The following is a 1,153,433-nucleotide window of genomic DNA, read 5'->3' as shown; positions in this document are numbered from 1 at the left end:
CATGACCTTGAATTTTTTTGTTTTTTGTCCCTGTTCGTTTCACTTGCTCCTTCTTGACTATCAAGAGTTGAACAGTTATCCTCTACCATGCCCTTCTGCTAGGATGTTCTGCCATGCCTCAGGCCCAAAGCAATGGAGGTGATAGACCATGAACTATACCTCTAAAACCATGAGCTAAAATAACCTTTTCTCCTTGAAGTTGTTTATGTCAGGTATTTTAGTCACATGAAAGAAAAGTTCACACGTACACACACATTAGTAATGGAATTGGTAAACATGAACATGATTATGGCAAATGAGAATTTCAACTATAGCCTGCTTGCAAGCTGGAGTCAGTCACAGGCATGTTGGCAACACAGCTCAATCCAATTTCAAATGCTTCAGAAAAAAATAAGCTAATGGTATAATCGAAGTCTGAATCTGAAGGCCTGAGAATCCTGGAAGCTACTGGTATAAATCTTGGAGTCCCCAAACCAGGAAACCTGAGTTTTTTTATTCAAGGAGAGGAGAGGAAAAGTGTATCTCAGCTCCTGGAAACAGCTGAATACATTGGCCTTTTCTTTTCTTTTTTTTTTTTTTTCTGGGTGCCTAGCCAATTGCAAGATCCTGCCCACACTGAGGGTCAAGCTTCCCCACTGAAGCCACTGAGACTCGCATGCTAGTCTCCTCTAGAGATACCCTCACAGACATGCTCAAAAACAATGCTTTACCAGGTCCTTAGTTATTCCTTCTCACAGTCAAGTTGACACCTGTCATTTACCATCACTCTTCTCTCTGGTACTCCATATAGTTTTCAAATCATCCTAGACAGGTTTGTTTTCAATTGCTAAGAGAGGAACTTTGGGGAATATTTTTTTTTAATTTGTCACAGATGTATCTACCTCTAGCCACCCTTAAGATATTTAGTATATTTATTGGTCTGCACTTTCCTTTTGCATTAACAAGAATTTTTCCATGACAAGGTTTTGCTCTATTGGTTAATTCTGATGCTCATTAAAATACAGTGAGATTTTGCTGAATCCATTGAATACTACTTATGTTTTAATGAGCATTAATGAGCTTTGTGATTGTCCTGTGGAGCAAAACTCATATCTCATTAGGTGGATTCCCAAAATGCCTAAAGGTGAGCAGACACAGCTTTAGATATATAAGGTAATTTCATACTTAATTAGTTCCTTACTTGCCACACTACAGATACACATCCAGAACTGTGGCTTGAAATGGCAAGCTTGATGTTTGCTGTAACAAGTCAGTGAAGTGGTAGAATTCAGAGAGAGCCTTTGTGCGTGGTTTGAGGCCATTCTCTATTATATTAATAAATTGGCATGTTATGAATCGATTCACAGAAAATAGAGTATAAGGAAGGAGAGTTAAATGATTTCTAACTTAAATTGACATTACTTTGTACTTTGTGTAGGCTATCGCATTGCATAATACCTATGCACATAGATTCAAGATGCACATGTCAATGATATTGGTTGCTTTCCTTAATTATCTGCTTCTCATGTGACAGGGAATTTACATATCATATATTTTCTTTATAATGAAACCCTTAGATTGGGAACTCTTATTTTACTTTATGAATAACAAAGATGATATATGTAGTATTTAAGTTACTTGCTGGATGAATTTGCTGGGACTTCTGTAAACAAATATCTCTGATTGAAATATATGTTCTATTATGTAAACATAAATCATGTATACACACACACACAAACAAACATATAGCATATATATCATAGTTCTACAGTCGGGAAGTCCATGATCAAGTTATCAAGTTGTCAGTGGGTTTGGCTGTTCTTGAGTCCTCTCTATTTGACTTTCAGATGGGCACTATTTTTCTGTGTCCTTCCATGACTTTCTCTTTGTGTGCATATCCCTGGTGTCTCTTCTTCTTCCTAAAAGAAACCAGTCATACTGGATGAGAACTCTCCCTTAAGGCATTATTTAAATTAATTATCCCTTTTAAAGACCTATCTCCAAATATAGTTACATTGTATGGTACTATGGGGGTGCTGTGGTTTGAATATGGTTTGTACATCCTCCAAGGATTCATGTGTTGAAATTGAATTCTCATTGTATGTTACTGATTGGAAACTTAATCTGACTATGATGTTGAGAGTTTTGGTGTTAAGATTAAGACTAGATGAAATAATCCAGGGGGCTCCTACATTGTTGAATACTGGTGGCTTTAGAAAAAGAGGTAAAGACACCACCCATGCTCCCTGTTTCTTGCCATGTGACATCCTGTACTGACATGAGATTGTGTCAACACGATTATAACCAACTGTGACCCTTGTACCTTGGACCTCCAGAACCATAAGTCAAATTAATTCTGTTCCCCTTATAAAGTAGCCTGCTTCAGATATTTTTTAAAATTAATAATGCAAAACAGATAACTGTAGAAAATGGGTACCAGGCATGGGTTGTTACTTATAAGGAACATTTACAATGTGAATATGGTCTTGGAATTGAGCTACTGACAGAGATTGAAAGAGTTTGGAATGGAAGGCTGAAAGAACCTAAAATACTACAAATGGAACATTACAGTGATACTGGTGAGGGCTCAGAAGATGAGGATACTAGGGTAGTAGTTTCCAATGGTAATGAGGATTACAATGAAATTGGAGAAAGGTACATCCTTGATATGAAGTAGCAAAGAACATGACTGCACTGTGCATGCTGTAATACATAATGGGAAGCTGAAATTTAAAAGGCTACATTAGTTTATTTGATGGAAAAAATTTCAAAACAACAAATCTTTCAGCTGTGGCATGGTTATTATCAGCTTCTGTTAGTCATATTTACAGTGAAACTTGGAAACAAAAGGAAGCAGAACAAAAATATTTGGAAAATTTGTAGCCTCACTAGGGAAGAAGCAAAGAAAAAACATCTGATGATGGGCCTGAGAAACCGCTTACTGAAGATATTGACACAGGTAAAGTGGTCTAGTTGTTTTGCATCAGTCAAATGGAATAACGTTGCTAGGACATCTTAGAAATCTTTTAGGCTTCTACCTCTATCAAAGGCCCAGAGAACTTCCAGGGAGAAATGATTTCTGGGTTTCCCAGGTAATCTCTGTTCACTCATTGCTAAAAACCACATTGTTATTTGTTTCCTTGTTTTCAATCTTAGAAGCAGTCTATGGGTATCACTGTGATTCAAGCAAACCTGGTGTTGGGGCAAGACCTTAGAATTCCCACTGTGCTCAGTTTGCAGGTACGCAGAATGCAAGAGTTAGGGTATCATGGCATCTTCCACTGAGACATCAAAGTAAAAGTTGAGAGCCCAAGTCAAACTCTGCCTCTAGAAAGGTCCTGACAGAGAGTCCTCAATGTGTAGATACGTAATGAAACTATGTGAGTGAAACTGAGGCAGGGACCCTAGAAATGTATAGCTACATGTAACTTGCAACACTTACCTGGAAAAATCTGCAGGAAGCATATACAATCAACCTGAGAAAATAATCATGTGGCCTTTGACCAGCAAAGCCATAGAGTAGGGTCTTTTCAAGGTTTGGTGGCCCATTCTATGCCATCATGTGCACAGGTACAAATATCTGCCCTGCTGTGTTTGTGTCTTTCTTTTTACCTTTCTACTTGCCTATTCTTTCCTTTTGGAATATAAGTGTATATCCTGTACCTGTTTCACCATATATTGGAGGCAAATAACTTGTTTACATTTTGTAGACTTACAATAGCGAGAAGTTTGCTTGGCATCTCAGAGGAGAGTTTAGGGTTGAACTTTGGAATTAATGCTAGAATAAGTTATGACTCTGAAATTTTGGAGAATGGGTGTATTTTATTTTGCATTATGAGAAAGGCATACATCTTGGGGACCAGCATAAAAATGCTTTGGTTTGGATATAACTTTAGTGTGTCCCCTAAGCTTCATGTGCTGAAATTTTATCCCCATTGTAAGACATTAAGAGGGTAGAAACTTCATATAACTATGGGGCCTTTGAGAATGAGTAGTGTCAAATAAGATTATCAGAGTTCAACCCCTATTATTGAATACTTCTGGCTTTATAAGGATAGGAAGAAAGACTACAATGTGTGCACTTCCTGTTCTTCCTTTGTGACATCCTACACCATCTTGGGACTCTATTAGCAAGTACTACATTACCAGGTCCAGTTCCTTGATCTTAGAACTCCAGAACTGTAAGCCAAAATAAACTTCTTTATAAACTACCCTGCCTCATATATTTTGTAATTATAATGAGAAATAGATTAACATAGGTGAGGAACTCAGCTTATTAATTATGAAATTTGGAAACAAATCATTCCATAACAATTGTCAAATGTCATCACACTGCTGGTAAGTGGCAGATCTCTGATTTGAATTCAGCTTTCTCTAACTTCAAAGTACAGATCCTCTTCTTTATATTCTATAATGTAAATTTGAATGGATTCAGAGTGAAGGGTATTAAGCTTCAGAAGATCAATTCATTTGAAGGATCAAAAGCAGTTCGTTTTTTCATTATAACAAATGAAAGACAATTTCAATTTGTCTCGTGATTTTTCCACTCTAATTTATTTCCAAAAAATATTTTCTTTTATGTAATGTAGAAAATCAATCTAAGTAATGATACCTATTTTTTTCTAAAATTCATTAATCTTTATAGTAAATTATTGAAAATCATTGTTTTCAGGTGATTTGTGGAATATTATTCCCAGCACATTTTATTAAAGATGGGACTCTAGTTGCTATTACCTCTTGCTATACAACTAGGTAGAAAGATTGGAGTAAAATTTCTTTTATTATTAATGGTTAATGAAGCAAGGCTGGTAAATCAGAAAACGGCGATTTTCTCAGAATTGTGCTACTGTCTTGGGGCAGCTAACAGGTGTCTGCTCTTATTTAAGTAGAAGTAGAGGCACTTGAGCCTCTGATTTGTGGCTCTGATTATATCTGTTCTACATACATACCATGTATCACACACACGTGCTTTCACGCACATGCAAAAATAATACTGGACATGGCACACATCTTGAAAAGATCCAGGGGACTGTGTGTTGAATACCAATTCTCTAATCATTATGAGACTATACCTATGGAGTTCCCGAACAAAAACTCTTTGTGTGTTTTCCTATAGCATGTTGTTTACAATGGAGGTATAGATTCAGGCAACAGTGAACTTGAATACCTCATGATGCTTACCACATGGCTTCCAGAAAAGCCACCTTGTCTTTCTAGGCCCTGGTCAATTTACATGGATAAGGCTTGAGGATTAGGGATACAGTATTTATTTTCAAAGCATATTGAAGGCCTGTGTCAGTCATTGATAAACTGACATGGACTTCTTTTTAAAGACAATTTATCTTTTTTTAATTTAATTATGTGGTGATTTACTTAAAAGTCTACCTTCCCCATTGACATAGATTGTATGGAATTATACACTGTGTTATTTAAAAAAAAAATATTTGCATAGCTAATTCTTGATACAGTGTTTGACATATAGGAGTCCCAATAGGTATCTATTGAAAAAATGAGTAAATAAATTCAGCTTTATGATTTTCATGCTAAGAAGAGAAATGATTCAATATTTTCCCTCTTTGTTGAGTTGCAGTTCAAGGACAGGAAAATTTCAGCTGAAGGATTCTTATTCTTTTTCATGAATTCTGGTATGTGTAATTTTTCTTATATACTTTTGTCTTCAGTATTTAGTTGAAGAACATTCAGGTTAACTTGGTCTGCTGTTTTGCTGAAAGTACATCTTAGAAAAAACTATGATCTTATTCCAAGATAGATTTTAGTTTTTTTCAACAATTATGTGCCAAGTATTCTTGTAGGCCCTTGAGAAATATCCATCAACAATACAAGAAATATTCTTCCTTGTGGGATGGCAAAATTAGATTGAAAATATAAGTAAGTGGAATACTGCATTTATTTGTTGGTATCCATTATTATGGAAAAAGAAAATGAGTAGAAAAGGTGAAAAAGATGTAGATTTGATAAATGCCAAGTAGAAAGCATAGCTCTCTTTGAGAAACTGCAATTTGAATAAAGATTTATGGGAGCTACTGGACTATGTCCCAGAATATCTGGGAAAAAAAAAAAAAAAGACCAGACCATTACAGGCAGAAATAACTGCTCCAAAGAGGTCTTAAGGTGAGACAAATAAGAGGAGAGTGGGGCTAGAGAAGAGGAAGGGAGAAGGTAAAAGCAGAAGGAGGTGAGGTCAGCCAGACAAGAGGTTGCATTTTATGGAGCATTATCTTTGGTTTTTTTAAATTGCTGAATACTGTAATCATATTCTATAAGCTAAAACATTTTTAATACCAGTTATGCCATCAACTCTTTGGAGCAATCACTATTTCTTGCTGTAATTCCCAACTGCATCTGCCTTACAGAACATGACTGGCAAATCTTTGTTGAAGAAGAAATCATTTGGAATTGATTATGTGATTTTTTTTAAAAGTCAGATATCAAAAACTGATAAGCTAAAATATCTACTATTTTGTGCGATTGATAAGCTCCTTTTTATGCTTTATTTATTTATTTAAATAAATAAGCAAATAAATAACAGCGGAATGCATTACAATTCTTATTACACATATATACCACAATTTTTCATATCTCTGTGTATAAAATATTTTGTCTTCATACATGTACTTTGGATAATGATGTCGATCACATTCCACCATTCTTGCCAATTCCCTGCCCTGTCCCTTTTCCTCCCACACCTCTGCCCAATCTAGAATTCATCTAATCCTCCGATGCTCCCCCTCCCTATACCACCTTGAGTCAGCCTCCTTATATCAGATAAAACATTTGGCTTTTTTTTTTGTTGTTGGGTTTGGCTAACCTCACTTAGCATTATCTACTCCAATGCCATCCATTTGCCTAAAAATGCCATGGTTTTATTCTCTTTTATTGCTCAGTAAAATTCCATTGTGTATATATATATCACATTTTTTATCCATTCATCCACGGAAGGGCATCTAGGTTGGCTCCACAGTTTAGCTATTGTGAATTGTGCTGCCATAAACATTGATGTGGCTGGATCCCTGAGGTATGCTGTTTTTAAATCCTTTGGGTATAGTTCAAGGAGAGGGATAGCTGGGTCAAATGGTGGTTGCATTCTAAGACTTCCAAGGAATTTCCATACTGCTTTCCATATTGGCTGCACCAATTTGCAGTCCCACCAGCAATGTATGAGCGTACCTTTTTCCTCACATCCTCGCCAACACTTATTGTTGTTTGTCCTCACATCCTTGCCAACACTTATTGTTGTTTGTCTTCATAATAGCTGTCATTCTGACTGGAGTGAGATAATATCTTAGAGAGGTTTTGATTTGCATTTCTCTAATTGCTATTTTTTGATTGATTGTATATCCTCTTCTGAGAAGTGTCTGTTCAGATCCTTGGCCCATTTGTTGATTGGGTTATTTGTTTTTTTGGTGCTTAGCTTTTTGAGTTCTTTATATATCCTAGAAATTAGTGCTCTATCGGATATATGAGGGGTAAAAATTTGCTCCCAGGATGTAGGCTCTCTGTTCACCTCACAGATTGTTTCTTTTGCTGAGAAAAAACTTTTTAGTTTGATTCCATCTCATTTATTGATTCTTGGTTTTAATTATTGCGCTATAGGAGTCATATTAAGGAAGTTGGGGTGTAATCCCACATGATGAAAATTAGGGCCTACTGTTTCTTCTGTTAGACGCGGATTCTCTGGTTTAATTCCTAGGTCCTTGATCCACTTTGAGTTATGTTTTATGCATATTGAGAGACAGGGATTTAATTTTATTTTGTTACATATGGATTTCCAGTTTTCCCAGCACCATTTGTTGAAGATGCTATCTTTTTTCCAGTGCGTGTTTTTGACACTTTGTCTAATATATGATAATTGTAATTTTGTGGGTTAGTCTCTGTGTCCTCTATTCTATACCATTGATCTACCAGTCTGTTTTGGTGCCAATACCATGCTATTTTTGTTACTATTGCTCTGTAGTATAGTATAAGTTCTGGTATAGCGATGCCACCTGCTTCACTCTTCCTGCTAAGGATTGCTTTAACTATTCTGGGTCTCTTATTTTTCCAGATGAATTTTATGATTGCTTTTCCTATTCTATGAGAAATGCCATTGGGATTTTTATCAGAATTGCATTAAATCTGTATAGTGCTTTTGGTAGTATGGTCATTCTGATAATATTAATTCTGCCTATCCAAGATCAAGGTAGATCTTACCAACTTCTAAGGTCTTCTTTGATTTCTCTCTTTAGGGTTCTGTAGTTTTCATTGTACAGATCTTTCACCTCTTTTGCTACATTGATTCCCAAGCATCATATTATTTATTTATTTTTTTAAGGTTATTGTGAACGGAGTAGTTTTCCTCATTTCCTCCTCAGAGGCTTTGTCATTGATATACAGAAATGCCTTTGATTTATGGGTATTGATTTTATATCCTGCTACTTTGCTGAATTCATTTACTAGTTCTAGAAGTTTTCTGGTGGAGTTCTTTGGGTCTTCTAGGTATAGAATCATATTGTCAGTAAATAGTGCTAATTTAAGTTCTTCTTTTCCTATACATATCCCTTTAATTTCTTTCATCTAATTGCTCTGGCCAGTGTTTCAAGAACTATGTTGATTAGAAGTGGTGAAAGAGTGCATCCCTGTCTTGTTCCAAGTTTTAGAGGGAATGCCTTCAATTTTTCTCCATTTAGAATGATGTTGGCCTGAGACTTAGCATAGCTAGCCTTTACGATGTTGAGATATGTTCCTGTTATCCCTAGTTTTTCTAGTGTTTTGAATATAAAGCAGTACTGTATTTTGTCAAATGGCTTTTTCTGCATCTATTGAGATAATCATATGATTTTTATCTCTAAGTCTATTGAAGTGATGAATTACATTTATTGATATCCGCATGTTGAACCAACCTTGCATCCCTGGGATGAATCCCACAAAGAGAAGGAGAGAGAAAACAAAAATTACCAGCTCACTTCATGAAAAAGGTAATATCACAACACACACTATAGAAATACAGAGGATAATTAGAAATTATTTTGAAATCTTATACTCCAATAAAATAGAAGACATTGAAGCCATCGACAAATTTCTTAAGTCATAGGATTTGCCCAGATTGAATCAGGAATATATACACAATTTAAACAGACCAATGTCAAGTGATGAAATAGGAGACATCATCAGAAGCTTACCAACCAAGAAAAGCCCAGGACCGGATGGATACACAGCCAAGTTCTACAAGACCTTTAAAGAAGAACTAATACCAACACTCTTCAATTCATTTCAGGAAATAGAAAAAGGGGCAGCACTTCCAAACTCATTCTATGAGGCCAATACCATCCTGATCCCCCAATCAGGCAAAGACACATCAAAGAAAGAATACCTCAGACCAATATCTCTAATGAACATAGATGCAAAAATTCTCAATAAAATTCTGGTAAATCGAATACAAAAACATACCAAAAAGATTGTGCACCATGTCTTATTTTATAGAAAATATTTCAAAGATAATTCAGATAGAGCAATAGTGAAAATATTTCCACACATAGGAGTGTGTGTGAGAGAGATTTTGACAGTTTATAACATTATATATTTGGTATTTATTTAACTGATTTTAAAATCCTTGAAATTTAGAAACTCCTAAGCTAAAATCTGGTTTGCCTTTTCCATTGGATTTATGAATATGATATAATCATAGACCTACCCAATTTGGATGGTCCAATTATCACCCACACTTTTGAAAGAAGTAAACAACTTTTTCCATTACTAGAAATAAATTCAATGTTCACCATGATGAGAAAGAAACAAAGCTGATTATCAATATTGGGTAAATTTAAACAGAATAATTTGATATGTGAAAAAATTTTCATTTTAAAAAATATAAAGTATTTCCATACAGGCAAAATTTTCAATGAAATTGTAGTCATTTCCTTATACATAGATGCTAATAGAAATCACATTTATAAAAATAATAAATTATTCAGGAAGTTAATCTTTATAATATTACATGCTAAATTATAGAATAACTGAAAAAGCTTCTTCTATGAAATTAGTTAGTGCTAAGATGACTTAGAAATCTTATAATCATTTCAGAGTTTCTTTGTACTTGATAGACAGTTTCAGATGTTGAAGTAATAAATCTTTGGCATAAATTACTGTTTCCCTTGAAAAAATATACATGTATCTAATTATTATGAACTGTATACATTTAAGTTTTGAAAAGTGTCAAATAATATACATTCAGGTCTACATAAAAAAATTGTGATTAAAAATCTATAAATTACTTAAGACTATAATGTTTTTACCTTTGCACCATGAGTACTATAAGTCTGAGATATTACCACACTAATTATTCTTGTTCTTAAATAGTAATTATTGAAGAGGTATTCTATTCATAATGAAAATTGGATCCACCCTCCAGCACACTTAAATTAGCAGTCTTTTTTTTTCCATTTTTACAAAATGTTCTACTTTTATCCTTTACAAATGCATATTGTACTATTAGAAATAGCAACTTCATTAACAGGAGATTCCATGCTAAGTAAGAATGTCATCAATGTGGTTATTCTGCCTGTGCTCAAAATCTAAAGGTCTCCATGTAGGAATTGTACTTCTATTAGAAAATGACTTTTCTGACTTCATCCATCTAATCACGTACAAAGTGAATCAAGCTATCAATAGTTTGATGAAAAATTTCAGGAAAAAACAAAAATTTTCATATACTGTAGGACTATTTACCCATTCCCAGGCTGAAATGAATACTCCCTACTTAGGATACATTTCTGTGCTGAATGCACTTCTACAAAATATCTTTTAACATTACATTTCAACTCATTTTTCATGTTTCTATTGTTTTTGACAGTGGAAATTCCAGAGCATTTATTTGGTACTCTCAGTTCCCAGAAAATTCTGGCACATTAATTAAATGTACTCAATTTAGATTTGTTTCATGAATTAATCTGAGTTTTAAAAATACGTTACTTGTTTTTGTCCCATGGGTTTAGCACATGATTATATGAGATTTTATTTGGGCAATATTATTAATATTGTCACTCAGGAAGACAAACATATATAAAATGAATGTGCAAAAATTGCAATCTCATGGAGTTCAGCATCATTTCCCAACTCCTCTGGGGACAAAACCTTTGGCCCTAAATCTCCTCTTGTAGAGAAGAGAGAGGTAGAAGAGGCACAGTGACTCCTGACTGCATTGGATTCCTTCAGTTCCCTTTCTTTTGGCAGCACTTATCATGGAACTCCAACCTGACTGCAAGGAACACTGGGAAGTGTAACACATGAGATTGATATTTCTGTCTACTCACTTTGTCTGGGCACTGTTTTTTTTTTTTTTTTTTTTTTTTTTTTCTTTTATGGTCTAAGAAATATTTTCCCAAAGAGATTGCAAGCATCAAAGAAAATCTAACAATGTATTTTTTGTATTTCCTGGAGTAACAGAATAGTAAAAGATTTGTGGTTAGTAGTCAAATTGGTTGATATTTTTTTTTGGTGTGGGGGCTGTAGTGGGACTAGTTAAATATCCATTTGTGTTTATGTTTCCTGGAAAAACAAAGAAGATACAGAAAACAAAGAAGATTGGGAGAATGGAGAGATTAGGATTTGGTTGAGATTTATCCCTTATTATCATTTCAAATAAATTTCCATATGTACATACTAGGGCTCTACCCTTAGAAAGTAGCTTGAGTTGGATGTGGCCCAAGATAGTCTTTCTGAAAAAATATTCTTCTACCTATTGCTCATACACACATTGTCTCAGAATAATGAGTAAGTCTACCAAATTTTACAGAATCTACTTCATAGTTTAGAAATTGTTTGACAGCCCTACAAAGCTTTAGAACAAAGAAAATATTTCATAGAAATGCAATTTGTATCATCTTATTTATATTACAGGCTAATATTTTTTATCTTTGAATTTTCAGTTAAGCATGATTTTGCTATCTCTATTTGGATATTCAAGAATATAACATATGTTTTAGCATGTTCTTGGGGAATTACATTTATTTGTTGTCCATGTAATATTTAGGATTATGTGCCTGACAATGCAAGTGACTTCTTCTGGACATAGAGGTTGAACAGATGCTCCAGCATCTCTTGTGGTTATTATGAACATATGAGTTCCAATGAGTGCACTGAGAAGATGATACATGCCACCTTAAGGTCTGGCTCTCAAACCAACCAACCAATGAACATACATATTCTCCATTTTCCCCTGGCTGCTTTGAATAGGGCAAGTCTTAAAGATGCACTGAATGGTGTCATTAGTTGGAATAAGCCTGGATCCTGGATCCTGGATCCCAGAATCAGGGTTTAGAGCGATTCTGAGAATACTTGCATTATTCTTATGGGGAAGAAAAAAAAAAAACATAAATAAAAGAAAGAAAGAAAAAATTATAAGGCTAAATCCTTGAGATTTTGGATTTTTTTCTATAGCCATCGATAGCTATTTGAGCTAAAGTAACATATTCAATTAATTTTACTCAAATAGCTACTAGTAAACTAATAAATGGCATTTTCTTTTCTTTCTTTATAAGGAATTGTATACAAATGTGCTCCCCATCAATAAGCTACATCCAAGATGGATCTATTTCTTTATTTCTTTCTCCTTCCTTCCTTCCTTCTTTCTCTTCTTCTTTGTCTCCCCCACTTTCCTCCCCCTCCCCCTCCCCCTCTTCTCCTTCTCCTTCTCCTTCTTCTTCTTCTTCTATTTCTAGCCATTAAACCCAGTGCTCAACATTTTACCAGAGAGGGTCTCATTAATTTGCCAAAATTGCAAACTTCCTGCCTTAGCCTCCCAATATAAATGGTATTTCCTAGTCTCAAACCTTACTATTTTTAAAAAACTCAGTATATTCCTTTAAATATCTTTCTCAGAGGCTCTCTGGCATTAAATTCATTAGGCTTATATTTCTAAACCTTCCTTGTATAAGTGTACTTCGTATAAGTATCTTAGTTTCCTATTCAAAGCACACATATATACATACACAGATACACTTACACATAACTGATTCTGTTGTTGACCATACAATCAATTGTAAAATGAGTTGAAGGTACTACATTAATGGTACCTGAGCCAATATGGAAGCATTTTTATAAAAGATATTAGCATCCTTTTTAATTGCAACATGCATACTAGGTAAATTTTTTTTTTTATTTTTTATTGTTGGTTGTTCAAAACATTACAAATTTCTTGATATATCATATTTCACACTTTGATTCAAGTGGGTTATGAACTCCCATTTTTACCCCATATACAGATTGCAGAATTACATCAGTTACACATCCATTGATTTACATATTGCCATACTAGTGTCTGTTGTGTTCTGCTGCCTTTCCTATCCTCTACTATCCCCCCTCCCCACCCCTCCCCTCCCCTCCCCACCCCTCCCCTCCCCTCCCCTCTTCTCTCTCTACCCCCTCTACTGTCATTCATTTCTCCCCCTTGTATTATTTTTCCCTTTCCCCTCACTTCCTCTTGTATGTACTTTTGTATAACCCTGAGGGTCTCCTTCCATTTCCATGCAATTTCCTTTCTCTCTCCCTTTCCCTCCCACCTCTCATCCCTGTTTAATGTTAATCTTCTTCTCATGCTCTTCATCCCTACTCTGTTCTTAGTTACTCTCCTTATATCAAAGAAGACATTTGGCATTGGTTTTTTAGGGATTGGCTAGCTTCACTTAGCATAATCTGCTCTAAAGCCATCCATTTCCCTGCAAATTCTATGATTTTGTCATTTTTTAATGCAGAGTAATACTCCATTGTGTATAAATGCCACATTTTTTTTATCCATTCGTCTATTGAAGGGCATCTAGGTTGGTTCCACAGTCTTGCTATTGTGAATTGTGCTGCTATGAACATCGATGTAGCAGTGTCCCTGTAGCATGCTCTTTTTAGGTCTTTAGGGAATATGCCGAGAAGGGGAAGAACTGGGTCAAATGGTGGCTCCATTCCCAGTTTTCCAAGAAATCTCATACTGCTTTCCAAATTGGCTGCACCAATTTGCAGTCCCACCAGCAATGTACAAGTGTGCCCTTTTCCCCACATCCTCACCAGCACTTGTTGTTGTTTGACTTCATAATGGCTGCCAATCTTACTGGAGTGAGATGGTATCTTAGGGTGGTTTTGATTTGCATTTCTCTGACAGCTAGAGATGGTGAGCATTTTTTCATGTACTTGTTGATTGACTGTATGTCCTCCTCTGAGAAGTGTCTGTTCAGGTCCTTGGCCCATTTGTTGATTGGGTTGTTTGTTCTCTTATTGTCTAATTTTTTGAGTTCTTTGTATACTCTGGATATTAAGGCTCTATCTGAAGTGTGAGGAGTAAAGATTTGTTCCCAGGGTGTAGGCTCCCTATTTACCTCTCTTATTGTTTCTTTTGCTGAGAAAAAAACTTTTTAGTTTGAGTAAGTCCCATTTGTTGATTCTAGTTATTAACTTTTGTGCTATGGGTGTCCTATTGAGGAATTTGGAGCCCGACCCCACCGAATGTAGATCGTAGCCAACTTTTTCTTCTATCAGATGGAGTGTCTCTGATTTGATATCAAGCTCCTTGATCCATTTTGAATTAACTTTTGTGCATGGCGAGAGAAAGGGATTCAGTTTCATTTTGTTGCATATGGATTTCCAGTTTTCCCAGCACCATTTGTTGAAGATGCTATCCTTCCTCCATTGCATGCTTTTAGCCCCTTTATCAAATATAAGATAGTTGTAGTTTTGTGGATTAGTTTCTGTGTCCTCTATTCTGTACCATTGGTCCACCCGCCTGTTTTGGTACCAGTACCATGCTGTTTTTGTTACTATTGCTCTGTAGTATAGTTTGAAGTCTGGTATCGCTATACCGCCTGATTCACACTTCCTGCTTAGCATTGTTTTTGCTATTCTGGGTCTTTTATTTTTCCATATGAATTTCATGATTGCTTTCTCTATTTCTACAAGAAATGCCGTTGGGATTTTGATTGGCATTGCATTAAACCTATAGAGAACTTTTGGTAATATCGCCATTTTGATGATGTTAGTTCTGCCTATCCATGAACAGGGTATATTTTTCCATCTTCTAAGATCTTCTTCTATTTCTCTCTTTAGGGTTCTGTAGTTTTCATTGTATAAGTCTTTCACCTCTTTTGTTAGGTTGATTCCCAAGTATTTTATTTTTTTTGAAGATAATGTGAATGGAGTGGTTGTCCTCATTTCCATTTCAGAGGATTTGTCGCTGATATACAGGAATGCCTTTGATTTATGCGTGTTGATTTTATATCCTGCCACTTTGCTGAATTCATTTATTAGCTCTAATAGTTTCTTTGTAGACCCTTTTGGGTCTGCTAGGTATAGAATCATGTCACCTGCAAATAGTGATAATTTATGTTCTTCTTTTCCTATTTTTATGCCTTTAATTTCTTTCGTCTGTCTAATTGCTCTGGCCAGTGCTTCGAGAACTATGTTGAACAGAAGTGGAGAGAGAGGGCATCCCTGTCTTGTTCCAGATTTTAGAGGGAATGCCTTCAATTTTTCTCCATTCAGAATGATGCTATCCTGAGGCTTAGCATAGATTGCTTTTACAATATTGAGGTATGTTCCTGTTATCCCTAGTTTTTCTAGAGTTTTGAACATAAAGGGATGCTGTACTTTGTCGAATGCTTTTTCCGCATCTATCGAGATGATCATATGGTTCTTATTTTTAAGTCTATTGATGTGGTGAATAACATTGTTTGATTTCCGTATATTGAACCAGCCTTGCATCCCAGGGATGAATCCTCCTTGATCATGGTGCACAAGTTTTTTGATATGTTTTTGTATCCGAGTGGCCAGAATTTTATTGAGGATTTTTGCATCTAGGTTCATTAGAGATATTGGTCTGTAGTTTTCTTTCTTTGAAGTGTCTTTGTCTGGTTTAGGTATCAGGGTGATGTTGGCCTCATAGAATGAATTTGGAAGTTCTCCCTCTTTTTCTATTTCCTGAAGTAGCTTGAAAAGTATTGGTATTAGTTCCTCTTTAAAGGTTTTGTAAAACTCTGCTGTATACCCATCCGGTCCTGGGCTTTTCTTAGTTGGTAGTCTTTTGATGGTTTCTTCTATTTCCTCAATTGATATTGGTCTGTTTAGGTTGTCTATATCCTCCTGACTCGATCTGGGCAGATCATATGACTTAAGAAATTTATCTATGCCTTCACTATATTCTAATTTATTGGAGTATAAGGATTCAAAATAATTTTTGATTATCTTCTGTATTTCTGAAGTGTCTGTTGTGATATTGCCTTTTTCATCCCGTATGTTAGTAATTTGAGTTCTCTCTCTTCTTCTCTTCGCTAGCATGGCTAAGGGTCTGTCGATTTTGCTGGCCTCCTCTGTGGTCTGACTGGTGTGGAGAACCGAGATGGACCGCTTCCTTCCCCCGTCTCGAACCCAGAATTCAGCACTGAGTACGGTGCTTGCATGGCTGGCAGAAACTGCAGCGCTGTATCCCTGCACCACTATCTCCTCCTCGTTTCCCAGCGTGCGCTGCAGACTCTAGCCGCGGGGCGATTTGCTGAATAAGCAGTGTTACCCTCCGTGCGACAAATCTCTCGCCTTTGAGTCCCCATAGCCGATCCTCGTGCTATGGAAATCCTTCCTCCAGGTTCCGGAGCACCCCACTATTGCTGGAAATTCCTAACAAGATAGCCTTTAGCCGTCCTGACTCGTCATACTCCCCCACAGTGACGTGGCACACGGGGGCAATGCACTCCCCTCGCCGCCATCTTCCACTCATCTCTATTTTATTTTACCTTGTATTTCTCATCCCTTATTTTCAAGATGGATTTGAAATGTAAATAAAATGATAGATGAGATAATTTTTGAATACAATGTAAAACAATTGTGTAAATATTAGTTCAACAAAATTTCTTTACTACATAATGATGTAATCAATACCTTGGTTCTTCATTACGTGAATAAATACACTTACCAGTTGTTAAAATATAACTATATGTCTATGAATATTTTCTTAAGTGGCAAAATAGGTAAAGAAAAGAATGGTAATAAAAGCCCCATATATATAGTTCTGAGTTGTACAAATTATTTTCCAAATTCCTAACTCCACTTAGTTTTGAGCTGCATATTGGACGGAGATAGAAGAAGGGCAGTGTGGTGTAGAAGAATAATGGTTTTAAAGCCGCATGTTTTGGTCAAAGGGCTTGCTTTACCTGTTCAGCCATGTGATTTCTCTGAACCTCTATCTCCTCATCTAAAAATGTATTCTAGTTAAACTACTTCACAGATTTATTATGATGCTTAATATATCTAAGCTATAAAAAATTTGATCACTTACAATGTAATAGGTGATTAATAGTATTTGCAGTACCTTGCTCAGGTTAGGGATTAAGAATACAGAACTGGATCTCAACTGTACAGGAAATAATAAAGATAATGATAGTTTGCTTTTAGTATGCATTATCTGTATGCTGTATGAGAAAAGCTTTATAAATGCTATTTCATTTACTGAAAAAAATGATTGTGATGAACATTATTAGCTTGATTTTACAGGTTAAAAACTTGAGTGTCACAGACAGAAGTAAAGTTAAGGGTCAATCAGGAAATAATCAAGTGAGGGGGGTGGTGTAAAATTGCAATCTGATGTGTCTAATGCTATAAAGTCTGTGCTCATAACCCTAAAATATGATTTTTATAAGACCAAAAACCTAATATATATGGAAGACTGAGCAAGCTAAAGAGGAAGGATGAATGATTTCCCTGCCCTGTTATTACTAAAACTCCTGAAATAAAGAGAGTAATAATGGGAGTGCTTATACATTGCCCTCCTGATGCACAGAAATAACAGGAGCTTGTCCTCCCAAGGAAAGCAGAATTATCCTTCTGTCCCCTAACCCACAGATATTCAGTCAATCTTTAAGAAAATGACATGTAATCTTATTTCATGTCTATACCCAAGTACTTCAAAGTACTTCTACTCTTCTCATCCATTGTGAAGAAGTCAAATAGGGTAACCCGCCAGAGCATTAAATATATGCTTACTCACAGTAGGTGTAAGCATTTATTCAGGAATTGAAAGTTGTAAGTCAATTAAAAGTGAGAAAAAAACAGTAAAAAGTGTAAGATGCTAGTCTTCATGAGGCCTGAACTAGATATTTTGCACAGTATCACTTCCACCATATTCTTTATGACAGAGCAGAGAGCCAACCAAGATTCAAGAAGAAATTCTCCAGAAATGCAAATCCAGAAGAACTGTCTAAAATTCTGTGAACATCACAAAGTAAAAAAGATAAATGTTTAAACAGATATAAACGTTACTTACCCTGATATGATCATTTTGCATCATATACATTTGTTGAATTATCACACTATACTCCATAATACTGCACAAATCACTGCACAATGATTGTAATAATAAAATAAAAAATTCTAACTACCTTTAATTTGCTAAAGGATTGAATATTATTTCATGGATCTTTTCCTTCTTTTGCATATACATGAACATATACTCTGTTAAGTTATAAGATAGATTACTTTGGTCAGCAAAAGACAAATATTTTATGAGAGTCACTCTAATTGGATTTATGTACTAATTATTCTAAGTGTTTTTGCTCAATTTTGCTTTATACTCAAAATATACAATTTAATTTTAGTCACTGTATCCTATTTTTATGTAGCATACATTTAGATATATTTATATTTTTCTTATATATGAAATGATGAATTAATTGCCATTCTGAGAAAATTCAACTTATAATATTTCCAAATTCCAAATTTTCTTCAAACAGAACATGCAATCAAAAGTTAGAGAGGAACAAAATATTACAGGTTGCATTATAATTTTCTTACACATTTGGAATGTGAAAGACTAATGGTTAGAATATGAAACATTAAGTGTTAATATAAAAAAGTAAATAGATTCAATTTGTAGAGCAATTACCCTAATAAGAAATTTACTTTCAGACCTCTTTTAATCAGATATTAATTATACCTGTTTTTCAAGGAAACAGTGCTTAAGAACTGAAATATCTAACCCAATCACGCAATCTTGATTGGTAGAATTGATATTTAATGCAAGTATTTATTACACCAATGGCATTCATAAACACTGTGCTATGTTGATTCTTAAATGCTTCCTGAATTTCAGGCCAGCAAAATATTTCTCTGTAGAGTTTTTTCATTAGACCACAGAGATAAAGAACATAAAATACTATAAATATTACTAAGCACTTAAGCCCTTAGTTCTATTTACTGTATTCTTAACATGTGTTAATAAAACATTAGCATCTTGTTTGCTATGTTCTTATAGTACTAAAATGAAAACTCCTAAAGCTAATGCAGCATCAGAGTATTCACTTAAGCCACTTTCTTCAGATTTACTAAAATAAATAAATAAATAAATCAGAAAGAAAGAAATCCTAACAATTTTTTTCTTAAATACCCAGAAAAAAATTCATGAATTCACTATAATATAAGCTAATTGTATGATGAATGCATTCCTTGCATCCAATTCAATGTACTGTATTTCCATAGTTGGTATTTCAACTCTAAACTTGGGGAGAGAGAATACTACATCAATTTCTAAGTAGTACACTTTAAAATATAACATTAATATACCATTGTTAATGGGAAATGCCTTTGACCAAGAGGTGTTTGGAGCTAATTAAAGTGCACTAATTGTTGAAACTAAAAGCAAAATTGAACAAATTAACATATAAACAAACATGCATTAACAAATATTTTTTATAAAGTAGCTATTTTTTTTTCTTTAAAGCATTTAATACAAACTGGAAACATACATGAGCAAAAAATGGTTCCAGTAAACTGGTAAAATTCATAGGTGGGATATACACAAATTAAATGAGAAGTAACATAGTTAAATTACCCATGAAAGCTTGAAATATATTATTTTTCCCATCTTTAATGGGGACAAATTGATTTGATTTCTACTGTTGTAAAATAATCCCTACAAACCTCAAGTGTTTAAACAATATCTATTTATTGTTTCACAGTTTTTATGGATAAGGAGTCTAGTACAGGTTACCTGGGTCCTATGCTAGTTCTCAACAGACTGAAATCAAGATGTCAATGAGGACTTTGATTCTCATTGCAGGCTATGGTCTTCTTCCAAGTTCATTAAATTTATCTTGATCTGATCCACCTCTGTGCAGCTGCATTACCCCTTGCAGTTTGCCAATGATCGTTCTCAGTTCTTTGTGGCCATCCACATTTTCTTGCTGCATGGCTCCCACAGGCAGTTTGCAGCATAGTTATTTAACTCTTTCACATCAGCTAGAGTGACTGTCTTTCTATTCCTTTCTGTCTGACTCAATGAAGTCATGTATGTGTAATATGGCAATGGGAATATCTAGCCCATCATATTCACAGGTTCTACCCATACTTAGAGGCCACAGATTATACAAGACACGTATAGGAGGGAGTTGGAAGCTCGGATACTTCATAATTCTTCACAAATCCCTTTATTATACAAATTAAGAAGAAACATTTACTATTTTTCTAATGTTAAAAACATTTATTCTTTAGTTTATAGTATGAATGTGCTATATAAAAGTCAAGTAAGATACGGCTCCTGCTTTCCTAAAGCACACACTCTTGTGGTCAAGAAGTATAACTGAATAAACAATCTGATAAATGATAGGGCTAAGTAATAAAGTTGCACTGATATCATAATAGCGGGTTACATAATTCAAACAGTAGGGTCGGGAGATCATTGTGAATTCAGACTTGGATTAAGTTTTAAAAGCTAGGTAGTAACTTGCTGAACCAGAAGCATTCTTGGGTAAGGAAGATTACCTAAGAAGACATGAATTAGTATAAAAATGTTCAAGGAGTATAAGTAGCTTTGTATACTTTGAAGTATTGGTGCCTATAATATGAAAGTAGCCTCATCTGTAATTCCAACACTGGTAAAATCTATAGTGATTTAATTAGAACTAGGATGAAATATATTGAACTAATTAGAGCTAGATCACTGCTGTCAGAGTGAGTTATGTTTTAACTAATTTTGGTGGCTGAAATCAACACTTTGTGATATGCAGTAGATAACTTTTAGTTCCCTGTAAAATATTTCTGAAATTTATTTAAAGCTAATTTATATAGCATAAGAGTTTACTATAAACATTGGTTATATTGTAACCTATAGCAAAGAACATAAGTTTTAATCATTATTATAATATGTAAGAGAACTGACAAGTTATTAGTTGTGTAAATGTGATGCTATAGACACTAATATTAATCATAAGGAACTCTAACATTCACACTTTAGTGTATTAGCCACATCCCTGAAGAAGCAAATGAATGAATGAATACATACATACATTTTTAAAATTAGATCATCCTCTCCTATGTTCAGACTAAGAAACTGCCATCACCTCTAAAACAGTAATGATTTTGACTATCTCATATTATCACAATGAAGTTCCTTTGTTGCTTTCGTTTTCCCAATTAATCCAAACCTATCTTGCATTCAGTGATTTTTAATCCTTTAAAATGACAGAGTTGACATGTAGATATCATAATATTCTAAAAAACAGAAAAGCACTGGAGACATGTATATTATGAAGACGACATAGGAAGAAACTTCTTTGCTCCACGCTTGCTGGGTGAGGTGGTGTACCAACAGGAGAGCTGGAGGCTGGCTGCTTGAGCTTGGATTCCTCCTGATGTTTGTGCACCACATAACCTAGAGATACTCTCTGTGAAATGGAGATCATGAGAATCCTATCTAACTCAGAAGGTGGTTAAAGTATTAAAAGAATAATAATGTGAAATTCTTAAAAGAGTGCAAGGCTCAGAAAATTTTCGCTGTTTGTTATCAAAGGAATATGTGTTTGTGTTGTGATGTGCAGAGAGAATGGAGCTGGAGCTGTTATGGTATTGGGTGGAACTCCTGTATCACGCTCTGTTAAGGTTTTCCTTAGAGTCAGACATAGTTCAGAACATGGCAGATTCCCCTAAAACAGAAGCCTCACCAACACTGTAGTCAAGAGCTAAATATTCTGACATTGTTATTACTATCACTGAAAGGATGGATTTTAGAACTATTAATTGCATGAAGATTGGGAAAGGGTACAGGTTTTTAAAATACCATTTATTAAAATAGCTTCTTATAGTTATTCCACCTGGTTTATAATTAAGTTTGATTTAGCATTGAAGAGAAAAATTCTAAGAGTTAAAGGAAAAATCCATAGATATTATATCTTTCACATCAAGTTAAAATTTGTAATCTTAATCCCCTCTTTGATCAGTAACAGTGGCAAGCCTCTTCTTCATAGCTTTTAACCCTACTTTCCTTGGTGCCCCAAGCCTGCTAACAGTGAACAATTGCTTCACACACACACAGAGTTGCCCTGCATGGCACTTTTCAGCCTGTCCCTCTAATTGAAATATGTAGTAACTTAAAAAGGAAAGAGTACAGAGGAAATGCTCTTCATGGCAGTGAAATGTGGCCCTGACCATCACACATTGACCTGCCTCCCCAAAGCTGCCCTTTGTTTTACAAGCTTATAGTAGGAGACTATCAAATGCTTTCTGAGTGACAGACAATATTTCACAAGACTCTGACAACTTTTCTGGCCTCTGCTTGCATCTCCCAAAGCAATTAAAATTTTTGAAATTGTAGCTTTCTTCAAAAAAAGCGAATAAATAGTTTTAAAAACCAATGAAGAAGATTAGTGTGAGCCATATCCTCTTTTTTTTCATATTTACATTCAGAATTTTAATGGCACTTGACTCTGAAATCATTCCAGTAAAGCGGAAAATTAATATTTTAATATGTCTACCACTCCAGCAAGTAGAAATAAGTAAAGTGGAATAAGTATAGAGAAGAAAATGTTTTCGTATTAACCATATTTATGAATATTTATCACTGCTACCAATCAGGTAGCTGTCTTTTGGTGTGTCCATTCACTCTGTAAACAGTAAATCACTGCAGAACATACACTAGCAATTGTTTTATATTTTAGAGAAAAGGAGAGTGACAATCTCTTTTTAATATTCTTTTGATTACATTTTGTCATTTTTTTACTAAGTGCATCAAAAAGAGTGAGGAATAATTAATTTAAAAACATTATCCAATAGGTTTTTCTTGTAATGACATCATTTTCAGTTTTTCTTTATCTAGATCAGAGATAGCAGGAAAACAAGAGGAAATTTTAAAAGGCACAGAACAGCTTTGCTGTCTATGATACTGTGGAAATCTGTTTTACTTTAGGATCCAAAGGTATAAGAATTTAATCTATACGGCTCTTATATTCTCTATATGTAACCATATGTTTATTTTTGGAAAGAGTAGGATGAGGATGGTCAAGTTATTCATAATAATAAATAAAAAATAAAACAGGCAAAAATGCCATAATACTCTTAAATGAATCCTTACAATAAAGAAATGGAATTAGATTTTTATAAGATGTATATAATCAGCTATATCATTATATTTATTTTATCTAGTCTACTATGGACTATTTCATTGATGTGCTGAATACTGTTCAAAAATTTATTCAAAGCAATTTCCACTGCTTTTCCCCATTTATAAATAAATATATGTATATGTGTATGTATAAGCGCACATATATATATGCACACAGACACATATTTGTAGTGAAAGCAAAACTGTCTGTAGAATTCATGTTTAAAACAAAAGTTACATGAATTCTTATGTTTAGTTTAATGCTAGAATTTTATAGTAGCATTTATTGTGAATACTTCATTCACAATGAATGCAAGAAAATAAGGTCAAAGACTGCTATATGTGGGAAAATGTTTTTAAAACACTCAAATATGAACAGAACTTTTACTAAAATTATTCTGTATAGAAAGCAGTTACCTTTTTATATCATTAAAACACTCACATATCAAGACACTCTCTCAATTGTTGTATTCAGAACAGTGATGTTTTGTTTCAGTAAGACACAACAGCCTAAAAAGACTTCAATTAATTCTAGTTTTGAATTTCATAGAAGTAATAGAATTTTAAAAAGAAAAGAGACTTAACAGATTTAATAGCTATTCATAGAAGAATTAATTCACATTTAAATGTTCGAAGTTTCCTTATAAAGAAACCTTTTATAGGTCAGTTTAGAAATGTAGAAGAAGCAGAGATTCTGGTTGAAAAAGCACATACACACATATACAGTGTGTGTAATTTACATACAATATTCATGAACATATATATATATATATATATAGTTTTTTTTCAAGACAACAAGATATAAATGTTCCTCATGCTTTGCAAATACTATCATGTGACTTAGCATAAAATTCCCACTGACTAAAAAACATTGTATCCTAAATGTTTTAGACGGAAATAAGTTGAACTTAAAAGTCAGAAGATGCAATATTTGCTTCTAATGGTAATAGACAGTGATGATGAAGATACATGTGATATAAAAGTACTTCATTAAATGTGATATTAAAAAAGTAACTTTTCTTACATATTTAACTTTAAATGTGTATGTAAGTTAAATAAGACAAATATTTAACATTGATAAGTTTATTGATTATACATAAATTTATATATTCTTGCTAGATTAAATGCTAGTCTGGTTAGTTACCAGACAATTAGAATTAGATAATTAGAAAATGAGGTTATTTTGATATGAATACCTAACGCACTTTCAAGCATACATCAGTAAATTTGGCAAGAATGAAAACATGTGATAGTAGTTTCCTGAAATTCTCCTGTTGTTTTCACCATAGGCAGATATATGTTTTCCAAAATGATGGTCCCACCATAATATTATCAGTGTTTGGACTGATAAGCTTGTCATAGTTTGTAAAATAGAAATGGAATATGAATCTCATTTAGTTTGACATCTCCTACATATAAACTGATTGTATAGGACTCTTCAAATACAAAGGGAAAATTCTATGGACAGAAAATAGGGGTGAGAAATGTCCTAAATGTGAATCATTTTTTCCTTTGTTACCATCCACACTAAATTATATAAAAGGTATTCTTTAATCTCTGGGGCATCCACATCAGTGACAGATCACAAGAATACTTCATAAAAGCATTTTCTGACCATAATGGTTCCATACACTTATGAAATACAACAGAGATTTACTAGACATGAAAGTTTTCAGATTTGAACATTCTTCGAACTTTGGTAGCCATAAAACTGTAATCTCAAAATGAACTACTAGAATATGACCAATTTGTCTCCGATCTAGGCTGTTGGAGAATGACACAGTGGAAAGAGCATGGGTTTGTAAAGACAAGGTGACCTGAATTGGACTCTAATTTCTATCAATTGCCACTGCAATGGGACACTGGGCAAATTACTAACCTCATTTTGTGAAATAATCCAATAACACCAACCACACATAGTGGGAATGGGAACTTCAGTTGATCAAAAAGTATTTATTACACATCTTTGTTAGCTCCTGTATCTCGGTGCAAGGGGAAAACAGCTCTTGGAGGGAAAAAGAAGAGGCGAACAAAGAAGCAGATGCAGTGCCTAGTCACAGGTTATTGTGTATTATGGAGGACAAAATATTAACCATTGATAACATTAAATATAATAATGTGAAAATCCTTATATTAGACAATGTCCCAAAATTTCCAAAAGCATTCTTTAGAGAATAATCTTAGATTTTCTTCCCTGTTTATAGTTTATATGGGACATGATCCTAGGAGGTCCATATGAAACAGTAGGAAAGTGAGACAAGCCAAAGATTAAAGGAAAGGCGTTTATTAACAATGGAAATACTGCTATGGGTGACTGCAGCTTAGTATCACTGAGGACACTCAGAGAAAACATGTGGATCCTGAATTAAAATCATTGTACCTGACAGCTGGACAGACAGGAAGCCAAAGAATTTACCTGCTGACTACTTCCTCACTGGGTAAGAGTTATCCCTGAGGATATGAAAAACCCTCCACCTTTAGGTTAGATCTGCTTTGTGGCTGAGCAACTTCCTTGATATTTTCTGGCAGAACAGAGGAAAAGGTGCCTGAGATGAAAATTTTTCAGAATGCAGCAAGGCTGTCTTTTACAGCCTTGGGGAATTCAGGTGGGCAAAAGGATACAGAGAGCGAATTCAACATCACCTACTTCAAGGCACTGTTGAGATATTTTATCCATCAGAATTGAGTGTTTCATACTTTTTCTCTGACAGCTGTAGTCATCAAACATACATTGATTTCTTTCTTTTTTTTTTTATAGTTCACTTTGATTGTACACCCAACTAAAGAAAATTTCTAAGGGGTACCTTAGTTGCCACATTCAGTTCAGTGGAACACATATTAGTATCTAGGGACAACAAGAGTCAAATTTCTCATTCAGGTAGCTTGTGTCCAGCCCTAACTATCTCTATGGAAGGCAATACTCACCCAGCTTTATTTACTTCTAGTTGCCATTGTCTTTTGACTCCCAGGAGTTCTGCTGTTACCTGCCCCCCTAGCAAATAATTACATAGAGGGACAGATTTACAATCTTCCCTTATTGTCTCCAATGCAGGAAAGGAGGTCTTTTGTGGTTTTAAGATATTATTAATCATTTGATACAACAGGCAAAGGAATAGCAAAAATACCCACCTAATAAGCAATGTTTATAGGATCCTTCAACTTGACAACTTGAAGAGAGTGGAAGAGTTCAAGCCCCATATACCAGATTTTAAATTTTTGCTTCATTTCTAGAAGTAATTGATTTTAGGGTATTGAGTGACCCTTTGAATGCTGGTAAAATTGTGACATTGTTTCTTATCTCTTAATAATATAATGAGAAATAGTGAAATAACTTGTGTAAAATGCCTACTACAATGACAAATACATAGGATATATTCAATGCAGAAGGCTATTATTAGTATTAATAGCAACAATTTTTTAGTGAGTAATTATGCTTATATGTCACCACCAATAAAAATTATATTGATGAATATTATTGAAAAAAATATATAAGGGAGATGATAAAAGTATTATAATGCCCATAAAAGAAAATTATAACCACTTTCAAATTTCTTTGCTGCTGTACACTACATTTCTTGGGAGTGTTAACTTCATAGGGTTTGGGGAAATAATTCAATGCACTACCTCATAGAAGAGTTAAATAACAGCTGATGTGGCCTTGCATGCCTGTAATCCTAGTGTCTCAGGAGTTTGAGGCAGGAGGATGGTGGGTTCATAGCCAGCCTCAGCAATTTTGTGAAGCCCTAGCAATTTAGGGAGACTCTGCCTCAAAATAAAACTATATATATATGAGACTGGGAATGTGGTTCAGTGGTGGAGTGCCCTGGGTTCAATCCCCAGTAACAAAATAAATAAATAAATGACCAATTTGTCTCTGATCTGAAAAAGAAGTTTCATATTAAATTACAATCATGGTGATTATGCTAAAGGGTATGTCAGCAAATGTAAATCCTTAATCTATCCACAAAAAATACAGTTTATCATACAAATACTACTATTAATTATTAAGGCTTTATATTAATATACTACTACCTATATTTTACATAATTACCTTGAGTTTTTGAATATATATTTTATATTACCACTTTGTACTTTGATTCTTTAAAGAATATATCTGAAAGTGTTCATGAGTCCAGAAAATTAAAAAAAGCTAATATCTATTTCCATTCCTTTTCAAATGTGTATGCACTCCTATATGCATTCCTCCCTTTGAAATAAAGCAGCAGGTTTTTTTTTTTGTTTGTTTTCTTTTTGTTATCTATCATAAATCATAGTGATGCTGGTCATTAATGTGTCCTACTTAGGTAAAGAGTAGTTCAAAAAATACTAGATCAAATCTAATTGAGAAACATTGAAAATGGCACATTGTTTCCTAAAAATCAATTCTGTTTCTTTATATTGACTCATGGACAAAAAAGTATTGGAAACCATTGCCTTCTTATTTATTTTTCAAGATGCTCAGTTGACTCATAACAACTTGGTTGGGATGTTTTTGGGGTTTTCTAATCGTCCACCATTTTATAAAGGTCACCATTCACCAGTGCAATAGTTAGAGAAAATTGTTTCTTTACTTATGATGGGCAGTTTCCTTGTACAGAATCTGCCAGCTTACAGTCCGGAACTGTATAACCAGAAAGAAAGAAAATGATTGATGATTAATGAAAACATTACCAACAGAACACCACCACCAGAAAGTAAGGTGTTGTTACACTAAATTGCAGTGAAAAATGCCTTACCACCAAGAAAGGATAGCAAGTAGCTGACCTCAACTAGCAAAAAGAAAAAGAGCTCTAAGTTATGTGGAAATGAAAGTGTATATACCTGCTATCTTTATTTATATATAAGCAATTTTTACCTAAAAGATATTCTATTATATGTTGTCGGGAATATAATGATGAATAAGAAAAGAGCCCGGCTTCAATGAATTTGTTTTATATAAGAATATCCAAATATATACATATTGTACCATAGGTGTTTTCTGTAAAAAGCAGAAAGTTCCACATCATTTTTAATCATATATCAACCAGAGCTGTTGTTCATTCATTCATGGAATCTGAAAATATTGTGAACATTGATAATTCCTCATAAAATTGTATTATTCCTTACCAGATAATCAGCGAATACACACACACACACACACACACACACACACACGAAGAAAATGTCTTTTGCCATGTTATTTGGTTCATTCAAAGTCTCACATTTCCAATAGTCAAATAGTTCTACATAATTTATTATATGTTCACCTTCCATATATTTTATGATACCTACTAGAACAAGGAATATGTCAAGGTGAAGGAAATTTGAGCAATTGAATGGAGACTGTGTATTTTTTATATGGAGTTAATAGTCAGGGAGGCATTTCTAATGAGATAACATTTGAATAGAAAACAGAATGAAATAAAATAATGAGTCATATAGCTCTTCAGGGAGAAAGTGTTTCAAGCCAAATGTCTAACTGGTTCAGAGGACTTGAGTTAAACTTAAACTTATCATGCTGAAGGAACAGTCAGGAGAGGGTTAAAGCAATGTGTACAAGAAAGTTCACAGGGAATCAGGTAATATGGAGCTTTCTATAGTATGGAAAATATTTGAGTTTATTTTCACAAAAGTAGTGGGAAGCTTTTAGAGATTTGGGGGCAGAATAATGATCTGATCCCTTTTATGATTGAAAAGTTCATTGTCCATGTTAGCAGGGGAGAAAATACATATAGGGAAACAGCGAAGGAGGCTAATTGTAATACTACACCCAAGGTGATGGAAGCTTAGCCCTTGATGGGTTTTATTTTATTTCTAAAGGAAGTTCTCAGAGTACAAGACTGATGACATTTATTTGTTTTTCAAGTGTTTAGATGAGGACCTGTCATACAGTAAACACTAAAAAATGCTTCATCAGTGAATAAATTTGTGATGACTTGACTAGAATTTTATTTTTTAAAAAATTATAATTTTCATGAAATATATTTTATTATAACTTTCACAGTCTTTTAATATCTCGGTACAATAAGTAAACTCTAATGTAGTATGAATATGAGGTTACTTTTCTTAATAAATTCACAGCATACAGATCTTGAAATTTTAACTAGAGATGTTCCCTCTGATATCACTTGGTATAAAAAGTAAAAGTCAAAGTTGAAAATATCATTCTGTTACATTGTAAATCACTTCCCTTTCATGAGGACTTTATACCAAGATATGTTATAAGGAGACTTAGAGACAGAAGATGAGTTCTAAGGCCATCTCCATCTGGGTGACATTTTACAAAAATCTTAGGTATTTTTAGCTATAGATTGGGAGCAGTGTTTTGTTTCTGCTATTTCAGGGAGTTACTGTGAGAAACCAATATAAGATATATCTAAAAGTGATTTGATAACTTTGCTGGACAAAAGATTTATAAACTATTATTAAGTCAATAGATAAAGTTTGTCTGCATGGCATATATGATGGTAGCTTTATTTGCTTGATTCATCCTGTTGTTGCTTTATTTCTTTACATATTGAGCCATAGATTTTGTTTTTATTTCTATTTACTAGTATAGATATGGACTCCCAAACTTGATCAAACATTATTTGAAGAGCTCATTAAAACTAGATTTCTGGATCCCACTTCCACAGATTCTAGATCAGTAATTTGGGCAAAGATATAATTTTCATTTCTAAGAAATTCTTGGATAATGCTAGTGCTACTATTTGGAAGTCACCACTTTTATAACTACTGCTCATAGGATAACAAATTTCAAATAGGGCTAAGAAAAAAAATGTTTAAATTTTGGAGTTGAGGTAAATTGTCTCAATCAATCTACACAGAATCTCTTTGGAACACTGTATGACAACTTATCACTTACCAAGAAAATAAACATTCCAAATTAAAAAAAAGCAAAGGAATCACATACAAATTTGAACATTTTGATAACTGGCACACTGCTGTATTGGAAGTCCCTCATAAGAGCTAATAGACATGAATCTAAATTCTAAGTGGCAGAGACAAACCCATCTCTTACTAGAGTTGAAAGTTGAAATTACATATCTATTATTCATTATATTAAAATCACTGGAGTATAAAATTATAGGTGCAATGTCAAGCACTAGGTATTATTTCTTTATTCTGAAAAGTCAAAATCTTTTGAGTATAACTGCATTTTTGATAATAACTTTCTTTCCTGTGTTAGTTATGACCAAAGGAAAAAAATCAATCAATGTTTTTTTAAGGCTGTTGAAGAATCTGTCGGTAATATAGGAAATATTAGGGAAGTTTTGCAGATACTGTAAAGGCAAAAGAATCTAGGTACACACATGTGAATCATGAGTATGGACCATCCTCTCTTCTTTAGAAAAATCAAAGTAGAATACAAATTAAAGTTCAAGAACCATGTCTTTTTTTAAAAAAATTAAAATAAATTGTTTATGCCTCTGTCTCTATCTTTCATGATATAGTAAATTGCTATAAATTAGTATTGATGGTTGCCTTCTCCCTAATATAGAAACATGTTATGATCATTCCCTTGCTTCCAGTGGATTTTGACATAATTTACATATAGAGGAAACAAAACTATCCTCACACTTCTCCCTGAGTCAGACACATCTTTGAAGGAAAATGAAAGCTACATATCCAAGAGTGATAGAAAGAAAGACTGAGGAAGGGAAAAATTTCATTTTATTTGGCACACGGATGTGTGCATAGCTATTGTCTCTACGAAATATGAGTTTGGCAAAGAAACCTTGAATCTTCTTCATTCCAAAAATATATATTAGTCTCTCCATTTTTTATTTAATTTTCAATCATACTACAATTGATCTGACAATCTACTATATCCAGGGCTTTAACAAATAAACTGGGAAAATACAAAGGAGGAGGGCAAGACACAATAAACCCCATTTTATTCCTAGAAAATGGTAATTTCCAAGAGAAGAATTTAGCTAAGTACTGGTGATGATTATGTGGGTTTGGAAATTTACCTTGAATCTTAGTCAAAAGACACTAATAAATCTGAAAATTTTAGATGGATTAGTGTCACAGATTTTTAATAAATGCAAATATTTCTCTTTTGTGTGCATTAACATACCTGGATGCTAGTGTTTCTCAGAGCATATAAAATCATGGAATTTTAGAATTCTCAAGAATAGCCTTGAGCTAGGTTGTTAGAAGGAATGCTGATAAAAAATATCAGGTTATGAAGAAACTCTAAATGTTATTCTCTTATTCTAGACATTCTGCATAATAATAAAAAACAGCTTGCATATGTTAGAGCTTCTGCTTCAGTGGTTATCAGATTCAGTGTAGTTGTCATATTAACTTGGTCCTCCTCAGGGAGTCCTGCCCCTCAGCTGCCAGCATGAGTGTTTCCAATCTGGGTATGTCAATCCTATTGGTTCAGATTCAGTCTGTGGCCACAGGTGAGATGTTCAACACTCAGGTGCCAAAAGATGGGGAAGGTTCCAGTAAGGCTTGAACATCCGCAATGCAATTCAAAGGGGGCCAGAATGACTAATCTCAGTGCTACTTAATCAGAATTATTTTTCACAGGTGACAAACTAAGTCCCAGTAGACTTCAGAGTATTGGGCGGCTGCTTCCAAATGCTTTACAGAATTTTCCTTTTGAATTCATCTATAAAGATGTGCTTACCTCAATAAAAGCAAAAACAAGTTTTACCATCTAAAACTAAGATATAATTCTCTTAATAAATCTCTGATCTTTCACCCCCTATTGTTTTAAGAACAACCATTCAAGTACAGAGCATTGATTAAAGCAAACTCTTTCTAAAGTACTTTGAAAATGTGTATGAAAAGAAAGGCTTAAGAATATGCCATAAGAAAGGCTTCTTCTACAGGATAAATAGATCAAATTGCTAATTAATATAGAAAATATCAATAGCAGGTATAATTCTAAATGTTTGTCCTTGCAGCCAAAAATCTACACATATTTCCATTAGAAAATAGAGAATTTAATTGAGCTAGGTCCCTTCCTAAATTTTTAGCTCGTGGATTAAGGCTCTTGGCCAATAGATATGGGTCTGTCCTTCTTTCATTAGAGAAAGATCATCCTTATAATTTGTCAGAGTGTCCTTCCTTCATTGTAATCACAAGATATTGACTGTATTATTTCATACAGATAGCTTTCACATGATAGGAAACTGTTGAATGTGAAATAACACTGTATGGGGAAACTCTCCCATTTCTCTGTCCTGAACTCTGCACTATCTAGTTTATAATGATTTGATTAGAGACTAGATATGAGTTTCTCAGAACCAAAAAGAGCCAAAACTGTCATGATTTAATGCCTTTTCTGGCTCAATTGTCTGAATTTTAAGCAAAGATAAAAATACTTAATCTTTATAAAGAATTAACCAGGCTCTGCCCGTGGATATTAATAATAGAAACTTTTTCATTATTTTCTTCACAACAAGCAGAAGCAGGGTGGTGTGTGTGTGTGTGTGTGTGTGTGTATTGGGTGATAGCAGTCCCCTCTTCTGAACTAAACAAAAAAAAAAAAATCTGAGTGTAGCAGAGAAAACAAAGAGAATGATGCTTAATTATTGCCTGACCGAATTTTATAAAATCTTTGTAAATTTTGAAAACTGGAAAATTTTTTGATAAATATCTCTTTAAGCTTTCATTCTTGCACTCATTACTTTACATAAAATTAATTAATTAATGTAGAATCTAGAAAGGGACAGATATCCATTGCCACTGTCTCATGCTGTATTAACAAATCTTCGCAAGAGCAGCTTAAATATTAATACTCATTTATCTTGTTCAAGGCTGGGGATGACTGACTCAACAGTTCTTAATCAGGTTCTCTCATGAGGTCATGTTAAAGCTTCTTAACTTGCATGTTTGCCAACTGGTCCACTGAGATTCCAAAAACAAGGCACTGGAAAAACTGGATCCCCTTTTGCATCTTTCTGTGTGCTCTTTACACCAGTGGACTCGTGGAAACTGAACTTCTTTCACAGAGACTGAAGGCTCCCAGAGACAGTGTTTTAGACAGCTATTTTGCTGCTATGACCAAAAGGTTCAACGTGAACAATTTTAAAAAAGAAAAAATTTATTTGGGGCTCATGGTTTCAGAGGTTGAAATCCATAGATGGCTGACTCCATTGCTCTGTGCCCAAGTATGGCAGAACACAATGACAGAAAAGTGTGGTTCAGGAAAGCAGCTCAAGACGTGGCCAACAGAAAGCAGAGAGAGAGAGACACTGCAGACCAGCAACAAAATATAAAACCCAAAGGCATGCCTTCAACCACCAACCTCCTCCACCCAGACCCTACTGGCTTATAATTACCACCCAGTTGATCCCCTGTCAGGGATTTAATGGACTGATTACCTTAAGACTCTCATAATTCACTCATTTCCCCTCTAAACTTTCTTGTATTATGTCATGCATGAGCTTTTGGGGAACATCTCCAAACCATAACAAACAATGTTCAAACAACTCTCAGGAAGCTTGAAATGTCCTTTCTGAATACTCAAGGCTGTAGCATATTACTTCTAGCACACTAGCTCAACAGTCTAAAAGCCTGGATCATTTTCAAGTAGAGGGGACATTGACTTCCACTTTTGATGGAGGAAGTTTGTAAGAATTTACAGGTATGTTTTAAAATCACCACACAGTTCTAATTAATGCCTAGAATTACCTAAAACATTTATCTAAATATATTTGTAACTTGATAACCTAAATATTCTGATAAAAACATGCATGTTCCTTAGCTTATAATCTTTTTTTTTTACTTATAATACTAAAAGTAAGGAAACAATTCACGTGTCTACATTTTAATTGCTAGTAATTATATCATGCCATACATTAATTTTCAGTAGAGTGTTATCTATATAAACCATATGGAATAATTAGTCAATATGTTTTAAAAACCTAAAAGTGCTTAATGTACAGAACTGGTGATTCCATTTTTTTTATTATTATGGTTATAGCTAATACTTAAATTTGCTAGACTCTATTCCAAGCACTTTAAAATAAGTTATTTTATTTTTCCAAACCCTGTGGCATAGTTATTTCTATTATGCTCATGTTACAAATCAGGAACTCAAGGCTCAGGAAGGGTAAGTGTTGACCCAAGGTCAGACAGTCAGTAATGGAGGAGCTAAGGTTCAAATGCAAGTGGCTGATTCTACAGTCCACATTTGTTGTCTCATAGTATGTTTAGTCCTTTATAGACTGAATGAAAATTAACCATATTCCATAGAGCAACATGAAAGATTAAATACAGTTTTATGAGAAGGAGGAAGGGGTTTGAAGTGAACTCTAAGGATCATAGAGATTTGTTCACTTTGCTCGATATTATTTATTTACTGGTAAGCCTTTCTGCTGATCACTGTACATTTGTATCTATGTATTAGCTATCCACCTATCTTTCTATCTACCTATGTAAAGGTCAGACTCATTGAGAAGCAGACTCTAACATTAAGAAGAGTGTACAAGAAGTTCATTAAGAAGTGATCTCAAGATTTATCTTTACATGATAAGTGAAAAAATAGAATTGAGAAGCAGAATAAAGTAGACTAAGCGACAATCCTACCAAAAGTGCCAAATAACTCCAAGGCAAGCTGTGTCATGGCTTGGATACGAGGTGTCCCCCAAAAGCTCACATTAGGCAATGCTGTAATTTTCAGAGGCTGTAACTTCCTTAGTTGATTAATGCATATGATAGTTTATTAATTTGAATGGATCATCTGGGTGAGACTAGCAGGGGATGACTGGAGGAAGTGGGTCACTGGGGCATGTCCTTGGGGATTACATCTTGTCCCTGGCTTCAAGCTTGCACTTTCTATGCTTCATGCTGGCCAGGGCCTGAGCAACTTTCCCCTACCACACCCTTCTGCCATGATGTTCTGCCTCACTTCGGGTGCAGAACAATTGATTCAACACACCATGGACCTAACCTCTAAAACCACCAGCTGAAATATGTATTTCCTACTCTAAGTTGTTCTTGTCAGGTATTTTGGTCATAGTGACAAAAAACTGACAAATGCAAGATCTGAAGCTGGGATGGCACATCAGAGATGATGTGAGGTGAAGCACAACGGAGATGGACCATTATAAACTCTGTGTCCATGTGCTTTCAGATGCAAGCTACCCTAAAAAATGAGGCATGGTCTTGGGAAATGAAACTGTCTTCAGCTACATGCCACATCAGGAGAAGTCTCAAAGCCTTCAGCTGTCTTTTGGTCACACTCTAAGAAGCTGGTAAAATATGTCCTTCATTGCTTAAGGAGACACTCATACACATGCATATACACAAATTATGTGTACATTGATTTTACAATAGCATACATTCTTCTTTGATTTGTATAATAAATATTTCTAAAGTTAATTTTTGCTTGCTTTTAAAATAAGAAATAAAGATATTGAAAGATATGCTTTTTCTGTTTTAAATTATTTTATTGTGCACTCCCCACTGGAATTTGTTGTCCAGATAATGATAATTATTTTCACACAATTTATTTTCTGCTTGCTTGTGCTTCTTTTTGTTATAAAGAGGTTTGCGGTTTTTTACAGAGGAGCTTCAAGAACATCAGAATTTACTAAAATATAAATGAAGGAAATCAAAACAAAAGAAGAATTAAAATTAAAAGGGAAAGATGAACACAGTAGTAAAGGTAATAGATTCCTATGAAAAGAAGGTATAAAATGCCTTCAAGATACTATGATCTTCTGAGTAACAGTAATATCAGAAAATAGAATCTATTACAAGGACCAAAGTTTATGAAATTAAAAAGTTACCTATTATTCATGTAAATTCTCCTAGTATTGATACCTCAGAAATATTTCATGTTTGTCTCTTCGTATAGTTTATTTTTAACAACAATTAATAATAATATGGAAAGCCCTAAGTTAGAGAAACTTGAATACTTCCAATTTGCTTAATTCAACTGAAAAGACTACCTACTCTACTGAGGAGAGCAGCAATCAGAGCTATCTGAAATAAAAGAGAGAGAGAGAAAAAATAATTCATATAAGAAATTGTGTTTCAACTAAGCTCTGAAATAGGATTAACAGAGGTGACAGGCTGTTATACTTCAGAAAATAGTCCAACCAGACAAGCTGACATGTATAAATGTATGGAAATGGAAAAGAAAAGGCAAAGCATATTTGTAAAATTAATCAGATGAGCTTTGTTGTAATCTCAGACATAGCTACTTAAGGTTAGTAAGAACTTAAAATAGGTGTCAAAATATTGACAAAAAGGATCAGCTGAAAGTATCTTTTAGGCATCCTGGACTTGGTATGACTAAAAAATATTTAAATTTATTTCCAAGCTAAAATGGAATTTTTTTTATTCGTTCTAATCAGTTATACATGACAGCAGAATGCTCTTCAATTAATTTTACATAAATGGAGAAGTTTTTACTACTCTTATTGCATCCAAAGTAGGGTCACACCATTTGTGCAGTCATACATGTACCTAGGGTAATGATGACCATCACATTCCACCATCTTACCTACCCCCATGCTCCCCACTCTCCTCTCCTTTGCCCCAATCAAATTTCCTCCACTCATCCCATGCCCCAACCACTATGGATTAGCATCCACTTATCAGAGAAAACATTTGGGTGAAGTGGAAATTTTTTAATGTAGCTTTAGAAAAATATTTATTTTCAGTATTATAAGGAGTGTTCTATGCTAAAATGCTTACCACAATTTGAGTGGAAGATTAATAGTTACATAGTCACATCATCCTGGCCATTTGTTTTTACAGTTACAGAAGAATGAACCACGCTTCTCTGAAATTAAGAAATTTTGATGTGTAAAAATGATCTTTGTATTTATGATTCAAATTTAAAAATTATTTTGTAGATCCTTTGTTAACTTTCAGTGTAATTTGTCTTAATTTTCTGCCATAACCTCCTATTGATTATTTCAATTTTATTTAAATTCATTTTTAAATCTATCAAAAATAGTATGCTTATTTAAAATATATTTACTATATAACCAAAATATATGTTAGGAATGAAATGAAACTACTAGTATTTGTGTTCAAGCTTCTAATCGTAATGCAAAGTAATTTTACAGAAATATTTATAACTATATGAAACACAAAGTACCTACAGAAAAATAAACTAAGTTATGAAAATCTTCAAAACTTGAGTTACTGACACTTTACTAGACAACTAGATAATTTAAAAAATCATAGAATATATTTTCAAAATGTGTTTTTAGCAATAAATTAAAATAATAATTTAAATTTATTGATTTAATTTAATAATTTATTGATTTAATTAAAATCAATAAATTTGAAATGAGATATAATAAATAATCAAAATTAGTATATATAAAGATTAAATGTAGAATCCAATATTTGATGTCCTGGAGTACAATGTACTCTCTGCAAGTATCCAGTAAACCTTCCTAAAAATTCTCTTTAGATATCACTCAGAAAAAGAGAAGCTGCTAAAAATCTTCATTTTCTTTTTTCTGTGCAGTCTCCCATTATACTTTTCTCTCTTTTGTTCACTGTGCCTCTCAGCATTGCTTGTTCAAGCACCTTTTTCCTGGGCACTTATACAAAAACCCAGGTTCAGCACAAGGACCCTCTGTGCTAACACAACCCATTGAAATCACACTGCTTGTCTCCTGTCATGATCCGCTGATAGGAGAAGTACACACCTGGAATTCTGCAAAGTACAATTCCCCTTGTTACAATTTAAGGTAACTTTGGATCAATGTTCTTATTTCTAATTCTAGAGAATTATGAAGTGTTAATTATATTGGATGAATGAAGTAAGGTGTCCAATGAATTATCATCAAGTGAATAGCCAGCATTCACATATCTGTGAAGTTAAATACTTCCCTATAGGAAATATTTCATTTGTATACAATGTATTTTAATTTACCCATATTAACTAACTGAATGAATTCTACTCTATAAATGTGTACTCTTCAAAAAATTAGAATATAGCAATATATACTAGATCCATGATGCTCATATTGTAAAAACATATGCCCTCTTTGAAAAAACAAATTCCACATTGTAGGCTACTTTTGTTGTAACATAAATTCATTGTATCATTTGCATACCACTTCCTAAGGTTTATCCTGTAGTCTAAGGAATCCCTCTAAACAAGCATGAACTCCAAAAGGGAATCTAAATTGTGTGCATCTTTCTCCTGTATTCCTTCTTATAATATCCAAACATATTTTTCATACATTATTTTATTTGTTCTCAAACAATAAACCGTGATAATAAGGAATAAAGTGCATTTACCTAAGGTGACAAAAAATAAATAGTGGAGTCAAAATTTCGATTCCTAAAATTGTGCATTTTCCATCATAACTTTTTTAAGGTTTGCAAAGGTATTCTGACTCTTTTGGTGTAGTATATGAATCATGAGTTGTAGACAAGTAAACAAATAACTCTGGTTCGTTGTATTTTTTTAGTTTAACTTTGAAGAATGCAGGATTTTTAATAAATTTAATGAACATTTCTACACTCATGCATCATTCTGGTACTTTGTTAATATATAAAATAAGAATAGCAGAGTTGACTTTTTTTAGGCTTTCTCATCTAGTAAAATAACATAATTTATAGACCACTTTCTGTTTCTATTTACTTGTTAATTTTGTTAAATCATCATATTCTCAAATTTATATCATGCATCTTATTAGCAACCGTCATTTAATTTAATATAAACATTTACCTTTTCAGATATTAAACTATACACAATTGTATCAACATCCAATTTGAATATCACCTCTGTTTGCCTTTAAAACATGACATCATTTAACTCATATGCCACTGAAAAGTTCATAGAATCCAATCACCAGGTAATTTTCCTTTTGACAATTGCTATTTCTTTACTATTCTACTTTGCTATAGGACCTTTTATCCAAGTACCTACCCAGATATGTCAACAATTAAAATATTCTAAAGTAGATACTTTCAATGTAATATAATAGAGAGACAAGCTGAAGTATTACTGCAAATATAATCTTCAATATTTATGGCTACAGATGTTTCTATTGACATTATTTCTCTTTGTACTTTTCTCCAGCAGAAAATAAGTATATAGAAAGAAACAACTTTTGAGAACAATACTTCATTTTCACAACCCTCATAACATTAACAGGTAAGATATTGATACTTGCTGCAGGCTATTTTCACTACTGTCAAATTCTGCCATTAATACATCTTATTTTATGTTATTTGGTATACAAGAAAAATGGATTCAAATGAACTTCTTTTTTCTTAGTGAAGACATACACAATTCTCTTCTACTTAAAAAAAACACAGTAGAAATAATTTTAATTCATTTCTACCAGTATACCTATTTCACTGAATTTTTTTATAACTTACTACTTTCATATCCTCATCTAATTTCTTACAGGAAATAATTTTGTAGTTATCCAATTAGCAACATGCTTTAATATGTATTAGGTTTAAAAGTAAGAGCAAGGTTACTTGAGCTCCTGATATGTAATTCTTGTAAACAAAATTATGCATTGGTTAAAGATACTAAGAAATACAACATTTAATAGATTTTGTACCCTTGAAAGACTTGTAAACTAAGGAGTATATTTGGAAAAGTAGGTTGCTCAAATGTCTGCTGATAAAATCCTCAGAGAAGTTTGTACTTCTAGAGCTTATACATGCATGGTCTCTACTTACCCTGGTGGTCTACACCAGTAAATTTGCCATACTCTTATTTCCAGGCTTCCCACCAATCCCCACTCCTCAGTAAAGGAAGAAATAACACAAGCTGAATTTTCCCCAAAGACACATAGAAGCCAATAATCCTGCCAACATTTGTTCCTGTATAAAAGGCCAAGCCTGGGCTCAGGTTGGGTGGTTCCCCACCTCTCCAATGTTGCTTTTTCACAATGAAGAGAAAGGATGCTGCTACCACTCAGAGGTTTCCAGGCAGCTCTTGTGAGAAGTGTGGTATCCAAATGGAGAACCGACCATGAATGCTTCAACATGATGAGGTGTTCCAGGAAAATCAAATTACTCTCTATAAAACTGCAAGAAAAATGTCATTATTAATAGGTGGGATGGAAGTTTTCCTTTTACTCAAGTAACAGAAACTGGGTTCAAAGAGATGTAAGTTCCCAGTCTCTAAAAAAGCTTCAAACTTTGTGTGGCAGGGGAATATAACCCTTTTAGGGTTTATCAAGATGGGGCAGAACCAGCCAAGTCATCACTAGACTGAAAGTTTGTTCCCCCACAAAAAAAAAATTCTAGCTCCAATGTGCCTCTATTATTATGGTAATTAAAATATTATTAACAAACTAACTGAAAGGTTAAAAGGGGACTATTCGGGAGATAGTGACCAAAGAAACCAGCATTACCAATAGGGCCATAGAAACAAAAGAAGAGACTAGATTTACTAAAACTTAGAAACTTAGAGAGGGACCTCAAGAGTAGAAAGTTAGACTACTGACAAGGAGTCATATTGCTATCACTGAGTTTGGAGGAGCAGTCCTAGGTCTGGGACCCAGACCTCTGGAGAGGTGCACTGGCAGACAGTGATATTTCTGAGAGGTGGCTTATGAGTCTGGGATTGCAAATATTGGGAAAATTTCCAACTGAACTTGGTTGCTGATATGGGAAAGCTCTGCTACTGCTGGGAAGCACTGCTGTGGTGATGCTCACAGAGAAAGAGCAGTCTAGAAGCTCACAGAGAACCAACAGGGTCAAGCAAGTCTTCCTCTTCCTCTCTCCAGCCCTGCTGTCTCCTTCTAGTGTTCCCATAGGTAGAGCTGAACAGGAAGCCCACTGACAAAACAAAATTGCAGTAATTCAATCCCAGAATCTCAGAGCAGAGTAGGATGGGAATTGAAGGATAGAGTGTGGAATTGCCAAAAGACAAAATATATATAACTAGCATGGAGCTGTGGCTCTTCCTTTTGCATCTTAAGGCAAGGTGAATCTGAAGATGTCAAGAAGCACCTGTCTCAGCAAGTCTCCATTAGCTATCTCAGGAAAGAAGGAGAGAGGCAGGCTGTTTCCATCACTCAGATCAAAAGGCTCCTCTTGACCAGGAAGGTCCCATTTACAATAAACTCAACCAGATTTTTCCTGATTTCTTTTTTTATACATAATTATTAGAAAGTTGTATCTTCCTTCCTGGAGTCTACCTTATTTAGAACAAGCACATTTCTTTGTGGGATAATGAGAGCTCAGTGTATTGTGTATTTTCCATTTATATATTTTTCCAATAAACCATATTTTTTAATTGATACCATAAGACATTAACAAAGTGTACATCAGTGTCATCTCTCTAAGGTAGTTAAAAGTTATAAAGGCATTGTGGCTCAAGACATTGGCAGTCATTCTCTGTCGTAGTAAAGAAGCTTACCCACAGTAGGATTTTCAGAGAAGAGGGCAAGGGGAGACATTATGAACTGAATGTCTTGTCCTTCCACAGCCACACACCAAATTTATATGCTGAAACTGTATTTCCCAATGTAATTACATGGAGGTGGAGCCTTCAGGGAGTAATTAGATTTAGCTAAGGCCATGATAGGACTAGTGTTTTTAGAAGAGGAATGGATGCCATATAAGGATACAGCCAGAAAGTAGCCATTTGCAAACTAGGGAGACGGCCCAACCAGATATGAAACATGTCAGCACCCTGACCTTGGACTTCTTAGCATCCTGAACCATGAGAAATAAATTTCTGTGGTTTAAGCAACCCAGTCTGTGATATGTTGTTATAACAGCCCAAATCAAGCCAAAATTGACTAAGAGACAAGTATAAGGAAGAAATAAGGTGAAGAATACCCCAAAACATCCCTTTGACCATGTCTTAGCCATGAATAAAACTCAATTTGTTACTGAACTGTCCAGATGATATAAGCCTACATAGAAATACTTTTCTTAGGTAAATTAGTTAGAGTGAATTTGTGCAAATAGTCTTTACTAATACATAGGCTATAAAGCTGAGTTGATTTAATTTTTGTTTTAGGAAGAAGTAGTTCCAAATAAAATAATGATGTCATTTGTGAAATGATTCCCTGAACAAACTATTATGAACCACAAATACTTTTTCTCCTAACCATATGGCTTTTGGGGCAATAAATGAAGATTAAGGACACCACAAATCTGTATTTTAAATAACTGTGTTCCATGTTACTAAAAGAGTCCTAAGTGTCAGTAAACTTAATTATTGAATTGGAAGACAGACCATGAGTGACAAACTGCTTCAACTACTTTCAACACTGTGAACAGCCATCTTCATAGATATATTGACATAGAATTGGATAAACTTCAACTTAATGAACCAAAGTTTATGTTTAATGTTCAAACAGTCAAAATTTAAAGTCCATCCAATTCCTGAATTTTCTATATGTCAATCCTATTTAGGGAACTGGAACATGATTTTTTTTGAAAAGAGCCCCAAATTTTGTTTAAACAGAGCCAGGTAGCAAGCTTCAGAACTCTACATTTGCTTTCCAGATTTTCAGGGAACAGCCTAGCAGGAAATGTCATACCTAGTTGAAAGTGAAAACTCCTCTTGAAGAAATAAAAGTCCTGCAATGTTTTTAATAGCATACAGTTCATACAAGTGAGCTGGGAGGCTCATACTATTCCTCAATGGTAAATGAAGTTCTAAAGGACTAAGATATGAACTAGGGCTCCTCTTTTCTCTCAGAAAACAGTCACTTTTGAGTTTAGTGATATTTACATAAAAATAAACCAACCTAACAATCCACTTTGTAATGTAGATCTGCTTTAATCTTTAAGTATCTAAGATTTGCTGCAGAAATATCATTACAATTTAAGTTGTTTAAGTTGTTAACCAATACCCTCAACCTCAAGTAAACTCTAAAAACTACATAGAAATTTGGAAAGCACGCAAACACATATTGGTTTGGGGGGCCAAAACTACGTCTCTTATATTGGAAACTAGTTTGTTGGACCATTCTTTTTAGAGAACATAATCAGTTAAAAACTACTAGAATGGAATTAGAAGGATACAAATCAATGAATCAAAAACATTATTCCATGTGCCATTTTTTTTTTCTTCCCATGCAATGGTTTGACAAAACCTAAAAGTTACTTTGAAAAACTAGAAGCTGGGGTTGTAGCTCAGTGGTAGAGGGCTTACCTACATGTGCAGGGCCCTGGGTTCGATCCTCAGCACCATATAAAAATAAATAAAATAAAGGTATTGTGTCCCCTGCAACTGAAAAATAAATATATAAAAAAGAAAAACTAGATTAAATTAAAGCTTCAGTTTATTAAAAGATACTTTTTAAGAGATTCAAAAGGCAAGGCTCCACAAATGAGGTATTTGCCTCATGTACATCCATAATAGCACACCTATTCATAACATCCTACAAATTAATAAGTAAGCAACAAGCTTCCTTACATGAACATGTGAAAAACTTGAGAAGGCTTTTCACAAATGAAGAAAGTCAAATACCCAATAAGAACATGACACAGTACTCAATGTAATAAAACATCAGAAAAAAATGTGAATTAAAAATATAAGGAACTACTGCTTCATAGCCACCAGAATATAAGCAACAATAACAATAACAATTGTGGAGATTAAAGGATCGATAATATTCCCATAAACTTTTGTTGGTCATTTAAACTGAGCCATCTAAACAGTTGCCAGTACTTTTCACAATTAAACATAAACCTAAATTCCTATGAAAAAGCAATTTGATATTTACTGCATTCCTAACAGAAATTAATAAATGAGTACAGCATAGACATGTACAAGGAAGTTCATTAAATTCAGTTCATAATGTCAAAAGAAAAACTGCAAATAACCCCCCAATAAATAGAATAGGGAATAAATGTATCACATAATATTTACATAATGAACAGGTAAGGAAACAGAAAACCCTACTTTTTTCAGCATTAATACAAATCAGTGTTATAGACTTTAGTTGAGCAAAAGAATCATAAACACAAAATACAGCATACTTCATGCTTTCAGGGTAAAAATCAGAGTCAATTGAGATCAACCTAAGTGATACAACAAGAATAGTCATCATGTTTAGGGTTGTAAAATGCCCTTGAAGCAGACAGGTGAGAGATGTCTGGGGTATCGTTTATTGCTACATTATCATCTGGGTGCTGGTTACCTGGTATAATCATTCACAACAAAAGTTACAAAATCATTCACTATAAGATTTATAGTAGCATTACGTATATTTCATAACTCAATTACCAAAAAGTAAATAAAATAATACAAAAATATCTTGCGCAAGTATCTCTAGCAACTTCTCTAAAACAAATAAAACCATTTAATAGATGGTTTCTGCATATTTAACTTACCAACTAGTGTGTAAATATCTAATAGTAACTAAAATTGTTATGATATTTATAATTCATATATCAGCTATTAGTAAAGTTTTACCATCATAAGTTCGACTTTTTGTCTACAATATTTCAAAAAATTTACTGCAACTTAGTCAATTCCCTTTCAATTTTTCACAAAGAAAGCAGATTTTTAATGGAAGTTAAATGAGTATAATTTTGGCTCATTTATTTTATGAGTTGATTTGGATTTTTAATAGAGAGTAAAATTCTATTAACTACTAATTCATTCATTTTCACTTACTTATATGAGTATATATTTTAAATTGGCATGCCTCTCTCTACCTAGTAATAATAATAATAATGAATGTAATGAAAGTACTTTTTTAACAGTCATTTTTACTATACGTTGTGCACCATGGGGTAAAAATTTTATTTGATTAGCTCATTTGAAAATCACAACATTCTATGAGGCAATGTTATTAATCTTGCATGGTTTATTAAAAGGAAACTGAGTCATAAATAATTAGGAATCTTGCCTAAGATAAAATGTCTGCCAGATGCTAGCAAGCCAAGCTGTTCCTGTAGACACTCACATGCCTAACCATTTAGCTCTGTACCCAGGAACTAGTCCTTAGAGGTGTCAGTCCTGCTTAATTCCAGAGATGGTAGCAGTTAAAGATCAATTGTAGCATCTTGATGCTGTCTTTACATAGCTTTCTCCTTATTTACTTAAGTGGTCTCAATTTGTTTCTCATGCATTTAAGTGTTCAATTATGTTAATGGTGTTTCTCAGGGATTTGATCTTTTCTCTCTCTCTCTCTCTCTCTCTCTCTCTCTCTCTCTCTCTCTCTCTCTCTCTCTCTTATCTGTTTTTTGTTTGTTTGTTTGTTGCTTGTGAGCCTGGAGTCTTTCCTTATTGTAGGTTAGGATAAACATTTTATTCCTGATGCATTTATCACAGAGAATTTTTGGGCTATATTCTCTGATATTGTTTTCCTTATAGTAAAGAAATACCTGTGTGGGAAGACTTGTAGAAGAAGCATACAAAGGACAGACACAAACACACAGGGAAGGTGCAGACAGACAGAAGGATGGGAGACAAAAGGGGTGCTTACCCCTCTCTGCTGTCATCTTTAATAACCCAAAAAGCTACATATTACCCACCACCAGATGAGTACACTTTAGCCAATATTCCTTCTAATCCTGAGTGCTAGCTAACTGAGATAAGGTCCATCCTTTGAAGGAGAGAGGCAAACACAGAGCCTCTCTCATTCAAAGGATGTTACTATGTAAATCAGGTAGTGCATCCACATAGTTATCTTCATAGATAACTATGAAGTTATATAACTATTCCCTCAGAGGGGAATTGCTGGGCATTCAGGGTGCCAGTTACCCCTGGGAGTTTGCTCACTGTGGAAACGCTTCCCTGTCTATTTCCACAGTCAGAATACCTATATAGGAGAGACTCAGATACGGGTTGTTTTCTACAGAATGCTTATTCATTGATGCACCTTTCTGTACAGAGGTATTCCCAGTGTTGTTGACACATACTGATAGTTTCACTGTGCTTCTGCAGGCTTAACCCAGTTATAATTTTAACCAACATATATTATCAGTATTTAGGAAAATGCATTACCATTCTAGAAGAATTTACCTCCTAAAATCTCAGAATGGAAGATTCATTCTTTGTTTCCTGTAGTTTAGGCTGATAACGTCTGACTGGTTTGCAAAACAGATTTCAAATACTGAAGGTATTACACATGGAAACACAGTGTTAGCCTGGGGTGTTTTAACTGATTGCCACATACTCAGGAATGGTACCATTCTCCCTTTATTTTTCATGAGTGTCATGCTGAGACTCACAATAGAGTGCCCAAACAGAGTGAAGAAGCATCTTTCTCTTCCTTCTGCAACTAAAGCAGTGGATGTGAAATACCATCAGTAACAAAAAGTAACTTGATTATATTGCAAACTTTTTATCCCACCACTACCGCCATCCTACTTCAATTACCAAATATGTTGTCTTTGTTAAAGTGGAGGCAATTAGATTCTTACTGTTAAAACTATTCTTTAAGCCTTCTTTAAAACGAAAATTCCTTCTTGCCACTATACCTATCATATAACATCTTCAAAAATTGGAACAATGTAGCTTTGTATCTCAACATAATTTCTGATTTAGTCTAACTTTAAATCCAATCATCCAGTGGATAACATTATTAATACTATTCCTTAATAAGCATAGCAGGTGCATAATACTGAATAAGAATAGATAGTCAATGGTCAAGCAGTCAGAGTAATGGACCCCATTTAAGGTCTTCTTCCTATGTAAAGACTACACCAGAAGAATAACCAGTAGAAATATTAATTGGCCCCTTCCATGCCTTTTTTATGCGTGAAGACCACTCCTGAAGCTAACCTGTGGAAGACATTCTAGGCAACTCCTTTGTCCCAGAGCAGTGGGAAAAGAGAAGGTGGGGGTGAACCCAGATGGGAGTTACAGGAAGGATTAAAACTCAAAGGCTAGGGCTGGGGTTGTGGCTCAGAGGTAGAGCACTTGCCTACTGTGTGTGAGGCCCTGGGTTCAATCCTCAGCACTATATAAAGATAAAGATAAAAATATTGTGTTAAAAAAAAAAAAAAAAAACTCAAAGGCTAAAGGACATAGCCAAGAGACTTGATATTTTTTCAACACCTTTTAACTTAGATTCTGACCAAAACCATATAGGCCCCTGCACTAGCACATCAAAATAGTCCCTTCCCACTTTGTGGGACTTCTATCTTTTCTCACCTACATAAAATCCTATTCTGTTCCCTCTTTCCTTCTGTTGTTGTCTGTGTATCTTATTCTCAAAATTTGTAAGACCAGAAACCAGAAAGAAACTGGTAAAGCAGAAAATCTAGTTTCTTCTCAATATAGCCTTGAATGTTGCCTCCTATAATGAACACAGGAAGAGCTTTATGTATGTGTAAGCACTTGGATTTCTCATTTGCCTGATTATCAGTGAATATAACATACTTTAAGAATTGACCTATCAGAGAACTCTAGTCTGCAGTGAGAGGGTCCAAACAGCTAAATGAATCACAATTATGGAGACTGTCATGAAATTCACAATAGATGACAGGGCAGTAAAGCAAGTAGTTTGCACTATATTTTTATCTTGACAGGTAAATGGATCTTAGCCTTTGGCTAAAGTTAAGAATAGGAAAGGTGGGTGAGAGTTGGGAAAAAAGCAAGTAAGAAGAGCAAAACAGTATTATTTCAATCATTAAAAAGTAACCACAACACCACCAAAAACTGTGAAAGCAGGTAGATCACACAATGTATAAGCAAAGGATTCCCGGCTATAACAGGGTAAACCTAAAAGGCAGAGAATTGGGAGGCTGGGGAAACATCAGTGCTCCAGTTATCAGAATGAGGTACAAATTGAGACTCAAACCACAATGAAGCTAACCTGATACTTTCTCCTCAATATTGGTTATATCTCCTTAAACATCTCCCAAATAGAAGCAAGACTGATGTCAAAATGATGCAGGGCTGAGCCTCAATAGTAAGGCCAGGTGATTTCAGCCTTGGAGAAATCAAATGAGAACCTGGAAATAATGGACATTACTGAATAATGGAGGAAAAAAAATCTTTAATTTAATTTGTAGAAGAAAATTTGTAGGTTTAGAGGGAAAAAACATCTTTAATCTTAAGATTAGAATGAATTCATTTCTGGCCCATATGAAAAAATATCTAATTTTTTCCCAATGGCATTTTATTTTCCAAAATTTTATAAATTCCAGGAAAAAAATGTAGGCTTAGAGGAAAATAAAATTTAGAAAATTTCCATGGATTTATTTTCTCTTTTGATAACAACCTCAATGCAGGCTGGGGAAACTGGGGAAAATTCTTTCTATTTATTTATTTATTTATTTATTTATTTATTTATTTATTTATTTATTATTTCTATTTATTTTCACTTTATTGTTTCTTGCCTACTACAGTTTGAATTTTACATGTTACCCAGAGGCTTTAAAATCTTGGTTCACAGACTGTGGAGCAATTGGGAGACCATAGACTCTGTAACAGATGGGGTCAGATGGGAGCAGTTAGTCCCCATTAAAGGGGACTTCGGAACCACAATGTGCTCTTTTCTTTTTGTTTACTGTCCATGAGGTGAACTGGCTTGCTCCAGCATAGGTTCCTGCCATGATGTCCTGTCTAGACACAGTCCCAAAAGCAAAGAGGCCCATTGAGCATGGATTGAAACCTCTAAATTGTGAGTCACACAAAACCTTTTTTCTTTTAAAGAATATTGTCTCATCTCAGAAATTTTATTACAGGAACAGAAATTTGATAAATATGTTGTCCATTGACTTTTATCTGGGACTGATTTTAAGATTAGAATGAATTCATTTATGACCCATATCTTTAACATCTGCTCATTATTTTTACCTTTCATCCTGAAATCCTAGTGGTACATCTTATTCATGCATCTATCATCACACAGTAATTTAATTAAAGAGCAATGACAATTCCAAAGTTAAAAAATATATATATGGCATTTGAATTTTGTCATTTTGGCCTCTGGAATCTTAGGATTTTTCATGAAGCTATATTATGGAATAGTCCTTGTGATTTGACTTTTTCTACTTTCATTTTTTAACAAAAAGCTAAGCATACTTATTTAATCTAACACTAGGATATTTGAGATGTTAATTTCATAAAATTTTTCAAAGTTCCTATGTGGAAGACTAGTGCCATTGATTAATTACTTTGATTAATTTATAGCATTTAATTATATCAATACATATAACCTCATTCTCACTTTTTATTATTTCTATTCATTATGTAATGGCTGACAATAATTTAATAGGTATAATGTTTCTTATTTATATTACAAGTTTAATTAAGTGACAGATCTGTACCTCCCAACTTTACTAAATTAAGCAAACAAGAATGTAGCCTTCTGCAAGAGTGTTAAAATTGTAGGTGTTGAAGAGCAACATAATTAAGCTAATTGCCACATTCAATTAATTTCTAAATTACATTAAATTGTTTGAAAAATAATAGAAATTTAATCATGGTTATCCTTATTTACTAAAATATATTCTCATGTATACTTACTGCATACTTATTCTTTTGACATGGTCTATGTTGGCAATTTATATTTGAGTTCATCAGCAGCCATAAATAAGAATCTTACAAAAATTGTGAATATTAAACAATTTTTAAAATAAATTCTGTAGTTCTAAATCAGGATATGCATGAAACTTAAATAATTCTGTGATTTAGAATAAATATCAAATGTGTAGCCAACAAAAAGAGCACCATTTACTAAAGGGCTTCAAGTACTTGGAACTTCTCCAGGAGTGTTTTAATAACCTCTAGTACCTAGTATTGCCAAGTTGAAACCATGTATTTGAAGTAAGCAGGAATAAACTTTAAATATCCATGGTCTTGTTGCCCAGCACTGTGTAGTCAAATAAATGTAAACAAAATGTGCATATCTTCCTGCAATAAAACTTCTTTAAATATTTCTCTCATATAAGAGGCTTTAACAAGAATACTTAAGAAGAGGTGAGTTGCATTTCTTATGCAACTTATTTTTGCCTTTTGTATACCTTATTCAAATGATCTCGTCTTATAGACATGATCAGAGATATTTTGGTCATTGGTACATTCTTATTGCATTCTACTGATCAAATGAACAATTCACTTTTGCAATTGATGTGAGTTGTTGATTAAGAGCCATGTTGACTGCTAATCCCAGTTTTCTAAGCTACTTTCCATTGGTGTTTACAGATAAACTACTCCATCCCTTGACCATAGATAATCAAGACATTGAAAAAATCTGATTGACTGAATTCACTTATTTGATTTGTCTGAATGTGATGCAGGGATGTACATAATTCCAATAAAGCAATGGCACAATGGGTTGATACTTTATGTAGACCAAACAGGTAATTTTTGAGTTGCTACTTGATAACAAATTCTGCATACAAAATGCCATTACACCATATAGTTCTATTTTTAAAAAGCTACCAATTTTCATAGTATAATTTGGTTTCCACAAGCCACATTTTTGATAATGAAGTGAAGCAAGAAAGTTATTCAGGATTGTTAGAAGCTGCATTGAATGAATTACGTCATGATCATAAATAGGATGCCTTAGGCAGTCATCTGGCTCACTGTAATCCTAAGAGTCACTTCAACCTCTAGGGAACCATCAAGATAGAAGTTTCCAGAAGCATTCTGAAAGAAAATCTTAAAAAAGGAAGCAATCATTGCTTGATCCTGTGGTTCTCAGACTTCAGTGAGCAAGAGAATCAGGTGGTAGGTTTTAAATAGACATTTCTTAATCCTATTCCCAAGAGTTTCTTTTTCAGTAGGTCCGATATGGAACACAATAATTTGTATTTCTAACAAATTTAAAGGCATTTCTAATAAGTTATTTCACTATGTGGGAACCACACTTTGAGAATCACTGGCTAAAGAAATAAAGCTTTTTTGTATTTATAAAGAGGGAATAAAATCGGTAATGTATAATCTCTTAACAAATAAAAGATATATGAGCTGACTTTGGGACTGGACATACCTAGAAAAATATGATAATGGACTTATTAATTTTCATTAATATCGACTACTTTACTGGGTTGACTTACTTATTTTCAAATGGTAATGAACAGTAATGTACATCACTGCAAATTGAGTAGGAATTTCCCTTATACAATTTACTCCCTATGTTGAAATGATGTTTTAAAAGGCAAATTTCAATCACATTGCTTATATAGATTTAATTTTTTAAAAAAAGATCAATTTTGACTTTCTTAAGTGAGATAATTTTAAGCCAAAATAGTTAAAATATTTGAAACACGACCATATGCGCCTGATCTTTCTCAAAATACCTATTTAGAATCAGCAGGTTTTTAACCTGACTTTAATTATTTCATTGATTTGACAGAGTTTCCTACAGCTACACTCCCTGGTTCCCGTGCTGACTTCTCAACAATCACAGTGAGCTACTCAACACCTGTCAAGGAATAAAAAGTGAAACAAATTGTTGGAAATAAAACGAATTTGTTGGAAATAAAAATGCCTTACGATCTAATCCCATTGTTAAATTCCATTTGAACATTTCTTCTCTTTCATGTTTCTCCCTCTCTGTTCATGTCTCTCTTAATATACTAACACTTCATTCCCCCAAATAGGAACAATTATCAGATGCCACAATCCCAAAATTCCACGAGATAGTTGCATTAGGTATTTCTTCAGTTTGCTGCCTTTCCCATCTCCCTGATTTGTATCCTGTTCTCATCTTTTCCTTTCCTAGTGATCATCAGCTGGCACTGGTAGGTATAGTGGTTTGTCATACTTTCATGATTAAGGGAATAAATCAACACAAACAATTAGTGCCACCCCCTACCAGCGTGGGCAGCTAAACTAAGGGTTGCTTGAGTGAATTTCCTAATGTATCAAATAAAACACAGACACATAATTTACCTTTAATTTAAGCCCCTGGACAGTTCCTCTGCCCTCAGCCTCAAGCTCCCCAAATGGGAGAGCAAGGAATGTCACAGAGGCTGGCGAGAGAAAGAGCAAGAGTGAGAGTCAGGAGTGGTCTTTTAACCAGAGACTCTCCTTCTTTAGAAATTTCCATCCAATAAAGATCAAGAGGGGTGGGGTTACAAGGACAGGTAAGGTAACTCAACACCTGGGGCTATAGGAAGGCACGCCCACGCATGAAGACACATTTGGTGAAATGTTTATGACTATTTATTTACTTATTTATTTTTAATTTGTTTTAATTAGTTACACATGACAGTACAGTGATCTTGACATATCATTCATTTGAATCAGATGGGGTATAATTTCTCATTTTTTTGAGTGTACAGGTTGCAGAGTCACTTTGGTCATGCAGTCACATACATACACACAGAAATAATAATGTTTATTTTATTCTGTTGTCCTTCCTTTCCCCACTTCCCCTCCCCTCCCCTCCCATCACTTCTCTCTACCCAATCTAATGTGACATACTTCTTTTTTTTTCTTTTTCCTCACTTTGTCATACATGTATTCTGTATAACGATGAGGATCTCCTTCCATCTTTCGTACAATTCTCTTTCTCCCTCCCTTTCCCTCCCACCTCTCTTCCCACCTTCTTCTTCTCATGCTTTTCCTCTCTTCCCCATTTTGAGTCCCCCCCCCACTTATATCAGAAAAGACATTCGGCATTGGTTTTTTAGGGATTGGCTAACTTCACTTAGCATAATCTGCTCTAATGCCATCCATTTCCCTGAAAATGCCATGATCTTGTTATTTTTTAGTGCTGAGTAATATTCCATTGTGTATATATGCCACATTTTTTTAATCCATTCATCCATTGAAGGGCATCTAGGTTGGTTCCACAATCTAGCTAATGTGAATTGTGCTTCTATAAACATCGATGTGGCTGTGACCCTGTAGTATGCTGTTTTTAGGTCTTTGGGGTATAGTCCAAGAAGAGTAATAGCTGGGTCAAAAGGTGGTTCCATTCCCAGCTTTCTCGAGTATCTCCATACTGCTATCCAAATTGGCTGCACCAATCATGTTTATGACTTTCAAGATCAGGGCCCCCATCTATGGCCACTTTGATGTGGCCAGATCACGAGAAGTGACCCACAGAGCCTCACTAATCAGGAAAGGAAAATGCTGGTGACATAATGTGGCAGCCTCCCACAAATTAGAATTCTACTTTGAAATGTATGTACATAAGCCTAACATTAATGCATTTCCCAAGGGGCAATGCAATCACAAGGTGATTGGAGGGGCTGAAAAAATATATATGTATACATATCATTTGGGGACATATGTGTATGAGTATGTATATGTCAGTGTGTGCATTCAATTAACATCTTCGTTTTTGCATTGTCAGTTGTCCCTAATTTTATGCTGTTCTTCCAAAGAATTAAGATATTTTAATTAAAAATGTATTATAGATAAGTGAATGATTTATCAATTATTTACATGTATTCTTATTTTATTCTTTATACTAGAAGAATGATCCTTGGATTTGAAAAACAATAATACATTCTTTTTCCCTAGATCTTTCTAATCCTTTCAACCCTCCCAGTATTCCCTTTTACTACACTGGTTATTATTTTTATTTTATCTTTATTTATTCTTTCTTTTCTTCCTTTCTTTCCTTACTTTTTATATGTTTTCAATTAAAACACATTAAACAACTAATGTGCTTTTTAATTGGATTTTGAATTTAATTTTGTTTTTCATTTGTTCTAATTAGTTATACATGATAGTTGAATGCACTTTGATACATCATATATAGATAAAATATAATTTCTCATTTTTCTGGTTGTACATGATGTAGAATCCCACTGGTCATATATTAATATATGTACCTAGGGTAATAATGTCTAATTCATTCTACTATCCTTCCCACCCTTATAACACCTCCCCTCCCTTTGCTTCCCTCTACCTAAAGTAACTATTTTTCTCTAGCTATTCTCTGTTGTGAATTATCAGAGGAAACATTTGGTCTTTGTTTTTTGGGGATTGGTTTATTTCACATAGCATGATATTCTCCACCTCCATCCATTCACCAGCAAATACCATAATTTTTTTTTTGTTTTGCTTTGCATCTTTTTTCAAAATTAATTGATTTTATTTTTTAAAATACATGACATCAGTATGCATTACAATTCTTATTACACATATAGAGCATAATTTTTCATCTTTTTATATAAAGTATGTTCACGCCAGTTCATGTCTTTATACGTTTACTTTTTTTGCATTACAATTCTTATTACATATATATACCACAATTTTTCATATCTCTGTTTGTATATAAAGTAGGTTGACACCCAATTCGTGTCTTCATACATGTACTTTGGATAATAATGTCTATCACATTCCACCATCCTTGCTAATCCCCTGCCTCATCCCTTTCCCTCCCACCCTTCTTCCCTATATAGAATTCATCTAATCCTCCCATGCTTACCCTCCCTACCCCACTATGAGTCAGCCTCCTTTTATCAGAGAACATATTTGGCATTTGTTTTTTGGGGATTGGCTAACTTCACTTAACATTATGTTCTCCAACGCCATCCATTTACCTGCAAATGCCATGATTTTATTCTCTTTTATTGCTGAGTAATATTCCATTGTGTATATATGCCACGTTTTTATCCATTCATCTATTGAAGGACATCTAGGTTGGTTCTACAGTTTAGCTATTGTGCTGCTATAAACATTGATGTGTCTGTGTCCCTGTAGTATGCTATTTTTAAGTCCTTTGGGTATAGACTGAAGAGAGGGATTGCTGGGTCAAATGGTGGTTCCATTCCCAATTTTCCAAGAAATCTCCAAACTGCTTTCCATATTGGCTGCATTAATTTGCAATCCCACCAGCGTTTTTTCTGGTATAAGAAGGCTGATTCATAGTGGTATAGGGAGAGGGAGCATGGGAGGAATAGACAAACTCTAGATAAGGCAGAGGAGTTGGAGGGGAAAGGAGGGGGCATGGGGTTATAAATGATGGTGGAATATGATGATCATTATTATCCAAAGTATAGGTATTAAGACATGAATTGGTGTGAATATACTTTGTATACAACCAGAGATATCAAAAATTGTGCTCTATATGTGTAATAAGAATTGTAATGCATTCCACTATCATATATATTTTTTTTTAAAGTTGCTTCATGGCATAGGATATATTCTATTTTAGAGAAGGATCCATATGCTGCTGAGAAGAAAGTATATTTGCTCATTGATGAAATAGTTTATATATGTCTGTTAAGTCTAAATTTTTTATGGTATTATTTAGTTCTATATTTTCTTTATTTAGTTTTTGTTTGGAAGCTCTGTCCAGTAGTGAGAGAGTGTGTTAAAATCACTCATTATTATTATGGTGTGGTTTGTTCAATTCTTGAATTTGAAAAAAAGGGTTTGTTTGATGTACATAAATGTTCCATTGTTGGGGGCATAAATATTTACAATTCTTGTGTCTTGCTGATATATAATTCCCTTGAGCAGTAGGCCATTAACACTCAAGGTTATTGTTGAGATATGATTTCTGTTCCTGGGTCATTTTTTGTTGTTGTTTTATTTTTATGTGGTGCTGACGATCGAACCCAGGGCCTCGTACATGCTAGGTGAGCACTCTACCACTGAGCCACAACCCCAGTCCTGTTTCTGGGTTTTTATTTGACTTAGTTTCTCCAGTCACTGACTATTCCTTTAGTGTCATCATTCCCTTTGGGGGTTTTCAATTTTTCTTTTCTCTTTGTCCTCATAAAATATTTTGTTGAGAATGTTCTTTAGTGCAGGCTTTCTAGTTGTCAATTCTTTTAACTTTTTTTTTATCATGGAAGGTTTTTACTTCCTCTTCAAATCTGAAACTTAATTTTGTGTAAAATTCTTGGTTGGCATTCATTTTCTTCCAGAATTTGAAGTATATTTTTCCAAGACCTTCTACCTTTGAGGATCTGGGTTGAGAAATCAATGAGAGCAGAATTGTTTCCCCCTATATGTAATTTGATTTTTTTCTCACAGCTTTTATTATTCTATCCTTATTCTATATGTTAAGCATTTTCATTATAATGTGTCTTAGTGTTTGTTGTAATTTTGTGTATTTGGGTCCTATAAGTCTCTTGTATTTAATTTTCCATTTTGTTCTTTAGGTTTGGGAAATTATGGAATTGAAAAGATTGTGCATTCCTTTGGTTTGTATCTCTATTCCTTCATCTATTCTGATAATTCTTAAAGTTGGTCTTTTCATGTTATCCCATAATTCTTGGAATTTCTGTTCATGCTTTCTTACCATTGTCTCTGCATGGTCAACTTTATTTGCAAGATTATATATTTTATCTTCATTGCCAGAGGTTCTGTCTTCCAAGTGGTCTAGTCTGTTGGTGATACTTTACATTGAATTTATAATTTGGTTTATTGATTCCTTCATTTCAAGGATTTCTGTTTGTTTGTTTTTCTCAGAATCTCTCTTTATTGACATGATCTTTCACTTCCTGTATTTTCTCTTTGATTTCACCCTTTATAATATCCTGCACTTCTTCACTTCGTAGATCAGTTTAAATACATACATTCTAAACTCCTTCTATGATGTTTTTTCTACTGTGTTGTCAGTGGATTCTGTTATTAGAGCATCTTGGTTTGTTTGGGACAGTTTGTTCCCTCATTTTTTCTTGTTGTTTGTGTGTTTTCCCAAATAGAAGTATGGGTCTGAGGCAGCACAGATTCTACCCTGCAGACTTATAGGGTCCCTGGAGGTTGCCAGTACCTCACCTTTAAAGGGAGACAATATCAACAGCACCCAATGTAAACAATATACAGCCCCAAGCCTATGAGCTCTTATTAAGATGTTCACAGTTTTCTCACAATAAAGAGAAATGATGAGTTCAATTATTGTCTACAATATATTAAGTAAATTTGCTAAAAGGGTTTATAATTTCAACAGGTGGATAAAGAGAGAATAGAAATTGTGTATGACATGATGTCCATGAGGAAGAAAGATAGAAGTCAGAACTAAAAATCTGTAGGAAGAGTGAAAAAGGAATTGAAATAGATTGATTTTCAGCAGGAGAAAAGATAGAGAATCCGAGAAAACAAGAGGAAATATATATACAAAGAAAAAAATTAAATATAAGAATATACAAAAACTGTAAAAAATACCATTCATATATCACAGTCTTCAATAAACTGATGCATGAAAAATACCTGGTTTCAAATATGGTAGAAATGATAGAGAAGAGAAAAAAAAGGAAGAAATAATAAATCTTGACGGAAAATTGAACAACTGTCTCCATCGATGTTTAAAAATTTCCCAGCCCTATCTCTAATTTTTCACAAGATTTCCAGGTCCAGACAGGCCCATGCAGACCCAGTCACTATCCTATGGATCTGGGTTTCAGATACCCCAGGCTCAGCCATGTTGCAGTCCCAAGATTTCAATGCAGTTCCAGTTTGCAGAGAGACCACCACAGATACACTCACACAGAGGAGCAGCCCTGAAAAGAACCATCAAGAAGGCAGTCACCAGCCCTCTCAATAGGAAGGCACTAGGTGCAGCCAAACCCTCAGGCATCCTAACATGGACCTCCAGGTCCTGGCCAGTGACCCCAGACAGAGGCTTGGGCTGCACCACCAGATGGTGGTGATGGCAAACCTGCAGGCACCCTGGCCCCCTATCCCCTGACTAGCCTCCCAAGATGGAGGCAACAGCACCCACGTGTAATCAAACCTTCAGGCACCTTGGCATTGGACCTCTGGGTCCTGGAGGCATCAGCAGTAGTAGTGGGTAAACAGCAGCAACAGTGGTTACAGTTTGGCGTCAGCAGCAGCAGCAGCAGCACCAGGAGAAATGGCTGGTGTAAAGATAAAATTTAACAAAAGAAATTAACTGCATACTGTTTACCTCCAATATTTTCTGGAATTTTCCACCTCACTCCAGAAATAGTGATTTACAGAACAGCAATGTCAGTTCATGTATGGAATGTAGGTCTGAGGAGCTGTCTTTCCAAAAGTCATAATGCCTGTCCACAGTTTTCCTGTGGTACTTTTGAGTGTATGTGAGTATATAACACATGTGTGAGACTCAAAGTTTTCCTGATGTGCTTCAACGTTAACCTATGTGAAACTCCTAGAAAGATTATCTCTGCAATGTGGTCAGAGAGAAAATAATAACTTAACTCTGTATCTTAATTTTAGGAAATGTATATAGGTGTAAACATAATCATGGATTCTGATTGGGTGGCTGAATGTGTCTAATTCAGCTAACGAGGAAAGTTTATTCTTATATCCCATGGTAACATTTATTTTATTACGGGGATTTTACCAAGTGAAACACACCTTTGCATGTAAAACTATTTTCAAACTACAAAAGAGGATACTAGTTTATTATAAACATTCAAACAGTTTGTCTTCAGGTGATGCAGTTATATAGGATAATTCAGCATTATCTCTGGACTGGCTTGAATTTACTCTCATTATTTTAATAGATGGGTTTCTTGAAAGCTTTCAGTTCTGAATATGTTATTTAAATTTTTCTTCATTTTTTTCTTAATTGCAAAACCTGTATACTTTTTCTTATTTCTTTATTTTAACAATAATGGGTATATAATGAGGCAATTTACTTTAATATGCATTTTATATTGTGAGGCTCAAAAAGCCCTTAATTGTAAAAAGGTATTATAAGTCCTACTTCACAACTGAGTAAACAAACAGTAAGTGAGTTTTCCTGGGACTCAAACACTATTTATTACTATAACCCCAAACCATGATATGTTGTCTTAGTAATAACTGTTCAATGAACAGGTGCTAATTGAATAAATACTACAGCAGTTTCTTAAACTAATGATTTGCTAATTCTAAGGGGTGCACCCTTATCCCATTCATTCATTAGTTTTATTTCATATTTATTAATTAGGACTCTGAAGATGAGTCAAGACATAAGTCATGTATGTCAATCCCAGAATCAACTGCAGAGGGGTAGCAGTTAAATCCACATAATCATTTAAGATGGTTCTGTTAAAAAAGCAGGTAGATAAAGTTAGGTCACTAAAGATAAATAAGTAGAGAAAATAGAGAAAAACAACAGTGAGTCATAAAAATGGAGAGAATTATGGAAAAAAGAGTAATAAAATAGTTTTGCATAGCAGAATGCTTGAGTAGGATGCAAATGGATAAAAGATCCATGATTATTTTACCTACTTGATCACAGGTGGTCAGTCACAGAAACAGGCACTGGACTGAAGAAGTGGAGACTGAATTTCAGAGAAGTTTGAGAATTAATAGATGAATAAAGAGATTAACAATTTAATGGATAGACTTCAGCAAAATGTATTGTTATTTTTTGAGAGAACATATTTATTTGTAAGTCAAGAAACTTTGGAGGGATGGGGTTGTGACTCAGTGGTGGAGTGTTTGCCTAGCACGTGCAAGGTGCTGGGTTCCATGCTCAGTACCACATTAAAATAAATAAATAAAATAAAGGTAGTGTGTCCAACAACAACTAAATAAATAAATATTAAGAAAAAAGAAAATATGGATTACTTATAGTACACATTTTAAAAGAATGTCATTTCTTCATGAAAATTGGCAGCCTGTGAGTACACTTGAAATCTTCAGTAGTTTGTTGGTACTTATTCATGGTAAATATGTAAAACAAACCTTAACATATGATTACAGCAGAGGATTAGATGTATTATGAAATCACTGGAGATTTATCTATTACAGATACATAAATATGATTTAACATTAAAGTCACAGTCAAGTAGGAAAAAAGTAAAAGAAATGAGGACAGAATGTCTTCAATATAAATGTTATCAATATAAAGAGCAATAAACATGAAAAGACATTTGAAATATAGGTAAGAAACAAAAAAAAATTTAAAATGACATTGTTCAAAATATAAAGCTATTTAACCTCACAACCAAACATATATAAAACAGAATAATAAGTTAAGTCAAAATATTAATAATGATTTTGAAGTGAGAACCAGTTGCAGTTACTTTGTAGAAAACTATTTACTTGTCCTTTCTTTTTGTATGATGCAAAATTAGAAATATTTTCAGCATAATCAAATTTATATGATTCATAATCATCATTAATGTGGGAAATAAAAATTCATGCAGTTTTTTTGAAGAAAAATGCAGTGATAATGATCCAGAAATACAAAATATCTCTTTCTTTTCTTGAAATAATTTCTCCCATCCACCCTCTAATAACAATTTTGAAAAATATAGCATGTTCACATTTTAGTATATGTCCATAATATTTGACATATTTATTTCCATTTTTGGAATGTCTAATACAGGAAAAAGTCATTAGTATTTAAAGTACATTTATGTACATGTTTATGGATATAAAAATGTGGCTATGCTATATATGATTGTGAAAAGTAGTTAAAGCAATATATACATTATTATTTCATTTCACCAAAAAGCTATATTTGTTAGAAAATACATTTGGAAAGACCCAGAATTATCAACAATGATTTTTTAAATCGTGATATTATTCTATGCTACATTTATATTTATATTCATCTAATTAGTGTGAATCTTAATTAACAAGAAGCTTTTTTAAAAATTTTTCTTTTTTTGTTTCAAATAGCTAGAAATAAGGAACCATTGCGGGAAGAGGAGGGAGGAATTAACTTTTCCAGTCATTTCTGTAATATAGTCACTGGCTTTTTATTTTTATTTTTTTCCTATAATTAAAACAAAGAACTCATGATTATACATTCAATTCACCCCAATCAACATTGATTTAAAAGAGTTGGTTGGGAGTTTGTGTTTAGAACAGTGGTCATGTTGCAATGTCCTCCATCATCTTTGTTAAGAGCCACTTCCATCTACTGGTTGAGATCTCTTATTGTCTGGCAGATGGAAATAACTATTATTGTAAATAATTTTCTTATCTACTTTAATAGATAAGAAAATGACCAAGCACTTAGTTCCTAATTGCTTATGATCTTTACATCTGCCTCAGATTATTTTCATCAAGTTTATAGAACAGTGAATTTTAAAATAAATCTTAATATGGCTACAATAAACTATCACATTTTGTTCCAAATTATATAAAATATTATTTTATCTTAACATTTCACAATCAATGACCTCTCAACCATATTATAAACTACTTTGAAGGAAAGCTGTCATGATAAAGTATTATTGGCAAATTATCTAAAAATAGCAATATTTAGAAGATTTATTCTAAGCATTTCCCATACATTATATGACTTTCAAAGTGATGAGCTGCTTTGTTACCAGCTAATAATAAGTGTTATGAAATACTTCTTTCTAGAAGCACTTTCATTGAGGAGATTTCCACACACCTCTCTCCAAAAGGGAATGAAGTATATGTATATAATTGCTCCATCTGATTCCCCTTGAATCCTTCTCAATAAAGGAGAAGTTGCCAACCTGAATTTGCTATCCACTGTGTCACAGATCTAATGGGTTAAATCAGGGTCTATCTTGCTTTCTTATTGTTGTTACATCCTATACCAATATATGCCCATGACTCATTAAGATTAAACCAAATACCTGGCTTCTAAACCTTATTATTCAGTTGCTTAGTTCTAGTTGCTTAGACTCCAATCTCCAGTTGCAGAGCTGGAGATTTAGAATTAAGATGAGGAAAGATAAGGAAACCTGAAGCTTTTGCCTAAAAATTCTGTTTTAGGGTATTAATAAGGGGTCCCTCATCTGTTTTTTCTGATGCTATTAATCTATGTGTCTCCCCATCTCTTTCCTTCCTTGCTGTGCCATGAATATGTTAAAACTATTTCCTCTATCTGGAAAGTCATTACAAAGGCATTCATATTCCTACATTCTCAGTTCAAATGACAATAAAGAGGCCTTTATGGACCACTGTATAGAAAAGTCATTTCCTTGATCCTACATGCTCTATTCTCCTTAAACTGATTTATTAATTTTTATACAGTTTACCACAATCCAACTCTAAAAAAATGTTTTACTAATCATACCTGAATTATTTGATAAATTAACGTGAGTTGATGACTACTTTTGCTAAGCTTTAGTTTGGGTCCATATTTGTTCTCTGCTTATTTATACGCCCTCAATTCAAAGGCTCCTGGAACCTCAAGCCATAATCCACTAGTACTAGATGATTTCAAAGTGTTTCTACTTTCAGAAAAACAGAAGTCTTTATGATGTTTGTGGGTTTCAGGTATCATAATCATGAAGGAGTTTTAGATTTTTGAATAGATAGAAATAAAAGTCTTTAAAGGGATAGATCATCTTATTGCAATTATGCAGAAAGACACTTGATAGATTTTTTCCAAAAACTAATGCAAAAGTAAGATCTTAAAATGCATAATCCACAGATTATTGTGTCTAAAAACAGATTTTGTTCAAAACTCAGTGAGGAGAGAACAAGTTCAAATAACAAATTTTTTTAGAAAACAAAATGAAATGAAATGAGATATGTTTTTTGAACTAGGATAAGAGAAAGTCATACTTACAAAAAGTTTTAATAAGTGAAAAGAAAATTAATTATATCTATACATAAAGGAAAAATAATTACATCTATGCATAACTTATTTTGATGGTTGAGCTAGGAAAAAAATGGATTGACTCTCTCATGTAAAGGATCCAAAAAAGATAATGTGAGGCACAATCTCAAGAGTCATCCTTGAATCAATCTTCCAAAGGGATTCAGTTATAGGAAAATAGTGAGAGGTGCCTCTTAATAATGGCATAAAGCCACTGTAAATCATCATTTTCATGACTGGAATGAGTATTCCTAGGAACCATAGAAAATTTGTTTGAATTTGAGAATGCACATCATACAATCTTGCAATTATTTCTAGGTAAGTTCCAAGGCTGGAGAGGTGTTATTTGTATAAAACATACATTTTAAATGCTCTGAGGTTACACCATTGGGAAGGATTTTAAAATCTAGACTCAAAGGACCATACAACGAAATGTTCTCTACACCAGCTAGTGAAGCAAAAAATACATAGAGGCCTAGGTTAGGTGTTAACTTTCCCATAAAGGATTCATTCTATAGAGAACTATCTTGCCTGAGGGAAGGGACTGAAATGATTCACATAATCAGATGTCATATACATCTCTTACCACACAGGGCTCCATGCACATGACTCAAAGGAGGATGCTAAGACATATATGTCTGCTCCAAGTGGAAAAGTAATTGAGCAAGCAGTGTTGACTCACTAATTCCTGGAGAACACAAGAAAGGCCACCCTGAAAAGCAAGAAGACTATCATAATAGCAGAGTTTCATCTAGTTTCATCAGAGTTTCATAATAGCAGAGTTTTCATCAAGTAGATGAAAAGAGAGTGGGAATGGCAAAAGGTAAAGGAACACAAGAGGCCCATTTCTGTATGTCTAAGGAGTCAGGAATATGTCAAATGTCACATACTGGGACAGGAAAACATTTGCATTGAATGGTGCTTCTTAGAAATTGGGTGGGGAACATTATAAAAATGAAAATTATGATTGTGTACTTTCCCCAAGTGTGCATAAATTCAAAGAAATGCTTCAGAAACCTTATAGAAGCTGAGGAGTATCTGGTGAAGCTAAAATTTTCCCTTCCTATATTCTTTCTTTCTTCTTCATATAACTCTACCTACCTTTTTCTGAAATACAAAAGCAATATTCATCTACCTTGAAAATTTAACTTTCATGGGGATGTAATTGGGTTTGAATTAATAGATGCTGGAGTTGAAAACATTTTGTGTCTTATACATGTTATATAGATGAATAATTTGCTGTAACATTCTTAGTTGTATACGTCTGCCTTTTCTAAAACTTAGAAAAAAACAGAGAAATTTAAGCCAAAGTTATTCAAATAATGTAATTCCCAAGAAAACTCCCTTCATTCCATTGGGAGAAGAATAACCCTTGTCTTATGGGAAGAAAAACTCATACTGTATTACTGGAAGGATAAACATGGGGCTACAATAGGCAAACATTCAAATAAGAATATGTTCAAGGCTAATTAGGAAGAATAAGTTTGCAAAGCACACAATTAAGATTTATATCTATGCTCTGTAGTTCTCAGACAAAGCTAGATCTTCATTGTGAGAAAATATCCCTTTCCTAGTCCGCCAAAGAAGTAAGGATAAACAGATGAGAACACCACAAAAACATAATAAAGGAAATGCAAATTTGACACATCAATATGCAATGATATCTATAAAAAAATTCTTACAGGTCTAGATGATGCATCAGCTAAGAGAGATGTATTATTTCTCAATGGCTGCTTAAACAAATTAACACAAATTTAGTAGATTATAACAAAACAAATTTATTACCTTGCAGTTTGGTTGTTCAGAAATCTAAAATGAATTTCACTGGGATTAAAACAAAATGTTCAAAGAACTGCATTATTTTCTGGATGTTCTAGAGGAGAATTAATTCTCTTGCCTTTCCATCTCTAGAGGCTGCCCACTTCCTTTGCCTCATGTTCCCTTTCACCAACTTTAAAACTGAAAATGGTCTGTCCAGTCTTGCTCACGTCTCTCTAACATTTCATGGTCATATTTTTCTCTCACTCTCTTCTACCCTTGTGATTAAATTGGACCTATCTGGATAATACAGGATTTTCTCTCTATAGGCATCTGACCAACCTCCTTAATTCCACCCACAGCCTTAGCTTTGCTTTGCCATGCCAGGGCAACATGGGATAATCACAAGTTCTGGGGATAAAGAAGTGCACATCGTGCACATCATTCTTTGGGATGAGGGGCATTACTTGGTTATTTTGCCTTTCACAAAGGGAATTTGGATGCCTGAAGACAAGGTCAAGTTGGAGTGTTTACATCCTGCTCAGGGAAATCCATGTTATATTATTACAATGTGCATAATATGGGTCGGATTGGGGGAAAAAAAAGCCTTTAAGATTATATAATCAGCATTGAGTTTTGCTGTTATAAACTTATTGTGTATACACACTTTTAATATGGCAAGTTGGATGGGCATAAAGACTTACACTGGTCTCTACATTTTTGGGTTATACTTTATGTCAGTATCCCATGTTATAATTTGGTAAAATAGTCCAGACTGGTAAATAGATAATACTATAAAGTAAACTATGTCTAAAAAAGGCAAAGATGATAAAAAGTCCTGGAGCATTTAGATGGGCAGATTGTATTTGGTGGGATCAGTATTGCTAAAAAGAGTTTTAAAGGGGTACTTCTAATTAATTTGTGTTTAAGTATCATTTCTGATTAGTTCAATCAATTAAGAATTAAGAATCGGTCAATTTTTAGTGGAAAAAGCAAAGACTTTAGAGTTTTGAGGAACTTTGAAAATTGAAAATTCAGCTGCTTTAGTTTTCTCTGATTTCTAGCAAGGCTTAAACTCTTCAGCCTAAATTTACCCTACAAAAGATGGAAATAATATATCTAAATTCCAGAAGTGGTTGTGAGATTAGATTAGATATAGAGCACTTCAAGCATCTAACAAATTTCTTGATAACAAAATGAATCTTGCTGAGCAGTAACTATTATTTTAAGCTATAATTTGAACCCCATTTATGAGTTTTCATTTATTAATCACATACTTTGAAAATACTTATATCTTCCAAAGACACTATTATTTTCTCCTTTAATTTTCTTTTCTTTTTTTATGACATATACCTGCCATTTTTATTGAAAATAAATTTTCAATCAGAGTAAGGTTATTGGCATAGAATCTCACAAATACCCAATTCATTTCAGGACAATATTAAGTAAAGTTTATGGTGCATTTATAAGCAAAATATATAAATATTCATAGTAAAAGTAGAACTACTACAGCATATCTGACTTTCATATATTTTTAATCAGCATAATATTTAAAGGTATTAGGTAATTTTATGTTTAGGAAATTATTTTAGAGGATAAGTATACACCAGGTATGGTGGTACATGCCTGTAATTCCAACTACTAAAGAAGCTAAGGCAGGAGGATCAAAAATTTGAGGCTTGTCTCGGCAATTTAGCAAGATCATGTCTTAAGACGAAAAATAAAAAAGGACTGGGGACATAGCTCAGAAATACAGTGCTCCAGGATAAAATTCACAGTAAAACACACACACACACACACACACATTATTTAACATAGAAGACAGTGGAAATGAATTGTAACATGTTGGGAATGGCAACTGAATTTTGGGTTTTGAAACTGTCCTGTGAGAGATGATAGTCCCCTGGGAAGCTCTTGGTACAAAGATGCCAATTGAGATAGCCCAGTTGCTATGATGACATCCTATTTGATAGGAGTTCTGTGCTTGCCACAGAGCCATTCAGTTCTTAATCTTGAGTCCAGACACCAGTTCTCAGGGACAGAGGATTCTAAACATAGTGAGATAACTACAATGTTTCACCAGTGCTATAATCTTTAAGTCCTCCTGCTTAATAGAAACTTTGTCCAGTGGGCTTCCTGAGTGCCACAGGAAACTCCTAACAATGAAATAGCTATAAGAATTTTTCTAGCCCTGTAACTTTCTAGTGCACAAAGAAAAATGCCTCCATTGTCTTTAACTTCCTAATTATAAGACTGAATATCATAAACTTGCTGGGCCAGCTCTGTATCATTACTTCTCCACCCAAGATGAGTGTCCCACCTGATCCCGCTTTTCCCTCTAGATGTTTGTGTGTCGTTCTTAATCCCCGATAGCCTGTCCCAGTTTTCTGAAATAATGGCCATCCAGGTCCCAGTAATGACATAGAACTAGAATTGACCTGGTAGGATTATGCCAATTTTATAGTAGTTTTTCTTGAATTGTCACTTCTTCTTTTAAAGCCTAGAACATTCTAATGTCTAAAACTAAGTTTGTCCAATTGAAATCTGTTTTTCCATCGTGTTAAATATCTTTTCTTATTTTGTAATTGACATTGATTGCTGATGTATAAATATATGTTAGAATTGTTACTAACCTGAGTCAAATTTGAGGCTTATCTTTAACTTCTAATAGTCTGTATGTTTTTACTCTTGTTAACAGATCACCCAATTCTGTTTCATTATTAGTATTTGACCACTGGTTTTAGTATATGCTTTTTATTTTTATACCTAAAATCCCATGTTCAATGAGACTAATCACACACACACACAAAAAAAAAAACCTGAGGTCAGTATTCATTAATATAAACTTTGGTTGCTGTATGATCCTTATTAAATGAAAACATTGCAAAATAATAATATTTTATATTTTTGTACATCTCAAATGTTCATATAAAGGGACATAATTTCCCTATGCACTAGTATTCTGTTTGTCAATGAGGCAAAGAACCAGGAAATATGTTTAGAAGCTTAGTCAGCATCACTAACAGTAGCCTATATTATTACCTCTGTGATTCTCGTTGTCTTTTTTGACACATCTATGGGAAAAGTTTATCTAGATTTCTCTCGCTTCTTATGAGCAAATAATCCCTTTATGCAACAAAGATTATGGACATTTTCTAATTTTTTAGAGATATTTTCTCTTACTAGATGCTAAATAGAAAGTTTTGCAATAACTTTCTCTTTCTCATATACTTTGTTATCATCCATATATCTCCCTATTCACCCTTAAAGCAGGTAACAAGTGGCCTATTTGAGTCATGGCCATTTAATCAAACCAATTAAGAAAGGGACAGATCAAGCACCTCTGAGCAAGGAGACTTGGAATAGGGAAAACCTATCCAGACAAGAATTTATCTATAAAACAATCATTAAACAGTTGTCTAAAATGTACCTGACACAAAGAGATTTTTTTTTATTATTTGAAATACATAAGATAAAATGAATATAAACATGTATTACAAAGATAAAGCATGTTGCAAATTAATTAAGTCTTTGTGTTATTATTCATTCATTTAATCAATCATTGATCAGATATCAGTTAGTGCCTCCTATATGCCAATCATTCTTCTTAACACCTGGGGATATTGTAAGAAATTATTGTAAACAGAAGTACTGTACTTGCATCAACAAAGTGGTTAGACCATTAGAAGAAGCAAAACAACAAAAGTATCAGCAACGTTAAACATTATGAAGAAACATAAAACAAATAGAAGAACAGAATTTGTGAGTACCACTATAGATAGAATAGTCAGGGAAGTTCACTATCATGTGTAACAAGGTAGTTCTAAATCTAGACATTTGTACTTTCCAATGCATAATGATACAACATTGTTAAAGGATCTAAAGATTTCTTGAAAGTTGGTTGTGCCACTGCTCTTATTCTGTATTAGCTTATTGGAGACAACTGGCTCTCCTCATCAGGTTATATAGAACAACTGGTAAAGAGAATTCTATTTTCTTAGTGGCAATATAGTTTGCAGTTTAGTAGATCCTTTATACTGAACATGTCAGGCACAGTGTTCTAGAATAGACAGGAGGTGGAGGGAGGAGACAAAACAAAAGCACAGGACCAGTTTGCAAGTATTTTTAAATCAATGAGAGACTTGGTCCTTTGGAGCCCCATTATCCTTTCTGTATTTGTGTGGGCTCCCTGCCACTGCCTTGCAGAAGTCCTGTCATAAGGCATCAGAAACCCCATCAGCAAAACAGATCTCTAGTCCTCTTGGCCCCCAGTATTCCCAAGCTGAGGAACTGAGAAGAAAGAGCAATTGGGGCAGAAACGTCAAGCCAAGATGTGATCATATAATATCAAGTTATAATTTAACCTATATTTTAATAGACATTTTCTTATACAAGTCATTAGGGATTGGAGCAATATATTTTCCTTTCCTTTTACTTATTTTCATAATTTTATACAGCCATACATAAATATGTCTATAATTCATGCTTGTTGTATTTTCTTTGAGTCCCCTAAGAGCTAAAATCTTGTGAAGATTAACTTGGCAAGCAACCTAAAACCAAAATATGATTTCTTTAAATGGAGAAAAGAGTTTCAGATAATAAGCAAATGCACTCAGATGATCCAACTTGTTTGTTAAGTAGGAAACTTCTTTCTATGGAGCTACTGAATAGAGCTTTATTAAGATGTATATAAAGAAATTGGGAAGCGCAACTCCCAACAAAGATCACACAAATTCAGCATCTTCCTGTAGAGAAGGAAGAAATGAGAAAATTACTAATTCCCTCTAAACAAGTGAAAATTTGATAGACTAACTCATAGTTGTTCCTTTACATTTTTCCTTTTCAAAATTTGTTGAAAACTGTAGTAACTGTAGTATCAGGGATAAAATATCTTATAAAAATTTAATATCATGAGATATTTTGTAGAAAAGAAATTAATTCACATATATTACCAAATGGAAGGCCCGAATGGTAAAGCTCTTTCTGGAAAAGGTTATTTGTAATGACCAAATTCGTCACTGTTTGGAATCTCATAAAGGTCACAATAGAAGGTTTTCACTTGTTTTAAATAAAATTCTATATTTTAAAAATAAATACGACTTTCTTCCATTTCATAGAAATATCAACACTGTTTGCACTATAATTTACATTTTGAGCCTCTGACATTTACCCAGCTGACTGTCTTTGGAGAACAATCTCTTGACTGAGAAGCACTCTAGGTGAGAAAACTGTCAATTACAAATTACGGTTTAATGCATTGGAAAGTGCAGAAGTCTTCAGATTTAAAAATGACCTTGTTAAATACTTTTGTGTCTACTACCACTAACTTAAATTTAAAATGTTGCCTTTGTGTAAATGTAGAATAATTTGATTAATAAAGATATAATTGAGGAATAGGAATGCCTTAATTAAAACAACAATAATTATACTATAAACCTAAAGTTGAGATTTGAAATATTTTCAGAGTCAGTATTATAGACTTATCTTGTCATCTTGAAGAATCTATTCATTCACAAAATGACAACTCAAAATGTTGAATTGGTATAGCATGATTGTACACTATAGTCACAGTACATAAATTGAATTTGGTGTGAAATTTACATTCTTTTAATGTAACAAGAATTAATATTGACATATTATGAACCATATTTTATATTTATTTTGAACATATTTTAACACTTATACTATAGCAACAAGATGTCTTCTCCAAAAGTAAAGTAAATATTTTATATTTTCTAAAAGTAATTCAAGCAACATATAAAAGGGAAAAAAGATAACAGGACATAAGCTGAATGACGAAGATGAATGTTTTTTTCAATAATTGGCAGTGTCATGAATTATATCTAGTGTTTTAAATGTATGTCAAAACATAAATCTAATCTGTGTATTTAGTATCATGAACATTTATTAAACCTTTAGCATAGAATAAATTTGTACTATGAATATACTTTTTTGAAAATGTACATTTCACAATTGAATTTATAAGCTTTGGTTCAAAAAGACTTTTCATCATTCAGGGATATTCAATATTATCTCTAACATGAATGATATGTAAATACCTTTACATTCTCTCATTCTCCACAAAGAAAACAAACAAGAATTAATTATGTTTAAAGGTGAGTTTAAAGGGCTGCTTGGACTTAATCAAATGAAATTTATGTCTTAAACATAAAACTTTGAAGACTTCTATGTATATTATTTTGTATATGTATTTTATTTAAAATAAAATATTGTTTAATTATATAATTACATTTTTATTTTATAGAGTTGATACACATACACATATACACATAAACGTTCATCTACCCGCAGCAAGTGCTCAAATAATTATTCCTTTATTTTTCACTTTTCTTTATCAGTGACTGCTTTATGATCAGTTTTGTTAATGATGAAAGTAGTGTTCAACCTCAACTATTTTGTTTCACACTGAAAATATGAATATTTCACATTATATTATAATAATGATTTTAAAAATAAAGGCTAGATTTCATGATGAATATATTCATTCATTTATACCTACATTAACACATTCACTCAAAAATATTAATTCCAGTGAAAAACTGAGTTACAATTCTGAATAAGCCATCAGTTCTATCTTCCAGGAAGATATAATCTCATTGAAATAAACCAAAATCAAGAGGCTATACAAATACAATGTGAGAAATTATATAATGTAGATAAAATTATGAGGCATTATCAGAGAGGCATATGAGGAGAGCGAGGTTCAGTGGCAATCCCAGTGGCTCTGGAGGTTGAGAAAGGAGGATTGTGCGTTCAAAGCCAGCCTCAGCAGTGAGGCCCTACGCAACTCAATGAGACCCTGTCTCTAAATAAAATACAAAACAGGGCTGGGGATGTGGCTCAGTGGTCAAGTGCCCCCTTAGTTCAATCCCTGGTGCCCACCCCATCCCGAAAAAGAATAGATGACCTCAGAGTTGTGGAAGTACAGCAACAGAGTGCTTGCCTAGAATGCATGAGATCCTGATCTCAAGTTCCAACACTGAAAAAGAAAGGAAGAAAGAAAGGAAGGAAGGAAGGGAGGGAGGGAGGGTGTATGACCCAAACTATAATGTAAAGGACTAGCAGGAACCAGCTAAGCAAAAAATATGTGGTATTGAAGTAGGCAAGGTGGTTTCTACAAGCAATATTAGTAGTCTTGCAACAAAAAGGTAAATCAAAATCAAACAAATGTGTAATTTGCACATTTTAATTTCCTTTATTTTGTAAATATTCCAATACTGAACTAACTAACAAGTCTAAGATTTTTATCTAAACATTTGATTGACTTAAGACAACAATTTCCTTGTTTAGACTGAAATGACTTCTACAAACTTATATACTGGTCTGTTGATTTTTCTTTGAGCACATGAATATTTTAATAGCTCATTTTTTTGTTTTGTTTCCTAATTCCAGTTACAAGTTTATCAACTACCAAAAATATAATAATAAACCATTCAGATTATCAATTAGTTGACTTGAATTCTCAGAATCAAGGTTGTGGTTTTAAGAATAATTACGTTGTGGTGCCACTGCCAATTGCAATTTGAAAAATCAGACTTGTTCTTTTCTATGGGCCTAATTCTATGTGTTGCATATGGTTTTGGAATATGCAATTATTTAAGTCACATACCTGCCATGTGCTTCTATGTTATGATCAAAAGTATGTTTTCTTTCATCAGTTTGTTCTTCCTTGTTATTTCCCTGCACTTTGCTAGCATAAAGAGATCCTTATTAGAATGTTCATCAAAAGGAGGTTTCAGCACTGCTCGTGTTAATAAAATCATCAAGTATTCCTTTATAGGCACGGCAGGAAGACTGCTCATATCTATCATGAGTGTTTCATTAGGTGGCACAGAGCCAAGAAATCTAGGAACAATGCCAGATTTCTTAAAAAATAGAGTTTCAGTATAATAGAATTTCCATCATAAGAAGCTCTGTCCAACTTATGGAGTTACTCACCTGTATATCCACATAGCATCTCTAGTCACAGAATTCAGACACCTCGATTAGCATTCTTTTGTATCTCTAAATGGAAGACAAAACTCATAAAAATATTCTATTCAGTCCCTGCCCTTGTCACCAAAAAATGGACAAAGAGAAAAATAGTCTTCCAACTTCCAACTAAAACTCCCTCTATAAGGGACTTTACACAAGAAATAATTGATCTTCTAATGTCATTGGTACGCTAACATTCATACATATTTTTGTAAAAACTTATCAACAAAAGGATGTTATTGCTGACCAGTTTCACCAAAAGCTATATTTTGTGCTATATTAAGAAACCCATTCAAATATTCAGAAGCACACCTAGATGAACCACCTAATGTTACAGCTGCCCAAATTGAGTTACCGAATAAGAATATTATTTTGAAATAGATATAGCAAATTAGCATGTATCTATGCTCTCCAGAGCAATGTAATCACATCAATAACCTTTTAGAGAATGCTTTTGGGCTGAAATGAATCAAATGATTCTCTCTCCAGTCAATGATGGGAAATTGATCATGGTGAAACCAGAGCTGATGCCCTCAGTAATTTCCCCATCAGGTTTACACTGAGTAGCAAGACCCTCCTCCCGGTCCCTGCACTTTGTGCACTGTTTTGGATCTTTCCTGGAAGAAGCTCCCCTATTGTCCTAGAAATAGATCTTCAATATGTGGGTATCCTGAAAGCTGGTGAATGAACGGTAATCCTTCCATAGAACAGCAGCTGCCAGCACATTCTGGGATAAAAGCTTTGTCCTTGAAACTATTAGAAAATGTCACAAATATCCTACCACTGGTAGCCTTGGAAAGTTGCCAGGATCAAGTGTTTTACTGGCCTCTGGAATCAAGTCATAATTCTGGGAAACAAAACAGTATTTTGTCTTGACCTAACACCAACTTCAGTTTTCATTCTGAATCCTAAAATATTTTATTTTATTTTATTGTTTTTTGGATAGAAATCAGAATAATGCTTTAGTCTCAGTATTTAGCCTTTACATTGTCAGGTAAGGAAAAAGCTGCAGACATATGTCATATACCAATGGTTCAGTTAATGAAGGGCCACATACAAAACAGTGATTCTATTAGAGTCTAAGTGTGTGGTGGGTTACACCATATAGGTTTGTATAAGTACACTCTATAATGTTCACAAAAAAATGAAATCACCAAGTAATGCCTTTCTCAGATCATGTCCCTGTTAAGTGATATATGACTATATTAACATGGTGACTTTGAAATTAAAGCTCCTAATTAATAAAATTTTTAAAATGTCATGCTTCATTGGAATCAATATTAGGCAAAAGTCAGGAATTGAGTTTCAATTTTGGACCATAAAATTATCTTAATAATAAAACACACTTAAAATATAGATTACGTACATTTAAAATAATATATAATACAAGAGTTCCCCCTTATCAACAGGAGATATGTTCCAAGACCAACAGTGGGTGCCTGAAACCACATATAGTACTGAAGCTGGTATAAATACATATATATTTCCCCATGTACACCTTAAGAGAAAATTTAATTTATAAATTAGGCACAATAAGAAATTAACAACTAATACAACTATTAAAATAGAATACTTATAAAAATATACTCTAATGTGTGAATTCTCTCTTCAACAAATAACTTGTAAAATTCTTACCTTTTTTGATGATAAAAGATGATACAATGCCTATATGATGAGATGAAGTTAGGTGGATGACATTGTCATTATGACATAGCATTATGATATTACGTAGGGTTATTTGAATGGAAGAATTGCAATACTTCTACAGTGTATCTGATAACTAAGACATCTACTAACTAACTAATGAGAGAGTAGTATATAGTGTGTAAATACATCGGAAGAATAGATGATTCACATCCCAGTGGGATGGAACTGGATAGCCTGAAATTTCATCAAGCTACTCATATTGGTTCAGTTTAAATCCTGTGGATTGTTGGTTTCTCAGATTTTTCCATATAATATTTTTGATGGCAGTTGACTGCAGGTAGCTGAAACCATAGAAATTGAAACCGTGGATAAAGGGGGACTACTATAGTTTATCATTCTTATTGTTATGTGACTAATCATTATGTGATCATGGTTGTTAGCTTTCTTTTTTATCAAACTGAGATTTCTTTGTTTACTGTCACAGTTAGGAAGTGTTTTTAATATGTACTCTTTGTCTGTATATGACCGATTCACTGTTCAAGGATGGGGGCTAGGTGTCTTGAACCTTTGTGTCTACAACTGCAAGCTATGGGATTGACACCTAATACTAGATAGGTGACAAATGAGTGCCAAAAACAGTGATAATTAAAGAAAATGTAGTCCTCAAAGTGTATACAATTTGCTCTGATATACACATGAACAAATGCTTACAGATACAACTTGTGAATTGGGTTTTGTTTTCAGGTGTTCTGAGATTCTGAAAGAAACTAGAGCATAAGAAATCAGCATCCCGGCAGAGGCAAAATTTGAACTGAATAAAATTCAATTCAATCTGCCAAATGTTTTGAAAAATCAACAGAAATTAGTTCAAGAAAGGGAGAAAATTCTCTGTGGATCACAGCTATGTGAAAAAGAAAACATCATCTGAAAATGGTATGTCTTGTGTATAGGTGGACACAGAGGTTGGGTGTGTTTATGTCAGTGTGTTTATCTCTGATCATGAAGGGCCAACATTTTTAAGTGAAGAAATTGTATATTGAATGCTAGAGAGAAATCAAATAACTTTAACAAAATGAAAGACAGAAGGTGATTGGCTCTTAGAAAGACCACACTGTCTATAGGAAGTTGAGCATTCTTATAGTCATGGCAAGAGGCTGCAATATCAGTCAAGAGGCTAAGTGTCACTTTAAAATTATATAAGGAGTAATGTGCTTTTTGCTCATGATTCACTTTTAATTGTTTAATATAATTTCATCGATGTTTGTATTAAAATATTTATTTCAAAATCAATGTGGCAATTTTTAAGGGCTTTCTGTAACCCCATCCTGTGATAATAAGTTTCTTTTAATTAATGGGGATTGACACTCATTTTTGTTTAATAAAAAGGCAATGTTATATTTTCAAATTTTAATTAGAAATGGTGATTAATATGGAGTGCACAATTTGGGTGTTAGCTGGCTTGGACTGCATAAAATTTGTAACCTTAACCAGAGCCCTGCCATACTTTTGAATTTTCTTCCAAAGCAAAGTAAACAGTGTTTCTTTCAAATTTCTCCCATCAGTGACTTTAATTAGTGATTAGTGGTTATTGCTTGTGGTTTCTGCATCTCCTCTATTAATGAAAGGTCACAAACTAATGATTACTTTAAACTGTGCTAAAATGAATCATCCTTAAAAAACAACTTTTTTGTTACTGCTCTATGCGTGCTGCTCTCAAAAACAAAATGTGGGGTAAGCTGGGGAAAATGAATAATGTTTAATTGAGTTATTATAACCACTTTTCTTTCTGGGGAGTAGGAAAAATTCATTCATCAAAACCACATCCCAGTGTGACAGCACTGGTTTTTCCATTCCAAGAACTCAGGGTTTAACACAATGTAATATGTAAATGATTAGTCAATTCAGGTCAGTCTAAAAGGGACAACAAAGTGACATTTCAATTTAACCAGCAACTAGTATATCCAACCTTAATCAGATGCTCTAATAAATGAGTTGAAGGACAATACCACATATTTCTTAATCCAAAAGAAAACAAATTGCCATGACTCTTGTTCAAATGCCACACAAAACAATATGAAAATAATCATGAGCAGAGTTGAACTGAATATAAATGTGTTATTCTAAATTGCAGATACTACTCTATTTTTGTTTTCTTTCAAATATCATTCAATCATTGAAAATGTATTTTACTTAATACAATTTAACAAGTATTTATATAACTTTTGCAATGGGAAACATTGTGGTGTTTTGCTGAACAACAGACTGAAAGAAAAATTTATAATGTATTAATTTTTTTCTTCCCCAAACATTTATTGAACTACTATTCTGCATTAGGTTCTATACTATTTATTGGGGGTTTACTTTCAGAAAAAGAAAGAGTTGGTAACTGATCTTAGAAAGGAACTAAAATATTAATCAAATAATCTCACTAAGAAAAGACAAATTGGCAACCACTAAATGGCATAAAGAGGAAACACACCATTATGTCAGGGAATATTCTAGCCAGAAATATCAGGGTGTTCTTCCTTCAGGAAGTTATTCTTCAGCTGGGATCTGAAGGATGAGTTGGACTTAAGCTAAAACAGAATGGAAAAATAACTAACAGAAAAGAACAACATGTTCTTTGGTTCATTGGTTAGGATTCATTCATAGGGAGAATCAGGATGAGAACCATGAATCAAAAAGAGGTCTAGATGACAAGAACACAGAGAATTAGGGTAAGAAGATATGAAAGGGAAGTGATAAAGATTTTAAATAGGAGTAGGAGAATTTGGAAGAGAGGGCCTTGAAAGACGATCTGAAACTTTAGTTTTGGAAATTTCCTCTCTGGTCACCTTTTGGAAAACGAATTGGGTCGGACTCAGAGTAGGAGGTCTAGCTCAGAGGAGAAATTTGAGATAGAAATGAACAGAGGTATTCACTGATCCCTGGGTGTGACTGAGATTACCTAGGAAGAGAATATTAAGTGAGAAAAGAGAGGGTTTTGGATTGAGCCTTTAGGAACCCTAAATTGCCCCAAGGAAGTGAAGTCTATAGTAAGGATGAGCTAGGAAATATTCCAGGGAAGGAATAGCCAGAGGTTTAGAAGAAAGGCATATCACAAACATGGAAGGCAAAAGTGTGTTTAGGAAGACAGGGAGTAACTTTATTAACTGCTACAAGACTTGAAATAAAGTAAGTATTTCTAAAATATCCTACACTTTATCAACATGAAGCCACTGGTAGCACTGGTAACATTATTTCATGAAACTATGATGATGCAAGGTATGTTCAATGGATTAAATGGTAAGCAGAAGCTAAGGAAACCTAGGCTGTGCATATAGATGCTGTATAACCCTCTGCATTTAAAGGGGGAAAGAGAGATGAACTTGTAGCTGGAGAAAAATGAAAATGGGAATAAAGTTTGGGTATGAGTTTTTGTTTTTGATTTTTTGTTTAATTAATTTTGACTATATTTAGAATCCCTGGGAAAATGAGATGTGGAATATATGAGAGAAAGAAAAATGGATAGACTTTTCCCAGAATGAAAAAAGAGCCTGTGACTATAGGAATAGATGGGAATCAGACAGGTAGGGAGATCCTTGGGACAGCAGTAGGCCGGCTAATATCCAAACGCTCCTGGGAAGTGGGATATTTGGGATATATGGATATGCAGAAACAATCAGGGCTACCCTAGCTTATTGCTTCTGCTTTTTTTCTGTTCCTAAAGTAGAAGGTGAAGCAAAGGGAAGATGGATTGCTGATTCATTTAAGATTGGGTTTAAAATAAGACAAGGACTATAAGAGACAGAATAACATTAAGTGTGCCAAGAACTTCAAACTAGTTGTGAGAAAAATACAGTGGAAACTATTTAGAGAACAGAGAGGGAACAGTAAAAAGAAAGGAGGCAGTGACTGGATTGCCAAGGAGGTGTAGTGGGAGTACTTGAAAAAGTACTCTGAGAGGAAAATAGGAACATAGACCCAACAGTGTATAAACCAATGGAAAATTGTGTCCTAAGTGATAAGGCAAAAAAATAAATAAAAATCCCAAGTTCAAAGAATGAAATCCGCAAAACAAGTCAGTGAAGCATTTATGGAGTTAACAGATCGGACATCAGGTCCTTTCATCAGTGGCAAAGGGCTTGTGGTAGGGTTGAGAATGAGCTGTTGGATGTGAGAAGAATCGCAGTCAAGGGAAGCCCAGGAAGGAAGAAATAGCAACAGACATGTGTACAGAATGATTAGCAGTTCCATTTATCTGGAGCAGATGGCAACAGGAAGCAAGCAGTAAAATCAAGTTTGGTAAGGTATTTCAGAAGCAGATTGGGTAGCGCCTTCAAGAAACCTAGAAAGTAAAGATAAATAATGGATTTTAAAAACTTTCATAGTGAAAAGGAAAATCATCAGAGATTTTCAAAGAATATGTGAGCAGCAAGTAGACCAAAAAATAGAATGTGTTTGGCCAGATATTTTCTGGATCAAAAAGGCCAACTGTGGGTCTGCCAACAAAAGAATGTCAAAGTGCCACAATAAAAATATCAACACAGCCACATTTGTTTCATTAAACACTGATTACCATTGACAAGTGAACCAAAATATTGGTCTCTCTCAAGTGGAATGCTGCATAAATCTGTAGCAAAAATAAGAAATTTCATCTTTAATGCAAAATCAGACATATAAAGGTTTCTACTAATTTTAATAAATCTTGTTACAAAGCTTTAGATAAGGGGCTAGTTTTCAAATAGAAAACTGAGATTTTCAAAGTAAATTTACTATAGACATTATCAAAGCCTTTGACGAGATCAGTGATTCCATTTCTCTTTTTCACATCAGGAAGACATTGGACATATGAAATGGTGAACAGGTTGACAGTAATTCCAAGGTCTTCCAGTTTTGTCTTTAATCTGGAAGTAAAGAGAGAAAGAAAGAGATTCAAATTGCAAGTCAGATCAGGAAACTTTGCTACTTTTACTTTCTCTGACAAAATGCTTCTGGGAAAAGAAATTGAAATCAAGATTAAAATGAGTCCTTGGTAATCCTGAATTGACCATTTCTGACAGGTTACAGAAGATGAATTGGCAGAGTAAATGCAAGCCATTCCTCCCCTCCCTTACATATCCAGAGAATACCTTTTTATCTCAGGCAGGTTTGGGAAGACATTGAAGGTCATTCCTCTGCTCATATTATGTGGTAATGGAAGATGAATCGATCTACATTCCATTCTCTTTCATCTGAAGTAGTTTCCTTTTAAATAGGCATTTAAATTTGACTATGATGTATTATCTTTACAATGAAATCTATTTCCTTTTCATGATCAATGTATTATTTATAAAAATATCACAATATAAAGTATACAAATTCAACTTTTATAAAATTTTTTAAAAACACGACAAAATTTATCTTTAAATTGTTTTTATATAAAATATCTGCCTGCTAATTTAAAATGCATAAGAAACTATTTAGGCTGTCAAATCTACTTAAGAAATTTCTTGCTCCCCATTTGGAATTATTATTTACTTGTACAAGAAAATGTATTCTGTTCAAAGGATCCTTATGCTACATGGAGAGGTGGCATCAAAATACCTTAAATTAGCAATTCTTTACTAACGATTGGCTTGTGTTGAAGTAGATACTTGAGAAGAAATGAACTGTTGAAAAATCTATTTTTAAAATTTAATTTAAATTTCTTTCAAAATGTTCTAGAGTTTACATATTTCCTTTTGGCTTTACTTTCAAATTGAATTATTCGATTCAGTTTCACTAGATCCTACCGTATGAAGACAACTTTTATGTACTAAAAGTGATTTTGAAATTCTGCTATTCTCTTGAAACTGCATGTAAAATTACAGTTTTGAAATTATCATTCCAGATGAAGTAACAGTGACAATCTTAATTTAATAATTATACAAAGTCAATTAAAGAAATGCTTGAAATCATTTTATTGCTTTGAACAACACAAAAACTTAATATACTGAAAATCAGAGTTGGAGTTTAATGAAAGAAGTCATTTAGATGTAAACACTAGCTTGATTCTGATGCCTCCAGATCTGAACAGTTCATCATGCAAAGCCAGGGAAGCTCTGAAACCACCCGGCTGACAGTGGCCTGGAGTAACTGAAAAGGCACAGCAACTTGAAAAAGAACCCTGCTGCCATGAGTTACCAGCAGAAAATGAAAAAAATGGAAAGTTGCCTTATCTTACAGCTCTACCAGATTTCTTGGATGTATCCTCATGTTAAACAGGTATCTCTGACAGTATGAGAAGAAAAACCATAAAATCTCATTAACAATTCAACAAATATATAAATATTCAGAAAATGATTAACAACCTGAACTTCTCTACCCACTGGGCATGTTTACATTTGAGTAGTCCAATCAAAGAATTATGTTCACAGCCTAAACATATGGAAGTTCCTGTCAGAATAAAGCAATTACTACACTACACTGTTCAAAAGCCTGCTTTGGGCTACAAAAATAGCATTAGTTGATGGAGAAAGAGGCATTAAAAAACAAACATACTGAGATTTCTTTGAAAATTTATTTAATTTAAAACAGAATGTTGAAAGAAATTATCTACTTTGCATTTTCAATATTCTGAAAAAAAAATCAGTCATTGAAAATGTCATGAACATAAGAAGTTTCTTACTTTAAAATATTTGTCAATTATTTTCAACTTTTTATTCCTTTCTTGGCTTCTGGATTTGAATTGCTTAGAAAATCCTGTACTAATTTGAATGCTGCAGAAGCCTTTTTTTTTTTTTTTTTTTTCTGATCAGCAAGAGAGAGCTGAAGTAGGGGAAAAGCTTAATTCAGAAAACTCTGGAAGAAACATTTCCATAAATAATACTGAAAAGCTAAAAGGTCATAAGAACACAGACACAAATTATATCATCCATTGTGTACATCACTAGCTTTAAATTATTATATATAATGTATACATTGCATGTATATTACTGAAATATCATAGCAGAAAGGTATATATGTACAGGCTTACAAAGATATTTATTGTGTAATGTGGGATGTGAGTAATATTTTTGAGGAATATACACCTTTAAACTTCACTATGATTAGGATATTTTATTTTCAACACAGAGTTTCTTTTAATTATCCAGAGAACTAATGCTAGAGAAAATATCTGATGTAGAGTGAGTTATGATATTAGAGAGCTACTCAACCCCTTTCTCCATAGGTTCTACATCTGTGAATCCAACTAACCATAAATCAATATTTAAAAAACTGTCTCTATACTTAACACACACATAGTTTTTCTTGTTATTGTTCCCTAAACAACACACTATAATAACTATTTACATAGCACTTACACTGTATCAGGTATCATAAGTAAACTAGCTATGACTTAAAATATACAGCAAGATGTGCATAGGTGGTATGAAAACATTGTTATTTTAAATAAGAGAAGTGAACATCTACCTAATTTGATACCTGAGAGGGTGCTGATACCAGTGCCCCACAGAAACTGACAGACTACTGTATGGAAAAAGCATATATTTGTGAGGATTAGAGGAGAGAATTGTTGCATTGTTTATTTTAGTATGTAGTGTTAATCTTCTTAGAATGGTGCTGTGATATTAATATGGAGATGACTAAAATCCTTGAAAATTGAAACATGGAGACTATTAATGATTGTGAGGCAATATACTGGGTGGTGGAATGGTGTGGGGATTCAAGTGGAGAGACAGAATGGGCTAAGGAAGTATTTATTTTGAATTAGGAAACATTTGCATATGCTTTGATGTTAAGTTTCGAATGATCTAATGGAGATGAAGCTATTGAGGACATTAGACATACAGGTTATAACTAAAGAAGGAAAAACTGAAAAAAAGTATCAGAGTAGTAGGTTAGATGAAAAATATGATAGGCTTGGGGCTGGGGATGTGGCTCAAGTGGTAATGTGCTTGCCTGGCATGCGTGGGGCGCTGGGTTCGATCCTCAGCACCACATAAAAAAAATAAACATGTTGTGTCCACTGAAAACTGAAAAATAAATATTAAAAAATTCTCTCTCTCTCAAAAAAAAGAAAAAGAAAAATATGATAGGCTCTATGGTGCAAAGTTGAGGCATATACTTTACACTTGATGGTTTTTATTTTGTAAATGTTGCATGAAGTATATGAAGTATTAGTTTATTATGAAAGAAGAAGGTTACAGGTTTCTTCTATCTGTACTCCACCATTCAAGTCTCACAAACTATGTTTCCCTGTCAAGGAGGCCTTATAGGGCTTCTATAAGTTCCCCCCAGGACCTTCTACACCATTATTCTATTCTATTATTTTTTAATATTTTTCCAGACAGATAGTAAGGGCTCCCAGTGAATAAGCAACACTAGTACTATTGGATATTCCCCAAATGCTTATTTCTTTGCTTTGTTTTTATCTACAATTCTCATGAGACCTCAATAAAATATAAGCCATATAAAAGCAAGATCTATTTTGAATTTTTCACTCATAACTGTCACCTAAAAGAGCTTTTAGTGCAAACAGGTTTACCAATATGTAGTTGTTAGGTAAATGATTGAGTTGTGAAAGAATACCAGCACATTTCACAATGGTTCTGTTCAAAGTAACACCAGTAGTCTCAAAATGATTATGTGGTTTTCTCCAAGAACAGGTGGTTATCAAATGCGTGAATTATACAGGGTGGAGAAATTGATGAATTAGTGAGACAAAAGGAAAGTGGCAAGCTCTTGGTGTTTACAATAGAGTGATTAAAACAAACTGGAAAACAGAAGTTTGAGAGGGGGGCATGTAGATAGTGGAAGAGAAATATGAGTCACATGGCCAGTTCAATATAGTTATAGCAGTGTTTTTGTTTTGTTTTGTTTTGTTTCTGTTATTGAAGATTGTACCCAAGAAGCCTCTACCACTGAACTATATTGCCAGCGCTTTTTATTTTTTTTTTTAATTTCAAATCAGGGTCTCATTAAATTCTGGGGCTGGCTTTGAACTTGCAATCCTCCTGCCTCAGCCTCCTAAATAGTTAGGATTACAGGCACACACTACCACACCTGGCTAGAATATTTTTGTTCAAAGTCATGAAACAAATGATATCTAAAAGAGCAGAGAAATATGTCTGGAGAAGGCAATTTGGGGAATAAAGAATTAAAAAGTAGAGCAGTTTCTAGTGAAGACTACATCTGAAGATAGCTTGTCTCTGTGGAAAGTGAAAAGCTAAGAAAAAGTAAAAAAGAAATGTTCACAAGAGGCAAAGAAACAAAGGAATCAAGAGGACAGGAACTTAAATGTTTCACTTGCACAAATATTAAAATCATGATGATGGGAATAGGAGTCAGGAAGCAGAGAGGCTATATTTAATAAGTCAAATTATTTAGTGACAAGAATGCTTAAGAGACCCAAATATGTGTACAAAGAGGAATAGTGGTGAGTGAGTGATTTGAGTAGATTTGGCTTTGATAGAATCTGCCATTGTTATTTTGACTTTTACATCTGTATACTTTTTAAGGAGCAGTTGAAATAATTTGTACATTCCAACTATGAGCAAGGAGGAAAACATGCTTGTCTCTTTGACTTTCAATACCAAAACATGGGAAATGAGAACAACAACAACAACAACAACACACACACACAAACACACACACACACAAAGAAGCCTCCATGAAAGGACAGTAGTAACACAAAGGCAAGGAGGAGCCAGGGGAGGGAAGCATAAAAAGAGATGGTGGAAGGAAGGTCACCAGGGAACATTATAGCACTAGCCTGTGGCTTGAATGTGGACTGTCACCTAAGCAGAGGTAAACTAATTTGTTTTACTGATGAAAGCACTGAACTCAAAACAGAGGCTCAGTGGCCTTCAGTGTTCATAATGCAAATATTGGAATTATCAATCACCAATGAGGGAATAATTGCCATTGTTGAGTCAAAAGCTACCTGCCTCCCACCCCCCCTTTTTAAAACCTATTTCATATTCAATGTAGAGAATATTAATGTCAGGTGCAGAGTCAGGCCTAAGTAAACCTTTGTTCAGTGAATAAATGTGACTGATTATTATCTTTGTTCCTGATTACTTATTCCATTGCTTGTTAATGCAACTAGGGGTGGGGGAATATACATTTCCCAACTAATCTCAAAATATCATTTTACAGCTATTTTCATATGCCAATAACTCCTTATCATGTAACAGATGCTGTTTTTGCTTGCATTATCTGTGCCTAATGTTACTAAAGTTGCTATCCATCATCAATTCTAAGAGCCCCATGGCATCTTGTGACATTTGGAGATCAATTGCTACTAGAATCAATTATGTAAAGCTTTGTTTTAATGAACCTATAATTGATACTGGTATTTTATATTTTTTATGATTTACTCAGAATATCCAGATCATTGTTTTAAATCACAATATATAGAAAAGTCTAGATCCAAAACACTGTTGTAATATCTCTTTTGTCAAAGAACATATTTGGTTAAGGATTTGAAAATGGAGAACTATTTATTTTTCTGAGTACAAACAGGAAATATTCTACTAAGTTTCTTTTTAAAATGTTCTTTCTCTTATAAAAAAAAGTCTTCTTTCTCAATTCAATTAAGCTCTAAAAATTACAGTCTATACTATTGTTCAGCATTTTTTTTTGTATTTCTGAGAAAACTGGTCTAGTAGAGCTTTGGGTTCACAGAATGATTCTCTTAATTATGTTTATTGTAGTCTAGTAAATTATATTCAAAGTAAAATTATTCATAGGTCTTGTTATAGTATGAAATCCTTGTTTCTGTTAAGGATTAAATAGTATTTTTTATATTTAACGAGTATTCACATTTACTAGATGCAATTTTCTATTGCTATGATTTACAAGTAATAAGTGTGGTGGAAAAATGGAAATAGTGAGGTTTGAATATTGAGTACATTATTTCATCCTTTTATCATATATTTTTTGGCTTCCAAAAAATAACACTATTTGTGTAACTAACTGTTAGTGACACAATGTAGAAAAATGGAGATGGGTTCCCTGAGTTTGAGGAATATAGGAATTCACAGCTTATGAAGCTATAGAAACAATTAGCAAAACAAATAAATAAATAAATAAACAAAAATTAAAAATTTAACTGTTCTGATGAATGGGTAAGTGTAAGGGTTTCCTGACATGACCCTGGATTCACAGGTAAATTCCAATTTCAAATAAACAAAAATTAGTTTTAATATAAGCTCATACCAAATATTTTATGGGAAATATAATAAATGTGCTAAATCAGGCAACGCTACTATGTGCAGAAATGGATTCAAGCTGAACTTCCTATCTAAGCACATGACATGTAGTTGAATAAGCTTCTCAAGTGATAAATGGCAAGTTTAGGTAAAGGGTATATAGCACATGCAAAACCATGCTAACATCTGAATGTTTGTGTAAAAGTTCATATATTGAGGCTGGAAGCAGTGGCACATTACAGAATCACAACGACTCAGGAATCTGAGGCAGGAGTATTGCAGGTTCAAAGCCAGTGTCAGCAACTTAGCTAGGCTTTAAGCAATTTAGCAGGTCCTGGTCTCAAAATAAAAAATAAAAATGGTCTGAGGATGTGGCTCAGTGGTTAAACTCCCTTGTGTTCAATCCCTGGTACCTACTCTCCGCAAAAAAAAAAAAAAAAAATCCATCTCAATATTCTGATCTTGAAAATTATCATAACTGGAGGTGAGGTCTTTGGGAGGTGAAAGTCTTGAGGTACATTCCTCATAAATAAGATTAGTGCTGTTAGAGGTGAAAGAAAAACCTCTCAGACCTTCTACCATGTGAAGACACAGTGAAAAGATGACATCTATGAACAGAAAGCCAGGCCTTCGCTAGATACCATGTCATCATCTTGAACTTCACAATCTTCAAAATTATAAGAAACTTCTAAGGATTATGACCACTCAGTTTATACTATTTCGTTATAGCATCCCTATAACTCGGACAGACAAGAAGGTTAAAAAAAAAAATGTAAATTTGATTGACTGCATTTTGTTTCACTGGAGTACAGGGAGAGGAGCAAGACAGAGATTGAAGAGTAATAGTGGAGAGTTCAGTCATACATGGATTTATGACTACAGAAAGGATTTTTTAATGTATCCACATATTTTTCTGTGATTGGTTTTCTAGTAATTTCGCTTAGTTTACAGTGTGAAGTATAGATTTAATTTGAGGTAATCAGAAAAAGTTTTAGAATCAATATAGAAAAATTATTGTATGATTAGGAATCAGTAGTGATATTAGAGTCTAAGGAGAATCAAGAGCAATTTCAGAATCTTTTTAAGGGTTGATATCAACAGTATTTTCTAACTAATCAGATAAAAAGATAAAATAAAAGGAAGAGTCAAGGATAACACCCAGATTTCTAATCTATTATATTAGGGAGTTAAGATAACATTCTCAAAACCAGAGCATATATGAATAATAACTGGGATCACTGCATTATGATAGGGTGTGGTTTTCAATTGTGACAACCAAGAGGAAATGTCTAACAGGTAGTTAGTTGTATGTCAGGGAAGCCCAGAAAAAAAGATCTGGGCTTCAGCAATAGATAGGGGATATTGACAGTTCATAGACAAATGTTCTTCAAAGTATGATTCCAGGTGACCCACATCAAATCACCAGGAGTTCCTGTTAAAATTTCTGGACTCTAACCACATCTACTAAATCTACCTTTATCACAAGTGCCTAGCTGATTATTATGCACATTAAAGTTAGATAATTCTTCTTATAGTTTGGGTATGAGGTGTTCACCAATAACTCCTGTATTAATACAGGGGGTAAGATGATTAGGTTAGGAGAGCTATGTCCTAATCAGTGAATTAACCTATTGAATGGATTAATAATTTAAATCTATTACTATGTGGTAATTGTAGGGAGGTGGAGCAAGGCTGGAGGAAGTGAGTGCCCTGGGGATTACGTGTTTGTCCCTGGCTCTTCTAGCTCTCTGTGCTTCCTGGCTATCATGAGTAAGCAGCTTTCTCTTCCATGCTCTTCCACCATGATGTTCTGCCTTATATTGGGTCCAGAGCAATGGAATTGGCCATCTATGGACTGATTCTCTGAAGCCATAAACCCACAATAAAATTTTCCTCCTCCAATTTTTCTTTTCAGGTAGTTTGGCCACAGTGACAAGAAGCTGACTAACACAATCCCTGAGAGAAATGATGAATGAAGGGTGTACCTGGATAGCATCAGTCAGGGACAGTGCAGTATGACAAGCATACATAGTTTACACGACATGTAATACTACTAAAAAAAAAAACAAAGTCTCTAGGGAAACCTGGAAGGAGATATCAGAGAAATAACAACAAACAGATGAAGGTGGTATTAGGGAAACATAGGTTAGAATGTTTCAGATTTACATGTTTCAAATTAAAGATTATAAAATACCCTATAGTGAATATTTGCTCCTTTACGTAGTTTGTAGGCTACGTGATTCAGAGACTATAGATTTCCAGTAACTAAACATAGAAGACAACCTACTCTCAAGTTTTTTTATTAATGAATGAATGCAAATGTTTAAATCTTGGTAATAATAAACTCTGCAACTTTCTATAAATAATATTCTTCCAGATGAAATTCTTCTGAGAGAAAAAATACAGTTAAAGAATAACTTCATAAAATTTTCTATTAAATAACTGAGGTGAATGTTGTTGTCTTACTTTACATTTTGCTCACATGTATTAGCCAAGCAAAGATAGTTATTTTATACATATATAATTGGACTTCAATTCTCATAGCTTTGGAATTGGCCCAAAATCATCTCACTAAAATTTGACTATCTTTTTTTGCTATTATTCAATACAATAAGAAATCATTTAATAAGATGCTAATACTACTCTTTTACAATGATTTATCTTCACTTTTTGATTTCCTCTGTGTTATAAATCTCCACATTGGGGATAAGTGTAGCAGCTTCTCAGGTATACATTAGATGAGTTGGCATACATCACCCAAGGCTCTATATTTTAAAACACTCTTTGCAGGATTCAATTTTTAAAGCATAAAAAAAGAGAGATGAAAGGAAAAGGCATAAAATGGTTCTACATATTATATCTCTGTCAGTATATTAATGCACCTAGCTTTTAAGCATCCTCCATTTCAATTTTGATTTGGTCACTCGGTGCTATTTAATTCACCACTTCTATTTTAAAATTCCCTCACACTTTTCCATTGCCCACTGAAAGTTTAATTTGTATTTATCTCCATTACTCAGCACATAAAATTATAGCACACAAAGATGAAGTAAGTAGAGATGCCTACAAAATTATTGTAATGAATATTCTAGATATCACAAGAAAAGGCCTCCTATCCTAGGAAAGAATATTCATGTAAATGAAACTTCCTTATATATTAGTATTTCAGTCAAAAGAAATGATGTTTCCACCTCAGGTGGAGAGCCTGCATCTGCATTTAAATAGAAAGATGAAACTTAATTCAGATTTCAGCTACTGGAATCAACAAAAAAGAAATCAGGTGTTGGCTACAAAGTTGTCTTTAAAGTTATATTAAACCACACATACCTGAAGATTTAGATTTAATCAAATTAATATGGATAAATTCCCTCAGTGAAATTCTTAGTACATCTTTAATTTAGTCTTAGGTCCCCCGAAGTAAAGTAGTTTAAAATATTCATTTTAATTTCATTTTATATATTTGTTTTTTACTGAAGGATATGAAAAATATATTGTTTTCCAAAATAACTGTTTATTAATCTTGTATTAATTTTCATAAAACTGATTATTGAAATCCCTTCTAAAAACCTGTAAAATAATAATCTTATGTGAAGAGTCTCATACAATAAGGTATCACTTCTGTCTGTACTATCATTATGGGTTACCTCAAACTTAAACCAGCTGTCCATCAATTTAGAAATTATTTCCAGGCTGGGGATATAGCTCAGTTGGTAGAGTGCTTGTCTCGCATGCATAAGGCCCTGGGTTCAATCCCCAACACCACAATAACAAAAAAAAGAAATTATTCTCAACTCATAAAGTTACAGGTATATCAGCTCTTTGAGATTTGGGCTACTTCTAGCTTTTCACCACCTCATCTCTTGCTCTAATGACAGTATTCAGTATTGTTCAAACACTGTCTGATAGGATAAAAGATCAATTTGCTCAGAATTTTCCCAATCTAGTTCAGAATCATCCTAGAATTCAAAGTGTAAAAATTAATTATTCACTGTAATAACTTGATTGATTATGTGTCTGCCTCCCACAGAATTGGAAGTTTCTTTATAGCAGAGGCTACATGCTTTTTGCTAAACTGAATTCTCTCCACTTAAATGATAAAATGCTGAGCATTTGGTCCTCAATATTTTCTGACTGAATCACATTTGACATTAGTGACTGCCTCTCCTGAGCTCTTACTTTTATAACAATATACATGATCATCCTTTCACAATCTGGAGAGCCCACTGCTATGTTCCTAATTGGTTCATGCCACTTCCACCTCAACATTGCACGCTTTGGCAAAGACAATCTTTTAATACAACAATAGTCTCCTGTTTCATAGTGTAGACCTGCCAATTGGAAGAACCATAGACCTAGCTTCTGCCATCCCTGCTCCCAATTACATCCATGTGAGGCACTGTTGTTTGCCTATAACAAAGGAATAGGAACAGAATAATATGTCACTTTCTAACAAAATGATTTAAAGTGGGTGTCTTCCTACATCTGTAGTCTGGATTCAGAGGATCTGAGCTCTTAGAAGGTTGTTGAATCCTAAGAAGAAAGGAGGCTAGATTTCATTTGATGTGATTTACCCACCAATTATGAAATAAATATTTATTATGAGAAGTCAATAAATATTTTGTTGTTGTTGTTATAGCAATTAGTGTTACCTTAACTGATACACACACCAACTTAGGGACATTTTAGTCCCTCCTATCAAAGAAGAATTAACTACCTGAAATAAGTAGATCACTGACCAGAGTGATAATCTACAAGGACATTGTGCATTCAAATGAGGTCCCTTAACAATTTATTTATCACCAAATCTTAATTGCACCTCACACTAATATCTAATATATTATGCATCACTGATAACTTTATCAACTAGAAGAAAATTTCCTTTCAGGAAGAGTAGTATATGTGAGCAGAAAATAAAAATTTTTGGAAGCTTTGTAAGAGCGGCAGAGGGAAGCAGTGTGCATAATTAGTAAAAGTTTCTAAAAGTATACTATAATAATGGTTAGTATAATTAATTGAAATTCTTTCTGCTTTGTTGGGAAACTCAAATTTGAGGTCAGAACGAAATTGTTCACTACAATACAGAGAACAAATCCTTTCCCAAGCAGTATTTTCCAAGTTGACTCTGTGTTGCACTCAGTTTCAATACAGATTACAAACTGAATAAATATATTACTATTATTTTTGAAGGTATGGAAAATTTTAATCTTCCAAAGATGTGTCTTGAATTGGACTCTATTTCTGATATGGCTTATGCTATATCTATCATACTATTGTATATATACATAAGTACCCTTTTTGTGTAAAAAACAAGTTTATAACCAGCATATAGCATATTTTCTTCAATATAGTGTTTTGAAACAATTAATTATTGATTAAGCAAAAGATGAAGGTCATCAGTACCATCATAGCCAATATTTTGTTAGCTATCTCAATGGGCATCATTTATGTATCTCAAAAGGCTTTATAAAAGCATAAAAATTATTTTCTTACTCATTTGAATACATTTCTTCTACAAACTGGAGAGTGATTATAATTCCTTTTAATGTATCATGAGAAGAACAGTGGTAGACCTTCTTCTATGAGCTGGAAATTTACTGATTACACTATGCATATATCTTCATAAAAAAGAGCACATAAAATATCTTACCACTATTTATAACATATACACGCTTAAGGTAGTGTGTCCAGGCATGCTAGTTCAACTGTATACTCTAATGTTGACATAATGGTACATGTAGTCACATCATTAAGTAGCCTACTAATTGCTAAGCACTGTGCCAGGGGCAGTAACACATTACCTGAAACCAAATTTCAGAGAAGCAGCACAGCAAAGGTCACAAAGGGGTCAAGTCAAATTTTGAACATCTGTCCCTTTGACTTCTAAAATTATTGCTTTCTCCCAACCCAGTACTCCCTCTCCTGGAACCCAATGTGTGACTTCAGGCCAAGTCCACTCTAACCAATAAAGATATGACTTTCTTCTGCTGACATCCAAAACTATTGAAGCCCTTTGTTTATAATTAAGAGATAGATCTAATTTAATCTATGTAGGCAAAAAAAAAGTAAAATAATAACCCATATGGGGACAGTGACAGACTACACCAACACTGGCAATGCTTGAAAAATTGTCCATTTAAGATTAAACAAAGGACAATTTAACCCAGAGTTTTATTTATCACCAAATCTTAATTGCACCTCACACTAATATCTTATTTGAACTTTTCATGTCCACAGTCTAGTTTTTATAATTCTATTTTACAATTTAAAACCAATGGCCTATGTAGGGTTAACTAGCATTCAGTCAATCTTACACATGAGCACGAACACCCACCCTGGGAAATGAGGGTGAGAAAGATTCTAATATAGTTAGTAGCCAAGGCTTGGCCTAGAGTCACTCGATTGTACTCTTTTTATGAACATTTTCATCTCATGGTCATTTTTATTTGATGTCAGGTAATAGAAGACTTACTGGGACAGATAACAACATTAACAATAATGAACTCTGAGGGATTCTTCCAATATTTTTATTCTTTTCTTTGATAATATGTATTAATTAATTAAGAAAAACGCAATCAACTTGCTTACAACTATACAAAGAAAGAAAAATGGAGTTAGGGTAAGTAGAGCCTGCTGTTTACCTAAAGGAGTAGATTATGGGGTGAAGCAATATCATGTAAGGCTTAGGAACATGGGCTTCAGAGCAATAAACACATCTTTTGTGATGTCCTGTCTCTAACTCCTGTTTTTTGTGACCTTTAGGAAATTGTATATTCTCTAAGTTTCTTCATTTTTAAATAAGAACAATAGTACTTGCTTCATAGTGCTTAATAAGATTCAAATGAGGTCCCTTAAGTGCTTGGTATCCTGCATGCTTTGTTATAAACTATCAATGCACATTAACCATGATTAGTCTGTTTCCTGAGGATAACTTATGGACTTCAAATCAAACTCTATGTTAAAAAGATTTATGTATATGAAATATGTATTTAAAGCACTTAGTTTTTTTTCCCCTATAGATGGTAGATGTTCCTAGATAGATACATAAGCATTAAAATGATATCAGTTTACAAAATGGATTTTTCTTGACTATCACAATATGTAAATTCAACTACATAAACTTGAATGATATCTTCAAATTTCTCTTTTGGGGAAATGAGAAATTAAAGAAGCACATCTATTACAGTGACCTATGGTAAAATAGATGGGCTACAGACTAGATTGTTAGCTCCACTTTTACCACCAAGTTGCTAACCATATTTGGGCAAGTTTAACCTTCCTGTACCAGTTTGCTCCTCTAAAAATGGCAATCAAAGAAATAAATTTCCTCAACATTTGGCTTAAAGCAAACACTAGTATGAATGATTTTTAAAGTGATTTCTGAATATAAAATGTCGCAAAATGCTCAGCCATCAAGAGCAGCCCAGCTTTCAAGGGTATGTGTTTCCATTTTTTAATTGCTATCTTCTACAGTGATTATCAGAAAAGCAAGTTGATAGATTAATTGATTGATTGATCACTTTGTTACATTAATCTAGAAGTGGGAAAATATGATCTTGTGTCTCACCTAAAAGAGATCTGCATCAAATCCTCCTCCACTTTACAGTGTAAAAGTGTGCTTATGTTAAAGTGCCTCATTTACAGGAAAAAATAGCTCCCTGCCAAAAAAGAGCAATGTAACATAATTACTCTTGGCTTGGAAGCCTACTATTAGTTTATTCAATGACATTCCCAAATGGTTCTGGGAGAATTTGACATGAAACATTTTTGTTAGAAAAAGCATCTTTCAGCTTATTTATAATATAGACACAAAATAAAAATATGAATGGTGGAAATAAGCCTACATTTAACAGTGACAAACTCCTTGCCACAGAAATTCCTTAGACTTGAAAACTTAGGTTGTATATTTGAGTTGTAAGTGAGGGATACATCAAATCAGAAACTGGCAGACAGGGTTCTTTCCTGCTAAATCATATAACCATTGTCCATTTGGGTAGCCCCATTTAAAAGGGAAATGTTACAAATTCTATTATGAACAAGTCATTTATTTCCTATAATACTTAAAATTGTATCACACATTGTTTAAAGAAGAAAACGTGAAGATAGTTATCAAAGAATGATGACCAAGAATATACCCTATACTTTCTTACTTCAGGGAGGAAATCTTATTACTAACAGTTAAATTATAAAGCTCAGAATTAACCTATATCAGATTTTTTTTTCTTTTTCCTTTTTCTTTTCTTTTTTTTTTTTCTTTTCTTTTTTATACCAGGAATTGAATCCAGCATCACTTAACCACTGAGCTACATCCCCATCTCTTTTTTCTATTTTTATTTTGAGACAGTGGTCTCTCTAAGTTGCTGACACTGGCCTTGAACTTGCTATCCTCCTGCCTTAGCATCCTAAGCAGCTGGAATTACAGGCATATGCCACCACACCTGGCTCAGATTCTTTTAAATAAAGACTTTCACAAAATAACAAATAATTTAAAACTTGTTAATTGTAAGTATACTTTATTTTCTATTATTTAAATTGAAAATATAAAATCACTTGGCAAATTATAGACAGACTTTAAGCAATATGGGAAGGCTGATACAGAGAAGATTCAAGGGGATCTGACTTTACAACTTTTTCTTATTTTTAACCATCAGTTCTTAATTCAACTAATCAAACTTATTTATCCATATAAAATTCATATGAATTAATTAATGTATTGTTTCTATTAGCAAATTTAAGTGAAAAATGAGTTACATATAGCATGTATTGTTTTGCTTACACAGAAAGCAATACTTTGAACATCTCTATTTAAAGTTCCTTACAGCAGCTCAGAGAGGAACACTGGACTCTTTTGATCATGCCCTTAGTCACAACCACTGTCTCAATTTGCTTTCAGGAAATCACAATCTCTAGATTATTTTCCACCTCACTATATGCTCCACTGTTTGCCCTTTGTTGAAAACTTTTCCTTGTCTGGACTGCTATCTTTCAGAGTGCCCCATAACTTAGTTCTCTTTTTGTATCTATTTACATTTGTGCCCTATATGAGCTCCTCTGTTCATGGCTTTAATTCCCATCCACCCTCTATGCCTCCCACATATCTCTGGTCCTCCTCCTATCTCAAGCCTGCTTGACTCTATATGTAGCTACATATAGATGTCCAAGAAGCATTTTGGACTTAGCACTTCCAAAATAAATCTCTTGATTTTCCCTATTCTTTTCTAGTTTAACCCCATCATGAAATGGCTCCATGATTCACTCAGCTTCTTTGGCCTAAAACACAAGGATTATCCCAGACTCTTCTGTACAACTGCTACATCTGCTACACCAAATCCACCTGCAACAGCCAGGGACTCTAGCCTCAAGTCTTACCTAGATGGCAAGTATGTCTGATGAGTCACTGTCATCTCTCACATTCTTCACCGCAGCTGCTTCTTTTCCTTGGTTTCACTTAGAAAATCTTGCCAATTTTACACACAGTGAACAGAATCATCTATTGAAAAATAAATCAGATTATGTCAAGATACTTCTCAAAAACTCTCATGACCTTCCATAATCCCTCATGACAATGAAGAAAAGCCAAACTCTGTATCATGCTTTACAAGTCCCTGTGTGATCTAGTGCCTGCTTATCTTCCTGACTCCATCTCCTAACACTCCTATCTTATTCTGTCTGTCTCCATCCTGACCTTTATCCTGGTCTTTTCTGCTGGCAATACTATCTATTCCATTAGATCTTCAAAGACGAACTCTCCTCCTTTGCTCAGATTATTGCTCAAAATCACCAACTCAGAGAAATACCATCCCTGCTGTTCCTTTGAAATAGCAAGCCACTACCAAAACCCAGTCTGAAGACTTTATCACATTACCCTTCTTTTTTGCCTCATAAGGCTTGCTATTATCCATAATATGCTTTGTTATTGATGGCTTGCTTCCTTTTTCACTGGAATGCCTGCACAGAAACTTCATTAGAAGAGTTATTATGTTGTTGTTTATTATGTTTTCTAAGGTTACACAGTATTTGGCACATGGTAAGAGTAAATAAAGGAATTAATAAGTAATGAGAAATTCAGTGTTAGACAATTTTTTAAAAATATTTATTTATTTAGTTGTAGTTGGACACAATACCCTTATTTTGTTTATTTGTTTTTAGGTGATGCTGAGGATTGAAAGCAGGGCCCCGCACATGCTAGGCAAGCATTCTACCACTGAGCCACAACCCCAGCCCCAGTGTTAGACAATTTCATACTGCATTTTACATAAAGGGTTTATGTTAACAGAAAATCAGTATAAATGAAAATTTTATCTATACCCATGCAGAAGGATGACAATACAATGTGATTTTTAAGAAATATATACCTTACTGATAAACAATGAAAATGAAGGCTACTCTTTCTGACACAAGCCAAGGAAACTTTGTAACATATTTTACACAAAAATATGTAAATTGTTCCTCCTTTCATTAAAATAAATAATTTCTTATTTTTTCCATGAAAAGTCTACTTTCTTTTCAATCTTCCCAATCCTCTGAATATAAATTTTGAACTTTTTTAAAAAGTCTTAATTTTATATTTATTGTAATTTTTAAAATTTTATTATTATTATTATTTTTCTTGGCAGTAGTGGCAATTGAATCCAGGGATGCTGTACCACTGTGTTATGTTTCCAGTTTTTTAAAAAAATATTTTATTTTGAGATAGGGTCCTGTAGTCCTCCTGTCTGGGCCTTCTGAGTATCTGGGATTACAGGTGTGTGCCACTGAACCCAGTTGGATTTTATTTTTTAGAAGAGCTTCTTCATGCACAACTACAAGAAGGTGATTTTATACTCCATGTACATATAATATGTCAAAATACATTCTATTGTTATGTATAACTAAAAAGGACAAAAATAAATTTAAAAGAAAGTGAAGAGGTTCTTCCTTTTTTTATGGTTCACAGCAAAATTGAGCAGAAGGAACAGATTTCTTATGTAGCCTTCTCCCTATTTATTTATTTATTTATCTATTTATTTATGTTGAACTCAGGGGTGCTTAACTACTAAGCCACATCTTTTTTTGTCAGAAACCCCACCAGAGTAAGACAGTTAATACACTTGATGAAGTATATAAGACATATCATAATCACATAGTTTACATTAGAGTTTACTTTTTGTTGTGTTATATTCTTAGATGGGAAAAATGTATAATGACATGCATGCATTCACAGTGTAGTATCCTTCAGAGTATTTTCACTACCCTAAAATTCTTTGTATTCTGCCTATTTCCCTCTCACCCTTAAACACTAAATCTACTAATATTTTCATTGTTTCCATAGATTTGTCTTTTCCAGAATGTCATATAGTTAGAATTCTACAACATATAGCCTCTTCAGATTGGCATTCATTTAGTAATATGCATTCAGGTTTGCTTTCTGTCTTTACATGGCTTGATAACTCATTTCTTTTCTGCACTGAGTAACATTATATTGTTCAGATTTGCTACAGTTTATTTTTTTTATCTTCTGAGGGCAATATTGGTTGTTTTGTATATATATTTTAAAATACCCAAACATTGTATTATCCTCACTTGAAACCATTCACTTGAAAATCTGGCTTTTGCTTCCCCAAACTACTGCATCTTCCAGCACAAGCTCAAATCTAAAAAGAACTTTCCTTCACCACACTAAGTGATTCCTAACATTCCTCATGGGTGCCTCCTCTCTTGATGCAGCAGATTTTGACTACAGGTGTGTTCCTGGTCATGTGTGGCTGGTAGGCTTCAACACAAGAAGAAGAAATTCACCGAAATTCATCTGATTCACTTTTTACTGCAGACCAATACATTCAACCGAGTAATAATATGACCAACTAACACTATCTCAGAATCCATCTATTCAAAGCCAAATTTTCTGAGACACAAGAAAAGTCTATTGTGAATCTGGACTCCTAAGTATTTCATTCAGTCCTGTACTGTTATTTTAAAAGTATAAATTAGATTTATTTTAACCAATACATAAAAACAGCATATATTTGTGTGGCAACATAATATTTTGATACATGTGCACATTGCATAATATTTTAAACAAGTTAAAAATATCTATTGCCTCAATAATGTATGTTTTTAGCACAATTGTTAAAAATCACTTGGCTGTCAATATGTTTTCTTCTGGTCTTTCTAGCCTGTTCTATTTGTCTTACACCTTTTTTATCTCAATACAGGGCTGTTCTGATTACCACAGATATATAGCAAATTTCAAAGTAGGGTAGTGAAATCAATATGGCTTTAGGTATTTACAGTTCTTTTTGCTTTCTTATACATTTTAGGATGTTTTTACCTAATTCTGTGAAAAAGGTTCATTGATATTTTGAAGATGATTGCACTCAAATTTTAGATTTATTTAGGAAGCATTGACATTGAAAGTATTAATCCTTCCAATCTATTAACTTATATTTCCATTATTTTGTTTTTTTCAATTTATCTCATCAACATTTGTAATTTACATTTAGAAAATTTCACCCTTTGGTTAAATTGATTCCAAAGTATTTGATTTTTTATAGCTATTGTAAATGGGACTGTACTCTTGATTTCTATTTCAGATTATTTAAAATTGGATACAATGATACTATTGCTTTTCACATGATTTTTTAATCCTATAGTATTTCTTAATTCTGTTTTGTTTTGTTATTGTTTGTTTTTATTTATACATGACAGTAGAATCCATTTTGATGTAAGTATACAAGCATGCAATATATCTTATTCTAGTTAGAGCCCCAATCTTATGAATGTATATGGTGGTAGGATTTACTGTGATGTTTTCATATATTTACAAGGGAAAAAACTATGTCAGATTCATTCCACTGTCTTTCTTTGATGTATCCCCCCTCCATTCCTTTAATTCCCCATTGTATAATATATTGCACTTCTATTCTTCCCGTTGCCACCTGCCCCTTATTGTGGGTTAGCTTCCACCTATAATATAAAGCACTCCTCCTTTGGGTTTTTGAGGACTGGCTTACTTCACTTAGCATGACAGTCTCCAGATCCATCCATTTGCTGGAAAATGTCAGACATCTTTCTGGAAGAGTAATACTCCATTGTGTATATATACCACAACTTATTTATTCATTCATCTGTTGAAGGGCAGCCAGGTTGATTTCATAGCTTAGCTATTGTGAAGTGAGCTGCTATAAACATAGGTGTAGCTGTGTCAAGTTAGTATGCTGATTTTAACTTCTTTGGAAATATCCTGAGGAGTGGGTCAAATGGTGGTTCCATTACAAGTTTTCTGAGGCATCTCCATACTGTTTTCCAGAGAGATTGCACCCATTTTCAGTCCTATCAAGAATATATGAGTGGGCTGGGGATGTGGCTCAAGCGGTAGCGCACTTGCCTGGCATTCATGTGGCCTGGGTTGGACCCTCAGCACCACATACAATACAAACAAAGATGTCGTGTCCGCTAAACACTAAAAAATAAATATTAAAAAATTCTTTAAAAGAAAAAGACTATATGAGTGAAACTTTTTTCTCACATCTTCAACAACAGTAACTTTTACTTGTATTCTTGATAATTACCATCTGACTGGAGTGAGTTGGAATCTCAGTGTAGTTTTAATTTGCATTTCTTTAATTGCTAAAGCTGTGGAACTTTTTCTTTCATGTATTTGTTGGCCTTTTGTATTTTTTCTTCTGTAAAATATCTGCTCATTTCATTTGCTCATTTATCAATTGAGATATTTGGGAGGATATTTTGGTGTTCCATTTTTTGAATTCTTTATATATTCTGAATATTAATACTCTAGCTGAGGTGCAGATGGCAAAGATTTTCTCCCATTCTGGAGGCTCACTCTTCAGGCTCTTGATTGTTTCCTTAGGTTTGAAGAAGCTTTTTAGTTTGATGCCATCCCATTTATTGATTATTGATTTTACTTCTTGTGCTCATGAAATTCATCTGGAAAAACAAGAGTCCAGAATAGCCAAAGCAATACTTAATGAGAAAAGCAAAGGAACAGGTATCACAATACCAGACTTCAAATTATACTATAGAGCTATAGTACCAAAAACAGCATGGTATATGCACCAAAATAGGCAATAAGACCAATGGAACAGAATAGAAGATACAAGACAAACCCACAAAAACAAAGTTTCCTCATAATAGACAAAGGCACCAATAACATACAGTGTAGAAAAGCTAGCCTTTTCACAAGTAGTGCTGGGGAAACTGAAAATCCATATATAGTAGAATGAACTTAAACCCTTATCTCTCACCCTGCACAAAATTCAAGTTAAAGTGTATCAAGCCCCTGGTATTATACCAGAAACCCTACACATACCAGAAAAAAGGGTAGGCCCAACATTACAAAATATCAGCACAGGAACTGATTTCCAATACTTTTCAAGCTACTTCAGGAAATAGAAAAGGAGGGAGAACTTCCAAATTCATTCTATGAGGCCAACATCACCCTGATACCTAAACCAGACAAAGACATTTCAAAGAAAGAAAACTACAGACCAATATCTCTAATGAACCTAGATGCAAAAATCCTCAATAAAATTCTGGCGAATCGGATACAAAAACATATCAAAAAAATTGTACACCATGATCAAGTAGGATTCATCCCTGGGATGCAAGGCTGGTTCAATATATGGAAATCAATAAATGTTATTCACCACATCAATAGACTTAAAAATAAGAACCATATGATCATCTCGATAGATGCGGAAAAAGCATTTGACAAAGTACAGCATCCCTTTATGTTCAAAACTCTAGAAAAACTAGGGATAACAGGAACATACCTCAATATTGTAAAAGCAATCTATGCTAAGCCTCAGGCTAGCATCATTCTGAATGGAGAAAAACTGAAGGCATTCCCTCTAAAATCTGGAACTAGACAGGGATGCCCTCTCTCTCCACTTCTGTTCAACATAGTTCTCGAAACACTGGCCAGAGCAATTAGACAGACGAAAGAAATTAAAGGCATAAAAATAGGAAAAGAAGAACTTAAATTATCACTATTTGCAGATGATATGATTCTATACCTAGCAGACCCAAAAGGCTCTACAAAGAAACTATTAGAGCTAATAAATGAATTCAGCAAAGTGGCAGGATATAAAATCAACACGCATAAATCAAAGGCATTCCTGTATATCAGCGACAAATCCTCTGAAATGGAAATGAGGACAACCACTCCCTTCACAATATCTTCAAAAAAATAAAATACTTGGGAATCAACCTAACAAAAGAGGTGAAAGACTTATACAATGAAAACTACAGAACCCTAAAGAGAGAAATAGAAGAAGATCTTAGAAGATGGAAAAATATACCCTGTTCATGGATAGGCAGAACTAACATCATCAAAATGGTGATATTACCAAAAGTTCTCTATAGGTTTAATGCAATGCCAATCAAAATCCCAACAGCATTTCTTGTAGAAATAGAGAAAGCAATCATGAAATTCATATGGAAAAATAAAAGACCCCGAATAGCAAAAACAATGCTAAGCAGGAAGTGTGAATCAGGCAGTATAGCGATACCAGACTTCAAACTATACTACAGAGCAATAGTAACAAAAACAGCATGGTACTGGTACTAAAACAGGCGGGTGGACCAATGGTACAGAATAGAGGACACAGAAACCAATCCACAAAACTACAACTATCTTATATTTGATAAAGGGTCTAAAAGCATGCAATGGAGGAAGGATAGCATCTTCAACAAATGGTGCTGGGAAAACTGGAAATCCATATGCAACAAAATGAAACTGAATCCCTTTCTCTCGCCATGCACAAAAGTGAATTCAAAATGGATCAAGGAGCTTGATATCAAATCAGAGACGCGCAGTCTGATAGAAGAAAAAGTTGGCTACGATCTACAGTCGGTGGGGTTGGGCTCCAAATTCCTCAATAGGACACCCATAGCACAAAAGTTAATAACTAGAATCAACAAATGGGACTTACTCAAACTAAAAAGTTTTTTCTCAGCAAAAGAAACAATAAGAGAGGTAAATAGGGAGCCTACACCCTGGGAACAAATCTTTACTCCTCACACTTCAGATAGAGCCCTAATATCCAGAGTATAAAAAATATATGAAAAAAGAAAAGAAAATTATAGGCATATCCTTGATGAACATAGATGGAAACATCTTCCACACAATAATAGCAAGCCCAATTCATCAGCAAACTAAAACAGTTACTCACCATGGTCAAGTTGGATTCATCTCAGGGATACAAGGATGGTTCAGCACAGACAAATTAATAAATGTGTTACATCACATGAACAGAATGAAAGACAAAAACCTTATTATCATCTTACTAGCTACAGAAAAGACATTTGATGAAATTCAGAATTTCTTCATGATAAAAACCCTAAACAAACTAAGTACAGAAGGAACACAACTCAACATAATATAGGTCATTTGCAATGAGCCAATGTCTATCATTACAGAGAAAGGAGAAGAATTGAGATCTTTTATCTAAGATCTGAAACAAGACAAGAATGCTCACTTTCACCAATTTTATTTAACGTAGTGCTGAAAGTCTTAACTAGAGCAATCAGTCAAGAAAAAGATGGGGCAGTCAAATTGAAAAATGAGAAGTCAAAATGTCACTGTTTGCAGATGATATGATTTTATATATAAAATACTCCAAAGGATCCACTAAAAGGAAGAACTATAAGAACTAATAAGTGAATTCAGCAAAGTCTTCGTCCTGTAACAAAATGTTTTTACCTTTAGGCTTTCAACTCTTCATTAGATTATAATTTTTTACCTAGTAAAAGTTAATTTTAACATCTATCTCATAGTGTATCTGACCAAAGAGTCTTTTAAGCCATTTTTTTTCTATAAAAGGAAGTCAGTGAGATGATATATATTTAGCCCAGTTCATTATGGAGCCAGTTCCTTGTTCAGAAGATATCATTGTACTACTGTACTTGAAACAAACTTAGCCCCTGTGTCAACTTATCAAAACCCTTTAAGAACTATTGTCTTTCTTGCCTTTGTGTTCATTAGGACAACTGTGACTTCTATTTTTATAATTCTAGCATAACTCTCACTAGTCAGGATAATATCACTTTGGTGAAAGGCAATTTCACATTACAGTGGACACTTTGGAACTTTTAAACAAGAACGAAAATACTCATTTGGAAGGAGTCTTATAACATATAGGAATGAAATTCTGACTATTCAGTTGTATGCATCCCTTAATTGGTATGAGAAGGCTTTCAAATACTCTCTGTACTGCAATATGGATTTCCTAATGACTGCCTAGAGAGTGAAGAGAAAAGGGGAAAATTCGCTTCTACTTTTCTTATTTGTATCCCACCTTTGCCTTACAAGCTCTTCCTCTAAGCATTTATTTTTTACTCATTCTTTCTGCTGAAACATGCATTAAAAATTTAAGCAGCTAGTGCAAACAATGCCTGGCTCATGGACTTAAACCCCAATCATGTGTATGTCTCTATGAAACTGTTAACGATTTCCCAGATCCCAGGATAGAAAGGAAAAAAAAAAAGTTTTATTGACATATTTAGACACTAAGCCTCCCTAACTCCTATCAATTAGTGCATCTTGGGTAACACCAGAAAATGAAACAGTTTCCTTGGAAAAGGCTAGTAGAAGAACTATAAGAAGGACTTAAAGAGTCATGCAATAAACTAAATTGAAATGGAAATGTAAGTTGCAAAAATCTACTTTGAAAAATATATTTCAGATATTGACAAGTAAACTGGACCTTGGTGCACACTTGCAAAGAGTAAATAGTGAAACCATGAGAGAATTCAGAGATAGATTAGTGTCATTAGACAACATTCACCATTAGGCCTGACTGCTGACATTTCCACTACCCTCTCCAATGTTTTTGTAGATGACCTAAAACCAGAAATTACAGATTTTGTATGTTAAGGAAAGACTAGATGGCAGATCACTCGATTACACAACTTTGACCTTTGGTTGAATACTTTTAATACTATTTAAACAGGAAAAAAGGAACACAGAGGGAAAAGAAGGAAGAAGAGGAGGAAGAGAAAAAGGAAAAGTTTGACAACTGCAAACTAAACTTTTGGATTTAAAAATAAAACAGATAAATAAGATCTATCACAGGTAAAAGAAACAATAAAAAGTGCCCATTTTACAAGATATTACTGGGTTTTTTTTAGGCAAAAGAGCAACAGGAAAATTAATTTTCCCATCTTAACAACAATAAACAAAGTCTCTCATGGTATTAAAGGGGTTCCAAGCAAGATTTTATCAATTTCTTAGGATTCTGTTGAACCATAGAAGAGAATAATCTTTCATAACAAAGAGCAGAAGCAAAGCTTTCTAAATAGCTAGTCTGTCAACTCTGAGTACTACCTCTATTTTTCTCTCTCTCTTACAAATTTTCTGATTACTGGAACGTTTGAACTTTCAAGTAACTCTCAAACTCTCCCCTTCACTAATGTGCAACTACTTTCATCCTCTCATAAGCCAACTTTTACGCCACCATTGTGATAACATCCAAACAAGCTTATTATTGACAGATTCCTTTTAAATTTTACTATAAAACAAGTTTTCTTCAGATGGACTGTACTAAACTACCAAGAATCTCTCTTATGTGACACCTGCCTCAAGCACTGATAGTTCAAGTGGATCTTTTGGTTTTCATTTTGTATACTCAATCAAACGTCAGTGTGACTTGAAGTCCCTTGTATTCTGTGAACCAACTAACCTACTGATATCATCAAAATATTAGGGACTAATCCCATGTAAGTAGTAAAAGATTCATTAAAATCTTTGCCCAATCTTGTCTAAAATGCCTTGAAGGTCAAAGCAAGATAATGCCTGATTCTATTGGAAAATGTCTATCAAAAAGTAATCCTTTTTGATCTAGGGATGGAGCTCAGTAGTATAGTGTGTGCTTATCATGTGCAAGGCCCTGGGTTCAATCCCCAAGGCACACCTACACAAAAGTAACTATTTTATTCCTTGTACTGTCCCAATAATACCCATGTAATTCTTGTAGAAAAAACAAATGAATGTCCATAGATATAGATTTGTATAACATTTTAGTGTTGTAAGCAAATTTGTGATTCACTATTTCCCAGGGATCTCCAACTCAAATATCAGTTTGTTCTCAGGGATACCAAAAGCCATCTACTTCACTGTTGTGTACTTACCCTATTCCTTCTACTGTCCCTATAGATAGAAATAGTCAATATTTAGTTGGCTTGTCTGGGAAAATCAACAGCATGCAAGGTCTATCTTACATCAGTGATTTACAGAGGCTTTTCTACTTCTCTCAATCAAGAACTAGAGTATACAATTTCTTCATGACTTCCTTCTTCTACAGTGTACAAATGATCTATTTGGATCCTCAAGAGATCAAGCTGCAAGATTATTGCCATCTGTTTATTAGAAGCATTAATCCAGAAGAGATTTAAACCTCCAAAGAGAAATTGCAATTTAACCAACAAAATTGATCGTGAATCACATGGTGATTCCAAGAACCTAAATCGCTAATCTCTGACAGTTTATATTAGACTTTTCCTTGGTCCATTCCAAAAGAAAATTCTGGAAATTTCTATGACTAGCTTAGTATTGAAAGTATGACACGTCAATTTTTTTTGAGATTGCATCTCATTCATTTGATAAATCTCCAGGTTTTGAATATTCTCTCAGAGAATAAAATAAGAAAATGTCTTTGATAAGTTAAATTATGTCGATGGTCAACAACTTAAGCCTTGCCTAATTATCACATATTCTTTTCTTCTTTGACCACTTGTGTGGTCACACTAAATGTGCTTTGATAGAATATTCAATGAGGTATATTCTATTAAATAGCTATAGTAGCAGCTAAATATCTTATGGGATCTACAGAAGATTTCGTTCTAGGATTCTCATATAATTTGTTGGCTCTTCCTGCTGTGCTGATTGCCATTAACAGAAAACTTCAAAAATGTTCAGTTACTTGGCTTATGTCCTATGAAATGTTGTTGTCTTCCTGTTTTATATATCCCTGTCCATTATTTTATCATTTAACTCAGCAATTCTCATTTTTTAAAATCTACTTTTAGGTAACTACGACATTTCCAAAGCTTTTGAAAATTCTTGAGGACAACCCTGTTTTGATTTTATTTGTTAATGGTATTTACTTGAAAAGAGATTTTGAATATTGCTGTGGTAGCTTGTCTCTAGAATTCGGCTCAGATGGCTAAGCTGATCACTCTCACATAGGATTGCACACCATTTGTTAAAATATTTATAAGTGCCTTACCATTATCCTAACTTGGAAAAAAATCTGATATTTAAAGACAATTTTTAAATAAGAAACCTGAAGTCTGGCTCATCATCTCCACACCTTACCCATTCACTGACAGACATTCTTATGTAGTCAACAAAAATTTCTTGACCATCTACAACATACCATTTTTGAAAGCTTCAGAATTTCTGTGAAGGAGGATGTAGGTCTGGAGGGCTATCATGGAGATACAGCTTCTTGGTAAGGATGCCAGCTTTACCTAGGATTCTGTTTATTTGGAGTGACTCAAAGTATCTAATAGCAATCACAGAGGAGGGGATTATTGAGATATCAAATATAACCTTCTTTCCATTTACCTTTGCTAACTCTATGTACAATTTGGAACTAGGTTTAAAAAGGTAAACCCAAGAGAAATGTCCCAGGACCTATGAAATTTACTGTAGTGTTATCAGGTCTTCAGGTTGGTTAACACTTATAGAGACTGTAAGATTTCTTTAAACTGACACTACTATTATCATCAAAGGGCCAATAAATGCAAAATCTCCAGCCAGTCTCTGGCCTTACTGCATATACTATAACCTACCATGAGAGTCTGAATACAGCTGCATTTTTTTTCTTCAAAGTGCTCAGGATAAATTCTAGGATAAATGCCAGAATTTGCTTGTCACATGTTGCTATTTCTAGAAATAGGCGTTCAATAATCCTGTTGCTTTATACTGCACCTCTCCTATGCAGAGAACCCACAGATTCTTAAGAAAATTTCTCAAGGATATTTTTACAAATGAAAATATTCCATTACTGAAAGCAATTGATGCTGATTTCTAAACTGAATTTTTAGCTAAAAAAAAAAAAAAAGGATTCATTGTATCATAGAAGTCAACAACTTGAGGAAAACAATTATGAATTCATTTTGACTTTAAAAGTTGGTATATTATTTCACAAATTCATGTTATAGTAATTCTAAATAAAATGTCTTAGAAAAGTTTAATAATTGAGTTTTAGTTCAGAAATCTCTGTGTTTCCTAAACTAATAGTTTACAAGTTTTTAATGTTAAAGGAATTTCAAAATCAAAACAAAGCCTTCATTTGAAACTGAGAGATGCAATCCTAGGTCTAAAACATTTATTTATAAAATACAGCTTTAAAATCCTCTTGAGGAAAGAAGCTGAAGCACATAGTTACATACATCTAAGCTATAGGTAGATATATAGCATCCCAGGAACATAGTGGAAATTTATGACATATATCTTAGTCATTTAGTCAGTATAGTTTTAAAAGATCCCTATTAATTCTGCCATAGTCAGTAATACAAAAATTTGTATATATAAGCTATAGGAAATAATTGTGGCTAACATTTTTATAAGTTAGGCAGAACATCTCTATAAGGATTCTACACATTAGGGATATTCTATCTTGCACTTACTGAGTGAAAAATTGCCACGTGATTCATGTATAATCTCTACTCACTACCCAAGGTGATACTAAAATTGTTATTGTAAACATAATTGTAGGTACTTTATACTATTAAGGGAAATAGAGGGATTTCAATTATCCTAGGATACAAGATAGTAGAGACTGTGAGCTATTTGTTTCATCACCTGAAATAGTGAGGAAAAATGGGAAGGGGATGACAATATAGAGAAATTTTTGTTTCCTTGTGTAGGTAATTGATGTGCAAATCTATTTGCCAACATGAATAATACATTTAAATATACATAGGGCTTGACAGAAGTAAAATGCCTTATTTTCCTACATTTGTTAAGAAATTATTGAGTTGGATTTTGACAACTGTTCAATATAGAATATAATTACTGTAATCCAATTATCCCATTTTTAAAAAGAACAAAAATAAGATAAATTAGAAAACACCTGTTTTCTGCCCCAGAGTATAATTCTCAATACTTACATTTGATTATATTTATCTCCTTTCATTTCATAGCTAGATGATCGATACATCAGTGTTTAGACATGCATTTCTATTGGATAAATGTTTTAACAAGAATAAATAGTTTAAAATACTTCTCATTTATAAGGACATTTTAACCTACAGATATATTTACAACATCTACTTATATCAATATATACTTGCAAATGCCTAAATTTCACAGATGCTTTCGGTTTCTGCTTTCTCAGTTATGTACATATGTATATACAGTAATAGAGCCATAAGAACCAATTTATAATTTTTCCAGTTGATGCCACATAAAATTTTTAAAAATGTAAGCTGGGCTCTTCTTCCTTTCATTTGACAGAAATAATTCCTTTTACTTTAAGCAAATGAGCTTCTTTATTAGTTTTCTGTTTATGTAGATTTAACTAGAAGGGACTATGCATAAGCACTACTTAACTGTTTCTTCCTAAAGATAACTGTCATATTGTAATTACAAAGATAATTTTTCCTCCCTGATGGATTAGTCCAGATGTGTCCCAAACCTGTCACGAATTACAAAAAGGTTAAAGATCATGTAATTTCTGTGTCGGACCCTCTGTCAAGTCATGTTTACTGTCAGCAAAAGGTTAGGCTAGAGAAGAACAGAATAATGTTGATGAACGGTACAGGATGTGTGTCAGCAAAATGAAAGTAATGGTGTACCCCTGTTTTCAGCACTGATTCGCTGTCTAGACTTTGCCTTGTCACTTTTAGTTTTCCAGAAGCACATTGATTTTAGGTCTGGATTTTGTACAGGTCTTAAGGCACTGGAACCTTAGAAACAATTAATTTGATAATACATTTCCTGCCAGTTCTTTGAAGATATAGTCTTTTTTCTTTGTTGACATCTGTCTAACTTCCCTGGATATCACCATCTCCAAACTTTTTTGGGTGAGCAGCTAGAATTATACTAGGTTCTTTTGTAAGATATTGATAATAGTGGGAACAAATGAAAACCCAAAACAGGGAAATTTATTTATTTATATTTTTATGTAAATTTTCTTTAATAAAATGGCTTCAAACACAAAGCAAAGTCTATCTTTTCATATGTTAGTTAAGGAGTTTTGCAAAAAATGTTTAAAATTAAAATACCTGCTATATACAATCATATAATTTTTTGCAGTGTCATAAGTACACAGTGAAATGGTGACTTTAAAACTATGAGATCTCTAAGCTGAAACTGTTTCGTTTTGATGGAAGATAAAGAGATTATGATGTCTATAATCTAAATAATCTTAAGTAATTCTTAAACTGTCTCAGAATACTTGCAGGTTATTTCAGCTATAAAACAAGTTATTTTTTCAAAAGTTTTATAGGTGATTTTAAATCTCTGTGAGTGATTAACAATTGCAGTAATTAGTAGTACAGGGCAAGGAGGAATGCAGTATCTTTCCTTCTAGTTTCTAACATGATGTAATTTCCTTCTAAGTGTCCGTGCTTAATGGCATTATCCTATTTTTATTGAAAGTTTTCTTGGTTTTTCAAAAATTCTCTGTACATCAAATATCATCATATAGATAACAGTCACATTCATTTACTTAAACTTTTCTCTTGAATTTACCAGACTCTATATTTTTCAAGACATGTGACATTCACCAAAGCACAGTACCTTGCATAGCTCCATGTGGAATGTAGCTCCTGAGCGGGGCACAGATTTTGAGTTACGATCATGTTGAGAATTAAATCTAAATAAAAAGAGAAGCATGAATGAGGTAAAGATCCTGGACTGGAAGATTGTTAGAAGAGAGCAGGGATTTGTGCTGATCAGCTAGTATAAGTAGAACTTCTACTTAAATATCAACAATGAGTAAAAAGTCATACGAGGAATAAGGTCCTCTCCAGCTACTGCTGTTACTCTCATGTATCCCACACAACTGGATCTTAGGGCCAGAGAAAGCATAGCTAATTCACTGGGATTCAGAGAAAAGTGAATCTAATGCTGAATAATCATCTTCTTTACCTGAAGGAGAAAAGTGGTACTCGAAGGGAATTTCATCACTTGCAAAATTTAAAAATGCTATCAAGTTCTACAGTGAGTGTTTTTTTGTACTAATGATGTTTATTCTAGATATTTTTAAATTTATGGAATAACACAATATATGACAGGTTGTATCTAGATTCCTTAAGTTAGCATAATGTTTCAATGATTTGTCCATATTGCAATACACATCATTACTTCATTTATTTTATTGCTGAATAATATTCAATATATGTACATACCACAATGTATTTATTCATTTACCTATTGGTGGACATTGGGCTATTTATATCTTTTGGTAATTGTGATTCATACTACTATAATATGAACAAGTATGTACTACTATATATAATTCGTACTAATATACTATGAACAAATATATATTTTTTAAATATTTATTTTTTAGTTATAGTTGGACACAATATCTTCATTTTTTTTTTCATGTGGTACTGAGGATTGAACCCAGCACCCCACGCATGCGAGGTGAGCGCCCTCCTTCTGAGCCACAATCCCAGCCCGTGTTATATACATTTTTGAGTATTTGTTTTCAGCTATTTTGGATATATATCTAGGAGTGGAATTGCTAGAATGTATGCTTAATTACTTGATTAAATGTCATAATGCTTTTTAAAATGTATTTATTTATTCTAATTAGGTATATATGACAACAGAATGCATTTTATTCATTGCACACAATTGCAGCACAACTTTTCATTTCTCTGTACACCATGTAGTGTCACACCATATGTGCAGTCATACATGTATCTAGGCTAATAATGTCCATCTCATTCCACCATCTTTCCTGTCCCCATTCTCCCACCCTTCTCTTCCTCCCCTTTGTCCAATCACAGTTCCTCCATTTTTCCCATCCCTCTCACCCCATTATGGATCAACATCCACTTATCAGAGAGAATATTTGGATTTAGTTTTTTGGGGATTGGCTTACTTAACTTAGCATGATATTCTCCAACTCCTTCCATTTACCTGAAAATGCCATGATTTTATTGTCTTTGAATGCTGAGTAATATTCCATTGTGTATATATACCACAGTTTCTTTATCCATTCATCTATTGAAGGGCATGTAGGTTGGTTCCACACTTTAGCTTTTGTGAATTGAGTTGCTATAACCATTGATGTGGCTGTGTCATTGTAGTATGCTGATTTTAAGTACTTTGGGTATAGACTGAGTAGTGGAATAGCTGGGTCAAATGGTGGTTCCATTCTAAGTTTTCTGAGGAATCTCCATACCACTTTCCATATTGGTTGCAGCAATTTGCAGTACCATCAGCAATGTATGAGTATCCCTTTCTCCCATATCCTCATCAACACTTATTGTTTTTTGTATTCTTAATAGCTGCCATTCTGACTGGTGTGAGATGAAATCTTAAGAGTAGTTTTGATTTTCATTTCTCTAATTACTAGAGATGTTGAACATTTTTTTCATTTATTTGTTGATCAATTGTATATCTTCTTCCACAAAGTGTCTGTTCAACTCTTTAGCTCATTTATTGAATGAATTATTTGGTTTTGGGCTTTCTTTTTTTTTTTTTGGTGTTAAGTTTTTTTTAGTTCTTTATATATATCCTGAAGATTATTGCTGTATCTGATGTGTGTGTGTGTGTGGCAAAAATTTGCTCCAATTCCATAGAGAGGTTTTAATACTAGAATCTTTGACTCCAATATCAATTTAATTTCTTGGTATATGTAAGTGGTCTTCAATCTGCAGTCTCCAGACCAGTAGTATCAGCATCACTTAAAAAAATTGTAAGAAAACAAAATTGCTTAGCTTCACCACACCTGATCAGAAAATTGAGTGGGCAGCACAGGAATGCCTTTCAAACAAGCTGTCTTGCTGATTCTGATGCCACCTGTTGTGCTATGTAAAGCTGCACTGAGTACTCATTGACAGCCTCAAGATATTTTTTACAATGATAAGCAAAACTGTGGCCATGCCACAGAGTGTAATAGGGTTTCAAAGGAAAAAATATAAAATACTTTTAATAAACTCTTTTATTAATTGATTATTATGAACCAATCTTGCCACTTCCTGTGCAACATTTATTCAGTTTCCCAAAGGGGGCAATGAGAGGATTGGAAAAAAAAACGACAAATAGATACAAATATAGAGAAAGCTGGACTCAGTGGACCAACCAAACTCCTGATGGGAGACAGACTGGCCAGGAGCAGGCTCTGTACATTTATTATATAGGTTTCCACATCAAAGGGATTCACTGTAAGAAAGTTACTTTAAAACAGAACTGAGGTCAAAAGTTTAAACAGCCCAATTACAGTAAACAGCTTGTACCCACAATTCTCCAACCCTGGACAGCTGGCTTTTGAACCTTATGCCACGAACTGATAAACTCCATGGCAAGTATGGAATTTCCCTTTGAACAGGGCAACACTATACAAGTGGGTGGTTTTCTTGGTGCTTTTGAAAGGAGAAATTCCCAAGAGAGGTTTCACCTCTGTCTCTGGGAAGTTCATGGACTGTAATTCATTCACCTCTTCTGACATAATCTCATTTGGGAAGTAATATCATTGTTCCATTTGGTAGATCAGGAAAATGCAGTGCAGTGATGAAATATGATATATCCAATTTTCATAACTGGATAATGATAGAAATATTGTTTAATCTTTGTTCTTTGTTTCATATTGAAATGGGCCAAGATAGAATCTCTTATTGGATTGGGGCAAAACTTCAAGCATGTTTACTATATGTGATAGTTTAAGATTATGCAACAAAGAAGAAATCATATATTTCACTGTGTTTTCCACTCTTGGCTATTCCCCACCCTTTTGTGTGTGCTTGTCTGAGGCAATCCTTACATGAGGACCCACATATGTTTAGCACATGCTGTTTCCTTTTATACATCATTAAATATACTCAAACTACTACAATAGTTCATAGTGTAAGTATTTAATTAACTTATGGTCAATGCCATGTGAACTACTAAAAAATAATACATTATTTAGCTTAGGCATCATATAGCCATTTCCTAATATTGTAGGATCATAGTTATAGAGAGATTTTAGAGATGTCAGTCAAATTTCCACATTTGCAAGCATGTGCTTATATATTTCTACTTTTATAAGTCTTCTCTCAAATGCTTCTTCATTTATTTTTCATGTATAAATATATAGTTGTTAAAATAAAGAATGGAATGTTTTTTGGAATGAATGTGTTCAAAGGGAAACTACACTATATCATTTAGATGAATTTGTTAGTTCCAGAAAAAGACTGGCTCTTGAGGATGAGGCCAGCAGAGAATCACTATGATTCCATAGCAGCTCCTGAAGTTTCAGATATCACAAGTCCAAAGAGAATTGTCATTCTCAAAATCAATGTATTTCAGCTCTTCAGAGTTTATAGTATTGTCATTAAAACTATCCAAATGGGAATATTAGCAAGTGACTTCTCCTTTCCATTAAAACTACTTGTACAATCAGCTCCATAAAATATAATGAGTTTAACAACAACAATGACAAAACTATGTGCATTAAAGAAATGCATACTGGGACCAAATGTTGATTCTACATTTTGCTAGCTGGTTAAAGTTTAACTAGTTACATAGCTTCATTCAGTTTCATTTTCCCCACTTGTCAAATTGAAAATTTGCAAGGTGTGAGGATTCATTGAGACAACTAATATATAATTCTTTTCTATAGACCTCCAATTCTTCATACTTCCCCCTACATGCATGGTTTCACAAGATGAAACAAGACCTCTGGAGAATGATTTAGTAAGGACATATATAAAATCCAAAGGTCTCCATCCCAATCCTGGGTTTAAGACCAGCTGACCATAATAGCTTTGTGATTCTCTGTCCACCCTTGGGGACTCTATGAAAGTTAGATATCATGAAGAATTAATGTGCTCACTACAACACTAACATCTTTCTTTCATTCCTTCATCCCATCCATCCTTCTCTCCATCTTCCTTCTACTCTTTGACATATCCTTTTACCAAGTTGTTTTGTGTGGATCCTGAAGTAGAATGCCCAGGGTTTTAATCCTGACACCAACAAAATTAATTTTCTGACCAGAAAAAGTTCCTTAATCTCTCCAAGCCTGAACTCTTCCTATGGTAACCTTAAATAGTAGTGGCATTTACTGCCAAGGCATGTTTTAACCACTAAATAAGAGAATGCAAATGCCATTACATAGTTCCTAGGATAAAGAATTCTGAAAATGTTAGCTATTAGAATTGTTATGTTTATCATTAAACAACGTTATTATTCTTCTCCTAAAATTGTATTTATTTATTTATTATTTGTTCTTTTTAGTTATACATGACAGCAGAATCTATTTTTATATATTATACAAACATGAATATATCTTATTCTAATTAGGATCCCAGTCTTGTGGATGTACACAATATTGAGATTCACTGGGATTTCTATTCCTTCCTTCCCCTTTGACTAATCCACTGAACTTTTATTCTTCCCCTCTATAGTTTTATAATCTGTCTTTCTTATGTCATTACTACCTCAACTGCTGCCAGACTTTTACCAAATATTGGATCTGCATTGGCATAAAAACCCAAGCAGACCAAAATTGTTCTCCCTGTGCTTAAGGAATATACATTCTGTGGGTACATATATAACATACAAATAGACAAAAATTGAAAACATTGTAATTATCTGAAAGAAAAACCACTTTGGGGGGAATATTGAGAAAATTGGAAGTAACCAATTTTAGGATGATTGAGAGTATCCTCTGTTCCTTTTGCGGAAGAGACTTTTAAGTGAAGACCTGACAAAAAGTCACATGTGAAAAATAGACGAGGCTACAAAAGTTAGGAAGAGAAAGGAAGTTTGGGGAGGAAATTTGAGAAAATGTCATATTAGATCTCAGGCCATGCGGGCTTCCTAGATAGGGACGCAAGATTGCTTTCATTTGAAGCATATTTGTGAAGCATTTTGCCATATTCTTATGAGGATTGTGTGTCTGTTGTTGACATTATAGATTTTACTCTTCTTCGAAGCATTTAAACCTACTGAAGTATTTATAGGGCATTCTGCTGTATTGCACATGTACAAGAGACAATACCTGCCATACGAAAAGAAAGATAAATACAACAAACATCAAGTAAACAATGCTAAAATCTTTAAACTGTGCATCAGTTAAGGTTTTAATTTACTAAAGCTGTTTTCTTAATTCTGTAGGCTTTGTTCACAGATGGCAATATTTAAATCATGGAGTTAACATAAAGTGATAAAAGGAAAAAATCTTTGTGGTGTGATGTATCCAGTAAACCAGAACTCTGCTAACTTGCCAATTAAATTTGACAACTCCTTAAAACATTTAATCCCACAGATGCGATATGACAATCCCAAAGTGGGAACAGTACATGAAATATTGCATTCTGCTCATTCACTTAGCTGTTCTTTCTTAAGGCAGCACAATCAGAATTGCATTTAACAGATAGTGGAAGATTCAGTTAGTATACAGACACCAGATGCAAACCCTTGTCTCTGTCACTTAGAAGAATCAAACGAAGATCTTTGAATGTTAAACATTTTCAATTGTACTCTTTTTTTTATTTCTTGCCATTTTCTTACCCGAATTAAAAATGTGAGAGCATAGCATCAATCTTCTTCAAAATAATTGAACAAATTTTTAGTTTTATTTCTGGAATTATTTTTCTAAAAACTAACAAAAATATGATTTTGTTTTGCTATTATGGGATGGTAATATCTGTGTTTTAAAAGGTCAATAATTCAGCCCTAAGGTTTGAATTAAACTTTCTACTAGAGGTGGTTTTACATTCTCTTCAGGTGGACATGTTGTTCATTGCTGTGATTAATTGGGTAAGCCTGATTCTTTATATTTAGAAACCACTTGTAAGTGGAAGTGAGAAATGAATTGTGCCAAGAGCCTTCAGTTCTATTTTTTATTAATAGGGTAGATTACATAGATCATAAAAACAATCTTCTAATTTATAAGAGTTAATCTAATATCTTGTTAAACAAGAGTTATTATTATTGAACTTAAACTATTGAAGTGTGTTATACCAAAGGGCCACTTCCCACACTGAAGAATACTGTCGTGAACACTAGCATGTTAAGCACATGCTAATAGGCTCTCCGCAGCCTGATAAGTTATTGATTATCTCAGCTGGCATAATTCATATCAGGAAGAGACAGTGCAGTTAACTGGAATGTAAGTCCTTCCTTTTTGCCACTTAAAACAGCCTCACATGCTCATCTGTCACTTCGGTTAGGGCCATGGTAACAGACAGAAGCTTTGTCCACAGGTGGATGGGTTCTTTCAGAAAGGAGCAGTGCTGAGCACCATTAAACTCTGGCCCAGAAAATTTCAACTCCTATTGTACCTATTAATCTAAACAGTAACTGAAATGCCAGATGGAAGAGCAGTTCAAAGCCACTTGCCATTGTTCTCTCACTAATGCAAATGGTAAAAATTATACTGAATTTTCTATTTTGTTCATTTTTACCAAGATAGAACTGAAATGAAAAAAGGATAAAGAGTATATGTGATTATAAAAGGCTATGCTAAAAAAAATTCACATGGTAACAGCCAGCATATTATTTTAAAGCATTTCTATAGAAATGATTTCTCCATTGTGAATAATATTTAAACACGTGCAAAAATAAATAATTTTACAGAGCATTTTCCCCACACAAAGTTGTGATCAGTATGGTTTGTTATGTGCACTGGAAATTGGAACCCTTACAATCTGTGCTTCAGCTGACACCTCTCTCCTCACATTACTGCTTTTTATAATGGGAAGAGAAATGCATGTTGAAAATTGTAAAGAAGCAATAAAATAGCTTTTAAATAAAGAAATATATTATTGTGGAGTTATGTAGGCATTGTAAACTGGCAAGATTTCATGACACACTGCTATGTCTATTCATTTGTGAAAATGTTTAAAATTGCTCAAAAGGGTTTAGTTTCATGTTTTGGAGGAATGGTAAGTTTAGTGTGACTGTTTGCTTTAAAAGAGGAATAGGAGAAAGAAAAAAAATATGTCCCTTAGTAACTAACTTTTTAATAGGATTTTTCCAGACCTATTTAATATAATATTTTGCCTAACAGAGAAGCAGCCATTTATGATAGCTATTTATGATAGTCAGATATAGACATTTATGATAGCTAGAGAATAAACTCTCACCTGGCATTATTCATTGATATCAGCCTAGAGGAATTGCTCAATTGTTTTGATGAGAATGCTTTCTCCTTTTATCTATAATATAACAGCCACAAAATTCTCATGGAATATGTAAAGTGTTAAAGTGGCAACATGCATGAAACAATGAACCACATAAAGCAATAGGTATGGTGCTAAAATTTGAGGCTTGCCAGCACAGTGGTGCTGTCTGTAATTCCAGCTGCTCCTGAGCCTAAGACAGAGGATCACGAGTTCAAAGCCAGTCTTGGTAATTTAGCAAGGCCCTAAGAAACTCAGCAAGACTCTGTCTCTAAATAAAAATATAAAAAAGGTCTGGGGATATAGCTCAGTGATTAAGTACCCTGGGTTGAATCCCCCATACCAAAAAAAAAAAAAAAATGGATTTAGGAATTGCTAGTCAGAAATACCTAAATACCTGGGCCTTAATGCTAGCAGTGTGACCTGAAGTAAGACAATTCCACTTCATATCTCTCAGTATGTTCAGTGATATAATGGAAGTAATTAAGGTACCTACTCCTTCACAAATTAAAGTAAATATCACCTATAAAGTACTTATAAGACATTTGATATGGATAAAAACATGATTACATTAACATATAGTTCAATTTTCTGGAGTTAATAGTACTCAAGACAATGTGTTCACACTGAATCACAATCAGTTATATAAATAAGCCCATACAATTAATAGAACTGTTAATACTATAAACAAGTCTCTTTAAAGCAAGCTGCATTTTATACTGCACTACCCACCAAATGAGAGATCAGGGTTTTCTCATGTTCAGAAGTATCCTGTAGAATTTTATTACACCAATTTCTTTTTGTCTATATTGTGCATATATCTGTGCCTGGCTAAGACAGCACACTCTGTCATTAGCTTTTCAATAACATTGCAATCGGTACTCCCCAACCTCACTTTCTCCTGAACACAGGCTTTACTCTTAGCCTTTCATTACTTACAAAAGAATATGCAATGTCTCAGTTCCCCAGCTCTATCTCTATGTTCCTGGGGTCGTTCATTCTCTTCACCATTAAGTGGTAATGTCATGTTCACAGGCTAGCTTCTCATTTTTTTGCTGATCAAGCTATTATTTCCTTTTATAAAGCTTTGTTCCAAAGACTCAGCTTACACCTGTTAGAATTTTATGTCATTAGTGACTTAGCCAAATAAAACTGATAGAAATATAAACTATTAAGATTTTTTAAATCAAGTTAGTTAGAAAATGATTAAATCAGTGGCTTACACTGAGATTGTCATTATAATAGCATTTGGACATCATAACTGGTAGTCATTCTTCTTGCCAAATTATGAAAGATTTGGACTAAAATAATTGTTCTAAGTACCCAATATTATAATAGGGCAGAGATTCAAACTCAAAATAGTTTGGTGACTCAAATCCAGCACTGCCAGGATCCTGTTATCTATAGTGGGATGCTGAGTTGTGGACTCCAACACAATCCCTTCACTTTCACCAAGAGCAGAATGCTGTGCCCATAGAACCCAAGCTAGATTGAGTACTATTGATAGTGATATGTTTAGCAGAAAATTTATTTTGATACTGTTCTGCATTATTTTTTGATGTCTACTTCTATATTCATTTTATTAATTGACATAGATATATTAATCCAATGTCAAAAGTTTTAAATAACCCTTTCTCTGAAATCTGATCTCACAAATATTTCTGTGCTTATCTATCAGATTCATAAAATATGTTCTATTGTCATGCTTCTTCATCTTCCTAAATACCAGATAATAGAGCTTTATTTTGTACAAATGTAAAGGGTAAGAAATACTTACTAGTGGACTGCTTTCCTTTCTTAGTTAAATTGTTAATTTTGCTGGTATTTTGTATTGAGATCCAAAAGAAAGAACAATAGGAGAAAAACTAAATTTGGGGATCATCACAAAAGTTTTTTCAGATCAACAGTTCTCTGAAGTAGAGAAAATTTAGGTAAATTAGACAAATTCAATAAAATCTTCATATGCCAATCATTAAGAACTTGAAATCTTTTAGTCAGTAATTAAGCCTAAATATTAGGTGGAAGAATATGAACAGATTGTTTTAACCTGCAAACTTTCTAGTTTAGAGCAAGGGAAAACAAAAGTACATATTCCGTTGTATTCTGACTCTCACTTCCTCTTCTTTCTTTTCTGTGGCATTGCTGAGACCTGAGACTTTTAGTTTTGCAGCTTTGGAAAAAATAATGTACTTTTTTTGGTGGGAGTGGTCACAGTGGTCACAAAAAGTTGTGGCTATAATTAATTCAAACAGTCTAAATAATGTAGTGCCAGAGAACTATGGTTCTCATGCCAAATCCTGCTACATATTTTGTAAATTGGATTATATTGTAACATGGTACGCAGCCCATAGAAAGTACTATGATAAGATCATTTTATATATATATATATATATAATACTTTATATATATATATATATATATAATACTTTAAACATTTTATATATATATATATATATAATACTTTATATATATATATATATATATATATATATATATATATATATATATATATATATATAATACTTTAAACATTTGAGTGCTACAATGGTAGAGTTGAGTAGTTGGGACAGAGATGGTGTGTCCCCAAAAGCCTAAAATACTTACTATCTGACTTCACAGAAAGTTTGTCAAACACTGTCCTAATGCCTGTTTTTCCCTTCCTTCCTTTTTTATTTCTTTTTTCCTCCTTTCTACTTATCTCCCTTTCTGCATCCTTTTACTCCCTTCATGTTTCCTCCCTACCCAGTCTCTCCTCTCCTCTCTCTTCTCTTGTTTTCCTCCCCTCCTCTCCCTTCCCCTTCCTCCCTCCCTTCCTCCCTTCCTTCCTTCCTTCCTTCCTTCTTTCCTTTCTACCTCCCTCCCTTCCTTCCTTTCTTCCTTCATTTCTTCCTCTGGATAAAGGTCTCTATATGCTAGTCAGTTCTCCATTGCTGTAACCAAAATACCTGACAAGAACAACTTAGATAAGGAAAAGATTAGAGGTTCATGGTCAGGCAATTCCATTGTTCTAGGCCTGAGGTGAGACAGCACATCTTAGTAGAAGAACATAGCAGTGGAAAGCTGCTCAACTCATAGCAGCCAGGAAGCAGAGACAGTGCAACAGGAACCAGGGACAAAACATAATCCCCAAGGGCATGCTCCCACTGACCCATATTTTCCAGCCAAACCCCACCAGGCTACAGTTAACACCATTCAAATTTGTAATGCTTCAAATGGATTAATGTATGATGAGGTTACAGCTATAATAATATAATCATTTCACCTCTGAACATTCCTTCATTGCCTAAAACATGATCTAAGGGGACACTTCATATGCAAATCATAGCATGTGAGTCAAGGTCTCAGCTAAACTCTAAGAATACATCAATAAAACCCAATTTCTACAGTGATTAGTAGGTACAGAGAGGTAAAACTTGCATAGCAATACTATGATAAGATCATTATATATATATATATATATATATATATATATATATATATATATATATATATAATCTTTTAAACAGGTCTTGGGGAGTCACAGAAGGTTTTCTGAAGTAAAAGATCTTTATGGTGACATCTGTAAAAGGAGTGAAAGTTTGGTAGAAAAGTATGAAAGAGGGACAATATTTGCAAAATTATTGTAATTCCAGAATTTTGCACTTTTAAGAATTTAAAACAGTTCAGCGTTGTGGGAATGTTATGGGTATGAGTACTAATAGGTAAGTTGAGACAGCTGAGCAGGGGCTGGCCAATGCATGGCCTTAAAAAACATAGACTGAATTTATTATTGCAAAGTAATGGAAATGTCCACAGAGGGAGGAAGCTTGTTGCAATGGATTAAAAGCCAAATTAGACTTAAAAAAAAAAGTATCTAGTTATCATTCTAGACAGTGAATTTGGGCATAATTATAAGTAATATGATTTGAAATACTCTGAAAAAGTAAACAAATAAAAAGAAATTGGTTAACACTAGTAATAAACCTAGGTGTGATTTCTTTGAAGAATTTGATGGTATTACACAAAGGGCACAGAGATTATCAAATCCTACATTACTAAGACATGTTGATCAAAGATACAATGTCAAAATAGGGAAAAATACTGTATGATAATAATAAAAATTGTTGACAAAGCAATCATAAACATGGGTTATAATATTATTTAGCCTCATGTATATTTACTTAGTATATATTTATGGAATGTTTTCTAGTTTTCAGGAAACATTCTAAGTATTGGGGACATAGTAGTGAATAATACATTGTGCCTTCTCCATTCATGAAGAGCAAGTTGTAATGAAAGTTATAGCAAAAAATAAGAAAATGAATATAGAGTTGTGAGTTGTGAAATATGCTATGAGGGAAGAAATAACAGGTTTGAGATAAAAGAGACAATATAATGGTAGTTCATCTGTCTTAGAAAGGGAAATGGGGGAAATTGTTGTGATAAAGTGACATTTTAATTGATGCCTAAAGATGAGTAGATGATGATCATGGAAAGGGACATCATTTTCAGCAGAGTACAGCGCATGTGAGAGAAGATTCAAAGGATTCAAGTCTATTTTAAATTGCTTATAATTTGATTAGTGTGTATGTTTATTTAAATCCAGTATTATACTCTTTGACTTTTAATTAAATAATTTTGTGCATTTATACTTAATATAACTAAGTTATATTTATACTTAATTTATTATAGTTCATGATTTATATTTGTCTCATATTTTCATGTTTTATTTTCTTCTTTTATTGACTTTAAAATTATATCAGTCATCATGAGTGAATTTGTTCTCTATAAAATATTTTGTTATAAAGTTCTATTTTTCTCATTTATAGTTTTCATTTTAACTTCTTGCTTTAGTGATTTTCAGCTTTTTCAAACAATTTTTATTTTTCACTTTTCTTAATACCTTCACTCATAGGTCACAAAATTACTGTATGATTCTCAGACATGCTTATAATGGTGGATCATATGACTGAATTTTCTCCCACTGACTCAGCTGAAATCATGGTAGCTTTTTCTATGTTGAATCTATTAAGTACAAGGTGCAACTCTATGTCTTTTTCTCCTCATGCAACTGCAGAAGATAACTTCACAGAGGATGGAAAATTTTCAAGGTAGGAAAAAACTTCAGAGTCCCTGAAGTAGTAGAAGAAATCCCCATCAATTAGAAACATCTTCCTTGAAGTTTAGATTATTGAAAGACTATCAACACAAATTTAAAAAAAATAATCATTTGAAATCAGTATAAAAAGAGCAGGAATAACTTAGTTGATTTAACATATATTAAAGAACAATATTCTATAGCATGTGATGAATTGGACTTGGGGGAGTAGAAACAGAGCTGAGATACACATGAGCAACTCCATGATTGGTAGTGTCATTTCCTAAAAAGGAAAGACAGGGAGATAAACAAAACAGAGCAGGGAAAATTGAGTTTAGTTTCCATTACATGTGTCCCAAATTCCTTTTAATCTAAACCAAATTTAGTCTTTGTGTTCCTCCTTCTATCTGTCTGAATAGTAAAGGAACACAAAGGAGGGAATATCATATTGTCACAAATGAAGATAAATAAATCATTCCTGACCATGTACAGGGACCATGTGCCTATTAATGAACAGGAGTCTATCACTTGCCTGGACTCTGCCCCATCTGCATGTTAATACCTCTCATTTTGGAAGGTATTGGAAATAATAGAATGATCATACTTGAGTGAGCAAAGAAACAGGCAGAAATGTCTTCTGCTATAAAATTTGGAGGATTTGGGGTGGACTGGTGCTGGGAGCCATTAGCCAAGTAGGTATGACAATTTCCTTGCCAGCGTACCCCATGTTGCTGACATGTTGCAGCGACATTGAATGTAGGTGACCTTGCTCAAGGACCAAGGCAGATTAGGGTGTTCCCGGTTTTAAGATAATCGTGTTTAGGGCATTCCCAGTTTAGGTTCCAGGTTTAAGGTTTAAGATTATTCCTGCTGGGAATAGGGCATATCCTGCTGCCTGAGTTTCCCTTGAGTTCTCACGGGATTCAGACAGTATATTTTGGAGAAAGAAGCCCAGTGGAGGTGGAGTTGGGCAGAGAACGTGGATTTCCCCAGAACGTGATTGTAGACGGCTGGTGTGAGTTCGGGAATAAAGAGTTGCTGTTTGAATCTACAAGCTGTGTGGTGGCTCGTGATTGTGTGCCCAGCCAGACTGTGGCATTTGTGCCCAGCCTGACTGCGGCATTTGGTGGCCCGTACGGGGATTTGGGCAGAGAACGTGGATTTCCCCAGAACGTGATTGTAGACGGCTGGTGTGAGTTCGGGAATAAAGAGTTGCTGTTTGAATCTACAAGCTGTGTGGTGGCTCCTGATTGTGTGCCCAGCCAGACTTCGACATTTGGCGGCTCGTATGGGGAACTTCTGAAGCTTAGAGGTAAGTGAAATTTCTCACCCTTGAGGAAGAGAAAAAAAATGGGTGAACATTTCAAAAAACAATGTGTTATTGTTTTGATTTATTTTGTTTTTATTTCAAGTTGCCTGTTCCTAGAACTTTCTCAGGCAAACTGGGGAAAATGGTTGACTCAAGGTTTGAAGTTGTTCGCCTCTGAGCAAGAAAAATTGTTAGAGGAAAGAGGCACCCCAGTAAGACCAAGAACAGTTAGGACATATGTTGATACAATACAAAAATGTAGCCCATGGCTTTTTAAAGACGAGTTATTAAGTATATCAATGGGACCATCGTGGTATCCTGTAGAAGGAGTTTTCTTCAAGAAAGAGATGGCTAGTTCTGTTTACTACACTTGTCTAAGATCTTGGTTTTTACAGATATCTGATTAATTTACAATGCTAAAGTGTTAAAATATCAACCACTAAATATGAAATCAAGTACTCTTTACTTATTAAGTTCCATAAGGTAATATATTTAAACATTATATGTGTTTTCATAAATTGGTAAATGGAAAAATGTTTAATATTGCTTTGTGTCTGTGTCTTTGCTAAAACAAGGTTACTAAGAGTTAAGATTCTATTATGTGTAATTTATATACAAAGAGTAGAAAAATTTTCAGTTGGGTTTCAATTATAGTATTATAGTATCATAAAAAACATGAAAGTCTTTCATCTTATTAAAGTGGAGTAATTTGTCTAAATCAGAAATTTTATAAGAGTTGTTTCAAAATGTGAATTTATAAAAAGGGTTAACGGTTAAAAAAGAGAAAAAGATTCAAGATGTGGAAATATATTTTAATATAAAAGGTTAAAGGAAAAAGAAATGTTTCTAGATGAGATAATCTGTGTGTGGTAAAGTAAAAAGGTGTAAAATGCCATTTAAAAAGATTTTGAGGAAACTAGACTTACTTTAAAAGCTTGAGAAAGGAAGAAAGAAGAAAAAGATATTTGTACATGGCAGATTGAGACAAAGCTTCTCAATGGAGTTAAAAAAAAAAAGGCCTTTGGTTGAAGGGCAGCCATGTAAACTAACATTGAAGCGATTTAAACAAAATCTAAGCCTCGTTTAAAAGAGTGAAGTTGTAGGTGGTGAAAAAGTACATTTAAAAGTACAGTATAGATGTACTTTAAAAGGCTTTAAAAGGTTAAATTGAAGGTGGTTGAGATACCTTCATGGCAGAAAAAAGATTGCTTTATTGCATTATTCGAAGCCTAGTTAATCGTAAAGGCATTACTTAAAAAATGGGAAGATAATAGGATAAAAGATACTTAGATAAAGATTAAAAATTTAAAGTGAAAAACTTTAAAGACAGAAGTATAGAAAGTTAAAAAGAAAAAAGATAAAGAAGATGTAAAACGATAGAAAAGATGTAGGAAGACAAGAATTTTAAACCCACAAAATAGGAAAAAAAAAAAAAAACTAGGAGGAAAATAAGCAACTAAGGGTAAAAATACAAACCTTAGGAAAAAAAAAACTAGAAGATAGAAATAAGATAGAAAATGGTTGAAAATGTCAAGTAAGGTATTACACAGATAGAAAATGCAAAAAGCTAAGACAACTATTAGATACAGACATACTTATTAAAGCAAAAAGAGGGAATTGGAAAGGGGTATATATCCCCCATAGATAAACTTAAAATAACACTTTTTACTCTAAACTTTTAAAATTTGGATTCATCAGGACTTAGTGCTGCGGAAAGACATGTGTATCCAAAAAATGTACATAAGCCTAAGGTACTTTGGAAAGATATTCTAACAGGACAATGGAAAGGTCCTGACCCAGTGATTGTCTGGATTCAGGGTTCTGTTTGTGTTTTTCCACAGGGAGAACAGCAACCGATTTGGATTCCAGAGAGACTAACCAAAGCAATTTCTACAGATCAAAAAGAAGATGATTTGACTCAAATCCATAACAGCTGATATCCAGAGCTCCAGCTTGGCCATTCTTACATCTGCAACAGTGATTAACCAGTGATATAATTTTTATTTCCTTGCCAGCGCACCCCATGTTAATTGTGGTAGTGCTGGCATATCTTTGCTGATGGTGTCACCAGTGATGCAATTTTTTCCCAAGGAGCCGTCAATTGGCTTGGTGTCGTGGCATTTCTGTATCCTCCTCCCTTCTGCTAGTGATGGTCTAAAATTTGGGGGCCAATGGCTTATGCTGGACCGGTAGTCAGTGACGGGTATGATCCAATTGCAGTGGTATCAACCTAAGACAGGAGGCTGACGCCTAAAGGTCAGTTTTCCGATGACGGGTAAGAACCATATGTTGAATTGGACAACCTACCAGGCACGGTCCTTAAGCCACATTGCTTGTTGTTTAATTAATCAGAAGGGGGGAGATGCTGGGAGCCATTAGCCAAGTAGGTATGACAATTTCCTTGCCAGCGTACCCCATGTTGCTGACATGTTGCAGCGACATTGAATGTAGGTGACCTTGCTCAAGGACCAAGGCAGATTAGGGTGTTCCCGGTTTTAAGATAATCGTGTTTAGGGCGTTCCCAGTTTAGGTTCCAGGTTTAAGGTTTAAGATTATTCCTGCTGGGAATAGGGCGTATCCTGCTGCCTGAGTTTCCCTTGAGTTCTCACGGGATTCAGACAGTATATTTTGGAGAAAGAAGCCCAGTGGAGGTGGATTTGGGCAGAGAACGTGGATTTGGGCAGAGAACGTGGATTTCCCCAGAACGTGATTGTAGACGGCTGGTGTGAGTTCGGGAATAAAGAGTTGCTGTTTGAATCTACAAGCTGTGTGGTGGCTCGTGATTGTGTGCCCAGCCAGACTGCGGCATTTGTGCCCAGCCAGACTGCGGCAGACTGGATTGCATAGACAAGAAAGAAATAAAAGAAGGTGAAGAGCCAAGTTTGACTCTGGGTTAGAACTGAAGAACAGAGGAGACAGACAGTGTAGTGGCACAATAAAGATGAAGGATTTATTTTTAAAAGGTCCCAAGGGATAACATGGGACACTGTCAAAAGGTTTAAATGACAGTAACTCTGATCTAGTCTCTAGATTGAAATACATTTATTTAGGATATAAATAACTATTGGGATGTAGTGGTGGGCCAATGAGAAAGTACATACAAAAGAAGGGGAAAAAATTAAAGGCAAGTAGTTAGAGAGGAAGGGTAAGAGGAGAATGTAATGTCATGAAAAGAGAAGATTCTAGAGCATCATAGGAGAGATAAATATTTAAACATAAACAACATAAACAATAGAAATTAAATATTATATCCATTTACATTCTGAATATGGTAAGCACTATGCAGTGTTCCATGCTTTTCATAACTAGTAGAACCGCAGCAATATTAATAAAAGAAGATTTACTGGGGAAAGGGAGTTGAAGACAGTTTAATGGCCTAGCAAATTTTTTGTGGTTTGAAGAATAATATACAGGTGAATAGATATTTTGATAATTGTAGTTCTTTTATTTTTTTCTTCCCTTAAGCAATACTATTCTCTGAATTTGGAGAAGGACCAACTTCATTCTTTTTTGCCCTAGAGCCTCCCTGTAACCCCCACACTTGCTGGGAAGACCAAAAGACTGAAAGGGAAATCACACCTGGCTAAGTTTTTCTTTAAACTTGAGGGAGTCTTAAGAAAATGATAATTTAAGAATCTCATAACAGATTGAAAGTTATTTAAAGTATTATACTTTAATCACAAAACCCTATTCCTTCCCTTGAAATCATTTTATAAAAATATTTTATTCCTGACTTTGCAAATGGCATGAGTGAGTTTTACATATCTGTTTATTGCTTTCCCACACAAACACAAAAATAACCCAGCTATGATTACATATTACTGACTGTTTATAAATTGCAAATCTGCTCCCAAAAATTCATGGCATTTTCGTGTGAACTTAAAACTATTCTAAAAAATAAAGTCTATTAAAAATTTTGCAGGCACAACTCCAGGAAGTCATGTTATACAGTCTGAATTTTTTTTATAGAATATATTTTGTATCCTACATATCCATCCTATAGGAGAGTTAGTGGAGGACATAAAAGTCAAAGTCCACACATAGCCATCTGTCTGAGGGCTTCACAGAGGAGAAGAGCTCAAATCACCTTATGACAATCAATTAACAATTTTCTTTGGGATAAAGTTTTTACATCATCATGCTTTCTTATAGGCACTTACTAATATCAATCTGACAAATGATATCTCTCCCATTTTGCTTCATCTAACTACATATAATTTAATTTTAAGATGTGGCTTTTATCATAGAAGTTTTTCAGGAAATAATTTATAAGGTTGAACTAGCTGAAATCAGCACTTCTTATCAATTTACTGGCATTTTTAATGTTTTTATGATTTTATGTTTTCCTGAAGTACCTAAGTAGATTTAACCAGACATTAATGTGTCCTTTTCTTTTTAAGTCTGAATAACAATGATCCTGTCTCAATGAGCTCCTTTCCTGAGAGGTGGATCATTCATTTTTCTCATCCTTTAACTTTAACCATATACAGCTCACATCACAACTGTCCTTATTGGCGGAGCATTCCAGCTATGGAAAAGAAAAATGGAGAAACTCCTTCAGGGTAAATGAACCTGTAGTACAGAGTATAGAAGACATAAAATAAATCAGGTAGTTTTTGCATCCAAAACTACCTGATTTATTTTATTCCCAGCTATCTAACTACAGAACAAATTTGAATGTGATACCTATACGGTAACCCCAAATATTTTATGTTTTTGTTTCCATTCACTTATTTTTCTTTTACTATGCACATTTTGTTACAATTCACTGAGATCTTAGAACCATTAGCCACATTAATTTATGACTCTTGGCATTCATTACTTCTTTATGTGCCCACAAAAACTCTTGGACTAGTATTTTCACCAAGTGTTTTTGATAATTTTTAAGATTTTTCCTATGAGATACTGGTTTATCTTAAGACATTAGTAATCAAGTGTCCTCTTACATATTCTTACCATTCTAGCCATCTCCCAAACTAGACATATCACATATCTCATTGGAAATTTCTTCTTGACATATTACTTACTGTCTTCACCTGTTCTGTGTTCTAGTTCTGACCACTCTTTGGCTTTCTTCTGTTTGGTTTTCTCAAACCATTTCTAAATAGAGGCATGGCAGAAGATACTTTATCTACTCCTCTTCTAATAGACTTTTACATTCTGTCTATGCATAAGTGCATCCATATCAAGGATGTGACTGGCAATGACTCTCTATCATCCCTCTAGTCTCTACTCACTATTTTTAATCTACACTCTCACTAAAGTATGGGGCCTATTTGTCTTAATACCATATCTTCATACACCTGTCAATTCTTCTGTTTTCCCAACCTAGACATTTTATAATATTTTAGCAATATACTGGAGAGATATAAGGCCATGGTGAACCTCAGTTTTACTTGAAAAACTATAATTCTAATATGATTTTCTAGTAAGAGCTCAGTAGTTGGTCTCGTTTCTTATTTTCATAAAAAAATACAACCATTTTACAAAGATCATCTTCCACTAACCAATTTTCCAAAGCCTATCTATATTCTGCCATGTTTACAAGTTTGCTGTGCAATTTTTTCTATTTAACATTGATCCTTTACTTCTGCTTTGGATCCCATTAGCTATGGCCAAGTCAGAAAGCTGTTTGCGCTATTTATTTCATGGTCTGTCTCCTCCCACAGAGACACTTACAGTTTAAATGGAAAGAAACAAATCCTTTGGTACCATGTTACTCTATAGCTCCCTTCCACTCCTTGCTTCCTTTTGGAACAGAATTCCATAGTTACCTCCACATTCTGTCCTGAATGTCTCGCCTCCCATTCTCACCTTCCACCACCATACTGCAGCCATACTCCCCATATGCCACTTAACTCATATTTACAACATGACAGTGAGTGTACCCTACTGAACCATTCCCTTGGACAAGTCTCTGTCTTCATTTTACTCACACTCTCAGCAAACTTTCAATGATAAGTCCTACCTTCTAGAAACATTTTATTCATGTTGTCAGACAACTCACATTCCTGATTTTTCTCCTACTTCACTAAAGGCTCCTTATTCATCTTTATCACCTATTTTATCTTTGCACAGCCTCTCAGTATCAGAGATTTCCAGGATTTGGGGTGTTCTCATTTAATTTCAGAGTTTTACTCACGGCTCATTTATAATAATAGCAACCAAACTAATAAAGGTTAAAACAACTACACAACAGATACTGTTAATTAACTCTAATGATTAATTGTCAGAAAAAAAAGTTTTATTTTGTAAATGATCAAACTGAGTGCCAGAAAAATCCAGTGTCTTGATCAAATTTACAATGTTAACACAGCATGCCACGGATTCACATTCTGGCTATTTGGCTCGTGAGCTCATAACTTCAGCCTGTATGATATACACCAACTGCATATACCCAACTCTGACCTCTCATTGGGCACTGGAATCTTATAACTTCTTATCCAACATTTATCCACATTTTAGAGACCTAGCCACCTCTAAAAGTAAATACATACAAAACTGAGCTCTTGGTTTCTTCTCAATACTACTTTTCTTGTCTTCCCTCTGTGTCAGAGACATTTCCCTATGAAAGAGTTCCTATTTCTCTGTGTTCATCTCACTGTTTTCAGGGACATTGGGTTTCTGATGGCATTTCAACTTATTTTCTAGTAATGGTCTTTGTATCTTTCCTTTTATGCACCAGGAATGTCCTCTACCAAGAGCTCCTATGACTCGCTCACTCACTTTATTCAAATCTGTGCCCAAATATCACTTTCTCCTAAAAAACATTTCCATGAGTTAAATATTTTCACACTGCTTGTTTTCACTAAGTTTTTCTCTGTCTGGCTTATTTTACTTTTCTTCATGAAGTTTAAGTTCATCTGAAATTAAATATTTTTTACTTGCTTCTCATTTGTCTATTAAAACAAAGACTTCATTAGGAGAGACATTATTAACCATGAAGTCATTCCCCTGTTTATGACTTCTTCATTTTCTTTTGGCCTCCTTTTCCCATTATTATCAGTTTCTATCAGTATCACATTTATCAATAGAAATGATGTAATATTTTTTTTCTATGAAGTTGTCCATGATTCCTCCAGATAAAATATTAAACTCATATTTTTTACACAAATCCTAATTTTGAATTGCTACCATAGATTTATCACATCCTACCTAGTGGTAAAATGTAACTGCTGCTGTTTGTCTCCCTTGTGCAATTATGTTTAATTATGTTTTCTATTTCAGTCACCAAACATTTGCTGACACTCTCATGTTGCCTTTATGTGGCAAACTTGTGTCATCAATTCTGTTTGTCCCAAAGGCCAGACATAGTTACTTGCATATAGCAGCCACTCAATAAATATTTGTGAAACTGGTGAATCTTCCTGTTTGTGAAAAAAATGTATTAATTCTTCAACTTGAATAATATGATTTAATTATTATGATATTTAATTACTTGGGAAAAAACATCTGTGAATACTCTGGTAAAGATACATAGGGTGCTATCATCTATTTATTTTATATATTCTACCTTTTGTGTATTGGGTTTTCCTAGAGGGAAAACATTTCCTAGAAATGCTTATGGTTCTTAATGATGTACCACAATCTACTTCTTACTATTTTGCCTATAGTAAATTGGAAACCAGATGACCTGCACCTCCTCTCTGAGGTTATGTTTGTTTGTTGAGTGACCCACATTGACTGCTCCAAATTCACAATCACTATTAAAACCCAACAAAGCCCAGGAAGCAGCCCTTCCTATGCCTTTAGCAGATGCTTTCCAAATCTCCTTTCCTTAACAATGACAGGCAGGCTGCTGGGAGGCCTCCTAAGTCCCTTGGACTTGAACTTCTTATACTGACACTGGCTGCACAGATTAGTTTGGCATAAATAACAGCTGCTTTAGCCTCTTGTGATATAATTTTTGACAAACTATCTGATGTCTTATCTAAGAAGAAGAACTAGAAATAACATCAGAGGGAGATTTCATTTTATTTGTTGAACTAGTGGAATCCAGGATTTGTGTGTAATCCAAAAAATATTTGTCAGAAATGTCAAATGTTTGTTTGCCCACGGAAACCAATAATTTCTCTTTCTAGATGCATTACATTTTCCAAATTCTCAAAAAAAAAGAAACACTGCAATTACTATAGTTTATTAAATTTATATGTATACCTTCTGTTGTGTATTTAGCACAATAAAAACGGTCTATAAATTCAAAATAACACAAATGTGGCTTATGTATTTTTCATCCAACAATCCCTATCATTGTTGAGTTTGTTCAGAATGAGGACGGAAGATATTAGAAAATGCCCCTGTCTCTTGCCAATTGAAAAATAAAACTCTTTCAGTTTGTTGATTCCCTGAAATTCTTTGCTTTCTTAGGAAAGTTCCTTATACTCTGTAAAGGGAGCCTTGGAATGAAATATTATTTTGGCAGTTGTGTCATAATGTTGGCTCCTACTAATGTTGTGAGCCAATAAATTCCATTTGTGTGTGTGCACATATGTATGGGTTGTTTTCTTTCTTTAAAGCATCAACTGATGTGTAGCAAAGTTTCCATAAATTATGCTTATGCAACTGATTTATTTTAACCTAAATTCAAGACTCTAGGTTCCTCATTTAGGCAACCAAAATTACACTGTAATTTAATTTTATTACCTAATAAAAAGGTCAACCTCCTTTAGTATGTGTCATCTGAAAGCCTAATAAAGATAGCCTCAACTTATGACTTTTACAAAGTTGCTGAAGGGGCAGGACAGGACACGGAGCCTTGAGAAACTACTCTGAACTGTTACCAATATATTTGCTGAATTCCTGCCATGAGAGGCTCCAGACTGGCTTCTATCCTTGTCCTTGGCAGCTAATTGTGGCCCCATATCATAGTGACAGAGCTAAAGAAGAAGTTGAGCCTGTCTTTCCTGTTCAAGATCTTCTTCTCATTCCTGATAAGCTGTCAAAACCTTATCCTCCTCAGCTTTTATATTTAAAGAAGTCATGATTTGTTTGTCACTACCTGCAACTGATCCCCCACACTAACCCCAGTGCGCTATTTTTATTTGTTTATTTAATTTTCTAGGATTGTAATAAATATCCTATATGTGTGTTTATAAAATCAAAAAGCAATTGAAAACATATGAAATAAAAGACTTTTAATCTAGTAAAATCAAAGCTTATAATTTCTTCCAGATTTTATGTAAAATACATGTATCAGATTATATATAAAGCTGTTACAATAATACCACTTGTAGTTGGTTGAATTACATCTCCCCCAAATCAAGTCCACCTACAAAATACAATGTGATCTTATTTTGAAATAGAATCTTTGCAGATCTAATCAGTTAAAAACCTGGAAATAAAATTATTCTGGATTTATGATGGGCCCTATACGAAATGATTGGCGTTCTTACAAGGAATAGATATAGAACAAGAAACAAAGAAAGCCATGACAAAAGAGGTGGGGGAAGTAGGAGTTATGCTTCCAAAGGCCAAGGAGGGGTAGTGCCACCAAAAGCTAAAAGAGGCCAGGAGTGATTCTTCCCTCAAACCATCAGAGGAACTCAGCCTGGAGGACACCTTGATTTTTAACTTCTGGCATGCTGAACAGTGACAGAATACAATTATGCTGCATTAGGTTTATTGTATTTTTATGCTACAACCCTAGAACCCTAAAATACAAATGTAAATACTCTCGACATATTTTTTCACCTGTGACACATAATTCCCATTTCCAATGTCCCTGTCCAAATACACTGTAGACCGTTTCCCAGATGAAAGCCATGCTAAGAGCATGGGGAAAAGATAGGTTGATCTAGATGGTATGGGTTTTTAAAATTTAGTTGGTATAGGAATATGAAATAAAACATGAATTACGAGAACTATTTAATACCAAAATTGATGTCTTTTGGCTGTTCCTGCAGCCTACCTTTCAAATTAATCATTTTTTTTTAAGTTTAAAAAAGAAAAGATTAAGTCTGGAAAATTGAATGCAAAAGAAGCATCGTCATTTTAGGGTTAGCTTGATCGAATTGAACTATATGAGTCACCTCCAGGGAAAAAGAAATTCTACTATATAAATACCTAAGTTAAGTGAGTTATTGTGAGATACAAGCTTTGTGAAAAATACATTTTATGTTTAAATAACTGAAGGAAGCCCATTGTATCTTGAAGGCCCCTATATCCTGGAGTAAATAAGTCTGTATGAGTTTGTGTAAGGCATCAACCACTCCTTTTTCTTTTGTGTAAGGCATTAAAACTCCTTTTCTTCACACAGGAAACCTACTCATGTCTTTCATAGAAAGTGTTCTGAGAAACTGATTTTTACAAAATGCAGGGTTGTCTATACCAAACCATCTGAATGAATTTAAAATTCAAGACAACCCATTTTACATTAAAATCAATGCAAAAAAATATATTTTTATATCATTTATTCATTTGGATTCTAGCTGGGGTTACCTATAATCCACAGGGAGAGTGTTCAATAACCCTCAAGTGCGAAAAAATTCCTACACATATATTTTCAGAGCCTTTCTTTGTATAGTCAGCAGTGACTTCTACAAAGGGAATAATAAAGGGCATAACCCCTCAAATTGGTAAGTTTCAATTAGTGGCTGATGCAAAATTGACAAAAGTAAGATTTTAGCATCAGAATCTTTTTTTGGAAGGCAAATTTTGTATACAAACTATAAAAGGAAAGAATACCTGGGACTCTGGACAACTGTACTTATATACAGGAAAGTGACATAAAGCAGTAGCAATAGCAGAGGTCTAAAGTTTGAGAAGCTGGGTTCACAGTACACCACTGCTGTACATTTCCTGAACAAACCTGGACTTCTCTCTAATGATGTATAATATTTCGAATCAAGCTAAAGATGGCATTTGAGAACAATCCCTTAAAAGTAAAGTATCATACAAAATGAGCTGTTTATTGTACATTTCTTCAGTTAACTGAAATAAATATTATGGTAAATTATAAAAGATGGCAATTTTTACACCTGGAAAAGATCTTCTGGTTCTCAATAACTGAATGTATCATTTACTTGTATTTGTTAGGTAAAAATCATATTATCTCAATCAAAACTAAAGTATGTTCCAATCTTTTGCTTCTTAACAAATGCATAATCATCATAAAAAAACTGTTCATGTCTCCTGTTCATATATTTTATATATTGAAAACAACACGAGAGAGAGAGAGAGAGTGAGAGAGAGAGAGAGAGAGAGAGAGAGAGAGAGAGAAAGACCATTCAAAACCATTCGTGTATAAAAGATGCTTCTCCTAAGCTGCCAACATCTGAATGTAGCCTCATCAAAATGACAAATACAGGTAAAGTAATAGTGCAGAAAGTCTTAAATGATGTGAGGATAATTGTCCTATGACATAAATATTATTTTCAATCAACAAGGGGGTTATCACTCATAGTTCAGCTGTAAATACATTATGGCTACGAAATGGGTTTTTCTAGAGGGAAAGGAATTTATTTCTAGAAAGCAAAGCGGGAATGTACAAACACTTGAAGACTGGAAATAGGAACGGCATTCAATCTAATTAGAACATAACCATTGATTTGGTCATTCTACTTTGTATTCAAACCCATAACATCAATTTGTGTCCCATAAATATGTACAGTAGTTTATTCTGTTTTCCATTCCATGCTTTCACTTAGTAGCAGCCTAAAGAAAGAAAGAAAAAAAAAATGGCAAATTCCAGAAATAAATAATTTGTGTTTTAAATGGCATGCCATTTGTAAAGTGGTAATGAAAGTTTGAGATAGCCCAATCCATCCTGCTCAGAACATGAACAATTCCCTTCTTCAGCATGGCTGCACTTAGTGGCTTAATAGCTGTCTCCATCATCACACTGACTGTTGTGTTATCACAGAACTTGTGTTCAAGTGACTTCTTTGTGTGAGTGTGTGTGAGTGATGCTGGGGATCAGAGCCAGGGCCTCCTGCATTTCAGAAAACTGCTGTACCACTAAGCTACATTTTCAGCTTTTTCAAGTAACCTTTATTTTACTTTGTAATGGTCCCAAAGCACAAGAGTAGTGATGCTAGCTGGCAATTAGGATATGCCAAGGAGAAGCTGTCTGGTGCTTCCTTTAAGTGAAAAGTTGAATGATTTCAACTTAATAAGGAAAGGAAAAACAATCTTATGCTGAGGTTGCTAAGATCCATGGTAAGAATAAATCTATCCATGAAATTGGGAAAAGAAAAAAAATAATCTGTGCTAGTTGTGCTCACAAACCTCAAAGAGCAAAAGTTACAATCACAGTGTGTGGTATGTGCTTAGTTAAGATGGAAAAGTAATTAAATTATGTGTTTCAGTACTATCCATGGCTTCAGGCATTCATTGGTGTGTTGGAAGTTATCCCATGCAGAAAAAGGAACTAATTTACAGCTATCATTTGTCAATATATAATGAAGAATAGCTAAAACTGCACATTTTGGGAGGTCTTCATTTTGTTTGGGAATTTCTGTGAGCTAAAGTCACATTAAATACTTTCATGTTATGTCTCTGAGTTTTTGCTTTACAAAGAATGAACTTTAGATTCTTTCCTGCCTTCAATGAATTTATAATCTAGGTAAAAGTAAAAAAAAAAAGTTCAAAAAAGAAATAGTGCCATACCTATTGAATTGGGATGGCAAAGCATTGAAAAAAAATTAATAGAATTGGAAAGAGAAAAAGAGAGAATTCTAGACCAACTTAGTTATAGAAATCAAATTTTATCTTGGATTTTTTTAGGATCATGTATGATTCCAAATATTTTACCTTACTGTTTATAAAATGCACTTAGTCCAGAAGTGAGGTTCTGGAAATGCGTTCATCAAAGACAAAAATTAAAGGGCCTAACTGTATTGTTAACTTGCTATTTGAACTTACATTGTATATTTATTTTTACTATCTTTACAATGACAAATTTTGTTCTGGATTTCTACTCTAATTCCTCGTTGGAGAATACTGAGATCACTGTGTCAAGGAATCCAAGACTTTCCAGAGTATAAATGCAAAACTGTGCTGTTTATATAAGCTCCCTCTAGGAAGGTAGTGAGCAGGGCTAAAGCACAAATATGACACATTTGCTAAATTAATTCCATGACTCTGTAATGAACACTGTAGCTTGCTAAAGGTAATCTGAAACCACTATTATGGAGATGCTCAAGGAAATTTTCTTATAGATAACGGAAATCAAGTTGAAATGGAAAATGAATGCAGTTCAGAAAGACAGAGCTAAGAAAATAATATCAAGTAGATGTCAATGCCACAGTGGTTGTAAGAAATCCTGGGGAGTACTCAAATAATAAGTTGTAACAATTAGGATGTACAGCAGATAGTACTAGAGCCTATAGACTTTGGAAAAAAGAGTGTCCAGTTTGAAATACTAGCTCTACTGGTTCTATGGACATGAATTTGTCCATGCGTAAGTTTATTAATTAAGAAAAAAAAGTATGAGTGTACCTTTTCCCCCACATACTCCCCAACACTTATTGTTGCTTGTATGCATAATAGCTGCCATTCTGACTGGAGTGAGATGAAATTTTAGAGTGGTTTTGATTTGCATTTCTCTAATTGCTAGTGATGATGCACATTTTTTTCGTACATTTGTTGATTGATTGTACATCATCTTCTGAGAAGTGTGTCTTCAGGTCCTTGGGTCATTTATTGGTGGGTTACTTGTATTTTTGGTGTTTAGCTTTTTGAGTTCTTTATATACCCTAGAGATCAGTGCTCTATCTGATATGTGAGGGATAAAGATTTGCTCCCAAGATGTAGGCTCTCTATTCACCTCACAGATTGTTTCTTTTGCTGAGAAGAAACTTTTTAGTTTGAGTCCATCCCATTTATTGATTCTTGATTCTACTTCTTGTGCCACAGGAGTTGTACACTGCTGGGGGGACTGAAAGTTGGTGCAGCCAATATGCAAAGCAGTATGGATATTTCTTGGAAAATTGGGAATGGAACCACCATTTGATCTAGCTATCCCTCTCCTCAGTCTATACCCAAAGGACTTAAAAACAGCATACTACAAGGACACAGCCACATTGATGTTTATAGCAGGACAATTCACAATAGCTAAATTGTGGAAACAATCTAGATGCCCTTCAATAGATGAATGGATAAAAAATGTGGCATATAAACACAATGGAATATTACTCAGCAATAAAAGAGAATAAACTCATGGTATTTACAAGTAAATGGATGGAGTTAGAGAAGATAATGCTAAGTGAAGTTAGCCAATCCCGAAAAAACAAATGCTAAATGTTTTCTTTAATATAAGGAGGATGATTCATAGTGGGATAGGAAGTGGGAGCATGGGAGGAAAAGATGAAATCTAGATAGGGCAGAGGGGTTGGAGGGGAAGGGAAGGGGCATGGGGTTATTAATGATGGTGGAATGTGATGATCACTATTATCCAAAGTACATGTTCTAAAGTCACAAATTGGTGTTAATATATTATGTATACAACCAGAGATATGAAAAATTGTGCTCTATATGTGTAATGAGAATTATAATACACTCCGCTGTCATATATAAATAAAAATAAATAAATAAAACTTTAAAAAAGAGTAAATATTATTAGTTATCACAGTATATTAAATAGGAGAAGAAAAATGAGAGAAACCCTTTTATTAATGCTAGCAATCATTTCTTCAAGGTGAAATTAAGTTTCTATAGGGAATCACAAGGAGTTGAGTAGATACAACCAGGTTGTAGTCAGGCTGAGAATTGCTTTTAATGTCTGGCCAAAGAATTTATATTTTATTTTATCAGCATTTGTCACATTATGTTTTTCTGAACAGTGAATATTAATAGCTTTTCCTATGAACATATGCATACTACGACATTTCTTTTAGTGGCAAAGTTGCAGATCATTAAATCTTTTTTTCATTTACATAGATATAGCTTATTTCAAGGGAAAATATTATGGAGGATACTTAATAGCAATGGACAAAAGTAATTTAAAAAACCATGTTCAAAACTTAATCCCCCATGCCCTACAACATTTAGCAATTAGACCTCTATTTATAAGAGTACAGTGTGTCATTAACAGTATTGGTACCAGAATAAGATATAAGGCAGGATCTAATCCCAGTCATATTATCCTTGTCAGCAGCTCTAAGCTACTCAACTACTTAAATTTCAACTTCTAACTTTTTTATCTATGACCACACCCTGATATGTATATATTACATAATACATATATACATATATATATCTCCTGTTATCATATAATATTATGTTATCACATATTATTATATTATACATACACTATTATATCTTATCAAATATGCATAGATATCTATTATCTTATGATTCATTAATTTCCTTAATTTTGCTTATTTGCCAGCTTTCTTCTTTGACCCTTTACAACACCAACATGTGAACTTTTTATTTTTTGATCCTTCTATTATATCCATCTGGTCAAATATTACAATAGTCTAATACAACTAACCATATTTTTTTCTTTGAAACCCAAACTACAGGAAAACATACACACACAAAAAAGAAAAGAAAAGAAAACCCTATATTTCCTAGTATTTGAATAATGTCCTGATGGCAACTTCAACTGGATCTTTGACATGGACACTCTCCATTATTAGTCCTTAATCTTCAAATTTCCTGCATTCTTCTTAACTGCCTAAATCATAACTTCACTTTTTCCCTTTTAGTATTTGATTAAATGCTTCACTTTACAAATAAAAATAGAAGGCATGAGATAGAATTTCTATCCATGGAATATTCCTATCGGTGTCTTGCTCTTGTTATTACCATGTATTTTTCCAATGAACCACCTTTATCTAGAATACATGATTAACATGAAATGCTGCTTTTCCTTCAATACTAAAGTCAGATAACAAGACCTTCTTGGAATTTACTAAGTTTGAAATAATAGTCTCAAATTTAACTTCTGTAATATCCTGTTCTGATGTGTAATCCTACAAAGAATTGCCATTCTGTTTCAATTTTCTCCACCCCTCTCTACTACTCTGTATTCAATATGAGGCCAGGAATCATGGTTTTATTTGTCTTTTCCCTCTGGTTCTTAGTACAATACTTGCAACATGCTAGACATTCAAGCAATGTTTATTGAATGAAGTAGTGAATAAAGTTTGCTTTGTAAAGAGTTTCAAGGCTACTGTATGCCGCACAAGCTAAATCTATGACTCTACCTCATGAACAACAGTCTGTGTCTTCTCTTCCTTCAAGCTATTTCCTAAATCTTTGCTATTTGAAGCGTGGTTCTCTTAACAGCATTCTTTCCTTGGAGCTCACTATGACTGGGGAGCACCAGCCTCCAGCCCAGAATTATCAAATATGAATCTACATTTTAATAGAAGTAATTCACATGCAAATTAAATACTGAAAACCACTGCTCCAAAATATATTTGAACATTGAATACCCATCAGAAAGGAAGCTTATGAGAAAAGTGAGAGATAAAAACCAAAACACTGGCAAGAGATCATTACTCAATAGGAAGCATTATTAAACAATATCAGGTTTCATTCGTTAAGCTAAATTTTCCCAATACTAATGACGTGATGGAAACAGTCATAGGCTCTGTGTTACAAACTGGAAATCAGTGACAAATGAGAATATAGCCTAGGAACTCACAGTATCCTAGGTTATTCCTTTGTCTATTGGGAATCTCTCCAGCTATTTGGGACTATTTAGTGGAGTCATCCTTAAATAAATTGGCTAAAGAGGGGTCTCTTCAACTTGAATGTTAATGTTTAATGTGTCAGAGAGAGAGAAAGGTGGATGAAAGAAAAGAGGTCTTTTGTAATGCCAGATATGATGGTTAGTTTTATTTATCAACTAGACTGGGATGCTTAGACATCAACTTAAACATTATCTGGGTATATCCGTGAGGGTGCTTCTAGATGAGATTGGCATCTGAATTATTAGACTGAGTAAATCAGATTGCCCTCTCTAAGGGGATCATGTCTCATATAATCCCTTGAAGGCCTGAACAGGACCAAAAAAAAAGCTGCATAAGGCAATTCCTGTCCTTGTCCCACGATTTTCAAATTGGTACATTGGTCTTTCCTATCTAAGTATGCAGACTGAGACTGGAACTTACATCATCAGCTCTCCTGGTTCTCAGACTTTCAGACTTGAAGGAAAACTCAGACATCAACTTCCCTGAATCTCCAGCTTGCCAAACACAAATCCTGAGACTTCTGTGTAATATGTGAGCCAATACCTTTTAATAATTCTCTTCATATTTATGTACTTATTATACTTTTTGTTATTACTCCAGATTATATCCGGTCTACTTAAGAAAAGAAGTATGCTGTGAAGAAACAGTGCATGTGTTATGCAGGCAGCAGCCTCATGCATCTATTTTTATTGTCTTTTCATTGCATCAAGAAGCCATGTCAAGTGGTTGACCTATACTACTTAGGTTTATGTGAGTACTCTCTATGATGCTGCACAATGATGAAACTATCTTAACAATTGATTTATCATTGTTAAATGATCTATGGCTATGTACCCTATCCTAGTAGCCCTATTTCTATGGTGGACACAGACTAACACACCAAGTAAATATTGTTAAGTTGTTTACATGCAGAATTTATGATGCAAGTTAATAAAAAATGATCAGTTAAGTCTTTGAAGCACTCGAATAAAAATATACTAGGGTTATTGCTCTTATGTTCTTTTACTTGCACGCATTATCACAACAAAGCAATTAATGATGAGCTAGATAATATTCAATACTGTTCTCATATTGTAGTCACTAGCCACATGTAGTCTTTTAGACTTTTATTTAAACTAATTACAATTACTAACATTAAAAATTCACTTCCTTCACCGCTCTAGACAACTTCAGGTATTCTATGACCAAGGGAATTGTATGTAATTGGTAGCTGTCACATCAAACAGTGCCGATGAAGAGTGTCCTCCATTGAAGAATATTCTGCTGGACAGCACTATTCTAATTCATCAGTGAGAACTTTGGGCATCAACAACTTTTATAAAAATATGGTTACTTTTAAAATCCAAATAATATTGAACAATTTCCCTAAATTATTCTTGGTATGTCTTTTCAGGAAAAGTGCAAGTTCTCCAAGTGTTTTTGGTATGAAATGTGAACAATGAAAGCAAAATATTTTAAATTGAACTGTTTTTGTGGCACCTCAGTTATTCCTTAACAATTTCCAACATATTTGACATTGCTTTTTTAATAATTTTTCATTAAATACCCTTTACAAATTTTTCCAACTGATATTTTAAAACAAGTTTTGATATTTTATTCAGAAACACTAGATGATGCTGAGCCATAAAATGCTTTCTAATTTAAGTCTCGTTTTTTTATTTGTAGGCACAATGAAAATTAATCACAGGAAATTTAAAAAGCATGCAGTCAAATTAAGTAGGAGGCCATTTCTTCTTTCCTTGTGAATAAGAATAGTTAGATATCAACAATCTTGACTTCCTTATATTTCTGATGTGAAATGAACTATACTTGGTAAAATTTCTTTGCAGTTTCCATACTCAAATGGTATTTTTCCATTGCAACTTATGAAAATTCTTCTTTGTCAGTTTCAGAATGCAAGATTTACACTTATCTATTATGCAAAGCATAGTTGTAATTCTTGAATCCATTCATTATAGATTTATAACTACTGGCCTCTGTTTGTCTAGACACTTAAATACCAAGCCTTTTTGCTGCATTTTTTCAGCAACTCATTACATTTCTTTTATTTGTTTGGCGAATTGATCTCAGTTCTGTTCCTCACTTCCAGGTTCTTCTCTTTTATTATCCAATCTAGCTAGAACAGAAGGAAGACTGACAACTTTCATTTAACTGTCAGGTCTTTCTGGAGTCCAGTAGCTGCAGTAAAATGACTCTACATTGCATTTAACGAACCATGAAGATGGTGAGACCAATAAAAGAAGTTTTCATGCCCTTAGAGCAAGAGGCTGGTCTCATCTTCTATTAACGCTGTTTAACAGCCCACAACAACTGCCAGACATGGGAAAAAGGTGAAATGGTGATGTAACTGAGCTACTCACCTCCCATAATGAAGCATCTGTTCAAAAAATAGAGTGTTCTCTTCGTCTAAGGAACTCACAAGGCAAAGGTGCATCAATCAGTAAGGACAATTAGACAATATGTGTTCTAACTGCAGGAAAAATAGGTTAAACCAAAAAACAGGTTTTTAAAAAAACAAGAAAATGATGGCAGCTATTCCAGCAATTTAAATACTATTCATTTGTTAGAGTAAAAAGAAGTACACAGCCTACCTACTGTTATGGCAATTAGGTTCCACCCAATTTGGCAAGAATAATATTAAGCAGTAGATGAATGTTCTGTTTGGTTTGTAAACATAAAAAAATACCAGTATTGTTTCTATAAAATGCTGGAAGTTTACCTCCCACTATAGAATTATTTCTCCTCTTTGTATTTGGATATCTTGGCTATTAAAGGAAATACAAGAATAAGTGTGGAAGCAGCTCCCATGGTTGTACCTTATGATCACACATACATCCTTTTCCCCAGGACGACTTGAACATTTCAGATTTTCTTTCACTTTCTTCATTTTGTTCACTTCATTTTAACACTAAAACAAAAAAAATTCAGTTACTTTATTACACAATGAATGGAAAGAGGAAATAATATATGTTCAATATACACCCATAGTTTATTAGATGAACAAGTGATGATAACTTGTAACCCTACAGTATCCACAGCTCTGCAAAAACTGCAACTCCAGTTTGCCACAGTAGTTGCATTTTAATACTCATAGATTTGGATTATGAAAGTGAAATTTGGGTTTTGAAAGTGAATTTTCAGAAGTCACCTGGTAGAATATTACTGCTTTCAGGAGATATGATGCATTAAGTTAAGCTATTATTAAACAAAGAAACGTTATAGAAATTAAATTTCAGAAAAGTATGGGAGATGATGCCTAGAAAAAAGAAGTAGGCTACTGACAGAGGATACAAGCAGCGCCACCAATAGCTTACCAATGAAGCTAAATGCAGTTCTGCCTTTAGGTAGATGCCTTGTTCAGGGCACAGACTACACAACTGAGAACCATTGGTAGACCCCATAGGTTTAGACCCCAGATTTAGACCCTAAAATGCTTCAGGACAGGTTAAATATGGGTGGAAGTATTGAACAGGGTATTACTGGAATGTCAGGCCTTATTAGCAACAGTGAATCGATCATTGAAACTGCCTATCATCTGTGAGTGTTAGGACAATAAATTAGAGAACAATATGGTAATTGGAAGACAGTAAAGGTTGATTTTTATTTATTTATTTATCATTTCTTTTTAGTGGATGCTGTTTTTCAGAGGGAGCTTACTCTGTAGATGTTCTCTTCCTGGGGAGTTTTTCACTAGAGAGATTTATTTAAGAAAGTATTAAATAAAGTACCTTAGTATTCTTCTAAATGATTGGAATCCTATCATGAAAAGAATGTGCAATTTATATATGCTAACAATAATTTATTATTAGTTTTACTTAATGCATTTTAATCAAACCTATCAGTTTTTATTTTACTTATGTATACAGAAATTATTTGTCAAGTGTCTGCCTTTAGCTTTCAGAAACAAATGAATAACATATCTGTTATTTTGCTTATATGGATATATAAATGCTTGGTTTGCATATATGTATCCGAATTATGTTTACATTAAGGAACCTTTCCTTGGAAGAAGAGAATTAGCTAACACTTTAAAAATTGAACGTAGGTATCCTGGAGCTTTGTATAGTAAAAACCTGACCTTTTAAGTATGTACCCAGAGATTTTTGTGGTTTATGTCATTTATGACACAAGTCTATCATGCCTCAAAAATTTGATGCCTTAGTCAAAGATCACTTGACCCCAAATTCACATGTTTATCTAGAAATTCAGTGCACTTAAAATATCACCTTAGCTCTAGGTTTAAATAATATAAAATGTGTGTTTGGCCTCTAGCTATATAAATATAGTCACTGTTATTTGCCCTTTAAAATTCTTAACAAGAAAACCATTCATCTAATTTATAGTGAAGTGTTCTACAATGGGCTTAGTATATAATCATCTGCTAGCACCACAATAAATAGCTACTATGTATTCATCAGAAGTTATTATTAATCATCAGCTTCTTATAATGGCTATGCTTATGCCTCTCTAACAGCTTCACTCTGTCAATGAAGTTATTGTGGATTGAGCTAAGAATTTCATTAAGTGCCTATTTTTTAGAAGCAACACTTTTGTGAAGAACATGTGGACATATGCACATAAGCAATCTATAATTTCCTTATTATTTCATTGCCATAATTCTATTTTAGAGCTCACTTTAGATATCCATCTTTAAAATGAACCACATTAGAGAAAGCTTGAGATTTACTTCATTCTAAAGTGCATCAAAATATCATATAAAATAGAAGAAGCTTTGTAGGACCAACAGTTCTGCCTTAATTTGAGTTTCAGTTTTTATCCATTTTAGGTATCTAAACAGTCAATTTAAGTTGTAAAATCCATCCAATGTATATTTATCCAGTGAATTAATAGGGATAATATTTTAAATTTTAAAACAAAAGCCCTGTGTATATTGATGGGATAAAATTGGACAAGAACAGTTTCAGTCTATTGATTTAACTCCTAACCTTTGGTAAATCTATAAACTTTACTCCCAAAACTGAGCATGTATGTACATATACTGAGGAGATCAAATCTATATCCAAAATCCTAATAGGTTATGTATGAAAGAAGAGGGAGATATGATTTAGCTTGTTTTTCAGAAAAGCATGAATACTTTCCATGACCACAAATTGATTTTTTGATTGTTGGGTTAAAACACACACACACACACACACACACACACACACACATCTTTATGAAACTTTTAAATTTAGAAAGTAAATCCAATGTCATAAGAGTTTGAAGAGAGAAAAGATCAACATGGCTGAAATAAGTAGGGATATTGCAAGAGGTAAGATGACAATTTTTTTTTGCTAGGCATGGTAGTGCATGCCTATAATCCCAGCAACTCAGGAGGTTGAAGCAGGAAGATCATGAATTCAAAGGCAACCTCAGCAAAAGTGAGATACTAAGCAAATCAGTGAGGCTCTGTTTCTAAATATAATACAAAATAGGGCTGGGGATATGGCTCGGTGGTCGAATGCCCCCGGGTTCTATTCTGGTAACCCATCACTATCACCACCACCCAAAAAAAACATGATGGCAATTTTTAAAAAATCATTTGGATGCATGGAATGAAAAGGCTTGTCCAGTGCCAGAGATTCAGAAGCAGAAGTCCTGATGTGAGAAAGTGTCATGAGGAACAATAAAGAGATTGGAAAAGTCTACATGCTATTACAGGATTACTCTGGGAAGATATCATAGGGTTAAAGTTTAAACTTTTAATTTATTCACTGCCAAATTTTGAAAAAAAAACATTAAAATTTTAAAAATAGAATGAGAGACATTATTAATATATTAATTTTTTTTCTAACATATACTTTGGCTTTGTTTTCTATCTCTCCAATGGTTTCCTTCTCACGTTTTTGTGTTTCTTCTCTTCTAATCTGTAGGGCTTTGTGTTTTGTTTAGTTTTATTTCATTTTGTTTTATTTTCAGATCTTGAGTTTTGATGTTCTTTCTTTTTAAATTTACATTTTCTTCCTAAGACCTTCTCATCACTCTAGTGTTCATCTGTGCTCTTCTTGTCTCATTTCTTGAATGACTATCTAATTTTGCATCTTCCCTCAAGCTCTAGTCTAAATGACTATTCATCAACTCTTTCCATTTGGCTAGATTATTTCTACATTAGAGAGTATATTATTGCCTCCAATTCATCAAGTACAAAAATGAAACTTCGTATTTTGACTCTGAGTTCAATAGCCTAACTTCTACATAGTAAAGGTATATTTTAAATTGTACTTTTATTTTGCATACATATTATTTGAATCATACCTCCCTTCAAAATTATCACTGAATCACATCCTCCTCTAGGCCTGCCCAACACTAATCCTATACACACAACCATGCAGAACATAACATTATATAGAATAGTGAAAATGTTCTTTATTAAAATGTCCTCAATTTCTTATCAATAAAGAATGACTGAAAATAAAATAACTACATATTTTAAAGCAGTAATATCAATGAATAGTTTGATTATAAGTACAATAAAGTGAATAATTTTAAAAAATTGAGAATCCATAATTCTTTCAAATAGATTTGCAGTTAAAAATGCACTAAATTTTCAATAAAGGTCTGCACACTCTACAAAAATATCTTGATATATTAAGGTATCAGAAAATTTGACATAATTGTGTTACCTAAATGATCAAACTTAGCCAGACACTGAAACATAAAAATGTTACAAAATGATCATAACCTCAATAGTTATTATGCTCAAAAAATTGTTTTCTAATTTTTAGTACACTTTGATAACAATGTGCTATCAAAGAATCTGAAGTATAACAGTTCCTCAAATTTTGTCTCTGTCATATTCTTTCCTTCTTGCTTACTATAGCATTAGCAAAAAGCAATTTTTTTCACTAATATTATGTCAAACTTAATGTTTTCAATACAATGAAGGCTGTACATTACAGAAAATTATTATGTATTAATAAATTGTGTAGAAGCAGAAGTTAAAAAGAAAAGAAGACCAAAATTTGATAATTTTTCTTCTCCCTTATGTAATTTTATGTTGATAATATTATCTAAATGGCAACTTTATTGAAAACATTTTACTGTGAGATTTAAAATCTACAGAATCACTTTGGAGATTACTAAGAATTACCAATCTATTATGAAAGTAGAAGAAAATGTATCTTGAATTTTCTGTAATCAAGTACTACAGGAACCAAATGTGGTGAAAGTCACTTAAAATTTTCAAATCAAAGACAAAATTGTAGCATAATGTCCATTTTTCTCAGAGTCAAATGTATTTTTTAAAAAGTTTTTTTTTTGTTTTTCCAAAGAAAAAAATTAAAATGTGTGAAAAGAAACTAATGTCTAAAAGTTGTTAGTAGTACAAAAGTCTGCTCCCAAGATCAAAGAAAAAGATTTGGTAATTAATGATTAAACTAAAACCATCACCAGTTTTTCAAAGTGATATGAATCATCCTTATTTTTGTACATATGAAAAAAAATTATGTAAACAACCTGAATATCCACTTTCCATTAACTAGTGTGTGTGTGTATATATATATATATATATATATATATATATACACACACACACACACATACACTCAGGAAAACATAATTGTGCTTGTATCACAAATTCATGTACATTGTTTAACATCTAAAACTTTCTGTACTTCAGCAAGTAAATACAACTTTATAGTGAAAGACAGTCCATGAGCTAATGAGTTCCTATTGTTACATACACCAAAAAAGCAGTGATGAGTAAGCTTCAGCCCCAAGAAAGCCACAAACCGCTTAGCCAGATGTGCACAGTGAATAAATCATATTATGGTTTCATCAAAGGATTAGAAAATCCTAAGCAGAGAACAGAACCTTGGCACTTTATACTGATCATTAGGAAACAATGGCCAATGCCCCAGCTGAAAGAGTATCCAGGTGATCAATAGGACTCCATACAATGTGGGAACAGTGTCTTCCAAACAAAGCCACCCATGCATGTACTTTCAGTTAGAGGCACAGCTCCCAAACCTAATGAAACAAGGCACCAAGCATTAAACTCAGACTTAGGAAATATTTTTATCACAAAATAATAAAAAATTGAAATTGAACAGATTATAAGAATCCAAGAATAAAAGAAAATTATTAGAGAATGCAATTTTTTGTTAATTCATTTTTATTCCAAAATTTTGCAAATTTAAGAATATTCAGGGCTTTTTGAAATTATTCAGGTCATGAAACAAGAGGCCATCAGAGTGTTCTTTATTTATTTTTAGATGAAAAAGACTAGATTAGCAGTCTATGTGGGAATGAAGTTAGATTAATTTTGAGACAGTTTTTTGTTATATCCTATAACCTTTCTCTTCCAACATTTCCCTGGTGAACATGTTTTTCTCATACATGATTAACTTCCTTCAAATAAAAGGATAAACATTCAAAAACAGAAAAAAAAATTGTCCTAACAAGTGTTATGATGCAAGCCAGCAATTTGGGAGGTTGAGATAGGGATTGAAAGTTCTGGGTCAATCTCAGAAATTTAGCAAGATCCTCAACAACTTAGTGATAATTTGTCTCAAAATAAAATAATAAAGAACTGGGGAGATAGATCAGTGGTAAGGTGCCCCGAAGTTCAATCACTAGTTCCCCACCAAATAAAGACAGTAATCTTTATACTCTATCCCATGTTTATCCTTGTACAAACATTACTATAACCAATATCATACTCTATTTTATATTCTACTTTTTAGTTTTCCAATGATAGGCTTCTTCTTGTACTAAGTTCTCCAATGAATTTACCATTTTAAACATAATATACATAAAAATATACCAATAATTGTTAATAGACAAGGAAATAATCTTTATACCATTTTTCCTTATTCCATGACACATGAATATATCACTATTTTTTTTCTGTTTTATTTCCTTCATACCACTCTCACATGTGTCTTGCCCTATTCTTCCCAACCCCATTCCTACTCATGTAGGCTTACCATCATCTCTAATCTAGACTATTATATAAATTATCTTTTTTGTCATCAGATATAGTCAGCCTCTCAATTATAAGGGGTGCCTATCTGATAACATATAAAATGCCATAGGTTATAAATCACACCACTAATCATGAAGCATCAAGTACATGAAAGACATGCTGTCAATCAAAATACAATTTAAAATATTCTAATACTCTAATTTTTTTATACTTACTGAGATATTTTTAGTTAAAAAAATATCTATTTTTAACACAGACTATTTTCTTGTCAGTTCACTCCAGGGAATAAAGATACATGCAAAACAAAATGGCTACAGAATTCATAAATCATCATCACATTTACTCCCAACTCCTCTGAGTCATTGTTCAGGTAACAGTTTTTTAATTGGTGGTTTTTTTTTTCCCATTCAATAACATCTCATGTGCCACCAAAAGCATTGGCAGTGTGATATTTAAATGTTAAAATCTTAAGTGTTTATGCATCAATTTTAAAATGTAGGCAGATATACAGGTTTTTAAAAATAACAGAGCAAGGGCTGGGGATGTGGCTCAAGCGGTAACACGCTCGCCTGGCATGCGCGGGGCGCTAGGTTCGATCCTCAGCACCACATAAAATAAAATAAAGATGTTGTGTCCACCGAAAACTAAAAAATAAATATTAAAAAACTCTCTCTCTCTCTTAAAAAAGATAACAGGGCAAATATCAGAAAGAAAAAAGAAAGAAAGAAAAGAAAAAGGAAGGTAGAAAAGAAAAGAAACATTGCTCTAAATAGAGGAAGTGAACCTGGGCATTGCATTATTGAAGTGAGATATTTCTCATTCTCATTTCCTGGACTAGATTTCATTACAAGTTCCAAGGCAAATGTTGGGATTCAGATAACATATGATTATAAATCTTTGGTTTCTGTAGGCTAGTTGGGAAATATGGAAATATACTTTTTTATGTAAAGAATGATGTTTTAAGAACCAGTATACAATTAATTTTTTATAAGTTTGTTCATACATAAAATATGAGACTAATTATTTTACACAAAGCATGCCTAAAAAATATCCATCAAAAGAAACACATTTTTGTTTAAATAAAATTTTCCAACTTTGAGAAAGAAAACACTATGTGCCTTATCAATTATTAACAGAAATTTTATTATGCCAACATGTAAGCTATTTTGATTATAGGAAAACATTCCCCATATTCTAAAAGTTAAAAATAGTATCACATTCACTCAAATATTAAATATAATCTTATTACAAATGATAGTCATGTTTTTTCTTCTTAGTCTTCGGTAATTCCATTGGTAAATTAAAATAGTTTAGAGTAACTATTTAGTCTCTATCTTTTGATGTTAAACATATGCTATATAAATAATATAAAAATTAAGAGTTTTCTGAAGTCTTAATGAATTATTAGTTTGCTATAACTTCCATAGTTAAACAAAACAGAGTTCACACCAATAATGATGAAACCAGCCCAAAGAACTTATGTTGTTCTGTTTTTAACAAGAATATTTGTTTTTTAAAGTCTTGAATTCAATACATAATACCATATGTTTAATTACCTTTTAAAACAAAGTTCTTCTTAACTGATATGATTTAAAATAATTTTAAAACATTGTGTTTATTAAAACTCTTTATTGACAAAATGTTAAAATTGTTTTTCATTACAAATGCCTTGAAAGCCCTTTTTCTGGTATAACCCAGGAAAGAAATGAAATTATTTAAGTATTTTTAAATAGATGCTTGGCATTTTTAAGCCTGTAGAACATTAACCTGATATAAATATACAAAAGTTATAGAGAAAAAAATCTGTAACTCACAAAGAAAAAAATAGGTATATTCATGATACGATTATTGTGATTAGTGTTAGTAATAATAAGCTAAAAACTAGAGTCAAGGAAATTACATATTAAATATGCAAATTACATATAATTATATATAATATTATAAAATATATATAAACATTTGGAAGTGAAAATATTAATATAAATTCAAATGACTATATTTGAGAATATGTAAAATTAAAAGATTAATGTTTGACTTTAGCTGATGTAAGTTTTAGAGAGTTCTGTTTAGGAAAAATATTACAGAAGTTTCCCTATGTATTTAGTATTTTATTTCTTAATGATTTAATATCCATGATTTCAATTTACAGTATTTTAAAGACTTTTTTAGTTGTAGATGTACACAATATCTTTATTTTTATGTAGTGCTGAGGATCAAACCCAGTGCCTTCCACATGTGAGGCAACCATTCTACCACTGAACTACAACCCCAGCCCCTAATTTATACTTTTTATGCAGTTAGCCACTCAAAATTAATCAAATATCCATGTAGAAATTTTTAATAGGTAAGACAATAGTTCTAGAAATATAGACTTGAAGGCATGTGTTGTCAAAATAGAAAGAAAGTTAGAATTAATGAAAAATTTTAAACAAGCCAAGAAGAAAGCTTCAAATTCTGAAATGTAGAAGATAAACAGTAAGAATTGAAATAGAATAAAGATTATTGCTCTTTGTCAATTTTTTTCACAAAAATAGTATAACCACACTGGGCCCAAAGAAAAAAATGTAATAGCAATAATACAGAAGTGGTTTTGAGACTCATACTAGGTATTACACTGAAACGTTTAAAATCATGTTTAGAATATAAATTTTTAGGAATCATTAAGTTACTTTTTCAGAAGTTAATTCCAGAAAATTGGTTAGAAAAAAATTTATGTCAGACTTCATTCAAATGGTAAAGAAAATTCAAATCAGACTGGATACATTTTGATTTTTAAAAGGTTATTAAATTGCTCAAGTATTTTTTTTCTTTTTATTAGTGACACTGTCAAAGATTCAGATGTTTTACTAAAAATTTACACAGATTTAAAAGGCTTCTATAGAGTGTCATAAGACCATGGAGTAGACTGTTTTAATATAGAGGATAAAAACACACAGCAATGCAAAATTCATCTTGCAGTATTTCTATTAAGATAGAATTATGGGTAAGATATTGTCTCTGAGGATAAATTAACTGGCTTTAAATTTTTGGGCTGGTTACTTAATATCTGTGCTTGCTTTTTGTTGTTGTTCTATGAAATCCAGATTGTTGAGAGCCACAGCCGAGTCGGAATGGCCCCTGGCATTTTGCCAGATGTAATGGTTGAGAGGGGAGCCATTAAGATGATGCTGGATTGAAACAGGTTGTGTATTCAATTGTATATAGACCCCTGCTGTCTGCCTTGGGTGCCGGCTACTTTGGAGTTCTTGCGGAGATTCCTGGGGAGTTTGTGTTGGTTGGTGAAGTTCCTGTGGAGGGAGTTCTGGTTGGTGTGTGGTGTTCCTGAGAGAGCCGCGTGGGTGGCCTTCTGGGGAGCTTGGAAATAAAGTTTGTTCCTGCTTGAGTGGCTCGTGATTTCTGCCCAGCCAGACTGCGGCACCAGATAATAACAATTGTGAAATTATGAGTAACGTATCAATTCATTCATATAAAGCACATAGAAAAGTATATGGAGTATCATATAGTAAAGGCTCCCTCTGCAAAATGAAAGCGTTACACTACTACCTGTTATGGACTATACTATTTTGTAACATATTTTAAATTTGCACTTTTTATTTTCATTTGTAATAATCATCAAACTAACTATAAGTAATAAATGTTCACACATAGTCCTTCCAATTTAGAGCTTATACAAAACATTAGTTTATGATTCCTCCTCCACAATTCCACCCACAACACTTTAATAGCCTAAATATGCTCATTATTTGTTCCACCATTAGGATATAGTCCCTCCCTAGATTATGGAAATCCTGTCTTGTCTCCCACGTCTTTTCTATTAAATTCTATTTTCAGAATACTTAAAAAAAATCTAGCTGAGGCATCCTAATAACTTAGACTGTCCTATTAAATTACTACTTGAAAATTGTTTCTTCATTTCTGAAAAAAAACTCAATTATTCCCCTTATTGTTTCGAAGAAGAAGGAGAAGGAGAAGAAGAAGAAGAAGAAAAGGAAACAGATCATATATTTAAACCGGATTAAATTCTAATTTATTTGACAGATGTCAACAGGTTAAATTTTAAGGAGGGTACATTAGCCTTCTTCACTGTCGTGTTTTGCCATTTATAACTGATAGGCATGGCATTTCCAATAAGTGTGCCCTTTCTTAACACAAAAGATAGACTTTATCTAGTATAGTCAAAAATTGTTCTTACAGCCGGGTATAATATCTGTATTTTCACATTGTTTTTCTAGCTCATTTACTATAATCTATCATGCATTATAGTATTATAGTTTTGCTGCCTTTTTATCTCTTAATACCAAATAATAAAATAATTGTTAATTCTTCTCCTATTGGTTTACCTCTGGAACATAACACAAAGTCTTCAGCATATAAATGTTAGGTAACTATAGTATTGAGAGAAGGAAGGATATGCTCACCCTGGGCAGACTGATATTTTACATGTGACACTGTGTGTTCCTTGAAAGTAGGAACTGCATATTTTATTTCTGTTTCCCTGGCTATCCTAAACTGTATTAAAAATAGCAGTTGTACAATTAATATTTTAGTAAATTAAAAAATTTGAAGAAAAAAAAACAGGGTTTTCTGAAAGTAGCCAAGAAAAATAAAGTTCAATAGATTAGTTAAGACTTAAAGATTGTTTTAAATTATGCATCATAACAAAGGATTACAAACATAATTTTAGATACTAATTAATATTCTATTATGGCATTCAATGAGGATAACAGGATAAAAATCTCTAGGAAATTAAACTTTTCTCCATTAAAGTGAGAACCTCCTTTTTTTCTACTTGCTTAATGTATGTAATGCAAAGTGTGTCTTCTAGTCAGATGCAATGGGTGTGAGGAAAAATAGTAACACACAAGGGATTCTATAAAATTTTGAATGTTGCTGTTAATTGATCTGCTTTTGGCTCTTAAAAGTAAAGCGTGCTACTCCAACTGTGATGAAAAAGGTCAAAATAATCAACCTTGTCCAGCTGGCTGTCTAGACTCTTAGAAATAATACAGTATTGAGGACTCATTAGCTTCTGCTTTGGGCAGATTAGGCACCCAGGTTAGATTTGTCAAGCAGTTTCTACTGTCAAGAGTGTGCATGGTCTCCACCATGGTTACGTTATTCATGGGTTCACCAGAGAAACCATATGTTTTGGGGGAATGCATATGATTATCTGTAGGATGGCCCATTTTATATACCAGATTATTGATTCCCTATATTTTCTATTTGCAATTTAGATAGGTCAAAGATATCATCAAACTGTTCTGTTCTAAAAGGCTTATATGTATTCCTGTACTCCAGAAATCTTTGGAAAATACTCCTATTTTGGTTTTTATTTTTCCCCAAGTCTAACAAGAATTTAAATAGAACCAAGTTCTTTTGTTATTCTTCATAAATTATCACAGATTCATAATTCACACCATCACTCCTATGGAAAATGAACAATTAGAAGAATTTCTCTTTACCACTGTTTTCAAGGTCTCACACATTACAGACTTAAGTAGGGGTGTCTGCTTTCAATCAGTATCACTTATCTTAGAGATCTAACAGTAAACCAGAATCACACTTCTCTTACTCCATTAACCAGTCATGGGAAACTCCTCTTAAGGTCACATCTGTAGTTGACAGGGAGTCAGTGAAGCAGCAAGAGCAGGTACCATGGGAGTCTAAGCCATCTGGTCTTATGGTTTATTTGTGCCTTCCTGGACCTATGTGGCCAAGTCTAATATATACCCTTTTCATTTTACAATGGAATGCTGCAATGCATATCCAATTTTATGGTTCAGTGGATCAGATCACACACAATTAATGATGTACAATACAAGTTGCATAGTTGTGGTATCCCATGAACAGGTGTTCACTCTACAAACTTCCAGTAACAATGCAAGGCTACATTTCCAATGGAGAATACTTATCAGTTGAAGAAGATGTGACTTTATTCAAGAGTTTTAGAGTTCTGTGTTGCTATCCATTTGTGGTGGTTTTGCAGAATTTTTATATAACTCTCATGTCTATCATAATACTTCTAATACAGTTGGATATATTAGGTCATAACACTCAAGTGACTGGCAAGATGAACCATAGCCCCAAACTGAAGCTGAGTCTTTCCTCACTTCAGTGTTGAGCTTTTCAAGTACCCCAGTAAATGAATGAAACTAATTCTCCTCTGCCTGGCTCCAGAGATACAGTGTTGCATCATAGAAGGTAGTGAGGGTGACAGGAGCTATTTTAGAGACTCTTACTTGGCCTTTCATAACATAAATGTCTCACGCTGAAACTTGAGATTTTTTTCCAATTATTACTATTCCATATGCTGGTACTGGAAATAGAACCACAGGATTGGTCTGTGATCCATTGATCCCACATTAAGAATGATTTGAATCACATTTTTTCACTGATGACTTCATTCTACTGCCTTCAAGCTGAGCAGTGGAACACTTGTGACTTTCAGCTCAGACATTAACATAAATTTAGGAGTTATTATTTTATGAATTTTGGGAAATCTGAGTACAACTCTTCCCCAGTGTGGAGTCAATCTGGTAAATGACCACTGGTCTCCCTAAGAGAAGATTCATGGGATTTAATCTGAAACTGAAACTTTTCTTTCCAGGAAGATTTTGAATTAGAATTTCAATGTCTTTATATATATCCAGATATTCATGATATATTCATTGAGTAGCCAGTGGTGATTTGTTGTGAAATTTATTCATAATTTTCTGTTGACTAATTTTTTGGTATAAAGTTTTCCATAATATCTCCTCAATTTCCAGTTAATATCTATAAAATATGTAGCCATATAACCATTCTCATTTCTTCTTTCTTTTTTTGCCAGTAAGATATTTCTTATTTATTTCTAATTTTTAAATTAAATTTGTTTTTCAACTGGTACATAAAACAAAAATTGTTATTGAGATTGCACATTTTTTGATTCATGTCATTTTGTGTAATGTTTAAACTGCTTAAATACATTATCTTCTTACACATCATTTCTTTATGGATAAAACTTTCAAAATCTTATCTACTCAGCTTTTCAAATGTACAATGAATTATTGTTATCTATAGTCACCCTACTGTGCAAGCGCACAATGGTATTTCTTGCTTCTTAGTGTAACTTAGTAGACATTGATCAATCATTTCCCATTTTTATATTGGTAATTTATTTCACCTCCCCCTTTATTTTTTCTTGTCATTCTTATCTGGAAACTTATGAACATAATTGACTTTGCAATATACTGTGTTTTTATCTTATGGAATTTTTTTCCATTTATACTTAATGTATTTAAATCTTACATTCATTGCTTCTTCCTTCTAGTTATTTTAGATTTGCTTTATATTTTCTAGTGATTTTGGTTTGGGTTTTGGTTTAGATGACTCCCATGCCATTGATTTGAGATTTTATTTTCTTGATTTCATTTAATGATAAAAAATTTTCCTTCTTATTATTTCATTGTACACCTAAATTTTGATATGTTACCATTAAAGCAGTCAAATCATTTCTAGTTTTATTTTTATTTATTTCTTTGACCCTTGATTGTTTAGAAATGTAGCAAGTTCACAAATATTTGGAGAAATTTCAGAAATATTTCCATTATCGATTTCTAATGCCCAACTTTGAAAGATTAACTTGGGTCTTCAAAGTTCTCTTTCTATACATCTGTCCCTTTTGTTGTGTTTTCTTTTCATATTCCAGCTGACTTGATCCCTGAAGACTCTCAGCTCCATCTCCTCAACTCAAGGAATTTCCCAAACAGTCTGCCTGTTTTTTTTTCTCCATTTCATATGTTGGAAAGTGTTTTACAGCACTAAGGTGTTCTAAATCATTGCATTCATATTATTAGTTTCTCATCTCTCAGTAATCTCTATCATTCATTTCCTAATGTCCGGTTTCTTAAAAACCATGGTTTCATATGTTTTGTCTATTTCAGGTATAAAGATAAATACTATCTCATCTTGCCTGGAAGCTAAAAAATGTCAATATTTTAATTGAAAATTTACCAAATAATGAATTTTATTAAAAGGATTTTAGTAGTGAATTCCTTGGCTAAATTTATCTGCTTTATTAAATTTCATATGAAGCACCAAATAATTTCCTCTTCTTTTTTTATTTTGCAAAAGTATATTTTATCATGATCCATTATTCTCTATGAAAATCATAATTAAGATTTTATTTTATCCATCACTTTCTCACTATTCAAAATAAGTTACAATAACTTCTGCCATTGTGAGTTTTATCTTGTGGCTATTATTTACATCTAGTCACAATTTTGCACGTCTAAATGATTTTAGGAAGATTTAATTCCCTAGTCTCTTTTTGCACATTAATGTATTTGGTTAGTTTAATTGTAACCATTGAGAGATTTGCATTTGCCATTTCAGTAACATATATCCTGATCTAGATTAATAAGTAATCTCATGTACCTATTTTTAAGTGTATTCATTAAAATATTATCAATAAATCTGTGAGAAAGAAAAGTGGTAAAGAAGGATCAAGAGATGTAACAAGGAAATAAGGAATGGAGGAAGAAAGGGAAAAAGAGAGAGAGAAGAAAAGAAATAGTGAAAGAAAAATTTGTTAGTGAATACTGAAGGCTAAGCACCAAATTGTAGAAGGGATCATATACCCTTAACCTTAGAGTACCTGAAGAAACACATGTAGTCTGGGATTGAAATTATATAGCACTCTCCATTGACATAAGATGATGTCTAAACCTTCTACATGCCTTAAAAAAAAAAAAAAAAAAAACCTCAATTACATGGTCTGTTTTTCTCTTCAGACTATTTTTTGATTCTGCCCTCTTCACTAGAAAAAACATTTGGGCTTCCCTAATGAAATATAATTTCTATTATACGTTAATATATGTACATGCATATATATGTATTTATATGTACATGTACATATAAATACATACATGTACATGTATATATATTTCTTTTCATGTACATATATTTTTTCTTTATATGTGCATATGTACCTATTTCTTTAATGTACATATATATTATTTTTTCTTATTAGTTATACATGATACTAGAATATATTTTGACATATTTTACATATATGGAATATAACTTCTTCTGGTTGTATGTGATGTAGAATTACACTGTTCATTTAATTATATATGCACATAGAATTGTAATGTCTTATTCATTCTACTATCTTTCCTATTCCCATTATTCCTCCCTTCCTTTCATTCCCCTTTGTCTAATCCAAAATACTCATTTATTGTGAGTTAGCCTCTGCATATCAGAGAAAACATTGGGCCTTTGGTTTTTTTGGATTGATTCATTTCACTTAACATGATATTCTCCAGTTCTATCCATTTACTGGCAAATATCATAATTTCACTCTTCTTTATGGCTGATTAAATATTCCATTGTGTATATAAAACCACATTTTCTTTATCCATTTATCTGTTGAAAGGTCACCTAGATTGGTTCCATAGTTATACTATTGTAAATTGACCTTGATGTGGCTGCATCACTATAGTATGCTGATATTAAGTCCTTTGGGTATAAGCCAAGGAGTGGGATAACTGGGTCAAATGGTGGTTCCATTCCAAGTTTTATGAGGAATCTCCATACTGCTTTCCAAAGTTGTTGCACCAATTTGGAGTCCCACCAGCAATGTATGAGTGTACCTATTTCCCCACATCCTCACTATCATTTATTGTTACTGACAATAAATGAAAATTGCCATTTTGACTGGAGTGAGATGAAATATTAGTGTAGTTCTAATTTGCATTTTTTAACTGCTACAGGTGTCAAACATATTTGTTGACCAATCCTAATTCTTCTGTGAAGTGCCTGTTCAAATTCTTTGCCTATTTATTAATTGTATCATTTGGTGTTTTGGTGTTAATTTTATTGGTTTCTTTATATGTCCTGGAGATTCATGCTCTATCTGAAGTGCAGGTGAACATTCTACCCTTTCTCTTTACTAATGCTTCTTATTTATCCCAATCTCCTATTTCAAAGAGATTTCCTTTGTAAAAATGTCTCATCACTCTCTAAGCACAAGACTAATTTAATTGTTCCCATTATATATCACCACAGTTCCTTGAGTTTTTCCTTATAATACTAAGCACCACATTTTATTGTGCTTTCTTATTTATTCTTTGTTTTCTACATTGTGTGATCAAAAAGTCTAGAATATTTTTATCTTAATTATTGAAGAGTTAGCACTTAATGAAACAATGGGCCCAGAATAGGTCTTTAAAAATATGTGTATTTACTAAAAGTGCTTATCATTCTCATATTTTATGACATCATTTTTCGAAGAATCAACTAGTATCTCAATAGTTGCATTCCTTTGAACATATTGCACTCACTCAATTTGTATCCTAATTAAATTAAGTAAAATAAACTGAAGTTCTACCCACAAAAAAATCTACTTTTAAAAATAGACTTAACTTGTTAAAGGAAAGAAACAATTCTTGTTATTTTAATTAGTATGTCTTCTTCAGATAGCAAGGTGATCTATTAGGATACAAAGTATGGATTTTAATGAAACAACCATTTCCCAAAAAAATCCTGTCCTTTGGCACTTATTTATTGGGTTAATCAATGTTCCACAAAATTTCATCTATCTAAGGCCAACACTACTCCCCCCACCCTGGCCACAGAGATTTGTAACACTAATGAGTACCCATGACATGGATGTATGATTCTCAAAAAAGCTGGTAATTTAAGCTCTAAATCTAAAGAGAAGAAACCAATGTGATTAGAAGAAAATTAACTTCTCAATGTCTCTATAGTCTTAACTCTGTTCCTGCTTGTTTCTGAATAAGCCTCATTCTTACACATCCTTAATTCTCAATGTTATTCAGGAAGTAATGAAGATGTAAAGGCAATCTTATGGGTGGAGAGTTAGAGATCCAGAAAATGCTGTTTGTCTTCAAGTAACCATAATACATTCATTCAGAATGAATCATGTGGCCAATATATATTTAACCAAAGTTTCCAGTACTTCAAAGACATCATGGTTTCTCATGTAATGTTATTATAAATTCCCCATAAGACAGGATCTGTAATTCATATTTTTAAGGCTGACCAACTGATAATGTGTATATTTTAAGAAATATGTGGCTATGGTTTTACTCACCTTAAAATTTCAAAGAAAGCGTTAATAAACTAAAAGCAAAATTCTGATGAAGAAGTCCAGATGCCAGCCAACATATAAGCATTTATTTTTCAGGGCATGAAAGGTGAGTGGGGGGAACTGTGACCACCCACAGAACAGGCCCAGCGGCCTGCTGAGGGGCAGAGCCGCCCCCCACCGCCCACGCCTGCCAGGTAGGCGGAACTGTGACCACCGACAGAAAAGGCCCAGTGGCCCGTGGAGGGGCAGAGCTGCCAACCACTCCTGCAAGGTAGGCGGTCCTGCGACCCACCGGCAGAACAGGAGCAGCGGCCTGCTGAGAGGCAGAGCCTCCCCCTCCCCCCCGCGACTGCAAGGTAGATGGAACTGTGACCACCCACAGAACAAGCCAGACCTGCAACCGACAGACAGAACAGGCCCAGCGGCCTGCGGAAGGGTAGAGCCGCCCTCCCCCCCACGCCTCCAAGGTAGGCGGTCCTGCGACCCACCGGCAGAACAGCCCCAGAGTCCTGCAGAGGGGCAGTGCCGCTGCCTGAGCCTGAAAAGTAGGCAGAACTGCGACCACCGACAGAACAAGCCTAGCGGCCCGCAGAGGGACAGAGCCGCCACCCGCACCTGCAAGGTAGGCGGACCTGCTACCGACCTGCAGAACAGGCCCAGCGGCCTGCAGGCGTGGTAGGCACATTGCCCCATTTGGAGGAGGGGCAGAGCCGCCGCCCACGCCTGCGAGGGAGACTTTGCAACTATACAAGACCAATATAAATATATAGGGGGAAAATTCAATAGCACAACAGTTTCACCAAGCAGAAAGAAACGCGAACAGTATGAAGAGACAAGGAAAGAAAGGACCACAAGTAATGCAGGTCAACTCAACGTTAGAAGAGGTAATATCTGCAGCAGATGGAATGTCAGATAAAGAATTCAGGATATACATGCTTCAGATGATCTGGAGTCTCAAGGAAGACATCAGACAGCAAAATCAGACAATGAAAGATCACTTCAACAATGAATTACATAAACAAATCCAAGAAGCAAAAGATCAACTATACAGTGAGATAGAGGTTATAAAAAACAAACAAACAGAAATCCTTGAAATGCAGGAAGCAATAAACCAACTTAAAAACTCAATTGAGAATACTACCAGCAGAGTAGAACACTTAGAAGATAGAACATCAGACAATGAAGACAAAGTATTTCAACTTGAAAAGAACATAGACAGCTCAGCAAGACTGTTAAGAAACCATGAGCAGAACATCCAAGAAATATGGGATAACATCAAGAGACCAAATTTAAGAGTCTTTGGGATACAGGAAGGGACAGAGTTTCAAACCAAAGGAATGAGCAATCTATTCAATGAAATAATACGAGAAAACTTCCCAGACTTGAAGAATGAGACAGAATCCCAAATCCTAGAGGCCTAAGGGATGCCGAATGTGCAAAATCATAAGAGATCCACACCTAGACACATTATAATGAAGATGCCCAACATACAGCATAAGGAGAGAATTTTAAAAGCTACAAGAGAAAGGAAGCAGATTACATTTAGGGGTAAGCCAATCAGGATAACAGCTGATCTTTCAACACAGACTCTGAAAGCTAGAAGATCCTGGAATAACATATTTCAAACACTGAAAGAAAATGGGTTCCAACCAAGAATTGTGTATCCAGCGAAATTAAGCTTCAGGATGGAAGATGAAATTAAAACCTTCCACGATAAACAAAAGTTTAAAGAATTTGCAGCTAGAAAAACATCTCTTCAAAACATCCTCGGCAAAACATTACAGGAAGAGGAAATGGAAAATAGCAATGAAAACCAACAGTGGGAGGTAGGACAGTAAAGGGGGGAAAATAATCAAAGAGGAAAACAAACCATGTTTAGTAACATAAATAAACAAATATGGCTGGAAGAACAACCCATATCTCAATAATAACCCTAAATGTTAATGGCTTAAACTGACCAATTAAGAGACACAGGCTAGTAAAATGGATCACAAAACAAGACCGAACAATATGCTGCCTACAGGAGACACATTTGATAGGAAAAGACATACATAGGCTGAAGGTGAAAGGTTGGGAAAAATCATATCACTCATATGGACATCGGAAACAAGCAGGTGTGTCCATACTCATATCAAATAAAATAGATTTCAAGCCCAAGTTAATCAGAAGGGATAAAGAGGGACACTACATACTGCTCAAGGGAACCATACACCAACAAGACATAACAATCATAAATATATATGCCCCTAACAATGGTGCAGCTATGTTCATCAAACAAACTCTTCTCAAGTTCAAGAGTCTAATAGTCCACCATACAATAATCATGGGAGACTTCAACACACCTCTCTCACCAATGGACAGATCTTCCAAACAAAAGTTGAATAAGGAAACTATAGCACTCAATAACACAATTAATAACCTAGACTTAATTGACATATATAGAATATACTACCCAACATCAAGCAGTTACACTTTTTTCTCAGCAGCACATGGATCCTTCTCAAAAATAGATCATATATTATGTCACAGGGCAACTCTTAGACAATATAAAGGAGTAGAGATAATACCATGCATCTTATCTGATCATAATGGAATGAAACTGAAAATCAACGATAAAAGAAGGAAGGAAAAAGCATACATCACTTGGAGAATGAACAATAGGTTACTGAATGATCAATGGGTTATAGAAGACATCAAGGAGGAAATTAAAAAATTCTTAGAGATAAATGAAAACACAGACACAACATATCGGAATCTATGGGACACATTGAAAGAAGTTCTAAGAGGAAAATTCATTGTGTGGAGTTCATTCCTTAAAAAAAGAAAAAACCAACAAATAAATGATCTCATACTTCATCTCAAAATCCTAGAAAAAGAAGAGCAAAACAACAGCAAAAGAAGTAGAAGGCACGAAATAATTAAAATCAGAGCTGAAATTAATGAAATCGAAACAAAAGAAACAATTGAAAAAATTGACAAAACTAAAAGTTGGTTATTTGAAAAAATAAACAAAATCGACAGACTCTTAGCCATGCTAGCAAAGAGAAGAAGAGAGGGAACTCAAATTACTAGCATATGGGATGAAAAAGGCAATATCACAACAGACACTTCAGAAATACAGAAGATAATCAAAAATTATTTTGAATCCTTATACTCCAATAAATTAGAAGATAGTGAAGGCATAGATAAATTTCTTAAGTCATATGATCTGCCCAGATTGAGTCAGGAGGATATAGACAACCTAAACAGACCAATATCAATTGAGGAAATAGAAGAAACCATCAAAAGACTACCAACTAAGAAAAGCCCAGGACCGGATGGGTATACAGCAGAATTTTACAAAACCTTTAAAGAGGAACTAACACCAATACTTTTCAAGCTAATTCAGGAAATAGAAAAAGAGGGAGAACTTCCAAATTCATTCTACGAGGCCAACATCACAATGATACCTAAACCAGACAAAGACACTTCAAAGAAAGAAAACTTCAGACCAATATCTCTAATGAACCTAGATGCAAAAATCCTCAATAAAATTCTGGTGAATCGGATACAAAAACATATCAAAAAAATTGTGCACCATGATCAAGTAGGATTCATCCCTGGGATGCAAGGCTGGTTCAATATATGGAAATCAATAAATGTTATTCACCACATCAATAGACTTAAAAATAAGAACCATATGATCATCTCGATAGATGTGGAAAAAGCATTCGACAAAGTACAGCATCCCTTTATGTTCAAAACTCTAGAAAAACTAGGGATAACAGGAACATACCTCAATATTGTAAAAGCTATATATGCTAAACCTCAGGCTAGCATCATTCTGAATGGAGAAAAACTGAAGGCATTCCCTCTAAAATCTGGAACAAGACAGGGATGCCCTCTCTCACCACTTCTGTTCAACATAGTTCTCGAAACACTGGCCAGAGCAATTAGACAGACAAAAGAAATTAAAGGCATAAAAATAGGAAAAGAAGAACTTAAATTATCACTATTTGCAGGTGACATGATTCTATACCTAGCAGACTCAAAAGGGTCTACAAAGAAACTATTAGATCTAATAAATGAATTCAGCAAAGTGGCAGGATATAAAATCAACACGCATAAATCAAAGGCATTCCTGTATATCAGCGACAAATCCTCTGAAATGGAAATGAGGACAACCACTCCATTCACAATATCTTCAAAAAAAATAAAATACTTAGGAATCAACCTAACAAAAGAGGTGAAAGACTTATACAATGAAAACTACAGAACCCTAAAGAGAGAAATAGAAGAAGATCTTAGAAGATGGAAAAATATACCCTGTTCATGGATAGGCAGAACTAACATCATCAAAATGGCGATATTACCAAAAGTTCTCTATAGGTTTAATGCAATGCCAATCAAAATCCCAATGGCATTTCTTGTAGAAATAGAGAAAGCAATCATGAAATTCATATGGAAAAATAAAAGACCCAGAATAGCCAAAACAATGCTAAGCAGGAAGTTTGAATCAGGCGGTATAGCGATACCAGACTTCAAACTATACTACAGAGCAATAGTAACAAAAACAGCATGGTACTGGTACCAAAACAGGCGGGTGGACCAATGGTACAGAATAGAGGACACAGAAACCAATCCACAAAACTACAACTATCTTATATTTGATAAAGGGGCTAAAAGCATGCAATGGAGGAAGGATAGTATCTTCAACAAATGGTGCTGGGAAAACTGGAAATCCATATGCAACAAAATGAAACTGAATCCCTTTCTCTCGCCATGCACAAAAGTTAATTCAAAATGGATCAAGGAGCTTGATATCAAATCAGAGACACGCCATCTGATAGAAGAAAAAGTTGGCTATGATCTACATACTGTGGGGTCGGGCTCCAAATTCCTCAATAGGACACCCATAGCATAAAAGTTAATAACTAGAATCCACAAATGGGACTTACTCAAACTAAAAAGTTTTTTCTCAGCAAAAGAAATAATAAGAGAGGTAAATAGGGAGCCTACATCCTGGGAACAAATCTTTACTCCTCACACTTCAGATAGAGCCCTAATATCCAGAGTATACAAAGAACTCAAAAAATTAGACAATAAGAGAACAAACAACCCAATCAACAAATGGGCCAAGGACCTGAACAGACACTTCTCAGAGGAGGACATACAATCAATCAACAAGTACATGAAAAAATGCTCACCATCTCTAGCTGTCAGAGAAATACAAATCAAAACCACCCTAAGATACCATCTCACTCCAGTAAGATTGGCAGCCATTATGAAGTCAAACAACAACAAGTGCTGGCGAGGATGTGGGGAAAAGGGTACACTTGTACATTGCTTGTGGGACTGCAAATTGGAGCAGCCAATTTGGAAAGCAGTATGGAGATTTCTTGGAAAACTGGGAATGGAGCCACCATTTGACACAGTTATTCCCCTTCTCGGCATATTCCCTAAAGACCTAAAATGAGCATGCTACAGGGACACTGCTACATCGATGTTCATAGCAGCACAATTCACAATAGGAAGACTGTGGAACCAACTAGATGCCCTTCAATAGACGAATGGATAAAAAAAAAAGTGGCATTTATACACAATGGAGTATTACTCTGCATTAAAAAATGACAAAATCATAGAATTTGCAGGGAAATGGATGGCATTAGAGCAGATTATGCTAAGTGAAGCTAGCCAATCCCTAAAAAACAAATGCCAAATGTCTTCTTTGATATAAGGAGAGTAACTAAGAACAGAGTAGGGTCAAAGATCATGAGAAGAAGATTAACATTAAACAGGGATGAGAGGTGGGAGGGAAAGGGAGAGAGAAGGGAAATTGCATGGAAATGGAAGGAGACCCTCAGGGTTATACAAAAGTACATACAAGAGGAAGTGAGGGGAAAGGGAAAAATAATACAACGGGGACAAATGAATGACAGTAGAGGTGGCAGAGAGAGAAGAGGGGAGGGGAGGGGAGGGGAGGGGAGGGGAGGGGAGGGGAGGGGAGGGGGGATAGTAGAGGATAGGAAAGGCAGCAGAACACAACAGACACTAGTATGGCAATATGTAAATCAATGGATGTGTAACTGATGTGATTCTGCAATCTGTATATGGGGTAAAAATGGGAGTTCATAACCCGCTTGAATCAAAGTGTGAAATATGATATATCAAGAACTATGTAATGTTTTGAACAACCAACAATAAAAAATTTAAAAAAAAAGAAAGGTGAGTGGGTATTGAGCTTCTTGGACCCCTGAAATCACTCCTTAGAGTCAGCTGTGTTTCTCTGACACACATAAAACTGTTTTTCTGAAATAAGCACCATGAATGGTGACTTCTAAATATTGAACTTCAGGTTTATTATCTGTTTCAGTTAAAATGGCTGAGTTCTGACATCTGGAAAATAAAAGTGGATTTTTTGTGTTTTTTTTTGCTGGATCCTGGATACTTACAAACTATTTTTATTATGATATTTCTGGCAACTCACCCTGCATGCATATTCATGGATTTGGAAATGCTTCCTATTTCTATAGATTCTTTCCTCATTTGCAGGTGTGATTATGGATTCATGAATGCAGCTAATCACTTCTAATATGTACAGCAATCCAGCCACTGCATTGAAATTTTCCTTGATTTGTAATGAAGCTATGGCCCTGAAGTAAGCTCACAAAATTATGTAATCCAGGATAGCCTTCAGCAATAGTGAGAGCTGTACATAAAGACTGGTTCCTTTGGAGTTTACTCTCAATTATATTTGAGGAGTCAGCAGAATTTCCCTTCCTCTCTCACTTGCCCACTCCACTCTACATACAACACGCTACATGTAAGCAGTGAATGCTCACACACCGACACTCTCACATCTTTTCTACATATATTTAATAAAGACTATGTGTACATGTGTTCACAGTCAAAAAAATGAAATCTCGTTTATTTTAAAAAGAACAGGATATTTTATCTTCCCCATGTTAAATAAGATTCTGATCCTATTTCCATAAATTATAATCAAAACCTTTGCAGGAAATATGCAAAATAATGACCCCAATTTATGTTTCAGCAGTTTGTTTCTTAATTTTATCAAGAAAAAAAACTAGAAATCTTTCTTTCTTCTGATCATTGAGGGTATTAAATTTCTTTTGGTGATAGTTTATGTCACAACAAAGAAGCAGCACACAGAGAAATTATTTTTTCTTCTTTATCCATGATGCACAACAGATTCTTAAAAACATTTGAAGCTCTTTAAATGAAATGTACCCCGACAGCATAGAAAGTATTCCTCTGATGTGAAAAAAAAAAGTGAGAGACCTTTCTGTGATTTTGTGACTTTCTGACACTAGAACAGATGCAGAATTTAGAGACCTTGCTCCTGTTAGGTGCTGGGCAGCACCTGAACCACGATGCTGCCAAAGGAGTAAGACACCACAGATTCCAGGCTCATTAAAAGTGGCTTGAGGCAAGAGATGTCAACCTGCATCATCAAATGGCAGTGGTGATTGCTACCCCAGCTGCAGTTTCCAGGCATCTCACCTGCTTTCTGATATAACTCTACTTGGCTTCTATTTTGGCTCCTCTTTCTTTCTTTCTTTCTTTTTTTTTTTTTTTTTTTTTGACAAGTGGCTTTATCAAACCACATTTCCCCATGGCTTTCCCCCATAACTATGTTGCTTGGATTCCAGCATTCATTTAGTTCATTGTAGCCCTGTGTGATTTTGGTCTTACCAGATCCCATATTATGTCACACAAGGCACCTCTAATACAATATTCTGAACAAAGACAACATAAAATATTATGCATGAATTTGTAGGCCTTTTTTTTCATATAATCTTATGGATTTTGACACAATTCTTGATTTTTCTCACTTTTTTTCCCTTAAGTTTCTGGCACATAGAAAAGCCCTGCTTTTTGTTGTTATTATTTATGCTTCTATTCTTGTTTAGAGTAAACTAAAACCAAAAAGATAATAATTTTTTCAGTGTCACAGAGATAGCAAATAATGCAGCTAAGACTTGAGTCCAGAGACTGAATATTATGTCCCTTTATGCTTAATGAGTATTGTTGGACTTAATTCAACTGAGCTACTCAGAGGATTTCAATGACGAATAGCGTGGTTGCTATTCCCTCAGTAAGCAAGAAGTCAGCACAGCCCAACTCTGTCAGCAAGTAGTCTGTTCAGGTCCCAATCACCTGGCAGGCCTTGCATATCAGAACCACTCTTCCTTGTTTTGGGTACTGGGAATATTGAAACTGAGTCCTGGAACCTGGGAATTCATATGTTAAGTAAAACTCAAGTACAAAGGAATAAAGCAGATGTTAAATTTCCTAAATAGGGATGAGATAAGTTCCTCTAGTTGGAAGGAATGTTTTGTGGTGAGTTCCACAAATTCAGGGTAGATTTGAGCCCTTTTCCCTCAGATCAGCATTTTCCCTTTGGAACTGATAGGAATGAAACTCTGATTGTAAGAAATGGAGGGCTGAAAGCACTACTAGCAAAATCATTTCATGTTCTATACAGAGATTTTTCCACAAGTCAGACCAGCACTACTTGTATGTGGACTCCTCTGAGGATCTTTCCTTAGAAATGACTCTTCCACATGTATTGGTTTCTAATATGACTTTGAGAAAGTTGTTTCAATTTTGTGTCCCTGGTTTCTACAATTGTAAACTGGTGGTACTAAAACGATGCATCTCATGTGGTTCCTTTGAAGATTAAATGAGTAGATATTGTGTAGATCTGCACATAGAAAGGTCTGTAAGTGCTACCTATTAGTACAATACTCACAAAATAAGTGTCAGTGTGCTTCCTCCAATATTTGTATTCAAAGATAAGATATACAAAAACTCTATGAAAACGGAAAATGAAAATAGAAAGAATTGTGTATTCTCCATAGATAAAGTACCTTGTACATCTCATAAACAGTCATAAATTTTATTGCTTATACTATGAACTGAACACGAAAGAAGGACATTGAATTGCAAAAACTCAATGCCTTGAGGATGTTAATGACACTCACCTTTCTCTACTATATAAAAAATGAAGCAACCACTCTATTAAATAGCTTTCTTTAGTTTATTACTGTCAACATTTGCAAAAAACTTCTGCTAAGATGATATTGAGGACAAAAGTATCTTTCACAAAATTTTCATTGTAAGAAAAATGACTAATAGTTAGCCATATTTTTCAAAAGAAAAAAAGATCATCATCTCAGGTTAATATCAGAAGGAAATATTTGTAAAAACTACATATATTTCCCATTTCTCAATCAAGTTTTCCAAAGACTGTGAAAAAGAAAGAAACATACTACTAATTTACAAAATGTTTATAGATAATCTTTCAAATTCATAACAAGTTTTGACTAAGTTTGTTGCTCTTTCCCCAAAAAGAAACAAATATTAAGCTCTATAGAAACTCTATAAGTATAGACTTATAGGGCTGGAGATATGATTCAGTGGTAGAGTACTTGTCCGGCACATGCAAATCACTGGGTTCAATTCTCAGCACCATATAAAAATAAATAAAGTATACAATTAAAAAACTTATAAATGAGTGCATACAAATTTTATTTTTTAAAGCAAGAAAAATGAGACAAGAAGACATCAAATTTTCAAAAATTGCCAGATTCTCGGTGCACGCCTGTAATCTCAATAGCTCAGGAGAGTAAGATGGAAGGATGGTGAGTTCAAAGCCAGTATCATCAAATTAAGGAGACCCTAAGCAACTCAGCAAGACCTGTCTCTAAATAAAATATAAAATTCAGTTCCTGGTACCAAAAAGAAAAAAAATTCAAAAATCATATTGCAAGCCACTTTATAAAATAGAAATATGAATATATGGATGAAATTTAAAACTGTTGATTCATTTTTTTAAGAATTGAATATCTTTTCTATGTGCATACCTCTTCTGATCAGTCAGAATAACAGATCCCAAAGATGCAAGCATCATTACCCTTAGAACATGTGAATATGTGGAGTTTACATTACACATGAATTTATATAACAGGGAATTTGCACATCTGATTGATTTAAAACTCAAGAGATCACCCCCGATAATCTGTGTGGGCCCAATATAATCACAGGAGCTCTTCTAAAGAGAAGTTAGGGAGTCAGAGTAGAGGAGATGCCACAGTAGTGGAGGCTAAGGCCTGAGTGATGTAACTCCTGGAACAGGCCCAGGAAAAAATGCAGGCATCCTCAGGAAGTTTTCCCCTTATAGCCTTCAGAAGGAAATACATAGACTATACCTTGATTTTACCCCCTGAGACTTTGGTCTCCAGAATGATACATAAATGTGTGCTTCTTAAGTCACCAAGTTTGTTGTAATCTGTCACATGTAGTCATGCTCATTGGGGCAACATACTGTGAAGGGAAAAGATGTGCATTTGTGGAATTGTGAAGTAAACTGAATATTTCATTTTTTATTTCAAATTTCAGGGTGCAAGCAAAACATGCTGTTATGGTGTTACTGTTATAACATCAACAGAAAGGCAGCTTGATCCTGGATAGAATGAACAAGAAAATTTGAGATAAATAAAAATGAAATATGAATATATAAACTCTGCTAAACTGGAGATTTCTACAGAATCTATTGTTATCAATACAAAATTAGTTCCAAAGTTTAGTAAAAACATGAATTTTTGATGTTAAAGATTAGTTATCAATTGTAATTTTGAAATTTTTACACAAAAAATGTTCCTAACATATGAGGATTTCCCTTTTATGCTGAAAAGAGTGTAAGATAGTGAAATATCATTGCCTGTTTGTGTTATTTTTGCCACATGCTAAAATAAATTATTTTGAAAATACTTTTGATTATAATATTATTTCTCCAAATCTTCAATCCAAATGATAACTGAATACTTGGTCTTTATTTTAAATAACATCTTTATACAAATGTCTAAAGCCTATATTTATTACCATTATCTAAGGAAGAATAACTTCAAGTCCACTAGGAGGGTTTATTTAACACCAGATATCTTTGAAAATATCAATTTTTAAATTGCAGTGTGACTGAAACGCACACAAATATATTTGGCAGCATGCTGATTCATAGTCAGGTGAGATCAATGAGGATGCTTTGAAATTAAACTGGATCATCAATTTGAGTCATTGCTTAATTTCTTACTTGATAGATCTGCTCAGGTCACGGATTGTTGACTTGCAGATAGTATGCCATTTGATGCCACTGATAAAAATGATGATTTGGGCAATGAAGACACATATGATGAATGAAAAAACAAGGAAATAATAATTTTGCCTATAGAAAAGAGGGAAGTACAGAGAAATCAGAGTGATATGTTTAAGACTGATGAGATGTTGGCTATAATTTGAGGTTTAAGTTCTGCTCTAAAAGCCATTTGGACTGATACCTATCACGTGTTCTAGTATTAGTAGTCACTATTGAATCAGGTGACAGAGAATGTGATTCTACTGCCATTATTCTCATTCCAGAGCATTCAAACTAAGATGTAAAATGCTTTGACTAGTTCTTTTGCTATCTTGTTTCTTTATAGTAGAATTGTAATTTGGGATATATTTTCTATCTTCAGGCCACTGTAAAAGTGTCAGAAGCTTAGAGAAGTTTCAAAGTATCCTATTCATTTCCTCTGTCTTGGGATGAGGATAAAAATCCTTAGTATCATACTCCCTGAAAACACCTTTGACAGTATTTAACTATGACACAGATGTGCATCATGTACACACATGATCACAGGCTCTAGAAGCATAGAATTGTTGTTGTTGTTGTTGTTTTTAATTTACTCTTTAATAGAAAAACCCTTTAAACTCATTACTCAGACTTAAAATTTTTCAGTGTTAGCCACTGCCCATCTGCTGTCTATATCGTAAAAGACAGATATTTCTGAAATCCTAACCAATCAATATATTTCTACAGAAATGATGCCCTATAAACCTCAATGGCACTTGTTGACATTAAAACTCATGCCTACAGACTGGGGTTGGGGCTCAGTGACAAAGCGCTTGCCTTGCACATGTGAGGCACTGGGTTTGATCCTCAGAACCACATAAAAATAAATAAACAAAATAAAGAAATTGTGTCTGTGAATAACTACAAAAAAAAAAAAAAAAAAAAAAACCTCATGCATACAGTATACACAAAACACCAAAGATGTCATATGACTTTTCTAATTCTAAAACTTCTTTTCATACATATACTGTTTTCACTAATAAACTGTGTTGAGTCATCCCTAAATATTTTGACAAAAGAGGGCTGCAGCTGGGCATGTGTGAGGCACTGGATTCGATTCTCAGCACCACATATAAATAAATAAAGGTCTATCAACAACTAAAAAACAATATTTAAATTTTTTGACAAAAGTATTAAATTTGTAAATATAGCTGCTTCGTAGTTTAGGCAGCATTATTGTGGATCAGAAATTCAGGCACTGTAATGTAAAATATCTGGAAATTTTATATGAGCTGATCTGCACCTTCAAATTTGTATATCCCAAATCTTTATATGGTTTATATAGTTAATCAGTAATATATAATTGATTTTTTTTAAAAAAATGACTCCTATATACATTTGAGGATTTTAAATTTCAAAAACTACATAAATCTCTAACATGCACTGGGAAAGTTCTTTACACAAAACTGCAGTGTTTTTTAGTCAGTTTTTTCACTTCTGTGACCAAAAGACCTGAAAAAAAACAATTTAAGGAGAAAAATTTTATTTGAAGGCTCACAATTTTGGAGTTCTCAGTCCATTAATGGCAGCCTCCATTTTGGGGGCTCAAGGTGAAGCAGGACATCACAGTGGACAAATGTGACAAAGGAAAACAGTTGGAAACATGGCAACAGGAAACAGAGAGGTCTGCTCAACAAGGATAAAATATAAACCCCAAAGACATGACTCCCAGGGACCCACCTCCTTCAACTATACCTTTCCTGCCTACAGTTACCATCCAGTTAATCGCTATCAGGGAATTAACACTTGATTAGGTTAAGATTCTCATAACCCAATCATTTTACCTCTAAACCTTCTTGCATTGTCTCACACATGAGCTTTTGGGGGACACCTAATATCTAAACTATAACAGCATGGATATTTTAATATTCTGTAGTCTAAGTAGAAACTAAATACAGATACAATAAAATTAGTAACTTATCTGCATGATATTTATCATGTTTTTATTTATTCCAATATACTCATGCAAAAATGTGGTAGGAAAATATGTGCTTTTTCTGTAGATATATAAAGGATATAATTTTACACATAAGCACCAGAGACCAAAATAAGGATTCAAGTTCAAGATTCTCTGAATTCATTAGATTGTTGAGGTAAACACGTTGATGTAGCTCATTAAAAGGAAAGTAGAGTGGATCATTAAAATCCTTCCAAAATTTATCCATTTATAGACAAATCCATCTGTACTGACAGTCATTCAGCTACATGTTTTTCCATCAACATGTGTAAATGTAGCAAGATTTAAATTGTTTCTCTACAATGAAAACACAATTTTGTTCTAGTTTCCTGATTGTATATTATACTCTGAAAATTTCTGTTTGGTCTTTTGAGTGGTAATTGGCATTCATCTCTCATATGCTGTTTTATCATGTGCCTTTCTCCCTGCACATTGAATTTGGCTATGAAAAATACAATATTCTTACAATTCAATATTCATACTTGTAGACAATAAACTTGGAGGCATATCAATTTGTTTTTAGTATGTATGTCTTGTATCTTGACCTAATCAATTAGTTTTTATTACCTGAAGATTTAGTCCAGAAGTTTTCCTGAAATTTTGCTGAAGAAAGTGAAAAAAACATGGTTAATATGGACATGTAAAGAAAAATACAGTAACAAAAAAGAGGGCGGGTGGCATACAAAGCTAGGAAAAGAAATAGAATAGAATCTTCATCTTTAGTAGCTGTTAGGATTCGCCAACAAGGCCATTTTCTCCTTGCCAGATGGCATAGCTCAGCATTGTAAATCTTCCAGCTTTTGTAAGTAGATGAAGATCAGCAAACTGAAAAAAATTGTATTTGGCTGCATTGAAAATAGGAAATATAGAACCCAATAACAACCTAGTATTAATAAAAATCTAATTGTCAAATAAGACATAAATGAGGGGCTGGGGTTATGGCTCAGCGGTAGAGCATTTGCCTAGCATGTGTAAGGCCCTGGGTTCGAACCTCAGCACCACATAAACAATAAGTAAATAAATAAAACAAAGGTATAAAGAAAAATACATAAATTATAATACATACATTTTGAGAGGGAAATGTTTTTTTTTTCAATGCTCTTATGTTTTTTTTTAATGCTCTTATGTTTGTAAAAGTTGAACAGACAGTAGACAGCATTAAGTGGTTAGATAATACAGGCACACTGATAGCAAAAATACATATAATGATGGGAAATTGAGAAGCAGATAATCATAGACTACCAATTAACCTATAAAATCATTATTAAGTAACACTTGAGTAGAACTTAAACTGTAGAAAATGTACTGGGTAATCAAAATTAAACACTATCTTTTTCAGGAGTAAAAAACATTATATTTCTGCAATTGAATTATGTTATACAGTAGTTCTCCTAATTAACCATGGTTCCTGGAAGCAAATTCTAAGTTCAATTACATTTTATCTTATTTTTGGTACCCAAACTATTGCCATCAAGAACAAGTGACATAAGATCATGATTCTTAATTGAATGAATAAATGAATGAATGAAGTCAAGTAGCAAGCAGTATTTTCAGCCACTTATAATTCTATAAATCATGAGATTATCATAAAATTTATATGACACTCTACTCTCTAGTTAACATTACCTTGTAAATATATTTTGAAAATATACATGATGGTACCTGAATGACCAAAAAAAAAACTTGTTTTCTCCAATCAGCAGTATAACAATGGTAAGAGTGTGAGCATGCCTACCAGAATTCACTATTATAAGGTTGTGAAAATTAGATGTTTATTCTCTTATTTTGCATTCTTGTGTTAGTAAAATAGAAATAAATGTAATAAAAAAACTTCGTAGGCCAATATAAAAATTAAATGAGAGTCATTAAGTCAAATACTTAGCCCAGTGCCTAGCACATACTAGCAACATAATAAAGGGTGGTGGATTACTTGATTTCTTATCTTGCTTTTGAGGAGGTTTAAAAATTATTCTAGAAAAGCAAATAATGACCTGGAAATTTGCTGGACATTTTCAAAAATAATATCATGAGATAACAATAAGCTAGTCAATTTAGTCAACATAATAAACATTCACAGACTATCATGTAATAAAGACAATGGGAATTATCAATAAGAACATAAGCAAATCTTTAGATATAATTGTTCCAAAATATTTATAGTTTTATATTTCTACTTTTTGCACTTCTTTATAAATGCAAACAGAAAAGAGCTAGAAGTAAATAATACTTTGTTTTCTTGGAATTAGATAATGGCTCATAAAGCCTAGGAAAGATCTGGAAACATAATGCAAGTAGGATCAAGTAAACCAAGGAAAATTCCTATGGTGGCTAAGAACACTCAATGAAATACCATCTACATGATTTGGGAGAATATTATAATCACAGATGGAAACTTCTCATTTTTAAATTTTAAAATTTAACAATATCTGAGTTTGTAAAATGATAAATATTGCATTAATGTACATAATGAAAGTTCACAGATATGCAACATATTTACAAACCATGCTGAATTTAATATGCCTCCCCAAGAATCTGAGAGGATCATTAGAGAAAATAAAATAAATGACATTATAGGGGAGTTGGACACAATTCATTATCCATTGAGTATTGTCTAGGATTTGTTAAATGCTGGCAATCTGAATAATTTACAAAAGTATTGTAGACTTAGAGTTAATTCTTTTATTACAATGGGCAATATGGGTAATTAAGAACAAAAATACAGAACAATCAGATCATCAGGATTTACAAGTGTTGGTGAGGATGTGTGAAAAAGGGAACAGTTGCACACTGTTTGTAGGAATGTCAATTAGTCAGTACAACCATTAGTGAAAACAGGTTCCTGAAAAATTTAAACTAGAAATACCATGTAATCTAGCAATCCAAATACTGGCTTTATATCCAAATGAAATGAAATTAGTTTGTTAAGTGGACATCTGCACTCCCATGTTTATTGCAGTACTATTCAAAATGAAATTCAAATAATCTATGTGTCCACCAAGTGATGAATGGATGAAGAAAATGTAGTAGATATACACAATAAAATACAATTAAGCCATAAAAAGAATGAAATCTTGTCATCTGTGATTACATGGATGAGACTAGAAATCATTATGTTAACTGAAACAAGCCAAGCACAGAAATACAAGAATCACATGATATCACTGCTATGTGGAATTTTAAAAGTTGATATCAGAAGTTGGAGAATGATGGTTGCCATATGCTAGGAGAGAAGTTTGGGGAAAGATTTGTCAAAGCATGATGTTATGGTTTAGATATGAGGTGTCCCTTAAAAGTTAATGTGTGAGACAATGCAATAATTTTCAGAGGTGGAATGATTAAATTATGATAGGTGCAACCAAATCCATGGATTAGTCCACTGATCTGGATTAACTGGGCAGTAACTGTAGATAAGAAGGGTGTGGCTGGGGATAGTAGGTCACTGGGGGTCTATCTTGGGGGTTTATGTTTTGTTCTCTGTGAGTGGAGCTCTCTCTGTGTTTCCTCCCAATCATGTCCTGGGCTGCTTCCCTCTGCCATGTCTTTTCCCCATGATGTTCAGTTTCACCTTGGATCCAAAGCTGTAGTATCAGCCAGCTGTGAACTGAACCTCTGAAACTAAGTCAAGATAAATTTTTCCTCCTCCACATTATTCTAGTAGTATTTTTTTGATCACACCAGCAAAAAGATAACTATAACAGGGACAAAGTTCCTGTTAGAAAGGAGCAAGAAATTCTGGTGTGCTATTGCACAGTCAGTTGACTATAGATAATAATGTACTGTCAATTGCAAAATGTTAAAAAATAGTATTGTAAAATGGTTGTACTAATTTACATTCCCACAAACAGTGTGCAACTGTTCCCTTTTTCACACATCCTCACCAACACTTGTAAATTCTGATGATCTGATTGTTCTGTATTTTTGTTCTTAATTACCCATATTGCCTATTGTAATAAACAATAAGATAGCTATGTTTATCCAAATCTGTGTGTTAAACTTTATACAAGATATATATGTAATGAAACATCACATGACCCCATTGTTATTTTCAAGTTTTTTGTTTGTATGTATCAATTAAAAATACATTTAATTTAAATTTTAAGAATCACCAATTATTGAAATAATTCTTTGGCCCAAGATATATAACAATGAAATTATGGATTATTTTTAAAAGCATAAAAATGAGGATGTTTAACATTAACTTTACAAAATAAAAATAAAATTCTATAAACATCAAAACAGTATATGACATTTTTATAAATAATAAAAATGTATAAATATTTAGGAAAATAATCCAGAAAAATGACAGCAACTCATAACTATATAAGATTGAATTAAGGGAACAAATCAAGGGTGGATATATGAAACTGCAGAAAGGAGTGATGAGCATTGCAAAGGTAAATGTGAAAAGACTATTGAGCTGGGGCTGGGGATGTGGCTCAAGCAGTAGCGCGCTCGCCTGGCATGCATGCGGCCCGGATTCGATCCTCAAAAACTGAAAAATAAATATTGAAATTCTCTCTCTCTCTCTCTCTCTCTCTCTCTCTCTCTCTCTCTCTCTCTCTCTCTCTCTAAAAAAAAAGACTATTGGGCCCTTAAAGCTCATATAATAGATGTTCATTTTAGAGTTTGTAACATATTTCTATGCATAAATAAAATGGACTATAAAAAGACCAAGCACAGAAGAGGTAACAGAATTTAACTTTTGCTTCTTAAGTAGCAGTAAGAATACTGATTTTATGAAAGAAGATAATAAACCCAATAAGCATATTAAACTTTGTAGGTTATGAAAAAAGGTATTGTATTGATATGACCAAAAATAGAGTGAAAAAAATAAAATGCCCCGAATGTTTGATTAATACAAAAAATGAAGAAATAAAATATTGGTAGTTATATTAAAATTAATATACTCTAAGTAAAATACATTACATAATCTAAATAAAATACTGAGATTTTCAGACTAACAGCACCCAAAACAAGAAAAACATGCTGTTTACAGAGACATAGGATAAATGCAGACATAGAAGGTTAAGTTCAAATGAATAAGGAAAAATACATCATCACTCACATATAAAAAAAGCTGGTGTGGCAAAGTAGGAAGTAAGACAAAATATTTTGAAAGAGCAGAATTTAATATTGAAAGAAGGGTCAATTCATCTGATTACACAATGCCCTTTAATACAATTGCATAAAATATAATACAGAAATTGTTAAGATTATCAAGGTGCTGTTACACATGATTTGGGAAGCTGAGGCAGGAGGATCAAGAGTTCAAAGCCAGCCTCAGCAATTTAATGAAGCTCTAAGCAACATAGTGAAAACTTGTCTCAAAATAAATAGTTAAAAGGGCTGGGGATATGGCTCTGAATCCATGGATTCCATCCCTGATACCAAAAAAAAAAAGAAATTGATAAAGACAAATCTCCAATCATCACTACAGATGTCAACCCATATTTCTTTCTAAAGGATAAAAAACTAGGTAAAACTAATTATAATTGAATAATATAATATTAATTTATATAATATAATATTATATAATATTAATATAAAATATTAATGTTGGATATTTGAATTACAAATGAATTGATATATATAGAATAGTGACAAAAGTATAAAATGATTAATTTACATATTTAAAGAATGTTTACTAAGATCTTTCCTATGATTAATAATGAAATCATATCTCAAAAACTTTTTATTGGTTCATTATAGTTATACATACTAATTATAATTCATTGTGACATATTCATTCATGCACATAACTTGATCAATTTCATTCCCTTGTATCTCTCCTTTCCCTCACCTCTTCACTTTCCCTGAGCCCATTTATTTCTTGTGTCTTTTCTGTTTTCATGACCTCCTTTTTTTGTTTTTCCTTTTTTCTGTCTAGCATCCAGATTTGAAAGAAAACATGTGACCCTTGACTCTCTTGAGTCTAGCTTATTTTACTTAACATGATGTTATGTTCCATCCATTTTTGTGCAAAACCTATAATTTTATTCTTCTTTATCACTGAATAAAACTCCATAGTGTATGTGTATCACATTTTTAAACCCATTTTTCACCTGTGGACAGACATCTAAGCTGTTGCAATAACTTAGCTATTGCAAACTGCACTTCTATAACATAGGTATGCATGTATTGCTGTAGTATCCTAACTTCAGATCTTTTGTATATAAATCAACAAGGGGTATATGTACCTGGGTTCCACTCTTATTCTTTTGAGGAACCTCCATATGTATTTCCATAGTAGTTGTATCAGTTTCCAGTCCCACCAAAAGTGCATAAATATTCCTTTCTCTCCCATCCTCACCAACATTTATTAATATTTATATTCTTGATGATAGCTATTCTAAATGGAGCCAGATGAAGTCTCAGTTTTGATTAGCATTTCCTTGACTCCTAAAAATGTTGAACTTATTTTTCATATATTTATGCTCATTTGAATTTCTTTTGACAAATGTTTAATTCATTTGCTTATTTATTGATTTAAATATTATTATATTTGGATATTAATATTTTTAATTCTTTATGTATATTACATGTTAATCCTCTTGTCAGAATAGTAGCAGCAAGGTTTTCCTCTCAATTTTGTAGGCTTTTTCTTTATGCTTTTAATTGTTTTTTTTGTTTTGTTTTGTTTTTTTGCTGAGCAGAAGTTTTTTAATTTGATGCCATCCCATGGAATTAAATCATTATTTCCTGAACCTTAAAATCCCATGATTGTAGTTGTTGCCTTTGCCTCTATGTTGTACTGTTGTCCCTATGTTGTCTCCTCGTAGTTGCAAACTTTTATGGTCTACTTCCTAGCTCTTTCACCCATTTTATTTGACTTTCATGCAGTGTGAAAGTTATGGATCTAGTTTCATTCTTCTACATATGGATATCACCTTTTCTCAGTATCATTTGATAAAGACACTAAATGTGACCTGACATTTTACTCTTGAGATTTTTAGAATTCTATTCTTGTTTTACATATCTGGGATTTTAATTATAATATGTTCTGGAGAGGTGCATTTTTTTTTGGTGTTGTCTATTTTGGTTTCTAAATGCCTACTGCCTTTGGATGACCATCTCATTCCCAAGGTTGGAAATATTTCTGTTACTATTTTACCCAATAGGTGATGCCATTAGTCTATATCTCTGCTCCTTCTCTGATGCCAATGATTTTGAAGTTGTTTTTTTTTTTTTTTTCCTAATGTTGTTACAGAGTTCTTGTATATTCTGATAATCTTGTTGTGGTGGTTTGCTTGCTTGTTTTCATGTTATTTTGCTGTCTTAGTGTTCAAGTTCTTGTACCTTGTCTTCAGGGCTTGAAATTACGTGTTCTTTGTCTAATCTGTTATTGAGACTTTGAATTGAGATTTTTATTTGATTAATGAATTTTTCACATCCAGGACTTCTATTGGTTATTTTTTTTTTCAGAATCTCTGCCAGTTAAATGATATGCTTTGTTAAATACTGCATTTTCTCTCTTGCAGAGATCTTATAGGGCTGGGGATAGGTGTCATTGGTTAGAATCCTTGGCTAGCATGCATGAGACTCTGAATTGGATCTCCAGCACCACAAACAAATGAACAAAATCTTCTTTTAGTTCACTGATTATTTCAACAGTAAAGTTTTGAATTTTTTATCTGGCATTCCTTCCACATCAGTAGTAACAGCTATTGGAGTATTCACTTTGGGTGAAGTCTTATTGTCTCATTTTCTTAAATTATCTATATTGCTATGTTGATTTTAGAGCATCAGGTGGGGTGATTACATTTTATGTTACACAAAGGACATTTTAGTGAAGTGATTTTTCATTACTATGTGCCCTCTGCTGGGTGCATATATGTCAACATTTCCAATCAACATGATCATGCTACCATGTTCAGTTGTTATCATCATTTTGAGAGAAGAAAATAATCACAAGTACCTGGGGCCACTTCAGAACAAAGCCATATACTAGTAAATTTTAAAACTCTTATTGAAAATATTCTCTACAAAAATATTCTCGACTCCAAAGGGAAAATAGGAATAATGCTCTAGAAGAGATTGAGAAATTAGTTATTAAGGAAAGTAGACTTGTTATTGAAGTATATATGATATAAAAGGGAAAATATAAAAAATAGAAAAACTTTAAGAAAAATAGTGGAGGAATAGAGACTGGAACAGATAATGCAAGAAGAAAAAGAGAGACAAAGAGGAGAAAGTATAAACATGAAGGGACAAGAAAACATAATTCCAATTTATGTTTTTAAACCATAATGGAAATACATAAAATTGGATTAAGGAATGCAATATCAAATAACAAGGGGAAACCTATCAAATCAATACAGCTGTTGATATCTGTGAAATCAAAAACTGACATTTGAGAGATTTAAGCTATTCCTTGACAAGCACTTTTATGTGGGCCTTCCAGATTTTTATTTCATCTGATTTTAGGAAACTTAGTAAATGTCCATACCTCTTTGACTTTACCCCTAAGTTTCTGAGCGAGTGGAGGTAGCAACATCACCAACCCACCTCTGACAGAAATATAGGAGGCTCCTTCCATTCTTTTGTGTGTCCAATACATGTTTATGGCCTAGCATCTAGTTCTTTCCCTGTTTGGAAATGACATGTATGTGCTCACTTATAGAAATCTTTCCTGGGCCTGGAGTTATCAAAATAAGTGTGAGCTTCCCTGTGTAGATTTTGGGGTGCATGAGCAGTGGGAACCTATGGCAGAGACACAGCAGGCCAGTGATTTTTGCATTTTCCTATGGAAGATGTGGGCTTCTGCCCTCAGCTAGCATGTGTTAGTGGGTCTGCAGTCCTGTAAACTCAATGGCAGCCAATGTCTGTGGAGCATGCATCTGGTAATAAACATGAATATACTCAGACACTCATTAAGCTATCTCCTTAAAAAAGTTAAAAAGCACCTAGATTTGCTAATTATAATAAATATATTATTATATAATAAATGTATAAGCAATAAGGAATTTCTAAGGCTTATAAAGTGTTCCTTAAAATTAATAAAATTTCTAAATCCTAGCAAGATTAAAACCTAGGCAGAACTCTTTTTCTTTTTGGCAATCTCTACTCTTTCCTTTTTGAGTATGACCCATCTGAAAAGGAACACTAGTAAAATTCTGAGAGGCAACTAAACAGATTCATTGTAACCTCAGGGAGAGAAAGGTAAGGACACATATGCTGTCTTTATTTAACTGGGGTTGTGTCTGAGGGGTCTTGAAGCAGAGAAGAGGTTTATGTAGCCTTGAGCATGAACCAAACTTTGGTACCTATTTATAAATTAGGGAATAGTTACCTGCACTTCTTCCTTTTGGGGCACATAATTTAGCCACATGAGCATAATACATCTGTTTGTCAGCCCTTACTCATTCCCTAGATTGTCATTCTTTTGCAACATCACATACATAGATCTTTCTGACCATGGATGAAAGATTTCAGGAGACACCAGAAAGTTGACAGTCATCTTGGGGGAGGGTCTCCCTGGCATGCTCACTTAGGATGCTAGAAAGATCTGTCTGCTGACCTCTGAACACCTTGAGAGGGACTACTGGTGGTGCTTCTCTGATTACCCCTGGTTTATCACCAGTCCACAAGTATAGAAACTATGTGCTTAAAACCAGTCACTAAGGGGTTTCCCAAGACTATACAAAACCCTTAGCAAGCAAAGAGAAATTACAACTGAAGAAAGACACTAAGGAACCAAAGAAAAGAACAAGATGAACACCTACAAAAGTAAATGAAACTGATGAACTCAGGTGAGGTTTTCAACTAAAATGCAGAAAAAGGGATCAAAATTTTAAAGTAAAAAATATATTAATAATTATCTTATAATATTACTTTTAAATTGCTTAATACTTTAAAGTCTAATCAAGAAGAAGGAAGGAACATGACTAATATAAAGAATTGAAGACTGAATGTCAAGTGCAATGCCAGAGCATGTGGCAAATTTTTTTTTTTAAAAAATGGAATTAATAAAGGGAAAAATGAAAAACAGAGAGAATAGTTTCAGAAAATGTAGCATCCAAATGTTGATATTCCCGAATAAACAAAGAAAACAGAATAAGAACAATTATGCAAGTAATTAAAACTAACTTCTCTTTATAATAAAAAGACTAGATTCTTCAGCTGGAAAGGGCTCATTGAGATTCATGCAAGATTCATTTTTAAATATAGACACAAATATATTGTTTTGAAATTCCTGAACAATAAATATGAGTAGAGAGCTTCCCAAACAGCCCACCCCACAAAAGAACCAGCTTCTTATCAAGGAATAATGATGAGATTTTTTTATATCTGTACAGAGATAGAATGATCAAATATTGTCCAGTACTTGATCAGAGGAATTGACCTATTAATAGGTCACAGTCTGCTGAGAAAAAGGGTTTGACTCTCAAGAATCCTGCATCCAAACATAGTAGCATTCCCCCCCGCCCCCAGGAGCTCTATGCAATTTTTAGACTGTCTGAGCATACTTGATATATTCTTTCCCTGAGTAAAAATTAAATTAAAACAATGGTATGGTTTAGATATTAGGTATCCCCATAAATCTCATGTCTGATACAATGAAAGAAGGTTTAAAGGTAAAATGATTTGACATTTGAAATTATGACATCCTTAAACTAATTAATGAATTAATCCCCTTACATGAAAAACTGAGTGGTAACTGAAGTTAAATAGGATGTGGTTGGAGGAGGTGGGTCACTGGGGTGTGCCTTTGGGGTTTGTATTTTGTTGTGGGAAGGAGAGCCATCCCCACTCCAGCTGGCTCTCTCTCTCTCTCTCTCTCTCTCTCTCTCTCTCTTTCTCTCTCTCTCTCTTTCATATATATATATATATATATATATATATATATATAAATCCTAGCAAGAGTATAACCTAGGTAGAACAACCCTGTATATATATATATAATTGTGGTGAGATGCCTGAGCTACTTCACTCTACCACACTCCACCCTGATATTCAGCTTCACCTCAAGCCTCCAGGAATGGAGTCAGCTTTCTATGGATTGAGACCTCTAAAACCATGAACCCCCAAATGAACTTTTTCTCCTCTAAAATTGCTCCTGTCAGGTCTTTTAGTCACAGGAGAGAAAAAGCTGACTAAACCAAACACTGAACTCAAAAATGGGGAGGATAACAATGAGCACAAACATCTATTCTTGTGTACATACCTACCTGAGACTGTGAGACTATTTAAAAACAGTTTTTTGACTGTCTTCTAAATGTCCATTTACCTTTGGATGGGATCACCTTGGTGGCAATAAAGGGCAAAGAAAGAATTCAAAGTAGGACACAGGCAGGTACAACAAAAATCCGAAACCCTACCACTCTCAGTCCTGAATTTTCTTTTGCGTTATGGTCTGCCAGAAGTTATTCATGACCACTGATATCAATCTTCCTATGTGAGATATACAACAATCCTGCAATAAAGAAAAATAATCAAGCTCCCAGGCTTCTAAAAAAAATACCTTATTTATAACCTCAAAGCACTGCCTGAACTTCATCATTTTTTATTTTTTTTTTTCAAACCCCAAAGAATTTTTAATTGAATTAGTGGAGATGATCACACAGGGCTCTTTCTGCAAACCCCATACATACTGGATGCTAAGTCAAGATGGCTCCAGATGGATTCTAACTTTGCAGGCTGAAGCAAGTTGTCCTATTCACCTTCAGCTGGTCAGAGCACTGAGTAGGCCAACCTTCTGAGGGTCAACATTTCAACAAAGGTTTCTCATACCCTAGAGGAATTTTCTTAATGCAGAGGTAGTTAGACCACCAATTCACACACCTACAGTCTGCTTGGGCTTCTCCTATGTAACTTTCCTTAAAAAGCCATCAAACTGCAACCAAGGATTCTGGAAGTGGAAACTGAGCTTGGATTTCCTGTTTTATCTCGTTGAACTCTACATTCTCAAGCCACCACTTTATGTAGGAAAATTAAATCAATTTTGGCATCCTTCCCAATAAAAGTTTACCTGAATTCCCCTATTTCAAATTTAAAATTTTAACTTCCTCCTCTTAAGAAAAATACAATTTCCCTCTGTTCTGATTCTTAGTTCCTTAAAAAATGTAATTATTTATAAACAAAAAAGATGTATGGAGACCAATTCTGGTCTGAAAAAAGAAGTGGTGAGGTATTCTAAAAAAAAAAAAAAAAACAAACAGAATTTATAAGAGTAGAATGGTAAGTCAAGATACCATATGTTTGCATTATTTCCTGTATGCAAAAATAATATATTTCAGACTTTCTTGAAATCAAGTAAAGTCACTAATGCAGAAAACTAAAATATGAGTGGAAGTAAAACATAAAAACACAATTTTGGGATTTTCAGTTCTCTTCTTCTGATTTAGTGACTGAGGGGTCCATGGACTGAGGTGGTAGGACACCCTAGGTAATGGAGGCCAATCGTCACTGCAAAAGTTCCCATGATGTCTCATAAGTGAAAAACAAACTTTAAAAGGCTAAAGAATTGAGATTCCAGCATTTTTCCCCTCACAGTATAGCCTAGTTTATCCTGAATAATATAGAAGGTAAAAGAAAGGAGAAGTGGAGAAGTTAATGTTTTCTAAAGCTTTTATCTCGGATTGTGGTCAGAGATAATGTCATTTGCTTTCATTACTATAACAAAGAAAAACAATGTATTAAATTATGATTATTCAGAATGAAAAGATGAATACTACCATATTGAAAAGCATTGAATGTAATTAGCAAGGCAAAAAAGGGAAATAACACACTTACATTAAAGCCAGCAAAATAATAAAAAGGAAAAGAAAACAACAGCAAAGTAAAATAAATAGACAACATAAAATAAAATGCTAGTAATAAAAACAATTATATCATTTATTACACAAAATGTGAGCTGGCTGAATTTCCTGATTGGAGATGGATAATTGTTAGAATGGGTAAAAGCAAAATCCACACATATGTTGTTTACAAAAAAATAAAATAAAAATAAAGTGATAAAAACAAGTTTGAAATAAGAAATGGGCAAAAGATTCTTAAGCAACTATAAACAGCAGAAAATGGTCCAGGAAATATATTCATAACAGTGGAATCAATGAAAAAAGCATTCAACAAGGAAAAATGGCACAATAAAAAACAATTCAAAAATCTTACATTTTCAGGGAAATGTAATAGACTTAAACCTTCACATATTGAACAAGATAGCAAATATCTGTATAAAGCATCTTTCTAAATTGAATTTCTGAAAAACAGTTATAATTGGGAGAGTTAAAACATCTCTGTCTGAATTTTGACAAATCATATTTAACAAAATATAATAGCTATAGTGGATTTAAATGTTCCAAACATTATTAACAGACTTAAATATTCTCTCAAAAGGAATAATTACTTACATCCATAAAATAATTTATTTTATCCATGGAAAAAATATTTTTAAAATCACAACAAAATTAACAATTTTGTTTTAGATAGAGAATTCATATGCTACATACTGTGATACTAATATATAAAATTAAGTTGAATTGATAAAATGTAGCATAACTAGTACAACTTCCAACAGATATTCTCCCGTATATTCCTCATTGACATGCGAAAAGCAAAATTAGAAATTAAGTTAAAAGTTATAAGAAAAGGTACCCCTTGAAGCAAAAACTATGACATTTAGGCATATCTCATATCTCTTAAAAGTTTTTATTCAAATAAAAACCATAGTAATAATAATAGTTAACATTGTACATATTTATTTTAACAGGAATTGCTCCAAGAACTCAGAAGTATTATTAAACCTTATTGCAAACCTAATAGATAAACATTATTATTTTCCCCCATTTTACTAATGAGAAAATTGAGCCACAAAAGTGTTAAAAAAAATCCATGCACAAACCAGCATTCCAGTATAGGTAGTCAAGATCCATAGATCATATTCTCTAATATTAAACTGTAGTGAATATTAATCTTCAGAATTGGGTTAGAGGAGTTATAGGGAACTAAAAGGAGAACAAGAGAAAATAGGAGACTGCAAATGATAAATTTAAAATTGAAATTCATAAATCAGAAAAAAATATAATTGACAAGACCAGTAGAAGAAAGCTGAAACTTTTGGCAAGAGTAAAAAAAAGTGATAAACAATTATAAATCCAATACACAAACAATATTTATAACAGCACACCTTTTGATCAACTAATTCTATTTCTGGTCATGGATTCTAACTGAAAACTGGACAATCATGGAAAGAATGTACATCTTTCAAGGCCTTTCATAATTAAAATTTTTGAAAAATATGTAAATAAATGACCACTGTTTGGCCACTCAGTGATTTCATACCCGTGGAACACTTAACATAGAACAATGATAATATAGATCTACAGTTATTGCCACAGAAAAGCATTAACAATTTTTTATTTTTTTAGGGTTTCAAACATCATGTAAAATAACATTATTTAATAATGTGTATGTAGTTAAGGAAAAGTATCTTAAAGGATTAGAATACAAACATTTAGTTTTTGTACTTGTGACCTCACCCAGCTCTCTGGATAAAAATTTTAGTGATTTATTTTTAGCTCTCTTCTTAATTAAATTATTTCAGGATTCAAATTGCTTTAGAATTAAAATTACTTTTATGGTAAGAATAAAAACATTTTTCACATTAAAAACAAAAAAAACCAATGAATTCTGGATATTTTTAAAAAATGAGTCACAAATTTTAAAGTTATATACTATCACTCAGACTTAGAAAATATAATGAAAAAAGAGGCTAACTTTGGATTCACAATCATTAGAGAGACATTAGGCATAACTTTTTCTTCACAGTAAGTGTAGTTCATTATCTGCTTATAACAAATGCAAAGGAAGGCAAAGACTGGGCCCTAATAGAATAACAATTAGGAGCTTCCTAATAATTGGCTTGGTCTAGAGGCAGAGTTTTGGAAGTAATCTAACTTTTGATGCATTCAGAACTTTATCCAATTTTTCCATATTTATCTCTTTATTTCTGTGAGATAAGTTTTAGCATATTTTTTCTATTTCATATTAACATATAGGAGCATACTTTGTAAAAATAGAATTCATGTTAAACCATATTTTAAACCAATTTTTGCTTTTAAAAAGACACATTAAAATACAATGAGATTGTCAAGATAATCTGATGAGTTTAAATTTATAGAAACTGTTGGCTGATAGACAAGGCTGACTAGAATTTACTTATCTCCTTCATATAAGAAGTGGATTTTTTAAGTCATTGTGAGGGTTAGGAGGCATAGATTCTGATTTCCTAATACAAAGATAGCCCTGATTCTATTTTTAAAAGTATTCTTAAAACATTTTATATCTCCCAATTAATCTTTAATTTAAACTATTTTGACCTATTCATCATAATGTGACAATAAAAAAGACCTCCCTAGAAAAATATAGTAAAACCTAAGAAGTAAAAATCTGGTGATTATTGGGATGCTAATCTATCTAATCTCACTATATTGAAGACCTACAACATACCTACCCTTTTTCTAAGTGCTGAGACTACAAAAAGAAATAAAACACAATACCTTGCACTCAAATATTCTAATGGAAACCCAAGGAGAACAATAATGGGAAGTTCACTATTATAAGCAGAAGCCATAATAATTTTGTACAAATGTATTTCTGATATAAAACTCAGGTAAAAAGAATGCATTAAGTAAATACATTTAAAGACATGCTATGACTTATGTCAAATTGTTTAGGGACTTAGTATTATTTAAGTAAAGACAGACAAAGTATGCAATAAACCTTCTATCAAAAGAAAATCACTAGCTCTCTGGCTTCCAATACATTTGGTGTCACGTTTTTTTTTTTTTTTTTTTTTTTTTTAGTTGTTATTTACCCCTTCTGAGTGTGTGTGTGTGCGCCACATCAGTGATCATGAAATAATTAGATGAAATAACTTATTTTATTAATCAATAAAATAGTATATGTTTTAAAACATTTTAATAGTAAATAAATGGTTAAAAAAAAACAAAGAATGAAAATTCCACCTTTTTAGTTTTATGTCTTCTATCAACTTTATAATATGTAAAATTTTGTGGGTGTATATAGAGAATAAGCATACTGTAGTTTTCACTGTGATTGGGAGAATACCTGTTTCTGGAGTTGTTGACACTTTGTGAATACATCAGGATAGAGGGCAAAGAGGGATTAAGCTGACCTTAAAATACAGGAATTATTCGTGATTATTCAAGTGGCCAATCTTATCACAGAGCCACTTAAAAGTGCAAGGAGGGAGGCAGAAGGATATAAGAAGAAAAACGTGAGGACTGAAAGAAAAGAAGGAAGAAATGGAGGCCCAGTAGAAGTGACAGAAGGAGGGATGGGTGTCTATGGATTTGAAATCTTTTACTCTCAAATCCCTGATGTTTCACCACCTGTTTATTAATTTCTAATTTAAGAACAGCACCTAAGGTATGGACACCGTGATTATATATTTAGGAAGGTGTCCAGTCCATAGATCCCCTTGGATGAATAATGGACACAGTAACCTAAAGTCAAAAGGGATATGGAGGAATATAGGAGATTTTAAATGTAGAAGGAAATAAAAAGAAAATGTTAATTTTAAAGTCATTTTACAAAATAGGAGTGTCTCTTTTTCACTTGAATTAGGCTATTGGCTGAGATTTGAATTTTCTTTTTAATCAGTTTTGTCCTTGTGCTATTCATAACAACATACTCTAAGCCACATAAGGAAAAATATTTGTGTGGGAGATTTCTTTCTATTTTTCATAATTTCCATTATTTAAGTTTATATTTCGTATTTTCACTTTTATCATTTTCTTCTTTTCTTAGCTCTATTTTTGGACCTCTGCTCACTCTTGCTCTTTGTACCATTTATATCACATACTTAGATATTGATATTTACAGCCTTTAACAATCCATCTCATGAATTCCAGACACAAGAAAGTTAGATGAAAAAAATCGGACTGTTGAATTTGTTGGCATACATCTTACAAAATTTGAATGTTCTCTGAGAGCAAAGTTTACTGAACTTTAAGCCAATTGATATTTACATATGTCTAACATTATCTCAATGGTTTTGTGATTTTATTTGCAAAGCATTTTAAGTTCACTTTTTTTAAAAGCTATCTCAATCATAAAAGTACTTTTTGAGTTTACATAAAAAATAAGGATTATTAAGAAGGAAAACTTTGCAAAATATCCCTCCTGCTAGCACCTTAAAATAACAAAAATTACAAAACAATACACAGTTTAATATACTAAAATAATTTACATGATGCCATGAGTATATATGTATGTAAATGATAGTACATTCCAACAAATTAAACAAGAAGTAGGGAATGATGATTTTTAAAATGATAATCATGTGAACATTTCTAAGGATCTGCTATATATATAGCAACCTTATTTGATTGTTTCATATGTTGAGCAAATACAACTGAATTTACAATGATTTGTTCTATGAAACAGTTCAGAATCTTTTTATAATAATTGAATGGCATTGAATTAAAAGTGAGATTTGCTGCTTCACTTTTAACTGAGTTATCTGTATAACCACACATTGTTTCCATCCATGATATTATTGCATTGTAGGAGTAGACTTGGGTTAAGTTTTAATAAGATCTTTATATCTGTTCACTAAACACCAAGTAGCTGATGAACAAGCATTAGCTAAAGAGGCTTATGAATCAAATTAGGGTACAGTTTTTGAGCTTCTATTTTCTTAAATTGTATCAACTTCTACTGCTAGTCATTTATTTCAATAGTAGTTCAGCCTAAACATATTTTAAATTAAAAGTCCTTTTGAAGACTTGAAAATCTTTCATTTCATGATCTTTTCTTCATTAAATTTCCTGTCATAAAGCCAAAGCCCTCTAAATATTCATTAGTTTGCTCTTCCAATTAGATAAATGTTTTAGTCTTCCTCTGTTCACAATACCATCTATGCCTAGAAATAAGTAGTTCATAGACCCACTTTAGACAGGTCGCTAGTGACTCTTCTATCATTTTGTATATTCAATAGACATATAGTTAAATAGCAATTAAAAATCTGCTCTACTATTTAGATGAGAGATAAAGTATACTCAGATCTTGCTTCTAAACATTACTTTCTGTGAACAATATTTATCTTTGTCTGGATTTTGTCCAGATAGAGTATAGAACTCCTCAAAGTTAGATTGGATTTTTTGTTTGCTATATAGAACCAAAATAATCAGTATATACACTAATTCCACATCTTATCACAGATGGCAGAGAGGCACAATCCAGAGAAAACCCACAAGTGACAGTGGAGAGAAATGAGAGGCATAAAACAAACAACAGCTTTCACAAGGCCTAGAGCACAACAGTATTCATCTGCCCACCAAAAGCTTTCTCCGGCATGGAGTTAAAGGGAAAATGAGGAAGAAATAAGGGATTATGCTCAAGATCAACACCATGTCTTGTAAGCAATCTGGGATCAGAGAACACTATAGACACAAACCAGGAATAGCAGCCCACTCATGCTGAGCCACTTAAAATCACAGAATATGATTAATACAAAGCAACATGTCCTCTTCTCTATGTAAACAGCACACGTGGGGGACCTGGTACACAATATTACTTTATTTTAGAGCCCATTATGTTACATATTTGATTTTTCCTTTCCATATTAAATATAGCCTGCCGGGCGCAGTGGCTCATGCCTATAATCTCATCAGCTAGGGAGGTGGAGACAGGAGGATCCCAAGTTCAAAGCCATCCTCAGCAATATAGGGAGGCACTAAGCAACTCCTGATACCCTGTCTCTAATAAAATACAAAATAGGGGTAGGGATGTGGCTCAGTGATTGAGTGCCCCTGAGTTCAATCCCTGGTACCCAAAAACAAAAATTAAAAAACAAAACAAAAACAAAAACAAATAAATATAGCCTTATTCACTTTTAAAACCCAGGTTGAAATAAAGAAACCCCTACGCTTACTTATAAATTGGCTTTATGTGAAAACAATGATAAATAGGGACAGATATTAATTTTTATTAATAAAACCATCCAATACTTAAACATGAAATTATGATTTTTAATAATTTGCTTTTATTCCTTAGTGTGAATGTGTGTGTGTTTAGAGTTAAATATAAGTCTATGTCAGTATGTTCTCATTTACAAAATTTGGCCTAGAAGCAAAAATAATAGTGTATTTCATTTCACTTAAATCAAGTAAGCATATCAGAAAAATTTTATGCCCCAGTCTGGCTACAGCTGGGCAGGCAGAATAACCGGGGGGTGATGAGCAACTTGTGTACATTGATACAGCAGGAGTGGGAGCCATTTATTGTAGGACAGGAGGGGTATATATACATTCCACATAGCTTATCTTAATTAAAATAAACTAGATACAGCAGTCAACCAATAAGGAATCTCCACACTTAATGGCTCGCTGGCGTTACTTCACAAACCACTCCCTCTGGCCAAATGCCAGGCGCCATCTTGACTTGTTTACAGACCCTAACAATTCTAGACAATAAAGTTTGAAAGACATTTTACCAACAGATATCAGTATACAAATATTATTTAAAATATACATATACTAAATAACTCAGATATAATATAATGAAAAGTAAAAAAAAAAATATATATATATATATGTATATATATATACATATATATATATATATACATATATATATATTCTTATTCTATTGCTTTGTCAATAATCAAATCTACAATTTACCAAAACACACTTGCCAAATATCATATGTATAAATAACAAGTGCAGTAACAAAACTCTAAATTCATATGTACTTTTAACATTAATTTATTGATTCTTTCAATTATAAGAACTTTTGAGAAGAATTTTAAGATTTATAAAAACACAGTTCTCTGAAAATCCTCTGACCATTTTTTTAAATTCATTTTAATGATGCATGTAAGTACTTTCTCCATGCCTTTATCCTAATTCATTCATTGGCAGAGTCATTCACCCATTTCGTTAAAATCTACCTATTCTGGGAATAAGTAGAAGTCAATTGAAATCAGATTGGGTAGGGCAACAACATAGGAAGCCCACACTCTATTGACGAAAACTGCTATCAAATGATAAGTGCTACGAAGGGCAACACACATGGACACACAGGAATGAGGCTGGTCTGAGGATGAATATGGATTAACATATTATGAGATGAAAGAATATTTCAAGCTAAGGAAAGCACTTGTTCAAAAGTCTCAAATATCGCAGAATATCAGTTGAATCAATTTTAAAAAGAGGTAATATTGGAATAGAGATCATACAGAAAGGAATTCTTCAGACAAATACGTTTTTAAATTTTTTGTTGATGAACCTTTATTTTATTCATTTATTTATATGGGTGCTGAGAATCAAACCCAGTGCCTCATATATGCTAGACAAGTGCTCCACCACTGAGCTACATCTCCAGCCCCTTCAGACAATATTTATTGAGGGCCTATTAGACTGTTCCTGGTGATATGGATACAGTAGTGAGCAAAACAGTCCAAGAACCTGCAGAACTTACATACTTTTCATGGGAAAGAGTAACATGCAATAAAAATTAAGTGAGTGAAATATTAGGCAGTAAGAGCTGTGGAGAAGAGTTAAATGTGGTGAAGTGGAAAAGGAATGTCAGGGGAGGGAAGAGGGTTGCTGTTAAATTGGGAAATATTTGCAGAGTAGTTAAGAGTGATGACTTGAGTCCAAATAACCTCGAGGTTATAACGGAAATGTTGCTTAACTTTAGACATTAGGAAACATGAAGCATTGCGAAAGATTCTGAAGTAGAGCGTGAACATAGATATGTGAGAATATTTTTAAGTTCCCATCCTCCTCCTCCTCCTCATCTCATAATCATGTTCATTATTGCCATCATAGGAAAGTAATGGAAGAAGTCATTGGAAAGAAACTATGGAAGAAGCCAAATGAAGAGCAAAATCAGTGAGAAGAACGTGACAGGCAGAGGGAGTAGAGGTACAAAGACCTCAATGCAGGATCCATTTTGGTGAGGTCACAAAACCATCAAGAGTAGTACCTGACCGGGGGATCGATAAAAAGGTATCTGAAGGAGGTCATGGCAATTTCAATAGATCCTTAAGAGTCCTTGCAAAAGATTTGTATGCATTAGGTGGGAAGGGATATATTAGAGTGATTTAAGCAGAAGAGTGAGATGATGTGATTTTGTGAGGATATACTTGATTTTTATAGAGAACTGTGGAGGCAGAGTCAGGAACAGAACGATGGAAAACAATTAGAATGTCTATAAATGAGGAAAAACAAAAGTGTAGTCAAGAAAGACCTAGGCCTGTCAACTGGAAGAACAAAATCGATACTCACTGAAATTGCTAATCATGTACAAGGAAGAAGTTTGGTTGTGGTGGTACTGGGTGGGAAGGGGTAAGGAATTCAGTTCATACATGATATTTCAAATGCACATTCAAATGGAGTTGTGGAGAATGGTTGAACAGGAATCTAAAATTAGAAAACATTAAAAGATGTAAGTTGGTTGTATTCTTCTAGACTCTCCTTGCCATTTATAGATAGATAGATCGGCAGACAGTGTGTGTACACCCAGTCATGCTCCACTTACCAATAATAATGCTGATACACTCTGAGAAATGCATCATTCCTCAATTTCTTTATTTTGTGAACATTGTAGAAAGCACTCACACATACCTAGATGGTTTAAGTCAATCACTCAATCTGGCCTCTTGATATAGTCAAGAGGGGAGGAAAACAGGACATGTATGAGGAAAGAAGAGAAGAGATGTGAGAAAAGAGCCTTGATGCATTCTGAGATTATAAAAGTAAAGGAGAAGAGAAAGGAGTCGTGGAGATTACCTGGGGTTGCTCTTTACTTGGAAGGAAAATATTTCCCTGTGGGTGGATTATACTTAATTCTTTCTTCTCAACTCTCTCATTTATACTCTGAAGGTCAGTTTTGTTCCATAACTCACACTGATATATTTACAAAAAATTTAAATGGTGTTAAAATTTAAGACAAAGATTCTCTTTATAGATGAATAACAAGGTTTAATTTTCACTACTAAGACCAGGTAAGACACTTTCTGGTAAGTATGAGGGAGGAAGATAGCCTTCTCTCACAGGGAAAAAAAATTAAAAATCCAAAGACATAATCAGAAGTTATTGAAGACTTCCCTATTTCAATACTCACTATTCTTCAATAGTACTAAAAAGCTCTAAGACCTACAGAAAACTTGACAATATAATAGATGTCTTGTGTGAGGATAAGAAAAGAGGGCGGCATGAAGAGACATTTTGTACAGGTGTAGTGCACTTACCAGTTGGATCTAAACAGAACTAGTGCTCTCTGAGGGAGAAGTACTGGTAGTTCTCTTATGAGAGGATTCTAAAAGAAATTGCATTAAGTCACAAAAGGCTTATTAAGTTATTTAAGGTAAGAAGATATCTATTCTGGTGGTTGTTAAATAACCAATCGTTGAGTCTTAGGGCTTAAATAAAAATTATGTTAATAGCCCTCATGGTTCCCTGGGTTGACTGGTCTCAGCTGGGAAATTCTTGCTTAGAGTCTTCTGTGAAAGCTGTAGTCAGATGTCAGCTGGAGATGTTTATTTGGAGGCTCAACTGGGCTTGAGAATTAAGATGGTTCATTACATGATTATGGGCTCAAGATTAAACTGATGCTATCAAGCAGAATGCCTACACTTGGCCTTTCTATATGGTCTGGACTTCTTGCAACATGGCAACTGGCTTCCAAAATGGAACATCTCAAGAAGGAAAGCTCAAAGAACAAGGGTTCCAAGAGGTTCAGGTAGAAGCTCCAAGAATATTGCGACTTTGATATAAAATCATACATTATCATTTTCAAAACCTTTTAATGGTCAAAGCAAATCACAGGATACTCTCCATTCAAATATATACAATACTGCACATGAATACAGACAAGGATGTAAACACTAGGAAGTGTGGCACATTGAAAGGATATTTTTGGAGACTGGTTATCACACTATCTACTAGAGTAGATTTTTTTAAAATGTGATATAGCTAAAAATACAAACTGAATGTATTTTAAGTGTATTCTTTTGGTTCATAACCATTGCTTCTCTAACATAAAAGTATCTAGGCATTCTAGTTGATCCCCATCCAAATGTACCTACATCTGCCTTTATAACTCTCTATATAACATGCAAGAAATATCCTTACAGAAGCATTCTTACAGAATTCAAACTCTTTATAAATTATTTTTATCAGAAAAACAATAGACAATTTAAAGTGTTAATTTTAAAATGAATTGTGAATCTTCCTCCAAAAACTGCTATAATAATTTCTACTAGCATTAACAGTCCTTGGAGTTTTCCATTTCCTCACAGAAACCATCAAAAAACCCTTCTGATGTGGAAAAAAAATTTTGGGGGTCCATTTTTAAATTGCCTTTTTGTACTTGCCATTGGATCACTAGTAAAATTGAACATACTTTAATCCACTTATTTTTATCCTAATATTTTATCACAACAATATATTGTGATTTTTCTGTTCAAGGTCTTTACTATATTTTTGATTAAAATTTGTATTTGTAAAAAGGTATTTTTGGTACCACATTAAATATTTTAATAAGTCATCAGAACATTGGTGAAATAAAACAAATACACCAAATACCATGGTCTGGATGACATCTGTGATTGACTTCATGAATCAGTACATGATAATATTCAGAAACAGAAGCAGAAGATTACTATTATCTGTTCATTTATGGATAATCCTTTAATTCATCATCTATCATATATTTATTTTATGTTGTAATAATTACCATCAAAATTTTGTTCCACAAAACAAGTATATATATTTATATATTTATATATGTGTATATATATGTATATATATTTATATGTGTATATATATATATGTATATGTTTATATATATAGGGTAGGGAGATATATCAGGTCCTTTATTCCACATATTTCTTCTAAACTTTGGATAGGAAAGATTACACACCCCCTCTATATTTGAGGAACTAAAATAATGTTCAGAAGTATGCACTGATAAAATGGGTAAAGAAAAGAAGTTTTTTCCTAACTAATATTGATAAATAATAAATGCCTAACCACAATTTGTATCTTTACCAAACTGTAAAACTGTCTGTTTTCTAACAGGTGCCAAGCACCATTTAATCACTAAATTAAGGGAGAGTGATTACATAAAGTTTCTTTAAAATTATTTTATTTCTTGCTTGTAACCAATGTTTATTACTAATAAGAAACATTAAAATTATCATTATCAAAAACTAATCTAACGAAATACCATTTTATCCAGTTAAATACATTTCTGCATTTCATTAATTCAAAATACAATCAAAAGCACAAGGATAGAATACAGTTACTATCTGCCCAAAAAAGTCATTGTGTGATACTATTTGTTTAAAATCATGAAAACAAATGGATCTTGTTTTTACTGCATAGTTTTATTTGTTTTAATGTCTAATGAAATACTCTGTTTTTTCTAATATTTTACATGTTGAAATCCACTTTCATGCTGCTGCATAAAACATGAGAATTGACTTTTGCTATCAAAACTGCAAAATTCATTTGTAAGCAATTCACTGGACATTGTCTAAAAAGAAAATCCAACTATAAAATTATGTATGATGTCATAATTTATACTTTTGAGTAACGAGAGTGGTAAAGAGCTCAAAGTGAGCAACATATTATTGAAAAAGGCATATTTGTCAGAATTAGTGAGATAGTCTCACTAATTCCTGCCTGCTCAGGCTCTTGGGTTTGCAATCCTTCTGGAATTTGGCAGATAAAGACACAGAAACAATTCCTTGTTTTCCCCAGATAGCATGCTCAAAGATATAATATATAGCCTCTCTGGCTCACAAATTTATTATGTCAATTACTCAAACCTGTGGACACCTTGAAAACACTCTCATTTATCTATTTTCCATCTTTGCCTATCATGTTCTTTTTCTTTTCTTTTTTCTTAGTTTTTTATATATGCAACTGCGCTTGAAAAAATGTTCTTTACACATTGGCTGTCATCAAACTAATAAGTTTTCTAGGGACTTCAGACTAGGCCAGGTTCTCAGTTACTAGATCTTATGAATAAACAAAACCATGGGAGGGATCCACACAGCTAAAGAGATTGAATAGGCACCTAAAGCCAAAGTTAGACAAGATAAGGACTAACACCTATGAAAGTGAGAAAGGATTCACAAAAAAAGAATTACAGTCTTTGGAATAACAAAAAACAATTTTGTTGTTGTTGTTGTTGTTGTTAGTAGGATTGAACTTAGGTTCACTTTACCACTGAGTTACTTCCCCAGACCTTCCTATTTTCACTTTGATACAGGATCTGGCTGTTTCCCAGGCTGGTCTTAAACTCCTTGTGCTCTTGCCTCAGACTCCCAGGTTGCTATAATTACAGTTGTGCAACCATGGCTAACAACAAAATTTTTAAAACCTTTGGAATCACATCAAAATGACTACATGCAAAACTATATTTTTGCATTCTTTAATACTGCTCCATTTTAGCTTTGTTCCTACTCATTCTATCATTAGAACAGTTTTTATAGCTCTAACAGGTTTCTACCTGAATTTATAATAGTTTAATGCTTGCTGTTGAAAATGTGGTCTGTGAACAGCATCACAGATACACCTGGGATCTTGTTAAAAATGTAGACTCTTAGGCCTCTCTTTAGACCTGCTGAATTCACTCTGCATTTTATCAAGATTCCTGAGCTATTCCATACACAAGAAAGTTTGAAAAACACCAACTTATCCAATGGAAGTTAGCTTTGAAAACTGCAGAAAGACAAACTTAATTTGTAATACAGTACCATGATAAGTGAGGTCTGGCTCTTGTCTCCAAGGATGAAATTGCTTGGTTGAATAAATAAAACTTTTGCCAGTTTTCTTTTAGTTTTCACTGACTCACAAGAGAGCCCAACTATTTTTTGGACAAAGGGACAAATAGCGGAAAAAAAAAAAAAAACCTAACAAATACTCAGTATCTATACTAGGTCAGGTACTTTACTTAAGGGATTCACCAAAGTTATCGTATTTCATATTATCAAGAAACCACTTGAGTAGTGGTAAGATGGACTTCATTTCACTGATGAATAAGCTGAGATTAAATAACTTTCAGTATCACAAGCCCAATAACTCTTGGGCAAATATTTCTTTCTGCAAGAAAACACACTTTCTACTATTAAGTTCAGTGCACATGAGTTAGAAGTAGTTTGTGAGAAAATTTAGTGTAATTAAATGCATGTAGCACATTTTAAATTACAAAAATGATCAGAAGACAGTATTATCACTGTGGACTGGTAAACTTACTAAAAAAGACTCATGGAGGGTTGGAGTAGAAAGAAGGAGAAGATGTAGATGATGGAAAAGATAATTAATTATTTTTATTTATTTACATCATCTTTGTGTATAGCACTGTGATAAGAATTTTCCATTCATTTTCTATTTCTTATGCTAACGCAATTAATTACAAAATATTTCCAACTTAAAGATAAAAACTAGAGTCTGAAAAGTGTAATAAATAAGATAAAATTTACAAGGTAAATAGCAGACAGAATTGTGGAGTCAGAGTTTTAAAGCCATGATATTCCCACCAAACCACTGGGTATAAACGCAAATATTGGTATAAGGTTCGAGGCAGGGAAAGGGGCTCAATTTGTAGCTTTATTTTTGACTGCAATAATTTCCACAAATAATCAGAAGCCATATGTATTACTCTTATTGATATTATGCCAAAGTATTTGCTTTAAAAAGTCTATTTTTTTATAAATATCAGTGGCCTAACTATTCATGCCTCCATTAAATTATAACTGATATATCTAAGTATTTTCTTCAAATAATCTTCTGGTTCCTTCTGGGATAGAATAAAGAAATAGAAATACTTGCAGATCAAAAATACAACCTTCCAAAATCATATGTAACTTATCCCCTAAGTACAAAACTATAACATCACAAGCTTAATAATAAAGAAAATACCTAAGTACCTAAAGCCTCCTCAGGGGTATATCAACATTACTGGAATGTTGCAATTTTTTTGCCATTATATCAAAGGGTATCACAATGGTCTCAGTGGAGAATCATTTTCTAGCTGTTTAATAATACCAAGCAACTAGTAATCCAAAGAAAAACAAATCAGCAGGGCTATTTGATGTCACATGTAACTCCAAGAGAGACTAATTCAATGAGTCTACAACCTACATTTCTAAGTAATAAGAATGTTTCATTGTATTATTCAGTACCTTGCAGAGACACATTAAATGTTTACTGAAAAGAATTTAATTGGAAGTAAAGCCAAAAGCTTGTTGATGGATGTGAATTTGTAGATACTGCATGAATTTCTACATAATTGATATTTGCATTTTCCTCTCTCCTTCATTTCTCCAGCAACACAAATGAAATTACTGATATTTGCTAACTGTAAGAAGTAATGCAAAAGATGCCTAAAAAAGATGTTAAAGGGGTGTTGATAGCAATAAATATACTCTTTTCATTAAACTTTAATATGTAGTTTTTATATTGATAGACATATAAATTTCTTATATTCACTGGCACAGAATATATGTCATATATTCCCTAGCCCAACTTTCCATTAACATATTTTTTCATTAATTAATTTGTATATTTTTATTCAGGCATTTCATTAAAACACCTCATGCTTATGTTCTTTGATAAAAATAAATAAAAATGGCACTTGCCTCACAGTGTTGTTGCAAATATTCAATCAGATAATCAAAGTTAAGCATCTAATACACTTTCCGATAACTAGTACATATAACTGTTACTATTACTAAATTAAATATGCCTGATAAATAGCACATTCCACTCTTATTATTACTCCTACTATATTAACTATATATACTGAGAATCTAGTTTGAACAAGACTCTATGATGAAAAAAAATGAATAAAACAAGTACCTGGCTCTCATATTATGGACATCCTGGTAAGGAATTTAAGTAACATATTCATATAATATACACCAGTAAGGTGATGATAGTTTCCAAAAAAAGCTCTACAGGAAGGCAGAGACAATAGTATTACCTTCTACAGTGTACACTGACAGGTACTTTAAATTTTCTTTTTGCAGGTTTTTTTTTTTTCACTGACTCACAAAGCAGCCCATTCTATTTTTGGATATGCTTAATTATTAGAAATTGTATTTTATTATTCCATGTGAAAACTGACTTCAGTGCTTTTCAAAATATTTTCCATTATATTTCTAAACTCTATCAGGTATATTTCAAGCAAATGCAAATCAAATGGGGAAAAAAGTGAAAGAATTTTCTTCAGTGTTTTTTATTTTTTTAATACAGAAACTAGTAACTTATAAGTGAATTATTCCTTGTACCATGTTGTTGTTTTATTTCTGCTGACTTCTAAGTAAAATATAATTTTTAAAAAGGATAAGTAAAGGGCTGCCCTGGCCACTTGTTCCCAGTATATTTTCAAACAAAGAGCAAAACATTTCCTTGGGGAAAAAATTACCCTGCTATGTCCTTAACATTTTTTATATCAATGGATGTCTGAATTTCAGTTTAGCCACAGAAGAGAGCTGAAGGAACAAAAGTTGACAAAGTCGAGTGCAACTAATGAGAGGTAAGGGAGCTTAGAGTTTTGCCATGAACTCTGGTTTTCATTATAGCATTTTAGGAAGCAAGACATATCAAGGAGAGGGATTAAATGGCATGGGGAAAGGGTGAACATGATTAGATTTCACTTTTGAAAAGATATATTAGAAAGCATGCTGTCAAAATGTGACAGTTACCTTCAGTTTTTTTTTTTTCAGTTATAGGCAATATTGTTTCTCCAAATATGACTTATTTGAAAGTATTTTTTTCACTTTGTATTTTTCAATTTGAACAAAATAATTGAGCTTGTTGTTGACATTATTTGTTAATAGAAATGATAGATATAAATGCAATATTGCCTAAGAATGCTCATTCTTTCTCATATTCTGCAATTGTGATGTCACATTTTACCTGTCTACATTTGGTGTTGCTTATTACTGCAGGCAGCAAGAAATATGCACATGTCAAACTGCCTCTAGCTATCAAATACATTTCTGGGAGACATAATGTTTTAAACAGGAAACACAGGCAAGTATCTACAAGGCAATCTGTTGACAACTAATAAAGTATTCATATTTTACCTCTAGCACTGTAAGTTCAAAGGGAAGCCCTTACTAGTAGAATCCTGTGCATGTATTAAAATTTATTATTATTAATATAACAGTTTCACTAATACAACAGCAAGTTTAACAAAGTCTTGTACTAAAGGCAAATGATTTGTCAAAATTATTAAATGTGAATTTTTATCTCCTTTTCTGGTCAAACTAGTTTTTAATACCTACATGACATACTTAATAATGAATGTTTCATGATCCCAGGAACTTTTATTTCCTAATCCCCTTAATCATGGGGTATGCCTTTGAAATTCCAACCTAAAAAAGAAAACTATCAAAGAAAATTTTCATAATGGTATACCATTTAATATCAATAATAACTATATTTAGATTGCTGGGGATACAGAACTCTATTAAAACTTTTAATAAATGAATTTTAAATGACATTTGATGCAGTGCTCTTTTATAAAAAAATATTTTAAAGTGTGAATGAGACTTGTTTACTAAAATGTTTGCACATATACATATGTGTATGTATTTATAAATTTGATTTTTCTACATATATCTACATAAAAGTTAAAGAACCCTTAATGTCCATACTTGGAATCTCATATTTTCTGAATAAATGATAATTTTAAGTCTTACATTATAGACTTCCACCTCTGACCAAGATGGAATAATAATAGAATGACTCTAAAACAAACCAGAATGACGTAAAACAAACCCATACTAGATAAAATATATGCAACAATTACTTTTCAAGCTACTGGAGATCTGGAAATGCAAAATAAGAATATCAGAGAGAGGGTAAAGAAATGTGGTGAGTTCTAGGCTAGTCCATAACGCCAGTAGGGAAGACTTTACAATGCATGAGACACTGTATGGAGACCAGAAGTTCAGCTCAATCATGGCCAATACATGACCTGAAACTGAGCATGGCATTGGACTTTCAAAACAAATCTTAAAAAAAAGTTTGAAAAAAATATTGTCAAGAACATAACTGAGTACCCAAATCAAGCTCAAAACAATTCTAAGAATATAAAAATATCCAGAGCTGGGGATATAGCTCAGTTGGTAGAGTGCTTGCCTTGCATGCACAAAGCCCTGGGTTCAGACCCCAGCACCACAAAAAAAAAAAAAAAAAAAAAAAGAACATAAAAATATCCAGTACCCCAAAGGGAAAATGCATAATTACAAAGAACGCAAGGATTCAGGGGGAAAAAATACCCCAAACTAACGCAGAGGCTAGAGTTATAAAAATAAAATCTCACTATAGATTCCTCAGATATTAAAATTAAAATAAGAAATTATGAAAAAATACATGATAATATACATTTAAAAACAAATAAAATGAAAAATTCATCTTCAAAAATGCAAGTTTATTTGAAAAGAAATAGCCTGAATGATTCTATAGCTATTCTAAAAATTAATTTAAATTAAAAATCTTCCAGCTGAGAAAATGTCAAGCCAAGATGGGTTTTCCAGTGAATTCTACCAAAAATTTAAGAAAGAAATAATACCAATTTAACACAAATGCTTAAGAAAATTTGAGTAAGAGAGAATAATTTCCAACTATTCTTATTAAGTTGACATGTCCCTGATAACTAAAGTGATACAGATATACAAAAACCACATCAAATAAGAACAAAATGATGTAAAATGTCTTCAACTTGCTAAAAGTATCTAAGAAAAAATAGACCTAACATTTTACATTTTAAAAATTTTAGTGTAGTGAGAACAATTAAATGAGATCTATCCTCCTCTTAACAAATCTTTTAAATGTATGGACATTATTACTCCTTATAGGTTTCACGCTATACAACTGGTCTTCAGAGCTTCATCCTGCTAACCTGAAACTTCATCACTACTCATTAGGAACTCCTACTTACCCTATCCTCTTCAACTTCCCTGATAACTACCAGTCCATACTTTGATCTGTGAATTTACTATTTTATATGCCTCAAATAAATAAAATCATTAAGTATTTTTCTGAGATTGGCTTATTTCAATTGGTCTATGACCTTGCCTTATCCTCAGCCCAGTTGTGTCAGGGTAGTGGGGTAGATTGCAGACAAGCTATTGATAGTGTCCAGGGACATCACTGGAGACAGATGGTTTATTAGAAAAAGTTTACAAAAGATGAGACTGTTACAAGAAGAGTTTTGAGGCAAGAGGCTAATGGACACACCTCTGTCCCTCACAGTGATTTGTCAACCAATGCCTCTTCTCCCACAGGTGTTGTGTCCAGGGGTGGCTGGCTGAATAAGTGACATATATGCTTTCCTCACTTCTGCACCTATATCCATTCAAAGAGAAATTTTATGTTAGGCTGCAGAAGCCATGGAATCATCAGCATTATCTGGCTTAGTTTGCTGCATGACCAGCATCCCAAAGACTAACTGTCTTGGTGTACGTGAAAGAAAATTGCTTTCTAGAGATAATAGTAACTTGCATTAATTTCCAGTGCATATGAGAGAGTCAAGATCCTTTAAAATAATATGTATCTGGGGGCTAGGATTCCATCTCAGTGGTACAGCGCTTGCCTAATACTTGTGAGGCACTGGGTTCGATCCTCAGCATCACATAAAAATTAAATAAGTAAAATAAAGTTATTGTGTCCATATACAACTAAAACATTAAATAATAATAATAATAATAATAATAATAATAATAATAATAATAATAAGTATCTGAACTTTCCAGTATAGGCTTGATCTCATTGTTTCCTTAACTTGGCTAGGTTTTGGGAACAGAAAGGGAATATTTAGGGACAAGGTATTTTTCCATATCCTTATGCTTTAGAGTTAAAAACAAAGTCAAGTCCCATCTAATTTGTCATATTTTGCAGAATTACATTCTTTTTAGAGGTCAAACAGTATTTCCTTGTATGTGTTTATCATGTTTTATTTATCCAATCGTTTGTGGTATATTTGGGTTTCTTCTATATTTCCACTGCTGTGAATCATGCTACAATGAACATCAGAATGCCAATGTATATTTGAGCTCATAATTTCAACTCTTTGGATCAATATATAGAGGTGGTATTGATGGATCAAATAGTAGTTCTGTTTTCAATTTTCTGAGGAACCTCCATAATATTTACCTAGTAACAGGACAATCTTGCATAGTTACTAAAAGTGTGCAAATTTCTCCACCTATTCACCATCACCACTTCATTCATATATTCATATATGAATGGTACAAAATAAATAAATAAATATTTATTTATTTATTTATTTATTTGTTATATATATATATATATGTATTTATTTATTTTGTACTAGGGCTTCATCTTTGAACATTGCTACACTGGGAACCAAGCCTTCAACACATGAGCTTTTGGGGGATTTCAGATCTAAACAATGTCTTAGAGCTATAATATTTTACTTAAGCTAACAGCAACTTAAATTCAATTGCATGCAAACACAATAATTTATCTCATACATAATTATATATACTTGTAACAATTTACATAGATGCATATTGTATATTTTAAAATGTATTTTTAGTTTTAGTTATTTTGATACTTTTACTCTTTAACTTTTATGCCAGAATTAAAAATTAATTAACCAATTCCATGACAATAATACAGTGTTATGATTTGGATATCAGGTGTCCCCAGAAAAGTTTATGTGTCAATGCAGCAGATGTAATGAATAGAGTATGGGAGTTATTTAGCCATTGAAAGAATTAGTAATTTGAGTGGATTATATCTAGGTATGCAGGGCATGGTGGAGTAAGTGGGTCACTGTGAATGTTATGCTCGAATTCGGGACCCCCAAAAGACCATCAGAGACCAAGATCTATGTAAGCAGCAAAGAGGTGTTTATTGCGAGCTAGCTGATTCCTCCACGTGCACACACAGCAACTGGTGACACTGAGAGGCCCTGAGCCCAGGGTTTGCAGCAGTTTTATACACTCTTTGGGGAAGGCAGGGACTTCACATACATCATAGCATCTCTTAGCAAATCATCACACACCGCAGGAAAATCATAAAACATGATTAGCATATTCACTGGCAGGAAAAAGTTGGGTAGGGGTGATTGGTTACTACAAGAAGGGGATTCATTTGAACTGATTGGTTAAGCCAAGAAGGGTGTTCGTGCTGAACTACATGGTTTCCCAACACATTATCAACCACCATAAACTACTGGGAGGGTCATCTGGCATCCCAGGTATTTCCCTGTCTCATGCTGATTGGGCTGCTAGGGGATTGCTATGGGTCCCCACCTAGTCTGACTGAGTCAGGGACACCTGGAGCAGCAGATCTCTCCTATTATTTGCAGACAAACAACTCAACAGGGTGGGTATGTGCCTAGAAAGGCTCTGTGGGTTTTTACAAGGACAAGGGTCACACCCATTCCTTGGACAGGCTTTGCTCTGAGATAGAGGCTGGTTTCTCACAAATGGAGTCACATCAGTTTCTCACTTTTACCATGATGTTCTACCTCACCTCAGGCCCAGAGCACTGGAATTAGCCATTGATAGACTGAAGCCATGAGCCAAAATGAACTTTTCCTTCTCTAAGTTTTTCTGGTCAGGTATTTTGGTCACAGTGATGAAAAGCCAAATAATATATAAAGTCTTCTGTACTGGTCTATGATTTACCTATATCAACATGCTATATATTTCCTTGTGCCACTGTGTGGCTCTTTAGGGCTCTTTCATTTCAACTTTGAGTACAATCTTTAAGGCTTTTGTAATGTAGGTCTAATAAACATGTCACTACTTTAGAGGGAAAGTAGTTCTCCTTAATTTTTGAAGGAGAGATTTCCAGGTATTGTATTCTTGGTGGGTAGGTTTGCATTTTTATCCCAGAACTTTATTATTATTATTATTATTATTATTATTATTATTAATTGTTTTTAGAAAAAGGAAATAGAAGGTTTATTGCTTTGTTAGCAAATGAGAAATAAAGGGGATTCCTGTCTCAGAGGCTGTGATTCTGCTCATAAGCAAGAACAGCAAGCTTTTAAAGTTTTAAAGAAGTGATTCAAAGATTTCATTATATTTGTTCTCTGTTGGAGTTATAATTCTTTTGTTAATTTGGGAGATAATCATTTCTGAGATCTCTTAGTACCTTCCTAAAAGTCTAGATTACTTCTTCCAAAGGTGGGTTTGTACTCAAGGACAGATAAATCTGCCCAAAATGGGGGGAAAAAAGGTAATCCTGTTTCCCAGGAGATTCAGGAGAGGAAAAAATTAGGGAGGAGCAGAGAGAGAGGAAGAGAAAGAAACTTATTTCCATTTTGAAAATAAGTTGCAGTGGCAGAGCAGCAAGGGCTGTATTTAAAGCATAAAATAGACCACTGTTATGTCTCCCCACTGTTAATTTCTACATTCCATTTCTATGGAAAAATGGGGAATGGTATCTCCAAGCTGCTTCCTACTAAAAGAAGGCAAAGTTAGGGCAAGTCCTTGCTCTCTATCAGACAGGGCATGGACAGTTAAGGATATTCAGCATCAGAGCAGTTCAGAGGTCCCCAGTGGTTGATGGCAGGTGACTGAACAAGGCATACATAAGGCAGGGATCCTGCTAAGAAGACAATAAACAAGACAACAGGTATTACATTTTTTAATAAAAAATTAGCACAAAAGCAATTACTATTTCAGCCAGTCTCTGAAAACCATGAGAACACTAACTCATAATCATATCAGTGTAAAACAGATCCAGTTTATCAATGTAGGAAGTTAGAAAGATTTGTAAGTCTATCAGATCAGGCTCAAATTAACTCAGGACAAACTTGCAACTCTAGAGACCTATGCTCCTCATTATTAGGCACTCCCACACAAAAACCCTTCCTTTTCAGCCTCCAGATTTACTTACTTTACTTTTGGTAGGGCTAACAAATTTGTACACCTTAAGTTGCATTAAAAAAAAAAAAAAAACATCATTTTTTCTTTTAAGTGTCATGTAGGACTGTGCTTTGACTATTCTTTCCTTCCAGGTGTTTAGGACCAAGTTGGTCAAAACCGACTTGGTTTCTATCTATTCTTAAGAATCAGCTAAGATTCCTCAGAATCACTCTTGGGGATGTGTGTGAAGCCTCTTGGCTCCTTTAGATTTCCTCTACCAGTGGTGCCATCTGCCAGAATGGGTCAGGATTTGAGCGACCATTTGTGGCTTCTCAGGAAACATCAAGGACATTTCCCTCTCCAAGGACCTTCCCCTTTGAAGAATGTATACTGGTTGGGTTCCTGTTCTTTAGAGTCCTCTCAATCTCCCTGTTCAGCAGATGGGGTAACTCACTGGAGTTTCAGGACCCAAGAGGAGTCCAGTCATTCTCTGGATCCTGTCTGACCATAGATGGCAAGGACCAAAATGTTAGCTGCTTTTTCCTTGATGCTTTCAGTTCCTTGACTTATGGTCTCCAAGTTTGTGGTTTTAAACACCCAGCAGGACAGTTTCATTCTTAAAGGGGGTGTAATAGGTTATAACTTTAATATCTATAATTTTACAGATATCCCTTTCATTTAATTGATGTCAATATTAGTACTGGAAATCAGCATCTTATCTGTTTTATAGGTGATGGCTTATTATCTCAAGTTATTTCATTAGAATCAGTTATCTCTGTAAAATACTAACAAGCAATGGTTATAAAGCTCATAAGGACAAAATGAAAATAACAGAGCAAAAATATATTCAATTTGTATAATAGCTATGAACCAAGTAAAATGATCTTTATAATATTAAACCTTAGTTCTGTATAATATGCCCTGTTTATTTTGAGATCACAGTAATCTTTACAACAAAATTCAATCTTTTGAACACAATTCTAAATGAACTCAAGTCTAGTGTATTTGGAACCATTCTAACATGGAATAAGGTGGGAGGAAGAGTCTTATCTCAGGTAAGGTGGGGCTCTTGACAAATAACAATACAACATTACATCTAAAACATGAATCAAACAAAGGCTAAGAGAGCTTTTAACCTTCTTTTTATGGAAAAAGTGGCAAAATGCTTCTATGTTTTATAATGTCACCTTAAAACAGATCAGAATGTCTTTATCTTCCAAAACTACATTTAAATTCTAATTCCGGTGTGAAGCATAACACAAAATTGTATATATGACTTATTTACAACAGGTTACTTTATCCACCTATATGGGATATCAAATATCAAAGGATAGCCTTAATCTCTTCTAATTTAGGAAACAGTGTTGATGATCATAAATTGACATAGTCAAAGCAAATTGATAAAAGACAGACAGGTCTTCAAATGACAGTTTTGTCCATCTATGTCAGATACAATGTATAAAAGAGAGCACTTATTGGTTACCTTGCCAGTAAACTTACATTAACTTTTGTTTAATATTTATTGTTTAGTTATAGTTGGACATAATACCTTTATTTTATTGATTTATATGTGGTGCTGAGGATTGAACCCAGGGCCCCACATATGGTAGGCAAGTGCTCTACCACTGAGCCAAAGCCCCAGCCCCACATTAACTTTCATTTTATAAAATTTACATAACATTTAGATAAGGCTTATACAGATATGGTTCTCAGATGCATACATATACTTAGTCACATGTACTTAGGATGTCAACTATATTGTTATAACCTAAATAACAGTTGTTTATCTAACCAATTACAAAATGACCATTTAAGACTTTAAAACAGGTACAAATCTGTATTTGGGGTAAAAATGGGAGTTCATAACCCACTTGAATCAAATGTATGAAAGATGATATGTCAAGAGCTTTGTAATGTTTTGAACAACCAATAAAAAAAAATTCTGAAAAAAAAAACACCAATTCCTTCAACAATTTGTTGCCTCAAGTAACAAAACCTAACAAATGAAAAAAAAAAAAAAAAACTTATCTTGATAGATAAGAGCAGATCAACATTTCAGACTTTGCTTCATTTCAGCACATTAAAGTTCAAATAAATTTGGGCTAATTATAGACAATTTAATGACAAATACAAACTTTTTGAGATTTACCTTCCACAAACCTTCTGTGACTTATTTAAACATTCACAACTTGTTTACCTCCTTAGTTTTGTCCTCTCTCATCTTAGATGTTAGCCCAAGAATATTACTTTATGAGGTGAAATATTTTCTTATCCAGAAACATTTCTTTTACCTTCTAAGTTTCCACTCTAAAATATTTCCACATCTATAACTTTCATTTTATTATTTTAGTTTCAGACTCTTTCTTAAATTCACATTCTGAAACAATCCTTATGAGTGTTATGTGTGCATGTAATCTACACAACAATTTCATCTCAGGAGAGGGATCAGATAATCTGGCAAATACAAAAACTGTGTCTTAATCTTTTCTCTTCCAGGTAGCATTCAAAGAGTTGGAGTAGAGGGTAGTTTTAAGCCTGACCTGTCTGCCTTATTATTATCATGATGCCATCAACTTCAAGTGAGATCCCCCACTGTTGATTTTACCCAGAGGCTCCTTTTGGGCCTTTTTCTTATGCTAGACATATTGACATGCATTGGAGGAAGCCCTTTCCATCTTTTTCCTTAGGTCTCCTTGAAGATCCCTTTGCAGAGGCTGCCTACAAAATAAGGGTTGGTAGTTTCTGTCTTTTTCTTTTCTGGGTGTATTTATTTATTCTCCCTAGGCATTTAGTTTTATGGGTTAACAAGAACTGCCTGTCCCCAGTGATATATATCCCCTAACCAAGTGGGGGGATCTTAAAAAGGAGAGACTATTCCAGTCCCTGAGTCATAAACTAACAGTACTGAACTGAAACCCATTGACACATCTTTTGTGACCAGCAGTCTTCACACTCCGTGAGCAAAAGAGGCTGAAAGGCAGTGTAAAGGCCAGGTTTTCTTTAGCCTTTATTCTACAGCCCAGGCAGCTTTGCTTGGATTTTTTATTTTTTTTTTTCCAGTTTAGGGCCAGTGTCCCTAACCATGATGAGATGATCTGCAGCCTCAGGGGGCCAAGATGAGGAAGACTGCAGGAGCTTCTGCAGCTACTAAGATAGTCCCTCAGTCCCTCCCTTTACTCATAGGAATAGCTTCTCCCATTCAACTTGAAGCAAACTCACCTGTCTCCTAACTCTCCTTCAGTTGGATCTCAACAAGTTCATCATCACCTTGAATACTCAGCATGGAAGTGGGATTCCTTACAAAGCCAGACCTGCTTAAGAAAGCCGGAGTGGGGCCTTATCTCAAGGTCTCATCTGGGATGTCAAATTTGTTGCTGAAACTGGGTTCTTATTTGGATGCCAATCTGATGACAAGGACACCATTTTGAGAAAAAGTAAAAACAAGTTTTATTGTTTTGCTAGCAAAGGAGAAACACAAGAGACCTCTGTCCCAGAGGCTCTTTTTTAGCACTTTGGAAGTGTCATTTGACTGGCTTCTGGCCTGCAAAGTTATGCTGAAAATTGTGCTGATAGTGTTCATGGAGATTTGCTTGTATAAAACAAGTTTTACTTGCTATTCTTGAATTTTTTTTTGTCTGACTTTTGACAATTGGATTATAAGGTGTCTCAATGTGGGTTACTTTTAGTTCATCATATTTAGTTTTCTTTGTGCTTCTTGAATATGTTTGTCCACTCCCTTCAAAAAATTTTGGTGGTTTATTATTTTTTTAATAAACTTTTTGGTCTCTTCTTTTTCTATTTTCCCGATGGCCTCATAATTCATATATTGGTTTTATAGTATTCTGTATTTTCTTTAGTTTTGTTTACCCTTAATTTTTTCCTTATAATTCTTCTGAATAAATTATCTTCCATAACCAAAAATGTGAAAAAAAAAAACTAAACTTTTATGGTTTTCATACACTAGAAACTATAAATGTTGCTTATGCAATTTAAATATGATGCTGTACTTTGAAACTGTCTTCTTCAAAATTCATGTTGAAATATTGTGATGGTATTAACAGATAAGACTTCTGGGAAGTGATTCAGTCTATTTAAGTTCTGCCCTCAAGAATAGATTTGTGCCTATAAAAGGACTTATGAGAACTAGCTTAGACCTTTAGCTCTTCACCTGCTGCCATGTGGGGACATAACATCTATCCTGTCTGGAAAATACACAAGAAGGTACGATCTTGGAAGCAGAGAATGGGGTCCCTCAGCAAATTGTGCTTCTGCCAGTACCTTGATCTTGGACTTCCCATTCTGCAGAACTATAAGAAATAAATTTCCATTCTTTAAAAATTATCCAGTTTGTGGAATTTATTTTAACAGTACAAATTAATTAAGAAACATGATGTTATAAATAGAAAAATAAACATGGATCACAGGTCATAAGATTTAATGGTGTTAAGATATTCAATGTCTTCATTTTTTCTACAAATTTAATGCAACATCAATTTAAAATCTTGCAGATTTTCTTTGGCAGTGAAAACATAACTTGAAAATCATATGAAAATTCCAAGTATAATTTTGGAAAAAGTAAAATACAAACAATTTATTTCACAGCTTTTCATAATAATAGAAAAATAATCCAAAACATGTGATATGGAATTAAGATATATAATTACACCAACAGAAGAGACTGACACATTAAGAAATGGACCTAAACATGTAGATGGTTGATTTTTTCATAAAGGTGCACAGCAAGTCCAAGGAGTTATAATAGTCTTTTGAAAATTGATATTGATATGAAAAATAACAAAAACTTGTTATAATACTATATAATGCAAAAATACATAAAATTGATTATAAATGTTAATATATTTCAAAATATTTTATAAGAATTGAGTGAATATAGGAAAAAAGTTGTTAGGTTGAATGAGACTCAAAATTTTTTAAATATTACACTAAATCAAAATTTGTAAAGAAAAAAAAATTGACTTGATCAAATTAAAAACTTCTACTCTTCAAAAGGTAATTTTGTGAGAAAGAAAAGTCATAGAGTGTAAGAAATTATTTATCAACAAAATACCAAAAAGTGATCTTAGTAGATTTAAACAACATTCAAACTCAATAATCAGGAAATAACCCTATTATTAAAAATAAATTAAATATATGAATATAAACATCAACAATAAAAATAGGTACACAAACACAGGAAAAGTTGTGCAACATCTCAATATTTATTTAGTCAGTGAAAAATGTAACAAAAGTGAATTAGCACTACAAATATTAAAATTGCTAATATAAAAAAATGACTGAACATACCACATGTTATAGAGGAAATAGAAACTCCTACATTGATGTTGAAAACATATGATATTAAAATTAACTTGAAGTAAAGCTTAGCATTTTCATAAACAAATATATGTGAAAATTGTGTAACTACCACATGATCCAACCATTCCTTTTTAGTTTTTATCCAAGATAAATAAGGACTTGTGTTCTTATGAAAGACATTTACAAGACTGTTTATAGCAGCTTACTGTTAATAGCAAAAGAAAGAGACAAAGAAAGAAAGAGAGAGAGAGAGAGAAAGAAAGAAAGAAAGAAAGAAAGAAATGACAATTACTTATATGCCAACAAGTAAATGACAAGCAAGCCCTACAATGTAACAGTGCTCAGCATAATAAGAAATAATAAAGGTAATGAACCATTGACACAAGCTACCTCATGGATGAATCTCAGTATAAGTAGGTCAGGTACAGGAAGCCAGACAGAAAAGATAATTTTATTTATATGAAATCCTAGAAAAATCTAAGTATAGTATCAGAAAGCAGGTCAGTGTTTTCCTGGGGCTGGGAGAGAGAGACAGAGATGGCACAAGGGCAAAAAGAAATTTGGGAGTGACATATTCACTTTTTTGTGATTTCATGCTTATATGCCTATATAAAAAATATTATCAGAATGTATACTTGTCTCTAAATTTGTGTCACTTTTATCTCTAAGTAAAATTCACAAAATATATTGTTGCAAATTATTTTCACTAAAATCATTACAATTTATTTAAGCATTATTTCTAAATGGTTACTATGAACAATTATAATCTATTCTAGATTCAAGTGTACTCTCTACATACATATTAATGTAACACAAGAAGCTTGTCATTTTGACATGTATATATTCTTAAAAACTCTAGGGCTTTGGAACTACATATTTTAAGGAAATTTGGAAATAGTTGAAGTGGGCAGAGTGAACTCAGTTATTCTTCTGGGATGTCCCTTCTGTAGATGATAGCCTAAATTACAAATCACTTCTAGTTTAAGAAACAATAGAGAAGTGACTGCTAGGTGTGTGTGTTTGCAAGTATTTACACTTAATGAAATTAATGACAAAAGGTACTTGCTTATGTGTGGGAGTGATACTATGGTCTGACAAACATCTGTTTTCATTACAGATGAACTGAAGGAGTTATATTTACACTCTTAAGAATATGACATGAATTTTGCACTAGGAAACTTTGTCTAAGCTCCAATGATAAAATGGTATTGAAACAGTTGAGTTCCTGATAATAGATACAGAGATGAACATTTGAGGCAATTAAGAAAATATCAGTAGAGACGAAAGCAAAAGAAAGGTATTAATTAGCAAAATATCATTTTCAGCAACTATAACTTAGTTCCACCAGAAGAATCTATATAACATATTCAAAGTGAAGTGGGGATAGGGGACAAAGAAGTCAGTACATCTTCTTAACAACTCTCATTCATCATTGGCTGAGAGTGTTCCTGGTGTGTTATGTCTCTCATCCTACATGTGAGGAACTTAGCACACTCCTACTGTGAGAGAAAGCTTTCAGACAGATCAGAATCCATTTAAGGACTGTGGCAAGGGGATATGGGTGAAGTACCAACAGTGCTTCCAAAAACTAAATTAACGTTACATATTCAAGAGTTTTTTCTTTAAAAAAGGGGGCAGGGGGAGATTTTGAAATAAGAATAGAAGCAATATTTACCAGAAACCATGTTAATATACTTGTACATTAGGTTACTAATAATGAAGTAAAGCAAGCAGTCTCTATACAAAGCACAAGGACTTTGGGATTTACAGAAACTATTAAAATAAAATAAAATGAAAAATCACTTGAGATGTAGATGAAATGAGTAGAGGCAACTATAGTTATCCAAATAGATGCTCATGAATTCTCAGGTGAAGTCCCTTGCATTGGCAGGAATAATGCTATAAAACTGTGTGCAATGGTAAATATAGCACATGTAGGAATTTTATTAATTTAGATTTTACAGAATATAATGGAATACAGATAAAATGCTTACCTCATGTAAAAGAGATTTAATGTAAAGCTCCATGGAAAAGTGGGAACCCAAGAAACTGTTCCAGCAGGGAAACTTGAGCAGTCCACTTTGCCATGCAGGAAGAAGCAACAATTATGGAGTGGCAGTATAGCCTGTCTTCCCCTGCTCTGATGCACTCCTCTAGGGACTCCAACGCAGCAAGTCACTTCTCCTCCCTTGCTGGCTTGAATGTTTCCCCCAAAGGTTATGTGTTGGAAACTTAATTCTCAAATTAATATGTTGATAGTATGTAGATGTGGGGACCTTAAAGAAATAATTAGGATTAGATGAGGTCATGATGGTAAAATCCCAATGATAGGATAATTGGCTATATAAGAAGAGGGAGAGAGACCCAATAGACCCCACTATTTTTCTCTATCCTGCATCTTGCCATGTTATAATGCAGCTAGAGGGCCCTCCCCAGATGTGGACTCTCAATCTTAGATTTCGATCTTAGAAATAAATCTCTGTCCCTTATAAACTATATAACCTAAAGTATTATGTTATAGCAACAGCCAATATTCTAAGACACTCCTTTCTACTTTTTGTCCTCTATGACCATTGTTTTTCATCTAATGCCTCCTGCTGATTCCCCCTCTTTCTGTTTCATAGTCCAGCTACCAAAGGGATATGACCTAATTGTATCACTAGGTTATTCTCCAATTGAAACAACATCATTAGACAATGGTCTTGTTCTAGAACTTCTTAAGAGTGGCTGTCTTTGCAAGAGAGCAGATTCCCAGCACAACATGTTGGATCATGGCAGCTGTCTTATTGGTTGACATAAAGCCTGCCCAGTCATGGAAAGGACCCTATTCTGGTCACTTTATTCATAAGAGGAATTGAGTTTGCTAAGAATATGGTGGTTCCTAAAGTATATTTTATTGTCCTCAGGAAAATGAAATCAGAGAGTTAAGTTTTTCCTATAAACTTTCCTGAAAGAGTAAACATGGTTCCTGGAATGTGGTAATAAATTTGTGTGTGAAAATATTAGATGATGTTAATGTTTATTATACTAAGCTAAAATGGAAGGACTCTGAGCAATTATAACATCTGACTGGGTAACTTTGATAATGATATGATGAAATAAATAAGAGTAAGACCTATGAACCCAAAATAGTACCAAGCAAGAGAATTATCATTGAGTGTTCCTGAGAACACATGCATATGTTTTCATAATGGCAAACAGTGCCTTTTAGCTTTCCTGACATGTTTACTTTCTTTATGAGCAAATGCTAATGGACAAAATTTAAATTGTCTTTATTTATTTAACATCCAGGATATGGCTTTCATTTATTAAAAATTAAAATAATGAAGCAATATTACTGAAAAATACCTCCTCATGCAAATTAATGATACTGGTTTTTAAGTAAGCATTTTGTAAAGTACTTAAAGATCTTCTTGTGGCTTATACATAACAAACAAAAGTTTTGTTAAGGTTATCAGTAGTTTACCTGAATTTATTTAATTGAAAATGACCATGAATTAAGCCACCACAATCAATACATTTCAAACACTTTGAGTTGATATAGCACCTATGACTAAGATGCATAATAAAGCTTCAAGTAGACACTATATTAAAACTTTTTTTAAGATGTGACTTCAGTTGCAAGGTAACTATAATTTAAGGGAATCTTTAATTATTAATATTTCTGGGAAATGTATAAACTCCTTTCCCTTTTGCCCTCAATAACAACAACTCCTATAGGCAATGTATTTTCAAATATTCTTATTATTTTATCTCTTAGCAGTTTGTTTTAAAAAAATCCAACAATGCCAAAGCCAATAATGAAGTCAGCTGGTGAATCATAATGCTGTACATCATATTGACACATCTTAATAATTAACTTCAGATGAGTGCAAAAGAGTGAAGTGATTTCACTAAAAATAGTTCTTTCATATCATGTCTGAAAGACGAAGGGAAATACAAATATTTCAAATAAAAAAAAATATTCCTGAGCTCTCCCTTTTCCTGGTTTTGTGCCAGGGCTGTGGGTAACACAAAGAAATTAAACCACAGTTCCTGATTACTAAGAACTTCTGATAGTAGTTCAATATAATAAAAAATTTGGCATATTGCCCCATAATTAGTATAAACCATATAGACCTAGCTGCATGAAGGGCCCTATACAAAATGATTTTACGTTAAGGAATGTTAAATTTAGAATCACATTGAATACATTTTAAGTTTAGGAGAAGTTGAGGTATAGAATGTATGTGAAGGTTTGGGGATTTATTATACATTTAATTGGGGATAATTTTATACTTCTCTCAGACAAATGAAAATATTTGCATTTCAAAGTATTACTGTGCTCTAATTAATAATAATTAAGCAAATCGGTGAATAATTATTAAGATCCCAAGAATTAAGATCCTCATGGCGGAGCATGAGCTGTGACCACCAGATCTAGTTGCAATGATTAAAAACATAAATAAAACTTTAAAAATATCAATAAATGCAATGGTATCAAACTAAAGAGCAAAGGAAACAATCAAGAACATGACGAGAGAGCTTACAGAATGGGAGAAAATCTTAGCTGCCTGCACCTCAGGTACAGAATTAATCTCCAAGATATACAAAGAAATTAAAAAAAGAAACAAACAAAAAAAAAAAAACTTAACACTCCAAAACAAATAGCCTAATCAACAAATGGGCAAAGGAACTAAATAGAAACTTCTCAAAAGAATAAAAATCAATGGTCAACAAATATATTTTTAAAATGTTCAACATCTCTAGCAATTACAAAATTGTAAATCAAAAGTACACTAAGATTTCATCTCACTAGAGCCAGACTGGCAATTATTGTGAATACAAGTAAAAATGAATGTTGGCAAGGATATGGGGAAAAGAGTACACCTGTACATTGCTGGTGGGAGTGCAAATTGGGGCAACCACTCCGGAAAAGGTATATGGAGCTTTATCAAAAAACTAGGAATGAAACAACCATTTGATCCAGTTTTCCCACTCCTCAGTATATATCCAAAGGAGTTAAAATCAGCATTCTACAGTCATGCATCCATATCGATGTTTATAGCAACTCAATTCACAATAGCTAAACCATGGAGCCAATCTAGGTGCCCCTCAAGAGGTGGTGAATGGATAAAGAAAATGTGGTACATATACACAATGGAGTATTACTCAACCTTAAGGAAGAATGACTTTATGACATTTGTCCATAAATGGATGGATCTGGAGACTATCTGCTGAGTGACTTAAGCCAATCCTAAAAAAAAAAAAAAAAAAAAAAAACAAAGGTCAAATGTTTTCTCCGATATGCAGAAGCTAACTCAAAATAAGCAGGGGAGGAGAAGAATAGAAGTTCAATGGATTAGACACAGGGTAATGATGAAAGGGAGGAAGCATAGGAAAAGGAAAGACAGTGGAATGAATCTAACATAACTTTCCATTGGAAATATATGAATAGATCACAGTGAATCTCACCATTGTGTATGTCCACAAGATTGGGGTTCTAATTAGAATAAGATACATTCCATGCTTGTAGGTATAATTATATCAAATAGATTCTATTGTCATGTATAATTGAAAAGAACAAAAGGAAGGAAGGGAGGAAAGAAGGAAGGAAGGAAGGAAGGAAGGAAGGAAGGAAGGAAGGAAGGAAGGAAGGAAGGAAGGAGTGTGATACAAAGGGACATAAAGAAGATTCTGCTATAACTGCATTCTTGGCAGGAAGTACAAATGTAGTTGTGTTTAATGTATGCATTTTGATAATGTTCCTCTAGTTCATATAACTGTGATATTCAGTTATATGAACTAGAGGAAAATTGGAGTCTACAGCCATCAAGTCATGGTCTGAATGTGGCCATCCCATTCCAGCCATACCCATCATGAGGGAGTGCTTTTCCAGGTGGCATATCTTGCTTCTTTTCATTGTTGACTAGGGCATCTAATAAGCTTTTCCTTCCTTTTAAAGAGCTTTCTATTAAGGGACCAAGTTGATCTGTTTTGAAAGAGGAAGCAAAGGATAAATGAAATATTGGGAGGAATATTTATCTATTATTATCTGTTGATAGAGATTGATAGGGAAACATATTCATATAAACTTATCTAATGTGACATGTAAGTCACTCAGAACATTTCAATAAAAAATAAATTTTTGCGACATCAGTGAAATTATTTTATAACTACTTTGTGGATGACAGTGAGATGTGGATGACAGTGAGAGGGAGAGGGAAGGGGCATCTGTGTTTTCCTGTATTATCCAGTTGAGGCATCTCTAGCACGGTGCTAAGAATACAGTTCAGGAATCCTAACACCTGGATTTAAACTCCATCTCTGTTTCTTACTTGTGGAATGAACTTAAGCAATTTATTCAATAATTTGCAACTTTATTTCTCATACTTAAATTACAATATGAGTCTGATCCTATAAATGTTAAATATCACAATATTTAACACTATCAGTAAAAATTATTTTACAAGCAGTTATTTTCAAATAAAAAAATAATAACTTACTGTGGCCATTTTACTTGAGCTAATTTTCCCATCCATGTTGCTCTTCGTGCAACTCAAATCAATGAAGAAACCCCCATAGAGGAAAACTCATTAAATGCACAGTATTATTAATAAAATAGTGCACAAAGAAAGGAGTATTTAATAGCATTCTGTAGCCTTCTTATAGTCCACCTTAGAGAATTACTTTTTAATTTTGCCTTGGTCACCATGGAAATCACAAAATCCTTAAGATGCTCTGCCTGGGGATTTAGTCCCAGGGACATTGCCCTGGTAATGGTGATGTATTGTGTTCTGTAGGTGTTAGATCAGTGTCTTCTTTGATGACCAGGAAGCCAGAAAACACATAGCAATTAAAAAGATGTACAGTCTAATATATTCCAATTAGAGATGATTACCCACATCCACCAATGGGTATTCACAAATTACCTATTAACCCTTTCAAAAACAGGACTGACTTTATAATGTTGCCATTGATTTTGAAAGATGTACAAAAGAAAATGAAGATTATATTAGGCACAGAGTGATTTTTTAAAAATTTGCTTTGTTTTTCTTTTCCTTTTCTGGATAATAAGTTGGTTTACTTTCCTCTTTAACATATAATATCCTTTAAAATAAGAACCTGAAACACTAACATCTTATTTGGAAAAAAAATTACTTCACAGAAGGTAGGATCAATGGAGGGAAAATTTACCAGTAATTTAATTCTGACCATTAGAATAGAATTATCGATAAGGAAAAATAAAATAAAATGAAGTATACAATTTCAGGGAAAATGACCTTGCAATATTTGTCTTTAAAAAAATAGAAAATGGTTTATGAAGGAATTTTACTGACTAGTCATACTTTTTCAACTAAGGAGTTAGAATGGAGCAGAAAGAGAAAACAGCAATAAGAAGCAGGCATGAATCTGTCCTATAGCTACTATCATGTTGTGTTGATGATATTTTTAACTTGATGTGACTAACTCAAAACCTTTGTTCTCTTTACTATCAACCATTCTTATCTCTCAAACTTCATAAATCACCACCTTCTTACTCAAGCTAGAAACCTTAGAAGTATTATGGATGTTTTTTTCCTTTTCCTCACTTCTGACATTCACTCCAGAAAATACTATCATTTCTATCTCAAAAAGTGTATCTTATGCCTGCTCCCTTCTCCCTGTTTCAATACCAATCATCCTAACAGAAAAGGAGAGCAAGCCCTGGCTTTTTGCCTCCTTGCTGCATAGATTAAAGTGGGGAATGCTCTACCCCTTGGTAACATGAAGAGGACTCCAGAGATTCACTCACACAAATCAGAAGTGCTTCTGAGAAAAAGAAGCCTTCACCTTGTTACCATTAGTGCATTCAGAGTACAGACATTGAGAACATTTCTGGGAAAGCTGGCATGTGTCCTCTGGAGTTTTTCAGAACGGGTGATCAAAGAAGATAGTACCTTGCTTCACATCGGGAGAAGTCAGCATGCAAAATATTCTTTCTTGCAAGCTATAAAAACACCATTTGGCAGGAGAAGAATAGTTTGTTTCTCATGATAACGGGAATGCATCGAATGCATCGGTACCTGGGTAATTTGAAAACACCTCATCTTTCCTCTCAATCCTTCTACTCTCCTCTATCCCTAAACTGGTACCTAGAGAAGCCAGAAGCAATTTACTTAGAGAAGGAGAAAGGCCAAGGTCATCGTAGAGTGCATGGAATACACCATGTTCCCCATTTTCTAGTGCTGCACAACAAATTCCCATAAATTCAACAGTGACATCTATTTATTAGCTTATAGTACCATGAGTCAAAAAAATCTGACACGGAATGGCTTAGTTCTCTAGTTCGGATATCATAAGCTTGAAATCAGGGATTTGAGCAGAATGAATTATCAGCATAAGGCTTTGGAAATTAAACAAAACAAAACAAAAACCCCAAAACATTCTATGCTCAATTAATTCTTGCTATTGGCAGAATTCATTCCGTTGTGGATATAGGACAAAGGCCTCTGTTTTCTGGCTGGTTGCTCAAGTGCATTTCTACACCTTTCTCTGTCTTTACACCACCACATTAAGTCTCCCTCATGTCACAATACTCTGACTTTCTCTTCTATGACCAGACCCCCCCAAAAAAATCCATTCTTAAGAGCTCAAGTGATTGGGTCAGGCTAATCATAAATTATACTGAGGGGAGACTTTAATCAAATCTGCAAATGCCCTTCACAGCAGCACCTATATTGATATTTTAATGAATAACCAACTGGGGGCTAAGAATCTGGAGGGGTCATCTTAGAATTCTGCCACCACACTTTTCTTTTTAACCTCAATATCTCAAATAGCCTCAAACAGCTTAAATGATGCTGGGAATGAGGACAAAAGAGGTATCAACTAGATGTAAAAATAAAGTTGTTGTTGTTGGTTTTAATCTTATGTGTTTAAATGACTGAAAATAAAGCTAAAATTTAATTCAAGAGAACCGAGTTATTATCAGTCTGCAAAAAAAGAGTTCCAAAGAGCAGGCTGTGGTGTTTACACATCAAGGGCCTCCTCTGACCACTCCAAAAAGGTGGCCCAGTACAGCCTTCTACTCAGTTCTCAAAAAGGCCAACTTCTTTCACTTCTCACAGACTTCCTGTACGTGGTTGTTTATGAATAGAACATTATTTCCATTTCAATTCCCCAGTAGTCACATAGTCCACAAATTTTCACACATTTCTCTAAGAAATTTTCTAGCCCACACCACCTAATTAGATACTGTTGTATTGTAACCTATTGCTTCATCATCTTCATTCCTTTCATAATATTTATGGAAGTTTGTAATCATTTATTTATTTGCTTGTTTATTTATTTTTGTCTCTCACAGCTAGGTCTCAATTTTATAAGTACAGGAAACATGTAGAGTTGTGACCTTTCTCACGCTCAATCTCCTGAATAGACCTAATACTTAGCAGGTACCAATAACTGTTTTGAATAATTAATAATATATAGTACTAGAAAATCAAATCAATCAAATCATTGAGAAGGGAATGAGGTATGTACAGGTTATACAGGTGATAAAGTCACAAGCCTAATGTGATCAACAGAGTTATTTTGTTTGGAGAATGCATGTATTTTTTTTTTGTTGTTGTTGTTTGTTTGTTTGTTTGGTTGGTTTAAACCAGAATGTGATCTGTTAGGGACTAAATTTCAATGACCTTTCTACCTTCTAATACACCCATCACTCTAGCATTTTTATGCTGTCTTATCTCACATTTATATGTCCTACCTCACAAATTCAAACTTTAAAATATGTATTACTACTTATACAGTGACAAGAACAGGAAGCCAGTTGAAAATTCAGAAGAGTGGCTATATTTTAAGGCTAGGCAAAATAAGGCAAGGCTTGTTGTTTTGGTTTCTGTTCTAAAAATATTCATGCCAGGACCTCAACCCTAACCTGAATTCTAATATAATTCCAATTCCTGCTCTCTAGAAACTGTAGCTCTAAACTTGCCATTCTATCATTTTATGTCTTTTAAAAGGTAATGTCTTATTCTGTAATAATTGAACAGGACTCTTCTTTTTCCTTCAGTACTACTATTTTTTTTTTTATACAGGGATTAAAACTTTTACAAATTTTTATGGTTCCTTATAAATAGTTGATATTCAACAAGTGTCTCCCATGTAAAATGTATAAATGAGTGTTTATACTCATGAAGCCCTAACTATAAAAAATGTAAGGCTCAGACAGCTTTTTTGTAAAGATTATCCACTCAGATTTAGAAATATAAGACCTTTACAGCTCAAATATAGTTTGCTGAGATCTATGAAGACACATTTTTATGCCATGCAAAGATTTCTCCCATTATTATTTTTGTATGCCTACCAGATGAATTTTGTCATAAAAATGTTGTCCTGGAAAGTTTCCCATTGTAATTATGGGACACTTTCTTCCCTAACACATCTATAAATTGATGCTGCAATTTTATTTTATACTCTCCCCTCCTCCATCCTATTTCCAGTTAGACAGGTGAAATGAAACTTGTAAAGACTGGAAAAGTCCTTGCCTAGATGATCAGAGATTACCAGTTTATAAGAAAAATAAATAAATCTCACAAGGCAGAGCAAATTGCAAAGTACTGGACTCACAGCTCTTCCTTCATGATTCCCTGCAGTTTTAATGTAGTTATCTGGCACCTAAAGGACACACTCAGAATTTATTATGCCTGCTTAGTGACAGTGATCCTGAAGAAAACTGTGCTGGAATTCTCAGCCTCAGTTTCTCCAATATTAAAGGTCACATATAGACTTCATTGTGTCCTAATCTCCATCACATCACCCTTATCACTGAATCTCTAGGACACTTCCTCTTTTTTTAAACTCTTTTTTTAAAAATATATTTTAGTTGTTGATAAACTTATTTTATTTATCTGTACATGGTGCTGAGAACGGAACCAAGTGCCTCACGCATGCTAGGCAAGTGCCCTACCACTGAGCCACAACCCCACCCCACACTTCCTCCTTTTTAAAGAGAAAAGGCAGTTGTGGGAAGGGATGGGACATGACGCTCTTCATGCCTCTCACTAAGCTCTGCTATGTACTTTGTTTCCTGTTTAAACTTTCCCTCTCTATCATGATCATTCACAGCTATGGCTATTTTGCTTTTATCAAATGGCCACCCTTCAGCGTGTAAAAATTGACTTCCATCTGTCTTGAATCCTTTTATTTTTTCCAACAGCAAATGCAATACAGAAATTCAATAATTTTCAGCATCATTATTAAAGTGTCCAGGAAAACATATTCATTTTTAGAGAAATATTTACAGTATGTCCCATCTTGTCTCTTTCTAGATAATTATTAATTTTAAACCTATTATGTAATATTGCATTAATTCCTTTCAAGTAGAAAGATGAACATGTACCTTGTCTGTCTTCCTTCATGAATAAGTAACTCCAAAAATTAAACAATAAATGAATATATTTATTCACTTATATGAATGAATGAATTCATATAAATTCATCTTTAGCAAAACTTCTTACTGTTGTCATTTTGGGTACAGGTAACATAAATAGTATAAGCTAATTACTTAACCTAATGTGCAGTAATGTTTTATCTCAGAGCTCCAAAGTGAATATAGTTAAGCCTGTAAAAATTATCCCATAAATCTGAACAGTCAAAAAGCATCACGTCAAATTTTATCCATGTACATGTGCGTTTCATATGCTGAGTTCACTCCTGTGTGATAGAAGACAGCTCAAGGACATGACCAAGATTAACTATAAATTTTCCTTCAAGGATCATCTTTATCTTTACACCAAGGAGGAAAGTCATAATCCTTTTCAGGTAAGTACATAATGCAAATACAGATCTATGGTAAAATGGTTTGTTCAAAATATTTTGGCTCTGGTAGCTAATAAAATATATACTTGTTATACAAAGAAAATAATAGAAACACAAACCCCAATTTCAGAATAATACCAGAAAAAGGACATTATATTGTGTTTTGTTTTCCAAAACTTCATCTATTTTGATATTTACATTTGCTGGTTTAGGGTGGAACAGTTCTTGCTAAATAAGGAACTGACAGCTTAATTATGTGTGATTGATATGCTTTCTTTCAAGAAGTCATTGCTGGCATATAAACACCTACCTTTACTGTTATTTGTTTTTATCATACTCAAAATAAAATAAATATAGAATGGAGAAATTTAAGTTTTGCTGAATTTAGTAATGCTCTTTGAAAAAAAAACCTAACACAGGCAATATTCTATTTAGCAAGTATTAAATTATCCTGTTCTGCATTGTAAGGTTATTCCCCATATGGTATATTGTTCATCTAAAATTGCTATGCAGATGTAAATATGACAAGTACTGTTTTAATGAGAAATCCTTTACAACATATTCATTGCCATGTCTCTATTTAATACTCAGTGTAAACAGCAGGAAGAAACTGTCCATTTCTCCATCTTAGCTAAATTGCACAAAATTGTCTGTAAAGACAGGCAGTGTTTTAAAGAACTGCACTTTTAAATATCTGTACAGTGTTAAATGTTCTTCATAAAATGCCACCATTTCCAGACTATTATGCCTTTCCCATAAGTAGCAGAGTCTAATGGGAATAACATTGCCTTTGGAATCAAACTGACCTGGTTTGCATCTTTGCTTTGTTACTTACTAGCTGAGCAAACTGGCCAATACTGTTTAACTATGAGTTTCAAATTCTTCCTCTGTAAAATGTTATTACAAAAATTATCACAAAACTTGCAGAGCTAACCATGATGCTTAAAGTAATGATGAGTATAAATTGTGTAAAAGCATGTATGCACATTGTATACACTATCAATAAAATTGTTGTTGTAGTTGTTAGGTCCGATGAAGGTTTACACTGAAAACTCCTTGATTATAAAGGTAACAACCCTTTTCCATATATGACTTTTAATGTGTTTCTCTTAGTCTGTGGCTTTTATTTTCAATAATTCTTTCCATCTCTGGGCAGAATCACCTTGGTGTGACCAACCACAGCTGCCTATGTCACGCTTGTTTCAGCCAACATAGCCATGCTGTGTCACATCCTAAGTTCATAGACCATCAAGACAAGCAAGCTCTGCTGATGTAGGACTGAAGAGGCTGAACCCCCGATGAATTTTCAGGAAGCAAGTTTATTGACTCCAGGGTCCAGAGAGGCTATTGCCTAAAAATTTGTCTAGAAATTCTTTGAACTTTATACCCAATGAGAGGAGGATTTAGGGGTTTAAAGATTTACATGACAAGTGCTTTTTGTCCTTTTTTTTTTTTTTTGGACTAGACAGAGGTTTTGTAAGAATTTTTTTTTCCTCAAACCTGGCATTTACAAAAAAGAGGAACCTACACACCACAATGCCCTTTGCAGAAGTTTTTGCTGATATCCTATGTAAAAAGCTTTCCAACAAGAAGAGGAAGTTACATGTTTAAAATATGGTGAGAGTTTCTGCTTGATTATGGTAAGGGTCTTCTGGGGAGGGGTCTCTGTTCTGCTTCACTGGGATAGGACCACTGCCTATATTCCTATGGGCTGCCTACTGAGGTAGAATCCTGGCCTAAGACTTCTAGCCAGAGGTGATGCTTGGCAGAAAAAAAGTTTAAAGGACTAGTGCCACCTGTTTCTACCTGGTACTGAGGCTATACTACAGGCTCTGACCGTGGGTACTGAACCAGGGAAAGGGGCCATTAGGATATATGACCAGCGTTAGATTTTACCGGCCTAGCACTGAGTATCAAGTTAAAGTCCTATACTTACTACCCTGTCCTAATCCCCTGTAAATGGAGTCTTGCTCCAAGTTAAGCTACCCAAAGTTGGAATAATATTGGTGAAGGCAGTGTCTTGGGCACCAATACTGATGCTAAGCTGGGTCCCACCCGAATAGCATAGCTACAGGGACCTGCACAGCCAGGTGCAGTGGTGCATGCCTGTAGTCCCAGTGGCTCAGGAGGCTGAGGCAGGAAGATTGAGAGTTCAAAGACAGACTCAGCAACAGTGAGGTACTAAGCTACACAGGGAGACCCTGTCTCTAAATAAAATACAAAATAGGGCTGGGGATGTGGCTCAGCGGTTGAGTGCCCCTGAGTTCAATCCCCAGTATGAAATATGTGTGTGTGTGTGTGTATGTGTGTGTGTATCTGCACAGTCTCAGGGGAGAACCTCAGTCCATGATGCAGCTGGTGGGGATATTTAGGTTGAAACATGAACAGTTTCCCACTAGTACACACTTCTCTGTGTAATGCCTAGGAAGGTTCAGAGATGGGGTATAAGGGCTTTTGTTTTCTCTCTGGTGCCCAGTCCCATCACAGCAGGCTTAACACCAAGCTCCAAATCAAACTGCTATGTTTACTTCACTGCCCATCAGTGGGCAGTGTCTTATTTCTTCTGCTCTGCTGCCTCAGATTGGAGGGGAAAGGTGGTCAAGGCAGTAACCTAGTTATCTGGCTTATGCAGTTCTGGTATCTCAGGCCACAGGTCCTGGAGTGGGATCAGGTATTGTGAGGTTCTGTCTGGCACAGGGTTTCATCATGGAGGCCTGGTTCTGGGTTTCAATTTCTGGGTTTCTTCCTCCTTCCCTCAGATGGATGGTGTCTCTCTCCTTACTGCTTGGAGATGGGGTAGAAGTAATGAAGAGAACTCTTCCCTGATTTCTTTAATAATTTGTATACTGAAACTAGTCTCTATGGTCTCTCACATGGATTCTATAGCTCTTTTGAAGATAATTTGGTGCCTGAATAGCTGTTCAACTTGGTGCATGAATCAGGAGATGATTGCTGGAGAATCTTAGCTGCTGTTGTGCTCTGCCTTTCATCTTTGACTGTTGAACCACCTTTACATACCTGAGACAAATCCTATCTGACTTTGGTCTATAATTATTTATATACATTGTTTTACCCGATTTTCTTATGTTTTGTTGAGGGTTTTTGTTTCTATGTTCATGAAAATTACAGGTCTGCAGTTTTCTTGCAACTTCTTCAAATGGCCTTGATACTAGGATTGGTGTTGAGGTTTAATGTTGATCTCATATAATGAATAAAAAAGTATTATCTCTACTATTTTCCAAAAGGAAGTAAATAAAATTGAAACATTTTCTTCCTTAAATGTTTGGTAGGACTCACCAGTGAACTTATCTGGGCCTGATACTTTCTTTTTTGAAATGTATTAATTATTCAGCCAATTTTCTGAATCAAACATTGTCAAATTTTGCTTGTGAGTGTTTTGGCACATTGTGCTTTAGAAAATTGGTCTATTTCATCAATATCGGTCTATTTCATCCTTTGTAGGCAAAAGTTGTTAGTAATATACCTTTACTATCCTTTTACTATGTACAGTATCTGTGGTGATGTCTCCTTTTTCATTTCTGATTATTAATAATTTGTGTCCTATGTCCTGTAGTTGGCATGGTTTAACAATTTTAGTGGTTTTTTCAAAGAACCAGCATTTGGCTTTGTTCATTTTTCTATTAATTTCCGGTTTTTAATTTTACATATTTCTTCTTTAGTTTAAATTTGGTCTATTAAATTTACTTTGCTCTTCATTTATTAGTTTCATATGGTGGAAATTTAGATGTAATTCATATCAATCTTCTTTTGTTATATAAGCATTCAATGCTATCAACTTTGCCTGAATTCTACTTTCCACACAAATTCCCACAAATTTTGCTAAGTTGTCTTCTTCATTTTCATTTAGTTCCAAATGAAATAGTAATATTATTATATTGTTTTCTTCTTTGACCCATGTGTTATTTAAAAGTTGCTGTTTATTCCCCATTTATTTTGATATTTTCCAGATATCTTCCTGGTTTTGATTTCTAGTTTACATTCTTTCATTATTACACTCCAGTCTCTACTTGCATGCCAATTTCATGAGAAGTCAGATATGATGTTTTTGTTGCTGCTCTATCCTGGATCTGTGGTTTGTTCTCTGACATTAATTTGGGGAAATTCTTTGTAAATGTTTCAATTATTTCTTCTGTCCCTTTCTTTTCCTTCTGGTACTTTTGTATTTACTGCATAATAACTTAAATGTCCTCTTTGTGGTGTTGTTTTTAGTCTTTGCCTTTGTTCTTCTTGCTATTCCTATTTGTAGTTTTCTAATGATTCTTTTGGAGATTCTTTCCTAAGTGACATCCAGTCTAATCATAAGCCTATTTGAAGGCATGTTTCTCTTTTGCTGAAATATTTTTATATACAGCATTCTTACTTGTTCTTTCTTAGAATTTAAACCACTACTTATGTAGCTGATTTGTTCTTATATGTGATGTGGTCTATTTTATGCAAGAGAGGCCTCAGTTTATTAATCATAATGGTTTAAAATTCCCATTTTGACAAATCCAGAATCTCTGATATTTGCTCTTTCTCTTCAAATTGTGGTGTTTATCTTTTAATATGTCAGTGTTGTGGTTAGGATATGAGGTGTCCCCCACATGTGAGACAATGCAAGAAGGTTCTAAGAAGAAATGATTGAGTTGTAAAAGTCTTAACTCAATCAGTGGTTTAATCCTCTGCTAGGGATTAACTGAGTGAGTGGTAACTAACCTGGTAGGGTGTGGCTGGAGGATGTGGGAATTGGGGTATGGCTTTGGGTATCTATTTGTATCTATTAAATGGAGTCTCTCTCTCTCTGCTTCTTTATCACTGTGATGTAATCTGATTTTGTCTGCCACCCTCTTCTGCCATGATCTTCAGCCTCACCTCCAGCCTTGAAGAATGGAACTGGCCTTCTATGGACTAAGACCTTTGAAAACTGTGAGCCCTCAAATGAACTCTGCCTCCTCTATAGTTGTGCTGGTCAGGTCCTTTAATCACAGCAGTGAAAAAGCCAGGCATAGTGGCACATGTCTGCAATCTCAGCAACCTGGGAGACTAAGGCAGGAGGCCAGCCTAAGAAACTTTGAGAGGTCCTAAGAAACTTAGTAGGATCCTGTCTCAAAATAAAAACTAAAAAGTGCTGGAGATGTGGCTCACTGGTTCTATCCCCAAGGACCAAAATAAAATAAAACTAATGGTGATGTTGATCTCCCCTCAAATTTTGACTTAAAAGCCCATCTAGAAAGCCCACAAACTAAATATCGGAAATGAAATATAAGTTTATAACAATTTTCTTGTTAAAAGTAAATGACCCCTAAAGCTGCTATCCTTTTCCTTAAAATTTTAAGATAGTTTTGGGTAGAGGAAATCTTGGAGTATCATTGACCTAAAAGAGTAGGAAACCTGTCACCAGGGAGAGCTTTGGGGTTGATTGTATAATGCTGAGCTATATTTGGGAGAAAAAAAAGAAAATAAAGAGAAAGAAAAAAGAAAAACTCTATTTTTTTTTTTTTATCATACTGTCATTCTAATCAAAGTAACACTGGCCCAGATATTTGGGTTAAAAAGCACACTAAAGAAAGAAGATAACCACATATAAAAGGAAAACAGATATATTTTCTTAATCATGTTTTTGTTTGTTTGTTTGTTTGGTTAGTATTGTGGTCAGAGAAATACAAAGTTTACCCTACTTGAAGGGTTCTGAAACCCTGTGCTATCTCAGACTGCAGGCTTAGAAGCTTTGACTTGTCCTACTGGAACAAATTTGCCTGCGTGATAGACCAATAACTGGGCCAGCCTCGGTGCTTAGAGGAGTGCTATCCTTCTAGCTGGAACCTTGTAAGTGAAAAATATCAATCCGGACAGTGGAAGGAAGAGCTGGATATCTCACCTTTGTCATGTAAACTGTACAGTTTCATGATTTGGACTATGTCATAGGCATAAGGGTACAAAGCACCAGCCACTCCAACTAAGGGTCTTGCATTTGGGAATTACTTGTGAGACTCTCCGTGAAGATAGGGTGCCCTGACCAAATCAAAAGGGTCTGCAGGCTGAGGTCGAAGGGGGCTGTAGAATCCACAGGAGAAAAAGAATAAGGATTGATGGAAGTTCTGGAAGAGATGGGAACATTCTTGTTGCCTGGAAGGATCTGGTTTGGTGGCTTTCATGTTTGCCATTGCTATTGCTGCTTCCTCAGTTTGAACATCCTGTTCCTGAACCAAACCTTTCCTGTTTTCTCTCAGAGGTTGAGTTTTAAAGCTAGCTCCTCTGGAAGTTGTTTTCTGGGAACCTGGTCCGGCTAAATAGACCTCCCAACCCTTCATTCTTGATGCTTCTTTAATACTATGGAATTGGCTTGATCCTGTGGTAGCAAGTGCATACTGAAATCGCCTGTGTTGATTAAAATGTGTGACTGAGAAGACTGAAGAGGAATTTTGTTCATCAGAGATACTATCATAAATCCCTCTGGATTGCCCATTTTCAGTCCTGCTTGATGTGTCTCTCTAAGGAAATGCATTTTCCTTAGTGTGTCATTTTCTCTTGATAACTATGCAATGATGGACTTGGCACTAGCTCACATGGAGATTTCTGTTCAGGAGTTGCAGCTTCAGTAAGTTGTGATTCTCTGTGCACTCCTGTCTGTCTCTCCAATATTGGGGGTAATGTTTTGCTATCAAACATTTCTTCTCTTATGAATTTAAGAAGCATGTTAATTTTTTTACTTTAGTGAACTTTTTTGCTAAGAGCCATAGCCAAGTAGTAATGATGCATGGCATTTTGGGTTGAAAGGTGACGCCAGCAAGCCATTGAGATGATATGATCATGTTAAGATCTGCATTCAAATGGATATTAGACCCCTGCTATCCACCTCAGCCTACTATGGGACTCCTGGAGAGTTGCCATTGGTTGGGGAAGTGCGGTAGGAGGGAATTCCTGTTGGTGTGTGTGTCCGCGAGAACACCACTTGTGTGTGTCCGCGAGAACGCCACATGTGTGGGTCGGCATATTTCCCTGGAGCATACAGGGCATTGGCGGGAGTTTCAAAACTAAAGTTTTGTTCCTGTTTGAGTGGCTCGTGATTTTGTGCCCAGCCAGACTGCGGCACTTTTTTACATGTTGTTAGTTGTGGAAACTTCCAATCTCATTACTGAAGGAACTGGAAGTCCCTATCTTTTAAATCCACATTTTCTTCTTCTTATATTTCTCATCTCACCTCCACTTTCTCTCTATATTCCCCTATACTTCATTGATATAATTTGTTTCCATTCTTCTTTTTTTCTTGTCCCACTGTTCCTTCTTCATTAGTTTGGAAATTACAGCTTTTATTATACAGTAGTTATGCTTGAAATTTAATAATGTATATTACCTTAATAATATCTGAAATGAAATAATATCTTCCTCCACATTCTTAATAATCGAAAGCCATTGGAATAATTTACCTGTTATTATACTTTCCAGACATCCAATTATTTCTTATATATTAACCCTATGAATTATATATATATATATCTTCAAATTTACATATATGCTTCCATTTATTTGGCTCACTGACTGTGAATACTGTACATGTAATTTACTTATATGGGGCACACCCTGAATTGTTGGGGTTTTTTTGTCTAATTTTTTTCAATTGCTTTTAAGACTTTGATTTTATTCTGTATTTCTGGGAATAAATATAGACAAATCTATCATTCCTATTGCTTTAATATATTCTGCTTCTCTTTCTCTGTTGCATTACAGAAAATTTCTTCATAAAAATCCTTTATTTCTATATTCATCCTATTTTATCTTTTTGTTCTATTAATATTTTAAGAGTTTATTTTAAATAAGTGATTTTTCTTTCTAGAAGTTTATTTTGGCTTTTTTCTCTATTAGTTATTTCTAATATTCAAGAAATAAAAATATTATTTTTATGAGTCCATTTTTTCTATCCTTTGTTTTCTTTTATTCCTGCTGCAGTCCGGCTGCAGTAAAATAACCAGGGGGATACCTCTGTTGTCCTACAATAAACGGCTCCCACTCCTGCTGTATCAACGTACACAAGTTGTTCGTCACCCCCCGGTTATTTTGCTGCAGCTGGACTGCGGCATTTTCCACTTTAATGAACTCTGCCATACAAAAAGCTGTACATATTTAATGTATAAAACATGATGAGTTTGGAGATCCATATATATTATGACAAGGGTATCCTGTGCTACATGCCTCATGCTTATAATTCTAATTACTCAGGAAGCTGAATCAGGAGAATCATAAGTTCAAGGCCTTTCTTGGAAACTTAGTGTGATTCTGTCTCAGACATATGTATACACACACTCATACACTTGCACACAATTACCATTAAACCATTACCATAATCTATGCCATAAATGTATCATGGATCTTTCACCTCTAAAAGTTTTTTTCTTCTCTCTCTCTCTCTCTCTCTCTCTCTCTCTCTCTCTCTCTCTCTCTCTCTGGTTGTGAGAACACTTAACATAAGATTTACCCTTTTTATAAGACCTGTCAGAATACAATATAATACTATTAACTTTAGCCACTGTCTATTTTTTATTCTTAGATATTACATTGCCAATTATAAAAACTGAGGAATTAGACATTCTATGGACTTTTTGTGGACTTCAGCACATGTTGACTTTCTCTTTCAGTACTTAGTGATACTTGATTGCAATGTTGTAAAATTCCTATTATATTGTCATAATTCTCAACATACTCTAGGACTAAACAGGAGAAGATTTCCTCTAGAAACGTTTCCCCCTTCTTATGCTTAACTCTAATCCCCTCAAAATTTTTTACCTTAAATAGGATTCCTGATTTTAAGGACTTCTACTTATTGGTGATCCAAGATTTATTATTCTTATACCCAAAGTAATAATACTGCTTTGAACTTCCATTCTTGGTAATCCTATTCCTCTTATTTCCATACATTTTTGTCCCTAGAAAGGAATTGGCATTTGTAGTGTTCTCTACTTGTTATGTATGTTGGGAATAGCGATTAAAATTTTCCTTTTTTTTTTTTTTGTAAGCTGTAGATCACATTAATGTACCCTTGTTATGGAGGATTTCCCAGAGTAGTTTGTTCACCGTGATGCTAAAATCAAAATCAAGAATTTGGGGATCAAGGTTTGTAAGATTTCATCAAATACATAAATATTAGTAAAAATTTCCAAAGAATCAGAACCAATAGGATGGACAGATGTAGATGGTTGTATAGATCGGAGATTAATCATGGAATTGGCTCACTTGATTATGGAAGCTGAGAAGTTCCATGATATGTTGTTGTCTAATAAAGAGAGTGAGTCCAGAAATCCAGTGGTGTAATTCAGGTGGCAGAAGGCCTGAGTGCCAGGGAAGCCAATGTTATAACTCCTATTCTGAGGCTAAAGGCTTCAGAACCTGCCAAGCCAGTGAGCACTGGAATTACCTGTACATGTTTCTACATCAGAACGTCCAATACCAGGAGCTTTGCTGCTCAGAGCAAAAGATTGGTGTCCACAAGAAAAGATACAACAAATCCTCCCTTCCTCTGCATTTTTCTTGTGTGAAATACATCCATGGATTTGCTGATGCCCACCCACATTGGTAAACCTGGATCATATTTACAAAGTCTACTGATTCAAATGCTAATCTCTTCTGGAAAAACCCTCAAAAATGAACCTAAAATTAAGGTTTTACCAGTCATCTGGGTGTTCCTTAGCCCAATCACATTGACAAACAAAAGTGAACACCACAACATTTTATTTGTGCGATTATAAGAGCTGTTGATCCTGAATTTTTGTATCAATTTATTGTTGCTTTAGTGGAATAGTTACTTGCTTAAATGCACAGAGGCAATGTTGCAGTTATTTCTACTTCATGTTGTTACCCTTGTCCTTATCAACAAAAAAAATCAGTTGATTTTTATCCTTTGTCTGAAATATGCCCTTCTCTCTTTATTTTCTTCTTCAACTCCATATAAAACAAATCATTGTAGGTAATTATTAATTATCTTCTAGATATAAAAGTCAATCTTAAAATGACTTTACTTTGTGTAAGTAAAAATGTCAAGTGTGTTGTTTTATTTTTTCAAAAATCTCTAGCCTTATACATAAAAGCAAATTTATTTCCTATTATCAACATTCTAAGTTAATTTCATTAAGCATCTTCAGAATAAATGAACTGTTTTAACTGTTTTAAGATAACTTTTTGTTTATTCAAACTATATGCATTCCTATGATAAATGTTCTTATTTCAGATTCTAGTCACATTCATTGCATTAGTAAAATAATTAATTTTGAGGTGGCAGGTGGTGATGAGTTGTACTTAGAAATGAATATATTTAGGAGGAAGGAGGCAGAAAGGAAAAGCAGAAATACTGGGGAATGATACTGACCAATTTATGTTGTTATATTGTGTGCATGTATGGATATGTAACAAACCCACCATTAAGTATGACTATATTGCACCAATAAAAATGTGGGAAAAAATAAAGGAATATATATCACTCTTTCTAAAATATATAATCCCTTTCTTGTTGAGTTTATTAATATTCACCAATTATTAGATATGAGGTGTCCATCACAAATTCATGTGTGAGACAATGCAAGAATTTTCAGAGGTGAAATGATTAGATTATGAGAGTTGTAAACTAGTCAATGGATTAACCCACTGTTATGGATTAACTGGGTAGTAACCATAGGCAGGTAGGTTGTGGCTAGAGGAGATAGGTCACTGGGCATGTCTTTGGGGTTTATATTTTGTCCTGGTTGGTAGAGCTCTCTGTTCTGGTTGCTGTGTTCTGAGCTGCTTTCCTGTGCTATGTCTTTCACCATGATGTTCTACCTCATCTTGATCCCAGAGCAAGTGAATTGGCCATACTTTGGTTGCACTATGCATAACTTCACATTATCATTATAATTATTTAATTAATATCACATATGCATTCCTTATTTTTGTCAGTGATATCCTAAACACTTCAGATTCTCATAAAACTCTATATGCAATCTTAGAATTGGAAAAAATGATGCAAAGAATATCGATGTGATTTGTTGTATTTTTCACAAAGCATGATTTGTTACATTTTAAAATAAAAATTTACTTTTTAATAATAGTATTATACTTAAGACTCATCAAATCATTATGCAGGAAAAATACAAGATTATTGACTCAAAAACTCTAGTATTTCCAGGAATTTATTTTTCCCAAAAAATACATTTTAAAAGTATTTTCTCTCTGACAATAATATTTGCATCCATATACAAGCACTTTAAAGGAAATGACTGAATCAGAAATCAACAGATTGCATCAAACCAAGGTCAGCAAATCTCACAAATGATTATCATAAATGCCTGTCAGCAAGCCTATATAAAAATGGATAGATGTCATTGTTTGGTTCTTAATAGACAGGCACTAACTCCAGTCTCCCTTTCATTACAGTTGGCACCTCTGACTTAACATTGATAAAGCAAACATGTGCTGACCACAGCAAAGGCAAAGGCAGGATGAAACCAGCATGGAATATCAGAGGGTGCAAATATTATTAAAGCATTATCATTTGCTGAGCCCCCATCTGCCAGGAAAGCTCAAGTGATTACACACAGTACATCCTTTTGGACATATACTTTTCCTTTTCTCTCTCTAGTCCAAAGTTTTCTTACTTCAGTAAATTGGCCCTATATTTACATACAAAAAAAATGATCCAGCTGCTTTTAAAACAATACATCCCACTTTTGCAAAATGATGCAAAACAATTTCCATACCTGTAGCATGATGCACATGTGTGCTTATACACAGAAACACACAGCACTAAAACAAATTGACTAGATCTGAGAGCAGATATTTATATCTAGAATAGGTTTTTCAATGGTTTCTAAATCTAAATCTAAGTTCATGACAGGTTAGGGAGTTATTTATAATTCTATGCAAAATATGTGATATGTGCTTGTGTTGTAAAGAAATATCTTCTTTTCATACAAGAAGTCTTCTCTCCTTCTGGGGGAACATTCCTCTACCCCAAAGAACCAGCTCCGCATGTGTGTTACACATTGTCATGGCCTTGTGTACACAAATAATTGCACTGTGACTAATTTTTTGCCTAAACTGAACTATTCTGACTCCCTTTCCTAATAATTTGGAATTGTATTCAGACTTTGAGTGAGTAGCTAGAGATTTATGTGCTCCAAAATGTAACATGCCCATTTATGTACTTACAGACAGTCATATTTCACTAGGGAAATAAAGTTATCTTACAAAATCAAAATCAGAACAGAAATAGGAGAGTTATTCCTGACAATACTCCATATTCTAAATGAGTGTATTTGGTTGAGGCCTGGCTTTATTCCTAGCTTAAATTCTGTGAGCTACCCCAATATATAATTAACAAAGTCATTGTCCTTAAGTTGCTTCAGATTGTTTCAATTACATAAAGATCCATAAAAGATTGTATTATTTTTAAGAGAGTTGGTATGAGGGGTCACTGTTTTGAGTCTATAAACCATTTTACAATCATGCAGATATTGCTCTGGTTTTAGGGATTGCTTTACTCCTAGTTCACCGTTAGTCAAAGCCTTGAAGAACCTCTTTAGCCTTGCAGAATATAATAAATTTCTTGTATTTTCTACAGAGGAAATAAGATAAGACTTGGTCATTAAAGTAAACATGTATTCTCAAAATAAGATATTAAACAAATACGGGAGTTAAAAAAGGAAAAGTGCTTTTGGAATCAGACTACATTTAAATTTCACCATATGTATTTTCCTCTTTTTTATTTTTATAGCAATCAGTTCCACTTGATTTTTTATCCTTGAAATGGATGTTTCGGAATTAGAACAAAACCCTCTTAATATGTCACAGTGAAAAGAGAATGCACTTTTGAAATAGTTATTCTAGTTTCAAATCCCAAATCATCCATTACTATGTGCATGATCTTGGGCAAGTTACTTTATCACTCTGAGTTACATTTTCTTCATCTAAATAATGGTAAATGGATCAGTATGAGAAATAAATTAAATGAGATAGTACTTGTCATGTAGCTTGAGTGGTGCCTGATATATAGTAAGTGCATAGAGCATATTAATTCCTTTCTCTTGCACTCACACTGGAAAACCTTTAGGCTTAACTCAGGAGTTTATGCTAATTCAAAATCAAGTTAATAAGGCTGGGTAGTGGTGACAGAGGTCCCCAAATGTTAATGTCCCCTAATCTACTGTTCCCACAGGCCCCAGAGGTCTTTCAGTGTTAATAACACCAATGATGAAGAACCTTTTTTTTTCATTCTAGAATCAATTTTCATTATGTATTTGTCTAGAACATTCCCTATAACAATAATAAATGCTAGTTATTGATCACTAACTAGGTAGTAATCAGCTAAGCATTGTAGGATTTATTACATTTAATATTCAGAGCAACACCCTGAGTTAACTACTGCTATCTTTATTTTAATACTGTGAAATCTGAGGCTTAGAAAGTTTAAATAAGCCTATCATCCAAGGTTACCAGCCAGAAAGTCAGAGTCATGATTCAAAACCAACTTTGTCTTATCTCCAAAGTCAATATTATATTCAACCTCTTTTATATCTAGCCCATTAAAGTAATGGTAGCCTGACTTCAGCATTTCACAGGAACCCAGGAAGAAACACATCAAAAAAAAAAAAAAAAAAAAGAGTGATTCTACACACCAGTGCTTTAAAAATAAGCAGTTTATATACTTAAACTTTTTTTCAACTTATACTTCAGAATGACATTTTATGATATATTTTTCAATTTAAAAATTGTACCAAATTCAATTTAATTTGAATTATACCAAATTGAAATGAATTTTGATCATTCAATTTCTCTCTTTAAAAAAAAAAAAAAAAAACCTGTGTGGCTTTGTTGCCGAGTGATTCTTGTTTTCTTCTGCACTATATTTCCTTGTTTTTGAAAATATAAGCTTTAACTGGTTATCTGTTCATCATCTTCCTTCTCCACTAACATTCAAGCCCAATAATTGCACAAACTTTATTTTATTCACCATTGTACATGCCAGCACCAAGGACCCTGCCTGGAACCATTAGCAACTAAATGAATTTTATTACTAAAATATATAAAAAATGTATAAATCTTTTTAATATATGGTTAGAAATCTTGCAGTCATTCTATGAATAAATGAGGTGCAAATAATTAAACATTTAATTTATATATAAATGTAGACCAAATTACAACAAAAATACTGCCAAACTACTGTATATTTCTATTAATAACTCCTATAGTTTTCTTAGTGGGAATTAACAAACAGTGAATACATAATTGTTCTCCATCTGTTTTCTTTTTTTTTCCATTGTTATACTTGATTCATTGAAGTTTCTCTTTTTATTTGCCAATCCAAGTGCTCATTATTTTCACATTATTTCCTATATTCCATTTTATAATCGGCTAATAAGTTTGACACACATGACACACTGACTTAAAAGAGATTATTTTCTTTCTTGTTGAACAAACCATGTTACTCAAACATGTGAAAGAAGTGACTCTTCCATAATGTAAGTAAATTTCTCTATCCATCTATCTTATGTATCTATTTATTATTTTGAGAATGAATTTATCCAGAGCTTTTTCCAACACTATTTACAATGCAAGATAATAAAAGGATTAAAAGTATGTCTATGGAGCAATATTTCCAAATGCTACCTGATAATTATTTATTCTTCCTGTGCCTCATTTTTATCTTAACTAAAATGAGCATTAGAGTTCCCACTTTACACAGTTGTCCTAAGTATAAAATCAGTTAATGGAAATAAAATATTTATTATCAATATAACCATGTTGTGAAATGTTACTGTCTTCCAGACAATTCTCCAAAGACTTTTCATATGTTTATACATCATACAAGCTGAAGCATTGAAAATTTTCTTCCAAGCTATCTTGTATGAATATTTTTGGAGTGAAAGTCTTGGAAGTCACACATAATATTATCTCTTTCCTGAGAAAAAGGCAGATTTATTTACAATTCACAAAATAATGATAATATATCCTATTATAATCCTTATAAAGGATTAGCAGATTTGCTGGAAGATCATTATAAAGTTTGTATTCTTTTTAGTTTAGGGTTCCTCAGTTGTAATGTAAACATACTGTTTGTGCAGACAGAGGCCCTCTTCTTTTTATTCTAAGAATTGTGGCTTAGAAAATAAGTATAAGAAAACATTGGTATTCTGGCTGCTACTAATTCTGTGAGTACTAAACTTTCTTTTGTCTCTGAACCACAGGCCTCATGTTCTCTCCTAGCATTCATGAAAATATACTGTGTATGCTACCAAGTAAGACAGAATGTCAAACTATTCACAGATCTTGATAGGCAGCAAAATTAATATAATGCTGTGTTGCTTATTTTTGGTTTGTATGTAACTTTCTAACTGTGGGCAACATAAGTGTTTCTGAAGTAATCACAAGCTGGATAGCCCCCCTGCCCATTAACTGTAAACATTTCTCTTTTATGTTTTACATCCCCTCAACTACTACATACCATCAAATAAAGCCCTGATTGGAGAACCTGTAATTAAAAAACTATTCCTGGGAACAAACCACTACATGCTAGTTTCTCTTATTTCATCATTTCCTATAAGTCGCATATAAATTAACACACTTGCAATAAATTTTCTAACTGTGTATGTCAAAGCACTTTCAATTTATCAAGAATGTTCAGACTTCTGGGAGATAGACTTCTTTCTTTCCTGATTTTTGCCTTACTCCACTATAATCTCTGTTGCTTTACTTCTTGCTGTTCAATCTCTCCTGTTTATCCCACATAGTTCTTAATCCCAACTACTTTACCTTCAGGTGTTTTAAATATTCAGAGAAGTAAAATAGAGCCAAGGGCTGCAGGTTTCTGTTCACTGCCTGAGTGATGGTGCATGAATAAAGTCAGCAATATTTACTTTCCAAGAGATCTTATAATGAAACATTATCTTCATTTCTTTTTAGACTCAGTTCCTGATTCCTAGTGAAATAAAAATACTCAAAATATCATGCAAGCTGGTTTAAATTTATATCATTAAGTAATCTTCTTATCAATATTTTATGTTTCACATCAACATTTAAAAGGCTATCTCCTATGGTGTGTCTGGTGCAATAAATCATGATAAAGATTACTGTATCCTATGGCTTCAGCAGCAGTTATTAAGCTGTTTAGTAAACATAACTCAGCATGTTTAAGGTTTGAGAAATACAACTAAAACCAGTGTTGTAAAATCACTACTTATATTTGAGTTATTGTGATTATGTTAACAACACTAGCAATTAATATAAAATTATAATAATCATTATTAGATTTTTAATTTTTTCTGTTTGAGTTTAAAAAACAAATTAAGGAACTGAATCACATCATTTGTAAAAACAAAGTTGCCCCCAAATACCTAGAGACAATCTAAAATAAGACTTTACAAATCAGTGTATTTGCCCATCAACACCAATTCTCCCCATATTTTACACTAACAGAAGCAAAATACACAGGCACACACAACAAACACACCATAATGCCACCATAATTACATGGTAGTAACAAAAGAAGAGAGATGAAAGATGGCTCAGGAACAAAACATTTTTTTTTATTTAAAGTACACCATTTTAATATTCATAAAAACCTTGTGAATTTGTCATACAAGAAAGTTGAGTCTCTCTGGTCTGCTATAACTTGACCAGGGATTCTGAGGCAGAATCCCAGAATTCAATACTATGTCAGTCTGACTTTGGAAGGCATACTACCTGAATGGTTAGAATTTGGAAATACCATTGATATATTTCATGCAATGTTTCCTAAGGAGAATTCCAATCTTTATTCTTTCTTTCTAAGCTAACAAAAGAAAAAGTGAAGTCATGCTCCTCTATTTTGAGAACGGAAAATGTAGAGAAGTTTCAATTCAAAGACTGTGGATATCTTGCACTGAAAATAATTTTTTTTTATATATATCTGTCAGTGTTTCTGGTTGTCTTACAATTCATAGTTGGGTAAATTTATTCAGATAGCCTGAACAGTTGTCATTATTCCTCATATACTGGCTGTGTGGCCTGAGACTAGTAACTTTAAAACCCTCTAATTTCTGTTGCTCCATATTTGAAAAATGGGAGTAAGAAACGCTCTGTCTTCACAGAGTTGTGCTGAGAATTAATAAATGATGCATGAGAACTGTTGGCACCATGTTTCTTCCTTAGTAGTAAGTTCTGAATAAGTGTTAGCTATTGGTAATTTTCTGTACATTAAAACTATTATTATTTTATTACTTCATCAAGATTATTACCAGTGCAAGAGAAATAGTATTTTAGATTCTTTTGAGCTTTCCGTGGCAGGTTTATAATTGTACTTTAATTAGAGTCCCTGGTAAAATCCTCCATCTAATCTAGTCATTTCTGAAGGGCTAGTTTATGATTCATATGTCTGTACTTAATTCTCTCTTGAATTTTTTGAATTCTGCTTTATGTTTCTGATGTGAAGATTTGGGTGTAATTCCTTGAATCATTATCTATAAATTGCCAATTCCATATTATCAGCAGATTTGTATGAGTGTTTTATAGTGTATGGGATAGAAAAATCTCAACATATTCTTTTTTATTTTGTTTACTTTCTTAGCTTATTGAATCTTTCCTATTCTACTTATAATATATGCTAATTATAGAAAGATTACAAAATTGCATGTAGAAATGAAAGGTAAAAGAAACAACAAGTGTTCTCAAGCTATTTAGAGATGAAGATAATAAACATTGGATTTTAATTTCTTTTAGGGTTACTGCTTTATATTGTATACAATTCTGTATTCTGATAAGTGGAAACATCTATATGGCTTTCTGTTTAAAATTTATTTAGCACTTATTATATGTTGGGTCAATATGTTTAAATATAAATTACCCACAATGAGTATTTGATCTATTATTTAACAATTTTTATTATGGGAATGTTAGAAAAGTGCACAAAACACATATGCTTGGTTTAAACAAAAGTTAAAAATTCAACATTTATTTAACCTTTATTGACCTGGTGAGGAAATAGAATGTACTAAACATCCCCAAAATGCCACTAAATAGGTCTCTCATCAATTCCTTCTTGTTTGTATCTTTCCAGGGATAAAACCATCTTGACTTATTTTGCTAGCCACTTCCTCACTTTTTTCTTTCTTTCTTTTTTTTTTTTTTTTAATTTCTTGGCCCATAAACAATAAGGTCTGTGAAAAGAACTGTGAATGATCTGAGATGTTATCTTACATGTAATCTGATATGTTAGCACCCCCATAATTACGTGGTAATACACAAGACTTCTATATAGTAGACAAAAGACAGTTTATTAATCACAGGAATGGAAGAGCCAGATAATTAGCACTGCTACAAGTTTCCTGAGTATCTTTTCCCACCATGATACTTGGAAAAGGTCAGAGGACCCACACACAGTGAGATGGATTACACTAGAAGGATCCTGAGCAGTGCAGACAGTATCTTTGTCTTCATGTCTGTTTACTATAACTTAAAAAAATAGTGTAAAGCAAAGAAAGTTATTGCCTTTGCTCAAAAGGCATAAAGAATCACATGGAAGACCTATTGACAATAATTAAGTTATTAGCACCAATTGTGGCAAAGTCAGTCCTTTCCTTAATTATCTAAAATTATTTATTTCTGGAGCAGGATGTGCATCTTAGTATGTCTGCACATCTTTCTTCCTTGCTTTTGTTCTGTTGTTTTGTCTACTCCAGAGAATTACCACCTTAACTTTTTGTGACTTCTAAATTTTACATCAAAGATTACATTATATTAACCATAGTTTAATTATCTACATATATTCTGACAGATACACATTTCTTGGTATTATTTTAGAATTTGTTGGCGACTATGAATGTGGAATTTGCAAAGTTTTCCCAAGCAACATCTTGAATATTGATTAAATAATTATTCACAAGTAAATCATAGTGTGATGCTACAGTAAATTGTATCTTTTAATTTTTTCTTCATGTCCATTTGACAAGAATAAAATTTACTTTATATACATACAAATATATATACATATGCAATGTGTAATTTTTGTTTTTAGTAACCATATTAATCAGATTAATTTTAATTTTATCCTTAGTATTTTTATATTGTATTAATCACTTTAAAATAGTGTTATCCAGTTATAATAATTTTAATTTTGTTCTTTTTCTTGTCTCACTTCTCTAGCTAGAAGCCTGAGTAATATTAAATGAAATTTATAATAGACAATATTCTTACTTTATTCTTGACTTCTGCAGAAATGATGTCAACCTTTGATAATTAAATGTGAAGTTCCCTATAGGTTTTCTGTAACAGTTAACAAGTTATTAAACTATATTCTATTTGCTAGCATATAAATCTTTTTTTTTAAATTGTGAATTGATTTTAGTTTTTATACAATGCCTTTGCTATCTCTATAGAAATGATTTTAAATGAGTATTTGATTTTACAAAATTAGTATGGTGAGTTACTTGAATGATTGTCTACTGTTTAAAGAATCTTTAATTCCTGACATAGAAAACATGTGGTCATGCAGTAAGATGTTTATATATTCAGGGTTACAATTTCTGATGTTTTCTTTAGTATTTTTTGCTCTACTTATGAGCTTGATTGGTTTGTATTCTTTTCCAAAAAATTCTTTTGGATTTTGTATCAAAATGATAGTTGTCTAATAATATGAAGTGAATAGTGTTCTTTCTTTCCAATTGTCTTGGAAATACTTTCTCAAAATTTGAAATATCTCTTCTTGCTTTAATTATTGGTGGAATTATGAAAGAAAAAATCTCACTCTAAAATTTTTTCTAGAAAGATTATTTCATTTCTTTTTATTAGGTTAAGTGAAGTTTTCTGTTTCCTTTTGTGTAGGTTAGTAATTTTTTACTTATTTGCTTAGTTTCTTGTGAGTATAGTGATGGTTTAAAAGACAATTTCTGAGTCCACATTTTTTCATTTAAATCCCAGTTCTGACATTCATTAGTTGTATGATGTTGGTAAACTTATTCAACTGGTTTATGATTAATACCTAAAATGTGCTCTCTCCTACATTGCCAGTAGAAATGTACATTTTATAAACACTTCAGAAAACTCAAATATGTATAGATAGATGTAATAATGAAAAAAATGCTGATGAACATCCAAAGCAGCTTTATTTATAAAAGACAAATACTGTACACATTCCTAATGACCTTGTTATGAAAGTGAGAAAGCAAACAAAAAAACCCTGCATAATGCTCCTAAAAAAAACACTACAAAGCAATGAAGAATGACACTAATGCACATAGAATGTCTGCATCTCAATCACAGTGAGGAAGTGAAGTTAGGTACAAAAAGTAGAAAACATTATTTTCTATTACTTCAAAACAAGTCAAATTATAACAGATGTCAGAACATGGATTATCCTTCAATGTAAATACTGACAAGAAAATGGCATATGGAAACATTCTGGAATGATGAAAATTTTGATGGGTTATGGTTATGTGGGTACTGACATAAGTAAAAATTTATTTAGCTGAACACATTAGTACTATGGGATTGCCATGTGTAAAATGCACTCCTAAAATTAGAGAATTAATGGAGGCAGGTGATTAAATAAAGTCTATATAGATGATATTTTTAAAATAAAATAATGAGATTACAAAACCTCTAATTAATTTTCCATTAATCCCTGTCCAATATACAGACTCTAGTCTATTTAAATTTAATTTAGTTAAAATTATAGAAAAATAAAAAACTTAGATCCTCATTTATTCTAGCCATATTTTAAGTGCTCAATACCACTTGTTAGGAAGATGGCATTTTGAGAAGACAAATTTTAGAATATGTCTGTCAATGCAGAAAGTCTATATGGACAACATTTACACTCATTCCTTGAAATCCTTGGTATTCTGGAGATAACAAAATAAATATCTGAATATCTACTGAAATATGTACTGATGAAAAATAATGATTTTTTGTATGTCTTTCATTTTATTTATGTCTTTATTTTCATATTTTATTTGTTCCAATATATCTTATTTCTTAGTTAAACATGACAGTATAACATAGACATGGAGTATAATTTATTCTTCTGGTTGTACACAATGTAGAATTACACCAGTCATGTAATCATATATGCACATAGGGTTATGATGCCAGATAGATTCTATTATCCATCCTACCTATCATATCCCCTCATCTCCATTCACAGTCCTCTGTCTAATCTGAAGTATCTCTATTCTTTCCTAGCCTGGCCCTTTATTGTGAATAAGCATCCACATATCAGAAAAAAACTTTCCACCTTTTGTTCTTTGGGATTGGCTTATTTTGTTTAGCATGATATTCTCCAGCTCTATCCATTTACCAGCAAATGCTATCATTTCATTCTTCTTTAGGGCTTGTAGGGCGTGATGTAACACGTGGGGCATGTTGCATCAAAAAGGAAGAAACCTACTTGCTACCTGCTTCTGGTCTTGGGGCTGCACATGGCTAGATAGCGCCTGGCGATCAGCCAGGAGGCAGTGCTGAGGGTGGTGACAGAAAAAAACAGACCACCTCCAGGATAGGTCCAGGACTTTTCTGCCCTTGTGGACAGCTCTTGCCTTCCTTTACAGACCATGGGATGGGTGTACACGTGAACTCGCTCCACCCCTCTGACCTTTATCCCGATTGGCTCCTGTGCATTATATTAGTTGTGTGTACTTCCTCAATAAAGGAGATCCTGCTTTGACTGGTCTCCCTGGCATGTCTGATTGTCCTCCAGAAAGGGAGGGCTGGGTGTGGGCGGCCAGTAGACCTTTGCCTTTCTTGGGTCCTCCTGGTTGGGGTGTGCTTTCCCCATCTCCTGCAGGTCAGGAGGAAACGGGGAGGGGGGGGCGAGGGGGGGAGGCTAAAAACCTGACAAGGGCTGAGTAATATTCCATTGTGTATATATACCACATTTTCATTTTTGGTATTGAGGATTGAACCCAGGAGTGCTTAACCATTGAACAACATCCCTAGCCCTTTTTTATATTTTATTTAGAGACAGGGTCTCACTGAGTTGCTAAGTGCGTTTCTAAGTTGCTGAGGCTGGCTTTGAACTCACGATTCTCTTGCCTCAACCTCCTGAGCCGCTAGGATTACAGGCATGCACCACAGTGCCCAGCTATATACCACATTTTCTTTGTCCATTCATCTATTGAAGGGTACCTAGGTTGGTTCCATAGTTAAGCTACTGTGAATTGAGCTGCTATAAACATTGATGTGTCTCCATCACTCTAGTATGCTGATTTTATGGTTAACATAGGTATTCTATTCTCACAAAAATATTTAGATATTACATTTATAACTATGTCATTTTATTCTATGTTCTGGACTAGTATTTTTAATTTTTCTTCAAGTTACTTATATTATGTTTTGTCAGTTTTAACCTATAATACCTTCAGTGTACATTTAAATTTTACTATTGGCTCTTGATCTTTTTGCAACCTTCAGGATAATTTCTTTCCATCTCCCTTTTCATATTTATCCTGTTTGTTTTGTCCTTCTCAGCATAGTTCTTCCTTAGGACTTCTGATTCTGTTTCATGTAAGCATTTATTTCTTTCATTTTTGAAACATTAGAATATTCACAATCTTGATCTGTTTCTAGCAGCAGGGTATAGTTGTTGTTTTTGTGTTTTTGTTTAAATGCATGTTCTTTGTTCTTTCCAAATTTTGGATAGTTTTAGCACTACTATCAAGACTCTTTAGACTTACAGATCAAAGATTGACTTGTAAGAATGACTGCCAATCTAGTTCCATTTTTCTATCTGATGCTCACCTGATGCCATATGAATGTATTTCTGTGCTTAGTTTTCTGAGACCACAGAATTCTTAAAAATTACAGTTCCCCAAAAGTACTTGAATAATGGTCTCTCTGTAAACTCAAAGTATCAAAGCTCTAATTTGTAAGATTATAATCAGAATGTATCCCTACTAATTCATATCATTCTGATCTGTTTCTTCCCATCCTTCTTTCCCAGAAAATACACTTAGATAGTATATAGAAATTGGGATAGGGAGAGTGAGGCATGAGTTCTTCAGATTAGGACAGTATTTTTCTCACTTTCATTAAATGAGACACATATTTTAACATTCTAATTAGATTTCACAAAATTAGCTAAGAATGTTTTGGATATAAAAGTTAACTTTGTAGTCTGGCTAAACATCAAGAAGTATAACAAAGCCCAATCTACTAAAATTATTTAACATTAGCACAATGTTAAAAATGGAAAAACATAATTTCTCATATAAAAATCAGTGCCAGAAATATAACAAAGTACAGATCAGAAAATGAAGAAAAACAAAAAGTCTATTCCTGTATTATATACCAAACAAATTTTTCATGGATTCTAATATTCACAAAGCCAAAATAAAATTATAAAAGGATATGTTGTAATATAAATTATTATGAAAACATTATTCAATGAACTAAAGAAGGCATTATTCTTATGTCCAGTATTCATGCTTGGGAAGAAGAATCATAGTCAAAATGAAAGTTCTCTCAAAATTATTCTATGGATTCGACAAAATCCCAAACTATTTTAAAAATTCCACCTATTTTATAGACATTGGCAAATCAATTCTTAAATTTATATGGAAAATAAATATATATTCAAGTTAACACAATATTGAAATAAAGGAAGAAAATTAGAGGCCTCACAATATCTGACTTCATTATTTACTCTGAAATTCCGGCTAATAAAACCCTGTCTTATTGGTGAAACAAAGACATATAGATTAGTAAACTAGCACAGAGATCCCAGAAATTGACCTACACAGATATAGTCAACTGATCTTTATCAAAGCGGTAAAAGAAATAAAATAATGAAATAATATTTTCCACTAATGGTGTTGGACCAAGCAGACATCCAAAAAAAAAAGAAAGAAACAGGAAGAATGTGAGACAGCAAGGAAGGAAGGAAGGAAGGAAGAAAGGAAAGAAGGAAACCTTATATGTGTCTCAAAAATACATCCAAAAGCAAATGGATCATAGACCTAAGTATAAAGTGGAAAACTGCTGAGGGGTGAGGGGCAAAAGAACAGTCAGTGTAGGTAATGAATGATTGGGTCAGGAAGATGGGGGTTGATTCTAGAGGAAACAAAATCCTAATACCTCCAGAGCACTTGTCCTCCTCCAACCTATTGCCAAGGTTACCTGCCTCCAGGAAATTTTTCCTCCCTGCAAGGAGTTGTTAATAGCACCTGGGTGTAAGTTGTTAGTAAGTAGCACCTGCCTGTACCCCTAGGCTGCTTGGTTCCTGCCCTTGGATCACTCCAAATTTTGGGTCACATAGGCAGGATGAGAAGAGGAGGGGACACAAGAACAAAGGAACTCTAAAATCTATAAATGGGACAGGATGTAAGAACAAAGGAAGCAACTTGGATTCCCCTCCTCTGCCAAGGAGTCTTTGCCCCCCTCTCTCTGTTTACCCTTTAAATAAAATGTTCACTCTTGCCTCAGCATTTCTCAGGTGTTCAGTCTTCAACACTAGAATAATGAGATTCCAACCTGATTCTCAACATCAATATCAAAATTATGAAAGCTCAATAAGACAACAGGAGAAGATCTAGGTGACGTTGGGTTTGGTGATGATTTGTTAGGTACAACAAAAAAGGCATCCATGAGGAAAAAAAAAGTTATACTTCTTTAAATAAAAAAACTTCTGTTTGCAAAGAAAATGAAATATTGTAAAGACAACAACAACAAAAAAAAGGAATCGTAGACTGAGAGAAAATATTTGCAAACACACATACATTGTAAAGGTTTTACATGTAAGTAACAAAAAAGTCACTTAACACTCAAAAATAAGAGACCAACTCAATTTAAAATGCAGAAAATGTTCTGGACTGGAAACCCCACCAAAGAAGATAAACAAATGACAAATGAGCATATGAAAATGTGCTGACTACTGTTTTCCTTAAGGAATTGGAAATTAACATAACAATGAAGTTTCAATTTACACCTATTAGAATGGCTAAAATCCAAAGAATTACTTATGAAGTGCTGGCTAGAACACATACACTCAGGAATTCTCCTTCACTGTTAATGGGAATGCAAAAACCTACACCAACTTTGGAAGAAAGTTTGGCAGTTTCTAACAAAGCTAAACACAGTCTTAAAATACAAAATCACAATTAAACTCTTAGATATTTACCCCAAATGAAGTGAAACCTTATGTCCACACCAAACCCAAACACAAATGTTTATAACAGCTTTATTCAAAATAACTTGGAAGTAAACAAGATGTTCTTCAATAAGTGAGCATATAAACAAACTGTGGTGCGTTAATATAGTGTAATATTACTCAACTATAACAATAAATCTTATTAAGTCACAATAAGACATTTGTAAACCTTAAAAACACACTGATACATGAAAGAAGCAGTCTGAAAAGGCTAACACAGTATGATACCAATTATAAAACATTCTCAAAAAAGCAAAACTATAGAAACATTAAACAAATTACTGGTTGCAAGGGGCTTGTAAGAGACTGAATAGGTTAAAAAAAAAACAAGGAAAATTTTAGGTTAGTAAAAATTGCTCATGTGTGACACTTTAAAGATAGATGCATGAAATTGTACATTGCTCAATACATAGAACATTGCAGTACAAAAACTGAACATTAACGTGCAATTTTAAGTCTCATTTAAGGGAACTATGAATCTTAGCAATGAGAGTAAATGTTGATGGAAGAATTTATTATTTCAAGTGTAAAGAAGAAACAAACAAAAAACACCTCACCAAAGTGGTAGAAGAAAAAAATGCTGACATTTAAAATAAGAATTTACTATTAAGCAAGGTGAGAAGCTAGGGTGATTCATGTGTTAATAAAGTTAATAAAGAGTTGGGGATATTAGTATGAATTCATGTTTAGCTTACCATACATACAGATGGTTACATATAGAAATATTTATGTATACCAATACATACTTGCAAAAGTAAGGGAGCTTTCAAAAAACACAATAGGAAAAAACCTTGACTGATGAAGGTGATGTAGGACAGAAGAGGCTAGACACTTGTGGAATTTTCAGGAAGCAGGTTTATTGGCTATAGGATCTAGAGGGATTATCACATAAAATTCTTTGGACCTAGAGTCTGGAAATTCTTGGAACTTTATATCCAAGGGGTGGGTGCTTGAAGGTTTTATATATATATATATATATATATATATATATATATATATATATATATATATATATATATATATATATATATTAGTTATAGATGGACACAGTATTTGTTTGTTTTTTTTTTATGTGGTGCTGAGGAACAAACCCAGGGCCTCACATCTGCAAGGCAAACACTCTACCACTGAGCTACAGCCCCAGCCCTAGGTTTGCATTTTTGTAGGAGTCTACATAAAAGTATTTTTTTTCTTAAGTTCACAGAAAATGCTTTTCGTTCCATTTATTTTTAGATAAGTCAGAGGTTTTACAACAAAAGCCCAGTACTGATATCATCAAGTCTGTGGCCAAACTTGCTTTTTGCAAGACAGAGTAACTTAGCCCTCACAAGAAATAGGAAGTCCTATCCAACATTGGGTTTTTGTAGAAGTTTTTTGTGGATATTCTGTGAACTGGTGCATATCCTCTGCTTTGTATGATAGAAATGGCACTCTATTCTGAGATCTTTTTCCCCAAAGACCCATAACCCTAGTCTAACCATTATAAAGATATCAGATAATACTCCAAAATACCGGATGAACAATACTTCTCAAAACTGGCCAGCTCAGGGAAAATATGAAAAACTGTCATAGTTAAGAGGAGACTAAAGAGAAGTTGTAACTAATGATAATAGGATCTTGGAACAAGAAGAGAACATTAGATAAAATCTAAGAAAATATTAATAACCTGTGAGCTTTAGTGAACAACAACATGTCAATGATGGTTCATTAATTGTAACAAATGTACCATGCTATGTAAAGTGTTAACATGAAAGAAACTGTATGATATTCTCCAGTGTTCTATGAATCTAGTGTTTTCCATAAAAGTAAAGTCCATTACAATGACAAAGACTAATTGTTTTCACAAGCAATGTGCTCTGAGAATTTAAGAAAACAGTGAGATAGAAAAAGAAATGAAATACATATGTATACATAGAACACTGACACATAAATCCTGTGGTTTGGATAAAGTTTGAGTGTGTCTTCAAAGCACTGAAGGTCAAAATGTGGTTTCTAGTGTGGTGATATTGAGAGGTGGTGGATTCTTGGAGGCAGGGCCTAGGAGAAAGACTAGTAATGAATTCAGGTTGCAAGGAGGATCACCTTGGGAAGGGATTAATGTAGTTCTTAGAAGATGCCACTTACTTCCAGTCAGTGGGTTGATATACAAAGGGCAAGCTTATCTCTTAATATCTCTGGCTTCCTACTGTATGATGTGATGTCTTCTGCAGATAGCCGTTTGACCAAGGAGACCTTGATAATACCATGGCACTCTGCTCTTAGAACCTCCAAAACTATGAGCTAAATAAACCCCATTTCTTTACAAAGTATACAGCTTCAGGTATTTTGTTTTAATATCATGAAAGAGACTAATACGATCTATACACAGTCCAAAAGATGAATTAATAATAAATTTTATATATATGTACATATATATATATATAAGCAGAATGAATATCAAAGATTCATAAGAGATTATTATGAAAATGTATAGGCCAACAAAATAGTTAACCTAGAAAGAATGAATAAATTACTAGAAACATATAAGCCTGAATCATGAAGAAACAATCTGAAGAACGTAAAAATGATTAAGGAAACTGAAGCAGTGTAATCGAACACCTCCTAACACAGAAAAGTGCAGGTTCCACAAGGCTTCATGGTAACATCCTACCAATCATTTGAAGAATACCCAATTTTCTCACATTCTTCCAAAAATCTGAAAAGGTAAGAATTCTTTCAAAGTTATTTTACCAGGCCAGAATTACCATCATACCCAAACCAGAAAACAACACTATAAGAAAAGAGAATCACAGGAGAATATCCCTGATGAAAAGCATTGCAAAAATCCTTAACAGAATATTGTCAAAATTCAACACAATATTAAAAAGATCATACACCATATCCACATGGAATGTATCCCTGGGATGAGAGGATAATTCAGCATATGTAAATCAGTAAGTGTGATATACCACATTAACAGAATGAAAGATGAAAATCATATTTTTATCTCAACAGATACAGAAAACATTTGAATAAATTTGAAATCCTTTCATGATAAAAACTCTCAACAAACTAAGTATAGAATGAATAATGTACCATACATGATAAAAGCCATAAATGACAATCCCACAGCTAATATCAAACTCAATGGTTAAAAAGCTGAAAGCTTTTCCTCTAAGATCAGAACCAAGACAAAGATACTACTTTTTTTTTTTTTTTTTTTTTTTTTTTTTTTAATACCACTTCTGCTCAACCCAGTCCTGGAAGTCCTATCTAGAGAAATTAGGTAACAAAAAGAAAATGGGGCATCCATTTTAGAAAGGAAAATGTTACATTTTCTGTTGGGAGATGATATAATCTTATATATTCAAAATATATATTTAAAATATATATCTTACAAGACTTAATCTTATATATTTAAAATATATGATATATTTAAAATTCCTAAAAATTGTTACAAATAACAATGGATTAAGTAAAGATACAAGATATAAAATCAACACACACAATTTGCATTTCTATATGCCATTAAAGGCTATCCAGAAAAGAAACAATAAACAAGTAGGACTATATCAAACTAAATGCTTCTGCCCAGCAAGCTATCTCATTTATAATTGCATCCAAGAAAAAAATACTTAGGAATAAATTTAACTATGGAGGTAAAATATTTGTACACTGCAAACTATAAAATTTTGATGATAGCAATGGATAAAGAAAAAAATAAAGGAAAGCTATTCCATGTTCATGGATTAGAAGAATTGATATTGTTAAAATGTGTGTGCTATCTAAAACTATCTGTTGATTCAGTACAATTCCTATAAAATTTCACTAACATTTTATAGTAATATATAAAGATGATGCTAAAATTCATGCAGAACCATATAGAGTATCCATATCAGTTTTGATAAATAAAAAGTTATAAACATATTTTCTGATCAAAAATAGAACACAAAAATACAATAATACAAACATGATGATACTATTATAGTAACAGACACACAGACCAAAGGAATAGAATCTAAAGTCCATAAATGTGTCCATGTATATATATGGTCAACTAATCTTTGACACAGTTTCCAAGAATATTCAATGGAAAATATTCAATTCAAAAATAGTCTCTTCAATAATGATATCAGCAAAACTGAATATCATGTGCAAAGGAATGAATTTATTTCTTTATGTTACAAGATACAAAAAAAATTAACTAGAAATAGATTAAAAATTAATAGACTAAATTTAAATCCTGAATCCATAAAATTCCTAGAAGAAAACATAGGGGAAAATTACCTTGACATTGGTCATGTTGATGAGATTCTTGGAACTGAAACACAAAGTGCAGGAAGCAAAGCTGCAAAAACCAAGCAGGATTTTATCAAACTAAAAGCTTCTGCACAGAAAAGGTAACCATCATCAAATTAAAACTATGCAATGGAAGAAACATTTGTAACCCAACACTTGATAAGGGTTTAATATAAAAAACATATATGGAATTCATACAAATCAACAGTAAATTTAGATGGACAAAGGACCCAAACACCTATTTTTCCAAAGTCATACAAATGATCAAAATATATCCAAAATGTGCTCAATATTTCCAATCATCAGGAAAATGCAAATAAAAAATCACAATGAGGTATCGCCTCACTTTTATTAGGATGATTATTAGCAAAAGGATAAGAGATAACAAGTGACAACAATGGTTTGCAGAAAGCAAAATCGTTGGTCATTTGCTGAGAGCCACCACCGAGTCTGTATGGCCCCTGGCATTTTGCCAGAGAAATGTTAGAGTCTGTAAACAAGTCTGGATGTCTCCTTGGCTCTCAGCATTGCAAAATGCCAGGGGCCATACAGACTAGGCCGTGGCTCTCAGCAGTCATTGTTGGGAAAATAAATTGATATATCCATTAGGATCTGACAGTTTCTCAAAAAACTCAAAATAGAACCAACATATGATCCAGCAATCCCACTCCTGGAAATATATATATATATATATATATATATATATATATATATATATATATATATATAGGAAATATAGTCAGTATTGTGAAAGAGTTTTCTGCTCCTCCATGTTCATTGCAGGATTATGCAATTGCTGACACAGGGGAAGAGTCTAAGTAATCAAATTGATTTTAAAAAATGTGCTTCATTACACAATGGAATCCTACTCAGTCTTTATGAAGAATAAAATCTTGTCATTTGTGACAACATGATTGAATCTGGATGACATTATACTAAGTGAAAAAATTCAAATTCAAAAGCAAAAGGCAAATATTCTACAACTTCATGCACATCTGGAATTTTAGAAAGTTAAATTCATAGAAACCCAAAGTGAAATGGTGACTGTCAGGGTCCAGAGTGTGGAGCAAATGGGGAAACATTGTTAAAGAATATAAAAGTTCACTTACAAGATAAATAAGTTCTTGAGATCTCATGTATAGCATTGTGACTATAGTTTATATTGTATTATACAATTAAAACTTGTTAAGACAATAGATCTTACATGTTCTTACCCTTAAAAAATTTAAACATGGCAAATATGTGGGTTAATGAACAAATAATTGACATGATTGTGAATCATCATATACATTTTAAATATATATCATTTTGTTAGTTATACTCAAATAACATGTTGTACATTTTAAGTATATATAATTTTATTTGTTAGTTACACTTCAATAAAGCTGATAAAAATTAGTAATCAAACAAACATTAACTGAAACATAAATAGGATACTGTACATGGATTCTCAAATTGGAAAAGAATAATAACCCAAATTCTCTAATGGGAAAGTAAATATTGGCTGGGGAAATAGCTCATTTGGTAGAGTGTTTACCTCACATGCACAAAGTCCTGGTTTCAATCCCCAGCAACACAAAACAAACAAACAAACAAACAAAAGAACAAACCCATAAATTGAATTGAAATAACTTTTGGAAAATAATTTGCAATATTTCAAAAATTTCCCCTTCAAGCTTATAATATCAGACCCATATATTCCAATTGTAATAATTCATTCTGCATATCTATATACATATACACACACATTCATATTGATTATATATTATGTAAAGTTTTAGCACTATAATTGTATATTGTTTTAAATATCAAAAGTTAGAACTTTGAATACTTTATTTAAATATATTTTTAGTTGTCAATGGAGTATTTATTTATTTATTATATTTGTTGCTCGGATCAAACCCAGGGCCTCACATATGACAGGCAAGTGCTCTACCACTGAGCCACAACCCCAACGTCTTAAATACTTTTACCATAAGGAAATGATGAATGTTTGGGGAGACAGATGTTTATAATGATTTAAATATTGCTCAATATTCACTTGTAGTAAACATGACATGGTACTCTATGAATATGCATCATTTTGTATGTTTTTATATGTTAATTTTAAAAATAAGTTGAAGTTTTAAAAACAGCAAAAAATAGAAGAACCTAATTATTCCACTAATAGAAGATGAGTTAAAGAAATTATACCTATATGATTACACACAGCAATATAACAACATATTACTTTGGAAATAAGATTTGGAGGTATATTAATAGCTTGAAACGTTGGCCAAATTAAAATCTTTGGCATATTACAAATTTTAGTGCGGTATAATTCTGTTTTTATAAATTCAAATAAAGCTACAGAGTATCCAGCCTCCAAGATAGTCCTCAGAATGATCTTGACTCCCAGTATTCACAAAACTGTATAATGCCCTTTTGCATTGAATCATAGATATACTGTAGAACAATCTGTCTATGACAGAATTATGGCATATGACTTCCAAGGATAGATCATAAAAATCCCATCTCTTGGAGTTTGGATTGCTTGCTGAGAGGGAAGGCACTCACAATAGCACTTCAAATACTCAACAACCCAAGTGGAGATCCTTTCTGAAAAGGAACTGAGACCTCCCAGCGAAAGCCAGAACCCCCTTTTCAATCCATGTGATTGAACTACCTCGGCAATGACTGGCTCTAATTTGAGAAAACCTTGAGATAACTACAATCCCAGCCAATCTCTGACTGGTTCCTCAGTATAGATTTTAGGCAATATAATCCATTCTCAAATCTTTGACACATAGAACCCACTAATAAGTGGCTGGTTTTGATTTACACAGCATTAGATCTCATATGCACATGGATAAAGTACTAGAAATGTATATACTAAAATGTCATCTCATGAAATGTAAATTATGGGAAATTTTTTGGATTATATATATTTCAAGATTTTCTGATAAAGATTTTATGAACTATTTTTTAGAAGAGTTTAAAATGGAAACTTATAAAGCAGTAAAATCACCCTTTTTTGTTCATATATATATATATATATATATATATATATATATATATTCCTAAGATTCAAGGTTCTCACAGGGTAATAAATTATTATTGTTTTTTTTCAAAAGTCTTATGTCATGAGAAAAATTGTGGGATTTTTTTGCTTATTTTAAATGTAGTGTTAAACATCTTACAGTTTTAGAGATATTTCCCAGAAGTTAGAATCAGGATATTTATTATTTTAGGCTTCAGAATTTATACTTATAACTTTTTCAGAATATTCATCAATATTTCTTTGAAATGGTATCTTGGTACCATTTTAAATTGTAATTACTTTCATTTTTATTTTTAAAAATTTGAAGCATCTAAATATTAAAGAAATTCTTATTCATTGTCGAACATTTGGCAAACACAAAAGAGCACAACTTAAAAATGAACAAAAATAATTAATCTATCACTAAGAAATAAGAGTTGATGATTTTTATATATGAAGGAAGGATTTGTATGTACACAGAGACAAAGATCATTGTGTAGAAGTTGGAGAAGAAAAATAAAGACATAGGCAGATGATAGATTAAAATATTTATAATTTCCTTTTATTTTTAGGAAAGGTAGAACTGTATATCCAAAGTTCCTTAGATTTCTGAACAAGGTCATACTGTACATATATGTATTTTGAGATTGCACTTTGTTCCATAGAGGAAAAAAAAATTGAGAGGCAGAAGTACAGACAGAATAAATCACAAGTGAGAGCACGGAACTAAAAATGCTGGAGGAGGAACAGCTAAAAGACATAATCCAGAGCCAATATTCTTTGCTTTTCTTATAAATCCTATATGAGTTTTTTTCTATAGCTTGAACCTGAACTTAATCAACATAGTTGTTATAGAGAGAGAATAGTGGAGAGGAAGAAAATGCAGAATTGGAAGCCAAATTTCTTCATTTCAGATTCCAGTTTAACACTTGAGGTCTCTGGGACCTTAATCATCCATTGAGCTGCTGTGTACCCCACTTTCCTCTTCTGTGGCATGGGACTAATGATGGTGCCTAACTAATAGGGTTGTTTATGGGATGATGAAATTACTTAAATATTAGAAGTGGAAAGAGTGGCCATCATTAATTAGTGTTATTTTAATTTTTCATATAATTATTTTATTGGGTTTTCATTTGTCCTTAAAATTTGTGCAGTATTTTATAAAGCACAAAGTAAAATGTGCCTTGAATTTTTTTCATTCTTTTCTCTTTTGACATCTACACAGTCTTAAAAGTCCTTTGCATCCTAGGATCAGATAAAGATTTCATACCCCATTTGACCCTCAATGATTTTTGTTTTTCTTTCAGGGAATGGCATAAGATGATGGTTTTTACTATTTTCTAAATAGTTGACTCCTTTTATCATTACTGTTTTTTGACTAATTTTTCCTCCTGTAATCTACTGGTTATGTGAACTTTATCACATACATATACTAGGTATCAAGCATTTTCAAAAATATTTTTTAGTTGTAGATGAACACAATACCTGTATTTTATTTATTTATTTTTATGTGGTGTTTAGGAACGAACCCATTGCCTCACACATGCTAGGCAAGTGCTTTACCACTGAGCCAAAAGCCTAGCTTGGTATTATGCATTTTTATTTTCTGTAAGCACTATGAGTTCTTTGGATTTTTCCTCTATATCACTGGTCAGTTTGCTGCAGTGTCAATACTGCCAGCCAGCATGCCTCCATGATTTTAATATCGTGGATATGAACTTAAATTGCAAAATTGCATTTTTTTCTCAGATAAGTTTTTATTTTTGCTGTGTATTCTTCTTGGGTTTGAAAGATTCATTTCTTTGTTTTTACAGCATTCACATGAATGGATGCCCATGTAAGCTTTTGTTTTGTTTATATCGTTTTCTTTCTCAGGCACTTATCCAAAGAGAAAAAACTCTTGACTGAGTTTTTTCTTGGCTGGAACTATAAATAAATTTTAACAGAATCAGTGGATAGTAATGCCACATCATATACTGGTAGTTTATAAATATGCAAGTCAATATATAGTTTAAATGAGAACATTTATAGATATATACTATTACCTACACAGGTAGGTAATGTAGAACTTATTTTTAAAAAATCATTTGGTTTAAAAACATGAATCCTATCATTTTCTTTTCCATTACTCCTTTTATTTCTAATTTTTCTTATTGTGATTAAATTCTATTCCTAAAGCACAAAAATGGTCATGTTGTTCTCCAACCTAAAATAAAATGGAACTTAATTCCATTCAGAAGACATATTCCACAATTCTCCCAATAGTGTTTTTACAGCATTAACATGTACTATTTCTTACTGTACCACTCATTTTATGGTCAAGCATACTCTTCATAATGATATTCTGTATCCTAGATATGCTTTAACGCAGAGCTAAAATGTTATCTCCAAACAAAATACTGATTGCAATTCCTCTGTGTCGTAACACTTCATTTCTGTCACTATTGTGGTAAACTTTTCTATAAAGAGACATGAAGTTGTGAGATTATTAGACACTGAGGTCAGCCTTGGTCAAGACTGGAACAGTTACCAAAAGTAAGGTGAACTTGAAATGAAATAGGAACTTGCTTCATCCAGAGTCATGTCCATGGGCAGGGATTATGTCTAGATCTTCTTAGTACGTCTGGGATTCTTCCTCTGTAAGTGATCCTATGTCTACCTTTTTTGGGGGGTGGGGGTGGTACCAAGGATTGAACTCAGGGCACTCGCCCACTGAGTCACATTCCCAGCTCTAATTTGTATTTTATTTAGAGACAGGGTCACAGTGAGTTGCTTCAAGCCTCACTTTTGCTGAGGCTGGCTTTGAACTCCCGATCCTACAGCCTCTGCCTCCCGAGCTGCTGGGAACATATGTCTATCTTAAAGGTAGAAAAACACAAGTCAAGGAATTAACAGTTACAACAGTTTACATGTTTTTTTTTTTTTTTTTTTTTTAAGAGGTGAGTGTAAGGCCGGGCATGGTGACGCACGTCTATAATTCCAGTGGTGTAGGAGGCTGAGGCAGGAGAATCGCGAGTTGGAAGCCAGTCTCAGCAAAAGCGAAGTGCTAAACAACTCAATGAGACTCTGTCTCTTAAAAAAGAAAAAAAAAAAAGAAAACTAGGAATGGGGATGTGGCTCAGTAGTCGAGGGGTCGAGGGCCCCTGAGTTCAATCCCTAGTACTAAATATAAAAAAGAGGTGTGTGTGTGTGTGTGTGTGTGTGTGTGTGTATCATGGGGCCAGGGGTGGGGGAGAAAAAAAGAGAGAGAGAGAGAGAGGGGAGAGAGGATGAGAGAGAAGGGGGGGAGAGAGGGGGGGGGAGAGAGAGAGAGAGAGGGGAGAGAGAGAGAAAGTGAGAGAGCGAGTGAGAGAGAGAGAGAGAGATCATCTATGAAAACAAGGCCTTTATCTTATGTACCTCAATTTCTAAAGCTTTATAGAGTGTTTAAGCATGTATCTTCCATGTCCAATATTTAAGTGAACTTATTCTTTAATTCTTTCAACAAATATTTGTTGAGTCTCTGCCATAAGCTGGTATTATACTAAACTCTGGCAATAAATTAGGAAGCAAGACAAATCTCAAGGAACATAGACTACTGTGGAAAGAAATTTGGGCACCCAAATTCCCATGTTGAATCACTAATCTTCAATGTGACTCCATTTGGATGTAGAGGTGTTAAAGAGGTAAGGTTAATGAGATCATAAAGTTAAGGTCCTACTCCAGTAACACTGGGGTACTTACAGTTTGTGGAAGCAATACAAGGAATGTCTATGAAGAGGAAAATCATGAGTAGACAATAAGAAGGTAGCCATCTACAATCCGATGAAAGAGGCCCAGGGAAACTAATCCCTCAAAGACCTTGATCTTAAATTTCTTGCTCCAAGTGGGAAACCTGTTTCTATCTTTAGTCACCTATCTGTAGTATTTTGTTACCATAGTAGTATTTGTAGTATTTTTGTTGCTTTGGAAAACTAATACATAGCCCATAATGGAGTAAGTGGGAGAGAAGCAGGATCCTGCAGTCTGCTGAATGTATTGAGGATTTGAGTTATTATTCTTCACAATATAATATAAAGCCACAGGAAAAATTAAGAGGGATGACAATAATCTTTGCTTTGAAAAACTACTCTGAAATATTAGTTTATAGGAGAGCAAGAAGGAATTTTAGAGATTAACAGTTGGTTAGTTATTAAGATACAGAATTGTTAATTACTTTTTTGCCACTAAATGGCAAAAAACAGACAAGTCTTTATATCTTAAATAAAGTATTTCTTTAAAATATATTAGGGCTTAATATAGCCTCAATAAAATAATTTCAAACAACATTCACATATAAAATAATAATTTAGAGATATGGTATGTATATTTATTAAGAAAAATCAAAGAATAACAAATTTAGTAACTAAACAACGAGAAAAGGAATAAGACCCTAACACAATGTTCTGTTGACTAAATTGCTTTATATAATACCATTACAATTGTGATTAATAAATATATTTAAATAAATGTAACTTATCTCTGTTTATCATATCATTTTTAAAAATTATATATATATATATATATATATATATATATATATATATATATGTAATATATATGTCAAACCCCATTATATGAAATGAGTTAATGAAATAAACTTACAGAGTTTGGCATATAGTAAATTCTTGGTGAAAGTGGTGCCTTTTATGTCTTTTTAGATTTCTTATCAGTTTGTGTTGAATCTTCTGGAGTTTGCACATTATTTATTCCTTTTAATTGCTTCTAAGACTTTACAGTGATAATGGTATCCCAGGTTGCCAGATAATTTAGAGAAATCACTAATCATCTACAACAAAACTGTTTTTGAAATAAATTCACTAGTAAGGTAGGATCATAATAAATATAAATAGAAATCGTTTGAGAAATCTTTATTATAAATATTAATCCATCACTACTTCCATGCTTTAGCACCTTCATTCTGCAGTGAAGATTATATGGAACATTAGAAAATCAGTCATAATTAAAACAGTAGCTTTAGGTCTTTAAAAGCCATGTGACCCCACATTGAAAATAACAGAATTATCATATATGAATAACCCAAGTAAATGAGTCATTTGGGAATGCCAAAATTGGTTTCTGAATGATGATATAGGAAGAAAAAAAGCATTTGAAAAAATTAGCTAATTACAATAGAAGAAATCATGCAATTTTCTGGCCACAACCCTTCTCTCCTTTCTCAGAAGAGACAGGACTAAATATCCTTAAGAGTTCCTGATAGCATCTGGATTTGAGTAATGGAAAATTAGATCACCCATAAATGATCACAGATAAAACCTTCCTCATAAATCCAATTAAAATTGACAGATCAGGGTAAGTGTACCTTCTAGATTATTATTACAGAAATAGAGCAAAATTTTATTTGTTTTACAGCATGATCATTTACATGTCTCATGTCAAGGATGTGGGGTCTGGGCAAATATACTTTGGACTGTAGACTTGTCTCAATTTTAAAACAGCTCTCAAATGTTCTTTAAATCCAATGCTAGTCCTTAAAGATCTTTCATTATAAATAATGTGTGTTTGTGTGAGTGCACCCATATACACGCATGCAGGCATTTGCATGCACAAGCCAGGAAAGAATATGCACCAGGATAAACATATTTTGTTTTCCACCAAAATTGTATGTCTAGGTAAGTTGCTTGAAATAGCCTGCAACTTCAGCTTTGACACTTTGTCATTGTTTATAACTTATCCATGTGTACAAATCCCCATCTCATGGCCCTGATATTTTTTCCTTTAATCTCCAAGAAAAAAATATAACTGAGTTTAGTTGTCACTTTACATTGACTGAACTGTTGTTTTTTTAGGAATAAAAATGAGAACATTTGCCACCATAGTTCATGTCCAATCATATCCAGAATAAATGAGAGATAGAAAGTAAGTATTAAGTGTACAAGAATAAATCTCTTTAGGCAAGGACTATGGTAACCTATGATCTTATAGAAGTAAGCTGATCATTCAGTTATTAAAATATCTAGTCCCTCCAATTATTCTACAAGTAGCCTTAGAGATTACACATTATTCTTTTCTTTTGCATTGCAAGAGCTGAAATGGAATCTAAGGGAACAGATTTACCTTTGGTCCTTCACAACTTAGTAGCTAAAACCAGATGAATTGAGGTCTCCTGTCCTCAATTTCAGTTTTCACTCTTGTTGAAAAGATCATTTAACCTAGAGGTATCAATTTAAAATTTATGGACATCCATAAGAAAATTTCCTTTTCTTCATTTCTAACCTTTGGCTCTTTTCACTAAATGCACCCATCATTGTAATTGATTTATATTGCCACAAAGTTTTTCTGATGAACACACATCAACAATAGATAACAACAACAACAAAAAAATAGATTGATAGAACCATAGCCATTTCCATGATATCACATGAACACAGCCTGCCTGTTTTGAAATACATACTAGGTCTGAGAAGTTCTACAATTAAATTCATCGTAAAGTTTTTTTTTTTTTTTTCCTAAATTTGTTTTGCTTACAGACATCACTGACATTATGTTCTACAGTGGGGAATGAACAAGTTGGTTAAAGTAACATTCTGTGATAAAAGAGATGAAATCCAGAAAAATTATCTCTATGATGATTTGTGATCTTATGTACTTTTTATGTACTTGTTGCTCATTTTTATGTCTTCTTTGAAGTGATGTCTATTCAAGCCCCTTGTCTATTTTTAATTGTATTTTTCTACTATTGCATTATAAGAGTGCTTCATAAATTTGGATCATTAGATATGAAGATTGTATACATTTTCCCATTATGGATGTTACCTTAAATTTTCTTGATTTTTTTTTTTCTGTGAAAAGCTTTTCTAGAGATATTTGGTTTTATTTATTTATTTTTGTTTTTGTAGCTTGAACTTGTGGTATTAAAACTAAAAAAAAAAAATCACTATCAAGGTTAATGTCAAGATCTTCCTCTGTATTCTGTTCTAGAAGTTTTATGGTTTCAGATCCTACATTTATGTTTTATCCCTTTAGAATTAAATTTTGTAAATACCATTAGGGTCCAATTTGAACTCCTTTGCAAATGGAAAACCACTTTTCCCTGCATCATTTATTGAAGAGCCTATCCTTTTCTGATTGTATCCTTTTCCCTTGGTACCCTTGTTGAAAATTAGCTGACCACATATGTTTGGATTTATTTCTTGATCTGCTTTCTCATCCATGGTTTTATGTTTCCATTTTCAACCTTTAACATATTGTTTTGATATCTATACCCTGGGGTATAATTCAAAATGTGGAAGTGGGATGCACCCACCTTTGTATTTTTATTCTTCTCAATATTGCTTAAGCTGTTAGAGGTTTTGTGGGCCTACACAATTTTAGGATTTTTTTTTCTATTATACGAAGAATACTATTGATAAATTTTGCATTACATATGTATATTATTTTCTGTAGTATGAAAAAGGGGGATCATCAAACACACAAAGAGAAGACTGAATTCTGCCACCAGACTCCCTCACATTCCAGGATGAGGAATAAATGGGGAGATAGAAGTCAAAGGATAAATAAGTCCTCAAATTGGAAAAAAAATCTTTTTGAAAAATACTTGATAATTTTATTCAGCTCATAGAATTTGACAAAATCAAACAGAACTGGGTTTGATTAACTATCATTGTAAGTAGGAATGCTTCAGTATTCTAATCTGTTTTGTTTGGCACTCATTATAGTTTTAATGTAGTTTCAAATAGCAAAAAATTTTTGAAGTCTGTATTTAAAATAAACTCAAATAATACGCTAAAAAAACAATGTTTTCTTCTTAAGTGCTTGCTTCAATGTTATTTAAGGGAAAGAAAGCCTTGAAAAGAATCAAATATTATATATCTAAGTGACAAAAGAACTCATAATTCAATGCTGACCAAAAATTCTGTTGATTACAAAGTACTGAAGTAATAAATATAGTAAAGAAATAGCCAATGGTTGATATTATTAAAAACTCTCTTACTTTAAGCTAAGATGAGGAAGGGCTACTACCCTTTAGCATGAGTAAACTGGAGGTATACGAGTGTGATGGGTAATATTATGTGTCAGCTTCACTTGGCCCTGGTACTCAAATCTTTTGTCAAACACCAGACAGAATATTGCTGTGAAGGTTGTTATTTTAGATGTGATTAATTTTAAAATATATAGATTTTACAAAAAGCAGGATATCCTCCACATTTAGAAGGGGGATCATTTAATCAGTTGAAGACCTTAACAAAAACTCGATTGAGGTCCCATGAGGAAGACTGAATTCTGCCACCAGACTCCCCTCACATTCCAGCTATAATACAACACAACCCTAGGTCTCCAGCCTGCTATCCTACTTTGCAGATTTTGGATTTGCCACCTTCCACAACTGCATGAGACAATTTCTTAAAAATCTGTGTGTATGTATGTGTGTTGCTCCCATCTGTATTGTATAAGGATGTTTTAGTCAGTGATAGACCACATATATGATGATGATCCAGAACATTATAACAGAGCGGACAAATTCCTATGGCCTAGTGATATCATAGCTATTATAATATTTTACTGCAATGCATTGCTCATGTTTGTGGTGAAACTGGTGTAAACACTCACTCTGCTGCTGGTTGCAAATATTTAGCACTTACAATTATGTATAGTATATAACAGCTGATAATGATAATAAACAACCTGTTACTGGTTTGTGTATTTTTATATTATATTTTTTATTACTTTAGAGTGCACTCTACCTATAAAAAATGTTTATGGTAAAATAGTATGAAATGTTATGCCAGCAGCAGCCTCATATATCTCATGTTTAAAGTGTCTCTTGATTCCATCATTTTCTCTTGTGCTTGATCTAATCTTGCATTGTATTGTGGTTTGGATGTGAGGTGTTCCCCCAAAATTCACATATGAGACAATGCAAGAAAGTTCAGAGAAGAAATGACTGGGTTGTTAACTCACCCACTCAGTGAATTAATCCCCTGATAGAGATAACTGAGTAGTAACTGAAGGCTGGTAAGTTGTGGCTGGAGGAGAAAGTCTAATGTGATGAAAATTATAGAATACTAAATAAATAAATTGAAGAAGACTTTAGAAGAAAGATGGAAAGATCTCCCACACTCTTGAATAGCAGAACTGACATTGTCAAAATGGCCATACTACCAAAAGCACTATACAGATTTAATTTAATTTCCATTAAAATCCCATTGACATTCTTCATAGAAACAGAAAAAAGCAGTCATGAAATTAATTTGGAAAAATAAGAGACCCAGAATAGCCAAAGCAATCCTTAGTGAGAAAATGAGGCAGGAGGCATCACAATACCAGACCTGAAGTTATACACAGAGCTATAGTAACAAAAACAGCATGGTATTTGCACTAAGACAGATATGAATACCAATGCTAGAGAATGGAAGACATCGAGACAAACCCATATAAATACAGTCATTTCATATTATACAAAAGTGCCAAAACCCTACCTTGGAGAAAAAATAGCCTCTTCAACAAATGGTTCTGGGAAAACTGAAAATCCATATGTAGCAAAATGAAATTAAACCCCTATTTCTCACCCTGCACAAAACTCAACTCAAAGTGGATCAAGAACTTAGGCATTAGAACAGAGATACTGAGTCTAATAGAAGAAAAAGTAGGCTCAAGCATACATCACATTGGCTTATGAACTGACTTCCTTGACAAAACTCTTAAAGCACAAGGAGTGAAATCAATAATTAATGAATAGGATGGAATCAAACTAAAAAGCTTCTTCACAACAAAGGAAACAATCAAAAATGTGAAGAAAGAGCCTTCATAATGAGAGAAAATCTTTGTCACCTATACTTCAGATTGAATGCTAATCTCCAGGATACAAAAAGAATTCAAAAATTTTAACACCAAAAAACCAAATAACCCAATCAATAACGGACTAAGGAACTGAACAGACACTTCATAGAAGAAGAAATAATAGTATCAGTCAACAAACGTATGACAAAATGTTCAACATCTCTAGCAAATAGAGATCACTGAAAATCAGCATACTACAGTGATGCTTATATCAGCCACATCAATGCTTATAGCAGCTCATTTCACAACAACTAAACTATGGAACCAACCGAGGTGCCCCTGAAGAGATAAATGGAAAAAGAAAATGCGGTTTACATACACAGTGGAATATTACTCAGCCATAAAGAAAAATGAAATGATGACATTTGTAGATAAATGGATGGAATTAGATAACATCATGCTAAGTGAAATAAACCAATCCACCCACCCCCCCCCCAAAAAAAAAGGCCCAGTGTTTTCTCTGATATGCACATGCTAATTCATAATGAGGGAAGGTTAGGGAAGTACAGAAAAACATTGAATTAGACAAAGAGGAATGAAGGGATGGGAGGGAGAATTGGAATAGGAAAAATAAAAGAATGAAGTGGACATTACTATGTGTACATATATGATCGCATGACCAATGTAATTCTATATCATGTACAACCAGAAGAATGAGAAGTTATACTCCATATATGTCAAAATACATTCTACTATCATGTAGAACTAATGAGAACAAATGAAAAATTATAAAAATATGAGATACAGGATTGGGCCTGACCAACACATTGAATTCACTGCTAGCTCTGAGTAGTTTAAATGATTCAAAAAGTTTTATTCATTACATAAAATGAAAGGAGTGATGAGCGCAAGTGATGATGTGTAGGAGGGATCTGAAGAATTTTAGGAAACTGAAGATAAGCTGATCCTTGAGGATAGTTACTTGCCACAATAAATCTTCAAATGGATGAAACTTTCCATTTTGTATATGGATCCCCGAAAGTATTTTCATCTACAAGGAGATCAAATCACTGCCAGATTTCAAGGATGTGAAAACCAGGATAACATTCTTGCTTGGGGACAAAGTTTCAGGCTACAGATTGAAAACACTGTGATCTGGCACAGTGGGAATGCATGGTCCACAAGGATCTTCCTTACTGCCCATGTACTACAGGAGTAACATGAACTCCTTAATGACTCAGCTTCTCTTCCAGGATGCCTTCCTGAATTGATGAGTCAGCAAAATGGACAAGCAGTATTTGGAGAATAACACAATTTTCAAAATTTTGTTTGTTATTAATAAAGCTCCCAACATCCTCTTTTAAGTGGTTATCAACCTTCCCACATTCAAAATGGTATTTCTTTCTCAAAACACCACCTCTGGGATCCAACCCAAGGTCAAGGTGTTATAGAAGCCTGTAAGGTCTATTATTTGAGGAGGACCTTGGCCCAGACTATTGCTACAACTAAGGAAGACAATGAGAAGACAATGATGCAATTGCGGAAGTACTGTGACATCTGTGACAGCATCAATAAAGACACAGGTGAAGTTTGTCCATGACTTCAAAGTATTTGACAAAGATGAGGAAGTTGAAAAAAATCAACCTGGCTGTTGCTGAGATTGCAAACACCTTTAACTCCATTGTGGATGAGGATGGACATTTGGGCTCTCCTAGAGCTGGTTCCTGAGGAATTGCCTAATGAGGAGGGGATGGAAGTGGAGCAGGAATACAGAGATGAAGAAAAGACAAAAGGAAAGGAATTGTTGTAGAAGGAAAAGAACTTGTTAAGTTTCACAGTGAAGGGTTTAGCAGTAGCTTTTGCAGAACTTAACAAGTTCCTTTAAAGCTGAAAATACAAACCCCCAAATCTGCATGCATTCATTCACAGAAAGAATGTGCAGCATCTGCTTACAAGCCAACATGATGAAAAGCAACAAGAAGAAGATGCAGCAAACCACCATGGACTTATTTGTGAAGAGACACCTCTTCCAGAAGACCCTTAGGCAGGTACTTTGGCAGGTATTTCAGAAGAAGGCATTGTAATCACAGGAAATGACAGCTCCATATGTGTTGTTGCTCCTGAAGACCTTCCAGTAGGACATGATGTGGGGGTGGAAGCCAGTGATATTAAAGATCCTGACCCCATGTAGGCCTAGGATAATGTTTTATTTTTAACAAAATTCTAAAAGTAAAAAAATAAGTAATTTTACAGTGCACAAAGTGTTTGTGTTTTAAGATGATGATATTACAGAAGAGTCCAAAAATTTAAAATATAAATTAAAGTTTATAAAGTAAAAACTTACAGTAAGTTATGGTTAGTTTATTATGAAAATTGTAAAAAATAAATTTTGAGAAGTATATGTAAGGCTCACAGTACTGTACAGTATTTCACATTTATTGACCACTCACTCACTAATGCAGAGCCCTTCTAGATTAGCAAGCTCCACTCATCACATAAGTGTCCTACAGCAATGTATCGATTTCTATATTTTGTACTGCAAATTTTTACAGTACCTTTCCTATGTTTAGATATGTTTAGATATACAAACACCATTTTGTTATAATTCCCTAAAGCATTTAGTACAGTAATATTTCGTTTAGGTTTTTAAGTCTAGGAACAATAGGCTATACCACCTTGGTTTGTAACAGACTTAACACTTAGGTTTGTGTATGTATACTCAGTGATATTTGCACAACAAATCACTTAAGGAGCATTTCCCAATGTGAATCTATCATTAAGGGATGCATGACTGTACCTCTGTGTGTGTATGTATGTGTTTGTGCGTGATGTGTGTGTGTGTGTGTGTAGTGCCCTGAGGGAAATTTTCAGCACTGATGTTCAAAAATATTTGTAGTATAATTTGTCTATAACAGACAATATAAAACATAACTATCTGCTAACAATATAACGGATATATATGCAATAGTGTAGTCATACCATGAAATGCTATATAGATTTTTTAAAAAATGAAGAAACAACAGCTGTACAATGGCACAGAGGAATCCTAACACATAGGATTGTTCAGCACAAGAGACCAAATACAATTTGTGTGTGTGTATGTATTTAACAGTATATTTATACTGTTAAATTAAACAGTATATCATATAAAGTGGTTTTGTATGAATACATGTAAAAACAAGTTATTATTTCAGATATATGCAGAACAAAGGGGCAAAAATGCAAAGACATTGAGGAAATGCTGACCATGAAATAATTGTTGTAAATATATTCAAAGAAATAAACAGAGGTTGTAATTAAGAAAAGGCTTACAGGAAACTTTTGGGATACTGATGATTCTTGTTTGTTAAAGTGGATGAAATTAAATTGATGTTAAGTTCAAAATAATACTTTTAATAAATTATACATTTATATTCTATGTACTTTTTTGAAACAAAAATTCTAAAATGTCATGAACATGGGTGGGTAAATTTGGAAAGCAATTTGAAATAGTTCTTTAAACTTATTACACTTCAAACCTCGATGGTTTTCTCAAGTCTTAAGACAATTCAATTGTTTACTTTCCTATGAATATAGCTTACAGTAAGAGCATTGAAGACCCCAAAAGTTTCTGAAAGTGGTCATGGAATAGAAAAGGTATAGTAACTTTGTTTATGCTTAGGACCATATCTTAATGCCAAGTTTTATGAAAAGATGAAAGCCTGTTTTATGAAAACCATTTCAGTAGTGAACATTCTTCCAAATTAAAAATTACCAATTCCTGTCAAGATGCCATCATAAATTTACACAATGAGGTACTTCCTCTTCTAAAAACATACATAAGCATATAAATTTCAGGAAAAAAATGAAAAAAGGAAAAAGGTTGACAAATCATAATAGAATTTTAAAATATTCAAAATAAACCTATCCTCAATAAGAATCAGAACTTTCCAAGAAATAAAATGAAATAACATAATAAACGACTTGTTTGAAAAAAATAAGGTTTTATTATCTTTACAGTACAAAACGAAATATTAAATTTGGCGTTTATTTTTTAATAGATGGTCCTGAGTTCCGTACAGTCTTTTGGGAAGTGAGGAAAATCTTTAAAAATGATTATTGTTTCTAACTGGACCCATGCAAATGTATGATTAAATGTCTTAAAGCCAGACTCATTATTTTATAAGCAAAAAAAAAATAAAACTTTCATTGCTTTAGAAATGATTTCTACCCACACCTACTGTAAGATTTCTCTTTCCTGTTTAAGTACTTTAGTGAAATTTTCAGGGTCATTTTATGGGAGTGGCTGAAGAACTTCATAAATGGAGTAGGTATCCCCACTCTCCCTAAACAATGCACAAACACATACTTCTTATTTCTTTTGTTTACCCTTAGAGCTGATAATTAATAGAAAAGATGGTAAATAACTGGAAAGTGAATGAAATAAATTATGATTATTAAACAGCATGATTCAATAGTGAAATGACTTTGTTTTTCCTCTCCTTTATTCAATAGCCATCTCCGAGAGTGCATACTGTGCAACTGCCACAATATAAAGAATACCAAGACTTAAATAAGTTCTGGCTGGAAACAAGCTCACCATTTACTTTTACTTGAAAACCACAAAATGACAAGTTATTTTAAAAACGAGAACTATCAATTCAATTCTGGCTTAAATCTAACCCTCCTTTACAACAGCATTTAAAACCAAACCATGCATAACTAAAGAATGTATTCTAAAAATACAGAAGACATTGTAATTGTATATTGTAATTGTGGTCTTGAGAAGGTCTCCTACAGTACATGAAAAAAATCATAGAAACATATTTTTATGTTCTGTCATTAAATTTATTGCATCTGTGCTAATCTGGGCTACTTGATTATACAGAAGGGTAAATGCAGAGAGTGAACTGATGAGGAGAAATGATTTTGTAGCTACAGAATTCAAATTAGTTGTTTTTTTGGACCAAAAATCTGCTTCATTATTTTATCAACAAGGAGAAGATAGCATATATTTCTAGAAAGTAACCTACACCGGAATGGTTTGTAACTTGGGGTGATCCAGTTATCCATGCCCCCAATCCACAAAACATGTATCAAGTCAGAAGAAATTCCGGTTATCATAACTACTGCCATCTACTGGTATCACTGGCATCTCGTGAGTAGAGGCAGGGAATGATGTTAAACATTTTCCAGTGCTTGGGGCAATCCCCCAAAACAAGTACCTGGCCCAAAATGTCAAAAGAGTCTAGGTTGAGAAATCTCTCAACAAATTTGCCAAGTTTTATACATCTCATACTGATTTGAAAACCATCACTAATGATCAGTTTTAGTTGTCAAGGTGCTCCAGTCTTAAGCCAGTTTAATTCAAATAGAGAATCAATTATAGGCCAATTTAGCGAGTTTTATTATTCATATGTCCTGTTTTTAAGTGTACCCTGACTGACTTCCTTCAGAAATTACAAAATGCTCTCATTAGTTCTTTTCATTAGATCTTGGGTCCTGTCTTGCCTAAAATTTCTCATGCCTAGACAGTAATAATATGAAATATGAATATGGCTTTACTCATTATCAAGAAAAAATGTGAATTTATATTTTATCTTTTGTTAATAACAATCTCGTTTATACCACTGAATAAAAACAGGCTTATTAACTAACACAGCTTTACAATATTACCCTTCCCAACACTCCTGAATGTTCAAAATACCAGTCAGAGGGCATGGAAGAAAAGAGTGTAAATCAATCTACATAACCGAATAATAAGCTATCACAATCAATCTCCACCTTTCTCCTTCCAAACTAATTCCATACAGATTATTATATTTCTTCAAATATTAGAAGTTGAAGTTTAAAAACAAAGGAAAGCACATAATTATAAAAGTAGAATTAAAAGCAATGTCATTTCTAAAAATTCTGGCTGAGGATGGATTCCATTACATCCAAGCCAATATTAACCATCTAAAAGATTTTTTTAACAATCCTATTATCTATTCTTGATACTAGGAGGTTTTCTTTCATTTTGTTGTGGTTATTTGTTTTTGTTCTGGTTTTCCTCAAAAGGAGCCAAGACTTCCAGGATTTATGTTTCTGCTTGGAAGAACTCTGGGACCTCAAAAGCAAATACTGGAAACCCTGTAAAATCATCTCAGATATATACCCTTAGAAAGGTCAAGGGGAAAGAATGTCATAAAAGGCTTTTAAAATCATTTTCCTCTCTAGTCAGAGGACAGCAGAAGTATACAGGGCAAGAGGGGCTGCCCCATCCAACATTCTTACACTCACTTCAAATAGCACTGACCTACCTGTAAATAATCTCTCCAATGCTCTATGCATCTATAAACTAGGTTTAGTTATTGCTTCTTTGGGTTGTGTTCTGTGAGAATTAAGTGCTTTTTGATCAATGAATAGAAGCTGAGATAGAAACTAGAAATAAGGAAAAGAAACTCTTTGCCTTTAAATGGAAGTGGCTCCAGTTTCCGTTTACAAGCTTGAAGGGTTGTTGTACATATTAAAACTGCTGCAAAGCTTCATCCGTGGTCACAGAAATCCCTCCTCCTTCTTTCCCAGTCCCCACCCCCTTTGACACTGAAGATGTCAGATCCTAGGGAAACAACAGTTAGGAAAGGATGCGTTTCATAGCTTGTATTAGAAAAGGCTGGCAACCCCATCTCTGCATAAAATAGCACTAAAGTGAGTCACAATGCCGGAAGCTGTGCCTTCTGCTTCTCTTTATCCAGATCTAATTCATCTCTAGCAAAAATACTAAATAATATTCCATAGTTTTGCCCATGTATATGACATGTCAATTCTTCTAATCCCTCGTTTGTTCTAGATAATTTTAAGCTTTAACTATCAGTGTACCACGCTAGAAGGGAAAAAAAAATTCAGTTAACAAGATAACAGTGTTATCTAGGTATTTGGCGTCAATATTAGCAAGAGTCTGTCATTTGACAATTATTTCCCTAGCACACCAGACGGTAAAGAAAATGTTTTCATTCATCCGCAAATGACTAACATTTTATTGACGTTTCAAAATGCGGCTGCATACTATTGCACTTTCAATCCGAGCCGGTTTTAAGAATTAAGCCTGAATACTAATAATATCAGCAACTCCTGCTGCAAACCTCTTGGTTAATTGCTGAGCTTGGAGTGTTAGTTTAGCAGGGAAGTGTTGTTGGTTAGGGGCTCTTAGATATCAGTCCGTCTGGGTGGTCACAGGTGATGGGAAGCCTTCCCTTTTCCCACACGTCCTTATGCATGGCGATAAAAATCACTCTGAGTACCACTACTACCAAGCAAAACGACTCCCTGCCTGCCTCATAAAGAGCTCGGGCTGGGGAGGAAGCCGGATGCTGACCCCTGCAGAGATTATTGCTACGGTGCGCTTTGCCAAAGGATCCTGCTAGCGTTATGAAAAACGAGTTAGGATGTGCAAGGCAGCTATATTGTTTAAGAGGAGAAGGACTGGGGTGAGGCGAAGAATATCTTTTTGAAACACTACTAAAGGCGGAGGGGTGGGGGAGGAAAAGAATTAAGGAGGGGCTAATTTATTTTTAACTACTTGTTTCTCTCCACTTGGGTCCTCTGCTTCCCGAACTCCTCACTGAACAAGATTGATCGGCAGAACTGCTATGGACTCCAGCATCAGTTCTTTCATTGATTTGTAAATGGCCCGGAATAGCTAAAGGATCTTGAATCTGAAAATGAGTTCAAGAAGGAAAGAAAAGAAAGCGGGAGGAGTAGGGGTCGGTTCCCTGTCTGGTACCCCATTCTGCCCTGGGCCAGGACGGCGGCTTGCAACAGCCTAGTGAAGCAGCAGAGGGGCTGCGGCTTGATGAGCTGAGATTGCAGCTCTGCGACCCCTGAGATGAAAGCTTGTTCCAACCCGGTTTTGAGGTTGTTTAAAAATAAAACTCTGTGACTCCTTAAACCTGGTAACTCTGCCCTGCCTAGATTCGGATGAGCTGATCATTCCGCCTGATAGACGCAAACGGGTTAAACTGTTAAACTGCCTCTTACATAACAGGACTGACTGGCTCTACACAATTAAAACACTTGATTGCAGTCTCTTTCCAACACTGCATCCCAGCACGGCCCGCCCTGTCCCTCCCAGCGCGCCTGCGTGCCGCGCGCACACAAGCTCTGCGCTCGCGCCCCGCGCGTACTACTCGCTGTCACACACACACACACACACACACACACACACACACACACGTACACACGTTTGCTCTCTCCCTCTCGCTACCACACACACACACGCACACACACACAACACACGTGTGTGTGTCAAGACGCCTAGAGAAGGACAGGCGTCCTCCAATCCATATGGGCTGACCGGACAGACTCGCCAGCTGCTCTACCGCAAGGCCTTGCACCCCATCGTGTCCCCGGGAAAAAAAAAAAAAAAAATCGGCGCCCTGCCACACCGTCCCTTCAAATTCCAGAAAAGGAGTAAAAAGAAAACTAGTTAGCAGCTTCTTAACTGTAGCGCGAGACCACCCGGGCAAGATTAAAAACAAAACAGCAACAAAAACCAACTCACAGTCTTCAGCGTCATGATGGCGCCGACCCCAACTTAGAAGACTTAAAACTTACGGTGCCTCAGGAGATAAAACGCACCGAAGAGGGGAAGGAAAGCGCCCCTCAGCTCTCTCCACCCCAGCCCCGGTACACTTTTCTAGCAAAGCATCCCTCTAGCGCTTACGACAGTGAGGGAAACCTTCAGTCTATGTGCATCTCTTTCCTCCTCAGTTTGCACAATTGTGATATACCTCCTTGGATTTTTTTTTCGTTTTCTTTTTTTTCTTTTTCTTTTCAATCTTTTTTTTCCCCCTTTCATATCCCCCCCTCCCTGCTCCATCCTCAATCCCCGGGCGGGGTTGCTAAGGAAACGGCCGCTTGGCAACGCGCGCGAGCCCGGGGGCCGGCGGCCGCCGCTGCGCCCCGCGCTGCTTCTGCCTCTGCTGCCGCTGCTACTGCTGCTGCGATTGCAGCCACCGCCGCTCGCCCGGCCGCCGCCGCCGCCGCGCCTCCTCCCTCACTCGCCGGCGCGCTCGCCTCCTCGCTAGATGGTGTGCGAGCCGCCCGAGAATTAGACACACTCTGGACTCGGCCAAAAGCAACCGAGAGGAGGTGTAGTGTGGCGCCAGGGGGTGGGAGGGGAGGGAGGGAGGGAAAGTGAAGAGGAGGAGGAGGAGAGACAGAAAAAAGAAACAACACCCGACAACTAGGAGGGGGGGAAAAGAAAGAAAGAAAAGAAACCCACCCACCCACTCAAAAAAAAAAAAAAAATCTGTGGCGCGCCGCCTGTTTCCCGGGAAGACTCGCCAGCACCAGGGGGTGGGGGGAGTGCGAGCTGAAAGCTGCTGGAGAGTGAGCAGCCCTAGCAGGGATGGACATGATGCTGTTGGTGCAGGGTGCTTGTTGCTCGAACCAGTGGCTGGCGGCGGTGCTCCTCAGCCTGTGCTGCCTGCTACCCTCCTGCCTCCCCGCTGGACAGAGTGTGGACTTCCCCTGGGCGACCGTGGACAACATGATGGTCAGAAAAGGGGACACGGCGGTGCTTAGGTAGGAAGAACGGCTTTCTTTTCGTACTTGTCTCAGTCTCTCTTTCTCTCTTTCCACCTTCTTTACCTTCTTTTAAACTGAACAGTAATACTGGGGGTGCTCACTAATCAAAAGACCACATCTCAAGAAATCCCTGTGCTGATTCTTCCCAGAATCCAAGCCTCTTTTTTTGCCGGGGCAAAAGGATGCTAAAGCACTTTGCTGGGAAGCCAAGTAGCCCGGGGTTGAGTGAAGTGTCAGGTTTGGAAGGAGGAGCAGGTGCCACTTTGAAACTCAATTCACAAGGTCTCTGTTTTACTGTCATGGGGTACTCTCAGAGAGTCTGACAAGTTTATCAGGTTTGTTTCTATTTTACCCTAGCCTAAGCGACTTTGTCAAAGTGCTGGCTCTCTGCTCCATTTATTTTTCCCTCTCACTTGGACACTCAGGCTCAATTTTTCTCTCTCTTTAGCTTTCTTTCTTTCTTCCGGTTTCTCCCCTCTCTTTTTTCCTTCCTCTCTTTTACCATTTTCTCCACCTCCGTCTTACTCTTTGCTCTCGATTGCCTTCTTTCATCCGTTTTCTATTTTTCTGTTTCCTCCCCTTTTTGATCTCCTCCACTTTTATTTCTTATCCACTTGTTTAACCCTATCCCCTCCTTTCTTCACCCTTCCCTTTCCCTTAATTTTTTATTCTTATTAGTGTCCTCACTCAGTGCCTTGTCTTCCCTCTTTGATTCCCATTTCCCACATCCTTCTCCCCTGTGCTCTTCCCCATCCGTGTCACACCCACATGCATGTTCCCGCTTTCCCCCTAAGTACCATTTCTCACCCTCATAAATCTTAGTTTTATAAACACACTCCTTCACAGGCTCTTTCATATCCTAGCACACATGGGCACTTCTGTACTCTACGGACCCCTCTCACGTTCAGATTCTTGCTGTTTAAAACGCATACACTCCTCTGCTCCACACACAGTCACTCATATGTGTGTACACACTATCTCCCCCGACCCCCTCCTACCTTCTCACCTTCCCCAACCTGCTGCCACCTCTTCTTCCAACCTTTCTCCCTCCTTCTGGTCTTCAGTTTTACTTCTCCCCCAATCCCTTCTTCTCGTTTCTCTGAGCTTAAATGTTGAAATGGTTTGTCATTAATGAACATCCTAGCCTGGTTTTATCCTTAAGCAACATTGCAGAATGAGCTTCTGGAAACATTTCATTTCCTGTGAAAATACAAATTGATGATCAGTAGTGCTTGAATCTAAACAAGGCTAAATGCTCTATTCCTTCATTTCCCATTGCCCTCCCTTCTCCCCTGACACCCCCACCTGACATATACCTCAAATCTTCCTGAAAGATATTCTTTCTCTCCACTGGGTGGTAGTTGGCTTATAAGTGTAGGTTACACAAATTCAGGATACATGGCTTAAGAGATGTGAAAGAAATTGGTATATATTTCTGTTTGAATCATGCAACATTTTAAATTTAATGATGTGGGTGTGGTTTATGGCTTATACATCTTGAGACATGAGTCCCAATTTGCAGAGTACTATTATAATTTCTAATATACACTAATTTATGTTTTAACAATATGTTATCTTTGTTATGAATACTGTTGTATATACAAAAGTAACAAGTTTTCAAATTACACATAGTAAAATAACTTCATTGTTAGTCATAACATTGTCACATAGAGAATATAATTTAAACACATAATTACTTTTTATATTGTTTCTTTTATAAGTTTGAATAACAGTGATAAAGACAAAATACTACCTTTGGGGGCTGAAAACACATATCATGGGAGCTGCAATATGTATGTCTGTAGTGGCATATTGCTTATGTGTGGGAAGCAGTACCATTTTCAACCTAAGGGATTTGGTAGATGGCTTATCTTTTCACCATATTACTTGGCATTTTTTTTTTTTCCTAATGAACAATCCATCAGATACCATGGTTAATTACAATAGCTGGAGCCACATTCTGCTTCCAGGAGAACTCATTGCTTCCAACAGTGAAGCTTTCCTGACATGTGGGGACAATATCTTTCCAATGTTGTTGGTTTGGTGCAGTCCTTGTTTACTTTCTGAGCAGTGTACTTCATCCATTTATATGCTCTATCCTGAGTTTTGTAATATCTTTAGGAAAATTTTGACTTTTAAAACTTCTTAAAGCAAATAGAATCTCTGTCTCTTCTCAATGATATTTTGAACCAATTATAATTTATTTTTTTGATGAACAATCATTTTTTTGTAATATGAAACAGAAATCTTATCTGCATTACCTTTTACTCAAAGCAATTTGCTCATATTAATTTTATAATTATCTAGGATGTATCCAATTGTTGAATTTTTTTACATTGCCCAAAGTTTTAAAAATAATTAAACATATTTATTTACAACAAATTTTATCTCTGTTAAAACAACTTTAAGTAATATCAAATATTTTTCTTGACTTCTGCATTTGGTATTGTCTTTGTTCAAGACCAAAACATGTATGGCCTAAGGACTCATAGAGTGTGGGCAACTTAGGTGCCATATTTTTCAAAAGGAATAAACTTACAGAGTTATATTCTGTTTTTTTTTTTTTTTTTTTACTGGTATGCTCAGCATTATATTTGGCATTAACCTATAACTCATTAGAAAGCAAACCAAAAATCTACCCTCCAAATATACACCCCCTTCCCATCAAAGTAGATGAATCCAGTGTTAAGAGAATACTTAACTGAATTACAAGATGTTATTTATCAAGCTTTACGCAATATATTGTTTTTATTGTAGCATGTTCCCCAAAGTGTCTAATAAAAAACAAATGGTGGCATAACAGTTATCAAATAACTTTAAGTGGTAAAGGCCTTGAAGTGCAAGCCTGCCAGTCAGTGACTCTGTTGCTTGTGGTTACATTAATGAAACAGAAGTTTAAAGGTCAAATGATACATTTTCATCTTCTAAGTGCCAGAATGTCTGTTTTTAAGAAGAGAATCAAGAAAAACAAAACTTTCCTTAAGTGGAGCTACAACTCAAAGGAAATTCATTCTGTAATCTACTAACTTTATCATGCAAATAATATTATCTGTTAAATTTGAATAGAGAATTTATAGTGAAATTCCATTTAAAAATTTCAACATCTTTATCATTTTAACTTTGTCCTTTAAGGTTAGTCAATAATATTTTTCATTGCTAAATCTCTGTTCACTTGAACTATTTGGACCTTCTTGATAAAATATTTCATGGTGAATATACTCAATGTAATAATATATACTTTCCTTGCCTAAACTTTGGATTTAAGTAAATTCACGAGCGTCTAAAGGACATTAATTTTGTATAAACAAAGCATTTCCATTAATTTATTAAATTTGATCACTACCTCATGTAATACATATAGTATTTTATTTCTAACAAAACTTGTTAAGCTTTGTGTGGACACATCAACTTTTTTTATAGTTTTCATGTTGCATTTATACTGCATAGAAGATATGAGTTACTTTGTCAGTGTATGACATCAGAGAACAGAAGACAGTAGAACCACATTGGTTCTGTTTTAGGAACCAGAGTGTGTAGAACTGAGGAGTGGGGTAAACATTACTTTGGAAAAGTACGTAAATTTTAGATGACTTATTTTTACATAGAATGTGGCCATTACTGTACTGTCAATCAATTGCTTTATTCTTACCCTATTAACATATACTGTTGTATAAACAAGTTGAAAATGGTTAACATTCTTTGGAAACAACACTGTGAACATCCTCATTTATATCCTCCTTGTGCCTGCACATTTTTTAATTACATGTCATTTTTAAGCTAAATTTTTCAATCTGTTTCTCATTCAAACCCTTCTGTATGAATTTTGTGCATTTTTAGCCATCTTCCTGATATGAATTCAAAATGTCCTATTATCTGCTTGTCATGCTTTAATCAAACGAAGGAAGGAAGAGAGATTCTTTGCTTAAATATGATATCTTCTTTTACTTTAGCAAAACTGAACACAAGTTTGTCATTTTAATCCACTGAATTTGAATGGAAATTGTGTGATATCCTACTATGATACTGTAATAAGCGGAAGCATTTTGCTTACAGCCTAGAACACAGTTCTAGGAAACATTTTCATTGGAACATACAAAACTTTTTCAAGTATATTTCTAAATGGATATGACAATTATTTATTACTTCTCAACATGTTTGTCCAATACATTTTGCCTTTTGACTAAACTGTATTAATTAGTATTGGTTTGAATGCATACTATTGGCTATAGTAACTTAAATGATTTATGTAAAAAATGCAGAATTACTTATTGCAGTAAAAATGCATTATGCTGTACTTGGGGAATATCATTAGAAAGTATTTCATTGTTGAGTTGTTCCTACACGTGGATACTTTGCATATTCCAAGTAAACTTTTTAATGTGGCATAGTGGTTTTTCAGAACTATTCTGAAGTATGATATATCGCCAAGTATATTAATATACAGCCTTTATTAATTAAGTAACAACATAATATTTTTAACTTTTCTAGATAAATTTATATTTGCCATTGGGGATTTAGACCCTTTTAAATTTATTTATTCATTTTTGATACCAGAGATTGAGCCCAAGGGTGCTTAACAACTAAGCCATATGCTCAGCCCTCTTTTACTTTTTATTTAGAGACAGGGTTCACTAAGTTGCTTAGGACCTCACTAAGTTGGTGAGGCTGGCTTTGAACTTATGGTCTTCCTGCCTCAGCCTCCCAAGCCATGTGCATAGTTCAATTTTTTTTCTTAATTCACAATCATTGAAAAGTTCATTTTGTTGTATAAATCTTTGCACCAAAGCATGTTAATATACTACTTATTTTGAATAGATTGGTTTTGTAATTGAACTGCTTCATGAAATAAGTTAATTCTGTAACACTTGACTTCTAAAGAATTTAGGAAATTGGTCATATCATGTTATGTGTCAGCCAGTTGTGGGCCTGTTGTACTGGTGTATCCTTTATCATTCAGCTGTTCTAAGTGTCTGGGAATAGGAGATGGAGCTAGCACCCCAGGCTTCCATGTCATCTGTCTTCTGTCTGTGACTGGCTAATGGAAAGTATTTTGGGAAGGAGGGAGAGCATTACAAAGTGAAAAATCTAGGGTATTTCCCCTTTCCTCTCTTTCATTGTTTTAGGCAGTGTCCAGGACCATATCCAGCTCGCACTAGAAGCCTTTTGTGCTAGCTTCCAACTGATAGCTAGTTCTTGGACTTGTGTTTACTGCCTTATCCTTTTATTCCTTCAACTTAGGAGTACTTGTGGCTTCCTGCTGTTACTACACACTGTGTTATCTCACCAATTTGTTTGGTTCTCAAAAATTCTATCCCCTTTGTAATAAATTCCCTGTATTAAATTGCCTTTGTTTTAAATATACTGAATGGTTTAAATGTTTCTTGCAGAGCAATGATTGATACATAGTGAAAAATAATAGTTTCAGTGATTTTAATTATGTTTGATTGAATGACTACTTCCCCCTGGTACTACAAATGTTGCTTGCTGGGGATGGATGTAATACTCATTTAAGAAGAGATGCATAGAAGTTGAACAATAACATCAGGGTTTATTACAAAGAAGAAAGATGGATACATTGTGGGGGTTTTTTTCCCATACCCAGATTATGGTGAGAATAATAAGCCAAATATATATAAATACTTAACATAAAATTGAGCAAATTCAGTAGAAAAAGATAATTTTTTTGGATGGAAAATTAAGTTAGTGAATCTATATTGATAAAATTTAATAGGGCTCTATTATTGCTTTTGACAAAATCAAAATGATAACTAGGACTACGCCCTGCTTGTGGATATGAGATCAGAATGCTAAGACAATTTCTGTAGTATTGCCATGAGGATCAAAAGGAATTCAAAGTTTTTCTTTTATTTAGCTTAATACCTGAGAAGCTAATCAAAGTTTCTTGTTTCTTATAAGGTGTATGATCTTAGCAATGCTCTTGATTCAATTATTTGACTGTTGTAGGATCTAGTCTCTCAAACTATAGAATTCTCTAGTTAGAAATAAGATCTATCTTTTATCATATCTTCCTTCAGAATGACAGAAATTAAGACATTGTAGACATTACATGATATGACTTACATGAAGAGCTATGAGAAGCTTCAAAAGTGATTATTGTTGTAGGAATTACTTAAGAGTGTTTTTTTAAATTCTTCCCCTTAATGAAGGACTAGAGGGTGTAGTGACCAGTGACCTTCCATCCACTTCTGTAGAACACTTTCTGAAAGACAACTGTTTTTCAATTTGTTGTCTGGTTTCAATATAAGCAATTACTATCAAATCCTACTTTTGGTACATTTCTCCATAATTTTTTAGGAAAATGTTAATTTAAAATCATCATTGATTAAATGACTTTCAGAGATACTTTAGAAAAGATTTCTGAATTAGGAGGAAAATTAAATTCTTGATGTCTACCATTCCATCTCTCAAAGCTTTGGTGATCCATTAAAGTTCATCATTGACATTTTTCCTTTGGTATATATACTTAGATATATAGAAATTAAAAATTATTGCTTTTTTATTTCCTACAAGCTTAATCTTACCTATCCATATAGACATCATCTTACATGTCCATGTAGACATCATCAAAAATGTTTCAAATTAACTAGTGAAAACAAGGAATTTCTATACTACCACACAGTAAGAATTAGGAATTTTCGGCATAGGCATAATAATTATCAAATTATAGTTCCATACTATAGTTATTTCAGGATGAAAAGTGCTATAATTAATAAGATTCTGAAGAAATTAGTAGTTTTGGATGTTTTGCTAAAATATACTTCCTATCCTTTGCTATATTTTGATTAGAAAAAAAATATTTACATTTTTAAGTATCATGACTCTTTTGTATCTAGGGCCTTAGCATAATATCTTGAACACAGGAAGACAATGCCTACTATTTTTTTAATTAGAGAATCAATGGAAGTATAAGGAGAGGAATAAAACAATTTGTTCCTTGTTGTTTCACATTTTAATAATTATAATACCATTAATACTTAATTGGAACTTCATGTTTATAGAGAAATTTTAAAATTAAATCTGCATACCAAAAGTCTCTTGAGTAATTCCTGAAAAAGTCTTAGAAGATCAAGACATAGACATTAAAAACATACAGTGCCTTTAGATTGCAAGAAACAGTATGTTAGAGGGTCCTGAAGAAAATATGCTGAATATCATCAGATTTGAAAAATAAAATGTACTAGAATGTAAAATAAAAAGCATTGCATATAATAAAGGAAAATATTGTTTGATTAACCTTTTACTTTGTTTCTATTTATGTGTGCCTGTGTGTATGTGCTGCTAAGACTTGAGATGTTTCTTACAGGGACTTCAACAGAACTTTAAAACATAGTGGTCCAGTTGCAGATTTTGAGATGTTGATATAATTTCAAAATCCAAGATTTTAAATTATATAGGAGGACTTTTGCTCTTTGCAATTATAATCATCAGGTAATAGGAACAGTTCAAAATAGTGAAATGTCTGTTGTGACCTCCTAATAATTTCTGTGTTTCTACCTCAATGCATGAAACCTCCTCTTCCTTTCTCTTAAAGCTTCAATTAAAATGAAACCAGTGAAGATAATGAAGGTAGAAAGAATTGGCTGTTGCTACAGATGAATAACTCTGAATTATGAAAAGTAGTTACACACCCAAACCAGAGCAGAATTTTGTGTTATTCCAACCTCAACCATTCTCCAGAGATTGGCTAACAGTACTTTTTAAACCACAGGGTATTGATACTAGCTTAAAGAATTTTAATGTGGCCATGAGGTTTTGATTTATAATGTTGAGGAGGTTATCTATTAGCATAGTGGTTTCTGAGCCATATCAAGTTCTGAATCCTGACAGAGGGCCTTTGATGCTCTTAAGCATCTAGCTGGCATGGAAACTGGTCACTTAATCACATTCTCTAAGAAAAGTGGAATAGAGGAAAGAGGAATTTGGCAATGTTGCCCACATTAAGTGTTTGTCTTCTGACCAGAAGCCAATATATTGTAGTTTCCAAATAGCTAGTAATTTGCTCGATGTATGGAAGATGTGTACAACCATTTTTAGTCCAGAGCTAAACTGTTCTTTACTGAAGTTCACTAAGTCATTTGGACATAGGTGCAGTGCCTATGCTCATGCTGCATTATTGGATTTTTGTTCTGTTTTGTATTTTTTTTTAATTTTTTTTTAAGCTGAAGCTATTCCCATAAAACTTTTAATGGTTCTGGATTGACTTAAAGGGTCATGGAAAATGTATGTTCTCTTGTCTTCAGAAAACCCTTTCCGCTCATGCAACTTAATTAAATTTATGTATAATAAATGGATTTAAGAGATACAGTAAATGTAAAAGCTATAATAAGACATTGTATATTACCTCCAATAATATCACATCCTATGGTATAGGGATATTAAAATAATAAATCAAAGGAATCATAAAGTTTTCCTAATCTTCTAGACAGAATATTTCTTCCAGGTGAACATGTTTAGATATATTTGATTCACACGTAACCTTTTTTTAAAATTAATATCCTGGGTAATTGATCAGTTGAATAGAAAATGACAATTCTGCTGCTTCCCATAGTGTTTGGCCCATTATGACTACTGAAACTCAGAATGCAGAATGAAGAAATGGAAGAAGAGAGGGAGACAAGGAAGAAGAGAGGAAATGTTATACTGTTTGAGTGACTTATAATAAAAATATTTAAAAGTTTAAAGATTAGGAATAGCATAGAATTAAGCCCATAAATTGTGCTATATGCAAGTATAATAAGAGAACATTTGTTTATTTAATATAATTAATTAAATAATGGACATTATCCTAAGCCTGTGTCCTTCCTATGATGAAATGAGGTGCACTGTATAAATTGCAACTCTGAAATCGTGTCTTTCGCTCAGGGATATATCTTCATTTCAATTTAGCAGTTCATTTATGATAATTTTATATATTGGCCTGCATTGAGGTCAGGGGATATGTTTTGCAATATGTTCACAAAATGAAATTTTATATAAATCTTCAAATAATGGGATCCTTCTTTATCATTGATCAATATTTTTTTGCTCATGCATGACTAATATGAGATAATAGATATAAAGAGTTAAGAGATATGAAGATTTGCTTTTTCTTATGCACAATTTTTCACTTGTTATTGCTTAGTTTTACTGAAATTGGTCATCCTTTGAGGTGTCCAGAAGAGCAGGGACCTGATTTTGCACATCTGCTTCTTTATTTAACTGGATTTCTGACCTTGAACAAATGCCTTACCTCAGTAGAACTATGAGCATTATATGAAATATTGCCTATGAAAGACTATCAGTATATAATACATAGTAAATACTAAATTTATATCAGCCAATAATTTTGGGCTGCTTCTCTTCTAATCTCAATCTGAAGTTTATTGATACATCTTACCAATTAATGTGAGTATATTTTGGTCCCATTTAACTCACTGTACCAATTATTTGTGGCCCTCTGTAAAATATTCACCAAATATATATTTTACATTTTAAAGATTATATTTGATACATATACTTGCTTTTGTTGTTTTTAGCCCAATAAAAATTAAATGACTCAAAATAGAAATAGAAATACACCTACGAAATGTTAGCTATTAGAATGCAGAACCAAGGCATGAAAATGCAATGGAACCATAAACTTTACGCTCAGCAGACTGATGGTGATTTGATTTCTTGCCAGTATTAAGAGAGGACAGTAAGTTGGTGGTCACATGAAACGTAAAAGGCATAAAGGAGAAACAAAAAGACTCAGAAAAGAACAAATAAGGGATTAGAAAGTAAGATGCAATTCAGTGAAGGAGTCAGAGGGTAAAGATTAACATTTGTGAAAGTTTCAAAGAAGATTTGATAACTGGTGATAACATTGGAATAGTAGATAAGAAAATTATAAATTAAAAAAAAATAGCTAACTCTGGACTCTGTGTAGGGTAGCAAATAATTATCCTGGATTAGGAACATCCTATGATTCCTTAGATCATCTGTAGGTTAAACTGAAAGTAGTACATATCAGAGGGAGGGTTTACAGGCAAGATCTTTCTTTCTTGCCATTTTAGCCAAAACAATATGCTGAGTACAAGCTCAGAAATTATGTATGAATGCTTGCTCTAATTCTGCATATTTTAAAAATGCATAGCAGAATGTTTTATATACATAATGGTGGAGGCATCAACATCTTGACTTAGATCCATCTGGTACTCTTTGAATATCTATATGACACAATTTTGCAATAGTATGTTATGAAGTATTGATTTCCAAGTTTTATAACCACTTAGGCTTGGAAAGGTGATATAACCTGCTCCAGGTAGAATAGGAAATGACTATATCAGAATTCCAATCAGAATTCCAATCCAGGTCTTCCTATACCAAGTTCAGTGCTTTATCCATTATCTTTTACTTTTATTAAGAAAAATTGGCATAATTGATAAATTTGTTATTTAGTTATTAAACATTTATTGAACACTAACTTCACTTTAGCTACTTTTGTGTCTACAGTGATAAAAATCAAGAATATATGTTATATATTGAGGAAAAATATGAAATTGGTTTAAATGATACTAAGTAGTTTACACATTGCATTAGATGGTCATCAGCATATACTAGGTAGGAAAGAGTGAATTCTTAAAACTATGTATTTCCCCAAAGAAAAACCTCTCATCCAAAAAAAAAATCATCTCTAATGATTACAAGCTACTGATAACACAGAGAAAAAAAAAAACAGCTAGTGAACATAATATATAGTTAGTATTATATATTTGCTACTTCAACATTTCCTTGCAACAACATGTAATTTTTCTACTCTTAACAGTGGAGGAAAAATCATAGAAATACCTTTCTGAACTTCATTAGGGGGAGTAAATGCATGCCAGGACTTGGTCCATGGCCTGTGTGTCTCAAAAGCCTGTGTTCATTTTTAAAAGTGACTACATTTTTTGATCTTTTGTATATTGTAATCCTTAACAGAAGGGACAAGCATTGGTTGCTCACTATAGTATTCCAAATCCCCAGTTTAATCATTTGAATGTTAATTCTGATATAACTCTGAACAGTTGAACCACCTTGATTTACTCCTTTGAAGAGAGCTAGGCAGCCGAGAGTGTGGAGTACCATTATTTCCCATAATAGACAGAAAGATCAAAAAATGCAAGAACCTATGAAAGATGCTTTTACTCCTGTGTCATTAAGCCTGTCAGTCTTTTTTAATTGCTAGAAATGAAAAAAAATCAAGCATATTAGGCATGTTGTCTTTTTCTGCTAGTTGGTAGGAGTGTATATAGTTTATAATTAGGCAAATATGTGGTCTAATTAGAATATATACGAATGTATGTATATGTGTATATATGTATGTATATATACACACATGCACATATATATATATACGAGTTGAGTAAAAACTTGTTTCCATCTGATAGTATGTAATTTATTAATATTTTTATTTTATTTTTATATATTCACCTGCTCCAGACTTTGCATGATGGTGTTTTGCTTTAGGTATCCAAAGTGCTCCCCAACAAATGTACAGTTTTTGTTTCATATCATCCTAGAACATTTTTAACCTTTCTAGGCTAATTCTAGCTCTGTCTTTGAATTCCTACAGCCATCATTTTGTGTTTTTTTTTTCTATGAATTTTACAGTCTATTGTTATTTGACTTCAAAGTAATATAACATGATTTTAATTGATGTATATTATTACAACCCTTAATTCAACCTTGTATATTATGATTTCTTTAGAAAATTTTTATTAAATTTAGGATCCTTAAACTGATTTTGTTCATTTTTTTGAAAAGTTATTTTTCCAACTCATGTGATAGTTTTTGCATAGAAAACATGGTCTTTCAGATTTGAACTCATTTTAGCATATATATTTATGGAGTTCCTGTAATACAAAGTTAAAGGAATCATTATAGGTCATTTTATACTAGATACAATCTGTTTTCTTCCTAATAACTTCTCAGGTTTACCTATTTTTAAAGGAACTTTTGATACTGTGAAGAATAGTAGTCATTTAAACACCTCTATTCTGCAATGACCTTCCCTTCATATTGTTTCTAATTTGAGGGTTTGTTTTTATAATCATCTGAAATCCTTTGTCTTCATACCATCCTCTCGTTAATATCTTTATGCATAGATTTTCCTTCACCTTTATTGTCAATTTTGATATATTCTGAAGGTCCATCATGAGTTTTCTTTCATACAATTTCTTCTAATTGACACCTTGTTGCCATTGTAATTTGTTTCTTCTAAAATACTACACTTTTCTCAATGTACTTGCTTTATATTTTTCTTGCATGGAGTGATAATATGCAAAGGAGGACTTCATAATTACCACATGATGGTCTATTGGACTGACAAAGCAAACAGTATTTGTAATTCTTCTGTAAATGATTCTTCATTGAAATAGCACTTCTGTGCTTTCATCCCTTCATTTTCTCAGCTATTTCAATCTTTCTGCTCACAATGGAATGGATGACACTTCTTCCAAATGTGTAAATTGATGAATTTAGTTTCTGACTTATCCTGGGACATTTTAAAAATTCTCCTCATATTTGACACAAATAATCAGTTGATTTCTGCCAGATAATATCTTCACTTTTCTGTGTCATCTAGCTTTAGTAGTAAACAATGTGAATAATATTTATATGGGGAAATCATGAAGATATAAATTTTTGTTACTATTCTGAGGCAGGAGGATCATGAGTTTGAAGCCAGCCTCAACAAGTTAGGGAGACCCTAAGCAACTCAGTGAGACCCTGTCTCTAAATAAAATAGAAAAAAGGACTGGGGATGTTGGCTCCTGAGTTCAATCCTCAGTACAAAAAAAAAAAAAAAAAGTAATGGTAGCTGAAAATAAGACTTTTTAGCATTTGATTAAATAAAATTACTTTAATCCTAGTGTGCATATTGTAATATTTTTTCCCATATATATTATAAAATAGGCTGTCACACATGGGGAGAAGAATTAAGTTTCTATTTGAAAGTGACAATCAAATAAGTTTCAGAATTAGAAAATTCTGTTGATTATTATGTCTTAACATTGATGATAATTTCTATAGTCCAAGAAAATTTATTTAAAATTATAAAATTATAAAGACAGCTCATTAGAGGTTGTCCAAATATTTTGTAAGTTTCTAAGGTATATTTGATACTACATGTTTTAGTTTGAAGAGATAGAGTTCTTAGTTTGATTTTAAAGAGAAGACATTTTGATTTCTATGGTCTTCAGTATATATTAGTAGTTAGTGGAAAATTTAATAGATAGTTTATTGAATGATTATATTATGTATCCTTGGAAGCTTGAACTATACTTAACCACTGACTCATTATTCCATAATAAATTGTCATATACTGTAGGATCAAATTAATTCTTAGTTGTTCAACTAAATTGTGCATTTGCATTTCAAGTATTTTCCTTAGAGAAAAATGCAAAGAGGAAGTTTGATGTATTTTAAGATTAAATGGAAATACCGAAACTGATTGACTTTTAGTACCATAAAACTAATTAAGATTAAAGGATAACAAAACTATCTTCTTAATGAAAGAGTCGATTTATTATCTACTTTAAATGATTTTCATTTGGCATCAGCAACTAGGTTGATGGTCAAACAGGCAAACAGCTATCATCAGTCATGCATAATTAGAACATAAAAGATTGTCTGAGTGTGCAGAGTAAGTATAACTTAGGAAAAAATTGACATAAAAAGTGTAAACAAATTGGTAGTAATGGTGTAAACAACATTTCATCAAGAGAAAATGGAAAACATATATAGCTTTTGTACTAGCTTGTGAAGAGTTGGCAACTGAAAGTATACTTAAAATTTATTCACTTCATTAGTTCATAAGAAATCATTAATGTATTATGTCTTCATATTCTTAGGAAGGACAAAAATACCTAAATTTATTTCTTGAAGTGTTTTCTATCTATAGAAAAATTGACTTTTGGTACACTTAAATTTTTTTTCTTTGTATTCAAGAGGATAATTTTTAATGAAGAAATAAAATATTGGTATTTAAATATGATAACTATTGAAAAACTTTCTTTATTATCAAATATGTTATACATGTCAGTAGGCTCTTTGTTGTCTGTCATTGAAAATAACCAATCAATGTGTTTAAATAATTATTACCATAAAACTATGGTTTCCATATATATTATTTTACTTTGGATGATAAGTAATAATAAACATTTAGAACAATGAGAACCAAAGAATAATACTCATTAAAATATATTTGATTACATTTATTCATTAATTTTCTATATTTAAAAACCTTCAATTTGAAGTCTTTGTATTTATTAATACAGTGTAAACATTCCTATCAAAGTAGAAATTAAGATATGATGGTAACTATGTCTTATAAACTTCAAGTTAAAATCTAAGCATATTTCTTTCATACCTTTGAAATATTGCTTATTTGTTATCTCACTTAAATATCACAACAAGCTTATAAGGAAATCAGAGCAAGTGTTAAAATTCCAGTTTTACAAGTGAATAGGCTTGGATGTTTGAAGACCTTTTCTTGGTTACTAGCAATAAATATGTATTATAAACATCAAAGCTTGGACTGGAACCCAAGATGAGTTCTTACTTTTTATCCCTTGCTTCATATTACTGATTACACAGACATAACTACAGAGTTACAGATTCATTTGATTTTCCAGGTTCACTACAAGGGCTTTTGGTTTCACCTTAGCCTCCCTATTGCTTGTGCCTGTCATAGCTAATAATACCTCTAACTTACAGAGATGGCTATTTCCATTTTGTGCTCCATTCCTCATCATACTTTGCCCATTTCTACAGAATAGATGTACATTGAGTTAATAGCACAAACATCTAAGAAATGGAATCACATGAGGAGAAAATATGTGAGTAATAATGATATAGAAAAAAATGATTTCATCCTAATCTACCAACATACCATTTCCTTTCTCTTCTGTCATTGTCATTTCTCCACTTCCACTTCAATAGCTTTTTTCCCCTTCACCCTGAAATCCAAAGAAGAAAATACCAGGAGAGGATAAATATGTTAATGTTTGAATGATATTTTTATAACATTTTTTTTGGTGATCCTTCTCATTATATCCTCTAAGTAAAAGCCACATCCTATAGTTGTGTCTAGAATCTTTCAAATTTGTGTTGACACAATCAAACACTTTGTGTTTAAGCTTCGACTTAAACTCTTCTAGAATTCTATTGAATTCCAACTGGAATTCATTTGATATGTTAAATATTAAAATAGTTTAATTCAAACAATTATTTTATACCAATCTTGATACCTGCAGTATATTTTCTTGGGAACAGTTTAAGAAACGCTCTGCCAAGTAACAGAGGAAGGAACAGTGAAGTATAGTGTGTCACTAAAGACAGCCTCTTTGTTTTCAATAACAAATTGCTACCACATAGGTGTGACTTTGGGCAAATTGCTTATCAAATCCTGTGCTAATAGTGCATATTTTATAAATTTGTTTTGAGCATTTGTTCATATAAACTTATATATTACTTAAAACAATGTCTGGCTCATCATAAATACTTAGTAAATATTAGTATATTACCACATGTTGTTTGTGCATACAGATCATATAGCTTAATGAGTGAGAAAAAGGCTGTAATTCAAAAACATTTTCATACAAATTGGCTCACCAATAGAGATCTGGGTTTTGGATGGAATTAAAAATGGAGGATGTCTTTAACTATATAATATAAATAACTATATAAATATAAAATATATAAATAAAAATATAATGTAGCAAAAGTCATTTTTTTCTATAGTTAGAAAACACTTTACCAAGAAATAAATTTAGGTATTTTTGTCCTTCCTAAGAATATGAAGACATAATACATTAATGATTTCTTATGAACTAATGAAGTGAATAAATTTTAAGTATTTTCCCATTGGGGAAAACATCATTTTAAGCCCTCGGATTTCAGTCAAAGTACTGTGGATTCTTTGAACTCCTAGATGATGTGACTTTTGGCAGTTCACTTAACCTCTCAAAATCAACTAGTGATAAAAAGAAGGATGTGTACCTACTTCTTAGGGTTGCTCTGTGGATCAAAACAGGAAAGTTACAGAAAGCCTTTAGCAGCATATACAATACTTAGTGAATGATTGATAGGTTTTGTTATGGTTTTTATATCAGTTTTATGTTGTATCTAGTTATTTTTAAAATTTATTTTAAATCAGAAAGGGGACAAATGTATAAAGAAATAATGCATGATGAAAATTAGAAGACTTACTACTGAGAAGTGAAGAATAAGAACAATAAAAGAGACAAGCAGTAGCAAAAGGTAAACTTTGCCTGCATAGCAGTTTTTCCTAAGAAGTATATGCAAGAGTAGTTTTATGTTTATCCCATTAATGTCAAATAACACGTATCAGCCTTCTTCATCTTCCTGGTTTTGAGATTGCCCATCAAATAGACATGATACTTAGCCTTTAGAAGTATTTAATGAGATGTATTTTCTCCATGTATAAACTCCCTTTCCACAATAGGCTTGATACAGCAGGAAGCTTCACTGCATCACAATGATACAATAAAATAGTAAAATAATAAAATTCCTCCTTTCATCATAGATGAGACAGAAGTTTTTGTTTTGAGATTTAAATACTAAAAACCACTGATGTAAATCAGGGGGTGATTTTATGAGCCAAAACTTGTCTTCAAATACAGAAGGAATCATTACTGATGGTGCAGGAAAAAGGGTAGTTGAGGAACAAAATAGTAAAGATATTTCAATGTATTAAAGGAGAAGAGCAGAAAAAGTCAATACTGAAGAGGGTCTTTGGGCCTGATCACTTGTTGTCTAGACTCAGCCTCATTTCGTCTTCCTTTGATGACCATCTCTTCAGGAGGCGAGCATTTCTTTCCTATCATCAATGACCAGCGTATTCTGAATTAAGGTCTACTGAGCTGTACTAGCTTGAATTCTAATCAATGGCTCTTTGTTTTTTAAAAAATATTTTTTAGTTATTGATGAACCTTTATTTTATTTATTTATATGTGGTTCTGAGAATCGAACCCGATGCCTTATGCATGCTAGGCAAGCACGCTGCTACTGAGCTACAACCCCAGCCCCTAGCTCTTTGTTTTTAATGTACTTTCCTAAAGATAATCTTGTAGTCTTGGTAAAAGCTGCCAAACTAATGCTGTAAACTTGGGGTTTATAAGACCTCATCATAAAAGGCATTTATTTGGTCTTCTCATGGTTCAGATCATGTATAACTACAGGAAAACGAAAACAACTTAAAATGTATGAATAAAACAAGCTGGGATATCAACAGGAAGACATTTTATATAGAGGTACACTTTTTGAAGAGCCTTGATAATTTATTCTTCATTGGGATCTTTGGATGAGCTCAATGAAATATGTGGGGAAGATTGTAAAATAAAAGAGAGAAAATAACTCAGGTCATATATCTATTTAGTAAGGAAATCTAAAAAACAATTTTCTGCTTCTCATGCTTTACTTGTTTCATGAAACCAAAAAAGTGATAGGTGAATTTTAGTGCCTACTTATACATGTTAGTACATTTAGAGCTTAATGTAGTTGATTATTTTTCAGTTTTAGGATATTTTCTCATGATTTATTATCCTTTTTTTTTGCGGGGGGCGTTCCAAGGATTGAACTCAGGGGCACTTGACTACTGAGCCACATCCCCAGCCCTATTTTGTATTTTATTTAGAGACAGGATTTCACTGAGTTGCTTAGAGCCTCAATTTTGCTGAACTTTGAACTTGTGATCCTCCTGCGCTGCTGGGATTACTGGTATGGGCCACCAAACCTAGCCTATTATCCTTTTTTAATTTTTTAAGGTAAAATTAAAAATTAACTTACTTTTTTCCATATTTGCTTTATATTACTTACTTGATCATTTGTTGTCTAGACTCAGCCTCACTTCATCTTCCTTTGGTGACCATCTCTTCAGAATGGGAGCATTTCTCTCCTATCCTCAGCGACCAGTGTATTTACTGAATTAAGGTCTACTGAACTTGAACTTATATTAGGTATAATAACTTAGTCATGTAATTGACCTGTGGAATGCAGGGCCATACTAATTTTATTTCATAAATGTCCAAAGCATTTTTATGATTGTTTCTTCTTTCTCTCTGTTCTATTTTCTTCTGACCCTTTCACTTTAAACTAGTGATAATCAAATATTCTGGAGGTGTGTTTGTTCTTGATAAACTTAATGAAACCAAGGGAGTCTGATGAATGCTCAGATCCTTGAAGGGCTATCATGTATCTCTGAACTTTCATTCCAGAGTTTCCGAAATTTGAGCCCGAAGATTTTGTTTTGGGGGTTGTCTGGGTTTTCAGTGTTTAGTATTATCTGTGGCTATTATCTGTGTGATAAAGGTAATTTATTGTCAGATGCCCTCATAAGGTTAGAATCACCCCCAGTTGAGAATCATCAATCCATACACCAATGACCCTTGATTCATGAATTACAGATTTTAAAATCCTGCATGAATGGCAATTTGGAAAAGATTGAGAATACTGGGGAATATATATTTGTAAAATATTAGCTTCCCTAATTCAAGACTTCAACCTTTTATGTCATCATTTCCATAAACAATGACAAAAATGAACTTTTAGTAATTAGTGATGTTCATTATGTGTTTTTTTTTCCTGAAAAGACTTCAAGGAATTGTATAAGAAAATTATAACTAATGTGTGTAACATTCTTATCTTTATACTTTATGAATTTCAAATATTTGGCCTTTGCATTTCATTTCAATATATGCATGGTCTGATAACTATTGTAGCCTCATATTACAGATAACATCTCTCAGACCTGGGGGTATAAAATAGGCCACAAAACAGAGGTATACTCCAAAACAGTGAGCAAGAAAGAGCTACTTTAGTAGAGATGGTCATTAAGTTGCTTTCTCTTGTTCTATTTATTCCTGATAGAAATATTGCTGCTTTAAAAAAAGTGATGGAAATAGAAATATATGGAAGAAGGACATATGGACAGGAGACATATATCAAATTTAGTTACACATATCAATCTGTAGTTATATATATATTTATCAGCAATTTTAATAAAATATATTAAATTATCATTTATTAAGCACTTAGTATTTGTCAAAGGGTAAATCAAATTACACATATATATTTTTTCAATCCTCACCCAAACTTTTAAGAAATACTATTATATAATATTATTAGCTGATTGATTAAAGAAAATTCTTAATTGTTAATTTGAGTTTGAATCAAAGTTTGACTTATTCTAGAACATATTCTGTTAACTACTGCATTATATTGATTTTCAAGTTTTGTTATCGTAGATTTAAATTTTTAGGATTAAGCTGTGTCATTTCTCTAATCAAGTAAAAAAATATGATAACAGTAAAGAACAGTAAGTTTTTATTTATGCACAGAATATATATTGTAGTTTTTACATAAATTTTAGCTCATTAATTTTATTCTATGAACTGCAATAATAAAATAGATGTGAGGAAATAAATTATGTTTATATGTAAAATAATGTACTTACATGGTTAGAGTAATTATAATTCATAATTTCATTTTAATTTAAAATGTGTATTTTCTACCTCCTCATCAATTTATACTAGATAAACAAACAAACAAAAAGCATATTCTTGTTTTTGTTTTTTTCTGTTGAGAGTGGGTTAGAGGAAAAGGATCTGGCCAGCTGGTGCAGAGTTACAATTTACTGTAAATGGCAGTGAAAACAGACTTGTTTGGAATCTCCAGCTGGATGAGCATTGTGTCAACACTTTTGTGATATTTCTTGATGATACCATGTTAGTCTGAAGAGCACTCAGCAGATACTAATTATCATCTGGTGAATACTCTTCATTCAAAAAGGTAAAAATCTATTCAGTATGTGCAATGCATGCTTAATTGTTAACCTAAACTTCAGGCTACTAAGACAATAGTGTAGGTATATGCAAAACATAGTCTGCGTTATTGCATAAAATATTTCTTTATCAGCATTTGTATTTTGTTTTCTATTATTTTTATTGTGTTGGTTAAATAATTTATCTGTTCATACAAAATATATGTTATTGTACAATTATTACATAAAACACAACACATAAACGTCTAGATTTGTCTTCAATATAATTTGAAATTTTTATTTAATTTATAAAAAAGATAATAAATGTTTGCTGTATGTCCATCGTAGGTATAATGGTTTAAAACTAAGATATAATTTTAATAAATTATAGTAGGAATTCTTACGTGATAGTAGAGTTCTCAGCATGTCTTAAATACCACAAATGGGATAAAGTACATTAATACCCTATATAGGTTAAAATTATATCCTGAATTTTTATTGTATTATGAACATCTACTTATTTACTCATTCATTTATTCAATATCTATTCAAAACCTAATATATGCTAGCTATGTTAACTATCATTTCACGTTGCTGGAAATAAAATAATTGCTGTTCGTGTATTTTATCCAAATAACCACTCATACTATTTATTATTTTATTTAAATTATCTGTATGTGAAATATACTGCACAGCAAATGCAATCTTTAAAATAATAAATGTCAGATTAGCACACAAGAGGAACATTTTACTCACGTGTACTTTCTAGTCAAAAACAGCCCAGCTCACAGGTTTATTTTCTATAATATATTTCCTTTAAAGACCAACTGACTATGTGAAACCATAAGTAGAATCAACAGATCAATATAATAATATATTGTTGGATCACTGAGATAATAGAAAACCTAATGTGGATAATGGGGGAAAAAACAAAACAAAGCTAAAAGTAGATAAACACTGATACATTTTACTACGTCTTTAGAGTTGGATATATAAATTGCCCCAGTGAGTATCTGAAGAAATAGGAATGTCTGTAAATTTGGGGGGGGAGAATTAGGCAGAAATAATATGAAAGAAGAACATTTTAGGGAGGATGAGGGTATCAGGGATTGACTTCATGGGTACCAATCCACTGAACAACATTCCCAGCCATTTTTATTTTCTATTTTGAGACAGGGTCTTGCTAAGTTGCTTAGGCCATAGTTAAATTGCTGAGGTTGGCTTTGAACTTGCAATCCTGCCTCAGCCTCCTGATTTCTTGGATTATGGGTGTGAGTCATCATGCCCAGCTTTAAAAAAAAAATACAGTTTAAAAGAAACAAAGGATCTAATTCTTGCAACTGAATCTTGAAACAAACAAACAAAAACTATGTAAAATTTGTCAATATTTTGCAGGCTGTTGAAAAATATTGAACCATATGTGAATTAAATGTTTTTTATAATGTGTATAGAAAGTGGGAGCTAAGGTATCACTTTGGAAAACTCAAAAGTGTTCAGAACTTTAATGTGATGACTAGAGTGGCAGCAGCATTCCTCTTTCATTCATTTTATTTAGGCTTCAAGTATTCTCTGAGTGTCTCCTAAAACATATTTCTACTGTGCATTAAACAAAAATATAAAGCTTATTGTCCATTACAGGAGAGTTAATTGTAACAACAATAAATACACCCATGAAAGAGGTACTATATATCAATTACGTTATGAAAATATTACATAATACTTAAATCCAGAGAACAAGGAGAATGCATGATATAGAAAAATGGAAATGTTGTATGGTCTGAGTAGGAATTTGGCTTATTATGAGATTTGGCTTAGGAAAGTATACATGTCAATTTAGTTGCTATTAGAAAATGTCATCCAGCTCTGCTTTGGAAACTTTTGGCCTTGGGAAAATCATTTGAAACTACTTCAGTTCTCATTTTTTAATTCATAAAATGGTGGAATATAAAAAAGATTTCTGTCATTCAAGATCTTGTTGAATTAATCTTTCATATTAACTTCATTCAGTGTTTTTACTGCTGATTTTTCCTCCAACACACATCCAAGATCTAATTCAAATTTCCTGAAATCTCCATTTTAATATCATAGAAAGAGCATTGATATTCTCTGCCAATATCCTGAAATCCAAATAATACTTCTATTTATTCCATTTAAAGGCATTCACCATTGGATTAATTGTTCTTGTACTTCATTTTTATATCCTTTCAATTAGCATCACATTTGACATCTCTCACAGATTTCCCATTTCCATTTTTATTGGTAACACAATGCTCCAGTATGTATCTCTTCCACACACACACAAAAAAAACATATTTATTCCTAGGGTATTTTCCATGTCTTTCTTTGTGTTCTCTTCTCCTATAGTTGAATGGAAAATACCCATCATTGGCTATGCCCCAAGATACAGCAGAAAGACTAATATATTGAAGCAAAGATGAGTGTTGATTTATTATTTTAATCCCTCTCTAGGCTCATTGTCACTCCATAAAAGTATTCTGATTCTGTTACTTGATCTGAAATTCATTGTCTGATTTCTCTGCCTGAACTTCTGGGCATCTAGCCTAATGAGATGGAAATATTTCCTAGAGAGTCCCCAAAGCATCTTAACATGAACTTTTCAATTCTTCAAGTATTTCCAAAAGAGATAAAATGAAAATAGAACTATTAGAGATTCTTTGTTGACAATGAGGAAGGGATGATGGATGCGGCAATGGAACATTATTGCTCAAAATCTTAAAAATCACTGCCCACCAAATTCAATATAAATTCTGAAGCTACATTATGAGATAATTTGAACAATTTTTTCACATCTTTTGGTCCATAAAATTCAATGCACCCAACTCAGTGTAACTTTCCAATTATTTATGCTTGTCAAAGTATTGCTTGAAGCAGAAGGTCCTTTAAGTTAAAAAAAAAATCAGAAAACATATATTCCACTTAGATAGGGAATACCAGTTCATTGTTCCTTAGCAATGTCATTGCTTTCTAAACAGAAAATTTCACTTTGCCCTCAATATGACCATTTATAATCATCAGCCTGAACTAGATGTTGTGAAGTTATATTCTGTACTATTAAATCTATAAATCAATGTCCTACACATATAAATCACATACTACTTTCAGGAATTGATATATTTAGATCCCCAAATGGTCAAGCATCTGACAAATTTAGAACACCCAAAGAAACATTAAATAAAACCTATTCTCTTTGTTTCGCTATCTCTTTCCTTCTCCCTCTCTCTCCTACCTCTCCATCCTCTTACTCTCAGTTTCATATATGCACATACAGACTCTCTTTACCCTCTCTGCAAGTCATTCTAAAGGTAAGTCAATATATAAACTATATAGAATAATTGTAATGTCACAGAATATAGTAATTGAGCAAAATAAATCAACCAAAATGTCACACACATATATTAGAATTATTGAGATTTGAGTATATCAAACAAACTTTGGGGTTATAGAACATGGTATAGTAATCTTTTAAATGATTTTTTAAGCTCTGGAAGCAACCTGACATAAGACCACATGGTATATAATATTATTTTTCAAGTAAACTCATTGACTTCCCTAACCAAACCTTTAAGTTATTAGGCTGCACATTTTTAGGAAAAAATTCACACAAATTGATGTTCTTGGAAGTTTCAAGTAAGATATAGAAAAAAATATACTTCTAAATGAATTATTTGTAAACAAAACACAATGATATCTACACAATAAAAAGTAATATGCTGAAAGTTCTAATGTACTAAATAAAAGTCTTTCTATAATCAATCATCTTTTAGAAAAAGTAATTTATTAAATTTTGCTAGAATGCTTCCGTAGAAAAAATACTTTGAATATATATCATAAGAAAATATTTATTCATAAATATATAAAATAGTGTATATTCATTTGTCCTTTACTGTCTTGCTTTAATATATTTTTGTGAAATAAATATTTTATTATTATCTATTAATTGATATATTGACCTAATACTTATAAATAATAAGATTGATTTATTAGAAGAATAGAGTATATTTTGTTTAAAATAATACATTGCCTGAAAAAAAATCAATGATACAGTATGACCTAACAAGGTGTAATATGGTCCTAGCCTACTTTGTTTCCTACCTATTCACAGGAGAATTTCTAGTCAATAAGAGTTGATTTTAATGTCCCATTACTCTTCCCACACATTTTCTATTTTGCCAGAGGATCTTCACATAGGCATAGGAAATCCTCTGGTGAATTTGACTGGGGTTCCTACAATAAAAAAATTCATGAGTTCATAAATCTTTCATTCTCTTCAATTTATCTGGAGAGTTATGGATAGCATGCTGGGTAGCACTACTTGGAGCAGGTCATCTTGAAAAGTAATGCCATCTCCATAATGGGGAGGTTGCTATTTCCCAGTGGGGGTGAGTGTTTAGACTGTACAGATACAGCCCTATTGCAGATTGCTGCTATCAGAGAAATTCACATTCTTGGTTTCGGTAACATTTTGAATATATTTCAGTGGCTAAGATTTTAATTAATTATATCAAAAAGAGCCTATGTAATCACTACTAAGGTTCTGATAAAAATGGATAAAAGAAGAAAATTCTACAGTTCAATGTATTCTTTTTGTATTAAAGCCCTTCAGTGTATGAAGGTACTACAGGACTCTGGAATTATAAAATTATTTTATGCTATGCATACTGTGTCTTTAGGCACAATAGTAAACAGAGAGACTATTTTTCTTTGGCTTGTTTTGTATATTTCTTTTATATTTTATTATATATTACTTGAAGGAAAGGATGTGTATTTTATTGTCCTTAATAATCTTCCAAATAGTCATTTTTTAAAGCACGTTATCTTGCTCTTTGGTATGAATGTGACAATATGCATGTAAGTGTTAAGACTTAAAAATAGTTTTCTTACTAGATATGGAAAAAATAATTAATTACAAATGTAAGAGTAGGAGATTAATCAAAATTCTCCAAAAAAAAAATCAATAGAAGATATGCATACATGGCAGGGAGAGAGAGAGATTTATATATTTAAGGAATTGTCTTAGGAGATTGTGGGGGCTAGAAAGTGTGGAGTTTGTAGGGCAAGGAAGCATACTGGAAACTCAGGCACAGTTTCTATGATGTAGTTTTAAGGAAGATTTCTTGTTTAGGAGACCCAATATTTACTCTTTAGTTCTTCATCTGATTGAAAGTAGCCAATGAAGCTATTTCTCTGCTTTTTGGTCCCTGTGACCCAAATATCTGACATAAACAAAAGGAGGAAAGAGTCAGTTAAACTCAGGGTGTCAGTCATGATCAGCTGGCTCCATTCCTTTGACCTCAAGGCCAGGCAAAACATCATGGTGGAAGGGAGTGGTGGAAGAAAGTTGTTCAGCTCATGGCAGTGGGGAGTGTAGCATGGGGGAAGAGGAAGGATGGTACCTTGGGCAAAATATAGTGCCCTAGACACACTCTAGTCACTCCAGTGAGATCCCAACTCCTATTAAAGTTTCCACCTCCCTGTGATTTCACCAATGTTTTAATCCATCAGTGTATTAGTTCACTGATGAAGTTAGAGTCCTCCTTATACAAATACTTCCCCAAACCCCAAATTCTGAAATCACTACCTAGGGTAACAAGCCTTCAACATATGAATCTCTGAGGGACACTTTATAATCCAGATAATTACAGTGGGCCACCCACATGCAGCAAGGTAATCTGCTTTACTCAAAATCTCCCTATACAAGTGTTTATCAGGTGTGGTGGCATATGTCTGTAATCCCAGCGGCTCAGGAGGCTGAGGCATGAGGATCAGGAGTTCAAAAAATAAATGAAAACATTTTAAAAAAAAAGGAAGGAAGGAAGGAAGAAAGAAAATTAGTTCAAAGCCAGCCTCAGCAACTTAGTGAGGCCCTAAGCAACTCAGTGAGATCCTATCTCTAAATAAAATAGAAAAAAAAGGGGGGGCTGGGGATGTGACTCAGTGGTTAAATGCCCCTGAGTTCAATCCCTGGTACCAAAAAAAAAAAAAAAAAACAAAGAAAGAAAAGAAAAAAAAAATTAGTGCCAGTGGGCTAAATATCTGGTGAGGATCTGCTTTCTGAATCACAGATGATATCTGGCTCTGTTTTCATATGATACAGAGGTGAGGGGTTCTCTCTTGAGCCTTTTTTATATAGAAACAAATCTCTGAGCCCATTAGAGGACTGTATGCCTAGACCTACTCACTTAACAGAGGCTCTACTTTCTGTTACCCTTACATTAGTGATTAGATTTCAATATGTGAATTTTTTTGGTTTTGAACATATAAAATTAAAGATATAAAATTAAATTATGGGATAGCAATCAAGGATAACTTTCCAGAGAATATGGAAAAATATTAAATAAATTAATATATGTTTTTGCCTTTTTACTCTTGCAGGATTATTGGATAATACAAAATAAAATTTCTTTGTGGTATTTTCCCATATTTTTTTTTGGTAAAGTGCAATTGTTTCTAAATAAAACCAAAACACTATCATTTTTATGGCACAGTTACTCCTTAACTAGTGCTTCCTTTATAAATAACAAATTGTTGAAGACACAGTAAGATGGACTTGCAGGATAAAGAACAGCATTATACATTGTTTCTGATAGTGCTACAAAGAAAATTTTGAATGATTTATAATAGTTTTATGTTAATTATGTTACCAGGTTTAAAAATGTGGGATAGCAAGTCTGTTCAGCCTGGACAGATTAAATACTTTTGAGGGTTGTTATGGGCTGAACTTTGTCCCTTGAAAAACTGATGTTAAAATTCCAGCCCTCCATGTCTCAAAATGTGACTGTATTTTGAGATAAAAATTTGTATAGAGGTAACTGAAGTTCAAATGAGGTTACTAATATTTACCCTTTTCCAACACGACTATTTCTATTAAGAAGACAGATGATGTGTTATAACATGGCAAAGGCATTGGTCTACAATAGGGCAAGGTGAGAGGCCTGGAGCACATCCTCATCCAAAACCCTCAGAAGAAACTACTGGCTGCCAACACATTGATCTCAGAATTTCCAGCATTCTGACTTATGGACAAAAAATTCTGTTATTCGGCTCTATCAAACTAAAATAAGGGTCAGCAATATCCAAGTAATTGTGCTGTTGGAACAACACATATTAATAAAAGGACAGATAACCTATTCTTCTCTTATTAGCTTTTGTATTACCTTACTGAGGAATATGTATTTTTATAAAACATTTAAATTCATTAAGTCTTTTGTTCATCCTTAAGAACACCATAATATAGATAAGGTGAATTTTGGATATAGACATTTCAGATCAGAAATACTAAGTAATATATTTATTAGTTAATTAAGTCCCTTATTAGATGCAAAGGTAGTATGTATTATATGCCAGGCACCAGTCTATGAAACTTTACTCCTGGCATAGTTGTCTGTTTATTTGCTTCTTTGTGTTCAGAATAAGTCCTAAAATAAATATTAATAAAAATTTCTTAAATTACTTTTTACCTTGAAAGTTATTCTTAGGATTTAAGAATGAAGTAAAATAAGCCATTTTGTTCACAAGCAAAGGAAGGTTTTTCAAACTTTTCCATGATTATAAAAAATCACTGTATTTTCAGTTTTAAAGATTTTTATTATACAAATTTTTAAATATACAAAAAACATTCAAAATAATACAATGAATTCCTATGTGCTTTGTACCCAATTGCAGTAATTATCAGCATTTTGCCAATTTTGTGTGACATAGCACATATATATATCTTCTCTTACTGAAATATATTAAATTATATCCTGGTTATCATAATCAGTCATCCACAACTTCAGGAAATACCACCATCATACTCAGCAATATTAATAATGACTTTGTGATATTGTCTAATAGCCATTGAATACACAGAGCAATCTTGCAATCACCAAAAGTATGACAACCAGATAGCAAATAAGGACTAATGTAGTGAAACAAGCAATATTCATCCTAAATATTAAGTAATCTTGCCAAAAGCATTGAGTCTGCATCTTTTTAAGTTTGTATAACTAATTACAAATTTAAAGAAAGTGCAGGTAGTAGAAACAAATTTTTTAAACAAAGCCACGATGATACAGAATAAGTTCAATATATGCTGTACAATATGGCTATTTTTAATATAACCATTACTGTAGTCAATAACAATGTATTATATTTAAAATTGCTAAGAGAATAGAATTTAGGTGTTCACACAACAAAAATCTAAGTGTCTTAGGTAATGTATATGTTAATCCAGGCAATTTAGCCATCCACAACATATACATATTTAAGAACATCATGTTGTACCCAATAAATATATGTACATATAAATATATGTATATGTAAGGTTTATTTGCCAATTAAAATCTATAATAAAACGTAATAATGCATTCTGCTAACTGGAGAACTCCATAGGAAAATATTTTTTTTCAGTAACTAAATTACTTGAGAAAACATTTGTAAGTATGGAAGGCTGTAACTTCTAAAGAAAATTAGTAGACATCAACTAAATGCAATGTGTTAGTTTATTGATTTGGACAAACCAAGATCATACATGCATTTTCAGATAATTGAGTCAAAGAAAATGAATAGTATGATTTAGTAAAGTCTAGAATTTATTTCACATTAAAGATTTTGCTTATCTCATTCATCTTTTCTCTCACCTGGGGTAGAGAATGTGGGTAATAGAATTTGGGTGAGAACACTCAATTTGGAATTTCTTTTTTAGTAACCATTTATATCTTCTTCATCTTTAATTTGTTTATTTGTAGTGATGATAGTCATAATAAAACCTATCTCATTCCATCCCATGAAGATTAAATGAATTAATGCAAATAAAGTACTTAGAAGAGTGCCCAGCTAATAAAATCATTCATTGTATTTATTTTCTGTCTCATATTTTAATGCATATAATTTCTACTATGACATAATGCTTCAAGCCTTTTTAAAGGAGATGGTATAAAAATCTAAGATTAAAAAAAATGAAGCTAGGTAGTTCAACTAGTGATATTTAATGAACTTCTTACCAAATTACAAATACTTCTAATTCTTTTAATGTTACTTTGCTAAAATTACAATAAAAGTAATTCCCCATTTCCTCTGTTACTACTGAATTATTTTAGGGTGAAGAATTGTCACCCTACTATTGTGCTGTGTACTAAACCAAATCAACAATTTAAGTGGAATGCACAGAACTTCCTTTTAGTTTCATTTGTCTCAGGGCACAAAATCACTGGTCATTAGCTATGTGATAAGGCCTGTGTTAACTATTTAGCTTTCAAAATAAATAATATAAAATAAATAACACTGGTAATTAAGAAGTCACTCTAAGTTGTTTGGAATATTATTCCAATATAATAAAGGCAACAGCAAATGGATGTTAAAATTTCTGAAGTGGAAAATGATCAAGATTTTTCTCAAGATAACCAAAGCTTCATAGAGAAGAAAATGCTTGAGGTGCTTTTAAAACAAGTAAGAGATTTTTTAGACAGAATAAAGGAAAAGGATTCTAAAGTATGAATGCAGGGCATGAAGTCAGAAAAAGTAACAGGATTTGGGGTAAATTAGATCTACTACATAATTGTTAAGGCACAATTGTGGAAGGGCATGACAGGAGGTACGGTTCAAGGACTAGGCAAGGATACAGTAGTAATGATGTTTGAGTTTCATTTGCACAAAGCAAATTACAATAGTTTGGGTTTTATTTAGTTGGCTGTGAATTTTTTCATGCAACAGGGTGATCTAGGCAGGATTTTATTTTAGAAAAGTTATGGTTGGAAAAGAGACAGCAAAACACTGGAAGTAGGCTTATTAGTTTCAGTAATATATTGCAAATAGGCAATAGATAAATATAATCAGTCTATTATTAAATGGAATAAAACACTTTCTACAGTAAGATTATTGTAATTCATCTCACTGTAACAATGGAACTCACATATTTCAAGGGAAGAAGAATATTTTGAAAAATATTAGCAGTTATATTAGTAGAGTAGTAAATAATTATTATTTTGATATTTTGGATTAAAGCTTGCATTTAGTTTCTGTAGCCTATTAATTTACATGTATTCCAGAAGTAGTTTTTAATAACATATGGTTTTATGTCAGTTTTTTAAAATGTAGGTAAAATGTGTTGGGTTCCAAACTTATACATTAGAAGTATAGAGTATATAGTTGGTTTTAGATGAATGGAATTTTTAATTAGCAATTTTGTTAAAATGAGCCATGAATATTCTATTTCATCATTGCATATGCAAGAAACTTTGTGTCAAATTGAAATATTTTATTTTAGAATATTTTTCACATATTTAAAATTAATTTTGAATCTTATAAATGATTCACATGAAACTTTATTTTCTTATGACCAAGAGTATCATTCTTCTTTATTATTTTAACATGATTAGATTTAAAGTTTATGCCTATTTAACTATTTCAAAAACTTGTGTGTATTATTCAAATAATTATTTAAATATTAATTTATACCACATGCATTCAGGAATTATTATTATTATTATTATTATTATTATTATTATTATTATTACTATTATTATTATTATTTTGGTACTAAGCCACATCCCCAGACCTATTTTGTATTATATAGAGACAGGATCTCACTGAGTTGTTTAGCAACTAAGTTTTGCTGAGGCTGAATTTGAACTCACCATCCTCATGTCTCAGCTTCCTGAGCCTATGGGATTACAGCATACATCCGGCCGCCTGCCTAGGAATTATTAATGGTGTTGTGACCATGCATTGACTTGGGAGTTGACTGGAACTTGGAATTGGAAGAATGACTTTTTCTGATGGTGTTGTGCTATTACAATAGATGAAGTAGCATAATCCTTTTTGCTTCTAAACATTTCTTTAATAAATTTGAGGTAATTTACTGAAAAAGATATTTAGAATTTATTTTAATCTCTTCTCAACCAATTAGAAAACTTTTGAGCTTTGTGATCCACTATGGAAACTTTGGCAACATATAGCTGATCCTCAATGTGTATTCCATATATGTGAAATTATTATTATTTATTTGTGATACCAAAATTAACACTTGTGGCACCTGTATGTATATGCAAAAGGGGGAAAACTTTGAGTTGATGGTGCTCTAATTTCTATTTGAGATCAAACCTGGTGATTCTGTTTTCTTATTTCAGTCTATTAGTGATATATTTTCCACATTTTTGTTGTTTTTATTGGTGATTTCACTGTTTAAAATGGTCCCAAGTCAGAGTGTGGATCAGTTCAAGAAAAGTGTTATTTTTTATGGAGAAAATACATGTATAAGGTGAGCTTCATTGGGCGTGACTTAGAGTGTTGTTGGTGATGAAATCAATGTTAATGAATCAATAGTGCATATTAAATATAAGGAGTATTTAAGTAAAAGCTCATATAAAACCAGGCAGTGTGTTAATTGGTTGATGAAAATGTTGTGACCAGAGACTCACAGAAACCTAACAAGAAATATAAGAAGGTAACTTTGTATTTCCTCCAGAAGCAATGGTCCAGTGTTTGTTCATGCAGGGTAGGCAGTGAATTAAAAGAACATTACTACCATAAATAATGAGAATTGACTGCTTTTGTGTACTCAGTTTATAGATTTGGCAATGTGAGGGTAGGAGATGCAATGACAACATGATTTGCTTTCATGCATATGTGTGTATAGCTAAATTGAGTAATGTTTATGAATTAATATTCTTGGTTAGAAAAATCCTGAATCACACATCATGTTACATAAAGTAGATAGAAAAGAATTACAAAGTCTCATAGAACTAACACTTCTTAATATTTTGGGTAGTTAATTTAGCATAGATTATTTCAGAGGCAGAGAGTTCCAAAGGTATAAATCTAACAACTGTCAAACAAAATGCCAAGGCATTTGTATCAGCTGACATGCAGTAATCCTGTCTTCATCCTGAACAATATATATTTTGAATATACACAAATAAAAAAATTACATGTATGTGGCAAGAAGTTCTCTACCACATATTGTTTTCAAAACAAAAACAAGTTCAGAATGCTGAACAAAATAAATAATTAATGAAACATAGAATTAACTTGGGATCAGGGACTGGTGTACTAGAAAATCAGATTAAGATGCTATCCTTAGATAAATCTGAAAGGATAAATCTAGCTTCTCTATAAATCACCTATTAACCTAAAACAAAAAGAATTTAATTTCCAATTCAAATTAAAATGAAAAACCTTGTTAAAACATATTTCAATAGCCCATCGCTATTTATCCAAACTTCATGCCATATAGAAATTAATGTACTTACTTTAGAAATAATTGAAAGTAGCATAAAGCCAGCAATATAAATAATATTTTTAGTCTCTTAAGGCATATAATTAGTTAATGAGTTAATAATTGTAGTGGATATAATCCAGCAAATTTATGCACATCACAGACTTCTTTTTCTAGATTGTTATGATTGTAGTCAATTTGTGGTTTTTGAGTTTATGCTATCTCTTGAAAATTAACTTTATTCATTTAGAAATATATCTAGTATTAAAACTGTCTCCACAGGAGCACAAAACTGTGAGTATGATAGGCTCTGTCTTAAAGTCTGGTGGTAAAACCATTTCCAAAACTCCAGATTATTTATTATTTAAATATTAAAATCACCCTATAAAATAGATACTATTTTTTGCTTCAAAGTTTATTCATCCTGTTAAGAAACTTACCTTCTGAAGAAATAAAATAGCACTTTTAAATTTATCATATCCAAAGATGCCATTAGTCATTTTAATTGAGACAAGAGGGGTACCTTTATGATGTAGTGATAATGATTTGAATCATTTCTTGTGACCTTGATTAATAAAACTTGATTGATAAAATTCAATTTATTAATAAAATCTTGATTATTAAAATTTGATCATTAAATATTACTCTAAATATTATCAGAGTCAGAATTAGATATTTATAACATGTTATTAAAATATTTTAAGATATATAAATAATTAAAATATTATCTTATTTTTATTCATTTTATCCTGTTCTTTATTTATAGCTTAATAAATAGATTTAGTATAAAGGCGTGATTAATACCATTGCAATCAATATTACTTTTACTAATCATGTTATATTATAATTTTAAAACATGGTGTTAAATCTTGCTTTGTAAAAATACACTGTTATACCCAGAAAATAAGTAGTGATATGTAGTATAGGAATACTTACACAAAAATTATTTTTGGTTAGCCTCCAGGAAGGGTTAATTCCCCTTTTCTGTGTTGCTATAACATGAGGCAGTAGTGTAGGGCTGGCCAAGAATGGAACTGAGCTTAATTTTCAGCTTTGTCATATACTAATGTAATATTCTTGGACAACATGATTAATCTATCTGTGCTTTGATTTACTCTTGATATAAATGGAAATAATAAGGTATCATATAGCTTTGCAGTGGGGGTTGAATTAAAGAATACATTTAAAGTGGTTAGAAAGTATCTGATAAATTTTACCCGATAAATATTAGCAATTAATGGTAAAGTAAGCATAGTTTATATACACTGTCATGAGAAGATCATTAAATCATGATAACAGAGGCTAGTAAACATATAAGGAAAGAGTTGTTGAATTAAGGAAGGAAATCTCTTAGCTATCATGTGGGCCTGAACTCAGTCAAGAGGTATTTACTGAGTCCCCATGTATTTCTGAGGCCAGGAGGTAGTTCAATGAACAGGATAGATCTGGCCTCTGCCATTTCAATATTAGTACTTAAAGTATAATAGTAAAAATAAAATGAAATATCTAAGTATTTCCATATACATACATGGAGAATACACATATACTCACAAATTTGTTGTATAATGACTACTGATGAATGTCTTATAGTTTAATTTTCCATCATAGATTTTTTTTCCTGTTATTGGAATTGAATCCAGGGGTGCTCTACCACTGAACCACATACCAAGCCCTTTTCAGTTATTTGTTTATTTATTTATTTTTGAGACAGGGTCTAGCAAAGTTGCTGAAGCTGGTCTCAAACTTGCAATCATCCTGCCTCAGCCTCCCTAGTAGCTGGAATTACAGGCATGTGCCACCAGACTCAGCAACAGATAAAATTTTTAATACCTCAACTAGTTTTACTTTAAAAAGAAGCATATAAAAATTTCTTTGTTCTAAAAGAATGATATTCAAGAGGATGATTATTTAATTTATAATTCACTTTTATTGTTCTATGAGTGATATGTCAGGAATAATAATTTAGATAACATCAAGTATATAACATGATATGAATTCACAATTACTTTGTCATCTTCTCTATATTAATAGTTTATGCTATAAAATGTATAATTATCTTTCCTATACTCATCTTTTCATTATTCAAACTAAGTCATAACTCTAAGAGTTCATTCCAAACAAAAACATTTCTTTCTGTGCATGATAGAAAATGTGTTTTAGATGCTTAGTATATGCCAAACACTGTTCTAAGGGTATTCCAGGTGTAATGACTTTTAAATAAGCTTCACAATATGTCTTTCAAGTAGATATTATTTAATATATTATTAGATATAGAAATAGAGACCAAAGGAGGCTAAGTCCACATTCATAAACTGGTGGTAGAACTGGAACTCAAATCAAATCTGACTCCAAAATGTACATAAGTACCACCCTTATGCTGTACTATGTCTATTATGGAGCTTTAATTTTGGATTGCCTGGAAATAGAGGAATATTTTAATGCATTAAGGTTGGATTTATCTGCCTTTTGAAATCATTTTTACTATTTGATTTAGAGGCCTAAAAATGAAAGAGGAAAAGTAGTTGATATGTGTTTCTAAATGTAGAATATGGTAAACACCCATTCACACAGATTGCATAATAATTTTCTTTAAATAGATTTATTTCATAGATTTAGGGTTTATTATACTGATTAGTCATTCAATAGCATTATATAAGTAGTAGTGTAAAATCTGAAGTCATTTTAGATCTGTGCTGTCCAATCATTTTATTTTGAAAGTGATCTGTAATTTGGGTAGTTTGCAGGTAAGAAAAGGTAAAAATTCATGTGAAAATCTAGAGACTTAAAATATCTCAGATCTACATTTGCAACTATGCAGATGTTGCCTACAGATGAGCTAACCAAGGCACGATTTTACAATCTTTCTCAACGAAGCACAGAGGCCACCTATAGGCATTGGTCAGAGTTAGTGTGTAAGAAAAAAAGTACACAGCAGCGTGGGAGGCTGAGGCAGGAGGATGGAGAGTTCAAAGCCAGCCTCAGCAAAAACAAGGTGCTAAGCAACTCAGTGAGACCCTGTCTCTAAATAAAATACAAAATAGGGCCAGGATGTGGCTCAGTGGTCAAGGGCCCCTAAATTAAATCCCCAGTACCCCCCAAAAAAAATATGTGTGACCTTATTTCATACATTTTATAGAACCTGATTCATCAGTTATAGTTCTCACATTCTTAGAAGCCCAAAGAAAAACAAATCCCCTTTAAAGCACTTGCATAGACTTTATTAATCAAATAATTTGCCCCCTTAAAATTATAGTCAATGGGTAATATCAAGTATCCAGGACTTTGGATTCCAGTCCTATCTGAATATTTGCTATTTTAATTTAAATAATTCCTTAATCTCTAGGATTCCATATTTTCACCTGTCAAAATACATGAGGGAGGTTTTCATTTCTAAAATTATATTCATCTTGGTTCTTTAAGTATAATAATAAAATTATGGCCTTATTTCCAAATCAAAGTACTATGTTTAGAATTTCTCATGTTAAAAAAGCAAATTATTTTATAATTGTTACTATTTAATTTACATTTCACTTTTATCTTATTTCATTTTTTAAAAATTTTTCTGACTATAATGTCAATTCTAATCCACTTATACTATCTCTTCTAGCCTCCAAATGATGGAAAGCTGTGGGTACAATTTTTAGGTAATTTTTATCTGAAAATTTAATTTTTCTCTCACTATATTTTTATCATTCTGTTTGAAGAACTCCTCAGTTTTCATCATGTAAAAATTATATAGTTTCACTACAAATTGCCTTTTCTGATTTTAATTTCAGAATACTACTTAGCCAACCCTGAAAATTAGGTGATATTTGTGAAGAACACAAGTAGCATAAAATGAAAAATACAAATCCTTTTAAGTAGCTGAAGTACTTAAAAGGTTATTTATGTCATTGTTTCTTGATTCAGGCTAAATAAATAAAGAAAAATGTAAATAATCTTAGCACCATAGTTAATTGTTTCAAGGAAGAATTTTAGGAAAGAATTTCAACTGAACATAATTTTATGATGAATTATTGAAGATTATGTCTATTTTCCTGAGAGCAGAGTCACCTGCATTCGTTTGCAGTTTTATATGCTTAGGGATAAAGCATCTTTGACAGTGGGAAAAGAAAGATTAGTACAACATTCTCTTCATAGCAAACTATTCTTTTCATACAAAACAGTGATGGGTTGACAATGATATATTTTTGTTTATTATTTGCCTTCTTTCTTAATTTAAAAATAATTATTTTTAATATTTTTTTTTAGTTGTTGATGGACCTTTATTTTAATTTATTTATATGCGGTACTGAGAATTGAACCCAGTGCCTCACCCATCCTAGGCAAGTACTCTACTACTAAGCTACAACCATAGCCCGAGTAATTATTTTTGAACGGGCCCTTTTTCACACTTCAAAGTTCATGTGAAATAAGATTTCTTTCAACAGTTTGGAAGCATTTTTAATGTAGGATGTGAGACCCATGAACTCATGAACAGTGCTCAGGAAGGAGAATGCAAAGCACATGTTTTTGAAAAAGTACCTTACTGTAACATCTCTTTTACTATAACACTAATTATTAAGCTCTATAGTGTGAAGTACCATGAAAGGTTCTTCTGCACCACAGGTCCTGTCCTTCCCAAGTTTTGAGCTTTAAATACCTTGTTTATTCGTTCTGCATTTGGTGTACATTTGGGGTACACAAGTAACTTATTGTATTTAGCCTGAGAATCTTTAGGAAGAGTAGGAAGAAGGCACACTGAATCCTAAAAAGGATTTTTTTTTTTTTTTTTTTTCAGATTAAATGCAACAGGATTGCATAATAAAGGAGAAGAGGGCTGTGGGATCTCAGGCAGTTGTCAGGAATTGTCTTGCTGGATCTCCAGCACCAGAGGCAAGGAGACATCAGTGTCTAGGGAGGACTGTCCTGACACCCCTGAGATAATCCTGCATTCCGTTAAGGAGGTTCAGTTGATTAGAGAAGTGGACTTTCATGATAGCCCTGGAATAATCATGTCCCTGTAGGAAGTAGGTTTTGTTTTATTTATTTGTTTTAATTTCATCAGTCTAACATAACACAGGTAAGAAGTAAGTATCTCTTGGTTCAATTTGATGTGGAAATTTAACGTGGTTTATAGAGTACACTGTAAAATCAAGAAGAATTTTATACTTTGCACATATTTCAGTTATCATCTGTACTCAATTATATTGTGGTTATTTTTTTGCAAACCTATCTCTTCTACAAGAATCTCAGGTTCTGAAGGGTTGACACCATGTGTTATTCACCTTGGTATGGTTAACGTTTGTCACAGTGCCAAGGAAATTGCTATTGTCCAATGAAGGAGGAAAGAGGAAGATGCTAAAAATCCCTAGCATTCCTACTGAAAGGATTGTATTAGTAAAGGTGGATATTTGATGATGTCTGTCCGAAAAATTGAGGAAATTAATCACTTATAAATAATCAGACATTTAAATCATACAAAAGTAATTTGTATGCAGTAAGAAAAGAAATAAAACATGGTCCTTAAGACAGGAAAAGAGAAGGAAGTATAAAGAATAAGGAAATAGAATACCTACCAAGCTTGGCTACCATATGGCAACTTTATTAAATGATCTCATTTAATTCTCACAACAACTGTCATGAAGCCATTAATACCTTCATTGCACATAGGTACTAATTAAAATGTCACTTGTCTAAGTGACTGGTAAATATCAATACCAAAATGAGAGAACAGGTCTGTCCTTACCAAATTTTACTGTACCACCCAGTCTCCCTAAAAAACATTTAATAGGAGAAATTTACAGACATCTCATTATGAACTCTTAATAACTGGAACCTCTACAAATTGAATTTACATAGTCTGATTGGTAGGGTCTGAATTTTTTGCCCCTTCCTCCACAAAGTTCCTATGTTAAAATCCTAATCCTGAAGATGATAGTCTTAGGAGGTAGGCCTTTTGGGAGGTAATTAGTTTGTGAGGGTGGAATTCTCAAGAATGGAGTGAGTGATCTTATAAAAGAAGTCCTTGAGAGCTGCTTTGACCCCTGCACCAGAGGGAGGATGTGGTGAGAAGATGTCAACCAGAAAGTGAGCCCTTACTGCACTAAATTTGCTGAAGCCTTGATGTTGGACTTCCCAGGCTCCAGCACTGTGAGCATATTTGTTTCTATAAGCCCCTGGCTTACGAACAATTGATTTTGACTTTAATGTATGGTTTTCTGGCTTTAGACTCAACGTTAGGTGTCTGCTAATCTTTAAACAAATCTTCAAATTCATTTGACAGTAATACAGTATTTAGAAAAAAACACGTATTACATAGTAAATTATAAAATTACATTTGCTTTATAATTCTGGAATGTGACTTGAGTTTCATAAGCAGGCTCTCCTACAAAAATTGGATGTACATGTGTCAATTTTCTTTAAATATAATATCATATATATCTCTTAAATTCTGGCATACTTTCTTCACTACTGTGGAAGAGGTCTCTGATGAATCTATGTGCTGAGAGAGAATATTCTGTATTTTAATTTTCATAATTTGTGAAACCATTTAGGAGTTAGTGAAAAGATGACCCATGAAAAAATAAATAAAATATGGATAATAAAGACAGATGTTATGGTTTGGTGCTGAACTTTCCCCCAAAAGCTCATATGTTGAAGGCTTGCTCCTAATGCAGCAACGTGCAGAGCTTTGGGGAAGTAATTAGACATGTGCGCTCTGATCTCATCAGTGTATTAATCTACACATAGCTGCATGAATTGCTGGGAGGTGATGGAAACTATAAGTAGTGGGGCATGGATGGAGGAAGTATGTCAATGAGGGCATGCCCTTGGGAACTGTATCTTCTCTTAAACCTCTTCCTCCACCCTCACCCTTCCTGGCTACCATGAGCTGTGCATCTTTCCTCTGTCATACCCTTCTGCCTTGACATTCTGTCTCATCTCAAGTCCAAAGCAATGGAGCCAGTTGACCATGGATTGGAAACTCTGAAACCATGAGCCAGAATAAATCTATCCTCCTCACAGTTGTTTTTCTTGGGTATTTGTCACAATGACAAAAAGCTTAGTAACAAATCAGGCATTTGTCACTTTTTAATTAAAGTCAAGAATATATATATATATATATATATATATATATATATATATATATATTTGGTGAAAATCTCATAAGACAGAAAATATTTTCTAAGTAACCTGAACACAGAGAAGATGAATGTGTAATATAACATTTTAACCCTAGGTTAGAACCTAGTATACAGTGTCATTTGAATCTTAATTACTCTTTCTTCCCAAAACAAATCTCTCAATTATTTTATGTATTTCAACTAAAATTACACTCCAAAATATTAGAAAAGTGAATCTTATCTCTTCATAAAAGTTCTAAGCAACTGAAAGTGACTTATTCAGGTATCTCAGTGGAAAGAGAAATAAAATATAAATTTGTTAATGTCCTTCATTCCCCTCATTTCTCTTTTACAGCACAAAGAGCACCCTTTAAAAGGAAAAGAGCCTTTGACCAACAATTAAGAGAATGTTAAAAATCATTATTTATACATACGATTTAACACATAAAGGAAGGTCAACTATTGATTATTTCCCAAGATGGACTAGGTATTAGTATGATTCAAAATTGCATTTAGTTCAATATTTTCATGTTTAATTTTTTAATCTCTATGATCTCACTTTAGAAGATTAACCTTCATAAATATTTTGATCATGGTTTCTTTGACTTACATTCTCTTAAATTCTTATATTTGCTGACTACACTAATTTTCTAGTAATTCTCCCATTTCTTAACTCTTCCAAATGTTATAACTTTATAACTTTTAACCATGTTACTTCTTACACTGTGAAGAGTGGCTCCCTATGATGAACAAAGTACCAGACTCTTCAGACTAACTTACTTCTCCCAGTATACCTCTGTTGTCAGTTAGATTAGCAGTATTCTGCTTTACTATTCTAAACACCATATTTTCTGTCTCGAAGTCTCACTTTTTATCCTTCTTAATGAACTATTTTACACAAACTTTGTATTTCATAGTTACAAAATGCTGTTGCAAATATGACATTTCATAATCTCTTACTACCCACAGATTCATCCTATATTCTGCTTATCAGAAACCTCTCTAAAATGCAGATCACTTTCTGCAATCATCCACATTTAAAAATTATTCATAGATTTCCATTGCCTAATAAGATACCAATTTTCTTGGTGTAGATGTCTTCCACCTTCATTTAGATAATGAATTAACTAAATGAAGGTGGAGGACACCTACACCTGCCTCTCCAGGTTATTCTTCACCCACCAACCTTTACATTCAGTCCATGTTTCAGCTGGTATGCAGTGTTATACCCCAACATGTACACCATATGTCCTGTCTGAGTTCCACACCTTAGCTGACAGTCATCTACCTGCTGGAATGAACAGTGTACCTTTCTCCTCACATCCTTCCCCATGTTTTTCATATTCAGGGCACTCTTCTAGGCCAAGAAGTGTGATCTCCTTTCTAAAAGTTTCCCTGATGAGGGCAACAGTAATGGACTGCCACTCTGTCCTGAAGGCCATCTCAGCTTTTAAATATTGCTTTTAACAAGAACCACACCTTGATATATATTCATGGAGGTGTTATTTTCTCTGTAAATTTTCAGTTCTTTGGGGGACAGAAGCAATGCTACATTTCTCTGTACTTCAGTATGTCTGTATTTTTCCATATTTAATCAAATTACAAAATTTGCTAAATTTAGTGAAAAACATGAGTTATCATAACTATCAGAATTGTGAAATTAAAATATAGCTTTATAGCTACATGACTATTTTTAAGACTTTAATGTGTAGCTCTTTTAATTCAGCTGTCTCATGTCCTTTTGTTGTTTTCTCTAGAGGCATTAAAAGCATCTCAGGGGAGATTTGATAATTACCTTCAGTCCTATGTGGTAAGAGAGAAATTCATGAGACATGAGAGTGAATGAAGACCATGTTGTTTTAGTCATCTGTGTCCCTCTGCTTTTCCTTTGCCCAGTCCTACAAAATGGATTGTGTTATACTTATTTTTCATGGAACAATATTTGATAAAAATGAGAAAATAGTAACCCATGATACAATTGAAACTCTATTATATTACCTTATGGGAAAATATATTAGTTACACATTCAAAGCACACAATTTCATAGATATTGTTTGTCAAGGCCAGAATGAAACATAGTTATAGCCATGGTGATGGTCAGTAACAAAGCTCATTCAACTATCAAAAAAGACCTTTTTCTATCTCACCTTCTCTCTAAGAAAGCCAAATGGACTTACCTGAGTGGATTGACGTGTGGCATTCACATGCTTTGTGTACCTGTCTGTGCATTAAACTTTCCTTTGAGTGCCTGTTGAAAAAAGACTGCGAGATCATTCTAAGAGATCCTGATTCAGTGGCTGTATGCCCTGTTTGCTATTTCAAAAAATTCCCCCAAGAAGCCAGACTTGTACAGCTCATTGACAGCGTGTAGTAGATTTTTCTCTGCATCTATATGAATGAGATTGTTTATTGGTGAATTATCAAATATTTTATCAAATTTGTGCTAAAACAACACCCTTCTTTCTATATTCTACCTACTTTCTATATTCTATTTAATTCTTTATTTCTTCTGTTTGTTATTCTTCTAAAATAATATTGGCTAATTAATGATATTCAGAAGACCATGGGAGGAATGTAACATGGTGCCCTGTTCCTAAATTATTCACTGTTTAGGTAGATGATCCCACAAATTAACAAATTTTTTAAAATACTACAGTCTCATACATTTTGGGTAATATAAAGTCATTCAGGAGGAAAGTTGAAGGAATTCTATCAAAATGAACAAGATATCACATGACAGTAATTATAAAACCAATAATAATAGCAACCACTGACAGACCACTTACTATGGTTTTAAGCACTTTTTATATATGAACTCCTTTGTCTTCAGAACAATACTGAGATATGTATTACCATTTTCTCATCTTAAATGTGAGGAAGCTGATGCAAATCAGAAAATAAAGAGGGATAAAAATTATTTGATAAAAGAAAGAAAAGAAGGGTAGAAAGGCAAGTATTGTGAAAAGAAGCTATGAAAGAGTAAGTTGGAAGGAGTTGATGTGCAATGTGCATAAAGACAGATGATCTCAGTTGTTTCAATCTGCCCACTTTTTTGGGTCACTCCTCTAGCCAACAACTTTCATGCATTCATTAGTCAGGGACTGGTTATGTTATTCTGGGCAGGACATGAATCACTATGTAGACACTTCTTGATACCTTGGGAATCCTTCCTTGACCCTAACAGACCACATAGAAAACATTTAAAAATACTGAAGTTTGCTAGGAAAGGGCAGATATTAAGATAGCTTAATTATATTATTTGTAAATAACTCAATTTTAACCTAAAAGGGCTTGTTAAATCATAGGTAGTAGGATGCAGTTCCAAAATCAGTATTATTTCATATAATTTATTATTTACAAGGCTAAAACACGAGTGTGCTTATTAAATTTTGGATGACAGGAAGTTGGATACAGTTGAGAGAATTTTGTAAATAATAGGATAAGAATTCAAATTAACTTTGATAAATCAGATAAATATTCAGCTTTATACTAGATGAATATGACATGTTCAGAGTGAATATTATAAGAGAAATAAGGTTGGAAACGACTGGCTAAGACTACTATTTTACACAGAAATCTGAACTTCAAAACTAGATAAAGAACATTGTGCTTCATTTATATTTATTAAGCAAAAATCCAAATTTATGTTTGTAATGAAGAACATCATAATTTGATTTACACATTTGATGACTTAGGAAATGCATTTGAAATCTACTAGGTTTACCTTCTATCTGTAAATCCATTTCTAGCAACAAAACTGTAAAAAATAACTTTTGGGTCCCATTTGTAGCAATGAGTTCTGCTTTTTTAGTTTAAGTTAGATGTTGGATACAAATAATTATTTTGCAATTGATAATCATCTTGTTACACCAAAGAGAATTTTTGAGGGAGTTAGTTAACTTCATTCTTGAGAAGATTTTTTAACTTTGAGTGAACTTTGGACTGCTTACTTTAGTAGAATTACATTAGCAAATGATTCATGTGATATTTCCCGCAGTAAAATCTGCAAAGTATCCTACCCAATTTGGTTGCTTAAACAGTTAAATCTTCTGCAATCAGAGAACTCCCACTGAACTAGTGATTATCTGTATGATACATTCTAATGTACTGAGCAACTGTGTAAAGATCATGTGGATTGATTGTTCATTTCACTAACTTCTTAAAGGGATTGAGTGGAAAAATTACACAGTACACTATTCATTGTACAAAATCTGCTTTTTGATAAAAGCAGAATGTCCTAGAAGAATAAAGAATTTAGAAATGTAATTTTCATTACTTGTTGGAACAGATTTTTTTATTTTTGATGAAATCTTTGAAATGAGAAGATGAATCTAATTCTCTAAATAAATCTTAATTTTACAGGTGTTTTAGAAACTTCAATCATTGTGTTTCATTATAAATAAAAAATTAACCTTAAAAAATAAAAGGATATGTTGATTAACATAAATATAATACCCAAGGACTTAACAATTAGTTAAGTGTATTTTAAGATTTATTCTTACTTTTCTTAGACTCAAACATGAATTTTGCATTAAAGATCTAAAGGTCTTAATAAATATTATCTTTCTGGAAATGCAAATTATTTACTTTGAAAAAATTTGAAATTTATTATAAGATTCTTACCAATTAAAAAAAATAAACAATAAGGTCTGCTATCAATAGCTAAAATATTATTTACAAACAAAATATTATTTTATGTAAGTGTATATGTAGGTATATATATGTAATTATATATTTATAAAACAAAAAATCTATCAGAGCCAATACTACAGATTCCTGGATCAATTTGCTTAAGCATTAAGCCCTGTGGAATGATACTCTGTTTCAAGACTCTGTAGGATTTTTGACAAGTGGAGTTCGGAAAGAAATTTGGTAATGACTTTCAATAGTATAAAACTAAGGATTTAATAACCTGTATATACTAACACATTAACAACTTAGTGAGAGCACTATTCTCAAGAAAGTGAATTTTTGTCATATTTCCCTTATTCTATATTTTATTGCCCTAATTCTAACCTCCCCCGCTAAATGAGCAACAAAACTTAAAAAAAAAATGCCCCAGATTAAACTATTTCAGTTTCATTTTCCTCAAAGAAATACAGCTGAATGAAAACATGAGAGCTTTACAATTCAAAAGTCTCTGACCACCCTTTGGTCTATAGATGTATCCAGACTTCCTTTTGATGCTTTATAGAGCCCAAGGTCACTTAGTATATCTTACATCATAATATAAAGGGATTTGTTTTGAGGAATTAACTCATAACTTTAGGGAGGCTGAGAAGTCCTACAATCTACCTTCTGCTAGCTGAAGAACCCAGAAATTACAATGATGTAATTCTAGCCTGAGCCCAGAGGCCTGAGCAGTGGGAGCCATTCCATGTGCAGGAAAAGACTGATGTGCTATTTTAAGCAGGTAAGCAGGAATCCAAACACTAAAATTCCTCCCTCTTCTACCTTTTCTTCTATTCAAGCCCTCAACAGAATAGAGGACAGGATGATGCCCACCCATACGGAGGAGGAGAGTCCACCATTTCAAATCTAATCTCACTGACATTAAAATTATCTGCCAGGTACTGCTATCATACTGATTAGAGTGATGAAGAAAGTGAAGCACTGAGGAGTTAATAACTTGCCCAAGGACACCCAACAGTAAAGCCAGTGTTCTAGATCAGGGCAGTCTTATTTCCTTGTGCTCTGGATAACCCTAGCTAAAACTGCAGAACACATTCTGTGAAATACAAATCTTTCTCCAGTTTTATGAATTACCAATATTGTTTTCCCTCCCCCCGCTCTTTTTAATGGTAACCCCATCTTCTTTGTGAACCTGCACTTATTCATACCACATCAAACCCATGTCTCACAAGGGAAAAAAAAACTTGCTTTGATGAAAGATTTGTATATATAGTAGAGGAAGAGTCTAAATTTAGCTTAGCAAAGTCAGATACTTCAAATATAAATGAAACATTTTCATCCTCAGAATATTTTTTAGCTCCTTCACTCCAAACTGAGATGTAGTGCCAGTTTCTCCTCAGTTTCTAGCATTGCAATATCATCATGGTTTTCTTTCAGTCCTTCCCTTCTTGGAATCAAAGTGATTCATCTTGTCCCATGCAAAGAAGGTCTTCTGCAAACTTCCTTTATGACCTTTACTCTTATCTTCAGGTCATTGATTTTTCATCTTATTTTCATTATGACTTTAGTATATTTTCACAAATACTTCCCACCCATAAAGGACTCTGGAAATAGCATTCAAGATGATGTAATTTTGAACTCCTTCTTCTATCCTTTATTTGATGTTCAGTGTTTAGGAGACACTGTTTTATAAGAATACTTCTCATGACTTTCCCAATAGATAGGCTTTTAGTATTCCTGTTTTAGATATGAAGAAATTTAAATTTCGATAACATTAACTAGGTTTTCTGACATTACAAAACTCTGGAGTAGAAGACTACGCATAGTAGCTTTGATTTTACTAAAACCCAGTTTTAGTTTTAGTTTCAGGTGGTATCTTCTCATTTAGGTCATGGATATTCCTAAATACGTTATTTAAACAAAGTATTTTAGGATTTAGACACTTTGTGTATATATAGGTTCCATTTTCTTAAGGCAATCAACTTGTTCGCTATTCTGTGAAATTAGAAGGGATGGCCATTTCGCTTACCCTAACACTGTAATAATTGTAACCTCTTGTTTCTTAGTGACATTTTTAAAAAGTTACAGAATAAAATATGACAGAAAGGAGAATGCTTTGTTTTATGTTGGTTTCTATTTAGCTCAGAGATATAAAAGTTAAAAAAAAGTGTGTGTGTGTATGTGTGTTTGTGTGTGTGTGTGTGTGTGTAATATGATAACCCGGTTTTTAAATTACTTTTTTTCTTGAATTCCAAAACATTATAAAGGATGGGAATAGCATCATTTTATCAAGAAATAAACAATTTCAAGAACATATTGTGAATATTCTGGTAAATATTAATTTCTAAGAGTCACATATAAGTAAGTGATAAATACACTTGATTTTCACCAAAGGCTAAATATGGCTTGTAATATAACTTGAGAATTTCTGAAAATATGAATTTATGTATGAAGTGAAATTTAAGCTTTCCCTTGACAATTAGGAATTGAAGGTTATAACATTTGCCATTGAAAAGATAATTATTCTCTAGATATCCAATAAAGTCTGTGCCCTGTGACACTGGTGATTCAGAAAGCAGGTGTGTGCCCTTTATGAAGGATTGGCTTTGAAAGTAAGGAGGGCATGTGTGTCATTTGTAAAATGTGACTTTTTGGATCTTGAGTTTCTGATTGATCTTATTCTTTTATAGCCATTCAATTTTGATGTTCTTTTATTTGAAAAGATCTGTAGTAGTAATGTAGCATGTTGTAATATGTCTACAACTGTCTCGTTTAATGAAAGGCCCTCTTGGAATAATACCAAAAAATTCTGTAGTGTATATATTATTGATACATTAAATAAATATGTATTTTTACAAAAATGTAGATTCCAGTTATTCCAGTGGGTATGTTTAAGATTTGTTTTTCTTTTATTTCCACTCAAATATGACTATTTACTTTATAATATATTTAATCCTTAAATTGTTTTTTTTTTAAATTTAGCTTCTTAGATCTTTCATTTTATTTTATTAGTTTTTGGTGATACTGGGGATTGAACATAAGGACTCACCCATGCTAGGCAAGTGCTGTACCACTGAGCTATATATTCCCAGCAGACCCATTTTAGATCTTTTAGTCTATAAGTCCCTACTAAGTTAGTTACTCAAAATATGTATTTGCATATAATACAAGTCTAAACTTCTTTAAATACATATTCTCTTTCAAAATCAGCAAACATCAATGGAATTTCATCAAAACCAAAGGTAATATGGATCAACTTTTATTCCAGTTCTTGTGAAAAGTAGCACTAATGGTCAAAGTAGTTGAGTTTGATTTCTCTGTCCTTTCATTACTACTACATGAGGCTATATTAGAAATGATCAGATTTAAAACAGAAATTAAAAATTACTAATCAAGATAAACTATCCATTAAAATTTAATTAGTCTCAATTAAAAATATTATTAGATATCCATTAAAGAGGCTGGATATGTACCTAATATGTATGTTTATACTTGTAATACTCTTAATTCTTTAATACATGTTGTTCTTATTCTTTTGTCCTTGATGAATTTTGGCTCAAAGAAATAATCTGTAGCACAATTTTTTTGATGCTAGGAGAATTCTGATGAGTTTCTTTTGTAAAGTCACTATTTTGTAAGATAATTGTTATAAAATACCTTAAAAAGTAAAATTTTATTTTTTAGCAATATGAATGTAACAGTATAATTTTCAAATGTATAATCAGTGCGGAACTCATATTTGAATAAAATAATAGTTTATTTGGACATAATAACCATAAACAAACTTGACTATAAAAAATACACAATGATGTTACCTTATTTAATCCAGCTCTGATGAGAAATAAGGGACAATGTCATGTAATAATTTATAGTCACCTGAATCAGAAACATGGTTTTTAATGAAATTTTATCACTTTTTACTTACTAGGAAGGAATTCATTAATGAGTAACTTCTCTGATTCTTAGTTAATTTATCTTTAAACATTAATAATTAGGTTGTTGTGATAAATATACACAGTACCTGGAAATTGCTAACAGCATTACTGATTCAGTAATTTTAAAATATTTAATTTGGGGGATATTTTAATAGAAGATATCTTATCAAAGTCTCAGATTTTTTAACCATTTTAATGAATACTAAAATATTTTACCAAGTTGTTTCCTTAACAAATAGAACACATTCAGATATTTAAATATTTGACATGGAATCATTATTAAGTATATTGTTTAGTCTAATTTTTTATAGTCATAAGCAAAATAAATATTAAATCATTAAATAATGTCCTTATTATTTCAATTATAAGCAGTGATTTTTTTGGACTTTATTATGTAGATTTGGGTCTTAAGGCGTCAGGTACCACTACCATGTGTTTGAAAGTGTAGGCATTCTCTTATTTCCATATACAACTGTTAAATTTTTGTGGTCTAATGAAGATGCAAAAAAAGACAATAAGACTCAGATTTGTAATCATGCCTCATCTTGATGTTGAGATGTTTTGAGTCAATTCCTTATTCAATACTGTTGGAGTCCAAAATAAATTTAAATGAACTGATTTTTAAGTCATCAAATAATTATAGCCTACAATGTAAACCATTCTATTAGTTAAATAAATAATTATAATTATTCATCTCTTTTCATAATTCAGTTAGTTTAACTAATTTAGTACATAGCTTTTCAAACCTAAAAACATTGTCTCTAGTCCAGATTAAATAATCAAGTATAGGGGTTGGGTTGTAGCTTAGTGGTTGAACACTTGCCTTGCATGTGTGAGGCACTGGGTTCAATCCTCAGCACCACATAAAAAATAAATAAACAAAATAAATATTTAAAAAAATAATAACAATCAAGTATATTTTGAATAGTGAGTGTCTTTATTGCTGTTTGTGTCTCTCTCTCACGGTTTTACGTTTTGATTAACACAATAAACTAAGTTAAAATTTTTTAAAAGCTAACTTTAATTTAGATTTTGCAATATACTATCTATGTAACCTTAGGTAAGTTGCAAGTTATTTATATAATCTTGGACATCACCTTGGATATTCAAGCAGATAATGAATATTAATTAAAAATAATATTGAGACCAAACTCATAGAGGAGTTATATGAGAATTACATTAAATAATACATGTAAAGAGCAAATAACTCAATGTTTTTGCATTTTTATATCCCCTGTGTAGAACACTCTTCCCAGGATATTCATCTTCCCAGAGATATTCATCAGAGAGAAATTTACTAAATCATTTAAAACAGCATTCTTTACTTTCCCACCTCCTCTCATTACATCTCAAATAACATGGCCATACATTAGGAAAAAATTCAATGAATTTGACAGCTTTCCTAATCAGTTTTCTCACAGGGTCATTCTTAATGATATGGTTCTCAAGAGAAATGTTATTAAACAGGAATCTCTTTTTCACAACTTATTCAGAAATTGTTGAATCCCATACATCAATGAAAGCCTGAGTTCTTGGGGGATATTTTGGTACACTTAAGCTTACAATAGTTTTCTAATTTTCATCAAAATTATTTTTAATTAAAGTGGTTGTCATGTAGCTGTGATGTTGTCACTTATCAGCATAATGAATTTAAACTGAAGGCCAATCTTACTGTGAGGATGAACTGATTAACTGGAAGGACTGCATTGGTAATAATTAGTAAGAAAAGTGCAGTGGTGCAAATCAATATCTTGGTGCTGAGACTATCCTTGGGGAATCTAAACCATAACAAAGCTGTCAAGCTGCCAGAAGATGGGGAAGTTGCTGATTTGTGTTGCTAATTTATTCTCTGATACCTTCAATTTATCTACTGAATACATCAAAAATGAAAGAAAGATATTTGACTTAATAATCCATACTGAAACCTTAAATGGTAAACTAATCACACCTTTTTTTTCTTTCCTTTTGAGAGAAGAGGAGTAAAAAGCTTCAAGGAATATAAGGAATTATTGTAATGTTTTATTTTTTGATCAATTTTTAGCAAAGTAGGTATGCATCACTTTCTATTTATTTAAAATGATTATGTTAATATAATTATTTCAATATTTTTTCATTTTAATGGAATATTGCATTATAAAGTAGTCAGGATCTTTACTTAACTAATGAAATTATAATCGTTCTTTTGGTCGCTTAAACACCGTGCTTCAGGAATGAATCACAAAGACAGGAGATAGTTCACTCATTATAAGTGTTAGATTATCAAGTGTAATAACTCGTTAACAAAGAGTTATTTCTAATACTTTTTTCAGAAAAATCTTTCCTGCATCACATGGAAAGTAAGCCACACAGAATTTTGTATGAGCCTTATTGTTTTGTTTTGTTTTTGTTTTTGTAGTACAGTATGTTAAAATACTGGAGTCCTGATCTATTTTTCTATAGCTACATAATGAACTACTCCAAACTTTGTGGCATAATGCAAAAGCACTTGTGAAAACTCATGAATTCAGAAAAAGTAAAGCAGATGTCTTGCCTTTGCCTGATGATCAGCACAGGGTAATGCAAATGGGTAAGGAAAAGAATTATCTGCCTACTATCCAATAGGGGAGTCATTATTAAAATTTAAATTTATATTAATTAAAATTAAATGAAATTAAAAATTGAATTCTTCAGTCACACTATCTATATTTTAAATGACTTATTGAAAAATACAATAGCTACCTATTTAGAAAATACTGGCATATAGAAAGTACCTTTTGGATGGTATTAATCTAGAGATACCTTAATTCATATATTGAACACCTGGACTGAAATGATTCAGAGGTCAGGAACAGGTAGAATTGTCAATTGAGTATGTACATTTTGGGGGTTTAGAGGAAGAAAACTGAGTTCTGAGTGGGAGATTCTCAACAGCATGCATTCCTAGAAAACAAGTTTGGAAGTTGCCTGTCCTTCTATTTCTTAGCTTCAGAAGTCATGTAGAGTACTATAACCTTACTTTATCAAATAAATAAGCCCAGCCATTAATAACAACCCACTCAGATAAATAATGAGTGAATATTGACTCCAGCTCTAGAAGTTTGCTGAACTTTCTTACAATGATTATTTTGAATTTTTTGTTAGGCAGTTCATACATCTCTATTTCTTTAGCATCAGTTGCTGGTGCTTCATTTTGTTCCTTTGGTGATTTCATGTCTCTTTGTTCTCAATTGTCATAGCTATGCCATGGTATCTGAGCATTTGAAGAAATAGAGACTTATTTCCTTCTTTATAGACTGGTTATGTTTGGGAATGCCCTTTACCAACCAGCCCATGCAGAGTTTTTTGGGCAGGCTATCTGTAACAGACTGTATAAGGACTACTAGTGGTTGGAGTCCTTATCAGTCTAGCCTTGTGCTTGATCTTTAGAAATGGGTCGGCACCTGAATTCACTAGAGTGGACATGCTGATTGGGTCAACAAGAGCTAGTCTGCACTGGCCATACCTACAGGCTGTATCAATAAAGGCCAACATGAAGGCCATGTACTCAGGTATTGGACTGATGGCTGTAAACCTGAAATTGGGGATAGTCCAGAATCTGGAGTTACTGGATCCAGGCTTGCTAGACAGAGACTGATTCTGTGGTGTAGATCTGGAGCCTGAATCTGTAGGGGCTGGTTTCATTTTGCAGCAGGCCTGATCCACAGGGTTACTTGGGTCTGATTGGCCTTACTTATAAGTGAGGGGAATGTCAAAGATTCTGAAGCTGTAAGTTAATATCACTAGATAAATGGTGCCTTAGAAAACTAGATAATTAGTCATTGTGGGAAATGCTCAGTAGTCAATAAAGAAGGCTTAGTTTAAACAATACTTAACAGAAGTTTTTACAATTTTTATGGCTAATATCAGAGGTGAAATTATGTGATATTTTTACAATTGCATTTTATCATGGTGTATTTTAATAAATTAACACTAATTTGTATCCAGTAACATTAAGGTCCACAAAAGGAAAATTTGAGCAATGATAGATTGAGTATACTTCAATTTCAAAAATCATGATTTAATTTTACCCTTTTTCCAGAAAAAAAATTATAAGATTTACTATGAATTAAAATTAAAATATATATGAGGAAACAGCATGGTACTGGTACCAAAACAGGAGGGTGGACCAATGGTACAGAATAGAGGACACAGAGACTAATCCACAAAGCTACAACTATCTTATATTTGATAAAGGAGCTAAAAGCATGCAATGGAGGGAGGATAGCATCTTCAACAAATGGTGCTGGGAAAACTGGAAATCCATATGCAACAAAATGAAACTGAATCACCTCCTCTCGCCATGCACAAAAGTTAACTCAAAATGGGTCAAGGACCTAGATATCAAATCAGAGACTCTGCGTCTGATAGAAGAAAAAGTTGGCGCCGATCTACATATTGTAGGGTCGGGCTCCAAATTCCTTAATAGGACACCCATAGCACAAAAGTTGATAACAAGAATCAACAAATGGGACTTACTTAAACTGAAAAGTTTTCTCTCAGCAAGAGAAACAATAAAAGAGGTAAATAGGGAGCCTACATCATGGGAACAAATTTTTACTCCTCACACTTCAGATAGAGCCCTAATATCCAGAGTATACAAAGAACTCAAAAAATTAAACAATAAGAAAACAAATAACCCAATCAACAAATGGGCCAAAGACCTGAACAGACACTTCTCAGAGGAGGACATACAATCAATCAACAAGTACATGAAAAAATGCTCACCATCTCTAGCAGTCAGAGAAATGCAAATCAAAACCACCCTAAGATACCATCTCACTCCAGTAAGATTGGCAGCCATTATGAAGTCAAACAACAATAAGTGCTGGAGAGGATGTGGGGAAAAGGGTACTCTTGTACATTGCTGGTGGGACTGCAAACTGGTGCAGCCAATCTGGAAAGCAGTATGGAGATTCCTGGGAAAGCTGGGAATGGAACCACCATTTGACCCAGCTATTGCCCTTCTTGGACTATTCCCTGAAGACCTTAAAAGAGCATACTACAGGGATACTGCTACATCGATGTTCATAGCAGCACAATTCACAATTGCTAGACTGTGGAACCAACCCAGATGCCCTTCAATAGATGAATGGATAAAAAAAAAAAATGTGGCATTTATACACCATGGAGTACTACGCAGCACTAAAAAATGACAAAATCATAGAATTTGCAGGGAAATGGATGGCACTAGAGCAGATCATGCTTAGTGAAGCTAGCCAATCCCTAAAAAACAAATGCCAAATGTCTTCTTTGATATAATGAGAGCAACTAAGAACAGAGCAGGGAGGAAGAGCAGGAAGAAGAGATTAACATTAAACAGATACATGAGGTGGGATGGAAAGGGAGAGAAAGGGAAATTGCATGGTAATGGAGGGAGACCCTCATTGTTATACAAAATTACATATAAGAGGTTGTGAGGGGAATGGGAAAATAAACAAGGAGAGAAATGAATTACAGTGGATGGGGTAGTGAGAGAAGATGGGAGGGGAGGGAGGGGGGATAGTAGAGGATAGTAAAGGTAGCAGAATACAACAGTTACTAATAGGGCATTATGTAAAAATGTGGATGTGTAACCGATGTGATTCTGCAATCTGTATTTGGGGTAAAATTGGAAGTTCATAACCAACTTGAATCTATTGTATGAAATATGATATGTCAATAGCTTTATAATGTTTTGAACAACCAATAAAAAAATAAATTAAAAAAAATAAATAAACAAAAAAAAATATATATATATATATATATATATATATATATATATATGAGGGATTTAGCTAAATAAAATCATTAACACTATTGGATTGAATAGGGTTCCCCCCGAAATGCATGTCCACTGAAAATTTATATATAACCTAATTTGTAAGCAGAGATTTTGAAAATATAATCTATTTATGATGAGGCTATAGTGGATTGGAGTGGCCAGTAAGTAATACCAAGGACTGGAATGCTTATAAGCACTATCTTTTTTAATAGCCTAATTGCTAGGGGTTGTGGTACACGCCTATAATCCCAATTACTCAAGAGGTGAGGCAGGAGGATCCCAAGTTTGAGGCCATCCTCAGCAATTCATTGAGATCCTGGATCAAAATAAAAAAATGAAGGGTTGAGGAAGTAGTTCAGTGACAAAGTGTCCCTAGGTGCAATCCCCAGTATGTATGAATGTGTATACACACACACACACACACACACACACACAAATGTAATAAAACTGTTTCCAAATAATATACTCCTTTTCATATTAACTACCAAGTTGGACATAGTATATCATTTTGACATTGACCCTATTTCTAAATGTCCTTACCTTTCATTAAACTAACTCTATTCCTTCAATAAGAACACTCAGAATTAAAATGTTGGTTTGGTTAATAGCAACATTTAATATTAAAGACACTTTAATAAGCTCTAGAAAGACTATAACTGTTTATGTGAAAATATTTAATTTAGAATGAGAAAATGTTTTCAATATGCCTTGAGTATTAACAATTTATTTGTATACCTGAAATATCATAATTTGATTTTCTATTTAAATATTATTCCTGTTGTTGTAAGTATATAGCTATATCCATATGTTTGCTATAAACTCACAATAACTTGATTCTACAATGACTGAAAATATTATAATTAATAATGACTTTTAGAAACTTGAAAAATACATGACTGCCTGAAAAGGTTATTATTAATAATGACTTTCAGAAACTTGAAAAATTTATGACTTTAAGACTTTAAAATTGAGATCTCATTGTTGATTCTGGAGACATATATTGTTTACATCAGTATGTGGTATTAGGGAAAAAACAAGAATATATGAAATTTGGCACATCTCTGTGGTTTCAGGAATACTTGGAATGACTAAGAATTTATCCCACTTAGGCAAGGGTGAAAAATTATCATATGTCATTATTTGAAAATTATTTTAAAGCTTCTAGATTGATATTTGTATTTCAAATACTTCAGTTTCAGTATTTCCATACTCTGGAATATAATATAGCTGATACTTTCTGATAGGAAAGTGATTTAACAATTGGTCCTAACTAGATATGTACTTATAACTATAAGTACTTCTTTTGTGAATTATGTTCTTTAGTGTCTTTAAGATACCTAATATGAAAAGTTTTATTAAGGATTTTTAAACTGCATAATTTATCACCTTGTCAAATTCACTTTTATTTTTATTAGAAAGAACAAAAACTATATATATGCATGTGGTTTATTTATCTATCTCTATATATCTCCTAGGCATATGCAAAGACTGAATCATTTTTGCAAATGTTTTACAAAATCAACAGGAAAAAATATATCTGGACACATAAATGCTGAATTAGTCCTTATTCATTCTTGTGAATGAAGAATTTACAAATATGCCTACCATTCTTCTGCTCCCATGTGAAATTAGGAGAAGACAATATGAATAGTTACCTTCAATTCATACCTTTAGAAGTTTATCTGTCCATGGGCTCTTTAATAGTGTAATCAGAAAGATGCAATATGCATATCTTTTGATGAGAATAATCTGTTTTCTGATGTCTTTGGCTATGCATCTTCACCTCAAATGACCTTCCTCTGTTCCTTTTCACCACCTGTATTAACTGATTGCCTACCACAAATGGATTGTCTTATATAATGTTCTATCATGATAGTTAAACTCTCCCATATACTTGACACATTATATGGTCTTCTATTCAAAGACTGCTTATTTTGCACTTTTTATGACAACTTCATAAGTCTTATCATTCATGTTAAAATGTTGTTAGTTTAGGAAGTGGGGATATTTTATATTTCCTTATCTAACCTATGGCAAGTTGTTTCTCTATCCTAGTGAGTGGAAGGACGGATTTTAGAATTACTAATTAACATTTTCTAAGTTTATTACCTTCCTCTCATGTGGATACAATTTTGCTTGTTATTTTCTTAATACAAAAAACTGTATAAATAATTTAATGCTCCAAATGTAAGTGATTATTAAGGCAAAATGTAAGTAGTGAACTGGATTATAAGAACTTCCTTAAACATTGAGCATTTGTGATTTTAGTGGAAGTCTTAGTTTCTATTGTTGTTGGGTTTTTGATAAATTTGGTGTCCAGCTGCCCACCACCAAGCTTGGCTTCCTGAAATGACTTCCAGCCAAATGTGTTAATTTTGTCCTGTTCTTTCAGGATCACACCTAACCAGTGTGCCATCTGCCACCCTGGACATAAGAAAGACTAAGAAAAAATTATTTCAAAGTATAATATGATAAAATGAAAATATGGGTTTTGTAGTATTGTAACAAAAAGTTCATTAATGAAGTTTACTGGTTATGACTCAATGATAATTGAAAGAGAAAAGATTTACATAAACTATCTTATTTCTTCAGAAAATTCTATCCCTTATTCTTTTAATATACTTATATCCTAAAACTGAAAAAATCAAAATAGTGTGAACATCTTTGCCAATATCATCATTTGGTGACTGGCAGGATTCAGAGAACATGTATCATGAGTTTCTACCTTTAGGAATAAGGATTTCATTCAACAATTATGTGTTTTTCTATTCCACAATTGTGTGTTTGATTTTTAAAATAAATTCTAATTTTTTTCTGGTCCATTCACTTTTCATTGCAAATGAACCTTAGAAAATAAATCTTTCCAAAGACAGTGGTAAGGAACTATAAGGTATTATTTTAAGACACTCTCCAGAGTTGTTCATCTTTTCCTGGACTATTTTATCGATTGATCTTTGTCAATAGGGCAGCAGTTCTCAAGAGTTTTTAGTCTAATCACCTTTATACTCTCAAAAAATATTTAGAACATCAAAGGGATTCTGTTTATATAGGTTATATTTTTCAATATTCACCTTTCTAGAAAGTAGAGAAATTATAAATATTTATCAGTTCATTTATAAATAAAACAACAAGGCCATTCCATGTTAATATATAATGAAAATAATATAAGCATGTATGTATTTTGTAAACAAGATGAGTGGCATTTTGTATTAGATTTTCTGCATATCTTTGTTGTCTGCCTTAATAGAAGACAGTCTCATTTTATTCTGATTCTGCATTCACTTAGTGACACTATGATATTTAGTTGAGCATAGAAATAAAATCTGCCTGCCCTTTTATAAATTTGAAAGAGCATAAGTGTGTTAATAGCTTTTTCAGAAAATTGTGAGTATTCTAATTTTAAGCTCCTTTAAGTAGAATTGACATATAAAGATACAGTTCATATTTAATACATATAATTTCCTGATTTTAGACATAAGCATACTCCTTTAATACCATCACTACTCAAGTTATCAGATATATCTATAATACTTTTAGAATTCATTAAAACTTTCATGTATTGATTTAAAAAATTGTAGTTGTAGATGAACAGCATGATTTTATTTTGTTTATTTTTATGTGATGATAATGCTCGAACCCAGTGCTTCACCCTTGCTAGGCAAGAGCTCTGTCACTGAGCTACAACCCCAGCCCACATGTATTGATTTTAAATGGTTAATTGCATTGTTGACCCTTGTAATATACCAATAAACTTTTTGTGTACTTTTACATTAAAATTCATTGATTTACCGTGCTCTTTGAATACATCTTTTACCTTAATAGGATTCTGTAATATCGAATATTGCTAAATTAGAAAATATTTGTTTTTTAGGGTTATGCAACCCTTTAACAATTATGTTACACAATATCAGAAAAAAGAATCACATTTGTTAATATCACGGCCAATATCATCTAAAAAATACTGTGCAAGCTAGGAAGCCCTCAAATTAACAGTAGCAGAGTCAAAATGTCAGAAATTTAAATTTTTGCTGATTTATATCTTTGAAATAGAAATTTTTCATGGGTGATAGTGCTTTATTTGAAGCATATATCTTCCACATACCTTTGTTTAATTTTGATTTCATCCACCATGTATTCCTTTAAGGAATAAATAATGTTGAAGACAAATGCCACTAACTTAGCTTGCACTTCAACAACCCAGAAAACCATGGTACAAATCAGCAAAGGATGTACTTTTTGTGTTTGTTCCATTTCACCCCTAGAATACTAAAAACAAACAAACAAACAAACAAAAAAAAAAACCCACACGTGCTCAGGGATTAAATATTTTTTTCAAGTCATGATGCCACATTGTTCTACTAAGTTATTTCTTGCTAAAGGCTGTCATTTTACCCACCATTGTTTTTACAGAATTATTGCAAATGTCAACATGTTTAAAAAATAGTGCAACAATATCACTATAAAAATAATTTTTATGGAGTAATTGAAACTCACAGATACTTAGATTTCTATGGACTACTATATAAGTTAAACTTCCCTGTAATATATGTTCAAGAATGTCTTCAAAGCCTATTATATTCCTCCATTGTCTACATTTGATTTTACAAAAACAGTAACTGGATCTGCAAGATCGAAAGCAATTCATTATTAAATGACTGTCATTCAGTAAGTATTAAAAATGTTGCAAAGTAATCATTGTCATCATTTTAACTATCATTGTGTGGGTATTTATAATGTGTCTGACACAATGATAGGAATGATCTATGATTACTTTGATTCCTTATAATTACCTATAAAGTTAGGTAATTATCTGGTTTCACAGATAAGAAAACTGAGGCAGGAGATTATGAAATTTGCCTATGTCTGCTGTTCATGCTTTCAGTCTTTACTTATAAAAGTAATATTAAAAGGCAATGCAGAATGAATTCTTTTAAAATCATGTTAAGTACATGTATAAATCTATGACAAGAAACTTCACCTGTATGCCTGGGTAGAAAGAACCAATCAAATATAAATTAATAGATGAGCAAAAAGAAGTCTAATGGAGTAGAGGAAGATGGGAGATGGGAAGAAAGATGGGAGGGAAAAGCAGGGGCATGATGAACTGAAATCTAATTCCATGTATGTGTGAGTTTGTGAGGATAAGCCCAACTATTATCTATAACTATAAAGCTCTAAACCAAAACAACTATTATTAATAAACTATCAACCACTTTCATGAAAAAATAAGTAAATATTCACCCACATATTTGGAATGTTTAAATGTATGTACATAATTATAATAAAATACCTTATAAAAGATAAAAAAATATAAAAATTCAGAAATTTTTCAAAAAAGATGGCTATAGTGATTATAGGAATCTTCAGTGAATGAGCAGGATACATGCCCAAACTGTTAGAATTAGTTGTTATTTAATTGATTATCATGGTATGAGGGATAATTCAAAGAGATTTATCCATGAAATAGTATAGAAAGGAGGAGAAAAATATACTAGTTATAAAGGCTACTGTGGGTGTTTGAGAAATAGCAATGGTATTAAAAATAGAATACAGTGGTTGAAGGAGATGTGGCAAAAGCTGAAGACATGGTAAATCTGTGGGAGATTATGAGTCAAAGATATTTTTGGGTTTTGAGTGTGTGTTCATAGAAACATTGTATTTCTATCACCCATGAGATGATGGATAATTTTTCTGATTCACAATTCTTATCACTTTTCTTGAGGAAAATTAGATAAATGGGTTAAGGAGAGTTGCATAATTAAATAAGATTTCTATATTTCTCAATGTTGAGGAATATTTCCATACACTCTTCTGAAAATAAATGTTAAGCATCCAATTACTTCCAAATAAGTGCATCTAATTTTTAATTTGGTTCTATATCCTCAGAAGGCAAATGCAAAGGTAAAACTTTGCAAAAACTTTAGAAATAACCATATTAATTGATAATCATTTCTGGGGGGAGGGAGAAGAAACAGGAAATTTATACTGTTTGTTTCCTTTTTGTTATGTTTTTTTAACCCATGAATCACCCATTCCTTTTAAAATTCTAGCAAACCTCAAAGTAAGTACTTTGAAGTTGCTTAATTTTGGATCTATAATCATACTTGTCAAATTATTTTCTAGTACCACTGGGTATAAAATAACACTTTTTAGAATATATAACCAATTGACATAGTAATTGTCCAATTTCTCACACTTTTCTCTATTCTTTATGTCTTAAATAAATGACTTAGATCTTTATTTTAATTGGAAAGTCAAAGACATTTCCATGAAGGAACATGTAATGTGCTGATCCTCTGCTGTGTGTCCTCTCTGTTCTTCTCTTTTCTCATGATGTATTTTGTGCACTGTATCCCATGGTTTTATTTATTTGATATTTAGTTCCTAAAATCAATCAGTTTCCTTATATACTTTACTGAGAACTTCTTTCAAGTGCCTGTATTTTGGCTTTTTTGGCTTGTTTTTGTCCTCATTGCCATTGCTGTTTTCTGTCCTCTCCAACTTACAACTTTCCTCTGTGGTGTAACAAGTTATTTTAGAATAGTACTTAACATCTTCATCTATTGGTCCTAAACATCTTCTAAGAACATCTGTCTTCAATTCTTCATGGACCTATCATTCACTAGGAATAAATTATGCCTCTGAGTTCTACACTTTTGAAAGCTAATCCTTCTTTTTCAAATATGTCTCATTTCTCTTTATAATTCATTTCATGAATTCTCCTATTTTTCATCCCACTCCATTCTACTTTTGTATTTATTTTGTTGTGTTTGGTTCTTCTCCTTCTATTATAAAACTGTATATGCCCCAAATTCCTGTCTTTAATCTTCTTATGGCCTTTCATCAATTTTAGCCACATTAGTGTTTACCTTTATATTAATATTTAGCAAATCTCCATCCCTAGACATAATCTTTTTGGGAAACAAATACTCAGTTCCACATTGATATACTGTCCTCTGAAATGCAAATGTCCAACTTCAACATGACATCCTTGCTCAATCACAATCTATTTTCTTTGAAAGAGTATACATGGGCACATTCTGCCTCAGAGTCATAGTATATGAACCATTTTAAAAATGATAAGTCATAAATAGCATCTTGTGTGTAAGGAAACATAATGTTTGAGGCTTTAGTCATGCTGGCACTGTGGTCAGCTAAAGATTTCCACAGATGATTAAAAATAAGCGTGACATTTGTTATTAGGAAGAACTCTTGATTTCTATATATTTGCATATAGTTGATTACTAATAAATTAGAGATTATGTTAAAATTAATATAACACATTTCTTCGAAACGTATGTACAAATATTTGTACAACTACAAACTTGGCATAACTCCTAGTAGCATATATGCAGTCTTCACAGTAGTGTGACATTCAAACATTTCTTTTGAATACCAAATTCATAGAAAGATTCATTCAGAAATAAATACAGTAACACACTCTTTTGCATATTTGTGTTGGCTTTATAACTTCTGGTTAATATAAGGAGAAACTATTTTTGTGTTACTTTGTATTAACTGTTGAAAACAATTTAATCACATAGTTATTAAAACTCTTATTTTTTCATTTTCTATAGTTAACATTTTTTAAATAATGAGCATGAAGTGCAAATGGTTGTAAATATGATGTACATTTTGTGCTTTTGTATTTTTCTATTAATTTTCAACTCAATTTTACAAATCTCACTTTATAATGTATACACTTCCCCACCTTGTCTGGCATGTACCCCTTAAGTACTTTGTAACTACGTTTAACCTCATTTTTGGCTCCTCTGGTTCTCTTGTGTTTGAACTCAGAATTAGTTACACTGAGAGCTTCTCTGGCCCTCCAATTTGCAGATGGCATATCCTGGGACTTATCTGCCGCCATAATCATGTGAGCCAATTCTTATAATAAATCTCCTTTTCCATATCTAAAAACATGGGTAAAGATATCTAAAGATAAGTCTGTATTTATCTCACTGGTTTTGTTTCTCAGAAGAACCCTAACACAGTCCTCATGGGTGAAAATGAAAATGAGACTTGAGGTCATAAAATGTAATATGACTTCCCTCCACTTTAGTAATTGTCTTACTATAAGGATTAGCCTATCTGGTCTTTAACACATTGTGCATCTCTACATACTGAAAAAAAAAAAAAAAGGATATCAACTTTTTGAGTGAGGTCAAAGTAAAACATAAAGATTAGTTCCTTGGAAAAACATTATATAAGATTAAGATTGTAAATGTGGGAAGACAACAAGTCATAGAAATGACTGTATCAAATTAGGAGGCACTTCAACATGCTGTCCAAAATTTATATCACTGAATATTTGCTTGCAATGAACATTAGGACACTGATATTTCTTGAATATTTGGTTTTGCTATTTGTTCAGATATTTTAATAAATGTTGAAATTAATTGTGTTTTCTTCTCAGAGTGTGCCACATTTTCAGAAATAGATTTGTGCCAAGACTCAGATATAATCATCTGTTAATAATGTGTATTTGATGCTTTTAAAAATAGCATTTCCCATACACACTCACAAAATTGCCTGACCTTCCTCCCCCACAGAATTAATCATGCCATCTGTGCTTGCATCGTGTTTAATTATACTTCAGTATAACGTTTACCATATCATATTAGAGTTAGTTTTATATCTCTTTGTCTTCTCCACCAAACCATGTGTCCCTGAGAATAGAAATATCTCATTCATCTCTGTATCCCCAGCAACTGGCTTCATGTTTGACATATAGTAGATATTCAATAAGACTATATCTGCATTCTTTTAAAAAGCAATCAAGTCAATGAATGGGAGTATTTTTTAATTAACAAAATCACCTGTTACTCACCACTCTAAAAGGTAGCAAAAAATTGTAAAAGGAAACAATCTTAGAAAGCTAACAAGATTCAATTCAATAATATCTACTAGAGGTGTAACTGAAGTTGAACTTGCACATTTAGCATCTATTTTGTCTGGTGTTATGTTTGAGGCAATTCCCCAATAGATGAAGGCCAGAGTCAATCTTTTCTCCCCTGATTCCTAGAGTCGTGTTTTGTATTCCAACCAAGATTGATTTACCCATTCCTGAACATTCATGGAGTTAGAACCTCTAGAGTGAAGAGATCTGATGTCAGTGTGTGGGTTGACTGAGAATGTAGAAGTGATAGAAAGTCAAAGGAAACTGGTCACTGCAAATTGGGACTTAGTACTTTAAAATCACTTTCAAATTCCGTATTTCAAATTCCAAATTCTATCCAGTTTTTTTTTTCTCTAGAAAAAATATTTTTTGTTCCTTCCCAATTATGATCCTGTGACAGGAAAATCCTACATTTGCAACAGATTTTTTCATACATCCAAGCTTTGTCTGTCATCAACACAGTTGTTTATTGTTTTGGATTATATTCTATAAAGGCATATAATTTTATTTTTTAGCATTATTATATGCGATTTCAGATCTATCAACCTGCTTTAGATTTTCTATGACAAGTTGTAGAAAGGAAGCTGGAAATAATTTTAGTATTACAACCAGAATTGAGGTCTATTATAACCTGTTAACATCTTTAATTCTATAACATTTATTCTCATTTGGAAATTAAAATAAGTGTCCTGATTGTTCTGTTTGATAGTTCTGAAACAGAAGAATCAGTGACTATACATATGTTTTAAGTCTTAGCTCATTAACATGGCCTTCATTATTTGTGTACCTCTATTTTTGTTGTTGTTTTCCTGTATTCTCAGCTATAACAATACTGCAGAGAAGTCAGCATGTAATTAGTTTGGATGTATGAAAAACAGATTGCATTGTTTCACATGCTGTGAACTTTGAGTGATCTACAATGCTGTGAAAATAGCAAGCATCAACAGTGTTTCCCCTTAAAGCTCAACATTCTTGACTTTTTACACATCACTGCTTGGGGAACTGAAAAACACAGAGGTCCTACTGATATGATGACTATTGACTAAAATGGCTGGATTGGTTAGCATTTATTGGCTTATGGCTTACCTCTAAAGATGCTTTTATTCTTAAAATCAATTGTGATCTTATTTTGAGCATGCATGTTACAGAGGAATAAAAGGGAAATGGTGAGGAAAAATGAAATGAATTTTATTCTCATGTAATACGGGCTTCAGTAAATCTAAAGATCTTTGCAAGGAACCAATTGAATGATGTTTATGATTATGGTCCAGAAACACATTATGTGGTCAAATAGTTAATTCAAATTGACACAGAGTTTTCACTGTGCAACTTTGTTTTAGGAAGGTTTAGTCTTTAAGAAGGTTATTGGTTATTATTCTGAGATTTCACTGATGGATATTTGGTGGGATCAAGTCAGAGTTCAAAGGCTGGTGGATCTAGTGACTATGACTATTCTAATTTTCCTTTCTAATACATTTCTATTCTAATTAGATGTTTGGTCAAGATTAATTTAATCAACTTTTATGCATAAAATAAGACAAATGTTTATAAAAACAAATTTCCTGATTCTTTTACTAACCCATCCCTTCAACATTTTAACATTTTTGAAATTATGACACAGCTTAAACTCCATGTAACCTTATGTTTGTGATTAGTCAAACAGGAGAAACAATGTTAATGTCCTATGTGTATACAAACTTTGTCCAAAGCTATTATATTTTTCTTTCTTCATTTCAGATATATACACTGTTGAGTGTATAAGAATGGAGACTATTTGCCATATGCATCATCCTCAACTAATGACCTAATAGGTCAAATTAAAATGAAATTTTGACACTATGTTCTTAGAAAGCTCTGAAAAAAGAACAAAAGACATCTGATACATTTGATATTAATTAATCAAATATTCTCCACATTAGAGGAATATATTCTCTTTCAAAACTATAAACAAATACCTTATAAGACCCAACAAAGAAACTATTAAGTGAAGATGTATTGTTTTCTTACTAAAATATATAAAATATGATTTCCTGTCATTTCCAAATAATGTAAAATGAAAGCATTAGAAATTTTTTGATCCATTAGACTAAGGACAATAGATTTCAATGTAAATAAAACTGATAATACCCATTAGTATATCATATACAAATATTATTAAGTCATTTTATAGTATGTAGGATGAATTTTTCTTAGTTTTGGCACATAGTTTTTATCACTACTAGTGTATAAATGTAAGGCAACATAAAATTACTGAAATATATAATCTAACAAATACATGTAAATGTAGAATGAAACAAACTTTCTGAACACATTCTTTATTGAAAAGTTAGATTGAAAGTTCATTATAACTTAAAGGTATACTCACTCATTCTTACACTGATGTCAAAATGCTCAACTTCATATAATATTTATGATGATTTTTTAATTATACATTTTATATTTAAGTATAGGGTAGTAATGTCATTCATCACGTCTGGTGCATTTGCTGACCAGCAGTTTCCCCAAATGTATCAAATCACTTTCTCCACTGGTTTATATATAAGTGTCTTTCGAATCAAAGATGGCATAAAAGAAGGAAACGATACACTAGAAAATTAATTTCAAGTGTTCAAGTTCAGCATTCACTTCTATATCAGAGTAGATGTATGTACAAATTTTTAAGACATACTATATAGAGCCATGTATGTTAGCATAGGTCTGTAACCTCAGGTTTGTTAGGAGGCTGAGACAGGAGGATTGCATGTTCAAAGCCATTCTCAGCAACTTAGAGAGGCCCTAAGAAACTTAGTGGGACCCTGTCTCAAAATAAAACAAACAAACAAAATAAGGGCTAGAAATGTAGCTCCGTGGCTAAGCACACCGGAGTCAATTCCTGGTACAAGAAAAAAAGTACAACCCCGCTCCCCTACACCCCCCCCCCCGCCCACATAAAATACTATAGAGCAGCTATTAAAAACAAGGTAGAAATCAGTGTTTGTCATACATTAAGTTGCAGAGGTAGGTGGTCCTGGCCTTTTGTGGTATTCCTGACTGTCACAAAATTATGCTCCTTCCAGCTCTTACATTGTCTTACATTGCTAACACTTACATTTTCCCTATCCTCTATGTTACTCCTTGGCAAAAGGTCTTTAGAGCTCCAATATTACATCACATTCCAGCAAATAGGGTGGACAGCAAGCCAGAAATCCACACTCTTCCCTTAAAATTCATGCCAAATTATCCTCTATCTTTCTTCTTCTCTTGTCCTTTGACTAGAATTAGTCTTCTATATGTTCCTATTTCTGAAGGAGATTGGGAAATGGGGTCTTTATTTTGGGCATTATCTGAAAATTAGAGGCACATTTTCAGTTCAGAGAGAACTTGGATAAATTCTACCAGCCTACCTTCATACTCTCCCGAGTCATACCTCTTTCTGCTATCGGGATAGAAGTGAAAAATTATACTCTTCAGAGAGAGAAAACCTTTCTATCTTATTTTCCAAAATATTTGAAATAAGTATAATTTTCACATACTACCAGGGTTTTATTATTCCTTACATGTCTTTATGTTCATATGATTTAATAAAAGTTTATTATGAATTTTGTGCTTGGTTAAATCCCATCTTATTGAATAGTTCCAGGACTGCAATTCAAATTGAATATAATAAGAATGGTTCTCCTGGAGTTGTGAACTATAATGCCCCTGTTGCATAAAACAAAAAATGCAAACAAAATGCTAAATTTTAACTGATTTCTTTAAAATCTCTTTTAAATATGAATGATGTAAATTGACTCAACCAATGACTAATGAAAATGTCTTATTTTGTTTTTAAATCATTGAATCTTACCATCCATAGAAGTGTCTTGCTCCATTGTTGAGAAATATATTTTAACTTCTCTTCTTGGGTCTGGAGTTTGGTAATTCATACTTAATCTACTTGGAATAGTAGGTAGGTGACAATTTATCTGAGAGATGAAAATGGAATTTAAACATTTGGAAGTATACATTGCCAAGTGTTGGTCAGTAGGCTGCCCCTGTCCTAGTGATTTAAGTGGCAAGTTTTTGACTCTATGTAATTAAACAGTGTGTGAATAATTAAAACAATTATTTTCAAAAAGTTTAATATATAAAATATTCTATCTTGAAGTCTAAAAGCCAAATAGTGGAAGTAAAGCTTCTGTTGATTAAGGTTATATTTTCCATCATTCTACTTTGTAGCAATAAAATTGAGTAAATAAAGCTACAATAAGCAGTTATTTGGAATCTTTTATAAATAATGAAGAATATGATTTTCCAATATTTGGTTTCTATTTTTATCACTATAATAATTTAACTTGAGTACTTATTTCCTTGGCTATTTTATCACTTTTGGGGAAAGCATTATAAACATTGACTTTTAGTAGAATATAAAAGGTATATACAGCATAGTTCTTGTTGCTATCTGAAGTTTCCTCTGACCCAGGTATATCATTAAAATTTTTTGATAAACACATAGTATAAGCAATGTCTTAAAATATTCTCCTTAAAAAAAATTCATGTCAGCTAAATTCTCTGATTAATTGTTTCAAATAATGTTAGGTTGTCCCAAATCTACTTGCCACTTTTATATGGCACATAGGGAAATGAGAAAATGGTTATTAAAATTTTAATTTCATTCTCAATTATTAAAATGACTTCTTGTGGGACACTGTTTTATTATCTCAACTTGCCAGAAATCCTTTCATTATAGTTACATGTATGTCATTTTCTCTCTTACACTGATTATTTTTTTAAGTAAAAAATTTTGCATTTCCCTGTCATTTTTACAAAGGCACATATTTTATTCAGCATTTTAGCATGTGTTAAATTAAAATTAAAGTCCTCACTTAATATAGCATTACTAAGAATTTCCTGTGGTACTTCTCACTTCTCCCCTGAAGTCTTCTTGAAGTCTAAAAGCAAACTTTTTCAAAGATTGTGTATTGTTCACAATTGTGAATAAAATTTTTAAAGTTTGTGTAGCAGTACCTAACTGAAGTCACTGGAAGGGAGGAGAAGGAAGGGGTTGTGGGAACTTGACGAAGAAGGCACAAATGTACTGAGAGTTAATGCATGAAATACCGTTAGGCTGCTTCTTCTAAGCAACTGCTCTCTCAGTTTTCTTCAAACTTAAATCACCACCTTCACAACAAGAAGAATGGTTTGATCCTTAGTGTGCAACGTGTACCACCTTTTAATTTAATGCACAAATAAGATATGCAGTATTTTGCAGAATATCAATGAAAGACCTTCATTCATTTATCAATCATTCGTAATTCTATTGGTATTTCTGGATATTATATTCATTTATTATTTTGGTTTAAATCTACATTTATTCACATATAAATAGACTTTCATAAAAATGAACTCATGCTTTGTATACTGTTTCCTGCTGGCATTTCTCATTCAACATGTTTCATATAGCTCATATATTAATAAATATAATTTATAGAATCAAGACAAATACCTGTTTTACTGTTGATAATTTTGTGTTTATTTTTTAGTGTTTTTATTGGTCCATTATAATTATGCATAATAGTGGGATTCACTGTGATAACAGTCTTATCTGCAGATAGCATAAATTAGCCTATTTTATTCCCAGGTACCTCCTATCTCCTTTTGCCCTCCTTCCCCAACACCTTGGTTATTCTATTTTCTATTTTCATGAGGTCCTTTTCTTTCCTTTTTTTCTATCTTGCATGTGTGAGAGTAAACATACTACCCTTGAATTTGAGTCTGGCTTATCTCGCTTAGCATGATGTTGTCTTGTTTCATCTATTTTCTTGCAAATGAAATAATTTTGTTTTTCTTTAGGAGTGAGTAAAGGTCCATTGTGTATATATACCACATTTTCTTCATCCATTTATCTAATGATACACACCTAGGTTAGTTCATTGTCTATTGAGAATTGTGCTGCTATAAACTAGGCTACCTGAGTATTATGATCAGAGTAATAAATTATTATAAGTGTTAAGTAAAAAAAAATTAAGTTATCTGACTATACTTCATAAGGTTTTGCAAAAACACACAAATATGTTTTTTCATGTATCTTTGAAAATACATCGTTTTTATCTCCAAGAGTTAAACGTTGGTTTTCCTTTGTCAAATTGCTATTTTTAAACTAAGGTAATATATTACATAATAAGAAAAAAACCTGAATTATTGCATTTCAGAAGAATAATTTTACCTAAAATTAACATGGCTTTCAAATGAATTTTGAGCTTTACAACTAAAAACATAGAAGAAACTTTGGCCTACCACTTCCTAGTAAAACGTTTATCTGAACTGTATCCTAGAAATTTGGAGTAGATAAAGTCATGGTGATAAGATTTGAAATTATTGGGAAAATATTAAATGTATAACAATAAGGAGTAAATCTTCACCCTCAAGTGACATCTGGCATGTCTAAAGTACTTTGATGGTGGTTTTTTTAACATTATCATAGTGATGAGCCTTATTCAATTATATATATATATATATATATATATATATATATATATATATATATATTCAATTAGACTTTGAATATTAAAGGTGGATATCAAACGTAGAGTTAGTTGAGTGTCCCTGAAAAATCCCTGTGCCTCATTGTGTTGTGTACAAACATGAATAACCAGGTAGAGGGTCCAGCAGAGGACACTCTCTTCTTTCTGTCATGGAACGCATCTTCTAGGGTGAGGAGCTGAGGACAGTGAAAGCATCAGATAAAATATGAAGATCCAACCATGAATTTTGAAAGCCCTTTTGTCATTCAGGTGGTCTGTGGTCATGCAACTAGAATCTTCAGAAGAGGGAGAAAGAAGAGAAATATAGAATCCCCTGTGTGGAGGGCAAATCAAGTTCCCCAAAACGTTAACCAGATCTTCATCTTTATCTGATACTTTCCATGTACCAGCACCTTTCTTAAGCTGAATAAAACTGTTCATACTGTGAGGTATGGAACACTCAAAATCCATTTCCCTGGATTTGAGTGTTTGTAGCCTACTCTTGAGTTAAATAATTGATTTTACATGTTTTTCAGAGAATCAGCTAAGGAATCTTAGCAACTTACCTAAATTGCTTGCTGTGGACTTTGAGTGTAACAAGGATTTCTTCCTGGTAACAGTGTCCTTTCAGACTCAAAGTCTGATGGCAAATAAAATATCTATTTGTAGAACAAATGCTGCCACTAAAATTAAAATATTACTCATTTGTTTAATCCTTCTGATTACCACATCATAAAAAGATAGCAAAAAAATTGCTCCCTTTTACTGTTTCATCCTTATATATGTGTATCTTTGAGATACACACACACACACACACACACACACACACACTTTCACCCCTGTGGGCCCCATCATCAAGAAGGGAAGGAGATTGCATGGTTAGGTGGCACTGCAACATTTGTCTTAGCCTACTAGAGAAGTAGTTCCATTTATGCACATACAGGGAAGTGCTAAGCAAGACACACATCTGGACAAATATTAATGTCGTTTATTGTATTCGAATACTTCTTTCTGTAAATTCAAGTGATGAATTTATTTTTCTTGTGAGCTTATGGATTTGTCAGTTCTATGGTTTGTAACAGTTTTTTGAATATAAAATGTTTATGTATTATTTTCTTTATTTTATATAGAGATGATGGACACTGACTGAAAGTAATAAAGTGATACATTAGACCAATATATTTAATAAATTTGATATCACTCACTATGTTCTCTAGGCTGTGTCTGTATGTTTTGATTATAAAACTTTGGAGTTGATACATAGGGCTAAGTTTCAAGGAATTACAATGGTGTTTAGGAAATAGATTTTCAGGATTATAAAATGACCTGGGATGCATTAGAATAAAATTGAAAATAAACTATTTTATAAATACAAACATGAATTTCATATAGTAAAAAATACCATATGATCTAAGAATAAAATAATATATTATGTGAAAAAAAAATTATAGGCCTTATACTGAGTTAGAACTAAAGTGCATATTTTTTTCTTAAAATTTATTTTTACCTTCTAAGAGTTCTTTGCATATAATTCTTTACTTTTAGTAAGCCCAGCACCATAGATGTTTAAGGAAATGATGGTGTTGACATTAGGACCTGTTGACACCTACATTAATCTTGTTTGATTATCAACTTTAGAACACACAGTTACACATTTGTCTAATGTAGTTCATAATTTTTGAATAACAAAGATACTAACAACATTCAAGAGATATGTTATGTCACTGATTTACTGACCCTTGTGGTGCATTATGTTTATACTGATGGTTAGAATATTTTTAAATGTACCAGAATGTTTCTTGGTTGTTCTATATGAAATTCTTGCAAAAAGGAGAATAAAAACTTGTTTTTCAATTATCTATTAGTGTTATCTTAGTGACATAGACAAGAAAGATTTCAATCATCTGCAAAATCAGCCAACAATCAACTTTTCTATAGTCTAATGTAGGTGCTTGCTTCTTTTATACAAGATGCAGAAAGGTTAATTGCATAATTGACACTCCAAATTAGTGATTTTCTGTCCCTTACTGGCTCTCGGACGTTAGAAAAAGTATTTCTCTTTCACTGTGATGTTCAAAAGCCATAGTGTAGATATGAATGTTCTTTTCCTATAAAAATGTATTAATTATTATTTAGAACATTAATAACATTTTTTTCTGAAATGTGGGCTGAATAGGAACAATAAACAATGAAAACATAATTGGACCATCGATAATCTAATTCTTTCTAGGTGTTACACACTACACACACAAAAAAAGAAGGAAAGAAAGAAAGAACAAAATAAAGAAGCAGAATCTCAAACTGAGAGGAGATAGAGTCCCCAGGTATTTATAAAAATCTGGACATGGTAAATAAAGCCTATAATTTGTAAACTATAACCCGGAATGACAAAGTAACATCCCAGAAAAACCCACCATTCTAATGTGGCAATATACAGTTTGATTAAATACAGTTAATACATTGAATATTTGAAACTTAATTAGTATTTTAGTTTCCTAAGTGAAATATTATTCTTCTTACTGAATCATTGCTAAGAATGTATCTCATAAAGACATACGCTTTTGCCCTCCTAGACTGTAATTTACATTTTTAATATTTGTGATTTGCAATTAGCACTATCATTACCTTTTATTTGGGGAGTTATATTAAATCAGTACTCTTAAAATTTTAAGAAAAATCCATATTTTGTAATGTTCTTCCTAGAGTATATTATAGTGAAATGTATTTTACTATCTGCCAAAACTGCTCTCTTTTACAGCAGAAGATAAATTGTTCTTCATCTCTGAGCAGTGCCTTTTTGCCATAGCCAGTGGGATTCAATACCACTGATTCTTTTTACAATCTTGGTTTAGAAAATTAAAGAAACTCAAGTAGCACTGCTGCAATCCATTCATAGCTAATACATCTTGTCGCGCATGGCTGAGGACAAGTGCCCTCCAGATTAAATTTTGCTGCTCAGCACCCTGCATTTTCATAAAATATAGTCCTTACATAGCTCCATGAATATCCCAAGCATGTGGTTTAATTTAAACCAACATGCTTGAGTCACCAACTTAAATAAAATGTTTATAATGTTCCAAACTATTTTATAAATGTACCTTAAAATAAAACAAGCAAACACTATAATTTCAAATGAAATAAAATGATATCTATACTCATTGACAAGTAGAGACTTCTTCAGGGAGAGTTTCATGAATTAACTTGGAACCAGGTATTTGTAACTATTAACCTGTGACAGAGAAAGCCTCTATTGCCTGCTTGGTCTAAGTCACAAGGTGCTGGATAGACTATCCTGCTTCCCAGCCTCAGGGCAGAAGCTGCTGAGTTATTTTCATTATGAACAGTCTCACCAAAAAGTTACCTTTTTTTTTGGTGCTGTCTTTGAGTTCCATGCTACAACACTTATAATCACAGATTAATGGCAGTCTTTGATATTCATTTTGAAAAACAAATCTTCATAAAAACAATTTGTATTTGAGTTTAAACGAAATCAAGACAGAAAGGGAAACAAAATGGACAAAACCAGTCCCATTGGGGAGTTACTTATTGTGTTGTATACACATACATGTCTTCTTAATGGTTCTTGGGAGTTATTTTTATTTTTATTTTCAGTATTATTTTTTGGTGCCAGGGATTGAACCCAGGAATGCTTAACCACTGAGCCACTTCCCTGGCCCATTTTTTAAAATTTTCTTATTTGAGACAGGGCCTCACTAAGTTGCTAAGGGTGGCCTTGAATTTTCAATCCTCCTGGTTCAGCCTCCCAAGCCACTGTTCTTTGGAGTTATTTATTGTCATTATTAACATACATGTGGGTTGGTTTTCCTATAAGAGGCACCATGTGAAATCTACAAGAGGACTTTATACTTATATGTGATTACTAAAACAAACCATTTAAAATAATCATCCACTGCTACAAGTTTCTCATGTGTGTGTATGTGTTTGTGTGTGTGTGTCTGTGTGTGTGTTCTAGTCTCAATATAATCTATCAGATGATTCCTCATAATGATAAAAATTTACTTTAGGAACTATTAATATAACTTTTGGCCACATAGAAATATAGATGAGATAAAAATGAAACTAAAGGTTAAGGAGAAAGTATCCATCCATATTCTAATGACAAGTATATACAGTTATTAATGTCTGTAAACCAGTTGGAAGGGTATTGTGATCTTTTATTGTTAGAAGAGTATGAATAGAACATCAGGCATACAGGAGCCTGTGTGTCTGTTGGGAATTTGAAGGAATCAACACCATATGGTTTATAGGGAGACCTACTGAATCATCATATAAAGCTTTAAGTAAACCTTCAACTAACATGACAGCAATATTATAAATTTAATTGAGGCACCATATACACAATGTAGAAAGTATCAAAGGTCATAAAAATATCAAAAAAGTAGTGGAATCCATATAACTCAAAACAAATAGTAAACAAAATAATTTAATGTGTTAAAGTGCTTTAATAATTGTATATCATATACAGTTATGTCAATGTTTTAAATTAATTTTCACATAAATATCAAATGCCCTTGAAAAATTTTTTTTCTAATAAGATTGACAGGTAATTTCCTAAGAGCAGTCTCATGACTTTAGCTATTCACATCACACATAATTATTAGTTATTCAGGTACATTAGCTGATGTATTTTTTGCCTCTGTAAAACATTTAACCAAAATGTTAATTCTATAGACATAGCAATTTGATTGATGTGTTAGATTAATATAATAGAAAACAATATTAAATTGAAGTTAATGATTAGGAACACCATTTCTTTGTTGGTAAGAAATAAAAATGTATGCTTTATGGATTAACAAAACCATTGTTTTCAATTTAAGTAGAATACCAAAATTAAATATACCCTCCCACATAGATATCTGAAGGCACATTTTTATTTTAGTTACTCAGTTATAGGTAATTCATTAGTAATTATCAGCAGGCACATTTCATGTAGTGAAAAGTTATGGGTCACTTAAATGCTCACAAAAAAACTGTATTTAGTTATTATAGTAACTCTAGAAGTAAAGCACATAAACACACACACAGCTTGGACACATACATATGTGCATGCAAACACACACACACACAACCAGAGTATTAGAGGGGTTAAATTAACTTTATTAAGCAAATATATGTATTATGTGATAGAGTTACAATATGAATGCATATATTTTGCTTTCCTTCTCATCAATTTGTTCTTAATATAGCTATGTTTGACAAAAGGAATTTGAATTTCCCATTTACGTACGTGTTATTTTGGATAGTGTATCGATATTTTCTACATTCGTAAAACATTTTAACATGTTTTATTAAGTTGAGGGATTCTAATTCACTGACTTCTTGATGCTATTGATTAAAGAAATGACGATTAGGAAAAGAGAAGAAGGAGAAATAAAAATTTGTGCACTGTAAATTTTATTCCCTATAAAGACCAAGATAAAGACTATAAAGACCAAGATAAATTCTTTATATCAGATAACTTTGAATATTTTATATTCCTCTTAAAGTCAATGTGTTCTTCAGCTAAGGCCTTGAAGAATACTCTCATATGGTGACAACATTATGCCAGTTGTTATTATGTGTCTCTTTGATAGTATGTTTACTATCTATATTAGTTCTTATGTGGGGAGAAACTATGTAAAACATGGACATATCACTTAAGCAATGTTACTTTGCCATCTCATGTGCGTACTAATTTATGATTTCACTAATCCATTGAACAAATATCACTTCTTAGGACCTGCTTTGATGACCATTATTTTAGTGACTCAGAATATAGAGATAAATAAAATGCATTGAAGCACATGAATTTTATATCCTCATAATGTGTCAGAAAGAAATAAGAGAAGAATTGCTGCACAAGTGACCTTCTAAGAGAATATTCCTAGAATATTAAAAAATATAAACATATATGTAAAGGAAAAATAAAACAATATGTTTTTATACTATGATAAAAATACAGTTTATCATTTGAATAGTGAAGCTATTTTCCTAAAGAGGAAAAATGAGATAGCATCAGTTACACTTTTGACAAATTATTATGAATGGAAAAATGTGTTACATTTATGAAATATATTTTTGTGTTAAGTTATGAGGAAAAGAATCACTACTCAATAAAAATATATTTATGGATTTAAGACAAATATGAAATGAAAAGTACATGTTAGAACCATTCCTGTCTTGTTTTGTTTTTGACTGCTATGAAGAGCTGAGTTAAAGTCATTCAGAACTGAAGTATTTATCATGACTTGATGGTCTGACTGTTGTTTAAAGAAAATCTAATAGTTGTTCAATTCTGATTAGAACAATAGGAAACTTGTTTCCTAAGGTTTCTGTGTATTATATACAGATAGTATACACTTATAAAACATTTCCTAAGATGATTAATAATAGTATAAAGGACTCTTGTTTAAGCGGAAGCCTAGGAATACTATCTTGGATATTCTATACAAATCAATTGTATGGCCTTTAAATAGAAGAGTTAAGAAAACTCATTTTTTAAAGTACAAGCACTAAAAGCAAGAATATGATTCATTATAATCCAGTTAATGAACTATTGCCAAGAATTAAACAATGGTATTCTACCAGTGTGATTAACCTGCAGGCTATGGAGAATATGGACATAATACAGAAAGGTCATTTGTTAGACAAAAAGCAAAGAAAATTTTATGCTGCAGATATTGAGAACAAGTCCAACCTTCTTGATCTCTACAAATTCATAATTTGTGGATAACACTGCACCCTTAGAAAGGTTCATCTTTGAAACTTAAGTCTAGTATTTTGAAACACCCATGTAGTATGAGAATGGCACAGAATGGCTAATGCGAGTCCCTCCACATTCTTTTCATGAGAGTAGGAGATCAGCATTCAACACCAATTTCACATTCCTTTAGCTTCAGGAACCAAAACAATTTTAATGCTCAGAGCGATTTGAATGTGTGTTGGCATTAAATTCTTCCTTATGCATTGATTAAATTAACCTCACTGAAGTCGTCTGAAGGAAGGCCACATGAAGCATGGAAATTCAGGATAGTCATCAAAAGCTTGTGCTAAGCCAGCCATGCTTGAATTTGTAAAGCGGCTCCATCATCACTCAATATCTTTATGCATTAGTTACTCAGTCCTCAAAAGAGGATTTAAAAATTGTGTCTACCCTGACAGAATGGTGGACATTAACTAAGGCCACACATGGAAAGCTCTTAGCACTGTACTTGGCTTGTGGCTCATTAAATATTAGCTGCTATTATTATATACTACTTTTGAATTGTGTGTTATATATAATTAAATATCTGTATATCTGTAAAGTTTAGGGTTCTCATCCTCTCTCTATTGGTCTCCCCTCTCCCTTTTCCTGAACATTCAATAAGAAGAAATTCAAGGAACCTCAAAATCTTATAGCTTGAACCTAGGAAAATATAGTAAACCTTAGAGTCATTTGTTCAAATATTTTGAGTATCAGTCAAAATGGTTGGTCCTGAATCATGTCTTTGGTTTAATTGATCAAATAAATTAAGTTAAACACAAATATTTTTACAAATAAACATTGAATACTGGACATATGTCAAGTACCATTCTGGGATCTGTTTTCTATTTTATATATATATATATATATATATATATATATATAATTTTTTGAAGAACTAGTATGAATTAGACAAAAATGTTCCTTTGGTGACAAAAATAATAGCCCTTGCTGATAAGATTTTGAAGGTTAAAAGTTTTATCACTAAAGGCTGAGCTCTCTCTAGAGGGGAGAGATACCACCCGGAAACTTTCTAAGGATGAGGATAAATCTGCAGTAAAGTCTCCTCGAGCTAAAGGGAAAAGCACTGGAAACCCCAGTGCTGCCTTTCTCTTGCTATAATATCTGGCCCAGGTTTTTCCCCCTCTTGCTGCTACTCTTGAACGGTTTAAGGATATGCATTCCTCTAGTCAAGAATTAATGAAATATTCAAGATGAACCAAAAAAGAAAGTGTGTTTCCAGTGCACTTAGATTGGTCACCTACAGTGATGGTATCCTAAGTCCAGAATGATTGGCCACGGAAAGACGTTTTCTTTGAAGCATTGAATAAGAGAGAAAAAGAAAAAGAAAAAGAGAAAGGTGAGTATTGCTTTCTCCTAGGGGGTACAGATCTCATAGAGCATATCAAGTGCTATGCTATTAAAGGACTGAAAACAATCTTTGTGCAGAACTTTTCAGAGTTTTCAGCATTCTTCTGAATGCTTATCTCATTGCATTTTCAAAGAAACCCTTGCAGTTTTAAAATTTCCACTTTAAAATAAGGTAGCAGGTTCTTAATACAGAACATGACACAATTCCAAGAGTTATGCTTGGAGAACTAGGATGGCTCAGATTGAGAGTTATGATTTTAATAGCAACTGCATTTGAATTTATTGAGCTTGTAAATGTGGGATGGAATAATCTGTGTAGTATCTTAAGCCCTGTTACAAAATTACAAAATCACTTCACCCTGTCTCAGTTCTTTGTCTACTAAGTAGAGAATCTGAGATTTCAGCATTTGTACTATATCATCTGGCCTGGTCCTTTTTTCCCCTGCTGCTGCCCCTTTTCAATGGTTTAGGTTAGGCATTACTTTAGGCAAGAATTAATGATATATCCAAGAAGAATCAGTATTAAGTTATAAACTCTCCAATAAAAGCTACTTAGATTGAATATGGAAGAGAAAAGAAAAAAATGGAAACATTGTGGAAATTCAAAGAATTATTTGTTTTCTTGAGAAACATACATTTTCATGAAAAAAGTAAAAATTGGAGTTAAATTTATTATGATGAACTTTTTGAAAGTTGTGTAGGCAGTTGTCAAAATGTCATGTTAAATTTCATTTGGGCTAGTATAAATCAACAGGTGGAGAATGATCTAAATGCTCTTATGTGATATTTTCCAAGTTATAGGTGGACAGGAATTACCTTGATTAGGAAGATGTTTTTTGCTGAATAGAGTTTAATCTACTACTTTGTGGTTTTTTTTTTTTTAATACATTTCTGGATTGACAAATTACAGAATAAGTAATAATTTACTGCTTCTATTGATCTTAAGGGTCGCAGGTAGCTTTTGGTATGTATTTTAAACTAAAGCCTTATAGTATGTGATGTTTTATATTTCATATTAAGTTATATCTAATAGATTAAAACATTTGCAAGTCCAGAATAGAACATGTATTTTCTTCACCTATAGAGGGGAAAACAGTATATGTGTCACATCTAATCTGACCAGTGATGCAAAGGTTTTATTTATTATCCCAGTTGCATTGCATGAAAGGTCCAACATAAATGTGGGTCTTCGTACTTCTCAATTTATTATACAGTTGAACAACATTTTAAGAAACACCCACATAGTAATCTGAGAGTAATTCCCACCAGATTCTGCTTTTCATCTCAGCTTCTGACCTAATAAAACATTAGACATATTTTATTTTTTTCATCTATCTTCTCCTGGCTGGTTACCTCAAGTAGGAAACATAATTTTAATGGTAGAAAACCCTATTTAATGCATGGAATCATTTCAATGAATTCCATTTCCATTTGTGCGGTTCTTTTTGTACTTATCACTCAGCCTTTCTACCAGTCTCCTGGGGAAAGGCAGCCCTTATTGTTTCTCTCATTTTCAGACCCTGAACAAGTAATTGCTAAGTTTATGAAGTCAGTCATAACAGGTATATTCATATTTGATTGATTGTTCTGGAGAGTTCTGCCACTGGATTATACCATATTATGTTGAACTCTTTGACAGTCTTTTCTTTATTCATAGTGCTTTAGAATAAAGGGAAATATATCTCTAAGACTACTTAATTTAATAGTCTTTAATTCTAAACACGATGCAAATTATGGTCCTTTCCTTTAATAATTGCATAGGTATAAAGATTTATTTAATTGGTGACAAAATGATAATAACAATATTAGTAATAAGTTTGGGAAGAAGGGAAGTGAGAAAAGTAAAAGGAAGAGGTGCAAGTACTGAAAGCCTGCTGTGCGCCAGGCTTTGTTCTCATGCCAATTGCTTTGTTCTCATTGACTCTAATCTTCACACCATTAAAATGTGGTGTTTGCCATCCTCACTTTAAAAATAAGGTATTCGATGTTCAGGGAGCTTAAGTAACCTGCTAATCATAATGAAACTAGTATAATAGCTAGCATTTGTTGAGAATACCCTATGTGCTATAATTGAGCTAAGCAACTTTTCCTGTTATCTCATTTAATACTCAAAAGAAGCCTGTGAGGTAGGCATTGTTTTTATCTACCTTTAGATATAAAAAAACAAAAGTAAAAACAAAACAACAACAAAACAAAACACTATCATTACAGAATTGATTGCATTGACAAACTAATAAGTATTTCAGCATACATTCAGACCTGGAACTTGAACTTAGTACCTAGCCCTAGGACCAGATGTTTCCTAATGATCATCTGCATATTCCAGGATAAAACTATAGTATGACAGATCTAAAGGATATCAGTGAATTTTGTACCACTAATGTGTGATTTGAGCTATGCATAAAACACAAGAAAAAAAATGGAATAATCATAATGAAACTAGTATAATAGCTAGCATTCCACTTAGCCAGGAAAGCTAAAGCTACTGATTTAGGTCTGTTACCTAGTTTCTCATCTGTCCAATTCTGTCTCGCCTTCTGTTATTTTCAGTGCATCACAGGAGGCTTCCTAACTGTGTTCAGTGACTCAGGATGCAGCCATTTATTGTTCTTTCTCTCAAGTCTGATTTACTTTCCAGAGCTATTAATTCATATGGTTTATTCTTTATTGCATTCCTTATTTCCTGAGCTTCCTTTTCAGTCTTCTTGCACGTTTCTTTTCGATTCTGGCTCTCTTTCTTGCTAGGGTTCTTTTCTGGTACTTACTTTGCCAACTGCCTTTCCCTCACCTCCTTTCAGGTATCTTCTTGCTCACTGGTCAGAACACACTTTATTTTTTCAGTGTTGTTACTATTGCTGTTACTGCCTCACAGAGCATTGGGGAAGAACCCCAGTACTTAACTGTTTTAGTTTCTTTTATTCTTGCTCATAATGTATGAAGCTCTGAGCTGCTCTTAAAGCCCCATCCAACATCAGCCTTAAAAGTTTCCCCCTCCACATAGTCTGGGTGCTTTTCATAATCCCAGACTGAATGAGAGCTCTACAAAGGGAAGGTATATTTGACTGTCAAGATCACTAAGAAAAAGCTTAAAGAACACAAATAAAATTTGTCCTTGGAAGCATCTTAAATATGACTGTCCAGTTATAGCTCAATAAAAAGTTAAAAGTTGTTGGATGTTCTTTTCATATGTCATTTACATCCATGCTGTTTTGTCTATATTTATGCAGGTCCTTCTATTTGGGGTATCCTCTTCCAACATCTTTCTCCATCCCTATCTTCCACTTAAGAAAATATCACTCAGACATGAAAGCCAATATCAAATGTCAGATCATTCATGAAACCTTTTATGAGCTTCTCTTCCTGCAGAAGAAATAACATCTCTTCAAGTTCTTGTGCATGTTATATACCCCTGGAATCACAGAAATTAGCAAATTGCACTCAAAAGAAGCCTGTGAGGTAGGCATTGTTTTTATCCACCTTTAGATATAAAAAACAAAAGTAAAACCAAAACAACAACAACAAAACAAAACACTATCATTACAGAATTGACAGGATTGACAAACTAATAAGTATTTCAGCATACATTCAGACTGAAATGTTTAAGCAAATAGAGATAAGTTAGGGTACTACAAATAACTATCACCAACAATAAGTTTTGAGGTCTCTAGAGACATTCTTACTGTCAAACTCTTAGCACCTGGTATTAGACATACATAGTGATAATGAACAGATGTTTGAATATTTATTAAGTTTGTTAGATCTTCCAAGAAGCACCAGTTCAGGATTAGATTACAGTATTTGTCGGGGAAATATTTATGAGGGCTGAGGAAATTGGAACAGAGTAGGCAGGGAGAGACTTCAGATGGTGACACAGGTCTGACATCTGTAGGAGAGGCAGAAACATGGAAAATTGAAGGGGAAGAGGATCTTCAAAATGCAGCACAAGACTGAGACAGACTTGTCCTGGTTGTTGTGAAGTTTCTCAGCAAACATCAGAAGAAAACTCCAAAGTTAGGAAAATCACAGTTTTTATAACACCCATGCACAGCCGTTCCCTAGAAGCAACCTTGGGAAAGCTTGGCCTTGGCATAATTTCCAAGTGGATATTTGGCCAGTATGCTCTCTGCAACAGGATCTCTTAAAGAGAGGTTGCAATGATCCACTTTCCCCACTACCACTTAGTAGCTCCATAAGAATAGTTCTGTTACAGACTCATGTGGTTAATATATTGGAAAATGGGGGTTACCTCTAAAATTTTAAGCAAGTAGAGATGAGTTAGAAAAGAGCAGACCTAGATTTGGGTCTTACTTTTAGTACTTAGATGAATAATATTTGTATGTAACTGTACCCTTGTACACCTCAATTTTCTTTTGTATATTATATTAAAACTTTTCTGTTTTTATTTTAAGGGAAATATAAATTGGCAAAAGCAGACTGTATATATATATATATATATATATATATATATATATATATATATGTGTGTGTGTGTGTGTGTGTGTTTGTATACCTCTCTATATATGTGATTATATACACATATATCTAATAAATATGTAATTATACAATTGTTACTTTTCCCAATTCAGACCTTACAGAGCCACATGTTACCCTTAGGGTTGTAAGGTAGATTTGGGCATAGATTCTTCTTTAATAAGCTGCTTCATTACTAATATTAGTGTTCACTAAAAGAATCAAAAAGTAGAAATTGCAATGTTATCTTGTGATTGAAAATGAGAATGAAGCATTCAGAACTTTGGACTGTGATAATTTACTCAAAGGGCTTAGAGATCCTTATTAAAATTTGAAGTAATAATGATGATGATGATAATAGTAATAATAATAATAATACCTGAACATTTTTTTTAAAAATTCTGTATCTGATGTATTTTTGTAGTATTCTGTATTCTGTTTCTTCAGATAACTGAGTAAATCCTATTAAGAATGTCAATATAAAATTAATCTGTTAGGGTAATAAAAATGTAACCAATATATCTAATAAACAGGTAATTTTTAGAACTAGGAATTCTTCTAACCACAGGAGAAAAGGAAGTGTTACAATGTCACTAAGCATGAAGAGCTGCAAGCGCCCTCAAGCCCATGAGTCATGGGTGTCCTGATTTAGCCTACTTGTTCATGCGAGCTGTCAAGGAGAATCAGTAGAGGGCAAGGGAAGTGCTGTGACAAGGTGCCACTGAGAAGAGAGCTAATTGTGATTCTGCAAACCAGTGGGTGTATGAGGTTCAGAGAAGAAATGGACCAGTTAATGCGCTATACTAGCTTTAAGAAATGACCATAAATATCCCAAAATGCAATTGTGTATTGGTCAAAAATTCAGTGTCTGTATTTTTTAAGTAAATTTAATTGTTAATAATGAAATAATTAAAAAAAACAGTGGTTATTATTTTAACTACACATAATAAACGGTTTCTTCAGTACTAACCTCTCCTAGTAAAAAATGAACAACAACAAACAAACAACAACAAAACTACCGGTTTGATTATATTAATTCTCTGTCTTTGGCTTTTTAAAGACTTCTGACAACTAGGTTAATACCATCCTTCCTAAATTTTAAGATACTGAGATTCTAGAAACTTATGACTTAAAGCCCACAGTTAGGACCTGAAATCAACAAGCTGTGCTTAATCTCAGTGAGTCATTCTTGCAGTCCTCAAAGAAACTTTATTGTTCCTCCTTGCACTGTCTGTGTTGCAGGTGTTCCCCAGTGTTTTTTAAAAATAACCTATCAGTGTATTGACGATTTTAGATGTCTCGTACAAAAAAAGATATGGTCTACAATTACATTTAAATAATGTTGTTTTGTTTTTCTAGAAGATGAGAATATTAATGCATTGAGAAGGAAAAGCTTATATGAATGATTTTTGAAGGAATTCTTATTTTGATATACTGTCCACATAAACATTAACATTATATGTAACAATTTATATAAAAGGAAAATAATTCAAAAAATGGATTGGTGTATGTACAATGATGTTTAATGCAGTATTAGTTATAATAATAATATATGTAAAAATAAAATGAATGTCCCATAATAAGAAAATGGCTAAACCCTAGTATATATAAACCACTGCAATGTGCTTCTGCCATTGCTTCCTAATCTCAGAGGGAGGCATTCAGTTTAGGTAGAACTAGGCTTGTGCCCATCTCTGCTTCTTTACTCATCATATCACATTGCTTTTGCCTGAATTCGAATCCTGACTTTGTCAATTGCTTTGTACATCCCATGAGTAAGTTCCACACCTTCTCCTTGCCTTACTTTCTTCATTTGCGAAATTGGACAAAACAGAGGTATATATACTTTAGGCTGGCCAAGATCATATAACTACAACCCATAAATCAACAATAGGTGCTCCATGAGCATTAGCTTTTAACTACTGTGAAGACCATGATACAATCATTTCTGTAGTTATATGAAAAATATTCATTGAACCAATCTTGAAAATAACTACTCATTATTCCCAACTATCATTATTTTTCCACTGAAATCTAGCTTTTTTTTTTCTTACAGACACTAACATCATCTATCTAAGTCTGACCAATTCACTTCCCTATTTCACATCTCCCAGTTACAGGGCATGCTGGTACCTGTAATCCCAGCTACATGGGAAGCTGAAGCAGGAGGATTGCAAGTTTGAGGTCAGCCTAGGAAATTAGCAACACCCTGCCTCAAAATAAAAAAAGAAACAGGGCTGGGAATGTAAGGTCCCCTGGGTACCACAGTACTAAAAACAAACAAATAAATAAAGAATCAATCAAAAACCTTGTCAGTGGTCTCCCCAGCTACATGACTTATCCCTGCTATAACTACAAGCACATTCTTAACACTCTACCTTCCATTTCATGTTCATCTATCCCAAACTGTTTACTCTTTCCCTTGTAAAATGGCAGCCTTTGTTGTTTTTAAGCCAATGCTAATATCTTTTTTTTCTCTTGTGTCTAAGAATACTCATCTACTGACCTTGTTAGATTAAATTTTACTCATACATTGATGTTTTAATTCAACAATTTTAGTATTCTTCTAGAGCCAGACTTTAGTTAGGTGGTTCTTCTCAGGGTCCTCTTGATATTGCTTGTCTATTTCTATCATTTCATCTACCACCTTGTATTTTAATTGTTTTGATGTTCTTCTTCTTCATGAGAGTTGGAGTATATTGAGGCCAAATTCTTAGGAAAAGGTATTCATCAAGCCTGATACAGTGTTTAGAGCATACTGTTGTTCTATAAATGCTCAGAAATAAATCTTAAATTGATACAATTGTTGTGATCTTTATAAAAGTACTTATGAGCAATTACATAGTCACACAAAAATATTTGTATTATTTTCTGAGGTTAAACAAGGTACGAAATTTCATAGGAGTCTACATACCATCATTAGAACTGTATAAACTAATCATAGATGGGGAGAAAACAGTTGACTTATGGAGAATTTCAATGTTGATTTTCCAATCAATTTCCAGAAAATAGTTATTTAATATGTAATTTAGTACTGGTAAAATTTATGCAATTTTCTTAGAAAATCTTTTAAAAAGATTTTGTTCTTATTTTTAACTGTCTTCAGAGACAAAGTATCCTACAGTATTCATAATTTTTCATTTCCTTGATATAGATAAAGGTTACATAAATACATTCAAACGAATAACATATAAGTTGTATCCATAGTGCAGGACTGGCTTAACATGTGAAGTATATGAAATATTTTAGTTATTAAGTATTTTAGTTATTACATATTTTACTTTAAAAAGCGTGAAAGTCATTGATAGAAAAACAGTTGTAATTTCAAATTTTAATATTTTATGCTATATACTTCCCGAAACTACAATCAGTAATTTTCTTATAGATGGAGAATATCACTACTTATATTCAGATATTTTAAAGATTTTTCCTGCTTAAATGTATATCCAAAACATACTCCACTTATATTTTCCAACATATTATATTTTCTAGCATTTTTACCTAAACACTTTTGGGTAATTATTTCCTACACAGTCTTGATATCATCACATTAGTAGCAATTAGACGTTTATAAAGAGGAATGTGAAGTATTTCACCATTTAAGTAACTTTTGAAAACGATATCTGAAAGTGCAATTAAGCTACTAAACATCGCTATGACAACAGAGAAAAAGGAGGAATGGACAAAACATTAAATGGGAGGAGGAGACCTCTGGTAACTTCTAACTATGACTTTCCTTCTTGATAGGTTAATTTTGGGTGATGATTAGCCATCATTAATCACTAATCATCCATTAGTGATTTCAAATATACATTATCTAAACTTATCATACACAGTTCTTAGTGGTTGAATATATTATACATATTGCACATAAAATGACTAAGTCTCAAAGAATTTAAAACAACTTGTAAAAACTGAGTGAAATCTTTCCTTCTAATTCTTTTTTCCCCCCCATTATTCCACACTACCTCTCTTAGATCATGGTAATGCAATAAAACAAAGATTTAAGAAGAAGAAATAAAAAGACTTATGTTTTCTATTTTTTAAAACTTAAAAAAAATAACTTCCTCCCTGGTCCTTTGATTCATCAACATTAGCATGCAAACTTTTCATTTGAAAAGAGTAACAAGGTTTCAAAAAACATACTTAGTATCAAAAGATCTTTGTTCTAATTTAAATCCAGACACTTGACTGAGTAGATGGCTTGAGGAATGTCAGTGAACCTCTCAAGTCTCAGTTAACTCATCTATAAAACAGGATTAAACATGCCCAGTGTAGCAAAACTCTACAAATGGCAAAGAGAGCAGTGACTGCCAGACCTCCGGAGAGAAGAATGAAGAGACAAAGCACAGAGAAATTTCTGGGCATTGAAAGCGTTCTGTATGATGCTATCATGGTGGAAACCTCTTGTTATACCTTTATGCCACTCCACAGATTGTGCACTCACAAGCATGAGCCCTCATGTGCACTCCAGGTGCTACAAGAGATTAACGTGGTGGGGCATTTTGAAGAAGTCTGTGCACGTGTGAGTGAGGAATATCTGGTAAATCTCTGTGTTCTGTACTCAATTATTTTGTGAACCTTAAACTCCTCTAAAAATAAAGTCTGTGCATGAAGTACAGGATAAGAAAATGTACAACTTTATACCAGTAAATCTTAAATAAAATTGACAGTTTTCTTAGGAAAAAATTGTCTGGGGTGCTCATGTCAAATGATTGTTGTACAACAATATGAGAGAATTAGAATGTACTTAAATAATTATAGGCATTGTAGAGAGTTACAACTTTATTAGCATTGTCACTATCTAATTATTTTCATCTATCTTTTGTTATTTAATAGAATGGCAATAACAACAAAATGATGTAATGAGAAATATAATGAAGATTTGAGCTGCAGATGAAACTGTTAGAAATTAAGTAGCCCAAAATATGATGGGGAAAATGTCTAGCCAATTACTCTAGACATTTTTCTTTTAAAAAAATGGCATTTAAAAATATATTAAGAAACACTTATATGATACTTCCTTACAAGCTGGAATATTACATTAAATTTTATTGCATAAAAATTGACTTAATACCTGGGACATATGAATATATTAGTTTATACAGCAAAAGAAATTCAAGTGTCAGATGGAGTTGAGATTGCCCAACAATTGACTTTGAGATGAAGAAGTTATTCTGGGTTATGCTGGCAGGCCTAAGGTAATCCTAACAGTTGTTATAAGAGGAAGAAGAAGATAGAGGAGAAAGAACCAGAGATAACCAGAGAGACACCTACAGTTACCTGGCAGGACTTAGTTCAACATTGCTGATTTTGAAGATGGAAGAAAGATCCATGAAGCAAGAAATAGGAGAAGTCTCTAGAAGCTAGAAAGGGCAGGGAAATTAAGTCCACCATAGAACCCCCAGGAGAAATGTAGCTGTTTGATCTTAGTCCACTGATACCCACTTCCAATTTCTGACTTTGATAACTGTAAAAATTTGTGTTCCTTAAGCCACTGAGTTTGTGATAAATTCTTATTGTGGCAGTATGACACTGACATAATATGCTTAGCATAACAGGTAAAGAATATAACAGATTTTTTCATCTGCTTATGATGATGGCAAACAGGTTTTCTATCCCAATGTGAAGAGTGAAGGCACCTTTGGGCAAATTGCAATTGATACTGGTGCTTTGATTTATGGAGAAGGCGAACATATACTTATTACTATTAGAAATATATTCATAAATTATAGCTGATTAGGAAGTTTTTCAAACTGTCTATTAACAAGTTGCATGTTGGTGAGTGAGTGAGTGCTATATAATATTTTCTTAAAAAATAGTACATTGGTGCCTGATAGAAGCACATGGAATTATAATGATAAAACCTTGAAATATTTGATATAGAAAAGATCTAGTATAGGTACTTTCTTATACCTGTCTATGATACATTTAATGCAGGCAAATTACTATTTAGGATGATTTTACTGAAAAAAAAAAAAAAAAAAAAAAAAAAAACGACTCACATTGGTTCAATTAAAAAACAAAGGACTAAATCATTAACATTTTATAACTTACATCCTGATGACCTCTTTACCACCCACTGATGATGATTATTTCATAATCCAAAAATGTTTTGTTTTAATCCACCAGTTTTTTCCTTGCGTTTCCTGTTATTAAAGTCATTTGACATTACAAACGTTTAATTATAGGAAATATTGGTTTCACAAAAAAATCAGCTTTTCAATGACTTGGTAAAAAAATGTGTAATTGTTGAAAGAATAGTTTTTATTACAAAGTACATTTCTCATAATTTTGGTATTTTGTATAAATATTCACAGAAATATTAATGTTCTTAAGCTGGGGATTTAGGTCAGTGTTAAAGCACTTACCTGGTATGTGTGAGGCACTTGGTTTGATCCCAGTGTTCTTAAAATAGTTCTAGGAAATGTATTGACTTTTCTCTATCAATCAAGAGGACTGAAATTGAATCTAAATAAAAGTTTAGTAACATTCAAGTGTGAAGCACTAGGAAGAGCACAGAACCAGCTAAAAGCAGGGGAAAGATTTCTGAACCTGGAGAGTTTACAATTTATCAGAATGTATACTTAGCATCTTGTAGAGATATTAAAAGAAGTGCAAACAAAAGAATCTTGTGTGGAAATAAAATCATTTTTATTATTGAGTATCAATAAATGTAAATCTGAATTCCTTGATTAAACATCTAAAATTGGTATTACTGGTCCCACATTTTTATTATTTTTTCATATGGTAGTTTCAAGAGCTGTGTCTTTCCCCCTTCTACTGATCATTTGTGTTTAAGTCTTTCATTTGTCTTTCGCTCACCTCTAATTTGTCAGTGAACCTTTAACTGACATTTATTAAAGTTCACTAAATTTGGAAGCAATTCTCAAGGATTAGGAAGTGTCAGACATAATTTTATGCTAAAAACAATGGGTCAGAAAGGAAAGCCTCATCAGTATATATCCATTTAGTGGAGAGTTTGGCATAAATTCTGGATCACATAAAAGCCCTTACAGGGGAGGAAAAAAAGCACTATTTGCATATGGATAACCATTAGAGAATTTCTACTTCATTAACCTGTTGAATCCTGTAAAAGGTCAGAGACAGAAATAATATTAAAAACCATAAAGAAGAATTCAGTAGAGACAATATATTTAATTCCTAAATTATAAGATTACACACTAAGTCCAGACCTGAGGCAAAATATCTTAGAATGGATAATTAACTGAACATCAGAATTAAATGATATAGGGAAATATATCCATTATTCAATTAATATGTAATATGAAAAACTGTTTATTAAAGACATTTGAAGCCTTTTAAAAATCTGAACTAGCAAAATTTAATCCAATGTGCTGAAAGTTATACCTTGCAGATTTTGAGGAAAATAAAATTTCCTAAGGTATGTAAAGATTTGAATATGATTTTTAAAGGTCTGATTAATATCTATTGCTTTCCTAATATAGTCATGAGAAAAAACTTTACCTAACACTTAATATCCTTTCTTGATAGTGAGCTATTGGATGTGCATGAATATCTAACTCCTTGCAACTGCTACTAATTATTCTGATTTTTTTTATTGTGTAGAATGAATTTGGTACATTTTTTATATGAAAGATTTTTTTAAATTTAAAAACTATTATGTCCTTCTCTCTCTTCCTCATATCACTCTCAAATTCACCTTAATTAATTCATATACTATGCATTTCATAAAATTTCCCAAATCTTTATGAAATTTGCAGTTACTCTCCCTTATGAACTCTCTATCTGGGTTCCCAATGTTCTGTAGATAACCAATGTTTTGTGGGCCCAGAAATTAACAAAAAAAATGAACAAAAATCATACAAACATATCTGTATTTCTCATTCAATTTTTTTTTTTCATTTGTATACTTTTATTTGTGTATATGTGTTCAGAGAGAAAAAGGATTAAAAAAAAAAAACAGGTCAACTTTCCTTTTAACTCACCAATTTCTCTCCAAAATTTAATGTAAAAACTTACTAAGTAACAGGTTAATTTGTCTACTTCTGGCACAGAAGTTACTATATTTTTAAAACTTCATTTGTAAATTTGGAATAGTTCATACATTAAAGATGAATTTACATAGACTGGTAAATATAGAGCTGCATATTAGTTTGAAAGAAATTCAATGATCCAAAATGAGAGTTACATATGATCCTTAACATTTCATAAAAAAAAAAACAATAAATATACTTCATTTGATTTCCTCTACCTTAACTTCTTTCCATACTGATAAAAGAAAAAAGAGGGAATTAAAACAAAAACAAAAACAGAAAGCTGTGACTGTAAATATTCAAGACACTGATAATCTAGAAAATTATCAACTTTAGATACTCTAATGAAGTATAATATTCTAAAACTAAATAATATACATATTTGAAAATCATAAATTTTATTTTATTTCCAGTTTAATCTTAAAGTATTCATATGAATAAAATGACAGACAATTGTATGTTGAAAGAAAAGATGGCTCTCATTTGAAGTCTGGGCACAAAGTACAAACTGGAAATTTGGGACAGTATTGGAGCTGATCTCAGCAGTTTGTAAGACAGGGCTTGAGATGAGTGGATCTTAAAAAGAATAGGTGGAGACAGTAAGTTGGATGATAAACAGGTAGCAATACCCTTCTTTAGACTGCTCAAGGATGCTTCTACCTGTATCACAGAGAAAAACTAATAAGAAAATTAAACAATTTTCAAATTCATTTGGAATGGATTACATTCTAAATGCAAGGTTCTTTCTTTTAACTTACATTAGGTCTTTTAAAGTAGCCGTTTAGGATCTCAAAGCAGCAGTTCACCACAAAGTGAGCTATAACTTTAAGAAAAGATAGGCTCCCTCTAAGACTCAAGGAACTTGGTTTTAGTAGCCTGCAAAGTAACTAATGGAGGCCTGTTTTTCCATTCACCTTCTGATTTATGCTTTTACCTTTACTTTAAATAAATGTTTGTCTGGCTTGGTGTTGTGGCATATGCCTGTAATCCTAGCAGTTTGGGAGACTGAGGTAGGAGAATTACAAGTTCAAATCCAGCCTCAGCAATTTAGCAAGGCCCTAAGCAATTTAGTGAGACCCTGTCTCTAAATAAAATAGAAAAGAGGGCTGGGGATGTGGCTCAGTGTTGAGCACCCCTGGGTTCAATCCTTGCTACAAATAAATAAATAATGTTCATCTGAAGATTTATTTAACTTTGGATTACTTTCTAATTCTTGTATCCTAAAAGTGTCTACTTCCATGGTATCTCTGAGGATTGAACATATTTTAACTTACAAGAGAATACTGACTTTCTGTAGGGCCATTCTTTTTTTGTTCTTTAGTTTAGATTTAGCTCCTAGTAGAAAATATGATTTCTGATGCCATAATTGAATAACACATTATACTTCTACTTTCTTTCTTATGCTGTGTGAAACATATCTATATCCATATCTATCAATCAAGAAACCTAATTACCATCTGCCTTAACAGTATTTGAGAGAAGGATAAAATTCATTTTTAAATGGTTGGATTGCTTTTGTCTAGTAGTACCTTTAGATAATTTAGTTAAACTGTATAAAGTATTCTAAATTTATAATCAGTCTAGCTTAACAACTTAATTGTTCTAAAATACATTTTTGTGCCTACGTTTGTTTACATATTCATCAAACTTCTAACTTCACTATTTTTAGTAATCCTTTCTAATCATATTTGTGTGTTTATGAATTAGGCCATGGTAGAAATAAAGCACATAAAGAAATATAACATAACCTCTAGAATGTTTTTAAGTGTGTAATTATTAAACAATAGGCTATGTTGTTACCTTTACATCACAAATTAGCAGTATAGGCTCTGGACAGGGAAGTTTGGATCTGAGTCTCACCAATCACCTTACACAAGTTGGCTCTACTGAGTTTCCTTAAATATAAATCAGTAATAATAATAACAGTGTCTGGTACAAGGATTAAAGACAATTTCTCAGTTGTTTAGCATGTGTCCTTATCCTCATATTCTTACTGTAAAAGAGATGTAATCCAGCAATGGAAGTAGCATGGTTAAATTCAGCACAGTACCATTACAGAACACTGATGAATTCTGCAGCCTTTTTGGTCAATATTACACTATTTTTCTGATACTTTCCCCGCCAAAAAAATAAAAAAAAAACTACCTTATGTTACATATTATAATGTATCTTTATTTTATAATAAGTGAAAGATAATGTAAATCTATATTTATTAAATACCAACTATCCATAAACTCTCTGGGAAATTATCTATGTTATCAGAAAAATGTGACACTTTCAAGCTGTAAGAAATTTTCACAAATAATTTCCTAATTAAATATAACAGAAGCTGTTGATTTATTTAGGTGTACATTATTGCAATAGCTTTTAAGTCCTATCTTTAAGAGAGTAGAATCTTAACAATTTTGAACTGCTGGGTTTCTAGGGCTCAGAATGTTGCTTATTATACTATAGGTGCATATATATAAATATTTGTTACTGAATGAAGAATCGCTTAACTCCTACTACTCACTTTAGTCTACATAATGTTGCATAAGGATGTTATGGTTTTTAGTCCCAAATTATTATCATTCAAGACTCTATTGTTCTCAGTTCTTCAACCTGTCTCCTGATAGGCTAGGTTCATCTGTTTCTAAGAACAGATTTCATGTTTTTCTACTCCCATTTTCATGGCCACATTGCTCTTTTCTGTCTATGTCATAGACATCATTGCTTTGCTGAGCACAGGAATTTTTATTAATGACTGTCACTCTAGTCTTGAGGCATGGAGCCATCGATGTCTTTCCTTTCTTTCTTGGACTTTTCCATATGCATACAACATATAGTTTAGTTGAACAAAATTAAATTATTTGGAACTTGTTGTGGTGCTTACCTTTTCCATAATTTCTGATAGCACATTTGGGTCTAAACTGTAACTTAACACTAGTTTAATTAATACTTTAAGGAGAAAGCAAGGAAAATGCAAAACACTGGCATATGTTTCACAGCATCTGTGGTATGGGCATTTTGACTGAATATTCTCTTAATAGGTCGGTACCCTACACATTGTAAGCTGTTTAGCTGCAACTTGGCTTCCACCTACTAGATGACCATAACAACATTACAAATCATGACAATCAAAAATATCTCCAGACATTGCCAAATGTCCCCTGGGGGCAATGCTAGCCCAGATGAGACTCATTCATCCAGGGGATATGGAACATTTCAGTTCTCACACTGGAAGTACTCCAATCCAACACACATCTAGGAAGCTAGATGCAAGCTTCCCCAGAAAAGGAAGAGGTGCTTTCTCACTGTAGTCTAAGTAAAGACCACCACCTGGCATCTTCACTGCCCCGGGGGCTGACTCTAAGTGATAAAGGGTATCCTTGAGCTCTCCAAATCCAGCCTCTTTTCAAAATCTACCAGTGTATGGTGAAGCTGTCAGTCCTACAAGTCCTTCTGGCAGTAATTCTCCCTCCAAGATCCTGGAGTTCCTGAAATAATGCTCATAGTAATAATGTGAAACTAGATAGATACGTAACAGACTATCACCCAACTTGGCATTACTAAACATAGAAATTGTCGGGTTCTTTCACAGAATTCAATCTGCCATGAAACTCTGAGAGAGTCTTACTATATAGCAACTTAAATAATAGTTACAACCTATTTTGGTTTGGTTTTGTTTTTCCCTAAGAAGCAAAGGGATGACAATAAAAATAAAAATTCAAGTCAGCCCTAGAAGGCAAAGACTGTTCACACATTTTTATGTGTCATTTTTCTATATTCATGTATCTTAAACTCTAGCCTCAGAAGGAATTCTATCTTAAGTATTGTGGCAATTTTTGATGTTCTGCAAAAGTTTCATTTGTAGAAAGACTTTTTTATAACTTTTCTAAAAACAATACAAATAAGAATTTTTTCAGTAACAATATCATGATAGAATCTATGTATATATTATTGAAATTATTTTAAAGTTCTAAATTTGGATTTGGTACTTAGATTACATGATGTATCTGACTGCCTTTCTGGTCTTACCATTATTGAAATAGACTTTTTATTTAAAATATTTTTATATGGAGAAATATAAATAATAAATTCTGTCATAATAATATTCTTATAATTGCAATTTAGATTTGTAATGGGAAGGAGAACTAACGAAACTATTGAAATATTTTTAGACTTTTTAAAGTTTAATTTGCCATTCCACCTGGGCACTTTAGGGAATTTAAAAGTATTTTGATATAATATTCCAGGGAGAAAAGTCATCAGCAAACGGTCTGTTCTTTTTAGTGCTAATATTGTTCACCCATCAACACCTGCTTCTTCGGAGAGGGTAGCAGCTGTTTCAGTTGGAAAAAGGAATGAAACCTTGATAGTTTCACACTCAGTACTACTGTGTAATGAGCTGAGCCAGCTTTTGAAAACCCTACTTACCTTCTGGAGGAAAGTGATACATTGCTTGCAGAAACTTTGGTCATTCATTAAAAAAAAAAAAAGTTACAAAAATAAGATAAGTTTTCGAAAAAGAAAAATGAATAAATAAATCACATAAAATCCATTTAGCTATAGTTATTAAACTATTTGTATGTCAGAAACACATTAGGCAGTTTTAATGCACCTTAATTTCAGATCAGTCATATATATATATATATATATATATATATATATATATATAGAGAGAGAGAGAGAGAGAGAGAGAGAGAGAGAGAGAGAGAGAGTGTTTAGTCATGGGCTAAATTAATTCAAATATACAAAATGTAAACCACACGTTGTTCTTCCATCCACAAGATTTATTTGCTTATGTGTGACTTTCTTATATCCCATTTAACTTTCGACCCAAATTATGCTGCCCCGAAATATTTAAAAGGTCTCAGGAAAAACCACAGCAGGAAATAAATCATATTAAAACAAAATGTGTGACATCAGACCCAAAGGAAATTGTAACACAATTCCTGGGAAAAGCTTTGCATTCTTCTGTAATATTTAAATTCATGGATACCAAAGTGTTTAATTGCAGAGAATGAGAATAATGTGACTCTGCTTGTAGTATTTACTGTTTGAAATTGCCCTGCAGTTGTCTTTCTTACTAAAGTCTTGTAGCACTTTCCATTTGGAGATGTTCTTGAAGACCATGGGGAGATTTTGTGTTGTGCAGAAATCAGTGACCCATTTTACTTTCCAATGTGAACCCAATATTGCAGCCATGTTCTGTGGTACCAGCTTTACCTTTAGTGATTGTCAAGGTGTTGTGTTAATTAGCTAAGACCTCTATGGTCTGGCCTATCATTTTCTTAGCAGTAAAATTTTCTTCTCACTTATTAAAGAGAGAAGGTACAGAAAAACAAGGAGATAATTGCAGGCTCTTCCTACTCTTAAATACCCTGTCTGTCTGAAATGAAAGTTTACAGCTGAGGATATAACCTAGCAGGTTTCTAAAGTAAGTACCAAAATTGGCATGACAATAGACATCAACAAGCACACAAGAAAATGATTTTGTCTAACCTTTAGTAGACAGTTAGGATCTATTACACTAATTTCACATTATCTAGGCAAAGTACACACCACCTGCAGCCACAACAGATGTATTCTTCAGTCTTACAAGCGCCTTACACCTGTGTTTCATTTTATTTCGGGTTCAGTTTAACATGTTGAATTAGATTATTTGGGGTTTCATCTTTGTCAAGTGAATTCTTAGACAGTACATTCCACATACTATTTATGTTTTAAAAATCAGCGATATCTTCATTTTAATTACAGTCATCCCATTCTTAAACTCAACTAATGTAACAACTGTGAGACACTTGATCAACTAATGTATATTATAGATCTTGTGTTTTTACTAATTTTCATATTACAACTTAGTTATTGCACAAAAGGTCTTCCAATCTGAAATGTGCTGATCTAGGAAAAAGGTTTATATTTCTATGGTGAGATGGATTTATTTCAGTTCTATCTGACTTAAAATTTTGCCCCCAAATTTAGAAGCAGATTCATCTGACAAGGGCAGAGAAGAGGAAAAGGGAAACAGAAGATGGCAGGGAAAACTGAATGGGCTACACATAAACTGGTGGGGCTGGTTGGGCCACTGGGTCACATGAAAAACACAAGACTCTTCCCTGGCACAAGCTCCTTTGACTGCATCACAGCTAGTGGGCCTGGTGCCCAGGTCTGCCCACAGGCAGCTGGGCAAGAGCTGCACAAAAGGGCACTTTCTGCTGAGGATCCTATTTCCTAAAGTACATCATCTAAGAGACTTTATGTCCTGACAACATTATAGAATATTATATTCATAAAATACATCCCCCCCAAGATGTCTTTTGACCCAAAAAACTTTAAACACTGTAGGTTCCCATCTTTCCCAATGATAGCATCTCCATGCTTCCAGGTGGTGAAGAATACCTGGTCTTTGTGTTGTTTCTCAACTGTGTTACTAGAGGGGCATTCCAAAGTCACTGATCCCTTCCATGGCTAACTTCAGAGTGATTTTCCTCATGCAGACCTATGTAGGAAGCCCTTAGATTTTTTTCCTCCCCTTACTTCCATGGGCAAATGGTGAAAATGAGAGAGATTTGATAAAGCAAATAATCCTTGATGTTTGCTCATAATGCTTTTCCATAATGTTTATTAATTTGTGTGAAATTTGGCTCTCTTTATGTTTTTATAACTTTATTTATTTATTTTTTATGTGGTGCTGAGGATCGAATCCAGGGCCTTGCACGTGCAAGGCAAGTGCTCTACTGCTGAGCCATAACCAAGCCCCTAAATTTGACCCTCTTTCCTTGTATTCTAGTCTATTAGTACTACTGTCTGGTTCATAGAGAGTAAAAATTGTGAAATGAAAGCAGTGATTACTTTCTGTAACCAGGGTCTCATGCTTGTAGCTTTGTTCTTGTGTGGGTATGTGCAGTTATAACTTGATCTATCAGGTTGGCTTCTGGAGGGACTGGAAGATTTTGAAGAGAATCAAATAGCATGTAGCTCAATTTTAATGAATTACCTCCCTCATATGATGAGGTGGAGCTGCCTTGGATTCAGTGCATGCAGTCATTGTTGTCCAGGCCCCACGGTCCCCACTCTCTGGATGTCTTTACTGTGGTAGCCCAACTGACATGCTTATATTGGATGGAATGGTTAAGCTTCCCTAGTTCAAATTGTAAAAATACTCTGTTCATTCTAAGAACAATGCTTTTTTGTAATCATGAATCAAATATAATTGCAGAGATTAACCTTACGATGTCCACTTAGTTAAACTTCTAGTCTTACATACATACCTGTTTATAAGAAAATGTGAAAGTAACAATGCATAGAATCATGAACCCACTGCCATAAAAGTTAGAGATAAAAATGTGGAAATTAGGGATCGCATTAACATTTATATTAAATATCCTTTATTGTAAGTTTTATTATTGGTAACATGAATTAAAATATCTTTTTCCATTTTGGAAGTTAGTGGGAGACATTTATTTTAATCTCCAAAACATTATCAAAGCAAACATGTAAGCTGTTTTGTATGATATATAACAAGCAATTGAAAGATAGGGTGTTTTACATCAACTGAGACATGTGTATAAAATTTTTTCTTATCAATTTTTAAAAATCTGACAATAGTACAAAACAAAAAATTGTTCTCATAAAAAAAGGAAAACAGATAGTAGAGGGAACTGGGACCAAAGACAGAGCAGGCCCAGCGGCCTGCTGAGGGGCAGAGCCGCCCCCCACCCCCCTCGCCTGCCAGGTAGGGGAAGGGTGACCACCGACAGAAAAGGCCCAGTGGCCCGCGTCGGGACAGAGCTTCCAATCACTCCTGCAAGGTAGGCGGGCCTGCGACCCACCGGCAGAAGAGGAGCAGTCGCCTGCTGAGAGGCTGAGCCGCCCCCTCCCCCTGCGCCGGCATAGTAGAGGGAACTGGGACCAAAGACAGAGCAGGCCCAGCAGCCTGCTGAGGGGCAGAGCCGCCCCCCACCCCCCTCGCCTGCCAGGTAGGGGAAGGGGGACCACCAACAGAAAAGGCCCAGTGGCCCAGGGCGGGACAGAGCTTCCAATCACTCCTGCAAGGTAGGCGGGCCTGCGACCCACCGGCAGAAGAGGAGCAGTCGCCTGCTGAGAGGCTGAGCCGCCCCCTCCCCCTGCGCCGGCATAGTAGAGGGAACTGGGACCAAAGACAGAGCAGGCCCAGCGGCCTGCTGAGGGGCAGAGCCGCCCCCCACCCCCCTCGCCTGCCAGGTAGGGGAAGGGTGACCACCGACAGAAAAGGCCCAGTGGCCCAGGGCGGGACAGAGCTTCCAATCACTCCTGCAAGGTAGGCGGGCCTGCGACCCACTGGCAGAAGAGGAGCAGTCGCCTGCTGAGAGGTTGAGCCGCCCCCTCCCCCTGCGCCGGCATAGTAGAGGGAACTGGGACCAAAGACAGAGCAGGCCCAGCGGCCTGCTGAGGGGCAGAGCCGCCCCCCACCCCCCTCGCCTGCCAGGTAGGGGAAGGGTGACCACCGACAGAAAAGGCCCAGTGGCCCAGGGCGGGACAGAGCTTCCAATCACTCCTGCAAGGTAGGCGGGCCTGCGACCCACTGGCAGAAGAGGAGCAGCCGCCTGCTGAGAGGCTGAGCCGCCCCCTCCCCCTGCGCCGGCATAGTAGAGGGAACTGGGACCAAACACAGAGCAGGCCCAGCGGCCTGCTGAGGGGCAGAGCCGCCCCCCACCCCCCTCGCCTGCCAGGTAGGGGAAGGGTGACCACCGACAGAAAAGGCCCAGTGGCCCGCGGCGGGACAGAGCTTCCAATCACTCCTGCAAGGTAGGCGGGCCTGCGACCCACCGGCAGAAGAGGAGCAGCGGCCTGCTGGGAGGCAGAGCCGCCCCCTCCCCCCCGCGCCTGCAAGGTAGTCGGAACTGAGACCACCATCAGAACAGGTCAGACCTGCAACCGAGAGACAGAACAGGCCCAGTGGCCTGAGGAAGGGTAGAGCCGCCCCCCCCCACACGCCTGCAAAGTAGGCGGACCTGCGACCCACTGGCAGTACAGCCCCAGAGGCCTGCAGAGGGGCAGTGCCGCTGCCTGCGCCTGCAAAGTAGGCAGAACTGCGACCACCGACAGAACAAGCCTAGCGGCCTGCAGAGGGACAGAGCCGCCGCCCGCGCCTGCAAGGACGGCGGACCTGCTACCGACTGGCAGAGCAGGCCCAGCGGCCTGCCGGCGTGGTAGGCACATTGCCCCAATTGGAGGAGGGGCAGAGCCGCCGCCCGTGCCTGCGAGGGAGACTTTGCAACTATACAAGACCAATATAAATATATAGGGGGAAAATTCAATAGCACAACAGTTTCACCAAGAAGAAAGGAACGCGAACAGTATGAAGAGACAAGGAAAGAAAGGACCACAAGCATTGCAGGTCAACTCAACTTTAGAAGAGGTAATAGCTGCAGCTGATGGAATGTCAGATAAAGAATTCAGGATATACATGCTTCAGATGATCTGGAGTCTCAAGGAAGACATCAGACAGCAAAATCAGACAATGAAAGATCACTTCAACAATGAATTACATAAACAAATCCAAGAAGCAAAAGATCAACTATACAGGGAAATAGAGGTTATAAAAAACAAACAAACAGAAATCCTAGAAATGCAGGAAGCAATAAGCCAACTTAAAAACTCAATTGAGAATACTACCAGCAGAGTAGAACACTTAGAAGACAGAACATCAGACAATGAAGATAAAGTATATCAACTTGAAAAGAACATAGACAGCTCAGCAAGACTGTTAAGAAACCATGAGCAGAACATCCAAGAAATATGGGATAACATCAAGAGACCAAATTTAAGAGTCATTGGGATACAGGAAGGAACAGAGTTTCAAACCAAAGGAATGAGCAATCTATTCAATGAAATAATTCGAGAAAACTTCCCAGATTTGAAGAATGAGACAGAACCCCAAATCCTAGAAGCCTACAGGACGCCGAATGTGCAAAATCATAAGAGACCCACACCTAGACACATTATAATGAAGATGCCCAACATACAGAACAAGGAGAGAATTTTAAAAGCTACAAGAGAAAGGAAGCAGATCACATTTAGGGGTAAGCCAATCAGGATAACAGCTGATCTTTCAACACAGACTCTGAAAGCTAGAAGATCCTGGAATAACATATTTCAAACACTGAAAGAAAATGGGTTCCAACCAAGAATTGTGTTTCCAGCGAAATTAAGCTTCAGGATGGAAGATGAAATTAAAACCTTCCACGATAAACAAAAGTTAAAAGAATTTGCAGCTAGAAAACCATCTCTTCAAAACATCCTTGGCAAAACATTACAGGAAGAGGAAATGGAAAATAACAATGAAAACCAACAGTGGGAGGTAGGACACTAAAGGGGGGAAAATAATCAAAGTGGAAAACAAACCATGTTTAGTAACATAAATAAACAAATATGGCTGGAAGAACAACCCATATCTCAATAATAACCCTAAATGTTAATGGCTTAAACTCACCAATTAAGAGACACAGGCTAGTAGAATGGATCACAAAACAAGACCCAACAATATGCTGCCTACAGGAGACGCATTTGATAGGAAAAGACATACATAGGCTGAAGGTGAAAGGTTGGGAAAAATCATATCACTCATATGGACTTCGGAAACAAGCAGGAGTATCCATACTCATATCAAATAAAATAGATTTTAAGCCAAAGTTAATCAAAAGGGATAAAGAGGGACACTACATACTGCTCAAGGGAACCATACACCAACAAGACATAACAATCATAAATATATATGCCCCAAACAATGGTGCAGCTATGTTCATCAAACAAACTCTTCTCAAGTTCAAGAGTCTAATAGACCACCATACAATAATCATGGGAGACTTCAACACACCTCTCTCACCACTGGACAGATCTTCCAAACAAAAGTTGAATAAGGAAACTATAGAACTCAATAACACAATTAATAACCTAGATTTAATTGACATATATAGAATATACCACCCAACATCAAACAGTTACACTTTTTTCTCAGCAGCACATGGATCCTTCTCAAAAATAGATCATATATTATGTCACAGGGAAACTCTTAGACAATACAAAGGAGTAGAGATAATACCATGCATCCTATCTGATCATAATGGAATGGAACTGAAAATCAACGATAAAAGAAGGAAGGAAAAAGAATATATCACTTGGAGAATGAACAATAGGTTACTGAATGATCAATGGGTTATAGAAGACATCAAGGAGGAAATTAAAAAATTCTTAGAGATTAATGAAAACACAGACACAACATATCGGAATCTATGGGACACATTGAAAGCAGTTCTAAGAGGAAAATTCATTGCTTGGAGTTCATTCCTTAAAAAAAGAAAAAACCAACAAATAAATGATCTCATACTTCATCTCAAAATCCTAGAAAAAGAAGAGCAAAACAACAGCAAAAGAAGTAGAAGGCAAGAAATAATTAAAATCAGAGCTGAAATCAATGAAATCGAAACAAAAGAAACAATTGAAAAAATTGACAAAACTAAAAGTTGGTTCTTTGAAAAAATAAACAAAATCGACAGACCCTTAGCCATGCTAGCGAAGAGAAGAAGAGAGAGAACTCAAATCACTAACATACGGGATGAAAGAGGCAATATCACAACAGACACTTCAGAAATACAGAAGATAATCAAAAATTATTTTGAATCCTTATACTCCAATAAATTAGAAGATAGTGAAGGCATAGATAAATTTCTTAAGTCATATGATCTGCCCAGATTGAGTCAGGAGGATATAGACAACCTAAACAGACCAATATCAATTGAGGAAATAGAAGAAACCATCAAAAGACTACCAACTAAGAAAAGCCCAGGACCGGATGGGTATACAGCAGAGTTTTACAAAACCTTTAAAGAGGAACTAATACCAATACTTTTCAAGCTACTTCGGGAAATAGAAAAAGAGGGAGAACTTCCAAATTCATTCTACGAGGCCAACATCACCCTGATACCTAAACCAGACAAAGACACTTCAAAGAAAGAAAACTACAGACCAATATCTCTAATGAACCTAGATGCAAAAATCCTCAATAAAATTCTGGCCACTCGGATACAAAGGCACATCAAAAAAATTGTGCACCATGATCAAGTAGGATTCATCCCTGGGATGCAAGGCTGGTTCAATATAAGGAAATCAATAAATGTTATTCACCACATCAATAGACTTAAAAATAAGAACCATATGATCATCTCGATAGATGCGGAAAAAGCATTCGACAAAGTACAGCATCCCTTTATGTTCAAAACTCTAGAAAAACTAGGGATAACAGGAACATACCTCAATATTGTAAAAGCAATCTATGCTAAGCCTCAGGCTAGCATCATTCTGAATGGAGAAAAATTGAAGGCATTCCCTCTAAAATCTGGAACAAGACAGGGATGCCCTCTCTCACCACTTCTGTTCAACATAGTTCTCGAAACACTGGCCAGAGCAATTAGACAGACGAAAGAAATTAAAGGCATCAAAATAGGAAAAGAAGAACTTAAATTATCACTATTTGCAGATGACATGATTCTATACCTAGCAGACCCAAAAGGGTCTACAAAGAAACTATTAGAGCTAATAAATGAATTCAGCAAAGTGGCAGGATATAAAATCAACACACATAAATCAAAGGCATTCCTGTATATCAGCGACAAATCCTCTGAAATGGAAATGAGGACAACCACTCCATTCACAATATCTTCAAAAAAAATAAAATACTTGGGAATCAACCTAACAAAAGAGGTGAAAGACTTATACAATGAAAACTACAGAACCCTAAAGAGAGAAATAGAAGAAGATCTTAGAAGATGGAAAAATATACCCTGTTCATGGATAGGCAGAACTAACATCATCAAAATGGCGATATTACCAAAAGTTCTCTATAGGTTTAATGCAATGCCAATCAAAATCCCAACGGCATTTCTTGTAGAAATAGAGAAAGCAATCATGAAATTCATATGGAAAAATAAAAGACCCAGAATAGCAAAAACAATGCTAAGCAGGAAGTGTGAATCAGGCGGTATAGCGATACCAGACTTCAAACTATATTACAGAGCAATAGTAACAAAAACAGCATGGTACTGGTACCAAAACAGGCGGGTGGACCAATGGTACAGAATAGAGGACACAGAAACCAATCCACAAAACTACAACTATCTTATATTTGATAAAGGTTCTAAAAGCATGCATTGGAGGAAGGATAGCATCTTCAACAAATGGTGCTGGGAAAACTGGAAATCCATATGCAACAAAATGAAACTGAATCCCTTTCTCTCGCCATGCACAAAAGTTAATTCAAAATGGATCAAGGAGCTTGATATCAAATCAGAGACGCGCCGTCTGATAGAAGAAAAAGTTGGCTACGATCTACAGTCGGTGGGGTCGGGCTCCAAATTCCTCAATAGGACACCCATAGCACAAAAGTTAATAACTAGAATCAACAAATGGGACTTACTCAAACTAAAAAGTTTTTTCTCAGCAAAAGATACAATAAGAGAGGTAAATAGAGAGCCTACATCCTGGGAACAAATCTTTACTCCTCACACTTCAGATAGAGCCCTAATATCCAGAGTATACAAAGAGCTCAAAAAATTAGACAATAAGAGAACAAACAACCCAATCAACAAATGGGCCAAGGACCTGAACAGACACTTCTCAGAGGAGGACATACAGTCAATCAACAAGTACATGAAAAAATGCTCACCATCTCTAGCAGTCAGAGAAATGCAAATCAAAACCACCCTAAGATACCATCTCACTCCAGTTAGATTGGCAGCCATTATGAAGTCAAACAACAACAAGTGCTGGCGAGGATGTGGGGAAAAGGGTACACTTGTACATTGCTGGTGGGACTGCAAATTGGTGCAGCCAATTTGGAAAGCAGTATGGAGATTTCTTGGAAAGCTGGGAATGGAGCCACCATTTGACCCAGCTATTCCCCTTCTCGGTCTATTCCCTAAAGACCTAAAAAGAGCATGCTACAGGGACACTGCTACATCGATGTTCATAGCAGCACAATTCACAATAGCTAGACTGTGGAACCAACCTAGATGCCCTTCAATGGATGAATGGATAAAAAAAATGTGGCATTTATACACAATGGAGTATTATTCTGCATTAAAAAATGACAAAATCATAGAATTTACAGGGAAATGGATGGCATTAGAGCAGATTATGCTAAGTGAAGCTAGCCAATCCCTAAAAAACAAATGTCAAATGTCTTCTTTGATATAAGGAGAGTAGCTAAGAACAGAGTAGGGTCGAAGAGCATGAGAAGAAGATTAACATTAAACAGGGATGAGAGGTGGGAGGGAAAGGGAGAGAGAAGGGAAAATGCATGGAAACGGAAGGAGACCCTCAGAGGTATACAAAAGTACATACAAGAGGAAGTGAGGGGAAGGGGAAAAATAATATAAGGGGGACAAACGAATGTCAGTAAAGGGGGCAGAGAGAGAAGAGGGGAGGGGAGGGGAGGGGAGGGGAGGGGGGATAGTAGAGGATAGGAAAGACAGCAGAATACAACAGACACTAGTATGGCAATATGTAAATCAATGGATGTGTAACTGACGTGATTCTGCAATCTGTATATGGGGTAAAAATGGGAGCTCATAACCCACTTGAATCAAATTGTGAAATATGATATATCAAGAACTATGTAATGTTTTGAACAGCCAACAATAAAAAATTAAAAAAAAAAAAAAAAAAAAAAAAAAAAAAAAAAAAAAACAAAACCTCAAACTAAAAAGAGGCTAGCAAGAAACACATGATACAATGAAGATCAAAGTCATCTGATGAACCCACAGAGACACTGAAAAGAGGAAAAATGCCCCTGAAAAGGCTGTTTGGTTTCATAAGTGTCCAGGGGAACACATGTGACAATTTTCAAATATGTTAAGAATAAACATTAGAGAACAGCAAAAAAAAAAAAAAAAAAAAAAAAAAAGGAAAACATTTTTTATTATGTTTTTTAATTTGTGTGAAATTTGACCCTCTTTCGTTTTATTGTAGTCTATTAGTACTGCTTGTAGATTTATATATATATATATATATATATATATATATATATATATATACACACACACACATATATAATATGTGTACTTTATCATATAGTTCATGTATTTATGCTAGTTATATAAACTAGTAATATATAATTTATGTATTAGTTATATATACTAATATATATATTAGTAACAGCAGTGATAGAAGAAGAGGAGGAGGAGGAGGAGGGTGGGGGAGGGGAGAAATGTACCTTTTGCATTTGTTGAAATAGTTAATCTATCAAGAAAAGTTAATATCTAATTGTGGAAAAAGTTGCTTAATAACAAAGTTCATGTGAAACATAAAACCATTTAGCAGAAATGAGGTGATGATTCTTTCCACTTCTTGCAAAAAATGTTGTTTATGATCTTGTTCAAAACAAATATTAAGAAATTCATCTGAAACCCTGTGAAATACAGGTAAGTGGCCATATGGGCTTCCAAGCTCCAAAATATTGCCAAGACCAGAATTGGGATTTTTATATTAATTGAAGACTTAAAACAGGAATCTGAAATACTATTGAAAATATGACATATAAAACATAAAAAGATGATCCAAGCAGGTAAAGTAAAAATATGTTAAGTCTGAATTATTTTCTAAAATCTCTCACTCCTATACTATTATATACATAATACTTAGTATTATGTTATTCTATAACATAGTACTTTTCTGCCAGAATCCTCATGTTAATTTTTATAAGAAGTTGCAGGTATTTTCCATTTGCTGTTTCTGATACTTTAATTCTATGTGAAATTATTTTATAAACAGGACTACCCTTGTGTTTTAACCTAGTAGTATTCTCTAAAGGATGTTTCTACTTCAATTTGATTAGTTTGACGTGGCTTCATTTGGTTACCTTGGTTGGATTTGAGGAGGACGTGAAAAAAAATTACCACTAATAAAATACATATCACTTAGATTTATAAGATCCATAAGGTAAGGATGGTGTATGTATCAATGACAATCATCACTGCAGACTTGGACTAAAGCAGGTAAAGTCATATATCCGCTACTCAAATTACTTGGGACTGGAAATATTCAGATTTAAGAGTCTTTTACCTTTTGAAAAAGTTGCATAAACTGGGTGTGCATACCTATCCAGAAAATCAAAAACCCTAAATGTTCCAAAGTCTGGAACTTTTTGAGCATGTTACATTTCAGTCTATAATTGGAATGATTGTAAATGGATGTTGTTTCTCAAACTTTTCCTGTTTCACCATTAGAAATTCTTAGGGTGGGGAGGAGCTTAGGAGAGCTTTTTAGTTAATTGTCCAAGGAATGTTGAAATGACTAGGAACGTGTAGAAGATTTGAAACATGAAATGGAGAGGTATCAAAAGCACACTTCAGCTACTTCCCAGTGATGCTGCAGGCTACTCTATTTCTTAGATAAATCAAATCTGACACTTCATTTAGATCTGCTTCTTCACATTTCCTCCATTTTCCCTGTCAATTTAATATTTGATGTTCCCTGTTAGCAACTGCCCACTATTGAATATGTGCTGTCTTCGACACCAATGTTGCATCACCTTTATTATTCCACTCAGTGTGTGTAAAATATTTGCCATTATCCTTATTTTGAAGAAAAGAAAACTTAGGCTTAAATTAGGTAAGGAAATTTTGCAAGGTTGAGTCTCTTAGAGTCAACATGTCATTTTGCTTATTCAACTAAAAGCATACATTGGGTCTGAAGATATTGAGATAGATTATGTCTTGCTTAGAAAATACATTAAAATATTTTGCATAATAGCCCCATAAAGATAAATATTTTATTTTCAATTAATAACCTGAGTAAGTAAAAATACTCAAATCACTTTTGAACTACAATGTAGTTAACATATCATTTTTTAGGAACTTGACTCATGATGAAATGACTATCTAGAAAGAGATAAAATCCTTGCCAAAATGTTAATTATTTCAAAATGGAAATCTGATTATTTTTAGGATAACTTACTAAGCCACTAGGTTATGTGATTTGGGTACTGATGACATTTCTTCCCTTAAATTGTAATTCTGAAATATTATGAAGGATGGGCTTCCTTGACTGAAGTTGATAGTTAATTTCTCAGCGTCCTTTAACTGCTAACATTTGAAGTGAACATTTTTATTACTAAAGAGGGATGCTCTTGGAACCACTACTGGGATAAGAGTCACAGTGGTTTTAGCAATGATGAAAAGGTTAGAACAATTAGAAAGTACTCATGGCATAATTGAGATGTATGAATTTCTGGTACATAATCAAACTCTTTTAAATAGCTTCAGGAAAAGTGCAGTTAGATTTTAAACAGGAAAAATAATTTTAAAACAGCTCATTTAACTATTGTTATTTTCTATTATGTATTTTTCCCTAGGGGATCAGGAATTTGAAGAGTTATTCTATAATATTTATCATTGTGTTTACTATGTTTTATATTTATCGTTGTATTCAAAGACTAAAGTTACTCATAGCCATTCCTCTAATAGTCTCATTTTTAATCTAGCCCACTCAAATATGGTTTGCTGACATTCATTCTGAAGGATAATTTATTAATGTATTAATGTACCCAGTGACCTGTGGACATCTAATAACTGCTAAACCAGCAGGGCTCAGATTTGCCCATGAGTCATGTATAAAAAAACATATAAACCAAAAGTTACATATGATCTTAGGATTTGACTCAAAGATGTTCTTATAAAGTACACTTTGTGCATGTTCATATTGAGAGAAGTCAAATTTTGTATGAAATACACAATCTGTAACATTTATTTGATGTTGAACTAGCTCAAAAGTGTTTCAGATTTGGTGGGTTTCTAGTTGAGTTGGGCCTTCCTGATATTCCCCCATTAGAAGTATATTTGTTATGTTTATGCTGTGGAAATAAATGTACATAGACAATTGTGCCCTGAAGGAAATGGAGAGATTTCTAAGTTATAATGATGACAGAAATGGATTCTGGAAAAGGTTCTGGGAAGACTGGCTCAGCACCAATAGCCAGTCATGGACCAGAGGCCACAAACTATAAACTAGAAAAGAAAATTTAGAAGGTTCTGATTTGAACAACTGGTAAATATGTTGGTAAAAAATCCTGACTCTTCAGAGACTTTAATTTGCCTTCAAAAATTCACTCCTAAGCTCTTAAACTTCTCCCTCTGAAGTGCATCAATCACATGGGGATACTCATATGCTCACTTCTTGCCAGAATTAAAAACAGCCAATTTTTTTTTCATGGTCTACAGATAACTTTTATTAAATATATTAAATTAGTTCAAATTTTAAAGAGATTAGTTTTTTTTTCCATTTTGGCCTCCAAGAAGGGAATGCTTTTTAATGTGATGTACAAAAACTGTCAGAAGAAACACAGCCAAATTTATCCACGAATCTTTTCTCAGCACAAATATCTCCCAGATACTCCATTACCTCAGCCTATACATCTGGTTAGAGATATTCACACTTACTATCAATACTTGCTGAACTCACATTCATTTTTCACATTTTTACTCTATGATATTAACTTCTACCACTATCCAGAAACTTTATCTCACCAGATTCCAATCCTCTTTCTTCTACATAAATCAGTGGTCAATTTTTAGTCCTGAGTGTATTTTACTTTTAAGAAGCTCCTTTATCTTTGGGACTCCTTTATGTGTGTTTCATGCTATTGTAGGTTTCCTTCCACTATTCTACCTTATTCTTCTTAGATTAATTCAATATCTCTTCTCACTTATCTTTAAAAATATATGATCCATCCATACCCTATTTTTAGGTCCAGTTATCAATACTAAATGATTCCATGAATAATGTATGAATAATATCACCTATATATGTAGTTTCAGTCATTGTTTATATAGTATATATATATATATATATATATATATATATATATATATATATATACACATTTATTATCTATCATCTATCCACTGCCATGTGTCATCTGTCATCCCTAACTCTTATCACAATTCTGACCTTCAGTTCTATCTATTTAACTTGTCTTTGGGGCTGGGGTTGTGGCTAACTTGTCTTTTGAAGTCCTTATTCAGAATCCAAAAATCAATTTGTATTCAAGTTTATAATAATACTAATGCTTTCTTAAACTCTGATTTTAACTTGGGTCTTTTTCTCAAACAATACTATTATTAGGATTCAATTTCCAAATGATATCTCTGTGTCATTTTAGATTTATATCTTTCTACTTTATTTCCTAAAGTTCTCACTTTTACTTCCAAAAATTGTGTATGTGGACATGTGTGTGTTCCTTTTCTCCATTTTTCTGATAAATCTTACCATATTAATAAATTTTTATAATTCTCATATATATAATTTTATTTGCTTTATGGTAACAAATTCTTTAGTTTCTGGTTTTGTTAAAATTAGTATTTTATAGGAAAGATGTTTGTTTTCCTTTTTTTGTTTTTTGTATTCCTTCCTTCCTGCCTGCCTGCCTTCCTTTTTCTCTATGTTTGCTAAAGAGTCAGAGGAGTTATTTAATGGACCAAGAACTAAACCAAGCAACCAAAGGGCCACAAATCAGAAAGATGCTAATGATACAAACTCGGTGCTACTATGTTTTTAATGTTTAGGTTGTAGAATGCCATTGGAAAATGTATGTAAATAAATAAAGTTACCATTTTTAGCTTTGTAAAACTGTCACAATTTCATATTCTAGTACAGACTACAACCTGAATGTGTATATTTTGAAAACCTAAAAATCATCAACAGATCTTTACAGGTAATAGGTTTTTGGCCCGTCATGGCTGTAGAAGTCCAGGGTTTTCCACAAACTCTAGTCACCCATGTTGATCATTTTGTGAAGTGATTAATAATCAAATGCTACCAAAATATCACTCTTCCAAAATTTAAGATTTGAAATATGCATATTGTATTTGTATTTGATGTATTATCTCTACATTTGCTAAGGTCTCAGGTAAACTTACTTGGTTTCATTTGTCAATCTTTAAATAATGATCACAAATATCTTCTTCAAATTTATTTCAGTTCATTTTTGCAGTCATTATATTTACTCATTGCATAAGCAAAAATTCCTATCACAGCTCTTCATGATTCTCACACTTAAGAGGAGATTTCAACCATGTTTTCTCTCTTATTATATATTCTTTTTTAAAGAAGCAATAAATGATTCTTCTTTCAAAGTCAATGTGTGTCAGTTACAAATCCCTAGTATCTTTGTATCTTGAAAAGCTTGTGCTTCATGACAGATGTCAGGATCGGTGTTGATTCAAATTAATATTAAAGAATAAGAAATGCATGGAAGAAGAAGTGCAAAAATCTCTGTCTGAGATACTCAGCTTTGGATCTTTAATGCCCATAAAAATGAATTGCTACTAGGCAAATTACGGGAGGATTCAGAGGAGTAATATGTGAAGAGAATAACACAAAGAAAAACATAACAGGCTCTTTGAATATAGGTCTGGTGTATAAGTTTTAAACTTGCCTTATAGTTATTGTGTAAGGATATTAATACTTGGTGGATTTAAAATAACAATTTTGTAAATTGAGTCTATTTTTTCCCTTTTCCTTAAGAAGCTTGCATGTTAAAATATACTAGTTCTCATAGTCTAAATTTAAATTTAGTGTGAAATCCTTTAGAAAAATATCTTATCAGTAACAAATTTCTTTTTTATGAACTCATCTACATTTAAATGTGAACGGCAATGATATCTTATTGTCTAAATATGACTAATGCCTTATGCATGCAACACAAATACGTACATGCTTGTGTGTGCACACATAGAACATTGTGCTGTTTTCACAGAGTAAGAAAGATTGTAAAAGTCAGCCACAATCAAAATGCATTCATTGGTAGCATAGGTCAGTGACTAGAGTATAAAAATCCCCTGTGAATTGGAAAGCAATTGTACATCATGACATAGTAGAAAATTCAACTTTTCTAATAATTTCACAGCATATTCTCCTTAAAGATGTAGTCTCTGGCTTGTGTGATTGCATATAAATGACAGTTGCTAGTGCATTTGTGCCACATACCAACCCTTAATTGTTGAAACAGCATATTAAAACATTTTTAAAAATCTAGTATTGATATTGATATGGTAAAACAAAATCCTTCTGCAAAGAATTAAAATTCAGTTTTGGGAAGATCTCAACCCACACCAACCCTGACCAATAGAAAAGAGAAATAATGGGAATCACATAGCATGTGAAGACAACAGACCCTCTGAGAATTTTTCTGAATGATATCCTTCAACTTTCAAGAAAAAACTAAGGTATTCCAATTCCAAAATTATAATACATGTCATCAGAGATGGAGTTCTTTATATGTGAACAGAATTTAATAAAATATTTTATTATCTGCTCAAATATGAAAAAATTGATGGACTTAGTAAAAAGAATCCCTTTAACAGGAATGTCAATCAGCAAGGGAAAATTTATTTTTTTCAAAACACGGAGTGATATTTTAGCAGTCTGCTTTATAATGACTCTGAGTAAGTATAACAGGGTTACATGAAATAGTGAGAGTAAAGAAAAAGAAAAAAAATGGAATCTCAGAAACACACAAAGACAAAACAAATTTTCTAGGATAATCAACTATATTGTGAGATATGACTTGGACCACCAGATGCCCACTTATCAAGAAGGCAAAAAGATGGAATTTCTACCATCGTAGTTTATCCAAACTTAACATTAAAAGACCCAGTTCCCTATCTGTCAAGATCATTGTACTTTCATGTGTAACTAATTAAAACAAATAAAAAAATTATAAAAAAGACCCAGCTCCTCAAGTAGGCAAAAACAGCAGATTCATGACAGCATGATGCACTCTCTTCAGCGTGAAATTCGCACCTTGCAAACTCTACTTTCTGCTTTTATGTAGCATTCACAGGCAATCAAATACTGTTCAACAACTTGATTCACTTGACCTGAAATCACAATGATTAATGTACTTGGAATGAAAATAAAACTACATAGGTATATTTAGATGATGCCAAAAGGACACATATAAGATAAATTTTTAGTAGTTGACTATGAGGATATCTTTTTTTCCCAAGCATGTCCTTGTACTTACTATCCAGAATGCTTTAAATTTCTTGGTATTATTATTTTTTTTACTAGTTACACATGACAGTACAATGATCTTGGTATTATTCAGGATATTTAATGAGTGGCATGACTGCATGACTGACAAACTTTTAACATGAGTTCATTTTGTAGGTATATAGGCAATATATACAGATCATGGAGGAACAATGAAAACCCTGGGGGCCGAGTTACATATCATATTTGAAGGAAATATCATAATAAATTATTTTCTTGAAATTTTCTAGGGACAGAGATATGTATTACACACACACACACACACACACATATATATCAATATTAATTCTGAGTCATATGGAGGAACAGTCCAGGAAGCAGTAGATAATTTAAGCAGTAGATAATTTGGCTCTTTTTTCTAAAGTGTAAAGTGAAATAGGTCCCTTTTGATCCCTATGCCTTTTTCTTGTCTCTTAAATTTGGACATTTATCCACACAGGCAGAAAAGTACCTTTGGGAAGAGTTTTAAAATCTAGGCAATTTGGGTATACATAGTGCATTGTTAAAATAGAATTACCAAAATATGGTGAAATTCTAAAACATATCTGCTTTGTTTCTTTCATATGTGAAATATGTAGCTACCTAATTATGAATGTGTTTACTCCATGCATATATAAACTCTAGGTTTTGAATTGCTAATTCACATTCCATAGCAATTATGGTTTATGTGTGTGTATGTATGTGTGTGTGTGTGTGTATGTGTGTGTATAGTAAATTGCTGGTCTGTTTTTTACATTTTCTTATATTTTGTAATTACTTCCTCTTTATATCAATAGGAAATACCTTAAATGTGAATGGTATTTGAAAATGTTAGATAATATTAAATATTGTGTTTTTCACTGACCATTACATATCCACATGTATTTAATAGTCTAGTTATGCATGATTATAAAATAAATACATATTCAAAAATGAATGAATTTTTGAATAAGATATAATTTGAAGTTCCCTAAAGACCTATGTGTTTTGTATAATTTAGAATGAGCAAAATCTTGTGTTTATTTCTGGACCATTCTACACTGAATTTATATGCACTTGTTCTTCAGAATCAAAACTGTAGTAATTTTCCTTCTTCATTTTAAAAGCCTACTACAAAACACCTGAAAGATAAAATACTTCTCCATCAATAATAGAATTGATACAAAAGGGGAAAGGACAATGAGAAAGTACTAGATCATTCTGACAAGTCCCTCCCCATCTGAAAAGCCTGAGTTAATGAATATATACATTTAAAATCGTTTCCTTGATTGTCAAGACATTTTCTTGAAGTGAAGATAACAGTGACCTCAATTTACAACGTGAAGGGACACTAAAACTGTCCATATTCAATAAAATTTTTACATAGAACAGGATTTCTCTATTGCTTTTCATTATTATTTAAAATATATTCACTATTGGAGTGGAAAATGTCTACTTTAGAAAGCATTTTTTGTGACTCAGAAAAAGTAGATATTTAATAATCAGCAGATACACAATCTGCAAAACAGCTAATCAGAAAAATAATAATTTAATGTAACCTTTACAAATTATACAAATTTTAAAATCTGAAATTATTTTCTTATTAGAAATTCTCACTGAATGTTACTTATATGTCGCATAAATAAATTTTATTGGGCCAATTGTAAACCCTCCATAATACTAATTTAATACTTACTGCATTTTTATAAAATAGGCATTATTTTAATCCCCATTGTAAAATGTGCACTATCTTAATCCCTAAAACAAATGGAGGCACACAGAGGTTAATAAGTTGATATGCATTATACAACAATGTGTTACAGCTGGAATGTGAATCCATATGGTGTGACTCTGCAATCTGTGATTTTAACAAATTGGAATACAGCGTCTCTGAAAAGGCTTTGTAAATATGTATTCATGATCATAGGTGAATAGCGAAGCCCATCATTTTTTCTTCCTAGATTGTGTACCGTCTTGATATTCTTTAATAGATAATGAAGAATGTGTGTTTCCAATTAATGAGTGGTATTTGGATGTTCAGCACTAATTTCATTGGATTGTATTAGCTCATGTAATTTCACAATTTTACTCACCCAGCACCTCCTATGTGTTAGTCTTTGTGCTGTGAATTGAAGAGAACAAGGATGCCTAAGTTGGAATAACTTAAGAGCTTTGGAACATACAAATAATTTATTTTCAGTTATTATTGAACACTAAATAAAACAAAATGTAATATGTGTAATCTCATTCCATATGATGCAGATACAGTCAAATTAGTAAAGTTTGCCTCATATAATTACCTTCTTATTGACTTCTGTATCATTCATTGAACAAATGTCTATGGAACATGTATTCTTCTTTACAGTTCCAGGTGTGGAAATAAAACAATCATTTAAAGATGGACATAACCTTTGTCTCCACTGAGTCTAACCCACCCAGCCATCTTCACCATCTATCGCCTGCTCTTTGTCTGCTCACCTGTGCTCTCCTGACTTCCCTTAGCCACTATCCCTGCTTACTTTCAACACAGACATATTACACTCAACATTATGATTTCCAGCTCTATCCATTTTCTTGCAAATGACACAATATGGCTCTTTTTTATGACTGAGTAAAATTCCATTGAATATATATCCCACATTTTATTTTCCAGTTGTCGGTTGATAGACTCTTAGTCTGATTCCATAATTTGGCTATTATAAATTGCACTGTGATAAACATGGGCACATATTATGACTTTGATTCTTTTGGATAAATACCAAAGAGTGGTGAAGTTGGATCACATGGCATTTCTATTTACAGCTCTGTAAGGAACTCCATACTAATTTCCATAGTGGCTGTACTATTTTACATTCTCATCAGTAGTGCATTAGTGTTCCTTTTTCATGCATACTCATTAGCATGTATTGTTAATTTCATTCTTGATAATTGCAATTCTTACAAGGGTGAGATGGAAATTCAGGGGTAGTTTTGATTTGCAATTCCCTGATGGGGAAAAATGATAAATTTTTTCATATATATTTTGGTCATTCATCCTCCTTTTTTGAGAACTACCTATTTATTTCTTTTGCCCATTTATTGACTGGATTGTTTGTTTTGTTACTGTTGAGTTTTTTGAGTTATTTATATATTTTGGAATAGTAACTGGCAAAGATTTTCTCCCATTATGTTGGTTGTCTCATCACTTTGTTAATTGTTTCTTTTACTGAGAAGAAGCTTTTTTAATTTGATGTCATCCATTTCTTGGTCTTATTTCTTGAGCCATAGGGGTTCCTATTCAGAAAGTCTTTGCCCGCAACTACAAGTTGAAGTGTTTCCCCCTATATTTTCTTCTAAAAGTTGCAAAAGTTCTAAATCTTATACATGGGTCTTTGATTCATTTTGATTTGACTTTTATACATTCTTCTACATGTGTATATCAAGTTTTCCCAGTACCTTTTGCTAAAGAGGCTATCTTTCCTCCAATGTGTTTTTGTCATCTTTGCCAAGATTTTAATGAGTGTAGCTGTGTGGGTTTGTTCTGTGACTTCTATTTCACTGATACACATGTCTATTTTTATGTTAGTGCCATGCCATTTTTGTTACTATGTTTCTGTAGTATAATTTGAAATTGGGAATTGTGATGTTTTCAGGTCAGGGTTTCTTTGACTATTCTGAGTCTATTGTTCTTCAATATGAATTTTATTACAGTTTCTTCTAGTTCCATAAAGATTGTAATTGGCATTCATGTGGGCTATATTGAATCTATGTATTGCTTTTCATAATATGACCATTTTGGCAACATTAATTCTGCCTATTCATGAACATGGGAAGTGTTTCTGTCTTCTAATTCTTCTTCAATTTCTTTCTTTAGCATTGTCATTGTAGAGGTCTCATATGTTCTTGATTAGGTTTATTCCTAGCCTTTTTATTTCTTCTGAAACTATCATGAATGGAATTATTTACCTGATTTCTTTCTCAGTGGATTCATTATTGGTGTACAGAAAAGCTATTGACTTTTTTATGTTGATTTTTTTATCCTGCTACTTTGCTCAATTTGTTTATCAGCTCTAAAAGCCTTTTGGTGGAACATTTAGGGTCTTCTATGTACAGAACCATATCATATGAAAATAGAGATAATCATATTTTTTCTTTCCTATTTATATCCCTTTTATTTCCTTAATTTCCTGCTTAATTGCTCTCTAAAATTCTAAGTGATGTATTAAATAGGGGTGTTGACAACAAAGGGAATATGCTTTTATTTAAATATCACTGGATCTGGACCAAAAGACAACTCTAAATTCTAATATAATATTTGAGTCACTGGTGCTACCAGGATTCAATGTAAAGCAGCCTGGAAGTTAATATGTATCTCAGATTGGTTCTTTTACTTAAAGGAAACAAAATGCATGCAACTCAGGCAGCCATCTGTATCCATGTGTTCCATATCCACAGATTCAACCAAAAGTGGGTAAAACTTAATTTGTAAAAGTTACATCAATACTGAACATAGAGAGACTATGTTTTCTTGTTTTTGTGCCCTAAAGAACACAGTACAACAGGAACATTGACACTATATGAGGTATTAGAAGTAATCTAGAGATTATTAAAAGCACACAGGAAGATAGCATAATTTATATGCACATACTACACTATTATTTTTTGTATACCTTAAGTATCTGCAGATTTTAAGATCTGTTGGATCCCTGGAAAGAATCTAGCACAGATATTGTGAGATAACTATTTGTTTAAGCTATAAAGTTACATACATTTTATATATGTATGTATGTTATGAACATGCATGCACATATATGTATGAATCTCTCTTTCTTGCTCAGTGTTGTAGTTTAAATATGAGATGTCCCCCAAAAGCTCATGTGTATAACAAGACAAGAATTTTCAGAGGTGAAATGGTCAGATCACAAGAGAACTAGCCTAATCATTGGATGGATCTGTTAATTGGCTTAACAAGTACTATGGATGTTATAAGTGGGTAGGGTGTAGCTGGAGGAGGTGGGTGATGAGAGGTATGATTTGGGAGTTTTTATTTTGTCTCTGACCACGAGAGCTCTATTTGCTTTCTTTTCACCATGTCCTGAACTGCTTTTCTCTTTCACACCTTTCCGCTATGATGTTTTGCCTTACCTTAGGCACATATGATGGAGTTGGCCATCTATGTACTGAGACCTCTGAAACTGTGAACATGAAATAAACTTTTCTTCCTCTAAACTTATTCTGGTTAGATCTTTTGATCACAGCAACAAAAACTCTGACTTAAACAGTCAGCTTTTATTACTCTAACAAAATACCTGAGATAATCATCATTTAAAGAGGAAGGGGTTATTTTGCCTCATAGTTTTGGAGGTCCATAAGTACTTGTTAAGTCAATAGTACTTGTTAAGCCAATCATGACTGATTGGCCCGCTGCTTTTGGACCTATGGCAAGACAGCACGTCATGGTAGGAGCACATGGCAGAGGAAATCTGTTCACTGTATAGTAGGAAGTGGAAGAAAGAAGAAGGAAGTACATGGGGGGGTCTCAATAACCTTTTCAAGGGCATTCCCCTTATGTCCAGAACACCTCCTACTAAGTTTTAACTCTAAATATTCCACCATTCTCCAATGGCATTATGGACTGGATACCAAGTCTTTTACACATGGTCCTTTTGGGACACTTATCCAAAACCTAGATCTTGGGCACTGGGGTTGTGGCTCAGTGGTAGAGCACTCGCCTAGTGAGTGTGAGGCCCTGGATTGGATCCTCAGCACTACATAAAAATAAATAAATAAAGGTATTGTGTCCAACTACAGCTAAAAAATAAATATTTTAAAAAACCTAGCTCTCTATAGTGACCTATCTAGCAATCAGATTATTGTGTCTCATAAAATGTCTTATTTCCTAACTAAAGTAGTGGTCATGAGAAAAATCTGTCTTTTTTTGGTGAAACTAGGATAAAATATTTTGGTAATGTGGATTTCATTATGTTACCTACTATTCAGTAAGTGAAAATTGAGTTACTGGTGTTGAAGATCAATCTCATATTTTGCATGTACATGTATCTTTATTTCCATGTGTCTCTGATAATCATTTAGAATTGCTTTTTGCTTAGTAAGAAATAAAAAAAAAATCACACTCTGACAGAGTAGAACCTTCCTAATGAAGCATTAAATTATAAAATCTAAGTACCAATTGCCTCCTTGGGTGAGAGGGCATGGAGTTGGAGTCTGGCAAAGTAGAATGAATGATGAACTATGGGTTCCCTCCAGTTCCTGCAGTCTGTTTCTCTGATGCAGAGATGTTTCGCTAAAGGGGTACTCCATTGGTTTATTTATAATAATTGCCTGGATATGGTGTTCATGCAGTTGCTGCATTCCTTTTCTTTATTAGCTGTAGACTATTTTATTATCATGCTTTTCCTTTTTGCTATAAATTGTTAATTATTATCTTGATGGTATGGGTAAAAACTTCTATTACTGTCATTGTGTGCCTAGCAGTTACAGAGATTTGCTTTTGCTAAACCCCTATCATACCAGACAGTCATAAACCACAGATACAATGCATTAGAGAAAAGCCTTTCTGCTTTTGTGGCATTCATCCCAAGGGGATATATATGTTTCCAGGTGCATAAAGAGACGGTTTATCATGGCCCTGTATATTTTGTCATATAGGTGTAGTTGCCATCATTTAAATGAATGATTCCACTAATGACATATGTTCCTTTAATGAACCTGTCACACTTTGACCAATGTTATTGTCACTGATTTGCTAAAAGTTTAATAAGAGATACCAATAAACTGAATGGTACTTTCAATTGGTTTCAGAGTGTTGGGATTTCATTTGAATAACTTATTAAAAATTTATTAACTGACTTCCAAATATAGTTCGGGATAATACATACCATAGAGTTACACAGTGGATTCTGTTTATTGAATGTATGATTTTGATATATTTTATCCTAACTCCATGGTATAATTTCATATCATGTCAAGACTAGAAAATATGGATAAAATATAGCTTTTTATTTTCATAATACCTTGAAAATAACACGCACATTTATTTTTTTTTTTTTTACAAAATACTTTTAATTTGCACAGGATGGGTCCGTGTGTTTCCAGTTGCATATTTCTGAATCTTCTGTTTTAGACAAACGCGTTTCTCTTACTAGAATCCCTGTCTTTACAATTATTCTAATATTCGCTTCCTTTTAAAAAATGTTTTACTAATGTATTATAGCTATATATAGTAGTGGAGTTCATGTTGACATATCAATACATGCATGGAATATAATTTGCACCCTATCAATTTCCATTTTTTTCATTCCCTCCTCTCTCTCTCTATTCCCTTTCCTCTACTACACTTTCTTTGATTGATTTATTTTTAAGATAGATTTCACTGTTGTCTATTCATATATGTACATAGGATAGTTGTCAATTTCATTCCACATTCCTCTCTTTTCCCATGCCTCCTCCCTCTGCCTCAAACCCCTTCCTCTATTCTACTTATCTTCCTCTTATTTTCATGATTCCCCTTACCCTATTTTTCCTTTTATTTCACTCTAGCTTCTGCATATGAGAGAAAATATTTTGAGTTTGACATTCTAAGTCTGGTTTATTTCATGCAATGTGATGTTCTCCAGTTCTATCCAATACCAGCAAACGCCATAATTTTGTTCTTCTTTACAGCTGAATAAAACACCACTGTGTATACATACCACATTTTCTTTATCCATTCATCCATTGACAGGTACCTAGGCTGGTTTTATAACTGTGCTACTATAAGTATTGATATGCTGATTTTGGTTCTTTTGGATAAATAGCAAGGAGTGGGATATCTGGATCTTATGGTAGTTCCATTCTCAGTTTTTTGAGAAATCTTTGTTCTGTTTTCCAAAGTGCTTGTACTAATTAGAAATCCCCCAAAAATATATGAATTCACCATGTTTCTCCACACCCTCATCAGTATTTATTATTATTTATATTCTTGATGACTTTCATTCTAACTAGAGTGGTATGTAATTTCAATGTAGTTTTGATTTGCATTTCCCTGATAGTTAAGGATATTGAACATTTTTTTTCATATATGTATTGGCCATTTGTATTTCTTCTTTTGAGAAGTGTCTTGTTTAGTTGTTTTGCCTATTTATTGATTGTGTTTTGCAGTCCTTTATATATTTCTGGATATTAATCCCCTGTTGGAGGAGCAGCTGGAAAAGATCTTCTCCCATTCTGTAGACTCTCTTTAAGTTCTTATTTCCTTTGTTGTTCAGAAGCTTTTTAACTCCAATAGGTTGGAATGTTCAGCCTATGTGTTTTTCTTGCTGGTACAGAATTTCTGGTCTAATTTCTAGGTCTTTGGCCCACTTTAAATTGACTTGTACAGAGCAAAAAATAGGGATCTACTTTAATTCTTCTATATATATTTATATATTTCCCTTGGCACCATTGTTAAAAAGGCTATCTTTTTTCTAATGTATGTGTTTAATACCTTTGTTGAGTATTTCATGACTGTATCTCTGTGGATTTGTCTTTGTGTCTTCTATAATGATCTATAGGTATTCATGTCTGTTTTGATGCCAATACTATGCTGTTTTTGTTGTTACAACTCTGTGGTATAATTTGAAATCAGGTATTGTGATTCCTCCTGAATCACTCTTTTTGCTCAGTATTGGTTTGGCTATTCTGGTTCTTTTATTCTTCCATATTAATTTTAGGTCTGTTTTTCTACTTCTTTGAAGAATGTCATACTATTTTGATGAGGATTGTATTAAATCTATATATTGCTTGTGGTAATATTGCCATTATGATATTAATTCTGCCTGTTCAAAAACATGGGAGGTCTCTCCATCATTTAAGATCTTTGATTTCTTTCTTTAGTGTTCTATAGTTTAGATTGGAGAGGTATTTTACCTCTGTGGTTAGATTTATTCCCAAGAATTTTGTTTGTTTTTTGAGACTATTGTAAATGGAATAGTTTTGGAAGAAGTTTCTTACAAGATTCTGGTACATTGATATTGAATTTCCCCACCTCTAAACTTGTGAGACAATATATTTCTCTTCAGTATAAGTTACCTTGTGTCAGGCATTCTGATAGAGCATAAAACAAACCAAGATAAACTCCTTTTATCCTTCCTCCCTCCCTCCCTCTCTCCTTCCTTTCTTAATACAAAATCATCTTAAGTCATTTGGAACTCAGATAACAGCCAAGAAAATAAGTTGGGAAATTGAAAGGGTGGTATATGGGTTTAAAAATAAAATTTTACCTCTACAACCAGTTCTCTATATGGGTTAGTTTGGTAACAGTATTCTGAACCAGAGGGTCTTTCTCAAAATGATGATAAACATGTTATTATTCTAGACTAGGAAGCAAAATGTAGGGCAATCTCATTCATTGGATGAACTGCAAGTACCAAGGTAAGTGGAGGATCTTCTACTTTTACCAATGCAAATTTAGCTATTGTCAAGAGAGGAACAGAAATCAAAATAAATAACACAATTGAGATTACTTTCAACATAATAAAGATGGTGTTTGTGATGTGACGTTTTAAAAAATTTTTATAATATTTAAGTCATGAAAGAAATATTTCCATGATTATAGAAGAGAATTGAAAAGGATTTAGTATAACAATAAACTACCCATTGAACAGATTAGCAGCTGTTGAAGTTTTGTAATATTTATTTCACATCCTTTTCCATTAAGGGGATAAAACAATAAGATTTAGTTAGAATATTGAAAAGAATAGAATATTATAAATTAAGCTAGAAACACTTTATCTAATTTCCTTTCCACCTGCCCTACAGTCATTTTATAAGCAACCGGAGGTTTCTAAGTTTCTGTATAGTATAAAATAAGAACTGTTTAATATAATTTTTAAATTATACCAAAAATTATACCATACCCTAGACATATTTCAGACATTCATTTTTTTTACTCATGTGATGTTTTGACAATTGACGTATGTTCAAAGTGATGATTTAGTTATTTTATTCATGTTATTTGCTATTTTGCATATCCATAGATTAATAATACATAATATAGTATTATTTGAATATTTTCTAGGCTCTTTGTGTTTTTTAAAAATTTTGTTCTTTTTGTTATTGTGTCTTAAATTTAATGAATTAATTGTTGTCTTTATTCCTTTTCTCAAATATCAATTTGAAATTCTAGTTCTAATCTTGTGCAGTTTTTCTTATTTTTAAAAAGTGTTCTCGACTTAACATACAAAATAGGTTAGTGGTTCTGTCCTCCGCCCAAATGTTCCAAGAACATAAAAATACTTCAACACTTATTAGACCCAATAGAAAGCCCTGTTGTTTTTATTCTACATTGTTTTAATTCCACATTGTTTAAACCCACCATTAGAAAATATTGCTGCTGGTAGTTTTACAGACAGTGAATGTGGAAATTTTGCTTCTTGTTGATTTTTCTGTCCTACTCCTTCCCCTGAATTCAGTTTTTTCCTTTCTTCTTTTCTCCATTTTTTTGTGGTGTATTCAGCAAGAACATATGAAGCATGATTTCTTTATTTTGTTGGGAAATGTTATTATTTGCCCAGACTATTGAATACTTCAGAAGAGTTTAGACTTCTGTAGTTACAGATTTTTCCCTTAGCACCTTGCAAATGAACTTCTAGTATGTTTAATGTTATTGATTAAAATCACCTTTAATCTAACTTGCTATCATTATTCTGACATTTCCATTTTTCTTTTTACCTATTATTTTGCTAGTTTTACACTAGAGATGTTCTATACATGGAGTTTGTTTTATTCATTTTTTTGTCACTTACAAAAAGACCAGACAAGAAAAATATTAGAGGATAAAAAGTTTATTTGGGGCTCATGGTTTCAGTGGTCTCAGTCCATAGATGGTTGATTTGACTTCCTTGCTCTGGGCACAGGCTGAAACAGAACATTATGGCTCAAGGGTATAGAGGAGGAAATCAGCTCAGGACCTGAAAATCAGCAAGCAGAGAAAGGCTGCTTTGCTCAGCTGGGAAAAAACATATACTTCAAAAGCATGCTCCCAGTGACCCACTCCCTCCAGCTACACCCTACCTGCCTATAGTTACTACCCAGTTAATCCATTCTAGTGGATTAATGCACCAATTAGGTTAAGGCTCTTATAACCCAGTCAGTTCACTTCTGAAGTTTCTTGGATTGTCTCACACATGAGATTTTGGGAGACACCTCATTTCTAAACCATAATAGAGATTTTTAGTTTTTATTCTAGATTTTGACTGATTATGCTTTTTCATTCTAAAGATTTAATTAATTCTAGAAGATTGCATCCATTTCCTATTGCCATCCCTGTTCACCTCTTCCCCTTATCCCTCACTGCTTACACCAATCTGTCTCCAAACACTGATACACTTTCTATTTATAAATTTGTTTGCAGTTTCTACAATTTTACATAAATAGTATCTTATATACTTCAATGGATATAGGATATTCAGTTTGTCTGTGCTTTGATTTTTGGTGCCTTTCAAGGAATTGGTTCATTTAATCAAATTGTTGAATTTGTTGACAAAATTATTCATAATATTTCCTTATTATATTTTTAATATCTGTAGAGTCTGTATTAATTTTGAGATATTCACTCCTGATAATAAATTATTTACTCTCTCTTCCAAAGAATGTGATTAAATTTTCAATTTCATTGGATTTTCACACATAATCAGCTTTTGTCTATTTTTTTTTTCTATTTTTTATTTCATTCATTTCGGCTCAGATATATATTATTTCCATGCTTCTACTTGGTTTGAATTTAATTTTCTCCCATTTTTCTTGTCGCTTGAAACAAAAGATGAAATTATTGGCTTGGGATCTTATTTTTTTTTTAATTTGTTCTAACTAGTTATATATGGCAGCAGAATGCATTTCAACTCAATGTACACAAATGCAGCATAACTTCTTATTTATCTGGCTTTATTCGATGTAGTCACGCCATTCGTGCAATCATACACATACATTGGATGCTAGTGTCTGTCTCATTCCACCATCCTTCCCATACCTCCACACTCCCTCCTCTCCCTCACTCCCCTCTGCCCAATTCAAAATTCCTTCACTTCCCTACACCCCAGCCATTATGTATCAGCATCTGTGTGTCAGAGAAAATATTTGGCCTTTGTTTGCGGGCGGGGGGGGGGGGGGGGGCGGGGAAGGGTATTGCTTATTTTGCTTAGCATGATATTCTCCAACTCCATCCATTTACCTGCAAATGCCATCATGTCATTCTTCTTTAAGGCTGAGTAATAATCCATTGTATATGTATACCACTTTTTCTTTATCCATTCATCTGTTGAAGGACATCTAGATAGGTTTCATAACTTAGCTATTGTCGATTGACCTGATATAAATATTGATGTGCCTGCATCACTGTAGTATGCTGATTTTAAGTCCTTTGGGTATAAACCAGGACTTCTACAAAATCTCTAAACACTGCTTTAGTAACAATTGACAAATTTCTAATTTCTCTTTCATTTTCATCAAGTTATTTATATATATATAGATATATATATATATATATATATATATATATATATATGTTATCTAGTTCCTAATACTTAGGGAGTTTCCAGAAAATTTTATTCCATTGAATGGTAACTTAATTTTACTCTATAAAGATAGCATACTTTCAATGACTTGAAGTTTTTGAAAGATTTGAGACTTTAATGACCCAGAATATGTCCAATATTATAAATGACTGGTGTTGCACTTGAAGAAAATTTACTAATCTGCTGTTTGGCAGAATATTTTATACATGTAAACTTACATCTAATAATTTCATAGTGTTTTTGAGGTATCTCATATCATTGCTGATGTTTTGTATAATTCTATTATTATTGAGAGACAGGTATTCAAATCCAACTATAATTGTCCTTTTGTTTAGTTACCCTTGTAGTCTGAGCAAAATTTTATTCATGTATTTTGTATTTCTGTTACTGGGTTGAAAATAACTTAGGCATAAATTGTTATGGCCTCTTAAATTGACATACTTATAAATATGAAATCATCTTCTTTATATTATATTCTTTCCTCTGAAGTAAATCTTGTGTTTTTTAATACAATCTACTGAACCTCCTTTCAATTTGTGCTGCCTTTCAGGTGTTTGCCCATCCTTTGACTTTTAACTATTTCTCTTTTCACATGTTAAATTATCTTTCTTCTTGAGAGCACGGAATTGGACGTTGCTTTCTAATCCAGCTTGACAATATTTGCCTTTCAATTAATGTGTTTGGAGCACTTATGTTTAGTGTGATTATTGATGTAATTACAACTAGGTCTATCATCCTGATGTGTATATTTTTATTTTCTTATGTGTTTCTTATTTCTATTTTATTATTATTATTATTTGTTTTACTTTTTTTTGGATTAATGGAGTTTTTTTATTGTTCCACTTCTATTGCTGGCTTATTTTTATAGTTCTATTTTGCTGCTTTACTGATTGCTTTCATGTTTTATAATATACAAATTTCAGGGGTATTTTTGTGTTTTTTAAGTAAATGATCTTTTGTTTTCATCTCACATTTAGTAGCCAAGGACATGCAAAACCATCCAAATTTAATAAGACCAATGTTTTTTAAAAACATAATTTGATCAAGCATATATTAAAAATGTTACAATGTAACTTAAAGTAACTTCACACCTATTACTCTGTATAAGAACCTAATAATAGCATATTCTATTTCTTTCCCCCATTCTTCACACAAAATCTGTTTACATATGCATATGTGATAAATGCCACACTACACATTTTTTAATTTTTGCTTAAAAAACTAGTTATGTTTAGACAATTAAATAATAAGAAAAGTCTCATACATTCCTCTCCATGGTACCCTTTCTAGTTCTATCTAGCCCCTGTGTGGCTCTAAAGTTCCATACAGCATATTTTTTACACCTGAATTACTTTTTTAGTGCATCTTGTAGTGTGGCTCTGATGGTGGTAAATTCTTTCAGTTATTGTGTGTCTGAAAAACTCTCTGCCAGCATTTCTTAAATAAATTTTCAATAGTTATAGCATTTTAGATTGACTTTTTTTTCAGAATTTTAAAGTTTTCACTTCACTATCTTCTATCTTCCATTGTTTTGGCAAGAAAGCTGCTGTCATTTAGAACACATTTATGCCTCTGCATGCAATATACTGCTTTTGTCTAGCTTTTTAAAAGGGGTTTCTTTATCACAGATTGTGAGCAATTTGTGTCGTACCTATGTGAAGTTTCTTGTGCTTGGGTTTATGGGTTTTCTGCCTTCTTTTGGTTTAAAGTAGTATTTTTATTGTTTCAGTGGACTTCATTTCCTCTCTTGGTTCTATGGGTTTAACATTTTCTCAAATCTGGAAATTTTTTATCCATTATTTCTTCAAATTGTTTTTCCATCCTTTGGCTTCTGTTCTGGAGATTCCACTTGCAGTTACATAAGACATTTGAAGTTGTTTCCAAGTTTACTTGAGATATCTCTTCTCATATGCTTCATTTGGAAAGTTCCATTGCTGTGTTTTCAAGGCTAAGGTACTGATTTTTTTTTTTTCTTGAAAAGTCTTACTACTGTCAATGCGAACTTTTGTATTTTTTTAACTTAGATAATGTATCATATTTTTATATCTTTTGTTTCTATTTAAATTAGCAAACATGTGAAATGCAATTATAATAATTAATATTCTTACCTACAAATTCTAACACTTTTATTTCTGGGTCATTTTTGATTGATATCATTTTTGTCTTCATACTTCTTATTTCCCTGACTTTCCTAAGAGTGGATTCTAAGCAGTGAGAGTTTTATGTTGATTTTTGCTGGATATTTTAAATGCTGTGAATATTTTGATCCTTGCTATCAGAAGTACTTTAGTTGCTTGGAAAGTGTCTTATTCTTTAGAATCTGACTTTTAAAGTCTGTTAGTCATACCAGAATGATGAGCAGTATTCAACACATTATTATTCCTTTCCACAATGGTGCAATTCTTCTTGGTGTCATGCCCAATGCCTTGTGAGTTATTATATTCTTCTTCACTTATTGGAGTTGTCATATGTTAATAAAGCACATGAATAATAGTGTTAATTAAAGAAATGACATTTAAAAAAGATTACCATAATACCTTTATCTTCAAATTTGGTCCAAGTCATAGTTGATTGTACTCTTGACATGCTTACCTTAATGGATTTTTCCAAAGCACCAGTTCATGGACTTTTAGGAGCTATGCTTGATGCTCTCTCTGGTTCTGACCTCAGGTTTGGTTTCTTATAAACTGTACTTCCTCAAGACACTCTAAGCAGAATAACCAAAAAGATCAAATTTTACTCTCCATTGAGAGAGTAAATAAATATGAATTTTTAACTCCATAATAACTTTTTAAGATTCTGAGGAGATCCTATCGGTGTTCTATTTATATTCATAGACACTGGAAGTAAAACGATTCTAAATGGTGGCAGTGTAGTAAAGTCAGTCCACTAATGTACATATAAACAGTGAAGGCATATGTGATATATTCTTAGGTTTATCTCAACTTTTATGGCATTACAAAATTTTCTTGAAAAAAACAATTTATTAGATATTTTTAATATTTGATATACAGTATTCTTATATAAAGATTAACTACTAGAATTTTTTACTTTATGTCTTCCTGACTTCTATAAAATGAAATTGTGCTAATTCTCCAATTAGTTGGGACTCAAAATTTCCCTCAAATTCATTTTATTTGTGAATAAAATATTCACAAAAGCACTATATGCTGGACCTTCTTTGTTTAAATTCCCCCCAAGTCCACTCAATTTTTAATATATTTCTTCTGTATCTTTATTTTTACATAGTATATTGTATATATCTCAATCCCCTGTTATAATACATAAGAGGGAAGTTTTCTTCTTCATTTATTTCTAAAACATCGGAGTTGCTTGCAAAATATAATAAATATATGTTGCATAGTTTTTGAGTATGTATTATCAAATATATTGAAATGTAGGTGTACGCAGTGGGTTGTTATAAATGCTTAAGTATACAAAGTTGATCTTATTAAAAAGCTAGACCAAATTAATCAAGTGTCTGAGAAGACAGAAATCATAACAATTTTTTTGACAGATGAATATGAATTAATAATTTGAGCAATGGAATTCTTTTATTAAAGTCAGTTCTGTCCCTTATCCATCCTTCCATCCATCTATCTATCCTTTCCTTCCATCCTCCTATCTAACATACTTAGGTGTGCACTTTTAGCTAGAATCTATTCCAGGTAGTAGAGATGTAGCATACATATTCCTAATGTCATGAAACTTATACTGGAAATGTGAGAAATAATTTAAGGTTACTCAGGGATCAATGAGAAGTATAGTGAAAATTAGCAAAAAGTTTATTGGAAATGAAGCTTCAGAAGTAATGAGGATTGAGGAATCCATGTTTGGTATTCAAACTGGCCAAATTTACTACTGCAGTCACCCCAAAAATAGCAGCCAAGGAATTTCCTCAGAGGAGTGCCCCAAACCATCTTAATATGTGACCAAAGAAAGAACCAATAACTGCCAAGGAGGTTGGTTCAAAGTACTTATTTGGGGAATTTACATACAAAGTACTTTAGCAGCTTATAATAGACACTGAGAAAGGAAACCAAGTATGTCTCTAAGGAGGAGTTGTGTTATAGAGTTTATTTGAATGTTTGGACAATTTGGTTCAAGACGAAGGCTAGTTTCTCTGTATTTAGCCCCAATTTTGATCTTTCAGAATTTCAGGCAACAGTTTAAACTTCACCAGTAACAGTATAAATGTTTAAGGTTTGGGCCCGGGTTCAAGCATTCAGGGGAAACATGCAGCTACCTGGGTCACTGGACATCAAGGCTGTATTTTCTATGTCAAGACAAAGAAAGCAAGAGTAATTGGGGAGTATGGTATTAGACTATCTGTCCACTAGTGTTCAAAGTGTATATGATGCAAAGTGAAATAGGAGTCATTAAGAATTTGAGCAGAGGATTGGTAGAATTTAAGTCACTGACTATTCTGTAAACTGAATTGAAAAGAGGATCTATTGATGAAGCTATAGAAGCAAGAATAATAAATGGCAGACCATTACTGTCAACCAGGTAAAGGGTAAATTTAAGTTTGCCTTCAAAATATATAGAGAATGCACATATTAGACTTTTTTTCTGATAAACCTAATATATAGTATCTCAGAGCAAAAAAAAAAAAAAATGTAGTGAAGGATCACTCCAATCTGTTTATTCTGAGCAACTTCAAGCAGAATAGAAATATCCTTAACTGAGAGAGTAGTCAATCCTATATATTTTCATTCTCTCCCACTCATTCTCATGGATCTTCCAATTTAGATCCTACATCAAACACTGAAATAAATTAGACCTCTATCTATCTTCCTACTTGCCTACCCTGCAACACTTCAATCTCTTAGGAAACTCTTCCCTCCCTAAATTTCAGGATTAATGTTTTTATCCTTGTTTGCCCTAAATATTTTTGCTCTGTATTTCTTTCTCACTTTCCATTTGTGTCTTTCATTGATTTTGTATGCAAGAAATAATTAACAAAGCTATACATCTATTAATAAATAAAGATATTTAGCTTAGTTATTAATGGATATAGTTTATTATATTTTGCTGTTGGGTTTCTGTTGTTATTAGCATGATTAAATATGGAAAAATAAATACATTTTGTCAACTGACTATCATATATTAATCAAAGAATATAAATATGCCTTCAGAAAGATTTATTTGGGAAATTTAACAATAGCATTCACAAAGATTGAGCATGAATGTGTTCATGAGGATTTTCCAGGGAAGCAGAACCTATAGGCTATATACATATGTATACCAATAGAATATATATGTATATATATATAAAAAAAAAAATATATATATATATATATATATAAACATGTATGATATATAAGCACAAACACATACACATCCATACATAATTAAAATTTTATATGTATGTGCATATAATGATATATATATATATATATATATATATATATATATACACACACACACACACATATATATAAATGCATACATACACACACACACACACACACACAGAAAGTATAGGGAATTGCTCATGTTATATGGAGACTGAGAAGTCGCACAATCTGTCTTTATCTGTAAGAGATCCAGAGAGGACAGAAAGCCAGTGATATAGTTCCTGTTTGAGTCTGAAGGCCTGAGAACCAGAGAATCAATGATGTAATTTTCTAGTTCAAGTCCAATGGCCAAAGAGCCAAGAGCACTGATGATGTAAGTCACAGTATAGTGACAGATGATCAATATCCAGTCCAAGAAATTAGGCAATATGAGTGAATTCTACATTCCTTCAAAATTTTGTTCACTCAAGTCCTCAACAAACAAAATGATGCTAACCCATGTTAAGGGGGAAAATTTATTTTAATCAATGTACTAGATCAAATGCTTATCTTATCAGGAATCCTCATCACAAAAACACCCAAATTGATGTTTAGCCAAATATGTGGACACTTCTGTCCAGTCAAGTTTACAATAAGATTAATCATCATAATAATAAAATTAATTAAAAATAATTGAAAATGTTTATGACTTTTAAAAATAATTTTATTTAAATATATGTAGAATTTGCAAACTTATTTCCTATTTAGCATGGGTGGTCAATTCTATACAACTAGCATATATATTTACAACTCCAGTTAATCTTGTTTTACACAACTTATGAATATTATTTATTATTATGTTTCAATTTCAAACTTTAACTGTTAGATATGTCTACCTTATGGCATCTCTGTTTATTATAATTCACACTCTGGGGATAGAATTCATTTTTAGATGTGCAGGTTTCATGATTTATTGCTACACTTTAATACTTTTTTTCTTGCCTGCATTAGTGTTCTACACCTGTTCTCTATCAATATTTTTGAAAATTTTCAGTACATCTAACACCATTGAAAACCTTTAATGTAACATAATATCATGATCCCATGTTTATAATGCAGTTTTAACTTCTTATATTTTTACACTTCTTGAGCGAGCTTTTAACAACCTATATCAAATAGCAAATGAGAAATATTTCATGTTTTATTTATTATGGACATCAAAGGAAGGTAAGTTTTTATCCATATCATTTTAAGGTTAGATTGGGTTATTCTTGATTCTCCTAGTAGTATGTGATGCCACTCTTCTTTTAAGGAAATTTGTTATATTTATTTGCCATATTCATACATTGTTATTTCAACATAAGAATGTTTATTGGCTTTGTTTTGTTTTGTTTTTGTCCTACAATCAATTACAAATAATATTTATTTTTGTCTTCTCTTTTGAACCTTGGAAAAGATGATATGGAGTTGTAAATAAAGGCTTATGTATATGGACATTTTCTCTTTTAGATTAGAAACATTGCAAGTCAATTATTTCTTGATTGTGATGAATTAAATGTCTTCTAAAGCCTGTTTTACCTAATAAGTGGATGCACTTAGGATACACATAACTAATTGTTGATCTATTCATTTTATAAATGAAACATATGTTCAAGGTGTTGAGCTTGAAATTTGAAATAACAAATTGGATTTCTTTGTCATCTTTAGAATCTTTTTCATCATTTCATTATATGAAGATTATTTTGGAAAATTTATATTAGTGATCCCATACAATGAATTACAATTCTTACATTTTTAAGTGCTATTATTCATATATCAATCATACAAGTACCAATAGTCACAAAGATGATGCTATTATACATGGAGGGCCAATTTTCCATGGCATTTCTACACATCTTGTGACAGCTTTTGTCCATAACTATCTTTTCAAGACCATTCTAAAGCAAACAGAATTGGAGGAGATAGGTGGTGTTTCCTTCCAGGACAAAAGGCAGATTTGCTTGAAGATCAGATTGATAAACATAAGTTCTCTGGGGCAAATGTTTGGCATTCTTTCCTAAAGACTTCTGATTAGATTGGGATTTTCTAACTTCAGATTTCCTCAGCTACAACACATTCCTGTTGTGTAACATCAGCCTGGGCCATTCAGCATCACTTCAGAGAGTCTGGGTGGTAGGAAGAGGACATATGAGAACCTGAAATTCATACAAAAATAATAAAATTCTCTTTGTAGCACTGCATGTTTTTTTTAATCAATGATGTCTTAACCTGGCATAAATACAATAATATGTATTCTCCAATAAAGCAAACTAGAAGGGAACTTTTTAAAACGATTATTTCCAATTTTTTTTAAATTTATAATTGTATTTTAATGTAAAAATATGTTCTTGGACTTTGGAAAGTTCCAGAAATAATATGGAGATGGTAAAAAACAAACAAATGAACAAAAACCCCTCTTTCTTGAACACTGCCTCCCTAATGTCACAAACATACTTTCTCCCTTTTTCTCTTTCTCTCTCCCTCTGTCTCTGTCTTTTCCTTTCACTCATTAACATTCTCCCCTCCCCACACACACATTCACCATTTAAATTTCAGAAGAAAATCACATCACATTGCAGACTATCCCTAATAGTATTAGTATATTTTAAGGATTTAGCATTACTGCTTTTATAAACTGGAATTATTTCTTCGTTGGGGGAACTGTCTGTGCAAGACACCAAAATGTAATAAAATATGTGAAATAAGAGTCCAGACACCTAAGTTCCAGTCTCACACATCCCTACCAGTAGGACCATTGCAATTCTCCTAAATGTGTTTCTTCTTGTTCTGTTCTGCTAGGAAAATGAAAGTTCATTACTATAATAATTTAAAATAATTTAAAATAATTTAAAAGGGCATGTCCAATTATAAGTCAAGTTTCTTGATTCTGTGTGAGAAATATAAATACTGTCAAAGCAACAAAGTTTCCATTCTATTCTACTGCATCACTTCATACATACTTTGAATATAAGCATTAGTTGCTATAGTTTGTCTATTCGATACTTTACCTTTGCTCTATGTATATCCATTTAGAAATGATATTTTTATTATTTTCATAAAATATGATGAAACTGCCATTGCACTTTAATACTGAAACTTCTTAATAATCCAATTTACAAATAACTTACAGAAGAGTTGTTAAATGACTTTAGTATATAACTTATTAACTGAATTTGAGTATTTTAATTTGCACACATTTTATATTGTACTTTATAACCTATTATATACTATAAAAATGATGAGGTAGGAAAATTGTGTTACTCTGCTATTGTTGCTATGCTAGAGCCTGTGGATAATTTTGTAAATATTTGTCTTTAATTTTTTTTTAAAGAAAGAGAGAGAAAGAGAGAGAGAGAGAGATAATTTTAATATTTATTTTTTAGTTTTCCGCGGACACAACATCTTTGTTTGTATATGGTGCTGAGGATCGAACTCGGGCGCAGCACGCATGCCAGGCGAGCGCGCTACCGCTTGAGCCACATCTCCAGCCCCTGTCTTTAATTTTTTAAAAGCAGAAACAACTGAAATACATGTGAACATGTAGAATTTTATTTGGGATATTCATTTGTCTATAGGAAGGATGAAAGTTCTTTTTGTTTGTTTGTTTGTTTTACTATCTTGCATAGTGTTATTTCTTTTTTGTTAACTAGGAAATTTGAATGAGCTGTGATAACTTGGGGTTCTACTAATACCATTTTATACTGTTTTGTGGAACTGATATTTTATCAGATATCATTCCTTACAACCTAACAGATTGCTTACTGAAGTTGTTATTGAGTGACATGAGGTCATGAAAAAAAAATTAAGATTTAAGTTAAATTAACCTCTGCTTTTTATATAAACCTTGAAATATTATCACTAGTAAATATTTTTATTAAGGAAAAATTACTACTCATCCTAAATTTTAACTTATATGTCATCAAATGAGGAAATGAACCATTTAGATGGCTTTGTACTTCCAAATTAAATTATTTGTAACAACATTTCTGTAGTGAAAATGCTAGCTCAAGATAAATTCAGCATCAATGCTTGGAATAAACTAACATCTAAAATGTCTATCAATAGCAAAATTGAAGACAGTCATAAACCTAACAAATTAGGAACAATAAAATTAGGTCTGGTAATCTTTTCTGTATTCACAGGCAACCTAGATTCATTTTAGTTACAGTAATCCTGAATCTGGTCTTTGTTTTCCACATCTATGTTTCTATGTATTTCAAAGTCTCAGTAATCTTTCTTTATCTGCTGCATTGCTCAAGGATTTGTTGCTCTTGTTCTGTTCATGTCTGATATTTGGTTTGGATAGTTTTTTCCTACCCCAATTATGGAGACTTGGATTTTGCTCTGGGCTAATCCTTTTTCAGTTCTCTTTCAACTGTTCTCCAGGGGTTTCCTCAATATTTTGGGGGGAACAGTTAGAAGAGTTACTATGGACATAGTAGGAGAAGGCCACCTAGGAGATTAGTCATAAACCAGCAGTGAGCATAGAAACACACTGTGTTTGCTAAAATGTGTGTTTACTTAGAAGGAGGGAGGGTCATGGAATCCCTGGGGAGTTAAAACCCTGCTGTTGGCTCTCACTGCTGATCATCAACAAACTTCAAGGCAAGAGATTTGCAAGCTAGCAGTTTCTGAGGTTGAAGGGAGAAATATTTCCTTTCCTTTCCAATTCCTCAAACATTACATCTCAGATTATATAAACTATATAAATGATAAATTTCTAGTTTCAAAGAAGTGATTTATATGTAACTTTAAAAGAACATCTATTTCTTAGAGTGTATGAAACAGCAGCAATGCCACCACGGCAGAATCATCCGCCTAGGCCAATGGTTGTATTTCACTATGTAAATGTAATTTTACATATGCAGATAATACCAAATAAATCCATTTTCTCTTCTGCTTTTAAAGATATTCAAATGCTCAAAACCTCAAATCCAGTCATCATAATAAAGAAGCTTTTGAATTCCATCTTTTAATCAATTATATAAAATTATCTATCACTTCATCTTTTTAGCTAATGACTTGTTTATACTTACTATTAATTTATTAGGACGAGAATACAAAAGGAATATAGTATCTGCACCTATACAATATTCTCTACAGGACTTTTCCTATCGCCTAAAACCTGTGAGAGGCTCTTTGTATCTCCTAAATTTGTATTTTTCTTAGTAAATTTTTAGAAACTTAATGCATTATTTAGCGCTGAATTTTTCATCCCTACCTGAGTCGTTTGCCTTCATTTCTATATGAATGATTACCTGCAGTTAGAATTTGTCATCATTATGATCCTGAAGCATTTATGAAGCACTTCATACTATATGGTACCAAGCAAAAGGTATTTCTCATCCTGGTGCCATGCTTCTTGAGGGATTTGCCTTTCTTATATATACTTCCATGAATTATACTGACTTATTCTCAAGATTATCACTATACATTTAAAATTTATAGGAATTATTTTATTAACGATATTTTATATTAGCCAAAATTGGCTTTTAAAGTAAAACATTATTTCACCGTAGCTAAAGATACATGGAAAAGGACAAAGACAGAAACAACTAAAATTGAAAATCTTAGAATTTATAATTCCAATTAAGAGGAATTGTGTCAATTTCAGGACCTTACCATGTAGAATTAAAATGCTACCAAAATAAAGCTTCTGAAATAAGTTTATTTAATAACATTAAAATCTTTTAAAACAATATTCCAGGAAGTGTTTTATGTCCTCAAGGTCTCCATTATTTAGACATACAGAGAATACTCCTAGAACTTTCATGTTGTCATTACAGAATATAGAGTTGTTTTGTTTTGTATTTTGAAAATGTGTTAGAGTGTAATCACACTTTAACATTATTACTGGACCTCACTGCTTTCTATTAGGGACCATATGGAACTGTACTCCAACACGCTAAATAGTTGTCATTTTCTGATATTTATATAGTATTTTTAAATGATAATGTGCTTTTAAATTGCTGCCATAGCAATGGACCATGGTACCCTGCACAATATCCTTCCATTTCACGGATGCTAGTATTTTCTATTAATTAAAGAACTCACTATACTAGTCTTAAGAAATTCTATTGAATCATGTATGTTTACAGTAGAATAAATACATGCATGCATGACTGATATCAGATACATTACATGTAAAAACACATATACTAATCTCCGTAGAAGTACCAGTATCACAAGTTTGCATATGTTTTATATGTTGAAAATCATAAAGTTACTAAATGGATTGGGAGTAAAATTCACAAGATTTGTTTCACCAACTAAGAAACTGCATGATTGTGCATGTTCTTGAAAAGGCCATTTCTTTACAAATAGGGTCCTGGGGGGATTGATAATACTAGATGAAGCTTCCTTTTTATTCACTTGCTCTGGGATTTCCCATTTTGTCAGCACTACATGCACATTGTATTATAAATGAGAACAGCTTATTGAGGGCCATGGTTTAATGTTTTCTGGAAATAGATGAAGACAACAGGTTGTGATATATCTGTAGCAAGATCTCAATGGGAGTTTGTGAATATGAGAGTTTTGTTGTTTGTTTTCTTGAACATAGAAAACATATTTTTGCAGTGACACCATTGATAATTACAAATTCTTCCTAAAGAAGTAATAATGCATATTTTCGAATAACCTGGTTTTGGGAAAACAATTGATGCTCAGTTTGCTCTCTGAGAAAACAATATTTACATATAAATACTATAAAGCTATTTGCATATTAACTTTAAAAGTCCTCTACATTATCTCTTTTGTTGTTGTTTTGTATGTTTTTAAAATTTATTTATTTATTTTCTGTATGGTGCTAGGGATTGAACCCAGGGCCTTGTGTGTACAAGGCAAGCACTCTACCAACTGAGCCTTATCCCCAACCCCCACATTATCGCTTTACAAAGAACTAACCTAGTATTTTTTTTATTGTTAGGACTCAATTGATAAACTCTCCTTACTCATCTAGAAAATACTTACTTTTCTGAAAAAAAATGGGGTAAGGTAAAATAGTCTCTTCTATTTTTCCTCTAAACATGTTTTGCTTTCTGTATGTTTACAAGTCTGCTCATTTCACAACACTGTAAAATTTACTTATTAAAAAATATTTACTAATGCCTTTAAGGAAAACTAAGTTATGCCTTTATTTTCTATCTTCTCATAGATTGATAAAGAACCTATTCTTAGATATATTTATTAAAGTCTTAGTACATATCTGAAGTAGAAGATTGAGTGTGGTATGGCATAAATATTATGGTATTGACTTTTTGAAAATATAGACTTAGAATTCTATGCAACTGATTTTAAAACATCTAGCATTTAAAAAAAAAGCAGGGATGATTTAGATCTGTGATAGGTGATTAAAAGATTGACCTTTGCTCTAGGAGTATGTTTAGGTAACAGTTTGTTTGCAAATGGCAAGGTAAAAGACATATCCCAAAACAATAGTAAACTGGGTAAGGTAGTGTATATAAAATTATACCAAACAGATGTAAGAAAATGACTCCAATGTGGAAGAAAAATTACCTCTATGCACCCCACATTTAAAGTTTAAGTATACTCTTGGTATACACAAATGTGCAAAAATTTGTTCTAACCTCCTGCAATAAATTACGTTTCATCAAATGTTGGCACCTCCATTACTGATCATTTTTTAAGAGAAAATGTTATATGACAACATTTTGCATTAAAGTGAACTATAAAAATATTTAAATCAAACAGCTTCAGAATGATACATTGTTCATTGAAAATTGCAAAGCATGAGGGAAAAAGGGAATGAATTTATAATAGACTTTAATTTCATCTGCTAAAAAATAGGGTTTCCTAAATGAACATCTTAAGAAGTAATGAATTATGCACAGATATATAAAACATTAATAGGATATTTGTTTGGAGTGGCTAATTTCATCCTTAATTGCTGAGTTTATTTACAGGATACATGATACCATTCCAATTTCCTATCTTTTCAGTTATACTCTTGAATAGATATATATTTCTAAAAGATACTACTTCATCAGCAAAGCATTCTTTTCATCATAAAATATATTTTTCAGATTGACCTTTTCCATTTTGAAAATAAGTCAAATATTTGTTGAATATAAAGAAAACTCATTTAACTCTCTTTGTTTAATATGGTTTATTATCATCCCTTTATGACTATTATTTTTTAACTCTCGTATTTCCCAAACTTTCTCTTATCTGCCATCTGAGCGTTTGTCATCAGACTTCCTCTGGAATTAAGATAGCTCTGAGACAATCTTAAACTCTTATTTAAATAAAATTATGTGAAATCCAAAAGACCTTGATTTTGTCAGATTATGGTGTACAGTTTCATATTCATTTGACTCATTTTCTAAATTAATAATTTATATATGGTTCACAAAAAGTTCACAGTAATGCCCATTTACGTGAAAACCCTCTCCTCCAGCATAGCCAGACATTTCAGAAGGTGTGAGTGTGACCAAGTGTCACTTGTCTGCAAATTCACAATGAAACGCTCTTTGAAGACATTCCAGGATTTCTCAACCACAGCTCATTGACATTTGAGGCTGGATAGGTTTTTGTTGTGAGGGTCTGTCCTGGGCATTGTAGGACATTTAGCAGCATCCAAGTCCTTTATCAACAACATGCCAAGAGAAATTCTCTGCCAGATGTGACAACCCAAATATCTCCAGACATTGCCAAATGTCCCCTGTAGACAGAGGGCAAAGAAATCCTCCCCAGCTTAGAATCATTGAAATAACCTAATATTCACAACAACATAAATATACCACCTGTTGACATAACTCTCTGAATTTGCTAACCCTGGTAGTTTCTTTTATCATACAAACAAAAGTTTTCTTCTGCCTTAAGCTGTTTTTTTTTTTTTTATTTTATAGTACTAAGGCATTCCAGTTCTGGTCTTCAAGATACATTACATTTTCAGAAGCATCTTCATCTCTTTTTAAAAAACAGTCTTGGAAACTATTCATAAATTTTAACCTAAGCACATTTACTAATACATCTTTGTCATTATCTTTATTTAACAAATTTAGGCCATTTTTATTCTTAATAAAAATAAGAAATTATTATTTCATTTATTATTTACATTTCAAATGAGTTACATCCTGAGAGCATTAAATTTGGTTGATGTTTACCAATTTCCATTTATTCTGCATTCATTGCACCAAATTATATTGTGAAATGGGATTCTCTTTATTTAAATTGACATTTTACTCATATCTTTTTTCTCCACATATCAAACTCCTATTCATCCTTCAAGGCCCAATTTTCCACACTTTTAGAGAAAGGTGTATTCTCCTCCTCTATGTTCCCAGAGAACTTATTTCTAAATGTTATTCAATTTCATAGCTTAAATATAAAACATTATGAACAGTTAAATTAGAATAAAGCAAAACAAACTTTTAATTTTATTTACCTTAGAATTGGTTGAAAATCTAATTCAATTAAATATGATAAAAATCATTTTCATTACAGGATATAGTCAAGTTCCTTTTGGCATACCATGCTGCTTGAATTCAAGAAATTTTCTTAAGAACTAAAATATTTAATTGACAAAATCATATTTATTGGAAATTTGTTTGGAATAGCTGCCAAAATAGAAATATATTTCTATATATATGTGTGCTCCACTTATAGAAACTGACTTATATTTATTAAATACATGTATGTAATTTATGTATATATCTGGAGTCAGGTGAAGTAACAAAAACCAATACAACCATTTTAAACAGAATGAAATTGAGTTTGGGTACTTAAAACTTTTGAAAGGGTAGAAAACCAGGCTATAGGTTAGGCTGCTAGTAATGAGTCCTAGAGGAACACTGCAAAACTGCTACTACCAGTTGAGCATCCCTATTCCAAAAATCCAAATTGCTCCAAAACTGTTAAAACTTTTATTTTTTATTTTTGGTACCAGGTATTGAACCCAGGGGCACTTAACCACTCAACCACATCCACAGCCCTTTTTATATTTTATTTTGAGACAGTTCACAATAAGTTGCTTAGCAACTCACTAAGTTGCTGAGGCTTGCTTTGAACTTGTGATCCTCCTTTCTCAGCCTTCTGAGCTGCTGGGATTACAAGCATGCACCACCATGCCTGGCCAATGTTCAAAACTTTTTGAGTGACAATATGACATCACAACTATAAAATTTCACACCCGACTTCATGTGACTGGTTGTGGTCAAAACACAAGCACACTCCAAATATTGCATAAGGAGTTCCATATATAGGAACTCCTTATGCAATATTTGGGCTTTAGGTCTCATTCCCAATATTTTATATTTGCAATTATTTCAAAATACAAAATTAAACAAATTTTAAAATACTGCTGGTTCTGAGCATTTTGGATAAGTTATGCTCAACCTCTTAAACACCACAATCAGAAAGCAGGAAAATCAGGATATGGCTTTACTGATTACAACATTCAAGATCATGCTACCTAAGCCAGTGCCAGAATTTTTGCCACCTGAGATACAAAAAGTGCTGCATTAACCATACTAAAGCAAAAACAGTATTTCCCACTACTTAGCTTCCCAATTCACTTGGTTCCTAATTGTGATGGGCAGAACCTAAGTCATTTTGGAATTTTAGTTGCAAGGGATATGGGATAGTTTCCTTCCTCCCTCCCACCCTCTCTCTTCCCTCCCTCCCTCCCTCCCTTCCTTCCTTCCTTCCTTCCTTCCTTCCTTCCTTCCTTCCTTTTCTTTCATTCCATCCTGGGCATTATAAAGTGTTAAAAATAAGAAAGACTGAGGAAAACAATCACCTGCTGTAGTTTGCAAGCGCAGAGTTAGAATGTGCCCACAAGTAATATGATTCTGAATCCAAGGTTTTATATTACAACCAACAAAAGAAATGCATAAATCCCAGTACCAGGTACCTACCTAAAGGAATTGAAGGTTGGGGATATGGCTGAGTGGAAGAGTATTTGCCTAGCATGCATGAGGCCCTGAGATCAATCCTCAACACTACGAAAAATAAGAAATAAAGGAATTGACATCAGTGTGCAGAAGAGATATCTATACTCCCATGTTTACAACAGAATTAGCATTACTCACAAATAGACAAGGTATGCAAACAACCTAAGTGCTGAGTGGATTAAAAACTGTGGTGTTTGTACACTTGGAATACTGTTTGGTTTTTGAAATGGGAAAATTCTGTCAACTGCAACAACACAGATGTACCTAGAGTGGGGACAGAATTCTAAGAAATTAAAGCCAAGTACAGAGAGACAAATATTACATAATCTCACTTATATGTGGAATCTAAAAAAAAAAAAGTGAACTCATCAAAGTATAGAATAGCATGTGGTTTCCGGAGTTTGGGGTAGGTGCATAGATGGGGTAAGGGGAAGCACTGGGCAACAGGTACAATGTTATAGTTAGATCCAAATATAAACATTGGTGTTCTCTTGAATAACATGGACCCAGTAGTTAATAATAATGTCTTGCCTATTTCAAATTAGCCAAAAGAAGATTTTTAATATTCTAAACCACAAATAATTAATATTTGAGTTCATAGATATAGTAATTAGCCTGATTTGATCATTTATGTTCTTTTCCTTTTGCTATAAGAAACCTTTAAGAACACAAAACTACCTAATTGGGTATTGTTTCTGTAACTAGGGTAACGGGGCTCTGTTTCTGTAACTGGGGTGACTGGGCTAACTGTGATTGGTTAGGCTTCCCTCCGCTTGACTGCACTGTCCCGCTTCTGTAACCTGGCTTGCTTGCATTGGCTAGAATCCCCGAACATCCCTTTTGCGGTTTTCAGGCTTATAAGGAGTGCCCTTGCAATTTTCAGGGGCTGATCAGGGGAACAGCCTTATGTTCTGGTCAGCTGCTACCAGTGTGCTTCAATAAAGGCTTGATTTGATTATACGTGAGTGGTCTGGAAATCAGTTTATGAAACCCTGGGACAAAGCTTCAATTATACATCTATATTATATATATATATATATATATATATATATATATATATATATATATATATATATATATATATATATATGTTATAGTTGATATAATATATATACATGTATTGAAACATCATGTAGGACCCCATAAAATATATAATTATTATTTTTCAATTAAAATAAGGCTGAAGGTGTAGCTCAATTGTAGAGCTTTCCTATTAAATATGTACAAGGTCTTGGGTTTCATCCCAGCATGGGGGGAAAAATATATATATATATAATACTTAAAAATAATCTAGAATTATAAATCATTGGGAAGAGTACATGTTTAGCATGCATAAGGACCTGGGTTCAATGTTCCCCAACATTGTAAAAATAAAAATAAGGCAGGTGTAATGGTGAATGCCTGTAAGCCTAGTAACTCAGGACTATCACAGGTTCCAAACCAGCCTTAGCAATGTAGTGAGTCTCCAAACAATTTAACAAGACCCTATCTCAAAATAAAAGATAAAAAAGGCTGGTGATGTGGCTCAGTAGTTGAGTGCCCCTGGGTTCAATCCTTGGTACCAAACAAATAAATAAATAAAAATAAAATGAAAAGGCTATATTATATTGTCCTTAACCAAGTCCACACAACACTGCTATGGCCTAGCGACTCAGTATTACAGAGAACAGACGCAAGTCTTGGAAGAAGTCCAAAACCTCAAAAATATTATCTACCCTTTTTTTTTTTTTAAAGAGAGAGAGAGAGAATTTTTTTTTAATATTTATTTTTTAATTTTCGGCGGACACAACATCTTTATTTGTATGTGGTGCTGAGGATGGAACCCAGAGCAGCACACATGCCAGGTGAGCGCGCTACCGCTTGAGCCACATCCCCAGCCCAATATTATCTACCTTTAAGGAGTAGGAACAGAAAAGTAGTTTCTTGCCACAAGAGATTTGCTAGCATTTCTCCATGGCTTCCTTCCATCACATTTCCAGAAAAACGTGCAGATGACTTTCCAGAGTGAGTAACTTCAGTGTTTAGATAGTCCTGCGTATTCACAAAATTTCTTCACCATACTTTCTGTCTCTTCTCTTAAATAACATTTGGCTTCAGTTTCTAGAGCAGGTGGCACTTGAGAATCAAAAATACCTTGAGGCAAGTGAACATCCCTCTGCTTACAGTCTGGCCTATATAAAGAATGTTAAACTAGCAGGTGTCCACACCCCCAGATGCATTCTGCCTACAAACCAAAAGGAGATCGTTCTTTTTTCGCTGGGGAATATATGTCTGGCTTTGAGAAATTGGTGGACCGTGATTAATTCCTTCAGTGTTGACAATGTCAGGTCATAGTGTATGTAAGTGGATAGGAATCCCGAATTCCAATGATCTTACTATAGAAATGAAATCTGCCCAGGTGTCATTGTGTTTGCTTTCCTTCCCTCCCCCAAATGGAGCAAGGTAGAAATGTCATTGTAGGTGTTTTCTCTGTGCCTGGAATGCTGAGAGATTAAAGCACAGAAATCAGTGTCAGCGTTGCAACATTCTGGTTCACCTTAAATCTTTATTCCCAAACAAGCAATTCACTGATGTATTCAAAGGGCCTCTGATACAAATAATAAAGGAACAAAGATTGCCACTAAACCTTGTGCTTAGAGATGGTTGAGGACAAAAAGAAATCATGCATAAACATCTCTAGTTTTAATAAAAGTCACAGATTTAATGAGACATTTCTTTCAAAACCACATATAAGATGTTCCAAGCACATGCCATATAGTCTGTGAAAAGAATGGGCCTTCATTGTCCCAGTGTATTTAATATGTATTAGTAAAACTCATCAATTAGAGATGAAGCTATGAAGATAGAGGAAGAAAAAGATGAAAGTCAAAATGGCTTACGATATCGCCACTTCTTTTTTGAACCAAAGTTCACAGAAAAATTACTTAAGCATTCTTTTGAGCTTTCAGACCAGCAATAATAAGTTCAAGTAAAATGCATTTTCCAAGGTACATAGCACCAAGCTATTAGTGAACTATTTTAATGTTACTTAATAAAATATTTCAATTAATGTTCTTGAAATCAGTGAATAAAGTTTTCTATACATATGAATATTGGAGTACATTTAATGTTAGCACATTTATTTCTAAGGAAATAGGTGAAATAAATAATAAACACTTTTAAAGATTATGTCATTTGAAAGATTTAAATGTTAATCTCTATTTATATAATTTAAATGTGTTTTTAATTAAGCTGTTATCTGAAGTCAGCATAAATATTCTACATAAAGCAAACTAATTAAAACAACTTCTTAAGCGGGTATATGGTAGAAATCATGTTGGGATATTTTATTTTCATTAAGTAGGGATTAAATTAGCTGTAATTAGCTTAGAACCACTTCTGCCTATTTTTGTCTAATAAATATTTATTGATTATATTCTATATGTACAACAATTATGCTAATGATTTTAAAGTTAGATCATTAAGTCTGCATATGACTCTAAAGAAATCCAAATTGCTAAACCTAGGGTTGTAAATTGGGTGTTATTGTTCACATTTCAAAAGGATCTATGCTTTGCAAAGCAATTCTTTTAAAATGCCATCTCTAATGCATTTGCTGCTTTACAGATCATAGGTACTTTTCAGAGATTTGATGGATAGGTACATTTTAACTTAAGGTTTATGGCTTTACTTCTTTCTAAGTATCTTTTAATGTGCAGGACGTTAAAAAAATCAAAAAGTGAAGAGCATTATTATATAAAAAGTAAAAGTCTTTCACTAAAATTCCTCTCATTGCACTCCCCAGAGTGAGACTTTTTCTTTATCTGTTTTGAGAATCAAAATTTCTATTATCCTTTTATTGAACCTCCAAATTGACAGTGACAATATAAAATCTCCAGGGTGATTTCCTTACTTACATAATATGTGCCTTCTGTTTTAAAGGGTCTGATCAACTTTTGCATGATTTTGAGGTTAGGATGCATATAACAGTGTCTCTAATGTTTCATTGTTTCCCAGATATTCTTAAGTGAGTGCTATTGCTAGTCAAGCCCTACTTGTTTTCTTGACTTCCTGTATTTATAAGAACTATTTCACTTGCCCACCCGCCATCAGGATGGCATCACCGAAGATATAAGAAGACAGACCCTTAACACTCACACTCTGAATTTGAAATTTTCTTTCCTTTAGTAACTATCCCACATTTCATTTTGGGTTAGTCAGTGTATCATCTAGAGCTCATCCTACGTTTGGCAGAAGTATTAGTGTCTCTGCTATGCCATCAGTGCCTGGACAGCTTGCCAGCCAAGTCAATGGAGCCACCATGCTCCCCTACTTTCATCTATCTAACTTGTGGGTGTTGCTCCAGTTGGACACATGGTCAGGCTCCTTTGTCAGACTTAGTCTACTCATGAGTCTCTGTCCAGAGGCCAGGCTGATGCCAGATTCTCTGATACAGATTTCTCATTAGCCTTAGCAAGATTATAGACTCTTGAGGCCAGGGTGCAACACCAAACAACAGTTTCCAGACAACTAGAGGAAGTGAAGAGAGAAATAACTCTAATAAATGTAATTCTTGCCATTAAATATTACTGTGAAGTCTAATGCCAGCCACATTTCCTTTGGTTCATCAAAGATGCCTACAAGCCCTACTTCTCATCTTTGATCTATAGTGGGAATTCCCATGGGAGTATGCTTAACCCAAAGTGATGTGTCACTATTTTATATGCTAAATGGAAATATGTGAAAGGCCAAAATTAATGGATTGTTCAGTAGTTTAGTATTCCTTGGGTTGTTCTTGGACTCACTCTGGCTCACTCAGGAAGATTAACAAAATTCGGAACCAAACTTTCAGTATTTTTTGCACAACCACAATAGCTTTCAGACTAGAAAAAAAAACAGCTTTATCATAATTCCACAAATCCTATTTTGTCATAAAAAATCGATAGTAACAGATATGTCACTTCATCTTTTTATAAGACTCAACTTTGTTCAAAAACACAAATGCTTCATGAATACAATACTTTTTACTTTCAGTAAATTGTAGGTTTAGTGAGCTAAAAGTTTAACTCCTATATGAACAGTGTGCTTCAAAGAAATTTGTGCTTTTCCCTTGAGAATGGTGGGGAATAGAATCAATTAGAATAAAGGGACTTCTCAGAACTCCCTTAGTTTCTTCATTTAAAAACAAAAATATCTTCCAAAATGTCTATCCAAAGTAGATGTTAAGTCCATAACCAACTTGTATCTAATGTATGAAATATGATATGTCAAGAGCTTTATAATGTTTTTAACAACCAATAAATAAAAATTAAAAAAAAAAAAAAAAAAAAAAAAAAAAAACAAAGTAGATGTTAATTTTTCTATGTCATCACTTCAAGTCCTAATGTTATACTCACTTTATTAATGAGGGCTGTTCAAAGACATAGAAATAATAGGATGGCTGGGGTGTTAACTGAATATCTGATTCAGTGAGTTGATCAATTCTAAAACCTTCAAATATTTAACAGTTACAGGTTGTAACTGTTATCATGATTAGCAGGCAATAACAGAACATCACACAGGTATTTGTACATAGACTATTTGTATATATACGATATGGTTTGGGCTGGGTATGTGGCTCAAGCGGTAGCGTGCTCGCCTGGCATGCATGCGGCCCAGGTTCGGATCCTCAGCACCACAAACAAAGATGTTGTGTCCGCTGAAAACTAAAAAAAATAAAATATTAAGAAATTCTCTCTCTCTCTCTCTCTCTCTCTGTCTCTCTCTCAAGAACCTTTCTTTAAAAAAAAAGATATGGTTCAGTGGGTTATTTGGTAAAAATAACATGTAACAGCAGCAGTGTGCTGAATGATGAAGCAGTGTGTATGGTGCTGTCATACACAAGAGTTCAGTTCAGTCTTACATACTGTGCAAGGTGGTGCTGACTAAGAAACTGACACCCGGGTGGTACTTGATAAAAATGAGAGCCACCTAACTGTGAGAGAACAAATTCTACAGAAAATCCATGATTAAAGATCACAGTCTGAGTCTGCTTAGAGTAATTTGGAAAAATAGCCTGAAGTGGTGCAATTCCTCAGCTTTGCCATCCTTCTCCATGCTTTCCCTGTTCACCTACCTATGTTCCTCTTTACTTTCTGTCTTCCTTTCCTGATATTACTTCTTACGTTACCAAATATTCTTCCTTTACCAAATATGCACGTGTACACATACTTCTGAACATATGTATTTCTAGGCATCTATATATTTATCTCACATTAAAATGCACATATACTTTTTTCCTGTAAAAGTTTAATCCCACTCCCAACCTCCAATCACCAAGGACAGCAGCTACACCATGACCTCAATAAATTACATATATCTTTACTTTGTTCACTTTATTTAATTTTTTAATTTTGGGTCTCTGTTCAGTTGGATTGGCAATAAACTCATATTTTATTTTGGCTTTCTCTACTGCAAAGTTCATTTTGTGTTAGACTGTCATATGGCATCAAGACTTAGGCCATTGGGCCACACCGTTTGCTAGTTACAACAGGTTCATAACCCCTTATAGCATGAAACCCTTAGTTCTAATAATCCTCTGGACCTCTCTGTGTCAGGTTGGACTCTTGACTTTGTGCCTGCCTGGTGTCAGTCTTCCTAGATGCATCATGCAGCAGGGATGAGTGAGTATGCAAAACTAACTCGCAGGGTTGCTGTAGAATGAATATATTCAAATCCAAAACACCAAGCAAAGGAGATCCGACTTGTGTAAGGGTAAAAGAAATTGAAGTTAAAGTGTAAAAGACCGGGCATTCTAAAGTTTCTAAGCTGCAAGGCCTGAGTTAAAATGTAAAGGACCAGGTATTGTTAAGTTCCTATGCTACACACAAAACCTGAAATTCCTGTAGCTGTTAAGACAATACTTGGAACTGCCCAGTAAATATTTCCCCTGATCGCCTGGTTGTTTGATAACCTAGGACCCTGTATGACTTTGCACGTAGACATCACAGGGCCTAAACCAATCAGTTTGAATTTACCTCCCCCCTTAGAACTGACCTATCACTCCCGCCCGACCTGTTCCCGCCAATGAATGAACTAATCATGTTTAGGAGTTGTTGTTTGATTTTCCCGCAGTGTATGATGATTTGTTAAAGGAGACTATGATGTATGTAAAGTCCCCGCCCTCCCCAAAAAGTGTACTTAAGCAGTGCTCAGCCCCTGCTCGGGGCTCTGGGCTGCTCTCCCTTCTTGAGTGAGCACGGAGCCCCAGTGCGCTGGATTGGATCCTCAATAAACCCCTTTTGCTGTTGCATGAGCTGTGGTCTCTCGGTGGTCTCTTCCTCTGACTTTGGCCAGACCCTTACACTTGTTGCCTTTAAAAGACAGGAAGTTTAAGAAAATCTAGGCAGGTGAGGGCCATGGAGTTAGTTCTAAAAGAAAGAATTTGAAAGGAAGGAAGAATAAAATGCAACACTAGAAAAGTTAAGAGGGAGAAAGTATGGGGAAAAAACCCCAATTCCTCATCCAAAACCTATTAAAAAGAGGAATCTGGAGGATCAAAAGTTATGCCATGGCATGGGTGGTACTGAGAGAGGTGGGGAGGGGAAGGGTTATGATTTTCAACAGGAACATCATTTGAGCCTTAAAAGAAGAAACCTGTAGTGCAGAGGAATCACCTCTACCAACTAGAAGTAGTTCCCAAAGTTTTACATCATTTTCACTCCCTGTCCCCCAGGTGGAGAACTGAGGGAACAGAGAAGTGGGGGAGCAAAGCAGAGGTCTCAGGAAAGGTAATCAGAAGCAAATAAATAATGAGATATATTTTTTCAGAGTTGGGATATGGTGCCTTGCTATTTCTGGCTCCTGCGAATCTATGGTTGCTCCATTATCCTCAGTAAACTACAGATTACTCTCTATCTTCACTTCTCCCTTTCCCCCAATCTTGGAAAATAATTTTCTAGTCTGGAAAAACTATCTCCCTTCATTTTGGTGACTAAAACCTATTTTCCTTTGAATCATTGGATGTAGACTTCACTCAATTTTGTATATCATCTCTGTGGAACACTGTGCCTAATACTTATAAAGTTAAATTAATCTGAGAATGATTCTTTTGTACTTTTTTATCCCTTTAATACTTTGTTTAGACCTATCAACTAACCAGGTGCATTTACTTTGGTGACTACACACTTGTGATTAAAAAAATGATTCTCAGGTGTCCCAAGCAGGGCTACAGCATCTTCCATAACATAGTAACAAGATTTCAATAATCACTGTACACATGGATCTTTAAACTGCTGGTTATTATGGTTTAGATATGAGGTGCCCTCCAAAAGCTGAGATGTCTCCCAAAAGCTCAGGTGTGAGACAATACAAAAAGGTTTACAGGTGAAATGATTGGGTTCTGAAAGTTTTAATCAGTGAATTAATTCCCTGATAGGGATTAACTGTGTGGCTGGATAAGGTGGGCATTGGGGGCATGCCTTTGGGGTATTTATATATATTGTATCTGGGGAGTGGAGTCTCTTCCTCTCTCTGCTTCTTGGTAGCCATGTGCTGACCTGCTTTCCTCCCATACCTTCTTCCACCATGATGTTCTGATTCACCTAGAGCCCTGAGGAAAGAGCTATTTATGGACTAAGACCTCTGAAACTGTGAGCCCCCATAAACTTTTCCTTGTTGAGAGCCATAGCCAAGTAGGAATGACACATGGCAATTTCCTTGTCAGCCTACCCAATGTTGCTTAGAGGGAGGACTCTCCATTGTGGAAATGGGCTTGCCTTGGACCCAGGTCATTTGCAGTGACATTGCATGAATGTTTGAGAAAGGTGACCCTGCTCAAGGACCAGGGTGGATTGGGTTTAGGGTGGATCCTGCTGGGAATTGGGCATATCCTGCTGCCTCAGGAGCCCGCTCCTTGAGTTCCCATGGAGTTCTGGTGGGGTTCTGAGAGTATTTGGGATGCAGAGCCCAGTGGAGGCAGGAATTTTTTCCCAGAACGTGCGTGTAGAGACAGTGAGAGTTGGGAATAAAGAGTTGCTGTTTGAATCTACAAGGCTTTTGTGGTGGCTCGGTTATTTTGTGCCCAGCCAGACTGCGGCATTTCCTCCTCTGAAATTGTTCTTGTCAGGTCTTTTTAGGATTTGGTGTCTCTGATAAACTCCATGATTGTGACATGCTTGGTGACTAGGAAGTTTCTGTGCAAAGACATGGAATGCCTGGCTGCTGGGAAACTCCTGTGCAAAGACACAGTATACCTGGCTGCTACAGCAATGTCCTTCACAAGGAAAATCTGTGTTGGAGTCTTATCAGTTTCAACCCTCATCTCAGGCACACAGCTTCTGGGAATATAGGGACTTATAGGTATTCTGACAATGGAAATGTACAGGGAAGTGTTCTTCTGGTTACCAAACTCCCGTGAGGGGGTAGGGGGGAACTGGCACTCTGTTTCCCATGCTTAGAATGCTCAACAGTTTCTCCTTGAAGCTAGTAAGATAACTATACAGGTGCAGTATCTAGTTTCTATGGTAATGTCCTTAGAGAAAGGGGCTCTGTGTCTTAATCAGCCTGGACTTTGATCTCAATTATCTAGCACCTGGGATTAAAGGAATACTAAATAATAATGTAGTCATGGTACTGAAGACCTAAGTAACTTTTGATATAAATAAATGTGACTGCTTGGAGGAACAGCCACTTCTTTTCCTGCCTCTGCATCTTGTCTCTGTGTATTCTTTTTATTTTCCTTATATCTTTTAGCCACAGCAGTTAAAAAGCTGACTAAAACACTGGAGGAATTATCCATGTAAAATACTTCATTTTATCTCCACACCAAATGGAAATTAATCTTCTGGGTTTTGCAGTTGTATTGTCTCTCATGGTTCCCCAGCCTGGAAACAGATTCTAGAAGTTTTCTTTTGCTTTCCTATCAGGGAAAATATGAGAATTCCACATTGTGAATTTGTAACATTCACAATAAAAACATCAATGTTTTTATCCTGTTATCAATGTTTTTATTCAATTTTATTCATGATGTAGGGGGGATTGAAGGAAATTTTTTTAAATATAATTTAAGAATCTTTATGGATATAGACATCCTTTTCCATACAGTCAGAAAGTAATCAAAATTTTACCCATTGTCTTATTGCCTAATTCTCTTGTTTTAAAAATATGGTAACAAATATGTTCTTCTTTGTTAATAACAATGTTGATTTGGTTATTTAAAGCCAATTAGGAACAGTTGACTAGAGTCAGTAAGATTTAATTTCCTCCTGGTCTTGGGAATTAAAGATAGTTCTCAAGTTTCTGCCTTCATACTAGGAACAAATTAAATTTCTAAAGCAAATAGAGAGATGGGAAAATATGATACATCTTTATAATTTTTAAATATAAAATGGATGTACAAAAGAAACAATTACTATAACATATGCCTCAGAATGATTCCACAGAATCAATTGAAAGTTCATAAATACTTTGAGCTACTTTAAAGAAAAAAATTCATTACAATACTCCTCTCTCTAAGTTTTAAAGGTAAAATAGCAGTGTATGAGTTCCTTGAACTAATAACACAGGTAAAATTAAATGAAGTGTTTTTATTTACAATTTTTCCTGTTTTTTTTTTTCTCTAAACCATTAAGCTTGATCTGCCTTTTAATGAAAAAAAGGACTCAGATAAAAGAGAATGAAATAATAACATAGGTTGGGAATTTTTTCTTTATTTTCTTGGAGCTGTATATTAATATTTAAACAATTTTAGAAATCCCCACTATTTTCCTGTAAACTTGTTATTTTATATATAGTGCTATCATATTAAGAAATTTATCCAGATAATCAGATTATTAAATTATTTTATATATTGTTAAAATGTGTTTATGTGAAAATGAGATGGAAATAATGGATTATCACCCATTTTCTAGACATGACAACCTTGTCTGGTAATGTTGCTTGCTTACCTGGGAAGTTATTGACTCATTAACACCAGGAGAATACTTTATAATATTAAGATCTATTAGTACAGTTGTATATTAAATAAAATAAAAATTTCCAAAATAAATAAAAGCTAGACATCATGGCTTTACTATGAAAGAACTGTATCCAAATTAATATTCAGCAGAGCAGGAGACAAGGTGTTGCTGAAAAGGGGAACACACCAAGAATTTGGAAGCTCAATTCATTATCCTAGTTTTTATCCTGTCCCCCTTGGAGAACTTGGATGTGTTTTTGGATTACTAAGGAGGCTGATATATCTGATTCCCAGAGTCTATTCTAATATCCCATAATTGTGTTTTAATTTAGCAAATAACTGATGAGGTGTTCTTGAATTCCATAACACATACTTTTAATAAATTTTAATTTATTTATTCTTCTGAACCAAGTCTTATATTATTGCAATAATATGAGATTGTTCTTTTGTTAAAATTATATGTATAGAAATTAATAATGTTGAACTATTTTGGTAGACTTTAATCTTACATTTAAATGATATTTATCTAGTTCCATAGTGATTAATCATATTGCATCTATATATCATACTTGACAATGTAATAATTCTCTGAAGATACTAAAATTATCCTAAAATGAAAAGTAAAAAAAAAAAAATCACAATTAGAAGGAAGATTTCTCTGTAATGCTCTAATGAACTTAGTAGAGAATGTTAACACTTCATGGTATTACATTAATCACTTAAATAAAAAATGATGGGGATGTGGCTCAAGCGGTAACGCGCTTGCTTGGCATGCACTGGTCGCTGGATTGGATCCTCGGCACCACATAAAGATAAAACAAAGATGTTGTGTCCACCGAAAACTGAAAAAAAAAAGAATGAATCCAATGTGTAGTCATAACAATGAAAAAGCTTTTCAGAATATTTTTGTCACAAAACATCTGATCTTATGGGATTTTAAGTACATGAGGGGACAATAGAAGGTGATTTTAAAAATATTTGTAATTACCTATTCAGTTACCCACTAAGATGTTCTGGAAATTGTTCAACTACAACTCTCATTTTTTTCTCAAAAGACTGTTCCCTTTTTTTCCCAGAAACCCCAGTATCACCACAAAAAAAAAAAGAAATATATATATATATATATGTATATATATATGTGTGTGTGTGTGTGTGTGTATGTGTGTATATATACATATGTGTGTGTGTATGTGTGTATATATATGTGTGTGTGTGTGTGTGTGTGTGTGTATTATACATATAGTAACAGAATTAACCACTGATTTCAGAAAAGACAGGGAATAGGGTAAGAACTCAGCCAAATGTATTTTGTTAATTTTAAAGAAAAACAACATGTGTAGAATGATACAGATTTATTAAGTGCATATATATGTCTGAAGATTCCACTAATATTTATTTAAATAGACAACAAAAAATAGTTTCAGAGAAGACAGACCAATTTTGGCGATTCCATGGATAGAAACTCATTTTTAAGTGGAAAGCATAATAGAAATGACATCCTTTTGCCTAAAAGAGGCTAACAGTTTTTTTTCCTTTGAAATAAGACTAGAAAATCAACCCAAAAGAAACATAGCAAATGGGTTTAAATAGGTACAAGTTGTTAGCACATATTAAAATATAATTTTAAAGTATATGTAAAAACTCTTACACATCTATCATATATTTTCCATACTAATATTTTTTGACGTTTATTCAGTATAATTTTTTATTCCAGAATAAGGCCTTATTCTCTATTATTTAGACAGGTTATACTATGTGTAGGACTTACCATGAATTTTCAAAAATAGACAATTCTAATCAGAAGTATGATTTCACAAAACTTCAGTGTGGTAATTTCACATAATGAAATTTTTAATATTATCAATATAAGTTTGTTTCCTGCCTATGTTATCATTGCAAAGCAGTTCTGCAATCAGTTGATTCATTAGACCGTACTTTTAAGATGTATGATTATTCACACCGTAATGATATTTCACTCAAATCATTGTATACAGACCTAATAAGAGAAATTTTCTTATCTGAAAAATTGGTTTCTTGAAGAAGCTATATAAATCAAGCTTGAACCTTTTACAATTCTAAGTTTCATGAGTTGTTGCCAAGTAGCTAATGCCTCTTACCTGATGCCATAACAGGAAATAGGAAAGTGTCATATATCTAAATCTCTATTTCTGTATTATAATGACACTCTTTGCCTTTGATAGAGAGGGAACATTGAAAATCCTGAATATCCTAATGATACTTCATTCACAATTGTGTCTAAAGATTTATCCAAAATTTAGAAGTAGTAAATTAATCTCTAATCTACCATTACTCTGATTCATTCAATATTTCTTTGTTGAAAAGTTTGATGGGTTTCTTACTCTAAATGCATTGCTGTCTTCCTTAGTCATATTTTCATTTTAGTTTTCCATTCAAGGCAATGGGAAGAAATTTATAACCTGTCATTTTAGAGGCATAATCCAATCATCCTAGAAATCAAAACCTTATTATTTAAGTCCATTTTTCCCTCTTTCCCAGCCTCCTTATTTCATAGTTGGGATTGAGAATAGATATCTGAAATGTATTATGAGTAACTTAAACTAACATAGTTAGCAATATCTACTGATTTTTTTTTCCTATATAATGAGGCATGCCTCCGAACAAAGAAGTTTGAGAAAGCAGACAGTGAATTTTTAATATTGCATATTCCTGGGTCACTGCCTTCTCAAATTGAATTTGAGTGCTCAACACTGCTTTTGACCATGCTGCAGAATAGTGTAGTAAGAAAAGCTAACTGAAATTTCAAATCTACCACTGAGACCAAATTCCCATTTCCTTTGTCTAGTAACCATTTGATGTAGTTTACCAATCTTCTGACCCTATTCTAGAGTTACATTTCTTAAGTGTTCTTTATATTTGCCATTATTGTTTCCTTATAGTTTAATCTCAGTGTATCAGTTATTATTTATCATCATATTTCTTTACATTTCCTTCAACCAATTGTAATAACTTTAGAAAAGAAGTTATCTAATATTTTTTCTCCTGCTCAAAAAATTAAGTTTAGATTCTACTTATTCTAGGGCAAAGTCATATTTATCTTAGTTATATCTAGGTTTTCACTGCCATCTGGCATCTCTGATGCATTTTCCATTTTATTTTCCATTAAACCTTTCTAAAAGTCTTCTGCTCTCAATAAACTTAACACTGTTCTCCCTGCTCAGTTATGAAAAGCAAGTTTCTCTACAAGGTAATAAAAAACCTTTAATGCAAACTTCCTCAATATGCCCCTTTGTTGGCTTTGAAACATTCACCTCCATCCCCTTCCTTCTTTTTCCTATTGGTGCCCTCAGTCATCTTCTGTTACCATTACATGTGTAATTCTCTCTCTCTGTATACCTACAAATATCTTCAAGTTTCTATAGCATAATAGAATACTGTTGATACTTAGTAGTGTTTCTGTTGTTGTTGTTTTGGCTGTTGATTTTTTTCTTATATTTTAAAACCTCATAATAAAGTAGTCTTTCTGCCAAAATTTTCTAATCTGTTACTCTTTATTGTCAGATGCTTGCCTTTTGATTCTGTTGAATTTGTTCTCTTCAGAATCAGTGATGATTATATAATCAGCACATTTCATCCATTCTCTTATTAAGTAATCTCAGATATCACATAGCTCTTGGGGCATACTGGGACAGTGGAACAAAAGGCAGAAAATGAACCTGAGAACCAAGAGAATTGACCACTGTAGACGTTCCACTTTGAGGCAGGTCTGAATTCAGGGTGGAAGTGACAACACTAAATCAAGTTCAGAGTCATGATTAATATTTTGGACTTGACAACCTTAGCAAATTGAGATGGTGACCCAATGGGTGTTATCTGTGAATGAATACAGAAGGCATGAAAAATGCTAGATATTTAAACCATCATCAGGAAAGATTTTCCTCACTAAGTCAAACCTAAAGGAATTAGTAGGAGATAAAACATTAAATACATTGTGAACATTAATATATTGTGATTTTAAAAAAATTATCATTAGTTATGCGATCAGCATACTGTATTAGAAAATGAAGGTCAGACCAAAGGACAAAGGAAGAAAATATATATATATATATAAATACACTTTATTCACTACCTTTACTCAAATATCAGTGGAACACAGTACAAAAAACAAACAAAAAAGGAACTAGTAACATCTTAATAATCAAGTATACATGAAAAGTGGAATTTAAGGACTCCATTTAAAAATTTGTAGTAAATACAAAAAAAAATGTGTGTTATTATATATTTAAAGAAAAGTACTTTTTGGAAAGGGAGATAACAAATACAAGCAGTTGCAAACAATTAGAAATATTATATTACAAGAACAATAAAAAGATAGCTATTCACTTAGAGTGGTTGCTTATGATATATATCTTTTCTCCTCTCATCTGTTGACTTTATTGTGATTGTAAGGAATTGCCACTCAGCTAACATTGCAAAGTTTTCTTTTAAAAATCATTGCATATAGTAGGTTTACTACTGAAGTTGCTTACCTTTTAAATATTGTTTGTATTTATTGAGAAAGATTTGGGATTCATTTGACTTACAGTATCATTGATTCAGCAATAAAATAATAATTAGGTAAAATATCTACAGGAGCAAATATAAATATATTCATAATTCATATTTAAAATATTCACAACTATATAAGTGAATATAACTATATTCTTAATAATAAATATGAAAGTGAAGTATATGTGTGTCTATCCAAGTGTATAATATTTTATTTGTTTGTTACATAATAAGATGTGGCACTTCAGCTTGCTTTGGTAAGGAGGCCGCCAGTAAACACCTCACTTTAAAAGCTTTTCAGTTATACTCTCATTAGCAGAAAGTTACATAGCTAGCATGTTTACAGAGCTAGACTAATTTTACTATCTTCCAAATGTGGGTAGTTCATTAAGCTTAAATACTATCTTTTTTTCATTTTATAGAAGCAAGGTCACAGTTAAGCATAGAATGTTGTCTATTGCCAAATTTCTTGTAAAATAGCAAGACTGCAATATTTATGCAAATAGGCAGGGTTTTTTTAGTTTGGCCTTTTAATTTTAAAGGTCACCCTCATAAAGACCATGTAGCCTTCTCACCATTAGGCTTCTGAATTTTTTAGAGCATAATTGAATTGGGAGGGGGTTGAAATACCCACTATGTCAGCTAACTCATCATATTACTTAGACTAATTATTTTCATCTTACTAGTAAAACATTCACAAGTATGCTTCTTTCTTCAATCTGCTATAGGATTCATTGTAAAGCAGACTTAATTGAGAACTGTTGAGAAACCCAAGTGTGTCCTTAGTTTTCTTTAGGGTAGCACCTTTTTCCTAACTGCTCCCTAAGGTGACCAAATGCTTCTTATTAGTGTTAAGGCAGTCAGCATAGCATTTCAGGTGTGCTATAACTAGATAAGAGATGAAGGAATGGGTATGCAGATGCAGAGGCAGATAGTAAAACATGCATAAAACTCTAACAGATTTTAAAAAGCAATATAACGTTATTAAAGCTCAAAATCAGTTAATGTAAAAATAAAATAAAACCCTCTGAAAACATTGTTGGCATTTCTAATTTGATATCTAGAATTTATTTCTGTAGACCTCTGTATTAGAGAAGTTTCTTCAAACTCATTACTTTTATATGACCAGAGACTCAGCAGTGTCTGTTCTTTGCTGTGTTTGAAATCAGCATTATTTTCTTTTTATTTATGGAACATTTGATATAAAACTTCCAATGATGTGGTTCTTTATTGGGGCTTAAGCATCTCTTTCTCTTTGAACCTTTTTTTAAAAATAATCTATAGTCTCCAATTTTTCATTAGTTTCTAAAGAAAATAATAATAATAATAATAAAACTGCTCACAACTGTCCTGAAATATTGGTGAATTCAGTCCATTTATGCTCATTGTGTTTTATTTAAATCTTCAACTTGACATAGAAGTAGACTCCTAGTAATTTGGAGTTTTTAAGGTGCCAAACTTAGTTTGGTAAACTTACTACATTCAGAATTTAATAATTAGCAATTATTTTAAAAGTATTTGCTTCCTTCATGTTAAGTACTTTACAGTGATATTGAAGGCATCTTTGCAACTGGATAGCTTTTTTCCTGCTAGAGAATTCTTCAACACCTATGTTTAATGAGTTCTCATATAGATAGGTAATTTGTTAATGTTTTGTTGAAGAACTACACAAATGCCTCCTACTGAATTTTTGTTCTTTAGAATGTTTTATGGGAGAAAATGAGAAAGACAAAGCCAAGGTCAAATGTTGTGCTTAAGCACTTATCAAGGACTGAATCATGCACCCTCAAAATTCATGTGTTGAAGCTGTAACCCGAAATTTGATGTGCTTTGCAGCCTTGAAGAAGTAATTAAGGCTAGACAAGGTCATGAGAGTGGAGTCCTAGTGATATGCCAGTTACTAGTGATAAGTTCTACTTCCTCACATGTTGAAGTACAACATTAGAGAAGCACTCCAAGGCAATCATATAAAGCAGGGTTTATTTAAAAATGGGTAACAGAGACTTCTGCCAGGAGGGAGAAGGTGGTTGTAGTTGGTATCCAGGTATCCCAAGAAGTGAGTGTGTTCTGCCTTTTTATATGTCCTAGGCTTCCCTTGTTCTCCTGCTTTCTTCACCTTATCTCTCTCCTTCCTGCATACATGACTAGGCCCTGGGGATGCTTGATGGGATGGCCAGTAGGTGGGAAACAGGTGGGATGGAGGGGCTAGGAAGGAGTAATCCTGGTAAGGAGGGGGCCCAGAGCAAATTAATTAGCAGTTCCTCATAAGCTCAGAAGTTGTTTCATTACGGGCTGTATATACAGCCAAGGCTTTGGGAACATTAACATTTCAATCCTCCTGTAGCCCAGTTTCCAAAGTTTGGAACCAAAGTGGTTTGGTCTGTTTTCTTCAATGTGGCTGAAAATACATATCTACACTACTACCTGTTTTTTAATTTTAGCTTTATTAGTTTGATGGGAATGGTATCCTTACAAAACAGGCAGAGACCCTTAAACTTTCTCATTATGAGGATATAGGGAGAAGGTGGCCATTTATAAGGCAGGGAAAGATCCATTACCAGAAATCTGCCTTGCCAGAAACTTGATTATGGACTTACAGGATCAAGAACCACAAGAAAATAAATTTCTATTGTTAAGTCACTCAATCTGTAGTAGTTTGTTATGGAGGCCTGAGCAGACTGACATAAGCATATGTCATATGCACATCATATGAACATAGCTACAAAAACTTGTGTAATTCTTAGCTCATTTGTGTCCTCAGTAGACAAAATTCCACATCACATCAAATGCTCACTAAGTAATTGATAAGTAATTAAGTGATTTAGAATTGTTCTATATGTGTTTATCATTGAAACCATGCCAGACCAGTTCCACAAAGTGGAACAACTCAATGAAATGTACTTAACATTACCATGGTCACATTGAGTGGGACTGACTGTGTACGGAGATGCCTAGGTTCTAGAATCGCACCAAAACACTAACCTCCACAATACACTGAATAAATGCATAGCTGACAAGATTTTGTGTTGGCTGTTTTTATGAGCTGAGATATAATAAATTGATGATATTGTGAAATTATAATAATAAAAAGTAAGTACTGAAATCAATTTTAAGCAAAACATGAACATTCCTCTATGTGTTTTTCTCAGGGGTAGCTAGTACAGAAAATTTGTGTTATATTTCTAAACTTTCCTGGTGGATGTTTTAAAATTAAATATTGATTTGGTTTTCAGTTATACTCTTGGGTCCTTGGTCGTAGCTAAGTTCCAAGTCTGTCTTTTTATTCCTCAGAAATAGAGAATCAATGAAACAGAACTGACAAGAATATTCTAAACAGTTATTTGAGTCCTTAGAAGAAAATCAGATCATTTTATTTTTGTAATTACAGTATTTAAATTTCAATCTTCTATACTGGCAATGTCAAGATCACTACTTCAGTTTTATTTTATTTTTTTTCTGCTGTCATGCAATGGTTAAATATAAGAATGTTTGCTACTTAAGATCCAATTCTAGAGTGTTATGCCTATATAAAAATATTCAAATTTTTGTTTACTTAGAGTTAAATCAACTAAAAGAACTTTACTGTTTGCAGAAAACAATAATGAATTTAGATAGACCATATTTAAAAATAATATTTAGGTTTTATAAAATGGTTCAGATGCTAACGACAAGCAAGAATTAAATTGGTGAGAAAGGCAAAGCTACAATGTATGTAGTGTGGTAGAATTACTATGAGGAATAAGCCAAATATTAGACCTATGTGGATAAAAGATTTCACTAAGTTTACCAGGCCCAGTTTGAATGGTAAATCATTTATTCTTGCCACTAAAGAAGAAAATTGGTATGTATAAATGAATTTTATTCCTTATATCATACCTTCATAAAGTTAGAAAATCAGCAGGCCAAAGTCTGAACTAATATTTGTCTCTTTGCATTTTCCATTTAAGAAAAAAAAATCAAAATCTCAAAAGTTTTATTACTAATGGACAAGACGTGTTCTTTAAGCAGCTCACTCACATAAGAAATAAAGCACACTAAAATATACAATACATTTATGCTAGGTTAGAAAAGACAACTAATCTTTGAAATAAAATCATTCTTAGGCTTAATCAAGACATTTATAAAAACTGTTAGCATTTCTTCGATTCCTTGCTATTTCTTTCTATGAGAGTACATTATTTGAAATAACTTAACTTCCTGGAAATTATCCTATGAAACATTAATACAAAGTATTTAAAATAAAATAATACTCTGTAATAATAATTATAAATTTCTGGTTCAAACAAATGCTGATAATAAAGATGTAGTATGTCATTAAAGATAATATACACAAATAAATCAGTAGATGAAATTCCACATCACATCAAATGCTTTATAAGAGTTCAAAGAACTGAAATGTTTTATAAGAGTTGAAATTACAAATTTTATATTACTGCTGATTTCAAGATGAAATGCATTTCATAAATATAATCTGAGTCACAATGTATTTATTTTTTCTAGTTTTAACTTTGTAAGTTTTTGAGTGCAAATGAGACTTTACCCATAGAAACTGAATTTTAACACAGCTGTAAATGTGGGGGACAAGTTAAGAGTAAAAACAAACAAACAAAAACCCTTAAATATTACACTGCTTCAAAAAAAAGAACGTTGTCTTGTGACTTGAATATTTTTACTACAATGACACATACCTGCATCAAAGCTTCTGATATAGCTATTTACTTTCAACTTACCTATTATTATTACATCTTAGTTTAGACTTCTCAAAAAACTTACTAATCAAGTGAAGCTAAGCTTTAGATTTAGTTCACATGTTTCTAGTAGATACTTCAAGTAGGAAATGAGAAAGGGTATTTAAAGGCATCCGTGTTGGATGATTTCAAAGTGGGTCTCACAAAGTACATAACTGGGATTGGGCAAACTTAGGACACAATAGTTTTATATTGGTGCTCATAGAGTGGCAATGTCTTGATGTGATTCATGAGATAACAAGTGTTTTGTCTCTAAATAAAACAGTTCCTTGAGCTAGCACCTAAGACCTAGCATCTGTTTTTTTTTTTTTTTAAACTGGTCTCTTATTTAGCAGAGGAACAAAAAAGTAGGCCTGAACCCTGTATTTTTTAACACAGAACCAGGAGAGTGTGACTAGATCTGGTATTGTTTACTATAGGCAAAGGGAATTATATTATTGCTGTTCTCAGTCCCTTCTTTTGGTTATTTTTCAGCCTAAATTGGATAATAACCAATTAAGATCTGGGAAATGATCAATCCCGCTCTGCATAGTTGTTTTGTCATGGTCATAGACATTTTTTTTCTTAAGGTGTTGCCTGCCTCTTTTGCACTTTTTCTTTTCAAAAGATTAATTATTCCACCATTTTACAGGACAGTGGCTATGCAACAGTGTTTAAAACTCTGAAGGTCACATTTAAACCTACACCACAGATACTAATAGAATGATTATAATCAGAGTTTTAAGCAAGCAGTTAAAATTGACCCCAGAGTTCACAAAGAGAACAGATTCCACTTCCAATACAAAATTTGCACAGAAAAAGACATGGGGCTTTAGTCAAGTTACCCACATTCTTGATTTCTTCTGTCATTTCTAAAATTACCTTAATGATCCCAGAGGTCTCTGCAAGCATGTGAGGACAGTATTCCTACCTTAAGGATGAGTGAACATGAAGATGAATGTTATATGTAAAGCAGCTGGTCCAGCTTCAGGAAACTTTCAGAAAAGGCATCCTCTGGTCCTTCTGAAATCACCTGATTCTCCTGCTGTTCTCTGAACAAAAGCAGGTAATATCCCTCCTACTTTGTTAACCTTTTGTAAACATGGCATGGAAGTCCTGGGGGATGAAAAAAAAAAACTGTCCAAAATTTCAATGAAATTTTTGAACTCAGTATAAGCCCTAGCTTATTTCATTTTCTATTATACCATTAATAATTCTCTTTTCTAGAAAGGGAAATGGATGGGTTAAAATGGAGCCTGTAGGATGTAAGCCACTCCTTACATCAGGAGGAGGAGGCCTCTGAGGCCTGTGACTTGGAGAATAATGAGACAGGACAGAGCAATTCCAGCGGTCTTCCCTAGGCAATATGCATTATCACATAAACTGATAATTGGGCACTTAACCTTTATGTGTGGGTCAGATATCCTGTAGTTGCTTTTCATATTACTCAATCCTCACAACCACCTTATGAGATAAGTACTGTTATAATCCTACCTTCCTGAGATAGAGTGAGCTTAAAAGACCTCCACATATTTGCTAGCTTCTAGAAAGTGATGGTAGTGGGCTTCAAACCCAGACTCAAGGGTCTTTAGTTTTGATCATTGTAAAATATCACCTCTCATAAGCCAGCACAACTTAAAAAAAATAAGAGTTAAAACTAATCAATCTGCATAAGAACTTATAAAAATTTATTTTGCCTGAAAATTCAAAATTAAAAGTTTAAAACATATGTCTAGTTACGTTGACTCGAAAAAAAAACCTACTTAATTCTCTTTTACACATTTATAATTTTTAAATGCACTAAACTGCAAAACACATAAAAGTATAATTCATCATTATTGACTTTATGATTTTCTAATCTGTATTAAAATAATATTTTAATGTTGGATTTTATAATAGCAGCACTTAGTTTGAGTTAACTTGATATGAAAATAAAGTTAGACAAAACATGATAGCTTTAGAAAATTCATGCCACATTTCATTAATTTTCCTATTATTTCAACCAATTATTACTTATTGAGGTTTCTTATGTAGTAAAATAAGTTTAAATAATCATTGACTTTACTATATTATCTACTCGAATTTTTGTTTGCCCAAACTCTAGGGAATCTATAAACCAAAGAATGAAACAAATGGAGCATTTTGTTATTTAAGAACATTTAAAATGAAATAAAGTTAAAGTTCACCTTGAAACATCAAACATCATTTCTAGTTATTTGGTGTATATTCAACCTTAATTGGAAAATTGATCATTTAAGACTTGTATTTGAAGTGTAAAGAAATGTGGTCCACAGAGAGAAGAAAATTCCTGCACACTGGATTTGAGGCCTTGTGAAAGTCTTAGCAAGATGCTTAGTCATACTTTAGAAATCATATACTTTGGATCAAAGCTTTTAAAAAAGGACATATCTAATCCATTGCTTTGCTTATTAAAAGTAAATGTGAAAGCGTGGGAAGCAGAGTTAAGAGGTGGAAGAGGAAACTGGGAAGAAAATACTTTCAAGGCAAGCTTGGAGAGAGACCAATTCTATTTTCATTAAAAATAAACCCTTATAGATGTACCTCACCTGGAATTGGTGTGGATTAGGGTTTGCCCTCGTAATTACAGTGGTTTTGGAATTTGAGGATTCTAAAGTTTTATATCTTATGAAATATCTAAATAGTAAAGAATCAAACTATTAGACAATGACATACTATAATAGACTTTGTTAAGTTTTACTTTTAAAATAATGACTATGTAAGACACTGAGAAGGAGATGTCTGAATTTGAGAAATGTAAGCAGTATGCTAAACTTGGCATTCACAAAAAGGAGAACTTAACAGGAATTTTAGTGGGAGAGGTAAGTAGAGGGCAGGAGATTCTTTAATTAACATAAAGCATTGCAAGGAAATACACCACCCAAATCAATTAGAAGTGTCCTTAGATCTTCTGTTTGATTCCTACAAGAATTATACATGTAAAAGTAGTGTAATTTTGTCTGAAAAATACTAAATAGGAAATCACTGAAAAGGTAAGGAAAGTATGACTGCACTCTCATTATATTATGGAGCAGAGACTAGATTTTCTTGTAGATTTCCAAGAAATCTACAAGATTTTTTTGAGTGTAAGAATAAACATGAATTATTATTGAACTATCTGAAATGGATTTTAATCCAAAGTCACCACTAGTCCAAGTTTGTATTCTAAAATGTAAATCTCAAAGGAGACTTATAGATAATGTAAAAAAACAAGCTCGAGAAAAGTACAATATTCTCGCATTTCACGTGCATGTTTAGGTAATTCACTATTAAGTTGCTCAGGCATCTCCACTTGTGGAATAATTTCTTCTGAGTATTGTGGATGTGGGGAGGTACTAGAAGTTACTATAGTAAAAACATGACATTATGTGACATTCTTACATAACAGTTTTGGCAGCTGCAATGCACTATTAACCTTTATGAATCATGATACTTTTAAAGCCTATACATTTATTATTGTGCTTATTTAATTAATTTAACCATATTACTTTTGGTCCATTCAATGTAATTATAAATATCTTCAGTTCCTGCTAGCAGTGACCTTTCCTAATGGTTTTCTTTAAACATTGGTACAATTCAAGGTTACTGTTGGTTACATGATGATTCCTATGGAGAATCAATAGGAGACATTCCTATTGAATAATTGAGCTCTATTGTTTGTTCTGTTTTATTTATCTTTAAATGTTTCAGTGTCCTCAAAAGGAAAAAAAATCCTCCTACTCCTTATTAGAGCATTAACTTGAATAAAGTGAATTCCAATGGATTATTAAGCATTTATGTAAACTCATTTGAAGTATAGAGTGGGAAAAGAAACATTGAGATGTATAGAAACAAAAAGTATTAAGAAAAATAGTTTCTGGAGATTATCAGTGCAATAGCTTGGACTCAAGTAGTATCTATGTGTGCTATATATATGTGGGGACACAGGAAGAAGTGTCTTCATTTTTGATGATAGGATGAGAAAAAAACTAAAAAAACAGCACAGAAAGTGATTCAAAAAACAGATGCTAAAATAAGAATATGATTAAATATATAGAGTGAGTGCTAGGTACATGACTAAAAACTAACACTCTATGATTAAATGCTCAGAGTCCAGACCATTTTGGAAGCATGAGGACACAGGGAGCAGGAAGTCTAGGTTTGTTCAGGGAGGAGTTTTGTTTCCTGTTGTAGACATTTGAGTATCTGGGTAGAAAGAAAGTAGCTCTGGGATTGAATGCCAATACTAAATAAATGTATTTGTGTTTCTAAAAATCTAGAAGCAGTTGTATTAATGGATGTAATGAGATTAGAAAACAGTCAAAAACTTTCAAAATTGTAACAGCAAATTATTTTCTCTAAAAGGATTTCTAAACTAAAGATAACCTTTAGCTATAAATGCAGAGCTAGACAATAAATACCAGTGAGAAAATTCAGTTATTGGTTACATCTGACTTTTACTCAAGTGTAATGGCCTTTATTTCCTTCTAACCACTGCAGCATCTTTTTCTTACCCCTTTTTCTTAAAATTCATATTACCAATAAACAAACAGTAAATCAACATCAAAATAATTGTGATGCCAGCCTAATATTTTTTTTTCTGGGGCTTTCCTTTGTTATTCTACATGAGGGCTGAAACACACTTCATAATGAAAATCAAGCTCCATAATTCATCAGTCCAGTTATTTTCAATTCACATAGGAAAACTTGTAGTTTATTGCAAGAATCTATGCTCATTAAAGGTTTCATAGAGAAAGAGCAGGAACCTCATTTATGATTCATTTGGGTTCAGGGCACAGATTATTCTCTGCCTGAAACATTCTATCCCGCTTTCCCTACTACTGTTAGTATTGAATGCCAATACTAAATAAAAATATTTGCTACTGCTTATTGATCCATGAGATTGTTGATTTTCTGTTTAGTTTCCCCAAATACATAAATTAGTTAATTCTCATTTTCCTTTATGACATAACTCTGATATTATTCTTCATAGCCTTTTCTGTAATGGGTAGTTACAGATTTATTTGTGAGTGTACTGTCAATTTGGCCTCTTAGTCTGATAAACATCTCTAACATTGCTTTAAATTACATGGGATCATTACTTGCGTGAGAATTGACATCATTAATTAATTATTAAATACTAAGGGAAAAGGATGAAACAAGCCAAAATACTTACAACTGAATGCCTATTTCTACTGACTTTTAAGCAATAAATGTCAACAAAATTTATTGTATTTAATTCTTTACTAAAAAAATGAATCATTCACATCTGTGAGTCCCTTCCTGTTTTGAAGTTAGATGTTCATTGTCTCAGAAATGTGAGAATGTGTACTAGGTGAACAGCAGCATGCTAGTTAAACTTTTCACTAAGAAAGCAGAACATGGGGAATATTTACTGACAAGATTTTAAAATTTGATCTGACCAAACTGTAGTTTTAGGAAAATGCTGATGTATAAGGAATGACCTTAATGAGACTTTACAATTATAAACATCTTTCTAGGTAGAAAATCACATTATCAATATAACCCAGTGTAAGGATGTTCTCATATCTTGCTAGATTTTGATGATGTTCATATACTGGGTATTTGGAATAATAAATACTTTCCATTTAAAAACATAATGGCCACATAATACTCTTACATATACACATTTGTAAACTATTGAACATTGTTAATGACTTGCAAATACTTTCTTCCTCAAATCTATGAAGATTTGGAAGCAATTACATAGTTTTTATTAGTAATGTTACATTATTAGACTCCTAACTAAAAAATGTTTGCCTTTTGATTTATCATTTGATTTTCACATTTTTAAAAAACTTTTGTAGTAGGTACAAGGCTTATAAAATGTCCAAAATTAAAATTAAAGATTCACCAGTAATAATAAGAATTTGAGGAAATTGCACATTATAGTACAACAAAGAGGAAGAGCTCATCTACAGTTTGTTCATTATGGCCTGAAAATGAGAAAAAGCACAATTGTACTTCACTTGTGCATTGTATTTTTTGTATTAAGTAAAATTCGGTTAGATAAATGAAAATTATAGAGCAACCTGTGTTTTCAAAATCCTGTTTCTTTCAGAAGAAAAAGGGGGAATAACTAGATCTCTTTTTTGTATAGCTAGAAATCCTCCCCAAGTGCAGCTGCATCTACTAGTGTATTGTTAAAAAGAAGTGAAGCACATCAAGTCAGAAAGCCTTTTCAGTGGTGGGTAGAGAGACAACACTGACTAGATATATACTTCTTGTCGGTCTTTGCCATGGATGTTGACATGTGCTGGATGCCCCTCCAGACTCCAGAGGAGGAGGACATTTCAGACCAGCCTCTAATTTTCCTCTCTCTTTTTTCCTAAAACTTCCTGACTTGCTCTCTCTCCCAGCTGTACAGTACGTGTTTGCATTGCTCAAAGCATAGAACCCTCTCCTCCAACCAGCACGACTCCCTCACACTGACTCAACCCTTTGCCCTCAGTGTTACAGACTAAATTTTGTAGTTCCCCAAATTCCTGTTTTGGGCCTGAGCCTCAATGTGACTGTATTTGGAAAATAGACCTATAAGAAGTAATAGGGGTGTGGCTTTGACCCATTTAGGATCAGTGTCTTTATAAACACACATACACACACACACACACACACACATCATATGAGGATACAATGAGAAAAAGTTGCCAACAAGACAAGAAGAGGCCTCAGAATGAATCCCACCTTGCTGACACCTTGATCTTGGATTTCTCAGGCTCCATAACAGTTCTGTTGTTTAAGTCATCCAGTCAGTCCATGGCATTTTGTTTTGGTAGCCCAAAAAGACTGACACAATTGGTCTAGTTATTCTGTGTGAATGAGAGAGCTAAAATTGCTCTTAAAGCTTCTAGAGTCTTTCCTGACTTACAGTAAAGCAAAATTAGCTCTTCCTAGCTCTGCACTCCCATGGGACTTGAAAAAGACTGTGATATGACAGTGTGTGCTGATTTTTAGAGTTGTTCATTCCTTCCTTCCTTTCATAATATCCTTGAGACATAAAAATCGTAGTTTGGCACAAATGAAGAAGGAATAAAGAGAAAAGGGACGAGAGAAGCCATGTAATCAGAGGGAAAGGAAAGGAGGAATATAGAAAGATAAAGGGGAAGCAGAATCTGATAAATTCAGCTATAGATTAATCACCATTATCATAGATAATGTGATTGTGCATTGTATTTTTTAGTGTCCATGATAGTGTCCATGAAAATGGATGCCTTCATATATCTGAGTGGATATCATTTGAAACATAAGTGTGGCTGACTGTCTTCCCCAGGCAGGGAGTAATTCATGCTCACCTTTATTGAAACTTTTCTAGATCTCCAAAGGGATGGAAAGACTGAAACTGTCTTTTATAACTTGTAGGGAGGAAGATTACCCAATAAATTTAAGATATATTATGCATATCAGAGACAGGGAAAGACACATGCTTTCCCAGCAAACTTCACAATTGGGGATTGCATATTTATGAATCCTGAAAGTTACTAAAATCACCTCCAACAAAATTCCTAAATTCTTTATAGAGAGATGGCATTTGTGGAATCTCAGCTTGACACTGCCTAGGATATTACCTCAGTCTTATTTTTCATATGTGAAAATTCGGTCTACATGACTTCATGACTTACCCAAAGCCCCCAGTTCTAGTCTACTCAGGAAGAATGCAAGCAGGCAAGTGTGCGCACTCCCCTGAAAGTGGGCCTGCTGCCTGCTGAGAATGTGCTCATTTTAATTTTCATGAATCTAGAGTTGTCATTAGGCAAGCTTAGCCAATGTGTTCAGTGAGCAAACTTGCTTCCTGTTAAAAAAAATTATCCAAATTATCAGGTAGATGATCCTGGAGTTATTTTAATTAAAGGCAATGGAGAAAAAAATTAGGCACTTAGATAGGTTTCTTGGACTCATAAAATTCAAAAAGGCTCTTCTGTCAATATGTAGGTTAGAGGTAATTCCTGTAAATGTGAATGTAAATTAACTGTGTAAATTCCCATGCATATTAATTACAAAATAAAACCTCACTGCACTATCCATTACTTCCATGATGGGAGCTCTGATTTTTAAGGGAAAAATTTTTATAAACAAACTAGAAATGTTTCAGGTCTCTATCTTGATCCTGTCTGACCTCAGACACTCGAGCATATAACAATTTTTTGATGAACTTTTGCCTTAAGGCATTCCACGAATGGAATGGTTACATAAAACTAAAGGACCCCACAAGGCAACACCCCAGGAGAGTGATTTAACCTCCAAGGACTCCTGCTTATAGGTATATTTAAAGAAATATGCACACAACTCTCCTATTAATGATGATATGCAAATTAGTTATTTGAAGCAACCATAAGTGATTTTGCATTTTTAGACAACCTTTTGATGGAGATAGAAATCTAATGTCAAGCTGTTAGTCATCTGGCAAATCCCTAATTTCTGACTTTAATTTCCAGTTTGACCATTTACATGTTTAAAAGGCTCATAAAATGTAACAGTAATCATTTTTCTATTTAAGAAATTAGGAGAATCTCCGTACCCCAAGTCCCTGAAGTTAGGTGTGATTTGGTATTTCTTATCTCAACCAAATTTAAAATTAATCACTGAACTAATTAGTTATATATATTTAATGGTCCATAATTTAATCTTCAGTCTTCTGGGCAAGACATTATTTAAAGTGCCCCAAGTGAACATAGAGTATAACTAATCAGATGAAATAAAGAAAAGATAAAGACTATCAGAAAAAATAAAAGGTGTATATAGAAGTTGTCCTTGGTGGAGACATATACTAATAACATATGATTTAGTAGAAATCAAATAATATTAAATAAAGAAATAAGCTTTATTATTATGCTAATTTAAGAATTAGTAATTTTTTCTGTAGAAGTTATTGCTTCAAATATAATGATTATATTCCTTTATATAAAATAATTATTCAATTAAAATTGTGCTTTCAATGACTGATACATATGTATTGACATATAACTTCTTGTTTGGAATATTATTAGCTAAAAGTTATGTGCTTTTGAGTGTCAATCACTAGTCTAAGCATAATGTACAACCATTATCATATAGGCACTATTCCTTGTCTCATTGCACAAATGGAGCCCAGAGAGATTTACCAGCTTGCTTAAACTCACATCATTACGAGTGGAAGTGGGCGATTCCATTCTGGCTAACAGAAATGTTCATCTTAACTTCCATGTGTTGGTTCACAAAATATGGTTCATGTAATAACATTATTTGGTCCAATGAATGACCAACATCCTCTAAGAGCTTGTTAGAAAAGTAGAACACTGGCCCCAATTGAGGCCTGATAATTCAACAACTAAGTACAGTCATGTGCATATAATGACATTTTGGTCAATAATGGACTACATATGTGACTGTTGTTTAATCAGATTATATCACTAACTGATATTGAAGCCATTTTAGCTTGTGCAGGTACACCAAGTGATGCTCACACAATGATGGAATTTCTAAGGACACTTTTCTCAGAACATTTCCACATTAAATGGCACATGACTCTACTGCCTCTTAGTGAAACATTCCTTCCACAGCTATACTATGTATTATTTTATATTCCAAATTGATAATATATGCTTCCAATTTTAAAAGGAAGAAAAAAGCTCCTTAGTGTCAACTTCTGTAAAATTTTGTATCAATTAAAATATAAGACTTAGGCATTGAACCAAGAATTTATTATCTAATCAATTATTTATTAGAATATTATTATAGAATAATATTCTAATGATTTATTATTCTATAGTTATTCTATTTTTGATCTTGCTATTTAGTGGAAGAAATGAAAGGTACACATTTGAGTCCTGTTTAAGACTGATCTGGGTTCTACTCCTTTCTGATTGAGGGCAAGTTACTTAAACTTTGTTTTCAACTCTACAAAAATTGAGATAAATTTGACAGTGTCTCTGAAATATACCCATGAGCAGCTTTTTCTTCATCACTCATATACCAGCATACTGTGGTAGCTTACTTCAGTAGCAGAAGTTTAGTGTTTACAGCAACCCTGGAGGTCCTTTCAACTGTAAAGGTAGTTTCACTTTTTCATGGTTTCTGATTTCAGTAAGTTTGGGGTGACCTCTGACAATGTGCATTTCTTTTTGAGGGTTCTGGGAATTGAACTCAAGAGTACTTGACCACTGAGTCACATCCTCAACCTTATTTTGTATTTTATTTAGAGACAGTGTCTCACTGAATTGCTTAGCACCTCACTTTTGCTGAGGCTGATTTTGAACCCTTGATCCTCCTGCCTCAGCCTCCAGAGCTACTGAGATTAAGGCAGGCACCACTGAAAATTTGCATTTCTATCAAGTTCACAGGTGATAATTGCTTTTCCAGCTGGCTAAGGATTACATTAACAAGACACCTTTCTGGCCTCTGGTTTCATCTAGGTTGATCACCAAGAGTATTTCCCAAATTAATTTAATTAGACATTAAAGAAGTCTCAGGGTTATCTTGTACATAAAATAGCTCTGATTCTAGAAATATAGTGAAATAATTCTTCCAAACTGGGTGGAATTATACCCCACTGGGTGAATACCTCCTAGGAACCTGAGGCATGCAAGTATTTGGGGGATATGTATTTGCTGTGCCTCTTTGTGAGTCATTTTATTTCTTCTTCCACAGAGGTCATTTCTTCCATGTTAATAAGCAAATGTGCTCTGAGAGAACTATGCTGTTTGTTTCTACCAGGGTGATTCTGAGGAGTATATGCCATCCCATTATTGAATATTTTGAACATAATCCCTGCATCATGTATATTAATTTTGTATTATAAAGTGAGTCATTCATATTCTAAGTATTTGTAGTCAAATAATTTTTGAGTTCCTTTGAATTATCTATGATAACAGGTCATATTTAAGATAAATGAAATATAGAAAGAAAATCATACTAAGAATCACAGTTCATTATTAATATCAAACAACTATAAAATGGGTTTACTAAATTTTAACCATGTGTTTTTAATCACAATAATTTACTAAACAGTATAATGATTTGGTTTTATAAATAATTATTTTAATCATTGCTATGTATCTAAAGTTATTAAATAATGCAAGGAAATAAAAGTTATAACATTATTATAAATTGGTGATTAATAAACCTTTGGCAAATGGATACATGATAACTAAGAAGTTTTTCATAATAAATATAACATTATAATACATCATAATTAATTCTCATAATTTTATATGGATGTATCAAAAAAATTCAAGATATAAGAATTTATCAAATTATCAGAACAACTTTATTTAAAGGAAACCAAGCAGTCTAAAGTTTTAGCACAACCTGCTTAGTAAAACATTTTTGTAGCGTAAGTACTCAAGTAATATCTGTCAGTCTAACAGATTATCTAAGTTCTTGTGATAAACAAATAATGCATTTATGTTATGAATAAAATTACACTATTTTAAACAAGAAAGTGGTCTAGGAAGTAATCAGGCTCTTTTTTCTATTTTTTTTTCTCATTTTTAATCTCATAGTACATTAAGCATATTTAACGGTAAACAAAGGGTGAAACAACAAATAGTGTAAAAGTTACAAGCTATGCCATGTATGACTTGTAAATCCCTGAAAGCTGGTGTCATTGTAGTTTGTCTGTGTTCATCCAAGGAAAAATCATCAGCCCCTTGAAAAAGCACATTAGCTGACAGTTTTGGCAATTATTAGTCACAATTCAGTGTTATCAGCTTATAGCTGGATATTCAAGTATTTTCATTTCAGTTTTGAAATTACCATAAATATCACATGGATGATAATTTTGCACTACTCTTGTAGGTGATTTATGAGAAATTATGCTGTTGAAGTTATTAGCAGGGACATTTTCTTATAAGCATTTAGGGGTTTCCAGTATGATTAGTCAACTTTTTGTCACTGTGACCAAAATACCTAATAAGAAACACTTAGTTCAAAATAAATTTTCCTCCTCTAACAGTTTCAGAGATTCAGTTCACAGTTGTCCAACTTCATTGTTCAAAGCCCAAGGTGAGGCAGAATCATTTGGTAGAGCAGAGCTGTTCCACACATGGAAGCAAAGAGGCTCAGCGAAGATGAAACCTTCCAGGGTAGGTCCCCAGTGACCCACCCACTCCAGCCCACCTACACCTATCACCCAGTTATTCCATTTCAATTAAGATGCTCCAACTAGCTTCTCTAATTATTTCACCTCCTGCATTAACATGGAAGCTTTTGGGGCATCCCCTCATATCTAAACCACAACATAGGTATTGGCCTTTGAACTGATATACTGTTTTTAAAGTCAAATTTTTTAGGAAATATAAATTTTAAGGGGAGATATTATGTGTGAAATTTCTTTTGGTTCATATTTGCATTATTTGTAAAATGTTCAGTGCCATTATTAATAAGGAGTATTAAAGGAACACAGATGATTTAGCTCAGAGAAGAGATTAGTTAAGAGCACAAACAAATATGCAACATATACTTGATCTGACAATTACAACTCAGGGTTATAAGAGGAAGTTGCTTTAAAATTTTTTCAAAACTGAAACTACAAAATAAGATGATTTTAAATTATTGATAACAAAAGTTCTAAAACCTACCTAGACTGATGATCTTAAATCAAGAATAGCGTCTGTAACATTTTCAAGTCTGAAAATACAAATAATGCACTTTCTCCTGCAAAACTAAACATTCCCTAACACTATTATAATAAATGCTAATCTTTTTATCCATTTATCTATAAATCTGTGTAAAAGTGCACATACTCATAATGATGCAGTGAACACATTTCATTTAATAAAATGTATTATATATATTTGAGCAATCTTCCTAAAACAAAATATTAATGCAATCTTGTGTGTGTGGGTGCTTTACCACTCTCAGCAATCAACTGGATGCTGTCTAAAATGAGCTTTGTTTATGAAAATTTATTTATGTAAGTTGAAAAAGCTACTGTATCCTCAGTTGTCTCACATTTTTACTTTGTGTGTAAATCTATCAGGCCATTCCACAAAAGGTCTAGACTGAAATCATTGTGTTGCGCCCATTTAATGTACTGTTTTCTTCTATAATTGCTTATCATCATTCCCAAAGTGCTGTATTTTCATCATTTCATCATCTTAGCAACATGAGACATTCAACAGATAATTTAGTGCACATATGATGCATTTTTTCTTTCTTTTTTATGTTCCAAGAATCCAATAAAATTTTCTCTCAGGATAGCATAATTTCCTGGTCATTAAGTTAGAAAATGTTTCGTATCCTACTTTTCCTTCAAAATTATATTTGAACCACATTAATCATTTTTATAAATGTTTTATTCCTTTAAACATTATTAAGAAAATTCTATATGTTAGGCAGTAAAATAGGCTCTGGAATGCAATCATGAACAAGCTTGACAAAAACCCATCTCTCCTGGAACTGATTTTCTGGTATAAAAATACAGATTTTTTAAAAAATGTAAAATAAAAAATAATCTTGTTGATGATTATAATTGAAAAATGATTAAGAAAATGGTGTTTAGAATTACAAGAAAAAATGTGCACTTTATACTTTTAGATAGAATGTCCAGAGGAAGCTTCACCAAGAAGGTTAAGCTTTAAATAGTCCTGAAGAGATGGCCAAGCTGGTCTGTGAGGAAGACAGCATGAACAGACAGAGCACAGAGGATATTTAAAACAGTGGAACTATCCAACAATTATAGTATAGAGGTGGATACATGTCATTATAAAATTCTCAAAATCCACAAAATGTACACCAAGAGTGCACACAGTGTAAAGCATGGTCTGTGGTTAATAAGGAGGTCAGTGTAGGTTCATGGAATCTTAATAAATGTATCACTTTGGTTCAGGATATTGACAGTGGGAGAGACTCACACACAGGGCTTAGGGATTTGTGGGAACTCTCTACTTTCCACCCAATTTGTTGTGAATCTGAAACTGCTCTAGAGAAAGCCTTTCGAAAGAATCAAAGCATAGAAAGAATTTCTCTCTCTCCCTCAAAACAGAATGCTTATGAGAGGGGAGCAAATGTTTACTGGGAGGTATTGAATAAATGTCCATTGTTACTAAAAAAAATTGGATGATATTTTTCTTTATATATTCTGATTCTAATAGTTGTTTTATATCTAATTTCCAAATTTATTTAGAAAGAATAACATAGCCTCTATCGTTTCCTATTTTTTTATTCTTAAATTATACCAAATATTTCAATTATAAATAGAGTCGAGTCAGTATAGTTAATTTGTTTCTATAATGCAAAATATTGATCCAAGATTTTTAAATCATGGATTATTAATGTTTTCATTGATTTTTAGTTCATGTTTAAAAATGAAATTCATAGCACACTTTGTGTTTTGGATAAAATAATCTCTATGATGAAGGGAATGACAACCAATGGTAAGACATACACTGCAGAGTTCTATGTTTCAATATTGAGGCATACATGTAAATCTTTAGGTTTTAGCTTGATTTGGATCATCATTTCTTTTGTCTTTAAGTGAAGGAAGTTAAGCTTGAAATAAATATAAAGACTGGCTAAGAAAACAATTAAGCAATATTTTAGAGACAGTAATGCCAAGGCATTAAATGAGATTGCAGTTTCTGTCAGTATGATCCATAGTTTTCTTCTGTTTTTGTCGTTGTTTTGTAAGCATAGCATTTCATCATGTACAGGATCTATTTTCATTCTTATCCATGAATAATCCAGGGAGAAGATTTGCTAAGGAAATAAAATGACCAGTATAATAGATTGAAGATTTCTTTTGTGTGTCCTCAGATAACACAGTGTCTTTAATACGAAGATGGAATTTTAGTTGAGGAGAATAATATAAGCCTCTATATGGAAAGTGAATTGTTATAGGTACATAAAGAAGGATAAGTAATTTTTGACACACAAATTAATACATTCATTAAAATATTTGAATTACAATAACTTCGCTATAGTTTGGATCTTGAATGTCTCCCAAAGTTTCATGTGTGAAAGGCTTGATTTCCTGGGTGTTGCTGTTGGAAATTATGGAATATTTAAGAAGTGGCTCCTAGTCACAAGTCTTTAGGTCTTTGAAGTCATGCCCTTGGAGGGGATTGTGGGACCCTGGCCCATTTTTTGGTTTATCTTTGCTCCCTAGTGAGTGGTTTTGTTCTACCAGGGGCTTCTCCCATGATATGCTACCTCACCACAAATAAACAGCACAAAATGGTCATGGACTTGACCTCCCAAACTGAGAAAAGACAAACCTTTTTTTTTTTTCTTTATAAAATGATCTTCTCAGATCTGTTACAGTAATTTCAAGGAAGTTAACATAGTCATTAATATTCCTTGCTTTAATGTCAATTTTTATTGTTATCATCTTAAGTATCATCAAATAGCTATTGAACAGTGTGTTTGATAATACCTGTCACTTTCTAAAGAGAAGCCTATTAAGGATTTCTTTCCCTATCACTTTCTTGAGCTCCTCTCTCCATCCTAATTCTAGTCCTTGCTGCTCAAATAACTCAGCCTTCAAGTGTGGAGAAGGCAAGAAATAGTTACGTTCCCTGATTTTTGGTTGCAAAATACACTGATCAATTTTATTTCCATGATCATAGAATGGAGATCCTGGATATAGGTCTAGGTCAATTGAGAAACTGGTCAAGTTAATGTTTGATACTGTCCTTCTTTGTTTACACAGCTGTATCTCTTGTTAAAAATCTTCAAATTCAAATCTTCTCTGAGTCTGTTTTATGACCAACTAAACCAATTGATGCAGTCATTCACACAAAAGTTTCAGAGATATCTAATAAGGTCTCTAATATCTAATATCTAATAAGAAAGTATATGGCGTGGCTAAGAAGAGGTGTCAGGGGATACTCATAATACATAGTAATGAAGAAATCATAAGATAAGAATCAGGAGAGTTGCTTTTAGATCCAAACCATGTCACTCACTAGCCATATTTACTAAGACATAGTACCGAAAACCCTTGGCCTCAGTTTCACCATATATTTTTTTCAGCTAATATTTACTTTTCATGTGTCTTGCTCTGTCTTGGGCCATTATGTACACTGGGATAAAATGATGATCATAAAAAAGGAGACATTATTTAATTTTAGGAGACTCATAGACTAATGGAGTCAAATTAACCAAGATATGGTTAAGTGCAAAAAAAGGAACCTACAGGGAGATGTAAAGAAAAATTATATGAAGATTTGGGAGTATGTAATTTCTGAGATTCATTTTAGATTTCAAATTTCATAAAATAATCCCACAATCCTTGATATATTTAAATGCTGAGAGTGGGCATGAAGAAACTCCATCAAGCCCTCTTTATTCTACAGGCAATCTTCTGCTTTCAGATTGGGTATGACTTGAGAAAGCCCTATTGTGCTCAAACACCATGCAGTTTGATTGGTTTCTCCAGAATGTACTAAATGTAGATTTTAGGATCACAATGTCTTTCTTTATCACTCTGGGTTTTTTTTTTTTGTGTGTGTGTGTGTGTATGTGTGTGTGTGTTTCCTAAATTAAACCCAAGTCCTGCCTGCATTTTCCTGACTGGAAACTAAAAGTGTCTGAGAGTCTAAAACCTATCCATAGCGCAGCTTCTCTTCAATTCTCTATTCAACATCACAAAACCTGTTTTTTTTTGAACCTGCTCTTTCATGCCTCTGTCTTTTTTTGTATTTGTTAAACCATCCCATGGTCTGATATCTCCTCTCCCAACTGGAGACTCAAGTGTACATTCATTCTTTTATATGTTCATTCATTCCAGTCATAATGTCAAAATGTAGAGCCCAAATCATACTATGAAAGTTTTAGGAAGCCTTCCTTGATTCTGCCAGGAAAATCTAGTTGTAGTCACCACTTACCAAATGTTTTCCAAGTATGTGTTTCTGCCATAAACACTTTTCATGCTTCATGTCATTCAAACCTTGCAACAATGCTGTAAGGTGGTTCCTCTTATTCTTTCTATTTCACAAATGAGGAAATTGTAGCCCTTCAGCTGATATATGGTCAGACCAGAATCCAAATCTAAGCATATAATTCTATAATCTTGTTTCTTAATCAGCACCCTTGTCTTTTTCATTTTTAAAAACTTTTTTTAAGTTGTAGATGGACACAATATCTTTATTTTATTTATTTATTTTCTTATTTTTTTAATGTGGTACTGAGGCTAGAACCTAGCCTGGCAAGCATTCTATCACTGAGCCACAAACCCAGCCCCTCTTTTTTGTCTTTGAAACATTCCATTTGTTATCTAAGTGTAGTGCCTAGTACTTAATTGATTATGTTTTTGATATTTTAAAAATCTAACTTCTATATTTAAATATGAAATCCTTGTCCACAGGTGCCATATCATGTTCTTTTTTATTATTTGCAATCTCTAGGAAAGCAATTTTAAAGTAAATTAATTAATTTTGTATATTATTCATGAACTTGAAAAAACGGTCAATCACTGTAATAAGTTTTGAAGATATACTTCTGGAATATGTATTTTTTCTCAATAAGTAACTATTTGAATATTTGTACATAAATGGTTAATACATTTCAAATACTAAAAGCTTATAATGACAAGATTGCTTTACTTTCAATGATTCATGATATCATATAATATATTTAAATTTCAAAACACCCTAATATTTAACCCTAGAAGATTGATAAATGAATGAATTTAAAATATCAAATCTCAGGTGGAAAAAAAACAATAATAATAGCAGCAAAATATGAATATTATACAGATCATTTATTGCCCAAACAAGGCAGACCCTATTAATAATAGGTTTCTAAATAAATTACTTAGAGGGTTTTTGACACAAACAAGTTAACTATTCTGCGGCAGTGACCCTTGCTTGAATATCAGTTTCTTAGGAGACTAAGGAGGATTCTTTGAGCCCAGGAGTTTTGGGGCCTGACTGGGCAACATAGTGAGAGCCTAGGTGAAAAGTGATAGAATGAAAGAAAGCAGGGAGAGAGAAAAAAAATAAGTAATGGTTCTATCTAGTGAAAGAAACCATAGATATTTATTCAAATGAACAATTCAATCTTGGAATTTGTGTGTGTGTGTGTGTGTGTGAGAGAGAGAGAGAGAGAGAGAGAGAGAGAGAGAGAGAGAGATTTTGTTGTTTTGAAACTATCAGAATACTTTTGAATATATAGAAGCATCTTTTAGAATTCAGAAGCAGACTTTGGGATTCTCTTCAATACAATAGAAAATTATAGAGGCATGTTTTGGTCTTTGTTCCTTAATTACTCTGAATTCAAAGACAATTCTCTAAATTTTGAATATTTTTTAATACTCACTTGGCTCATCTTACCTAAATTTGTAATGACTGGTTATGAAACATGAAATACATATAAGCAGATGTTTATTATAATGACTGGCATTGTTTGGGTTGTCATATCCTTAAGAGAAAAGAGAATTTTCTATATTTCTTTCTTTGCTATTGTACTAAGATTGTAAAGTAGGACTGATTTGTCCTCATGTCTGATACTGCTTTTTATCCTTAAAAATCAGATAAAAATCATTACCAGATAACCAAATATTTTTTTCTATGAGATTTTGATAACTGTGACAATTACTTACTTAATTGGTATATTACTCTTCCCACTGGTATACTAATTACAAGGAATTTACTGTCATATACAATTGATGAAATAGTGTATGGTTGTTTATGAATCTTAACTCTTAATTACCAAGATCACATGATTATATGTATATCACACAGAAATCACTCAACCATATTCCTAAATGAACTAATGAGTACTAGGGATGCTGAAATTACTTTTTCATGTTTTAATTTGAATTTATATTATTTTAGTTATAGATATATGACACATTTCATTTAAGAAGATTTTATGTGTGTGTGTGTGTGTATATATATATCTGTGTATATATATATATGTGTGTGTATATACACATGTGTATACACACATAGATAAATACCTATACAAATATCTCCTGTTAAAGTTACCATTGACATATATCTATTAAATAAATCCATATGTTTTTAGTAGTATTATGAATTTTTCAATTTTATATGTATTACCATAAACTCATCATTTAAAAAATGGTCAATTCAGAAGCAAGAGCTCCATTTTGAAATGGAGATAAAGTAATATTAATATATAGGTACATTAGTATATGTGTTAATAAATTAATATAAACAGAAATATTCATATCCTTTTAATTTTAATATACACTGATAGTGAAATTTCAAGTATAAATAAGAACATGTTCTTTCTATAGATATCAGTGAAATTGTAAACACAACCCCAAAACAAGACTACATCCTTAGAATCTCTAGTCTTCAAGATTATGGTTTTTACATATGTATATGAATATTTGTATATATGTCTTTTCTAGTAAATCATGTATGAATTTTAATGAGATTTTTAGCTCAAAAGTAAAAGGTTGAAACAGTGTGTGTCATATTTTCTGGGCATTTTTCAGGTCTTATAGTGAACTGAACTTACTGAAGATGCAATGCTGTAGGTGATTTTTCTGGATTTTATTTTTGCCAGTAAATTACATTTGGCATCTCTGCTGTGTCTGATATTTTACTATGTGACTTGGATAACTCTTCGGGTTAAATTAGGGAGTAGTAAATTAGTACTCACAGTTGATCATGGATGAAAAGACAGGCTGTCTAATGGACAGAGATGTTAGAATTACACTCTCTTGAACTAGACATTGTTAGTTCCAAGCTAATAAACAAGAAATGTGCATCTTTTCAACAGGGTAGTCATTAGTTGTTCTGCATTTCCACTGTATTCTGATTATTTATAATTATTTGTTGCATTAGAACTGTAGAAAATGACTTAAATCAATAGATGCTTTCTAAAGACCATCCCCTGTTCTTTTCTAGTAATTTCACTTTCTTTTCTTGGTGCTTGACTTAGGAAAGAATAATTTTAAAAATAATTATTCATTTACCCTGAAATGGAAAGGATTTTGATTTTTTTTTCTTTATAACTTTTTAGTAGAGGTTTATGTGGAGAAAAGTAGAGCTTAAATGATGTGGTTCAGTTAGCATTAGTTTCTCTGAAGGCCATAGAACCCCATCTTTCTACCTTGCTGCTTTCCCATCCTCAGCTTCCTCATGACATCCCATTGTCTAGTGTGCCTGCTCCAACTGCAGATGTTACATTCACATTTCATCAACAGAAAGGAGGAAAAGAACTGAGAAAAGCACACTTTTTATTGAGAGTGACTAGATATTGAATACTGATTCTGTTTTGCTTTCATTTACCACAGTTTGTCATATGGTGGATTAGTCAGGGTTCTTCAAAGGAAATAGAACTAATTATGTATGTGCATGCGTGCACACACACACACACACACACAAACATACACAGAGGAGAGAGAGAGAGAGAGAGAAAGAGAAAGGAGGTATTATATATTACTGTAAGAACTGGCTCACACATGTAAGCCAAGAAATCTATCTGCCATCAAACAAGTCAGCAAACTGAAGACCTTAGATAGATAATCATGTAATTCAAACCTGATGGGGGTAGGGTGCTGGGTAGCAGGTAGAGTTCCTATTTCAGTCTATTCAGCTAATCATTTATGAAGCAAAGAATGGGAATTTGTAGACTCTGTGTTTTGTTAATGCCTCTTTTGTTTACCTCATTATATGATTCTCATGTAAGTCAGATAGATAAGGATGTTTCTTTTCAGTGAATATAGTAGTGAAAACATTCCAGGGTGGGGGTATTTCACTAACCTTCCTGTTTATTGGATTGATAGGGCTTAGGTAAACAGGAATATTTTCACTGTGATAATTTACAAGTCTACTAATTTAGAATAGTACAGAAAATTACACTAACAGGACAGAGCTCTATACTGATATTAAATAACGCTTGACATGGTGGTATTGTATGTGCACTTGTCAAAGTTATTTGTAATAGAGCAATCCCATGCTTATGTAATGCCCACTTATAAAGAATATGTCACTTTGTGAAATATCTTTCCTGCTGAAGCCATTGATTACTTTGGTTTACACTTCATGGAATACACTGGTATGGATAATCTCTAAATCAGCAAGAGTTGTCATTCAAGAAGGTGAGAAGCTCATGTTTAAACAAGGAAACTATATCTTTAAGAGCAGAACTTGGATATGAGAGGTAATGGTTTCTTCTCTTTTTGTCTCTATCTTTTGAGTCTGAGCATTTTGTCTGGGCTTTAACTGTTAGTAAAGTATAAGAATTGCCTCTATCCCAAGCTTGAATCTCTGCCCTCTGGATGGTGGAGGTAGCCAGCCTCAAGCCATCATCATTCTAAATGGAGAAAAACTGAAGGCATTCCCTCTAAAATCTGGAACAAGACAGAGATGCCCTCTCTCACCACTTCTATTCAACATGTTCTTTAAACATTGGCCAGAACAATTAGACAGATGAAATAAATTAAAGAAATACTATAGGAAAAGAAGAACTCAAACTAGCACTACTTGCTGATGATTCTATACCTAGAAGACCCAAAAAACTCCACCAGGAAACTTCTAGAACTAGTAAGTGATTTCAGCAAAGTGGCAGGATATAAAATCATCACCCATAAATCAAAGGCATTTCTGTATATCAGTGACAAATCCTCTGAAAAGGAAATGAGGAAAACTACCCCATTCACAATATCCTCAAAAAAAAAAAAAAAAAAACCTTGAGAATCAACTTAATGAAAGAGGTGAAAGATCTATACAACGAAAACTACAGAACCCTAGAGAGAGAAATAGAGGAAGACCTTAGAAGATTGAAAGATATGCCTTGCTCATGGATAGGCAGAATTAATGTTATTTAAATGACCATACTACCAAAAGCACTATACAGATTCAATGCAATTCCGATTAAAATCCCAACGGCATTCCTCATAGAAATAGAAAAACCAATCATGAAATTCATCTGGAAAAATAAGAGACCCAGAATAGCTAAAGCAATTCTAAGCAGGAAGAGTGAACCAGCTAGTATTGCTATACCAGACCTTAAACTATACTACAAACAATAAAATAACAAATAAACAAAAAATAGCATGGTACTGGCACCAAAACAGGTTGGTAGACCAATGGTACAGAACAGAGGACACAGAGACTAACTCACAAAATTACAACTCTCTTATATTAGAAAAAGGTGCCAAAAGCATGCACTGGAGAAAGTATAGCATCTTCAACAAATGGTGCTGGGAAAACTGGAAATCCATATGCAACAAAATGAAATTGAGTCCCTATCTCTCACCATGCACAACAGTTAACTCAAAATGGATCAAGGACCTAGGAATTAGACCAGAAACTCTGTGTCTAATAGAAGAAAAAGTAGGACCTAATCTTCATCATGTGGGATTAGGCCTCAACTTCCTTAATAAGACTCCTATAGCACAAGAATTAAAACCAAGAATCAACAAATGGGATGGATTCAAACTAAAAAGTTTTTTTTTTTTTTTTTTTTCTCTCAGCAAAAGAAATAATCTGTGAGGTGAATAGAGAGCCTACATCCTGGGAACAAATTTTTATCCCTCACACATCAGATAGAACTCTAATCTCTAGGGTATATAAAGAGCTCAACAAGATAAACACCAAAAAAGCAAATAATCCAATCAATAAATGGGCTAAGGACCTGAACAGACACTTCTCAGAAGAGGATTTACAATTAATCAACAAATATATGAAAAAATGCTCATCATCTCTAGCAATCAGAGAAATGCAAATCAAAACTACTCTAAGATACCATCTCACCCCAGTAAGAATGGCAGCCATTACGAAGACAAACAACAACAAGTGTTGGTAAGGATGTGGGGGAAAAAGGTATACTCATACACTGCTGGTGGGACTGCAAATTAGTGCACCCAATTTGGAAAGCAGTATGGAGATTCCTTGGAAAGCTGGGAATGGAACCACCATTTGACCCAGCTATTCCTCTTCTTGGACTATACCCAAAGGACCTAAAAATAGCATAATACAAGGACACAGCCACATCAATGTTTATAGCAGCACAATTCCCAGTAGCTACACTGTGGAGCCAACCTAGATGTCCTTCAGTAGATGAATGGATAAAAAAAATGTGGCATTTATACACAATGGAATATTACTCATCACTAAAAAAAGAATAAGATCATGGCATTTGCAGGGAAATGAATGACATTAGAGAAGATTATGCTAAATGAAGTTAGACAATCCCAAAAAAACAAATGCTGAATGTTTTCTCTGATATAAGGGGCGGGGGGTGACTCAAAGTGGGGTAGGGAGGGAAAGCATGGGTGGAAATTATCTCTAGATAGGGAATAGGGGTGGGAGGGAAAGGGAAGGAGAAAGGGAATATCAAGGATAGTGGAAGGAGACAGTCATCATTATACAAAATTCATATATGAAGATGTGAATTTGGTGTCAACATACCTTATATACAAACAGAGATATTGTGGTATAAAGGTGTATTAAGAATTGTGATGCAAAAAAAAATAAGAGATCATGTATAATGGCATAATTTGGCGTGAACATACTCTATACAGAGTTATGAAAAATTGTGCTGTGAATGGATAATTAAGAATGTAATGCACTCCACTATTGTCATGTCTATAAGAAATAATTTTTAAAAATTGCCTGTAACTATGAAGTCAGGTGGGGGTTTGGGTCCAGCTGGACTGAGCTTAGTTTTAAGCTAGATTTTAAGATAGATTATCTAGGCGAAATTATTTTCTGTTTTCCTCATTTTGGTTACTCCGCAAAAGTTTTAATGATGGACAAATCATTTCAAATTCAAGCCTTTCTGAATGTAACTAAGAGGCAACTCTAGTAATAACTGTAATAATTTAGAAAGATGTTAGACCATGATGTCAAGTTGTCCTTTCCAACTGAAAGATGCCCCTGCACTGACAATTCTGTTTGTCTTCAGATTACCTGTGAAGAAGGCTATAGAACCCCATCATTCTACCTTGTTGCTGCCGATCTTTCAATTGACATTTTATTCATGGTGCTTTAGCCAAAACATGCTGATAGAGTATTTGAGGGTGCCCAGTGAATGTTTTTAACCAATTGAAAAAATGAACAAAAATTAAGGTAAAATAGTTCAAAATTACAGAGGTGTACTAGGTTGGAAGACAGTTTAGTATGGATAAAAATAGGCTTGCTAATTCCCTGTCTCCTTGAAGCATTGTTTAAGCATCTGAATGGAAGTATGGGAGAATAGGAGATGAAACCACCTACCTAGAAACTTTCATCAAATAGATACATATAATTTAAAAAGGCATATTAATGATTATTAACCACTGATAACTTATGTCCATAACCAGAAAGAACAGCTCTTGCCTTCTTATCAGATGATTTCTGTACTCTTCAGTAGTTACTTTACTGTCTCACACAATGAGACTTGGCAGACTCACTTTACATAGCTCTTGATCCAGACCCTAGAATAAGCCATTTATTAATAGACCCTGCTTCACATTAGTGGGATATGAAATTAGAAACTACAACTGGATATCAGAATAAATCATGCTAGATATGACTTATTTTATCACAGACCAGTTTAAATATTCATGAGTTTATGATTTTCAGCTCTTAATGTGTTTTATAGATATTTTTCCTATAAAAAATTACCTTTATTTTAAATTATGAAACCATGTAAACAAAAAATTTTCAGTAATATGACAAACACATAACCCTTGATTAAACAAAAAGTAATATTTGTCATTTGATTTGTATGTAATTTATATTCTTACAGATAACAAAGATATATATAAAGTATTTGTCCCAAAACTGATGTGAGTCATACATAATAACATACATGTGGGTGTGTTTTATATTTAAAATGTAGAGAAATGACACAGAGAGGTGTATATAATCTCAACCTGCCTTTTTCAGTGGATATGCTATATTTGTGATTTGCTCCCTGTTAAAAAGAAGATGTGGCTTGATGTCTATATAGTATTTTATGAAATGAATGAACAGGAGGTTAATTATCTCTTCAATTGAGAGACTGTTAGAGGTGTTTCTTCTACTTACTCTTATTTACAGTACTTCAGCAAAACATTCCATCCTGTGTCCTCTTGTACTCATGTAAACAATTTTCTCTAGGGAAGATATCTAGAAGTGAAATCGCTGCAGGAACTATATGTACTATTTTGATTTTACTAAGTATTAATGAACTTCCTCTACAAATTGGTTCCACAGTCTACACTTTTGCCAGTGCAAGTGTTACTCCAAGTATCATTAATATGTAATGTTATAAGGCATTAATCTTTGGAGTGATACCTAGTTTTAAATATATTTTACTTATTACTAATGACATTCTATAGATGTCTTATAAGTCCATTTTGTTATATAAGTGTGTATTTCTTCATCAGATTCATAGTATTTGATTGTTATAGAACTAGTAAGATTTTCTCTTTAATCCTGTCAATTTTGATGAATTTTTTTTCCTATAATATAATTCATCTTAATTTCCATATGTATTTGCATAAAGTAGTCCTAGCAGTTGTTTATGATCTCAAACATTGCTACAGCTTTATGTATGTATTCTTTGCCTTTCAATAGATGTTTCTGTGTATTTGAACTTGTCTATTTTCTTGATCTGTCTTACAGAAGTTTATCAATCTTAGTCTTCATAAATGAAAAGCTTTTATTTTTTGTTTTATTTAGACTCTTTTATTTGGTTCTTAAAGCAATCTTATTAATTATGTGTTATTATCCTTTTTAAAAGATGAAGACACTATAATTTAGAACATTTGAGATTTGCAAAAATCAACAAGCAGGAAAACTGTTAAATCCTGAGTTAAACCCAAGTACTCTGACTCTAATCTTAGTTACTTAATCTTTTTACTCATATGTAGGAACAGTTACTCTTGTTCATACAGTTAAAAGGCACTAAAGTTAATATATAGAGGAAAATTTCTGTATAGAACATACCCAGGCACATTTCCACTTTGCAGCATGTTGACAAATGGACTTCCTAAGGCTCAACCAAAATATATTTTTCCATAGCAGCAGGAATAACTTTAGCTTCTGTTGAAAGGACCTGGGTAGTCATCTGTAGCATTCATTCATCCAGATGGTCAGCACAATAAAAATTTGGATGAAAATTAGGATATGCAGATGAGCTGTAGATTCTTCACAGCTTGACACCGATGAAAATTTTTTAAAAATTGTGTCTGAGAGCTCAACATTTCTTATTTTGAATCATAAAGAAAAGCCACAGTATACATATTAATTGTTTTACTTCCAGTATGTAATCTTCATACTTTCATAGTGCAATGTTTAGAGGACAATTGTTTTAGGCATTTTTTTTTAGTAAATCAGAATTTAGAGTAAAAGTAGTGTAACTCACCAGACTGACCTGCTTTTCTGTAACAGTGTGTAGGCAAGCATACTTTTAAACAACAGATAGAAAGCAAACTTTTTTAAGAATTAATAAAACCTGTATCAGTTATTTGTTTCTTACTTTTTCAACTTTAATTACAATCTTGTGGATCTCTAATTTTTAAAAATAGATATTTGGTAAGCTTCCCTAAACCTATTTGGAATCTTGAAATATGGCAATATTTCAAAAAATATCTGCAATTATATTAAAGGAATTTATAGAGAAAATTGTGAACTCATTTTATTCCATGGTTCAAAAGTTATATCTATTGGAGGTAAAAATGAGTTAAACATGTAATATTTTAGGCTTAATATTATCCATATTTATAACTTCACAGGTGAATTTTGGAATGGTGTCTGTTAAAATATTTATTACAAATACCTGAATTTGAACAGATTTCCCAGTTATTTAAATTAGAAATATTAAGGGCAAAGGAATTAATGAACTTGTTTGAAATAATAAATTTAGAATAAAAAATAAGAAGACAAAAAAAATGGAAAAACACCTTTTTTTGAGTATTTTTGAAATTGAGAATGATAATTTATCTTTCATAAATTTCATATTGTAGAGTCGTTTTGAAAACATAAAAGAAAGTAAAAATAAAAACATTTTGGGAGAGTTTACAAAGTATTTAAAAATCTGTGCTTATTAACAATTTTGAATAGGTATTCAGGAATTTACCATATTATCTTCAAATAATGTCAAATTAATGACTTTCCCTTAGGTATTAATCAACTTTGAATTGTTATAATGAAATACTTGAGATAATTATCTTATAAGAGAATGGGCTTATTCAGCTCAAGGCTCTGATGACTGCAATCAAATATGAGACCAACTCCTTGGTCTTTGATAAGAGTGACAAATGGCCATGTGAGAAGCATGTGACACAGCAAATTGCTCTCCTCATGACCAGGATGCCAGAGAGGAAGAGAAAGTGAATTGGTTCCTAAAATCCCCTTTGAGAGGAGCCCGTAGAGGCCTAAGAACCTCCCATGATGCACCTTCTGAAGATCCATAGCTCCTCCCAATAGAATCACACTGGGGTCCAAGCCTACAATCTATGGACTTTGGGAGATGTTTAAGATTCAAACTATAGTCCCTTATATCAAAAGCTGATGTTCCTTTAATGTCATAGGAGTAGAAGCCCAGAAATTTCTTTTTCACTGCCAAGAACAGAGGGAAAGAAATGCCTTCTAAAATCTGGAAGAGCAGTGAATAGAGACATGTGATTTTTTTTCTATCCTAACTAATATATGTGATACATTTACATTCACTAAATAAATAAATAAAGCATGGTGAAGAATAATCTAAGTAGCAATATAGTTAATCTTTATAAATGTAGCTAAAGCACAAGGAAACCTAACTTATTTTGTAGCAAATGTATATAGAAAACTATAACTTGAGGAACTTATAATCACTGACCAAGGAATAAACTTGAGTAATATCAATATGGTCATTTGTACATTTATCCAATTCAATCCAGTTTGGTACCAGTTTTCTTTTTCATGCCACTTCTTATTTTTGAGCTTTTTTTTTTTTTTTTTTTTCTAATTTTGCTATAGTAGTCCTTTAGTGAATCCAAAGGGCATAGCTTTTATCCTTAGGAAAGGCTTATATGCAAAAATATTTCATTTGTTTCTCTAGAATTTCATTTGTGGAACTGTTCACCCAAGTTATCAATGTTTAATGGGAAAAAATGATCCTATTGGAAAAGCATTACCTTTTGATGCACTTTTTATGTAGTTTGTTGTAGATAAACCTTACCTGTTAACTTCGTATTATTTTAATTATGCAAATATTTTAAAGGCTGTGCACTGGTATGAAAAGCCATTTCCTATTGGACCCTTTGTTTTAGTCACCATAGTAGGTATTGAAAATTCAATGCTTCAAACAGTTATGAAATAATGTTCAAACATCTGAAAGTGGAGACAAATAACTTTTTCTACCTGCAATACAATTTGCATATATATGTATACCCACACAGAAGGGATTGAACACAGGTTCACTAAACCACTGAGCCACATCCACAGCCCTTTTTGTTTATTTTTTGAGACAGAGTATTGCTAAGTTGCTAAGGGCCTTGCTGAGTGGCTTTGAACTTGGGATTCTTTTGCCTCAGCCTCCTGATCCATTGGGATTATAGTTATGCATCACTGCAAGTGGCCACAATTCAGTACTTTAAAAATATATTTGAAGGGCATGAAGAAATGTAATGGTGTTACAAAAGATATAATAAACCCAGACTGGCATTTTGGGGTTTCTGATAACTGAGGGGACTTAAAAAGAACTGGATTTTAGGAGAGGAATAGGAATTTGCCAAAGAGGAAAGACTATTTCAGTAGTAGTAACTGACATTAATAAAAGTAAAATACATTTATAGGAAGTGTTTAGAAGGGACTGGGAAAAAATAATACTGGATGAGTAGTTCTAATTTCATTCTGAAGTTCACAGTAACCATTTAAAGTTTTGTAACCAAGGGAGCATGATATTTAAATTGTTTCAGAACATTTCTAGCAAAGAGGAGGACTGAGAGAAAAACGACTAAAGAGTGAAGATGTTGAAGTCAGGACAGTGTTTGACTTACTGCTAGGAGGAATAAAAACAAGTTTCCAACTAGGATAGTAGTTGTGGGAATAGGAAAAATTCTTTTTGAAAGATATTTTAGCATTAGACTCAGAAGAAATTAGAGATTAGTGAAATATAGTAGAAAAGTGGGATGACAGAGGGATAAATCCACAGTAGCAGTAACATATTGCATTGAACTGACATTAAAGAATAGCTTATCAGAGATTCTTACAAGCCTCATGTACATATAGCAAATTCTAGTGGAGATACTGTCAATTAGGCAAAAAGAGCAACTAATGCAGTTTTTTTGCATGTATTAACATTGATTAGCAGTCATATTATTGACATCTAAAATATAACCATCGAAAGGAAATTATTGAAAGGAAATTAAATATGTACTCAGCTAATTTGGATAAGTTGTTTTCTCTATTATCACCAGTAAAGTGAGTACTTTATTGGGCATGAATATATACACAGTTAAATGTGTGCTTATTTTTGTGAAATTTTGAAAGAAAAATGTTTTAGCATCATGAAAGAATCATGGTTTTATTATTTAAATCACAATGATGTCTTTAAATTTACATTTACTAATATTTTACCTGTTATAAACATTTATTTCATTATAATAGTTTTAAACAAGCAACATCTTAAATTTAAATAATTTACTTTTTTTTTTTTTTTTTTGCTCACTGGCTCCTTGATTTTAATCCATCCTTTTGGAATCATCTTCCTTCTTGAAGATCATCCTTTTACAGCTTTATTTTTCAAGTTAGTTGGCATTAAAAGCTTTTTCATCTGATCCTGTTTTTTGTCAGTTTTGCTTGGTACTTATTCTATGTTGATGATCAAATTTAGGAAGATATTGTTCTACCATATTTGGGGTGTATTGCTGCTACTGAAATGTGTACTAAGTACTTAATTGTCTTGCTTCCCTGATAAAATACAAGCTCCACTTTGGTTGCTTTTACAATAGAGTTTGGTATTCTGCAGTTTCACTATGTTGGGATTAGGCATGTATTTTATCAAAATATGTGTTTGGGACTTATTGTGCTTCCTGAATTTATGAGTTTATGATTTTCCAACAATTGTGGGAAAAAACAATGTTATCTCTTTAAATATTTCCTCTCCTCCATTCTGTTTTCTCATCCTAGTACAACTAGTCTTTGGAGTTCTTCCCTCCCTATGTATTAACATATCTTTAGTATTATCCATCTCTTTATTTCTTCTTGCTGCATGCCAGATAATTTGTTTAGATCTACCTGTTCATTTTACATATTATCTTTTTTAGCTGAGTTTAATGTAATAGTCAACATAATCTCATGATTTGTGAAGTTTTTTTTTTTTCGTATTTCAATAGATATACTTCTCAATTCCACCACTTTTTTTTTTTTTTTAAATTCAGATATGCCTGTGGCTCCACTCTTCATTACTTATGTTGCTGTTGAGAACTTAAGTAATTAAATCCTATTTGGGTGCTATTCTCTAATGTTTAACCAAATGTTACACTTACTCTTCTTAGGTTCTGTATATAAATGAAATTTAAAACAGTGATTGGGTGTTTAGGTATGGGTATCAGAAACTGCAGGGATTTATAAGTTTATATGAAATCAGAAAAGGCATTTTGCATGTGGAAACAGCATAAAGTTTACATCATATATTTTATTATAAAAGTATAACAATTTGAGATTTTTAAAATTAATATGCTATTATTTATGGTATAAATTTAACTAGATTTTTCTTTGATATTCTTAGAAGATAACAAATAGCAAAACAAAGTAACCAAAGTACACAGTTGGATGGGTTTGCATGGTGTGCTACATATTATCCTTATTATATGGTTTTCTGGTAGCATGAACACCAGTATTCATATTCATAGCAATAGTATATATTTTAAGGTTATACTGATGTATAGCTTAACATAAAACACTTAGTATTTTAGTGTTTTATCTAAATATTTAGGTGTTGATTTTAGAAGCTACCAAATTTACTACTTCATAAACATAGTTCTTTATTCTTTATCATATTTCAGACTTCTACTACATGAAACAATAAAAAACGAAACACAGAAAATTGCAGTATTAAGCATAAAATTTTTTTTGACCAAGTCGCTACTGATAGCTAATATTGACAGAACTTCACATGAGAATCCTATGACTCTTTTGGGAAACAAGAGAACAAGTACAAGAAACATAGCCATTAGGAAAGAAATTTCAATTTTGCAAGTGCAAGAAGAAAACATTAAGCTATAATTAAAAAAAGTTATTGGAGACCTCCAGAAAGCTTCAAGCCAATTTAATTAATGCAACCAATCTACTTTCTTTGTATATTATAAAAAAAAAAATCAGTAGTCTAAGGATCAGCTTTCAAAGTTTATGGAATTTGGCAGTACACATTTTAAAACCTAAATTTTTGTATTTAATAGAATCAAAAGAATCTTAAAAATGCATGTATAATCTGAAGTTCATTATCTTAGATTATAGATTATGAAATAAATAATTGTTAACAAAATTATTAACAAAAATCATATTTGCCATATGAATAATAAACAAAAACTATTTTGATAGAATTTTTTTAAATGAAGCTATAAATATTTGAGACTAACTTCTAGATTTTTCATGTCTGTACAGAAAGAGAATTCCATATCAAAACTGAAAGAAGCATGCAATTCTGAAGTGATCAGACCATTAATGTGCCAAAGGTATTCTCACATGTATGATCAATGGAATATTCCAAAAGTTTTATGCAATTTCATAACACAACAGGATTCCATTACAAATTCAAAATGAATTCACCTTAATTGAACACAAATTTCCTTGCTTTGCAAAATGTTCCTTCAGCAAGAACTACTCAGAAATAGTACTGAGGAGAAAGGAATAAAAATAAGATAGAAAGGCAGGGTGTGCATAGGTCTGTATGTAAGGGAGAGATAAATACAGGAAGATATTTATGCAGCAGATAACAAAAGGTTTATGTTGTTTATCATATCACATAATGTACTTTAATTAACATTCCTTCTTAGAGCAAAAATAATTGTTTAAACTATTGTTTACATATTAAACTGATTCAAATGATATATGATGTAAGAAAATTATTTTAGGTTAATTATGTCATTATTGGTTGAAATCTTAAGAATTTCCTATTAGAAAACATAACGATTTCTCTAAGAAAACAATTTTTCTAAGTGTTAATTGACCAACATTGTGCTGGTTTAATATATCTTTAATGTTTCTCTGTTAAGTAAATATAACATTTATATCTGTTGTTCCAAATTAAAATGATTAAATTTTAGATATCAATATATGCTAATATCTAGCAAATTCCTCAAGAATAATTCCAAACTGGTATTTGGAGACAAAAGTCATTTGAGAACATAATTGTATAATTGCTAGAATGTAACTACCAACAGTTACTAATTCAGATTAAGTATTTTCTGTCTACTTATACTGGCCTTCTATTCAAATAATTTATGATCTCTGTAAAGTTCTATTGCCTTCAGGAAGTTGTGTTGTCTTATGAAAATTTATTAAAACATTAATGCATTATCCATCCCATCATTTTCTTACCCTTCCATCTATTCATCCAAATAACAGTATTTTGAACAATAATCAGTGAACCTCTAATGACATTCTGTGAAGTTTCTGAAGAGATGAGCCTCTTTAAGAGCTGATTTTACTGTGCATTATACTGCCAAAGACAAACTTGTCAATATACATTTCATAGCTGAATGCCAAAGTCTATATATAAGATACAAAGGAGCAACACTTTGGTCTATCCTGTTAGAAAGTGTCCACTAAATATTTTTTTAAATTTATTTTTTAGTTTTTGGCAGACACAACATCTTTGTTTGTATGTGGTGCTGAGGATCGAACCTGGGCCGCACGCATGCCAGGCGAGCGCGCTACTACTTGAGCCACATCCCCAGCCCCATCCACTAAATATTTTATAATCTATGTAATCTTCACTAATGAGAATTGTAACTGGAATTATACTCAGTTCAACCAAATTGGATGCCAGCTATTTATTGCTATCTTTTTTTTAATTAATTTTTATTACTATTTATGACAGCAGGATGCATTACAATTCTTATTACACATATAGAGGGCAGTTTTTCATATCTCTGGTTGTATGCAAAGTATATTCACAGCAATTCATGTCTTCATACATGTACTTTGGATAATAATGTCCATTACATTCCACCATCTTAAAGAAGATAAATCTGATAACATTTTTATGTAAATGGTATATTTTAAGAACAGCCCCTCCCAGGATGTGAAGTCTATTCACATCCACAAACCTGATATTATTATGCATCACTGAAGATGTTTCTTGTTAGAATGGACAACAAAATTGACAAGCTAGAGCACAGATTAGGAAAATCACTCAGTGTAAAACCACAGTTCAAGCAGGATTCAGAGCATGTAAATTGTCTGTAAATTATGGTATCTTATCTTCAGAGTTTTATAAATTGAATAAGTTGTACTTCTTAAGATTGGAGTAGACATCAAGTCATATTTTTTTTCAGTAGTAAGAAATGGGTATGGTGTTAAAATACACATTTTATCTTCTGTTTGGTGCTTAAGGTATGACAAGATGATTCTCATCTTTACATAAAATCAAAATGCGGTTCACACTGTGAACTTTTTACAAACCAGTTTGAGCAGAACACTCATTAAGGGTAATGGAAATTGAACATATACAGACACTGTTACACCACAACAAAATTTAAATCTCTAATGTACAGGATATTACTAAACATGAAAGATTCATGAGTTGAGTTAGGATCTTAAAATTAAAAGGTATATAATTTGGTTTACAAATCAAATCGATCTTTCCCATGTTTATAGAAGTTGCTATTTTGTCACTAAATGTTGTTACAACTAGTAAGATAGTTCTTTACTGCTTTAGCCAGGTACAATATTCCTAGCATGAAATAAATGTAAGGTAAATGTATATAGATATTTTCTGTCAAAAATTTTAATTGATGACGGAAGGATCTACAACTTATCTTGTCCTTCTCTACAAATGTTTCACTAGCATTCTACCTCGTTTTCAAAATTCTTCTAAGACCTTCTGCGTCATACCTGCATGTTCTTTAGTTACCAAAATTTATATGACAAGTATCTTATTCTGTTAGGGCAAACATAACAAAGTACTGTGGAGTGGGTAGCCATAAAAAGAGAAATTTCTTTTCTTGCAACTCTGGAGCCTACAAGTGTCAAACCAAAGGTAATAAGGGTTGTTTTCTCCTGCAGCCCTCTGCTTGGTTATCTACAAATCTTCTCACTATGTCCTTTTTGGGGGCATTTGTGTCCCTGATGTCTTTCTTTTTATAACAAGGCCAGTCATTCTGGATTAGAGTTCCAAATTTATGCTTTCCTTTAACCTTAATTACCTCCTTAAAGGCTTTATCTCCAAATACTTCACATTGTAGCTTAGAGAGGTTCCATCTGAATTTTGGGAAGACACACTTCCATCCATAGTAGTCAACCATTATTTATTATTTTGTTTGTTACTCTACAAGATGAAATTTGGTCTCAGTTTCAGGCCTCTAGAGGAAGCAGACTAATTCTGTATATTGAAATTTTGTTGTGCACCATTATTTTGTTTACAGAAAACACATAAATTGAAATTAATGTTAATAACAAGCAGTATGGTGAGAGTTTTAGCCTGTGGATTCAGGTTTGACTATCTGAATTTGCTTCCCAGCTCCACCATGTATTGGATGAGAGATCTTGGGAAAGTTGTTCATCTTTCCTGTACCTCAAACTTTTCATGTGTAGAATTGATATGAATAATGTTTTAAGAGCAACTCATGAAGAATTTGAAAAACTCCTAGCAAATAGTAAATGCCTTATAAACATTAGCTATATTTATTATTGAGAATAGTTTTCTATTTACTCTGCATATTTAAAGGTATACTTGGGATAGTTTTTAAAGTAGAGGAACTTTTTAAAAATAATACTTTTAATTGCAGATTGGTTAATTGTAGACTCTGGTCTCAGTCTGTTTTGGTTTCTATCCTGGCTTTGTCACTTTTGGGCTTGGTGCTATTGGACAAGTCATTTAATATCTTTAAGACCTGTTTTGCTTATGGAAAAATGAGAATTCAAAATAGTGCCTTTTAGTGGTGTTTTGAGCATGAAATGCAGAATTGAAAATGAAGAAGAATATTACCTGATGTGAAATAAGAATTATAACTCTTATTATGTTTTACTTATATAAATATCAATGTGATGATGATTAATTTACCTGTTTTCTAAAAGTACACTTTATACTTTGTGTTTCATTCAGTGCAGTCAAATCTGGACAATAAGCCAAACTCTCCCCAAGAGTCATTGCTGCAGTACTTTTAATAGACACGTGGAAAAGGTGCTCAGCTCCCAGTGCAGCCTCTGCAGATTGATTCTGTTTGTTTGTTCATCTGTTTGAAGCTTGGGTAGATAATAAGCAATGCCAGTGTTTCCTATCTAAATCTGTGGGAAAAATTGGTAGTTTGCTTCTGTATTCTGACAAAACAAATCAAATTCACACCATTTAGGACCATTCACTAAATGATGGATGCTATAGAGGAAAGACCTACAAAAAAAAGATTTAAAGAGGAACCAGGAGATTCAAAAACAGGTAGACAGGATGTTTTAGAATCCTTACAAGTCTGCCACCTCTTTGACCAAGAAGGTAAAAATATCTTGTTATCTATATTTTGAACATAATATGAAAAGTGTGCAAAACGTACACAGGAAGATAAAGATGCCTAGTTGAAAAAAACATGAAAATGCAGTTTACAGTCTTGTAGGTATTTGTATGCTTGTTTTCATGGCAAATATATGAAAAAATACACATGTATATAGCTACACCTGTTTACCAAAAAATCAGTGGGTATCTTGAGATACTTGGATTTTTTTTCCTTAGAAATATCTGGCTTTTGACCTACAGGTAGATATGAAAACAGTAAGTATAACAATAATACCATAGAGCTTGAAGTTTATGGTTATAATTCAGATACTGCAACAAAATGTCATGACTTTAGGCCAAGTCATATATTCTGTATTTCCTAGTTCCTTCACTTATGGAGAGGAAACAAGATAATGTACCTTCTGTATCTCAAGGTTGCTCTAGAATTTGTGATGAAAAAAAAAAAAAAAACACGAAAATGCTTTTCAGTGTTAAAAGAACAGTTTAAATGCCAGGTATTGGGGTTAGCAGCAACAAGAAAAATAATAATGATGATTCTCATTTCAGATGATTAATGGTTTTAAGTACATTTGCTTTTCTGGTAAGGTATATCCTTTGGTAACACAGATCCTATTAAAAGTCCATTCTGGAAAGAAATTTAAACTAAATTGACAAGAATGACTGTTTGGACACCACTGATGAAAGAATGGGGCCAGCATAAAGGAAGCCTTGGGCTCAGGGCCACTGCGCTCTGGTTTGATCCCAGCTGTCTGAACCACAGGAGCTTTTGCTCAGACACTATCAACATATTGCTTGTTCAGTCAGAGTTTATCTTGCTCCAGTTATTGGTGCACTAACAAAGCCGCAGAGGTAAAGGATCCTCAGCTCCTCTACATGCCTGGAGAGAGGATTAGAGGCTTTCTTTTCTTTAGGTAACTGTGTCTGGTTTCTGTATTTGGAGGGCTTATTTTTAATAACTGAAGAGAAAAAGGCGAAGTGAAAATGTTCTTTCTGAGAGACTGGAAAGGCAATATGATTTGTGATAAAGGCCGTTTCTTTCTACAAAATAAATGACACAGACTTAATTACCCATCACTTCTCTACATCCGCCTTAACTCCCTATACCTTTGGCTAGCACAGTTTTAAGTAAAACAAATGCAAGAGAGAAGGAATTTTTTTCCTTTCTCTTATCCTTTCAGATATTTATTTCTGCTTCAATATTAAAAAATTTATTAAATGCACCTCTTGAATTGTTCTTTAAGCTGAAATTGAGTCTGTAAGTCATCTCATCACTGAGCATTATTTTACAGGATAGTAGCTGTCAAAAATTACATTAAACCTAACACTTTGCAGACTACATCTTACATAGAGATTCTGTGAGCATTAAGCCTTAGGAAGAGCACATAGACAGTGTGATCAAGAGCTGCAATCTCAGCTTTGTGGATGGTTATCACTGTGAGGGCTAATAGTCATGATTTAAATTATGCACATATGTGCATGGTGTGTTATTCCCTGCATACTACTTTCAAGATGACATTTGCAGCAGTTTTGTGAGCTACTGAAGATTTTAATCTATATATTTAGGACTACTTAGTCCTGTCCTAGAAACATATTAAATTCGTACTATATTGGAAATAGAACTAGCTTTAAAATAAACGAGACTCACATTCAAATTCTGGCTCTGTTATTTGAGTCCCAGAATCCTCATGTAACTTGTAGGGAATGGTAGAGGATTAGAAAATTGCATGTGAAACAGACTATCCATTTGCTTGTTGGGATAAGAGATTATCCAGGGAAATGTTTGATTTTGAAATTTATAAATTTATCCTACAAGATGATTCTTACTGATGCAGTTTGAGAAATAATTTAAATCTGAATAGATTTTATTCATTTCAAAATAGATATAACGCCCTGATCTATTAGCAATTCCACAACTAAATGGTTCTTCAACAATGCAACATATAGAAAGAAGTTTCTTCTTTCTCTTTCCTTCCACTACTTTCAGCATACCATGGGTTAGCAGGCTTCACTCCACTTGTATATGCATATGTTACCTTCTTAACAGAGGAAGAGGACTGAAGCTGGAGGTGCATTCTCCCTGAAAGTGGCTAACCATCTGTTAATTGGCTAACAACACCATCTGGGCAGACCTTTGTTTCCTTTTCAGTGAAAACTATCTCAGGCAAATATATCCTCTTGAAGTCTGAGAGGCAGAAACCAACAAGGTCAGTTCAGTTGACAAGTTAGCTCCTACCCCAATGTTGGAGAAATAGCTAGGTTGAAGAGAGAGTCCTCCTTCTGTGGCATCAGGAATGAAAGTCTACAAGGAGATACATAAGTCTTTGGGGAGTTCTTCACTTTGGTGACCAGAAAAAATAGGTGCATCTCCAAAGTTCTTTATAACTACTTTATTTTTTGCTCTATTTGTATTTCTCAAACTAATTCAGTTTCTTCATACTATTCAACATGCTGGACATTTGAAGTCAAATCAGGATAACCTTCTACTAAGAAGAGGGAACAATATCAATGCATGTAGTGTAAAGATATAACACCTAATAAATTCTGCTAATACTGCTGTGGTAGGTGTCCTTATAAAAGTACATAATAAATATTATGGTATCACAGAGAAGGAGTGATTAACTCTGCCTGTTGGATTCTAGAAGTCTTTAAAACTTGGGTGACAGTAGTTGGAAAATGCCCTATTGAAAAAGGGGTCATGTGATCTGGGAAATATTTTATAGTCAGAGGAAACAAAATAAGTAAATGTTGAGAGAAAGGAAATTTTATTGTTTTGTGGAATGCCCATTTATATCCTGAGGCAGCCAGCTCCTTCCCAGGGTAATTTTTCCTGGTCAGGTGGTGATAAACCACCTGAGAAAATAGAGTCTGAAATAATTAGTGAAGAAAAAAAAATAGAGTGAAATAATAGGTTTTAAAAGAAGAGCAACTGATAGATTCTTCCAGTCTTGGTAGGAACTGAAACAGATCAATTAAAAATGGCTCTGGTAGTTTATTTAAAGGGGTAGGTCAAAGGCAGGAATAAGGTTGCAGGGGTAGAGTTTTGCTTCATGATGTCTTGCTGTCAACAGGTTGATTGGCATCTTGGCAGGCTACACCCATCTCTGAGAGACTGTGTGGCTACAGAAGGTCACCTCATCTCTAGAGGGGGAGTTCCATGTAATAGGTGATCGTAATAGTGTGATTGTCATTATAAATTCCCAAATACCAGATCTACCCCCCCAGTGGCTCTAGCGCTGAAAAGGTCCTCATGGGTAGTCCACAGATGGCTCTCGACACATATGTGATGATGGTGCATCTTATTGAGAATTAGTTATTCTGGAATATAAAGTGGGGACCAGTTTGGAAAGATCTTGAATCCCTATTAAATTATTCTGCTTTATAGAATATGATCCTATTGACAGTAGAACACTAAGTATCACTAAGAGGCAAGGAAATTCATGTCAGCACTAGATGTAATTCTACTTGTTACTCAGATGGGGCTGAGATTTCTGTGAAAATATCTAATGAAAATTATATTTAAAAGTCTATTCCCTTGCATCTTGTTCCAGCTATGTAATGGTTGGTAGGAAAGTCTGCTATCCAATCATGTATTCAATCTCCATGTGCTGCATGTCATGCTATGTATCAGGCATTAAATTAGACATACTAAGTACAGGGTATTAAATAGACACAACTATGACCTTGGTCATCTCACTGTTAAATGCCTGAAAAACCAAACCAAACCAAACAATGCTATGTATTGGAATAAATCATAGTGACTCTGTTTGAAAGTATGTGTATTTGTAGGGAAAAGTTCTCATTAGCTGTCCAAAATAAGCTCATTTTAAGTGCAGTTTTAGGGAAATTTCTCCATTACACTTGATGAAATAATGGCACACTGCTAGTAATGATACAGATGATAGGGTGTTAGACATCAATACATGGAGCAGTTAATTAGGTTAGTTATGTGTTCCTTCAGCTAATTCTGAACCATGGAAGACATCTGTAGTTCTGTGTAGAAAAGGAAGACTTTTTATGTTCTTTTTTATTCTCTTTTTTTTTTCTCTTGACAGAAATCCATTCTAAAAGATAAAACTAGAAAAGTCAAAATAGGTATCAAACTTTTTTACTGGGAAGAGGAAGTGGCTGTGTCATACTTTCTAGCCCCGAGGGAGGAAATTCATAGGTGACTTCCCTCTTGCCCTGGGCCATTTTCCAATAGGTTCTTTTTAGTCCATCAAGACTTTTATCCAGCAGAAAATACAATTTGGGAGTTGGTTGAGCATTTTGGAATTTGCCAGGGTAAACATTCAGATAAGATGCAATGAATCTGATGTTGAGAAAAATAGGAATTAATCTCTAAAGAACTATTTATACAAGAAGTACATCACTTTTAAAAGCCCAGTCTCTCAAAACAGTCCTGTTTAATGACTAGAAGCCTGGAGATTACAGATGGAAGATAATGGATGACACTAATGTGTCCATCTCAGTTAATTACATGAAAACTTAGGGAAATTGAGTACTGTTTATTGTTGTTGTCCATCTCCTGCTGAGAACTGCTCCAATTGAATGTCACAGAATTTTATTTATTCCCAATTTTGAAAGAGTGTTCTGTAATCCAGGAGCTTATCGTATTAACTCCTCCTCTAAACAAGGGCAGAGATGCAAATAAAGAGGTTATTAAAATCGGCTGTAGAAGACATAGATCTTTCATTAAAAGTTTCTACACAAGCAGAAGCACACAAGCTTAACTCAAGGAGATTAACATGGTTAGGTTAGAGGCTAATTGTGTTTTGCATCTGAAATGTAATAAAAGTTTGTACCCTTTGGGGGGAAATACAGCTAAGGTTCATCAATTTTTACCATCTTTAATTCTGCAAACCCTGGAAAACTAATTCAGAGCAATAGTACCGCTAGTTAAGATGATAAATCTCTAATTAAATAAGGAGCTATCTTCTTAAATGAATAATCTGTATCTAGATCTCAATGTGTCTCATTGTATTTAACTGTCTGTGGGGGGCGATCAAGGTAGGTTCATAATCATGGACATAGAGTTTGAATTATTTTGGAAATGGTATTGACATGGGTGTAAATTATTAATATCGTAATTTCCTAAAAGCAATTTTTGCCATTTCATGAATATGAACTTTATGAAAATTTTATTATAATTTTTCTAGCCAATTACTTTGTCAGAGGGACTGCAAGATGGATTCTTTAAAACCTGAGTTTCCAACTAAATCATGTTGAAATCTGAATTGCTTTAGGCATTGTCATGGAGGGAGCACTGGTCTGTGAAACAATGGAGAATATTTTCATTGTTTTCTAAATGTGACTTTGCTGCTTGTTTTATGTTTGTAAAATAGTTATTAGTGAAAACATGACTTAGGATTTAACATGCATAATGTATAAATTTATGAAAAGTACTTTATTTCATAATTACTAAAGCATGTTTGTTGAATGAATATTCGTGGTTATTTTTAATCTGCTATATAAAACTGAGAAATCTGCCTAACATATAAGCAAAACCAACCAAAATAGAGGAGGTTACTTTTTCTCTCTGCCATTATATATATTATCACTCAAACCATCTATTAAAATCTATCTACTATTAAAAAAATCATTGGCTGGATTGTCTGTGTATTTAAAAATGTATATAGAGTATCTATTTAAAGTCAAGGATGCTAAAAAGAAATGCTGATAAACTCCAGTAAATAGGATTTCACTTGTCAGTATCAGATCTGATGACAACTTGACACATCCAGGCAAACAAACCAAACTCTTCCCTCTACCCTCAAAAAGAATGGATGGTTCCTGAGTCTACAGCAAGATTTTATATATATATATATATATATATATATATATATATATATATATATATATATATATATATAGTGTATGTGTGTTTTATTTTATTTTTTTTTTGTTGTTTAAGATGGAGGATCTGTAGTGTTAGTGGTGCTAAGAACATTTATTGTGAATTTGCTTTATAGACAGAACTTTATGGTTTTGGATGCTCATAATCCTTACTTCTTGGCTTAAAACTAGGAAATCAAGAGCACTAATAATGAAAGCTCAGGCTGTAACTAAATGCCAGGCTCTAAGAAGCTACATCTTTGACATCTTGTCACATTAACTTCCCTACAAGTCAGATGTAAGAGAAAGACAACAAGAACAATGAAAACAAAAAGAAATCAATGTGTTGCCGTAGATCGGGGACCATTCTGAAAGACACACTTCTAGTTGTATTTCCAATGTGCCTTTTCCATTTTGTGCTGCTGTAAAAGTAACATCTTCATTAGATACCTCTGGTGTTTACAATCCCCACAATAGAAATAAAAAGGAAATGAGATGTTCCATTTTTAATATTACACATACAATCATTTTAGAGTGTAGAGGTTAATTCCACCCACAAAAGTGCATGAAAGAAATTAAAGGAAACAATTTGAACATTTTAATTCTTTTCATGCATTTCAAGGAGAGGAATTAGGCTCCAAAACACAAAACAATTATATGTGTAATTTAAAATACATACTGATTTTTTTCAGAGCAATAAATAGGCAATGGCACTAAAGTGTAGGGCTTACCTTGCATAAAAGAAATGTCTACCTACCCAATAGCATGAAATTTTAAGGACAGTTATTAGCAGATGCTTAGCTTACCATCATCACGTCTGTGTAATGACATAAACCTCAGCCATTTTGTCGAAAGCACACACGTGAAACAAACTAGACAACCTACCGCTTAAATTTTTCTTCTAACACCACTCTATTTCAAATTTTATTAACTGTGTTTATTTAGAAACCATTTGATTCTCAGAAACCTTTAATAGAACCCAAAGCCTTGAATTCTTTAACTTGCTGTTAACAAGATCCAGACCAGAAATCATACTGAACTATCTAATGGGAGTATGCTAACTACTTGGTCTTTCTTTTGATTCTCTTTGCCAAAATTCTAAATTCCTTTTGTATTTTCGGTATTTTCAAAGGCAAAGAAAAAAAAAGAGCTGTTAACTCTATTTATGATGTTCCTTCATTTCTTTCGAAATTATCAGGCCGAGTTATGTCACATGCAAGGATCCCTCTTAAAAGTTTCATGTGAAGGGAGTGACAGGACGCTGAATCTCAAGGGCACATGTTACCCGTGTGAAACTTTAATGTGTGGCCTGTCAGGTTGATAATGTTCAGATATGTCCTACTAAGTCAGAAAATTATCAGGGAAGGAAATGTAGAAAAAATTAGTGTATATTATAGACTGGATTTTTTTACCCCCAAAATTTATGGTTTGTGATCCCAACCCCCATTGTATTGTGTCTGGAGACAGGGCATTCAGGAGGTAGGAAGTTTAAATGTGGCCAGCAGAGTGGAGCCCTCATCCAATAGGAATGGTCTCCTTATGAGCAGAAGGCAGCAGAGGTTTCTGTCTCTGCCATGTGAGGACACTGTGAGATAGCAGCACTCTATAAGCCAAGGAGGGAGCTCTTGATAGCTCTGCAAGATACCAGACACCAACCATGCTGCGACCTTAATCTTAGGCTTCCAATTTCCATAGCTGAGAGAGAATTAATGTTGTTTAAGTCCCCAGTCAATAGTATTTGTTCTGGCAGCCTGAGCAGATGGTATGGTGTGGGTAATGGGGTGGAGATCCTCTTTTAGAGGACTGCAGAACCAACAAGAATACCTGGTGCTCCTTAGATCCTCCAGGAGTTCAGCAAATGGCTAGGGAGTCAAGAATGGAAAAATCTTTTTTTCTTGGGTCTTTTGCTAATTCTAAACAAAGCGAATTACAAAACTGTCCCTTTTTGTACCCATGATGTAAGAAAACTGCAAAACTACAGTAGGTATGAATATTTGGCTGTTTAACTAGAATCCAGTTACCTGGACTAGTACACACAATTATCCATGCCAATCTAGGAGTAAGAAGTAAATAAATGAATAAAATACAAAGTTGAATTTAAATGTACTTCAAGAATATACCAAGTGAATTTTGCTGATGAGATTTTTAATAAAGAAACTCCTTCTTAATTTAGACTGTGTGTAAGTAACTCATGCAATTCATTTTTGATTCATTCTTTCATCTGATAAATATCAATATTATTCACCAGCAGTAATATCAGGTACTTTGAGAACTCATCACTGCTCCCACTTTCAGGAACTCTCAGCATTTGGGGGAGAGAAGGGGTTTTTAATTATAATGAAAACAGACGAGAGAAATGAGACACTGAGTACTATTATGACACAAAGGAGAGATGACTGGCCCTACCTATGTGCAGGGAGATTTGACAAAAAATGCACCTGCATGACCAGCAGTTATGAGCACTGAAGGACTGAAGTATCTACCTGTGTTGAATCAGAAAAAAAAAAATAGTTCCAAGGGGGTCAATAGAAATTGATGATTAATTGGACAAATTAGTGGGCAAGTAGAGGAAATATCATATAAATAGATTTCAAAACAAAAGTTAAGTTTCACATTCTATTAATTCTTATTTAAAACACTGTTATGTGTAATGAAAAGGAACTAATTTAATAAAAATGAATTACTGGCTATTGTACTACATTTTAAATGTAATCAAAAGACATGGATCAGTGAAAATAATATTAATGAGCATAAGGAGACATTTGTTTCTTAAAATAATAACTTAGTGAAACTCTATTGCTATTCTAATCACTTTGGTGAGCTTCTTAAGAAAATCACCATAATTTCATCAGGACTTTTTGCTTTCTACTAGACTCTTCTAGTTTCTGTTTCCACCACAGCATCTGGAAGAACACTGACAATACTACCTCTGAGAGACTGAGAGGAAAAAGCTAGCCTCTTGCATTCTTATCCTAACTCAGCCAAGAATTTTCCTTTGATCATCTATGTAGTCATAAACAAAGAAACCTTCCTTGTGCTGCCAGAAAAAAAAATCAATAAATAATGAGTAAATAAATTTCTAATTCAATTCATGGGATGCATAAATTTGGGTTTCTCTTTACTCACCTTCTCCCCCTGGACCAGCAAGACCCACACAAAGAATATAAAGGTTTGATTTACTCCTTAACAGTATTGTGTTGTTAGCTAAAATCAGAATATTGAGTATTATTGTACTCATTATACATAATTACTCTTGTTGGAACTATAAGTATTGATATCCCACAACAAACAGACTCATATCTCTCAAAGAGCTTATTGATTTGCCAATTTGTCAAGAATAAGAACTAGGAAATGCACTTAGTAGAAAATATATACATTCAAATCATAATATCATAGAATTAGCTCTAGAATTTTAGGAATGATGAAAGTAGAAATCAGATTAAGTAGTTTATTTAGGGTAACACAGTTTTGTTTGTTTTATTTTTTTTCAGAACTAGTTTTTAGAAGCTGGATTTCCAGGCATTAAATCTTTTTGATTCGTTTTCATGTGCTTTGTATTTTTGAAAAGGTTAAATGAATGAATTGTGCAGACTAGATACATGAGTATTATTTGAAATAAAACTTTGACCACAGTTTTTTTTTCCAAATACATCTAAATTGATATTTGTTTTTCCAGTTTGCTATATTTTTATTATAAGCAGTTGATACATGTAGGAATAGGATAGTACACTTTATTTCCCAAGTAGTTTTGTCAATAAATAGTATTTTGTGTTTCTGAAATAATGTTGAAATTAAGGCATAACCAGCATAATTAGACATATTTCACTTACTCTCTCATTTTTTAGCGAACTTTATAAGAGGTTAAATTTTATCTCCAAGAATGGAAGGAAAGAGCATACTCAAACAATAGATAATTCTAGAGCAAATCAAGCAGCATTTTTAATCAGTAGAAAGAGACGGAAGTAATGGAAGATAATTATTTGTTATAGGAAAAAGAATTTTACCCTATTAATCAATTGAAACTTGTTGTAAATGACTTGTTCAAAAGGATTTGTCTATGCCATTAAGGATAAAGATGATATGAACATTGTATTAAATGTAAACCTCCAACCTTTGCAAAATATTCTGATATATAGTGAAATAAACACATATAAATATACATAGTGAAGAAAAAATAAAAGTATTTGGCGTAAGCAATGTAAATATAAGTTTATTTTACCGTAAACTAATCATTTTGAAAGGAAAAAAAAGTGGTCCACATGTCACTTATTGAATGTGTAATCTTGCTAATTACCTAATATTTGGAAAAGGCTTTGAAGATGAGAAGTGCTATATGTGTGAATATTATTTGTGTACTATAGCCTCCATAAATTAAATCTTTGAAAAGGAAATACCATTCTTTTGATTTCTCTAAGGGTAATTAGCAATTATTAGAAATCCAACCTGATAATACAGGAGATTATATATATATATATATATATATATATATATATATATATATATATATATATATATATATATCTGCTATAGATAGCAAAGATGGAAAGTCAAATATTAGATGAACTCCAACAGCAAATTTGTATAGGACAATTTTTTTTATGGTGAGTGTTAGCACAAGATGACAAAGCTCTGAGTCTGTTATCAAAACACAATTAAATACATATTTATTACTAAACAGGGTACCGTAGTGCTGCAGATATAAATTAGATACATGTAGGGACAATTTTTGTAAATAAAAATTCACTTTCAAAAGTTAGTTGCTTTAAATAATGCACTGTAGCTTGAATTGAGTCAAGGCAGGAGAACAATAAACTATTCCAAAGAATCTATAGTCTAAAAGTGATTCTTCAGAAAATAGTTCCAAAATGCCAAGAAAAAAAGCACAAGAGAAGACAAAGGCAGATGAAAAGTTCGAAGATACAAAGATGTATAAAGCCATAGATGTGAATATTCAAAGACGCACATCATCCATCCTTTACTCAGCAACAGAGAACTTCCTAAGGGGCTTCCGTGCATGCTGAAGGGTTTCTGGCTTAACCTGCAAAAGCTCTGATGATTTACTTTGCACTAGGGAAGAAAGACATTTTCTTTACAATTTTATTTTTCCACCTGCTGTATTTTTCTTTTGTGCAGAAGATATTTTGCTGTAATTTTCTCTAGTTAATGTACCTACTATTTTAAAATTATTCCCCAGAGCTAATTAACTTCAGCAGGTTTAGATCCTCTCATTTTACCTTATGACTTTCTACTCTTCTAATTGCTTAAACAATGCCTTCTATCAGAAGAGATGATTTTATTCTGAATATTTAGAGAATTAATTTAAGTTCAACAAATATTTAATTGAGGTTATGATATATTTAAGGTATAAGAATCTTAAAGTTTAAAAAATCTCTAGTTAATTGTAGAATACTTAAAATATTCTGACATTGATGTTTTATTGTAAATATAAAATATGAAACTAGTGTTATTTTTAGATACAGTTCTAAGAAGGGGGTAAGAAATAAGTGCAGTAGTTAAATAATTCAGCATTTCTAATTTTTCCCTAATTCATCTAGCAACTTAGCTAATTACAGATAGAATTTGGCTGAGGACATTGTGGCCTTTGAGTTTAATGTTAATTACCTTACTATGGTTCCTGGCAATTAATTTTAAAGAATAGATCAAGCAAATTGTTTCTAGACCCAAGTATGATTTATGTGATATGAAAAATTAAAAGATAATTTTAAAAATCTTTATGCTGTGCACACTTAATTGGCAAAAATATAATTACTATTTTTTCCTATATGTAGTCTATTTACTCTTATTTAAATATTATTAAAAAGTATATTTTTATAATTTAAAAGTCAGAGTTCACTTGGTGTTGGGGACTAAAAATCCCACACTGTCACATAGTTTGTATTTATTGGCCTTACCTGGTTGCCAGTTCAATTTTCATTTCTAAGCAAGGAATGAAGGAGATGAAGGTATCTTCCCATATAAAATAATTTGTCTTACAAAATCAGGCTGCCCAAAAAATATCAAAACAAAGGAGAGGGTGTGTGTATTTGTATTCATTTACTCATGAATGTTTTGTGAGCACCTACCACTTCTAAGACATTGCACTAATTAATATGTGCACTGAATGCAAACATGAATATATACTTCCTGTTCTGAATAATACTGCAGTCTGGTGACAAGAAAAAGGAAACTACAATAAAATCAGGTAAGCACCATCATAGACATAGACAAGAATGCTAGGAATGCAAAGGGAAGCAATGTTGACTCAGCCTAGAGCAATCAAGGCAAATTCTGCTGAAAAGTTGAGATTTATGGCCTTTCATTACTGCAGTCACCAAATCCATCTGATGGAATCACTGGAGGTCCCACACTGGAAAACAGCAAATATAAACAGAAATGAAAAAGTGTTGTTTAAATCTATGTATGCATTAGCATGTACTTTAGTCATATACTAAGTTAAACTACTCATAAAATGTCTCACTATTTTTATGCAAAATTTAATGGTCCAATTCTAAAACTAAGATGAAAAGCAAGAAATTAAATTTATACAAATTAAAAATAAAACTTTTACTATTCAAAATTAATTTTCTTGACAAGACAACTGCTTGAATACAAATTTGAACTTGTGTACTTTTTGTGAAACATGGCTATATATACATCATTTTGATGTAAATGGAGGTTGCCCTCCTTTTGATTGGAAATGTGCAAACTTTGACACTAATACCTAAAGAATCAGGACTTACTGTCAGTTATGTCTGTGAGGGTCTACCTATTTTTTAGAATACCAAAATTCTTTCAGATTCTTCATTTGAATTTATGTGAGTGAGTTATTAGAGTCAGATTTGACCTTGACTACTTCACTAATGCTTTCTATGTCAATATCAAAATTATTCAGTGTGTGATCAGTTGTAAAGCTATTTCAGGAGGAGCAATAATCAAAAATTCTATTAATTCTGGGATCCCAAGGCATTTTTTTTTCATGGAAGAATTCGGTCAATCTTTGTCACTATCAACTTAACCTGAAGAAGCATTTTTATAACATTTGGAAATTCACATAGATGTCCACCTCCTAATTTTGTTCTCCAATTAACAACTTGAACTAAATACTTCATAGTTTATCATCACTATCAAGAATGATGTCTTCACATTCTACATGAAATTCATAAATACTCTTCTACATAAGTCAATGCACCAAGAAGTTCTACCAAATTGTTTTGAAGATGAGCTTTATATCTCTTGAATTTTTACTGAAAGTTGGACCAAGTGCTCTGGAAAAGTTGGCAAATCGATGTAGGACAGAAAAACTTTATATTCTCTTTGTGTACTCTTGACATGTTTCAAAAAAAGGCAGTGATTTAAGACCCTGGATCTGATAAAGTTCAGGACAGTAGACAAAAATTGTCCCAGGATCATTGACACTGTTGTTAATGCCAGTGTATGCCAACTTAGAAAGCAGTGAGTCATAGTCTTGTGCAGGGCTCCTTTCCTCAGCAAAGCAGCAAAACTATGGGTATTGCCAAGCCTCACAGGTGCTTCGTCTGTGCACAGAATTACCCACCTCTACTTCCAAGCTAAGTTTTCCTTGGCAAAGAAACTTTTTCACACTTTCAAGGATATTGATGGCCCTTGTAGTTTTCAAAGGGGACCGAAAAATGTAATAAAATAATACAGCATAACAGAAGTGCTCACAATTTTATACATATAATAGCTGACAATATATTATTTTTCTTCAAATCACAGATGAGGTGGAATCTTTCCAGGGATTATAACATTACCACGAACTGCCCCCCCAAAAAAAGTAGTTCTTCTTTTGCTTGACAACATAATGCTTAAAACAAAGGTGTTTTATAGAAGAAAAATCTAAATTCAGGAAACCAAGTTTTCTTCTCATGACAGTAATCTTGATTGCATTGTATATTTTCATGGTAGACAAATGCTTCATCAAAACTTTTGGTCTTTCAGAAAATCTTTCTGGACATTAATGCTAATTACGTGTTCCTTGAAATTTCCTGATGAATAGGTAGTCATCAGTCATTCAAAGAAGGGTTGGGCTTAACATGTTTAGGGAGCATCACATGCAAATCCACATGTGGAAAGTGCATAAGGTAGACTGGAAGATTAGCATGTTTGGGGAGAAGAGAAAAATTAACTTCTGAATATGAGACTCAAGGGTCAATGAACAAGGTTCATTGACCAAATACCAAAATAATTATAATTGAGGTACATTTTTTTTCTCTTTTCTTTCTTAACTAAGAAAAATAATTTTATGTTAAATTAGGACATGATGTTGTCACACTCTGTACAAATTTGGAATATCAAAGGGTTTTACTATTTAGTTGCAGATCTGAAAGCCTGATTGAACTGAGGATCTGATTCTAAGATGGTTCCTAGTAAGGTAGGCAAATGGGTGCTAAGTCTTTTCAGATGATTTTAATTTCATTCTCTACAGATCTCTTTGTACAGTTGCTCAAATGTCCCCAGGATACTAACTTCCCCTGGAGTAAGTAACTCAACAGAGCAAGATAGATGCCTCAGCAGTGTCTTTTATAAACTAATCTCAGAGGTTACATGCTCTCATTCCCTTATATCCCATTATGTAACACAGTATTCCGTGAGAAAGGAGAACTACAGAAAGGCATGTATACCAGAGATGAAGATTATTGGGAGCTATTTTAGAGGCTTGCTGACATAGACAAAAATCTTTGCACAGCAGAATATCTAGAAGAGTCATCCATGAATTAAATATTTTAAAAACTTCTCTTTCTACATTAGTTAGAATTGAACTGGAAAAAATATTTCAGACAGTAACCCAGTACTTAAAGTATCTGAGTATAGCAGCTAATAGATTTAGCATAGTTCTTAGACTATAATTTTATGATAATTGCTGTTCCTGATTTGTGGCTTCAAATTAAATTTAAATGAAATTAATTATGTATTTGTATTGTAGAAATACCTTACAATATCAGTGAGTACATACTGTATATTAACTAATTCATTTACAAATAATTCATTAAAGATTTTAATTCATTTTTGAGATAATTTTAATATTAACCAGTAGCATTTAACTGTATATACTATATATTAATTAATTTTTTAAAGTTATGATTTTGTTAAGCTTTATAATTTTTTCCTTTTAGAATAGAAAGATATTGCCTTATCTAGAAAAGCAGTGGACTTGAACTGAATCAAATATTATAATGTAATTGAATTTTTTATCCTATATTAGCAACCATTTTTCTCCATCACGATGAAAAATACTTCAACTATCTATGAATTAACAAAAGAAGTAAAGCAAAAATTGTAAGTACTTTTCTCCATATTAAGCCAGAAGCTGATATATATTGCCTTCAACTTTCAAAATTGCTATTTTGAAAGGTTCAACCATTTTGGAGTTTAGCCTATTTAATAGAATAAAATTACATGTAATAGAACCCAATTCAACTTTTATTAATGCCCAGCAGTATGCAAAGAATTGGGATGCAAAGATGAGTCAGAGATGGTGCTTACCCAGAAAAGTTCATCTTTCAGTAGGAGAAACTGGCATGTCCTTATTTAGCTTGCTTCCTAGATTCAGGTAGTATATATTTGAACAAAGGCACACTAACAGAAGAGCATAGAGGAATGAACTTGAAGCTAAATGCTCTGTGCTGTGGTGCTCTGCATCCAGATAAATATATGTGCAAACAACTTTCCATTCTGTAACTTTATAGGTTTAATTTGTTTCATTTTAAAGCATGGAAGAATTTTCTGATCAATAAGCCTTGCTGCCACCTGTGCTCATTTAAAGGTATCTTTGCACTTCCTATTTTCTCTGCCTTGAATGAATTTCATAAAATTCTTCCTGAGGCAGGATACTTTCATCTTCCATCCTCAGTTTCAATGTCACTTCCTCAGAGAAATTTTAATGACTTCTCTATCTTGAGTAGGCCCCAAATTATTTTCTATTTCATCATTCTATATATTTTCTTAATATAACCAAATTTTTATAATCTCCTTGCTTATTTTCTGATTAGGTACCCAACTTCTTCACTACAATGGAAAGTCCACCCATGTGATTTTGAGCAGGTGGTTTTAGGATCAAATTTGGAGAATTCCTATTCTAGGTTGTTCTTTTTTTTTGCTCCTTTAAGGTTGTTCAATAGTTTGACTTAATTTTCCAGAATGTCTCAAGAATGTAGCTAAGGCAAAAGAAGGTCTAAACCTCTAAGTGAGTGTAACTTCACTTTGAAGATGACAGGATTATCCGCTGGAGTTTGGGGAAAGACAAAACAAGCATCTGCAAATTAGTATTATATTTTATCAGATCCCTGGAGAATATTTTACTCCTTATTTGCTAGTCATGTCAAAGCAAGGCTTGTCCCTATTGGTCCCCCATCCTACTCCATTCTTCAATTCTTTTATCATCTCCATCAATGAAAAAAATTTGCTGTGTAAGTATGTATTGAAAAATTATGGCCAGGTGCAACGATGCATGCATAATCCCAGTGACTCAGAAGGTGGAGAAAGGATGACAGCAAATTGCAGACTAGCCTCAGCAAGTAAAGCAGTCCTCTGTAAATTAGCAAGATCCTATTTCAAAATAAAAATATATAAATAAATAGGACTGGGAATGGGGATCAGGGATAAAGCACCCCTAGATTCAATTCCTGGTACCAAAATTTTTACAAAACAAAGAAATTATGAAACTTGAAAGGACTTGGGCATTTTAAAAGATAATGGACTACATACAGGACCAATGCAAAATGCAAGGTAGAAAAGAAGATTATCAAATACAAGGAATTTAGTCCTTTTTCCTTCCAGTGATATCTTCTTAAGCAATTTACTTATTAAGAGACTTCAGTTTTCTGATGTGCTCAAGAAAAAAAAAAGAGTCGTGGGTGAAATGAACTCTAAAGTTGCTTCTAATTCTAACATCTTTATTATAATATGAACTATTATGATGAGAAAGATCCATGGGAATTCAATGCTGTTCATGACACTTCTGACAGAGGATAATAAGAAAAAACTTTAAGAAAAAATATGGATTTCCAAAGGATGTACAGAAAGGGGGTGGATTTGAACACTTAAGGACAGAATGGGGGTGGATTTGAACACTTAAGGATAGAGGTGGAAGACGAGAAATGGAGAAGGATATTGCAGACGAATGGAAGTACACAAAAAGAGAAGTAGAAGGAGTAGTTGGCCATTTTGGCTGCCTCCTATGTACATGCAAGACTAGATTCTGGGGGGCCTCCACTGTTTGGATGAGCTGTGTTTTCTTATGTTTCTTTCTGTACAAATGAAATTCTGTAGTCCTCTATATTTCACCTACTGAGCAGAAAAAAACTTCATGTCCATCAATGAATAATAAAAATTTAAAGTACTGAATGTTAGTTAATGATCCAAATACTTATCAGAATGTGAATAGTAACCCTTCTTAATAAAAATAAACTTCTCAAGTTGAAAATTTGAATTTCTAGATTTTCCATGTCAGTGGTGCATAAGAGGCGAATGATTGCTTACAATAAGAACATTCCTTTAAATTTAGAAGAAATACTAACCAAAATTAACCTCTGAAGAATTCTAAATATATTTCAGAATAATTTATTATTTTAAAGTATTCTACAGCTCTTTAGGGATGACATAATTTATTAAGTTCATATTTACTGATATCTCAATGAAACATGCTATCAAGCCATAATTAATTTTATATTAAAATGTGCATATTCATTTAATAATTTATCAATTATGTTATTCAAAAATCAGGGATTGAGTACAATTTTAGAAAATAGATCATCTGGCACAGCTACTCATTAGAACTAAATGAACTTTCTTTAGGTTTTAACTCTATTTCTGTTTCTCTTTTTAAATTTACTTATATATTGGGTGACAAGAGATACTCAGAAATCTTGAAATGGTTTTCTGAAGATTTAACTTTAAATCTCTTATTAATATTAAATCTCATCCCTTTTCTGAATGCTTGAAATGCTTTCTGAAATGGATGAGTAGATATTTAAAAAGCTAAGAACAGATTGCTGGTATGAAAAAAATATAGCAGAAACTAATCTTTAAAATGAACTTGAGTAGAGACCAGGAAAAGGAGGATGCTCAATTAAAAAGATTCTGAGCTCTTTTGATGGTAAGTGTGGGAAAGGTGGCTAATCATTTCTCACAATCTGTGTATCATTCTGCCTATTTGAAAATCATAGATACTAAAAGATGGATGTTTATAGGTCACATGGACCGCATCCTCACTAGCTTCTGAGATAACATTTCAATATTTTTTTCTGCAATGTTTTTTCTTGTTTCTTATTTCAGGCTTTCCTGATCATTTTATTTGTATTTATTTTTATATATTTGAAATTTTTCTTATTTTTAATTAATATTTTATTTATTTTGTATCTTACATATTTGAAGTTTTTGTTCTGGTACTATAAATATATTGCATATAGAACTCTAGAAGCTTTATAAAAGTATTTTTATCATTAAAAATGGTTTATTACTATTAAATGGGCAAATTTTTTAAATAACTAAAGATTATTTTATTTATTGCTAAATAATCAGATCATTTACCTGTTTTAATTAACTCTAACATAGATTGCTTTAGGTCATTTATCCAGCCATAATCTGCAGTCTATAATTTTTTTTTTTTTGTCATTTTAAAGTATTTCAGTGCCCTAAACTTAATGTCATTGAACTGAAGTCAAGACTCATCTCTCTGCAATTTGTTGTTTCTTGTATATTTTTCCTAAGTAAAATATTTTGAGTAATAAACTGTGCACATACTTTTCTCAGTGCTTACTTTGATTTAAAGAGATTTTTAAAGAACTTTCTCCTTCCAATTATAAAATAAATAGATGATTTCTGTCTTCCAGAACTCTAATGCAGCTATGTTATGCAGAGTGAGAATAAGTTATGTTAAGAAGGTACTGCTAGGAGCTCCAGTGGCGCAATCGGTTAGCGCGCGGTACTTATAAGAAGGCACTGCTCAAAATTTCCTGTGAGTAAAGGATCATGGGAAAATAAACTTAATTTTTGATCACCATATTTTTTTTCAGGATTTGATAAAACCTATAAATCTACAAAATCTGCTCCTGCTCCCTGTCCTTGAGTATCACAGAATGACCTCAGATATGTGTTGTTTTTTTTTTAATTTATTTTTTTATTGGTTGTTCAAAACATTATAAAGCTATTGACATATCATATTTCATACAATAGATTCAAGTTGGTTATGAACTCCCAATTTTACCCCAAATACAGATTGCAGAATCACATCGGTTACACATCCACATTTTTACATAATGCCCTATTAGTAACTGTTGTATTCTGCTACCTTTCCTATCCTCTACTATCCCCCCTCCCTCCCCTCCCATCTTCTCTCACTACCCCATCCACTGTAATTCATTTCTCTCCTTGTTTATTTTCCCATTCCCCTCACAACCTCTTATATGTAATTTTTTTGCTTTACTTCTCTCTATTCTTTTAGGTTAAAAAAATAATGAAAGAAAGAAAACCTTGAAGTGTGTATAAACTTTATTTATAAGCCATTTGTCAAAATAGTAAAAGGTGAACATACACTTGATAATTTGGCTTTGCCACCAAATAATGCTATGCTTTATTTATGATTAATCCTTAGAACCAAAGCAAGGTGTAGACTTCCCAAAGGACTATTAAGCACTTGCCTATAGGACGATTAATCATGGCAGAGTTTGGGTGAGATCATGACTCCATGATTTTTTGTGGGGTGGATTAATAGAATATTTAAGTGGTTACTCTTTCATCTTAGATGTCCTAAACATATACACTACTTAAATAACATCTGGCTATATCCAAGGCCCTGCAATTAGGTATGGTTGCAAAGATGGTTCAGTGAACTTGTTATTTACATAGCATCAAATGTTGAATTTATTTTTGCTAAAGTTATGGAATATTTAATATCTCAGGGAAAAAAAATCATGGACCTCCTTTATTGACTGAGGATATTGTTCTGTTTTGTTTTCTTCTTTTTGTTTGTTGTTTTTGTTTTTTAATAAATCTTAGTGCTAACTCTGTTTTATTACCTTTAATATTGAACTGACAGAGTATTGAGATTTTTTACTTGGTAGGAATTTCTCAGCTTTCTCAATTCACTCACCAGTAATCAAGTCTTAGTAATATTAACCATAATATATTAAGTAGTTATTGTGTGTCAAGCACTGTGTTCAGGACTTTATGAACATTAGCTGGAGCTTAGAGAGATTAAATATTTTTCAAGGATTCAGTGATGGAAACAGTGTCTGAATACAGATCAGTGTGTGGTGCTTCATAGTGTACATGGTAAAGCTTTTTATTTCTTACATCTTTGTTTTAATCCTTGAATTTTAATTTTTTTTTTAATTTTTACTTTTGTTTTTCTGTATCCCAGAGAAATAAGGGGTATTCATTCTGATATGCTTTTTTGGGATATGGTTAAAGAGCAATTGTGTAGTCCAACCAAAATTTCCAGGAGTATTATATTATCCTTGCAGGTACTGATGCAACATGGGTCACTGAGCAGTGTAAATTCTACTGTACTATTTCAAGTGCCCTTGCCCAGAAGTCAATATGTGTCACATTTATTCCAATGTCATTCAGACCATTTCAAAACATGATGGAAGGCTCAAATTTAAAAACCTCAAATAGCATGTAATTGAAAACACATAACAGTGTGATTCTGAGCATTGCCAACACAGTTATGCTAGCTTTTGACTGTGAGATAGATATATAGTTCATTTCAGAGAATATAGCATGCAATTTAACTTTTACTTCTTTTTTGAGTTGAAACTTGACATTCATTCTGAAGTCATTTTACAATTACTTGTAAACAAGGTATAAGATGAATTTATCAACATTTACTACAACTACATCCTCCAACACTTATATTTATGTTCATACATTCCTATATAACATGTAACACACAGTGAGTGTATAAGTCCAGACCCAATTAGGATCAATGCTATTTCAAAGAAAGAAATTTTGATTAAAACAAAAAAAAAAAAAGTGGGCAAAGGAGAGGGAAGGATGGAGGGGAGATGAGGGAAGGAAAGATGGTGGAATGAGATGGATATCATTACCCTAGGTACATGTATGACTGCACATATGGTGCAATGCTAAATCATGTACAACCAGAAAAATGAAAAGTTGTGCTGCAATTGTGTACAATAAATCAAAATTTATTCTGCTGTCATATATACCTAATTAGAATAAACAATTTTTTTAAAAAGACAAAAGAAAAATAATGTTTGATACAAAATATTGGATAGGTTGGAGAATAACGGCGACTATGAGGAAAATGCAAAGATTATTGATTCCAGGGGAAAAATTGTCAAGTGAGCTCAGGAGATAAACTGGGGACAGATGTGCCTAATTGGATATCTTGGAGGAGGAACCTTCATGACTAAGCCATGTTAGGAAAGATAAGTACCAGATGACTGATACTGGTTATCAGGGGTTGAAGCCCAGCAGTTTAGCCCAAAAATGAGAAATGCAGAACTGAGAATGTATCTACTAGGTATGCTCTGAAAAACTGGAACTTTACAGAGTGTAGTACAAAACCAGTTTTTTTTCCCTAACTCTTTCCCTGTGTTGATTTAAAACCACTATAGGAAAAAGAAATGTTGGGTGATATCTAGTATAGATTCTTTGAATTTTCGGGGTTGTATAAGATAAGCAGAACTGGTAATAGTCAGAAAACACACCTGTGTTCACAGGTAATGTGTCTACAATGTCTTGGGAAGTATAATAGATAAAATTCTAAATTTTATTCCCCCAGTTTTGACCATTTCCAAATGTGTGAAAAGGTGAGGATTGTAGGTGACTTTGTTTTTTCCTTTTTCTCCCCTGTTGCTTATGTGATTTCTGAATTTTCTAGAGTTGATGAGAGGATATATCAAGGGGAGATAAGAAGCAAAAGTGTTATTCTTTAATTTGTGCTTTCATGATCTGACATCGGTGCTCACTGTGCTTGGCAGATGTTCAAAATTCATACTTCCTTGAATATTTTCCTTGGACATATCTGTGCTGGGGATACAAAGTGCATTTCTTCTTATGCAGGGTGTGTATTCTATGGATGAAGTCTTTTGGCTTCTTCTTATCCTGCAGTATCAGCAGGTTTTCCATGATATAACAGGTAGGTTTCTGAGGTAGCATTCCTGTAAGTCATCTCAGGCTGACTTTCTGCATCATATGATCTACAAATGGTCCAAATTCACTTGCTTTGGCAACCCAGGATGTGCAGAAAAGTCCTATCATGGTCCCCTCATCTACCCCCTGCTGTTTAAGGAACACACATAATCTCTTTTATTTTTCCCAGTAGCTCAAAGACCCCATGTGCTATGCTGAAAGGCAAGTAGATATGTACACATCTGCTTGCTAGCATTTCCATTTAAAATAAACAAACAGAATATTTTCCAAGATTCTTCCACATTCACCATTTTGTACCCTTCAGTGGGAATCGGCAAGTTTCACCAATCCAGACAACTACTCTCTTTGAGGAACTACCACATGGGTTAGATGACTTAGCATCTCATTTTAGAACACAAGGGTAAGCTTGCCATCCCTTTTCAGTTCTTATTCTTTAAATACACAAACAATTCAAGACATTAAACTTATTTTGTAATAGAATATGGTAGTTCAGGAGACAAAAAAATGAAATTCTGAAGAAAAGAGAAAGTACAGGTTGGAAAGAGCATAGGAAATAGGATATAAAATTCTAAATATTTGTACTGCAGATATATGTATGTATTTGTATATACTGCGTATACTGCAGATATATGTTAACTGTATTTATGTATTGAGCACATGAAAAAAATTTAGATCCTTTCAAAATAGGTTTAAAAGAGAACTTAAAGGAATTGATGAAGGAAGTAAGGGACAAATGATTAGTACCTTAAGATTGGGATTCAATTTATTACAAACAAATATATAAAAGTATTAGTGGTCAAAACAAAACTAACATACATAAAATATATTTTAATTATTTTATGCTTCATTTAACTTTTAGATTAAATTAATAATATTCTGTAGGGAGATTAACAAATTTCCATTAATGTATGTATGCTATCATTGATTACTTGAAACACACAGTACTGACATATGGATGAACCCAAATAGAAACTAGACTATTAATTTAATGTCCAGAGAGGTACAGACTATTCTGACTTGGACTTCCTTAACTCATAGTCTTTAGTGGAAAGATCATTGTTAAAGATTATGGCATTGATAACCTAGAAATAGTTGCAAGCCATAATTGGAGTTGGATTTAGTATTTGACCATTTTTAAAGTGCTATTTTTTCACAACTTCCACCTTTATATTATTATAAGCAGCACTTAGTCACCTATTTCGTTATGAACCTTGTAATAACCATTGTCTTCCTACTCTCTTGCATGCTTCTGTGTGCATGTACATGCGCACACACACACCCACACCCACACACACATTCCCAATTTCTTTCCTTTCACTAAGATGCAGAGTTGATGGACTTGTTCTCTGATTTTTTGTCAGTGCTCTTACAGCACTTGCCAATTTAACTGCCGAGGGTTAGCAGGCTGACAAGTTCATCATAATCAGCATCTATTCCATTTCCATTTTATACTCAAGGTCTATTGTTGCCAATTCATTCAAGAAGGTGTTTTTATTTAAGTGGTGCTTAAGTGCTGGCTTCTGTGCTCTGTGAATGCAGCCCTCAGAGGGAATGATACTGTGGAATGGTTCACTCCGTGTGATTCTAAGCTCTTGTCTATTTCTATTGCAAATTCATCAGAGATTTTCCTTTCCTCTAATGTAACAAGTGTTTATCTGGCTTCTCTCACCCTCTAGCATTTTGCAGGCCATGATGTTGCTTTCAGGGGAAGACTATTGCAAAGCCTTTGTCATAAGTTGTGCTAAATATATTTGGGGCTCAGCAATTATAATATATAATAGAGACTCATATACAAAACATATAATAATATTATATACAATTTATAATATGCCTCCTACCTACATTCTTGGCACGTTATATGTATTTGCACTTAATACCAGAAGATAGTCCTTTAGTATTTATTCCTTGATATCATATTCATTCTTCTTATCAAGTTGCTGAGAGTTCCTCTATTATCCTTTATATGCTTCAGGGTATCTGCCTAGTAAAAAAAAAAATCCAAAATCCTCTTTGTTCTCTTGATCACAATATTGAGCTGGTATCCAGGAATACACTTTTATTTTATCTTTCCAACACTTAGATGGTTCTTACTATTAAATGAAATTTATATGTAAAATGTATTAAATATAATATGTGATACAAGTAGTATTAAAGGAAATGAAATTATTGAAGGGTTTGAGCATGTCTTGCTATCTAATTTTTTCCTGGCTACACATTAGACATTGTTTTTTATAGCTCTGTACATTGGATCTTACTTTATGCATTTACTTCAGAATATATGGAAAATACATTTTTGAGTAAAGTGCTTATGACCAGTGTTTTATTTCATCAGAAACACTTCTTAAATAGATTTTTAGGACTACCAATGGTTCTCAATCTAAGTAAAAACTGAATAAATTTTTAGGTCTTTCTGATCATAAAAGAATTCCAGATTGTTGTGAATCTGCAGGTCTCTTCTCTACATTCTTGGCACGTTATATGTATTTGCACTTAATACCAGAAGATAGTCCTTGAGTATTTATTTCTTGATATCATATTCATTCTTCTTATCAAGTTGCTGAGAGTTTCTCTATTATCCTTTATATCCTTCAGGGATTCTGCCTAGTATAAAACCCCAAATCCTCTTTGTTCTCTTGATCACAATGTTGAGCTGCTATCCAAGAACACAATTTTATTGTTTTTTTCTTTTTTTTCCTTTCCAATACTTAGATGGTTCTTACTATTAAATGCAAAATAGATGAATGCTGGAATATCAGAATTTTGAAGAAGTGAGTTCTTCATTATATTATTGTTTCCAAGAGACTATTTCTGAAATACATGCTCTTATGCTTACTTTTCTGTTGCTGCAAGCTTTCTTATCTGGGCTTCTGCAATAATGTCTACACATCCACGTATTTGTCCTTTACCTTGCTTACATGGTGATCACTTTCCTGATCGAAAAACCTCAATGGTGTCTCAGTGCTTACAGGAAGAAGCTAACCCTCTTAGCGTAATATCCATAGTTTCACATTAAGCAACCATTATCATCTGCAGTCATCTTAATGTGCACTGAACTGTAATCACATTGCATGATTTATTGTTTCCAGAACTTTTCACAATCTATTTTATCCCATGTCTTGACTCATTTTGTTCTGTTTGTTTAGAATGGCATTTCCTACATTGCTTTCTGAAAAGAGTTTACAGGTTCCTCAAAGTTTAGGTCAGCTTCTTCTGCCTTATTTTCCCTTTTGGGGAAAATCTCTCTTCTATGCACTCACAATGTATTTTTTTATATTCCTTTAATAGAAGTTATTATAATCTGAGTCATATGATTGTTAGATCTGCAGGTTCTCCTCCGAGTGATTGTGAATCCCCAGTGACCTGAGTGATGCATTTCTCAGGACAGTCTTGCATTCAGTGTCTTACAAACAGTGTTACATTGGAATCCATTTATGTTATTAAAGCTGTTGACTCATGGAGCATCCATGCTAACACTTTTCCTTTTCTTATTAATGTTTTGTCCTGGAACACAAGGATCTTCACGTACCTAAATTACTATTGCTGCTCACTAATGAGATAATTATCTCAAAAGATTATAAGCTTTTGAAGACTGAAATCCTATCTTTCATCTTTGTACCCTTGCATTTGTGGGCAGAAATCTTTGCAAATGGAGATATGATGTGAAAGTTATATACCTGAGCTTGTGTCCTTAGTATCTCAGCTCTCTTCTAGCCTACTGAGTAGTTCCCTTCACCTTGAAGACTAGTTTTTATTAAAATATCATGATTTAGTAGAAGTATTATGAGCTTCCTTGGGAAATAGACCCAGCTCCAATCTCAGATTAAGCATATTAATCTACAACTTATCTTAATAAATGTATCATATTTGTGTAGATAATGTTTCACTGCAGGTTTTTCTTGATACTACATCATGGATATTTATCCCTGATGGTGTGCGTGGAACTACCTCATCCCCATTTATCACCATGAGCATTCAGTAGTATGCATGTAGCAGATTTGAAGATTTTTTTAAGGAGGAAACCACTGTACCATAGTGGTTACCACCTTCAGTTAGAGTTAGAATTCAATCCTTCTAAAACTTACTTACTAGTCATGTGACACCTTGGCCAAGGCCTGATGTGTAAAGTCACAGTATTTAGAAAATGAGAACCATTCACTAATGCTAAGAAATATGCTTAGCAACAGAAACTTTAGTTTTTTTATTACATGTAAATGCCACCAGAGGTGGCAGCAACTTTGAGTGGTGGCCATAAACGCCAAGAATGGTGCTTGTTTAATTATAGAAGTCTCAGGGAGCAAATAAAAATAAATGACCTGGCAAATATATTCTGTTAGTACCTTTACCAATAGAGCTGTGTTACATATTTTGTACTATTTAATAAAAATGAAATCATATCTTGCAGTACATGATGGAAATATATTCAGATATTGGCAATTGTTCAGATTGACAGTCTAATACAAAAATTCATGGCATAGTCTTTTGCTTGATTATAAGTATAAAACTATTTAACTCTATTGTTTTGTCTAAGTTTTATCTAGGTGTTAATAAAGAAGGAAAAAAAGGCAAAGAATGATAACCAAGGCCATTATGCTTTAGGTTGGAAAAGCAGAGCATTTTCCAAAGAATTGCTATGACACAGTTGATTCAGGGTAACAAGAAATCAGTCTGAGCTAATAGTTTATGTTCATATGCTGGCTCTATCAGATGTTAAGTACAGGACTTCAGAACACATTCCCTCATTTGTGAAGTGGTAATAATAATATTGATTTTCTAATGAGATTGTGAACATTAAATGATATAAGTTGTTAACAGTGCCAAGAATATAATAAGTACTCAATAAAATGTAGCACTTTTCTTTTTTAACATGGTCTTAAGTTGTATTTTTAATTTTTTCTATTAAATATCTGTTCTTACATCTCTTTAAAATCTGTAGTCCTTAGAGTCAGTCTTTTTCCCAGATTTTGTGTTTAAAATATCAGAGATGTGAAAAATATTTAAGGTAAAAATACAGACACAAATTCATTTACAAAAGTGATTGTTGCAGTAGCAGGATGCTGGCACAGGCGAGAGCGAAACACCCAGTACATCATCACCTGTATTTTATCAAACACATCTGATGGGTACCTGAGGGAGTAGTGCTTTCCTCTGTAAGCAAAAATACGAGGTTTGCAACATCTATTTTAAATGCTTTTATTTTACTCTTTTCCTCTATCTTGTGATATGTTCTCTGCATTAATGTACATATATATGTGTATACACACACACATACAAACACACATATTCCACCTTGTTGCAAAACAGAATAGAATTAACCATGATTATTATTTGCAGTATCTGGCCTATTTCTTTCATCTTGTTATACCTAGCATTATACCCAAGATATATATATATATATGTGTGTGTGTGTGTGTGTGTGTGTGTGTGTGTGTGTATAAAATACTCTTTTATCATTCTAATATACTAGTTGAATCTTTAATATTCCATCAATGTGATTTAATATTGCTTTTAATGTTTATTCAGTGTGCAACTTTTTTTCTACCATTGCCTAGTAGGGCATAGAACCATATAAACATTTGTCACATTCAGAAATGTTAAATACTTATTAGGAATGCTTCACATTTTTTCCATAGGGTTTTTACATTTCAAGAATAAATTCATATCTATCTATCCATATAAATAAGTTTAGGGAATATCAAAGCGATCAGAATAGGAAGACGGATTGCTGGATTCATTTCCCTCCTAACAGCATCACATTAGTACTCACTAAAATGTTACTTATGCTAAATCAGAGTGCAGTTGTAGAAATTGTGAATTGTTGACATGGTGTTCAAAGGAATCAAACAGCTCTGAAATCTGAGAAGACAATTTTTGATTCATATGGCTTTAAAATTTTCAACTGTGATGCGATTTCTTACATTCAAAGTTATTCTAAATCTATCCGTCTGTGATTGTGAAGCTATTACAATACAGTGAGTGTAAATGTGGGAAGAACTTTTCTAACCAAATGACAGGAGAAATGTGAAACAATCCCAATTCTCCTCACTCTTCTGGGTCCCTATTGGCTCATATGTAAAATAGGGGTTGTAAAAGGACATAAGCTCAGACAGGTTTTGTGAAGGTTTAATGAATAATAAAGTGCCAAACAAGTATCTGACTTATAAACATTATCCATTCATGTTAATGATTTTCATTATTATAGAATGCTTTAAATCCTTTAAACTTTGACTTTCTGAGGATGCTTCTCCCAAGGGTGCCACTGGGCTCCCTACCTTCCTCCACATGCACGTATTCTCAAACCTCTGCATCATGTTGTAGGGAAATAGCTCTAAACACAGAGTTTAAAAATTAAACTTTTGAGTCTGAACTCCATATTATTAGCTGTTTAAATTTAAGCAAAACATTTCAGCTTTTGATTCTCAGCTCAGTGAGAGCTTGGTAAGATGCCTCATTCCTGAAAATGATTTGTAAGTAATTATTTCCTCTGATTTCTTACTGCCATTCTGCAATAAGGTTCAGAGAAGTCAGATGCCTTCCCTACTTATTAAAAGGCCTTTTGATCCAGGGAAGTAGCAGCAGTTGTCCACTAATATCTCAGTTCCTTAGAACAAGAAGTATTTTCTATCTGGTCTATCTGTTCAACATTCTGCTTAACGTTGCCACCAAATAAGGTTTTGTGGATGAAAAGAAAGTGGGATATGTTTACCACAAGAGAGATGCCAACTTATGCTTTTCCCCAAAATGGACTACTGAGTTAATTAATAGTAAACCAAAAAGTAAATACATAAAAACATTCTTCTCTCCCCTTTCTTGCTCATCAAAAAGGACATATGAATTATACTCCACAGTGGGTGATCACACCTGCATGTACAATAGGAAACCCTTCTGCTGTTTCCAAGGGCTAAAGATATAAGACAATACTAGGAAAAAGTAACACACCTGTGCACTTTTGGCTAGGCTTGCTATGTATTGTAACTGGCCAAATGTTTTCAAATAAGAGTATTCTGAAACAAATTTTATATAAAAACCAAAAACAGTCATTCCATTTTGCACATCTTATTCAAGAGTGCCTCGGCTAAATGATTGCTGTGCTAATAAGGAAAGATACAAGAAAGTAATTCAGTTCTTGCTCTTTCCAACTTCCTGAAATACATGCAGTAATTAAGATTGGTATTCTTTAACAAAGAGGACAGCATTTTGTCGGTTTTCTTGTTTAATGTAAACATATGAAAATAAAACAATAACTCATGTCAAGTCAATGTTTCTGAATAATTTTCACACCTTAAAGGATATTTAGAAGCTTGAGTCCAAGAGGCTTTATTCAATTCAGAGACAAGTAATAAACCCAGAAATGGTCTAACCAGAATATTAATATTATGAAAGAGAATCCATACAAAGGAACTCACCTAGCTCTGTGCATTCACTATGTTATATACACATGGAAAAACATTAACAGATTCCTAAAATGCACATTTGTAGAAGTTTTTGTTCATAAACCCAGTTAGATGTCCAATATTGTGGATAGATCCAAGATTTTAGGGTTGGGATATAGTTCAGTGGTAAAAGTTTATTTAGCATGTAGGAAGCCCTGGGCTCAGTCCCTCGCAGTGAGGAAAAAAAAAGTGGCAAAAGTTGGGTATAGTTTTTGATATCAATTAAATTATTAGAACTGGACAAATTATCATAAGGTAATTGCTTAGGTTAATTTGATTAGAATTTGAGATGAATGAATTTACTTGAAAATGAAATACTGCAAAAGCTGATGATTAATGTTCCATACTTTAAGAAATAGCAACATTTATGAAATACATGACATCAGAATAAAATTCTAACCTGTATAAAAATCTCCCATTTGACAGTGCTTTAAAAAATCTTTCCATTATTGCAGGGTAATAGCTTGACTGTAATGTCTGCTGTTAAAGGAACAAGTGCCTGTACAAATATTAATCTTACATTATTACTGCTAAATATTCAGCTGATTTGAATATTAAAATAGCCCAAAGGCTCTTCAATAAAATATGTGATTACTGAAATAGTGCAGTCCCTTTTATCATGCCAGGCATATCCCATACATATATTAACAGATTTCATAGTTGCTTAAGTTAAGTAAATATATTAATTTATAATAGTGCCAAAGCCTGAAGTCTAATTTTGTCCTTTTAGAAATGTTCTTGCTGTTATACTTTGACTTTTCTAGTAGATTGCAACAAAATCTTGACTGTATAACATTTAACTATTGTAATTTTGCAAGATTTTAAAAAATTAGAAATGCTAATGTAATTTTTAAATAACAATATCATCTTAAATAACAATAGCTAACCTTTAACATATTGTATGCTGTGTTGTATCAAGATACTTTGAGAGAGTGAATCTTTTAATCCTTGCAGAAGGGCTTTGGCAAGTTCTGTCATTATTCTCATTTTAGAAATGAGGAAACTGAGTTTGAGGTGCTTAAGTAATCCTCTCAAATCGACCCAGCTAGCAAGTGACTAAACTAAGATTCTAATCAATGTGGTCAGATTTTGCAGCCTGTGCTCTTTTATGCTAAAATATATTTGATGAAGAGAATATTAGTCAAGCACAATGTTTTTTAATAGGACAATCTACATATGTGAGAATGTGAGGACAGTATGAATAATAACATTTGCAAAAAAAAATATTTTGTGTGTGTTAAATGGCTTCTTTGTTTTGGATGTGAATAGACTGAAGGAACCTGATGAAAATCAACTATGATCTTGAATCCTGGCATCCTATTTTATAACAGAACTCATTTATGCTGTTTAGATTAAGGAAAAGCTGAAGAATACAGCAAAAGTCCTTCATCTCTGCCTTCCCCATGGCATTGCAAGATTAGAGACACAATAAACAAGGACAGCTCAAGTCCAATTTTAAAGCTGGCAGGTGTCCGGTGTTCCTCACAGCTTCCCACTCCCACTCGGTTACTTATTCTGCACACAAAGTTCTCTTTGGTTCCTAATCCCTCTGTTCCCAAACTTTAAAACTTGGAAGTTTTCTCCATAAGCATTTTTAGCTCTTTAGGATTCTTACAAGGACTCCACCAAAATTAACCCATACTCAGACCCTTGATTTTAGGAATTTTAGAGTTGTCACACTCAGCTACCTTAAAATGTTTGAATCAGATATGAAAATGTATGTGAGCAGTAAGTCATTTTCCATGTGTAAGATACTTCTTGAAAATGTAGAAGCACAAGTGTTTTGAAGTCAGAAAAATCTGAGTTTATTTTCCAGCTCTTTTACTTTTTAATTCTGTGAGTTTGAGAAAATGAGTTCATCAATCAAAAATTGTTTTCTTATCTGTAAATCCAGATAAAGTAATATCTACATCATTGAGCTATAGGGATTGATTTTTTAAATGCATGTAAAATTCTTGATATATTGTGGATACTGTATAAAAGGACCACCCCATCATTTTCTTGAATATACCTTGTGATGGAAAACATGCCACTTCATGAGGCAGTGCATTTCACAGATTAGCCCTTTTATTAGCTTCAAACATCTCCCTCTTCAGACCATTTCTACCCCTTTCTAGTACACTTCTGGATCCTCCTGGGCCTCTGCCTCTCATAACCCCACATAATTCCCAGAATCTCTCTGAACTACCATGCTCTTACTTGAAAAATGAAAGGATTTTTCATGTGAGATATTTTACAACCTCTTCTCATCTGTAAAACTTTGCAATACTTTACAGTGTTCTCATATTTAAATCTTTCTCACTTTGCTTCTCATTAACTCTGAAGTCATGAACAATCCACTTGTGATTTTGTGTTTTCTTTTCCCAAATCTTGTCCTATGGAGGGTCAACTTTAAGGAGCAACTCTACTGATTACATTTAAGGTAAGAAATGCATTTGATTTTCAAAGTTGCAAGCTGAATTTTAGTATCCAACACTTGTAAAAGTGGAATGGTACCGCAATAAAGTGGGATTGGTACAAGGAGTCCTGCCTCTGGACTCCTTGCTTTCTTGCCCTCTGATCCATTCTACCTTCTTATCTTCCCTATTGCCAATGTCTCTTTAATGCCTTAAACAGATGGTAGCTCTTCAATAGTATTCCAATAGTATCTCTCTCTAAGTGGCTCCATGGAGACATTATTTCCATGAAACATTATTTTAAAATCACTTCCTTAAACTGAGTGGTGACCTTTATGGGGAATCTTTAATTCTATCTGGAAAGTTGTTGTCAGCTACTTCCTCCTGGTGCTTAAGGCCCAGGAAAAGCCTAGTTTCCAAACAGCTGCAGGTTTCTGTTTTTTCTCTCCTTTTTCTAAATGGACTGGTTATCCTGGTAATCAGTAGGAAAGCCTTCTACAACATGTAAATAACAATGTAAACAACAATGAAAACTTAAAATTTTCAATCGTATTATGACTCAATTTTCTGAGTGTGCACAATGCAGAATTGTTTCAAAATGCTGCATAACAAGTTGCTTTCCTTCAGTTTTTTTTTTTCCTATGTATAATTTCGTTGTCTTCTTTTCTAGGAAAATGTAAAAAAAAATGCTCAACCAATAACTTTGTATGATCCCTGCAAAGATTGAATTATCCCTATCATACTTTCAATGGCATTGAGTGATAATTCAAGCAACTTGGAAATTTCATTGACTATATATAACTGCATTTGCTTTAGTGCAATTTTAATAATAAATGGTATATGTTTTTTCATCTTTTGACTTTGAACAGAAAATATTTTTAGTCAGTGTGATAATTCAGAAGAGTTCTGGTTGCTTTACCTTACTTGTATAGTTAATAGGGTTACTTTTTATTTCATGAAGAAAAATACCCACATGCCATGTACTATTATTATTTTAAGTGATAAAATTTGTTTCTTCTAATGAGACTTTTACACACAAGGTAGTCATATAAGGTATTCGTCTTAAACATGCCTCCCCATAGATACAGAGATAGAAATATTATATTTCTTAAGCCTTAAACAGATGGTAGCACCTCAATAGTACCCCTAGTTGTGACTTTACATGTTAGAATTTTACATTCCAGATTTTCATTTGTGTCAAGTGTATACTAAAGAATGCTGATTAGACATACTTTCTAGGTGCATTAGGATTGGATTTATGTTTTATACTACCTACTTTAAAGTTGTATTAATTTTTCCAAACTTAGCTGTTTTCAAAAACATTTATTAACACAAAGTACTTGCGAGAGAGAAAAAAATCTATAATTTTTACAGCACATTTACATCTTTCAATATGAATGAAATTATATTTTATTCACATACTATTTTTTTTTATCAATAAACCTACTTCAATTCCCAAAATTAGGGCATGAAGTCTGAAAAGTATTACTCTACTTTAGCATTCTGACCTACTTCTATTTTAGCTATTTTTATTTCCTTAATTGGATCACATATAAACATAATTCTCTGCAGGTTGTTGAGCATCTCTCCAAATATACTTTTATCCTTAAACATGTTGCATATAATTCACATACGGTCTTTCTTCCATTTTCTTACATATGAATTTTGGTGCACAGAGGAAAAGTCTTCAACTTGGCCCATCATTTTCTATTTAAAAGTTCATATTTTCAATGAAGTGTGCTTATTAATAAATTCATCAAAATTACTCTGTCATGGACATACAATTCTTGATATATTAATGATACATTATGTGAGTTTCACAGTTAACTATTCAGAGCTGCTATCCAATTGCTGACTGGACATGGGTCTTGCTAGGTTTTCCTTATATCTTGATCTCCACACAAACAATACTGAGATTGTCTCTATCCCTTTCCCCTTCTTCCTTTTCTCTAAATTATTGTCTTATTTGGATCCCTTTCTCCATTATCTTTGGTCTTCTTTCTAGATTTTCAAATTCTATTTTCAAAGTGTAAGAATCACTTTTTGCATAGCAGTCTAAATGATTAGATAATCTAATGTTTGATAATCAGTCATTTAAATAATTTCTTTTTTCTTGAAATTTTAGAGATATTCATATTAATTTCCATTTTTAATTTTTAATAAATATTTAGTTGTTTAATTTAATTGAGGTATTTAGTAAACATTTTATTGTGCATCACACCCTGAAGGAGGGATATAAGACATGGTTCTTACCTCACTATTCACTATTTAATAAGGAAAATAAGTTCACACTATTTAATAAGGAAAATAAACACTGAAACTTTGCAGTTTTCAAATTGCTGCAATAAAGAAATACGTAGGGTGCAGTGGGAATATAAAGCAAAACATCGAAGTTTATCTGGAGAAGGTCAAAATAGTTGACAAAGGCAGAACTATTTGAGCAGAATCTTGAAGGTTAAGTAAGCATGTTCCGCATTTAAAAGGGTGGGAGAAATCATTCTAGGTAAAGGTATCAGTGTGTACAAGGAGAGTGACAAGAAATCACTTAGTGCTCTGAACTCAGGGTGATGTGCTCAGGAAAGTGTAATTTGTGGGTGAAGTGGTCAGAGAGCTAGGGAGGAGGAAGGAAAAGGAGAGTTGATATTTATAGGTAGAGAGAAATGATAATTGCATAAATTTATTCACATGCATATATCAGACCTCCTAGTATATAAAAAACATACATTTTCATATATATTTTCTATGTATTTCAATGTAAAAATAGATATTTGTGTGAAAGCTTTTATCAAGAGTATAAATAAGATTCATGCTTCTGACAAATAACTTCAGTATAATAAGAAAAATAAATTATAATAAGCTTGACACTAAGTCAATTTGAAAGGCGTTGTAATGGCCAAGGTAAAAAATGATAAAGGCTTAGAATACTGCTACACTGGGTTTAAAAATAAAAGAGGAAACAATTCTGAGGATTATTAAAGCTATTTATTCAATAGGATTCAGTGGCTATTGAATGTATGAGGTGAGGAAGTCTCCAAGAAAATTAGTATGGATAACTGAGTGAATTGGGAGCACCAGATATTAAGACAGGAATTTCAGGAGAAAAGATAAGAAAACAGGGAGATGTTGAATCTGTTGGAAGTAGAATATTGTGAGGAGGAAGTGTTGGTGGAAAATACAGGAAGAAAAATCTAGTATGATTTAACATAAATACAGATTACCTGGTCATGGTCTTCACCTTTAGATTCTCCACTAAAATCAACATGGAGTACAAGGTTCTGCAATTATAGCAAATACTTCTGGGAGATGATAATCTAAGTGCCCAGGTATCACACTAGGACATAGTTGGACTTAATACTTAGTGAAGATATGAATTGGAAATATAAATTCACCAAAGTGTGGTGGCATATACTTATAATACCAGCAGCTTGGGAGGCTAAGGCAGGAGGATCCCAAGTTCAAAGCCATCCTGAACAAAAGCAAGGCACTAAACAACTCAGTGAGACCCTGTTTCTAAATAAAATACAAAATAAGGCTGGGGATGTGGCTCAGTGGTGGAGTACCCCTGATTTCAATCCCAGTACTTACCCCCTCCCCCCAAAAAATCCATAAGTTCTTATATTATTTGGTTGGCAGCTAACACCAGGCTAATGATTATTTATATAGCTTAAACATTAAAAAAAACTTTCCTATAAAACCAAATTTGAGAGAATATTAAAAAGATTCAAATCGTAGTACTTTTGAATACTTTAAAATTTCATATAAAAATGTTGATGATCTCTACCTTTAACTAAGTTAGCCTACCAAAGAAGCTCTTTATTGCCGTTTATTTAGAATAGAATACATATGCCTTTTATTTGGACCTCTGCATCTATCATATGCAATCAGTAAAGGCTAACTTTTTTTTAAGTGAGGTAATCTCATTATCATAAATATCAGATGAAACATCTCAAACTATCACACACAAAAAACCAAACTGGTAAATGAAAAAAATCTAAACATTCAGACCAAACCCAGTAATAATGCATAAAATGAGAAGAAACATAAGGCCTAGGACTAATCCCCATGGAGTGAGAATATTTGAGAAGTAGGTAGAAAAGAGAGAAGCTAGCTAAGCAAATAGAGGATTACTAGAGAGCTAGAAATAAAGTCAGGAATTCATCAAATTATTGCAAACAGAAGAAGCAGGGCACTAAGGAGGAATTTGTAAATAGTAGCATAGTTAAGTCAACAAAAGTAAGGTGGGGCTTGAAGCTGGTGCCTTAGAAGTTTTGCTTTATGCAGTTGATAACCATGGCCAGGGCCAGGACGACTATGTAAACAGAGAGGAGAAGAACCCAGATCTATGAAGTTTGAAGACAGAACTGGTGGTAAGGAATTAACAGGAATGAGGGCAAATTCTTTCTTCTTTTCTAAAGGGATGTTATTATGGATGGTATAAAAGGAAAAAGAGGCATTTTATAAAACTCATTTTCATGTTACATTTTAATTTTAGTGTTCAACTTTGCTGATAAAGTCTTTAATGTGTTTTGGTGTGGTGAAACCTATACCTTAGGAAAAGAAATAGGCCAGAAGTAGAGAAAACAGTTTTAGTTTCAGTTTTTCCATGATAATCCACTTAATGGAACCATAAAATTTTCAAATCACCCAGTCTAAATGCTGCATGACCACCTTTTCCATGTCTTCCCATTCTTAACAGCAAATTGGCTGAGAACTACTTCACAGGTGGAGCAGAGATAATATTGTATTTGATCCAATGAACCATCTGCTTTAATTATGTCACTCCTTGAAAGTGGGGCTCCCTTCTTCAGAATCCAAACTTAGTTTTTGGGAGAAAGTACAAAGATCAAAATTATACTGCCTTTCTCATCAGTGAAATATTTAAATGCTGCTACATGAAAAGTCAAAATTCAGCAGCTAACTTCAGATAGATCACAGATCAAATTTGTTTTCCCAATTTGACCTATGACTTGTTTATCTTCTTCAGTAACTTTCTCCATGTTGATGCTGCTGACTGGTCTGGGACTAATTGTGATCTCAATTTGGATGACATTTTGCTAGCTCTTGATCCCCAAGAGTTAGTAGAGTGCCTAGAAATATGAATGATGTCCCCCGGATATTTACTGAATCAATGAATGAATTATTTTATTATTTATAGGAGTTTTAAAACCATCAGAGTAGTATTAAGCTAATTAAATTTAACATTTTTTGTTCCTATTTTTTTATTGGTTGTTCAAAACATTACAAGGCTCTTGACATATCATATTTCATACATTAGATTCAAGTGGGTTATGAACTCCCATTTTTACCCCAAATACAGATTGCAGAATCACATCCGTTACACATCCACATTTTTACATAATGCCATATTAGTAACTGTTGTATTCTGTAGCACTAAATTTAACATTTTTATAAATAAATTTTGTCAATAGGCATTTTAGAAATATCGGATCTCTAATACGATCATTTTTGTTCAGTATAAAATCCAGTATCTATATAGGCTCTCGACATAAAAAAAATGTTAAAATGTTTCATGTACAGAGAATTTGAACATCTTAAGAGTTTTTTTGTGAAATCAATGTGAAGGTTATACTATATATTAAAACTTAGCCATATGTATAACAAATTATATTTGGTGTCTAAACTGAACATATTCCTTAAAAGTTTAATAGACGGTTTGGTTTCTTGGACCATAATTCATTTGTAGAAAAGTGAAATTGAATTGTTTCTCTATAACTCCCAAGTGGCAAATCATTTCAAGAGTTCTATGAATAGGCATATTTGCACAATCTTATTGGCTACCCTAAAGGCAGAACCAATTATATTATGCTAATGCACATATTATACTCAGCCATCTGAATTTACCATTCTAGTACATCAATGTATATTGTCTTTTTAAGAGGTAAGCTTATAGCTGTCAAGTTTGCATAAAGAGAGGTTTTCAAGATTTGCAATTGTCAGGTTTAGAGAGCTTGAAGCATTCTTACATTTCATAATAATGACTGAATGTATCTTTGACAGTAAATACAAAGTTGAATACAGTGGTAACCTTGATTAAGTATAACATGGTTGTGGAAACATTTTGAAAAAGGCTTTTGCATCTTTATGTGAAGTTCATAACAACCTAAGGAAAATTATTTGGAAATTTGCTCATTAAGAGCTTAGCAGAAAGGCATTTACTTTGCATTGCCTAATAAAACAAACCAGTGGATACATATTTTTTTCCTAGGGCATATAGTTTATGGTTTAAAATGTTGTACTTTTGTGACATAATTTACCAAGGGATTTTATATATTTTATTTTATTTCTTATCAGATAGTCTAACATGAAGAGCTTCCTCTAAAATAGAGTAAACAAAAATAAAGGCTGCTAATGCTTCCAATTTATGTAGGTACTTTATAAACCCTAGGATGCTATGAGCATCACTTGTGCAACTAAGGAAAAATCGTATAAAGGTTTTTTAATTGAAATTTTATTTTTATTTTTTGATGAAAAGAAAAATAAATGATGGGGTAGTGGGGGAAAACATTTAGTACATAAAATTTTTCTCAAATAATGTCTGGTATGTTATTCAGTAATATGATATAGCTAGATGGTTATCTATGAGAAATCACTTGTGAGTGGAAAGCATTTTAACCTGAATTTTAGCAAGAGTGATATCTTGAATTAAAGAAAATTAATGACTTGCAAATGAGATCTGAGTTATAAATGGTGAAGTTAGGATACATGATGGCTTCTTTAATGTTTTTAAGGGCTTTTCTTAATATCTTGAAGGTGCGAAATGAATGTGCATCCTAGTTCTAAGCAACCCATTTATTTCCCTCTCTGTCTCTGATTGTGGTTATCCTTTTGTTTAAGCAATACAGTGTGTTGAGGCAGGACAGCACAGCATAATATGATAGGAGAATCTAATAAAGTATAATGACATTTACTAGTCCCTAATACTCCTACCATGTTATTTTTGTTAGTTCATTAAACAGTTTTCTTTTTTCACTTTAATGTTCATTGATCCCCAGTGTGTATGAAAGCCTTTACATAGCTCAAGTCTTTAATTTGTTATTTTAGTAATTATTATTCTTGTGTTATTTATTAAGACTTTTTTATCAAAATGTTTTAAACATGGAATGTAATCTAGTATGGAAGTATTATATTAACTTTAAAAATCTCTTGCTTTAATTTACAAGATATTTTCTAATCTCATTATGGGGGATTTAGCAACATAGCTCTCATTTATACAAAAACAGGCTGGTTGGCCTGTCTGTGTGGAAAAATTTGCATCTGTATTTTAAATCACTAAGCCTTTGTAATACTCCCCAGATAAATCAGCTTTTTGGATTCGTCCAGCAAATAGGTGTGGGGACAAACTATAAACACTTAGCTAAGTAGTTACAGATACATGAGCAATTAAAATAAGGTAATTTTATTTGGGTAAAGGGTTTGGGCTTAATGTCAATCAGACAAGTGTCAAGAGCTTTGCTCAGGGTCCATTGCCACCAGCAAGACACAGAAAAGGAGTCAGCGGTCTGTCTACTTTCTGATCAATAACTCCTGCCACAAATATGGCAGTGACTAGGAAACTGAAATGCAGCAAAATGAGCACACAAAATTCTGTTTCATGAAAAAAATTGTGTATATGCAGGTTTTACTTCTATCATTTCAGGGTATTTCAATACACAGTATTACCATGATTTGTGGAAATGAAATAATATTTAATGAAAGTAGTGCCACATGTAGAGATTTTATTATTACTATTGGGATGTTTCTATAGTTCTAAATTATGAGTCTTTTACCTTTTTTAAAATAACAGTAAAATTAGAAGGATGTAGAAATTGTCATTATTCCACATTTTTTTTCAAATTCAATGGATCAATTATTTTTGTTTAACTGAAAAAAAATTAAAATCTTTTCCTAGAAATCTTGTCAAATATGTTCTCAGAAACCTTGTCTTTTTATTATTATATTACCTTTTTAAATTATAATTTTTAAATATTTATTAGTAGTGCATAAAAGGGCAACTGATTTATATTATACTGATTTTATATGCTGCAGTCTTACTATATATTGAATTTAATTATGAATTTGTAGATTCTTTTAGTTCCTCCATCTAGATAATTATAAATAATGACAACCTGGATACTTAATTCCTGGATACTTAAGTTCTTATTTCTTTTTCTTGTCATATTTTCATGGCTAAAGTACGTGTAAAAAGTGATAGTAACTTGCCTAGCATGTGTGAGGCACTGGGTTCGATCCTCAGCACCAAAATAAAAATAAACAAATCAAATAAAGGCATTCTGTCCATCTATAATAACAACAATACAAATTTTTTTAAAGTGATAGTAACAAATATTAGTTTATACTCTAAAGGAATTGCATTTATTTTTTTCACTATAATACCTACTATAGCCCTTAGTTTATATCCATTTTAAATTTTTGTTTTTGGTACCAGGGATTAAATCCAGGGACACTTAACCACGGAGCCACTTCCCTGGTCTTTTTTATTTTGAGAAAGGTTCTAGCTAAGTTACCTCAGGCCTTGCTAAGTTGCTAAGGCTGGCTTAGAACTTGTGATGATCCTGCCTCAGGCTCCCAAGTTGTTGGGATTACAGACATGTGCCACCACACCTGTCTATATCTTTTACAAATTTAAACATTCAAATATATAACCTTTATCAGTTTACTAAACTTTTCTTATAAATAAATATGAATTTTATTTAATATATTTTATGCATGAATTGAGATGATCATATACTTTTTCTTTAATGCATTGCTAAACTAATCAAATCTTTGAATAAACAAAATATGTTTAAGTGGTATTTTTAAAATAAACTGCTAAATTCAGTTTACTTTAGACTATTTATATTTATTAATAAGAATCATTTATAATTATCCATTCTCATAGTTTTCTTGTCTAGGTTTGGCATTCTACATATAATTATTCAAAACAAAACAAAACAAGTACATAACATTTTCCTTATTTCTATTCTTTGAATTAGCTTAATATTGTAATATGGTTCCCCGAGTAATTGATGAATTTACTTGTAAAAATGTTACTGGATTCTTAGGTCAGAACAGTGCTACTTTGGAGAGTCACATCAAATCAGGTCTGCTTACTCATCCGAAAAGATGAAATAGAGAAATATAATGGTGAAGTAGGAAAAGAGTTCATTGAGTGTAGCTATACCTAGAAGACAAGGGGACAAGCATCTTTGTGGATATTGGCATAAATTTCAGATTTAAATAGCCAAAGAACTGGAGCAGGGGAAAGAGGTGTATATAATTAAGTAGTCCTAGGCAGATTGGTCAGGCTGATCACTGTTTCAGGTTTGGTTCCAAGTATCCATGGAAGTTTTAACTGCTTCAGGGGAAATTTGGTGCCTGTGTGTCTGGGTTGCTCCTGCTTGTGGAGGTGGCTCAGTTCTCACCATAGGGTAATCTGTCTACAAGACTTGCTGTTCCTGTCAGGTTCAGGACAGTGAATGGAGACTTCTAGATGCTGTCCAAATGGTCTGGAACAAGACATTATAAAAGTTGGCAGCTGACAATCCATTGAATATGATGTCCATGTGAATCTTGAAAATAGCTTAGCTACTCTTGTACAAGTCTACAAGAAGCTGTTGTCTTCAGCCTTGAAGGAAAAGGATTGTCAGATTCAGATGAACATTATTTAAATGATTAACATGCATATGTGCAGAGTTGAGGAGGAATCTGATCCAGAGTTTTAAGGTAATGAAGTCAACAGATATATTATAAAGAGGTAGATGCCAAGCTTTATCTTGGTTTTAGTTCCCCATGTGCAGGTGAAGTGTCACTACTTTAGTAAATGCAATCTCTAAGTCCCTGTTATTAAAACAGGGATGTGGGCTGGGGATGTGGCTCAAGTGGTAGCACGCTTGCCTGGCATGCGTGCGGCCTGGGTTCGATCTTCAGCACCACATACAAACAAAGATGTTGTGTTGGCTGAAAACTAAAAATAAGTATTGAAAAATTCTCTCTCTCTCTCTCTCTCTCTCTCTCTCTTTAAAAGAAAAGGATGATAGTCTTTAAAGGATGATGATTTACTAATGATTTATTTTCAAGTGTCAGATAAAAACTATCAAAATCCTCTTCCTTTTTGAGTCAATTTCTTGATTAAATATTTTTACTACATCGATCATTTTTTTCTGGTTTTTAAAAATTGTTATTATTAAGATGCTGGGCATTGAACCCAGGGACCCGTGAATGCCAGGAAAGCTCTCTATCCACCAAGCTACAACCCTAGTCCCTTGCTTTGGTTCTTAAGTATATTGGCATGAAGTTTTTAAAAATATCAATAAATTGTCTTTTTAATTTCTATCACATCTCTATATTTCTTTTTAATTTGCAATATGGTTTTGATGACTTTTTAATTAAATTCACTGGATATTAATTAAAACTAATTTTCTTGAGCTTTGGGATGATATAATCTTTTTTTGTATTTCAATTTCTATTGCATTAATTATCACTCTTTAAAATTACTAGTTTTACTTCTTGAATTTTTTTTAACTTCTACTCATAAATTTACATACTTAGTTCATCACTTTTTAGTGTTCTGCCATTGTCTACATTTTTTAAAATTTTAAGTGCTATATATATGTGTGTATATATTCTTGAAGTTTGATAATGTATAATGTCTAGTTATTGGTAGAACTCAGTAATTTTTAAAATATCTATTCTGATTTTCTTTAACCTATATATTACTTAGAAGTCTGTTATTTTTCTAAACTAATAGATTTTTCAAAAATATAATTTTCTTTTTTTTATTTCAAATTTATTTAGTCAGAAAATATTCATTATGAAATTTGGGGGGACTTATAGGAGTCCCAAAAGTCAACTCTTCATATTAGTAGGCTGCCCATTTGTAAGTTCAACCACATGTAGATTAAAATTCCTCAGAAAAGCAAACATTCCAGAAACTTCAGGAAACAAACCAACAAACCTGAATTTGCTGTGCTCCAAGCTCTACATTGAATCCATGTAAATAAAGAGATCTGCAGGCATACTCTGGTGAAGCCACCTGCTGTGAAGAAGACAATGTTACAGTGTTGCTGATGTTTGCTATTGTAGTTAGACCTTAATGCCCAGTCATACTGAGCACAAACATTATAAAAAGTAAGGTCATCCCTGGCTATCATGGGGAATTGGCTTCTATGGATATCACAATTCATAGATACTCACATCCTGTTTAAAATGGTTTAGTATTCACAAATAACATGCACGCATCCTCCCATATTCTTAAAATCATGTCTAGATTACCTATATGACCTGATACAATTTAAAAGTTTTGTAAATAGTTGTTAGGCTGTATTGTTTAGGGAATAATGACAAGGAAAAAATTCTGTACATGTTCAGTGCAAACAGCCATAATAGTCCTAACTATGTGATACTCCTCAACAATGTAGCATTTTCTTTATTTCCTGGCAGCGGGTGTAGTAGGGTATTCCTATACATCATTTCAGTCAGGCAGATTCAGTGTAGGGCTAATTGGAATGTGGCCAATTCAAGTTTTGATAACTTGGAACTTTCTGGAATTTGTATTTTGAATATCTTCAATCCAAGTCAGTTGCATTTGTGGATACGGAACCCAGGAAAATGAAGAGCCAATTGTATTTATATAACTTAAACCGTATTCATTTTTATATGTGACTTAGAGATGATTTTAAAGTATACCACAGGGTGAGAGTTGGTTATATACAAATATTACCGATTTTTATCTAAGAAACTTGAACATCTGCAGATTTAGTACTCTCGTCTCAATTCCTATGCTTACAGAGGGATGACTATATGTACTTATTTTTTATGAACATTTAATTGGCTCTTGGGAGTGTGTGTCCTTTCCAACTGTTTGAAAGACAGTTCAATTATGACTACTGAATCAGTCTCATTAATTGATTAACTTGTTCACATCTTTTATGCACTTCTCTGATTTTTTTTCTTTAAAACTGATTAATCTTATAATGACCGGAGGAATTGTGTTAACACCCACTGCTCTAATGATAGATTTGTTATTATATTTCTGCAGTTATATCAATTTTTTTCCACTATTCTGAAACTGTATTATAAGCACATCCAAAATTAAACCTTTCATACCTTTTCTGTAGAATTGGCACTTATATGAATAAGTAGTTCATCTCTACCTTGTCTCTACTGTGTTTGTTGGTGGCAGTATTGGTGCTTTGTTTTACTATTTTACATCATAATTTATTTGATATTAGCATAATTACATCAGGTTAACCTTGCTCAGAATTTACCTGACATCTTTTCTGACCTTTGACTTTTGATATCAGAATAATTTTGTTTTATGCATTTTTTTTCTTGTAAACGGTATAAAGTTGGGCTCTGTTTTATTTTAGCTACTCACAGATTTTTTTTGGTCATCCACAGTATAATATATCTACTATAGCAATTATCTCTGCTATTCTGTTATCTGGAAAGAGAATATTTTTTCTGGCATAATAAGGGTGCTACTTTTTAGAATTCTGATATTATCAGATACTCTTCCAACCTCCCAACTTTCCTGGGCCCCAAGTTTTGTCTATGGCCTTCAGGAATGACTTGAGATATCCAAACTAGTATTCATGTTTTGCCTTCCTACTTTAGACATTTTGGAAATTTTGTCCCTTGAGTATTTCTCTCCTTAATTTCCTACAGTTAAACCATACATCTGATATCCTAAATGACCATACAGGGATTATTTTCCTCAAACTCTTTGATGATTTATTACCAAAAACAAAAAGGGATTTTACAAAATTAGTGTAAAAACTTAGAAGGAATTTTAGAAGAAATCTGCCCAACATTCGTATTTGTTTAGTCCCTCAGTTTCCTCATTTGAAAAACAAGTATTCTAGAACCTAAATTCCTGTATTAGTTCTTTTATTATAGTCAGAATAAGGATGAAGTCCTTGACTCATACTTAGTCACATAAGTACTCAATAAATGAACATTTATTCGATTAGTACTTATAAAGTTTTTATTAAAATCAGTATTTTAATAAACAATGCCTTTAAAAAGAAGAAGTGAAGATGATGAAGCAGACTGTAAATAAAACTATAAATGATTTTACGTTAAAATGCAAAGCTTCAAATTTACAATGATGCATGGAACAAAATGAGGAAATGTGATACTGTATGGCAAATTAGGCACAGTAATGAAGCTTGACCATTATTCAGCTTTGATCAAAAGAGTAGTGGCAACTTAAAAATTAAGACAAAACCGATTTAAAGATGTCTTTGCCATCCAAAAGCTTCCACCTGGTTGAAAGTTATTCATTGATTTCATCAAGATTTCATTTCTGTCTTCATGTTACTTTTTTTTTAAGTTCTTCCTAGCTTCTCTTACTTTTAAAGAATTTTCAGTTTCATATTGATGGAGGCAGCATATAGTACACATGAGTTCTCATATAGGGTTGTCCTCTATTTTTTTTTTTTTTCCCTCACACTATTTTCTAATGTGGAACAAGAAGACTCTCAACTTAGGAGCGTTTTGTAACTGTGCATGTGATTATGCAAATATGCTTTTATGCTGTGTCCATATGATTAACACTATATATACATGTGAAAGAGAACTCTAAATAGATAATTTTACCATAGTATTTTAAGTCACCAAGACCCATCTTCTGTCTCATCAGCTAGATGGAAATGCATAAGCAGATAAATCCAAGCATGATGAGCACAGAACTGCCATTCATTTTATTGCTTGAGGTAACAACTGTGGAATCATCCTTAACTTTTCTCCTTTTCTCTCACATCATGTACAGCCTGGGAATGTGTTTTCTCCTTTCTAATATCTAAATACGTGTTGAATCATATTTCCTGATTTCCAGGCTACCATCCTCTCAAAGCCACCATCATCTCTTGAGTTTTCCAGTGGTTATTGTTGCTTCCACTTTTTTTCAGTCCTCTGCAGAAAAGGCTGAGGGTGGTGATACCTATGTTAGATCACATCGCTCTAAACTAAGAATCCCCCATGTCCTCTTATCACATTTAAGCTCAGACACAAAATTCACATAGTGGTCTTTAAGCACAACCTAAAATAAAATCTCTTACCCTGCCTATCTGGTCTTCATAGCAGCCATGCTGGCCTTCTCCCTGTTCTGGAATGTTCTCTGGGAGATGTGCATATAGCTCTATAGCTGCTTGCTGATTTTTTCCCATTTCATTCTGCTTTATGGTGCTTCATAACAATTATCATCACTTGATATTGTATTTTATGATTTTGTGCTCATTTATTTCTCTTGGATATTGTACACTTCACTTGCACATCAGAATTACCGGACAAATTATCAAAATTACATATGTCCTGTGTGTGTGTGTGTGTGTGTGTGTGTGTGTGTGTAATCACTCAGTAGAACACGAAGGGTGGAATCCTAGATTTATATAGTTTTTAAAATCTCTTCAACCAGATTCCAAAGTGGCATATATTCATTTTGTTTTGATTTTTCTTCCTTTAATTGACTATAAACTTAAAAAAGCAAGGGCATTATCTATTTTGTTCTTTGCTTTATTCCTACCCCTTTGAATAATACTTGGCTCATAGTAGGCTTCTGATACATATTGTGTTCAAAATTTTTTAAATGCCTGATTTAATCTTATCCATCTAGAATATATAAATAAATATGCACTATTGCTAATGTTGTAAATAATTCAGTAAATACTCTTGCTGTTATTCTTTCATCATCCTGTTCACCCACAGAAACTCTGAGTTGAATAAGTATATAAATATCTTTGTCCCCATGGAGATTACAATTTCATCCTAGTGGTAAAGTTCTGTAGATGGTTATAGTTTTTGAATTAAGACTATCTAAGTCTCTTTAGGACTGGTTGTGAAATTACTTTAAAGAATCCTTTTCTTTTAATTCAATGTAATTGCAACTGTTATTGTTGCAATGCTGTTTAAAGTAACTTTCCAAAGTAATTTCAGAAGATTCTTTCTTTTTAAAACTATGACTAATTAAAAGAAAAACCAATTTTCTGCAAAAGAAAATAGTTAGATTGTAATAGATTTACAAGAAAGACTCACTACATCTATCTTAAAGAAAAACTCATATTCTGCATTATAAATACAGTTTGTGTGAAAACTCTGGGATATCCTAGATGGAAAAAATCTTAGGTCATTTAAAAGTTCATCTGAGATTTATGCCCTATGATCATTCATTTTTTTTTTTCACCCACTCACTCAATAAACATCTTCAGATGCTAAAAATTATAGGTATTTTCCTAGATCCTAAAGATAAAATACATGTCCTCTGCTCTTAAGAAGATCATTTTGTCAGAGAGATCACTTTTGTAAGGAAATATTAAAAAAAAAAAAAATCCTGTTGGAGGTAATATAAGCCATAGATTGTAAAATGCTAGGAAGCACATGAAGTGAATCCAAAGTGAATCCAAATATGGTCTTGGTCCATGCACTTAACTCAAAATCTCTCCCTCTGGATTTGGTAGTATTCAACTTGTGTTGTGTTAAGAGAGATAGTCTACTTATTATTTACTCATGTTATTCAGTCCATTAAACTCCCTTTGTCTACAACACACACACACACACACACACACATACATTTTACACTTAATTCACATTGCATTGTGTACCACATTTGTTCAATATAGATATTTTATCAAATTGTATAGAAAAATATCAAATGACTATAAGGGGTTACAGTAAGTATCATAAACATCTACTACAAAATTCAAACTCATGTCATGTTTAAAGTCTACCAAAGTAGCAAATAAATTCACACAAATTACTGTGGTTACAATTCAGGTATAATACAGAAACAACTGTGAGTTGTAATTAAGGAGATACAAAACCAAAATCTCTAGAAAGGTCGAAGTGCTTATAGCATTATAGTAACTGCTCATTAAACATAATTTGATATACCTATACTTTTTCTCTGAGAGAGGGCCTCTGTAGTAGTTTTTAGAGTGAATCTAAATATCTCAACTTTTGGAATGGGGGTTTTATGAGTTGCTGTCTGTTTTCTTCCAAGTTTACAGGTTGTTTTCCTCATACATAACAGCAAGACCTAATCATTTTTTAGAAAATTTTATTTGTTCTTTTTAGGTATACATGACAGTAGAATATATATATTTATACAAACCTGGAGCATTTCATTTAGTCCTATTTCTTTCTTTGTGCAAGTACTTAGGGGAAAAGGGGAAATTCCATGTACTTGAAAAATTTTCCAATCTATTGCCTTCCTTTCAACTCTAGGATAATTATCTAGCCTCTTTTTTTTTTTTTTTTGAGGCAGGAGGCAGATGAGTATAAAGAGAATGAGGATCCCAGAGGTATGTAGGCCTGAATTTCAAATCTAGCTGTACTACTCATAACTGTACCACCTTGGAAGAGTTAATTTATTTAATTCTTAGTTTATCTACCTGTGAAATAGGGAAACATTCTACATCTCACATACTCTCTCTCTCTTTTGTCTGTCTTTCTTTTCTTTGTACCAGGGATTGAACCCAAGGGCATTTAACTACTGATCCAAATCTCCAGTCGCTTTATATTTTTATATTTTATTTAACGGCAGCGTCTCAGTAAGTTGCTTAGGGCCTTCCTAATTTGCTGAGGCTGGCTTTGAACTTGCAATCCTCCTGCCTCAGCTTCCTGAACTGCTGGGATTAAAGGTGTGCATCAACATCCCTTGTTCACATGGTCTTTTTGGTTTTGTTTTTTTATTTGGCACACAATCATACAGAGTTATAGGTCACAATGCAATGTTTTGAATCACATAGACTTGGATAATTTTTTGGATAATTTTTGATGATTGCATTTTAAAATCTTTGTAAAGGATGGTAAATAACAAATGTGAATTTTTTCTGTACCTCTCTTCCTTACACATTTTTTAAAAAACCTTTTTTAGTTGTATATGGACTCGATGCTTTTTTTGTTTTTATGTGGTGCTAGGATCAAATCCAGTGCCTCACACTTGCGAGGCAAGTGTTCTACTACTGGGCTACAACTCCAGCCCCTTACACATTTTTATTAGTCAGCTTTTCATCACTATAACCAAAATATCTGACAAGGAAAAAAACTTTATTTTGTACTCATGGTTTCAGAGGTTTCAGTCCATTGTTGGCTAACCCCATTGCTGTGAGCCCCAGGTGAGGCAGAAGAGTAGGGAAGAGTGTGGAGGGGGAAGGCTGCTTAGCTCATGACAGCAAGAAAGCAGGTGTTGGGGGAAGGTACCAGGGATACATGAAACCTAAAGGCACACCCCCAGTAACCTATTCCTCCAGCCACACCCTCCGTGCCTACAGTTGACATACACTTAATCCAACAAACTGCTGTAAACTAGTTATTGTATTTATCAATCACAGTCTAATGGTTTCACCTCTGATTATTCCTGTGTTGTCTGATACATAAGTTTTAGGGGATACCTTATATCCAAACCATAACATTTTATCAATTATTTTTAGTTTAATTTTCCTTTATTCCCATTTGTTTCATTCTGAGTTGTTGTTTCCCTAAGGTGTGATTCAAATCTGTCAATGATACCTCAAGGAATTTATTTATTTTAAAAGGTCTTTTAAATGCAAACTATAAGGTAAAATTATTTCAGAATGAAAGATAATTTCTTAATTTGAGAAAATTTACCTGAAATAAAAATTACTACATTCTTCTTGTTCTTATTTCTTTTTGGACAAAATAAGAGGTCAGCCTAGTTTGGAATTCATGCTTATGACTTATTAGATAACTTTGGAGACCCATTTTTTTTTCTGATATTCTTTGAGATTTTTTGGTCATGAACTCCAAAATACCTGAGAAAAAATAATGATCATCTTTTCCATGGTAAAACATATGTTTTATCTTTTCCATGGTAAAACATATGCTTGACTCAGAGGTCCACCATCTGTTCCCACCACAGCTTTCATATAACAGTATAGATACGGATACTCAGGACCATAGGACAATAAAATGTATATTTTTATGACTACAAAATTTTAATAACAATATGTTTATTTTATAAGAATATAGATAAAAGGTGACATTAAACACTAAACATTTTTAAAAGATAAAAAATGAGTTACCAATTTCATTTATGCTCATAAAAGCATAACTCCTACAATAGAATTTTTATTATGTTTCTTCTAAAAACTATGCACATATAACAAATTCAGGGAGGTCCTCTTTTCTGAACTATTTAGTTATGTGTATGGAGTGTGTGCGTGTGTGTATATATATATATATATATATATATATATATATATATATATATATACACACACACACATATATAAATACACAAGGGAAAGAGAGATGCACGCACACACACCTATATATATATATATATATATATATATATATATTTTTTTTTTTTTTATTTTGTTTTCTTTCAACTCATACTAATTTTTTAGAGAAAAGTACGTTTTCTGATTGTTAATAATTGGAACAAATAAGGTGTTAGCTATGACATTATACTGAACACAGTTATATTTACTTGAATTTCTTAAAATAGATTCTTAGAAAACAACACTATAATACAATTTTAATGACAACTGTATGCCTAAATTTGGTGCTTTTGTTTGTCAAGAAATAATTTCTTGTGGAATATTTGGAAGACTTCTTAATTGTTGCATTTATGTTGACATTAAGGGTTAGAAATAATTGTTATGTAGAAAACTATCTTGGTTGTAATAAGTAAAATGCACAGTATATATTTCCAGTTTAATGAGGATATCATAGTTAAATAAAGAACTTCCTTTAAAAACCTAATGTTCACACAAGTTTCATGAGAATTTAATATGCCAATATTGGTTTTATAAACTGGAAATTTTTATTTAAATGTGTTATTTAACTAAATTGCAATATATAGATATAGTATTGTTACTATATCTTACAGAAATTCATTCAAAAGCTTCATACATCTTTCAATAAGTTTTGTATGTTTTGCTGTTAGTATATGGTAAATAATATAACTTAGAAAACAATTAAACAACCTGAATTTTAAAGTGAGATTAGTAGTATTTTATGGTTTGGATGTGAGATGTCCCCTAAAAGTTCATGTTTAACACAATGCAAGAATATTCAGAGCTGAAATAATTGGAAATGGCTGTCTATGGACTGAAACCTCTGAAACCATGAGGCCCCAAATAAACTCCTCCAAAACTGTTCTTGTCAGGTCTTGTAGTCACAACAGTGAAAAAGCTGACTAAAATATAGTAATAAGAATAATATAACTGAGAAATGTTGCATCAATATCTCAGAAAAGATTTTTTCAAGTGTTAGTTCATTTATAAGTATGATGGTACCATCTATGGGCTAGAAATGTATCTATGGAACTCAACAGTCCTAGATGCAAACTTTGTTCTGCCACTTACCACTTATGGGGCTGCTAATGGTTTCTCATATTAACCACAGGCTCTTCAAAGGAGAAGAGGTATAATATCCTACAAAAATAATTATAAACCAAGATAATGTTTGTACTGCAAAATGCCAGGAAGACAACAAGCACTCAATAAATAATAATAATACAATGATAATGTTAATCTGTATCATGTTAAAAACAAAAGAAGTTATATTGTTAAAGCATTTTAGAAACATTGCATATAAAAAAGGTGAACAGCTTTTATTTTTTTCTTCAGTGATCCCTAGAGCTTTTAAAATGCTAATGTGCATTGTGAATCTCTTGAAATTCTACAATTCCCAAACTTAATTAACTATGAAGCACCCTCCTTTTTTTTTTTTTCCCCACAGAGCATCTCTTGGGACTAGTGTTCTTCCCACACACTTTCTTAAATGATTTCTTAGGTAAACACCTACCTATTAATCATGATGCATGTAAAATTCATATTGGTTAGGTTTTTAACTGCTTGAATTTAAAAAAAAAAGTATTAAATGTCAAATATCAGAGAATAGAATGCTTACAAAACTGATAATGAAGATGACAGTCAGCTAACTAGAATATTTTAGGAATAAAATTTCAACTGCATCAAAATTAATCTCTCTGTTCTAGATGTTACTGCAAGGACAAGAGCATAATTTCAACTAATACCATTGTTAGTAATTATCATTTGTTAATTATAGAAATCAATTTATTTATAGTTACTTTGTGTTAACAAAAATAACACATTATATTTCCCTTCTACCTTCTGAAGTTTCCCTGATTAAACTAGAAACAGTATATAGGAGAAAAGGCACACACACAAATTTATTAATATGCAAACAAGACAAATCATACAAGGGGAAAAAATCATAAGAGTATTATTTCCCATGTGTTCAAAAGTACTTAAAAACTTATATACCCCATTTCTATAGGGGAGGATGGATTAGGGACTGTTGGTGAACATGAAATGATTTCTAGAGGAACTGAATGGGTTTGCTGAACATGTGATGGGCTAGGATAGTTCCACAGAAGGCACAATATCTTGTAAACGATTTTCTTTGGGACTGAAATAGAGGAGAATATTGTGTGACAAATGTCTGTCAAAGTGTATAGCCAGACTTAAGTCTCTTCCTGTGAGTTTTAGTTAACAGAAATGCCCAGAAGGGGCTATATGTGATTATTTTCCTCTCTGTGGACCCAACCTTTCAGCAGAGGAAATGGCAGAATACAGCATCTTCCAGCACCTTCTGATAACTTTCTATAATTGGAAATAATCAGCATATGGGGTGCCATGGGTGGAGATGCTAGTCCCTGGATTCCGGCAGTTAATATCACAATTTTTTCTTCTCTTTGGTTTTTTTTTAATATTTATTTTTTAGTTGTAGTTGGACATAACACCTTTATTTTATTTATTTTTATGTGGTGCTGAGGATCAAACCCAGGGCCTGGCACATGTTAGGCAAGTGCTCCACTGCTGAACCCAGCCGTGTCACAATTCTCTTTAGGGTCCAATAATGTGTAATTTTGTAAATAATAATAGTAATAACAACAATAACTAAATGGCAAGATTTTTATCTTGCCCTCCTACCAAAGTTCATTGATTCCTTATCTATTGATTATAAAATCAAGATTGATTGTTGAAGTCATTAGATATTATGTATCAACTTTAAATTTAAGCCTTAAGATCTCAAATACTACCCTCACTTGTGCAATTTTTATTCTATTTGATCTGCCTTGTATAGTTTTTAAAAATGCACCTTATGCATTGTCCCAGAGGGATTCACAAGAAGCTGACTTCTCTTTGCCTTCAGTCTAACTCTGAGCTCTTAACACATCCTAATGTTCTGCACAGCTTTGCTTGCGCCTCACTCTGCACCCCCTTCCCTAGAACTTCATGTGTTTCATCACTTAAGTTTTCTCCACCTAGAGTTTTGTAGGTTCCTCACACTTCAGTTTGTTTACTTGTCTCTATGCCTTTGTGTGTATCATTCTTATTGGCTGCTAACTCCAATTTCATTGTTCCACTTGTACATCACCAGTTCTAGAGACCTTCTCAAAGCCTTAATCACTACTGCTTATAATGCCATTCAGCTCTGTTCCTATCTCACACTATCACTTCTCTTATTTGCAGTGAACATGTTGTAGTCTAACAATATAAACTTTTATTCCTAAAAGATCACCTTTTTGAGGACAAACATTGTGGCTCATTAATTCTTAGCATCTCTGTGGTATCTTGCTTGATCTATGGTTATTATTTGTGATTGACCTCACTAAGTGTTAGCAAATTTTTCCAGTAATAGATTAACCTTACAAATCTGTGAACCTTCCAAGTTACCCACATAGCATCTTGAGAGTATTTGATCTGCTAAGTCAATATTTCCATGTGAATGCTATTATGTAACATTGAGAGATCATCCTTTCAAACCCTAAACTTCCCTTTCCCAAAGATATCCGCTCACCCACTGATTTTCTGAATTATTCTAATACCAACTGCATCTTATTCAGGCACTTGCTGGTAATGAACTTTTCATGCTGAGCCCACTAATATCCTTTGAATTCTTATATTCTCTCTCAGCCCTCTTTCTGGGTAGATTATCAGAATGTTCATCAGCCCCCATGGTGCCCAAATTGATCTTCATTGACATGACCAAAATCATGCAGAGGGTACTACATTAGGCAATTAGGAAAAGCAGGAACTTGAAAGAAATAGTTTGTTTTAAATATGTACTTAATTTTTCTCCACTTACTTTATTCTTTATTCAGAATCCCACTTATTCTCGTGTCCCTTTCCATTTCCCATTGCCACTGATGCCATTTCTAGGACCTCTTTATAACAAGGGATTTCAGGATGAAGACAATAATGGAAGCTAGGGCAGAGGTCATGATTTGTCCTGTGTATCAATTTTAAATTATCTTTTTAAAATCTCACTGTGGGCACATGACATCCTGTGCTCAAAGAAACATCTTTTACTCACCCAGTCCCTTCCCATACATCTACCAGCAAACCAGTGCTCATATCCTCCTATACTTAGGAGACATTCCATTCCCCTGGAACTTACGGCCAAAGTCAAGTTTCCTTTGAGTTCCACACGATCCTGATTTCAAAGAATAAATCCTGTTATTTTCACTGTCCTAGTGGGGATGGGAAAGTATGGAAATAAGGATGAGAAAAAAGAATATAAATAGACAGGAGAGAATATTGCGATGCTTTAGTTGAGCCTGGCAGGTATATAGAGTTGTATACTGCACATAAGGCAGAAATTTCATTTTTATCCATTTTCATCACATTTTCTTTAGTGAACAGAAGGAGGAAAAAGAAAGAGTATGACTTCGTACTAATTAGAAAAATAGAGATAAAAATAGGCATCTTGAAATTGGACATTTTATGGGCACCATTTGTTCTCTCTTTTCCTTCTGTTTTTATCCAGAGCTACTTTTCCTTTGAGTTCTTCCCCTTCATATATCCTCACCTCATTTTATCAGCTGTCTTTAACTGCTTCTGACCTATCTTACAAGCATGGGCCCTGGCAATGACAGTTGTCAGCAGCTCTTCACAGCTGATAGAGCCATATTCTCACTTTATTCCCCACCCCCCATTCAAAAAAAAGAAAACAACAAACACCTGTTTTGACTCCTGTCTCTTCTTTTTCACCAATGGCAAATTAAACTGACAATCAGTAGCAGAGGAGACTTAGTTTTCATTCAAATAATGTTTAAATATTTTTCTTTTTTTTTGCCAATAGTTTCCCTTCTGATGTTTCTTCCATGCATGTTTTTGAATGCTTAGATTATTTTTATAATACATTCAAGTCTTGGTTTTTAATACATAGGATTTTATTTTTTCAATTCTTAGATTTAACTAGCAGTGGAACTGCTATATCTGACCCCATAATTAGTCATGTTTGCCAAGTTTAAAATAACTACACTATATTTCATTCATTTTCTAAGAACACAAATATCTATGATATGGTGATGCTATCAGATGTTGGGGCCAATGATTTGAATAACACATAATCCTGTTATTGGTAGCTGAGCATGTAGTGACTAGCTGGATACAAACAGTTTAATAGATAGAGATGCAGGAAGTCTTGCCTGGATAACCCCATGGGTTACATGTAAACTGTCTCAGAAAGTTGTCCTGCCCATGTTAGGATGCTACTAGTCCATTTCCAGATGGTAACCAGTAGAGTCTTTGAGGACTACTTTGTCCAAAGAGTATTTTTATCCTAAGATTGTGCTTTTTATAAACACAGAAAAAAAGCATTTAAAAGTGGAACGATTTTTAAAAAGAAGGAAGAAAAACGCAAGTTGGGGAAAACTGCTAATTTTGGATTTAAATGAAATCAAAATTAGAATATTATGTAAGAATCCATATGTTAACCTTCACAAAAGCATAGAACACTTAGAAGAACTGTCCCTGACATGTCGAGGGAAATGGAGTGGCTTGGTGCCTCTCATTTTCTATAGTTGACAATAAAGGAAACTTTGTATTTTAGTTCTGATTATTTATGTCATAGAAGATAAAAGAACTCAGGAGACAAATGTAAAACTTGTTGATTATCTGCTATATAATATTTCATAATGTATTTTGACAAGACATTCAGATGGGTTTAACACTGATATATACTTGGACTGGCTTGTAATGCAAGTTTGTTTGATTTCAGTCATCCAACCAAAGTAGTTTCTGAAGAGGTTTTCCAAACTATCAACCCAGCAGTATATACTTAGCAAACACTATAGGTGATTCTGATGAAAATGGTCTAGAGGTGAAACACTGCACTTGCATCTTGAATTATGACCATCAGTCAATCACCTATTATTCAGAACAACTTGCATTAAGCACTGCATTAATCATGGAACTATGGAAAGTATTGATCAAAGAGAATCATATAGGCCAAAGCTCAACTTTCAGTGAACTTGACTCACCAGTTTTTATGGTTTGGATATTAGTTTTGCAAAAGCTCTTCTGTTAATGCAGGAGGTGAAATTATTATATTATGGGATCTGTAGCCTTATCAGTTCATTATGACTTGAATGGGTGAACCTAATGGTAGGGCTTGACTAGAGGATGTATATCCCTGGGGATGTGCCCTGAAAGGGTTCACTTTCCCTGAGGCCTCTTCCCTCTTCTCTGTTTGCTTCCTGGCTTTCATGAGGTAACCATATTTCCTCCAATGCCTTTCTGCCATCATGTTCTGCCTCACTTATCCTCAAAGCAATGGAGTTGATGGATCATAGATTGACCCTCTGAAATCATGAGCCCAAAATAAACTTTTCCTCCTTTAAGTTGTTCTTATGTGGTATTTTGGTCACAATGATGAACAGGTGATTAACAAAACAATGGTTATGGAAATAACTTTATTTAAAGTGTATGAGCAATTATCATTTGTCAGGCCCCATTAAAACTTATTATATAGATGATCTCATTTAATTCTTGAAACAGCCCAGTGCGGTAGGTACCATTTTAATTTTCACTTGTGAATGAGAAATTAGAGCCTAGCATAGTTAAACAACTTGTATCATTGGCTCATGAACAGAACACTTCAAAAATAGAGTTGGAGAATGTTTCTATGCATACTAGAAGATCATGAAAACCAAAGTAGGTACAATTTATTGAGTAAAAAACAATATTTACTTGTAAAAAAGAGTATAACATGAGAAGTAGATGTTTCTTAGTTGCTAGAAATTTCTATACCCTCTTTGATTATTCTATTAACTATGTGACTTTGGATGTACCATGGCTATTAAACTCAATTACCTGTTGTATAAAACGTGGATAATGGCCAGTCATGGTGGTACACTATTGTAATCCCAGCAAATTGGAGGCCTGAGGCAGGAGGATTACAAGCTCAAGGCCAGCCTCTGTAATTTAGTGAAGCCCCAAGTAACTTAGTGAAACCCTGTATCAAAATAAATTTTAAAAGGGTTGAGGTTGTTGCTCAAGGGTTAAGCACATCTGGGTTCAATTCCTACATCCAAAGTCACCTGTCCAAAAAATGTTGATAATAAGAATTCACACCCACTAAAACCACCAATGAACTTGTATATCCATACCATTATTGTTTCCTTATCGATCAAAGTGATGTTTGTGTTTGTAGAAAGGTCCCTAGACGTTTATTTAAATAATAAAGAGTATTGAAATATATTTTTAAAATTTAGAATTTCATTATAACTTTTCTATTTCTTCCTTATAGTCAGAACTAGTCCCTCTGTCCTTACATGGCTCATTGTTACACAAATATAAATAAAGTTCACTCAATGTATTTTCATTGAAAAACACAAAAAAACACAAGGTTCAGAACTTGAGCAAAGTATTGTATTAATGCATGTCATGAAGAAAGAATCACAGTTACTCATAGATGATAGAAATTATCTTCATCTTCAGAGTTCATTTGGAAAATTAGATTAGGTTTACTCTAAGCTTCCAAACTTCAAACAGACAGTGCATGAATAAGTAAAAATGATAACAAATGGATTTTTAATGAGTTCACTTTTATTGAAGGATCTGTTTAATTTGGGCTGTCTTCCCTTTTTACATACTGGGTATAATACTTGATTTCTATGTGCATTTTTCAGCTGAGAGCCCTAGGACAATTGGTAACTTAGCTTGGCAGTGGCAGAGCAAAGCTGGAGCTGGTGGAGGGAAGTGACCTTCTTCAGAATCACCCTGGCTTTCCCTGCTGCCAATCAGCTGAGCTCACACTGAGCTTGACCCAGAAAATTGGTCAGGTTAGATAGGAAAGGAGGAAATTTCTTCCTTTTTTCTTCTTTTATGTGTTTTTTTTTTTTTTTTATCGTTTGGACTAAGAAGAAGAAGAAAAGTGTTAAAAGGATCTAATGCCTGTATTCACTCTGGGATACTCATTTCAAAAATGAACTCCAAACTGGAATAAACATACAAAATTTGAGAAAGAAATGGTCAATCTTATAAGTATGCCAAACAACACTTACAAGTGTAAGTGAATTTTTATGTTTGCTTCTAGGGTGAACCCAAGTATTTAAATGATACCTTTTTAAAAAATACCCTTGTTAATGTTTATTCTACTTTATTATGAAAGGAAGTGATTATTTTAGATGGGGACTTTTGGCCTTTGAAGGGAATGGAATTAGAACTTACTAACAGTAAAGAAATACGTGGAGATATACAGGCTTATTAAAACATACACAAACAAACAAAAAATTGCACCATTAACTTTGACCTTGATCTCTCACTTTACACTTTCATCAAAAAGCTGTTAACAATGTACTCATCCCCACTGTGCTCTGTGGGAAAGGTAAGGCTGCTGCAGAGACTATTCAACTCGGGGTCACAGGGACTTGTTAAAGGCACTCTAACCTTGCAAGCTACCTCATTTTTTTTTTATAGTTTTTTCTGCACTAAGTCAAAATAACATTTTAGAAATGGAGATTCACCTCTACATTATTTGAGTTGCTAATGTTATTATTTTTAGTGGAACTTTTCTGAAATGCCTTTGTTCTAATATAATTGTCATGTTCTTCCTCATCACATTATGCAGTTAGGTACATGGTACATGGTGTTTAATGTCAAAATGTATAATGTATCTGGCATGCGCAGGCTTTTCTTCCCTTTATGATACCCTAACAGTATTGTGCAGGGTACTGACCACAAGAGAATATAAACAGGACAGTTAGTTTGGTGGCAGGGATACTTATAGGGGAAAATGATTATTTTGATAGAACATATATTACATTTTGTGGTGGAGAATTATGATTATAGGCATTTAAAATGCATGGAATGTTTCTGCTATACCTACGTGGTTTGCAAGGCCTTTTCTATACAAGGCTTATTTACTCTCAGAACTCTAAATTTACCATGTCATTTTAACACAGTCTTGGGGGCTGACAGAGCCAGGGATACTCTCATAGACTAATGTAAGTGGACACACAGAAGTGCCAAAGTGCATTAGGAAAATGGAAATCTATTCTGCTTCATGGTTGAATTTACCCTTCTCTAGAGACTGAATTTATTTGCATATTTTATTTCAAATATATTTGAGTTACACTGAAAGAGGTTTGAAATTAATGCCATGATTAAATGACAGACATAACAATGGCTAACCTGGTAGCCACTCATGAATTTTCCTTTCCATAGAATTTAACTATTCTTTACTTTTTGGTTAAAAAGATATCTTTCCTATATACATGAGTAAAATTGTATTGGAAAAGGTTGGCCAAATAAAAGGTATACTTGACACTGTATGCATTACTTATACATAAGGAAAATTTAAAAACTAATAAGATGATTATAGAGACTTATCTAGTTGATTTTCCTATTTTCTAAACTTTCTTCCCTGAATCCATGCATTGTTGTCTTCTGCTAAATATTTGGAAGTACTGAAGTCACTAAAAACAGTTTGCAGGTGATCAACATACTTTTCAAGTAAAAAAATATGGAAACTTGACTTATAAAACAAACAAACCTGCATTATGATGCCCAAAGTTTGGAGAACTATCTCAATTAAAATTATTAAAAGCAATCTGAAACTGAGTTTTTCAAATAATCTACAAATTTCAAATAAAGACAAATTTAGATAAGTTTAACTAGAAAACATGAATGTTCAATGTTTGAAAACCCACTATCAACTTTGATATTTGATTTTATCTTTAATAAGTTTAATTTATAAGGAGAAAGAATACTTGACAGAGTGACTTATAATATTGAACATCTCATCAGGGTGTGAAAACATCATTTAGAGTCATACATATATATTGATTATTTATCTTGATTTTGTTGGTAGACTGTTGGGATCTTCCTCTCAGTCTTGTTGGTGTTGGGTCATTTTCATTCATGATGCCCTTATCTTGTCTCTACTGTTCAAGTTCCCTGAATTTCTCAACATAAAATAATAGAAATATCATGCCTCAAAATAAATACGCAAACAGAGTTATTTATTTTCAGCTCTCAGTCACTGTTACATATTGGTATGCCCTTGACTTGCAAATGTTAGCTTCTGTTTTACCCAAGAAAAATGCAAATGGCTCAGCAGGTGGAATGGAAACCAGCTAAATGGCATGCAGATAAGCATAATCACCAAGGAAGCAGAGGGAAATTAATGTATCAATGTCATTATGACCACTCTACAAATCTAGTCTGAGGTGCACAATAGATAACTGTTAGCTAAAATTAAAAGACTTTTATTCTTTTGTCTTTGTCTTGATTCTTATTTTCCAAATATGTATTCTTAGACTAATGAATCCTGAATCTTTAGTATATTGAAATGAATTAAGCAATGGTTTTCCTAAATATCAGTTTTCATGTCAGAGTATTAGTTTGTGATTTTTCTTATATACACAGAACTGATCAGGGCAGCAGGACAGGACTATAATCCCAGCAACTTGGGAGGCTGAACCAGGAGGATCCCGAGGTCAAAGCTGGCCTGGGTAACTTAGTTTAAACCTGTCTCAAAATAAGATAAAAAGAGGTGGGGAGATAGTCTGGTGACAGAGCACTTGCCTAGCATGTGCAAGGCCCTAGATTCAATTGCCAGTACCACAAAAATAAGAAAAGAAAAAGAGGGAGTTACATAATAGTTTGTTTTATTTTTCTATTTTACCACACCAAGGAGGTTGGTATGGTTATATATGTATACTCATATGTAAAACCCTATAATTATAAATATAATGTATGTGATTAGACAAAAGGAAACAAAACAAGAATAAAATTGTGACATGAAACAGTTGTGGGTTATGGGAATTTTGATTATCTATTTTCTCTACACTTCTTTCTTCCTCAATTAATTCCACATGCTGATCACACAAAATAAGTGGGAAGAAAATTTATCTTTACTCATTCATTTGTCTTGCCATTAATCTTTCCCTTACTTCATGAACAGTGGCTCATGTAAATGAACTTCAAATATATATATATATATATATATATATATATATATATATATATATATATATATATATAATATGACTGTGTGTGTATACACACAATTCTAGAACAATAACAACAAACAGTGTGCTTTGTAATGATTCTGAAATGGAATTAAACATTTTAGTTCTGTTTATCCCAGTATTTCAAGTTTTCACTATATTGAATTGATTCTGGAACAAACTGAAGTATATATTCCTTCAAACTGATATTTTCTGTGTATGATTTTATACATTTTATACCATGTTTATTTACATAAGTTCAACAGAAGGATGGTCCCAAAATATAACTATTTTCAGTTAATATATTCTAAAAACAAAATTGAATCCTGTCTTCCAACAATTTTTTGGCTTCCTCCAATTAGGCCTTTTTTGGATACTTCTATTTTGTTTATTTTTTTATGTGGTGCTGGGGATTGAACCCAGTTCCTCGCTCATGTTAGGCAATCTACCTACAGAGCCACAATCCCAGCCCCAAATGTTAGCTTTTGATTTTTAAATGTCTTTAATTTTATTTGCTATACCATACTGCTCTATTTTCTTGTGCTTTCCTTTCCACCAATATTATCTCCTTGCTTATTTAACTTTCTAATTAAATTCTTCCAGGATCCCGTTAGAGTTGCATTGCATGCTTCTGGCAGGCTTCATTTTGCTGTGCTGCTTCAGCTTGATTTCGGGTACAACAATGTTGATATTTACAAAGCATCCTGTGAAAGTCAATATTGTACCAGGCAGAGCAGAATAGCATCTGGGTTGTCAAGCCTGACCTGCTAGCCCAACACTCAGATAGGGTTTAAAGGAATCAAGGCTAAATGAAAACCTCAAGCATTTTTATATGTATTTTAGGTTATTCTTGAATCAAAGATTAAGTTTCTAAGGAAATGAATATCTGAACATAGAACTGAGTCTCTATCTTTTCTTTACATTTTTGTTTGGGGGTTGTAATTTGCCAGCCTTGAATATGCCCATAGGAATGTTGCCTAGTTTTAAGTGCTACTTTTAAGTCACTTTACAGGTTAATAACAAGTGTAACCTCTCAAGATATTTTTATTCATATGCTATTTAAACTGTAACCCATTAGCAGCAATTACTTTTTGGTAAGCTTAGGAACATGCAGCATTTTACATTTGATGTGTCCTTTGCATTGATTCAAGGAAATCATGAGAGATCTGTGGTAAACTCTTTGGTGCAATTTGTAAAGAATAATTAATGAATCGCTGAATTGCATTTTTGAGAGCTAGTATTGATTTACATTTAAGAGTAGGCAATCAATATGACATTATTGATTAATAATAGGAATACTAAATTTTTTATGTAATTTCCTCATACTATGGTTTTGTTAGTCCAACACTCCTACACCCAATTTTTTAAACTCCTATTGAATACTTTTTCTATAGAATATATAGTAAAATTCTGCCAAACAATTATGTGCTTGCTTTTAGTGCTATCTAATGACTGCATCTATCACTTCACTGGACCATGGACTCCTTGAGGATGCAGTTTCTATCACAGTGCAGTCACAGCCCAGGTGTTGAACAGCTTCTGTTAATTAGTTGGTATTAGAGACATCATTTTACTTTCCCAGATAATACTGTGGAAATGTGTTTGATTTCTTCACTATCATCTAGCATGTTTAGGAATTCAATAGGGGAACTGAGAAATGTATATAATTTAGAAAAGGTGATAGTTATCACATTGCTATCTTTTAAATATTTTATTATGTTTTTTTCTGACTTTATAATACACTTCCCACACCTTTATGTGGAATTTTTATTAGAATAATATTAGCAGTTGATAAAGTCACTTGGTTACTCGACTCCCAATTTATTTTCTATGGGTCATAAGACAATGTGAGAGCAGGAAAGAAATGTGTTTAAGTCCAGATTCAAATTAATTTTCTTTCAAAGCAGCTTATAAATTTTCACATTTAATAATAATTAAAAATATATTTGTATTAAACTTTAAGAAGTTGTGACAGGATGAAAATACCAGGACACTAGAATTTTATTAATAATAAAATTTAAAAACAAACATTTGATTCAAGAAAATGGTAAATTCATTTTATTCTCTGGAAAATATGTAGAATGAATTATCAAATTGACTTTTTGAAAGGGAGACACTCAGGAAAAAAAAATATGTCTGTAGTCTGTGTAGCACAGGGGACAATTTCCTTGGAATGAGCTCTTAAGTGCATCAAGAGTTTCAGGTGAACTTTAAGGAGATACATTCTTATATGTTTATTGGCAATCACTTTTGTGTTTCCCTCAAACTCCTTCGTATTCTGATCTACCACTGCTCTAGTTTGTTCTAGCTACTAACCATAAGATTGAATGCAATATTTATAATGCCTTTCTTAAGTTTAAAGGAGTTGATGAATGACTAATCACCTATCATTCATCTTGTTCACTTCTACTTTTCCTGGATAGTGCCTAATGTTAATCTGTCTATTTTAATATTTAACATTTTTTATTTTTGGCATGTCCAGAAAATTCATATGCTATGTTATTGTGATTATAGTTCAAATTTGATCCCTGGAAGAGTGATTCTCAATATTAATAAGCATACAAATCACCTGGGAGCTTATTTAAATGCTGATTCTAATCCAATGAGATACTGCATTTCAAACAAGGTTGCAGGTGATGAATATTTTGCATCATCTAAAATCCAAGATTATAAAATAAGTGTCAAAAATGAAACGTTAATATAAGCAACAGGTGCTACAAAATACCCTTACCTTGGGATAATTTGATGAACTGCTCATTGGTACATTGCTACACACTATTTACACAAAAGAATAATTTTGTGACATGAGTATAAAAAAATTGAATAAGCTGCATTTACCAACATTATATGATAGAAGTAAATGAATTGTTTTCTTATATAGGATGGTAAACATTATTAAACCAGAAAAAAAAATATTTTAAATACACAAAACCAAAAATGTTTAAAAGAAATTAAAATAAACTTTCAGATTTTATTTCTGGTAATGTAGAAATTATATTTTTAGAGTTACTAAAGCTCAGAGTGCACAAAATAATTTTGCACATTTCCTCTCAACTCTTTGTCTATTTGGAAAATGAAAAGAGCATTACAGAGCACATAATATCATTGTATGAATAATATACTTAGCACATGGATTGTGCAGGGACTTCAGACCCAGAAAGCAGATTTGAGATCCTGACATGTGGAAGAAGATTCAAGGCATGGTGGGAATATTGGCCATCCTTTATTTGCAGGTGGCAATAGCCCCTAGCAGGCCTCCTGGAATCACTTCCTGTTTTCATAATACAGGCCAAACAAAGAAGGCACACTGCCAACAGGTCACATAAATGATCGAATGCTGACAAGCAAATATTTATGAACTTGAATAAATACAGTGAATCAGAGTGTTTCTGACCTTGCCTGCAAACTGATCATAACATAGCCCGAGGCCTTGGTCACCCACAAAAAAGCATAGCATAGTGTGGGAGCTTAACTATAGCCATTTTGTGACTGCCTCAACAGCATGAAAGTACTAAATCACTAGTATTCATTTTGATTGTACCCATAATTATTACCTTTGTCCAAAGGTCAAAATTAAGTAGAAACTAAGGGAACTTAGGAAGTAAGTAGCTTCATAATACATCATGCCTCTTCTAGAATAGTGGTCACCATGGGATTCAAGTTTTCAGAACAAACTGGAAATTTTAAAGTGTAGGCTTCAAAGTTAGCATTGTATACATTTAGGAGCTTGATTATGCTGCTTAGCCCTCCTGAGCCTTGGTTTTAGCATCATGTATATAGTGTTATTATGAGAACTATACAAGACCATCTACATTCATTCACAGCACAGTGACCAACACAAAGTAGAGACTCAATTATGTATACTACTTTTCAGAGTAAACAAGCAAACATGGACTATGGAAAACAAAAGCAAACTACTTAGTGACAAATTAAGCAAAGTGTGGCACATAGCTAAGACTAGGATTTGAGACCAAGGCCTTAAAAAACTCAGGAAAACATAGATAGTCTGTAAAAAAAGTGAAAGATATGTAATTTTAGTGACTAAAACTAACTGTCATGGAAAGCCAAGGCTCAGAGACCCAAAGGGCAAATGCATTTATCCAGATATAAATACACTAGCATCATGGGAATAGAGAACATGCATCTTTGAAATTATCAGAAGAAAAAATTACCAAACCTGAGTGAAAATAGCTGAAGACCTTCAATTCTGAGGACTGAACCCAATTTTCATAGTTCTTGCTCATTCTTACATATTCCAGTTTCTTAAAATTTCTGATATTATGTCATCTTCCTAGACAGGAAAAAAAAAATGTTGGAGGGAGGGCAGATAATGATTCAATTTCCTTGAAAAATAATCTCAAGACAGTCTGCAGGAACTAATAGTGGACATTATTAAACATGAAAGGATAGAATGAATGGGGCAGGTTATGAAATCCCATTCAAAGTTGAACTCATTTAAAATAGAAGTATTTTCCCAAGTAATGATGGCCTCATTGAAGAATGGAGTAGGCATTCTTGTATTCCTTTTCAGCCCTACTATTTTGTGATGTCAAAATAATTGGGACTCAGAAAGTGAATTTTAGAAATTGATATCTTTCAATGAGAAAAACTGAGAGCTGGAGGCAAACCTGACATCTGTGTACTTTGCAGATGGTAGCATAGAAATCAATTCATTCAATCACATATTCTTACATTTAAGAAGACTGAACTGATCATTTAACACGTGTCAAATACTTAACTCACAGAGTTAAGGCTTGGTAGAAGAGAGTCAGATACCTGAATTTTACATTCCCAAGTGCAAGAGAATTCTACATACATAGTATAATATACATGGGTATAGCTATAATAGTCCTAAATATGTCAGCATATGTATATATAAAATGGTAATACTCATTTTACATATCTAAATTACTTACAAATATTCATATGTAATATAGTATATATAAAACCTATGTACTTAGAGTCATAATACATATTGTATGTCTATTCAAATATATGAAGGGATTATGTATATTATATATTATATAAGGTATTATATATATTATATTATATAAGGGGTTTTATATATATGTATACATATACATATATATATATATTTAAAATCACATACACAGGGAAAAGTCAAGTCTACTAGATTATAGTAAATAAAAATATTGTGGAGGGCATGACCTACTTTCAAGCAATCTTCCAAAGTTTGAGTAAAAATCTACACAGGAAGGACGTAGTGGGGAGTCAGGAAGGGCATTGAAGAGAGAAAAAGACATGAGGCTTAAAAGTACATGACATACTTTTATTCTGCCTTTGTGTACTGTATGTGAAATAAACAATAGCATTATAAGACTATAATAGTTAAATAGACTTCTATTATGGGTATATTGAACTGGCTAACAATTGTAGAATTTATTTTGTGAGCAGTAGGAAGCCATGTGAACCTTCTAAGCAGGAAGAGCCATCATCAAGACTGTGTTAGGAAGATAGCTGTGGCCATAATGGGAGAGATAGGATTGACATATTTAGAAAATGATTTCAGTAGTTCAGGTTACAGATGATAGGAGACCATACAAAGGTTGTGACAATATGAATGAAGAGTGAGATTCAAGTACTGAAAATCACATGAATCTTCACAGAGATCTCTTCCTTTTAACAACTAACTTTTGCTAGTCACAGAAATTCATAGACTCCTGTTACTCTGAGGCTCCAGTTTATTTAACTCTTTATATGATAATCACACACTAAATATAGATGGGCTTTACCTAATTTATAGAACCAGAAGAAATAATTCCAGAGTATTCTTTGCAATTGAATTTTTGTGAACTGACTTGTTATACCAATGTATAAAGCAAATATTTTCATTGAAACTGTTTAGTGCCTAGAAGATGGGAAGAAAAAAATAATAAAAGATTTATTAAACTGCATGCCAAAAATCATGGAAAACACTTTATATGCATTATTTTTGGTAATCTTCACAAAGCCTTTGTAATAAGTATTATGACTGCCCTCATTTTACAGATGGATTCACAGGCAGATAATTTGTATAAATTTTTTATATAGGGTGTTAATTGAAAATGCATAGGTTGGGCTGATGATTTAGTTCAGTGAAAGAGTACTTACCTAGCTCCCATAAGAGTATGGGTTCAATCTCCAGCATTACAGAAAATTTAAAAATAAAAAATATCTTAGTGTTTATTCTTTATATAGAATCTCTTAGCCTTACCATCCACAATTACAACAACTCAAAATTTTCTTAGGGAAAATTAAAAACTCATTTCAACATTGTTAGTTTTTACAACAAAAGATGAATCTATTAATGCTAAGAAATGTTAATGCAAACTCTATTAATGTTAATTAAAACTGGTAGGAGTATAGATAGGAAGTGGTACAGTGTTAGACCTTGTGTATAATATTGAAATTCATGACTGGCAAAAATGTTGGAGATTATTTAGAATAAGTGTATAATTCAGTAGCTGGGCAACTGATGATCTAACTCAGTGAATATTACCAATTAAAGAGAGAAGCAAATAATTTATGTAAATGGAAAGAAAATGTAGCAGACCCATAAATATTTTATTAGTATATGAATTCTGGTGTCCTGCTATTCTTAAGAAAATGCATTCAATAGAAATTCACTGGAATCTTAGTTATGCAAGATTTTATAATGGATTCTCAGGAAGAAAGAAAAAATCCTGTGTTTTGTGTGTTCAGAAAGTTCAGAGAGTAGAACATTATATTACATCAAAGCGTTAGAAATTAGTAAGCACTAATTGAAAACTTCAGTGTTGTTATATGTATTAGATGATGCTCCATGGACAATGATGGGGGAGTTTAAGTGATAATTAGGGTTTGTAGTAGTACACCTGTGAGCAGCAAAGGGCCTTGAACTACCCTTGGTGGCACAATGTGTTTACAACTTGGAATACAGGAAGTTGCTTCTAATTTAGGAATAATTAAGAGGAGGTAGTGGTCAAATTTAAACTTGGAAAGTTAAATTGAAGTTAATTATGGAAATCCTAGAATAACAATCTACAGAATTTGGATTTTATTCTACAAAGAGATTATTACTGAATGGATATGTAGAAGGTGTTTGAATTCAGTTGCTTCATCAGATGATTCAGAATGATTAATCTCTCAATAGGTATAGAATTCATAATGTAAGAGAAGACAGTAAAGGATAAAAACAAGATCTGTTTGGAAGGATTGTACATTAATATAAGCATTAAGTCATCAGATCCTTAGATATGAGAAAAAAAACAGAAAATAAAACAACAAAAATTTTAAATCTAATTGGTCTATAAAATAGAATTCAAGAATGTCTACAAAGTTTCCAGGCTGGTTGACCTTGTACCATTTTGTGTCTATTTAGAGGTCTCAGGAGAATCAGAGAATTAAAATGAGAACTTAAATTTTAACCATACTGAATTTTTGAAAATTGCAAATTTTTGAAGAATTAGTTGGAAATACAAAACTGAAGTGAAGAATAGAAATGAAAGCTAAACATTTAGTTTTAAGAGACATCAAACAAAGGTGACATTAATACTACACAATTATGTTTTCTAGAAACAATGAGATTTAAGGAGAAGTAGTAAGGAAGTAGAAGGAACAAGCAGGAAGAAATTTGGAAAATAAAGCATTTCAGAAACAAAAGAGAAGCATGTTACAAAAAGGCTCAAGGAAAACACAAATCTGAGAAAAAAAAAAAAAAAAGATCAATTGAGAGATCTTCGGTGTCTTTGGAAAGCATTTCACAAAGAATGTAAGGTTAAAGCTCAAAAGCAAAAGATGTGAAGGACAAAGAAAGTGAGCTCTTTCAAAGCAAAAATAATCTTATCTATTGTTATGTCTCTGGATCCTTTCAGTCATGCCTAGAACTTTGTAGGAAAAAGGATTAAAAATTTCCTAAGGTGAGGATTGATGAGAGAAGGCAAGAAGGAATGGGATCAACATCATGTTATTGTTGGAATTGAGGATAGTTCCCTGAAGGGAAAGTTGAGTAGAAAAACACACATATTTCTGAGATGGCTAAAAAGATTGTGAGAGTATCCAGTGTAATGAGTTTGATTTTTTTTTCTCATAGCATTGAAAAAGGAATCTATTAAAAAATGATGGAATTGATTAGGTCCTCAGGGGTTTTAGAAAAGGCTTAAGAAATCATTGTGAGGATGTAAGAGGTAGGCACAAATGAATAAGCAGAATAAATAGCAAGGGTACATTTGTGGTAGCATATCATGATTCTAACTTGTCTCAATAAAATAATTGCATGACTTCTTACAGGTATATTTGACTATACGTAACTGAGTGCATATATTTAATTATGATATAAAGAGGTATAAAGTATGTTTTGTTTTTATAAAATGTCAGCAACTTGGACTGACCTTAAAACATACCCATGTTTTAATAATGTTATCAATATTACTGCATATTTATAATACATGTTTATTATATGTCAAAAAACCTACAAGGTACTATACAGAAAATAGAACAATCTCCAGGAAGTTTTTCAACTGGTATGTATTGCTGGTGTATATTACTTTTTTCATCATATTAATGGTTATCCTTAACTCTTTCTGTAGTTGCAAAGTTAAGAGATGTATATACATAGGTATTTCTAATTTTAAGAAGATTTATTCTCTAAACTAATGCCAAATCATTAAAAACATCTTTAACAAAGCTAGCTACCAAGAAAAGCAAAGGTTTTATGTATATAGAGAATGGCATGAATGCGATTAAAAAGAAAGCTTCAATTAATTTCATTTAGAAAATTGTCCTAGGATATTATGTTTGAGTTGCAATTGGTGACTGATGAAATGATCAGAGAAAGAAATGTTGATTGCCTGTGGCATTAAAAATTAGTTTAAATTTCTTGTCTTAATTAACCACACATAGAAAGCATAGGTTGTATCTTTTTAGCATTTTCTTGAAAATGTCAGAGGCCTGTATGATAAGGCAGAACAGAGAAAGCAAATCAATGTACTTTTAAGTCTTACAGTGATATGTTCTGAATAAACTAACTCCAATTGATCCTTAAGTATAGTGCGGATGACAATGGAAAAAGATAAAAAAAAAAAGTAAGAATTTCCACCCATTTTTACACCTACAGTTAATTTGCCTGCTGTTATTTCCCTGATAGATTTGCCTAATTGATTTTTCCCCAAAAAATACTTTCATTGATCCTGGCTCCCTAAATGTGTAGAATAGTAATGTTTTCCATGGTATAATCAAAAAGCATAGATTTGTGTCTCTACCCATTCTTTATAGGTTGTTCTTTGTGGCTACAGGCAAAGAGATTTCAGTCATCAATTCCCCCACTAGTTTGGCTGTGCTGGACAACACAAAGGAAGTTACCAAAGGAAGCTTCCAAGGTCTATGCTCACCCTTCCTAGTCAATGTTGGATGTAAACTTAAATCTTCTGATCTTGTTGTGACTCAGCTACTACCTGTGAAGGTTTTCTCCGAGGGCAAATTCATTCCTGGAACTTGGTGCTTTTACCTTGATCTCATAAATTGTGACTTTGGTAGTGTTCTTTTAGTAAATAACTTTTTAGGGGATTCCTCAAATAGGAAAGCTGTTTCTTCTCTTAGATTTACAGTTTTCAATTCTCCCCAATGCTTAAACTGCTCTTCCAAAAATCCTGGCATACTGATGCCAGGCAAAAGTTCTTCTATAAGCACTATCTACTGATATTCCTGCACAATTCAAGTTAAGAATGAAAGAAATGAATTCAAAGACCTGTCTCTGGGAGGACTGTGAAACCATCATACAAGAATTTCACAGAGTAATACCATGTTGTAGGTCCTGAGCATTGACATAAGCACTTAGTCTGAGATGGCATGATTTTGGGATTTGATTGGACAATCCCTTTTTCTTTCCTCCAGCTGGAATAGATGGCGGGCATTTGGGAAATCAACAATGACCATCAAACTTTTTATAATAATAAACTTTACATGGACTTCTTGGCTCTGAACAAATAAGAGAAGGGTAGATTTTTCATGGATAACACATTTAGGCATTTCAATATTAGTGTTGTCTCTTCTACCTCATACAAAACATCTTATGGTTTTTAGGCTCTTGAATCTCTAAGAGCCGGTGGCTTTTTGACAATGTGATCCTCTACATTAGCAAATGAAAGGCTGTCATTTTGTAAGTAGTTGACAGGGGCTTAAATGGTAGTCCTCATACATGTGTTTGTTCATGCGTTCATTAAACCACTGTTGTGATAAGTTTCTATTAACTGTTGGGGATATAAAGCCAGGTTCTCTAGTACTTTGTCACAATGTAGATAATAAGAATGGAAAAATAGTAAAAGATAGTACCAATGGCAAGGTTAGACATCCATAAATTGAAAAGAAAGAGTCCTCTAAGAAAGGGTTGGATTTGAAAAGTGCTCTATGTATCTACGGGTGAGTCTCTCAGATTAAGATCATAACATTGGAGTTCGACTTGAAGTCTGAGATCTGCCATAAAATAACTAACTGCATGACATGAGGAAATTTTTTTTCTCTCTTTTTTCATTTTATTCATCTATATTTTACCTATAATAATAATTCCTGCTTTATGATGTAGTTAGAGAAAAAATTAAGTAAGAATTCATTGGACACATTTTGAGGCACATCTTAAGCACTAAACATGTAGCTATTATTATACCTTATTATACCTGAACTATTGCCCAACTTCCATTTTCTTTTCTTTTTTTTAATAACTAAAATCTGAAACAAATTTTATTGTTTTCTAATTAGATAAATTCCATTGTCTTATAAGGAGATAACATGCATATTTATCTTTGTAAAACAATCCATTTTTACATAATATTTGGCTCTTGAGAGATCTGAACCTAAACAGTTTACATATTATTATGAGTACATTCTGTCAGTAAAATAGATGAGACATCATTTTTCAAGTTTAGTTAAGTATAGAATGAGGTCATAAATGGCTTTATGTCAGAAGTTGGGCCCCTAACTCCACTCTGCTCTTTGCCTATTACATCATGCTTTCTTGCTTAAAAAGTACTTTGCTGTCTGAATAGTCTCTTTAGATATTCTAAGAAAGTTGCTAAGAGATAACATATCAGTCTAAAAATTTAAAAGTTGGCTTAGCTCCATAACTAGGGCATGGGGATCATGAACCTTTAGTTGAGAGCAGTATGAACTACCAAAGTTATCCACATTAATTTGTCTGAGAAGCAACATGCTGAGCAGTTGTCCCCATAGAATGCACTGCTTCCAGAAAGATGGAAGAAGGTAGACGGTACTCTAGTTCTCAGTTATTAGTTTGGAAATTTATAATCAGTATATTTGTTCATTTTGTATCACTTATGATAGTGACAGAGAAAACTTATATACTGTTTTCTGAGTCACTCTTATTTTACATAAAAAAATTCAGAATTAATTAAGTTACTTCAGTCAATGTTTTTTGATACTCACCCTAGAAATATATCAAAGGTTCCAAAATATCTCAATTTCGTATCATTATATGGTGGAAATAATAGTTGGTATATGTTGACCTAAGTGAAACTTATTATGAAAGTTTATCTCATCTCTTTTCATTGATTATTTTTTAAGGTGCCTACAAGAAAATTTAAAATTACATTTATGGCTCATATTACATTCCTATTGGATAGTGCTTTTCTAGACATGTAATTATACACACTTTAAAAGACATCATTTGAGAGTAAATCCCTCAATTATTTAAGAAGTTTTCAGTGGCACGATATTTGGAATCTTCTGGTAGTTTCCATTTCAGGTTTTGTTTTTCCTTTTTATATTTTCTACCTATTTAGGAAATTTTACCAGTTATTCAGCAAAAATATATGTGTGTGTGTATGTATAAAATTTTTCAATAATAGTACCTGTGATAATAGTCTCCAACACTTGAGTCATCTATGTCGGTATTAGATAGAGCATAATGTTTTATAATTGACAACACTATGGTTTATTAGTTTTCTGATGTTCCATAAACACCTACAATAGAGTTGGAACATAAAGTTGGATGCTTGGTTCTTGCTCTCAAATAAAATCCAGTAGATTAAATAAATAATAGAAATATCAGTAAGGATGCAGAGAAATGTACTTTGATAGGAGTAAACAGAAGTTGTTATGAGAGTACACAGAATAGGGAGAAAAAAAGAGTAGAAACTGTGTTTGAGGAATACTATGGACCAATTAGTGATCATCAAATAAAAAGTTACCCACATCCCAGGTGCAAGATACAGAAGCATGAAGCATGTTCTGTCAAGGAAGGAAATGTGTTCTATGTGGCTCAAAGTGTGCATTTGGCAAGAGGAAATAGAGGCTGAAAGGGAAGGGAGTAGTGGCAAAAGCTGAGATTGTGCCAAATGATAGTAAAATATGTGATTCTAAAATATGAAATCCATTACATAGTATTGAGTACTATATAGGGAAACTTGCAATTTGAGAGCTACCTCTAACAGCAGATTAGAGGGTAGATTTCAGAGTGAAAAATTGGAGGTGAGGAAATCATTTAGGAGGTCATTATAGCAGTTCCAACAAGCATTTATGACCACCTTAGCTACAGAATTTTTATTCTGTAAGAAGTATGGCAAGGAATAAATAAATGAAGGCAAAGAGGATAGCACTGAGTTTTTTGCCTTGGGTTACAAGACATTTTCAAAGATGGAAACTGCAGGGAGACAAGCAAGATAGGTTCAGGGAATGATTGTTCAATTGAATACATTGACTTTATAGCATCTCAGAATATCTTCTAGTCATTAATTATATATATATGACCTGGAGATATAGATTGGGAGAGTCATTACTGTATTTAAGAAATAGTTCCATTAAGTGTTTATGGATTGAGCATTCTCTCAAAAAGAAAATGTAGAGTGACAAGAACCTAGAGCTAGTGACTAAGTCTTTTGATGAAATTTAGTAGGTATCAGAGACATACCCATAGAAAATTCATTTGCATTTTTCCAATTTAATATAATCTGTAGCTTTGCTAGGCCAGGAATGTTCTAAAAGAAAGATGTTTTATAATTTCACTAAATTATCATTTTACCAGAGATAAATTTTGAGAGCCATACTATTATTCAAAATTATGTTAATTAAATATAAAATATATTTTGGCATGCATTTGATGTCTATAACCAAGAATTTTCCCAAAATACCATATGAATACTACATACTAAGAAACTCCTTACAAATGACTGGGAATAGATAATGGATTCATCCAAAGGGTGCCCAAATGTATATACCTTAATTGTAACTTTCACTTAACAGTCATTGGGGGCGGGGGTAATAATGTATATACCAATAGATGAGTGTTGTTGTTGTTCTTGTTTTAATCAATGTTATGCTGTTGAAGAAATCAGAACTGCTGAGGTAATTCAGCAAACTTGTCCATTCTAGTAGCTATGAGAAAGAGAATTTGCCTTCTCTATGTAAGATCAACAACTTCTGTAAAGCGGTATGCTGTTTGTAGATAAAACTATTGGAAATATTATATTGACATCATTTGGATTCTGAAAAAGAGTAGTATTGCAGATACTGAAAACAAATTTGGCTGCACTTCAATAATAAATAATAATATGTTTTTTGTAGACAGAGTAGAAAATCTTCAATAGTAAATTATAACATAGTGACTCCTTATAAATGGACACATCCTTGTTCTTTATGGTCCAAGTTATATCATTTTGCTCTAAGTTGTGTATCAGAGATCAAACAAGTTCAGAGAAAACAACAAGGGCAGTTAGGTATATATTAGGATTTACATATGATAAGTGATTGGAAAAAATAATAATGGGAATGGTATTGAAATTAGAAAATCAAGACAAGGAGTTTTGTTGGGAGAGTCACAAACATGGAAGCTATGATCCTTATGACTTCTTTATGCTGTTTCATATTGTGTAGAAGAAAAATGGAGACTCCCTGTTAAAATTTGTTAAAAATATACTTACCAAAGTGATTTAATTTTCATCACTTGGGTATTTTTAATAATATACTTCCAGTTCACTGTATGATCAGGTTTAGGCTTTATTCTCCCAAAGTTTATGAAATAAGCATGCTGGTGGGAATTTTTTAATGGACTGGGTCATTTTTAAAGATGGATTAAAATCATTAATAACATTTGCAGGTATGTAAGCTCTGGCCCTGAAATGCCATCAGTCATTTGTTCTACTTAGGCAACACAAAATGTAGTTGCTGGATTGATCAGATCTGCAGCTGGATCACTTACCGGCTCATTAATTTTTATCATATATTGAGTATTCTGACCTGGTACATCAGCTTTTGAAATAGCCACTTGTCTTCTTTCCCTGGGCAAATAGCTACTGGATGCATTTTTAAAATGTTGATCTAATTTATTTTGTTCTCATTGAACATCTGTGGAAGTGGAAAGCTGGTAAACAAGTGTTTAGGTTTACATGTACTTTGGGACTCATATCACCTCTGTGTACACTCAGGCAGGATCAGCCTAGGCAAATTTGTTTACGTGGCAAAACAGGTCTTCAGCACTTCACCTCTTTCATGCTCTCCTCCCTTCTCTTTCGGCACCTACCACCACACATTTAGTTTTAGCTCTTCTTGATGCTTGGTAGTCTCAGAAAAAAATAATTTGTATGCTTGACATGCTTGTGCATTCTTAGATGCCTCAAATCTTTCCCAGTGCAAAGAAAGCCCTTTTCCTACCCAGCAGGATAGATCCCATTGCCTTGACATCAAGAATCCCCATCCTACATATTCAGTGCCTCCTTCATGAGTCACAGGATGAAGAACAACGGGTGTGTCACAGAAGGACATTGATTCTGTTGACTTTAGGAACTTCAACTTCTTACACAGCATTTTTTTTTTTTGCTATGCCAGTAATTTTTATCTTGTTTCTCCTCCTAATTCCAACAATCTGTTCCTATCTCCCAAATTAATGCACACCAGACTATTAGAGCCTTCATATATGTTTCATGTCTCTGAAATAGAGAAAACAAGACCTCCAAAGATGGCAGTGCTTCACGTGTGATTTCAAATATTCATGATAATCTAAGCACAAAATCTTGTGTATGTAACTTTTCCTTGCATTTCCAACCAAGTATGTTCAGCTGTATGGTCAGAGCCATTTTATTTTTTGTTAAACCATGTATTAGCACAGCAGGTTGTTGTTCTCTTTGATTTATTCAGCAGTTGTTTATGATGGACGTGTTTTGTGTGTGCACCATTGTGAAATCTCTATGTGTGTACAGTTCAGTGCCCTTCTCCCTCCTTTCAGTTTGGCCTCCTCAATTTTTATACCTCCTTCCCGTTTTACAATTTCCTCCCTTGAAAATGAAAGTCTCTGTTTTCCCTCTGTCTCTTCTCTCATCCCCATAACACCTGTTCCTTTCTCCCTTTTACATAGATTTCTCTGACTGCTATCCTTTGTGTGTTTGTGTTACGGGAAGGGAGAATTCAGTTCCTTTATAGTGATTTCATGAAAGAACAATAACAAAAAAAAGACAACTGATGTGTGCCTGACTGTCATGGCATGTCAGGAGGATCATGAATTCCCCTGCTGTTAACAAGGCAGGGCCACAAGAAGTCATATCTGTAGGATTGGAGTGGCCATAGCAAACAAGAAAAAGATTATTTTCTTATTAATAGCTTAGAGTTCACAAAGATTTTCTAAATGATTTTTAAAGTAGCTTCCAATACATCCTTTTTGAATGAAGGGCTATGCTTTCAAATTCCATGTGGCAGAGCTGATTATTTTATACACATCTTTTCAGAGACTTAATTGTATAGAAAAGGAACTAAGACACAGAAAATAAATGGCTTTGATAAAACAGATTTTATAAAAAAAAAAAAAAAACAATTTCTTCAATTCATCATAATATTCCAGAGATTTTCCCCTGGCGATGAATGGATGTAATTTTCCCTTTTGTACCACAAATGGGGGTGTTTATTTTCCTACTGCTCAATAGTAGTTAAAATGCTGTGGGAATGTACTTCCGTGGTATCTTCTCCAGTGTGCTCTATCCCTGTGCAATCAAATAAATTGGATCATTGAAGACCAAGAGGCACATTAATGCTGCCGCAGTAGTGACAGGGTCAGTGTTCTGCATTCTGTTTCTGCCCCTTTCCTTCTTTATTCTGCAGTTTACTATTTGGCCAGCATTATTTAGTGTTATTTCTGCACCATGTCCCCCTTCCCCTACCCTTTCCACAGATCACTACCATATGAGTGGTTTGTTTCTCCCTAGTAGCTCTTGCTGTCCCCTCTCTCGTGCCTGTCTCTTTATCTCTTTTTTTGTGTGCAAGATGGGAAGCTGACATCAGGCCTTGATTGAAATCCTGGAGTAGCCCTTTCACTACTTCCTATTCCTACCTCTTCTTTCTTTTATGTGGATTCAGTAAGTGAAGGCTATATATTAAGCAGGTCTGGGAGAGAACTGGACATTAACTCTTTAGGAATTCTAGTGTGACTGATAAAGCCATCCTGTTGAAAAGCAGGGCAGTTGTGTCCTAACAAGCTTGATTCCAGAGACAGCAAGAAATGCTCCTTTCTGGAAATCTCTTGTTCACAAAACAACTCAAAATTCTGCTTTTAGAGTATCAAAACTCTTAAGTTGAATGTTTCTTCCTCAAAATATCAATATCAAGGCAGATATGGCAATTTTTTCCCCCATGGGTCACTATATCAACCTCTAGGTTCTACAACTCTGCTGCAAAATCATCAATCCCTTTTTGCATTCAAGATCTTTGTATTGGGGAAAAGGACAGAAGGATTCTGAGTCATTTCTGACAATAACAACAACAACAACAACAACAAAAAACAGTACTAGAAAGCAGCATTTCAAAGACAATAGTTAAAGTGAACTTTTAAAATCTGCAAACCTGACACAGACCAGAGAAGCCCCAATAGCAAGTCAAGGTGTCAGGGGAGGATCTGTCTTATTAAATGTACTACGGGTAACCAGACATGTAGACATCATTTTGAAGCTTCATCTTCTTCCTAGACTACCTTGATTCCATTGATCTTTATCATGGAGCCCTGCAGCATGTATCTGGAATTTGGAAGCCCTTTATGGTAAATGTTCTTGAAGGAGTACATAACATGGGGGAGGAGGTGTGAGTGGTGAAGGAGAAGGACTGAGTGGGACACCAGGGCAGTTACAAGAGGTATTGGGAAGAAGTATAGAATGAAGGCTGGTCTCTGGGGTCAGACCAGATATGCCAAAGGACATCTTAGTATTATTGAGTTGTAGCATCCAAAGTGGAAAAGACAACTTAAACATTCACTCAGCCAAGACAAATATTTCTTTTAAAGTGTCATAATGCACTATTGTGTGGAACATATCTAGTAGATTAATGACCAGATGTGGTGAAGGCCTAGAGCCGAATTTTAAGCTAGTGATAAATATCCTGGATTTAGAAGATTAAATGTTTCTGTAGCTAAGCTATGTTTTATGAAATGATAAAAACAATTACCCTGCCACATATAGAATTCTCACACACTGAAACCAAATTTAATTATCTATATCTTTCCAGACAAGATTGGAGAACAAATAAATATTAATATATGAGTATTTCCAGATTCATATAATCCTTTTTCTTTTTACAGTATTGTCTTATATATTTTCTTAGCTAACATATTTCAACTACTATACTTTCCAATTTTCTTCTAACAAGCAAAGTTATCCTCATTTCAAACATGAGAAACCCTGGTGGTTGGAGAAAATTATTTCATCAAGTATAATGCTCTTCCAAGTATGGTGAAGCAATGCAGGTTGTCTACCAATGAGAGAATGAATAAACAAGTCTACAAATGCCATAATTTTCTAGATAGTCTGGGGAGCTACCAACATAAAATAGATGAAATGCTTAATAGATTAAAAGAGAGAAAGAAGTTTTGCTTCTTTCCTTTGTGTTACTCTATGGTTACCATTTCTAAAATCCATAAAATCATGCATATATGTAATTTAGTAGGCTTGTCCATACATTTTCATAGCTTTTATATGAAAAATCAAAGACATAAATATACTTTTCCACTCCCTCCTAGGAACTGTAAAATACCAGAATGCATATGAGTGAATATAATAATGCTTGGCACATAGTGAAATTCTGCTAAATGTCCTTTTATTATTTTTCAGAGGAATTCCTGATACACTAATAGCAACTGGAATATTTTCAGTCATATGGACATAATTCTAGGTCTGTCTTTACAGTTTTACACCTGTGTAAACTTTAGCATGCCTTCCATAGTGATAGTAATGATATCAAAATAATAACTCACTACTACAGAGTAAGTCAAATACTATTATGAGTCATTTCCATATATTACAACTAAATAAATCCTCATAAGAGCCATAGAGTATTCTTACTCATATTTAAGGATGAGGAACTCAAGGAACATGAAGGCGTAATCACCAAGAACACACTGATTGCAAGTGGCAAAGACAGAATTTGAATCCAGGCAGTTTGTCTTATTTTGTAGACTCCAATATTAGGCTGTCCACATTTAAATCCTGGTTGGGGATTTTATTGTGGTCTAACTTTGGGCAAATTACTTGACCTAACTCTAGCTTTTTCATACAACAGCCTATGAAGATTAAATGAGCTATTCCATATCTAATGTTACCAAAGTGATTTGAACATATTGTATTACATATTACATACAGTGATATTTTCATGGCTTAAAGTGTACAACGTAGGGGGAGAATTCAAAGGATATCCAGTGCATCTTCATATTTTTATAGTATCCTAAAAACCTAAATATATGTGATACTTCCAAAATTATAATTTATGCTGCTTTTTATTTATGATTTTGTGTGTGAAAAGATTAGTAGAGTATAGAAGAGGGAACCAAAGCTTACAGAGATGAATGTAATGTGATATAGAGGTTAAGAGGCTAGATCCTGGAGACAAACTGCCTGGATTCAAATTCTGTGAGTTATTATTTTTATATCATTATTATTACTATGTAAAGCATGCTTAAGTTTACACAGGTGTAAAGCTGTAAAGACAGACCTAGAATTATGTCTGTGTGACTGAAAATATGTCAGTTGCTATTAGTGTATCAGGAATTTCTCTGAAAACTAATAAAAGGGCATTTAGTGGACTTCTACTATGCGCCAAGCATTCTTATATTCACTCATATGCATTCTTGTATGCAACTACTTTCCATTCAGAGAAAATTTATCCTCATCTCAATCATGAGAATTCATAGAGGTTGGAAAAAAATATTCCATCAAGTATATGCTCTTCTAAGTATGGAGAAGCCATACACATTGTCTACCAGTCAGAATGAGTAAACAAGTTTATCAGTTACTGTGAGGCTAGGCTATTTTTGTTGGAATATTAAAAATTATTCCTTGTCCCAAATATAGGATGTAAGATGTTACTGTGCCCTTTTTATCCAAAGGAACCCGAGAGATTAAACTATTTGCCTAAGACCACCAGAAATCCAACAAAAGTAGTCTAATCCCAGAGCATGCATAATGTTACACAAATTTTAATTTATTATTTTTCTCTGTATTTTTTAATTATCCATTGTGGATATATATTAATTTTACAAATGAAATAAGTGAATATTAAAAGTTATTTCAACAGAATAACTATTCTTTGAAACAGTAGATGCCTGAGGGAATTGTGCACAACTGGTGATGACTAAGTTGTGGAGGCAGAAGGTGGGATCCTGTTGCTGTGGGTGGGCAGGAGTCTTTTATAAAGAGGAAAGAAGAGATAAAAAAGAGAATTAAAGTGTAGCAGACAGTAACTGAAATGGAAAACTTCAGCTTCTCAAAATACCTACTGGGGTCTAGATTTATATCACAGAATAGTATAATTATGATGCAAAACATTTCAAAGAGACATTTTATCACAGCTGGATTAATGCAAGTATTGACACACCTTAGACTGTTGTTCTATGACTCATAGAACAACTGGTATATTTGTTAAATCACAATTATTTGAAGAATAGCTAATTATTTTTAATAAAAAAGGCTAATTTTAAAAGTTACAGTGAGGGGAAAAGCTAATACATTATAAATAAAACTGGAGTTTAATTCAATATGCCTTATCTATATTCATTACTATTGTGATCAGTTTTTCCATATTTTTGGATACATGGGTACCATTGATCATATATGTATCCTTTGTCCAATTTCTATTTGTGAGACTTAAACATTTGTTCTTTAGAGTCTTATCTAATTGTCCAAACACAGCTTGAACTTCTGCAGGTTTAGCAAGAGCAGCTAAGAGGCCTGAATTGGGTTTAATCTGATTCTGTTCACTGGAATTAAAACTGACTTCAAGTCTTTGTGGCGGGTGCAGAAAATTTAGAAAGGTGGCAAATTATTCTCTGCTCTGCTAATGTAGAAAGTAGTCTCTGTGACATGATCCAAAGAAATAAATCCTGTCTATTAAAAACAGAGAAGAAAAACACTTGTTTAATTTGTCTTTGCAACTAGATTATAAATCTCTTTAATCATTTTGTTCTGGGGGAAAATAGGTGTTTATCTTTGTCCTTTCATTTTTCATATACCATTGTATCAAATCATTCATATTTTCATCATTGCATCATAGTGAAATTGTTGTTTAACTTATTTATTTTTATAGTAATTAATAGCTTTAATAGTTTGAAGTTTAATTTAGAATTATTTTTGTGGGATTTTTTGTTGTTGTTATTGTTTGCTTTAGATTTTTACAGATATTGCCTACAATGGACATGGAAAATAATTTCAACTGCAAATTGTTTAATGATTAGCAAATGATAATGATTCCTGTTGCTTTCTATATGACAGAGCTATTAAACATAGTTTTAAAAGGACAGCTTATTTTTAAGTTTCAAGAGGACACCGTATTTATAGTTTGACTTTACTTTGCATTTGTAAAGCCTAAAGAAAAAGAGATTTCAGTTTTGAAAATTAGGATTTATTTATTATTGTATTTTTGAACTTACATATCTAGAAATTATTTTTTCCTTCTATAAATTGAAAGAACCAAATAGTGCCAATATCACAAATTACTATTCCACAGGACATTGCTCATTGAATGCAAAGAAAAAATAAGTGTCATTAAACATTTTTGCTTACTCTACAGTGTATACAATGTGTTTGCAATATATGTGCTTTAGTATTCTGAATGAGAGCTGAATGGTTCTAAGCTGGGTGTGAATTTAGAATTCTTAAGTAATTCACATTATGAATATAACTGCAGGGCATGTTCCATCTTTTTTACTGTGAAACATGAAGCATCTCACTTTCTCACCCTCTTAAATCTCACCCTCTTAAACCTCACATTCTACTTACTGGTAAGGCTAGAGCCACGACACAGAAATCGTATGCCTTCTACAGTGCCATATTGTGCACATGCTGAGATTGAAAACCTTGGATCCACAAGGATTCCATCTCACCAACATTGTGCTTTCTACAAACCCTGGAGAGGTTTCACTTATAAGTTTTCCTTTGTGATTCTCCACTGCCTGATGGTACTTTCAAAACTACTTTTTCAGTTTTGTTTTTTTTAAGTCATTATGCCATCACTTACTCCACTCCCATCCAGTCTACACATGTCCAAATACTTCAATACCAGCCCCATTCACAAAGTTCACATTCCTCCAAGCTATGGAACTAAACCTTCCACACCATACACTAGTAGCACTGAGCAAGTCTTCTGCTTTCTGATGGATTTGCTTGAGACTTCTTGAATCCTCCACTAGTACTTTATCCTCTGCTTTAATTATGTAATGAGCCTTATCAAAGCTATCCTCCTACAATAAACCCTCTGTAATAATAATCTTCTTTCTAGAAATTCTCAAATGAGAAATGCTTATTTCTCATAGTCTTTTCACTGTCTAAGTTGAATTATAACTTTCTATGTGATCTTTGCTATCTCTATTTTTATACCCAGTAACTCTTGAGGTACAATTGAATGAACATGGTGTCTACTATGACCAGTTCTTGCCCTCTCACTGCTTGTGGGATTTCAAATGAGTCACACAGTGTACAGACAGAAGTTTATTAGAAAACATGAGTGAATAGATGCCCATGTAGGCACTGAGTGGACAGACTCTGGGAAGAGCCTCAGAGCTCATAGAGAGCCCAGGTGTTTAAGGAACTTGTGTTCCTTTGTGCTTGCCTTACTTTTTTTTTCTTTTTCCTGTTATGTGATTTATTATGCTTTGCGTACCCTTCATCAAATTTTCTGTGTGAGGGTCATGATCACAGGGTTGGTTGTGACATGATTTTGACATAGTAGTTCCCTTAAGGGGTTAAAGTTAACTATGGCTAGGTGAGGTTTGGTATACCAGTTACCATTTTCCAGGTGCTTGCTTTGAGAAAGTTCCCTGTGATTCTCTGACCTGTGACCTATGGATTCTCTTTGATGTATATGTCTGATGCTCTCCCTGGGGTTATTGCCCTTCATTGTCTTTCCCCCACCCGCCTGCCATGGCTGCCTATCCGGACAATAATATATTTCATAATATCTCTAATATCTCTCACTAATAGAATATTAGGCATGGATGTGTAGGTGATAAGGTCGATGAGGAAGGACACCATGGTTACAGAGGCACAGAAGGACATTTGAGCCAATCTCAGAGTTTTGGAAGATTTCTTGGCAAAGATCACACATATATAGACTAAATTATAAAAAATGGAGAAAGAACAAATAAATAAGAAGATGGAAAGAATATTTAAGACAGAGGGAATAACATAGGACTATAGAAGCACTGAGGAATGTGGCTCTGTAGAGATGGTTTGTACTGAGAGAGTTAAGTATATAAGACAGGAAATGGCCAGTAATAAGCTAAAAGTTTGACATTGTTTTGCTTAATTGCGATATGAAGGTTGAACATTATGATACTATGGGTTTGGACATCATTGTATAGATGAAAGGTAGCCACTAAGTGGTATAAAGTGAGAACTGACTCTAATAAAGGGACTTTTAAAGCATATGAATATTTATATTCCTACTTTGCCACATGCTGTGAGCCATTAGGAATAGGGTGGTGTTCCTCATTTGTAAAATGTATAGGATAATTTTTAAATCATTTTAGAAGAAAAGATTAACATTAAACATTAAACAGATACATGAGGTGGGATGGAAAGGGAGAGAAAAGGGAAATTGCATGGTAATGGAGGGAGACCCTCATTGTTATACAAAATTACATATAAGAGGTTGTGAGGGGAATGGGAAAATAAACAAGGAGAGATATGAATTACAGTGGATGGGGTAGAGAGAGAAGATGGGAGAGGAGGGAGGGGGGATGTTAGAGGATAGGAAAGGTAGCAGAATACAACAGTTACTAATAGGGCATTATGTAAAAATGTGGATGTGTAACCGATGTGATTCTGCAATCTGTATTTGGGGTAAAATTGGGAGGGAGTTCATAACCAACTTGAATCTAATGTATGAGATTTGATATGTCAAGAGCTTTATAATGTTTTGAACAACCAATAAAAAAAATCATTTTAGAAGAATTAAATTAAATAATGCTGATATTACATGTTTTGTATGCTGCTTAGTTAGATATTGTGTTTTTCTCTATTGTCTAAAATATATCCCAGCATATGGAAAATTTGCAGCAATCACTGTTGAATAGACCACAGTCCTATGCATAAGAGAATGGGTCCTATGTTGCACTGGGTTGCCAACAGAAATGGCTTATATTTGAATCTTTCTTTGTTTTATTTTTAGATTGAATTTTAATTTTTATCAAAGTAATGCATGTGCATAGCTTAAAAGTCAAAGACAACACAAGCTTTCTCACTACTATTTCTGGATCCTCAGAGGCAAACTCTTATAATTCTTATAGCTGTTTCTTTTTACATGTATCTCTGTTTTTCTAAATAACATTAAATCAATAGCATCATTTGCTAATTTTCAATTTGAGGCATTTCTTATAAGTTACAAGTAGAAAAGATAAAATTCTGATTTTTCTAACTTCTTCCTCACTTCTGTATACTTACCTATTTCTTTCCCTATTCATCTCTTAGAATTGTATCACATTTGGGGGTTAAATGAATAATAATCAAGGACTACAACCTCACTACTATAAAGATTGTTTATACCTAATAAATAAATAAATACTATAATTTAATTTTTATGTATAGCTTTTTAAAAATACTATATTTAATAAGTATTTCATTTCTATAGTTTTTTATATATCTGTATTTACATTGTCTGAAGATGATATACTTAATATTTTAAATATTCTATTTATTTTTCTCAGGCACTTACATTGCTATTGTCCAGGAACTATTTCTTTTTTTTTTTTTTATTGGTTGTTCAAAACATTACAAAGCTCTTGACATATCATATTTCATACATTTGATTCAAGTGGGTTTTGAACTCCCAATTTTACCCCAAATACAGATTGCAGAATCACATCGGTTACACATCTACATTTTTACATAATGCCCTATTAGTAACTGTTGTATTCTGCTACCAACTATTTCTTATCCATGACAGCTGAATCTAATTTTACTCTCTGAAGTCATTGAAGGTGTTTTCTCTTTCTTTTTAGTGTTCTCAAACTTCTTGCATCAGTTATTTTCTTTGTGTTCCTTTATTTTATTAGATTCATTTGTTTTTCTCAAATGCTTGATGATCCTTTCTGTTTAGTTGCTTTAAGAAAGCAGTAGATAAAAAGAATTCCGCAATTATGTGTAAAAATAGCGGTGTGTTTGTAGAAGGATCATGTGTATAATACATTCATTTCTTTACAAACCCCAGAATATCATTATCTGTGTCTCATGACATTAGGACATGACCCAGAGTTTTTTTTATTTTCTCTTTCCTTTCTGGAATGGGGGGTAAGCCTGTTCTGCAGCTATCAGGTGGATGCACAGGGAGAAGAACTCTGTATTATTTTGTTGTAATTGTGAACTTCATGTCTGTTTTAATCAGCTTTCTCACTGCTGTGACTAAAGGATCTGACCAGAACAACTGTAGAGGAGGAAGAGTTTAATTGAGGGCTCACAGCTTCAGAGGTCTAAGTCCATAGAAGGCCAGTTCCATTTTGGGGGGCAGGAGGCAAGGCTGAACATAGCAGAAAAGTGTAGTCTTGGGAAACAGCTCTCATCCAGGTAATCAGGAAGCAGAGTCTGTTCCCCAGATACAAACACATACCCCAAAGCTATGCCCCAATTCTCACCTCCTCCAGCCACACCCTCCCACTTCAGTTAATCCTACCAGGGATTAATTCACTGATTAGGCCAAGGCACAATCATTTCTCCTCCAAACCCCTCTTGCATTGTCTCATATGTGAACTTTCAGGGGACATCACATCCAAACATAACAATGTCTTATCCCTGTTTACACTATAATAACTTTTCCCCTATTGTGCAGGGCAACTTTGACTTTATAGTCTTCAGCATAATTTCCCTTGCCTAAATGAATTGGAGAAGGATTTAAGTTATGAGTTACACAAAATTCGAACTAACCTTTTTTTCGTGGCCACACTCCTCACTCCCATTTTTTAAGTTAGCTTGTTTTGCCTCTGATTTTCTAGCCCCTCTAAATTTTGATGATTCCAATTGACTTGCTTCGTTTCAGTCACACAAAAGAAACTTGATTTTCATCTGTCTTATAAATCAGTATCCACTCCTCCATCACATTCTCACCACACACAAAAAATTTCATCTCATTTATTTTCATGTCCATTTTTAGTCTCATCCTATGGTTTATTCTTTCTTCTACTTTGGTGATATTTTAGTGTAATTGGGGGATTAATTGAAGATGTAAGCCCTTTCAATCTGGAACTTTAACCCTAGATTTGAAATTTTCAAAATGCTTTTTTGTGGACCATCTGATTTGACTCCCACAACAGTCTGGAATATTTCACAAATGGAGTCGGTTTTATCTCTATTTGATTGATAAGTTATGGGGGCAGCTTCTCAAGTTAAGTTTGGTAGTTGTTAGGTAAAACTTCAGGACTATAATTGGGTTTTATCTTCATTGCTCTTTGTAATATATTGCAGAGTCTAAGGTATAAAACATGGAGAAACTATTAGAAACTCAGAATTAAATAAATATAGAAAATAGAAAAATAAAATTTTATCATAATACCCAAAGAAAAAGTCTTACAAAAAACCAAAAGATCTGTCCATCTTCTTTAAATATTACTTTAATTCTTTAATTTAATTATTTAATTCTTGCTCATTTAAAAAGACTAAATAATTTTCCAAAGTTAAACAAAGTATTGGTTACTGCTCTATCTCCTGTGTTTTACACACAGCACTTAGCTGGTGGTATTTGGCACCTCTCTCACCATGATGAAGAACCCTCTGATTACAGAAATTTAAGAGTTTTATTACCTTACATGCTGGGGCTCATGTAGAAGACCATCAGGAGACTGTGCTCTCAATGAAAAGCACCTTTAATAATGCTCATCACCTAATGCAGCCAGCCTGTCTTGACAGTCCTCTTGGTACCTCAATTTACATAAAACAGCAGCAGCAACATCTAAGGAGAGGATGTGTGAAAAGATATTTATTCTGGCAGACAGTGAAATTAGTGAAGTGTATCTTCAAAGAATTCTACTAGTTTTTCTCTTTTATTTTTGTCTGCTTTTTTCTTGGCTCTACTCCTTGGGATTCCTTTCCCTCTCCCCCTTTTACTTTGCCATTGTTTTCCCTAATGTTTTGTCCATTATGCTTTGTAGGAAGAATGATATTCTTGGTAAAATTGTAAGGTGCCACAGTCTGGCTGGGCACAAATCACGAGCCACTCAAGCAGGAACATACTTTATTTCTGAACTCCACCAGCACACTCCACACGCTCCCTGGGAACTCTCCCGAATGCCCCCCACACCGTGGCTCACACCAACCAGAACTCCCACTCCCGGCACTTCCCCAACCAATTCGAACTCCCCAGGAATCCCCCAAGAACTCCAAAGTAGCAGGCCAAGGCGGACAGCAGGGGTCTAATATACAATTGAATCAATCCAGCATCATCTTAATGACTTGCCTCTCAACCAATACTACTGGCAAAATGCCAGGAGCCATTCCAACTTGGCTGTGGCTCTCAGCATCAATGAAGATGAGATAGTAAAAGGATGCAACCTGATATATACTGTTTGGCGTGAATCTTTAAAAAGAACAATTTTTATACTTATTTTTTACATAAAATAGAGGTAGCTAAAGAAATAAAGTTCATTTAGATTCAGTTCTTATGGAGTCAGTCTTTAAAGAATTCAGCTTTAAAAATTCATCATTAAGTTACACTCACTGACCATTTTTTAGGTGCCTAGATTCCCTCAGAATGTGATGTTGAGATCTCAACAATAGCAAACAGCATCTCTAGTATTTTAGTCTTTGAAATGCAGGGACAAATAGGTAGTTTCTAATTTTAGCCTTTCCCTCATAGTACCTAACATTCCATAACTACTGTATAAATTTTCCAGATTTAATTTGCCTTTAAGAAACTCTAAATGTGTGAATAAAAGACACAAAACTCAGTTAAAGGCTGTCTCACAATCTTTTAACAATTTTTATGAAATCTGCATTTAAATCTATTGAAGCATATCCTGAAAATATGCATTTTTTTCTTTGCTGATATTTCACTCAAAGCATAACTCTTGATTTTAAAGGCAGTGAGAGTAAAGTTGTTTGAAAGGAAATATTTCTGTTTAAAATCCTAGTGCAAGATAAAAGCAATCTATAAAAACCTTTCATAAAAATACATATTTTTTTTAATTTCTAAACTCAGAATTTTGTTTTAAAAATAACTTTTAAAGAAAGTATGATTTCCAAAAACTGAGAGATAGGTAATTGTCCACAGTTGAGATAATACACACACAAAAAAAAAAAAAAAAAAAAAATTCTGTAAGCTCTGATAGCCATGAGCAAGTCTCCCTCAATTAGATTCACTTATCAGGTATTACAAGTAAATAGAATGGAAACCCTGTGGCTTGAGCCAATGTATTCCAACTTTTCATATTCACAGGAAATCTTCCAGTAAATCATAACATAGGACAATGGCATGGAAATTTCAGGGAAATATCAAAGACACCCGCCTCATTACTCTTTTGTCTCTTGGCTCATGTACATACTATATAAACTGATGGGATTGGCATTGCTTCAGTGATCCACATTTTGGATGGAGACTCCAAGCTGTGTTTCAAGGTTATGAAGAGAAGCAAAAAAGAAGACAAAATAAAAATATTTCTTGAAAATATAAACTTTCCTTTTGGAAGTTTTAGATTAATTTATTCCATTGGTTATACATAAGTCTTACATATAAGCTTTTTCCATTTGTATGAGTAAATAGGATTATGGAACCCAATTCTGGAACACTAATCAAGACTTACTTGGCTAAAAACATACTTACAGAGGATCTATGGAACACCAGTCATGGTGTTTGATGATGACCAAACAATGTCAAAGGCTCTGTACTTAGGTGAAATTAGAAATAAGTCTATTTCTCTTTCCAAAAAGAGATAATTACATTCAATGATATTCTCTTCCCCAAAATGATAAATGAATCTGGCTGAATGGTAAAAATATGTGGTGATCATAAATTTTCAGCTGGAGCTTGGGGAGCCCATCTAGAGATTTTGTTTTGGGGAGAAAAGCCTAAGATACAGAGAACTTGCCTTCAGTTACAAGGCTTACAACTTGCACATCTCTAGTGAAGAGGACATGGGATACAGAGTCAGGCATATTTTCTTTTGTACAGGTTGTATTGTAAGATTACAGACACTTAGCTATCATTAGATCATACTTAGGTTGATTCATTGAGCAAATTTAAGGAGCTTCTGCAAAAGTATCAGACCTTACTTTAAAAATACTGATTTCCAGACTTTACATGAGAAACAGGAAAAAAGAGCAGCCTAAATGCAAAGATCTGAGTATATAATACTCCTCCTATCACATCCTTCCTGATCTAATGTTCTATACCTCTTTAAGTTGTAATATTTTTAAAGTACTTATATATAGCCTTAGTATATCTGACACACTTACAGAAGAATGTAAAAAATGCGGAAATTAATATAAAATGGCATAAGAAGTCAGAAGAAATGTGCTACACATAAAATAACCACCATCAATGTTTTCCTCACTGCTCTCTCAAAAAAGCTTACTTTGTTTTCTACTTCTGAAATTAGGTAGGCTATGTTCTATCTTATCGTAGGAATATATTTGAAGTCCTCTATGCTCCTGTGGATAGACCTATGCTATCTCACATTTGTAATGCCTATTTAATAAGTGATTCAGCATGTACGTAATAGAAAATTGCTCTTTCTGGAATAAAGAACAATGACTGAAGAGCAGAGTGGATATGTCTTCTCTTAATGTTTCCCCCACTGGAAATCTCTTACCATGTCTTTTTATGAGTCCCACACTGAACATTTAAGTGCATTAGTGAAGGAAACATTGACACAATGGGAAGTATACGTTCTGCCTTTTGCTATTCTGGAGTTAGTTAAAGCTTTCATTAATTTCAACAAGAATTTGAATAAAGATGGTGAAACCTCATGATTAAAGTATATACCTTTTAATAGATCACCTGTATTAGTCTACCATATTTATGAAATAAATAAGAAATGCTAATTTATGATTTTGAGTAAATGAATTCAGATGTAGACATTTGCCAAAATAATTATCATTGAATATAAAACAGGCTAATTTTAAAATAAAAAGAACTGTTAATTATGAAAGATTTGAAAATAACTCACCCTTAAATAATTTTGTTATTGCTAGAAAATCAAGAAATAACACTATTACTTTTATTAATTTTTACTGATTATTTCATTAGTACTATATTAAAAACTAATAAGTTGTATGTTTAATTATAATTTGCATCACCAATATGTGGAATTTTTTTAAAATTTTAAATAATGCTATTTTAAAAGCGGTTAAATGTAATGATCTATCAAAGGCTCAAAAGAAAAAATGTAGTTTAGAAACTATATAAAATAGGTTTAATTATCCTGAAATTATGGAAGATTGATTATTATTTTATTCATTTTGTTCATATAAAAATAGGTGTTATTAATCAGGGCTTAATCTAATTTGTAATACTATTAAAATAGGAAAATATCAAGCTTATTTTGAATGTCAAAAGAGATAATGAGTAACTGAATACAATCAGAATATCAGAATCAATATTTGTGAATATCTTGAGGTAATGTTGTTAATGTGCATGTGCAGAGTGCTTTAGTATGGATTGTGGGAACAGTGGTGTAAGTGTCTGTAGTGAGAAGATAAAGAGCACCAGGTGAATAGAGATGAGGGTTCTGCTGATGAATACCCTTCTTCTACTGCCTTCTGTAAAAGGTGAAATTCATATAGTAAAATTTATTTTGCCCAATAAATGCATCAAATGAAAATTAGAATAGGATCTGAAGGAAAGAATGAAGTTAGGAAGATGGGAAGGATGGAAAGATGGATGGAAAGAGGGAGGGTGAGAGGGGAGAAAAACAGAAGAAAAGGAACTCATCCTGTTGGCAGTAAAAACACAGGAATCTATGAGGAAAGGCACCAATGCCTGACCCAGACAGCTCTTAAGGGTATCCTCTTGGTGGCTAATACTCTTTTATTTTAAACATTCCATAATAGTCTAAAGAATGATAAAAATGGTTTCATTCATTTTTAGCCCAAACTTAGTATGTTTTTATCATATTCTCCAGTATTCATTTTGCTAAAGGGGAAAAAAAGAGGGTAATCAATCATTCTCTATTTTGTCCCCAAATAGTTTTAAAACATTCTTTAAATATAAATATTTCAAATAATATCTCTTGTCCCTTCTATTCTACATGGTAGATTAAAAAATCCCAAAGATTTTTGGGCACAGATTAAAATCTTTATTACTTTCTGAGAGCTTCTATAACAAAGTGATACAAATTTAGTGACTTAAAACAACAGAAATTTATTCTCTGAAGACCTTGGGCCTAAAAATCTAAAATCGAGCTGTAGCCAGGACCTTATCCCCTCCTGGGCTGTCTTGGAGCTTCTGTTCCTGGCTTCTTCCATCTTCTGGTGACTCCATGTGCTACTTGGCCTCTGGCCAGATCACATCAGTCTCAGTCTCTGTGGTCACTTTACCTCCTATTTTGCTTGTCAAATCTTGCCTGTGTTTTTCATGTAACAATGCTTCCCTTTGATGTGGGGGCCACCTGGATAATTCAGGAAGATCTCTTTATCTCAACATCTGGAACTTAATTAAATCTGCAAATGCTTTTCCCTTATAAAGTAATATACCCATGTCAGGGAATAAATGACTGATTAGATTATGACTCTTGTAATACAATAATTCTGAATATTCTTACATTTTCTTACACGTGAGTTTTTGGGGACACCTCATATCCAAATCATAAGATGGTACAAGTCCCAAGCATTGAAACTGTGGCTCAAATATCCTTATGGTATGATAACTTTCCAAGGCCATGAAGGCACAGACAGTTTTAAAGGATTTCTTGATCATGAATTTTTATATGTATTCTTCCCTTAAATGGACCTAACTAATAGGCCTGCCCTTGGGCTGCTTCTAGTTCCCAAATAATGGAATCATTGTGAAAATTAAATGATAGAATATAAAGTTCTTGGAACCATATCTAGACATAAAAAGTGATTAGTGAAACATGCTTGCAACAATATTATAATATTTAATATAAATATTTTTGTAATAATATTCGTACTTCCATTAAACAAAAAAGCTTTGTAATACATGAGTTTGTAATACATGAGTTTGGGAAGATGTTACTAATGTTACATAAAAATCTTTACTCTTGCTGGCCACAGTGGTGCACGCCTGTAATCCCAGCTGCTCAGGAGACTGAGACAGGATGATCATGGGTTCATAGCCAGCCTCAGCAAAAGTGAGGCATTAAGCAACTCAGTGAGACCCTTTCTCTAATTAAAATACAAAATACAGCTGGGGGTGTGGCTTGGTGATTGAGTCCACCTGCCACAGTCCAGCTGCAGCAAACTAACTGGGGGGTGAGGAGCAACTTGTGTAGATTGATACAGCAGGAGTGGGAACCCTTTATTGTAGGACAACAGAGGTATTTATACATTCCACACAGCTTATCTTAATTAGCATAAACTAGATACATCAGTCAACCAATAAGAAATCTCCACACTTAATGGCTTTACTTCACAAACCACTCCCTCTGGCAAAATGCCAGGCGCCATCCAGACTTGTTTACAGACCTTAACATCCACCCCCCCCCCCCCTCAAACTGTTTAATCTTCCACATTCACTTTGGTAAAGAGAAATTATTAGTATTTCTTGATTGGCTATTTAAAATTTAAGAACATCAACCAAATTGGTTAGGAGGTACAGATATAGAACAGATATCTACCTCTTGAAATGTTGATTTTACCCAAGCTCTATTTGTTGGGTGTTAAATATATTTTAAATGATGTTTTAAATAAATAATTAGGAAATACCTTCTGTTGAAGATCCTGCACTGAACTGTGAAAAACAAAGGTAGATGAATGTAGTCTCTCCTAAAGACACTCATGACAAAGAGCATATCAGTGTAGACAGATGAAAAATGAGCATGATTTGTGTCACAGAAATACTGTACACTTGCATTCAAAAAAGAAAACTATATTCACAATTTCTAAAATTAAAATATTTAAATAAATTAAAGTAATCTAGCATTTTTACACATTTTGCAGGCAAGGCAATGTTGAATTCTCAAAATAAATATTGCCAAAATTACTTTCAGATACAACTGAAAAAAAAAGTGATAACTTTTGTGGTTTCAGTTGATTTAAAAAAAAAGTTTTGCAGGAAGGGCTATAACTCAGTGGTAGATCACATGCTTAGCATGAGTGAGACCCTGGGTTCAATCTCCAGCATTAAAGAAAATAAAGGAAAGTTTGAAACTAATTTACATAAATAAGAAGCTTTCCCAGAAAAGACCATTACTAATTTGGCACATACATTTTTTTTTTTTTTTGTCCAGACCTACTCAGAAAACTGTAACAGAAAAATAATTTATGAAAATCCAAGTAGGAACCAGGAAAATGTAAGCCAAAGACAGGCAAATCAGAATAATCACAAACTTTAATTATGTTTATTTTCTCATTTTATTATAATGTGAGAGAAAAGGATATGACTTTGTGTTTAAACTATTGTGTTTCTCTTTTTTTTTTTTTAATATGTATTTATCTGTTCACTCACCCACAATGAATATTGTAATAACTTGTAAGAGGACATCATTATTTTAAGTCCTGGTATTTAAAAATACATTTACTGTGTTTCTACTTTCCAACCAAGTCAATGAAACCAAAGTATATAATATCTCTTAAAGTGAAGAGTCAACTGGTAAAGTAATATAATGACTGTAATCATCTATCTCTGTTCTACCTCATTCATTACATTTGAGTTCAGCTGTATCAAAATCAACAGAAATTCCGTAGTATCATAAGCACAAATAGATACTTGTTGAATAAATAGGAATACATAGGACAGGAAGTAAAATGGTAACTGTTTTGTAGGATTTTTGAAATCTCCTCTAGAGAAACAAATACTACCAGTCAGTAGAGTGACCTTTTCCACATATCAGAGAAAAAGTATTAAAAAAAAAAATTAAGAGGGGAGGAAATGTAGCTAAGATTAGATATACCCAGGTTCTTCCTAAAATGTAATCTGACAGAAGTACTTTAAGAAAATATGTAATCTGACAGAAGTACTTTAAGAAAATGATATATCAACAGAAGGACTTATTTTGTTCTTAGTTTCTGCTTTTCATTCAATTTTTTCCACTCACCTCAACCCTCCCTTACATTAAACATATATGGTAGGTGGGGATGGTGGTATATTTTTACTTTATAGTTATAGGTGTCCCAGCATGGTATCTATTTATAAACCTGTCATTTTTAATTTGAAAAGCTTTGTAATATACCAGTAATAAATGCATTCATAACCACATCTTCTCTAATCACTACAGTGCCTGCACTGCTATTTGGCACTCATTAGCTGAAACTGCCATTCACCTATAATTTATGACTAGCATACAATTATGTGTTATCACTACTCCAAGTGATTACTATGCTGCATGTTTTTGAGATAATGGTATGCAACACTCTATGATAAATTGTACTGCAATGGATAGTTCATTTCTGTCATTTGCTCTATTATTTTCCTAAAAACAGTCTCAAGAGAATTATATTGAAATGTGAGTACTTATCAGAAGCAAGGATATTGGGTTAACATTGTTCCTATGAGAAAAGGGGGAAACTTCATTCAGGGAAGGAAGCATACTTGATGGTAATAAACACATTTGAAAATATTCTGATAAAAGTGAAATATAGAACTTTAAGGATTCACTTGGGGTTTTGTTTTAAAAATGTGTGATCATGTACTGATTAAAGACCAAAAATAATATATTTAATAATTTGACATTATTTCAACATTGAATAACATGGAGTTTAGTATCGGTAATTGAAAAAGATCACAAAGTTTCAATTTGGCTGTGATGTATTAAAAACCAAAATACTTTTAATTGTTTAAACATTTTCATTTTATTATCCTTCTAGTACTTTCACAACAGTTGTGAGAGCTACTATTATTTACTCTGTGTCAAATGAAGTACTGCTCTAAGTATTTCACAGGTATAAACTCATATAATTTACATATTAATCCTATAAATTAGGCATTAGTATTTCAATTTTACAATGGAAATGAAGAACAAGAAGTGAGTAGGTTGTTCAAGAGCACAGTAAGACCAGATGGTTGTTTCAACTTTGCAGGGCTACCATAAAAAAAAAAATACTTCAAACTAGGTGGCTTATAAAAACAAGAATTTATGTTCACTTTGAGTTCTAGAGGCTAGAAATCAGTACTTAAAGTGCTCAGAGGGCCACACCACTTCTGAAGACTTCAGGGAAGGTTTCTGTGTTGCTTCTTCCAAGTTCTAGTGGCCCCAGGTTTTCCTGAGCTTCTGGAGTGGAATCTGATCTCTACCTGCATCTTTCAGTGTTCTTCTCTGTGTGTCAGGGGCACCTCCTCCCCCATGAGGGGACACCAGTCCTGGATTTAGAGCCAATCCAGGAATATTTTATTTCAAGATCCCTAATCAGTTCCATCTGCAAAGGGTCTATTTCCAAACAAGGGTACCTTCTAAGGTTCTGAATAGAATTAAATTGGAGGAGACACTACAGTGTTGGAGCTGAAGGCTCCATTCAGCCGTAAACATACCACACCATCTGTTCCCTTAAGCAGGTATGACTGTCCCAGGGTCTGGGTTCAGTACATATTTCATTCAATGACAATTCCAACCCTCTGGAGTTCTCTCTCTTTTCCATATAATGCCCAAGGTCATTTAGCACAAAGCATCATCATTTAAATTTGAAATGCTTTTCCTAAAACTTGGAGTATGCCATTCTCCAGCTTAAAAATTATTTAATGCATTAGTTGTCTTCTGAATTAAAACTAATTCCTTGAAATAATTTTTGAGTCCTCCAGAATCTGGTCTCTGCCTGTTTCTCCAGCTCATGCTTGTCTTTACTCCTATAACCTGTCAATGCTCTACCTACCTGGCTTCCAAACTTTCTCCCAGGTTGTTCCCTCTGCCTATACACTTCCCCTACCACATTTGTGCTTCTGCCTACTCTCCAGGTCTCACAGTATCACTGCAGCTGGACTGATCTTTCTGGTATCCTAGTCATTTGTGCTGTAGAGATTGCTTATTTAATGGTTGTTAACTTTGTGAGAAGAAGCACCACAGCAATGGATTCTCAGCCACACATTTTTTATGTCCTTTAAAAAATAATTAATTCTTTTAGTGATACATGACAGTAGAATTTATTTTGATATAATTATACGAGTATGAAATATATCTTATTCTAGTTAGGACCCCATTCTTGTAGATGTATACAATGGTGGTATTCACTATGATGTATCCATTTAAGTACATAGGAGAATTAATGTGAATTAACTCCACTATCTTTCCTTTTACTATCCAACCATCCCTTACCTTCATTGTCCTTTCTCTAATCTACTGAATATCTACTCTTCTCCTTTCCCCCCCTATTGTGGGTTGGTTTCCACATATCAGTGAAAACATTCGACCATTTTGAGAACTGGCTTAGTTACTATTCTGTAACAGAGAACGGCACATACAAACATACTAGCTGTACTTTTTAATACAGCTATGCAACAAATTTTCAATATGTACTACATAAAAGAGTAGTAGCTATGCTAAAATATATATTGAAACGTGAACAAAAGGAAAGAATTGAAACCAGATTATCTCTACATATGATGCAGAAGCAGAAAACTGCCTAGTAATTCATGATTCAGTGTCTTCATCATGTTCCCAAAAGGCTTATTTTGAGTTTTTGTCAAGAAAAAACACATCTGGGTTTCCAGTGAGCAGCTGAAAGTCAAATACTATGTCTGCAGAGTCACTCCTGTTTTTCTTCATGATTCTAGAAGAAAAACATGGAGACAAGTAAGTTTTCATGACAGAACAGTTCTGACACAAAAATGAGATTGGCTGAATTGTTTGATTAAGGTTCTGCTTGCATCCTGGGGTTGTACTTCTTCCAGTGCTCATGGAAGCTACATGATGACAGAGTCAGGGCAATGCTATATGCCAAGGTTCCAGTGGAAGAGTCTTAGTTCTGAGAACATGATACATCCCACTGTGGTGTCAGATGTGTGGGGGTAAGCCACAGCCACAAAGTATCAGACCTTTCATTTATAAATCATGCAAACTATCTTATCAGGAAGCCACCTGCCACTGTGGAAGAGTGCAATATTTTAAAACATCATCATATTTTTAGTTCCACAAGCTGGTTTTCCATGAGAAAAAATATTACTGCCCACAAACAAGGCTATGATCCATTTATCTCTTGCCAAAATTATCATTTGCTATCATGTAGACTAACTATAGATCTAATATGCGATTTTACATGTAATTGATACTTAGCTGTTTCTAATTAGGAAGCAGCAGATCAAATTTATGGGCGGGGGTGATCTATATTTTTGAAAAAATACCTATGCAAGTCACTCTTTAGTTATCACTACACTTTGTAAAATTTCTTCTGTACAAAAAAAATAATCTTTTTCCATAATTTTTCAAAACCTTCCCTGTACTTTTTGTCTGTGTTAAATCTCTCTTCCTAATACAATTGTTAAGCAAAACAAATCTTATTCACCTTGTAATGTGAATTAGGAATTTGTGTGTAGAGTGATGGTTCCAGGGATTTTTTCACAGATTTTGTTCACTCTTCAACCTCCAATGTCCAGAATTGATACTCAATAAATACTTCAAATACATAACAAATATGAAAGAAATGTATTGTGACTTTAATTCAGTCATTGACCATGACAAATTTGATATCCCAAAACTATTTTGGAATACTTTATTTTTCATAGTAACATCAGAAGGTGTTCATTATTTAAATTATCTTTATATATACAAAGAAGGTATTGGGTTATACTGGTTCTCTCTTTATTAACCGAGGAGTGAGTTCTTTCAGAAGTCTTTGTTGCAATAAAGGATTGATATGGAAGGTCTAAATGACACTTACCAGTGCAACTTGTCCACTTACTTATAATTAAACAAGTTTAATTTATGAAGGGAAAGTTGATAAAGTTCCAGAGTTATTAGGCTAAGGAGATAATTTAAGTAGAATGTTAGCAGGCTGAAGAGTGAAATGATTTTCTGGAAAGCAGATTTGTTAAAACATGACAACCTGGAAAATTCACTTTTCTTTCTTAAAGCTGTTCTCCATAGTTAGAGCAACTGATTATTTTTCATGTCATTTATATGACTAATCACCATCATTATTACAAAGTGATTTTCCACCTCAACATATGAATCTATGAATAAAAATCATATATTAAATATTATTCCAAACAGTGATCATAAAAGTTCATGCAGCCACTTTTCCAGTTAAATGTGGAGGATTTTACCCCAGTCACATGGTTTTAAGAAAAATAATAAGTACCATCAAATATTTGCAATATCCATTTTATGAAGAAATGTAGTGCTTCTGAATTATTTACATTTGAAGAAAAACATGAACAAAAAATAATGAATGGCCATATCATTGCCTGGAGTCATTCACTTATTTGTATATATGTTTTCTTCTTTGTAAATGTATCAAGCCAGAGTAGTTGAGTATATGGAGATATTCTTCATTTATTAGATTCATAGTTATGATAGAAAAATAATTTTGCTTTGAGATAAAAAATCTAGATGTTAAAAATTGTAATCATCTATGTATTCCACCTACTCAAAATAAGATAAGATCATGTTCTTTAAAGTTCAAGCTTACAAGTTCCCCTTCCTCACAAAGACCTGTGGTGATATAAAATATAAAATTAATATGCACCATTCTCTGAGAGTACCATAGAAGAAAACTTATTGGTGCCTTTGGATGATGGTCGGATTGAACTGCTCTATTTTCTTCCTTAAGCTGCTATGAGTAGGAACACCCAGCATGGACTTTTCCCACTGTCATAATCCATTTATTACAGAGATGTGGCATTTATTTGAATTTTGCAAGTATAATATCAGTTCTCCATTCATTATTTTTTCATAAGTGCATCTTAGTGTAATAATCCTCTGCTCTCTGCTCTCGTGTTTTTGTCAGAACCTATTACATCAGTGAAGAAATCTTTGTTTCTTTCTTAGCCCTGAACATACTCAGAGCTCATTTAGGTTTTCTAAAACTGAAACAAATGCAGCTAATTATTCCTTGACCTGTATTAACAACCCAGCTGGTCTGGGCCCATATTTAGCCTACTGAATATAAAATTATAATAAAATCTACTTGCAACCCTCTTCCAAGCATGAGCATGTGAAATATCATGAAGAATTTTAAGAGCTGCTTTTTTTTTTTTTTTACTTTAAGCATGATCAACCACTTTTCTATGGTCTCAAGCCGTATGTTTCTTTTAACTCCTTTAATTTCTGTTTCTCTGCCACAGAGCAGAAAACCAGAGGGGAGAAGATGCCATCTGCATTGGCTGTCATCACCTGCAGGAATTTTTAACTTGCCTACTGAAGTGATTGAGGCATGGTTGATTTTCAGCATGCTACAAAAGATGCCTTTGTTTCACTGAAAACTCAATATATATCGAGATCTCATATGCACTTTAACTCTTTAAAAAAAAAGAAAAAAGACCATTGGATTCTTTTATGTAAGTTAGAATCATTTTGAAGCTCTTGTTTGAAAAATAAAGGAAACTTAGAAAACAATTAGAAGACTCATATTTTGAAACCTGCTTTTTAAGAATCTTGCAGAGCAAAACCATTGATATAGGAAAAGGAGTACGTAGCCCAAGTAAGAATCAGCAGCACAAGCAGCCATCTAACCAGTTTGACTGAGGGAACACAGGGCTTCTTCTACTGTTTTGCCCATGGCATCTGACATTTTTTTGAGAAAATTATTGCAACAGACAGAGTACATATACTAATAAGTTAAAATATAAAACCTCAACTTGAATAAGTTTGCCATATTAGCTAGCTATTATTTAAAGAGATAGCCATGCTGTAATAAAATAAGTGATATCTGTATTTTATAAAGTGCTAATAATTATGAGTTACAGTTATTTTAAGATTAAACAATTCATATATACACACACATATATAATGCATAAATATATATACGTGTATATATATAAAGAATATATGTATATAAAGTGTATATATACATAAAATATATATATATATATATATATATACACATGTATATATGTGAATACTTAGTATATATATATACTATGTGTATATATTTTAAATTATGAAATATTATTCATGAGCTCTAACAAATATTTGTATAACTGAGATGAATTATTGAACTTTTTATGTAAAAGTATTAGCATTCTGCATAAAAGTTTTACACATGATTATGGAATTAACTTTAAATTATTAGCTGTGATAATATAATTGTCCCCAGATTGGAAATTATTTTCGTATGACATACTACACAAGCTTAGCCAAACATCAATACAGTTATAACTGTTTACACTCTAAACATGCTAGATGAAATTTTCTGTTGTCTTATTACCAGGCTCAAATGAAACATATCTAAGAGATAAAGATTAATCTCTTAATACATTTTCAGATTATATGGAACTGAATTAAAAGTCATTTCCCACATGTAAGTTTCCAAATTCTAACATAGTGTTTTAGGTTCTGTTAGGAAAGTGAGCAATTAAATACTAACCTAGAAGTGGCATGTAAAATCCCAAAGTTCAAGAGAATAGGTAAAGGTGCAACCTAGATTTTAACACTTTTCTATGAATACATAAAGCCCATGAGTCTGATCACTACAAACTTCTATTCAAAGAAGAAAATCTAGGTTTAAGATACATAATCAGTCTGGAAGAGCTTAAGGGAAATGAGAAATTTCTTTAGAACTTATGGAGGAGAATCCAAAACACTTTCCAAAGGATAATTTCTAAAACACACCGACTCAAGAAAAAAAAAAATGTTGTGGATTAGATCTGCACCATATTAAATTAGTTTTAGAAATCCTACAATACTTTATCCAATATGAGAGGAAGATTTAGAATGCAAATTCACAGGGCCATTGCACTGCACAAATCTGGTAATACTATTCACACCCTAAAATATGAAGCCTAGACTATGTGACCATATGTGGAAGGTGAATTTCTGAACAAAGTGCTGTATTTATAATGCATTCATCTGCAAACAACAGAAACACTGACCAAAGCTTTATGAAATCACACAGACATGCATTGTCCTTCTTATGATGGGAGATAAGTGAATCCAAGTTTTGTTCCCAGGTTTAATGACTTCACTCCTGTGCTTTTGGTCCAGAGTTTCTACAGTTTCTTTGGTTTACAAATAATTTGTGAACATAATTTCTTTGTTTACAAGCTAGCCAACACTGCTTCTAGCATCAAGTCTACATATATTAAAAATTCAAAGTACTACAGTGTTGATAATCACAATATTGCAAAATAACTGTATGGTAATAGAATTACCACACTTAACTCAGATTATTTATTAATCACCATCTGAGAGTGGGAGGTGGACAATTATCAATATCTATTTCCTCAAGTTGGACATGGAATTCTCTTTCACAAACTTCCAATTTATAAGTGCACTTTGGCAAATGTTTCATGTGATTACATATAAATATAATAAGTAAAATAGTTTTTTAATGATTTACCTGTTTACATAATAAACCACTACAAACATAATTTTATAAAATAACAACCATTTTATTTCGCCCACGGGTGCTATTGATCATGAGTTCATGCAGCTTACCATGGGGTTGGCTCATGTATGCTCAGAAATATCTGGGTCCTCTGCTGGGAAAATCAAATTGCTGGGGGTGACTTGAATGACTGGAGGTTGGAATTATCTAGAGACCTCTTTAATTCATATGTTTGGCACCTCTGTGGCTGGAATCAAAGGCTCACCTGGGGCTGTAGATCAAAAGAGGTCATCTGCACTTGGCCTTTCCCTGGCAATTGGATTCCAAGAAGAAAAAAATAATAATCAGAGAGAAATAATGTGGAGAGTGAGCACTACAAAGGAAAAAAAGAGAATCCATATGGGCTTTCTTTGACATGGCCTCAAAATAATGCCTCAGTATTTCAACCATGTTCTAGAAGTTGCAAGCTCATCACTAAGGCAAACCTACATTTATGAGGGAAATATAAACTCTACCCTTTGATGTAGAAATGTCAGTGTCCTAATACATGAGAGACCAGGAAGAGATATTGTGGCCATTCTTGGAAACTATCTGCCACAAGTATTAAGATTGAAGTGAAAAGAATTGGGATGGGATTTGCAATGACCTATCATGGATGCTATTTAAAAATTTTAAACAGCTACTATAAACATTGCAAACCTGAACTTTCAATTCCAGTTATATTTTAAGAAGAAAACACCATTCTTCATCATTTTGAGTCTCTGAGAATCTGAATGTAGAATGGACTCTGATGTAATGTAGAACAAAGATTCCTGACCATAGTTGCATAAATCATCTGAGAGATCTATATTTTTTGATAGAACTTGTCTCATATTTACCACATCACAAACTCTCATAAAGTTTCTGCAATTAATGTTTTTTATTACAAATCTCAAACTGATAAAAATAATGATTACTAAATATGCTTAATCACAGGATTATCTTTGAGAGTGTTTAATTGTGATATACATATTTATATATATAAAACATTATATAAATACATATAATCATATCATAGCAGATGTAGTCATAGAAATTCTAAAAGTGTTAATTTTCAATATAATCTTCTCTTTCCCTCCTTCTCTGTCTCTCTGTTTCTTTCTTTCTGTCTCTCTCTCTCTCTCTCTCTCTATATATATATATATATATATATATATTCATAAAATAAACTATTCCAACAAATACAAAAATGATGGGAGCAGTAACAATATTTGAGAAAGGATTTTGGCAAAATTAAAGGTACACATAGCCTTTGAGCCAACAGTTCCATTTCTATAAACTTGTGCTTCAGTACTACCTACATTGTTACATTGAAAGCCTATTCTGTATTTATTAGTATATATCTCCTGGGAAACAACTAAATAGCCCTATCTAAAGGGCATGACTAATTAACAACACTTGTATTATCTTTATAAAACACAAAGACTATTTGGTGATTTCTTAACTAGTAGGCCCCTTCCTTGTTAGTTACCCTCACTGATTAATGGATCAACTATGTCTTTTACTATCTGTAGTGTGTAGATGAGTCATCACGAACTCATATAAAAGGAGAATGTGCCTATGGATAGGCTTTAGAGGAACATGTCCTATATACACGATGAAAGAAAGCAAACTGCTTAAAACATTATATATAGAATGATCTTATATATGTTAACAAAAAAAATTTAAATAAATAAAGGTATTGAAAAAATATTTTTGTTTTTATAGTACCTATAGAGTCATGATAAGAAATGAACAATTTCTTGAAAGAATGACACTGGAAGCTTTGAAATGAAGAGTATTTCTGTATTTTGCTGTTGTTGGTGGTGGTGGTGTTTTTTCACTAGCATTCACTATTTTTGAACTAAGAGGCTAAGCAGGGGGCTTGGGGTTCTTTTTTACACTCTTCAAAGTGATTCTGATGTCCATTTGGGCTTAAGAGTAACTGTCACTAGTGTGCTTCTTTTTGTCTCAGGTGAAAAGAAAACAAAAGGTATACTTAAAACAAAAAAAAAATAGAACTGTATTCAGAAAACTTGAAAGACTAAAAGTCTGAGCTTTTTAATTTTTTTTAACAGTGTATCCTTTGAAAGAAATAAGTAGGAGACATTTTTTATTCTTCCAAATTAGCATTTGTAAATGCAATAATCAGATATGCTTTAACATATCATTATCTAAGAGATAGGTGCTACTTAATTTCTAAAGGATTTTTAAGTATATTGAATAGAGCCAACTAGGGCAGATTTTCATTATAATGTGATATCATTATACCAATGATTGCAGGCTAATTCCCCACTTACACAATCTGACCACTGACCATGCTAGATCAAGAGGGTTTAATTTCCTTTGTAAATGTTCATTCCTGTTCATTTTACTTGAGAGCAAGTAAAATGGTAGTTTAATAAGGGAAGAAATCATTTTTAAAGGGAGAATATGTAAAGGCAAATGCTGTGGATTTTTGGCAGAATTATTACACACTTCCCTTTACCATCATCCCCTGACATATCTATGTAAAACCAAGAAGAAATCATGTTTTCTGATTTGTTTCCAATAACCTTTTAAATGATGTCGACGTTTGTGTTGACCTTTAGTGTTGACAAGTGCAGAGTGGACTCTTGTCTCCAGGAAATAGGGTATAATAATAGATCCTATTCCCTATGTCTTATCTGACATTTTGGCATTCATCACTTTCTAAGACTGTATTGGGCATTTTTTTTTTCTTGAAAGCATTACTTTATACTTGCCAACAGTCAACTTTGTTATTTTCTCATTCACAAGAATTTCTTAACAAGAAAAGGAATATGAAGATTAATAAAGCTAACATATTTAAATCAGTCCCAAAGTTGAGATTATTTCATTAGAAAACTGATGTCAGAGTTATAGCAACTGTAGAATTGAAAACAAGGGAGAACTCAGGGAAGATATGTGACTTTCTCAGCTTCCATGATGGAAGTGTCAAAATGGGATCCAACCTAGCTCTGTTTGACTTCACACCTCTGTCAACCACATTTTACATACTTATCTTTGCAAAGCACCTTACAGTTTACAAAGTATTTTCATGAACATCTCTCATTTTAGTCATAAAATGACTCTAATAGCTAGTTATTAATATTGGCATTCTGCAAACATATAAAATGAAGGATTGAGGAATCAAGAGAGCTACCCAAGATGACGGAATTAGTGTGAACTTGGACCTTTTACTTTCTATGTTTCTTCCCATTGTTCCTCACCTGACTGAATGATTTTGCACCCATTGTATCACCTAATTTAATCCTTACTGCCACCTGTGAGGTTGGGGAGTTTTATTCTTGATTTTAGGATCAAATAAATGTGCTGGGAAAGTTAAGAACCAGAAATAGTAAGTGGTGGATATCACATCTATTGACTCCAAAGTCTGCTGCTTATTTAAGTCTTAATCCTCTTGGCATTTTACAACAAAGTTAATGTCATCTGTAAATGTAGAACTTCACTTTGTACCCCTGATTTCAAGCCAGTGACAAATAATTTTCAATAGCACAGTATCCGAATTGATTTCAGCTTTGCACCTAAAGACATAGAAAAACCAGAACCAAACTTTAGGAAAGAAAGTTCTAATAGATGGCTACTTTTCTGGAATTAAGGCATAACACCCAGCCCTCCACAGCTCAAGTTTAGCTCAATTGGTGTCTTCAAAAGAAACTGATACTTCTTATTGAGCCTAAAATATGACCAAGGAATTACCTAGGCACTTCAAAAAATGTAGTAAAAACCCTCCCCTGTGTGTATTTGACAATTCTGATATATAGGCATAATAATAATTTGTTTATGGAAAATTTAAAAGTCATCAAATCACATAAGCTATGGGGTTAATGTTATATAAATGATACCTGAGGTAAATAGCATAATTTTATTTTGTGTTCTGGCATATAAGGCATTTTGTCTCATTGGGGGACATTTTTGTATTTCTACAAAACATACAGTTCATTTTAATAAAGATAATTTTTAGAAGAGCTGACTGAGTTAAATTTACTATTGTGACTTACGCAATAAAATTAACAAAAATTAGATTCTGCTTATTTCTAAATCCCAGGAAAGCAGGCCTTAATGATGGAACAACTGTTTAGCCCTGCGGATTAATTTTGAGCCTCCTAATGAGCTACTAATGTTCATGGGAATGTTGGACAGAGCTGAAGATGGATATAAGAAATGAAAACTTAATAACAGGAAAATAATTAATTTGAGAATCTGCTCTGGCCATTAAAGATTTAACTTCAATAGGAAATAAAAGGAAACTTACATCTTCATTTTATTGCTATGATAATTTTCTAGATACTATAAAACCCTTGTAAAATTATATGTAGTTGCTTTTTATCAGGTTCACATTTGTGTGGCAATAAACCTTTTAAAGAATCTACTTTATTTATTTATTTATTTATTTATTTATTTACTTACTTACTTATTTTTGAGAGAGAGAGAATTTTAATATTTATTCTTTAGTTTTCATGGGACACAACATCTTTGTTTGTATGTGGTGCTGAGGATCAAACCAGGGCCGCACACGTGCCAGGCGAGCTTACTAACGCTTGAGCATGCCCAGCCCTAAGAATCTACTTTATTAACAAATACCTTGTATAACTTTGGCAGTATAATATAAAATAAAATACAATAACTAGTGACATTGAATTAAGACAATCAGAAGAAATTCTTTTTTTTAAGAACCAAGTTCAAAACAAGCTTTTAAGGCACAAAATATTTTTCGGTTTTTGTTTATGCATTTGTTTGTTCTTTTTTTTTTTTTAATTTTTTATTGTGGGTTGTTCAAAACATTACAAATTTCTTGACATATCATATTCCACACTTTGATTCAAGTGGGTTATGAACTCCCACCTTCACCCCATACACAGATTGCAGAATCACATCAGTTACACATCCATTGATTTACAAATTGCCATACTAGTGTCTGTTGTGCTCCGCTGCCTTTCCAGCTATATCCCCAGCCCCACATTGTTTGTTCTTTAACATGGAAGGTTCTCAGTAATTTGGTTGAAAGAGATGTGTGAGATTTCTTCCACATCTATGTAAAAATAAAAGATAATCTATAAACATACTAGTACCAGGTATGTAAATTGTTCTAAATTCCATTTGGTACAAAGATAATATGAGTGAATGCTAATGACATCTTTACACATTTTTAACAGTAAATACTTGTTGTCTTTGTGCCTACCTGTAAAGGTTTTCAATTTGAGAGTTGAGGGTAGAGGAATGTCTATGCATATTGATGTTGTTTCCATTCATATAATTCAGAATTTTTGATATATCTGGTATAGAAAATAGGTGACATAATCTGGACTAAATGGTTATCCGTTCATTATGTTACTTTTTCTTTATTTCTAATATTTACTTATTTTCTTATTATCAAAATTGTCCATGAGAAAAAAATATTTCCATGCATAAAGGTTTTCAATGCACAAAATGTCAGTGAAAATTAGTAACTATTAGGGCATAATCAACTTTTGTCATGAAAATATTTAAAGAATTGGATATGGTGGAAAAGTTATAAGATTTAGAAACATGATAAAATCCTAAAACATAAATTATTTGGCAATTAAATTACCAGAGGATGGATGTTAAGAAGGGGTAAAATTAAATATTCATTTAAGTTTATTTAGACCCCAAAATAGATCAGACTCCACAGACACAGGAACTATATCTTGTATGCCCAAACCTGAATATTGTATTTAAAAACCTATGCATTTTGAACAATATTGTTAAAACCAATATTGTTCCACTTAGTAAATGACATTGTCAAAAAAGATACATAGAGAAATGGAGATAGTTTAAAACATTTGATTTATTCACATTTGTAATTTATTGCTCACATACAAGAAAGGGGGGGAAAAAGGAAGTGCTCTTTAACAGGGTCAGTGCTGTTGGTAGTTGGCAAAATACTGAAAATTGGAAGAAATAGAGGACATAGAAGAAGGATTAGTCTGGTATTAAGTAAATTCAATTTAAGGCGTAAGTGCTTGTGCCCAATGGCCAGGGAAGTAGGAAGACTAGCTAGATGTGTAGATTGAAAATCAAAATGTTATAAATGGTAACAGAGTGAAAAATAATTAGGTCACCAAGCGGGGAATCCAGTTGTCCCTTGTCATCTGCATTGACTAAGTGAATTATATTTTTAGCAGTACAACAAAAATACTGGGATAATAGAGAAAATTAATCACTGGGGAGGAGGGGTTAAAGAGGATTTCACACAGATGATAGCATGAAGTCCAAGGGGCTGGGTCTTAAAAGATGAATTAGATCTATCAAGTAGCCCTGAACTGAAAGACCATGTAATATGAGTTGATGATGTCCTCACAGTTTTGAGACAGGTAAGTGTTCTATTCATCAAAATACTGAAAGTAATGAATCAGTGTTGTTATTACTGTTGTTCTTGGAAGTAGTATGCTTCCTCCCAGCAGGAGAAAGTCTCCTCTTGGTACTTCTGTTTTCTCCATTATTTCAGTTTTTTTTTTTTTTTTTCCTGGATTCCTTTATGGAGAGACAAGAGTTCCATTTCTGGTTATAGATTAGGCTTAAAATACAAATGTCTGGTTAAGTTACTGATGTGGATAAAATATATATTGCAAATCTATTCATTTCTAGTTTGAAAAAAAAGGAGTTAGAAAATCGGAAGATGTAGATGCTAAAAGAAGGAATTTCCCTAAGGGGAAATGTAGTTGAAGTAGAAGCCTAGGACTTTAAATTTTGTCTCACACTTTTCTTATGAAAATTCTAAACTCAGGGGATATGGGCAAATAGGAAAAAAAATTAAAAGATTCTCCATGACCTACATTAATTGTACATACTTTAGTGGAAACTATTCACATGGGATAATAACAAAAGGGAACTTCAAAGAGGAAATTTAAAATGAAATTTATAAAATAAAGGAAGCTGTATAATGTGGTAAATAGAAAGAGGATATTTCAGGGAAGTCTATCATTAATGTTTCAGGAGAGAAAAAAAAAAGACCAAGTTGCCTATTATGCAAAGGTCATATTAAAGGCTCTAGGAAAACTATGGCTAAAAATAAATAGAAGTCAGATTATGAAAATCATTAATTCCATAATAATGCCTTTGGGCTTGTTTCTGTGGGCCATAAGGAGTTACTTGGTGGTACTGAGAAAGAAATTGTGTGGTCAAAGTAGAATTTAAGGACAATAATCAGAGAAATAGAGTAGAATGATGGTCAGATGGTGAGGTTGCTTCATAAGTTTTCCAAAGGCAGAACTTAAGAACTTGTCTTGCTTACTGAGTCCTTACCCTACACTTGGTAGGTTCTGTCACACTTTTTTGTTTGTATTATTGATTTAACAGCAAGAAGTTTTATTCATATGGACATTTGATCTATGTTAAGCAATTTTACAGTACCAATGAGATTAGTAGATATGTTGAATTGGTTTCAAACCCAATTAACATTTTAATGTGATTATTATTTGAGAGTAATTATTGAGAAGGAGTTGGGTCACAGGCAATGTTAATCTTTTACAAAGAACTTAATGAGCATATGCTTTATTCTCCTCAGCTGCAAAAACATATGCACTTTCTTGCTATTCATCTTCAACTATTTTCTAATCCCAAAGTTAGTTTCTTTCTCTCTCTCTCTCTCTGATTGTGATAGAACCCAAGGTCTTACATATGGTAGGCAAGCATTCTATCACTAAGCTATACCTCCTGCTTGCTGTAACCAAGTGTGTGTGTGTGTGTGTGTGTGTGTGTGTGTGTGAGAGAGAGAGAGAGAGAGAGAGAAGATGAGATCAAAGCCAGGGCCTGGCACATCCCAGATAAGAGTTCTACCACTGAGCCCCATCCCAGCCTTATTTTATATATTCTGGTCATGAATCACTATACTAATATGCATTTATCCATAAAATTACAGCTATGTATCAATTTGATTCATTTGAGGTTTTTTTTGTAAATTATTTCTCTGTCTGCAGTTGGTTTTAAATGACTTCAATACTTACAAAACTGGATTTTAGAGCTTCAAATTACTTGTGTAAAGCTTACTCTTGAATCTAATCCTGGTGCTTTGACTATTGGCATTTAGTGTTCTGCTCTATAGAATAAATCTCTAAATGAACCAGAATGAACAAAGTAAGAGTCCGAAACACTAATTCTGGAAGATTACTACTGGACACCATGTTCAGAGGCAAAAAGATCAAAAATACCTGTGTATTGTTTCTCTCTCATGTACATTAGTACATTGAATGGCCTGAATATTCTTGCAATGAGGATACCTGATCATTTTTGTTTATATACACATGGACATACAATTTAAAGAAATGCTTGTTAACTTCCCAGGGAAGTAGTTCCATGGAATCCACCTTGAAAAACTGATTCTATTTAACTGTTAAGGGTATCTAGGTCTACAGACACTAATCTTGAATAATAGTTGTGGGCGGAACAAGATTTAGAGTCCAAGTCTTCATATTCTGCTTTTGAGCCCTTTATTTTAGGTTGTATTATGAAGAGTTTCACATTCTCTGCATTTAGACATTAGAGCAGGTATACTTATATAATCATTAAAATTTACCCAAAGTAAAATAGGACTTTTTCCTGCTTATATGACTGATGTATATTGACAAATAATTTTAGAAACACGGTACAACTTTTGAAGGATCAGCATTACAAAATCATTGATTTTTGTTTCTCACCTTGACTTTAATAACACAATTTTATAAATCCAATTTCAGGTTACTTATTTCTCATTATTTTTATCATGTAGAGAAAGAGTTTTCACTCTTTTAGGCTACCTGCAGCTTTGGCAATAAATGTTTTCCAAAACAAGAAAGAAATGTTAGAATTTAAAGGCTAGAGTATAGCTCAATGATAGAACAGTTTTCTAGACTATCTACAGCACTTAGTTTCATCTTGATCTCCAGGACCAGAAAAAAAAAAAAAAAAAACAAAAAAAAAACAGAAGAAGAAAAGAAAACATTAGCATTTTATTTTGTAAAAGGATTCTACTCTACTTAATCATTTTTTTATTTGGTTTAGTGATTTTTTTAATATCCTTTAATAAACTTGAATATATTTCAAACTTACATCTTTAATAATCATGGTGAAAGATGATTTATTCAATTAGTAACATATTCAACAAGTATTTATTGAGTACTACATAAATATCAGAAACTGCTAGCCTCTGTGACTATACCGGCTTCAAGAAAATCTTTGTACTCAAAGACTTGACAAGCAAGTTGACATATGGAAAGTATGTTTAGTATTGAAATAAATCAGAAAAAAATAGTGATTTTTTTTTTACTATCATCTAGTTGCCCAAAATATTCAATATTAGCACTGCCTTTTTAAAACATTTATGTACTTGAGATATACTTGGATTAATGGAAAACACAAAAGAAATTGAATTTATCCATTTTAATGCTGTCTTCATCATATCTTCAATTTTAAGAGAGAGGGAAAAAGTTTTATATAGACAATAATACGTGTGAACATAAACTTCTGCACAGAAGTATGATTTGTTTATAAACCTTTTTCTTTCCTCAGCAACAGCATGGTTAACTGAACCAGCCTGAAGGTTCTATGAAAACTAAATTTCATGCTATCAGCCACCACAAAAGCACAAGAAGAATTGACAACAAAGATGTATATCATGGTCAGTGTCACTGCTGACCTATAACTAAGATATTTTAACGGATACTGCTCTAATAATTTCCAGTGCTAAATTATTTTGAGAAAAGTGAATACAAAAGCATAAACTATAAAAATTAATAATACTTATTCTTTCAATGCTAAGGCAGAAGACAGATCTTAAGCCAAATCACAAATAACTAATACTGGTTCATAAAGTGAACAAATAAGAAATTTAAAGGTTGTATAAGAAATAAGTGTATAGATGCAATCCACATTTTTGTTCTGCAGGGAGATCTGCTTTACCTTTGTGGTTATGACTGCCTTCAGGGAGTATGTAATCTGTCATGTCAGATAATCTTAGAGTCCGGAGTTCACTGCCATTTATATCTGTAGGCTAGGAAAGGGATAATGTCAGTACTCAAGCATTTATCTACTACCACATCAGAGAATTACTTTCTGCTTTGTATTTTTTTTCCTGTTTCTTTACTGACTGTGCCATTAGGCCCACAAACTGACCATGGCTTACCAAAAAACTTTGTTAATTTCCTGACCTCACTTAGACAATTCAGTATAGGATAAAAAATGATGCTCAGCGGCATAGGGCTAAATTGAAGAATATCTTAGAAAATTATAATTTTATAATAGTCTGGAGAATATGATAGAAATGGCCAGGGACTTGGATTCACTTGGAACTAAATTGAAATTCCAAATCCACCTACACCTAGTTTGCTACTTTGAACCATGAATTTCTTTCTGATGCATCTTTATGTAAAGTTTAGCAACAACAGTAACTTATTATAAAGTACTTGTGCATATTTGACTCATGCCTAATATGTCACTAAGTACATTTTATGGAATTAATGATATAGTGCTGATATTAATTGTAACTTGATCATTACGGTGTATGCCTCAGAGTCATAAGACTGCAGCACTTTTTACTATGATTGTATAATTGTACTTTTGACAACATACTCATGTGGGTTTTTTCTTTTTAATGTATTGATTTCTCCAGTTTCCTTTTTAGAAGTTAGAAAAGCATAGATTATTGGAAATGATGATAATTATTCCAAAACTTTCTTCATTCTCAATTTAATATTCATTAATTCTAAGGCTATTATATGTGTGAATTATTCAGGTAATTGATTAGGTCAGCAAATATTTTTCTCTCTTTCATTTTGTTTAGGCTAATATCCAACCAACTTCAATATACTGTTATTCAAATTTTCAGCTTCTGAATTTATGGTCTGTAGGGTTGGTCTGTCAAGAAGATAGGAAAGTTGGATTCATTGAGATAATCAAGAAGAAACAGGCATATGGCCTCTGTTGATAAATGTTTAGTATTAAAAAATACCTTTCAATATACTAATTAAAAGTGTAATGGTAGGAAATCTAATTATTATTTTTCTCAAGGCCCTGAGTGAATAATAAATGGTGTCAAAGATGCTGTCCTGCTTTCATATGCTTAAAAGTATTCAAATAAATCTGAAGGAAATGGAACTCAAGGATTCACACATTGTATTATTTTGAGGACAGAAATACCGGTTTGACTCTACAGTTTAGTACAAATTGTTAGTTGGCTGAAGACAGACTTTGAATACAATTTTTGAAATAAAATTTTCAGCAATTAAATGATGCTTGCCAACTCAACAACCACCAAATAGGAGGTTGTGATTTCTAGTTTCAAAGAGTACAGACCATACATATCATCTAATTGCTCGGCTTTATCTATAAATAAAGACTGCTGTATGTAAGGAATAAGCTAAAGGAAGCAAACTGAGAGACATTAAAATGCAATGAGATCAAAAAGGAGGATGATTGGAAAGCTATTAAAAGTTTCAGTTTTACATGAATCTACTTCTTGTAATAAGACTAAGATTAAGCACTGATGGAAGGAGAGTTTTCTGTTCATCTTCTTTTCTCTTCCATAAAACCTCTTAAAAATCTTGCATCCTAACATTCTTCTCATTCTGCTAAAAATGCTTTTTGGTAATGCCACTGTGAAATAATCTTCTGGTTAGCATTTTCAGTCTTCCTTTCCAACATCTTAGTAATGTTGGATACTGAAGAGCTCCCCTTTCTTATGAAAATTGTTCTTTTTATATTTTTCCTACTATTTGCAATACCAAAATACGCTGTACCTAATAATTTTTTGAAATTCCTTTCTATTGATAATGTCCCATAGAATGGCATGCTTGCATTTATTATAAATAATTTTCAAATGTATCTTTTTTCCTAGTAACCAAATTTATAATTACTATTTGACAGTCTCTTCCTGTTGATTCTGTTTGTATCTCAAATACATTAAAAGAAAAAGATTATCATCTATGCCCTGAAACCAAGTCCCCTTTCAAACAAATTTAGGTAGTACTTGCATTTTTCCAGGTAGCTAAGTTCAGCCAGTTATTTTCATTCATTCATTCTTGTTTTTTTTTTTTTTTTTTTTTTTTTTTTTTTTTTTTTTTTTTTTTTTTTTTTTTTACCAGACCACATGTCTTTGGGGACTAACAATCTCATCCTGACCATGACACTCCCATTTATCTTCTTTAAATTTTCTCTGTTGACAAACTGGTCTGGGCAGGCATGACCTCTGGCTAATATGAGCACATATTCTTCTAACCACCTATTCTGCCTGTTTTAAGAATTCTTATTTTAATTCATATCACACACTCCCTCCATTGTCCTCTTTGGACTTTTTATCCACCTATATTATATTACCTAGAAGAGCATGTTCATATAATCTGCTTTCTGATATTTCTCATTATTCTTGAAATTTCTGGGGCCATATATTTCAAACTCAGCGTCCTTAGCCAAAGAGACAGTGCTGAAACAGAAGGAAGTTCAGTAAGTGCTTGGTGAAATAGCAATTGGATGAACAGATGAATGAAGAGAACAGCTAGAACACTATTGTTTTCTGATTTTCCTACCCTGGGACAGTTATTGACAGCTCTGGAGCCTTTTATTTTAGGCATATAAAAGAACAGTACTATAAACCATGGAGGGTTATTATAAAAATTTAAATTATGTAGTATATATGAAATCATTTACCTTATTACCCCATATTGGGATATACTTAAAAAAATGATTCCTCACAAAATCTTTTCAAGAATATTCCCTAGCTACTCTAAAATATCTCCATTGCCTATTGAAATTATTCTCAAATCAATGCCACTTAAAATCATCTATCATGTACCTCCCACTGAATTTTAGAATTTTATTCTTCATTTCTATCATATATTTCCAATCACCTTATCAGATTGAATGTGATTGCATATCCTTTCTTCCCATTTTGTACCTTCTTCTCTGTAACTTCTTTTTGTCTTTGTTGTTGAAAATAATTCTGTCTATAGCTCTTATTCATCCTTTTTTTTTAATTCTAAATGATTCCTTTCCATAAAGAGCCACTCACATTCCTATTTGTCCAGTTAGCTTTCCTAATTCTAATGCAATGAGTGCTGATCTCTCCCTTCTCGTATTCTGTTTTGGTCAGCTTTTTCACTGCTTTGACTAAAAGACCTGACAAGAACAATTTGTGGGAAGGGAAAGTTTATCTAGGGGCATGGTTTCAGAGATTTCAATCCATAGAAAGCCGGTTCCATTCCTCAGGGCTCAAGATTAGGCAGAACATCATGGCTAAAAAGTGTGGCAGAGGTTAGTAGCTCACATGATGATTAGAAGCAGAGACAGACTATACTTGCCAGATACAAAATATATACCCAAAAGGCATGCCTCCAATGACCCATCTGTCCAGCCACACCTTACCTGCCTTCAGTTTTCACTCAGTTAATCCCACTACAGGATTAATCATTTCTCCTCTAAATCTTCTTGTATTGTCTCACACATGAGCTTTTGGGGAACATCTAATATTTAAACCATAACAAAGTCCTAAAAACCATGCTGTCTCTTCTGATCCTTCTATTATGTGCATCATGGTGGTCATTGTGTAAATAGTTAGCTTACCTGCCCTTTTGGATTGTAAGCATATTGAAAGCAAGGGAACTTTATTCCACCTTAACTTTCTAGTATATTTGTATAGTCAGAGATCAAAAAGAAAATTGGTTGAAGAATCAAAATGAGAATTGACTCACACTCAAAACAACAATCTTAAGTTCATTTTGAAGTATTATTATTTATCAGTATGATTAGACAGGTGTATTTTGGTTTCACCTCGTTTTCTCTGTTTAAAAACAAAAGTGAAGTTTAATTATTGATAATACTGTGATTTGCCTGACATAGTTGCTTGCCCATTAATAGCTTATTGGAATGAGTGGCTCATCTCACAAGGGTCACTGAGCATCTGTTAGATAATGATGACTTTCAGCCATTGCTAAAGATGAAAGACAAATGTTTCTCATTATGTGTAAGACAATTTGCTGTTTGGCAAAATAAAAAATGTGTTTTGCCAAAAATGATTTCTTTTAATTATTGGGTCAGTGTGTATTTCAAAGGAAATGGAATCAATTCATTTATTAAAACTCAGTAAAATGTCACTTTAAAATCTATTAGCTGCCCATAAAGTCCATATTTATTTTACAACTTATCTTTTTTCCCTTTTGAACAAAATATACAAAAAAGAAGGTGGGCCTTTAAAGAATTGTATAGAATTGATTTGAAATCTTGAAAACAAACATGAAAACTCAATGATTTAGCGAAAACCAGAGTACAATAGCTTCATTGAAGGACTCAAAATTAGGAAAATTTATATAGAGAAAAAAGGGTGTATCTGCATAGATAGTGTGACATTCATGAAGTATTTTAAATTGGAAGAGAGTCATAAATTAAGGACCTCTTCAAACAAGCAAAGCCAAGAACAATAGACCTGTGGGTTTGGTATTGATTGCAAAGACCAACATGAAATATGGGTAACAGAATAAAAGCTGAGGAAAGTACGGATGTATTCCTAACATGATTTTTACAAGACAGTTTGTGCTTAACTAACTTGCTGGGCTGCTTGAAAATAATACACCGTGAAAGATAAGAAAAGTGGATATAGTACATTTCGATTTTCATAAAAGATTTTGACAGTTTCACATGAGAGATTAATGGCTAAGGTAGAGAACTATAGAGAACACAGTAAGGAGTTCCTTATAGGAAACCAGTTCAAGAATAAAACAGAGTATTTGAGGATAAAAATATTCTTAGTTAAAAAGAATTTCAAGTGTAGTAACCATTACAATTCTCAGGGCATGGTACTTTTTGTATTTATAGTTTTTTTTTAAAAAAAACACTGGATCTCCATTCTTCTTCCTTTCCTTCTCTAATTTATAATTACATTTATTATGATTAATTTTGTGTTATGCAATTATAACTTATGCAAGTTATAATAAAGGTAGTCACCAGTATATTCAACAAGAAAATGCAGGTAAACCCAAGGCCATTGGATGACAAATTTACCTTTTGCTAATAAATGAAAGATTGTCATGAATGAACTCTGAACTATATGCACTTTAGTAATATTTCACTAAGACAAAGTTTGTAATTCATCAAAACAAAAATGGGGGGAAAAACCCTATGCTTGCATTTGCAAGAGTGATAATTAAAAATATCACATTGTTTAAATTAAATTAAAGCCAGATGGGTGAGGTTTTCCCAGGTTTTAACAAAACATTTGTTCATTTATCGAGTTTTCTTCATGCCTTCTCCTCACCCACTCCTTATGTATTTAATCTAGCATCTGAGCTATTCTCACATAGTTCTGGAAATATAGGAAAGAAAATACCACCATATGAGTGGCTTCCAGTGTTTTTTTTTCCCCCTTCATAAATAGCAGTTTGATCTACTTTCATTGTGTCAGAGCTAGAATTTAACAGCACTAAGATATTTTTAAAGTAAAATTAACAAGCAGGTACAAGTAAACTCTGTAGATAATGGGTGTTCCTGTTTGTTCTGAATGATATGTTTAATTTTTGAACCGTAGACAAAATCCAGAAATTCCTGTGTATGCTTCAATTTAGGATAATCAGGGGTAATGAGCTAAAGAACAATAGAGTGAGGGAGATGCCAGGGCTACCTCATATACAAATCCTACCCTGACCTCTTTCAACATAATGTGTTGTTTTCTCTTTTATATACCATTCACGTTTTTCATTTGGAATTATAATTGTACTAAAATGTAAATTGTGTGTGTGTGTGTGTGTGGTGTGTGTATAGGTGTGTTTTAAGTGCCCACTGTATGACAAACACTTTGCTCCTTACTGGGTATCACAAACAATAAGTTAAACAGGGTTGTCTTTTATAGCTTAGGAGGGACAAACTGTGATCCAGTGATTTTTAAAGCATACCATAATTGAGCAAAGTAGCTAAGGTATAGAGATAATGCAAGCTTTAGGAAGGGCCCTTCACCTGTGTGGGAGCATGAAATAGAAACAGCAGGGAGAACTTCCCCCCAAAAAATGACATCTAGGGTTCATTGCTTTGATCTTACCACGTGGGACATTTCAGTCAATCCTCACCAAATAGCTCTTGTAAGTATACATTTCTATTCCCTTTTTAAAGAAGCAGATGTGAAGGCAGAAAAATTTAGCACCCAAATCCATAAAGTTAGTAAGTGACAGGAAGAGCTGTGATTCAACACAAAGTTGTTCTGTATTCAAGGTACAGATGTCTTTGGAGAAACCCATTCAACATTCTGAAATTTCAATTCACTTGTTTTTGGAGCACAAGTCTTCTTTGCTCTTTAGGTTTACTTTTTAGAGTGACTCAAGGAAGTAAAGACAAATATCACAGAGTTCTGACCTTGAGAGATGATTAGTCACAGGGATAGGAAAATAGGCAGCAATCTTGTAAAGAGAGATCCAGCCAGAAATTCATGGATGAAATCTCAGCTTTTCCTAAATCACAGTGGAATTTTATATCCCTTGGAGGCACTCACTTTCCGGAGCCAGCCAGGCACTGAGATATGACAGGTCCAGCTGTCCACTAGATGCTGCTGCTGGATGAGTCCTTTAGCAGGGGAAGCATTGATATTTGGGGAGATTCTGCTCTTTGTAGGAAAGAGCTCAGATTAAATTAATTTAAATTGTATATTGGTTACATATTCAAACTTCACTTCCCTTTACTATGTTCATAATTATAAATATTCATTTTTATTTCTTGTTCATTTTTGTTCCCAACATCTCTCTTTCTCATTCAGACACACTTCTTTCTTGAAGCACTCACATAACTCTCAAAGATTTAACAATGACTAAAGAGTTGGCCACAGAGAAAAGATAGATATTTTTAAATTTCTCAAATGATAAATAAAATATATATAAAAGTAAATATATTTAAAAGTAAATATTTGAAGTGCATGAATATAGTCATAACATTTTTAAATGTATTTGAATATTGAGTAGATATAAGGAATGATCAAGTTCATAGGATTTAGCAAAATTAATAGAAAACTATTTTAATTTCAAGAAACAAACAGGGTGATAATTACTTATTGGTGCATACACAATTAAAATATATCCGGCTATGCCCCAGTTTTGTTTTAGTTAAAAAATTTGTTTCTAGCAACTTTGGACACAGACTTAACTCAGATTGAAAAAGACTTAACAACTGTATAAAAACCACCCCTGTTAATAATGAATATCTTCAGGGGATTACCCTGAATGTGTAAACTAATATTCCACTAACTCTCATACAAACTCAGTTGTCTGTTTACCCCATGTCTAGGAAGATATACAGTGGAGAGTGAAAGGGGAAAAAGTAGAGACAAATATACTGATAGCAATAGAAGAATATTCTGGGCTCCAAATACAGTTAAGTACATGGTGGCTTTCTAAGGACTATGTATAAACACAGATTTATTTATTTATTATTATTTTTTGTTACTGGGAATTGAACCCAGAGGCACTTAACTATTGAGCCACATCCCCAGACCTTTTTATTTCAATTTTGAAATAGGATTTCTCTAACTTTCTTAAAGCCTCACTAAATTGCAGGAGCTGGTTTTGAACTTGTGATCCTCCGGCCTCAGTCTCCCCAGTCATTGGGATTAGAGTCATGTGCTACTGCGGCTGGTCTAAGAAATTTTTTGATCTTAAATTTTTATATGTGTTTTTTCGCCAAGACTCAGTTGCCTGCAAATAGTTCTGTGATTGGACTAGATCCCATTTCTACCACCTGCTTTTACACTATTCTTACCAAAAAAACTCTTAAATATGCAGTCATATCATGGTCCCTGGCCCAAAGAGTATAACCCCAAGATTTGAAATGAAACAGAGAAATTATTTAAAATACTGATGTTGAGACAACATCTAGAGGTTGGTAAATCCTTTCGTAAAATACTGACAGTTTTCAACACATCTGTGAGTGATATAATTAAGTCTCCAACTGATATAGCATTTGGAATGATTTTGGTGATAGATGACTATAATTTTTTCTCATCACTCTTAGGAAGTTAAAGAATTGAGTGTCATTAGTGGAATAGAATATCTTCCATTTACAAAAGCAAGTTTTCTTATGGTTTCTATCTATAAAAACAAAACCTAGGAAGAATTGACTCTGGACACTGTTTTTGATTAAGCAAAATATTTACCCATTTGAGTAAAAAGTTTGTCTATTCATATAGATAAAACATATCATTAACATATACATTAATAAGTATGTAACATAAATATATATTTAAGAATTATTTATCCAAATGTGTGATATATATGATTTGATCAGTTGTATAATATTAAAAATTATAAAAAAATAATCTTAATATTTTTTACTTAGATTTTCATGGTCACAAAACTTTTTTAATGCTGATTTATAAATGTAATCTTATAGCAGAGAAAATAAGATATCAATACAAGATTAAAAATAAGATTAGTCATAGCAGCACAATTCACAATAGCTAGACTGTGGAACCAACCTAGATGCCCTTCAATGGATGAATGGATAAAAAAAAAATGTGGCATTTATACACAATGGAGTATTACTCTGCATTAAAAAATGACAAAATCATAGAATTTACAGGGAAATGGATGGCATTAGAGCAGATTATGCTAAGTGAAGCTAGCCAATCCCTAAAAAACAAATGCCAAATGTCTTCTTTGATATAAGGAGAGTAACTAAGAACAGAGTAGGGTCGAAGAGCATGAGAAGAAGATTAACATTAAACAGGGATGAGAGGTGGGAGGGAAAGGGAGAGAGAAGGGAAAATGCATGGAAACGGAAGGAGACCCTCAGAGTTATACAAAAGTACATACAAGAGGAAGTGAGGGGAAGGGGAAAAATAATACAAGGGGGACAAACGAATGTCAGTAGAGGGGGCAGAGAGAGAAGAGGGGAGGGGAGGGGAGGGGAGGGGGGATAGTAGAGGATAGGAAAGACAGCAGAATACAACAGACACTAGTATGGCAATATGTAAATCAATGGATGTGTAACTGATGTGATTCTGCAATCTGTATATGGGGTAAAAATGGGAGCTCATAACCCACTTGAATCAAATTGTGAAATATGATATATCAAGAACTATGTAATGTTTTGAACAGCCAACAATAAAAAATTAAAAAAAAATTAAAAAATAAATAAATAAATAAATAAGATTAGGATCAAATCATGTGGCAGAAGCAATACGAAAATATTTATATGAGCAAAAAATGAAATTGTGTAACTTCTTTTGAAGTAGAGCTTGTTCATATTTATTTAAAGGCTATTAAATGAACATCAAATCAGGGTATTGTTTTGATTTTTTGAACACATTAAAGTAAAAATTAAAAATTTTATTTTAAAATGGATATAATTTATAGAAATACAAATTATAGGTTTGCAAAGACCTCAGGTCATGATTAAAAAAAAAATTTAGGTGGCCAATTCATGGGTTTACATAATTTACAAAACTGTTTTATGGGTCATAAAAGAAAAAAAATTGTGACTCTTCACATCATTTTAATAGATTTGAGATTTGTTTTCATTTAGTCTATAGAGATTCTTAATTCTGTCCTAAAATTATGAGATATAATCCATAGAACCTTATAATATGTATAAAGTACTTACATTCATAATTCAGTTTATAACTTTATGTCTTTATATACATGTCTGCTTTGCAGAGATTCTTTGATCACATACCAAATTAGTAGTTACTTAATACCAATAGTATTATCTCCATTTTGCAAATATGTAAATAAAGCCACAATAGAAGTTGAATTATTTGCCCTAAAATAACAATTAGTAGTAAAACTCAAAATACAGATTTTGAGTCTTAATGTAACTTTTTAAATTTTTTTGTACACCGATACCCTGTTTATAAACATTATCTGCTCATAAAATGGAGAAATATTAAAAAGAAAAAAAACTTTTATGGTTGTTCAAGGAATATAAGTAGGAGAATGTTAAACATAGCATTCTGTTATCTACAAAATTAACTCTGTGAACTAGCCCTGTGCTCTGAAAATCTACATGAATAGTTTTGCTATATCAGGCAATACTCTATGAATGTTTCTTTTTTTTCCTATTCATAATTTATAACACAGTTTTTGCTAAAGATGTTGGAGACTGTAGTTTTGCTTTGTTTTTAAACACAAAATTAACCATAGTAAAGTAGTGTAGTTATAGTTAACTTTTTTCACATACTTAGCAGGCACCTGGTACATTAATCCAAATAATTAATTTAACTCATAATAGTTCTATCCCATAAGGATTTTTACTAGCCCCATCTTACAAGTGAAAAAACTAAGAAATTAACTTGCCCTGGGTTCCACAAGAAATAAGATATTTGAATCCCAGTGTTAACTATAATCACTACATTATGCAGAATGAAAAGAAAAAATAATAATACAAATAATAAGGTCTGGGAGCAGCTGGGTTCGTGGCTCAGTGGTAGAGCACTCGCCTCACATGTGTGAGGCACTGGGTTCTATTCTCAGCACTGCATATAAATTAATGAATAAAATAAAGGTCCATCAACAACTAAAATATATATTTAAAAAAAAATAATAAGATCTGACAATAATTCAAATCCGAGAGTATTTTTAACATCTCTTGGGAAATTCTTATCAATTTAAATTTACTTCTAGGGAGCTGGTTCAAAGTACATTCTTCTTTTCTCTGGGTACACTCCCCAATTTATATTTTAAGGCAGAGTTTGTACTGAATTATGGTTTCATTTTCTCAATAGAGGACACATAAATATGTATTAATGGCTACTTTAGTTAATGATACCAAGACCAGCTTTAATTGGTAGTGCTATGTAGCCATTCTTTATTCATAAAATAAAACTTGTGCTTGGAAAAATTTTGCAGGAAAAAAAAATATTGCAAAAAGAAAAATCCAACCAGGACCACCAGAAATTATAAAGATCCTTGTATGAGGGGGCAGCGGGGGAATTTATTTTGTTTTTTAAATATCTCTATTCAGTGATACTGTAAAGTAGCACTTACTTCCTTTGACAAAACACAAGCTTTTCTGCATATCCATTTTGTTTCTTATTCTATCATTTCTATTTATATGCAAATATAATACTTTTAATGATAAAAAGATGCTTAGAGGAAGGGAGTTTAGTTGTTAATGTTGTTTTTAGTTCTGCATCCATATCATTTGTTCCCTGGCTTTGAGAAAGAGGTATCTGTACCTACCATCCAAAAGGATAGACAAAAGGAGAGTTTCTGGGCCTGATGGCATTCCTGCTATTTTAAACGCCTCATGCATGCATTTTGAATATAGTTTTCTTTCCCTTTATAGCTCCTGAGGTGAAAGTCCAACTTCTCCAGGAGGCAGCTGCCAGGGAGACAGCACTTTGCAGACAGAAATCTCCCACAGCGGTTCAGAGCACCTGCCAGTTAGCAAAAATCTTGAAGCTCTTCCAGATCCAAATATCTCACATTCAAGTCCATGTGGGAAAAAGCAAGCTGGTTTAGTTGAATTCAAAAATTAAGAAGTAGAGATGACAAAGAAATTTCCAAGTTGATCCATATGTAAAGCTTTGGAACAAAGCTATTCCTAAACTAACTTTGCAAATATATGATACCTCCTCCTTTTTAGCACCATTATATTCTCTGCTTCATTTGTCACTCCTAGATCTTAGTCCTTAAAGTGGGGATAATTTGACCTGCCTACCATGCAGAATGTTGTCAGTGTTTAATGAGATCATATATAAAAGTGTTTTCTGTGCCTCTTAACTTATATAGTCTTGCAGTAGTGAAACTTATTATCATTGTCAGGAAATGGTGATGATTATTAAAGTTTAGTAACAAGACCAAAACGAGTTTTTTTGTTTGTTTGTTTTGCTAGTCAGTATTTCACAGTTTCTTTAAGCATGATGTATAGGATAGCTTTTGTTCTACTCATGCTTTTTTGGGGGGAGGAGTACTGGGGATTGAACTCAGGGCTGTTGGACCACTGAGCCACATCCTCAACCCTATTTTATATTTTATTTAGAGACAGGGTCTCACTGAGTTGCTTAGCACCTTGTTTTTGCTGAGGCTGGCTTTGAATTTGAAATCCTCCTGGCTCCAGAGCTGCTGGGATTATCTGTTGTATGTGCCACTGCACCCAGCTCATGCTTGTTTTAGTAAATGCTAAGTTACATGTTAAACTGTTTATAGATAATACATTCAAGTACCTCAAATATTTGTTATTGCTATTTTTAAATCAAGGCATTATTACAGGAAAGTTTGAATTGAATGTCAGTGGAAAGAAGCAATTTGGGGAAATATGTAGAAAAGCATGTTTTAATTATAAGTTAAATAAGTGATTCAGATGTTTAGAAGTGTGATCAATCCATAATCAAATTAAAATATGAATGATTCCCTAGCATTGAAAACACTGAAATTGCACACACACACCACATGTACACATACATACATATATACATATACATACATACACACAAGTTTAAATAATTAAATTGTGCCTTAAATTAAGACTGAAAGATACAAATTTCTATGTCACATTATATTAACATTCCTAGCTTTTAGGAAAGACTTAGGCATAATTCTTTGCCAACTTTTAGGCATAGTTTTACATGAAAAAAAAAAAAAACAAGAAAAATTCAAAGAGCTTATTCTTTTTCTAGGTTTAACTCCCTGTAACTTATAGCATCAAAATTTGGTCTTGCCAGTAACTGATACCTTTCAATCTTTTATCCAGGATATTTTTAAAAAGGTCTTATCTCAAAGAAGTACTAGAATAAGAATATATAGAAAATAGATTTATATCCCTCACAAAATAAGAAATCAATGTTATTTGTGCATCAATATTTTTTTCTTTTTTGCTACTATAAAAGAAGTAAAGTATGGCCAACATGGTATATAACTCCCATCCTGAAATTACATTTACATGCTACATTAATATTACTTAGATAACTAGGCATTGAGTTTTAATGTATATAACCTCAGCATTTGTATACATTGCAAGTTTCAAAATACACACATCTATAAGTTACTTAATGTCTCTAAACCTCACTTTCTTCCTTGTAAAATGGGCACAATGAGTATTTCACAGAATCTACCTCTAAGGTTTGTTGTGAAGACTGACAGAGAAATACATGCAATATTTTTAGAAAAGTATCTGGTATTTAGCGGTGTTAGTATTATTATGCACACAACAGTATTGAATTGTTTCTTGCAGAAGTGTATTTCTCACTAGATTGCGCATTTGTAAAAAAGAAAAACATTTTAAAATATTATTCTTTACTATAAGGGTGAGTTCTTCATTAAATAATTGAAACTCATTGGACAAATTACTGATATTATAGATTTTTCACCATATAGGACAAGGTTTCCCATACTGCCAATTCTTGCCAAAATAATGAGAGAAGGGTGTGGTGGAGAACACCTGTAATCCAAGCAACTCAGGATGTAGAGGCAGAAGAATTGCAAGTTTGAGGCCAGCCTCAACAATTTAATGAGACCCTAAGCGACTTAGTGAGACTCTGTCTCAAAATAAATAAATAAAAATAAAGAGGTTTAGGGATGTAACTCAAAACAAAATAATGAGAATCATTTCTGTCTCAAATTAGTTCTAAGAAAAAGCTTGATGTTAAATCAATCATATTATTGCTAAAATGCTATTATATAGGAAATATGTCATGATTTATGCATACATAAATTATATGCAAGTTTATGCATACATACAAACACATTATCTATAGAATAACTTTCCTGAAAGATATGAAAAGAAAATCCCTTAAAAACAAAGATAGTGGGAGAGGGTATAGAATTCGGTCTGTTCCATTTAATTTCCACTTTACTTCCCTTACTGCACCTTGGCTTGGTAGTCAGGATGTCAAAAATTTCTTTGAGAGTAGAATTCACCTGAAGATTATATGAGGTTCTAAATAGTTTTGCATACTTTTGAAAGTTCTCCTTCTGTCAAAAGTAGAACTTTGTGATATAATGAAGGAACAAAGAAGTACAATGTAGGTAACTGGCCAAATCCCTTCATAGAAATATTGTTTTCACATGGTTTAACTTTGAATCCAAAGGAACTTGTGCTTTCCTTCTCTTATTGATTAGTGCATTTAATAAGGGTTTTCATTAATCAACATGGCTTGAGAAGAGCTGATCTATTTCCATGGAGCTGAGCAAATCCTGCTATATTCAATACCAGTAATGGTGCTCAGGCTCATGTTCAGGGATGTTCAGGGATGAGAACTGGAAATATAAAAAGGGGAAAAATCATTCCTAAGTAACAGATTTTTTGCTTGTTTGGTTTTTTTTATCAGAGCTTTAAAAATAATAAATAACCCAAGTAAGTTAATTTCCAGTAAACACTCTGATGTCCACATTTCAGACTTAGTCATCACAGGAGGTAGTATCACAGGCAGGATCTGTTAGAATTATTCCACCCATAGTACTAGCAGTTTCTCAAATGGGACTTCATACCCCCACAATGGGAGCCACCTAATGTATAGTAACATCATTTATAAGGGAGCTCATGAAAGAGTTCAGGAGGAGCAATACCATCCTTCTTAGAAAAGTATTAACTCCTGGAGTCTGGGTTTATATAATTAACAACTGTGAAACAAAATGAAATGTTCAAGTTATTTTCTGTACGTATTCTAGTAGCCAGATGTTTGGCACTATGTATACAAAACATCCATATGATTGACTGAAAATTTAAGTATTTGTCATTATATTTGGTATGGTGTTAACACAGCTTCTTCTGAAGAGCATATTTTTAGAACTTCTTTATTCATCACCTTGAAAAGTAGGTAGTCTAGCAAGTGCTTTTTTTAAAGTGGAAAAAAAAAAAACACTTTCAAGAAAAGCCATGCCATATTCAATTAAAGAATATATTCATTATTGAGCATTTTTATTTAGATTCCTTCATTTTATATACTTCAAAGAGATTCTAAGATCATTAGCTGCTAAAATGTTCCATTGGGAAGTCCAGAGAAGAAAAAATTATCTGAGTTTGCCATCAGGGAAATGTGGCTTTATCCTGCACATTGGTGATCTGACTGTTCTCACTTTACCAAGCCTCTCCCTTTGGACTCCATTTTGAACAGGAAGAATGCTTTACCCTGTTACACAATCCGCCACTGGTTAAGAGTGAAGACAAGCTTGGTGATTTTTTTTTTTTTTTTAATAGCAAGTATAGTGGAAGGAGACGGTCATTATTATACAAAATACATGTATAAAGATGTGAATTTGGTGTCAACATACCTTATATACAAACAGAGATATGATAAATTGTGGTATAAAGGTGTATTAAGAATTGTGATGCAAAAAAAATAAGAGCTCATGTATAATGGCATAATTTGGCATGAACATACTCCTAATACAGAGTTATAAAAAAATGTGCTGTGAATGGATAATTATGAATGTAATGCACTCCACTATTGTCATGTATATAAGAAATAAATTTTAAAAATTACTACAAAAAAAGAGTGAAGACAAAAAGTTTTGATCAAGTAGTAATCAGTTAGTCCCTTTGTTTTCTCATCTTTTAAATAAAGATAATAGTGGCATCTGACTCATAGTTATGTGAGGATTAAATCGGACAATAAAAGTAAAGTGGCTAACATAGTGCCTAACACATACTATGCAGAATGTCCAGAAATTTGAAGGAGCTCTAGAAGTGTAGTCAGGTGGTGTAGCTTTTTCTTATTTCAAGTAGCTGTTTAGTGGTATATATGATTCGCTCATTCATCTATGTCATATAGCAGTTATTGTTTGTGTTACAAATATTTGCATTTAATTATATGCTATTATAGTTCACGTGGGTGTAGTCTTGCCTTCCCAACTATGTTGCACTTGAGAAATTTTTATATACTTTACTAAATTATTACTTTTTTCAATAATGTCTTACTTTTGCCTTCATTCAAGCACTCAACACACGTTTATATTTATTGTCCATTATGTATAGGTCCTTGGAATATACAGACAAGCAAATAGACACATTCCTGAGTCATCTAGCTGAAAGAGGAAGAAAAAAAAATCAGTCAAGTAAATATGGTACCAAATGAAAGTTGTGAGAATAGTGGAGTTATTTCTGCTGTTTAATATCTTAGTTATCTTGATGAAGACCTAAATCAGATAGGAAACAAATTGTGCAGAATTCTGGAGGAGGGAGTTCCAAGCAGAAGAAACAGCCAGTGCAAACTAAGCATGCACACCTGGCTGTTTGGAAACACACCTAACAGATTGGTCTAGAGCAGAGTGGAAGAGAGTGGAGAAGACAAGGGTAGGAGAGCCTCAAGGACAGGTTGACCACCAGCTGGATCTTGTGTTCTTATGAATGAAACAGGCTGGGAGTTGTTGATGATCTGATTTAAACTCTAAAAGTTTCATTCTGTTTATTGTGGGGAGAAGAGACATGGATGTAATATCATGGGCAGAAGCCAGAGACTCTCAAAGACCCTCAGAATGATCCAGTTGGAAGAATGATGATTTAATAACCTCATTTTACTCCCTGTTCTCCATGAGGGCTATTCATGAACATGCTTTGTCATCCTTTTTTTTATATTATAAATTCTGCATGGACTAGGAATCCAACAGATTTATATGTTGAGTCTCATTCATGTGGTCTTTCTAATGTATGTCTTGAAAAATATTGGGGTGGGACCAATGACCATTATGAAATAGTTATCCTCCTCAAAGAGACATAAAGGACTCCCTTTTGTTTTCCCCCACAGTGCAGTAGTTAAGTTCTATTATTCTGTGATGACCTTTGGCATGCCAAAACAGAGGAATAACACTTATGCTAAGACTTGCTGGTTATTCTCTTAACCAGTGTCTTCCTCCACACCAGCATAAAGTAAAGCTGCTACTGTCTCTAGGGAAAGGGAATCGCCCAGCAGAGTGCTCCGAATCACACTTCCATGGTAAAATATCCATTAATAATTAATTTTCTGCTTCTTTTAGAATAGGACAGGTTAAGCAGTTGGTCACATTCAGTAAATAAGAAATTACTTGCGGTAATATCTGCAACATTCTAATCATCTTCCCATTTCAGAAACCCATTTAAAAAGTCTTTGATCTGCATTACAGTGGAAAGGACATTGAATGTGGAAAGAGAAGACTTGATTATAAATTCAACTTTGCCACCCACTAATAATGTGGCTTGGGAAAGTCTTTTAACCTAAACATCTCTATTTGTTTTCCAGTGATTAAGGGCAAAGCATTCCATATCCTACCGGGCTGTAATGAGTACCCAATATGACAAACTGCAAAGGCTATGAATGCAGCAGTCACACAATAAACACTTGATGAACCCAGATGCTAAATGACACAGTCCTACACGTGGTATTTAGAGCTCTACTCTACAGCAGTGCAAATGTGATCTTGCAGAATGAGGAATATGGTCCCCTCTATCTTCTTTCTGCATAATATTTAAAATTACAATATATTGTAATTGTTCAATTATATCATTAAAGGGATTTCATTTTCTTCATTAAATACATAAGGAAAAGCTTTTCAATTAACAATGACCTTTAAGACTTCTACTAGTTGGGATTCTGTAGACAGTGAAGCTGTCTACAAATTAGATTCTGCAGAGTACCTTGCTGCTTACTTTTTCACCCAGTGATTAGTTTCATGCAGTTGGCAGCAGCCTGCCCTGTTGCCTTCAGCTTGCAATTTTGCAGCAATCTCAAACACTGTGTTCAATCCCCCAAGGTATTCTGTGGAAATGCTGTCAAACTATTTCAATGTATGTGTGTTTTCATTCTGTAGCTGTGCTTTGTACTCATTTAAGAAAACCAGTCTTTAATTTGTAACAGAACGTTTTCAAGATGAAACATAGAATTCTAGTCCTCAGCAAAATCACTGGCATATGACCACAGCCTTCTGTTGTACATCTTCAAGTGCTTGACTGCTATTAGATACAAAGCTGTATTTTTGAATCTTGTTATAGAATATGACTTTGAGTAAATGGTTTCAAAATCAGACTTAAAATATACAAATTGCTATTATGCTTGCCATCATCATGTGGCTCGTCCTTCTTACTCTATCTCTCTTGCTTTATTGTGCTTTCATGGAATGCCTCACTCCCTTTCTTCTATCTGGTTTTACCCACATGTCACACCTCTGTTCACAGTGCCTTGTCTTCCAAACCCCTCAAGGATTTCCTCTTCCAGAAAGTCTTTTTCTACATTCCCAAACCCCTTTCCTGGGTCCAGCAATCATTTCTTGTCTCCAATGTGTCTGTACATGATATAATAAAAATATTCTCTCTTCTGTGTAATAATAATTGGTTATTCAACTAGTCTTCCTTAGTAGTCTCAAACTTTTACAGAGAAATGGTAGTAATAATACCTTTTGAATCCATAAATAAGTACTTATAAATATTTCAGAATAAATGAATGCTTCCTAGAAAAACTATTGGACAGTTTATTTGAAAAGACAGTAAAAATTTGCTCCTGAAATTATTATATTAGCTTTGCTACATTTAATTAAGACAGCCATCAGTAAAAGCAGATTACAGTTTTATCAATAAAATGCAGTTTATAGTTTCTGGGTACAGGCTCACCACTGGTCAATTAAAAACAATAATAACATTATTCTATGCTTTTTACATCTAGTTCATTATATTCAGAATTGGAATGAATCAAATCAGTCTAACTCAGAGACCTTTACTACTGCTCATAATTTCAAACAAAGAAATATGTTTTAATGCAGAAAATTGGTATTTGAATTAATTCTACTTCACTCAGATTTGGAGGATTTTTCATCCAGACAGGATAAAAAAAGAGTTTGATTGTCCATTTAAATACATTGAAACACCTCCCCCTCCACACACTCACACACACAAATGTATGCAGATATTGTTAACAGATTTGCATTGGGAATGGAAGTTGTATCAGTATCATGTCTCCTGAGTTTGATGTTTGCATTTGATGTTGTGCTATTATTCAACATTTGGAAATAACACTCAGACCAAAGATAATGTTGTTTCTCATTTTCACTTTGATTAATAGCGTTCTGTCTTTGGTAATTTTTAGGTGTTATTTGGAAGATGGAGCTTCAAAGGGTGCCTGGCTGAACCGGTCAAGTATTATTTTTGCTGGAGGTGATAAGTGGTCAGTGGATCCTCGAGTTTCCATTTCAACATTGAATAAAAGAGATTACAGCCTCCAGATACAGAATGTGGATGTGACAGATGATGGCCCATACACATGCTCTGTTCAGACTCAACATACACCTAGAACAATGCAGGTGCATCTAACTGTGCAAGGTAAGCCTTTCCAGAGGTGCTGTATTGTGAAGGACTATATTTTAAAATGTTTAGTATTTAGATATCAAAATGAAACAGAAGTAACAATATTGAAAGATATGCTGTCATTGTCTTCAGAAAATTATATTCCTAAACACCATTAAATATAAGGGTATTGTAGGCATAGAAATCCCCAAAGATCAAGAAAATCAATATCCGTTAATGCCAGATGATGATTTTTGTATGTTTACTTCATAACTTCCTTTGAATAATCTCTTCTATAAATCTTCAAGAACCCATATTTAATACACTAAAATAAGTATTTGGAAACCTATGATAAATATATATTGAAATATTAAACTTATAATTTTTATCTGCATATTTATATAGATTAGTGGATTTCATTTTGACATATTTATATATTCATAAAAACAGATTTTGATTAGTTACACTTCCCAAACCTACCTTACTATTCTTTCCTCACTTCCCCTGACCCTCTTCTTTTATTCTAAAGGTCTCCCTTCTACTTTCATGGAATTTCCCACTTTTTCTTCTTCTTTTTTTTCTTTTTTGTTTTTCTCTCTAGCTTCCACATATGAGAGAGAATATACAATACTTTTCTGAATCTGACTTAGATTGCTCAAAAGCATGGTCTTCAGTAAACTTTTTGAAATATGATGGTAACTATTTAAAAGCAATTCTCTTAGCCTCCAAACACTTTCTCCAACCAACTTCTGTTTACATTGATTCAAGGCACAATGAAAAGTGGCAGCCTTCTAGAACTACTTTATTTCAACATTGAGTAATTGAAAAACATATGTGCACAATGCTTTACACTTAGATTTACTTTCAGTAGATCATAAATCATGCTAGCTAACTTATAATCTCCAAATGCAAACAGGACCATCAAGTTATTTTGCTTCTGTTGCATACTAAAATGTAAGAGGGACATACCCCCAATATAAGTACATTTCAAGAAATGTGCAATTATAATGCTAGGAAAAAGGAAAATGTATATTTTTTGCCCTTTACATTATTTACTTGTGCTCTATAGATTAGTCATGTGTTGGTTGTATAGAAATATTATGCTCTGTGGAATTCAAAAGTAGCATTGCAATATTTCTAAGTAAAATTAATAACAAATTCTATGATAATGTGGTGCCAGTGCTTGCATGCTTACTGCCTAATGGAAAAAAAATTGAGGGAGCAACTTTGTTGTACTTCTCTGAGTTTATCCTTCAATAATTCAAGGGTAAAATGTAATTTAAGTATAAGACTTAAGTTTGGGAAAAAATAGCCTATAATTTTTCTAATTTGATCTCTGTTTTCTTATGTTATGTAAAAATAACCCGAAATACAAACACAGCTTAATTTATTAATATATATTTTTACATTGTGATGAGGTTAAACTTCTTAATTAAATGATTTGCTTTAAGGGAAAAAAGTATAAATTGAAAATAAATCAATGAAATTCCTCAATATTTTTTTCACCCCAATTGTCACATATTGTAGTGCTGCGCATTATTATAAAGTGTTGTATAAGAATATGATAAAGTTTTTACAGGACTCTCTTTATTCAGAGGTTATTCTGGGACTCCAAAGGGCAAGAGTTTGTCCAGCTTGAAAAACTGACATGAGATTACAAAACACAAATACATTTTTCTGTTATCCACATGTAATCTGTTCTCTTGTTCAGTTCTTTGCCTTTTGACCTGAGTTTCTAGACCAAAGACTACAAAAGATTTTTTTTTATCTGAGAAAAAAATGGGCATAGACAATGATATATTTGAGTCATTTAAGATAGACATTTTGCTGGTACACTGTAAATTTATAGGTTTAAGTACTGCATCTCTGAATACTAAATGGGTCCTCATTTTCTTTTTCCATTCTCTTTTTCCATGCTATGTATCTATTTTTAAACCAGACTGTGGAATATAAGTCTTTCCCAGGCACATGTTTAATTGAAATAGGACTTTGTTTTAACTATATGTTATATAGACTGTTTAATGTGGTTAATAGTTTTAAAATGACTTCATGAGTTACTATGGTAATAGTCATTTTTGCTGGCCATTTGGTGACGGTGAACATTTGAGCAGTTAAAAACACCCTTCGTGAATGTTTTGTCAGTATATTTTGTTCCTCTAGAAAAAAACAAAAATTCAGGCTACTGTTTTGAAAGTATGTGGTGGGGTCAAATTAAAAGCTAATAATTTTACAGCATTTATGAACATAATTACTTATTATAAGTTGATTGGCATGTGGGCTATTTTCCAATTACATTAATAAAGTTCAGGGAATACATTAATAGGCTTGTCAGTCAATTCAAGAACTAAATAAATGTCATAAAAAGTCAGTCCCACATAAGCTACATTTCCTCTCAAAGAACAAAAATAAACTGATGTGCACATTTCCTCAGTCTCTAATGTGTTAGGCTGTCTGATACTCAGGTATATCTGGATAGTTTTGAAGCACATGCTCTTTGCCTAACAATTTGTCAATCCTTTATTCACCAAGATAAAGAAACTCAGCAATTGAGGGAAGACCATATTAATCACTGATGTCAAACATACATTGACTGGTAAAAACACAGCTCATCTTCAATTGTTGCAACTGTGTACTCCAGGGAGCTAGTTTTTCAAAAATCTTTTTAGAATGGGAATAACAAAGTGGTTATCTTGCCAACACAGACAATGTGGAAGTTCGGTGCTATTGATTTCTTACAGCTATTTAATATAAATGAATGGAGTAATAGGGAAGGAAAACACGGGAGTAGAAGTCAGAAAACATGGATTCTAAATTTTCCATCAAAAATGAGTAACTTTCAAGTCTCTCTTAACACTCATTCTTTCGAATTGAAATGACTTAAGCAGATCTTTAAGTCAAAACTCAAAAGCAAAACAACAAAAACCCATAAAGAAAACAAATAATAACAAACAAAAAGCAGATCTACTGTTATTATTTGCCTTCGATTGTAAAAAGATAAAAAAGATGCTAAAAAAATGAAAAATTTCATAACTTTCATTGAGCATCATGCTAACTAACGTTTGCACCTGACCTCCACTAGTATTTACATATTTCTTTACATAATTTTCTTTCACCATCTGAGCCCAACAACCTATGCACTCATGGAATTTATGAAATGTAATAATTTGGCTTTAAGATGGCAGTAACTTGCTAACATATTCAGGAAGAAAATGTAGTGTGTGTGTGTGTGTGTGTGTGTGTATGTATTTAGTGTTAGTAAATCGAGTTACCTAACTATTCAGTTTCAAATCATGTGATGTAACCTTTACTAAGAGCAGTCAATCTTCTTTGTTCATGAGGAAATGTGCAAGACTGGAGAGGACTGGCTATGAAGCTAGAGTGCCCCATTATGACACCAACATGATAGAAGCATAAAATGTAATGATGCTTATTTAAATATATGTCTAGAATATTTTCTACTTTGACTTCTCCATAATGTCTAAAGATTGAATATACCACAAAATAGACATGCAATTAATATTATATATTAAATATATATATATTTATATGGTATATAAATTATATATATGATAAAAAGATGTTTATCACTCACCTCATGCCTTTTCAGGTAGATATACTATGTGTGTTCTCTGAGCAGAGTAGATTTGAGTACATAACTACATGACCAAAATAACATCTTGAGTATATTTAACTTTCCTAGGATATTGCCATTTCCCCAGGGTTTGACATATATAGCATATGAATGCTAGACAGGATGCTACATTTTCTTCTTCTTCAAGGAAGGGTTGTTTCTGTACCTACTGGGAATGTGTTATCAGAGAGCATTCACTGGTCAGTTCTTTCGAAGTGTAGAGATTCACTTGCTTGCCCCAAAAGGGCCTTTAAAACCTCTGCCCTGATTGAGGCAGAGGTTTTAAAGGCCCTTCTCTTGCAGTTCAGTTTAGGACAACTTTGATGGGCCACTTAAGCTCCAGAACTTCCAGTTGTCCAGCATGCACTAAAGCTCAATTTTTTGCTCAATTTGTCCTACTTCCTTCTTCTTTCTTCCCAGTGTCGGTCACAAGAATATGCCTTAATAAATACCCATCACTCTACACTCGATCTTATTTCATAGTATGCTACCCAAAGATCCCCCAAAATAACAATGTTAGGTCCTGGTTTGGTTTAGTCAGTATTTTGAAAAAGTCTTTGTAAACTAGAAATACGTCACACTAAAACACCATTTATTATTAACAAAGTTTTATGTTGGAAGGGATTTAAAGTGGCTTATAAAGAAATATTCAGTATACCAAGATGAATAGCAGAAATAGGAGGTGAAAGATAAATAAGGAAAGAGTAGGATGCATTCAGAGGTGAAGCTGAATCATAAAGTTTATGCCAGGATTTCTATATACTTTCAGAGCTTCGTAAAATATTTAGTTTGAAGACTCCTAGCAGCCAATACAGAGAGAAAAACAGGATTTGTTATTCATTTCATGGTCCATAAGGTTAAAACATTTTTCTCAGTACCCTGATCCTGTTATTCAGAATGGAGAAACATTTTCACTGTGTAAGGACATCTCAGCAGTAACCGCTATAGGACACAGTGCTCATTCACTGGATTTTTCTTTATAATACCTTTCAGTATAACCTAAAGTGAAAGGAAGTAAAAATAAATAAGTAAATAAATAAACCTTTAAAAATAAATTCAGCAAGATGCTAGTTAATAACACAGAGATAGCTTTTTGATTATTGCCTTAATCGATGAATAAATTTTAGAACCTATCCTTCCTGAGGCAAACCTCACAAATACAATTGCTCTCAATGAGTCTTTTTTAAAGTACCAAGTGGAGATACTTTAACATTATACTACCAGTTAGTATCAGGAGAGCAATTGTTCCATGTAGCCACAAGTATAAATCCGTATTCTTTAGGTACCAGCACATCTTAATTTCAGGTTAACATCCTTTTTATGAATATTAAGACCTTTACAAGATACACACCACAACAGAACAGGCACCTCACTTCAGTTCCATGTGGAGCTTAGGGGGAAAATGCAGCATCCTAGGACCTGGGTAGGAAAAGACTCAAAGAGGAGGAAAACTTTAATGGTCAAAAAAAGCATGTCAAAATGCCATGTACGTTAGAAAACTCAAGTCACCGTTCTGCAACAATGAACATTTCAAATTTTTCAACAAGCAACAAAATGAAACCAAAGAAAAATTATCAGTACTAGAAAAGTTTTAGAGAGCCTACAAATGTCAAAGCAGTCACTGCCTACATGTAGTGAGGGCTCAGAACAAGACTCGAAGACTGGCTCCCACCTGTGTCATTCCATCTCTATTTACACAGGAGAGAAAGATTAAGATTATATAGGAAACCAGTTTGAAACATGCTCAAAAACACAAAGCAAAGGACAAAGATCCTTAATACATGTTTTTTTTTTTTTTTAAAGAGAGAGTGAGAGAGGAGAGAGAATTTTTTAATATTTATTTATTTTTTTTTAGCTTTTGGCGGACACAACATCTTTGTTTGTATGTGGTGCTGAGGATCGAACCCGGGCCGCACGCATGCCAGGCGAGCGCGCTACCACTTGAGCCACATCCCCAGCCCGATACATGTTCTTAATGTTTTTAGTATGAGAACACCTAAAATTAAAATGGCCCCATAACTTCTTGTGTATTACTACCCTTCCCTAAGAACCTTTAGCTTTAAGGAATGAAACTTCGTGGCATGCCAATGAAATAAAACAGTTACAAAACATAATCTTAGGTAAGTGACAGAGATGACTTGTCTGGCAAAGTTACTACAAATAAAGGGGATAAGGTTTCCCCAAAAGTGGACTTGGGTTTCTGTACATGATCTGTGTCTTTACAGCATTATTAATATAAGAGAGATAAATTTGTAGGTATACCTTACAAGTGAAGATATCTAATGATATCTGTTTGTGAGGAAATGATCATCATTTACTACTTAAATATTGATTAAAAGTGATATAAAATTATTAAGGAAATAAGTAGTCATATATTCCTTCTCATTCTTTCTGCAAGGAATTCCTTCCTGCTCTACTATAAACTATTCTTTACTTACTCCAATTCATATAATGTGGTAGAATCCAGTGAAATCATATTATACTAAGCTAACAAAGTCCAATTAATACTCAACTACTGGTCTCAGGGCCAAAGACAAATTAAGTTCAATAAATGATACCAATAAGCTTATATTAGTCCTTACAGGTTTTCCCCACCATAAGGTAGTTGTAACAGTGAAACTGAACCTAAAAATACACCATTTTAAAATTTTTGTTGGTTGGTTGGAAAGATCCATGTTTGCAATTTATGAAGATAGGAACTTACTAGAATTCTGGAAAATAGGCCTCAATAGTTAATAGGAATATCATTATATTTCCCAAGCACTTCATCTAATGGGAAATGTGTAAATCTGTTGAAATATAAGAGATAGTACCATGGAGGTCTAGAGATCAATGATCTGATATTTAAACAGTTATGAAACTGGGAAAATTAAGTCTTTCAGGTGTCATTTATGATCTGTACTTAAACGACAGCATTCTTCAAAATGCTGTCACAGATAAACTCAAGCCTATTGTCTGTGCTCATGAAATATTGCAAAACAATTTTTTAAATGAATGCATTTTTCAGATCTAGGTCTTCTGTTTCTTTTCATGCAATCCAGAATGGCTAGAATAACTATTGTTACAAGGCAGCATATCAGGCCAGGTTCTAGGAAGCCATTGCCTCTCATCTATCTGTAATTATAATAGCATTAATTGGGTTATTGGTTTAGCTAGTGTAGTCCACAAGATATAAGGTTAATTGAACTAATTTTTAGTGAAATTCTCATTTGAATATTGGCTTTTGTTCCAGAACACATATATTTTTTAAGAATCCTTTCTCTCCTTAACTACCTTCCTTCCCTTCCTTATTCTTTGCCTTTCCTCCCTCCCTTCCTCCCTTCCTCCCTTCCTTCTTTCCTTCCTTACTCTCATACTCTCTCCTTCAGAGTCTTTAAAACATGATTATTGTCTATTATTTTATGCATTTGAGATGAAAGAAGTAAGCAGAAAGATAAGATAGATCTCAATAAATAGTATTTTTTCTAAATATATTTTTTTGCTAGAAGTATAGCAATCATATTTTTCTAATCAAAATGTCAGTATATGAAATTTAATATATTGGCTAATGGAAATCAGATATTAGAATAATATTATAGATTAATGCTGTGCTAAATTTCATAATGTACTCTTTGCCATATTCAAAGGGAATGATGACATTTATGGAATTTTCTTATAAACTTCCGCTATACTTTCATTTGCCAATGGGGGTAGGTAAGGAACAAGAAAAATAATATTGTAGATATTGCACATTTCTGGCTTTCATCTGAGTCACCCCTTTTCCTAGAGAAGGAGTATTGTGAGCGGGTAACAACAAATGGGAACAATATTGGAATACAAATGAGCATCTCTACTGACTAGGAATTGTGCCAACAAGAAGGAATTGTGCCTTGGATTCACTCATGAATGCATATTTTGAGGATGTGGCAAAAGAAAGGCAAAAAACAAGCATTTGTACAGTTTGTGTGCTGATGAAGAGCAATTGTGCCCTGCCTTATCCTCTTGTAGCTTTGAATCATACTGGCAAGGATTAAATAATAAGATATCTGGGAACAGGATGTATAATAAAGAAGAGGAACATTATTTTTCATTTTGACTGAGTAGAACAGTACTTCTGTTTTTGATAATGTACAGTTGAAAATAATTTGAAATTATTTTGAAGTAATTAACCCTTTAAGCAAGATTTGTTGCCCTTAAAAGTCCCTTAATGAATAATGGATATTTATTACAAGATCTAAGGACATAGTTTGATAAATATCTCAAAGCTTGGACTGAACACATTTTAAGTTTCTTGGTAGTAATTCTGATTTCTGTTTAGTTTGTGAATTACAGAATGCTTAATTTGCTGACGATCAGAGAAAATCTTAATTTTTTTCAAAAATGAAATAACTGATAACTGTGTGTAAGTAATACATGTCAAATCCCAGTGTAATGTGTATGATCACTATGAAAATCTCTCTATAAATAAAAGATTATCAGCCTCTAGCTGGCCCACTTATTTTGAGAAACACTGCAAATAAAATCTAAATCAGGTGTAATAACTTATCTTCTAAGACATCATTGTAATGTTATTTGATCTATAAAGTAATTTTTCTGTTTTGCTTTCCAAATCATATATAATTAAGCTATTATGATGAAGGAAATTAGGATTTTAATATTTTCATCAGCTAAATTCTAAATGACATACACTTTATAACTTTTATTTAAGTCAATGATAAAATATAGTAGAGGAGAATTTTTTAATCTGTCAATGATATCGTTTATTTTATGATTTATAGCAGAAAATAAGCATTAATCATATGTAATATCAAAAAGAAAGTGGTGCAATTGAGACCATTGGCAAAGTTTATTTTGTGGGGTCAGAGTGGTCTATGTCCCAATGTTCCTCTGCCCCATATCACTTCACTTCCCATCTCTTCCACACCTTCTGTTTACTGATCTAGCAAGAGCAGTAGACAGAGAAGGTGGACTATACACCTTCCCTTAGCTGTCAGCTTTCTAACCCACTTTGGTAGGTTTGCATTTAGCTCAGAAATTCTTTAAAAGTTTGTGGTCATGAGCCCATTTGAAATTCTGATGAAATCTGTCAACCCTGTCTTTAGTAAAATCTTCACACCTTTAACATTTTATGTATTTACTTACATGAACATGAGACTTATGATCCCCCTACATCCATCTATAGTCTCCAAAGAAAACTCTTTGAGGATGAGGACTGTCTTAATCCTTTTTGACTCCCAAATATCCATAACAGTGCCTGATAAATGTTGAGAATTCAAGAGTGTTTTATTGGTTGGATACATATGCATAATTTTTTTCTCCTTGGCTTCATGCCAACCATTTTGCTTAAGCTGTGACCTAATGTATTGATGCTATCTTCAGGGCATTAACACAAGGAATGCTGACATAACAAGAAAAAAATTTAAATTAAAAGGATTAGTTAGGTATTCATGAGTTAGTTTGCTTATTTTCATTCCAGGTCATAGCATCCTTATCCTCTGCTAATCCCCATGTTTTCACTAATGCAGCAGAGTGATGGCATGTTGCAGAGAAAAAATAATAAATGAGATACAAGCATTTTACAAAATTTGTTTTTCTTCTAGCAATGTTATCTTAAGAAAAAAATATATATTTTATATGGGCAGAATTAGTTATAAAGATTATAGTCAAGAGTTCAATAACCACTTAAAAAAAAAAAAAGAGTTCAAATACCAAACCCAAGTAAAATGTTAACATTTAAAAAGAGTCAAGAATTAAACAATTGAAATTTTCTTTAGATATTTTACAAATTCATTTTGGTTTTGATTTGAGCAAGTGGGTAGATGAACACATTTTAGAATGTTGAAGAAGGGGAATAGATTTCAGAGCTATTTGTAGTGCAGAGTAAGGTAACACATACTCATTGCTGTTACCTCTGCTTAGGACCCTTTCATTCTAAGATAGTTCACTTTAACAGGGCATGTTGGATTCCTGAAGTTTAATTTGAAGGAGATGGGCTGTTCCACTTCAGTTCAATACTTACTGTGTGCAAATGACTTTGCCCAAAGTTGCACATGTGTTCCTCCTTGTGGTGAGCAAGTGTTGTCATCTCTTTAAGACTTTCTTTTATCCTCTGAGAGCTAAAATTTAATGCCAGCTCTCTGGTTTGTCATGAAATTTTAAAAAACAACTAGATACATAAGACTTTTCAAAAAGTGTCTGATTCAGAATAGGTATTCAATGGATGTTGTGATCTTTCTTTTTCTAAAGACCTACTATTGAATAGACAGGTCCCTTCCTCCTTCCCTTTCAGTTAGAATAGAATTGATATTGCTCTCATTGATTCCAAGAGATTTTTTATTTGAGAATATACATAATTAAGTTAATTTGTAAAATATTGTTAAAAGTAATTACTTTCCCTTCCCATGGAGAAATTCTTCTTTTTCTTTTTAAACATGGAATACATTTGTACTAATGTTAAGATTTTGAGCTAATTAGAAATAATTTCACATTTTGGGGGTGCTAATTGCTACCTAAAGTTAAATAAAAGATATTGTGCGCTGGTTTTTGCCAACTTGATCTCAAAGCCATTCTTTGCTTCTTTCTTGGTATGCCCTGTATCACATTCATGAGTATATCTTTTCTGACTTCAGAAAGGATTCAGCCAGTGGGGACATTGGCAAGAAAGAGCTAGGAGACAGGAGGAATGAACAAGTAAGGTTGCTTTTCCCTCTTATTGCCATGGGCACTGTCTCCTGCAAGGCTTTTCTCCTTGGCAACAGCTTCAGCTGGACATCCCACCTTGACATTGGCATTCTCACACCAGGAAACCCCATGTCCTGATAGGACTGCCATTACCAGTCTGACCTCTGGGCTCTGGCAGTGATACCTACTTGCAGGAATGTCAGTGACTCCTTGTTATTACAAATCTCTGATCTGCCCCTCCTTCACATGCTTGGTCTTCTTAGCTTTTTATCACAGTTGTAAACTGCTCGCTTTATTAGATCCTTTTTATTTGAAATACTGAGATTGGTTTCTGTTTTCCTGACTGGATTCTTGGTGATACTGATTTTTTCAAGCATTTCCTACTTGTAAATATTCTCAAGAGGCATTTTTGTTGTTGTTGTTGTTTTTTAAGTTCTGTCCTCTATATAGGTAACCATCTTATTTAAAGAAAATTACCAATTTACATTCTGGGAAAATGTATCTCATTCCTGAGTCTGAAAAGCAAATTTAAAAACAAATTTTAAAATTAATTACACATATGTTGGGATCTCAGATTTACTAAACTAATTATCAGAAAGTAAGATAAATTAGGGGGAAAGCTAAAAGTATGCATAATTATTAAATGTTGGCATTTATGTGAGCCTTGGGCTTCTCTTTATTAGCTTTTTGGGTGCAATTATCATTAACATTTCAGTTGCATCTTTAATGAATATTAGTGCTACAAATACATAATGGCATGAGTGGAAACAGCAGTCTTTCATTATCTACACAGACTGCCACTTTAAGGAAAATAACCTACAGAGAAGCTGTAGAGCTATGGTTGTATATTTACCCCGGAAGCTCGGAGATGTCCAGAAGTATTCCTGGCCTTAATTCCCACCCCCCCCCCCACATCCCTATATTATAAGCCTTGTGGGTAAACTAGTGAAAAGCAACTTGAAACTCTTCTCCAATAAACTAACCAAGTTTGAATACTAAATTCTGTTGCAGCAAAGGCTTATTCTTTGAACATTTGCCTTGTGTTAAGCATTTCATGGGTATTAGGATACAAAGATCAGCAAATAAGAATTAACTTTTCTTTTCAAAAAACATACAAATCAGGGGGTGAAATGATGTGAAGGCAAATGAGTGCACTAAAGTTGGATAGAGGTTGAATGAATGTATCTGCAGGGCACATAAGGATATGATGGTCCTCTTTTTTGCAGATTCATAGTCAATGTTTGGGATGAAGTAATTGGCAGGGAGAGGAGTTTGAGATTAAGTGATAAATAAGGAAGTGATGGTTAGTTTGTAGTAATCTTGGAAGTGACTTTTAGTGTGTATAATAAATCATTCAGAGCGGAGTAAGATGCTACTTCAAGACTCAGCTAGGACTGAAGAAGCACTTGGGAGTAAGATGCACATTATTTTGCTTTGTAAAGTGGAATGAGGGCAGGGGGAGAGGTAAGAACAAGGGTAGATAAGTTCTTCAGGCTGGAGGAATAGCTAGATCAGAGAGGTCTTTTAGAAGTGGTGCTGACAAAGAGATGCTCAAATATTCCTCTCCTGAGAGATGAAGATGCAGTTGGAGATTGTTTGAGCATGTGAGAAGCAATGGGACTCTTGGGGAGCAACAGTAGGAGGCTGTAATTGCTGGATTCAACTGCTGACTGGAGCCATTCATTGCTGAGAGGAGCAGCTGCAGAGAGCTTAAGCAGGGAGCCCTAGGGAACCACCGCTGGGAGCTTCCCCAGATTAAGAAGCTGCCAGGGGAAGCAACAGTTAGGAGAGTCTTCATATGGAAACTAAAGTTATCCATCCAGTTCCACCAGCTCAGCAGGTGGTAATAGAGAAAACACAGCCTTACTTACATAAAGATATGTTAAAATATTTTGATAAAATAGACTTCAGATTTTTTAAATAACAACTTTTCTCAAAATCTGAAGAAGAGTCCTTGGCTGATACAATATCACCTCTGTTGTTATCGTTCATGGAAGGATAATTTTACCCTAAAAAGTAACTGTTATATTGGTTCAAAAGAAATACAAAAGAATATATGCCAAATTTGGTCCATTCGGATATATATATCTTTTTTTTTTTTTTTTTTTTTTACCTGAATGAATATAGTAGTGTTTTTTTTTTTTTTTTTTTTTTATTCTTCTTCTTATGTTTTGTTTGGTGGGGGGAGTGAGGTCAATTTATGGTATAAAAACTTGGGAAAGGGAATCCAGTTGAACACCATTGTGTTAGTCTACATTTCAATAACAGAAGGAGAAACAGAGTGGGTACTGTGGAAATGAAAGAATACGAAAGTAAACACATTTAACTTGGGAATGGATGCACTCTAAAATTTAAACTACATCTAGTAATATTTTTGTTTTGCTGAAAACTTATAACCTTGCCAATTTTTGTCAAAATCACTCCATCTAGAAAAGTTTCACATGGATTAAGAACCATGGGAGTCAGCTCTCTGGCTTAATAGATACTTCATTGCTATGTGTTTTAATCGATAAACTTGACCTTCAAACTTTGCCTGTTATACAGTCCGTTCTGAGCAAACAATAGAATGAAGTGAAGTCAGTTAGGATTTGAGTATATTAGTGAACTGGGGATTGAGTGACCAAGAATGAAATGTCAGAATAATAACACAGTGGAGAAACTCATTTTTGAAGGTTCAACATATTCGATGTTTTTTTTTAATAGGTTCATTATATATAAAAGAGCATTTTAAATAGAAACACTATGTGTATTTTCAGAGTATCAGGGATTTACCCTTGAAGTTTCTGACCTATTAAACGTTCCTGGAAATAGTTACTTGAATTCTGCTCTGGACAAATAAAAAAAAATGCTCTCAAAGGTATTTATTTAGCTAATGAAGATGCCGTACAGAGCATTTGAACAATTATTTGAAGGCAGAAAACATTCCAAGACTCATCCATCTCTTGTGGAGAGTTGTCGGCTTTGCACACCTCGGAGTGTTTTTTCCCATCTCCAAAGGAGACACTGTCCCACTTTCGGAGATTTGGCATGTGTTGAGATTACTGTGAGGCTTTTGAGCTTGCAGTTCACACAGCCCACTTGTCTTTGACAGTATGATGTGTTCCTCTTTTAACTTTGCAGTACTCAGCACTGAGGTCTTACCTAAAGACAACCAAACTCAATATGTGCTTTCTGAAGTGTGGTTTGCTATTCAATTTGGCTGCTTCCAAAATATGATATGACTTACTTTTTGTATTTGCATGTAGTTAGCAAACTGGTGTGTACTTAACAAGATCAAAGGGAGGGAATATGTGCATCTCTGGAACTTTGAATTCACAGAGATTTCTTGGAACACACTCTAGGTTTAAAATGTGAAGTTAATCAAAGAGGAAGAACTATTTATTGGAGAAGCAAATTTATCTTCTGTTTTCTCTCTTTGAGATAGGTGAAGGAGCTAGACTTGTGGTTCATCACCTTCTGAAAGAAAAAAGAATATTTATTATTATTAAAATATTCTATTACTTATCAAAGATAACTAAATATACCAGTTTGATTTAACATGCTCCATAATTTTTCAGTTCTCTCCTTGTCCCACTGCAGCATTTAACATTCCATATCCTCACCATCAAGTAATATTTATGAGTAGCCATAGGCACCAAATGCTGCACAGTGCACTGTGTCAAGAATGGCATCAGTCCTCTCTGACTCTCTACAAAGAGCCCTGACACAGATGGAGAATGAGAATATGTGCACACACAAGAACTAAATGTCACACTCACTTTGGCCTTTTTCTTTTGCCCATTGTTATGATTTGGATATGCAGTTCCACAAAAGCTTGTGTGTTAGTGCAGAATATTCAGATGTTAAATGATTAGACTATGAACTGGGTGGTAATAGTAGTCAAGTATGGTTGGAGGAGGTGGGTCACTGGGGGTATGGCCTGGAAGGATTTATCTGCTTTGTAGCTGTTCTTCCTTCCTTCTCTCTGCTTTATGGCTGTGATTAAGGGCACAACTTCCTTCCAAAGTAATCTTCTGCTGTGATGTTCTATTATGTCTTGGGCCCAGAGCAATGGACTCAGCCCACCGTGGACTAAACCTCTGGAACTGGGGGTGAAAATAAATGTTCCCTCCTCTAACTTGTTCTTGTCAAGTATTTTGGTAACAGCAATGAAAAACTGTCTAACCAGATTCCTGTCACCGACCAATAATTAGAAGTTGCCTGTTGCATATAGCTGCATGTAACTTTTGTATGAGCCCAGAATGAAAATATTAGATTTGGCTAAAATAAAAAAACTAGGACTAGTATGGTGAAAAGCATGTTTAGTGAAAAGTTAGAATACAGTGTATTAGGAATTGAAAAAAATCTCTGGGCTTTGTATTTCTGCATAAAGATTCTATATTTCCAGTATTTCATAGTGAATGAAAGGTTTCTTAAGGAACTCAATATCATTCAGAGTCTTGTCATCAGATTATTGCTTACTATCCTGATGGTTAATAAGAAAGAACATTTTTCTAATAAGTCTCATTATGTTTTTTCACTTTATTTGTTTTTATATTACAAAATTAATAAAGATCTATTAAACCATCAACTAATAAAAATATGTTTTTAAGTAAATGGATGAAATTTGAAGATGTCTCTGTGGGAAGCAGTGTAGTCCAAATGTCAAACAACCTAGAATCTACCGCCTGATTCTCCGATGCAACAATCTCTTCTGCTTTTCTTTATTCTTTTGCTCCCCTTTACCTTTTGGGAGTACTGAATATTTTGAGGTTCCATTAAATAACCATTAAATGTTTCAAACATCTGCATTCTTTCCTGAAAATCCTTCCCTTTTTTTGAAGTAGAATTAATCATACAGTCTCTGAACCATCTTTGACTGTTTCAACCCTTCTATCAAAATCCCTTATTGCTAATATATCTGTTTCTGGCTAAGTGATAAACTACAGGAGGGTAGGTTATATTCATGTATTAGTCAGCCTTTCATTACTGTAACAAAATATCTGAGAAAATCAACTTAAAAGGAGAAAGGTTTGCTCTGGTTAGCAGATTTGGAGGTTCTAAGCTATGGTTGGTTGCCTTCATTGCTTTTGGGCAGGTAGTGAGGCAGCTTGTCATGGTGAGGAGTCCATGATGAATCAATCTGCCTATCTCATGGCAGCTGGTTAACAGAGCAAGAGGCTGGTGTCCCTCAATTCCCTTGGAACACAGACCACCAGCTACCGGAAACCTCTTATTATTCTCTACCTCTTTTAGGTTCCTACCACCTTCTAATAGCACCAACCTGAGGACCAGATCTTTACCACATAGGCCTTTGGGGAATATTTCAGATCCAAATGATAACAATTCATTCTTTTTAATAAATATTTTCTCCGTAAACTTGATACTATCACATGCTAATTTCCACTATCAGAGCTGATAGAATCAGCTAATGGAACTGTGTTTTGTAGATAAATGACTTCTTTAGAAAGTGGTAGAGTAATCTGGGCACTGGGGTGCATGCCTGTAATCCCATTGGCTTGGGAGGCTGTGGAAGGAGGATCATGAGTTCAAAGCCAAATTTAACAACTTATTGAGGCTCTAAGCAACTCAGAGAGACCCTCTCTCTCTAAATAAAGTACAAAAAAGAGCTGGGGATGTGGCTCAGTGGTTGGTTGAGTGCCTCTGGGTTCAGTCCCCTGAACTAAAATCAAAGAAAGTGGTGGATGAATATAGGTCTTTGTCATGCTCTGTCACTTAGAATAGTATGAACTCAGATTTGAGATGCTTAGTCCATTTGAGGCTTGGTTGAGAATCAAACCTCTGTTACAGAATTACCTGAAGAATTAAGAGATAAAATGTCTTAAGGAATGGACACAAAGTCAATATTCCATAAGTGAGACTCTTTTAAGAGATTTGTGTTTATGTTTATAACCAGATAAAAGGATCTGTTTTGATTTCTCAATTTCACCTGTCACTTTAACTTTTTATTTAATAGATAGATTGACCTGCCTTGTTATAAATATTAGCTGCCTCTCTCTCCAACTTCCTATTTTTTTTTCCATTTTATTTAGTTATGACAGTACAACATAGAAAAATGCATATACCAAGACATTTTTCAACTTTATAATGACAAAAAGGCTTCTTATCAAACCTAAATATGTTAACATGCCACTCAACTCCTTTGTTTATTAGAATTAATGAGATTCTTGCTAACTTTTTTTTAAAAAAATCTGACTAACCATCTTCTAGCCTGATAAACTAAGCATTTTTTTTGTTAAAATATAGATTTTATAATGACAGATTAATTATAGACCAGACTGTTGGCAAAACTTGTAGTATCAACTAAAGAAAGAGAAAAGACACAATAGTGGCCAAAAAGATATGTATGTACAAAATGATATTCATTACCAATGGCCAAACTAAGAACACAGAGCAGGTGAATACACTTGGTTAAAATAATAGTGAGTGATTTCATTATGAGATGGCAGTAGCCTGAGCATCTGCCTGGAACTACTAGAAAGGGGGGTGATACCATTTCCTGACTGCTTTGAGGTTCTGACAGATGTGAGAAAGAGAGAGACACTGAGAGGAGGAGAGGGGGAGAGGCTACACTGACCCAACTCTGGTAGTTCCCAACTTCCACCTCCCATCAGGAGGTGATACAAACTTATTATTTAGGGAAGAACCATATCTCTCCATAGGATGGAATACTTAGTGCTACACTGCCTGGATGCTTGTATAAACTGTGAGAATAATAAAGAAGCATCCCTGTATTTCTCTTGGAAAGACAGCACTAAGAGCAACAAACATGAAATCATGTGAAAGGTGGGTTATCAAATAAATAGTAATAATTGAGGGCATCTTGTTTGCAGTGTCTGGACCAGGACCACATAAGTAGCAGATTCTCTGTCCCCACTCCTGAAGTTACTGGAGGAAGAGGCTGTTAAACACACACACGCACACACACACACACACACACACACACACTAGTTGTTTCACAAGTACAAGCTTACTTACTATGAAAATATCCTGCTTCTATAGACTCAATTTTCATGAATTTCCAAAAATTCTGATTAATAATGAAAAATGTTTATGTGTGTGGTTTAGTTTCCTCCTCCTCCTCCTCCTTCTCCTCCTCCTCCTCCTCCTCCTCCTTAATCAAGTGGCCCTATGAGTATTGCATTTAAGTTCTCATATCTCCCTAGAGGTTAGCCTAGACATTTTGACTTTGTCAGCAGACTGTGGAAATCGAGGAACAATGATCTATCCAGTTAATTTATCCAATAACAGCCAACAACTTTGTGCATTATTTACCTCGTCAGTGAAATGTGGAAGTATAAATTAAAAGGATAAGTTTAATTAGTCATTAAAGTAACAGTCACTTCAATTTTGATTGATGAAATAAAAAATAGATGAAAGCTGTCTATGGTCGCAGCCCAGGATGAATCTGAACCAAGGAAAATAATTTATGCCTATTTTCATCATTACCCTGGCAGTGTCTACTAGGAGGCAAAAAAGTGATATGGATTGGCTCAGAAAGAGTTAATTTCTACTCAAATTTGACATCTCTGAATCATATCCTAGGTTGACCATAAGCTCCCCTTTCAAGGGCCAGAAATATCTCACAATCCAATCTTCTTATATTATTCAAATTAGTATGTCTTTGTTTTAAATTTAGCAATTCTTATGTTAATGGGAAAGGATGTTGGTATTGTGATCAACTCTTCACAAAGAAGCTTAAACCACTGAGGGATTAAAGACATGCTGGGAAAAATATTGTTTGTCTTGCATACAGCAAGGGGTATATTTAGCTATCTCTTTTATTTTTTTCCCCTTTACTTCAGAGGAAACAGTGTTACTAGAATTTGCAACTAAGTGTTAAAGACTTCAAAATAACAGAATTCAGGAATTACACCTCTATTTTTTTCTTTTTTCTTTGTGTGTATGTGTGTGCAATTCCTTTATTATAAAAGATTAAAAAGTGCTAAACAATTAGAAAGAAAAATAATTAGAAATGAAATCAGGGTAAAATGAATAGAAAGAAAATTCCAATCAGTTAATGAAGGCAAATCATTTGGCATTGAGTCTACTTAATAGTTCATGTATTTCTTCATTCTTCAAAGTTTAATCTCTAAGAATGAGAAATTCAAAACCAAGAACAACATGGGAACATCAAACACAAAATATGAGCTTAGTGGTAACATCATGCAGGATTCGTTTCTTTTGTTGAAAAGAAAACCAAGATGTAATGCAGAGAAGGATTTCTTCCAATGAATTTATGAGGATAAAAATACACAAATTTTGGAACCAGTGTGCAACTTACAACTGTTCAAGCTGACAAGGTTTTCCCCTAGAGAACTGTACTGAATCACATGTATCTAACAATTAAAATTAGTGTTAAAGAAATGTCAGAGAAAGTAGAAAATTAGGGGGCCAGGTTTGTGGCTCAGTGGTACAGCACTTGCCTAGCATGTGTGAGGCACTGGGTATTTCAATCCCCAGAACCATGCAAAAATAATTAAAAAAAAAATAAAGGTATTATGTTAAAAAAAGAAAGGAGGTAGAAAATTATCTTAAATGGTATAATTGAGAGAATTATTATAAAGTATATGAAAATATTCAGTCTAATAGTAAATTTATATATGTATACATATATATCATATATAGAATGACACATCTATCTACTATTCATAAATCTATCCTCACAGTACATTTTTTAAACAAAAAATTGGAAAGATTATGATAGAATACATCTTTTTCTACTGTGTACTATTTAGAACAATAATTTCAAAGAATTATCTGCAACAAAAGGGATTCAAATGTTTTGAAACTGAATACTATAGTACCCTCTAAAACATACACATGGTAAATTCACGTAGAATTCTCTAGCCTAAGTTCCTTCATAGTATATCTGACTTTGTTCCTCAATGTTCATATAATCTTGTTGAAGTAATTTTGTATCTTGGCCTCAATTTCTTCAAATACTTATGTTCACAAACAGTCCCTATTCTCATGGGGCTTAGAATCCATTCCTTAGCTTTACTCACAGTTACAGTTGAATTTGCTTCATATTCTTTCAACAACTGCCTGAGAAAATATGAAAAGGTATCTTATTTCCATTTTTTTTTCAGAAATAGAGAAGTTGAGTTTCTTATTCTAGATCAAAGAGTAGTAAGGAGCTGGGCACGGTGGTGCATGCCTGTAATCCCAGAAACTTTGGAGGCTGAGGCAGGAGGATCACAGGTGTAAAGCCAACTTCAGTAACTTAGTGAGGCCCCAAGCAATTTAGTGATACCCTGTCTCAAAACAATAAAAAGAATGCATCATGGCTCAATAATTAAGTGTCCCTGAGTTCCATACTCAGTACAAAAAAAAAAAAAAATACTAAGGAGCAGGGCCAAATGTTAAATGGATGTCTTCTCTTTCCTGACCAGAGCTCTTAGTGTCTGGGCTCCTAGCATCTTAGAGTTTGAAATAATGTCTTATTTCAAGTTTATTACCCAGAATCTAGCATGTGGTCTAGTCTCTGATATTCATTAATATTTGTTGAATGTATAAGAACCTTCTCCCATAATTATGTAGCATTTAATTAGAGTTTGTGGGGTTACTTTAAAACTTCAGGATGAGAAAAAAGTACTTAAAAAATAAAAAGTAGTGTTCTACTCCATCTGTTGATTTTAGTTTTAATTTCTTGTCTTTTTATTTTTGTATGCTCTAATCATATAGTAGACTGAATTGAATCTGTGTCATATTTAAATATGTATAAATAAGTAAATGTCAATGCTATTTATAGTGTCTATGCATAACTACAATTGATGACTTTGATTAAACATGTAATATTTCTGATATGTTATTTGTTATCTTTCTGTGATTAATAAATTTTTCAAATATATCCTCAATATTAACATATTGATTTAGTCCTCATAATGTTTTTGAAGTCTAATTTATTTTCCAAATATGTCCAAGAGAGACTTACATTTAGAACAAGATAAATCATATACAGATTTGTATAAAGTGCAATGAAATAAATATCCAAAACCTTCTAAAACCAAATAAAAACCCCTTTCCAGTTAAAACTGACAATTCATTCCTCTTTTAAATTGTGGGTACTTGAGTGAGTTGTCAGTTTTGGTTATATTATTAACTCACTAGTGCCAGCCACTGTTATCATCTTGTCCTAGCTTAGAACAACAACAACAACAAAAAAAAAAAAAAAAAAAAAAAAAAAAAAAAAACAGAAGAAATTTTGTCTTGAATTTTGAAGTGGTTTGCTGAGATTAACCAAATAACAACCAAACAATCATGTTAATGGAACACGAGGAACATTAAAAGGCTATATTTGAGTTCAAGGTATATCTCTGAAGAAATACCACTAGTGAATTTTTGTAGTCACTCCCAGTTTCCCCATAGCTTTTCTTTTCTCTCTTTTCCTGTTGCCTTCTCTGTGGAATATCTTATGAAAAAACAAACAAACAAACAAAAAAACCCACCAGCCATTTCAAGTGGACTCCTACTGACATCCCTTACCACATGACAGCAAGGATCTATGCCTTCTCTAAAATGTTCTCTCTGTAAATGCACCACTGCATCTTTCATCTTTAGTACTGAGCCCATAGAGCACTGTGACAAAGACTTAAGTGATTTGAAAGTCTCACAAGCAATCTAGGAGGAGTTCTCCAAGCATCTCAGCAGCAACCTCCTTAAACTTCATTAATATTGTTGGAAGTTGTATGCTCAAGTGGTTTCAAATGATTTGTCTTCTATAATAGTAACCTTAATACTGTTTTAAAATACATTCATGTTAAATAAATGAGGGAAGAAAGCTCATTTTCCAAGATTTGACAAGAGAAAGGAAATATAAATAATCTAAAAATTCTTTAAGTCTACTTTGGTAACAAAACATAATGAAAAAATTGGGTTGGAACATATGGTTCTCCAAAAGATTATAACTATTTATTTATCATATGATAAAATAGTAGATTTTCCACATGGAACAGGTTTTAAAAATCAAGTCTCTTAATTTATAAATAAAGGTGCCAAGACCCACTGTAGTTTAATGACTTCCTTAGCTTGCAGAGTTAGTAACTGGAGTCTGAAAGATCTGTTTAAAATCCAAATTTTTCCTAGTTGGAATACTTCTCAGAGCCCCTTTTCTTTACACTTTTTAGATGACTCTGCTTTCTTCGGATGTTGCATAGATGCTGAAGCTTTTTCAGACATGTGGCTGGGTTCCTGTATCACAGAGAGTACATAACTCTGTGTATTTTCCTTCCCTTCCTGTTCTTTTGTCTTGAAAATTTTCAACATTTTCCAGACTTGGTTTGCTGAATGCAAACCTTGTCATAATCCGGATTTGTGATTGTGGTTACACTTAAGGAAATGTTTGCATCACAGAAGATCAGAAACTGTTCTAGAAAGACTCAAGAGCATGTTGTAAAGAAGAGACCCAATGACTGACTATTCCATATGGATTAAACTGGTATTTTCAAAATTTTCTCTCTCTCCCCCCACCCCCGCTCTCTCTCTCTCATAATTTGACATTTGTTCCAAATAAATTATTTGGTATTTCTAACAATAATTAAATTCAGTGTCTTGGCCAATTATATTACCATATCAAATTTGAGTCTTAAAATCACTGTGGACATGGCACAAAGGAAACAGAGGTCAAATCTAAAAATTACTTTAAAATCTACAAAAAAAATCCTCACTTTGGGCCAGGTGTTTAATCTTCATTCAATTAGAAATCATATTTTCTCCTATAAACACTGATCACCAGTTTTAATTTTTCTTTTTCAAATGAAGCCAAGTATAGAGAGGAAGAGGACTGAATTAACAGATCTAAGACAAAATGATGGATACCTAACATTTTCCTGTAGAGCCAACTGGAGCTAACCCATGGGCTGGTGACAGCAGCTAATACAGCAAAAAAGTCATACATGTGAAATGAAGAGAGAGTCTTCATGAAATCCAATGGACTTCCTCAAGTTTCTCTTTACTAATTACTCCTCAAGCTAGATTAGAGCTTGGGTTAGTCAAGGGGCAGTTTAGGTTGAAATCCAGTACAATCTAAGCCAACAAAATGTCACATACACACTTCACCTTTTTTTTGTTGTTGTTTTTTTCTTTTTGTGGGTCTGTTTGTTCTTTTTACTTTAGTTCAGTGATAGAGTTAATAGGACACATGTTTCTAGTGAAGCTTGTTAGGAGGAAAGCTTGACAAATTGAATATGACAGAGTTTATCTGACAAAGAACAATTCATGAATCAGGTAGCATTCAGAACTGGAAGTGTTCCAGAGAGCTCCACTTTAGGAGTGTGCAACCCAGGCTTTATCAGCAGAAGAGAGAAGCAAAGTGAAGAAATTATTTAGTTTTCTACATCTAGTCCTTTGTCTTCATAGGGTATGAGCTAGTGGAAAACCCTTAAAAGTCAGTTGTTGGCTTCTGATTGGTTCTGAGTGTTTACATTTGGCTTCAGTTTGCTTAATTATGAACCTAAAATACTAGAACCATTCTAACCTAATGGCTTTTTAATTAAAAAGTTTTAAACAATCTCTAAAATGTCACACTATTAAATTCTAAGTGAATTTTAATGTTTCACTCCTGTTGGCCTATGAGAATAACATGCTAAGCCTCCTATCATAGGTGGTTTTGCTGATTTGGGAAGGAGTTATTACTGTACCCTTTTCTAAATCAATTTCTTTCTGTGAGCTTTGTGTCTTTTCCTGAATCAGAAAAGTTACCCCCAACTGTTGTTAGGTTTAGAAGCTTAGTTTTACTTTGTAGGCCCCATCAAGAACCTGAAGGACTAATTAGTGACCAGAGGGACCCATAATGTTAAATTTTAATAAACAATTTTCATGACTTTTATTTTTTATTGATTATATTTACAATGTTCCAATGTAAGAGGAAAATTCCACTTACATTAAGGTGTGAATAGTATATAAATCTAAGTAAAAAGATTTTATTAGAAAATATATTTACATAAGAATTTTTAATTTAAATTGACATTTCTTCAGAGTTATACTTTAAAAATAAATAAATTATTTTTAAATATAGCTTTTGAAGAAAAAATAGGTCAAGTTTATTTTGTTTTTGTACATGAAATTGAATTCATAAACTATATTTTTTGATGTTGTTTAGCACTTCCTAATCTTTCAGTACTTTAAAAAAAACTTAACTAAAATATTGGACCTAATATCTTTACACTTAAGACAAAATTACATATGAGAAACAATAAGCAGACTATACAAAAAAATGTCCTGATTAAGAAGAAAAATCTTTCACCATCTTTTGAGAGCATTCTAATTTTATAGAGAATTAAGTTGCCTACTCTAGTGTTCATCAGAATGCTATGTTATGGATGTACAGAATTTCCTTGAATTGGAAGCTTTGCATATAGCGAGAGACTCCCATGTAAGTTTCCATCTTGAATATGAAATGTATTAGAATCTGAGGTCACATAACTTTGTACTCCAGTAAAACTGCCTGAGGACACCTTCCTCCTGTACTTTGAGTTCTTTCTGCATATCACATTGAGTCTATTGATGCCAAAAGAGTAGAAGTTCTGAGACTATACATTAGTGAGTTAGCTTGTTTGGGTTGGCAATTGTATAAGCAACTGGCTTATGCAAATTCTAGTTTAAATATGTTCCCAGTCACCTTTATGGAGACAGATTTTTCACTTCTGAAGAAGAGAGGCTAATTTTACCAGATCCTTTACTGGAAGAGACATAGAAATAAAATTTGAATGACAGTGTTAAAAAATTTAATAAACATTGCTACTGTATTAAGTTTATATTACTTAGTTAGACTTTATGTCTTTACCATGGCAATTATAGTATCTTGCACTTAAGAGTGATAGTGATTGTTTAGTACCATAAAGTACACTTGAATATTTTTGGAGATCATACTATAAATATCATATAATTTTATTCAGTTTTGTTAAATTGACACATAATAGTTATTAATAATGACATTCTATAACTTATAATACAATTTTTGATTAACAATATAAATTAATTTTATTAAGCAGTGTCTGTTTGAAATGAAGTTATTAATAAACGTGCCCAAAAACCCTCTTTTTCCCTTTGTGCATGCTGATAGACACAGTTACTCTCTTTAGCAATGCCATCACAATTGCTTTTGTTCCCTGAGGCACTGTTTCATACTGTATTTCATTTTGAATAGATAAAAGAGACACTAAAGGATTTTAATATGGTATATAACACAGTGATGAAATGGAGTCAACTCTATAAGTTCTTATGCCACATAGATAGAAAAAGCAAAGTAATAAGTTTATTATTATTAAATAAATGAATATGGCTCAAATTATTGCCCAGAAATATATTTCTGCACACTAATATTAAAGTCAATAAATAATAGCATGCATAGCACACATCTTACTGATTAATGGAAAGAAAAATAAGGCTATATACATAGATATATAGCAAGACAGAAAATGAGGGGGACTGATACATAAAGGAAATTTTATATATATATATATATATATATATATATATATATATATATATATATATCACATTAGTGCTATATATGTCCATACACCTATGTATTTAGAAAAAAAAAAAAAAATATATATATATATATATACCTATAATTAGAGACAGGTATAATGTTCATATTATATAAATATTAAACATTTAATTATTTTAATACTAAATTTAATATAAATATTAAATTTAAATATTAAAAATAGTGAAAGCATATAATGAACATTTATTTGGACACACCAAAATTCACAGAGATCTCTCTTGTCTCCTGCATCACCTTAGTAATGGGACTTCCAGAACATATCTAGATGAAAGATTTAGGTCACACTGGTGCTTTTTGATTGATTTAAAACTAACAATATCTGACATATTAAATATCTTAGTTGAAATGCTATCATCATATAAAACTCTTTTGTCAAGTTTGGTTAATATTTTATAGAATGAAGTGCAGAGAAATAGCAGTGAAAATAAGATTCCTGATATAGTTTGACTGAGAGTAGAACTTTAAATAGAATTTATTTCTTGTTTAGTAAACATACCAATGATATGAGCAGACACAACAAAATAGCATCACAGTGGTGTCAAAGTTCACAAAGTCTGTGCTGGTGTGGCATCAAATGTGTGCTTGAGTCATAGCAATGTGAAGAGGACTTTGTTTTCTGATCTATCAATGAGGATCTCTGGAGGAACACATTTTGGATCAACTTTCTTCATTTTCATTGTCTCTAAAAATTCCTACACCTAGCAAATAAATTTCAAAGATAGATAGCTCTAAAAAGAGAAATTACAAAATAAAAGAGGATTAATCATAGCATTTCAATAATTCATTGTCTCAAAAAGTTTCCCCGTTTCAGAATAATAGCTACTGAGATAGTACACAAATACATGAAAATATAATCTATAAGTGACACTCACCAGAAAAAATACAGCAAAAATTTAACTTACAATTGAAAGTATATTTGAGGATTAAAATGACACATTGTACCCACAATGTATTTATCTACTGTTATGGGATGAATATGTATTGTCCCACAAATTCTCCTGTGTTGATGCAGAAATGTTCAGAGTTGAAGTGATTTGATTGTGAGAGCTGTATCCTAATCAGCCCATCCTTGTTTGAATGAACTATATCTATTTTGGGGTGGCATGTGACTGGATAAAGTGAGTCACTGAGACACGCTCTGAAAGTGTTCATCTTTCTTGTGATGCTTCCCTACCATCCCCTTCTTCCTGACCCTGCCATGAGGTGAGCAGCTTTCATCCACCATTACCCATCCGCTAAGATGCTCCAGGCCCAGAGTAATGCAGTCTATGGACTCTAACTTTGAAACTGTGAGCCAAAATAAACTTTTCATCCTAGAAGTTGTTGTCAGGTATTTTGGTCACAGTGATGAAAAGCTGACTAACATAAAAATTGTTACTGAGAAGTGAGGTTGTTGCTATGACTAACCAGACTAATGTGATTCAGAAGCATCTGGAGCTGGTTTTTGGAAGAAATTTGGAAAAGTTTGGAAATGCAGGCTGGAAGTCTTAAAATGTTGTAAGTAGAATTTAATGTGTGATTCTGGTGGGAGCTCAGAAGACCAGAATACCAACAGAAATTTGAACAAAGACTGCACATAAGGTTTTCAGAAGGAAAAGAGGATTCTATTGGGAATTGGATTAGAGGCTATTTGAGTTACATTCTGGTAAAGAACTTTCCTACATTTGGCCTGTATGCTGAGACTGAGGCTAAATTTAAAGGTGATGGACTAATAAATCTGGCATAGGAAGTGTCAAGGCAGGACAGCATTTGGCAGAGATTTTGCTGGCAGATTTTTAGCCAGGTTAACTATGGGAATTGGGAACAGAAGGCAGAGCTGAAGTATTTTAAAAAGTTGAAGTTTGACCAGGAAAATGCATGTAAAACTGAGACCAAGAAAGTTGTGCTTATTGAAGGGATTAAAGCCCTTAAAGAGGTGGTAAGTAAATTGCACAGAGACACTAAAAAGTATGGCTTAAAGACATCTCAGGAATCTGCAAGACCACAACCATTGCAAGCTCAAGGGTCTTGAAGGGAGCATTCCTTTGAGAACAGTTAATGGGGTCCTTAGGAAGCTCTTTTCCTGTGTTCAGCCACTCAGAGACCACTGCAACCATGATCCCTTAGGGGCTTATCTACTTCAAGAGCTGGTGTTAGATCTTGGCATCATCCTTGCCAGGTTCTACAGGAAGGCAGAATGCTGGAATTAGTGGGTCATGGGAGCTTTCACAGAAAGACCTCACTGGCCAGACAAAGTGTTAGCAAGGTCAGAATCCCTGCAGGCTTCCCCCGAGAGGGCAATGCATGCAGCTTTCAAGGTGAAACTGAAGCTGGAATGGAAATCCCAGGAATTAAGAGATGTCAATAACAAGGGCTGACTTCTGAGAAAGGTTGCTGGATGTAGAGCCAAGCTAAGAGCTAAGAGCCAATGTGTACCACAATAAGCAAGGTCAAAGAGGTAGAACTGCCCAAGCCCTTTGGAGAGCACATTTTTGCTATTATGTGTCCAGGTTTTGGTCTTGTTTTGGACCCATCCCTTTCTTCTATGACTTTATTTATTTCTTTTTGAATGGTAATTTTATTATGTACCATTTTATATATGATATTTGTAACTTGCTTTTGGTTTTTACTGGGTCTCTCATCCAAGAGTTTGCCTTAAGTCTCAGATAAGACTTTTGAGCAATGTTGGAACTGTTAAGTCTATGGGACTCTCAGAGATGAATGAAATGCATTTTGCATTATGAAATGGATATGAGCTCTTGGGCATCAGAGGCAAAATATTTTGGTTTGGATATGATTTGGTTTGGTGTTTTCCAAAAGTTCCTGTGATAATTCAGGAATGTTCAGAGTAAATGATTGAATTGTGAGAGCTGTACCCTAGTCAGTTCACCCTACTTTGAATGGACTATGTAGTAACTGTAGGTTATTGTGGGCATGGCTAGAAGAGATGGTCACTGTGGTTCTGCTTTAGAAGGGTTAATCTTCACTATGGCCTCTTCCCCTCCCTCTTTATCTGCTTCCTGACCCTGCCTCAAAATGAGCAGCTTTCCTCTGCCACTGCACATTCGTCATGGCACTCTGTCTCATCTTGGATTCACAGCAATGGGGTCAGTCCACCGTGAACTAAATCTCTGAAACAGTGAGCCAAAAGAAACTTTCCTTCCTTGGAGTTGTTCTTGTCCTATATTTTGGTCACAGCAATACAAACCTGACTAATACATTTACCAAGGAAATTTGATAAAATAATTTACAAGTTATATGTTCTCTTGAATAATTATAAAGAAAAATTTCAAAAATTATAGTAGTTGTAGTAGTAACCTTATAAGTGTTGAGTTAGCACATGAGAAGCAAAGGTTAAGTGAGTCCTGAAGTCACCAATTTATATTTGATGTAAAATAACAGATTATAATATACTTATTTCAAGTGTGAATTTAAAAATTGAGTCGATACAAAGTAGCTCATTTTCTAAGCAGAAAATATTGATAATGTTGACAAAGCAGATCATTGTACACAGCAGATCTGTAAAAAAGTACAGTTCTTTTTATGGGACTCTGAATATCCTGTAAATTGAAACAAATTGAAATACAATATGAAAAATAATCCTTATGAAAAATTCTTCAACTTCTGCTAATCTCAAGCATTTTTATTGGTTAATAAAATGCATAAATTGATAAATACTCTTGTATTAAATTAGCATTAAATAATGCACAGCTTTGGATTCTTCAGAATTTGTTAAATATCAACCAACTTAGTCATATACTGCATTTATATTTAATTACCAGGCCATGGGCATTGGGAATAAGGTGGCTAGTCTTGTCATTACCATTGGATAGTTTAATTTCTGTGTGCCTTTCTCAGTTTCTAAGTCTATGAAGTAGGAATCAATAGTTCTTTCTTTCTTTAATTTCCCTGCACATGCAATTAACAAGAGAAATAAATCTTATTTTTAAAGAAAAATATAGATATTGTCATTTAACCTTTCCATTTTTGTGGTATTATGATTACAAATCAAACATAAGATGTTTACATCATGTTTCTAGGAAAAGGCATTTGCAAAGGCATTCATGAGAACCACAATGCCACATTGTAGTTAGGAAGAAACTTTAACCCCAGTGACCTGTCTGAATGATTGTTTGATCTTCTCTAACCCAATTACGTAAACTCTAAATCATGATCAATGAAGTTAATTGTTCATTCAATATTTGCATTTTTAGCACTTAGTTTGTACCATATATAGTTATAGAAGTTAGGGATTCAGCCATGTATGAGATAGCCTCAAGGGGCTGCTTTGTTGGGGCCAATATCCCAGTGAAGGGAGATGCATAATAAATAAGAAAATTGTCAGGCTGTAATAATGGTATCAAAGTACTAGTGGTTGGTAAATGGTAACTACTATTATTACCAGAAGCAGCAATATTAGTAATTATAGGCTCTTGGAACTAACATGGGGGCATATTCTTTATTTTTAGATTATTTTCTTTCTACTTACTATGTCTTGAATTCAAACCTCATTTTAAACTTCATATGAGCACTGATAAAATGTTTGGAAAATCCCATATAATTTCTTTATGAAATCCTTAGCAAATATAGATCACAGATTAACATTATCAGTAGTGGATTTTATTGTAGAGGAAAATGAGCTTTAAGGTCAGATAGATATGTGTTCAAATCATTTAGTTATACATTTTTTGATGATTAAACAGGAATTATTTTGGAGTATTTTAATGCTGCTCAGCTACAATCATGATGACAGTAATGGTGACTGTTTTATTTTTTAATGGTGACTTTTTTTGTTAAATTTAATACCTAAACATGTCTATAGCCTACTATAGATGTTATTTCTACCATAGATATTGTTTCTTGCTTCATATTCTTTCCCCTTCAATGCTTTTTGCCCAGTAAAATATTTAATTAATATTAATTAAACAAACCTACATTTGATGTGGAATAATTCTGTACATATTGAGAGATGAGTTAAACAAACAAATGTGCTTTCCATCCCTAGCATATATAATTGTGGGTACAGCCTAAACCTTATGTTTCTTCTTAAAAGTTATTAAAACATGCAAACATTCTTTTCCTACATTAATTGGAGCCCTGCCCTCATTTTCCAGTATATAGTTGGCTACCCTGCAAGTTAAATAACTCTAATTATTAAGATTCAAAACATTACATGTATCAGTGAAGGCAATTAAGATGATTTGAATATTATTAAATGAAAATGAACTATTTCTGTTTCAAAAAACTAAATAAATATGCTCAGGGATTTTTACATTGTTAAATTGCCTCAAAAATAATTGGACAATTCAGTATAATAAAGTGAATGCAATAAATAATTTTAATTTATAATAATAGTAAGTAATGTGCTTATTTGCATGACTAGGATAAAGAACGGATTGTGCAAATACTAAATAGAGACTAATAGCAGAATGCATAGGTCATTGTATTTCTAGTTCTTAACTTATGGTCCTTTACCATGGTCCAATTGGCCCAGCTACACTGTAGCATCTCTTATAAGATACATGAGGAAATCCCCATGTATCCTACCAAAGAAACTGTGTAGCATCTTCCTCAGTAGGATTTTACATCCAGCAGAACACTGTATTGTTTGGCTGTTAGTATAGAAATGAAAACTAAGCTGTCAGGACAATGAAGGAGGGTTTTATTGGTCATTACCTCAAATGTTTTCTTTCACTAGCCACATTTTTCCTCTGTAACCCTTTAGAAAGATTCTCAAATACTCCATTGACTATTTAAGAAGAAGACCTTAAAGAAAGCTGTAAGCCCATAGAGAATTCACAGCAACTAGAGGTCCCCCCTCAATCAGTAATACTGACCTTTTAGACATTAGTGGAATGGCTCATGTTTGATGAGATTTGGATAAAATTAAAAAGCAAATATGGAAAATTTTAGATAAGCCTGTTATGAGAAAAAAAGGTTTCTGATCAAAACAAAGTTGAGTGTTCATAACTATGAATAACATGACCTTGGATTCATGACATTCCAACACTACTCAAAAAATATTTCTATAAATGAAATAATATTATTTAAATGGAATAATAAATTGCTCTCAATTTGGGTACACGAAGCTATTAGCATTACTGCAAAACTGAAATAAGCATTTATGTAATGCTTCAGCTGTTCCAATGAATTGGAGTCCTTGGTGCATGCTCTCAATAGTTTCTTCCTCAGTGTTTCTTTGTTTCCAGTGCCTCAGTTAAAGTAATCTCTCAGGCTTAAAGCTACACCCAGCCTCTTTGCTCTGGGCTAGTGTCCAAGAAGTTTTATTAGTTGATTCTGTCTGCAGATCTGTCCTTATAGATTGCTCCACTTGCCCTATCTTCCTAATCAAACACTATTGGGGTACCCTCTGTATCTTGAAATTCAGAGGTGTCAACCTCATCTCTGAATCTAATGACTTTTTCATGGTCTCAATCTACCAGTTGCATTGTGGATTCTTTTATATCTGTGAAGGTTGTTCAGAAACCAATGTCAATACCTTGGTTTAGTATTTGAGAAAACATCAATGCAGGAGGCAGTAGTTTGAGCTCTCCATTTTTAAAAAGAATTTTAAAAAGTGGACTACTTCTCCAGGCATTTTTGTTTCCCATAGAATTCCTAGGTGTGTGTGTGTGTGTGTGTGTGTGTGTGTGTGTGTTAGTGTGTATGTATGTGTGTGTGTATGCAATGTGTGTATATATAATATATATGTATATATACATATATATGTGTATATGTAATGTGCCTAGAAATTATATGTATTTTCTTCACCAATTTCAACTTTTGGATCTCAATTTTTGCAAGAAAAATTTCAAACTTCTAGAATTTTATTAAAACCTTAAAAAAACTGCCTAGCAGTTTTATCTTTTAGGAAAACCTGTTGATTTTGATAATTGTAAACATTTTATGGAATACTCTCTTTAAAAAAATGTATTAAGAAGACAAACAAGGTACAGCCATACCACTGAAGAAGAAATTATTAATTTCCTTGATGACTGAAAACTTAAATACCCATAAGACTGCCTTCAGTAACATCACTGAGTATCTTCAATGTACCCACGCTGTCATTCCTAGTTCATGAGTTTTATTCCATCATTGATTGTAACATACTAGTAACTGTGATAGTTAAGTACTTAAAAATCAATTCTTTCAAAAAATGCTATCCTTAATACAAAATCATCTGTTAACTCTCTAAAGAGCCAGGACTATTAGCTTAAATTTTTGAAATTAGAAATAGCCTTCTTTTGGAATTATACATATGTTGTATTGGCTTCAATATTGATCAAAATTCTTTAAAATTCAGTATCAAATTTATTGGATGAATGTATAGTTATATCTACATTTTTAGGTAAGCATTCTTCAAAAATTTCTAGAGATTTAGTCCCACAGAAGTTGACCAAATTTTTAGGTCAAAACAAGACAAATAAATAAACCCCTGATGTTTTTATGTAGTCTCTATGCCTTTAATCATAGAATCATCTACGTGTTTGTAACATTAATAAGTTTTTATACTAGGCAGTAAATACATTCTGCTTGAAAGTATGAATTAATTCCTTTAAAATAGTGGGGCTAATGTGCTTTTATCTCCAATTTTATAAATATCAAATACAAATTTATAACTTCATTTGAAACACACCTCTTAAACTAGGGTTCCAAATGCACAGTGGACTTTGGATATTTCAGATTTCTTCTTTTTTAGTATAAAAGAGTAACAGAATTTGAGGGATTTATTAAGGGATAGGTAATTAACTAGCTCACCAGCCAGGATTAGATAGCTTTCTTTTAGTTCTAAATACACCAAAGAATATTGTCTTTTATCCTGCCTTATATGACATCTGTGTTATACTGAGCTCAGTCCTTACTAGCTGTTCATGTTGGTAGTGGGAACAATGTTATGTTTTGACATTTAAACATTTTTAAAAAATGGAAAACAGGGTAAATAACACTTTGAGTTATAGTAATACTTTGAATATTATTATATAGCTTTCAGTGTATGTTGAAGAGAATACCAGAAGTGTTTTTGTGTTCTGAACTTCCACTATTCCTTATTAGGTAATTTTTCTATTCAGAGATAGGTTTGAAGAAAAAGTAAAGAGAGATAACTAACCTCTGTTCTGGGCGAGTAGCACATGAAGAATAAGTTATGGGACCCTCACACTATTCAGTCCTGGTTGTTATACTTGAAGTGTGTAAATGTGTGGCCTTTCTAAAATTTGAGCTCCTCTGGCTTTTGGTGCTACTATCTGTTGCAGTGAGATTGTACCATCAATGGTCAGGTGAACCAGACTTCAGATGGGGTTGAAGGATGCTAATCTTTTGGACTTCTGCATGGAGAAGATTTGTTTCGAGCTGATTTTACAAGAAAATATACATTTCTTTTTTTTAAAGAGAGAGAGAGAGAGAGAATTTTTTTAATATTTATTTTTTAGTTTTCGGTGGACACAACATCTTTATTTTATTTTTATGTGGTGCTGAGGATCAAACCCAGAGCCCCACGCATGCCAGGCGAGCGCGCTACTGCTTGAGCCACATCCCCAGCCCCAAATATATATTTCTTTATTCTTCATTATCAAAGAGAATCTATAGAACACAATTGGAAGGAAAGAACTGAGAACCATGTCAGTTAAAAAAAAATAGTAGGCTCCATGCAATGGCACACTTTTGTAATTCAGTGTCTCAGAAGGCTGAGGCAGGAGGATCATGAATTCAAAGCCAGCCTCAGCAAAGGCAAGGTACTAACCAACTCCCTGAGACCCTGTCTCTAAATAAAATACAAAACAGGGCTGGGGATGTGGCTCAGTTGTTGAGTGCCCCAGAGTTCAATCCCTGGTACATCTCTTCCCCCAACCAAAAAAAGTAATTTAATAAACCTGGCATAAATAATGGGAACAGATATTTGCCTCTGATCTCATGACTTGCTTGAAGAGTATCTTAGTCCATTTTGTATTGCTACATAAGAATACCTAAAACTGAGTATGTTTATCATATATGTTTATCACAAATATGGAAGTTTGAAGTCCAAAATTGAGGGGCTGAATCTGGTGAGGCACTTCTTGTTGCCTCATGATATAACAGAAGTTCCCAACTGGTGAGAAAGCTAGAGTATGCAAACATGTGTCTCTCTTCTTCCTATAAAGAAATAAATCCCCTCACAGGAGCACCATCTTCATGACCGCATCTAACCCTAACTACCTCCCAAAGGCTCCATCTCCAAAGCCCATCAGCATGTGATTTTGTAGATTGTTTCCAACACCTAAAATGTGGGGGAACACATTCAAAATATAGCAAAGACTAAGGAAATAAAAAAATTAAAATGTTTACATTTTTGATAGCTGTCAAGTTTATGTCAATATCTTTCACACCAAATAGAATCTTGTTTTTACCATTGGTCAGTGCAAAATAAACGTTGCAAAAGCAGTAGACCTAGCCTCTCTTTTTGTGTCTAATTCTTCCTTGTTTGCATCCCTTTCCTTCCTATTTTAGAGAACAAGCAAATGTTAAAACATATAAAAATACAAATGCAGCATACATTAGTCAGTAGTTTGGTATCTCAGTTATTGTCACTGAAGATATTTCTCTCTGTTTAAGGAAAGGCTGGGAATAGGTGAGTGTAGATATACTATGCCTTATACCACCTGTTATGATTTGGATATGAAGCATCACCCCCTTCCCCAAGTTCCTGTTACTGCAGGGATTTTCACAAGTAAAATGATTAGATAATGAAAGTTGTAATCTAATAAATCCATAATAATAGTTTGAATGAACTGAGGGACAACCATAGGCAGGTTGGGCATGGCCGAAGGAGGTGGGTTACTGTGGTTGTAACCTAGAAGGGTACATCTTCCTGCAGCCCCATTTCTCTTCCCCTCTCTCCCTGCTTCCTGACCCCACCATGAGGTGAGCAGCTTTCCTCTGTTGGGTCTTTCCTCCATGATGTGCTGCCTCACCTTGAACCCAGAGCAATGGAGTCACCCATCTATGGGCTGAGACCTCTGAAACTGTGAACCCCAAATAAACTTTGCCTAGTCTAAGTTGTTCTTGTCTGGTATTTTGATCACAGTGATGCAAAAGCTGACTAAAACACCATCTGTATTATCCTTTTGGAAGCCAATTGATGTTAAAAAGTGAGGCTAAATGTTTTACTCAAAATAATTTTCCTGATTAAATGTGAAGAACTAAGGACTATTGATCTTTTCTACCACTAATTGCTGTTTCTATTGTTCCCTTCCTTCCTTCATTTTTCCATAAACCTTGACTAACCACATGCTTTTCACTGGCCATTTTAATTTATAATGTGAGTTCACCCAGAAGGATTTTAGATACCAATATTTTTTTTGTGTGGAATACCCAGATAATACTATGGTAGAAAAATAAAATAAAAATTCCATGTCTCACATTAGCATTGCTAAAGCAAACACTAACATTTTCATTTGCTATTCTTGTTAGGTTATAAATACTAATCATAATTCTCAAGGGAGAACATGTTTAGCAGGTTTTGAATTTAGGAAACTTCCCTGGACTAATCTAAGCCCTTTTGTTATAGTTTTCAACACCTTTTGTTCCTTTGTGTATAATTAGCAACTCCTTTGAAAGCTTGCAAACATTAGAGTTCAGGCTTGTCATAAGGACTATTAATGGTTGATACTCTTTTCCCAGAAGTGCATAAGTGAAAAAGCTGTCGTCTTTTGATATCGAAACTTCATTGCAAGATTTAATTAGCAATTTAAGTATAAATCTTTTCATCTTAGTCTTCCACTTATTAAAAGCATTTCTATATCTTAGTTTATAGTATAAAGACATTTTTGTAAAAATATATTTTATAAATTTTCATAGTGTATATAAAGCCCCTATTGCTTTCTTATGAAAAATAATTAAGTAAATCTAAAATAGATAAAAGTTTAAATAGAAACATTTGATAAGATATTTGGATAAATCATAACAATGTGTATAACCACATGAAAATAATTTCCTAATATGTTGAGAACTTCTCTATTCTCCAGTGTCTTTGTGCAAATTAAATATTATGTTCATGTGATTAATTAATGGCTTGTGGACCACTTTCTAAGAAGTCTGGAAATTTTACTGTGTATTTCAGTTTTTAATGTGTAAACTTCATGTGTTTTTAATTCACCCAGATCCTCTTACTTATAGTTGAATTGCTAATTTTTGTGTTTTAGCTCAGATATTTTAAAAAGGAGACAATGTGCACATTTTCCTTACAATTAAAAAAAATCTAAACAAGTAGAAATTCTGCAAGAAACAGTGCTATGTGAGTCAGATCTTTTGGGAGAATTGCAAGCTGGCATTGTTCCCACTTATGCAGCGTTTCTTAATTTGTTCTACTATAAAATAATGTGAGTGCTCTCCATAGCCATAAGTACCTCCCCAGTTTCAAATGCAGGAAGTGTAATTAGACTTGAAGCTGAAAAGGAAGGTACCTTGGAGAGTCCTGGCTCTTATTAGCTTCAGAGCTAGGGACAAACAGATGCCACAGACTATTTGATGGCTGTTTCTTGGATGATGCTAATTGTTTACTGTGCTCATTATTCTGTGACATCCTTGGAATCACCCAGGTGGGGACATGTCAGAGGAAAATTACCAATATCACACTTCCATAATGTAAGTCTGTTTTGGCCAAGGCAGAGGGATTCAAAGCTATTCTAAAGTTTATGAATAAGATTACGAAAGCACTTGGCATTGGTTTAGCTTGTAAAAATGGGACTGCCCGAAATTGTTTCAGATCCTTTCACATTCCCATCTCAAAGATATAGAGAGAAATGTTTACTAAAAGAAAGAAAGTCAGGGACAAGTTCAGCCTTTCTCTATATGAATTTAAATCATCTACCAGGCAACTGCTTTGAGTCACTGGATGTGACAGGATTGATTGGATTGCCTATTGACAGCTCTTCCTGTCTCATTCTGAATAATTATTCAATATTTTTAAATGTAATTTTTCTTGGCATATTTTCTTCATGAAAGTAATGAGTATGTCAACTTCCCACATGTGAAGTACAGGTTTCTGTATGTCATAGATATTTAATAAGAAATTAAAGCTTCTTACCAGGGAGAAGGAGATGTGATATTTGAGTTTTGTCAGGAGAAATTTTAAGACACATTTTGTTTTCAAATTCTGAAATTTTAATCATTTGTTTATTTGATTTTGTTGCTTTATGTTAGTCAGTTTTTGCATGGCTGTGACCAAAAGACCTGATAAGAATGATGTAGAGGAGGAAAAGTTTATTTTGACTCATGGTTTTAGAGGTCTCAGTCCACAGATAGCCAACTTCATTGATCTGGGTGAGACAAAAAATCATGGCCAAAGGGCATGGTGAAAGAAAGCAGCTCAGGAAATAGCAACAAGGGAAGAAGAGAGAGAGCTCCACTCACTAGGGACAAAATATAAAACCCAAAGTCATGTCCCCAGTGACCTACTTCTTCCAGCCACACCCTACCTGTCCACAGTTAATCCATATCAGTGGATTAATACAGTGATTAGGTTAATACCCTCATAACACAATCATTTCACCTCTGAAAATTCTTGCATTTCTCCCATGTGAACTTTTGGGGACACCTGATATATAAACATTTACAGTTTGCATTCCAAATAATGAAATTATCAATGTAATAAAAGTGCTTTAAAAATAGATGGATTATATAAGTTAACATTGGAATAATGTTCTTGTATACTGGTCAGTTTGGGTAAAATTTAGACTATGAGTGCATCTAGACATGAGTTGGGAGTGCAGAATTGTCATCATGAATAAAATATAACTCTCAGGACAATGGAAGTTCTTTGAACAATGTTTTTATCAACCTGTCTGAACACTCTATGGAAAACACCAATCTTGAAAGAAAGGATAAACAATGAAAAGCAAAATATAAGCTGCTGACCACCTCATGTAGAGTAAACAATTGGCTATTAAATACAGTATTGGGAAAGATATGGAGTAAGGAGGGAATGACCTAAATTACTTTCAGCAGATGCTTTAAGGGGCCCCATGGAGAAACTGAGCAGTTTGATTTCATTGATTTGAGAAAGGCATAAATATAGAATGGTGTTATGGCTAAAGACACTAAAGAGTCATAATGCCTAAGACAGCAAGAAAATTATTTCAATCAGGTTATTGTTAACTCTTTACTCTTTCCAGAAACTTTACTTTGTTTAATTTTTTTTTTTTTTTTTAACAACAATAACTATTTGAGTTACATGTTGTTATAAAGCTGGATCTATGTTAACTTTAAGAAAATATCTCCTTTATGTTATCTTATTAAAAACATGTGTTAGTGTTATAACCTATAATCATCTCTATCCTAAACAGTATCTTTTATGGGGATTTGATCAAATCATCAGATTTCTGTGTTGAATTCTCTATTTGTGGCCTAACTTCTTGTTAAACAAAAAGCCATCCCTTTAATTTTTTCTGTAAATTAACCAGAAGCCTAAAGTTAGTCAACATGACAACATAGGAAACAACAGTGGAGGTTTAATACCTATAATTATTATATAATAAATTAGAGATTTCAATATGGAGAAGAATATCAAAATTAATAATTGACTATAATGTCTTACATTATAAAATCAGCTTTCTATTCTGAATGGAATGCAATTGAGAAAATGCCCTTTTGTAATGAATAGATCTTAAAATAGTGATGTTGGTGAGCTGAGCAAGTGTGTATGATTTGTATTTGTTGAATAATGATTAATATATATGAAAAACTGAGACCTAGAAATATCGATGCTCTATAACAAAATAGCAACAAAGTGGAAATTATACTTTTTGAATTTATTTATGTTTAATTGAGTTAAAACAAACATTGTAGCAATAAGTGAATGGTTACAAAGAGTTCACTTTAGTATTTACATGTCCTAGATATTGTACATATGTTTTCTCTAATCTTTTTGTAAAACAGATAACATAACTTTCAAATGAAAAAACAGAACCTCCAAAAGCAAAGGAAATTATCCATGATCATATAGCTAGTAAATAGGAGCAAAGTATCCCTTAAACTTAGAACTTCTGAAACTAAATCCTTGGAAAGAACTCAAAATGATTTTATTTTATTTTTTTTCCCCTGATGATGAAGATTTTTAGTATGTGGAGCTGATAACCTGTTATCACAATTCCTGGGGGCGAGAAAACAGGAATACTAAAAATAGGTCCTTTTAAGCCTTATTACATTTCACAGTGTCTGTTTAATTTTTAAGGAACTAAAATTTTACACATTGTATTTGCAAGAAAGTCAGCCATGAAAGATTCAGTGTTCTTATGGGAAACATTCTCTTCCCTAAATGAAAAAATAAATTCTCTGTTAACTCTCTTGAAAGGTCTTCTAATTGAGGAAGTCCATTCTTCCCTCAAAGCACGTGAGCAGTTCCCATTAATAATAAAGCCCTTAGGGGTAAAATAATTCCCTAAGACACTATAAAGTGCACAAACAGGATGAAATCTTCTGCCAAGGTTTATACTGACTCTGAGTTTTGATATAAGCAACTTGCTATGCATTCCTCAGGAATGAGGAAAATTTTATCAGCAGTTATACAACTAACTGAATTAAATGGAAATGAGCAAATATGAAAGTCAACAGATTTAAATTGTACCCTCTTACTACAAAGCCAGGTTTGCACGTGTTTATTTAGATGACAGTCCATCTTCGTGTGCCATACTGTAGGATCCAAGAGCCCAAGAAAGTGAGATAACAGAGCTCTTGAATTCTACAGGAAGGCAACATATTTCAGAGAGAATTTTCCCAAACTGTGTTAATGTGAAAACATCTGTCAGTTACAGATTAATTTTCTTCACAAATTTTCTACCTGTGGGAACATCTGCAGCTGAAATGTATTTCTCTAAAATGTAGATTACAGAGGTCAAACAGTTTATCAGCCATGCTAAGAACTGGTTGCTTTCTATAGAGCGAAAGATATAGCTGAAATAGCAAAATTGAGTGCACACCCTCAAAACCACAAGCAAAACACAGTTGGGCAAAAGAGAAAAACTTTTTAAAAAGAGCATATTGGGTCTAAAAATAATTTAGTTGGGAATTCACTTGTGAAAATCATGTGATACTTATTATATTCAGGAAACATTTTAGCAACCTTTTTCCCCCACATGAATTTTTATAGTAAAGACGTTCCCTTTCCAACTTAATAATAACTAAACAAATAATAAATTGGGCAAGTGCACCTTGCAGAAACTTTGTTAAAATGTTTATTTATAGGTTCATACTTAAATATTCTGTCTATTTTAAAATAGATATGCACAATAACAGGTTAGGCAAATGTAGCAGTAGAAATCTGTGCAAAGTCCTAATTGCTTAGCAATTAACAGTTACAATTTATTTTAGACTAAGATTTAAGGCTCTTTAAGGAACTTGCATGCTAGTGCCAAAAGACTTGGTGATGTCACTAGCATGGAAAAAATAGACTATCAATAGTGTTCTTATTAAAAGCTGAATTTGCTGTGAAGATACCTTCCTCTTCTAATTATCATCCTTTATGTGTGTTTGTGTATGTGTGTGTGTGTCTCCTTTCTGTTTTAGACTCTTATTGTCCATACAAGTTTCTCATAAAACATCTGCATATTTGCGGATCCTATTTCTACAAAACTTCTAAAAGAGGTATTTCCTTGAAACTTGAAATAAGCTTCACTGTAGGAAGAATTCTGACTGGACAGAACTCTTTTGCAAATGCTTTCTAGGTTTAAAAAAAAAAAAATGTGAGTGAGACACCAAGGGAAGGTGAGTCAGTAAATTTCTTCAATTGAAGAGCATATAGGACACTAATCTTTTGCTATTCTCAAGGTTGGCCACACTGATTTTATTTTATGGATATATTGCCTATCAATCTTATGGAATTCCAGGAAGATTAATTTTGTGCTGGAAATTGAATCTAAATATTAGTCGATATTAATTATTAAATAAATATTGAAGCTTCTCAGCCTATTTATTCCCTATTGTGGCAAGATGTGAGGTGTTAAAGAAAATGCTAGAAGCTATAAGCATAGAGTCTTTGTCCAAATCTCTTAGCCTTTTCTTGAGGTGTTGCATTTATGGGAGAGAAGAAAAATATTTATGCATACAGCTAGAATTGAAGGCAGTAGGTTATCTTGGTAGGAAGCTGCAAAATAATATTTTACTAGAGGGTAAAAGAGTACTTTGAAAAAGCTCCATTGAAAGTATGAGGTTTTCTATCTATATCAAAGTGCTTGGAGCTCATTTCAAAGAAGTTAAAAAAATATTTGCAAAAAGAAAATTCAACTGGAACCAAAGGATGTCTGAAATTTGAACAGAGAGCAACAAATAAAAAGAGTAAACAAAGAATCTTTGTTCTGCTAATGCTAACTTACATATATCCTTCGAGGATTCATTTGGGCAATTAAAGACATAGTCATTTTTGCCTCTAGAAATATGCTTTTAAATGAATTAAAATTATAATTTTATCAATCCTAAGAAGTTGGTACAAAGTGGCACTTTAAAATACAGACATATTTCTTCAAAGTATGAACTATTAGTTTATTTTTTAAGAAATTATACCAATAACATTAAAAATTATAGGCTTCTCAGTACATAAAATTATTGATTTTTTGTTATGAAGTATATCTTCAAAGATTTCTACCTTGATACCTGGGGCATTTTTAAACATAAGAACTTAAAGAGTCTCTCCATTATTAAGCCCTAAAGTTTAAATTCAAAATGATACTCATTTGAGAATATGCTTGGGAAGGAAATAAATTTGATACTATTAGCTGTAAGCAAAAATAACCAAAAACGAGAGCAGATCTCCAATCAGAGAGCTGTATTTATTGAGCAGCGGTGGAATGGCACATTTTCAGGGGAAAAAATGGCGACTGGTTACAAGAAGGGTGTGCTTTTTATAAGTCTTAATGAGAGTTAATCATAGCAGAATGTTTAGTGTGATTTAATCATTAGAGATTTGGGACAAGTCAGCTGGGCAGTCAAGAAACTAGTTGTGCAGGTTAAAAATTTAACTCAGGAAAAGAGGTATAAAAGCTCAAAACTCATTCTAACTCAGGGAAACAGTTGTAATGGCTTGAAACTCCTTGTTAACTGGGATAAAAATTCAGAGCCCAGTGCCCATTTGTTTGCCTTCCTTGCCAGGACTCAGTGTTACCAGAAAGGATGAAAGATCAGAGCCAGGGCTTAATGTTTACCTTCTCTCTCCCAGGACCCTTTGTCCTCCCTCTTCCCTGGGGGCTATCATTCCCTTTTTCTTGGGGGATGTTATTTTCTGTATCTTTCATTAGCTATCTTGCTAATCTTGAAATAGTTAAAGACAAAAAATACTAAGGTTGATGTACTTGGATGCTAATGAAATGGTTGTCTTCCTACAGACTTTTAGTGTTGAAAATAATTTTATAGTTTTTTTATGAGTCAGTTTTTTTTTTCTACACTGGATCATCAGAAATCAAAAGTTTTGGTTCTTTTGCACTGTTATTATCTGTAAATTGATTTTCAATATGAAGAAAAAAGTCTAAAGTTTTAATCAATGTTCCATCTGAACACAGAGGGGAAAAAATAACTAGGCTCAAGAAATGCTGTGAATGCCATGCTACAAACTTGGCATTTCTATGATTTTTGTGAAATGTTTTAGTAAAGACCAAAAAAAGTTAAGATATTTTTCCTAGGAGAAAAAAGAAGATTCTGTTTAATTAGTTGGCAAACTAAAACTTTTTTGCTTGTCTAGGGATCTTAAGCTCTTGAGGAATGGAATTTATTGTATGTTTTTCATGAAGCATTTAATTATCTTTTCACCTATATTGTCAGCTTTAGGGTCAGTAAGTCCATATTTCCATAAATATGGGGTAGATTTGGCCTCCCTAAAAGTATCCAGGCTTGAGGAGACTTGCTGGTATGATTTGTTTTCTTAAAGATATCCTTAATCTTTAAAAATTATTCTCTTCTCTTAAATACTGAATTTGTTCCAGGCTGCCAACTTATATCCTTTCAATTCTATCTTATATTAATGGGGGTAGGTGAGGAAGGGCATAGTTTGTCTTCATTGTGGTTCTTTGCCTCAGTTCTAAGAAAATAAGAAAAAAGCAGTCCCTCTTACTACTTGTCAACCTTTGTACATTTTTGTGAGCTATCTGATGGCCAATAGGTAGAATGTACATATGTTATACATGCTGCTTTCAAGCTTTCATTTTTGTATTTTAAATATCATATAGAACAATCAGGGAACAGATATTTATTTCACTGACCTTAATATATCTCTTATCAAAGAAATTCACTGATAAATATGATATTGATATGTTACTTTTTATTGTCCTTGCCCTAGTGTGGCTAACACCATTTGACACATGGGTGGGTAACAGATATATTAAATGTACATTGATGTCTTAGAGATCTTTGAATGTGTTCTTGGTGATGATAATTGCAATTGATTGTATATCTTTGAGATGTCATCTGTTTCATGGTTATTTCTAGCAATTTGTCATTAATAATGTGTGACTTAAATTAATTTATTTAATTAAAATTAGATATTTTCAGAATGGAAAACACTTTGATAAAGACAAAATGACATAATTTCATTTTATAGGTACAAACATCACTGTAGAGCAGAGGTTTTCAGAGTGATCTATAAACTATCAGTATTGATGTTATTCAGAATTTATTACTGCAAATTCTCAGACATAGCCAAGACTTCATTCAAAGTTCAGTAATCTTTGCTAAAAATGTTCATGTGGAAAGTGAAATTTAGATTTATTTGTTCTATAAAATTTGAAAGAAAATAGTTTAAAGAATATATTGACCCCTGACAATTTGAGATTATTTATTGATTTAAGAATTATACTACTGCTTCTTTCTCCTCACTCCCAACAAACAATACTGACATAGTAAGAGTAGGTTTTTTATAGTGTTTGAAATTATTGCCAGGAAAGAATCATTTTAAAGTCATTTCTAATTTCAGATAGGAAGGCCAAATCATTACCCTGACATCTCTAAATGAAGTTCAGGCCATGACAGGCCAGTTATATTTGCTGAAGTCCGAACTTATAATACAAAATCTATAAGCTTATCTCTCTCAAGGACTAAGCAGCCAGTCCTTAGTGCTGGGGTAGCTCAACAGAGTGTTCTCAAATTCAGGAGGTAAACCTATCTATGTTAGCAAGTAAACACAAAGTGGAAATTTTTGTTGTGCTCTTATAAAAGCAATGTGAATTTATTTTACAGCTTATAAATAATGAAACTAAAATCACAATTTTCTTCTTGTCTATTCTATTTTCTTGGTCATAATAGTAAATTGTGTCCCCTCTCCTCCCCCAAAATCATATTATCAAAATCCCAATACCTAGTAACTCAGAATGTTACTATGTTTGAAGATACAGTCTTTAAAAAGGTAACTCAGGTTAAGTGAGGGCCTGACTATAATCTCAGTGACTGAGGAGGCTTGAGGCAGAAGGATGCCAAGTTCAAGGCTCACCTTGGCAAAGAGAGTCCTATAACAGCTTAGTGATACCCTGTTTCAAAATAAAAAATTAATAAATAAATACAAAGGCCTGGGGATGTAACTCAGTGGTAAAGTATTCTAGAATACAACCCCTAGTACCAAGAAAAAGAAAAAAGTTCAAGAACTTCATGAGGGTAGTCCTTATCCAGTGACTGGTGACCTTAGAAGGGGAGGAGCTGAGAAGAGGCACAAAAACAAGCTCAGAGAGAAGCAGCAGGAAAAGGCATCCCTTACAAGTCAAAAAATGTATCCTCAAAAGAACAAAACAGAAAAAAAAAAAAACTTGCCAACACCATAAAAGGGCTTTTGACTGGTCTGAGTAGCCTTGTTTAAGTCCAAGGTAATCATCAATTGCTACTGCTATAGGTGACAACATGAATCAGTTAAATTCCAAAAGCTCAAAATGATCAGGTACCTCTCTTACAGACCGAAGCAGAATTATTTGGAAACAAAAATTATGAGCTTTAGTTTAAGAATGATGATGATGATGATTATTAATTCTGAGACCTGCTTTCCAGTACAATTAAAGCAAATAAACACAGCCTAGAAGAGGATTACAAATTGACCCAAGGATTTATTTATATATTTGAGTCTCAGAAAAAAAAAATGTTAATCTATAAGATTAGCATTTTAAAGGCATATCAATTTATTCTTATTTGTTTTGTGATTTAATACATGCACATTTTACATTGGAAAGTTTCCTCAGTAATCAAGGTCTGCAGAACGTTTACTTGTGATGCTGTGATATGAAAACCCAGCTCCTCTTGTGTTGGCTGGTTTTTAACTGAAGGCACTTGGACCTTAGGAAAGGAACATACAGAAGAAGCAGGCCTGGCAGCTGAATCCTCCAGTAACAGCAGATTAATATTCTACCTGCTTTCTGGTGTAGTCTAATTATAATATTAGGCTGGGGCATTGAAGTGATGATGGAGAAGATAACATTATAATGTTAAAAACTCAGATAACATTGGGTTATAAATATAAGTATAGCCACACAGTTTTGGGCTTGAAGGTGGAGACACACAACCCTAGCAGGACATGGAGGAAAAAAAATGAAAAGTTGGTTGTTTTAGAGAATAAAGATAATAAGCACCATAACTGTTTTATATTCAAAAAATTTTTTATTTTATTTCCTGTGTTCCAAATCAATCTGGAATACAATATTAATGACACTGTAATTTCATAGAGTGCTTTGAGATCCTTGGATGAAAGGTACTATGTGTGAATTAATGTCATTTAAAAGCTGTCTTAATGACTTCATGAGCAATAGTGGAATGGCTTCCAATTTAGTTCTAAATAGGTGTAAATCATTTCACATGAAGAACCAAGTGAATTAATTGCAGAAGAATAGTTCAGCATGCACCAAACCTATTAGGATACTTGAACACAGCTGCAACTCGGAGGATAAACTAGATTAGAATACTGTTTGCAGAAAATAGCAAATCGAAGCACTCTTTGAGGCAATTAACAAAATCAGAGCATCCTTTGAAGCAAATAAGCATGAAAAATGCCTTTCTTACTCTGATTTTTCCAAATGCCTAATTTTGCTAGTGTCTTGGATTATGTTCAGAGCCCAACACAACAGAGTTTCTCTCATATAGATGAGATTTTGTTTTGATGTGAACTATTCAACCACAACTCAATGCACATTTTCAACCATAGCAATGATGAATATGAACTATTACAGTAACGCCCACTCCAGCTTGACTCACTGGTGGCATTACCCTTCATGTTCTACTTAATGTTTCTCCATTGATTTGTGGGAATGGAGGGATATAAGAAGATTGAAGGGGAAACTAGGAAAAGTTAAAATCAAATATGAAAATACATAGATGTATCTTATTTAGAATACACAGTGTTTTTAATCTATGTTATCTTAATGTTATACAACTACCCTATGGATTAATAGGGTAGAAGTCATTTTCCTATATTTAAGAAAGGGAACATTTAATTAACTGGCCCAGGGCCATAGTGAGTCAATTGCAAATAAGGGATTTAACCTAATATTTTTATTTAAAAATATTTTCAATAACTCATGCTACAATAAAATGTCTCCTTTAAAAAAGTTTGTACTTCTTTTTTCTTTATCAATAAATATCTTAGCTACTTATACTGCAAAATAAACCTTAGAGATAATGTTTTGCTATGGGCTTTATATATTTCATATATTTGTCTCTATATTTACGTACTTAGTTTTCAAACCTGAAACTCAAATTATTCTGTAAATATAAATTTCACTCTGTGAAAGAAGATAAATGAAATTAGGAAAAAAATAAACACAGACTTCAAAACATCCTATTTGTCCTTTTTCTTCTGTGTCTTCAAAAACTTGAATTCAATATGCTTTAATTCCTAAAATGCAAACATTAAGAAATAGACATATCAAGAAAAGGCACATAGAGATATAAAATAAAGGCCATTTTGCTTCTGAATGGAAGCATCAGTGAAGCCCAAGAGGTATCTTGTGTCTACTAACTATCTACAGTATTTTCAGGAGGAAAAAAATGAAATAGAAATGACAATAAGTGTTTATGGTAATCTTGGCTATTATATCATTTATTAGATTCCATATATTGTTAACTTATTTTGTTTCAAGTCCTATACAAACAGTTCACTTAATAGTTTGCTCTTCTCAGGAGTGTTTCATTGAAATTTGAACATATATCTGTTGGGATATTAAATTATACTGTAATGTTATGGCATATCTTGTTTTCAGTGGCTCAAAACAACCAAGTTTTACTTTTTGCCCATGTTCTGTCCAGCATGGTGAGTAGAGGAGTGTTACTTACATTGTCTCTGCTAGCTTAGGATGAGAATAGAGCAGCATCATCTTGAAGATTATGCTGGAGGGACAATTCTACATTGAAATAGGAAGCAGCACATGGTCACTTCTGCTTATTACTCTCACTATGGGACCCTTGTAAATGGCTTGTCACAGAAATTAACAGAGTTAATGTCTACAACACAACAATACTACTTTAGTTCTTAGAACAGCCTGTAGAACCATGGTTTGGAAAGTCATATGCAAGTAGCTACGTTAGCCAACCTTTATCTATAGTTTTGCTTTCTGGGATTTCAGCTATTCAAGGTCTACTGCAGTTTGAAAATATTAAATGGAAAATTTCAAAAATGTATAATGCATAAGTTCTAAGTTGCCTGTAATTCTGTGTCCCAACTGCGATGTGAATCATCCTTTCGACCATCATATATACTCTATACACAATTCACTTTCCGTCATCTAACAGCCCTCTCAGTTACCAGACACATCATCTTGGTATCACAGTGCCTGTGTTCAAGTAACACCTATTTTACTTAATATAGCTTCAAAGCACAAGAATAGTGGTACTGGCAATTAGGATATGCCAGGGAGAAGTTGTACAGTGCTTCTCCTTTAAATAAAAAGGTAAAAGTTATTGAGAAAAGGAAAAGAATCATACTTTGAGGTTGTCAAGAGCTATGGTAAGAATGAATCTACCTTAAATTGTGAAGAATGAGAAAAGGAGGAGAAGGAACAAAAGGAGGAAGAGAAGAAAGTTGTGCTAGTTTAACTATCATATCTCAGAAAACAAAAGTTACACCCACAATGTGTGCTGAATGCTCAGTGTAGATGGAAAAGGCATTACACACTTGGGTTTTGGAACTATGTGTGGTTTCAGGCGTCTACTGGGGATTTTAGGACAATTTTCTGTGGGTACTAGAGGAGTACTGTAATTCAGCAAAATGTATTAAAATCACTACAGAAAACCATAGTCTAGGACTTAGATGCACCTAGAGGGAAACATCCCCATCTTCCTCTTTAGAATAATTTTTATATAATATTTGGCCATATAATTATCATATAGTTAACTTAGAAGTTCATAATCTTAATGTATTATTATTTTCCACCAGTCTTACAACATTACCTACAATTTCCATTATTTATTTTTATTTCTTCTGTATTGTTTAGTTGGCCAGAGTAGTAAACTTTGTGGATTGTGCAAATTAAAAAATGCAAGGTTGATGCTGCCGTATTTGGTTTTATGTAAGCAAAATTAAGAGGGGCTGCTGTGACTAATGTGTCCCACAATTCTCCTCAGAAAGGATAAATTGATATTTCAGTTATTCTTATTTGATTGTAGAAATAGATCATTTGAGCTCAAGTTAGATTTGTCTACTAAAAATCAGTTTATCTTGTTATGTATGGATATGCCAATATAAAGCATGTTGTTTCATGACTGGCCACAAATGTAACAGAAATGCAGAATGTGTGCAGCTGACAGGGCTATTTAATATGTATTCTGAGCTTCAAAGGAGTATTAAACAACAATCACAATTGAGCTTCCAATGAAAAAATTGACTTTAATTCATTCTTACTTTGACATTTCCCATGATACTTGAAGTAGTACCACTAGAGGTACCTCTACAAGGGAAAATTATCCCACAACACTGCATTCTACACAAAAATATACAAAAATACTGTTCTATCAATTTTGAGGTTGAAGAACCATTAGAATTTTAGAGATTTGAGACCCAGGTAGGACTTCCAAAATGATTAGGTCATTCACTTCTGAGCTGCCCTAGGGCTATGGCTTTTCATTTCTGAGAATAATATATCACCTACATTAGTTAGCCTACATAAGGGCATTCTGCAAGATGTACTCTGCACTCCCAAGTCACTGAAACAAAGATGATGGAGTATTTGATATTTGTAACACATGCTGGAAAAAAGCTCTAAAACTACTTCTATATGGCTCTTCTACTTAAGGCAATCCTGCAATAGAATCTAACTTCTATTAGACTTGCTTCTTACAGCTTTTTTATCCCCAGGTATTCATATGAAAGCTGAGATTCTTACAAACAAAATATTCTAGCCTTCAGGGTGAATTTTCAAAATCCTGCATAGGCACGGCACATATAAAATCAGTTAGTTTATTTCATTTAGGGTACATGTTGCCTCAGCAGTGTTTTGAACATTCACCCCTTCAGGTTAACACGTTCATTAAAAAACATCTCATGAGTATGATATGAACTCAAATTTGAGCACACAGATTTGAATGAATAAGAAGACACTTACAGATCTAGGTAATAGTCACACCATAGGTCTGTGATTTTTCAACCTAGCTCTAGGCCAACATAATTTCACACAGTGTAACAGAATGAATAATAACATTATTACCTAATCTTTAAGACATTACATACCAAATTCTGGAATTAGGAAAATGAGTCAGCAATATGTATCTCCCCTACCCTAAGCTTTAATCATGGTGTAAATAGAGTATGAGTTTAATTTATACCACTTTATTTTTTTCCTTTCTTCTTCTTCCTTTTTTTTTGTTATACTCTATAGTTTTATGATGTTTTTCGTTGATCAGTGGCGATTTTTTTCAAACTAGTATTTGCTCTTTCACCAATATCCAGGGAAGAATTCATTGATCATTCTCTAACACTAATTAATTAATTATGTAGCCCTCCAATATAATTATTCATTAATTATTTTAATTCTTTGCATGAAAAATTAATCTCTATAAAACTGTTTAAACTTTTCTAGAATATCTTTGTGAATAATGAATTCTATATTTGAAAATGTTTAAAAAAATGATGTGGTTTGAGTGTTAACACATTCAAAATGCACAGTTTATAAACAATTTATAAAAACTATGCAAACAAGTTTGATTAGTCTTAACAGACCACTGTTACATATTATAGATTTTTCAGAAAAAAAATGCTATTTTTTTTACATTTTTAACTGAATATAGGAAAAAGGAAATAAAAATAATTATTCTTTACAGCAATTATTATCTCGTGACCTGAACATAAACTCTCTATTTCTTTTAATCATGTTTTGATCTTTATCTATACAAATATTTTCTGGGCAGATTTCCAGCTTCTTCTCTCTATTTTGCTACCTTTTTCATAATGTAATAACCTGAAAATAACAAACTATATAGAGCTATCGATGCTATTTAGGTATCAGCATCCTTCACATTAAATAAATAGGAGACTAATTGCATTTGTATTATGGACTGTGTTTGTCTTCCAGAATTTCAGGAAGGTAATCACATTTGCATGCTCCATTTTCTTTAACACTTATTTTATATATAATAGCATATTTTAGAATTATTTTTCACAATTATTTGTTATTTTTCTCATGATAGTATAGTTTTAATTTATGGGTTCCTTCTCCACATAATCAAGATTTGGGGGACTTGTGTTAGTAAATATGGGTCTACCTAATTTCATTTATAATTTCTTTCTCCCATCAAGTCACTAAATATTTAGCAAATATTTATCTAAACTAGTTTGAATCCTAGAGTTATTTGGTTCTGAATATTAATCTATGAACAAGACATGGGAGGATCCTGCCTTCATAGGAAATAAAATGGTGAAGGATGCAGATGAACACATAGAAGTTTCAGGCATAGTATAAAGAAAATAGTGTATTTAGAGGACACAAGAGGTGCCCCTAAATGGGATTTTGGAACTGAGAGTGTACTCCTTGGAGAAACTGATGCATAGGATGAGGTAGCAGGTATAAGATACGTAGGGTGAAGTGGAATGAATGAGAAAAGAGTCTTGTTGTCTATTGTATACATACTTCTGTGAGAGGGTTGGGGGATGGCAGAGGAGAGGAAGAAGAGTCTGTGAGTGTGTTGGGGCAGAGGAGAATAACAGAGGAATATAAAGTGCAGGCAGAAATGGGAGGAAGGAATAGAAATATGTTTCAGAATAAGGTATAGTTTTCACTGAACAAGAAGCAGTTTGACATGACAAAGATCATATTAGAAAGTTCCTGAAACATTATTTGGCAATAGAAGTAGATTTTCTATGAAGCCAGTGAAAGTTAACTTTTAGAGGCACTCAGCTATGAGCAACTTCCACAGCACTGAAGTATAATAGTTTATATGAACATAGACCTATTTATCATTTATTTATCTACCAATTATTTTAATTTATAAAGGAAAGTATTTTACTTCATCAGTTAAGATGACTGTGTCTTTCTAGTTCCCTTAGTATCACAAGAAATTGGAGTGGCCATCTGTAAGGAAATTGAGATGATTGAGTGTTAGTGGGATATTTTTATGTAATTAGTTGCTTCCAAAAATAGTAGTTACATTTAGCTATTCCTATGATAATATCTTTCTGGAATATGACTGCTAAGAAATAAGGAGGAGTAGATTTAGAAAATACTTGGGAAAAATATTTAAATTTCTTGCTGATTAGACATAGAAGGGTGATATTGTCAAAGATTATATATAACTTATATGTGCCACTAAAATGAGGCTATTGATCACATTGTTTTAATGTTGTCTTCCATTGAAAGAGCAAGTACTTTGTATCAAACAGGTCATATCTGACAAAGAATTGATGGACTACTTTCCAAAACTGGTAACTATCCTGAAATAATTTCAGAGTACAACCAATAGTGAATTGATATGCTGAAACATGTTTTCCTAAACTAATATTAAAGGCATCAAATGTAACAAGTGCTGCAAAAGGAAAGTTGAAAATAACCTTCCTTTTCTCTTGATAGAAAAGGCAACTTGTTCTATACAAGGCAGAGTACCTATTTACTTTATAGGTGATTCATAGTTAATTCTTAAAACACTGATGCTTCTGACGTTGTAACATGTTTGTCTCAATTTTCTTTTTCTAATCTTAAATAACTTTTTTTCTCACAGAAAGCCCTAAAAATTTTTACAAAGTTCTCTAAATACTGAATGTGTCCATCCGACAAATAGATGTGCTCTTCTCATCCCTGTCCTATAATTCAGGTTATGTGATCCTCATTAATCTGTATCAAATGGAAATTGTTTTCTCCATGAAATCTTACAGAAACCAATATCATCATCTCAATTCAGTGATTTTACAGAACTCTTGACTATTGAAGTACTTACTTGAATTGTGACCTATGGCACTATTATATTAAGAGAACTTACTTATTTCTTCAAACCTTTATCCTCTCTGATAGTCTAATACAATACCTTAACTGATTTAGAATTTTGCCAACTGAAGATTGATTCATCTAGATTTTTAGAACTATATCTTGTAATAAAAGAGTTAGTTGTTTTATTTTATTGTTTATTTTTAAAGAATGATGGGATCTCTAAAAGTGTTATTTTCTTTAATTTGCATGCTTTTCTTTATTTACTTTTATATACAATAATTAACTGGCATTAAATAAGGGGAAGTAAAAAATACTGTTTTGATAGCACTCGGTGTACATATTTGAAGCATACATACACTATTAATATTGGAAGGGAACTTTAATGCCTTCACCAAATAAAATTTTCCTTTCTGTCTTTAGCATACCTGGCAATTCTCCATACATGGCTAGACTATTTCCATGGACAGAGAGTTAGCCATCAATTGCAAACGTGGCTCTCTCAAATCATGGCAGTCATAGTTGATATATCAGATCTCTGTTTGTAAGATCTAGGTGTTTCTTGAGTAATGAATTCATTTACTGTCATATTTAATTATAGCAGCACAAAGAAATAGTTATGTTCCCATTTTCAGAGATGGAAACTGCAGTTCAGGGAAGTTAAATGATTTATCTTATTCATTGTTCTTGGTATAAATCTTTGACTTGCGTTTTGACATGGTACCAAGACAGTATCCTGTTATCCTATTACTTCATACCACATTTGTTTATAAAATATATAATAGTTGTTGATGTGTCCTAGATCTTCCCTCGTGAACACAATTTAGTGACCATAAAATTAGCTTCAAACTAAACAGGAGAGTAACCCTAGACTTTCATTATGAATACAGCAACATTGGTGGAGTTACGACAGGGTACAGTATTTAAAAGACAAAATTACTATAGGGCACTTAAGAGAAAAAATTTAATATCCCAGTTGTTTTAATGAAAATGTGCAAAACTTTGTAAGGTCAGATATTTGTGCCATCATTTAAAGGACAGCTTACATTATTCACAACAGCTATAGACTTTTTTCATTTTTTAAATATTGAAATATTAAAAGAATTAAATGGTTAGGGAAGTGTCTGATCTTCATTATTATTTGATTAGTCTATTCTTACTGACATTATAATGGAAGAATATGATATGTTTTGAAACATCATGTCAAAAACAATTCCAACACTGCCTCTAAAGCCAAAATTCCTCTTTCTAATAATTGCTAATGGTCTACTTAGGAGATATTTTACTATTCATCTAGTGTTTCTCTAATTATTGTTCAATTAAAGATTTTCAGATTATTTGAATAGTCTTTTTTTTTAAACTGAAGATACAGTACCTTGGACATATTATGTGCTTCTTTTCTCACATTCCTTTCCTTTAGTAAGAGGAAAGACTTCTGTTTGCATCAGTTTTTTTTTATATGTTCATATGATAGGAAATGAGGATATTTTTAAGCTGGCACTGAGACATTAGTCCATTTTCTGTTACTATAATAAAATAATTGAAATGATTACTTTATAATGAAAAGAGGTTTATTTAGCACTCACTTTTGGAGGCTGACAGTCCAAAATCCAGTGGCCCCATCTATTTCTCTCTGGTGAAGGATCTCTGAAACTGAACCACAACTTTTCAGAAAAACAGGAGAGAAAATGGCCATGTTCAAAAGTCATATAGGACGGTTCTTATGGTTTTGGCGTGAGTGTCTCCCAACATCTCACTTTTGAGACAATGCAAGATTCAGAGGAGAAATGATTGGGTTATAAAGTCTTAATCTGATCAGTAAATTAATGCCTGATTGGTAACTGGAGGCAGGTGGGGTGTGGCTGGAGGAAGTGATTCACTGGGGACCTGGCTATGGGGTATATATTTTGTATCTGGAGAGTGGACTCTCTTTCTGCTTTCTGATCACCATGTGAACTGCTTCCCACTGCCACACTCTTCTGCCATGATGTTCAGCTTCATCTTGAGCCCCAAGGAGGGTGACTTCTAAGGACTGAAACCTCTGAAACTGTAAGCCCTCAAACATTTTCTCCTTTACAATTGTGCTGGTTGGGTCCTTTAGTTACACCGTGTAAAAGTTGACTAAAACAATGATCTTGCATTATAGTCTACTATGTTGAGAGCTAACTCACTCCCAGAGACCATTAATCTCTTCTGAGGGCAACACTTCCAAAGACTTTATGATTTTGCACTAGGTCCCACCTCTTAAAGGTTCTACCACCTTAAAACCACTTTGAGCACATGAGTCTTTGGAGGACAAATAACATCTAAACTTACAAAAACTGTGGTATATTTTAAATGTTGACATTTTAAAAATAACATTTTCAACATAAATGAAAATCAGTGAATTACAGTAGTGTTAGTAATATGATATTTTTAAGATGTATGTCTTTGTTCAGGACAGCAAACAGAAACCACTTGAGGTATTTTAAACACAAAGGGATACTTTCTTTTTTCTTCTTTTCCATGCTGGGGGTCAAACCCTGGGTTTTATGCATCATAGGCTAACAGTCAATGGGATTCCTTCTTACACAGACATTGAGGTGCTCACCAAATTTGCTGGAGTGTTGTGCATCAGGCTTCCAGGTATGGCTAGCAAAACATTTCAGATCTTATCCCCCAGGTGACTAATGCTGAAAAATAATAAGGTAGGGAATCAGGAGGCCACCACTGGAAGGGTCTAACCATTTTGCCCTTCCCACCCAATTCCGTATTTTATTCACATGTGATAAGTGGTCAGTCACACAACACCCATATCTGATCTGTCCTTGAACTTCTCTTTATTGACATACTTGCTAGAAAATGTATTCTCTAAAAAGTAGCTCATGACACTGTTTTCAGTATTTTTCTTTCTTCTTATGGGGCAGTCTATACTTTCCTCTTGTTCTTGATATATCCCTAAATCAGAATCCCTATAAGACACTGTGTTTTGTTTCTCATGTGATATTCAACCTGGTATATAAAGGCATGTGCACCTAGAGCACTGTATAAATAATAAATAATAATATTTATGTCCTTCAGGGATAGACTGAAAACTTTTCTACTTTAATTGAGTTCTTCTGTTTGTGCTTTTGATGTTTTATTTATTGTGTGCTTTGTTGGAAGGATTTTTCTGTTTATTGTTATGGTCCCTGTTCTATTTCAGCACTGGAAATAGCTCCTGTCTTCTGTTGCCCTTTTCTTTGAAATTTTGTTTAATTTCTGTCAGATGAAGGTGCTTTGGAGGCTGGAGGGCACTTGGGTCAATAAATTAAGGATATAAAAAATGCCGTCTGCCACTTTTTCACATACCATACAACATTCATCAATGTATCTGGAAAAATTACTTTAGTCACAATTCCCTCACAGAGAAATTTATTTTCTTGTTTTTCTCTGATGACCTTCTAATTTTTAGGTATAATCAGATTGTAGTGAAAGCCAGTAAATTATACACATGGTTTTCTTAAGTCTAACATCCAGGCATTGCTAGATCATTCAGAATGTAGCACAGCAAAAACCTGGCCTGAAGTGCAGAATGGTACAAATTCTCCCTTTCAGGATACATTAGTGGCCAGTAACTGATTGCTTGTGTCCTCCACAGGGGATATATTGCATTATCTCCATCACCAGAAATCATTTAGCATGAGTAGCAACAAGAGATGATGCTATGACACCTGTGGACTCCGTGATTATAGCCCTCTGACAATTACCTGGGCAATCCATCAGTGCATGGGTGAGGGAAGAACCTGATTAACAATGGGGGGGGGGATAATTTAGTGACATATGGGCAAGCTTTGTTAATGAGTTGTGAGGTAGTATCTGAGTTCCACTACATGACTTTGTCAAAGTTACTTACCTTGCCAAATTTCAATTTTCTCATCTATAAAAATGTAAAACAAAACAAACTTAAAATGTTGTGGGGAGAATTAAAAGAGACAAATATGTAAAATTATTAGCATATAACAAATTTTAGGAAATAATATTTTAATATTCTATTAATAAGGGACAGCCTTCTTGTTCATTATGTATAATCGCCTTGGGTGGGTGCCAGACTGTTCAATTATATCTCAGGGGGCTCTGGAAGACTGGTACTTTTTATTCCCAATTGTGAAGAATCAATCTGCTTTGGAAACAATGTGATAACTCTAATTGAAGGAAAACAAAAGAGAAATATAACTAGTATTCTCTCATTCAATCACATATATATTCAAATAACATTTTTGAGGCAAATGATATGAACAGTATTGTGCTACATATTGGGACTCTAAAAATGAAAAAAAAATTAATAAGGGTATGTCCCTCCTTTGAGAAGCACACAGATATGTTAATAATTGATTTCAGTACAGTGTCACCTAAAATGTAGCATAATCTAAAATGCACAAAATAGAGAGGAAAGCCACTGACCACTTAATGGAAGTGCAATGGCAAGATTTACTTTAGGAAGCAGGTTGAAATGGTTTTGTGAAATCATTAGGCCAGAACAGTTCTGGATAGGAGATATCTCAGAAAAGAAGGAGAAAAGGAAGAAGAAATTATCTCATACTGATTATTGAAAATGAATGAATGGTGGCATATTAAAAGTGGGGACAGGGTGGGAACTCTAGCTCAGCTGTGTGGTAGAGTATGAGCTATGGCATTAGCACATCCAGGTTTAATGCTCCTTTGTGCCCCTTCCTAGTTATATTATGAATGTTTTTATGTTCAAAATTTCTTTTTTTATAAATTTTGCGGAGTGTTTGGGATGTTAAAGAAGGCATTTGTTTTTATAGATCAGTAGAGGACCTGCATATAAGAAGCATTCAAAAGGGATGATTATTATTTGTAATTGGGAAAAAATTAAGACAATGTCATGGATTGTATATATAGATTAGGGTAAAATACACATAAAAATTCAAAACAACATTCATCTCAAGTTAATATCTATTCTGTCTTGTGTCTTAAATACCTAAATTATTTCTTCAGATTCATACCTCTGTATATATAAAACTGACATATGTTCCAGATGAGAAACTATGACTTTATAAATGAGGTCCTGGAGAGCCAACCTTATCTAAATACATAGTTTCTCTTCATGGAGTGAAGTCTATTTCATTTTATTCATTTCTGTTGAATCAGATTCCTTAAATGGTTAAACAGAAAAATGGAAATGGTGATAATTACTCACTAACTTGAATTAATGTGACTGCATTATGCCCTAATAACTGCAGTTTACTCATGTCTCCCCTGTAATAATACAAAATTAATTTCACTTTATGCTTGCAAATAATCAGTTTATTTATAAAGGTTACCCATCTTTCTTCGTACAAGTTATTCATTTCTCATTACTTACTGGATTGTGCTAATGAAGCCAAGGCTGGGGATTCACACAGATCTATTTCTCCTGCTCTCTTTGGTGTTGAAAGAGCAGCATGGGAAGGAGAGAAATCTGCAGACAACTGAATTTGGGCCTGGAAATTTGATTCCAGCCTCAGATATCTGCCAGGCCTAGAGATGCTTACGTATCTCCTAGCACCTCCATGGAGGGAAACAACACTACTCCAAGAGAAAAAGTAAGTTCTCTGAACTCAGGTACTGGCTGTGTAAGCTACCCTGCTTGATTCTAATAATAGTACAGGGTGCTAATTGTATGCTAGCCTGTCTCTAAATGTATTACATTTAATTCTCACTATGATGTCAGGAGCTAAGTGCTACCATTATCCTCATTTTATAGATGGAGAAACTGAGTCACAAAAAATTCAGTTAAAAACTGGCCCGGTTTCTAACAATTGTTACATGCTGAAATTATGATTCAAGGCCAGGCTATGGGGCTCCAGATTTTGTGATCTGAAACATTATACTAAACTGCTTCTTAAAGACAGAGCCAGGAAAATATTCCATAATTTTTAAACACAATAGCTTCTTAGCTTTTATTATTTAGCAAAAGTGTGTCTTTTCAATGGCCTCTTCTTGCTTTTGGTTTCATTGGATGCCCAATTATACTATTATAATTTGATTATGCAAATATGTTATTCTATAAGATTATCTTAATTTTCTTTATGTCCATATGTTCACTATTTCCAAACACAGAAATATTTTATAATTCGGGAGATAGTTTATCCTTTCTGGGTAAGTATTTATTTTTTTCTTCTACATAAAAGACTGAGATATAATTAAAATCTCTGAGGACTTTTTACTCTGAAATGTAATCCTCCTATAATTCCATAAGAATGGAATTAAAACTTCATATCATTCTTCTTTTAGTAGTTATGCTTTTCAACAAATCAAGTTCATAGTTTTGCAGAGTCAATTGAAGAAAAGTCTTCATTTCATTGTATTTTGTGATAATCTAAATTCTAATCTAATGATTTTTAAAACACTGTTTTTATTATACACTAGAATTAGTCACTAAAATGAAGTGCACAGTAAATTTGAATCATAATTTCCTGAACTATGAAAACAACCCTTCACCATCTTTGGATAATATCAGCTGGTTCACAAGACCTACTAGACAAAGATTTTGAATAAACTGCTGAAAAGTGGTAGATAATGGGTTGGGGTGTACCTCAGTGGTAGAGTGCTTGCCTAGCATGCATGAGGCTTGGGATTCAATTCCCAACACCACAAAAATAAAATAAAAAAATAAAACAGAGAGATAGATAACAAAAAGAGTAGCTAAATTCAATAATTCCACATTGTATTCATAAATTTAACCATCAGTGTGTATCCCATAAATTTATACAATTATTAATTGTCAGTTTACAATAAAAATGGGAAAAATGTATAGTTATACTGTGCAATGATCCTTCCTATCTTGTAAGAGACTCATGGAACCCGTCTCTTGTAAGAGACTCATGGAACTAGATGCTAGCAGATAGTATGAGTAAAAAGATCTACAAGAAGGGGGAGAGGAACATGGAGTGTCAGATAGAATGGCAGGGGACAAGTTACCAATGATCTAATATTGGTAACTTACTCTCAGAAGTAAGTTCTGAAAGAAAAGAAAGCAGGCATATATTGGATCTCACAAACTTTCTCTTTGCGGATAGTTCTTAGTGAGAAGAACTTTAGGCCAGCCACATATGAGTGCTTATTCCATAGGTCTGGGAGTTTTTTGGTGTACCCATAAGGATAAGTGGGTCATATGTAACCTGGATGGGCAGAATTTGGAAGGGAGCTCTCATATTCACAGAGCAGTATGGATCTGGAAACAGACTGTTGGCAGCTCCTCTTCCTTTATTAATCATTGTGAGGATGGCAGATGGTCCCTGGTTATTTTCCAAGTGAAGTGAGAACAGGGTGTGGAGAGAATTTCTTCTCTTCTGTCGTCTTCATTCAGGAATATGTGCTGTTACCTAAAGATTTAGATGGATAAGTGAAAAACTTTTATTCAACCATTAACTTGTTGAAAGTCTGCTATATTTGATGTGTCATTATAGGCAGTGGTGAAAGAACAGTCAACCCTTGCTGTTGTGGAGTGTACATTCCAAATATGTCCAGAAAGAGATGATAGATAAAAGAAATAAAATAAATGATACCTTAAACCTAGGATCAGCAAATTCAATCTGTAGGCCTAATGTGCCCTACCACCTACTTTTATAAGTAAAGTTTTATTGGAACACAGTTGTGTTCTTTTGTTCATCTATTGTCTATGATGGCTTTAGTGCTACAATGGCAGTTTAGAGTAGTTGCAACAGAAGCCATGAAGCCTGCATCTATCCAGAAAATATCTGCTGAATTCAGGGTTGGATGCTAGCAGACAGTATGAGTAAAAACATATACAAGAAGCGGGAGAGGAACATGGAGTGTCAGATAGAATGGGCAGGGGACAAGTCACCAATGATGTAATATTTATGTAAAGCACCTAAGAGACAAGAGATCAAGATGTTCAGCTTTTAAAGGAAGACTGTACTAGGAAAAAGGAACCACAAGCTCAAAGCTCTGAGTCAGAAGAATTCTTGGAGGATTCTGTTAGCAGAAAGGCTAATGTTGCTGGAGAAGGTTGAAGGAAGAAAAGAGGCAGGAGATCAAAGACTGGGGACAGGAGAGAGCAAATCATCACACAGGGCCTTTGTGGCCATCACAAGTTCTCGGACTTTGTGTTAAGTGAGTTGTGAAGCCACAGGAGGGTGGAGACCAAGTGGCATGTAACTTAAGTGAACAGGATCTTTCCCACTGCTGAGTTGAGAACATTCTGATGAGGAACAAAGCCAGGAGAAGGGAGGGGAGACCTTCTAGTTAATGTTATAAGGAACCAGGCATGATATATCAGTGTCTGGGAATATAGGAGTATTGGAGGTGAGGAATTTTGAATTTTGGATAAAATCATGATGTCTAATATCCCTCTTCCCATCAAAGAGAACTGATAGAGAACTGATCTTCAATTAAATACCACTTTTATTTAGTTAAGAGCAATTAATAATCCCATTTTGAAATGCAATGAATATTAGTTCTTTTCTATGGAGGTATATTTATTACGTAAGTTTCCCCCCACATGTATGGGATACATACACACAGGCACACAATCACACGCACACATACTTAACCATTAGTTATTTCTAATTAGAATTTAAAAAGAGCTTTTGTTTGTTCATTTGTTTTCCATAAGGAGTATGTGATTTAAATGCTTGATTATGGATACTCAGGCAGCCTGAAAAGTGAGAGAATATCACTTAGATTCCTATAGATTCTTTCCTTTTCTTTAGTTATCACTGAGAAATCCAGCAACTTAAAATAGGATTCTCCATCACTAACATGTATCAGCGAGTTTCCACTATAATAATTTGCCAATAAAACCCATGAAGTTCAGGTTTTACATGGTGAGTTCTGAGATGCACACAAGTGCAAGGCTCAACAGGCAGTCTGTTTAATCTAATGTCAAAGCCATTGTGGCTTTTAAAACTTACCTGCAAGAATAGCTGGAAAATGCAGGCTGAGCAATAGAGTCCTAAGTTTCAGAAAGGAAACTTTAAGAGGAAAGATAAGAAGATCTTTTTTCCACTGTGAGCTTTGGATAAGTGGGGGAGAAGGACATCTCTACAGTACCTCACCAGGCTGCTGACATGAGGGATCAGCTAGTCAAAACGTGTTTGTGCTGCTGTAAAGAGTGACCATTGATGATCGCCACTTCAATAGAACTCTAGGGAAAATATGTTTAGAAAAATGGAAATTAGGACAGAAGAAAGTTAAAGCCAAATTGCAACGCTTGGTGTTAGAAAGTTGAAGGGAAAAGCAAAGCCTGCCAAATTCAATGCCCTAGAGAATATCCTAAGGGAAAGAGAAATTCATGCAAAATTCTTTAGCTTTGCAAGAAGAAAGGCTTTATATAGCAAGGCTTAAAAACACAAAAACATCCCTTCAATTAGATTATTCAGAAAATTTGGGGTATTGTAGAATTTTTGAAATATTTGAGGTAGAGGTAGGTAGAATATATACTTTGTTGAAGCTATACTGGCTAGAATTAATGTATCACAGTTGAGAGATAAACAACTGTATCACATATTCCTTTAGAGCTTTATAATGTATAAAATGTTTATACATAAATTCTCTAATGAAACCAAGGAAGTTTGTGTGTTAGGATATATTTTAGGTAACAAAAAAAAAAAAAAAACTGTGTCACGAAAATTAAATGACAATTTTTGGGAAAAAAATTATTGCAGCCAAATTCTTTGGAGTCCTAACATAAGACACTTCTCAATACTTATGCTCCCTCTGACAGTGAATTCTGTCTTATATTCAAAATCAATACTGTATTTTATAACCACCTAGAAGTTAGAGGGTAAAAATCCCTAAGTACTGCCATTTAGTTTATACTTTCCTGTTTATAAGTCACCCCTGGGCTATCACACTAGCTCATTCCATTTTACAGAGAAGGAAAATAAACCTGAAGTACTTATCCAAGGTCACAGCATGGAAATATATGAGTGAGAATGGAAACCCTAGTCATCTGATTCCAAAGCCCCTGTTTCTTCCTGACACCATAGAAACTATACATGAAAACCCTGTCTATCCTGGTTTAATTCGTGTTAATGTGAACCAAATACCAGCAGATCCCAGTGGCACCAACACTAATGAAAATTAAAATAATCTACATTGCACTAAAGGTTTCCTTTAGATTGTGAGTTTCTCATAAAGGAGCTGAAGTTTAAGCTATCACTTGTAAATTTTTATTTTGTACAATTAATATGCTGACTTGAACAATTAATATGCTGACAGGCAATAAATGTTAAAATGAACAAAAAAAATAGATGAATGGACATAGGGATATGGGTGGAATTCTGTTTATCTTACTATTGTTCTATTTCCTCCTTCCAGCCTTTCATTATACTCTCTTTCCTAAGCCAAGAACTATTAGATGAAAGTCCTTTCTGTTTCCATAAAGTAAGGTGCATTAGATCATGTGTGCCTGTAAACAAAAAACTAAATCTTGCTAATCACTGGATATGGCACACTGTAGAGAACACATTTTCTAAATGAATGAATAAATGGACAAAATGAATGAAATTAATAGATAAATAAATAAGTTGTACAATGCTTTTCTATAGGATCATGTGTTTGCTCCTCGGAGAACTCCTTCTTCATGAAGATTTCCCTGATATTAGCTCCCTAAGCAAGGCTACCCCTCGCAATTCCTTAGTACTATGTAGAAGTTTCTATGAACTTGTGTCATTTGGTGTATGTATCACCTGGCAGAGGCCTTACTTGTGTATATAATTGGTTGGTTTTCACCAAGTTTTGAAAATGGACACTATTTATCACTCATTTATTTGATCTAAGTACTTTGAACACAAGCATATCATAACTGTCTGACTTTTTTTTTTTTTTTTTTTGGCCCTATCCTTAATCTTCATCACAAAGACTTGTAGGGGGACAAAACAGAATTGTATCCTGTGCAGCAGATGTAGCACACCAACACACAGAATTGTAAAAAGCATTGCTAGGCCACCTAGAGGGACCGTGGAGTATGGTTGGAAACTAGAATACAATGACATCTGCTTGCTGGAATAACAGGTCATATTTATACACTTGAGCATGAAATTTCTAGCATATTCTAACAAAAGGTGTGTTTTGTGAATTCAGCCATTTCCTAATAGAATTAATTTCACCTCATTGCCACCCCAATCATCTATTATAACAATGTTTTTTTCATAGTGGCATAAATGTTACCTGTGTCCTCTAAAATGCTTTGGGTATCTTAAAATAAAAGTATAATGCAAATCTAAGAGAACATTATTTAATTTAAGACTCTCTTAAGAATGCATAAGTCAAAGCTATGGTTACTGTACCATAAAGATGATTAAGCATAATCAAAACCACAGACTTATTGTTCTTAACACAATCTGGTCTCAGTATCAAACATCTTTTTCAATTAATTCTTCAGCATCTTACAAATGCCAATGTACATTATAAAGCAGTTTTTATTTTTCTTTTAGAGGTTAAATGGCTATGGAGGCTTCCTCCAGAGTGGAGTTGGCTATTTCCGCTTCATAAATCAACATTTTTTCTCCTAGGACCAAGGGAACCTCTGGATTCATTTATTTCATTTTGAAAGAAAAATAAAATCATTATTAAGTGTCTCCCAAATAACTTCACCAGTGGAAAAAAAATGAAGTTTCTTCAAGGTCTACTAGGAAACACCAAAGATTATACAAATGTAGTTTGTCAGCAATTGCATATCGATTGAATAAAAGTTGTTTTGCTTTCTAATTGCCATGTTTCCTTACAGGGAGCTTGGCAGGTCAGGGATTTGAGTTTATTGAAGGAAAATGAAACGGGTTGCAGTTTGACCTGACAGACTGCACATAGGGAAATACACAACTGAGTTACATTTTGAAAAGGGAATTTGGGCAAGGAAAGTGATTTATAGAACTTCTACATGCCTAAACTTGGTATTCACTGGAGACTATTTAAAGATAAGTGTGGAGGATCCTAAATTCAAACAGCAAAATTCTGAGTCAAGAACAAGGTGAACTCAAAGTCTTACAGAGTAGACCTTGTGCAGTAATAGAATGCTCCCCAACTGTTTGGCTTTTGGTGCCAGTGAACATTGACTGTCAGGACTGCTGTTTTGATACTTAAGATTATAATTCTCATCACCTCCTGACTGACCAGTTAATTTATGGTGTTGAGTTAGATAAACTTTCATTTAAATATTTTTAAAATATTGACTGCCCTATTAGAAATATATACACAATATGACAGGAAATAGAAATATAACAAAATATACTTTTATCCATTTACTAATCTACTCAATATGCATTTGATGGGAGCCTACTGTATTCTAAGAACTGTACTAGATTTGGAAATAGAGAGATTAAATATCATTTTGGCCTGAACTATGAGAACTCACATTTAGGAGAAGAAATTCTAGTGCTCACAGTGGAAAAAATTTATAGTCAGCAAGTCAGCTGTTCATGTGCTGTGAACTAAGCACATTCATATGAAAGCAGACATCTAGCAGTGCTAACAACCAAGTGTGAACTGCCCTATAAATGCAATCATCTCCACACCACACCACAGAAAACCTGGGATACTTTTTGTGAAAAAATTTTGCTCTGCAAATAACAAACTCTCTAGCTAATTTCTTTTTCTGTTAATCCCTTTCTTGATCTTGCTATTGTGTATCTGTGTGTGGGTGCGGGGAAGCCTGTAAATTCAGAGAAGCCAAAAAACATAACTATAGAGAATCAAGGTAGTGTATTCAGTTCACCTTCAGTTTTCTCTGCTGAGAGCTATTCATTTTTGCCTCCTTTCAGCTTAATTAATTACCTAGTGTGCTACATAGCTTATGAAAATTTCAAGAAAGAGGCAAAATTTGGTGGAATTCTACTCCATTATACTGGACACAAAATTTTAACACCAACATTTACCTGTGAAGAATTTGGAAGTTTCATGATTATCCTTCAGCATAGCATAGTAACATTAAATTCCTGTATGTCACCATCACTTCATGTAGAATAATTAAGAAGAGTACAGTTATATCTGAGAATTCATCAAGCTTAAAACAGCAAGTGATTTCAGTTGTAGCAAAATTATGAGTAGGATCTGTGAAAATATGCCAACATTCTAAAGACTGATAAAAATTTATGTATATTCCCTATAATTTAATTCAATAAACATTTATTGAGGGCATACTTTTTGTCAAGCTCTGAGATTATATAGATATATTTTCACCTTTGCCATGAAGACTCACAGTTTATTATTATTGATTAGGAGGTGAAAATACTTCTGAAAGTCAGCATAAAATTTTACCATGACTCATGATTATTGGAAATTGTCTTAAATTGAAGTATACAAATTTATTTTGTTGCAAATTGAAATTTCTGCTATTTTTAGTCATACTCTGCTTCATCCTATTTCTGTTATGTGCTCCTTCATCCTTTAGTTACAATAAATTTTTATTTTTACCTCTTTCCCCCCCGCCCAGATAGCAAATTACTCTTTGTGATTCCTTTGGATTAATTTCATATCAACTCTTTTCCACATAGTTTCTTCATTAACTTGACCTATGTGCCTTTTATCTAAATTACTGAAAACCTTTTATTTACCTGCCTCCAATCTTGTTCTTCTCTAATCAAATCTACAAATTACAGAGCTGTAATACTTCTGAAAGTACCTGAACAAACCATCCTCTATTGTTAAAAAATCAATCATGGTTGATTTTCCATTAAAGTATAAACTAAATGGGCCACGTATGTAACAAAATGAGTGAGTTGAATAGAATTGAGGTAATAGGGAGTGGTGAAGACTCTGGCATGGAGAGGCTGTTGATAAACCTCCAAAAGAACTTAGTTCTAGCTGACTGCTTTTGTATGGAAATACAGGATTTTTTGGAAAAATTTTTGCAAAGTATATGTTAAATTTCCTAATTTTTGAAATTCTATTTGGGTTGAAAAACTGATTATGGAGACAGGCTGTTAGCCTGTGAATTCTGGTATATAAAGTTTGACCATTTTATATTGCCTGTATTTCAAGGCCCTATAAAATCTAGCTGTTTCATCTGATTACAATGTTTTGTCATTATTATTATCTAACATTGACTTTGTGTCTGTTTTTATGGACACTACATCTGGTATTTACTCCCTATAACAATTTAATGAAGGAAAAATTATTATACCTATTTAAAACATGAAAAAGAGATAGAAAATTGGACAGTAGCTAAATACTGATTTTTAGTTTTATGATTAATATATAACAGTGTTGCATTCCAAAATCTATGCCCTTACACTTTTGAATGCTGTTTCCTGGATACATGTCTAATAAATATATATGTCTTTCCAAGAACACTATGCAAAAGGGACTGTTTTTAGCCTCGTTTTCCAAGTGTGGTGAAGTGAGTTGTATGACTTGTCTAAGGTCACAAAACTGCTAATGGAATATACCCAGAATACAAATCCACACCATTTAAATCTAGAGTCTTCTATCTTATTAAACATCCCAAATAAGCAGAAAAATAGGTAAAATAAGTAAGTTAAACTCATTTAAAAATGCTGCTCAAATGCCACTTTACCTATAATGATTCTCCCATTTTCTTTATCAGAATTAATTTTTTCCTTCACTGAGCTACCATGTTACTTCACCTGTATTTCTCTTATCTACCTTGTGTTAAATCTGCATAAAGACCTTCTTCTTTTACTAAACAACATCAGCACCTTGGTGATCATGCCCAGACTGCTGTACATAGTCAGAGACTGATAAAAATGTGTTGATTGACTTTAATAAAATACATATGAATTAAAGAGTTTTATATGTTTCCTTATACAAGAAATGTGCTATGTCTAAATGCAGTAAAAAAGGGTGTCGGTTCAAAGCTCAGGGGTTAGAGCACTGTTCTTGTAAATGTAGTAAAAATATTAATTAAAAATAAAATGCCAGTTTCTAAAGAAAATTTGCATTTTCTTCCCACCCCTTGTTGATAATGCTTAAAAATCTTGGTTCAATATAATTCATTAAAACCATTTATTAAATTATTCAGCAAATAGGCCCAGGATGTATTTGTAAAATATTAGAAAGGAAAAAGCTCATTTGATCAGGAAATAAACCGGGGCTTGTGCATGTGGGCGGTAATGTCAACATGCAAACCAATTCCCCTGGTAACACATTGCATAAAAACATTTTGTTCCAACCAGGGTATCCTGCTGTGTTGTGTAGTTTCCTGCCAAAATACTCCTTTGCTGTCATGTAGATAGCCAAAGCGATCTGTTAAGAAAACTCCCTTCTGTACACAAATAGCCTAACTCAGCACTTCTGAAGGCCCATAGGAAACAGGTGCTCATATTGAAATTTTCAGGAATGGATGCTTAGGATAAACACAGGGAGCTTCATGTCACATAATCATGGATACTACCCTCTCCCAAACCTTGAATCAGAAGTGACTTTAAACTGTATTCTTAACTCTCAAGAAAAATCTCAGCCTCCAGTGCTTCCAGTGTTGGACTTTTTTTTTTCCCTTTTTCCTCTTCTTCTTCTTCTTTTTTTTTCCCCCCTGATACTGGGGAAAAAACCCAGAGTCTCACACATGTTAGGCAAGCACTCTACCACTAACCTACAGCTGAGCCTTTTTAAAAAAAAATATTTTATTTTCAGACAGTGTACCTAAATTACCCAGGCTGTTGAACTTGGGAACTTGCTCCAGCCTCCCAAGTATCTGGGATTGCAGGCATGCACCACTGTGCCCAATTTAGGCTTATTTTTAAGTGAACTTTATCGAGGAAATTCTGAAAAATGAATGTTGCGGTCTTTATAGATAACTATGACACCCAAGATAATAAGCAAGATTTTATTTTTAAAAAATATTGTCTATACCCTACTACCACCCCTACCCCATCCCAAATATTTTTTTTTCTTTTTTTGGTGCTAAGGGTTGAACCCAGGGCTTTGCTCATGCTAGGCAAGCATTCTACCACTGTGGATTTAAAAAAAGAAAACTCCCATTTCATCTACATATTTAAGTATGTATCTTGTCTTTGTTAAACATAACCGTGGTACCTTTAGTGCACCTAAAAATTAACAGTAATTTCTTTTTTAAAACTATTTTTTAGTTGTAAATGGACACAATACTTTTATTTTGTTTTTATGTGATGTTGAGGATTGAACCCAGTGCTTCACATGTTCTAGGCAAGTGCCCTACAACTGAGCTACAAACTCCAGCCCATGGTAATTTCTTAATGAACTTATATGGCAGTGTTTACATTTCTGTGATTATCTCGTAAGTTTTCCCCAGCTTATCTTTTAGAGTCAGGATCTTGTAAGACTCAAACAAACATTACAACTGGGTGGTCCATCTCCAAGTCATGCACCTTAAAAATGAGACAAGATACACGAATGGATCCTCTGTATGCCAGTGTCTGTACTGCAGTTGTGTGTAGTCTTGTCATGGGCTCACCCTTCCCCATTTTTAAACTTTCTTTGAAAACACATCTAGTGGTTTTATGAATGTTTTCTGTTCCCTTTTGTAGAGCACAGGTATTTCCCACTTTTTGGGGGGTATTATAATAAATATCCTTGTATATAAAAAAATATTGTTTTAGTTGTAGATGGACACAATACCTTTATTTTATTTTTTATCTGGTGCTGAGAATCCATCCCAGTGCCTTCCACATGCAAGGTGAGTATTCTACCACTGAGCTACCACCTTAGCCCAGCAAGATTATATTTTTAGCAGCCCTACAGTTTAAAGATGAGAGCATCTGAATGTATGCTGTCTTTTCCATGAAAAGAAGGTGAGAGTGGCCAGTGACTAGCTTCATCATGTACTCAAGATTTCCCCCCTGGGAAACATATCCTTGAAAATATGTCAGCAATCTTTTAACTTTCATAGCCTTCCCGTGTGTGTGTGTGTGTGTGTGTGTGTGTGTGTGTATGTATTTGTAGCTCTAAAGAACAAAGGAGATAATCATGTGAGTAGTTAAGACCTCTTGTTGTGTAAGATAGATGTGGCTAATAGCACTCTGTGGTACTTGGTATTAGAAAAGCAATCTGACTTAAACTGCTTTCTATGAGAAGAATTTTGATGAGCTGGGAGGGCAACTTTCCCTTATCTAAAGACAGCTCTAGAGAAGGAGCAGAGGAAACAGGAACAGAGGCCCTGGGTCAAGTAGCAAGAGGCAAATCTGTCTCTCTACCTTTTTGCTTTGTGAATGGGTCAGCTTGATCTCTTTCTGCCTCAGTTATTTGTTTATGAATGGTGATAATAAGAGTACCTAGGGTAGGATTGTTGTGAAAATTAAGTTGAATGTTAAATATTTAGAATAGACATTCCAAATAAGAAGTGCCTGCTAAATATTATTACTTTTTAGTAGTTGGTTTTGTTCTTACTACTTAGTTTTGGTGGTATCTGTTGAAGAACATGGGGGAGGGGGTTGTTGTCTCTGAGTTAGAGAACTCCATTTATTTAGGGTTTGTTTCTTTTCTTACACCGTTTTCTATTTTTTTCCTTTTTCTGCTTCATAAGTATGATAATAATTTAATTATTTACTATTTTTTTGTTATTTATGCCTGCTTATTTAGCACAGTATGGCTTTGTATATCACAGTAGAACTTTATGACTGTAAATATAAAATATATCTGAGCAGATATATAAGATTATATAGTTAATTATCAAAATTAATGAAAATTAAACTATCCATTTGGTTATTATGTCAAAATTAACACAAAAAAACTTCCATATGACTTCCTGCTCTACAATTAAAATGATGTAAGTTATTGATTATTAAAAGCAATTTTCACAAAAATGTAGTGACTTCTAATTTGTTTGAACCATTATATATCATTTTTAACATTGAACCTCTATCTTTCTTGAATTCTGATTGACTCATATTAAGAAAAATCTTAATAGATATTATCAAAACCTCAGAGACTAAAGTCATTTCTGTCTGCATATGTGAACTCTTATGAATGGCAATTCCTTGGATGCAACATGGCTGTCCACCTTGGTAGACCTGTTCAGGTATGTCTGTCAGAGTATCCAGTTGGGCACAATAGTCTTTTTCATGGTTTGGGTCAAGGCAAGTTACTATGTGTTCATGATCTGACCTCCCTCATTCATCTCATCTCTAAACTCTTTGCAATTTTCATCTATTAAGCTCAGCAGGAGCTGTTGGAAACAGCTGGTGAGGAACTTCTTATTCCTTATCAAATCTAAAGCATAGAGTCCTTCCTTGGGCCATTCTTGCTAGTTGAGATTTCACGCAAGGCAAAACAACTCAAGAGTAGTTTTAATATGTGCAAAAGTTCAAGGATAGTCTCCCTGGAAGTGCTAATTGCAGGATCATGATTCCTGTCTTTAGCAGCTTATTCAATACCTGAAAGATCACGAATGAGGTTTACATCATTAAGGTTGGTTTTGAAATGCCTAATAGTGGCAAAGCAAAGTGTGACTTCTTTTTTCCCTTCACCATAAGTAAAATCGCTGTTGATTTGGTAATATGACCCTAACCTTTAGGAACCATTAAATGGTTTTAAGGATCAGGAGGCCCTGATTTTCCCTTTGTGGTGTGATTCAAACCCAACTGGTCACGAGGGAAGGCCTACTTCATACAATTCTTCAGTTCTACTCCTTTCCCCTCTGCGGTATTATGTCTTTGTTAAGAGATGGTTACATCCATAGTTCTCATTAGTTTGATTAATGGTATACTTCTAATAGAGGCCGCCACCTGACATTTGGGAAAAAAATACATGGCAGGTAATTTTTAAAAAATACAGAACCTGTCCCCTTAACCTAGTTTCATTCCCTCTGGTAACAGTGGCAATTGGATGTGACACTCATCAATGAATGTAGTCTGACATCCTCTCTTTTCCTCCCTCCCAAGTTCAATTAAAAGGATAGACTGACTTTCTGGAGAGACCGAAAGAAATGCAGTGAGAGATGTATGTATCCCCAGCTCCGTATCACATCACCAATTTTAAACTTTGCATTTCCTGCCAATTAGACACTTTAAGCATTCACCAGAATATTGAATTAATGGAGTGGTTCTGTTTCTAATAGATAATGTATCTACTGCCTGGCTTGTCTTTTCACTTAGAAAAACAATGAAGTGTGAAAATAATTCAATTTGAAAATTTTCAAATGCTGAACTAACATATCTGTTCAAAAGTCTTGCTTTGGATTGGCTTCAGGTCTCATTAATGAGACTACCTTCTTCATTCTTGGTCTTTGCAAGGACTACAAGTATTTTATATCCTTGATGGTTATCGACTGTCTCTTGCAATAACATGATGTAACTTAAATTTCAGAATCTATTTTGTTCTGAGATAATGCCCTTCTAACACATAGCACATAGAGGAGATACAGAAGTGGTCTCTGATCACCCTTCACCTGGTAGATTTCCTCAGTCAGTATGAAATGACTGAAAAGCACCTTCTCTGATTGCATTTTAGTGCACAAGGGTCAATATCCTCCACTTCTGCTCTTTTGTTGCCTAATGGGAAATGGATGTGTTTCAAATTCATTCAAGCAAATCACAAGTTCTTTTAAAACAATTTTTGCTTTTATCTTCAAATGTTGTATTTCCATATCTAAATCTGTTTCTCTCTAAAGATTAGAGACCCTGTGTTTCTGTGCAATAGTTCAAGCCCTTCTCTGTCCCCATGCCACAAAGAGGATGTTGCTTCAGCCTGGAAACCTATGACAGCAGCTGTCCTTGGGCATGGATGTCCTCTTTAATCAAAGTGAGTTCCCTAATGGGCACTCTAATGACATTCATTTGCCATTCGGATGTACCTGATGTGACACTTGAGGCAATGCCACAATTATTTTCCCTTAAAAATGTGAAATAATTTTACAAAATATAAAAGATAGAAATATTACCCAAAGAAGTTCAGTTTTAAAAATAGCATTATTATCCTGGATCCAGGAATAATCATTTATCTCACACATAATAATAGAGTAATTTCATATTTAAGTTGGTAACAAAATTCTGTATTTGAGAATAATAGATCTATTGGTTGCAAAAGATCAATATGCAGAATCCATAACATTATTTCTTGAGTTAAGATAATGGTAACTTAATGATAACATTGTTAGGCACATATGAGAAATAAAATGTTTTACTCTCTAGAATTTTAAATATGTTTGGCAATGGAAGAAGTCACTCTACACTAGAAGCAATATTTAAAGCTAGATTAATAATTTCAAGTTTTCCCTTTCATGGAATTCCTAATAATACTGTAACTGAGATGCAAGCAGGAAGATTTTCCATGATAATTTGAAAGACACATATAACATGGTAGATGAAAACACATTTTCAGTATATAATAGTATAGTTTTATTACTGATAATAAAATGCTTGTAAAATTTTGGAGAAATTTCTTAATATTTCCTCATTTGGTTGGTTATCAAACTCAAGAAAGCTAGAAGAATCTTTAGAGCACAGTTTGTTTTTAGATTCTTGGACCTAAGCCTTAAGTAAGTGCCGCCCATGATAGTCTGATCTTGTCCAAGCATGATGAATCTAAAAATTAAGCTCCACAGATAGGCGGTGTATTTTTCTCTTCAAAAGAATCACCAGGGACCATCCTTTCCTAACCTTCCCTTTCACTTTTTTTCCACTGACTAACAAACCAGAACAGCTAGACTTCTAACTCCCAGAGTGCGTCAGTGCCAGATCATCAGGCAGCATGAAAATGGAATAAAAGGACAGAATATTGTGATCAATCGCAACTTCCCTTGTGATTTCCAAAGTAGCAAATGCCTATTACCCATCATCTAACAGACAATGACAGTGAGCTCCAAAGCAAAATGCAAGGTTTTGATTTAGATCTGCATTAAATTCTTTGTTCACTGCTAAGCAGTGATGTGTGATCTTCAGAGCTGTGACTGTCAGAGCCTCAGGTTCCTCATCTAAAAAAGGGGAAATACTACCTACTTCAAAGTGATTTTGTGAGAATCTTAAAAATTCATACACCATAAACACAGCATAATTGGGATCTGCTGTCAACAGTGACTGACTGATGGCCCAGATTAAAAAAAAAAAAAATTCTGAACCTGGTGATCTATGGATGGAAGGAAATTTGTTTTCCAAGGGGACTAAGAACGAGGATTGTACTCCTACAATGTGCTGGGTTTTGTTTGTTTGTTTGTTTGTTTTTTAAGAGAGAGGAGAGAGAGAGGGAGAGAGAGAGAGAGAGAGAGAGAGAGAGAGAGAGAGAGAGAGAGAGAATTTTTTTTTAATATTTATTTTTTAGTTATTGGCGGACACAACATGTTTGTATGTGGTGCTGAGGATCCAACCCGAGCAGCACGCATGCCAGGCGAGCGCGCTACCACTTGAGCCACATCCCCAGCCCAATGTGCTATGTTAAGAGCATTGTATGTGTTATTCTCATATTGACCCCATGAGGTAGGTGTTTTGTTTTATTGTTTTTAGTTTATTGAGAGTTACCTAACCTTTCTAGAGCATGACCTCAGAATGACGACTCATAACCACACATTGTACTATCATGACAGTGTGTGCTCTCTAGGGCAGATAGATGGACATACATGACTGGAACACACAGTAAATAAGAGGTTTTTTGTTTACAGACATAGTATAAGTGCTTCTCTGTTTCAATCTTTCAAACTGGGGATTTAACACCGTGGTGTACAATAAACTAGCAAACCAAACCTGTTGGAATAATATTCTTTGAAAAGCTATTTCTTGAGTACTGGATTACACTCAGTAATCATAACTCCCTACTCATTACTTCTGAAGATAGAATAGATTTATATTTCAGTGGTATTTAAGGTTTACATTATTCTACAGAACAGAGAGAGATATTCATATTTAATATAATTTTCTTCTCTAAGGATGCCTTACATGAACCTTTGTTCCTTGTTTTGGGTGGACGTCTGATGATTATGCAGATTTTGTTAGTGAAGGTCTTGCCAAGAAACCGAATCAATAGGACTTTCATATATACAGAGAGATTTGTTTTAAGGAACAGGTTCATGTGATTATGGAGGCTGCCAAGTCCAAAATTTGCAGAGTAAGCTAGCAGGCTGGAAGCTCAGGAAAGAACTCATGTTGTAGTTCACATCCAAAGACTGCTGAATTTCCCCTGGTTCAAGGTCAATCTTTTGTTCTATCCAAGCTTTTAACTGATTAGATGGGGCCCACCCATATTATGAAGGGCAATCTGCTTTAGTCAAATCCATAAATTAAGTAAGGTTATAATTACTATGAATTCACAACCTTTAAATAGTAGAAAGAGATTCATATTTTAAAGTAAATTAAGCTAAGGATCCCAAATCATTTATTTTTAAATATAACAATAGAGAAGGAATAGTTAAGGCTTTTGTTTTCATATATAAACTATAGTTTTATATATAAAACTATATATAAATAGATATATTTATATCTATTTATATATAGTTTTATATATAAATATAAAAGATAGTTTTGACAACACTGAAAAGGGACTCAGTTCCTTGAATTGACTTTTAGAGTGACTCTACTTAGAAATCATTTCATTATTTTCTAAAATTCTGAATATCAGATAAAATGTTACCACAGAATACACAAAAGTACTGATTTTGAATACATACCTAATGACATGGTGATTTTGAACATTATTTAGAGTATTTATGGTAGCAAAACCCTAAACATCTTTTTCAGCAGCTGAACTATATTTTGCCCACTGTGCATAATCCTACAGATGTTGTTGATGTAAATGTTTCCTGATTCACATAAATCAGGTGTGATAGAGGAGCTCAAACTGAGCACACTTCCATAGTCCTTCTATAAAGCAAGCACTTCCAGGAATTGTATTTACAGAAAAAGAGAAATCTGCTCTGGAGATAATGCATATAATCACATTGGCTAAAAACGGAAAAGCCTTATTACATTCTTGCTTAGTATCTTTTTACATCGTCACCTGCAGCTATATTCTGTTGCCATTATTCTAATACTAGTAAGAAGAAATCGCCACTGAAAACCTCAAAATAGAGGACTTATTTTGTAAAGCTATAATTATGTAACTCGAGTTTCAGCATCTCCTTCAAAGAATAACAACACAAGGGCTCTAAGAGTATTGCAAAAGAAGCACTTTGAAGAATCCTTCGTGAATATGTTTTCTTCAAAAATATACTTAAATCCTTGCAGAAACAAGGGATTTTTCATTAAGAGAAGAGTTTAAATGCCCTGGTTAAAAGGAGATCCTCTGGAATATTTGCAAATAATATGCCCAATTCTACAGATGAAGAAGTAGCCTATTTGATCACAATAAAATTATATCCTTCTATCTAAGCTTTATCTTTACTCTCTTGATTTTGTTTTCTATACTTTTAATTTTTACTATTTCTTTAGAAATATTCAGATCCTTTGAAACATTTTCAGAAAATTATCATAATAAACCCATCCTTTCCCATCCAACTGTATTTTTCCTTTTCAATTCCTCTTCTCCACGGGATTCCTCTCAGGGCCCTTGCTCCTTCTATTGGATGGGAGTCTAAAAGAACAAGTAAAACTGTTCTTAGCATCTTAAGTTTCCCAATGTGGTCAGCCAGACAGTGGAATGTTTGTTTGTTCGGGAGTAATGATTACTATAAGGATTTCAATCTCATGGTCATTGTAAAAACAGCTTGCATTTTCTCAAACCATCACAGAATATCAGATTAATTTTATATTAACTATTGGAAATAACTCTTTTATTGAAACCAATTTTTAATTCGACTTCAACTTTTATTGGATCTATTTTTTAATCAAATACTGGCCTTTATAGTTCAAGATTAAATCTCATTTGATTAATTCTAGATGATTTTTTTCTAGGCTTTTTGTACTATTATATGATGTCTCATTGCTTGATATCCTCTCTCATCTGAGAATTTAATTACTGTCATTAACAACCAACTGCATAGCATTTATAAAGATGTTTAACAGAGTAGAGTTCAAGACTACTGTGAACGAAACAGAACACTTCACATCCATTGCCAGACTTACCATATGCCTTATATTCCCAGCTTAGCTTACCAGCATCCTACACGTAACCTTCTATTATGACCTAATATTTTTCAACAGAATTTTCACTAACTTAATACACCAATTATTTTACTTTCTTGAAACTAAGAATTCTTTATTTGACACGAATAACGATTTTTCCTATTGTGGTTTTGTATACATGCATAAATGTATTTTACTATGGAAAGAGTTCATTTATAATTTCATAACTAATTCTCAAAGAGTACTTAGTTCTCAAAATATGCAAAGTTATGTGTTTTCTTTCATGGTTATATTTAAAAAACAAATTATGCTACATTTTACCTATGTGCAACTACTTTTCCAATGGTGCCTAGCCTGTATGTTATTTGTATCATGCAAATAAATTGTCTTGGAAAGTATTTTTTTATCAAAATCACATATTTGTAACTGTCCTGATAACTTTTTTTCCAAAATGCATATTGTAAATATGTACTATCTTTGGCTAAAAAAAAAATATTAGAACCTAGAAACTGAAAAAAGTATCATTGTTACCACTGTTTACAAGTGATGAGTCCTTTCTTCCCCGAATGCTGAAGTATAACACCAGAGAAGCACACAGAGGCAAGTGTAGAGTGGAGTGGAAGCCTTTATTAAAGGATAGCGAAAAGACTTCCCACAATGAAGAAGGGAACCCAAAAGGTGGAATCTGTGGAAAGGGGAGGTCTTCCCTTTTTTATATCTAAGGTCCACATTTCTGTCCTTTGTTTTCTCTATCCTGCAGTGATAGAATGCAGGTGGGAAGGCCAAAAGGTGGGAGATAGGTGGAAGATGGGCAGGAAGGGTTAGGGGTGGTTCAATAAGCACTTTGCTGTTTGCTGGGAGCTAATTCATTAACAGTTCTTTAGGGTGGGGGGCATTAACATTTCAATTTCCTCAGGTATTATTCTTCTTTATGGACTCCATTCTGGATATGGTCTCCATTTTCTTTATCTTACTGGATATTAGACCCGATTTACCTAACTATACTAACTACCTATCTTTAAATTTGGCTTCAATATTATTTCCATTAATGTACCTCAAATAATGTGAACAAATGGGTATTATCTAGGGATTATAAAACTTTTAGAAAAATAAACCCTGTCAGTCTTATTTAATAGTCTTTCCTGACATTAATATTTTTAGAATATCAAGAAGAGTCAGAAATCATTTTACTTTTAAAAAAATGTGCTTCCTATTAATCCAGCAAAAAACTAGGGAAGTAGATGATATACTTTAGTATTTGTTCTAATTAGATGAATGTCCAGTTGTGAGTGATTAACAATAACTCAATATCTTTCTCTTGGACTTTGCTTTACCATTTTAAATAGATGTTAATTAAGACTATGCCAATGTTGGGGAAGCTGCAGTTGTACATGCTCTAATATAGAAAGAAAAATGTGTGCAGGAAACAAAAGGTTATCTGCTTTTTATTTATATAGGGTAAGTAGAGTGCTGCATTCAACTGGGGGCCCATTATTAAAAGAGAGATGTGGAAAATGTGTAGAGTGTTAACAAGAGGGTGACAAACATGACTGAATGTTCTGGATAAGATAAAGAATGAATGTAATGCAAGTGAAAAAAAAAAAGTCTGAGGAGAAATAGAGTGTCAGTGTTCTCTTCACACTAAGAGAATAAGGCCTGAAATGAAAGGAACCTGCATTTAAACCTGGATCCTGTTCCTATGAACTGACTAGCAATGATCCTCTGCTATATGCCCAGTAGAAATATATCTACTTCACCAGACTATTGTTCAGAATGAAGATGACATAATATGCCTAGAATGGTGTGTGGCATATAAAAAAATCTTTCTATAAATGATAGTTGTTATTTGCTTTACTATTTTTATCAGCTACTTTGCATAAGGAATTCTGAAGCTGAGTCACAGGGCTTTCTTAGGATTGCTAACCAGAGAATTACTTTTGAGTATGTTGGTATTGGTGGAGGGTGGAAAGCTAGGAGAATACAAGGAATACCAATGTAAGAATGAATTGGGAAAAATTCAAATTTTGCAGAAATATGTATGACTTTCTGTTTTTCTTCCTTCTTTCTTTCTTCAAGTGCTCTAACCCTTTTCTTCATTTCTTCCCTTCCTCCCTCCCTTGCTTCCTAGAACTATCATTAAATATAGTCATGTGTCACTGCCAGACATTTGTTCATCAGGTGTGACATGGCCATGAGCCTTCCTCTGAAGTGTGGTAGAAGGTGATAACATATGGCAGATAAGGAATCAAGTATTGGCTACATGTTGTTTATTGTTCTTTGTTTAACAACAAGAAGGAATACCATGTACATAGAAATGTTGGCAAAAATGAAAGTACAATGTTGTTTAGACTGGAGTGAGCTATTTCAAATATAATTTTTTTTCCAAAATAAAATTTTAAAATTTTCTTTTCTAAAATTGATATCTACATAGTCCCAATTTTTTTCCCTCAGGTGGTCTTGATAACACTAGAAAAAATAATATTTCATCCTCTTGTATCATCTTCCCTAACCATAACTGCCTTTAGTATCAACTCTAAATAATTTTAGTGAATGTTTTATTTTACTACTCTTAAGTTTTTAAAGTTTCTTATATTATCATTGCAGACATACATCACTGCTATTTAATTGTGTGTTATTAATTCTTTTTATAGATTTACAGGATAAAGAGTGTTATAGGAAAAATTAATGTAGAAAACAGAATTTTATGAACAATAAAACCTAACCAAATAACTTATACTACAGAATGCAGAAAAATAAACTCTCATTGTATGCTTAGAATTTCCTTCAAAATTTAACATTAATGAATTTTATCTATTTGGATTTAACTCAAAAGTGGAACATGCTGTATATACTCACAGATTAGGGGTTGGGGCAGTCTGAGATAATGAGCCCACTCAGTCACTCAGCACTGGCTTTACCTTGTCTGCTAATCACCAGAAGCCAGAAATCCTAATTTTGTACCTCACTGAAGCAAATTTATTAATTAAATCACACACAACCCCCCCACCCCTTACTCTCACTATATACCAGACACAGATATTAAACAACTCAGGAACTCAATAACTTCATGTTGTAGATAATAAAACTGAGGTACAAAGAGATAAACCAACAAGCACAGTTCACATACTTATAACTTGGCAGAATCATAATTCAAAACAAAGCAGTCTAACTCGGAGGAGAGACTGCTCATTTAACTGGTATGCTATTGTGCCTTCCTTGACTGCAATAGTGAATTGGAAGATTCAGAAACTACAAGATTCAACAAAATTACAGGAGCCATCCCTAGTGATTACTTCTTGAGGTAGTTAAGTCAGGGGACTGACAGAAGGGACAAACAGAGCCATCTCCTTAATCAACCCCGACCTTCCTTTTCTGTTAGAAAGATGGAATTGCAAACATAAAAGGAATGCAGTAGGAGTGAAGAAAAACCTAACAAGTAAGCAGGGAGGTTTCAGGCTAATAATAGCAATAAAATCAATTTATTGTATGCTTATGTATGCAGGTTCTCTGATAATTTTTATGGTGTGATAGATTGCAAAACTGAGTATGTTTTCTCTACCGTTCCCTCTGTCCTTGTCCCCTTTCAGTGTACCTTAGCAGATTCTCCCATTAAGAGGCAGAATCTGTTTTCTCAGTCCATGACTACTCACTGTCCTTGTGACTAACTTTGACCCATAGAATGTAGCAGAAACCACATCATGCCTGTTCTGAGATCTGAAGAGTATTAGAGACATTTATTAGTTCTCTGTCTTAAACCTCTGCCATATTAAAAACAAAGAAGAATGTGGTCTTGTTACCTCCATCACACTGGCTGGCATCCAGCCAAATACCTGACATGAGATTTAGCCAATTACCAGACAAAGATCATGAGAAAGTCTAGCTGAAATCAGCCAAGCCTGGTCCAGATCAGTAGAACTGTCCAGCTGTGTCATAAACTTGTGATCTAAAACAAGTGAGTTACTAAGTTTTGGGTGCTTTCTTGTACACACAGATAATTGATATTTATTTGTTATGTGTTATCTCATGTAATCTTATAACAACACTCTTTGATCAGTATCATAATCTCAGAAAAAACAAAGCAAAATTATTATAATAACATAGTAATGGCATAAACCAGCATTTAGTCCCAGATTAAGTGATTTTATACCCAGGGCTTGTCCTGCTCAGAAGGGAGAAGGTTAAACAATTGTCAGTTGAATTAGGGAATGTTTTCCAGCAAAAAAATAACCAATATGATATATATAGAATTGACTCACACAATGTGAAGCCTGAGAGGTTCCATGATCTGCCATCTGAGACCTAGAAGAATGACTGATATAGTACAATCTGAACCTGAAGGCCTGAGAACCAGGGGAACTGATGGTGTAAATCCCAGGGAGAGGGTGGCAGAAGTGAGATGACATGTTCCTGCCTAAGCAAGGAAGAAAATAAAAAGGAGATAAATTCTTCCTTCCTCTGTCTTTTGTTCTTTTCAGACCCTAATGGATGAGATAATGCCCAACTACACTGGCATGAGCAATCTCCTTTACTAAATCTGCAGTTCTTTCAATGCTTATCTCATCTGCAGGCACCTTCACAGATATGCCCAGAAATAAGGTTTAATCTGGGCTCTCCAGGGCCCACTCAGTTGGACATATAAAATTAACCTTAACACCAGTAAATGAAGGTCTGGAGGCAAATTTCTCTTTATTTCATATCTGAATCTTTATGAATCAAGCACATTTTGTGAAGCAAATGCCAATATTGGTGAAGGTGGCTTCACATTCTAGCACAAGGCAGTTTATTTGTTTATCATTGTGAAAACATAGGCCAAAATCCAAGACTGAAGTGAAACTAATTTATTGATTCAACAAATATTTTATCAAGTATCTGCCATATGCTAGGCCCTGTGCTTGGCACTATTATGTAATTAATTTAAAAATAATCCATGATTTCAAAAACAACTCTAACCTGAATAATTTAGACAGAGTTATTCACAAGGAGGCAGACTAATTAGAAACCTAGTTTAAATGCTATGCTCATGCCACAGTGAGATTGCTATGGGATCTGAAGGGAAATGAACATAAAGATCTAAAAAAAAAACAAAAAAAAAAAAAGTCTAAATAATTAAGCACATGAAGAATGGCATTTGGGACCAAATTTCTTAAACCCACTCTGCAGAGAACACAGCATAAATTTGATGCAGCTGGTTTGTAATACCAGATCTAGAACACTCATAACCCCAAGTCAGGATGCTGAAAGCTTGAACCAGCTTTATGTATAGATGGAGACAGCTCAGGGAATCAGGCTAAGCACCAGAATGCTAGAGCCCCAGCTCAAAACAGCATTTGCCATTTGTTTTCTATGCAGCTTTGCTTTCTTCTCCATTGCCTCCAGCTCATAAAAAGACTAGTTTCTTCCAGAAAGATTCTCTCTGTTGAGAATTCTAGGCTTGACCAACCATGGAGAAATAAATTTTCTCTTCTCTCACAGTGTATAATTTTCTCTTCCTAATTCCTGAGAACGGACCATTGGTAGGAGTTAAAGGCATTTGCCTTCAGAAAACAATAGTGTCTGGCTGAGAATTTTACAAGATCTATTTTATTTTCTTGTTACAAAGAAAAATCCCAACATTTTCTTATTGGCAGGTGCAATATGTATTTTTCTTAGTTAAAAATAATAATAATATTTCTGTTATTTTTAACATTTATATTACTGCAAGTAAATAAATAGTGAACAATCATATTTCTATTTTGCAATCATCTCAAAAGCTAGTTTCTTATTTTGAAGAAAACAGGTAATTTCTCCTTATTGGTTGAAGAAAGAAAATTTATTCCCTCTGGGTCACATCTCTAGTCTCGTGATGCTTTTCTCTCTAGGTATGTCATTGCAATTTCAGGATCCAGGAATTGCTTGCTCTTTTTTACATTGATTTAAAAAATATGTTAATAATTACTTAATAATACTATCTGTTCCTACATATTGTAGTCAACACCACTTGGTCAAAGCCCACTATCTAAGCCTATCAAATTCCAGATAGATGGACTTCTCTGATTGAACTTCTCCCTTTTGTCATGGTAGTGCACTTTACACACAAGTATCAGAACAAGTGGTCCCATTTTGATGAGTTGGGTCTTGGCTTTATGATTCATTGAATTTATTCCTTCTCCACTCTGTCCTCATGGTGTGCATCATTAAACTGCATTGTAAAGTCTCCATGGTCTTGTTAACCCCCCAGTCCTCAGACCAGTTCAACAAATCTTCACTGAGGGCCTACCAAGTATTGTTATTTGATGTTTTATTATGGTTTATAGGTGACCTGGATGAAACTTCACAAGGAGAATGTGATATCTATTTGCAGTTCTAAATTGTATAGACATCAGAGCTGACCCTCACTCTATGGGCCTTTAATTCAGTCTGACACATGAGGTCACATCAGCTAGTGCCTTAGAGGGCTTCTTTTTGTAAGAGTTCATCATTTACCCATGTACTCCTGAGCAAGAAAAATCTAGAGACAACTCTCCTTTCAGCTTCATATCTCTGATGATGAGCTTTCAGACATATGGCACAAGTGAGGGGTGTCACTTTGATCATCTGGTTGTCAGTTCGTGGTGCTATGTTGATCCTGTCACTGGTATCACCATTCTTCCAGGCTATCTTTTACTCTTCCTGCTCATTCAAACTCAGTATTCGATCTGTCATTGAGTCCTGTCATTTTCTCTTTGAACTGTCTTTCAGTTTCTGCCCTCCTTTCCTCTCCTACCACACTCAACTAGGCTTGTGATTATTGCCGGTTGCTCAGATGAATCTCTACATTGCTAACGCTTCTTGTGCACTCATGCCAGTCCAGTGTTCCTAAAGTCCTATTTTATTTCTCTCGTTCTCTGTTCAACAACCTAAAGTCATTCCCTTTTTACCATCTAATAAAATACATCCTAACTGTACCCCTATACCCTTCAAACCAGGGTTCCCATTCATCAGAGGCACCTCATGGATACCACAATTCAACGTATCATGTTCATCCCTGCTTATTGCTTTCATTATGTTTTTCTCTCAGCCCCAAATTTCCTCACTTTCCCCTTTCTTATAGAAACCCTATGGTGTCCTCATGGACCGATAAAAATACCATTCCTCACAATGCCCCTATAACAACTGTTAGACATCCTCTGTGGTTCCTTGGCACCTACTAATACTCAGAGCACATATCACATTGTGCTATAATTTTCTGCTTAATGACTGTGTCTCACACTCAGAAAGATTACTCTGATAGCAGAAAACCTTTTCTCTTGCTCAACCTTCTAATCCCATGTGCCCACAAATGTTTGATTCATAGTTGGTGCTCAATGAAAATTTGTCAAAGTATTTAATAAATTTTCCCCACCTTTAAATGTTTGCCTTTAAAAATAGAATAAAGTTTAACAATATGTTGTGTATATAAAGATGAGGATTATAATATATAACATGCATGGCCCTAGAGAAAAGGAGCTTTTGTTAACTCCAATGACCAGCTTATTTGTAATTGTTTTCTTCTCAAAAATTTTCTAGAGGCAGAGACCATATCTTAATAACCCTTTGATCCTTTGATAGCAACTAGCATAATAATGATAACCGAGTACCTGGTGACCTTCTAGAACATGTGATTCCCCATAACTGTAACTGCACATTAACAATTGACTGCCCTAGAAAGACCACATACTGTTTTTGTTTACATCGAAGTGTGTGTACCTATCCAATCAAAGAAGACATTTTTAATTTTCATTGTTCTGTGGGCTTATGCTGAAGGCTACACAGAAATGTGGAAGTCAGTCTTTAGAAATGTTTCTTAATTTAACAGGTTAAAATGTCCCCAAAATTCCTATTGAATTTCAGATGATACAAATGGCATACAAGTTTTTTCCCTCCAACTATATGGTGTGATCTTCTTGAAGATGGGAAATTTGGCTTATATAAGTACATTTTATCATAACACAAGTATCGTACAACAATAAATACTGAGTGAATATTTGCTGAACAAATGACTGAATTATATCAATTAAGAGCTAAACTTCCTTTTGATTAAGAGAAGAAAGTATTACTATGGAATAAAATAGAAAAGCATTGTACTAAAAGAGTAAGCTTAGACCTTCTCATATGTATATTCTTTATATCCCTTTGTGGCTTTATTTTTCTCTTAACACATAAGACTGAACTGCCTGCTTTACTTATACATCTGGTATAAAAGTTTTAATACAGCAGAGATTTTGGGGTTTTAGTTGCTTTTGGTTTACCACTAATGTCAAGAACAGGGATCAGCAAAACACCATTTATAGACCAAGTCTGGCCAATAGTCTTGTTTTATTTTTGCTTTTTTAAAAAAATATATTTTTTATTAGTTGCTCAAGACAATACAATGATCTTGACATATCCTACATTTGATTCAAATAGGGTATGAATTCTCATTTTTCCATGGGTACAGATTGCAGGATCACATTGGTTGTACAGCCATGTACATACATACAGCAATACTAGTGTCAGTTGTATTCTTTTGATTTGTTTTTTATGAAAGTTTCATTAAACATAGCTGCTACCGTTAGTGGCTATTTTTGTGCAATAATAGCTGAAATGAATACTTATAATAGAGAACCTATGGCTTACACAACTGAAAATAGTTATTATTATGATTCCTTTCCAGAAAATGTTCAATTCTTAGTCTAGATCAGTGACTCACACCCAGGAGAGTGTCAGTAAATATTTTTATATGAATTAGTAAAATAAAAATTAAATGAGTCAGAAAAAATTCAGATAACACTTAACCATGCCTACTCCAAGTGGTCTTTTGTGTATCAAAATGTTTGGATACCTTGTATCACATGCACAATCATATTTATTTATCTATAGGACACACAGAGTCCTGTGGAAAATAATTCAACCCACTTCTTGGGATTGATTTGTGTAAACCCCTTTTGATGGACTGGTATCCCTTAAAGAAGATTAGATAGAGGAAAAGATTAATATAATAACTGAAAGAGAATTCCCATTGATTATAGAAACCTAGTATCGTTAGGCAGACTTGAATGCAACTACTTGGTACAAGTAGACATTTTGGCTAACAAAAGGCTGGGTCAGACATGCCTTTGACCCCCACCCCCACCTTGAGAAGGATATGCTGCAATATCAAGGATAGATTGTTGATATTGTTGAAAGAACTTGTTGAAGGGAGCAAAGGATTTTTTTTCTTGCTGGCTGAAGAGGGAAGGGAGCTTTGGTTGCTTCTTTTTTTGTGTGTGGAAATGAGCACCAAATTATGGGCTGGACTGCAGAGGTCAAGAGACCAGAAATGTGTTCAGAACCTTTGAATCCAGACCTGAAGAATTGCAGAGTTGTAGGCAGCAGTTCTGATTACATATCAGAACCCCCTGCCAGAAATAATTGGAGTGTGATATCTCTGAAAAGACTGGCTGTCTGCCTCATCAAGTTGATAGGAGCTTATTGCATTGAGATTTGGAGTATTGCTGGGAATGTAACAGAGTTTTACTTACTGGTTGGCGATGCCAGAGATTTGCTGGATCCAATATCTGTTAAACCTCAAAAGAAATGAAGATTTCAGTTTAATTTCTCATAAAAACTGAAAGAAACTTATGATATGACAAAAAAAAAATCTTTGGGGATTTAATACTAATTGATTCCAGTTTGATTTCACATAATAGCTAAATCCAGAAAAACTCCTGTATCATACAAATTCAGGAAACTTTTTTTTTTAAAATTATGAAGTGCATCAAAGGCTTATTTTCAACTTAATTGGGATTCAGACGTCAGATAATAGCAATAGACTATGTGATGAAAAAGGAGGTTAAACTACACTGATGTTTGACAACTTCCATATGTGATTGTTCTCACTTCTACCCCTGAGAAAACCTGCCCTGAAACACATACACAACCCCTTAACTCTCTGCCCTTAGCCTGCCTCATCACTCAACCATCAGTAGTATTCATTGTACATTGATTGTGAAGAAAACATAAGCCAAACCTTTTTCCTTGAAGGAGCACAGCTCACACTGCAGGCAATAAATAATGACACAGAATCAGAACAAACAGCAGCTCCTGTGGAGTGCAGGACAGCAGGTGTACTTTGCTAGAAAGTTAGAAACTCAAGAATTTGGTCTCTGATGGCAGTAGGCATAGGTTACTGGAAAAGACAAAGCAGCATGCACTTGAATCCCACAGACATGACCAAGATCCTCAGGAGAGTAAAAAGCCAGTGGAATTGTGGAGAGCTGCATATATTATATAGCAAAAAGACAGAAAGGAAGGAAGGAAGAGAGAGAGGAAGAAAGAGTGGGTGGAGGAAGAGTGGAAGGGAGGGAGACATGGAGAGGGAAAGGGAGAAAGAGAAAGGAAAGAAAATCTATCTTTCTCAATGGAAGGAAAAGAAATGTTCAACAAACTATGTAAGAGCAACAATGTGTTTTTAGTTATTCCTTTGGGAAACCAAAATGCAGGTGCTATCTTCTCTTTATTTTTATATTTTCCTTTGTTTGCTATTATTATTTTTATTTTCTGTATGAAGGAGTGAAAAATAGAACTAGTTCAGGGTTAAAGAAAATGGTAAACATTTATGAGAACTAACAAGGAGCAGAAATAAACTAAGCACTTTGTGCACGAGGAAAAACATTCTTGCTCTGAAATTCACAGCTTCCTTGAAGAATAAGCAAGGTTAAGGATCGCAATACAGAGTAAGAGCAATCAATTATTCTATCCCCATTAATCCAAAATATTCAGTGCATATCATCTTATAGCATTTACTATAACATCTTATATGCTATAATTCCATAATTCAAATATCCCTCTAGCTTTTAAAGAAAATGCTGCCCTTTACCTGTTTCTGAGATTTTATATGTGTTAGGAAAAAATTATTGAATTCTTAAAGAAGCTGTTGGAAATGAAATATTTATTTTCTGAACTATTCACTTGACCTTACATTTGGTTCCACAAGTTTTTTTCCCCCTTCTCTTTTTACATCTTTGTGGTTGATATGGAATTTTTATTTCTATCTGGGCCAATTGGAATAAAGAGCAAATCTTTTTAATGCCTGTTTACCTCTTGACATAGTTACATAAACTCCTAACCACGGAGGGAGTAAGACTTTGGAAAAACAGACAAGGAAAAAATATGATGTTTCGTGTTTTTGTCTTCAGATAGTTAATTTTGGAAGCAAATGTTTCAGAGAATAAAACAATGTTGTTTTATTTTCAATTTCTGGATTTCTGAGTTATAAATTATAACTGCAATAAAACGTGCATAAAAGACAGTTGAAAGAGATTCAGTAAGCACCAGTGCTAGCCTGCTCTCCATTGGCATTTACCATGAAAACAGAGTCACAAACTGTAAGGAAAAATCTGTGGCATCAGAAATTGAAGAATGATTATCTACAGAGAGTCGTTCAGCCTCTTCATTGATTGAACAGGGTTGCATGACAAAATAACTGTTGGTAAGTGATGTGGACCCTTCAATTTACTTGGAAAATGGAAAGCTAGTCATTCTTGGGAGATTTTCAACAGCCTATCAAATGTTACCCATCAATGGCAAAGTTGGGATTGTTTCTATTGCTCAGTAGTAAAAAGCTTTATGTATTTTTCAAGGAATGATGTTTCCTTTTCTCTCTGCTCCATTTCTCTATAAAATAGAATACAATAGAACACAAAAATAAAGGCTTCCTTGTTTTCCTATGTAATCATTGACCATTTACTGGGTAGCCATACCAAACTGGATGTCACCATGCATCTCATCTTTTAGGAAAGTACTGTCAGAGACAGATCTAATATTGGCACCTGCTCTATAGCAGTAGCATGCTATAGACCCTATTAGTTAAAGCCAGTTGTTTTCCCCTTCTTCAGGATAGGGAAGCTGACTCTCATCAGTCATACAATATTATTTGTAGACAAACATGCTATTAGTTTTATGGGTGTTCTCTTTATCCTTCTCATTATCCCTGGGTCTTACTAATGCATAAAAAGTATTCCATAAAGAGAGCTAGTGCATTTTGACACCAGATAAATGTAGTTCTGCAGGTAACTAGTTGACCCTTCCCTTGTCAGCAAGTTCACCCTGTGTACAGATAGCAGATGAGTATCTTTTGAGGTTCAAACCACAACACCACTAACACACTCCTTTTACAGAGAAAAGGGGAAATCATCTTTCCTCCTCACTCCTTCAGACGCATATGTGATGTTAAGTAAATGAAAATTTACTTGCACTTCTTTTTAGAAGATATACATCATAGTTTTATAAGTTTTTTAGCTAAAGGAAGGAAGACCCTTTCAAGTAGGAAGGTACAGCTGATTGTTAAATAAAATAAACCAATAAAACATAAGAAAGCCAGAATGAACCTCAAATGAGAGATGTTTTTTGTGGAGGAGGAGGAGGAGGAGGAGGAGATGATTTAATGAAAGGCATGATTAGCAGGTAGATCCATGATTGTTGTGGTAGGAGAAGAAAAATTTACTGTGATACAAAGTAACATCATGGAAGTTCTAGTGTAGTGTAATAAATGGATGGAAAACCCACAGAGAGAGTCTAGAATCCAGACAGTGGGAACAGGCAATAAAAGATCAGACCATAAAATGGAAACAGGAAACATAATCCAGTGGTTCATTTGTGAATCAGAATTATATTTCAAAGAGGCCTTATGCTGGATCTTCCAAATTAAAAGGTGAGACCTTAGTGTAATTTTTAAAAGCTACATAGGTAAATTATAAATGCCACAGGCAAACAAAGGAGAAGAATATAATCAAACTACTTTCTGAAGAAGATTAAACAACATCTGAATTCCATGTGGGTAATAAGTGAAAAGAAACTTAGTCTCATGAGTTATCTAGAAAATTCATATTAAAACCATAATAAGATATATTCTCATACCCTTAGAATGCCTAAAATCCAAACACTGACAATACTAAATGTTGGCACAGATGTGGATCAACTAGAACTCCTTGTGGGAATACCAAATGGTTCCATTATTTTGGAGAACTATTTGTGAGTTTCTTATAATATCAACCACTTTTATGACCTGCAAATTCCACACAAGATATTTACCTAAAAAAGTGAAAACATACCTACAAAAGACTTGTAGATAAATATTCATAGCAACTTACCAACTCATAAAAAATTTAAAAAAAAAACCTCAAATATTCAAAAAAGTAAAACATAATCAAATTATTGTGTATTCTGATGTTGGACTGTTATTCAATAATAGAAATAAACAAATGATGAATACATTATTGATAAAACTTACAGAGATTATGATGAGTAAATGAAGTATATGAAACACAAGAATAGACAAAACTAAACTATAGTAGCAGAAAGTTATTACTTTTGGGTGTGTGGAGAACAGGGATTAATTGGGAAAAAAAAACACGATATAACTTTCTGGAGTGGTGGATATGTTCTGCATCTTATTTTAAATGACAGATATACAATTGTATACAGTTTTCAAAATTCACTGAACACTTAATATCTGTGCATTTAAATTATTCTTCAATTAAAAAAAATGTGCTGGGCTAGGGCTATAGCTCAGTGGTAGAGAGGCACACCCTAGCATGTGTGAGGCACTGGGTTCGATCCTTAGTAGCATATAAAAATAAATAAAATAAAGGCATTCTGTCCATCTACAACTACAAAACAAATTAAAAAACAAAAACAATGTGGTTTCTAGCATCACTCCATTTATCTATTTACAAAAGAGAAGAAGACTGATGATCAAGGAGTGTAGGTAAGATGATATGGCACTTGGGTTATAGATTTTTATCGGAATCTAGATCTCCTGATTTTTTTAGTCTCATACTTTTCTTTTTTCCAATTGCTTTTATATAATCATTTCTCCTTCACAATGCATCTATATGATTAGCAAAACAAACAGACTAAAACCTTTTTCCCCCCAATAAGAGTGCTAAAGCAGGAAAATTGCAAAAACTACAGCATCAAAATTAGCTTGCTTTGATGCTTTCCAGTAGACCTCCATCATCAGCTCTGAAATCCTCTTCTTATAGATTATTTTTAGGTTCAGTGTCTTAGAGTAGCCTTGCATGCCACACCTGGGTACCAAAATCTATATTTCTAGAAACAACCAGGGAAGATGACTTGGCACCTTTCTCCGGATTGCATTTTATATTTAAGGAGTACCTCCCACACTGGTAAACGTAATGAATAGAGTACATTTTGTTTCATCAAACAGCTTCTGTAGGCATTTGCAGAAGATCAGCGTTTGTGCACTTCAGTCAGATACACAGTTATGAAAGTGCCATAAAACCTGTGTGATCACCACCTGCAATGTAAAAAATGCCAGCAATAACTTACCAAAATATTTCCAGTGAAAATATGACTTTGACCCAGATGGCAAAATAGGCTGCGTTGGCCATAAATCTGCAGGCAGTGAATGGGCAGGTGGTGAGTCTGCTATCATTGCTACTGTTTTCTCAACACTTTATCTGTACAGACTTTTCGTAAGGAAATAAAAATTCTGAAAATATGGAAGAAGAGACAAAACACTGAATGAAAATTCTAGTGCGAGGTTGTAAGTTTCTTGAAATTTAAGTAACCTGTCCTTAGTTTATAGGATAAGGTCTGAGATGCTAGGAGGTAGAGTAAAAGAACACTGAGAACAGAGGATAAAATATATGAAGGATATCAAGTTCATTTCCTGTCAGTTTGGGCAGGAAGAATTAATGTTATAATGCAAAGTTTGTTTTCTTCTTGATTTAGGAAATATATATATTTCCTAAATACCTAGAGTTTATATACCTTCCAACCTCCATTTCCTATTACTTTGACTCTATACAGAATGAGAGCAGAGATATAAAGAAGTTTATCATGTATAGATCATGTATAGATTGCAATAAACTATAGTTGATTTAGGAATAATTTGTGATCATATTTTGATTTTAAGGGAAGATCCTAATGAGTAAAATGTTTTTTGTTTTTTTTTTTTTTTTGTTTTTTTTGTGTGTGTGTGTATGTGTGTGTTTCTTAGAAGGAAATGGATGAACTCACTATCCATTATCCTGTGAAGAATTATTTAATCCTCAAACAAGAAATGGTGCAGAAGTTAGGACTCTGGAGAAAGTACGTCCTCTAAAGTATACATAAAACCTATATACCTGAGCCCAATTCTGTGGCATGCATTCCAGTGGTTAAGGGGAGCTGCCCTGTCTACATGGAGTTAGATTAGGAAGACTACCCTAGATTCTAAGACCTATATGTATTCTACTTATCAAGGGCCCAGTGCCATGTAATGGTCTTTGCTTCAGTGCATATTTTGAGTCTTGGAGAATGGAACCCTTCTCCAAATATTATCTATAACATGCCAATTCAGCTATGCTTTCCATAGGCTGTTCCAACACATTGTAAAGTCAGTAGTGTGGATAAAGTAAGTATGTGATAAAAAAAAATAGTGGATACTGTTGTCCTGGGTGCACTTATACATCTCCCTTGCAATGGAATTTGCTAGTGGCCCAAATACATTGTGAACTTTTGAATTATAGAGCTGAATCAGGCCCTAATATCAGTAAAGGAAAATCCATATGCAGAATGTATGTCTATCCCTGTGAACACAAACCACTGCCCTGTCCAGAATGCAAGGGAAACAAAGTAGTCAACTTGCAATTAAGTATCTAGTCTCCTCAAGCAATGATGCCATAATGAGAGCTCAGTATTAGTTTGTTATGGAGAGTTGGAAACTCTGCAGCAAAGGATATTTGGATATTTCCTTGGATACTTGGGAGCTGAAGCTGTTGGAGCTGTCTGAAACATTCATATATATATATATATATATATATATATATATATATATATATATATATATATATATATATATATGCCATGGCAAACACAATGTGTCCATTGTGTCACTCACTCAGCCAATGATAATAGCTAGGTGGCTATGACTAGCCAGATCATTCTATCTCCTTAATTCTTGAGTACTTCTTCCATTGTCTGTGTTCTCTAGTGGATATTTACATGTGATATTTACAAACATCTTATCACTCTATGCATGCCTTTCAGTCCATCTCTGTGCCTCTACTTCATTCTTTCTTGTTTACAACATTCCAATTTTTTACTTCTAGGTCATATGCATAGGCCATCTAGTGGACCCTTTTTGAGCCATTTCTCTTACTATACAAAGTAGAAGACCAGTTGCACTGCCTGAAGCTCCTACTCATTGAGAAAATGTTCCTAACCACTAACTTTTAAGGGTACACTATAACTCTATAATGCTTCCTCTATCCGTGTTTGGCTATCACACAACCCTTCTGGAAGCCAAACTGGAACTGTTTCCTCCTCTATCATTTGTATCCTATAGTTGGTGCTCTGTCCAAACCAGGACCCAATAGCACAACAGAAAGTTTTCAAAGAGCATGTAGATCTCCCATTGAATATGACATGACATCTTCTCAGAATTCTAGGGGTCTGTGTTTTGATTCTCCTCTCAGAATTGTCACAAATTTCATGTGGTATTTTTTCCCCATCACTGATAGTTCCAACACCAGAAGGTGTAACCCAGGTGGTAGGACTGTTACATTTTAGCAAAAACCCTTGCAGAGCTTTTTTTTTCTTTGGGCTTCACTCAGATTTGTATCCACCAATAAATTTCTGTTAACAAATGTCTTGTGTCAACTGGTACATCTTTAGTTTTTGAGTGAATATATTCCCTTTTAGTTAGAAAGACCCAGGAGGACAATGTTTCCTTTTTGTACAAGGAGGTACAGAATATAATCATTTATCCTTTTACTTAGGACTCTTCAAATTGTTATAAACAGGCTGACTTCTTAATCTTCACAGGATTTATCTCCCACCCTGTGAAGTGCATGTGTTCTACCAAGGCCTCCAGAATGTTAGCTACCTCTTACTCATCTGGTGTGATCAATGTAATATCATTGATGTAATGGATTAATGTGAAGTATTGTGAGTTGTCCAGATGGTTCAGATCTCCTCAGACTATATATGACAGAGGGCAGAAGAGTTAACATAGCCCTGGGGCAAAACTGTAAATTAATATTGTTGTTGAATCCATGTAAATGTGAACTGTTTCTGATTGTCTTTTCTGATTGAGATAGAAAAGAACACATTTTCCAGAATAATGGCTTCATACCAAGTTCCTGAGGCTATATTAGTCTGCTCTAGCAAATATACTACATCTGGCATGGCAGCTGCCAAGGGACTGTTACTGAGTTAATCTTGCAGTTATCTTCCAGGATCCATCTTGATTCTCTAGGGTTCAGACTAGTGAATGAAATTATAATATTATGAGAACAAATATCTTGTGTCCTTTAGATCCATAAGGGTGAAACTCACCTACAACCCCATATCCTACTCCTAGGATTAAATAGTATCTTTGATTTTTTTAAAAAAAATTTCATCTTGGTTGAGGGGTACAGCACACTGGTTCAGTAACTTTTGTTTTTGCCTCCTCTGCATGATAACTCTTCCCCAAGTCACTAAAGATCCAGTGGAGATATTTTACTGACTTTCAAGTGTTATTCTTGGTGTTTCATTCAAGGACAAGAAAAATGACCATTAGTGAATACACTATAATTGACAGGATATATTTGACATTAATGATCATTCCATTTATTCGTTTATGACCGGATACCAATATGCCCTCACTCTCACCATGAGAATTGTCTCTGGATGTCAGTGTCGACTTAGATCCTGTGTACAATGGTCATCAAAATTCTCAAAGCAAATAGCCACAGTCAATTTGAGCAAGAGCTAGAGGAATAATTCCCATGTACTCAGAAAATAAAATTGTGGGAGCCTTGCTCCTAGAGACTGGAACATATCTTCCTTAAAAACTGGATCAGGTTGGGAAACTAGGCAAGGGATGATGAATTTTTATTGATGTGACTGTCCTTATCCTCCTGGTCATCTAAAATTGAGTTGCTGGTACAAGCTGAGAAGTACCCTGTTGACAGCCTGGATATTTTCCCCCTATGAATACTGTGTTCTGCTTGCCTCTCCATGACTCTCTATGGGCCCAGCTTCCTTGAATATTATTCTGATATAGCATTAATTCAACCACCTTGGGTTCTGACAGTTAAGCACTGTCATTCAGTTCTATTTTGGAGGGGGCTCTATCATTCACACTGATATAAGTAGGTCAAAATCTGTAATAGCCTCTTTTTTTTGCAAGTTCTGGTCCAGAGAGCTGCCATCCAATACTGATGTTGGTAATATCCCCTTCACACATACCTCATGGCCTCAATAAATGCTATGTCCACTGGCTTTCATGTCAAACATGATCATCTACTAGATCTGTCAGATGCACATTGAATACCCACTCCAGCATTGCCTTGCCCTTCTACCTTCTTCCTATGAGCCCTCCATGACAATTCTGGAATATTACTTTTACTTATTGTGCATCATAACTTCTTCCATATTTCTAGGAGCCATTATAATATGGGATTCATACCACCACTTGGGGTAGACACTTACAAGTTAAATTCTGTACTTTGGGAAGACATACTCACATTGATAAACACTTAAATCCAATTTAAGTTTCCAACCCCTTGAATAAGTACTCTCAGAATCCAGTTCCACATGCACTCACCCAACCCCAGCTAGTATAGTTCATTTGGATTGAGTAGGTCCTTAGGGGCAAAGACCATCTCATCTCACCTGGCCGATGCTGTGAGTGTATCAAACTTTCAGGAATAGGGTCAGGAGGAGAAGGTAGGGCAGATTCTGAGGCAGATATCTTTATCTCAGAGGATAGAGGACTTCATACTGACTTTCAACAGGGATGACAGCAAGTGATAGGTGTTAAAAGGAGGGTAAGCCATATCATAGGCTCAGAAAACTCAGAGCTAAGAAGGCAAAAGTTTGGGGGGCATGTGCCCAGATGTATATATCTTGACCTTGGCTTTAATATTTACACTTCTTTCATGTTTGGCTAATCTATTAAACCCAGAACTGAGGCCTCTGCTTTCTTCAACCTCTCACTAGAACCAATGCTAACTTTTTTGGAAAAAAAATAAAGAGGCCCACAGTCTTCTATATCTATCTTTAAACTCCCTGTTAACTAATCTTTAGTATGCCCCCCATAGGGCAATACTGTACCATAGAAATATAATGTTAGGTTCATATGTACTTTCAAATATTTCTAGTAGCCACATTTTATAAAGCAAAACAGAGAAAAAAATTCAATTAATTTAATATGCATTTTGTTTTATTCAATATATCCAAAACTGTTTGACATGCAATCAGCTTAAAAAATTAATGAGACATTTTACCTTTCTTGAACTGAGAAAATCTGGTGTGGGTTAATCAATTCTGTGTATCTTAGTTTAGACTAACCACAACTCCAGGATATAACAGCTAATTCAGTAGTGGCCATTACACTGGGCAGCATGGCTACAAAGCACCAGAAGAGCTTAGCAATAACTATTCCTCATATTCTTAATATACTATTTTCTTCATATTTCTTAAGAACAGTAGTGACATCAGCTGCTAGTGTATGCCCCTCTATCAATACATCTTTATGATCAACCAAACTTCCCAAAGGGGAAGATTTTAATTGGATGTCACTTTCTGCCCGGTGCTGTCTATGTTTCCTATTACTAGTGATGGGTTGTCATTGCTTGCCAGATGGCATGTGATCTAGATCTAAAAAGCACACTTGTCTTTTAGCCTGCTTTCTCAAACCTCTCCTGGTACTGCCACAGATTGGATTCTTGTGAAGCAGACCATGAGTTTGGGTACAAGATATTTATTAGAAAATAACACTTCTGAAAGGAAGAAAGAAGGAAGCAGGGTTGGTCAGAAAAAGATGTCACATTTTAATGAGCATCTGACAAAGGTTTGGCCAGTCTGGTGGAGTAATGGCCTAGAAATACAATAGCCACCAGATTTAGCCCCTGCCCCTGAAATGGCTGGGACTTCTACTCCCCTTGCTCAATCTTTGATGTGGGCTGTTTGAGCCAAGCAGCTGATCTAGCTGTGAAATCTTCACAGCAAATTTTTTTTCTTGAAGAAAAAAATGGGCAGCACTTCTCCATATCCATTCAGAGGCCACTGGTAACCGTCAGGTGTGGCAACTCTGCTGTTATAGGGAAACTTAAGACTGAGTGAGGGGAGGGGCTTGAGGAGAGGCTGGTTCCATGGCAAGTTGGTTTACTATGAAGTTAAATTTAAACATGGGGGATCAATGAAGGGAGGCTAAATTGAAGACCTGATTTTTTTTTTTCATTTCTAAGGTAAGAAAATAAGAACAGTATTGATTAAAATAGCACATTATTTCAGGAGGAAAGTTTTTGAGAGGTCAGAGGGAGGTGATGAAAGCACAATTTGAAGGCCTAGACTTTAATAGGCCAAGAATATTATATTCACTGTAACAGCGAAGAAGGCAGAGAATATGGGTACAGACCAGATTAATTGGTAAGATTTTAGGGTGGGAGGAGGAAAGATTTCCTAGTTGAATGTATGAAAAAAGTTATCCACTAAGAAGGTGAATGGATATAGAGAAGAAAGGAAGAGAGAAGGAAGAGACTCATCTGGGAGGTCTGAAGACAAAGAAGGCATAAAAGTAGTAAGTGTAAAGAGTCTGGCATTATAAGAATGATTTAAAAATTAAATTATAATTTCACTTATTATTGAGTTCTCATTTCAGTTTTGTGGTCATGAATTTGAATTCAGACCACATAGTAGGTAGGTAAACAAATAGTTGTATTTAATTGTTTTTTTTTTTTTTTTTTTTTTTTTTTTTTTTAGTTTCCCAGATGAGTGTGACAAAGGAAAATTGGCCTGAGGGAATTAAAGTCTTGGAAGGAAATGATTTAGTTATGCATTTTGAAAACCAGTATGAGTAAAAGCAAATTAAGGACACAGTGTGGGATGCTAAGTGATAGTGGAAAAATCAGTACAGTTCCATGAAGGAGTAATATATTAAATCTTTTACCATTTCAAATATCTAATTATCAGTTCTCACTGGCTAAGGTAAGTAGAAAGGGAAACTTATCACTAGAAAAAGAGGAAGAAGAAGATGTTCATGACAGATTTTACCAATAGCACATTGAACTGGAGAATTTTTCTTATACGTAAGCAAGGAATGGAGTCATCTATGGATTGGAATCTTTAGATTTTGAGTATCTGCAAGCCCATGTGATAGCACACAAAGAACATTAGATACTGAGGCAAAGCATACCTGGCTTTGAATCCAGCCTCCATTATTTTTTCACTCATTCATTCCTTCTTTTTTTTTTTTTTTTACATCAAATATTAATTAAACAGCTACTCAGTACTAGGCAATTTTCAAAAGGTTTAGAAATAAACTGAGAAGTTCTTCCTTCACAGGCTTACATTCTGGTGGCATTCTAATTCTAGAGGAGAAAGATCATACAAGAGTAAATAGGTAGGTAAGTAAGGCACACATATAGATGGTGTAATTTCAAATTAGGTTAAGTGTTACAGAGTAAATTAAGTGGAATTATGATGGGCCAAGGATGCATAGCTACTGTTAAACAAGGTGGTTAGAGAAGACCCCCTCTAAGGGGGTGACACTGGCCCCCAGATCTGCATGACAAGAAAGAATCCACCTACACCAAAAGAGTATTCCAATCAGGGGAGAAAGCAGCTAGCTCTGCCATCTCAGATTAGGAACTAGAATTTTCTGAGCCTTGGTTCCTTCCTTAATAAGTGGTGATAATACCCTTTGTTGCTGTAAAAAGTAAAATTGGCATGTGGCCCAGTGACCAGAAAAGAGTGAATAGTCATTGTTTTAGTCAGCTTTGTTGCTCCCAGATTAAAGGACCCAACCAACATAATTACAGAGGAGGAAAAGTTTATTTGAGGGCTGATGATTTCATAAGTCTTAGTCTATAACAGGCTGGCTCCATTCCTTGGGACTCAAGGTGAGGCAGAACATCATGGCAGACAAGAGTGGCAGATGAAAGCAGCTCACATGAAGATCAGAAAGGCGAGAGAGAGAGAGAGAGAGAGAGAGAGAGAGGCAGAGAGAGACAGAGACACTCGCCAGATAGAAATATATACCCCAAAGCTGCACCCTACCTGCCTTCAGTTACCACTCAACTAATCCCTATCAGGAGATTAATTCACTGATTGGGTTAAGGCTCTCATAACCCTATCATTTCTCCTCTGAACCTTCTTGCATTGTCTCACACGTGGGGTTTTGTGGGACACCTCATTTCCAAACCACAACAATCATGAAATAGGATTTGCCCTCACAGAGCAGGCAAAGTTTCTAGAAGATTTAAGTTAGATCTGATCTCCCCGTGTTCTGGCTCCTACAGTTCACATCTGAGGAAGCTCTTGCACAGAGAGATAGCAGAAGTGTTGGCCATTTGTATCTATCTGTTGCTTAAATACCTCCAGGATGTCAATGAAAGTTTTTGTTTTGTTTTGTTTTGTTTTTCTATCTAGGCCTCTAGGAATGCCCTCTAGAAAAATGTATTTGAGTAATATCTACGTTTAATATACAAGTGTTCACAAACATTGCAAACCTTATTCAATATCACTATTTCAATAAACCTATTAAAAAGCTTTTAATGTGTTTCAATCTTTATTTTGACATGGTATCACAGTATTAATGCAGTATCAATTCTATCCATGGTGGTATTAAGATTACCTAACTAAAAATTGCTGAATTTACTCTAAGGTCAGTGGCTCAAAGGAATATTGGACATTGTGGAAGCGAAGTACACCATGCTGACAATTCCATTCTCTGAGTAGAATAAACACGGTGATTTTAAGAATGTCATTACAATATAATTGGACAGGATTTTTTAAAATTTAAAGTGAATCAGACAGCAGCCATTCAGTCCTAGAACACAAAAGAAAACTTATTATAAGTCCAGGAACCTCTTTCTTCCCCCAAAGTTGCCCTTGCCAGTTCAGCTGGAGTTTTATAACTATTAATAGTGCATATCACTAGCTTAAATAAATGAGTATATTATTTCCTGTAACCTAAAGAAACTCATGGCTCATAATGAATCTCATTGAGATCAGCCATCCCAGTTCACTGACAACAAAACTCTTTCAACAATCCTTTAAAACACAATAACACTTTGTACCAGATAGTTTTAGTTTTCATCCATGCCAAACTTTTATGTTTTCCTTATCTTGCTCAGAGAAATCTCTTTAGGATCACAAGAAGGTTTAAGACTAAAATATCATCGATTACATTCTTAATTTGTAACCAAGTTTCAGTGAATCTCTTTAAAGTGTTCAGCATTTATACACACACACACATACACACAAATTCATACAACTTGTCAGTGTCAAATTGGACATATGAGCTTTCTCTTGGCAGTTATATGTCATATATAATAATGACATTACCATGAACTCAGAGAAGTTAAGGAAGACCTTTGTTTTCTTATTATTATCTATCACTGTTATATCTATGCCTTTGATAAGCAAAATAACTTTTAGAGTTTAGGTTGTACTTTCCCATCATCTCAATTCATTACATTGCAAGGAACTGGAGGCATTTTTAATTTATCTTTATAACCCCCCATGCCTAGTACAAAGCCTGAGAAATAGACGCTACACAAGAACTGTTCTATGAATGAATGAATGAATGATTATAGCCACCTAGCTTTTGTTGTTTCACCATGTGGGTGGCCCTTAAATCACTCTTTGGAAAGTGAGATAAATGAGATAGCAAGCTGAATTTCCATGGCAGTAAATTTCTAGAGACGAGACCAAGGCCTATTATATCTGTTTACTTAACTGCCTGGTGTAATGATGATGAGAGAAGTGTGATGATACAGGTTAATCAAAACCTCAGAGAAGCACGACTTTCTACCAGAGCCCACACGCTTCTGCAACACCAATAAATTGGAAACAAACAAGGAATGGAGGCAGAGGCATTTTTCTTCCCTGTGCAGCCATCACTTATCTTGTCAGTCCCCCTGCTGCTGTAGCTCTCGCACATGGAGATGTGTGTTTAATAAGCACTAGGTGCGAATCGTCCTCGGTGTGCTCCTCAATCACATTGCTGTTAAGGATCTAATCATGTAAATGGAGAGAACCACATACATACGCTCTTATTAGGTTTTGCGAGCCAGTGACGAATTGGCATGTATAGAAAGCAAGCGAGAAATAGACAGGTATTGTTATTGCCATTTTTATTTGCTTTGAGCTAATTTGGTGTGCATGGCTTTAAAAGCTTTAGAGAGTTTAAGGGGGGAAAATCACATAGTGGTTTTGGATGTCTCCTACTCTGAAAAACAACCTCTCATTTCCCCTATTGTTCTCCTCTTTTTTCTGAAATAAGGATATGTAATAAGGAGGGGGAAGTAATTATGCAAAAGATCCTACTCTTTTTTCACTTTAATGCTTTTTGAAGTTCAGAACTAATATTACCTTGGATTGCACAACAGATGAGGTACATTCTCTTGTTTATTCAGAAATCATTCAACTATAGTAGAAAGTACAATAAAAACTCTTTTGATCTATATGTGTAGAATACACCTGCAGGCCTGTGCGATCTGTGTGACTGATAGCTCCCTAAACTCTCTTCTCAGGCTGAGTTTCTTCATCTATAAAATAGGAAGAAATTCTACCTGGCACCATGATTATAGGAAATAAGCAATCTATTTAAATCACTCAATGGCTGCCAAAATATTATTTTTTTTCATCTGCAACAAACCTCACTGATAACAGCAGGACAAGTGCCTCCCTACTCTTAAGTCCTTCAAAACAGAATCTAAAATACCCAGAGAACAGCATCAAGAATTTGAGGTGAATTTCCTGAAGTTTGAAACATCATCACACATATATTTCTTCTGTTTTGATTGGATTCAAGTCCTGCTTTTCAGACTGTCACAGAGTGCTTTTCCATTTTAGAGTTTTAACATTTTGGTGTGGGGTAGTTGTGTTTCTGGGGAAGGAATTGATGTGTTTTATTTTCCTTTGTGAAAAGTCATATGATGTCATGTGTAAAAAGTGTATATTTGTGTAAGAATTGAGTAGATAATTTCAGGTAGAGTGGAAAAATTAGTGAGATAATTTCCTTTTGTTGGTACATTTCTAAATTTATGAAATGAGAAAAAAAATCTCCTGGGAAATCTGGGTGCTTTCTTGTTAGTACTCATTATTTTCCTTGCAGATGGACTTCTGTAGTGTGAAAGTGATGTCTATGGGAAGTAGGACCAAATCTTAGTAAGAGACACTCTGCTACCTGCTTTGTCCCTGCTAAATATTAGAACTGCATTTCCAATCTTCAGTTTGGTCTCCTGGGTTGAAGTATTGATTTAAAACCTTTGAAACAGTTTGTTACCTTAGACTTTGTAAATGCAAGGAAAAGTATAAACTGAGACTAATCTACACCATATAATAAGAATCAGAGCATGGTAGGCAATTGAATTAAACATGAACATTTCCTATTAACTTCGGTTTCCCTTCAAAAGAATTCATTAAAACATTGGATTTGAAAAGTAGTATCATTATCCTCTACATTTTCATTCATAAGGTCTTTTGTATTCACTCCTCATCAGTCTTTTTTTAGGAAATTTTATTGTATTGCTGATTATTTGATTGATTTATATTTTCTGATCTATTATTTGAAAATGTCTAATTTTTTTTTCATAAATGTTTGAATATTGTTTTTTCTTTTTTTTTTTTTTTTGTGCAGTGGGGTACCGGAGATTGAACTCAGGGGCACTTGACCACTGAGCCACATTTCCAGATCTATTTTGTATTTTATTTAGAGACAGGGTCTCTCTTTCATTGAGGCTGGCTTTGAACTCAGGATCCTCTTGCCTTAGCCTCCTAAGCCAATATGATTACAGGTGTAGCCACTGATTCTGGCCCAAAGTTTTTTTTTGTTGTTTGTTTTGTTTTTTAAATTGAAAGTCTTTTAAAGCCATATTTTGGTACCTAATTTCATAGAATGAATAAGTTTTCTAGTAACTCTTAAAAGTATCTTATATAGCATTTATCTCAAAAATATAAGGGCTGGGGTTGTGGCTCAGTGGTAGAGCTCTTGCATAGCATGCGTGAGGCACTGGGTTTGATACTCAGCACCACATAAAAATAAAATAGAGGTATTTGGAGGTGTTGTGTCCACCTACAAATATATATTTGTGTATATATACAAAAAAAAAAATATATATATATATATATATATATATATATATATATATATATATATATATATATATAATATGATATCTATGATAGCTGGGCATGGTGGTGCCCATCTGTAATTTCAGTGAAGGGGAAAGCTGAGGCAGAAAGATCACAAGTTTGAGGCCAGCCTTGGCAACTTAGCAAGACTTTCTCGGAATGATGATGATTGTGATAATAATGATAATAGGACTAAGTATATAGTTCAGTGGTAGAGCACCCCTGGGCTTAATCTACAGCACTGAAACAAACAAACAAAAAGACTGGTATGTTAAAATAGTACTTAAGTTTTTGTGGTATACTGGCATTATAGAATAGTGATTAAGAATAATGATTTAGTGCCCCAAAACATCTAAATCTAAGCTCACCTTTAACATGTATTTGTCTCATAACCCAAACAGATTACTTAAGTACTCATTTTTTCTTAAAAATCCACTAAATGGGGATCATAAGAGTAACATTTTGTTATACCACCATGAGCATTAAATGAAACAATGTATACAAGTTGCCTACCAGAATTCTGGGAAAACAAGAAATTCTCTGTAAGTGTGAACTGGTGTTTGTACTATACTACACTATAGCAATTTTCTAAACTGGTTTATGGCTCTGGTATAGAAATTTGTAGGTTATTTAAGAAAAATACTTGGTAGGTTATTTTTTGTTTTTGTTCTTTCTCTCTGTCCTCCCTCCCCCCCCCCTCCAAGGGTGGGTTGTAGCTATTTCCAAAAGAAGTTTGAGTCAAAACTATTTCTTACATTGCATATATCTACACATTCTTTTGAAAGTTTTATATTACAGTATAGAAATCTTTATTAACATAGGTATATACAGTTTAACCCACTTGAGGGAGGGAGGGAAGGAGAGGGAGAGAGAGACACACAGAGAGAGAGAGAGAGAGAGAGAGAGAGAGAGAGAGAGAGAGAGAGGGAGAATAAACAAAAAAAAAAAAAATCCCAAATAATGGCGATTCCAATTGCAGTAGGAAAGAGAGAAAATTAATTTTAAAATTCAAATGGTCCTCAGCTTTAGGAATTAAATGTTATAATATTTTATAATATATTAAAAAATTTAGTATCACCTTTTTGGCCAAATATAATCAACAACTGATTAAAATGTATGGACCAGGGGGTAATCTATTCTCATAGAGAGCAAGGACTTTGTTTATTGTGACATGATATTTCATGATACATCTGTAATTATTTATCATCCATTCCAGTATTAAGATTCTTGAGTTACACTTTGCTTAATTTTCAAAATAATAATGGAAAATTCATGATAAATGTGAGGCAGATGTTTTGCACGCAGAGTTATTGTGGGAAAAAAAAGCAATAGATTGAAATCCTTACACCATTTTGAGAATATTCTCAATCACTTTTATTTGGATAATGAGAAGTTGAGAGGTTGGTAAAAGCAATTATTCTATAGTCATTATTTTTTCATTAACCACTTAATTTCTGTTTGCTTTTCCAATGCCTATTACTGAGAACATGAATAAAATTTGCCATTTAAATAAACCAGGTGCACACATATTTCAATTCTGTGCCTATTATATATTACAGCAGGCAAGTAGTTAAGCATTTTACAAAAGAAACATGAGAAATTATAAATATTGTTTGTAAACTGTGATGAGCTTGCAATGAAATCGCTAGCTAAATACAACATTCCAATTATCTCTAAAATTGTGTTAGTGTTTTGTTTTCTTTGAAAGTGATATTCAAAAAGAGTGTACTGCCATCTCTATGATTCCACATGTGAACCTAAATTGGATGGTATCTAAATATGCAGTATGTCCACACATTGTACCAAGAGACCAGACACTGGATGGTGGCCAGCAGATCTCTTAGAATTGCATTATATGCTTGACATCTGTTCTTACTAATTAATTCACCTTGCAACATTCACAGTGGTTGGGAATATTGGCAACAGGACCTGTGTTGGCAGTTTATTATCACGTTTATAACACATGAATAAACAAACATTGCCTAAGATTAAGTATAATACTCCTATTATTTCCAAATATTACACAGAAAATTTGTTAAATATAAATATGAGAAATGAAAAAAAAATATTTTAGACTCCTGATTCCTCTTCCTGATATCATCAAGCACTTTTTCACTTGACTGATACCTGATTCATTATTTCACTTTAATATACTCATGTAATAAACTATAAGAAATTTAATAAAACATTACATGTTATATTTTTAATATAGTCACCATGAATACAGATATGAAGACTACTATCCTTGACTAACAGAGAAGAAAATATAAACACATTTTCAATTAACAAATGTTTATCGAATTTCTGTTATATAATAGAAACTGTCCTAGGCACAGGGGTGAAGAGTGACCAAGACTGGTAAAAATTCAAGAAATTTTTATTTTAATGAGAGTAGAAAAAAAGCAAAACACTTAGGTAATTTATATAATATGTTTGAAGTTGATAATTTCTACAAAGGAATTTTTATCAGGGACCATGGAAAGGTAACATTTGTAAGTAAAATGATTAGAGAAGTCATTTTGACAAGATGACATTTAGGCAAAGTAAGGAACCCAACAGCGGAGGGTGACACTGTAAAGGAATGGGGAGGGGAAGGCTACTGTCAGCCATTGAAAGGATGCTATCTTTCTTCTGAGTACAATTATTTATTATTCTACAGGGGCTATCATAGCAAAAGACCACAAACTGGGTGACTTAAACAATAGACGTTCATTTTCTCACAGTTCTGGAGACAGGAACTCTAAGGTTGAGGTGCTGCTTGGATGGTTCCTGGCCACAGCTCTCTCCTTGAAATGTCCTCCTATGACCATTTCTTAGTGTACAAGGGGTGGGGGAGAGAGGGTGTGGGAAACCCCTGTTGTCTCCTCCTTTTCTTTTAAGGCTACTGATCATATCATATTAGGGCTTCACCCTTATGACCTCATTTAGCTTAATTACTACCTTAAAGAAACTATTTTAAAAAAACAACCACATTCTGCAGGATTAGGACTTCGGTATATAAAGTAGACGGTTACAATTCAGTCTATACAATTCAGTACATAATATGCTTTCCTTTGACTCCCCCAAATTATATCTTTCTCAGTTCTGAAGTGCACTCACCCATTCCATGGCACCAAAAGTGTTAACCATTGTCCCATCAAATCCAAGTTCAAAATCTCATCTATATAGTACCTAAATCTGATATGGGTAAGGCTGTAGATATGACTTATCATTAGGCAAACTTCCTTACCAGCTGTGAGCCTGTAAAACAATACAAGTGATGTGTTTGCCAAATATAATAGTGGGACAGGAATAGTATAGATATTCCCATTCCAAAAGGGAAAAATTGCAAAGAGGAAGCCAAGTGTTCCAAATGATTCCAAAATCTAGCAAGAAAAATTACATTAGATCTTACAGTTCAAAAATATTCTTCTTTGGCTGGGTGCTCTGCCTTTTAGGCACCATGAGGCAACAGCATGACTCTTGACACTGGAATCTAGAAGGCGACCCTACCCTCTGAAACTGGGGAGAAGGCACCCTTGTTTTTCTGGGTAGGTACTGGGACTGTGGTAACAAGGCAGCACAGATTATCTGAATTCAGAGATTCAGATAATCTCTGAATCACCTATAAGGTCATTCTTCCCATTTTTGAAGAATAAAGCATGTTCCCCGCTTTGTAGCATACCTCCATGCCCTGTCTTGGTTTATTGTCAGACAAATGATTAAATCTATTGGTAATCTCTTTATGGAGTGATTATCCATCAACATCCTTGTGGTTTCCAGAACATAATTTGTCCCTTTTTTGCACTATGAGCAGACAGAGATTTTTCTAAATCATTAAGTTCTGGTATGTTTTTATTTAATAATTTATTTTTCAGTTTGTATCTTTCCTCTGTCATGTTACCATTAACAGGATAGAACCCAAGCAGCACCTTCAACATACTGCTTAGAAACCTCTTTGGCTAAATATCTAGTTTTACTGCTCACAACCTCTATTTTCTACAAAACTTCAGAACATGATTCGACCATATTCTTTGTTGCTTTATAACAAAAATCTCCTTTCTTCCACTTCCCAATAAAATATTCCTCGGTTCCCTCTGAGAAATAACCACAAGCACCTTGACTGTTCATGCCAGCATTCTGTTCTTGGTGATGTATTTATTCTCCAAAGCATTAATTTTCTCTGTTGCTCTCCTCTTCCAGAGCCCTCACTAGAATCATATTTACACGTTTTTCAACCAACATCACAATTCAGAACATAACAGATGGAAAACCATTAGAATATTTTGATTAGAAGAGCAATATAAATCTAATTTATTTAATCAAAATTACTATTATTTCTGTGTTGAGAATTGATTGCAGAGAGTGTGGATGCCAAGCAGGAAGAACCATTTGGATGTTCTGAAGATATTAAAATAGATTTGCTGGTGTTGGAACTGGAAAGTTCCTCTAATTTGCCCAAACCCAGTGGAACAAATTAGAAGCACCAGTTACCATAAATTGAGATACGGAAGGCTGATCATATAATAAGTTAGAATGGGAATAACACTAGTTCTTATAAGCCATGTTAAGGATGAAGCATATATTAGACACTTAAAAGGAGATACTTAGCAGGCAGTTGTATAGCTATACTTATAATTCAGAGGAAAGAGCTGGAAGAGCTGTCTATAGTTCAGGGGAGAATAGTCTGCCTTAGGCGTGGTATGGAAAAACATGAAATTTTCGAGGATAACTAAAGGACTGATATAGATAAGGAGGAGATCCCCAAATCCATTCCTTAGATCCCCTAATGTCAGAAGATCAGTAAGATAGAATAAACCTTCAGAACTGACTGTGCAGGAGAAGCCAGGGAAGTTATTAAAAAACGAGGAGAGTGTGATGTCCCAAAATCAAAGTAGACAAAATGTTTCAAGGAGAACAAGCTGAACAACTGTTGCAAATATTGTGTAATAGAAAAAAAATGAGAAGTGAGAACTAGCCTCTGGGTTAAGTAATATGTATGTCATTAGGGACTAGCAGGAGAGAAGGTAATTGCAAAGGAGTAGCAGTAGTGAAAGTCTAGTTAGAGTGAAATCTGGGGAGGATTTCATGAAATCAATGGGAATCCTAAGTATAGACACTATATTGAGGCATTCTACTACAAAATTAGTATTTGAAGGTAGATGAAGACTGGAGATGTTGTTTTTCTCTGTGTTTTGTTTGTTTTCTTCAAAGATTAGAGAAATACAATACATTATAGGAACAATTCAATCAAGATTAAACACAGGATGATGCAGGAGACAATGGAAGAGCTACTGCAATGAAGACTTTCAGGAGTTTAGGGAAATGGGCTTAATGAGAAAGTAGAAGGATGGGTCTGCATAAGAACAAAGCATCCCTGTTGATAGGGAAAAAGGCAAAACCGGAGGGCACAGAGGCTTACATGGAGAATGAAAGCAAATAATTTTGATTGAACATGGACTATGAGGATAAGAATAGTATGATATAGGGATAAGGAAAAGGGATGTGGAGAGGAAAATACCGAGAGTTTTGAGTACCTATAATATACAGATATTCTCTTAATGATTGAGAACACACAGACCAATACAAAGTCTTTTTTCTTAACTTCAGGAGGCTCCATTAGCAAGGAGAGCAAGTGGGATATAGTCTATTTATACAGGTTGGTTTCTTATAATACTAGCTACAGCTGCATACCTAAAGTGTGTATCCATCCCATCGATGAGTGCATTCACACTCATAAAATAGGGGCGTGGAAAGGATTGAAAGAGGAAGGTATCAACACATTCTTAGCTCTGTGAGCTGCTGATTTCTTTACACAATATGCTCCTTTTAAGATTTGTTTTCATGCATCTCTCTTATTTATCTTTCTACCTTTTTATCCATGAAGGGAAAAAATAGGCTTTAGAGTCAGAGGACTTCAGTTTGAATTCTACATCTTATGTCCCTGGTCAAGTGATCTGAGCAAGTTCATGCATTTGCCTCAGTCTCCCAATTATCAAAATGGGAAAATAGTGCCTCACACAATTATTGTGAACATGGAATTCTTTTTTTATTAATATTTAGTTGTAGATGAGCACAGTACCTTTATTTTATTTATTTATGTGGTGCTGAGGATCAAGCCCAGTGCCCCATACATGTAAGGCAAGCTCTCTACCACTGAGCCACAATCCCAGCCCATGAAGGTGGAATTCTTTAATATGCAAAAGTACTTAGAAGAGTACCTGGCAGATTGTAAATTTACCATCAATATTGTTATAATTAATCCATTTCTTTCAATATACATTATTTTATTTTATATTTTCCATCTCTTAGTTTTATCACCTCCCTTTTTTCATCTTTTCTTACTCATTTTTGAACCTTTCCATCTGCGTCTTCTATTTCTCATTTAAGATGACACTTTACCATGGATTTTCCCTTTAATATTAACTCTTCCTATTATTCCTATGATTTTTATTTATTTTTTCCATTTAATATTAACTATTTCTGTTATTCCTATGATATTTACTTATTTTTCCCTTTAATATTAACTATTCCTGTTATTCTATGATTTTTGTTTATTTTTTTATGTTTTATTTTTTGTTGTTGTTTTGTTTTGTTTTGCTGTTTATGTTTGAGCTAATGAAGGAACTTTATGCACCATCAAGTCTGATTCAGACTTGTGAATGGGCTGGGGTCAATGGCAATGTCAGAAAGCCAAACACAGCTCCTGGGGGTTGGCTTCTCAACAGTTCCAACCTGGATGTGCTCTGTTTGTCTATGAAGTAGACTACCCAGTCTGCAAAGGAGAGAATATCTGACTCATTGTGTCCTTTAACATTAGCCATTGATCGAAAGACTCATATTTTTTTTTTATTATGACAAGAAATGACACCTAATGAAAAAAAGCCGAGATTTTATGCTTGAGCACCTTCTACATCTAGATACTACAGTGAATTGGGTTAAACAAAATAAGCCCAGTTTATTTTTCCTAAAGATATTCAATAAAAATGATCAGTGCAAATAGAAATTTTATGATTAAATTTATGGCACAGTCTATATAACCAGAGGAGATCTGCCCAAGAGTGTTGTTTAGAAGGAAATAAAGACAACTAAATAAATTAAGAGAAATGTATACATTATTCAGAACCATTCTGAAAAAAAAATCAGAAAAGATTGCTGAAGCTATTCAGTGCAAGAATATTTCAATACGAGTTCCATAAAGGTATCATTTATCAAGTACATAATTTATGTCAGGTAATGTTCCATTTCTGTACATATATTATCTTACATATTCTCACAAAAGTGCTATGATGTTTATTCTGTAATCATCCACATTTTACAGAAGCAAATCAAGAATCATAAAATTTAAGTTATTTCTTCAATGTCAAACAAACAGGAGGCACCAAACTCATTTTATCTATTTATTTATTTATTTATTTATTTATTGCAGTACTGGAGATTGAACCCAGGGGCATTCTCTATCACTGAGCTATCTCCCTTCCCTGCTCCATTTTTTTCTATTTTTATGTTTGAAACAGGATCTTGCTAAGTTATCCAGGGTGGCCTAAAGCTTGCAATCCTCCTGCCTCAGCTTCTCAAATTACCAAGATTGAAAGTGTGCACCACCAGGCCAGGCTGCACCAACATGTCGAGGAAGCTAAGTCTTTTATGTCCATACTTTTATGTGCATATGGTACATTTTCATTGCTAATCTCATTACCAGGATTCAGTGGCTTAAATCCTTATGAACAGTCAGTGCATTTTGGTCTACTAAGCACAGGCTTTAGAAAAAACAGTCTTGGAGTGATATCTAGTTTTGCCACATAATATCTGTATGGTCTCAGAGTTTTCTTTTCTTAGAATTAGTTTAATAGTTTCTGATTTATATCCTGTCTGAGATACTGTGACTCATATTATTAAATGAGATAATAGATAAAAGTACCTAGCATAGTGCTTCCCTGTGAAGTATTCAAGAAATACTTTCTTGTTTGCTTCAGCATTCCCATCTATCTGGAAACTACTGGCTTGTGTAAAGCCCCTTCTTTTCTTCTTTAATGATACAAATACTTCTTTTCACCACCTGACAAATATTTAATGAGCTCCAGTTATATAAGTGCCTCCTGTAAAAATGACCAATGCATAGGCTTTACCCTTAAGCCCCTAATAATCTTTATCTATAGTCTCTAAGAAATTTTTCTTTAGCGCCCCAAGCAAAAGTGCTTTTCTCAAGTCACCCAGAACTTAACTTTTACTTCCTCTTTTCTTACCACTAAGCTATGTATTTGCTTTCTTTGTGATGTCACCTTATAAATGTACAGTCTTTGGCTCTGCAAGGGGATTGTGAGGAAATGTCACCTGCCTTATTTAAGAGACTCTAGCACCTTCTGTATGGGAGGTATCTACCAATTTTCTGATGAATAAATTTAACAAAATATTTTATTCTAGAATTGATTTTGAAAAATTCTTCCACCTAGTTAAATGCCACCTTATTACAACAATAACAACAAAATAGTATTTGGCCACATGTTATGTTGCATTTAAATCCCTTGAACCTTTCTTCTGGCATGTCATCTCACCTATTTTTTAAATTATTTGAAGATGATGAAGATACACAAAATGAAAACCTGTTCCTGGATGATTTTCTTTGCTTCAAAAAAGAGCAATAACCAATATTGGGGGGTGTGGGATAAGTGAAGGAACTTTGGATGGGGCAAAGGGGAGTGGGGAAGGGATCAAAAGGGTAGGAAAGACGGTGGAATGAGATGGATATCATTACCCTAGTTACACGAATGATTGCACGAATGATGTAACTCTACTAGAGATGTAACTCTACCAGAGAGGTGAAAAATTCTGCTTCATTTGTGTACAATGAATCAAAGAGCTTTCTACTGTCATGTATAACTGATTAGAACTAATACATTTTAAAAAATAAAGGGCAATATCTTTGTCTATAATCACCTCCAAAATTAAAAACTATAACAACCTAGCTGATGATAGTGCTGTGCATTGATAGGGCATTCTTTTCTCAAAAATATAACTTCCCAAGGAGATGTGTAAATAATAAGACTCGTTTAGCACTATACTGAAATATGGCCCAACTCTGCAATGCCTCCTGAGATGGAGCAAAGAATACACAGGGAAGGCCTCTACATGTGAGCAATTGCTAACAGGCGGTGGGTGAGGTGGGGGAGGAGGAAGGAGATTGGATTGGAATTCAGGTGAACCAAATGTTAACAGTTAAAACATGGAACTATATTAATATGCAATCTGGAGAGCAAGACTGGCACCAGCACTGTTACAAATGCTAGATTTTGATGACCACAAGTTGGCTTCTCTGTAACCTACAAGCACACTCAGAAACGTACTGTTTTCTCTAGGACTGACAGGGATTTGAAATTATCCCCAAAGTTCATCATACCGGAAACTGTAGATGTTCTTTATTTCATAGTATATCATTAAAAAAAAAAAAAAGCTTCACTTCTTCCTGAAAGGATGTGAACTGCAAAATTTTGTGAAACATCTTTGTAATACTTTCTTTGCCTTATTCTATTTGTCTGCTGTTTGGTGATACACAACATAGAACTTACTGGAAATTAACCCAGTAAAAATTTAATGGATATTGGTTTTTTTTTTTTTTCATTTTGTTATAGTTTTAACTTATATTTGTTTTTTTTTTGTTATTGTTTTGGTTTTAAACAAATTTATGAAAACATTAATCCTCCCATTGAGTCATCTGGATTTAATGTTTGATATCTAAAATTCATTTGCTAAAATTATGTGATAATTTTCTAGTTTAATTGATGCATATCACAGCTATGGTGGAGATGAAAGAAACAAGAAAAATGTTAAAGTCAGAAAACAGAAAATGAAAAACTATAAGGAAATGCAATAAGGAAGTAATTTTAAAAATAAAGAAGAAAAAAAGGAAGGAAGGAAAAGATGAGAAAGAAAGCAAAGAAGAATAAATTGAAAACAAAGATGGAAAAGCATGAGAAAGGAATCATTAGAGAGCACTTGTTAGAAGGCTGGAAAACAAATGATTTTGGTTAATTTCATATTAATTTCATTTCTATTAATAATAACAGCTGATATTTGTAATTTCTGTTTAGTTTCTATTATAACAATTTTCATTAATAATGACAGTATCTATTTAGCACTCGCTTTGCAAAGCTGCTTCTTCATCCAAGCATCAAATTATCCCATTTACAGATTCATAACAACCTCATGAAATAAGGATCTTTGAATCTAGGCTTTTATTAAACTTTAAAAATTTTATGAAATTTGAAAAACACAGGTAACCATTAAAATAATATTGACACCAATGTTCCAATACACAGATTTAACCATTTGATAAAATTAATTCATTTCACTTTGTAAAATAGAAACAGTATATAAATCAAGCTAAATACTCATGCTCTCTAATTCCTTTTAGTGATCCCTCTGTTAGCATATAGCTTTTATATTTATGTTTTTGCACTTTATCACATATGTGTGTGCCATAATAATTTAAAGGATAGTTTTATATATATTCAGTGTTTTCATAGTATAATTTTATTACTTATTATTTTCCATTATTTTTTCAGTATCATAAATTAATTCTATTAAAATATTTTAAATTGTGACTTTTTTTACTTGGACTTTTAATTCATGACAAATTAATTCTGAATATGATGTGAGATGAGAAATTAACTTTTTATTTTTTTTTCTAAGAGTAGCCAATTTTCTACTGCCACTGACTGAATCCTTCCCTGGCTTGCAATAAACCCCACTTTCACATTTCATACCTATGAGTCTGCATGTTCTGTGACTGTTATGTATTTTTTGTGTGTTTCGGCTTTATTTATTCTGTATTTTTTCCTAGGGTTTTAGTCTTAATTTTGAGACTGTCATAAGATAAGTTCTTTCCTTTAAAACTATTTTGCCATGGCTCATCTTGCTCCTTTTTCTTGAATATCAATTAGGTAATCTTATTGAATTCTGTGAATAAAATGAAATGTTTACTGTAATTGCATCAAAGGTATAGGTTTATTTGGGGAGAAATTAACATATTTTCTGTAATTTAACGGAACTCTTTTATCAACTCTAATAGTATGTAGCTTCTTTTGAATATTTTACAATTATATTGTCTATCAGCAATGCCTTGTTTGCAACTTTGTTTCCTGTACTTACCTATCCAACTTATTTTTAAACCTTAAGGAACCATCTGAGAACTCCAGTACAATGTAAATACAAGCAGTAAAAGTGGGCTTACCTATCATGTTTCAGGTTTAATGAAACATGTCTAACATTTTATAACTAAAGAAGGTGAATACTATGGATTTTTATTATATGCTTAAATCACATAATGAAATTTTTCTGGTTTGCCACATTTTATTATAAACTATAGTATTCTTTTATAATGCTTCTCCACATATATTGGCATGATTGTAAACATATATAGATATATTTCTTCTCCTCCATTTATTTCTACAAAGTCTGAGTATTACTAAATTGTTAAATAATCTTTTCATCTCTGGAATAAGGAATATCTTACTTAGGACTGATTTTTATAAAGAGTACTGGATTCAGCTGATGCATTCAATATTATAATTTAAATTTTTCTTTATTCATAGATGAAATTACTGTTCTTGTACAGTCCCTGTCCCTATTTAATATCACATAGCATCAGTTTCATAAAAATGAATTCATAATGTTTTCCTTGTTTTATTTTGGGAAATAGGTTAATAGTATAAAAATTACTACCCTAGAGGTTGATTCTCGAATCTTCCTTTAAGTGAGTTATGTAATGTAGAAATTATTTCTTTAAATATTGGTTGATCTCTTCTATAAAACTGTGTGGGCCTAGTGTGTATTTCTTGCTAACAGAATATTCAAATCAATAGTTCCTTATATAGAGAGACTGCATTATCTAGAGTTCTCTGTTCAGTTCTCTTCTTTTTTGCATTTCTGTCATCTACAACACATGATTTCCAATTTCCAAGGGGTTGAGCATCAATCTGTAGGAAATACCATGGTAGATCACCCATGGGAGACTTTTTGGGGCCAAATCTGAAAGTAGCACAGATCACTTCTGCTCATATTGCATTGTTTAAAACTCAGTCATAAGTAACTGCAAGGGATTTGTGGAAACTGAATCTAGTTGTATGCAAAGAAGAAGAAATGAACTTGGTGAACAATTAGCAACCTTATAACATCAAGAAAAAAGATGTATTATATTTCTCTACCACAAAAGAAGAGTTTATGCTTCTGCGTACAAATTTTGTCTAATCCTCTTTTTTAAAAAATGCCACTCAGAAACAAGCATACAACTTGGCCACTTAAATTGCTACTTAAGTGTCAGATACCCCCAGCTTGATTCAAACAGTTTGATAGTACAGTCACAGCACAATTCTGCTGAGTCCCTACCAAAACACAATATTATGTACATAATAAATCTTCTCATCACCTGGCAACTCTGCTCTCATTTTTTATATATTTTCTTTAATAAAGTAACTGTCAAAAATCAACGGTAGTCACTGCTGTTTTTGCAATATGCTTGAAAGGCAGGTGGTCATCCCATCTCTGGAAATTTAAAATAATTCAGTGATAAATGTGGAATAAAAGAGAAACTGGGGCAGAGTGTGTGTGGGTTTAGTTGTTTGGTGAAATAGGATGAGAAGGACTCTTATGTTACTCATCAGCTGAGAAACATATTTCCATCTGTTTATACTAACATGTCAATCTGGATTCATACACTGTGAATGCTATAATGTACCCAAACTCACAAAAATGTGCTTAGGTATAAACACTGGACATAATGCTCATATAATGGGGAAAAGGCAAATCTAAAACTAGCCAATGGTATTTTCAAATACCAGAAAATAATCTTTTCTCTCCATAAAGATATTAATCAAACTTTCTTTCCATTCCAAGAATTTATAAAGAACTGATTTGTGCATGTTAAGTTTTAAGCCCTCAGAGAGAACACAGTGAATAACATAACCATTTATGGCATGTTTGCTTTTGCATTTGCTTGTTTATTTTAGCGAGATTTAACTCAAGGTCCTCTATAATTTATTCCCATCCTGCCATTTTAATCTTGTTTCCAACTAAGTTTCTTTATGGCTAAACTGTCTGATCTACAAACATGGCCTAAGTGTTTACATAACTGTTTATTTCCAGACACTGATCTCACAATTCTCATCCTCTCAAGCACAAAGTTATTTATTATCCAAAGCTGAGCTGAGATTTCATCTCTTCAACCAAGCCTTTTCTGATTCTTCTCCACCTGTCTGCCCTTCCTCTGCCTACCCTCAGTTATAGCTAATCATTCTCTGTCCTAAAATTCCATAATAATCCTTAGGATATTTACTTTATTATTGATGTTCTCATTTTCTCTCTTAATTAGGCCCTAGACTTTTGGAAGCCAATACCATGCCTTTGATTCCTTTTTATAATCTCAATTCGTGATAAGACATAGTTGGAACACTATAGAATATTCCATTAGTATTAAATATTTTAATATATATTAAGTGAACAACTTTTACTATATATATATATATATATATATATATATATATATATATATATATTCTTTTTTGAGTTTTTATTTATTTCATTTTCAAATTTTAATTTTTTATTTGTTTTAATTATTTATACATGACAGTAGAATGCATGTATGCATTCATATTTTCTTTACACATGTACAGCTAAAGATTGTAGATCGCTGATAAATATTTAATAACAATTTCACCAAATAAAAACCATTATTTGTATCATTTGCCAATTTCCATGCTAGAAACACACCTACAGTGGCCAATTTCAGGTCACCACCATGATATCACTAAGCATAAAGTTGAAAGGAGATTTCAGTAGCATACCAGTACTTCTACCTCCTAGGTATAATACAAGCCAATAACTCCAAGAGAATTGACAATAGGAAAATGTAATAAAATATCTAAGAAATAATATACTCTGAGTTTTTATAACTTTTTCAAAATTACAAATTATGTAACTTTAATGTTATATCATTTAATTTTAGTAATGGCTATACTTAAAGTGCAACTTAAGAAATTTTTGAAAATCTAACAATTAGCTTTCACATGCTAGAACAAATTAGCTCTAGTACATTGCTGGGTTTCTTTTCTTCCTTTCCCTTCTTCTTTCCCTCTCTCCCTCTCTCCTTCCCTCCCTCCCTCTCTTCTTTCCTTTCTTGGTACAGGGGATTGAACCAAGGAGTGCTTTATCACTGAATAAATTTAAGTCCCTCTTATTTTGAGACAGGCTTTTGCTAATTTGCTGAGGCTGTCCTTGAACTTGTAATCCTCTTGCCTCATCCTCCCAAGTCACTGGGCTTACAGGCATGGGCCACCACTCCTGGTCAATGCATCCTATTTATATATGTTTTTGCTTAAAATAATTGTAAAAAGGGGAAATTCCAGATTTAGTATTTTTAGATGAAATAGAATACATTCCATTTCCCTCCTGTCATGGGCATACTCATCTTCCCTTTGTTTTCTTGTTATCCCTCTTGTTTTCTCACCCTCTTCTCCAAATATCTACCAGTCTTATTGCTGTTTCTGAACTCATGTTCTATGCTCATCATTTTAGTTCCTCATTTTCAGTTTCTAATAATTCTGGCCCTTTAAGGTTTTCATGGTGTATGATTCCAATTTACTTCTTCACATATATATTCACAATGCAGCAAAAAATCAAAAAATTGAAAAATTCTAACAGCATATTGGATTCAAGCACCCACTCAATACAGTAACCCCTTCTCAATGCAGTAATCTTCTGTATTCTCTTAAAACCTTTTGATGACAGTGAGTTTATATTCTCTTAAAATATCTCTTTTATGGGGAGGAAACTTCTTTAATACAACCTGAAATCTGCCATTATTTTGTCCAGTAGGTCAAAGTAGAGTAAATCCACAATTCAATCATTTTCCTTCTTAGATTTCATGCCATTATATAAACCTACCTAGTTCCTTCATCATTGTCTTCATGTGATATTTTATCAGGGCAAACTAAATATCAGTTTGTCACTCTTGTGTTGATTATACCTGAAAGCATGACCTCTGGTAGGTGCATCAGTAAATATGTCTCCAAGAGATGCACACAGGTTATATTTAAAATTGAGTGAAGAAATTTGCAAATCCAGACCCTAATGGTACTTCTCTAAGATTTCCCTTCATTTTGGCATGAACCCACCACCAATACCACTTGCAGTAAGTACCTTAAATAGTTAGGATTCCATCTGGCTGTGTGAATACCTAGTCCATACATCATTTTATGGTTTGGAATTTCATTAATTACTTTCAAATGGCTCCTGAAATATACATGTACTCAATATGTTCATAGAACTTCCTTCACCTGCTAAGCTAGTTAGTCTACCCATCGGGTATGTTGGGTTATTTTAACATAGCCTATTTATTTATTCAAGCCAAAAATTTAGATATAGTTTTCATTCTTCTATTTTTACTTAAGAGTGAGACCTGTGAAAAAAAAGATAGTGATTATGACCATGAGTTGTAGGTGAAAATACAGAATAGAAGAGCCAACATTTATTGGATAGTTTGAGCTTTTGAACTTCCAGCAAGAAAAAAAAAAAAGGGTTTGGCTTGTTTTTGGAAGATTTATCAAGATGATGAGACTGGAGTACTCCAAAGAAGAAAGTTCAGCAGGTTTCAAGGGCAGTTGCAGAATCCAGGTACCCATGGGGATATGCTTTTCCCTCTTCAGTGCATTTTTAAGTTCTTAAAAATAGAATATTGTACTATCTAGAAAGCCAAAGTAAAAAATTATGATACTTTTAACCTGGGATACAAAAGATATGTTATATACCTAGTCTTTTGGAGAAGCTAAAGCAAACCAGTGTTTTTACTCAGTAGTCAAGGTAGTCATTTTCTCTCAATGTATTTTAATTCAAAAGGCAGAAATTGTGAAGCATTTCTGCTCCTCAGAATATAATAGTTAATATGAAAGAGTGACTTCTTAATGAGTGTGTTGAAGATTCAATCTCCAAATAAGAAACATTTAGAACTGTTAAAAAATATTCTCAATTTGTATTTTCCAAGTAGTTACTTATATTATTTATGATCCTGTAAAATACTTAGGGACATATATATATACACTAGTTTCTGTATTCATCTGGTTTCTCCAGAAGTATTTAGAGAAAAGAATGTTTCTTAATGAATAGAAAGGGGTCACAGGAATAATTTTAGATGTGACCAGCTGGGTAGTTCAGTCAACCTATAGCCATAAACATAAGACTATAGGGTCTACAGATGGCTCCTGATCTTACCCAGCTCTGCACCTTCACAACTGTACCACTCGACCTGAAATGCACATCTCCCTTGAGAGAGTTCCAGCATATTATTCCAGTAATTATCTTTGTATCCTTCTGTCTCCATTTGGTTTGGTTGAATTTCCTCTAGCATAAACATAATATTTTATGCATATGTCTCCCATAAAACTTGATGTAATGATATTTTTAATCTATTTCAATGTTTGTTTTCTAATATAATACACAACCTACCAGAAAACAGAAACTCTATTTTATTAAATTTTAAATCACTAACACCTACTGCGATCCTTTGTGCATAGAAAGTGATAAATGAAACTTTTCAAACCAAATGAAATTACATAAATCTGTAAGAGAAAGACTTTTGAGGCTATACTTCCTATAATTAGACCTTTCTGTTTATTACAATATTTGAGTATTAACAAAGACACATAATGATGTTATAAGACATACAGGCACAAACCATATTCAATGATATATACCCAACTATGTAAGTAATATACATATAAGTATAAATGTAGATAAGTACTTATATATGCAATTCACTAATTATATATTTATAGGTATATAACTATATTTTGGCTATATTATTTCTATATTTAATTAAAAATACTAAATATGAGTTACCAAATTTCTTTGTTTTTAAGAGAGAGAGAGAGAGAGAGAGAGAGAGAACTTCTTTTTTTAATATTTATTTTTCAATTTTTGGTGGACACAACATCTTTATTTTTATGTGGTGCTGAGGATCGAACCCAGCCCCGTGCATGCCAGGCGAGTGCATTACAGCTTGAGCCACATCCCAGCCCCAACCAAATTTCAATATTTTTATCAGGGTCTTCCATAACATTTTAGCAAGATTACCTAAGAATACTTTCCTTACTAATGAAAATGCTTATTATAATTTCACCTAGATATAAGACAATATATAATATCTAATGCACTTGAGAAAACCAAGCAGATAAAGAGATAAAACTTTTCATATACAAGGCCAAGATAATTTTAAGTATCTGAAATTATAAGTATCTGAAATTTTCAGTTTTGTGATTCATATTTAAATGTAAATCCCAGAAGCTAGCCCCAGTATAAAACAATTTCTGTCAAGAGACTGCCTTTTTTTATTCAATGAATAATTTAAAACTCAACTTTTTTCATGTGAACTGTCTTATATCTTGGCAGTAGGCATAGTATTTCAATAATTTATATAATTTTGAATATAATATACTTAATGCCATAAAAGCAATTTCTTTGATATTGAATTATAAGAGAATGCACTTAGGCCACTGCGACTAATGATCTAGGGGCCAGCAGCATGGCAAATTACCTTTTAACCCAATTTCAGGCTGAATCTGTATGTGTAACCATAGAACTGTACCATCTTCTGGGACATAAACTGCATGATAACATTGGGTTGTAATATTTAAAAAATATATATAAATAAATCATCTCTTTGAGAAAAGTAAATAGAGTGACATGATCATTAAAAAAGTGTAGATGATAATTGCATTTTTGGAAGCAGAGAATTAACATGAATCATGGTCTTTTAAAATTTAAGTTTCTGAGTTAAACCTATTAGAATTCTTCCTAAGACAGGGATCCAGTCATTCTGGAGATTGAGTCATGGTCCATGACCAGTGAGCAACCACATATTACTGTAATGATGCATTCCTTTTAGAAGAAATCCAGCAGTGTAACATGAAAATGGGTCTTCCACAGCAAAAGCAAGCCGAGGGCTTGCCAGGATTTAAGACAGAGATGGCAAGATCATGACTCCCTGGCTGAATCTGGACCATGCAGGGCTTGCAGCATATGGTGAAGATTTTGTACACACATAAATCTACAGGCAATGTTTACTTTCATAGACCATGTAGATTTCTGTATTATGAAAAATTTCCAGCATGTGGTGATGAAGTATCTTTGATAAGAGCCAGTTTTCTCTAATTCCCATAAAAATGCCATTTGGATTGACGACAGGCTAAGTTCACAGAAGAGGTTGTATGGTACAAAAACATTAAAAATTTAAGTGTAAAGAGTTAGTAAAGTTAGACTTCCATTTTCTAGTTGGAAATTAATTGTGAAACCCTCTTCTCTTTAGACTGATGTTCTCCTCCACCTCTATCACTTACAATGTAAATATGCACAATTTGTCTTGACCCACATTACATTTTATCTTGTATGTTCTTATCCACAGCTTTAAATATTTTAGTTTTTAATATAAGTAATCAGGATTTTGAACAAGGGAGGTTTTTCCATTTATTTCTGGAGTCTGTATTTTGTTCCGTTGTCTATCTGGATGCCAACACTACTCTGTCTCCACTGTAGCTTTATAAATTGTGAAGTCAAGTAGTATAAGTCCTCCAATTTTTATTATTCTTTATAACATCATGCCCAAACTTCATGGTTTTAAACAACTACAATTATTTATTTTACTCACAAGATTATACTTTGGGCAATTTGGACATGATATGTAGGGCCTCCCTGGGATGACTTGAGCAATTAGAACCTAGTTGAGCTGGAGTGCTTCCCAGGCTCCCTCTCTGTTTCTGTTGTCTCAGAATTCCTCTATGCAGCATCCACATGTGGTATCTTCATGTGTTCTCACCATCATGGTGGCCTCAGGGTGGTCAGACTAATTGCACAGTGGCTCAGGCCTCCAAGAGTGAGCATTCTCAGAGAATGAGGCAGGAGATCAATGGTATTTTCTGTGACCCAGTTTGGAAGTTACACAGCATTACTTCTTCCCCCACACTCTTTTGTGACATGCCTGTGAGCCTACTCAAGTGCAATGCCAGGCATTGTGAAGGAGGTAAGTTGCCTCTTCTTAGTGGGAGGAGTTTCAAAGGATTTGCCGCCATGTTATAAATTACCACACAAGCCAATTACTCCAAAAGCAGATGGGTGAGAAGATAGTGGAGTTGAGGACTGGATATGTAGAACTATGCTAGATGGCCGATGCCACCTTTGCCAACAAAAGTGTCAGTAAGCCTTAAGTATATTACACTTGTCAATGCTCAGCAAATATTAACCCTTGCTATAGATATCTTTTGGATATCTACATATTTCCAATAAGAAAATCAGAGACCCCACCAAACTACCTTCTAGATCATTTTTTTAGAGTATGTACTTCATTAGGGTACACTTTATTTTCAGCCAAAACTTCAGCACTAATGTCCTGGTGAACAAGCTAGTTGGACTCCATGGAAATCTCCATGTAAAAATTCATGCCTAAAATTACTGAAGTGAAATATATTAAACTATTAATTGTGATGCTCACTTAATTGTGGCATTACATTAAGTTGAATCACAAGAAAATGCCAATATCCATTTGTTTTTAACCTACAAAGGACCATATTAGATGGTACAATCTAACATATTTTTCCTTCTTATTCTTTATGTACTTTTTCACATTCTTTTCAGTAATGCACATTATCTACATAATTAGGATAATAAATATTATTTACAAAGAACAAAGAAACCAGAACACTTCAAAGAAGGCATTGTTTTTCTAATGGTGCTGGGATGACACAGCTACTTTGCTAGTACATAAAACACCATAGCAGCTTTTAGATATAAAAAAAATCTGCTAAAGCACATTTATAGAATCCTGAGCCTAACAAGGAACACTCACACTGAACCTAAACAGGCCTACTTCATGAAATCCAGAGACAGGTGTTACATTATAACGCTAGGACACCCAGAGTAGACATTGGACTCTCTGGTGTTTTATAAAACCCTGAAGCAAGCTTTTAGCTAGAGGAAATGTTTGCAGAGAAGGCAGCTGGGATCTCGTTTGACACAGCTGGGCTGTTTCCTCTGGTTTATGTGGAAAATAATTCACTGCCAAGGATGAGGCAAGAAAAGTTCACTCAGGCCATTCCAGAGGGTATTTTTTTGGCAGGTTTCCAAACGGAAGAGTGGAGCTGGCCACCAGGTTTATGGGAATAGTGACTACACTGAAAGAAGGTACCTCCTTTCCTTATGATAAATTCCTGGAAGGGGAATCATTGGATCCATAGGTTCAAAAATTTTAAAGTTCTTAAAACACATTGCCAAATTGTTTCCAGGAAAAGGCTCATTATGAATTCTTAATAAAATATTGCCATCACTGCAGTTTTTGAAGTTACAAGAGTTGATTCCTTGAGAGTTCAGTCTGGCAAGGAATGGACACCTATAATATTCTTCTCAAAGGTGTTTGAGCGATGGTGTTCTTCCTGTGGCTTTTGTTGCCATTGTTTACTGAGGACGAGGGTGAACTGCACAGGCATTATTGAGTCCCTGAGTCCCTGTGAGACACAGAAATGCTATAAGTGGGCTCCAGCCTTCCTCCTGCTGCTGCTGCTGCTGCCACCACTGCCGCTGCCTGAGGGGGTAGCTGCTATTATGGTCCTGATTTTGAGCAGTATTTTGTATCTTTGAACCATCCAAGTAAGTGAAGCTGCAGCTAGCCTGAGGAACAGCAGGGATTTGAACTCTGGTGTATAAACATTCACGTGTACAGGCCAGCTATTGATTCTCTAGCCAAAACGGAGCAAAAATAACAATACTCACAGTGCAAAGTATTAAAACTCTTGTGTAACAATGTTGTATTTTTGGCTTCAGAATGTTTGTGCAGCAAGTAAAAAGTTTGCCTTCAACCAAAAATTTAAAAATAGCATATAACTGTTAAGCTACCAAAAACTATCCTCTCTAAAATCCGTAGCCTGTTTTTTTTTTTTTTTTATTCTTGTGGCACAATTAATATTTAAGTATACCAAACCTTATCTATGTGTATCTGTATATGTGTGCATGTGAATGTTCCTGAGTGTTTTCGATTGCCAGAGAAAATCTACTGAGCAAAGTTATGCCTTTTTGAATGAGAAAAGCTGTCTTAAAATTTACGGATTCTTGCTTTCTCTTATTGCACTGATACATAATTTATGTTTTTTTTATAATCAAGAGATAATGGAGAGAAAGGGAAGAGAAAAATGATTTTCCTGTTAATTTTTCCATAATTCCATTTTCTGTGGGTGTTTATCCTTCTCAAATGTTTCCTTTCTTCCCTCTATTGCTGATTGTTTTACTCACCTCTATTGACTGTGGATTTTCCCATGGCGGAAAAATTTTCCATGGTATCTTTCTGCCTCTAGTATGGTACCCATCTGTGCACATCATTCTGTTCTCCCCAAATCTGAAAATAAATGCAAACTATTAAGGCATTCTGTCTTCTAGGGAGAGTTATAAAGGAAGACCTCTCTATTTAGAGTGCAGATTTTAAATAAATAGCAGAGAGTATTTTAGGGAGGCATCCTTTTGGAATCCTGCAAATCAGTGTTTCCAAAATCTGTAGATTTTGGAACTCACTACATACCTACTGGTCAAAGAGCTCCTAAGTTAGTCTTCTTCCCACCCTAGGATTGTGAATAACTCATCAGATTATCCCTGATGATTTTCTAGATATAGGGAATTACTGTTTTTAAACTCTCACATTCTGCCCAAATTCCATCTGCCTCAAAAAGGCTTATATCAGCATCCCTTCCAATTCCGACCCCATAGAAAGAGTTAGATTTGTAACTCTCCATTTCCAAAATATCTTGGAACCTCTTTGTAACTCTTTGTTTCCAAATCACTTTGGGTACCACTTTTTAGGACTTCTTACTCTATATTGTAATCAGTAATATCATGTCTTTCAAATTTTTTGGACATGGACTCCTTCAGGTTAGCCTCCCTGATAAACTTGATGCTCAATAAATGTCTGTTGAAAAGATGGATGGATAAATAAATTAAAACAAGTCACTACCAATTTGCTAACTTCCTGAAGGACACAACAGGTTGAGAAAAACTTGTTCATAGGTTTCTAAATATGGAAAAACACTAAGCTCAGCAACATGATTCAAAGTTGGAATGGAAGTCTAAAAGATATATTTTTCTCAAACATGTTCTTTACCCCCTAAGTTTTTCTGGCATGTTCCATTGGTAGGCAATTCACGAATCTGGCAAGTTTGCATTCGCAAATCATGCTTGAGTATTTTTCCTCCAATCACTATCGCTGAGTGATGGGATGAGGGGAGAAGACATAAAAATCTCTGAAATGTCATATACCATAAAAAGTCAGTTATAGTCTATCAGCTGGAGAAAACAGGGTTGCTGGTTAGACACGGGCCATGAAACCATAAAGCACCCCCAAGTAAACCAATTTAGAAAACAAAATCGTGAAACAAATTTCTTCTCTCAGTTTGTGAACAGCACCTTTTCCAGGAGGTTTGCTATGTAAGGGAGATCTGCTTTCACCTTCTGGGGGCTGGCCAAGATGAAAAAGCAAGTGCCAGCCCAGCGAAAGAAGGAATGTTCTTTTGATATTGCCAGCCATCACAAGATATGGGAGTGCAAAAAATAAAAAATAAAAATAAAGCCAATTCTCCAAAGATTTATAGTTATGTCTAGCTTGTTGACTCAAGCAGTTTGGAAAAGCTTCAGAAATATAGTTTATCTGAGCTAAGTCAGTTTCCAACCGAGTGGACTCAAAAACAAAAGTGGAAATAATATGTACATAGTGTTAGAGTCAATCCTTTTGACTCTAAATTTGCATAGCTTCTAAAGTAAAAAGTACTCTATCCAATACCCATAGTACTACTTAGGATGTGATAGCACATTCTATTGAAAATAAATTTGTATGATTATTGTCCAATTATTTCTGTGGGTTTGCATGTCAAAAACAATGGTAGACAATGGAACAGGAAAAGGCTGTGCTTTGAAACGAGTTAAAAGGAATATTAACTCCCTGAACTCAGAGAAACCATAGAACTATAACACCATTTTTTTCATATTATAGGATTTATATTTTGTCATTCTTAAAAGGTATGAAATTTGGGGAAAGCCTTCACTGAGAAATTGAAGAAGTATTAGCCCAGCAGATGAAAGAACAATAAATCATTTTCATTGACTATTTCTAGGTACCCAGTCCTTTTCTCTTCACTGGTGATAGACAGCTAAATGAAGTCAACAGGGTCCCTGCAATAGATCTCGACTAACCTATTCTCTGTAGAGACAACAGACAGTAAATAAGTAAGTGAATACCAACGAGCAATAGGTAGCAATGGATTATTATAGCAAAAGAAATACAAGAAGAAAAGGGATATAGAGTTGAGGGCACAAATGGTCATTTCAATAAGATACACACTGCCTTTGTCTGTTCAGGTTTCTGTAACAAAACACCATGAACTTGGTGGGTGATAAACAGCATGAATTTATTTCTCACAGTGTTAGAGGTTGGCATGTTCACTCTTAAGGTGTTGGTAGATTGGTGCCGGTGAGGGCCCACACTCACAGATGGTGCCTTCTCACTATTTTCTCACATGGTAGAAGGGACTAGCTAGGTCTCTGAGATCTCTTTTATAGAGGGACCAACCACATAGGTCATCTAACCACTTCCCCAAATCTTAGCTCCTAGTGCCATTGCCTTGGGGGTCTGTTTTGACTTGGGAATTCTGGAGGAATGAAAACATTCAGGTAATGGGACATATTCTGGAAAATCTTGTGTTGCTTTAAGATGATTGATGTCATCAGTGACATGATACATTAGGATCAAATTGTGTGCTTTAACTGCTCACTCAGAGAGTTTTGTTTCACTGTTTTTTTCCTTTGTGGTAAGTTTTTGGGTGAGAGAAACGATGGTAGGGTGAGGTAAGTCAAGTAGGATTTCAGAGTGACAGAATCATTCACATTTTTGTTTGTTTGTTCGAATGCCCGTGTTTGGAGACATGTTCCCATCAGATCTACTGTTGTGTGCATAATTCAGATAGAATTGTGACAACCTCCAGGGGCTTCAGTAATGAGCCTGTACCTCCAGAGGACACTGTGCTTGCCTATAAAACACTGCTCTGGTTTTACTCTGTGACTGAAGGAGCAGGTAGTATTGGTGTCTAGAATACTGTGGTTACATAAAATGTTAAATTTTTATTTTTTTATTTATCTGATAGTGCTTGGGGATTAGATTAAATAAACATGTCATCTACCTTTTAGTCCTGAAACCCTAAAGAATTCCTCTAAATGAATTTGTATTCATCTCTGTGATTTTTCATGGATTTGTACAGCTTACAAGCATGATGAGACATTTAATTAATTTCTGTAAAACAGTGCAATTGCCCAGATCCAAATAGTTTGTGTCTTGTATTTACAATAGAAATAACCATCAAGTGCATCCTACAAGGATATTCAATATATATGTGACCCAACCTCATAATTGGTGTAGGTACAGACTCTTTAATTTACTACTTCTAAACAAAATCTGTACAGACTTTTGACATAATAAAACACCCTGTACTTATATGATTTGGGGTATATGCAAATCAGTTTGCCATATGTTGGCTTCTTATATTGTTAATGGTTATATTCCAGGTTACACGATGAGTTCATGTAAAAAATTAAAGTTAAATCTGTGGAGACTGCTTATTAAACAAACAAAAAATATATTTCTGTAGATCAGAAAATATAGGCTCGGTTGCAGCACAGTTGTGGAGCACATGCTTAGCACATACAAGGTCCAGCAACAATAAAGAAAATAAGCATCATTAAAAGACAAAAAAAAAAGGATGGGAATACAGCTCAGTAGTAGAGGATTCACCCAGCATGTGGAAGGTCTCTATTCAATCTCCAATATAAACAAACAAACAAATTACACCCCCTCACATATTCAGTTGCTCATTTTACTACAATTAATGTGTGTATGGAGAATCCCAGATGATGGGCAACATGGTAATCATTAGTACCTGTTTTGGGTGTATGTTCCAGAATTTTTCCTTTCTGATACTGCTTTGATTAAATTGAAACCAATAAGATGTTTAAGTTCTCCCCCAAAAGTAAAAATCTGTAGATACATCTAAATATATCTCATTGTCTTATTTCAGATTTAAGTGAATAAGAGTTGACAACTGGGTACTAAGTAGCAATTGAGTTTGTGGCCAGAGAACAATTATAGGCAAAACAGATTAATTTGAGGATCCAAGAATGATTCATTTAAATGGATATGAAACTTCTGAAGAAAATTTCACCTAGCCAGGTTTGATGGTACATGTCTGTGATCCCAGCAACTTGGGAGGCTGAGGCAGGAAGATCACAAGTTTGAGATCAGCTAGACAAATTAGCAAGATCCTGTTTCAAAATAAAAAGGGCTGGGGATGTGGTTTAGTGGTAGAGCATTTATCTGGCAATTTCAAAGCCTAGATTTAATATGAAATCTAGAACTTTTACATGTCCTTGTTTTTATTTATGTTATGATGATGTCAGTTATGGTAATGATGTTATAATAACTATTTGCCACATAATAAAAAAATCACATTTATGTGAATAATCTATTTCTTCATTAGTTGGCCCTAGGTTATAATACAAAGTATTATACACAGCAATCCAAAAAACTTATTAAAATCTGTAGTTAGTGCTTTAAAAATTATCAAACATATCTGCTTCCTTTTATACAAATTGTTTTTAAGTATTTAGAAAAGTATACAAGGGAGTTTGAAATAAGAGATATAGAAAACAAACATACATCTAGAATAGTGAGTTATTTTAAAAATCTTTCCTAAATTTTCTATATTTCTGTTTAAGTGGAATATCTGCATATTGTAAGACAAACATTTCATAAGTTTGAGAATCCTACCTAGTTATGTGCAATCATCATTTAAATACACACTGTAACACAAGAATAGCTACCAGACCTAATAGTCTTCAGAAGCCTGAGATGTCACATTTTTCTCCCAAGCTGCATCTAGGATAGAAGCATCTCTACTCTCTTCATTTCGCTTCAGCCTGATGAGTCTTGGACCATTCCAAACCTTTCCCCAGTAAGGTTTTCTGGTGACACATGGCGATTGTGAGCATAATCCAGTTAACCAATCCTCTGAACCTTCATTTCGGGTGTTCTACATTGAGTTATTAATGATTTTTCTCTATTACATATAGCTCTGCACTGATGTGCAGACTATACTATGTGATTCACTGTCAAAGAAATCAGCCTTAAACAAGTATTACCTGTTTTGAACCCCAAAGTGTATCTAATGGATATGTATTACTCATATAAGATAGAAAAGGAAAATGTGGAAAATATTTGTCTTCTCTTAATTAGTTACATATCTCTTTCTCTCTTTTGATTCCAAGTTTCTTGAGGGTAAGGATTATGCTTTTAAATATTTGCATTTCCTTTGGGCCCAGAATTATTCCTTCCATAGTACTCAGTAAAAATTGGAAGTCTTGATGACTGAATATGCAATTACTTTGAATATTCAGCAAACCAACATTTGTTTTTCCTCCACAAGTCATAGTGAATAAGAATTGCAGGAGAAAGATTTTACTGTCCCTCTCTGCACAGCATCTGCTACCAACAGGTGATGCATTCTGGGGAGAAGAGCCTTGCCAGAGGATTCTCTCTTACCAATGCTCTGTTTCCAGATGTTTCTTCCCTGTGGCATATCCTGAATTATGAGGCCCTGGGAAGTGATTGCAACTACTGTGATGACATATCACACCTGGAACTCACCACTCTTTCCTTACCACATAATTTCTCATAGTGAAATGTCAAATCGGAGTTTATTGCTAAGGGACTTGGTTGTTTATCTACTAAAATACTATTGCTTAATATTAACTTATCATAATTTTGGCATCTTAAATATGGGTATATGCATAAAGATGCCACCAAACTATTTTATTATCAGAATTTTAAAAATAGTGTCATTTAGAGGACAGAATGAATGTTATGATGGCATACCATCAATGCACTTAAATACACATACTTCTGTTAAACCTTGAATTACATAGTTGAAATATATAGATGAAGTTGTCAGACTGGACTAAGAGCTCTATGAACTATCTTTTAAAAAAGAGAAGAAGAACTACATTACTTTTTTCTTCTCTGAAATAGTGAACATTGGTATGTGTGTAAGTATGAGTATTTTGTGTGTGTATATAGGTATGAGTGTGTGTACATGTATTTATATATTCACATGTATTTTGCAGTCATCCATAGCAAACTTCTCTCTACATCCAAATATTCAAATGATATTTTTGTTTAGTGTTATAAGGTTATTAGTTAAGTAAAGTTTTAGTTCATTAGTTTTTTTTTATTATTAGCTATTAGTTCTCCTACTTATTAGTAAATCTTGCAAATTTTTCTGTATGTTTTTTTTCTAGGATGTTGGAATGTCTTTATTACAGTTCAGTTTCAGTTAAGCTGAAAAAGACTTCCTTGGGATTTCTTTGTTTTTAAAATTATTTTCCTGAGAAGAGCTCAATAAAGAGTTTGACGACAATATGTTTTAAATGCCAATTAAAATATGTCATTTAGAAACAGTTACAATCATATGTCACTTAGAAACAAGTCTTTCTCAATCATATCAACAGTTACATACAATCAAATGCTTTATATAAGTAATCATATAATCCTTGATTTACTTTTATCCTTGATTTTATTCCACAAAAATTAAAAGATACCATTAGAAATATGGATATTTAATTTATACTCACAACACATTTTGATAACTGGCTTTAAAAACAGCCATGAAAATGTAGTTCTTGCATAAAGAAAGAGAATGGGATAATTTAAATGGTTCTGGTAAAAAAATCATATTTTTTTAATAATTATCAAGGAGTATAATTGGCATTTGCTTAGATTTGACCTGAAACATGCTGTAACTTTTATAAAGTAAGCCAAGCGACTCATGGCACAAGTCAGTCATATGCACCACCAAAATGTTGAAGTTAGAGAAGAATCCTAAGGCTTGGGAAAGGGCAGAACTGAAATTAAATTCAAGCACCATATGTGTGCTTTACGATATTTAATCCTAACAGCTAACACTGACTCTTTTTGAAGTCCTTCAACACAGAAACTTTTTGAAGTCCTTCAACACATACCAACTTATTTAGTCCCCAATAAAGCTAGCTATACAGACTTTGTACTATTGTTTCCAGTTTTTAGATGAAGACACTTAGACTGAGATAGATGAAGTAATTTGCCTCAGGTAACATAGCTAGCCACCAGAGAACCAGGCTCTACACCCATGTAGGTTGAGAATTGAATGAGACCATTTAGTTGGCCACAGAATATGAAAATATAATCCTAGCAGTTTTTAGAGTTTTTTCTGTGCAACACTAAATTTTATCCCAGGATCAAATTCTGGGACACAAGTTTCAATAGTTCAATACATCAGAGAATGAATACTATAGCATTTCCCTCATTATTCTTATAGTTTTGCAATGCATAGGGTATAAAGAAGGTTCTAAGAAGTCTCCTAAAGAGAAGAGATCTGACATAAAGACTCATTGAACCTACCTTTTACAGCCCTTTAGGATGTGTTCCTTAGAAAATAAATTCTGAGAAATTTTAGACCTACTGTCTTGCAGAGAGAAAATAGAAGCTGAAAATGGCTCATGACCCTAAAATCTTGCCCCACCCTATGTCCTACCTCATGCAGCTTTTAAATCAGCATGTAGGCCAAATAGTTTTGCTATTTTAAGTTTCTTGAAATTTCCGCTTTTTTATTTAACTGTTTCAATAGGAAAACTATCACTGAAGTGAAGATAATTGAATAGAATAGGCTAGTTATATTCTCATTTGGCACAACTTAGTCACAATAAATATTTACTTTAAACAATATTTTTAAAGTGCTTACTACTAAATATTTCATTAGTTCCAAAGCATTTAAAATGTCTAAAAATAAAGCCAGCTGACAAACAAGGAACCCTTATAGTCTTGTGGTTCTAGAGCAGTCACTTTTAGATGAGGACCAGAGGTTTTACAGGCATTCTGTAACCATTTTATTTTTTTTTGTGGGGGTGGGGGGTATCAGGGATTGAACTCAGAGGAATTTGCCCACTGAGCCACATCCCCAGCCCAATTTTGTATTTTATTTAGAGACAGGGTCTCACTGAGTTGCTTAGTGCCTCGTGTTTGCTGAGGCTGGCTTTGAACTCACAATCCTTCTGTTTCAGCCTTGGAAGCCGCTGGGATTACAGGTGTGTGCCACTGTACCCGACTGTCATTATTTCTTCATTGAAAGGTATTATGAAGTCAGTGACATGTAGTTCAACACACTACGTTTTCTTCTGACAACTGCATGTTTTGCCATTTCAGTTCCTCCGAAGATATATGATATCTCAAGCGATATGACCATCAATGAAGGAACCAATGTCACCCTCACTTGCTTGGCCACTGGGAAGCCAGAGCCCTCCATTTCTTGGCGGCACATCTCCCCATCAGGTATAGTAGGAGTGAATGCACCAGTGTTGCTTGTGCTGTTTGTCATTCTTTTATGACTCCACTTGTACAGAACTTGATTCACTCATGGAATTTTTTTGTATCTTCTTTTTCTGAGGCAGGCAGAATCCATATTTTTATACACATACTTTATACTTAAAGGCACTGCAATTCACAAAAGTCAAATGAACACTGCCTATCAGAGCCCTGAATTACCCTATCTCTTGATTCCTAGTCAAGGTTATTTTCATTTTAGTATACTAGATAATCACAAATCAATAGACAAAAGGCTGAAATGGAAATATCACAAGAGAAAAATGTTCATTTAAATGTGTGAGGATTTATTCAGTCGGCATTCACATGTTAATAGGCCAGCATGCACTGCTGAAGTAATCAGGGGAGAAGGAAATTATACAATTGTGAGGTTGCTGGGTCTAATTTCAAACTGCTGTTCAGAATCAAGGATTTTGGAGTTAGAATTAAATTTTAACTGATGAGAGTTCTAAAAACCCCAGAGTTTAAGTAACTTGTGCACATAAATCACATAGGTAGGAGAAAGGAAGGACTGAACATGGTTATGGGTTTCCGGTGCTTCTGCCTCAGTGCACACCCTCCCAAAGAGACTAAGTCAATTTTAGGAAGTTAGTGATAATCATCATCAAAACAAGTCTGTTTTCACAGCCTCGATTTTAACAATTGGGTAAAATTTAAAAGTTCAAACTACATAGCTTTGAGCATCCCCTGTATGTGAGAGTGGTATTTTTTTAATAAATAGGATCCTACCTCATTTCAGATCAATAAAATTTTATTTAATTTTAATTTAATTTTATTTTGATGGAAATAACTCTCACAAAGCTGTGCAGTGAAATTGCTTTTAACAATATCAGAAAGGAACATTTTATGTGGGTGTAGAAAGAACACAATTGGAACATCTATTTTATCTGCTAATGCTTTAATATCACTTATCCTTAAGTGTCTTTTAGTTTCCTCATTTATGCAGTGAATCTAATGAGACTTACCCACATCACATGCTTAGTATTACTATTAATGTGAGAGAAAATCAATATAACAGCAGTATACCCTTATATAATATGCATTATGGCCCTTATAATATTTCTGAAGTTTGAATGTGCTCTTGGCTGCCCATGCTTCACATTAGAGTTGCTGCAAAATCACTGGTATGTGAGCATTGAATTCATGGCAGCACTCTCTGTGGGACAGAAGTGAAATGAACTCAGAGTTAGCAGTTAGACACATGCACTTTCAAGCTGATACTCTTATACATCAATTCAGCCAGTTCTTGTGCACATCTCAGCCTCAGTGACCTTAGCTTGTTTCCTGTTTTCCAAACACTGCATGATAATTATTTATGACATTTTTTTTCCCAGTTGACAAACCAATAGGCACTTAGTGAGTACCACTGTATAGTGTGAAGTACATATACATTATAGAATGGTAAAATCTAGCTAATAATTAAGAAATGCATTACTTCACGAAGTTATTTTTATGGTGAGAATAGTTAATATCCACGCTTTTCTGTCTTTCAGGTATTCAATATATCATCATTAGCTATAGTCACTATACTATACAATAGATCTCTTGAACTTGTTCCTCCTATTTGACTGTAATTACTTAGCTTTTGACCAACTATGTATCCTGGCTATTGGGTGACTCAAATAATATAATATAATAGGCACAACTGTATTTTTATAGTTATAATGTGATATGCAAATGTACAGCTGATTCTTAATCATCTTTCCAGGGATTTAAATCTGATATAGCAATATAATTTTTATGAGAATGAAGCACATAATCTTCCATCTTCATATAATTTAAGATTACTATTTCGGACCTAACTCTCCTGCTTTTCGTGCTTGTTAGTATGCATATTCTTCTTTTTAAAGGCTTGAATACTTTTTTAGTTTAATTAAATAGCAGGAATATTAGTAAAATTATTAGAATAATGATAATGGATAACATCATAAAGCTGAAAGAAGACAGATTGGGTTTAATAAATTAAACTGTACATAGATTTGTTTTTCTGATCCTGCCATCCTAAGCAAATGAGTTGAATTAGCATAAATATTAACTATTATCCAATGAATAGATAGACTTGGAGGATATTTTTATAAATGCCTCCAATAATTTCAAATCATAATTTTTTAACATTAGAAATCTACAGCATGGTGGATTTTCAACTTTAAGTTACACATAATAATAATTCTATTAGCTTTTTATCAGCTGTTATGACCATATTTGAAAGTAAAGTTGGTAACTTCATTGATTTATTTATATTTTACCTGAGAAATCTCAATGTTTTACATGTTGTTTCCTTTGTTTTATCGTGGGAAAAAAAATTTGTCTCAAAATGGCTCTTAATATGTAAACAAGGTTTAGTGTTAAAAACATATGTAGTTGTCCTCCATGTCAGTACTAAAAGCAAGAGCTAGTATTGTGCATGTGTAATTTGTGTATTTTTTACCAGTAATTTTGATATATCTGGTTACATGATCAGGGTCAACTCTAGTTTCATAATTTAATAATAAATTACTGTTCATGGGATTATAGCTACAGAACTTCTAGTCCACAGAAAAATGAGGCCATGTGTTCAGCCACATCACAAACATCATTGGAGACAGTTGAAATTGTCATTCTATTTATTATTTCAAACAACTCCCTGTACTTTCACCAAAAACATTTTTCCTAGAAGCATCTGGACACATAAGCTTCCTAATAGTTCAATTATTCCAATGATTTCTTTGCATTTTTTCTATTCAACATTTGGCAATTAACTTCAAGTTTATGCTAAAAAGTTTGCAGAGATAATATGAACACCCTGTATTCTTTCTTTAATTTAATCAACACTTTGTTTCATAATTTGTTCTGGGTGTTGAGTATGTAGCATGAGAGGCGGAGGGGGGGAGAAACTCCTTGACTTTCTTAAGGGGTTACATTTAAAAAAAAATGTTTTTTAGTTGTAGATGGACACAATACCTTTATTTCATTTATTTTTATGTGGTGCTGAGGATCGAACCCAGTGCGAAGCAAGCACTCTACCACTGAGCCTCAATCCCAGTCCAAGGGGTTACATCTTGATTAACCCATCATAAATTGAAAATATCCTAAATCAAAAATCTTGCAATACACCTAATTTGAAAGAACATCATAGCTTAGCACCACATCACACTGAATAGCATTACCGTGTGGCTGACTGGTAGTTTTAGCTTGCTGTTACTGACAGCTTGGTGAGAGGATATCATACTATATACTACTAGCTTGGTGAAAGATCAAAATTCAAAGTACAGTATCTATTGAATTCATGTTATTTTTGCACCATCATAAAGTTGAAAAATCCTGAGTCAAACTATCATTAAGTTGGGGCTGTATAAAATTAAACTATTTCATTGATTAATTTGAGAGCAGATGTTCAAGGCCTGAGACTTGGCCTGTTTAATCTCTGGATATTCCTGTCCGTATTCCTAAAGAATAATGACATACTCTTTTCATAACCACAGCAGTTTTTGACTCCTGAAAATCCAGCATTGGTATCATGTTTTTAATCCAATTAATCCATAATTCAGTTTGTCTACAGGACCATATATTGTATTAGGTAGCCACACGATGTTAGTGTTCTTTAGTCTGGGGACTAATTCCTCAGTCTTTCTTTGTCATTACTGAGCATTGACAGTTTTCAACAATGTCTGTACCCTTTTTAAAAATAGAATGTTTGTTTCTCATTTGGGGTTTTGCCTCATGTTGCCTCATGATTACATTCTAGTTATGGCCATCTGGAACTAAATAAGTGAAGTTGTATCCTTCTTGGAGAATCACATTCCGTGGCACATGATATCCATCTGTCCCTCATTTGTGATGTTAATTTCAATTACCCAATCAAGGTGTTGTCTGATTTCTACACTGTATGGTTTCTTCATTTTTTTCTCCCCATGCTACCAATAAGCTGTCTGTAGGGAGAGATTTTAAGAACATGACATGCAAATATATGCTCTTTGTCAATCCTTCTTTTTTGATATGATTTTGGTTCTTTCATGAACTAATATTTACTATGATGATCAAACTGGTGATTATTTTTCCTAGCTTCAGCAATCCTGTTTTTACCTGTTAATACTTGTTATTCTACAGAAATAAGAAACTCACTTTATCTTACATGTTATTTATTTATTTGCTTATATATCTATTTTTATGACATGAATTTGTGGGTTCCAAACTTTTAAAAGTTGTTTATAATTGTTTATAATTCATTAGTGTCTAATTACTTTGATGTTCAAATTGCCCCATATCTGGCCAGTCTCTGTCACTTCAGTCCCACTCCTGTGTCCTGTGGCATACTCCCATGATTTTCTTGAGTACTTCCATACTTTGTGGCATCACAGAATATCAGGATCATATCATGTATCTTTCCTGGTCCATTTCTGGAGTCAACCATTTCATTTAATTTCCAATGAATGCATACACCTGGGATTTGAACCATTGCTTGTTGGTTTACAAATTTAGCACTATTGATCTGTCTTATACTAAAATTATCAGGGACTGGAGTATCTAGGCTATTTCCTATGATATTCTACTAATTCATAAGAACTTAAATAACTTTCTAACAATGGAAAAAATGTATTTTGTTTGTCTTATCTAAAAATATCCTGGAAAAAATTCCTGGGACCTATGAGTATGTCAATGATGCTTTTGGAATTAATAGTGGAGCACATTTATGTCAAGGAAAACACAAGGAAGCACTTGTTGAACCAGAGGTATGTTCAAGATTGTTTATTTACATGCAGTCATACTGCACCTACCAACCTGTGATGAGCTCCTTGTCCTTGTAAAAATTCTCAAGGTTTTCTGAAAATAACTAATATGTGATTCTTTTTTTCCCCTACTAGTAATATAGGCATCTTATAGTGTCAACATAGCATAGTGTTTGAGGCCATGAACTTTGATATTAGTCAAATTGGGTGTGATTTCTAACTCTTCTTGTTACCATTAGTAAGATCTGAGGAAATAAAATATTAATTTCTTTAAACATCAAATACAAATGTTGGCTCAGTGGTAGAGCATTTGCCTAGCATGTGTAAGGCACTGGGTTCGATTCTCAGCACCACATATAAGTAAATGAATACAATAAAGGTCCATCAACATCTAAAAATATTTCAAAAACAAAAAATACAAATGGTGGTAACAATCACACTTATTTCCCAGAACTGCTGAGTGTTCAGTGAAATAGTATAGAGTGCTGAACTAAGTTCATGACTTGTAGAGTACATCCTGTTATAAACAGTAATATACTACTGAAATGTGTTTGAAATTTTGACCATCCTGTTACTTTCCCTGGAATCCAGGGGCCTATTTGACTCTTGAATGTAATCCACACAGCTGCTCCGAAATGACTTGATCATAAAACTAAAAATCAGTTCAAACTTCTAGAGAACACTGACAGATTTACACAAAGATGTGATTTTGAATCTAGAGAAAAAAATAAAATTCTTATTCACTCACCATTATGTTAATAACCCTAGATGTATTCAGAAAAAGACATAGGAAAATTTTAAAATAACAGATGAGATAAAACAGATTTGGAGACATTTCGAAAGCCTTTTTCAAATATTCACTTACTCATTGCTCTTTTTCTTGATCTCTATTTCCCTAGTTCATTCTTTTGTTATCTGAACTCTTCGGAGATATTCACAGTTGCCTGTCTGATGGTGTTTATTAGCTGACAAAGGTATTCTTAGGACTCTGAAACCAAACTGTGACAATTAATACTGGCTATATGGCTCAGCCTCTTTTTTTCCCAACTAACTTCCATATGCCTAGTGCTTTTAACAACGTGTCCTTGATTGTCCATGAGAATCAATGCTTTTACCTAATTCAAGGTAAAGACTACACTGGGATCCTTTTCTTCCTACTGTTCAAGATCTAATTTCAGTAAATATCAATTCTCTGTATCTTTCACTTCTTCTTTTCTATTCACACCATCCTGCCCACATTTACCTAAGTTCTAGTTCTCTTTAATTCAATCCCTGACATCCATCACTTTGATTTTATAAACAGATATTGAGCACTCAGAGAGGAGACCTCAGACAGTGCTGAAAAGATTTAGGGAAAGAACCAAAAGGATGTGATTTCAAGAAACCAACATAGGAAGAGGTTTCTAGAGCAGTGAGTGGTGAACACTATCAGGTCAAAAAAGGTATAGACTAACCCAAATACTTACATGTATGAGGCCTCTTTGGTGGTCATTATAGCAATGTAGACATAATGGGTTAGAAACTCAGCTATGGAGGATGAGAGTAATTGGAAGTAAAAGGTTCAGATATAGAGGTATTGCTGTAAGTACTGTCAAGATGGAAATTCATTTCCTCTAATTTTACACAAGGTGTTTACTAAGAGTGTACTTTGTTCCTTTATTCACTTGACCAACTCCTACTCATCCTTCAATTTTTCATAAAACACTTCATAAGCATTTTAGGAAAAACTGAGCCTTTCTTCTTTTATAGTTGAATAGAAGTTTGTGCCACCACATGTGTGGAGTTTGCCCCTGAATTGTAGTTATTGTCTTTACTTGCTGTGGTCTCACAGGATAGGGGACTCCTTGTGTCCAGAGACATCTGATGGCTCATGGCTGAGCATAGGGTCTGGTACAAAGTATAGGCTCTTTAAATATTGCTGGACCAATGAATGCTCCTCTCTGGGCATGGCTTCTCCTTAACCATTGCTCCTTTTGTTCTACTAAAGTAGAGTTGAACAAAAGGATCTATATAACCAATAAAACCTAGGCTATTGGCCTAGGATTTTAAAGAAAAAGTTTGCTGACTCCTGCATCAGATATTTTAGAAGAGGTTTGGATTCTAAATGTTGTTTCCCAGATGAGAGACATATAGGTTTAGCCCACTAAAACTTTCATAATTATATTAAATACAATTTTAAGATAGAAAATGCTAATTGCTAATTATCAGAAAGAGTAGAAAAAATGTAAAAAAAAGTGAAAATTATTAGTTAAGAATTATGCGCACTGCTGCAATCTATTGTTTAATATAATTCTGAAAATAGTTAAGTCATCACAGGTACAAACTGGAAAGTGTTAGTTCCTACTAGGGTTCTTAATTCGATTGTCATTCCTCTTTTGTGAAATAGTTTTCTTTGAAATGCCCGAGTGCTAGGCCAACACCAGGGCTGATATGGAGAAACTCTGTGTGTGTGTGTGTGTATGTGTGTTTCTTCCAAGTTAGCAGCCTGTCACCCAAACACTGTAGTTCTTTAAGATTCGTGTTTTAGGTTTGCAGTCCTGACACTGCACTTTGCTCTTTGATGATAGAAAAAAGATATTCAGTAAAACCAGCAATTTATGCTGATGACATTTCAACAATACTAGATCTTCAGATTATAAGCTGTGGTTCCAGTTCCATTGTAGAGCAGCACTCTGTGGAAGCTTTGTGAATTTCCATAATGGCTTTACATAATGGATAATTATATAATGAATCTACATAATGATGGCAAGTTAAACTTTTACTATAAGAGCACACACCAGTAATTTATATATGCAGTTCAAATTGCCTCTTTGTTCTGAGTTTTCTTTACACTTTTTAACTTTCATTTGTCTGTCTCCAAGGTCCCCTCTACTTCTCTCCAGTTACTGGTGGGCCAGATTAAATTGTTTGAATACAAACAGTTTTATTATTTGAATATAGAAACAAGAACATTTTTAGTATTTTAGCACATATGTAAGAATAAACCATGGGCCTGATTACATGATAAATCAATACAAAAGATAGTTCACTTTTCTCAGAGCAAAGTGCCAACCCATATAAAACAAACAAACAAACAAAACAGAAGCCCACCTAACCCACTTAGAATTTCATAAGTTTTTTTCTTTTTTCCCCCTTATGGAACTTGATTTTCTGAAGGACTGGGACACTAGAAAACAAGAATACTGTAGATTGTCTTCCCCTTAGTGGATTGAATTGGAGGGGAAGATAATCATTAACGTTAGACTACTTACATTTGAGACTTAGATTTTTCTGAAGTCTTTTCCCCCAGGATTTTAATGTCATGTTTCATGTATTAGGGAAAGGTATTATAGAAATGGTCATTTCTAAACAACTTAGAGGCTTGATTAAAGTCATCATCTGAAAAAATGCAGCTTTTATTTTGCTGTAAATTTCATGCTAATTTAGGTTGAGGTGGGACTCTACGAATAAAAATTCAGTTCATAATATTAGAAGAGTTCTATAAGGATTCAGAAAGAGCACTAGTAAGCACAGTAGATGTATAAAATGGGTCCATTAAATATTTATATGAAGTATCATTTACTGAGCATTAGTATGTTCTATGCACTGTTCTAATACATGTTAAGCTAACATGTTAGCTGGCTTTCATGAGACATATTTCAAGAGAAAATAGTTTAATAATGATTTTTTTAATCAAGGCCCAAAGTTTCCATGACAATTGTAGACAAGAAAACATGATAGCTACTCCTTGTATATATAATATATCAAAATATGCTCTACTGTCATGTATATCTAAAAAATAAAGAAAACAAATGGTTGGCTTGCAGGATATTATTTGAGGAGCTTATTGTGAATGATTACTATGTCTGTTTTTTTTCCACTCAAAATGAATATATTGCTATTGTATTCTAATTTTTCTCCAGCTTATTCTAAAATTATATTTTAGACCATAATTAGGAATAATCAACACTAGTGGAAAATTAGGATGATTCTAACAATCTTTTATCACTAAAACACTAAACACTTTTTCTGTGTTATCTTTTTAGATTCAGAAAAGTATGGCTACATGTTTCAAGAAATTATAGCTACATGTTAGGTACTCGATAGATGTTTGGTTAATGAGCTTGTTAAATGATGTATTTTGAACACTATATAGTCTTTATATGATTAATCTGTATTAACTAATTAATATTCTTTAATATTACTAGGAATTATATTTACATCTATCACCTACATGACAAGATCATTTCTCAAAGAGATTATAGGAAAAGTTTACAATGTTTTTTTGTAATTATTAAACTTCTATTTTAAAAGGCAGTAACCTAATGTTTTAAAGGAAATGGTGAGTACTTGAACTATCTCATTTCAAATCCCTCCTCTGACACTCACTGCATGTGTCAGGCTGGGCAAATTTCTTAAATATCTCTGCCTTAGTTTCTTTATCTGCAAAAGGGAGATGATTATAGTAATATCACTGGGCTGTTAAGTAAAAAGTTTAAAAGAAAACACATCCCAAATTAAGAGCTCTAAAACTTAGCTATTATTACTAAATTTTCTTTTACATTTCATTTTTATATAGTTGCTTGAGGGCATATAATAAAATATGGTTATAAATACTGTGTTTTTAGGTTATAAAATTAGGGAAATGTAGTATAACAATTGCATTTCTGAACTGGTGAGGTGGTATTAAACATATATATATATACACACACACACAATAAGGGAAAGAATGTTTACTGAAAAAGAACCAGAATAAATCCCAGAAAGAAAATTCTGAATTATTTATCAGATTCCAATAAGCTGTGAATAAAGAGAGGAAAGGAAAAGAAACACAATGTATTAAAGAGGGGTAAAGTTTTTTTAAAAAGGATACTTTCTCTAGTTTCATTCTGTTTTGTAGAAAAAGAACTATAAAAATAAAGAACAAAAGAAGAATGTCCTTCACATAGCAATAGTATATTCTTAAGGGGTTAGCATAAGAGTAAAGAAGCCTGTGTCTCTGAGACTTCCATATAATTACTAAAAGCATAGCCCAGGTAAAAGGATGTGGTTGTAGCTCAGTGGTAGAGTGCTTGCCTCACATGCGTGAGGCACTGGGTTTGATCTTCAGCATCACATAAAAATAAATAAATAAAATAAAGACATTGTGTCCATCTACCACTAAAAAAAAAAAAAATGTTTTAAAGAAAAGGATACTGTGATCAGAAGACTAAGAATAATGGTGCCAGGTTTTTGGTTTGTTATTATCATCATCATCATCTATAAGTAGTCTAATCTTAGTTAAACATGTGACCCAATTTCTGCTTATTAGAGCTTTCAAAAATTTTAAGGAGAGTATTTTTTTTTTATCAGAAGACAGCACTTTTTTCATTCATCAGTACCACAAAAAAAAAAAAAAGATATCACTTTTACCTTCCGTGAAAATGTTACAAAGGAAATTTTGTTAAAAGGAACAATGTTCATGAAAATGGCTCCTAGCCTATGGAAATGTCTCATGTAAAATGTCTCATGCAAGGGTGAGAGAGAGACGAATTTTGCCAGACTGACCAAAGAGCTTAAAAATGCAACACTTATTGCACAAAAACTTTTTCCTGAGATATTGCGACTTGGAAAACTCAATTTCTTGTATTTTATTTTTTTTCCAACTAAGGCTCTCTAAGAAACTTATACAGAACATTATTGCACAAATTTACAAATTAAAAACATCATACAAAGATCTTGAAAACTTGTCTTCAAAGTACACAAGATTATGGAATTCATTAAATTCAGAGTTCTTTGTGTGTGTGTGTGTGTGTGTTCATTTTCCTTGTTAGCCAAATAATTTTTTTAGTGCTTCTTTTTGCATTTGGTTTGAATGCAATCCAGTTCCAGCCGTATTGTTTCTGGACAGTACTGAAGCTTTGAAGATGTATTCCTCCCATGCATCATCACAGCATTGTCATTCTGACGATATATTAGTGTAATACATCTTCAGAGCTCAAATGAGAAGCTGTCTGGGAGGAATAGGGGGAAGAGTGGATTCAATTCAATTACAGGACAAAAGAACCTACTGAAGAGGAGTGAACTCTCCCAGTAAGCTTCTCTGTGAAGTTGATTATAACCAGGTATTTCATGGAGGTGTATTCTATTTTTTCCTTTTGTGACATGACAAGGAATAATTGTGGATTTGCACACATCTAAAGGATTAAATGGCTTCTCCACCTTCTGCTTCTATTTCAGTAGAGGCCTAATATGTTTTGGAGTCATTCAATTGATTTGAGGAGAAAAGTCTACAAGAAATACTATTTATTTAATATATAAACCTTTAATATACAATTACCCTATGGATCCATTTATTAAAACTTGATAAGCAAAAAAGAATGCTCATTTTTCAAATCAAGTCTTAGATGAAAAATTTTAAAGCATTCAGACCTAAGTAAAGGGGAACAATAGCTAGGGAAAAAAAGGAAAAGAAAAAAAAAGAGTTGTCAGCAGGGAACAAATGAGAGAATCAACTCTTTCTAGCTATTTCTTGACTCCTTGACATTAAGCCCAATCAGAGCTGTTCAGAGTGATCAATAAATCTTATTGCTACTGTAAATTTTGTTGGATATTGCCGCAGTCTGGCTGGGCACAAAATCACGAGCCACTCAAGCAGGAACAAAGTTTATTTTTTGAAACTGCCGCCAATGTCCGGTACCGCCCAGGAAGATTTTTTCCACCCACGGGGCCTCCTCCCGGACCCACAGAGAGAGCTCCTCCCCCGGAACTCCCTCCTACTGTACTTCCCCAACCAATGGGAACTCTCCAGGAGTCCCATAGCCGGCCTAGGTGAACAGCAGGAGTCCAATATCCATATGAATGCAAATCTTAACATAATCATATCATCTCAATGGCTAGCTGGCGTCACCTTTAGACTAAAAATGCCATGCATCATATACTTGGCTCTTAGCATCTCCCCCCTTCTGTTTAAGTAACAAGCAATCTGGCTAGGGACCGTGCCTGTTAGGTTTGTCCAATTCAACATATGGTTCTTACCCGTCATCGGAAAACTGACTTTTAGGCGTCAGCCTCCTGTCTTAGGTTGATACCACTGCAATTAGATCATACCCGTCACTGACTACCGGTCCAGCATATAGCCATATTTGTGGATAGGCCTATATACCAGTGGGGGGGTGAGGTTCTTTGCCTCACCTCTGTTGGCCCCCAAATTTGGCCCTTGGTGTCGGTGGGGGGGTGAGGTTCTTTACCTCACCTCTGTTGGCCCCCAAAATTAGACCATCACTAGTAGAAGGGAGGAGGATACAGAAATGTCATGACACCAAGTCAATTAACGGCTCCTAGGAAAAATTACATCACTGGTGACACATCAGCAAAGATACGCTAGCACTACCATAATTCGCTGCATCAACAAATAGATCACAAAGCATACAAGTGATACATAGTCCAGGCAAATTCTGTAAGCAGTTCAAAGCAGAGGAATCTATCAATATGTCCATATCCTCCCAAAATAAAGGATACAAGTGATACATAGTCCAGGCAAGTTCTGTAAGCAGTTCAAAGCAGAGGAATCTATCAATATGTCCATATCCTCCCAAAATAAAGGATACAAGTGATACATAGTCCAGGCAAGTTCTGTAAGCAGTTCAAAGCAGAGGAATCTATCAATATGTCCATATCCTTCCAAAATAAATCGACTCATTGATTGAGCATTACTTGTTGAGTTATAAATCATTGATGTATCAGTTTACACGGTTTGTTGTGATAACTCTCGAAGAAGTTGTAGTTTGGTTTTATCTTTGTCTTCACCGGCACTGGGATGAAAATAGGAATTTTGACAATGATGCTAAAAAAAATATGTAACATTTCAACAGGTACTAAGAGAACAATATTTAGAACAATTTACATTATCCTGAACAGAATTATTAAATATAATGAAAAGGAAAGGTGAAAGTAAACAAACAGATCTGTTAACCTTCTATTTGTTCATATATTAAAACAATCCTCAACAGCTGTTTACCCAAATTAAATTAAACTATTAAAATCACGTGAATAATAATAAAAAAAAAATTTTTGGATCCATGTGCATGAGCACCCCTCATATGTGATACATGGACATACGCACATACAGACATACAACACAAAACAGAAGTGTGCACACGTAACATATAACACATAAGACAATAGTAAAGGCCTTGTAGCTTTACCTAGGTGAAATCTCCATTGCAATGTTCAAAAACTCCACAGTCAAAAAATAAAACTGATCAGAAAAAACATTAACCTAGGTCTGTATGAGCTCAAAAATAAAATAGAACTTTATGATGTGGGAAAAAGCAATAATAAAATAGATACTGAAAAAAGCATCCTGGTTAATCACTGTCGCAGATGTAAGAATAGCCAAGCTGGAGCTCTGGATATCAGCTGTTATGGATTTGAGTCGAATCATTTTCCTTTTGTTCTGTAGAAATTGTTTTAGTTAATCTCTCTGGAATCCAAATCGGCTGCTGTTCTCCCTGTGGAAAAACACAAACAGAGCCCCGACTCCAGACTATCACTGGGTCAGGACCTTTCCATTGTCCTGTTAGAATATCTTTCCAAAGTACCTTAGGCTTATGTACATTTTTTGGATACAAATGTCTTTCCGCAGCACTAAGCCCTGATGAATCCAAATTTAAAAAGTTTAGAGTAAAAAGGGTTATTTTAAGTTTATCTTTGGGGGATATATACCCCTTTCCAATTCCCTCCTTTTGTTTTAATAAGTACATTTTAATAGTTTGATGAGCTCTTTCAACTATGCCTTGTCCTTGTGGATTGTATGGAATTCCTGTTATGTGAGTAATGCCAAATGATGAGCAAAATTGTTTAAAAGAGGTGGACGTATAACCAGGACCATTATCGGTTTTTAACTGTTTTGGAACGCTCACAGTGGCAAAATTTTGTAAGCAATGAGCTATAACATCTTTAGTTTTTTCTCCGGCATGAAGGGAGCCCATCAGAAATCCGGAAGAAGTATCAACTGTAACATGTAAATATTTTAATTTTCCAAATTCTGGCAAGTGTGTGACGTCCATCTGCCAAATATGGTTAGGTATCAGTCCTCTAGGATTGACTCCAAGATTAATTTGTGGTAAAAATGTCACACAATTTTGACATTGTTTTATTATATGTCGGGCTTGTTCTTTAGTTATTTTAAAACGCTTTTGTAAAGTATTAGCATTGACATGGAACCTTTTATGAAAATTTATAGCTTCTTCTATTGTGGAGAAAATATGTATGTCATGTGTAGATTTATCTGCTAACTCATTGCCCAAACTAAGGGCTCCAGGCAATCCTGTATGTGCCCTGATATGTCCTATAAAGAATGGATCTTTTCTGTCCCAGATTAGACTTTGTATAGTGGAAAACAAAGAGAAAACAGTAGAAGAAGGGGAAATCCTACCAGCATCTTCAAGGGATACTATAGCATTAACTACGTACTGACTATCAGAAAATAAATTAAATACAGAATCTTTAAACATCATAAAAGCTTGTAATACTGCATTAAGCTCTACCTTTTGAGCTGATTGTTTGGGTACTAAAAATGTAAAAGTTTGATCAGGGGTAACTACTGCTGCTGTACCATTATTTGACCCATCAGTGAATATATTTGGAGCATTCATGATAGGGGTTTTCCTTGTCATTTTTGGAAAAACTACAGGATGTTTAGACCAAAAAGACAATAAAGGATTAGATGGTAAGTGATTATCAAATGAAACATTAGATTTACACATGATTATTGCCCAAATATTTAACTCATTAGCTAACTCATCAATTTGATCTATAGTATATGGAGTAATAATTTTATTGGGAGAAATCCCAAACACTCCCTTGGCTGCTTTTATTCCTTTGAGTATTAATTGTCCTACAGCCTCAGGATACCTAGTAAGAATAGTGTTAGGAGAATAAGATAAATGTATCCACAATAATGGACCTTCTTGCCAGAATACTCCTGTAGGAATATTTTTTGTTGGCAGTACAATAAATAATAAAGGCAAACTTATATCAATTCTATCCAAATGCATATTTTCCATATATGTTTCAATGATTTTTAATGCCTTTCTTGCTTCAGGCGTCAACATGCGGGGTGAATTTGGATCTGATGGACCTTTTAGAATATCAAATAAAGGTCCCAACTCTCCTGTTGGTATGCCTAGATAAGGCCTTATCCAATTTATGTCTCCTAATAACTTTTGAAAGTCGTTAAGTGATTTGAGTTGATCTACTCGTATTTGAATTTTGGGTGGACGGACCATGGTTGAGGATAATAAAACCCCTAAATAATTAATTGGAAGATTTAATTGTACTTTATCTATTGCTATCTCTAGATTATAATTTTTTAATAAATTTGTAAGTGTGGCATAACATTCTAGCAATGTGTTTTTATCTTTATGTGCCAATAACACATCATCCATATAGTGAAATATTTGTAGTTCAGGATTTTGATTTCTAAGTGGCTGGATTGCTTTGTTAACATAAATTTGACACATAGTTGGACTATTAGCCATCCCTTGAGGGAGTACTTTCCATTCATATCTCTGATCAGGACCTTCATGATTTAGTGCAGGGTTAGTAAATGCAAAATGTGGACTATCCTCGGGATGAATTGGAATTGAAAAAAAACAATCTTTAATATCTATAGCTAAAACATACCAGGTTTTTGGTAAAGCAGACAATTGGGGAATCCCTGATTGAGCAGGTCCCATAATAACCATCTCATTATTAATGGCTCTTAAATCTTGTAACAATCTCCATTTACCAGATTTCTTTTTAATGACAAAAATGGGAGTATTATGGGGAGATACGGAAGGTTGTATATGTCCCTCCGCTAATTGTTGTTTGACCAGGTCATGGGCTATTTGTATCTTTTCTTTAGTCAGGGGCCACTGAGGAACCCACACTGGTCTTTTTGATTTCCAAGTAATTTTGATTGTCTCAGTGGCCCTTTCTGAAAACCCAATCCATGTCTATTTGTTTTTTGATCTATTTGAATTGGTGCTGTCATACCTTGTTCTTGTTCTCTTAATCTTTCTTCTTTCCTAAAGCCTTGTCTAGCTCTAGTAGTGGGTGCATTAGGATTGATGTTATTTGTTAATGTCAAACCTAATTGATCTAGGACATCTCGTCCCCATAAATTTATAGGAAGATGATCCAATACATAGGGCTGTATAGTTCCTTCACATCCTTCAGGATCCTTCCAATCTAATACCATTGCACTTCTATGGGGATTAGTTGCCACTCCTAGGCCTCGAAGCGTTTGAGTGGCTTGTTGTAATGGCCAGTGTTTTGGCCATTCTTGATGAGATATTATGCTAAGGTCTGCACCTGTATCAAGTAGCCCATTAAAGTCATGTCCTTGAATATTTAGTTTTAGCATTGGGCGAGAATCTAGATTTAAAGACAGCATAGCCCAATCTACACCTGTGGAGCCTAATCCCCTGGAACCTCTTTCTACAGTACGACTGGAAAATTTATCATGTAGGCTGGGTATTATTAATAACTGTGCTATTCTATCTCCTGGTGAAATTACTGATATACCTCTTGGAGAACTAGCTATAATTTTTATTTCACCTTTATAATCGGGATCAATTACCCCAGGACTTATCATAAGTCCTTTTAGTGTTGAAGAACTGCGTCCCAATAATAAGCCTACTGTTCCTTGGGGAAGAGGTCCTTTTACTCCTGTGGGAATGATTTGAACTCCCATCTCTGGAGTTAGTACTGCTCTGGCAGAGGCGCAGATGTCCAACCCTGCGCTCCCTCTAGTTTGTCTGATGAGGGATTTAATGGATAATGCGTCCTGGGCACTACCTTGATGGTGTTGCTGGGTTCCTCCACTGCCCCGTATATTTGTGGTTTTGGGCCCCGGAGCATTGGGCCCTCCAGTCCGTTTTTTGGCAATGGAGCCTGATGTCTTTCTCCACGATATCGTGGGTAAACACTTGGTCCTTGTCTGTTTTTTGATAACGGAATACCTTCTATGGTGGTTTGAGAACGGCATTCATTAGCCCAATGTTTCCCTCTACGGCATCGTGGGCAAATACCCGGTATTCTATTCCTTTGATACCTAGCCTTGTTAAACCCTCCTCCTATGGGGCAACTCCTTTTAAAATGTCCTGTTTGATCACAATTATAGCATGTTTTTGGCCTGGCATCTAAAGCCTGTTGTACTGCTGCTAAGACTTGCCCTTGTTCATTAATGTCTCTACATAATTTAATATATGTGTTTAAATCTTCATGTTTCCATGGTCTGATGACCTCTATGCAGCAACGATTTGCTTGGTCATAAGCCAGTTGTTTTATAAATGGCATTGCCTGTTCTGTATCTCCAAATACTCTAGATGCTGTCTGAATAAGCCTATCTACAAATTCAGCGTAAGGTTCATTAGCTCCTTGTATTACCTTAGATAATTGTCCTTGTAAATCTCCATGCCCCTGTAAAGTTTTCCATGCCCTAACTGCGTCTGCAGCAATTTGTGCGTATACGCCAGGATCATATTCAATTTGTTGCCGTTGACCCTCATAAGGTCCTTTTCCTAATAACATCTCTAGATTTCTTTGAGGGTAACCGGCTGTTGCATTTCGCCTAGCTGTCTCCATGCAAAATTCCTCATTGGCAACCTTCCATAACAAATATTGTCCTCCATTTAGCACAGATCGACACATGTTAGCCCAATCTGCTGGCGTCATGTCTAAGTTGGTAATGGATTCGACCATGCTCACAGTGAAGGGTGCTTGCGGCCCGTAGGTTGTTACAGCCTCCTTTAATTGCTTCACTGTTTTGAAATCTAAAGCACGGTGAATTCGTTGCCCTCCTGCCTGCTCAAGTACAGGGCATGCTAATCTTTGGGGTCCTGCCTCAGGATTCCGTCCATCAACTACGGGAGTTGAGGGCCGCTCAGCTGTAGATGGAGCTGTTGGTTGAATTACGCCCTCTGGTGATAGAACGGGGTTAGTAGCAGCCTCCTGTTGTAATTCCCCGCCTGATGGTTGTTTTTCCTCTAAGCTTTCTTTCTTCAAATCTTCCTCTGTCTGACTAGCTTGAGAGACCTTCTCTTTCGCTTGACCTAACATGTTTTCTACCATAGTCTGTACCTCTAACAATTTACTTAACAGTCTTTCGGTTTGTTTTTTACTAGTTTCTAATCTACTATAAAGGTAACGCAACCCAATAAGATAGCATAAAACAAAACCGAAACAGAATGAAACAAAAACTGAACAAAGAATAGTTGTATCAATTTTCTCTTTCTCAGGGCCGAATAACTTCAAACCTTGAGCCAACCAATTTTCCCAGTTTGCCTGAGAAAATTCTAGGGATAGGCAGCTTGAAACAAAAACAAGATAAATCAAAACGAGAACACATTGTTTTTTGAAATGGTCACCCATTTTATTGCCTTCCCTCAGGGGCGAGCAATTTTACTCACCTCCAAGCTTCAGGCGTTCCCCGTGCGGGCTGCCAGTTGCCGCAGTCTGGCTGGGCACAAAATCACGAGCCACTCAAGCAGGAACAAAGTTTATTTTTTGAAACTGCCGCCAATGTCCGGTACCGCCCGGGAAGATTTTTTCCACCCACGCGGCCTCCTCCCGGACCCACAGAGAGAGCTCCTCCCCCGGAACTCCCTCCTACTGTACTTCCCCAACCAATGGGAACTCTCCAGGAGTCCCGTAGCCGGCCTAGGTGAACAGCAGGAGTCCAATATCCATATGAATGCAAATCTTAACATAATCATATCATCTCAATGGCTAGCTGGCGTCACCTTTAGACTAAAAATGTCTAAAGGTGTATATGTTAATAATACACCTTTAAATTAAATGCAACAGCCGGTTACCCTCAAAGAAATCTAGAGATGTTATTAGGAAAAGGACCTTATGAGGGTCAACGGCAACAAATTGAATATGATCCTGGCGTATACGCACAAATTGCTGCAGACGCAGTTAGGGCATGGAAAACTTTACAGGGGCATGGAGATTTACAAGGACAATTATCTAACATATACTTAAGGACAATATCTATCATATACTTGGCTCTTAGCAGGATATCCCTTGTGTATTGAAAAGCAGAAAGCCTTTTAACTTTATCATAGTAAAAATATATCCACAGCTCACATCTTTCTATCTGGTTTACAAGTTTTGCAAAAAAATATATTCCTTAAGTTAAAACCAACCAAACAACAACAACAACAACAACAAAACCATTAAGTCACTATAAAAGAATTAAATTATAAATATTTATTTTACATATATTTTATTCAAAAATCTTCTTTTGGCATGTATTTTGTCAGACATCATGCTAGATGTTGAATATACTGTGGTGAGATGAAAAAAAAAATACAGCTAATACTTTAAATGAGTTTGCAATCATCTAAGAGATATCCATGAAGAAAAAAACAATTATATATGAACAATTATTTTTTGACTATGTGTATGGAATCCTTGAGGAGTTATCCTTAAAACTGAGCCTTAAAGTTTAAGAACAGGAAGTTGTTGTATGAAGCAATGTCATACATATAATTAATGGGTTTAGCATTTGTAAATGCTTGAAGGCAAGAAAAAAAAATTGATATGTTCTAAGACAGAAAGTCAGTGGGTCTGGAACAAAGAAAAAAAGAACAGAGTGCCTTTAGGTGAGGTTAGAGGTTTTTGGTACATAGGTAAGAGGAGTGCAGGTTGTAAGTCATGGTGAGAACTTTTGTTTTGTTTTTCTTCCTCAAGACAAAAGAAAGAGTGTTGTGCATGGTAGTGGTATGATCTTATTTTAATAAGATGTTTTTGGTGGTATGAAGTGAATGAGTTGCATGGAAATGCTGAAACAGAAACAGGAAGACCATTTAGGAAACTTTTCTAGTAGTTGAAATGTTGACTTTAGCAAGGCTCCAGAGGTAAAGAGAATTGAGTAATCCTCATAATATTTCATAGGAAAACCCCCAGAACAATGATAGATTAAAATAGAGAGTGTCACTTAGTTTAATGGCTTTATGAACTTGCAGAAAGGATCGATACATCATTAATGAACATGAGATAAACTAGAGGAGAAATATGTTTTAAGGAAACATCAAAATTTCTGCATGTTAGATTAGAAGGCATTTAGACATTTCAGAGAAAAATAGCAGGCCTGAACTCAAGGAAGTGGCCAGGAGGGAAAATAAGATTTGGAATCATGAGTATAAGTCTGTCCTTATAAGGCAGAGGAGAAGACAGAGGAGGGCCCAGAATCAGTGTCTGAAGACCTAGGAAACAGAACAAGAGTCTGTAAAGGAGTGGCTGGTTTGAGTAAGTCCCATTTGTTGATTCTAGTTATTAACTTTTGTGCTATGTGCGTCCTATTAAGGAATTTGGAGCCCGACCCCACAATGTGTAGATCGGAGCCAACTTTTTCTTCTATCAGGTGCAGAGTCTCTGATTTGATATCTAGCTCCTTGATCCATTTTGAATTAACTTTTATGCATGGCGAGAGAAAGGGGTTCAGCTTCATTTTGTTGCATATGGATTTCCAGTTTTCCCAGCACCATTTGTTGAAGATGCTATCCTTTCTCCATTGCATGCTTTTAGCACCTTTCTAAAAAGTTTTTTCTCAGCAAGAGAAACAATAAGAGAGGTAAATAGGGAACCTACATCCTGGGAACAAATCTTTACTCCTCACACTTCAGATAGAGCCCTAATATCCAGAATATACAAAGAACTCAAAAAATTAAACAACAAGATAACAATCAACCCTATCAACAAATGGGCCAAGGACCTGAACAGACACTTCTCAGAGGAGGACATACAATCTATCAATAAGTACATGAAAAAATGCTCACCATCTCTAGCAGTCAGAGAAATGCAAATCAAAACCACCCTAAGATACCATCTCACTCCAGTAAGATTGGCAGCCATTATGAAGTCAAGCAACAATAAGTGCTGGCGAGGATGTGGGGAAAAGGGTACAATTGTACATTGCTGGTGGAACTGCAAACTGGTGCGGCCAATATGGAAAGCAATATGGAGATTCCTAGGAAAGCTGGGAATGGAACCACCATTTGACCCAGCTATCGCCCTTCTCGGTCTATTCCCTGAGGACCTTAAAAGAGCATACTATAGGGATACTGCCACATCAATGATCATGGCAGCACAATTCACAATAGCTAGACTTTGGAATCAACCCAGATGCCCTTCAATAGATGAATGGATTAAAAACCTGTGGCATTTATACACAATGGAGTATTATGCAGCACTAAAAAAATGACAAAATCATGGATTTTGCAGGGAAATGGATGGCATTAGAGCAGATTATGCTAAGTGAAGCTAGCCAATCCTTAAAAAACAAATGCCAAATGTCTTCTTTGATATAAAGAGAGCAACTAAGATCAGAACAGGGAAGAAAAGCATGAGGAAAAGATTAACATTAAACAGAGACGAGTGGGGGGAGAGAAAGGGAGAGAGAAGGGAAACTATGGAAATGGAAGGAGACCCTCATTGTTACACAAAATTACATATAAGAGTTTGTAAGGGGAAAAAAAAACAAGGGAGAGAATTAAACAACAGCAGATGGGGTAGAGAGGGAAGATGAGAGGGAAGGGGAGGGGGGATAGTAGGGGATAGGAAAGGTAGCAGAATACAACAGTCATTAATATGGTATTATGTAAAAATGTGGATGTGTAACCGATGTGATTCTGCAACTTGTATTTGGGGTAAAAAATGGGAGTTCATAACCCACTTGAATCAAATGTATGGAAGATGATATATCATGAGCTTTGTAATGTTTTGAACAACCAATAAAAAAAAAAGAGTGGCTGGTGTGATGGATGAAGACCAAGGAGAGTGAAACTCAGAAAGGAGAAGTTTTTAATAACTGGAAAGCAACCTAAGGAGTTGATGTAATGAGAAATATCATAAGACACATGTAGAAGAGTGCAAATTGTGTTTGGTAATAAGGAGTTGTGTTTTTGTTTGTTTGTTTGTTTGAGTTGATGAAAGCAGTTTCAGAGAAACTGGGAACTGGACCCAGACTTGGTGGGTTAAATAGCCAGAACAGGTGGTAAGGTGGTCAGTAAGGGAGGAAAGGTTTTCAGGAAATTTTGTGGTAAGTCGAAGAGAAATAGGTTGTTTACTGGATTGTTGTATAGGATTCTAGAGAGAAATGGATGCTGAAAGAAAGAAAGAAAGAAAGAAAGAAAGAAAGAAAGAAAGAAAGAAAGAAAGAAAGATAAACATAATAAACCCAGCATAAGTACCATTGAGCTTCAACAGTTATCAATATATAGCTAATCTTGACCATCTAAAATGCCTCTTTCAACCTAGGAGAGAGTTTTTATCTATCTATCTATCTATCTATCTATCTATCTATCTATCTATCTATCTATCTATCTATTTTTCACAGAAAAGGTTTATGTTGAAAGGACCATAAGCAAAAATAATTGCAGAACATTTAAACTCAACTTATCATAAAAAATAGGAATACATGGTAGCAATTGTAAAACGATCTCTCTTTTTCATTTGTGTCTTATTATCCTATGAAGTGGACATTTCTGTTTGGCTAATACAGGACACACAAGGAGCCTGAATCCCCAGAACTATACTGTGTGCTGTTCACAAGCTCTTTCCTCTGGAATACTTCAACTCTGTCCCTGGAATACTTCTTGTCACTTCTGAGTACCTTCGTCCCAGCTCTTTCAGGAAAGCCTCTAGTGTCCTCTTTTTGATAATGTGTTCTGTCTCTTAGTTCTGTTCCATTGCTCTGCCTTGAAATTGTGTGCTTTATGCCCAATTCATCACCCCAGGTGTCTGCTGCTGCTGACTGGGACTGTCACCTGGCAGTTTATTGCTCAAAGAAATCACCATCCTTTTCCTTTCCTTGTGGTCTGTAACAGGAGGTGCAGTCTTCGAAAAAGTCAGCCTTTCTCTTCCCAGGTGTTCTGCTCTGCAGCCGTCACAGATTGCCTCCTGCTCCCATCACCATTCTGAAATGTTACTGAGCATATGTTGGATCCACAAAGTTAATCAGGAAGAAGGAGGAAAGCTACTTGATGTAGTTTCCAGATAGTCAAGGGGAAAAAATGCTTCTGTCTGAGCACCTGTTGAATATGATTTTGTACCGTAACAAATATACTTGCTCACCCGAATAAGAAAAGTAGTCAGTCAGTCAAATACAATTTGAGCCTACAACTTAAAAAAAACAAAAAACAACTTTTCTGCATTGTGTTCTGGATGAATGTATTAAAATTTTAAGTGTGTTTCAAATGCTGCTTCTGTGATACACTGAGTCTGTATATAGTCTAAGTTAGTAACCTAAAAATATTAAGGTGGAATTATTATTCTGACATAGGTAGTTTATAAATAGAATTGTATATTAACCTTTATTTGGCTTCCTTTTACAAATTTGTCCTATCCAGGATTTCTTTCTACAGATAGAGTGGTAATCAGATATGAGGTATTTGAATAGAATATGATTTTTACAAACCCTACTAGATTGAAGGACACATGTTAAGCTTGTTAGGACCCTGACATAATCATCTTTAATCATGATGTCTAGACTAAACATCAAACATGCCTAGATTAAGATGCAATTCAAATTGACTTTCAACTCCAGTTTCCTTGTACACTGCTTTTAAATTCCATTATTTGAAAATGGATCCTCTCATTTATACTCTGAAACATTCAGTAATTTGAAGTCTACCCATGCAGGGCAATATAGACCAACTAAAGGTAAAGTAACAGTCCATCTTCAAAAAGCAAAGAAGTGTATACAGTTACTAGAAAGTCAGAGGGAAAATGTTGTTAACAGTGCACAAGCAGGAGACAGTCTTGGCAGTGATTCCCTATAACTAATTACAGAAAAGGCCATATTTAGATCTAAAATTACTAATGGGAATGGATATTATCATTCTGGACCACATATCCAGATATGAGCAAAAACCTTTTATCCACATACCACTGTCACTTTTTAGGATTCATGTGGGTGTAGATAATGTTATCTTCTATCTCTGCTAGAGTGAAAGATCCCTGATTGTTGAAACTACTTCTATCCTGATCCTCACTGTGCTTCATTGACAAATTATGTGTCTAGTGCATAGTTTTGAATGAATGATAAAACCTCAAATACATCATTGGTGACTTTGTGTAATGATTTATCTCTTCTTTCATTACCACTGACAAAAATATTATAGCAACAGCATCCTCTTATGAGCACAGATTTTCTGCTGGGCAATTTATATTAATTTCTTAATAATACTTCAAACATATGTACATTATACACAATACTGCTTTTATTTTTGAGCTACTAAAGAACTTTGGATCTTTTAGCATTTAGTAATTTTTCCAAGGACTATGATAGGTATCTTTCTGAGTCAGAATTCACACTCAATATCAATTGGGTCCAAAGCTTGAGCTATTAAACATAACTAAAAGGAGGATATAGAATGTGAATTACTGGCTACATGAAACTGCTAATAAGCAAAATTAGAATATCCAGCTCATAGACTTACTATTATAGAATGATGTTCACATCAAAATAGCCAAAATTTCTGGAAGATTTTCCAACAAAGAGAGCTATTCTAAAATAGAATTGGGCCCCTGTTAAGTAGTCAACACCCTAATACTGTAAATATTAGCAAAGATCCCATAATCTCCTATCTGGAGGGCTGCCTAAGTCAACACAGACACTTAGGAATGTGAGAGGGTACACTAATGAGTGAGTCAATAGTAATTGATTTATGCATCAAGGAAAAACATGTTTAATATTGAAGATGTCATTATTTTAGCAATTAAAGAAATATATATATGTAAATATATATTAATAATATAAAATATTAATAATATAAAAATATAAATATATATATATAAGTTTGATGTCTGCTCAGACCATTATTTCATAAACCAAATATATTAATGCAAAAAATAAGATAGTATACATTTAGAATAAAATAGTTCTGTGCAAAAATGAGTAGTTGATAATTTTGCATCAGATTTTCATTTTATCTATTTTATCTAGCTAGGCAGGGAGGCAGAATTGTATATTTTTTGTAAGTCAGGAATCAAAAATGCACAAAATAGGACAAATAGCTTTCACTCTTCATTTTTGTCGATAACAAGTTTTTGGAACACAGCCATACCCATTTACTTCTGTATTGCCTGTGGCTTCTTCCAAAATATAGCAGAGTTGAGTAGTGCAACAGAGAACCTATGACCTGTACATAGGAAAATACTTACTATCTGGCCTTTGACAAAAGAAGTTTGCTCATCCCTGATGCCGATAATTAGAGGATCCCACTTAAAATGTATATATTTCATTCTTGGAATCTCTCAGAACTTGGACTCCTGCTGTATCTTAGAAGGTCAATATTTGATTTCATTGTTAATACTCCCAATGTCTTACATATTTCCATTCCAACAGAGAACTCTTTCTCCATTTTTCTTCAATTAATCTATCAATTAAATTGATCTATTTTGTTTTTTATTTTGCTAAATTCATGTTCACTGGAACCAGATGACCACTAAATTTCTTCAAATTCTGTGAGTTTAAAATTTCATATTCTCATACTATTTCAAATATTCCTTTCACATGTTTTCTCCACATCTTTGTCTAGAATATTTTTTTTTTATTACAGAATTCTGAAGGGATAAATCCTTGACTGCATTTTTCTATTGGTAGAGAAAATGTGTCTCTGGACTTCTTTCTAGGAAGGATGCTCTCTGAGCCAATTTATGCAGCCACTTATGAGTGAGGCAGGATTTTTTTTTTCTTTCTTGGAAAGGGAGCTGGAAGCTGGCACATTTGCCCAGGAGCGCTGTCAACCTCCATTGAATGACAGTCACAGGAGCAGCTCTGGGCTGAATAGCTCCTGCAAAGTAAGATAAAAGTCACTATTTGATCAACATCCAATGGTAGAGAAAGTGCAAGAAACAAACAGTGGGAAAAAAAAACTTGTCAAATAAAATCAATAAGGTCTCTGTCTGGGATTTGGGAAGTCAAACAATGGGAAAATGTGTGATTTAATAGTATTGATCTTCAGAGACATCCTCAGCAGAGCCTCTTATACCCTCAGTAGAAATTCATTGTGTTAAATGTTGATCATTCACTGTTCCAGGAGTCAAATCATTTTCTTGATGTGTTCAAATTATACTGCAATCTAAACTATAATAAGCACTATCTCTATGCTTTAGAGGTGAAATAAGTAAACTGTATAAATAAATTTGAAATGGCAGATTAAAATAACAGCTCTTGGGTTGCTCATTACTGACCTTAGCTAAGAGTTTGGCTCTGATTGAAGAGGTTATAAAAACTGAAACTGCTAAATTTCTCAGTGCTACTCTATATTCAAGAATTCAGGCTTAAAGAAAGAACAAAAACAACAAAAAGAAAAATGACACCTATACTCCAAATATTTTACTATATTCTCACCCCTAAAATAGAAGAAATAAAATAATCTCTAAGGCACTTTGTGATCAAACATTCTTTACTATTGTGACTCTAAGTCATAAACTAAAAATCCCATGGACAGAATACACAGCATTGCCTTTCCTTACATTGTCTTGAAATACAGATACACAAATTTTTACATGTGTGTAAATATTAATGTACAGTCATAACCTGAACATTAAAGAAAACTTTGAGGTGCAATCAAAATAGAATCCTTGATAATTTGAAAGACAAAAATAAAGTAATACTATACTTCTTGGGGCAATCAATAGCAGATCAGTAAAATCTGAAATCTGATATTGCTGGCACATGGGATGATGAGAGTAACACAATGGCTGACTGTCCAAAAGAAAGGAGCAAACAATTTTATCAGGAAAGACAGTGAGACTTGAGAGGGATTTTTACATGTACCTAGAACAAGTGACACTAAACAGTTGAAAGGGTTCTAATGACTCTTTCTAAATTAGACTAATATTAAAAATGAACCATCAGTTGGGAAGGGTGGAATAATGAAGTCCACATATATTACTTTACAGTGCTCTGACTTAATAAATAAGTGCAACTCTGAAATGCTGGAGGAACTGGGCGCAGTGGTGCACTCCTGTAATCCCAGTCACTAGGGAGATGGAGGCAGGAGGATCCCAAGTTTGAGGCTAGCAGCAGCAGTTTATCAAGTCCCTCAGCAACCTAGTGAAACCTGTCTCAAAGAAAAGGACTAGGGTACAGCTCAGTGGTTAAACCTGCCCCTGGGTTTAATCCCCAGTACCAAAAAAGAAAAAAAAAAAGTGTTTCAGGAGAAGATGACCAATATAACCAGAACCCTCTTCTAAATATTGATTAGGAACTAATTTTCAAAAATTTGAAAGACAAGCTTGTAACTGTTTTTTTTTCATATGTATAAATTTAGATTTTATTCCTGAAGCAAAATTCACAATCCATATCTTCATAGGGTAACTATAATTATGTGAGTCTACCTGTAATGGGTTTACATAGACAAACTATATGATCAGATTCTATGAAATAGAGCAAGAGTTGGAAGTTTCTACCAAAGGTGAGGGTAGCTGCTGCAGGATGGAGAGAGAGTCCACATACAGGGAAGGGAAATATGAATGCAAATCAGGAGCTTCAAGTGGCAGGCAAAGATAGAGTGTCAGAGACAAGTGCTCAAAAATAACTGTGAAAAACTGCCCTCTCATCATTATGTATAACATGACAGAATCTGTAAATGCTATATTACATGTTGTGGTAACAAAGATGTGTTATTATTATCATTTCGTTTTACTCACAATGAATCTGAGGCTTAAATAAATAAAGGGAAAGTATTACATTAAGAAACAGGGTTGCTGTATAGTTTACTGCTACAAATTTTGAATATTTCTTCCATTGAGATAATATTCCATCCAGTGTTATAGCCAGGAAAAAATTAACCAAATGGTGATTCAGTGAATACTTGTGTACCCCAGTAATAGTGAATTCAGGGGATAGATCTTTCTTTAATTAAATATTACCCCATGTTGCATCAGAGTATTCCATTCTGGATGTTTGATTATAAGCAAACATTTTTTGTTAGATTTTGGTCATATAAGCCTGCACTTTGATAGAGCATATTGAAAACATCTTTCTTATTTTAAATGGAAAAGAAAAAAAAAGAAACTTCTCATTGGTTCTTGAGAAACAAGAGTTCTATGATCTTCTTATAATATTTACAAAGAGTTCTTTTCCTAGTTTGACTCCATTCTCCTTATGCCACATTTTGATTCTGTTTTCTTTAGATAATTTTCTTTGATCAGTCTCTAAATGGCTTATTTTTCTCCTCCTGTGTGAATCATAAGAAGCATATTACAGTCCTGTACAGAACTCAGTCCCTCTGTGTATTAGAGCTTCAGACACACTCTCCATTTTTCATTCCAAAGTGAAATTGTATTTGATTTCATTTGTTTTAAATTATTCCATTAAGTGAGCACCAGAGTGTCCCAGAGATTTTTTTTTTTTCCTGGAAATGGTAATAAATGTTTTTAAAGCAGAAAATTTATTTATTATAACCCACTAAAAATTAATCAGCCTACTGAAAAAGCAAACATACAGAACCAAAGGGCAGAGCCTCTGAACTTTCAGCTATTTTTTTTCAGAATACAGATAAATCATTGATAAGGTCTCAATATATCATCACATTTCCATCTTTGTCTGGAAACTGATATTTGTTTAAAACGTATCAAAAAATAGCAATCTATCTTTTAATTTAAAAAAAATGATTTTTTTCAATGAATTAATGCAGGCCTATATGTATCTTTTCTCAGGAATGAACTTCAAATTCACCCCTAGGGAACTACATTGTAAACCCACATAATCTTTGTAACACTGATGTTGAAGAGGGACTCTACTTAAAAGCCAATTATACAAATATAAATTGTCAGGCATTCTGTAAGGTAAGGTAGGAGAAATGAGCACTGGTCAGGTTGGGAATCAATGGCGCTGTTTTCCCTCAAAGCTCTTGTATTGTGCTTTTGTGCACTGAACAAGATGTTTAATCTCTTTGGGATTTAATCTTCCATATCTGAATGGAGAAAGTTACACTTGCCCAACTGGACTGTTTTGATGACAAAATGAAATAATCAGCAAAAGAGCATTTAAAATCAGAAGTCTTAAACAAACTTAAAAAAGATACTGGTAGACTAATTGTGTCTCATAAAATTAGATTTGAAAGGACTTGAATGATAGTAAATATTTTTAAATTGCTCTACTTCTTCCCCTAAAACTTTATAACCCATATTTCTCTAATCAAACATAAAAACAGAGAGTGAAGACAAGGGTACAATGGGAAAGAAGGGAAGATCATATTGTGAAATGAGAAGTCAACCCATCCATGTCTTCTGTTATATTCTTTCTATTATTCTGTAAAGATGATGTAAGCCATTTCACCAGGTCACCATTTTCGCTCAGAAGAGACATGAAATGATTTCTACATTTATTGTTGTCTTAATATTGATCCCATGCTATACACTGAGATGGCTTTAATGGAGGAAGATTGACTGATCTGTGTATCTATGATATCTGATCCCTTTTATAAGTATCTATAGAGGAAGTACTTCATTCTTTTGTTGGTGTTATTGCTGCTAATGAGATTTATATGCCTGACTTCAGAACAGCTCTCTTCCCGTGTGTCTATTTGTCACTAAGTCAGTTGCCCCATTTTTATGTTAAAAAGCTGATATATTTTACTATTCACTAAAGGAAACCGTCTTAAGGAAGACAGTCCCCTCTTATACTAATTCAGTAGTCATTTAAAAACCAATCATGCAACTAAATCATTTACACTAGCTATTTCCTTTTTCTCCGGAAGAGGGTTGAAAACTCTAGTGACCCTTTGAATCAGATAAGCTCTTTATGTAATTGAGGCAACCAATATTCTATTTTTAATAGCTAATATTCAAACTGCCTGAAAGGCAGTTGAGAGATGGAATTTGCTGTGCAATTAAAAGGGTATGGAATGGAACTGCAGAAAATACCTCTGAGTTTCATTTTGGAGAATTTAGAAGTGTGTGTGTGTGTGTGTTTGTGTGTGTGTATGTGTATTTACTTCAGGTCAAGTGACATTATATGCGTATTGACAGAAGTGGCAGAACAGAGAATATATGTTGAGGAAAATTAATTTATTCAATGTAGGAAGTTAAATGTCTTGGATAATTAACAGGAAAAAAAGGATTCCAAATATTATTCACTTAGGACTTAGATAAGGAGCAGTGAACTTGGGGGTATTTTATATCTTTCAGTTATAACCAGATAACATTATACTAAGAAGTAGTTCAGAGTTACTGAAACAGCTTATCCAAGTTTGCTGTACCATGTTAGCAATTCAACTAGTTCTTTCAGGCAATCTTTAACTCTTCACTTTTGTATCCTTAATTAGCAAATTTAGCTATTTATTTATCAAGCAAATATTTATATGAAGCCTGACACAAAACTACGCTAAGTCAGAGGCAAGAACATGAAAGATATCACATTGGGAGCAGAAGTTTGTTTCTGTATTTTTGTTGTCATCGATTCAAATTTCAAAATTGGAATCAAAAGCAACGTTACCTTTCGCACTCTCATTTCATTTATTACCCCATATCCATTTTCTCTCAATTATTGCAAATCTTGAATCAAAGGAGGGAGCCATCTTCATTGTTCTTTGTTTTTCAGTCCTATTTAGTCAACTCAAAATGTTCTTCTGCCTTCTCATCCATGAGTATTTTATTGTCTGCTCCATATCCTACCTTGTCTCTAAAGTCATCCATGCTTTGAGATCAAGGACCACAACTTTTTTTTAATCAGGTTTGGAATATATCACAATATATATCCATGGTACTTGATCAGCAGGATTTATTTTCAAATCATTGAGATTAGGCTCCTAGATGATTGTCCATTATAAAATCAAAATTTATTGCAAGTAGTTTCCTTATTTTATTTCCCAAGTATTTTATATTAAGTTTTGAATGGAATGTCTTCCTGATATGAAATGTCCATCTAGAGTTCTAAATAAATATCTTTCTTACTGGTTAAGACATTTAACACCTTTTTTTTTTCTTTTTTTGTTTTGTTGGCAAGTGCTTAAATCAATTTCACATGCATTTTACAGTTGAATTTCTTTGGAAGATTTAAAGTATAATTCAAATCTACATGATTTCTATTTTTATTATTACTATATTATTATTATCAGTTACTTTCTTGAACCTCAGTGCACAACATATGGACAGTCAGTATTGCTTTTCAGCTCATTGTCCATTCATTGGACCCTTCAGAGTCCTTTAATCCTTTGCTCTCCATTGCCCTTTCTTCCCTGCTTCAAACCACCTACTCTAAGGCATTTAATGTAGATTCCTAAATGAGAATTAATTCATATAACATATGTAGAATTATTTAAAGATTCTTAAATTTATACAAATAGCAGTGTTTAAACATTTTCATTCCTCCATATCCTCAGCAAAACTTAGTTTTTTATCAACATGGCAATTTTGTCCAACCTGAAGGGATGAAAGTAGCATCTAATTTTTAAAAATTGTATTTTATTCAATTAACAGTGAATTTGAACATATACTCAAACACAGTATTAATTACTCATATTTATCATTTGGAGGAGTTTCCTTTATACATTTTTAATTTTACTATTTTAATTGAGAAATTGATGATACTCCTTGTACATTTATTGCTTGTCTTAAACATTTTAGATAATTCCCATCATCTGTATGTTAAGTTTCCTTAGATTTTCTTTTGATGAACAGAAATCCTTGATTTTGCAAAAACATTAATTTCTTGCCTTATAGTTTGTGGGGGTTTTTTGTTTTGCTTTTTGTTCATCCATAAATCACAAGTACATTCTGCTTAATTTTTTTTCTTTCTTTTCTCCTTCTCTTTCTATTTTGAAACTGATACTTTATATTTTCTGAGTGAATCACAAAGTTATCACCTGAGAGTGAGGATGCGATCTAGGAATTGAAGATTGAAAGAAAAACTGTAGGAACCCAGAAGATTTTTATCTGTATTCAGGGAGGAGAGGTTTTTTTGTTTGATTCTATTTTGTTTTGTGGATGAGAGTTATCAAATATAATAAGGATATTATGTGGATATGATGTGTGATCCTGTAGAGAAGACAAAGAGCCATCTATAGCCTTTAAATTACAGAAAAGTAAATGTTTGCTTTTATGTGAAAAAAGTTCTGTATTAGAGTTGAAAAATCACCAGGATTTGTGTTGAGCGATGGCATCTTGCTTATTTGGAATATATGAGGTATGTCAGAGTGGCAACTCATGCATAGATTAAGAGTCCTTAAAGATCCAAGTCAATGTAGAAATATAATTCCACCATCTAATAAAATTAAAATAACAATTTTGAGCTAACTCTACTAGTTATACATTTTTTAAAAAATTATTGGGCCAGCAGTAGTGATAGCAAATAGAGCCAGATTTTAATGTAATCCAGTAAATTCAATTAAGTGATCTGAATTATCTATCAGTACCAATTTCTCAATTAAATGTTTTAACACAGAAGATAATAAAGGACAAAGATCAGAATAAAGGAAAACCTTTAAAATTAATCCTTATATTTCAAAAGAAATTTTTATATGGCTCTTATTTCTCTTAATTTCTCTACTAAAAGAGGCATACACAGGCACTTGTCATATTAGTAGTTGGATTTAGGAATATAATATGGAGATACATATGTGTTAGAGATATTTATACAAATCTTCCAGTGACTTAGAACAGAATCAGCAAACTATGGCTTACTGGCAAAATCCATCCTGCCAACGCTTTCTGTAAATAAGACTTCATTGGGAAGTATCCATGCCATTTGTTTACACATTGTTTATGACTGCTTTCACAATACAACACAAAAGACAGGTACAGCAGAGACTCTATGTCCTATAAAATTTAAAATATTTTCTACCTGTTTATTTTTAGAAAAACTTTGCTGATTTCTGTTTTTAAAGATGAAGATGAAAGATGAGAATACTTGTAACAAACTAAAACTTATGCATCATCAGTATGAATATGTGATGTTCACTTGTATGTTTTCACAGCTGAATGGATTATTATCATTGTTAACATTTATGGAGCACTAGCTATGTGCTACATTTGCCACAAAATTTATGTCCACATCTCATTAATTATCATTAATATATTAATACTCACTCTTCCTTTTGAGAGAAAAAAAATAAGGCTGAAGAGTAGAGTTAGCATTTGGAACCTGAGCTTGATAACTATAAAAAGCCATGAAAAACTTCATGTTATATTCTGAGGCTAGAAAAAAATAATAAATAATATCTAAAGGTCATCTGTCCAAGCTTGATAACTATAGCTCCCTGGATATAGAACTACACCATCTTCACTTTTTTGATAATTAATCCTGAAGTCACCTAAGTCATCAGTGGATGAGGATTGCAGAATTAACTAGAAGGAGGGCTAAGTAACATATTTTCAAGTTTTCAAGGACATATTTTCAAGTTTGACAAAAAGATAGTTATTTTAAATACAATTTGCAGTGTAAAGGTGATGCTTGAATGAAGAGGAGCAAAGAATGAGGTCTAATGCTTCAATTATGTGGCTAAACGAGGACAACTCAATTCATGAGCTCTAAATATTAATTAATTAAATGAGAAACTCAAGTATCAAAACCCAGAGAGTCAGGGCAGAAAGACATTCAGAAAGGCATCAGAGCCAAGCAGCAGCAAGCTGGTCTTCAGGAACACCAATCTGAGAAAAATCAACCCTATAAGATAAGTTATTAGGGCCCTATTACGGAGCCTGGTTGTATAACAATACTGTTTCAAGGGACTCCATAAATAAGGTTTTATTTTCAGCATGGGTAAGACTATTTTTAAAAATACCATATTGAGAGACTTTCATATCCAACATACTCAGCATTAGTTAAAATTAAGATCCTTTATTAACAAAGAGGCTGATCTGGTTATACAAATTTTAGTTGAAGTTTTGCTCAGGCTGTATTTGAAAAATAAAATCAATGGCAGATGAATGATATACTATCTGAATTGGACTCTTACTAAAAATAACAAGTAGAATTGCCAAGGTTGCATGTGCTGTCTAACCTCTGTTTGTTTTATGTATACATTCAACTATGTTTTACTCTTTTAAAGAAAGGCAATCTGAATCACACTGTTTTCAACATGCATAGATTCTATCTTACAGAGCAGAATTGGTATTGGTCAAATTGGACTGCCATAATAGTTATCATAGACTGGATGGTTTAAACAAAGATTTATTTCTCACAGTTCTAGAGGCTTGAATATCCAAGAACAAGGTGATGGATGATTTGCTTTCTATTGCAGAATCTCTTCCTAGTTTGCTGATGGATGCTGTTATTGTTTGAATCTCTTGGTCCTGAACTGCTGGTAGGCTGTGGAGAGGTGGAGCCTAGTGGAATAAAGTTAGGTCATTTGGGTGTGCCTTTGAAGTGGATATTGGGTACCTGGACTTTTCCCTCTCTCTTTGATTCATGGTCATCATGAGGTGAGCAACTTTGCTCCACCACATGTACCCACACAATATTCTATTTTATAAAAGGAATGGGGCCAAACAACCATGGATTGAAACTTATGGAATCTTAAGCCAAAATAAACCTATCCTCCTTTTAAATTGGTTACTATGACTTTCTGTCACAGCAACAGAAAGCTAAATAACACAGATGGCTATATCCTCACATGGTGCAAAGAGAGATCATTTCTTTCTCACCTCTTTTTATAGGGTACAAATCCCCTCTTGAAAATGCCCCCCATAACCTAATTACTTCTCAAAGGCCCTTTCTCAAAATTCCATCACATTGGTTATTAGAGTTCAACATATGGAGTTTGGGAAGATACAAACATTTACTCCATAGCACAATGCATATGGTGGGTGGTTTTCAAATACTGGCACGAAGATAAAACGATATTTGGAGACACGAACGAATTTTATCAGGAATATTAGCTTGAAAGAACTGAAGAAGGAACTATTTTTGAACAAAAAAAAAACAATTGAACAAAAAGGAATAAGAGAATTGAATTCATATAAGGAAACAGTTAAAAAATGAATTAAAAATAAACTGATTAGTACTGGCAAAAGATTATGAATAATAATTGATATTCCATGTCATTGCTGTTATTTTTAATGTTCATGCCTACCCAGAATACCATGTTGTAAAATATTTCATATATTTTATGAACTCTAATTTTACTGCAAATCTGTACCTTGTTTGACAACTATAACAGCTGAATCTCCAACCCAAAACTGCCCCACATGGAAAATTAACAGCCTCTAGCTGTCTTCTCTTTAGAGTAGTAATGAAAGATCTGAAATTTAGTATGAAACAAAATCAAGTGGTTGCATGCCTAACTGGGACACAGTAACTAGAAGAAATAATTAGATGTGTGTGTGTGTGTGTGTGTGTAAATTGTCTCTCATATTCTGAGAATAATTGGGGCACTTGAGGAAACTTATATAAGATGTCTCTTTCAGTTCACAGCTTCACTGAAGCAAAGCTTTAGCATTATGAAATAAGTCCTGAAAACAAATTTTTACTTGTCAATTTTGAAATTTCCAATGGCCTAACTTAATTATGAAATAGTTCTTTAAAATGTCTCCATCCATTAATTACAAAAGCAATACAAGTACTAATAATGCCATTGCCTGCCTCCTGGCTTCCCAAGAGACGCATGAGTGATAATTTTCCTTGAGATGTGCCAGGGATAATCTTTAACAATGTACCTTATAAATCATATTTTAGCTGAATCTTTGTCTCAGCTACCTGTGCACCTGTTTTATTTTCCTGTTTTCAGAAGACAAGTCCTCAGAAATATCAATGTGTATGAACAATCACGTTTTGTTTCTGGAGGTCACTACTTGTCCCTAGGATGTAGGTGATTCATAAATAAAAGTTGGCCTCATAGTTTCCATGTAGGCTAGGTATTCAATTACTTATTTCATATACTCTTCTATTAAATTAAATATATATTAATCTCAATATCTGAAAACCATATAAGTCATACAGAAACATAGCAAACCAAAAAATATTTAAAATCTTATAATAATGGAGCAATTCATTCACCACTTACTGAGAACTCTCTCTTCTCTATGAAGGGCCAAACTGAAGAATGGTTGTGAGACAAAACAAAACATATTGAATGCCCTCAAAAGTTCACAAAATATCAAGAAGATAAGGATGTAAATAACTATATTATAGAAGGATGATGTATATTCCCTAAGAAGAGCAATGAAAAAAATTCTAGGACAGTCACAGTTAAGACAGATATGCCTAAATAGAATACATTTAAGTCTGGCATCATGAAGTATTTGAACTTGGTAATAACCCTTCCCTATCAGCAATCTCTGGAAGGTGAAAACGTCTGCTGTAGTAATGCCCAAGGAGTATTTGGGAAACCAAATGAGGATGTTCAGGGTACATGGTTGGGATCTTAGACTTTTTGATTTGGTAAAAATTGAAAGTTATTAAGTTTTTGAGCAATGTAATAATAGAGCCATGCTTTATAAAGATCAAACCCATAGGGATATGAGAGCAGGAAGAAAAAAAATCTATGAAGTTCATGAAGGCAGTGATTTCTATGTTTTTTTCACTATTGTACTCCTGTAACCTAGATCTTCATATGTGCTCAATATACTTTTTATTGAATGAATAAATCAATTTCCTGATTTTGTGAGGGCCATGAAAAGAAAGTAAACTTTTATTTGATCTTCTAGGATTCATTGGAAAAATGTGTAATTGCACAGAGGTAGAATAGGAAATAAATAGCTGGTTTTTGAAAGAAATAAGAATGATTTAAGAGTTTTATGTTGTTGTTTTTGTTTTTTACTTGCTTCATTTCTGTTTTCTGTGTGCTTTCTTTAGTTGCTAGCTATAAATAAAGATAACAATTTGGATTGAATGTGGAAAGCAGGGAGTTCATATCATGTAATTCTGTGTATTTTCAGTAAAGAGAGGCTGAGCTCCATATAAGATTTTTCTGAGAGGTCAAATGTAGTAGAGGCATATTTCAGGGGAAATAAGCAAAATAGGAGACACAGGAGGGATGATACAACTGCACTCATCCAGCTTGGCCCACTTTCTTCATAGTTAGCAGACAAATTCTTAAGTCGTCTGATGTACTCAGCTAGTGTTGGTGCTGGGAAAAGGCACAGTTGCCTAAATGGATTGTAATTCTAACCACCATGTGGCTGGAGGACCTGGGCTAGAGAGCTCCCAAAATGGGTTAGGAATGAGCAGGGGATATTACTCATGCAGAAGACAATGCAATCAAATTGAACTATTACCTTCTTAGCAGAAAAGCCCAGTAGGAATATCAGCTATCCTGTCCTTTCTTTACCCAAGGGAACAAAAATTGAAAAGTTTAAAATAAGTTTTAAGTTTCATTTTGGTTGGCAAGTTTATACCCACCCCCCATGATTTAAAGACTAACGGCAAGATAAATGACCACCTTGAATAGTGAGAGAGTTCTTCTGTCCGCCTCTTTCATAATAACATTTCTACCCCTTAATCTCCACTGTGATGGATGGAACAAGCTAAGGCCTAAACCTTCAGTCAATGTTAGCATTCACTTCCCAGAAAAAAAATATTTTCTTACCTCTATCCCAATGAGGTTTGAATATGAAATATACAGAAATCATAACCAGAATTTGTAATTCTAAAACTATTGGTTGAGTAAAAAGTCACAGTTTAACAGATATTTTGGGATATAATATGGTTCAGCCTATTTCATTTCCTTTTCCAAAGCTGAAAAATCAAAAGGATTTCTTTTAAAATTCAGGTTACATCTCTACTTTTGCTTGAGGTTTATTATAGCTGAAAGACTGGTTTTACACATAAAACTTTTTTTTTTGCTTAAAACATGCATGAATGGTTTCTGATTTCTTCTCATCCCAATATTCAAGAACAATTTTAGGAAGCATCCAACTTTACCGCATTGCATTCTCGAGTGTTCTTTCCTGACTTCTCTTACAAAGCCCACCCAAAATGTGCCTTCCTGATGTTAAATACCAGTTGGCATTTTTAGTTTCATTGGAATAGAATTGCAGAATTTTGCTTTTCTTAATTGTGAAAGAGGCACATAGTTATCCACATTTTTTTCCTTCTGCGTATCTAAAAATGCATTCAATTCTTCAGCAAATATTTAGCTCTCTTATTATGCCAGGCACTTGAAGGCATTAACCCAAAGGGCTGATTATAGTGGAAGTTCCTAGTCATAGGTGATATACTGAGCAATCTTCAGTCCAAGAGGACTTTTCTGATTCTACTCAAGCTGTGTTCCAGTGGCAAGAAGAGGAAGCTCACAACCTGAACAGCTCTGAGATCTGGCAGCTTTGCTGGCATACACAGGAAATGTGCATTTTAAGAAACTGTACTTTGTGCCAATTACACAGTCTTTTACCCTTCACTGATTACTTCAGTACATTATTTTTGTCCAATGTCACTGCTCAACCTTGGGACCGGGGGAGTACATTTTAAATGGTAACTGCCTAAACTTTAAAGTGAATTTTTAAAATCAAATGAACTGCTTTTATATAAAAACAAAAAGAAAAGAAAAAAATAATTTTGTAAAAGTATATAAGGTCTTTCAATGTAAACAACCAGACCCTACTTTGGAAAAAAAACGAGAAGAACATCAAAGGATTTTCAACAAATATATCAAAGGTGGGAAAGAACTAATGTTGTAACATATGGTGGACTTAATAGCCAATAACCAATAAGTAAAATTTTCAATATAATTTTAAAAGTTAGAAGAGGTATTTTTCTTTTAGAAATAAGATAGCTATTTTATCTAATTGGCTACAATGGCTTAACAATTTTGAGTTGTTTATACTGAAAATGATGTAATAAAATATGGAAGTGCTCATGATGTAGGGAGGGTATACAGGAACTCTGTATTCTTTCTGTGAATAATAATTGATAATATCAATGGAAGGTAAGAACTTTGCACTATACCATAGAGTTTTAAAGTAGATGACTTTCTCAGTCCTTCTTAGCCCTTTGATACATATGAAATAATTTTAAAATAATTTTTTTCTCAAATGACCTTGACTACATATTATTCTAGAATGAATCATCTTCAATTATTGTCCACTAGTACCTATCATCACAAAAATGGAAGAGGTGAAAGAATATCCAAAATACCATACAAAATTACATATTCTTTAATGTGCATATTTAATTAGATGTTTATCATTAATTAGACAAACTTGCATTTCATATACTTAGTTGTATGTATATACACATTATATAAGAATATTCACTTGACAGTTCCTATGATAGTTACTATAATCTTGTTTATTTTCTACTCCAGTGTGTCATTGTGCAATGTTCTCATAGGCTTTTGTATGAGTCATATAATCACTACATCTCCTTTACCATTTAAAGAGATAATGTTTTCCTTTACTTTCATTCATTGGGTTTAGCCACCACTCATTAAATATCAGATTTTATGTTATCATTTTTAAAGAGCTTTGAAAATTATATTGATAATTTTGCATTCTTAATAGTTGATAGTGGTGGGTTAAAAATTTATATACAGGTAAAATAAACACAAATAAGAAATATAATTCAAGCTGAATTTGGAAATTTAAAATTTAACATGACACTCTTAGGAGGCTTTTAAAAGGAAGCTCAATTTGAAGTGCGTTTTGAAGGATGGATGCTAAACTTGGCATCATTATTCTGAGTGACTCAAGTATCAAGAAGTGGAGAAACTTCCACTGCATTAGAGGTACTAGTAGGGCATCCATGAAAATATCATTGTAACTGATAAATGAAAATCACAAAATAGGTAAAATCTAGTGGGGAAAATTTGGAAGTTGGCAGAATATTATAAAAGGAGTAAAGGAGATTTCCAGGTAGAAAGTATATAGATTAAATTTGAAGATCCAAGGGTGGAGGCTTCAGAAATCACTGTAATAGAGATAAGTGGATGGAAAGAACAGTTTAGGTGACTGAAGTAGGCAAAGATTAGAAAACTGAAGAGGAGAACATAGAGGAGGACAAAGCATTTTAGATATCAAAGGAGCAATGTCAAGACAATCAATTGTCTACTGAACTTAAAACTTTAGAGGTCATTGGTGAATTTAGTAGAAGCTACATTTGTGGTCCACTGAGGCTCAGAGTCAGATGATCTAGTTGCATCTGGAAGTAATAAAGAAGACCAATTTCCATGGAAGCATGGCAGTAAGGGAGGGAGAAAGATGGGACAGTCTGTTATGCCAAAAGGAACATTTTTTCCTGACTTTTAAGAAATTAGACTAAGAGTGAGGAACCAGTATAGAAGAGAGTTTAACATATGAGAAAGAAAGCAGATAATTTGTGGAGAAAAGTTGCTTGGAATGATCAAAATAATGATATGTTGATAACAATTATTAAACTCTCCCAATGTGGTAAGCAAAATTCTAAAACTTTTATGTAAAAGAATTCACTAGTCTTAAAACAATTCTATGAAACACTATTATTATACAAATTTATAAGGAAATTGAAACTTGGTGAAGAGTAATTTAATAATATGCCCAAAGTCACTCATTCTATGAAAGGCTAGAGATTTAATTTGAAACTAGTCCATCTAGTTCTAATGGCCTCAACCTATAATTAAGTCATTCTGAACTTCTCACTTCTTTGCCAATAATTGCCTGTTCTGTTAATTCTTGAAGTCACAAATTTCTAAACCTGAGAGGAAAGTCCAAAACACTTTCTTATTTATTCAGTATTCTGCCCCCTCCTTAGGGTTAGTGAGTTCTAATCTTCCTATACTTTGATAAGTGAAGCAGTTGTTCTCAGTAATATGAGGAAGCCTAAGAGCTTTTATGAGTATCTCAGATCTTTAATAAAGTCTGGAAAATAACCAAATTGTCTGAATATTAATGGGGTGAATACTTTCCTACTTATCAATACTAAGAAATTGGAAAAGGAACAAATAAGTCATTCATTTGGAGATGGACACAGGGTATGGCACATTAAGTTTTTCTGTTTAAAAGCCATGCTTTTTGGCATGTTCTTCTGGATTGGTTAGTATACATAGTTAGTTCAGACATCTGGTTCTGTGCCATTTTATTTTGATGTATTATTGTATTACTATTGCACAGTCATACCTTACCTAATTCTGAGAAATGTGTCATTAGGTGTCTTCATCATTGTGATAACATTACAGTATACTTACACAAACCCAGATGGTATGATTTACCACACAACTAGACTGAGTGGGTTATATAGGATATATGGGATGGCCTATTGTTCTTAGGACCATGATGAACAAAACAACACAAGATTAAATCAAACACAAGAGAAAAATATGCAATCTAGAGATGCAGTAAACACAAGATGTATGAGGCTGCTGCCTGTGTTACGGGGCACACTGGTTTATAGTAAATTTATATATAAGTAGAAGGTGTATACTTTAAAGTAATGATATAAAGTTTCACATAGTTAACACATAAATCAATAACAGTTTTTTATTATCATTATCTAGTATTATACACTATACATAAACGCACATGTTTCATTTTTGTATGCCTGGAAATGCAATGTTTATAAATACCAGCATGGCCCAAACATGTGAGTAACCCATTGCACTATAATGTTACCATAGCAATGATTTCACCAGGGGATAGGAATTTTTCAGCTCCATTATGGTCTTCAGGGATCACTGTTGTATATGTATATCACTGTTCACTGTTGACTAAAATGTCACTATTTGATTATGGTTATATTATATTTTGTTTCAACAAATGAGCTCTGATGAATTTATCAGTATTTACTGAACTTTTCCTGTGTCCCTCATTTTTTCTCTATTTAACCGCTCTCTCCACCCTCTTACTAACTTGTATTATTTTTGCTTTATTGAAAAGTTTTTAGAGGCCTGGACTCTTTGGTTGAAAGTATGATATGAAGCTGAAATATAAATAATGCATGAGATCCATTTTACTAACTTCCACTCTATCTGGGCAAGTGACATTTACAGTTGTAACAAACTGGAGGCATGGCGGTAAATAAGAATATTTGGACTAGGGCAAACTGCGGTTAGAAAATAGACTAAAAATTCTAAGAAAGGGCTCTTTCTCATTTGGCTAATGTATATAATCCACTTCACTGGTGAAATGTTCAGAGTCAGATGCTAAAACGCACATCTGTAAACCATTCCCACAAAACAATGCCCTCCTTCAGAGCACTCACTGATTCTTATCATTTTCCAAAAAGATAGTGCTTTTTTTTCTCCTAAAGAGCAATAGCAGCTGTATCAGATGTATGAGTATTAAAATGTTGATACAGTTGCCTTTTAAATCTCTGTCTAATCTCTGAGACTAACAGTGCATTGTGCAGCAGTTTGAAAACTATTTTCTTTAGAACAAAAATTTCAGTAGATGATCTGTAGGAAAAAAAAGTTCCCTGTAAAGCTGAGCACACCTTTCTTGGAGATTCACCATGCACATTAACATTTTAAAGGTTCTGAATGTCCAGAAATAACAATGTATGACTTTTCTCTGCTTAATACAGTATTTCTCAAGTTTACAGGAAAAAAAAAATTCTCCATAATCCAATTAAGAGAACCTTCTAAAAAATGAGTTTTTATTTGTGGTGATTGTTTTATGGTCCCTTTCCTAGTCCAGAAAATAAATAGACTTTGTGAAATCCTACAGCTTTTGATTTCCTCTTTTTGATACAATAAGAGAAAATTCAACATTCTTGAGTACTTATGTGTCAGTCATATCAACTCATATGTTTTTAGTAATATGAAATGGAAAAAATCTTTGAAAAGTGTCAAAACAGTAAACTTGATTTCTTCTAAAGCAGTATATTCTCACAGAGATTTGAAGGTAGTTATCAGGAATCACCTGTATTTTATCAATGCCAATGCAAATGCCTTAAAAAAAAAAAAAAAAAAAAAACAAAACTTTGTGTGTAGCAGAATAGTTCAGTGGTAAAGCTTGAACAAGGCCCTGGGTTATTTGATCCTAAAATAACAAAACTAAGCAAACAGACGAAAAAATAATGTGATGCTATTGAAACACAATTTTTAAAAATTTTGATAAAATGTTGCATTAAATTTCCCCCACATGTATCCCTCAAATTATCAAATATAAACTTAGTACAAAAGAATACCTGGAATATAGAAAAAAAAAACAGCAACATTATTGAACAATCAATTTAGTAAAAATCTTATCATGCTTTATATTTCTAGTCTATAACACAGAAGGGGTGGCATCCACATTAAAAAAAAGAGGCACCATTTAATGTGTGTTGAATGTAACATTAATAAATTTAAGGAAGTAAATTATTAGTAAAAAAAAAAATGAAATCATTGGCCGAGTCTCAGTACCTGATATAAAATCGAAATATCAAGTGACTTGATTTAATTGCATTGATTCATATATAAGAAATCACATCATTTTGTATCCCATATACAAAAACATAAATGTATATAACTGGAAATCATCAGTTTACAATAAAATCAAGATAGTTTCAATTTCATATAAAATTGTAAATTTTACATTTTTTATTATTGCTCTAAACACCACTGTCTTATGAAAACTGGAGACTTAAATTTGAATTAATTAATACCTTTTCAATAAAGGTATAAATAGAAATCAAATTAATGACAGCTAAATTGAATCTCCCCCTTTTTCCCTTTGTTCATCTGTGAATGGGTAAAGATATCAAGCTTTCATAAAAGTACTGACCCCAACCCTCAAATCACCTTAAAATTAAATCCCAACAGTTTTATACCAGTTCTGTGTAATGGCTCTGTGCTAGTAAAGCATGAGTCTTGAGAAGATGCCATATATGAAAACAATATATCAGTGTTGTATCTCCTCCTGCAGAGGTAGGGAGCAGTAACAATCATTTTAGGCAAGTCCAATTTTGCCTGCTCCACTGGTGGGAGCCAAGAAAGAAACAGTGTGATTTTTAAATGAAATTTCTACCAAACAACAATAATAAAAAAGCAAAAAGAACTTCTGTCTTTATACACTACACTGAAGAAATTGTTACACTGAAGAAAGTATCTATTTTTCTCTTTTTGTTCTTACCAAAAGAATTACCTCTAATTAGCAATGGTCCTATTTGCTTTTTAAAACAACATATTCACTGAATTCTTTCTGCTTTAAAAAAAAAAGTGATTTTTGGAAAGCATGACTTCAGACATCAGGGTGAGTACTCCTCACCCTGAGTGCCAATCACAAGAACCAAAATCCATCACCATGCAATCATGCAGTGATGGCTATTTGGCAGGAGGGCCACTCTGAGTGGAGTGGGCACCTCAAATAGAAGTGTTCAGAACTGAGTTTTGTGCACTGTTCCGAAAATATGTCATGTGTTTCAGGGCAACAGTCAGTGCAAAGTGAGGTGAGACACTGTAGAATACATTCCACATAAAATTCATCATATAAAATTTACCTCCTTGCCTTATGTTTTGTTAATAAGAATTATAACCTTGATCTTGTTTTCATTAAATTGTTGAAATCACTAATCCATTTAAGAACAAAATCCCTCAAGTTTCTTCTTTCCTGAACCTCTATGCTTATTAGGAACCTAAAAAGTAAAAAAGGTTAATGATGACAAAATTAAACCATTGCCTCCTTGATATTGATTTTTTACTGTCTTTTCTATGGTCATTTCTTTGTATAATCAAATTACACACAGATACACACACACACAAACACACATACACCCTCACCCTGGTACTTCTCTACAACAGTAGCATATGGACTTATAAAAAACTAAAACTGTAGGCTCAACAAGACTCTGATTTAAATAATGAACATGGGCTACCAAAGCTAAAAGAAACAGATGCTTGTGAATATTGAGATTTCTATTTACATTTTGTCACCTCATAGTAATTATGTTTATTAATGATTTATTTAATAATATTTTGGAAAATGCAGCAGTGAATATAAAGTATCTTTCAAAAATGTATTTTCAGAATTTTGAAAGCCCTACTTATTTTCCAAATAAAATGCATGTCTGTCTGTCTGTGTGTGTGTATATATATGTATACACAGAAATTATGAGAGTATGATATACACATTCCACATGACTTGAAAACTATCACAGAACTTAGTTCAAAACACAAAGACCTATAAACTTTATTAAAAATAAATTTTAAAAAATCTTGGCCATCATTACTATCTTTTCCAGATGGAATTGCAGGTTAGACATGTAAACAGACTTCTATACTATAATTTCATCTCTTTCCCCAAATCATTTCCTGATTCTTCTCTATTGGCATTATCAACTGCCTCTTTGATAAAAGTATAAAACAAGCATTTCAACAATACTCTCTGTTGCTTTTATTGTCAACAAATGGTATTTATTCTAAGAAATCTTCATATGTTCTTCTTATTTTCCAACAAATGACTCTGAGTTATTTGTATCTCTTCATTGCAAAAACCATTTTTTTAAAGGAGGCTTCCTCTGTCTCTTGGTATTAAATTTTGTATCTGTAATCAAATTAAACATCCTGATCCCCTGTTCCAATTACCAGACTTGACAGACATTTTCCTACTTTGAAATTACTTTGGTTGATTTTTATCAGATTTTATTTCAAAGTTAGTTTTGGATTTTCTCTCATAAGTTTTGTTTCCCAATCAATGAAAATTTTTAATTAATTATTTTCTGATTAAAACTGTTCAGCCATGTCTCTTAATGAATTTTGTTAAGTTGCTAATGTAGAAATTCCAGATTTCTGTTTTAAATCACAACCTTTTTTAATTCAACAAGTATTTGAGAGCCCACCATGTGTCAAAGATTGGAATACAGTAGTGAACAAAATTGACAAGGGAAAGCTTCTTTTCTTGAAGAACTTTCAATCTAGTAAGGAAGAGAGATGATAAATAATAACTGTCTAACAAATTATATAGTATGGTAAAAGATGACTAAGATTAATCTAGATGGTAAAGGGATAAAATGGATTAGGAATGCTGGAGCAGTGAAGAAATTGTTGCGATTTAAATATGGTTCTCAGAGTAGCCCCCTAGAGAAGGTGGCATTTGAACAAAGACATGAAGTCAGAGAAGACATTATGCATGCAGTGATTGTTGGCATATTCATGCAATGCCGGGCAACAGTCAGTACAAAGTCCCCTAAGCAGGAGAGTGTCATGGGGGTGGGGGTGATGTAAAGAGAGTTTTGTGGCTGGAATATAGGGGAAAAGAGAGGGAGTATGACCACAAGGAACCTGGGAGTCCCAGATCAGGCCACATTATGAAAATGTTTTAAGCCATGGTAAAAATCCTTCCATTTCTCTTTATCACCTCTCCAATCAGAATTGACCAATGATTCTCTAATACCTATTGAATCAAAACCACAAGAAATCCCTGACTCCAAGTTCCCTGGTCCATCTCTTCCTATCAGAGCTCTCTCATGGGTAGAACAACATCACAGGAAGAACAACTTTTGATTTTGCTGCTCTTAACTTTTTTTTTTTCCTCCAAAGTTCTTGTGTGCTTTGTTTTGTGGAAGTGAGAAAGAGATGAAAGTAAAAAAAAAAAAAAAAAAAAAAGAAGAAGAAGAAGAAGAAATAAAGTAGTGAAAAGTTGAAGAAAACTTGCATAATGTGCGTACATTTTCTGTAACTGTGCTGTTTACGAGGATATATTTCACATTATTTAATCTTCCAAATTCTGAGAGGCAGTCAGTATGTTCATATTTACAGAGCTATGGAATGAAGTCTAAAAAGTTACACAAGTTGTCTAAAAATCACACAGTAAAGTTCCTACTCTAAAACTTAGGTGGAAAAGAGGTGTTAGATTCTGGTGAAAGATTCTTTTTTTTTTTTTTAAACAGAATGTCAATATGTTGCAAACATGTAAGAAAAAATAGAAGGTCAGAATATAGAGCTGTTCTAATATGGAGGTCAGTGGTCTCCATCTTATTCATATCCAGGTTTAGTTCCAGTCCTGAGAAGGCACTAAAGAAGCATACACTTCAGCAGTATTTATCTTACTAGCAAGATCTTCCTTTTTTATCAAACTCATCCTTCCAGTTTCTCTGTGTATCAGTCAGCTTTTTGTCCCTGTGACCAACATGTCTGAAAAGAACAACTTAAAGGAAGAAAGATTTATTTGGGTCCATGGTTGCAGAGGTTTCAATCCATGTTTTGCCAGCTCCATTGCTCTGGGACTGAGATGAGGCAGAACATCATGGAGGAAAGGTATGGTGGAGAAAAGCAAGACAGTCAGGAAATAGGGAGAGAGAGGGAGAGACAAATGAGGGCCAGGGACCATATAAATCCTTCTGGGGCACACCCCAGGGACTCACTTCCTCCAACTAGATCCCACCCTCTAAAGTTTTCACCAGCTCCCCACAGTCCATTCAACTATGATGAATTAATCCTTTGACACTTTCATGATCCAAACACTTCCTAAAAGTCCCACACCTGAACACTTGTGTCCTGGGGAACCAAGCTTTCAAGTACATGAGTTTTGGAGGGACATTCCAGATCCAAACCATAGCACTCTACCTGGGCCAAATCTGTTCTTCTAACCTTCTGTGTCTCCAGATTGTTTGCACAAATCTTCCCCTTTCATATCCTGGTTGTATCTTTTTGTTTTTAAATGAGTTAAAATGAACCAACATTCTACCCTTCACTTGTATCCCTGCCTATATAAGTGATCCACTTCAGCCAGTGCATCCTTTCTGACTATAAGCTTCTGGTTTTGGTCTACCTGCTCAGTCAAGGAAATATTCTGTGCTCTTTGGGACACAAGCATGATATGCTTGAATATTATATGCTGATATGGTGGATTTCATACACCTTTTCCAGAACTGAAAAATTGTGCCAAATTTTGTTGCTTTTATAAAATGTATCTTGCTAATGTTGACCTGTGTTTTTCTTACTAGTAGGTCCTCATACCTGCCAACAATGCTTAGGTTGTTTCTCACTATTCTTTAATATAAACCCAGTATTCTGCTCAAGTGGACTTGGAACTGTCCCTTTCCACATGTGAAATAGTCATTTTTTCATCTGTAGTTTTTTCTTTGCCACTATAGCCAGAAATGCCCTCTATGAATACCAAACCTTTCTTTAAAACTAAACAAATTTTGCTTTTCCACCAGAGTGCTCTACTTGGAGGACTTCAGTTTTTGGATTTCCATTGTATAATATGCTCATACAATGGCACACACACAAAAAAAATTGACTGTATTCTTTGATTTACTTGTGCTGGTTTTGGTGCCTGTGTGTTTTTGAATCAGTTTGCCATCTTGTTGAGAACTACTGTCCTTGATTTTTCTTCATGGCCTAATGATATACTAGTACCCTAGAAAATTCCTAATCAATGTTTCAAGTATGAGTGTAAATAAAATTTTATCAAGGTTTTAGCTATTTACCTCACCGGTTTTCTGTATCTTTTAGCATATTCTGAATTTATTTCATTGTGCTTATTTAAACGTTTATTACTTATTTAAAATGCTCCAAGATTGCCACTCTTTATGGCCTATTCAACTTATATAAACTTATGCAATACCTTAAAAAAATTAACAGCAAAATAGAAATGACTTATGAGATATATAAAGACATACAGAGAAGAAACTGCAAGGGAGTGGATAGTATGGAGTACAGGAGAACAAATTATACAGTCCCATCAGAGTGATAAAGAAAATAAAAAACTAGTCTGATCTTATAAATGGTACCTAATTAGAGTTAATGATGATTAACAAGAGACAAAATCAGCAAGCTGTCAGTAAATCTAGCTGATGTTGTGGCCCTCCACCATGCACTGACCATAGCAAAGGTGCCATATTTTCTGAATGTAAGAGGATTGAGGCCCACACAAAAAGCTTAGGTCCCAAAGACTAAGATGTTCACAGAAACATGTCAAATATTACAAGTAGGTATTTGCTACATTTGCGGACTCAGTATGTCTTTTTTCTCCTTTGGAAATTACTCTCTCTTGAGGGGAACTACTCTAAAAGGTTATAATACACTGACTTCATTATATCAGACCAGGATGAGTATGGGATTAAGGCTTCATCCTGATTCCACATCCCTTTGATGGAAGTGATTGCTGGAGAGATGGTAACGGACTGTATCAAGGCCTGCCAAAGCCTTTGGGAGCAAATTAACATGGATGGTGGAAGCCAAGGGCCTCGATCTTTCTGAGATTAAGAATATTAAGAATGATATAAGTCTGGGAATGGGAGCTATCTTTATGATCACAGAGACAACCCACCCAAAAGTAAAACAACATAAAAGAAAGATTATCAGAAGTACAGTTCTGTGAATTCAGATGACAATTTCTGAACTCCTGGCACTAACTCCTAACTTCAAACTCTTCAGTTACTTAAGGCAGTAAATTTCCTTCTTTGTTTAACCTGAATTCCCTCACTTTGAAGGAACAAAAAAAAAAAAAAAAAAAATCATAGCTAATGCAGTTGTCATGTGGTACCCTGCAGAGCAAAAATCCATTGTATCTGTAGGAAGAATAGAGCAAAATCAGAAGGAGCTCTCAGAATTTCTTTCTCCAACTCACTCCAAAACTGGGTGATGATAAAAACTTTATACTTTATGATTAGTTGCAAAAAAAGTATAAAAGAACCACTCAGATTCTGTCTTTCACAGAGAAAAAGAAAAAGAAGAGAAAAAAGAAAGATTTCAGCTAACACTTGACAGTAACAGCTGTACTTCAATAAGGATCACATAAGTACTAACTTTTCTAAATACTAACTCCAATAGCTCACAACAGCAGCAATTTATCATCCAACATTCTTTCCAAGCATCAGTAGTAAAAGCTATCTTTGATAAATTCTTCAGCACATGTCCAGTTGCTGAAGATAGCATTTTTGTTATTTTTTTTTTCAACCAAACTGGTGACAGTCACAAGAACAAATGTCACTTACATAGAAGCAGAGAGATGCTGAGCAGATAACGTCAATTCTCCTACCACTGTGGAGCCGCAGTGATACCTCTTTTGGCATAGAATATTAACCTATTCAAAGCTTTAAAATGGCTACTAGAACTGTGTCATAATGCAATGCTTATTAAAAAGTGTATCAGAAAGAAAGGGGAGGTAAGGATGGCAAGTTTAGACCCATAAGAGAGTATTCAAAGAGAATAATGACAGTAACAAAAAAAGTTTGGCCTACAGAAGTTTCTAGAGAATGGGCTCTGGACACAAGCTATCCAGAGGCATTCAGAAAACTAATTCTGTGATTTTAACTGTATGTTTTGTTTGGTTGTGATTTGATCTGAAGATAATAGTTTCTTAATTTTCCATTGGAAAATTATTAATTATTATATATTCTTTTATATGTAATGAAATGACATGCTTCTAATCAAAGATTAAGTATAAAAGGAAGAGTCAGAGAACTCACCCTTAAATTCATGTTGCTGTTAACCATATCCTTAAACTTCATCAGCATGAATAGAATTTCAATCCAAGATTATATGCAAAGAAATATCCAGGTGCAGGATCCATAACTGTAAAACGTACCAAAAAGGGAACTAAAAGAAATATTTAGTTGGGAGAAAGAGTACAAAAAAAAGACCCACTATTGGTTCTAGAATTCCTAGAAGACCAAATATAAAAGTGTTACACATGAAATTTTAGTTATTATTGCTTATTGAGATCCTTTTTGAGGTCAGCCCTTTTGTTTTTGTTTTTGTATGTGGGATTGAACTCAGGGGCAGTCAACCACTGAGCCACATCCCCAGCCCTATTTTATATTTTATTTAGAGACAGAGTCACGCTGAGTTGTTTAGTACCTCACTTTTGTTGAGGTTGGCTTTGAACTCACAATCCTCCCGCCCCAGCTTCCCCAAACCCTGAGATTACAGGTGTGTGCCACTGCACCACGCATCTGTGGGCCACATCTATCAAAAACTTCTTGATTCCTGTTTCTAACAAGAAGTAATAGAGACCAGATTTCTTCTCTCAATAAAATAACCACATATTTGACTTACCATATGAAATAGCAGTTCAAGAGACATTGGAAATTGGGGCAAGGAAGGATGATGATTCCTCAGACATACCCACTCTTGCCCAAGTTTATTGTTTCCAGAGAGTAACTAGGCCATGGAACAGGGACATGTAATCCAAGCAGAGTCAGGCTAACACACGGAAGGCTGGAGGTAAAGAAACCGAGAGTCCAGGGGAAGCAATGTGGTCAGACATAAAAGGATGAAGTGTCATAATATAAGCAATGAAATGAGAGAGAGAAAGACCAGCAGAGAGCATCTTTCTTGACATATAAAGCAACTACCTGAGACTGAAGAAAAAAAATCACAGAAAAGGGTTAATTAAAGATGACAGTGTCTGCTTTAGTGGGGGATACATAGGTCTAAAAGGAGCACTGTATTGGACCTACTTAAAAGAACTGTAAATGACTAAGTTTTCATGTAACTTAAATATATCCAAGAACAAAGCAAGAGTATTTGTAAGATCCCAGGAGCTTGGAAGGCTGAGGCAGGAGGATTGAGAGTTCAAAGCCAGCCTCAGCAAAAGTGAAGTGCTAATCAACTCAGTGAGACCCTGTTTCTAAATAAAAGACAAAATAGGGCTGAGGATGTAGCTCAGTGGTCGAATGCTCCTGAGTTCAATCCCCAGTACCCACCCCCAACAAAAAGAGTGTTTGTTTATAAAAATGCAAATGTATCCATCAATCAATCAAATAAAATTAACATACACCTTATTTATTGATAAGGTGATAGATAAATTAACATACACCTTATTTATTTATTTATCTATCTTTGAATTTTACAAAGCTCCTAAACTAACATCTAAAGATGGAAATTACAATCATGAGGTGATTTACTGGATGCAATTAAGTGTCAATTAGATTGCATAAGGAAATATTAATAAACTTGAATATAGACATAGATAGTATCCACAGTGAGACAGAGAAAAGAAAATTTTAAAAATGAGTACACCATCATAAGCTGTGGGAAAATTTCATACAGTATATTCTTTATGTTACTAGAGATCCCAGAGAGGAAAAAGGAAAAAGTTAAAAAAAAAAAAAGTTGAGGAATTAAGTGGTGGAATTGTTTTTTGTTTTTTTTTTTTTTTCTAATTTGGTGAAAACTATAAACCCAGTGAGAGGTTTCTTTCTTTCTTTTTTTCTTTTATTTCCTTCCTGACACTGAATATGTTGTGTTTTTTTTTTCAAAGAGTACTTCCCCCATCTGTGTGGCCAGCAATTCAATACAATTCAGGTACTCTCACTGGAGTTAGCATCAGGACACACAAATTACAGGGTTTGGTCCCATAAGACTGCCCCATTTAGACACCAATTGAAAGTCCCAGAACACCTAGTCATCTGTTCAAATGGCTAATGGGGATTCCCATGACCCCTTGTTCAGGTTCTATAATTTGCTAGAATGACTTATAAAAACTTGAGAAAGCACTTTACTTTATCACAAAGCACTTGAATTAATATAAAGGATACAAATAGCCTCTAAGAAGTAGATGGGACGAGGTCTAGAAGGCCCCCAAGCACAGGGGTATCTGTCCCTGTGGAGATGGAATATGTATCAGCTTCTTGTCTTTGCCCACCAACACCCAAGATCCCCAAGCCCCATTGTTTGGGATATGTTATGAAGGGTTTATGACATGACATGACTGATTAAATCATTAGTCATCAGATCATTATTAATTTTTTAAAATCCTTTAAGGTAGATTAATTTGACTTCAGTGTATTTATAAAAGAAATATATAAATGAATGACTTAAAATAAATTTTAAAATTAATGATTCACTGCATTTGTGAAGATTAGAAAATGTATTTCTAAAGACAAGAAAGAGAAGAAGTGCCTATGCACAAGAGAAGGGTATACAAAATGAAAAAAAAAATGCTAATTTCAGGGAGAACTTACATTTGCAGATAATCAAGATCATCATCATCTCACTGTTTTACAGATGTCACCTACTGACTTGCTCCCCGCTTTCTACTCATGGCTCTCAGTCCATACTCCAGACAGAAGCCAAAGTGATCTTCAGAAGCTCACATCAGTTACATCACTTCATTGAAGTGAAGCTTTCCAATAGCATATCATTACACTAAAAAGAATAAAAATTTTTTGCCCTGGTGAAAATCATATGTGAACTGACTTCTACTGTCCACTCTTCTCACACTTTTCTTCCCTTACTGGCCTTCTTTCTGCCTCTCATCTTGACCTTGTTCTTCTGTCTTGGAGCCATTACACTAACCCTTCACTTTGCCTGGATTCCACTCCCTTCAGCCTCCAGTTGGATGATATTGAGATCTCTAATTAAATGATATTTTGTAACCATCAAATCCCACTCATCCAGGGATAAGAGAAACATTTTCCATCACATCATTTTATTTTAGTGGTTCAACTCTGGGAATAATAGTCTGAAATGTTAGAGAAATATTTTAAGTGATGATGACTACTGTAATTTGGAGGGCAGAAGCCAAAGATGCTCCACACATACTACCATGCACAGGACAACACACCCTACCTCCAACCCCCGAAGAATTATATGGTACAAAAAATCAGTAGTGCCTGATTTCAAGTTTCACAAAACTACTTTAATTCTCTGCTGAGCATGTATAATGATCTGATATTCATTTCTGTGTTTACTTTTTCTTTCATTTTTTTATGCCTGTGGAAACAGAGGTCTTAGGTGTCTCACTCAGTCCTATATTCTTAGCTCTTTAAGTAGTAACTGGCCCAGAATGTTTTATCAATAAGTATTTACTGAATGACTGAATGCCACCCACATTTTCCTTTAAAAGCATTATATATAACCCACTGAGTATATCTCCAGATGACCTCCATCATGAGTAGATGCATATATTCCCCAGAGTCTGATTTGAGATTAAAGGAGAAGGTATTCACCTTTTCATAAGTTTTAGAAGAAAAAAAAATGTATGAATATTGGAATCTACAGGGGAGGAAGTTTACAAGCACACATATTTTGTGAGCAAAATTCTTTTCATAGCTTATAAAAATAAATTTACTTTCTTAAATCTCTAGCAGGGTCAACAATTTGTGTTTAAATGTGCAAACTCATTGCTTCTCTGGTTTTCCCTCTCTCATGCTATAAATAAATTAACACTTTTGTCCAATCTGTCTTGCTTCCACCTGTTATGTTGGAAAAGATATTGCAGTGCTGGCTGATGTTTTCTCTGGAGAAAAAAAAAAACTATTGACCTCATTGTTTCAAGTAAAGTTAATAGATTTAACTGTTGATTTCCTGTAGTGAAAGCATACACAGGAGCAAGGATTGTGAATAATGGCACTCAACATTCAGGCAAATCATAATGAAACTTGAAGTTTAGAAGTTATCAAAATATCCATTTGGTATCCCTCATGAAAAACGTGGTTCTACTTCATTTTGTCAAATATCTCCTCTCTGGAACAACTCCTGAGTTGTGACAAATTTATCAAAGACAAAAATCATTTCTGTTGAAATGAGGTCAAGTAATTTTTTCAGGCTCACTGAGTATTGGAGGTAGGACTTGGCTTTAGGCCATAAGGGAAATAAATAGCAATAGGTTTATATGTTTTACTTCTTAGTTAAAACATTTTCACTTCAAGGAAGAATTTCAAAGAAAAAGATGCCTTCAGCTAAAATAATAATTAATATAATGGGAATTTCAGGCACAAGAAAACATGCAGTGGATATATCTGATATTAGAAAAAGTTATGGTCAAAGTCTGGAAAGGCCAGGTGATTTACTATTTTGTATATTCTTCTCTTTTTTATTGTATTCTCTCATTCACTTTCTTCCAATTGAAATGAATATTTATGATGTGTTAATAAGCCAGAACTTTCTGAGTTCTCTAAGTTACTGGCTATAACAAGTGTTGGGAGTTAAGAACAAAACCTTCCTAAGCCTCATCTCTTATCATGTTGGTTCACACTGAGGGAGGGCAAACCCAAATGATCCTTTGCAGAACCGAAGGCTTAATGTGTTAGGGGCAAAAACATAAAGTACTTTAGAACTCTTTCCCCAGAGAATGATTCAATTTTATTTCATAAAACTTTTTTCCTTGACATGATCTAACTCAAACCTTTAGTTGATCCATTTTCCCAGGTCCAGCTTCAAATAGGAAGAAAGTAGCACTTTTTGTTCCTAACAGAAAATCTTACGGATACATTTTTTTCCTTGGACTTGCCTGAAATTTCCTAAAAGGGATCAAGGGAATGGTACAAATAGGCAAACTATTACGCATACAGAAAGGGATAACTAGTCTACTGGAAAGAGAATGGAGTGTAAGAATAAAGATGAAGGGGAATAGAAGGAAGACAGACATGTAAAGACAAAAGGATTAATGATTTGATTACTTTTAAATGTGCTTTTTACAGAAAATTTGAAAGCATTAAAATATCAGGATCTTCTATATAAACATGTGACACTTAAAATTCTGTTTGAAGATAAACAAAAGTAACAAATACATTTTGAATTTATAAAAATAAAAAAATTAAATTAAATTAAAAGTCAACCAATGTTAAAAAATAAGACCAATAGGGCTGGGGTATAGCTCAGGGCTAGGGTGCTCCATTGCTATGTGTGAACCCTTGGGTTTGATCTTCAGTAGTGCAAAACTAACTAAATAAATAAAACCAGCAATATAAAAAATATTTCAAACTTCAAGCACTTGAAATATAACTAATATGTTATAATGGCCAACAGTATCTTTGCTGTTTTCATATGATATTGGCATTAGTTTTCTAGAGCTGCCAAAACAAAGTACCATAGACTAGGTGGCTTAAACAACAGAAATTTATGTTCTCATAATTTTGAACACACTAAGTCCAAGATCAAGATGTTGACAGAATGCTGTGAGGGAAGGATCTATTCCAGATTTTTCTCCTTGACTTGTAGATGGCATCTTCTGTGTCTTCACATTATCTTTCCAAATTTCTTCTTCTCATGAGGATACCAGTCATAATCTCAATTTCATCTGATCACCTCTTTGAAGATTCTATAAACAAATATGGGCACATTCTGGGATAGTGGGGGTTCAGACATCAACATATAAATTTCTGAAATGACATAATTCATCCCCTAACACTATCTAAAGCAATGTTACTGTAAGAGCACGTGTTTAAAACATGTATTTCTTTGGAGAATTAAAGTAGTTTTAGACATTGAGTATAGTTTTACACAATACTAGTAGACGCTGCATGGTTTTTAGAAAGCTTTTCATGGTTGGTGTTTTCAGTGTTATTTGGGTGATCCACAGGTTGGGTTGTAATTGTATGGCATTTCTATTAGACACCAGGCTTCTTATCTTGGAATCTGCTAAGCTGATATTTCTGCTTATAAGCAAAGTGAGATCCAAAAACTCTATGGTACTATCCAATAGGCAATAATCTCATATCCTTAATTTTAACAAATTCTGCTCTGTTATATTTAATTTAGCTATTTCTAGTCTATCTTTGGCTTTATGTTTTTATTTATGATGGCTGATCTAACCACATAGTATTTAATGATCCTCAAAACACTGGTCTGTATAGAGAAATCAAAAGTAAATTTTTCTTTACCTTGACTTTAAGTTTCCTAGCAGCATAGGATAGAAAAAGAAACAATTTATTTATAGGATCACAGGTTACAAAATAAAAGGAAGTTAAGATGTCAGAAGTATAGTTTTTCTGATTACCAACATGCACAAGTAGTTCCTTCCTGTGGCCTCCCTGTAAGCGAATGCATTGATGAGAGCAGAGGAGGGCATCAGTATCTTCCCTGATAGAAAGATGGGAGGAAGTTTTATATGTTCTTTCTTATAATGTCCCCCCATGCAGATGGATAGGATAATATCAAAGCAAATTTGGAAAAGGTAATTTTTTGAGGTGCCAAAATAAGGCAGTCAAAGGTCACTATTTAATAAGGTACTAACTTCTTTTGAAAATAAAATTTTAAATAGCTAAGGAAATGAATGAATTCCCTTTATTTAATTCTTAATGAATATTATTCCTGTATATGAACTTATGATACAAATTAAACACCAGAGAAGTCAAAGTTCTATTATGTGGGCAGATCATGTAGTACAGAGTATATTGCTCAAACAGTGCCCCAAGTCACAGAGCTAATACAATAGGGTGTTAAAATGAACTTGTATGTGAATCCTAAGACAAGCAATAACAAAGTGGGTTGTAATTCACATTATGTCTGTAGAACTTCTAAAACATGATTAACCAAGAACCAATTAAAATCCTCCTAAAAACCTCTCCCCACTATGGGCCTCAAAGGACTGTGATGTGAGTTTTTAGGAAGGAGCTGTGCTATGTGCTCTGCACCCTCATGAACATTCGATACATTAATTTTTTTTTTCATTCCTATCATGTTAGGAGGTGTACAGTAGTATGTCAGCATGCTTTAGTCTTTAGATTGATAGAGGATAAAAGCCAGTGTTTGTGGTTTATAGTTATATGGCTTTTGACAAAAGCATATGTATTCACTACTTCAATCAAGATACAGAACAGTTTCATTCTAGAAAATTTCCTCAAGCTGCACTTCTGTAGTCAATGAACCTTGCCTCCCCTAACACCTACTACTCTTCTTTAACTGGATAGTTTTGCCTTTTCCAAATGCCACATAAACAGACTGATAACGTAATTGTTTAGGTCTAGTTTCCTTCACTTAGTAAAATGTATTTGAGATGCATCCATATATGCTTGTAAGAATAGTTTTATTGGCAAAAATACCATATTTATTGGCAAATGGATGTGCCATAATTTGGTTACTTATTCACTGCTTGAAGACATTTGGATTTTTTCTAGTTTTAGCAATTATCAATAAAGTTAATGTAATCACTTGCAGGTTTTTGTTTAAATGTTAATTATTTAATTTATCCAGGAATGAGATTGGTGAGTGACCTTATAAACATGTTTAATTTTGTGAAAAACCAACAAACTATTTTTTCTTTTCTTTTTTTTTTTTTAGTTGTAGTATCTTTCTTTCTTTCTTATTGATTTTAAAAAAATAAATGAAGCAGAATGCATTACAATCCTTATTACACTTATACAGCACAATTTTTCATATCTCTGGTTGCATATAAAGTATGTTGACACCAATTTGTGTCTTCATACATGTACTTTGGGTAATGATGTCTATCACATTCCACCATCTTTGCTAATCCCCTTCCCCTCCCTTTCCCTCCCACCCCTCTTCCCTATCTAGAATTCATCTTTTCCTCCCATGCTCCCCCTCCCTACCCCACTATGAGTCAGCTTCCTTATATCAGAGAAAACATTTGGCATTTGCTTTTCGGGGATTGGCTAATTTCACTTAGTATTATCTTCTCCAATGCCATCCATTTACCGCAAATGCCATGATTTTATTCTCTTTTATTGTTGAGTAAAATTCTATTATGTATATATGCCACATTTTTTATTTTATCCATTCATCCACTGAGGGGCATTTAGGTTGGCTCCACAGTTTAGCTATTGTGAATTGTGCTGCTATAAACATTGATATAGTTGTGTCCATGTAGTATGCTGCTTTTAAGTCTTTTGGGTATAGACCAAGGAGAGGGATAGCTAGGTCAAATGGTGTTCCATTCCCAGATTTCCAAGAAATCTCCAAACTGCTTTCCATATTGGCTGCACCAATTTGTAGTCCATTTCACATTCCCACCAGAAAGAAGATTTCCAGTTATTCTTCCTAGTAATGTTAGTCTCTGACTCATTTAATTTTCATACATGTGCAATGGAATTGCATTTGGTTTTTGCATTTCATTTTCCTAATGAACTAAGCATGTGCAGCATCATTTGTTTAACATAATCCCTCTGAGTAATAAATTATTACTTCTTAATAAATTAACTGTTTAAATATTTTGCTTATTTATTAACTGGGTTGTATGTTTATAAATTCTAAGGGTTATTAAATATATTTTGAATACAAGTCCTTTGATATGTGATTTATCCAAGTTTTCTCCTCTAACATGGCTTGACTTTTTATTTAATTCATGGTGTTCTTCCCAAAGCAAGAATTTTCTTTAATTTTATGAACTCCAGTTTATAAATATCTACTTGTATAGTTAATGCATTTAGAGTCATATATAAAAATCTTCTTGCATAATCCAAATTACAGAGATGTTTTTCTCTATTTTCTTCAAGAATATTTAAAGAATTATGATCCACTCTTTGGTCAATGATAAATGTTGACCTGATCTATGTATAAGGTAGAGATTGTTCAGAGTGAACAACTTTCCTTGATGCTAGTGACAAAGTATTTAGCCTTTTATCATTTGATATTAAGTCAGATGTGAATTTTTTTCATAGAAGTCTTTGTCAGTTTAAAAAATTCTCAAATCCAAGTTTTCTGCAAGTTTACTTTTACTCTTGATTGAATATGAAAATGTTCAATGATTTTTCTGAATGTAAAAATACTCATATTTTTGTTTTTGTTAATATTAGTAAATTATATTGTTTCATATTTTTAGTTTCATAGTCACCTTTTCAATACTGAGATAAATTGAAGTTTTTCATGGTCTGTTATTACTTTTATACATTGTTGTATTTGTTGCTAAAAAGTTATTAAACTTTTAAAATTCTGTGTTCATCAGTGATATTTTACACACATGCATGCGCGTGAGTGCGTGCACGCGCGCACACATACACACACACACACACACACACACATCTCCCTTTAGTTCTGATATAGCGTATTGGGAGCTACATAAAATAAATTGGAGAGTTTCCTTACTCATCCATTTTCAGAAGGAGTTTACATAGATTGGGTATTATTTATTTCTTGAAAGCACAAGCTTCTAAAGTTTTCTGTGTGGGTGACTTTTTTAAAATTACAAATTCAGTTTCTTGTAATTGAATATAGTAAAGAATCAATTGTTTATTTTTCTAAGTTAGAAAATTTGCATCTTTTTAAAAAATTATTGCTCATTTAAACTATTGATTTAGTTGCCATGTAGTTTCTTCTCAGTATTTATTTAGTTTCCATTCCATCTTTCTGGAACTATAGTAATGTTTCCTCTTTCATTTCTGATATTGGTAACTTTGTGCCATCTCTCTTTTTATTCGTTATCAGTCTGGATGATTTTTATTGATTTTAGTGAACTTTTAAATGATTAACTTTTAAAAAAACTTTTCCCCATTCATTATTGTTATGGTTTGAATCTGAGGTGTCTCCCAAAAGTTTATGTTAGTGCAGAAATATTAAGAGGTAAAATGTTTAGATTATCAGAGCTGTAACCTAGTCAGTCAAGCCTAATTTGAATGTACTAAGTAGGTGGTAACTGTAGATAAGTGAGCCTTAGCTGAAGGAGGTGAGTCACTGGAAGCATGCCCTGGAAGAGTGCATTTTCATTTCTGCTTTCCTATGCTGGGCTCTTTTCCTCCATGATGTGTTGCCTCGCCTGAATCCAGAGCAATGGAGTTGTCCGTCCATGGATTGAGACCTCTGAATCCATGAGCTAAAATAAACTTTTCTTCCTCTAAGTTGCTTTTGTCAGGTATTTTGATCATAATAATGAAAAGCTAATTAAAACATCCATCCACTATAAATTTGACTGATTCCCATTCTTTATTGTTTTCATATTGTTGTTTATTTTGTATTATATTTGTTCTTCATTTTCTATCTTCTTTAAGTTGAAGTTTACAATACTGATTTTAGACCTTTATTCTTTTATTCTTATCATTCCATTGCTGTCTAGCTTGTATAGGTTCAGACAAGCAGTTGGCAGTAATTACTATTTTTGCTTTTTGTAGAAAACATGTACTAAACCTGTGGCTGATCTTTAGATTTTCTCTTTCCCTTAGGTTTTCATGATTTGTTTATGATGGTGTTGTGTATGCTTTTTGTGCTTTTGTTTATCTTGCTTTGTGATCATTAACTTCCTGGATTTGCCATTATATTGTATAAATCAAGTTCAGAATATATTTAGCCATTTTTTTATTCAAAAATACGTTTCCTGTGCCAATTATGGGATCCCAATATCAATACATGAGACCATTTTATATTGTTCAGCCCATCACTTAGGCTCTGTTTATGTGGCTTGTTGTTTTTTGTTTGTTTGTTTCTTGTGGTTTTTTTTCCTTTGCTACATTTTGGAAATGTTATATAATCAAATGCTATATCTTTTAGTTAAATAACAATATTTTCTTCATGTATAAACTGCTCCTAATTTTTTAAATTAATATATCTTGTCATGTTTTTTATGTACTTATGTTAAGAATTTTCACTGGGTGTTTTCTGATATCCATTGTGCTTATGATATTCATGTTTCTCTTAAATACTTGAATACAGTTATGATAATCAATTAGATTTAAGTCCTTGTATGATAGTTCCATTATTTCTATCATTTATATGTATCTTTCAGTGGCCTGATTTCTATCCTAGTTATTGTTCATAAATTCCTGCTTCTTTTAATGTTTAGCAATTTTTATTGAATATAAGAAATTATGTTGTTTCATCATTGAATGTGTAGATTTTGTTTTGTTTCTTTAAAGAGCATTGGGCTTTTTCTTATAGGCACCCATGTCACTTACAGATCATTTTCTACTTGTTGAACCCTATTTTTCAGATTTATAGTAAAGTCAAGAATTCAACTTTCAGAATCTTCCTTTAGATTGTGATAGCATAATTATGGCAATATAGCATTATATATTTACCCTAAATATTGGACTCATTAGACTTTACTGAAATTATCTGCTTATTCTTTAAAAAAAACCAAATAAACAAAAACATGGTGGAGGCTCTTTGAAATGAAATAATCTTATTTACTTCTCAGAGATCTTGATGTGATTTATATCCATTGAATGAATACATGGATGGACAGAGCAAAGGCAAACAGGAAGGCAGGAAGGAAAGAATTGATTCTGAGCTGAGATCTTTCCTTCAGTGTTTTGTGATAGACTGGCAAATATGTAAATGAAAAAAAATGCCAAGACCTTAAGCTTTTTACTTATGATTTACTTTTATTCTGAAACCTGTTATAATCATCCCAGTAGATGATTGTAGACTTCCATAATTTCTATATCCTAATATATCTTTTTCTCATTATTCCTTCAATTTCATTTTTTTTTCTGTGCTCTAAAAAGACTTCCTAGAATTATATCACCTGATATGTTTGTGGCACATTCTCATAAAGATATTTTGCTTCATAAAGTACATCTTCAATGAATTCATTTTTTCTGAAACTCATTAGTACATTAGAGCAATTTAATGACCTCAGCAACTTTATAAATTGCACCACAAGTATTTTTTCCTATTGTGCTTAAAAATTAAAATACAAATTACTATTTGTATGTGCAAGTAAAACTACGAGGAGTAATGAAAACAGTATTAGACAGAATATTGGCCACTGAAGATGTCGAGGCCCCACTCCCTAAAGTTTGTGACTGTGCTACCTTTTGTGGTAAAAGATTCCTTTCAGTTGAGATAAACATTGAGGACTAGAGGTGAGAAAATTATTTTGGAGTAGGACGGTGAGCTCAACTGAATTATGAATTCTTAAAAGTGTAAGAGAAAAGCCAAAGAGAAGCTCAGAGAGACAAGGATGTAATAGAGAAAGAAGATTAAAAGTAATAGGATGTGACCCAACATTTGCTGGTTTGAAAGATGGATAGCACAAGGCAAGGAATGATGACAGTCTTTAAAGCTGGGAATGGTCCTTAGCTGACAGTCACCAAATAAGTAAGGGTCTAGTGTACTATAACAGCAAAAAACACAATTCCCCAAACCCTGAATGTGCAAATAAAGAAGACTCAGAAAGAAATCCTGTACCTCCTTAACACTGATTTTATTCAGGGAGACCCTGTATTAGTTTTATATCGTTATTATAACAAATTACTACAATCCTGGAGACTTAAAAGAGCACAGAAGTATTACTTCACACTTCTGTAAGTCAGACGTTCAGTGCTGGTCTCACTAGAGAAGTCGTGTTGACAGGAGGTGTTCCTTTTTCAAGCTCAAAAGGAGAATCAATATCTTGCTTTCAGCTGAGGGATAGTCCCAGAGGTCACAGCTTTTCTTGGTTCATCCCCCACTTCTTTAATCTTTCAAGTTAACAATTTTTGGTAGAGTCCTTTACATTCCCCCCTCTTTTGACCTTTTCTTCTGACTTCTTCTTCTTTTCGTAAAGAATCATTAGATTATATTAGACTAGATTAGATTAGATTCTTTTAAAATGAGTTTTGTATGTCAAGGTTGTTAACATAATCACATCTACAAAGTCCCTTTTTCCAAATAAGCCCAATTGCTCTTGTGAATAGAATGTGGATATCATTGGAGGACCTATTATTTTGGTTTTCATAGACTCTTCCTGGACTTCTGTCCTAAAGAACTATAAAATAATACATTTGTAAGGTTGAAATCCAATAAATTTGTGGTAATGGTAATTTGTTATGGCAGACATAGACAACCAAGGTAAGTACCAATAGCACTTTCCAGAAAATAACATCTATTTCATGCTTTACAGTTCTAAGAACAAGAATTATATATACGTGTCCTAATTTAGTCTTATAGTGAGCACTTTTATTAGCATACATTGGAAAAAAAAAAAAACTAATGTAGAATTTCAACTACATATAGACCAAACACTTAGGTTTCAGAATTTGTTCTGGGTTTCATACCTGTCACTGGGTTCATTAGCAAGATACTTAGCCACTTTGACCCTTATTATGACTCCATTTATAGATAACTCTAATTCAACTGTGAATGATTAGGTCCAGGTCCCTCTATGGATAGCAATTCTGCCCACCACCACCCCCGCCATAAAATGGCATAATATTTGCATGTAACCAATGCACATTTTCCACATACTTTAATTTCTAGATTGTTAGAAACAATGTAAATATAAATGCTATGGAAGTATTTGCTATACTGTACTGTTAGGGAATACTGAGAAAGAAATATCTGTTCATGTCCAGTACAGACACAATTGTTTTTCAGAATATTTTCAATCCATGTTTGGTTGGATCTGTGGATTCAGAATCCATAGATACAAAAAGTTAACTGTAATGGAATTTACCTCATATGTTTATTGAAGGTTTCTGAGGAATTATTTTACTAAAAAGCATTCATCATGATACTATATACATAATGATAATAATGACTAAATAAAAGGCAAATACTATTATTGTTATTTAGGGCAGAATGGTTAATCATTATTAAATAAAAAGGTTAATCTACCTTTTCTAATAGAATTCAACATTATCCGGACTTTCTACTCGTTTTGCTTAATCATATAGTAAAAAAAAAATAGAGATCCCATGTTAGACATGGACCAAGATGTAGACATTTATTTCACTGACTTATAACAGGAAAAAAATATTTTTGAAGTTGCTAATAATTAAATAACTAATAGCAAACATGCATGTACTATATAAAATTACTACAAACTTTTTGTTTCATTTTATTTTGTTTTTTACAAGGATGTAATGGGATCTACTAGACTAGGCAGTGAGTAAATTGGAAAAAGGTTTTAGTAGTAGGTACTATTTGAGTAGATACCTGAAGAGTGAAAAAAAGTTTAGTAGGTAATCAAAGGTTAGGATGTTTCAGGCCACAGAGAGATGAACTGAATAAGGAGAATGCCAGACATAAGGACTCAATCACAACTTGAAATTCTCACCAGAAACCCAAAGCAAAAGGCATCTTTGAATGCTGTTTTTGGACCAATGACTAGTAGAGATGGTTACATAAGTATACCTGTAAAATTACACACAAGCTCCTGTGTGAGGGCACACACAAGAGAGTGAATCAGAAAGTTTACATTGTCCTTGAGAATTCAGGAAGATAGGGTGACTCCAATATGTAATCAATCTTCAACTTAATCTACAGATGTTCTGGCATGCCTAAACCTGTGCATTATAATAATAGCTAACATATTATTTACATTCTTTTCATGTGTGTCACACAGTGTTAGAAGCTTTTCAATTGTAATTAACTTGCCCCTCACGACAATAATATAAGGCAGATTCTATTATTATATTCATATGGTACAGACACGTAAGCTAGAAATTAAGTAATTTGTGTAAGGTCACATACTTAACAAATGGCAGAATTTGGATTTAAGTCAGGTAATCCAACTCTACAACACACATCTCTAACCACACAGTATTTGCAATACACATAAGAGATACTTTCATAATACCAGATATGCTTGTGAGTAACAAGCTTCTGGAAAAAATTACACTCATAAGTGTACATTAACCTTCCCAACTATATTTTATAAGTTCAGTTGCAGAGTACCATCTAGTAATAACTGTCTATGAGATCCCAACAAAATATCTTTCTACATGTCAATCTTGAAAAGTGTAATAACTCTTCATGAACAAAGTTCTGAAAAATAATTGAAATGAGTCTGCAAAGCAGAATCCAGCCAGGTATTTATCATATGTGCATTTAGAGATTAGTAACTGAGACTGGAGTTCCTAGAAGAGGTTTGAGTATTCCTTAGGAGGTAAAAGTCCTAGGACATGGAGACTGATGTATGACAGATATAAAAGGAACTGTTGCTGTTAATGCTCATGTTTCCGGCTTGCACAACTGGGTCATGATCAAAGCTCTCACTGGGACTAAGAACATAAGAGGAATTACAGATTGAGCAGGAAAGGTAAATCGGATTTGGTTGGGTTGGTATTGACATGGTGATGAGACATGCAAGCAGGGATGTCAACTTGCGTATATGTACTTAAGAGTCAAAATACAGATATAGCTAAGTAGATCACTTTGGAGCTTGTCAAAGTGCAGACAACCATGAAATGCAAATGAATAAACAAGATCCCTTGAATTGGGATATTGATTCAAGGAACAGAAGATAATGGAGGGACATGAAGATCTGAAGGGTTTTGTAAAAGTGAAAAGAGAGATGTCCTTAGAGATTAGAGGAAAACTATATCCTAGAAACTAAAGGAAGAGAGGTTTTTCTTGCAAATATTTTTCTGAAATATATAATACTCTAGGAAAATATCAGCCTATTGTGAATAATTTTTATGTTATGTAACAATGTTCAGTTGTCTTACCAAACTGAAAATCCAAATCTAGAGTGGCGAGTATAGAACTCTTTCTGATCAGGTTTGTATCAGATAGATGTTATAAAGCATAGCTTATCCTATTTTTCTGCTTCCTTTTGAGGATGGTCATAAAATTGGCATCATTGAAAGCTTGTGGAAATTCTTTTGTTCTCCATTTTTTGAGAAATCTCTTATCACTGCCCGGAAGAGAACATGCACAAAGGAAAACTGTTTAGATTATAAGCAGTACTTATCTTTTTTCCTAAAAATTGTATTTAATGTTTTGTTAGTCTTTATGATCTTAAGAAAGCTCTATGATAACTTTATAGATGTTGTTCTCATGCCTGTCAACACCTGTGACTTTAAGATGTCATCAAGGATGACAATTCTTTAATTTTTTCCCATAACTCTGAAAAGAAGTGGCAACTTCTTTAATTGTTAGTATTTACTGTACAGAACTTCATTAATTCATTTATCAACATATTTTTGCAATAAGTATAAAACATATTGTGTTTCAGGCATTACACTTGAGCTAAGGACACAGAAACAAAGAAAAGAAGATGTCACTACACTGTTGGACAATGTCAAAATCTATGACCAGAAGAGGACTTCCATCTCACAATGTGTGTACATCTCATCCACATTTATAACTGGGTGATTAAAACACCTTATAATGTCTAGATTTATAATAGATGTGCTAGGATAATGTCCATCCCTCATAATCACTGCAGTCTTGGTTTGGGTGATGGATGGTTCTTATGTATTTGGTTTTCTACATCCTTTCAGCTTGGACTTTCTCTTCCATTTTGGGGGATAAATTGAGTAGTATTTCATGTGAGAACTGAAGTGTTCTACATTGTAATTTTGATGCACTATGCCCAAATCCTCTCACTGGAGAGAGGGGAAAAGAGGTATAAACTAACCAAGTGTCTAAAGACAAGAGTGGTTTTCTTGCACATAGCAGTAAGTTAAAGAATTAGCACAAAAGAAAACAGGACAATAAAATACAAAGAGGCAGCCAAGCACATTATAGACAAATAGTGAACTCCAGGGTTTATATCCTTGGCAAAGCAATTCTAAGTTTCAAATCTGGAATTCACTTCTGATAAGATCAGAGTGATAACAGAGGCAGGTTTAGTTTAGGATGGAAATAGTTATTTGTGTAAAAACAATAGAACGCTTAGTGCCTATCTTTTGGGAGAGCTGCTACACAGTTAATGGAAACAACAGATGGCTTAAAGTACCAGAAATCTAGTGGGAGAAAATAAAAAAGAGAAGTTGACCATGCCTTTATACTTTGTGTCTAAAAGTCTTTATATCAATGTCATATTATTGATACTGTTTGTAATATCCATTCACTTGCTCTACAGCTATTGGGTTATGGGTTATGCAATGCATAAATATATTTGCTGGCAATTCTAGCTGTAATACAGACCTTGTTCTATAGTGGGATTGGAGAAGAATTCAGAAATATGATTAGGTGAATTGTGCCATCAATCCAGAGATAAATAGTCAGTAGATGTGAATGGTGCTCTTCTGGAGTTACAGGATGTGATGCTCCTGGCATTGGTGAGATTGTGTAATACCACTGTTTTGTAGTTGTTCTCTATCTTCCCGTGTCTGCCATTTTGTCCTTCAGGATAGAAAAAAAGATATTTTTGCTTCTTTAATTCTGAAACTATAATTTGTTACCTTTAATTTTATATATTCATTTTGAGTAGACTTAAAAATCTATTGTGTTTATTCCTATCCTTTAATACTTGTTTTAGTCAGCTTTTTTATAGCTGTGACTAAAAGATATGATCAGAACAGTTATAGAGGAGGAAAAGTTTAATTGGGGGCTCACAGTTTCAAATATGTCAATCTATAGACAGGAGGCTCCATTTGTCAGGGTTCAAGGTGAAGCAAAACATCATGACAGAAGTGTGTGGCACGAGGAAGCAGCACACAGGATGATCAGAAATCAGAGAGACGTCTCTACTTGCCAGATACAAATATATACCCTAAAGCTACTCCCCCAATTCCCACCTCCTCCAGCCACACCCTACCACTTCAGTTACCACTAAGTTAATCCCTACGAGGGGATTAATCATTGATTGGGTTAAGACTGTCACAACCCAATCATTTCTCCTCTGAATCTTTTTGCATTGTCTCATATGTGAGATTTTGCAGGACACCGCAAATCCAAACCATAAAAATACTTAAAAAGGCTATTGTTCATATTTTTCCACGTTTAAACAGCAAAATGATGATACATACACTCATATCTACCATATATCCTTATTTTTTTAAGGATTACAAAATAGTGATTACTCAAATAGTTTATCATATATGCATATTATAAAAGGCATGCATTTTTATGGTACCATTTTTAATTGTGTCAGTACATAAAAATAGGAATATTCAAGTAGCATTTTAATATTTAAAATAATTCAGATCCTAATAAATTCATTTTTACAGAGTCTCACAATAGTATACCTTTTTGCTTGTGATTGTCTTTAATTAATTCAGCTACACTTATTAGTGCTCTCTATACTTTAATGTATATTTATATTATTCTTACTCATAATTTAATTATAATTTCAAAATTCTTACTGGTAAATAAGAATGAGTCCCCTATATTTCAATAGTACTAGAAGATACTCTTAAACTTGTCATATCTTAATTATATGAGTGAAAATAAGAAGAGAAGAGGGGACAATAGAAAGTAAATGTTATATCAGTGCTGAAGTTGGATAAGGGAACTGGGATAAGCTATAAGAATGATGAAACAATCAGATTTTAAAAATTTGAACTGTAATAGTAACTTATTTTTGTGAGCTTACATATGGATACCAGTAATAGTTTATCAACTATCTCCTCAGAAATTTAACTATCCCCTATCTATAATTTGGCATCAGCTAGATAAATGGAAAAATAATTCCATATATTTAAACACTTGAGGTTTCAATTAGCAATGTCATAGTTACCTGGATGAAAGCCTGTGCCGTAGCTAACATGGACCCAGACAAGCAAACCCACAGGGGAAAATTAACTAATTGATGTGGGTTTTAAATCTGGAAGGCCATAACTAAATTTCATTTTGTTTCATTCATTAAAATTAAATCTTCTTATTAGTTTTCTAACTTATATGTCATTACAATAGTTCTGGTAATTCCAGTAAGATGAAGACAAAAATTACTTTGACTTTTGGAAACTGAACATTTAATGGAAGACTTGCTTCATTTGTTGTTCCCTGTGATATTCACTGATATGTGATGTTCAGAGACCTGTGCAAAGACAGAAAGGGTTCTTGCTCTCAAAATTCACACAGTAAAGCTTCCTTTGTCACACTTCTCATAACGAGGGTCCTTACTGCCCAATCATTCTCTGCTTGCAACTCAATTAAAATTCTGTTATCAAAGAAACACGTTTTCATTTCAAATATCATTCACTTGAGAATGTTCTTTATCTGTGGTTATATCTTTATGTTTTTAATTCACTACTATACTGCTTTTAGCCAAGTAGAATGTTCAGATTATCAAAAAAATAAGACTATATTTGTATTTATAACCATGTAACTCTTGGTTTTGATGTCATAAAGATTTTTTTCCTGAACTTTCTTGAGTGATTTGTAGATAGTGTTTACAGCCTAAACTTCTTGGCAACATTAGTAATTTTGGAAACAGAAATGCAGCAATGATTTTATGGATCTTTATACTCTTATCAAGCTATCTGGCTTGAAACCTTGTGTATGGTAGGAGATTTCCCCAAAAGAAAAGTAACATTTAGTTAGGTTAGGTGTCAAGTTGCTAGCTTACACTATATAAAAGTCAATATGTACCAAGTCATATTAGTGAATTTCATCTACACTGCTAGGAGGTTGTTGAACTCAATTATAGAAATGTGCAGAGCTCTATTTGATGTGTGAGGAGGTTAGGAGACCACAATCAATTAAAAAGAACACATGTATATCCTGTTCTGGAAAACAGTTGTTTTGGTATCCCTTGTTCTGCTTCTGCTTTTTTTTTTCTCTGAGTTTTCCTCTGAACACAAGAGAACAAAGAGTTTAATAATTCCCTAGTTTCATTTGGAATTGTTTTGTCAGCAATATCTAGTAAGAAGTCATGCGTTTATGTTTTACTTGAATGAAGCCTCAGGCTACTACAATTAAACATGCTGTTTTTTTTTTTTTTTTTTTTGTAGCAAAATCATTTGAAAATGGACAATATTTGGACATTTATGGAATTACAAGGGACCAGGCTGGGGAATATGAATGCAGTGCGGAAAATGATGTGTCGTTCTCAGATGTGAAAAAAGTAAAAGTTGTCGTAAACTGTAAGTCTCATCACCATTTATCAAGATAACTTCTGATAAAATATTAAATACTGTGGAAAAATATTGTCTGAAATTGCTGCTGCTATTTTTTTAAAAGGTGGTCTATTGGTAACTATCACCTGCTGACAGTGAAAAAGTATACCTGTTGGAATATTGATCAAATTGTTCTGTGTAACATCAGCTGTCCCAGCCAGTCCCCCAGAATTATATCTTTTCCAAAAAATAATTGTTTTTTATTGTTTTTTTTTTGGTTCTTTTTAGTTATACATGATAGTAGAACCCATTTTGCTATAATTATACAAGCATGGGCTATATCTCATTCTAGTCAGGACCCATTCTTGTGGATGTATGTCCAGCATTCGATCTTATGAGCAAATTGAAATGTTTCTAATATCATCCTAGTCCCCAGCATCCTAACAGCACCTTCTCTTTCCTCCCTCATGGGTTTCTTCTGGCAGACACAAGAAGAAGTTTAAGTGTGTAGCTCTATTCAGACTTGATGAAGCCAAAGTATGATAGTCTCCACTTATAGAGAAGACCTGTGCCGTGATGCTCATACTACTTGGACAGTTTAATTGTATTAACTTGGAAATTTTTGAAAAAAAATGAGAAAGATGTTTTCCATTGTTTTAGTCAGTTTTTTTTTTTTTTTTTTTTTTTTTTGCTGCTATGACTAAAGCCCTTACCAGAAAACTTGTAGAGGGGGAACAGTTTATTTGGGGGCTCATGGTTTCAGAGGTGTCTGTCCATAGATAGCTGGCTTCATTCCTCAAGGCTCCTGATGAGGCAAAACAACATGGCAAAAGAGTATGGAAGAGGGAGACAGCTTAGATAATGATCAGAAAGCAGAGAGAGAGACTATACTCACCAGATACAAACTCTATATCCCAGTGCCATGCCCCCAATTCCCAGCTCCTCCAGCCACACACTACCCACCTACAGTTACCACTCAGTTAATCCCTATCAGGGATTATTTAGGGATTAACTCACTGATTGAGTTAAGACTCACAACTCAATTATTTTCCTCTGAATTTCTTGCATTATGTCACACATGAGCTTTAGGCAGACACCTAATATGTAAGCCATAACACCATGAACATCATTATTAGAAAGTTAGAATATAAGTCAGATACTTGCAGAACCATCAATGTTATTAAATCACACCCTTTGTCTAAATGCCTCCAAAACACTGAAATAAGACAATTTTCTAATAACATCCTATTGCAAATCTTATTGTCTCAATAGTAATGACTAAAGTTGAATTTAATGCCCCTTAGTCTTTCTTTAAAAAACGTTCACATCCTTTAACTTTTTTCATATAAAACACCTTTAGGATAAGAATGCTTTACCAGAAGTATATACAACCTGCATCTTACTTTTTAAATTCCATTTACACATCTTTCTACATATGACCCTTGGTAATAATTGCACATTGTGTAATGCCACAGATCAGAGGAATTGTTCCAAATATATCCAGGAATGCTAACACTAATCACTAGCTATTTCATATTAATATACATTTTTCAGTCTCATGAGCCAAAAAATAACTTTCAGAACATGCCTAGCAGTTGAGTTGTTTGCTAGATCAAATCACTGTCATCAACTAGCATTTGTAAGTGACCAATGTATACACTAGGGGTTGAACTATCTCTATTAAACCAAGAAAATGTGCATGATACCATATCAGGAAGCAGTTTTTGGAGCAAGATTTTTCAGAGTGCTCCACAAACAAACCGTGGTAGAATCACCAGAGAAGCTTATTATGAATGTGAACATAAACCCTGTTGAATCAGAATCCTTGGAGTATATGGCCTAGATTTCTGCATTTTGACAAGTTCCCATTGATTCTCAGGACTCTTGTTACAGAGGGCTAGTTCTCATACCTCTGGAACTTTCTGAAATAAGAGGTAACAAATAAGAAAAAACTACCAACCATTTTATTAATGACATACTTACCTGAATATATGTGAAGTGACTTTATTATTGAAGGGTTGGAAAAAGAGAAACATGATAATAATTAAGGAGTAATTCTTTTTAGCAGTGACTACTAAGAAATGGAAAAGTAGAGTTAAACTTGACAAATAAGCCAGGCACACAGCCCAGCAACCCAGCTTGCCTAAAGTCTCAGATCTAAAAAATATGCCTTTGGTAGGGATAGCACTGAAAACCCACCTGCTATATGGATTTGCATGGGCCCATACTCCATACATAATCTCCATTTTCCTTTGTTTCATATGTTCTTTTTTTTCTCTAACTTTAGTTTATTGTTATTTAAAATTTAATCTGATTTACAGTTTTCCCAAATGGCTGAGGACTTTAGACTTTGGAAGATTAAGTTAAGGCAGTAGAAACATGGAGAGAAACTAAACAGAAAGAAAGACACATCAACCCAATTAAGTTGTCCTATAAAGGGTATGGATAGAGAAGAGAATCCATACCATAAACCAAAAAGACAGAAACTGGAAGAATAAGATATCAAGAACTACAAGAGTTCTGCTAGTTTCATGGATGCTGGCAGAAGACAGACACAAAGGTCAGGTTAGTGCTCTGAGCAATAGTCATAACCAGAGTATTGTCATTTTCTAGCATTAGTTTCTCAAGCTCCAATGACTATAGGGTGTTATGATGAGGACTAGCTGACTCCTATACATATCTTACATAGTAGCTATGCCACAGCTGAAGCTGGGACACTCAGTTTCTTTATAACGGCAATGAGAAAACCTGCCCTTCGCCACAGAGGGAGACATTACATTTATTATAGTGGACCATAACCAAACCTGTCCTATGATTCAAAGGGAGAACTACTTCTACCATCTAAGATTGTAAAAAAGAATCAAAAACAAATCTCTCAGTGTCTCTGCATGAGAAATTCTCAGAAGTATCAGAGTCCCGTGAAGAACTATCTTCCAACACAAGATGGAGCAGGAGAGTTTGGAGCAAAATTCCTTCACCTGAAGAAAGTACTTGAATTCTTTTTTTTATGATGCCAGAGAACTTAGAATAAGTGTAGAAGATTCTGTGAATTACTCTATCATAGGAGGATAACAGGAAGATAAAGGTAAAAGTGGGAGAAAATGGAAGGGAAGTACTTCTTTCCCCATATTTTTTATTGGTGCATTATAGTTGCACATAATGCTGAGATTCATTGTTACATATTCATACATGCATATAATATGACAATATAATTTGGCCAATATCATTTCCCAGTATTTCCCCTTTCCCTCCTCTCTCCCTCCCCCTGGTCCCCTTTACTCTGCTCATTTGTTAGGAAAGTACTTTCTAAGTCATTACATGGACTACCTTTTTAAATAATTCATTTCAGGTAGGTAAAGTAGAGTCATAAATGGAATGTTGCTGCAGATATGACATTAATTTCTCTCTCATTAAATAATGGATCCAACATAATTTTTAAGTAATTTTAAATAGTTTTGTCTTTTGCCTCTCCTTGAATCATACTCTGAAAGCTTTTTATGAATGTTCCATGAAGTAGTGTTTCACAATGATTGTGCTTATTTGTCTTGTGTTTAATATTACTTGTGTTCTATAATACTGATGTCACACATATACAAGTGATAGCTAAGGTGCATAAGTGTGTGTATGAACAGTGCACTAGTGTTCCTGTTTGTGATAAAGTTCACAGAGTTTTAATTTGTGAAAACTGTCCCTTGAAAAGGCAAAGATTGAGAGATACTTATGTATTTTACCAAGTTCATTTCCCAAAGGAAATAAGCCAAAACCAAACTTTAGTCCACCAGAGTTCAGAATTGAGCTCAGCATTCTCTGTTGCTAGCATGAAACCGCACATCACCTGATAACCTGCAGACTCCCTGAGGATGGTGTCATGCCAGGATCAAGGCAGGTCTTCATTTTATTGCTCTTAATCAATATTGATTGTACATATGGAACTGAAATAGCTTTGTGAGTTATAATTTGAAGAGAAACTCTATTCTTTTTTCCAAAATAGAGTTCAAGATTAAATTTAATAAATTTTCATAAGCTGTAGTATAGTCAGTCATGTGTTAAGTCAATTTGAGAAAGAGATTTAGGCCCCCTGTAAGTTTCAAATGTTTACTGTTTTATAGTTTGTCTAATACATCTGCCACGTACAGTATATATATAAAAACACATGTATAATAAATAAGAGCCTATTTGAAAAAAATTGTGTGTATACAACTTTAATACAGATTTCCATTCAATTTAGCCAAATAGATTCATGAGATGATTAATATAATTGACTTACAGAAATTGGGCTGGTTTGCTGATTGAATAAATCAGTTCCTTTTGAGTTATTCAAACAAAGACTTACTATTAGAGAAGAAAAGTTGTGAACCACTAAATTTAGGGTGTGGGATTATTTCTGAATAAGGTGACTGTAGGTAATTATTCTCCTTGTATATAACTATATTTACTTTATTTATGTGTATGTGTTTCTTATTAAATTGAAAACAAACTAAAATAATAAAAAGTCACATACGTTATCATTACTAGATCTTGGGAGGCTAAAACACATGTGCCACACACACACATACACACACACAGGAGACACAGAGAGATAGACAGATCGACAGAAATTTGGAGCAGTTAAGAAGCCAGCGAATTTAGTTTTGGACAGATTCCCCACCTTATTTGAACTTGTGTTGTTTCTCTAGCCGTAACTTTGTGCCCACAATTTTTATTGTCAATTACAAAATAGAAGAATGAATAAGTCTCAAAAAACCCATGGACTTAACTGAATGAGGGAAAACAGGAACCCCTGAAGACTGAAGGTCTAGTAAGGAAAGGAGAGATCGGAGTCTAGGAAACCAGCAAAGCTAACTCATTGTAGGTCAAATCATCATACAATTGTAGATCCATGCAGAAAAGCAGAATCCCAGGTCTTAGAAATCAGCAAAGCCTGGAAGATTCAATTCTTTCTGTTCTGTCTGTGGTCTTGTGACAGAGCCTTTTTTCTCTACTCTCTTATATATTCTTGTGAGGAAATGCTGTTTTTCAGAAATGTGGTCCTTGTAGTCAGATATGATTTTCTTGGCTATAATTATTTTTTAAAAAATATTTAGTTTTTAGTTGTGGTTGGACACAGTACCTTTATTTATTTATTTTTATGTGGTGCTGAGGATTGAACCCAGGACCTCGCATGTGCTAGGCAAGTGTTCTACCTGAGCCACAACTCCAGACCACTGGCTATAATTATTAAGAAACAATTTACCATTCCATAATTAATGGGGCTTTGAGAACCTGGACAAGATTTACTTTACCTGATTTACAATTTCTACTCTTGCAAATTTGAGGCAATTATATGATATATATACATATATAAACATTTACAAATATATAAATGTAAGATCAGTTTACTCTAAAATGTAAGCTCTATATGGGAAGTGGTTTCCCCTTCTTTGAAAATTGATATGGTTCCTGTCACTTACAGCAGTACCTAGTCCACAGGAATACATCAAAAATTAGTTATTGAATGAATGGATTATTAAAGAGATTAGATTCTCCCAGGTGAATAATTCTATTAGGCAAAGGAGAGAGGAATTATTAGGTTTGCTTCATAAATTTTTTCTCCCAGGAAAATGAGAACATGATATGTTGACTAACATCCTTCTGATACCATTTTTGTTTCCTATCAAAACTTTCAGGTGGATCCATAAAGATAACTTATAAATATAAATTTGAGTATAAATATAAAGATATTTGTATAGTGCTTTCATTCAGAGAGAAGCAGCATTAATTCCAGTTTTTACAGATGAAATAATTGAGATACAGAGAGATTAAAATGTTTAATAACTTCCCTGATTTTTAAGAACAAAACAAAAACATGAATAAAAGAGTTTATTAAATTAACTGAAAAATATAGAGTCAACCAGATTAAAGTGAAAAGAGCTTTGGGTATTATTTCAATCTTTACTCATGATAGATTCATAGACTGACCATTTTACTTAGTATCAGAAATGATTTTGCATATACTTTGCAGTAAAGGAGAAATAATTCTTCCCATGGTCAAATAAATAGTAAATCCATTTTGAAGTGTGCTATAAACGAATTTTTTATCCAATATATCACTAGCACATATTTGTGCATTATTTTGCATCCACTACATAGTCATTTATGCAAATGTGCACCATGTCTACCAATATAACTAGCCCCAAACATGTGGAATAGAATGTCCCAAATAGTATAACTTAGAACAACTGTATGAAAGCCTGAAATGAGGAACCACAGGGGAGAGGAAGAGAGAGGAGAAGGCTTTTAGGAAAATGACCAGTTTTCTCAGGCTATTCATAAAATTTTCTCTAAAACCTTGGACAATTTAGGCAGACATGTCAAACTTAAGACTAGAAAAATCTAGAGATGATAAGAAGCCATCATTGTAAATAAAGAGACAATCCTGGCATTCAGTATTTGAGTAGGGCAAAAAAAAAATGCTATTGTGGGACCAGAAGACAATGATTGTTGGAAATCATAGTCTTCACCTTAGTTTTTATTTATGGCTCCATTTTATGCCCCATATAACTTTGTGTTTAACTCCTACTTTACATTTTATTATAATTTAGTCCAAATTTGATGCTGTTCTTTTAAGCTAATTAACACTTACTTAGCCATAACAATTCAGAGCATAAAAATTACATTCAGTTTCCTGTGTACTTCAAATGAAGTACTAGTTTATATTCCATCACTAGAGTAATAATGAAGCACTTCAATACATCTACACATTCATTCATTTAGTTACTTATTGCTTAGCATGAGACAGTCAAGATGTCAGTTCCTAGTTCACTCTCTAGTACAGGAGAAACACAAAAAATTAGATTGTTACAATACAGTGTGACAAGTGATTTGATAAGCCAATCATAAAGTGCTATGCAAGGCTCAAAAATGCACTAAACACAGCCTTGAGGTATCACTGAAAGCATCTGAGAGGTCTTAACCCTGATGGAATTTAAAAGATGAAATTGAATTTGACAGGAAAGAAGGGTGTTGTAGATAGAAGCAGCAGCAGCATTTGCTTAGCCTCATAGGAGTCAGGGGACAGGGAATTGTTGCTTAGTCAGGCTGCGGTGGATTGGAGTGAACCAAAAAAGGAAACAGAAAGAAAAGAACATGGGCACCACAGGGAAAGCAAGACCAGATTGGGTAGAAGTTAATGAATTCACATAGGGATACTTAGACCCAGTGCTTCACAATCAAACAATAATACCTTTGAGATAGAACTGTTCAGAGTAAACTCTGAATATTAAGTAAGTGTGTTTAAATATTTTCATTTCCACAACTGTGGAGAATACTTGGAAGATTTGTTTTGCCATGACAAAAGTAAGGGAGGGAATTAAAATGATAATACTGAGAATAATTCGAACTGAAAGAGAAATAAGGAGCTAAGAAATCTGAGGGAAATCCCTGAAGGTATTGAACAGGGAATATTACAAACATGGATAATCACTCCATAAACATGTTTTTAAAGAAAACATTTTTTTCAGAACAACATAAAAAAGTAAGACTTATTTCTTTTCTCCTTGGAACCATGTGATATGAAAAGGTCAAATTAATTCTATGGTTTATGTGATCCTTCAGTTGAAATAAAACTGTTATTAAATATATGATTAAGGAATCCATGATTTCTTTTATTAAGGGAGATGTAATTGATTCTCTGTTTTAAATGTTAGACATACACTTGGATTAATAACTAGTGTGCTGAGATTCTTTTTATGAGTCTGAGACCAAGTTTAACTTAAATGTGTTCTCCCAACCTTTTATCTAAATTTTGAGAGGAGTTTACTATTAATAATCTATGAGTGATCTTTTCCCTTTTGTTCATGGAAAATCAAAAATGTGTCTGCAGCAATGATATTTGCATATTTCATTGTTCTTAGCTTTTCTAAAAGTGAAAGCTGAAATAATTTCATTGCTTAAAAACATAAACAAAACTTTTTGCTAGAAAAATCTGTATTTTCTTTAGAGCTCTTTCTAGGTTGACATTCACCACTTCAGAAAAAGTTGTGTATAAAGTAGTATATATAATAAGGTTTGATGATCTGCTAGCAAAAAGGAAACAACTTGTAACAGGGCAAAAATGCTCTGGGTTTAAAAGGACTCCATGCCAAACTGAAAAACAGTGTTAAAGTTAGGAAGGAAATAACAATAGAAAACTACACGTATGTATGCCTACATACATACACTGCAAATATACACACATTTGTGATGGTGTATTTATCTAGATTAAAGTTCTTATGTTTTGCCAAACTGGCAAAGGGTCAAACTCAAAAATCACAAAGAGAGTTCTTCTTAATATATTCTTCAAAATTATTTTAAAGTTGCAAACTTTGCATTAGTCCATATAAACATAGAGTTTATAAACTTGTATTTATCTAAATCCAGCTTTATCAGCATGCTTTCTCAGTGAATACATACATCAAGCAAAGTAATCCATGGAATTGAATTCTTTTTAACACAACACTTGAGAGCCATTCACAGAATGGAGCAACATTGAATTAATCTTGGGTCTTTGCCACATCATCATGGTTAAGCTTCACAGAAAATGCCAAATATTCTTATGCCTGATAGTGCACATGTTTATGAGGCTTGTGTATGTGTTAGAAGAAGTAGAATGGAATGATTAGTGGAAGAGTATGGCAGACATAGCGTAAGTAAAGATAGTATATAGAAAAAAATTAGAAGAAAAAAATGGGAACAAAAGGGACCCACTTGTATAGCAATACTAAACTACATTATCAAAGACATTTATATAATAAGAAATAGCAATGAATTTAATATGCAGATTCCAGAATAACCACTCACAGAATTTACTGAATAATTCAGACTATGTTATATTCATCTGTAAATAAATGGGTATAATTTGTCTTAAAAAATTTACTAGATGATAATACACATTTTAAGTTTAGGGATTATAGAAAAAAGTAACATAATGAGGCATATTATCTTAATGCATACTAGTTTTTCTGCAATAAGTCATACTTTAACCTAGTCTAAATAAAGAAGAACTCTGTGGTCTGGAACAGATGTTGAAAATGTTTTCTGCATTTAGGACAATCAGCAACATTTACAAGATAGGACAGAGGGAGGTATATCAATTAGGTGAAGTTCACAAATGCTTCATTCATTAATGCTGTTTCATCTTTGTGAGCATATTGGTTTTGTAAAGCCTTCTGTTTTTCTGTGGATAACCAAAGGACTTTGAAGCTCTGTGTAATTCACCTGCAGATTCAGTCTTTGCTAAAGTCTCTCATGAACTGTTCTTCATACCCAAACAGGAAATGAATTAATCTGATAATTTATAACTTCTTTACACATTGTTGTGTAACTCCAAGAATCCAGTATTCTGATATACTCTGATAGAATCTTCTCATTATCTAATGCAATAAAGTTTTCAAGTTGTTTATCAAAATCTGGCTTTATCTCCTTCCCACACCTACTGCTTGCACCACTTCATCCAGCCTGCTTTGAGCTTAGTTTTGGTCCTGTGGACAAATTCCCTTGAGGGAAATGCAAGCAGAAATGATACAGGCCACTTCCTGGAGTGCCCTAAAAATTTTTCATGCATGCTCTGCCTTGCTCATTTCCCCTCTCTGCTAACAGAGATAGTAATCTCAAGTACAATCTTCAAAGTTGCATGTTGATGATGACCAAGCTGCCATTACATTGAACCCTGGAATGACTGTGTGCAACAGAAAACTCTACTTTTTACCCATTTTACTGCTCACCTTTCACTGACCTAAAACATTTTCCATGCATGCTCTTCATGTGAGAACTAAACTTCTCTTGTGCTGACTCATTTCATGTTTACCTTTATTTGTTCCCAGAATATAGCCTCTCCTGACTAATGCCATCAAGGATATATCCCAAAATACTTTGGGTAAAATGTAAATTTTGTATTTTATACTACTTCAAGAATCTAGCTTAGAAGCAATCATAACAAGCTCCCTGAGAAAAGTATAGAGATAATGGCTGTCTCTTCCTCTGTGAAGCATAGCCAATTGAATTTGTGTTTGTAAACTTTGTGTGTTACAATGAAAAAAAAATCTTACAGTATCATGCCTTTGAAGCTACCTGTGATTATACCTAAAATAAAATTAGATTCAAAATATCATCTGGCTATCAACCTGACATGAACTTTCCTGACAAATTATGACTGAAGAAAAAGAAAAAGAAACAATGGTTGTAAAACCTCCCCAAATTAAAATGAACATAAAAACAGAATCTAAAAGGAATTTATGCATATAAAAGGCTCAAGAGTTAAAATATGAAAAAAAAAATTACCTGCTAGGCATAACCTCATGGAAGACAGCAGCCCTACCTCTATAAAAGAAGACATAGACTTCATTTCCTTTTAAGAAACTTCCAGAATGTACCAAAGAGGAAACCAGACATTTCCCCTTAGTGTATGCTTGCAGCTTTTGAATGCAGTTGGAGTAGCATTCCTTTGCTTTCATCCAACTCTCTTTATCAACTGACCCATTGCATTTTGTATTAGTCAGGGTTCTCTAGAGAAACAGAATCAACAGGAAGTATAATTCTAAAAATCAGACTTACTAAGTTGGCTGAAGGGACCAGAAGCTAGATAGTCCACAATGGCCATCTGCAGGCTGGAGAGCTGGAAGAACCAGTAGCTGCACAATCCAAGATGCTGAATCCTTAGAACAAGAGGGATCAATTGTGCTACCCTAGTCCGAGACCAAAGGCTTCTGGAGAATAACTGGCAGAGTCTACTTTGGAAGAATGAAGAAGTGAGAGTCCAATATTCTCAGACAATCACAACAGCAATCAAGAATCCATTCAAGAAGAATGGAGCTTGCATCTGCTGCTGCTTTCTTGTTCTTCCAACTTTTATTCCATCTAAGCCATCATCCTATTGGACAGTGCTGCCCACACTTAGGGAGAGTCTCCATTTCAGCTGGCTATTGATCATGCCAATCATTCCTAGACACACTCTCACTGACAAACCTGTAAGTCTCTAATCTTCCACATCTCTTAATCCAATCAAATTTACAATTCAAACTCCCCATTACATATTTCATAGGGTATGTTTTTTTAAACTTTATGTGTGGAAAGAAAAAGATGAGAAAAGGACTAGAACAACACAATAGAAAGTATAACTCCATTGGCTCCAAGAATTATGGTATCAGGAACAAAGTTAGAAAAAATGAACAAGTAGATTTTTCAAGTTGTATTTGAGTAGTCATTTTGACATCAGAAAGGGAAGAAGAGCTCTGGCACAGACTTGCTCTGCACTTGGCCTAAAAATGTAGGAAACCATCAGTTAGGAAGATTGGGGAATCCTTATTCCCCACCTATCCCTGTGTGGGAAAGTGTTCATTCAAACTAACACTCTACAAAGGAGGGAGAAGGAGGACTGGGAAAGCCTAAGTAATTATATACTAGAACAAGAAAAAAATAGTATATATATATATATATATATATATATATATATATATATATATATATAAACAAACCCATTGGGCATGAACATCTTACTTAAATTATTGGCTATAACAAAAGGAAAATGACAACTTTTTTTTAAAACACACCTACTATTAAGCACTCAGAGTTAGCTCAACAAAAATATAATAAAATCATAAAAAAAGACTGAGATGAAAGAACCAGAGATTAAAACAATAGGGTTCATTATAAGGATAACTACTCATGATGAAAAGAAAGCTGGTGACTTATTTCTTACCATTAATCATAAGAAAAAAAAAATATATATATATATATCTTACAAAAATGCTAGAAGTTAGATAAGATAAGAAATATGTCTTTCCCAGCATAACTAAACTATGGCAATAGCAGACATACAATTGGGATACAGAAAGTATCACAATTGCTGTTCTATGGGCAAAGTGTCCAACCTAGATGTTCCCTAGAGGTGTAGATTCTGGTTTGAACTTGCCAGTACTGAGAGATTACAGACAAAGCCTTGACCCTTTAGAGTAAGAAAAATCACATTAATGATGACCCGCTTCATAAAGTTGGGGCAATGAAAGTATAACACACTCAGGGAAGTCGTAGGAAACAAATAAACAACAACAACAAAAACAACTCACCCTGTCAGGTATACCTCAACTTTGACATGAAGTAAAGAGGCAGGGGAAGGAGTTGTGTGAAAGAAAAACATTCTTCTGAGAATTTGCAACCACAGGCTCACCTCAGTGAGAAAAGAAAATGCAGTCTTTTTGCAGGATACATATTAAACACAGGCATCAAAAATTTTCCAAAGTTGAAATTCTTCATACATAAATTCCCAATTGAAAATCCAGTACATAAAAGAGAAAACAAGCCCACAATGGAAAAACAAGCAAACAAATAACTGTAGAATAAGAGATAAATACTGAAAATATTGGAAACATTCCAAATATAATGTGAAGAAACAGGATGTAAATATGCTTAAATAAATCAAAATGGAATTACAATATGATGAAAGAAAATAATGCTATCAAAATTGATCAAACAATTTTAAATAAACCTCTTCAAAAAATACCAATATCTCAGCTTAAAAGGAGAATCTATGAAAAGCTATAGCAAATTTCATACATGTACATTAAATGTAAATACATTTCCTTTAAAGTTAGTAAGACAATGATGATACTTTTCTCACTTTTCTTACCAAGGCTGATAATATGATCAGGAAAAAATATTAAAAATAAAAGAAGTTGAAAACAATAATTAAAATTTCCATCATTCTCAGATCATGTTATTGCTTTTATACAAACCCAGAAGAATTTACAGATAAATTAATAGAACTAATGAGTTTATTATGGTTAATAAGTATAAAATCAATGTATCATTTTTACATTGCTATTAAGCAGTAAATAGTTTAAGTCCAATTGAAAAAAAAATATTGTTTGCAATATAAACAAAACATAAATATAATTTAGATATATCCAATAAAATATGCCTTTGGAGTCTTTTAAATGCAATTACGAAGAGTTGAGTAAATATAAAGGTTAAAAATAACCAACAATATCTGAAAGACCAAGACACCCTCATATTAAAATACATTGTAGATTCAGCAAATCGCCCCGCGGCTAGAATCTGCAGCGTGCGCTGGGATAGAGACGCAGGGTTACAGCGCTGCAGTTTCTGCCAGCCGCGCAAGCACCGTACTCAGGGCTGAATTCTGGGTTCGAGACGGGGGAAGGAAGCGGTCCATCTCGGTTCTCCACACCGGTCAGACCACAGAGGAGGCCAGCAGCCACCATGTTGGTAAACTGACGTCACCACCCCTGTTTTCGACTGACCGCAGCTCATTCAGCCATAGAACAGGTAATTTCAGGCTGCAATTCGCCTGCGGCTTGCAGACAGATTGCTAGGGCTCAGCGCCTGGGTGCTTCTTAGAACCTGATCTTATCAGAGTGAATACCGAGCGCGGGGTGGCCGAGTTCCGGCTCCCGGAACTTCCCTGGCCCGGGACTAGGAGCCCGCGGAAACTGCTTCTCGGTCCGGGTCCTGCTGAGGGCCGGTCAGGACTCACCCGGTGCTTTGGTTGCCCGGCAAGGGGAACGAAATGCTGCCATTCGCATAGGATACCAACATGGCAGAGATCTGACGTCTGCAGAAAGCGGCGGAGGAGGGAACTTCATCAATACCAGTGGTGACATAAGCAGTTGGTCTCCTGGTAGGGGGGGTGAGGCACAGTCACCCGAGTCTCCTCAATTTGTCGTCGAGCCAGAGGGAAGGAGCCAGGCCGCCGCCAGCGCCCAGAGCAGGCCCAGCGGCTCGCCAGCGTGGTGACCGCGTGACCCCAATTGGAGAGGGGGCGGAGCGGAGGCGCCACCCGCAACCGCAAGGTGGGCAGACCCGCGACCCAGTGGTACATGGGCGTGGTAGGAGGGGCAGGGCAGAGCCGCGGTTCGCGTTTGCAAGGTAAACAGACCTGTGTCAGCCTGGCGGGTCAGGCCCAGTGGCCTGCCAGTGTGGTACACACGTCACCCCAACTGGAGTAGGGGCAGAGCAGATCCTTCTCCCACGCCCGGATCAGGCCCTGCCGGTGTGGTGGTCACGTGACCCCAATTGGAGTGGGGGCGGAGCGGAACCGCCACCCGTGCCCGCAGGGTGAGCAGACCAGTGATCAACCTGCAGATCAGGCCAAGGGGTCCGCAGGCGTGGTAGGAGGGGCAGGGCAGATCCGCCGCCCGCGCCTCCAAGGTAGGCAGACCTACAACAGACCGGCGGATCAGGCCCAGGAGCCTGCCGGCGTGGTACAAACACCACCCTAATTGGAGTAGTGGCAGAGCAGAGTCGCTGCCCGTGCCAGGAACAGGCCCAGCGTCCTGCAGGCGGGGTAGCCACGACACCCTAATTGGAGTAGGGGCAGAGCAGAGCCTCCACCCGTGCCCGAAAGGTGGGCAGATCTGCGACCGACCAGCGGGACAGGCCCAGTGGCCTGCCGGTACGACAGACACGTCACCCCGTTTGCAGTAGGGGCAGAGTAGAGCCGCCGCCCGCGCCTGCAGGGTAGGCAAACCTGCAACCGACCAGCGGATCAGGCCCGGTGGCCTGCCGGCGTGGTACACTCGTCACCCCAATTGGAGTAGGGGCAGAACAGAGCCGCCGCCAGCTCCCAGAACAGGCCCAGTGACCTGCCGGCGTGGTAGCCACGACACCCCAATTGGAATAAGGAGAGAGCAGAGCCGCCGCCCGCACCTGCAGGAAAGATACGCAAGCAGTATGAAAAGACAAGGAAAGAAAGGACCACAAGCAATGCAGGTCAACGCAACTTTAGAAGAGGTAACAGCTGCAGCAGATGGAATGTCAGATAAAGAATTCAGGATATACATGCTTCAGATGATCTGGAGTATCAAGGAAGACATTAAACAGCAAAATCAGACAATGAAAGATCACTTCGACAACGAATTACGCAAACAAATCCAGGAAGCAAAGGATCAACTATACAGGGAGATAGAGGTTATAAAAAACAAACAAACAGAAATCCTAGAAATGCAGGAAGCAATAAACCAACTTAAAAACTCAATGGAGAATACTACCAGCAGAGTAGAACACTTAGAAGATAGAACATCAGACAATGAAGACAAAGTATTTCAACTGGAAAAGAACATAGACAGCTCAGCAAGACTGTTAAGAAACCATGAGCAGAACATCCAAGAAATATGGGATAAGATTAAGAGACCAAACTTAAGAGTCATTGGGATACAGGAAGGTACAGAGCTCCAAACCAAAGGAATGAGAAGTCTATTCAATGAAATAATACAAGAAAACTTCCCAGACTTGAAGAATGAGACAGAACCCCAAATCCTAGAAGCCTACAGGACGCCGAATGTGCAAAATCATAAGAGATCCACACCTAGACACATTATAATGAAGATGCCCAACATACAGAATAAGGAGAGAATTTTAAAAGCTACAAGAGAAAGGAAGCAGATTACATTTAGGGGTAAGCCAATCAGGGTAACAGCTGATCTGTCAACACAGACTCTGAAAGCTAGAAGATCCTGGAATAACATATTTCAAACACTGAAAGAAAATGGGTTCCAACCAAGAATTGTGTATCCAGCGAAATTAAGCTTCAGGATGGAGGATGAAATTAAAACCTTCCACGATAAACAAAAGTTTAAAGAATTCGCAGCTAGAAAACCATCTCTTCAAAACATCCTCGCCAAAGCATTACAGGAAGAGGAAATGGAAAATAACAATGAAAACCAACAGTGGGAGGTAGGACAGTAAAGGGGGGGAATAATCAAAGAGGAAAACAAACCATGTTTAGTAACAGAAATAAAAAAATATGGCTGGAAGAACAACCCATATCTCAATAATAACCCTAAATGTTAATGGCTTAAACTCACCAATTAAGAGACACAGGCTAGTAGAATGGATCACAAAACAAGACCCAACAATATGCTGCCTACAGGAGACGCATTTGACAGGAAAAGACATACATAGGCTGAAGGTGAAAGGTTGGGAAAAATCATATCACTCATATGGACTTCGGAAACAAGCAGGAGTGTCCATACTCATATCAAATAAAATAGATTTCAAGCCAAAGTTAATCAAAAGAGATAAAGAGGGACACTACATACTGCTTAAGGGAACCATACACCAACAAGACATAACAATCATAAATATTTATGCCCCAAACAATGGTGCAGCTATGTTCGTCAAACAAACTCTTCTCAAGTTCAAGAGTCTAATAGATCACCATACCATAATCATGGGAGACTTCAACACACCTCTCTCGCCACTGGACAGATCTTCCAAACAAAAGTTGAATAAGGAAACTATAGAACTCAATAACACTATTAATAACCTAGACCTAATTGACATATATAGAATATACCACCCAACAACAAGCAGTTACACTTTTTTCTCAGCAGCACATGGATCCTTCTCAAAAATAGATCATATATTATGTCACAGGGCAACTCTTAGACAATATAAAGGAGTAGAGATAATACCATGCATCTTATCTGATCATAATGGAATGAAACTGAAAATCAACGATAAAAGAAGGAAGGAAAAAGCATACATCACTTGGAGAATGAACAATAGGTTACTGAATGATCAATGGGTTATAGAAGACACCAAGAAGGAAATTAAAAAAATTCTTAGAGATAAATGAAAACACAGACACAACATATCGGAATCTATGGGACACAATGAAAGCAGTTCTAAGAGGAAAATTCATTGCTTGGAGTTCATTCCTTAAAAAAAGAAAAAACCAACAAATAAATGATCTCATACTTCATCTCAAAATCCTAGAAAAAGAAGAGCAAAACAACAGCAAAAGAAGTAGAAGGCAAGAAATAATTAAAATCAGAGCTGAAATCAATGAAATCGAAACAAAAGAAACAATTGAAAAAATTGACAAAACTAAAAGTTGGTTCTTTGAAAAAATAAACAAAATCGACAGACCCTTAGCCATGCTAGCGAAGAGAAGAAGAGAGAGAACTCAAATCACTAACATACGGGATGAAAGAGGCAATATCACAACAGACACTTCAGAAATACAGAAGATAATCAAAAATTATTTTGAATCCTTATACTCCAATAAATTAGAAGATAGTGAAGGCATCGATAAATTTCTTAAGTCATATGATCTGCCCAGATTGAGTCAGGAGGATATAGACAACCTAAACAGACCAATATCAATTGAGGAAATAGAAGAAACCATAAAAAGACTACCAACTAAGAAAAGCCCAGGACCGGATGGGTATACAGCAGAGTTTTACAAAACCTTTAAAGAGGAACTAATACCAATACTTTTCAAGCTACTTCGGGAAATAGAAAAAGAGGGAGAACTTCCAAATTCATTCTACGAGGCCAACATCACCCTGATACCTAAACCAGACAAAGACACTTCAAAGAAAGAAAACTACAGACCAATATCTCTAATGAACCTAGATGCAAAAATCCTCAATAAAATTCTGGCCACTCGGATACAAAGGCACATCAAAAAAATTGTGCACCATGATCAAGTAGGATTCATCCCTGGGATGCAAGGCTGGTTCAATATAAGGAAATCAATAAATGTTATTCACCACATCAATAGACTTAAAAATAAGAACCATATGATCATCTCGATAGATGCGGAAAAAGCATTCGACAAAGTACAGCATCCCTTTATGTTCAAAACTCTAGAAAAACTAGGGATAACAGGAACATACCTCAATATTGTAAAAGCAATCTATGCTAAGCCTCAGGCTAGCATCATTCTGAATGGAGAAAAATTGAAGGCATTCCCTCTAAAATCTGGAACAAGACAGGGATGCCCTCTCTCACCACTTCTGTTCAACATAGTTCTCGAAACACTGGCCAGAGCAATTAGACAGACGAAAGAAATTAAAGGCATCAAAATAGGAAAAGAAGAACTTAAATTATCACTATTTGCAGATGACATGATTCTATACCTAGCAGACCCAAAAGGGTCTACAAAGAAACTATTAGAGCTAATAAATGAATTCAGCAAAGTGGCAGGATATAAAATCAACACGCATAAATCAAAGGCATTCCTGTATATCAGCGACAAATCCTCTGAAATGGAAATGAGGACAACCACTCCATTCACAATATCTTCAAAAAAAATAAAATACTTGGGAATCAACCTAACAAAAGAGGTGAAAGACTTATACAATGAAAACTACAGAACCCTAAAGAGAGAAATAGAAGAAGATCTTAGAAGATGGAAAAATATACCCTGTTCATGGATAGGCAGAACTAACATCATCAAAATGGCGATATTACCAAAAGTTCTCTATAGGTTTAATGCAATGCCAATCAAAATCCCAACGGCATTTCTTGTAGAAATAGAGAAAGCAATCATGAAATTCATATGGAAAAATAAAAGACCCAGAATAGCAAAAACAATGCTAAGCAGGAAGTGTGAATCAGGCGGTATAGCGATACCAGACTTCAAACTATATTACAGAGCAATAGTAACAAAAACAGCATGGTACTGGTACCAAAACAGGCGGGTGGACCAATGGTACAGAATAGAGGACACAGAAACCAATCCACAAAACTACAACTATCTTATATTTGATAAAGGGTCTAAAAGCATGCAATGGAGGAAGGATAGCATCTTCAACAAATGGTGCTGGGAAAACTGGAAATCCATATGCAACAAAATGAAACTGAATCCCTTTCTCTCGCCATGCACAAAAGTTAATTCAAAATGGATCAAGGAGCTTGATATCAAATCAGAGACGCGCCGTCTGATAGAAGAAAAAGTTGGCTACGATCTACAGTCGGTGGGGTCGGGCTCCAAATTCCTCAATAGGACACCCATAGCACAAAAGTTAATAACTAGAATCAACAAATGGGACTTACTCAAACTAAAAAGTTTTTTCTCAGCAAAAGATACAATAAGAGAGGTAAATAGAGAGCCTACATCCTGGGAACAAATCTTTACTCCTCACACTTCAGATAGAGCCCTAATATCCAGAGTATACAAAGAGCTCAAAAAATTAGACAATAAGAGAACAAACAACCCAATCAACAAATGGGCCAAGGACCTGAACAGACACTTCTCAGAGGAGGACATACAGTCAATCAACAAGTACATGAAAAAATGCTCACCATCTCTAGCAGTCAGAGAAATGCAAATCAAAACCACCCTAAGATACCATCTCACTCCAGTTAGATTGGCAGCCATTATGAAGTCAAACAACAACAAGTGCTGGCGAGGATGTGGGGAAAAGGGTACACTTGTACATTGCTGGTGGGACTGCAAATTGGTGCAGCCAATTTGGAAAGCAGTATGGAGATTTCTTGGAAAGCTGGGAATGGAGCCACCATTTGACCCAGCTATTCCCCTTCTCGGTCTATTCCCTAAAGACCTAAAAAGAGCATGCTACAGGGACACTGCTACATCGATGTTCATAGCAGCACAATTCACAATAGCTAGACTGTGGAACCAACCTAGATGCCCTTCAATGGATGAATGGATAAAAAAAATGTGGCATTTATACACAATGGAGTATTACTCTGCATTAAAAAATGACAAAATCATAGAATTTACAGGGAAATGGATGGCATTAGAGCAGATTATGCTAAGTGAAGCTAGACAATCCCTAAAAAACAAATGTCAAATGTCTTCTTTGATATAAGCAGAGTAACTAAGAACAGAGTAGGGTCGAAGAGCATGAGAAGAAGATTAACATTAAACAGGGATGAGAGGTGGGAGGGAAAGGGAGAGAGAAGGGAAAATGCATGGAAATGGAAGGAGACCCTCAGAGTTATACAAAAGTACATACAAGAGGAAGTGAGGGGAAGGGGAAAAATAATACAAGGGGGACAAACGAATGTCAGTAAAGGGGGCAGAGAGAGAAGAGGGGAGGGGAGGGGAGGGGAGGGGAGGGGGGATAGTAGAGGATAGGAAAGACAGCAGAATACAACAGACACTAGTATGGCAATATGTAAATCAATGGATGTGTAACTGATGTGATTCTGCAATCTGTATATGGGGTAAAAATGGGAGCTCATAACCCACTTGAATCAAATTGTGAAATATGATATATCAAGAACTATGTAATGTTTTGAACAGCCAACAATAAAAAAAAAAAAAGGAAAAAAAAAAAAAAAAAGAAAAAGGCAATATCACAACAGACACTTCAGAAATACAGAAGATAATCAAAAACTATTTTGAATCCTTATACTCCAACAAATTAGAAGATAGTGAAGGCATAGATAAATTTCTTAAGTCATATGATCTGCCCAGATTGAGTCAGGAGGATATAGAAAACCTAAACAGACCAATATCAATTGAGGAAATAGAAGAAACCATAAAAAGACTACCAACTAAGAAAAGCCCAGGTCCAGATGGGTATACAGCAGAATTTTACAAAACCTTTAAAGAAGAACTAATACCAATACTTTTCAAGCTACTTCAGGAAATAGAAAAGGAGGGAGAACTTCCAAATTCATTCTATGAGGCCAACATCACCCTGATACCTAAACCAGACAAAGACACTTCAAAGAAAGAAAACTACAGACCAATATCTCTAATGAACCTAGATGCAAAAATCCTCAATAAAATTCTGGCGAATCGGATACAAAAACATATCAAAAAAATTGTACACCATGATCAAGTAGGATTCATCCCAGGGATGCAAGGCTGGTTCAATATACGGAAATCAATAAATGTTATTCACCACATCAATAGACTTAAAAATAAGAACCATATGATCATCTCAATAGATGCGGAAAAAGCATTTGACAAAGTACAGCATCCCTTTATGTTCAAAACTCTAGAAAAACTAGGGCTAACAGGAACATACCTCAATATTGTAAAAGCAATCTATGCTAAGCCTCAGGCTAGCATCATTCTGAATGGAGAAAAACTGAAGGCATTCCCTCTAAAATCTGGAACTAGACAGGGATGCCCTCTCTCTCCACTTCTGTTCAACATAGTTCTTGAAACACTGGCCAGAGCAATTAGACGAAAGAAATTAAAGGCATAAAAATAGGAAAAGAAGAACTTAAATTATCACTATTTGCAGATGATATGATTCTATACCTAGCAGACCCAAAAGGCTCTACAAAGAAACTATTAGAGCTAATAAATGAATTCAGCAAAGTGGCAGGATATAAAATCAACACGCATAAATCAAAGGCATTCCTGTATATCAGCGACAAATCCTCTGAAATGGAAATGAGGACAACTACTCCATTCAAAATATCTTCAAAAAAAATAAAATACTTGGGAATCAACCTAACAAAAGAGGTGAAAGACTTATACAATGAAAACTACAGAACCCTAAAGAGAGAAATAGAAGAAGATCTTAGAAGATGGAAAAATATACCCTGTTCATGGATAGGCAGAACTAACATCATCAAAATGGCGATATTACCAAAAGTTCTCTATAGGTTTAATGCAATGCCAATCAAAATCCCAACGGCATTTTTTGTAGAAATAGAGAAAGCAATCATGAAATTCATATGGAAAAATAAAAGACCCAGAATAGCAAAAACAATGCTAAGCAGGAAGTGTGAATCAGGCGGTATAGCGATACCAGACTTCAAACTATACTACAGAGCAATAGTAACAAAAACAGCATGGTACTGGTACCAAAACAGGCGGGTGGACCAATGGTACAGAATAGAGGACACAGAAACCAATCCACAAAACTACAACTATCTTATATTTGATAAAGGGGCTAAAAGCATGCAATGGAGGAAGGATAGCATCTTCAACAAATGGTGCTGGGAAAACTGGAAATCCATATGCAACAAAATGAAACTGAATCCCTTTCTCTCGCCATGCACAAAAGTGAATTCAAAATGGATCAAGGAGCTTGATATCAAATCAGAGACACGCCGTCTGATAGAAGAAAAAGTTGGCTACGATCTACAGTCGGTGGGGTCGGGCTCCAAATTCCTCAATAGGACACCCATAGCACAAAAGTTAATAACTAGAATCAACAAATGGGACTTACTCAAACTAAAAAGTTTTTTCTCAGCAAAAGAAATAATAAGAGAGGTAAATAGGGAGCCTACACCCTGGGAACAAATCTTTACTCCTCACACTTCAGATAGAGCCCTAATATCCAGAGTATACAAAGAACTCAAAAAATTAGACAATAAGAAAACAAACAACCCAATCAACAAATGGGCCAAGGACCTGAACAGACACTTCTCAGAGGAGGACATACAGTCAATCAATAAGTACATGAAAAAATGCTCAACATCTCTAGCTGTCAGAGAAATGCAAATCAAAACCACCCTAAGATACCATCTCACTCCAGTAAGATTGGCAGCCATTAGGAAGTCAAACAACAACAAGTGCTGGCGAGGATGTGGGGAAAAGGGTACACTTGTACATTGCTGGTGGGACTGCAGATTGGTGCAGCCAATTTGGAAAGCAGTATGGAGATTTCTTGGAAAGCTGGGAATGGAGCCACCATTTGACCCAGCTATTCCCCTTCTTGGTCTATTCCCTAAAGACCTAAAAAGAGCATGCTACAGGGACACTGCTACATCGATGTTCATAGCAGCACAGTTCACAATAGCAAGACTGTGGAACCAACCTAGATGCCCTTCAATAGACGAATGGATAAAAAAAATGTGGCATTTATACACAATGGAGTATTACTCTGCATTAAAAAATGACAAAATCATAGAATTTACAGGGAAATGGATGGCATTAGAGCAGATTATTCTAAGTGAAGCTAGCCAATTCCTAAAAAAACAAATGCCAAATGTCTTCTTTGATATAAGGAGAGTAACTAAGAACAGTGTAGGGACGAAGAACAGGAGAAGAAGATTAACATTTAACAGGGATGAGAGTTGGGAGGGAAAGGGAGAGAGAAGGAAAATTGCATGGTAATGGAAGGAGACCCTCAGGGTTATACAGTGGAGGAGGTAGAGATAGAGGAGGGGAGGGGAGGGGAGAGGTGGGGAGGGGGGAGGGTGGAGGATGGGAAAGGCAGTGGAGCACAACAGACACTAGTATGGCAATTTGTAAATCAATGGATGTGTAACTGATGTGATTCTGCAATCTGTGTATGGGGTGAAGGTGGGAGTTCATAACCCACTTGAATCAAAGTGTGGAATATGATATGTCAAGAAATTTGTAATGTTTTGAACAACCCACAATAAAAAATTTAAAAAAAAATAAAATAAAATACATTGTATGTTAAAATTCAAATTATAAACCAAAGTCAGCTTTTCATGAATCATGGTAAGCTAATTCTAGAATTCTTATAGAGGACTTAAAGATGTGGCACAATGGTAGAGTGCTTGCCTGTTTTGCATGAGGCCCTGGGTTCAATACCCAGCACTAGAAAAACTAAAATAAAATTTATATGAAAAAGATAAGATTCTTCTAAAGAAAGAAAGAAACAAACAAACAAAAGAGGTGGATAATGTGTCCTATCAAATGTCGAAGTGTGTTATAAATGGATATTTTAAAAAGTGTGGAAATCATTTAACAATTGACAGATCTACAACTGGTAAAAATAGAGGGCCCCAAACAGAATCATGATGTTCAAGAATTCTAACATATGAGTCACACTGGTAGAGAAAAAAAACCTGCTAAAATGGTTTGTGGAAAATTCATTTTCATAAGGAAATTAATCAACAATATATGTGGAATCCTATATCACAAACAAAACAAAATGCATTTCATATACATTGAGACTGTAAGTCAGGAAAATCATAAAGCCTCCTGACTCAGAATGGAAAGTGTCCTTGAGCCAAACAAGAAAGTGTAAATCATGGTAAAAATTACATTGTTAGACCTCATTAAAATTAATAATTTCTGTTTCAAAGGAAAGCAAACAGAAAGAAGGGAAAGTATTAAAATACACAAAACCAATAAATATTAAATATCTAGAAATATAGAGAGAGCTTATTAAAAGAAAAGTAAATAATTCCCTAAAATATTTAAAAAGAAATAAAAGACAGGTAGGTGAACTGGATCAAAAACATATGAAAAGATATCCAATCTTATTGGTTGCTAAGTAAACACAAATTAAAATCTTAAATGTGTATCGTTTCAGATATACAGGTTAACAATATAAATGTCATTCAATTTTTTTTTTTTTAACTTGAGTATCAGAGATTGAACTCAGGGGCACTCAACCACTAAGCCACATCCCCAGCCTTATTTTGTATTTTATTTAGAGACAAGTTGCTTAACACCTTGCCTTTGCTGAGGTTGGCTTAGAACTCCTGATCCTTCTGCCTCAGCCTCCTGAGCCACTGGGATTACTGGCATACACCACTTCAGGAGCTTTCAATATCTTACATTTGTGAGAATGTGATACAAAGAGAGCTCTCACACACTCTTGAGAGGAATGTGAATTGAAACAATGATACAGGAAAGCAATATTGTATCTTCTAGAAAAGTTAACATGTGTATACCTTACAACATGTATATTTCTCTCTGCAGTATAATCCCTGCAGTTGTGTACATGTGAACAAAAGAACATGCACAAGAACATTTATAAAGTCATTCTTTTTAATCACAATAAGACAAAGTATAACCCAAATGTTTGTCAGGGCATGTGTAAATTATGATAAGTTATATAATAGACTTCTATGCAGAAATGAAAGTAATTCTATAGTAATTACAATACTCAGTGTGGATTTATCTCAAAAGTATAATATAGAATAAGAAACAATTTACAGAAAATAACATGTTAGGAAATTGTTGATATAATGTTCAAAAATAAGCTAAAACGAGTATATTGTTTAGAGATGCTTGAATAGATTGTAAACTAGGAAGTTGTGTCTTCAGAATACTGATGACAAGGTCAAAGAAACAAACCCATAAAAGGGAAACAAATGAATTTTATAGGACTCAGATATAATTTACCAATTATAAGTCTTTTGAGGGAGAAGAAACCACAACTAAAAGAGGAATATTCAAACTAATAATTGAATAAAATTTTAAGGGATTAAAAAAAACCTTCATATAGCTATGAAAATAGCCAATAAGCCAGAATGGTTGTGCTTATGCCTGTCATCCTAGTTAGTGCAGACGCTAGGTAAAAAGATCATAAGTTTGAGGCCAGTCTGGGCAATTTAGTAACAGCCTGTCTCAAAATGAAAAAGGGTGGGGATGTAGTTCAAGGGGTAAATTACCCTTGGGTTTGATCCCTAGTACCAGAAGAACAGCTGGGTGGAAGAGGAATTGCCAAGAGAAGCTTAGATGTATATTTTAAAAATCATTTCCATAAATGAAATATTATATCAGAATTTAGTCCACACAAAATAAATGTCACTCCTAAAGAAAGCTTTAAAAATCAGGCTATCCTCATATTTCTCCTTCACAATACTAAATGGCTGGCAATGGAACCATGCTTGTAGACTTTGAGAAGACATCAATTTTGACTTAAGAACCAATCACAAATGTGTGATGCCAGTAAGAAGGTACTACTTGCAAAATGTCAGAAAATATCCCCTCCACAGGCCTCTCTTGTTTCCAGTTGATATAGTGACAGTAACAGTACTAGAAAAAATATAGTATGAAATTAGTGACAACCAGTTAAGCTTGAAAACCAGCTAAGGTCAGATGTAATAACAAATAATTATTATAAACAAGATTTTATAAATTTCATCAACATTTTTCATTATAATTTGTACACTATAGATACATAAATTGAATATAAAAGATCCTGATATGAAATGCAAAATTATAGTATGTAATATGGGACAGTGTAGAAATTGGACCATACAAAGGCCATGAAAACATGCAAAATACCTCTCCCATTGGTTACAGAACATTAATTAGTTTTTAAATTAATTAGACAGTAATTTAATTAATTATTGAATCTTAACAATTCAAAAAACACAAGGAATATTATTAAATCCTAAAAGCAAACTTTAAAATAAATGCAGTGCAGAAAACGCAAATGCAAATCTGTTTCATACATAGTAACATAGGAAGGGAAATCTATAAAGAATAAGAACTGAAACCCATAAAAAGAAAAGAAAAATCAAATGAAAATATCAGTTATAATAACAAACTAATATGATTATTAACCCATTAAAGGGCAAAACTATAGTGCTTAAAACACTAATGTTTATTACATTGTAATATATTAATCAACAACATATTACTTACATAAGGTAGACTAAAGGAAATTAACATTAAAAATTAAAGTATAGATAGAGATGTATTAAAGTAAAGAGAATGGTAGTAAAATATTTTTTAAAAATATTTTGAAGGAGCCTAATATATAGTATGGTAAGTTCTTTTTTGTGAGTTTGGAACCAACTGAGAGCTATATCTAAGATCATGACAAATGGAAATCTGTCCCCTATCACCACAAGTTTGGAGGAGATGCTGTACCCTATTGGAAGGATGCCTCTAAATAAGGAAAGCACCCAGCAGCCTGCCTAATTCCTTCTTTTAATTGAACATTTTGATAACTCACTCTTCCTTTCATCAGAATAGAAACAGAGATCAGGAAAATTATTCTAGACCGTCCACACAAAATTATGAGGCTGTAAAACTGGTGATTCTTTTCTAACAATCCATATCAGTAAAGAAATAATCATAGATCAAACAATGTACAATATACAGAAACACACACTCAGACATGTGTTTGTGTGTGTATATATGTATATGTGTGTGCATTTATATTAAATCTAAGAAAATTTGTACTTTGTATAATAATGATTTGTATAATAATGTACTTTGTTAATAATGATTATCACATAGAAAATGTTTACAAATTAACAAATATTCAGAGAAAGTTTTAATTTCTGGACTAAAAAAATTAGAATGCTGGATAAAGTATGATATAAAGGAATGATATTGAATTAAAATAAATATATGTCCATAATAATTGCATAGAGATAATAAAGTGCGGAACTACTTTTTGTCTTTTTCTTCAAAGTATCTGAGACCTTAAGCAATCATTTTAATGATAATGTAAGATACACAGAACAGGAGATAAAGAACAGAGACAATTAAAATTATGAGACATCCTCCCACATAAAGTAAAGTGCCTCCAGATGGTTGTACCTATAAGTAGGGATAAATGATAAGTGTACCCCAAATTTTAGAAGGATATATAGGAAACATTTTCTGTCTCGGGTTTGGCCCTGATTTCTGGGGGAAAACTCAAAATACATAACTTCACCTTCCCCACAAATAAATAGTCCCCAGTCATATAATTATATTTCACTTTTATTTTTTTTAAATTGATTAATCAAATGTACTTTGCTCCCAGATAGGTGAAACCCGCAGGAAACTGGCAAAAAAAAAAAAAAAAAATCCCTCAAATTTTTGGAGAAATGTCACTTTAATTAAAATAGTTTGAAAATCAGATATAAGTTCAAAGAAGCAAGAGTGAAGCTTGAATATGAGAAATAAATAAGAAATTTTATCAAAACTCTTTATAGAACTTCCAATTATGAAAATTAGAATAATTATAATTAAAAACCCCACAACCAAAAAAATGGGGTATATAGGGTATATACAGCTAAAGAGAGATTCAGCAAATTGGAAAATAGAACTGAAATATGTATTTAGAAGGCTAACCAGAGAAACCAAGAGACAGAATTTTACAAATATAGATAAAAGATATTGAGGTATAGAGTATAAAAATCTAAAATACATACATATTATTCCATAGGATATATTATAGAGATTAGGGAAATGGGGAATAGGTAAATTCAAGGACAATGATTCAGAATTTTTTAGAATTATTGAAAAATTCTGATTTTCAAAATAAGGAATCATTGTGAATCTAATGCAGGATAAATAAATGATATGCACATACACATCATATTGAAGCTACAGAAGGCCAAAGAAAGAGATGTCAAGAACAATTTTTAAGAAAAGATGATGGATCACCTATAAAGCAACAGGAATTAGACTGACAGCAGGATAATAGTAATACCATCAGTGTCCTGAGAGAAAACTTACAATTATTTATGCCTGAAAACATGAAAAAGATCTTCAAACAATGAATAAGAAAATTTGTTATAAAATGATCTGCATTATTTAACTTGAGCATTTCTATTGCAAGGTAATATCTGATTTTCCTTAAGGAGACAACAAAAACAAAACCAACTTCAATGGGTCATTTTCTTTTTTTGTTTGTTTGTCATTTTTTTATTAGTTGCTCATGACAATACAATGATCTTGACATATCATACATTTGATTCAAATGGGGTATGAATTCTCATTTTTCCACATGTACAGATTGCAGGATCACATTGGTTATACGTCCACATATACACATACAGCAATACTAGTGACTATTGTATTCTGCTGCCCTTCCTATCCCCGCCTCCCCTCTCCTCCCCTCCCATCACTTCTCTCTACCCAATCTACTGGTCATTTTCTAAACCCTTGAAGTTAGGTATATAACTGTTTCAGAGATCTCAAGGACATACAGTATTTTCAGGTGGAATTATTTCTTTATTTGTCTGGTTATTTATTTATTTTTATATATGACAGCAGAATGCATTACAATTCTTATTACACATATAGAACACAATTTTTCATATATCTGGTTGTATACATAGTCACACCAATTCGTGTCTTACTACCTGTACTTTGTATAATAATGATATTCACATTCCACCATCATTAATAACCCCATGCCCTCTCCCTCTGCACTACCTAGAGTTAATAAATATTTAAATGCTGGTTTCTAAAAATCCAGCCTCCTTTTTAGCAAACTTGATAATCACAGGAGCACATGTTGACAAAGGGGTGCCATAAATTAAAGCAGTCTGAAGTGCTGATCTAACACATTGAAAACTGCTGTGGAGAGTCCCCTGGACCCATAGATGATTTTACATGGATGAAGAATAAACTTTTGTAATATTTTGTAAAGTCACCAATACTTTGCAGAGTTATATCTTACTACTGCATAAACTGACATACAACATATATTTTCACATTTCTAAAATATAAGCTTTAAGCAAATGCCTGCCATATGGAAGGCCTGCTATATAGGAAATACATTAGGCAAACACATTGGTAAATAAATAAGTAAAACATAATTGTATATTTTTAAAGTTCTAGTCAATGTGGTGAAACAGACTAAAACTAAAGTATTACACAACAACCTTGAAATAGAAGGAGAGAAATGATGTTTAAAATATCCTAAAACTTTTGTATTATTATGAAAAAGTAAGCCAGTTGATTTGCTTAAATCCAAAATTAATAAAATAGAAACATACAAAGGAGTAGGACAAAGCTAAAATCTATTTTTAACACAATAGAATAAAGTCTGCTAGTGCCTTCATGAACTTTCCAGCCTCCAGAAACCTGAAAAACTTCCATTGTTTATAAATTATCTAGTCTAAGGTATTTTGTTATATCAGACTTAATAAACTAATACAAAATTTAATTGACAAATATAATAGGCAAACTTCTAATGAGGTTAGTCAAATGTAAAAGAAGCAACAAACAAAATTAAAAATAAAGGGGTAGTACAGAACTCTACATCCTGCAGAGAATAAGCAGGTATAAAAAGACTATCATTAATAACTTCATGATAATAAACTAGAAAGGTAGAATAGATAAATTTATTAAAAATATTACTTTCTAAACATATCCAAGAATAAACAAAATCAGAATGACCTTTTATCCTCAAGAGATACTGAATCATCTCCCCTAAATGAATAAATTTCAGTTGTTTTCACAGGAGAATTTGAACTGACAACAAATAAATTCTTGAAATACACACAAACTCTTCAGAAGAATTTTTAGAAAACTGAAAGAGAGAATACTTCCAAATCATTCCATCAGATTTAAATAACTTAGTAATGAAAATTATATAAAGATATTAAAAGACAAACATAAATAGAAAATAGATGCAGAAATACTAAACAAGATACTAACATACTGATTCCAGCAATGTTTAACAAAAGAAAACCACAATCAAGTTAAGAGTTGAAGGTTGAGTTACATTGTAGATTAAAGGGAAATAAAAATCAAAAGTAAATTTTAACAGAATCAAGGAAGTAAAATCAATAAATTCAATATATTTAACGTAGTAAACTAAAAAGAGAAGAGGACTTAATCTGATGGCAGGCATGTACAAAATATCTATAGCAAAATCTTAATTAACATGGAATAGTTATATACTTTTCCTTTATGGTTAGAAATAAAAGAGTTGACTATCAGTGCCTATATTCAACATTTCAGTGCAGTTACTTGTATTAAAAGACAGAGAAATAAAGGACCTCAGAACTTGTTGTGTTCTGCATGTGCCTCTCCAAAATTCATGCTGAAACTATTCCTCACTGTGGTGTTGTGGGGCCTTTTGGGTAATGTCTGAGTCATGAGCACCTTATAAAAGATGGTTCTGCCTCCTAAGGAATCAGGAAATAGATGTCAATTAGGAGGCCCACACCAGATATGGAGTCTGCTGGTGACTTCATCTTGGACTTTCTAGCCTCTAGACACCTAATAAATTGCTATTGTTTTAAAATTACCTAGTCTAAGGTATTTTGCTTTATCAGTCATAGTTCAATCAGTTTGAATGAACTCCTACAAAACTGAAAAATAAATACGCCAAGGGGCTGGGGCTGGGGCTCAGTGGTGGAGTGCTTGCCTTGCATGTGTGAAGCAGTGGGCTCGATCCTCAGCAACACATAAAAATAAAATAAAGGTATTGTGTCCATCTACAACCAAAAATATTTAAAAAATAAAATAAATCAAATTGCTTTTATTTGTGGATAATGTCATGTTTTGTACCATAAAGCCAAAAGAATTCATGTAAAAGCTATTAATAAGTTTAGCTGAATAAACCAGACAATAAATAATAAGAAACTAAATTTAGGTATTTAGTTTATAATAATAAGTATGTATAAAAGTTTATCTTAGAGAAAATATATAAATCTTTCTGGAAAAATATAAATCTTATTAAAAAGATTTTACTTGTTTAGCCATATAACAGAATGAAATTATGTCTGAGGGCATCAAGTACTCAGACCAGTCTCAGAATCAAGGGTCCTGTATTTTCTCTCATATGTGGCAGCTAGAGGAAAAAAAAGTACAAGGGAGACCAGTAGAATAAAAGGAGGGATCAGAGAAAGGCCAGTGGGGAGAGAAAGGGAAAGAACTGGGGAATGAAATTGATTACATTCTATTATGTGCATGTACAGATATGTCCAAATGAATCGCAGTATTATGTATAACCATAATACAGCAGTTTAAAAAGGAACTTAAGAGACTTTAACTATGAAGCAAAGTAAAAGTATTTTTAGATCTGGAAATTCATATTATCCCTGTAATAAAAATACTGTTTTTTCTCAAATTAATCCATAAATTAAATACATTTCTAATGAAGATCTTAACAGATATTTTTGGCCGTCTTCACAAACTGATTCTAAAATGAATATGGAGAATCAAAGAGGTCAAGAAGACTCAAGCCAGTTCTAAAAAGAATGAAAGAGTATAACATATTTGTAATTAGACAGTTTGGTGTTGTTAGAATGCAAAATGTATAATAGGACTATGGAGTAGAGAGATCACAAAAAAAATAATGGACCATAATTACAGTTGAAATTCAAAGCTAGTTCTGTTTGATTCCCAAACTTCTTCACATAATGTCCAGAGTAAACTTTACAAAATACACACCTGTCCTGCTTAAAAATCTTGAGTGGTTTCCCTTTCTTATAGGAGTATCAGTCCCTTGGTAGGATACTCTAGCCTCTTCTTGATCTGGCCCCGGTTAGTCAGGTTCAGGTCTCTTGCAGTGTTCCCTCACCTTACTCTCCTTAGGATGTTCTCTCAATCTTGCAGAGGAATTTGTTTCCTGTATTTGCCATGTGGTTTTGAAATTAGGACTGAATATACAATCTTGAAGGTCTTTTTGTCTGTTTTCATGCTGATGACCTAATCCCTAATACTCTGTCTAGCCCCAAATGAGTAAATTTTGACTGCAGTGTTTAATAAATAAGTCAAAAATGGCACTTTCCTGGCAGCCCACTCACCATGAAAGTGTAGTATCCATATACAATTGAGTCCTTTGATGTGGCCATTATATGAAGCTTGCTCTGGGAGGACCTGACTAGCAGTAAGGGGTGTTATGTTGTTAAATGTGCTGGTGGTCAATCACTCAGAATGTGTGCAAATGTAATCATGTAAGATAAAATTTGAGTAACCACTTTATTACTTCCTGAATTATACTAATTTTGTTGTAGAATAAATCACATTCTTACCACACTATGTAATTGACAAATGAAATAGAGGCTAAGCTTCAGTGTAATATAGTAAAGAGAAAAGCTTTTAATATGAATATTCATTTTACATATATCATAGTTGTCCAGTGTTTCAAATAGAAAGACAAAAATTATCTGGCTTAAAATTACCCTTATTTCCTTTTTTATTAATTCCAACTAGATATAAGCAATCAATTTCCTATCTTTCCATACAATAAAAATATAACAGAGTATACATTTTTCCTAACTTGTATGCATGAATTGTCTTAGAGGTGTTTGCATACTGTTTTCCTTTAGCACTGCACTCTACAAATCCATCATTGTGACTGTACATGTGCTCTATGAAAAAAAAAGTAGTAGAATCTGAAGTTCAGTCCATATATGGACAGAAATCGTGAGGGCAATTTTCAAATTGACTCACAATAGATAAAAAGATATAATCCAACTCCCTGATACCAGTAGATCTTATTAGCATTTTCCATTATATTTTATAAAGCAAATGCTGATTTATGCTTAATAATCTTGATTTTTCCTTTACAACTTCAGTCTCAGATTGAGAAGATTTTAATGTCCCAGGAAGCTAGATTGCAAGTTATACACACATTACTCCAGGCTCACTAACTTTCCCATTTGTAAATTATGTTCGAGGACATTACTAAACACGAGAATCAGTGTGGCCATGCTGAGACAGTGAAAAATGAGACACATGCTCCGTGAAACAGGCTTTTATTTTAATTTATGTAAAATTGTCAAATCCTAAATTAATGAATAGCAAGTGTGAACTTCCAAATGGGCTCATGTGAAAATATTTCTATTTGTGGTTATCTTTTTAATTGTATTAAGGGCTTTCTCTTTTGTGGCTGCAAAATAAATATAACTTCATACCCAAACCCAATATTCACTCAATGAGAGTATAGCAGACATCAAATAAAAGCAGCCATGCAACTAAAATTAAAGTTCAATATCATTAATTTAATTATAGTACATAATCATTTGACAGTGCTACGGATTGGATTTAAAGGATGATATTGTAATTGATTGTTAATCATTAAGAAGCATGCAATAAAGATAATGCTGCCTGGGTGGTGGAAAGTTAGGATTTTATCCTGTTCAGGGACCAGATTGTGGGAACAAATGACTCCTGTCACCATCAGTGAATCCTTGAGGATGGAAATGGAAACAGAGGGCTCCTTTGTGAATATGTGGGGCAAAATAGTGACCACCATAATAGAAGGCTAACAATGAGCAAGCTTGTTGCTAAACACTTTGCATATGTTATCTCACTTAGTCTTTACAATAAACTGTGGGGGTAGACATCATTATTTTCACGTCACAATAGAAGGAAATATAGTTCTGTGGATTGAATTCACCCGCACATGGTCATGCATAATGGGCAGGGTGATAAGTCTGATTAGAAAGCCCAAGCTTTGAACCACTACTTATATTCCCTCCATTGAATATCTGCAAAATACATTACCCTCAGTTTGTTTGGTAGTTGCCTGTCCTAACAATTATCCTTTACATTCTACCAGATGTTTGCTGGGAACATCCTCTTTCCCTCAGAATTCTTCCAAATCTCTCTTCTACCTACCCCCTCTCTTTCATGATGTATAAAGGGGGAACTGAGAGAATAAAAATATTTTACTTTTTTTTTGGTGCCAGGTATTTAACCCAATGGCATTTAACTACTGAGCCATATTCCTTCTCCTTTTTTGTATTTTATTTAGAGACAGGGTCTCTCTGAGTTGGTTAGGGCCTCACTAAATTGCTGAGGCTGGCTTTGAACTAGTGATACTCTTGCCTCAGCCCCCACAAACTGCTGGGATTACAGGTGTGCACCACCATGCCTGGCAATATTTTACATTTTGATCTATGCTACCAGACAACTTTAATTGACAAGAAAAAGATAATAAGAAAGGTAATATTATGTGCCTTCAGGTTACATTATGAAGAGACAGTGGTTGACAAGACAGGGCACCCAATAATCATTCAAGAAAGTTCTTATAAAGAAGAAATGTCCTTTTGCATGCAAGATCACCCATGGTTTGTTGGTGGTATTATAGGGGTTTCCCTTGCCTTATAGCAATCATCTCATTGTAGTGCCACTGGGTTTTCATTGTTTGTAGTTCCCTGGAAATTGATGATTAGATAAAATATGAAATCAGGCTATAACATCATTTTTTCTCATCAGATTCTACTAGTATTTAGTTAAGAGACAAAATTTATTGATTCACTTTATTTTTATACTTAAACAACAAAATCTTTGAGATGTATTGGAAGAAATTATTTTCTTAAGAATAATTTCTAGAATAATAATTGTCCCTAATTTGTAATATGTTCACATACATACATACATGAAGAAAAAAAAATCATTGGAGGCTTGGAACATTTTCCCCAAATAAGAATATAAGAGTAACTAAACTTTGAAACTTACAAAACACATTCCCAAGCCTTATACTATTTTGCTTCGCACAACCATTGTATATTGTAAATAAAAACTTCCTATTTTGAGGTAGAATTACTGAACTCTGTAAAAGTTTAGTATCATGCTGCTTAGCATCTATGTTGTGACCGAAGTTAAGTTGTTTGGGACAAGATATGAATTCCTTGTTCTAATCACTATATGTATGTTTGATTTCCATCTATACCACAAAACCCAATTTAATGCATCTGAACTATATGCCTAGTAGTGAATACTAGTTTTTCACTATTTATTTGGAAACCGCAACCCACATTCAAGCTCATAATCCTATGTATAAGAATATTTTTTCCTCATGCTCTAAACAAAAGTTATCCAGTGTCTCTTGGCTGACTTCATGGTGAACAGGAAAGTCTTCTGTAGTGCTCCATAGGACATCTCAGGACACCACAAGTGTTTCTGTGTAAGGACAGGAGCACCTGAACTTTCCACATGACTTACGTTCAGAGTGGGTGGCAGATCTAGTATCAGATGAGAGATCAAATCAAAGGCACTAAACTCTGTTCCCAAAGACATACTTGAGTTAATTTTTTCTATTTGTTAACTGGGTATATTTATACCTGTTTTAAATATTGCTTCTGAGAGTTCTAATACACACAAACATACTATGTGAGTGTGTGTATACTATAAGCAGTATCTATAGCAAAATACCTTTTTTTATTAAGAAGGATTTCAATAGAGTGAGTGGATTGATAACTTTAAGTGAATACAATTACAAATGCATGGGAAGTACCATTATTTCCTAGTTTAGGACTATCTTACATATTTGATTTGCTGGACTAATGTTTATTTTGAAATTTTCAAGATCTTTCTGCTGGTGACAAATTACATAATTATTATTTTGATCTATTTAAAATAGAGGTAAGTTTTGATTTTAAGTGAATGGTAGCAATTTGGTGAAAAGAACTTTGAATTCCAGATAGTTTTTTTAAAATAAAAAAAAATGTTCCAATTAGTTATGCATGATAATAGAATGTATTTTGACATATTATACATATATGGTATATAACTTCTCATTCTTCTGGTTTTACATGAGGTAGAATTACATTGGTAATGTAATCATGTATGCACATAGGATATGGTGGTGCACACCTGTAATTACAGAGGCTTAGGAGGCTGAGGCAGGAGGATCATGAGTCAAAGCCAGCATCAGCAATTAAGTGAAGTCCTAAGTAACTCAGTGAGACTCTCGCTAAATAAAATATAAGAAAGGACTGGGGATATGGCTCAGTGGTTAAGTGCCCCTGGGCTTAATCCTGCTACCAAAAGGGAAAAAAAAATTCCAGATAGTTTTAGAAAACAATTTTTATTAGCAATAAGAGAAGATTGACTATATCTAGAGCAATCATTTTTCTAAAAATAGAAGAAACAAATGATTCTGTTCCTTACCAAGCATTTGCTTTTTCTAAAATATACTTAGAGTATTGAAAGATAATTTTTTTTCACATGCAATACCCAAAATGGCATTTTAGTGATGGCATTAATACTAATCCATTTTTGTATGAACACAAAAATTAGTGTACAAAAGAAGTGTGAGTCATTGTAAATTTTTCTGTTATTGCTTTCCTTGTCTATGTTCTCCATAGAGACTGAACTCTATTACACTGTGTCTAAAACATAGTAGGAGCTTGGCAAATAATTATTGAATAGAGAATAATTTAGTGAAAATAAATACATGTGGGCGTCCACTCTGTGTAATTACTGTAAGTGCTGACTTGATTGCTCACACAATGTCACAAGTCAAAGGGAACATGTCTGTCAGTGTCCTGAAACAGATTGCTTAGAGCTAAAGATGCATGAAGGATTTCCACATTTTTAATATGCTTTACTTTCATTTTAAGGGAAATAATGTTTCCAAATACAGGGAGACTAAAAATGACATTTTAGACCCAATAATGCCATATTAGAGTAAGTTGATTTTACAGCTGCTTTCCATGATCAGGCATACCATAAAAGCTGGGACTAAGTTGAAATTCTCTCTGTATATTCAATGCCCAGTATAAAGAAGGAACTAAACATATTTCTGTTGAATATCAAACTGATAAAGTGTGAACAAAGGATAATACATTTGGGCTTTCTTGTCTTTACCCCAATGCATGGTTAACTTTCTTGCAAAAAGATGCATTAGCAGAATAATAAGCTGATGTCCTGGTCATAGTATATGGATATGATTGCTAAGTAGTCCCTGTTGATTTCAACCACCACAATTGTAATCAATGGCAGCTGACCAGGCAAGCAGTTAAATGTGTTGTGATGGGCTCTAAAAATTTCCAATTTAAAATTCCCTTATCCTAACTCATTCATGATATGTTAGTTTTATTATTTGCTAATTCGTTGACACCAATTATATTTTTTCTGGTGTCAATTTAATTTTATGGTAAAGAATACACCTGGGTTTTCTTTTTGTTAATTTAAAAAGCCTCTTTCAATGTACTTACTATAGCAATGCTATTTGAAAGTTTGATTTGGAAACCACAGGACACTTTATCCCTCTATTAGGTCACCATGGAGTGCCTCCTCATATTAAAGAGGTGCTCCGTGTTGATCTAATAGAGGATTCTGGTTTACTCTGTTGATACCAACATTTTCTTTTCATTCATTTAACAAGTATTTTAAACAACTATAATGTACCGCTCTGCAAAGATTATGATGCTCAGCAGTGAGCAAGCAAGATAAGACACAATCTCTGCCTTAATAGTACTTATAATCTAGCAAGGAATGTATACCTTTTGAAACATGTTTTTTAAAAAACACAACTCAAGTGTTTCAAGGGATCCTCAAGTGTACTTTTAGAGTAACTTTTAATGGAAATAGTAATTTTACCTAAGTTCATTTTGTCTCCATCTAAAGCACTCTTAGTTAATACAGCAAATGATTACATTATGATTATGGTTACTCCTCTCAATTCTCTCAACACTAAGATAAACTTTACAAACTAGTATTGAATTGCTCAGCCTTTAATTCTGAAATATACTTGTAAGGTCCTTGCTTAGTGTCTGGAAGGCCATCTTAAGTGACAGCGCCACTTTAAGAAAAATTTCACTTTCCTGCCCAAGCGGGTTTCTGAGAAAGGCTCACCATTCCCTCATACCAACCCCACCCTTAACTGCCCACATTAGGACCCACCCAGCTCCTGAGCTTGCCCTATGAAAGTCCTGATCCCCAGGCCTGTTTTGCCTCTGTCTGTCTATGGAGAAATGTGCCTTTATTTGTCAGCTCTGACAAATAAACTCTCATGTGTATCTCCGCCTGGTCTTCATCTCATTTCTTGCTCACTTGTCTCTAGGTTCCTCGCTTTCCTTTCAATACTTACCTATTCAGAGCATGTATTTGGCATGGCCCATAACATTTATATAACTTTCAATATAAGAATCTATGGGATGGTGCAAATAAAGAGAGGACAGTAACAAAACATTCCTTAAAAATTTGAAAAAAAAAAAAGATTAACAATCAACTCAATGAGAATAGCTATATAAATGGAACCTGGAAATAGATTAATTGAACACTATTAAGAATCCACACCTCACTGGGAAATTATGCTGACCAAATTATATTGTCATATTGTGTGCATGTATAAACATGTAACAACGAATCCCATCATTATGCACAATTATAATGAGGGAAAAAAAAGAATCCATGGTTATGAAACAGAATCTAATTAAAGAGTTGTATATAACAGAAATCAGTGGGAAAACTCTAGTAGTCATAATTATCAGGCTGTAAGTAATCAGAAACTATAATGGAAATTGTGGGTCGGTAAAAGATAAAAGATGGAATATCAGGATGGACTTGAGACTGTGATGACTTTTCCAAAATGACAGATATATACATAATGCCCTGGAAGCCACTGCTTGAAAAGGTAGCCTAAAAAAAAGCTTAGTTTTCCTTTTACATTTATCTTTATTTGTATAAATCTTAATTTATCAAACTCATATAATTTACAATGTCTATCAACTTTTCCCTTATTTTCAAAGAACTATTATAACCATAACCCAGATATTACCAGGTGCCTCCATTTTTACCTCTCAGTGATGATCTTTACTAATAATGAGGCTATGTGAAGGATTCTCTTTACTGTATTTCCATCATACATCATTTCTAGGTAAGAAATATGTAGTTTATATTCTTGCTCGCTATTACCATGAGCAATAATATAAACTATATATGGTGCAACATTGTCTTATACTCTGAAACCCCTCAAGTATGAAGTGAAATTGTTCTCACCATCCTACATCATTTTGTCCCATTAATGTTAATTAGACTAACAAAGCTAGTAGTGATGAGTATATAAAATTCTAATGCAAAGTTAAAGGAACAAAATGGAAAAAGGATTGGTATGTAGCATACTAAAATTTCAGCCTATTTGATTTCTGCTTCCAACTCTGATGAAGAGCTTTGAGATAGACTCATGAAGTACACTCAGAATTTTGAGAAGAAATACAATAAAAATTTTAAATGCCCAAATATTACTTAAAAGTATCAAAGAGATGCTAACACAAATACTTGTGGGTAGAGATAATTATCATTTTTCAGCTTTTTTCATTCTGGGCATCTGCCTATTTGAGGTTCAGGTCAGGAGAATCCAAGTGTTTTCTTGGGCAGAGGGCCACTGCTATGGACCACAGAAAGAAGAATTGTTGAGGATTTCAAAGAGGTGAGGAGACAAAATGAATATTTAAGGGTTGAGAAAAGATAGATAAGAACAAAGCCTAACACATGTAGTTTCCTCAGATATACCAATATTTTAGATGAATAAGAAAGGAATTTAAGAAATTAGATGGAAATACATGAAAAGCAAAGGTAAACATAATAATTTTTATCAGGTCTTTCTATGCTGAGTAAATGAGATTTGGTATTATTAAACTACCAAGCGGAAAGATCCAGGTGAGCATACAAGCAAGCCTTCATTTGAAATTGTTACAGAGAAGCCTTGAGTGGGGACCAACTAGACACATGGAAGCTTAAAAATTTTAATCCAAACTTAATTGAGATCAGTTACATATAATTAACATAATCAATTCCCTACTGTATTTTTCTACCTGATTAACGTGAATAAGTTTTAGAGGAAAATAGCATATCTAGAGCCAGTATGATTTTTATTATATAAGGTAGAGTATTCAATTGAAAATACCAGGCCAAAAGACAGAAATAAATGGAAAAACCCATGAGATTAAAAATACACAACAGAGAGTCATATGTAACCTAGAAACTGGAGTAACAAAGGCTATAATTATCATGAAAAATTACAAAGAAATAGCTAACACCATACAGCATTTTATTGATTTATTTGAATCCATAAAAATCAAGTGGAAATTATAACTGAAAATATACTAACTGAGGTTAAGAAATCAACAGATGAGTTTAATGCCATGCCAGACATAACAAAAGAAAGGATTAGTAAATTGGAAGCTGGATTAATAAATAGCAGGTATACAAAGTAAAGACAGAAAAAATGAAGATGGTTAAATAGAGAGAACATATGTCATGGTAGACACGATATCAACTATATAAGAAATTGTAGTTCCAGGAGGAGAAGAGAAAGACAGTAGTCCAAAGGAAATAGCTGAAGAAATAATAGCTAAGCCCTTTTTTTTTTTCCAAAATTGACGAAGACATGAAGTCTAACATTAAAAAAAAAAAGTGTGAACTTCAAGAAGGGCAAGATAAAGAAGTCTAGGGTAAATACATTATAGGCAAGCTTCTAAAAATCCAAGATAGAGAAAAAAAAAATCTTAAAAGCTGTAACACACACTAGAGAATACAATAACTTCAAAATGCACCAATAAGACAACAAATATTTCAACAACAAAGAAGTGAAAGTCAGAAGGTCATGTAAAGATAACTTTAAATTGCTGAAAGAAAATAACACAAAGCTAGCATTGTATTCCAACAAAAGATGATTGTAAAATGAGAGTAAATAAGAATGCACTCAGATAAACAAAGCTGAGATAATTCATCACTGGGGGATGAACACTAAAAGAAAACCTAAGTCATATTTTTTTTCAGGCAGAAGAAAAATGATCACAGATGGTAACACAGAAGCAGGAGGAACTAGGAGCAATGAAAAGAGTAAATATATGGTATCTCTGTAAATGAATATTGGTCACACAGAACATTAAATATAATGTTCTAGAATATTAATATTTATCTCAAATTAAAATATATGACCACAACAAGATAAAGAGTAATGAAAGTAGTGTTCTAAGGTTATTGTTTTATAAGTGAAATGATAAAATATACTGAAATAACTCTAGGTTGCTTGTTTCAATGTCTAGAAAACTACCATTAGTAAAATATTGTAAACCAAGAGGAGTAATAGAGAGCTGGACATAGTGGTGCATGCCTGTAATCCCACCAGCTTGGAAGGCTGAGGCAGGAAAATAGTGAGTTCAAAGCCAGCCTCATCAAAAGTCAGGCACTAAGCAATTCAGTGAGACCCTGTCTCTAAATAAAATACAAAATAGGGCTGGGGACTCAGCTCAATGGTTGAGTTCCCCTGAGTTCAATCCTTGGTGCCCCTCCCCCAAAAAAGTAATATAGAAAAATAAAGTAATAAAAACATCTACTCTAAAGGGGATAAGAAAAAAACAAAGTGAAACATTAAGTTATAAAAAACAAATAATTAGATTTTAGATACCCAAATATTTCATTAAATAAATCAAAAGTAAATAGAATATATGCTCTGACTAAAAGATACAACTTAAATAGGATATTTCATTGAGTTTAAAAAATATAGAGCTAGACCAAAATAGTTTGTGTAATTTTACCCTCAGACAAATGAGATTTTAAGGTCAGAAACTTAATTAGAAATAGAGAATTACATTTCCATAATGACAATTAGATCTACTACTAAGAGATTAATCAAAATTTGAAATCTGCATGTACTCAATAATACAACATAAAAATGTATAAAGCAAAATCTGACCTAAGTAAACAGAGTTTTAGGAAAATCTGTAATTATACAAAAAAACAGTAGTAAATCTCTCTCAATAAATAAATGATAGAGGAAGTAAACCAAAAACTCAGTAATGGTACGTAGATAAGAACAACATAGTCAACACATGTGATGTACCATGGTGGCTCACACAAAGCAGACTGCTCTTGGAAACATTCTCTCCATTTCTGTCTGTGTTCTCCATCTATATAATCTCATCTGTAAATCATCTCTCTGCAACATTTTGTTCCCTTCCTTGAGAAAATACCAACCCTTCTAAGCAAGGAATACTCAATTTTATTTCCTTTCTTCCCATCAGGAGGCATCCAGATGGTTGCTGGTTTAAGGTTCTAGGCAAAGAATGAAACCTCAGCCACAAAGAAAAGTAGATAAAGGTTCTCTAAGTCAACTTCCATCTTTCCATTACTGAGAGTTGTGTAAAGGCCATCTCCAGTACTAATAAAATCTTTAATGATGCTTATCTGTTAAAAATAAATATTCTATTGAATGAAGAAAAATAGTAATTCATGAGTGAGTGCTAACTCTAATTTCTAGTAGCCCTCATTATCATGCTAAAAAGGAATCTTCCCTCTAACAGCCTAGCAGTAACTAAAAATGGCATTCCAGCTCCTGGTGGCTGCTTCCAGTGTTACTCTGGGAATGGCACAGTCTTTAATTACCCATGTTCTCCTCTAATAAAAGGAAGTAAAAGGTGTTTTAGTTTTCTCTGGTCAAATAAGGATGCACTCTTCTTCCAAGAAAAAGAAGAGTAAGGGTAATGGGCAGTTTACCAGCTGAATGAACTTCTATGTGATACTTTGAGAGTTGTTCAAACAAGTCTAGATGACACAATGAAGATTTCTGTATCAGGGAAGAAATATTTGGTTAAATTCCAACTTAAACAATTACTTTAACTGTTAGTGCCTAGTATAAAGTTTTTAACATGTGTGTATATATATATATATATATATATATAACTTTTATCTTCCTTTCATACGTGTGTGTGTGTGTGTGTATCAGCAGAAAGGGAAAAAATAGGAGTAAACGAGTAAACTTATGATTTAGTTATAATCCACTGCTACTTCATATAGATTAACAATACCCATAATCATCATCATCATCATCATCATCATCCATAATAATAATAATAACTGTTAAAATGCATGTAGTACCTAAACCATGCCAAAACTTTTTCTAAGCAGTGGGCAAATATTTACTCTTTGCAATATGCTGTGACCCTTATTTTTCAGACAAAAATGATGCTCAGGGAAATTAAAAAACTTGCTCAAAGTAAGCATAAGGGAATTGGAGCTAGGCAGTTTAGTTTTGGGCACTATGCCCTTAATCATTTTGCTACACTAAATTTCAACACAGAGGTAAAGTTTTGGTAAGATATTAGTCAAGCTATTGAGGCACTTTTGAGACACACTACTCTGGCTTCCTCTTTACCCTGAAAAAAAATTACAAGAAGTAAGTCTTTATTTTTTTTAATGTTTACAAAAAGTAAAATTTTTCATTAAGTCCTTCCCAGTAATATTTCTATATTACATCCTCCCCACTCCGTTAGACAGCTCTCTCCACCAGACACCAATGTGTAAATCAGCTAGAACCCAGATCTCCTGACACCATCCAGGACTGTTCCTCATGCTGATATCAAGGGGTTACCAGTGACGAGTTCTGCTCTCTCACATGTTGAAGTATAACATTGGGGAAGCAAGGCAAGGCAAGCATATAAAGCAGGGTTTATTTAAAAATGGGTAACATAGACTTTTCCCTGGAGGAAGAAGGGGGCTGTAGCTGGTATCCTAGTATCTCATTAAGTAAGAGTGTTTTGCCTTTTAATATGTCATAAGCTTCCTTTGTCTCCTGCTCTTTCTCTTAACTCTCTCCTTCCTACCTATGTGAGTAGGCCCAGGAGATGCTCAGATAAGATGGCCAAAAGGAGAGAAGCAGAAGGACAGGGGGAAGGGCTGAATGGAGCAGCCCAGGACACATTAATTAATGACTTTTATAATTCCCTATAGGGAGGGGCAATTCCTGGGACAGGTTACCTTAGTAACAGATTGGGGCAGGAACAAGTTATCTTGATTGGGTAGAGGAAAGGCTCTGAAGGCATTTCAATCCCTCAGGAGGCAGTTTCCAACTTCCTGCTGTCACTCAATTGGCCTCCTTGATCCGACTTGACTCAGTTTACCTATCTATACTGACTGCCTGTCTAATTCTGGCTTCAATGCCGCCAGATTGCAACTCTAATGTTCCCATCTGGCACAATGTATCTGAAGTTACTGCTCACATTCTCACCTGTGTGTATTTCACAGACCTTGGTTTTACTGCACAGTTACACAGAAAAGCTTAATTCATTACCACATTTTTAGAAACCAGCTTTCCCTGTCACTTGTGGCAGTTTGCATTGAATTACTCAAAACATTCAGAATGTATTTTTCAACTCACTTAAAACTGTCACATTGAAATCTAAACCCCCATGTTTCCAGCTTTAAAAAAAAAACCCAAGTAATAAATTATGTAATTTTGGCATTTGTTAAGATTCGCTTTACTTTATATATGGTGTTAGTTCACCTTTTCTATTAGGTAACATTTAATATCAGTAAAGTGCTTTGCCTTCTCTGTACAGCCCTGCACTCATTTATTTTGCCTTATGGACTTCAGTTATGACCAGACATAATAATTAATATATTCCTCTAGAAAGGTATATTATAGTAATATTATGAATGTTAATACTAGACCAAATATTTGTTCATGCCTACAGACAGATGCCCACACAATATTGGAAATTGGTTTGTTATATATGAGGTCATGAGACTTTTTTTTTTCAATAGGCACTTGTAGTTGGGAAATAATGGAATGACTTCAATAGCAAAATAAATCTCAGGTTGGAAGGTGGTTTAGAATGCAACTTTTAAAAAAATCATTCAAAATTACACTTTAAGGAATAATGAAATACAGAAGTTATTCAGCTCTGTCTGCAGAACTTTTTCTGGTATGTTAAACATTTGAAGTCATAACAAGAGCTATACTTTGGCATAAATTTACAGAACAAAAGGAAAGTGAGCTTTTACTTCTGAGTGGGTATATTCTAGATAGAAGATTTGTAGTAAATCCCCACATAATTGCAGTCTGGGCTTAAAATGTTTCACCATGGATGTGGTGCTTGCGTCTGTGAAAGGCTCCAATGCCATTTCCAAAGATAAACACTGCCTATTCTATATCCCAATCAAAATGAAAGATCTTTAACAGATCCGGGGTGGGTGTTAGTATGTTCATTTTTAATGCTGATTGAGTGCCTATGCTTTGGCTTCTAAAAGAACTGACTATTCTATTTCCATGGCAGGTCCCCACCCCTCACACACACACACACACACACACACACACACACACTTTGCAAAAACAGACAAAGGAAATTCCCTCAGGGCTTCCTTAGTATGTGGCTCCCATAAAGGAATTATTTTGTTTTAAGATCCATAGTTTGAATGCAAATGAGTATTGTTGGGAGGGATCATAAAATTCCTAAAAAAGAAAATGGTATATAAGATAGAAGCATTGCTTGGAAGTATGTCTTTATGTTCATACATGAAAGAGAGGTTTAAAAAAAAAGGTTTCTCTGAAGCATTTAGGTTTGCTGTGTATTCATTTGTATGTTCAGGGTCTTCAGGAGTGTTTCCTGTGAGAGGGGAATGAGATGGAATGAGTCAGATGACTAACTGCTAACATCTTGAAAGCAGAAGCTATTTCTAATTTACTATTTTATCTTCAATACTCAGTGCAGAATACATCAAATAAACAAATACGCTTAATAGATTAATGAATGAACAAGTGTTGTGTAATAATTTGAATTCTTTATTGTAGGCATCAGAGAACCTACAGAGAGGTTCAGTAAAGAAAGCATAACTCTTAGAGGAGACAAAGTGGGAAGTTAAAAATCTAGAACTCATGTTCTATAAAGTATGACTGAATTAACTGGTTTGCTTTTTGTCCAGAGAAATAAAGATTTAGAAAGCTACAGTCAGTCTCCAAATAAATGAAGCTTTACTATACGAAACAAGGAATAAATGTCTGTGTAGCTCCAAAGAAGAGAGCCAGAACTAATGAGTAACAGTTTAGTGAACAATGGAGCTCAAAATGATTCTAAATGAGTGCTGTCCAGCATTGGAACACTCTGCATATTGGGAGTGGGTGCTATATCCCTGTTAGTGCTCAAGCACCGTTGAATGTGGGATCCTAAGGAGCGGTAACTGTATCACCCTGTTTACCCCCACCAGTATGTCTAGCTCACGGTGAAATTCAATACATGTTAATGGAATGAGTATAGCGTAGTCTCAATAGAAATCTCACAGGGTCCTTGTAGCCTGCTAATTTCCTCCTGATTAGCATATACATCTACTTTGTTTTCAGAAGCTTCACAAGTTTCCTGTAATTTAAAGTCAATAGAAAGTATATTGAACTTGAGATTTTAACTGAACTAAGGTGTATTTTTATCCCCAGATAGCCAAGATGAATGAAAATCGTGTGTAATGGAAACTATGGTTTTAGAAAAATTAGTTTTATTATTCCAGAATATTGTACTTTCACTTCCTAAGTGTCCCTCATTTGTCACACGAAAGCCTATCTTAAAGTGTTTAATATATTTTCATGAATGATTTAACTTTGCAAATAGCTGTGGTAAATATTTGATATGCTGTTATTAAATTTTCTTTTGCTGACCTAACCTTTTGACAGTTATTTTACTATGGCCTGATATTGTTGGATTTAAGTCATTTCTACATTTTGGGTACTCATTCCAAAGAAAGGTTTGATAGAAAATGTATGTTTATACCTTCTTATTAAAGGTTATCTATCCTAGAAACTTACATTTTTATAGATAAAGTAAGTCCAAATGGCAGGCTACTCTTCTGCTGCTATTCTGCTGCAATAATAGGATCAACTTAAACAGATCAAGGGGAAAAGAGTGTCAGAAGCACAAAGAGATATTTTGTACAATGCACCCTAACCTTGTCAGAGAGATAGGATCTTTTTTTTTTCTTTTTGTTCCCGAAGGGACCAAATAACACAGGCAAGGTTTGGATTGATAGCAAAAAAAAAAGGAAGTTGATGAATTCTCACAAGGTTTTATTATAAATTATATCCCCAACTTAATAGATTCAATATTATTTGATATAAAATTACAGATCCAGTTCACTTATCTACTCATTTCTCTTTTAAATGCCGACTGGAAAAAAAAAATACTTGAGAGAATCTTAACAGTCTTGGTAAGAAAAGAGAGGTAGAAGCAAACTGGAAAATGTAAGAAAATCTTAGAAGAAAATGTAATAGACAAAATTAGTTGAAGTAGAAAATAATAACATGAGTGTAGGTGCCCTATCTCTCTCTCTCTCTCTCTCTCTCTCTCTCTCTCTCTCTCACACACACACACACACACACACACACACACACACACAGGAAGTCATATCTGTATGATGCCACAAACACATAAAGCATTATTAATTTTAAATATCTTTGGATTTTTTATGGGGTCCTTTATAATTCTCATTGTAAGAGCTGCATCACCACACCATGTGAGTAATTTCTCTGGGCAAATACAGTGGTATGGGTGTACATCTTTTTAAGCAGAAGGAAGCTTGAACAGAACACTGCCTTCTCTCTTCCACATAGAGGGAACTCAACAAGACTCACAGGTTGGCTGTTGAAGAACAGAGGGCAGGTCAAGCCTGCTGTCCTTCTTCAGCATTGTGCCCTTACAGTCTACACAAACTGCAAAGCTCTTTGTAGTTACTCTGCTCAAATAACCCCAAAGATTTAAAAGTGTTGGTGGTTTATAACCCAAACTCAGAGAAGTTAACAGCTAGTGAGTAAGAAAGCTAAACTTCAGGAATGGTCCTCTATGGGCAAGGCCCAAGATCTTGCCATAAAGTCTACTACCTCATCAGATTGGGTTAAGCCTGTTACAGAAAACCCAAGGTACAATATCCAGAACAACTAGGATACAAAAATAACAATCACAACCTTTAAATCTTGCCTTATCAGGAAAGACTTCTTTCTTCACATTTGGGTTCTACTCAATAATATTGTGACCTACAATAATATTTCATATGACTTGTCAAGTATAAAATGTCTCAGAGAAGGCAAGTATCCCCAGGAGAGTGTCAGAATGTAGTTCTCCAAAGACGATTTCTCTAAAGTTTTTTAAATGCCTAAAATTATATATATATATATTTCCCCTAGAAACCCTGGTTAGTTCTGTACCCTTTATTTTGTATACTTTCTTAATAGTTGATTATTTTTATTTTAAATTATCAAATAGGCCTACATATAATCAGGATTTCCTCATTCTAAAACCATTCTGCCCAGAAAAAAAAAAAAAAAAAAAGTATATGGTATGTATGAGATGAAGGTGCAATAGCCACAATTGCCCTAATACATCAGCTTCTCTTTAACATATGCCCCCATCAAATGATTGAAAAATGTGGCACATTTAGAGTGAATTTTGGCACAGACATAAAAATTCAAATTTCAAAATTATAAAGAAATATTTGGTACAGAAGAAAAAATGTGGCTTATTTCTGCCCAAAGAAGATAATTATTTTCAAGTCAATGCATAAGTTATAAAATATCTAGATAACAGAAAGAAGTTTATTAAGAATTTAATCATATATCTATTTCCCCTAAACAAAAAAAAATCCCCTTGTGTTCCATGTCTGTGCATTTTGCACTATGCTGGGTAATGCGCATCTAGTGATAAATGAACAATTCCTGCACCCAATGAGTTCACTCTCTACTATTGAGTAACAGATTGTAAAAGTAACTTTTAATAAAGTATGGGGTATGCATATGGTATTATGAATGCATGGAGTAAGAAGTAATTAATTATGCTTTGGCTGGGGCTGTGCAGGGATCATGGAAGGAAATGACATTTAAATTGTGATTGAAAAGATAAGTCCTTTGGCAGAAAAGAAAAAATGTCTAGCCATGGGACTTTGGAAAAGCCTCGAAGCCTGTTTGGGTTAATGTTACTACACAAGAGTACAAGAATATATGGCTTTTAGCCATGCTGCCATAGTTATTAATTTAGTTCTAAAGCTACAGAATTTGAAAATATTTCTTTTCTCTATTGTGAAATCCTTGTTAAGCATTGCAAATAGTTTGTAACAAACTTTTCCCTCATTATCAATTACCAAAGGAGCCCATTCACCAGGGGGGATCAAACCATCAAAACTGGCATATGTAAAGTTCATGCTCAGCAGCCCCAACTGGCTCTTTGTAAGCTTGTTTTCTTACTTGTTGACATCTGCTCCTATCTCCTGCCAGACCCTAATGTTTCCTTGCTTTTTCATCTTTGCCATTATTAAAATCTGCTTTTCTGAATGATCTTTTTGTTTCTAAATTAGTTTCCTCATGTTGGACATTTCTAATGAGTACAGAACTGAATGTTTCTCTCTAAATATGATAACAAAACTTAGGCATCTTTATGACATGTGATTTGGTTTTACAGTGACAAAAAGTAATTTCAAGAGTGTATTTTCATGTTATTTATTGGGATGAGATTTAGAGACCCAATGAGAATTTAATTCCCCAAGGAATAAATGTTCAGCAGAAATTTTTATTTTATTTTTGATCTTCAGACTTTTTTCCAACACTTATTATGGTTTTTGTAAAGGTCAAGACAGAATCCCTTTGAACCATTGTTAGAGCCCATTCCCAGAGATGGTTCCTGTGAAGAAACATGAGGTTTTGTTTGCCTTTTAAAGAATTCAGTAGTTCTTTATACTATTGTGATTCGCTGTCTGAGTGTAAAGCTATTTCAAGACATTCTTTGTGGACTGCTGTTTCAGATCTCCTTTATCAAACTACAGTGGCCTATGGGGTTCCTTGCTCAATACTCTCGCATCTCTCTATATTCTGTGTGACAAATCCTGACTATTATTTTTGAAGCCAAACAGTATTATGAACTGTCCATGCTGCAATATTGTGACATTGTGGTCAGTTTAGGGACACTGTCCTATTAGTGAATAAATGAATTAAAGGCATGTTGCAATTATTTGGAAAATCTAGGTCAAAGCCTTTCCCAAGATGCATGAAGCAAGATACATTCTGATACTTGAGAGTCACAAGGTTTTACTTAAATTAGCAATAGAGATAAAACAGCAAATTCTCTTTTATGAAGAGGACTCCCCTTATTCCATGCCTATGGAAATTAATTAATAAAACATTTTATATTTTTATGATAGAAAAATCCTAAGAGAAATCTAGTGCAAGCCTCTCATTTTGTATAGATAAACCAAGGATCAGAAAGGTTAAGTGGTTCTTTCCTATTAGAAAGGGCAGAGGGACCAGTAGACCTGCTTTGTCTTTTAATAGAAAATTCTGGTGTTTTGTTTTTTGGTTTTTTACTACATCATAAGAGTTTAATGATAGGACTCAATTTTTATGTCAATGCAGTAGATGTTTGAAACATGCAATGTTCCTGATTGGAAGGTTGCTATGGGTGTCAAATCTGGAGTCAATCATGCCAAAATAAGAACTCACTCAGTTATCATTCATAAACATCCAGCAGTTGGGCAAGTTTCAATTTCTCATTTGTAAATCAGAGGAAATCCATCCTGTTGTATGCAGGGTGAAGTGAGATATTATGTAGAGGGCTCCTATCATAGAACCCAAAATTCATAAAGATTATAAGGTTAATATGCCTAATAATTATGGTAGTTAATATTACTAAGCAGAAGTTTGCTAGGGTAGCTGCTCAGAAGACCTTGACATAAGATGAAATCACAGTGCCTGCAATAAATCATTTTGGCAATTTTTATCTCTCCTCTGATGCCTTTCTTCTCTAATTAGATAATCATTTGTGTAATAATTTTCTCTGTACTTTCTATATCTATAAACTGTAAACTCCATGAGAATAAGGATAGATCTGCTTTGCTTACCATCATACACCCTTATTTCAAGAACTAGCACAGTGCCTGGCAAGTGCACCATACATGTGAGTATTATTATCTTGCCTTTCCAACTCTGAAATACCAAAGGATTTACAAATCTAGGGTGTGTCCTCCCTGGAGCAAAGTGGATCTTCAGAAGACTCACAAGTACAAAGGTACATCCTGTTCCCAAGGCCTTAGAGGAAAAAAAATTGAATCAGTGAGATCTTCTCATGCACCTAAAAACTCAGAAATTGGTGTGCCTTCAGTCACACCCTGCCTTTCGGGATGTAAGACTGTTTTGTGATACAGGTATTCTGCTTGTTCCCTCTGCAAAATTTGAATTATATGTTTGCATGTGTGAATGCCCAATAATACAATTTTGGATTCCCAGTATTAAAGGTTAATGCTTTGTAGGAAGAAAGGGAATTCACAAATTCTCCAAAATAGAATGCAAATATTTCCATTTCCTAAATTTTTATTTAGGAAATCTATTTTTTTAAAATCTATTTAAGGCTTTAAGTGTAGGTGATGTCATTTACAGAGGCTTCCCTGATTGTTTAGCACATTTGGTCTGATCATGTCTCTAAAATACACCTCCTTGGATATCCTAACATTTTCTTTGCTCATGATAGCTCTTCAAATTCTTTGTAAGCTCTTTAATGGTTCAGAACACCACCATAATTTCTTTTACACCTTCCACCTTAGTAATTAGTTCTGGATTCTGCCTAAATGAAGGTACTTAATAAGTGCTCCTTGAATAAATGAATACAAGCATACTTCAGAAACTTCACTCTGGATGGAATTAAAAAGTGTAATTTTGATTCCATAGGAGGAGTTTCCATTGAACATAAGCAAAAACAGAAATGGAAATTTAATTGACAAATACACACATTCAAATGTTTACAAAGTAGCCATCATGGGTGATTTTACTGCAACTTGAACATTGAAAGTCACAATATAAAATGTGTTATATTTTTCAATCACTATTTAGAGGGGAATATTTTTTCTTGTGGGTAGGAAAATACTTAGTAGTCCATCATTGAATTCATATGTTAGTCCCCTCCAAAATTTATGTTTCCATTGAAAACTAGCACCCTATAATGTCAAAACTCTATTTATGTTTATAATGTATCCACTCACAATAAAAAGTATCACTTGTCATTTCTGTCAAGAGGAGTTCAGAAATTATCTATCACTTGACCTATTTGATATTAACCTACAGTAAATCTTGCATCCTATTTCATAGCTGGCACTGCTTTTCCATACTCCACTGAATATATTCAGGATACAGAATATGCATGTCCCCAAAACCTCAAAATAGAAGAGTGGAATTAATTGTGAGTGAAGTCAGACTCATATTTATGATTTATTTATTTCACTTCTAAGGTATTTTATTTTTGAGCAGTTTTAGGTTTAAAGAAAAATCATGCATAAATTATATAGTCTCTGCATAATGCCTCTACTCCCATTCCCCAGTTTCCATTTATTAACATCTTATTTTAGTGTGGTATATTTGTCACAATTTGATAAACCAATATTGACACATTAATATTAAGTCTATAGCTTACATTAGGGCTCATGCTTGGTATTGTACATACTATAGATTTTAATAAATGCATAATACCATGTGTCTACCATTACAATATCATACAGAACAATTTCATTGCTCTAAAAATGCCTGTGTTCCACATATTCATCCTTGCCCTTGCAGTGCCCTAAAATCCTAGCAACTATTGATCTTTTTATTGTCTAAATAGTTGTTCCATTTCCAGAATGTCTCATAGTTGAAATCACAGCCCCCATGTCACTTTAGACTGGCTTCTTTCAGTTAGCAATATTCATTTAAATTTCTTCTATCTTTTTTATGTCTTGATGGCCCATCCCTTTCATGTCCGAATAATGCAAAGCCATATTTATATGAGATGTATTTCTAGTGGCAAAAGGAATTATCCGAGATATCATGCAGAAGGACAGGAACTTGAAGCCTGACAACTATTGGTTTGAGAGTGGCTTTACCATGTTTTGGCTGTGTGAGATTGGGCAATTTACTAAAGATCACACAGCTGCAGTTTTGCCATCTTTCAAGTGAAAAATATGAAAATTTAACTTCAAATGTTCATGATAAGAAAGTAGCATACAAAACCCCGGCACAGCACCTGGTCATGCCAGCAACACAAGAAGCAGCTGTGATGGTTGTAGATGCGATAGTATCATGTATGGCATAAAAGGGTATTTTCTTTTCTGATATATAAATATACTCTATTATGTATATATAATTATACATAATCATATGTACTTTATTAAAAGTAATATATATTAGATAATACTATAATTTAATATGATAAATTCTATTATATTAAACAATGATAATAATATATACATCACATATACTTTTAATAAATATCACTTATAGCAACCAGGCAGGGCTGTATAGAGCTTACAAAAAATACAATAAATGAAACTTACAAGTCTTCAATCTAATACAAAGAAACTGGCAAGCAAAATATAGGAGGATGAAGGTGGAAAGGAATCCCTTATCTAATGCATCTAGTTGCATAAGCATTTATGAAATGAAAGGCTTTTAGGTTTTCAATTAAAATGCTTTTTTGAGTTTCAGGAAAGAAAATTTATGCATATGAATATTAGGCTCTTTGATAATACATTGAATTACTTCATATTTTCTAAATATAGATATATAATATCATCATAAATTTTCCAAAGATTGTTTAATTAAAATCAAGACTGGGTGGAAAGGAAAGTTGAGTTACAGATTCATAGATTGCATTTATAGAGAATCACCACTGTCTTTCTTCCTTCAGCCCTTTATTGAGATTATAGTAAATAATAAACAAAACATTTGAGAATATAAATACAGAAGAACTGAAGAAAGCAAAATATTTTCAGCATTGGTATTGATTATAATTAGCAATTTAGGTAACTGAGTCAGAGCCTGTGTCAAGAACTGGAATCAATGACTCTACATTGAGGTGGAGGTAAGAGGAATGTCAATGAGTCAGTGAATTCCTACCTCTGACAAGATGTTTTAAAATGTTGAGTACAAAGAGAAAGAGATAACTTATTAAAGAGAAGACCATAGCATAGAATGTACGATGATTTAGAACAGGGGTTGGCAAACTTTTCTATAAAGGAACCAATAGTAAATTTTATAATGCATTGAGGCATTTGTTGCCCTATGTCCAACTCAAGTGTGACATCATAGAGGATTAGAAGCCACAGATAATACAGAAAAAAAATGGTTGTGCTGTGTTTTAATAAAACTTTATTGAAAACCAGATGATTTAGAAAATAATAGTAAGAGTGAAATGAATCAGAAAGCATTTTGTTCAGCTTACAACTAAAATGACTTATCAAGCTATTCTTGGTAGAAGTAAAATACTGCCATTTGTTGTACAATGGAAGAATGCAGGGTTTAAAATAAGAATTGGACATACCCTGGTTTTTATCTTAATTTGCAATTATGGGTTATATGGGTGTTTTACTTTTCCTTTCTGAGTCTTGGTTTCCCTAGTTGTAAAAGATAAACCCTATCCCATGATCGTTTTATACATTGTAATCCAAAGAGCTTGTATGAAGCACCATATCATTTCTGGCATGTAGTTGGTGCCCCCAAAGAATTTACAGGGAATTAGTACTTGTTGGATAACTTAAATTGAAGATGGAAAGTTTCAACAAAAGTAATAATGGTACCTTATTTACCTGAGTAGTAAATAAGATGATGTAAAAACACCTAGCATAGTGCTTAGCACCAAGTAAGTTGTTCCGTTGATTTTTAGCTGTTGCTTGTGCTGCTGCTTTCACTAAGTATAGCAATGTATGGGATATATACATTTAGAAGTCAGTTCAACATGTGCAGGATAGAATATGCCATGAAAAAGACACAGAGGTCACATCTGATTGGGGGATCAGAAAATGGTTCATAGAGAGATGACATTTGAGCTGTCTGGGAATGGTTCATGATATTTCAGTTGAAGTAACTGAAAGATGTCACTGATGAAACAAAGGGTGAGGGCAAAAGAAGAGAAGCAGGCAGCTGAGGGGCATGTGGGAGCAGTAACTTAACATAATACTGTTTGGAGAATTTGCACATTTCTTATTCAGGCCTCAAAACAACCGTGTGTGGTTATGCCTTTTAAGAAAGGCATAACTACTGAATCTAGTTTGGTCTACAAGTAACATGCTGACCACAGAATCAAATTCAGTTCATACCCCTCTTCCCCAAAGTCCATGTTATTTATACTTTGCCAAACAAACTCTGTAAGAACAAGTAGAGCTTAGTGAAGTCTTGGTCCTCCGTATGTAGGTCAACAGTTTCTCTGTGAAACTGTAAATATTTTCATATCTCAGACTTCATTCATTAGTCAAAAAATCCTTGAATTTCATTTTCTAAGATATTCCAAAAATATTTTAGCACCTTCTGTATGTCAGGCACTATTTTAGGGTATAGCATACATTGGTAAAGAAAGTAGATATCTGCTACATAGTTATGGGTTTCTATTCATTTTACTTTTTGGTAAGCATTGTCAAGATTGAGTTAAGGATGTATTACCTGAACAACATTAGTATTTCCCTCAGAGGAAAGTACAAAGCCATTTGTTATCTAATTATAATTCTATTCCCCTAAATAAAGATATTAAAAAGCTAATGTCTCAGTATAATTAAGAAAAGCACAATGAGATCTCCAAATAGCAGATCTTAGCTTATATCTACTTTAAAAATTGTTTTTTTTTTCTTTTTATGCTAAGATTCTCAGTGTTTTTTAGGACATATGGTGACAACAGTGAATTTACTTTTAATCAAACTTTAGGAAGATGCAACTTAAAGAATAAAACATTGTTCGTAGAAAGTTTTTTGAAATTTCAAAGCCAAAAAGAAAACAAATACTCTCATAAGTGAGCAGCAGGGAGAAAACTTGTCTGACCTTCTCTTAATAACAGCAATAAAAATGCAGGGCTCATTTGTAATAAGACAGGTGCAGTCTACATTTCAAAATTTGTTATTTCTGCATTTATGTCTTCACAGGTTCAAACTGCTGTTTAAAATGTGAAACTTGTGCTTACTAGTTTTAAGTCCTAGAAATAAAGACGTGGCTTCCATGAAACAGCTGGTTCTAATTAGAACCCAAAGTTCTGATTCCACTTGATCTGACATCCCCATCTGTATAGAGTCATTTCACCATAAATAGTGTAAGCTATAACTTCCAGTTTCAACCATGAAAAAAAAAAAAAAACCTCAGAATCATAGTTCCAGTGATGCAGGGGTCACTGAATTTTCTGTTTATCATCACAACATGTCTGTATGTGCTGAATCCAGAGGTTAGAATGTCTCAAACAATAACCAAGAAATAAGGATTTTTTTCTGCCATGCATTTCTTTATTTATTTGAAAGTACTTAGAAATCTAGTGTCAGATTTAAAAATAAAATATTCTCTAATGCCACTAACTCCTTGTGATATGCTTTCATGTTTTCTCACTTTTGTTTCATGTTTCATATGTTTCCTGGTAGAATTAAAAATATTAGGAATGCAAAATATATTGTGCTTTCGTGATGCCATGATTTTTCAGATGTGGAGGCCAACTGTCAGAGGAGGCTGAACTCTGACTTGTCTTCTGCTCACACATAGGAGTCCAGGAGTAAAGTTGCAGACTTCTGAGTTCCCAACTAGCATGCATCTCAGCATTCAGAATGGCCAGTGCAGGCAACTTTGCAAGGGTTTTTTCATATTTATAGTCTGAATTTGTGTAAGGCAAATTTGTTATCAGTTTTATAAATCAGAAGCTAAAAAGTATATTCATTCTTAATCGCTGTTCATTTTTTGGATTTTATATTTGAGCATAGTTTGTGCATACAATTTTGCTTTCCACTTTATTTTATTCTGTTCCCAAATAATTAATCAATCCTTATGAATAGGTTTTTCAATGGCTATATGGTATCTTACACAAATGTCCCTCAATCTAAAATAGCATTTTATTGTTTGGCAGGCCGTTTCCAACTTAGTTACATAATGTAATGAAAATCCCTGTACATTGCTGTTTTGTTCATGTTCGTTTATGTCCTTAGGAGAAATTCTTTGAATTGGAATTCTTGGATCATCAGAATTTTAAGCCATCAGATATGTATTGTCAAATTTTCCTTCTGAAAAGACTATACCAGTTTATTATTACACCCTCATAATATGAAAGTTTTGTTTTTCTGCATGTACAACTAATACTGAATATTTTCATTTCCTAATGATTTCATGTGTAGTCAAAATATGGCATCCCATTTTAATTTATATTATGTTAATTAAAAGTGAAATTTGACACATTACACATTTTTGGGGCGCATATCTATCTATCTATCTATCTATATATATATATATATATATATATAGAGAGAGAGAGAGAGAGAGAGAGAGAGAGAGAGAGAGAGAGAGAGAGAGAGAGAGAGAGAGAGAGAGAGAGAGAGAGAGAGAGAGAATGGCAAAATGAAGAAACTATACACAAGGAAAGGAATGATTGATTTCATCTGAGAGGATTGGGCACCACATTTAACCAGAGTTTAGAAAGAGTCATTGGGAATTCAATTTGAGGTGTGAAACAGAATGGAAAAAAAATGAATTGAAGAAGTATAACAAAGATTTAGGTTTCGTTTAGGAAAGAATATAGTGAAAACTGAATGTGGTGGAGATAGATATAAGCCAAAGAAATAAAATTAAAATTTACCAATCCACTCTCTTGAGTAATGGACAGGAAGCATGGGGCACCATTAAAATTTTGTGGAAAAACAAACTGAAGGAACAAGAGAAAACCCTGCATTTCTGTGATTGAATCATGGATTTTTTTAGATGGGTCCTCTGGAGATGCTCTGGCTCAGTCATGTAGTTTCCACATGAGAAATCTGAGCAGTTAAGGACTTCACCTGGGGTATCATCTGGTCAGGAGAGCCAGAAATAGAACCCAAGCCTCCCAATGCTCAGAGGAATGCTCTCTGTTCATTTTTACAAGACCAAAACATCTCTGAGCAAGCAGAATTGTGATGTTATGTTTGTGTCCAATGAATCACTTAACTTCCCATCTTTAAAATGAGAGAATAAGACCAAATAAAGATGAAAATCCTTTTTTCTTACAAAAATTATTGGATTTCATCTGCATATAGCCTGTATTTAAGTTGGTTGTTTCTTGAACTGTGCTAATGTTAAGTGTGTGTGTGTGTGTGTGTGTGTGTGTGTGTGTAATGTGTGTATTTCTCTTCATGTATGCTTTTAGATGGCTGAACTGCTTTCTTCTACCCTGTGGTCAGGTAATTCAGAAAGTGTTCTGGTTTTTGTTTTAAATTGAATTTTCTGAACAAAATTGTTTCTTGGCTAAGATGATTTATAAGATATTTTAGACCCCAAAGCATTCTTTTAAGGGAGTTATAAACATCTGTGAATGGGGACATTGCCAGTTGGCTACATATTTTTCTGACTCAAGAAAAACTAGTAGGATATATTAAATGTTATTTTTCATTGGAATGGAAAAGAAAGGTTCCTTCATTGCTTTTCCCACATATATATTTCTCTATATATATAATTTATATATATATATATTTTTTTTTCTCTACATATATTTTTCCATATATATATGCACTTTTCCCATATGTGTATATATATATATATATATATATATATATATATATATATATATACACATACATATAGGTGTGTGTGTGTGTATGTGTGTGTGTGTATGTACTTTTTTCACCTTCTCTCTTTACTGCTTATGTTTTTGTGGATAAGCTTAGAATGAGCCATGACATAACAATTTAATTTTCATGGACATGTAAGTGTCACAGAAGAATGTACAGGGTGCTAACTGCACATGATGTGATTGCTCTAATTCAGTGTATCCTGCTAATAAGACCATTATCATATGTTCAGTTCCTATCCTTGGTTTCTTCACCCTTAGCTAGAAATGGTGACATTACTTGTAAAGGTGAATAAAGAAGAAATTAATGATCTTTCATGGGGAAACTAACAAATGAATAAAAGCCCACACATGAATCATCAATGGTTATTGGAGTTTGTTAGGAGGGAGGGGGAAGAAAAAAGGAAACTGGATTACAGGTTGTTGTGGTTTAGATATGAGGTGTCCCCCAAAAAACTCAAGTGTAAGACAATGCAAGAAATTTTAATTGGTTGTAAGATGATTATAAGAGCTAAAACCTAATAGATGCATTCATCAGAACAGATTAACTGGATGGTAACTGGAGGCAGATAGGATGTGGCTGCAGGAGATAGGTCTTTGGGAGCTGCCACCTGGCCTACATGGGGAGGGAATTAGTAACCCTCAGAAGTGTGGGTCCACTGGAAATGAAAAGTCTGGAAAGTAGTATCAAGAAGTAAAGCAAAATACACAGGAAAATATGTTTTGAATCAGGGGCTGGATGGATCAGAGACCTGATAGGTCTGATACTAACAAAGGGGAAAAGCCTGAAAATGCTTTATTTATAGTGAAACACACCAAAGGAACTTATTGTGAGGAGGGGTTCTTCAAGGTACATAAGAAGTGAGAAGCTGTGGGGGAGTTGGCCTGATTGGGGACTTACACTTGTGCAGTAGTTCTTCCTCCTACAGGCAGCTGGTGCCTGAAGGATAGTTGGGGCACTGGTATCTCACTCTGCCTCTGGGGAGTTGCATTTGAACCTAGGGCTGTCTGAGTCGATAATTTCTAGGTATTACAGATTCTTTTTTGAGTAGGACATTTGTCAAGGCAACAAAGCAGTCTCAGATGGGTGAGATTACATCAAGAGTTCGATTGGCACACCTCTGCTTAGAGATGGATTAGACACGCCCACAGTTCATTCACAGCTTCCCAAAGGGAGCATGTGGAATGTGCCATTAGCATTCATATTTTGTCCTATATGAGCGTAACTTTCTCTCTCTCTCTCTCCCTCTCTGCTTTCTGGTGTGCATGCTCTGAGCTATTTTCCTCTACCATGCCCTTCTGCCTTGACATTCAGATTCACCTTGGGTCAACAGCAATGGAGTCAGCCATCTATGCACTGAGAACTCTGAAATCACAAGTCCCAAATAAACTTTTCCTCCTCTAAAATTGTTCTTGTCAGGTTTTTTTTTTTTTTGGTCACAGCAGCAAAAAACTGACTAAAACAAGTGGTTCTTCTACCAGCACAGAACTGTCGTATTAATGTGTGGCCTCAAATATTTATTGCATCCAAATGAATATTTCTTCGCTGATGATTTGAATATAAATGTGAAGCAGATGTACCTCAGTCCCTCCTTATCAGAGATGAGATCAGTGAAAAATCTGTGAAAGTAATGGAAATTTTTTCTGATCAAATTTCTAAAAGTTGTTTGTAAGGCTGGGTTAATGGACCCCTGGGTTAGAAAAGATTACTTAGTACAAGCATTTAGAAACATACTGAATGTGTCAGGGGACCCAGCTGGTTCTCAAGAACTGACAATGTCGGGAAAAGAAACTTTCCTATGGTTTAGATTTGAGACTGATAGAACTTAGGAAGAATAAATAGAATGGAAAGAACACATTTTGGTCCAATATAGAGAATTATGTTGATGACATTTTTTACTGGACAAAGAAGATACTACATCAGCATAGCTTTTTAAACAAAACTAAGATGACATGACTAGAACCAACATATTCTAAACATGATGATTATTTTTGCTTCAGGTTAAATATCATATCCATTGCTAGCTATTACCTTAATGAATTTACTTATAGTCTGTATCCATGATAATAATTAATAGTCAAAATAGTAATATAGCAGGGGCAATATTTTAAGATGGAAGGCTACTTCAATAGTATATAAATCCTTTTTTTGGTGTCATTTGTAAGCTTTCAATTTCTGATGTAAAGTCCCTGAAGAGTCCTCTCAGTACTGCAGCAGAAAAACAGAAGGTTTTTCTCTCTGAGACTTAGATATTACTCCTGGTTAAGAATAAACAGACTCAGCTATGGCTTACTTTGAAATAATATAGGTATTTTCAAACACAAGGGAGAAGCAATTTTTCAAATGCATGGTGATCATTAATGCTATTTCATTTCTCTAACAGATTTTCTTGCCCTCTCGTACACATTCTGACTTTCCTGAGTGGCCTAGGTCTGACCTAGGATCAAGCTTTCTCTTAATCTTCATACCCTATAGTTCTTTGGAGGGAGAATCAGTTAATTTCTGGATATATCTGGCAGAATTTGCCAAGTAATGAAGATCTAGATTAGTTATATTACAAGGCCTATTATAAATTCCAAGGATATGCTCCTTTCAAAGGAAATATTATGCTGGTTCAGGGAAACCTACCAATTCAGATCTCCTCCTTTAGAAGAGTACAGAAGAGAAAATGAATTGCTGTTTTAAAAATTAATTTTCATCTTGCATCATTCATATACAGCTCTATGAATGTGCACATATTTATGCACATTCATCATTGGAAAGGGCAAAGAACCCATCATAGTCTGGGAAAAAAACAAACTATTTTAATATTTTGGTGCAAACTTGCACATTTTGGGGAAAATTCTCACTAATATTTCCACTAATGTAAGTTAATGGAAGCAACAGAGGAACCAGAAAAAATTCCGAGATGTAATTTTTCTTTCCTATGTATGTTGCAATCCAAAAATACCTGCCTAGAGTTCATGACCTCTTCTATGCAAGGCAGCCAAGCAGTGATTAAATGAGGAACTTCCCAGTCATTACTCAACTTCCCTACAGCCCAGTGTGTCAGCTGATTAACCCTGATTGAAATTTAATACCCATTGTTCCTACTCCACCTAATCTGTCAAAGGACTACAGACAATGAGGAGATAAATGTCATCATCTTACTCCCAGAATATTCTTCAAAGTCCAGAAACTTCAGACTTAGGCATTTCCTTTAAAAGAAGTTAAATCTTACCATGAGCTTAAAAAATGGTTCTTTTAATATTTAAAACTCAGAAAAAGTCCTAAGGTATTGATTTATTTCACTCATCTGTTAATACATCATAAAAATAATTCTTGAAAAACTATTTTTTTTCATGTCACAATAAGAAAAAACATCTAATTCAGGAGTATATTGTATTCCTAAGACTATGTTATATAAATAAAAATTAAAGAGTGATAAATAGCACTATTAAGTGCTCAAATTTCTTTCTGCTTTCAATGATTAAATTTTTGAGGGTACACTACTATCCTGAATGTTCACTATAGTAAACAATTATACTCAAACTGTATCATAAAATTTGAATTATTTCAACAAATGTCTATTTCAGACATACCAAATGCAAAGCATTCACTGTGCTTGCATTTTTCAAAAGTCCGAAATTAGAATATAATCTAAGATTTCTGTTCTAATTAATACATGCAAAACTGAGAGTTATGAGGCAAACCTGATTTATTAGATGGGTTGGTTCCAAGTTTGTGTTCAAGGGGTGGGTGCATAAGAGAATACCTTCATGTAGACTGTTGAGGTAGAGAATTGTCCACAATTTAGAGCTGTATAGATGTCTAAAGACAGCCAATAAGAAAGCCATAAGAAAGTAACTAAAGAAGGCATTTGCATTAAGGCCATTTTTTAAAAAAATTATTTAACTTAACAGTATATGAACAGATACCAGTCTGGAGAAGTTATCAGAATAAGCTTGTAGATGAGGAGAGCCCCATAGTTTGGGTAGTAACACAGGATGCATCTGTGCCTGGTGAAGATCCTAAGGATGGCTATATTTTATATGTATGCCAGGCTTGATGTTAAGCACTTTGACACATCTTGTTTCTATTTAAAAGATGTAGAAATTGAGGTATGTATATTAAGAACATTTTCTAAGATCTCACACCCACTATATTTATTCAACAGCTGTTTACTTATTACTTATCAAGTGCCAAATACTGTTTTAGGGTCTTGGGATTCATAAATAAATACAACAGACCCTGACCTCATTAATCTTTCACTTTTTAAAATTTTTTTAGTTGTAGATGGATTTAATACTTCTATTCATTCATTCATTCATTCATTTTTATTTTTATGTGGTGCTGAGGATTGAACCCAGAACCTCACACATGTAAGGCAGGCACTCTGCCACTGAGCCACAATCCCAGCCCTAATCTTTCACTTTTGCAGAAAAAAAGACACTAAAGAATTACCAAATAGAGCAAAAAGAAAGCAAAAAAAAAAAAAAAAAGGTAAATTCTATATTAAGATGCAATAAACAGTATGGGGTTAAAAAAAAAAAAGCAAAGAGAGATTGATTGTTAGGAATTGTGGATTTTTTAAAATTTTTTATTCTAATTTGTTATATATAACAGCAGACCGCATTACAATTCATGTTACACATATTGAACACAATTTTTCATATCTCATATTGTATACAAAGTATATTCACACTATTTGTGTCTTCATACATGAACTTAGGGTAACGATGTCCATCTCATTGTACCCTTTTTTCTACCCTCATGCCCCTTCTCTTCCCTCCCACCCCTTTGCCCTATCTAGAGTTCATCTAATCTTCTTATGCTCCCCCTCCCAACCCTACTATGAATCAGCCTTTTTATATCAGAGAAAACATTTAGCATTTTGTTTTTTGGGATTGGCTGACTTCACTTAGCATTGTCTTCTCCAACTGCATCCATTTACCTGCAAATGCCATGATTTTATTCTCTTTTATTGCTGAGTAATATCCCATTGTGTATATATACCACATTTTCTTTATCCATTCATCTACTGAAGGGCATCTAAGTTGGTTCCACAGTTTAGCTATTGTGAATTGTGCTGCAATAAATATTGATGTGGCTGTGCCTCTGTAGTATGCGTTTTTTAAGTTCTTTGGTTACAGACTGAGGAGTGGGATAGCTGAGTCGAAAGGTGGTTCCATTCCCAGTTTTCCAAGGAATCTCAATACTGCTTTCCATATTGGCTTCCCCATTTTGCAGTCCCACCAGCTGTGTATGAGTGTGCCCTTTCCCCCCACATCCTTACCAACACTTATGGTTGTATATATTCTTGATAGCTCCCATTCTGATTGGAGTGAGATGAAATTTTAGAGTAGTTTTGATTTGCATTTCTCTAATTGCTAGAGATGCTGAATATTTTTTATATATTTGTTGTTTGATTGTATATCTGATATATATTGTATATCAGAATATTGTATATTCTGAGAAGTGTCTGTTCAGTTCCTTGGCCCATTTATTGATTGGTTTATTTGCTTATTTGCTGTTTATATTTTTGAGTTCTTTGTATACCCTAGAATTAGTGCTCTATCTGATGTACAAGTGGTAAAAATTTGCTTCCAAGCTATAGGCTATCTATTCTCAGCGCTGAGAAGTTTTTTACTTTGAATCCATCCCATTTATTAATTCTTGAGCTATAGGAATCTTATTAAGGAAGTATGAGCCTAATCTGATATGATGGAAATTTGGGTCTACTTTTTCTTCTGTTAGTATCAGGGTATCTGGTTTAATTCCTAGGTCCTTGATCCATTTTGAGTTGAGTTTTGTGCATGGTGAGATATAGAGGTTTGATTTCACTTTGTTGCATATGGATTCCAGTTTTCCCAGCACCATTTGTTGAAGAGGCTATCTTTTCTCAGTGCGTGTTTTTGGCACTTTGTCTAATATAAGATAATTGTAATTTTGTGGGTTAGTCTCTGTTTCCTCTATTCTGTACCATTGGTTTATTTTGGTACCATGCTGTTTTTGTTACTATTGCTCTGTAGTATAGTTTAAATTCTGATATACAATGCCACCTGCTTCATTCTTTCTGCTACGGATTGCTTTAGCTATTCTGGGTCTCTTATTTTTCCAGATGAATTTTATGATTGCTTTTTCTATTTCTATGAGGAATTTCATTGGCATTTTAATTGGAATTGCATTAAATATGTATGGTACTTTTCGTAGTATGGTCATTTTGATAGTATTAATTCTGCCTATCCAAGAAGAAGGGAGATCTTTCCATCTTCTAAGGTCTTCTTTAATTTCTTACTTTAGCATTCTGTAGTTTTCCTTGTAGAGATCTTTCACCTCTTTTGTTAGGTTGATTGCCAAGTTTTTTTTTTTTTTTTTTTTTTTTGAGGCTATTGTATATGGGGTAATTTTCCCTGTTTCCCTTTCAGAGGATTTGTCACTGATATACAGAAATGCCTTTGATCCATAGGTGTTGATTTTTGTATCCTGCTTCTTTGTTGAATTCATTCACTAGTTCTAGAACTTTTCTGGTGGAATTTTGTGGGTCTTCTAAGTATAGAATCATATCATTGACAAGTAGTGCTAATTTGAGTTCTTCTTTTCATATATGTATCCCTTTAATTTCTTTCATCTGTCTAATTGCTCTGGTGAGTGTTTCAAGAGCTATGTTAAATAGAAGTGGTGAAAAAGGGCCTCTGTCTTGCTTCAGTTTTTAGAGGGAATGCTTTTAATTTGTCTTCATTTAGAATGATGTTGGCCTGCAGCTTAGCATAGATAGCTTTTACAAATTGTTTAATCTCCTCCTTGATGTCTTTTGCAACCCATTGTACATTCGGTAGCATATTATTTAGTCTTCAGGTGTTGGAGTAACTTTTATTCTTTATTTTATATTGATTTATAATTTCATTCCATTATGATTGATAAAATGCAAGTTAGTATCTCTACTTTTTTGTATTTTGTATTTGTTTCTGTTATCCTTAGTTTTTCTAGTGTTTTGAACATGAAGGGGTGCTGTATTTTATTGAATGATTTTCTGCATCTATTGAGATGATCATATGGTTCTTATCTTTAAGTCTGTTGGTGTGATGAATTACATTTATTGATTTCCATATGTTGAACCAACCTTGTATTCCTGGGACGAGCCCTACTTGATCATGGTACACTATCTTTTTGATATGTTTTTGTATTTGATTTTTCAGAATTGTATTGAGAATATTTGCATCTATGTTCATTAGAGATATTGGCCTGAAGTTTTCTTTGTTTGATGTGTCTTTGTCTGGTTTTGTAATCAGAGTAATATTGGCCTCATAGAAAGGGTTTGGAAGTTCTCCCTCTTTTTCTATTTCCTGAAATAAATTGAATAGTATTGGTATTAGTTCTTCTTTAAAGGTCTTGTCAAACTTGGTCTTGTCAAACCGGTCCTGGGCTTTTCTTGGTTGGTAGGCTTCAGATGGTGTATTCTATTTCATCATTTTAAATTTATCTGTTTAAATTGTGTATATCATCCTGATTTAATTTGAGCAAACCATATGACTCTAGAAATTCGTCAATGCCTTCCGTACTTTCTATTTTATTGGACTACAAGTTTTTAAAATAATTTCTAATTATCTTCTGTATTTCTGTAGTGTCTGATGTGATATTACTTTTTTTTCATCATGTATGTTAGTAATTTGAGTTTTCTCTCTCCTCTTCATTAGTATGGCTAAGGGTTTGTCAATTTTATTTGTTTTTTCAAAGAACCAACTTTTTGTTTTGTCAACTTTTTCAATTGTTTCTTTTGTTTCAATTTCTTTGATTTTAGCTCTAATTTTAATTATTTCCTGTCTTTTACTGCTTTTGGTGTAGATTTGTTCTTCTTTTTCTAGGGCTTTGAGATGTAATGTTAAGTCATTTATTGGTTGACTTTTTCCTCTCTTAAGGAATGAACTCCATACAATGAAACTTTCCTCTTAGTCATACCTTCATAGTGTCCCAGAGATTTCATTCACCACTACAAATTGTTTAGTCTCCTCCTTGATGTCTTTTGCAACCCATTGTACATTCAGTAGCATATTATTTAGTCTTCAGGTGTTGGAGTAGCTTTTATTCTTTATTTTATCATTGATTTATAATTTCATTCCATTATGATTGATAAAATGCAAGTTAATATCTCTACTTTTTTGTATTTGCTAAGAGTTGCTTTGTGGTATAATATGTGTTCTATTTTAGAGAATGATCCATTTGCTGCTGAGAAGAAAGTATATTCATTCATTGAAAGATGAAATATTCTATATATGTCAATTAAGTATAAGTTATTGATTGTATTATTGAGTTCTATAGTTTCTTTGTTCAGCTTTTGTTTGGACAATCTATCCAGTAGTGAAAGAGGTGTGTTAAAGTCACCCACAATTATCATGTGGTGGTCTACTTGACTCTTGAACTTGAGAAGAGTTTGTTTGATGAACATAGATGCTTCATTCTTTGGAGCATATAAATTTATAATTGTTATGTCTTGTTGATGAATGGTTCCCTTAAGCAGTATGAAATATCCTTTTTTGATTAACTTGGGCTTGAAGTCTACTTTATTTGATATGATGATGGAAACCCATGCTTGTTTCTGTAGTTCATAGTGGTATGATTTTTCTCAACCTTTCACCTTCAGTCTGTGGATATCTTTTCCTATGAGATGAGTCTTTTGGAGACAGCATATTGTTGTGTCTTTTTTGTTTTAATACAATCTGTCAGTCTGTCTTTTGATTGGTGAATTTAGGCCACTAACATTCAGGGTTATTATTGAGACATGATTTGTATTCCCAGCCATTTTTGTTTATTTTTGGTATTTAACTTGATTTTGTTTGTCCTTTGATTAGTTTTTCCTTTCATGTAATACTTCCCTTTGCTGATTTTCATTGTTGTTTTTCAATTCCTCTTCATGGGCTATTTTGCTGAGAATATTATACCGTGCTGTCTATCGAATTGTAAATTCTTTTAACTTTTGTTTATCATAGAAGGTTTTATTTCACCATCAAATATAAAGCTGAATTTTGCTGCATACAATATTCTTGGTTGGCACCCATTTTCTTTCAGAGCTTTATATATGTTGTTCCAGCTTCTTCTAGCTTTCAGGGTCTGGGTTGAAAAATCTGCACATAATCTAATTGGTTTCCTCCTATATGTAATCTGATTCCTCTCTCTTGTGGCTTTTATAATTTTCTTCTTATTCTGTATGTTAGGCATTTTTGGTTATAATGTGCCTTGTTGTGGATCTATTGTGATTTTGCACATTTGGCATCCTGTAAGCCTCTTGGAATTGGTTTTCCAATTCATTCTTCATGTTTGGAAAATTTTCTGATATTTTTTTCATTAAATAGACTGTTCATTCCTTGGGTTTGGTACTCTATGCTGTCCTCTATCCGAATAACTCTTAAATTTGGACTTTTTTGCTATCCCAAATTTCTTGAATGTTCTGCTCATGGTTTCTTACCATTTTTACTGTGTGGTTTACATTCTTTTCAAGATTATATATTTTGTCTTCATTGTCTGATGTCCTGTCTTCCAAGTGGTCTAATCTGTAGGCAATGCTTTCAATTGAACTTTTAATTTGGTTTATTATTACTTTCATTTCAAGGATTTCTGTTTGGTTATTTTTAGGACCTCTTTCTGCCTATTGAAGTAATCTTTTGCTTCATATATTTGTTTATGTAGCTCTTTGTCAAAATGATATTTTGCTGCCTATATTTGCTCTCTTATATCATCCTTAAATTTACAGAAAAATGTAATTATGTATATCCTGAACTCCTTCTCTGTCATTTCTTGTTTTGTGCTGGCTATTATTTCTAATAATGTGTTATCTTGATTTGTTTGGGGCACTTTCTTCCCTTGTCTTTTCATATTGCTTATGCGTCTTCACTTCTAGCACTGTGGATTTGAGGCATTACTGTTTTTACTCTATATGCTTATAGTGTCACTGTAGGGATCCAATACCTCTCCTTTGAAGTGAAGGACAATGTTAACAGATCCCAATATAAACCCTAAAAACAAATGTTTGCTATTAAGACGTTTACAGTTTGATCACAATGTACAGAAATGATGAATTCAATTATTATCTACAATATGGTCAGCAGGTTTGTAAAAGAGTTTACAGTTTCTGGAGGTGGAGAAAGAACAAGTGGTGAGGAATAGGATGATATGCTGAGGAGGCAGAGGTGAGGATATAGAGTTATTGCATCTTAGGATTTGTGAAAGGGAACTCTAAAGAGGAAAATTAGTAGCAAGAGAAGAGAGGGGGAGTAATTTGGGGTAGACAAGTAAGTGGGAATACAGCAGAGTACCTAAAACAAACACACATGTATATTAAGAAAAATAAAAAAAATATTTAAAATAGTAGAAATTGTGGGAAAAAAAGAAAGAAAATGAAATAAAAGAATATACAACACAACTGTACTATACTATTCAGACGTTCCAGTCCTCAAAATCCTAATTCACGCAAAGTGCTCGGTTACACATATGTTGGGGATGTGAGGACGGGAGAATAGGGAGGGAGAGGGAAAAAAAATCCTAAAGGAAGAAACAGGGATTGTTTTGGTTGGAGATCAGCATCTTTCCAGCACCCCTTCTCATCCAATAGGTGGGGTCCTCTGTTGTTAGCTGATACCTCCCCCCAGGATGGTGAAGATAACCAGGTTGTCACTGTGTTGGGGCAGCTGCTGCAGGGGAGAGCGGGGAGTTAGAAACTGGGTACCTTGGCCAGCTGGAGTTCCCATCTGGGAGTTGCCCCCACTGAAGATGGTGATGAAGGTGACCCAAGATGAAGGCATCTGCTTTCAGTATGGGATGTTGGGTCGGGTGGGGGGAGCTGGGCCATGGCGTTGGACTATGAGTTCAGAGATGAGCTCTGTGATGTGCAGAGTGTGGCTATTGGCTGACTTCAGAGCCCGTGTGAGGTTTTTGAGTGCAGGCAGGCCACTGTGCATAGGGGACTATCTCCGCTGGTGCAGAGTCCCAAGACTGCAGTGACTGGGGAAGCTCCATGTCAGGTCCACATGGGAGTGGCAGCTGGAGTTCCTGTGCATGGGAAGCTGCCAGGTATCCTATGTGGGAGTGGCCTCCATGATTTCTGCTTGGGTGGGTGGCTGAAAGTTCTGCGTGGGTGCTGATGCCAGTGGTCCTGCTAGGGTAGCCGGTAGTCCTGCATGGGCGAGTAGTTGGAAGACCTACTCTGATGCTGAGGCCTGGAGCCCTGGATGGGCACCATGACTGTGATTCCTGCATGGGAGCAGGAATATCTCTCGCAGAGAAGAAGTATTCTCATTACTTGAGTCCCAGGTCACAGAGTCCCAGGTCACAGAGCAACACAGAATGCTGCCTTCCTCTGGTCCACCCTCTTGGATCCTGGGAATTGTGTTTTAATGGAATTTTCAGGGTAGACCTCACTGAGAAGGTGACATTTGAGCAGGGACTTAATGGTGAAGAAGTTGAACATGTGCTGTCTAGGGGAAAATATTCCAGTTCTAGGGATAAAAAACCTTTGGATTTTGCCAAAACCCAAAGGTGAGACTGGTGAAGCTGGAGAGGAATGAAAATACAATGAATAAGACAGACATCACCCTGGATCATGGGTGCATGCCGCATGCCATTTTTTTTTTCAGTTTTGTTCCCAGTGGAAAATAGAGCTCCCTTGGGCAGCTAGTATCCATGTTATTGCTAGACAAATAGCAGACGTTCTAAACTGGGCCAGAAAAGAATGCTCCATTACATCGGGTTTCATTCCCTGTGGCTGTTTAATGTTTTTCCACAGGAAACTTATATCATATTTTCTGTAAGTAATAAAAACTGCCATCAATTGTTTATTGTTCATTTAAATTTGATTCTGTTTTTGCAAAATCCATGAGGAAAACTAATGAATGACTTCTATTGACTGTTTATGATTCCAAATCATATCAAACACCAGTCCTGAAGGCATTCTATTTACCACCAAATGATTCTGGATTGTTTCTAAGGTCTTATTGGATTTTGGAAAATTATAATATTTCTGAGCTTTAATTTGAAGAAGCTTGGAGTTTACAAATTACTGCAACCACCCACATGCAGATACATTTGTATTTGGAACATGATTGGACTCCTGAGAATTTGAAGAACAACAGTATCTTCCTTTCTCTCTTAAGGCTGATTCTCTCCTCTGTTGATCCTGCTTCCTGGCACTAGGTTTTAGAAACATATAGAGGCAACATAACATGGTGAGGTACTATATTTCTTTCCCAGAAGTTAAGTCTTATACAACTGAGAAGCAATGACATGTCTATCCAATTCAAATTTAGAGCCTGACTTTGCAATGAATTCTCAAATTGAACCACCAAGTTTCCATCAACCCATTTTATTTTCTGGCCTAGGATACTCTGTAACTGCAGTGTTACCAACACCATCACTCTCAGTAAAAAAAAAAAAAAAAGACATGTTGCCTGAAACGTGGTCTCTCCTCCCCAATTAGGGTGCATTGATGCACTTTGTCAACTTCATTTTGCTGACTTCTCAACAAACCTAACAACATAACCAAAATCATGAAAATTTCAGGCTAAGTCAGAGAAGAGCAAGGGCAAATATTTGCTAACTTGTGTGGTTTTGCATCATCTCACTTTCCACCAAAGAAAAGGCTGCCTACATTGTCAGGCTGGACCCAGTCGCCAGTCGCCCCGTTTGGAGCAGAAAAACAGTTCCCTTCATCTGGAGGGGGGGGTGGGGCAACGCCTAGTTCGTGGTTTCAACCCTTTATCAAGTCACAATTATTCTTCTTCCTTATTTTAAACTTTGCTTACTCATCCCTGATTATATTTAGCCCTTCCTAAAAGTCCCAGTGATACTCACAGGCCCAATCCTAGATAAAAGAGTGACAATCTGCCAAGAACTCTTGCTGCTACAACTCTCAGAAAAAGAATACCAAAGAGATGAGGGAGAAATACATTTCACTTTTATAGAACAGATATTTATAAATTGCCTGCTGTAAGCTAGAATAAACATTTACAGATTCTCCCCTACATACTAAGTACTGAAGCAGGAACAGTGTACTGTATTAGTTCCAGTTAATGTAGTGAATGAATGAATGAGAAAATTAAACAAAGCAACAAAAACCTTGCTGCCTTAATTGATTGTGATCTCACTACCATTTAAAAAAAATGTTTTATGTGTTCAAAGATGATTGCTCTCTTATTCTTTCTCCATCGCTTTTCTTTCTTCACCCTCTCTCTTTCCTTCTTTCTCCTTTTTTTTCTCCCTTATCTCCCCCTTCTCTTTCTAAACTCACTGAATTACACTTTAGTTGTCTCTCTTTCTGATAGAATAATCAGTTTTGTCATTTTTCTTTATTCCATGGTTAAACATTTCACCACTGGTTCAGACACTTCTTCTCCCAGCCATGTGGCAGTCATTATGAGCAGCACCTGCACTAAGAACAGTTGAGCTTGCCAGTAGTGAGAGGCACAGCCCTGCCAGCCCACCCCAATCATCGTCTGAGTGTAGCTGCACTGCTCCCCTGACCTGCAGGCATGTTGGTTATTCTGATCCTGTCTCTCATTTGAATAGAGGCCAGAAACTCTGCCAAATTATGTGATGATGACAAATGGGAACCTGGACAAAGCTATCAGGTAAATGCATTAACTCACCGTATTTCCTAAGGCCCCAAGCATATGGATCATTCTCAGGAAGAGCTTAGGGAACATAAATTAGTGAACCTTGCAGAGAAGTCCAAATGAGTGAATCTGGTGCTTCTTTTTCCAGAGAGATGTCATCCTTGTCAGTTTTCAAGGAACCTCAGAATATCTGAACTATTCTTATCCCCACATCTCTACTCAGGCAGAGGCCCTCTGCTTCTGAAACAGAAGCTTTTCAGCTTTGAAATGCATTGTCAGGTCTGTGCTAAGTAGTTTGCACCTTACTTACCTGCATGCTATGTGATTGGTTCCACTTACTGATTGCATCCCCACTCAGCTCATGGTACTTATATCCCAAGTTCAAAACTGAGAAGGTGATCCCCTGCTCCTCTGTTCATCTTGTGACCGTCTGGAGATTTCAAAAGTGGGATGAGTGTTTCTATCCCAAGGATTCTGTGTCACCTTGGCTTTGTTTGTTTACAAATAAAACTCTCATGACAGTAAGAACAATTTAAAGAAAAAAAAAAATACCACTGGCCACCTGCCACGCTTTCATATGCACTTTTGTTAGTGTGGTGGGTCTTTTTTTTTTTTTTTTCCTTTTGGGTAAGCAAAATGTTTTTATACACTGATAGACCTGCTTTATAGATATTTTATCCTTTTTAAACATAGTTCTTGGAGCTATAGCTTCTCAACCTTTCATGGGTATTCAGCAACTGTCTCGTATTTCATGAGATACATATGTATATCAGCTATAACACACTGTCAGTGAACAGTGGTTTTCAATCAAATAGGCTGTCAGTAAAGCTGATTCACTAACAAGAAAGCTGTCAAGCTGTGACAGCTGCTGTCTTTGCTACCCAAACAATCTGTTCTGTGCTAATGGTGACTTGTGCACTCCCATTTATTATACAGTCGTAATGAGCAGTGTCCTTAGGAACACAATCTGAGTTAGTGGATTTACATTCTTTGTTGTGTGGACTCTGCAAAATCAACACCAGCAGAATTAGCAGCTGGTTTTCCAGGGAGACTTTGGAGGAATTTTCTTTGTTCCAGAAGTTTTAGTTAATTACCAATGATGAGGAGTCATCTACCATTCATCCCACAAGCCTCTACTGAGTGTATACCATATATTCAGAACCCTTAAGTATTGGGAATACATAAAAAAGAATAATAGCTATTTTCTCCCATTCACTTAATCTATTAATAGGTCACATATTTGATCACTCCAAGTTTGAGTGGTTAGACATTGTGTTTCAGTCAGAAGCTCCAAGCTTTTAATAAATAATAAATGACTTCTTAATCTTCCATGCTGAGGTTCAATATTTAAGCTCTTCTATATTTGGCTATTGAGATAATTTCCTCTAGTCTGATACTAAGTTATTAATAAAGAACTTTATTTTATTTTCAAGTGACTATCTTCTGGGAGAGATTTAGAATGGTGAGGATACTCAATTCATAAAACATAGCGCTTACCTCCTGATCATCATATATATCACTTTTGTTAAGAAAGGAACTTTCTACCTTTTATAGTTTCCACGATATTCCATTCAGGCTATTTCCCTGGCTTGAATCACTAGGGGAGACTAGTGAAAGGTGTGAAGGAGAATAATTCCCTTTGACACTCTGAGACTTCTCTGTGGTATCCCTTTGGAAGCCAAGAATATTGTTTCAGTTTCAAGGGAGAACCATGTTCCAGGTAGATTAGAGGTCTGTATCCCATGAGTCTCTACAAAGCCAAATTTGCATATACACAGCTCTCTCCACAGCCAAGATTCCCCTCATTGTGATAGTAATGTGACCACCCATAATCCAACAGAGGGTCCCAAGTTGAATAACTTTAACACATAATTTGTTATGAGGTAACGCATACACGTCTAGTATTGACTGCACAGCAGTTCATTCAGGTCGCAAATGTAACTTTCTGAGAATAATAATGGGACATATAATAGGCCCATAATTGTGCTAATGAAAATATGATGTGTAAGGGAAGGCAATACTTAAGGTACACATTGGGCATTTAAGAATAGAAGCGTAGCAGCTCTGCCTCAATTTGTGATGTTTGTTTGCAAAGAGTGACAATCATCTCTGGGGAGGAGGAAATGCACACCAAGAAGCATGACTTATTCTTTCTCCTTGGGCAATCCTGATTGGTTTCTAGTACTCCCATCCCCTTTCTCCACTCCTATTAATACATCATGAAGACACTTGGTGACATGCACATCTCCATTCACATTTCCTCTGGTACTCCAGTGCATTATTGACATGTTCTGGTTGGGTCTATATCACGTTACTTGGAGTGTCACCAGTGACCGAATGCAAATTAGTAATGGTTAGTGACTCTAATTTCCACCTTTACCAGCAGTGCAGTATTTGTTCTGAAAAAAGGTTTTAATATACTACTGCCCAAAGACTATATCTCACCTTCTGTCTTTCTCTAGACACCCACACCTGCTCACGTGCGTGCACATGAACACACATTCTTCCATTATATCACCAGACTATCACACACACTCACCTGCAAGCCATGTGAAACAGAGAATGTGAAAATATTGACAAAATGTCTTCAGCAAGAGCAGCAACAAAAGAAATAAGAGCAGCAAACCTTTGTGATGAGCAGGGACTTTGTTGAGCAAGCTCTTTGTAACTGCACATTGAAGAATTGCAAAAATGCTCAGTAATTGCAATCCTTTTTTCAGCTGATAAAAATCATAAAGCATAAACTCACCTAGTTGACAAAGCCTGTGATTGGGCACTAGAAAGTTGTTCATGTCCCTTTCATTTTTCTTGCAATCTGTTCATCTTCAAATATGCTGAAGTCTCTTTGTAAAAATAGTCTGTTTTTCTGTTTACTCATACTGTCCTCTGAACACCAGCACATGTGACAGAGAAGATGAATGTGTGAACACAATGGTACCTGCACACAAGAGGCTCCAGCTCTCATGAGGGAGTATGAATTTAGAGCACAGGCTTATTCTTATCCATGGTAATTTATTTTATTCTTCACCCTTGACAGGCAAAATGAATATGAGTATAGCTGTTAAGAGCTACAATTTTTCCCTCCATATTTAGACACTGTGGTATTATCTAGTGAATGATTTAAATTTGGAGAACAAATAGATCTTAAAAGGAATTCAGAAAATAGTTATCAGCTGCCCAGGTAGACACATGTGGAGTCAGTATGGAAGATGCCACAGATAGTAATATGAAGGATTACTCAATGCAAAGAATTACCATCTATGAGACATAGTGTTTAAGGGTATGACCTTGGAAACCTTACCTCTCTTTGCCTCTGTTGTAAAACGGAGATAATGACAGTACTTACAGAATTGTTGTGAAGGTTAAGTGCATTGGCATATGACAAGTCCTCAGAATAATTTCTGGCAATGGACTAAATTGTCCACCCATCTTCCTACCACTGTGCTTTTCCTGTGCTACTTTGAGAATCAAACATCTAACATGTATTCTTGGTTTTAAGTTATTTTCTTGAGCCAGGTCCTTGCTAAATGCTGCTTTATTTTCATGTTCTCTAATATTTACAAAAACTCAGAAAGAGTTCATTCCCATTTTACTAATGAATAAATGGTATTATGGAGGTAACTTGCTTAAAACTCATATGGAATGTAATTCCATTTCAAAGCTATACCCTGCTGCCTGCTTGTAAGTCACAAATGATATACATGATGAGAACACACGAGAGGAAGGATGATGTCTTTGTAGAAGGATTTAGCAAGGTTTTGATGAAGAGGTGGTGTCAACTGAGATGAAAAGCCTGTATTCTCATAATAAAATTATTGGAGCAGGGATAGCCATGTCCAAAGCACTTATGGAATAATCCATGTTTGTTAGCATAATAAGAATTTCTTGAGTAAAACAAGCCTGCATTTGAATCTAGCTTATCAGCTAAGTAAACTTGGAAAGATTACTTAACCTCTATAACTTCAGCTTTCTCATCTAAAAGATAAAAATAAATAGCACCAGACATATGGGATTCTTAAATAAGAAAATTCATTTTAGGAACTTGGTACTGTTTCTGGCACATAGTTGATGCTTAGTATAGATTAATTATCATGACTAGTATCAGTAGAGACTCTAGGAGTAAAGAGAGTGTTCACTGTCGCTGGAGACACACTGAAACATGGGTTAGGTGGTCTCTATAATTCTCGTACTGCATTATTACTCAATGATTCTTCCTTTCCTTTTTCATTTCTTCATATTCTTCTCTCTCCTCTTTTTCTCCTTTTATTCTTCTCTTACTTCTTCTTTTAGAGAAAGATATGCATAATAAATATGGACCAATCATGGTGAAATCAGTGTGACTAATTTCCTAATGTATCTTCATTATGACCATAATTGCATAGCATATAAAATTTCTATATAAACTTTTATATTACTTCTGTAAACAGGATTCATTTAGGCCTTTCTTCTGGTATTGCTAATTTGCAATCTATAGAAATGAGACTGCATAATATCAAATTATATACATGAAGACAATCATTATTGTATAACCCATCTCAGTTAAGCTGAACACCCTTTAATTTTATAACGACAGTTTACTTTTCTATTATTGTATACAATTACATATAAAATCAAACAGTAATATGAAAAAAATCTCTTTCAAAGGAGAGAAATCTGTTTTATTACTCTATAGGGGGTACCCTAACATTCTAGAACATACAAATTACTTAATAAAAATGTTTCAAATAAACATAACGCTTGACAAATTGTAATAATGTCCTATTGGGCATGGTGGACATATATATGGGAAGAACTGGTAGAATAAAATAATTAAATGAATGGTATGTGTAGAGATTTATACACTGTAGTACCAGAATCCATGACCCTGGAAAATATTAAATTCAATTTTTCCCCCTGTGTCAAAACAGAAAGATAAACAAATATCTGTAGGCATGCTTTGTGCCATAAAATTCACATAATAAACTTTTTTATATTTATTCTGCTTTTTTTGTCCATGTAAATACTTATATCTGCATACATACTCCTTTCCTTCCCCTGAATCCTACGTTCTGGGTTATTATAAAAACAGAACCTTGGGTTTATGGTAAAAAATTACCCTAAAGACCGGGACAATGGCATGCTCCTTTCATCCCAGCTACTAAGGAGGCTGAGGCAGGAAGATCATGAATTTGAGACCAGACTGGACAACATTGTGAGATTCTGTTTAAATTTTTAAAAAATAAAAAGAGGTTGCTCTAAGGAACTCCAAGAACATTTATAAATACTAACAACTACTTGCTGAATGAAATGAATCAATGGAACACATTTAGCAACAAGCCAGATACCTGTATTATGGTTGTCACTAAAGTCTCCATGAATAACATTCAGTTATGAAAACAGTCACTTTTGCAAATATAAAAAGTAAAAATCAGTATGACTAGTACAGGCATTTCATAAAATTGAATCCAAATATACCCTGAAAAATATTATTTGGCTAAAATCTATTCCAAAATAGCCATTAGAATTTTGTAGACTCTTACCTCAAAATAGGGAAGCTAGACTTTTGATGGCAATGATTCATTTTTACTTCCTGTCAATCCATCCATTCCTCAATTCATGGATAGCCTTGTCCTAGTAGTAATTCTAAGCTTTTACTAGTTTTGTTTATCCCATGTAATTTTGTTTACCCTTACTTTTCAAAAAATGTGTACTATTTCATAACAAAAATAGAAACTAAAAGACATAAAATGAAATGGTTTAATAAAGACTAGGGAGGTATGAAATATATAAGAAGGAACTTCTAGATTATCAATTTCTCTTCAACTAATGTGAAGTAGAAATTATTTTCTTCATGTCTCCTGGATTTTTAAATTTATTATTTACTTTTTCTTTTGCAAGGTCAACAATATTTCTTTCTGTGAACTTACTATAATATAATTTTAAACAAAAATATTTAATTATTTCTGGGTCTACCATAACATTAAGGATTGCTCTTCAAAAATATTGGGAAAAAATTTTTGAAAAATTCATCAATACTTCTATAATATAGGTCATTACAAGTACACAAGAAAGAAAAAGAGCTCTTTTAAAATTCCAGTTACTTTCATCTTTGATTTAGTTTGTCTTTTGAGTGTTTGCTTGTTTACCACTTTTTCCTTTGCTTTTAACATTTTCTGATTTCATGTAATGCTATTTCTTCCATGACAAGATAATAAAATATGTATTTGTACTCATGATACTATAAAAACAGCATTACTTAGATAATATGAAGCATTCTTAAAGTGTGCAGTAACAAAAGAGAATAAATTAATTGTAAGCAAATTCTCTCTCAATCCTAAAATCTCATCTCGTACCCATGATATCAATTAAGATTTTTGCACAAGTGACTCAACACATTCATAACCCTAGGCTAGCTTTCTCCTCTGGGCCCTAGACCTTTTACATATCTCTTCTTCTAATATTGACTCTTGGGTGTCTCAAGAGTGTCTCAAACTCCATGCTTCCAAATTGAACTTAGGATTCAGAGCTGCCTTCTATCATCAACGACTTACAGTGTTCTACCCTGGAATGGCATGATCATCCATCCAATTGTGCTAGCCAAAAACCCAGGAGTAATTTGTGACATCCCCATCTTTCACTCCCTCATATCCAGTCTGTCACAAACTCTATCCATTTTGCCTCTTAAATAATTCTCCTAAACCCTTTCTCATCGTGCATGTCTGTCACTGTAACTCTGCTTCTGTACCTCAACCTTGATTGCTGCAGTGTTCCTTCCTGTTCACTCCTATGCTTTTTGGCTCTCCAATATTAGATTCAGATTACAGCACAACCAACAGTTTGTTTTAATTTTGTTTCTCTGTGGGATTATTTGGAAGGAAGTGGGATTGTTTGTTTTGTTCCGAGCCAATAACAACTAATGTACATCTCATTTTTCTGATAACCTGATTAAGAACAGTTAAACCTATGTGCTATTTTCCTCTATTTATCATTGTCTTCTGACTTTTAATATCCCATAGTCCCTTTAATATATATCTGGACAAGTCACTAAGATTCCGACCGTTTTTTTCTGAAACATTCTTCCTCTTCTACTATTTAATCATTCTGAATTCCACCTTCCTGTTTTCATTAACCCATTGCTTCTCAGAAGAGTAGAACAATAATTTTCTTTCTTGACTTCTTGAACCAATCTACTCCTTACTTCTGCCCAGACTTTTTAAGCTAACTTATAAACCTTTTAAGTCTGCAACAATATTATTGAAATGCTTTTCTTCCTCCATCTATAGGGATGCCATATTTTCCTGATAAAATGAGTCCTATTCTTTTTATATATTAGTAAAATCTAAGACCCATTTATGAATGAAGGCATAATTTGGATCTCCTTATAAAACTATATTACCAATAAGTACAGAGCACCTTCAGACCACCATATTGTGAAGAGACTCCCAAGAGTCTTCTTGTTGTTCAAGTGGACTTGCTTCTTGTTTTCAAGCTTAGTCCTTTTTAGTTTCTTCTTTAAGTCCTGAAAGCAATCAAAATATAAAAGTGAAACGGAATTTGTGGAAGCAATTTTCACCTATTTGGGAACTCAGGATCTTTGTGATTTAAAGAATCTGGCCTTCCATCCACAGACTTAGCTGGAAAACACAATAAAAAATAGCATGAAATATTCAGCCTCATCTTTACTACCAGGCCAGATGTGCCAGTTGAGTTTAAAGTTAAGCTTCAGCAGCCTACTCATAACAGCCAGTTAGACCAGGGATTGTCAAGGCCTCCTGGTGCCACCTATGTTTGGCTTTAATTGTCCTGGTTTATTTGGCCAATAGCATTTTACTGATCTAACTGCTGGGTACCCCTGCTCTTTGCTTAAGGTCTGGTGACCCACTGGATTACTTAGACCACTCCCATAAAAAGATGACTCTTTTATATATCTGCTCAACTAGAAAATATAGTCACTCTTCTAGGACAAAGACCCTGAAAGTACTATGAAAATCCCTTTTGGCCACATCTAAGACTTAAAGCTACATTCTTGATCAGAATAGTTCAAAGACAGTCACACAACTGCAAAAATAACCCATATAGTATCTATAACTCCAGGTCTAAAATAATCTGGTCTTTCCCAAAACCTCAGTTTCTAAGTGTTTATTTTTCTGAGTAAATTCTTCTTCTTGTCTATATGCTTCAAAGTTTCTGGCCCAGTGGACCAGATTATAACACTTCCTAAACTTGTCTTCCAGCCAAACACAACTGGAAAAACACAATCCTCCCCAGGTACACTGCCTTTGTAAAACTTCCCCAAGGAGATACTTGCCCTTCTGGCAGCCAGCAACCCAAGAGAATCTTTATATAACCTGTTCTTCTTCTTCTGTTATTCAAACATCAGTTGTTCCTCCATTTTGGGGTAACACTGAGCCAGAAATGTGCCCACAATCTTCCAGCAAAAATATTAAATGAAATTTCCCCTGTAACCTTAACTTTCCATAAGAATATATGCTACTTTCCAATCCCCAGGCTCAGTTACTCCTTTCAGAATGGACTTTGCATTCCTATGGACAGCATCACAGTTTGGCTCTTGACTATTGAACTGAATGGAATAAACTTTCCTCCTTCTAGACTCAAACTCCTACAGTACACCTTGTCCCTAATGAAATCACAAAAGATTCAAAGTGAGGCCAGAGAAAAATCACCAGTGGTACAATTAATAGGTCTTTGAAATCATTCAGTGAAAGTTAAGAATTGTAAACATTAAATCTGTTACTATCAAAGGATGGCATTATGCAATTACTGAAGAGATGACCAAAAGAAAAAAAATCCTGTGGCATTTCCTGATAGCAAAGAGCTTTAGGTGTAAAGAAAATAAAAGCTAGTTATGAGGGCAGTGAGGAGAGGGGTGGGACTGTGAGGATGGGAAGGACAGTAGAATGAGACAGACATTATTACCCTGTAATACACATATGATTACACTACTGGTGTGACTCTGCACCATGTAAAGCCAGAGGACTGAGAAGTTGTGCCCCATTGTGTACAATGTGTCAAAATGCATCTACTGCCATATGTAACAAGTTAGAACATATTTTAAAAAATAAATGAATCTTCCTTTATCCTTTTCAAAACAAACAACAAAAAAACTAGTTATGAAGGTAGACAGCTCATATGTGAGACTGGGCATGTTGGATCAAATTCATAGATCATAAAGAAATGGGTTAAACAACAGGACGCATTCACAGTTGCTCTAATTTGCTGTTTATTACATCACCCTAAACAGTGTGCAATTTGCTCTAGCTCCAAAGTTGACAGAATTAAATCTGACTAGAGATGCTTTAAAAAGTATATGTAGCTATATTTACTTCATAAAATAAAACTTATTAATAATTTCATGAAATTAAATAAATATTAAGATAATTTTGGTTGTGAAAAGACTGAATGGATTTATAGGAAGTTTCACCTATGCTTGACAGATTTCACTTCACCTATAGAGTATTAAAGAAAAAATCATCTTCAAAGAGCTTTCCTATAAGTAAACAGACTACATAATAGAAAAGCTATAATTCATTCATCTGTTCACTCATATGACAAATATTTATTGTTGAGGGCATAATTCCGGCTGCAAATACTATTGCATATTAACTAATATGTAATAAATAATTAACGTTTGCTTATTTTCAGAATAAAATGATAATTAAGGAATAAATTCAGAGATTGCATCGTGTTTAAGAAAATAACAGCATATTTATTAGCCATGACACCATAATAAGAATAACATGCTAAATTAATTTATAATTGTGTACACTCTACATGTAACTCTATAATATAATTTATATAAAATAATTATATAATGTTTACTACTAATAGTGCTATCATAGAAATTCAGTGATATCAATTCATATCATATATAAAAATAAGTTTCATACAAGTCTATAGATGATTGTTGTAATAAGAGTATGCAAACAGTGAACTAGGAATTCAAGTACATACTAAACAATGCCATGAATTTAAGAACATACCAAACAATAGCAAGGTATTTGAGATTATTATATTCAAAATGGTCAACTGATGGAATATTAGTAGTTTTTAATAAAAAGTGCAAATAAAGACATATTTGTGTATATACACATACATAAATGAATATAAAACATGCATACATAGTTACATATGCATGCACACACTTCTCATCAGTAGATCAATTATATTGGAAGATTTGAAAAAGTTGAGTGTTAGACACTTACAGCATTCTGCCAAACAAGTATGAACTCACTTGAATCAAGCTGGCTATAGTATTTGTGTGATAGCACTTTGCATTCAAAAGTCTTTATGCCAAGCCTTTCTAATACTCATTACATACATTCTCTTATTTACCTGTCACAAGTCTTTGAGGAACATTTTATCATCCCCGTGTTTCAAAGGAAAGACTTAAAGTTTAAAACATTAACACACTCGCCCACTCTCCCAAGAGGAGTTACTGGTCATAAGCTAAGATCCTAATTGAATCACTCCTTATACAGCACTCTTAACTGCTGCACTATATGGATGCAAACATTTAGAAATGTTTTAGATTAAACATCTCCTTATAATTCTTACATAATCTCTGTCTGTCATATACTCTTGTCCACTAATGGTAAATATTACCTGGATCAAAAATAAGAATATCTGGAGTTCAAAACTACAACCTTATCTGATAATGATTGTTTCATTCATATTTAAGTTCTGGTTAGCATTATTTTTCTCTTAGTGAATGTGAGTATTTACAAGAAAATTTTATTACCATCCTAATTACTAAATAATGTGTTGATTGCCCACTAGATACAGAGCTCTGTATTAAATTTCAAGGATGGAAAATGAATCGGGAACTGTTTATATTGTTACTGTTTTAATATGAACAATTTGGCAAAGAATTAACATCTAAGTTTTGTGAAAATGCATTATAGTAAATGGGAAGAGAATTCTCCTTGGTAGAAATCAACTATTCTTAATGTGAGTATTTTTTCTTAAAGTTGCATATACCTATGTTTGTGGTATAAGTAGCTGACCTCTCATAAGCTACTTGGCTTTACTTCCCCTCGCAGAAAACTTTGAGTCAATCTAATATTAGGCTTTCCATTGACACATCTTAACAAGTCTACGACAATATTACCCATATATACTTAAATATTTTTAAATGGGCTTATCTAGTAATGGAATGAACCAAAGAAACTAAAATAAAAATTTGATGAAAATAGGCAAAAAGCAAAGAAGTGGACACAGATTTTTGACATTTACAATTAATTCCATATAAATATTTGTTTAATCAGACAATATGGTTAATCACCAAGGTGAAATTCAAAGTTACCAACACTGAATGCTGGTGTAAAAGTTAATAAATTCAGTTCATAATCATTATGCACATGCTAGTTATAATAATTTACTGTCCATACCAAATCTTTATAAGCATTGTAATTAAATATAAAATGCACATTAGAATTATAATGAGTAATTAGGGCAACATAACTAATATGCATGAAAGTCCCAAAGCTCATTAAAATGTTAAAAGACAAAACCTGTTCTACCTAGTGTTTTTGCATATTTTCTATAGCTAAATGAGTACCAGTAGTCTGTGCATTGTTTTGCCATTTTTGGTTTCTATAAATTATGCATTTAAATTGCCCTGGAAACATTTGGTTTAGTTACCAAATAAAGGCTTATTTTTATTTTGGAAGAAACATGTTCACACACACGTGCACACACACACATCAAATCACATCACAACATTTTATTTATGCTATTACTAGTTTGTTTCATAGAATTACTGCAGTAAGAGGAATATAAAACTATCTTGAACCATTATTTCTTGTAGCACACAGTGGAACACAATGGAAAATGTTTGCAGACAATAAACCCAGTGAGGAGCATCATCTTGACCAGTCTTTACCCTTTTCCAATAAAGTCATAGTCATTTCCAACCAAGAATTTCCAATTTAAAAAAAAAAAATTATGAACTCAAATTCTGATGGAGAACCACATTAAGCACTTAACCAATAATGAAAGTAGAATGCAGGTCTTCTGATATCACTTGGGAACCATTCATCCTGCATCTTTTATAAACAGATACATACATTGTTTCTAATATGCCCAGTATATACCTAGTATATACAAAGCTCAATTTTTATTTTGAAATCATATCTGGCAATTGAACAGTGAAAAGATTATTTAGTTTCTTAAATACAAAGATTATTTAGTTTCTTAAATACAAAGATTATTTAGTTTCTTAAATACATTTCAGGTTCACCAAAGTTTTCTGAAGAAAATATATGCTTATATCTTTAACAAGTGTATCCACTTATATGATTAAAATACAATTTGTTGTAAGTAGACTGTACAACTTTTTCAGGAAAATTTTAAACTTTAGATTAAATTAAAGATATAATAAACACAGAAATTCTGCTATTTCCATATCATTACTATCCTTACTCATTAAAATGTATTCATTAACATGCTTTGAGAAAGGTAAATCTTAGAAAATGTCATTGATATAACTATTCAGCCATAAAGTACAAGTGTATTTAATTATCACTTATATATTCTTTGAGCATAGCAAGACTAGTCACATTAAATATAACTCATTGGAATTTATCTGTAGCAAGTTGAAAAAGCCTAAATGACAATTACAAAAGTATATATAATTATAATATTTTATAGGTATAATGAATTTATTTATTGCATTCATTTATGCAACAAAAAATTTTAAAGTATCCATTTTATTCCTAATACTGGGCCAGGCCATAGTGAATCACAGAAGTCTGTGACACAATACGATGAATTTCTAATTCCTTTAGAACTTTGAGCAGGAGCTATTTTAATCTGTCATTATTTACTAGCACTGAGTAAATAAATGAATGGAGAACAGGCCATAATTCAGAATAAATATGAAGTTAATAGATGACACATGAAAACAGAAAATTATCTCCCAATTTCCAAATGCATATTATTTATAATCACTGAAGAAGTAGGAATTCTTCCAATGGTGGGTTTCATCATGTTTCCTGGGATCTCTAATAACACCTTCCTGCCATGCTGGCTGCCCATAGTTCTTGGTTTGCATAGCATTCGCTGTTACTTTCATTTTCATGGGCAGCTCTGTTCCTTGGGTACATCTTCATTCTTCATATTGAATATATATTCTTCATATTGAATTACTCAGAAATTCACAATTCATTTCAGATGCTCCATTTTATTTACAGAGAATAAAATAAACCTTGTCTTCAAGGCAGACTCAGAGACTTAGAGGTCTCTTTGGCTTCAGTATGGAAGAGACTTTGAGATTGAATGACTTTGGAAACTTCTATAGACTAGTAGTAGTCTGGATAATTTCTTCCACATATTGGCTCCCTCCACCTCCAAATGTAAGGGGAGTAATATATCCTCAGCTCCATAGAAAGACTTCATCGTATGACTGCATTAGCTAGTAGGTATTCCAGATATGATAGAGAATGGATGGATACATGAGTGAGAAAAAAAATGTTAATTATTGAATTTCACTAAAAATTTGTGGTTATTTGCTATGGAAAATTATTGTGACCATAGCTGACTAAAATATAAAATTAGCCAAAAAGTTGTTTGGAACTACTCTCTGAGGCATATCTTGGTAGGATAAAAATTGCTTGAATTTTTTTCTAGAATTCTGCTGTTCATATATGTGTGTGTGTATATATATATAATATTTTACTGCCTAGCTATGAAATACTACCTGAGCTATTGTTTAATATATAAAAATTAATTCCTTATATAAAAATTAATGCCTTAAGTTAACCATTTCATTTCAGATGCTTTGCTTCCTATCATTTGAATACTCTAACACATTAAATGTCTTATATAAGTGTATTTTATATATATACATGCATACATCTAAGCAGAAAGAAATAAAAAGTATAAGGTATTATATAACAAAACTTACTAAAAATGTGAAGGTTATGTATTTGCAGACATTGCATTACACAACATTAGGTATTTTAAATGTAAAAATTATAGTGTTATAAAACTTTTCTATTCAGCAATGACAACTTCCTTGACCTGCAACAAAATGTGCAACATTTCTGTAATAGAATTGAATGGTCATTGTATTGCATTCTTTACTCACTCAGCAACAGTGATATTTTAATTTTCTTATTTTTTATTTTTTAGGGGTTACTGTTTCAGGCACTATATAGGGGACTTGGGATGCATCATTGAACAAAATAAGGCCTCTTCCATTGTGGTTGTATATTCCAATGAGAGAGATGATCTGCAGACTAAGGAGTAAATATATACTATATAGTATAGAGATCATTGGTGTGAAGAATGGTATTGTCAAGAAGAAAATAGTTGCAGGATGAAGGACTTAGGATCATTATGTTGTATAGGTCCAGGATGTTCTCTTTATTAAGGTGGAATTTGAACAGTGATTGGAAATAAAAGCAAATGCAAGCAAGATGTGAAGATATATGAAAGATGAATATCCTGTATTGAGGAAGTGTCAAATATAAAATCCTGTAGGGGCATATGCATCCACAAATACCATACTTCAGCATGTCTAAAGTAGATTGGACATGTGGTCATTTCACTTAGCCTTTTGTAGGCCACATGATAAATTTGTTTTCTATTGTTATTGTAGAGGGAAGCATGGCTGTGTTTAGTAAGGGTGGAGGATTTGACTTGTTTTAGCTTAAACACCTGTGGCAGCTGTGTTGAGAACAACCTGAGTAAGGAAGGAGGAAGGGAAAACCAGAAGGGTCAGTTAGAAAACCACTGTAGTATTCTAAGCATGGAAACAATATATGCTTAAGGAAATGAAATGCTAATTACCTGGGTGGTATCATTACATATCACATACATGTATCAAACTGTCACACCATGCCCCATTCACATGCACAACTATTGTGTCAACTAAAAATAAACAAAAAAGATCCCTGTCATCCCATCTCTTTGGGAAGTTGAAACAGGAGAATCTGGATTTCAAGGCCAGCATGGAAATTAGCAAGACCCTGTCTCAAAGCTAAAATAAATAAAAAAAACAAAAAGGGCTGGGAATGTAGCTCAGTAATAAATAGAGTGTGTGTCAATTTCATATACACGTACAAAACAAAAGAGGTAATGTGGGCTTGCATGCTAGTTCCAGGGCTGGTTAGAAGTGGTAAAATTCTAGATGCATATTTAAGGCAGAAGCAACAAGATTATAGAGTCACTTAGAAATGCTTTCTAATGAGTTTGATGAATAGCTAATAGTAACTGTCCAATAAGCACAAGAAATAAAGTATGGGGCTGGTGTTGTGGCTCAGTGGTGGAGTGCTTACCTAGCACAGGTGAGGCACTGAGTTTGATCTTTAGCACTACATAAAAATAAGTAAATAAAAATAAAGGAATTGTGTCCCACCTACAACTAAAAATTATTTTAAAAAGAAATACAGTCTGCATCATGAGAGGAGTAAATAAAGACTATTTAGTGATTTTGACTGAAGGGCTCTGAATGAGATTGAGATTATGAGGAGAGTGTCAGCTTTATTTTATAGATACTTCACAGAGTGGAAGAAGAGAGAGCCCAAAAATTTTTGTAATAATGTATTCATGTGCTGCTCTTGCTGACAGAATTTCTCTTTTTGTCAGTCAGACTTTTCCTTTCTTGACACCCTCTTCACTTGTCAAATTATGTTTGCTGATAGGCAGAGTTTTCTCATACCATGTTTTTATTTAATCATTGTAGGAAGTATGGCACTTTTTTTCCTTGTAAAATATTCTTAGTCCCCCAAATCTCATACTATTGTTTTTGAAAATTATACTTTTCCCACCACGTTTCCTCCCACATCTTCTGAATTCTTTGAAATATACTATTTTGTAGGTAAAATGTCTCTCCTTCTTTCTCATTCTTTTTCTCTTAGCTACTATTTTCTGTTTGTTCTGATTTCACTTTCTTTCTCCCTGAATACAAGTGTATGAAACAATGTTTGCCTAATGAGAAGAAATATCCTCTTTGTATTGCACAACAGCTACCACTTCCCATTAGGTTATTTTTTTTCTTCTTGTTTGTAAGCTCATGGAAAGTCTATAGATACATCACACCTGCTTCACAGCCATGATGTCTGTTGATTTGCTCTTTGAACCATAAGGAAATGCTATAATATGACATACTCCAGAATGCAGGTTTCATCATACAGCCAATTCTCACCTCTAAATAAACAGAGATGTAAAAGTGGTTCTAGTTTAATGCTCATTTTCTTATTAAGTAATCTGTAGTTTGGGAAAATATGATTCACTTAACATATTTTCTTAAGTCTTACTAGACTTCTACCATTCTTTCTCATGCATTTGAGGGAAAGGGAAAAAGAACTTGGTGGCTTATAATTGTATTTCTATGATATAAATCCTTATTTTTTTTCTTTATTTTCTTTCTCATTCTAGCAATTCAAAGCTTACTTTTCACTTCCTCTAAGACAATGTGTTAGGAATGAAATTCTTTAGAATATATTAGTAATATGAATTATTCATTTTCAGAATTAAACAAGTTTAATAACTGAATTTTAATCAACTTTTTCAATGTTCTATTTTAAGATTATTGAAGGCCACAGGAACCAGAAGAAATAATAAGCCCTTTAGGCAACTAAGAAATCTTATCCAGTGCTTATTCAGTAAGGGCAGAAATCATATCAGCCCAATATTCTTTAATGTCTTCAGATTTATCATAAGGTCTTTGGAGAAAGCTGGTCCTAGATCCAGAAGGAAACATGACCCAGTGAGGAACTGGCCAAAGTGAAAAGTCTACTAATGGTATTGCCAAGTATATCATTATTGCTATAGTTTTGTAGATTGATTGCAAAGATTTTCAATGTATACACAAATTTAGTTCATTCACATTTTCAAAGATCACTATTAGTCTTTAAAAGTGTAACATGACTTAAAGCAAAACAATAAAAGAAGCCACATCAAAATATCTTGGCTAATTTATAAAACTAGAAACATTTTCCCTCTGAAAAAAGTTCCCAATAATATTCTCATGCTATACAGGCAAATCTAAAGGAAGAATTTGAAATGTTCCAATCTATAATTTTTGAAGATTTATTAAAAATATTTTTGTATCAGTAAATTTATATTACCTTCAATATTAAAAAATACATTGAAATGTTTTAAGATTTTTAAGGTTTGTACTGAGTGTAACTTCTATTACAAGACTGTACATGCTGAGAATAGAGATGCCTTTGGAGAATCCCAACTTCACAATTCTTGCAAACTTGTCCAGTGTATCCAAATCAATCACATACAGCTATAATTTCAGCATGACTGACAACAGACAAGAGATCAAATCATGAACAAGTCTAAAGAAAGAAAGTTTAGAGAATAGCTAGGAAAACAGTGAACCCTTTAATTTCTATTGATACAGCTGGTGGCCCAATAAATCTCACACATATTTTACAGTGGATGCCTCAGTAGAGTGTGCATTGCTGACTACAAGGGACAGCTACTTCAAGCTGTAATTTCACCAGTGTTGACCCTTGTCAAAAGCATGATATGAATGGATTCTGCCTAAGTACCAACAAACTACTCATTGTGTAGCCCCTTTTTTTTCTTACTGCATTTTTATCTACATCTTTATGAGTCACAGATAACCCATCTACCCATCCATCCAGTAATCCATCCATCCATCAATCCTCAGTGGCCTATAACAGCACATACTCATATCAACACAATTCCATATTTTTCACATCACAATATAAATGACTAATGATAACTTAGTATATTTAATGCTTTGAAAGAGTTTAATATGATAGCATGAAATCTGAGCTTAAGAAAAGAATCTCTTAAGTTTTAATCTCAAACAATAAGCATATAATTTTCTTTGCGGATTTAAGAAGCCAGTACAAGGGTCTTCACTAATGTTGTTAAAATTAGATTTCATGTATAGTCATATATCTCAGCTTTATGAAATTTCTCACCAAATAGTTTGCTTTTTTCCTGTAGTTCTGGAAGTACAAGGAAATCATATCACAGCTTAGTACACTGTCATTTTGGATATTAAATGTTTAGTAAAACCATTAAGGTCAAGCTTACATGTGAAATTCCATTTATCACTGTCTTTTTTTTTTGTGAAAAAGAAAATGACCTCATCATATGCTTAACTGAATCAATGAATTGATCTTTTGTATTCTTGAGCACATAACTCATTACTGCAAATGCATGTCTTTCTTGAAGGGATGCTTTTGTGTTACATGTGCTTCACATGTTCTATCACATTATGAAACCTAAACTTATGCCATGAAAAAAAAGACAACAAAGTCTATCATATCTGTCTTTCAGAAAAGAGGTTCTTAATTAACTGCAGGACATGGATAGAATTCAGGGGAAGTAAGAATATACTAGTCCAGGTTTTAATTAAATTAATTGCATGCTTGAGCACCAAGGCAATAATTTTTTAGAAAATAAATTTTCTATTTTACCCATATATTAACATTTTTTCATGTTCCTAAAAGGAGTATGGTGATACTACCCTATTTTCCTGCAGTAATTCCTGCTTTAGATAGTGTTTTTATTGACTGCTAATTCAGTGCAAAGCACTAAGGTACACACTTTCCATGAATTGTTTTATACTGTCTATACAGCAATGTGAAGTAGCTACTATTTATTTTACAGATGAGAAAATTGGGATTTAGAAGAGTTAAGTTACTCAGCAAATGCCCACTTTTGTTTGACTGCAAAGTATAGCTTTTTCAATACAGTATTTTAGCATTGTATAAATGTTTAAGGTTCAGGGGTAAGCTGGAGATACATTACAAACCAGATTGTTTTTATCTCCTGGGGTGCTAACCAGAGGTTTAAGTCAATTTAGAAATCCTTAAATCATAAAGGTTATGATTCAACTGTATCTTGGTAGTTTTATTTTTTTAAAAAAGATTCAACAAATTATTCTTTCACAAATTTTTTTCTCAGCAATAAAGGGAGATATTCATGTCATTTAAAGTAAAATGAGTCTGTGAAGTAAGGGCATATTGGCTTCATGGAAAACGTTTGTTGACCTTGAGATATGTTTCTTTAAAATCTGTGATAAACTTTGAAATTTTTTTCATTATTTCCCACCCACCTTCAAGGAAGACATTCTCAACTATCATCATCCTCATCTGTAACAATAATATATTAAAGGGGTGGAGGTGTGGTTCAGTGGTAGAGCTCCTGGCTTGATCCCCAGCACTTCAAAGAAACCAATAATGTATCAATCATATCCTATATGTATGTTCTCTGGTAGGTACTGGAAATTTTACATATTTTTCAAAGACTGGCCAAAGTTTTCGTTACTATAGTCTATAAATTCTAGAATCCAGCCCAACATCAACATGCTTATTTACCATAGTATTGTCAAACTATGTAGCTACTGTAGGACTGATTTCTTTCTCTTTGGGACATCTAAGTTTTCTATTTCTCTTTGGGCACTCTTCTTTGTTGTTCCATTTATTTTATGTAGCACTTTTATTATTGGCCATCATTTTGAGGTATGAGGGCATTGGTAAAGTTTTTGCCATATGATCTAAAGATTCATTCAAACTACCTTGACTTGATATGGTTATTAAAGTAATTTTTTTGACTCATTTAATTTTTTTATAATAAGTTTGTATATAACTGAAGCTCTCACTGAGTATGGCAAAAGAGACAGAAGGTCTCTGTGGCTATTGTCATGTAACTAAGAAAATGAATCTTGATTAGGCTTGTCAGTGCCAAGTACAGAGGTTCTGTTGTTTGCACCTGCAGAGCCTGGAGTTTTGGATGAAGAACCTTTCATTATCTTCTTCTTGAAATGACTGGATAAACAATGCAAGAAAAAAAAATCCCACTGAGTAAATGAAAAGGAAGGACTCTTCTTTTTTGAGCATCTAATCACACAGGTGTTAAATACCCCTTGTTGACCCTTTTGCTGGCTTTCCCCAACATCTGTTCTCTGCTCTTACCTGTATCTATCTAATAACATTCCTCTGAAATGGATTTTTTTCACTGTGTAATTGCTTCTGCTCACAGTCATATACAATTTGGCACAAGGATGGTGGGCTTAAATGTCAGCAGTACACATATATCAGTTTTTTTCCAATCATTCCATTGTTATTGCGAATTTCAGAGGTTCAAGCATTTACTTTCCTTGCTACTTTTGTGATTAAAATATTTCATCAGAGCAGAACAGAAAACTACCTTCCTAATAATTCCTGAAACATAAACACATTATGATGCATACATGTACACTCCTACTGTCAGCTTACATTGCTAGTGCAAGGCCAAAATTTACACAGCAATGGTAGGAATATAATGTTGAAAGAAATAGACTTGGAGAGAAATGATTTAGTTTTATCATGTAATCATTTTCCCAAGAAGTGCCCAATCTGATTTCTTAAAATATGGAACAATTTAGTGTAAAATGACTGTTTTGTACAATTTAGCCAAGCATACTTACAATTTTCACTGTTACAGCTCCAGTTGGAAATTTAATTAGTTAGAATTGTTTTCAGGGACATCTATCCCAGCCAAGTTAATGCCATATCCTTAGGATGCAAATAATTGAAGCTTTCTCCTAGCATGAAACTTGTAAATACAATCTAGTTCATGAGCACTCAGGAGCTTATGGAACCAATGCTAACTGTTCATCTTAAAAGTCATGGATTACATAACTGAAAATGTGGAATAGAACTTGGAGATCCAATAGTCCAACATATGCAGATATGTCTCAAGAAATATCAAGCCTACAAGATGCTCAAATAAAATCTTCTGGAATTCTATGGTCACTAGTTTTTAAAAAGCTCTATCCAGGAAGAGATTTATAAGATGTACATTGACAACACAATCTCTGAGAAGTACTATATGAAAGAAACCTACTGGGCATAATCAGAAATGTCTGTTGTTGGTCAAAGAACCCCTTTATTTGTACAAAGTAATAGAGTTCAGAACAGTATAACTTGAAATTTCACTAAAAATGTTCAGGCATTGTCAGTTAACTAAAAGGAATTGAGAACGTCCAGTGTGATCAAAGATCTATTGAATTAATTTTTCTTAATTCCTGCCTTATCTATGGTATGTCCAATGACTTTCCCATCCTAAGGTACTATGCCAGCCCCCTAGCTGCTTCTCTGCAAACTATATTTCATAGAACAGTCAAATACAATTTATATAATTGTAATCAAAATATCATTCTTGTGCTCAAAATCTCCCAAATATCACTTACTTAGAGTAATATTCAAAACCTTCACCAGGGGCTACCAGACCTACGAAATCTGGACCCCAGCTGCCAAACTACCATTTCTACTGGATTCTTCTCAGTGATACTCAAGCCATCAAAAATGACTACTTTTCTGTGCTTTAAACAGATGCTGAACTTAAACGCACGTTTCCACCTAAATATGCTTCTCACTTAAAACCTTAATTCCTGCAAGTAACACATGACTATTATTATCACATCATTTAATTCTTGACTCAAACATTACTTTATAAGTAACTAGCTCCATGACTGCTCCGTACCTTGCTATTCCTTTGCCCTGCTTTTTTTTCATCTCAGATTGTATCACTCTGTATTAGCTCTTTGAGGGAATATTATTATGTTTCACTAATGTGGTCTCTTTTACAAATATTTATTGAACTGATGAAGAAATGATGAATAAATAAGCACATGAATTCTCTTCCTCTCAGTCATTTTCAAAAGATGAAGAGTAATATGAATTTTTATGTACTAAGAAAATTCAATAGAGTCTTAGGTTTGAATTTGTAATGTTGGCCACAAAATCAATCTACACCAATCCCCTATCTACACTGGTTGCCCTAGTGCCCATAGCCCTTTTACTCTATCCTAAGAACACAGAATGTTCTTAGGATATTTTCTTATGTGTATCATTATTAATTATTGATTGATTCACAATTTATTCATGCTTCATGTGACATTTTAGGTATCTTTTCTTTCACGGTGTGCATCAGCATTTCATGACTGCCTAGAAAACAGGATCAGGTCCCTTTAACTTGTGTGGTAAAGCACCCTGTGCCAAACCATATGCACACTGTACTGCATAAAAGCCTTTTAATGACAAATTAGATTTTTATTTCGGTTCATTACGCCTGGGTTTTCAGGCAATGTTCCGGATTTCATGCTTTTGTTTGTAATGAGTCATGGCCCCCTTGACAAACAAGAGAGTAATTAAACTAACCAGGTTATCAATAGAAGCTTGTGATGGATCTCCTGTTGCATATGGTTATTTCATCTTCAATAATAGTTGGATATCATGAAAGATTACGGCCTGTTAGTGTGACAAGGAGCAAGTTGAAAGCCTGCAACAACAATAGTAAAAATACAATCTTACCTGTACCTTTTACAAGCAAATCAGTGTCATACTAATTGGCAGATGAGTGGAATTTTATTTATAGGTATATTTTATAGGTTTTATTGCTTTCTACAAAGGGACATGAATCTTCCCTTAACAAAACAATTAAAAATTGCTAAAGTATTCTTTACATTGTATTTGTGTGTATTTTTATGTGTTCGTATGCGTGTGTGTATATTAGCTTGCAATCTTTCCTCATTCAAATATTTTTGATAAACATTCTTCCATTATTTTTCACCACGTTATTAGCAAGTACTTTAATAAAAATAGGTATTTGTGATTTTTTCTGGAACCTTATTTAAATTAAATCTTTACGATTAAGAATAAAATACCATAGAAAAATAGAGGTGCAATAATTTAAAAATGAAGAATCACCCTTAATAGAAAGTGATGAATTTACTAGGGTATTAAAAAAAAGACAATGTTTTATTTATGAAGGTTTATTTCCAGGTTTTATATTCACCACATATTGAAAAACATTAAACCCTATTTTTTTTCATTGCTTTCCAAAGGAAACTTAACTATATTCAGAGCACACAGTTACTCGGGTCATGTTTCTAAGTGAACCAGGTATTTGCATTTTCCAGGATCCAGTTGTACTGAACTCTCTCCCATTGTGTTATTTAACATATGTGCTATGTTAAAAGCTTGGTATAAAAGCAAATATTTGTGAAAAGACATATCATCAATGGCCTAAAATCTTCTCCAAAATTCTTCCCCCGACAGACTTCCCCTCTCAGTGATGGCATTCTTGCAGTCATGTAAGCCACCTGAAGTCACCTTGACTCATCATCTACTTTTCTCACTTCTCACTGCAGTCAAGGGGTCCTTGGGGCTCCATCATCACAACAGGCCTGGATCCCAGCCACTCTGTACCACCTTTTGCCACTCTGCAGGAGCTGCCATCACTTCAGTTATTTGCAGCAATTTCCTTCCATCCTGGCCTCACCCATGTCTTTCCATGACGTAGCAACCAGAGGGCTCCTTCCAAAGCACAAAGCGGATCCCACCTCTCTTCTATAGTGGCTCACCATTTTACTGGGTAAAAGTCATATCGGGAACATGGCCCTCCAGGTCCCACCTGATCTCCTGTCCTGTTCCTCTTGGGCCCTGACCCCTGTCACATTCCCTTCTTCTCCTTGCTTCTGCCACACTGATCTTGGTATTTCACAAACAAATCAGGATTGCTTCAGCTGGGTTGTTCTCCTTTCCTGTAAGGCCTTCTCCAGATGTGCACAGAGATAACCACTCCTTTGCACCCAGCCAGTTTGTAAATCCTCCTTCTCAGAGAGGCCTAATCAGACAGCCATCTAAAACATCGCATTCCATTCCTTGCTCTAATTCTTCCTACTTCCCTGTTGTAAGGTGTCTGCTGTTACTGTTTCTGTTTTTACTATAATTAATTTTATCACCTTCTGACTTTTACTCAGACTTCTGTGTCCTTATACCTGCTGTTTATTGTCTCCTCATCCCTACCTCATCTGGAATAAGGCTGATAGTGGAATTGCTTTGTCCCTTGAAAAAGGCCTGGCGCCTCCTGGTGGCTCCATAACCATCTGATGACTAAAGGAACAGATGGGTTACACAAAAGGTTTTTAAGCATCACTCTCTGCTAGGCACTATGCTTTGATTTCTAAAAGTGCAAAGATGAATTGGATATTGACCCTGCCATCAGGAGCTAACCAGGAAGCTACCCATATCCATGAAATCGTTACAACAGAAAAGCAAAAGTGTAAGGCATGAGCAACTCATAAATAATACTCACAGAAGGGACAGTTATTTCCAGCTAAAGTAAGAATATGGAGACCATGACACCTAAAATAGGCATTGAATCCGTGGAAATGGAGAAAAGCAGTTTCCACGTAGATGAAAGCACATAACAAAATCACTAAATTGCTAAACCCGGGGAGTAAGTAGGGGAAAACAGAATAAGAAAGGGTCCAGGCCTGCGTCAACACGGCCAACTTCAATTACGAATTCTGCCTAGCTGTGTGACCTTAGACAAATTGTTTAACGTCTCTGAACTTCCATTTTCACATTTGTAAAACGGGAATAATACCATCGAGCTTAGAGAATTACTGTGAGGAAATCAGGAACATAAAGCACCTGGTCCATTGACTAACTCCTGGTGATTACTCAATAAAGGAGAGCTGTTATTGAAGTGTAGTTTGACTGGAGTACAGATGAAGTGTTCCCCTCACCATGCCATTTTTTCCAACAGGAAGTAAGACCAAAATGTATTGCATTTACTCTGCTGCTCCCTGTGAACATTCATCTATTGTCCAACTTGAAAAATGAAGCTGAAAATGACTAGTCTTGTGTTTCAAGCATAAAATACTGCAAATGTGATGCATTGGCATATCGGGTATAAGATTGCTTTGAATATAGAAGGAATAAAAATATATGTATGTTATATTTTTGCTGCAGATAATTATTTTTTTCTTACCAACCAGGTTTTATTTATTTTTATTTTTTATTTTTCATTTTCAGTTGCTCCTACAATTCAGGAAATTAAATCGGGCACTGTGATCCCCGGACGCAGCGGATTGATAAGGTGCGAAGGTGCAGGTGTGCCGCCTCCGGCCTTTGAGTGGTACAAAGGAGAGAAGAAGTAAGGACTTTGTGATTATTGCTGTGTTTCAAGCACTGGGAGCTAATGTGTTTGTGTTTCAGATACTTACTTTAAGCAATTTCTTTAACTGGCTTGAATGATTCTCAGCAGCAGGCAAAAGGAAGGGGCCCACGTGGGAGGGATGAGCAGCTAATAGCATCCAGAAGGAAAGTCCACATTGGTTTATATAATCTCAGAAATGCCTGCAAATCCCCCAGTGCCAAAGCCTTTCATTTCTTTGCTTCCTTTCTGAACCAGCACACCAAGCCTCTTTCTGACAACCATATTTACTTGGGAAGTAAACCTGGCTCTAAAGGACTTGAGCAGAGCCCCCACAAGAGCACTTCAAATGCAACGGCGCTGTGGACTCAGCCTGGCTTCCTTGATAAGCCTCCACCCTTGCACCTGCCTGACTCTCCCATAAGACAGTGGAACGTTCTGTGTTATGGGACACTGTGTTTCAGATACTCTATCACGAAGCAGTCTGTAGAGGAGATAAAATACATAGTTAAAGAACTAACCAGAGGATTTGGGGCTACGATAACGTCAGTTCTGTATGATTGTACCCTAGAGAAACCACACAAGTCTTGGTAAGAGCTTTTGAACAAGACAAGGATTGATACTTTCTTCTTCTTTGAACCAGTAGGCTCATTCATACCTCTTCAACTGCTCTTATCGAGGCTTCTAGGAAGCTGTTGGCTAACTAGAAGATGTCATACAGACGTAAGGATTATTATCTATACTACACATATCTTGCTTCAAAATTAGGGAGGGACAAATTCAAGAAAAATATTAGGATGAGTCATATTAAATTGCCCATATTTTAGTAAAAAACAGAAAAGCCAAATATTGGCAATTCCGTATAATTCAACACAGTTGTATGGGGTTTGTTTACTCAGATCCGAGCTCAAAATTAATTGAAACTAACATCCAAAGAGAAAGCTGGCAAAAACACACAAGAACTTACAATTGCCATGATAGGTGAAAATGGATTAGATAAGAAGTTACTTTGATTTTGAAATTGGAATCAAAAAGTGGTTTGTGGAAGATAGTCTCCCACTTTAACATTGGACTTAATGTTCTGAATATCTCACTGTAGGTTTACCTTAAATTTTTGCAACTATTTTATTTGCAACCTCTTATAATTTGGGTTGCTCAATTCTTATTCTTTTCACTAATTAATTTATGCTTTTTGCTAATTCTAATTGGGGCTTTGTGGTATATTTTTTTATAATACTGAGAATGAGATTAAATGATCTGTGGTCACCCCCATTCCACCTATGACATTCTAAGTCTTCAAATATAGTCTTTGTCAGATCCTCATAACCCAGGTTGAAAAATGGTCAGTTTGTGATTATCTACATGTCCACACATCCAGTAGAGTGCTCTCAAAACTTGAAACGTGTGGAACTTTTTGTTCAAACATTACCTTATTTGGGAATTAGTATCTATGAACATAGCACTCCCCTGATAGATGTGGGGTGAATGAAGCCTCAGTTCCACCTGTCTAGAGCTCCTCTCAGTATGTCCTTGCAATACCTCTCAAACACCCAGTTCCCTACAAAAGAGTTTAAATACACTGACTTACATTATTTTACCTGTCTCCCAAAGTCATTTTTAATATATGTTATTAATGGAATAGTAGGTAACCATCAGAATTATTTGTCATCCAAGTGAGAGCTCTTTTGTTAAAGGCCAAATTTTTTCCAATACTTTGGTGTCCTGGATTTTTTTTTTCCTGTTCTATCTCCCTTTCCCTTTTCTAAATTCAGATACCATTGTCCAAAAAAAAAAAAAAGACTGCAATAACTCTCAGTCCACATTCTTGGCCTACACTGTATACAGCAAGGTTCCTATTTGTACCCATAATCATAGATTCAGTGATTTTTTTTTCCTATTGGGATGACATACTACAGCTTTTATTATATTTTCAAAAAAAGTTTAAGAACTACTTGCTAACAAGGAAAAAATAGATTGGTTCTCCCCAATCAATGTTTTCCCCAACACACTCACACACCTAGGGAAAATCTAGCAGCTGTGAAAATCAGATGCACTTTTGAAAGGCAAACATATTTTCAGTTCTGAGTGAAGTATATGAATTTATCATTTTCTCAGTTTTATATAAGGAATTATTCAAATATTCAAATATTTATAAATAATTTCCTTTACAAACTATTGTAATGTAAAGTATATGTAGAGAGAAGGAGTCTGGTTGCTGAATGGTTGTGACTATATTCCCTAAGAATTCACCATCAAGTTCCAGGCTATTCAAATAGTTACTTCATCAAAAGGAAAAACTATCTATTGCTATTTGAATAGCTAGTATTCTAAGTTGCTAACAAATATTAACATTTATTCTCATAACAAACTGATGAGAAATATACTCTTATTTTTATTAGATTTTGCTTGTGGAAAACAAAACACAGCATATTTTAAGTCATTTGTACAAGTTTTTGCAGTTAGTGGCAGAGCTGCGATTTAAATCTAGGAAATCTTGCAAAAGAACCCATGGATTAAACCCTTCTACTATGGCACTGAGTGTAGGTCATGGCTCTGCAGAGTTTATCAAAAATAATTGGAAATGTCAGTGATAAATACCAAAGGTATAGGCATTTCAGTTTGATTATAGGTTTGCAAACTAGGATACTCCTTATACAGATACTCACTTACAACTTCCCAATTTATTTAGTCAAGGACACAGAAAAAATGGAATCAAGTGCACACATGGCAGAGACAGATACAACACATTTCAGAGTTGTCTTCTTGACCTTTGAGACCCTGTCCAGGAGCGAGATGCTGTCAGAGACCCTGTCAGAAGGAGGAAGAGTTTTTGTGAGCTTTGGAGGAGTTCTGTTTCCCAGAGATCTTTGAAAGTCTTTAAATTCTTTTTTCTCATTTGTTCTACACACCTCTGTGAGCTTACATGAAGAGTCAAAAATAATTTACCTCACTTTTTTTTTTACATGTTAGGAAATGTTTATAAATATACATTTATCTTAAATCAAGTTCTTCAAAGTCAGAATTTCATCCAAATATACAGAAAACAGAGGCTGAGCCTGGACATCCCTAGCCTTTTTTGCATGCAGTTCTTCACCCTGTAAAGTCCATTTTTCTATGTGCTGAAAATAATCAGCTTGAAACCCTCTTAAAAAAGAAACTATATAAAATTAAGCCCACTTTAAAGAAAAGAAAGAACTATATTCTTAAGGAGAAAAAAAAACTTTCCAGGTCCTTAAATTTTTTTTTCTCATTTATTCTACACACTTCTGTGAGTTAAGATTTACTGATGAAAAATTTAAGACACAATAACCAGTCCAAGAGCATTCACTTTAAGTTGCTTTCAAAACACATTTTAGATTTGTCAACCTCACAGCCCCACATTCTTTCTCTTGTATCAGCTGTCATTGTTAGTTATCTATCACTAATTAACAAAGTAAACTTAAATATAACAGAATAACAGTTCCTGTGGTCAGGAATCCAGGAGTAGTTTAACTAGATGGTTATGGCTCAGGGGTTCTCAGAAGGTTGCCATCAAGAAACCACATGCCACTGGCCATACTAAGGCCTGGTTTGGGCTGGAGGATCTGCTTCTCAGTGAGTTCATCCCATATACCCAGCAAGCTAGTGCTGGTGATAGCTGTTGGCAGATGGCCTCAGGTAATTGCCATGTGGATATCTCCATAAGGCTACCTAAATGTCTTCCTAACATGGCAATGGGCTTCCTCCAGAATTAGTGATTCCAGATATAGCAAAGTAGAAGCTGCTTTATCTTTTATGACCTGGTCACAGAGGCATGCTGTGTTATATATGCAATATCTTATTTCTGCACAGGACAACTCTCTTTAATGAGGGAGGGGACAATGCAGGGACATGAATATAAAGAGATAAGAATTACTGGATGCCATCTTCAAAGATGGCTCCTAATGTATCTCTATTATAGACTAATTGTTTTTCATAATAGAAATCTCAGACATTTGCACTGTTTAGATAAGCATTTTGACACTGACTAAATTTATATGGTTATTATTAAAATATTACTCTTTTGAATAAGGTAGTCATTATTTAACTCTTTAATCTCTTTCAGCATACCTAGCAGTGACAGTCCCAGTAGTCTTAATTTTGCTGTCTATACATTTTAGGATTAGTAAAATCAGAGTTTGGCGATCCGTTATAAGGAGTGCCCAAAATTTAACCTTTTCTCTTGAAAATAGAGAAGGTTGATAAGAAGAAACATATTCCTTATATGCAATAAAAGGACAATTCTAGAACATCCAATGTAACTTTAAGCCAAAAAAAGTCTCTAATGATATAAAATTAATCTATTGCTTAATAACAGTACAGTCTCCTGGGATTAAGGTTAAACCATACATTGTAATGGACTGACATGTCAAAAAGTATTTCACTTTGTGAAGTCAGAATTACAATCTTGTCTTAGATCAAAATGTTGCTATATGCTTATGTGGATGAATTCCTTCCTCTTCTTGATTTCATGAAATTCAAACCTGACACCTGGAAAGTTACACCTTCTGATTTCTTATGGCCAGTTTAACTACTCCCAGTTTTTATGGGGCGGATATGATTTAGTCATTCCACAATATATAAATATTTGAAAGCATCACAGTGTAGCCCCCAATATATATAATAATTGTTCATCAATTAAAATAAAATGCTAACTAAATAATTAAATTCAAAATATCATTTTATTCACTTTGCCTGATCTTACGCAAAGGGCCCATTATAGCAGTGCATTTTGGAAATCAATTTCAACATTGTTTCTTTTTTAATCCTTCATCATAATTCAAGATAGGGATGCAAAAGTTATAAATACTATAAATAGAAATTTCTCTTATGAATGAAAAACATATAATAAAACATTAAAAATTATCAATGTATTAGTCAAAAACTAACATGCATCTTAAAAATGGAATCTTTTGCATTTGATAGTATGACAAGTATACTATCTTGACTTTTTAAGTAGCATGGTTCAAATTTAGTCCATGCATTTATAAATCATTCTTTACAAAACTTTTAGAGAAAATGTCATAACTATTTCTAATTTACCTTGGTGAAAAAGATAAGATACTTATGTATTTAAAGTCTGCATGAACAAACATACATAATATATATCAGGAGACAGTTTGTAGACTGGAAAGGGCCTACAATCAACCACACAGATGACCAGGTGAATGTGAGATTTCATGTCAGACAATGATGATTTTTCATTCCTGGCTTTACAGAGGTAATAATATGAGATATCATAATTATGTCAGTGACCATTCCTCTCCTCCTGCCTACTCTATTTTTTTTGGAGGGAGTACTGGGAGATTGAACCCAGGGGCATTCTACTATTAAGGAACATCCTCAGCCCTATTTTGTATTGTTTTTGTAAACAGGATCTCATTGAGTTGTTTAGCACCTCGCTTTTGCTGAGGCTGACTTTGAACTAGCGATTCTCCTGCCTCAGCCTCCCAAGTGCTCAGATTACAGGCGGGCAACACTGCACTGCCCCGACTCCTCCTGCCTACTGTCTAGGCAGTCCATAAATTTCATCTGTTGAAGGAATTTAGTAAAGAGTGTCTTCTCTACTTAAATTTTTAAGGAAATCAGCAGAATGAGTTAAAATATTTCTTTGGGTCTTCAGTTATCCTCTTTCTCATGTACTTTATTCATGTCAAAATTATCAACTCATGCCAGGCACAGTAGTGCCTACCTGTAATCCCAGCAGCTCGGGAGGCTGAGGCAGGAGGATCACAAGTTGAAAGTCAGCCTCTGCAAAAGTGAGGCGCTAAGCCAACTCAGTGCGACCCTATCTCTAAATACAATATAAAATAGAGTTGGGGACTTGGCTCAGTGGTTGAATGCCCCAGAGTTCAACCCCTGGTACCCTCCCCCACAAAAATTATGAACTCATCACATTTGTGTAATGCACTAGGATTTTCAAAACACTGTCATATATGGTAGCTTTACAAAATGTTTGTATTGTTTATTTCACTTACAAAGAATGAACTCTTCACAACTGGGGTGCTACTTGGAATTAAAAAAAAAAGCATGAGAAGATAAACATGTAAAGTACCATACAGAGCACAACTTGGTGTTTTACTCAGTAGCTAAGCTGGAAAAATACACATGATGGGAAGTCCATACCTTGCTGCTCTTTCAGATGCTCCTCACTCTCATACATCTCAAATAGTGTATGCATCTCTCTCTTCCTTGTGAGAATCTAACATTGAAGGTGTATATTTAATAGCATAGCTATAAAACAACCCAACAATGTCATCTGCTCCTCAATAATGGACAAGCAGTGGTCAGCAACGCTTTTTGGAGTATACCTATGAATAAGATTTAATTTAATTTAATTTGAGGAAAATTAAGAATATACACATTCTAATTTTTTTTACTTATTTGTATCCTAGTATATTATAAATTTTAAATGCCATACAGTAGAAAAAAACTATAAAAATGAGATAAAATTACAGTATAAATGAACTCTTATTATTTTCTCAAACTCTAACACATCATTTTCTATTGATTTTAGGATTTTTGCTCTCCATTTTGGAGACTGTTATAAAGTATGGTAGCTTAAAATAAGACATTTAAGAACTTTTCAAAGGCAATTTTAACAGCATGCAACTTTTACCCTACTTGCTGACTTTGCAATCTTACAACATACTTACATATCTCACCCATTCCTTGCATAATTCCAACCAGTTTATACTTAAGGAATAAGCTATCCCTAAGAATAAAATGGGAAGTAAATAAAATTTTCTGATTCCCATGTCAGGATGCCTCCTATATTTTACACTGCAACTTTGATTATACAGAAGGAACAAGAAATATATTCTATCTGTCTCTCTCTTTTCACCTTTTCATGTATAAGATCATTCTTACTAGAGTTAGAAGTTACATGTTTTGATTTAGAAGGGTGTATTTTTCCTGGGCTGGGTGCTCTGACAAGCACCCTAGTTCCAGCACCTTGGGAAGCTGAGGCAAGAAAATGGGTTGAGCTCAGGGGTTTGAGGCCAACCTTAGCAACATAGTAAGTAAGACCTGGTCTAAAAAAGAAAAGAAAAGAAAATTTTCCTGCTAACTTATGATTTTACTTCTTCATTCAACAAATATGCCTTGGGCACTTATCAGCTATGAGATAATTTGAAAAATTTGAAAAGCAAATAAGTTCCTGCATTGAGGGATCATGCATTTTTAGTGTTATCTTATTTTTATGTAATGTTATGTAATGTAATGTAATGTGATTCTGATGGTATTTCATTCCTTTTAACCATCAGTGTCTTATCAGTACAAGTCTCATCATTCCTGTGGAGTCCATGGAGGTAAAGAATAAATATGCAAAGCAACTGAGAGCATTTCCTCAACTGGAAATTGGACAGCACATGTCCATATGAGATACAAATGCATATTATTATGTTTAAAATCTGGGCCAGTCAAGCAAAGAGGAAAGTGGACCAACTCCATATTGCATTCCCTGACTTAGAGAGTTTAGAATTTGTCATAAAAATCAACAAAATGAAATAAGCACTTAGTTAGAAAATCCTCAGGGATTTTTTAGTCGATTCCTGTGAAAGTGCACAGAAAGAGTCTCTTCAGTTCAAATCAGAGGATTAAAGAATGCTTCAGGACAAAGGTAGCTTTCGTACTGGACACCAAATGGTGAAGAATACTTTCAACCATTACAAGGGTTGAAAATAATCATGGGCAAGGGAAGAACATGATCAATTTCAAGTCAGCATTGTATAGAGATTTTTTTTTTTTTTAATGCCTTAGGATGCAACATATGAATCCAGGTGTAATAAGAAGTAAGACTAGCAAGGCACCTTAGAGAAAGGCTTGAACAGTCTGAAATGTGGTAAAGCATTCAGACTGGATTCTGTGGCATTCAGAAGCTATTGAAGGGTTTCTCAACGTAGTAAACAATGCAGTTCCTATCAGAATGTTTCTTGAGGCAATTGGGGGAATGGATGGGAGAAGTAAAATAAGGCTCAAACTGGAGTACAGGCTGTGCAACTATAAAGCAAGAGAGAGAGAAGTGGTAGTGTTTATTTATTTCAGTAACCAATTAGATGGGGCAAGACAATTTGAAGATAATTTCAGCTTTATATCCAAACAATATAGTGAATGGTGAGTCCATGAGGGAGGCTGAAACAAGAAAAATGGTGTGGGAAGAACCATGATGAGTTTGATGTAGGACAGATTAGAATCCAGGTATTAATACTGCATGTAGAGTCCATCAGTAAACACCTGGAATTTGGTTGCTTTCTTAAAATTTAGTGATCATTACAAATAAATATCTGACCCTATCACTTTATACATGAGGCCTGTTCATAGTTCTTTACTGTCCCTGGACAGAGTTCTATCAACACAGAATGGCATGGAAGGCCTTCACCCTCTAGCCCCTGTTTACCTCTCTGGCTATGAATCTTGTTATTCTACACCTCACAACTTGAACTATGGCCATAGTGAGAGAGTTTTCGTCCCCAAATTGCACATGCTTGCTTTCTTTCATGCCTCTTCACATGTTGACCCTTTTGCTTAAGAACTTTTCTACACATTTTCATCCCTAGCTCCCCTGAGCTGTCTGCCTTCACTGACTAGTCCTTTAATCTCCATGCTGATGCCCCCTTCTCCAGGAATGCCACTCAGAGCCTTGTCTATTTGGGAAGGTAGCTCTATCAAAGCACTTATTAAAACATCCTCAGCTTCTTTTACTTGTCCCATCTCACTTTTAAACTCTTACCTGAAAATGAGGTTTCTCCTTGTTCACCATCACATCCCCAACACCTAACATAGTATTTAGCATGAATAACACACAATGTTGAAAGAATGAGTTATAGCCTTTTAATAATTATAAAGTAGAGCCATTCTTATTTGAATTCAGTCTCAGATGGAAAACAAAGTATTCACACAGCTAGATCCTGTCACTTTAGATTGTGGGACATGGTAAACCCAGCATATGTTTGGGGAAAGGAAAGTGGATTCTGTCGCTGAATTCTGTCTTCCTTTATTGTAAACGTAATCTTTCCAAAATGGTTGTGTTATTATTCTGTGGGATGAAATTTGACATTAAAACCATGGACATATTGATATTAGAAAAGCAGTTCAAGCAGAGGGGAGAAATTCAGTTGCAGGCCAGGTTGTCAGGGATACGGGAACTCACCGCAGTCAGGGGCGGCTTGTCACCTGCACTGCAGCCTTTGTTTATTCGAGGTAGGGTTAAAAGGGATGATCCTCCCTCTGCGAATCAAACTGTCACAAATAAAGCAGTCCAAAAGTCTCTTATCTAAAATTATGAATTTCATTAAAATTGATAAAGTAAACAAGACATACATTTTAAATAGCTTAATAAAGTCTAGAATCATTAAAGTATCCTAATGTATTATAATAACATTAATTTATTCAAATGCACAACTAAAGATAGATACCCCTTGGGGCTAAGACAGCGATGCATGATATTCTTCAGTCTGTTCCTAGGAAGAAATGATATCATATTGTTTTCAAGCCTTAAGTATCAAGCAACACAATAAACCAATAGGTTGCTATAGCAGCATTTTCACATAAATTTTCATTTCTCTTTGGTTTCCAGCAGTTCTTATTCCCCCCCTTTTTACTCTTATTTTTCTGTTATCTACCCTGCACATCTGTGAAAAGTCTAGATGAGGTTGATAATGTGCATGTAATTGTTACTGAATTTGGCACATCTTGGAATCACGATGCCATGATCTTTTCAGTCACTCTCCAGATCTTTTCTTTAAAAATAATTTCCTGTATGCTCAATATTTAATATTTGGCTGCCATCTGAGAGGAAATGTATCTGTTCTGTCTAAGAAACAGACCCTATCATCCAACAATAATATCACCTATCATAATCTAGTGCCTCCCACACTTGATATATATGTGCATAGATATTACACATTATATATTTTTAAAACATTCTTACATTAACATTTTGCTACTGGGTTCATTTTTCCCATTTCATAAATGAAAAAACTAAGAATTAAAATATGTAATAGCATAATACATGGGGAGTCAAGCATGCAGCACTCACTGTGTCCCTACCTATTAAGTGCCCAACACTATTATACTATGTGTTTGGAATACAACAAGTAGCAAAACCCTTCAGAAACCTTGCCATAAAGGAGTTACACTCTAATAGGGAAGATGGACATTAATCAAAAATCACACAGATATATGAAATCTTAGAACTGAAATAAGATTAGAAAGAAAAGTATTTGATATTATGCTTATGGTTTGGCCAAGTCAGACACAATGCAGTCACTCTATAGCATCACTAGAACTTGAACTTTAGACACGATTTTAGAATTACTCTAGAATATTGCATTCTTATCCACTGACTAAGGTTGCATTCTTTGCCATTCTTGACTACATTCAGAGTATCCACATTGAGGTGTGATATTCTACCATGCAAATATTTAGTGAACCTGGGGAAGGAAAGCAAACCATAATTGATGTATAGGGTGTATGGACTGGGAGGGAATTGGAGGAGAAAGGAGAGGAAAACCCATTTTGTGCTTCTCATCTCAGGTTTCAAGAAGCCCAAAAAACTGACTCCCCTAGAGGCTAATGACAGCAACTTTGAGAAGCTTTATTATAAGACATAATTAAAAACCAAATAGTCATGAGACCTCTGACAGATTCATCCAGATAGCTAGCTGAATTGAAGCCTTTTGTTTGTTTGACTTTCTACCCCATTATGCTCAATCCTTGGATGGAACCTGACTTTCTTGGCATAGATACCACACAACAGTTGGCTATTGAGATCCATTGTTTTTCTTCTCTGCCCCGAATCAATTTTCTTAAAGAACCAAAATTTCTGACTTCTATCTCCAAACGCAAATACTCAAAACTTCAAATATCCATGTTTACTCCTTATGATTTGAATACTAACTGCTGTTGTGAGAGGATACCATGGTCAGAAGACCTGCATTTCAACCTGCTAATTACCAGATGGTAAAAGATAAATTAGCTTCATCTCTCTAAACTTCAGATTCCTCATCTTTAAAACAGGACTACATAGCACCAATATTCTAGAATTGTTGTGAAGTTTAATTGATATATACATTTGAAAATGCTTACATGTTTTCTGAATGTCAATTTCCTATAATCTTAACATTGAAAATTTTGGGTGTATAGTGCCGAATTTTTTTTTTTTTTAGTGTTAGATAACTTCAGCCATAGTGTATTGAGAACAACTACCATTTTCCACATATAGAAAGCCTTCTTCCTCACACTGAAAAGACTAGAAATATAATTATAATGCAGAGCCTATATTGTTTATTATTATTCCTGACTCAGACAGATAGGGAACAATAATCCCAAAATGTTGAGTGAAGCTAGATTTATATATAAAATGAATAAGGTACGGAACAGCTTCTCCATTTATTTTTGCAATCTTAACAATTGGTACTCATGGCTATGTGGTCAGATTTTCTATAGCGATGTTGCTATAGGTTCTTCTGGTCATCCTTGACAACTACAGCCTGCAGGAGATTAAGACTGTAAGCATTTCATGAGTCTGAAATGTAGTACCTCTAGTTATTAGCATGCTTTCCATGTGCTACTTTTGACTGACACTAAAAAATATAGGGGGTCTATTCTAATTAAGAACTAGTTAGTGGGTTGGGCTGTGTCACTTATGAGCTGGCAGAATCTGCTGGCAAAGCAAATAGCCTGCAGTTTACAGATTTATGAGACATTGGCAAGAGACAAAGGAAGAAAAAGAGAAATGGTCCTCGAAATGGAGACAAACTTCAATTGGTGTCTGAAGGCAGAGGACAGCAGGGTCTACAGTAATAGAAGGATCTATAGCCACATTCCCTGTGGTGAAAATGCAACAAAGAAGAGTGACCAGGTATTTCCAAGTAAGCACCACATGCTGCTAGAGAAAGGGATACCATGTCTGACTCCTAACTCAGTAGAAAAAAAATTTTTTTAGAAAAAAAATAAAAGGCCATAGAACAGCATCTTTCATTCTGTAAGTCAATATGAGAATGATTTTTTTTGTAGAAAGTATCTTGGAATAATCTGTTTCAAAAAGAAATGTCATCAATTAAAGAACATTTTTATTATGTGCTTTTAATCAGATTAAGGACATACCTACTTCCAGGTGTGGCTCAAATTTCTGCAACCAATAACTCAGGGTGGGTGTGTTTATCTATAGTAAATGCCTCTTTCCATATCTGACTCCTCTGCTTGACTTTGACCTTCTCAAGGGCAGAGTTCATGTGCTGCCTGTCTAGTCCCTAATCAGTCAGCATAAAACTCATCTTTATAACAATGGAATGGATATTTTCTGAATTGATTTTAATATTTAAGAAAGTCCCAAACCCAGATCCTTTCAAGAAAATTACAGTACATCCTCTGGAGATGTACATCATCTCAGAAGTCACTTTCCCTCACAGTCAGCTTTGCAAAGGCCCTTCCAGTCCTCTACCAGGTAAAAGTAGGGTCTTGAGTGATATCTGAGGACTCAGCTTTAAACTTCTCTGATAAGTAAGCTTTGGACTTCTCTGATAATCTCAGACAGGTAGTTCCCCTGAGAAAACAAAACCCTCCAGGGAAGATGGATTTTTTTTTATTTTTGTTGCCCATAATCACCTGTGTGGCTGATCTGACTAGCTGGGGTTGGAGCGCTAAGTGACACTCGGTTAAAGGTACACGCAGTACTGCTGGCCAGAGGTCCAAAACAGGCTTTCCCAAACAGAGCATGGATGCACTGTGTGACTCAGTAACATCTGAAGCTTTTCCTCCAGATATGTTTAAGGGCAGGGAATCAAAATCCAACTCAGAAAGACAACCATTAGGAGCATAAGCCAATAGCAGGATGGAGTGTCTGAAGTTAACATGGAGTTTCTGGGCTAGACCCAGAGTCTAATCATTGAAGATCTGATCAACTCCTTCTTAATTTTTTAGCACCACAACAATCTTGTATTTTCAGGGAAGGGGCACAATAGGGGTTAGCTGTCAAGGGGGTTCCTAAGTGTTCTGGAATGTATCTACAATAGAAATGTTGGCAAATTGACTTGAGTCATAATACTTAAGCTGGCAAGACAACAAAACTGTGATTTTTATGCCTAATGTATACTTCTTAGATACAAACAAAGTTATTAATATAATGCACAAAATTATGCAATAAATGCTATGGGACATTAGAGCAAATTTTTATAGTCTTGAAATATGAGAAAGAGGAGAAAAAGCTGCCAGACTCATGATATCTGATGCCCTATTTTCTTTTATCAGAATTGGGCATCATTAGATTTATTGCTTAAGCTGAACTTTGTTCAATATTTATTCAACTCAAAGTTCTGTTTATCTGATTAAAATTTACGTTTTCAATAAGTCAGATTCAGCTATTATATGAAATACAAGTTATTCCCAGAGTAGTCAAGTATGACTACTTATTTTAATCTGAATTTAACTATAGTATATTTTATCTAAATCCAGGTGCAAAGTTACATAACACATTTCAAAAGAGTTCACCTTACACTCTCAGGGGATGCCATTTATTAGTATCTTCATTTAGTACTAAACTGAACATAATGAATGAAAAGGGTAATCTAGCATGATATTTAAACTATGAATTTACATAGCCCATATTGTCATCATCACGTCTCTTTCACAATAAATCTGGGATTAGTCAGGGAGAAGTTAACATCTCATTGGCCTCCTCATTGCAGAAGAATTCATGTTTAGAGAGAAAACATCTTAAAGAGGCCACTGAAGAGGAACTTAATAACACCTGTGTTGGGAGACTATCACCTGGACTCTATTGGCCTTTGTGCTACTTTGTGCCTAAATACCACTATAAAGGTCTAGGTATGATTCAAATATCAGAGAAAGTATATTCACATGGTCTTACCTTTATAGGAGCTTAAAACAATTCAATTTTTTGTTTTGAAAAAAAAAAAAAACTTATTTACATGGAAGCTGCTGGAAAGAACAATGCAGGAAAAGAATACAGAGAAGGAAGAGTCATTTAAGGAGAAACAGGAAAAAAGAGACAGGTCTTAAGGTGGGCCTGCATAGGAGGAAACTGGCAGAAAGAGAAGGTGTATAAGAGACAGGGAGAAGATTAAGAAAGAAAACAAAGAATGAGTGGATATGACAGGTGCTGACATGAAGCCATGCTACTTGAGAATAAGGGTCTCTGGTGCTAAGTGTGGAGAGAAGTTGTTGAGTAAGTCAGGGTAGAATCAAGTTAAATTGAATCCCATATTGAAGCCCAGAGAGGTTTAAGCACTTTCTTGGGCACATTCTGAAAACATGGTAAAGATGTGACTCAGCTTTTAAACACTATACTACTGTCTCTTCCTAGGTTTAATGTCCACCCAGGAAATTGTCCATCTGGGTGTTCCATGGCAATAGTAAAGTCATGTTGATTTTGGTCTTAGAATATCATATCATACTTGTAAGGTTAAGTTTCATGACATTTGCCCAATTATGTTACCTGAACCAGCCTAGACATATGCTAACCAGCTTGCCTAGAAACCATCAGTTTCTAACTTAAGTGGCATCTTCTTATCTACTTCCCTTTTCTCTGTCTTGACTTTAATAGATGAGTTACTATCACTATGCTGTGTTTAATTTACTATAAAACAAAACAGTTCATCAGTGGGGCCTGTGGATATCCAAGCTCTGTTTGTTATGTAGCACAAATTATCCCACAGGAACAGTCCGCAGCTGTCAGGCAGTCTCTCCTCCTTCCAGTCTACCAATGCAAGGAAAATATAATTACATTGTTATCATCTGTATGCTAACCTCAGTGTTATCAAACTGCCTATGGGTTGGCATACCTACCCCATGTAAGGTAAATGTGAAACTCATGTTCACGATACATATTTACCTAGACTTTATTTTGTCTTCTAGGCTCTTCAATGGCCAACAAGGAATTATTATTCAAAATTTTAGCACAAGATCCATTCTCACTGTTACCAACGTGACACAGGAGCACTTCGGCAACTATACTTGTGTGGCTGCCAACAAGCTCGGCACAACCAATGCGAGCCTGCCTCTTAACCGTAAGTAATACAGTGCTGAAGAAGTGCTCCCAGGGCCTCCCAGCACCTATACAGTGGCATAGATGAAACCTAAGAGTGGAATGTACATTGTAGAACTCATTCTGATGTGACACATCCCTTACACACAGAAAACCTTGTCCCCAAACAATAGGGACATGTGAAATTTTCTAATTCCTACAGGAGTCTACATGTGCATAGAAAAATATCTTAGCGCTAAGGAAAAAAAATACATAAATAATAGGGCTAACAGAAATGTGACTTCTGACTGAGGACAGCTGCTTTAATAGGGTTTTGTTTGTATTTTGGGGTTTTTTTTAAAAATGTGTTATCTTGAAGCATAAATTATTTATGGCTTGCTTTACTCTTGGTTAGTTTTCTTTAGACATTCATCTTTGGATAGCCAGAATTTCATAAGCCATAAATAAGATGAAATAGTAAGTAAGTAATGGTGGACAAAATATTTAATCCATACAGATAACATTTTTACTCAAGCCTGTATTTTGGAATATAGCTTAAGAGCTCACTAAAATAAATATTTCATTGCTAGTGTGTGTTAGTTCCTGAAAACTAGAAATGAATAAGAGAGCAAATACAAGGACCTGTTAAAAGGAGAGAACCCGATACTGTTTTCCTCTTCGATTAATTTTAGTGTGCTTTAGAAGCCAAGTAAGCAAAAAATGGTTGCAACTATAAAATATTTCTAATTTTCAAAGTGTGTTTCTTAAAAAGCTCAGAGAAAACTAGAGCACCCTGTTCAATCCCACAAAGTTATATGAATTACCCTTTTATTTATCTTTAATACTTTACAGTAACCTGACGTGTTTATTTATATCAGCATCCTGGGATAGTAAGCTATCCCTGAAAAATACACATGCTCTGCAGTCCATCACAGAAATGATCTTTTCCATTTTGTAGAAACAGGGATAGAATATATAATGTTCCTACTATGGGAAATATATTATCGTAAGTTTCATGATTTATGACCTTTGAATTTCCATGTCTTAGATATGAAATAAAATATATGAGTTTATATCACAGTTTTTTTTTAATTTTAGATTGATATTTCTTAATATTAAATTTTGAAAGACATTGTTTGCCATGCAATAACTATAGTGTAATATGCTTGCTCTAGTGTCGTCCTTGAAAATGATTTACTTAGTATGATTATAAATAAGGGAAACTATTGAAGATGTTATAAAACAGTATGAATTCCAATTTAATATAAATATTGATACTTCTTTGGTATATTATTAATATTTTACATAGTTTAAATATTCAAGAGCCTAAAAGAATCAATGAATTTAAAAGGCTAAAAAAAATTTAAGGCTTTATAACTTATTAACTTTTTGCTATTTAAATTTCTAAATCACATCCTGATTGTTCAAAACTGAAGTATCAATGAATGTGACAAATTAAGAACAAATGTCACTCATTTAAAATGACTATTTTATTCTAACAACCTTAACATTATCATCTGGAAATAATATGCTGCCAAAAGGCTTCTAAATGTAGAATATTTAGGGTGGACTCTCATAATCTCTACCACTGATTTTCTGTCCATTGAGATGCAGTACATGCCAGTAAACTTCTTCTTAAATTTTGTTAGTAAAGTCAAAATGTACAAATCTTGTGTGAAGTTACAAACATAGCCATGATATTTGATGAAATTCCTATTTATTTAGAACTCTCATATGCACCTTTGAAGTACTCATTGCACTAAGCATTTCTATTTGTACTATAATAATTATTGTATTTATTTTTTGTGGTGCTGCGATTAAACCCAGGGTTTCACATACACCAGGCAGGTACTTTAGCACTGTGCTATATCCCTACCCCCACTGTTATTTTTGTATAGTTTTAATCTTTCCACCAAACCATGAGTTCTTTGAGAAGAATCAATGTCTGATAAACAGTTTTATCTCCCCTACCAACAAGCACAGTGCCTGCTATTTAATAGGTGATTAGTAAATATTTAGTGAATAAATGAATTAAACACTAAATAGTTGAATTAATGGATTAATGAGTAAATGAAGGAGTAAACTGTGTTTCAGCTACAGAATGTGTACTTGCAACCTCCAGAGATACAAGGCAATATCACTGTAATTACAAACAACACTTGTTAGCTTACTCTGGGTCTATTCTAATTTCTTTATGTGGATTTGTTTAATTCTCATGTAACTTAAAGTTAGATTCTATAATTCCCCTCTTACAGATAAGGAAACTTACAGAGAGAATATAAATATGGCCAAAGGCCAAGTGGTTGGTAAGTGACAAAGTGAAAACTTGAATTCTGATAGTCTGACTGCAGAGTCCAGGCTTTTAACTAATACACTTCACTCTTTATGAGCATAAAACCATCAAGAAAGTCAGAGATAATTTGTATCATTTACAACATGCTCTTCAAAACGTAAATCTCTATGTATAAGATAATTGTCCTTTCTGTAGGTTTTATCAACTTTCCTTTAATAATTAGGATGTTATTTAATATTTGAAAATTTACTTTAAAAATAAATGTCCACATCTTCTTCCATAAGAACTCCTCTCACATCTTCAAAGTCTCTGAAGGAGAAAAGTGCTCAACCTTTAGAAAAATGATCCAACACTAGAAACAAGTCCTAAACTGATCCAACATTGACCTGTGACCTTCTAAACAACCTCTATCATTTGTTACAGGTCAATGCTTTCTATAGGTTATGGGGTGTGTAATGCCAACTTGCCCATATCCTTGTTCAGGAAAAAGGAGGTAGACACCAAGGGACCCACCATCTGTATAGATAATGTTATTTGGCATATGTTTTGAATAAGAAAATTTTCATGTTTTTGTGACTTGTGTCCTTGAACAGTTAATAAGTCAAAGTCAGGGTAACTGGCAGTGTGGGCTACCTGCTATAATGCTTATTAGTAGCAAGCACTCAAACTTCAACAAAGTGGTAGTCACTAGGAATCAGCTGTTCATTCATACTACTTAGGACAAACCCTGAGACTATTACAACTATTAGAATCTACTTCTGGCTTGTAATAACTCACATTTTCTAGATCATCGAAAAGATAAATGGCAAGTTGCAGGTCATAACTAAGATGATCACAAAGAAAACACAACACTTTAGAATGTGTGAATGGGGGGTATGTGTGCATTTCACATAGTGAGAGTCAAGTAGGTCTTGGTTGATCACACACCTCACACATCAGTTGTGTGTGTGCCTTCAGTTAACTCACTTGAAAAATGATGGGGATAATAACAACCCCCTTTCAAGATATCAACTACTGAGGATGTTTCATTTCATACACTTATCATTCAGCCTGGGACAAAGAAAGGCATTCAATATTGTAAACCATTGTACTTGAAGTAATGTACCAGATCTAGCTTCGAATTTAATCCCATCCTTTGCTTAGTGCATTAACCAGACTTTGTGGCAATAATTCAAGATTAAATATGATACCTGCAGTGTAGCAGTTTGGATAAGAGATTCAAAAAGATTTAAGGCAGAACCAAAATAATTCTATTTTGAGGTCCAGATAATTCATTAAGTAGTAATGTGTCAAATATATATATTGACTGCCTACAATGTGCACAGCACTGTACTAGATTTTGGCCTGGAATCCCACAGCTGAGAAGAAGGAAGGAAGAAAACAGGCAAATCTAATGCAACATAGACAATGGTACTATGCTGAGGTAGGGAAGAGGCTCTAAATCTCAAGGATAATGAATGGACTCTCATCCAGAGTATCTAATATTGATATTTGAATTATAACATCTTAGCAATTATTGTATCATTTTTCCAAAACAGAACTTTCAATGACTCAAGGAAAGCCATAGAGAAGATGCCACATGAGCTAAGGAAATGATTGGGTTGATCCTGGGTATGAGAATGGTGTGAAAGAGCGAGGGGATGTCTAATATAGAACAGATCATGTAAAGACATGTTGGGATGAAATAATGTGTTTGAAGAAACAATGATATTTCCATATGGTTAAAGAACAAGGAGAAGGAAAGTACTGAGATATGAGGCTAGACAAGTTGGCATGGATTAGGACAAGAACTTTATTCTGGATTTGGAGAATCACTGAAAGATATGAATGATATGAATAGATTTGTTTTCTGAAAGACTTTCTTAGGCAATCTGGATGACAAACCCAGATACTAAAACTTTTAATAATAAAAACAAAATAAACTAAATGCACAGAAAGAAGAGCAGACGTGAGAGAGTTGAGGCGGAATTAGGAGATATGAGTTGATGACCAAATTTGAGAGAACAGAAAGGGAGTTGCAGGAAGCTATATAATTCCTAATGTTTGGTTGGGGTGACATTAATCCAAATAAGAACTTAAGAGAAGGATTCAGGCTTTTAGCTTTTAAAAGGAGGTAGAGATTGAAAGAAGAGGATAAGTTCAATTTTAGACATATCCAGTTTAAGGCAATGCCCAGTAGGTAGCTAAATATAAAGTTCAGAATGGAGATATAGATTTGGAAGTCATCAGAATGGAGGTGGTGATTTGAATCATGTGAGTAAATCAGATTTCTCATAAAAATATGGACATGAAAAGGTGACAAAGGATAGAAATATAAATAAAGTCAGCATGGAAGAACAGATAGAGGAGAAAGAGCATCCTCTAGAAGGATGCAGATTCAGTGTGAATGGAGATGCCAGAGGAGGTTCAGTGCTGTGGAAGGTATGGGTGGAAACTATTTCAGGAAGGATGGAGGGGCAGCACTGTCCTTTGCTGCTGTCAGGCCAGAGAAAGTCTGAAAGTCAACTTCTGCCTAACCATTGGATGGCTATTGGTGATCTGTGCCAGATGATCTCTGTGGAAAACTGTGAGTAGAAGATAGGTTTCCATGGATTAAAGTTGAATATGTGGATGAAGAAGCAAAGAGCTGGGAAATAAACCACTCTAGGAAGGAGACAAGACCATTGCTGTGCTTAGATGCCTTGAAGCTGGTCTTCTCGGGCCACTTTGCACATTAGCAGGTCCAGTAGCTGTGTGTGATCATGAACCTGACCTGCAGAGGCACAACACTTGGGCTTCAGTTAAATAAACTTGTTCTGCCTGCTGGTTTTCTGCAAGCCTTCCTCATCTCCAGCTTCTTTGCCTCTTGTCACATCTTTCTCAGGCCCTGAAGAAATTAGCGAGGCCTGTGATTTAACTCAAAGTCATCTTCAAACCCTTTCTCTTTAGGCTTTAGGTTGTAATTGTAAAAGGGACTACAATTTTTTTTAAGTAGAAATTGTAGTGATTTCATCAGTGGCACTACTTTAAGTTACTTTAGCTAGAGTATACCTTGTCAACTAAGATAGAAGCAAAAAAAATGTGGAAAAATATAATAAAGCACATGGTGGAGATTTCTCATCATCTAGATCATCTGTCCAAAAAATTCTGAAGCATTTCTGCATTTAAAAAAAAAGTGAAAATTAGAAGTATAAAGAGAAAGACTATTCTGCAGATCAGTGTAGATCAGCCCTCAGGGCAAAAAAAGAAAAAAGCTTTAAAAAATCATAATTGATGATGACAATGTGCCAACTATTGAAAATCCCTTATTAAGTAAAAGTTTGAGACTCAGAGTTATTTATTTTATTGTTTTTTTTCACCTATGTGTTTTGCTTCTTGAATATGAGCAACAGAATAGATGATTCTTCAATGTCTGTTTCTTTAAGAATATGAACTAAATGGTATCATCCTGCCATCTATGGGTACAATTCATCAACTATACACCATCATTTAAGAAGGAATTCAGTACCTAAAAAACATAAAGTCATTTCTATAAGTAAAACACATTGTATATGCTTTCTTTCTTACTTTCACAAAACAACAAATATTTACATCAGAACAGTTATCCTTTAACTCACCATCTTAAGGGAAATTGGGAAGAATAATTAATTAAGAAAGAAGAGAGTTACATAAACAAAGTACACAATTTTGGCTTAATATAACCTAAGACCTGAAAAGTGAAAATATCTGAAACAAATCTAGACTTAATATTAATGAAGTGTCTCCTAATAGTCCCCCAATAGATAAAATAATAGTATTGCTACAATGGGTGCACACCAAAATCCCCTTTAAGTTGTTCCCAAAAGTATGCTTTCAAATCCTTTTCTGGATTACGAGTCCTAAGGATACCAAAGGGGCTTTATGCCTTTGAGTGTATATACATTTATCCAAAGTAACAAAGCATTTGTCACAGAATAATACACATAAAATATTACATATAAAACCTTCAAAGAACTCACCCAAACCTTGTCTTTTATCTGCCTTAGCTATGCTGTGGATAAAATAATGAAGTTCTAATTTCCAGTGTTTTACAGAGTCAGTAGTATTTAATTCTCTAGAAAATCTCTTCTTATATTAAAGAATATTTCTTTACTGCCTATTTAATTTGATAGATACCTCCTCTTTTGGAAAAAAAAAAAAAGTAAGTCAGTAGCTTGTATCTAAAAGGGAAATGGAAGAGGCAACCCAAGAATATAAGAATTGGGTAATATGACAGCTTTTGCCTGTTCAGATTCAACTGATGCAAGTAAACAGTATTTGTTGACTGATTTGTTGAATCTGGAATGAACTCTACCTTTTGCAAGTAATATTTCAGCATTCTGCTTACTTGAAATGTCCCCAGATGTTGGAAAGCTACTGTATAGGCTCTCTTGCTTTTTCTATTATAATGAACTCTGATTCTATGTGAAAGAAGATACCACAAATTTAAATGATTCATATTTTAAATCAAATCTGATCTCCCCTCCTGAAACTTAAAAAAAAAATAGGGTTTTCATTCTGGTTGAAAGAGGCAGTAATAAATTTAGATTTGGTGATTATTGACTTCCTTTGATGTTCTCATAATAAATGCTCAACAGAAATTGTTTGCAGTTGTAGGCAAATTCTGATATATTTCTGCAGGCCTATCAAGTGACACACACTATCAACAGAACACTCACAGAGAAATAATTATTATTCAAATAATGAGTGTATACAAATTTGCTGAATGGAGTTTAAGTGAAGGAAGACGATTTCCCTTTCCCCTGGAACCTGTGTGGTTTTCTGTTTTGTTTTTTTATATTTTAATTAGAGACAGGATCTCACTGAATTGCTAAGTGCCTCAACAAGTTTTTGAGGCTAGCTTTGAACTAACAGTACTCCTGCTTCAGCCTGCCAAACTGCTAGGATTACAGGCGTGTGCCACCATGCCTGGCCGGTGTGTTTTTTTAGGAAGATAGGTACAAAATGGTCATTATGTACCATACGGGTTTGAGATTGAAGAAGTCACAATAAGGTTCTCAAGGTCACCAAATAGCTATGAGTAAAAACCTAATACAGATGCAATCAACATTTTAGTTGCACATGTCAACTGACAGAGTTTTATAGCTAGCTAGATGGTGACTCAGATATTACTAGTTGATTTTAGTTCAACTTTTAAGAAAACAGTGAAATCCTGTCTTCTCCCAAATGCAAACTCCTACTATTCAGTCATGTGTCACTTAACAATGGGGATGTGTTCTAAGAAAAGTATCATTAGGCAATTCTATCATTATTCCAACAACATAGAATGCACTTACTCAAACTGAGATTGTGTAGCCTAGTACACACACACACACACTTACATGGCATAGCTTATTTCTTTGGAGCCATGATGAATAAAACAGAGATTAAATCAAGTGCAAGAGAAATGAATGATGTGATCTAGAGACACAGTCACCTGAGATATATGAAATGCTTCTAGGGTAATGCAACACACTATTTTGCAGCCACTAGTTTTTTGTAAACAGAAGAAGTGCATTCTAAAATAATAAATGATAAAATGTATAGCAGAGCACATAAGCCAGTAGCATAGTCATTTATTAACATTATCAGGTATTATGTAATGTACATAATTCTATGTGCCACACTTTTATACTATTAGTATAGTAGGTTTATTTACAGCATCTGAGTGATGCACTATGCTATGGCATTGTGATAGCTACCATGTCCCTAAACTGTAGGAATTTTTCAACTCCATTGTAATCTTATGGGGCCAGTGTCTTCTCTGCAGTTCATCACTGACTGAAAGCATATGATGCTATACAAGACTGTATAACAAAGAGAGAATTGGAGATAGATCAGTTTCCTTGGAGGTAACCCTGGTAAATCTTTTTCCTCCCTATCACACTGCACAGTGACATTGAAGCCCGTCAGAGTGTCATCAAATTCCAGAGAACTAGATTGGAAAACTTGTGGGCTAGAGCAATTCTTTCACTTTACTAGGTGAGGAAACTGAAGCCCCAAAGGGGTGAGTCGGAGCCCAACATCAAACCCCATAACTAGAGCTAGAACAGTTTTCCTCCCTTTGTTCCAACACTTCCTACTATATAAGTGAGCACATACATAGCTTTGAGTCAAGCAAAGCTGAGTTGAAACCATAATCCCACCTGAGGGATTCTGAATAGTTCTCTCAGTCTCAATATTTGAGCTTTACTCACCTCCCTTATAAAATAGAGAAGCATACTTTATAATTAGGGGTTTCCATGAAGAAGAAATGAGATAGGACATACTAAATGGCCAATATGGGGCCTAGTCCAAAACAAGTTCCCATTAAATGTTAGTTTCCTTTTCTTTCTGATATTATATACAACCTAAATGTTGAGTAATAATCACAAGCAGGCTCACTTCCACATAACCCGAATAACTTTATAACCTTATTTCACGGTATATCCAAATTAACAGCATTTATTCTTTGATTCATTTCTTTATCTACCTCTATATATGGTTATGAAACTGTCTTTTTTATTAGAATTATTAATTAAATCAGCCATGCACATAAGCATTCATTTTTAATAAGTGAAAAAAAATGTGCAGATTGATACAGAAGGTTGTAAAAGATTAATTACTCTGCTGTTGTGTTTCTCTCAGGTTAAGAGGCAATTTGACAGCTGCATCTTCAAGCTTCTGGTGCTGCCTGTACATCCCCATAGCTGAAGGGTCAGTAAATACCAAAGGGAGAAGGGAACTTTGGTATTTGCTGTTGTTGATCAGCCTTGGAATGCTACAAGCTTATGGGAATTAGGTACCAAAAATATATAGAAGATCAAATTTAGACATAAGATTTTACCAAGAGCTCTAGCCTTGGAATCTAACCTTAAATTGAAAGGTCCTCAGCACTTTACTCTCTGACCTGAGTTTACTTATCTATGAAATTAGAAGACTAGAATAACTGAACTCTAAGTTCTCTTTCAGCTGTACTGTCTTAAGATCCTAAAAAATAAAATCTATGTAGTTAAGAAAGAAAAATAGTGGTGAATATATATGTACGTATACATATGCATATATTATTTAAAAAGTTATACTTACTCAAAAAACTAAAAAGGCTGCCAATATATTCCTTCTGTACAATTTTGTCATTGAACTCAATATTATTCTTTATTGACAGAAAAAAATGCATTTTAATATATTTGGCTTTGCAGTGAGTTTCCATAAAGTTTAGCTCAAAAACACTGCTGGCCTAATCATTTTGTCATCTCTACAAAGAATTTTTCTCCCTAAGGAAATTTCCTTTATGTTCTCAGTTTCAATTCTGTTGGTCAGCAACCTATGCAAAGGCACTAGGAATTGACCTTCTTGCTTGCTATTTTATTTCACAGCCCTAACCCTATAATAAATTAGGTCAAATATAACTTTGTGTGCATGGCGCTTTGGCTGTTAGGGCTTTATAAAAATGAAAACATGCCAACATTCTCAGCCTAAAGAAAATGTGTTAGCAGACACTTCCTTCAATAATACCATTCCCAGTCATGTCTCTGGGAGAGCCTATAAGGATGTCCTCTTAGAGATTCCCTTCCCATTATTTCTGAGAAGTCTCTTTACACATGCACTGTTTTCCTTATAGCTGTGAGTAGATCTGAAGCATGTTCTAGTGATTTGAGCACATAAGAAGGTGGTGAAGTCTAAGCTACCCTCTCCCCCTTTTGTACTTAGATTTCTTTCACTGAAAAATGGAAACGTGGCCCTTAATAAAAGACCCAAGGATGTGCATGGGGAAAAATCATTATTATAAAATGCTGGGCGTCATAATTATTAAAATTCCCATTTCTCCTTAGTATAAAGCACAATTAATGGAGTGTCCCACCAAAACAAAAGTAAAGTGAAATTGGCACTTTCTTTTTTCTATTTGCCATTTTGATGTTCCAGATAAAGGTAGAAGAGGAGGAATTAACTGTGAAAGCAATGATATTTCAGTGGGCCACACTTTCTCTAAAGCACTGTAAATTCAGTTTTAGTATCCATAAAACTGCTGGAGAAGGGACTAAAAATGGCATGTCCTCATTGAATGTGTCTATTCAGCATGGGACGGATTTCCTTATAAATGTAATTCAATTGGGATCCCTCTATAGAGACACAAATTAGCTATCTTCCCAGTATATACTTAAATAAGATTAGAATAAATCAAGCAAGACTTGCTGTGTGGAAATGTTATTTCACCTATGCTGTAGCCAGACAGTTATAAGAGGCTGGATTTTTCCCAATTTTACCTTTTTTTTTTTTTTTTTTTCCCAGCCGTCTTTGCGTTTCAGCAGTTATAAAGCAAAGAGGCAATTTGAGTTGCCTAGCTCTAAAGTGTGATTTTAGATAGCTGCATACTCTTTAGTTCCTTCTTTGATTTTTGAAAATCAATCCAATTAGTGCACATGTGGAGCTGCCTAATTAGTGAGGCAGATCATAATTCTTGTCAAAGAACCATTCGGGTCACTACTGAGTCCACTTAGAGGGAATCACAAGTTCCCTGAAATACTTCATAAGACAAGACAGCTTATTTCCCTAAAACTGACAGAATACTAGTATTTACTCTAAGCAATAGTGGATATTACTATAGGGAAATTAGTATTTTCTCAAAAAAAGTCATCATCCTTGGGAGGGCTATGGTTTGGAATATAACAGCATGTTTACAAAATTGTAGCAAAGTGCTGTTTATAACCTGAGTAATATTAATTGAGTAAACACATTTTTAGAAAGACTTGCATAAGCAGTAGATGCATAACAACTCCACAGGCTTAGAAGGTAAGTTGAAAGGGTTTATTTCCCTCAAGCTAGCATCTTGCCTGTTGGAGATCATATTTGACATCGTTTCTTACACCCATTTTGCTTCACATTGCAGAAACACCTGTATTTTTCCAACATTCCTCCTGCCAACCTCACCTGAGAGAAAGGGCCTCATGTGACACAATAATTTTACACTGTCACATAGTACCGTCGTGATTATTTCCCATCTATTATTAATTTTCCTTATTCCTTTATTTAATTTTTCCCCTCTTATTCTTGTTATCATTATAAAATTTTAAAAGGTTAGACACATTCCTGATTCATATATCATTAGTGATTGCCTCTCATTCACTCTTTTTTCATTATTTTTCTTTTCTGTATAATCTCCTCTTGTTTGTCTTTCTCTCACATCTCCTCAACTCCAGGGCTTAATCATCACCAAAAGAGATAGATGTTTCTCTCACCACGAGTGTAGATTTGTGACAGAACCCAAACACCTCTGAATAGGCAAGCTCAAAATTGCTTTTGAAAGCTTCATCACTGAAAATGTAATCAAACTTAGCTTACCCAAAATTGATTTAAGTTTGCAGCCTAAGGGCCAACCTTTGACCAGGGCAGCATTCACACTTGCCATCGATTCTCCCTGCAATTGAATTACTCAGGCAATTCTGTGCGTTTTCAGCTTTAGCCCTGGAGTGCAAATGGCTAATTTGGGAAGCAACTTGGTTTTGCTTGAAATTTGCAGGAAGATTTTCTCATACCTTCCTGGGGAAAAGCAGGCTTACTTTTCAAAAAATATTCTTAGTCACAGAATTGGTTGCCCAAAGGATATTTGGTTTGCTTGTTCTTATGTTTGTTTTGATTTGAGAAAACTTTGCTTCCCCTAAAGAGTGTCTTCTGACTTTGAAAATAAAAATGAGTTCTAATCCTTCAATATGGATTCTAAAATTTGGAAGAAATGAAAATTAACAGGAAATAAATATGACAACATGATATGCTGCTATTAAATAGAGGGAACATTCACAAAGAGCTTGCATTCAGTAGTTCTAGAAGCAGAAGTTAAAAATATACTGAGAAGCATAAGTAAGAATCTTCACTGGGTCTCTATAGAATTGTATTCTGTGAAACACCTCCCTCTCTTCATCTCTAAAATATGTAAGAAACGTTACAAATCCTCTTCTGGGCACAACAGGTCTCTCTTATGCATTTCTATTTTTCATGTTTTTTCCTCTTATGCTATATACCAGTTGCACATCTTCCACTCTTCTAACAAAACTCTTTCACTTTCTCATACACAATACCATCTCTATATATTTATTTTACATACTGACAACTATCAAATAGATTCAACTTTATACCTTGCAAACACTTCTCCATATGTAAATTCAGACTTACTACGTAATATTTTATTGGTTTCATTGTTATATATTCAGTGATGCATTGATATATATTTAACTGAAATAAAGAATGTGTGTAACAAAATTTACAAATAATAACATAATATTTGGTTTTCTCTATAGTAAATCTTAGATAGCTGATTACTTCTCACAGGTGGTTTTCACTAATTTTTGACAATCTGTAACCAAACTATGGTTGCAGTTCAACTGTGATATGACATATGGAGTTGTGTTCCAACTATAAGCATCATTGTAACATAAATATGGGTTGGTATTTTTATTTATGATAAAAATTAAGATGAAAATAACACATGCAGCTTCTTTGTGGAATAAAAGAATAATTTGAAACATTGCAAGAAAATTCCCTCAACTTTTTGTGTTATTTGCAATGTAAAAGACGAAGACTTGACACACATTTGTGTTTAATTTCCATTAATACTTTTGTCCCTACTCTCTTAAGTAAAGACAATCAGTAAAACAATAAATCAACCCCTGTGGGGAACATTTGCCAGTTTTCATAGTATAAATGTGCCTACTATGGGTGATTTCAGGCTACCAAAGTGATGTTACTAAATGAAGAGTTGGGAGGAAATGCACTATAGCACTTCATTATACAATATTTCTACAATACAATATGATAGATGAAAATAATCTGAAGATCATAAAACATAATTTTGAAGTGATAAGGCTTGAGTAGTTATAAAATTTATTAATATAAGGTTATTAATACAATTTATTATGTAAGGTTATATAATTTAATTTTAATAGTGGCCATGTTTCATGAGGCATTCACAGAATCCCTAAAAATTTAACTATTGTTCTCATGAACTGGTACCAGTTAGGTTCAATATTCCATTATTTAATTCAGTTGGCTATAAAGAAAAACATGATTCCTCCACATGTAAACTGTCTGACCTTAGTCAAATTATATAATCCTTCTTATCTTCAAATTGCTCAACTATAAATTGGAATTAATAATAATTAATGCACATGGAGTTGGAAGAATTAAATAAGTATAAAGTATTTGGAACATGGTAAAAGTTCATATAGTAGTAGCTTTTCTTTTTCCTCATATAACTTCAGTCCCCCTCACTATATATACATAATTCCCTTAATTTTATTTTGAGGTAGGGAATATGTAATTAAGCATCTCTTAATCCATGTAATGGTCCCTGATACAATTGAGATTTGCAGTGTCTCTGTGTTAAATATATGCATACATAGTATTTTCACAAGTATGCTATATTTCTTTAAATTTGTTGCAGCACAAAATATTTCCCTCTTATGTAATTGACTATGCCTTTCCTACTCCACACTAGGTTTTAAGCAACATTATTTCTTTAGACTTAAATTATCAGACCTCCGGGGATGCTTATATTGTAATATTTTAATCCAATGAAGCCAGAGGGGAAAAATATATTATCTAGTCATAAAAAAATTTTAAAGCCTCATATTAACATCACAATAGGATCCAAATCCATTGTTATCTCTCCTCTAACCTGGCCAGAGTCAGGGGAGAAGGAATACATATTTTAAACTGCTTTGAAAGAAATGGAATTAGTTCTTTCATACCATCTACTTCCCTCAAAAATGCTTGAACACTTTAAAGGAAGTAAACCATAGTTTGTAAACTACATACTTTGGTATAGAAAGATTAGCTGTTACTTCAAAATTTTAAAACTTCAGCACTTTTCTTTCTTTCTTTTCTTTTTTCTTTTCTTTTCTTTTCTTTCTTTCTTTCTTTTTGTCATTATTCAAACTGTTGACCTGAATGTCTAATCCTATGCTATTCTGGGAATACAAAGATAAGCTAAGATATCTTGATATTCAAATTTTTGGAGACTGCTCATTTTATTTTGAGTTTGATTTTGTTTGCTAATTTAAATTTCTTAACTGATAAATAAAAACCAAAAAATGTAGATATTTATAGAGCATTATGATATTTTGGTAATGTTTAAATGAGATTAAACAGATCTGTCTCCTCAAACATTTACCATTTTTTGATGGTAAAATTATTAAAACTCATTAATATTAGCTTTTTGAAATACCTACTACATTATCATTTACTGTACAATAGCATACCAGAATTTCTTATTTCTAACTCTAACTTAGTATCCATTGATCAAACTCTCCAAACCTCTCTCTCTCCCCTGATCTCCATACCTCTGGTTACTACCATTCTATTCGGCCTTTTATAAAATCAACCTTTAAAAGTTCCATTTATATGTGAGATCATGAAGTACTTTAAATTCTGTGCCTGGCTTAATTCACTCAACATGATGATCTCCAGTTCCATTCATGTTAGGCAAATGACAGAAACTCATTCTTTTTTTTATAGTTAACTAGTATTCCATTGTGTATATCTACTGCATTTTCTTTATCTATTTTTAGTTTTCAGACACTTAAGTTGTTTCCATTTCTCGGCTATTGTAAATAGTGATGCAATAAATGTGGGAATAAATATGACTGTTTAAAATACTAAATTCATGTCTTGCATACACACACACACACACACACACACACAAGGTAGTGAGATTGCTGGATCAAATATCATCAGCAAAAATTATCTTTTTATATATGATTGATAGCTTTTAAAATGTGGGTGACTATATGTAACACGAAATAGAATTACTGAAATGCAATACCTTGGTTCTTAAGATGTCTCATTTTGCCTGAGGAACAACCCATTACTTAGATGAGGCTATTTGAGTTTCTTCCTTAATTCCTCTACCACTTTTGGCACTGCTCGCATCCATGTTCTTATTCATCAGTGCTTTATATGTTTCCAGAAAATCATATATATTTATGCCAAATTGTATTTTAAGGAAGAGCAATTATTCCACTCTGTTGATCTATTATGCTGATCAAATAATAAGATAATTTGCACTGAACTGCTTAATGAGATGTCTAACCTTTCACTAATACATGTTTCCCTAACTTTTTCTTAGCGCACTTTTAAGTCTGTCCACTAATTTATAATGTAATTGTATAGGCCAACCTCTTTTTCTTTCAAATTATGCAAGATGTTTCAACAAGCTCTCCAAAAACACAAAGGAGCCAAATTCTTTGTCTCAGAGTATATAATAGAATTAAATCCTTTTGCCACTGAATCAATCCATAGAGAACTTTAATATATAAATTTGTAACACCTTACCTTCTGATTAGAGAATTTCCTGGTTAATAATGACATGGATATAGCTAATTAATACATATAATTTATATGTCCTGGAAAACAGCCCCATAAAAATAGTTATTAACTTATTTATTCATAGTTTGGCTATCCAGTGAAATATCTGGTGTAGTATATACTGTCACCAGTATAAGGAAGAGTTAAGTTCTGGATAGGAGAACTTAACATTTGCTTTTTTTGTTATGTCTTTGTTTATTGTTTCGCTTTGCTTTCATCTCTAATAGCCTCTATCACTAGTCCCAGCTTGGTGTCTGAAAATTAGTATGTAACAGGAGCAAGGTGAGAGAGATGAGATGTTTAGCACAAATTCATCCCCTCTGTTAATAAATACACACAATATAGATCCCTGTGTATACACCCTGCACTGCTGATGGGAGTGGGAAGAGAGAGAGAGAATTAGTGCAGCATTTACAGGCTATGGCTGTTGCAAGATCAGACTTAGTATCTGGGCTCAATAGAGAATGAGGAAATGCTGGGTGGACTGCAGTGCTATATCTAGTTACAGATAATCATGACTTCAGAAATTCAGCGAGAGAATGTGTATTGGTACTAGAAAATAACAACTCTAAGCAAGTATTCTGCTGATGATGATTCAGAAACATTATCTTCAAATGTAAAGACAACATTATTATCCTTTGTGATTTAACAATAGTTGAATTCAACATGAGATAGGCCTAGCCTTAACAATTGTAAAAAATATTGTGCTATGTCAGTATTGTTACTATTGTTCAAGAAGGAGAGTGCAACAAAGTGACAAAAGTAGACAGAGGATGACTTCAGAGCAGAAATGGAACTGATTATCCCAGAGGCAGATAATGGAAAAGATCTGGAACCTAATGTGATGTTTGGAACTGACTCTGTGTGTGTGTGTGTGTGTGTGTGTGTGTGTGTGTTAGATTAAAAATCACCCAATATTAATTTCAGTTTTTTTGTGACCACCATTATATGTATTGCTAAAAACCTATGCCTTCTAAAAGACCAGCAAATACACAATAAGTCCAAGTACTTGTTTATGCTCTCATTAAATAAGGGTTTAGATCTTCCTCCAAAAATGCTGATAGCTTTTAGAAGGTTGCAGCCATACGACAGATTTCTTCATAGGTAATTCTGTAAAGTTTATACAATTCTTACATTTGTCTTGTTTTAAATGACTTTTGAAATTTTAATGTCTAAATCATTAAGAAATAAAGCAATTATTTTATCTACATTCTACTTTACCATTAAAATTTTATTTAAGCAAAGTATTTAGAGACCCTTCCCCCACCAGAAGAACGGGAATATTCTGTGAACTAACATATCATTTATATTTCTTAATATTAAATTTCTGTGGAACCTGGAAAGAACTAACAAAAAAGGTTAAGATTTTGTAAATCTCTTCTTTAGATAAATTTTCTAAAGCATCTCTGTTTGTTAGGATTAGGAACAGTAGCAAGTGGCAAAACTCAACATAACAATGACAAGCAAGATAAAACTGTCTCTCACACACAGAAGCCTGGGATAGACAGTTCAGGGCTAGAAAAATATCAGTGCATCAAGGATGAACTTCCTCCTGGGATTTTGTTCCAAGTTGGAACATCCATTGCCAAGGACACATCATGGTCCAGGATGGCCGTTTCTATTCAATGCATCATATCTATACTTCATGCTTTAGGGAGAAGAAAAGGTCTCCATGTCTTCTTTTATGAATACATCTTAAAATCTCATATACCACTAGTTCTTACTGACCTGGCTACTTAGCTGGCTGCATGAGAGTTTGGGGATCATGTTCTGTTATTTGTTAGTATTCTTTGCAAAAATATGCAGTTACTTTTTTGTTTTTCTTTTTAACAGAGAAATGATATGATGAATGTTGAAGGAAAACATTTATTTTTTTATCACAATCCACTCTTCTGTTACCCAACTAGCCAGGCATATGCTCTCCCTATGTGTAGAATATACTCATTTCCATGAAAGATAGGAAATCATAGTTTTCCATTCAAAGACTGGATCTAACTAAGGAGCAGGATCTCTGGCTCTTAACACAGTTTTCACTGTATCAGCCTGAAAGCATCTGGTCTGATGACCTGAGGGTTAAAACAAATGCTTTCTGTCACACACAAGTCAGTACACTATGATGGACTATGCTCCAGAAAACTGCAATAGTACTTTTATTCTGGGAACATGAGAAAAGAAAACTCACAGCATTCACTTAACTATAGCAGTGATCAGATCCTGCCTGTTGCAAGAGTCAGGACTCACTTTTCCAACAGTAGAATGATCCTTAAGTAGCTTACTGGTAGCAATTCACTCTAGTCTCTTGGGAAGAACTCCCAAATCCATTGCCCCCAGTGGACCTTGTGTTTGTCCTCTTGGAATGTTTTTTGAACACTGTACTCCATGACAATATCTGACAAAATCATCAACAGATGAACAGCCTATGTGGCCAACTTTGTACTGTGCATAATCGGGACACAGAATTCTCTGTAAGGGTGAACAACTAAAATCCTAGTCCCAACTTGTGGTTTCTTTGACAAAAGGATTTGCTCAAAATGTGAGTAGGTTTCCCATATACCTAATTTCATTGTTAGGAAACGTAAAGATTTTTTTTTCCTTTGGTGGAGAGGTTTTTAATTCCAGAAACTCCAATCTTTCACTTACCACCCACTTTGTTCCCTCTCGATCAAGTAACAGCTACATTGAGGAGATCTGAAATAATGAGCTTAGATGGAAGGCTAATAGAGTAGTCCCTACTATCTGTAAAAGATAAGTTCTTCGACCCCCAATGGATGCCTGAAACTGTACACTGAAACCCATTATGTACTATGTTTTTCCTATATGCCCTCCAGAATTGCCACAAAACACAAGTTACTCTGTCCTGGTACATGTTATGCCTAATGCCTCCTTTGCAACATGACTCTTGCACTTTGGGGCCATTATTAAATAAAATAAGAGTTACTTGAACATAACCATTGCACAACTAAGACAGTCAATCTGGTAACTGAGACAGTTCCTAGGTGACTAAAAGATGCTAACATGTACAATGTGGATGCCTAGGCCAAAGGAATCATTCAGGTCCTGGGAAGAATATATCAGGAAGACACAAGTTTCATCATGCTGCCCAGAATGTGGTTCAATTTAAAATATATGAATTGTTTATTTCTGGACTTTTCAACTCCAGGAATTCCATTGCAGATCATGGTCAACTATAGGTAACTAAAACCTTGGAAAATGAAACCATGAATAAGAGGAGGACTATTACACTCTTGATGGTCTGTGCCCTCATAGTTCAGCATGACAAACATGTTAGTTTTCTTTTATATTGAATATGATGCTTTGTGGTTATTTCTTTACAGTTTTACTTGGGGTCCAAAGCAATTTGGCTTTCCGGTGTTGCAGAATATAAATTACCAGTCTTCCCGTTAGTTCTCATTACAGGGTATATGTGATACACCCTTAGTGAAGGTGCATTCTTCCTGCATCTCTGAAGAGGACGTAGGACTATACTAAGTTTGTGAGTCTGAAAGTGGCATAGCTCAGGAAACATGTTAGCCTTCTGATTTCTTCTCTTGTTTTCTATTCTTAAAAATCATCATATTGTACATTTAGTCTCAAAAGAATTTTATATTAAATCATGAGCAAATCATTTATCTTTCAAAGATGCCCACACTCCATAAAACTTCAAATGAATAAGGATCTGAACATGTCAAAATGAAGCTGAATCAGAAATAATCAAAATTAATCATATATTTTTAATTCAATGAGTAATTGTCTTCACCAAATAAGACATTGTGTGTGCACAGAACATATGCACATCCTTTCATGTAGAGTTAGGGTAAGCTAAGAGAAATAAATTACTAAGGTTTTCTCCTTAGATTGAAACAGCATAAATTTATTGCTATCTCCAACTATCTCCAACTCACAAAGAAATGTGCTAAATCTTAGAGGAAAAGAATTAACAAAACTTTCTTAAGACATGAATGCTGACCTTAAGAAACTACCCATCTATGAACTCCTATAGCCTACCTCATTTCTCACCTTCCTTCTCTCATATTTTATGTAAAGAAATCATTCCCAAAAGAAGACTTAGTAATTCTTCTTTGGTATTACCATCCATGGTAGAACCTAGAAAAGAACGCAGTTCTTCTACCTTTGTATTTTGAAACTCTGTTTAAAAGAAAAGAAAGGAATACAGAAAACGGTGTCAATAAGTGTAAAGTGTCTGAGATTTTACCCAATTTATAAGCTAATGGTAACTTGCCACAATTTCATGGATGCTGGCAGAAAACACAGCTCCTGGGTTCAGAGATATGACTTTATTACGCACAGCACAGACAGTAGGCAGTGAGTCAGCATGTTTGTTTTAGTTTCATGAGCCCCCATGCCCACAAGGTAAGATGGATTTCCTAGATGAATGTCTGAACATGCAGTGGTATCTGTTAGAGGAGAACACCAAGATTACGGAACTGTGTAGCAATAAGTAGGCCAGCTCTTTGTCTTAGGATATATTTTCTCATTCTATAAGACATGGTCTGCATAAGAGTATTTCCTTTTTCATTTTTTATTCAGTTTTTTGTTGTTTGATTATTTGGTACCAGGGATTGAACCTAGAGGTGCTTAATCACTATCACATCTCCAACCTTTTTATGTTTTATTTTGAGACAGGGTCTTGCTGAATTGCTCGAATTGCTCAGGGCCTTGTCTCTAAGTTGCTGAGGCTAGCTATGAACTCACAATCCTCCTGCCTCAGCCTCCCAAATCACTGGGATTATAGGTGTATGCCACTGCACCTCGCCAGGGATTTGTCATTCCCCTTAAATTATGTAATAACAAAACATGAAGAAACTCAAGAGGCCTAGAAAGGAGAGCCCCCCCAACAGTCTACAAAGAAGGAGAGGTAAAAATGGTGGCTGTAACCCGGGTGTACATCTTAAAATTTATCATGCTTACACATATACCAAGGATCTTGTTAAAATGCAGACTTTGATTCTGTGCTTCTGTATCAGAGGCTGACTTCTAATTCTCAGGAGTGAATGATACTGTGAGTTCAAGGGACACACTTAGTTAGATAACAAGGCTACTGGGAAGTCTGGTTGAGCTTCAGAAGAGCTAATTAGTTAGCACACCATATTCTAGGTTTTGGACCTCCTATTTCCAAGACCTTGAGATTCTTTCTAGTCTGCTTTATAGGACTTAGCAGAATATGACAAACTGATGCTTTCTAAAAAATATGTGTGTGTGTGTGTGTGTGTGTATAATATATATATATGTATATATATAAGTATAGTGGTAACTTATATATATATATACTTATATATATGCATATATTATACACACACTATATATATAATGTGTGTGTATATATACATATACATGTATATATGTATATATATTCTGATTAGACTCTAGAATACCAATGTATTAATTTATAATAAGGGATTATTTGGATTATAGTATACATATTGGCATGATCAGTTTATCCTGTCCCTAATGTAAAGTCATAAGAGAAGTCACATCAAAGTTAGAATTTGTTTAATTCATTGTTAGAAATCATGACTTGAGGACAAAAAATATCGAAGTTAGTACAACCGGTTATTCTCTCCAACATAGGCAAATCTACAGATAATACCAAATGACAATCTGGTTTCATGGTGACCATGGATTCAAAAGAGGGGAAGACATATAAATCAAGCATTTAATGACATAAGTCTAAAACCTATGTTGCATCATTAATCTCACAAAAATGGCCATTTTGCTGGGCATAGTGGTGCATGCCTATACTCCCGAGCTGCAGAGGCTGAGGAAGGAGGATAGTGAGTTTAAAGCCAGCCTCATCAACTTAGTGAGACCCTTTTTCAAAATAAAACATAAAAAGGCTGGGAATGTGAATCAGTGGATAAGTGTCCTTGGGTTCAGTCCCTTGTGTGTGTGTGTGTGTGTGTGTGTGTGTATGGCAATTTTATCAGTAACACAGAATACACATAACATCTAATGATTCTGACTCCTTTTCTTGGAGTGGTACATATTTCCAACTTTGAATTTCTTCAGGTTTTCTCTGAGACTTTCCTTGTCTATGTATGTAGATTACAACATCCTCTATCTTTACTTCCTTTTCCTTTACTGTAACATCAAACACAAAATGATCCATAGCCACGTTAAACATGCCCACAGTGTGCCTAAACCAGAAGCAGTGTCTACTGACTTAATATGTGGCAAAGGGAGATTCTTCGCACTTGGGGATTCTCAGAAAAACCTTATCCTTATAAGAATTCAGCCTCTGGATATTTTCTAACCTAGGTTTCTCCAGAAGCACTTTACCCATGTTCTCAGTAAGTAAAAACTGTTTTTAAGATGATATTAGCAGGGGCTTAGGGCTGTAGCTCAGTGGCAGAGCACTTGCCTGGCATGTATGAGGCATTGGGTTTGATCTTCAGCACCACATAAAAATAAACAAATAATATAAAGGCATGCTGTCCTTCTACAACTACCAAAAGAAATTTTTTTGAAAAGATGATATTAGTAAACCAATCTAAATTGTAACCATTTATCAAGTGTTCACTGAATACTCTTCTAAGGGTCCCTTTGAAAATGTAACAAACCATTTATTAATGTCTAGCACAACTGCATGTTCAGTCAGACACATGTATCAGCTACTGTTGTTTCCATAGTGATAACTTGAACCTCAAGTAAGTTAATATATGTATGCATTTGCAGATTAAGTTTGAACACACTATATTTAAAGGAATATTTTCTTATAAGCCTGCTACTTAAAGCCTTCAGACCTCAAGCATATATGTCCAGCCCCTGTGTTTGAAATCAATGCTTAAACTAGAGTTCATGGTTTTTTAAAATGCCTAACAATCAGAAGAACCAGATGCTTTGCTTTTCTCAATATCAAGAAAAGAGTTAATGTGGGAGGTACTGGTGTTAAACATATTATATCCTGTTAATACTAAAAATATATATGTGTTCTAAGCATGCTACTCACAGAAGCCCTTGAAACAACAGCTATGCTGGCCTGGCTTTGGTCTGAACAGAGACATGCGTTTCACTTGTTACTGCCCTTTTACCTAAGAGCAGTTAGTTTCTCAGAATCTCAACAGCCTGCGTTCTGCCTTTGTTTAGCATTGCTATGTGTCACGAGCCTAATAGACCCCTTCAGTAGCTGTCTGTGATTAAGAATAAGGAATGGGGATCAAAGAGGTCACCAGTGCTTAGATGGCTTGTTGAAATTTTGAACTCTAATGAATCATTTGTGCTAGGGTGAAATAAAGCCTATTTAAACCCAGAAGTCATCAGTATTCTCATATGAAAGACAAAGGCTAATACTCAGAGTTAATCTGAAAAATTAAAGTTCCAGAGCATGGCCAAAACATGCTATGAATGTATAGTACAAAGAATTCTCTGTCTCCGCTGCCCCATTCTAGTCTTGTACTGTACTTTGTGTGAAAATTAGCTATGATATGTCAAGGCTCATTAGTGTCATTCTCACACCCTTGACTTTTGAAAATGTACATTCCCAAATGTGGGCTTTGAAAACATCTACTATGAACATAATGAGCTCACATATCAGATTTGGAAATGTGTTATTGTTGTTAGTTTTATATGTGGCAGTCAATTACTTTAATTTCAATCTGGGCAAAATTGATTGATAAAACATATAAAAAAGTACTTATTTATATTTAAAGCATGGTAAATCCATGATGCCAGCTCCAGATATCATTAATAATAGATGTGCTAGGGTTTTAGGGAATTATGGGAATAGTTCTGAATTGATAAAATAATGTCAACTTCCCTAAATACACTGTGTGAGGCACTGAAACCATGTAGATCCTTGATTTAACTTTTAAAAAACTTCAGATAAGTCTGTCCCAAAATAAATTTATGAACAAAAAGGAAGTGATGATAAAATGCTATTTACAGCCAAAATGTGTCCTACTTTCTAATATTAATTTTTATAAGATATATGAGCCCTTAACCCATTAATCTATCATGTTTAAATGAGGTCTAAAGTGAAAACTTCCTTATGCTGCTTGACACACCATCAGTTTAATCTGGCAATTAGCTAACATACCTAGAATCAAAGAGAGACATCATGGGACTGAAAGGACAGTGCAGATCAGGGTAGAGCATTTATTTAGCATGTACATTTCCTGTGTTTGGTTCAATACAGTCACCAAAAGAGAGGGAGGGTGCAGGCTAGACATTTACAAAACATTCTCTTTTTCTATGAATATAAAACCAACAAAAGCATCTAAAAACACAACAACAGCAGTAATTACTAATGCTTTGGACTAAGCCATCACCTCCAACTACTTTGTTAACTCTTCATCAATTTAGCTAAAACTCATGTTGTTAGTTTTTCCCTGTAAGGCTACAATGACTTGCTTATCAAGTTTAATTGCTGTTCCTTCATATATTTAACAGATATAGGTGACTAGGGATACAGCACTATTTTAGAACATTTTCTTTTGAAAAGTGATAATAATAATAAGTAACTAGTATAAACAAAGTTTATAGGTATATTAAAAATATTTTACTGTGTCACAAGAAATACTTATCCTGGAAGGACGAGTTTACAAATAAGAAATGTATTTATAATACAGTGATTTTAATTGTACCTTATACATGAAAAGTATATTTGACTGTGACATTGACATTATGGCAGTGATATTGGCAGCATTGTTAATGCTGTATGTCACTTCCCAGTTTATTTCTTTTAAAGCCATACTGGTCCAGAATATGACTCCAGTTACCGTGCAAGAGGTAATAGGAAAAATTAAAAGTATATTCTGACCAACAATGAGCTGTATCGAGGTAGGAAGGATGAATTTAAAGTCCCATGCAATGTCTGTGGCATCGGTGTATAAGTATGATGAGTATGTGTAACTTGTCAAAAAAGGTCATATATAAAAAAAAAATCCAAGCCTATAAAAATGACAAATTAAAAACAGCTTCTTGACTTACAAGACATAGAAAATTATTAAACAGTTCCTTCTCACAATTCTTTTCAATTGTGAGCTTTCATTAGAAAAGTCTTATGTGTGTCAACAAATTATAAAACAGCAAAAGATAAAAAATTTTCTAATTAACTACTTTAAAACACTGTTTTTGGTCCTTAAATTGTCTTGCATAAGAACTGTGAGTGTGTGTGTGTGTGAGTGTGTGTGTGTGTGTGTGTGTTTTAAGGAAACAGGCATCAAGAGAACAAGAAGAGTACAAAGTCACAGAACTAGTTAGCAGTAGATATGAGGCTAGAACCTCATTTTGTCAATTCAGTACACTACCACTAGAAAAGAAATAGACAAGGATTAGACAAGAAGGAGGAGATGGTGAACCACACTCGTGTCTGAACTGTTCCAAGTGTCACCTGACATATGGTTCAAGTCATAGTTTACAGCTCAGCCAGGCAGAGAATCCCTCAATGACTTCATGTACACTAATGCCTCTGTCTCCATTAGCCAAGGAAGCACTGCAGCTGGCTCTCACAGCAACCCAAATAAAACTCAAGCACAAGATATTCATCATCTCATTTCTACACTTAGTGAGGGCAAGAACCATGTGCAGCCCCAAGAAAACAGGGTTATTTCATTTTAATAAATAAATAAATTCAAAAGCCTTAAACGGTGATCTAGATCATTACTGGAAATTTTCTTACGCATGCAGGAGAGACACCAGATTATTACACCACCAACAATAATGAATTTTTTTTATCTATTTCTCCATGCAATGCACTAAACCTCTTGTTAACTGCTCAAATATAGTTTTCTTCTCTCTCTGCCAGGCTCATGCAGTGCAGGCTGTCTTTCCTACTCCCTCTTTCCCTTTCTCTCAACCTCCCTTCCAACAGATTATTTTGTCTCTTTTTTTAGTGAATTTCTTTATATATGAAGTGATTCATTTATTTTTCTAAGATTGTAAATTTAGAATTTGAAGATTTTAAAATTCATACATTATCCCTAACAACAAGGTTACATAAGCACACATAAAATATTTATCAAATTCTTATAATTTTACTTTAAACACATATATGTGTGTGGACATATATACATATCATATATGCTTACTATATGTGTATTTATATGTGTACGTTTTTAAATATACTTTTCTTTTCATATACTTTTATTTCATATACTTCCATTTTATTTCATATATTTTTGTAAGAAGATACTTTCATCTTCTGTGTTTTTATTTACCACTGGAAAATCTAACACTCATCTAGGACTTGTCACATAGTAACTTCAATAAATATTTGATTACTGATAAACAAATTACTTTCTTTTCTAAGTCTGCTCATCTGGAATTTAGGGATTACCTCCAAGGTCATTGAGGACTCCTGAAATTGACCCTTGTTCCTGCTTCCCAGATTTTGCACCTGGTTCTGAAGGCAGACTCTCAGGGGTAAAAGAGTAGATCAGTGGCACGTGGACTGTAGGGAGCAGAAGTGATTCTTCATTAGAGCTCATCATACTCTGAGGTGTAAGTTATGGCTTCCTGGATTAGAATGGGTATCTACCATTAGGGAGGCCTATTTCATAGATGGGTTAATAAAAAGGACTTCTTTATCTCAGCCAAGGAAATAAATAATTCAACTGAAAATAAAAGTTCTTTTTCTCTTGTTACATAGTACAACTGAATGGGTGCGATGAAATTTCATATTGCATCTACTGATTCTCTTAGTTCAGGCTTCTATAACAAAACACCATAGACTGAGTGGCTTATTAACAACAGAAATTTCTTACTATTTTGGAAGCTGGAAGTCCAGGATCAGGATACCAGCATAATTGGGGTTCTGAAGAGGGACTTATTTTGTGGGTAATGGAACACAGACTTCTGGTTGTATCCTTACAAGGTGGATAGAGGGTTAGAGAACTCTCCTGGATCCCTCTTATAGCGACACTAATCCCATTCATGTAGACTCCCCTCCTCATGATCTAATTATTTCATAAATGCCTTAGCTCCTAATGTCATCATATTGGAATTTAGAGTTTGAGGGGTACACAAACATTCAGTGTATATTGTACTGGTAAACTTTATTGTGAGCTGAACAATAATAGAAATCAATTATTTTATGAATCTAGAATAAATAACACAAAACTGTACTCATACATACACATTATGTGGAAATCAAATAATAATAGAACAAGTGCACAGTTTACTTGAATTTTGTTCTAAATCTCAAGAAAGCAGAAAAAAAAGGCCACATATAAACATTATTACCAGAAAATGCAACTGTTCAAAAAAAGCTCTATTAGATTACAGTATAGGTAATAGAAAATGCTTATCAATTTCTATATAATTTCTGCCTTTTGCTAGAAATATTATTTTTAGAACAATCTTCCCTCAAGCCATTTTTCTAAAACTCAGCTACTACATTCACAGCAGAATCTATATTTTAAAAAACACACTTTTGAAATTGCTCCAAACTCTGCAATACTTAATCAATTTTATCTCAAGCAGATAGTTTGGAAATATGATAGAAATAGAGATAAAAAGAAAAAAAAAGGGAGAGAAAAGAATGCCATGGGTTTGTATTGCCCTAAATAAAATCGAGACATATATTCTTTTCTCAGTTTATGTCTTTCCCTTCAATTATCCTCAAAGAATCAGAAAGCTTTTACTAGACTTCTAAAGATTGAATGTTTATATACCTCCTCCACCAAATTCATATGAAAATCCGGACCCCAAGATAATGGTACTGAGAGGTGAGGATTTTCACAGGTGATCAGATCTTGAATGGGACTGGTTCTCTCATGAAGGAGGCTTGAGGGGACCTGTCTGACTCTCCACTAAGTGAAGATAGTCAGAATGTAAAATGAAGGATGGGCTCATACAAGTCACTGAATGGGACTTGTTCTTGCCTTTCCCAGCTTCCAAAATTGTGAGAAATATATTTCTGTTTATAAACCACACCATCTATCATATTCTGGTACAGCTTCCTGAGTGACTAAGACAATACCTAGTGTGAAACCTTTGATGCCACCCTTTCCTGTATTCTTTACTTCTGCATCAGTATCAACTACAAAGTTTTTATGGGATAATAAATTGATTAACTTACATTCAAAATTTTAAATGTGATTGCAGAAAGAGAGATGTGCGCTGAACCAGAGACCAAACACATAAGCAAAGAAGACCAACTAAGTGTTCCCTTTCTTCAGATGGTCACAAATGCTCATTGTGCCTCCCATCCAAGTAGGGAGGCTGAGGCCCAGTCCTCCACCAAGGTCATAGCAGGTAGCCTGTTCTTATGGAGATGTGTTATCCACAGGGGTGAAAGGACACAGATATCTCTAGGATTAGTCATACTGTGTATGTAATTGATGAGTCATAGCAAAGAAAATGTGTAGCTCCTACCTGCTGCTAGAGTAGGATCAACTAGCTTATGGTCTGATTGCAGATAATTTGAAGGCAGGACTCCAGACTGGCAAAAGGCCAGCTCCCTCCAACACCGTCTTGTACTGGTTTCTCCCCAGCATGAAATCTTAGCTTGTGTTTCCTAAAATACTTTCTATCTCTGTCTTAGCTTTTTGTCACTATGACCGAAACATCTGACATAGACAACATAAAGGAAGAAAATTTATTTTGTCTCAGGGTTTCAGAGGTTTTAGTCCATGGTCAGCTGGGTCCATTGCTTTGAGCCTTTCGTGGCAGAGGAAAGCTGCTCAGCTCACATAGCTGGGAAGCACAGAAGGAAGGGCTGGGGACAGGAAGTATACTTCTAAAGCACTTTCAGTGACCTATTTCCTCCAGCTGGCCCCCAAGTTCTAAAGTTTCCTCCCAGTAGTCCTTTCAGCTGTCAATGGGTTAATCCACTGGTGAGGTCAGAGCCCTTCCCAAAAGCCCCGCCTCTGAACAGTGTTGCACTGGGGAACAAACCTTCAACTCTTCTGAGGACATTATAGATCCAAAGGTGACAACCTCTAGTAGTCATTCCTTGGCAAGCTCCTCTAATTTAGTGTGACACAAACTGGATCTCTAAAGGTCTCTTGTTTGTCCTCAGCACAGTAGTTCCTTCCATTCATGATTTTACTTTCCATGGTTTCAGTGACAGTCAGCCACAGTCTGAAAATATTACATGGATAATTCCAACAATAAGTAACTCAAAACTCATTTAAAAATATTTATTGCAGTATATTGCTATAATTGTTCTATTTTAATATAAGTTTTTGTTGTTAATCTCAGTGAGCCTAATTTAGATTAAACTTTATCCCAGGTATGTGTGCATAGAAATATATATATGTGTGTGTGTGTGTGTGTGTGTGTGGGTGTGTGCGTGTGCGTGTGTATGTGTGTATTTTTTTTTTTTTTTCAGTTTATAGTTTCAAGCATCAGAGAAACATCTGGGATTGTATCCTCCAAGGATAAAAAGAGATTACTGTATGAGCAAACCTCCCCATTCTGACTTCCACCCACATCCCCTCTACACCAAAGATGTTCACACTTTTCTTTCATAGAAGACCCTAATCACCAGTTCAATCTGATTCACTTTAATGTGGAAAATAGGGGAAGTATTTCATTCTATATGCCAGATGTGCCACTTCCTTAAATTTTTTGAATTCTTGGAATGTAGCAAAGAAAGAAAATGGAGACAAAATGTTTGTTCCCAAATTCAGTTTATTAATATTCAAATCATACTAGAGTATATTTTAACTTTTAGTTCCCAAGTCTTTTTCATGCTGGCCCTTTCTGTCTTTTACGGTTAAAATAGGGTTCTGAAAACTACTGCCTATGAGCCATATCCAGTTACCACCAATTTTTTTAAAGCCTATGAACTAAGAATGGCTTTTAGCTTTTTTTTTTTTTTGGTGCAGGTACTGGGTATTGAACTCAGGGGCACTTGACCACTAAGCCATATCCCAAGCCTTATTTTATATTTTAATTAGAGACAGTGTCTCACTGAGTTGTTTAGTGACTCATTTTTGGTGAGGCTGGCTTTGAATTCGTGATCTTCCTGCCTCATCCTCCTGAGATGCTGGGATTATAGGTGTGCACCACCACACCTGGCTGGCTTTTAGCTTTTTAAGTGGTTGTATAAATCAAAAGAATAATATTTTTATGACACAAATATCATAAGAAATGTAAATTTCAATAGCAATAAATAGAGTTTTGTTGGAGCACAGCCTTGTCCATTTGCCTATATATCTTAGGCAACTTACAAATGGGGTGGATAAGTTGCTGAGGAATCATTTGCCCTGGATAGCCAATAATATTTACATCCTGGCCTTCTACAGGCAAAGTTGCTGATCTCTGTTAAAACTGTGCTTCACTGAACCAGAGAGACCTGGGTTCAGATTTCCCTCTGTCAATTAGTCGCTTGTTTTAATCTGAAGGATATAATAGCCATTTCACAGTAGTGTTTCTGAGACTAAATGAGAAGATGCATACAGACCACCATAGCAATTACCTGATGGAGAATAACATTAAATAAATGCTTTTTAGAAAGTAGGCTAAGAATTTTTTTACTAATATCTGCCTTCCTTGTGTCTCAATTTCCTTATGTATAAAATATACAAAATATTAGAAAATATTTTGCCCTAGCTTGCTGATACTCTTTTCTAAAGACCCAATAGCATATTAAAATTCAGATACTTTAAAGTTAAAAGCAGTATTAGAAATCCATGCACCTAAATACCTATATTAATTTTCTAGGGCTGTAATAAAAATTACTATAAACTAGGTGACTTAAACAACAGACATTTATTCTCTCGTGGTTCTGGAGCCAACAGTTTAAAAACAAGAATTTGGCAAAGCTGGTTCCTTCTGGCAACTCGGGGGAATTGGTTCCACGCCTGACTCCTGGCTTCTGGCAGTTGCCAGCAGTTCTTGGTGGCCCTTGGCTTGTGGCTGCACAAATCCAATCTGTTTCTGTTTTCTCATGGCCTTCATCTCCATGTGCCAGACATTGTGTTAAACTACGGCATGTATTTTCATGATTTGCCTTATATGTGGACATAGATAAGTAAGAATATATTATCAAATTATGCAGGTTTTTTTTTTAAAGAAATGGACAAAATTTTAAGAATTTTATAAATTACAGTCAGTATGCCTACCCAGAGTGTTTCTAAAAACCATATTCTTTCCAGCCTAATCTGGCTCTTTTGCTTCAATATTATTCTCTGCTTTCCAATATTTCCTATTTCTAGTTTATCCATTATATTTATTTCATGTTCCTTTTCTTTTCCTAAGCTTCTGAGCTGTTTCTTTTTTCTATGTCTGCTATGTACCTGGTAAAGAAACTGAAGAGTCAGCTGGCACACTCTGCGTGTTCCTGTCTGCATGCCAATACTTGTTGCTCTGTCCTATTTAGAGGGCCTGAGTTCTTGATGAGGAAATGTGTTCTGCACAGAGACCAGCACAATTTTGGCAATCATAGGGAGAGACACTTATTTTCCCTGCTAAGCAAATAGCTTATTACTGAAAACCACTAAGAACCGAGATGAAGTCTCTATACAAGAAATGACATGAATCGTAAAAGTCTTAGCCAGGCTTAAACTATTGTGTGTACATACATAGAAGCATGCTCAAGCACACAAACTCCAGCTGTTTATTTTTTCCTTTTCTTTTCTTTTGAATATGCCTTAATTCTCTAGTAACCCCAAGCCAAGGATTAAGTCAAGTAGGATCTCAGTGGAAATTTGATCCAATCCAGTTTTTGGACAGGATTCAGAGAAAAGCTCAAGCAGGGAAAGCATAGCTTCCTCCCAGGACCCATCAGGGGGTGTTTGCTTTACTTCCTTGCTTCTCTACCTAGCTAGCTCTCAGTAAATACACCTTTAGCTGGTTTGGGAGGAGATGCACGGTACTGATTCTTTACCTTATATAACACTATCCAAATTTGTGTGCTCTCAAAATGATTTCTAATTGATAGTCACTCTCAACTTCACCTTAGAGGCATATGATATGTAGTAGAAATGGATAAACCATAAATGGGGACTCAGAAGACTTGGATTTTAACTACAGCTCTGTAATAGATGAGTTTGGGAAGTCACCTAAAGTCTCAGGGCGTGGGATGAGATTGCATGGGATGAGATTATCTTTAAATCCCTTTATAGCTTTGTGTCAATGATTATATTAAGACCTATATGTTCCAGTTTTATCCTTGTGGGACAAAGTTATAAACAGTCTATCCTATCTACATACTATTTGATGTTTTGGCAATTTCATTAAAACTATTAGCATTCAGAATTGATAAACTACAGTTATCCATAAAAATATTCCTTATTTCTTTGAATTATAAATGAGAATTGTGTCGAATATCTGAGTTATTTTTATTTTTAGTGTCTACATCTTTGTATTTGTGAACACTAAGAAAAAAGAGGGAGATACATGAGGGAAAGTAGAGGGAGCACTAGAATTTGAATTGTAAAAAACTGAGGGCTACACAGATCTTATGTTTCCCACTATTTCCTGGTTTTTAAAAGATAAAAATTAAGAAAAGCTGGTTGAGAAGGAAAAAAAATAAAGATTAAAGAGTCACAGAATTGGGTCCAAATTTGTAATTCACTACTTATTTCTGACTGGTATTTGAGACTAAGTTCTCTAATTATTAAATTTTGGAAAGACAAGCTTAGAGTTCCTGGTGATGATTATGTGAGACCGTATAAATAAATACTTTCCTTATCAAAGGGCTACTGCCCAGGAGAAGTGTTTCTCAAATCTTAAAGTGCATGCAGATCACCTGCGATCTTGGTAAAATCAAGTTCTAGTTCAGTAGGTTTGAAATGTGACCTGAGATTCTGCATTTCTGACAATCTCCCTGGAACTGCCAAAGCTCTGAATAGAAAGAGCAGAAGCATTTGATAAATGTTTAATGTCTTTGCCCCTCATTCTTCCACTCCCAAACATAAGTACAAATTTACTTTGAAATGTTAGTCTTTTTTGCTCCCAATCTGTATGCCTGCTCTGTACCATCATCTGTCACCTATAGTCAGGACAAAGAACACCAACCGTGTATCATTTTCAAGTCATCTTGCATCAACCTGCTAGGACAAGTCTCTCAGACTTCCTCTGAGTATTGTAAACCTCCCTTTTCTTTTTTCGGCCACCACCAACAGTTATCAAATGCTAAAAATTATTGATTAAATTTTTCACCCTCTTTTACAATAGAAGATCAATGTTCCTGGTAAAATTATATTTCTTTGCTTGCTTCAAACTTTCTATGTTAAGAATGTATAAAAACAACAAAATAATCTTGCTCCTACATTTCTCCTGGCTCATGGTTTTGCCATTCTTTAATGCTCTTCTATTTCTCTAAATGATAGAAAAAGGCCTAGCAACAGTTTGTCTTTCTAGTTCTTTCAGTCAATAATAGATGATAATTTACTCTCTCTCTCTCTGTATGATTGGAACATATTTTAAATTATCCATTTAAGCTTGGTCTGTAATTAAAATTATGTGGGCATTTAGGACATTATTCTGCAAAAATGCTCTGTGGGCTCGCTCTGATCTTGCTCATAGAGTCCAGGTGCAAAGAAGCACAAAAACATTGAGGGAAAAAATCAACCATTTCTTGGGTTCATGTACTGGCCATTTTTGTAACAGCTCCCAAGTAAAATCTATAGTTATGTCTTTTCAAGAGATTGAATGTCTCCCAAAGTAACAGGAAAAATGGAATCTTCTCTTGCTTCACTTTAAGTAGAAGTGAGACCTGTCGCTTGTTTCATATATTTCATAGAGCATAGCTCTCATAAACAAATTCATTTCTATGGGGACTATTATTATTCACAAATATTCTCTTACCTTCCCATAAGAAGTTTATACATCTATCCATTTTTTTAAATGATGTATGAGGCCTCCCTCCTTTTGACATCTGTAGTCATGTGACTTGTCACAGAGTAGCAGAAGTGATGTATACCATATTCTGAGCAGGAACTTCAAGAAATATTAGAAGTTTGGTCTCTGACTTTTCCTATGCCATGAGATGTCATGAGTCAGGTAAATGATATGCCTTGACCTTTGTCTTAGATAAAGACACATACAACAGAAGCAGAACTGCAGTTGACATGCAGTAGACAAATTAAATGATCAAGAAATCAAGTTTGTTGTTGGAATCACTGAATGTTGATTGTTACCACAGCATCACCTGGCAAAAGTTAACAAAATTAGTGTTTTTACCTTTGTAAATGACTTTAAGAACAGGACAGGGAAGCCCCTCAATTATAGAAAAAAAATGAATTAACTAAACAATCAAGTAATTTTCTATGGCAGATTTTAAAGGTTACTGAAAATGCAAAAGTTACATTCTGCTTTGTACTTGAGTAAATATCTATACTAGGGAAGACATATAGATTTCATCAAGAATCTAGTGCTACTTAATACAAAGAGCCTGCCTTGAAAGACTGAAACATCAAAAGAGGGAAAAAAAAAAAAAACAGTTTATTAACATCTGTCATATGATGGAGGTAAAGGTAAGTATTGCAATATATTTGCTAGCTTTATTCTGGAACGAACAACAACAAAAATACCAAAGTAAACCTGAAGATTTATGTATAGTGTTTTAAGAAAGTAAACAAGATCCCAGTTGATTCTAGAGCAAATTTCTGTTCTCAACTGTGTGCAAAGATAATGACAGTAAATATAACAGAGCTGTATTAGTCAGCTTTTTGACACTGTTACCAAAATACCCCCCCCCCAAAAAAAAAAAAAAAAACTTAAAGGAGGAAATGTTTATTTGGATCTCATGGTCTCAGAGATGCAGACCATGGTTGGATTTTTCCATTGCTCTGGGCCCAAGATACTATAGAATATCATGGTAGATGGGCATGAGGTCAGAAAGATGCTCAGTTTATGGCAGCCAAGAAGAAGCAGAAAAGAGAAAGAGAGAGAGAGAGAGAGAGGATCCAGGCTATACCTCAAATGACCTGTTTCCTCTAGCTATATCTCAGTTGCCTACAGTTACCACCTAGTTGTCCTTTTCGATTATTAATTTATTAAATGAATTAATCCACCACTGATGTTACAGTTCTCACAGTCTATTTGTTTTACCTTTATATATTTCTGCATTGCCTAACACATGAGATTTTCAGGGGACATTAAAGATTCAAACTGTAACAAGAGCAGAGTAAGTTCTACTGAAAAAGTTTTATTTTTTACTGTCATGCATTATTATTATTTTACCAAATAATCTATGATGTTTATTAATAATAACCTGAATCAAACCTTTGGTCCCTACCTTGCCACTAGGAAGCATTTTAGTCACTGAAGTGTATAAATAACTACAGGAATTGATTATTAATGTATCTTTGTACCACCAATTCACTTCAGCCTAGATACTAGAAGTGGAACAGATTCAAAATTGACCTCCAAGGCAGGAATTGTAACATCCCAAGTGTCAAAAGTATTATTACTCATATGTTTTTGTAAACTCTAGCAAAAATGCAATTTAACAATCTTCTACATCTCAGTGATTCATGAATGCTACACTTATGCATATTCATGAAAGAAAGACCTAAAAAGAATACTTTGTCACTTTTTTTTCCTCTTTGATGTAGGCAGAACAGACACTAAAAGGACACCTAAACCATCTGACCAACTCTGAACTCTCTAGAACTTAATATGATTGACCCACAGGACTTGAGTATCTGTGCTTTCAGGGTTCATGGTGTATGGAGAAACAATGAAATAAAAAAATGGGGGCCCTACATTTCCATTTCAAATATCCATTTGTTTTAATAGTGTTTTATTTTCATTCTACAATAAAAATTAGTATCATATTTTCAAATTTGGCTTGTGATTGGTGTTTTATAAATTCAAATGAGGACAGATTTTATTCAGTTTAGTAAGTTTCTTTTATTTATCTTTAAGGAGGAAAACAAAGGATATTATAAGTATGGGGGGAAATCCCTTTTAAATAGTATAATCATATAATTTAGTATTCAAACTGATGTTTTTAGAGTAAAAGTGGGCCCCATAAAATATATAAGGATTATCTCAAGCAAACCAGAATGTATATTCACATTGGCTAAGAAAATTTGGAATTTTAATGCTGAATCAAATTAATAGCACCAACTGGGGATGTAGCTCAGCTGTAGAGTGTGTGCTTAGTATGTGCAAGGCCCTAGGTTCAATCCCCAGTATCATTTAAAAAAAAAACTAATTTATAGCACTACTTACCTTTTTTAGAGATTTTTCTTTAATTCTGCTCATGATAATCTTCTTAAACTCTCTGCATCACTTATTCACTAACAGAAAGCTGGGCTGTCTCATTTGCTTAATAAATTTGAATATTGCCTGCCTGAATTTCTAATCTCATGATCATTGCCAAGATGTGCTATGGACTTTATGCCCATTATGTTATTTGATCCTTAATGCAGTATTATGAGAGAGTTTCTCAATTTCACATAACATAAAATCACATCTCAGAGACATTAAATGATTTGTTCAACTTCATAAATTAGTGTGAACTGGAGCCTGATTCAAATCCAGTTGTATCTAGATAGACAAAGGTAGGTACATTTTTTTTTATTCTTAGAGTTCTTTACATTTTTTTCCCTTAGGCCTAGCCTTCAGAAGGTCAGTAGGCAAAAGTTAAGAAAATTGTTTGTACTTCAAGGAAGACAAGGGGTATCAAGTTTACCCCTTACAAAGCATGACATCCATTTTTATTTAATAGCTATTAGAATGTTAGTTGGTTCTTCATCATCATGAGACACCAAATGTTGAAATGAGAGATAAGGTTAATTCTAATTACCTTAACAAATATCTAGCATGATCTAGTTGAAAGAAATCAAATTTATATTGACGTAATTTGGGTCTGAAATATACTAAGTGATATTTGGGAATTTGTTCTGTTTCTCAGAATCCTAGTATCCTCAGTTGGTACTGTTACCTTAAAGAATTGAAAGAATGATAGTATTTATTTATTTATTTATTCATTCATTCATTCATTCATACTGAGGATAGAACCAGGGACATTTCACCACTGAATTGCATTCTTAATCCTTATTTATTTATTTATTTATTTAGAGACAGAGTCTCCCTAATTTTCTGAGGCTGGCCTTGAACTTACAACCTTCCTGCATAAGCCTCCCTAGTCACTAGGATTTCAGGCCTATGCCACCAGCTGACAATAAATTGGATAAGATATATAATGGAAAATTACACAGTGCCTAGAACATATTAAGGTCATATATTGGTTTTATCTTTTCCAACCCCTGAAAACACTGAAGGATTTCAACATAGACAACAAGAACAATCAGGAATTTAAAAAAGATCTGGGGTTAAGTCCTACCTCTGCTATTTATTAGATTTTTATCCTTGAGATAATCAGGCTTAATTTTGTCAACTTTAAGTATTGGCAGTGCAATAATAGGAATGCTGAATATCTTTCAGGATTGTTGTAAGTTACACATAAAATAAGAATAAAAGTTCTTTATAAGTGATGTCTTTCAAATGTAGCTATTATGATGATGATCATTATCTTCTCCAACATGAACTCTTAGTAATTAGGGCAATATCTGTGCAGTGGACAGCCATGGATACCAGACCTGAAGTGAGGGTGACAGAGCTGGTCTTTGGACAATTCTTTGAGAACCTCTGGGACAGAATATAGTAGCCAATAGGAAGATGATAAAATATAAGGTTGAAAAGGCAAGTCCAAGCCCATTTCTCAGGAGTCTTTTGAGCATCAAGAAATAAGCACAGCTTTTCAAATACTTGAAGATGTATTCCCAGAATGATCATCTGAACTGTGTTGACATTTAAGGGATATTGGTGTGAAAAAATGTGTACAATTGATGTTGCTTTGCTGGGTAGTATGTTCCCTGAAAATTGTGGGATCAGAATGAATTCAATTCCTGTTCTAACTCAGCAAGTATTTTACATACATGTTTTTGGAATTTGATTAAACATTAAAGTGTTGCTATTGTCTCTTTTCTCTCTTCATCTCTTCCCCCTTCCCTTCTTATCCTTCTGCCTACTTCTTCCTTCCTTCCTCCCTTCCTCCCTCCCTCCTTCCTTTCTTTTCTTCCTTTCTTTTCCTTTTTTTTCTTTCTCTTTCCTCCCTCTCTCCCTCCCTCCCTCCTTCTTTCCTTCCTTCCTTCCTTTCTTTTCCTTCCTTCCTTCCTTCCTTCCTTCCTTCCTTCCTTCCTTCCTTCCTTCCTTTCTTTCTTTCTTTCTTTCTTTCTTTCTTTCCCTCTTCCGTGGTGCTAAGGGTCGAACCCAAGGCCTTAAACATGCTAGGGAAGCATTATACTACTGAGCTATATTCCCAGCCCTTTTATTTTTCATTTGTTTATTTGTTTTTGAGGCAGAATTTCCCAAAGTTTCTGATACTGACCGTGAATTTAGAATCCTCCTGTCTCAGCATCCCAAGTTCCTGAGATTATAGGCATTCATCACTATATTAAGCTATTTTTTTTTCTTTTAAAATACTTTTCTGAGAACTTTTGGGATGATAGAAGTAATCTGTATTATATTGTGGCAACAGACGTACAATTCCATACATTTGTCAGAACTCACAAAATATACACCACAAAAGGTGAATTTTATCTTGTACAAATTTTAAACATCAAATAGGCTATCAAGGAAACCCAAGATAGAATGCAGATTCTGAAAAATGTGTCTAAGTTTGCAACAAATGAGTCACATTAACCGCACTGAAATGAAGGAGGTAGAAAGGAACTCATCTAAGTAACTTTATAAAATTGTCCTTTGATTTGATGCTGTCAGCCTAAAGATTAAAAAGAAAATACTGTACCATAGTTGAAAAATTCATTTTTCAAAAGATTATTGTTAGCAATTCTGAAACCAATATAAAATGTATCCTAGGATTGAACAAATAAGTAAATACATTATAGATAATGACAATTGGCTTTCCCACTCTGTGCAAAAGAAATTACAAATAAGAAAGGGCAAATGCTAGAATGAATTAAGTGCTTGATTGAAGTTGCAAATGTCATATATATATATATATACACACATATATATATACTCATGGACATTCATTTCATTATTTGAGTTATGAAATATTATCAATACTTGTTTCATATCTCAAATTGATCCAGTTTTGACCTTTTGGAGCTCTTTCAGGTTGTTTCTTATAAGTCTTTTGGAAATGTCCCCTGGTTTATCAGCATTTGTATTCTTTTGACCAAGATATGCCCAACAAGAACAAGTTAGTAGAGAGAGTTTATTTTGGCTCATAGCGTCAAAGGTCCGACTCCAAAGATGGCCCACAGGTGAGACAGAAAGTCATGCAGGGAGGGCATGGCACAAGGAAGCTGCAGTCCTCATGGGAGCAAAGAACAGAGAGAGAGAGGAATGGGGAGGGGCCTATAGGAAGAGCAACCCTTCCAGGCACATGGCCAGTGACATACCTCTCCCAGCCAAGCCCCTCCTGCCTACATTTTCCACCTTTTTAGTCCATTCAAATTAGAGTGGACTCACCAGGGTTCAGGTCTCACAAACCAGTTGTTTCACCTTTCTATATTCCTGCATTAACAGAAGAGCTTTGGAGGGACACTTCATACCCAACCACAACATTCCCATCCACTTATTTATGTATTTTTTAAAAATATTCTTTCTTACATCTTGGCCCACAGGTGCTTTAGGCTTATTTTGTATTTTCCCTGCCCATCCCCAGAATCAGCAGTTTTAGAATGAAGCATTTCTTCAAGGATTCCTGGTACCTCTTATTAGAACATGATACCAAAGACCAAGACCTGAGTGCTAGGAGCACTCCTCCCTATTGGAGTCACAGTGCTTCTAAATTTCTCAGCAGATAGTGTTAAAAAAGGTTTGTACTCATACTAGCTCATGTATACACACATATCTATGTTTATCTCTGTATCATACATTCATGAGAGGAATCCAAATTTAGGGACATTCTTCAAAACCCCAACTAGTACTCTTCAAAGTTTTAAAGGCTTAAAAAACATTGATGAGGTATTTCAGACTGGAAGAGTTCCCAGACATGGGAACTAATGCAATATACTGGTTTGGATCCTGGAATAGAAAAAGAACAGTAGTGGAAACATTGAAAAAATCTGGATAAAATCTATAAGTTAGTTAATGACATTGTACCAATATTAATTTATTTGTGGAGATAATTATATTGATTATTAATAATTTATGGTTGTGTCTCATAGTGATGTAAGATTTTAACCTTAGAGGAAGCTGGGTGAGGAGGACACAGGGATTCTGTTCTGATCACTTGCAATTCTTCTATAAGTTTAAAATTGTTTTAAAATCCAAAGTTAATGAAAAAGCTATTGAGATACTTTGACTTTTTGAAGTGAATGACTTAAATTAGTTCAATGGAATTAATAGACATACTAGAAATATTTCATCAGTATTTGATTTTCCTCTTTGATTTATTTCCTTCAAGTGTTTGATGTTCATTGTAATTTTTGATTCATTCTGAACTTGACCTCTTTCCTCTCCCATACTATCTCTATCACAAAGCTAACACCTGCATAAAACACAGACAAATTTCCAAGGCTCCATCCTACTCAAATATCTCCAATAACAAGCCCTGACAAACCTCTTCAGGATTTAAGCCACTGCTACCTTCCTAACTCTCCACAATCCCCTCTACTTATTATGTGTTGTTTTCTCACATGTGCCCCACCAAAAAAATTGTGTTTCAAAAAGAAATGTGGGAAATGAATTATACATTCCTTAACTAATTCCTTAACTAATATTAAGCTTCACAATATTTGAAGGTCTGTAGTTAAGAAGGCCTTTCCTGATTACTTCAGAGAAAACCATTGGGTGATTCTAAAACCATTCTAACTCATAGCTTTCATAACATAAGAGCATTTTCATGCTTTGCAAAATGCATTCTCAATATCTCTATTCATCTCATGCAAAATAAAAATTATACATCTGTTCAGGTGTTTCCATTTTACTATTCAACACATCTGTTTTGTGAACCTTCTTATTAAGCACATATTTCTCGTGTCATAAAAAAAAGACATGAGAAATAGGTTAATTGAACAAAACAATATATCTTCTTTCCTGCCACTGTTAACTTTGATAATATATCTCTCTTCTATATGTCTTCATGTTTCTTTTTTTTTGAGTGTAGTTACATGAGTGTGAGTTTGTCTAGATCTATTAAATTGTGAAAAGGATAAAATTTCATTTAAAAATATTATCACTAACAGAATAGAATAATAATTTTTTGCAATTTGATAGTCATGTATATACAAGATAAGGTGTGCATCAGTATATACATGTATGTAAGCACACACACACACACACACACACACACACACACATATATATATATATGTATGTAAGCACATATAACATACACACATTATTGTAGAAAATGCTGCTGGAATTGCTAAGTAAATCTTAACATTCAGTTTTACATAATTGCCACCTTGTTTCAATTCTTTAGGCATTCCAGAAATTCTTTCCCATCAACTAACTGAATTAAGCACACCTGTCTTCAGCACTTTCCCCTTTCTGTCTGACTATTCTCTTGACTAGGCAATGAACAGATGGTTTCAGACACATAAGGCAGAAAGGTTTACAGATATATTGTATGGAAATATGAAATGTGAGTTCAGTGATTCAAAAAGCCCAACAGGGAAACCCCAGGCTTCCCTGCAATATAGATACTGCTATTTGCATCAAAGTTTGATATATCTGCATGCTCAGAATTTATTCCCAAACTATTTAATCTTCATTTAAAAACAAAAGGTCTAAAAAATGACAGCTTATAGTACACTAAATAATATTTTCTAAGTATGCAAAGTTCAAAAATTCATACCATGTTTTATGATCTATGATCTAATCATGTTCATTGTAATTTTTGATTCATTCTGAACTTGACCTCTTGCCTCTCCCATACTATATCATGGCAACCATGTATATTCATGTTTTCTTGAATTTTGTTACATCATGAATATACTGTTAACTAAGTTTTCTGACTGATATGTAAAAACATCAATAGGAACATGAGCATAATATGATAGATGTTCTTCATAGAAATGTATTCCTCAAGCCTAGATGTAAATACTACATTGAGGACAAAGGACACTTGAAAATATCTTGTTAACTTTCCATCACTGTAACCAAAACCCCTGACAGGAATAATTCAGAGGAGGAAAAGATAATTTTGAACTTATAGTTTCAGAGGTTCAGCCCATTAATGGCTGACTCCATTGCTCTGGGTTAGAGGCATGGCACAGTATCAGGGTGGAAGGGGATAGCAGAGGAGACCTGCTCGGCTTAAGGCAGCTGGGAAACAGAGAGAGAGGAAGGAGTCACTGGAACATGATATAATCCCCAAAGAGACACCCCAGTGACCTATTTCCTCGTGTAATAAGAAAGGCAAGGCCGAACATCACCTGGCTGTAGTGACCACCCAGTACAACAGTCCTTTCGATTTATTAATCCATCAAATGAATCAATCCACTGATTAGGTTATAGCTCTCATAATCTTACCATTTTACCTCTGAACACTCTTGCATTAAAACAGGAGTTTTGGGGGGACTCCTCACATCCAAACCATAACAATATTCTCAACTCTAGGATTACAGAGAACAATAAAGGAGTATCAGAGTTGGTCCCCATCCATTCAAAAAATGAGTGCAACTATCTTAGTAGAAATGTTTTGTTTTGCTTTAATTGGTCTTTTGGGGCTTCATTCTCCCAAATTATCTGTGAAAGAAATAAACTTCAGAAAAATATTAAACTTCAAATATTGAGACTGGCTAGTCTTATGCTCTGTACATACTCAGCAGGACTCTTTATCAACTAGAAGTAAATTAATTCACTTTCTTTTTGTGGCAGAAGACATATATTTCATCTTTATATGTCTTTATGAGTAGTAAATGTTTCAAAAATGTGTGTTTCATGTAGCAAATAATATCACAAACCCAGATTCAGAAAGAAAAGTATCTTCTTCTAAGGCTGGGAAAGAAATATAGTATGTGGGCAGCTTCTTCCTACTTCTCTCCCCTGGTAGACATTATTAATCAACCTTAAAACTCTTTGCTGCTTAGTACAATTGCAGTCTCTAAACTCCTACTTAGCAGTCAGAAGTGGCATTCAAGGCATGCCTGTCTGCTTAAACAGCATTAATCATGGCTAGCTGTTCAGTTTAAACTGAGGTATATGGTAAAATATAAAATCTGTAATATGCAAGCAAAGGCAGTACACGGTAGCAATATCCAAACAAAACTTCTCAATCCATTACTCAAAAGGCTATTAACACTTTATTTCAAATTGAATTTTAAGTGGTGTTCCTTAGGTAGATACATTTGCCATCTACCATTTATTAAAGGGAAAAATTATTCATTTTAATGTGTGTGTACTTTGGGGAAGTTGTAGAAAGGCAAATTTGTTGAATACTTTTGGGGTGACTTTTTGGTGTTTTTCAAGAGAACACGGAAGAAATATTGCATTGAAGGTAATTGGATTAATGATGTTTTTGTACTCAGAAGCTTCCCTTTAAATGCTTAAATTGCTGTCTGTCATCCTAGCTTTCCATCAGGTTCCACATGCAGGGCACCTAGCAACCTAATTGTTGAAATCCAGAGAAGAAATCCAGGAACTTAATGTTCCAACTGTATTCTCTGATGAATAGAAATGATAAATTAGGTCTCAAGTATTTCTTCTATGTTGTCCAAATTCTTTTAACAGCAAAAAGAGAAGAAAAAGTAGAGTAGGGTCTTTGAGGAACTTCTACCCAGGAATAGAGATTCACCCAATGTTGTCTTTCTTGAAACTTGAAGTCAAAATAGGGTACAGTCGGGTAAGAAATCCCAATATAATAAATGACTTCCTACTTGCAAACACTTTACCTCTTAAACAATTAAGTGACTCCCTCTTCCTTAATACAGAAACTATCCTAGCAACTAATATATTCCCCTGGACCAAACAGGTTCCCTCCAACAGATATAAAAATTGCCTATTTTAACTGAGAGATTAATACCATTGTTTGATTTTTTAAATTTATTTTTTAAAATCTATTTCCCGAAATGTCATATTCTACTACTTCTACCTTTAAATAGATCAAACGCTTCTAAATATCTAGAAGGACTAGGTATTTCACATAAGAATTTGTCCACTATGCACACAGTCCTGGTAAATAAAATTGCACACATAGCAATAATCTATGATTATAATCTGAGGTATTTTCTAATATGACCATTTTCTCCTCAATTCCTTCTCCCTACTTTCAGTCCAGTGGGCATGTACAGGCTACATGTAACACTTAGAAATCTTGAACAAATTCCTAATCCAAAGTCATTTATAGAGGATAACCTTCTTATGAATTTCCACCCACACAAAATGTACAAAATGTGCTAATTTTGCTAACTACTTGGTCATATGCTGGCAATCTCTTTATCATCTAGAGACTAGTCATTGCAAAATTGGAACTCATTTTTTCCATTATATACACTGTACATACATCAAAACAAAATGCACAAAACATACAGAAAAATGATGTCTGAAATGTTCAAGTATGAACACACTAACATATGACCTTTTTCAGTTGCCTCCCTCCCACCTTCTCTACATCACTGAACAAGTACAGATGGTACTATACTTCACACAGATGTGGTTTCACAGTTCCTTCCCAAAATACAATCTTTTATTTCAATTTAAGCAAAAAGATATTTACAAAGTGATATTTTACTTCCTGTACATTTAATATACATCAGACACTTCTAAACATCTAGACAGACTAGATGTTTCAGGTAAGGACTCAATTTGTCCGTTATGTACACAACAATCGTGAGTAAACTGCACACATGTAACAATAGTTCTAATTTGAAAATGTCTTCAAAATATGAGCATTTTGGCTCTTCACTGACCCAGTGGACTATCATGCTTAAATTTTCAAAAAACAATCTTTACTAAAAATTTTAACACAAAACATACAAAATTAGTTTACTGCTTCTACTTTTGTCCTTTATGTACACTATGTACACAGCAGAGTAAAACAACACCCATAGGCATAAGGAACAATGGTTACTCTTGCCTCATTGGTAGCATGATGCTCCCAAGAACCAGCATACAATGTGTACTATTCTACACAGAGAGTTTGGCTATTGCCACACCTCTCAAAATATTTCATAAGAATTTTAATGAAATAAATTTACAAAACTTGTTGTGTTTTACTACTTCTACTTTTAACATATATCAGGCACTTTAGAACATCTGTAAAGACTACTTCAAAAATGTACTCAGCATTTTCATCTATATATATACAGTTATAAGAAATAAAATGCTCAAGCCAAACAATGTTTATAATAAAAAATTCTTTTATAAACAGAAAGAAGGTCCATGGTTTGATTTTTATATTAATATTTAATTCTAAATTATTATCTATAATTAGAAATATGTTGTCTAATTAAAAAATTAACATCATCTGCAATTAGTTTTTGATTGATACTTGTCTGGTTTATACTTCTTTAATTCCCAGATTTTCAATAATAGAAAAAAATTCTAGAAAATAAATCCTTCAAGAGTTAAAAAGTTAACTAAAATTATTTATATAATAGTAAACCATTTTATTGGCCTGTTCTAGTACCTAATATGTCTAAAAGACACAAAGATGAAATCCAAACAACAAAATTGGTTTTATTAATTTTCAAAAGGATTAATTAAAGCAATGAATTTTCATTTAGGATGCTGACTTAGTTATTGCAATAAAACAGCCTTTCATCTAAAGCCTAACTTACTTTAAATCTTATTTTTAAGATGGTCTATGATGAAGATGTTTGATATTAACAAAAGTAAATATATTAAATAAAGAATTTTATACCTAAGTAAATATAATTATTACAAGTATGCTAATAGCATAAAGATACTTGGGCTATAAATACATACTCAACCAAATTTGAGTTTAGTCGAACAAGGTATTTTAAAAACTATCAGCTAGTAAACCATTTTCTTTTCCAGAATGGCTCATATATGTAACCATAGTCTTAGGTAAAATTTTTAAAAACTACACATAAACAGATGTGAGTCATCTGTGTTCAATTCCTTAAAAAAGATGGAAGCTGTTATTGTAATATATTTTGGATTAGTTATGTCTGTGCTATGAATAAAAAAAAATCTCCATTGTATCATTCATTTTAAACCTTTCCATCTAAAAGGTTTATCTTTGAGTCAGATTTTTCCACTTATGACACATTCTGATAGCGTCTGGCCTACTTTTACGGCTTAAAGAGTGTTCATTAAAATGAAATACATTAACATATAAGCCACAGACAGGGAAGATGAAATTGCCTTAAATAACTACCAAGGAAGTAGGTGTAAATGAAAACAGTTATAAGTTGAAAATTAATTCAGGCATTAATACTTTGATACCAGGCATATTCTAGGCTAGGCAATTAATTATTCATTCCAAAATGCTAGAAATAACCTTATTATTAAAAGACAGAAAAACTTAGAGAAGAGACTGGTCATTCAAAAAGAGGGTAAGTGAAAATTATAAGTTAACATGCTCTGGTTCCTGAAAAATAAACATATGCTATGGGAAAAATGTAGTTCCCAATATAATCTTATTTCTAGAAAGTATATTCTCAGTAGAATTTTTAATATTAGTGGAAAAAAAAGACAGAAGAATTAAATTGGTTTACAATATAGGTAATTTTTACAATTTTGACCTGATTCTTTCGAGGAAGGATATATAAGTAAATGAAATCTGTGTTACAAAAACCTAAGAATAGAAAGGTCAGTGTATGTTCCTATATTTAGGTCAAAGGCAAAGAAATACTTTTTCCTGACAATGCCTATGTCAAGAGATTTGGAAGTTTCTATTGTTGAATTCTCATGAGAATGTGCTATAAAACAAAATGCACTTTTGCTTACTTATACATCAAAGAAAAAACAGAGCTGGCAGTAGTTGAGGCAGTAAAATTGCAATGGGGGAGAAGACCTCAGTTTAGAACTGGGCTCACTTCTGAATGCAGCAAGCAAAGGTAGGCATTTATAACGAAGCAGCAGAATGAGAGGTCAATGGGTAGATAATTATGGAAGAGGAAACTTCAGGGGTAAGGGGTATTCTAGTTAAATATATCTAGCAGAATTCTTTGTTAAGGCAGGCCAGGATGATCCATATCTCCTGAGAAATGTAAGGGTGAGGAATTTTATCAGATAGAGAGAGTCATCGGAAATTGATGAGGAGGTATTCTCTCCAAGCTGACTGATCAAGACTCTTGCTACAGCTGGGCAAAGCAATTGCAACAAGGACAGAGGCCAGTGTGGAGCCCTGGGGGACTTAGAGGAGCCAGACTAGAGTGAGGTCAAGGAGAGTCATTGTCAAGATGGGATTCAAAAAAAAAAAAGGAGGAAAAGGAAAATAAGAGTGTTTGTGATTATAGATAAAGAAGTTTTCACTCTTGGGGCACTTGTTCTGTTTGCTATTATGTGCATGAATGAGAATGGGTTATTTTCAGGCTCTAAGTTTTTTTAATATTGAGGTGTATTTTAAAGAATGAGCTTGCAGAATGCTCATTTAAGGTGATATGCATGAGATAACCGATGGACTTTATATTGGGTGTAAAATCAAATCAAATGCAGCCAATACCTGGAGCCCAGCACTGAAAAGGGGTTTGAGACCAATGAACAAGACCAGTGCTTTGATTGATTAGCACTGTGTACCACATGCGGAAAGGAGGCACCAATACCTATTTTTGCCCTGATTTAAAATCTTATTTCTGTAGCTGGCTGTACAAAGTTATGTAATTTGCCTAAGACCTTAAACATAAGTAAAGAGAAATCTAAAATCCCAGATGTCCTAATTTCTAATCTTTCCTTTTTGTCTCACACAAATCTACCTGAATATGTTCTTTGTGTATATATTCAAACACTAGAAACATTTATGTGTGCATACATATATGTATGACTGTCTCTGAAATACTCAATCATATGAATAGTTCATTAGGCAGTTTATTTCTCAATTTTTCTGTCTTACTATGTATTTGCAAATAAGAGAAAGTATGATTGAAATTCCTTATGACTTAAAGTATGTTAGATTTTTCTTTAATGATTGTCTGTAATGAGATTCATCTTTTACAGAAACTTTCAATGCTCACACTTTTGAAGAAGGAAAGATGACTATTAAAGAGTAATATTTGCATATTGTAAAAGAGTGATGCTTGCATTTTTTGTGTTAAGGTAGGAGAAATTGCAGTAGCAATCCTGATGGTGTGTGCAATATTATTTAATTAAGTACTTATAAACCATATCTATAAAAATCCTTCTTAAAGGCATAAAATGTGGAGTACTGCATTATGATATGGTAAATTACTTTCATAATGCTGGTCCCTGAGACAACATAAATACCCAAAATGTAGGTGTTCTAAGTTATATGTAAAAGATGTATTCGCTTAAAACAGTGAATACTTAGGTGAGGTTCATCTCATAGTTTGACAGATGGTATATTTCAAGATTGTTGAAGGAATCAAATTCCCTAAACACTTCTAATAAATACTGCAAGAAGATTTTCCTCTATCATGGAAAAGTATGGTTCATTTCTTTTTCCTAAATGATTCAGATAAAAAAAAAGAAGTGAATGGTAGTGGCATTCCTTGGACTCCATTAGAGGTTGTGGTCTCAGGAGCTGGTTCAGAAGCTAAGCATGGCTCACTCACTTACAGAAAGGACTAAGAATTTGTAAGTGAGGTGTCTCAGACGTTAATGAGAAGTTGGTGTCTCATAGCTGTGGTCATAGTGTCTTTGCACAAAGGGCTGTATTCAAGAAAATTCTACAACAATAAGTAAAGAAAAGTTGGTTGAGGATCAAAATAGTCAACCCTGAACCCTGGGAAGGGCAAGTATGAGTTGGGAGAGTTTCTGCAAAGTAACAGTACTTTTAGACAATGACATTCCAGGATCTAGGGGAGGAATGGACACTGAAGAAAATAATAGTTTCAACTTTAAAATTTATGCCACATATAGTTTAACAAGACAGAAAAAAATCTGTGAATGGCTAGGAAGGTAGTATTTCAATGAAAATAGTCTCAGATGGAAAAGGTAATCTGTGCTGAAATTTGTAGCTCCAGCAATACTCATGGAGGCAAAAGATGGAGAAGCTAAAATAACTCAAAAACTGAATACTCCACCATTTGGTCTTGAATAGTAGAAAGGATTATGCCACAAAATTGCTACATTTATGGTAGAGTGGGTGATAATGATATAACTTAATTGTACTGTATCAATGAGGAAGGAAGTGTACATCATTGGAAACATCTTTATCATTCCTAAAACAATCCCAATTTATACTCTGATGCTTACAGTATTGTAAAGTAATATCTGGCACAAAATAGGCATTCATTCAACTGATTTCAACCAAAGTTGTTTAAACACTTTTATGTTTCTGACACTATCCTAGGAACTTAAGCTTTCAGTAGTAGTCAAATGGTCCCTGCCCTCATTCATTTAAGGGATTTGTAATAAATATTTGGAAAAATATATAAAGTATATTTTTCAAGCAAAGTAGATACCATATGACACATCAACTTTCCTTGGTCATTGGTACTCTACGCAGGAATTCTCTCCTCCAAATGCATTGCTTAATAAGAACATGGGCTTTGAGTTTTAATATACCTGGGTTTGGATTCATGCAGTTCTACCACTTTTCAGGTAAATGCCTTGAAAAGTCACTTTATCTCTTTGTGTCACAGTTTCAACACCAATAATTATTCTGTTAAAGTATTTTGGAGACTTCCAGGGCTTATCTATTTCTGGTTCTCTTCTGTCCAGGCATTTGGGAATAGTTTAAGCAAGAGCATATGACTTGTTCTGACCAATGACATTTTGAGCAATTATGATATTTGGAGTTTCCAGAACAAAGCATGAAAGAGCCACTACATAACACTCCTTCTCTTCCAAGTCTAGCAAGGAGAAAGTTTTCCCTTTCCACATGCTACACTAACAAGAAGGTTACCCCGGTCACCGAAGGATATACAAAGATACATGGTAATAAATAAACAATTGTCAGGCTAATTCTCTGAAATTTTAAGGGTTGATCATCAGTATTATCTAATTCATTCTAATATAGGCTTGTATTAGATAAAGCATTTGAAGTGTTTAGCACAGTGCCTAGGGATATAGTAAGCACTCAATAAATACTAGGTTTGACTCTAGGCGTAAGTAGCTTCCCTGTGTAAGTTGAGGTTGTTTCCCTGGTATCCAAAAGGACAAAGTTTCAGCCACTTCTCATAGCATAAGAACTTTTCTATTCTCAGTGCAGTGAAGCTATCAACCTCTATCCACACAGACTCATATGAAATGACTAGCTCCTTCTTTTATTTAAATCACTGTAGGTTGACAATATTTGCTGTACCAAAGGGGCTCATGTTATTCAGCTCTACAAAGTCGCAAATAATATATATTTGAAAACAAGTGGTAGCTGATGTAAGCACCAGATGGCTCAAACATAAAATCAAGGGAGCTGCTTTTAGCTCTACCCCAGGGCTCTTAAAGCCGCCTTCTCAGTGCTCCTTTATATGTTGTAGTTTATTTCTGAAGTGACAATAAAATTGGGAAGAGCAGAATGGAAAGGAGAACCACAGCCTCGGCATGTTTTAACAATCTGCTATGCATATGAGATGAAACGTTGCCATCACTAGAATCAACAACATCTTGACACATGATTCAAACGTCAAAAATATCCAAGAATGTAAGATGTCTTTGAAACAGCGACAAAAAAGCTAAAGTCAAATCCAGATTGGAGGCTGATCCCTGACAGGATCTTGTCTCCACTTTTGTGGCTGTTGATAAATTTGTAGGGCCCGTGTTTTGACCTCGGGGACTGAACACCTAAGATGTTCGTTATTGCAATCCTTTGTGTTGGATGGCAGCATGGAGCGTGTCTCACTTAGGGTGGCAGTTCTGCAGAGACACACTATGCCTGAAGCAGCAGAACTGCTGCTGCTCAGAGAAGCTACCAGCTCTGAGAAGGCTCACTGTGTCTGCAGAAACAGCACCATCTCTAAAAGGGAGGTGCCGAAACACATTTAGTATATTTTGCTACATAATAAATTACCTCTCAAATATTATAGCTTAAAACAACACGCATTCATTACTTCAGTTTCTGTGGTCAGATTTCCAGGAGGGTTTACCTAGTGGTTCTGGATCAGTGTCTCTTGCAAGGCTATAATTACGATGGCAGAGTTTGACAAATGTGGAAAATTTGCTTCCAAGATCTCTCAGGGGGTTGTTGGCAGGAGACCACTATGTGGGCTTTTCTAAGGTGCTCACAACATGGCTTTTCCAAGCTACTGAGGGGATATGCAGTGAGTGGAGCACACAGGACAGACAATGCAGTGATTCTTACTCCAAAGCAGAACCATATGACATAACTTTTGCCATATAAAGCTAGACCAACATACCAACCCTGGTATAATGATGTGAATACTAGGAGGCCAAGGACCACTGGGGCCCATCTTGGAGGCAGGCTAACATGAGAGCCATGGCTGTAGCAGAACTGGCAAAGCAACATTGCTCCTGTTCTCCTCTTTTCCTCTGCTGGATCGGTTTGCTAAGAAGTGCATTCAATCCTCACTTCTGTCTGGGACCACATTGATATGGAGAAATGTTCCGTTTTTAAATCTCTTTTTTTTTTTAATTGTTGAACATCTGTAAGTATCTTTACCTCTGCCTTCTATTCTGTGGTTGAGTATTCCTGTTTATATTCTTTTCAAGGGATGACAAAGCTGTATTGCTATCAGTTCAGTTTTTAGAAGCCATCCTCCCAAATAGGAAAGACACAAGAGCAGACTATGAATGGCAGAAAAATCTACACCCTTTCCACTACAGTGACTTTTCTAAATTGCAAAATGTATGTGCTCTTATTTCCAATTAATTATCCCCAAATACTTCACAGTCTATTGTCTCTGTCTTTTAACAAATGAATGAGTTATATGGACAGTAGCAGACATCAAGGAAGGGCCTGTTACTTGCAATCAGCAGTGAAATGAGGTTTCAAACAAACTTAGAGGAAAAGACAAGAACAGCTGTTCATAAGGAATTTTTATACCTCTTATTTTAGCAAAATGAAGACATCAAAATATTCTAGAAATGCAGAAGATGGTAAACATAACCTCTTCACCAGTTATTAGTGGTCATGATAGTAGTCAAAACTGTCTTAAAATAAAAACAACTTAACCAGAGGATGAAGTGGCAAACAAACAGCCTCTCTCTAGTTTTCTTTTCTTTTTTACTTCATCATTATTTATCTAAATTTATGACTTGTTTAACTAGTAGCAAAGAATAATTTACAGAGGTATCAACCAACCAGGCACTCTTTCTGTAGGAACTGATAGTAGGTAATTCAGGTCTTGACCTCTATTATTCTTGTTCCTCAAGTGTTGTAGGCTGTCTTTTCATACTGTTATAGGTCACTGATTACTTAATACCTTCTAAGAACCACTGGTTTAAGTAGTAAGTGCACAGAGTCTAGAGCCCTCTGGGTTTAAATTTTACCTGTGCCACTTACTTTTGTGACAACTTGTACAAGACCTCAAATTTTGCTTAATTTTTTCCTATTTAATAATGATAATAATAACAGCATTTTCTTGTATTGGTCCATTTTCTTTTGCTATAACTGAATAATAGACTGTGTAAATATAAAGAAAAGAACTTCATTTCTTATAGCTCTAAAGACTAGAAAGTCCAGCCAAAGTCAAGAGACCATATTGGGTGAGGAACTTTTTGCAGTAATGATTTCTGCAGAGTCCTGAGACATAGAATCTCATGTCAAAACAGAAAAAGTAAACCTGAAAGAACTCACCATTATGACAGAGCCACTCCTGTAATAACCCATCGATCTACTAATCCATTAATCTAATAATGGATTTGCCTATAAATGGATCAGTCTATCCAAGTGGAGAAAGATCTCTTCCCATTCAGCAAACAATGTTATAGAGAAGTTATAGTGAGAAGTTTTTCTCATTAACCCTAAAGCTAATGCTTGAGTGGACAACTTCTCCAAAAGTCCCACCTCTCAAAATCCATTAATACATAACTTTGGGGATTAAGTCTATAAAGCAAGAAATCTGGGGCACATACTCACCACTTCTCATAGCACCACTTCTCAGAGCACCACTTCTCTGGATTATTCTGAGGATTAAAAGGCTTCATATGCTTAAGTCATTTAAAATGTTGTCTGAAAATACATATATGCTATTATCATCACCTTTAAATCCAGTTTTCCTTATTTAATATTTGGCCAAAACATGTATTTTATGGTGCCTTATGGAAATTTTTATTCTAATTATTTGGCTATATTTCCACTAGAAAACAAATGCTGCCTTATTTATTTTTGTACTGCCTGCATTGTATGACACTTTGCATAGTAGAGAATCAATCAACGTTTGAATAGATTAATTAATTAATTAACAGATGAATCAAGTGTGTTTTTTTTCATCAAAAAATTCTCATTTTACCCTCTGTTAAATAAATGGGCATTTTGGGGGAAAAATTCCATAAGCATTCCTAATTTATTTAGATTTTTAAAAGTTTGGCCATTTCCCCTTCATAGTAACCATAATCAAATGCCAATCAAATAATGTAATTTGAGACACTAGAGCCTGAAGATCAATTTTATCATTTAAAAAAATTATCAACATGGTGCTATACATCTGTAATTTCAGCAACACAGGAAGCTGAGGTAGGAGGATTGGAAGTTTGAAGCCAGCCTTGGCAGCTTAATGAGAGCCTCAGCAAATTAACGAGACCCTGTCTAAAAAATCTAGCTATCTATCTATTTATTTAGTTAGTTATAAATAGGGCCGTGAATGTAGCTCAATGGAATAGTATTTCTAGATTCAATTGCCAGTACCAAAAACAAACAAACAAAAAAAGCTTAAATAAAATTCTACTTTTCTTTTTGCTAATTTACTGCTTTTTTATGATTATCAGACTTAAATTCCTCTCCACAGATGTAATCATTGAAACTCTAGAGTCATATTATTTTTTATTTGTATCACAACACATTATTGTTTGTATTACAGCATATTAGTTTTGGTTTGCATTAGATTGATTATTTTATAGGGAAGATAGTAGTAAATGATGTTATAAAGAAGTTATAGTGAGAAGTTCCTTCCTCGTTAACCCTAAAGCCAATGCCTGAATAGGCAACTTCTCCACACACAGCCTGAGCTTCCCACTCAGGTCTGGCCTCTTGTAGAAGCAGCTGCCAGGGCTGCCATGCTCTGTGTCCCTCATCATACCCACCTGAAATGGAAGGGTATGTCATGAAAGGAATCATGTCTGCAAAACATCAGAGGCCTCGTAGAATTTAAGAGAATAGGAAAAAGTTTAAGAGTATGGCTAGAGACAGAAGAATGAAGGAATGAAGGAAAGACTACACACAAAACTGAGATGGAAAAGGGACATTGACACACTGAAATTGACACAGGGCATTGAATTCCAAAGGACTCTAATTACCTCCAAGTTAGAAGAGTTATGAAGAGAATTTCTTTTCCACAAAACCTATTTGAAAACTACTGTGGAAGCCAGCAAAACTCAAAACAAATCTATTTTTAAAATAGAGGGATTGGGGTTGGGGTGTGGCTCAGTGGTAGAGCACTTACCTGGCATTGTGAGGCACTGGGTTTGATCCTCAGCACCACATATAAACAAACAAACAAATAAATAAATATCAACCATTAAAAAAAGAGAGAGGGATAATTAGGTTATGGCTTAGTGAGCATTAAGCACCCTTCATTCCTTCTGTGGGAAGGTCAAAGGCAGACAGACAGATTTTGATCTTCAGTTTTTGAGCTTGACTATAAATCACTAAATCCAACAGGATACCTTGGACCATACCACTTCATACCACTTCTCCCTACTGGACTAAGAGCTTCATTGGAGCACTTACAACATTTTTGCAAGCTGTTATATCTCTAGCATCTAAGTAGCACCTGGAAGATAACAATTAATAATCTTTGTGGGATATATTAATGAATAAATTGGTTCAGATGGAGTCAGGAACCAAATGGCTACTGTAGTAGAAGAACTGACCTAGCAGTCAGGAACCTGTATTCCAATCTTTGTTCTGATCCCAACTACCATTATGACAACTGACAGGCTATTTCCTCTCCCTTGATTACCTACTCCATTTTTGAGTAAGGAAACAGCCCTAGCAAGATTATGATGTGGTCAAAGAAACAGGTATCTTGATCAGATGATGCAATTTCAGTTTATATGATAGAAAATATCTTAATCCTGCCTTAATTTTTTAAAAAGCTTTAAAATGTAGACCAAGGTGAAATTTCATTGAACTCGGGATTTCTATCACCTTAGTATCAGATTTAAACTATAAGTTTAATATATTTGATTAGATTTCTGAGGGTTGTCACATGTGCATGACGTGTGCATGACATGTGTGCATGTACAAAACAAAACATTCTCACTTGAACAGATGTACCCACATGTGTATATGCAAATGTATACATGTTCTTTTATTCATCTAGTAAATTGTTATTGAGTACCCACCATGTGCCAGAAATATTTTAGGCATGGAGAATTCCATAGTAAAACAGACAAAATTCCTTACTTTATGAAGCTTATGTTATATTGAGAAAGAAAATAAATAAGCAAAAATGCTTATCACATCACATATGTGCATATCATATCATACATATGTATAAAAAATTACAGATGGATTATAGGTATGTACTACTTTATATTCCAGTATAGATGTTCATAAATATTTGTACTTGTTCAGGTTAATTTAAGAGATTGTGGCAAATCTTTCAACAGTTAAATATGTTCCAAAATTGGTGGGTCAGTCTCTGGTGTCAAGAAATATCAGCTGTAGTGTTCTTGTTCTTCAGTCACTTTTTTCCCCTTGTTTTGTGGTGTTGGTTGTGAGAATTAAATGTTATCACAGGAGTGAAATTATGATACAACCTAGCCTAGCATATCACTAAGAAGACTTGGCTCTTGCTGAATTTTTCATGTTTGGAGTAATGTTACTGGGGTAGGGCATTGCAAAGGTTTTCCTCTTCCTCTTCATTGTCGGTGGATTGGGAGTGAAAGGAACAGTTTCTAGTTCCATCCCTGCATTTACTGGCTGTGTGATTTGGGTACAATACTGTATTTACCTGGGCCTCTTTTTTCTCATCTATAAGATGTACTGTTAGACGCAGAAGAGCCTCTAAATTTTTTTTTCAGGCGATTAGGTCCTCTGTTTCTAGCTGGAATCATTACCCTGGTACCTCACTGCTCACAGAGCATATCTTATCGTGCCCTCTCAATAGCTCAACTCTGCAGAGCATTACACAGTGCAGAATACGCTCTAGCCAAACTTGCCAGCAGGCTTGCACCAGCAATGAATCCATCTGACTTCTCCTTCTGTTATCTGTTACCAGCCTGGATGAAGCATGTGACTCATATATGGAAGCTAACATTCAGTAAGGCAATTCTTAGGAAGGTTTACCTCCAAACCTCTGGTTTCAAGAGATTGCCCCACTACATGCTCCTAAAATATTCTGAATTTATTTACCATACCGTTAATTACATAATTACTTGATTGTTTTTACTAATTGCCAATCTCCCTTATAGTATACTTTATAAAAAAGGAAATTTGTCATACCCATCACTGTTCCAACAATACCTAGCACCATGTCAAGAAAATAGAATGTTCTCAAAAGGTGTGTTGGAAAGAAATGAATAATTCCAAAATTATCCTGTTTGTCAGTATGACACAGAGCAGGCAATTATCCTACAGGAAAACGTCCCTTGTCATCCCTCACGGCTTTGCCCTTGGCCTTTGGTATTTTTCCGTGGCTGAGCCAATAGTACAGCTGCTTCTTGGCAGGACTGGTTTTCTGCTAGCATCAGTAAATTGTGTCATTGCCACATTGCTTTAAATAGTGCACGGGGAGGGCCCTAGCAACACAGATTCCACCAACCTGTGGTGCTCCTGTGATTCTATGCTGTGCCTGACCTTACCCACCTGGCTCACAGAAACATGATGGCAGCTCCCTTCTGAGCTTGTCATGGAAGTCCCATAGCATCTCTTTTTTTGCCAAGGTTTGTTATCATAGACATTTCATACTGGCCAACTGCTGGACTCACTTTACACATCTCCACGATGGAAAGCCAGTGTCTTAGGGACATTTATCACCAAACTCAAGCTGCATTTTTTTATTGCTAGTTTTCAGGTTCCTTCTCTATTGCTTATATATTTACAAATATACTGTCCAAATTGGGTCTGGAGGTGACTAGAGAATCTTCCTTCCTATGATATCAGAAATTTTGGATCTAGATCACAGATACAAAAATTAGTACCTTCTAACTATCCATCAGTCACTGTACTAAGTGTCTCATCTTGGTTATTCATCTTGGTTATTCGTTTTTAAAAATACATATTACCTGTGATCAATAAACTATAAAAAACCTCACTGCTAGTTTATGGCAGAGACTTGAATCCCAGTGTGTGTGACTCCAACCACATTAATGACACCTCAAATGACTAAGTCTTAGAGTGTTGATTTGAATTGACCAAATCCCTCTTTAGATTCCACATGTCAAACTGATAAGTAATGTGCTAACCCAGGGGACTGAGTATCTCAAAGCACTGGACATTTTCAGTTCCTCAGAGATCCCTCAAGAATCTAGCCAAGAAAGTCCAGAGTCAATAACTTTTAGTCAAACCTCCATATAATGTTAAGTGGGGAATAATTAAAAAGAGCTAACAAGTTGTTGCCCGGTCCTTGGAAATAACAAGGATCTTGTAGGTTTAAGACAATAAACCATCCAACTATTAATTAAAATCTGTCTTCACTCTGCATATCTTTGCATGACCTCAGTATGATGGGCTTTTATAAATATATAACTAGTTTTTAAGTAGATTCTCTTTTGGATGCTTGTTGTGTCCTCAACTACGTTTCCTTTATTTCTATGTGCATTCTAATTTGTAATAGAAAGGAAACCAAGTGTGTTTGTTAAAATCTGAGGCATTTATTCTTCTGTGCTATTGAGAAGTATGTTTCTGAAATAATACCAGAGTTTCATCAGATTATATTCAAATATTAGTATCTACAAAATGATAAAAGTCAAACAGTATTTGGCCTTAGAGTGCTATATGAAATATTCACTCTAACCCAAAGTACCTCAATGGCCTTTTGGCTCCATGTTATATTTGCTGAAGTTTAGTAGTTTACCCAGAAGTCTGAAGCAAACATTTGTATAAGTTGTAATTTATAGCCTGGACCAAAACTTTTTCAAATGCATTCCCTCAAATATCATCCAGTGGGGAATATATTACAGTGAATTTTTAAGTCTAGAAAGCTATTTCATAACATGTAAATATGCCATTTGTGGTAAGTGTCCTTTGGTTACTCCAGAAAAAAAAAATGTCCCTTACTTTAAATAGAACTGGCTTGGTTAACTGTTTTCACTTTCAGCAAAATAGTTTTGACCAAGATTAAGTATGGCAATATTTACATTGTCTTGAGACATTTACCAAGATGATAATATACATGCATCCTTTCTCAGCTTTGACAGAGCGCTTTTCTTCAAATGGTCACTGGAGGAATACACATTTCGAGATTCTTATAGCAACATTCTAATCCTTACTCCTCTGTTTCTCCTCCTTTACTCCATCACATACACAGTGTTCAAACACCTTCAAACAGCAATTGCATGTAGGCACAAAAATTTCTTCTGCAAAACATATGCAGAATATCTTGTGGATTTGTAAAGTTAAAGTGAAATTTTGTTGATTGAGTGGAGCTAATGTAACATGTACACTTAAATTTGGAAATACTTTTGTAATTATTTTATTAATAGAAACGATTTTCTAGAGAAAAATATTTACCTTTAATGTCGAGTTGCATGATAGTCACTGATAACATAGCATTACAATTACTTTGAAGATATTTATCATAACTCCAATTAAAAAATAAAATTTATAGACTCATGGTTATTTGCCAGTAACCGTGCTAAGTAATTTGTATGCATTATCTCATTTACTCGTTTTACAATGTTGAGTGGTAAATATCATCATTTTCTTCATTGCACACACTGAGAGATGGTGAGTAGCTTCTAAGTATTAGAGCCATGATTTAATTCTTGGTAAGTTTCCTCCAGACTCTGTTATTAATCACTGTGGTAAATCATCTTTTAAACAACTATCTGATGGAAATGAAAACAACCCATTGAAGTATTTGGGGCAACTATTACAACCTCTTTAATCATATAGAATAAAAGTGAAATCCAGAACTTGCTTTAGAGTAGCACACCTGCTTTAACAGATGGTATAGAATCTAAGTCTTCTCCCTGCCAAGAGTGCCCTCTGTATTAGAAAGTAAACACGTGAATATTCAGAGGTAATACATTTTCTTCTTTGGAGGCAAAACTGTGATTGCTAAATCCTACTCTCTGTACAAAGTCCCTGCTATTCCAATGCTCTAGCCTTACATATGTGTCATGGGCCTTCATATGAAGGAAAAACGTATGGGTCACCTTTGGTTTTTTTTCTTTCTTCATTTTCTTAATTTGTCTTCTGTGTCCATCTTAGCTCACAGTCTGTCTTCTGTGGCTTCATCAGCACTAACCTTGGTCATTCCAGAGCAACATCCTCTTCACTCCACTGTGAAAATGCAGTCTTCCACTCCACAATGATTGGGAGTCAGAGCTTTCAGATGAAACCATGGCAACCAAAAGGATTGATTTCTGCCATGTCTTTATAACACAATCATGTTATCTCTCAACAGGCTAAAAGATAACTTGAACATATTTCTACCCATATAATAGCATAAAGATAAACTAACAACCTAGAATCCAAATGTGACCTTCCAAAATACATAGAAATGAAGGGTTTTGACACTGGACAATTCTAATAATATATATGCATAGATATGCAACAATAATTAATGTAGTTGATAAAAACAGCCATTAGCAATGATTCCTTCCTATAGTACATTGTCTCCTCAGTTCTTTGTTTTAAAGGAATTTCTTCTTGTTCTGGACAAAATTACATTTACAACAGGAATAAAATCTTGTTTTACATGATACTTCCACATAACTGTTAAGAATGTCTGTGTTGGTGAACTTCTCTTCACCCCTGTTTTATGTACAATTAAAACTGTCCCCTTGCTAAAGCTATTCCCCACAGCAGTGCAGAACCAACAATGATATATTCTGCCATAACCCTGGAGCACTCACTCTGCTTCTTCATGAAATGAGACACATAAGAAAGTCTCACCAAGGACCTTCACTGTTGCTTGTCACGAGAGCCCACTTGGCACCTCATGAAGAATATTTCACTGTACAAATTGATTACGAAGATGTTCAGAACAGCAGCTCAAATCTGATCCACATAAAAATGACAATTTTCTTGAAAGCTAAGCAATCTCTTTAAACTGCTGTTAGCAGAATGGAGGTTTACAAGTTCAAGATTCCTATTTAATTGTGTAATTCTGTTATACCATTCCCTGAGCTCTCTGAACAATTGTCCTCTATGGCACCAAGACTTAAACAGAAGCAAACGCCTATACTTGGTGTCGGCTCAGTATATGAGAATAAGATTGGAAAATGTTGTACAGATCCTTTACTCAGCACCATGCCTGTGAGAAAAGCTCCAGGAAGAAAAACTGATTGAATCTGCCTCTCTTCCAGTTTTGATGACAGAAGCTACTCACTATTAGCTACCTCCAACAGGAAGACCTGGGAAAGCCAGCTGTTGTGAGGAATTATAAGATCCCAGGTACAGGAGTGTTCCATTTAAGTAATTATAGATACAGTGAAGTGGATGGTGAGAGAATGAAATGCTGGAATAGACTATTTTTTATCTCTACTCCTTATTAGTGGAGTGACTATGAATGAAATATTTAACTTCTCTATGCTTCATTTTCTCATCTACACGGGGAAATTAATAATAGTATCTACCTCAAAGAGTTGCTAGGAAGATAAAATGGGTTAATATATGTAAACATGTTTTTACTGGTAAATTTTCCTGGCACATAGTAAGAACTTGACAATCTCCCTAATTGTAATTAGTCTAATAAAAAGAATTATTATTGTCATAATGACTGTGAATAACTAGTTTTTGAAATATTGAATCAAAGATCTTGGAAGAGTAAATGGAAATATTTTGAAGTGCAGATTTATTTGATATTATCAGTTTCAACTACTGTACAGACCTGGATTTTCTAAGTAATAAAGCATTATTTCCTTTTTCAGAATTAGTTTGGTTGTCTTGAGTTAGTGGAATCATTGTGATTTGTATAGAAGTAAAGGGGGAAATTTTTCATTTTAAGTATTTCTTGTATGTCTACAATTTCACACAAAAGTATCATTGTAGGATTAAAATTCATTTTTTGCTTCACAAACATCTTTGGCTTTTAATCTATAAATGTGTATTTCAATTTTTGCCTCATTTAGAACTGTTAAAAATACCCTAGATTCTGCAGTGATTTTGCAATAACCAATATGACTCTAAAATAATGAAACCAAAATATTCACTACTTTTAATTGGAAAAATTAATATCTAAATTTTAGGTGGAATTTTGTTATTTATAGTTTCCACTATTTATGTTGTTCTTGATCTTTGTTTGAACTTGGTCAAGTTAAAATCTCCCTAAATTCTAAAATTCTATTTAATTTTTATCTTTGATTCACATTCAATTATTTTTTTTTCTCTTTGCTGGTATAACTAGTGATTAAAATTACTACTGCTACTCATTCTCACTTGGCTATTTATATGATATATCTTCAATCTTTTCAACAATTCTGTAAAGTAGAAACTTTTAGCTAAATTTGATAAATGAGGAAACTGGGGCTTGGAGAGTTTCATTAAATTGTTCACCACAATGCAGCTGAATAATGAGAGATGTGAGATCTGATTCTAGTTTTATTTGGGTCCTTTCTAACTCACCAAGCTACCTCACATCTAGGAATGTAGCTGGGTTTTATCAACTACGACCCTTAGCACAGCTTCTCCCATTCGGAGTGTTTTGATCTAATCTTACTTTGGTTTCTCTTCTATTTTATGCCTGTGTGACCCTTAGATTTTTATAATCTGAATCTCCACTCATCTAGCTTCTCTTTTTCCAATTCTTGCTTTACATATAATTACTTCACTGGGGATTCTACTTCATCTTAGTCTATATAGGAAAAAATTATATCTCACGTTAGCTGTGAAGCCATAATTATGGAGTGCATCTTGTGTGCAACATAATTTTTCATGCACCAAATTCCTGTATTCTTTTAAAAAGCCTTTCTAAGAGACAATGTGGCTTTACATAAGCAATTTAGCTCTACATAAGCAAGCACAATGAAGAGCTTGGTTCACTGGGATAGCTCTTTGTTTCTACCATCCTTTCACTAAGATGAAGTTGTAGTTGTATGCCACTCATCTTTTTCAATGAACTCACAGAGCAGCATTAGACATTCACAACAGGGGAAGCCAAAGAGTTGAAGAAATTGAAGTTCAGATATCCAAAATACTGACCACAAAAAAACACTCTCTCCTGAATTTCCTATTTCCATGAATATATATTCTGAGTAGGCACCTACCTTTTTAAGTCATGCTGTTTTCAGTTCTCTTTAGAATTAACAAAAAAAAAATCCTTTCATTCAAGTGCATACTCTAAGTTTATATTTATGAATTTATGTACAGTATTAGCTAATATTTTCATTATTTTGAAAGAGCATCTTTTACGTTTTATATTACAAATCAAAATATTTGAAGTTTCACTACCATCCCACCAAAGAACAGAGTCAATTAGGGAATTATTTATTTTATGATTTTTTTGACTTGGAAATTTATTCATTTTTATTACTAATGGAATTTTGATAAAATTATTGAATGCTCCTGTATTTTAAAAATTCTCAAGAACACCAAGTCACACTGTTTGATGCAAGATTTGGCTTTTGACTTTTAATTGCTGCTTATTTTCAGACTACTACTTCTGCCACTAGAGAATGTCTTTGTTCAGAAATATATTTTCCAGTCCAAGATGTGTTATAACCCAGCCATGGACCTTGTCAGCTGTCCTTAATATGATACACTGACCCAGAACAGTCAGAAAAATACCCAGAGTCCTTCTGATAAGGACTTGAGTTCCCTAAATAATGCCCCCCCCAAAAAAACCAGTTTTTTAGAAGTCTGATTTTATAGCCACACAAGGATTTTATTGTTGAGACCAATAACCAATGTAGACTAGTAAATAAGTGACATGAGTGTACTATTAAATGGAATTGGTAATTGTCATTGCCTTGTCAGAATCCTAAAGAGGTTGCAAATAAAAAATAACAACAGCAAAAATTTACTTTGTTTTGTTGTTACTGTTCTGCAACACCTCATGAAGGCAAGTAAAGCAGGTTTCCAGAGACAAGATTTTGCACGAGAGTCTCTGGTTTGATCTTTCATATCACAGGCATTGTTGAGTTTTAAGAATTAAGTCATGTGCTCTTCATATTATATAATTTTTTAACAAATAGGTTCTATAAGGGTAAGAAATATGTCTATATTCTCAATCTACTACATCATTAGAGTGTCTCAAAAATGTAGTATTTTCCTAATATTTACATTTCCACTCACTAAAATTAGTTCATATTCTTTCAGATTGACAATGATGGTGTTAATCTTTGTTCTACTACTGTTTTACTATCACCATCATTTCCCACTTGAATCTTTTTAAATGAAAAGCTGCAAACAAAAATATTAAATGAAAGTATGTGTACACAATTTAAAATGCTACAGAACTTATTTGCTAGATAATTATTGGAAAATTATACTGACAAGTCAATGATACAGTTATCTTTTGATTATACCTGATATATAGCCAGCATTGCCTTGCAGCATTCAAATATATTTCAGTAATTCAAACTGTGTACACATTTTTCTGCATGTTTGTAGGGTGTGTAAGGGTGTCTGTGTGTATGTGTTTACTTTTTACTTGGAAACAAATAAACAACACAAGTTGCCATGTTCAGTAAATACACTTGTAAAATGTGAGATTTTAAACTTTCAAAGAAATTTGGAGATAATTTGAATTTTACTCATGACTTTTATTTTTGGTGCATATTAAAAAGAAACATTTGATTGACTTCATAAGAACTGCCATCAGCTCTTCAGAAGAAGGCATTCTATGTGTAGGTTTTAGTATTTTACTAGAATGAAATTCTGTAAACTATTGCTTGAGAACTCCCAGGGCAGGTCTCTAACCTTGGGAGGGTAAAACTTGATGATATAAGTATGAGAACATGGAAGTGACTCCTAAATGTTAGCTCAGTATAGGAGATGAACAAATAGCAAGTACGGTGTTGGGATGTTGTATAAACCACAGAAATTGAATTTTAATCAACTTTTTGATGATCAGAGAAGTCTCCAAATAAGGACCCCCTGTGTTTATGTTGCATGACTGTTGATTGTCTTCATGGGTGTTTGTCTTTTTTGTGTGATTAATACACAAAATGTTTTTCTTTTCTTTCCTTTTCCCTTTTTGTAGAAATTATTGAACCTACTACCTCTAGTCCTGTCACAAGTCCAGGTCAGTATCCACATACATTCACAAAGTATGTCTGGGTACTTTTTTCATTAAACAAGAACTTAACATCGTGGTAGCAACAAAGCGAGTTGATTCTGGGCCGCATGATTGCCATGCTGCTCTCATGTCTATTACTTGTCCTCGTCTATCTGTGGTTTGTCCTGTCTTTGGATTTTGTGACCTGATCCTGATCCGACCCTGATTTGAAGTTAACATCTTCTACTTCATTCTGTAGGGCTTATGAATAAATATGTGTCACACTGTAGAATAGTTGCAAGGTGATTAGTTTCTGCAACACCTTTGCAAACAGAGCTGTAGAGAGTTTACAAGGTTTTCTGAGTAGCTATTAAAAAACTATTTACTTTGGCTTGGTATTACGTTATTGTATAATCATTATGAAGCAAGAAGGCATTTAGTGCTTCCAAAAGGAACAATATCTGGGGGAAAGCCGATACTTCTGCTCTTACCATATTACAGTGGGAGATTTTGGTCTTTTGAAACTGTCAAGTCAAAGGACTTATTTCAGTTGTTCGGCTTTATTTTCAGATTGTTCCTAATTCAACCACAAACACTCCGTCTGAAAAGATAGGCCATTGCTATAAGTGCGTTTTTAAGAGTTGTTTTCAACTGTGAACATTCCTGAGTGACACCAAATCGAGATAAAAGCTATTGATATTAGAAACAACCTTTATCTTGTTATATAGGAATTTAGCAGTTCATTTTGAATGTTGGCTGCTGGCTATTTAAAGAAGAAAGTGGAACTGCTAAAGTTATTTAGCTTTGAAAAGTTCATAGGGATTTCTTGTAACTGCTGAGTTAAAGGATTTGTTGATGCTGCCTACCCATAAAGAGGTGTAAGTTAGTTAAATAGTTGTTTCTCCTCTCATTCCAGAAATGGCACTAAATTTTAGTCTAAAACAGGATTTGCTGATCTGAGAAACTGAGTGTTTTAGAAATGAAAAAAAAAATTCTATCTCAAATTGTAATCAATCAAAAATGCTTTAAATTGCTTTAGATGATTATGAATTGCCCCCACCCCCCAAATGAAACAAGTTTGAGTAAGTCTATGATTATGTATTTAAAGAATCTCATAATATGACACTTTCTGGTCAAATTATAGAATACGTTCTCATAACCTCTGAAAATGAAGCATATTTGAGTAGTCTGTCTTAAATTATTTTATAGTTGATGCATGCAAAGTGTAGTTATATTATTAATAACAGCTTCCTATTTTGCAGATGGGGTTAATAGCCCCTCAAGTTTGAGGAGCATATTAATATAAGTAGTAGTCATTTAAATAGAATTTTCTCTTTTTTATTGATTTAAAAAAATAAATTGACAGCAGAATGCATTACAATTCTTACTACATGTATACAGCACAATTTTTCATATCTCTGGTTGTATATAAAGTATGTTGACACCAGTTTGTGTCTTCATACATGTACTTTGGATAATGATGTCTATCACATTCCACCATCCTTGCTAATCCCCTGCCCCCTTCCTTTACCTCCCACCCTTCTGCCCTATCTAGAATTCAATTAGTTCTGATTTCTATGAATATCCATGACCTCTACAGAATAATATAATCTGAGGTTTACAAATAATTTTAGAGTTATTCTTACTGGTAAACTTTTTGGTCTTCCTCTTTCCATTTATTTTATAAAATATATTAGGCAATTTCTGTAGAACTATGTCACCTAGTGGATATAAGATTAGATGAACACTTACTTTCCTTCTTAGGACATTGCCTAAATTATTGGATGAAGTTAAATTAAAACAACAAAGTGCATTCCTTATATACTCAAATAAAGAGGAATGGTATGCAAAATGTTTTAAAAATTGGAATCTACTAGCATATAATAACATATTTGCTGATGGTGTTAGTAGAAAACATTTTATGTAAGGTAAATACAACAAGATGTTTTTGACAGGCCATCTATATCAAAAGTTTTTACAGGGGGATTAGCAAGGATGATGGAATGTGATAGACATCATTATCCATCATTATCTCACTGGTATGGGCTTTTACAAAACTATTTAGCCATCATGAAACAAACAAAAAAAAAATTCTTTAAAAATAATCTTTTTTTTCCAAAAAAAAAGTATAGTATAAGGGATGAAAACATAAACCTTGAAGCTAACTATAAGTTTAAATTCTAGCTCTTTTATCATTTAGATGCATAAATCTTATCAAGTTACTTAGCCTCCCTCTGACTTACACTGCTCATTTGTAAAATTAAGTGAGGGTGTAGCAATGATAGCTCCTATCACATGGAGTTACTATGAAAACAGTATTGACAAAGCACCTAAATGAGTGCTAGCACAGTAAAAGAGGTCACAAACCTGGAGACAATGCATAAGATGTCTATATGATGTCCAGAATAGAAAACAAACTAATAATTTGCTTAAAAGCAAGAAATTGGACTCTAAAGAGTCCACAAAGTTATCTGCGACCTTGTGATTATTGTCAGTGCCTAACAAAATGCCTACACAGCAGCCATTGTGTCTTCAAATTGATCAATGTATTGCTAGGGTTAAATGTTTTGAAACTATGAATGCATGAAAAATAGTCTAAAATTGAAATTTTCAGCACTGTGATCTTCACAAAGATAATGTAAGCTTTTTCTGAAAATATTGTGAGTAAAGTTAATAAGCACATGTTGAATTGAACTGAATTGAGTTGAATTATGGGGGAAAAAAACAAACGCCACTATAATGAAATTCACCCTTCATATATTGTGAATTTGTTAAAGGCCTCCAAGGAGCAGGTTGATAAGGCAAGAAGTTAAAGAGTACGTGGTTATATCAGGATTGAAAGAGTGGTATAAATGATAAACAAAAGCTTTTTAAAGATTGTGCACTTTGCTAAGGGAGGTACAAAGGATAAGGATTTGGCAATATCATAATTGCCATGCTAGACCATAACCCGAAGCAAAAGATTATTCAAGACAGATGGGAAAGTAATTTACTTTTTGAATAAAGCCAAATGTTATGAGTTCCAGTTGTTTAAAACAAAGCTCTAAAAATGTTATCCAAATAATAATAGTAAGTGAAAAGTCTCACAAAAGTATTCAAAAGATAAGAAATATCAGATTTGCAAACTAGCCCATTTGATACTTCTACATAAGTGGAAAAGAGAATATAAAATAACACGACATAGATCTCATATTTCTTAATATTACTGTCAGAGAGTTAAAGCAGAGATAAAGTGAATACAGTTATGAAAATATTGAACATACTGAAAATAGATTGTAGAAAGTGGATTTATATCATTTATGCCCATAGTTCTAAAGGAATGAAGGTCTTGAAGTCATAGCTTATATTTTTATATATTCTTGACAAGTCAAAATCTGCTACAATTGACGGAAATGAAAATTGAATTATTAACATCATTATTCAAGAAAAGGCCACAAAATATACTACATAGTAAGAACAAAAGAAAAATATTCTTTGATCAGTCTCAGTCTCAAAATTTGAAAGGTAAAGGGCGTTTTTCATGATGAATGAGATATGAAGTGAATTTGAAAATTTAGGCTACTTTAATCATAATTGCCATGCTAGATCATAATTTATTATGAATAATGATCATCAAGCTAAAAATTACCCACTGTTAGGCTAATAACAATAGTATGTTATTCAACCAGCTGTACCATTTCCATTTAGTTTTTTCACACATATATGTGTGTGTTACTATATATAACAATATATAATTTAAATTATAGTTTACATGTAGAGTTAATATATTTTAACATCAATACTAGACTTTATAAAATATAGAAAAAGGCTAAGGCTGTCTACTCTGAATAAAACTGTTTTCAAACTTATTTCTAAATTGATCTATTGGTTTGCTAGTGCAATTTATCTGTGTGAGGGCACCACATCAGACTCTCTAGTGTGATCTTGATCCCAAGAAGTCAAAACTAAACATTCCAGTCCAGGATCAACTTATAGTGTTGCCCTAATTCTGGTTTTATATTCCTCTAACTATCTACATAGCAGCACAGTGATCATCCAAAAAGTTAAAATTCCAGTCAAATCATGTATTCTACATGACTTCATGTACAATACAAAAATTAATAACCAACAATCCAACCAACCCATTTCAGTTAATAGGCAGAAGAATAAAATTAGGGGTTTGTTTATAATGCACTGCAGATGTCCCATCTGGTATTTCTCCTTACTTGGTCCCTAGTAATCTCTGGTAGTCAATAATTGAAAATTGTTATTCTGAAAATAATTTAATTTTTAAGGGCATGCCATTGATATTCGTAGTAAAATGGCTTTACTTACATATACTTTAGACAAATAGAGAAGTAGTATAATATGACTTTCCCATATCTGAAATTAAACCAAAAAATCAACACAGTAGGAGTTGGAATACTTCACTATTTAAAAATGACTATTATAAGCACATTTTATTTACATATATTTTAACATCATTTTTTAAGTTTGTGAAGTAAATCTAGTTTCATTTGACACCCAAAGTAAAAAACAAAACATTTTTTTTAAACCAAAGGTCACTCAGAAAATATATGATAAAACAAAAATTTAAATGCCCAGAACTTTATCATCAAGTTTGTGTGCTTCACTTTAAACAACAGATAGTGTTGGTGAAAAAATAAAATGTAATCTTTTAAAATGAAATCATTTAAATTCATCAGAAGATACTGCATTATATAAAGAAATCCCACTCTGAACTGAATAATTCCTAGTTGATACATCTACTTAGCAAATAATTTTTCACTTTGCAATCTTACAGGGTTTTCTTTAAAAGGAAACTGCATTTATTCAACTTAACAGGAAGTCCAATTTCCTGTTTCCTCGGAAGAATTTAGTTCATCATTTTAGCAAACATTTACTGAGTAACAACAGTATCAGACACTGAGTACTGGGAGCATAAGGTTATAATCATAAAGGGGGTTGTATCCAATTAAGGAGACATAGTATATATGTGACTAATCATTGTTTAAAATCATGTATTCTCTCAGTTCCATCCAAAGGAAGAAGCAGACACTTTTTGCTGGAGGAAATCTTCACAAATAGAAACTGGGTTTTCACAAGTGAGGAATTGTTGGAAAGGAATAGGTGTATTGAATGTAGCAGTAAAGGAAATGATTAAAAAGTCAAAAGACGTAAACACTGTGGAAGACCCAGGGTAACAGCCAATTTTAATTTTTGTATCTTCATACCTAAAACAGTGCCTGGTACTTAGCAGGTCCTCCATGTATACCTGATACTTTCAACAAAATTCCTGAACCAATTGTCAATAAGGTATCTTTCTCATGAAAAGAAGGAGGGAAGGAAGGAAGGACGGATGGATGGACTTAGAAAACTCGTGTGTAGTTCACAGAATATAAGAAGAATCTCATAGCTATCTGTACTGTGCTTCAGTTAAACTTATTGAAGAGTGGAAAGTGGTGGAAATATTCCATCAAAAATCAAGGTAGCAAGAAGACTGGGAAATTTATTCATTTGTTTACTAAACAGAAAATTCAAAAATCCCAATGATTAGGTTAAATGCATATACCTGACTACACAGGGATGAATGGAGTGTGGATGGATAGATAGATGGAGAGATGACTGATGAATAGATAACAAACTTATATGTGCTTCACAAAGCTGGGCCATAAGATAAGTGTAAAAACTGGTAGACATTGAAAGTAAGTTTAACTTGGGTAGTTTCTGTTCATTCTCAAGAACTTATTGAGCATCTGAGTGTTCGCACACTGCACCATGCATTAGAGGTACCTACTACTTGCCATTTGAATCTCACCTTTCAATGGCTGACAGCAACATGGAGACAGAAGAGATTAATACTGTGCAACATGTGTTATAATAGTAATATGTAATATACTCAGAATGCTGATCCAGCCTAAAGAATATCAGAAAAGACTTTCTAGAGGAAGTGATTACTGAATATTTTTAAAAATTGAAAGCAAAGAAAGAAAGCCATTTCAGACAAAGCTTCTACATGCACAAAGTAACAGAGGCATAAAACAGCATGGTGTGCTTGAAAGGAACTATAGATAATTTCTGGAATGCAAACTGGGCAGAGTACAGTGAGGCTAGGGGGTCCATGTGGCCAGATCATGAGTGTTGAGTGTATATTGCTTGGAAGCTTGGTCTGCTTAACCTTAGACAAAGTCTGATTATTAGGCTTCCAATGTAGCTTTGAGAATGGAACTAATTCAAATTGTTTAGAAGAGAAACATCAGAGTGCAGTTGTTGATTAGATCTGGAGGACAGGGAGAGGGTGAAACAAGGATGACTCCCAGCTCTCTCTGCAGACAGGAGCACCATGCAAGACAGAGTGTCATGCCAAACGATTTAGACTTTATCCTTTTGTTTAGGAAAGGATTCAGTGTTTTGTTTTATTTGGTTTTGCTCTAACAGGGAAATAATATCACTGTCTGTGTTTTGCAAACATAATTCTCTAAAAGTAAGAAAATGAAGAATGGGGGTGAGAAGCATGGAGTCAAGTCTGGGGAATCACAATCTAGTGACAAATGAGGACAATGGCTACCTGAGAACAAACATCTCTCTACAAGCTGGGTGATCTGTTCCTACAAAATAACTAACAAACTTTTCATTATTTCAAATTTTATTTTAAGGTTTGTGGGATTTTTTTTTCCTAATTTGAAATAATCAAGCTTCCATTATTCTCTGATTGTTAGAGCATAAGGAGTTTAACACAGCTCAGAATATATTTCAAATTCCAATTAATATTCAATATAATGAATTCTGATATTAATTATAATTATCTATAATTAGTTGATTAATTTCCAGATACAAGTATAGCAAAAAACCTGTGATGCAATTTATAATATGAAGCTATTGTTTAAAAAGGAAGAAAAAATGAGATGCTCACTAATCTGTGCTTCTCACCATTTATTTGAGACTTTCTTGATGACATATATTCAGCTCTGTCTCAAGATATAATTTTAAGCTATTGGCCTTTTGATTTATGATGGGGTCAGAATAAAGCACCATCAAAGGTATGAATCAATGCCTCAAAGTCAAGCACTATATGTACTAATTGCAAGTCTTCAACAGGTTAAATCAAATGATTGATATATAGCAGAATTATTAAGATTACTGATGATTACTAATATTTTGCTTTATATATATAAATAACCCATGCTTATGAATGTCAGTCCCTGTTAAGTACTCATTAAATATCCTGTACTTCCTGAGAAATTACAGAGTAAGATCACAATCGTCAGCTCTTAACACCTTACATTATATCTGGAGGTATGTATCTACCATAATCTACTATATCTCTAGATTGCAAGATCCTTTAGGGAAAGGAGAAAATTGTTGTTTTTTTTTTTTCCTTTTTAAAAAAAAAATATTCTCTTTATGTAACTGAGTGACTGGAACATGTTAAGAATTGAACTCACTACATGAATGTATAATTGAATAATTTGGTTCATATGAGGAAGTTCTAGCTGATGAGAAATTAGAATATTTGAAATCCATGTCTTTATATTTTATATTTAAAATTAAATATGCATGAATTATTTCAAGTTCAGCATAGAACTCAGATTTACATTGAGAAAGAGTTCTCACAATGAACCTATTCAAAAGAGGAGACAGCAAAAAGCTGGTGGAAAATTGAATGTCTTCCCAAGATATCTATGAGAAAGAGAAAATGTCTTCCTCATCTTATCATCCAGGACTTATCAACAAAAATAAAGAAAGAAAGGAGGTTAACAAAAGCAAGCTCTCCAGGATGAATACTGATTAGATGAATGTGTGGATATCTTGCATATTGAAAATATACAAGATTTGTTGAATGGATGAATGGATGGATGAACGAATTCATTGATGCATTAATTTCCTATTGCTGCTGTAAAAAAATCATCATAAACATGGTGGCTTAGAACAACAAAAATTTATAATTTTATAGTTTTGTAGGTCAGAAGTTCAAAGTGGCTCTTTCTGGCTGAAATCAAAACCTCAAGTCTGCATTTTTTTCTAGAGCTCTAGAGGAAAATCTGCTCTCTGCCTTTTCCAGTTTCCAGAGGCTGCCCACATTCTTTTGGTCATGTTTCTCTACCACCTTCAAAGCCAGTTGTGGTGATTCAGATCTTCTCATGTTACCAGTGACTCTGGCTCTTCTGCCTCAGTTAGCAACCCACAGGAGGCTGAGGCAGGAGGATTGAATGTCTGATGCTAGCCTCAGCAACTGAGCAAGGCTCTAAGCAACTTAGTGAGACCCTGTATTGATATAAAAAAATAAAAAGGGTTGTGGATGTCACTCAGTGGTTAAGTGCCCCTAGATTCAATCTCTAGAACAAAAACTAAAATAAAATAAATCCTTGTGATTATATTGAACTCCTGGATAATCCAGGATAACCTCCCTATTTTAAGTCAGCAAATAAACAACCACAATTTTATCTGCCATCTCAATTCCCCTTTGTCTTGTAATACATATTACTGGATTCTAGGAATGAGGATGTCAACACCTTTGGAAAGCCATTATTCTCCCTGCTATGCCAGGATAAATAATCCTTTTTCTCTACTTCTAAAACTTTCCCTCAAAACCAACCAAATATACGGGATTTGTCCAAAATTCAGGTATTTAGAGTTTGAGAATACAGGTTATTTGAACTTTGAATTCTATATTAAAATTTTTCAATCAATCAATGATTTCACTGTGGAAAAGGTAAAATATCTATTTAAACGATCATTTTTTTGTCAGACCACATTATTTCATACCATATTACAATATTTTATAAAACAAATGATCTGATATCAGACACACACACACACACACACACACACACACACAATGTGAAGAAGAGACTGTCTTAATTTAAGAGATAAATCCCAACTGCTTAACTAATCAATCAGAGAAGGTATCTATAACAGGAAATGCAAGTTAATCTTGAAACAATTGGAGTTAATGACTTTTAGTCTAATAAGTGATTAGTTTTTCAATAATACATATAGGAAACAGTTTCTTTCTTGGATACCGGAATCTAGAAGGCAACAAGCAAATACTTATTTGTAGGTATCCTGAGTAGAAATGCATATATTTTAAATTACCTTTAATGCTGAAATACTAAAAGTAAACAGAAAAAAAAATCTGTTTTAGTAGAGTTTATCCTGAGAACAGGATAAAATTGATTAGAAAAGGAGCCCTCTCATTTTTTTATATTTATGTTTTAGTTATAGTTGGACACAATGCCTTTATTTTATTTATTTTATCTTTTATGTGGTGCTGGGGATCAAACCCAGGGCCTCGCATGTGCTGGGCAAGCACCCTACGGCTTAGCCACAACCCCAGCCTCTAGTGCTCTCTCATTTTTGATTTTCACTATCACCTTTGTGTGACAGTTTTCCCTTTGCTACACACTTGCCTCTTTTAGAACCACTATATCATCAGTCAGTCCTCCTAACTCATATTTTCTCACTGTACTTGGAATCCAGGTCAATGCATATAATCTGAAATGAGCAAATTTCATCCAGTTATTAGGCAGTTGTTATACCAGTGCGTGCCTATGTGATGTTTTTTTGTTTGTTTGTTTGTTTTGTTTTTTTAAAGAGCGAGAGAGGGAGAGAGAATTTTAATATTTTTTTTATTTTTTAGTTTTTGGCGGACACAGCATCTTTGTTTGTATGTGGTGCTGAGGATTGAACCCGGGCCCCACGCATGCCAGGCGAGCCGCTTGAGCCACATCCCCAGCCCATGCCTATGTTATGTTAATGTCAATAACCTCAAATATGCACCTACCTAAGGATATTTGTGTTTTAAAAGAAGCTACTGATTTAAACCTAAATAATTTATTTCTAGTAGTGGAAATGGGCACTGTAGGGGGATGTTATTGGTCCTGAGAGATTTCCTGTTGGACAAAAAAAAAACAAAAAAAAAAACCACAAAATCCAAGGATTCACATCCTTGGGCTCTCCTGCTCATTTTCCCAGCTGTAGTAGCTGGATTTGCCTCTGAGTTTTCCTTAAATACACTAAATGGAGGTTTTATGAGAAGAAGTAACTAAGGCTTTTTTGTGCTTTGTTAGAGGAAAGTGATATTTATACTCATATTTCAAAGTAAAAATTTAAAAAGTATTTTTGAAGTATTTTCATTATTTTTCAAAAATAATGTATGATATCTGACTTATTTTATCAGTATTTTATAGAAAAACAATTTGAAGTTCAGAGAGGTTAAACAATTTATTCAAGAGTCATAAATTCAGCAAGTATTTTCTTTGATAGGGGTCTTCCTACATTACTTAAGCATTTCACTTGTGGTCTGATTTCATCTTCAAAACTCAAAGTTATCTGCTGATCAGCTCCTGGGTAATGATCATGAATCTGAACCATGAGAGGTTGGGTGGTCCTGTTGGGCAATTTTATTCTAATAGGATGCCAATTGAACCAACTATCTTGTGCTCATCTAAACAAACAGAACATGGCATCTTTAATATCCTGCCTTATTTCTTAGAGGATCTGAAGAGAGTCTGTTAGTGGTTAAAAAATATATATATATTGATTGGTTCATGGGCAGTGGACTTTGTGCCTCTGCTCATGAATTCAGGCAATCAACATTTTCCAACTCATGGAGTACCCATCACTTTTGTATTGCTTTTTATTGTATCAGCAGAGCACCAATCAACTCTCTAGAACACTACAATCAGTAGGCAACCATACACATGAGCATGAGAGTATGCACCTTCACTGTAGCTGGATTTTTGAAAAGCATGGCGTATGTGTGGAAGGGGCACAGTGGTGTCTTGTGTACCCATTTTACAATTGATAATGGATTTGACTGGGTTTACACTGTGGATAAATGTATTCCACTGGAAGTCATTTCTGTTAAACTAAATACCTTGATTTCAACAATTCTTTCAGATTTTAAAATGACATTATACTCAGATACCTAGGTAGTGGTCATACAGTCATGAATATATCAAGGAAAGTTTGAGCCTGTCTAATTTCCTCGATAATGTGTTCTCTTGAAATTTCTGAAGTTCAAAGATCATTTACGTACTTACTCACTCAGCATCTTTCATCCAGAATCTATTACATGCCAGGCTCAGTTAAAAATAAAATAATCAAATAATCAGGACATAACCTGAAAATATAATAGTGGAGACAAGGATATGTTGTATCCTTTTCATCACATTTATGTTAGAAATTTTGCTTATTATGTTTATTAGAACTTCTGGGTTGTGCTGGGCATGGTGGCACATGCCTGTAATCTTAGCAGCTTGGGGAAGCTGAGGCGAAAGGAATGCAAGTTTGAAAGCCAGCCTCAGCAATTTAGCAAGGCCCTAAGCAATTTAGCAAGACCTCAAGCAACTTAGCAAGACCCCGTCTCTAAACAAAATATAAAAAGGGCTGGGGATATAGCTCAGTGGTTAAATGCCACTGGGTTCAATACCCAGTACCAAAAATAAATAAATAAGTAAACAAACAACAACAACAAAAACTGCAGGGATGTGCACCCCTAAGGAGAAAGGTACTTTGATGCCTATCTTAAGCTTTCCTTGCTGATGTGGCCTTGTGGTTTTCAAGCCTTGTAGTCCATTACTCATTTTATCTTCTGGATCTGACAGAGCAGAGCAAACTGTGCATAGATGTTTTGTGTTATAATGTATTTAAGGATGTACAAATCATTCTCCATACTAACAAATCTGTACTTTTCACAGCTAGAAGAATGCAGTCACTAGGTGGCACCTCTGTGCTGTATTCTCTGCTGAAGGATCACAGTGACCTTTCTATTTAAGTACTGGCTTGTGCTGGAAGTTTGTAACATCTTCTCTTCTCCTACAGCAATATTTCATTAAATTATGATTTGCACTAATCTTTTGAACAAGTGTTGCTCCTGTAAATGTAATAATAACATTCTGAAATTGTTCACACTCACTGCCAATGAAAAATGAATAACTCAGCCTTGGTGCCTGATAGTTGAAGCATACTAAAACATATAATCCATTTGTATTTAATATTTCATTGGCTTGGGTCTAAAGAGGTAGGACAATGTACTGAGGCAATATACTACCATGATTAGGACACGCTTACTTACCCAAAAGGTTTGAAATCATGTCAGTTACATTCAGGACTTCAGGCATGCCTCAACTTATTTAAACATATTGATGAAAAAAAAAAAATGTTCTCTACAAACACTCATTCCTCTGGAAATATAGATCCATAAAATTGAATGATTAAGAAAATCTTAAAATTTGCTTTCAAATCTTAATTTCTGTAATTTTCCTATAAACTAGAATAGGGTCTATGGGTCTTAATCAGCTGTGAAATAGCTTTGGTATTTCTTATGAGCTTAGTTAAATTGACTATTTCCAAGTCATATGGGACATAGCACTTTTGTATTCTGAACTATCTGCATTCAATCTAGAATTTTAGAATAAGGAAGATTCAACTTGGACACAAATCTCTATCCACAAGTCAGAGGCCCTGGAACTAAGCACTTGTGAGTGAAGAGAATTCTACAAATCCCATGTTATTAGGCTGCTAATTAAAATGCCCAAGAATTACAAGTCATGTCTAAATTGACCCTTAATCTGACAAGTTGCCAAAACTTAAAATGCAGAAATTTCCAGTAGATTCATCTAACACCAATCAATGGCCCTTCAACTTCTCTTGGATTGGGATGGAGTGACAGAAAATGACAGTTGACAAATAAAAGCAGGGCAATCTGTGCTTCTTAAGTCATATTTGATAACCTTCCCACTCTCCCCATCTGTTCTTTCCTGTTCATTTTCCCTGTCCCACCCTTGCCTTTAACATGACATGAATGAGGAGCTATTGATTTGTTGGTTTTACATATTGTTCACACAATTATTCCTCATGGTGAATAATATGCAAAGTCAAAACAAGGCGCTATTTCAAAAATCTAGATACCAATCTGGCCTCTAGGAGTTACGAACAGAGATTTATAAATATTTTGAATAAACAAAAAAGCATTCTAGGCTTTCGACAGCCTTGTGAACAGTTTACAATCTTAACATATGTAATTAAAGAACATAGGATGTGAATCAATAACCTGACAATAGGAATCATTGAGATAAAATCCTCTTCCTGAAGTCCTGTCCAAAAGAGAGCTTTCTGGAAGACAAATGGGACTAGATCTGCCGGTCATGAAGCAATGGATACTTTAAGATAAATTTGATTCCTTGCTTACCAAGCAACATGATGATACCCAGAGGGAGGTCAGCATGTCCTAGTGGACAACATTGAGGTGCAAATCAAAATCATAGTCATTACCATTTATTAAGCAATTACTCAGTGGCAGACACTGCGTTAAATAATTTTAAATGCATTATCTCAGTTAACCTTCATGACAACCCTAACAGTGGATATTTTCATCCCAATTTACAGAGGAAACTGAAGCTCTGAAGCTCTGAGGGCTAAGTAATCCAGTCACTGAGGTCAGGGTTTATACAAGTCCAAATCCTGTGATCTTAAAAATTAAACGAGTTTCTCTGTTGACATTCTCACCTATCTTCTTAGGGGCTGACAAAGAAATGAAATTTTATCTTTGAAAAAATGAAATTTTATCTCTTCCTTTTTTTATGATAATCCTTAATAATCCTTTCACCACATATTTAATAAACAAAAAGCAAATAAATAAAAAAGAAAAAAAATTTCTTTTGCCCTAAGTAAATAGCAAGCTTTAAAAATCCTAGGTCCCTTCATGTTGTCTCAGATTCATCATATTTTCACATTTTTCTTTAAGGGGAATTCATACATATCTTGGTTTGGTAATAAAAAACTGTCTAAGACCTCAGTTTGCATCCTATTTTGAGATTAACTATGTGATTGAAGCGCGTTACTTAACTTCCCTGAACCTCAGTTTCCTCTGCAAAAAGGGAATAAAAACGTGTATATTATAGAGCTTTGAACTATTTTAGGAAACTATGAACACAACTGAGCTTAATAAAGGTAGATATCAGTGTTAATGCTGGCCTGTTTTCAAATAAAGTGCCCATCAACCAGTTTTTATTTTATATGTAGGAAGTAGCATGAATTTTTGATCTTGTTCTGAATTTACATAGTAAGAGTCTTCATTCAATTTTATCAACTCAAGAACATAGAAAATACAGGTTTCTGGTCCCACAAAACTGAGAGCCAGTTCCAACATACTGACATATACACAGAGATAAAAATTACTCTGAGTGCTTTTCCTCATGACTCACTTTATTTTGGTGGGGAGAGGTAAGTCTCTGTATCAAACAGAGAACATGCAGAAAAATCAATCAGCAAACTAATCAAATCAAAAACTAATAGGGCTATTTAACATCAAAAATATCCCAGACTTTAAATCATAAAGGTACCATATAAAACACTTAAGGTAATAAAACAAATTTCTTTAAGATTCACTTGAATTCAGCATTTCTAAATTATATCTATAAACTCATTTTTCAAAACAAATTAACTTTTTGTTAGTGTAATACATATATGTGACACTTTTTAAATGTTTTTATACACACACACACACACACACACACACACATATATATATATATATATATATCAAAATGTTAGTTTCTTGATAATCAAGATAAATATTATATTGGCTCCTATACATCTTATTCCAAAAACTTATTTTACTTACACAATTTTTGTCACATTTAATATTCCCAACAGAGAACATTTTACATCAGAAAAGCTCCATTTTAATGTAATTGAATAGCTATTTTAAAAATTCACTTGATTTCACAGAAAGGAAGAAATGTTTGTATTTTGAGAGGGAAATCGTGATTTTGGTTTGAGAATAAAGAATAATAACAGTACTTTAAGCAACTTATTGCTGAGTTCTTCATTCATTATATCATTTTCTTGCATCTAAAATTTCAGTGATTTCAAATTTTTACACATTTTTAATGTTTTCAGAATGCAACTATATTGTGGATGTTTTACAACGATCGCCAAATTGGATGCATTCTTTAATTGTTTTTTTTTTAATTTATAAATTTCTGATATAGACATTGGTCGATTTAAGTTTAAATATAAAGGAAGAAAAATGTGCCTTATTATAGTTTGTCACTACATGGTTGTTTATGGCAAATATACTTAATATTGTCTCTATGTCTTAGACTGATCCTGTCAGTAAAATACACAGGATGATACTTTAGGACCATAAGAATATTTTAAAAGGACATATCTCTCTTTGATTCTACTTATCTCAGTACAACCATAACAAGTACTTATCAGATAATTTATTTGACAACAGCCTGGCATTGATCTGCACAAAATCACTATGTTAAAATTATGCGTCAACTTGTGAAATGTCTCTGGAAGTCTCTGCATTCCTAGGAGATGAGCTCTTTCCACCTGTTGAGCTGAGGCTCTAAGAACAACTGAATGTAGTCCGTACATAATGTATAGTGGTGAAATGAAGGCTTTAGAAGAAAGAGGGGAAGTAAACACTTCACAGATGTGCTAATTTGTTATATATTTTAGGCAAAGTGGTGGGAAAGATTTGGAGACTTTGCCTCATTGCCTTAAAGATTCCAGTTAAACACTGAACACATTAAAGATTCTGAGAAATGCAACAATAAGGAAATGAGTAAACTTTGTTTAGTTCCTGATTCTCTAAACTCACTCAAGTAGAGAATATCACAGCTCTTGTTTTATTAATCAACACCTACTTTAGTAGAACATATGTGAGCGCTGGTGTCAATCACAGTTAAAATGTCTGAAGAGCAGTCACGTGCTGCCTGCCACTCTTCTCCAAGGCACATCCCAAGAGTTCTTCCCAGCCAGATCTGCAAAATTATTGTCACTCCCAGCAGCTGCCCCAAACTTGGAGAACTATTTAACATTGTTTCAAGCCACAAAACTTTCATTGAACAAACTTTGCCTTAGAAGATAATTCATAGGCCAGAGAAAATTCACTCTGTGTTCCAACCTTCAGGTTTCTAGTGTATGTTTCTTTTCCCAACAAATTTGGCTTCTGGCCAAATAACCATGGGTGCATATAATTTTCTATTTAATCTTACAATGAACATGCACTTCAAGTGAAATTACTTTTGTTTCATCATTGATTATTTAAAATATATATTTTCCCTTCTGAAAGTGAAACAAAGAAGTCAACAAACTTCATACACATGACTTGATGCTTAACAATGTTGAACATTTGAATACATAAATGAGCTTTATTTGAACAGAGATATTTTTGTGCAATTTATAATAGCTGTAATTCATTCTATCAAAACAGAAAAGTCCTTCTCATCTGTAACTAAGCTACATGAAATTTCTTATTGCTTATGTTTTTATGAACATTATCTTTTCACTTTCATATTGTACATTTCAGCATTCTTTTAAAAGTTATCAGGGAACAGACAAATTTGTATTGAAATAAAGTCATTGATTTTTTTTTATTGATAAAGAGGCCATAAAGATTTACCTTGATTTCATTTTTCAGACAGGTAAACTAAAGGTCTGTCCACTCTCAGTGACATTTCTGGAACCCTTTAGTAGCAATCAGTTGTTAGAGCCTAGGTTTCATTACTGAACCAGGCCTGTTTTGCCCACTGCATAGTATGCCAATCTCAGACACAACTTTTGCAAAAAAAAAGAAACAGCAGCCAGGCATTGGAGGGGAGATCAGAGTGTTGTGTTGAATCTGCTTCCACAGAGACAGGGTTTAGAGATATTACTCAAGTAAAGAAATAAGGTGATTTAAAGCATGGGGAAAGGTGATCAGAAATGAAGTTATCAGTGGTTTGTGCATGCATAACCAATATTCTTAGGTTTTTATGGGGTACATGTTCAGAAAATGGTTAGCATGATCTGAGGGTGGAGTTTTCAACCTACTAATGTCAAAAAGTCATCCACTGGACACCTGCATGGGTCAAAGTGATGAATCTGTGCTTTGGATAAAAACAGCTTCAAATCCCTGAAAAGTAACCATGGCAATTGTAATCATCATAACCCACATGTCAGAGATGTTATCTTCAGAAAACCTAGTAGGAGACTAATAGAGCTCAGCTGTGTGACCTTGAGAATTAGTAATTTTTAAAGCTAACTAAATGCAAGTAACTGAGGGAGAACATGGGGGCTCAGAAAAAAAGTAGTAAAAATTACAAAGCATTGATTAATATAAATGAGATGAGACCAGAAATGTTTGTAGGTTGGTAGTTAACAGAAGTAGCGTTTTGTCCTCCCATGTAAACTTGGACACTTGAGGTCTTGTTCTTTTGATGGTTAAATTCTTGAGAATGGCTCTAAGGTCCTTGAGAGATGTTTTTGAGCTTCAAAAGATATATACTTAAAATTGTTAGCCCATCTTTTATTAAATGCCCAGCAGATGATTGTAGCCCATTGAGCAAGCATTCTTTTTTTTTAAAGAGAGAGAGAGAGAAAGAGAGAGAGAGAGAGAGAGAGAGAGAGAGAATTTTAATATTTATTTTTTAGTTTTAGGCAGACACAACATCTTTGTTTTTTTTGTATGAGGTGCTGAGGATCGAACCCGAGCCGCACGCATGTCAGGCGAGCGCTCTACTGCTTGAGACACATCCCCAGCCCAAGCATTCATTTTTAGTTTAAGATATCCTAACTTACAACAAATTTATTTTAAAAAACAGCCAAAGTGGCACTTGGGTATTTCAGCAGTATTTCAGATTATGGGGGTCATTCAGTTTATTCTATCAGCTTATTATTAGGTCTCAAAAATGTAGGTGTGTACACACATGTCTACATGTGTGTATAGAGTAAATGGATCATTCTTTGATGCCATTTACAGAGTAATGCCAATTCTATTGAGTAATTCAAAATCTGTAGCAATCTTGAGGACTATATAAGAAAGTTACAATATAATATTTAAAATTAACATGCATGCATGCACTATTATTGTTAAAATATAAAGTGCTGATAGAGTTTAGATAAGACTTTACTGCAGTTTGCTAAAATGATGATGAAGAACTTTGAAGATAAGAGGACATTTCATCTGATCTTTCAAAGTTCAAAAATATTTAAGCAAACCAAGAATATGGGATGTCTTACATAATGTGAAGAAATTTCTCAATTCCAAAATTAAGACATTGTCCATAAGGAAAACTGAGTTAGGAGAGCTGGGAATGTTGCTCTGTGGTAGAGGACTTGCCTACCCTGTGTGGAGTCCTGCCTTTGATCTCCAACATCAAAAATAGAATAGAATAGAATAAAATAAAATAAAAACTGAGGTTTCACTGTAGCAATCTTATTTAAAAATAAAATCCAGGGTTCTGTGGTAGAGTGCTTGCTTGGTATGTGTGAGGCACTGAGTTTGATTCTCAGCATTGCATATAAATAAATGAATAAAAATAAAGGTCCATCAACAACTAAAAATATATATTAAAAAATGTGAAAAAATCCATGGTCCTGATGAGCAATTCAGATGAAAAAAAATAGAAAAAGCATTTTTCATTTCCTTATTTGCATTAATTTTGTATATCATTAATTTGGCTATGTATGACTGTATTCACAGTCTGACTTGACACTCATACCAGAGGCTGGAACTTTGTTCAACCATGCAATCATTGGCAATAATATAACCATCACAATTTTAACCTTATTAGCTTACAATGTAGGAAGTTAAACAAATCATAATTGCAGATAGAATTTTCCTAAAATAGATTTAGATAGACATGAAGGAACTGTAGGACTGTTTCTTTGGTATTATGTTTGATTTGGGGGTCACAAAAACTCCTCTGATAATAATCTATTAACAAATAAGACTTTTAAGATTTATTTCTAAGACTAAATATTAATTCAATAGAGAGAATTGCATTACTTTTTGAATACTACCATCGTCAGTTCGGTAAGATGCAGTGTTGTAAAGAGGTACAGGTTAAGTAATTAATGACCCTTACATTGATCTGGCATTTATGGAGGCGAAATATTTTTATTCAAGTGTTTCAGTACTATGTTGTACATATTCTTTATTGTGGGTAACTTATCACTAGTAGACTTTATTCAATCAGAAATGACAAATAGTCCTCATTCTACCTGCCTACTCATATTGATTGATAATGACTATCTAGTGTAAAGGTTGAGAAGGAGCATGTGGCTGTGCCAGGCCTCAGGAAATACATGAGGCTATGATAAAAATCTTCGTATTTCTGTTCCCATTAGAATAGAAGTCCCACAAGGACAGGAATTTTGTATTCTCTTTGTTGCATCCCGAGTGACTGTAATAATGACCAGCAGAGTATATGTGTGTGTGTGTGTGTGTGTGTGTGTTAGTGAGATATGCAAAGAAGGAAAGAGTGGAAGGAGAATGGCACCTCACATGGTCTCATTTGTTATATTTTTGTCTTCTTTGTGGTAGGTGGTTAAAACTCCCAACATCTCTAAGCCACAATCCTTGAGTATGTGCTAAAATATGACGACTGAGCCTATTTTTAACAAGAAGTTTTTGAATATAAAAAATGCAAACAGTGACATACATATGGAGAGAAGTCATAAGCCCAATAAATCCCAAGTGGCCTGATTTTTAACAGACTATCCTGTTAGACAAGGGAGGTTCATTTTTCTACATAGAAGAAAATAAACTCTTGCTAAAAACTGCCATTAACTCAATTTTTTTTGGAAACAGAAAAAACAAAGGAAGTTTGAGTTCTGAAGTGTCCTCAAGGTCTTTGTATTTATCCTGCTGCCTCAGAAGCCAGTAGCCGGCAGAGGATTTCTCACTGATGGGGAATGGATTTGCCTTTGAAGCGACTTTGTATATAACTGGCTGCAACCGAGATGAAAATAATGGAAGCCAAGAGACCTGGCAAGCAGCTGGGTAGTGGGCATGCCCACAACTATCTCCACTGAATATATTCCCTATGGTTGAGTAATGACCTCGAGGTCTCCCATGATTAAGGCAAATGATCTCATGAGTGGTCATGAGTATGCACATTGATTGGGCTTGGCAGATTGCATAATCAACTGCAAATTAGCTTTTGGAAATGACTGGCTATACCCAGTGGGTAGAAGAAATGGAAGCAAGGGGATCTGGCAGACAGCAGGTACCCATAGCAGCTGTATGAGTTACATTCCCATAATTTACTGCTGAAGAGAGCCAACTCTGGACCTTTCATAGCTGTGCTTTTCATTTTGATATTTAGAGGGACTACAGGAGGAAGCTGTACACCCAAGCAATTTATCTTTAGGGTAGCAGTAAAGCATAGTGAGAATGTCCTACTTACATTGGTCCACCTCTTGAATCATGATATGCACATTCCTTTTCTTTATATACAGAGAAAAGCACAACATCTGCTCTACTGATAATTGGACACCAGACTTGTCTGATAAAAGGATATTAATTTTCACTTCATAAATTAATAGACCTTGGAAGTCAACTAGTTCATCACACACTCTTACTGCAGGAAACTTCCTAAAGCAGAAGGATGTGTTTGAAAGAGATAAAGGCATGTTTTACAATGTTATGATTTCAAATGCTCTAAACTTCATCTTCTTGCATGTAGAGAAGTATTGCTAAATCATTCCAAAGAAAAGAACTATTAGATGGCCACAGCCTCTCTGCTCTCGGAGGAGAGCATGTTTTTCTGTTTGTATATTTTATCAGACAGGCCCAGGCTCTCACTTATAAAAAGATCCAATCAATAATTATTAATGAACTCATGCTAAATTTTAAGTGATGTCTTATGGGCCATGGTAGCTATTTGCTCCTACTTTAATTCAGCATACATTTTTTTTTTCTGTGAAGGAAAACAATACAAAATGTCTTTTTCCTATCTTGATAGGAACATAGAAAATATATAATTTCACATTCTACCTTGAATAAAACAGATATTAGCAAATGGAAAAGGAGGTTCTGATCAGAAAACATAGTGTTCAGTATTATTTTGCCTAAGACATTTGATCTATGCATCACCATCTTTCTTTGTCCTGCCAATGTTTATGTTTTATAATTGTATAGTTTTTTATTTTTTATTTAGCTTCTTTAAAACTTAGACTGTATATTTAATAGGAACAATACGAGTCCTTGAAGCACTACAATGTAGAAGAACAACAAACCATGCCTATCTTGGGAATCAGCTGCCACAAATTGATTGGGTTTGGCAGATTTATAATTTATAATTTCCTTATAAAAATATTTTGAAAACTTTATTTCAAAACAAGAGTCTCAAAATGGCTTAGGAAAAGCATATTTGAAAAAAATTTAAACTATAGAATGAGAGTAAAAGTCTGTCTCTAAAGGGAAATATATTTTAAGCCTTATACAGAGGAAATACTGATATTTCCCTCTACATTTACAATACATATAATATATATGGTATTATTTCAGAAGACTATTTGAGCACAGGAAATTAAAATGATATTAAACTTTGATTTCTGGATTCATGCATCTCTTTCAATCAGAAGGAATAGACTCTTTTACATAAAAAAAAAATAGATACATCATGTGTCAATTGATCAGCGGTTAGTTACCCACCCCTCTACAGCCCCAAACCCCTGTGGTATGTAAAGTACTACCTGACATTACTTCAACCAGAGATGCATTTCTTATCAGAAATTTTAATATTAATAAGCTCTTCTCCCTAATTCTTTCTAGTATATTGAAGACAAATAGAATTATAGAAACCAGACACACTATATCTGATTCATAAAAACTAACATTTTAAGCAGAAATCAGATTAAGCACATGAAAGCCTTATTTTGGATGATGGATTTTTCAGTGTTGAGAATGAATGTTAGCAATTACACACAGTTTAACCAATTTTGAAGGGTGTCATGGAATGTGCATGGTGTTTTTAAAGCAGGGGTAAACATTTTTTCCATTGGTATGTTGTCATGGGACTCTAGCCAGTAGATTGTGAATTCTCGGCTTGTTATTGATCCATTGCACATCCCTTAGCTCAACCTGGATATGTAGCATGGTATGGACAGAACAAGAGATAACCAAATATTCTTTTTTTATAGAATTGTCCCAATTCAGAGTTCTCCAGGGCCCTTCAAGATGCCTATTTGAGATACTTTTCTTTCTGAAACGTATTATATTGAGAATTTTAAAAAAATGTGCTCTGTCATAATCCCACCCCAATAAAGTACGAATCCTGGTCCCCTTACCATTTACATGGAAGTAAAAACAAACTCCAAAATGCAAGATGCATCATATAATGAAGGGATGTCAAACTTGCAGCCAATGGACACCTTCATCCTTCCCAAGCCGTCTATGACCACCTGCTGCAGTACTTAAGCCAAGAATGCAACCCATCACTGTTTCTAATTTCAGGATTTAGTAAAATTTCTGTGAATATCTTCCCAAAACTAGTTCCAGTCACCAATGTGAGTCCAATTCCAGCCCTTTGATTTCTCTATTACTCTGGTTTCTTGTGTCCTGTTCCACTACGTGTTACTCGTAACTCTGTTTTCTCCCAGTGTATCAGAGTATGTCATATTCCTTAGAATTATCCCTAGCTGTGAAACTGGACAAGAGCTCTACACTGAATATCTGTATCTTTCATATGAAAGGAAAAAGTTACAAGTACCAGGTAAACTAGCCATAGGTAGTGATCATATGAACAGTTTTACACAGTTAAGTTTGTAAGATATGGAAAGCCGGTCATCTATTTCCAAAGTTGAACCTTCTGGAATAATTTTCTGTGAAAAACAAAAAAAAATAAAAAACAAAACAAACAAAATGAGTTGCAACAATTATCATGTTCCATCATCAGACATTCATCCCTGGAGAGCTGGTAGCTCATTTTCAGTGATGAGCATGTATTCAATACATGTTGATAAAATTCTTATATTTTATCATTTATATAGTGTTTCCTTAGGGAAATATCTAATGTCTTCTTGCCAATATCACTACTGTCTTATTTTATACTTGTTTACAGTCTGTGTGTGTACACATATATGTGTGTAAATATTTACATATATATACATATATGTAAATATTTACACATATATTTTATGCATATACATATATATGTATATATGTATGCATATATAGACATATGGGATATAGCTATATAGGTTTTACTCTCTTTTTATTTTCTCCTGATTTCAGAAGTTATCAGATTGCTATATTTCCATTATACCAAATCAAAACACTTGCTGGTACTAACTGAAATTTCTGCTTAATAACATAGCAGGAATGATCTATGTTAACCACAAAGTTTCTGTTATTTAGTATAAATAATAAAGATGTTTAAGGGAAGTAGACATTGGTGAAGGAGATAGTATTGAGAGGATTCTTTAAAGAGGATGCAGTTATGTACTATGAATTTAACCAACCGTGTACTTTGAGGGAACAGTGTTTGCAAGATTGCCTCCACTTCAGACACATATCACAAGTTCCTGGCTCTCTAGGACCACCCTCATTTCAGACCAGCTAGCTGTAAGTTCAGAGTCCCCAAAATTAACCTTGGGTTTTACGTCAGTAGAAGAAACCACAGAACTCATTGAATGCTATTAAAATTACAATTTATTAAAGGGAAAATATACTGGATCATCCAACGGAAGAATTTGCATAGGGCAGAGTTGAGAAGGGTTCCAAGTACACAGCTTTCACTGGATTTTCTCCCTGTCGAGTCATGGATGGCATTGTCTCCTCCCAATCACATTGTGTGATGATACACAGAGCAATGCCAACAAGTGAAGCTAAATTAAGCCTTTCATGTCTCAGATTTTTACTGAGACTCACACATTAATTATGTGTCCAACCTTTCATTTCCAACACCTCACAAAGGTCAGCCTATCTTTAATCATCAATTCTTTTCAAGGTCAGCAATGGTGTGGTGTGATCTCAAAGCCCTCATATGAATCACCTTGTTATACTATCTGGTGGCCAAAGATCCCAGCAAAAACATTCCTATCAGACAGAACATGCCAAAAGCTAGAGATTGCTTCTCAGTAACCAAAGGTAAAAGCCAGACTTCTCTTTTGGTGAAGCTGAATTTCTTACTACATCATCTGAAAATGAATTTTAAAGGAAATAGAAGATGAAATTAGGTAAAGACATGTCGTGTTGCCCTAAAAGATACACAAAAGGAACGGCTTGGATCAGATGTGAATGAGTGGATCAGAGGGTGTGCTAATGAAGGAATCCCAGCTCAGCTAAGGCCAGAGGTATTTTAGGAAATTGCAATAAATGAGCTGGGTTAGAACAGAGGACACAGAATCTGGATAGCCTTTAAAGTCAAGTTGAGCCCAGGCAGAGAAATTCTGCCTGGGAGCAATAAAAACTAGAAATATTTAAGATTCTTGAATTTGGGAGGTGAATAGGATGATGAAAATTTTATGTAAAGACATTCTGATGTGTCCTCTTTATACCTTGATACCACATTTTAAAATAATGCTGACAACTATAAAACACCAATAAGAGGGCAATTGAGATGCTGAGGACTAAGATTTACATACATAGGACTTAATACAAAATAATGGGAGTTCATAATCCGCTTGAGTTAAATGTATGAATATGATATATCAAGAGCTTTGTAATGTTTTGAACAACTAATAATAAAAAAATTCAAAAAAATACAAAATAGTTTTGTGGCTTGATAAGATTCCATATTTCAGGGAAGTAAAACTAGAATACAAAAGAGAAAATTAGAACAAGAAAGGTACAAACTTACCAGTATATGGGGATTTTTTTCCCTATTAAACTACTCTATAAACTAAATGAAAACTTTTCAAAGAATTGGACTTCTCATCAACTAGTGTTCAGGTTGTAGATGGCTGTTATCCTACATTTCAGGGTTGATTTGTAGTGAGTTTTTCTTTGGAGGCCTATGTCTACTCTTATTTTAGAATTCTGTACTCTTTGAAGTACACAGGATGATTTCAATGAGGGACGGCCTGGGTTCATAGACATCTGCTAGGAAATTGCCAGGAATATAGGTGTAAAGTGATCCAGTTTCAAGTATGGTGATAGTAAATGACCATGGAACAAAATGATAAAAGGAATCTTTCAAAAGAAAAATAAAAAAACATGGTAGATGGCTGGATGGGGAGTATGAATCTGTGGAAAATGCAGAGAATTCCCACCCTTCAAGCATGAGTGACTAGGCTAACTGTGACACAGCTAGCAGAAACATAATTATCACAATGCAGAACAATTTTTAGGAGAGAGATGGTGAATTTTCTCTCCAACATAGTAAGTTTGAAATGAAGGGAGAGATCCCACCAGCAGTAGATAAGAAACAGCTCACATTTAGACTTCAGTGAGAAACAGGGTCAAGCCCAGAGGTGGTCACTAGAGGTTCCGTTTTCATTGCTTCAAGACTTTTATTGTGGCACTTACCACAGTGTGACTTTCATTAGAATCATTGAAATACCTCAGAATGAATTCTCAGATTCTTGAAAGCAGTGTCAAAATTTTATACATCTTTTTGTTTTACCTGACCAGTTTTATACCTTTCAAGTATTTAGTAAATATTTTTGTACCAAATTATTTAGAGATAAAAATCTGAGAGAGATCCATAAGCAAAAAACTCAAAAGGACATAGAGAAAAAACAGCAAGAGATTACTAAGTGCTTGGAGAAGGGAAAGGCAAAGAGCTGAAGTAGGAGCCAAAAAAGGGAGAGGAGAGAGAAAGATCAGGGTAGTACATTATTGTGGACCCTGAAAACAAACACTTCTGCATCAAGGACCTGGCTAACAGAGGACTTGATAATAAGAAAGGAGAAAGAGCCATTTTTTTTTTAAATAAAGATTTTGATTGATAACTTTCAAGACACTATTGTAAAACCTTTAGAACTTTCCATTATAAGAAAATTTAGTCTGTGTCCAAGAAACACTTATAGCAGGAGGCAGGCCCCTTTACTGTAAGTGAGATCCTCTTCAGGACACCTCTTAAATCTGAAACTCTTCTATGCATTGTTGTTTGTATTTCATCTATGCCCTATATGTTAGTCTGATATTGCTGATAATATATATATATATATATATATATATATATATATATATATATATGTATGTATATATACACCAACTACCTGGGCAATTTAGAAATAACAGAAACTTGCTTCTCACAGTTCTAGAGGCTGGAAAATCCAAGATCAAGGTAACAACAGCATCTGATGAGGGCCTAGTCTCTGCTTCTGAAATGGTTCCCTGAAGTATGCATCTCACATGGCAGAAGGGCCAAAAGGGGAAGTGGCTCTCTGAAGCCTCTTTTATGAATGCATTAATCCCATGCATGGGACTGGAGCCCCTATGACCTAATCACCTCCCAGAGGCCTCACATCCCAATAAAGTTACTTTGGTGCTTAGAATTTTGGAGGGACACATACATTCAAAGCAATAAAATGGAATACCCTGTTAAAATGAACCTTCAAAACAAGTTTCTCTTTGGACAAAATGCTGACAGAAAGAAAAACCAATAAGCACATTCTTTTGTTTTCTATTTTACACATTTGGGGGGTGACCTGTTTTTTTCCTTTTGAAGATATAGACCTTTGTGAGAAAGAGACCAGTTGCTAGTGTTGTCCCTACAGGCTAGAAATGTGGAGAGGCCAGACTTCACCAGAGCAGGGTTGATTGACATTCACACTAAGATGAAAGGTGAGGAAAAACACTGTGCTGTGAGTTCATGTTTTCACTTCAAGAAAAAAGGGTCAAGCCCGGAGGTGGTCACTAGAGGTTCCCAGATGTGCTTTTTCTTGTCTCTTCTCCCACAGTACACATCTGCTGTTGTTTTGAAGAAAGGCTTTGACCATGCACATTGTATCTTATTGTTTCAAATAATGAGATTTTATATTAAGTTAGGTGGGTAGCAAATGCCTATTAACTCCAAATTTGTATTTCAATATTTAAAGAAATATGTAATAGTTACTTCTTTTGCTTTTTGCTAAATTTTATACATTCTTGGTATGAACAGAGAATAGGTTAGAAAATAATACTTCTTTATTAAGAAATTAGTAGGTATCTACTATAAATAGTCCCAAGAATATTTTATAATACAAAATAAGAATAACATATAACATTCACCTATTTAAATTTTTAATCATACAATTTAATTTTAAGTGGGTTGTATAAATTAGTACCTAAGTGGTAAGGCAATTCAATTCAATTCTTGTTTTATTTTGGGTAAGAGGGAAGTGGCTACTTTTTCTGCCCATCAAGTATAATTATTTAAGTTTTATCCTGTTTGGGGGCTGAAAAATGATGATTTGAGAGCAAGGTAGCAAACCCCCTCCTTTATGTAACCTACATATTTTCCTTTATAGTTGTTTAGAATTCCTTTTTAAAAATGCCTTTGTTTTCTGCCTTTCCTGTTTTAAAGTATCTCAAATTGACTTGATGGAAGCTTCCAGGGTATCCTCCAGGGAAATAAGACCAGTTAGGCAAATTTGGATTTAGTAAAATAGCTCTGTTTAAACAGAAAACCAGTTCTGTTTAAATAGAAAAATAGGTTTTACAGTTCGAAAGACCAGACCTTAGATCAGGTTTCTACTTGTACTAACTCTGTGACCTCAGTTTAGTAACATGACTGAAATATGGCTTAGTTGCCTCTTAAATGAAGTAAAAAATACATATTCTGTTAATCAGTATTTTTTCTGAGAAACAACAGAAACCAAATATGAATACCTCATACAAAAATAAACATATTAGAAAGGTATATTAGAGCTAACAACATCAACAAGAGGCTGAGAACCAGACCTAAGAAAGGGTAAGGAAAAAGGGAAGATTGGAGGGCCAAGAATTAGAAAACTAAAACACATCCTCTTGCCTCAGCCTCCCAAGCCACTGGGATTAAGCAAAGCACTAAGCAACTCAGTGAGACCCTGTCTCTAAATAAAATACAAAATAGGGCTAGGGATGTGGTTCTGTGGTCAAGTGTCCCTGAGTTCAATCCCCGCTACCTGTTCCCCCCCACAAACAAATAAACAAACAAAAAGAATTAGAAAACTAGAAACTCAGCATGGAATTGTTTTGGCCAGACTCCATTACTACTACTTTGTTTGCTTTAATTAATAACAAACCTCTCTGGAAGACTATATATATATATATATAGAGAGAGAGAGAGAGAGAGAGAGAGAGAGAGAGAGAGAGAGAGAGAGAGAGTGTTTTATTTGTGTGTCTGCTTTTTTTGTGGGGCAAATGGGGAACAGATTGGGAATTAAATCCAGGAGTGCTTTATCACTGAGTTATAGCCTCAGCCATTTTATTTTATTTTATTTTTTTTAATTTTGAGATAGGACCTCACTAAATTGCTAAGCCAATCTCTAAAAGATTAAAAACCTCAAAAAAAAGTTTCTGGGCTGGGGATGTGGCTCAAGCAGTAGCGCACTTGCCTGGCATGCGTACGGCCCAGGTTCGATCCTCAGCACCACATACAAACAAAGATGTTGTGTCCGCTGAAAACTAAAAAAATAAATATTAAATTTTTTTTTCTCTCTCTCTCTCTCTCTTTAAAAAAAAGAAAAAAAAAGTTTCTATTTCACTGAACATAGATCATTATTACTGCTGTCTATTTTGCCTAAGACAGAAAACAGGAATATTTTCTTCCCTGTTTTTCTTTAATACTTCTGTCAAGACTACATACAATGAGGAAGAAGTAATTATTCAATAGTAAAAACATAGGCTATGTTCATATGTTTAATTATCTAATATAATCTTCACAAGAACTCTATGAGATATTTGAATCTCAGAAAACAGACTCAAAAAATTCAATAACTTTTCCAAAAGTAGTAATTAAACAGTGGAATAATAGTAATAAAAAGAGTGAAGTCAGTTTCTAAGTCTAGATTCAGTTACTTCTACATTTTATGATTTTTATGCCATTTCATCTTTAATGGGAAAGAAAACCACTAGTTTTATGAATCTTGAATGGACTATTTTTGTTTGTACTGGTGGTTGCAGGCAACTATAGGAATCTGGGATGGGCTATCAAGTGATATTTGAAATCAGGGTGGCTCTGTTGATAACAGAAAAAAGGACACAGGTAGTTAACAGTGGCAAAGATGATCAAGATATTTAGCTAATTTAATCAAACATTGGATGAATAATCTGATTCTCTGAAACTCAATATAGACAGAAAGTTATGGTACCATTTGAAAAAGTAGATTCTGAGGAATAGATAAATAACTGCAAAGAAAATTCTAAGACACTCAGATCCCTATTTCAAGACTTCAAACTTGAATCAGAATGAGTTTGGTTGTAGAAACTGCTTTTGTCTCATAAGCACAAAGTAACATTTTATAGGGAAGGAGAGTTGACAAAATTGATTGATAGGGCTATAATCATGGGCACTGGGTTGGCCCCAACATTGGCCTCCAAAACAACGTGGCATACTTTCCCATCAAGGAAACTTCCACATTCCTGGGCCAGTGTCAGGAAGCTGGGGAAATCAAGAAGACCATCACAAAATAGATTGCCTCTGGAAATACTCTGGCTTAATTTGAATGTTGAGACCACAAGCTATAACCAGCACTGTGAACTCAAGAGTCACATCATTCCTGAAAGATGCACAGGTGCCAACTGCCTCATCTCTGCTACATGAAGTTCTGAATTCGAATCTTGAGCTTGTATTCAGACTTGAAGAATATAAATCATGTCTGGAAACCTAACTCCAAAGAAGTCGGGAAATTTTATTTTTAGTTTTCCAGTGCCTGCAGTACAAGAAAAAACTTCAGAAAGATGTTGGGAGAAAATGTCAACTAAGCTAATCTATTCTATCTACCACATCATTAATGTTTTTGAGAAAATGTTTATCTGAAACAGAAAGAATATGGGATTCGTCACTGCAAATTTATTACATTGTAAAGAAAATCAGTGAGCAAATACAACTTCTTAAGTTTCAAGGAAAAGTACATTTTGCTTACAAAGGAAAATGTTTGCTCATTTTTACCAAAATGTTTTTTTCTTTCCAAATGCATGCTAGGGTATGTATGCATCATAACAAACTACTCATACCATCAGCAGTTTCTGAGCAGAACTTTGTCACTCATAAATCAGTAATATTTACTCCTCAGCTAGCTCATTATTTTCATTTTGAACTATTCTGGGAAGATTGCATATTAGTCACTGGCTAATGTTTCAAAAACGGGACAAATAGTGTGGAACAGAGCATGCAAACTCAAAGAGGCTTGAAAGACCTGGATTATGAGTGGATAAATGACTCGTAGAATTTAGAATAACAATGTATAAAAGGCATGAAACTCTGGAACCAAAATGATCAGAGGGGCTACAAGTTAAAAGGGCTCAGAGAATAAAGTGCACATCAGGAGTAGAGCTCTTGAGTAGTTACAGATATTATACTGGAATCATCTGCCTAGGAGACAGCCTTGAGGAAAGGGGAAGGAAGGCAGTCCCTGGGTAAAAGAGAAGAGAGCACACCTTCAGCTGTCACTGTGACTTTAGATAAAGCATTAGCATGTAGGATTATTTCAGCAAGAGCTCCTGATTCTGCCCTGAAAGGCTGTCATGACGATTATTAGGGATTGCTTCTTCAAAATGTGGTGTGGTCCTGTCAAAGAAAGACCCAGTGTTTTTAAGATAAACTTTTCACTTTCAAACAACTTAAGAGATGCAGAAATCCTCTATGTATTTTATCTCTTCCTCTCAGTTTTTCTGTCTCTCTATGGAGTAGAATTGGTCAAGGTCCTTACAGCCTGTATCATCTTGCTGTTATGGACAATTGAGTAAAGACCATCCTCCATCTGACCTATGTTTCAAGACTGTGGTAGGAAGCATGTATGGGAAAAATAAACTGATTTTAGAGATTATATACTTCTACATAACAATAATAAGAAGAAAAATAACACTGTTAGTATTTAAAAATATTGTCAATATGTATTAATATTAACATCAATTATTGACTTGTTACTGTGTCTGGGGAGTCTAAATACTTTAGTTTTACTGTGTCTAAATACTTTATGTCAATTAGCATACTTCTTTTTATCTCCAACTCTTTTGTTTTCTTTTACATCCAGGAACAAAAAAAAATGCTGAAAATGTCTCCTTAGGACTCATATAATAGACCCTTAGAAAATAATTTCATCAAAAACCAATTTTTAATAGTAGAAAAAGTGAACTAGCAGCAGAGGGTTCCAGAGAGGAAAATCATACCACCTGCTTTGTGCCTGGTAGGGTGTGTTTGACTCTGAAGGTGACCTTATGTAAGGATGTGCTTGCTATAGTGGACTCATCAGCAGGGTCCTTGAGAAAGGAGTCCCACCTAGTCCTTTCATATTCTTCCCTCTCCTAAAGAGGCAGGTTGCATTTTGTCTTCTTTTCTTTCACTATGAATATTCAATGGTAAAGGGTAGAATATATTCACAAAAGACATATCAGATAAAGAAATACTATTCAAAATATATAAAAAGTCTCCCCTAAAAACTCAACAAAAAGAACACAAATGACTGAATGACTGGTTTTAAAAAGGACCAAAGACTTTAGCAAACACCTCATCCCAAAAAAATAAATAAATAATTGCGCGCGCGCGCGCGCGCGCGCGCGCGCTCTCTCTCTCTCTCTCTCTCTCTCTCTCTCTCTCTCTCCCCCCCAGGGCAAAGAAGCATATTTTAAAAAGTTTCCATGTCACATGTCCTCAGGGAAATGCAAATTATATACTACTACCCACCTATTAGAATGGCCAAAATTCAGAACATTGACTTCAGTATAAGCTGGCAAGCATTTGGAGCAACAGGAACTCCCATTAATTGCTGGTAGGAATGCCAAATGATGCAGTCACTTCTAAGGATAGTTTGGTAGGTTTTTTGTTTGTTTGTTTTATAGAACTAAACCTAAGATCCAGCAATTGCATTCCTTGCTATTTATCTAAAAGAGGTGAAAAATTATGTCCACACAGAATCCGGCGCCCACCTGTTTATAGCAGATTTATTCATAATTGCCAAAACTTGGGGGCAACCTGATGTACTTCAATAGGCCAGTGGATAAGCTGCAGTATATTCGGAATGTTGAATGTTCTGTAGCACTGAAAAGAAATGCGTTACAAGCAATGAAAAGGCATAGAAGAAACAAATGCACATTACTGACTGAAACATGCCAGTCTATAAAAACTCCACACTGCATGATCCCAACTACACAACATCCTAGAAAGTTAAAATTATGGAGACACTAAGATTGGTGGTTGCCAGGGGCCTCAGGGAGGAAGGTATGAAGAGGTGGAGCACAGAGACTTTAGAGTCTTGAAAATACTCTGTATAATATGATAATGAAGATACACATCATTATACATTTGGCTAAACCCACAGAACACATAACAAAAGGCTGAATCCTAATGTCGATGATGGACTCCTGCTGATCATTATGGGTCAGTACAGGTTCCTCAGATGTGACACATGCATAACTTTGATGGGGGAGCCATGCGTATGCAGGGTGGGGAGCATGTGGAAAATCTCTGTACCTTCTGCTCTGTTCAGCATGAACAGAAACTCTTCTTTAAAAATAAAGTGCATTATAAATAAAAAATAAAATAATCAAAAAATAAATTGTGGTAAAGGATATAGTCAGAAAGGAGGAAAAGAAATGGGGTAAATTTACCTTTCCTCCCTTCTTCATCTACTCCCATAGACAATTAGCTGTTAACTAAATAAGAATTGAAATGACCAAGGTCAGAATCCTGTTCACCATATCACTGGAATAATCTCAGTTTGGGGTACATTATTTAATTAAGTTTTTTGCTTACTCTTAGTAAATTCTATGAGGAATATTTTCATAAGCAAAAAATATTATAAGTAATTTGTCACCTCCAAATATTAAAGGTTTATTTTGCTTTATTCAACATCTACTCCAACTTGGAGATAGAGTTTCATATAAGAAAAATTTGGACCAAATCAATGCAGTACCTGAACTGTTCTGAATGAGCTGGAAATAGTTTCTTGTCTGTTTTTCACTATCTGTGTGATTTTGCAAATATTGCATAAATTCTGTGGTCCTCAGTTTCTCAATTCTTATAAAGAAGGAGCTGGGCTGGACAACTTAGACATGTATGATACTATGCCAACTTTCTCAGACACAAAAAGATGGGAGATTATTAATACTATTGGGTAGATGATGATAATATATTTCTGAAAGGAAAACCTACACTGGGAATTCAGCAATAAATTGCTGTCTTAGAACATTTCAGTTGCACACACTTTCTGGTAATATCCATTATATTAAAGGCCATTTGTAAGGTTTCCATATCTTGATTTATTCTAGTCTGGGATTGCTTTCTGAAGGGATAATCTCATTTATGATATTGCCTTTTTAAGATGTAGCAGCATTACACAGAAAGATAAATTTGCACTGCCAAGTAAATGCAAATGATCACTATTTTGAAGAAATATCTTCAAGCCTTTATTTTATACAGATAAATATGGAGATTCTCATATGTTTAAGGATTACAGGCAAGAGCAATAAATAAAATTAGTTAACCCTGGATTTAAAAAAAAATAACATTACATGAAAAGGAACGGTGTCCCAGTTACACTAGAGGTTAATATTCAGCTGAATTTCTTCCATGTACCCAAATGGAGAAACTGTTAGAATGTTCAAAGCACTGAAATCCATGTCCATAAAGGGTATCTGTGAAGCTGAAGTAGAATTGAGAACTGATGCTGGCAAAGCTAGTTCTCAGCAAAAGATAAAAGTCCACAGTCACACTAAGAAAAATTTTGTAATAGTTGATCAATTTACTCCAAGCCACCCTTTGTTTTCAAGGTTATATGCCTCAAGAGCATACCAGTTATTTTCCAGAGATTACAGAAAATATTCTACAGATTTGTTGTTATTATTTACTTCTAATGAATAAGAATCCAGGTGAAGGAAGTGAAGATTTAAAAATCTTTTTAGATCCTGCTGTTATAGAAATGACTGCTAAATGCTGGGCACTTTTATTTTTGTTATCTGTTTTAAACCAAAAGCCATTTTGGTTTAAAATCCACTACTGACGGTTGCCTCTGAACAGAGACAGGACATGTCTGACATCATTGCTGCTAATTTGCCTCTCCCAGGTATGGGACTCTTTCCCTCTGAGCCTGAACATGACCTTGGAAGACTCTCTCATGATCACAGCACACCTGGTGGCCACTACCAATGGATAAGAATTTGCACTGAAGATAAACCTATGAGCCATACGTGCATGGCTTAAAGGCCTAATATATTTATGTGTGTAAGTATATATACTTACACACACACACACACACACACCACACACCACACACACACACACACACACACACACACACACACACACACCTCACTGGAGTCCAGTCATCTCTCGTGGTTATGATATAATGTTGGCAACATCATTTCTATCAAGAGTTAATCTAGTATTTCCTAATTGGACCTCATGCTATTCTTCTTGCTTCCATAAAGTTTATTCCAAACTGTTTAATTTTTTTCTCCTTTGATTTAGTGCTTTATAATTATACATAATAATGGGATTCATTTTGCCATGTTGATTCATGCACATGACAATTTGACTGATCTCATTCCCTAATACCTTCCTTTCCTTTCCCTCCTTCCTCTCTTAATCTCCTGGCCTATTATAATGATCTCCCTTCTGTTACTTTTATTTAATTAATGGGTTATAATTGTACATATATATATTATTCATTGTTCATACATAGACATAACATAATTTAGTAGATTTAATTCTTCAATACTTCCCAGTCCTTTTCCCTTCTCCCTCTCTATTGATCCTCTTCCTCTACTTTATTGATCTTCCTTTTATTTTTGTAAGATTTTCCCCCTTTTTAAAATTCCTTTACTCCCTCTGTCCCCAGTACTACATATATATGAGAGAAGACGTACAACCTTTGATTTTCTGTGTCTGAGTTATTTCACTTGGCACGGTATTCTCCTGTTCCACATATTTACCTGCAAATGACATAATTTCATTCTTTATTATAGTTGAGTAAAACTCTATTGTAAATATACACCACAATTTTCTTTATACATTCATCTGTTAATAAATACCTAGACTGGTTCCCCAACTTGGATATTATGGATTGTGCTTCTATAAACATGGGGATGCCTGTATCACTTTAGTATGTTGATTTTTGTTCTTTTGGATAAATAGAAGGGAGTTGGATAGTTGGGTCATAATAATTGTGGTTCTTTTCCTAGTCTTCTAAAGAAACTCCATTCAGCCTTCCAAAGTGGTTGTATTACTTTTCTGTCCCAGCAACAATGTATGGGTGTATCTTTTTTCCTCACATTCTTGACAGCAATTATTGTTACATGTATTTTTGATGATTGCCATTCTAACTGGAATGAAATGAAATCTCAGTGCAGTTTTGATTTACATTTCCCTGACTGCTAAGGATGTGGAACATTTTTTCATTTATTTTTTTGGCCATCCATATTTATTCGTATTTATCCTTTTGAGAAGTGTCTGTTTAAACCTTTTGCATAGTGGCCAAACTACATGTTGGCCCAGGTAACAACTTTATTAATAAGACTTCTAAATTTCAAGAACTGGAACCAAAAATCAGTAAGTGAGGTGGCATCAAATGCAAAAGCTTCTACACAGCAAAGGAAACAAAAATGTGAAAAGAGAGTCTGCAGAATGCAAGAAAATCTTTGCCGGTTACTCTTCCAATAGGGGATTAATATCAAGAATATATTAAGAATTCAAAAAATTAAATATTCAAAAAAATAAGAACCAATCAACAAGTGGGCAAAAGATCTAAATAGATATTATTCCCAACTTTTAAATCATAAGTCCTCTCCTCCAAGCTCTGCAGAGATTCCCCTTTCACAGGAATAGAAGCCTATGACCTTACAACAATCTTAAAATCCCAATGTGATCAGGAGCCCTGGCCTGTCTCTGCTTCATTTCTTGTTCCCTCTCTCTTCTACACTCTAAGTGCACTGTTCCTGGAACATGCCAGACCAGGTGGACTATGTCTCATGGCCTTTATACTACTTGTCCCTTGTATGGGACACAGTTCCTTCAAAAATCTTCATGCCTTATCATTGCCTTCTTCAAGCATTTTCTCAGATTTCCCCTCTGGGTTGCCCCACTCTGACCACACTCTTTCTAACTGAATCCCACACCACTACTTGCAATACCTCTTCCTTGACTAGATAGATCACTTTTTAATCTCAATTATATGAAATATAATTTTTTCCTGTGCTGAGGATTGAACTCAGAGCCTCACATATGCTGGACAAGCTCTACCATTGACCTACATCTGTAGCCCAATTTTTTGTCTTTTTCAAAATCTTTCTGGTCCTCCCTCAACCAGAATGTAAATTTCATCAGGACAATACCTTATTTATGAATTTATTCCCAGCATACTATTACAGGCAGTATATAGTTGACTACCAATTATATACTAAATTGATATCTACATTCCTTGATGAATTAATAACAGTTATCACCATAGGACCTCAGGGAAGGACAGATGTGAAGTAGACATTAGGATGATCCTGATAAACACACTTCTGCTTGCAATATCCATTTTGGAGATTTGCTGTTTGTGACTTAAAAGTGATCAATATCACAACATTTTTATTTCTTAGCAACCAGCCTCAAAATCCTCTACTGTCACAAATTCCTTTGCACAACTGAAGAAATGAGAATTAAAAGTGGAAAGACAGAACATTAAAAAAGTCTAAGTTATGTCAGTCAATTCTAGGGTTTGCTTAAAGCTGTGATCACTTTCTTGACAAGAATAAGTATTTTTTTTTAATCAGAAAAGATCTTGTGAATTAAGTAAACATCTTTCTTGTTCGCACCACCTAACAGTTTGTTCTATTTTGTTTAGAAAGATGAGCTGTGGCAGGTGTTTTGCTTCTTCCTACGTTAAAAAAAAAAAAATCTATATATGCAAGATGTTTCTCAGTGACTGCAGTGACTGAGCTCAAAATACCTTTTTTGTTACTGTTTCTAAAACTAGTTCTTTAATATTAATGTGGTTCTGCTTTGGCAAAACGAAGATTAACAGCTATTTGTGGTATACATTTTATTTCTGTATTTGGCTATTTAGTGTACAGAGGAATCAGTAGGAAGAGTTATCAGTGCTTTAAAAAGTAAGCAGAGGTTTGATCTCCTTTGCTCTTGATTCAGTGTTTCATCCATATCAAAAGACCTCATGCTGAAAGTGAGATGGTACATTACTCCTGAAGTCTGATGGTTTGTGATTTGCTACAGAAAGTGGACTCTGGTTTTCAGGATTAGACTAGGGTCCAAAAGACAAAAGTACAGAGTGAGAAACAAAAGCTCCAAGAATAAAAAGGAGAAGAGGAAACAGAAGAGTAGTAAATTTTAAAGTAAAAACATGAATATTGTTTTTACTTATGAAGTGATTAGAATGCACATCTTTACAGGCAAACAATAGAAATAAAGGAGATAAATAATTTAAACAAAAGCTCATATGGTAAAAACAGCCTTTCAAATAAATGTTTAAGAGAAAAAAAAATAGAAAGGAGAGAGGATGACAGAGAAAATCAATGTCTAAGATTCTATATCATCTGTTACCAAAAGAGTTTACAAAGTGGTTTTATCTTGAAAGAGTAGTAGTGAATATTAAAACACTTAGTGAAGTCTTCATTGGTAGAAAGATCTAGACTATCATATGAAACCATGCTCCAAGGAGCACCAATCAGCTCAAAAGTTTTATTTTGATACTCACTAGGTTAAGTTCATTTTTACCATTGCTGCCATTTGAGAAGGGAAAACGTGAGGAAGCAAAGTGACTCACCTCCATATGCTCAATATATGTGGACAACCAATGGAAGGCTGATGTTATCCAAATAATTTAAGACCCCTGAAATTGTAACGTGAAGAATAGTTATAACAGGAAGAAAGAATTGCAGTTGTCAAAAGTATTTGTCAAAACAAGCTCAGTCTTATTGAATTTTTTTTTTATTTCCTTCAAGCCTTTGAGCAATGGTTAAGCACCCACTATACCTGACTTTAGGGCAGCTGCTGGAGCAGGGCAAGACCAGATGGCATGGAGAGGCCTGGGCTTCAGCTCTTCTGAGGTCCCACTGACCTGCTTTGCCTCCTCAAGCCAAAGCTGTCTTCATTTCCTCGCCTGATAAACAGTATATCTACCTTACTGAGTTATAAAATGGAATTTGTTATGTGGAAAGAAATCAGGCAGAACAGTTGCAATGATGTTTATCTTTTAATAAGTATTAGCTATTTTTATTACATAAAATAAAGGAATTAGTTTTAATATAAAAAGAGTAACTCAGACTCAGTCTCCGATCATTCCTAGTCTATGGTTTTTAAGTTATTTGATCTCTTTGAGCACCTTTTTCTTTTTTTGTGTGTATATTTTTAAAAATTTATTTATTTATTCTAATTAGGTATATATGACAGCAGAATGCATTTTGAGTCATTGCACACAATTGCAGCACGACTTTTCATTTCTCTGGTTGTACACAATGGTCATACATTGCTGAATCGGCCTGGGTACAGCAGTAAAAGAACAAGGACTGATGCTCTTTATGTACTCGGGGGGAGCCAATAAAAACATAATAAATAAACAAACCATATTGTATATTAGAAGGTGAGAAACGTTAAGAGAGAGAAAGGTGGGAGGGAGAGGGAGAGAGAGGAAGGGAGGAATGTAGTGAACAGAAAAGTAAAGGGGAGGGAAGTCTGCAATTAGCTACTTACTATACTAAAACCTTCCCTATACTATACTTCCTATAGTAAAATCTTCACATTACTTAACTTCTCTGGTCTCAGTTTTTTAATCTGTAAAATGAGAGGGTATGTAATGTTATTAGATTTGTAGGATTTGTTTAAAGCTTAAATGAACACTTCATGTAAAGTAACATTTTTCACAATAACCACTGTGTTAAGTGAAGTAAGCCAGGCACAGGAACCCTAATACCACATCTAAAGAAAGTGATGCCATAAAGCAGAAAGGAGATACAGGGGTTTACTGGAGGGTGGGTTGGGGAGAGGGTAAGGGAGGATAGGCAGATATTGATGAATAAATGGGTACAAAGTCCCAGTTAGAGAGGAGTAATGAATTCTGGTGTTCTATTGTACAGTAGAGAGACTATCATGTAATAAATACTTCAAAATAGCTAGAAGAGAGGATTTTGAATGTCTTTATGAAGAAATGATAATGTATGAGGTGAGGTAATAGTATGCTAAATACTCAGATTTGATTATTATTCAATATATACATGTATCAAAACATTGCACTGTATCCCACAAATATCTATAATTATTATGCATCAATTTGGTAAAAAACAGAACATAGAACAACACCTGGCACATAGTAAATTTGGGGTAGTTATTAGCTATTATTATTATGAGTTAGATAAATGCGGCTGCTATAATTACAAGTTGGCTCAAATGTAGTCTTCTCAATTTTATTGTTCACAGGCCATTATAATTATCCTGTTTTGACCATTTTGAAAGCCTAAAAATATTTAAAAGTGAGTGAGCTGTCCTGGAAAATTTCATAACGAAGTAAAATGAACACAAACCATGCAAAAGAAGTACAAATATTCGAAATATACTAAACAATGTATTAGCAGTTGCAATTGATTTACATATAAGCAATCATGAAGCTACTGAGAAACTTTAATAAGCAACAAAACCACTGTAGATAACAAAATCAATTACAATATTAATTGCATATTGACAGGGAAAAAAGATTCCCTATCAACCAGGGGCTCTGATTTTTTTCCCATAAATGAAAGAATGCAAATAGTTTAAAGAATGTTAAATACCTATGAATAAGGATTTTACACAAGATATGTTTAAGCCATAACTCTGTTGGACTGATATTGGTGTGAAAACAGTTTCCCAGAAGCAAAGTTTTCTCCCTTAAGCATATATTTACCTTAATTGCCTATCACAATGCAGGACTGGGTGTCAGAAGGACCTAATAAAAATGAATAAATAACACCTAGATTCCTATTAAATATTTAGCCTGTCTAGAAGAGAAAACAAGCAAGTGAGACATACTTTTATAATGGCTTTTTTCTACTGATTGATTCTACTGGATAGTGAATTCAGCTGGATTATATCCAACCAGCTAAAATGGGATACTGGTTTTCTGATTTATTTTTTCAATCCCATGTCAGGGTTTTGCTTGTGCATAAGTGAGAGAGAGAGATGCAGCAGGTGAAGAAAGGAGTGGGCCAGAATAAGACGGTAGGAAACTAATCCAAGCCAACCTATGGAAGCACAATGAAAATCATTAGCATTGATTCAATTGACCGGCACAGATAATCAGCCCCTAGGAGAAGTACAGTTAAGGCTTGGAAAATCATAAAGCCAGATCAGGTTATTTGATCTCTCCTAGTTTTAAAATAGTAAAGTAAAATGATTGTTTCTGTCTAGTTCACATGGAAAGATATTTTATTAATAAAGTAAGCTTAATGCATATATTGCACATTCTAAATATTATAAGTTTGTGAGACTGTGATGGCATAGACAAAATAAAATGTCTTAATAGGAGGAATACATCCATTTGTGTAACTGAATAGATAAGATAACTGGCTTCAGGTGAGGTTTGATCTAGTTGCAAATAGAGTGTCACTGAGACACTTTACCCCTGTCTATCTTTCACAATATAAACTTCATCCTCACACACCAGGTTTAACACACAGTAATTCTAATTTTCCCTCTGAAGTAGCAAGATGATTCACAAGTTCTAGGCCTTCGATTCTCACACAATACCATCACAAGGCAGGATGGGAGGAGATAATTATTTCTGGTTTCTCCTACAGATATTCTAGGCCTTGTATTCACTCTGTGATCCAAATTAGTCCATTATGTATTTACTATGTCCTAAGGAACAGGATATGCTGTTGTGTTAAGTCAGGGGAGGATGAATCCTACACAATCTTAAGCAGAAGAGTGTAGTTTCCAAATAAATATCAAGCCATAGTGAGCAGAGGAAAAAAGTAATAACTGAGAAAGAAACAAAAACATCATTTGCAAAGACTCAGCCTCTAAAAATGTTTGAGGGGTTCAGAATGCCCGATAATTGTTGACACTAATAATTGTGAATTAGTTTCATGAGGCTGGGAAAGGGGGCTCATAGGCCAGATTATGAAATGCTTCAAATGCCAAGACGAGGAATTTGAGATATTACCCCTGCTACTAGGGAATCTGAAAGATTTTAATTAGGGTAGTAACATGATGAGGCTTTACATTCTGTAGTCTGGCCATAGTATTTTTGTACTAGCCACACATGTGCACATCCACACCTGTAGTTTTGCCACGATGATTGTGCCTTTTCATAGCAAAAGAAATCAAAAGTATGAAAGAGTGTCAGTTCCTTGGGAGCAAAATAGAATGGAACAAAGAATAAAGGCACACATTCATCTTGTGGAAACCAATGAAAACAAATCCCAATTCAACAAAGAGCATCCTTAGCTTATTTGAAGAGAAAACCCTGATAAAATTATATAAGAAATGTACAAGATCATTGTGGTACTTTGTACTCCTCATGCCCTCAGGCTTCCTTCCAATAGGTTTTGATCTTTAACTTTGTGAATAAAAGAAAGAAGGAAGGAAGGAAGGGGGAGGGAGGGAGGGAAGGAAGGAAAGGGAAGGAAAAGAAAGGGAGGAAGGGAAGGAAGTAAAATAAAAGAAAGAAAGAAAAATGATTCCCAGGATGTAATATATTGTCAGACCATTGAGCTATCTTGTCACTCTTTGTAAGAGATCTGAGATCCGGTGCCAAAGTGTATACAGGAAACAAATATAACAAAGCACCAATAATCTAGTAAGGGAACAAAATGCCTCAAACAGAAGGGCCATGAAGTTTCAAGCAAGGGCTTCACCTTCCACTAACCCTGCTTTTCCTTAAAAGCATCTGGCATCCACTGCAGCTAACTGAGCTAAAATCACTGGACACCTTCTGCCATCAATTTGGTAGACAGGACTAAGTACAAGGTGAAAAGAGGAAGTCCCAGCAAAGCAGGACGGGTGGCAGGCAGCTGTGCTGCAGGCATAAACACTACTATTAGAAGGCAAGAAGCTTGGAGTCAGGAGGAGGTGAGAGTCAGGAAATGCTAACTTGCCTTCAGCGTTCTGGCAGTCTCAAGGGAGACAATTAACGCAGTGTCACCAAAAGCAAACCTCAGCCTTTGACCAGTCCTTGTGAAAGGCGAAAAATAGATTTTCATACACAGTTGTCAAGAAACCGGCTGAACAAAAGCATCTGCCAAACATTCTGCCCTAAAGTTGGATTTCCAGTGAATGTCAACAAAATTTACTGCTAAAACACATATAAAATCCATCTTTGAATATCTGCCAGTTACCTCTTATTATCATTATTTAGCAAGGCTGCCTGTTTGTTTGTTGTTTTTCTTTTTCTTTTTTTTTTTTTTTTGAAACTTAATCTTTACAGATTAAGCATTTTTTTTATATGAAGTGTTCACCAAAATCCTTGGTTAGAATTAAATTTGATTCAAAGACAATATTTTTTTCCTGTGTGCCACTCAGCAATACTGGCTCATTACAGACCAGCCAGGGTGAGGGAAATCATCTAATTGTATGTGTGACAATGCATTAATTTCTTGTTTGGAGGTTTTTCTGTTTTGTTTTTTTTTTTGTTTCTTATCTTCTTCCCCTGCTGGTACAACGTGAGGGTCTCCCACACCACCCTCAGTTTTGGCAATTTGTTAGGAAGATTCACAGTGCTCACTGAAAGATGTTGCTCTCATGATTACACTTTAATACGGCTAAAGGATACACATTGAAATCAGCCACAGGAAGAAAGGCAGAAGGCAAGGTTCAGGAAAGTTCTCAGGAATGGATCCTCCTTTGTCCTTCCTAGGGAGCCTTATTTCCCTGTGTCAATAATTAACAACATGCTTGGAGTATCACCAACGAGGGACTCTCACCTGAACCTTGGTGTCCACAGCCTTTACAAAGGCTCCATCACATGGTCACAGTTGACTGTTCACCTGGCTGATCTCCATTTCCAGCCTCTTGGGATGTTCAGCTCATTCTATGTGGCCTGAAGCTTCCACCCTAAAGCATGTGGTTGTAGTGGTTCAAAGCTCCCACCTCCCAAATCTTCCTAACTGCCTGGCCTAAAACCCCAAAGCCAAGAAAGAACCTTCTCCTAGCAGGCATGACATTCCAAAGGCTAAGAGATTATTTCCTAGAAACCAAGGTAAAAATCCATACCTCTCTTTGGGTAATGTTGAATTGTTACATAACTGATAACACAAATAACTGTATCTTGTTTATTTCACTGAATTTCAGTTTTTGTTGTCAAAAATTATAGTTGAAAATAGAAATGAAGGATCTGGACTAAAATGTATTCCACAACCTATTTAAGCTTCACTATGATTGCCCCATGATTTTCTTTCCTACCATTCAAATATAAACCAATCAAATAACCATTTTTAAAAAACTAGTTAATGCAAGAAATCTTAATAAGAGATCACTTTTATAATAAAACAGCAAGGCACCTATTAAGAATTCTTAAGTATTCCTTAAAAATATATTAAAGGGACTGAATGAAACAAAAGCAAACAAAATTAACAACAACAACAACAACAAAAAACCCTTACTATAATATCTAGGAAGGACTGTGAAAGTAAAAGTCTGTGTATAAACATATATTACTATGAGTCTCAAGTGAAGTCTTGTAAATTAAAGCCTAAAAATTTGAACATCAGTACATCAGTGAAATAAACAATAATTGAAGCCAGGAGGGGTGGTGCACTCCAGTAATCCCAGCCTCTCAAGTGGCTAAGGCAAGAGGTTCCCAAGTTCAAGGGCAACCTCACCAACTTAGGGAGACCCTGTCTCAAAATAAAAAATAATAAAAAGAGCTGAGATTGTAACTCATTGGTAAAGTGCCCCTGGGTTCCATCCCCAGTAACAACAACAGCAAAAATGAATAATTGAAGATTCTCTAGAGAAAAACAGTGTAGGAATAAAATGTGCCATACAGCACTACATTTTTAGGGTACAAATTGAAGAAATTAAAGATCAAACCTTTACCAGAGAGAAAAAGTAGAAAATAATTTGTTAGTTTACATCTTTGAAAATACCTTGTCTTGTAAATGTTTAACCAGGATTGGTTCCCTAACTCAATAAAGAATAATTTAAAAAAAAAAAAGATATTCTTAAGAGTGTTTTATTCTTACTGAAGCAAGCATGATGTCTCTTATGCCACCTCTAATTCTTTTAAGTAAACATTATATTGTTACTAATGTTACATTGTAGGCTTCATTGTTGACTTCTATAATTTTGAGCAATAATTTACATTGGAAAATATCATTAAGAATATGTAATACATACCCAAGAAAAGTTATTTAAAGTTATACATTGTTAGCATGCAAATATATTATGTCCTATTCTTGCCATAAAAATCTCAGATTAATATAACCAAATTTTTACATTTCCTTTTTGTTTGGAGGAAATTTGTTTAATGACTCAATCTTGGAATATTTACCAAACATCTTTTTAACTTCTTTTAGGAAGCACCTATTACCTACTGTGTTTCAAATCATATTTTAAAAATACTTAATAGCCATCTCTAAGAGGTAGCAGAATTTCATTTTTTAAAAATAAAGAAATACAAGTTGAAATTCAATTATCAAGAGAAATACAAGAATAATATGAAAAATTCAAGTATGCACCAATTATGTGTATCAAATGCTAACGTTTACTGATTTTTGCTTCAGATTTCTATTTAGGGTGGATAGAAGTCCCATTTGTCCTATTGCCAGACGCTACCTCCATCCTGAATTTAGAATGGATCTTTCCCAACCACATTTATATGCACCCTTAAAGACTACATATTTTGAGATATTGTGTTTTAAAATTTTATATGTTCTTTTTCTCCTCTTACCTGACCTCTGTTGAATTTCTAATGCTTTTCTCTTTAAATTTTTCCCTCTGTTGATTTGGAAGCTATATATTTCATATTTCTATTCTTTTAGTGGTTCCACTTGCACTTTATCATTCAGAGTTACCTATTTTTTTTATAAAATAAGTTAAAATATATTCAGTACCCGTTTCCCAGGCAAGAGAAGAAATATAATATTGTTTACTTATTCACTTAGCAACTTCCTCTCTCATTGTCTTATACATGCTCCTCATTTACTATTTTGGGTTTTTATTTGCCGTTTTAATCACACATACAAATACACACACATACATACACACACACACACAAGTTTGCTATGTTTTCTTTCTGTATTCAACAGATAATTCACTTTATCAAAATATAGTACTTTCTATATTTATCATTGTTTCTTTCACATCAACCTTCCCACTGGTTTATCTTTTTCTGTGTTTTTTTTATAATAGATTCTTTTATTTCTTTCCATGTGAGTTTGTGGGTGGCAAATGTTTTTAACCTAGGTTTGTTAGGATTTTTGAATGATAGCTGTGTTAATACAGAAGGTTGGAGTGTCAAGGAACACTTCTGCACCTTATAGATCTTACCCAGCACCAAACTTTATTAATGATTCAAAAGATACAGGCAAGCAGCAGGCTCAGGCAAGACATTCATTTCCTGCAGGAACTCAAGACTAAATGTAATTTCCAAAAACGTTCTTTCCCTTACTTTAGGATATATTTTCATCTCAAACAGAATACTACTGAACAATATTTGCACATTGTTCACAAAGGAAACCATTAGGAATTTGGAACTCTTTCATTTTATACTCTGATATTTGTAGACATAAGAAAATGATTAGATGATTACCAGTCTTCTTTCCCATTATCCAGCAAGCCATGCCCTATACATCTATAAGGTCCAAGTTCATTTATAATAAACAATCTAGTTACACCATACAGTTTCTACAAAAAAAAAAATTCTTTATTTCTTTATAAAGGCTCCCTATCTATGGTGAAGTCTATCATCATACTACATAGAAGTCTATTCAGTTCATTGGCATGTTTATAAAGAAGTACACTTAAGGTCATTCATTTCCCCTCTGAATGTCTCCATTAGAGAATAATTGAGTTGCAGATACCATTACAACTCTTTTTCTCTCAATTTTTATTTAGGATTTAGAATTCTGGATTGGAAGTTTGTTTGTTTTTCCCTTAGCATTTTAAAACTAGCCTTCCATTATCTCTTGACATCCACTAGTTGCTAATGAGAAGTCTGCTGTTGATGTAGTTGTTTTTGTAGGTCATCAATCCTCAATTTCTACTAGTTTTTACTATAGTCTCATTGTTATCCTTTGCAAGTTATTTTTAATATTACAATACATGTGAGTTTGTATTTAATTTCATTTATCCTAATTGGTATTCACTCTGCATTTTCAGTTTTAGTACTCGTGTTCATTTAATTCTAGAAGAATCACCTTTTGTTTGTTTTTTTATCATGCTTTACTTCCCTATTATTTCTTGTTTTCTTCTGTTTAAATTTGTTTCAATTATTGGAGCCTTTCAGTCTCCCTTCTATTTTTCTTTAAACTATGCATATATTCATGTACACACTTTAAAAAAATACTTTATCATTCTCACTATGCATTTCTTTATGGTTTTCTTTTTAAAAACTCTGTTCTCCTGTCCCAGAGTAGTTTACTCCATCTTTATTCTTTTAATTCTTCTCATTTAGAAAACTTAATATATTTTTCATACTTACACTTTTTCTTTAATTTCTGCCTGTTTGTGTTTTATTATTTCTTCTTATTATGAATGAATATCTCAGTCCAAATTCTGAACCTTGGGGACATAAACCTAACTCTGTTTTCATTAGTTTAAAATGAAACAAAAATAGTTTCCCCCTCCCCCCATTATCTTCTGGTGAGGGTCTTGTGCTACTTTAACTCATGGTAGAAAGCTATGACAGCAAACAGGTACATGAAGAAGAGACCCAAAAGGGTCAAACTCCTGAGACCACTAAGCCGTTCTATGAAAAAAGGCATTCATGAAAGATCTGTCCTTATGACCCCAATGCTTTCCATTGGCCACACCTTCTGACTCTGCAACATTGAGAAATCAAGGTTCTAACACCTGGACCTTTGGGAGATACTCAGTAAGGTTTTACTGAGAACTTAATATTGGGTTTAAAGTAGGTCTTTAAATTACCATCTACCAAACTATCTAAGGAAAGGTTTCCAATGCATCACCTTTCTAAAAACAAACAAACACCAAAGGAACATTTACAGATAAGTCAACTTGAGTCTAGTACCTGCAAAAATAATGAATAGATCAAGATGCTTCCATTTTAAAGTGCCCCAAAGATCTTAGTATTCTAAGACATAACCAATACACCTTTATAAAGCTCAAGTCCCGCTAAACTGACTGAATTTCATCTTTTACACAAGAATCATGATCTGAGGAGTGAATGCCCCCCCTGCAAAAATATTCATATATCAGCATTTCATTAAGGCTATTTTGGGTAGACTTACCCAGAAACAGTAGAAGAAAAGAATAATTGAAAGTTCAAGTTTATAAACATCTCCAAATTAGAAGAAATAAATGGCAATTCAGATGATTTGGGCTAGATGTGTTTGAATTATTAATCAATGCCATTCCATTATTTTAGCCAATACCCCTTACATCTCTCATTCATTCTTTCACTGCTCGTACGAACTCAAGGACAGATAATAAAATAAAAAGAGTTGAAGGGACTGTAGATAGCATCTAACCCAACTATTTGATTATAAATTTCTCATAAATGTTGGATCTAGTGAAAACTAAACTGAAGGGGAATTTCAGTATGAAGGTCCAACATGCATCTAAAAGGGTCAGGATATTTGCAGAGAGTAGAAATTTTCCCAGAAGGTCTGGCGTATAGGCTAGATAAAAAAGAAGAGTAAGCTGTAAGGTGAAGTCAGGTGGAGTTCAGCTTCTAGAAAGTCTGGAATGCCAGGCTGATAGGGAATACTGGGACATTGCACTGTTGGGAATGAGGAACTGTGGAATTCCAGCTCCCTGAATGTCACTGACACAACCTGTTGATAAGGTGGTACTGAGTTTGCTTCTGTAGGTAACTGATAAAAATACCTCTACAGACTTGGCCTTTTCTCAGAGAAAAAAGTCACAGTAAGGTTATACTGAGAACTTAATATTGGTTTAAGGTAGGTCTTTCAATGTGGGACTTGGTTAATACTGGTTAGGATCACAATATGATCCTTTAACACTGATGGTTATAGCAAGAGAGGATTTTAAGAGGAGAATTTCAAAGTTGTATGATAGTTTTCCATCAAAAAATACTTGAGAAAAAAAGCTTAAAGAAGAAAAGAATTACTTTGGCTCATGATTTCAGAGGTTTTAGTCCATGGCTGACTGGCTCTGGGTCTGATATGGAGCAGAACATCTTGGCAGAAGGGTATGGTGGAAGAAAGAGACTCACCTCATGACAGCCAGGAAGCTGGGGGTGAAGGGGATGAGGGGGTCCAGAGACAAGATATGTCCAAGGACATGCCTTTATTGACCTACTGCTTCTAACCGGGCTCCATTTCCTGGTTTCTACCATGTCCCAATAGTACCACCAGCTTGGGACCAAGTCAACATATGCGCCTTTGGGAAACATTTCAGAACCATACTATAATACAATGTAAATTGTTGATGCTTTTATTGAAGAATTGCTAGGTCTTCCAGAAAAAAAAAATAACAATAAATTATATTTGTATATTGGGATAGAATCTCCCCTGTGTTATTGAAGACAATGGAGTTGTAATGTCACATTATGGAACTAGTAAGCTGCATAAGGATAGATGGTTTCAGTTCTTGGAGCCATTAGAAGTTCTAAAGCAGGGACATAATTTGACTTGTCTTTTACAAAGATTTTCTAGCATGTGTGAATGGAATGAAAAGCTATGTTAGAAACAGAAAGCAGCATTAGCTGGAAAATTGTTTTGCAATAGCAAATGGTACATTTGCCTGAATATATGAAACAAAATGAGGAGAGAGACAAAGGGAAACTAAAGAAGAAAAGTTACAGTTGAGTAGGTTGGCAGTGAGGGGGTGAGGGGAAGTTAAAGCAATTAGAAAAAGCCAGAAATTCAAGATGTTCATTTTAAATCTGAATGCCTATAGGAGATCTCCTTCTCCTAGCAAATGCAGACCTTTCTCACATGCTTCTTGAGGACTGTCCCATTCACTGAGCATTATTTCAACATTGCCTTTGTCAGAACCAGTGCTTCTTAACCCTAGCTGCAAAACAAAATATAAAGAGTCAATGCCTTGACCCTATTCCAAAACAGTGGAAACTGTATGTGGAGATAGGGTCAGACATTCAAATTTTCTAAAGCTTCCCTGGTGATTTTGATGTACAGTGAGTATATAAATCATGAAGTGGAATACAGACATTTAATGCTTGATCTTTGACTTCAAGGGATTTGAGATCTTGATTGGAAAAAAAAAACTCACAAATTTGCGATATCATCAAACCCTTTGGAACTTTCTAGTAGTAATAGAACTAAAAAGACTTGATTTTTTGCTTTTAAATAAATTTTAAAATTTTGGTGAATGTACCTATTCTTCATTGGGTAGTATTACAGAGCATGGTCACCACTATCTCTGTGGAAAAGAACCAACTGCACCATAATGTTCAGGGAGCATTGAATCAATTTAGTATGCTTGACTTGAGCACTCTCAAGCATAGGCACACTAACTGTTTAATAATCTTCAAACACTAGAATTAATACATTTTAATATCTGTATTCCTACCAGATATGTGCTCCTTCAGAGAAAGATTTATGATCTCTGCTATTTTCTCAATAATTCATCAGTTGTCCCTTTCGCTCTTGTCCCAGGCTATCTCTGATTGTATTAACTGGGCTGCAGACAAGGTCTCAGCTGGGTCTGTAGTGATGTAAGTGCTTCTGATGAAAGGTTTGTTCTTTTTTTCCCCATAGATATTTCTAATTCAGCTTATTGCTTTTCATTTGTAGCCCCCACTTTCCCCTAGATACGAAATTCTACTGGAGGATTTTCTCTTCTCAGAAAGTTAAACATCTGTTAATGAAAAATGACCAGAAGTAAAGTACTTATTAGAATTTAATTACAGAGCAAATTATGTTTTTTTTTAATAGTTTACAATGTGCTCCTGCTTACTAAAAGTGGTGCACTCTATTTTACAAATTTCAACTTTATCCCTATGCAATGACCAAATTATCTTAATGGGTGTCCAAGTGACAAATTAGATGAATGCCTTCCCCCTGAGTCATTTTCTGATAAAGACACATCGTTTAGTTGCAAGATGACAAACTATGTGTTCAAAGTGACAAATCATTTAATTAAAATTTACAAGCGGTTAAATACTGTTTGACCCAAATGGAGGCCGTTATCATGAATCAATTTCAGAGGAGGAGAAGGCTTTTCACAAAAATCAATCCCAAATAACCATAGCCCTTTTTACGTATTGTACAATCTCTTCACCACGTTTCAAACACCTTTTCAGGTTAGTGGCAGTTTTTACCTGGTTCAAAAAGAATTTCAATCTAGTTGAAAAGAATTTAAGAGTTTTACTTAGTACTTAAACTCTATTCAGATTCATGAATATTTAATATCACGTTCAATGTTCAAGCAAAATGTTCTTCTATCTTAAAAGAAAATAGCTAAAATTTTGATGAGTTATGGTTTTTTATTGCATATACAGGCCAATGGAAATTGCAATCATCTTTCATGAAAAGGCTGGGTAGTTTTATTATTTGAGAATAAGGGTGGCCATTGCATTTACTTACTAATACAGTAAATGTAAAATTGCTTAAGTAACATGCTTTATTATTTATGCTGCCAACCACATAATGTGAGGGTAGTTTCATAAAAAATATAAATTAGAGAAATTTCACATGCCAGCAGGCTGTAGATCTGTTTTATGGTTCTGACTTAGCAGGTGCCCTTCTATTTTAGTCGTGCCCTGTAATGAAGTACATATTTAAGCAGTATTGAAATGCAGATAAAAATACAATGCACATAAGGCAAGTAAGTTCTTTCTCCAGTGACTCTGTACTTCACAAGCTCCATCATTAGTACTTAATGACTTGGGATTCTTTTCATCAATTCAACTCAGTTTTTTGCTCAAGGTTTTTTTTTTTTTTTTTTTTTTCCCCCATGCCAAAGTTGATAAGGTATTAAGAAGTATCTTTCCTCAATTTTGGGGAAAAAAATACTTTTAACATTGATGGATTCATCAGATATGGAAAATTCACCTATGAATGAAAAAAAATACATTTATAGTCAGACTTTGACAGTGGTCCATAGTACAAATGTTTAAACTAACCTAGTAAGCAGAAGGGGTCAGAAAAATAAAAATAATTATCTATAATATATGCACCATTTCTTCCCCCACAATTATATTATAAGGAAAAGAAAAATTATACTGCTGGATTATTTAAATTTATTAATATTATAACTATCATATTACTTTGCAATATATTTTTTTGTCTGTAGAAAAATAAGCTTAAATTTTTTACCCTTAGTTAGTTGTGTTAAAAGTCAGGATAATTAAGTATACTGTAAAGTAACAGATTTTCAATTTAATGTAATAACTATTTATTATTTAAAAACATGCTCTATGACTCCATTTAAAATATAAAAACCAGCCAGGCATGATGCGCTACACCTGTAATCCCAGCAGCTCCAGAGGCTGAGACAAGAGATTTGTGAGTTCAAAGCCAGCCTCAGCAATGGTGAGGTGCTAAGCAACTCAGTGAGACCCTATCTCTAAATAAAATACAAAAAAAGTAGTTCTGGGGATGTGGGGGATATGGCTCAGTAGTCAAGTATCCCTGCATTCAATCACTGGTTAAAAAAAAAAAAAAAAAATATATATATATATATATATATATATATATATATATATATATATATATATATATACACACACACACACACACACACACCCCAAAAGGTTTGTTTTATGAGGACAGTAATACAACCACTAAATACTTAAGACTTTAAATGTACTACACCTTAAGTCGAGATCTTCTTTGCAATTCCAGATATCAAATGGACAGATAGCTATGATTTTGACAAGTAATTTAAATAGGAGAATATTTTATAAAAGGTCAGAAGTAGAAAATGTTTTACCCTCAGTTGAAATTAATGGTTCAACTAATGTCTAATGTTTATAGTATTCTGAAAAACATCAGCCTCTAATTATCTAGAGTAGTCATAAATAATTGTCAAAAATGCAAATGAGAAAAATTCTGCCAAATTAAAATCATTAGTTCGCTAGCTAAAATTTCCTCTCATATTAAAAACCACTTACTTTCTAAAGTATGAAACTGAAAAATGAAGGAATCCTTTAGTATACTGTTACTGAAGAATTATTGAAATTTGACTTTGAAATACAAGCACAAATGACATAACAATTTTAATGCAGATCATATAATTTTCTGGGTATTCATTATTACCTTGTTTTCTGTTTTTACACCATGACACCTCCATTAGCAAACTAATACATCAGACGCGTTTCTCTCACACTGTAAACACTTCTAACACAGCCTCAGGTTCATCCACATAGTTCCTACTAAACTTGACCTACTGGCTGATCTAACAAAGTAATCAAACCTTCAGCTTTGTAACCAAAGGGCTGATTTCTGAGAAGACAAGCCAATTTTGTCTTATTCTCCCTTTCATTTATTAATTTTAACCAGTATTTTTCTATGAATATGTATTTTTGCCATGGCTACATAAATATTGACAATGGAAAGATAGTAAGTCTTCTGCCCATGACATGTAAAACAAAAATCCATTAATGTTATGAAAAAGAGGTTTTCAGATTTGTCTCAGAGCTGGCTCAAAGGCAACCTATAATTTATACAATGGGTTTGATTATCTTTTGTGAAATGTTGGTTGACTCCTTGGACCACTCTGCACAGCAGGATTCAGGCTCTCCTCTCCTCCAGATTTAAGAGGCTACATCAGAGTGTCATGAAGTGTGGTCTGTGGACCTGTGTGGGGTCCCATCCCCTCTGCTGTCTCCATGACTTATTTCCAACCCTTTCCCCCTAGCTCACTCTCCTTCATGGACTCTGGCCTCCTTGTCCTAGCCACATGCCTGCTGTGCTCCACCTGAGGGTTTGTGGTGGCAGCATTATTCCCCAAACATTTCCTGACACTCTCCTTTCCTTTCTAATCTTCATCCAGTTATCATTTTCTCAATGAGATCTGCTCAGACCAGACATGTTTGTTGGCTGGATTCCCAGGCATATTACCCTTCCCGTGCTCTATTTTTTTCATAGTACATGTCATATTCTAATATGATGTATATCTTAACTCTTTATTCCGTTCATGGTTTATAGTCTACCCACTGCTCCTCCTACCACATAAGCTCCCAAAGGGCAGGAATCTGGGGCAAGGTGTGTTTTGTTAAGTAAATGTATGCCTACGCACTAAATCAGGGAAGAAAGTGGTTACTAAATACTTTTTGAGTATGAATTGAACACCATAGAAGTATGCTTCAAGTAAAGACGACTGGTTATACAAGGGGTTATGGCATGTTGGTGTATTGCTATGACTATTATTTCTTTATTAAGGAAAGGTTATCATATGGTGCCTACAGATTGTGCCTGGCATCACAATCAGGGCTATTATTTGCATATTGCTATCATGATTTCACACATGAGGGAACTCAGGCTCAAAGAACTTAAGTGGTCACATATTTAGGATGTGACATATCTAAGAATCAGAAACAGATCAGAAGTTTGTGACATATCTAAGAATCAGAGACAGATCTAAGGCTTCAAAGATTTTACTATTAACCATTAGACAATACAAAAAAAATGCTCACTTTTTTCTAATATTCTCTCTATATATAGTATTGAATTCATTGATCTATTATTTGTTACATTGACAAAAATAATAAATCCCTGGTATTCCTCATTTTTTTAACTCTAATATATTCTATATCCTGCCCTAGCTTCACTTTCCTAAAATACAGCAATAATGATGCCATTAGTATGATCAGAGGTCTCCAACGTGCCTCCGTTAATCACATATTTTCTATGACTCCAGTTTACTTAAGGTGTTAGCTTCCAGTTGCTGTGACAAAACACTTGAGAAATCAACTTAAAAGAAGACTTGGGACATGGTTTCAGAGGTTGTGATACAGGGTCACATGTTGCTATGGACCCATGGAGAGGCCAAACATCCTGGTGGGAACATGTGGCAGAATAAGCTGGGCATTTCATGATGACTGGGAATAGAGAATGGGGCTCAGATACCCACATAAGCTCAACGCACATCCCCAATGGCCTATTTCTTCCAACTAAGCCCTGCCTCCTGAATTTTTCACCACTTCCCAATGGCACAACCAACTGGAAATTAAGCCTTTCACAGGGGAGATTTGAGTAGACATTCTAGATCCAGCCACAACACTCACCCACTGATGCAGTTCTCTCTCCCCACACCCCTCCCCAGTAAGAAAGTCTTGAGGAAACTAGTAAAGTCAGAAGTAAAAAAAAAAAAAAAAATTGGGTACTATATCTAACTTCACAGGCTCATGAATGCCCAGGTTTCAATAGGAAGTAACTCTACTATCATCTTTGCCTTCAAAACATGGTTGCTGTTTTTTTTTCCAAACCAGCATATGTGTATGTTGTGATATGAGTTACAGAAGATAGGAGTAGATGCTATGTCCAGATTATGGCCACGTCAATAATGACCAGGATACCAGTCAGCAGCAGCTTGCATCACCACCAATCCTGAAATAATTAGGTCCATGAATCAGGGGTCCTGTTGGCAGTCACTCAAGAAGAACTACAGGCTCTATCAGGGCAGAGACAATCTTATTCACTGCTGTATTTTTAGTATGGAGTGCAGTGGCGAGCTCCAAGAGATAATCATTACTTGACTCTTATGATTTTTATTCCTGTTGTTCTCATTCAAACTCTAATTTTTTATTCTCATTTTTCTTCTGTTACATACATTATAATTGCAGTAATTTTGCAGGAGGTGCAGGAATTTGTAATAGTTAATGAAATAAAAGGTACAAATTCTGAGGTCTCAAATATCATCTAAGTATTCCTACAATGATCCTTGACTTCTGTATGAAACCCAATGAAGGCTCTGAAGTGCCTTTTTCTGTCCTGAATCCTAACACTCTTCTGAAGATAACTGATGGGGATTTTCTTAAGAGTGAATATAATATGTAGGTCCTTTTCCCCCTGAATGACTGTGTACTAGAGGTCTTTGTTTTCACTTCAACTATTTGAGATAAAGTTTCTGTTATTCTATTAGACCCCATCATGTAGACTTCCTTCAACACCAAAACCCTGCAGTTCACAGTGTGAAGCACTCTGTCCTGTCAACGATATACACAGGAGTGAGGCAGCATGTTTTTATTTAATTATGCAGAACAGAGTTTCCCAGATGAGTTGGTTCACAGGTGCTCTTCATTTCCTGTGCTCTGTGATGGAAAATGCTCTTTAATTTATATACCTCTGATTTTAAGCCTGCAACAAAACTGCATCTTTGAGAGAATATGATATTCTGTAATAAAATCTCAATCTTTCATTTTACATTTTTAACAGATATTTTTAAAACACATAATTTAGCAAAATTGTATTGGAAATGGATGGAGGCAATGCCAATAAAGCTATATAATTTGAGTATAGATCATTTGTTGCTTCTCTTTATCTTTCTCCTAAACCTTTCTTTTTGTGCATGGTCCCTAGTAGTCTTTATTTTCTGCTCATTTTACTTCCCTTTTTAAACTTGCTATGCTGTTCCTCATGACTAAAAGCCATCCCAATCTCTTCCAGGACAAAATTTGCCATATTCCCTTATCCCCTGTAAGACAGACTTAAAATCAGAAATTGTCCATGTTTCATAATATGGCTCTTTTTATCCCCAACCTAATATTACAACATTGTCAACTTTGGATTCATATTGTTTTTTGTTTGTTTCCTTAATGAAGAGATGAGAGAGCAAGCTGTTGATAGAAGATTAAAACTTGACTTTAATCTACTTTTATTAACTGCACAGATCCTTCGCAGATGTCTCCAACTGGGGTTTAAAAGTAAAGACCCAGGAAAGAGGTGAATTTAACTCCTACCTTCTCCAAGAAGAAATGTCCTAGTTCTGAGTGACAATTCTCCCTTAGATTCCTGACTATAAAACTCATCTAACATAAGCTCTACTACTTTTATTTTGTTTAGTATTCTTTTGTGCCTCTCCTTCTCTAATTAGTATATAAATTCCTTAAGGGTTAAGATAAGAGTCCAGCACTGAGCCTCCTACAAAATACATTATTTGCATGGTTTTGTCCCCATGCCAGATTTCTTTATTTGAAATACATATTTTTCCACATACCTCAATAAGAAATGCATGATTTTTAAAAATTACCTAGGAAGCTTGTTCACTATAATCCACAAAACAAATTGGCAGCCTGGATTCAGCAACTATTCCAAATTGACTGTGATCCTCTATACCATCAGAATGGGGCAGGAATGATGCAGTAACGAAGTTTCAAGTCTGTGTTTCTTGCTCACATTACATAAGGGCCACAGAGGGCAGCTTCTTGTCTCCTTATCCTGCCCTCATTCCTTATCTGTGACTCAGGAATTTCTGCCCTGTAATTATTGGTTGCCATATTAGGAGAAAGAAAACTTGGAGACTCATGAACTTCTCAAAGCTTCCTGCTTAAAAGTAGTGCATACAATTTGTGTTCACATTTCACTGGACCAAGTGAGTCTTATCACCTGGCAGAGTTTAACAGAATGGGGGAATGCAATCATAGCATGTGCATGCAAGATAAACAAGATCACCCCAATGCACTGTTCAAACTTTGTATGTCCTTCTCCCAGCATTCCCTGGCCTCCGTTTCACTACTTAATTTTGCTCCACAGCTTTTGTCACTTTTCCACATGCAATTTAGTTTAGTATTATGTTTCCAGTTTCCCCTCTCATTCAACCTGCATTGTAATATACATTAAGAAAAAATGTTTTTTCTTCCTTGTTTATTCCAGTGCCTGGAGGAGTGTCAAGTATACAGGAAGCACTCAATAAACAATTATTAAATGAATGAATGAACTACACATGTCCAAACTGCAAATATAAGATTAGCTTTAATCTTGTTTTCTTATTATTTCTCAAGTTTTATCCAGTGTTACTAGAAGCACACACTGTGCACATGTCTTTGTAACTCTTCTCCATTTTGTCAACACAAATTATTCCTTTTGATACATATAATTATAAATGAAACTTGGTACAAAAACTTGTTTATCAATTAATTGATTGGCTGATTCTTTTTAAGTAAATTATATCCAAAAGACAAAAATTTTTAAAGTGTTCTTTATATTCTTTTATAAAGGTACTGTTGGGGTTATTGTTTTCATCAGGACTGAAGGCGTAGCTAACTGCTCTTCCAGTGTAATCTCTGGCTTTTAGTACAAAAGCCTCTCTCCCTTCTCTCAGGATGAAATCATTTGAAGTATCTTCTTCTATGATTGGCCTGGTGCTCACAGTCACCACACAGGTAGGGGGCCTTCCTGCTGGGCAAGGCCTTGCTTTCTAAGGCCTGCTTTGCACTACAAAAGGAAACTACCTGCAGATCACCTATTAGTGCTTGATTTTCCTCTTTGCATCTCCATTGCCCTCTAACTGGCATGCTATCATGAAAGTGCCCTTATTCTAAAAGGATCTGCTGAATTTTACAAATACCAGCTATTAAATCTGTATTTGATCCTAAAAGATTTGTTCTATTCTGAAGAAAGGATAAAAGACACCCCGAACAAACTTGGACCATTCCTACTTAAAAAACAATTATGGGTTTCCATCTAATGCTGAATATTCTCCCCAAAGCATTAGATTTCATCTTTGATTTTACTTGCAAATGGGTGTTATTTCAAGGTTCCATATGGAATTATCTACTACCATTATAATGTTTCCTGTTCTATGACACCTAGTTTATAAAGGATACAGGTTAATAGACCCATTGAGCCAAACACACGTATGATTTCATAGTACAAATCATACCCAGGAATGAGACCCACCAGGGTTCAAATCCCATTCTACCATTTGTTCTGTGCTGTTGCAGTCCGGGCTGTTACTTGACCTCTTTAAGACCCCATTTCTTCCCTGACTAAAAGGCCTCTGAAGATTAAATAAGAAAAGTTCTGTAAAGCACTTATAACAATGTCTGGCACACAGCATTCAGAGAGAAAATGAAATTGGCTTTATTTTCTCAACTAGGCCTGCACTTCATGTGTTTCTGAACACGTACCCTCCTTCAAAGCTCTCTTCTCACTTTTATGCTGCCTCCTCTGATAATCAGTTTCTTTCAAGCTAACAATCCAACTTCTCTAATCAGTTCTAAATGGAGATTGCCTCTTCCCAGGATTACCTTACTGGTGTTTGACATTGGACGCATATCTGAGATCCATTGGTGACATTTGTATAAGTCAGATGGGAAGATTAGCCATAAGCAAACAATGTGTTCTTCTATCAACATTTGTTCAGCCTTCTGTGGGAAATACCAAGAGAACTTATTAGAGTAATTTGCAAAATTTTGTTGGGCCAGTTTGCTTATTCAAATTAGAAACTGATTATGCATTCAAGCTTTATAAAGAGAATAAATTAGTTCAAACTTCTTCAATAAAAATGTAAGTAAGACCTTCAAATTTGGCAATCATGACCAAGATCAGGATGCTAATTTAGCTTAACTAATTATGCAAATCTTAAAGACAATCATTTAGAGGTAATCTGTCTTATTTTTAAATGTGAGCATTAGGGATATTGTATAATTTTTTAGGAAAAAAAAACTGTGACATGATAGATTGTCAAAAATATTTTTCATAAGATTTTTGTTAATTTAGTCAAAAATTTGGAACAGGTATCTTTTTTGAGACCATCAATGGACAATTATGTTTATTATATATTAAGACATTCTACAGTTGATATTGAAAATGGGTAACATTAGATGAATACCCAATCTAATCCAATCCAACACTGAAAATGTACAAGCAGTTTTTTTAAATCATAAAGAAAACAAGTAAGCCCTGAATGGAAATGTCATTGTCCATGAGAAAGAAAATATAGGTTTCTTTAGGTTCAGATACCAAAAAAATTTATTTGGCAATGGTATGGGATAAGTGTTTAAAAATGTGTATGATTAGAGTTAAACCAAAAACATAAACTCCAACATTAGTTTTTACTCTTGATGTATATTTGTTGGGGGCCAGGCAAATTGTGAAGTAATAAGATTGTGTTTCTGATGTTTTATGGAAACCACTATCAGTGATTCTTCTCCACCATAGAAATACTGCTTATATGGATCCATTGATAATCACTTTAGTACCTTATTCTTTCTCGGAAACATCATCCCCAGACACCTCCTCTTTCTTTTATACCTGGTGTCTACATATTCCTTCCACAAATCTATAATGCCTTCTCACTACTTCTTCTCAGTAACCTCAAAATTTCCTGTTTTGTCATGGCATCCAAACCTACCCTGGACTCACTACCTCAAACTCTACCACAGGCTTGATGACAGTAGTTAATATATCAACTATCCATTGGGAAGTTCTACCCACACAATTTATTAAGTATCATATTATCTTATAATAGAGTCCAAACATTCATATAAGATAGATATATATGTTTTTTAAAACCTCATTTGATGAATAAGAAAACTAGGGCTGACAGGTTTAGATCTTGGAAACCAGGTTGAAGGAAGTCATGAGTCTGGGGTATAAAATACAAGATATTCACTTTCAGAGCTGTAAGAATCTATTAAAGTTTTGTACCTTAGCCCTGGGTCCCTTGCTTGCCTTTCCTTACCCCAGGCTCTATTGCCCATGGTTAAACTAATTGTATTTGAAAGATATGGTGCAGTTCAATCTGAATCCAGAACCTGTGGTTGGCTCTTTATCAATGATACTTCCCCCCACCTCCACCTGAAATATTTCTGGTATTGATCAATTCACAGATAACTTCAGTATGTCATCCTTTCTAGGAAATATTATTCCCAGCCTGAAATATAATTCACTTATTCAATTAATATTAAGTACCTGCTACCATCCAAATACTGTGCCTGGTTAGTACAACATACATTAGTAGGGCAACAAAGATATTATACTAGCGTTTATGGCATTAAAAGGCCTAGAGGAAGAAGTAAATATTAAGGAAGCAATCATAAAACTGAAAACAAGTTACAACTGTGACAATTATATGAATAAGTGCATGGTATTATGATTGTATGATTGTCAACACCACTGGTGTTTGATCAATTCAGGTGTTCTTAGAAGGATTCTTAGGAAGTTATGATTAAGCCAATTATCCAAAGGATGAGTAAATTACTGCATCAAGAAGGAAATAAGAAAATTCTAGGCATGGGGGCAGGTAGGGAAAGATACAGGTATTATTTGTATATAATGCAGAAAGTAATAAACTGTGCAAAAAAAAAAAAAAAATGGGTGCTCAGGTTGGGGATTCTGCCTGCAGGTGATTACGGGAAGTCAAGTGGAAGAGTTGGCATTTAATCTGAGCATTGGTGTAGGGACAGGATGTGGATATGCAGACATGGGGTAAGAGGATCATTCTAGGCACAGGAATTAATTACAGCAAAGGAACAAGGTAAGAAAGCTGAGCTGGATACAAGGCAAAAAAAAAAAAAAAAAAAAATATCCCAGAATTGATCATTCAGAGTTAAGGTGACTTTTGCTAGAAGAAAAGTTATCTTCAAATTGGAATAATATTTTCAAAAATATCAAATAAAAGATGAAAGGAGGGGAACTTATTTTTTTACTTTAGAAAAGAAGATCCTTAAAGTAATGGAAAGAAATAAACAAGACAAGAAATAATTTATTTTAAAAGTCCAGGACTGATAAAGAACTTAAAGCTCAAAGTCTGTAACTTGGTTTGATTTTGCATGTCAGGGGTTTTGAGGAAAGGGGCGACTATCAAAGCAGGAGCCAGGAGATAACTTTGTCAGAGACATATGAGACTGATGAAAACTGGGAGATACTGAGGCAAGAGAGCTGATAAAGAAAACTTCAAGTCATTTAGGTAACAAATGACCAAGTTCTGGATACAATATAATTCTAGATCAAAGACATACTTGATTAACATTTGGAGAAGGACCTAGAAAAATGTGTCTCTTGTTGCTTTGAGGAAGTTGGAACCCCAAACTGAGCCACTCATCTATTTAATGAATATGTACTGGGTGCCATGTGCACCAGACCCTGTGATAGGAACTGGGCTCAAAAACTGTATATACACAGAGTCCCAATTTTAAGATACACATGGCTTACTTTATGGTTAAAGTCATATAAAAATTGAGTAGCAAGGATACAATTTGAATGAAATTATGCATACCATTGAAATGCAATTTGATAATCGAAAGTAAACTTTTAATAGAAATTATTTTGTGAAAAGTATTTCCATGGTGGGCTTTGTAGAGGTCATTGTTAACCAGGTCATCAAAGAATCCACAAACTATGTGAGTTTGCAAAATACAAATATACAATGGATTAAAACAATGTTTAATGACCAAGGAATGGTATAGATAATAAGAGTTTATGGGAGTTTGGAGCATTTACAGAAAGCAAGGATAGTAAGCAGAGAGTTTAGACAGCAGTCAGGTCTTGGGCTGTACCTTGATGAATCAGTTGAATTTTTATTTAGCTTAGCAAGAGAGACACATGATCCTGCAATGAATAAATAAGCTCCCTGGGGTAGCCCTAAGGTGCAAGGAAAAAGATACAAACTTTGCAATCAGATGGATCTGGATAAAGTGGTAATGTATCTGTGTGAGTTTTGGTAATAATGTAGCTTCTCTGATTCTTAGTTATCTTTCTCCTAAAATTAAAAACAACAACAACAACAACAACAACAATTTCCATTTCACATAGTTGCTATAAGAAATAAAGGAAATCATTCAAGTCAGTTCTAAAAATGTTAGTTCCCTCTCTGAGTTTTCAATAGAGAAAACTTATTAGTCATGTACTGCCTAAAAAATAAATTCCTTACCTTATATAGGAACAATAAACATGATGAGTAAACAAAGTATACCTATCTACATAGCAGATTTCATGCAGGAAAGGACAAAAAAAATTCAAATTGAAGTAGAAGCCTGAACCTATTCTTTGAATTATATATTTACTGTCAAACAGTAGAGCATCATTGATAGCCCGTAAGCAGGGGCTCAGTGTGATGAAATTGGACATTATGAATATTATTCTAGAAGTCAGTGTAGTGGCAGAAAGATGCAATAGCTTTTCTCACCCATGAGGGTCAGAATGACATTCCTATAACAAAAACAGATCAACAAGAGAAAAGCAGCTTATTTATTTACTTATTTATTTATTTATTTTGGGTACTGGGGATTGAACCCGGGGTGCTCTACCACTATGCTACATCCCCAGCCTATTTTATATTTTATTTTGAGACAGGGTCTTGCTAAGTTGCCAAGGTCGGCCTTGAACTTGCAATCTTCCAGTCCAGCCTCCTTAGTGGCTGTCACTACAGACATACACCACTGTGCTCTACTAAGCCAATTTATTTAAGTAAAGTCTTACATGACACTAGGGTGCTCAGAAATGAAGATCGAAGACCTTTTTTTTTTTTTATCCTGTAGAAATGTGATTGGACAAAAATGGTGTGATCTGAAGGGAATAGACTGAAGGGGGAAACCCAACAAACCTGTCTGTTCTGATTCTTCTTGGTCTGTGTTGCATTCCTTCCTGCCAGGGATGGGGCAGGACCCCTAAGGAATGAGAGACAGAGACGGGAGAGAGTGACCTTTCTAGGTTTTGTCACTTGCTTTGGGGAAGAAGAATTCTAGTTTTTATGACTTGCCTTGAAAAAAGAGTAACTGTGTTTTCTGCTGGCTTAGTCTAGAGGAGAAAAAGAAGGACAAGAGAAGACAGAGAGCTATTGCTTCTTAGGTCTTTCCAATTTCCTTTAGTTCCAGGTACTCAGCATGACAAAGGGCCATACTTTGAAGTCACACATTCTTAGCCTCAACACCAGGGAATGATCAAATGAAGAGAATCTAGACCATGAGAGGGGGCTGATGGTAGGAGAGAGTAAGGGGTGGGTTGGAGAAGGGTTAGAAGAAAGACACTTGTGAGGGAAGAATTCCAGGACTTAGTGATTGGTTGACAAAGAGAGAAAGAAGCTGGGAAGAGATGTGCAGACTCAGAAACCAAGGGAAGGTGACAGTACTTCCAACAGATACGAACTAGGGAAGCAAAATGGGGAGGGAGATCAACCATTCTGGTTTGCCCTGGTCTGAGAGGAAAGTGTCAGTGCTAAAATTAGTAAAAACCCACACAAAGTTGACTAGTTGGTCCTCTCTGTAGCTCTGTGTTCTTGAAATTCTGAACCCACTGCTGCTTCCGACGAGCAACACATACAACTTTATTATCTAGAGGTGAACCTCTAGATAATAAAGACAATTTGCATACTACAGACCAAATTGTCTTTGGACTTTTAAGTCACAGAAGATGTAAAGGAAACAAATAAATTTATTATTTGACTGATAAATCATAAATTAAAAATTTTATGTTGGAGTTATGAAAAAGCAACAGAGTGGGCGCAGGTAATAGCATCAGCCTAATCGTCAAACATCGAGCTCATGTCCCACCTCCACAGAAAGCTAACAGGGTAAACTTGAATTAGCTGCTTAATGATACCAGACTTTCATCTGACCCCTGATCCCTTGCATTCAGTCATTTAGTCAGTCAGTCAATTACTATTTATTGAGAGAATTTGGTGTTTGAGTCAGCTTTGTGTTGTTGTGACAAATATAACCCAACAAGAACAACTTAGAGGAGGAAAAGTTCATTTTGGCTCACGATTTAAGAGGTTCAGTGGATGATCAATAGACTCTACAGCTCTGGGCCCAAGGAGAGGCAGAACATCATGGCAGAAGGGTTTGGTGGACAAAAGCTGCTCAGTTCATGACAGCCAGGAAGCAGAGAGAGAACACCACTCACCAGAGACAAAATATAAAACACAAAGGTGATTCTTCAGTGAACTATGTCCTCCAGCTATACCCAACTTACCTGTGGTTACCACCCAGTTAATTCAGTCAAGTGAATTAATCGACTGACTAGGTTATAACTCTGGTGATCTAATCCTTTCACCTCTGAATATTTGTGTATTGTCTCACACATGAGCTTTGGGGTAACACTTATATCCAAACCATAAATTAGGAGTAAGGAAGTGAGTTTATTATATATCAAGCATAGTTCCAGGTGCTATGCCAGGGCTTCTTAATCTCCATACTATTGGTATTTTGGATGGAACACTAAATGTCTTCTGGAATTGTAAAAACACTGAAAAACCTGTACAGAAATTGGTTCTCTGTCTGAAAAGTAGAAAATCGTGGAAAGCCTCTTCAGAGTGCCATCATCAGATTCAACAAACCACTCACATCTATTGTCCAGTATTTATGCCACTGGAAGATTGTCTTATTGCCTCACTTGCGTTTGTGCCCATCCCTAAAGCGATTGCCCTGGGATCTGATTGGCCAAGCTTGGATAGCAGACTTACCTCCATGCTGGACCTACTGGAGAACAGAGCCAGCCTGCCCAAACCACAAGTTTTGACTAGGGAAATGATGGTGTCCTAAGGAAAGATGTAAGCAAGATAAAACCTTCATGTCTCCTGCAGTACTTTGCAAAGGCTATTTGCACTTGTGATGTAAATAGTCAGATCTTATAAGAGTCTTTATTTTTTAGGTATGACAACAAAACAGTGATTTATCCAAGTTTTATATAACTACTAAGTGACGGAGTGAAAATTTGAAACTGGACCTTCTATCCACAAATGATCTGCTCTTTCCATTTCTCATGCTTCTTCTGAAGTATTTCTACCCATCTCAGGATATGGAGATCCACATTATAAGAGTAGAAGGTATACACACACACACACAAAAAAAAAAATCCACAAGGAAAAATGTCTATTTGAGTAAATCATAAAGGATGTTTGTTCCAGAAACAAAAACATTTCAAAGATGTGACTGGATTTCTAGATATGAGAACACATCAGAGAGGAAAGCTAATGGCTTTGAAAAGTATCTATATGGCAGATATTATAGATGTCTGAGAATCTTTCCATCAAATAACATGACAAGGGACTGAATCAAAGAGAAAACATGTTAGATCCAGAATTAATGACAATAGACAGAGGCTCTAAAGAAAAAGAAATCTGAAAATCTAGTAAAAATTTCTTAAAAACAAAACGCTTTAAAGTTAACGAAAAATAGGAGTAATTTCAGTTGTCATTAGATGTTGATGGACAGGGAGTTGTTAAGGAGATGAAGAATAAATTAGGACATGAACAGTCATAAGAAATGGGGAAATTAAGTCTGGAGTAAATTTTTAGTTCGAAAATACAGTAAGCTCATGAATTAAGGCTAAAGAGAAGGCAAAAATGAAAGGAACAGGCAAACTCTAGTGTCTGTGGTTAAATGTGAGACCAACATTTGCAGTGTAATTGTGGCTCAGTTTAGGGTAAAGGAAAAGGGCAGAGGTTATTTGTTCAGTGTACGATTCTGATTTATAACCTTTTGTCTACTGACTGTGGGGCTTTCTCTATTTAGTAGTGTTCCTCGTCAGTGAACAATCTGCTCAGAACCATTCCAGATTCATGCTGATCCTTATTAGTTTTTCATTTCCCTGGGAGTTTCTCTCTGACACGAACAATACTTTCCAGTTACAAACAGTTCTGCAGCATAAAATACCACGAAGGGCAATAGCACTTGTTTGTACTTCTTTTTCCCGTGTCTTATTGAAAAGCTGCCAGTGTTATTTCAGGTTCTTCCCCATTCGGGTAAAACTTATAATTCCACTTCATGATAAGCTGATTGACCTCTGGCCTTTCCATTTCTTGCCCATCTTGGCATAAAAACTTTAACCTGTCACTGTTGTCATCCCATGAAATTAAACCTAGGTTTATTTAAATTCTCTGACATTGAGTAGCATTTTACACTACATGTCCTATGCTGAGTGGAATGACTCACTCCTCACAGTCCAGGATTTAAGGATTTTCAAATTCTCTATCCAAACTGATCTGATATTACAATCCCATCCTTGCAACCCAGGAACAGGTTGGTATGTTCCTGGGACTACTGTGTGAAGGCCCCCTCACACACCCTTGATTGCAGCTTAGACAAAACATAAAGATGCCACAGAATTTGCAAAGGATAAGTTATAGAATATCCTGTCCCCTAGATCAGTAAAGCACAGCTCTGAATCCACATCTGTACCACCTGCAATTAAATACATAATGACTTCTTCAGTTTCCAATTTTCACTGCATTTCTCTGCTTTCAAAAAGCTATCGAGATACTTGGGGTATGAAAGATACTATATAAAACCAAATTTAATTCTGCACTATTCCAGTAATTTGCCTCATAAATACTTCTTGAGGTGGTGAAATACTTTCGGTTATAGAAATAAAACTTATGTATTCATGACCTATGTATTATTTCATCTTCTTGGAAGTCAAAGGACTCTTCCTATGTTTATGCTACTGAAATAAATCTTCTACAGATGTTTTTACAAAGGTTATTAGTACAAGTGACATTGTTGTTGGAGTTAGCATCATTATCTGTTGTATTCCCAGCAATTACTTTTTATTTGTTTTTCTGAGTCATTTGAAATGAAAGGGCTCAAATTTTTCCTCATTAATAACTACTTTATTTCTCCAAAACCTGACAGTTTAATAGATGGTTGGACGTGTTACTGTGACCTTCATGGTCAGGAAAAATTCACAACAGGGGTCTCAACCAAGGTAGCCTTCAAGAGCTCTACTGAAGAGACAGCCCCAATGGCACTGAGACAGGTCCATGTTTCTCCCAGTGATGTGTGTCTTTACATGTGTCTTCCACTCTGAGCATGTCCATACACAATCTTATCTTGCCCTCTGAGGAGGCCCCTGCTATATTGGCAATGTTGAACAGAAATCTTCAACACTTTATTTATAAAAGTCAGAAATTATTTTCAAACCTTATAGCAATGCAGATTGCTACTTTCATAAGAAAATGTACTAAGAGTAAAAAAACAAAATTGTGATGTTCTACAAAGTTTTATGTATAGTGATATCATTGAGGATTCTCTTTGTATCTGTGCCTTGGGAAAATCTAAGTGTATGAGAATCAGCCATCCCATCATTCATACTTAAATGAAATAAATAAAATAAAGGAAGGTTTGTGACAATCAGGAATGTGAATGTGTGTTTAGAGGATTTACAAATTGGCCCAATATATCAAGTGTTTATAACGATTTTTCCCCCATAGTAAAATTACAACTATTTGCTTTATAGCATGAAGACTTTTCCATGATTTTAAAATGGATTTATTTTATTAATTCAGAGGCTAATTTTGAGCCCCTACTGGTGCTGAAGGATAAGATGTGGGTCCAAAGGTATGTAAGATATGAATCTTGCCCTAAGAGAATTCAAGGTCTAGTGAAGATTATGTGTTTAAAAATAAAATCTCACTTGGGACTCATTTTTTTCAGGATTATGTACTAGAATATAGAATAGGATTATTGAATATTTTAATGGACATAATAAGCTTTAAAATATCATATTTCAAAAGAATTTTAAATACTTACTTATAAGCCTAGCAGCCTAATTTTCACTATCTCTTCAAGGACAAGGACAGGACTCTGTTACTGTATGTATAGTATTGGTTTCAAGTTCAACAGTCAGTCTATGGAATGATTGGTGATACCAACTTCTAGAAATTTGGGGTATTTTGAGTGCCTTTTGGTTCCACCAGTTTTATCCTGGGTTCATTTTTTTTCACTATAGAATTAGATAAAGTCTCTTAAAATTTTTTTTTCAGAACTTTGTTACAACATTTTACAGTAATTGTAGAAGTTCTGATGTTGAAACTCCCTTGTTGAAAAAGCCCATCTGCCCTACCTAGTGAAGCACCGAAATGCTATAAGATTCTGAAGGGCATATGTCAAGGGTCCAATTGCTGCAACTCATTAACAAATGAAAGGTGATTCCTAGGCTGGAGAAGAGAACATTAGAACTGAAACTTTCTTTGAATTCCAGTGCACTAGAGGCTAGACCTGCCAAAAAACGCTGGAAGCACTTATGGCCCTGAAAGTGACACACACATTGCTATTCAGCATCAGACTAATTTTTTTCTAAAAGGTGTATTTTTCTATGCTCTGAGTAAGTGTTACATGTTCATGAGTAATTTTCTGCAAAGATAAGAAATCGAAGAAAAAGTTACCCATCTTTTCAACACCCCCCCAAAAAGTAGGATAATATTAAATCTTATTTTCTAAAAAATTCTTCCAAAAATCTTTCTCATATTTTTGTTATTACAGTATTTAAAATTTAAGTAACATTTAAATTTTTGATTGCCACAGATATTTTTTTGTGCATTGACTTAATGATGAAAAGGATGCTTATGAATAAGAATAGTCTATGTAAAATTTTGTAAGTTCCTAAAATTATTGAAAATCGAGGCAAATATAAAATATTTTTATTTAATAAATTATAGGATTATATTAATTAATGAGAATAACAAAGAGGGAGAGACAGAGACAGAAAGAGAGGGGAAAAGAAAAAAGAAAGAAATACTATCCAGGCTGAGAATAATGTATTCAGTAATGTGATCCAGAATTTGGAGTTCTAAACCATTGGTATAGGTCCTGAGTCTGTTTAATAATTGTAAATCTGAATGAGAAGTTATACTCCATGTATGTATGATATGTCAAAATACATTGTACTGTAATGTATAACTCAAAAGAACAATAAAATCAATCAATTGATCAATCATCATAAATCATCAGCACATCAGTAAATCTCCTTGAGCCTCAGTTACACCATCTATAAAAGGGAGGAAATGATAAAGCTCTCCTTAAAAGCTTGTTTTGAGAATTAAATGATAAAACATGTGAATTGTGATATAAACTTTACGCGCTACTGAAATGATGTTAGCAGACCATTTAGTAAGCTGAATTTAAAAATTAGTTCTTAAATTCAGTCCTTAAAATTATGTTACTCTTTATCTGTCATTTTCTTAAAGTTCATACAACCTAACTTAAAAAATTAGTACTGTCAATTAGGTCTACCTTCCAAAGTTCAGAGATGACTTCTATGGTCATTTTTTAGCTTCACTAAGGACTTTCTACCCACCTACCAGCCTTGAATGAAGTTTTGTCTTATCTTTCCCATAGGCATTGTTCAAAATTTTCTAAACTTTAAAAGTAGAAATCACTGGGTATAATTTTAGCTAATATAAACAGTTTTAAATTAATTGATGTTAGCAATTTCTAATCCAGCTAATTTATACTGCGAAACAACAAAATCTCCTTATGAATGAATGAACACTCTGCTCCATGCAGCTCCTCTCCTAGATGCTGTGAAGGTGAATATGCATTCTGATACGATCAGGTTAGGCTTTGTAGAGTTGAAGAGAACCACTGACTGTATAAAAATATCTATTACTCCTTATGGGTGTTGTGAATTGTAGCATTACACCTCTTTGGGAGTCATACACAGACTAGTAGCAATCCCATGTTATTCTTTCACAACTCTCATAAATGTGACAAAACCATAGCATAGACCATATTATAAGCTTCTTGTAAGGGGAATAAATGAAAAGTAATGAGATTTTTATCCTATGCCCTTTCACTGTGCAGTTAGTTATCACTAAGGTAAAGATTCCAGAATGCTCCTCTTGTGGTATAGCTTACAATGTTCACTGCCATAGAGTTGGATCCAGTTGTATAAGGGACATCTAAGTTGGGAGCACCTTACCCTCCTTTATATTTTGTCAGACTGTGCCTGTTGTAAGCCTTCTGTATCCACTGGGAGAGTTTGCCCTATTACTTGCTTTTAGAGTTTTTGTCTCTGGAATGTCACATCATCCTTTCTAATCTCTCTTAGTGTCTTCTTACCAAGGACTTCTCTTATCTGTCAGGGCTCAAGGAATAATGGCTTTTTGTTGTTGTTGTTTTACTTTTTCTTCAGAAGGCACTGCAAGATCTCCTTTTTTTTCTTCTAAGCTCCAATAAACCTCATTTCTATCTTTTTCTTTCAATATTGACCAGAGGCACAAAACACTCCAATTTCTAAATCATCTTTCAGGAACCAGTAAACAGGGCCTCTATTGCCAAGGTGGAAAAAAGGGAAAACTTTATTTTGACCTTCTCTTGAGTCAGCTTCTTCTTTCCCATGGGGGTATCATTCAGTTCTGTGAAAGTACCTAAAATGCAAGTGTATTGAAACTTTCCTCTTCCAATCCCTGTAATAAATATAAACTTTTGCTATTTTTTCTTTTAACTATTCTATACTGTAGAGATGTACTTTCTTTGATGGAATTTTAGTGATATTTAAAAGAACACTGGAGAGGGAAAAAATGTCATAAAAAATAGTTCATTCTCTCATTTACTCAAAAAATATTATAGTGGGCAGTTTATTAAACTCATTCTAGTCATCCTAAACACAAAGTGAAGGAGACATAGTCCCTGCATGAAGCTTCACAGTCTCTTAGAGAGAAAAGTAAAATTGTGTTCAAACATTTAAGGAGCATGGATGATGGACTTGACTGTGTGTGAAAGATCAGGAAAGGCTTTTCGAAGGCTGAGGTGTGGACTGGAGGAGGCAGAGTTCAGCATCCAGAAAAGATGGGGATACTATAGTCACTCCAGAAGCTGAAGTGTGGCGCCTCATGGTTGTTCAGAAACTGCAAGTCAAGTCAGGTAATTGAAAGAGGAGCAGCAAACATGTTATTCATGGACTCATGCGAATAAGGGGTTTGAATTGTACTGTATGATATTGGAATCTTCGAGGCCAGGAAGTGATTTATTTTAATGTGAATTTGTCAGGATATCTCTAGTAGCAGCACTTTGCCCGCTCTGGGTGGATGAGACAAAGTGGACCAAACACAGCAGGGATATTAGTCAGCAGGATAATGCAAAACACAATAGGCCTCAAGAAGTCACACATAGTGAATGAAGACATTGTGGCCCTGAAATACTGAGTGTGAAACACATTATTTGTATTTTCAATGAACTTTTCAGTGTTTTTATTTAAAATTGAAAAAAGTCATATTTAACTATATGAATTTAAATAATTTATTATAGACTTAAACACTAAAACCAATTAATTTCATGATTGAAAAGATATAACAAATATTAGTTTGCTTTTAAAATCAGATCTTTAGGACAAAATTTCCAAAAGGAATTTTGGAATATAGGTTAAGATTGTGAATTCTGAAGAACTGATCCTCCTGTTTGGGATTTCATAGGACTCAGACACATAATATGCTATAAGGGTAAATAAGAGAAAAATGGTAAGTCTACATTCAGTAATATAACAGAAGACATCATAAAAAATGAAAAAAAAAATCATGGTTTTGAGAAGATATTTATAACATATGCATATCCAACAGTGGATGTGTATCTCAAATATATCAAATCTCCCATAATAGTAATGTTAAGACATGCAATATGGAAACAAGCAAAATTATTGAATAGGTACTTCACAAAAGGCCATATCCAAATAATCAATAAACATTTGAAAGACCTTAATCATGAGGTAAATGGAAATTAGAGCCCCAATTTAAAAAAACTTCTCCATAGCCATCAGAATGGCTAAAGTGAAAAAGTAAAATAGCAATAGTTTGCTAAGATATAAGAGCACTCTTATATCACACAGCCACTTGGTAAACTCATTGACCATATTTGCTGAAGCTGAGTGTATTCCCACCCTCTCACCTGGCAATTTCATTTCTCAGCATACTACACAAAGGAAGGCATATGTTCACCAACAGCTATGTATTGGAAAGTTCAGAGTAGTATTATTGTGATAGGCCAGATCTACAAACACCCAATGCCTATCAGGAGAAGAATGGATAAACTTACATTGTATTTACACAATACAATCTTATACAGTAATGAGAATGAATGAACTCCAGTTATATCCAACATCATAAATAAACTTCACAAATGTAATACTGAACGAAAATAGAGCAAACACAAGAGAATTTATTGTTTGATTCCATTTATTTGAAGTTGAAACTTTGGTACAGTTAGAAATCAACATAATAGTTACTTTTAGAAATGGAAGTTATAACTAGACAGGGAACAGTCACTTCAAGGGCTGTGGTGATATTTCCTTTGTGACAATTATCAAGCTGTACAGTTATAATTTATGCATTTTTCTGTTATATTTCAATTAAAAGTTTACATTAAAAAGAAGAATCAAATAAAAGAATATGAGTAACCAGCCTTTCTTATGAACATACAGCAGCCTCATATTGTCATCTTTAATTAAAATCTAAACCTGTCAACTAAATTTGTAGTCACTTAAATTGGTCATAGGGACACAATCCATGTAAAACATGTCAGTCTGAATTGTTTCTCCTCCTCAACAGTATCATGTGCAATTCTTAAAAGTCAATCTTGTCAAAAACAATTCATCGCACCTCCTCAAAATAATGAACACATTGTCGAGGCTTGCCTTGTGGTTTTATGAAACAATTCACTATTTCATGACATTTAAGAACGTGTAGCTTTTTTTCTCTCTTCTGAAACAAAAAGAAACCTCCCCAGCTTTCTTTTCTGAGATGGTTATCTTAGAACAAACTAAACAGAAATCTATTTGGTACACATCTGATTTGAAATGTCTCCTATTTCCTCTTCCTCACGGTTTTCTGTGAAATGATTTCCAATGAGTTCATCTCAAATGAGGCAGCATGACTTCTAGTAAAGGGAAAAATACCTTCTAATGTGGTTATGGATGCTGTAAAGGCCACATAAAGTCCTCCAAACTGATAACTCCTTATAGCAATGTGATTCAAATTTTACTTTCTGGGCTGCATTGGCTATTTTAAAAACAATGGTAGTTTTCGTTTTAGTGTGATTTTGAAAATTTCTTATGAAAGGATAATCTAATATGTAAAAATATGATGGAGAATTGGAAAATAAAGATACGATATAGTCTTATTTCCTTTTTTTTTTTCTTTCTTTGATTTCATGATAATAGAAAGCTAGGAAATTTCAGTGACAGAGGTTTATCTCTACTAAATCACATTACATAGAAATTTATTACACATCCTTGGAAATGTCCAATGTCCATAACTGAGACCACAGCACTGTACTGGACCATTGGACTTGTCCCACATAGGTTCCCATCAGGCAGCCAACTCCCAGCTGAAATATAAGAATAAGCATATTGGGACTTTCTATTTTTATTTAACATTTCCTAGGTCTTATTACCCCAGCATCATAAATCAAATTCCTCCCAGGTATCTGCAGTTTAAAGTGTCTTGTTTGGAGAACTTTATTACAAACAGAACTCTCAGTAGTCAGTTGTGTCATACCCCACACAGATCACTTACCTTATGCCTAGTCATCATTTCTAATTTAGTTCTTTATAGACCATCAGCCTGCTCCTGGAAAGCCATAAATCCTCAACTAACTTTAAGTGAAAATATTCAGAGATTTTTCTCTCTTGGTTTCTACAAAGAATTCTAAAATTTTCTTTTTTTTAATTTTTATTATTGGTTGTTCAAAACATTACAAAGCTCTTGGCATATCATATTTCATACATTTGATTCAAGTGGGTTATGAACTCCCATTTTTACCCCGTATACAGATTGCAGAATCACATCGGTTACACATCCACTGTTTTACATATTGCCATACTAGTGTCTGATGTATTCTGTTGCCTTTCCTATCCTCTACTATCCCCCCCAACCCTCTCCTCCCATCTTCTCTCTCTACCCCATCTACTGTAAAATTTTCTACCTATATTGTCCCATTATCTATCATCTATGCTTAAGACAATGTTGACAGCCTCACCTAGTTAAGGTGGCAACATATATATATATATATATATATATATATATATATATATATATATATAATATTTTTTAAAAATTGAATCTGTGTTTTAGCCTTGAGTTTGTGATTTCTCCTTGATTTGTTGCAGTTTCTGAGAAGGCAAGGTTAAGGGCTTTCCTTACCATAAGTCATTAACCCCAGCTAGAGTTCAATGGGCAGGTTGGTAGAACCTTGCTTAAATAGCACTAAAAGTACATTGTTGTAACATCTCTGTCATTTCCAATTTTTCTCAAAAGCTGTAAGTATTTATGGGAGTCATTTTGTGTCAGTATGTTACAGTTATGCATTGTGCAAGTGCACATCTTCTTAATATTTCTGGACTTCTATCCAAGAAAGTAAACTCCAGGAAGGCAGAGCTCATGCCCATTTGTATGCCTGGGCTTCCGTAGCTCTAATATCTAGAATAGAGCTTGCTACATAGTAGCACTAGCTCAGGCATACCAATTGAATTCATGAATATTGTTGTGTTAGAAAGTGTGTTGTCTTTTGAGCAAAAACTGTGCCTTATATTGAACTTTATATGACTCATCAAGTGAACACTTTAATGGAAATGCATTATCTTCTAGATCAGAGATTGGCAAACTTTTTTCTGAAAAGCCAAATAGTAAATAGTTTTGACTCTTCTAGTCTTAAGATATCTATAACAAGTACTCAACTCTATAGGAAGGACTTAACTCTGCAGCAGGAGCACTAAAGAAGCCACAGACATATGTAAAGGAATAAACAGGCTAGCCAGCCCATCCACCTCCTGGTTTTGTATAACTTTTGAGATAAAAAAATGTTTTTTAGATTTTAAATGGTTTTAAAAATCAAAAGAAGAATAATATCCCATGACACTTGAAAATTATAGAAAATTACAATTTCTGTGTTCATAAATAAAATTTTATTGGAACATAGCCATGCCTATTCATTTACATATTATCTATGAATACATTTGCATTGTAATGGTGGAGTTTGAGTATTTGCAAATCTGAAATAAACTACACAGAAGAACTTAAGAAAAGAAGAGGGCTAAAAATGATAAGGAATTTTCCTTTACATTCTCTGGTTATAACAATTTCCATATCTTCAAGACTTGTAAAATGCATGAAAGTTTAGTTTTTGCAGACTGTAGCTTTTACAATTAAAACTTGCTAATGACAAAAGAGAAAGAAAAGACACTATTCCATACTCATTGTTGAGAACAAGTTACCTATAATCATTGATTCAAAAATTAAATGATGAAATGATGCCCACAGGTGATGCTAAAGATTCACACAAATCAATAGTGTTAGGTTTCTCATCTCTATCAACTTTACAATTCTTTACAACAAAATTGAAATTAACTTCTCACTTTTGTCCTCTGACACAGTTGAAAGTGCTAAAAAATCTAGAAAAAAATATCTAGAAAAAATCTAGAAAATCTGTATAGGAGTTAATCAAGAATTGACTATAGATTATTATATTCTGTAAACTGTAAAAATAAAATGGGCATTACTTACATTCATCAGAAAAAACAAAATTAAGTTATGTTTCTCACAAATTATAATACTCTGTTGATGTTAGACAAAGTATATCTGAAAAAAAAAGATATGATTTTTTGATATTGGAATCGTAGCTTCAAGAGGATGTATAGAATATCTTATTCATGTTTCTATCCTCATAGCTCAATAATTTAATGAAAGAATTAATTATGATGGTCAAAAAGCCATTTATTCATCCATTAATGCATTTGACCAACTAATAATCATTTAATGACTATTCTGACCTATTGCTGTAGGCAGAAGATATGTAAGAAACTGCCTTTACCCGTCAGCAACACTCACTGAGTAGATAACATATAAGTAATAAGAGTGGACCTAATGGTAAATATATAATTTATATATAATTCCTTTTATTTTAAATTTTAAATTTAAAATAAAAGGAATTATAGGGCAGCATGTTTTTAAGAATTAAGGGACGGAACAGTTGTAGGGAAGAATGATCACTGAGAACTAGAGAGCTCAACAAAGGCTTCCTCTAGAGGAATGACTTGGCAAGGAATACGGAAGGTGAGAAATCACCCAGTAAGCATTAGATGAATAAGCGCTTGACCCCTAAAGAGAAAGAAAAATACAAGTGGATAAAATTTCCAGTTTACTAGCAGGAGCCTATAGGAGAACAAGCATCCACTGGTGGCTAGTGGCCAAACATGCTCTCTCTGCCCACCTCCACTGCTGTCTGAGTCTGGAGTACAGATCTATGAGTCAATTCTGAGTTAACCACAACATTGCATGATCTGGAACAGAGGAGGAGGGATAGAGTTTTTTCCTGAAAACTCTGACCATTTTTTAACATCTAAAAAGATTGTTGAACACAAAATCCCTCCATTGTTTCTGACAAAACATCAGAGTCAACATAATCTTCTATCAAAACAAGGCCCTGCAGAGGGATTCCTGGTGCTGTCTCAGAATTTACCATACTGTTCTATACCTTCCATGACTAATTCCTGTTACCCTAGCTAAAGATCACTGCAGGTTTTAAGATTGTGCTATATAAAGTTAGAATGTCCAGTTATTTATTCATTTATTTATTTTAAAAATATTTACTTTTTTAGTTGTAGTTGGACAAAATAAAAAATAAATACCTTTATGTATTTATTTTTATGTGGTGCTAAGGATTGAACCCAGGGCCTCACACACGCTAGGCGAGTGCTCTACCACTGAGCCACAACTCCAGCCCCAGAAAATGTTCAGTTATTTAATAATGGCAAATTTTCCTGCATTGTTTATTGGAGATAAAGAAACATATAAACAAAAGTAATCTTACTTTTCTATTTTAAAGTGTTTTATATTTGCACGTTCATGTGCTTGCAAATACATTTATATAAAAATGATTTTCTCAAGGTAAATTCCTAACGTGGTAAACAAACACCTATACTTTTCAGGATTCAGATTTATGTAGGATGTAATCATCACCAATTTTATTTTGCTAGTATCTTATAAAGTACACACACCAATTTCAACTACCATTTGAAATATTTACTTAATATCAACATTGTGATAAGCATGAGTGTACTAAGTATTAGCTAATGTAGATTTCCATCTTTATGGAGTAAAAAGTATAAAAGATGTAGAATTAAATAATTGTTTGTAATTTTGCAGGGTTTTCCTCTCCTGATTATACTTTTTTGGAAATATGTATTCATGTAGTGATTTTGGTAAAAGAATAACATATGGAACCATCTTCAGGCACCCTTTGAAATATTCACAATAACCAATTCGTGCTTAGCAGGGAGAGATTTAGTGACAGACAATGCAGACTCCTGTCTTCAAGGAGCTAAAAATCTAGTATAAGTGATGACATGTACTGAGACAGCTGTGCTGCAAAGCAGAAAGGGATTTCTTGAAAACTCCGGATACCTTCCCATATCACTAAAAGTAAACACCAATTTCATTACTGTAGTTTGCAAGATTCTAATGACTAATCTGATCAATCATCACCAGGATCCCAAGGATGTAGACTATTGCTCACCACGGTTCAACATATTCTTTTGAGGGCTAGGGTCAGAAATGCCACATTGTCATTTCTATTTCATATCATTAGCTAAAGCAAGTCTCATGGCTGAATCAAATTCATGAAGCAGGGAAGTACATACTGCTCACAATGAGAGGGTCCTGAAAAGTACCCAGCAAAGGGCATGGATAAAGGAAAGACTCAAGAGGAGAACCAATAACAAGCTGTCACACCAAGTTATGTACACATTTATGTGATTTTTGTGTTCTTTTGATTGTCAGCTGTGCTGATTTCAAATTAGTTGATGTCCTTCTTTACTTCTGAGTGATTACTGACCACCCATGCATTGGTCATATGACCATTCCAGGACCATGGCAATACATTTTTGCCTAAGAGAAGTATATTTTGACTTTATTTGTACTGATAAGGACTTTTCAGAAACATGTCACATGTATTCACCTCTAGGCACTTAAAAACATCTTCCATTTCAGGTGTAATGACCCAGAAACACTGACCTAAAAATGCAGGTGTACAAAGTGAACATCAATAAATGCAACTTTTTAATTGACTGCTTTATGCTGATATAAGATATGGGTGACCAGGATATTTCCATGATTCTGATCATTTAAAAATATTAATATTCAAAACCTTACTAAGCTGCTCACCTGCATCAGCTAAACTGATTGAGGTTGTTGGACCAATCAAAACCAGACACAACAAGACTTTCTTCTTTCAACTCTATAAATATGACATTTCTAATTCCAATGACAGAAATAAAAACCTATGGCAGTGTCTCTCAAACTTTAATGTGCATTTGAATCACCTAAGGAATCTTGTTAAAATGCAGATTCTAATTCAGTATTCTGAGGGAAGAAATGATAGTTGACATTTCTAACAAGCTCCCAAGTGATATTGATGCTCTTGAGGCTTGGACCATACTGAATGGCAAAGGCCTAAAGAATTCAGTAACATCCTTTCTGATTAGAATCCTCATCCATAAATTTCTTAAACTGCATGTAAAAAAATATAAGAGACCTCAGCACATAATTATAGAATTTTTTCATATATCAAAGGTGATCTATCCTTTTGTATATTGATAATAAACAGCTTTCATATTTTGGAGACAGAACACTAATCAAAATAAAATCATATTCATTAAAGAGCAATTATTTTATTGCTCCATCACAGGCTATGGTTGTTGGCCATGAACGAGGAATTACACTTGGACAAGTAAATTGGATCAATGCTCATAAGAAGTTTCAGAATATACTGGTAATTCAATATTTCTCAATTCATAGTAAATCATCAACTGTGCTCATTAGCTAACAAAATATATCGATTTACTTAAGGAATCAGTGGAAATATATTTTGGGTGAAAATATTAAAAAATATTTAATACTAACTCGGGATGACATGGTAATAGGTATTGTAAATGAAACAATGATGGATGACACATGACACCTATTCTCAGTAAGTTTGCAAACAAGTGAGCAGAAAAGGATCATCAGGCAGCAACAAAACAATGCAGGAAGTTCTAAATTCCTTAAGAAATTGACAGAGGTCCCAAGGAAATTGCTAAAAGGAAAAGTTACTTGAGGGTGAAGAAAAACAAGAACAAACTAATATCACTATGTACCGTGCTCTCTCTCTCTCTCTCTCTCTCTCTCTCTCTGTGTGTGTGTGTGTGTGTGTGTGTGTGAAAGAGAGAGAGAGAGAGAGAGAGAGAGAGAGAGAGAATAAGACTATATATGATACTGTCTGTATCCATACTGATATCAAGACAGTGAGAATGTGATAGACAGATAAAAACATCAGTTGAATGTTCAAAAATAAGAATCCCTGAACCAGAATCCTACTCATGCATATGTAAGGTAAACATCAGTCTTGGTAGAAGCATTCAGTATATTTTACAGTTTAGTGAAGGAAAGGAATGATGGTGAAATTCCATTTGAACCCCAGAACCCCCCCCCAAATTATAGTCACTCCTTAAATTTTATTCCTACTTGAACACTTAATTTCTCATAGACTTTCACAGTTTGGGGATCTGTAAAATGAGTTGGTCTTCCTATACACAGAACCTTATTCAGAATTTATCATAGCCCTGTTTAGTGCTTGAAAAACATGATTATTTGGAGTAGTTTAGAGAAGACTCAAAACAGTGATAGAAAACATAATGGGGAGTGAAGATTAGAGCAAATGAGATTTGGGGATTTGTTCATTTGAAAAAGACTGCAGGGGACTTGGATTTCATTGCAAATGTTGAACTAAGGGTACTGAGCAAAGATTTGATGATTAGGGCATGGCAAAAAGAACCCGCACTTAGTCAAACACCCACATGTGCTTGGCCAGTATTGCTTGCCTCTCCAGCGAGTAAACAGCAGGGCAGGTTTCCACTGCTCTATGCCTGGCCAGGGATACTTGCCAATCTTCTAGATCAGCATATTCAGGTTCTAGCCATAATAGCACCAGATGTGATCAGGTATTATCTCAAGAGTGTGTCTGGCTCCATTTTACTTGTATAGTCTTATGAAATTTCTAGGATTCCTGACAAGCAGAATTCTGAACTTGGATAGAGTCCAGTTCATCCAAGAACCTTAACCCAGGATCATTGTTCCTGTTCGGTGCTCCAAGCCAGTATAAACTGTCATACCTAGCTAATTTTTCAATGTGAAAAGATTAAAAAAAAAAAAAAGAAAACCCACAAAACCGAAACCCTTTCTTTATTGCCCTGAAAGTAGTTCTTCATCCCTCTTTTCAGTGGGTTGAGAAGGCAATTATGTTTGTTTAGAGAGTTTATTATTATGCAAAGTGATTTTTCAATACCACACACAAAAAAGGAAGGTGCTGGGATTCATCACATTTGAAGTATCATTATAATTTGATAAGAATGCTTTACAATAGGAAAAGAATCTAGGAGTTTGACTACAAGTACAGATGTATTTTTTTCATAAGAAACAGAATGAAGTACCTCTGCTAAGATCCATTAATTCTTGGTGCCAAATTTAAGCATAGCCTCAGATATTGCAACACCTGTTATTTTGTCATTTGTATACTACCAACCCTGGCAATCTTTGACTAAGGGCTCAGAGAAAACATTTAAGTATCTTCAAACCTATCCAAACAGTTTATATGTTGTCTCTACCACTGAAACTCTCAGAGAGCATTGTAATTTGGTAGTCAGCTGATGGGAATCACAAATTAGCAGCTATAGGTGATAGAAAAAGACTTAAGAACCATGTCCAGCAAGGCATGCAGCTTTTGTAAGAAAGTCTCTCCAGAAACAAAGATATTACTACTAATGAGAATCCCTAAGATGGCTTTGAAAGCAATATTGCTTCCTAAAGTGCTTACTCAATGCAGTTCTTCTACCTTTGGCTGGAAGAGATATTATACTTCCTTCTCAATGTCTTGACTTCAACAACAGCTCTGCTTATTTGAATTTACCATGAACACTGTTTTAGTCAGCTTTTTCACTGCTGAAACCAAAAGACCTAACAAAAACAATTTTAGAGGAGGAAAAATTTTTTTGATGCTCACAGTTTCAGAGGGCCCAGTCCATAGATGGCTGACTCCATTTCTCTGGGCCCCAGATGAAGGCAAACACCATGGTGGAAAGATGTGAAGGAGGAAAGCAGCTCAGGACATGGCAATTAGGAAGCAGAAAGAGTTCTCCTCACCACAGACAAAATATAAATCCCATGTTCCCAGTGATTCACTTCTTCCAGCCAAACCCTATCTGCCTATAGTTACTGCTGTTGACACCTAATAGTGGCTTAATGCATTGATTAGGTTAAGGCACTTGTTACTCAATTATTTCACCTCTAATTGTCTTACACATGAGCTTTTGGGTAATATCTCATATATAAACCATAACAAACACTAAGGAAAAGTCAAACAAACCTAGATGTATCTTAAGACAAATGCAAATTTGGGAATTTAATTTACACAAAGCAGTCAATTAATTCCTTTTCTTCTTTTCAAAAATCTCATGCTCAACCTGACGCCCCACTCACATTTTCCCAAATAGAGTATGTGCATATCTAGATGAACCTAACCCATAAATACAAATTGGACAAAGTGTTTTGATAACATTATCAAAAAATATTTGCATAGAAACACTTTCATTTCTTGACTCATTGATAATTGGCCTTTTTTTAGCACATGAATTTGTAATGTGAGCATTTTTTCTTACGGAAAAGACTTCATCTATTAGTTTTAAAATATATATATATATATATATATATATATATATATATATATATATATATATATATATATAAATATTTATTTTTAGGTGTAGATGGACACAACACAATGCCTTTATTTTTATGTAGTGCTAAGGATCGAACTCGGGTCTTGCCCATGCTAGGCAAGCGCTCTACCGCTGAGCCACAATTCCAGCCCCTTAAAATATATTTTTGATACCAGTATTATGGAAATATAATTTACTTGCATATAATTGGCCCATGAAAAGTATAAATTCTGAGGTTTTTTAGCCATAGATTTATGAAATCATCACCAGAATCAGTTTAAGAACATATGCCCACCCACCCCCCTGCCCTAAAATCCCTTTTACTCTTTAGCTCTCATTCCCCAAACCTTTTATCCCTCTTGGCCCTAACCAATCAATCACGAATCTTTCTGTCTCTATCTATCTGCCTATACTGGAAACTTCATAGAATGGCAATAATAGGTTTTATAATAATTTTACTGACTAAATTTATTCATTTAAATATATTTCATTCTTTTAAAACATTTTTTTTCCTGAGTCATGCACCCAAAACAAATGGTATGTGCTTACAAAGATTTTAGGACTACATTTGTAGCTTATATATGAAGTTCTGTGAGAGCTGGGATGTAGCTGAACGGTAGAGTATATGTTTAGCAGGCACAGGGACCTGCGTATTGCAATTTCCAGCATGCGTGGACATGTGCATATGTGTGCATGTACATGTGTGTGCACGCACAAACTCATGCAGACAAAAACCAGCTGTATGAATACATACAGGATTAAATTTATATAGTTAAGCAAGTCTTATTTCTAACTTATAAACTTAGAGCTGATTTAACAACTTCAACATAGCTTTAATTTTAAAAAAAAATGTATATTTGGATAAAATATATTTTCAATAGTTTGTTTATGAAGTTATTTATGAAGTTTATGAAGTTATTTATTGACAGTAAAAAATAAGCCTTTAAACTTAGGGAGACAGTTAATCCCTCTGTCTCACATGCACACTGGGCTCCAAATTATGACACTTCTTTATTGCCCAGAAGCATTTTGGGGAAGTTTGGAGCACAATAGATTCATGTCCACTTTAAAATTCTTTAAAAGCAACTGCTCTTGAGTTATTATGTGAGAGGATAGCTATACTAATTTGTTTGACTATGGTAACCATTTCACTATTGTCTTAGTTCCTTTGTGTTGATAATAAAGGACCAGAGATTGAGTCATTTAATAACAACAGAAATTTGTTTCCCACAGTTCTAGAGGCTGAGAAGTCCAAGATCAAGGCACTAGGATTCTGTTTCTGGCAAGGGTTTCTTGCTAAGTACTCACATGACAGAAGGAGGAAGTACAAAAGGAAAGGGACTCTTTCCCTCAAGCCCTCTTATGAGGATGTAATAACTTCTTGAGGTCACTACCCTTAGGACCTGGTCACCTCTTGAAAGTTCCTTCCTCTTCACACTGCTGCATTGGGGATTAAATTTTTACATGAGTTTTGAGAAGGACACAAACATTCGAAACATAGCAACTATGTGTAAGTGAAAGACCCGCCGATTCCCTGTCCAAGAAAGACGCACGAGGCACTGGCTGCAAAAGCAAGAGGCGATTTATTGATACACAGGCGCCTGCGGGTGCTCAGTGAAACCTCAGCCGGAGCTTCGGTGAACCGGCACACCGGGCTTTGGGGCACAGATCTTTTATAGGGAATAAGTGGGTTAGTTCTTAGCATAGCACAGCGACAGTCTTCCTGTTGGACCTTCTGAATCCAGTCAGTGGGTCACCTAGGGGGTAAACTTGTTTTTCAACTTATTGTTCTTGGGAAAACCATAGAATGGCATCCTGTCTTTTTAATTCCTATTTTAAACCTGCATCCTATCCTTTTAGTTCCTGTTTTTAAACCTGCATCCTCAAGTTTGACCGTTAGGGTTATCTATATGGAACATCTTGTGGTAGCATTGTGCAGGACTTGAAATGCTACGTGCTGCTGGAGGGGTCTTGACATGGGGGTTGTATAAGGGAGCATCTTGCAGCTTCAGGGCCCAGGGGTTAGATTTCCTAATGTTGGGCCTTGGGCCTTGAAGTCCTTCATTCCCCCCTTTTCTTTATCCCGGATATAATCTTATATCCATTGATCTATCTGCTCAGAATTCAGCATTTGCTCAGTTGATGGCTCAGCGTGTTGTTGGAGTACTTGATATTGCTGTGCGAGGACCATAGTTTGGATTACGGACAGTCTTTCTTTCATAAATTGCATTAATTTGTTAAATATGCAGGGTCCAAATGTTAAAATTAACAGTAATATAATCAAGGGGCCAGCTACAGTAGATAATATAGTAGTTAGCCAAGGGGATTTATTATACCAGCTTTCAAACCAACTTTGGGAGCCTCACAGGGATTTTTCCCTTGCATCCAGTCTTTCTCTAAGCTTTGTCATAGACTCCCTTACTACCCCTGTGTGATCTGTGTAAAAGCAACAGTTTTCCTTTAAGGCCGCACAAAGTCCTCCTTCCTTCAAGAATAATAGGTCCAGACCTCGTCTATTCTGCAAAACAACCTCTGATAAGGAGGTTAGGGATTTTTCTAAAGCAGTTACAGAGGTTTATATTGCTCTTAGGTCTTGTTGGATTGCAGTCTCCAGAATCCCTAGCTGTCGAGGGCCCTCAATCAGAGCTGCAGCCCCAGTCCCAACCCCTGCCAATACTCCTGCTCCTAACAAGACTGCCAGGGTAATGCTGATAGGCTCTCGGGTGAATCGAGTCCTGCTCATGAAATGTCCCTCAAATTCTTCTGTGGAATAATAGAGTAGCCGTGGATAGATCTGGACTAACACACAAAAATCTTTAGACTGGTTGAAATTGGCTATCGCAACACAGGGTGTAATCCCAGTGTTACATGCCCAGTAGAGTCCTGTTGGAGGCACTAAGTAGCTGGATGTGTCAGAGGATGACACGGTTGCAGTACGTGCACAGAGCTCTTTTAACGTAGAGGAGCCTCCTATGCATGTTCCTGAACCGGTTACTTCAGGCAGTGTCAACCTGTGTCTTGTTTCCCAGTTGCAGCTGGTGGAGGTGCCATAGGTGAAATTCCCATTAATAGCTACTCCTTCATAGTAGGGGGGGGGGGCTTGCCTGGAGGCAAATCCAGCAGGACTCAGTGAGATTGGGCTGGGTGGAATTGAGGGCTTGGTATCCCCCTTCAACTAGGTCCATTAGTCTTTCTCCTGACCCTGGTAAAGTAGGATTAGTGACAACTGCCACGGTCGGAGGAGTGGAGGGGGTTGAACGGATGGTATTAGATGGGGACGTTGGTCTTGAGGGTGCCTGTTTATATTTTTTTTTTGGAGGAGGAGCCTTTTGGTCTTGGAGTATCTTGTTAGGGCCTATCGGCTGGGGGTCAACTTTTATAGTTAACCTGATTTTGAATAGGACCCCCGGGTCATATGCAGTCTGATGATATACCCGTAGTCCCCATAGCTTCCCTTGTAACCAATCTTTTGATGTTCTGCCTGCCTTAGTAAAGGTAATGTTTAAGGGGTTGCAGGCAAACATGGTGCATGGCCCGTCCCCATACCATAAGGTGTTGACTGTCCCAGGTGTACTTTTACAATAGTCTGTAGAGAGTGGGGGCTCATTTTGCTTTTCTCTTTTCACTTGGATCAAATCCCTGGATGAGCTAGGGTTCCAGTATGCATCCCCCGTAGTTTCACATCCCCAAGCCTTACAATAATAACTTTCATGTTGCCCACATTTACGTGCTTGCGACTTAGTTCTCCCGTCCCTGGGGCATACATAGAATGATTTTTTTTTTTTCTTAGAGCTGCCCGAGCCCTTGGGTCCCTACATCCTGCCGGATAGCGTGAGCAAGGGCAGCCCCCGCTGGAGATGCACACTTCTGGCCCACTCGGTTTAGCTGGGTCAGTAGTTGGAATATCAAAGTCTTCTGACCCGGCCAGTATGTGACAAAGATCTGGCTCCAGGTTAGGCCACCAAGCCCAGAGGGGGTACTTTGTGGATGTTTTTTCCCAAATTATGTCTCCCACCCCCGATAGTATTTGCCATGTCTGGCGTATAGGCCGATTGGGATCATAGAGTTGGTGCCTAGCAACTGATATGGGGAAGATAGAGCACAGAGCAAGAAAAATCAACAGCGGGTAAGTCTTATCTTTAGCGGGTTCTGGGTGCGTTGCAATTTCCATTCAGGCTCTGGAGTGGCGTCTGTGGGCTCCTGTGGATGTGCAGCTTTCACGTGGGAGGCGTGGATCCAAGCGGTGATGCCGTCCACTTTGATTGCAGTGGGAGTGGTCAGCAGAATGGTGTAGGGTCCTTTCCACCGCGGTTCGAGGTTCTTGCTCTGGTGCCTGCGTACCCAGACGGTGTCTCCGACCTTGAAGGGATGTGGCAGCAAGGGGGTTTTAAGTTCCTCTTTGTATGCTGCTGCTAGAGGCTTCCAGACCTCGTTCTGGACCAATTGCAAAGCATGCAAATGAGTCTGCATAGATGGGGTGAGGGAGGCATAGGTTTCAGTTTCATAAAAGTTAACAGCGGGAGGTGGGGCACCGTACAGGATTTCAAATGGGGTTAGTCCATGTGGGCCTGGGGTGTTTCGGGCCCGATACAAGGCTAAAGGTAGGAGTTGTACCCAGTCTCTAGTGCCAGTTTCAAGTGTCAATTTAGTTAAAGTCTCCTTAATGGTTCTATTCATCCTTTCTACCTGTCCTGAACTTTGGGGTCTATAAGCACAGTGTAATTTCCAATTAATCCCCAATGTATTGGCCACCGCCTGACTTACCTGGGAGATGAAGGCAGGCCCATTAAATGTTTCCTTTCTGGTCCTCACTATCAGGATCAAAGGGAGTAAACCTCCGATAAGCCTCTTTTAATCTCTTTAAGAAGGCTGTCGGAGTTTCCTCTGACCCCTGGATAGTCTGTCTTACCTGAGCCAAATTGGTGGGCCGTCGCCCTGCTCCATGGAGACCCGCTATGAGTAACTGGCGATAGAGACGTAGGTGGTTCCTACCTGCTTCAGTCGCATAGTCCCAGTTTGGCCGGGTTAAAGGAAAAGCTTCCTTAATCAAATTTGTGAGTTGGGTGGGGCGCCCGTCGTCCCCTGGCACATTTTTTTTTTTTTTTTTTGCGAGCTTCCAAGAGAACCTTTTGTTTCTCCTCTGTGTCTAATAGAGAAATCTTTAATTCTGCTACTTAGGGCTGGATAACCATATTAGCAAACATCAAGTCTACCTGCGTTGGCTAGAAATAAAAGCCTTAGACTAAAACTACTCTAGCAGTCCCTTTAACAGTTATCAGGCATTTCTGTCTAAGAATCTCTCTTGTAGCCTCCAGTCTACTTATTTATGGAAGTTACATTTAACTATTATTATTATTTAAGATGTCCAGGAACAGCTGTGCTTTGGCTTTTACTGTCTTTGCTAAGTGTTTAAGATGAAGCAAGTCAAACTGACTTTTGTTTCTACCTATTGTTTACAGTCAGCTGAGTTATCCTGGGAGTCCTCGGGAACTTCATAGCAGCTTTTCAGTTCTGCTAGTGCCATTTGCGCTAGGATGGGCCCAGGCCTTGCTTGACCATGTAGCTTCCCTCAGAAGCATCAGGGACGTCTCCCTTTTTTAATGACCCTCCTCTTTACAGCAAATGCACCGATTGGCTTTCTGTCCTCCACTGGTCTCATTAATCTCCCTGCTCAGGAGGTTATGTGGCCTAGAGTTGCTGAGCCCTTTGGAGAAGTCCCCTATTCCCTGATTCAGACTGACTCAGAGGGCAAGAGCCGAATATTGGTTTTCTTGGCCCTTTTAATTTAACTAATTTTAAAACTTGATCTTAAACATCCAGCAAATAAGTTAACAGCCTTATATTAAGAGCACTGGGCTTTAATGTTTATCTCTCTATCCTGTAGGTGATAACTCCTTATCTTATGTTGGCCCAGGTTGTGTTCTTAAAGCAATACCTCTTTAAAACATTAACAGGCAATCCTTAAACCATCTATAAGTAAACTACAAAACAAAACTAACTAGGGTAGAAACATATTTAGCTTATATAATAGCTACCTTGAATTCTAGCAGGGTTATACATCATAATTTTCTGTTTGAGATCCTAGTAATCTTGGCACAAACCTATTTTTGGACACAACTTTAACTGTACTGAAATCTTGCTTACTTTTTTTATAGCCACTTTCACATGTAGTGAGATGGGACAGAGCCTTATCTCAAGTAAGGCAGGGCTCTTTATAAATCTCAAGTACTATAGTTCTGAAGCTGATCGTTTTACAAAGTTTACATAAATTGTTGTTCAAGTTTACATGAACATTAGCTAACACAACATAATATCATACCTAAAACATGAATTAAAGGCTGAAAGCTTTTAACCTTTTATAGAAAAGTAGTAATGTACTTTTGTGTTTTGCAATAAAACCTTTACATAGATTAGGCTCTCATTAACTTAAAAATACATAAATTGTATCTCAGAGTAGAAAGTAACATGGAACTGTACATATCTTATTGATAACGAGTTCAGTTATAGAACACAAATGATATAATTGAATCTCTAACATGCTTTTTTTTTTTTTAACCTAAAATTACCATACAACTTTAGAACACCAGCTTGATATAATGTTCTTTCGAAGCTTCTACCTTACAGACTTGTATACCTGGAAGATATGAACACATTAATAACACCATAATTATATAAACCTCTTTTTGTTCACATTTTGAAACAATACTTGTAAACTTTTAAATTTAAGCAGAGTTAACATTTTATTAGGGCCTTTTTGAACACCTAGAGAAACTTATAAGCTTAATTTTGAGGACAGGAACTGCTATTTTGAGCAGACACTTTAGGCCTAAGGCATTTTAACCTTAAGTTATATTTCCAGGTTTAGATGTTGAAAATTATGATACAAATTTAAGAAGCAATTTTTAAAATTTAAAATTTTATATCTTTTTACATTAGAAAAACTTGTTCACATAAAACTGGAAATAGGATCTCTACCATCAGAAGAAATTTCTTTGGTACCTCTAAACCACTTTGCTTGTTCTGAAGTTTCTAAAGTAGCATTGAGTTACATTAAATTTGCCCACACACTACCATATATATCTGAAATTAAGCTTTGAAAATTTCTAAGACTATTGCTATTTAATTATCTAATGTCATTTTTATGAGCCAGACCAACGTTTTAATTGCTCTTCAGGCTACCCAGTTCAAAATTGAAATTCTTTAATTTTTTTTTTTTATCCCAAGTATTTAAGTTTTCTAGCATGAACTATCTGAAATCAAACTAAACAATTGCTTAAACCCAACTTTTAACTGCAAGATAGTGCAATGCTTTAGAAACCCATTCAGATACCAGATTGTTACAATAAAAATTATTATTATTATTATTATTTTTAGACACACATTTAACCTAGATTATCTTTAAGAAACAATCAGACAACCAGATAAGAAAATATCTCTCCAGGTTTTGAACTTTCATTTAATTATGACTCCTATCAGTGGCACCATAGACTTTCCCATGAGTGGACCAGATGTTTTCACGTAGGGGCAACTGTAGGTGTAAAATCAAGGGTCTCAGCATGACTGGCTTTACTGCATTCAGTGTCCCTTCTTTTTAAGTAAACAGAGGTGGCGTAATCCTTAAGATGTAGATAAGGACCCAGGGAACTCCCCAGAGCTAAATGGCTCTGGCAGCTGCTGGGAGTCCCTTAATCCTATCTTTCACCCATAGGATCAGTTCCTCCAGTTTGGTTTGACCTTAGGCATTAGGCATTTTTTTTTTTTTTTCCTAACTTTTTAGTAGCCAGCTCCCAAAAAGTCCATCCTCTGCTTGCAGTTGTTTCGAGTGCTAGGCTTCCCCAAGAAAGCAGAGTGGGAACTCCTTAAAAGTCCCCTTGAGAGTGTCAAAATTTGTGACTGAAAATTTGGTTCCCATCTCTAAAGCCAATTAACACTAATTTAATAATGAGGACAGGGCTTTGAGAAAAGTCAAAGCGAGATGTCAAAGTTGTTAAATCCCCAGCAGGCATCTCTATTTGCACTCAAGCCGGTTATGGGGGGGGGAAGAAAACATTGCTTCCCTAGTCTCAGTATTCAGCCTTAGATGGAATTTATCATCCGCCTTGGGCTGCATTTCCAAGCAGCCTGACTCCAGGAAGACCTGTTCGCTTCCTGGGGTGGAGGGGCCGGGAGGAACAGGGACGGGACAGATCCGCCATACCGCCGGGTGGAATCCTCCCGGCAGACTGCGCGGACCCCACCCATGCAGGAGGAGATTCGCAGAGGTCCTGAAAGGTTAAAAGCCATGATCTGGATGGCCATGCGGCCCCGGCTGAAAGACAATCTCTGACTTTGCAGATTAGAGAGAGAGATGGAGGGACTCTCCTGGGGGCCATTCAACTCCGAGGGTGGGCCAATATTGGCCACTCCGTGGTACAGAGTGTTACCAATTTTTTTCTTCTTAACTGCCACGGACAAGTTGTTTGCCCGCTCTTGAATGTCTTGCCAATGATCTAGAGTGAGGCTCAAAGGGGTTGTTAGTGATTGTCCCATGTTTTTCTCAGAGAGGAAATAGAGAGACAGACACAACGACACAAAAACGAAACCAAACAGTGAGATCGCTGCGCGGCTTCGGTGGAAACCGAAAAAATCAGATGGCCTGGGAGAAGTTTGTACTTCTCCGTCGCCTACAAAGATGGTGTAATCCTCGGAAACACCGGGGGCCCCAAAGAAATGGACCCCTCTGATCCCTGGGACGTCTCCCAGGGTGGCAGGGGAGAAGTCCGAGTTCGTCAACTCCTTCTCAAAATGCCTCAGAATACAAATCGACCTCAGAACTGCCTCAGAATACTAAATGACTATGCCTAGGATCATATAGTCTTACAGACGCTGCGCGGAACAAAGAACAGATAGCCAACAGGACAACAAGACAGAAAGTTTGAGCTGGCCAGCTTACCTCCCAGTGATGTCGGGAGTTCCTCGGGCAGGGATCCGGATGGGGTTACAGGAGTTCTCCTGGCTGGCTCGCCAAATGAAAGACCCGCCGATTCCCTGTCCAAGAAAGACGCACGAGGCACTGGCTGCAAAAGCAAGAGGCGATTTATTGATACACAGGCGCCTGCGGGTGCTCAGTGAAACCTCAGCCGGAGCTTCGGTGAACCGGCACACCGGGCTTTGGGGCACAGATCTTTTATAGGGAATAAGTGGGTTAGTTCTTAGCATAGCACAGCGACAGTCTTCCTGTTGGACCTTCTGAATCCAGTCAGTGGGTCACCTAGGGGGTAAACTTGTTTTTCAACTTATTGTTCTTGGGAAAACCATAGAATGGCATCCTGTCTTTTTAATTCCTATTTTAAACCTGCATCCTATCCTTTTAGTTCCTGTTTTTAAACCTGCATCCTCAAGTTTGACCGTTAGGGTTATCTATATGGAACATCTTGTGGTAGCATTGTGCAGGACTTGAAATGCTACGTGCTGCTGGAGGGGTCTTGACATGGGGGTTGTATAAGGGAGCATCTTGCAGCTTCAGGGCCCAGGGGTTAGATTTCCTAATGTTGGGCCTTGGGCCTTGAAGTCCTTCATAAGTATATTGTAACATCATGTTATACACCTTAAATATGTGAAACAAAATAATTTCCTTTGAAAAAGAGCAACTGCTAATAAATATATACTATTTTTTGCTTGAACTATTGCTATCGACTCCTAATTTCTCTTCTCAGCTTTGCATATTGCATCATCTTAGTCTATTCTCCATCACAAGGAGTTTGAATTATAAATTTAACACATTACTCCTCTGATCAAAACCATCCAATGTGTTCTCTTCTCATGAAAAATAAAATCCAGAGGCTTCTGTGTGACCATATGATCTTGCCTCCTGTTCTAAGACCTCGTGTCTTATAACTTTGTCTCACTGGACTCTCATATTCTTCTCCAGACATCCCAGTTTTATTGTTTTTGAAAATAGCAAGCTTGCTTTTGCCTTGGAGCCTTAGTACTGACTAGACTTCTTAACACTGTTTCCCCTCAAATATTTTTGTAGCTCATGCCATTGCAGTATTCAAATCTCCAGCCAAGGTCTCTAATTCACCAGTTGTACATACAAGAGCACGCTTTCTTCCCACTCACTCTCTGTTCCTTCATTCTGCTTAGTCTTCTTAACACCATGCTCTTGATGTTTCACTTACTTGTTCATTCATTTCTCTCCCTTTCCCTGTCCTGTGTGAGTTCTGAACAAGATGTTTGTTTGTTCACTGCTGTGTCCCTAGTGCCTAGGAAGTGCCTGATAATATAGTAAAATTGGGAAATATCTGTTGAATGGATGCACACATGGGAGGATGGATGGATGGATGTTTGATTGGATACGTGGGCAAATACATGAAAGCAAAAGAAATATTTATCTTCTTCCCTTATAAGATAAAATAATTCCAAAATAGAAGTATAGGATTTGTATAGACTTTTAATTTTTCAAAGTTCAATGCTTAAATGTTTTCAGAGCTACAGGTTAGCTTTTAGCCCTGAAATCTCTCTTGATCTCCTAGATGAACTCACTTAGGTAAAAAGAGTGACTTGATTTGATTTTTGACTTGTAGAAGACTTTGAAGATTTGTTTTATAAATAAGAATTTTCTGATCAGACTTACTAGAAACCACATTTCAGAGCTGACATTTTGCAGTCATTGGATAAAATATCAGAAGCAACTAAGAAGCAATAAGTAGGACCTTGATCATGGAGGTTCTGCAGTAAGATCCTGCAGAGACGCCTTCATCCCTTCCTTCTCTTCCACTAATGCACACTTTAAAGAAAAATTGGAAGCTATGGCTGCTTTTTATTTTATACAAACTCTATTTTTGTGTTTTAACATTAAATAAACAGAATTCATGATTTATATATTTATCATATTTTCAGTTACATTTTGCCTTGCTTTTAAAACTGTATTCATAGGTTTTGAATACATCTAAACAATGCCACAGAATGTGTTCATTGCCTGATCACAAAAAAATAATGTGCCTTTTTTATTCTTATATTGAGAGCCACAGCCATAAAAAAAAGCTATAAGACATCCCAGTTCTGAGAGTTCAGTAAAGTGTGTGAATTATATACTTTCTGTATTACCAAGCTAAAATGTGAGTATAATAAAAGAACTTCAGAAAATCCAGATACTCTAAGGGTTTAAATGAAAGTACAGTGTGACTACTCTAAAAAAATTAAGAAGAAATAAAAACTATGAATTTGAATTTTAAATAAAAACAAGAATAAAAAGGCACATTATCTCTTCCTGTGACCTAGTTGAGCCTCAAGGCAGAGAGCTACAGAATGGTGAGCTACCTTAGGCCAATCCCAGGGGAAGGCACCTGGTGGGAATGACCTTCAGAAAGAGAGACAACACAGACAGGAGAGGTGCACACTGAGGTTCAAATGAGATCCAAGAGCCAAAAGGAGAGAGGAAAAGCATCTTCAAAACAGAAATTATGAGCTTCAGTAGCCATAGCTTGCCAGAAGGTGAACACATGTTCAGAGATGAGATGTCCCAGCTGCTAGGAGGATACTGTCTACTTTTGTACTGTAGTACCAGGCCATGGACAGTGGCTCTGCAGTGGTAGGGGGAGGTGGGACTTGGAGTTTATATGATATTTACTTGTGAATTTTCTTTATCTGTCCTACCATTCCATTACAGTTTGAGATGAGAGACAAGGGCTGGTAAAGGACTTTGAACATAGAAGGGAGTCAACACATTTTTTGAATAATGAATTACTTTATCCTCCCTCCTCACGAGTAAATCCTTCCTACAGAAGCATGGGTAATCCGTAAAGTATATTTTCACTTTAAAGCAAAATATGTCTCTTTAATATTTCTCTGAAAGAAGCACTTTGAACTGAAGGCAAGCACAAAGTTTCCATAGGGAGAATATTTTGAGAAAGTTGTATCACAAAGCAGTGATTTCTAAAATGGAAGGGCCTCCTCAACCATAACCATAGTATGTCATGCCTGCAACAATGTTTTAATTGCCACCATTTGTCTGGCTGCAGAACAATGAGGTATGGAGGGGCCTGGGACTGGCTGGAGAGTTCCCAGGGTGAGAACAAAATGGGATGCACCGTACAGTGGACCTAACAGATGGAGAAAGCCTCTGATGGATGACTTTCTGAACAGACTGCTCAGAGACCACAGGCTCTGGGTGACATGGCTCAGACTATTAGCAAAAAGAAGTACTACTCAGACAGTCTTTCATCAATAAGGATTTTATTGTGCAATCATTGAGCATTTGAATTAAAATGAAATGCCGTTTAGACTTTGCATCATTCAGACTTTTTTTGTTTTAATTGCACCTTTTGTACAGTAACAAAATCTGTTATGATACATAGACTTGTGTATTCTTGACATAAAATAATCCATTTAAATATTGGGTGGTTGTTTGTTCTTTCTTTAGAAATAGCTTTTTCACTGAATTTAAGTTCATTGAAAATAAATATGGCTATGCTTGCTAGTAACAGCAGTTCTAGTCAATGTGGTTTATAAAAAAAAATCTAAAATTATCCAGATGTCACTTTTTAATCAAAGAACCAAAAATAATATATGTATTCATCATGCCAAGGTTTCTTCTTATTTCTTATTGGCTTTTTTTGTGAAATAGAAGTTGCAGAAAAGGCTACCTGTAGATGATAAAGGTTAATTTTTTTTTTCTTTTTATTAAAGAAAATAAAAAGGGATTTTCTTCATTTCCGTGGGTTTTTTTTTTAATTTTTATTGTTGGTTGTTCAAAACATTACACAGTTCTTGATATATCATATTTCACACTTTGATTCAAGTGGGTTATGAACTCCCATTTTTACCCCGTATACAGATTGCAGAATCACATCAGTTACACTTCCATTGATTTACATATTGCCATACTAGTGTCTGTTGTATTCTGCTGCCTTTCCTATCCTCTACTATCCCCCCTCCGGTTTTTTTTTTTTTTTTTTTTTTTTTAAATGGCAGATCTTACTATAAACTTTTAAAAGTTTTATATCTTTTGGCTTATCTCTGAGGGGCAAATAGTAAAGTAGTTAAAAACAAAGATCTTAAAGCCACATAGATGGACTTAAATCTGAGATGCAATGCTTGCATGTCTTAATTTTCCCCATTTATAAAATGGGGCTGTAATAAGTAAACAAATTTAGATATGCAAAAATCCTAGAATGGTTTTTAAATATAGCGGGTCTATGTAAGAATAAGGTTTTTTTTTTCTTGTTGTTCTAAATTCCAGAGATCCTCAAACATGCAATTATTTATCCTCCTTTAACTATGCACCTCACTGAAAGCACATTGTTATTATGTTTCCAGCATTTGAATTTATTAGGGATTATACTGAGAGCCTTAACAATGCAGCAACAATGACGATAAGTTGTTTTTATTTTCGTGAAGCATTGATTTGAACAGTGTTATTACATGTGTACTATTGAGGATAGGACTTAACACAGACTGTGCTGACAGCAGGTGTGAAACCTTCAGCCCACAGGCCAAACGTACACCTCAGCTTAGTGTCATCAAGCCAGAAGGGCAAGCACCAAGAGCTGGCATTGCCATTCATACCTTCTGCTGTGAAATACAAAGAGGGTATTGCAGTCTTCTGGAGCGACATTCTATAAACACATAAGCTGAGGCTGTTTCCAATCCATCTCACCCCTCACCATGATTATAATTCTCAGTCTCTCTTTGCCTTTTCGATAAGTGTCATTGTGTGCCTCTGAAATGTTGGATGCATGAGAGAGAGAGTGTGTTGTCAGTCTCTCAGCTTCTCTTTTGTATGAACGCATAATTCCCTTTGAGCATCTCTCATTATTGTTTGTCCTTTTGCCTTTTTGGTCATTTTCTTTATATGACTTACGTTGTATCTTCTTAGCTCAGTGTTCTCTGTCCTTCTTTACTTTCCTCATGTTGTCATCTCATTTAAAATTCTAGAAGGTATGGATTAGAATGGAAGATCGGCTTATTTTACAATAGCTACATTCTTTAAAATCAGAACCAGATTTATATTTTGTTGCTTAATGAATTTATTGAAAAGAACTCCTTTACTTAGCAAATATTTAATACCTGCTATATGCCAGGAACTAGAAACAGAGTTTAGTTTCTTATTCATATTTAAAAGTGCAAGTAACATCATACATCTTTATTAACTAAAACATAGCTGGTTACTTAAATTTCTTTTAACCTGTTGATTGATTGCATTTGGTTAACTCTCCATAGAAAAGTAAAGGATTTCCTGCCTTTCTCTAAACTCAAAATAAGAAATTAATGTTAAAAATATATAATATTAAACACATATTTCCAAATAGATTAGACTATGTTAATGCAAATCACAATAACAATGAATTTAATTAATGAACTTTAACATCAAAGGATTCCCTTTTTTAGAACAAAAGAAAAATGATGACAGTCTGTCTCATTGGCATGGTTATTGACTCAAGATGCTTGCACACTCCGGTTCACACAGTCGTCTCTACTTCCTCGGGTGGAGCATCTTGTGGCCCTACTGTGTCTATAAAGTCTGTATGTGAGATTTAAGCTCAGATAAATACCTAACCATGTAAACGTGCCTCTATTCCATCTCCAAGGTGGGCATACAGGAGCTGATATTTTTAGAAAGCTACTAAAGTAAACACTAACTATTCAGGCAATGAGAGTAAACAGGCTTAAAAGAGAGAGAATAAGAATCAGCCCCATTTAAGAACAGAGAAAAAAAAAAAAACAAACTTCAACATGTCTACTGTGTGGGCTTCCTATACCCTTACTGGCATTTCTTTGATATGTGATTTTCAAAGCAGGTGCTATTCTTATTGCAATCACATTGTCACACTCCATTATGAGGAAGCAATTAAGCCCATAATAAGTTAAGAGGTGATGTTTTGTGGTTTTTTTTAATCTCATACAACCCGTTGATTTGTTAGCTTTTGAAAACAGATAGGAATTTTTCAATTACACCCTGCAAAATACCTTTTCTCATTCTGAGTGTTTGAAAAGCAAATGTATCTTGGATCCAGTGCTTTTGTGTTTACAAATCTGGATATGATTTAGTAAGCTTTAAAGAGATAGCAAGCGCATAGTAAGGAAATCAGATTTACATAATTTTCTGCTTGCTTACAGAACACAGCAGTTGAGATTATCTTTTACATTTGGGAAGACTGTTTTAATATGATAAGATGAAATACCACCTACAGTACACTTGATCATTCTAGTTTGACTTCTTAAAATAAATGATGAGCTGATTTGTCATAGTGCCTTTTAACATAAATTGCTATTATAATCTAAAGAAACAATTCTAAAGGAGACTGCCTTTTTACTTCATCTACATAAAAAGATTTAGGTTATTTCTACATTTATTCTTGTCTCTCTGCAGTTTATTTGCTGTAACTTTACATGGCAGCAACAACAACAACAACAAAATCCATGCTTTGTTCATTCCAGCCAGTCTTCTATTCATGCACGAAGAATAGCAAAGAACAGCTTAAACGGAGAAGTGGCATAAGTGAAAGAAGTATATTGACTTTACTTTTTGCATATAAAAATAAAAGGTTTTTGAGGAAGATATCTGTGCCCTTTTTCCCCTACTGGAAACACAATTAGATTGCAACCTTGGGGAAATAAGAGAGCTGAGGGTTTTACTCTTCAGCTGCTGCACTATGTATATATGTATATATTCTTGCAGCTTCAATAGTTGCTGTAAATAATGAGTGTCCTAGTCCAAACATCTTTTAGCTGTAGGAGTGTGATTGCTAGGAAAAGAGGACATAGTGCTAAACTAAAGGACCCAAAGGACCCTCTTATACAATCGTGAGCCTCAGGGAAATGTTTGATGTTTTTTCATCCTGATTTTTGCTTTATGTATTGTGAGCATTTTGCTTGACTAAGCTTTCTGTCACCGTCTCTAAACTCTGTTTGTACAAATTTGCCATGGTGCCTATTTTCTGTATCATCTGTATTTATTATTTGACCACAAGAGTTAGAAAAATGAATGTGGTTGTAGGCTTACTAGGATTAGTTATTCATTGAGATGTGTTTAGATTTAGCTATTGTATATTAAAAAGGTGTGCACTGTGGGGTGCACATGAGTCTTCCGGTCAAGCTTTCTTGTTATATTCTGTATAGAGATTACATGTAGGTATGCATTATCTCATTCAGGGCACAGCCTGAAACGGGAGTAATCTTGGATTTGTAAGTGGCTGATGATTATATCCTTTCAACTCAACAGAACAATAGTAGTGACCCCTGGAATCTGATTGGAGCCTTTGTTTTTATTGTTTTCCTAGGGGTAAGGTTTGTAGTGACAATGAAAAATAGATACAGGCTTAGAGAGTGTCGTTTAAGCAAAAACTTGATTCAAAGTTGACAAATCAATTCAAAGGGAGATCTGAAGCTATTAGAAATTCTGCCCTGGCAAGCCTCGCCATGCTTCCAAGCTTCCTGATCTGGGAAGACTGTCCCACTGTAAGATGACCTTCTGAGACCTAAGATCACTTAATGTTTGATACTCAGCCATTGCATTTTAACATGTCTTTCCATTTCAATATGCTGTCTCTGTCTCTTTAATCCTTGTATTGCTCTTTTTTTTTTGGGGGGGGGGAGGGTGGTGCGAGTTGCTGGGAATTGAACTCAGGGGCACTTAACCACTGGCCACAACCCAAGGTATATTTTGTATTTTAGAGACAGGGTCTCACTGAATTGCTTAGCACCTCACTTTTGCTGAGGCTGGCTTTGAACGTGATCCTCCTGCCTCAGCCTCCCAAGACACTGGAATTACAGGCATGTACCACCACACCTGACTTGTATTGCCTTTCAACAGCTTTTGTGACACACTCCCATGAAAAAAAGGCATTTGCTTTTTATTGTTTGAACACATGATCAAGAATGTAGTGGCTGAAATCAACACAGATTATTAGCTCTCAATTCTGTAAGTTTGATATGCTAGCTAAGATGGGCTCTTGTTTACAGGATGTAGGTGAGACTCTGCTCTCAAGCTCATTCCAATTGTTGCCAGAACCCACTTCCTGATGGTTGTGACAAAGAGGTCTTTGTTTCCTTGCCATCAGAAGGAGGAAGTTTTCTACTTCCAAGTCACCTGCATTCCCTAATGCATGGACCCCTTGGTCCTTAAAAGAGCAACAGCAAGGCAAATCTCCCTCTAGGAGTGAATCTGTGACTTCTGCCACTGGCGGAGAATTCTGCCTTCTTTTAAAGGAGATTTATCAGCGTCTAGAAAAGTGTGCCCTGAGATCAAATTGCTTTTTATAAACTAATTTATAAATCTATAAATTTATAAATTACAAATAAGAATCCCCTCCAATGCTCACAATAATCCAAATGTATTAATATCGACACCATATAGATAGAAATTGGCTCATAGCACATCAGTATTTGGGTGGTCTTAATTGTTTATGTTTAAAGCTTTCTAAAAGCAATTAAATTTGCTTAAGAAAAAGACAGGAAAATTATCAAAAAAGGCTTCTTGTTTCTTTTTTTGGTACTGGGGATTGAACTCAGGGGCACTTCACCCCTGAGCCACATCCCCAACCCTTGTATATATTTTATTTAGAGACATGGTCTCACTGAGTTGCTTAGCACTTTGCTTTTGCTGAGGCTGGCTTTGATCTCAGGATCCTCCAATCTCACCCTCCTGAGCTACTGGGATTACAGGCGTGAGCCACCACGCCCAGCTGGAAATGATCAAAATGATAGAATTCACAAACACAATGAAGTGAAAAAAAATTTTAAATGTCCTTTGCATGCCCTGCCCCAAACAAAAATTCTATCTTTTATTTAGCCCTAGAAATGTGTCTTCTCAGAAATTAATACAGTAAGCTACATCAAGAACAATCTAGATTTTCCAGCACTTTGTCTAACTGGTTGGAAACGGACCTTTGATCCCTACCTACCAGCAAAGTGATAAAATAGTAACATCTCTAATGGAACAACATGTGATATATATGTCTCTAACTGCCACCTAAGAAATAGTGATTCTCAACATTTTCTTCCAGAATGTTATATCCTTCCCTTATTTTAAAATAGTCTTTTGACTCTATTTTTTTTTTCATGATTGAGTGATCAAGAAATAAAACCATAGTTGAAATGTTTCTCCATACTTTAAAAACTAGCTCAAATGCAAGTCAATGGTTTTAGGATGTATTTTAAGAATATTTTAAAAAGGATGAATGGAATTAGTGGACTCCTCATTTAGCAAACATATCTACAAATGGGAAAGGATTCAAACTGTCCAATATGAAGAAAGGTATTTGCAAGGCTCCAAATGAATATGTTTGTGTTTTCAATGAAACTTTCAGTCACAGGGTCTCCGTAGACTACTTCTTCTCTCAACGTTATTCAAGTTTCAATACCTTTTCCAACACTCCTTTTACTCCTGCTCAGCCACTCTCTTTCGCTTACAAATCTTTTCCTTAATATCCTTACATCATATTTCTTTTTCTTGTCAGCAAACAGTAATACAAGGCCTTTGGCAAGTTATTTTCCTATACCTGCTAAACCCAGATACAGTCTGTATGGGCTTTCGTAGTCCTATAAGTGGCTTTGAGCTTGACCTAGGCCCTTGCCTTTAGCATTCAACTGTGAGATTTCACAGGAATTGTCACCTTGTTCCTTAAAGAATAAAAAATGGCATTTTGGCAATCTTAAATAAGAAAAACACTCACACAGAAACCATTATGACAAATTGAGGAATATTGAACTAGTCAATTTGTGCATTTCATTGAACATTTTGAACCATACAAATTTGAATGAAGCTTTCAATACACAAATAAGCCAGTTCTGTAACAATAGACATTGCCATTGTATATTAGACATTATGCATAGTGCAGCCAGCTGCATCAAAGAGATGGGGGAATTGGGACTTGTTTTCAATGTTAAATTGAAATCCAAAAAAATTATTGTTGTTGCTCTGTAATAAACAGGAATGCTGCTTAATGAAAACCTCTATTTGTATTATTGGTGAGTTTTTTTTTTTTTCCTAATTCAGACATGTGGATAAAGCTGCTCTATTACTCTTTGCAAGCAGGTAGCTGCTTAAACTTTAGAAACAATCACCTTGTTCCTGTCAAGAATATCAGAAGAATAGCTTAAATACTATAGACAAAAAATGGCTTTCTATAGGAAGAGATTCCCAGAAGATTAGTAGAAAAATGCACAGGGCTTATTTCATCCCTCTTATTGTCTTTATTTTCAGCACAGTAACCATGAGATATTAGAATTTAACATCTTTTCCCTTTGGGGGAAAAGGGAGAAAAAAATCAACTCTTTTTTTCTAATATTATAATTTTAAAAAACTCACTCAAGGGCAATTATGTAGCCCAGTTCATTTTAGAATGACATGTTTCTAAGAAAACACCAAAATGTGTGATTGTTTTCTTTAAATCTTGTACTTTAACTTACAGGAAACTTCAGATACTCTTTTTTTGACAATAGGAATGATGCCAAGTATCCCTAATAATTGTGATTATAGTTCAATTTAGTGTGAAATGGAAAATGTATACTAGAACACATATTTAAATGTGGCTCTCTGATTTCATTAGCAATTACCCTTAGATATTGGTGTACTAGGAGGTTGAAAAGTTACTGCAGTAAAACCAAATTGACACATTTATTGTTTTTAAACCATAGCTTTGCTCTCTAGGAATATACGGTTCCCTTAATCCCTTTTCTATTTTTCAAGTTTTCAAGTCCTGACCTAAAGCATGAATAATACACTGAAGCTGCGACTTCACTGGAAAATACAAAACAAAACAAAGCTGCATTTTATGCAAAGATGCTCTGAATGCTGATTTTCTGATTTCATGTGTACCTTTGAGAAACAGAGAATCAACAGTGAGTCTAGACAGATAGCAGAATTTTACAGATGCCTATTCTTTTGATTCTAGGCAATATTCCTCCCATACAAATAAATTAAGCATTCATAACACATTTCCAATATAATGGTTACTTAACTATCACTAATATTAATCAAAAAAATATCTAGTATGAGCTTCATAGGCTTGAAGCACTGAAAAAGTCCAACTGAATATATTAGAGAGAAGCAAATAAAGCAGACATTGACTATAGATCTTAGAAATTATTTTCAACAATTGGTACTTCAAAATGCAATTCTATGGGCTGGGGATAGGTCTCAAGCGGTAACGTGCTCGCCTGGCATGCGCGGGGCATTGGGTTCGATCCTCAGCACCACATAAAAATAAAATAAAGATGTTGTGTCCACCAAAAACTGAAAAATAAATATTTAAAAATTCTATCTTTCTTTCTCTCTCTCTCTCTTTTTTAAAAAAATGCAATTCTATAACTTTCAGCACATGTACAGAAGAAACTCATTTAATATTTCATTGGTTGAAATGACTAATTAAAGAGGTGACTAACTTTTGGATAATTTACTAGACTACAAGATTCTCTTAATTATATTAGATTTAGAAATATTTTAAAATTATACTTGCTGCATTTAATATTAATGAGCAGTGAGAGAGCTATATGCCAGAAACAAAATGCTAAATATATTAATGTGGACAGTGTGATATGCTGGGCCAGGCCCTGAACTCAAAGCCTGGAAACCTGCATTAATTCTCTGCACCATTCTTCACTCTCCAGATTCCAGTCTCTTTGGGCTTCAAAATGACACAAGCCTAGAACGTCTTTCTCTAACTGAATTTCTGATTTAGTTTTTACTTTCACAAAGAAGAATGGAGTCTTTCAAAGTTTCTTTTCACCCTGGAACTCGAATAATATATGATTTGGTGAAAATCATTCCTTTTCTTCTAGAATGGAATGTTTTATTTCAATAGACTATAAATTTCTTAAAGCCAAGAACTAGGTCTTGTTCATCTTTGTGTACTGAGTACCAAGCACCAAGCTTAACACAGAGTAGGTGATCAATAAATTATTTCATTGAATAAATAACATGATTACCAATATAAAGTCAGTTACTCCTAAGTTATGATTTTTCTGACTGAAGTTCAAAAGAACAATTTTCCAGTTTTAGGTTTTAATGTATACATTCAGATTAAGAATAACTGAAAATGCTATTAAAGCAGAGGCAGTGCTCAATAAAATAAAGGTTTTGCCTTATGAAATGACAAGGCTTTCCCTAGTATTTTATAACCAAAGAAATTATGGATATAAAACTTAACATTGATGGACTGAAACATTTATTAATGCAGGAAGTTGCTATTTCTGTGGCAGGCAAACACTAACATAAGTGATCAAATTTGAATATCTCAACAATGAGTCAGAGTAAAGGTATTTCAATATAAGGTCTAAAAAATGTTACCCTTCTCTTTATAATATCTTGACTAGTGTCCGAAGAAATTATGACCAACTTATTATCTATACTTTTTTAAAGGATGTTACTAATCTTTAAAAATAGATTAGATTGTGTTGAGTTCTGGAGTCACTATGCAAATTTAATCTTTTTTTATTTTTTGCATCCTTTGGACATGTCTTTTTATTTTCATGTGTATGTTACCAAATTCCTTCCATAACGATAGTATTTCTTATCTTTCCATTTTGCAAGCTGGATCAACTTAGGTAGAAATAAAGTCTAGAATAAAGAGCATTTCAAGGTTGTAGGGGAGAGAGGCATTTTATAGTTGAAGTCATAATAAAAATATAAGAACCATGAGTGTCTTTAAATATTTAAGAAATACAATGGGAGAGAGGACTTTCATTAGACAATGTTGCTGGTATAGCACAAACCAAAATGATGATCTTGTAAAACAGTGGGTGAGATTCCTGGGACAAAGTATTTGAGGAAAAAAAAAAAAGATTTAATTAAGATTTTAAGATCCCTTTTTCATTACTAGGAGAATGTGCCTGCTAACACTATTATTAATGCAAACCTCGTAAAAGTGATGAAACTGAGAAAATTGTAATAAGCCAAGAAGAGCAGTGGCAGAGATTGAAAAGTTGTTTACTTTCAATTGGTTTATTTACCTGAAATTAATTGGTTGTGTACCCACTATGTGCAAAACACCATGAGTTGGGGAGGATATGAAGTTGCCCTAGACCCAGTATCTGTAATCTATTGTCTTTCTCTTTTTCATTCAAGATTGTTGTCTTTGTCTGGGTTTACCCAAAATGAACGACTCGCTTATAAATGATTATTTGGGGAAGGAATTTCAGGGAACCCTAGTGGGCAGTTGAACCAAACAAAATAGGGAGGGAATAAATCCAATACAAGAATGTGTTGTTGACCTGGTCCTTGCTGTGTGTAATGAGGCTCTGTTCTACTGGGGATCCTCTGAAAAGCCAAGTGAAATCTACTTCAGAATTGTTTGCTCTGCACACAACTGGTTGTCATAGCAACAGCTAAAGTAATAAGGTAATGAGAGGATGTAAGACAAGACACAAGCCGTGAATAAAAACCAGTATATTTTGCAAATTTATCTCATGTAGAGATAAAAGAGCAGGTATTCATTAAGTCCTTCTTATATGCAGTCACAGTGCTAGTCACTGGGGAAGAGGAAAAGAGAAGAAAAGAAAGATAAAAATATCAAGAATCATGATCCCTGTACTTTAGGAACCCATCCTCAAGGGAGGAAGCCAGACTGAGTAAGGCCATGACAGACAGTGAGCTGCAGTGGGGCCTCCAGGGAGGGAGCAGGCAGGGAAGTGATCCTAGAGGAAACCCTGAACTAGGTTCTTAAGGAGAAGGCCAAACAAGTCAGATACAGGCTAGAGAATTGGGAAGGAGTAGTGGAGGGTGAATCTGAGTAGAAGAAACATGTATTTCAAACCCAAGGAGTTACAGGGTGTGATTTACTTAGAGCATTATAATCTACTCAGAAGAATTATGTACAAAAACAATATCCTACCAATATACAATAGTAAACTGGAAACAGTAGGTACTCAGCATGTGTAGGTTCTCAAGCATTCCATGTTCAGTGTATGTGGTAGGAGTATTATTCTCTCTTACTTATGGAACTTCGTGGTACCTCATTCCAACAACAGGATATTTCATCTTGGGTCAAGAAAGGAGCTCACACCCGTACTTCTTATATTAACACATTTTTAAAGCCATTATTTATGGAGCGCTTAAATCAACACTGTACTGAGCACTTTTTAAGCTGTCTCATTTACTTATCACAACACCATGAAGAAGAAAATAATATCTCCTTTCTCAGCTCAGAAAACTGTGGGGGCTAGGTTAGCAAATAGTATGCTAAATTGGAAGCAATATAGTCTCCATTCATCACTAACACATTCAAATAGAAGTCTAGATGGAAGTGACTGTTTAAAGTTCTCTTGGGTGTGTGTGTGTTGTGTGTGAGCATGTATACATATGTCTCTGTGTATGTATAACTGTGTATTTATGATATCATATCTTTATAGACAACCAAGAAGAAAATACTCTCTTTTCCAGTAAGATGGAACCAATGTACTCTATAATGGTAGTCAATGTTTCTAAGTCCCGCATATTGACTAATGATATCATCTGTCTTAAAATGCTCTTTTCTCTTTTTTTGTTTTATTTTGAACTTTATATTAAGTCTCATTGAAATGCAGAAATTAAAACAATGCATCTATAATTTGGTGCTATATAATAAATATTTGATAGCACCATCCTTTGATCAAATGCTATGAGTGATACAAAAGTAAATTAAATATGATCCTTGCTTTCAAGAAACTTAGACTCTAATAAAGAAGATGAACATGACAGTAATAAAGTATGGGTCAAAGTAAATGGCTATGAAAGAAAAGAGGAATTGACAGATTAATTCCAATCAGAGTTAGATAGTGATTTAGGGAAACTACATAGAATTGGATGCACAGAGAATCAGCATACCCGAATTCTGGTCTTATTTGCTCAATCCCCACCAGCTTTCTCTCCTTATCTGGAAAGCTGAAAACTCCCGAAGAGTTCTGACAGATCCTAACTTTGTGAGCAGGTTGCATTGGAGATGGGTAATATTTCAACCACAGAAACCACAAAGACACAGGAGGCCCTCTCAGATGAAGGCACACTATGAGCAAAGATCTGGCCATGTCCTAAGAACAGAGAGCTTTCCCCCTGTGTGATTTGTGCAGAATGTGGTGGAGAACAAACATTGACAGGGCTGGAAAGGTAGCTTCCGAAAAATATACAGAGGTGTCAAATTCCATACAAAGCCTTTTAGATTTTATTAAGGTTTTTTTAATAGCCAAAATACAATGGCAGAGTAACCAAAAATCAGCCTAGATTGTAAGATCAGAAAAATGCAAGGCCAATCACTAGCTTTTAATCACATTTGAAAAGATAAAAACAGAAGAAACAAAACCTTGAAGGTATATGGAATATTTCCAGAACTGGAAAAGATAACCAAACCGATGAAATTCTTGATCCTTATTGCTGAAAGAACAATGTTGCAGAAGAACAGAAAATAAGCTGGTTTAGGGTAAACTTCCTCACACAAAATATGCAAAAAATAATAATAATAATAAAAAGATGATGTAATCATTAAAGCTCCAAGTTTAGACATCCATATAAAAACTTAAATAATTCACACCCACGTAATCACATATATAGTATCTTCAAAGAGACTTCAACTAACAGAAATGTTTGCTGGTTTGCAATTTCTCCTGTTTTTTTTGTTTGTTTGTTTGTTTGGTTTTGTTTTGTTTTGTTTTGTTTTTTTGTTTTTTTTTTTTTTTAACCACACTAGTGTCACGGTAAAGATACAGCTAATGGCAGTGACTATTAGTGACCTTAAGAACACAGCTGGGTTTCTATTTTTATTTCTATAAAGCCCTGTTTTCTTCAGCTAGATGTTGCCTTAAAGGCCCAAACTAAAATCTATATAGCAAAGGTTATTTGTATATCTTTTGTGTATATATATATTTTACACAACAAACCTGCTCTTAAAACATGCATACATACACAAACCTACATACAGAGACACACGTATTCTAAAATATATAAGAATGCTTATATAGAAACTCATTTTCTCCAAACTAACCTGATGGACAACTGGAACATGCCAAGTTTAAAGGGTTATTTAGAGCTATACAAAAGTACCTGAATTGACAACACACTACAAAACAGAAATAGTATATTTATGTAAATTACTTCTGATTTTATAGAAACAAAAATATAATACATTTAGAAGATATTGATGGGCAATTAGTGATCTGTCCTTTTTTCAATGATTAGGACAGAAAAAGACAACAAAACTTGTCTTTATTTGGGTAAATGCTTTCTTAACCTCCATATCTCAGATTAGAGGCAGTGATCTTGAAGAGTTTCATTTGGCTGTTACCAGGTAAAGGTATTTATCTACAAATATACATATTTTGGAATCTGGGTAATAACAGACAGATAGATAGATATTTGGAATACCTATTGTAATTGATGATGAGTAGTTATGATGGTATAATATGAACTTTGGCAAGATGGTTATTCAGTAAACAGAGTAGGACTCAGGATGTTGGTCTGCCAGAGAAATAGCTTAGTAATTACTAAGATCAAGTTGTCAGGAAAATATCACTAGTCAGAAAGAGATAGGGATGGTATAACTTCCCTACCCATTCTCCTCATTGTTTATAACACACAAAAAAAGAGAAACTTTTACGAAAATAATTATTTTATACTTTTTGTCATTGTGAAAACTCAGTTTACCAAAGATGTTGGAATTTCTACTCAGTTTTTGATCAAATAAAAAACAAAAATCCAAAATATTTGAAGAAGTATCTAAAATATAGATTTTTTTTCTATAACCCTTAGACCTCTAATTTAAGAAAAGTTCATCAATGTGCACTTTGTTAGCTTGATTCCATCTAAAGAAAGGGAAAGGGCTGACTGACAAGAATTTGAAGCCACATATCCAATTCTTACATTCTTTCCCTAAATACCAGGGGAGTTGTCTCTGATAGAGGCTCATAAATTAAGTCTTATTTTATCAGATCAAGAGCTTCTGGAAAAGTGGACCATGGTGTGTTTATCTCTCTGTATTCCTAGGAAATAGTATACACTATACAAGAAAGATTTGTTGAGCAAAAACATGAATTGAAAATCTATCCATTGTTATCTCTACCACATAACAACTGCACTAAATAGGCACAGTTGCTGAACCCCAAAGACTAAGGGAGGAAGAAGATCCCAGAGTACAGCAGCATGCAATATTAACACCAAGCCCTCTCCCTGGGCATCACTGTGTCGCATGAGTGTGGTAGTGTATGAGAAGACACCACTTGTCCATCCTTATCTGTGACACACTATATCACATGTTAGGACCTGGGCCATGTGATTACACATAATCTTGTGTGTAATTATGTCACTATACTGAGATTATGTCATTATACTGAAGCCTGCTTACTTTCACTATATGGAGGCCTGCCTACTTTCTCTAGATACCACAATCGAAACTATGCATTCAGTTGCAAAACATAACCCATTTGCTGTTCTTCTTGTCCCCTAAACTCCACTCAGAGTTTTGATAGAATTAAGTGAAAAAATGTGAGGTGTAATCAGAGCCTCCATATGTTTCCTGCACCTGCTGATGGCATAGAGGGGTGGATATGGCTTAAAAGAGGATTAAACTATCTTTTAAGGAAACTCATTCTACACTATGTGATGAGACAGGGTCACACTACCTATTGGATCGAGTCATTGGTGCACAATTTTTTAGTACTCTAATGTGCTTTCTGTTTCAAATATACATTAATTGCTTTCTTACATGAAATAATTTGGGTGTATATCATTCACTTCCCGTTAAGGTAGAAGCTTCCTTGGGAAAATGAGAGTTAAGGCCAGTTTTGTCTTATGGAAGCAGAATTAATGTACTTTAAGTAACTCTACCTAAGACTGTGACAGGAATCTTAAAAATATGACTCAAAGCTAGTTTAGTTAAAGCTTGTGTAATTTAAGGAAATTGCCTAGGCGAGTAATTGGTATTGTACCAAAACTAAATATTTCACAGTTACATTTGCTCTTGCCTAAAAATAAAATCTAGAGCAATACAAGGGAAAACTGCCAAGACTGAAAATAATATGCAGCAGCTGTAAGTAATTGGGAGTGATAATCATAATTAGACAAGATGTAAGATATGTGTTAAAACCCAGATTGGATCTTCCTGTTGATAACTGGGAGAAATCCCAAAGGCTTAGACTCTACACCTATCCTGGGTACTTCTGCTCCATGTCTGAGAACTCCTCCAAAATCCCAGCAAGCTTTAGGTCATCCATGAAACCCCACTCTGAATGGCATGTGGAAATGCCAAAAGAGGAGGAGAGAGTAGAGGAGGAAAAGGTCACACTCCCTGACATGGAAGAGACTGCAAAAAGAGACTAGCACATCATCTAACAGTAACTGACATTAAAATACATCCTTCCAAAGAAGCTAAGGAAACAGATAACTGTGATTTTTTGCTAAGAGAGAAAGGAGGACATTTTTGTAAGACCAGAGAAACACTGGTTTATTTAATCAGTATAGGTTAAGTAAATGAAGTTAAAATGTGCTTGTTGCATCCAAACTATCTTAAGCTATAAAGAAAATTCTGTGGGGACAGGGGACATTTCTATTTTTCCCAGGGATCAGAATGTCTGGCATCAGGCACACTCTCAATGTGTTAAATACATGAGTGAATGAGGAGTAATCCTCACAATATCTGAGTGGGTGCTTGAGCTTTGTTAGTTACTTTACATTGACTCATTTTAATCTACTTGTAAACTTGAGATACCACTTATAAAAATAATGAACTAAGTAAAAATAATGAATTAAGTTTTAAAAAAAAAAACTTGCCCAGTTTAGTCCAATTAGAAAGCAAAAGAGGTAGAATTCAAACCAATGTTATCTGTCTCCAAGTGCATATATCAAACACAATGATTTATTTAAAAAAAAAAAAACTAGAATACCTTAGCCTTATTAAGAAACCAGGAAGTATGACAGCCAACTCTAAGTGTCACCAAGTGTCTAAGTGTCACCAAGACACTCTCTCTAAAATTCCCTATTTCTTTTTTTCTCTCTCTTTCTTCCCTGAAATAAAATGGTGAATATGAAACTAATACACTGCTCAAGGGCTGGGCATCTTTTCTCTCTGTTTTAAATCCTCATCTCTTTTGATTTCTTTTTCCTTTCTTAACCCCTTTCTTTCTCTTTTCCTTCTTTAAAATTTTCTTCTTTCTACTTAGAAGGTGTTGATTAAATAGATGTTATAAAAGAAAAAGAACACATTCTTCATCATACTCTTTTCCTTAAGGGCAAAAAATCATAGGAATTACTATTGAAATAGAATATCTTATAAAATTATTCTCAAATTACACAAATGTATACTTAGGAATATTTTCCAACATTTAATTGAACAGACATCTATTGAACACATTTGATAGAAGATACATAAACACATATTATTGGGAGAAATGTCCCATAATTTTGAAATGCTTATAGTCAGTAGAAGATTTTATAACTGTATGTTAACAAGGAACCAGTTCTGAAATCAGTATAAGGATATTAATAATTCTTACCTGAAAGACTGGAGGGAGCCTCATGGAGGAAGGGGTATTTTATTTGTTTATTTTATAATACTGAGGATTGAACCTAGGGATACCCAAACACTGAGCTACATTGCCAGCCCTCTGAATTTTAGATCTTGAGACAAAATCAAATAAATTGTCCAGGCTGGCTTGGAATTTATGCCCTTCTACCTCAGCCTCCTGAGTAACTGGGATTACAGATATGAGACACAATGCCTAACTCAAAAGAGGTTATTTTAGATGTTTAAGGTTGATTAGGCATTTAATAAGTAGAGAAGGGATATAAGAAGAAGGCCACATAGGCTTAAGGATGTAGCATGTGCAAATGACATGGGGTAGTAAAACACTGTGTGTTCAAAAATGGCTTGTCAGTCTAGAGTTGAGCGTAGGCATGAGTTTGGATGAGTGGGTTATAACCAGACAATAGAGGACTCTGAATTCTGGACTATGTATCTGTCTTTTCTCCAGAGGCAATAGGGATTCCTGAAGCTTTCAAGCTAACATCCTACTCTTTCTTCCTCTAGTTTAACATATTGTCCTCAAAGTAGCCAAGTGATAATTTTAGAATGGTCAGACTCTCCTCTGGTCTCTCATGTCACTCAGAGTGGACCCCAAGCCCTCACCATAGGCCCCTACTCTCTGAGCATGTGACCTATGCCTCCTAATTTTACTTGGGATAATAGTAGTACAATATTCACACATAGTCAAAAATAGAACCTTATGAAAGATCTGACCATTACAGAGAGGCACATACCAGATGCCTCCTGAAAGTTCATGTTGATAGCTGGGGCCCTCTGGTTTATTTGCACTCACTGCCTTCTGCAGTGAGAGGATGGTGTTATAAAATTCAGTACATGTTCTATCCCCCTATAATCTGCCTATAATTTGTCCTCTTTTTCAAAATGCTTAAGGCAGATAGTCTGATCTGTACATATCAGAATAAGTTAAACTACCCTGCATGGCATCTAGTAAACCATAGGCATTCCCTTGAGTATTATCACACTCCTCATTCACTCATTTATTTCACACATCTAGTGTGTGCTCTGTGCAGGCACTTGAGTCAATGAGTAAAAGCAATAGGCCAGAAAGTAGAAAGAAAAGATTCATCAAAATATGGGAGAGGAAAGACAATACTCATCTGAAAAAAAAAGAAGTCATGGTATTATGTCTCCTTATGTTTGTGGTGATAGTAGGGTAAATAGATGTAAATCATATAATCATTTGAAAAAAAAATACTGAGTAACTTCTAAATTATGGACTTTGTGATCAGTAAATAAAAAAAAATAGAGATCTTAGCTTTGGAATGTTTTTGGTCTAGTTGGAGTAAAATGTATAAACATGATTTTATGAGTTACTAAATAATATGGAGAACAGAGAAGAATGCTTAATGTAGCATGGGATTTTTATAAATGATTTTTTTTCTTTTTGATGTAGGTGATACTTTACCAGAGTCTTGAAGCTAATTTCTAATTATAGCTAATAGTTATTTTCTTTAATTTTATTTTCTTTAATTTCTTAACATCAAAAATTCAACTGGGGTTGTGGCTCAGTGGCAGAGCACTCGGTTCCATCCCCAGCACTACATGCATGAGGCACTCAGTTCAATACCTAGCACTACATAAAATAAAAACAAATAAATACACGTATTGTGTCCATCTACAAAAATTCAATTGGAATTTAACATGTGAAACAAATCAGAATATCCCTGAGACCCTTAATGTTAATACCATTAGATCTTATCTCCAAATAGTTCAGTCCAGTAGTCACAAACACATAGAAACCGAATATGATAAATGTTCATCCAGGAGAATGAAATTACACAACAATGGGATACCCCAACAAAGACTGCTGCACACCATTTTTAAAAAATGAGATTTGTATGTACTGAAGTGCAAATTCTATTTTTTAAAAAGTCAGTTTTTGTTTCTTTTTAATACTGTTGCCTGAACTACTCCCCTGCCATAGTCTCTTATCCTTCTCAGGATTCCGTATTGTCCTTATAGGTGTGTATGTCCTATGTTCTCTGTTTGCCTGTTTATTTGTATCCCTACTAGAGTGAACTCTTTTTGAAGGAGAGGATTGGGTTTTATTTATTTTTGTTCATGTGTTATTTAATCCAACTTTCAAAACATAAAAGACATTCAGTATGCAGTACAAGAGTGTGAATGATGATATATGACTTATACTGGGCATCTGATGCCACATTTCCTTGACTAATTTTTTGTGGCCTAGTGATTGTTCATAATTTTCCTGCAGTCCATTAGCTATAATAATTGCTGGCTAACAATGCAGCAGACAGCTTCTAGTTTACTTTAGTACTAGAATAATATTACATTCACAAACAACTAAAAAGTGAATCAATGACAAAAACTTTGCTATTTTAATTGTAAGGTCATCATTAATTTTAAAAGATACTATGGATAATATCTTTGCCCTGTTTAAAATGATAGTAAACTGAGCAGAAGAAGAGGTAGACACATTTCGAAAAAAGATGTCCATGAAGGTAGATGTCAAAAAGACCATATATGTCTTATAAACCATTGAATTCCCAGCACTCAATATGGTGCTTGGTATTGAGTTCAATACAAGCTTGCTAAATGAGTCAAGGAAAGTATTTTTATTTGTTTACTAGGTTTTAAGTATGAGACTTGTTTCAGAAGAGATTTGATTGTTTGTGATAGGAATACACATTTTAATTACAAATTAATTTTTATGTCATTGAATCATTCACTTAGACATTTCTTGAGTATCTTCCATTCACTATATACCAAACTTTCTGTCAGGGAAACACAGATAAATAAGATGGGGCCTCGATCTAGAAATAGATACATATACAAACATTTGCAATTAGTGTAATAATGATATAATAAAGGAATATAGATCATGGTCTAATGACACAAAAAGGGTATTCAGCTCAGCTTGTAAGAGGAAGAGCCAGGACTTAGGAAAGATTGCTCTAACATACACTCCAAAAGATGGATGATTTTTTAGGGTTATTGATATTCTACATGCTTAGGTACTATTGAATTTGTCATTATAACAAAATAATCTACCTCTGGCTTGTATGCTTAGCTTTTAAAATATTTTTTCTTATTTATTAAACCATTTTATTTGTTTATTATTGTTTCTTTATAAGTTTGGTTACACGTAGATTCTTAAAAGATGATTCTGACACAACTGTTAGTAAGAAGGTCATATAAAATAAAATATTCATTTATATTTTTAAAATATTCTTCCAGGTCTTAATTGAGAAAGAAAATAATGAGTTCCCTGGTTTTAAATTAGACTTATGTCATATATTTGAAAGGTATCTGTTCAATCATAGATATACTGTCTTCATCAGGTTTTCATTTAAAAACAACCCTCATTTACAATGCATTTAGATACATTAAATAGTTGATTTGGTTCTCTGTAGCTTCAGCACTGGGTTCTAGTCATCTGGAGTCAGCGATTGCATTGTCAAGAAATCTTCCCACTGGCAGGGGCCAGTGCATCTTTCCTCCACTTTAATTCCTTAGTGGTATAAACAATACAATTTGTTCTTCTTCTGACATACTAATACTGTCATTTATGAAAGTTCCATTAAAAACTACCTGCTAGTAATTCAAACCCTGAGCAACTTCCTGGATTTGAGTTATGAATTAAGGGGTAGAATGGTATATTTCTTTATTACATTATTCAATTTTGACTGGGAAATAATGCTTGAATTAATGAAAGTTTCTATTAAAAAAGGTAATTAAAATAAGTACATGGATTTTTTGTTATTACTATTATTATTACTGTGTTAAACAAAACTCAGTCCTGAGCAATACTGAGCATGCATATAACATTCAATTTCTGGAGAACAGAATCCACATACAGGAGGTAGCCACCCCCTTGTGAAGTGAAATGTAATCTCCTCAGTAGATGCTAACCATATCCCAGACTAGATGAATCTTTAGGGTTTGGGTGAAAATTCAGCATAACTGTTAGCTAAGTACCACATGAACTTCTTTGTGTATAATACTGTGATCTTTCTAATATATGAATATGGTTATATATCCAACCACTCCAAATTCTTCAAATTCTCCTTTAGATTAGAAACTAAAACTCTTTTCATTACAATCAAGGTCATTCTACTTGCCTAGAGCTCCAGTTTCAATTCCCTCCACTTCAGGCTCAAACTTCACGGTCCAGCACGACTAATCTACTTTTAGATCCTAGAAGTATGTCTGATCTCTCCTTTCCTCATGCCTTGGGATGTGTTATTTCCTCTATTCAAATGGCAGCTCTTTTTGGTAAAACTGTTAAATCATCCCCCTCTTGCTCAGGTAGATTTAAATGCACCATTTTCCAAGTCACTGCAGTTTGCACATGCAATTTCTAATATTCCTAAGATTGTATTATAATTGTTTGCATGCCTTTACCCAAACACATATAAAAACAGTCCTTGGAAGAAAAAATTTCTTTTTTTGTTTTTCTAGTATTTCATACAATATTTGACTGATCAGAAAGATTTACAAATAGATGCATGAATGAATATTATTCACAACTATAAATATTTACAATATATATGAGGAATAAGGATGTTCGTGGTTGTTTATCGAATACTTAGCACGTGCCTAGCCCCGTATAGTGTATTTCTGTGCTTCATCTCCCATTCTCACCACACCTCTGCCAGCTAGATTGTATTATTTTTGTTATTTCTAGTTTGCCCTTGAGAAAACTGAAGCTCAGAGAGGTTAGTCAAATAGGCCACACATTCTCATAGAGCAGAATCAGATGTGAACCTAATTCTGTCTGACCCCAAAGCCAATGCTCTCCCCAGTACACCCAGCTGTCTTTTGATTATTGTCAAGATCCTGAAAAGCACAAATTAGATTTTGATTTAATCTTTTCCATTTCTTTCCAGCTCCAAGTACAGCCCAGTATGGAATTACCGGGAGCGCTGACGTTCTTTTCTCCTGCTGGTACCTTGTGTTGACACTGTCCTCTTTCACCAGCATATTCTACCTGAAGAATGCCATTCTACAATAAATTTAAAGACCCATAAAAGGCTTTTAAGGATTCTCTGAAAGTGCTGATGGCTGGATCCAATCTGGTACAGTTTGTTAAAAGCAGCGTGGGATATAATCAGCAGTGCTTACATGGGGATGATCGCCTTCTGTAGAATTGCTCATTATGTAAATACTTTAATTCTACTCTTTTTTGATTAGCTACATTACCTTGTGAAGCAGTACACATTGTCCTTTTTTTAAGACGTGAAAGCTCTGAAATTACTTTTAGAGGATATTAATTGTGATTTCATGTTTGTAATCTACAACTTTTCAAAAGCATTCAGTCATGGTCTGCTAGGTTGCAGGCTGTAGTTTACAAAAACGAATATTGCAGTGAACATGTGATTCTTTAAGGCTGCAATACAAGCATTCAGTTCCCTGTTTCAATAAGAGTCAATCTACATTTACAAAGACACATTTTTTTCCTTTTTTGATAAAAAAGCAAATAATATTGCCTTCAGATCATTTCTTCAAAATATAACACATATCTAGATTTTTCTGCTCGCATGATATTCAGGTTTCAGGAATGAGCCTTGTAATATAACTGGCTGTGCAGCTCTGCTTCTCTTTCCTGTAAGTTCAGCATGGGTGTGCCTTCATGAAATATTTTTCTCTTTGTCTCCAACTAATATAAAACATTTTGCTAAATCCTACAATTTGTAAGGAAAAAAATAAACCACAATGATAAAGTTAAACTATATCCTATCTCTAAAGAACAAAGGAGCTATTGGATTGTATTCCTTCATTATCAGTGGGGTTTGAGAGTGTTGCCCCACAATAACTCCGTTCTTGGGATGAAAAACAATTTAATCACATAGAAGAGTAAATGTACCGTACGATTTCTTTCGTTGAAGTTAAATGTTAGATCTACTGTGGGAAATAATTCCCTTTAAAATGACAGCACAGTCCACTCAAGGGATTGCTGAGCAAGACAGTATCTTTTTTTCTTTCACTATTTCAAGCTTAAATTTTTAAGATGGTTTGTCAGAGAGGACACAAAGTCCTATCACCTAATATCACATGAGTTGGTAAGCACTCAAAACTAATTTGGTTTTGTGATAGATAAGTTATTATGACAGAAACAGTGCTCCTGCAGACAGGAGCATTTTGCATATTTTCTATCTAAAAACATCACTGAGTTGATAATCTGGAATGCATGTTACATTGAAAAAGTTCCAAAATATTTTATATCAAATATTCTATATTAGTATACAAAAGATCAATCCCTGAAGTAAATAACTCTTTAATAAAATCTTTCTTTATAACCATTTCAGTTCAAACAAGTGAAGCCAAAAAATTACCATGCTTTATTTCTTCTTACATGATATATGTAAGATGTGATCAAATGAAGACAGACACCAGTGATGAGAATATCTTAAGATGTATTAATTATTCAATTACTGTGAGTATTCATTTTTTTTCTACTTAAAGAATGAAAACTACATTTTTGAAGGAAAATTCTGTGAGTCTAACTATTATATTACAGGAATAGGCTGATGGTTTACTCTTTACCAAAGAAAGACCATAGCCTTGAAAGCCATGTTACAGGTCTGATGAAGTTGCCAATTTCAGCACACCTACATTTCTACGGATAGTCATCTTTTACAATCATACCAACAACCCACATCCTACTACTAAGATTAGATATAAGAAATTTTACAGAGGTCACACATATTTAAGATAGCTAATATTTTGCCCTAGAAGTGATGACTTGAAAATTGTGATTTTTTTCCAAATAAAATTTAAAGACAAAGTATGCCATAAATCTATTTTAATTAGAAAGATGACTCATAAATTAGGAGGCATAAATATAGTCTTCCCACAAAATGGCAATAATATGGCATAATGCTCTGAAATTTACTAGCTGTAATAAATCTATGATGTTTTGACTGATATATTAAAATTGGCTTTAAAATATAGCATTTAAATGTATTATATATTTGTTTTTAAAAATATTCTTTGTGAAATTGGCGAGTAAACTAAAAATACTTTTTTTTTTTGTATTGCAGCTTTAAAGTGGCACACTCCATAATAATCTACTTACTAGAAATAGTGGTGCTACCACAAAAGTGTTAACCATCTGTACATTGTTTGGGAGAAAGAAACAGATCAAGAATGCATATTATACAGTGACCGTTTTCCTAGAGTTAAAAATACCTCCTCTTTGTAAGGTTTGTAGGGTTAATGTGAGGTAAATTGAGGTATAAACTATGGATGAACCAAATAATTAGTTCAAAGTGTTGTCATGATTCCGAATTTGTGGAGTCTGGTGTTTTTCCCATAGAATGTGACAGAAGTACAGTCATAGCTCAGTAGCTATATGTATTTGCCTTTATGTTAGAAGAGACTTTCTTGAGTGACATTTTTAAATAGAGGAGGTATTCACTATGTTTTTCTGTATCACAGCAGCATTCCTAGTCCTTAGCCCCTGGACAGAGTGAAATCATGAGTATTTATGAGTTCAATATTGTTCAAATAAGGCTACAGTATTTGCTTTTTTGTGTGAATGTATTGCATATAATGTTCAAGTAGATGATTTTACATTTATGGACATATGAAATGTCTTGATTATTCCATTTTATCAGTCCTGACTGTACAAGATTGTTGCAATTTCAGAAAAGCAGTTTTATAAAATTGATTTATCTTTCAATCTAAAATAATTTCTTAAGCTATTCCTTTCAGCATTGTGTTTTCCACAGGTTTCATTTGTGGGATTCCTTTTGTTGCCCCAAAATTTTTGTCCAAGAAAGAAGAAAAGAAAATAAAGAGCAGTTGAGAAAAAAAAATAAAGACAGAAAAGGAGGTGAAGACAAAGGAAATAGAAGAAAGGAAGAACAGAAAGAGGGAAAAAGAGGAAAGGATGAAAGATAGGAGAAAGGACGAATGAGAGGGAGGCAAGAAGCAGAACGTTAGGGTAGTTAGCTTTTTCATTTGCATTCTCGGTTTAAATGCAAGTGGTGTAATGTGTTTTACAATTATCTCATTCAACACGTAAGTCCTGTTACACCATTAAGTTTCTATTATGCAGCAATTATATAATGAAAAGTACTGCCCAAGTTATAGCATTGTGTGATTTTTTTGAGACACTAAGATTTGAGAGAGAGAATTTCAAACATAAAGTCACTTTTGGGGGATTTATAACTTCACTGAAAATTAATGCTTCATCATAACATTTAAGCTATATCTAGAAAGTAGACTGGAGAACTAAGAATATTACCCAGATAATTCAGAACAAAAATATATAGATATATATATATATAAATACCCCTATGTGTGAAGTCAGAAAACTCTGAAAAGCTGAATTATCAAAGCCAATCATCTATATTGATCAAATTACTGATAAATTGTTAATTTATCCATTGTATTTAGCTTTGTGACACAGCCAAAAGTTACCTATTTAATCTTTTCAATAAAAGTTGTTTTTTGAAATCCAGAAATGATTTAAAAAGAGGTCAGGTTTTTAACTATTTATTGAAGTATGTGGATGTACAGTATTTCAATAGATATGAATATGAATAAATGGTATGCCTTAAGATTCTTTGAATATGTATTTACTTTAAAGACTGGAAAAAAAATCTCTTCCTGTCTTTTAGTAAAACATCCATATTTCATAATCTGATGTAAAATGTTGTACTGTTTCCAATAGGTGAATATAAAGTCAGTTTATCAATTAAATATGTATTTGACTCATTTAAAAACTATTAGTTTAAGAGAAAAAAATGGAAGAAATAATAATTTAAACATGCTTCTCCTAGTCCCTCCTTCATTCTCTGTTTCATTCATTGTATCATATTCACATCCTTCAAAGCAATACTGGTTGAAAAGTTTTGATGCTACAATTTCAAACACCTCCACATGGTTTTTCACTGTTGCTGATTCCCAAGAGGTTTAACAAATTTCATTACATCTAGCTTAGAAATATTTTTTCTGGAGATATTTTAATATCAGTTATTTAGAACTTTTACTTGTTGAAATGCAGCAGTCAGCTATAGAGACTAATGATCAAATCCTGACAGTCTTACAGCTTAAGCAAATGAAAATCCCAATGCTTATAGAAGCCAAAGTGTAATTTCTTAAGAGGGCTGGGTATAAAATAACAGTCAGAGTGAGCATAGGCTTCCTTCAAGGAATTTAGATAGAATTTTTTTGAAAACACCTTTCCTTCCAAACAAAACATGTGATTTGACTGAGCACCCTTAATGTGTGAATACTATAATATACAAATGGGAGTTCATTCCAAATGAACAATTTAAGCCTTCTTTCCCAGATCTGTCCATTTATAATAATTAACAACAACAAAAAAATGGGAACAATGTGGTTGATGAAACAATGCACCAAATCATGAAAAGATCCATGCTTGGTTTACTAAGCTCTTTTGAAATATGGGTGTTATTGCTATTCTGGGAAAACCATATACACCAAAGCCTTCCCCCTACAAACAGTGAACATATATCTAATATGTTTAATTTTCCTACTGCCTCATTATTCCTTGCCTTTTCAACTTTTGTCATGAACTTAATTACATAATAGAAACAGAAACACCAAGTAGCAGATCTAGAAAGCTAGCACATGAAGCTGAGCTATTTTTAGGGTTTTTTTTTTTTTTTTTTTTTTTTTTTTTGGAGGGGGGAATATAATAGATCAAAACACAAACACTTCAAAACCGCATACAGGTATTCAGAAAACAATTATTCACTTTAGCCTATCAGGAAGAAATGTAAAAAAGATTTTAAAGAGAAAATTTTCCCAAGAATGATTCATTCAAGATAAGGGAATTTGAGCCAGTCCTGGTTGTGCATACCTATAATCCCAGGGACTCTGGAGGCTGAGGCCAGAGGATGGCAGATTCAACTTGGTGAGACCTTAGCAATTCAACAAGACACTGTTTCAAAATAAATAAAGAAAAAGGACTGGGAATGTAGCTCAGGGGTAAAGCACCCCTAGGTGTAATCTTCAATGCCATAATCACATGCACTTATATCAAATGATTTCAAGCTTAGAGAAAATATTTAGAAATTGATATCTTTAGTGAAAGGAGAACAAACCAGCAAGCAAATCCAATAAATACTTCCCAGCCTTCCTGGAGACAAAGAAAGAGAAATCATTTCACCCTGTTCCCTAGAAGCTTCACCCACAGTAATCCTAAGGCTACATCAAATTTCCCACAGCCTTAGGTCCAAAAGATGTGCCATCCTAAGAGACAGATGGGGAGCTGGAGTTACCCTGAGGGATCACAGCTCTTGCACTTTGCATTTTATAATGGTAAAGCACTTTGGCAGACATTGCTGCTTTGGCTCCTATAATACTTCAAAATAACTCTAAGTAGAAAATACTATTGTCACACATTGATGATGAAAATGAGATTCAGAAATTTTAATCACTTGCTGGAGATTACACTTTTACTAAGCAGAGTATTTGAGCCAAATATTTGAGCCAATGCAAAAATTCTACTGGCTGATTTCTACCACCATTAGCCATCCTGAGAATAGGAAAAGAATGTGATGGCATTGCTACTCCACAACTCTATGTATGTTTATATTTGGAAGATGGAATTGGAACATGGAAGCACGACAGGTTTTATTTCTACAAGATTAATAATTGTTAATTTCCAAAGAAAAATCTTGTAGAATATGAATATTATAAAATAAATATAGAGGTTAAGTCTTCACTCTCTTCATTGGAATATATAGTAAATCAGATATGGGTAAAACTCAAGGCATGATTCATTCTAAGGCAAATTACTCTCCAGCTGTGAATCTGTGAAATCAAATAAGTTATGACCTTCCATATTCTAATGACTCCAAAGGGTATGAGGTTTAAAAGCAAATCAGATTGTACATCTCATCTAAAACTTTTGGAGTGTGGAATATACTATGCCATTGGCTTCAGACACAAAGTGCTTGTTGTATTAGGACCATCACACAAAATGGAGGATCTATCTTGTCATAATCACATGTAACTTTTTATATAACATTTTGCAAAAGACCTGCCAGGTTTTGGATAATCCATTAAGACTATTCCTCAGACAACTGCCATCAACAGATTGTTGGGGAAATATAACCCAGAATACACATACCTCTTTTTCTGAGTCCCTAATAGACTACTGGTTTTTAATCTTAATCATGCTGCCAATTTATATAAAAACACTAATTATGTGTACATCTGTGTAGAGGCAGTCAAACCAGAGGGCAGTCGAAATTATTTGCAACCTAAGAAACATATTTGTATTTTTTGTCAAAATATAACTATATTGCAAATCCTATGACCATCACCTGTTGGTCCGAAGAATGTGGGAAATATTACATTTATATACTTATAAAATGGGCACATTAATTTGCTAATGAAAGAACTATGTAAGATGTTACAAACCAGGATAATTTAAGAGCACATGCTTCTATAGATCAAGAATAATGAAATTAATATACTAAAAGAGGCAAAATTGTCTTCTTCCAGAATAAAGAATTCAATTGAAACTTTGCCCAAAAGAATTAATTTCCATGTCTACAGAGAAGAAATATTTTGTTTTAGTGTCACTTATCTACAATTTGGAAAGAAGTAACATGCAATTGAAGATGCAGACCCCCTTAAAATCAGAACCAGATAACCTGAAATGGTGGCTCTACATAATGCACATTTCTTAATTGTAGCAGAAATTTTTCCTGGGACTGAGGATGTAGCTCAAGGGGTAGAGTGTTTGCATAGGGTTCAATCTTCAGTACAGAAAAAAAAAAAAAAAAAAAGATCCTCTAAAAGGATATGTGAAAATTTCGGAGGCAGTTAGATTGACCAAATTGCTATGATTTTGAGCCTCCTTAATATAATATCTACTTTAATGAAGAAAGTTCCCAATGTATCTATATATCTAATATCACATATTCTTTCTCTTCTAATTACTCATTGTTCCCCCTCACAAACCATCACTTCATAGTCTGGGTCATGTAGAAGAAGTGAATCATTATAATAAATATCTCACTTCAAGAAGATAACCTGTTGAAAAACTAATGTATTTTGGACACTTATTACATGACGTAAATTCGGAGTATAACAGGCATTTTGCATCAACAAAAAGAAAAATGAAATAATGATTGAGATAGCAACATTTTATCAACCAAATACAATGGCAATGGTCAGAACTTTGCAAAAAGCCATAGCAAGAGCTGAGTAGTCTACTTCCACTTAATGCTAATGAGCCCAGTCCCAGTGCAAATTTTGGTTTGGTAGGAACTACAGGAGGTGGCATGGTTCTTTAGGCTTTCAAAGCTTTAAAATGCTAAAGGGGGTGGTTTTCCTTCTTCACTTCAAGTGGATTCTAAAAGCATTGGAATGTTCCTTGGTGGAACTTTGAATTTGCTAGTTTCTTCATTAAATTTGACCTTTTTACATTAAAAAAAAAAAAAGTTCACTTTAAACTAAACCACAGCTGACTTATACCTCCTGCAGTTCTGAATTGTGTTTTTAAACAAGTACTCCAAGCACCTGGAATTTCCTGAGAAAATCTGGGGTACATGTATTTTAAAAACGACTTATAAAATATTCCTTGAAGCCTATAATATATTAACAATAAAGAAAAAAATGTTTCTTGATTGTTCATAAACACCGAATAGTACCTATTGAACTCCTGCATAGTTTCTAAGTAGTTTCATAAATATGGATGGGAATTGCCCGGGAACTTGACATCCCCCTACCACACATTTGACAAGTGACCTGGCAAAAATGTGGTCAACAGCTCATTTTTGACATACTCCTTAAAAAATTGTTGCCAGAGATTTGAAACTGCTTCAAGCTGATATCTTTTTTGAAACAAAACACATACTCAGACACAAACACAGAATTGCATTGCTATCAGTGATCTGGAAAATAAGCTTGCAAGCTGTCCATGTGGTATTCTGAATAATTTAAAGAAAAAAAAAAAAAAAGAAGAAGTGACAACAGTACAACCACAGTTTCTGTTTAAATTTCATTTGCAAGATTTTAGCATAAGGAACATCTTGTGATTTAATTAATCAGCAAATGGCACCTGCTTTAAATACTAACATGGTGAAAAGCAGACTTTTTAAAAAATTTGGAATAAAATTTGTCTCTGGAAATATGTCCTTCCTGTTGGTAGACAACTATTTATGTTTTGAGAGTCTTACTGTCTAATACCGTTAAATGTTGACAGGAATGAAGACTGGTTTGGTTTCCTTTTTAAACGTGGTATAAGCTTTTTTTTTTTCTGGAAATACATATTTCCAATTCTTGAATATACAAAGTAGTATGTGTGCTCAAAAATTCTCGTCTTCTCACAATTCAGTTTTTACAATGCATTAACCAATCTTTACGGTTTGTGTATGACACATGTTGGCCTTTGATAAAGTAACACAGGAACTTATACAATGGTCTCCATTTTCATGTTGAGGTACATTCTCAGACTGTTATCATTTCAAGAAGAATCTGTCATCTCTTGATTCTGGAAATTTTAAAATCAAATTTAGACTGAAAAGACATTTACTTTAAGTGTTTTGATCAGATAACTCGAACTGTTCATGTGGAGTTCATCTCTCACTCATTCATTCATTCCTCAAGACAAAAAAGTGTGATTCAAACGACCTTTGAAGAACTAGCTGAAAGAAATTGGTAGAGTTAATCGGGATATTTAGAAGACCAAATTGAAGGGGAAAAAAGCATCCATTCTCTAATCTGTTTTCTAAGAAGCCAAGTTTTGTAAGACTAAAAGAGATGGATGGAGAAGAGAAAGGGGGAAGTGGGAAGAAGTGGGGAAGACAGCACAGCAGGGAGGGATGAAAAGAGAGAAAGAGACAGAAACAGAGATACAGAGACAGACTGACATATATTTTCTCCTGGAAAAGTAGTTGCTGAAATATATATATTCCTAAAAATGTCGCTGGAGAAAGACTGTGTGTGGGGTGGGATTGGGGGGAGTGTACCTCCTATTGACTGGGTTTATCATTGCAATGGCTTCTTTTAGATATATGGTTTAAGTTTCCACATTTATGATTAGTAAATACAGCAATATAAATAAAAGTTGCTAGTCTATATTTTCTTTTTTTGTCATTCCTTGTTTCTTTAAAGTTTATTATTGTTCATGTGAAATTAGATCTTAATAATAGATATCACACTCTTCTCTTGAGAAAATATAACAATATTCCATTGCATCATACAACATAATAAAATGAATAAAGCTTCCATTTCTCTGTGACATCGATAGTTAACAATGACTCTCATAAGCAATTACTGGAATTGCTTAATAAGGAACAAAATCTGAGTTTTAATAGGTCACCACTTTATAAATACGAGCAGTAAAAATGAAGAATCAGATCTTCTGTCATTGTCAGGTATAAACTTTTGATGATGTTTGAAAAAAAAAAAATCACCAAATCCTTGAGAATTTAACTACTATATCTTGAGGCTGCCAGAAACCTTGAAAAATATTTTTCAAAAGTAAATAAAAATAAAAGTTTATTTTAAAGGCTCTTGGTGTTTCATGAACTGTGATGTGTCTGTGTGCTACAGTTTATTAGTTGGGATTGCAAACAACAGAAACAGACTAAGTTGAGCAGAAGAGAAATTTATCGGCAGGTTCTAGGGTAGGTCTCAGAATTATGGAAAACTTGGAGAGCAGGATGGCACCAAGTCATGAAATACTCAATAGTCAAACACACAGCCGAGATCATACCAGAAGGGTGGGTAAGCACACCACATTGATGGGGTTCACAACACATTACTTCAGAAATGTGATTTTAAGCATATTAATTTTAAGCTGAAGGAATGTAGAAATCACAAGTGCCAGAAGAATTCATTGACCTCTCTCTTCTCCACTGAAGCAGGTCGTAAGACCTTCCTTCTGAGAGGCACCCTTCCTATACCCAGAGGAAAGAAGCATCCTTATTTCCAGAAACAAAAGAAAGTTGAGAAGAATCTGGTGGAATAGACCTTGGTAAATTTCCCCAAGTTGACCACCTTAGCTCATACCCTTTTCTCCCACTATGTTTTCCAGAACTACTCTCTGTCATCCTAGTATAAAACACTCAGGTTTATTTGTTTCTTCAGGTCTTCATTTCCTCTGAAAGCTTCTCTTATCACATACAATTTATTCTAAATAAATTTGCATGCATTTCTCTTGTTATTTTTTTCTTTTGTCATTCCAGCCAGATAACCTAGGAGGGAAATAGGAAAAAGAAATTTTCCTCTCCTACAGCTTTCATGGACACCTGTCACTAATATAAGACAGATGAGAATGGACACACAAGGAATTAGTAGGAAGCAGGTTTATTACTTGCAAGAGTATAGAGCAGCTATAACCTAAAAATCTCTGCACCTTGAGTCTGAAAATTCTTTGACCTTTATACTCAGTGGTGTGGTTACATATCAGTAGGTTGGTACATAACAGTTTTTGTCCCATATTTTTAGGCTAGACAGAGGTTTACCAAGTCTTTACTACAGGAAGCAGAAGTAACAATTCTTGTACATAATCAAGTTAGTGAGCCAATTTAGCTTTTGCAAGACAGAGCAACTTATCCCTCACAGAAAATAGAAAGTTTCAAACCACATTGAATTCTTTGCAGAAACTTTTGCTGATATTCTGTTAATAAGAACAATTAAAGTGAGGGCCTCTGGAGAAGCTTAATTATGACTCTTTTGTGGAGGAGGGGATCCACTACATCATTTATGCTGAATCTCAGTTCTACTGCTGTTACTCTGAGATACAGCTAACTGTTGCCCTGTCTGCTTCACTCCCCAACTATCCAAATGTTGAGCAGTTGCCCAAACCTAGGCTTATAAACCAAGAATTAAGCTACCAGGTGCAGAAAGTATCTTGGCTACCTGAGTTGTAGAAGCAGGAGGTGCAGCTCTTTCTTCCAACAAGATCCATTTATAGACAATATTCCAAATAGGAAGAGTTTCTAGGTATATTCAGACAAAGTATGGAAATTATTAACTACAAATCCCTGTAAGGTGAATTTGTAATAGATTATACATGGAAAGCCATTACTCATATGCTTTCATGCTAATTTAGTAACATTTTTTCTGTTTTAACTATAATCTGAGAAAAACATTTAGTTATGCCTATATATTTAACGTCTTCCACACCCAAATTATTTTCTCAGTAAAAGAAATATATTTAACCATACATAAAAATGTTATATTTTATTTGATGTAGTCTTGAATAACACAGCAGAATTGATAGAATTTCTTAAGTTAGTATTTGTAAAGACTGAAGATTCAATTGGAAAAGATAACAGATGATAGATACACAGGCAGACAGACAGATACAACTTTTCCCCTCAAGATCAACATTTTTTAAAAGAGGCAAAATGTCCAAATATTTCTTTTGCTTCAAGTTTACCTTTTAAGAGCAAAAGAAATTCACCCTCAAAATATTTGTTATTTAAGATAGATGCAGTATATTATGGTGAACCTATAGGCTTTTATACTACATAGTTTTAGAAAGAATTTTCTCAGGAGTGGTCTGGCTCCCATAATAATTGCTTACTTAAAATGTAGAGCTGCATAAAAGAGTTTCCATGCACACTTAATATTTTATATTTAGTAGATACTTTTCTTATATTATAACTCAGTGCCTCTAATACAATCATATGTGTGAGAACACTATTAAAAGTCATATTAAAAATTAATATAAAAACTAATCACCTTTAGGAAAGTAGCTTCACAGAACATCATAGTATTCCAAATCAGATTAATGGCCTCTGCTTTAAGTTGAAAATATAATAATGTTAATTTGAGCACAGGTAAGCTCTAAGGACAAGGAGATATTCAAAAACTCTGAAACAAATTCCAGATTCTGTCTCAGATTAAAAAAGAAAAGAAAACTTTACTAAATTCCCCATTATTATCCATGAAGGTACTGAGTTAATCTGAATAATTTCATAGTGAGAAAAAGAGAGATTAAAAAATTGATAATCTAAAACAAATGAAAAATATAAAAGCAGACTACACTGAATGGCACATTCCTGCCATATTGTAGATATTTTATTTCATTGTCAAAAGGAAAACGTTTAGCTACATTCATAGAAATAGGTACCCTTATTTCCCTAAAGTACTAGTCCAGTGATCTTGGGAAAAGTAAGTAAAGACCCTGCATTTACCTGTAATTTATAATACTCAAAATATTTCCTCTTTGGCATTGCCTTATGCATTTAGACTGGCTTTGAATATGATACACTCATCCATTCAACCACTAAGTATTTATGGAATGCAAACTTTTACTGAACACTATGCTGTTATATAAGGATGAGGGACTCAGAATGTAATGGGAGAAAAAGACCATAAATAAATGATTACAACACAATGTAGCATTGCAAATGTATTTATGAAGTGTTTGGGGAGCATAGAAAACAGTGCTTAACTGTCTGAGGGAGGCAGGAAAAATTTCACAGAAGAGGTGACATTGAAGCTTGATCTTGCAATGTGACAGTTTCATGCTGATTGTGAACTGCAATAAATATTTGATAAATATGAGTTTGAGTCCTCATTTGGAGCAATGTATGTCAAGAAACTGAAATTCATTTTAATTTATGGCCAAAACACTACCATTTGTACCATCAAATGCAAAGTTGATATCCACTGCCTCCAACTATTTCTTTCTTTTAGTCCCTATTGAATCCACTCCAATCATGTTCCTGTCCCCATCACTTCAGTAAAACTCAGTGTCATCACCAATCTCCACATTGCTAAACCCAAAAGTAATTTCTCAATCCTTGTTTTACTTGACCCATCAGCATCAGTTGGCAAGGTGAATAGATTCCGTGCTCTTCCCTGAAACACTTCATACACTTGGCTTCTGTGTCAATTTGTGTATTTCATTTTTCTCCTGTCTAGTCGCTCTTTTTCAGATTCTTTTTAATGGTTCCTCCTTTTCTTCCAAATAACTGTCAGAGTGCAGTTCTCTACTGCTTCTCTGTTCCTGCTACACTCAATTCCTAAGTGGTAACATTCTATCTCTCAATATTAAATGGAATCTGTACCTTGTATTTGTATTGCTAGGCCAAAAATCTACAATGAACACAAGACTGACATATCCAACCTCCCACTCAGTATCCCCACTTGTATGTATGCAGAACATCCCACACTGAACTGTCTCAAATCTGAGCTACTCCTATTTCCTTCAAACTAGCTCTTCCTGTTGTCTTCCCCATCTCAGGAAATAGTAACTCCTTTATTTCAGTTGTTTGTATTAAAAACTGTGGAATTAGTTCTAACTTTCTCTTAGATTTCCCAGCCTGTCTATCACCCAATCTTACCAACTCCAGTTTCAAAACACATCTAGAATCTGGTGACTTATCACCTTCACTTTCCTGATCTCAGCCTCCCTCATCTTTTGCCTAGATTTGTGTAAGAATTTTGTAACTGTTCACCCTAATTCTAGCCTCGGTTTTTCCTCTATTCTAAACAGCGGAATCATAGCAATCCTGTCAGATCAAATTATTTCTCTGCTAAAAAAAACTTTCTAGTATCTGTCTGTGTCACTGTGTTAGTTAGGTTTTTGTTGCCATGATCTGACCAGAACAACTTAGAGAAGGAAAAGTTTCTTTGGGGCTCATGGTTTAAGAGGTTCAGTCTGTGTTCAGTCAGCTGACTCCATTGCTCTGGCCTGAGGTGAGTCAGAGCATCATGGCCAAAGAGCCTGGTAGAGGAAAACTGCTCAGCTTATGACAGCCAGGAAGCAAAGAGCTAGCAGTAGCAGCCAGGGAAAAAATATATAATCCTCAAGGCTTCCTCCCCATAGCGACCTATTTCCTCCAGCCACACTCCACTTGCCTACTGTTACCACCCAGTAATCTATTCAAATTATGAACCTATCAAATGGATTATCCCACTGATTAGTTTACTGCTTTTTTTTTTTGCCTCCTGCATTAATATAAGAGATATTGGGGGACACTTCATATTCAAACTGTAAGTCACTCTGACAAGAGTCAAAACATTTGCTATGAATCACAAAATTCTGCATGATCCCAAATCTCATTTTTCTGTTATTGTCTCTTGCAGCTCTTTCCCCTATGCTCATTTGAGTGGCTTGCTAACCTCCTTGCTGTTACACACACACACACACACACACACACACACACACACACACCAGCCCTGCTCCTGCTGAGGACCCTTCACTTTCTGTCTTTCCCATTCAAGGGATACTACATGAGGGCAGGGATTTTTATTTTTTCTTCACTACATTATCTCTGATATTTAGAAGCAAAGCTTGACAGAATAGGTGTTCAATAAATATGTTTCAATAAATAAATAATATACAATAACAAAATTGAGGATAATATAAATCAGTACCAGTACTGAGTATTTATTCACCTAGGTTTTGAGAAAGTTACTAAAACAATAGATAAAAATTTGTGTATCTCTTGCCAAATCAGAGGTCCTTTCAACAAGGAGGAAAAAAGTTACACATCCAGGCATGGATTCTGGCACAGTCTCTGTTGTTTTCTATCCAGGCCAGAACTCCAGATGGAAATTTGAGGTGGTGGCAGATCTGAAGCTGGACCTCAATGGATGTTAATGTTCTTTCCATAATGAGATGTGTTTTCCAAATCCTCTTCTATTTTCCCTAAAACCTCACCTTGTTTTAACCCTTATCAAACACTCATTTTATTTTTCTTTATATTTCTAATTGTAATTATTCACTCTACTAAAAATAAGAATTGCTGAAATATAAATGACCAACCTTGCGTGAAATATGGTGATTTTTGTGAACTTACATTCTTTTTCCTTCAGAAACTCATACAAAATATTTCTATTGTGCCTTACTGAGTATGTTCAGTCTACTACAACAAAGTATCATAAAAATGGCAGCAGTTTATCACAGTTCTTCAGATTAGGAAGTCCAATCTCAAGGTGCAGGCAGATTCAGTCTCTGAGAAGACCCACTTTCTCTTACACAGATGATGCCTTCTCTGTGTCTTTACATGGCAAAAAGGGCACAAAGAGCCCTCTGGGTCTCTTGTAAGGATACTAATACCACATGAAGATTACAACCTATGAACTAACCACCTCCCAAACGCCCTACCACCCAACATCCTTACTTTGAAGGTTAGGATTTCAACATATGAATTTGGAGAAGAAACAAATATTCAGGTCACAGTAAACTGCAATATAAAACAATTAACTCACTTAAACTATCCATGCCAATAATAGAAATGCTATTTAAAAGACAATATTTATTTTGTTGTTGAGATGATAACACAACTCAAAATTTTACAGTTTTAAACAAAAGTCTCAACTAAAATCCACAATCAAATGTATTTGATTTCTTAACCTTAAAAATATTATTTTCAGGACTAGTGTATAATACTAGTGTATTAAGGTCTCCATAATGTTTATAAATGCTTGGTTGTTTATATCAGTTGAAATCTTTCATTTATGCAAAAGCCAAATAGCTCAGTGAGAGGTTTTCTCCTCTGTGCAGGCACTGAAAGACTCAGGCTGATGAATCTCCACGATCATCAACATGGATTCTAAGGCTAACTTATGCATTTAACATCTAACGTTAAGACAAAGGGAAAGAGCACAGAAATGTGCACAAAGTTCTTATGGGCTAGGCTTGGACATGGCTTGCACCGTATCTATGTTTTCTTTGATCAGCATTCAGAATTTTGGCTCCAACCTATAGTGAAAAGGGGCAGGAAAAATATATCAAAGAGAAAAGAGAGATTAATTTTATTAAATTTAGCTAGACTCTTTCACATTCTGCATTTTAGTCACCACATATGCATTTTTCTTTTGGTCCCACACAGAGAACACATCCTCTCCCTTCCGTAAAGCTGCATCCAGTCACGGCATCCAGGTTGAAATCCAATATTTCTGGTGATGCAAAAATTGCCCATTAAGGCCAAATGTGGCTCCTGTTGAATTGACAACTCCTGTGACTACCAACCAACATGTGACCATCCACTACTCCCAAACCACACACATACCTAAATTATGAAAATAGTGTAAGAACAAGATAACCACAACACAAGCTCCTCTCCAGAAAAGGATACAAAACAACAGTAGCAAGGATTTCTAAAATCCTGCAGGCAGGCATTTTGAAGCATTCTTAACACATGAAGAAAGGAAAATGTCTTAATTAGACTAAGTTAATTAATTAGACTTCTGATTTCTGGAAAAATCTCCCTTGGCTCCCTAGTTCTGCTTCTACCCTTTGAAAAAGTCTTCAATAATCATTATTGTTTATATCCACATCTGAGATTGGTGTGGAGGATTGGGCCCTCCTTTGGGACTGTAGAGGCTTTGGAAGCCTGACCTTTGCTTCAGTGAGAAAGTCATATTCTTGTCATTGGTTGGGTCTTTGTGATCATTTGTCCCTCACAAGTTGTTTCAATATTATATTCTATTTTCAGGAATATAGTGGCACTCATACTTCCAGTCCTTTCATCTCCCAAATGTCTGTATTTCTTTATTCTCTTTGATTTCTCCAGTCAACGTGGATATATTGGATATAGTAGAATATATTCCTTCCATGGCAATCTGGGGGCTACTGAGCCAGACATTAGTCATGTGACCATATCCAACTTCAACAAAGACTAGTTACAGGGGTCCAGCAGAAGAGAAAATCAGTTTCCATCAGAACTATTAAATTTGAAGGATTGTAACTCGCTCTGTGAGTTACAGAGTGATCATTTTTGGTTTTGTTTTGCTTTAAAAAAAAAAAAGATTTCACGATAGAGAAGAAAATGATGTCAAGAAAGTCTTTGAACTTTTGTGAAATATTTAATGTTTATGAGAATTCCATTTTTCTGAGACCTCTTGCTGTATCATGAGTAGCTTGACTACCAAAGTGAAAAATATGAAAAAAAAAAAAATAGTCTCATTTTGAAGGAATAAAAAGCTTATCTTGCGCTCTTTTTTTCTGTCCTGTGTTTGGAATCCCTGCAGTTTGAGCATTCTTGTCTGCATACTCCATATACTCTTAGCTCTTGGCAGTTTTCACTGTTACATATCATACAAATTATGGTAAGTATTCAAGGTTCCGGGAAGTAGAAGAGGATGTGAGGATATCCTTAAAAATGTTTAAGAAGTGAATTGTTGCCAGGTGTGGTTGAGCATGCCTCTAATCCCAACAACTCAGAAGGCTGAAGCAGGAGGATCACAAGTTCAAGGTCAGTTCAGCAACTTAGAGAGATCCAGTCTAAAAATAAAAAATAAAAAGGGTTGAGGATGTGTCTCCGTAATTAAGCACCCCTGAGTTTAATCCCTTGTTCCAAAACAAACAATAAAACAATTGATTCATAATAGTTTTGAAATCAACCCTATGATATTGCTGAGATATTTAAATAAAACAGAGGCATGTTTTCAATGACAATTGTTTTTTATTTAATAAAATTACAAAATGATTAAGTTAAATTATCTTCCATTTGTATATAAATGATCAAGTGTGGAATTTTTTCATGCAGAAGTTCCAAGAGCCCTCTTAGTTGGAGGACAGAAGCTATAGAGTGTTGGTATCTATTGCTTCAAGCTCCAAAATAGGTTTTCCCATTAGAGCTCCTAATAGTATTTTAGCAGAAAGATTGATTAGGATAGGGAGAAAAAAAAAACAAGTTTACTGGGGGACTCTCACTATATACAAAAAGTTTATTACTTATGCCTAAATAGAGAATCAGGAACAGGAACTACATCACCAGCCAAAATATCTCTAAAATTCTGTCATGATTGGATTTCCAATACAAAGCAAAAAGGAGTGAGATTTGTTTGTATTTAAAGGAATAACTCAACCCATTACAGTTTTAACCTCTCAATAGATAACCTATACAAAGCTAAGGTAATGGCTTCATTATGAATCACCTTCAGGTTTATCATCCACAAGAATCAGGCTTTTGTCTGCGGGCACCTTCTCAAAGTTTTCTCCTGGAATGCAAAGGAAACCACTTTGGTATGGATATAAATAAAGAGACAGCACTTCTCACACTTCTGCCCTCTTGAAAAAATGTATATTTTCTTTCTCAATTACTCAGTGAATCATGCACTGATTTTGTCTGAATAACAAAAGACTTAAGTTTTTTATCATATATTTATGTCTACTAGAACCACTTCTTTAACAAAGTCCCATCACCAAAGTACAAACCGTAAAAAACATTAAAGTATCTTAATTCAGTAATTCTCTTGGCTGAAATCGGGGGTGTGGGGGAGTATGAAGAGTTTTATTTCCCTTGACAAGCATGGACTTGAGAACTGGAATTAGGATTTTTTTTTCCTTTGAGTCATTAAAGCTCAGTCTATCATCCATTTAATTTTATCCTCATTATACATTTTATTTTCACTAGTTACCAAAGACTTCACAATTCTAAATATATAGTTTTGTCAGCTCGGGACATTTGCAATAGGCATTTTTTCTTCACCTTGATTATGGCATAGAAAATCTTTAGAAATTTATACAAAGCCTATACTATTCATTCCATTTTAAATTCATCCCTCTAAATTAATGGTTTCTATTAATTAGACAACAAAAACTGAAAAGGGGAAAAATGGAAGGTATGGTGTTTTTCATCTAAAGGTGCACTGCTGTAAGAGATGTTAAACAGTTGGGCCAGATTTTAATGAATTCCGAGAAAGGTCTTAATTAGGGTTGACATCTGAACTGAATAGTTCTACGGTATCCTATACATGAAGGGTTCTTTTTAAAACTAAAACCTAGAATTATTATGTGTAATTAGTGTTATAAATGAAAGATACAAATGGCACATTTTGGTGCCAGGAGAATACTAATTCAGACCTCATTTCTAACAGGCCTTCAGCTTACACTGGCTACTGTTTGCTAACTGTACCATGTTTCACAAAGGACAATGTTTGAATATAATAGATAACAAGGATGAGAACACTATTTTTTTTTTATTCTACTGGTAATTTCACTTCCAATTAATTCACTCTTTAGACCTATATGATTTCTATATTCTGTGTAGCTCTCAAAAAGTTATCACACGTGTCTGCTGACAAATCCAATCTAATTAGAAAAATGGTGGCGAGTGTTCGTAAACACACAGTTTGAGTAAACTTAATAGACAAGAATGCTGCAAATGGTTCAAAAGCAATTACATTACCTTTTTTTTTAAAAAAAAAAAAAGGATAGGGCTTGTTAATAGGCTAACACATAAATACTCCCTTTAAAGGAGACATTCATCTGGCTTACTGGACAAAGGTAGAATTTTTATAACTCCCTTTGATTGGATACTGAGGAGACAGAATGAGGCTACTTTAAAATATAGCTCTATCCTCCACTGTTAAAAGCATTCAGACAAAAAGCAAAGGTGCTCTCAAGCCTTGCTATTAATTTCTTGTCAAAGAAAATGAAAATGCTGGGAAAGTGTTTGATTCCTGAAGAAAAACTTATTCTTAATTCATACCAAAATTAATAATTTGAATATTTCCATGAAAAAATATATTGTCAGAGAACTATGAAATCATCTAGTAGACTTTATTTTAGAGCAAAAATGCAACCAGGGAAAGTTTCTACTCAATAGAAAACTGCAGTGTGGATAAACACATCACCAGAAGTAGCACTGTCAACATCAACATTAACAACATACAGGTATTATTTATAGATGTTCCATTTATAGTGCACATGCAATATTAGGAAAGAAGGGTTTGGCAGGATCCTGTTTTATTGAAATAAATGGTCTAAATTGGGGTCTGGTGAGGATCACTGTAGATCAGGCATCAATATACTTTTTTTCTGTAAAGATTCAGATAGTAAATTTTTAGTTAATATGATATGTTACAACTGTTTAACTCTATCATTGCAGCATGAAAACAACCACAGACAATATATAAATGATTTGATGCGGTTCTATTCAAATAACACTTTATTTATGGATATATATTTATGTTTTAGATCATTTTCATATGCCCTAGGCTATTCCTATTTGTTTTTTCAGCCATTTACAAATGTACAAATCCTTCTTAGCCTGTGAGCTATTCAAAAGGAGATGTTGGCTAGAATTTGGTCCATGAAACACAGTTTGCTGATACTTGCTTTGTATCATAGTTTGTCCAGGAAAACCCTATTGTGCACTTGTTGAACTTGAAAAATTGTTAATTGCTACCTCTTTCCATCTCTGAGTGTTCTGTTGTAATTATGTGATCACCTAGCTATCACAACAATGTATTGAAACAAAAGGCCAACAAAGCCATGCAACATACACAGCTTTACAATAGAAGTATATTATAAAATATTTTATTTATGAATGCCAATTAATTAGCAATATTAAATGTAAGTTCTGTTTTTTATCTTACTTATCAGTGCACATGTGAAAGCATAATTAAGTAATGAAAGAAAAGTTCTTAGTAGCCTTTCACAGTGATACATGCCTATAATCCCAGCGGTTTGGGAGGCTGAAGCAGGAGGATCTTAAGTTCAAAGGCCAGCCTCAGCAATTTAGCAAGGCCCTAAGCAATTCAACGAGACCTGTTTCTAAATTTAAAAAAAAGGGCTGGGGATGTGGCTCAGTGGTTCAGTGATCCTAGGTTCAATCCCCAGTACTGTACCCTCCAAAAACAAAAGAAAAGAAAAATGTTCAGTAGCTAAAGAAAGGAAAAAGTGGCATAAAACAAATGATAATTAGGTTTGTCTAAAGGGATATTCAGAAAGAGAAAACATGGAACAAATGAAGAGCCTTCTCTTTTTATACTGCAAAAATATTATATATGAAATATAGTCTGACACACATGAAGCAAAATCCTGTTTAATATTTGAAAATATCACTGCACATAATGTGAAACTGAAGATGGCTAGCTAAGGAAAACAAATTGGGAATGAAATTTTTTCCCAAAGTTAAATGGGTTAAAAAGTTGAATACTAGGCATGTAACAGATAAATAACAGACAAAAAAGTGTTTAGAATCTCATTCAACAAAAACATTTTCATCCCTAGATTGCATAATTAGCTCATCCATGACATTACAATGACCAACAAAATCCACATTTTTCCAGGTCAGTATTCAATAGCTGCATTTGCTGGTTATACCCAAAGCACTGTTAACTTTTTTATAGAAATATTTCATTTGTCACTAAAAATGACCAATAATGACAACATAAACTTTAGGTTGACAGCCACAATTTCATCAGGAGGATGTACAATTCAAAGAACATATTTTCTTCATCCAGCTCAAAGGTTAAGATGTATCATGGCAGATAAAAGCTACACTTTGTACCCTATGAAGACAAGAAATAATAACCATTCTTTAAGGAAAAGCATGATATGTGGTCTTGGAACCTATAGTAAAAACTCATAGGCATCCCCACGAGGTATCATAATAACTCCATAATTTACTGCTTCTCCCTGGTGTTTGGACCAGTGTGACTCTCTGAAGTGCTTACTGTTGATAACCATGAAGAATGGCTTCTTTCCCACATTCTTTTATTTCATTTACTTTTTTTTTTCTTCATCTAACATCAGACACTGTTGCTACATACAGGGAGCAGAGTCTAAGGAACCCACATAATTCAAGATCATTATATACCATGAAAACTAAAAAGCACAGCTCTCTCCACAAACTGTGTCCCATTAGCTTTATGACTCTCTTTTCCTGACTGAATAATTGGTCTGCTTTAAGGAAACTACTCCCTAATAACAATGGAATTAATCAAGTTTTCTTCCTTTGTATTATCATATGAGAAAAAGAGTCAGAAAATAAAAACTGACAAAAGAAAAATCAATCTTCATGCCAAATGGGAAAAGTGAGATGTCCACCTAATCAAAACAGACATGGAAACAGATGTGTAGGGTATAGAATAATATTCAGGGAACCTATTGTGTAATTGAGGATGATTTATTCTAAATCAATCATTTCCCCATTTTAGGACAAATCTTTCTGTAGATCTTGCTGAGGTGTCTTGATATTGGTGTCTAATCTCTAACTAATATCTCCTTTCACTGACGTCCTGGACCCAATACATTTGGCTTCCTGATGTGATCAATTGGCAAAGGACATGCACTTAGAAAAGTGTTCACACTATATCTAGAATCTCATTGAGACTAGAATCTCGATTTCTACTTGGATGCAGTGCTAGGTGTTAAAAATATTTATGCTTGGCATCCCAGGAATATACTGATTATACCACTTAAAGTCAATTTATTTAAGCAAATATATATATATTTTTTAAATTTGTATTTGTAAATACAAAAGCTAAAGTCAACATGAAAGCCAAAGTTTGGCAAATTGAAATTTGCAAATTCTGTAATGCACTTACTTACTTGGTTAATGAAATTTTAGAGCATCTTAAGTCTCTTTGCTAATGTCCTTGAGTTTTTTTACATTAGCTTCCCAATTAACAAAATCATGGTTTTTGTTTTTTCTTTTCTTCTCCAAGCATCAAGCCTAAAAGATAGTTAGCTTAAAGCAAAAGCCACTTCTAATTTTAGGGCTTCCTTAATTAAAAGAAAAATTTAAGAAATATTTTTTCTCATGCACGAGTTTGAGTATCATGTAACTGTAGATTAAAGATCTACAATAAGGTCAATTTACACATAAAACAATTTACATTTTGGAGTGCTTATCAAGTACACACTATTTGCTATGTATTTCATGACCATTTCCCACATATTCCTAAGAGTAACCTTATATTATGCCCTTTTTATAGAGAGGAAATCTGAAGCACAATCAGGTATGCCCCCCCCAAAAAAAGAAAAGAACAGGTAACATAATCCATGAATGATAGGTGGGACCACGTTTAATATAGGCAATCTGATTTCTGAACCAGTTCTGTTTATCACTACACTCTGTACTGCCCATCTGCATTTCATTCTTAAAACAATATGTTTGAAAATCTTAAAAAAATAAATAAATAAATAAGTGGGATATTCGAATGACTGACCTGATTCACTAAAGTATACCAGAGCATGAACCCTCTGTGTCAAATCTACATATGAATTATCTCTCACACATAACATTTTATTTACTACAGTTGACAGACAACAAATAAATTCATCTAGGTGTGGAATCATGTAACTTTCTGTTTAATCCAGAGCTGTCAGAGAAAGTGTAAATATCTGCTGCTTCTCCCACATCATCTCTCCTGAGGAATGCATTCGTTACTTCACATTCTATTGAGGTCATAAGATTTCAGAAGTCTTACTTGTTCTTCTATCTGTTGAATCTATTGCTGATATCAGGAAACTATTGGCTGATACTTTTTAAAAATGACAAGGTTACTACTTCAGCAATGTTCTCATTATGTGTGAATCTTCAGGTCAGCATCTACAGAGAATACAAGCAACGAGGCGCCTTCACTTAAAGGGTTTGAGATTGCTGAAAAAATACAGTTCAGTAGGGTCGCCAGGTTTCTATTCTCATAGCAATAACTTGAGTATAAAGCTTCATTAATGGATCCAATCCAAAATAATTCTGAATTTGAGACCACAGTACAAATATCCAACTTCTGAATCACATTGACTCTTATCTAATCATGATTTGGGTAAAATTATAATTTTAAAGCAATATACTGCATTAAAATATCATTCAAGCAGTTGATTTCTTTGTGTGTTCTCATTTTAAAGTTATTTTATAAGGCAAGAAAATAGTTTCTTCCCAGAACCTCCAGAAAGGAATGCAGTCCTACCTACACCCTGCTTTTTTCCCAAGGAAACCTGTTTTGCACTTCTGACCTTCAGAACTAAAAGCAAAAAAAAAAAAAAAAAAGCATCATTTTAAGCCACTATACCTGTGGTAAGTAATTAAATAGAGTAGCAATGGGAAACTACACAACATCCATTTCCATTCTGTCTCAACTCTCTCATGTGTATCTATACATAAACACAAAAGGAGAGAGTGAAAGAAAGAGAGGGAAAGAGAAGAGGAGAAACTGTAAGCTTTCATAGTGAGGAATATGCTAATACATATTCTTATTAAGCATTTTTTAAGTTCCTAAAACCAACTTCTTTTGTTCTTGTCTGCTAAGTCATATGCAATCTTAAGAGAAAACTTTAAAGTTGAACAGACTTGAGAAATTAAAGTTAATGAATGCTTCTTTTGGATTAATTAACTATACAAATGGAGAGCAGAGTGCAAATCGGTTTGGGTCTTCCCTAGGATGCTGTTAAAGAAAAAAAAAATGCTGCTGTCATTTTCACTAGAATGAGATATAATTTTGTTTCTCTCTGCTCATTCAATCTGTAATACATAAGAACTCAGACACCATTGTGTTTGAGTAATAACTTAATGCCCTACCTGAAAACACTATAATAGGAAATTCTGATAAATTAAACCAATATCTACTGGAATGAGAGTTTAGGAAAAATGCTCCCATGTGATAATTACAAAACAAGCTGTTGCTAGTAGTAAACTTTACTTGTTATATTGTGAGGGCAATTTAACGGTCCTGTTGAAATAATTTCATAACTATAAAATGTAATTGCATTTTTTAACCCAATATGAACCCTTTTCACAAATGAAAAAAGAAATCCAGAATACTATTTTCCTCCCTCTCTTTCTAGTTAGAGGCCTAGCCAATTCATAATTGTGTACTGTCTGATTAAAAGGCTGTCTTATTTTTTTAATTAATGTACTAAATTTGAATTAATATCAGTTTCTTTGAAACAGTACTGACATTTTGATCCAACATGGAAGATTGAGAAATAAGAATATGAGGTCTAACAATGGCATTTTACTCAGTCATAAAGAAAAATAAAATCATGTCATTTGTTGGTAAATGGTTGGAACTGGAGAATATCATGCTAAGTGAAATAAGCCAGACTCAAAAAGACAAAAGTCAAATGTTTCTCTCATATGCGAGAGAGAGAGAGAGAGAGAGAGAGAAATTCTTCATAAAAATAGAAGAGAAACCAATAGAGTAGAGGAAGGGAATAGAGAAGGAGGGAGGATAGGAGGGCATATGAAAGTACTAATGTATTAAATCTTCTAAATTATGTAACATCCATGTATGAACATACTATGATGAGTCCCACTTGTGCATGAATACATGAATACATACACACACACACACACAGTGAAACTGATGTTGCAACTTTTTGCTAAACACATTTAGTTAACCAATAGCTACAACCAGGTTAATAAAAACTCTGAAAAGTTCTTCTCCTAGGAGTAAACATTTGAAAAGATATTATGTTGACAATAATAAAAGTCTTTAGAATTTTCACTCACCTTTTTTCTCCCAGTAATTTTTCCAACCACTATATATATATAGTATTTTTCTTTAAAATGATTACAGCAGTCCATTCCTTAGGCAAGAAAAAAGCACTCCAAGACCAATAGGGATGCCTTAAACCACAGATAGTATCCTATTTTATGTTTTTCCTTATATATATATATATATACAATAATAATTTTTATTTGTAAATTAGGTATGGAAAGAGATTGACAACAACTAACAATAATAAAATAGAATAATTACAACAATACATTGTAGTAGAGGCTATAGGAATGGAGTCTGCCTTTCTTCTCCCTGTCTGTCTCTGTCTCCATCATTCTCTCAAAATATTGTACTAAAATCACCCTTCTTATAGTGAGGATGTGAGATGATATAGTATCTACATGAGATAAAGTGAGTTAAATGATGCAAGCATTATGATGCAACAATAGGCTATCACTTGAGGGTCACTTGAACATAAGCACTGGGATACCTCTACAGCCAATCTGATAACTGAGATAGCTAGTTACTTAGTAGCTGATGGGTGGGCAATGTATACAATATGTATACATTGGATGAAAGGATAATTCATGTTTCAGTGTGCAATCACATGGAATTTCATCACACTAATCAAAAATGGCATGCAAGTTCAAACTCACATACTGTTTATTTTTGAAATTTCCCACATAATATTTTGGTACCACAATTGAACATTGGTAGTTGAAACAGCAGAAAACAAAACCAGGGATAATGAGTGGACTGCTATAAATATTACTGTAATAAAAGTCCTTCTTTTCTAGAGCTAGGGACCTTTTGACAGATGTTCATTTTCTTATGGTAGTCTTGACTTATGGGTAGATTATTAACCTTTAAAATATACATAAAACATATAACAATGAGACACCTCTATACACATGGCCCCAACCAAAACATTGACAATGCTAAATGCTGACAAGGATGTAAAATGAGAGAAATTCTCATTTGTTGCTAGGGGAAACGTAAAATGGCAGTCACTTTGGAAGACAGTTTGTCAATTTCCTACAAAACTAAAGATCCTCTTATCATTAATCCAGGACTCATGTTTCTTGATATTTATCCAAAGAAATTGAAAAAAATAGATTCACAAAAAATCCTGCACATAGCTATTTATAATGGTTCTGTTCTTAATTGCTAAAATATGCACGCAACCGAGATGTGACTGGGTAAGCATGTAGTACATCCAGGCAATGGAATATTATTCAGCACTAAAAATAAATGAGCTATCAAACCATGAAAAGACACAGAGGAAACATAAATGCATTTTACTAAATGAAAGAAGCCAATCTGGAGAGGCTACATACTAAATGATTCTAACTATATGACATTCCAGAAAAGGAAAGACCATTGAGATATTAAAAGGATCAGTGGTGGCAAGCAGCTGGGAGTTGTGCAGAGAGCGGAGAATGAATAGGAAAAACAGAGGATCTTTAGGGAAATTTTTTGAATGACACTACAGTAGTGGATATATGTTGTTATGCATTTGCCCAAACTCATAGATTATACTACACCAACAGTGAACTCTTTTACAAACTATGGGTTTTGGACAATACTGATGTGTCACTATAGATGTATTGTGACAAATTTCCACTGTGGTGAAAAATGTAAAATGTAGGGAAGGCTGGGGGTGAGAAATGGGGATATGTGAGAACTCTGGATACTCTCTGCTCCATTTTACTGTGAACTGAAATTATTTTTTCAAAATAAATTTTATTAATTATAAAAAATAACTTAAATAGCACTGTAGTAGCAGGAGATACCTTAAATAAATAGCATCTGTTTTTAAAATAAGACTAAAACTTTTAATTATTTAATCTGTTTATTAATTTTGGTAATGGGCACAGGTCACTGACATTATCCCTTATTGAAGTTTTGCTTCTTGGGGGATAGCACATTAACTTTGAGGGTCTTAGAGATCATTTACTTTATGTATTAAACACCTCCACAGTACAAAACTATTTAAATGTATTTGAATTTTAAAAATGATAAATTTATCAATATTTAGCTGATATTATTAATGAACTCATGCCCCACAAGGAGTTTTTCTTTGCTGCTTACCTTTAATGATGTGTTTTTATAACAAATTTAGGTTCATTTCCACATTAACTTATGTGGAGGCCCAAGTAAAAACAATATATTTTTATAAGAAATAAGTTCCTAACAGTACTGTGAATGCAGAACAGCAATGATTTGGCAACCTACAAAAAAAAATCAACTCCCAAACTCTCCATATAATTATATGAAGTTACTGGCATTAAAGTTATGTAACCTAACTGTGTCATACATATTTGTACACTCCCAATGGGTTAAAGGAAAATTAGCATGTATGATAGTGCTCAAACTGAAAGGAAGGTAAGGAAAAAGAATTGAAAATACAGCCAGCTACATTTCCAATGAGTTATTGAGGAAGCAAGTAAGGTACACTGCTGAGAGCATTAACACTTCCGTGGTCATTACCCACCATAATGATAATTTCGGAAACTGTATCTTAGCAGAGAAAAGAATTGTTCTTTTCAAATGAGCCTAATTTATTCCTTGACTGGATCTAACAACACAATCATATTCCTAATAGTACCATATTTAAAAACCCTCCTACATGCAAATAGAGAATGAAAGTAAATACTGTATTTAATCTATAAACCAAACACATATTCCTAGTTCAAATCATAGAGATTTAAGCACTGGGCTGCAAAGAGACACATAACACAATAAGCTAAGTATATTTTTACAGATTTTTTTTTTACCATCCGTTTAGCTGATACTGTTCAGTCTGAAAACAACCCCCTTAACAATAACACCCAATAATTGAGTTATAAATAGATGTAAAACAGTAGGAAAAGGTACATCACCATATGTGGCTTTTGCAAATTGTATGGGATGACTTCATTATTAGCACACAGCTTGCCCCATGATCATTATAAATCATTTCATTGATGAGATAATAATAATGGCTTATGATATTATGCCCTTGTCCATTGTCACAGCTTTCCAGTACAGCTCAGCTGGAAGAGAAAAACATCTAACGAATTTGTATCTTTCCTTTGGTTATATGTTCATAGCAATCTGCACTCATAAAAATTTTTTACAAAAGCAAGAAATTATAGAACTCCTTCCAAAATAAATTACTGAGAAATCAATCCATATTTGTGAAAACTGTTGATCAGAATTATTCGAGCGAGTTTTATGCATTTAAAAACCTTGGCTATTATATGTGGTATTCAGAAGAGAAAGAAAGCAAAAGGGTAAAGCTTTCTCCATTATTGAGCCCATATGGTGTGTCAAGTGCTTGACATAACCTCCCTTCCTTGATCCTCATAGACACCCTGCAAGGAAGACACTACTGACATCACAGAGACTGAAAAAACTGAGGCTCAACAATGAGTAGGGGAGGTAAGAGTGAACCTAAATCCAACTTGGCACCTTCCATCATCACCCTTACATAATTTACCTGAAATAAACTTGGAAGGAATGGTGGATTAAAAAGTTAGTAACCAGCATTTTTATCATAGTGTTGACATGTATGGAGTCAAGCATCGAAATGTTCAGGACAGACACCCATGAATATTTTATTTGGGATTCTGAATAGAGGGTAACAGACTACTCAAGGCCCCACGTGTTCGCCATCTAGATCGAAGCTTCTCAAAACTATCTGTGATGAAGAACTTTTTGCTTGTTTTAATTTCCAGTCTATTCCATGTCACTATTTCATAAATTGCAGTACAAATAAATAATTATAAAAATGAAATTAAAATGTAAAGTAAGGTACATGGAATACAAGCTCAGTTAATTTAATTTTTAATAATTACATTTGACAAACATCACAGGTTTAGATAGATCAGTAACGTCAAAATGCTGTAAAAGTTTCTAAATGCTTGTGTTGTTAAGGATGAATGATAAGCAGTTCTCAAAATGGCTGATGTCCACAGGCCACACCCTGACTATGAGATCTAGAGAACTTGGTGGAGGCCCATCGCTTGCTTCTCGGTTGTCTGATGTACACTTAGGCAGTGCATGAATTTCAGAGATTCCCCAATTCTAGGCCACTATTTTGGAAACTGGTGAAAATTTACCAGTTTTACCAATTTGCACAACTGCTGGTGATTAAAAGTAAACGGAAACCTTCAGAACTTTTTAGTCATTTCATAGCACAGCCTGATGTGTTAGAATGGTCAACATAGTCTTTGTTGTTCAAGTTCCTTCCAGCCCATGTCATTAAATTGTTCTTTGGAAAAAAAAAACAAAAAACTGTATTTGATTGCTCTGAGCATTGGACAATTTATTCCTAAAGTTTTGCTTTTAAAATTAAACCATTATAGTAGCCAGGCATGGTGGCACACACCTGTAATCCCAGCGGCTTTGTGTGAGGCAGGAGGATTGTAAATTCAAAGCCAGCCTCAGCAACTGAGCAAGTCTATCAGCAACTCAGCAAGACCCTGTCATTAAATAAAATATAAAAATGGGCTGAGAATGTGGCCCAGTGGTTACTCCTCTGGGTCCAATCCCTGGTACCAAAAAAGAAAGAAAGAAAAAGAAACCACTACATGATTCTTTATCTTAAAATAAACCTTTAGAAATAACGTTTTTTTTTTTTTTTTTTTTTTTAATGTAATCTCAACCCTTGTCACTTTGGAATTGTCACTTGAAAAGCAATATGGTTTCCTTTGTCAATGCACAGACTCAAGTCCCTTTCTGGTCATAAACTAGCAATGTTTATTCTGTAAGCAATTTTCTATTAGTACATTTAAAAAAACCTAAAAAATTGGAATGCAATATGAATAAATACTATGTCAATTATAACATTATATACATAATTTTAAGGCTCATGGTCTTCTTTTATAAGCCTGACTATTAATTGACAAAAAAAACTTAGATTTGCATATAAATGCCTTCATAATAACAGTGTTATTTTAACCAATAAGTGTAACATTTAGAAGGGTAAAAATAAACAGCAGTCCACTCATATGTAACTTTTTCTTCTTCAAGGAAACATTGTTAGAGCTAACAATTATGCTGCTTTCAGAGTAAAATGATTTCCTTTCAGGTTGTGTTCCTGGATATGTAAGTGGATATGTCACCAAATGTAAATTTCAAAATTTAAGTGGAATTTCAACTGTGCTATGTCATTGACACATATTTCATTATTCCAGGTTATCAGAGTTTCATCTCTAAAGTCTCAACATCAAATATCAGTTAGTTTAATAATAGAGAGTGAAGAGCATAAAAATATTAATATTTTATTTTCAAATTACATTCAGTATGTAATTTATTATCACATAATACCAAATATGTAATAGTAAATTTAGAAATAATATTAAACTTGCAATATAAAATGAGAATGCAAGAATTTAGTTTTTTCTTTTTATTTTTCTTGTGGTTGTTACTAAAAAATAATCACAATTGTAAAATGTGCTAGAACATGGTGCTGTTGCAAATCATGTTTGGATATTTAAATTATGATTTTATTTTTATTTATTCTATCATAAAAATCAAATTTGTATTGAACACCTTAAATAGACTGATTATTTATGACCATATAGAAAATAAAAGCACTAATTTTTCAGAATTTCCAATGGTATCCAGGGGAGAGTGATCTTAAATTAGTGATATTAAATTAGTTATTTTTAAAGAACATACACACACAAACACACACACACAGGAACACACACACACATACACACACCCTGCTTGGTATCCTAGTTAATGAGATAATAACAACAATTATGATAGTATTTCATCATTTGTAAAAGAAGCAGCATTTGCACATTTGTTGCCATTAGCAGAATGACTTTTTAATGGATATTGCAATATCTTTATATCATATAATCAGACTGAGATTCAGTCTATCCTGCCAAACACAAAATTAAACAACATGTTTCTGTCTTACTGAACTGTTTATTCCATTTCCTTAAAGAGCTGAAAAAGAAAAGCATGGTTTCTTCCCAATGACATGTTTATGCAACAAATATCTTTGTCATATTGCTGTGATCCACCCCACTTTTTTCCTTATGTTACACTAGAAGTATTAAAGAGATTAGATTTTGCCCATTGCAAACCTTTATTTTCTTCAAAGGCAAATATATTCACTTAACGAAAAGCATTCTACCTTGCAAAAGTTTAAAAATTAAAAAGAATGAGTAAATTTTTAAAACACATTGTTGGACTAATGGGAAGAAATTTGGAGACAGGGCCTCTGTGTGACTTAGCAGCAATTTATGTGAAAAGATTTTTAGCTTCTAGAAGAACACACTGAAATATGGTAATGGTGAAAAAAAGTGGCAGAAAGTTAAAATCAAGTTAAGGAAAGTTAGCTGAGTTAAAGGAAGGGGTGGTCTTATGTTCTTTCACCGTACCATGCCTGGTTTCAGCTTCATGAACCATATTTTAAGAAGGTGATGGATAGAATCTAGACCCTCCAAAGGAAGAAGCACAGGAGTCTGGATATTTATCTATCAACTTTTGATTGATTTAAGCAAAAGTTTCAACTGGTAGCTGAGACACAGAATCTGACCATTCAAACATGTTTTATTTGTTGTGGAAAGTATTGAACTGTACAGTGATTTAAGTTTAGAATAGATATGCATATTTAGAAATAAGGAGATTTCGCATACAAACCAAATTTCAGGAATTAAAAAATCTGGCAACAACAGGCCCATATTTTTCCCCTCGGCAGCAACTGATTGAAGCTGAGAGCTGCTGCCTACGGTATTTAGATAAGGTATAAATTCTCCACCTTGTCCTAGCTGTGTCTCTTTCTGTTACCTCTCACTCTAGCTAAATTTACACATTCGTGGCAACTCAGCGTGCAAAGGTGTAAGTTTGTGACAGATCTCTGAGTGGAGCTCTGAAGATGTGTGGGCTAGATAGACAAGAGGTGCTATCACCATGCTTTCCAATTATTTACAGATTGTTACACAGATGAGAAAAGGACTTTTTAAGTTTTTAGAGAAAGCATAAGTAAGTCTTAAATGTGGAGTTTAGAGGAACATGGGTTTTAAGATAACACACACAAAAAAAAAATAGCATCCTTTGGGATAGCGTTATTTAACAATATACAAGTCTTTTTATTTTTTTTTTCAGAAATGAGTATGTTCACTTTCATTAAAGATACGAGGTAAAAGCTAGGTAAAAAAATTAGCATTTGTCCATTTAGTCCAGAAAATTAGTGATTTCATATAAATTTATTTTATTTTATCATTGTGTACAAGAGCAGTTCAATTTTAGTTGTTATGTTGTTTCTCAACTGAATTATTTTTGGCCTTTTCTTAAAATGCTCTCCATCTCTCAGATACCATATGAGAGAAGAAAATATGACATGTAAAAGACAAAATTTTAGTGATTGTTCAGAATTTTCCACTTTTAATATTAATCTCCTTCTTATTTGATGGTCTAAGCTATGGTAAAATCCTTATAAGCACGAAATTGTTGAATAGAAAATTAGTACTTTAGTTTGAGGGGCTGGGTATGTGGCTCAAGCAGTAGTGCGCTGGCCTGGCATGTGTGGGGCGCTGGGTTCCATCCTCAGCACCACATAAAAATAAAATAAAGATGTTGTGTCCACCAAAAAACTAAAAAATAAATATTAAAAAGTTCTCTCTCTCTCTCTCTCTCTCTCAAAAAAAAGGAAGAAAGGCCTTGTTCCCAGCACGGCACTATTGGGGGAGGACCTTTATGAAATGGGACCTAGTAGGAGGGAGATTGTAGGTCATTGGGGGCAAGCTCTTGAGAGGGATGTTGGGATCCTGGCCCTTCCTCTCCCTTTTTGCTTTCCAGCCACTGTGAAGTGAGTAACTTGCTCCATGTGCACTTCTGCCATGGTTTACGGCCTTGCAGAGGCCCCAAATCAATATGGCCAACAAACCACAGACCTCTAAAATAAGCCTTTCCTTTTTAAAGATGATTAACTCAGGTATTTTGTTTTAGTATGGAAAGCTGAGTAACACAGTGAGACAGTAAGTCATAAAGCTTGGATGTGATTACATTTTCTTCAGAAACAGTGAATTCATAGGTATTGGATAGAATGAGGTTAGTGTTGGCCAAAGACCATTGTAAATTAAAAACATTAATATGCTTCCTTTAATAACCAATTGACCCAGATATAGAATATACTATTTGATATAACTATATAATATAATCCATAGCTATATAATAATATTACAATATGATAATTGTCATATAATAATGTTTATATATGTATATACATGTGTGTGTGTATACTCTAGATTGTGATTTCCAACCTGTTTAAATGCACCAGTGTCAATTTTGCTGAAATATTTTCAGATTTGTAAACTTGAACTTAATGGGTTTTAAAAGACAGGTAGAAAGTTCTTAACACTATTTATGAAATATGTGTCTTTAAAAATCTAGAATGGAATTTTTCCAAGCTCTGAATCTGAATAGCAGTTTATAGGACTTATGGGAAACAGAAGATCAACGTGACCACACCTCAAGGAAACCATCACTCTATAAAGCAATAGACCCATTTCTCTACTTAGGCAATGTATAAAATGAAAAGAGAGGTCAAGTGAGGAGAGTGGGAAGGGAGACCATCAGAAAATAAAGAAATATAGTAGTCATCAAAATGAAATAAAATAAGTACTCTTGTCTGATCACACGTCACCCAAAAGAACTCAAAATATTTATGAGTCAAATGGGAAGTTTTGAGTGAAGACTGGTATAAAATACAAAGGAAAAGATAGTTTCCACTGTGTAAAAATTCATCAGGCATAGGATATTTGCATATTGTTGAAGTTTCATTCCACATATGATTTATTAATTATAATAGGAAAAGGCACATTTAAAATGGAGAAATCTGGTGGGCATAGCATTAACCAAATGAGCAAACATAACATCATCAATAATGCAGCATATTGCTTGATGTCGTGCATCCATGTAATATTCCTGCAAAAAAAAAAAAAAAAGTTAAATACTAACTGAAATCTAATCATGAGGCAACAGACACATGAAAATTAAAGGCTACTTCAAAATATTGCCTGTGTTATTTTAAAATATTAAAAGACAAAATGAAAAAAATGAAGTTTCGGGTAGTGTTCTAAAATAAGGGAGAAGTGCACAATGTGATCCTTGATAGGCTTGTGGATTGGAGCAATTAACAGTTATATAGAGTACTGTTGAGACCATTGAGTGTCATTAAATAGAAGTAAATATTAGTAAATTATATCATATTAACTCTAAATTTTCGGAGGGTGATCATTTTCTTGTTGTTTTGTAGGAGAATTCCAGCTTCTTCAGAGACTTAGTCTTAAGTAATATGTAGAATCATGATATTTGCAATTAATTCTCACTTGGTTTCAGAAGATAGAGAGAAAGAGTCTGTGCAAGTAGACTTAAAAAAGAAAGAAGGAGCAAAGGTGGCCACATTGCAGCAATTGTTACATTTAAGTGAAGAGAGTGATTCTTTGCATTATCCTGGCAACTTTTCTGAAATTAGATATTTTGCAACATCTCAATGGTGATGGTGAGAAGTAATTATTTTAATTAGGTAGAGTATGATCATTGAATAGTAGCTATGTTAAAAATAAGAGTCTATCAATTCAAAATGAATGCTGAAGGAACAATAACATAATGTCTGAGAATGCCTTTAAAATACTACAGTTTAAAAAAAAAATGGTGGTGGGAGAATAAATAAAACAAATTGCAGCTGGGTAATCAATATGTGGAGCCTCATTTAAAATCTGTTTAAAGACTGATTTTCAGAATGTTTTATTAGAACAATTTTTCACCATGCTTTTTGGTTTGTTTGTTTGTTTAGCTGTAGTTTCAAAAACAGTTTTGGATACAATTTTTGATGTGTAAGTAAAGATTTAGAATCAAATATTAGAGAGTACATAATGTAATTTGGGGGCATTATTCAGAGTAGTTTAAAGACAAGTTACAAGAAATTTCTGATAGACTTTCATATTCACAGGAAGAATAAAGGAAGAAAATCAGAAAGTCACACTTTTAGACTGGAAAGGGCACTTTTTCTCAAATAAGAAACATTCTAATTGTAGGGTAACACTCTGTTATGTTTTATAGTAGGAATCAAGATAATTATCAGAAGACAGACTTTACCATAACTATTTTTGTTTCTTCTTAAATATATCCTTTCTGAAATAAAATGGGGCATATTCAATTATGCTGTGTTTTCATAACATACTACAAACATAAGTTTTCTTTCTATAAATGTTACTGGTCATAAGGAAACAAAGCTCCTTGCGCTAACCCAGTAGAGGATAAAAGTATTTTTCACATAATTCCAGAAAAAATATGCAAAGAGAAGTATTTTGTTTGTTCCTTGGAAATGCTCAATATTTCAGTAGTGCAGAAACAAGTTATAAATTTCTAATAATCAGGTACTAAATTATAAAATGTTGTAAGAAGAATTTAAAAGCATTATTTCTAGATACAGTTCTTTATTTTAAGCAGTTGATGTTATAGGAAATATACAATATTTTCTTTCAACTCTGCACACACTCATGCACATTTCAGCTGGTATGCTCAGATTTTTTAATTTTTTTGACATATACTTAGAATTATTATCAAGAGTAGAAAAAAAATCTTTACTGTATTCTCTGTACACCCAACTGGGACACAAAGATTTTAAAAAAAAACAAAAAACAATGAGAAAGACATACAATGATGACATATAAATCAAAGCTTTAAAATTATATCCCTATGCTTCCAAAATTTTTTGGTAAGTCTTCTTAAAAATTAAATTATAAGTTTTACTGACTTACTAGTGATTATTTAGATATCCTTTTCCTTTGAACAGTCATTACTAGATATTAATATTCAGAGTTAAGTATTTTGTTTATCCTAAGAACAGACAGGTTTTATTTTTTTAAATAGTTTCTTTTTTGTAACAATCCTGCCCAAATTTCTTTGTATTATTACATATCAATCAAGTTTTGCTGATAATAAGTTACTAATGGATTCTAAAAGAACTTATTACATTGCCCAAGACCCACAAATGTTCAGTCTTCCAAATGAAAAGTCATTTTAAACAATCATTTAAATAATTCAAAGTATTTTGTAGAATGTTTTCTTTATTAAATGTTAAAAAATGGTGTGGTTTGGATTTTGACATAAACAATGCTACACTGAGAAAAAGACTTTGTTCGAACCATCTGCTTCACAACTCACAAATATATTTCCATTAGTAATTCTAACTGGGGGGAGACTTATGTCCAAAAAAATGCATCAAAACAAAAATAATCTAGTTTTACACTCCTTAAAATGACAAGAATAATGAGTGTAATGCTCATATTGGTTTCATGTTTTTAATAGTTTTTTAAAAATATAGGCTCAAATTTTCTGAACAGTGTTTAGCATCTATCCATATCCTCTGTGTTATATAAATTAAACTAATTCTCATGTTTAAAAGTATAGTTCCAAAATGAATTGTATAGAGAGGATGAATAGAAACAGTAATGCTGCAAATACCTCCAGTCAAATGATGTCCTTAACCTTATAGGAGAGAGAACATGGGCCTCATGAATGGGCTTGTGATTCTTTAAGTGTTTCCTCTAATAACAATGACCTTTGTTTTCCCTCCCTCCCTCCCTTCCTTCCTTCCTTCCTTCCTTTCTGTCTTTCTTTCTTTCTTTCTCAAGGAAAATTGAGGTTGTGGATGGTAGTTTTTCTTGGCTTTGAAGATATTCAAGGAATGTAAAAAATAGCAAGACTCTTTGTGTATTCCCTTCTCTCCCCAGAATTGAACATGTAACAGCCATGCCACAACCTGAGATCAAAAAAGCCACCAAAGACCATTCCAAATTCTCTTAGATTCCCCAGAAGATACAAAATTTGACAGGAATCAGAAATCAAAACATCTAGAAAATATCATTTTATTTGAACTTGCTCGCTAAATTCATGCATCCAACAAATACTTGTCAAGATTTGTTATGAGCCACACACTCTAGTATGTGTTGAAATAGTCAATTGTGAGTAACAGCCATGGTCTCTGTGCCTGAAAAGTTTCAGTCTAAGAAGAAATTCCACATTGACCAAATAAGTGCAAGTCAGATGCATATTATGAGCCTCAGGTGAAGGCTTCTGGGATGCTGTGAGGGCTACCTGATGAAATAGGGCTTCATCAATAAAGCTAGTGAATGAAAAGATCTTTGACAGAGAAAAGGGGAGAGTACAAACAAAATGTGGAGATTGTATTCAGCATTAGAGTAGAATGCATGTTAAGAAAGAAAGATGAAGTTAAAATGATTACAAAAATGAACAAAACTCTTTTTTAAAACTACTCTGAGACATAAAATTGTTTCCTGAGTTATATTTTCAGTGAAACATAACATACAAAAAAGTCAAGTTCAAGGGGGAAGTAGAAGATGGCGGCGAGGGGAGTGCATTGCCCCCGTGTGCTGCGTCACTGTGTGGGAGAATGACGAGTCAGGACTGCTAAAGGCTATCTTGTTAGGAATTTCCAGCAATAGTGGGGTGCTTTGGAACCTGGAGGAAGGATTTCCATCGCACGAGGATCGGCTGTGGGGACTCAAACGTGAGAGATTTGTCGCACGGAGGGTAACACTGCTTATTCAGCAAATCGCCCCACAGCTAGAGTCTGCATTGCGCGCTGGGAAACGAAGAGATAGCGACGCAGGGATACAGCGCTGCAGTTTCTGCCAGCCATGCAAGCACCGTACTCAGTGCTGAATTCTGGGTTTGAGACGGGGGAAGGAAGCGGTCCAATTCGGTTCTCCACACCGGTCAGATCACAGAGGAGGCCAGCGGCCACCATCTTGGAGAGCTGACGTCACCATCCCTGTTTTCGACTGAGCGCAGCTCATTCAGCCATAGAACAGGTAATTTCAGGCTGCCATTCGCCTGTGGCTTGCAGACAGATTACTCAGACTCAGTACTAGATGACCCGCGGAGACTGCTTCTTGGAGCCTGCTCTTATCGGAGCATACACCGAGCACGGAGCGGCTGAGTTCCGGCTCCCGGAACTGCTCTGGCCCAGGGCTAAGGAGCCCGCGGAAACTGCTTCTCGGTCCGGGTCCTGCTGAGTACTGTGGAGGTAAATACCAACCGAGCCTTCGTGGGCAGTGGCAACAGGAAGGAGACGGGGCCTGTGAGGGCCGGTCAGGACTCACCCGTTGCTTTGGTCACCCGGCAAAGGGAACGAAGTGCTGCCATTCGCATAGGATACCAACATGGCAGAGATCTGATGTCATCAGAAAGCAGCGGATGAGAGAACTTCATCAATACCAGCGGCGACAGAAACAGTTGGTCTCCTGGTAGGGAGGGTGAGTCACAGACACCCGAGTCTCTCTCGCTTTGTCTTTGAGCCAGAGGGGAGGAGCAGGGCCACCACCCACTCCCTGAGCAGGCCCAGCGGCTCGCCCGCTTGGTGGTCGTGTGACCCCAATTGGAGAGGGGGCGGAGCGGAGCTGCCACCCGCGCCCGCAGGGTGGGCAGACCTGCGACCCAGTGGTACGCGGGCGTGGTAGGAGGGGCAGGGCAGAGCCGCCGCCAGCGCCTGCAAGGTAAGCAGACCTGCGACAGACTGGCGGGTCAGGCCCAGCGGCCTGCCAGCGTGGTACACACGTCACCCCAACTGGAATAGGGGCAGAGCAGAGCCTTCGCCCGCACTCAGAATAGGCCCAGCGGTCTGTGGGTGTGGTAGACAAGTCACACCAATTGGAGGGGGGGCAGAGTAGAGCCGCCGCCCGTGCCTGCAGGGTAGGCAGACCTGCAACCAACCGGCAGATCAGGCCCGGTGGCCTGCCGGCGTGGTACACTCGTCACCCCAATTGGAGTAGGAGCAGAGCAGACCCGCCGCCCGTGCCCGGAACAGGCCCAGTGACCTGCCGGCGTGGTAGACACGTCACCCCAATTGGAGTAAGGGCAGAGCAGAGCCACCGCCCGCGCCTGCAAGGTAGGCAGACCTGCGACCGACCGGCAGAACAGGCCCAGGGGTCCGCGGGCGTGGTAGACACCTCACACCAGTTGGAGAAGGGGCAGAGCAGAGCCCCCGCCCGCGCCTGCAAGGTAGGCAGACCGCCGCCCAACCCTGCAAGGGAGATTTTTCAACTATACAAGAGCAATATAAATATATAGGGGAAAAAAAACATTTCAAAAACACAACAGTTTCACCAAGCAGAAAGAAACGCAAGCAGTATGAAAAGACAAGGAAAGAAAGGACCACAAGCAATGCAGGTCAACTCAACTTTAGAAGAGGTAACAGCTGCAGCAGATGGAATGTCAGATAAAGAATTCAGGATATACATGCTTCAGATGATCTGGAGTATCAAGGAAGACATTAGACAGCAAAATCAGACAATGAAAGATCACTTCGACAATGAATTACACAAATAAATCCAGGAAGCAAAGGATCAACTATACAGGGAGATAGAGGTTATAAAAAACAAACAAACAGAAATCCTAGAAATGCAGGAAGCAATAAACCAACTTAAAAACTCGATGGAGAATACTACCAGCAGAGTAGAACACTTAGAAGATAGAACATCAGACAATGAAGACAAAGTATTTCAACTGGAAAAGAACATAGACAGCTCAGCAAGACTGTTAAGAAACCATGAGCAGAACATCCAAGAAATATGAGATAACATAAAGAGACCAAACTTAAGAGTCATTGGGATACAGGAAGGTACAGAACTCCAAACCAAAGGAATGAGCAATCTATTCAATAAAATAATATGAGAAAACTTCCCAGACTTGAAGAATGAGACAGAATCCCAAATCCTAGAAGCCTACAGGACGCCGAATGTGCAAAATCATAAGAGATCCACACCTAGACTGATTATAATGAAGATGCCCAACATACAGAATAAGGAGAGAATTTTAAAAGCTACAAGAGAAAGGAAGTAGATTACATTTAGGGGTAAGCCAATCAGGATAACAGCTGATCTTTCAACACAGACTCTGAAAGCTAGAAGATTCTGGAATAACATATTTCAAACACTGAAAGAAAATGGGTTCCAACCAAGAATTGTGTATCCAGCGAAATTAAGCTTCAGAATGGAAGATGAAATTAAAACCTTCCACGATAAACAAAAGTTAAAAGAATTTGCAGCTAGAAAACCATCTCTTCAAAACATCCTCGGCAAAACATTACAGGAGGAGGAAATGGAAAATAACAATGAAAACCAACAGTGGGAGGTAGGACAGTAAAAGGGGGGGGGAATAATCAAAGAGGAAAACAAACCATGTTTAGTAACAGAAATAAACAAATATGGCTGGAAGAACAACCCATATCTCAATAATAACCCTAAATGTTAATGGCTTAAACTCACCAATTAAGAGACACAGGCTAGTAGAATGGATCACAAAACAAGACCCAACAATATGCTGCCTACAGGAGATGCATTTGATAGGAAAAGACATACATAGGCTGAAGGTGAAAGGTTGGGAAAAATCATATCACTCATATGGACTTAGGAAACAAGCAGGAGTGTCCATACTCATATCAAATAAAATAGATTTCAAGCCAAAGTTAATCAAAAGGAATAAAGAGGGACACTACATACTGCTTAAGGGAACCATAAACCAACAAGACATAACAATCATAAATATATATGCCCCAAACAATGGTGCAGATATGTTCATCAAACAAACTCTTCTCAAGTTCAAGAGTCTAATAGACCACCATACAATAATCATGGGAGACTTCAATACACCTCTCTCGCCACTGGACAGATCTTCCAAACAAAAGTTGAATAAGGAAACTATAGAACTCAATAACACAATTAATAACCTAGACTTAACTGACATATATAGAACATACAACCCAACATCAAGCAGTTACACTTTTTTCTCAGCAGCACATGGATCCTTCTCAAAAATAGATCATATATTATGTCACAGGGCAACTCTTAGACAATATAAAGGAACAGAGATAATACCATGCATCTTATCTGATCATAATGGGATGAAACTGAAAATCAATGATAAAAGAAGGAAGGAAAAAGCATACATCACTTGGAGAATGAACAATAGGTTGCTGAATGATCAATGGGTTATAGAAGACATCAAGGAGGAAATTAAAAAATTCTTAGAGATAAATGAAAACACAGACACAACATATCAGAATCTATGGGACACATTGAAAGCAGTTCTAAGAGGAAAATTCATTGCTTGGAGTTCATTCCTTAAAAAAAGAAAAAAACCAACAAATAAATGATCTCATACTTCATCTCAAAATCCTAGAAAAAGAAGAGCAAAACAACAGGAAAAGAAGTAGAAGGCAAGAAGTAATTAAAATCAGAGCTGAAATTAATGAAATCGAAACAAAAGAAACAACTGAAAAAATTGACAAAACTAAAAGTTGGTTCTTTGAAAAAATAAACAAAATCGACAGACCCTTAGCCATGCTAGTGAAGAGAAGAAGAGAGAGAACTCAAATTACTAGCATACGGGATGAAAAAGGCAATATCACAACAGACACTTCAGAAATACAGAAAATAATCAAAAATTATTTTGAATCCTTATACTCCAATAAATTAGAAGATAGTGAAGGCATAAATAAATTTCTTAAGTCATATGAGCTGCCCAGATTGAGTCAGGAGGATATAGACAACCTAAACAGACCAATATCAATTGAGGAAATAGAAGAAACCATCAAAAGACTACCAACTAAGAAAAGCCCAGGACCGGATGGGTATACAGCAGAGTTTTACAAAACCTTTAAAGAGGAACTAATACCAATACTTTTCAAGCTACTTCAGGAAATATAAAAAGAGGGAGAACTTCCAAATTCATTCTACGAGGCCAACATCACCCTGATACCTTAACCAGATAAAGACACTTCAAAGAAAGAAAACTACAGACCAATATCTCTAATGAACCTAGATGCAAAAATCCTCAATAAAATTCTGGTGAATTGGATACAAAAACATATCAAAAAAATTGTGCACCATGATCAAGGAGGATTCATCCCTGGGATGCAAGGCTGGTTCAATATACGGAAATCAATAAACGTTATTCACCACATCAATAGACTTAAAAATAAGAACCATATGATCATCTCGATAGATGCGGAAAAAGCATTCGACAAAGTACAGCATCCCTTTATGTTCAAAACTCTAGAAAAACTAGGGATAACAGGAACATACCTCAATATTGTAAAAGCAATCTATGCTAAGCCTCAGGATAGCATCATTCTGAATGGGGAAAAATTTAAGGCATTCCCTCTAAAATCTGGAACAAGACAGGGATGCCCTCTCTCTCCACTTCTGTTCAACATAGTTCTCGAAGCACTGGCCAGAGCAATTAGACAGACGAAAGAAATTAAAGGCATAAAAATAGGAAAAGAAGAACTTAAATTATCACTATTTTCAGGTGACATGATTCTATACCTAGCAGACCCAAAAGGGTGTACAAAGAAACTATTAGAGCTAATAAATGAATTCAGCAAAGTGGCAGGATATAAAATCAACACGCATAAATCAAAGGCATTCCTGTATATCAGCGACAAATCCTCTGAAATGGAAATGAGGACAACTACTCCATTCACAATATCTTCAAAAAAAATAAAATACTTGGGAATCAACCTAACAAAAGAGGTGAAAGACTTATACAATGAAAACTACAGAACCCTAAAGAGAGAAATAGAAGAAGATCTTAGAAGATGGAAAAATATACCCTGTTCATGGATAGGCAGAACTAACATCATCAAAATGGCGATATTACCAAAAGTTCTCTATAGGTTTAATGCAATGCCAATCAAAATCCCAACGGCATTTCTTGTAGAAATAGAGAAAGCAATCATGAAATTCATATGGAAAAATAAAAGACCCAGAATAGCAAAAACAATGCTAAGCAGGAAGTGTGAATCAGGCGGTATAGCGATACCAGACTTCAAAGTATACTACAGAGCAATAGTAACAAAAACAGCATGGTACTGGTACCAAAACAGGCGGGTGGACCAATGGTACAGAATAGAGGACACAGAAACCAATCCACAAAACTACAACTATCTTATATTTGATAAAGGGGCTAAAAGCATGCAATGGAGGAAGGATAGCATCTTCAACAAATGGTGCTGGGAAAACTGGAAATCCATATGCAACAAAATGAAACTGAATCCCTTTCTCTCGCCATGCACAAAAGTTAATTCAAAATGGATCAAGGAGCTTGATATCAAATCAGAGACACGCCGTCTGATAGAAGAAAAAGTTGGCTACAATCTACATACGGTGGGGTCGGGCTCCAAATTCCTCAATAGGACACCCATAGCACAAAAGTTAATCACTAGAATCAACAAATGGGACTTACTCAAACTAAAAAGTTTTTTCTCAGCAAAAGAAACAATAAGAGAGGTAAATAGGGAGCCAACATCCTGGGAACAAATCTTTACTCCTCACACTTCAGATAGAGCCCTAATATCCAGAGTATACAAAGAACTCAAAAAATTAGACAATAAGAGAACAAACAACCCAATCAACAAATGGGCCAAGGACCTGAACAGACACTTCTCAGAGGAGGACATACAGTCAATCAACAAGTACATGAAAAAATGCTCACCATCTCTAGCAGTCAGAGAAATGCAAATCAAAACCACCCTAAGATACCATCTCACTCCAGTAAGATTGGCAGCCATTATGAAGTCAAACAACAACAAGTGCTGGCGAGGATGTGGGGAAAAGGGTACACTTGTACATTGCTGGTGGGACTGCAAATTGGTGCAGCTAATTTGGAAAGCAGCATGGAGATTTCTTGGAAAGCTGGGAATGGAGCCACCATTTGACCCAGCTATTCCCCTTCTCGGTCTATTCCCTAAAGACCTAAAAAGAGCATGCTACAGGGACACTGCTACATCGATGTTCATAGCAGCTCAATTCACATTAGCAAGACTGTGGAACCAACCTAGATGCCCTTCAATAGATGAATGGATAAAAAATACGTGGCATTTATACACAATGGAGTATTACTCTGCATTAAAAAATGACAAAATCATAGAATTTGCAGGGAAATGGATGGAATTAGAGCAGATTATGCTAAGTGAAGCTAGCCAATCCCTAAAAAACCAATGCCTAATGTCTTCTTTGATATAAGGAGAGTAACTAAGAACAGAGTAGGGACGAAGAGCAGGAGAAGAAGATTAACATTAAACAGGGATGAGAGGTGGGAGGGAAAGGGAGAGAGAAGGGAAATTGCATGGAAATGGAAGGAGACCCTCAGGGTTATACCAAAGTACATACAAGAGGAAGTGAGAGGAAAGGGAAAAATAATACAAGGGGGAGAAATGAATGACAGTAGAGGGGGGTAGAGAGAGAAGAGGGGAGGGGAGCGAAGGGGAGGGGAGGGGGGATAGTAGAGGATAGGAAAGGCAGCAGAACACAACAGACACTAGTATGGCAATATGTAAATCAATGGATGTGTAACTGATGTGATTCTGCAATCTGTATATGGGGTAAAAATGGGAATTCATAACCCACTTGAATCAAAGTGTGAAATATGATATGTCAAGAACTATGTAATGTTTTGAACAACCAACAATAAAAAATTTTAAAAAAGTCAAGTTCAATCATTTATTTCTGAATCATAATCCTAGATAAAAGAGGGAAAAGATAGTGTCCAGTGATAGTGTATATTGATATAACCCTGTAACTCACAATCTTTTTTTCAGAATTATATGAATAATGCCCAAACAATGACATTGATGACAATTGCTTAATTTGAACTTTTGCTTTACTTACTTATATTAAGCTTAATTATTTGATTTTCTACTATTTCTTAATCTGGACATAATTCAAAGAAAACCATTCTAGATGGAAAATTTGATCTATTGTTTAGTAGAAGAATATCTAATTTAAAAAATACTTTGTATGTATTATGAAAGTTTTTAATGTTTTCCCAGAAAGAGAGAGAGAGAGAGAAATTTTATAGGGCGACACCTCTTCAAGGACTCATTAGTTAGAAAGACCTATGGTAGAAGATGTCATTTATCAAGTGAAAGATTGGAGCTTCACGATATTAATCTCCTTTAAGAAAAATCCCACATTCTTTATAAATGAATAAATAATCTCTGCTCCTATAAAGTGTCAAAAATAATTGATAGGATGAAGCAAATTCTTTTTATGACAGTCTTGTCTTTGAGTCCTAGGTCCTTATAAACTCACAACAAAGTAAGGCAGCACCTGCTAAAACAAAATAAGAGCATGGGGACCACAGCAAGTGGAGAGCTCAAAAACCACATCCTAGAGGAGCTGCTGAGGGCACCCTGCCAGAAACACCCACAGAGTCTGCAGGACATCCTGCTTCTATCAGGATCTGCTCACCTTAACAAACCCTTACAAGCCCTTGAAAACCCCAACCCCTGAGGACAAGGGAGACACTTTTCAAGGAGTCCAGACCCTCTCCTGTCTTGGACAGTGAATAAGATAGTTTACTGCTAATTGCTCTCTGCCTGCAAATCTTTGCATCCGGCAAGGACCATCTCTATTTGAACCACCTTAACAATAATCTGGTAGAACAATGTGATTATCAGCACCTGGAACATTTAAATTTAATTCAAAAGGTTCTCAAAAAATAATTGATTTTTTTTTTTTTTGGTACTGGGAATGAACTCAGGGGCACTCAACCACCACTGAGCTACATCCCCAGCCCTATTTTGTATTTTATTTAGAGACAGGGTCTCCCTGAGTTGCTTAACACCAGCTGAGGCTACCTTTGAACTTGCAATCCTCCTATCTCAGCCTCCCTAGCCGCTGGGATTACAGACATGGAACATTTTTTAACAAGAATTTTTTGTTTGTTTTTTTACTATCCCAGTAACTCCATCTAATAACAATACTACCCAAGACTGCATAAGCATTGAATTTCTCTAGAATTCTAGGTACTAGGCTGAGATGAAATAAATATAGTTAGTATAAACAATCATATTCTTTTGAACTTAAAAGAAGTGCATTTAGAAATAAATATTTCGAACTGGGCGTTGTGGTAAACACCTGTAATCTCAGTGGCTGGGGGAGGCTGAGGCTGGAGCATCTTGTGTTCAAAGCCAGCTTCAGCAACAGTGAGGTGCTAAGCAACTCAGTGAGACTCTGTCTCTAGATAAAATACAAAACAGGGCTGGGGATGTGGCTCAGTGGTTGAATGTCCCTGAGTTCAATTCTTGGTACTCCCCATCTCCCCCCAAAAATAGTAAGAAAGAAATATTTTTAAAGTATTGTGTCAATTAACAAAACAAATATTCAAAGAACTGATTAGATACAATCCTCCAAATTCTCATCATTAGGCAAAGAGGATAGTGTATTTTTACTATAATTAGATACAATCTTCCAAATTCTCATTATTAGGCAAAGAGGATAGTGTATTTCTACTATAAAAGAAACTACAAAAAAAAGAAAAAGAAAAAAAAAATTAATGGAGGAAAATTTTCAGAAGAAAAAAGCAGCTACCAATTGGAGTTATCAGTCTTATTCATGACTAGGTTGAAAATAACTAACAGGCATCTTTTCCTCTCATGAGTACTTTAAGAAAATAGAGCCATAACTTTAAATTATTTCTATAAGATTTATTTTGAATAGCAGGATGCCACAGACCTTGTTCTAAATACTAGCAATTTCAATTGTAGCTTACATTATTTCTTCATTTCTTAAGTTGATTTCGGTGTGTATTGAGTAGGACTCTAAATACCCAGAGCATTTGCTTTTGTATATTTAAAATGTCTGACCTTTACACTACATGAATTTGCAGTTTAATTATATGATGGTACTAACAAGACTACAAAATGAAACCACTCAATAGCAAAACGTACGTGCAATATAATGTTTCACGCTGTGAAGTATAGCCAATATTACACAGTATGACTCCTCAAACATCTGAGAAATCATTCAAAAGAATTAAAGCTTTTAAGAACAGAGATTTTTTAAGAGCAAATAAGGTCAAAACTTCATTAAGGGGCATAAGACGCAGTCTGGCATTATTCATCAGTATGGAATATAAATCTTTAGTGACAGTTCTTAGCAGTTAAGGCAAACATTTGCATAACAGTTCACTTAACATAGATCAAATTAATAATAGAAAGAATTATTTAAGCTCTGCCAAATGATTTCATTACAACCTTTATAATGAAATCTTGTTGAAAAGGGGATGGTGTGAAAAAAGTACAAATTCGTACTTTAATAATTATTTCTAAGCACTTTGAAAATGAAGAACATACTGTAAAACAAAAGGAACCCATGTTTTGGCTTCTACAATAATGTGGCTTTTATATAAGAAAACAAAATTTCCTAGTACCAAGTTTGAATTTAACTTATTACTTGGTGATTTTTATCTATTATTTATAACAAATCTCTCAAAACTTATAGGCTGAAAACAATGATGACATGTTATTTCCCATGATTCTGCTGGTTGCTGGGCTCTTCTACTTTGTACAATGTCTACTAGTATCACTCTGGTGCTATAGTCAGCTGGGCAGCTGAGACAACAGGTTCAGGAAGGCCTCTCTAACATATTGGGTCTTGGCAGTGGCTGATGATTGGGGGCCTTGGTTATTCTTAACTGTTGCTAGCACTCCAAGTGATTCTGCTTCCTTCAGGTCTCTTCACTTGGCCTCTCACTCCAGTAGGTGAATAGAAATTAACTTACAACATGACACTTGACTTTCCAAGGAAATCAGTCTGAGAGGTCCTCACCATGAAGTATGTCTTTTGCCTGCATCATTTTGCTTGTCTTTTGCCTGCATCATTTTGCTAATATCTCACTGACAAAGACTTTAAATTGACCAATCCCAGCATCACTGTACAGGGGCACTAGAAGGACATAAAGACTGGGGTCATCTTCATTGCCTCTCCCCAATGTAGCAGTCTGCCATCCATAAGAGAAAACTTTTGTTACTTTTCAATAAATCCAGGAGATCCTGTCTAAAATCAAATGTTAAAATGGCTTATTTTCTGGATATAAAAGTCATTTATTTAACCCACTCTCTCTTTTTTTATTTAAAAATGATTTTTAAATATAAAAAAATCAGTTACACCTACATTAACAGAAGCTTATAATGATTACATATCTTCTCTAGAAATAATTCTTACACAAAAAGATGGCCCAACTTTACATATCCTCCTCTACTCAGAGAAGCTTCTGTTGTTGTTGTTTGAGAACTGTGATTTTACTACTGGTACTACTAATAATAACAATAATAATAACAACACATAAAATAAAAAGTGAACACAGTGATTGTTACACTGAAAACAGTCAAACACCTGCATCAACCATAAATTTGCTTAAATGCATTGCCAAACTTGCCAGGGTATTCTTACTAGGATAATCATATAAAAAATTAAATGAAGGAATGAACTAGGACATGTTACTGATTGCTCTAATAGGTGTTTGTCTTGAATCATTTGAACCAGGTGAACATGTGTTTTGGTTTACTTTAAAGACTACAGGAGTCACTAAGGGTAGTGCAGAGCACTAGTAGTAGGCTACTTGTGTTAGGGAGTCTAATAGAAAATACTCCCTTGCCATAGGTTCTAAAGGGTTACAACCACTTTATGTGGTGACTTAAAAATATACAAAACCTTACCCAAAAATACTACAGGGAAAGTTGCTTGTCTTAACTTTGTATTGAATAGAGAAGGTAAAACAACTTCCATAAGAATTCTTGACCCACCAGGCATAGTAGTGCATGCCTATAATCCCAGTGGCTCAGGAAGCTAAGGCAGGAGGACCTTGAATTCAAAGACAGCCTCAGCAAAAGCAAGGAACTAAGCAACTCAGTGAGATCCTATTTCTAAATAAAATACAAAATATGGCTCAGTGGTCGAGTGCCCCTGAGTTCAATTCCTGAGGAACGGGGGGGCGGGGAGGGGGAGAATTCCTCATCCTAGTCATTTCTTCAAAGTGGTTTAGAAATGAGAATGTACATTATTACATGTTGGGTCCAAAAAAGTTTTTCAATAAAGAATTTAATTTAATAATCTAAGACTGGTGCCCTGGGATCCTGGAAGAAGCAAATTCAAATGCTCTCTAAAGGAACCAATTTTCCTTCTACAACTCAAAGGATTTTTACAGATAAACTTCTAAAAAGTATAACTTTGCAGTCAAACATAAAAGGAAAACAAAGTATTATGAGAGAGAGGCAGATGGCAAAGTCACACAGCAGAATCATACCCAGAGAGTTCTGACTCTATAATTATCAAATTGAATAAATAAAAAAATAGAAATGCAGAAATTGTCAACGAAAATTTAAAACATGACTAATTAGGTGAAAACTAATAAGTAAACCTCTACAAATAAAAATGTATTGTTCAAATTTTAAAAACTAATCAATAGGTTTACTAGAAATAGATATAACTGAAAAAAATAGATGACTCAGTTTGAATAGTGATCATAAAATAATATGTATAATTATAGATAACAATATTAAAACCATATATGAGCATTGAGTAAAAAGTCTATAATATGTGAAATTTGACCATGAGAATGAGACAAAGAAGATAAAGCAAAGACAATATTTGAAGAGATAATGACTGAAAATGTCTCTAAACTGACAGAAGATCAAATATACAGATCCAAGAAGCTCTATGAGTCTCAAGTAAGAGAAATAAAAGTGTTTTAGACAGCTTTTTTAGCTACTGTGAAGAAAAGATCTGAGCAGAACAACTTTAGAGGAGGAAAAGTTTAGTTGAGGGCTCATGGTTTCAGAGGTCTCCATCCATAGAAGTAGGCTCCATTCCTCCAGGCTCAAGAAGAAGCAGAACATCATGGCAGAAGAGTACAGCAGATAGAAGTGGCTCACAAGATGATCACAAAACAGAGAGAGAGAGAGACTCCATACACTAGATACAAATTGTATACTCCAAAGCCACACCCCCAATGCCCACCTCCTCCTGCCCTACCCTAACACTTCAATTACCACTCATTTATTCCCTATCAGGGGATCAATTCACCTTTTGGGTTAATACTCTTATAATTTTTTCTTTCTGAACCTTCTTGCATTGTCTCACATGTGAGCTTTTGGGGGATGATTCACATTCAAACTGTAACAAAAAGTAAACTTATACCTGCAAAGAGAAAAGCTGGAGAGGGAACAGATCATTCTAAAGAAGCAATAGAATCTGGCTCTGGTTTTTGTATTTTGCTGCTCAAAGTTTTCAAGTCCTCGCTAAGCACTTAGCAAGACCCTGTCTCTAAATAAAATATAAAAAAGGGCTGGGGGTGTGGCTCAGTGGTTAAGCACCCATGGATTTAACTTTCAGTATTAAAAAAGTGTTTTCAAGTTCTCAATCTGTCAAAACTGATAAGAAAGCCCAATGGAATCCCTTCTTTAATACCAGTGAAATGTTCAAACCATGCAAACCCCGACCCCACAGGGCCACTCACATCCTGCTCACCCTGTCTATTGTGAATAGTCCCATCCTTGTCCACATAAAAACCCAGCTGTCCCCTTTTTTCTATTCTCTCATGTTTATTCTGAAGCCATGTTTAGCCAGCTTGGGAGCCTACTCACGTCTCTATGGGAAGCTTCATTATGAGAGTAATAACATTTTGTAAATATTCTTGGTGTATGCTTGGCATCATCATCATAAGTTTCAACAACTGAACCAACAATATCTGACCCAACATCTGGATGAGGGTCCATACTCCTGATAGAGTAACCCTAGTTTGTGCACCCAGAAGTACATGTGGACAGTGACCACTACCACCATCAGTGATTTTCTTTTCTCACTTTGTTTTTTAAAGTAATTTTTCTGCCTACTGCCTAGAAGGTCTTTAAAATTCATTGCTGCTTACTGGTAAACTTGTGCTCTCAGCTCTGCTGATCCATTCTGCATTGACAAATTCTACTAAGTCTGTGTTTAAATTTAACCAACTTAAGTTGGAAATTTTCAATAATTAGGGCTAGAACTATGAAATTGGACCCCTCCTTATAGTGGTAGTGGAAGTATGTCAGCCTGGACTTATCTGATGTACCTTGATTATATAGCCAAAGCCATGACTGAGACTAAGGTAAGGTGGTAAAACTTGTACCCAAAGTCAGTGGTGTATGTGTCTAAGTAGGTATTGGTTTCCTTCTATAGGGTGTCCAGGAGTAAGAGTGATACCTTATGCATTATATACTGGCCACGCCTTATACGAGGAAGAGAAGTTTTAATGTGGTGTGCTGAGATAGCATTAAAAAAGCCAGTGGCTTACTAGAACCCTATGAAACCTGTTACTAGCTATGTCTCTGTTTCAATGAACATCATCAGAATTAAGGAAGAACACACTCATGGCATCTTCATACAACAATCAGTGACTTGGTACTAGGGGAGTCTCCTAACCCTTATCACATTCATGTGAGTCTCTGGAGTGAAAATGTGTTAGAATATAGAGATCAGGATATGGGTCCAAAGTATATCTAGTAACCATCAAGATAAACACACACACACACACACACACACACACACACACACACACACCAAAACAAAGCCTGCATATAGGTGAAGAAACAAAGATATGAAAACAGAGTTCAAAGTTTAACCTAATTGGAAACCCAAAATTCACCAAAAGGGTTCATACAATGAAAAGATAAAAAGGGCACTGATTGACCTTTTGCCTCTATAACATATTTTCTGAAAAACATTTACAGCTATTAAAATGCATCAATTGCAGGGCTGCGGTTATAGCTCAGGGGCAGAGGGCTTTCCTCGCACACGTGAGGCACTGGGTGTGCAAGGCACTGGGTTCGATCCTCAGCACCATGTAAAAATAAATATATATATCTTAAAAATGCACCAACCGGTAAACTGGCATGGTCTTAATTGCTACAAGGGTTGAAATTAGTTATTCCTGGAGACAGTATAAATTAAATAAGGTACTCCAATCTTTGGAGAGTTATGGAGCATAAATTGGAAGAAAAAGAGTTATGCCTCACCTTAGCCATTGGAACTACTGCCTTGCCTAAATTTCCCATAATCATAGTGTCCATTTTTCTAAAATATACCATTGTGGTCATGGCTGGTCTGACCCAACAAGAAATAAATTAAAATTAAATTAAGCTTTTGGCACTTAGAATTGACTTGATATAATGGGATCCGATGAACTTTCCCCCCAGATAAAATAGTTCATACTGCCAGATAAAAATTAAAAGTGGGCCTTCAAAGATTGAAAACCATTAAATAAGACCTATTTAAAGAAGAGGTGATTATCTCCATTACTTCTTTAATTAACAGCCCAATTTGGTCTATTTTTAACCCAAAAAAGAACAAATGATACCTCATAGTGGATTACTATAATGTTAATGGTATCATCACATCCCACACCAAATATTATTAAAATTACTGACTCCATTTAACCAGCAACTGGTAAATACTTTGACTCTTTTACACTCATAGATTTGGTTAATATGTTCTGTTCAGAATCTATTTCAATTGCCTCTCATGTGCAATTTGCCTTCACCTTTGCAAAGACACATTAATGGATACTTATTAGCTACCTATGGAGTACATCAGTACTGTGATCAGACACAATCTTTGCAGGTAAGATCTTAACTGCATCCAACCTTCCCCAGGATCACAGGTTTGAGATCAGTCTGATAATATCCTACTCTAAGGAGACTCATTTGACCCATTCATTCAAGACATACAAATACTCACAAGGGGGTCCTCCAGAGACAGGTCATTGACCCATGTGTCACAAATCCACACCACTTCAGTTAAATCCCTAAAATTTACCCGATGAGCTAAAAGCTGCTCCATTCCTGATATTGTCAAGAAAATATATTGACCTTCTCAGCAACAAAGATGTTAAAAGAATCCCAAGATCTTTGGTTGAGGCATTGGAGACAACATATTCCTCATTTACAAATTTTATTTTAAGCCCAATTACACTGTTACTCACAAATTAGCCAACTTTGAGTAGAAGTTCCTACAGCAAAATAGTAGGATCTATCCAAATTACAATACCACAAGCACTTCATTTATACTGCAAAACCAACTTCCTCCATTCTAAGGGCATTAGCAACATTCTCTTATCATTTCAAGAGTTTCTGATGTACCCATGATGACCATAAATTGCACATGGGTTTCCAGTGCAAAATAAATAAATAAATAGCCCTCCTTGATCCCACACTATATGTCATTAAGGTGGCAAGGACAAGCTGCACACTGGGCTCTCCTGAAAACAAAAGGTTACTGGACCAAAGCCTATGACCCTTCATATATAGTTGCTCATTATTCATTGGGTCATGGTAACAGCAGCCTTTGAGTTCAGCATGCTCACTAAAGTCTCCTTCCTAGGAAATGGAGCCAAGCTTGGTTCTCTGACTTTTCCCACCTATAGGAGCTAGTGAAAGATGGAATGTATTTTCCTTATTTCTTTGTCAAATGACACAGTAATAGAAAGGATTGCCCCTCTTCTCCATCCCTTAGCTTGCTTAAAAGACCCTTCGTATCAAAATAATAAGCAGCAAAAAGAGTTCATATAGTAAAGGTGGCAGCTGCAACACTACATGCCGTAAAACTTACTGGCGAGCTGCTGCTTTTCATTATTTGACTGTATGTTTCTGACGAAGGATGGAATCCAAGTGTCAGCTAAATTGACTGAACCTCAATCAGTCATTCAACACTGGATACCCTACCCAACAATCATGCTTATCTACACACTTTTACAGACTCTTTTGTTTAGTCCAGTCAATGGCATCTTCGACTTCTTAGCCAAGATTTCTCTTTGCGGTAAAGAACCCCAGGAATCTTTTGACTCACAGATGAACAAGTCTACAATAGAGTCACAGTAGAAGAACTCATTGAGATGTCCTTTATCCCTCAGACCACCACACATTATTTATAGTGACCACTGGTCATTTCACTTCTCAAAATATAGAATACTAGACTCTGGAACAGGGTATCAGTAACTCTTAAGAGCCTCCATAAGGGTACAGGCCTCATGGAGCATCATCATGTCTTACTTAGATAAGATCAAATCCTATTTAATTAAACAGCACATTTCAGTCACCAGTAGCATCAGGACAAATTATTAGAGTCTAGCTTTTTTTCCCCCACATTTCTATTGGTGCATTATAGTTGTATATAATAATGGAATCTTCATACCTGCACACAGTATAACAAGATAATTTGGCTAAAATCATTCCACAATATTTCCTCATCTGACTTGTTTTCTGGTGCTTGAATACTGACAGCTTTCAAGATTCACCGGTCCTGTTTCCCCTTCATTCTGATTTCTGGGCTTGATAGAAAGCCCATTTCCTATTGGCAGGAAGTTCAAATAACAAAAAAACTGTGGCTGGCAGCCTCAGACCAATAATAAAAACCTCACCAGTCTCCCTTCTCTCCTCACCAGTCTCCCTCTCTCCTCACCAGTCTCCCTCTCTCCTCACCAGTCTCCCTTCCCTCCTCTCTCAAAACATCTTCAAATCTCCAAAAAGACTCATTATGTGAATAACAGACTTTTTAATATGGCACTGGTGTATGTATAGTGTCATTAATTTTGAGATTCAAATCAAACTGGAGGAGGGGAGGTCTTATCCCACCTCTAAAGTGGGACCCCAATATCATCTACCTTTAAAAAAATTAAATAAAAGATAATTTATAGTAAGTTAAATTTATTAGAATTATTCTGTGATCCTTATACTGAAAGAATAAAAAATATTGACTAAACTCAGATTTTAAGAAGTTAGATCTGCATTTTTAAAAATTTTAAACTAATCATTACTGAATATGCAGGCATAAGTTAAAATCTTGTATATAAAAGAACTAAAATGAGAAAAATCCATTCAGTACAAGGAAAGAATGAAGAGAAATATATAGGAAAGGAATGATAAAAAGTATACATAATATTAGAAATTAAAATATGATTAATGACCAAAAAAATCCCAAATTGATAAAATATTCCCCAGAAGACAAGATTCTAAAAAACATATTTAAACTTTTTGCTGGTACACCCCAAACATATGAATAGGGGCATGCTCAAGGTAAAAGGATTTAAAAATACACAAAGGTAAATATCAATTTTAAAAAACTTGATATAGCAATTAGTATTAGAAAAATAGACCTTAAGACAAAATCTATTAATCAAGAAGAATAGAGCATTTAATAACAGCAAGTTTAAATTCATATACATCTATTGTGGTCTGAATATGTTCCCCCAAAGTCACACACTGAAACATAGAGTCAATGTAATAATATAAGAGGTGAGCCCTCCAGGAGATGACTGAGTCACAAATGGGATTAGTGAATCTATCAGGGAGGTGAGGGTGGTAGTTGCCCCTTTTTCTTCTATCATATGAAATACATAAAAAACACTCTCCATGAGGAATGGTCCTTGTCAGACATCAAATCCACTGGTTCCTTGATCTTGGACTTCCCAATCTGCAGAACCACAACCAAGAGAAATAAATTTCTACTATTATAAATTATCCAATCAAAGATATTTTATTACAGTAACAGGAATGAACTAAGATAGCACTTAATAGTTTAAAATTACATTTAAAAAAGAAAACACACACACATAAATTTCCTAATTACAATAGAAGATATTAACCCAACTTTTAGTCACTTAAAGTTCAACTTGCAAAGTATGAATGGTCTAGGTTCTCCTGAATCTAGTCAAAACTTGATATGGTCTGGGAACTTTCCAGACATCTAATATTTATTTTTAATTTAACTTAATTGTGGTCTGAGAATACACTTTGAATACTTCAGTCTTTTTAAAATTTATTAACATCTGTTTTATGAACCAGAATATAATTTAATTTAATAAATAAATTTTGTGAAGTTAAAATGAATCAGTGGTTTGCTTATATTGGGTTATAAAGATGAAAATTAGGACAAATTAGTTGACAGTGCTATTCAAGTGTTCTCTGTTCTTACTAATTTCCATATGACCTTTTATATGAATTATTGAGAAAGAAGTAATGATAGCATTAATAATTATTATGAATTGTCCTATTTCTCCACTTAATTCTATCAACTTTTGTTTCATGTATTTTGAAGTTCTGTTAGCAGGTACATAAACATTTAGTGCTTTTATGTCTTTAATGAAAAATATTAAATTAGAAATTCAAATGGTAAATATGACATGTTCACAAATGAGGAGACTGAATATAATCAGAGGTTAATTATCTCCTTGTTGATCCAAGAAAATGTGCAATCCTAATCATAAAATGCTTTCTTATGAGAGTTAACTAGTGATTTTATAATGTATATGAAGAGGAAAATAATCAAGAATGGTCCCAGTATTCTGAAAGCAAAACAAAAAGAATTTGCTTTTCTAGATATTGACTTAGCATAAATTTAAATTAATTAAAACATTGTAGAAATAGAAATCGAAAATTGCCAATGGAACAAAATAAAGAATCAAAAAGTCAATTCATATGAACATTAATTATGACAGTTGTCCCTTAAGGTCAGTAAATAAGAATGGCTTATTTATTTAATAACACTAGGGACAAATGTGCATGCACGAAGAAAGAAATTTCTCCACTGTTTCACTTCAAAAACAAAACACAGTTTCACATAATCAAGGTCCTAAATATAAAAAGTAAAATAAAAAAAATTGGTAAAACAATGTTAAAAAAAAAAAAAAAAAAAAACCTCTGACTTTTGGACAGAAAGTGATTTCATAAACAAGACAGTTATGGATTGGATATGAGGTGTCCCCAAAAGCTCATACATGAGACAATGCAGGAAGGTTTAGAGGAGAAATTACTGGGTTATGAGATCCTTAACCCAATCAGTGAATTAATGCCCGGAAGGGATTAATTGAGTGGTAACTGAAGGTGGGTAGGGTGTGGTTGGAGGATGTGGGTCATTGTAGGTATACCTTTTCAGGATATATATTTCATATCTGGCAAGTGGAGTCTCTGCTTCCTAATCATTGTGTGAGCGGTCTCCCTTCATCACACCCTTCCACCATGATGGTCTTCCTCATCTAGAGCCCCAAGAAATGGAACCAGCTGTTCATGGACTGAGACCTCTGGAACCATGACCCCCAGATAAAATTTTCCTTGTCTACAATTTTTCGGTTCAGGGAATACATATTTCACTGCTAAAAGCTTTAACTAAAAGCTAAAGCAATGAAAAAAAAAATGACTAAAACAGAGACAAAAAGCTCCATTCATAAAGCAAATTGCAGATAAACTTAACTAAAATTAAAACTTCTGGTTATTAATTATACCATAAAGATAACTAAATTTCAAAGCAAAAATAGGAGATGATCATTAAAACACATATAATTGACAAAAATTGCATATACAGAGTACATATCTTTTTTTCAATCACTGAGAAAAAAGAAAAGTCTAATAAGCATAAAGGAAAAAGACTTGAAGAGGTAATGGTTTAAATGTTAGCATCCTCGCGAAACTAACATACTGACACGTGATCATCAGCGTGATGATGCAGGTGGGTGGTGTCATTGGGAGTGGATCTGGTCATGAAGGCTTTGCCTTTATAAACAGGATTAGTGCCCTTACAAGAAATCTCTGAGATGTGTTGGCCCTTCCACGATGGAAAGACCCAGTGAGAAGACACTGGTCTGTGAACCAGGAAGTGGGTCGTCAACAGACACCAAATCCACCAACACCTTGATCTTGACTTTCTAGCCTCCAAAATTGTGAGAGATATCTTCTGCTGCCTGTAGTCCACTCAGTTTATGACATTTTATTATAGCAGCCCAAATGGACTAAAGCACTCTGCAAAAGAAACCTGAAGAGTCCATAACCATGTGAAAATATATTCAACTTTATTTTATTAATCATCAGAGAAATTCAAATTAAATTTCTAATAAATTAATATTTACAACTTATAGATTGGCAAAAATGTAAAGTTACAGTTACTCTGTAAATAGTTTAGCATTATTTTACAAAGTTGATGCCCACATGCTCTGATGCAGCAATTTTGTCTGGATGTGTAACCTAACAACCTTAGATATCTGTGCCCAGAGCTGTTCAATAAAACGCAGATTCTGGAACATACAAATCAA

General features: G+C 34.0%; 1 protein-coding gene across 1 annotated transcript; it reads left to right on the top strand.

Annotated features, from left to right (window-relative positions):
* Positions 1–276,152: 276,152 nt before the first annotated feature.
* Positions 276,153–1,095,375, top strand: Negr1 (neuronal growth regulator 1). The gene is made up of 7 exons (XM_027949536.3): positions 276,153–276,328; positions 603,323–603,555; positions 734,969–735,094; positions 804,827–804,958; positions 901,471–901,591; positions 916,487–916,638; positions 1,095,251–1,095,375. The coding sequence occupies exons 1-7, from the start codon at positions 276,153–276,155 to the stop codon at positions 1,095,373–1,095,375; spliced, it is 1,065 nt and encodes a 354-aa protein (XP_027805337.1).
* Positions 1,095,376–1,153,433: the final 58,058 nt, after the last annotated feature.

This window comes from Marmota flaviventris, chromosome 10 (assembly GCF_047511675.1).
Source record: "Marmota flaviventris isolate mMarFla1 chromosome 10, mMarFla1.hap1, whole genome shotgun sequence".
In the NCBI taxonomy this organism is placed as follows: domain Eukaryota; kingdom Metazoa; phylum Chordata; class Mammalia; order Rodentia; family Sciuridae; genus Marmota; species Marmota flaviventris.
The sequence above is the reverse complement of the archived record's forward strand: the minus strand, read 5'-3'. Positions and strand labels throughout refer to the sequence as shown.

Coding starts and splice junctions, on each gene's coding strand:
- Negr1 (XM_027949536.3), top strand. CDS start 276,153: ATGGACATGATGCTGTTGGTGCAGGGTGCTTGTTGCTCGAACCAGTGG. Junction 804,959..901,470: donor AGTAAAAGTTGTCGTAAACT/GTAAGTCTCATC, acceptor TTTCATTTTCAG/TTGCTCCTACAATTCAGGAA. Junction 901,592..916,486: donor TGGTACAAAGGAGAGAAGAA/GTAAGGACTTTG, acceptor TTTGTCTTCTAG/GCTCTTCAATGGCCAACAAG.